The sequence below is a fragment of the Crotalus tigris genome, unplaced genomic scaffold, assembly GCF_016545835.1.
Source record: "Crotalus tigris isolate CLP2741 ecotype Arizona unplaced genomic scaffold, ASM1654583v1 scf7180000019068.10715455, whole genome shotgun sequence".
Taxonomy (NCBI): domain Eukaryota; kingdom Metazoa; phylum Chordata; class Lepidosauria; order Squamata; family Viperidae; genus Crotalus; species Crotalus tigris.
Genome location: NW_024097358.1, coordinates 4548330 through 5449996, shown reverse-complemented (window position 1 = coordinate 5449996; position 901667 = coordinate 4548330). Strand labels below are relative to the sequence as shown.

The window sequence follows — 901667 nt, the reverse complement described above, 5'->3', positions numbered from 1 at the left end:
CTGAACCAAAAATTTACAATATGTATTTTGGAGAAGAAGTGGGGCAAAGGCTACCTTCATGTGACACAAATAGAGAAGTGGCAGAATGCCCAGATATGCAGAATTTTTTTTTAAAAAAAATAAGATCTTCAGGTCATCCTTTACTTCTGATGACTTGGCAGACGTGTCCAAATAAGTCTTCTTGGGAACAGTATGGAAGTGGTTTGACCCTGTCTTCTTCTGGGATGGATTTTTGCCATCTCACATTAGTTTGTAGCCTTGGGACTTCCTGATTATCTCCTATCCAAATCGGAGCCTAGCACTTTGAGATCAACCAAAGCTGGCTGGATGGTGCTTAGCTGTGCTTCAAGTATTGTAACTATTGCAGAGAACACTGGAAATTTGGTTACTCTAAAGGGACCAAGAGATAAAACTAGGGCGAAGCTCAATTTTGGAAAGTAAGACTACTTTCTGTTTATTTACAGGCTCTTGACCTGCCCTTCAAAACATGATGTTTCCTGTGATGGCTCATAAAGAACAATAAATTTAAAGCATCACCATGTGGATACGGCTGAAGGTTTACCAGAATGCTAAAGATTATACAAAACAAAAATGGAAGAATTCTTTTATTACCCCAAATATCTAGTTTGTATTTTTTAGAGGCTTAAAACCCAATTTTTATACGAGATATTTTCATTGCTAATCAGGGACCGTGAGTAAAAAATTCTCCTGGCACTTTGGAGAAAAATCACAAAGAGGAGAACTCACCACAAGCTGTGTTCTTTCTTGAAAAAGAACACTCCGTTAGCTCTGCTCATTAAAAGATTCCAAGGGCAGGTGAAGGTTTTCATATGAAGACTTCATGGTGAAGCAAAGATTAAAAATCCAGAAATTTAGAGACCTCCATCTTCCTTTAGGGGATAAAATAGCTAAAGTAACTACTTTAAACAAACTCCTTTAAACTGAAAAGACAAGTTATTAGAATTAAGCCTAGACAATTGTGTTCTTACCTAATATTATCCTCAAGATCTTCATAGATCAAGGTTTTGAATAAGTCTTTTCAAGATCAAATGGAACATCTTCCAGCTATACAACACAACTAAAATTTATAATCCATTTATCCTGAGAAGCTTCTAGGTAGGTATTGCATTATCAGTTTTCTATATAACAATTTGTTGATTCAACAAGTATTTTTATTTTAAGTGGTTGTACCCCCAAAAATTCAATGTCAAAGACTTATTAAAGCTTATATCATAATGTAGTTACTCTTTAAGCTGCCGTAGGCTTCTGTGGGCTTTGTTGCCTTTGATATTTTTCAAGAAAAAAAGACAATTCTGTGTAACTAGCTGTCATTTTTATCTCTTCAAACTGAGACTTTATTTACAGGACTGGTGGGATCATTCCACTTCCTTGCTTTGAATCTCCATCACATAAGCTTATGAAATAGAAAATGAAAATCAGATCAAATCAAAACTTTTATTATGCCCTTTGGGTCAGAGAACCCTACAATAAAAGTACATAAACCTCAAGACATTTAAATTCTTTACTAATATATACGAATTGAAAGCACCTACAATGCTTCAGTGCATCCCATACCTGGGGATAATTTGCTTGTTGATGGTTTAGATGTAAGCTTTATGGTTCGCAGAATTTAAAGCTTTTTTCTTCCAGTGGGTGTTGTTACTGTACAAATAAAATGTGGGTCAGCCAAATTGGAACAATGAATTAGGAGTTCCTCGAGTTTCATCCCTTTCAAACTCCTACTTGACCGAAGAGTTGCAGCTGCAGAATCAGGCCTCACATTCCTTAAAACAACATGTCAGTTGTGGGAATAGGCGTTCCTGTCTCTTGTCTCTACCCCAATCAGTCCCTTGCTAATGAGGTGATTCATCTCCGCGGGAGTGTCCCACTGATGTAGCTGAAGTAACATCCATGGTATTGGAGAACAGGGATTAACAATGAACCCACCTCACTGTGGGAACACACACTTCCACGTTCATCTCACTTAGCTAGCAAATATTTCGAAGGCTGTTATTCCGGTGCTAGACACTCCCGTTAATTTTGATCAAAACCTTTTGCCCTACCTACAGCAATTTCATGCCAGTTTAGAAGGGTTGGTACCACTTTGTAATGTTTTAACACATTTGCAATATTGCATCCAATATTTTGGTTGCCACTATATAAAAAAGATGTTGGGACTCCATAAAGAGTGCAGAGAAGAGCAACAAAGATGATTAGGGGACTGGAGGCTAAAATATACGGAGAACATTTGCAGAAATTGGATATGTCTAGTTTAAGGAAAAGAAGGCCTAGGGGTGATATGATAGCAGTCTTCCAATATTTGAGGGGCTGTCTCAAAAAAGAGGGGGTCCACCTTATTCTCCAAAGCACCTGAAGGCAGAACAAGAAGCAACGGATGGAAACAAATCAAGGAGGACCAACATAGAAATAAGGAGAAATTTCCTGAATTAGAACAATGAATCAGTGGAACAGCTTGCCTTCAGAGGTTGTCCATGCTCCATCCCTGGAGATCTTCAAGGAGATTGCACATCCACTTGTCTGAAATGGTGTAGGGTCTCCTGATCGAGCAGGGACTTGAAGACCTACAAGGTCCCTTCCAACTCCGTTATGCTGGTTAGGAATTCTAGGAGTTGGAAGTCCACAAGTCTTATAGTTGCAAAGTTTAGACACCAAGGTTTGAACCATTGAAAGTTGAAGAACTGCCAGTTTAAAGGCAAACAGACCTGGATCTGCCAGAGAGAGGCAAAATGGTGATGGCAAGATTTAAATTTGTAAGGTGGAAAATTAAATGGATGCTCTCCTCCTTCGCACTTTTCCTTTCGGCGGCCTTCAAACCCAGAGATTTTATTCACAATCCATGCTAATTTTTTTTTAAATCCTGTCTTATTAAACATACAGCTAGGGAAAGTTACATGTGTTTTTCCATTTTGGGGGCAGCTCTTGGTTCTTCTTTTTATTTGAGACATCTATGGATTGGTTAGAAGCATGAGAAGGACCCAGAAACAAACTAGGGAGTCGTTGTTAATCAGATAATGTATAAACTCAGATTTGGAGAAGGCAGGCTAGTTTACTTCTCTACCATCACAGAGTGAGCTTGTCAGAAAAGTGACTTAAGAAGGTTCTGCTAACCTGATTCTTTGGTAATGTTGTTTAACACACCAGACATATGACACAGCACTTTCACAATTTGGATTATCTTGAAAGCATGACATAAAATACATACCTGAAGACCATCTTCGTGGGGAATAGGATAATGCCAACAGTAACAAGATGCAAAATCTGTGAATAATTTTCTTTTTATACTGAAATGAAAAATTAATGCTGCTGACATGAAATACACTTGTTGTATACTTGTTATTTTCTTTGTATATTGCCATGAGATGGTCTTGCCAACCACCGGGAGGTGATAGAGTGCCATAAAAACCACTCAATTTGTTGAAAATTCACAAAGTTTAGGTCAAGTGAAAAAAAGAAACCCCTCCATGCCCACAAACTAATTAAAGGCTATGCTAAAGCCAAAGAATTAACAAAGAACCTGCAGTTACTTTCTAAGACAAACCAAAATCCTGATTGGATAATGATAGTGTTGCTCTCAGATTCATAACTTTTGCAATAATCATGAGAAAAATCCCTTCACTATGGGAAACTACATTAAACTGGAGCAGTTGGGAACCACCCATCTCAAGTTCATTTCTATAGATGTAATAACAATTGTTAGAATCGCATGAATCCAGAGTTTTTTGACTGGATGCTTCCTTGAAATCCAGCACCTTTGGCTAAATATATACTAGCTTGTTGCTGTCAGTTCAAAAAAAAAAAAAAAAACCACTTTGTGGATTAAAAAAATGACTGAGGAATTACTGATTTGTTCTTGACAACTTACAACCGTTCGTTTAGTGACCGTTCAAGTTACAACAGCACTGGAAAAACTGACTTGCGACCGGTTTTTCACATGACAGCTTCAGCATCCCCATGGTCACGTGATCAAAATTTAGACTCTTGGCAACTGACGCGTATTTATGACGGTTGCAGTGTCCCGAGGTCATGTGATCCCCTTTTGTGACCTTCACACCAGCAAAGTCAATGGGGAGGGCAGATTTACTTTACAAACGTGTTACTAACTTAACTGCAGTGATTCACTTAACAGTGGCAAGAAAAGTCATAAAATGAGGCAAAACTCACTTAACAACTGTCTTGCTTAGCAACAGAAATTTTGGGCTCAGTTGTGGTCATAAGTCAAGGAGTACCTGTGTTCTTACTTAAATGGAAATAGTCAGCGCAGTCCCCGTCTCTCATGCAGGATGGGAACAAAGCTCCTACAAATGATAAGCAAGTCCCAGCCTACTTTGGTGCTACCTGCCAGATAAATCTTTCTGTAAAACCAGCTGCTTCAAATTGGCAGATTTTCTCAGCGTTGGGAGATGGAAAGTTCACAAACACAGTAGAGGGAAATTTGCAGAAGAGTCAGCTGTCTCCATCTTGTGGACAGCGATAGTAACCCCGTTACTTGGCTGCAGTGCTGATCTCTATGCAATGATTGTGACGCTTTTCAGTTGTCTATAGCAGGGGTCCCCAACCCCTGGTCTGTGGACTGGTACAGGGCTGCAGCATGCCAACAACCGGTCCGCACAAACAAGCAAAGCCTCATCTGTGGGATGCAGGCAGCACGCAAACCCATCCCTCTCCGGTCCGCGGAAAAACTTTTCTCCATGGAACCGGTCTCTGGTATCCAAAAGGTTGGGGACCTCTGGTCTATAGGTATCATTTGTTTTCATGGTTTTGATTACTGTGATATTGTTTGCCACCCTGAATCGATCCGATTAAGATGGACGGCTATAGAAATTGAGTCTGTCTGTTTGTCTACCTAAAAAAAGAAGTAATAAGTCACCAAAAAAAGAGATGCTGTCAGCTTTCGGGGGGGGGGGGAGGTTGACAGTTGCTACGTTTGGCCCACGAAGTATTTGCTTTATTTTTATATAAATAAAATGTAAAAATGACATTGGACCGCACACTAATCTTGAGTGTAAAAATAGATTAGTTCCCTGCAACACAATTCAATATTATCCCGCGCCATATAAAGGAAAACACACACACACACCAACACATACATACAGAGAGGCAAAACTACAACAATAAAGCCAGCTATCTAAGAGGCTGAACTCACACGTAGGTATTCATAACTAGACTGTTAATGTAACAGCCCAAATACAAAAGAAATAAACAAAAACACTCATAACACCATCACAACAGGCTTTCTCCACACCTTTCATTTAAATATATTTAAGTATCTCTTCTCGGAGAGTTTTCCGATGTTGAGGACTAATCAAAGTTGATCTGTGGGCTGTCAAAGCCACTGTCTTGTTGACAATCCATCACCCTGTGTATATGTCTCCTTGATTGTAGCGAATGATAGTTTTTTCCTGCTGCAGAACACAGCACAGCGTTGTTCGGATGGGCCCTAGCAGGACCTACGGCGTCCAAGTGTGCAAACTTGGGAATACAACTTGAACTCACAGTCAGTTGGCTTTCAGTGCAGTTTATGTTTTGATTCTTGGCAAGTTCCTTCTCGTTACGTCCGCCCAGACGCTGTGAGAAACCAGAAGCCTCTTCTTTGACCTGGGAACGGGTGTTGGTCGTGGGAAGCGCTGAATGGGAGTCTAGAGCCCCCCTGGAATATATTTTTTGACCAGGATGCTGAAAGCCGCCGCTACTGTTCACGTGAAGAGCTTCACTTAATAAGCTCCAGTCAGCAGAAGACTCTTCATCTCTTACTGGGGTTTCTTGAACTTCAAAGCCTGGGGTTCCCCCAGATTTTGCCTTCCACTGTCTAGTAGTCTGGCTACCAACCTCCGTTATTCTTGGCCTTTCGCTTAGGCACTTATACTTTTCGCCAGCGGTTCCAAAGTCAGAACCATCCCCGGCGGCGGGATGAAGACTTTGAAGCTTTCCTTGAGACGCGTAAGAGGAAGCATTCTGGAATGTTCCCACCCTACACGGTAGATCTTTGTTTCCCAGTTCTTCCTTGCTGAAAGCTTCTGCAGGGGCGGCACCAACTGAAGACTCGTCCAGTTGCTTAAAAGCTTTCCTGACCATCTGCGTTTGAGAAACTAGGCGCGACTCGCTCGCGGCATCAAGCTGTGGCTGCAAGCTACGAGGTGTGTGTTTTTTGCCCGTGTTTTCATCATGGGTTTGATTTTCCTTTGGGGTTGACTTAGAATGTTGTGTGTAACTCGCTTTAGATTCTTCAGCTTTGGAGCTTTGGGGTAGGACTGTAAGGCGACACGGAAAGCAAAAAGAAATTAAAACAGGCACATCCAAACTCCCTACAAATGAACTCAACATCCTCTAGGTGGTAAACATTACGTTCTCTCCTTATTAAAAAAAAAAAAAAGATGGCATGCCTGAACATTAGACATGGCAGTTTACCTGAGTGTGGGGTTTTATTTAGTGCTGAGTTCCGAACAGGAGTTTCTAATATTTTAGCCATTGTAGCAATCTTGCCAGCAGCGCAAATTATCTTCTTTTCAGCCCTGCAAAAGTAACACAATTTTTTTAAAAAAAATCTTTAAAAAGCCTATCTAGTCAACTAAGAATCCAAGCAAGAAAAGAAACTTTTGAACTTGCTTAAAATTTTGAAGAAAAAATTATTTTGGCTATACAGAGCTCCTTTTTAGCTTTATAGCCATTCAATTTTAGGGAATTTGTGACATGCTGGATGAACCCACGTGTCTGTATGAGGCAGAGAGAATGAACAAATAAATGAATATAAGAAGATTCTATCTGTTATCTTCTATGAAAAAAATAACAGATCTCTTTTCTTTTTCTGTCTCTGCAGTTCACCTGAAATTGTTGTATACGCTATACAAACAGAGCAATATAAACCAGGAAATCACACACACACAAAAAAACCCCAATCCACAAAAACACCTTGAGGTTTCCTATCCAAGGACTTTGCTGAGAGTTCTCTTCCCATCTAACATCATTTGAAATGCCTCACCCTTCGTGCTTGCCGTTATCCACCAGAAGCTGTTGAAGACAAATAAGATAATATTTGCGCATTTTTCGGGCAGTCTCCTGCCGTTCCCTTAAAACTTCAGCTTTTATAATTTCTGCTGCTCTCTCCTTACTTTCATGGATGTAACGAAGCATGTCACCTACGAACAAACAACACCAATTTATATTTAGTGAGGCACATAAACCATAGATTCGCAGTGGACAACGTTCACTGTATCTGTATAGTATTGATTTATACAAAGAATAAGGAACTGTACCGAAGTTCCTTATTCTTTGGTGAGAAGGCAAGGAACAGAGAAGGGGCTTATCCCATGTATGTAGACAGGATCAGAATTCCCCCCCCCCCTTTCTTCTAAGTTACTCACCCTTAGTACCACTATAAACACCAGTAGACACTCAACAAGACTTGAAATATGAAGACTAGTAGTAAATAACATATTAGAGCAGTAGTTCTCAATCTTTTTAATGCCGCGACCCCCAACTGGTCGTAAGTGGAGGACTACTCAACTGGTGCAGCACCGTTTGCAGAATGGGACTTTTGGCTGGCTCAGCAGGGCAGAGACAGCCTGGACAATTCCTATTGGCTTTTGAAAGCCAATAGAATTAGACTCTATTCAAGAGAGTCTATTCGATTGGCTTTCAAAAGCCAATAGAATAAAAGGGAGTAGCACAGCTAAGGAAAAGGGGGAAAAAATGGCGGACTGCGTTGTTTGGCGACCCCCGTGAAATGGTCGTTCGACCCCAAATGGGGTCCCGACCCACAGGTTGAGAACCACTGTATTAGAGGATTCCATACCATACATGGCAATGCAAAAAGAGAAGGTCAAAGAACACGAGGCAGATTCAGAAGAAGATGGAGAGACAACATCAAAGACGCACTACAACAAGGGTTGAAGCTGCCAGAAGAGCAAGAAGCAGAACTCGACACCCGAAGCAGTAAAAGAGGAATTAAAGAAGAGAAGAAGAGATCAGAATTTTCCCTCCGTCGTTAAGCTTAAAAACAAGGCTGAACCGATTATGGAATCCTCATCTTCTTTACCACTTACTTTTAATTTTGCTCACTGTTTTAAGATACTGGGAACGCATCTCTTCCAAAGCTTTTCCATTGCATGAACAGCAAGGTCTTGAGACACAGCCTTCTGAGGATGACCTGGAAGCACAAGAAATGGGATGCCCAAACTGAAAATGAAATTACAACTGCCGAGAGAAGTTTAGTATTATATTATAATGAAAGTTTATGGTGCTGGAGAAGACTCCTGCGAGTCCTTTGGACTGCAAGGCATTCAAACCGGTCAGTCCTAGAAGAGATCAACCGGGACTGCTCTTTAGAAGGCCAGATCCTGAAGTTGAAACTCAAGTACTTTGGCCACCTAATGAGAAGGAAGGACTCCCTGGAGAAGGGCCTAATGCTGGGAAAGATGGAGGGCAACAGAAGAAGAGGACGACAGAGAAGGAGGTGGCTGGATGGAGTCCCTGAAGCAGGAGGCGTGAGCTTAAATGGACTCCAGAAGATGGCAGAGGACAGGAAGGCCTGGAGGAACGTTGTCCATGGAGTCGCGGTGGGTCGGACACGACTTCGCAATTAACAACAAATAATAAAAGTTATTATTTCTCTCGTCATGTATGGGCTACCTGGGAGGAATGTTGACACATTTCAAATCATCAAGTTGGTTCTTCATTGCAGAATTTTCTTCCAAGAGGGCTTTCATAATTTTTTCATTCTCTAAAAAAAAAAAAAAAAAAGAGAGAGAGAGAGAGAGAGAGAGGAAAAACCCTTGAAGTGTTACATTTAATTTGGTGTTACATAATAACCCAGCAATTTTGTTTTTGTTATGATTTAGAATTCCAATTGATTGTTATTCTACTAGTGACCTTTTGGGTTACTCTTCTAGAAAGCTGTTACTCTTTGAACACAAAGGCTGTTACTCACAAAATTCACTGATATTAAAACATCGCAGTTATTCCAAGGTTCATAACGAATACAGGACAAAACAATTCTCTATTGGGTGTAATATGATAACTGGGGAAAATCATACAGAACTTAACATCAAAAGTATTAATAACATGACTCTGGCTTGGCCAATGGCAAATGTTCCCATCCTTGGAAAGAGTAATTAAAATCCTGGGAGAATGAGAGGTAATTATTTTTATAAAAGCTATTTAACAAGTCCGTTGAAAACCTAACTGCAAGTGATATAATTATTTTCTATAGTAAAGCATTAAGTTAAATTAACTACAAAGCTTTAAACAAATGTAGCGGAAGCTTATTTTACATGTCAACGTATTATTAGATCATAGAAACGTCAAGTTATTATATTGTGCTTATAAGAATAAGGGATAATGTTTATTTCACAGATGTGTTTTCAGAAGCCTGAAACCACATTAAGGATAACGGGGTTTCTATTTTTATATATTTAACTGGCATCAAACAAAGAATCCAATTAAGCGCATGCATGAGTGAACTAGTTATTCTTATTCAACATCAACATGTAAAAGGTAACAGACCTTGGGCTTGTTCAGACTTTGTTTTTTGTTCCTTCACAGCAAGCTGGAGATGCCTGCAAGCTTTGTCCAATTTCTTTTTCAAATCCTCACATTCTTTTTCCTTTTTTTCCAGCTGCTGTCGATAATGCTCAAAACAAATCTCGTCTTGCGACGACATATTTCTTTTTCTACATTTACAATCTGCACCAACAAATGTGAAAAGTTACTGGTTACTTTTTACTTGATCTATGTGTGGTGTTCGCTTCCTAACAATGAAGAATTAGTAGTGAATTTGGACTATTCTTCTCAAGGAATTCCAGTTGCAGAGTCTGTAATTCTAAGTTTACAGTTCACAAAGTCTCACCGTATATTTATGTAGTCTTTAGAAAATCACAGAAATGAAGACAATATTGTAAAGTTTAGCATTCACTGACACCCATCAGAAAACTGCCCTAGATTACAAGCTCAGTACCTAATGAAGGAGCACTCTAGATTTTACTTTATAAAGATGTCATCCAGCGTCTAACATACTGGATAATATTCACGGACCTCCCCAGCTGTAACTCTATAACCCAGTAACCTTATTTCCAGAGTATTCTTTCATATCTGTGCAATTCTCTATCTAAACCAGAGATGTCCAATCTTGGCAATTCTAAGACTTGTGAACTTCGACTCCCAGAATTCCCTGGCCAGTTGCCAAGGTTAGCCCTGCTCTCAACTGTCTCTCTACCTATTGGCTAGCACAGCTGAATGCGACTAGGAAAAACTGAATGTATGTGCTAGGTAAAATAGAATCAAGCAAGACTCCAATTAAAGCGAGGAAATGGATGCAACGTAATACCAAGATCTCTTTCAGTCTCCTCCAAAGGTGGATGTTTCCTTAGTATCCGCTGTAGTTCGACTTGCTGACCAATGTTATACGCGGAAGGCCTGAATTTGTCTCCAGGCTCCCCTTCACCGTTCTGCATGCAAGAGTCATCCGAATCTTTGAAAACGGAGCCCAGATGTTCGTGTTTCTAGAAAGGAGCATACAGACAGAAATTTTACACGAACAGGCAGCAATTCAGAACCAACTCTTCAAATCAATCTTGCGTTCCAAGGGAAAAAAAAAATCCAACTTGCTTATCACATTCAAAGCAGAGAAGACGCTAGTTTTCTTCCCAATAAAGGACAAAAGTGGGATATATATACATCTGACACAGCTAAACCTAATAACTACTCCTTCATTTTTCTTTGCGAGGCAAAGAGCAGCTCAGGTCTAATGTATTCAGTTGTGACATGTCAGTAGTCACAATAAAAAATGGGGGGAGTGGAATGCAAAGACAATGTATGGAACCCAGTGACATCAGGGGTACCAGTCTCAGCAGAGAATCTAGAACAGGGGTAGGCAACCTTGGCTCTTTTATGACTCGTGGACTTCAACTCCCAGAATTCCTGAGCCAGCCATGCTGAGGGGAAAAGGAAAGGTTTCCAAGCTGAGCCATGCTGGCTCGTGGAGTTGAAGTCCACGAGTCATAAAAGAGCCAAGGTTGCCTAGAACCTTAAAACTTGTTGCAGTTCATCAACTGATGTGCTCTTGGTTGTAAATTTGTTGTGTATTTTTTGTCACTTTTAATTTGCTTTGTTATTGCCTTTCCAAGGGAATTCTTAATTGTTGGCTTTGAAACTTAATAAAGGTGCTATTAAAAAGAAAAGATTTGCAAATATACAGATTCTTCTGCTTTGAATATATTTTTGTATTATATTGATATGGTGCATATAGTTTTTTTTACTTTCATAAAGCGACAGTCCCGTTTTTCCTAGTTCTGCTCTGCTAAAAAGTGGAAAACAAAGGACCATAAGCAAAGGATAAAATCAAAATACGAATCATATAAGGCCACGTTAATGTTACCTGGTTCCACTTTTTCGTTGCTTTTCCAAGAATGGCACTGACCGTGCTTCGGTAGGCTTTCTGCAAACAAAATGCCAGTTTGTCTTTGAACTGGCGATTGATCTGAAGAGGGGGAGACGCGCTCCACTTAGTTTCCCAAGTACCTTCACAACTTGCACACTGGACCAAATCCTTGTGGAGGTCATCTAAGAGAAGTTCTACCTGAACGAGAATCCTGTCCTCGTAGTGATGGACTTCGTTTTGAAGTCTCTTGGCTTCCTGAACTGCCCATTCCTGTTGCTTCCGGACAAGGCACGTCTTCAGCTCGGCTTCTTTTTGGTCCAGCAATTCTTTCTTTTGGTTTTCAAAGTCTTCTTTGGCTTTTGCAAACATCTCGCCGAGTTTAACTTTCTGGTCCTGTAAAAGGGCATGGCGCTCTTTTTCGTTCTGGTCTTGCAGGCTGAGCATCTCCCCTTCCTTTTCTTTAATCCACTGAGAATGAGCTTTCGCAAGCTCTGCTTCGATAAGCGAGGGGATCTCGTCTTGCTTCAGCTCCAGCTCCCTTCGAAGGGACAGCGCCTTCTCTTCAAGTTCGTTGATCCTTCTCTGGGCTTTATCGCTGTTCTCGAGCTGCTTCTTCCATCTCTCTTCAGCAGCTGAGACCTAAAGAGGCCACACAGAAGTCTGTCAGTTAATGCCTGAAATGCAGGGCGTCTCCACATTTGGCAAACTTTAAGACCTGTGGACTTCGACTCCCAGAATTCCACAGCCAGCCATGGTCATGAATTGAAGTCCACAAGTCTTAAAGTTGCAAGTTTGGAGACCCCTGGATTATGACAGAAGAGGCATAGCTGCTAGTAATACAGCAGTATTTTAAGCAGGTTAACTTGTTAAGCACGGAAACATATTGCTTAATCTGTTTCCTATCAGAGTTAAGAACGGTTTGGATTACTGCAAGGGGAGAAACATAATGGAAATTAGTATTTTAATAAGTAGGGGAAAGGTTGTCCACAAAGTTGACAAGTTTGGAGGACATCCCCCCCCCCCGCCATAATGCCTAAAGATTTCTCTGGATGCTTTCACATGGATTGGGAGAGGTATACCTCAGCTTGAAATTAACACAGGAGGGTAGCTGTCCAGGACAGCCAGACTTCTCTCTTTTCTCCTCCAGCCTATTTTATTTGTGATCCTAGTGGTTAGTACTGGTGTTACCGTAGTTAACTATTAAACCCTGGTCCTAGTTGGAAACAAATCAAAAGCTGGTACTTTTAATGAAGGTGGGGGGAGAAAGGTTGTGGCTGCACAGTTGAAGACAAGAATAAAGGACTCTCTAAATCAAATAGCTATTATTAACAAGTGCAGACAGCTTTACCATCTACACTAGTTATTTGACAAACACCATTTCCAAGGGGGTCTTAAAATCTCTGAAATTAGATGCCGCAAGCCAAACTTGCTCAAACTCATTTTAAAACTATATAATGCAGAAGATGGCAGTCAGAGATACACAGGCAATCTTGCTGGGCTGCTATAGGCTTCAATAGCTATCTCTTTGGGATGTTTAAGCAGATACCCAGGCATCTGTCCAATCCAATCAACTGACTTTCATAGTTTTTCAGGCCAATGTAGTAAAGTACAAAACTGTCACATTGTCCACACTTGGTCGCTTCGTCATGACGACGAAATCCGTTCTCCGCTACCTTTTCTGCTGTGCTGATCTCCGATTCCTTTTCCCATTTTTCTTTGGCTGCCTTCAAGTGGTTTTTGTACTCCTCCAGATCGGTAAGTTCTTGCAGCCACAAGGCACGAGCCTTCGTCAGAGCTGCTTCCACCTAGTTAAGTAAGTAAAGTTAATAGTAAGCAAAGGTCAAGACGCCATTTCTGCCCGAAAAACAAAGCAAAACAAAACATGAAAGTCCAGTGTCAGCTCTCTTTCAATTAACTGCATGTGTAAAACTGTTGCTTTGATTAAGATAAGTCCATGCCAGTTTTTCCTGGGACCAAGTTTGCAATATCAAATCTTAAAAGGCTTAGAAAACAGACTCCTTGCTCTAGGTTTCATTCTAAGTGAAAATCAAAGCACAAATACTGAGGCTGACCTTGAAAATTAGAACTTTTTAAAAAGGTATATTAATGGAAGTATGTATTATCAGTCATCCTCAACCATTAAAGGATCAAAATTCAGGCAACTGGACCAGTAATTTATGACAGCTGCAGTAACCCCGGGGGCCAGGTGATTGCCATTTGCTGCCTTCCCAGACTGCTTCTGACAAGCAAAGTCAATGGAGGAAGATGGATTCACTTAACAACTGCAGTGATTTGTTTAACAACCGCCATGCCTAGCAATGAAAATTCTGGTCCCAGTTATGGCTGTGAAGTCAAGGACTATCAACATCCAGCTCAAGAATCCAAATAAAACTCCAGGTTCATTCTGTTTCCAAAACCTTACAGTTTATTGAATACGCGACATGGTAATGTCGAAGCAAAACTCCCTCTGAGGTTCCCAGACACTGGTTCATAGAATTAAACAAGGATTTCCCCAGACAACCCCCCCAACCTCTCATGTAGTCCATGTAAATAATTTGACTTTGTTATGGGAACTGTCTGCTTCATCTCCGCACCTGCTGCGGTGTCCTTGGAAGGGTTTCAGGCTCTCCCAGTCTTCAGCGGAATCGTAGACGTTTCGTTTTTCCATCTAACCCATTCTAAAGCATCACCTCCTCTGCCTCACTCTAATGGCAAGTTGAAACGAAGAGGCAGGTAACTGCCAAAGTTTCATTCTTGACAAGGACTACCCGTAGTCGTTTTCTAGATTCAGCCCTAAAGCAATTATTTACTCCAAATCACGTTGATTGCACATGTTTGGGTTTTATCTTGTACCCTCATAAAAATAAAGCCGCCTGTCACCTGGGTGGCAATGCTCTCGTGGTAGCTCGCTTCCTGCTCCCTCAACGACCTTTCCTTTGCTTTCAGAGCCTCCCTCAACGACAACGTTTGTTCCTCTACCGCCCCGGCAATCACTTGGCACAGAGTTTCATCCGTTTGGCTGCCGTGATCTTTGAGTTCCACCGTGGTCCTCTTGGTCTCTTCCAAAGCCTGGGCTAATCTTTGTTGCCATTCTTTTTCAACTTCCTGACAAGCCTGCTCTTGGGCCTGTGGGGAAGAGAAGACTGTGTTAAACAAAAGTTAAATTTCATATGGAAAATCTTTGGGGGAGGGAAAAACCTAAATAAAGCCAAAGCTTGGAGTCTTCTTTTTTTCTCTCTCTCTAGCAAGCAGAAAGAAGAGGAGCTGGATGTTGAATTTGCACAGGGATGGATTAAGGTGTTTTTTTTAGAGAACACTTGCAAAAATTAAATATCAAAGAATCCCGAGCTTCCTTAAAATCAGAAGGATATACATTTTATATTAGAATGGGCTGAATTATCTGTGCCATTGAAAAAGTTGTTTCTTGCTATGCTTTTAAGACCCAGGGGAAAAGGTCTTCAAGAACTGGGGAATTTCTTCATAATCCCACCCAGCCAGTCTCTGTGAAACTACGCATGGAGGCTCTCACTTGTATAATAGCAGAAACTCCAACATACCTCTTTCTGTGCTTTCTCCCAAATGTTTTTGGCAAGTTCCACTTCTTTGTCAAGACGCTGCCTTATGTCAGCTTCGCTTTCCTTCTGCCACTGGTTCTTTGTTAGTTCCACGACATTCTTGTGTGTTTCTTCTAGTTCGTTCCTTAGTCTGTTCAAAGAATCTTCCTTTTCCACCAGTAACTGTTAGCGTTCAGAGTAGATGTTAGGGCATCATTCAGATAAGAGATTGTGTTGATTAAAGAGGTAAAAAGTGAAGGTGTCTTGTAGTTCCCCTGATTGCACAAATTTCTTTTCGCATATGCTAACGTACTACCTCTTACTCAAAAGCACTTCTTTATCCTGTAGAAAGTGTTTGGGCACTAGCAATAGCACAGACTTAGATATCGCTTAGAGCAGTGGTTCTCAACCTGTGGGTCGGGACCCCATTTGGGGTCGAACAACCATTTCACGGGGGTCGCCAAACAACGCAGTCCGCCATTTTTTCCCCCTTTTCCTTAGCTGTGCTACTCCCTTTTATTCTATTGGCTTTTGAAAGCCAATAGAATAGACTCTCTTGAATAGAGTCTAATTCTATTGGCTTTCAAAAGCCAATAGGAATTGTCCAGGCTATCTCTGCCCTGCTGAGCCTGCCAAAAGTCCCAGTCTGCAAACGGTGCTGCACCAGTTGAGTAGTCCTCGACTTATGACCGGTTGGGGGGTCGCGGCATTAAAAAGGTTGAGAACCACTGGCTTAGATAGTGCTTTACAAAACCCTCTGGGCAGTTTACAATGTCATCCTATTACCCCTAACAATCTGGGTCTTCATTTTACCAACCTCAGGAGGATGGAAGGCTGAATCAACCTGTTGGAATTGAACTCCAGGCTGTGGGCAGACTTTTCCTGCAATAGTGCATTCTAACCACTGCACCACCAGGGCTCCTAGTAGATAATCATATGTCCCACTAATTAGGGAGAACTTAAGATTGCTCAGGACCTTCATTTAGCCCTGTTACTTTGCAACGAGTCTCTCTGTAATAAACTAAGGCTATTCGGGCCACTACCTTTTCCTCCCTCTGATGCTGCTCTTGTTCAAATGCTGCTTTCAAAACGGCGGCCTGCTCATCTTTCTCCTTGCAGACGGCAAGGTAACATTCTTTCACTACAATCATCTCTTTATTCAGGTCATCAATGTCCAACCTAGAGGGGAAAAAAAATCACGACATGGAAGACGTTAGAAGGTCAAGAAACATACATGAAGCATAAGCTTACTTCAGATGTTTCAGTTTAACTTTTCAAATACATTCATACTTTAACTGAGCAATGTTCTCTTCATAGGCATGGATGAGTTTTTCCTTCTCCGCAACGTGTTTTCCTGCAGACTCCTCAAGGAGCTTTTTCTTTGTGTCTTCATAATGTTGCCGATAAGTCCTTTCGCACCTGGAGGAGGAAAGGGAAGAACTTAATTTATTGCTTGAGAAAGCATGATAAATCCAGGGCCTAGGACCGTATAAATGCAGCTTCACTGACCATATCCGTCCAAATTTAAAGAACACAGAATATAAAAGATAAGTGTATTATGATAAAGACACTGTTGTCCAGTCAACCACCAAGAGCTCCTCAGAAGAGTTTCTGTTTTACCAGTTCTCAGAAAGCAATCTGATGGCCCCAATCTAGTTTCCGGGGGAAACAATTCTACAAGACCAGGGCTATGACACAGAAACAATGACTCTAACTTCATTTCCTATTAATTATAGACAAGGGGGATCACCAGAGTTTCTTCTCAGGAAGAGTACAGTGGATGGGTTGATTCCAGCTGGAGAAGGAGGCCCAACAAGCATCTTATTCCAGCTGGAGAAGGAGGCCCAACAAGCATCTTAGAGGGCTTTGTAGGCATTTTGAATTTGCACCCAGAAAAGCTATTGGCAATCACTGCAGAAACTGTGGCACAATACAATCTTGGTGATTACAATATTTACGTCCCTTTGGAGCCAGCAGGCCAAAAAGAGTCCTAGTGCAGTAGTGGCGAACCTATGGCATGGGCACGTGCGCCATCGCCCCAGTCCTAGGCCTTCAGCTGGGTTTTATAAAACCTTTTCGCTTTAGGCCTCCGCTGTCGTGTGCAAAAAAAAAGTTCAATCAATCAGTCAATTTCAACTTCTCGCGGGAAAAAAAAGATCTTGCAAAGTTGGAATTGTTTGATTGAACTTTTTAGTCCCACCCAGTTTGCTGTTACCATTGCAGCCACACCCACCCAATGGGCCACACCCACCCAATGGGCCACACCCACCCAGCACCCAACGATGCATAAGTGGGTTTTGGGTTGCATTTTGGGCACTCGGTCTCCAAAAGGTTCGCCATCACTGTCCTAGTGCAAAAGGATAGATATTGTGCCTGTCGCCAATGGAGCCCACCCGTGAAGAGATTTAGTGAATCTGAACAACTGTGTACAACCGTCGCAACGGCCTGGTGAGAGATGAATGGACTCATTTCTTCCCAGATGGGAAATGGCCAGCCTCAATCAATCACGTTTTTGTCTTCCTCTGATGGAGTTCTAGGCATAAAACTGTAGCGTTCCATTAAGTACTTGGTCAGGGCCCGAAACATCTTAGTGACATCTCTGGGGAACTGTCAAGCATAAAAGCTGCTCTGAGGGAATCTAGAAGGAAAATGTTCTTACTCCTGGGTATATCTTCTGGATACATCTACAAAACACTACCAATACAGATGAGTCTTAAGCCACAAAGACCATCACTGTTTCCCCTTATCTCCTTTATACAGAAAAGCAGAAGATAATTTAAGATCAATAAAGGTCACTCTATGTTTACTTCAACTTTCCCTCCCAAGTCACCTGTCGAGGGCTTCTTGTTTATCCCGATCAGAATCCTGAACCATCTGCCTCATCTGATTGCACAGGTCTTGATTTGCGTTTTTTAGCTGTTCTTTGCCTTCCAGAAGTTCCTGAATACATGCGTTATGACTCTGATGAAAAGAGAAATAGTATTAAACATGACCTCATATTTTAATTATTTAAGACATATTTCCAGGCTGCTGCAATGCAAATTATTCTTGGCAGCGTACAGGGTGTTGATATGGCATTGCACTCAAATTATTAATCTTTCTGGCTTTAAGAATGACATATTATGAACAACATTATCAGACCCTTGAGACGGGACAGAAAAATTCGTAAGATTCCTATCTAGGCCATAGATGCAAAAAAGGATTACAACGAAGAAATTAAAGCAGTTGTAACCAATTTCTTAGGAAATGCATTTCTCTTCGGGGATTGTGTAAAATGCTTCTTAAAACAAGTCATTATTCATTCTAGGTGCGTTGCAGAAAAATGGCCCTTCTTAACTTCAGAGATAGCTCATGTTTTTTAATGTGCTAGAAATAAAAGGTGCTTCAGACTTCTGATTTTTTTTTTGCTACCATTGACTAACATGGTTCTTTGCATACAACATAGTGTAAATCAACCTTTTCCAAGTTGTGGCCCCCGATGAATCGGGGTGTTAATTCTGTGGGTTTCCAGCCACGTATCTATCTTGCATTCCGTAGAACTTCAACTTGGTTAAGGACTGTTATGGATGCCTTTCTACCAACAGGCATTTCTGTGCATAGAGGATGCTATGATTTTTGTGAGAGAGACCCTAGAAGCCTATGTCAGTTTTAATCCCATCTAAAGATGTGTGTATAATGGTCCACCTGTTGTTCTTTAGTTTATAGAAAATTAATTAACCATAAACAGCTTCATCTGATTTTATAAGACAAGTGTTCTCGTTTTAATCTTCCCTCCCAAATCAGATCACAGCATGGGAATATCTTATCCAATCAGACGCTAAATAAAGATACTTTATCTGTAGACATGGGGGGAAAAAAGCACCTCAATCTCCTGTTGCAATTCTTGGTTTTCCTTTTTGAGCTTCAGCATTTCATCGGAGGAATGATACTCTGTGGAATCAGATGGACTCTCCATGTTTTTCCCTTTAGTCTAATATAAAAGAGAAGTACAGAGAATATTTGTTAGTTTTTAGTTGAATTTTATACAACCAAAAATCTATCTAAAAAAAATGTGTACCGTCCCACTCCAATTTGTAGGAGATGGTAAAGATGAGTAGCATTAGGCTGTGTTAAACATGCACTATTTGGTGCAGAAGGAAGTTGGTGTTCAATGGAACAAGGCAAGGTTAATGAGGATTGTGCAATTTTATGTCTTGCTACCTGAGATTAATCTCCTCCAAATTTCTGTCCTATATCTGTCCTATATCCAGATTCAGTCAGTTTCATTCCATACAGCATTAACCTTGTAAATTCTCAAGCTTCCTCCTTCCGTTATGTATTCCAGATGGACAGTGTTTTAATATTTATTTGTTATGTATATGTAGGGGTGGGGGTCTATACATATGTTGTATATAGTATGTTTAGATGTGTGTCATGTATGTGTTCATTTTGAGAGTGGACAACTAAATTTCATTTTTGATGTGTGCCGTTGTGCCCACAGTAAAAATGACAATAAAGGTTATCTTATCTGCTGCAACAGAGAAAGGAGCAATAGAGACACAATAAATAGGATAGGAATGGGTAGACAATGTTTACTACATTTCCCTCCAGATTCAAAAATGATCCAATGGTCCAACAGACAAATATGGGTCTCTGAAGCTGATTTGACTTTCACCTCTAGATAAATATGACTTTATATCATGGGTAGTTTGGCCCACAGTGGGCATTCAAGTATTGTCAGCCATTTTCGTACACTAACCAACTAGGCCAGGGGCAGGCAACCTTGGCTCTTTTATGACTCGTGGACTTCAACTCCCAGAATTTCTGAGCCAGCCATGCTGAGGGGAAAGGTTTCCAAGCTGAGCCATGCTGGCTCAGGAATTCTGGGAGTCGAAGTCCACGAGTCATAAAAGAGCCAAGGTTGCCTACCCCTGAACTAGGCCATCCATCCAAGCTGTAGCACCAAGTAACTCTATTATTTTAAGCAAGGACATCACATATAGATGAGAGAGCATGGTGGCTCATGAGGTTAAAACGCTGGGCTGCCGATTGGCAGGCTCGTGTTTGAGACCCACTGCTGCTGCAGGATGGAGTGAGCTCCTGTCGCATGCTCCAGCTCTTGCCAACTCAACAGTTCGAAAGCAGGCAACTGCGAGTAGATAAATGTATACCACTTTGCTGGGCACCTTCACAGGGACAAGAAAGGAGCCTCCAACTGGGCATCCCCGCCCCACCCAGAGCAGCGATGATGTTACCATCAAATCCATTCATCACGGAAGCCCTTCGGTGCTTCCGACATGGAAGTTATTAGTATCGCACGCAGATCATAGTTACCCAAGAAGGCATCTTTGCCAAGGATGAAGAATTTCAAGGAAACACAGAACGTTTTAACGGGACGTCTGAAGCGTCCTCTAACTTTTGAAGCACATTTCTCAAGGAGAAAAAAAAACAACGAATGCTTATTGCTTACGTGACCGGCCGAGTGTTTGCTACTTCAGTTATATCTTTCTAATCCACTGTCATCATTCTTTTTCTTCCTACAGCTATCCAAGTTTGCTACAGTAAGGCTGGTTTCTCTCAGCGAGCTTTCTAAGCTCTGAGTAAACACTGTCTCCTTCCATCAGAAGTCTGGCAGAGAGTGCTTATAAAACAAACAATTACTTTACAAATGCACTTTTCTGTCAGCAAACAAAGCAACGGTTTTGTTTCATCGCTAATGTTTCTGGGGTCTCTTTACTCAGATGTTAGAAACCTGTGGATTAACTGAAATTCTCAGCAGTCCCATTCAGCAAAGCCAACAATGGGAGCTTTCTGGAGATTGAAAGTCAGCAACATCTGGAAGATTTCAGATGTTGTACCGTCATCTTTTCTTGAGGGATTTCTGCCGCAGCTTATTCCACTAACAGCCAACACCCTGTCCTCCAAATATTAATTCACAATTCACTGCAATATTTCTTGTGTATTCCTTATCAAAACAAGTGGTCCACCCAATGCATTCCAAAGTTGTGGTGAAACTTGTATTTTGATCACAGCTATCACTGGGGAAAACTAAGACAAGGTCAGTCGTAACTGACCTAAGCAACTATAACAAGAAAAAATATACATTAGGTTGAATAAAATTAGGAATACTACCCAATCTGGCTAGTGAGAAAAACATTTAGTAGTTCCAAATTGGCTACAATCGCTGCATTTTGTCCAATGAATAAAAATCCAAAGTGTTAATCTCCGTATGGAAGAGAGAGAGCAGGTTAACCTTTATGACGGTTGCTAACGGCCAGTTTCATAACGTGGAAAATTATATTCCTATCAAAGATATTAACATACAAAATAAGTAACGCCTTTCACGTACGTTTGATTTTACCAGTTGCTGCTTCAGTTCTTCTATAGTCTTGTGACAATCTTCAAGGTCATTTTGCAGTCGAGAAATCCGGTTCCTCTTCGATTTGTTACTGTTTAATAACCGCTGCATTTCAACCTTCAGCTCTGAAACGATTTCATCTTTAGAAAGCCCTTTATCGGTTTCTTTATTCAATGAACAGCTGTCAAACATTAAAGATAAGAAAGGAGGTCATATTACAGTGGTTCTCAACCTTTTTAATGCCGCGACCCCCAACCGGTTGTAAGTCGAGGACTACTCAACCGGTCGTAAGTCGAGGACTACTCAACTGGCGCAGCACCGTTTGCAGAAGGGGACTTTTGGCTGGCTCAGCAGGGCAGAGACAGCCTGGACAATTCCTATTGGCTTTTGAAAGCCAATAGAATTAGACTCTATTCAAGAGAGTCTATTCTATTGGCTTTCAAAAGCCAATAGAATAAAAGGGAGTAGCACAGCTAAGGAAAAGGGGGAAAAAAATGGCGGACTGCATTGTTTGGCGACCCCCGTGAAATGGTCATTCGACCCCAAATGGGGTCCCGACCCACAGGTTGAGAACCGCTGTCATATTAGATATTCTGAATGTCATAAAATTACTAAGGTTGCCCATATAAATCCGCTATTAGGAGCTACCTATTCTGTGGTTATAATTAGCTTTTCAGCTACACTGAAATCTATTTGTATTTAGAGAATGTATTGACCTACTGGCAGAAAATTACAAAGTTGCTCTGGCTCTCCCATATCCATTGCCTTCCTACCAAAGTGGTACCTATTTATCTACTCTCATTTGCACGCTTTCAGATTGCTAGGTGGGCAGGAGCTGGGGCAAGAAACGGGAGCTCACCCCGTTGTGTGGCGCTCGGGTTTTTTTTAACTCGGCCTGTCTGCTTTCCAGTTGACAAGTTCAGTGTCTTTAACCACTGAGCCATCGTGCCCTCTCTCCATCTACTGTAGTAGCATGAATATATAAAGCCTTCCCCCATTGGCCCTCTTCATAGTGATTACCACTATTGTTTTGGGTTTTTTTTTAAAAAAAAAAAAGTTTTATTGGTTTTTATAGGGTTAAGGATAAGATGGGGTCAGGACTGGGGTTAAGGTTTAGGCTGGGGTTGGGATTAGGGTTGGGGCCAACATTGGGGTTATCCTCCAGTAACATTTTCAATTTTTAGCAAACAGAGTATTGTCTGGATACATATGTTTAACTAACAATAGTTAATATGGTAGTAAATAACAGTAGTAGGTATAATTGTTTATCCTAAACAATATTAAATACTTAATCAATCCATAACATTCTTCTTACTAGCATGTATTCAAAATAACATATCACATTCTTTCTCCCTAATTCGTTTTGCTAGCCATTGATAAAATGATTACCACCATTGTTGAAGTTGACGGCTGGGTCAGCTCTCCAAATTACTGCTGTGTTAATTCATTCCTTGATGTTTGGGGCAAGTTTCGAAAGGTAGCTTATAAATTATTATTTTTTTAAATCAACACCAGAATTGGCATGCTATTGGGTGCTAGGGGCTTAATACAACATACCGAAGTTATGCTATAAAAAGAATATGCAAACCAAAAGATGTCCCATTTTGTTTCTTGAAGGAGAGTCCAGTGGAAGTTCCCATGTAAAATGATTTTAGCCAGGGAAGGGAAGGGGCGGCATTTTACATTATTTGCAAATGCAACAGTTGGAAGATGCTGAGAAAATGGAGAAATATCCCATGTGAACGTTCCTTATGCATTTTGTTTTCAGTGACCAAGCCATTAATTAATTTGTGATTACCTCTGTAATGTTGTCTTCTTGTTGATTTGCTTAATGCCCAAATCTACGTATGAATCTGTTAATTCCACATTCAGATTTCCACCTGGATCGTTGAGAAACACACCATGTTTTGTGGCTGATTCATAGAGAACAATTTCTTCTTTTAGTTCCTTTATCTCTTCCTATAAATACGGATACTCAATTAAGAGTCAGACAAACTGGAAATAAACTCCATCTCATTTTGAGCACTAAGGAATCAAACAATCCTCTACTTTCCATAGAGTTATAGTCTCCAATGGAGGCATTTCTTATACTTTTAATTTTATACTGGTCCACCTCAGTTCATTTCTACAATATTGAAGAAAAGAAAAGAAAATATATGAACCTGAAGAGCTTTATTCATCTCATTGCCTAATAATTGTGCAGAGTGAGCTTGCTGAAGCTGCAGACGTAGCTGATTCGTCTCTGTTACTAAGCCTGGAAGGAAACAGAATGAATTTATGAACATTAAACTAAAAAGTATTTAAGAGAAGAAGATACAAGCTCGATTGAAACCGCTCATTCACTAACTTAAACCATACTCTAGGTTCCTCTCTTATAACAAAAGCAAGGAAAGTACATGGATGTTGCAGTTATATGGTGGAAAGAGAGTAACATCAGAACTATGTTTCCAGCTCTTGGAATTGCATAATTTCATTGTAGCTTATCTCCCATATTAAAATTAAAATAATGACAGAGAAGTATCTCAAGTATATTTGCTTTTCTTTAGCACACCCAAAGCTAAAAGAAACTGTGAGGCTGCCCATTATGATAGGCCAGGCTGCCTTGATAGAATGGATGATTAAAAATAAAGGAAGATGATGTCTAAATATATATTTTCACCTTAAATGTCCTTTGGAAAAGCCTTCTATGCAACTTCTTAGCCAGCAGGATTTTTTAAAATAAATAAATAAATCTGGATTTGGTAGGGAATATGGATGCTTGAATACCATTCTGTGAAATTCATCCCTCTGATTCATTATATTACACAAGATTAATTTCTGAAGTTTGAAACTGCAAACTTCCATTCTTGCCTTTCCTTACCTGAGCAGCCTCAGACTTTCAGCTGCTGCTATTGGAGTGTCTTTCTAAGCAAACACACAAAAAAGTGAAATGCTGTGTTGGACAAAAAAAATAATAATAAAAAATTTTAAGAACTGCGATTAAACTAATTAGACTAATCCTTCAATGGTAACTACTGCAAAGGTGGCTATTTAAATTTAGTTGAGGGCTGGTGTTGTTTTTTTTTACGCACCTGTTTGTAATAAATTTGCACACTGGTTTTGGCTTTCTTCTAGACTTCTTGACAGACGATTGATTATTTCGTTTTTTTCTAATTTACTTTCTTCAAGAGTTCTTTCAAGCTGCTTCACGTGCTCCTTTAGGTGGCAACACATTTCTATCTGATAAAAGATAGAGCACTGCTTAGAAGCCTTTGTATATTTCACTTACGTATTCATCCAATAAACGTTACTATTCGTTTTTACTTCCATAATGTTTATATAGGACTTCTAGCAAAAAAAAAAATGTGTTCCCCTGGTGTCTATTTTTCTGTAGCAACCGGAACTCTACTTAGAAAAGCTACTTAGCCCTCTAGGAAACCTTCAGGGCCCAAGTCACAAAGAATAGGGGTAGATCTAGAAATAAAAGTATTAATGTATTGTCTGTATTACAAAAATATGTTTACATTAGTACTGTAACAGGGAGTCAAAGATTTTTAGGGGGCTTTTTCAGTCTTTAAAATAGAGAGGTAAAGACATTCACTCTGACATTTGTTCTTTTTTTTAACTCTTGCTCATTCCGAGATGAAGCATTATACAGGTAGTCCTCAACTTAGGACCTCAATGGAGCCCCAAATTTCTGTTGCTAAGTGAGATGTTAAGTGAGTTTTGCCATTTTACAGTCTTTCTTGCCACAGTTGTTCAGAGAATCACTGCAGTTGTTAAGTTAGCAGCACGGCTGTTAAGTGGATCTGGCTTCCCCATTGACATTTGCTTGTCAGAAGGTCGCAAAAGAGGATCACAGGATCACAGGATCCCGGGACATTGCGACCGTCATAAATAGGAATCAGCTGCCAAGCGTCTGAATTCTGATCAGGTGTCCATGGGGATGCTGCAACGGTCGTAAGGCTGACAAACGGCCATAAGTCCCTTTTTTTCAGTGCCGTTGCAACTTTGAACCATCACTAAATGAACGGTTGTATGTTGAGGACTGCCTGCATTCGCAAATGAAGGTTTGGGGCTATGAAGCTTATTGAGCAGAGAAAACTTGGTCAGGTATTTTGCAAGTGTATTTTCGTCTTGTGAGGAAGAATCTCACCTGCTCCTGGAGCGATGCATTCTTCACATCCAGTTTCTGCTGCAAAGATGAAGCTTGCTCTTCCAGTTTCTGCCGGAGTGCGGCAACGATAGCCTCGTGCTGCTCCCTGGCACGCTGGAGAGCGTCAGAACGGCGCAGTTCCAAGAGCTGCTGTTGCAGGCTCTCCATGGCGACTTCTGCAACTTTGGATTGTTTGATCAGCTGCAAACAAAATAAAAGCCATAGCAATAGCACTTAGATTTATAGACCGCTTCACAGGGCTTTGCAGCCCTCTCTAGGCAGTTTACGGAGTCAGCATACTGTCCCCAACAATCTGGGTCCTCATTTTTACCGACCTCGGAAGGATGGGAGGCTGAGTCAACTCTGAGCCCTATCAGGACTGAACTGCTGGTAGTGGGAATGTTTTTATAGCAATAGCATTTAGATTTATATACCGCTTCAGAGTGCTTTACAGCCCTCTCCAGGCAGTTTACAGAGTCAACATATTTGCCCCCAACAATCTGGGTCCTCATTTTACCGACCTCAGAAGGATGAAAGGCTGAGTCAACCTTGAGTCGGTCAGGATCAAACTCCTGGCAGTGAGTGAGCAGTTAAGTTAGCCTGCAATGCTGCATATCCTAAGCTCTGTGCCACCACGGCTCAGAAAGATATGGGATTTAATTCAAAATGGCAACGCAGTTGTCTTTAACATAATACAAGCAAACACTCAATGTACAATCAATATAAAGATTATATTAGTAGAACTACGCTATATTAGCGACAAATCCCTTTTCCAGCAGACTGGGAAACAGGACACAAAGGAAAAACAATGTCTAACAACATGCCTCACCCAACAATTTATTTTTTTTGATATCGTGGTAACTTTGAATGGTTGTTAAACAAAGCAGTCAGTAAGCGAGGGCTATCTGTTCTGTCTCTACTCCAATTTGGCTGTAGGTCAAGCTCCACTACATTGTTGCAGCATCAAAGTTTGCATATGGTTAAATTCACCAGTCATGTATCTTATGGTTTAAGCATGATTTGCTACCTGGGCAACATTCTAAGATAAAAATAATGGCTTACCAACCACAACAGCTGTGCTTCTACAACATGCTGAGCCAAAATCAAACAAACCACATAATATCTTAGCTCAATACATATGGCTCTTCCAATTTCCAATAATTTCATCTCCATGTTCAGCTTTTCAGAAGACAGAATATAACACTCTTTGGTTTTCTTGAGGGATGATGCTCATTATAAATGCATCTAACATTTTTAAGTTTTTACTGTCTTGTGTACTTCCTCAAATAATTTTTTAGCAGCTTCAAATCCCTTACATGATCATATGCATTACACTTAGTAACTGCGAAACTGTAATATTTACAATTCCTACCTGTTCCTCATTAGCAGCCAGAGTCTGAATTTGACTTTCAAGAGCTTTTATTTGGCCTTCAAGCTGAACTTCCCTTTCCTTGCTATTTTGGTAGAGTTTTTGACTTTCTTGGAGACTAAGATACATGCCATCCTTTTCATCTTTAAAAAAGAAAAAAAAAATACATCACTGTGCAGTTACTTTTTAACATTTGCAGCATACCCTTTTCAGGAAGGAAAAAAAAACCTAAAATAGAAGAGTGTACATACATGTGTGTGGGAACAAAACATAAATTTGCACCTTTTTTCAGAATTCATTATTCATAAATGCATAAACCTCAAATTTATAGCATTTAAGAAAACATGATTATTTATTACTCAAAATAGCTAGTGAATGAAGTTTGAAGAAATGTTCCATATATAATAAACAAGCTAGCATCTTTAATCCAAAAGGATATCTGTACTCAAGCAAGCAAGCACTAAAAGATTTAGTCACTCGTTTTAGGAGGCAATTCTCCCAAATCATCACTGTAGATCACACAAAGTAGCACATTCAGTCATTGGGGTGGGCTGGGGTATCCTGTTATGCATTGATTTTTTAAAAAAGAAAAAATACCGACTGTGCAACCACCTGTCTTAAATTTAGCATAAGCAGAAAGGGCTTACTTATTTCTCACAAGATTTGCTACATTTCAAACATTGTTTCTCATCAATCAACAACAAGAAAGCTTAAGTGGGTTTAAAGTTAATAAAAGAAGTTAACAAGTGGGTTTAATTTTAACAAAATGAGTGAAGGAAAACAGGAAGCCTCCTGCATCAGTTCTGGATTAGGGTCTCCTGCTTCAGTAGAGGGATGGACTAGAACAAGGGTGTCAAATTGCTCGCCCACGGGCCAGATGCGTCACTAGGAAGCCGTGCTCACCCCAGCTTTAGCAAGGGGAAAAAAGTCGTGATACGTCGTGACACGTCACGTGACGAGTTTGACATCCCTGGACTAAAAGATGCCTTCCAACTGTTACCCTGTGATTACATCATATGACAGAAGTTGAAACTTCTGCCCAAGTATACTTCTGCAGTCTCGTCTTTAAGACATACTTACCTTTCATAATTGCAAGCTGATGGGACAGGTACCTAATCTGCTGTGCTCTTTCTTCCAGCTGGTTATTAAGTTCTCCTAAAGTTCTTTCTTTTGCTTTATTGAGAATCTGAAGCTGAAGAATCTTCATGTTCTCTGAAGAACCTGCAACTCACACCAGGTTTCCACACGTCAGGCATAAAACACACAGGATTTTCTCAACCAAATACACAATTCAATGAAATTCCCCAGGGCAAGAATTTCTTCGTGACAGAAGTACGTAAGTCTTGCTGGACAAACTTTGCTACTGTAGATACTTCTTTTAAATTACAGTAGTGGCCAAAATTGTAGAAACTTAAAATTTGTCGTTTTAAGTTAGTGTTAAGATAGAGATATATAAAACTGTATGTTAGTATATGGAGAAACAGATTAGAGACTGTATTGTATAGAAAAATATGTATATAGAGAGATTAAGAATTATATGTATGATGAGGAACAAATTGTTAGGAATATATACACTGGAATGTTACATTATGTCCATCTTTGTTTTAACTGTTTTATAAATAAAAAACTATTTTTTAAAAAAAAAAAAATTGGCCACTGTTGTATGTACTGCAGTTTACAATTAAGCAGCAGCAGCAGGTGAGAAATGCAGTTATTTATTCCAAGGTTAGAGACTCACTCAAAGCATTGTAAGTTGCTGGCAATTTGCGTGCTTGGAGAAACACGAAAAGCCTTTTGCCAGGCTCACAAAAGAAGAGATGAAAACCTTCATACCAATTACCTGATTCAGCAACAACAACAACAAAAAAACCCTAAGTTTCTAGCATCAACACGTATAATGAAAAGCATATACTTACTTTCCCCAGTAGCTAGAAATTCTTGTTGCATTTCTTCAAACGCTGCTGCCTCTGATGAAATAGGGGCTGCTTTTTGAGCACTCTTCTGGTAGGCTTTATACACAACTTTGTAAGGCTCTAAAGACTGGCCGTTGGTTTCCGAACCACCGTACTGCAACTTTAACAACACAAACCATCTTTTAAGTGCTACGGACTTGCCTAGTTGTGATTCTAAAGCACCGATCGGTTGATCGTGTGCCATTTATCTGTTTTGTTATGAAATGTATTTGCCGCCCATCTCGTGTCGAATGACCGTCAATATCCGCTCTTAGCGACCACATACATTTTTCTTCACAATGCCCGTAGTAAAAACAGATCGTGGGAAATATAGCCGAGTTCAAATAGGACGCCCAAGCGATTCACGGATCGTTCTTTACAGAAAATGAAAATGTTTTTCTGCATAGCAAGGCAAAGTACCAGGTAGTCCTCATCTCACAACCGTTTGTTTAGTGACCATTAAAAGTTACAACGGCACTGGGGGGAAAAGTGACTTATAACCGTTTTTCACACTTACGACCGTTGCGGCATTCCCCAAGGTCACGTGACCAAAATTCAGAGGCTTGGCAACTGAATTTCAGACACTTGACTCGTATTTATGACGGTCGCAGTGTCCCAGGGTGACACAATCTCCTTTTGTGACCTTCTGACAAGCAAAGTCAATGGGGGAAGCCAGATTCACGTAATAACTGTGTTACTTAACAACTGCAGTGATTCACTTAACAACTGTGGCAAGAAAGGACATAAAATGGGGCAAAATTCACTTAATGTCTCGCTTAGCAACAGATACTTTGGGCTCACTTGTGGTGATAAGTTGAGGACTACCTGTACTAAAATCAGAGATTTTTATTTAAAAAAATGTATGAAGCCCGCTGGGGCCTACGATCATTCTTGGAGATGAGTGTGATGCCAGAAGCTGTAGCATGTCAGTTTCCTATTTTTAAAATTACATTTTTTTAAAATAATAATAATAAAAAATTCGAGGCAAAGAACCTAGTGATCACCACTGGGGTGTCCACAGGAACAATAAACCAGGGTCTTAGACCCCACCCAGGCTACATCAGGATGAGTTCTTCTTCAAACAAGACTAATTTTGTACTCAAAAGTCGTGAGTGGACAATGCATAAGCTGGAAGTCCATTTTAGCTTCATTCTAGAACAGTGTTTCTCAACCTTGACAATTTTAAGGCATGTGGACTTCAACTCCCAGAATTCCACAGCCAGCAATGCTGGCTGTGGAATTCTGGGAGTTGAAGTCCACATGCCTTAAAATTGTCAAGGTTGAGAAACACTGTTCTAGAATGTAACTAATTGCTACAACAGGAAAACTGGGACCCAACTAAATAATGAAGTGTCACCCACAGACGCACCTTCAAGGGTTCCTGCGGAGGATCAACGAAGTTTGCCACGAGGCCATGCTGGTTACTGAAGTCTTGCTGGAGGCCATTTGTGAAGGCTCGAAAATTGGGCGGCAGATCGTAGATCCCGTTTTGTGGGTAATGGCTGGCTGCTTTGTAGTCCTCTCCAAAATAGGCCCCTTCAGATCCGTTTTCACTGGCCCTGCTAGAGATCTCCAACAAGCTTTTATCTTCAGCCTCACGGTGATGGAAAGGCCAGTCACTCGCACGCATTTCACTTGGGATGTTTCCTTGGTCATACACAAAGCGGTCGACAAACACATTCTGGTCCTGCCCATAATCCTGAGAATAAACAGTTTTAGTGATTACTAGCGGACACTCTCCCAGTCTCCGTTAGGTAATGTGACTAGTGTTAACATGCTAGTCGTGTGAATAAAAGAAGGAACATGTTGAGGTTAGGGAACAGGAACTAATAAAATGCTAAATTCACTCATTTATTAAATGATCCTTCCACTGAAGATGACTCCGAGCATAACTGAGCAGAGGGTTGGACTAGAAGACCTCCAAGGCCCCTTCCAGCTCTGTTATTCTGTAATTGCCAGGATAGCAACCAGCATAAAAGCTCTCCAGTGCAGCATCAAGAACCAAGAGTATTATTATCTATCATTTCAGAAACTTAACAGATTCCTCCATGCCTTCAGCAGTGACAGAGCTTCTAATCTACTGCCTTCCCTGGAAAAAGTGGGGCTACATTCAGAGACATATCTGCTTTGGGAATAGCCAGTGTTGGGCTATCTAGCATAGGAAATGTTTGATAAAATTGGCCAAATTTCAATTCTGTGAGAGCCCTGGGTCCCAGATTTTGGATGCATTCTGTGAGTTAACCGATCTGAGGTACCTTGGTTCAAAGTTTGTTGCCTGACAGTGCACCATTTCACCCTGTTAAAAGTTACATACTGTAGACAAACAGGAGAGAGGAGAGACAGACAGATAGAAAGATATTGATGGGTGACAGAGAGATACAGAGAGATATAGATAGATATGAATAACTGATGAAAGATGATTGATAGATGATAGATAGATAGATAGACGATAGAGAAATCAGATAAATTAGAGATGATAGATAGATATACAGACAGACAGATAGATAGATGATGGATGGACAGATAGAGAAATCAGATAAATTAGAGAGATGATAGATAGATAGATAGATAGATAGATAGATAGATAGATAGATAGATAGATAGATAGATAGATAGATGGATGGATGGATGGATGGATGGATGGATGGATGGATGGATGGATGGATGGATGGATGGATGGATGGACGGACAAACAGACGATAGAGAAATCAGATAAATTAGAGATGATAGATAGATAGATAGATAGATAGACAGAGATAGATGATGGATGGACAGACAGAGAAATCAGATAAATTAGAGATGATAGACAGATAGATAGAGATAGATAGATAGATAGACAGATAGATAGACAGATAGATAGACAGACAGATAGATGATGGATGGACAGATAGAGAAATCAGATAAATCAGAGAGATAGATAGATAGATAGATAGATAGATAGATAGATAGATAGATAGATAGATAGATAGATAGATAGATAGATAGACGGACAGACGATAGAGAAATCAGATAAATTAGAGATGATAGATAGACAGATAGACAGACAGATAGATAGACAGACAGATAGATGATGGATGGACAGATAGAGAAATCAGATAAATCAGAGAGAAGATAGATAGATAGATAGATAGATAGATAGATAGATAGATAGATAGATAGATAGATAGATAGATAGATAGATAGATAGATAGATAGATAGATGCACCGTATTCAGCTTCTAACAAATCAGACAGAACAATATTTTAACATTCATTTTGGATGAGTTGGGAAATCTTGCAACTCAAATTAAACTCACACTTGGTGGGTTTGTTGCAACGGGGTGGTCGTTCCATTGGGCGGCATCCTGGTCCCAGGGTTCATGCCCTCTGTGCAGAAAAGAAAGGGGGGTTTAGAAACCCATTCATTTGCATAGTCTCATTGTGATGTGGCATACACAGGGTAACTACATTTTTCTTGTTAGCTCTCAGAAGATAATGTGCGCACCGCTCGAATGCACTTATCTGGGACACTACACAGCCTCTTTACGACCTGTTTTCCTTGTTCCCTTCTGGGAGGGGGGAGGGCTTCGTGATATCCGTAGCAGAACAACCAGATTCAGCCAGAGTTTCATTCCATACAGCATTAACCTTGCGAACTCTCAAGCTTCCTCCTTCCGTTATATATTCAAGATGGACAGTATTTAATATTTCTTTGCTACGTATATGTAGGGGTGTGGGTCTATACATATGTTGTTCATAGTATGTTTAGGTGTGTGTCATGTATGTGTTTCACTTTGAGGGCGGGCAAGTAAATTTCATTTTTGATGTGTGCCGTTGTGCCCACAGTAAAAAAAAAATGACAATAAAGGTTATCTTATCTTATCTTTTGTCATTCCAACATTTTTCAGAGCAAGGAGAGAGAAGTGAAGAAATTCTTACTGCTCATGTTCTTCGGGGGCACTGTAGTCAGAAAGCTGATCTCCGCTGTCTTCGAGCATGTCATGAGGAAGGTCCGTCAGTAGCTGTTGTAGCTGAAAGGAAAATATAAATATGGGAATAAGAGACAAATATCTAGTACTGAAACATACCTCGTCTACTCTCTAGACCAGGGATAGTCAACCTTGGCTCTTTTATGACTCGTGGACTTCAGCTGTGCTGGCTCAGGAATTCTGGGAGTTGAAGTCCACGAGTCATAGAAGAGCCAAGCTTGACTACCCCTGCGTCTAGACTTTAATACCAGAGGAATTTGCATTAAAAAATCTTAACAATGTAGCTACAAAGTCAGTCTAATGATTGCTATTTGTCTGTTCAACTACAGATGTTTCTTAGAGAGCACAGATAATTCAAGCAAGCAAGGAAGGAAATTAGGGATCTTAAAAGAGTCATTCTACAAATACATTTATGAAAGCTGGCCAATTGCACAACTAGCACACAGGCGGCTTTGAGAACTGTGTTTTAATCAATAATTCAAAAGAGCGGATCCGTTTTCAGTTTTCTATTTCTTCCCAGGAGATCCAGCTTGGAGAACTTTATTTCGATCAACTTGCTCAATACGACATACTGCTACCAGGGATATTTTAAAGAACCCTGGTGGCGCAGTGGTTGGAATGCAGTATTGCAGGCTAACTCTGCCCACAGCCTGGAGTTCAATCCTGATTGAACTCAAGATTGACTCAGATTTCCATCCTTTTGAGGTCGGTACAATGAGGACCCAGATTGTTGGGAGCAACAGGCCGACTCTGTAAACCGCTTAGAGAGGGCTGTAAAGCACTGTGAAGCGGTATATAAGTCTAAGTGCTATTGCTACGAGCCAGGATACGCAATTAAAGTACCTCTGATTAACTATTTCAGTCTCAGAAACAATCAGGAACACTAGGGTAAGCCAATCTTAATTCTTTCGTATGAGCTTTCCCTTCCCCAGTAGTGCTGATCCCGCTTCTCAATCACATAGCAGCTCTCTGTCTCACACCAAAACACTGCTTAGCCCAGGCATTGTGAGACAATGGCAATTAATGCAGTTCAGTGTATTTTTTAAGCACTGGCCTTTGACTGCCAATAAGCTTCAAGCAAGCTGTTCAGTTTGTGAACAATATCAAGGCATGTATTAAAATCAAGGTATCGTTGGGAGAGACGGTCTCTCAAATTCGAAGTAGATGCTAATAATCAACTTGCATTTTTTTAAAGCAGAAGCTAGTGTGGAAACAGTACCAAATCTGCACAGGACTAGTCTTTGGGGAGGAAAGGCAACAGATGCGTTCATGTACAAGTAGTCCTTGACTTACAACAGTTCATTTAGGGACCGTTCAAAGATACAACGGCCCTGAAAAAGTGACTTACAACAGTTTTTTCACATGACCGTTGCAGCATCCCCCTATGGTCCTGTGATCAGACGCTTGGCAACTCACTCACATTTATGATGGTTGCAGTGTCCTGGGGTCATGTGATCTCACTTTGTGACCTTCTGACAAGGCAAGTCACTTAACAACTTACTAATTTAAAAACAGCAGCGATTCACTGAACAACTATGGCAAGGAAAGTCATAAAATGGGACAACACTCACTTAACTGTCTTGCTTAGCAACCGAAATTTGGCCTGAATTGTGGTTGTAAGTTGAGGACTGCCTGTATTATGTCTTATCTCAGAATGAGCAGGAGTAAATATCTTTCGGTACTATCTTTCCACCCCTGTTCCCTCCCTTTCAGCTATTCACTCTTCAGTTTTCTTTGAGCAAATTAAATATATTTTTTAAGAACCTTCTGTACTTACTTGGTGCAAAGACTCCTGAATAGAATATACCTGTTCTTCTAAACCTTCTGTGAGATTTTGGTACATAGAATGGATTTCAACTAATACATCTGTGCAGTACATTCTCTTTTTCTCACAACATTACTAGAAAACTGTATGTAATAATATAAACCGTTATCACATTATCATTTCTTTCCAATGGTTTATTAACTGGGGGAAAAAGCAGCAGCCTAGAAATAAGATGAGGACAAACTAGAGAAATAAACTTTATCTGGATCTGGAAAAGTTCCTCTATTATCAAAATCTGGATAACTCCTAGCACCAAAATTAGCAGGAAAATCACTGACCTTTCTAATTATTTTCAAATAAATCTTATTGCACACTAACACAATTAGCCTCAGCACCATCTAAAACAAAGTCCTGCCCTATCTTTATTAGCCTTTGCTTTTATTTATACACTAATTATAATGAAGTAAGAAGAAAAAAAATCAACTTTATGCCAACTACATCAGCAAAGATACCACTCCATAATTCTCTGGGATCAAATCTATTCAAACAGCTTTGCTAAAATAAAATATATCTACAGGGATTTCTGTGATATATTAATCTTTCTAATGTCCTGTACCAAAAATATAAAATGTTTAGAGGAATCTCTAGGATGCAGCAAAATGCTTAACAATAGACATTTCCCCACTAGACCTAGCTTTCACAGAATAAAATTAAAACTTGTAAAACACACATACTGAACTACTATATAAAACACCATACAGTGTTTCCTTACTACCCACATTACTAAATACTCCAGACAAGAGGCATAATTCAGATTTGTTGCAACAGCAGATAATCTGGAGGTGTACAGCTTTAGTCAGAAGAAATGAGCAAGGGATTTTATTCAGACGAAGCTTTTTTAAAGGAGCAGTTCCAATAAGGCTGACATCATGCAAAACCAGAGTAAATTCAAGCAGATTATGACATCACAGAAACATGTCTTTCCAAGACAACAACAGCTTTAATGAAAAATAGGAGAGAAGGAAGCTAAAACCATTAAAGTTTTGCCAACAGGTAATTTTTACCTCTTGCTCCCTAGCATAATCCTCTTGATCATATTCGTCCTCTTCATGTTGCATCTGTAAAGCTGCACTGTCAAAATCCAGCGACATCATTCACAAGTTGTTCCTTGGGCCCACCTGGGAAAAATAGCTATTTTAAAATTCGGTGTGCATTGAATTAACCCTATAAGTAAGGCTTTGGTAAAAGAATGCCAAATCCAGTGTACATTTCAGTCCACAATTATTTTGTAACTCTTATTTTGTTTCCTACAATTTTTAATCACCAAGTTCTTGTGTCATCTTGATTTTCAGGGAACTTTGTGCAGGCAGATATAGGTGTTTTTGAACAAGTCACACTTGTTCAAAAACAGGAGCTATATCAAAAATTGTCCCCTCCCAATTCATGGATCCCTTATTTATATATCAATAACCAGTTTTATTGGATTAAAAGTGGACTATGTTATTACCTTATTTGTGAAATAAAATACAAATAGTTTCTTGTGTCAAGGTGCAGAAGGTTAACTGAATCCTTCTGGTTTACTTAGGATGCAAAGAGGCTAAAAACTAGAATCTGGTAAAATTAAATCAAGAAAGTTGCCAAACAAACTCAGTTCCATGGATCTCCTTCAGATGCAGCTTGAGAACAGTAACAGTAGCCTGTTTTAACTCATAACAGTGGCTATTTCTTATTATGCGGATTTTGGCTTTTTCTTAGATGTTGGACACCTATCTGGAATCCTTTGGGATTGCGGTGGATTAGAAATACAGTAAAATTAATTATTATCTACTGGCTTTAATTAAATTACTATAAAAATAATTGATAAAAATTTTCATCTGTCAATTACAAAAGATCGCAGTTTGGATCTGCATATCATGCCAATGAAGGCCAACACCAGACAAAGAGCTGGCAGCTGTGATTTCACAATGCGGTCCATATAATAATATATCTGGCTGACTGTGCAATCAACCATAATAAATCACAACGGTGGGAATAGACGAGAAAGAACTGGAGGGGAAAACAATCACAAAATAGACCTGCAAATAGACATGGAACACCTGTGGCCAAAGACAGCAAAGGTAGCAAAATAGCCATAGACACCTTGGGTGCAATCCCAAAACATCTGGAGCACCACTGGCATTGGCAAAAATCGCCATCCCTCCACTGCCAAAGGCAAATTATATTCAGAATAGCTTATATCCTGAGTGGAAACGTTTAACACCATTAAAACATCCACATCTGCCTATCCCAGGTCCTTGGAAAGGGCGTAGTAGGTGGATGTATGTTGTATATACAGTAGTATGTGTTAAATGTATTATGTGTACACTTTGAGAGGAAGCAACTAAATTTCATTTTTAAAGTGTGCCATTGTGCCCAGAGGAAAAAAAATGACAATAAAGGCTCCATCCATCCATCCATCCATCCATCCATCCATCCATCCATCTATCTATCTATCTATCTATCTATCTATCTATCTCTACCCCCTCTTTATATCTATCTATCTCTACCCATCTATCTACCTCTACCCCCTCTTTATATCTATCTATCTATCTATCTATCTATCTATCTACCTACCTACCTATCTATCTCTACCCCCTTTATATCTATCTATCTATCTATCTATCTATTACCCCCTCTTTAAATCTATCTCTACCCCCTTTTCTATCTATCTATCTATCTATCTATCTATCTATCTATCTATCTATCTATCTATCTATCTATCTATCTATCTATCTATCTACCTACCTACCTATCTATCTCTACCCCCTTTATATCTATCTATCTATCTATCTATCTATCTATCTATCTATCTATCTATCTATCTATTACCCCCTCTTTAAATCTATCTCTACCCCCTTTTCTATCTATCTATCTATCTATCTATCTATCTATCTATCTATCTATCTATCTACCTACCTACCTCTACCCCCTTTATATCTATCTATCTATCTATCTATCTATCTATCTATCTATCTATCTATCTATCTATCTATTACCCCCTCTTTATATCTATCTCTACCCCCTTTTCTATCTATCTATCTATCTATTTTTAAAAATGCCAAATCCACTCTGAACATCTGGCCCTGATACGGCCTAGCCATAATATCCCATCCTCCCAGATGAATAACTGCCCCTTTTTCCTATTGACATCCCCTACATTTCCCCCCCCCCCGTACCGGAAAGCGCATGCGTTGTTCTCACGACAGTGAAGGTTCTAGTCCGCAGTGAGCAAAATATATATATATATATATTATTAAAGAAAAACTGCCCGTGGTGGAATTTTTTTTTTTACGTTTCTCCGAATATTGGTAGTCAGGGAAAAACCACGAAGCGCCGCGTGAGAAAGAAAAGCGCCCCGAAGGGGAGGTCGAGGCCTCGTTTCCATAGCGACGCCCAGTAACCGTCACCCTCTTCCTCCGGGGCCCTTCAGCAGCCCAGCCGTCCACGTTCCCCGGAGCCCGGGCCTCACTCACCACCCACCCCGCCTTGACCACGAGCAGCCCGGCCGACTCACCTTCTCGCCGGCGCTTCGCATCCCCGTCCGAGGACCCTGTTTTTTTTCCTTCCCTTCCGTGTGACAACCGAACCCGCTATTCGTTCGGGGAGGGGTTTGTGCTTGTGGACAACGCGTCCACCCAATGAGACGGCACAGCATCCAATAGGGCCACGATTGGAGCGCAGGGGAAGGCGGAGCTTTCGCTTCTCTCCCCCCCCTTAAACAAGTTCGGTTGCCCCGCGCCGCTCTATTGCTTTTGAAAGCTGGCGCGGGCGGTGGCGGGAAGAGAAAGCTGTTCGGCGATTGGCTGGCAGGTTTAGCCAATCGGGAGAGTGAGGGGCGGGCAAATTAAAAGTCCTTTAAATTGAACGCTCTTATTTAACAAAATAAATAATAACTTGAGATTCATAAAGCAAAGCGAACAACACACTAAGGCGTAGATCAGGATTTGTTTTTTTAAATTAAAGCAACTTTAAAAGGAGTGGACTTCAACTCCCAGGATTCCCCAGCCAGAATTCTGGGAGCTGAAGTCCACCCCTCTTAAACTTCCAAGTCTGAAAAATATTGGCATAGATTTAAAAACCACGCATGCCGAGTTCATGTATCTTGAGCTCCAGAAGTGAAAAAAAAAAAAGGTGGTTTTCAATACATTAAAAAATTCACTTGAACTACAGTATCTCATACTTTTATTAACAATAACTAAATGTAAAGGTAACTTCTTGTTATCCTTGAGCAAGCGGAATCAAGCATCTTCACTAGGGTGTCCATAAATTATTCACGGCTTTATCCTTAAATATCTTGCCCACCCATTTTAACATGTTAACGCAGAGGTCTCCAACCCCCGGTCGGTGCACCAGTACCGGGCTGCAGCATGCCAGCAACTGATCCGCACAAACAAGCAAAGCCCCATCTGCAGGATGCAGGCAGCACACAAAACCACGCACCCTCATTGCAGCATCCCCATGGTCATATGATCAAAATTTGGGCTCAATAGGAAACAATGCCAATATTTTACCACTCATCCTAACCTCCCTGCGATTTTTGTAATTATTTTGCTGATAGATACACTAGACCAGGCGTCCCCAACCTCGTGGACCAAGACCAGTACCAGACCGCGGCAACCGGTCCGCACAAACAAGCAAAGCCCCATCCGCGACATGCAAGCAGCACACAAAACCACGCACCCTCTGGTCCGTGGAGAAACCTCCCTCCACGGACTTCTGTGTTAATGGATTCCCTGAATGGAATATATTTCACCAGTGGACAAATCTTTTAATTTCCTGCCAAGGAAAAAATAGCTATTTTTTTATGGCGGTCATGAACTATCATAGAAAATAAAAATACATGTAATATAATCAAAACGTCAATGTCTGTCTGGACTGCCTTTCAAGGCTATTTGAGATGCTATTGTGACAATTTGATGATATGCCAAATTCTCCCCTCTCCTCTGAGGGTCCCAATGGAGCAATGAAACATAACTAGAAAAATATTGCTTCTGGTTAAGTGGACTTTGAAAGCAGCATGAGAAATACATATATCCGCCAAGGATGTTCCATCTGCTGAGCTAAATAACATTGTAACTATAAAACCCTCCTCCGATTTTTGGGCTAAATATTGCCTTTTAACTGCAACAGCCTTGTTGGATCCAAACAAAACTGGATGACAAAAATGACAATCTGAAGAAAATGTTTGACACCCATATAAGATCCTTTCCAGAGTTGTTGTTAGTTGCGAAGTCATGTCCAACCCATCGCGACCCCATGGACAACGTTCCTCCAGGCCTTCCTGTCCTCTACCATCTTCTGGAGTCCATTGAAGTTCACGCCTACTGCTTCAGTGACTCCATCCAACCACCTCATTCTGTGTCGTCCCTTTCTTCTATTGCCCTCCATCTTTCCCAGCATCAGGCTCTTCTCCAGTGAGTCATTTCTTCTCATTAGATGGCCAAAGTACTTGAGTTTCAACTTCAGGATCTGGCCTTCTAAAGATTAGTCGGGGTTGATCTCTTCTAGGAGTGACCGGTTTGATCACCTTGCAATCCAGGGGACTCGCAGGAGTCTTCTCCAGCACCATAGTTCAAAGGCCTCCATTCTTTGGCGCTCAGTCTTTCTTATGGTCCAACTTTCATAGCCATACATTGCAACTGGGAAAACCATGGCCTTGACTATATGTTTCCAGAGATAGAGAAAGCAAATCACCCTCAGCAAGCTATGTTAGTTTTTTTTTTAAACTGAAGAAAAGATTAAAGCAAAATTTATTGTTTATAAAACTTAATAGTTGGCTGCACTTACACTTTAAGCCAAATGCAACCTAAGTGATGGCTTAGTAAATACAAAAGTACAGTATCCATTTGCTCGATCCTTCCTCTTTTCGTTTACACCCATATTACATCTCCCTGACCACTGATATTACTAATCACTCAACATGTTACACATTGATCGTTTTTCATTTGCCAAGCTGTGCCTTGAAAGTGGGGCAGAAACCATACTCCTGAAAACAGGTCCACAGACAAAATTTATTTGCAAACGTTACGATTGTAAAGAGGAAACTGATGTTGTATGTATAACATTCAAATTTCCAGGGGTTAGAATTAAAGGAGATAATTAGAAGTCTATTGCTTGGCCAACTTTTATAAATATGAATTTGATGGCACTGTGCTAGTGTGTGTGTGTGTGTGTGTGTGTGTGTGTGTGTGTGTGTGTGCGCACATATATATAAATTTGAAGATACACTGAGAAAACTCTATTTCATGTCTATCTGTATCGCGTGCAATGCAATATTAAAGATGTGCATTTAAAAGTAAAATCCATTCCTGATACAGCTTAATAAACCACAATGGACCAGTACTTAACTGCTTGCTTTTAAGCAGATAAACAAGCTAAGAAAGGACATCTTTACATGATGTCTGAATTTAGGATTATTTTTGAGTCCGTGCAAATGCTTGTGATTGGCTTAAAATCTAGATTTTGGCCATAATTTCAACATCACACCTCTCTTCTTACACACTGCCAGGAATGAATCAGCTCAGTGCAGGAACTCATTGCTTGTTAGCATCCTGATTTATGAAGCCAGGATTCCTGGCTTAAACTGGCATGCAAGAATATACTTGAGATTAGTAAAACTCAGCCAAGGTGAGGGTGCTTAAGTGTTCACTTCAGAAATTCAAGCGCTTGTCCAGGTTAACTGCTGTTGGTATGGGGTTGGATTAGAAGACTTTACAATCTCTTCCAACTTTATTGATTCTATTTTGTGATTTTTGAATCTGCCCTCAAGAGCAAAAGCTTAACATTGCTTTAAACAATGCTGGATTCATTGATAACATTCACGTTTCTTTTCAAAGCTGCAAGGAATAGATTTGCAGAAATCTCTTTCTCTCCACGATATATAAATAACAGAAACACTGCAGGTATATTGATTTACAGAATATTTCCAGTTGAAAACACATACAGGGATAATGCGGCACAAATGTTTATTTAAAAAATTCTTTTCTTAACTAATAGGAATAAATGAAACCCGATCCCCAAAAATGCGGAATGAAGGAAAATAGAAAGCGTGCAATAAAAAAATGAAATAGCTTCTGAACAAAACAATGTATTTCCTCACCCAGAAATAATAATGTAGGATTGCTTTTTTTCCTTTCCAAACTATATGCAACTATCATTTTTATTTTTGCTGGTCCAGTTTCAGTGTCTTTACCTACAGGCCAGTAGGCAAACATTTTGCAGATTAAGTTTTTGGTAACCCTTTGGCATCCTGGTAGAACTGCATTATTCAATAGACCTACTTAAGAAAGCTATATTTACCACATTGTTAGCATCCGTTTCAAAATGATAACTAATTTTCCATATATAAACTTAGTAAGCACTGCAGCCTCATTTAAAAACCAGCAACCTTATAACTAGGCCAATGAGCAGTTAGCATCATTATTCCATCAGATAGATTGGTGGAGATTTTTAATAATAAAATGTGCTTATTGCTGACTGGAAATCCCTTAGATTTTTTTTTTTTGTGCATGAAACAGAAAAAAAATGAATTTATGATTTATGGTTTTGATGATTAGATAGAATAAATTATAGGGAAAAAAGAAGTATATTGTAACCATAGAGCAAGAGGTAAATTTATAATTGTACTTATAAGTGCTTCAAAGCTACTTCTTCGTGTAACTTTTTTCTTTCTTTTTCTATTCGTCTACTTTTTTTCTTTCATGCACTTTTAGCTCGCTCTTTCTCTTCTTTTCTTTTTCTGAGTCTATATTCATTTCTACGAGTCTTCCTCTTCTAATTCTTAAAATCTTTTAATAGAAGTATATTTTCCAAAATATACTTGAGCTTGATGCCTGTTGACGTCACGGATATACAAATGTCATTTCCTTGGCAGCAAGAGAGACGTGGTTTCATGGTCCTTCTTCAGAACGTTTTCCGAGATCCCAGTCCAAGCTACAGTCCTGAGATTTCCTTGTGGTCTCTCATCCGAATGCAAATCAGGTTCGATCTTTCTCAAGCTCCTCGAAATCAGCCCAGGAACGACTCAAATAAATTTATCAGCTAAAAAAAACCTCACAGCTCAGTTAAAAATATGAGTCATTTCCCAAACCTCCTACGTTAAAAGGCACATCTTCAAGTAGGTTTTGCTCCGGGAAGTTTGGCTTGTGCTTTGACACCTTTTTATGATCTCTCAAAAAATGTTTTGTGAGTACCTCTGGCCCCTGATTTCTGCCCAGCCTCTTGGTCTCTCCAGGGATATGTTTCGCTAAACTAAAATACTTGTCACTGGTCAGATGCAACATAGAGATGTGATTAGGTCAATGTTTCTCAATCTGAGCCACTTCAAGACCTTTGGACTTCAACTCCCAGCATTTCCCAGTCAGTCATGTTGACTCAGGAATTCTGGGAATTGAAGACCACACAATGTAGTTGCTGAAGTTGAGAAATACTGACTTAGGCAAATGCATTGGACGTAGACATACAAACACACACACACACACACAAAGAGAAGAATTCATCTGTAACCTCATCTAGAGGTGTCTCCTATTCTTTGTCGAATTGTGGGCGCAGGAAATGAGTCCAGAATAGTCACTAGGGATATTGAGGAGGCTGTGACAAAAGAATTATCTTGAAAAGAACGTGAGTCAACAAAATTAGTCCTTAGAACGCAGTTGCCCCAATTCTTTTCTTACAGGCTGGTTGAGCCTTAATTCACGTCCAGAAGAGATGATTGGCAATTTGTTTTCCATATGGGAGCGGATAAGATGATCCACACTATCGAATATATGATCTTTGGTTCTGACCTGGAAAAAAACAAAGAGCATCCAAGAATTCAGTAAGTTAGAAGTCCTCAAATTCTGCAATATTGTCAGCCTTTAAAGGATAACATGAACACCTAAAAGATGTTAAGGATTTCATTAGTGTTAAGGTAGGGAAGAAATCGATATGCCACTTACTTGTATGTATTTGATATATTTATGTAACAAATAAAACTTGAATAGGATCGCTTTGTAAAGTCATTATCAAGTGGGTTTTTTTTAACTGATGAATGGGTCTTGTGGTTTGAAAATGATGGCCTACAAATATAACTAAAGAATCTAATCACACATCATATTTATTTGAAACACACTAAAAAGAGACTAGGTTTATTTTATTTATTTTTTTGTACATTTGCAACTTTCCTGGAGCGTAGCAACCTTATGGATTTTTTATGAATGTTTACTGGAACATGGCCCCAAGTCCATGTTTTGATATTAAAAGTATACTATGTTATAGTCGACTAGCAATTCAAGGCAGGAGCATCCACAAGGGGAGAATGGGCCCCCCAAAAAAGGCTTTAGGATTGGATCATAATCTACCACATATACCATCTTAATTTTTGTATCCCCTTCATGGATACCCCTGGTTTGAGGGCTCTTAGTATCTTTGAACATCTGGCAGAATGTCTTACTTTATGACCATAGCTTTGAGAGGTCCTTGGTGCTCTCTGAGCTTGGTTGTTTTCTTGCAGATGTTTCAGTAGCCAAACTATGAAACATCATCAGCGCTAGTGATGAGTGTTAGCGATTAGCACTGATGGTGTTGCCTACTTTGGGTAATGAAAGGTCTGCAAGACAACAACCAAGTTCAGAAAGCACCAAGAACCCCACAGTCCTTCTCCTTCTCCACTCCACAAACCCCACTTTCTTCTAGCACTGATGATGCTACCTACTTTGGGTCATGAAACACCTGCAAGAAAACAACCAAGCTCAGAGAGCACCAAGGATCCCTCATTTCAGCTCTGGGCTACAGATATTCACCTTTACTGGGACCATTGTCTTAATTGTTCCTACCTTGCCTTCAGGATCCACCAACAAGAGATGTTTTACTTGTCCTCCTTGCAGTCCACTCAGGACATATTGGCCAGGTGAGGTTGTACTCTCCCGCACCAGGAAGTCTCCGTTGTTTCTTAAGAGATTCTCTGCTTGTCTCCTGGATATCTTCCCGTGATAACATTCTTCATTCCAAAGAGGTGTCTTTGCATCTGTGATGCCTGCGAGGCCTGCCACGTCACTGGATCCTTTCTGCTCTACAGTGTCCAATGCTTCTGAAAATGAAATAGAAGTTAAACAGACCAGCTGTCTGCAGTGTATGAGTTCACCCATCCTAAGTGAGTGGGGTTTATGTCTTGAATAAGCCACAGCTGTCAGGAGGTACACAACAGATTGTGCCCACAGACCTAAAAAGAGCAGGATATTGTAATCCTTTAGTCCAGGGGTCTCCAAACTTGGCAACTTTAAGACTTGTGGACTTCAACTCCCAGAATTCCTCAGCCACCCATCAGTCAGTCACTCGCCCTGATGATGTTACCTAGTTTGGGTCATGAAGCGTTTTGAAGAAAACCACCAAGCTCAGAGAGCACCAAAGACCCCTCATTTCAACCCTGAGCTACAAATATTCTCCTTTATTGGTATAGGTCCTGCCTCAGCTGTAGCTTTTATTCGTTTTAAAGATGGCATGACAGCAGTCTTCCAATAACCTGATGGGCTGTCAGGCAGGAGTGGATTTATGGATGTGGATTTATGAATAGAATGAGAATCAATTGATGTTAGTTTTATGGAAGGAAACACTAAGCTATTGTTATTCTGTAACAGAACAGTTTGGCTCCTCAAGTCTTGGGTGCTCCATCACTGGAGCTTTCAAAGGTTGGGGAGCATCTGAGATACCTGCCCTGAGCAGTGGATTAAATTAGAAGACTCTAAATCTCTTCCAATTTTATGATTCTATTCCATGAAGAATAGAAGTAGCAGGCTTGAGTTTAAATGGACTCCAGAAGATGGTAGAGAACAGGAAGGCCCGGAGGAACGTTGTCCTTGGGGTCGCGATGGGTCGGACACGACTTCACAACTAACAACATTCCATGATTTTAAGTCTGCCCCCTTGGGTCGAAAGCTTAGCATTGCTACAAACTATGCTGAATTTGTCTATAACACTCATGTTTCTTTTCAAAGCTGCAAGAAACAGATTTGCAGAAATAGAAGCAGTCTTGAATAAGGAATTGGATTTGTGGAGGTCTGTTCCGGAGGGAAGATTCTGATCCTACCTGATGTAGCTTGTAAGTTTTGAGTATTGATATATCGAGGCTCGTCAAAAAGATCCACTTTACTGCTACTTTTCAGCAATGGAGCATCTTGATTTGCTGCCTGAGTTGGTTTGCTGATACCTGCAATTAATCATCACAACAAGATCCTTCTTTAGCTTTTCAAAAAAAAAAAAAAAAAACCCAAAAGCATATTCAACAGCACAAAATACCATTAAATGAACCAAATTAATGCAAGTTATTCCACCGAGAAAAGATAAGCATGTCTGATTTCCTAGTATTTTAGTACCTACAAAAGCACTATGTCTAACATGCTGCCTGCCTTAAAGAAATACCCCCGTCAAGGAAACTATCTAAACCACCCCATTCTGACTTAAATACAGTTACTATAATATTATCAATCAATCAGAATAAAGCTGGAGGGGACTTCGAAGGTCTTATAGCCCAGTCTTTTCTTAAAAACCTTCAGAGATGAAGCACCTACAACTTCTGAAGGCAAGGCATTCCACGGGTTAAATTGTTCTCACTGTTAGGAAGTTTCTCCTTAATTCCAGGTTGCTTCTCTCCTTCTGGTGCTTTGGAAAATAAGTCCCCCCCCCTCTTCTTTGTGGCAGCCCCTCAAATACTGGAAGACTGCTATCGTGTCCCCCCCCCCCCAGTCCTTCTTTTCTCTAGACTGGCCATTCCCAAATCCTGCAATTGTTCTTCATATGTTTTAGTCTCCAGACCCTTAATCGTCTTAGTTGCTCTTCCTTGCATGTTTTCCAAAGTCTCGACCTCTTTTCTTTTTAATAATGTGGTGGATTCTAATCAGTGTGATTAGAATTCATTAGAAAAGTGTGGACTGCATTAACATGGATAAGAACACGGGCAGAAGAATATGTAAACAGAGCTAATGAAATAATGATTGGGGGGGGAGGTCAAGGGAAGCATCTTTCTTCCTCTCTTTTGCCTTCTTCCTTACAGATACTTGCAAACGGTTTGCTTTCTACTGAATCCTAGTAGCACCAACTTGAGAAAGTCTCAGGTGGCCCCCAAAAGAAGCCTTGAGGTCCACAAATCTTGACTACTCCCAACGGGTTCTCATGCTGTTTCCAACTTTGATGGCTCCTGGGAGACTCTTTTTGGTGGCTTATGAAACCGGATCAAAATGACAATACCTATTCTAGAATGTGAAGATGTATAAAACCCGCCCAAGAGATGGCAGTTGAACAGAATAGCCAGTGTTGGGATTCAAACAGGTGAACAACTGGTTCTCTGTGTGGATGCTGCTTCCGGAAGTCCATTCTGGGCCTGGGCAACAAAAAATTAGCTACCGGTTCTGCCAAAGTGGTGCAAATTGGCTGAATCCTAAAACAGAAAGGAGGGAGGGAGGGAGGGAGGGAGGGAGGGAGGGAGGGAGGGAGGAAGGAAGGAAGGAAGGAAGGAAGGAAGGAAGGAAGGAAGGAAGGAAGGAAGGAGTGGTGGGATTCAAATAGGTCAACAACTGGTTCTCTGTGTGGATGCTGCTTCCGGAAGTCCATTCTGGGCCTGGGCAACAAAAAATTAGCTACTGGTTCTGCCGAAGTGGTGCGAACTGGCTGAATCCCACCATTGGTCCTGGGGCTTCGTTTTTAGGAAAGAGAACTGAAGATCCAGACGTAGAGTTAAGCATCCCCAATAGACAAACTCAGATTAAAAAGCAAATTCAGTTTAGGTTTGGTAGATTTATGGCAGGGATTCCCAACCGGGGGTGTTCGCACCCCATGGGGGTGCGAGACGATATTCCAGGGTGTGTGAAAATTTGGGTTTAGAAGTTTCAAAATTATAGTGTATATGCATAACCACCACTGAGAATAGCATCTAGTCTTCATCTTTGCTACTTCTCTTTGCCTGTAATTCAGCACCAGGCATCGTGATTCAATGGAGGATGGTTCCTTTTAGTTGGTCTCTTCCTGTATTAGCTATGGGAGACAATGGAGGCAGTTTGAGATTCCAAACAGACTGGATTCTATGATTTCCTTCACTGAGACAGGAAGGCAAGAACCAGCTCTCTGTAAGATACAGGAAACCCACCTGCTGCTCTGTGCTCATCTGGGCAGTTTTCATAAAGCTGCTTAGAACTGGGACTATCGTCCTAAAAAAAGAAAGAAAGAAATACAGAAACAAATTACTCTGAGGAATTCTCAGCAGATCCAGACTCTGAACAACGGCAGGAAATTAACTCAGAATTCAGGTTGATTCTTTCAGAAGGCATAAAATCCATTCTAACGTAAAACCTAGGTTCAACACACGCTGTGATGCTCAACGATGCAGACCACACGCATGCTTACTCCACACTGTTGCTGCTCCGTATGGATGGGACGCTTCATCCCTTCTTCTGGGATTATCTTCAGCCTGACGTCGGACAGCCCACCTACAGGAGGTTCCTTCCCAGGAATTTCATTATAGTATCCGCAGTCTTCCTTCTCTTGAATGTTCCAGGCGGATCCATCAAGACTCATCTCTTCTCTGTGCAAAAACAAGCCAAAGCTGAAACATACAACTTCGGTAGCACCACATTAAGTCAGAGAGTGGTTTATTATTTCTGAGGGGTTCTTGGTGGTCTCTGAGCTTGAGAGTTTTCTGGCTGACATTTCATGACCCAAACTAGCATCTGATGATGTTACCTAGTTGGGTCATAAAATGTCTGCAAGAAAGCAAGCAAGCTCAGAGACCACCAAGGACCCCTCATTTCAACCCTTTATATTCTCCTTTATTATTTCTGTTCTCCATTCCTATAATAATAATAATAATGATGATGATGATGATGATGATGAAGTTGGAAGGGACCTTGGAGGTCCTCTAGTCCAACCTCCTGCTCAGGCAGGAAACCCTATACCATTTCAGACAAATGGCTGTCCAGTTTCTTCTTAAAAACTTCCAGTGTTGGAGCATTCACCGCTTCTGGAGGCAGGTTGTTCCACTGGTTAATTGTTCTAACTGTCAGGAAGTTTCTCCTTAGTTCTAGGTTGCTTCTCTTCTTGGTTAGTTTCCATCTATTACTTCTTGTCCTGCCTTCAGGCGCTTTGGAGAATAGCTTGACTCCCTCTTCTTTGGGGCAGCCCCTGAGATACTGGAAGACTGCTATCATGTTCCCCCCTCGTCCTTCTCTTCATTAAACTAGACATACTCAATTCCAGCAACCATTCCTTATATGCTTTAGCCTCCAGTCCCCTAATCATCTTTGTTGCTTTTCTCTGTATGCTTTCTAGAGTCTCAGCATCTTTTTTACATCGTGGTGACCAAAACAAGGGCTTGAAAAAGAAAAACGCAATCTAGACAATGCCTACAAACAAACACCATAGAAAAAGAAAGACTAGCATTTTAAAAAGGTAAGATTTTAAAATAAGGAAGCCGATCACCACAATGAACTCCTAAAAGCCTTCTCCTCCTTTGGAGCTGTCAAGAAGTCTTAACCTGATCATGAATGAATTGAAGCCCCTTCACATCTTCTCCCAATGACACTGAAATTGGTGAACTATGAGCTACTCCTCAAAAGCTGCTGGGAGAACACTGGAGGAGGACTTCTCTTGTTAAATTTGAAAAAAAAAACCATGGATGAGGATAAGCATAGGAATATAAGTGCTCCTTTCCCCTCCACCCCCCGCCCCCTTTAGAGCATGTCTTCTGAAAAGAACAACTTGTGTTGAGCCTTGCTTTTTAATTCATCAGAACATAATTTGATGAAAAGACAGGAACAGGAAAGAGACATGGGCCATGCAGTTTGATTAGGAGAACATGACTCAAGAATTTAATTATGTGATTCACAGGAACTGGGAATGGCATTTCCCATCTGTTCGTCTCCCAGGGCAGAGGGGGGATCAGCCCGGAATACACAGTATTATTTGCCATCTCAGCCTGGTGCCCTCCAATTGTCTTAGGTTCCGTGTGCCAAAGACCTCTACCGCTCAGACAATATGAATGCCGAAATCCAACGCAACTGGACACTAAGTTGGAAAATAACTCTGATCCAGCTAGCAAAACATTAAGCAATGCGCGGCACAGCAAGTAAAATCTTTCACAGTACGATTGCAAGAAAGCCCTTTTAATTTGAAATCCGTAAATTATTTTCCCTTTCAGAATGGCAAGGTATGGTTAGCCTCATCGTTTAATGTTAACACTGTCAAATAAATGTGAATTTATTTATTTACTAATCCAGCCTGCTGTTCTTCCTCCTGTCTCCAAGGCCACTCCCACATTAGACAGTCCTCGATTTAGGATTACAAATTTCTGTCGTTAAACGACACGGTTGTTAGGAGAGTTTTGCCCCCTTTTTATGAACTTTCTTCTCGTGAATCACTGCAGTTGTTAAGTTAGTAACACAGCTGTTAAGTCAATCTGGCTTCTTTCCCCATTGACTTTGCTTGCCAGGTCGCAAAAGGGGATCACATAACCCTGGGACACGGCAACTGTCTTAAGTACCAGGCAGTTGCCAAGCATCTGAATTTTAATCACGTGACCATGGGGAGACTATAACAGTCATAAGCGTGAGAAATGATCATCAGTTGCTTTTTAAAGGGCTGTTTATGTAAAAAAGGGGCAAGAAAGAGGAATAAGCAATTCAACCAACATCTTTTGTAGATGAGATACATTTCTAAGCTTTTTCCCCTTTCTGTCTATATGATCTGTTTCTGGGCAGTGGAAACACATGTAGACAAATGGATTATCTTGATAACACATTTCAAATTTCTCATACACACCAGGGAGAAACAGAGGAGGAATTTTACAGAGAGTGACATTTGCAAAACTGTGTTCTTTCAAAAAAGCAAGTTAAGGACTTTTACACAAATCAAATCTTAAAATGCAAACTCTACACCTGTTTAGATTCCCTCCCTCCCTCCCTCTCAAATACATGTCATATGTATTGTTTATATTATAGGACTGAAACATTAATTGGTTTACGTTTATTGAAGCTTGGCAGTCACATCCCAAAATATATAGGGCTCTTCAATAAATCTTAACAGCTCCTCGTTCGTATTAACCATAAGCAATGCAGCTAGGTACTCATCAGACAAAACCACATGAAACAAATTTTGAACGTCATTAAACGAATGCTCGTTAAGTCCAGGACTAACTCTGCCGTTCCAGCTGCCTTCCGAAAGCCTTTGCTTACCTTTCCTTGAGAGCCACCAAAGCAGGAGGGGTCTTCAAGAACTGTTTGAACCGGAGCTCAAAAGCTTGTCCAACGGTATTGATGACTTCTTGAGCTATTCCAGAGGGACATTCCAAAATGTGGCATGCTGAAAAACAACGGCCACAAGGAAAAGGGATGTGAAAGGAATATAGGTGGTCCTCGACTCGTGACCACAGCTCAACCCCAAATTTCTCTCGCGAAGCGAGACATCGGTTAAGTGAATTTTGCTCCATTTTTACAAACCTTTCCTGCCCCGGTTCTTAAGTGAATCCCTGAGGTTGCTAAGCTAACACGGTTGTTAAGAGCATCTGGCTTCTTCCCCGTTGACTTTGCTTCTTAGAAAGTCGTAGAAAGGGGATCCTGTGACCCCGGGACACTGCAACTGTCATAGGTACATGCCAGTTGCCAAGCATTTGTCATGTGATCACTTTTTGAGCGCTCACCTTTACAAATGCTTGTATCCCGTCATCACGTGACCATGATTTTTGAGGGTTTTTTTTTTTTTCTGTTTCCAGCATTTAATTTCAGTTTCTGACAAAAAACACCCCTTGGGTAAAATGGATTTGCTTAACATCTGTGATGTTTGCTTACCAACCACGCAAAAAATATTAAGTCAGGAGCTACCTGTATTTTTAGGATCAGAACCCAACAGTCTCGTGTCCTTTGCTTTTTCGTTTTTGTTTTTACTGCATTTTGGATTAAAAGCATGGCTTGCAGGATCGTGGCAATTCAAGGCTAATACCTATAAAGGGCAACTATTTGAAAAGGCTGCAGCACAGAAAGTTCCAGATACAGCTAGTTCTCTCCTTATAACAGTTTGTTCAGCGATCATTCGAAGTTACATCGGCACTGAAAAAAGAGATTTATGACCGTTTTTCAGACTCATGATCAAAATTTGGACACTTGGCCACTGACTCATATTTACGATGGCTGCAGTGTCCCAGGATCATGTGATTCCCCCCTTTTGTAACCATCTGGCAAGCAAAGTCAAAGGGAAAACCAGATTGACTTAACAACCATTGTTAACAACTATGGCAAGAAAAGTCATAAAATGGGGGCCAACTTCCCTTAACAAATGTTTCACTGAACAACAGAAATTGTGGGTTCAGTTGTGGTTGTAAGTTGAGGATTACCTGCTCCATCATACCTCTGGCTTGCAAAAATCACATGTTGATAGTTTGCCTAATTTTGCCAATTCCTGGCATGTGAAGAATGTTAGGTTGAAATCTGATCAAGACGTCATTCGTTCCTAGCCACACTTCCTCCTCTTAGCCATCAGAGGGCACTTTTATAACAATAAATTAAGAAGAAGGACTGTAAAAAAGGAAAACTTTGTTTTTTGTTTTAATAAGAAAACCCATGTAATTCATATCCGGGATGTAAAGATAGAGAGGAAATTTAAAAAAAACAGTGAAAAGACACCCTCATCCCCAGATTTTTCTCAAGAAATTATTGGGTTTACCTCTTTGATTAACAGGATCTTTAGCAACGTAGGCGACATAATCTGTAGTATCCTAAAATACACGTAAAACAAAAGGAATAAGTCTTTTTTTTTAATATGAATATTATTTTATGTTTCTAAATTATCAGCTCACTTGACTGCTAGGTTTAAGTGATCAAAAAAAGGAGGTGTGTAAGAAGATAACAGAAAATTAAAACAAGATGACTGAGCTAATGGCATTTTCTAGTGATTTTTCCTTCTAAGCATAATTTTCCTCAATATTCTATCACTGAACCCTATTTCTAATATGACGAGATTCAGTCATGCCACCGGTTCTCTATTAGCACTCATTCACAATTGTTTTTTACTTCCAACAATGTTCTTAAATTGAAACTTCTATACTTACTGGATCCCCCCCAGAGGCAAATGAAATGGACTGCATATGATGGTTTGCAATAATCTGAGAAGAGAAAAAAATAGGTGGTGACTGTGTACAGCTCATCCAGAAACGATTGGTAAATTTTCTCTGCAAAGCTCATATTGACAATTCGTAAATTCGGCATACAGACCAATGGAGACAGTCAGGTAGAAGCACCCAAAAGCAGATAAGAAAGCCCACCTGCTTAGAACAGGTAAATTCCCTCTAACAGTCGTATCCCCAGCTTCTGGATGTCATACAAAACCCCAATGTGCACCCTGAAAGATCCCACAGAGATGCACACAATCCCTTGCCAAAGGGCCTGCTTGGTGTCCTGCAGTGGTTCCCAACCTTTTCTATACCCTGCACCCCTAAAACGCTTCTGGTATATTCTCGCACCCCTTACAAAAGTTCAAAATGAACTATGCACATACACTATAATTCTGAAACTTCTAAACCCAAGTTTTTGCACCCCCTGGAACATCGTCTCGCACCCCCAGGTTGGGAACCCCTGGTGTAGTGGTTAAGGCACTGGATGAGAAATTGGGAGACTGTGAATTCTAGTGTTATCTGAAGCACAAAGCCAGCTGGCTGACCATGGGCCAGCCAGTCTCTCTCAGCCCTAGAAAGCAGGTAATGGCAATCACTGCTGGAAAAGCCTTGCCCCAAAACTGCAGGGACCAGTTCAGACAGTCACCAAGATTGAATCAACATTGACTCAAGGATACTTTATGAAAAATAATAACAAGTCACTTGGTTACAGTATGGCTAACAGATGGAATTCAAAAGCAAAATATTTAATGACAAAACGTTAGATCTGCAGCCTTTGCTGCTCGGATCAGAGCCTCAAGGACCAGCCCTACCTGCTGGCTGTCGGTGTTCAATAAAGTCAGACTGGTTGTTGAGATGGTCAGTTTTATATGCGTGCCAGAAAACTGAAGATTGCTTTTGCCAAGCACAGGAGAAAGAAATTTAGCTGGAGGCTGTAAAGACAAGCAGAGGGTTGATTTCTTATTTCACCTATCCATGGTTTCATTTGCAGATGTTTGTTACAAGGTTCCTGCCAGGAATGTCGTGGGGCACCTGAGGAATTCTGGGAGTTGAAGTCCACAAGTCATAAAAGGGCCATGTTTGAAGACCCCTGCCCTAAGTGGGCCATGCTAGAGAATCCAGAGATATTTGCAAGGTTTCTCATTAGACTGAAAATGGTACTCCATGCTAATGGGACAATACTCGTTAATTTCCATTAAATAATAAAAATAATAATAACAACGATGATGATGATGTTGGAAGGGATCTTGGAGGTCATCTAGTCCAACCCCCTGCTCAGGCAGGAAACCCTATACCATTTCAGAGAAATGGCTGTCCAGTCTCTTCTTCAAAACCTCCAGTGTTGGAGCATTCACCGCTTCTGGAAGCAGGTGTTCCACTGGTTAATTGTTCTAAGTGTCAGGAAGTTTCTCCTTAGTTCCAAGTTGCTTCTCTCCTTGATTAGTTTCCATCCGTTGCTTCTTCTCCTGCCTTCGGGTGCTTTGGAGAATAGCTTGACTCTCTCTTCTTTGGGGCAGCCCCTGAGATATTGGAACACTGCTATCATGTCCCCCCTCGTCCTTCTCTTCATTAGACTAGACATACCCAATTCCAGCAACCGTTCCTTATAGGTTTTAGCCTCCAGTCCCCTGATCATCTTTGTTGCTCTTCCCTGTACGAATATGAGGGTTATATGAGGGTTCCCTAAGACATGTAGATATATTTTGCATGTGCTGATGGTTCAAGTAAAAGGTAAACCTCTTAAGGCCCAGAGGGAGTTCTTTCCTTCAAAGAAGCTAGTTGGCCATCAAAGATAGATTTACCTTCCGTTTTTTTGTGTTCCCGTGTATTCCTGGCACAGCTTCACACAGACGACTTATTGCTTCCCTGAAAAAAAAATGGAAAAGGATTTACATCAAAAAATGGGGGGGGGAGAGAAACCATCAATTAAGGATCCACACAGCATTCAATAGAACATTCTTCCAAATGTGCCCCACAGTCATCCTGGGAGGTGGCTTTGGATGAGCAAGAAAGAGAAGCCCAGGGTTTGTTATCAACTATCTATCTACCATCTATTTATCTGCAATCTATCCCTCCCTCCATCCCTCCATCCCCATCCATCCACCCACCCATCCATCCCTACCCATCAATCCATCCCCATCCACTCACCCACCCATCCATCCATCCATTTCTTTCTCTTTCTTTCTTTCTTTCTTTCTTTCTTTCTTTCTTTCTACCATTTATTTATCTGCAATCTATCCCTCCATCCATACCTACCCATCCATCCCCACCCACCCACCTACCTATCCATCCCTATCTGTCTGTCTGTCTATCTATCTATCTATCTATCTATCTATCTATCTATCTATCTGCAATCTATCCCTCCCTCCATCTCTACCCATCCATCCCTACCCATCCACCCCATCAATCCATACCCACCCACCCACCTATCTACCTATCTATCTATCTATCTATCTATCTATCTATCTATCTATCTATCTATCTATCTATCTCTATATCTAGAGTAGATGACTAGATGACTTCCAAGGTCCCTTCCAACTTTATTATTATTACTGTAATTACTATCATCATCATCATCTATCCATCCATCCATCTTTGGTTTTGTAAAGGTATGTGGGATGCCCTTGGAAGACAGGAGAAGAGGTGGAGAATGGACAAATGAGAGTTGAGTCTGAAGGAGAAGGGATGATGAAAGGGTCTCATCCTCCTTCCTTCTGGGCAATGTCAACATGAAGGGAGGGGCACTTTCAGAATTGTAAGTTCCTATTGATGTAAATCTCAGAATAACAATAGAGCTAGCACTCCAGCACTCCTTATCTGGATGACCTCACCCGGCTAATAGGTTTAAACACTGAATATATTTTCCTACTGCTTTAAAAAACAGGATTATATCCTTGCTTTTTTACTGATGCAATTATATGGATTTTATTATTACAGGGCCGCATCTCTCGAGTGCTCTTAGGAAAATAGCAGGATGTAAATAAATGCATTCATTGCGATGGAGTTCAGCTTCACTCCCATCCCATAAACAGCTAATGAGAGAAAAAAGCCTTGCCAGATTCTTCAGCAATTAAATTGGCCTTTATTAAGGTTTTTTTTAAAAAAAAAAAAAAAAACCCTCATAAAACCCATCCAGGAGCCCAGTAGCGAATGGAAGAGAGAGGCTGAATGAAAAAGAGGAGAGCGCACAGGCAACTAACATTTGGCAAAGGATGAATGCTTAGTTGCTTCGTCCAAAGCCCACTGGGTAGAATGAGTAACCCCATGACAAGGATTCTCATTCTTGAGAGGACAAAAATATCAGAAGTTTGGGAACTGCTATCCCGCTCAGTAATTTTCCACTCTGTGCAGGGTTGAAGAAATGGCTCCCAAATGGTTCTTGCTATTGCTTTTCCAATAGAACATTGCTTGCTAAACACTGAAGAATCTTTGTTGCTGTTGTGTTGTTGTTCAGTCACTAAGCCGTGCCCAACTGTTTGTGACCCCATGGACCAGAGGACACGGGCCACCTTATCCTCCACTGTCTCCTGGAGTTTGCCCAAACTGCATCAATAACGCTATCTAACCCTCCCATCCTCTGCCGTCCCCTTCTCCTTTCGCCTTCCATCTTTCCCAACATCAGGGGGTTTTCCAAGGAGTCCTCCCTTCTCGTTTTGTGACCAAAATATTTGAGTTTCAGCTTCAGTATCTGTCCTTCCAAGGAGTGGTCAAGGGTTGGTTTCCTTCAGGATTGATTGATTTGATCTCCCTGCAGTCCAAGGGATCCTCAAGCGTCTTCTCCAACATTCAAAAGCATCAAAGAATCTTTAACCAACTCATGATCTGTTGGATAGATGGAACTCATACACTGTATTAAATTAAAGATAGTGTCATTCAATAGACAACTATTAGGTGGATTCACCCAATGTGTAAAAGAATTAAGCATGGGTTACAAATTATACTGGTGGGAAACATACAACAGGTTAAGCAACCACTAAAAACTCCCACTCCCAAGTTCAACAGTGCAGGATGGTTTCCAGAGAGAAATAAAATAAAAATCAAGATGGCGGCTGTGACTACATGGTTAAAGTCTAACCACTTTCTTGCATGGGACACATGCAAAATGAGGGCAGGGCTTCAATGTTGCGGCTGCCATTTTGATTTTCTGGAATCTCTACTGTGGAAACACCAGATCCAATGCATAAATGTCACCAGTTTGTCGTCTGCCATTTGTTTTCAAAAATGATCTGAATAGTATACAGGTTTGTGGTGAAGTTTATAACATTTCTGGTTGCCAAAATAAATAAATATTACAACTATGAACAATGGCCAATGAGATTTCAGAATCCAGAAGGTTTCCTAAATAAGAAACAGAAGAGACCAGATCATGCATGAGATCCAAACTCTATGAACAGCAATAATAACAAAAGCAATAGCCATGTTATGACACACTATCTAACTTGGATTTGACAGGTAGCTTTCTCTAGCAGGAAATTTGAGTCAGCAGCATTTTTTCTGATTTTTTTTTAAAATGGAAATCAAAAGGCAGCAGAGATGCATACCAAACTTCCCAGAAAAAAGTTCATTCAATATCGTACGCTGCGTGCGTCCATTTTACTTTGCCATGTTTGAAGCCACCTGTCATTCCTAAATTGTGACACCACACACCAATATTTTGCTAAAACAAACAAATGGAACAGGACACTTCACCTCAAAACGAGCAAGTTCTCCAACTTATGTAGACTGTATGTTGAAATGTAAGATGCCTGTTGCTTTTTGTTAAACTCTCTAGAACAGGTGATCTCCAAGCTTGGCAACTGTAAGACTTGTGGACTTTAACTCCCAGAATTGCTCAGCATATCTGGCTGAGGAATTCTAGGAGTTGAAGACCACAAGTCTTAAAAGTTGCCAAGGTTGGAGAACTCTGCTTCAGAAGATACCAGGCTGGGGAAAAGAATTCTAGTCTGCATTTGAGAAACTGGTACCTTTTTGGTCCCAAAACACCAAGAACCCATTGGACACCTCTTGGGTGTCAAGGAATTTCTGCTCCCACAGTGCCTCCCCCCTCCCTCCAGGATTGTGTGCCTCCAGACAGTGGAGAGTCTAGCTTTGTTCACTGGTGGAGAAGCAACTCAGCAACAACACTGCATTACTTTGTTTATTGTTTTGCCAAATTCAGCTGAGAGCAAAGAACGTGGGCTGATGTCAAGGAGTAAGAATGCTCTTGAAGTTGAGCTTTTAAGCATCAGAGGTCTTGTCTTTTACCACAGAACAGAAAGGGATTGTATGGCAGTAACAAAGTTGAATGTTTATAGCCATTGAGACAAAGCTGTCTGGCTGAATTGGTTCTGCAATTTGCCTCCTATTTCAAGTCATCTTCTCTGACCATTTCCAAGATTTAGACCTGGGTTCATACATCATATCAAGCCAAGATTGGGGTCACTCATCAAGCGATTTTGCCACGAGGATTGGCTTTGTGCGAACCTGGGCACTGTGGTTTGAACACAACCAAAGGATGAATCAACAACTATTAGTTAAAAAGTCTTCTGTATGCATTCTGTACACCCAACCTATGTGTGTAGTTTAGCAAGTGTTTGGAACTTAGCCATTTTGGCATGAAACCAATGTTTTATGGCTTAATGAGTGGTCTAATTCCAGCTTAGTTTGCGTTGTCTTCAATCCCATATTGAAAGTTCATGCAAAGTTATAAAATCATGAGTAAAAATTGCAGGGTTACCATATAGCTCATTATGGTTCCACATGATGTTTGAATCCAGTCTTAATATAATATTCCCAAGATTCTCATTTGACCACAGAGGACCCCCCCACCAAACAGTCATAGGATATTTACTGCAGAACCAAGGCTAACTGTTTAATATAATCTCACAGAATAGAATGCAGTCATCTAACTCCAGAAAAGACAGGTTGCTTATTAATGCTTGTATCTCGGGCAAAACCCAAGCACGTGGGTTTATGTTTTGATTGTTCTGGCTCCCTTTTGGAAATGTGTAAATTAAAACCTAAGAAAAATGTTTTTAAAATGGGGAAAGTAGGTTGCAGCAATTTCATACTAGCTTGCTTCTCCGTGTTGCAGTTGCAGGTGCTATTAACAAAAGTCTCCTAACAAATATGGAACAGTTGAATGTTCCCTCCATGAAAACAAGTCTATGTTCTTCTGAGGAACATGGAGTAAGTCCACCATTATTCTTCCTCTTTTACAAAAATTCTGACTGGAGAGTTGCTCTCTCAGATACCTACGGGTGAACTCGCTTGCAGCAATGACATAACTTATTCCATACATCATGCTTGGCTACCCAACTATTACACGCTGGGAACTGTGGCTTATGCTTTAACACAAGGCATGTACCTAGCCACAATGATTTATAATAACTGTTATAGCCTAACAGGTTATACAAACACAGCCAATCCCATGGCTTAGTCTGATCTGTGAAGCCCTCCGATTCATTCATGAAGTGGTTGTCCGTGATACAGTTGTATTATGACTACAAACACAGGCCTTGCTGGCATGGTTATATGATATAGGCAATGGGACATGGGCTCCAACGACATCTAGAGGGTTACATCTTCTAGATTAGGGGTCTGCAACTTTGTCATCTTTAAGACTTGTGGACTTCAGCTCCCAGAATTCCTCAGCCAGCATAGGGAGCTGAAGTCCACAAGTCTTAAAGATGACAAGGTTTAGGACAAGATCCCTGCTCTAGATGCCTTCCATCCCAAAAAATATGCTATCCGATTCAATGTCTTCAGGAGATTGGATGAAAAAGCCATTCAACTACATCTTCCAAGGTCCAAACAGAAAGTATTCCGGTGTACGTTCCGATATCCTGTTAAACAAGTGGTACATGTAGGAGGAAGACAGACAGAGATGGGGGTGGAGTCAAGAGAGGAATCAGCCTAGAGTCTTTACATTCCCACAAATGTCTAAGTCCAATCCCTCTTGAATTCCACCGACCTTTATCTAGTGCCAATTTAGTGCTGACCATTAGTTGACTAGATTCTTATGCATAGGCATGAGCAATGAATGAGCTCAACTTAATGTAGGGTATCGATTCTTTGCACCTGACAGCCCAAATACCTTTGGATAGGGCACTTCCTTTGCCACATAGGAGCAAATGTATAGCTAAGGAAAATGGGGGTGGGTGATGGTGAAGAGATGCATTTCTTTTGTATTTTGAGACAGGTGAGACCGTGCCCAGTTATTAAAAGAAGCTTTTGCATTAAAACTGAAACTCAAGCAAGATAGTTGAAAAGGAATTGTTAAAAGTTTGCGCTGTTTAAAGCTCCTGCGTACGCCATTTTAATGCAGCCTTAATGGAACGCTCTATCTCAGAGACAGAAGCATTTGATAGATACAGTTAGCTCGGGCATATCATTAAGTGGTTTTAAACAGTGAAATACCGAACACTTAAATAAACATGACACATTCTTCTGCATAGCGTTAAAATCCCGCAATTCTGGGAAGCAAAAACAAATTGCTGCTTGTGCATTAAGACTTAACGCCGCATAATTTAGAATGCTTCTAATGCCATCTTCCACACACACAGCACAGTATAGCACAGGTGTAAATATTCCTTTGACAAGGACTACACAAACCCTCAGTTGAAGGCCATAAGATGGAGAGGGTTCAAGAAAACACCCTGTTACCAAATTGTAGCTGTTAACTTGACAAAAGGGGAGAAAATAAAGATTTGACCGAAGAATGACTACGTTGACCACATTTAATTCTAAAGGGAATCAAATCAAAGGAATCCACCTTTAATCTTTTTATTTGTTTCTATCCTTTACTTTCTAAAGTATCTCCCTCAAGCTTTCAGGATAGCCCATTGCATATCTGAGTTTTGGTTTAATGTTGCACTGTTCTAGGTAACTTGGTTTATTCAGCAAATCATGGTTAAGACACACTATATAGCTGAGCAATGAAGCAACTCAGCCAACTGAATCATGCAGAAGATTCCACCCTAAAGACATGCCATGAAACACAACATGAAGCTTCGAACAACGCTGAGTGTAATAAGGAAACAACTTAGTCACACAGCTTCTGTAAAGCCTATAATGTCAAAAGTTCTCCTTGCAGTACTGTACATAATTCAAGATTATGTTCAAGAAAGTTCTCAAGATGAGATTTCAGCACAATATAGTTTTTGCTTAAATAGCCCTTGGGCAACTATGAGTTGTCTTGACTGCTTCCTGCTGTGGTTTTGGAATATTCATGTGGCAGACACGATATTAACAATGACCAGTATATTAGTGAAATAATTTCCAGCCTCGGGCTCTTTGCTGGCTGCCGAGTACAAGTCCGACATTAGGGGCACCAGAATACGATGCTTACTTAATGCCAACTATCAAATCCTAGTCTCCATCTTCCAGCAGTTCAGTCATTAGTAAGGAGATAAAACAGGGAACATTTTTAATCATGCTAGGCTGATTTTAAATCTTATGCAAAGAATATTTCAGAGTTTTTGTATAACAGCAAAGCCAGCCAAATGGCCTTGTGTTCATCAAAATTTTAGCTTTAAACCAACTCTACCTACAGACAGGTAATCATGGACTTACAACTGTAGTTGAGCCTAATGTTAGGGTTGGTTCTGCGTCATCCCCATGGATGAGAACTTAGGCTTACAACCACTGGAGTGAATACTATTGTCAGCAGTGTTTCACTAATTGCTTGTAATTTGTTGGGCAACTTTAAAGCTAGATTTATTTTTATTTTTTTTGCGGGGTGGTGGTGGATATATATGCAGTTAAAATGTACCCCATGCAACAAACATACTGTTCATTGAAGCTTCCGTCTTCAATAGTTATTCTACATATCTGTCCTGCTTCAGATAACTGGGTAATGCATTTATTTTGCTAACTATTAGATATTAGCCTGAACTGAGATAAAGACAGGGATACTGTTTTATTTATATTATTTTGTTGTGCTATTGATAAATTAAAAATTAGTTCCTGCAAGCTGCTTTTTTCAGCCCGAGAGCAGTTTAATAAAATATGAGATGCAGTTATAATTAAACCAACATGTTTTATGTAAAATGAAAGCATTTGATTACATTCTTAACAGGAATTTTTTTTTTTTATGTTGTATTAGACTTATACAGAACACAGATGGGGCTAAATTTGTGAACGTCCTAAGAAAAGGAAATTTTTAAATTAGAAAAACATTGAAAAACAGATAAGGCTTATTCATAATACTCTATACAGAATGCATTACAATACAATAGAAGATTATCCAGGGAGAAAGTCAGCGGAGAACTGGAGGAAATTTTTATTCCTTTATGTAAGTATTTAGATTTATTTACCTACATATAACTCCCAACTTTTCATTAACAATTCAATCCCCAAGCAGGGATATAACAATTAAAAGCAATGTATAATTAATATAATTTTAGAAAAAAGAAAATATAGCTGCTGCTTTAAAACCCTTAACTGGCATAAAATCCTACAGAGGAAAAACATCCATTCAAAGTGATCAGTAGCAAAACTACATTGATTGACTGATGAACTGCAGCTCAAAGCAGAACAAAGCCAAGAAAATCAATCCGTTTTAAATCAGGGGAATAAGAAGAAAATAAAGCATATTTCTGCCTGCATAGAAATAGAGGGAGTTTGATGCTGTAACTTACCTGGTTACCTGCGTCCGAGTGCCAAAATCCAAAGACCTCATTGATTGGAGCACCTCAATGCAGCCCATATACTAAATATTGAGAGAAAGAGAGAGAGAGAGAGAGAGAGAGAGTTGAAACAGTGGAAAAACAGAATGATTGGAAGACCTTGCTCTTTAAAATGGTAGTTGATACTTCAACCTGTTCACTGGTAGTACTTCCTGATTTTTTTTAAAGCTTTATTTTCACAAATGGACAAGATTCCACCTAGTCCTAAACTGAGAAAACTGGGGTTCAAATCATGAAACCGGGAAGAACTGTATTCCTTTCTTTCTCGATGGAATATCCAAACTCTAAACCCTTCCAAGAATACTGGGACAATCTCCCATGTATAAGATGTTTAATTTGGACAACACATTATTTATTTACCCAAATTGATGCACCACCTACCTCCTGAGACGCCATGTGATTTACAGTAACATAGATAAAACATACTTCCACCATACAAATGCGATATGAAAGTAGAAATACAGAGCAATAAATAAGCTGCATTTAAAGATGATGGACCATAAAATCTTGTCCAATAATTAAAAAAAAAAAAATCTGCCTCCCAGTGCTCATTTAAACCATAGAGCAGTGATTGTCAATCTTGAGAATTTTAAGATGTGTGGATTTTCAACTCTGGCCGGCTGGGGAATGCTGGTATTTGAAGTCCACACATCTTAAAGTTGCAGAGGTTGAGATACATTCCTCACAGCCCTGGAATGAATTACTGAGAACGATAGCAGAGGCATTTTTCTGGGGTAAAAGAGTTCAATGACAAAGAAGCCATAAATTGGCCAGTAACTGGATCCACATGACATACCAAGGCACACATTGAAGAAATATATTTTCGTCTGTCCTGTGTGATTACATGTAAAGTCCTTTTTATTTTCTCTCTCCTACGAGACTGTGGGTGAAGGACTTTGAGTAACCATTCTGAGGACTTATGGTAGCGGTAGCTGTTTCCTAATAATGTAAAGGCTACAATATACCGTATTTTCCGGCGTATAAGACGACGGGGCATATAAGACGACCCCCGACTTTTGAGAAGATTTTCATGGTTTAGAAAGTCGTCTTATATGCCGGAAAATATGGTAATAGTAATTGGCACTTCTGGTAGCATGAAGGAATAAGAATAATTTGAGGAGAGAAAGATGGAAGATGATAATATATGGATAATCATCTATAATCATCTATATATCATTTATATGATAATATATCATATATTACCATCTACTGGAAGATGATAATGTATTTTATTTAATGGCCAACGCTGTAGTTACCATAACTCTCGGCCATTAGTAGTCAGTTACAAGAAGGAAAAAGATAATGGCCTGAAGGTTTATGTATGTTGCAAATCAAGTCTTTGAAAATCCCCTTCAAGGTTAGATATCCATTAATCAGCATTTACGGTCTCTGCTCTGAAAAGCAAGGGTGTGCAGCGGTATTTTTTCAAGGCCTGTGGGCTTCGAAGCCTCCTCCCCCTCCCCTTAAGAACAGTAATCTTGCAAACCGGCTGGCTGCGGTTTTGCCACCCTTGATGAAGGCTAAAGATTCGGAGGAGTAGGTGAGTCACAGGCTGAGATCATATGACTGTGAGTAAGCTTCCCTCAACATATGCGTGGGAGGCTGAATTGAGCAAAGCCTTGTGGGGGAGGGGAAGGGAAAGTAGGGGGAGAGAGGAGAGAAACCATTACTAAGGGGTTGCTATCAATGGTCCTTATCAGACATTCTGTAAAGGCCATATTTACATAAACGGAGGAGAAAGGAAAAGGTAGGAACAAGGTGTTTCAAAAGAGATAGTCAAGTGACTTCAGCATTTTGGACAATTGAGGGGTCTCAATTGTCTAGGAAATGAGAAGATAAAGGTAAAGTCATGTATAGGCCACACCAGTTTTGATCACCACAATGTAAAAAAGATGTTGAGACTCTAGAAAGAGTGCAGAGAAGAGCAACAAAGATGATCAGGGGACTGGAGGCTAAAACATATAAGGAACAGTTGCTGGAATTGGGTATGTCTAGTTTAATGAAGAGAAGGATGAGGGGGGACATGATAGCAGTATTCCAGTATCTCAGGGGCTGCCACAAAGAAGAGGGAGTCAAGCTATTTTCCAAAGCACCTGAAGGCAGGACAAGAAGCAATGGATGGAAACTCATCAAGGAGAGAAGCAACCTAGAACTAAGGAGAAACTTCCTGACAGTTAGAACAATTAACCAGTGGAACAACCTGCCTCCAGAAGCGGTGAATGCTCCAACACTGGAAGTTTTTAAGAAGAGACCGGACAGCCATTTGTCCAAAATGGTATACGGTTTCCTGCCTGAGCAGGGGGCTGGACTAGATGACCTCCAAGATCCCTTCCAGCTTTATTATTATTAACTCTAGGACATGGTGCTGGTCTCTGTTTCTCAGACGAGGGAGCCAGCATTGTTTGAAGACATTTTCCGTGATCACGAGGCCAGCAGGGCTATACACCAAAGGCACACAGAATGCTCTTAGTTTCCCACCAAAGCAGGTAGGCCTTGACTTACAACAGTTCATTTAGTGATGGTCCAAAGTTACAACGACACTGAAAAAAGTGACTTATGAACCATTGTTCACACACTGATGACCCTTGCGGCATCTCCGTAGTCACATAATTTCCATTGGGATGCTTGACAACAGACTCACATTTAGGACGGTTGCAGTGTCCCCCGGGATCATGTGATCCCCTTTTGCGACCTTCTGACAAGCAAAGTCAATGGGGGAAGAAGCTGGATTCTCTTAACAACCGTGTTACTAATTTCAGAACTGCAGTGATTCACTTCAACAAGTGAAGTGGCAAGGAAAATCGTAAAATGGGGCAAAACTCAGTTAACCAATTTCTCACAACATAAATTTTGGGCTCAACTGTGGTCGTATGTTGAGGGCTACCTGTTATTAATCTACCTGCATTTCCTGCTTTCAACTACTCCCACCCTGTTCGAACTACTGTTCGAACTACTGTTCGAACTACTCCCTGTTCGAACTACTCCCACCCTGCCGGCCTTTAAGAAAGCCGTTAAAACTCTCCTGTTCCGGCAGGCCTGGGGCTGATGTCCCCGGGGGGCCAGGATATGATCGGACTTGCGGTATGACTGTTTTATTTTATTGTTTTATCATTGTTTTAACTTTGTACGCCGCCCTGAGTCCTTTGGGATTGGGCGGCATATAAATATTTGAAAATAAATAAATAAATAAATAAACCTGCAAGGTGGGCAGGAGCTGGGGCAAGGAACAGGAGCTCGCCCGATTCCTTGGTGCTCAGTTCTCGAACCTGGGCTGTCAGCTCTCCAGCTGATGAGCTCAGCATCTTTAACCACTGAGTCATCACACACACCCCTCTAAAAAAATGAGCATCTAGTCCAATGACCTTCTAGCCTAACCAATTAACATCTAGTTCAGGGTTAGGCAACCTTGGCTCTTTTATGACTCATGGACTTCAACCCCCAGAATTCCTGAGCCAGCCATTCTGGGAGTTGGTCCATGAGTCATAAAAGAGCCAAGGTTGCCTACCCCTGATCCAGTTTAACAAAGAGAAGGGCTAGGGGTGACATGATGGCTGTCTTCCAGTACACAGAAAAGTTGGGAGTCGACTTATTCTCCAATAATTTTTTGGGCAGGACCAAAAATAACATGTGGAAGATTATTAAAAAGAGATCCAACCTCAGAAATAAAGAGAAATTTCCTGACAGAACAATTAATCAGTGGAACGACTTGCCTCCAGAAGTTGTGGGTGCTCCATCACTGGAGGTTTTTAAGAAGAAATTGGACAACCATTTGTCTGGAATGGTGTAGGTTCTCCTGCTTGAACAGGGGGCTGGACTAGACAAGCTCTAAGGTCCCTTCCTAAAACTAAGGAGAAATGTCTTGACAGCGAAAACAATCAGTTGGAACAGCTTGCCTCCAGAAGTTGTAGGTGCTCCATCACTGGACATTTTCAAGAAGAGATTGGACGGCAGTTTGTCAAGCCCGGAGGGGATAAACTCTTTTTGGGGGGTCCTCAGGACTTTTATTCTGCTTCCTAAATTGCCCCTCCTTCAGACTTGGAGAAAAAGAAACTCAACGCTATGGTTACAGTGTGTTCACTGCGAAATGACAAAGGAAGAACTTCAGGATGTTGAGTTTCCTTGGGTAATAAAATCTCTCCGGGGAACTATTAACAGTTCCCACAGCTGTTCAGCAGGCTGGTTGCTTAGTCAGAGAGCTGGGTTCTCAACACAACTGCCAGTCCTTTGCGCAGAGGTCAAGTCTCATGACTCACTGAGAGTAATTACAAAGGAAGTGGATGGAGCAGCTAACCTCCCCCCTTCTTCCCCTCCGAGAAGACTCAGATCTGCCAAGGTCTCTCAGGAAATACTAGCCTCTGGTCCTACTGCCTCCCCAACTCTCCGGCTCCAATGTTATAATTCAACGTTTGCATCCAGCACAGTCGAGCAAATCAGCAGGGAGAAGCAAAAAGCCATCTTTTTGCTTCCTGAATCAGAGATGAGTCCAAGGAGCTCTGAGTCATAGAAGTTTGTTGGATGCCCATGAGGGGGTCATCAATGGGGCGGGAAAGCTTTTATTTATGCAGTCTTCGTGACAAGGCCACAGCAGATGCTTCGAAATGCTGTTTCTTAGCGAAGTAACATGGGCAGGGGTAGGAGGTGGGAAATACAAGCAAATAGGTCTGTGGAAGTGTAGGAGATGACCAACATGAGCCCGAGGGAGGGATCAAACATGGCATCAGTCTTGAGTCACCTCAAGCCCATAGAGATCTAAGTCCAGCCCACCTTGAATTCCATTGACTCTATGGATATGCCAAGACAGTATAGAAGAAACCATGGAAGAGGAGGAGGCCAAGGTGGAGGGGTGGGTGATGTAGGAGATGACCAAAATGAGCCCGAGAGAGGGATCAAACATATCATCAATCTTGAGTTCCTTCAAGCCCACAAGAGACCTAAGTTCAGCCCACCTTGAATTCCATCGACTCTGTCAGCAGATGCCAAGACAACACAGAAGGACCCATGGAAGAGGAGAGAGGCCAAGATGATGTAGGAGCCAACAAGAGAGCTACATCCATCCCACCTTGAATTCCATTGACTCTTATCTACCACCAATTTGCTTTGACTGTTAGTAGTTCAGATTCTTGTAGAGAGCGTAAGCTCGCAATAAACCCTTAAATATCATTTCAACTGCCTGGATTTCCTCATTTCCTGGGCACTTGACAGGAAGATGGGTAACATCTTATTGTCAAAATAAAAATCCTACTTTCAGGATCACATAACATATAGGGTTGTAGCCTTCTTGTGTGCTTGATTGCGTCACATGTCAGGGGACCTACTGCTTCCCTGCTGTTGCTGAACTACAGTTCCCAGCATCCTCAGAAAGTGCAGCCAATGGTGAAGGATCCTGGGAGTTTATCACATCTGAATGGTCACAGGTGCCTCATCTAGGCAAGTATTCAAATATTATAATGAGGAGATAGAACGCATCTTTGGGAGAGAGGACAATTAGGACAGGTTTGGGGAAAGAGGTGGTAGGAAGAAGCCCTGTCGTTTTGTCTTCTAGTTTATGGATGTTTTGCAAGATTTTTCTCAAAACTCCAAAAGGTCCATGGACCCTTTTGCTCATTTTTTTCTCCCCAACCATACTTTCCAACTGAACTAAATTAAAGAATGGAGATTATAAAAAAACAAAAAACAAAAAGCCTCAAACCAGGAGTCTCCAGCTTCTAATTTTTAAAAAAAAATGCCTTGGAAAGAAGGCTAAGATAAGCCTTTTTCTTCGCAAGGGGCCCCAACTTTTCGTTTTTAAACATTATTTTCAGTCTGAGAGCTGCAAACCGGAGGAAAGAGAGCCACTGAGAGGGTGATATCACCAGAAATTTGTAAGGGTGAACATTCTGACCTCTATTTTTAGACAGTTGTGGGAAGGTTGTGGAAAACAGGTGTAGGAAGTTTTGCATATCGACTCGTTTGCAAGCAGAAGAATTCTTCAGAGCAGTTGTGCCCAACTTACACTTTGGATCAGGACCTATTTTGTATGGGTGTTGGCATTTGGATGGGCAAGAGTGAAGGCAGCAGAAGGCAATGCTTTGGAATTTTACAGAAGAAGCAGTCAGGAAATTTACCTCAGAGTTGCACATGGTAAAGCAGCTATGAATGCCTCGGAGGAGATATTCAAATCTATGGTGTATGATCTATGACACATCTATGTCTACAAAGATCTGGCTCATGAAAGTCAGGATAGTCCCTGTGAGCCAATGAGTAAAAAAGCAGGATAGGAAGATTGATGCTTTTGAACATTGATGTTGGAGAAGATCCTGAGAATAATATGGACAACCAAGAAAACAAACCAATGAGTCCTCAAATATATCAACCCACAACTCTCACTTGAAGCACAAATGACCAGGCCCAAATTATCCATAATGTAAGGAGCATGGACTCAATATACAGTAGCAATGTTGGAAAATCCAAAAGACCAGATTAGGGAGAGACCATCACAGAGCAAAATCTATCTATGGGGTTAATTAAAAACAACTTGTTGGCCCACGCTCTATCAGCCAGTCAATTAAACTGTAAAACGATGGGGTGAATTGATGCTTTTTATTCAAGGAGGTAAAACCAAGCATTGCTAAGAGTTTTCTTGCTATATTAGAATGTCCAGTATTGCAGGCTGACTCTGCCCACAGTCTGCAGTTTGATCCTGACCGGCTCAAGGTTGACTCAGCTTTCCATCCTTCCAAGGTCGGTAAAATGAGGACCCAGATTGTTGGGAACAATATGCTGACTCTGTAAACCACTTAGAGAGAGCTGTAAAGCACTGGGAAGCAGTATATAAGTCTAAATGCTATAGCTATAAAAAATAGAGAGACAAATTCATGTTTGTATAGGATACAGCAGGGAGTAGTTTGGGAATGAGGTCACTATGATGAGCATTCACTCGCCAAAGGTCCTGGTTGTACTAACTACAGTCTCTGTCACCCTTGTCTTCCACTCTTAAAAAGATCGCTATTTTTAAAAAGTGCATCTAATTGAATGTTTTCATCAACCACTTTCTACGCCATTTTAAAAGCCTTGAAGGATGAGTTTGGGGTCCAGGACAGTAAAAACTCAAAGCAGGCAGGAAGTGGCAAGATACGCCAGTAAGGGTATGGAAAATGTGGTTTTTCAAGAAAAAGAGACAAAAATCACTCATGCAACAAACAGCTTTCTTTTACTAGGAAGTGAAAGTGAGCGTTTGCATATAAATACATTTGGCCAACTCACCTGGTGCTGTTTTTTTTTAAAAAAATGGGGAATTCCACTACCAATTTATCACTGTTTATATATAGTATATGAAGATATATAAATCACATATTCTGTAATATGATCAAAAGAAGGAAGTATTAATGCCCATAGCAAAAGCCTATCACATTTGCTATTTGCTTTTAATGAAACGAAATGATATTTAATTAACATTCTGCCCCTAAAAAATAAAAATCTTTTATGTTTAGATATCAGAACCATAAGAAATTCAATATGGGTTATATTATTATATTGTTGCAGAGAAAAAAATCAGCTGAAATACAGATTGGTTTTGCAATTTTTAGTCTGTAATAGTTTCCTGTATTAAACCTGTATGCTGCCCAATTCCTAATAACCCTGAATGATCTACCCTGCGATGATCAAATTACAGTAAAATAAAATGAAAGGTAAAAATTCTTAGCCTTTTCGGTACAAATAAAGATACTGCATATTTAATCAGAGGCTGATAGAACGGATTCCTGCATTTCTACATGAATCCACCTTTTACACATTAAAATATAATCTGGAATCTTCTACAGGGCACACCTGAGATGGCATTGCAAAGGCAAGAAGCCCAGGTTTGCTTAAAAGTGGTTTACTAAATAGCTCACAGCTACTGACTTCACAAAACACATTAAAGATCATGAATTAGGCTTTGGCTTACGTTGTGTGCAAATGCAGTCTAGAAGAAGCTGTCTCACCTCTTACTAACCTAGGCTATTGTGGACCGGCAATAATATAATACATCTTAAATCTAAGCTGAGTTCTTCTTCTTCTTCTTCTTCTTCTTCTTCTTCTTCTTCTTCTTCTTCTTCTTCTTCTTCTTCTTCTTCTTCTTCTTCTTCTTCTTCTTCTTCTTCTTTCTTCTTCTTCTTCTTCTTCTTCTTCTTCTTCTTCTTCCTCCTCCTCCTCTTCTCCTTCTTCTTCTTCTTCTTCTTCTTCTTCTTCTTCTTCTTCTTCTTCCTCCTCCTCCTCCTCCTCCTCCTCCTCCTCCTCCTCTTCTTCTTCTTCTTCTTCTTCTTCTTCTTCTTCTTCTCTTCTTCTTCTTCTTCTTCTTCTTCTTCTTCTTCTTCTTCTTCTTCTTCTTCTTCTTCTTCTTCTTCTTCTTCTTCTTCTTCTTCTTCTTCTTCTTCTTCTTCTTCTTCTTCTTCTTCTTCTTCTTCTTCTTCTCTCTTCTCCTCCTCCTCCTCCTCCTCCTCCTCCTCCTCCTCCTCCTCCTCCTCCTCCTCCTCCCCCCTCCCTCTCCTTCTCCTTCTCCTCCTTCTTCTTCTTCAGATGCCCAATCCTTTTTTTTTAAAATCAGATTAATTTGGATAGGTGCATAATAACACAGCCGCTGATAAAGTGCCAAAATGGTTGATACATTTCTCCCAGGGGAAAAAGAGGACAGCAAGGGCAGAAACTAAGGGAGAATTGCAATTTTGCACCAATTCATGCAAAAATAGGCAACAGAATCACAAGCCATCTTCCTGCAGCAGGAACAGCAACAGCACTTAGACTTATATACCGCCTCACAGTGCTTTACAGCCCTCTCTAAGCAGTTTACAGAGTCCGTATATTGACCTCCAACAATCCGGGTCCTCATTTTACCGACCTCGGAAGGCTGAGTCAATCTTGAGCTGGTCAGGATCGAACTGCTGGCAATGGGCAGAGTTAACCTGCAATATTGCATTCTAAACCACTGCACCACTATGGAAGCATTATGATGTGATGATTTAAACCATTATTTATCTGCTTAACTGTGGTATTGCTCCATACAGGATGTCCTTGGTGCTCTACCCCATGGGACAGCTTGTTAGCTTTTTACACGAGGCTTTTAACTGTTCAAGGTACAGTGGTAAAACTCACATATTACCCCAAGGCTTCTCTCAGGGAAAGCTAGCCAATTTTATCGTGCTGACAGGGGACTAAAAAACAGCTGGATAAGCAGCCACAACTATGCAATCAAAGTCCCAGTAGTAGAGACTATTTGTAGCTCAGGGTGGAACTGTGGGGTCCTTGGTGCTCTCTGAGCTTGGCTGCTTTCTTGGAGACATTTCATTACCCAGCTAGGTAACATCATCAGTGCCAAAAGTCGGGTTTGCTCTCTGTTTATCTGTTTGAGAGTGGGGTTTACTCTCTGTTCATCTGTCATTCTTTTTACATGCATTTTTAACAGCCTCCTTGCAAGCACCAATTTAGCTTCAGTATAACTTCCAGCCCCATTTTTATGCTTCGGCCCTGAACCTCAAGGAGGATGCGGACGTTTAAGGAGAACATTGTAAACTTGGGAGATGCAATGTTCTTTCTTTCTTTCTTTCTTTCTTTCTTTCTTTCTTTCTTTCTTTCTTTCTTTCTTTCTTTCTTTCTCTTTTTTACAATCAGATCAATAAAATAGGCATGTTAAGCTTCCGGGAGATTTCATACATCTATTTTCTACTTCTCCACAAACTTCTAAAAATAAAGCCCCAAACATTCAATTTTATTCACTCTGGTGACACCACCATCCTTCCCCCACACTATGGCTCTCAGACTGAAAATAATGTAATAAAATGAAATGTGTAGAGTCCCTTTGGAAGAAAAAAAATGTTATTCAGTCCTGGTTTGTACAAATCTATCCTTGTTTTTTACATTAACCTAGTTTTGGGGGTTGTCTTTTGTATCCTGGAATGAATCTTCTTGGTTTTTTTTCCTAGGAGTGGCAGAATTTGCTTGCCCCAGTGATAGCATTGCTAACTCGTGATTAACTGAAGCATTGTTTTTCCTCATTGACCCAATTTAGTGGGTTTGCATTATGCGTTGCCCAATAAACTGAAAGCACATGAACTGCCTTCGAATAGTAGCTAAGCTAGCGTTAAGATTCACTCGTTTGCATTCAGTGTGTTGCACAAATCTTCCTGTGTCTTTCTTTGTGTTTTGTTTTAAAGGGTCACTTCCTCGACATGTTAAAGGCTTAGCTAGATACCGTATTTTCTTCATGCTTTTTCCATGTGCCAGTTTTCTTACAAGGTAATTCACACAGTGTATCACACCAAATAAGGGAGCATCTTAATTACATCGTTACTCTGTAAGTGTGGTCTATTTTTCGCCCTGTACAAAGGTAAATGCTCTCATATTTGTTCACAGAGCCTAAAGGAGGGAAGGATTTACAGGCATTTTTAGTGAAATGTGAGGGAAATAATGGAACAAGAGTCGTTCCTAATTCTCGTTTTGGAATCAGACTTCAGCATATAAAACGAGGTGGGCTAAATATTTATTTCCTTAGAAGGCTAGCAGCTGAAGTGTAAAACAGAAATATAACTCTTCCTCGACTTACGACTGCAGTTGAGACTGAAACTTTGGTCACTAAGTCATGCAGTTGCTAAGTGAGTTGCACCCAATTTTATGTCATTTTTAAGCAAATCATCATGGTCGTTAAGCAAATCCAGCTTCTCCTATTGACTTTGCTTGTCAAGGAAAAGGTGCGTACTGCAAAGCTTTACCAAAAGGATACACGGTCAAGATACATTAATTCCAAGGGAGCTTACACATATTTGTTCATATGATCACTACTGCAGAGGAAAAGATCAAGGGAAGCTACTTACCCGGGCAGTGTAGGATATCCCTTTCTCCAAACTGGATTCACCCTTTTGTCCAAGATCTTTGCCTGGCTTGGATAGGAAGCCAGAGTCTCCCACGGCTAACAAAACACAGTTCTCTTGGGTGTTTGGGCTTGACTTGAATGCCTTGACTGGCTCTCCCTGGGAATAAGCAGCAGACAAGGAGCCACTTAAGCCGATTTCTGGCACGGTTCGGCTGGCCTGGACAGTGACGCATTCGGTGAGTTTAAACCTTGGCACCTCTTTCGTTCGTAGGCAGAAGTTCTTCAAGGTTGGCAAGGTGGAAGGGTTGGCCAGCTTAACGTTGGCCATGCGGGGTACCAAGGTACACAACGAAATGGAGCTGTCCGAGGTACCAACTGGGACATCTTCAGTGAGTGTCTTAGAAGTACTGGAAGGAGAAGCTGAAGAAGACTTCAGGCGGAGAATATCGCTCGTCGACGTGTCTTCCTCCAGTGAGGTGTGGGACTCATTTCTAAAACGACTATATTTAGTCCTGTGGAGCATTCCTAGTTCTCTTAAGACTTCTACATCCAGTAGTTGTGCACTCAAGCAATAGAGGATAGGTTCTCTCATAGCCTGCAAAGTTTTGTAACTCAGTCTCCTCGTCCCCCGCCCTTAACCTAGCTGCTTTCTTATGAATGACCAAACAAAATAGGGAACCAGACAGATCAAAACAATTTTGAATAGAAAAAATAAGAAAACAGGGTTTCTGGTCTCTGTGGATGCTCTCAAAACATCTCCGGAATGTTTCTTCTTCTTCATAAACCCTGTTTCAATTTGCCTGGTCATTTGATTGTCTGAAATTAAATCAAAGTGAAAGACATATGAAGCCCATATCCCAAAGCTACGTCTACTTAATCTGAACAGTTATCATAATTTCAAAGCAAGCAAACTTCAAATTCTTCTCAGTTTTCAACACTCAATATCTTGATTCTGTGTAGGATTAATGTTAAAGACCCGGCTACCTTTAAAAAAAAAAATGAAGTACCGGTATTTAGGACGAAGACACCATAAGAAATCTAAAAACTCTACTCTTTCTTGAAAAACAACAGCAAGGGTGTTGTTGTTTTTTTTTTGAGAAGAAAGTAGCCTTCTTCTAAGTTGATTAACAGTGATTTGATCAGCTGATGTGGGGAAAAAAACACTTCTCTGAAATTAAAATAAAATCCAACAAAGGCAGCTTGAAGCAAAAAAAAAAGTCCAGGTTAACGTGTTCTATGAACGAAGCTCAGCTTCTGTCTGCAAAAAGCTTGCTCGTCCTTAAAGACCCCTCAGTAGCATAGTGATCCTCAAATACCCCGCGTAGATTGAGGTTCTGGCACAGCAGAACTTCAGATCTTCAGAACAACCATCAGTCAATGGAAGCGTTGTCCATCATTCTTGGGAGCCATCGCCTTAGCATTTTTCCACCTCCAGCTCAGGATGACCGATTTCTTGGAAACGTTTCAGAAAGAACGTTGCTTTTCCTCATCCTCCTCATCCTCTTCTTCTTCTTTTTCCTCTTCTTTTTTATGAATGAAGTTTTCTGAATGGATCTCACTGTGTGCAAGCTAAATAAATCTGTGAATGAAGCTGAGAATGGCTGTAACTGACTGGCAGTCCCAGGGGTGTTTAGTCTGCAGCCAATCGGAAGGGAGCCTGATGACTCACGCACCATAAATACACTAAACTAGTAGCCATCCAAAATGTGACTTTTGGCAAAGGGGCAGCTTTCACTGTACCGGGAGGTAGCCAGTGAGGGGGGGGGGGGGAGGCAATCTTGGCATGAGATGCAATTCAGATTTTTTTTCTCTCTCTCTTGTTGAGAAGAAAGATGGAGAGCGTGTGGTTTTCTGCAATGCAGCAGCAGGCGCGTAGCATAAAGAAAAGGCATTAATTCATAGGATATAAAGCCCTGGGGGGAAAAGAATGATGATCTGGGGGGGGGGGTTGTTGTCTTTTTCCTGTTTCTTTTTTCTTTCTTTAAGAAACAGAGCTGCTTTCTATTTACTGGGAAGGCAGATCAGAAGAAAAGGGCAACACAGGAAGCCCGGGACCTGAGCAGGCAATTCAATAAATACATCACATCCTCAAGAAACTGCGAGCCATCACAGGCATTAAGGAAGGAAGACGAAAGTGCATCTAGGGAGAAGAGAGGGGAAGGGTAGGGTGAGTTGGGGGGGGAAGGGGTGGAATCCTGCAGCTTTATTGCTGGGTTCATTAGCATGGTTTTGTATTTTCAAAAAGGACTCTGTTTGGAGTGAGCTCAAAGCTGGAAGGGGTACACAATAACAGGAAGAGACAGGAAGATTGAGACTGCTTAAAACATCCAATCCTCTCCATGGAGGTCGCCCGAGCTGATGGAAGGTGTCTCTTCCCCCAGCCTCTATCACCTTCTGTCTTCAAATCTAAAAATATGAAAAGACGTTGAACTTGGGATCTTTCCCAACAAAAGAGATGCTGCAACCTCCCCTTGCAACACGCAGAGGGATTTATTCTGAAGAAGCAACGGCCCTTAAGCTTTCCTCCATCCGAAACCCGGTTTAGTCCTTAGTAATTTCTGAAAATCTTCTTGGGGTGGGGAGGGGAACCATGTTCTCAGTTTTAGACTGATTTTAGTATTATTATTATTTTTTTCCCTCCTGGATGTTGTACTATCTTTGGATTGATTCCGATTCACCCCACGGTCTTTCTTTCTTTCTCTCTGCTGTTGTCTGCTCCGACAATGTGCTGAGGTCTCAGAAGCAAATCAGCCTCAGCCTAGCGTTGACATGGGGAAGATGGTGTACATTCTGGATTAGTGAGCAGCTCGCATGAAACTCATTCCTACCTCTCTGTTTTCCGTCGTGTTTTCGACACCAGAGGGGCCATACTGGTCACAAGAGGTACATTCACTTTTCTCATGGGAAAGCACACTCAAGCCACACAAAAAGCACCATTGTTTGCAGCGAACCCACAACACTGAACGCTATTTAACACGATGGTTAATCCTGCTCTACAAAGCTTCACATGATCCCAGAAAACCCCATTCGGGTTCTTCTTGAAGGCAAGTTTTGCTAGGCCGCAATTTCTTCTGCTAAAAAAGTCTTCTTTTCTCCTCTTTCCAGTGATGCAAGCAAGAAAGGGAAAAGAGAAACATCAAAGGAAAGCTCATCTACCTAGAGGCATCAGTGAGTGGGCCCGCGGTGTGGGAAGAGATACTTAATAATAACACAGTGTTTTTCTAAGTCACAGGGTGTTGCACATGTGAAATGAAGGATTTTTTTTAAAAGCCTTTCATTTAAATAAAGGAAACAAACAGTAGCTTTCTATGTCAACGGGAGGAGGGAAAACCTGGCAGAAGAGGAAATAATAATTGAAATCACTTTTATTTTCAATTTTGGAAAGCTTAAACACAGGCCTGACTTGTGCAGTCAGAGATTGCAAAGTGCATTGGATTTTCACTCTCCTGACCTCAGGTGGGAAAGTCTAGGTCAGTGGTTCTCAACCTGTGGGTCGGGACCCCATTTGGGGTCGAACGACCATTTCACGAGGGTCGCCAAACAACGCAGTCCGCCATTTTTTCCCCCCCTTTTCCTTAGCTGTGCTCCTCCCTTTTATTCTATTGGCTTTTGAAAGCCAATAGAATAGACTCTCTTGAATAGAGTCTAATTCTATTGGCTTTCAAAAGCCAATAGGAATTGTCCAGGCTGTCTCTGCCCTGCTGAGCCCGCCAAAAGTCCCATTCTGCAAAAGGTGGTGCACCAGTTGAGTAGTTCTCGACTTACGACCGGTTGAGTAGTCCTCGACTTACGACCGGTTGGGGGTCGCGGCATTAAAAAGGTTGAGAACCACTGGTCTAGGTCCACCTGTGAAGGTCCAATTAAGCTGACTTATTGCTAAGTCAGGAGTCTTCTTGAACTAAGCCAGCATCTGGTTAGAGTTAGACAAGAGTCAATAGAATTCATTGATAGTTGAACTTAGTTCTCGGCAAGGTAGGGATTTTAGGCAGATCCCTCTTTCAACTCCACCCCCAGGTTGTGCCATTCCTTCTCCTATACCTAATTAGAACAAGCACGAGAACAGAAAGGAAATTGATGCCATTCCATTGGATGAAACATACTGTCTGTTTCATTCTTAATTACATCTAACCTGAAGAGCACATACCAGACCCCCAAAAACTGAACATCTATTTACATTTCCCAGAAGTATTCAGAGCAGAGGTTGGTAAGCTAAGGAGTCTCAAGACCCTGACATTTAATTATAAATATAATATATACTCACCTATAAAAAAGAATATCGGATGGATCTTCAGTGGATTCTTTTTTTTGTTTTTGATCCACCTGTGGTGTGGCAAAAAAAAAAATAATAATGGATGAAACATGGTGAGCAAATAGTAAGGCAAGGTTGACCTACTCAGAATATGAATATGGGCCAATTATCATCATAATCCCACAGTTTTTACCCAGCAATATGAACGTCCTTATTTAAGATTCTAACCATGTCCCATCACAGGTTTAACATGCAGTTTAACACAGATTCCGAGAACAATATTTTTTTTGGGACAGAAAGCTGATCCTAAGGAAATTTCCAGTGGAGCTTTATATGAGAAAGCTCATTTAACTCAATGAAGATGCCTGAAGCAGGGATGGGACAGGTATCACAGATGGTGGAATTTGACATCTGCTGATTTAATGTGCCTTTGTAAAATCCCATAGACATGATAGGCAATTGCACAGAAATTATCTCACCTGGAAGATCTTTGGAATTGCAAAACAAGCCCAGTCTGGATACCTTCAACCTGAATGACTGGCCTATAGAGGAAACCATTAGGAGATCAAACCCAGCCTTACTCTTTCTTACAAAGCTCTTATTGTCAACATAGCATATTAAGTACCGTATATTCCGGCGTATAGGGCGACCCGGCATATAAGACGACCCCCCCAGTTCGACGCCGGGTTGCAAGACGATCGACGCCGAGTCGCATGCCTAGAAAGTCGTCTTATACGCTGGAAACTACCGGTAGTTCCGGCATATAAGACGATCGACGCCGAGTCGCATGCCTAGAAAGTCGTCTTATACACCAGAAACTACGTTATTTCCGGCGTATAAGACAATCGACGCCGAGTCGCATGCCTAGAAAGTCGTCTTATACGCCAGAAACTACCTTATTTCCGGTGTATAAGACGACTCGGCGTATAAGATGACCCCCGACTTCGGAGGCTGTTTCAACGCTCTCAAAAGTCGTCTTATACACCGGAGTATACGGTAAGAGTAAGCAAGTGGTCTTCTCCGATTGCATGGTCAAATGGCTTCATTACACATCAGCTATACACCATAGGGGCTCCCAATGTGCACTGTCATGGTTGTGCACAGTAAGCATGCATGTATATTATCCAGTAAATATAAGTTTACTGGATTCACATGCCATTAAATATTGATCGTGCTTTATACACCACAGCCACTGAATTCACATTACGCATCATGCCAGAATTAAAAAATAAAATGAAGCCGGATGGTTTATTAGGATGTATAAGATCTAGGAAGATATTTATGGAGTATTGACTTTTGGTGTCACGTTGTGATTCAGAATTGTGTTATCTGAATTCTTCAAAGCATATCATCTATTTTAAAAAGGAAAAACTAGTAATCTATCAATGTTGGCTTTTCTGGAAAACATTCTCACATTTGTTGACCACAGTGGACTTGAAAGAGGGGAGGGAGGAACCCACAAAGCAGAAAGGAAATCTTCCTAAATTGGGATGGATAAGAGTCCATCTTGCTTATACGCTTTGGAAATTTGTCTTTCCTGGAAAGTGCCAGATTCCAGAACACTGCAAGATTCGCAAATGGCTTTTGCCTAGATGGAACCAGGCCGTCTTTCCCCTTCTCTTAAAAAAAGCTGTGAAAATACAACCCTGCAAAACAAGGGGCGTTTGCACAATGCCATGGGTTTCGCCAACCCCCTTCTTCCCGGGGAAGTGTGGATGCCACCCCATCACATGCACCTTTCTCATGTTAATTCACAGCGTGTGGGTGAGAGACACTGCAGTCACATTTGTTGCCTTGTGAGTGAGGGGCGGAAGGAGAATCAGGAGGCATGTGCTGTCACCACCCAAGGGTGTGCTTGATGCAGGAGACCAGAGTCACGTTAAATTCCGATTGCCTGCTCAGCTAGAAGGCGTGTTCCTCATGAAACAGGCATACATTAAAAGTTAGTCTGCTGCCTAGTGGAATGCAACGTGCATATTGCTTTTTGGATTTGAAGACTTGTCGGTTTTTAACACAGCAGCGCTGTTTTTTTTTTTTTTTAAATGAAGCCAAGAGCAATATTTATTGCAACCAGAGACTTCCTGTCCCTCATTCAGCTGTTACATTATCACAAAAAGCATCCTTTTACACAGCCTTCCCTTCCTGCTGATTGCCTTTGAATTGCTGCTTCTCAGTTTTCGAGTGATAGGCAGGAACAGCTCCACTACACTGCTGTTTTCCCAGAGTGGGGTGGGAAGGGAAAAACCAAGAGGAGCAATTACCTCAACCTACATCCCCAAGGACTGCTTTTTGTTGATTAAGTCCTAATTAACTGGGTTCACAAAGATACTGAGCTGTGGATTACAATCCAGTGACTTACTGGCCAGAATCTGCCAAGCTGAAAGAGCCAGACTATCATTCTTCTGTGGCATTCAAACCTATTGCTTGCTACGATTAAGGGGCAGCAAACTGGAGAATGCACTTAGATGCAGGCTACCAAATGCAAATAAGCATTTTAAACAGGATCTGAGAGTTGCAGAAACCAGGGGAGGAATACAAGAAATGGTCCTGCAACAAGAAAAAAAAAATCTCTTTCCTGAACATGCACACACAAAATGTTAATTTCCCACACCCACAGAAATCAGATCAATCCTGGCTTGGTTTTAAAGTGAAATCCACAGGGGTGCTGGGCAAAAAAGAAATAATAGTGAGCAGCCACTGCTCCTAAATTACCTTTTCTCCTTTGTGCATAGAGTGCTAGTTGCTAAAATTTCTTACCATTGGGCGGTGGGGAGGGGGGGGGGAAATAGGATGCCCCAAAGTTCTGTAGTTTTAGCCTTAGAAAGTTTCTCCTTTTGCAATTTTGGATCCACTGCAATTGAGCTAGAAGTGAGCAACAGATTCGAGAGTTCAAAGTCCTTCTGTGTAGAACAGGAGTTCCCCATACCATGTAATATATATGAGAACCAGTCTAATGTAGTGGTTAAGATGCTGGCCTAAAAAACCAGGAGATGGTGAGTTCTAGTCCCACCTCCAGCTGGAGGCCACCTCTCTCTCAACCCAATCCACCTCACAAAGTGGTGCAAAGTGGAGGAGAAAGGAGTATTGAGTATGTTTGCCACCTTGAGTTACTCCTTCCCCAATAAAACCTAATAATATAATAATCAGAAAATACACTGGCACTCTGAGGCTGATGCAGAATATTAATAGACAGTTAAACGGCTGGATATAAATATCATGGCACTCCTTCTTATAATCATCTTTATTTCACTGTGGAAGATCCCCCACTAGTATTTACATAGTGCAAAAGCTGTTATTATTCCAAAAAAGTATGGTAGACAGAACAATCCTTCATAAAAAGGAGAACAGAGACAGAACATGTTCGTGAAGTAATTTCATTACGATTTTTCCTTCCAATTTAAACTTTTAGATGTTACTGATATTTAGTGTACAGGTATCAAAGATTAAGAGGCATTACCTAAGTACAGTCTTTAAAAGTACATTAATCACATATAAACATTAATTAGGCTGTGCCCCTTATACTACTTTTTTTCCCCAAATTATTGTTTTAAGGTTTATTCTGTGTGTAGGACTGAACTGGGCACCGAGCTGTACAGTTTCCATTTATGGCTTTTTTAAAAAAAGTGTTCCGTTAGTGATTAAAATCTGGTAAATTGACTGAGCATCTTGATTAATTGGCACAATTTCTCACACATACACGCACACAAACACACACACACATTACCACAATTTCAATAGACAGCAGCTTTTCAAACGAGACTTCTTTTTTGTCACCCTCCCCCTCACCCTCCCCGTGCCATTAAAATTTAAGAGCTTCCAGTTGACAATTGGATTTAGCTACACTGCATAGGTCCACCCAAAGAAGAATCTAAGGTATTCCCTAGTGATGTGTTCAGAATACATATGAGTGCATCATTCAAAAGGATCTCTTCCTTTTTTAAAAAAAAGAAATAATAAATAAACCCAAACAGCCAATCAAACACTACACCAATCACTGATCAAATGTCAAAAGGTTTGTAAAAACATGCCATTTAAAACGTAAGCTGGGGAAGAGGGTGTAACAGGGGAGGGGTACAAGTACTGTAATCAACTTTGTTAGGATAAACACATACATGTTACAATTAGCCTACAGACCCCGCTTTCTTATTATTTGGCCCACCATAGATTTCGGTGCATCAGCCCACCTTGTGTTCCCTCAATACTTTGTGGCTTCTCTTTTTATGCAAATACTGGAAGTGCTTAGGACTATTTCCTCTACCCATCAGACGTGTCACACGCACCGCATCCCACCCCAGAAATCCCCCTTTTGCTATTCACTCTAGTGAAATTAATTAAACTGATTTTAAGGAAGAGGAAACATTGCTGAGCTGGGCCCAATAAAACTGCAGAAATGGACCGTCCCTGTTTATAACAAGGATCCATTTCTGCCGGTATGGACGTTAACTTACGGAGAAGAAACATCACGGACTAGGGACAAAAGGGACGAACAGAAATGTTAATACCGCACTGCATCGCAAAAAAGCACGTTGAACACGGAGTACAATCTAATACAATTCATAGACACATTCTATTCTCAACTTGGCTCTTAGGGCCTCCAGGACGAACACTTTGTAAAGTATGGCTTCCACCAATGATACGCTATTTGTCTTAAAAGAGATCTGCTGCAGTTTGAAGACTTAGCACAGTCACACGCGACGTTCCAACCGAGATACACCGGAATGCCTGGCCTGAATTGGAAAGAGAGAACAATGGAAAGAGCTCTTGTGTGTGTGCTTATCTACTGGGTTTTATGCAAACTGGCAAGGGACAAACCAGGTCCTGGAAAAGGAGACGAGATGTTTAAGACAATATCTATTGAACGAGTCATTTTGGTTGATCAGCACTTTGAAAGGAAGACGTTTCCACCTGTGGACAATCGGCAAGGTTACTAGTAGCCACCAGTCCCTTTCCTATTCATCCTCTCCTAATTCCATATACAAGAGCTATTTATTCAAACTGTCTTTTCTGCTACGCTCCTCACACTAGGCAACCACACACAAAATGGTGAAACAGTTCATCTGGTTTTTCGTATTAGAAATAAAGTTACTAGCTTCAAATGTGATCGTTATTGGTCCCAAACTAAAGAGAGCATACTGACCTATGCAATATTTTACAACGCTGGGGATGTCCCTATTTTCATAAAGCTTGTCTTCTTGCACCACCTCAAACCGCCACTGTCCCACCCTGCCCTCCTCCCTCCCTCCCCACCTGATGCAACTTGGTTTGGTGAAATGAGCGCTAGAAAACTCAGAACAGGCATGCGAGACATAAGCAAGCCATTAAAAACAATTTCTCTCTCACCCGCTCTGACATTCCACAAGACGAAGGATACTTCCTTGCCATAAAGCCACTTCTACCTCTCACATTTAAGAAAATTTACTTCCAAAAGGGTACGCTGTTAGAAGACCAAAGAGTCCACCTTCTCATTGAGGTCAACCTCCAAGGAACAAGTAAGCTGATCCAAACACCAACTTTCCTTTCCCTTCTCTCACGCTTCCTATTTCATTTTATGCTAAATGGTCGATAACCGATTCTTTTTTTTTTTTTTTCTATTTACACGGCATGTATGAACTCGTCGTAACATTCCTGAGATCAGCGAAAGCATTAAGAAGCAGAACACGGCGTGCTGAATCAGAGTGGAAATTAAGAAAACCAAGTAAAGAAAGCTTGTGGTGATTAATGAGTCCCTTTTGGCAGTCGGCTTGTGGGCAAAGTGATAACGTGGACAATGTCAGTTGGAAAGTAAACAGATACGTCATTACCAAAGTACCTGCTGGGAGATGTTTCACCAAAGGAGCCAGCCAAAATGGTTTTAGCCAATTGAAAACCAGTCCTTCAGGAGTGTTATTACTTAAATATCCTAAAAATACTAATAAGGAGGTGCACGGATTCAGTGACTGGTTAGTATGCATCTTTCTAGCCCAGTGTTTCCCAAACTTGACAATTTTAAGGCATGTGGAATTCTGGGAGTTGAAGTCCACATGCCTTAAAATTGTCAAGTTTGGGAAACACTGTTCTAGCCCTTTTTCTTAGAAGACGTTTTCATTCTGTCACTTTAACAGTCTGAGCAGAAACGAAAAACAAGACATCGCTCTGGCTTAATGTTAGGTACTCAGTAGCCAAATACCTCCCAAAGAAGTTCACGGCAAAGCCAACATTGGTCAATACTGTCAACGCTTGAAAAATATGTAAGATTTTTTTTTTCCTTTTTTTCAGTTTAAGAAGAGTTTTGCCTTAAAAATGGTCAGGTGCAAAGAGTTTCCTCATACGAAAAGAGATGACCGTTTAACGCACATAGCCTGTTCTAAGAAAAGATATAAATATTAATCACACATGCACACGTCTAGGTCTCGGTGGAGAAGTAACGAAGATGGCTACAAAAAAAAAGGTGAATTAAATACAGGTATTAAATGTTACACAGTGCAAAAATGCCGAGATGAAGCACACAAAGCAATGGCTGCAATCCTTACAACAATTAGTTTTTCTTTTCTTTTTGTTTTTAAATAGTAAGAAGTTTCCTGAGTCTGGACTTAAAGTTCACGGTATATAACTCGAGTCTGTGTGTTTTGTGTCGGTGGGGGTGCAGGTATTCGGTTTCTGTTGGCCTTTACTCGTAGTCTTGTCTAATGTCCATTCCTCGTTGTCAAGAACCAACTCTGCTTGCTCGGGCGCTTGTGCTTCTGCTTCCTCCTCCTCCTCTTCCTCCTCCTCGCTCTGCTCCGCGTTCTCGTCTTCTGCCCCGCTGAGGGTCTTTCCAAGCTGAAGGGTTTCCATAGTCCGTTGAGTCTCCGAGACCCACGATTCAATTCTGCTGTTGAGCTGAACTTCCTCCGAGATGGGTTCGTGAGCGTAGTCCTCTTCCTCCTCCTCCTCCTCTTCCTCCTCCTCGTCTTCTTCAAGCATCCCTGGCACTAGAGTACTGGTTGTACTGGTCATGGAAGAATTCAAAATGTCCCGGCAGCTGCCATCTAAAGACCCGGTGTCTGTGCTTTGCTGGGAGGCCCACTCCAGGTTGTCATCTGGCTTCACTTCCTCCTTCCCACTTAGTGGTTTACCGGGGGAGGCCACCGTGACGAGGCCAACAGCGGCTAGAGACAAAGGCTTACCGGCAGCAGCATTAGGCTTGCCAGGTTTTTCGGAAGCTGCAACAACCTTGCACGCCGCTTCTCTTTCGTTTTCAGAGGCTTCCAAACCATCTGAGGTTTCCACCATGTTCCTCCAATTGGTTTCTGGTGGAAAGAAAGGCAGAATGTTTGGCGAAAGGCTATAAAACAACAGGAGAAGCACGCTTCCATTTTAAATAAGCTGCTGAGCACATCTAGGTAGCACAGTGGTTCTCCACCTTTTTAATGCCGCGACCCCCCCCCCAACCGGTCGTAAGTCGAGGACTACTCAACCGGTCGTAAGTCGAGGACTACTCGACGGGTGCAGCACCGTTTGCAGAATGGGACTTTTGGCAGGCTCAGCAGGGCAGAGACAGCCTGGACAATTCCTATTGGCTTTTGAAAGCCAATAGAATTAGACTCTATTCAAGAGAGTCTATTCTACTGGCTTTCAAAAGCCAATAAAATAAAAGGGAGTAGCACAGCCAAGGAAAAGGGGGGAAAAATGGCAGACTGCGTTGTTTGGCGACCCCCGTGAAATGGTCGTTCGGCCCCAAATGGGGTCCCGACCCACAGGTTGAGAACCACTGAGGTAGCATCATCTCCCTTTGAGGAAAAGCTTTGAACAATACAGTTACTGAAGTGCCGTTATAGGTCACAAAAGCAAAGAATTGTTTCCAGTGTGGTGTGGTTGACAGTACTGAACCCAAATTCTGTGCATTGTGAGCCAAGTGCTTAATGCTGAAAAATAATATAACTGAGGCTATTGTCCAGTTAAGCATTTTAAATGCTAATAATTAAAATGTTAAAAGAAAAAGGCTTCTGTCCATAGAAACCTAAGAATGAAAGGGGATGGGAAGATGCAATTCTAAGAATGCGAACTATTGCTTCCAGGAAGAAAACTGTATGTGAAAATAGACAAATTATTTTAGCCTAGGAGCGCGTCACTATTTGTTTCCAAATCAGCAACCACATACTGAAGACCATTTGAAAGAAAGCTATGGTGTGATACCCCACTGCTCCTTAATTGTTTTAATCCTTCTGATCTTAATGTTTTTAGCCTTCTATTTTATTGCTTTAATTTTTTTTTTGTTTTTTTGTTTTTATTCTCAGACTACAAATTGCTCTGGAAGCTTGTTGAGACTGCTTTATGAGACTGCAATACCCTATGGGCCTTGCATTCCAAAGATTAAAAAAAGAAAACCTTACTAAATAACATTTTCAGATTTAAGCAGCTGATGGAACACAGAGCCAGTTTAATCCGCCTAAAACGAAAGCTTACATTTCAATATTCCAAGCAAGGATGTCGGCAAGGGAGAGGGTCCGAAAGTTAAAGGGGTGGCCCCACCTGTGTGATCAAGCCCCACCCTCTTTATTACAAGTGCCATAAGAGACATATGTAAAAATGGGACAAGGCTCAGTCACGCAAATGACTTCTCTACCCCCTCTCCTTTCTCTTACACACTCCTGACTCCAAAGACCAGAAATTCACGCCAGGGTTGTCCTATCTCAAAGGGGCCTCAACTATGGCCCCTTTACGACCAGTGGACTTCAGCTCCCAGAATGCTGGCTCAGGAATTCTGGGAGTTGAAGTCCACAGGTTATAAAGGGGCCACCGTTGCCCACCCCTGGCGGACTCTATGATATCTAGTATCAGACACATGAATAGAATAGAATAGAATGGAATGGAATGGAATAGAATATAACGAGAATAGAATAGAATAGAAAATAGAATAGAATCTGGAAGAGACTTTGGAGGTCTTCTAGTCCAGCCCCCTGCTCAAGCAGGAGAACCTATACCGTCTCGGACAGGGGAATGTCCAGTCTCTTCTTTAAAATCTCCAGTGATGGAGCGCCTACGATTTCTGGGGGTAAGCTGTTCCACTGGTTGATTGTCCTCACTATCGAAACAGACTAAACCAGTGGTTCTCAACCTGTGGGTCGGGACCCCATTTGGGGTCGAACGACCATTTCACGGGGGTCGCCAAACAACGCAGTCTGCCATTTTTCCCCCTTTTCCTTAGCTGTGCTACTCCCTTTTATTCTATTGGCTTTGAAAGCCAATAGAATAGACTCTCTTGAATAGAGTCTAATTCTATTGGCTTTCAAAAGCCAATAGGAATTGTCCAGGGTGTCTCTGCCCTGCTGAGCCCGCCAAAAGTCCCATTCTGCAAACGGTGCTGCACCAGTTGAGTAGTCCTCGACTTACGACCGGTTGAGTAGTCCTCGACTTACGACCGGTTGGGGATCGCGGCATTAAAAAGGTTGAGAACCACTGGACTAAACACACTATCCAGCCTGCCAGACTGTAGGAGATGGTTAACATTCCGAGAAGGTTATAAAGTAAATTTGGTCAAGAGATAAAACACACGGTTACCATTATAAAAGACAATCCAACTACGAACTAAGGGAAGACTAGATCAAGTCGTGTCTGAAAGCGCAAGAATAAACATGACTCTGAAATGTATGCTTACCATACTCCTTCTCGTTCACCTCTGAAATTGGCTCTGAAATCACGCTGCAGAACGAAATGGCGCTGGCTGCCGAAGGGTTCCGGGAATGCCCCATGTGGTGGGGCACCTTCTTGATGTTCTTCAAGGCCTCCTCCTGCTCTTGCTCCATGGCTGAAACCATATCTCGGTAGGCTTTCCTGGCCTCTTCCGTCAGAGAGACCAGTTTGTTAAAGAGGTTCTAGAAGACAAAGAGCCCCCTGAGAGAAGGAAAACTACCACCAGAGGCTTCCAGGTGGTTTGCATGGCTTTCTCGGAAGGTTTCCTGTTTGTTTTCCCCTTAAGCGTTATTCATACAATGCACAAAAAAAGGTACAAATAGAACTGTTTTAGGATTTAAATACCGTATTTTCCGGCGTATAAGACGACTTTCTAAACCCTGAAAAACTTCTCAAAAGTCGGGGGTCATCTAATACGCAGGAATATACGGGTAGCTGTTCTCTGAATTTAAAACCAATCTGCCCCCTAGTGGCCAGCCCTATTTTTTCTACAGAAATAAGCACTAACAAGACAAAGCTTTCTAGCAGCAAAGGAGCTCCTATTGTGCTCATCTATAAACAGAAATTCAATATTGTACTGTATTTTCTGGCGTATGACTTTCTAAACCCTGAAAATCTTCTCAAAAGTTGGGGGTCGTCTTATACGCCCAGTCACCTTATACGCCGGAATATACGGTATTTATATCCCACCTTTGATATTTTTATAAATTACTCAAGGCAGCAAACACACACAATACTCCTTCCTACTCCTATTTTCCCCACAACAACAACCCTGTGGTGGACTGGGCTGGGAGGGACCGGCCCAACACCATCCAGCTGGCTTTCATGGCTAGGCGGGTCTAGAACTCAAGGTGTCCTGGTGAATGGTCCAAAATCACCCAGCCGGCTTCCATGCCTAAGGCCGGACTAGAACTCACAGTCTCCTGGTGCCTTAACCACTAGACCAAACTGGCTCTATATAAATATATTTAAAAAATGCACATAGATGTACCCCTCTGATTACATCAGGGTTGGAAAAGTCAGCTTTTGTTTTATTTTTTTCTTTAAAAAAAAATAGAATATATCATAGTTGTGTGCATGGAAACGAGTATGAGCACCAAACCCACTTGAAAGATTTGGGAAGAAACACAACCCACCCAAATGGCAGATACAGATGAGGTAACTTGAGTCACTTTAAAAGATAGGAAATGAATGAATTTATTTTTTCAGGCATCATTGGATGTGTTAGGGGTGCCGTGGACAATGAACTCCGTCCTTCCGGAGTTGACTGAGAAGCTCTTACCTCAGCGCCTGAAAAATTGAAGATGCCCACCACGCTGACAGGAACTAACTTGTTCACACAGCGGCCAAGCGCTTTGCGTCCGAGGGCAAAGACAAAAGGGATTTCTTGTTCCCGAGCCATGGCGATCACGTTATACAAAGCTTCGTCTAGTCCACCTTGAGGGACGTCAAGGGGAAAAAAAAAAAAGATGAAGAACTCCCTCACAATGAGTCAGATGTAAATGCACTAATTTTATTTATCTATTAAACAGTCTAAACCAGGGGTCTTCAAACTTGGCCCTTTTATGACTTGTGGACTTCAACTCCCAGAATTCCTCAGCCAGCGTGCCTGCCTAAGGAGTTCTGGGACTTGAAGTTCACAAGTCGTAAAAGGGCCAAGTTTGAAGCCCTCTGGTCTAAACCACCCAAAAGCTGAAGTTCTTTGGGCAGTTTCCAGTAAAATTTGACTGTGTTAGTCCAACAAAAATCACACAGAAATTGTACGCATGCAAAACATGCAAACCAGATGAATTTGAAGCTGCCTAAAAAACAAAGTAGCAATAGCAATAGCACTTAGACTTATATACCGCTTCGCAGTGCTTTACAGCCCTCTCTAAGCAGTTTACAGAGTCAGCCTATTGCCCCCAACAATCTGGGTCCTCATTTTACCGACCTCAAGGATGGAAAGCTGAGTCAACCTTGAGCCAGTGAGACTCGAACTGCTGAAAGTCAGCAGAATTATCCTGCAATACTGCATTCTAACCACTGGGCCACCACCGTTATCAGCAAACACTTCACTAATGTGAAGGTACCTCAAATATATCAAATATTGAACTCTGGAATTGAATTTGATTCCTTAAGACAGTGTTTCTCAACCTTGGCAACTTTAAGATGTGTGGATTTCAAGGCCCAGAATTCTCCAGCCAACATTGTTGGTGGGGAATTCTGTGAAATTCTTAGATCATGTATGAACCTTTTGGGGGGGGGGGAGGTCAGTAATATGAAATTTGTTGCCATGGTCTTCTTCCAGAATGTTTTTTTTTTTTTAATTCCCAATATAGGCTACAGTCCTGAGAGTGTTGATGATTTCTCCATCCAAGCAATAAGCAATTCTGACTTCATTTAGTCTTGGGGATCCATCATGATCATAGTCAGGTGCTGCCATCTGCTGTAGCCCATAAACATCTACCCTGCTGCAAATAATATTTGCTGATGCATAATATGTGGAAGAGCCTAAATGTCATCTCCAGGAAATGAAAATCACCATTTGTAACTCAAGGGCACCATCTACAGCCAGGCAGAAAAGGGAAATGCTGTTTCCCAGTTTCAAAATGCTGCTTGTTCAATGGCGAGATAATCAATTGTTCTTACTAGAGAACTTCATAGTTCAAAAGCCTGAGGTAGACAATTACTTAAAAGAGAGTAGTCTCAAATAGAATTGTCTTTCCCTGTTCCCCCCCCCCCTCCAGAAATGCATGAATGTTTTAATATCTGCCCATTTGCTTCTCTGCAACTGCAGAACCTGTGCCACACAAAAAAACGTCCCTCATAGCCTTCTTTATCTCCTGGGGGAACTCCTTGAGAAGGTAAAAGCTGCAACACAAAGAGCTAAGGCCTGCTCAGTGATCTAGGGGGCATGTCCCTAGATCACTGAGCAGCCCTTAGCTCTTTGTGTTGCAGCTTCTGTATATTACCTTCTGTCATATACAGAAGACAGCAATCGGGACAGAAACACCAAAATAATCCTATGTTAAAAAGGAAAGTGGTTCAGAGAAGATACCCTGTAAGAGTCATGTGTACCTTTGGATTGAATCTTCTCACAGTTGGGAGAAATAATGACACACTTGATCTTGCTTAACTTCATGTGCTTGGTAACCTCCCGCAGCCCCATCACAAGTCTCCTCTTCGCTTTGGCTTTTATAGGATCCTTCTGATAAATTCGCTCTTGGAAGCTGACAAGCTCTTGTAACAGGAGAGTCACACATTCATCAATTTCTTTACTCAGAACTTGATTGCAGTACCTGCACGTTCAGGACGGGAGCAAAAAGACACATTTCAGCAATGCTGATTGGCAACTATTATGTTGGGGAAAAAAAGCGTACATCCTTTTTCAAGTTTCTCTTTCTGAAACTATTTTAATCCCACCAGCCATAAATTGAGAGCCGTGACTAAAAAAGTACAGGTGTGAGTATGTTTAAGAGCTCTGCATTGTTAGCTGTGTTTCTTACAGACTAAGTACTGCCTATATATTCCTTCTTTGCTTAAACTCTTTCTTAGCCTCCCTATGCTCCGTACTATTTGAAACGTATTTTATTCCCAGTGTTTTCCAAAAATAGGGCAATTGTTTTATTTGCAAACCGACTGCATGGATGCTGCAGGAAGCCACATGAAACCACTTCACGGGCCACATTCGGCCCCCAGACCTTGTGTTTGACATGTCTGACTTAAGTTCATTCTACTTAAGCCAATTTGTTTCCTTTGAAAAATCCTATGGAATGTAAAGGTTTTTGTTTTGTTTTTTTTTTAAAAAAAACTTACTCTCTGAATCGTTTGCTGTGAATTTTGGTGATAGTTGACGATGCCATGGGACTTCCTATCCCTGAACTTGCAGGCGAGCCTTGGGAAACGGGAGTCATGCAATAGGGAGAATTCTGGCTTGCTGGAGAGAGCGAGGTGTCACTTGGCACGCTCAGACCAGTTTCTGGAAGAGACAAGACAAAACAAACCAGTCGAACGCTGGTAAAGTTGCAGCATGGAAAATTTATTCAAATGTATACACAAGAATCTTGTTAACTAACGGCCAGCGTTCAATTGGCACTAGATAAGTCACTGGAATTCAGGGGGAGGAGGCAGACTTGATTGGCAACACAAGAACTCTAAACTGATGACGCATTTAACTCCGCCCCCCCAGCTCTGCCTGCTCTTCTCCCACAGGTGGCACTCAAAAGGATGGACTTTGTGTCAAACGTCCTCCATTATTTCTACTTCCATCTCATTATAATCCTTAGAAATACTAAGTTTACATGTCTTTCTTCATAGACCAGTATCAGAAAATCCAAAGGTCCTTTTAAAATCCTCTCCCAGGAAATGAGTTAAGAAAGACGTGTAGCAGATACAGATGTAATGAGTAGAACAGTCACACTCCACCTCTTGTTCGCCAATTTAAAGTCTTGTGTAGGAGAATGTTACCCCATAGATTGCAATAAACTATTTTAGACCATTGTTTCCATGAGCAACTAGATCCAGAAGGTTTCAGGGCAACAGTTAGGGAATTAAAAGCCCACTAAACATGTGTTTGGTTATACAACGGCTATTACACATACTAATACAAAGACATGTATCAGGTTGATCTGACCTTCTTGAGATGTTAGTTCTTCCGCCTGGTTGGAAGTCAGAGTCACCTCCTCCTCCTCCTCACCTCCCAAAAGGCTGTGATCGGTTGATAAACGTCCTTTCTTTTCTTCCCTCTCCTTCAAAATAATCTGAAACAAACCCAATTAGGGTATGGTGAATATTTTTGTCAGCTCGGGAATTCTGGGAGTTGAAGTCCACAGGCCGTCCAGGATGTCACGGTTGCCCACCCCTGATATTGTTAAAGTAGAAGCTCCACTTTAGGAAACCTGTTTACCTTTTTCAGTGCTGTAGGGCGTTTCAACTTTGAGAGTTCTCTCTCTTTCCCTCGTTTTACTTTCGGGCTAGTGGGATCCAAAGGGTTAAGACAACCCACCAATGGCTGCCCTTTGGAGAAGGACTTTCGGCTGGCGGATTCTTTGGTGTGAAAGGGGACTGCACTGCCAACTGAAGATAAAAACAAAAGTGTGCAATGGCTGAATTGATGCTGCTGGAAAAAATGGCTGTTTCCCCTGTGGTTTACTCTCCTCCCACATATCCTCCATTCTCTTTAAAATGCCTTTTCCATCTCTGGAATTAGAAGCAGATTACAACAACAAGGACATTATGCAGTGAGATGCTGCTGTTTGGAGATTATCTGCTGTTCTAAGAAAGTAATCACGGAGAAGACTAGAAACACGCTGAACACCAGGTTTATAAGGATAGGTGATGTTATTCGTATTGGTCAGAAGAACCAAGCTACCCAAAAATTCCTTTAGATAACTTCTTAAAAAAAGACCAAAAAACCTCACAAAGTGTCCTTACAACAGTATTATTAGCGTGGTCCACATCGCAGGATTATGGTCTACAAATCACAATATCCGGAGTTGCGCAATAAGCAGCATTCTGACTTAGCGCCAGGCATGAAATGTCAACCACAATTGCATTCCAAGGGTCAAAGAAACGTTTTGCATGGAGCGTGGCCACCATTTATCCATGGCAAAGGTATCTGGGCTACCGGGTGGTGTCACATTGTACTTCTAAAGCAGAGGTGCCCAACCTTTTGGGCACCAGGAACCGGTTACGCGGAGAGAGGTTTTTCCGCGGATCGGAGGGTGCGTGGTTTTGTATGCCGCCTGCGTTTCGCGGATGGGGTTTTGCTTGTTTGTGCGGACCGGTTGCTGGCATGCCGTGGCCCAGTACTGGTCCACGGACCAGGGGTTAAGGACCCCTGTTCTAAAGGATTCCTGACCAAAGGAGGCAATGCAGTTATTACACTGGTTCTTTCTGATGGAAGAGATGCTGGAGAATTGCGCAGCTACCAAGAGCGGGGAAGCGAGACATACCAACCTGTGTACGAGAGCGGTCTGGTGTTTGTGATCTGCCGAGCCTTCATTGCCTGCTGCTGTTTTTCAAGCGCTGCCAGCATGTCCCCCAGGTCTAACTGCACAGGAGTTTTACTCTTCTTCCCAGCTGCTTTTGAAACGGCTTCCTAGACGCGGGATGACAAATGTGATCAGTTATTTCCAGTGGCCAAAGTGGTCGTCTCAACCAGGTCGCCTGGCTTCTATAGTGTCTGAGCCTGTTCTGTTCTTTTGACCATTAAAAAAAAGGGGGCGAGGGTGAGGCTAGCAGTGAATGTTACTATAGGAGCAGACTCATTAAGGAATCTATACAGGTGGTCCTTGACTTGCAACCACAATTGAGGCCCAAGGTTTATGTGGTTAAGCAAGACATTTGTTGAGTGAGTTTTGCCCCATTTTACAACTTTTCTTGCCACAGTTGTTAAGTGAATTGCTTCAGTTGTTAGGTTAGTACAGAGTGATGAAGTGAATCTGGCTTCCCCATTGACTTTGCTTGTCAGAAGCTCACAAGAGGGAATCACATGACCCCGGGACATGGCAACCGTCGCAAATATGAATCAGTTGTCAAGCGTTCAAATTTTGACCAAGGGGCTGTTGCAGCGATCATTTGTGACAAACAGTCACAAATCACTTTCTTCAATGCTTTGGTCACTAAATGAGGACTACCCGAGCTATGATAAATAGAAAAGATTACAAACTTTGAAAAGGAGGTGTAGCATTTCATTTACTGCAGGAAACCTCCCTGCAGGATTACCAGGCACAGGAGTAACATGGTTTAGGGACCTGCATTCAACCTTTTCCAGCCTCAAACACTGCAATCTGTCCACCTAGATCAGGGGTAGGCAACCTTGGCTCTTTTATGACTCAGCTGGCTCAGGAATTCTGGGAGTTGAAGTCCACGAGTCATAAAAGAGCCAAGGTTGCCTACCCCTGACCTAGATTGACATCCAGAATGCATTTCAATTATACTATTAAAACAGACCTGAAGCTTTCTCTGCTCCATACTGATTTCAGAATATTCTTGGGCGGTAGCCAACGCTGCTGCGAGAGCTTTCTTCTTTTGACTTTTGGCTCTTTTGGGAACAGAGGTGGTGATCGGAATCGGAGTCTGTACTATGTTGATTGGAGAATTTTCAGGAAGACCATCCAACTAGCGGAAAAGGATATGGTGAGAAGTATAACGGGGATGCAGTGTTGAAAAGAGATACAGCATGAACTGCAGCTCTGTTTTCTTAGAGCTGATCTAGCTCCTTTATCTAGGTCATGGGTCGGCAACCCGCAGCTCCGGAGCCGCCATGTGGCTCTTTGAGCCTTCTCCTGCAGCTCCCAGCCTCCTCCGCCATTTGCAGAGAGAGAGACAGAGACAGGCACTTGCGCTTCCCTTCTCTCTCTCTCTCTCTCTGCATGTGTGTGTATAAAAAAGAGAGTGGCCTCACGCTGTCCTCTGACAAGCATATTGGGCGGGGCTCCTCCCTTTGCTGTGTCTCAGCAGGAAGCAGCAGAAAGCAGGAAGCAGCAGCTCTCTCTCTCTCTCTCTCTCTCTCTCTCTCTCTCTCTCTCTCTCTCTCTCTCTCACACACACACACACACACACACACACACACACACAGTGAGTGGGGGAAGAGGACTGGCAGATCAAGGGCAGGAGAGAGCTAGACCAATAAGAATATGTGTCAGCTTGTTGGAGGACAGTGTGAAGCCAGCTTGCCAGGTGAGCAGAAGATCGGAGGGAGGGAGGGAGGGAGGGAGAGAGAGAGAGAGAGAGAGAGAGAGAGAACTCATGCACAGCAGCCTTTATTTCTTTTTAATTAAACTCTTCAATTAAGTTTTCTCCTTCCTGCGCGCATGCGCACAACTTTTGCGGCTCCCAGTGTTTTCTTTTCTCTGGGAAACGGGTCCAAGTGACTCTTTGAGTGTTTAAGGTTGCCAACCCCTGATCTAGGTCAACATAGTGTTTTTCCTAACTGAATGGTCAGTTTTGTGTACACAATCCCATAAGATGCTGCAATAAAGCTAGAATTTGAATTGTAATATACAATTGTCCACTAACAGTCTCCAATTATACTTAAAATCTTATTTAACCTAATACAATTCTTAATTTAGAGGCACTCCAAATCGGCAACCACGATTTCATTGAGAAAGACTGCAGGTTCTTGATTCTGGTTTGTGCTGCACGCAAATGGGTTTCTGAGCACTTCCCCAAATATGCACATAGTTAAGGTATGGTAAAGTCTCGCTGGCTAAACTCACTGCCTGGTTACTACATTCACATGTCTGTGGGATTTGGGGTTGCTACAGAATGCTCACTCCTGATATTGTCTGTGGTCTCCCAGCCAAATACAGTAGTAATCTGCTTTAAATTGAAAATCCGGATCTTAAGAAATCAAATATTATGTTCTTCACAATACCAGTCTATGCTTTTTTGCATTCCCAAGGAACAGTTCCGCTCACTTTTATTGCTCATTAAAAATCAGCCACCATATATTGAAAAGAAAAATAACATCAAGAGTTCAATCCCCCAAATATTATAATGTCACTTACCATTTTGGGTGCATGCTTCAGCTGCATGTTATTAACTTTAGAATGTCCACTATCGCAATTTAGCTCTGGGAATTCTTCTTCATCCTGACCAAAAATTTTGGAAAATTCATGAACTGCAATTCACAGGACAAAATATCTGTATTTTGCAGGAAAGCATTACTCAGCTAGCAATTGGTGGAAAGTGGCAAATGCATATGAATAGTACCAAGAGGGATAAACGTGAAACTATATTGGAATTTGCAGGAAATATATTGTTATCACATGCCAGGATATATTGAAATCAAATTGAAAAATGTTACTAGTAATTTGAAGAATAGTTTTTAATGTTTAAAATCAGCAAGCGGGGCACAGTAAAATGTAGCAATCAATCAATTCAAAATCTCCATTTGTCTTAGTGAATTAAAGCTGTCATAAACAAGATTAATGAAAGAGTTACCCCAAAATATAGCAGTGCAGGGCTCTGCTCTACTTTGTTTGACTGGCTTGTGATTACTGGTTTCTCAATTTTCTTCTGCAAACTCTGTTTCCTTTCGGAAGATGTGCTGTGACCTCTATATTTAAAACCAGGCTATACAAGCAAATAAAAACAAACATATTAGGACTGTCCTTTTAAATCGCAGTATGAAAGCGCCCATGTAAATCACAAAGTATGCGGTAGCTATCTTGTCTGCCAGGTGAAAATCTAACTATCTATGTCAAGGCTCCGCAACCTTGGCAACTTTAAGACCTGTGGACTTCAACTCCCAGAATCCCTAGCTACTATGGCTGGCTGGGGAATTCTGGGAATGAAGTCCACAGGTCTTAAAGTTGCCACGGTTGGGGACCCATGATCTACGTGATTGTAGAAATGTAATAATGACAACAAAAAGTTGAACAATCTTTACAGAATAGAGCAGAGTAAATGGAGTGGCATTACAAAAAGTTAAAATACTAATTCATGCAGTCAATATTTCTTCAGCTTATTCGTATTCCATATGCTTAAACCCAGTTTAATAGGAAACTAATTCAATAAAATTGACATGTTCAACAATGGATGCAGATTGCCAATGAATTCTACAATCATTTTTCAGCAGAGATGTACGAACGAAAGAATATACTAATAGCTGGAGAATTTCATTTCGCTAATAAAACTCTGCAAAGGAAAAGCAAATTTCTTTCTAGTGTAAAAATGCATTAACCCGAAGTTTTATAAACTTACTGATTAATGGATTCTGCAGCAATCTATTTTTCAGCTCTACATAGTTGCAATCTGAGCTAGAAGTTCCTAAAATCTTGGAAATGGTAAGAATGTGTGGAGTATAGTGCTTTCAGACTGAAGATTGATGCAACAGAGCGTCTCACTAAGTATTCAACAGAACGTTGCTCCCAGTATTTTTCTATTTGAAAAGAACGCTTGAAGTAGATTGGTGGAAACTCTACCTCTGAATCATGCTGATGTTCAGGCTGCAGTCCACCTCTGCAGAAAGAGTTTCTCTCTATCCAAGGCTTCTTCTGAGTGGCTTGTGAAGTGACACTCGCCCAGCTGGCACCAACTTAGAAAAGCATCACAGATGTTTAGGGAAAGATAACATGTGCAAAAGAAAAACATGTAATGAATACACGTTACATTTTTTAAACACAGAAAAAAAAAACCTCCACATCTTTAAGCAAACCAACTAGATGTTGGATCTAACCAGCCTGCATGTTCACGTCATTAGCTTTGTCTGTTTATATGGTTACATCACAAGAAATTCAGAGCAGTCTGTCTGCAACTTTTCCTTCTTTAAAGACACTGAGCAATCTTGAAATATACAGTATATGGTAGCTACCATTCTCATTTGCTCTTCATATAGGATGTATTTTATTTCTAGCTGAACAGATTTCTATTTCTGTTTTAATTTTTAGCATAAGGGTACAAGAAGGATCTCAACTTATTTGCAATCTTTAAGGACTAATCAATGCAGTCATGGAAAATGTGACCCGAGGGGGGGGAATGGAAGAGGAGGCAGACGACCGGGAACTACTAAAATGTTAATTACTAAATGATTTTTAAAAAAGCAGTATGCTGACACTATTCACAAAATATTTTGAGGAGAAAAAAGCTGGACACATTCAGAAACAAACCCACAGTATTTACACACACTGCAATGTGGAAAAGATTAAGGGTGTAGACTTTAATCAGCTAAAGGTGTAAAGGCGTCATCAGTTAAAGTGACAACATGTATCCATCACACATGGACACGGACCCACAAAATAATGCTGCAAACTTGCAAAGCCAGGGAACTTTACCTGGGTGTATGGATGATTCTTTGATCTAAAAATAAGAAAAAAAAAGTTGGAGAGGTTACTTTACATAGGCGTATTTAATATCACTTCCCACTCTTGCACTTTTCCGGTGTCTACCTACGTTTGTTCCGGCCGATTCAGCGTTTCTGGATGTCACTACTCCTGCTTGGTTGCTGTGCTTGGGACTGCAATAGCCGCTGTCACTATCAATATCGGCTTCGCTCGCCCCCTGCTCGCTCGAGGACTCGGCAGGGTGGGAGGCGCGTCGTCGCCGGCCCCTCGGCTTCCAGTGCAGACCACTCACACTCTCCGAGAGGGACTTGCTGGCAATCTCTGAAGGGAAGTCTGCGAGTCAAAGGAGAGTCTCAAGAACTGACAAGGGTTTAACGCAGGGGCGTCCAACTTTGGGAACTTCCAAGACTTGTGGACTTCAACTTCCAGAATTCCCAGCCAGTTAAGTTCCCGAGGTTGGACACCCCTGGTTCTGGGGACTTCTGGGAGTTGGAAGTCCACAAGTCTTAATGTTCCCAAGGTTGGACACTCCTGCTTTAATGGGCAACTTCATTCTTGAGAAAGCATGTGTTGATGGCCACCTGGACAAAGTTAGAGAAATGCCATTGAATTGGATTTCACTGTTATTCCTTTTTTAAATTTTTTTAATGATTTCTCCTCTTACTGGAAGAATCAAGTGACTTCTGTTTTATACAAGGCTCAGGGTACCAATGGTGATTTCTGAACATTAAATAATACAGGTGAAAAACAGTACCTTTCTTTTGTGTGTGTTGCTATGTAAGACTGAACAAAGAGTACAAGCAGCATAATAATAAGTCATTAAGTCACTCTGGATGGTGAGTTGGGCAACAAGCAAATTTTACAAAATAAAAATGCAAGTAAAACAACCGTTTTGAAGTATCATAGTTTGACTGAAACACTGTTCACAGCCCTGGTGCAGAAGGGTGATCTAGTCATCAAAACAAGCTTTTCTTTCTTAAAAATAACATTTCAAATTGTATAAGAAAAAAAGATCTGCTATAGTGTAAAAACTCAACACATTACTGCCATACCTGTTTGCTGACAAGCATCCACCAATAGGACAATTTTGGGTCTGTTCTCTGGGCCCGAAGAATTTGTTTCCTTCTGGATAGCAACACTTTTCACTGGAGGCCTTTTGCTCTTTATGTGGGGTTGAGATGGCTGCTGCCGATTGAAAGAATAGCCCAGCAAACAGATAAAGCTAATTGACCTGACTTAGGCAATATATATATAGAGAGATATATATCATAAAAATATATGAAGAGCAACAATCATATATCTCTAGTCATTACCTTCTTACATCTGAATTAGTTTATGGAATATTAGTCTATCTGCTCCCATTTTTTTAGTCTTCTAAAAGGTCTTGAAGACTTGGCCGTGTCAACTTGCCTGGGGTCCCAGTGGGAACGTAGCACTTTGGAGTAGATAACGTAGCACTAATAGAGTAGATAACTCCCCTCCCCCCACGCACACACACCTGCCTTTGTGTACTTGGCTTCCTATCCCTCTACGTATAATAATGTACCCAGCAGTACATTTGGGCTCGACTTGCTATTTCTCACTGGTGGGTTGTTAAGTTTGTTGGAAATGCAAAGGATCTTACTTTTTGCACCACCGATCCTCTGCTGGTACTTCTGCTCCTGGGGCTACACAACGGAAAGGCCTGGCTTGGTTGGGCCGGACGATCCGTGCATTGTGCTGTGACTGTGTTTATGGCACTTGCAGGCTGAAAGGGCGCAGAGTAAGGTGTTGGGAAGGGATGATAGAATCCCATGACTTGAGTACAAGGTGCCGGCATCAGTTGGTAATATGTATACTCGCTGGAAACTGGTGGCTGAGTAGATATAATGGGATAAGCCAGATACGGCCCGGCGGGGTTTGTGTTTGGCTGCTGCCACCTGATGTCATTATTGTACAGTGGAAGTTGTCTGAAATAAATGAAACAAAAAATCCAAGTTAGGTCTGCAATTATTTTTTATAAAATCAGTTTAAAGCAAGGGTATCCAACCTTGCCAACTTTAAGACTAATGGATTTCCAGGATTACCTAGCCAGAATTCTCAATATTTTCTCAATATTTTTTTCTAAATCTTCCTTTAATTTTGCCTACCTTCGGTGTACTAAAAATTCTAATAAAAACGGGGGGGGGGGGAATAAAGGCAATGCCAATGCTAGAATTTTATTGTTACAGTGTATAACCTCAGAAACATGAAAGCGTGCCAGGGTTTCTCTCTGCTCCCTTTTCTACTATTAATGATCAAGACAAAAGGGTTTTAAGACCCTTTCTCAAAATAAATAATTGTGTTCTCCAACTACATGGTGTAACAGTCACGCAACTCAGAAGAAAGCCCCAATGTGTTCAATGCAGGTCCAAACAACAACAAATATGCATCATTTTTAGACACCCCCCCCCAACATTTCAGAAAGCAAGACAAATTAAATTATCCTGGTCTAAACAGAGATATACTGTAAAGCACCACAGTAAAACCAGAAATAGAAATAAAAAATAATCTTGTACTGGTTTTCTAACGTATAGATTTAATTACCTGTTGGACTGGTTTTCTTGAACGAAGGGGTAGCATGTAATCAGGTAGCTGGGAATCGGAGTGGCCTCAACGCCACTGATGTTCCCGCCATCATTAGGCAGCGCCATTGGCATCACCAGTGAATCGGGCCCCTTCTTCTGCGGAATGAACGGTTCCACTTCAGCAGACAATTTCACGTTCTTAAAGGGAAAAACAAAATGAACAGGATTCTCCGTACATAAATGGGTCATAGGGATTCATCGGCATGTTAAGCTTTTAAGTTCGCTGTTTGTTAAATCTAAGCAATTTATTTAAGCTAAATGAGTCCATTTGAGATCTCTTATCGTCACAGGACACTTATTTTGCAATTTAGCAACAGGTACTACCTAAATCAGGCTTTGGTTTTGACAGAGGGTTTAGTACAGACATGTCAAACACAAGGCTCGGGGGGCCAGACACGGCCCACAAAGTGGTTTCATGTGGCCCACAAAGCCATCCTGGAAACAGTGAGGGAACGGCCCCCGCTGCCCTGGCCCTTCAACTTACGACCACAATTTTTTTTTTGTTGCTGAGACATCTGTTAAGTGAATTTTGTGACCTTTCTTGCCACATTTGCTAAGTGAATCACTGAAGTTAATTTAATAATAGGGCTGTTAAAGTGAATCTGGCTTCCCTATTGACTTTGCTCACCAGAACGGCGCAAAAGGGGATCACGTGATCCCGGGACACTGCAATCGTCATAAATATGAGTCAGTTGCTAAGTGCCTGAACTTTGATCATGTAACCATGGGAATGCCACAACTGTCATGTGAAAAACGGCCACGAGTCCCTTTTTTTCAACTTTGAATGATCACTAAACAAACTACTGTAAGTCAAGGACTACCTGTAATTTGACAGAAGTGCACTTTGTACGCTGCAAATATCGTTTCGGTTTACTGAAACACACAGCAAATCTGACTGCCCAGCAGATCTGCTCCTTTCTCATCAAAAGAATGGCAAGTTACATGCCAGCAGCCTGTACCAAAGATTAAGACCAAAGATTTTTAGCTAAAGAACCATTCAAATTACATTTCCTTCTGTTCGTGTGTACATGTATACCCATGTTAACAGATGGTATCCTCAACTAATCATAGGGAGCGAGTTCACACAGCACTCTTACGATTAATTTTTGGTCAGTTGGATTGCATTTCAGGGTATTCTGCAAACTTAATCATTATGTTCCTTAAGCTAACCAGGGACAATTTATTTTCATATTTAAAAAAGGATTAAAGTTGGAGATGTTCATTATTAATTGTAATCACTTATAATGAAACATTATCCTTAGAAGCCTAATTTTCTTAAAGCTACTATTATAAGCTATCTTACAGTAAGAAATTAATAATGTAAAAATACTGGCTTTTCTTCCTATCTAGCTTTGTACCACAAATACTATTTGTGAAGAGCTTAAACATTTTCCTTCAATTGCTGCCTCCATTTATGGTTGTTCCCAAAACTAAACCTGGCTAACATAAATCTGTGCCCCATTTGGTTAGCATTAGGAGCTGTGGTGGTGCAGTGATTAGAACACTGTATTGCAGGCTAACTCACTGCTCATGGGCAGAATTTGGCCCTGACTCAGTCTTCCATCTTTCCAAGGTCAGTAAAATGAGGACCTAGATTGTTGGGGGCAAAATGCTGACTCTGTAAACCGCTTAGAGAGGGCTGTGAAGCACTGTGAAGCGGTATGTAAGTCTAACTGCTATTGCTGTTTCATTCCAGGAAATGTCTAAAACTGAAAAATATTGTAACTGAATGACTAACCTGATATATAATTTTAGAATCTACTTCAGCAGGAATAGTAACCAGAAAGGTGACAACTATATCGCTTAGGATAACATGCTCAACACCTACATTCAGTCTCACTGAAAGTATAAAAACACTGTGATAAGATTTATTTACACAGAGTAAAAGATGAACCTTCAATGCAGAATGGAAAACTATTTCCTGCATGAAACATAACATTCTAGCTGATTCTCCAGCTGCCTTATGCAAAAACTATATAAAAATTGCTATACAAATCTATTAAACGCATCTATGAAAAACAAAAATAATGGATTCAGTTTTGCTGTTGAGGTTTTAGAAGTAATTTATGACAGTGCAAAATAAATGTCTGTAACAATGTTTTGTAATTTAATTGCCACTTTGATTTTTAAAAAAGGGGACCTAAATTAAAAAGCAGAACTGCAACAATTGTTAACCTTTATTACCTGTAGAGGTTGTAAGCATAATTACTGGGATTAGAAACAAAAAGAAAGGGAGGTAACACTGTAACCAAAATTAAAACCATCAAGTACAAACGTCGTGTACACATTACCAAACATAATCTAAATCTAAAATCTAAAACTGACAACAATCAGATAAGAGGGGAGGATTCAACTAACACCCATAAATCTAAACTTTACCCTAACGTGTGATTACAAGCTTGAAATGTTGTTATTAAGGTTAAGTTACCTTTTGTTTTTGTTTCAACATCTGCATACTAAGCGACTTACAATGCAATAGTAATTTCCCTGGCTTTGATGCTTCTTCAGAGATTCTTCTATACACACAGCTCCCTCTCTTTGAGGGAGATGGGCAGCTCAGAAATAAAAAAAATAAAATAAAATGTACCGGCAGTTCTCAATTTACAACCGTTAAGTGGGACCAGAATTCCCGTTGCTAACCAAGGTGGTGGTTCAGCAAGTCGCACTCGATTTTATGACTTTTTTTGTTACGATTCAGCCAATCACTGCTGTTGCTAATTGAATCACACAGTCATTAATTTAATTGCCAATTCAAATTTAAAAAGGGCTTCTTTCACTGACTCTGCTTGTTAGAAGCTGACTAGGAAAGTCAGAAATGGTGATCACATAACTGCAGGATGCTGCAACCTTCTTACGTACATGTTGGCTGTCAAACACCCAAATTTGGATCGTGTGACTGTGGGGATGCTGTGACAGTTGTTAAGTGCGAGTACTGGCTGTAAGTCACTTTTTCCAGTACTGCTGCAATTTCAAACAGTTGCTAAATGAATGGTTGATAAGCTACCTGCTGGACCCCATTAAAATAAAGGAAATAGATGGTCTACTCTGTTGCTTGGCCCAAATACTTCCTTTCAGATCGCCGGGTTTCAAGACTTGGCTGGCCTTCATTTTATTCCAATAAATGTAAAACTGTTTATATCTGCCGTGCCCTGCCCAATTTTCCAGCATATTGCGCATAAAGGCCTCTTTGTTTTCTGTGTAAAAGGCACTGTGGTCTTTAGCAGCTGCAGGGACAGAAGATGGCACCAGCAGGAACAGGCTGGTAAAGTTAGGGCACTACAAAGTACAAAAAGACGAGTAATGGATATTTATCCTCACCCAATAAAACAGAAGCCATGCTGTGCCTCGGCCAGAACGGCAATAGCTGAAGGGGCCCAGTGTTAAAAAACATAAGGCAGATGCACACAAGTTATGTTCTGAACCCCAAACGAAGCTGCAGTCACCCTGGCTAGTGACAGGAAAGGATCTGAGCGATGTTTTCTCTTTCAAGAATTTGTAAAATGTCAGTTTTTTGGTTGTTTTTTTAAAAAAAAAAAAAAAACAGGGAGCCTTCTAGGAACAGCTCCACAAGATGTCACACTTTCTGGTTATTTTCAGAGCAGCTTTGGAAAAAAAAAAAACAAAAGCAGCTGTGGCTATAGTTAGAAAACACTAGCCGATATAATGTTAAGATATGGCAGACATGCAAGCTGGTTGGAAGTTAGCAAAGGCAGCGTCGTCATCTTGCATGAGATTCTACCTTAAGAGGCGACAGGTTGAGAAAGGACGTTTTTAAGCAAAGTTTGAGGGGCACAATGTTTGCTGGGAAAAAAAGTTCATTTTACAAAATGAACACACGAGCAAACAATAAACATTATGTTGATCATACTCAAGAGATATGCTGTCGATAAAATGGTAAAATATAAACTTTTTTGACCGGGGTAATCAGAGGGATAATGGAAAAAATTATCATAGTTGTTAAGAAGTTTCTAGAGCAGTGTTTCTCAACCTTTACCAGCTCCTTGGTTGTGGAATTCTGGGAGTTGAAGTCCACCTATCTTCAAGTGGTCACGGTTGAGAAACACTGGTCTAGAGCAGGTGTGTCAAACTCGCGGCGTCGCACGGCATATCGTGACTTTTCCCCCATTGCCGGCAATGGGGTGGGCACAGTTTTGGCATGACGCATCCGGCCTGCAGGCCGACAGTTTGACATGCCTGCTCTAGAGTATATGATATGATTATGAAGTGAGCGAAAAGTGTGTTTACAGCAGTGTTTCTCAACCTTGACAATTTTAAGTCATGTGGACTTCAACTCCCAGAATTCCACAGCCAGCATTGCAGTGTACATAATTGCATTTTTGACAGCTCACATTCATAGCCGTTTGGGGTGTCCTGTGGTCAGATGACTGCAATTTTCAACAGTTTTCATCATTTCTACACTTATGCCCAGTTTCCATTAAAAAAAATGCCCATTGAAGAAAACAGATTCATTTAACAACCATTGTGTTCACTTAACCACCACAAAAAAGACAGTAAAGTCAGGCGTGTTAAATGATGACCCGCTTAATAACTGCCATGACCTACCACCATAATCCAGAGATAAATTATGGTCGTAAGGAGAAACTCCCAACAACTTTAAGGATGCAGTCCTATCCTGGGGATCTGGTACTACAAGACATTTGGGATCAAGGATCTAATTTCAGCCCTGTGTTATACGGAAAATTCGGTATTTGTGCAAAGTTATAGTCTATAAATGCTCTGTCTCCTTTATAACCTTCAGCATTGTAGCTTATTTTTGAAGAAAGCTTTAGAAATCCAACTAGATTTCAGCTGCACCAGGACAAGAACCTGTTTTCTGCAATTCTGGTTTGTATCTAACCAGTTTCATAAAGTGATACTGATTAAAATATATTATAATAGAATATATTGCCCAAAGGACTTATATGCTTCAAGAAGAGATAACGAGCAGGGGAAATTGTATGCTAGGTAAACATACTTTTAAATCATCAGCTTAAACATCTCCTGCAATTTGTTCTCACACGAAACAGGGTGTTTCCAAACAAAGGACAATGTAAGGCACACGTTACATTTTGTAATAATACTAATTTTATTCCTGGACACTAAAGACCACATTATAGATAACATTTGGTTATTTGCTGTCAGTTTTTCAATAACCCTTTTATTAGCCAATCTTTTGTAGGATCAAAGCCTCTTTTTTGAAGGTTATGGGTGCAATCTATCATGCTGACTGCCCTTGTGATTTTTTGATTTTCCAGTCTAAGAATGAGAGAAAGTGAGTGGCCCAAACTCACCCAGCTGGCTTCTGTCTTAAGACAGGAATTCAGTTCATGGTATCCTGGCTTTTAGTCTCCACCAAACTTGTTCTCTCTGTATTTAGTATATTTAATAATCATAAATTATATATCCTCTTTTAAATAAAGAGGCAATAAAAATAGCAGATTTTTCCTATAATTGTAACAACCTGCCATTTATACCTCAACATGTCACAGAATTTAACCACAGATATACCAAGGAAAAACTATAAAATAAAAAGTTAGCTTCCCCATACCGTAAGTTATGCAATCTTTATCCCAACTGTCAGTCCCTAGCAGTCACAGAAAGAAAAACCCAATGTCATTGTAATTATAGGCACATAATTTAGATAAGCTTCATTATAGTCTGTAGACCAATATGATTAGAGCAAATTGCTTGCCAAAAATTGAGAACTTATTTTTCAACATTCAGCTAATAAGAGATAGAGCTAAACTTTGAAGTTTTTTTCCTTCTTTATTTAAAAAAAAAACACTCTACATACACCTCGCATTAATCTGTTAACCGGAAGTATTTTTTTTAATATTATGTTGAGGCTGTCACATAGAAGTAATAGTGTACAAATTAACCCCAATGCTAATTTTATTTCCACAAAATTTGCTTTCAGGTAAATCAAAAGGACTGTAAATACCGGCCACATCAATTCACAAAACAAAATTAGACCAGGACACTTGAATCAAACCAATTTTGTTTGAGGATGTTAGATTAATGGTTCATTATTGGTCATTTTGAACTCTGGCGTTTTTCATTTACTACCACCATTGTTTTAAATTTCAAGGTGACCAATTACAGATAAGAAACTCAAACTTTGATCAGATTCTTATGCTTTTAACCATGTTCCTTAGGTTAACTACTATATAAACCAACATGCTGAGTAAACTAGATCCTCAATTAGCTTGCCCTATTAATCCGGCAAACTCTCTCAGCTGAATAATGGTGGAGCAGTTCCTCTTCCCTATCCCTAACTTCAAAATATGCTTCAGAGGGTTGGCTTCTGCTGCCTGAGGATGAGAGTACTGTAATTAAAGGCTGCACAAAAATAAAAAACTTGACCGGCACTGACTAGTACTGTAGTAGCATACCGTGCATTTCAGAGCATTTTTCCTTAACTTGGCTCTCACCATTTAATCAAATAAAACTTGCCTTCAAACTAAGTATCTCAGCCCCCACGTATTTCTTCTATCACAATCCAAACTCTGTTATGACCATTTGGACATGGGCACCCCCCAAAAAGACACAATACAGCACTCGAAGCAATTGAGGAAATTAGCTTCTGAATTTCATTATAGGGTTTTAAATTCTTAATTAATTCACAAACCTGCCCAGAGTGCTGGATACACATTGCTTTGAATTAGAACTAGTAAACAATTTCCTAAACATTGTAGGAAATGTTGTAGAATACAACATAAACACCTTGTTAACAAAGAAAACAAGAGTACATCTTCTTTAAAACATTATCCTATTAAACAAAGCAATCTTAGCAGGTGATTGGGCTTGGAAATGAAATAGGTCTGGCTAGTCCTTGAGATGAAGACTTAATTTTAAGCTCCAAGGCTGTAGGCTAAAGAGAGAAATCAAAAGAAAAAATGAAGATGGGAATCCACTCCTGTATCACTGCCAGTGAAATCCATTAAATCACCAGAAGTGTATTAACTAGATTTGTAAAGCTTCCAAAGTCAAACAGTGTGACTCTGGGCGTCTTATAATAATAATAAACCAAACTACTGCTCTCAAACTATTTAACATTAAAGCTATACAGCATATAAAAGTATAAAATGGTGATGACCAAGCACCATTAACCATCAACAAAAGGGGACTAAGTGAACAGAGCTGGGGCCTGTGGTCTATCTAGAATGGGTTGGGGATGTTCTATAGAACAAGGGCAACAAAAGCAAAGTACAAGCACAACTTGACTTTACTTTTATGATCTGAATATGCATTATTTACAAGCAACTGCAATTATAAAAATTATGTCATCATTAACCAGGAAGCTTTACATGTATATGGATATGTTGGATGACCTCAGTCCCTTACTAGGCAATCACATTTTATCCTAGCATGTGAGCACAGCCTATGTGCTTTGTTTATGATCCAAAGGATTGTGCAAATGCAGCTGGGTTGACTAAACCAAGGTTAATGACAATAAACAATGTATGTGACCATTGTGAAAGAACTGCCTTACATCAAGCCTGTGAAGGTTCATCTAGCCCGGTGTTAACTACTCATTGTAATGGCCTCTCTAATGTCCCATCTTTGAATTTGAATTCAGACTCCAGTTGGTCTCCTGTGAGCCTGTAGAGATGCTTGAACATACCATCTGCCCAATAACCAGTTCACTAAAGACCTTAGGGATTCAGTCCCACCATCCTGCATTTTCTCATTAACTGTTTTTACTCAAGCTTCCTACTAACTTTTCCAGAGAGCAGATGTTATAATGCGCAAACACTTCCAACACTGACTTCAAATTAAAATGAGAAAATAGCATCAGGCAGGACTATTTTAGAATTGAAAGACGGGTGAAAGTAAGGAACAAAATTAGTTACCACAGGAGACAAAATATTTAACATTCAGGCAAATGTTAATTTTGTAGTTTAATAAATTACACAAATGTGTAATATGCTTTACTAATTCTAGGTGCTATTAAAGGATATATATATATATATATATATATATATATATATATATATATATATATATATATATATATATATATTCTGAGGTTTTTGCAGGTGTTTGTATGTAGGTCTTTGGTTATTCGGGTTTCCTCCCGCATAAAATTGGAAGTGTCTTGGCGACGTTTCGACGAAGTCCCATTCGTCATCTTCAGGCTGGTGTTTTCAGCTTTGTACAAGACACTTCCAATTTGACGCGGGAGAAAACCCGAATAACCAAAGACCTACATACACACACACACACACACACACACAGTCCTTAGAGTGAGAATCATGTGGGGTTTTTTTCTAAAAAAAAAACTGCAGAAGTTTTTTTTAGAAAGGTAAACATTTTGAGTGAGGAAGCAAGACGTTCTCCAATGTTCCTGACCAATCATATTTACACCGAAGACCATTCCGCAAGGCTGAATGCTTCTGTGTACACTAATCCAACAAACAATTTGTCATATAGGAGAGTGATATATGAAATTCCAGGACAAAAATCTGTTGGGAGGGGGGCTTCTCTCTACCCACCCTCAAACCTGCTACTCAGAATAGGTGGGGAAGGCTCCATTCCTGGGGAGACAGCAGCTGTGAGCAACCCAGCTTTTTAGGAAAACTAAACTCAAGCCCGGTAGTGTTTCTATTCCCTTTGCAGCAAGTCACTAGCCCAGGGGCTCAGTCCCAAGGAACTTCCCCCCCCACACATTCCTGTACCTCCTGCGCCCATACATTTCACTCTGAAACGGTAACCCTTGTCTGAAATGGTGTGGGGCAGGGGTCCCCAACCTTTGGCAACTTTAAGCTATGCTGGCTGGGGAATTCTGGGAGTTGAAGTCCACAGGTCTTAAAGTTGCCACGGTTGGGGACCCCTGGTGTAGGGTTTTCTGCTTGAGCAGGAGGGGTTGGACTAGAAGACCTCCAAGGTCCCCACTCCGTTGCTGTTACTCTTTTCCCCCAGCCCCAGAAACCTGGATGCCAGCTCTTCCTTCTCCTGCCTGTTGGCACAGCTACTTCTTTCCCGCCCCAAGACAAGAAGTAGGTAATCCGTCCATCTCAAACCTTTGGCCAGCTTCGCGCCGAGGAAGCCCAGGAAAGTCCTAAGGGAGCAGCCGGAGAAAAAAGCCCAGGGACGCTCCAGCAGCAAGCAGCAGCCGCAGCCCAGCTCCTCTTCTGCGGCCGGGTCTTGGAAAGCTCCCGTCACCCGAACTGCTCTCTCTGGGCTCCCTGGAAAATCCCCCCCCCCGGTCGTCACGTCCCCCGTTAATTCCTCCGGCGCTGCTCCCGGCTGGCCGGGCGGAGGGGGCGCCGGGGGGGGAGGCGCTGAACCGGCTCCTGGTGGCTGTTCCGGCCGCCTCCCTCCGGCCCTTCTGCCCCCCCCCCCGCTCGCCCTTTCCTTCCCCAGGAGCAAGAGGACCCCCCCCTCAGCGAGACCCCCCCTCAGCGAGACCCCCCCACCCCTTCTTCCCTTCCCCCCCTCCCGCCCCTCCGCAGCCGCGCCTGCCTGCCTCGAGACCAGGGAGGGGGGGAGTCGGTCCTCCCGCCCCCCCAACTGTCCTCCTCCAAAGGGACCCCCCCTCCCCGCCCCCCTCCGGCCGTTGCCTAGCAACCCCTCACCACCACCCCCTCCTGGGCCCGCGCGGCGGGCTCCTGGGCGGCCCTTCCTACCTGGCCCCCGACGGCTTTGTCCATGGCTCCAGCAAGCGGGGCGGGGAGGAGGGAGGGAGGGAGGTCGTCTTCGGCTTCTCCTGAGGCGGCGGCGGCGGCGGCGGCGAGGGCGCTCCCCCTAACAGGCGTCCTCGGAACGGCAGGCCGCGTCCCCCATGGCTCCTGCTCCCCTCACAGACAGGCTTCCGCTCCCACCCAGCGCGGCGGCGGCGGCGGCTGACGCGTCTCCCGTCTCCCCGGCCGGGTCACGCCAGTGGCGTCGGCAAGAGATGGAGGCGAGGCAGCAGCAGCAAAGCGGGGGGGGAGGAGGAGGAGGAGGAGGAGGAGGCGGGGCCAGGATCATCTGCGACGGAAGCCGGCGAGGGAAAGCGCTCGTTTAATGCGCTCTCGCCCCCGCGGAGGCCCCCGCCCTTCGCCGCCGCCGTTGCTAAGCAACGCCCAGCCGGCTTCAGGGGAGCGTCTAGGCCCGCCGTGGGGAGGGGGAGGAAGGTTCAGGTGGGTCGGGTAGGCCTTGTGCGGGGTGGGGGGCTTCCTTGGCAGCAAGCACGCCCGTCCGTGACGGCCCTGAAGCTCTTGGCCTGCGAGTCCCGGCCTGGAGGGTGCCTCGATCCCCGGTTCTCCGCTGCATCCGTGGAAGGGTTGCGGGGGGGGGGCAGATGGGGGCTTCCCTGGGGAATCCTTTGCGGTCTGATGGGATTTGAAGGGCCGGCCCAGAAACCAGGAGACGGTTCCTTCGGGGCCTTCCCTTGTGGATGCAGGGGTTCTCAACCTTGGCAACTTTAAGACTTCTGGACTTCAACTCCCAGAATTCTTCTGGGAGTTGAAGTCCACAACTCTTAAAGTTGCCAAGGTTGAGAACCCCTGGAGGATTAAAGAGTCATCCCATGATTTCAGTGGGCCGGATTGTAAAACAAATGGGTCGTTTTCTAACTCATTATATATATCAACTTCAGGGGCTGTCCGTTTTCTGGAAGTGTATTTTATAGTGCTAAGGTTTGCTTCCCAGACATTTTAAGTTTTGTCCTCAGAAATGTATTCTTAAGTTTCAAGAGCTGTCTGTTTTCTGGAAATGTATTTTATAGTGCTAAGTTTTGCTTCCCAGCATTTGTTTTGTTTTCGAGACATTTTAGGTTTTGCCTTCAGAAATGTGTTTTTAAGTTTTGGTTTCAAGAGTTTATGAAGCTTTGGTTTCAAGATGTGTATTTATTTTAAGTTTTGTCTTCAAAAATTCATTCATTCATTCATTCCCAAAGGTGCTTTTTTCATGAGACAACTGGACTTTTTCTTTGAAGATGTTTCCCTTCTCATCCAAGAAGCTTCTTCAGAATCTCCGTAGACATTCCTTCATTCAGTGCCTTCAAGTCTGTATTGACTCCTGGTGATGGCCTGACTAGTCCCTGCAGTTTTTGTGGCTCCAAACCTTTTAAGAAGAGGTCTGCCGTGGCCTCCTTCCTAAGGCTGAGAGAGGAGCACTGGCTTACAAGTCACCCAGCTGGCTTTCTGCCTAAGGCAGGGCAGGACTAGAACTCGCAGTCTCCCAGCTAAGGCCTGACGCCTTAACCACTACACCAAATGGGCTAAAATATCAGTTGCATGGAAGGAAATAAAAAGAATGCAGGAAGAGATATACAGGTAATAATACATCGGTCATGTGATGCGAGAGAGGTATAATAAAGAATGAGTGTGGGCAGATTGCACTTATGGGCTGTATTTGCACATTTTATCAAGATGAAAATAAATAAATCACATGTTAAGTCAAACAGTTGCTTGGGTTTTTCTTTGGTTGGGATTTTTGAGATCACAATCCCAGGAATGCAATCATAACAATAGTGAAATATGGTTTGACGAAAATAACTGATTCATAATGGTCATTACAATTCTACTAAATATTCCGTTTTCTCTCTGAAATTGAAAGAACACATTTCTGCAAAATAGCTTCATAGATTTTAAAAGCATATTTGCAGCTACTTTTGCCTGCCCTCAGATCCATTTCCCACATTATATGTATTATTAAATTGGAAGTAGAATGTTGAGTTCAGAGATGGCATTAAGCCATGGTGTTAATAATAATTTGTGGAACAAGGACAATGGTTTGTTTGATATAAAACGTTAATGGATTTTCAAAGACTAATTATATTGCATGGATCCAACACTAAATATTATGGCTTAGATCATAATAGATTTATTGACCCATTTGAAGAACATTTTCAAGAACACCGTTGTTTTGTTATTGATAAGAATTGATATGGGTTGATCTGTATTGAACCTATCCCCAGCAAGGGGCCTATTAATCAAGCTTTATGTTTAGAAAGCAGTAATACAATATAACAAATAATACTCCATCATATATTCCCAGAGCGATCAAGTATTTCATAGGAAATGAAAGGTAATTATGAAGCAAGTCATCTCCTGTTTGTTACTTCTATCAATTAGAAATACTTCTGATTCAATATAGATAATGCCAGCTCAGAGGACAGGGACATATTTGCCTGACCTATTTCTGGAATCGAAAACAAATATTCTTTGCACAATGGTTACTCAAGGCTTTTGCTGACATCAAAGTTGAACTCTCCATTCCAAATTTGAACCATTCTTCAAGAGATAACTGGTCTGCAGATAGGCACTATTCACTTTACAAACATAACATCTGTTTGTTATGAAAGTATGTTTGAAACTGATTATTATTATTATTATTTCAGGCTCTCGTCAAACAATTTTTGACATTCGTTTTCTTGTTTTTAAATAACTGTTCATATGTCATCTTGAAGTAATCGTTGAGATGTAATATTCAAATTAGGAAAATCCTCGTGCTTTAAATCACACGCTTCACCAACCGCTGTTGGTTATCTGCGGACGTTCACATCCTAGTTGAGATGTGGAGTCCTCTAACTCTGACTGCTGTAGGTCTTCCATCCTGCTGACTTCTCACATGGCCCCTCTGTGCAATGAAACAATGCAGAGAATGAGCAGTAAAATCTGAGCAATGAAACAATGCAGAGAATGAGCAGTAAAATCTGAGCATTTGACTCTGTCTTCTGTAATATGGCACCGATTGAACCAGAGGAGGAAGTAGTGCAGATGAGATAATAATCTTCCCCTTGACTGGCATTTTGCCTAAAGGGGCTGTCGAAGATGGACCTGCTACCTGTACATTGGTTGATTCACACAAAATAACGCTGCCAACACAGGAGTCAGAATATTTAAAGGTCATGTTAGAAAGAGCTTAAAAATGTCCAAAACCTGTTCGACAAGAGCCTGTAACAAGATAGAGGAAAATGATCTATCTTTTTATTATTTCTAGAAAACTGCATTCTGCAAATAGTTTTGGATAAGCAAGGTTAGCTGCAATTTGAGGCATAACCCAAATATATATATACCATAGTTTAAATTGAATCAGCTCCATACAAAATGGTCACTGGTATCAGAACACTGTCCTGTGTTATGCGCTATGATGTAAACGTTAAGTGGAACTGGTGCACTAAGCTATTTCTGTCTTTTTTAAGAAACAGAAAGTGTAACTCTTTCCGTTTCCTACTACTTTGGAAAGTTGTCATAGATGGAGGCTTACAGTAATTTTAAACCTCATGCATTATTTACGTTCATGTGTGGCCATAATTAACTCGAGGAAGCACAGTTGTGTTTGCGGAGATTCTCAATCATCCAGTTCATGGTTGTCCCAAAGGTGTTTTTTTCCCCAAAAAAACAACTGGATTGTCTTGATTTTTCTCTTTGAAAATGTTTTGCTTCTTATCATGTCTCAATTCACTGGAGAAGCTTCTTGGATGAGAAGCAAAACATTTTGAAAGGAAAAAAAAAAGAACAAGAAAGTTCAGTTGGGGAAAAAAAACCACCTTTGGGATACAGAAAAGGTATTTTGCCTTTCAGATTTTTGTACTACAGTAATTCTACATTTGTTGAAGCTCAGGAGAATTTCTAAATGCCACATGAGAATAAATCCATTCTCAACGTGTTTACGCATAAATAATGTTCTTACTACTTTATACTCAAGTAGTAGCATAATTGTAGCATTAGAGAAATCTTCATTATGTTAACATTTTCTGTTATGATAAAGGAGATTAGGAAATTATGCAAAAGGTACAGTCGTATCTATTCCTAGTATTGAGATGATATAGTAATGTTACCATTTCCCCTCCACCCCCATAATATTTCTTCATATTTTCCAGGGTATGATTAAGGTGTGTATTTAATTCCTTATATAAAGAGATTTTATCAAGAGTCCTTAAAGCCCTGCAATTTAAGAGCAGAGTTTAATGAGTCATCCATAAATACATGAGTGCAAAATGTAGCAAGATGCTAACCAATATTCAGATGTCTTAATTTTTCTAAGTAAACCACTTAATCTTTGTTCTTCTGTCCTTTCTAAAATACATTTGCTTCAGCGTATGTATGCATGTTGTTGTGTTCCTGTTCGTAAATGGCTCATTTAAAAACCTGGTCACTGTTCTTAGTGTTCAAACTGTGGGAGAACATGTCCACCCAACAGAGAATCTAGCGAAAAATGCCCACTGCGAGCATGATTTAAAACAACTGTGTCCTTTGTAATGGCCATCTGATCTATTAAGCAAAAATGTAGCTCAGCTTGTTAGAAATCCTACTCCTAAACTATGTTGACTGTTGAATTATAGCCTCTGACATTTTTAAAAAAAATTGCTCGATTGTATTTAAAATAAATGTATTGCTGCACTGAAAATATTCATTGTTTTTTTTTTTTTTTTTTAAAAAATCCAGAAATACATATCCTTGTAAAGGTCATTTTTAAAAAAAAAAAAAAAAAAGCTATTATTCAAGCTTTGCCAACTCTATGGTTCTTCAACACTAATCTGCTTAATGTTTTTTTAATCTGTTTGTTTCAGCCAAGCAAAATTCCTACCATTATGCAGACAGATTGTACACGCAAGGAAGAATTTGCACATGTAGTTTTATTTTCAATGCTCTGGAGACACAAGCAAAGATCTGTGGGGGACTCAGTTTCATGATTAGTTGAAGAAAACAGATTTTATCCTCAAGTCAGCAATCTCCCTAAAGCAGCCCCTTATTGTTCCCCCATAACTAATGTGGGAGAGATTAAGAACACACTCTGGAATCTGATCTGATGTCCCCACTTCACTTTAGCATATCAGCACTGAGTAATTAGAAGGGCAAACAATGAATATGGCTAAATATGAAGACTATTACTTTCAGTTTCCCCCAAATGCTATTGCTCCAGAACACTGGGAAATTTAAATGACAGCTCTCTAGTCACCAATATTAATCAAAATGCTCCTGCAGCCTGCTCATCACTAAATGCAGGGCTTTGTTTTTGTCCTGTAGAACAGGGGTCCCCAACCCCCGATCCGTGGACCAGTACTAGGCTACAGCATGCCAGCAACCAGGCCACACAAACAAGCAAAGCCCCATCTGCGGGATGCAGGCAGCACATAAAACCACAACCCCTCTCTCTACATAACCGGTCCCTGGTGCCCAAAAGGCGGGGAACCTCTGCCGTAGACGCTAACAGCAGCTCCTGATCATGGGAAAGTTATTCTGTGGAACTTCCAGAGGCATGACTAGACTAAGCTGACCTTTGGTCTGATCAGTTTTTATTACACTTGACAACTGTGCCACACCCCTGATGACTTTATCTCCATCACAGCACATTTCTCTATGTGAGGTTTGGCTGCTAAGCCCAACTTCCTCATAAACAAAGGTGGAAAATTATAGTCCTGCCAACTGGGCAAAAGGAGATGATGTCCAGCTCATGTGCTTGGGCTGAACATGTGCTTGGGTCAGGGGTGGGGAACCTTGGCTCTTTTAGGACTTGTGGACTTCAACTCCCAGAATTCCTGAGCCAGCCACGCCAGGTTCCCCACCCCTGGCTTGGGTTGATCTGTGAAAAGAAAGAATGGAATTTACCTTCCTGTGAACCTCAATTAAAAGCAAAAAAGCTAGTCAGAGGTCTACCCATCCTTAGGATATTACCAAAGCTTGGCCCAAATGAATAATGAGTTGCAGAGGTCCGAAACTGTACCTTGTGCTGCCTCTTTGATGTTCTCCAGAAGCCATGCATTTTCTTTCGGGAGGATCTGGAAGAAAAACAGGTTTTCCATGTATGAGGTTATCATCCCACCTTTCTTCCAGAGAGCTCAAAATAAATTAAAAACAAACCCGTATCAATGTACGTTAGGCTTCATTTCTGTAGTGTAAATTTTGTGCTTGACCTGTGATATACTTACCAAACAGATTTTAGTGGTGGTAGCCCTAACTCCAGTTACATCCCCAGGAATAGTAGATCCTCTTGCAAACTTAGTCTTCCTCTATCCATTTTGCTACTCATTTTTATCAAGCTAGTATTGAAATGGCTTTTTAAAAAAAACTATTGACTAGAATAGTCCTGCAGCAATTAGCTGAAGGAATAGCACAGTGAAGAGATACTGTGGTTGCAAATGCAGTAAGATCATTTTGTCACAGTATGTTTGCATAGACACATTAAAAAATATGTAGCAGATACTGAAATTCCACTCCAATGTTTCTGCAGTTTGCTGCCTGTTTGAAGTTATATCCTTTTTGTACATGAAAAAAAATCTAGATTTCTACATTATTTTTATTAGAATTTATATACAAGTTATACATCAGAGCCATACCAAGAAATCAGTCCACAAAATAAATTTTGCTCACTTTTCTTGTTCAGCTGCAACTAGGTATGTTCTAGTTTGGCTCTGGCTTAAGCCATTGTCAGCTGAATGCTGGCTTCCTATAAAAATTAGTACAATCCCCATCATGGGCAATCTAAAAATGGGCTGGGTAAAGCTCATTTGATACTAAATCTTAGTATCAAATTACATTTTTAAGCCATATTGATTTTGAGCTTCAACATTAAATATGTAACTAATCCTAATTAAATTCAACTATATCAGATTTCATCCTGTTTGCCGTTTCTCAAGCTTTTAAAAGGACAATTGTACAGAAATCTTTGATAGATGGTTGTATTAATACTACAGATACTGGGGATATTAAAATCCATTCTACTTCTGTCCAGGTTAAAGCAATTCATATACTTTTCAACATGATTTACTTTTATGTATATATAAACCTGAAGCTAATGCTTTAAAACAATTTCAAGTTAATGATTTACCATTTAATAGACAACAGAAGAATCAGCAAGAGACAAAATAAACAACATTCACGTATAATGTTCCATCACAATTCTGGAAGCCAGTTCACAACACTAAGCCAATAGAGTTGGATTTGCCAACTCACCTGTTCTTCTGAATCAGCTAAGTAAATGACTAGCAAAGGAACTAGTTCTGTGAGAAAACTTCTTTAACTGGTAACCAAAATAAGATTAGCATTCAGTGGCAATTCTTTATAGAGATTTTCAAATAATAGTTCCAATTTAAGTGGATATTATACACCCCTAAAACTTTTTTTTAAATGAGATTAGATTTTGTTTGTTGCTTCCTCTTTCATAGTTGTTACATCAAGATTAAAACAAATCATACATACTATAAAAGAAAATGAAAAGATATGGACATAACTTTGTTGCAGAGGTAGAGCAGAACAGAAGAAATGTAAGAAAAATGTACTCATGAAGAAAAACTCATAACATGTGGCCTGGATCTGCATCTTGTTCATGCTTCTCCAATATCTGTACTGTCTTCCTCATTTGCCTTATATTTACAAGTTATTTTAATCACAGACCAGGACTTTCCATTTCTGTATTACAAATCTCCAAAGATTTTAGCTATAAGTCCAAGTAAATAAAGGCTACTATATCATTTCTCATAGAGCTGCATTAAGCACACCAGTTTAAGCCATATTCATATGTTCTGTTGCATTGTTTAGTGGAGTCAGTATTTCTGACATATTTAATATTTTGCCACATGTATTACAGCAATAAACTCCCTTCACTGTTCAGGAATCGTCTTAGGCAAGAATCAGTTCAAACAGCCTACACTGGAATTAATAACCGGACTTAATAAGTGTGATTGTTAATCTTACAAAACTACTCTCCTTCTTTTAAATTATGTGATAGAAGCATTCACAGTGTTCTAACAGCAATCGCTTTAACTTAGTTATTAGTATGAATAAACAGTTCAGCTCTCCTACATGATTAAAGTCATGTTGGCTCTCCAAATCCTGTCCTCTATTTTACTTTATATTCTGTTCGTACTTTCAAGAGATGCTCGATTGCTTTTGCACAGCCAAAGTTCTTCCTTCAGACGAGTAGGAGGCTCTGCAGATTCCATATATTCCTATTCTGCATGCTGCTTGTTACTTCAGCAGCAACAATGGAACAAAAAGACTTCAGTCGTGAAGAATGTTATAGGATTAAGAATGTTTGCTAGGGAACAATTGCAACTGAATTTCAATGGGTATACTTCTGACTGATTAGGCTTACAACTGCATATCACATAATAACAAGGTTTTAAAGGACAGTGTATCTGTTTAATCACTAATATTGCTGGTTCCATGTGTAGGATTACATTTACATGAGATGCCCTGAAGTCAAAAACTCATCTTGGAATCAATGCTAAGTAGGCAAGTAAGTAAATAAATGAATGAATACCAGATAAATAAATAAAAAGAATAGTATACGGAAAACATTGAAAATGGAAGTGATCTAACTTCCAAAAATACCCTAGAATGAATCCCAGGAATAAATCTTAAAATCCCACCTACCCAATTCTTAAAAAGGGGTTTTTTACCTGAAATATTAAATCTTGACACTTTGCTGACATTTTCAAATCTCTTTCTTGCTCTGCTACACGTGTCTGTATCAGTTCAACCAAACGCTGACTCTTATAGGATAGACACAGCAAAAGGAAAACATGCACTTCCTATATATTTTTGAAGAAAAAAAATCACAACCCTCAATAGTTTTTTTTTTCATTTTTTTCCTATTACGACAAATTTGGTGGCCTTTTTTATTGCTTTGAATTAACTGTGAAATTACTGAGAATACTGATAGATTTCAGAAACGATACATGTTCATACATTTTTATCTCCACGAACTCAACTTTTTACTCTGAACAATGCCTTTTCAATCATTTGTAAAATTTAATTGATATAACTTTCGTTGTTTTATTATGTCAGTTCCCCAGTTATCAGTAAGAACAGAGGAATTTACCCAAAAGAAAATCTGCTAACCATTTTTTCCTACAAACAGCAGCCATATAGAATTGTTGGCAAGGTTAGTCTTTTGTCTTTCATTTTTTAAAGATTAAACTACAAACTTGAGTTTAGTACCGCTAGCCCATCAGCTATAATTCAGGTTCTCAAAACCAACATTTAAAAATCCAAATCTGAAATGAACTAAAACAACAGGTACAACACATACTTACATACTCTTAAATAAGGCTTGGTATATCTATTAAATTAGGATTGTTAAAACAATAGTGTTTACAAAAACAAAAACAAATATACTTGGACAATTTAAGGCAACCTGCATAATCACCCCATATGACTGCTGCCCAATCCATATTAATCACCTTGGGTCATATTTGCCAGATTACATTCCCCCCCCCCCAAATTTGGGGATGTCTTACCTTTTTCCATTTCACATTTAACTATGGCTCACATTACATCATTTATATTTTCAGAAATTTTATTGAACTCAAATTGGTTTGTAAACCCATTCTAATTCCAGTTGCAAGATTTAGGCTGGCATTAATTAGGGCTATAAAAAAACCCTACTGTGGCTATCATGCTAACCAGAGTGTCTTTTCAAACAGAAAAGTCTAACATTGATGTCTACAGTAGAGAATGCACAAACCATGCTTGATTACCAATTATTGCAGTTTAAGGCCAGCGCCCCCCTCCCAAAGAATGATTTTAAGCCCTTTTGAACTCTTTCAAGTCCCACAAATGCAACTCACCCATGTAAGAGTTCAAACTTTTCAAGAAATAATAAATATATATTTATATATTTACAATTTCTGAACCGCACTGTTTATTTTTGCTGCTTGAAACCTAAGTGACAGTATGCCACCATAACTGTGGGTTTCTTCTAATCCTTTATTACACTGCAGGTACAGAAATATGCAGACACATTTTTTGGAGAGTTGACATTTTGCAAAATGCAGCAAACATTTCAATTTATACATGAGAAAGAGGAAATGTTCAAAAGGGTATGCGTTTCAAGTTATTGCAGGTTATTTTTTTGTGAGATTTTTTTTTTCTGCAGGTAAAATATGCTTAAATTTAAACCAACAGGAACATGTCAGTGTAATTAAATCATGACAAACATAACCTTTTCTCTGGTCATAAGGTGCCCTTTGGAAGATTATTAGGGTGTTGTGAGGGCAAAAGGTCAACACAGCATAAATCCCGTGGCATTTTGGTTTTCTTCTGAAGATTAAAGCTGTTTTTTTTTCTTGGGATAAACGCAGCAGCAAAACACAAACCAGCTGATCAAAAAAGCACTTCTGCCAGTAACTCCAATAATTTCAGGGCACACCAACCGACAGTAGTTTTGCCATTCCCAGTTTTTAAGGTTTACATCACTGCGCTGGATTTTCGCAATAGCTTGTTCTTGTTTAAGCCAGTTTACTGACTACTGCCTGGTTGAGTGAGTTTAGTTGGTTGGTCCATTTATCTAATGCAGTATACCGTGCTCCACCCCGCTTCTGATGATCTAGCTCAAGAAGTTGATTTACTTGATCGATTCGGCCATGGATAGTGCTAAAATAAGCAAAAACACAAGCATATTACAAACTAATACATCTTTAAGGTACCCAATGCTCTCACAATAGGTAAATTATGAGTTTGCCCAATAGTTCTGACTTCCCCCCTTAATTTCTTTTCACCTCTAATTATACAGAAGCATAATCTAGGTACGTCTATTAATACTAACCAGAATTGGTTACAGGTCAGGGTTTGTGAAATCTGTTTTGAAATTAATCATAATTTGACAAATGCGACTGTAACTTTAGCTTCAAATGGGGTTCACAAGGTCAGTGCAAACCCACACAGTATTCCTAATTAACACACTAGATTGTGAATGCTAGTTTAAACTGAAGAAAACACGTTCGAGCTAAAACTCTACATACGTTCTAAAGACCAATTGCATGCAAGTTGTTGGTTTTTTTTAAAAAAAAAAAACCACACACGGACAATACTAACAACAAAGATAAGGAGAAAAAAAAACCTGAACAATGCAGACACAATATCTTTCATTCAAAAAGGTTCCCATTACCCCCCCCAAAAAAAACCCCAACCTTTTAAAAGGAAAGAGAGGCATTTTGATCAATGAATTCTTAAAGAATCACTAGAAATTTTACTTATAAATTAAATTAAGTTTTAAAAGCAACAGCTCAAAGCCACAAACAAATGAAATTGAACTTTTGAAATGTTGTGCTATGGTGAAATGAAGGTGACAGTGAAATGATACCCCTTTTATAATTAAAAAAAACCTGTAATCAATAAGATAATTTGGCATCTGTTTTTATTTTGTTCTATCCCTCTGTCTAGAGAGTCCTGCTTGGCATAATAGTTAAGGCAGACATGTCAAACACAAGGCCCGGGGGCCGGATGCAGCCCGCGAAGTGGTTTCATGTGGCCCGCGAAGCCACCCTGGAAACAGTGAGGGAACGGCCCCCGCTGCCTTGGCCCTGGCCCAGGTCGGCCGGGAGCCAATGTACAATTTTGTGGTGGCCATCTATGCTGAAACACATTCAGTCTTAGTTCCACAAGGCCGTCTAGAAATAGCGAAGAACCAGCCCCTGCCGCGTCAGCCCCACCCCCTGGGTGCATGCTGGGGAGGTGTCGCCCTTTGTGGGGAATGAAGAAATGGAATTGGTGCTTGCCGCGGTCCCACCCCCTTCTGCCAGAGACCCTCAGATCTGTCCCATTCCTGCCCAGGCCCCCACAGGCACCCTTGACGCGAACGATGTAGAGTTGGCCATGCCCACCCAGTAGGTCACACCCACTCCATCCACGCCCACCCAGGCCGCACCCACCCTGACCCGCCCCCTCCGAGGGCAACCGCAATGCTGATGCGGTCCTCAATGAAATTGAGTTTGACACCCCTGGGTTAAGGCATCAGGCTAGCAATTGGAAGTCCTTTCTTAGGCGTAAAGCCAGCTGAGTGACCTTGGGACTCTCTCTCAGGCCTTGGAAAAGGAAGTTGCAAGGTGTTTTTGAAAAACCTGGCCAAGAAAACTGTAGGGACCTGTCCAGCCAGTCTCCAAGAATCAGACGCAACTGAACAGAAGAAAAAAAAAAGTAACCCAATCGAATGACGAGGTTGATGGGAGTTATAAATCTTTCACCTTTGGTCGAGATTACTTGAAATGACCTGGAGACTTATTCAATAAACTACTTGCTTTCCTTACCAGTAGATACCAATAGATTGAAGTTTTTAAACTACGTCCTTATGAAGCAATGTTATTAAGTTACTGAGTTAACCTTAAAATCCTAGGAGGGGAAAAAAAAAAAAAAAAAAAACAACTTCCGGTGGCTACATCTCTGATATATTAGCTTAGTCCTGTTTTTGAATATAATCAAAATTTACAGAGTGATACAAAATGATAATGGGAACTACTCTGCCTTTTTGTAAGTTTATCTCCTACATGATACCAACTGTTTCACAACCAAATAGTATTGAGTACAGTATTCTACTCTTACCGTACGATTTAACATCAACTTCATTTTAATTGAAAAAAAATAATACAGTTTATATGTCCTGCACAATAAATAAGTCCTTGAAAATACTTATTGTTGAAGAGGGGCGAAAAAATACTCACTTATCCAGTATACACTGCACAAGCAAGCTTTCCACGTCAGCTACGTCTATGTTTAACTCCTAAGGGGGGGAAAAAAAACAGGCAAAAGAGATGGCCCAAGCGTTAGAGGTTCAATGACGTGACTAGGAAGATGCAACATTTTTTTTTCTCCTATGCAAACAATATGTTCAAGTACCTTAGAAATAAAGGGAATGTGTATCCTTGTGTAAGGCTTAATTAATTTTATAAGCACTTGCGTCCTGATGTTTCGCAAAAGTTCTGGAAGAGAACAAAAGCAAGCCAGTCATTGCATGAAGAAGGGAGAGTGTTAAGAGATGAAAGAAATGCTTATGTTTCTATCTAGTGAGCGCTATAATGCTCTGTATGTACAAGTACTGTCACAACTGAGGCCAAAATTTCTGTGGCTCAATCAGACATTTGTTCAATAGGTTTTGCCCCATTTTCCGACCTTGCTTGCCACATTTGTGAAGCGAATCGCTGCATTTGTTAAGTTAGTCACACGCCTGTTAAATAAATCTAGCTTTCCTCACTGACTTTGCTTGTCAGGTCACAAAAGAGGACCCACATGATCTTGGGAGGCTGCAACCGTCATAAATAGGAGTCAGTTGCAAAGGGTCTGAATTCTGACTACATGGCCGTGGGGAATGCTGGAGCAGTTGTGAAAAAGGGTCACGTCACTTTTTTTTTCAGGGCCGTTGTAACTCTGAACAGTCACTAAACCAACTGCTGTTAAGTCAAGGACTGCCTCTATATCCCGAGATACAATAACTGATTTTCACGTTGTCTTTTCAAAACTTCAAGTGATCGATTGCAGTGAGTCACTTCACAAGTGTAACAAGAAAGGTTGTGAAAGGGGGCAAAACTCACGTAACGACGTACATTTGGGGCTCAATTATGGTCATACGTTGGGGGCTACTTGCACAAAGAAAATAAGGTTTTTTTAAAGACTTGAGTTGTGATACAGTTGGTGAGAGAAAAAGGTGGATTTATTCTAGTACCCATTTAAAATGTAAACCATCCCAAAATGACGCCAAGGCCTTTAATTAACCAAACCTATCACAAAGCAATTAAAATGCAAGTTTTCTAAGCAAAAAAAAAAAAAAAAAAAACGCACGGTCCAGTCCGGACATTTTCACGGCTAACGGAATTTTAGATGTACTTTTGATGTTATTTTAGTAGAACAAGCTTCGTGAGCCGAGGACATCAATAATTCATTCAGTCTGGTGGAAAATGAAGAACGCAAAGTTCAACCGTTCTCTACCTTCAATATGCTCCCTTATGAAGGGATCGTCCATGATGTTACTGTGATTTGTCTTCAGGATTTTCTCAAATTCAGTGATGTCGTTATTCTGATAGGCACTGCAGGAGAAAGAGCACCGAGTTACACTTTGGCAGACTGAGGAAGAGAGCAGACACATAAATGTATATTTGTAATCCAAAAGGGAGCATCTCTAGACCAGCCTTCCCAACAGGCAATCCTGCCCGGGGTGTGTGTGTGTTTGTGTGTGTGCTGAGACTGCAGATCAGGAAGTTGGGGGGGGGGAGGATGTAATTTCTCCATTAGTGAAATAAAAGAGTTTCTACGTTTATTTATGATACAGGGCTGCCACTCAAAGTGCTCATCCCAGTTTAACTAAGGGCTTGGATACAACCATACAACCACAGAAAACTTCTGCTGTTTCAGGAATTGCTTTGTTAACAATCTTCTGTTTCAAAATGAGGCTGAACATCTGCCATCAGGTAAACAGCTGGGGCAAAGAATTAGTGGACCCGTTCATTTTGTTTCTAGACCTATATGATTTTAACAACATAATCCCATTTATCCACATGATATATATTGCATCCAATAATTCAGAAAATATCTGGTAAACCAGAATAGCTATTTTCGTTAACACTGACAGAGAAACTAAACATCAGGAGTGTAACAGATTGATGGACTGCTGATACATCAAACTATGTGTACCCCATACTTTCTATGAAAGAATATATACTCTTTGCAATTAAAGATAATTTTGAAACAAATTTCAGATTTTCTCTACCACTTTATATTGTTTCAAATTCATTTGTAGGTTGCTATTCATTTTTGCTTGATAAGAAGAAAGCGTTCTTACCTTACTAAATTTGTCATAGCTAGAATCTCTGGATCATTTTTGTATGGTTTTGCCTACATGGGAAATAATATATATTTACATTTATACAGTAACAAAAAATATTTTTGCTGATCTCTTTTCACACAGACAAAAAAAAAAAAATGAAGAAAGGGTCAGCCGTACCTCCTGAGAATCAAATGGATTTATTCCAGACTTCATCAGCATGTTTGCTAGGACTAAATATTTTAAGCACGTAGTTCTTCGTGGACTCCCTGATTCATCGTAATTTTTGAACGCTTCGAAGAAATCAGTATGTGCCTTTTCAAATTCACCTTCTCTTAAGTGCATTTTACCACCACATTCTGGGGGAGAAAAATTAAGACAGCTGCTAATGATTTATTTTGGCTGCACAGAATCCAGAACACTTTCTAAAACTGACCTTTTATTAATACTGACAAAGGGCCAAGCAGACTGAACAATGTCTAACGCGTGCTTCTTATTTCAACTACCCATTATAAGGAAGTATATGAGGAACACTGCTATTCTGGATAAACATTCGGTTATTACAATGAACTTATATACAGTCCTCTCTTAGCAACTGAGACCGGCAACTCTATCACTAAGCTCTGTGGCCACTAAACAGCAAAACATGTGACCAGAACAGACTTATATTACTAGTGAGTCACTATGATCATTAGCTAAAGCATTATGTGAGCCCCGACTTGCAATCTCACTTCTGCATTCTTTGTTAACTCTGCTTAAACATGTTGCAAATCCTGTGGGGAGCATGCAAATTCTAATCACTGCAATAGTCATAAACAGGCACCCGAATGGGAATCCTGGAACCGTGGGACGCTGCAAGGGTCATAAATGGGAGAATTGGTCGCAAAACTGTTTTGGTTTTTTTTTTTTAAACAGCGTTCTCACTTCAAATGGTTGCTAAACAAGGCAATCGGATTTCCCCAAATGGCAAGCTTGGGATCTCAATATGTCTGTAGAATATTCAAGCTGTAATACACATCAACGTTAAGAAGGGAAATATGAGCGTATCTGCATGGTAATTTAAGGAAAGGTCACCCTCTGCCAAAGCAGGATTTTTTCCCCCTCTTAGAGTTGTGCAACTCTTGGGTTCAGTTCCAAAATGCTGTCTCAGAGCATGAGCAGGGGCATAGCCACATGATCCTGAAAAGAAACAAACTGTTTTAAAGGGCTGCAAATAGAAGCTGGGTTTCTCTGCCAAGGACTCCAAAGCACCCTTTTGGAACTGGACTCAAAGCCTCACAAGACTCGAATTAATCTCCCACAGTCACAAATCCAATTCTAAAAAATCTGGTCATGTTAGATTTGTTGCCTTTAGGTCAGTGGTTCTCAACCTGTGGGTCGGGACCCCATTTGGGGTCGAATGACCATTTCACGGGGGTCGCCAAACAAGGCTGTCCGCCATTTTCCCCCCTTTTCTTTGGCCACGCCCGTGGCATCCGGTGATGTATAAGTGGTTGGGGGTCACCCCAAATGGGGAACTGTATTATGGGGTCGGGCATTAGAAAGGTTGAGAACCACTGCTTTAGGTAATAAATCCAAAAACAGAACAGAGTATTTGCATCCTTCCCTAATATTCTGTCGTTAAACTTGTTCACACCCAGCGTAACATGGTTTTTACAAGACATTTCCTAATGAGATGTACCTAACAACCCTTATCATACTTATTAAAATACTAATTTCCATTACGCTCCTCCCCTTTCAGTAATCCAAATCATTCTTATTATGATGGGCCACAGATTAGGCAATACATTTCCGTACTTAACGATTTAACTTGCTTAAAATACTGCTGTATTACTGGCGGTATGCCTCTTCCGTCATAATCCAGGGGTCTCCAAACTTGGTAACTTTAAGACTTGTGGACTTCAATTCATGACCATGGCTGGCTGTGGAATTCTGGGAGTTGAAGTCCACAAGGTTTAAAGTTTGCCAAGTTTGGAGACCCCTGACTTTAAGGCGCCACTGTACTTGCCTCTGATAACTCCCATGATCAGTGGATGAGGAATTGCAGACTTGATGTGCAACGACTGTTCGTAGAGGGCCTTAAGTTTTTTATTATTTTTTTGTGCTGTGTACATTTGAATTTCCAAAGCATAAATTTCCAATAGCTGGGTGCCTTTTTTAAGGTCATCTTCTCCATCATCAGTCTAGTAAAAAGAAAAAAGAAACATGTGAAGTATGAAATCGTGAATACATTTTTTCTCTCTGCTTCCTACGAAATACACTTACAGATGAAATTTATTTATAAGGTTTAATCTGTAAAAAGTGTCTCATGTTCACTGCAAAGTAGATTCTAAAGCATCTTGTGACATCTTTATGTCTGGATTGGAAAAAAAATGAAGTAGCATACATTTCAAATCAACATACAGAAACCAAAATCCAGTATAGATTCCTAGGAGCCATAAACTTGGATTTCTACAGCTTTCCAGACGGCATAAATCGAACACAGTCCTCTCTGTGCACCTGAAGGGAGAACTCCAGGGGTGAAGAAGTTTATTATTACATTCTCCATTCCACCGTCAGCTTCAAATATAAATTTATTTCCCCACATGGACTGGGAAGCCTAGCTGTTGAAAGTGCCCAAATACATGGGCACTTGTGTGAAAGTGATTTCTGGAAGAGATTGAGGACCAAGTGGATCCACCAATCCTTTGGCTGTCTGCTATAACTCTGATCTACGGAGCTGGATGAGAAAGTTAAGAAATGAAATCATGAAGATGAAAACTGCATTTTTTCCCCTTCACTTCTGCCATTCAGATCTGCAGTTAGCAGAACAATGGAAGCAACAGGCTAATATTTTGTAAATGAGCAGACAGATCAAACATGATGTATTGTGGGTTGTGCTTATAGAATGCAAATGTGTAACATTTAGCATAAAACCTATCTATCAAAGTAACAATCCAAATTAAAGTCACGTTATCTGAGTTCACTGATACTTGCTTTTGGATGTAATGTTATCACTTGCAGTTGTAAAATTTGTTCAAAGATAAATGCCTCTTTAAGGACATGTTTTGAAGAATAGATTCTTCAGGGAACCCCACAATGCAAAAATGTTCTTCCTTTATGTCTATCAATTATCTTCCTAAGGAGTACTTGCTATCCTGTTGTCAAATAAATAAATAAATGCTTGTGCTATTTAAATACTCTACAAAGGGTTGCAGCAGGCAGGAGAGTAATTACAACCGGTTGAGAAACAGACTCAGAGAACAAACTGCACCTTACCTGACATGACTGATGTAGTTGCCGCAAAATCTTTTGTAACTTGCCATACTCTTCTCGTTCTAAATATAATTTGCCAAGCTGTAAAGCAAAAGGTGATTTTTTTAAAAAAAAAAAAAATCCTAAATGTGTATTTAAAAAATTGTAAGGTTGAAAAAAAAACAAAAAACCTCAGATTGGCCATTTTACCTTTGTGTTTGTCTTAAACCACAATCTATCATTCTTAGCATCTTTCAGTGCTTCAAGTGTTGTCTCATAAAATTCCTGAAGCAAATCCATCTGACATAAAAAATCAGAATTCTATAATTGTAAACAGCAAATTTGTGCCTGTTAATAAAGTCAACATGAACACATCCAAAGTGCAACTTTGAAAACTTATACACTCTAATATTTGCATTAAGACGTGCATATTTTTAACATTGATAAACCATAACAAGTTCAGCTTAATGTGGGTTTTCCAAACTCTTTTTCCAGGCATATGTGGGAATCTATCTTATGGCTAGAGCGTTTTAGTGCTTCATGGAATAATGCTATGATTTGGCTTGAGCCATTGAAGCTGCAAATTCCCAAGAGCTTTTATTTTTGTATCAACAAAATTATCACCCTATATTGGGCAAATAAAAATTAATAAAAGGAGAGTAATATTAATGGGTTTTTTTTCTCCAGGGAGATACACTGCTGTTCAACTATAATCAAGTAGAAACACTGATTTTATAGTTTTTAGTGCCATGTTTGTTTATTATTTTCTCTAAGCAGCTATCATCTTTTCAGGTCTGAAAAAAGGAAGACTTGAGATTCTCTCATTCAAGAAGTCTGCCATGAAAATAATCAACACAGATGCCACTGGCAGAGCCATATGTTGTGTTTTTTTTAGGGTATTTTAGGAGTTTCAAGATCCAATATGCATGTACAGCGATCTTTTATTTATTTTTATTTATTACATTGATTTTCTCCCTATCTCACCTTGGGGCTACGCTTGGTGGCTGGCTTATTTCAATTTCAGTATTATTTCAATATTTCAACATTACAGTTTTAAAACATTGAGAAAAGAGCAATAATTAACGAGGAAGAGGGAGAACATTGCAAAATCAAAAACGTCAGTGCTAAAAATGGTTGGTACTTAACAATTTTCCAAGAGAAGCAAAACTGAACAGATCTTTTAAAATCATAAGACACTGAACAATAAGCTAAGCTAAGGAAATAGCCTAAAGTGATCCCAAAGCTCAGTCCAAAGACATGGGGTACTATCACTGAGTTTGATCAGAATGCCCTATATAATCACAGTTGTTAGAACCCAGGAAATTGTATAGTGTTGAACATGATTACAGCTGTCAACTGATTTTCCACTCTACAAGCAACACTGAAGTGTTTCTTTTATTAAAAAAAATTCACCGTCTCACATGCTAAGCTAAAGGTGCAATTTCTTTGCTGAATATATCTTAATGATATATAGCTAATATAATTCTGCTAAATTTCCCAAACTCTGTCCCTCAGATTCATCATATCCACCAGTAGTTATATGGCATTTTCAAAAACCCTAAGTACCCCTAGGTCAGAGGTAGGCAACCTTGGCTCTTTTATGAGCCAGCTATGCTGGCTCAGGAATTCTGGGAGTTGAAGTCCACGAGTCATAAAAGAGCCAAGGTTGCCTACCTCTGACCTAGGTCCCAAGGACCTGCAATCTTTTTGGCACAACCAACCACGAAAGCATGTTTTACTCCTGAGTTTTTGCATGCAAGAAATAGATTATAAGGATACATTGATTTTTCCCCCCATAATAAATGCTCCTCTGTTTTGTGATGAACTGATCTCTGTTTAACTTGAATAGAGATTATTTGTATAATAGCTGCAATAAAGTAGCATTTGTAACAATCGCAGAGATGACTTTTCAAGAAGGTGCAACTTCTAGAAATTGAAAGGAGAGATAATCTAACCTGCTTTGAAGTGGAAATATAATCAAGAATAGAATTGATGGATTTTTCTGAATAATTCCTTGTGACCGCACTCCGTATATAGGTCAATAGTTGTTTATATCTGTTCATCATTTCAGGAAAGTTAGTCTTTATCAGAAAAAAAGAAATATTTATGAATTATTAACAATGCATTTCAAATGGAAGATCAGTCTAGTTAGTAAATTTAAAAATAAGGCAAACCCTGTGTAACTGGATACATGCCTTGAATTTCTGCAAATGTTCTTCCATTCATTTTGAAGAGATCATACTTTGCTAACAACATTTTCTCCCAGTTTGATGTGGCTTAGTTCTTACAGGAAAAACCCAAGTAAAAATGATACACATCTTACCAGTTTGAAATTTATTTTTATCATCTGTTTTAATGCTTTGAATCCCCATTCTCCTTTTTCACCTTCAAGCTCTAAAACCTAAAAAATTGAGAAAGATATTTTGCTCAATTTTGATATATATAGATTCATCAAAAGCTGCAGTAAATCCAAGTCAGTTTTTTGTTTCAAGAGAAAGTCTTCTGTTTATCCAGCAAATGGCATTTTTTTATAATTTCTATATTTCATCCATTGAATGTCCGTGTTCCAGTTTCAAGTTATTCTTCTGGAAAACATCCAGCAGCTCTATGCAGAAATTATTTTCAAAGGAGTTAGTTGTCACTATCAAGCAAGGCATCAGCAACTGAATCTATCTACAATGCAGTTACTAAAACAGTAACAAAAGAAGACAGACAGGATGACAAGAGATAACATGTGATCCATCACTATGAGAAACCAGTTGTAGAAATATTTTTAAAAATTCAAAAGTAGCAACAATAAGAGACATTATTCTTAAAATAAATGTTCCCAAGAGCAAAAAGTCTTAAATACTTAAATAAGTAGCACTGAGGAGAGTTTGAGTAGCTAAGAGGAGCAGGGATATTCCAGGTAGGTTTCACACGATTACCCCTTAGATAAGTGATATCATCTATCAAAAATTATATTAAAAGTGAAACATGGAGAATACCCCAGGATTATTCGACAACAGGATTTTGCCTGCACCAAGCTATCACAGATAAAAAGTCTAATAAAGCAAAATATTTAACAGACGTATGTGTACCAATATGAAAAATTAAAACTATAAACCTTTTGAAAACTGCTCAGTGCTGCTTTGGGGTCATCTTCCTTCAAGGCTTTGGAGTTATAATACTGATTTTCCAAATCTACATTTGGTTCAGAGTTGCTGTCTTCAGAATATTCCTGTATTTTACAAAGGGTAAAAAAAAATATACATGTCAGCTGAGAACATTAAATTTTAATCAATTAACTGATAAGTGCCAGAAGTAGAAATGAAATGGGAAATTGGGGAGGGGATGAGTTGTCGTGACTAAGCATAAGCAAATAGCTAGCAGTGGTTACTGAAGTTGCTACACATCCTTAGCTGCTTTAACAGCTTGAAAAGGGATGCTTTTTGTAGTTTGTCTTATGGAATAAAACATAAGTCAAACAATCCGTGCAGCTAAAAGCATCTCTCATAAACACATCAAAACTGGTTTTGTTTTTTTCAAAGTAAAATTCATCAACCCAATCATGACTCTTTCCTGGATTAGGTTAAAGGTAGGAGGAATGGGGTAATTCCTAACTAGGTTTCAGAAAGATTTCTGCTATGAAAGAAAGTAGCCTGAATAACAGCTTGCTGGATCAGATGAAAGCCCAATAGTCTATTGTCATCTGGAGTCAACTAATTCTTCCACCAAGCTATCTCCTATATACTTTCAATGTGATTTTCAAGGACAACTTTCTTTTGGCTAAGGTTGTGTTTACTGTATAGGACAAGCTAAACCGGTGATTCACTGAATTTGTCATAAATGATGGGATTCATACAACCTAGTAGACCATGTTTTACAAATGATCTAAACCTGGAGGTTTATTCTCCAAGACCTTAAACAAGAGTGTCTCCTAGCTACAATTTCTTTGATTTTTAAATGAAGATGCTAGGAGCTGAATTTCAAAGCGGACAACATGCAAGCTACTATAGTTGCACCAAGCCTTTTGAAAAAACTTGCGGAGAGTACTATGTAATCAGGGTTTTCAAAAGTTAACAAGTACTTTCACAAACCTACAAACAAGAATTTGTAGGTTTGAGCCAGTCAACTTGTTTTCCTTTTCATTAATTACTGCAGTAGTCTGCAGACCCCTGGGGGCCCACAATGTCGTCACAGAGAGTCCTTGAAAGCTTGAAGAAATGTTATAATTTAAATCTTGAGGTAAGTCTTGGGGTCCGTGGCCATGATATTTAAAGGGAGTCCTTGGTGAATAAAAGGTTGGGAGCCACTGAATTACTGGAAAGATCCATGTATTTTGTTTTATTTATTTATTTGGAAAATTTATATTGTTCATCTATTTGCTCACAGCCATTCAAGGCGGCTCATAGGAAATAAAAATGTTATATGGGTATAATAAAATAACCACTAAATATCAGAAAGTCACAAAAAAACATCACAAAACCCATACATCCACCTAAGCTGTTGCTCAAAAAAAAAAAAAAAAAACAGAATTACAACTTTTCCTATAGCACAAAATGACTAGATACATATTTGTTCAGCAGATTAGTCACTCATTTTCAGAGGTGGCTATTAACACCTGTCAAATTACATCAAAATAGAGGACCTTTTACCATGCAGGAAGAAAAAGTCCCTATAAAGCAGTGGTTCTCAACCTGTGGGTCGGGACCCCATTTGGGGTCAAACGACCATTTCACGGGGGTTGCCAAACAACGCAATCCGCCATTTTTCCTCCCCTTTTCCTTAGCTGTGCTACTCCCTTTTATTCTATTGGCTTTTGAAAGCCGATAGAATAGACTCTCTTGAATAGAGTCCAATTCTATTGGCTTTCCAAAGCCAATAGGAATTGTCCAGGCTGTCTCTGCCCTGAGCCCGCCAAAAGACCCATTCTGCAAACGGTGCTGCACCAGTTGAGTAGTCCTCAACTTACGACCGGTTGAGTAGTCCTCGACTTACGACCGGTTGGGGGTCGTGGCATTGAAAAGGTTGAGAACCACTGCTATAAAGCATGCCATTGCCAACCCTCCTAAAAAAACATACGCACATAAAAAGAATAATAATCAATTAGTTAATGAAGTTTGACTCAGACGCTCCTGAAATTTTAAATTATGGGCCATCAAGTCGTCTTCCTCTCCCAGGGCAACAAAGATACCTAAAATCACACTCAGAGACCTCCAAGGTCCCTCCTGGCTCTATTCTGTTCTAAAGTAGTCCTTGACTTATGACCACAACTGAGCCCAACATCTCTGTTGCAAAGTGAGAAACGTGTTAAGCCAGCCTCGCCCCATTTTATCACGTGTCATGCCACCGTTGTTAAGTGAATCCCTGCAGCTGTTAAGTGAATCCCTGCAGTTGTTAAGCGAACCTGGCTTCCCCATGGACTCTGCTTGTTAGAAGGTCGCCAAAGGGGAAGCCACATGATGCCGGGAACATTGCAGCCGCCCTTAAACCCGAGTCCCTTGCCAAACATCCAAATGTCAGTCACGTGACCGCGGGGAGGCGGCCACCGTCGTTAAGCGCGCAAAACCGTCCCAAGTCACTCCTCTCGGCGCCGTTACAACTCCCAAAGGTCACTAAACGAACGGTTGTAAGTCGAGGACTGCCTGAACTGAAAACTCGGCCGGATTTCAGGACGCCCCTTCCCCAAGCTGACAGGGCCGCCCCCCCAACCACACCCGACCAGGCCGCCTGCCCCACTCGCGCCCCTCCGGATCGACCCACCACCCAGCCCGGCCAGGAGGGGGCGGCTTCAGGGGGCGCCACCCCTCCCGGCCGCGTCTCTGTGGGGAACGCAGCCCAACTGCCCCGCCATGGAGGGGAGCCCAGCCGGCCCAGCCCCGGCGCCCATCCCGAGAGGCCTAGCGCGGGCCTGGGGCGGAGGGAAGAGCCGGCGGGCCTGGCCCGCGCCCCTCCGCCCGGCGGCGCCCGGCCTGCCGCGCTCCTACCCCGGGACGACCGAGCGGCGAAGGGGCCGGCGTCGACCCCGCGGCCGGGGGAGCCCAGGCGGAGGGCAGAAGGGGGTCCCGCGAGCGCCCGCCCGGCCGCCCCCCTCACCAGGTCGTAGTCCTCCTCATCGTCGCACATGAAATCATCCTCCATGTCAGACATCTTGGCCGGAGGACGCGCCGAGGGGAGGGGGGAGGAGGGGCGGGGCGGGGCGCGGAGGGCGGGCCCAACAGCCGGGCGGACGGCCCTCTCCTCCCACAATACCCCGCGGCGGGCGGTTCCCCTCCCTTTCCACGTGACCGACGCCAGGCGTTGCACGCAAAAGCGTCCGTCGCGCCGCGCGCTTGGCCGTTCCGGGCGCGCACGGAGCCTCTTTCGGGGTGCACCGGGCCTGCTTTTTTTTTTTTTTGCTTTTTTTTTTCTTTTTGGCAACCGGGCTCCTAGCAACGGCTCCAGGGTTGCAAAAAAACGGAGCTCGGGTGATTTCGATGAGGCTTCGGGCCTTTCCCACTCACCCCCCGCCCGATGCACTGGGGAGATCCCGGGTGCCAAACTGCCGGGTGATGTTAAGAGGGAGCCTTGCGCTCTCGCTGCGGCGGCTGTGCGGCTTTTTAGCAGCCGGAGAGGAGCCTGTGGCGAAGCCCCGAAGGGCAGACGCAGACTCGGTCAAGAGGAGAATATTTGTAGCTCAGGGTTGAAAGTTCTTTTCTTGCAGACGTTTCATGACCCAACTAGCTAACGTCATCAGTGCCCCTTACATCATGAGTCAGCTGTCCCTAAATGATCAGCTGATCAAGGAAAGAGGAGAAAGGAACTGTCCAATATGAGGAGTTGCCAGCCTTTTCAATTAAAACAGCAGACATAACTAGGGGGCCGCTCAAATACAAGTGTAACCTTAGACCAGCATTTCTCAACCTCCACAACTGGAAGATATATGGATTTCAACTCCTCCAACCAAGTTAGGGAAGTATGCTTCAATGGCTACGTACAGACCAGAGAGAAAGCCTATCAAATGGCTTTCCCCCGTTTTGCAGGTTGACTTGGCCTCACTTTGAATCTGGCCAGAGGTTATAAGCTGTCTATAGAGCTTGCACAATATATAAAGATAAGGTGACCAACTTTTTTACAATGAAAAGGAGGACACAAATAAATTGAAGGAAAAAATATCGTAAATAAAAGAAACATTTTATTCATTGCAACAATAATACAGATAACTTGCATGTGCAAAGTTTGCCGGCCGGGTGTTTTGACGCGCTCAGCAGCAATTCCTATGGGCTTTCAAAAGCCAATAGTGGGAGTAGCACAGCTCATGCAAAAGTTGAAAAAAAAACCAGGTGCCGGAACGCCGTTCTGAGCGTTCTATGAGGGCAAAAAAAAAGCCATGCAGATTAGTCTTCAAATATTGAAAAGGAGGACATGTAGGAGGACACTTTTTGAGGGAGGACAGAACTTACAAAAGGAAGACTGTCCTCCCAACCAAGCCCTAATTTAGCACACTATGTACACACTTGGCATATAGGTATGAGTATAATACAGTAATGAATCCCTGTACTCCATAGATGGAACATAGAAGCATCTGGCTGGGATTGATCCCGGAGGTCTTCTACTCCAACTCTCATTCAGTTGTACCATCTTGGTCAAATGGCTATCCAAACCATTTTTTGAAAACTAGATCAAGCGTTTTTCAAACCTGGCAACTTCCAGATGGGTGGACTTCCAACTCCCAGGATTTCACAGCCACTGTGCCAAGTTTGCAAAACCCTGGACTGTTACCTCCAAGTTGCTTTCCAACTTTTACACAAGTACCCCTTTTTCTGATTTAACACATCTGATTAAAAAGCATCGCCTTTCTTGAGCTACAGACACCTCCCTTCAACTGATGCTGTAATCCTCCACTTTTCGTTGGGAAAGTTTACGCCTTTAACAAAACGTGGGAGTCGAAAAAGCGGCTGCAAGACTAAAACAGCCCAAACTCTCCAACACTCTCCATGGGTGATGGGGAGGGACGCTCTTTTTATTTCAGAAAATGGGATATTTGCAAGTGACAGAAGTCTTCCCGGGAATAGGTTAACTCTCCTTGATGGAGAGAGACGCGGCCCTTCGCTTCTTCCTGTATCTTTCGTGTGAATGTCGCCAGTTCCGCATCTGCAGCGGAGGAAGGGCAGTACCGGTCGTTCGCAGCAGCTTCGCCCTCTTTGCCAACCCCGGCGCCTCTGGGCGGGGAGTACGAGGAGGAAACAGCTGCAGCGAGCGGAGCTGGAAGCCGACGTGTCCCGGGGTTTGGTCGGTTGCAGAAGGAACAAAACCCCGCAGCCCAGACCTTGCCCCGCGCGTGCAGTAATCGTGGTGGGGGGGAAAAGAATGGCTGCCGAGGCGCCCCCCGTCCTTTCGCTCCAGCTGGTGGAAGAACCGAGGTGCGTGGTCGGACTCTCGCCCCCTTCCTCCTCTGGGCGCCAGCGGTCAGGGCAGAAGGCTAAGCGAAGGACCTTCTTCCTTGATGCGCTTTGCAACGAGTCTTGTGCATGATTTTCCTGGGAGAGTAGCCGGTGCTCCCAGGTTGCTTGCTCCCAGGTCGAGGTGCATGAGATTGGAGGATTTGTAATCGCCCAGATTACAGGGGCAGTTCCGGGTGCTTTACTCACGTTTGCTTCCTATTCGTTTTTCAAGGAACCAAAGAAAAAAGGCGTGCATTCATTCATTCATTCATCCATTCAATTTCTATAGCCGCCCATCTCAGTCAATGATTCTGGCCGACTTGCAATTCAAAAAATATGTTACACTTAAAATACTAAAAAAAAAAACCCACAACATTTTAAAACACAAAAACAATAGAAACATGCAAAATAAGATACTTGGTCATTTAGCAACAGAATCCTTAACAATTCAGCATCCCAGGCGCTGGAATATTTCTGCCGAACCACTGCAAATTGGATCTTACAACCATGTAAGATGAATAAAGATCACTAGGTAGTGATGTGTTGTTAACCTTTCCCACCCTGATATCCGATGGGTTGGATTATAACTCTCATAAACCACTGGAATGGCCACAGATGCCACATTGGGTAAAGATAGGGTTAAGGTTTTAGACTAAAATTGGTGGTCCAAGTTCAACCCTACTCAACCAGGGTTGTTCACTTGGTGATCTGGAGCCAAAGAGTATCTCGACTTAGGCCAATGTACTTTACTTGGTAACTGTGGGAATAAAACATAAACTGACCAACAAAGTTTATTGAACAGAAGAGTGCAAATTCAAAATGGCAGCTCTTTTGGTTTGGTCATCATTATTCCTAGGCACAAAGTTTTATTAAGGAGCCACGTTCAGCATGATTGAACAGTAACATGAAGGTATCTGATAACAAACATATAAGTCTGTCCTATCATCTGGAATATCTCCTAGTGGGGTTGGATTTGGGCTCAACTGCATGCAGAGTTTCTGTTCTGCCAAATTGCTGTGGTTCACTCAACAGTAAGCCATGATATTTTTAAGTAACCAGCAATAGGCTAGAATCATATAAGATAAAACTACATAACCCTTAATAGGCTTGTTTCCTACGTAAAAATTATTTACTATTACTTTCAATAACCTTACTGGGATTAGTGGAATGAAGTATATGACCTATGAATATTAAAACTGCATTAGCCTGCAAACCTAGAGCCTGCTCATGTCAAATTGATTGAAGACTTTGAAATATATCCCTTGACATTTGTATTTGTGACAAATTTATACTGCTGCTCCTTTCCAGACTGCTGAAGCTGAAAAAGATGTTCATATCTAAATTTAAAACAACACCCACATTTTATGTTCGAGCACCAGGGCGAGTCAACTTAATAGGTAAAGTATTTTTAAAAAAAAAATGCATTATTTTGTTAACATCACTTTAAATAGCCTATATTTGTTAGGCAGTAGGGTGTGACACTAAGGTGTCTGCAGAATTGCCACGTCCTGCTTGAATTAACCTGTTCAGTACATTCTTCCCAGGAGAAGTGTTTGGATATACTATACCCCATTTGTATGAAGTGAGGGGAAGAAAGCCAAGAAATATTATTTTTATGACAGCTCCAGTGCTATGGAGCAGTTTCCCCTTAGAATGAAGACTTGTGATATCATTTAACATCTCAGAAACAATTCAAGGCAGAACTCTTCAATGGAGCGTTGTTGTCGCCTGTGCTATTGTTAATATATGTTTATTTTCATTACAAATTGATTAGGTTTGCTCTGATTATTTTTGACCTTTCTGTCAATGCTTTTGCCATGGTCATTTTAATTTTATATTGTATATTGCGCATTCTATCAAGTTGCTTCAGCCTAGTGAAAGCCAGTCCTGTAAACCAAGATGTAACCTCGATGTCCTAGAATCTTCAGCATAAACCATCCCATGCAGAATGCAGTTAAATTAAATTAAAATTAAAAAGGGGGTATTTGGGTGCTATGTGAGATCATTTAATTTTCTGGGTTTTTTTTTTACAGGTGAACATATAGATTACTGCGGCTATGCTGTACTCCCGATGGCCATAGACCAAGACATACTTATAGCAGCTGAACCTCTAAACAGCCCAGTCCTCAATTTAGCTAATACAAATCCCTCATACTCGTAAGTGCCATATTTTTTACTGATTATTGTTGTTGTTATAGGTGTTTCACAGCAATTAAACAATGGCACTGTCTTTACCTGTAGACATGCAATTTTAAAAAAGTGAAAACTGAGCAGAATTCATAGCAGAATCCATTATGTGCTGCTCAGAATTAAACCATTCAACATTTGAGCTATCAACCAATGTCTTGCACCTGAAGTATGTATATGTGTTATCCTCCAGCTCTCTCAAAACTCTACAGCCAACATGGCAGCTGTAGTCTAATATAAGTAATCCTTGAGTTACAAAACTTTGTTTGGTGACAGGTCAAAGTTACAACGGCATTTAAAAAATGACATTTTTCACACGACCGTTGCAGCATCCCCATGGTCATGTGATCAAAATTCACCTAGCAAATGACTCATGTTTATGACGTTTGCATTGTCCTGGGATCATGTGATCCCCTTTTGCGAACTTCTGACAAGCAAAGTCAATGGGGAAGCCGGATTCACTTAACAATTGTGTTACTAACTTAACAACTGCAGCGATCCACTTAACAACTGTGGCATGAAAGGTGGTCAGATGGGGAAAATTCACTTAAACCTTGTCTGACAGATCAGTGTTCTGGTCCCACCTGAAGCCCCAAACCAGATGCCAGATCTTGGACAAGTCTCTATATCTCACCTTTACGAACCACTTCTAAAAACCTTGCTGAAAAAACTGCATGGACGAGTCTAAGCAGAGTTACCAAGAGTCACCAATGTTTTGAAGACACACGTTGGGAGGGAGGGAGGCAGAAAGATTGCAACTCTTACGTTTTTTTCCTTGCAAACAATTGTCCGTTTCTTCCCCTTGCCTGTATCAATTTCTCCCAATTCCACACCACTTCACTTGGCAATTTTGTAAAAATGGACGTCCGAACGAAATGGGCCAACCTTAGAAGCCAGCTTCGCTTTTGGACCAATGGTCTGCGAGATTAAATCGTAACGATCTGTTCCAGAGGGAACAGTGATCCCCATGTAATTATCCACGTCTTGTTTAATTTTTGGGTTTTTTGAGTTTGGAAAGGAGAAAAATCCGCCGAGGAAACAAGATCTGTGTTTATTTGTGGGGAGGCAAGAAAGGGAAACGGCAGACTGGAAAGTTCGTTTCTGCAGTAAAAAAAAAAATAACTCTTGAAACAGTGCTCTGCAATCAAGGGTGACATCGCTTTTATGTTTTATCTTTATTCATAGACTCTTTCAGAAAGGAAGACGTGGAATACAGGTAGTCCTCAACTTATAACAGTTCATTTAGTGAGGATTCGAAGTTACAATGTGAAAAAAGCGACTTACGACTGTTTTTCACACTTGTGACTGTTGCAGCACCTCCGTGGTCATGTGATTTACATTCAGACGCTTGACAACTGACTCACATTTATGAGGGTCGCCGCATCCCGGGGTCACGTGATCCCGTTTTGCAACCTTCTGGCAAGCAAAGTCAGTGGGAGAAGCCAAATTCACTTAACCATGTTACTAACTTAACCAACTGCAGTAGTTCACTTAACAACCTTGGCAAGAATGGGCGTAAAATGGGGCACAAATGACTTAATGGCGGACTTGTTTAGCAACGGAAAGTTTAGGCTCAGTTGCGTTCATAAGTCGAGGACCTACCTTTAATGCCTTGCTGATAACTGGAATTCATACATTGTGCTAAGCTGTGGGGTATGTTTGAATAAAGCACAGCCGATCCCACAAACCATGGCTGACAAGTCATAATGGCTTCTTTCCCACCACATTTTAAGGCCAAACCAAAACAAACATTCTTGGCTTAGTGTAAATGTTGTGGATCCTCTAAGTCAGTGGTTCTCCACCTGTGGGTCAGGACCCCATTTGGGGTCGAACGACCATTTCACGGCGGTCGCCAAACAACGCAGTCCGCCATTTTTCCCCCTTTTTCTTAGCTGTGCTACTCCTGTTTATTCTATTGGCTTTTGAAAGCCAGTAGAATAGACTCTCTTGAATAGAGTCTAATTCTATTGGCTTTCAAAAGCCAATAGGAATTGTCCAGGCTGTCTCTGTCCTGCTGAGCCCGCCAAAAGTCCCATTCTGCAAACGGTGCTGCACCAGTTGAGTAGACCTCGACTTACGACCGGTCGAGTAGTCCTCGATTTACGACCGGTTGGGGGGTCACGGCATTAAAAAGGTTGAGAACCACTGCTCTGAGTGCTGCGCAGCCTGTGGGTCTTCTAGCAGTTGCCTGGTGTGGTGTCTTCAAATCTCATCATCCGTATTTTATAGTAGAAAGGCACACTATATATTAAAATGAAAAGTAGCTCTTTTTGGCTTTTCCTCTAATGATAAGAAGAAGGGAACGAACAGGAAGGGAGAACATGGGCTGGTAGATCTGACATTGGTTTCCAAACTTTCCTGGTTAATCTCTCATACGGGCAGGAAAGAGATTACTCAATGCTTGTTCCAAATTCAAATCCCAAGTATTTAAATGGGAGTGTTCAGTTGGGATGTTCATCCCATTTACACTGGTGTTGCAATAGTTAATTCGCATTAACTGAGCTGAACCCTAGCTGGAAACGCATCCTTCCTTGACCCAGAGCTTACCATCCTTTTTGACTGGGAAGGGAAGCACCGGAGAAATGAACTAAGGAACCAGTTGGCCGAGTTGATGGTGAGAGCCCACAAACTCAGAGGACGTCAAATTAAAAAGCCAAGCCAAGCCAATGAAAAAGCACTCCACAGCCATCTGCCAGCCAAAAATCTGTCCTCAACGTGAATTCAGTTTATAATTTTTTTTTAATACCGTTTTTACCATTTTTACCTCCTGATCATGGAAGATTGTCCTTTACATAAAGAGAGATAATAATCTTTCTGGGAGTTTATTTTTTATTTTTTAACTAGATTACATTTTAGGTTCACCATCAGCTGCGCTGGTTTTACCTACGGTGCTGTTTTCAAAATTGGATGGAGGAATCAGTTTTGGGAGTCTTATGGGGTATAAGTAGAAAGCGTAAGGCAGTGGTTCTCAATCTTTTTAATGTCGCGACCCCCAACTGGTCGTAAGTCAAGGACTACTCAACCGGTCGTAAGTCGAGGACTACTCAACTGGTGCAGCACCGTTTGCAGAATGGGACTTTTGGCGGGCTCAGCAGGGCAGAGACAGCCTGGACAATTCCTATTGGCTTTTGAAAGCCAATAGAATTAGACTCTATTCAAGAGAGTCTATTCTATTGGCTTTCAAAAGCCAATAGAATAAAAGGGAGTAGCACAGCTAAGGAAAAGGGGGGAAAAAATGGCGGACTGCGTTGTTTGGCGACCCCCGTGAAATGGTCGTTCGACCCCAAATGGGGTCCCGACCCACAGGTTGAGAACCACTGGCGTAAGGCATCTGATTAATGCCTTAAGGCAGAGATCCCCAACCTTTTGGGCACCAGGGACCAGTTCCGTGGAGAGAGGTTTTTCCACGGAACGGAAAGTGTGTGGTTTTGTATGTGCTGCCTGCATCTCACAGATGGGGCTTTGCTTGTTTGTGCAGACCAGTTGCTGGCATGTTGTGGCCCAGTACCGGTCCATGGACCGGAGATTGGGGACCCCTGCCTTAAGGCACCTGATTTATGCCTTAAAGCCAAACAGAAAAATAAAAGGGTCCAACATTTTTGGACCTACTGTTCTAGGAGGGTTCTGGGAACCATCAAGAAGATACCCAAGTTCAATTTCTATCAGGAAAGAAAAGAGGCTTAATTTCTCAATATTTAGTTAGGGATATACATATACTGGTAGTCCCCAGCTTACAACAGTTCATTTAGTGACCATTTGAAGTTAGAGCAGCACTGAAAAAAGTGACTTATGACCTTTCTTTTTTTCATGACCCGCTGCAGCATCCCCATAATCACGTGATCCAAATTCAGACATTTGGCCACTGACTCATATTTACGACGGCTGCAGTGTCCCAGGGACGTGTGATCCCCTTTTTCCATCCTTCTGACAAGCAAAGTCAATGGGGAAGCCAGATTCACTTAACAACCGTGTTACTGACTTAACAACTGCAGTGATTCACTTAACAGAGGGATAGAATCAAGATCACATGAAGTATTAATACCACTTTACAAGGCCTTGGTAAGGCCACACTTGGAATACGGCATCCAGTTTTGGTCACCGTGATGTAAAAAAAGATGTTGAGACTCTAGAAAGAGTACAGAGAAGAGCAACAAAGATGATTAGGGGACTGGAGGCTAAAACATATAAGGGACGGTTGCTAGAATTGGGTATGTCTAGTTTAATGAAGAGAAGGACGAGGGGGGACATGATAGCAGCCTTCCAGTATCTCAGGGGCTGCCACAAAGAAGAGGGAGTCAAGCTGTTCTCAAAAGTGCCTGAAGGCAGGACAAGAAGCAACAGATGGAAACTAATCAAGGAGGGAAGCAACCTAAAACTGAGGAGAAACTTCCTGACAGTGAGAACAATTAACCAGTGGAACAACCTGCCTCCAGAAGCGGTGAATGCTCCAACACTGGAAGTTTTTAAGAAGAGACTGGACAGCCATTTGTCCGAAATGGTATAGGGTTTCCTGCCTGAGCAGAGGGTTGGACTAGATGACCTCCAAGGTCCCTTCCAACTTTATTACTATTATTATTATTAACAACTGCGGTAAGGAAGGTCGTAAAATGGGGAAGATTCACTTAAGAACTGTCTCACTTATCAGCAGAAAGTTTGGACTCAACTACCACAGGACTACATCTAATTGGCAAAGAGACAAAAGGAAACATATTTCTTCACCGGCAGGTGGCGGTAGTTTTGTATGAGTAGTTTATGTGTAGCCGAGAATGAATGTTATAGTAAACCTATTCTGAAACAGTTTTGCTTTTTTCTTGTTTATTTTCCAGGGATTTCAGTACAGATGCCAAAAACATCCAAATAAAGCAAACGAAACCTTTATGGCACAACTATTTTCTCTGCGGGTTCAAAGGAATACAGGTGAAGTCACTTTGCATCCTTCCCCTTTTGGCATTTTCAGCAAAATGGAAAGCAAAACATAAATGTTCTAATAACACGCCGTATGCTAGAAAGTTAAATACATGCTGTGTTTTTTTTTAAAAAAATAATATATGCAGAGAGCACATACTACGTGTACAAAGTTTCTACATTAACTCCGCATTCATCGATAGGAACTATTTCATAGATAACGTGTCATGTTTAGCATTATAAATTGTAGCGCTTTCTTTCTTGTGACCTACACTTTTAAAAGTTTGGCAAGTGGCCTCTTGGTAATTTCAGGGCTCCTTCTCACCCTTCCTCTCTACGAAATTATTTTTAAAACCTAAGGCAGAATCCCGTGGCACAATCTGTTTATATTAAACTGAGCACATTATCCCCTGGAAAGAAACATCCTGCGCAGCTCCATAAATAAAACAAAACCAAAAACAAAAACTTTTGAGTCAGAGACTTTGTTCTCCCTCCATATACATATTCCGTAATAAATGTGAAAGTTTGATCCATCTTCAAAGGAATGTCCACTAATCCATTTCTGGTTTAAGAATCTGATGGATTTGTCTCTCTTGGGAAATTGTCAGAGGTGGCTTCACAGCAAGTAGTTTGTCTGCCTAAAATGAGGTGGGTTTTTTTTTTTTGTGGGCAGTTTACGGTAGTGCGCAGAATGTGTTTAATTTCAACTGTCTTCTGTGGGTGTTGCAGGAATCTTGTTGTCTAATACTGGAATTATGTCAAGAAGGTTGAAGGGGACTCAGCCTTCCTGAAACAGATCATCAGGCTCTCTGCATATTGCCAGTTTTTCTTAGTAATATAAGCATATGCAAACACAAGAAGCTGTGGTACCAGATTCCATCAGGAATGCCAAATGGATCTAGAAACAACCCGCTTTGTCAGCACTGAAGACAAAGCTTTGGAATTCAGAGGTTCAGTTTAGCAGAGTTTAAAGACAATTCATAGATTGTTTTCCCACAGGGTTTGAAACCTTAATACCTTTAAGATGTGTGGACTTCGGCTCCCAGAATTCCCCGACACTGAGGACACTCTGTGCCCTCCAGAGGAGTAGCTTGAACTCCCAGAATTCTTAGCCCGTGTGTTCATTGCTGAGAATTTTGGAAGTTCAAATTCCCTCATATATAAAACATTAAGAAAACCAAGATCATGGCATCCGGCCCTCTCAATTCCTGGCAAATAGATGGGGAAGAAATGGAGGTAGTGACAGATTTTGTCTTCTTGGGCTCCAAGATCACCACAGATGGGGACTGCAGCCAAGGAATTAAAAGACGCTTGCTCCTGGGAGGAAAGCTATGGCAAATCTAGACAACATACGAAAAAGCAGAGACGTCACCCTGCCAACAAAAGTGCGTATAGTCAAGGCCATGGTTTTCCCAGTTGCCATGTATGGCTGTGAAAGTTGGACCATAAGAAAGGCTGAGCGCCAAAGAATTGAGGCCTTTGAACTCTGGTGCTGGAGAAGACTCCTGCGAGTCCCCTGGACTGCAAGGCGATCCAACCGGTCAGTCCTAGAGGAAGTCAGCCCTGACTGCTCTTTAGAAGGCCAGATCCTGAAGTTGAAACTCAGGTACTTTGGCCACCTAATGAGAAGGAAGGACTCACTGGAGAAGGGCCTGATGCTGGGAAAGATGGAGGGCAATAGAAGAAGGGGACGACAGAGAAGGAGGTGACTGGATGGAGTCCCTGAAACAGTAGGCGTGAGCTTCAATGGACTTATCATGTAACCCTTGTTTGTTTTCAGGAATCTAACTCAATTATATTCTGGGCCTGCCTAGTTCTCTGAAAACAGGTCCAAACTGCTATGTATGTCCTGCCCAGGAAGCCATGAAAACTTTGCATCTGCGTGTATGTGCATACATACATAGACATACCGGCAGTCCTGAGCCCAATATTTATGTTGCTAAGTGAGAAATTCGTTAAGTGAGTTTTGCCCCATTTTGCGACTTTTCTTGCCCCAGTTCTTAAGTGAATCACTTGCAGCTGCTAAGTCAGTAACCCAGTTGTTAAGTGAATCTGCCTTCCCCATTGACTTTGCTTGTCAGAAGATCGCAAAAGGGATCACGTGACTCGAGACACTGCAGCCGTCACAAATGTGAGTCAGTTGCCACGTGTCCGAATTTTAATCACAGGGATACTGCAACGATCGTTAAGTGTGAAGAACGGTCGTACGTCACATTTTTCAGTGCTGTTGAAATTGTTAGTAAGCAAACTGTCGCACGTCACAAGACATCCTGTAGTAGGAAAAACCAGTTTTCCTTCTCTCATGAAGAAGAGGGCTGTTTAGTTCTTCTGAAACATTGAAATCAGTTTGTCTTGTATGGTTAGGATCACTTCAGTCTGGAGAACCCGAGTGGAATTAACTGCCTCGTAGAAGGGACAATTCCTCCAAGTTCCGGCTTGTCAAGCTCCAGTGCTTTGGTCTGTTGTGCGGGACTCGTGACTGTCACGGCAAACGGCAAGACTCTTTCAAAGGTAAGATTGGAAAGGAGGACCGTGCTCTGCAACAGGCGGTTAAAAAGCCGAGCTTGCGAATTTACGTAATTTAAAAAAACAAACAAACCTTGTAAACTAGGAATTGTTTCCACAATTAGCCGTTGGGGAGTTTATATCTGAAGTGGACTGATGGAAATTTTGAGAGGGTGTTGCAGGGTCGGGCTCAAAATCGATGGTTACCATAATGATTTGGATCCTTTCGAGAGTTCTTCCGAAATGCAACGCAAACAACGGTCAATAAAAGGGCAGCAACCATTTAACAGCCGATCTAGTCGTGTTCTGGATTCTTCCCACTGAGGTCATGGCGCTTATGTGGGCAGAGGGTGGAAGGGAGAGACAAACCCAGCTGGGCAGGTTGTGCAGGGTTGAGGGCCTCCTGCGGTCTTCAATCTTCCAATTCGCCAGGAGATTAACAGTTGTTAAGTGAATTGCTGCAGATGTTGAGTCAGTAAGTCTTTAATTAAATAACTAAATGGACGGAAACTAATCAAGGAGAGAAGCAACCTAGAACTAAGGACAGTTAGAACAATTAACCAGTGGAACTACCTGCCTCCAGAAGCAGTGAATGCTCCAACACTGGAAGTTTTTAAGAAGAGACTGGACAGCCATTTGTCTGAAATGGTATAGGGTCTCCTGCCTGAGCAGGGGGTTGGACTAGAAGACCTCCAAGGTCTCTTCCAGCTCTATTCTATTCTATTCTACTCTACTCTACTCTACTCTACTCTACTCTACTCTACTCTACTCTACTCTACTCTATTCTAATTCTATTCTATTCTATTCTATTCTATTCTATTCTATTCTATTCTATTCTATATTCTATTCTCTATTCCCTATTCTATTCTGTTCTGTTCTGACTTTGCTTGTCAGAAGGTCACAAAAGGGGATGACATGACCCCAGGACTCTGCAACCGTCATAAAGATGAGTCAGTTTCCAAAAATCTGAATTTTGATCACATGACCCTGGGGATGCTGCAACGCTTATGAGTGTGAAAAACGGTCATAAGTCACTTTTTTCAGTGCTATTATAAGTTGGAACAGTCACTAAACAAACTGTTGTAAATTGAGAACTACCTGTACTGAGCTGAGTCCTTCGGTACTTCCTCTCCCAAATGTTCTCTGCTATCCCAACTTAATCCTAGCCTGTTTTTTCTAAGTAAGAGGAGATTCTGTCACGTCACGTCCCGGGCTGCATCCACTTGTCATTAAGGCTTATGTCGTAAGAACCTTCTCAAGCAACCTTAATCTTTCCCAGAAACGCTGCATCACCCCGGTGCCTGCACCACCAGCGCTAACGTGGTGATAAGTGAGGACAGAAACCTCTGGGTATTAACATGGCATTACTGGATGCCAGTCCCAGAGACATCTGCTTGGCACTTTCATGATTACATTTCAGACAACAGCGTGGAGGCGGCGTGAATTTTCAGGATGGATTATTTATTTATTTATTTATGAGACTTATATACCGCTTTAAGTGCAAGCACTCTCTAAGCGGTGTACACCAGTAAGCAATGTATATATATATTTACATTGCCCCCAACAATCTGGGTCCTCATTTTACCTACCCCGGAAGGATGGAAGGCTGAGTCAACCTTGAGCCGGTGAGATTTGAACCGCTGACCTGCTGAACACAGTCAGCTAAAGTGGCCTGCAGTACTGCACTCTAACTGCTGCGCCACCTCGGCTAAATCAAGGACTACCAGGGGTATTTTCCTTCTTCGTAACGGATGCGCTCCGCTGGGATAATGCCGCTGACGGGCGACTGGAGGCTAAAGCATATAAGGAAAGGCGGCTGGAATTGGGTATGTCTAGTTTAATGAAGAGAAGGACGAGGGGGGACAGGATAGCAGTGTTCCAGTATCTCAGGGGCTGCCACAAAGAAGAGGGAGTCAAGCTATTCTCCAAAGTGCCTGAAGGGAGGACAAGAAGCAACGGATGGAAACTAATCAAGGAGGGAAACAACCTAAAACTGAGGAGAAACTTCCTGACAGTGAGAACAATTAACCAGTGGAACCACCTGCCTCCAGAAGCGGTGAATGCATTACCCGGTGCTGCACCACCAGCGCTAACGTGGTGATAAGTGAGGACAGAAACCTCTGGGTATTAACATGGCATTACTGAATGCCAGTCCCAGAGAGATCTGCTTGGCACTTTCATGATTAAATTTCAGACAACAGCGTGGAGGCGACGTGAATTTTCAGGATGGATTATCCAATTGCTTTGCTAGATGAAAAAGTCCTTTTTTGCGACGACTGTTAACCACGGTTTTATGCTATGCTCAGAGCTCTACTGCTTAATTTGCAGAAGAAGAGCCGTAGTTAAATAGCGTGTTAAAGGTTGGAAAGCCTTTGACGAATGATCTAAGGAAAGAATTCAAAGTAGACCCACTCAGATCAATGCCATCTTTAAAAAATTAGCAGAGTTAGTTTACCAAGAGAACTGCAAACTTTAAAACCATCACAGACTAGTATTCTGGCACACTGTAATCAGACAAAGCTTGCTAAATTATTTCCATATCTTTGTACTGGAAAATGCTTCATTTCTGTTTGTAGCAAAGAGGCAACAATCTGCGCAATCTTTATTCTGTAAGTTTGTTATTTCATAACAGAAAAAAAGTGTTTCTAATGTTGTAATCTGTTTCCTTCTTGAACACAGAGCGATTGACTTAAAATTGCCCAAAATCTTTTCAGTTCTGACAGTTGAAGTTCAATATACATCTGAGGTCCCTAGATCTTGTGCAAAAGTTCTGTTCTAATCATAAAATCACTTAAACTCATGGCTGAAGTGCATTTTGGCTGTACTTTGATTAGGTTAAGAACATGATTTTCAAGTGTTTATCGGTATACTGAACATTAAAGAGAAAAATAGCATATAAAAAGAACACAGTTGCAGTGTTAAAACTTGAAAGGCGGGCGCTGTTTTAAGCGACACATTTTGCATGTTGTCAAACAATTCAGAGGAGAGTGCGTTCTGATTTTTTTTTTTTTTTGAGAGTGTGTTCTGACTGATGTAGAAATCAAACCGTAAATTATCTCCCTTTCCCTAAAGTAACTTTTTTTTAAAAAATGCGAAGAAGTTCAAAGGAAATATGGTAAACCAGATGTGGGCAGTTAATCACTTGCAGCATAAATCGGCACTACAGTATCTAAGAAAAAAAACAACTGGGTCCAGTTTTGTTTTGTCTAAAAATCTCTCTGGGCAGGGTCAGTAAATGGCTCAAGAAGTTGGTCTGACCAAGATGAAGATCTAATATTGCATAAACTTGGTTTTTGCAATCTGCTCTTTCTTTCCCTCTCCGCCCCCCCCCCCAGCCTTATAGAACGGCTGGAGGAGGAGGTGGATTTGCAGCACATGACCAGAACTTGTTCACTGACAGAGTAGACATACACAATCTTCTTCATGCCAGAAATCACACTTTCTTTTGAATAGTATCCCAGAGATCACCCTGACCTAAATTATTACCATCATTTTATGCCTTTGAGTCAGTGTCGGTTCTTGGCAGCTGCCTGCTTGGCTGGTCCCTACGGGTTTTTTGGGCAAGATTGTTCAGAAGTAATTTGCCGTTGCCTGCTTCCAAGGGCTGGGAGAGAGTGACTGGCCCAAGACTGCCAGCTTTGTGCCTAAAGCAGGACTAGAACTCGCAGCCTTCTAGTTCCTAACTTGGTGCCTTGATCACTACAGCAAACTGCCTCTCGCCCAAGTTAACAGATGGAAAGATATTTGACCAGAACGGAAGGCCTTTTGGAGATGGGTCATGAATATTCTTATAAAGTAGGGGAAGCTGCTTTGGATATGGAAAAACAGCTCACCAGTTTGGCAAAGGAATCGTGAGAAACATCTCTGGGCTGTATCTCTGAATTCATGAGAAACGAACAAATACATGTTTTAAGGACAAAGAACACTGTAGCGCAGGGTTGGGGAAGGAGAGAATTTCACATCTCTTTCAGCAACACGCTTACCTTGTTATTATTTTAAGTATAATAGAAATAAAAGCTTCCTATTTATTTCGATTAGATTTAAAATAATAATAATAATAATAATAATAATAATAATAATAATAATAATAATAAAGTCTGGATAGTGGACGTGGCAGTGCCTGGAGACAGCAGAATAGAAGAGAAAGAACTGGAGAAGATAACAAAATACAAAGACCTACAAATAGAAATAGAAAGACTGTGGCAAAAGCAAGCAAGGGTAGTACCAATAGTCATAGGCTCCTTGGGCGCAATCCCAAAACAACTGGAGCACCACTTGAACACCATTGGCATTGATAAATTTGCTATTAGTCAATTGCAAAAGGCGGCCTTATTAGGAACTGCTTCCATCCTGCGACGATATCTGTAATACCATCAAACATCTACATCTGCCTATCCCAGGTCCTGGGTAAGGACTCGATAGGTAGACAAAATGCCAAATCCAGTCTGAACATCTGGCTGACTGTGCGATGATTGAGAATAATAATAATAATAGAAGTATGTTGCTGAAAGAGCATTCTCTTCTTCCCCAACCCTGCGCTATAGTGCAGGGTTCCATGACTGTGTTGCAAACTGAAATGCTAACACTCCCTCCCTGTCCCTAAACAAAAATAGAAGGTAGCAACAATGCTCCCTTGTTTTTTTTTGTTTTTTGTTTTTAAAAAAACAAACATCGGGGGGGGGGAAACTGATGTGCCATCAGAAAGTAGCCATCCCAATTTGTTGTTGTTGTTGCTAGTTGCAAAGTCGTGTCCGACCCATCGTGACCCCATAGACAACGTTCCTCCAGGCCTTCCTGTCCTCTACCATCTTCTGGAGTCCATTTAAGCTCACGCCTCCTGCTTCAGTGACCCCATCCAGCCACCTCATTCTCTGTCGTCCCCTTCTTCTCTTGCCCTCCATTTTTTCCCAGCTCTTCTCCAGTGAGTCCTTCCTTTTCATTAGGTGGCCAAAGTATTTGAGTTTCAACTTCAGGATCTGGCCTTCTAAAGAGCAGTCGGGGTAGATCTCCTCAAGGACTGACTGATTTGATCGCCTTGCAGTCCAGGGGACCCACAGGAGTCTTCTCCAGCACCATAGTTCAAAGCCCTCAATTCTTTGGCGCTCAGCTTTTCTTATGATCAAACTGAACCTTGCTTATGTTTTATTTTTTTATGTTATCTATATAATTTTTCAAAAATCTCCAAATTTAAAGGAGCCGAGAGCTTTCCCCCTCTCCATCTTTGGCATTCTATTTTGTCAAGCAAAAATCTTTGGCTGCTAAAGTCACGTGGCAGTCAATGCTTGATCACTTCATGTTCTTCTAATTCAGGGGTCTTCAAACTGGGCAATTTTAAGACTTGTGGACATCGACTCCCAGAATTCCTCAGCCAGCCAGGGCTGCTGGTTCAGGGACTTCATCCAGCCACCTCCTTCTCTGTCGTCCCATCCTCTCTTGCCCTCCATCTTTCCCAGCATCAGGCTCTTCTCCAGTGAGTCCTTCCTTCTCATTAGGTGGCCAAAGTACTTGAGTTTCAGCTTCAGGATCTGGCCAAATTTATGTTTTGAAAAAAACACAGCCCATCTCAGTAACCCTATCATGAAATGCCAGTGATTCTCAGACCGGTAAACCCACCTATTGACCTATTGAAAGACTCTGGAAACTAATTAAAGAACAGAAAGTGAGAGAGAGCTGGAATTAATGGCTCCTACTCACAATTATCCTAGTTGACAGACCAGAAAACAGAGAGGCCAAGGAAGTAACTTTCTGCCATTATGAGGCAACCAGGCAATCTGGAGGCTATCCAAAGATCAGCAACAAGACTGGAATGAAATTAAGCAAGAAGGCCTGAACCTTGAGCAAGAAACCTTTTAACAAGGGAGGATTACAAAATTTATCTATAATCAGGAGCTTGGCACATGACCGATGTCAGAATACCCTACTTGACCCCAATACTGTTCCATCCCTAGGCTGTAATTATGTGAAGGCTTTGATCCTTGACCTACAAAACTCCTTTCCTGCATCAGAAGTTGCTCATTAAGGCATGCCAAATACATGAACTTTGGAGTAGACCAGTGATGGCGAACCTTTTAGAGACCGAGTGCCCAAACTGCAACCCGAAACCCACTTAGGCATCGTCGGGTGCCGGGTGGGCGTGGCCCATTGGCTGGGCATGGCTGCGGAGGTAATGGCAGACTGGGTGGGACTAAAAAGTTCAATCAATCAATTCCAACTTTGCAAGATCTTTTTTTTCCCCACGAGATGAAATTAATTGATTGATTGAACCTTTTTTTTTTTTTTGCACATGGCGGTGGAGGCCTAAATCAAAAAGGTTTTATAAAACCCAGCTGAAGGCCTAGGACTGGGGCGACGGCGTGCGTGCCCACAGAGAGGGCTCTGAGTGCTGCCTCTGGCACCCATGCCATAGGTTCGTCACCACTGGAGTAGACCATGACTTCAAGAGAGTCTTTTCTTACAACCAGGCACCTGTCCCAAAGGTGTTTTTCCAAAAGGCAACTGGACTTAATTTGGGACAACCATGATCTGGATGATTGAGAATCTCTATAGACAGCCGAGCGTTCCTGTATTTCCCACTCCTCTAGCTGCAGACTCAGCTGTTGGAATCCGATCCTTATGGAGCCTCATGCTGGGATAAAGACCTCTAGAGTTGGGTGCATAAGTTAGCAATGAAGGATGTAATTCTCAGCTTTGGGTGAAAAGCAACTCCTGCACCACCATTAGATGGCGGTGGGGATTTTTCTACCACCTAATGGTCTTCCTAAGTGCTGAGACCAATATGACTTTGTTTGCCTTTTGAGAGCTTTGGTTATGCTGCTTTGGTTATGCTAACATGCTTATGAGCTCTAGTCAAGAAAGACATTGTGACTTAATGCTGGTTTATGGTCTCTTACAGGGGTGTCCAACCTTGGGAAGTTTAAAACTTGGGTCTGTGGAGATTCTCCGTCATCCAGGTCATGGTTGTCCCAAAGGTGCTTTTTCAAGAGACAACTGGACTTTCTTTGTTTTTCTTTGAAGACGTTTCGCTTCTCCTCCAACAAGCTTGCTTTTCCAAGGAAAATAAGAAAGTCCAGTTGCCTCTTTAAAACTTGTGGACTTCCATTCCCAGAATTCCCCAGCCAGCAGTCCACAAACTCTTAAAATTGCCAAGATTGGACACCCCTGGTTTAGTAAGTGTGACAGCAACCAGCATAGGGTTAATTGGGAGAAGGAGTTTCAGTCCTTGGTCTACTATAGCATCCCTTTCTTTCAAAGTAGAATTTGGTGTTCAAGTCAGAACAAAGCAGAACTAGATCCCACTAGTCTTCTAGGTTTTAACCTACAGAATTGGGTAAAATGCCGGGTTTTATCAACTGAGGTTGTCCAAGGAAAACAATGAACACAATGAAAGTATGTTTTGTTTTAAAGCTCAAAACTTACAATTAAAAGCAAGGAGTTGAAATCGGCAAAGGGGCTTGCTCGAAACAGTATTATCCTCAAAAACTGGTCTGTTTTTGTTAAATGTTTGTGACCGTATTTAGCATGTATTGGTAGAGTGGGTGCCGTTTTGCAGACTGTGGTACTGCTCTTGATAATGTTGTTTTTCTGCTCTTCTGATTAGATATTTTCTGATTAAACGTTATTTCATTGCATAAACATAAAAAGCCTAAACACAGTCTCTTGTATAACCACCAGTGATAAACATTCTCAATTTATGTGCTGTCAATCTGGGATTAATAGCTGCCAACTGATACAAACATCCGGATTATATTTGCAAAAAAAGACTTTTTGAAAATGAAGTGTCCAACTCTTCTGCAGAGAGCTTGCCTTAGAGAAGGGTGGGGGGGCTCTGTAATATAATATAGAATAGAATACAGAATAACAGAGCTGAAAAAGACCTTGGAGGTCTTCTAATCCAACCCACTGCTCAAGAGGCCCCCAACCTTTTGGGCACCAGGGACCGGTTCCCTGGAGAGAGTTTTTTCCGCGGACTGGAGAGTGCGTGGTTTTGTGTGCTGACTCAAAGGCATAAAATGATGGTAATAACCATCTCAAAGTTATACCAGCACTGAATCAGTGCAAGGATATCCTCTAAACTCTCTCTGCCTTGACCATTGTATCCCTTTAGGTGGAACTGGCTGACCTGTGCAGCAAGTGTGAACGCTACATTGGCACTGAAGGAGGCGGCATGGACCAGTCCATCTGCTTTCTGGCAGAAAAAGGAACTGTATGTATCGCCCGAACAGTTAAGGAAGGTGCTCAAGAGATGCTTTGGAATAATTGAGACGATAACAAACAGGCAAAGAGCTGAAATATGTGCAATGTTGTCAGGAAGGGAAGAACGTAGAGTGTCATCTTGCTCTTTCTTATAATTGGACACGTTTAAGTTGTGCAAGACTTTCTGATTAAGTTGTGCAAGACTTTCTGATTAAAAATACCTTTTGACTTATTGTAGGCCAGGTATGTATGTATGTACGGATGTATGTATGTATGTAATATACACAATGTAAAAAAGATGTTGAGACACTAGAAAGAGTACAGAGAAGAGCAACAAAGATGATTAGGGGACTGGAGGCTAAAACATATAAGAAACGGTTGCTGGAATTGGGAATGTCTAGTTTAATGAAGAGAAGGACGAGGGGGGGCAGGATAGCAGTATTCCAATATCTCAGGGGCTGCCCCAAAGAAGAGGGAGTCAAGCTATTCTCCAAAGGACCCGAAGGCAGGACAAGAAGCAATGGATGGAAACTAATCAAGGAGAGAAGCAACCTAGAACTAAGGAGAAACTTCCTGACAGTTAGAACAATTAACCAGTGGAACAACCTGCCTCCAGAAGCAGTAAATTCTCCAACACTGGAAGTTTTTAAGAAGAGACTGGACAGCCATTTGTCTGAAATGATATAGGGTTTCCTGCCTGAGCAGGGGGTTGGACTAGATGACCTCCAATGTATTCTGCTAAATTACAGTGACTATCTGTAAGTTTTTCAGTTGTGGAAGGTAAAACAAAATCAAATCAAGGGAACTTTAATAATATTCTGGATGACAAAATTGAGGAACTCTTCTCTAGTGGGGGGGGGGGAAATGCACCCAGGTCTCAGGGAGTAACTTTGTACCAGCCTTCATAAATAGCTTAGTTTGCTGTGATGTTAGTTCTTCTGTTAATTCATTTGAGATTCCCCTGAGATGAAGGAGGGAAAAAAAATGTCCAAAGGCAGAGATGTTTGATTTATTGATCCTAAACACATCCAGGCTACCCGTTGAAATTACTCTCTGCTCTTCCTCTCCGTAGGCAAAGCTGATAGAATTTAATCCTCTGAAGGCAACCGACGTGAAGCTTCCAGGAGGAGCAGTTTTTGTGATTGCAAACAGTTGCGTTGAAATGAACAAGGCCGCGACTTCGCATTTCAATATTAGGGTGATGGAGTGTCGTCTGGCTACGAAGGTACTGTATGGCTTTCATCAAACTCTAATGAAACCATCACCCAAATATGTGTTGGCTGGAACACCCTTCCACTCTACCAGTTGTTGCTTTATTTTAACACCAGGTCAGGTGCTGCCTCAAAGGACATGTTTATCTCTCTGGGATCTGGACTCAGGCCATCGACACATGATGGATGGAAGTCGGGATGGAATCCAGCCCATTTGGAGAGCAGGCTAGTAAAAGAGATCTGCCTGAGAAGGCAGGAAGGCTCTTCCATGAGAGGGTTCTCACGCAAGGAGAGCAGGGGGATGGTCCCTCAGCCGTGGAAAAGGAAGAAGCATTTGCACAGCGAGGAGGAAACCCCCCCCCTCCCCCAAAAAGCAGGACAGCATTAAAAATCAGCTTCTGAGATTGGTGTTAAGGAACTCTTGGGGCAAAATGTTTCATCGGCAACCAGGACTATGTACCCGATATCAGTGGTGGGATTCAAACGTGAACAACCGGTTCTTTGTGTGGATGCCGCTTCTGGAAGTCTGTTTTGGGCCTGGGCAACAAAAAATTAGCTACCGGTTCTGCCGAAGTGGTGCGAACCGGCTGAATCCCACTACTGCACAATAGTATGTAAAGGTTCTAGTAAGCCCTCCAGTAAGTGAATTGTGCTTACTAAGAAGTAAGGAAGGATAGGTGCATGTTCCACCGGTGAGCCAGCAAGTTATAAAAAGAGGGATCTCCAGAGATTTTGCTACCTGAGGAAACCTCCTGCATTAGTGCTTCTTTTTTTATAATATTTATTTATTTATTTATGAGACTCATATACCACTTTTAAGTGCAAGCACTCTCTAAGTGGTGTACACCAGTAAGCAATGTATGTATATATTTACATTGCCCCCAACAATCTGGGTCCTCTTTTTACCTACCTCGGAAGGATGGAAGGCTGAGTCAACCTTGAGCTGGTGAGATTTGAACCGCTGACCTGCTGAACACAGTCAGCTAAAGTGGCCTGCAGTATTGCACTCTAACTACTGCGCCACCTCGGCTCATATATTTACAGTAGATCCCTCCTTTATTATTTTTACAAATAAGGCAGCAAACCAACACACTTTCCTATTTTGCCAACAACCTTACGAGTTCGACGGAGAAAGAGAGAGAGATGGCCCGAAGACACCTAGCTGTTTTTCATGGCTAAGGCAGGACTAGAACTCATGGTCTCCCGGTGATGGGCCTAAAGTCACCCAACCGGCTTTCAGGCCTAAAGTGGGACTAGGGCAGTGGTTCTCAGCCTGTGGGTCGGGTCCCCATTTGGGGTCGAACGACCATTTCACGGGGGTCGCCAAACAACGCAGTCCGCCATTTTTTCCCCCCTTTTCCTTAGCTGTGCTACTCCCTTTTATTCTATTGGCTTTTGAAAGCCAATAGAATAGACTCTCTTGAATAGAGTCTAATTCTATTGGCTTTCTAAAGCCAATAGGAATTGTCCAGGCTGTCTCTGCCCTGCTGAGCCTGCCAAAAGTCCCATTCTGCAAACGGTGCTGCTGCACCAGTTGAGCAGTCCTCGACTTGCGACCGGTGGAGTAGTCCTCGACTTATGACCGGTTGGGGGGGGTGTCGCGGCATTAAACAGGTTGAGAACCACTGGACTAGGGAGTCTTTTGCTTTCTGGCCCAGTGCCTTAACCATTAGACCAAACTGGCTGTACAGCCATGCCAAACTTGGGTTAGGCAATATGGTGGCCATTCTTCCCATTGTACCAGCCTCACCAACTTCTCCTGTGTTCCAAGCCTTTGAAAGAAGCTTGGGAATCCGACGAGGACCCAGCATGGTATGAAGCAAAACACTAACCCTCTGGCCCTTTCTCTATTCACCCAAATGTTGCCGGGCCAACTTGGATTCCTGGCGTTGCTTTAGCAATCTCATCAAATTACACTTTCCCGAATTCTTCGGGATGGGGGGGGGGCAGGCAAAAGAGTGAACTGGAATGAAAACGATATAAATGTGTGTAGCGTAAGAATGTGGTTCCCAAACTAGCCTGCAGCCTGACAGCAATATCCAGGCAGAAGTGCCAGAAAAAAGGAACATTATCTTGGCAGCGAAAGGCGAGCCTGGAAGAGACGGCCAATCCTTTCGCCATCTGATCGTTAACTGCCAGGAAATGCCTTGCGTTGGAGTCATGATTGTCAAATGAAGTGCAAGAGAAAGTTTGATCAGTCCTTAACATTAAACAAAGGAAAAATACCGTTGCTCGGAAGACAGCTCCGTCCCCTTTGAACTGGCCAGGGCAGGCTAAGGAGAAGGCCTGCATGATGTGGTCCGTCTAATACAGTTTTACTTGGGGGGTGAGGAAGAGGAGAAAACGGGAACTTCGGACCCACAGTTGTTATAACTGCAACGTGCTTGGTGTCTACATTTTTTTCTTGGTCTGTGCTTTGGAGACGGTGCTGAATTCTGACGGCAGCCTGGATCAATCCCTGCAGTTTTCTTGACAAGATTTCAGCACTAGTTTCTCATTCTCTCCTGTCAAGGGCTGAGAGACAGTGACCAGCCCAAGGTCCCCGTGCTGTCACAATGCCCAAGGCATGGCTAGAATTCAGAGTCTCCTAGTTTCTAGCCCAGCACCTTAAGTATTACACCAAGACTGGCTCTTCCTGGGTTCTACCTAGTAGCCTTCAATTTGCCACTAGTATCTCCATCAGCATTCAAAAATATCTTCACTGTTGTTTTTTTAACCTTGCTCAAACGAATCTCCCTCTGTTGAGTCCCTCTTGTGATTTAAAGAGAAGGTTTAAAGAAACTAGACCAGTGGTTTTCAACCTGTGGGTTGGGACCCCATTTGGGGTTGAACGACAGGACAGGAAGAAGGAGGAGGAGGAGGAGGAGGAGGAGGAGGAGGAGGAGGAGGAGGAGGAGGAGGAGGAGGAGGAGGAGGAGAAGAAGAAGAAGAAGAAGAGGAGGAGGAGGAAGAAGAAGAAGAAGAAGAAGAAGAAGACGAAGAAGAAGAAGAAGAAGAAGAAGAAGAAGAAGAAGAAGAAGAAGAAGAAGAAGAAGAAGAAGAAGAAGAAGAAGAAGAAGAAGAAGAAGAAGAAGAAGAAGAAGAAGAAGAAGAAGAAGAAGAAGAAGAAGAAGAAGAAGAAGAAGAAGAAGAAGAAGAAGAAGAAGAAGAAGAAGAAGAAGAAGAAGAAGAAGAAGAAGAAGAAGAAGAAGAAGAAGAAGAAGAAGAAGAAGAAGAAGAAGAAGAAGAAGAAGAAATGTTTGGAAAATGTTTAACAACCTAGGTGTCGAGGAAGAGGAGAACAAGCTTCTCCATTTAGGCACAGCTGTGGTTCAAAATATGTTTCTCCTTACAGAAAACCCCCTGAGTTAAAAAAAAAAAACCTGAAGGAAACAAACAATGGCGTTTGGGGATATTTACAATGAAAGGTTTCATCACTAAGTGTATTTTTGCACCCTTGTCTTCAGGGAAAGTAACCACAACCACCGCTCTGGCCGAGCAGAAGCTGGACCATCGCCAGGACCTAATGTGACTCAGGCCTCTCCGAGACGCAGCGCATGTCTCGCTATGCCACTAAATGCCTTTGACCAGGCACGATCTTTCACGGCCGCTGAATCGCTGCAGATTAACCCACCCAGGCACCCTGCCTGAAACCCAGGCCAGAAGGTCCAACTTAAGCAGGCTGGGGGGGGGGCTTCGCTTAGAAACGAAAAGCTCAGAGCTGCTTCTCTGATGGTGCCACGTTTTTTGCCACGGAAACCGCCTCGGCTCACGTTTGGGAAAACGCCCATGCCACTAGTCCTTGACTTATGGCCATGATGGAGCCTGAGATTTGTGTTCCTAAGCGAGACAGTCGCGGAGTGAGTTTTGCCCCATTTTACGACCTTTCCTGCCACAGAGATTAGGGGAATCACTGTAGTGGTTCAGTTAGTGACACGGATGCTCGGTGAATCTGGCTCCCCCACTGACTTGGCTTGCCGGAAGGTCGGCAAAGGGGATCACGTGACCACGTGACATGGCAACCACCGTAAATAGGAGCCGGTTGCCAAGCGTCCACGTTTTGATCACGTGACCAGGGGGGATGCTACAAAGGTCGTAAGTGTGAAAAACGGTCACAAATCCCTTTTTTTCAGAGCTATTGTAACTTCGGTCACTAAATGAACTCTTTGTAAGTCGAGGACCACCTGTCCTCTTAGGTTTTGGGGTGGTCTGCGTTGCCGGTGACTCTGCAAAAACCTTTGCATTCCGATTGGCCGATTTCTTCCATGCCAATAGAAACCTCTGAGGAAAGAGCAGGCACAGTTGTCCAGGTTAGATCAAAATTAACCAGGGCAGAAATAATCGTTCCACAAATAGCCCACCATTCTCGGGATACATGAATCCGTCAGCTGCTGGAATATTCCTTTGAAGATTTGTTGGCAGGCAGCCTTAAGTATCAGGGATCTCCACTCGGCCTGGCCTGCTAATAGGGCCAAGAAAATGTCCAACCTTTTTCACCGGTCTCCAAAAGAGTCGCCTGCTATTTTCTCATGTGTGAGATAGGAAAATTCCCAATGATGCTTTCCTCCGGCTTGCTAATGTGAGGAGGAAATTCTGTCTGGACCAGGTTTGATAAAGTTCTTATTCCTTTCAACGGCGGTCCTGAAAGGCCTTTATTTCTGCTAGATTATGCCCCAAAGGAATCCACTCCATGTATTTTTGTTGCGCTTAAAATCCATCACTCCGGGAGGGCTGCATGAGAAGAACTGAACTAAGATTAAATCACATTAAGGATCAGCACTGTGTTCCAGAACATTCAAGACGGATTAGATGATCATTCCAACGATGGGAGAAGTAAATGAAGGAGAGTCTATTAACATTCATCTAGACTAGGGGTCTTCAAACTTGGCCCTTTTATGACTTGTGGATTTCAGTTCCCAGAATTCCTCAGCCAGCCATGCTGGCTGAGGAATTCTGGGAGTTGAAGTCCACAAGTCATAAAAGGGCCAAGTTTGAAGACCCCTGGTCTAGACAGCTACAGAAAATGACTTGTCTATCTCTGAATGCTAAAGGATAAATAAGAGGGAAATGTGAGCTTTATACCTTGTTTGTAACTTCCATGAGGCGTTTGAGATGCCATTTTTTAATATGACCATTGGGTTATATATATTGAACCTTTTGTTGTTGTTAGTTGCGAAGTCATGTCTGACCCATCGCGATCCCATGGACAATGTTTCTGCAGGTCTTCCTGTCCTCTACCATCTTCTGGAGTCCATTGAAGCTCACGCCTACTGCTTCAGTGACTCCATCCAGCCACCCAGCCACCTCATTCTCTGTCGTCCCCTTCTTCTATTGCCCCAATCTTTCCCAGCATTCTTCTCCAGTGAGTCCTTCCTTCTCATTAGGTGGCCAAAGTATTTGAGTTTCAACTTCAGGATCTGGCCTTCTAAAGAGCAGTCGGGGTAGATCTCCTCTAGGACTGACCGGTTGGATCGCCTTGCAGTCCAGGGGACACGCAGAAATCTTCTCCAGCACCATAATTCAAAGCCCTCAATTCTTTGGCGCTCAGCTTTTCTTATGGTCAAACTGAACTTTGCTTATGTTTTATTTTTTTATAGTATCTATATAATGTTTCAAAAATCTCCAAATTTAAAGGAGCCGAGAGCTTTCCCCCTCTCCATCTTTGGCATTCTATTTTGTCGAGCAAAAATCTTTGGCTGCTAAAGTCACCTGACAGTCAATGCTTCATCACTTCATGTTCTTCTAATTCAGGAGTCTTCAAACTGGGCAACTTTAAGACTTGTGGGCATCGACTCCCAGAATTCCTCTGCCAGCCAGGGCTGGCTGAGGAATTCTGGGAGTTGAAGTCCACAAGTCTTAAAGTTGCCCAGTTTGAAGACCCCTGTTCTAAGTATTTTCTTTTCAAGAAAAGAAACGTTTCTAAGGTCTCTTTAAGAAATGTTTGGATTAACTTCTTTCTGTTCCTAATTTTGCAACCAAAGACCTACTTATACTTTGCTCGTTTCAGCTGTTAGCAAAATCCAGAGGCCTAGACTGGAGAGCGGTGGCAAAACTCCAAGACGTGCAAGTCAAGCTGAAGCTAAGCTTGGAGGACATGCTGGCTGTGGTTGAAGAGGCATTTCACCCTGAGCCTTACAGCATAGAGGAAATTGGGGAAAACCTGGGAATTAACCCCACAGAGCTACGCACTCAGATCCTTAGCCAGAACACACAAGATGGTAAGTAGCATGCCAATCTGGCGATGCCAGAAGCAATTTAGCATTTCTGTCTGTGCCAAGGACTTTAAATAATCAATGTGAAAAAGGATCTGAAAAAACATGTCCTGGGCACTGCATTCAGCTGTAATTTGGCTCCAGGGAACCAGATCAGTGGACTTAGAGATGACATCTTTCTAGGATAGCTGTCAGTTACATATGGGTTTCTGGCGTTCGGCAGAAGCAAGTTGTGGATGTGCTTGTTCAACCATAGTTAAGAAGGAGCATTTTTCTCCAAATGACTCGTGTAACGCAAGAGAGAAGCGAAACGAGCTTTGGGTTCAGAGATCTGATTCAAATGGCTGCCCAGTCACGGCAAGGGGAAGATGACAGTTACAAGTAAATTGGTATCGATCTTTTATGCAACCTTTAGCAATTCTTACCTAGAGATTCATCAGCAATCTGCAACCCAGGATTTTTCAACACACCATGGGAGGCATAGAGAGATAAAGCCATCTTTTATTACAGTCTAAGCAACCCAAATGGTGGTTCCATTTTATATCCATGAAAATCACCCAGCATAAAACTAGATTTCAGTGTACCCTACCTAATGGCTTTAAGATGCAACAAGAACTGAAGAATAATTACATCGGCGCTCCCCTCCCCCACCAATTCCTCAACTTCCATTACACGATCATTCTAACAGGGCAGAAATTCTGGTTCTGACATTTGATCAGAGCAACTTAAAACCGGCATGTTTTCAAAACGTTTGTCGTCTTAAGTTATCCTGGAGTGTATTCTCTTCTTCGAAATACATGGATGCTGTTTTTCTCTTGATCATTTCTTCTTTAGGATAACTTGGGAAAGGAACTCAATTCTCTTGTAATAGCTTGTCTTAACAATCTTCACTGTTGCTGCCCGTGATTATAAGCAGCCAGTAACATCCATGACTATGATTATATTCAAAATCTGTATCTTCCTTTTCCACTTAGTGCAATACAGGAAAGAAAACAAGTTATTTTTTTTTTAGAAGGATCCAGTTTGAGTCCAGGGTTGAGTCCCAATTTCTTATACAGTATATTGAGTCTTGACCTGTGATTACAAGTCACAATTATTCACAGAAATAGTACCAGCCTCATCTACACTGGAGGGGCCCTTGGTGGTCTCTGAACTTAACTGTTTTCTTGTGGATCAGTGGTTCTCAACCTTTTTAATGCCGCGACCCCCAACCGGTTGTAAGTGGAGGACTACTCAACCGGTTGTAAGTCGACGACTACTCAACTGGTGCAGCACCGTTTGCAGAATGGGACTTTTGGCAGGCTCAGCAGGGCAGAGACAGCCTGGACAATTCCTATTGGCTTTTGAAAGCCAATAGAATTAGACTCTATTCAAGAGGGTCTATTCTATTGGCTTTCAAAAGCCAATAGAATAAAAGGGAGTAGCACAGCTAAGGAAAAGGGGAAAAAAATGGCGGACTGCGTTGTTTGGCGACCCCTGTGAAATGGTCGTTCGACCCCAAATGGGGTCCTGACCCACAGGTTGAGAACCACTGAACACTGAGAGTTTTTGAGATGAAAGTCCAATCAACGCAAAAGTGGACCAACTCGATTCTACCCATTGCAAACAGCATTTTCAAAATTACACCAAGTCTAGATGATGATTAGCCCTGTTGTTTGTGGAGATTCTCCGTCGTCCAGGTCATGGTTGTCCCAAAGGTGCTTTTTCAAGAGGCAACTGGATTTTCTTGTTTTTCTTTCTTCTCTTCCAAGAAGTGAAACGTCTTCAAAGAAAATCAAGAAAGTCCAGTTGCCTCTTGAAAAAGCACCTTTGGGACAACCATGACCTGGACGACGGAGAATCTCCACAAACAACAGGGCTAATCATCATCTAGACTTGGTGTAATTTTGAAAATGCTGTTTGCAATGGGTAGAATCGAGTTGGTCCACTTTTGCGTTGATTGGACTTTCATCTCAAAAACTCTCAGTGTTGGCCCCACGTTGAAAAGGGGTCCATGTTTATGTTTCTCATAGAACCAGAAACTAAGTCATACGACAGGGGTCTTCAAACCTGGCCCTTTTGTGACTTGTGGACTTGAACTCCCAGAATTCCTCAGCCAGGAACGCTGGCTGAGGAATTACTGGGAGTTGAAGTCCACAAGTCATAAAAGGGCCAAGTTTGAAGACCCCTGTCATATGAGAACATTGCAGAAACTGGGAACGCCCAGCCTCTCTGGAGAAGAGAAGAATGAGGATACTGTGGTAGCCCTCCTGTAGAAGAACATTCAGACCTCTGGGGAGCTATCTGAGAGAGATGTTTTACTTAAGGTTCCTGCACTGACCACAGGAATGTGCTCTGTGACCTCGGTAGCCTTCTCCGAATCTATGATTGTGTGGTCATTGGCTTTGTTATTTTTCTACTTGTAAAAGAGACCAGATGGATGGTGGGTACCAGCATTTGCTGTCTCTTGGCAATACAGTAAAGAAGCCACAGAGAGCAAAGCCAGCAAAGAAGAAAGGGCGGAGCTGTTTAAGGACATTTGCTGGGCTGATTCTCATTATTTGAAGGAAATGATACGTTAGTGACATGTTGACTATCCTTTTTCAGATTTGTTCCAGAAAAGTAGAGAGCTGTAGACTCCAATTATTTTGCCCCGTCTTTTTTTCCCTCCCTTTTCTCTTAAACACCAAGACTCTATGAAATATTTTCCAAAGCCCCCGGGAAAAGTTATTTCATCTAGTGTTTGCAGATGTTAGTCAAGTAGAATCTCTCTTAACATATGCGATTTTGTTTGATAAGACCAGGAAAAAAATGGGTCATGGAGCAATCATGTTGTTTTCCTTGGCACAAGGGAAAACTTGGTTAGTTGCAAAGAAGAAATAAGTAAATTAATATATCTATAATATATAAGAAACTTTTGTTTATATAACCCCAAGCTTGGGTTTGGAATACTCAAATACTACGAATGTGCATTTCTGCCTCTCTTCTTCGCTATTTTTTCCCCAGTGTATTTATATATTGTTGCAGAGTGTCTTCAAGACGTCCCAAGTGACCTTTGGTAGGGCTTTTCTAAAATGTTTTAGTTTTTGGCAGTTGCGATGATCTGTGCCTCAAACACTCTGGATCAAAAGTTGGGTTGCTGCTTGACCATTGAATTCATTGATTTATTACCACTTTTGTTTATGTTTCAAAATTTCGAATACAAATAATTATTACAAAAACAAAAAAGCAACACATTAAACAGTCTCTATAGGACCGAGCGGCATAAATTCGGGGAACAGGATTTTACGTCCCAAGGCTTCCTTGAAGACAGACAGTCTCAAGTACTCCCAAGACTGGTAACTGATACAGGGTTTCTTAAGATAAATTATATCTAATGCAATGGTTCTCAACCTTTTTAATGCTGCGACCCCCAACAGGTCGTAAGTCGAGGACTACTCAACTGGTCATAAGTTGAATGCTGCGATAGCATTTCTGATTTGCTTCAGTTGGCCAGCAGTCGCTTCCAAGAAAAAAATAGTGTAAGCCAGTGTTTCTCAACCTTGACCATTTTAAGGCTGTGGAATTCTGGGAGTTGAAGTCCACATGCCTTAAAATGGTCACGGTTGAAAAACACTGGTCTAAGCAAACAACAATGCAACCCTGGTTTCTTTCACTGGAGATGTAATCATTGAAAAGATTACACTAGATTACGGTTGTTTGCATTAAAAAAAAAAAAGAAAGCAACCCTTCCTTTAAAAAAAAACAGTTCACAAGAAAAAAGGAAAAGACAACGCTAGATTAGAGTTAGCCATCACACACGCAGGGTTGTGGAGCCTTCTGCAACAGGACCGCGTGTTGGGGGGGGCTGGCCTTGCCTTCTCAGGGTCTGGCTGGCAGGCGGGAACAAACAGAGGATTCCGGTTGCCAACGCATAACGTGGTGTGTCTGCAAGAACCACAAAGTGCTTTAAGGTAATCTGGCCAGGGAAGCATTGCTTTACCAAAGGGTGGTCTTTGAATCAATGACAGCCTTTGGCAAAGCCTTGGCCTCCAAATTGAAACCAGACGTGTTTTCAGTTTTCTTTCCCCCCCCCCCTTACTACTGTTCAGCGGTGATTTACAAGAGAGCATGAGTGATGGCAAACTCTCACGCAACTTCAGTTGGGTCCAAAACGAAAAAGGTGTTGTTTCAAAGAGCCTTCAGGTGAAGCGATTCCTTAAAGCAGGGGTCCTCAACCTGACCTGTGGCCTTCAACTCCCAGAATTCCTCAGCCAGCAAAGCTGGGAGTTGAAGTCCACAAGTCCACACGTCTTGTGGAGTTGAAGTCCACAAGTCCACAAGTTGAAGTGCACAAGCAAAGCTGGCTGAGGAATTCTGGGACTTGAAGTCCACAAGTCTTAAAGTGGTCAAGGTTGAGGACCCCTGCCTTAAACTAAAAAAAAAAAGGGGGGGGGGAGGAGGGAGAGTAAACCATCCTGAGGACAGAAGTTGCCCAGGGCTGAGCGTTGCGTTTTCTAAATTTTTTCCTCTTTGTGAACACTTCAGGAGTAACCGTGCAAAAAAAAGAAAAAAAAAAAGAGCAGAGCTGCAATGAATTCATAAGCTGGAGGACAAAATGTACTGAATGAATTTGGTAGGCTGGGAATTGGGCAAGTTCTACCCATTGTTCAGTGGGCCCTCCCCAGAGAGCAATTTTGATCGGGGCACTCAGCACTTTTATTATTATTATTTTGTAGGGGGTGGGGGGAATATTTGTGTGAGGCTTAATCGTATTCCAAAACCATGACACGTTCAAGCATTTGTCCTATGGGGTCCATTGTTACGAAGCAGAACTGCGTTTCATATCGAGCCAAATATATATTGGCACCTTGCAGAAGTTGCTGGCTCCTCCCAAGAACTGTTGCTTCCCTCTCTTCTTCCCATACCCCCTTCGTGCTGGAGGGGGGGAGAAAGGACCAATGGCACACCCACTTATAACCAGCTGGAACAGATGATCGTAGCAAGACATTGACGGTGGGGAATGGCATGAATTTATCTCCAACCCTACCTCAAATTAAGGGGTTACAGGGTCATAAAAAGGAGTTTTATGGGCACCATAGTCTGTTCAGTTCTTCTTCTTCCGAATTTTTGGACTCATACTGGAGCCCATCCCCAGGGAACGTCTCTCTACCAGAATGTGTATTCTACGCACACATTCTAGTAGAGCAGTGGTTCTCAACCTTTTTAATGCCGCGACCCCGAACCGGTCGTAAGTCGAGGACTACTCAACTGGTCGTAAGTCGAGGACCACTCAACTGGTGCAGCACCGTTTGCAGAAGGGGACTTTTGGCGGGCTCAGCAGGGCAGAGACAGCCTGGACAATTCCTATTGGCTTTTGAAAGCCAATAATTAGACTCTATTCAAGAGAGTCTATTCTATTGGCTTTCGAAAGCCAATAGAATAAAAGGGAGTAGCACAGCTAATGAAAAGGGGGGGAAAATGGCAGACTGCGTTGTTTGGCGACCCCCGTGAAATGGTCGCTCGACCCCAAATGGGGTCCTGACCCACTGTAGTAGAGTGAAGTTCCCTGAGGGTGGGCTCCCGCAGGTGTCCGAAAGCTCGGAAGACTAAACTTTTGGTTCCGGTGACCGGTCTAGATTGGATCCTGCAACATTACCCTGGGACAAGTAGATTGGCTTTCATTCGTGTTCGGTTCTTCCTACATTGTGGTAGAATCTCCAGCTAGAGTGAGGAGTCAAAAGACAGGAGAGCTTGGAGTCCTTGCAGGCAAGGAAATGACAGAGGCCAGAGACATACATCCCAAGAATTCCTGAAGCCTTTATCTGACTATTCAAAAGAGAATGTAGTCCTTCTGGTGAGATTCTTGTAAATAGGCAGGTAGCAATAAAGAAGCAACTCTGATCAGCTTACGGTGTTGTTCAGGTTCCTTGTGCCTGGCATACACATTGACGATCATTCCCAGAATTGCATATGCCCATATGCCAAGGAGCAAGAGGAGAAAGAAATCCATTAGTCTTGGCCAGTAATATTTGTCAAAAGATCTCTAATGGCTTGAGTGTTCCCAGTTCAGATATCCTGTTTGAAACACCTAAATCTGGGGTCTTCAAACTTGGCCCTTTTATGAGTTGTGGACTTCAACTCCCAGAATTCCTCAGCCAGGCATGCCTGGCTGAGGAATTCTGGGAGTTGAAGTCCACAACTCATAAAAGGGCAGGTTTGAAGACCCTTGACCTAAATCTTGAATCTACTTACTGAGACATCTCTTTCTTCACGCTACCTGTTGATGAGTCTTCTGCCATTCCTTTTCGTGGGCTGCTCCAGTTTGCCTCTGGCTGTGCAAATCAGTCCATCCACATTCAACAGCTACTCATAGTGAGGTTCCACACACACTGAAGCCATCCCTGTAGTCCAGGGTTGTGACAAACTGCCCAAGTTTTATACCCTAAGATGAGCAAAGAGAAGAGAAATAAAGCTCATTTTTCCTTACCAATGGGATTTGAAGCTGCACGGCTACATCTGACAGTAAGAAATCATCTCACGTTTCCGTTATTTCCTGCAATTTCCCCTCCCTTTTATTTTCCACAGTGACCACCTTTAAGTTATACCAGCGTGCCAAGCACGTGTATGCAGAAGCTGCCAGAGTTTTGGAATTTCAGAAAATCTGCATGGAGGCACCTGATGATGCCATCTCATTGCTGGGAGATTTAATGAATCAGAGCCATGCCAGCTGCCGAGACTTGTACGAATGCAGCTGCCCTGAACTAAATCAGCTGGTGGACATCTGTCTGTAAGTTTGCACAGCCGGGGAAAGTAAATGCTGTTTGGGTTGGATTGCAGTGAAAACATGACGGCGTTATGGCATTAGTAATTTTTAAAACTAATTTAAAACTTAAAAAGGTGTGGTGTGGTGTGTGTGTGTGTGTATAAATGAAACTAATGTATTAGTGTCTATTATCTGGTGCTCCAAGAAAGCATCCGTTTGATCAGATAATTTCAAACAGATACTTTCAGCACTGTAAGTTCCAAACTGTGTGCTGGGTTCACCTTTATGAGGTCCCACAAAAGTGTCAGAATTAAATCATCAGGGATAGATTGTTCACTCATCAAGCATAATGTTATCTTATTTGAAGGGCTTCCTTTTCCTCTCACTTGCTCCCTGACCCAGGTGATGCTGGGAAATTCTGCACACGCCAAGATTGGCTTCTGGAGTTAATGCTATGATACTCCGTCAAAGAAAAACCTTCCTGTTTTTGACTCTGCGGGAATAATTTTCACGGCTCTCATATTTTTTTTTTTTCATTTCAATCAATCTTTGCATCCTCGGGATGAGATACAAGCCACCGTTATTTCACTCTGCTGTCTCGGCTTAGGTAGAATTTGAAAGAAGGACTGCTGCTCTTGCTTTATTATTTTTTTAATGTATAGAGTTAAAAATATTTCAGTACTTCCAAAATGTGATTGGTGGCAAAAAAATAATAATAATCTATGTAGTGTTGGTAGCCAAGCCCTGCTCTGCTTTCTGTTCTTTTTTAAAATTATTCTTTGATGACGGCTTTAGAATTCTTTATTACTAGTAGTAGGGAAGTATCAGCACCAGACACCATTTTTAAATCCTATTTCATTATTTTTAACGATTAAAGGGAGAAAAAAATCCATGTTTCTTTACACCTAGTTTGAAATCCACTTTTCATCCTTTTTTGCCTCATTGGAACCCTGTGAATTTCCACTAGGTCTGTTTCTCTCTAGCTGTCCAGAGATGCACCAGCTGATGACCTTACAAGTTTTCCCCGCAACTCATGGAAAGTTCCAACAATCATTACCAAATTATCATTTTTCACTGTAAGAAAGGGAAAAAAACGTGAAATACATGAATGGAAGACATGGATTGATTTCATTTTAATTCGATGTACATACATTGAAAGTAAAACTAACTTTTGCTCTGGAGCCCACTAACCTTTGGCACGTTCTCCTGTAGCCTTTGACCTAGACTGGACAATCTTGGGGCCTCCCATTTAAAGATGTATACTAATCCCCCTTTCTTAGCATACTTTCATTTTCAGGTTTTCATTGTCTTGCCAATAGACCGGATTTGTCTGAATGGTTATTGTAAGACAAACAGATCTGCCATATTCTAAGAGTTGACAGTTACTTGGGGACTCTTCAGAATTGTAGAACGAAAACAAAACAGGACCCTAGTCGAAAATAACATGTCAAGTAAGTGAGCAAGGGTCTCCTTGTACTTCTTTGATAGAGCTCCTGCCCTTCTGGGTAGGTTGCGAAAATAAGCTGGAATGTTTTGAACCATTCTGGATGGACCTGAGCTATGACTCCCCCCCCCCAAGAACTGCTTATACATTTATTGCCTTTGACGTCCCAGCTAGATTTTTCTATTTTTATGTCTATGAAAAGCCATGGTGGCGTAGTGGTTAGAATGCAGTATTGCAGGCTAATTCTGCTGACTGCCGGATGTTCGATCCTGACCTGCTCAAGGTTGACTCAGCCTTCCATCCTTCCGAAGTCGGTAAAATGAGGACCCAGATTGTTGGGAGGGGAAATAGGCTGACTCTGTAAACCTCTTAGGGCTGTCAAGCACTATAAAGTAGTATATAATTCTAAGTGATATATATACACACACACATAGATATACATACACACACACACACACACACACGTGCATACACGCAAGATGTAATCCCATCCATTTTCACTGCTATTCCAAAGAATAAGTCTCTTAACCCTCCAATATCTTCTTCGAGAGCATTTGTACAATCCGTTACCAACTCCCAGAAAGAATGAGCAGAGTTTCTGTGCAGCATTTCCCGCAATGCAAAAAGAAGAGAGAAAGAAAAAGAAAGAGAAAGAAAGAAAGAAAGAGAAAGAAAGAAAGAAACCTGGCGACTAGTTTTCATTCATAAAGAAAAAACCAACAGACCCAGCAGCATCTGCAGTCCAGCTGATTCCAACAGCAAAACTTTCCAGTGTTTCCTATTTAACTGCGTTTAAGGCAGTTGATAACAACTGTTTGCGCTAATAGGTTGATGCTGACTCAGGCCGTCTCGAAAGAATCCAAATGATTTCAGCATGGTTGCAGTGGAGCTGCCATGCCGTAAATGCTTGGCAGGAAACGCTGGTGGTTTGGTGAGCTAAGTAACGGAGTGACAGTTATTACCTCTTTTTAGGAGATGCTGTAAAAGTAGGAGCCCCCCCCCCTCACCAGGTTCCAAGCTTGAAGTGCTGGCAGAGCTGGTGGGGGAGGTCGTTATTTCAGCATCTCCACCCATTTCAGACCATTTATGGACTCAAAGCAAGTTGCCAAGCAGTTCCTATGACATAGGACCTATAGGTTTTGCCCCAGCCATTCCAATTAAACAGGACAGGAAAAGTGGTAGCTTAGGCTTTCAAGCCACAGAGGAATGTCTTTGCAGAGCCATTATGTTAGAAATCTTGGATCAAAATGAGAAAGACTTAACCATGGGCCTTTATGGTGTGCTGTACACTCTGGTAGTTGGTTGGCTGGCCAGCTACTTTTGGCAAGTAGCTCCATACAACCAATTTCATGGATATCCTGTGTTAAGAAAAAAAAAATCACATACTTTAGGATTCTCAAGCCAAATGTACTACAAAATTGTAGGAGATAACCAGGCTGAGCCCAAGGGAGGGGTCAAACTTGTCATCAGTCTCCAGTCCCTTCAGAGGTTTAAGTCCAGCCCCCCTTGAATTTTGTTGACTCTTATCTACCATCAATTTACTTTGACCGTTAAATAGGTCAGATTCTTGTAGAGAGATTTAGCATACAATATATCTATATTCATTTGAACTGGCCAGATTCCCTTATTTTCTGAGCTTGATAAAAATGTCTGTAAGCTGCATAGAGTCACCTTCAGCAAATTGAGATAGATAGATAGATAGATAGATAGATAGATGGATGGATGGATGGATGGATGGATGGATGGATGGATGGATGGATGGATGGATAGATAGATAGATAGATAACGAATGGATGAGTGGGTGGATAGATGGATGTAGCAAGATAGATAGATAGATAGATAGATAGATAGATAGATAGATAGATAGATAGATAGATAGATAGATAGATAGATAGATAGATAGATAGATAGATAGATGTAGGTAGGTAGGTAGGTAGGTAGTAGGTGGGTAGATAGATAGACAGACAGACAGACATTGACAGGCAGGCAGGCAGGCAGGCAGACAGACAGACAGACAGACAGACAGACAGACAGAAACTGGGGCAGAGTTTGCTAAGGTGAGGACCCATATCATTGCTTATTGCAATGGGGCTGAAGACACAGAGCGGCTGTTCTTTTTAGGGAACTATTTTTTCACAGGTGCTTTCACAGGTTAACCCAAGTCTCTAGAGAGAACAACAGAAAGTTCTGGAAATAACATTTGCATGCTACCTGCCTGTCTTGCCCAATATCTGAGGAGCTTTTGTGGAGACCAAAGGCCATCTGGCCAAGATCAGGAATTGTTACAGGAGCATGGTAGGAAGGCTACGTTTTCCCCACAAGCTTTCTTTTTGCTTCAGCCCTCTCCTCCTAGCTTCTCCCCTTTGTGGACTTGCCTCCAAAATCCGCAGGGAAGAGAGAAGAAGTTTTGGTTTTTCCTTCTCAAGATGACTCTCCGATTCCTTCTATGCTTTTGAGATACAGAAACCATCCGGTTGGTCTGGCTGGCAATTCCTGTTTTCACCAGAAACCATTCCATACAGGAAGGCCCCCCACATGGGTCCTTTGTGGAGGGGAACTCCTGAAATGATTTGCAACTTTTAGATTAGCTCCATGATGAAAAAAAAAAAATGAAGCAATACAGCAACTAAGTGAAACACCAAGATGAAAATATGGGGTTAAGGTTTTCATTCGAAGAAGAGCGATTTCAGTTTTGGCCTTCATAAGGAAAACCATGACAGGCAAAATTCAACATGTGCCTAAAATGCCTCAGAGTTTAATTCTTCTGAGCTTCCCACTGAAACCTGGCTGAGGAGATTTATGACAGGAACCACGCTGCATCCAAGCCGCCTGCTTGTCTGTCACTCCATTCTGAACTTAGACAGTGGTTGTTTGTTTTCAGAACGTAACTTTATTTTGGCATGTTTCACTGATAATTGAAGGGTCCCTTCCTAGCTTGTTATTGTCTGTTTCTGATCCAGAAATAAAACTTACCTAATATAGTAACAATAATAAGCAGCAATTTCAAACAGAAATGTTTTTTTTAAAAAAAAAATCTGTAATCATTGCCAGTTGCTGTGTTTAGGCTTCAAGAACGTTTCCAAAAAAGTATGCAGGTGCGTTGCTTCTGCGTCTGGGATTATCCGTTCTTAGAAGCTTTGAAGATACAAAGAAAAATCTGTATTATCTAGATGCTTTATGGTTATGCCTAGATGGGGCACCTAATGAGAAGGAAGGACTCGCTGGAGAAGGGCCAAATGCTGGGAAAGATGGAGGGCAAGAGAAGAAGGGGACGACAGAGAAGGAGGTGGCTGGATGGAGTCACTGAAGCAGTAGGCATGAGCTTCAATGGACTCCAGAAGATGGTAGAGGACAGGAAGGCCTGGAGGAACGTTGTCCATGGGGTCGCGATGGGCAGCAACAACAGATGGGGCAGGGTTCACACACATCAAAGCTGGATTGCTGGGTGCGCCTGATCTCGCTTTTCCTGGACAAGCCAGTAGCTGCCTTCTCTTAGGGTAGAACAGGGCAAGTTCTGGAAGGGCCAACCTTTGGCTGTTCAATGCTTACAGTAAACGCCCCACATAAAGTCAATTATCTTTTTTAGGCAATTGTGGTACTGCAGAATTTGAGGGTCTTTGAAACGAAAGGACTTTACCAGTGAGTGCCGGTGAACAGATTTATCTTACCGCTGCTCCATAAGGTCACATTGTGGAATCTAGGCAAAGGTGAATGAATCAGAAAAGGCTAATTAGAAACCAACGCATTAAAATGACACATGAGGAACTCATTGCAGATCTGGCCATCGATACAGAGGTGTCTATGTAAGCAACTGGTCAGCAGCTCCATTTTAGGAACCATCTAAAAATATGGCAAAATGGGGCTGTTGCAACTTTTAAACTACAAGCAAACTGTTGCACGTAAATTCTCTCTACCTGAAGAGCAGTCCTATTATGGTGGGGTTGATCCACTCATTTAGTAAGAAAGCACATAAACAGCCACTGTTGCCATTTCCATTAGGGAGGAAACTATAAAACCAATTCTGAGTGCTGCCTTGTCTGGTGGTGCATAAAATATCCGAAGAGGGTTGAGAGATTAAAGTAAGGGCGAATCTAATGTGGACTGTCCACAATAGCAACCGCATACTTCCAGGAAACCACTTTCAGGGCACAGGCAAAATGTGATCCTACTATTCAGTCTTCTATTAGCTAGCGTTAGAGACTCAGTGATATGATGTAGACATCAAGACTGGCAGACACGAATGGCCTTGAGCTATGAAGTTCCTAGTAAATCCATAGTTCAGATTAGATTACACCAGACAGTTCAACATGCCAGCTGTTCAGAACTGGATCGCAATCTTCCACTCACCTGACTTTTAGCTGTCTATCGTGGTTGCCTGTTTTCTTTTGAAAACTAGAATAAATCTAACCTACTTATGTCCAACATTTACCAGTAGACTCACTGCATGCACAACACGTTCTCCCTTAATTTATGACTTTCCAATCTGTTTACTTAGGGTTTTTTTTTTTTTTTTTTTTTTTTTTGTTCTCCTAGGCAGTTTGGAGCAGTTGGGTCACGCCTGACTGGGGCAGGATGGGGTGGCTGCACTGTGTCGATGGTCCCTGTGGACAAACTGGAGAGATTCCTAGCAAATGTGAAGGAGGCTTATTACAAAAATTGTGGCCAAAGGTTAGCCCTGGAAGAAAACAACCTCTTTGCTACCAACCCTGGCGGAGGAGCTATAATTTTCCTTGAAGCCTGAAGGACGCCACATTTTTGGAGGACTTTGCATGCCACAGTAAACAATTCATTTGGCTGTTTTTTATTACATTATAACGAACAATAGCAATAGCTATTATTAGGATGGGTTTCCAACCTTTTTTCTCTTTCTTTCTTTCTTTCTCTCTCTCTCCCTCTCTCTCTCAAAAGTGCTATTAATCTTTCTAATGGATTTTTCTCTTTCTTAAAATATGCTTCCAACATAATCATCCAAAATGTTGATTTCTGTCTGGACCTGACAATATAAAACACGATTTGCCAAAATATATTCGTTAAAAATAATTGAAATGAACCAGATTGGAATTAAAGGGGAAGAGGGAGAAAAAAAAAAAAAAAACAAAGTCCAATGACTCCGTCTCATTCTTTATTGATTCAAAAGTCAGAAGCTTATTTCATACCAAAAGTTTAGTGTGCTTAATTTTGGCGGACGGAAAAATTCCATCAACGTTCACAGCACGTATCTTGAGGTCAGACATCTTTGGCTCCTGATTCTGATCCGCAAGACCCATGATGGTGTATCTTGGCATTTGCCTATTCAAAGGAAACACCATGAATGAATCCCTGCGACATTTGGGTGGGATTTTGCATGTTGCGATGCTGCAACCACTTCCCTTCTCCCCCACCGCCATCCCCCCCTCCCGAGTCCTACAAAGATAATAAGGGACTGGAAGCTAAAACATATTAAGAGCGGTTGCAGGAATTAGATATGTCTAGTTTAATGAAAAGAAGGATTAGGGATGCCATGATAGCAATGTTCCAATATTTGAGGGGTTGCCACAAGGAAGAAGGGGTGTGGGGATGTCAACCTATTCTGCAAAGCACCTGAAGGCAGAACAAGAAGCAATGAATGGAAATTAAACCAGGAGAGGGCCAACCTAGACATAAGGAGAAATTTCCTGACAGTTAATTAATCAGTGAAATGTCTTTGCCTCCAGAAGTTGTGGATGCTCCATCACTGGAGGTTTTTAAGAAGAGACTGAACAGCTATTTGTCTGAAATGGTATAGAACAGGGGTAGGCAACCTTGTGGACTTCATGCTGGCTCAGGAATTCTGGGAGTTGAAGTCCACAAGTCATAAAAGAGCCAGGGTTGCCTACCCCTGGTATAAAATCTCCTGCTTAAATAGGAGGTTGAATTAGAAGACTTTCAAGCTCCCTTTCAACTCTTTTATTCCGTTATTCAGAATTTGCAGGGAACCTTCAACGCACCGGAATACACGCAACATTTTAACTCAGTACCCAATGTCCCATCTACAGATATTAGTTTTTCTTAAAAGGGGAATAAAAGCCAGCTAGATCCTGGAGTGAGAAGAAGCAAGATGTTTCTGCCACATCTCATTTTACTTTGCAGTCCTATCTCAAATTTTCTGGGGAGTGGGATGAGGAAGAGGAAGGCTTTCCTCCCACAACATCCCTACAGAGGTATTTTGGGACTAACGGGTTTCGAACCCAAGGAAGAATCCCATTTGCCATCATATTTAATCTCCTTGAGTCAAAACTTTATGTTATGCTGGTAATTCCAAACACAAAGGAGGAAATAATTTGGCAGACCGATAATCCTGTCTATTTCTGGGTATGGGTTTTGTGTGTTTCCTGCAGGATTCTTGAGAATTTGCTGCCAGGCAGTCAATGGGGCATGTAGAAGACTATATATCAGGGGCGGTGAACCTATGGCACGGGTGCCAGAGGCGGCACTCAGAGCCCTCTCTGTGGGCACTTCTCTGAACTGCTGGTGGCGGGCTGTGGAGCCCCAGAGTGCGCCGGTCGCGGGGCCGGCAGGCTGTGGCTGCTGATGGACATTGTTGGCCCCCATGCGCCCGCTGGCCTCTGTGTGCGGGGGCTGATGGTGTCAGGTAGCAGCTGCCCCGGCCCCTGCCTCGCCTCGCCCTGCAACAATAGCACCCCTGCCCTGCCTCGCCTTGCCTCACCCCGCAGGACGAGCCTCCTGCCCACTGCCCCACCTGCCAGAGACCCCCCCGGATCTCCCCCAACCCTGCCCGGCCCCCACAGGCGTCCCTCCCCATGAGCAAAGTTGAGGTGACCACGCCCCCCTTGGCCACACCCACCCACCATCTGTCATGACCACCACAGCCACGCCCACCCAGTGGGCCACGCCCACCTGGCACCCGGCGATAAATAAGTAGATTTTGGGTTGCTGTTTGGGCACTCGGTCTCTAAAAGGTTCACCATCACTGCTATATACTGTATGTTATTGAGAGAATGAAAAGGAAAGAAGGTCTTTTTGTGTCCCTCAGCCTTACTACACTCATATGTCAAACCACACCTGGAATACGGCAGCCAGTTTTGGTCACCATATCACAAAAAAGATGTTGAGCGTTTGGAAAAATTTCAGAGAAGAGCAACTAAGATGATCAGGGGCCTGGAGACTAAAACATGTGAAGAACAGCTGCGGGCCTTGGGTTTGGCTAGTCTAAAGAAAAGAAGAAATAGGGGAGACGATAGCCGTGTTCCAGTATTTGAGGGGCTGCCCCAAGGCAGAGGGGGGTCAGGTTGTTCACCAGAGCACCAGAGTGAAGGATGAGAAACAATGGTTGGAAACTGATCAAGGAGAGAAGCAACCTGGAATTAAGGAGAAACTTCCTGACAGTGAGGACAATCAACCAGTGGAACAGCTGGCCTCCAGAAATCGTGGACGCTCCATCACTGGAGATTTTTGAGAGGAGACTGGACATTCACCTGTCTGAGATAGTATAGGTTCTCCTGCTTGAGCAGGGGGCTGGACTAGAAGACCTCCAAGGTCCCTTCCAGCTCTATTCAATTCTATTCAATTCTATTCTATTCAAACAACAGTGCTGTGTCTTTTATAAGCAGATCAAGATTTCTGCGTGGCCCTCAGTGGGTTTTCCTTTTTACAAGATAAACAGAGGCTTCTGTTCAACTTCATTCCATGATCTGTTATTGAATAAGGATCTCAACCTACTGGAATATGCAATTAACATTATACAAAACTAAATGGATTTGCTTTTGCCAATTTAACCTGAATAAAGACTGTGTGTGCATTCCAGCACATTCTCCGTTTCTTAAGCAGGCCGCAAAGTGTATTGAACCACAGAAGATAGTGATATAAAAACTGAATTACCCTTTGGAGGAGAAACCGTTCTATTTTTACCCTTTTCTCAGTAGGCTTCGTGGTGATGGTTTCTAGCATCCTAGGCAAAAAAAAAAATACAGAGCACAACAAGTTGCATGAAACTCCCTCACTTTTTTTTTTTTTTTTACTCCTGCCCTTGTGCAAATTATACCACATTTGTCCCAATATGGACAAGCCAAAGTGACATTAAATTTCTAGCAGGCTGGGAAAAGGGTTGCAAACACACGGTCTTTTCACCACGTTCACTGTGTCCCAGATACACGTCTATCTTTGTACACAGTATTTCTTTGAAGGCTTAATATCAAATAAAAGTAGCCTGTCACTCATAAACAATGTCTGATGTAGTGAGGGAAAAAAATGGATTCACCATCATCTGAAGTAAAGCATCCATTTAGGATTATATCCATTTTTTTTAAAAAAAAACATTTTTGAAAAAGGAATAGGTTAAGGCAGTGCTTCTCAAATAGTGGGGCGGGCCCCCCAGGAGGGGCGCGAGGCTCCGTAAAGGGGGGCTCGTTTGACCTCGGCAAATACTGTCATATTGGACGCACGTGACACACGCAAAGGACCCGATTGGATAGACAGTCGCGCGGGGGGGCGCGAAATGTTTTCTTCTTCCTAGGGGGGCATGACAGAAAATAATTGAGAAGCACTGGGTTAAGGCAATGTTTTTTTCTCAACCTTAGCCATTTTAAGATGTCAAGCCAAAATTCTGGGAGTTGAATTTCACACTTCTTAAACGTTGCTAAGGTCAAGAACCCATTGGCTTGGAGACATTGGCGCATCCTGTATCTGCTTCACTGTCATTTCACTAGCTGTTTCTGAGGGAGACCCCCTGACCCACCTGGGACAGCTGACATGAGCAACTCCTGTCCCCCAAAATCTCTTATGTGGCCCTGGTCTTTCAGGCTGTGAAAAGACTAGAGACTTAGCCCCGAAATTGGTCCCAGGAACCATAAAACTGTAATCTCAGTAAGTTAATATTAAACATATAGATAAATGTTTAGCCTTTGTTTTAAATCACAAACCATTTGAAGTGCTTTGGCAGAGAAATTATTTGTTTATAACAATAGTCTAAATCAGCGGTTCTCAAACATTTTGGATTCAGGACCCCTTTACATCCTTAAAAATGACTGAGGACCCCCAGAGTTTTGATTTACTGCGGTTGATAACTACTGCTATGTAGTCTTATAGAAATTCAAGCTGAAAAATGTCAAAATATATGTTTGAGTTTGCGGACCCCCTAAAAGGGCCTTGGGGATCCCCAGAGGTCCCCAGGCCACACTTTGAGAAGGCCTGGTCTAAATCAATGGCCCTTGGACAAATAAATGTATTGGGGATTATGAAGAAGGAAAGAATGTGAAGTTCTCAAGTCCTCACTTTGGAGATTTTTTTCAGTACACTTCTAAAGGTATCTTAAAGTTTTCCTAAGTTTTCCTCTGCAATATCTTTGCATTTTTTTTTAAAATGACTGACTTTAGTTGATAAATAACTACCAGATGTCATACGTTTTGAAGGACATGACGATTTTTAAAAGGGGTTTTCTATTTTAAAGGAGTCTGAATATTTATTAAAAAAAATAGCTGAAAAACAAACCTTCTGAACTTCCTGTCCGTTTTTTCTCTCTTTTCTTGTAACACCACCAGTTCTGCGTCACACTTGTGTCCAAAACTAGAAAGCAAAACTCATCATGTGATATACTGGAAATGTAGATAGAGGAACCAAATATTTTTGTTTTGTTTTGTTTTCAATGGTACTAATTTTCTCCCAATGGACTTTCCTTTTAGAGGAAACGCATCATCCTCCACATTTGGAAAAATCAGCATTCTGCAAATCATTTGTTCCAGGGCAAGCCAGAAAGAGTGACATTAACAGCTTTCTCTGGAGGACACTCAGCTCGGAGTATTGCATTAGACATCTGTTAGACATTATTCAAAAATGAAGGGCAGTTGCCAAGAGTGACCAAAGTACCTGGTTGTCTGGAGGTTTTTTTGTTCAAGTTTACTGTTCCTCCAGAACGCAATATGCACAGATCACTGGATCTAGATTTCCCCCCCCCCTTTTGAAATTTCACCGAGGCGAATACAGAAGAGCATATGGCTGTAATAAACTGATCTGGTTTCATTTGAATTGGATCGTGCCTGCTCTTCTGCAAGTCCCAAAGGAGCTGCAGTATCACAACATGTGTACGCATTAGCTTAGGAATAATAATAATAAAAAAACAGAGAGTAGGAACTACTGGTAAGGCAGTGCAAAATCAAGCCAGTGTGGATCGAACATATCCCGTGCCCACGACTGAAGACTCCGGGTCAATACTTACTCAGCAAAATGGTCCAGCAGTTTCTTCGAAGTCTTTTTACACTTCTGAATGACATCCACGTAAGTTGGAGAAAGCGGTGTGCTGAAAGATCTGGTCAAGGGAAAACTTGCATTGTTTTTATCTCTTGCAAAGGACCAACGGCCTGGAGCAACCGATGGACACGGGCCTTTTCTATCTGGTTAATTCCTGCTCAGGAAGGACAGGTCTATCTTTTTGCATCATGCCCAGAAGACATCCTAAGATGAACAGGGTTGCAAGACTAATGGCACCCTGATTCGAAGACCAAACCCTTGTACACGTAGTCCTTAAGTTATGACCACGATTGAGCCTAACATTTCCATGGAGCAGAGGATTGGGCTAGATAGAAGATCTCCAAGGTCCCTTCCAACTATTATTATTATTATTATTATTATTATTATTATTATTATTATTATTATCATCATCATCATCATCAATCGATAAGCAAGATGCTTGTTGAGTGAATTTTGCCTCATTTTACGACTTTCTTGCCACAGTTATTAAGCGAATCACTGCAACTGTTAAGCGAGTAACATGGTTGTTAAGTGACTCTGGCTTCCCTTGCTGGACATAAGAGGATCACGTGAGACCCCAGGACACTGCGACCGTCACATGAGCTGGTTGCCAAGGGTCCGAATTTTGATCACGTGACCCTGGGGAGGCTGCAACGGTCTTAAGGGTGAAAAACAGTCGGGTGTCACTTTTGTCAGTGCCGTTGTAACTTTGAATGGTCACTAAATGAACAATTGTAAACCGAGGACTATGTGTAAAGTGATGCTCCCTTTTTCCAAGCAGGAGTATCATTCTGAGGGGAACAGAGGACAGATCAATCTCTCTTTGGTATCTGTTTCCTCCCCTTTGCTTCTGTAAGGGTGAGTGTCTAATAGTAAAAATGGTTCATCTCTTAATGTATCCACAGCACTAAGATAAATAATGTAGGTTTCAAGAACCAAATGGAAGATTAATGTGGATGATTCAGGCCCACTGTATATGGTCAAAATCACCTGCCAGAAAAGCATCTCGGCATCAAAGTTTTGCAGTTACCACCAGCATGTATCTTTAATTGAATCAAGGCATTGTAAAACGGTGAGAAAGTGTTCTGACTCAACCATTAACCTACTAACAAAAAGCTTTGGAGGAAAAATCCAGAACGAGAGATAAATTTATTGGAAGCGCAATTTATTAACTATATTAACAGTGTGGGTTTTTTTCCCCTAATAGATTACTTTTCTCTGTACAAATGTCACACTTGGTAACAAATATTTAAGATGGATCTTTAAAATAGCTCTTAAGCGCTCACAAACAGTACGTGGCTCCTTTCTGGTTTAGGGGGAAAAAATGATTTTTTAAAAATTCCTTTTTAAATACATGCTTTTGTTTCTGTCCCTGCTTTTATTTTATATTTTTAACTGCAGTATTTTTCTTTTACGTTCTGTTACTTCATTACAGAAACAAGTAAGAACTCCAAACAGTGGGTTCTGCACACTTTTTAAAGGGCACTTCCCCATGCAACATTTTAGGAATCTAAATGACGGACAACCAAAGCATGGGTCACCCAGACAAAATTCTTCCTGTTTAGGGAGAAGCACACTGACCCACTGGTCACACTCCTGCTCATAGGCATCCTTTGTTTTATTGATTGATTAAATTTATATGCCGCCGTCTCACTCTGAAAAGTGACTCTGAGTGGCTTACAATTAAAATTATTCTCCCAGGAATAAGGGAAACCCTTTTTAATCTACAAACTGAGACTTCCAAGGAATGGAAGGCCACCCAAAGTTGATTGCATTCTAATCTGCAGTTTGACCCGACATCTGACCGAGACCACCTCCTTCTCAGTATGGAATCCTAGATTGTTCATTCATATCTAATTCCCCATTGATTCTAGCTCTTTAGAACTTTCTTTGGCACCAATGAACGCTGGGCGTCATTAATGCCCAAATTCTGCATGGTTTTCCTTCATGGTTTCATGCAATGCTATTTAAAAGGGTAAGAAACCAAACAGCCAGGTAAGATTTCACCACCATTTTTCCCATCTCAGGACTGCCTGAATTTTGTTGGGAAAGGCAAGACCTTGGCTGTTGCTGGAGAGCAACAGAAATGGGAAGTTAACTCAATTCAGGTCCTTTGGTGAAGAGGGCAGTAAAAAAACAACAGTACCTTGGATAGCTCCAAGTAAGCTACGAGTGCTCCCCTCTCAGGACAACAGCAGGAAGTTGTAGCCATTTTCCAACTCCCCACCAAAGCTGGGTTGATTGAGGGACCACAGTTGATCTTCCACTGTCAGAATTGGAAAGAAATGCCCTTGAACGTCAAACTATTGGCCTATCCTTCAGGTGACTCCAACCAGGTTTTCTATTGTCTTTGGAAAGGGAGGTTAATAACAAATGTCACCAGAAAGAGCCTGTATCATCCTCCTGTATCAGCCAAGCACTCCAAAAGGGTAGCATGCTCAACGGCCCTGAATGCAGCTCTGCCTTTAAAATGTAAAGGGTTGACCTAAAGCCAAGGGCGGAAAAGGTCCTCAACGTCTTATTTGAAGAAGAATGCTTATTTTCTCTTCAATGTTTTTTTTTCTAAATGTCAATCTAGCCAGGATCGCAGTCGTATCCGAGCATGAAGTGCTCAACTTATGTAGGATTTCTCATGTAAAATTATTGTAAGAGGAAGTTAGGAAACTATATCTATATCTATATCTACCTTGAGCTCCCAACTTTGGACTACAAGAAACAGTGAGGCTTAGACCTGTTCCACATCCCACCCCTCCTATTTTATTCTCTTCCTTCTGCCATAGGAAAAGAATAACGTTTTCCTCAGATTAATACATTTTTTTCTGAAAATGTGTGTGCATCTGTGTGTGCACATTGTGAATATTTGGGTAAGTTTGCTTTTAAAAGCCAGTATGAATTAGAAGTGGGATTTTGATGGGGATATTGTCATATGAAAAAGGGCTACTGGCAGACTGGAGAGTTCTAACTTGGAAGAAATATGTAACTTTAGTTGTTCTGTTCTGCAAAATGTAGTTCAACTCAATTCAGCCAGAAAGTCTTGGGAGTAAGTTTGGATGGAAGAGAGAGATGTTTCAGAACACAAATCTCCTGAAAGCCATGATGTATGTATACACACAGTCACAAGATGAGAAAAGACGGAACTACATCATGATTTTTTTCCCCTTCCCGTATCTGTCCAGGAACCAACCTGGAATATACTCTCTTCAACATCCTTTTCTATTTGTTAGGCTTTCCCCCTTTACTTTTTGTTATTCTCTAGAATTTGGAAGAAAAGAAAGGAAGCTTAATTGAAAGAAAACCTCAAAAGTACCTTTTGACAATCATTAAAATGCAAGCAAAGCAAAGCACAACATTGTAAGCCAAAAGGGATTGGTAGAGAGTACTGGCTGTTCCAGATATACTCATAAAAAAATCGTCTAATTGAGATTAAGGAGATGGAGAACGCTGAAAAAACATCACTGGGTTTGGTCACAGAATAATTTTTACAAGGGTGTCTGTGGGGGGCATTAAAAAAAAGTTAACAGTGGTTATGAGTTAAGATACAACTTTTTTTTACACGTGACAGAGGGACAGGGCTTTGATCACGTGGCTGCAGATGCCATTTTTAAACCCTCCTCAACTTCTAGCAGAGATTGAAAAGAGAGAAAGAATATGTGGGTAGATGTTTGTGTACGAAAGAGAATGAGAGCTACCCAGAGACAAAGAGAAGGGAACACGAATGGTTAGTTTCATAATGGGCATTTTTTTTTATTAGCCTGGGTAAGAATAATACGTTTGTCTTTTGTTTAGGAGAACGTATAGATTCGTTCCTTTGTTGATTGTAACATCTGGATATCCCTCCCTCTATAACTGTCCCTCACCAGAAATATTTTAAAAGCGCAGTGACTCAGGGGTTAAATATGCTGGGCTTGTTGGTTGGAAAGCCAGCATCCCAAGTTTGAGACCTGAGCGCCACGTGACGGGGTGAGCTCATGTCCTCGCTCCAGCTCCTGCCAACCTTGCAGTTTGAAAGCATGCAAACGCAAGTAGATAAATAGGCACCACTTCGATGGGAAGGTAACAGCACTCTGCCATGTCGTGCTGGCCACATGACCGTGGAAACGTCTTCGGACAATGCTGGCTCAATTGGCCTTGAAACAGAGATGAGCAGCGCCCCCTAGAGTCAGCAACGACTAGCAGAGTAAAATTCACAGGGACTCGTTTAGATAAAAATAAGGTACTAGAAACATTTTCATTCTTAGCAATTACTAAAAACGAAAGCTTTTTTTTTTAAAAAAATAGTGCAATTAATAACGGAGAAGAAATTAGAAACAACAGCCCAGTACATAGGAGTGGTTTGTGAGCCACGTTTTCCTTCATTATTGTTTCTATAGCAAATCCTGGAAAACTTATATTCATCTTATTTTGGAAAAAAAAAATCCTGACACAGATCGTGACTTGATCCTTTTCCTGAATGATCAGCATTCAGAGAAATTCTCTGCTTCTACATGTCCTATCTGTCTCTCCTTGACTTTGGGAAATCTCTTATTAATTTTCTTTATTTTTTATCCATCTCCACTGTTAATCGTTTTATTATCCTTGACTGCTGGCTTTATGGCTAAAATAAACACTTGATCCAGAATTAAATGTTCTGAAAAGGATGGGGAAACTGAACACGTGGATATAAACTTTGGAGACTTCCCAAAAGTTGCTGCTAAACTATAATATTTAAGCATTCTTAAACACTTGAGTAATCCTGTTAATTTAATTTAATTTAATTTAAATCCTATTTATTTTCTGTTCCAGCGCCACCCTTTTAGGAGAACATTGCTCCAACGTCTCTCTCAAAAACTGAGTGTAGCCCTTGGCTTGAACATGTTTTTTTGGTGCTGATTTATGTATTTCACAATGAAAGATCATCTCATTGCTTGGAATCAATTTGATATTGAAGAAAATGGAGTGATGACTTAAAATTATCCACATTTCCTCATTTTTCAGTTTCATAGAGGAAGCCAACATAACGAGTAGGTATTTCATTTTAAAGTAATTGGAATACAGCAAAAAGTATGTTTATAGTTAAGATATAATTGTCCCCCAAGTTGACTAGGTTATAACAAAGAGATTCCAACTACAAAACATTTCCAAGTTTAAATCCCAAAGTTGCATGTTCATAGGATCAGACTGTTGACCCAGATGTAGAAAGGAATCAGATTATTACCTAAGAGAAAAAATATTCTTATAGATTTGTGAAACTCCTTCTACTCACTGGCTAACCTAGTATCGGAATTCTGCCAGAGAAGATTTGTATCAATGATTTTCATAGTTTTTTTTCTGGAAATACGCTCCAGGCTGACGCATCCACTAAAGAATCTGCGATCTGTCATGGAAAACTGGCATCTAATTGGTCCTGTGCACATGGCTGCAGATGAAAGACCAATCCTTTGGACGCCTGTCGCGCATATTGTTTCTCCTCCTGAAAGTGATCCAAGGATCAGATGGTTATCTGGAACCGAGAACTAGACCAGAAAATTATTCTGATCCACAGATTTTGAGAGGCTCAATCTGGCTTTCGCAGTCATATTCTACCATAACATCCAATTGTTGTTAAATTATCTAGCTTCTAGGCATGTGCCACGATTTTACTCGGTGACTGCTAGGATCTTGTTCAGTTTTGGCTTAGTGTTCTCTGTTTTTATAGTTTATTGAGTAAACAATGGTTGAGCAGACTGTGGGTTAGTGGGATGAGCGTAGCTAGTCATTAGGGCAGGCCTTCTATTTAATTTCATTTATTTATATTTATTATTTTTACAAAAAACTCAAGATGGCAAACATATCCAACATACCTCCTTCCTCCTGTTTTCTCCACAGCCACCATCCTGTGAAGTCAGTTAGGATGAGAGAGAGAGTGACTGGCCCAAAGTCACTAAGTGAACTGTTCTAAGTCGAGGACTACCTGTACTTCATCACTTTTTTCCTTTTTTTTTTTTTTTTTTTGGTCATCAAGTTTTTGACACCTTGCTAGGGGACTGGTGCCACTCAGATATTGCCATATCCTAAAAGTGATACAATGGCTGAAAAGGTTGAAAAGCCCTGAAATAAAACATGCATGCTATATGTGTCTTTTAATACCAAAAGCAGACCATAATTGAGAGAAGATGTATACCACAACTCCTCTACATATTTGCTTAGCCCTTTTCTCCAAATCCAATTTGGAAAAGAACTGAGCTCAGAGAGAAAATTTTTTAAAAAGTTCCAAAAACAGAGTCCAAGTTTCTTAGTTTGACCTGCCATGAAAAAGAAAACCACATTCCCACAAAGTCCAGATTTCACTTCTGTCTTTCCCATCCCTTCAGCCGCCCCATTTGTGTGTTTATGTGTGTGTGTGTTGTGTATGTGTGTGTGTGTTTAATGGAAATAAATTATTTTACTGCAGGTTTCAGAAACTGTAAAGCTATCTCAAGCCATAAACTTCTCCCTTTAAAAATAAAAGGATATGGTACTTTGCAGATTTCACTATGATTGATCCTGTAGCCCCGGGAGTTTGCTAAAGTGTTAGGGATTCCGTGCATCTGAAGATAATAGGAGACCAATGGACTTTGACCACCAAGGTTGAAAAGGGAATGCTGAAAGTCTGGACCATCTCCAATGTAATGGGACTATAAAGAAGATGGAAAGAGCCTTTATTATAATAGAGCACAGTTTAATCCTTCTTCCAGCTTGGCTGCTAAGAGGTGGGGGGGGGGTGGAGGTGGGGGGGGGCAGATCCTGATTGGGGAAACAGTGCAGAACTAAAGGTCAAGCACTCCATCCCCAGCATTGTTTTTAATTATTTAATCTCCCCTCCCCAAACTCTGCTCTCTACAATCTCTGTTTTCCTCTTGCTTATTGGTTGCTAAAAGACTGGCTTCTCTATCTGCAGCACAAAACCTAACCTACCCTTTGAATAAAAGCTTATTGCTGTTTGTAATATTTTATTCCACTCTCTTCCTTCCTTGCTGTTGGCTGTTCAGTACGGTATGAACTGGTTTCCCTCTCTCCAGGATGATACCTAGAGTTCATTAATGAGCCCAGGTTGGTGGGAGATTTTCCTTTCTTCTAAAGAATACGCACAACTTAATTGTTTTTGCAAAACACACAAAGAGAAATAAGAAGGGTTAGAGAGAAAACGGTGTTCAGGTCTTGAATGTAATGCAGAATGCTCACACGTACCTCTTTTGTTTCTTGTGCTGGCTCCTGCATTTGTTCTTCCGTAGTCACCTGAAATCTCACTGCATAAAATACAAAAAAAGAAAGGGGGGGGGGATTCAGTCACCTAATTTTGTGTTTTCTTCCCATCACAGAGATGCAGTCTGGATTTTTCTTAAAGATGTGGTTTAAAAATCTCAACCACTAGTGTTCTAGAAGAATACATTCCTACGACTGAAAAATTAGTTTTTAGACAGGTGCACAGGCTGGTGTGCCACCCAACTCTGCCATCCCTTTTCAAAAGGACTTTGAAAGTTGACTGTACCCTATTTAAAAAGTGTTCAGAATTCAAAAGTTGCCTAATTATTATTACCGTTTTACAAAACCCTAGCGAGACCACACCTGGAATACTGCAGCCAATTTTGGTCACCTTACCACAGAAAAGATGTTGAGAGTTTGGAAAACATTCAGAGAAGAGCAAGTATTAATACCACTTTACAAAGCCTTGGTAAGGCCACACTTGGAATAAAGCATTCAGTTTTGGTCACCACGATGTAAAAAAGATGCTGAGACTCTAGAAAGAGTACAGAGAAGAGCAACAAAGATGATCAGGGGACTGGAGGCTAAAACATATAAGGAACAGTTGCTGAAATTGGGTATGTCTAGTTTAAGGAAGAGAAGGACGAGGGGGGACAGGATAGCAGTGTTCCAATATCTCAGGGGCTGCCACAAAAAAGAGGGGGTCAAGCTATTCTCCAAGGCGCCTGAAGGCAGGACGAGAAGCAACGGATGGAAACTAATCAAGGAAAGAAGCAAGTTAGAACTACGGAGAAACTTCCCGACAGTTAGAACAATTAAGCAATGGAACAACCTGCCTCCAGAAGCGGTGAATGCTCCAACACTGGACGTTTTTAAGAAGAGACTGGACAGCCACTTGTCTGAAATGGTGTAGGGTTCCTGCCTGAGCAGGGGGTTGGACTTGATGACCTCCAAGATCTCTTCCAACTTTATTATTATTATTATTAAGTAAGATGATTAAAGGCCTGGACACTAAAACATACAAAGAACGGCTGCGGGATTTGGGTTTGGCTAGTCTAAAGAACAGAAGAAACAGGGGAGACATGATAGCCGTGTTCCAGTATCTGAGGGGCTGCCCCAAGACAAAGGGGGCCAGGTTGTTCACCAAAGCACAAGAGGGAAGGACAGGAAACAATGATTGGAAACTGATCAAAGAGAGAAGCAACCTGGAATTAAGGAGAAACTTCCTGACAGTGAGGACAATTAACCAGTGGAACAACTTTGCCTTCAGACATTGTGAGTGCTTCATCAATGGAGATTTTTAAGAAGAGACTGGACATTCACCTGTCTGAGATGGTATAGGTTCTCCTACTTGAGCAGGGGGCTGGACTAGAAGATCTCCAAGGCCCCTTCCTATTCTATTCTATTCTATTCTATTCTATTCTATTCTATTCTATTCTATTCTATTCTATTCTATTCCATTCCATTCCATTCCATTCTATTCCATTCCTAATTCTAATTCTAATTCTAATTCTAATTCATAATAAAATAAAATTAACTGATGACATGTAGAACAAACATGGTGCGGTTACTCACTGTCCTTAGTTACATAACAATGTCCATGGGCTCTTAAACGTAAATCATGAATATAAAATCACTATTCCCAGAAATTTTAATTAATTCTTGAATTTTTGCATTATTGTGTTCAAGGGATTTAGACTTGTTCTTGCCAATTCCAAGACTGTTATGTCTCGGAAGTCGGTACTGAGCAAGTATTAAGTTTCCAAGAATTAATTCTGATTATCTTGGTTTCCTTCAAAGGAAACACAATCACCGCCCTTTTTTTGAGCATCCTAGCCAAAATTGTCTATTGTGCGAATTATTATTCAAAGGGTTAATGTTTTATGGGAAACACACTAAGGATGTATTAATAAAATGGGCAATTCCGACTAACTGCAAGAACCATGGTATGTGTATATGCTCTTCTCATCGATATTCCTGTTAAAAATGAGAGAACATAATGGACACTACAAGTCTCCAGCTACTATCCAACTTTATCTCTGATGCACTTTATTTAGAATAATCTTGGCAAATACATAATTTTGACTAGGGAACTTGCATTAAAAATGCAATTACTTCAAGAACTGCATTCAACCGAGACACACTTTCATTTTTCTCATATCCATACTAGGAGAATAATCTCTTCTGTGTCTGAACCTTTGAAAATGTTACTAGGGGCACAAACCAACCATGCACTTGCACAACACCTGGGGTTACAGATTAAAACCGCTGTGATTATGATGATCATGGGTACACGTGGGTGTGTGAAATCTACAGGGGCACACTTATTTGCACATAGGGATCCTTGTTCAGTTAGGGATTATGCTCCCAGAAAGCTAATGTTTCAACCCAAATGTGAATCCTCTGAGGATTTCAATAGCTAGACCTTTTCATGGTCAAGGGTCATGTTCTGGCACCTGGTTTTGTCAAGGGCAGCACTGTCTTGGGAATGTGATTCTAGTCAGCGGGATACTTTGCAATTAATTTTATTTCCTGCAGGATCTCATTGGCGAAAGCTTCCAAGGATTTAAATGCACTGAAGTGGATATGCAAGGGAAACCTCATGTGAATAGGCTAAGGGTGGGGGCGGAGGGGTGGGAGAGGGTATCTGTGACTGAGGAACCCAAGAGTAGGGCACTGAATTCCAGAGTAAGGCATGGCAGAAGATTTACACCATCGTAGTGACTTAAGTCCCCGTCGAAATCCGATCCATCGAGGTCTGGTAAAAAGAGGTTTCACCGTAAACTTAGAAACAAGAGCAGATAAAGTTTGTTCGTGCTGTTTCTCCCAGGACAGGAATAAATTTCCCAAGAGGAGGCCTACCTTTCCACAAAAGGTTTGCTTTTAATGTAAGACTCGGTTCTAGCAGTAGCTCTCCCCCCCCCATCCCTTTGGTAAATGAAAACATTCTGCCTCTTTATAACCTTACAGGACACTGGGGGAGCCATCTGGCAGCCCCCTCCCCTCTTTCCTGCCACGGTAAGATGGTTTATAGCTTTGCAGCCACAACAGCCAGCCCTCTCCGTGCCTTCAATTGTTGAGGGAGGACTGTTCTCCATTGTGTCGAATAAGTTTTCCGAAGGAGTGCAATTTAAGGGATTGTGCCTGTCAGCTGTCATGTGATGCCCTGCAACGCCCAGTTCAACATGAAAAGTTACAGCTGGTTCACACAGTAGTCCTGCCAAGCCGTAAGAATTTCTAGGGCTGCTTGTCTTGAGAGGCCTCCGTACCCACCATATCCCCCCCCCGCCCCCGCCCCGCCGTCCTCTGAGGCTGCAAGGAAACTCTGCAAAAATCCCCAAATTTTTACTTAGCGGGGGAGGAAGGAGACGAAGAAGCCAGAATTCTAGCTCTGAAGAACAGCAAAGATTAATCCATCCAGAAGACCCATTAATGCTGCCCCATGCAGTATTGATTAGAGCAGGGGTCCCCAAAACCCCGGTCCGTGGACCAGCACCAGGCTGTGGAGGGCCAGCAACCGGTCCGCACAAACAAGCAAAGCCTCATCCGCGGGATGCAGGCAGCACACAAAAGCATGCACCCTCCGGTCCGCAGAAAAACCTTTCTTTACGGAACCGGTCCCTGGTGCCCAAAAAGATGGGGACCTCTGGATTAGAGACATCATGAAAACCTATTACAGGCAGTCCTCGACTTACAATCATTAATGCCTGTTGAAAAGTTACAATGGCACCGGGGGGGGGGGAATCACTTAGGACCGTTTTTCACACTTAGGACCGTTGCATCCTCCCTACGGTCACGTGATCAAAATGTGGATGCTTGGCAATTCACGTTCGGGACAGCTGAAGTGTCCCTGGGGTCATGTGATCACTTTTTGCGACCTTCCGGTGAGCAACGTCAATGGGGAAGCCGGATTCAGTTAACAACTGGGTTGTTAACTTAACAACTGCAGTGATTCCCTTAACAGGCGTGGCGAGGAAGGTCGTAAAATTGGCAAAACATCAGTGAACAACTCTCTCATTTAGCAACAGAAATTTTGGGATCAACTGTATCCGTAAGTCGAGGATTACCTGTATCGATCCACTTATAAACTAATCTATAGGAATGTGCCGATTATGGGTCTGTAATGCATAGACCTACCAAAAAAGGGGGGGCACCCAAGAACATGTTCATGCTATGCTGGAGGAGACAATCCTGGCCATGTTAGTTAGACATAAAGGAAATTGTAGCCCTGCTGATCTAGAGGAACACCATCCTTGGGAAAACTGCAGAAATTGCTGGAGTCCGAAAACTGTAGTTAAAGGCACATTCCGGCTGGAGAATAAACATAAATTTAAATTTAAAAAAAGACCTGGATTGCAGGTCCTCAAAATATATCCCCCTATGTGGTACAACAGCACACATAAATCAGAACAACGATGGTCCGTGTAAAATACTAGCTACTGTACTGTAAAATTCAGAAAAGCTGAATTGGATGGACGCTCGGTACACACCCATCTTTATCGTAAAGAGAAAATTTGTGAGAAAGCAATTGAGTGCCTCCCTCCCCCACAACACACACACACACACACACACACACACCCTTCTTCTCAAGTGTCATGATGACCCAGAATGCCTTCTGCAAAATGACAGCCAACACAAAATGACGGGCAGGCCACCCAGAAGGGCTGTGTCGCTGCTGGCCTCCAGAACATTTTTTCCAGTCCTTTCAGTGCTAGGTAATAACTGGATCAGCACATTCCCCTAACATCTGTTACTGCTTCAGATCACTACTTCTCCTGTTTTCCCTCCTCCTGATCTGACAAAGCTTCTTGAAGGTTATTAATTGAAACTCTCCACAGTTCTGTCCGATCTAGACGAAAATGATCTGGATGACTAGCTCGGAGGCTTTGAGATCAGTTCTGGAAAGAAGCAAAAGGGAAGAGTCTTGCTATTTCAACAACAACAACAACAATAATAAAGTTGGAAGGGACCTTGGAGGTCATCTAGTCCAACCCCCTGCTCAGGCAGGAAACCCTATACCATTTCAGACAATGGTTGTCCAGTCTCTTCTTGAAGCCTCCAGTGTTGGAACATTCACCGCTTCTGGAGGCAGGTTGTTCCACTGATTAATTGTTCTAACTGTCAGGAAGTTTCTCCTTAGTTCTAGGTTGCTTCTCTCCTTGATCAGTTTCCATCCCTTGCTTCTTGTCCTGCCTTCAGGCACCTTGGAAAATAGCTTGACTCCCTCTTCTTTGGGGAAGCCCCTCGTCCCCCCTCGTCCCCCCTCATCCCCCCTCCCTTCTCTTTGGGGCAGCTATCGCGTCCCCCCTCGTCCTTCTCTTCACTAAACTAGACGTACCCAATTCCAGCAGCCTTTCCTTATATGCTTTGGAGAATTTTTTTTTTTTTGATGAAGATGAAAGCTCGGTTAAAAAAAAAACCTAGAGCAATTCGGTTTTATAGCCCCTTCAACACCTGGCTAAGGAATTCTGGGAGTTGAAGTCCACAAGTCATAAAAGGGCCACATTCGAAGACCCCTGATTTAATGGTTTGGTCCTTTAGAGCTCTAGTCTTCCCCAAGCACCGATATGCAAGCTACGGGTTTTTCCAGGATGTGGTTCAAGGGATGACAAGCTTCAACCTGTTTTGTTCAGTCTACTGAGGCTGTGTCATCAGGACTACCTTCATGATAGTTCTTTTCATGGATAGTTTGAGTCTAACGTTCAATACGAGTGCCTAGCAATAGCACAGCCTAACACAACCTAGGCAGGAATCACAACGGGTAGCGGGCCTTTGGCCAACACAGCAGTGGCCCATTGTTTAATTCTTTCTTTCCTCTCTTTGGGAAGAATGTCTTCTTCTGAGGCAACTCCCTGTGTATTTGGCTCTTAGGACTAATGCTAATTAATGCAGGGACACACCCACACTGCTTCCTCTTTGCTTGGCACTATTGGACCGTAGGGAGAAAACAACAGGAGATGCCACACTATTTTATTGCTTTGGGATATCACAAGCCAGAGCTATCTTCTAAATCCATCTGTCCCATTCCTCTACCCTTCAGATGTGTCGGACTTCAACATCCCGTCATCCCTTAACCAGGACAGCCTGATCTAGATGCCCTTGCATTCGGATTGGATTTCAATTCTTAAAAATGCTTCCAATTCCTCCCCCTTCTTAGTGGAAGACAACATCTTCCCAAGAGCTGAAAGAAGACATAAATCAGGTTAAAACTGCAGAATTCTCTACTGTTTTTAATTATGTAAAATATGCACAGTTGCTTTTTGGTGTATAAAAATTCAGAACAAAAACTGTGAATGTGGGTTAAGAATTAAATTCCTGGACTTGCTTATGCCAAGTAGCTTATATAGCAACCAACAATTCTAGACAGTATTCAGAAGGGTCAGCATATTGTACATATACCACACTCGCACACGGTGACTTAAAATGCATAAAAAAGAATGAAGAAATTTTCCAGGCACTGCCCTTCCTAAGGACTATTTTCAACTGCTGATGAGCCAAGTCATTTCTAACGTTAGATTAAGGTCTATGCGTCATGGAACGTGCAATCGCGTTTATAGCCAGATCCACTCTCTGAGTTATCACTGTTTAGGAAATAGACCCACTTCCATTGTCCTCCTTTGTGTGACTTTGCAATACTCCTTCAGGTTTGATTCCTCTCAAAACAATCTCAAAATGTCCAGCTGCATCACTAACTCTGAATTTCTGAGACAAGTGATTCCATATAGTGGAGGAAAACTTTTACAGTATTTAGCTGACTATGGCTATTCTTTTCTACCTAAAGATATCGCCCGTAGATGCATAATGGCTCTGTGGTTAAAGACACCGAGCTTGCCAACTGGAAAGTTGACAGCCTGGGTTCGAGGTCCTGGTGCTGTGCAGCAGAGTGAGTTCCTGTTACTTGCTCCAGCTCCTGCAAACCTAGCAGTCTGAAAACATGCAAATGTTGAGTAGGTCAACAGGTTCTACTTTGGTGGGAAAGCCACAGGGTTGCGTGCGCCTTGGGGCATAGTCATGCTGGCCCCATGACTATGGGAAGGGTCTTTGGACAACGCTGGCTCCCTCAGCTAATGGAGATGAGCACCGCCCCCTAGAGTCGGGCATGATTGGATAGGGCAGGGGTAGGCAACCTTGACTCTTTTATGACTCGTGGACTTCAACTTCCAGAATTCCTGAGCCAGCCATGCTGAGGGGAAAGGGAGAGGTTTCCAAGCTGAGCCATGCTGGCTCAGGAATTCTGGGAGTTTTGAAGTCCACGAGTCATAAAAGAGTCAAGGTTGCCTACCCCTGGGATAGGCAAAACCTTTACCTTTACCACCAGTAATGGACAGTATTAACACATAGAGAAAGAGAAGCACAAGCTGGATTCCTTCCAATGGTTACCAGCTGAACGGAAGGACCACCTCAAATACTTGGAGCATCGGAACATCTTCACGGCATTCCAAATGTTCCAACTTTGGAATACACAGCTAAAATGGTCTCACGCAGTACCACAGCTGTTTTCGATATCAGCAATCTCACTGTCTGTCTCTGGGACAGGTAGATGTCCTTCAGTTTACCTAGCTGGCACAGACAACACAGCAGTCACGACACTCAGGAAGTTACCACCTGTTCCACATGAATGGAGACTTGGTAGCTCTTCCTTTCCCTCAGCCAAGAAACCTGCAAGTCAGTCTGCTGGTGTGATAGACAGTGCCAATTATTATTGCAGCTAGATTACCTGGGGAAAGATACATGTCTTTGGATAATCTCTCCCTGCATCATTGCGTTGCCTTCTGCTCTACATATCCTCTGTCTCCTGAGCCCCTTATTAACCAGACTCAACAGCCCAGCTTGATTTACATACTGATCATTCCATAGCAACTCATCCATCAGAATTTTTACAGCGGTACCTTAGTGGGCAAACTTTCTTGCCTTCAAAGAAAGCTGCATCCATCATTCAATCTATTCTCCCTTAATTACTTCATCTGGATACACGAAAATGCCTGTGCCCATCAGCTTCTTTTGACACAGAATCCTACTTCCTGTCTAGTGAAGAAGGGTCCATCTTTGTGAAGATGGCTTAATTTAGCCTCTTCCATAGTCTTCTTTTCACTGAGGTTATATGCCTGCCACCGGGTCTCAGCCAATTACATTTATAAAGCCCCAACGCTTTATAAATGTGATGATGGATGCATCTTTGACAAGACAGCACTTATATTTTCCCATAACCAGGCATTTGCCCTTCCACCAATGAGCTTTTCATTATACTGTGATATGAAGGACAGAATGTGTTCATACAACCAACTCAACCACCTCTTCTATGAGTGCTGATACTCGTTTTATTGCTGCTGATACAGCTCTATCTTTAAATGACATAACATTTACTATTTGCAGTATTTTTACGCTATTAGGGTTGAAATATTCTTAAACAGATTAGATTGAGAACTACCTGAAAAATAATATAAACAAACAAATAAGAACATTCCTTGCAAGATGTGAGCCTTCTAATGAGAAGCAATGGATGGGAGAATAAAAAGACTAAAATATGGATGGCAAAAACTTGGAGAAAACCTCTCTCTTCATTTTTGTCCTGGCTGGCATAAACCTAATGAGCTATCAGTTTGGCCATTCTCCTAACACAGATTCTCCCTCCCTCCAGATTTCGACATTATTAATTTAAAAGCTCTTTGGAATTTACTGATTCTTGAAAATACTGCTCATTCTGCTAATTCCTAGAAGATTATTAAATGCTAAATTACTGCAAAGACGACACCTTCTATATCAGTGGTTCTCAACCTTTCTAATGCCGCGACCCCATAATACAGCTCCCCATGTTGTGGTGACCCCCAACCACTTATACATCAGCGGGTGCCAGGGACGTGGCCAAAGGGGAAAAAAATGGCGGACAGCCTTGTTTGGCGACCCCCGTGAAATGGCCGTTCGACCCCAAATGGGGTCCCGACCCACAGGTTGAGAACCACTGTTCTATATTTTAATGACTGGGCTCAACATGAAAAAAGCCACTTTTTTTAAAAAAGCCAATCTCTCCAGTCAAATGTTTAAAGGCTTCCTATGATAAATTGATCATAAAAGGACTTGTTTATGTTAAAAGTTAGCTTCCAAATGACCAGTCCGCTCTTTGACCAATCTGGATTTTGTTGATGTTTGTTGCTGTTTCCATAAAAAAAAAAAAAAGAACTAAACTGGCTGCTTCCCAGCAACATAGTTAGTTGGGAGCCAACAATTTATTATTATTTTTTTCTCCAGCAAAGGCCTTCTGTGTTTTAGAAGGACGGAAAAGAGGCATCTCTCTTGAGAAGAAAAAGAATTCTGTAACACAGCTCAGCCAAAGAGCATCTGACTTGAGGTGCTGATCCAAGCAGAAGGTGTGTACTTGAGTTCTAAACAACAGCCTTGGTCGATTAAAAAAATAATAATCTCAGATTCCACAGGGTTTCTATTTCTTAAGCAATGAAATGAAACCTCTTTCAGCAACAGGGAATTATTTAAACATCTTAATTACATTTGGGTAGTGGCTGTCAGTGTAGATGCAACACACATGACTATCTTTTCAATAACCACCCCAACTTAATGACACAATGCCATAAATAAAACTCGCCTGGGCCAAGGCTTTGAATAGCAACAAAAAGTATTTTTTTGATCCCAGAGCTCATGCTAAAAAAATCTGAAATTGAAGCATTAAGGCATCTGTGCCCATCTCTCCTCTTTTTTAAAAAATGATACCATCACAGCCCTTAGTAGCATTGTTTACATGTGTAAACAATGCCTCTTACTGAGGTATTAAGATCCATTAGCTGAATCTGAGGCTAGGGGAACATTGTCATTTATATAGCACAGTATGCTAACGAATATATGATCAAAAGCAAATGAAAGAAGTCTGTATCATTTCAGAATGCAGAGGAAAAGTTTGAATGCTTTTCAGCTTTTGAACATGGAAGGAAAGGAAGGGGGGAAACTTCGTTTCCTTCATGTTCAAAACACTGAAATTGGAAACCCGTTTTTCTTATTTTTATGTGAATTTCGAAAAACACTTACCAATAGTTAGCCTCCCCACCAGGGCAATTCAGCTCATGAACAGATGCCATCTGTTTACTCATGCTCTACCTTATAAGATCAAACTGGTCAGTCCTAGAAGAGATCAACCCCGACTGCTCTTTAGAAGGCCAGATCCTGAAACTGAAACTCAAATCCTTTGGCCATGTAATGAGAAGGAAGGACTCACTGGAGAAGAGCCTGATGCTGGGAAAGATGGAGGGCAAGAGAAGAAGGGGACGACAGAGAAGGAGGTGGCTGGATGGAGTCACTGAAGCAGGAGGCCTGAGCTTAAATGGACTCCAGAAGATGGTGGAGGGCAGGAAGGCCTGAAGGAACGTTGTCCATGGGGTCACAATGGGTCGGACACGACTTTGCAATTAACAACAACAACCTTATAAGATTAGCATACAATCTACTGCCTACTTTTGATTTGAACCAATGGATGGAAACTGAAAGGAGAGAAGCATCCTAGAATTAAGGAGAAATTTCCTAATAGCGAGGACAATTAACCAGTGGAACAGCTGGCCTCCAGAAGTTGTAGGTGCTTCATCACTGGAGGTTTTTAAGAATAGACTGGACAGCCACCTGTCTGAAATGGTGTAGAGTCTGCTGCTTGAGCAGGGAGTTGGACTAGAAGACCTCCAAGGTCCCTTCCAGCTCTATTCTGATTGATTGATTGATTGATTTGGGAGTAAAATTATTAAAGGTGACCAAAACCGGAAGTCTGTTGCTACAGGAACATGCAAAACGTCTTTACATGAACATTTTGTAACAATGCTTTGTATTGAATCTATTATCATTTCTTGAAAGTAGGAAAGGTTTGGAAAAAAAAATAGTGTAAACATTATTGTAACGCAATCTGGTGAAGTAACTTGATTTTTTTTTTCAAACCAAAGAGCTACTTTTCAATATCTGTACACAGCGACCCAGAATTGATCTTTATTGTGTCTCATGACTTTAAAAAAGATCATTTATTGTTTCAATTGCTCTTATCAGTGAAAGGGAAATGCAGGCACGTTTTTTTTTAAGGGAACTCTCTAGCGTAGCAGCCTTTTGCAGATTGTATCACAGACTTAAGCCCTTGGGCTCTGTAATCTGAGCTCCCTCCATAAATCTTTCCCAATAAATCCATCGAGATCTTTAAACGGGCTCTGCAGAAACCACGGGGTCTCACCAAATTATTGGGACGCTGTCGAAACCTAATCTGGAGACAGCATGTAAGGCTGTGCGTATTTTAAAGCAGCAGCAATGGAAACAGCCCCACAATATCACAAGAACTAAAAGGAGAAAAAGGTCTGGGCTTTTTAGTCAGGCAGGGATATGTGTTTACAACAGATATGGTGTAGCAGATTGATTTGTTTAAGTCTGGATTTGCTTCCAGGTGAGCTAGTTATAACGACTTACAAAGTGGACGGTCAGGTTCTTAAAAGAAAAGTGGAATTATTATCCTATTGCAGGGGTAGAGTGCCAGTGATAATGGCCTGGCCTGGGAAAATGATAAAATGTGAGAAGTGCCTAGGAACCAAGCTGGCACTAACAATGAAATGCTGCTCATGCCATATGCTACAGCAGTGGTTCTCAACCTGTGGGTCGGGACCCCATTTGGGGTCGAACGACCATTTCACGGGGGTCACCAAACAATGCAGTCTGCCATTTTTTTCCCCCTTTTCCTTAGCTGTGCTCCTCCCTTTTATTCTATTGGCTTTTGAAAGCCAATAGAATAGACTCTCTTGAATAGAGTCTAATTATATTGGCTTTCAAAAGCCAATAGGAATTGTCCAGGCTGTCTCTGCCCTGCTGAGCCCGCCAAAAGTCCCATTCTGCAAACGGTGGTGCGCCAGTTGAGTAGTCCTCGACTTACGACCGGTTGAGTAGTCCTTGACTTACGACCGGTTGGGGGTCCCGGCATTAAAAAGGTTGAGAACCACTGTGCTACAGGGATCCATGTGGGTGATCGATACAACTTCTCCTTAGATTATGGGGCTGTGAAATTCGTTTTTCATCCCTGCTGATGGCTGAGCTTTGAGGTTTGGTGGAAGAGCTGATGAGAAAGCTAATAGGTATTTCCAAAACAATATGCAGGAATCCTCCTCCCAAGACACCCTTTCCTTCTCTCTGGCATCAAAAGAACACAAGACAGAAAACGGAGACTTGAACTGCCGTGAATTCCCTATATGTAGATTTCTGATCTGAAAGTAAAAGCGCTGTGTAGAATTTTTCTGTCCTTACTCTAATCCTTTTTCCGAGTAAATTAATCCGAGCTCAGAGAGATCATTCCTTGGACTCATCACGAATAGTCCTGGTTGTTATTAGAGAAATCTGTCCTCAGTCTTCCCTCCGTTGCCAAGCGCTTATGCCAAAATGAGACTAGTTGGGAGAAAGCAAGGCTTTCTATGAGACTGATGGGAGAGGTCAGGAAGAATGGGGAAGGTTTAGCTCTTCATACCTACTTGGCTCCTTAAGAACCAAACACTGGGCTCTTAACTTCATGTGTGTAACCAACAATCTGGGTCCTCATTTTAACGATCTTGGAAGGAGGGAAGGCTGCGTCCACCTGGAGCCGATCAAGATCGAACTCCAGCCTGTGGGCAGAGCGAGCGTGCAAAACTGCATTCTAACCACTGCGCCACTAAGACGAATAAGAAGATGACATTGCTTAATCCAGCACTGCTTAACTGGCCAAGTACTACATTGTAAACTGGCTCAATCTATTAATAGTACCTTTCTGGTAAGCTACTATTTTTATAAGCTATTATTAAGAGACTGAACCCATCCAAAATATTTTATTTGGTCAATTATAAAGGCTTATACTTTTACTAAGTGGAATGAGCATCATCACAGAAGATTATACAGCTATTTGTTTGCAGCGTGAGCTCTTTGTAAAAAAAAAAAAAATCAAAATCAGTAAGAGGCAAGCATTACTTGCCAAATTGGTCCGGGCCCAACAACTCAATGACCTTCAACCAGTATAAATGATTTCCTTTGCAGTGCAATCTCACATGCGTTTTACACAGAAGTAAGTCTCCCTGAATTTAATGAGGCTCGCTCCCAGTTACATGGGTATAAGATTATACCTTATAACCTTTATTAAAGTCAGAAAGAAAGAAAGAAAGAAAAAAAGAAAGAAAGAGGGAGGGAGGGATAGAAGAAGAAAGAAAAAGAAAAAGGAAGGAAGGAAAGAAGAAAGGGAGAGAGAGAGGAAGAAAGAAAAAGAAAAAAAGGAAGGAGGGAAAGAAAGAGAGAGAGGGAGGGAGGGGAGGAAGGAAGGAAGGAAGGAAGGAAGGAAAGAAAACAGAGATGGATGAAAGGAAGGAAGGAAGGAAGGGAGGGAGGGAGGGATAGAGGAAGAAAGAAAAAGAAAAAGGAAGGAAGGAAAGAAGAAAGGGAGAGAGAGAGGGAGGGGAGGGAAGGAAGGAAGGAAGGAAGGAAGGAAGGAAAGAAAGAAAGAAAGAAAGAAAGAAAGAAAGAAAGAAAGAAAGAAAGAAAGAAAGAAAGAAAGAAAGAAAATCCTAAAATACTTGAATCCACAGTCAATAGGATTCGGTACCACTTATGCTTACAATAAGAGCAGAAATCCATGGCTTGCCTAATCATTCACTTATGCCAGAGTATCCACATATCTGTTAATAAGACTCTCTGAGAAATCAGTTAGCCTACACCATTAGCACACTTCTAAAAACAGTGGATAAAAACGTTTCAAATTACCAGCAGTTGCATCATTATGGATTATTGTTTTAGCATGGCTAGCTCTCTCTAAATATGATGTTGCTCCCAGTGGAATACTGATTAAAATAGGAACCAGATGTGCTTTCCATGACCAGATTGAAAAAAAAGATAAACAACTGTAGAAAATCAATTCAAATAAAGAAGGATACCCTGAGGGTGTTTCTCCAAAAAAAAAAGTGAGGTGGTTTGGGTGGCAGCGGTGGCTGCGTAGTAAAAGTATTTCAGAAGGGTGGAGCAGGCCCTGGAAATAAGCTAAAGGAAAAATCTTCCCTCCTGCTGTTTTAAAAAAAGGGGGTGGGGGCTACCGAGACCACCAGGGAACATATTCTGATTGAAATCTAAGAGCTATATTAGCTACATCTTAAACATAGATGCCCCTACGGTGAATGGCCTACAAACTAACCCATCAAGAAAAGCTTCAGATTTGAAACTTCAAAGTGAAGCTGATCCACAATGGATATTCTGCTATTTATCTAGGAGATGAGCAAATCTCGGCTTAAGAAACTGTTATGTATGAAGTTCTAATCTTAAAGCATTATACTAACGAACCTCCAACTGTTTTGGAGGGAAGTTCAAACATTCAAGTTTAGGCAGCTAGCTTAGCGTTGTGATTGGCACTGTAAGCTGGTCATTTCCAAGGTAGGGCTCTTTGGGATAGAAAGCAACACCTAACAAAACAGGTAAATATTAGAAGAGTCTAAGGGGTATTTTGGATTATAATCCACACCTTTCTCAGACAAAGGTCACCTGCAGAGAAGCAGAAAGATGGTCAAGGAAGGCCTAAGATGTTTAATCATGGAGGGTCAAACCATGTTCTTTGTCTCGCTACAAAAGAGATTTGGATGACACGATTGATATGCTGTCCTTCTCAGTCCAGGTCAAAAAGCTTTATTTTATTATTTTGTGCAAAGCCCTCTACTATACCAAAAGATGCTCTATATCAGACAAACGGGTCTAGCTTACAAACCCCGCTTGAACAAGGCAGCATGCGCATATTTTTCTCTGCCTGAAAAAAAAAAGGTTTCTGAATTTCAGCAAACTATGAAGTTTGAATGTCCAAAATTTCAGGTAATCTTTTTTTTTTAAAAAAAAAAAGTGTATTATTTTATTGATCCTGTCTGCCTTTCCACTCTATTAAGTATGCCAGAGCGTGCATTTTGCATTATATCCACCATAGAAAAACCATTCTTTCTGCACGCACAGCTTACTATCAATGTGTTTGCTGAATGGATAGAATTGTCCTCCATCCACGGTTTGTGTTTCTAAGAGCAATTTTTGGCTTACAAAGCAGAAAACGGGGAAAAAAAACCCACCTTGATCCCAGCCTTCGTTTCATTGGAAATGCATGTGCTTCCAATTGTTTCCCTTATTTGGGATAATTTATTACCAAAGGACATATAAACAATCGTTTTTAGGAACCCTATCTCAAAATGCTGGCAACAGATTGGAATGCCAACACTTCTTTTCAACAACAGGCAACTCACGGGCCAAAGGCTAAAGCAACTTTTTCTGCGGCTCTTCTCTGAGTCACACTAATCCTTGATGCTGACGAATGACAAAAGGTCAGGTAGTTGATGGTTCCAAGGCAGGAATGTGCAATTGTTGGTTGGTCAGAATAAAAACATTTGGGGGAATTTGAGAGCTGGGGGTGGGTGGGGGGTGTTGATGACCTGATTTCCAATAAATGGAAGGATGTGATATGATGATGGTTAGTCCATCTGCTGCGGTGCCAGCAATGGTTGTGGGGTTCTGACACCATCATGCCTAGGCCATGACTTGCATGCTCGGATCCAGTGTCGTGATGCAAGTACATACTTGTGGCATTTGTGGGATGACCTAAACTTCACACGTCATCCTGAGGTCATTTTTGAAAAACATGTAAAAAAAAAAATTGGTGGAGATCTTCAACAAGACCAAGCAAAGGAGGAGGGGAGGAAGAAAGGGGAAATGGTTCTGCCTATTTTTGATTGCCCCCAACCCCAAGAAAAAGGAAGACCTCCAGATAATGAGGAGGAACTGTAATCCTCAACAGAAAAAAAATAGCTTTCTATTTCTGCCCTTAAACTGAATACTTAATTTTGTTTCAATTTTACAATTTATAGCCTGCCTCTCTGCCTTAAGACTCCTGGTGGCCGAGCTGTAAGGAATTTATGCACTGCTTCCAGTCCTGCCCCTTAATACTACCAAAATAAAAATGTATTACATTTAACTAATGCAACCAAGCAAGTTAAAAGGTAACAAAATATTAATATTGCATTAAGATTAGTATTGCAGGCTGCATGACGTCCTGTGACACATCTTTCAAGACAAAATATACACATACTGAACGGTTCACTCAATTTCCTTAAAATAATTCTGCACTTGGAAAATACGTATTCTTTGGTTTACTTGGTCTTAGGCTGCATTTTCCAGTAATCTTCTGAACTCAGAAACTAAACAAATTACATGTTAAAAATCTCACTCCACATTTGAATGTTTAAAAAAGAATCTCTTTACTATGTCAATAAAACATTTTTGTTCCATAGTATACAGTGTCCTAGATATATTACACACACACACACACACACACACACACATATACACAAATGGTTTTTGTTTTCTGCCTTATGTTAATAATCACCTAGAGAATGTTTGCTATTAAGCAGCATAGCGCACAGCAAGTAAACATACACAAGGATTCCATTAGGTGATTTAAGATATATTTAAAAGTTTCACTCATGCATTCTTAGCACAAGCTTAACTACAAGGCTATACTTCCAGCAAAAATTACTGTAATTAACTAGGGGGAATTGCTAATATTCTGGACTGGATAGTTTCAGTTTCTGCTTGTTCCCACATCTGTGCCCTTCACGTTTATTATGGCCCGGGCAAGATGGTATGAGACCATATCAGGGGCATCTGCAGAAGAGGTCCAAAAGTTGAGATAGTGGTTCTGACCTCTCAAAGCCCTGCCAATTTGTAATAATAATAATAATAATAATAGAGCTGGAAGGGACCTTGGAAGTCTTCTAGTCCAACGCCCTGCTCAGGCAGGAGACCCTATACCATTTCAGACAAATGGCTGTCCAGTCTCTTCTTTAAAACTTCCAATGTTGGAGCATTCACAGCTTCTGGAGACAGGTTGTTCCACTAATTAATTGTTCTGTCAAGAAATTTCTCCTTAGTTCTAGTTGCTTCTCTCCTTGATTAGTTTCCATCCGTTGCTTCTTCTCCTGCCTTCGGGTGCTTCAGAGAAGAACTTGACTCTCTGTTCTTTGTGGCAACCCCTGAGATATTGGAACACTGAACTGTGATGCACGTAAAAATGGGAGAGGCTTCAGTTGTGTGGTCGTGGTCACCATCTTCTTAACTATTTTTAATCTTCCTCCCCACCTCAAGTCCGATGGCCTTGAGTGTTGTAAAACTGTAGAACTGTCTTGCATTAGTTTTTCCAGACCTGTACAGTCTGTAAATGGGCAGGCGGGAAATTGAATTCTCCAAAGTCAAGGACGGGACAGGTCAGATAGTAAAACTGATTATTCTTAATGTGCATGTATATGTTATAAAAATTAAAACAACTACAGTCACCTTCTAATCCTATATTGGATTGATCTCTCTCTTTGGCTGCATTAAAAATGGCAAGGAGGTAGACCCAAGGAAGCCTCATGCAGGCTTCAGCTGGGCCATCTGGCTTTCACAAAAATATAAATGGCAGGCAGGAATTTGGTGACCTCAGCAACCCCCAAAGGATGCCTTCATTCACAACTTGAACGTTTTGATGGAAAGCACATTTCCCTTACACAGTTCATCGGGGTGAAGAAGGGGAGCTAGGATTTGCAATGGAGCATCCAGTAGAAGGACAACTGGATATATCACTTGCCTCTGGCTTGTAAACATTTCCTAACTACAAAAGGAGAAAAGAGAGAATTGTTTTACCAGTTTTAAACCAGGAAACAAACTGTGCGGTCTGCATATAGCAGTGATGGCGAACCTTTTAGAGACCGAGTGCCCAAACTGCAACCCAAAACCCACTTATGCATCGTCGAGTGCTGGGTGGGTGTGGCCCATTGGGTGGGCATGGCCCATTGGGTGGGCGTGGCTGCGGTGGTAACAGCAGACTGGGAGGGACTAAAAAGTTCAATCAATCAATTCCAACTTTGCAAGATTCCCCCCCCCCCCGCAAGAAGTTGAAATTGACTGATTGAACCTTTTTTTTTTTTTTGCACACGGCGGCGGAGGCCTAAAGCGAAAAGGTTTTATAAAACCCAGCTGAAGGCCTAGGACTGGGGCGATGGCACACATGCCCACAGAGAGGGCTCTGAGTGCCGCCTCTGGCACCCGTGCCATAGGTTCGCCACCACTGGCATATAGAATTGTTAACTTCTGTTTTTATCAAATACTCTTATTTAGCCATACTAAGCGGGGGGGGGGGGGAGAAGCAACATCGCCTGTTTCATTTGTCAAGGAAGGGTGAGGACACAAAAGAGAGAAGATTAACAGACCGATTCTATTGAAAATTAACTGAAGTCCGCCAATGAAGTCTGCCTTAATTTTTCAGCTTTCCTGAAACATGATATGGAGAAAGGGTGCTGGGTCCATCTGGTAAGTTTAACAAGAATATTCTCAGGAACTTAAGTTTCCTTCCAAGACCAAACATCTTGCCACATGCTTTGCAGAAAAGTTAGATGAATGTCAAGCAGGAGCATGAAATTCCAGGACGTAAAAATCTAAGAAGCTGGAGGATGATAGAGCAAGTTAATTTAGTTTTAGCAGGGTCGGTGTTTTTAATTTTTACTGAAGAGCAATCTATATGGAAAAGAAAAAGAATTAAGCAAAGAATAATACAAGACTGTAGAAGGAAAAACGAAGAAAAAGAAGATCGCTGTTGAGCAGACTTGCCCCCAAATTGTCCACAATTCCCATTATCATGAGAGGCAATGAGAGCAAATCTATTGTGCTTAACTTGATGAATATTGCCTTCCCATATTCTATAAAATTGTGATTCTTGCTTCTGAAGATTCATTATTCTAAGATTATTGGGAGGGGGATGAAGTATCTCATATTTTTTTTAAATTGTGCCTTTCAATCCCTTGTGCCCTTCAATTCCTGACTGCAGAATAGAAAGTACAGAATAACAGAGTTGGAAGGGATCTTGGAGGTCTTCCAGTCCAACCCCCCACCCAGGCAGGAAGCCCTATACCAATTCAGACAAACAGATGATTACTCCTGTAGCACACAAAATTAGTTGTTAGGACTTTATTTAAACGAATTAATTCTCATTGCAGCACGGGGAGAGCCAAAATTGAAGAGAGAAATGTATATCGTACTTTTACCCCACGGAATTTGTGAGACACTACAGTAGACCGTGTCAACCCCACAGGGCCCAACTCTCCGGAGCAAAGATGACACCAGCTACACGGATAGCTTTACCTTACATCTGTGGTGTTTCCGAAGCCACGGCTGCTGGCCCCCCACAATGTGAGTGTTGCCCATAGACCAGAGCAGACCCTAAGAACCCAGATTATGCGTCCCAAATAGCCGCTCCCCAACGGTGAACAGTCTTCTATAATCTATAGAATTAATTGCAGGAACTGCCTCTGCAATTACTTTGGGGAAACAGCTAAAAGGCTCAGGACTAGGGTCCACGAACATGAACTGGCAATCCAAAGGCAGGAGCAGCACTCGCAAGTGTGGGCTCACATGGCCAATTTGAACCATACATTCGATCTGGAAAATGCCCAGACCATATCTCGTGAGACCACTAAGAGGGGCCGCCTTCTTAAAGAAGCCTGGCTTTCGGATGAAAATTCCATCACCCGGCACATAGACCTCCTACCAAACTCTCAGAAGATGGGAGAAACAACGTGGCAATCCACGGAGGAGATGGCCATCCCATACGGTGCAAAAGCAAGACCATGGCTCTACCAATGGGGAAGCTGGCAAAGCGAACTGGCAAAAGAGGAGGGGGGGCGGGTGACACCACAACGAGATAACAACTGGCAGGACTGGAATGACAGGGCTGCAGGTGAGGCGGCAAGAGCTGCTATGGGAGGAGATGACAAAAAAGGAGGGGAGAGTATGAAGCAGGAACATCTGAATAGTTGTTCTTTGCAGGATCAGGGAGAGGGAGCTGCAATCATCAGATCCACCAACAGGCTGCCGGATGAGAATCAATTTAACACATTGCAGAGTAACATAGCTAATGGGCCGCTGGAGGAGCCGGGCACAGAGACAGGCAGCTGTATATAGGCAAGCTCCCTAATCATCTAGCATTCTAACTCTGATGACGTCAAGTAGTTTGGCTGATGAAAGCTCAGTAAATAAGTTTTTTACTCACAGGCTTGTTTATATTAAACAGTCCTGTTTATTTTTATCCTGGTGTTCATTTTTCATATATATATATATGTGTGTGTGTGTGTGTTTTTTTTGATTGCTAACAAAGAATAAAGGGAGAACTGGAATAGCTATTTTGAGCTTCTTAACTCTCTTCAGCCAGACATACCCTTCTGAGATTCGAACCTGGGCTGTGTGCATGTTAGGCAGCTGTATTAACCTCTAAGCCACAGGCTCTTTCTCACTTTGTCAGCTGTATCAGGGAGGGAAGAGACAGGGGGAGGAGATTTACCTTGAGTGTTTTTTTGATGCACCGTATCGGCCCAAATATGGGAGCAAAAAATCTTTCTTTTTCTTTTTTTTATGCTAATCTAATCAGGATTGTGTCATCAATGCAACGTTTTTCATTGCAACTCTTGGACAGAGATAAAAAGGAAATCTTCTGATTTCCATTTTTGGGGGGAGTCATCAGTCTTGACACCCGCCAATTACATAGACAGGTCCTTAGTTTTCTAAGCAACATTTTGGGAAGGAGTTAGAAAGAAGGATGAAATGGATCAACTAAGTCAATATCACAAGCGCCCTTCAGATCAAGAGGGGCCTGTCTGAATGTGCAATAAAAGGAAAAAGATCCTCGGCATTATCCCTTTGGATAACTAAATATCAAGTTACTGAAAATAGTAGATGGGTGATATACAATATACAGTTTTAACTTCCTCTTTATCCGCACAATGTTAAGTTGCTGGCAAAAAGAACCAGAATAGCTAACAACCAGGACATAAATACTCTTTATGGCAGTCCATTGCTTAGTGAGATCTCCTAATACAAACAGAATCAAATGAAGTAATTATCTACCTGAGAATACATTTTCAAATTCGGGATGCTTGCTCCCATTTCTGCAGCCAATCTAAAATCCATCTATTGAATCTTGATATTTTTTTTTTAAGTTTATGCAAAAGATTTCACTCTTCTACCATACAATTAATATTTTGTCCAGAATTTCCAATGGGAGGAACTGGAATAAGAAATCGAATTAAATTAAAACAACTGTCAGGATTATTCATTAAGAGTAATTAGTCCTTTGATGTCTGGCTTGCTAAAAGTATAAAAGGTAATTAGCAATGTAAAGCAGAAAAATCCCTGGTCAATCTGAACCCACTATTAAATATTAATAGTGCAGTACTTTAGATTTGAAGGCAAAAAGTTGCTTTGGAGAATGTGAGAATGCATATCTGCAATAAATAGATCCTTTCCCAACAACATCATCTGGAAAGATTTTGAAATTATAAACCAGAATATTGGCCCATAGCAACTCATAGTATATAATTTTAGGCTGCTGTGATGTGCAGGTTAACACAATTAAGTATTAGTAAACAAATAGTTTTTCTTTTAAAGTTACACTATGAATTGCAGTATTCAGATTTATAAAACATCAAGGTATCTACCATTAAGAAATATAAACAGCAATCATGGATGCATTTAACTTTATGGGCAGTAATTATTATAAAATACACCTAGATTTATTTTCCTCCACAGGTATACAGTTTATTCATCATTATCTGCTGCTTCATTAATCCATGTAAGATTCAGATAAAATTAATTCAAGAGGCAATTAAAATCCAGGGCCCAAATTATTATTTTTTAAAAAACATTTCAGCTATTCTTTTCATGTAAGCAGAATGCTTAAAGAATTAAAAGACTTGGCTCAGCTTTAGCACTGGGACGTGGCAGGGTCAAAACATTTAGTGCATATTTAGTATATTTATACCAAACATATAGTAATATATACTAACATATACTAATTTATATTAAACATATTAGTATGCAGAATATACTCACTCCCCTTTTTCTGATCCCATTTAATCATTCCTCAAGAAAATGTACATAATGGACACATACATAATGGGCGCATATAAAAAGTATGTAATTTGGAAAGCATAACTATGGATGTTGTATTCATCATTTTCCCATTTATGATTTTCTCTGCGTTGTATGTATAATTCCTCACTCCCAAATGGACACACCTTAGAAATGATGGACATCTCACTAATTCACATTCAGTGCTACAAAATATGAATAAAGGATTAATTTAGCCAAGGCTTTTTTTTAAAAAAAAATTAAGCTAGAAAAGCTCTGGAAATCATTCACTACGCAATTTACCCAAATGATTTCTTTTCCAGAACTGAAGAAAACTATGAGAAACATTTTCTAAAAGCTTGAGTATTTCCAGATTTCTGGAACTGAAGCAAAGTATCAGGTAAAGTAAGGTAATTTATACTGAATATGCGAACAAACAAGTTAGCTAGGCAGAGATGACCAAAAAGAATGGGTAAACTTTAAATATTACAAAATTTTACTCCGTAACCACCCAGCCCATCTTCTATGAAATGCTGCAGACACTCGGTTTTCAGGATCCGAGTGGGAAGCTGCTTGTGAAATAAGTAAAAGTGGCTGCAGGATACTTATGAACTCAATAGTTTGTAAGGTGGTATCTCTATAAAACCAAAACTGGGGAAAAAAATCACACCAATACTGCTGGGGTTTTAATAATAGATGGCAACTATTCAGAATCAACAATATTTTTAGTTAGTTATTTTTTATCCCATCTTTATTATTTTTATGAATAATGCAATGTGCCAAACATATACCAGATTTCCTTCCTCGTCCTATTTTAATAATAATAATAACAATAATAACAATAATAATAAATAGAGGTCCAAAAGTTGAGATAGTGGTTCTGACCTCTCAAAGCCCTGCCAATTTGTAATAATAATAAAGTTGGAAGGGACCTTGGAGGTCTTCTAGTCCAACCCCCTGCTCAGGAAGGAAACCCTATACCATTTCAGACAAATGGCTGTCCAGTCTCTTCTTAAAAACTTCCAGTATTGGAGCATTCACAGCTTCTGGAGGCAGGTTGTTCCACTAGTTAATTGTTCTCACTGTCAGGATGTTTCTCCTTAGTTCTAGGTTGCTTCTCTCTTTGGTTAGTTTCCACCCACTGCTTCTTGTCCTACCTTCAGGCGCTTTGGAGAATAGCTTGACTGCCTCTTCTTTGGGGCAGCCCCTGAGATACTGGAAGGCTGCTATCCTGTCCCCCCTCGTCCTTCTCTTCATTAAACCAGACATACCCAATTCCAGCAACCGTTCCTTATATGTTTTAGCTAATACAGTTCCTCACCAATATGAAAGCAACCATTTTACAACTGTCACCTTCAACTGGTGCAAATCTCTTCCAAATGCACAACTATTTGCAGTTGTCTGGGATGGTCCCCCATTTTATACACAGGCTTTCCATATAGGTCCTTAATCTTCTCCACCAACAAATCCTCCCTTTAAACTACAGGCTTTGAGATTAACTCTTAATGCAATCATTTGGTACCTGTGATGTGGCACATACCTTAACCACTTGTCTTGTCAGTCTACAAAGAGTTGTGTGTCCCACAAAATGGTCTCACATAAATCTACTTAACTGAAGCTGGACCTGGGTTTCATAGATCAAGGAGCATTAGGATGCCAGCTATCAATGCAAGGTCTAAAGAAACAAAAAAGACAGAACCTAGATCAGCCTCCTTCCACACCTGTTAGCCTGGTTCTCGTCATTTGTGTTTATTTATTTGTGTAGAAAATGTATTGCTTGATTTTCCAAAATTAAAATCAACTCTAAAGCACTACTGAACCTCAGAGAGACATACCCTAGCCTAGCCTGTCGAAAGAGATCATGCAATGTGATCAGATCCATTTTTGGGTCATGTATGCCTAAAACTTTACATCAATAAAGTGAGGTTTCCTATCTACTTCTAGATAAATACTAGAAATTCTCCTGAATGTCAATGAAAGTTTGCATATGCTTTATTTTCAACTTTGGACAATGTTCAAACAATGACAGATAATCCAGAGATATCTGTATCGTTTGCACTGACTCCAAATCTGACTACAATCCAACTTCATTCCATAAAAACTTCGCAATATAATTTAATCCAAGGTGGAATATGACTTGCAATGCTAAGATACTGAACAAGGAAGCACAAGTATTAAATATGTTGCTGTTTTCACTTTATTCCTTTACCAAGTGATGGCCAGGACTGACAGTGGCCAAAGCTGATTGACATAGGCCAGTTTAACTCTTGCCTTATAGACTATTATAGCCCATGTATACAATTTAGGAAGGAAAAGTTCAGAATATTAGTTGAATCAGCCCCTATGAAAGAAAGTGAAGTGCAGCCATCAGGCTTGAGAAAAAAATGTGCATCTGCTTTAGTAAAGGATCATGCTTTACTAAATAAATAGTAAAAGTAGGAGAATGTTTGAATTTAGGAATCAAGGGATTCAGGATTCTGGAAGACTTGAAACGCATGGCATCAACCACAATCGTAGCTCCCTCTGATGACTACAGAATTCCACATAGCATTTTATTTTTGTTCATGTATTCCACTGACAGCTGACTGGTTATGTCCTAATTGCTTCCAAGAGAGGTCAGCAAAGGTTTTCCTTTAAAAAAAAATAATAATACTAAATAAGCTAAAGACAACACATTCACTCTCCCTCTCTGCCTCACTCACTCTCTCTCTCTCTCTCTCTCAAGCGCGCGCGCGCACACACACACACACACACACACAAGTGTATAGGCACACACCCTCTTGCGCATGTTGATTTATGGAAACAATTATGATCCTGTCGCAGTCTTTTCTGAGCTAGGGAAGTTTGGAGCTACAGTAGGACCTCTCATGTTGCAAAAGGCAAACAGCAGAAATGGAATACTTTTGGGTCCAGCTGTTATCAACAGGAGCAAGTAAGTCATCTGTCTTGAAAACTTTTCAACAGTCTGCTTAGCTGCTAACGTTTGCCATCCTCACTCTTCTGTAATATCAGAGGTAAGGCTCCTGACACTTTCTTAGGAGCCAGCAGCAATAAATCTCTGGGTTTGTGCATGTGTGTGAGAGAGTGGAGTGTGTAAAAATAGGGAGAAATGTTATCCAGTTCTCCTGATAATTAAAACTGGGTTATAGGAGCGAGCCTGTAGGGATTTCCTAACGTAATAGACCCGTGAAGCAATCAAATGATAGAGGGTTGAAAGAGTGGCTTTCTGCAGAAAAGTCTGGCAACTGAGCTGAATCGTAAGGAGCAGAGAGAACGGCAAAGGACATGCGAGCCCAAGAGCGTTATCGAGGTTGGGGAGGCTATGGTAGCGTCCTAGACCATTGCTAACGTGTCTGCATAAACATTTTGCCTTCTTACTGTTTTATTCATTGCTTATGTAATGATCATAACTATTTATGTGTACCAATTTCCTGATGGATCTTTTGCTTTCAGTGCGAGCAGCGAATATGAGTAGCAAAAGAAGTTACAGCAGCGGAGGATATTGCAACCTGTTTCTTTGAAGGAAATCCTGGATAGAGGATATTTAAAGGGGTGATTCTCTCTAAAACCAATATTTGAAAAGAAGTTTTGTTGTTGTTGTTGTTTCGTTTGCAAGAGGAAGCACAGTTGCCGGTTAAGTCACTTTACAAATCCAGGGAAAAACAGAGGACAGGTCAATGACCACGGAACGACGAGCTACTGAAGACGGATTTTTTTTCATTATGTTGTTCGTGAGCACCCAGAACACTGCACTATAATGCACAAATGGATATTGACATGGATCCTGCCAACTTTGTTCTACAGATCATATTTTTACCTTATCTTCCTGGTGGGTGCTCTATCCTTAGCTTGCAATGACATGAACCCAGAGCAAATGGCTACAAATGTAAACTGTTCCTCCCCGGAGCGACATACTAGAAGCTACGATTATATGGAAGGGGGGAATGTAAGAGTCAGAAGGCTGTTCTGTCGAACTCAGTGGTACGTCAAGATTGACAAGAGAGGCAAAATCAAAGGAGTACGGGATCTTAACAGCAACTACAGTGAGTAATCTCTTTTCCTCGAGATGAACTGAAAACTCCAGGCCATTGTAACAGTTGTTTGGGGCTAAGTAAAGGATGAGGGCAGAAGATACTGGCCACACTAGCAATTAAGCATTTTCCTATGAATCATATGACAAGGGCATTTGGTCTTGATTTATTTAAAAGGCATCGTTTTAAATAATATGTTTCCACTATGTTACAGATCGGCTAATGTATTACTTACAGCTGGTAACTATTAGCAGAGAAAGCCCAGTATAACAAGTGAATTAAGGCTGGTATGTATTAAGGTCTCAAATGATACAGATTGGACGGGATTTTTAGGGTTGAAATACAAGTTCCCTTATAGATATTGGTCTGGAGTTTCTAAACAGTCATATCAACACTTGACCGCAAGTCAAATTTAAAGAGGGAGAATAGGTCATGATAAAAACCACACGATAGTTTACCAGATTGGAATGGCCCATGAATATAATAAAAACGCAATGCTTTTTTTTTTGACAATCAAACATTTTTTTCCTATAGCTGAACATTATTTTAAAACCTACAAGAGAACCGATAAATGAATATTTTAAGTCCAATATTCATTCCTTTTTTATTCGTAAGTATTAATTATATAAATAGTGTTATAAATTTGATCTGTGATGTGATTCCGGTAAGAAAATCCTGAAATGCAGGATTTTCTTGCTAATATTAATAGTTTTATATCAGGCTTGAGATAATTTATTAAAAAAAATGAATGTAAAGGAAAAATGTATAAGGGAAGCATAGATCAGTAACTCCTTTGTTTACATTTAATATTGACCTGGGCAGGTCAAAAGTATACTTTACGCAGTTCTGCATCTAAAAAATTACGCTACCAGGCATAATTTATAACATTCTGTATAACATACCTGTCTTTTAAAACTGATTCTTATATTAGTTCAGGTCATTACTACATGGAATCAATTAGTACAAATAGATAAAATCTTAGTATAAGAACCTAAAACCAAAATAAGCCATTTTTATTCGGCTCTTCTGTAATCTCCCACTGCTTTGCCACATCAAAATGCATAAAAGTAACACAACTTGTATCTATATTTTTGTGCCTCAATTCCTGCAACGTTGAAAATAAGCTATTATCATGTTTTATTTCTTTACCCCCTATTTCTTTGGATGGATTTCTAGCACCTCATAGTGACCAATAATGATACAAAATATACTTTACTTCAATCTCCGCTGGTCAAGTTAGACCTCGGTTGGATTATATGGCTCTTTTAAAAAGGGTGCACACCTAGAATAACTGAATTTCTTATATGGGTTAAAACATTGAAGTTAATGAAGCCAACAGATCAATTACAGGATAAAAAGACCAGAGATTAATGACGAATCATGCAATACATCACAAGCGTATGTACATGAAGGGTGTGTTGGAATGTATATCAGTTTGAAGTAAATGTAACTGTACTTACTTCAGCCTTATAATATGTATTATTGCTCTCCACTGTATCTTGCCACAGAATTAAAACTCAAAAAGGAGGAGACTTCCCCTCCAACTTTAGGAAAATATGCATTAAAATAAATTGATCAACGCACTTATCCAAAACATACCGGATCGGGTCACAGTGATGTCAAAGTCTCACATTCAAAAACCAGGGTTTGGAATCCAGAATTCCAAATCTTTAAAATTCCTCTGAAGGATGTAAAGAGGTTCTCAGTAAGCTATGACAGGGAGGGGGGGGAAACTAATCAAACTGCCCCCAAAAATCTTTACCTGCGTGCAGGTTTGACATGAGCTCCTGGAATTCTGGTTGATGAAACTGGGACACAAGAACGAATGACCACCTTTGGTGTGGTTCATCTGGTACAGATTACTTCTTTTTTGTCAATTTGTAATTTCATTCCAATTCATTACCTGGTCAGGTAATGTGGGTTTCCAAGTGTGAGAGGAGAACCACACTGTGCTCGCATAAGGAGCAATTAACAGAGTGTAAAATAAGAGATACGCTGTGTAGAATAAGAGACACGGTGGCTAGAAAAGTGGTTCTTTTCAGCCGCCTCCTACCCTTGGTCCCCACAGTTAAGGAGACCTCAAAAAGGTTCTACTCTGTGTCCCAAGCCTAACCTTTCCTCCAGGGACACCACAGTTACAAGCAAATATCTGTACAATCTTGGGATTGCTGGAAAAGGATGCGGGTAGGAAAGGATGCTTCACGTTGTCTTCACCCTGTCTGCTCCTCCCCTCAGTCCTATTCTAAGACTCTCCCTTTTCTGGTGTTCCCAAAAACATATCGTCTTGTCCGTGTGCGTGTTTGTGTGCGTGTGTGTACATATGTATAAACCTCATGGTATAAACTTCATTCCCGAAATAAGGGCAGTGTGGAAAAGCAGTGGAGAGACAACTTACTTTTTTTCTGCTCAGATAATGAACCTCACATTCCATTTAGAAGGTCGCCTTCTTCATCTCTTCGGACAAAGACAGAAAGACACCCCAGCTTTCATCTCCTGGGGCATTAAATGTATCCCACTATTGACAGAGTCATGTGATTCCAACCCTGGTGTTCATGGTTCCACTGGGATTAATAATTAACAGCCATAAAGGCCACCCCTTAGGAGCATCTTAGTTATTTTCTTTTGTCAACAGAGTATCCAATAGGGTGGATACGTATCTGAGCAAAACCAGAAATATTTTTAGTATTTTCTTGACAGATAATCATGATCTATCCGGCGTCTCCACTACTGCCATCACTTGCAGCCCATTGACTAATCAAAGCTTGTTTTATTTCTATTCCATTACCCAAAGCATTCGATTGCCTCATTCAGAATGAGATTTCAGAATGAGAATTATCCAGAATCCCATTATGAACATACAAGACGCCATTATCTCTATACAGCCTTCTTGTCCGTATCTTTATCTAAATCTAAAAATATACCTTAGATAGCTTTTACATTCAGAGCTTTCCTTGATCTACACACACATACATATATACAAAGACTCATTCCTTTGTCTAGGCGTGTCCTTTCCTAATTCCTCGTGGTTGCTCTTTTAAACTTCATTTGCTCTCCTGGCCTTCTCTCTCTTAAATTCCTCCTTAAAGTTCACCCTATGAATAAGGATTTTAGCTAGAGTCTCCTATTTAAATGTATATATTCTCTTAACAGAAGGTGTGAATTTTTTCTCTATTACTTTTGTGTTGATGTACTTTGTGTGTGTGTGTGTGTGTGTGTGTGTGTGTGCGTGTTTGAGAGAGAGAGAGGGAGGGAGGGAGAGGGAGAGAGAGAGAGAGAGAGAGAGAGAGAGAGAGAGAGAGAGAGAGAGAGAGAGAGCGCTTTTGAGTCATTGTTGACTCTTGGCCAACACCTGGACGTATTCCTGCAGTTTTATTGACAAGTTTTGGAAGTGAGTGGTTGGAAGTGGGTTGGATTAATTTAGCTACTAGTGCAACTCTCTCCCAACTTCATTCTCTGCAGTGGAGTTGGGATTACTGGTTCCAGTGTTCCTATTGCCTGTTCTTGCTGGGAATCCGGGAAACTATAACTTCAATATATCGTGAGGATAACAAGTTGAAGTGACGTTAATATGTCATTAGCTGTTCTGCCCTCTTGGAAGTACAGATTTCAAAACACACCTGTTTATATGTTTCTATTCTCACTAAGAACCATTCACTGTAAGTTGGGGGTGTCCAACCTTGGCAACTTTAAGACTTGTGGACTACAACTCCCAGAATTCCTCAGCCAGCATGGGGAATTCTGGGAGCTGAAGTGCACAAGTCTTAAAGTTGCCCAGGCTGGAGACCCCTGCTCTAAGTCTTGTCCACGCAGCTGCCCATAAGATACCTGTAAGGCCAATGGAAGATCCTCCAACTTAGAAGTCTCTGTATACAAACAGATCTACAAAAAATGCTACCAACATCCACCTTGATTTCCCTTCACTCAACATCTGAATTATAACATATCTATTGAGCTTCCTCTTTAAAAAGTAATAATAATAGCAATAGTAAAGTTGGAAGGGACTTTGGAGGTCATCTAGTCCAATCCTCTGCTCAGGCAGGAAACCCTATACCATTTGGGACAAATAGCTGTCCAGTCTCTTCTTAAAAACTTCCAGTATTGGAGCATTTACCGCTTCTGGAGGCAGGTTGTTCCACTGGTTAATTGTTCTAACTGTCAGGAAGTTTCTCCTTAGTTCTAGGTTGCTTCTCTCCTGGATCAGTTTCCATCCGTTGCTTCTTGTCCTGCCTTCAGGCGCTTTGGAAAATAGCTTGACTCCCTCTTCTTTGGGGCAGCCCCTGAGATATTGGAATACTGCTATCATGTCCCCCCTCGTCCTTCTCTTCATTAAAATAGACATACCCCATTCCAGCAACTGTTCCTTATATGCTTTAGCCTCCAGTCCCCTAATCATCTTTGTTGCTCTTCTCTGCACTCTTTCTAGAGTCTCAACATCTTTTTTACATCGTGGTGACCAAAACTGGATGCCGTATTCCAAGTGTGGCCTTACCAAGGCCTTGTAAAGTGGTATTAATACTTCACATGATCTTGATTCTATCCCTATTAATGCAGCCTAGCACTGTGTTGGCTCTTTTGGCAGCTGCAGCACACGGCTGGCTCCTATTTAAGTGATTGTCTACTAGGTCCCTCTCACAGTTACTACTATTGAGCAAGGTGCCACCTATGCTGTACTTGTATATTTGGTTTTTCTTGCCTAAATGTAGAACCTTGCTCTTGGTCAGCTCTTGGAGGGAAACTCAACCTGAACATTTCTTGTATTTTCAAATAAATATTTATTCTTTTAATATTGTAAGTCAGTCTAGCCAATATCCTGGGTGGAAATCCTGCTGAAGATCTTATTAAGGTACCCAAAGCAATATACCAAAACCAATTTGTCTGCTTCGGCCATGTGCTTTAAATGAACAGAGGCTGAAAGTGTGACCTCATTGCTATCAACAGGCCTGGATTTTCTCATGATTAAAGTGACAGATCCCTAAAGCTGGAAACATGTGGGAGGTTTCTGTTTTCAGTTAGACTGGTATAAAGCAAATTGTAGGAATACAGAACAGGATGATACTTATCCGTAACAAAGTTGTGCATTTGGGATTTCACACCCACATAAAAATGCGTAGTTGAACCACTGATGTATAAAATGTGTGCGTGAGAGAAACTTTTATCACATACATCTAGGTGCTGCACAAAATAAATAGCAGACCTAAGCCAATCCTTTCTAACCTAAGATGTCCAAAATTGAAAAGAATCATCAGTACTGGTTGCTAAAAGAAGAATGTCTAACATGCACACCTCTTTTAATAACTATTATATCCCTTTGATGTCCTCATAATATACATTCTACATATCTTTGTCTTTCTCCATTATACACAGTGGGCGTTTACTTCAACCCTCATCAATTACAGAAAAATGCAATCCTATGAGAATATAATAGAAGAGCAAATGACATCATCGTCCAGAATCAGAATGACCGTGCTCCGCATTTGATTATATATACTCGATTCTAATGTTTTATAGTTTTTTGAACAATGAGAGAAAAATGGTAAAATATTTGACATCACTAAGCCACAGTTATCGCATTCAATTTTCACAAGTTTCATTTTTAATATGGACATTATTAAGATTTGAAAGGAGCAGTGCTGCTCCGTTTTTCCATATTTCGAAAAGCCATTTAAAATATAATTGCTAGTATATTTTTTGTTCATGAGAGACATGAGATCCTAGCCAATCAGGAATCACATACACAATCTGCCATGTAACATAGGTGGCTATGATGCCTGCACAAATGATGATCCAATAAAGTTGGGATACAACCAGACCATTGAAAATAGAGTAATGTTTTGGTTGATGACCAGGAATGTAAAATAACTAAGGCATTACTTGTAAATAGTTGCTTTCAGCCCGTTGATCACATTTTGAACAGAGTAGAGTAGAGTAGAGTAGAGAGTAGGGTAGGGTAGGGTAGGGTAGAGTAAAGTAGAGTAGAATAGAATAGAATAGAATAGAATAGAATAGAATAGAATAGAATAGAATAGAATAGAATAGAATAGAATAGACCTGGAAGGGATCTTGGAGGTCTTCTAGTCCAGCCCCCTGCTCAAGCAGGAGACTTGAGTTAAGAAGGAACTAGAACTCACAGCCTCCTGGTTTCTAGCCATCTTAAACCACTATCAAGTATGAAGTTATGTTCTGATTGAATGGCTAGTCAAACTTTGGCCTCTATCATAGTCAGTTTCCTTAATTTTAATCTGTAAACTAGAGGTTCTCCAAACTTGGCAACTTTAAGACTTGTGGACTTCAACCCCCAGAATTCCCCAGCCAGCATGTCTTAAATTCCTCAGTCTTAAAGTTGTCAAGTTTGGAGGTCCCTGCTGTAAACTATGGCACATATACAGACAGGGTGTTCAGATCTGCAGAAACATATAGCAATTACCTTTATGCCCTGAAGAGTTTGTGCCAGCTTCTGAACACTTAGGGATCCAGAGAAACTTAGCATTTGATCTAGATTTATCCACTACTAGAAACTTTTGCATACAGCTATAGCTCACCTAACAACTCTGTTGAAGCCAGGAGGGTGTGGGACCTTGCATAAGAATGCACAGCGCCAGCTACCTTTCGGAGATGAAGCCCTGCAGTACCACACACAGCCCACACCATTGATCTCCTGGGAGATGCTTTGGTTCCAGCACGGCTCACATTTGCATGGATTTTATTAGGCCATAGAGCCATGTAGGTCAGCCAAGTAGCATATTTATCGGATGGGGTTCGGAATTTTTGTCTGGCACGGAGAACTTTCCCCATTGCCAGGGTTATGATGGATTGCCCTTGGGGGCTTGCTGCAATTTCTGCTAAACCAGAAGATGCATCCCTCCAGCAAGGAGAGCTGGAACGGTCTGAAATGCTACCAAACCCCTTCCGATAAATATACTACTTCAATCTCATAGAATTCATACAAAAATCCACATCAGGTCTCCCGAGAACCTGGTTTACCATAGCTTTCACTCTGGGAATGAGTATAAAGAAATCCGTGCAACCATCGGATAATAATAAACAGCTCTCAAACTGGGCGGCCTGGGTGTAAATTTCATAGGAAATGGTGACACATAAGTTTAGCAATAAGGGGGGGGGGACTCTTTTGTTTGCTTCAAGTTGCATTTAATGTTTAAGATATAATTCCAGGCTGTTGTTTAATATCCTGGAGAAAATATGAAAAGCTATAGAGTGATAAGCAGCTTAAACGTCTCTGATCTCTAATTCTGACCGGCACCAATAAGGACATCTATTTTTACTAACATCTTGGACAATAAATTTAATGAATAATGATTGACCAGGCCACCAACAGCTTGAAATAAATCACTCTGTGGTTGACATAAATCACTGCTCTTCAGCTTGAGGACTAAAAGCCAAAAAAACACTCCCAAGGAAGACATTTGCCTCAAAATAGATGTGGAACAAAGTCCTGACCTCTTAATGAGGTTTTGTTTTTTTTTGGTCTTTCCTTTCTGTGTTACACTCTCCTTTCCAATGATAGGATATTAATCAGTTTAAAAAAGCCATAGTATGTCAGACAAAAAAAAAAATTCTTCCAGAAATATTAATTCTATCCTCCATCTTCCTTTCCTTCATGTGTCCTGGGTCACTACCGCTTGTTTCCGAATCCAAAAAGAGCCAAGTGATTTCAGAGAAAAAATTAATATATGAGAGTATGATCGGTGGATGGTTAATTGTACCCAGTTCCATTTCAAATAATATCAGATCATACCTACTAAAATTTCAGTGCAATAATAATAATAATAATAATAATAATAATAGCTAGAGCCTAATGTTCAACCAAGAAAGCCTCTGCTTATGTACAAAGCTGATGCAAACTGTTTTATCTCATCTTCAATTCTCCATCTTTTAACATGTGAATACGGGCACTGACCTACATTCGGAGCTAATGGCATGCTTGTTTTGTTTTTGGTGTGTGCCTTCAAGTCAACATTGCCTACTGGGGACCGCCTGCACCCGTCTCTGCCATTTTCCTGGCAAGATTTTCAGAAGTGGTTTGCCATTTCCTTCTTCTGAGAGCCGGGCTAGGCAACCATGGCTCTTTTAGGACTCGTGGACTGACTCAGGAATTTTGGGAGTTGAAGTCCACGAGTCATAAAAGAGCCAAGGTTGCCTACCCCTGTCCTAGAGTGACAAAGAATGACTGGTCCAAGATCCCCCAACTGGCTTTGTGCCTAAGGAAGGACTAGAACTCCCGGTCTTCCAATTCCTAGGTTGGTGTCTCAATCACTAATCCAAACTGCTCTTGATGTAAGAATCCTTGAGATAAATTGAGTTTTCAACACGTACACTGAGGTTCTGTACAAAAGTTATATTGTATTATTATAATCAGACTCAATAGTTGAATCACAAGCAAATGTGGTTTATTTACTCTACTTGATCCATACACTGATATCAATTTGGTCCTTTCTGTAGTTATTTTACGTTTATTTCATTAGACTTGTATCTGATTTTCCATTTGGCAGCTCAAGGAGGCCTACATAGCTACCCCTTCTCCAATGTTTTCCCACAACCCCCTGTGATCTAGGTTTCCTGATGACCTAGAACCCTTCCTGGGGGGAGAAGGGGGGGGAAACACTGCAAAGGCTTCCCTATGCATTTTCTTATATATTTTCAAAAATGGTAAAACCATTTTATCTGGCTTGTCGCTCTGATCAAATAAAAACACATTGGTACTCAGTTGAAAGATTACGTTATATATAGCCTTATTTTTTGAGCATTGCTACCCACATCACATCAACACTTCCAAAAGAAAATAGATTGTTTTGCTCTTTGAACTAAGAAGATTGATTCATTATAGCTGTTTAAAGTAGGCGAACAAAATATCTTTTTTCATTTGCCAGGCCCTTTTTTTTTTTCATAGATGTCAGGTGTATCACTCTTTTTGGCAACTGTCTTTTGCCAGAATACAATATGTTTTTTAATCTAAATAGTTCCTAAGAAATTCACAGTTTAACTTTTTAAAAACATACTAGACGCTAACCGTAGCTGCCATACAGTTAGCCTATGATGGTTTATAATGCCATTTTAATCATTGGTATGCATGGACAATCTTCTCTGTAACAAATGATGTTGATATTTTGGAAATGGATATCTAGCACGTAGAATTCACAAGAAGGCAAACAAATCAAAAATGAAATCAGGATTGTCTTACGGATGTGTTAGGTTCCTGAATATATGAAATCAACTTTAAAAAAAAACTGTAGCTCAACTGTAACAGAATTCAGCAGTTCAGCATCCTGAACATCGCTTGTTCCTTTGGCTCAATATTGCTTGTTGTTGTTGTTAATTGCAAAGTCGTGTCCGACCCATCGCAACCCCATGGACAATGTTCCTCCAGGTCTTCCTGTCCTCTACCATCTTCTGGAGTCCATTTAAATTCACAATATTGCTTACCCAGCCTTTTAACCACATTGGGCCATGATCTTTGACTGGTATAACCCTGTTTCCTTCAAATTAATAGGCATATTTCAGGTAATAAAGGAGTTTCTCTCCTTCTTAGGAAGTTATCAAATAACAAAAAAAAAAAACCCCAATCCTCAGACTGTTGGAATTTAATTAGACAATTACTGTACTTGTGGAAAAACTTAGTGGGTTCTATTTGGGGACACATTTACAATTTTTGGATAAATGTGTGCCGACGGAAAGGCCAAAGATCATAACATCTGGTTACACTGAATTTATCCCGCCATCTGTCTATATAGAGAAATTAATGCCTGTCAAAGATGGTTGTTATTATTAATTGCATTGCTGTTTCTCCCTGGATTAGTTCTTGTGTTATTCAAAAGATCTGACTCTCTTCTTTTGAGACCCATTACAGGAGGCAAGAACACTAATAATAGACTAACTCTATTTACATCATAACTTCCCGTTGAGATAAAAACATTTTCTCTCTTTAAGCATCTGCTATATTTGTAAGATCTTTGTTTCGTGGTTTTGGTGATTTTTCCTAAGGCCTGCCGATTGAGGTTTTTGCTCAGTACAAATACATATATTAGATTACAAGTGGTAATTTTTCTTGTCAGTTTTATTTTGTCACTGCTCATTGATTATTATTATTGTAGTTGTTGTTATTATTATTAATATTGTTAATAGATTTTATTATTATTAGATTCTAGGTTCCTGAGACTTTTCTACTGCTACTACAAAATAGTATAAAATGCTGATTTAACTGGATTACTTTCTATTTGTATTTCATCTTTTGGCAACTTTTTTCTGCACATTTGTGTGGAAACATAATGTACAATTTCTTTTGGGGAAAAAAAAAAGCTCTGAAGACTTTGACCTTATCCAGCAGCTCTCAAAAAGTACACCATGTTTCATATGTGCAAAGAAATTCATAAACTACCAACTAAATAACAGGTTAGAGATGTGGATGTGATTTTATAATGTGTAGAACCTTTAACTGAATCAGTATGTGGATTAGAGAAATGAAACTATTATTACGTTGGAGTAAATCCACTTCTGTACCACCATAAACCATGATAATGAATTCAAGAATTCTTTCAATGGACAGCATCCCAAAACCACCATTTTCTTCTTGGTTTCACAGGCAGACAGTAGACTAAAAAATGTGGGTGGTGCTGGCCTAAAAGGCGTGATTAGGGTAGCCAAAGGATGCAGTCAATTCAACCCACCCTTTGGAAGCTTCCACCACAAACTTTCAATAGAAATCTGAGCTGTGCTCTTCGCAACAGCACTGACACAAAGGAAAGTAGTGAATCTCGGTCACGGAGAGGTCTCGGTATGGTCTATACCAGGGGTCTCCAAACTTGACAACTTTATGACTTGTGGACTTCAACTCCCAGAATTCCTCAGCCAGCAAGTCTTAAGAGTTGCTGAGTTTGCCAACTATTCTATACCTATAAAGATGATGAATGTACATTTGGATACTTTCCAGATTTAGTTGGTTGGATTTTAAAACTAAACCTTCTACAAAATAGATATTGGGTATCTCTTATTGTCGTCAAGAACGCAAAGTCAGAGTCAAATCCTTGGCCCGCCTTTTCTCAGTTCCTCACCAAAAGAATTCCCTCCAAAATCATTATTCTCCTTATATTAGAAGTGATTCTCCACTTCTAATATCATCACTCAGCCCTCTTTAACTTTTGCCTCTTGTTTTCATTGACTTTTTAATCATCTTTAAGCCTCCGACACCCCAACAATGTTCCATACACGTATTTAATCAGCTCTGGGTGATTTATGCCCTAGAATTGGCATGTCACAGCATCTAACAGAATATTTCTTTCTTTCTCACGAAACATCTCCAGCTGTTTCTCCACAATTTAGTCACAAAAGAAGAGGGCTGTTTGCTTTCTCGGGCTGCAGGAAAAGCCTATTTTGCATGAAGATCACCTGGTCAAGCTCTATTCAGTAACTGTTGTCGTTCTTTTAATTCGCTTTTGGAAAACTCCAGAAAATGCTGGCAGCCATTTCTGAATAAGTACCTGCCTGTTTTCTGTTAGGCAAAATGCCAGTCAGACAGGCTTTCAGATTGGATTCTCTTACCCTTCTACCCCTTTTCAAAATGCAAAATGTTTGAAAACATTATTGGGAGAAAAGGAATCCTGCGCTCGCTATTAATTATTATTATTTTTTTGTAACTTGCTGTTCCAAGTAAGCAAAACCCATTCAAGGCAATGCACAAAAACAAAACAAGATAAGAAAATATAACTCTATCAGTTCGAGAGAAATGCAGAGGGTGAGGCTGCACGTGGAAAGTCCAATTAGAGATATAACGGCTCCTTAACGTAACCTTTTTGAAATACTACCAACCAGCAGTTTAATTTCTGGAATTCTAAATCAGCCAGTGGTTCTGCTTTATTCCATAAAATCTGGGATTTAGGATAGCTTAGCTTAGCTATTGATAATGTCCTTAAACCCAGTACCTGGGGTCAGGATGGGGAAGAACGGACTTTAGACAGTAGTTTTGGGTTTTCTAGCTGCAGCCCAGATAATGCCATCTGACTTTGAATTGGCTTGCATTCTCCTGGTCAAAGGTAACTCATAGTCTGGGAACTCTCCTAGAATCACAGCTCCTGCTCAAGGGGCAAATAGTAGTTGCGGTTAGGATAGATTAAATTTAGCTGCATCTTCTGTGTCCCTGTGGCTTTTCCTGGATTGGGATGGCCTGCTCATTGTCACTCATGCCCAATTTACCTCCTGCTTCAACTATTGTAACATGCTTAGTATGTACTTAGTATGTACCTGAAGGCAGGACAAGAAGCAACGGATGGAAACCAATCAAAGAGAGAAGCAACCTAGAACTAAGGAGAAACTTCCTGACAGTTAGAACAATTAACCAGTGGAACAACCTGCCTCCAGAAGTGGTGAATGCTCCACCACTGGAAGTTTTTAAGAAGAGACTGGATGGCCATTTGTATGAAATGGTATAGGTTTTCCTGCCTGAGCAGGGGGTTGGACTAGATAACCTCCAAGGTCCTTTCCAACTTCATTATTATTATTACTCTTACATAAACAATACCCAGAATCTACAGCTAATGCAGACTTCACTGGCAATCATGGAAGTATCTTGATGTAATGAAGTAACATTGCTATTTTAAGTGTCGCATTCATTTTCCAGGTACAACTTCAGGGTGCTGGTGATCCCCTTTAAGGCCCTACATACCTAGGCTGCAGATCTGGTTATCTGAAGGATTGCCTTTATGAAAAGCTTAACGAACAGAATTACTTCAAATTCCAAAAACAAGTTGAATCCAAAACAAAACTAGACCAAATCTAATATCCTTTTCTTTGATCCCTTTTTTAATTATGAGCTATTTAATCATAAACTATTTACTCTTTAGAATATACATCATCTTCAATCATTTACATCAAGCTGAAACATATTTAAAATTCTATACAACATAACCAGCTAAACCTGTATGTCTTTTATTGTAATATAGCTAAAGAATGATAGACTAAGAAACAGAGGGGGAAATACAATGAAAAGTTGGAACATGATTCAAACAAAGTGAATAAATATGCTGGAAATTGATTCATTCCTAATAACACTGAATTTAATTCATATCTTCAGACATCTTTAACATCCTCTGAGATCGAACAGTGTCAGGGGAAAAAAACGCAACGTAAATAACATAAGAATAATCAGAAAGATCAGAAAGCACGTTTTAAAAAGTGCAAGTTTTAAGACTGCACAAAATTCCAAATAAGAATGCTTGTACAAGAGAGTACAGAGTCTGGGATAAAAATGAAACGAATGACATAAATTAGATTATGATCATCTGAAGCCAATAAGGGCAAAAAGGTTATTATTTTTATTCTAAAAGGTTATTCTAGGAGTGGAGAGAGATTGCCTCTTTTGATGCAATCCTGGAACACAAAATAATTATTTTATCGAGCTGACTGATACATTATGAAGGGCGCGTTGTTGGCATTTTTAACGAAAATAACATTTCTCTGGTATATTGTAAAGCCAAATTCTAAATAATACTAATGAAAACCAATAACTCTGATATAAAATGCTGTTTGAGGAGGTTGTCCTCCAGAAGACGTCAGTGGAACAGTAGCTTAAGCACGGGCATGGATGAAAACAACATACTCCTTCATCCACTAAGAACTTAAAATACTGGGTCCCTAAATGTGTTAAGAAATATACAGCTCCTAAAATCTTTAACCTGAGCCTCTAGTGGACAGTATCTTACCCAACTGTATAACCAGCTGAGCCCAGCTGCTGGAGTGTAAGAAAGCAGGCTCCAGAGAGTGCAACACAAGAATCTTGGGAGTTGATTTTAGGAGAGTTAACCTCTTAGACTTATTCTAAATACTGTGGCTTGAGGACAGCTGCTGGCCTCATATGCCTCTACAATGGCCACTTTGATGTAAAAGCCTGCTGTATCAGCCCAATAGAGGTTCATTCTGAAGAGCCTCCAGCTGGAAATACTGGTCTCTCTTCATCACTTGACTGCCTCAGTTGCTTTGAACAGTCAAGAAAACCTTTTTAAGAAGTCTGTGTGGACAGTCAAAGAGGTTGATCACTATGGAGAGGGGTGATGGGAGAAGAAGACTTCCAAAGAGCTGAAGGCATTCATGGTGACCAGGAGGGAAGTCCCTGCACTATGTTGAGTCAGGCAGGACAGTATAGCAGAAAAGAATCAGGATGACATTCTAAATGTTTGCCAGAAAATAAGGACACGCTGGGGAAAATGTATTAAGGGGAAAAAATGTAGAATATTTTAACATGGGTGGTTTTAGCAAAACAGTACCAAGAGATGCAAAATGGCAGGGGACGGACTTAAGATTAATAAAAATCGAGAAACAGAGTGAACACCAAACAGAGAAAGTCCACTCTCGCTAAAATAAGATAATTCCCTCTACAGCGTGGGAAGCAGATGTGGTATGTGTAATTAGGGTTGGTGCATAATTAGGATTAGGACTTTAGGGCAGACTCAGCAGATATAACCAGGCTCTGAAGCTCCTACTAATGGGGGGCCAGCCCACTCCTGCTGAAAGCTCCTGAGAAAGAGCAACAGAATTAACCCCCTGGCCTTGCAGTTCCAGTGGAAGAAAAAAAAAATGGGAACAGTTCTTGCAGCACACTGAATTTTTTGCAAATCTCTCTAGAGATGCTGACAAAGGAGGAGCATGCGTTTTTTGAAAGCCTTGCAGCTCCCATGAAGGAAGGAAGTTGTAGTGCTGCCGTAGTGAATAATGGAGAATAGCTGAAGGTTTGCCAGGAGATGCATTCTCCAACACTTCCTCATTCTGCAATCACAGAAAAAGTCATATATTATTTTGCCAAAGTGGTTGGTGGTCTCTGTTAGTCAGAAAGCTCGTTACAATCTATTGAAGGCTGGTGCCAGCTGAAGATCATACTTGATACGCTATACCTACAGCACGCAGACTGGGAATTATAAGAGTTGCCTTCTCCAACACATCTGAAGAACATCATATTGAGGAAAACTGACACTCTAGTGATGGCTCCGAGTCAGCCAGCCAACACTGGGGCTACGCTTCCATTTTGAGCAGGCTCCTTATTTCGCCCCATCGTGGGGAGTCCAGCCTCTTTCTTGCCTTTGCAAATGCAACATGAGCTGTTATTAAGAGGCTGGATTGTGCCCCCAGGCAGCCATTTGTATGCAAATTGGAAAAAAAGATGAAGCTTGGAAGGCCCATTTTAGAAAAAATGTAGTAATTGCTAGGCTGCGACAATTAGCGTTGTTTACTTTCTGTTCCTCTGCCTCTATTTTGCAAAGCAATGTGATTAGATATCAAAGAAAAGGAAAAGATCCTGAAGGAACGAAGGATGGAGCCAAAGTAACTCGAAACTTTTTTTTTTCTTTTGCAAGAGCCCAAGTCATGCAAACTAAGTTATGTAACTCTACACTACTCCCCATAGAACGCTTTAGGAATTTTTGTTATTATTTTCTCCCTTCCCCACATCCCACTGAAGCATATATGTAGGGAGATGACCAGGCGGAGCCTGAGGGAGGGGTCAAACGGGTCATAAGTCATGAGTCCCTGCGTGCTCGCAAGAGATCTAAGTCCAGCCCACCTTGAATGCCGTCTTATTCCCTCTCATTTCCCTTGACTGTTAATAGCTCAGACTTTTGTAGAGAGCTTAAGTTTGCAATAAATCTTTATACTGATTTGAACTGCCTGAATCTCCTGATTTCTCCAGCGCTTGACATATATTTTCAAATCCCCACAAAAATGCATAGGTCGGGAGGGATCCCACCACTTTATGAGAATTTACAATAATTACTTACTGCTTTACGTGATAGTTGAAATTATGTTTTGAAAATGAAAGGTTGATACCTAGTGAGTTTAATCACTGCAATAAAATATTTAATCATAGTATATACTATAAACATAATGCATGGATCTCTGAGATGTATTGCATAGCTATAGAAAACTTAAGAGATTAGGGAATCAAGGTAAATCTATATGTCCCAGGATAATTTTCCAAGATCCAGTCTGAGTTGGGACCAAAGATTTATTCTTCCATGCAGGGGTTAGGGTTAGTGCAGGGGTTCCTCCCCTTGGGGTGCGAGACAACATTCCAGGAGGTGCGAAAACTTGAGTTTTCAAAATTATAGTGTATATGCATAATTCGTTGCCGTTATTTCAAACTTTTGTAAGGGGTGAGAGAATATATCAGAAGCGTTCTAGAGATGAGGGGTAGAGAAAAGTTTGGGAGCCACTGCTTTAGGGCTTGTGCTGGATCCCACCATCGGGGAACTTGTCTCTGTCCAAAATATGTGCACTAGGCTGTTCTACAGGTTATATTTATACGATTCCTTGTTGTGTGTAGATATTCTGTTATATAAGTCTAAGTGCTATTGCTACTATTTTTTATGGGAAAGGCAGAGTCTGTGATGCAAATTTGATTTTGTCATCTTCCAATTACATATTCTATCTACTTTCCAATGTACTCCTGGCCATTACCCATTTCAAAACCTTTCCTATTGTTGCCCTTCTATGTTAGGCAAAGGAAATGTTCAAGGAACTGGCAGGGGAAAAAATTAGGGAGGCAAAACCAACTTGTGGGTTTCTCTCAATTTTAAGGTGATGAAAGCTGCTGTTATCCAAGGTCGCCGCCACATGTGACCCCTCTCTTCAAGTCTGTGCCAGTGAAATCAAAGTGGTTAGAAAATCAGAGACACAAGGAAATGGCATATAGCTCTTGACAGCTGGAAACAGATGCTGCCAGGCTGGGGGAAATTGTTCCTTGTGTTCTCGGCATTAGTCTACGTGTAATTTAATAAACTATTTTCTGCTGCTTTTGGCTTTGGAGAACAGCTGTTCCCCAAGGCCTGCCTCTCAGTGGTTGATCTGAAAAGGAGGAAAAGGAGATTGGTGCCTGCTAATGTCGTAAGGAGAGATTTTCTAACTTCTTCACCGTCCTTGGTTAGTGTAACATTCAGGGACGTCAGTTACAATTGTGTTAGCTTCTAGGTAAAAGAGTTTCAGCGGTTATCATAGTTCTAAGATATTCTGCGATGCATTTATTTTATTGGGTTGGGGTTTTTTTGAAAACCTAATATAATGCAAAACATCAGTCATGATGAAGTGTTCAGCGACATAGAAAGCCAGTATGGTGTAGAAAACAATGGCAAAACAATTCTGAAATCTTGCCAAGAAAACTGCATTTGTCCAGGCAGTCAGTAGATGTCAACTCTCACTTGAAGACACGTGCATGCACACATACCAAACACCAACGTGCACAAACAGAGAGTGAAAGAGAGAGAGCTTTTTGCAGCTGCCGTGAAGCCAAGACCATGCATCTTCCGTTTGACCTGGAGAAAACTCTATATTCAGTTCTAACACCATCAAAGCAAATTCTTGGACATCCACACAGTCAGCAGCGCGAAATGAACCACAGATTTAACTCATTGACTGGGTTCGCACATGGTGCAAGTCAAAAAAATGTGATCCGTGTGGTTCTGACTTATTGCACTGTATGAATTCCCTCTCCATAATTTTAAACCATGGTTTACAGCTGACCCTCTGATGCAAATCCGGCCAATCACAGTGCATTCAATGAGCCATTGTTAAAGAAACGGTAACTTAACGCAATGTGTTTATTAGGCCAGTAGAAGGCAGCTTCAATGCGCTTATGTAGCTCATGCTCCTTGTAACTTCCATCACGCAGGCTTATTTCTAAATGCTTCTAAATATTTCCCCCACGCAAATTTTCAAATTAGATTGCTGCTCTATATTTCAACAAGGTATTCATTCCCTTATATTAATATATAGCCTTTACTCGTCCAGGGTGCCAATTATCATCTACAGTTTGAGATGGGTCTGCAGCATCGGTGAAAGACGAGTTAGTTTGCGAGCTAGACGTCATTACAGATAGTCCTTGACATATGATCACAATTGAGCCCAACATTTATGTTGCTAAGCAAAACAGTTAAGTGAGTTTTCCCCCTTTTATGACTTTTCTGCCACAGTCGTTAAGTGTATTACTGCAGTTGTTAAGCTAGTAGAATAGAATAGAGCTAAAGGGACCTGGGAGGTCTTCTAGTCCAGCCCCCTGCTCAAGCAGGAGAACCTACACCGTCTCAGACAAGTGACTGTCTAGCCCAGTGGTGGTGAACCTATGGCATGGGTGGCAGAGGCAGCACTCAGAGCCTTCTCTGTGGGCACACGTGCCGTTGCCCCAGACTTGCCTCCCCCCACGATCCCCTCCTCTCCAGCAGCCCCCCTGGAGGAGAGTCGCCCCCGAACATGGCCCACGCGGAGCAGCGCAGCCAAGGACATGGCAGCCAGGAAGCGTAGACAAGACTCTGCCCTCACATCCCATCATGCAGTTGATGCTGCAGGGCGCGGGCAGAGGGTGTGGTCCTGTGGGCAGGCGGGGTGGGGGATGGGGGGCAGAGCGGGGGCGGGCAGGGGGGGTGGAGCGGGGCGGGCCCAGTTTTTGGGCACTCGGTCTCTAAAAGGTTGGCCATCACTGGTCTAGCCTCTTCTTAAAAACGTCCAGTGATGGAGCGCCCACGATTTCTGGAGGCAGGCTGTTTCACTGGTTGATTGTCCTCACTGTCAGGAAGTTTCTCCTTAATTCCAAGTTGTAACACCATTGTTATGTGAATCTGGCTTCCCCACTGACCTTGTTGGTCGAAAGATGACCCGAGATGATGATCCCACGATCCTAGGACATTGCAACACTGTCATAAATATGAGCCAGTTGCCAAGCGTCTGAGTCTCGATTAGGCAACCATGGGGATGCTTGCACCCATTGTAAGTCTGGAAAAATGATCATAAATCACTTGCTTCAGTGCCGTGGCAACTTCAGACGGTCAGCAAATGAACTGCTGTAAGTCAAGGACTACCTGGGTCGTACTTTGGATTTCTTGCACAAAACTTAATTTGCTCTGTAGCCAACATTTGTTTGCTTCCACTTTCTGGAAGCAAGAGAACATGGAAATGGATGGAAAAACGACAATACTTTGTCTCAGTGGTGCCTAGAAATCAACGAAGCATCCTGAAAAGAAGCTGGCAGCGCAATTCCCAAAACTTGATAAAAGCTGACTTTATGTGTTGGGAAGCCTGGGTTGTGATTAAAGAACACCGAGCTGTATTATCTAATGTTTGCGTAAAGGGGAATCATTGTTATGCTGAGGGACTAAATTTGCATTGTTGTTGACTGCTTTGCTTAGTCAATCCTTCTACATTATGGGGAAATTTATGCTGACTCCTTTAGACTTGCACTTTAGTTTCCCTTGATGCAGCTGCAATACAAATGCATAATACACTGGTTTTCTATACTAGGGGTCCCCAACCCCCGGTCCATGGACCAGTACTGGGCTGCAGCATGCCACCAACCGGTCCACACAAACAAGCAAAGCCCCATCTGCGGGATGCAGGCAGCTCACAAAACCACACCCTCTCCGGTCCACGGAAAAACTTCTCTCCACGGAACGGTCCTTGGTGCCCAAAAGGTTGGGGACCTCTGTTCTATACAGTAGTTTGTTTGCTCTGGTTGTTGCCCGTACCATCTACCCTAAGCATACCATGGGATATCTCATTCAAGATTTCAAGGACATTCTCGTGCCTAAAGAGAGAGGATACTGTAGAATTGTTGAACATGGCAATTCTGAACAGCAGTGAAGTCTATCTTAAAGCAGGCAAGCCTGTAACAATTGTTTTTAAATTTTAATCAGAATATAGCTGGAAGGGACTTTGGAGGTCTTCTAGTCCAGCCCCCTGCTCAAGCAGGAGACCCTATATCATCTCAGACAAGTGGCTGTCCAGTCTCTTCTTAAAAACCATGAGTGATGAAGCACCCACAACATCTGAAGGCAAGCTGTTCCACTGGTTAATTGTCCTCACTGTTAGGAAATTTCTCCTTAGTTCTAGGTTGCTTCTCTCCTTGATTAGTTTCTATCTGTTGTTTCTTGTCCTGCCTTGTGGTGCTTTGGAAAATAGACTCCCTTCTCCATGTGGCAGCCTCTCAAATACTGGAAGATTGCTATCGTGTCCCCCCCCCCCGAGTCCTTCTTTTCTCTAGACTGGCCATTCCCAAATCCTGCAATTGTTCTTCATATGTTTTAGTCTCCAGGCCTTTAATTATCTTAGCTGCTCTTCTTTGCACTTATTCCAAAGCTTCAACATCTTTTTTGTAATGAATGTCAAGAGAAAGAAAGAAAGAAAGAAAGAAAGAAAGAAAGAAGGGAGGGAGGGAGGGAGGGAGGGAGGGAGGGAGGGAGGGAGGGAGGGAGGGAGGAAGGAAGGAAGGAAGGAAGGAAGGAAGGAAGGAATTTTGAATATGTCCTTGAAATTAATAAAACTAAAGGCTCTATGACACATGAGGAGAGAATGTTGGAAATTAGCCAGTATATTCTGACAGTAATATTACTAACCTTGTGTCATATTACTTTTTAGAAATGTTATGCGGAATAGAATTAATGATTGCCAGACTTACGTTAGGATAGTTTCCAAGGGACTTCTAAGATAGTTATAGGCGCTGTACATATATCCACAATAGCCTTTCACTTCAAGGAGAGATTTGCCAAATGTATTTTGTGTACGAATGTCTGTGTCTGTGTGGAAATCAGTAAAATGTATATTGGAATACCTCAACAACAGTGCCCTTTTTGCCAGGCGGTGTCTACTTTACCAATAAAGGAGAATATTTGTAACTCAGGGTTGAAATGAGGGGTCCTTGGTGCTCTCTGAGCTTGGCTGTTTTCTTGCAGAAGTTTCATTATCCAAGCTAAGTAACATCGTCAGTGCTAGTAAAGAGTGGGGTTTGATCTCAGTTAATATTCCAATGCAGTGATGGCGAACCTTTTAGAGACCGAGAGCCCCAAATCCGTCCCGCCTGCTCTGCCCCTGCCCCTGCTCCATCTCCCCGCCCTGCCCCCATTATGCCCCCATCCCACCTGCCCGCAGGACCATCCACTGCCTCAACAACCCGCTATATCAGATTGCCCAGGTGGCCCAGCAGCGTCATGGCAGCCATCCCCTCCGCCCGCGCCCCGCAGCATCATCTATGTGTGATGGGGCGTGAGGGTGGAGTCTTGTCCCTGCTGCCATGTGCTTGGCTGCGCTGCTCCATGCGGGCCGTGCCCGGGGGTGACTATCATCCAGAAGGGCTGCTGGTGAGGAGGGGGGAGTGGGGGGAGGCGGGGATGGGGCGCGTGTGCCCACAGAGAGGGCTCCAAGTGCCGCCTCTGGCACATGTGCCATAGGTTCGCCACCACTGTTCTTATGCAACCAGGACAAGCCACTAAAATATAAGCTGAGAGCACTGATGTTGTTATCTAGTTTGGGTAATGAAACGTCTGCAAAAAACAAACAAACAAAAAAAAAAACAACCAAGCTCAGAGAGCACCAAAGATCCCTTGTTTCTACTTTAGCTCTGCAAAAGGTATATTGCAAACATCAAATCTTTGGTAAGATATTTAAGGTACAAAATTAGACTAAAAAGAAACTAAACTGACTACACCTAGAAATATTTTATATTCAAAGAATAATGGCATCATTATAATCTCCGAAGATTTCTACCTAGAATACTCCTTCGGCATGCTTCGATTCTTATCTAAATATTGAAATTAAGGAAGGAATGTACACTTTTTTAAAACTCTTAAAAGTGAATGAATAGCATCCAGAAAATGAATCATGGAACAAGATGATCACTTAAGCATCTTTCATTAAACATTAACATCCTTATTCATTTTTCATATTTATTCAAATGCTTATCTGATAAGTCATCACCAAGTTTCAAAGAGCTTTACCTTGCATTTAAGATTTGCGCTGCCTCAAGTGGTTTTAAAAAATCTAAAGACTGCCCTCCCCAGGATGCTATATATAAATTGCTTAGCATATGCAATATGCATACTCATATGTATGTATATATGCAAATATTTATACTATTGAGAAATGTATGAATGCTAGCATAGTTCTTTGGCATCGGAGCAATGCCTGATATTATGAAACTCTCGCTAATTCTCTGGAACTTAGCTATCATTTAAATCATTTGGGGGGGGAGCAAATATCATTTCCTATTCAAATATACCATTTATGAATTTACTTGTAAGGAGAATGGCTCATAAATTAAGAAATGGAATAGCAGAGTCATTATTTTCAGGGTCAAGCTGGCCATTGCTGTGAACTTTGACAGCAACAGCTATTGGTTCCAGAGATAGAAAGAAACTCATATAGCTAATTAGCTATTCACTTGTTCATTTAATCTTTCACTTTATGAGCTTTTTCCTAAACTTCAGAATAACTGCACAGCTGTACTTTAAGGAAAAGAAAGCACCATTGGCATATTTTTTTTAAAGAAAGATACTGATGTTTATTCAAGTACTTTGGCCACCTAATGAGAAGGAAGGACTCACTGGAGAACAGCCTAATGCTGGGAAAGATTGAGGGCAATAGAAGAAGGGGACGACAGAGAATGAGGCGGCTGGATGGAGTCACTGAAGCTTAAATGGACTCCAGAAGATGGTAGAGGACAGGAAGGCCTGGAGGAACGTTGTCCATGGGGTCCTCTGCCTACTTTCTCAACCTTTTTCCCATGTATTTTTGAAGGTTTTTCTCTACTTATAAGACTTATTTTAAGTCATGTCCAAAATAGGAAAGAAGTATTTTTAAACAAATAGTCCTTTCCTTTTTTGCATAACCATTGTCAGAACTGCTAACATGGACAAGGCATGGTCAGAATAGAAGAATCCACGGCAATTCTAGCATAGGAAACCTTTTCATACTGATAGGAAAACATCAATTTATGAAAAACCATTAAATGGCAATGTTTCCACATCAAACTATGCCATAAAGTCAATCTGAATATCCTTGGGTTTACCTGATGTGTGAAGTCACCCATTATAATTGACAAAACATGACTTAGCACAGTGGTGGCGAACCTATGGCACGGGTGCCAGAGGCGGCACTCAGAGCCCTCTCTGTGGGCACGCGGGCCGTCGCCCCAGTCCTAGGCCTTCAGCTGGGTTTTATAAAATCTTTTCGCTTTAGGCCTCCACCGCCACGTGCAAAAAAAAAAGGTTCAATCAATCAGTCAATTTCAACTTCTCGCGGGGAAAAAAAAAGATCTCGCAAAGTTGGCATTGATTGATTGAATTTTTTAGTCCCACCCAGTCTGCCGTTACCACTGCAGCTATGCCCACCCAATGAGCCACACCCACCCCAATTGGCCACACCCAGCCAATGGGCCACACTCACCCGGCACCCGATGATCCATAAGTGGGTTTTGGGTTGCAGTTTGGGCACTCGGTCTCTAAAAGGTTCGCCATCACTGTGCTAGGTAAACCTTGCCTTGTGACCATTCCTGCTTTCCAAGGGGATTAGTGGCTGCTTAAGGTAAACATTTGAACATATTTACATGGCAAATTAAGCCACCAAGGTTCGCCATCACTGGCTTAGCATATTGTGGGTAAAGTATGATTAAGCAAACGTGAATTACCATAAGGCGTGATCTTTCCCCGTCTAAAACTCCAACCCCCATCTTCATTCCAAAATCCCATCTAGCAGAATTAGATCTGGATTGCTTGTGGTACTTTTTTTTGCAGGCCCATTTCCCTGGTGGTTGAGGAACCTCAGAGAACAAAAAAATTAAAGTTAGAGCTTCCTAATTGTATCTTAAATAGACCTATTTTTTTTTTAAAAAAAGAAAGCAGCAGTAAACCATGTCTCTGCATAACACAGATTGATTTTCAGAGGTTATCAGCTTTTAATGACCATAAAGGTCAGACAAAATACTTTTTATCTGCTTGTCGGGTTGCCCTGATCTGTTTTCCATCATTTACAAGTTCTAAAGTGAGTGCTCTTGAAGACAGCACCCCTCTGCTAAATTTCTTAAATATCCCTTTCAAGGGAAGCTTTGCTGAACAAAAAAAAAAAAAAAAACCCTAATTCTCCGAATTTTGATTTAAGCTCTATACTTGTCAGTTTCAAAACCTGGTGTTCCAACAGAAGTGCATCGGTTTCCATCGGAACCAGTAACTCTAACCACAGAAGAGGCTTCATTTGTTTTACAAATAACTGGATCCTAATGATTCAATTTGGAAATGAAATCATGGAAGGGTCACATAAACATTTAGTGAGTCTGCATTCCCAAACTCACGGGGAGATTAGTGCAATTTATGGATATAATACTGTAGAGCATGGGGCTATCTAGTGCGAATCAGACACCCATTTGTAGCCTTTAGAACAGTGGTTCTCAACCTGTGGGTCGGGACCCCATTTGAGGTCAAACAACCATTTCACGGGGGTCACCAAACCACGCGGTCCGCCATTTTTTTCCCTTTTCCCTAGCTGTCCTACTCCCTTTTATTGGTGGCCACACCCATTTGGGGGTCACCACAACATGGGGAACTGTATTATGGAGTCACGGCATTAGAAAGGTTGAGAACCACTGCTTTAGAACAATGTGGAATTTTATGTTTGTTACCCCTTCCTTAGGGAAAACAATGGCCAAGTTTTATAAATAAAAAGAAACAAGTTATTTAAAACAGCAATGTCTGTGGAAATTCTCTGTCACGGTTGGATCCCAAAAAGTCCTATTCAAAAGGCAACTGGGCTTGCTTGCTTTTTTTCCTTGAAAATTGAGGATATGAGAGCACCCCTCTCTTGTCTTATAATGCAGTCCTTTCAGCAGCACCAAGAAAGTTCCACAGCCGTTTGCACTCTGATTCAGGTGGCCCTGAGAACAGATAAACCCCCAAGAGGCCTCAATGGCTCTCAGAGAATGCAAATCCTTCCTCTGGAACCGAAGAAACTTCTTGGATGAGAAATGAAACGTTTTCAAGGGGAAAAATAAAAAAAAAACCAACAAAGTCCAGTTGCTTTTTAGAAAAAGCATCTTTGACTAAGCTTTGCAAGGTTATATCATTGTTGTTGTTAGTTGTGTCCGACCCATCGCGACCCCATGGGGTCATGTCCAACCCATCGCGACCCCATGGACAACGTTCCTCCAGGCTTTCCTGTCCTCTACCATCTTCTGGAGTCCATTTAAGCTCACGCCTCCTGCTTCAGTGACTCCATCCAGCCACCTCAATCTCTGTCGTCCCCTTCTTCTCTTCCCCTCAGTCTTTCCCAGCATTAGGCTCTTCTCCAGTGAGTCCTTCCTTCTCATTAAGTGGCCAAAGTACTTGAGTTTCAACTTCAGGATCTGGCCTTCTAAAGAGCAGTCAGGGTTGATCTCCTCTAGGACTGACCGGTTTGATGGCCTTGCAGTCTAGGGGACTCGCAGGAGTCTTCTCCAGCACCATAGTTCAAAGGCCTCCATTCTTTGGCGCTCAGCCTTTCTTATGCTCCAACTTTCACAGCCATACATTGCAGCTGAGAAAACCATGGCCTTGACTATACGTACTTTTGTTGGCAGGGTGATGTCTCTGCTTTTTAGTATGCTGTCTAGGTTTGCCATAGCTTTCCTCCCCAGGAGCAAGCGTCTTTTAATTTCTTGGTTACGGACCTTACTGTTATTTCCTACAGGTATTCTCGAAATACGAACGGTGGCAGTTGGAATAGTGGCAATCAAAGGAGTCGCAAGTGAATACTTTCTGGCGATGAACAAGTCTGGGAAGCTTTATGGAAAGGTACTGCCATAATTATTAGAAGCCGCTTGCATTTAATGAAACATAGGTTTGCTCCTGAATTTATTTATTTTTTTTTTGATCAGCTGTGTTTTATACTATACTGGCCCTAATCCATGGGAATGGTTAGAGGATGGCATACGACTGGTGGCTTTTATGAATGGCTCTCATTTACCAACAGCTGCCTTGGAATGCAAACTTACTGGAGATCAGAGTTTTCTCTGTTTTGACTTCGTTCTCCCAGAAGCCACATTTTAAAAAATAAAGAAAAAGCAAACAAAACTCAACAGGAGGAAGAAGCTGCTGGCAGTCTGTGGTTTCTTGGCGGTTTTGGGATTCTTTGAGGGGCTCTTATTTACTTTACTTGCCTGTTTTGCTTTGGGCTCCTAACCAGCTAGGCCACCCTTATCCTGCCTCACTCCCCAATGCAGATTAGATGCTGAACTACAACTCCCAGCAGCCTATGCAGCTGACCCTGTCCGCTTGGGATGACCCAGCTGTTCGGCAACGTCAGGAATGTTATTGATGTTATCAGTCCTGATTTAAAAAAAATTGTAACGCCTTTGCATAGTCAGTAGGTACCTTTTAAGTAGATAGTACTGCATACAGGTAGTCCTCGACTTACAACTGTTTGCTTTGAAATTACGACCTACCTGAAAAAGGGGACTTGTGACCTGGATCTAAAGTTCTGACAGTCAGCCCCCCCCCCAGCACTTCAGGTGCTCGACAGTCATATTTGCAGTGATGTGACCACGTCGTGTGGCCTCTGCTGAAAATCAGCTCTTATTTCTGGTTTTCGGCAAAACTGTATCACAGCGAGCCGTGGCTTCGCTTAACGACTGCAGCATTCGCACTTACAAGTACAGCGTTCGCTTAATGACAGCTGCAAAAAAAAAGTCGTAAAAATCACACGGCCAACCCATTTTACGAATGTGAACAACTCACGAACCTCATGGGTAGGCTTCATTGCGTCCGTAACTTGAGGACTACCTTATTTCAAGGATAATCGATTTTGGGGGGGAAATAATACACAGCCCTGCCAGGTATTTTGGTGTTCAACTGATCACCTCATTTTTCTTTAAACAACAGAAAGTGTGCAATGAAGACTGCAACTTCGTAGAACTCATTCAAGAAAACCATTATAACACCTACGCTTCTGCAAACTGGACGCACAAAGGAAAAGAGATGTACATTGCATTAAAACAGAATGGAGCCCCTAAAAGAGGTCAAAAAACAAGCAAAGAAGACACTTCCTCCCATTTTCTTCCATTTGCAGTATCCTAATCTTATATGAACTATGAACAACCAGTTCCAGCATATATATATATATATATATATATATATATATATATATATATATATATATATATATATACACACATACATATATATATATACATATATACATATATATACATACATATATATATACATACATGTTTTCTGAGGTTTTTGCGGGTGTTTGTATGTAGGTCTTTGGTTATTCGGGTTTTCTCCCGCGTAAAATTGAAAGTGTCTTGGTGACGTTTTGATGAAACGTCGAAACGTTTCAATTTGACGCGGGAGAAAACCCGAATAACCAAAGACTTATATATATACATATACATACATACATACATACACACACACACACACACACACACACACACACACATACACACATATATATATGTATATGTATATACGTATGTATATATGTATATATATATATATGTATATATATATATGTATATACATATATATGTATGTAGGTCTTTGGTTATTCGGGTTTTCTCCCACGTCAAATTGGAAGAGTCTTGGCGACATTTCGATGAAGTCTCATTCGTCATCTTCAGGCTGGTGTCTTCGGCTTCGTGCTTCTAGGAGCAATGTGTGATCGCAACTTGGCTCTCACCCAATCAGTTCATACCCCCACTGGCAGTTAAAAGGAAGAAACAACTACGATCACACATTGCTCCTAGAAGCACGAAGCCAAAAACACCAGCCTGAAGATGACGAATGAGACTTGTCGAAATGTCGCCAAGACACTTCCAATTTGACGCGGGAGAAAACCCGAATAACCAAAGACCTACATACAAACACCCACGAAAACCTCAGAAAACAAATATATATGTATGTATGTATGTATGTATGTATGTGTATGTATATATATATATATATATATATATATATATATATATATATATATATATATATAAAATTTGAAAAGGGGACTGTTTGAAAGGAAGACAAGCTGGAATACTACTGAAAAACTGAACAAGCTGGACTTGAGCGTGATGTTTTATTTTTAAGAGACTGGCTTTAAAAAAACATAAATAAATAAATGAAAATATACACTACTTCAGATTTAGTAACTAAAAGTTGTAAAAAATTGTAAAGAGTTGTACAATCCTTACGTTAGCATAAGAGTAGCTTTGCAGATTCTTAAATTAAATTTACCCCTTTGCGCCTTGTTCATGACTTGATTATCTGACAATCTTTTATTTAAAATAAACCTATCTGCTTCGTTAAACATGGCTGCTATAATAATAATAAAGCAGATGAAAATGTTATGTAAAATATGACGGACTTGATGGCTGCTGGATGAAGTCTTCAGATGATCAAGTTGGTACGAATTGTGAAGGCTAAGCAGTATTAAATACTTCCCAGGAAAAAAATAATAATAAAGGTATTAAGTATTAAAGCAAATTGAAATTGGATCGCTGTGGTATTCAGACAATAAAGGTAATATGACCAATGAAAGTTGCATCACTGCAATGTATTCATATCTATCAGTAAGAATGCCTAATGCTGCTCTGAAAGATGTTACAAAATAGCGTAATATTAAATAATATTCATAAGGGAAATGTATTTCATCTCACTTTCCTCAAAATATCCTTTTATGTAACGATGAAGTAAAAAATTCAGACAACATCATATGGGTTTTTATGTAACATAACCTATCTTTTTATATAATTCCTGTTTGGGCATATGGCTTCTAAGTGTTTTTTTTTTTCCAACCGATATTCATGCTTCTCTGTGGTTACAGCATTAAACTTTATTTTAAGTTATAATTGAATTTTATTGTTTTAAGTTATTTAAGTTGATGTTATTTATAAAAACAAATTATCAATATGCATTTGTTTCATATGCTTTTAATTCCAAAGGAGTATCAAAACAGTCTGGCTTAATGGCCCTTTCTTTTCTCCTCTTATGACCAGACACAAAGTCTAGTACACAAAACTCCTGCCAATTTGTACTGGATAAGAGACAAAAATGACAGCCTGTAGCAATTCTTACAAGGAAAGTTTCAGATGGAACAACCCCAGTTTGCAAAAAAACAACAACACGCCAATGCCATGTTCCCTGCTAATTAAGGCTGCTGCTAATATTTTGAAAGTGATAGGAGATGTGGCTGTCCCATCACAAGAAGTCAAGTCAGTAAAAAAAAAGCTCGCCTGCCACTAGGATCCAGATCAAAAGAAAGCTATCTGTTCAGACGGCAAATTCAGAAGAATTTAATGGAAGCAGCTCAGCATGGCCAAATCCTCTGATGGAGAAACCAGTCGTGACATTAACTGCAAGCTTTTTTCTTCCAAAGAACGGAACCGCCACGGTGAGATCCAGAAGATATAAACATCAGGACTGGTCCAAATGAAAACCAGCTTTTCCCCCTTGGCTTCACAACTGGCACCAAGGGGTATTTTTTCCCAAGAAGATTAACAAGGAAATGGATATGGACCAATTTTCATCCAGAGCAAATGAAAAGAGTCCCAAATGTAACACATTTGCTGGCCTATCTAATCCAGTATTGAGTTCCCCATGTGACTAGATATCTTCAGAAGGTGACAAGCCACCCTGACTGCAAAAGCAACTTCCTGTTTATGTCCTCTACTGACAGTTGGAGGCAATGCATATATAACAAAACAGCAGCCTAGAGTTGCATCAATCTCACAATCGTTCCTTGTGGATATTGCTGTATAAGACTATAGTTAAAGAACTGAAAATAGTATTCTATTAAAGTTAACAATTTTGGCATTGTCTCTATGATGTATCACTCCACAGAGTAGAGAGGTGCGGTGGCTCCGTGGCTTAATGGTGCTGGAGAAGGTCTGTACTCCAGCAGTTTGAGCCCCAGCAGCACGGGACAGGGTAAGCTCCTGTCACTGGCCTCAGCTCCTGCCAACCGAGCAGTTCGAAAGTATGCAAAATGCAAGTAGATAAATAGACACCACAACGGGAGGGGGAAATGGCGCTTTGAACAACATACAAACTCAACCGGTGCTGGACCTACCCAAATGTGACGCCCAAATGCACGGCAACATAGGTGGAGGGAAAAGCCCGGATGATGCTGCAAAACAGCAATAGGTCTTAAGAGTGTGGAGCTAGTCTGCCCCTGTGGTGCGTTCTGAATAGCACATGAGAGTAAGCAGAACACACCAGCTGTCTTAGGCAGCTAAACAACTACTTTGTAGTAGCACTGCAGTTTCCTGGCTAATGTAAATTTGCCATATGCTCAATAAATAAACTCCACAAAGCTCTCAGGATAATCCCTTTTCCTGGTACTTACAGGTTTTTATTCTTGACCTTGAACTGGATCTTGACCTTGACCTCGACCTTGATGTTGTCCTTCTTCTAGGCTGTGGTTTCATATGTGATGATATCTCAGAAAAGGAGTCCTTCTCTACAATGGATTTTCTAGGTTTTTCCGTTGACGGACACTTCCAATTTTTCCAAGCAAATTTTTGTGGTTTAAAACCTGTAAGAGGGACAATTGAATAATACTAACCAATCAAATGTTTTTGAACTAGATCGGGGGTTCCTCAAACTCTTCAGATCACTGACCCCTTTATGACATTTCAGATTGTTCATTGACACCCCCCCCAAACAATTTAATAAATATCGTACTGCTTTAACTAACATTACTATGAATAATAATACTATAACAATAGTGGACAACCTTTGCAGGTCAATACTGACCACTTTGGGGGATTCTGGGCTAGTTGATCCTTGTGGACCCTTTTTCGTGCCTACAATTCTATGATTTGGGGGGGGGGCATTAAAATTTTCTTCTTCTTAGATTTATTTCCAGCTTTATTTTGCACAAAGCAAGACGGGCGTACATAATGATCCTGCTTCCTGTTTTCCCTGCAACAAACCTGGACTGGGCCGCGAGAGTCATCCAGGTGGCTTTCAAGGCCAAGGTAGGACTGGAACTCACAACCTCTCAATATGCCTTATGGAAGAAAAGTCAAGGCAGCAGTGGGGCTTGTTCCAGAGTGTGGGACACAGAATTGTGGATTTAAGTTACAGAGAGGAAGATTGCAAATGAACATTATAAAAAAATTCTATGAGAAAGAACAGTTCAAACATGGAACTAATGATTGAGAAGAGCTGATGGGTTCACCTTACTGGAACGTGTTCAAATTAGGGCTGGACAACCACCTGTCTGGAATACTCTAATTTGGGCTCTTGAAATGACCAAGAGATCGTTCTCAGTGGCTTAACTCTAATTTCTAACTGAATGATAGGACTGATAAGATAGATCAGTGGTGGCGAACCTCTGGCAGACTTAGAAATGTGGGCACGTACGCCATTGCCCCAGCCCCGCCTCCCGCTGCAGCCCCCTCACTAGCAGCTCCCCCAGAGAGTCGCCCCCAAGCGTGGCCCGCGTGGAACAGCGCAACCAAGAACATGGCAGCCAGGCAGTGGGAACAAGACTCCACCCTTGTGCCCCATTGCAAGCAGTTGATGCTGTGGGGCATAGGCGGAGGGCGTGGCCGCCATGGCACTGCTAGACTGCCTGGGCGATTGGCGGGCCATGGAGGCAGGGAGTGGCGATGTGGGCTGGCAAGGACGGGGTCAATGGGGGGGCAGGGGCGGGGCTGGTTTTTGGGCACTTGGTTTCTAAAAGGTTCACCATCACTGAGATAGATAGAAAATGCTGAATAGGTGCAATTAGGTAAACAACTACTGAGATATGCGATTGCCAACAACTGCAAGGTAAAATAATCGACATTCTGGTACCTCTGATCCACTGGAAAATTAAATCCATTAATTCGTCTTTAAACTGATCATCAAAACGATGGCAAGACTGAGGAAAAGCTTCACAGAAAGTAATGTAGATGGCTTGGGACAAGCAGTCAGGATACATCTGCCAAGTTGCAAATGAAGTTAATTGTAAAAACCGGGTGACGCTCAAATATAGAAATAAACAGGCATTCAAACATTGCTGAGTCACCAGCTGTGACAAAAATACAAGGTTTGTCCAAGAACATCGCAAGTAGGGTGGCAGCTGAGTTTATCGCGAAGCAAATGAACTTATCGTCAAATCAGTAAGGAGAAAGAAGGCTGTTATATCTTCATCGGGTTTTTTTAAAATTCATTAAAATTTATTAATTCTATCACACTAATTTTGGGGTATTCTAAACATTACAACAAAAAGCCCTAATATCTTAGGAGAGGGGCTGAACACAGAGCAGGCAGCTTAACCTGAGGCCAAAAGGCACGTTAGAATCACCTTCTCCAATTACTGCTTTTCAGATCAGTTGAGATCTATTTATTTTACTTCATCAATTTCTAAGTGACTCTTACACAGGACTGAAAAAAAAATAAGCAATAAAAAACAAAACAATAAAAAACAACCATTCTAGGAAGGAAAAGGGTATCCAAAATACCAATTAACAACTGCCTGGAAGTTACCAGGGCCAGAAATTGTGGGAAGCGATGGATGGAAACTAATCAAGGAGAGAAGCAATCTAGAACTAAGGAGAAACTTCCTGACAATTAGAACAATTAACCAGTGGAACAACCTGCCTCCAGGAGTTGTGAATGCTCCAACACTGGAAGTTTTTAAGAAGAGACTGGACAGCCATTTGTTTGAAATGGTATTCTCTGCCTGAGAAGGGGGTTGGACTAGATGACCTATTATTAATATTATTATTATTATTATTATTTTGGATCATCGCACAGTCAGCCAGATGTTCAGACTGGATTTGGCATTTTGTCTACCTATCGAGTCCTTACTCAGGACCTGGGCTAGGCAGATGTGGATATTTGATGGTATTACAGATATCGTCGCAGGATGGAGGCAGTTCGTACTAAGGCTGCCTTTTGCAATTGACTAATAGCGAATTTGTCAATGCCAATGGTGTTCAAGTGGTGCTCCAGTTGTTTTGGGATTGCACCCAAGGCACCTATTACTATTGGTACTACCCTTGCTTGCTTTTGCCACAGTCTTTCTATTATTATTATTGATATTATTATTGATATTATTATTGATATTAATATTATTGATATTGATATTATTGATATTAATATTATTGGTTCAATCACAAAAAAGTGTCACAGAAAAGGCATAAGGGGTGCAGAATCAGGACCACACGTTAAGTTCCATTTAAGCTGCTCTACTGATCATGCCTATAAACAAGAATCTGGTCAACTAACAGCCAGCACTAAATTGGCGCTAGATAAGATTTAACAGAATTCAAGAGGGCTTGGACTTAGACCATTTGTGGAAACGCAGAGTCAAGAGAGGCTGATTCCTCTCTTGACTCTGCCATCCAGCTCTGCCTGTCCTTCGTCTACAGAAGACAAACTTTATCAGTGCTATGACAGCCATGTCAATCCTGCCAGATCTTATAATAGATCTAGAAGGTACCAAGCTGCTTACAGAATGAATTGAGAGGTAGTAGTTCTTAAAGTGAGTGCTCATTGCCCAAGGAATTCTGATTATGGAATGACCAGCACATATGTAAATAAATTATAACCTCTTTTCCTGCTCTGTATTCTTCAGGAAGGTGTTAGCTAGATTCACAAATCTTCTTATCAAGCTTTGCTAGAGTTGTATGCTAAGTAGTTAAGATTACCGTAAACAATTTAAAAAAAAAAAACTTCAGAGGCAATAAGAGAGCCTGAAGGTATGTCATAGTAGTATGAAAGGTTGAAGGATTCTGGTATGTTTAACAACAGAAACGGATTAAGAGACAGCGAGATAGAACGATAACACACCTTTCACTCTTCTCTGAACAGGACAAGTTGGAAGGAGTAAAAGTCAGAATTGCAAACAATGTCATTACCTGAAGAAAAGCATCTTTAATGTAACTGGGGATGCTCCACAGAAGCGTCACGTAGCTATCTGATATTCTGTCAAAGAAGTGGTCCTGTTCCTCTTGATCAGGCTTGAAATAATCAGGAGAAAGTATTAAGCAAAGTCTATTCTACAGTTAAAAACATATATAACAGAGTTGTTGTCAGCAGTCTTGAATTAATGACAATGTTTAGAAATGCAGCAATTTTTACCTGCCGAAACTAGATCTACCCATGTAGTTCATTAGTAGCTGTTTAAAGTAATACGCAAATCCTGTAAGCAAGACTACAATAAACTTTCTCTAGCACTTTTATAAAAGTAACAATGCAATTCACCTGACTAGTTTGGGGGACTGAAGTGGCTTAAATAAACAAATCACACCTTAAGCTAGCTTAGTGCATTGTGAGAGCAGGACTGCTGTATTTCACAGATCCAGCATCACTGGATTTGCCTGAAGGCGTATTTGCATGACTGAAATAACTTCATAAGCATTCAAATGTCACACATATGTTGCATTTAAATACAGAAGTAGCTGTGAGCATGAAAAAGAAGGGAACATCCAAGACAGGGTTCTAACTTGGCCAAAACTTCATTTAATAAAAGTTTCACATACATCGTATCAGATCGTTGGGTGGCAGAAAACGAAGTTGAATCCAGCTGTTTCATTTAGTGCCAAAGAATCCGCACACACAAAATTATATACTGTAATGTCAATTACTTTTGTTTTTTCATAAGATCAAGCACGAGATAAGGCCTTAAGTTTTGTACCTGGAACTTATGAAGAAACCACCACCAGAAAGAATCCTGCAGAATCGCAAGAGATGCTTCAGAAAAAAAGAGCTGCTTCAAAACTTTCGTATTCACACCCTGTCAAAAAAAAAAAAAAGACATGGCAAAATGCGGTGGTCACTTTTATGCAGGCCCAAATATATTCATCTTTGAGTGAGTCCATTAGATTTCAGCTGCCCTGCGATCACTGGAACATTTCAGGACAATTAGGAAATAAAGTATCTTCCTGTATATCCATTTCGTCTTTTGAGAATTCTATCTCAAGAACCTTGTTAATCTATGGAGCATATAAGAAATGCAGTCATAGATAAATATCTACTCAGAGGAAGGAATTTTTACAGACATTCCTGAACTGCAGCCTAAGGACCCACAAGGAATTCTTAATAAGTACATGAAAATCTGCTAGTGATGCCAGGATGCCAGTTTATTCAGTATTTCTTCCAGCTGCATTTAGTCATACATTTATTTTTTTTAGTTGATTTGTAAAGTATGCAAGATACTTTATTTTCTGGCCCGTTCTGCACACAACAAATAAGGTCGATGCGAAAGTCCAGCTTTGGGAGATTATCTTTTATAATCTTTTTATAAACGATTATCTTTTATAATTTTATAAATCTGGCTAACCAATATGACTACTGTTGTCAACCAATCAACAGAGCACTCCTACTGCCTTGTCTGACAGTTCCAAATTTGGACAGCTTTGACAAACTATAACGTTTTGCCAATTGTTTTCCTGCAAATTCTCTGACCTAAAAAAAAATTTAAAAAGGCTGATCTTGTGAAGCAGAGGGAGAAAAAGAAGGAATTAATTCTAATTGACCCCCTAAAATCCAGAAGCTTTATTCCACTTTTTGAAGGAAAATTTAAGAGCAGATTCTGTCTCCTTAATTTTGTTTCCATGAAGCGATATTTCACAAATCCACAGTAAAAGTAAAAAAAAACAAAACCCTCCTTTAAATCATGCTTGATTCTCCGTGACTTAACAAAATATAGTTTTCTTGGCAAAAACATAAAAGCTGTTTGCCATCTTTAATTTTCTGCTTTTTGTTTTGTTTTGTTTTTAAAAACTCCTAATGTAACGTCCTGTCCTTTCTGTAGTATCCCATTCCAACAATTACAGGAGCAGGAATATATTTATCCCAATGTTGTCCCAATATCTCATTTGCTCACAAATTTGCCTCCTGTTTCACAAGCTTGTGTTCCTTTTGGTGCTTCAAATTAAGTAAAATTAAAAATTGATACCTTGAAAATGTGGACTTTCAGGACCGAATCCCACATATGTGCAGGTTCTAGATTATTTGGAAGTTTTGTAAGTTTCCACAAATTGAACTCAGGAAAACTGAAATTCTAAAAAAGAAAAAGAGCCACAGTCATCATACCTAGTTGACTTTAGTTTATCTAAGAAGTGTCAGTAAGCTGCCTGGGAAAGCCAAGGGAAATCATCAAAACAATTAAAAAATGAAAGTTAGAATATTTCGGACACCCACAAAAACACGGCATACTCCATTTAATCCTCCAGGGAAAGATTGAAGGCAAACGAGGTCCAGGCAGAAGAAGAACATCATGGCTTCAAAATCTAAGGGACTGGTTTGGACAAAACTCAGCAGCACTTTTTCGGGCGGCTGCTGATAAAAACAGGATCGCCAACATGATCGCCAACGTCCGACAATGGATATGGCAGAAGAAGAAGGAGTGTCAAGTCCAAACAACTGAGTTTAGACGTCACACTGAGCCACAGATGATTGAATAAGCTATATTTGGTTTGGCCATATAATTCTAAAATATAAACTATGGTTCCAAACTATAATGATATGAGAAGAATAGAATAGAATAGAATAGAATAGAATAGAATAGAATAGAATAGAATAGAATAGAATAGAATAGAATAGAATAGAATAGGAATTCTTTATTGGCCAAGTGTGACTGGACACATAAGGAATGTCTCTGGTGCATAAGCTCTCAATGTACACACATGCAACAACAAAGTGGCAGATAGTAGATAATAAATCATAGTTACAATCATTAATCATAAGATACAAACAACAAGTGATAAGTCATAAGATACCAATAGGGAAGGTAGTAGGAAAAATGAGAAAAAATGAGAAAGATGATAATAGCAATACAGCCTCCTACATGGGTAAATTTCTTAGACCTAAGAGAGGGATGTGGGAATTAAGCGTTCAGCAGAGTGATGGCATGGGGGAAAACCTGTTTTTTAACATAGTTGTTTTGGCATGCCTTACAGCAGGGCTTTTCAACCAGTGGTACGGGTACCACCTGTGGTACATTGGCACCTGGCAGGTGGTACGCGACCATCCTAGAAAAGTGATAGCAGGGGAGGTGAACGAGCTGAACCAGTGGCAGCACCGCACAAGCCTGAGCGAGAGATGGCTGGAGCTGCAGGGCTGTCAGGGCTCTGCGGAAGCACCAGGATTAGTGCCACTTTTCAGCTGATCGGTGCTTCTTCGGGGCTGTCAGGGCTTAGTGGAAGCGCCAGGATCAGCACCAGGCTCCAACTGGAGCTCAATGCTGATCCTGGTGCTTCTGCTGAGCCCAGAAGAAGCACCGATCAGCTGGAATGTTGCAGCCTCTCCAGGGTCTTGTGATTTACATTCAGATGCTTGGCAACTGATTCATATTTATGGTGGTCACAGTGTCCCAGGGTCATGTGAAGTGACCAAAACCTGCTGCAACCACCCAGCAGATGGAGGAATAAAAAACCAAACACCCCCCCACCCCACCTCCGCTGCCAATCCCCAACAGATATGTTCACAACAATGAAAATCTCGGACAGGAGGAAGAGCGCCGCCGGGCGGGCAGGCAGGTGTCTTGCTCGGCTGCGGCTTGGGGGGCACTTTTTTCAGTGCCATTGTAACTTCGAACAGTCACTAAGCGAACTGTTGTAAATCGAGGACTACCTGTACTTTATCTCTTTTTTCTTTTTTTTTGGTCATCAAGTTTTTGACACCTTGCTAGGTGACTGGTGGTACTTGGATACTGCCATATCCTAAAAGTGGTACAATGGTTGAAAAGGTTGAAAAGCCCTGCCTTACAGGCAGGCATGTCAAACTCGCAATGTCACGTGACATCGTGCGACGTATCGCGACTTTTCCCCATTGCCGGCAATGGGGTAGGCGTGGTTTCGTTGTGACGCATCCGGCCCGTGGGCCAGCAGTTTGACATGCCTGCTATAGAGGTTTCCAGAGGGGAGAAGTTGAAACAGTTTATGTCCAGGATCTGGGGGCGGGGCTCTGTAGATGTTTTCTCAACACTGATTCACCCATTACTAAGCCAACATCAACCATGTGCTAGCTTAGCACAATCACGATTCCTACCTAACAAGACTCACGAAGCATGGAAGTTTGAAATGCATCCTGTCGCCAGACGTTTTCTTTTTTCTGAAAAAGCTAATTATGTGGATTCCTAATCCACATATGATTAAAACCTTTGTTCTGAATGTCCTGTTCCTACTGACTATTCAGATGTGATTTGATTGGGGGCATATTTTGGGCGGAAGGAACAGCAACCGCAGGACATATGACTCTGCACACGCAGCATTCCAACCCAACAAGAACTATAGCTTCCTCAGATCAAAACTTTTTTTTTTAATTGTTAAACATACTTCATACAATGACTGAGTTTGCATAGCTTATTGGAGCCACAATATGGGTTTGGTTTTGCCCCACCAAGGGATAAATGATTCTTGAACATAATAGTTTTCCGTGTTTTAAAATAATTGCTTGGAAAAACCGACGCTGTAATCTATATCTTCTTCCAGGATGGTAGCCTTCTTGCTTAATTATACTTTGGTTGGGATGATAAATACTTTGTGTAAATTAATTTTTAGAGCTCTATTCCCAGTGGTTTGGAATTGATCCATTCCCCTCTCTTGTGCAGACTAATAAAAACCAATTTAATTTCATCACTGACTTCTACACCATATAAAATTTACCTCCAATTCTTTATTTCTTGACTCTTGTGGGGCTTCCGTAGGAAACTGAAATACATTTCCAAGAAATACATCATAAAGATATGGAACTAGAGTAGATGTAGTCCAGACATAGAAATAGAGAAATTTCTTAGAGGGAGGGTAGAAGTCACGTAAAATCCCATATACTGGGACATGACATAGCACAACATTAATATCATTCTACTATGGGAACTCAAGAGAAAGTGTCACATTTCTAACTATTCTGACAAATTGTTTAATAGAGAAGAATACAAATATTAACTATATACATATTCATTTTATTGACCTATCATTTAAATAAAACATTTGCTTACAAGTAGCTAAAATGTCCCATTTCTGCATCAGCTTAATCCAAAATACTGAATGAATAAACCAGGACAAACAGATGGTTGGAAGTCACCTCACTTAAGGTGTGGAGAAAAACAAGGGAACTGTTTTTATACATGAAACACTTTAGTGCAGTGGTTCTCAACCTTTTTAATGCCGCGACCCCCCAACCGGTCGTAAGTCGAGGACTACCCAACCGGTCGTAAGTCGAGGACTACTCAACTGGTGCAGCACCGTTTGCAGAAGGGGACTTTTGGCGGGCTCAGCAGGGCAGAGACAGCCTGGATAATTCCTATTGGCTTTTGAAAGCCAATAGAATTAGACTCTATTCAAGAGAGTCTATTCTATTGGCTTTCAAAAGCCAATAGAATAAAAGGGAGTAGCACAGCTAAGGAAAAGGGGGAAAAAAATGGCAGACTGCGTGTTTGGCGACCCCCGTGAAATGGTCGTTCGACCCCAAATGGGGTCCCAACCCACAGGTTGAGAACCACTGCTTTAGTGGAACGATGCACCTCCAGAAGTTGTGGATGCTCCAGAACTGGAAGTTTTTAAGAAGAGATTGGACAACCATTTGTTTGAAATGGTATAGGGTTTTCCCCAAGGACCCTTTCAACTCTGTTGTTCTGTTCTGTTTAGCTTTTTTCTCTCTCTAAGAGCAATGCAAGCAAACTTCTTAGCAGATTCCAGTTCTCTCAGTGTAGCAATCAATCTCTTAAGGGAGGGGAAGAGGGATATCCAACGCATGATTACCTTCATTTCTATTTTCGTTTTCTTCTTTGAAATATCCTGGGATTCAGGAGATGATGTCACATCAACTTGAAAACAAGAAGAAAAGAAGCTAAGAATTTAAAACATAGATATAGATATAGATGTAGTAGTAGTAGTAGTAGTAGTAGTAGTAGTAGTAGTAATAATAATAATAAAGTTGGAAAGGACCTTGGAGGTCATCTAGTCCAACCCCCTGCTCAGGCAGAAAACCCTATACCATTACAGACAAATGGCTGTCCAACCTCTTCTTAAAAACTTCCAGGGTTGGAGCATTCACAGCTTCTGGAGGCAGGTTGTTCCACTGATTAATTGTTCTAACTGTCAGGAAGTTTCTCCTTAGTTCTAGGTTGCTTGTCTCCTTGGTTAGTTTCCATCCATCGTTTCTTGTCCTGCCTTCAGGTGCTTTGGAGAATAGCTTGACTCCCTCTCCTTTGGGGCAGCCCCTGCTCTCATGTCCCCCCTTGTCTTTCTCTTCCTTAAACTAGACATACCCAAGTCCAGCAACCGTTCCTTATGTGTTTTAGCCTCCGGTCCCCTAATCATCTTTGTTGCTCTTCTCTGTACTCTTTCTACAGTCTCAACATCTTTTTCACATCATGGTGACCAAAACTGGATGCAGTATTCCAAGTGTGGCCTTACCAAGGCATTGTAAAGTGGTATTAATACTTCACGTGATCTTAATTCTATCCCTCTGTTAATGTTGGCTTTTTTGGCAGCTGCAGCACAGGATTGGCTCCTATTTAAGTGATAGACTCCAAGATCCCTCTCATACAGTTATAACATACAGTTCTCGTTTGCCTATATTTACCTATTTTTCAAGCATGCACAATTAAGACATCTTAAAATAATTGAAGTAATTGGCAAGTGTGAGAACAGAGCTACGCTTTTAAGATGTTCCTTAGTTATGATTCCTAAACTTAACACCTAAACCACATAATATAAGCAGCTGCCCAAATATTAATCATGCTGTTCTTTTCATTGATCAAAATCCAACAGCATCTAAGCTCTAGGCTGCTCAAAATAGGCTTGTGCTCTATACACAGACATATACATGCATAAACACAGGCACATATATACAACCAGCAATTAGACAATCTTTCGGATGGCTTCAGTCTAAATATGTAAAAAATGACTTCTGTGGGAAGCACAGAGATAATAGTTCCGCAGAACATCTCCTTAAAAGAATACTCCCACATAAGACTGTTTTAAATCCACTTTGGCTACTGAAGAAAAAAATTTCCCTGCTGCTGCTATGAGCCAGACCACAATTCTTGAGCCTAATTTTCTGATCACCATCAACTCGATCAAATAGGACACATCTGCTTTCTTTCTAGGCAAGCGCCAAGTATCTGCTGGCCTACAAACAGGACACGGTGGAGACTTTACTTGAATCCCTGGCATGGTAGCCAGGGCAGTTAAGTGGATGCAGGGTTGCTGATCATTTTGGGCTTGGATAGGAAATGTCTAAAAGTATTCCAGAAAAATTTACACTGCTGTGTTTAAAAAGAAAATCTAATCACATCAGCATAGCAAAGCAACTTATCATTATTGACCAGAGGGATATTTCTCAATGGATCCTAAGATGAATACAACTATTATTGTAATCATAAGCCAGATAGAAGCAGTATGACAGCCTAGGGAAGAAATAGAGAGATACACTAACTGGGATAAAATGAGATAATCAAATACTGAGAAGGCATTGATAGATGTATAATTGTTTTTGACATTTCCTTTGAGACATAAGGTGACCAACCGTTCTCCTTTAGGGAGGACAGTCCTCCTTTTGTAAGTTCTGTCCTCCCTCGAAAAGTGTCCTCCTTCATGTCCTCCTTTTCGATATTTGAAGACTAATCTGCAAGGCTTTTTTTTCCCCCTCATAGAACACTCAGAACGGCGTTCCGGCATCTTTTTTTGATGTTTTTTTTTTCAACTTTTGCATGAGCTGTGCTACTTCCCGCTATTGGCTTTCAAAAGCCCATAGGAATTGCTGCTGAGCACGCCAAAACACCCGGCCGGCAAACTTTGCACATGCAAGTTGTCTGTATTATTGTTGCAATGAATAAAATGTTTCTTTTATTTACGATATTTTTTTCTTCAATTTATTTGTGTCCTCCTTTTCATTGTAAAAAAGTTGGTCACCTTATCAATACAGGTTGTTGCCTCCAAGCAGGAAACTTATCCAGGAAATCTTCCAGGTCATGGTTGTCCTAAAGGTGCTTTTTCAAAAGGCCACTGACTTTGTTTTTACCTTGAAGACGTTTCGCTTCTCATCCAAGAAGTTTCAGCAGTTCCAAGAAGGTTCCAGACCCATTTGCACTGTTCAGGTGACCCCAAGGGAACAGGTAAACCTCCAAGTGGTCTCAACGACTCTCATAGAGAGTGCTAATGACCAGATGACAGCAAGGAATATAACTCCTTCCATTCTCCAACATTCAGTCGGAACTGGAGAAGCTCTTTGAGGAGGAGGAAAACATCTTAAAGGAAAGCCAAAGTCCAGTGGCCTTTTCAAAAAAGCACCTTTGGGACTATAAAACTGGACAGCTATTGGCCTGAACTGCTCCAGCAGGGGCGGTTGGACTAGATGACCTCAAAGGTCCCTTCCAACTCTTCTTATTCCACGTTCTAAAATGAACTGATACTTCCCCCCCCAATAAATGGACTTATTAGCTAAGAGACAGAATTACGTTGTCCTGGCTGCTCATCCATTTCTGATTTTTCTGATTCCAATGTAAAGATGTGCTTAGCGTGCTCCTGGACTTGTAGTTTGCACTCATCTATTCTTTTTTCCAACCTGGAAATAATTTCATGGGGCATTGGAGCATTATCATAAAGATACCGGGCAACAGTATCTGCAGGATAGTCATTTTTTATCTGGGAAACCAAGGGATAAGGATTCACGTCTGGCAAGTATGGGGTTTTGGGCCAATCATCCTGCAAAGAACAGAAATTGCAAAATAAACGTTAAGCAGAAATAATGTTAAGTGTCTGTTTTATACATGGAGCCACAAAGCCCAGGCCGTCCTCCACTTACAGCCATTCATTTGGAAACCATTCAAAGTTACAATGGCACTGAAAAAAGTGACGTGTGACTGGTTTTTGCACTTACGACCGTTGCAGTATCCACAAGGTCATGTGATCAAAATTCGGACCCTTGGCAACTGACTCATATTTATGATGGTTGCAGTGTCCCAGGGTCAGGTAATCCCCCTTTTTTTTTTTTTTGCAAACTTGCATCAGGCTAAGTCACTTAACAATACTAAACCACTGTAGCGATTCACTTAACAACTGTGGCAAGAAAAATCATAAAATGGGGCAAAACTCACTTAACAAATGTCTTGTTTAGCAACAGAAATTTTGGGGTCAACTGTGGCGGTAAATCAAGGATTACCTGTATAGCATCTGACATTGGAAAATTTTAACCAGTTATGTTTCCCCATGGCTGACAGCTGCTGTTATACAGTTGCTTGAGGGAGAAAAATAAGCGATGTATTGAAACTGCCATTCATATCATACTAGTTCAGCCCTAAATATTTTTGTTTCTCACAGCATTGACTAATTGCCTTTTACTCTCACATAACATTTCCTAATTGCCTTTCAGAAGTTCCAGGATAAGCTGTCCATCATTAACTATCATACCTGCATCTATTCTTTCTTTGCTGAGCTAAGATGGTTAATCTATAGCAGGGGAATCTAAAGCCCTCCAGATGTTTCAGACTGCATAACCACCATCCCTGGTGTTTATTGTTACTACTTTAATGACATTTTCATACCATTTCCCATGCACTATTAAAATTATTTCATAAACGTACATACCAAATTGAAACAGGCCAAAAATTCATCAAATGTACCAGGAAGTTCTACAATTTCCTATAAACACATAAAGATACATGTCTTATAAAATAAAACAGACCCGGTTATGCAATAAAATAGTTACTCCTTTCAGTGTAGTAAGCCTGCAAATTGGGTTTTGTTAATCTAATACTCTGAAGAAATATTATGATCAGAGACTGAAATAAAATTTAAAATATGAGGAAAGCTAGGACTATTTTGATTTGATTCATATGAAGTGCTCAGCTATCTTATTGTTTCTTGTAAACCTTACATACATATAAACTACTAGGCCAGTATGGTTATTCAACCAACCAGATTAAAGAATTCTGGCTTAGTATTATATATAAACCAGGCCCCCGAATCTCAATTTCTGGGTACACAATCAACCAAAATGTTGACAGAACATTGCAGGTTTTTTTCTTTGGGGAAAATCCACCTATTTTTATTGAAATATTATATGCTGCCAGCACATGGAGACTAAAGATCAAAACATTGCTTTTGCCACTTCGATGAATTTTTATGTAGTTATGTCCATGTATCGCCATCAAAGACTGAAGTATAACTGAGCATAACACTTGGCATAGTATAAGTACATAATGACATTTTGCCCAGACATACTGAGCATACCATGGCTAAGATAAATATGTGAACACAGGACATTTGTTATTTCTGAAACAGGAAAAAAGGTCAGCAATGTTATTTTAAAAACTTCTCATTTTTTTTAAAAAAATAGATCCATATCTTTCAGCGCCACCATCATCCTAATTGAGCATTCTGATTCAATAGAATCAGCCAGTTGGTTGACTTCATTTGAGGGATATGCTATTATTTTACTGACACTGAACAAGTTACACTTGTAACTTTAATTCTTCATATCAACAAACAACTTGTTTCTAATCGGCTGTTTGTTTTTCCTTCAGGTATCTGGGAGAGCAATAAATAAATAAACATCCCATAGCAAATGGTGAGATAGCTCACTCTCACTATGGTTGTGTTCACACAACATGCTTCATTAATTCAGGTAAAAATCTAGGGGCTGTACCTGCACCACAAACTAAACTTGGTTAGTGTGCATCTTAGTCTGCAATGCAAACATGTTTTCTTTGGCACTTCTCCAAAGCAGTGTTTTGACCTTCAGGAATTGGACTATTCAAGGAATTGACCTTGTCGTTGTTATTTGTGGTACTATTAAAGTAGTATTTATTAAATTATTTTCTTGTAATAAATGTTTTGAGGGGCCAACAATCAAACTTTCATGAGGGAGAACAATGGACTGAAGTTCGGAAACCTCTACATTGCTGTGTTTCAGGGTCATGTGCAGACTTAGAAAACAGTACCCCTGCCAAGCATGGCAACGTGCCTTCAGGATTAAAAGGGAAAACACGTATCCATCTAAGAGCCTCCAAGTCCCTTTAGAATACAGAATAAGAGTTGGAAGGGGCCTTGGAGATCTTCTAGTCCAACCCCACATTATTCCAGACAAGTGACCATTCAGTCTCTTCTTGAAAACTTCCAGCAATGGAGCATCCACAGCTTTCTGAAGGTAGTAAGCCAGGGCTTTTCAACCAGTGGTATGGGTACCACCTGGGGTACATTGGCACCTGACAGGTGGTACACTACCATCCTAGAAAAGTGGTAGTGGGGGAGGGGAATGAGCTGAACCGGTGGCAGCACTGCACAAGTCTGAGCGAGAGATGGCTGGAGCTGCAGGGCTGTCAGGGCTCAGCAGAAGTGCCAGGATCAGTGCCAGGCTCCAGCTGGAGCTCGGGGCTGATCCTGGTGGTTCTGCTGAGCCCAGAAGAAGCGCCGATCAGCTGGAATGTTGCAGCCTCTCCAGGGTCTTGTGATTTACATTCAGATGCTTGGCAACTGATTCATATTTATGAAGGTCACAGTGTCCCAGGGTCATGCGAAGTGACCAAAACCTGCTGCAACCACCCAGCAGACGGGGGGGGGGGAATAAAAACCAAACACCCCACCCCACCCCCACTGCCAATCCTCAACAGAAATGCTCACAACAATGAAAACCTCGGACAAGAGGAAAAGCGTCACCAGGTGGGCAGGCAGGTGTCTTGCTTGGCTGTGGCTTGGGGGGCACTTTTTTCAGTCCCATTGTAACTTTGAACAGTCACTAAGCAAATTGTTGTAAATCAAGGACTACCTGTACTTTATCACTTTTTTCCCTTTTTTTGGGGGGGTCATCAAGTTTTTGACACCTTGCTAGGCGACAGGTGGTACTCGGATACTGCCATATCCTAAAAGTGGTACAATGGGTGAAAAGGTAGAAAAGCCCTGTAGTAAGCCATTCTACTGATTAACAGAATTACAGAGTGAGAGGGTGGAAAGGGGCCTTGGAGGTCATCTAGTCCAACCCTCTGCACAAGCCGGAGACCCTCTATAATGCCGGACAAATGGCCGTCCAGTCTCTTCTTGAAAAACCTCCAGTGTGATGGAGCACCCACAACCTCTGGAGGCCAAGCCGTTTAAGGTACAACACTATCTAAAAAAGAAAAAACAAAAAAACGAATTCATGGCTTTGCAGACTGAGCCTCGCAGTCTTGGCTCCCAGGTCCTTCCAGCCTCTGTCGAGAGCCCCCAACGCGAGCCACGTGTTGCCCGTCGTCCCTCCTTGCGGAGGGGAAGGGCAGCCTCGGATTTACGCCGCCGACCTTGGAGAAAGAGCGCCGGTAGGAGGAGAGGGTCAGCACGCGACCCCGCTCGCCCATTTCCCACCAGGGCAGCCGCCTCCCGCCCTCGCCAGCCCGGACCCTCCCGGGCAGCGGCCGCAGCAGCAGGCCCCGCCCCTCCAACGGACCTTCTCTCCGCGTTGCTAAGGCGCCCTGGCAACCGCCCGTCTCCGCCCCCCTCGGTCCGTCACGTTCGATCCTTCCGGGCTTCCCCCGGGACCCGCGGCGCTGACGTTCCGCCGCGCGCGCGACGGCCGCCGTCCCCACGCGCCTGTCCTCAGGGGGAAGAAGACACGCGAGGCTCGTGGGAAGCGTGCTTGGCAATAGTTCTCACCCCCCCCCACACACACACACCCGCTCCCAATCGCCGAGGAGTCCGTGGGCATTGCTGTGCAAGATGGCGGTAGGTTTCGTTTGGGCATGGGCGCGAGAAGCGCGCTTTGGGCTCGGGGAGAGATCGGGAGGCTGCGGCAGCAACCCCCAGCCCTGTGCACGGTTTACTAACTTGCAAAAACCAGCTGTGGGGTCTCCGGGGGCTCTCTCGAGGTTGCTGCAACTTCCCAGGGTAGTAGTGTTTGGAGAGGTGCGGCGGGGTGGTCATGGTGGTTCCTAAGCAGCGTGATTGTCGAAAAGAAGCTCTCAGGGGCTGCCCCAAAGAAGAGGGAGTCAAGCTATTCTCCAAAGCACCTGAAGGCAGGACAAGAAATAACAGATGGAAACTGATCAAGGAGAGAAGCAACCTGGAACTAAGGAGAAACTTCCTGACAGTTAGAACAATTAGCCTGTGGAACAACCTGCCTCCAGAAGTGGTGAATGCTCCAACACTGGAAGTTTTTAAGAAGAGACTGGACAACCATTTGTCTGAAATGGTATAGGGTTTCCTGCCTGAGCAGGGGGTTGGACTAGAAGACCTCCAAGGTCCCTTCCAACTTTATTATTATTATTATGGATCATCGCACAGTCATCGCACAGTCAGCCAGATGTTCAGACTGGATTTGGCATTTTGTCTACCTATCGAGTCCTTACCCAGGACCTGGGATAGGCAGATGTGGATGTTTGATGGTATTACAGATATCGTCGCAAGATAGAAGCAGTTCCTAGTAAGGCCACCTTTTGCAATTGACTAATGGTTAAATTTGGTTCTCTCCAGGACTAGGATTATTGACTGATACTTGGGTTAAACTATTCAGTTGTATAAAAACATGCCTTACTTCAAGTTAGCAAAATGCACATTCTTATTTGTTTGATTTTTATGGTTCTGGAAATCATAGATAAAATTTACCCTTTTCTCTGTCAGCAACATTTTTCCCTGCCATGTCAAGGAAACCTGTCACTAGTTATTTAATATAAGGTGGCTTGATCTGTAGGCCAGGAATGCATAACAGATTAATTAATTTCCTGCTCGCTCTTCAGCAAAGGAATCTGTGTGGTTAGAAAATTCTGTCCAAACCTAAACAATTTTCTTCACCTACCAGCCAAGCTTTCTCCATTAAACTATGAGAATTTTCTCATTCCAAGAAGAAAGAGCTGATGCTGCAAACAGAAATGGGGCTTGTTACACAAAAGCCACAAATACGTTATTATCCCTTTATTAAGTATCATTTTAGAAGTAATGGTTATTTTATAAACTGCAAAAGATTGGCAGTTGAATCAAGGAAACGAGCAACTACTCCATGCCATTATATTCTATATATTCTATATCCTTAATCTGATAAAGCATGTTATGCATGCCAAATAAATAACAAACTGCCTGTCATACAAGTTAAGTCTCTATTAATGAATAGTATTACTAAGATCCTGAAATACCAGAGATAAGAAAACCCTGAACTTTATGTTGTTAAGCTTCACATTAAACTGATTCTTACACTTAACCTAGAGCAGATGTAGAGAAAAGATCAGTTGTACAGTCCTTGGGTTAGATCCAGTCATGTTGGGAAAACATTCCGTCTACATGTCTCTGTTGTTTAGGAGACCTCTCTCTCTCTCTCTCTCTCTCTCTCTCTCTCTCTCTCTCTCTCTCCTTCTTCTTCTCTCTCTGTTTCTCTCACAAACACACATTTTAAATTTCAGCCCTCCAACCATTTACGTTCAGGGCTCCTGGAGAACACAGTTTTCTCTAGTCTGATTATGCTTAATCTCATTCATCAAGATTTCTATTCTAAGAATACTCCCCTGAAATTATACTTGAAAACTGTACTTGCATTATTTATCTTTAACAGTTCCAAGGATATCATTCATCTGAAATATATCATTAAATTCATCTTCCATTAAAAAAGCAGACCAAGATAAACCAGGAAATGAAGAGAAATGCTGAGTGTTTGCTAAATCAAGGCACGCCGGCTGCATCCATGTTACAAGAAACCCCATTTGACAACTTGTGTCTGACATCTCAAGCTGTTCTTGAGAGAGCCCAAAAACAAGGAAGATCAAAATGCCCCAGATGTCACAGCTCGAGGATGTTCTACTGCTATTCATGTTATGTTCCAGTTGAAACTGTCCCTGTTGAAGATATTCCTATTGTGAAGGTTAGTACAGGGGATCTGAGGAGGGGAAGGTCACATTGGTCATTTTATGTCAAATTTCCCAGCAAGTAATTTTACTAGATGAAATAGATAAAGGTGGAATTTAACCTAATCTTGTCTTTTGTGCCAAGCTTCATAATAAGTCCCATAACCATAAAGCTGCTGTAGTGAAAGAACAACAGGTCACAGTAGCCCAGTGCTACTTGGATATCTTTCCTAGCCAAGATTCCTGCCCAAATCTTGGCATCTCTGTAGTATGGGTGGGGAACGACTGGTATGGCCCCTTTATGACCTGTGGACTTCGACTCCCAGAATTCCTGAGCCAACCATGTTTTTCAGGGCTTAACTAAGTTGCAGCTGTTGCAGCATCCCTGGGGTCAGCACACATTTACAACATGCTGGTTCAGGAATTCTGGGACTTGAAGTCCACAGGACCTAAAGAGGCCATAATTCCCCACCCTTGCTGTACAAGATGATGGAAAAGATGTCTAACCAAAGGCAGCCTTTGATTTAAGTAATTCACATTTAAGTAATATAATTCTTTTTAATTATATTATTCAGTTTCATGATATCTCTGTTCTTTCCCGCTGTTTATTTTGCTGAAAATTGCAATTGTAACCAGTGCAAATCATGTATTATGCTTCGATATCCAGAGTCGAATGCACGGTTGAGCAAATTTATATATTTATGGTTGAATTTGGGGTGTCTTTTTGACACACTTTCTGGGTTCTTTGTTTAAGCTTCCCTTGAAGATTGATATAATTAAGCATCCCAATGAAACGGATGGTAAAAGTACAGCTGTACACGCCAAGCTTCTGGCCTCTGAAGATGTTACCATTTATACATATCCGTGTATTCCCGACTATGAAGAAATGCAACATGAAGTAAGAGTCTGTTTATATGTAGCATCGTAGGAAAACCTTTTGTTTTTCACTGCCATATTATTATTATTATTATTATTATGCAATAATAATTATTTTAATAATTTAAAAATTATTTTGCAATAATTGCAAAAGGCGGCCTTATTAGGAACTGCTTCCATCCTGCGACGATATCTGTAATACCATCAAATATCCACATCTGCCTATCCCAGGTCCTGGGTAAGGACTCGATAGGTAGACAAAATGCCAAATCCAGTCTGAACATCTGGCTGACTGTGCGATGTTCCATAATAATAATATTGGAAGGGACCTTGGAGGTCATCTAGTCCAACACCCTGCTCCGGCAGGAAACCCTATACCATTTCGGACAAATGGCTGTCCAGTCTCTTCTTAAAGACTTCCAGTGTTGGAGCATTCAGAGCTTCTGGAGGCAGGTTGTTCCACTGATTAATTGTTCTCACTGTCAGGAAGTTTCTCCTTAGTTGTAGGTTGCTTCTCTCTTTGGTTAGTTTGCAGGGTTTTAACATTTTCTCATATTTGCTTAAACGCTGGTGTTAGTAAATGTTACCCAGACTGTATTTTCATAAATACGGGTGGAAGCACAATTTTAAAGCAGATTCACTTGGGAAAATAAGGGTTGCCTTGTGGCTGAGATTAGATCTCATGAAGGTTTTTTCGCCCCATTTTTTAGATTGCACTTATTTTTCCTGGACCTAATTCAATTTCAATAAGCAACATTCCTCTCTCTTTGCAAGCAAAATGTAAGATGGACACCAAGGGCTTATTAGCAGAACCAGCACCCAAGTCTGCAAAATGGGACCCAAGCCACAATAGCATCATGAGTGAAGATAAATTGCCCAAGAGCGGAAATGCACTGAAAAAAATTGTATTTATCGACAGCACATGGAATCAAACAAACAAGATAATCACAGATGCGCGGCTTCAAGGTATTGTTTTTATGAATAGAAACGAATCTTGGGAATTGTTCTAGGTCAGTGGTGGCGAACCTATGGCACGGGTGCCAGAGGCGGCACTCAAGAGCCCTCTCTGTGGGTACACGCACCGTCTCTCAGCCACGCCTCCTCCCACAGCCCCCTCCTCACCAGCAGCCCCCCCTGGAGGAGAGTTGCCCCTGGGTGCGGCCTACACAAAGCAGCGAAGCCAAGGACATGGTAGCTGGGCAGTGGGGACAAGACTCCGCTCTTGCGCCCCGTTGCGCGCAGATGATGCTGCGGGGCATGGGCGGAGGGCATGGCCACCATGGCACTGCAGGGCTGCCTGGGTGATCTGTGGCGGGCCGTGGAGGTGGTGGGTGGCCCAGTGGGTAGGGCAGAGCGGGGACGGGGGTGGGGGGGCAGTTTTTGGGCACTCGGTCTCTAAAAGCCTCGCCATCACTGTTCTAGGTATAATAGAGAGCTGTTACCAGGAATAAATACCTCCTCTCTACTCTTATTTTTCTTCCAAAAGATTTGCTTTTCTAAAACTAGTACACTGCAACGCTGTATCGAACATTTTTTGTACTCCACTCAGATACTGTAACATTTCAGGAAAGAGAGAAAAGAGATGACTTATCTAATCATATTTTGAAAATATAATGGAAATTACTGTATAAATCTGACTAATATGTCTTAAGCCTATCCTTGTGCGTAATGCTTTGGAGAAACCTGTTAGCAATTAGCCACAAGTAGTTTTTTTTTTCCCATTCTTTTGTGTAATTAAATGCCTACATGATCGTCTTTGTTTTTTTCACTCTGCAGGGTTGCTACAAATCGAACTGAAATCTAGGAAAACCTCCTTTTGGCGCCATCAGAAAGGAAAACCAGAAACTTACCTCTCTACCATTGAAGCGATTTATTACTTTCTAGTAGACTATCACAAGGAGGTCTTAAAAGAAAAATATGACGGACAATACGACAATTTGCTTTTCTTCTTCTCATTTATGTACAGGCTGATCAGGAAAGCCAAGGACTCTGCAGGGAAAAAGTGAAGCGTTCCTCATGCAAATGTCCCAAAAGGAACGGTGATCCATTACCCTTTAAAATCAGTCCTTTAATTAAGATTCGAATGACTGAAATTGATTTACAAGGCTTATAGTTGCTGTCTTCTAAATCTAAACTAAATCCAAACTTCTACAGACAAAACGTACAACTGTTAAGGGAAGACTATCCAAAACAAAGCTGGACTTGTGACATCTAAATAGATTTTTTTTTTAAATTTGTTGAACAATACAATTACCAGCTTGAATTTTGTATTTAAAGTTAGCAGAAACTTCATTTGTTAGTTTCATTATGCAGGGTTACTCTCTGGAGTATCAAGGAAGACTCTGGGTGATTTTACTACCTATTAAAAATTGTTAGAATTACTTCATTTCACCTCCCAATTCCACCTCCAAAGGGAAGCCAGGCTAAAATATTCAGCTCAATGCTAACAGTGAACACGATTAGGACTGAATTAAATTGCCAAATTGCTTAAATATGTTCCACTACTGATTGCTTATAGGTCTGAACCAAGGTTTCCTTCTAAAACAGGGGTGTCCAACCTTGGCTAGTTTAAGACCTGTGAACTTCAACTCCCAGAATTCCCTAGCCAGCCTTGTTTTATGTAGTGCTTTCTTTTGCTGCATACACGCTTCAGAAAAAGGTCATATTTCTCAGATCAGTTTCTGGAGGGTGGGGAAGGGTGTTTCCCAACCTATAAGGGACAGGACTAACATTTCCTTACTTTTTGTGAATTTTTTTTTAATGAACACAATACAATTTATGGAAAATTAACACACCTGTTATGCTTAATATTAAAAAAGTGAAACTTGTACCATCAAAAATTGGCAGTCTTGATTAAAGCTCGCAAATGGCTTATCTGCGAGGTCTAGAAGATACCTTTAGTTATCTTGCTTAATACTGGTAGATATTACAGTCCTTTCTAAATTGCTACTTTATTTATGGAAGCCAGCATAGGGATTGGTCCTTAATGCTTTCTTTGCACAGGAGCATATCATTTGCTCCTAAGATTGGGACCTGCAGCAAAATAACAATTTCAGAAGTTCAAGGCAGAATACACACTCCTTTCTCACTCCAGTGTATAAACATAGCTGCAATCAAACATGCATAGAAGCTACAATAAAGCTTATTGGAGGATGCATCGTGCATCTTAAATCATACATGTTCTACAAAGCTGCATATGTAATGATTCAAATGATAAATATCCTTCAGAGTCATCTGTTTAATAAACCAAAAAAGTGAAAATGCTTTTATTGTCCTTAGTTATATTATTACTTATTTCTACCGTCAAGAGAAGGGCATCATGGCTTTGCAATCATGAAGGCCACTTCCATTATTTGCATTTTGGTTTTTCCTGAGAGTTTCATCTTGGAGTTGCTAAACAAGGACACTTTGAATTCTTCTGCCAAAGTTGCTTTTTTTAAAAAAAAATGCTGGATTATACTTATCGGGGAACATTTCCACTCCTATCGCAAAATGACATCTTCCTCCATGTGTTAACGATAATCTAACTCCGAAAGACATTCACAGTGTCTTCCGGATCTTATTTCCTCGAAACATTTGTATATTATTTAGAAGTAGAGTCAGAGAAACTGTTTATGTAATAAACAAACGTTGAATAGATTTTAGGGTTTTTGTTTTAAACCCCAGCACCAATCAAATTCTGATATTCGGAACAGCCTATTCGGATGTACAGATAGGAATAGTCACATGGGATGCCAAGAGTTTGTGCTTTGCCAATTGGAAAGGAAAGGAGAAAGAGAAGAGAGATTTGATGCCTAGCCCAGGATAGACATGCCATTAAATCTGTAAGTTTAATTCACCCAGCGGCTTTTGAGATTTTCCTAATTTCCCATAAAGGAGACTATTTCAGGGTTGAAATGAGGGGTCCTTACTTCTCTGGATTCATACCATGCCTTGCTCACTTCAGAAGTCAGTGTTTATGCTGAAAAGCAATGCCAAACTGCAGACCAGGTTGTGTCCCACAATCTGCTTGTTATCTGTTTTATGTTGTTAATCTTCTTTTCCCACGGCTCTGTAAATTCTTCAAACCTGCAAGGTGATACTATCAAGTGGGGAAAATTTGCTGTAGGACAGCATAGATCAGTGGTTCTCAGCCTGTGGGTCGGGACCCCATTTGGGGTCGAACGACCATTTCACGGGGGTCGCCAAACAACGCAGTCCGCCATTTTTCCCCCTTTTCCTTAGCTGTGCTACTCCCTTTTATTCTATTGGCTTTTGAAAGCCAATAGAATAGACTCTCTTGAATAGAGTCTAATTCTATTGGCTTTCAAAAGCAATAGGAATTGTCCAGGCTGTCTCTGCCCTGCTGAGCCCGCCAAAAGTCCCATTCTGCAAATGATGCTGCACCAGTTGAGTAGTCCTCGACTTACGACCGGTTGAGTAGTCCTCAACTTACGACCGGTTGGGGGTTGCGGCATTAAAAAGGTTGAGAACCACTGGCATAGATCCATGGTTAACATAGGAACAAAGGATTTATTTTTTTAAAAACCCTTCATAATATGATTTTGATCCAGGTACACTTGTTACGACAAATTGCTTTTATCCCATCAGTACTAGCCTAACTCCATCTTAATATTATTCCTAACCTGTCTTCCTAACAGAAGTATTACCAGTCTTACACTCTGAAGCTTACCTCAGACCTTCTTCAACTCTCACTTCCCAAATCTCTCTTCTCCAAGCCCATCCGTTGCTGTCCTTTGATTGACCATCCCGCCATTTATTTCTTCACAAGCTATCATTATTGCACCCTAGAACAGACAGACCTAGATCTATAGCCACCACTTCCTCCACAAGATCTTTCTCTTTGGTGACGGAATGTCCTCTCCACAGGACCACATCTGGCCCAGGAATTATTAGTTGTCTCTTATTGTGGGAGTTGAAAATGTCATAGCAACGTTAGAAAAACAAGTTGATTATAGGATGGATAGAAGGATGGATCGATGGAATTTTCACCCAGTATAAAGACACAGAAACCACTCACTTCTCACATGAGTTAGATTCTCCTATTGATCTTTCTGACAATGTATATACATAAAAGATTATGTCCATTTTCAAAGGATGCAAATAATGGGCACCAACCAGTTAAAGGTTCCGTCTATTTCAAGGTCTTCAATCAACACAATCAAATTAAAAGGTGCATAATAACGCTTTTATCACTGGACGATGCCTTAGAAAGACTGGAAACACTAATGGCTATAAGAATCTCGAATTTTGGCTTGTAAAGCATCACAGGTTTTTTTTGCGTCTCCAAGCAACATCGAAGTGTTTGGCTTGTAAAAAATGGGATTGTCGACTGCAGCGTATCCAACTCCCAGGGTGCGCTTCATGACAATGACCTGGTGGAGAAACCAAAGGACATAATAAGAGTGAGTTCAACTATTTCTTGCCTTTATTCAAAAAAAGCTAATTAAAAATATAGTCTGCCTTCTTAAGAAAAGAAGCATGCAGTATAAAAATCGGTTAAATCTTCTAAGGCGGTTTTACACCAGCACCACTGCAAGACTATGCAGAAAAGACTTTTAACCGAAGTCGGTAGATTTTTCACTGGGGTAAGAATGAAGCAGAAAATTCACATATAATATTATAAAATCATAAAAAGTTGGAAGAGACTATCAGGCTGAGTCCAAACTCCTGCCAGGGCAGGAATTAAATTGAATTGAATTAAATTAATGTCAAATCATTCCAAGCAGATGACTTTGGTAATTGGTTCCAGGGTTGAACTGCTCTTACCATTAGGACTTTATACTGGATTTTTTTCCCTCTAATTCAACTTGAACCTGCCTTCCTGTGATTTAACTACATTGTTCTGGGATAATGAAAAACAAGTCTTCACCTACACCTTCCAACTCTCCTATACCCCATCAATCATCTTCTTTCGTGATTAAGTCTATTCCCCCCCCCTCAATTCTTCCTCATAACTTAAATTCTAAAATTGCAATATTTCAGATCCTACTGCTTAGCAAAAGACCGTCACCATATAGTCATAAGGACATATGGTGGATCAATGCACTGCTGACAAATGCAAAACCTTACTTATTATACTGGCAAATCTTCTAGAGAGCTCTCCAGATTCTCCAACAACAGATAGCAGAACATCCTCATTTAGATTATTGTCTAATCAAATATCCTCATCTTACTTTCCAAGTTGATGTTTTTCTGAGGTCTTTGAGTTCAGCTCTCATTTCCCAGCCAACATGACTGTTGACTCTACTGCCAAGATAGCATCCTAGCAAACTTGCAGACTTTCTGTTGAGCTGCCCCCTTAGACTCTAGAGTAATTCCTTCTTCCAGAGAAATTTGACCTTGTGTCAATTGGAGGATTTGATGACATCAAAACAAGTATCATAATAATACCCTGTACTGTAGTGAAGGCAACATTTTCGTATTTGGGGACAAAGACCCCTTTCTTTTTACGTTGCATGTTAGGTACTCTTTGCTCTAATGAAGAAGCCATCACAACCGTGTGTTCTCAGTTTCTTGTTGTCTCTTACTTGTTTAGATTTCCAAACTTCCAATACAGGCATGCCAGCTATAATGGAGTTGGGATCTTCTTGTGCTGCAGAGTTCACGGTATCGTTAGCACCAATGACCAACGTCAAATCTGTATCTGAAAGGAAGAAGAAAAATCCTTGCAAAAGAAAGACCTTTTCAATATGAAAAGCTTCAAAATCCAAGGGTGAGATAAATGCAATTTTTTTAAAAAAAATACCCAAATCAGGGAAGCTCTAACATTATTTCTGAGACTATAAAGGAAAGCTGGGAAAAGACTCTTAACTATAGTGAGCCAGCTAACATGTACTCAGTGTCCTTTGCATGTTGCTTACACTGCTATCTGTCCGCAGAAATTGTGGCTTGTGAATAGTTTTCCCTCTTTTCTTGAAAAGGCTTTTAAAACAAGATCTATGCAAAATAACCTGCACGTGAAACCAGATACAAAATACCCCAAATGCACCATGGACCGGGCTACCTAGATCAAAAGCAAAGTACAGTTCAGAAGAAACCAAATAACGTTATTCCTCACTTTCAGATCCTTATTTGTGACCTATCTTTTCCCCAAAGTGAACAAATTATCCTACTTCACGTTGTCTTTACAGCAGCCTAGACTAGGCGGAATAAAAACACGTGAGTTTAAGACTGAATGGTTATCCCAACTGTGGATATCCTCAATCCTATATTGACTAAAGTGAATATTAACTCAACACCTAGAACAGTGGTTCTCAACCTGTGGGTCGGGACCCCATTTGGGGTCGAACGACCATTTCACAGGGGTCGCCAAACAATGCAGTCCGCCATTTTTCCCCCCTTTTCCTTAGCTGTGCTACTCCCTTTTATTCTATTGGCTTTTGAAAGCCAATAGAATAGACTCTTTTGAATAGAGTCTAATTCTACTGGCTTTCAAAAGCCAATAGGTATTGTCCAGGCGGTCTCTGCCCTGCTGAGCCCACCAAAAGTCCCATTCTGCAAACGGTGCTGCACCAGTGGAGTAGTCCTAGACTTATGACCGGTTGAGTAGTCCTCGACTTACCACCGGTTGGGGGTCGTGGCATTAAAAAGGTTGAGAACCACTGACCTAGAAAATCCTCTCCACGTGTAAAGCACTGATCCCTTTCCATTCCCCCCCACCTTGTGGATTCTGTTTCTGCTTGGTAGGGAGCAGACGCCTGCTTGAAACCAGTGTAGATTTTGCATGAATTTGTTCCATCTGAATTCGGCTGCTCTCGCACTTTGGAGAGACTCCACGCTGGCATATTAGCCTGACAAGCCTAAGCTGTTGAATTCATAGCTGTGGTGCTAATTTGAAAATTTATTTCTGGTCCAGGACCATCATGGGTCCCGTGCTGAGCCATAAAACGTGACCTCCCAAAGAGATGTCAAAGACAATTGCCTTGCCTTCTGATAGACTGCCTCAGAGAACAGACCACCTCTGAAGTCAGATGAGAAAACAAGCTTTGGGACTGAAGCAGTTCTAGCATTCAATGTAATGTGATCGACTGTCAATCTCAGAGGACTTTTTTGGGCATCCTTTCAGGAGATTGCTTCAGGTGTGCAACTGGTTCAAGCTGGAACGAATTCCTATAGCATGTGCCAATTTCTAGTGTAAGCTTATTAGTATTATCAAATAGGCAGCAACTGAGTTTATTTGCCAGTACAGTAGCTTGCAGGAGGGGCTAAGAGCAAGTGGGGTGCAGATTGCCAGGAGATGAGAAATAAAAAGCGCCAGGGGCAAGAGGGAAGCATAATTTCTCATACAGCAACATCCGTTTCACAATAACTGGAGCTCCAGATTCAACTAAAGACACTGAGCCATCATGGCGCAGGGGTTAAAATACAGTCTTGGCAAGGCATTAACTCTGCCCACTGCCAGCAATTCAATCCTGACCGGCTCAGGGTTGACCCATCCTTCCATCCTTTGGAGGTCAATAATATAAGGACCCAGATGGTTGGGGGCAAATATGCTAACTCTGTAAAACTGCTTGGAGAGGGCTGTAAAACACCGTGAAGCGGAATATAAGTCTAAGTGCTGTTGCTGTTGCTATTGCTATTTTGCAACCCGAAGTAAACACCGTATCTTCTCCTTCACTTCCAGGTATAAAAGCCACCATTTGTTGATGACAGCTTGATCGTTCCTCAGCCTAACTCCAAAAGCAGATAAAAATCAATGTTCTTGGGTGGCTGCAGTGCAAACGCTGAGCCACTGTTTTGTTTGATTTTTCATCCTCCTCATTCAACCCTCATCCCCTACCTGGAAAATCTTCATTAATTTCGTCCATCTCCAAGACGACGTCGTACGGCACACCGGCTTCTGCCAGGAGGACATTCAGCTGGCCTGGCATTCGGCCCGCAACTGGATGGATGCCAAACCTGCGACCCCCCAAAACGGGAAGAAATGCTGAGCTAATAGAGAAGAATTCATCGAAGTTGGCTGGGTAGTGCAAAAGAAAGGTGGTGGGTCCAAACACCGGTTTGCCTCCAGACAAAGCCAACTGATCCAAGTGTGTCGTAAGGACACAAGGGAAGGGCACAAGGTAAATGGTTGGAGTGAGGTGTCTCTCAAAATCCTGCGAGGCAGGTTGGGCAAAGCAAGATGCCTATTCTTTAATACCAAAATTCAGAACTCCACAGAGATCTTTCAGCAATTGATATAACGTGCATCAGGTCTAGAAATTGGGAGAGATCAGACAAGGATCATAGAAAGGGAGAGATATTACATCTTCTCTCCTCTAAACAAGAGAAAGATAGATGACTTGGTGTGGTGGTGAAGGCATTAGGCTAGAAACCAGGAAACAGTGAGTTCTAGTCTGTCAAGGTTATAATTTAATAGCTGAACAGCTTATGTAAAGATGTAATGCAATGTGGATGAAGCAGTATAGGAATGATTCAGCAGGTGTGTGTATCCCTTTAAGAGCCTGAGTATAAAAGGAAAGTTTTTTTGCTGGAGTTTCTCTCTCTCTTGTCTGTGTACTGCTGTGATTGCTATGTATTGGAGTTTGCTGTTTCACCATGTGTATGTATTTTATTTCTAGTGTATATTTGTAGATATAGTGTAATATAAACCACTTTTAAATACAAACCACTGCCTTAGGCACAAAACCCACCGGGTGACTTTGGGCTGGTCACTCTCCAACGTTTTGTCAAGAAAGCTGCAGAGATTTGTCCAGGCATTCACCAGGAGTCAACAATGACTCAAAGGCACCTAAGACCCCCCCTCCCCCCCAAAAAAACCCATAAAAGTAGGAGAAAAATTCCTAGAGAGACAATGGTGGCACCATTTTGACAGCACCTAACTTTCCTCCTAAAGTTTCAGTCAAAATCACGATTTTCCCCCAGAAAATATATACAACTGCCATTTTATTTATTTTTTAATTAAAGACAAGGTTGGTTTGGCTTTCCAGGGTGTGGTATTGTTAAAAACAGGGAAAATATGAGATATACATTTAATAATAATTCGAGTACCACATATAGCATCTTGGCTACAGCGCCTGGCATCTGTGATCAACAATAAAAACAATACATCTTTTTTTTCTTGAAAGAATCCCTTCATTCAACAAATTGGAGATTTTTTTGGAAAACATTTTCATTTTAGAATGCTGGCACTAGGATGCCAGCTGTAATCCCATGCAACACAAAGTGAGAATTGATTTTTATGTAGTCTGTTTGCATACCACTGAAGAAAGGCTCACCACAGTTTGCAACCCTTCAGTTAAACCATACAACTGAAACATCCCTGCTTTATTTATATATATATATAAATAGCATTGGGGTTTACTTGCCTGACTTTCTTTCCTTGTTCATTCAGCATTTTCACCATGTCAGCAATGGGATATTGAGCTTTAGCTGCACACAAACCCCAGCCTGCAGTGAGGGGGGAAAAAACTCCATCAGAACATGGAGAAGGAATCCCGATGCTGTTAGGGCAGGGCTTTTCAACCTTTTCACCCATTGTACCACTTTTAGGATATGGCAACATCCGAGTACCACCAGCCGCCTAGCAAGGTGTCAAAAACTTGATGACCAAAAAAAAAAGGAAAAAAGTGATAAAGTACAGGTAGTCCTCGACTTACAACAATTCGCTTAGTGACTGAAGTTACAATGGCACTGAAAAAAGTGCCCCCCAAGTCACAGCCGAGCAAGACACCTGCCTGCCCGCCTGGCCGCGCTCTTCCTCCTGTCCGAGGTTTTCATTGTTGTAAGCATTTCTGTTGAGGATTGGCAGCAGGGGTGGGGTGGGGGGGGTGTTTAGTTTTTATTCCCCCCCCCCATCTGCTGGGTGGTTGCAGCAGGTTTTGGTCACTTCACATGACCCTGGGACACTGTGACCGTCATAAATATGAATCAGTTGCCAAGCATCTGAATGTAAATCACAAGACCCTGGAGAGGCTGCAACATTCCAGCTGATCGGCGCTTTTTCAGGGCTCAGCAGAAGCACCAGGATCAACGCTGAGCTCCAGCTGGAGCCTGGCACTGATCCTGGTGCTTCCGCTGAGCCCTGACAGCCCTGCAGCTCCAGTCATCTCTCGCTCCGGCTTGTGCGGTGCTGCCACCGGTTCAGCTCATTCCCCTCCCCTGCTACCCCTTTTCTAGGATGGTCACGTACCACCTGCCACGTGCCAATGTACCACAGGTGGTACCTGTACCACTGGTTGAAAAGCCCTGCTGTTAGGGGAACACTAAGTACAGAAGAAACATGCGTTAAGGCCAGGGAAGTGTTATGAAGAGTATAAGATTAGGCTGAATAACAGAGTCGGAAGGGATCTGGGAGGTTAGTGAAAGGTTTAATCTCTTTGAGTTCTAAGAAAAAACAAGATTGGCATAGAAGGCACTGACGCTGGACTTCACTCATGAGGGAGGGCCCCCCAAAACGTGATCTAGTATCTGCCATTAAGATAATAAAACCACTCGTTGAAATGGAACCTCAAGAGTTAAATGATAACAAACCAAGACATAAGATGAGTCTCATCCTTCCCCAATTTTCTCTGGTCTACATACTCCAGAGTTGGAGAATTACAGTTGCTGGGTTCACATAACGTACAAAACCAAAACAAAACATAGGTAGGTCCTGTAGAAATCAGTCTTTGCTGAATTGTTAACTCTTACCTGGTGTAATGATGATGGAGTTTGCTTCTTTGATCATTTCAATGGCTTGGTCAATCCCAACTTCTGTGTGTGTTCCAACTACTTCCATGGGCTTTCCTCCAGCTGTAGATGTCGTACCATATCCGCCCAAAATGACATTTGGTAAAGAGCGATTCATAGCCTGGCCAACCATAAACCATACATTAACCCCAAGTTTCCAGTCAATGAAAGATTACAATGAATATAAAACAGGAAACTACTTTAAGCATGCTTTAGTCTGTACAGTACAGATGTAATGTATATGACAGCTTCAACTCACAACATAGCTTGCAATCCCAGAATTTAATACTCTAGTTCATTCGGAAATATGGTTTCGGTGTTTAGTATATCAGATGAGAATAAAGAAAATGAACTGTTTTAAAGCAAACGTGTGTTAATCCTTTCAGCTTTTTAAATGAGCAGCAAAAGCTGCTGGCTTTCCACAAGACCCTTTCCCATCTGGGTACTCTTAAAAATATGGAACTGTAATTCCAATAATTTTGTGAATGGGATCCCAAGAATTTTGAGAGTTGCAATCTACTTGGAGGATACCTAAAACATCTGGAAATATCCAGACACGACTGGAATGTGGCAGTCCCGATAGATCCTCCTGAAATATTTTGTAATTAACAAAGTGGTAGAGCCACAAAACAGGATCCACTAAAGCAGGGGTCTTCAAACTTGGCCCTTTTATGACTTGTGGACTTCAATTCTCAGAATTCCTCAGCCAGCGTGCCTGGTTGAGAAATTCTGGGAGTTGAAGTCCATGAGTCATAAAAGGGCCGAGTTTGAAGACCCCTGCATTAAAGAAACAAGTCTTGTTTCCATGAAAAAGGCAATGGACCCCATCATAAAGGACCTAACCTTACCACACACATGATGTAAGACAGGATAGCTCCAGAAGAGCCAATCAAAGCTCCAACGATTGTCATCAAGTTGTTGTTGAGAAGGAACCCTTCTGCACATAAAGCCCATCCAGAGTAGCTATTCAGCACAGTGATCACCACAGGCATGTCTGCTCCACCGATAGCTGCCGTTAGTGTCACTCCCTGCAATTTTTGATGCATCAAAAGAAAGAAGGTGGAGCAGATGTATATACGTTTATGCAACAATACCTTGATTACGTTTTACCTTAAAACAAAAAGGAGAAAAAAAATAATTCTACACTCTGATCAGCCATATTCAGACCCAGAACTATGAGCAGTAACTATCCTCTTTCCGAATGTGGAGGGTGCTTCCAACACTGGTTCCCTAATGACCAGTGTTCATTAGGTGAAATTAAAAACTGGAGCTGGCAAAAGAGACTATTCTGTGGGTTTCCTACAATAGGCACAAGAAAGTCAAACCCATTGTAGATCAGGTGTGCGCGGGTTATTTTTCTTTCGAGTGTCCAACACATATTCTGGGCATAATCTTACATAAAACTAGAAGGAAGACTTATATGGTTGCTTCCTAAGCTTGCATACAGACCTTCAACCTGCTATCAACCATCTACCAACCTATCTTGGCTTCTAAGTAGGTGGACCAGACTAAAGCCATTGTTTATTTTCTAAGATTGCATATGGTGTTTAGAATAGAATAGAATAGAATAGAATAGAATAGAATAGAATAGAATAGAATAGAATAGAATAGAATAGAATAGAATAGACCTTGGAGGTCTTCTACTCCAGCCCCCTGCTCAAGCAGGTGAATGTCCAGACAGGTAAATGTCCAGTCTGTTCTTTAAAAACTCCAGTAATGGAGCACCCACGATTTCTGGGAGTAAGCTGTTGATTGTCCTCACTGATTGATTGTCCTCACTGTCAGCAAGTTTCTCTTTAATTCCAGGTTGCTTCTCTCTTTGTTTATGTTAGACCGAAACATATTCTTCAAAATAAAAAAAAGATGCAGAATCCCCCTTCCCATTTTTAATTAAAACAATCCATAAGAAAGAAGGAAATAAAATCAGGAAGAACTACAAAGTCTGGTGAACTCCAAGGCAAGTATCAATAGCCCCATTGCTACCCTGGATATCAGGTTGCCTACCACTGTTGAAGAAGCTTCCACCCCTTGCCTGACCCTGTCCTTAGGCTTGCTCTGACTCTGCCATCAGCTTATCCCCAGATTTTCGCCTGCCCAACTTAAAGGAATGGGGATCACAGTTTTTTATTCCTACCATTATTGAGGAGAGCCCAGAAACTCCGAGAAGACAAGCCATGCCTCCAGTATAGCTGGAGTCTAACATAAAATAAACCATGCCTCCTACGGAAGCTGCCAGCAGTCCAGCATTCAAATAATGACGGCCAGGCAGGAGGAGAGGAGCAGAGTTCAACAGACCTAGAAAGAAATGAGATGCAACGTATAAAAGCCAATGGTTCATCATGAACTCTTGGGGTAGGATGGCATGAAAATGCGGGGTAGGTTATTTCTTCCCATCCGTGTCATGCCCCCCCCATCCACTTGCCCAACTGACTGAAATTAAGAACTTAATTAAGAAATTGAGAATTATTTGGCTGGGCAGGTGTAATGGGGATGTGCTGGACTAGGACTGGGTAGCAGGTCTTCAAACGAGATCATCCAAACTAATTTTAACACTTGATCCACTATACCAGCCTTTTTCAACCTCAGCAGCTTTAAGATGTATGGACCTCAACTCTGCCTGGCTGGGGAATTCTGGGAGCTGAAGTTCAAACATCTTAATATCGCTGAGGTTGAATGTCTATGGAGAGTTTCAACCATCCAGGTCATGGTTGTCCCTAAGATGCTTTTCCAAAAGGCAGCTGGTCTTTCTTAGGGGTTTTTTTTCCTTGAAAAGGTTTTGCTTCTCAAGTACTGAAGAAGCTTCTTGGATGGGAAGTGAAATATTTTCAAGGGAAAAACCCTAAAAAGTCCAGTTGCCTTTAGGAAAAGCATTTTTGGGACTTGCTGAGGTTGAGAAACACTCAACTACATCATAAAAGATCACCTGATCTATATGAGCCATATAATATAATAGCTAATACTGAGATACAGAGTCTGCTATTCATAGATCTTGAGATCATGTCAAACTTGTTTCAAGGAGTTTTTGTTTTGTTTTTTATAAAAAAAAGTCTGGCCCCCAACGTTTATGGAAATTCAGTATGAACAGAATTCCTAATTTTTAAAAAAGCCATTGACGTTATTAGGCTGAGTTCTGCAGAATAAAAAAATAATTTTAAACATCCATATATCCTGACCACGAAAAGGCATACCTTGCAGTTTTCCATAGGCCACCAAAGAGCCACTGAACGTTACACCTCCAATGTAAGTGCCCAAGTAGGCCACGGTTTTGAGAACGCCGGCGGATGGATGGAAATCAAGATGTGGATATTCAATCATGTACTCAGCGATGCAGGTCAAAACAGCTGCCAAGCCAACCAGACTGTGAAAGGCAGCAACCAGTTGTGGGAGGTCAGAGATCTCAATACGTTTTGCAATTGTGAGACCTGCAAAACAAAGCAATTGAGATCCAAGGTGAAAACAAATAGAATAGAGACCTTGGAGGTCTTCTAGTCTGGCCCACAGGATTTCACTCTTTATCATTCTCTTGAACCTATACGGAAAAAGAGTAAAATACGAACTTTCAGTTCTCTAACTTTTGAGGTTAAAAAAAAAAAGATATGAATGGTACATTATGATCTCATATTAGGAGTCCTTCAAGGTTCAAGATTAACATTGCAGAGATCAAGTAGATTGTTGGGGACAATATGCTGGCTCTGTAAAACCGCTTGGAGACGGCTGTAAAGCACTGTGAAGCAATATATAAATCTAAGTGCTATTGCTATTGCCCTTCCTTCCTTCTTCCTTCCTTCCTTCCTTCCTCCCTCCCTCCCTCCCTCCCTCCCTTCCTTTCTTTTTTCTTTCCATAACTCTGCCAACTGCCAGCAGTTCGATCCTGACTGTCTCAAGGTTGACTCAGTCTTCCATCCTTCAGAAGTGGGTAAAATGAGGACCCAGAATGTTGGGGGCAAATATGCTGATTCTGTAAACCGCTTAGAGAGAGCTGTAAAGCACTGTGAAGCGGTATATAAGTCTAAGTGCTATTGCTATTTTGGGGGCTGACATAACCCTGATTCAAATTTTGGCATAGAATTCATTTGGCTGTCTGGAAGCATGAACAATATTAAGTGGTGATCTGGTGGTTTGATCCTGCAGAGACTGATGTTCCATTCACTTGATCTATTTGTTTGGTTCATTTGAGCAAGGAATGTTTTCATTGCATAATTCCTCATGCACTGTTGGGTCTACCAAGCTCATTTTCATGGCAGCCATAGATAATTGTTATTGTAAGGAATAAAAATTCAACCCCCTTGGAGTTGAATTTTATTCCTCACATTATAATGCTGACAAATGCAGGTCAAATTTTTCTTTGACCCCAATATTAAAAAAAAAACATGCTTGGAAGTGTAGCTAGGCAATTCTGATACAGCTTCTTCTTATGAACATACCCACCGTTCTGTGAATTTAAACTTCCTGTCTACTTTTCCACATAGGTTCATTTCTCAGGTGACTTTAAAAGGAATTATTTTTGCTGAGTTGTTTGAGGAGGAAATGGCTATTCTATACAGTACTGACCCAGCGATCCATTTCATGTAGAAGAATTATCCACATGTACAAAAAAAACACAAGAAGAAAACCACACGCACATCTTCACGTTGTTATCGCATGGCTCACAAACCTGAACAGAGGTGAAGCTCTTTTCAATTTTAGATGGCTTACCCAGATGGCTAATCCTTAAGCCAGCTTTATTCAGATTGCCCAAGATAGTTAAATAAATCATGAGCTTTCTTGCTTTTATACTTTTACCTTGGATCCGATTGCCCAATGCTTTAAAAAAAAATGCGAACTGCTTTTGTTTGTTAAATGAAAAGCGGTAGATTGTTTTTATAAATAAATAAGCAAGCAAGCTGAAAAACCTGATTTTCCACTTGTTGGTGCCAATGTGGGACTAAAATAAGATTTCACACAAATCCATTTCAGAGCCTGTTTACGAGAATTTGGATTTTGTGGGCAGAGCAGATTCATCTTCACCCTGCAGTTTCCACGTTCCATGTTAATTCACAAAAAGTAAATGAGGGCAACTGAGAGAAATTGAAAAGGAAGACGCAACATGACATATGTGAATAAACATTACTGACATGAAAACTGTTTTGCATGGTAGCAGTGAGCTGGCACGGTTGGTTCCAGATGAAATGTTTCCTATATTTACTACATACACTTCGCGCCTCATTATGCTGAGATTTTTCTTCTTACTCAAGAGTGCCACCTCTTGGAATTAAACATAATTTATGACCCCAAAATATAGTACTAGATGTCCGGGCATCAAGATCATCTTATAAACACCACAAACAATCTTGTAAAGGCATTGGAAAGAATAGTTTTTGTGTATCCAAATGTCACCCTGGATCCATTAATAAAACAGAAAAATAGAGTTGGAAGGGTCCTTGGAGGTCTTCCTGCATCAGCAGGAGACCCTCTACCATTTTAAACAAATGGTTATCCAATCTCTTCTTAAAAACCTCCAGTGTTGGAGCACTCACCACTTCTGGAGGCAGGTTGTTCCACTGATTAATTGTTCTTACTGTCAGGAAGTTTCTCCTTAATTCCAGGTTGCTTCTCTCCTTGATTAGTTTCCATCCGTTGCTTCTTGTCCTGCCTTCAGGTGCTTTAGAGAACAGATTGATCTCCTCTTCTTTGTGGTAGCCCCTCAAATATTGGAAAACTGTTATCATGTTACCCCTAGTCCTTCTTTTCACTAGGCTAGACATACCGAATTCCTGCAACCATTCTTCGTATGTTTTAGCCTCCAGCCTCCTAATCATCTTCGCTGCTCTTTTCTGCACTCTTTCCAGAGTCTTAACATCTTTTGTAGATCGTGTCAACCAAAACTGAATGCAATATTCCAAGTGTGATCCTACACAGGCATTATAAAGCAACACTAACACTTCACATGATCATGATTCTATCACTTTGTTAATGCAGCCTAGGACTGCATTGGCATTTTTGGCAGCCGAACACACTGCTGGCTCCTATTTAAGTAGTTGTCTATTAGGACTCTCTTTTGCAAATATCTGTGTCAGGTGCCAGCAACCAGCAGCCAGCCATTTGAGGGTATCTTAGCCATTATGGACATCTTCTCATTGAAGGTGCCCAACCATGATTCTAGGACAGTGATGGCGAATCTTTTAGAGACTGAGTGCCCAAACTGCAACCCAAAACCCACATATGTATCATCGGGTGCTGGGTGGGCGTGGCTCATTGAGTGGGTGTGGCCCATTGGGTGGGCATGGCCAATTGGGTGGGTGTGGCAGCTGTGATAACGGCAGACTGTGTGGGACTAAAAAGTTCAATCAATCAATTCCAAGTTTGCAAGATCTTTTTTTTTCCCCGCGAGAAGTTGAAATTGACTGATTGATTGAACCTCTTTTTTTTTTGCACACGGCGGTGGAGACCTAAAGCAAAAAGGTTTTATAAAACCCAGCTGAAGGCCTAGGACTGGGGCAACGGCGCGCGTGCCCACAGAGAGGGCTCTGTGTGCCACCTGTGGCATGCATGCCATAGGTTCGCCACCACGGTTCTAGGAATATCAGTTTCAACACCCCTGGTTAAAGGCTCACCCATGGTGCCTCCTAAGGCCATGGCTGTGGACATCTGGGCCAGTAGTTCTGGTGAAGGTTTCAAGGTGCCCAAAGTAGCTGCAATACCAGCGGCAACGCCAATCATTCCGAGGGCGTTGCCAAGCCGCGAAGTGCTCTGACTGGATAAGCCGGCAAGTGCCCCCACACAGCAAAGTCCAGAGCCCAGGTACATCATCTGCAGAGGGAGAGAAGCAAAACGTGTAAGGGGAAAAGCTGGCATTGACTCCATGTCTGTAGATTTCACTTGCCATCCTATCTCCCTGCACCAAACTACAAGCAAGTACAGGTAGTCCTTGAGGTGTGACCACAATTCAGCCTAACGTTTATGTTGCTGAGTGAGACATTGGTTACGTGAATTATGCCCCGCTTTATGATCTCTTTTATTGCCACAGTTAAGTGAATCACTGCAGTTGTTCAGTCAGAAACACAGTTGCAAAGTGAATCTGGCTTCCCCATTGTCTTTGCTTGTCAGAAAGTCACGCCCCGGGACACTGCAACCGTCATAAATGCATGCCAGTTGCAAAGCGTCTGAATTTTTGATCACGTGACAGTGGGGATGCTGCAAAAACATCATGAATCACCGGCAGGAAAGGTCGTCAATTGGGGCAAAGCTCACTTAACAACCGTCTCACTTAGCAACAGAAATTTTGGGCTCAGTTGTGGTGGTAAGTCAAGCTCTACGTGTATCTGAATGCTTTGTTTGCTTCTCTAAAGAAACGTGCTTGTCTTTTCCTTTCTCTTATTTTCAAACTCTTCCTCAGTAAACTGTCAAAGTTTTATGCAAAGTAATAGTAATAGAGCCTGAAGGGACCTTGGAGGTCTTCTAGTCCAACCCCTTACTCGAGCAGGAGATTCTAGACCATTTCAGACAAGTGGCTGTCCAGTCTCTTCTTAAAAACTTCTAGTGATGCATAACTTCTGGAGGCAGGTTGTTCCACTGGTTAATTGCTCTCACCGTAGGAAATTTCTCCTTAGTTCTAGGTTGCTTCTCTCCTTGATTAGTTTCCATTCCTAGTTTCTCTGGTGCTTTGGAAAATAAGTTGAAACTTACTTACTTACTTACTTACTTACTTACTTAAAGTTGAAAATAAATTGAAACGTTTGTGGGTAAAGTGGAAAACCATTTAGCTCGTTCTGTTGTACAGTGCCCTGCCTAGCAGTGGATAGCTAGAGATGAACTAATTAGCTCTAAATTTTAGTGACACAGTAAAGCTATTCTTGCTAGATTTATTTTGCCCAGATTTATTCCACCATCATTTGGTGCACAGAAGAACTGCAGACCACTAGTTCAAATGCATTTTGAAAATACCAGCGCTGTGAGATCATCTCAGCTCATTTTTTATTCCTAGTTTGATTGGTTTTAGGGCTTTGGTGCCTAGCAAGATGCTTTGAAAACCTGGCATGACCGTGCGTTCATATGTAACATGTGGTGTTTCTCCCTGGGGTTGGTTCTCAAATCAGAAGGGCCTTGCGTTACTTTTAGGCTCAAAATAAATTTAACAAGTTGGCAACAAAGCCCCAAACACACCCAGGCAGGACATTGGTAAAAGTGAGACAGTAAATCAAAGTGAGAACTCTCAATCAGTGCACACGAAGATAGGAATACACACACACACACACACACACACACACACACACACACACGTATGTATGTATTAAAAACCTCATGGTCTCCTGATCAAAACCAGGCGTGCAATAGAGAGAGGAAGGGGAATGGAGTGAGTTATCTAATGCACCCCCTAACAAGCAAAATTCTGCATATAAATGCAAGAGTTGGACACAAATGAATAGATGATGCAACTGGTCTTCCTAGTGGGAAAGAGCTGCAGGCAATCACCCCTGCCCGTTGAGTCTAGATGTTCTTCAGCATCTTCAACATCATGCTCTTAAATGTTCCTCACTCTCCTTAGATATAGAATCTCTCGGGTGGAATGCATAAAGATAAAGCAAGTCTACTTATTCAATATGTACAGTCAATTCTTCCACAGGGAAGTGAAATTGCACCTATTTGACTTCCGGTGACCTCTGCATCTATTTGAAAACACTTATGAAACAGGATACGTTATGCTCACCTCTTTCTTAAGATCTTACAGAATTCTGGGCACTTAGCAGAAAACAATGCTTTATTGTTTTCTGCTCAATGCGCAGAATTCTGTGAGATCCTAAGGAAGAGAGAACCAACCTAGAACTACAGTAAGGAGAAATTTCCTAACAGTGAGAACAATTAATGAGCGGAACAACTTGCTTCCAGACGTTGTGAGGTTTTAAAGAAGAGATTGGACAAAACATTTGTCTGAAATGATCTAGGGTCTCCTGCTTGAGCAGGAGAAGACCTCCAAGATTCCTTCCAGCTCTGTTATTCTGGTATGGGCTAGCCGGTCCTATCATAAATGATCTCACACAAGCAGCCCAAGCTGTTGGTTTCCTTTTTGCATCTAGCAAGGAATTAAGGATGGGGGCAGGGCAGAAAGACTGTGTTGCTTTTTTGTTGTGTGCTGAAAGCAGAAGCTGAGCGCAGAGACACACCCATCATGTTTGTTATAAACATTTATTTACACAATTCATGGACCACATAAACCTAATGAACTGGGAGGGGGGTTCATTACATTGCTTGGAAAATATGCATTGCTGGTACTAACAATTCTTAAGAAACTTTTTCTCCAGAAAAGCTATTCTTCACTATTGATCTGTTAACTTGGTTATGAACAAACAGGCCTTAAAAACCAGCCAGGATTTCTCACCTGCTCAATATTGTATCCACCAAGAAGAGATGCACCATATCCACCAACAAAGACTGTTCCAGGGAGAAGATAGAGGTAATTGTACTCAGGTGGATCCGTTGGACGCTTAAACATATCCAACATCCTCTGGGTAATGAGAAAGCCACCTATTTGGGGGAAATGCAAATAGTTAAGATGAAGCAGAAGGATGAAACAAAGAATTAATTTATGCCAGAGAATTAATTAATTCAATTTATTTATACTCTGCCTTTATTATTTTTACAAATAAATCCAGGTGGCGAACATACTCAACACACCTTCTTCCCCCTGTTTTGCCCACAGAAACAACCCTGTGAGGTGGATTGGACTAAGAGAGAGGGACAGGTCACCCAGCTGGCTTTCATGGCTAAGGTGGGACTAGAACTCAACATATGCTGGTGATTGGCCCAACGTCACCCAATCAGCTTTCATGGCTAAGGCAGGACTAGAACTCATAGTCTCCTACTTTTTAGCCTAGTGCCTTAACCACTAGAACAGGGGTAGGCAACCTTGGCTCTTTTATGACTCGTGGATTTCAACTCCTAGAATTCCTGAGCTATGCTGGCTCAGGAATTCTGGGAGTTGAAGTCCACGAGTCATAAAAGAGCCAAGGTTGCCTACCCCTGCACTAGACCAAACTGTCAAATATGGGCTAGAAATCAGTTCTGTAGAATTCCTAACACAATGTCCATGGACACTAAGGTTTTGGAAATAGGTAGCCATGGCCAGAGCAAAATATAAATATTTATTCTAAATAGCAATAGCAATAGATTACTGCTCCATAGTGCTTTACAGCCCTCTCTAAGTGGTTTATAGAGCCAGCATATTGCCCCCAACCATCTGAATCCTCATTTTACCGACTTGAGAAGGATGGATGGCTGGGTCAACTTTGAGCAGGTCAGGATCGAACTCCTGGCTATGGGCAGAGTTAGCCTGCTACATTGCATTCTAACCATTGCGTCACCAGGGTGAACATGCACTTTGTGAATCATTACCTGCAATATTAACTGAGGAAACAAAGGCAGCCAGTAAAGCTAACGTCTGAGGCATGCTGGAAGGCAAGTAAGATCCCCCCATCAACACCAAGCCGCCCACAGCAGTAAGTCCTAAAAGAAGAAAAAATGAAAGAACCTGTGGTGACCCAGTGAAGAGATGGAGAGTTTGCAATCCCTACTCAAAAACCTTCTATCTTATAGCAGATGTTTCCTGTTGTGGCTGAACATGCTTGATTACTCATACTGTCAACAGCTCTCAACTCATCTTCCGAGCTAGTCAACTAGAGGCAGCCTTGGAAAATTTGGATGCCAATGAAAATGTTGCTACCCAAGCAACACAAAATGCTAAAGTCACAATGCTTCTTCATTATCTAACATTTAAAATACCTTAGCCAATAGAAGCCTATATTCAGCAAATCTTGAATATAGGTAACAGAATAACAGAGTTGGAAGGAACTTGGAGGTCTTCTAGTCCAAACCCCTGCTCAAGCAGGTGACTCCACACTACTCCGTAGAAATGGCTGTCTAATCTCTTCTTAAAAACCTCCAGTGATGGAGCAGACACAATTTTTTTTTCTAAGTATTTTATTAATTTTCTAGTTTTACAACCGTAAGTACTTAATAAACAACATGTTGTCTGAGTCCATCAGTAATTCAGTGGCACATATTAACTTCCTCAATCTAGGTACAATACTACACCATCCAGTGCTTCCTCTCTTCTTCCTGTGTTATACATTTTCCATATTGGGTAAGTACAATTCTTATTGTTGTTAATACATATACAACTGAGCAGCCACAATTTCTAAAAGGTGAGACATTCCATTGATTAATTGTTCTCCCTGTCAGGAAATTTCTCCTTAGTTCTAGGTTGATATGTTTCCACCCATCGGCTCTTTTCCTGCCCTGTGGTTCTTTGGACCTACTTTAATTTTCAACATTGCAGTTATTTCAGGTTTATTTTTGCAGCATCTGTTAAGTTTAAATCAAAATCTGGTTTCACACTTTTATGCTAAGCCACGTCTTCTGTTAATCAGAATTTATTGAATAAACCATAATTTTACACGCAATATCTAAGAATCGCGTCTGCAAACCATAACAACTAAGGCAAAATCAAGCAATTTCCCTTATCAATTATTACACAATATAATTATTAACTTAGTCCAGGAATTCTAGGTTTTATGAAAAGGGTGACCCTAACCTAGAACCAAGGAGAAACTTCCTGACAGTGACAACAATTAACCAGTGGAACAACCTGCCTCCAGAAGTAGTGAATGCTCCAACACTGGAAGTTTTTAAGAAGAGACTGGACAGCCATTTGTCCGAAATGGTATAGGGTTTCCTGCCTGAGCAGGGGGTTGGACTAGATGACCTCCAAGATCCCTTCCAACTTTACCATGATGATGATGATGATTAACAAAGACATGGCCCAATTTATACTGGTTATGGTAAATTTTAGTCGTTTCTTTCAGTCACTAAAATCATGATGGGATTGTGTGAGACAACATAAACAGAAAAACAATAGTCAAAATCTTTAATTATCAACAACTCTCAAAAGAATGGAGGAAAGTCAGTCCTGAGAAATGTCCCTCAAAGACCTGGTAATGTCAAGAAAACTATTAGTATCAATATTGAAACATAAGGACTACCTTCAAACAACCCACATTCAATGGCAGAGAAGTCACTGCAGCCAGAAAATTACCAAGTTCAAGATGAAAGATATGGGTAGCTGGCCCTTCTTGGCTGATAGATCTTTAAGGGAAAAAAGAACTTCCTTTTCATTTTATTCACAAAGCTACTCTATGATCATTATTGCACCATGCATTAAAACAAAACAAAAAAAAAAACAGCAAAGCAAAGCTTAGACGTACCAGAAATTGCATTGGTCACTGACATCAGAGGGGAGTGAAGAGCAGGTGTGACACCCCAAACGGTGTGGAAGCCCACAATTCCAGAGAGACCAAAAGTTGTCACCATTTGGGTAAAGGCAGAATTAGGAGAGAGGAGGCCCAACCCTAAAACTGATGTCAGACCTTGAAGAAAACAACAAGCATTTAGGATACTTAAGAAAGCATTTCTCCTCCATCCCCCTCCCTCCCAAAAAAGATCCCCTGGTTAAGGATCCAACTCTGTTTTGATTTCTGGGGTGTTAACCTTCACAATAAAATAGACACTGGAAGAAAGAATATGTACCATAGACTTTATGGATGTAATTCGCATTCCTTTTTCCCCCCCAAATGTTGACTTGTCTGGTTAAAATTCACTTTGCCAAGTTGTCTGTGCCAGAATGCTTTGGCCTCCGGATGTGGAAATGCCAAGAAATAACGTTTTAGACATGTCAAAAATGTTGTTTGAACAAACCTTCAAGGGACAATGTCCCAAGAATTACAAAATGAAAAACGGCTCCAATATTCCCATTGATTTTGTTACTTATTTTGGAGGGGAAAGCTTCTATTGTAGCATCTGAAAAATGTTAAAGGAGGCAGACCACACAGGAATTTCAACACTATCCAATGAGAACAAGCTGTAGTTATCTTCTTTGGGCCCTATATATCAGCCTTCTCCAAAGAGGAAACTTCCAGATGCATTTCACTATAGTGCTTGGGTTTTCCAGCTACTATTAGACCCCTGGTCCAACCCCTGGAGAAGGCGTGGGCAACTATGACAACTTTATGGACTTCAACTCCCAGAATTCTTGGGTCAGCAAGGGGTTGACTGCCCTGTATTATTCTTTGATACAATACTAATCTGATGAACCAACAAGATTTTTTTTTCTTTTAATTGTGAGTGGTTTGCAAATTTGGAAGTGTGAACCCTTGTACTACTTCTCCAAAGAGAGTAACTGAATTGATAGACACACAATAACCGTATGGGAATTACGCAAATTTCGCAAATGTGTCCCATTCATTTAAATCAAACCCAGTGGTGTCTTTCCTTTTCCTACTCTTTTATCCTGGACTGTTCTGTCTAGGCTGGATTGTTCACATGTCCAAGTGACTGCTTGGACTCATAATCCATGCATGCTGAGGAAATTCTACATGTAAATTAGTTCAATGCCAAGCAAAATACTTAACATTTTAATTGTAGCCAAAGGACAGGTGAGATGGGGAGAGTCACCTTGTAGAGGAGATGGGCAACATAAAAATTTAATAACTAACTAAATGAATAAATATGAATAAATATCTTCAGGATAAAATATGGATAATTAAATGTCCATATCTTTGTTCTGCAAAATTAGCTTATTAGATATAGATGGATGGATCAATGGATGGATGGTTAGAGATAGATGATAGATATATGATAGATAGATAGATAGATAGATAGATAGATAGATAGATAGATAGATAGATAGATAGATAGATATGGAGAGATAGATAATAGAGAAATTAATTATACCATTTAATGAATTGTTAAATTGTATAGATAGATAATATCTATCTATACAATTTAAACTTAATGCATTTAGGTGGTATAATTAGCCTTTTGCAAGTATCGTAATGTCTTTGCTTTCCCCTACCCTAATCGCCAGGAATTTTCAACATTCCCAAGGCATAACCACCCAGTTCTTAAAACAGGATTTTGTTTCCCCTTCTCAGGGAAAAGAATGTCCAGAGCTGTGCTCAAACATATGGTTGGAATAATACCTTTTACAGCTTCCACTGAAGCATTTTGCTGTCCACTCCCTCATTCCTCAAAGCTGATATTTTTTTTAAAGTAAGGCAACCTGACTCAGATAAAAGAAAATTACTGAACAGGAAGAGATTAAAAATTGGCCTGAACAGCCGCTGCATTCTGCAGAAAAAAAAATATGGCAGCAGAACTGGGCAAAGATAAATATACATCACAGAGCATGTTTATTCAGGACACCTCTGAGAAGTTTACCCCACCCACCCACCCCCAAAAACCCTGCATTTTTCCCCCATAATTTTTTGTTCAATTTTATTGATCAAGAGGGAGCATTTCAGTAAAATTTCAAGGGGGGCTATGGTATTCTTGAGCAGACTGACTAGGAGGCCACAGAGGTGAGTGAATGCCCTCTCCTGTACTGTCTTTCTCTTCAAACTTTTATTAACCCCAAAGGTATCATAACAGAAGTCCATCCAAAGGGCTTTCTCTGATTAAGAAGTGTGGGTTAACTACAGAGACTGGGAAGATCTGTCACCCAAATTAGCAGCACTGGAACTAGCTTCCTGTATCGCTTCCATCCAATAATCAAATCAGTTCAAGACTATCCTCAAGAGAAACTTAAAATAACATCTAAACTTTGGTGACAAAATAGTAGAAAAGCAGATGTCTCTTTCATCGGCTGAGAATATTTTTGCGAAATCACAAGGCAGATTTCCACGTAGGCAAGACGTGATAGAAGGAGCTATGATTCAAAGGTTATCTATCTCCAAACCAACCAAGAGTCAGGGGCATGTTCTCCAAATGCAGAAATTACATTCTTAATTATCAGCCTTAAATGCTATTAAAACTGCAGCCCCACACAATCTTACTTCAAAGGAGCTTCTAGCAAACATTTGTAAGATATTTATAGAGTTGCATGCAGTTTAACTCCCTGTATTTACATAACCTTATTATAAACTTAATGCTAGGAACCCGGCCAGCCGAAATGGATGATAGAACTAAAAGCCATCACTGTATTTTAGGGGGAGAAGTTCCGTAAGTTAACTGCATATGAAAAGATTCTTCCCTCTTTTTTTTTTATAAACAATTTTTATTATTTTTTCCATTTTACACCAACAGAAGCTTAAGAACCAACGTGGAGATATGGTGGTCAATTACAAAAAGAAAACAATAACATTATATGTATACAATTCACACAATATTTCTTAAAACTTCCCTCTCTCTCTAGGTAGAAATTATAATCAATGCAAATAAATTCATTCATTAATATATCTAAAAATAAGTTTCCTTCATCAATGAAAACTTTCAACCGCTCAATATCAATATAATAATCAAATTAATACAATCCTATAGCCAATTCATTCTTTAATATGTTGCTATATATAAATTAAATGCTTAAATCAAAACCAACGCTCTCTAGCTATTTAAATTATTGGAATCTCAATAGTACATTTCTAACACAGATTTTCATTAAGTATATTGCCAGATATAAATTTCATTAGTCAATAATCTTTTACAAAAGCTCCTTATCTATCCCAAAGATCCTGTTTTAAACTTTATTAATTTTTCCAAATATTTGAATTTAAGCTAACCTAATTATTTAACTATTTCAGGGCCCCCAAATTTCTCTTATTTAAACATATTAGCTCCAAAACTAAATTCAGAGTTTTCCTAAGCTCTGATATAAAGCACTGAGAAAAATGAGATGATAAAATATTTCATTCACATTTAGGAAGGATCAAGTCCTACGTGGAGATAATGGACCGTTTGTCATTAGAATCTTAGCCTATTCACTTGTCCCATTGATATCTTATTGTTTAAGATCAGTAAAATGACCCAATGTGGCTGTGGATTCTAGATGCAGAATAGCATGCCATACCCACTCATGTTTTAATCAAAGTCAACTTACTCTATCAGTTCTATCTGGGATGGGCTCCTTGGCTAAAGTATAGTAGCAGCAAGGAAGCAGATATTTTTAACAGACCTTTGAGATGATGTCTCATCCTTTAACTATGATTCTGTCAAGCGCAGAAAATCAGGAGTCCAGGGCAGTTCAAATAAAGGTAAGATTATTGTATGCTAATGCTTTTCTAGAAGAATGCTAACTCCTAACAGTCAAAGCAAATTGGAGGTAGATAAGAGTCAGTGAAGGTGGGCAGGACTTAGATCTCTTGTTGGTGCGAAGGGACTCAAGACTGATGATATGTTTGACCCCTCCCTTGGGCTCAGCCTAGTCTTCTCCCACAGTGTGTTTTAGCAAATCTCTTAATGCATATCAGAATGAACTCTGAAAGAGGAATTTGTATTTTAAAGAAAGAGAGAGTGAGAGAGATGGAGAGAAAGAGAGAGAGAGAGAGAGAGAGAGAGAGAGAGAGATGGAGAGAACGAGAGAGAGAGAGAGAGAATGAATAAATTTAACATTTTGACATACCTGTTGTATATATTCCAGCTGAGGTCATTGTTTTTCTAAAGGGTGAAATGGCTGCTAATTTTTCTGCTTCTAGTTCATGAACAGACTTCTGCTTAACTGGGGCAGCAGGTGGTAAAGTTTTAGGTAAAGGTGCTGGAAAGAGAGTTTTCCCTTCCTGTAGCAGAGACAAATTAGGATGAGTCCTTAAAAATAATACATGGAAAGTCACAAATCTTATTATGACTATTAGAAGAACAATGTGGACAGATTGAGTCCAGATATGTCCAAAGCTAAAATTTAGTCCCAATTATCTCTTTGCTTCTCCCTGTCTATGACTGACTCAAAGAACTTGGTTCTGATCTCTACCATCAGCTGAAGTTGTTTCAGGTATTTACAATTAATCTTCTATGTTGCTTGATTTCTTGGAATTGGAGGGAAAAACAGTGTGTAGACAATCTGTAAACTATTGATTTACAAAGGTTTGTAGCTGGGCTAAAATGCAGGCTGGTCTATACATATGTGACATTTAAAGCAAAATGAAAGAAGATGGAAACAGAACAGAAGATTGGAAGAAGGTCTGATGTTCTAGTGGATAAAACCAAACTCCATGTTTTGATGTCAGCTGCAAAGCTAAACTCCAGACAAAAGTCAAGAATCAACTGCAATTTCCCTTAAAAGACCTTGATTCTGTCTTCCATTACAGTGTTTGGCATGCCTCCGTTAAACTGTTCATTAAGGAATTTTAGGAGAGGAAAAAATAATAATAACTCACCTTCATGACCATAGTGCCTCTTATGACATGATCAATTGTCCCATAATCAAAATCATCTTTTGGCTCAAAGTAAAAGTATTCTTTGCTGGGGGAAATAGCTTTTAATAACTTCAAGATGTTGTTTGAATAAAGGCTACTGGCCTGGGTAGCCATTCGGCTTGGCAAGTCGGTGTAACCAATGTGCACCACGCCCTGGGGGTTGAGAAAGCAATAAACAAGACCCTTAAAAACATCTTTTTCATGTAATGCCCTGATACCGACTTTTAGGTGTTTTGACTTGATAAATCCTTTATAGCTGATGGTAAATCAGATCTCTGCTGACACTTTATTTTGCCATTTTAAGGGCTTTTTACATGAACAGCTTGCTCTTATTCTTGAAGGAGGGGGGGAGAGATTTTCTCTTTGACTTTGAGCCAATGGCAGAGCAAGACGGGAGGCCTTTGGGGGGGGAAGCCGTTCCATCGCCATATGGTGCTTATTTCAAGAGTTAAGAAATCAAAACACACTTTAAAAGTCTGAAAACACCTCTTGGACATTTGATGCTATCATGGTTACACACTGTGCTTCCCGGATTAATTGCACTCCAATTTAACTCTGAAAAGCAAAGGGACGGGGTTAGATAACCTGGCTTGCACTATTTTGTCAACAAAGCTATTTGCATGGGAGGGGGTGATGGAGAAAGACAGGAAGAAATAATATCCCTTTGCAATTGATTCAACAAATTAAGCCTTGAACAGAAAAGAACAGAACAGACCTCTAAGGTCCCTTCCAACTCTTTTGTTTTGTTATTCTGTTAAAGAACAGAAGAGAATAGCAGGGCTGGAAGGGACCAACTCCCTGGTCAAGCAAGGGAACTTCTACCATTTCAGACAAATGATTGTCCAGCCTCTTCTTAAAAACCTCCAGTGTTGGAGCATCCACAATTTCTGGAGGCAACTTGTTCCACTGGTTAACTGTTCTAGCTGTCAGGAATTTTTTCCTTGGTTCTAGGTTGCTTCTCTCCTTGATTAGTTTCCATCCATTGCTTCTTGTCCTGCCTTCAGTTATAGCCCTAAGTTCTGGGGGAGCTTTACAATTGCAAATGACGTCCCTTAAAGGCAGCGTAAGTTCAGTTAACTGTACATCTCACTGTTAAAGTTACTTATTTTGAGGTGAGATTAAGGAGAAAAGCTTCAAATAAGGGTCAAATTCAAGCACTGCACCAAACCGTAAGTATGTCACTGTAGTGCAGAACAGTTTCATGATTTAGTTGACTAATGCTCGTATATACAAAACTTCTGTAAACACCATACCTTTCCAAGACAGCTATAGTTCTTTTAACTACAGCTTGCTGGGTAGGTCAAAATGTCTGATTTTAGGAATATCTTTAAAAAGTACAGTCAATTAATTCCAACTTTGCAAGGTCTTTTTTTTTTTCCCGTGAGAAGTTGAAATCGACTGATTGAACCTTTGTGCGGGTTTTTTTTGCACACGGCGGCGCATGCCTAAAGCAAAAAGGTTTTATAAAACCCAGCTGAAGGTCCAGGACTGGGGCAATGATGCACCTGCCCATAGAGAGGGCTCTGAGTGCCGCCTCTGGCACCCGTGCCATAGGTTTGCCACCATTGTCTTAAATCATAAGCTATGACAAGGTAGTTTTTGTTGCCTGGGAGTTGCATAATTTCATTTGAAGGGGTGTCCTTCCTGGGCTAGGATAATAGTGGGTTCAGCCCATGTCAGATGTCTTTGAAAACCCATACCATAATAATAGTAATAATAATAATAATAATAGTAATAATAAAAAAATGGAAGGGACCTTGGAGGTCATCAAGTCCAACCCCCTGCTCAGGCAGGAATCCTACACCATTTTGGATGAATGGCTGTCCAGTATGTGATGTTCTGCTGCTTTGGAGAACAGCAAAATAATACATCTCCCAAGGGGACAAAATATTTGAAACAGATTCTCCTGTGCAAACCTTATGTATATGAAGTTCTCCAGGATGGGTGGTCTCCACATTGCCACCAGCCTCAGCGGCAAGATCTACTATTACGGAACCATCTCTCATGGACTCTACCATAGTCTTAGTGATCAAGATTGGAGCTTTTTTCCCTGTTGGAAATAACAAGAACAGAAATGAAAGATGAGAATTCAATGTTGTTGTTTTTTTTTAAAAAAAAAAGCTTGAGTAGATGCCCACAAAACCTCAGGATTATCTGGCTTATACTTGCAAGGGTCAGTTTAGGCTCAATAGTTCTTACCTATTTCTACAATCTATTGATATAGCAACTAGTAGTAGGACTATCACAGTCTGTTGGATCTCCAAAACTGTGCAGGACGTATATCTCAGGAAAATAAAACCCACTCAATTGTTACATTTTCTATTTATTTGCAGAGTCCTTAGAGGAGAAAAGATTTGGCTTATTTGACACCCATGTTAAGAAACCAAATTTTGGGCTTTCTTATTAGAAACATACACCGCTAAGGTCTCTGCACAGGTAGTCCTTGACTTACGACAGTTGAGCCCAAAATGTCTATGCGAAACAGTGGTTAAGTAAGTTTTGCCCCATTTTACGATTGTCTTGCCACCATTGTTAAGTAAATCACTGCAGCTAGTAACACGATTGTTAAGCAAATCTGGCTTCCCCATTGACTTTGCTTGTCAGAAGATTGCAAAAGGTGATCACGCTGCAACCGTCATAAATGTGAGTCAGTTGCCAAGCGTCTGAATTTTAATCACGTGACAATGGGGATGCTGCAATAAGTTGTTAAAAACGGTTGTAAGTCACTTTTTTTCAGCGCCGTTGTGACTTCGAATGATCACTAAACGAAAAGTTGTAAGTCAGGGACTAGCTGTGATGGTGATAAAGTCATACCATACCTGGAATAAGAGCTGTACTAACAACAATGTCCACCTCTTTGCACTGTTTAGCAAAGAGGGCCATTTCTGCCTCTATGAACTCCTTCGACATTTCTTTCGCGTAACCTCCAACACCTTCTCCCATTTCGGCAACGTTGACTTCTAAAGGTTCTGCACCCAGGGATTTGAACTGCTCCAAAGCTGGAGGGCTGGAAGCAAGGAGGATTTCACAGCAATCACTAGCTTGGACACTTTTCAGAGTGGAGATCAAGAGCATATTATAACTGCTTGCGGCCCGGGCACTCCCCTTATGCTGCGTTCATGGGTTTGATAGGGATGAGAGGAGAGAAGGTGTAGAGAGGAAGTAGGGTATTGAGAGGAGAGGGGGAGGGGAAAAGAGTAGGAGGGGAGGGGAGAAAGAAGAGGGAAGTAGGGAATGTTTTAAGAAAGGGTGGACGCAGCCTGGGGGGAGTGGGCGGGTCGCACCAATGGTTATGAATTTATCTTATTTTAAAATTGTATTGTATTTTTATAATGTTTAAATGGAAAAAATAAAAATTTTCAATTAAAAAAAAAAGAGCATATTATAACTGCTCTTCAGTCCAAGCATCCCATCTGACCTTTGAGGAACATGCCAGCAGATGCTTTGCAAAATTCTTTGAATTTGCGATGGGTTGTTGATTTTCAGCTAGCATTATTATTCCTACTTTTATTTTATATCCCACCCTTCCTTCTCCCAGAGGGCTATCAAGAAGGCTTGCAGAACATACAAATAAGAGTGCATAAAACTAATACGCATTAAAGTGGACACATATTTGAAAGTTGTAATCAACACTGAACACTGAACCATCTTAAAGTGGAATGGTTCGTTGTAGGCAACAAGTTAATGATGGCAGGAAAATATACTTTTGATTTCTTTAGGATTTGTATCCTGTTTTTCTTTACAACAGAAGAAGGGTGAGGCCTGGAGTTACTCTACCGGGTATCAAATCCTCTAACAATGGCTCCCATTGACTTCGCTGCCCCAGCCGCAGCCAAGCCAGCCACTCCTCCACCAATGATGAGCATCTAGGAAGGAAAAGAAAGGAACTCACAATTGGGCTTGTTAAGGTATTTTTATTAGCCCAGAATAAAACCTTTCTGTTAATTCATGCATCATATGCAATGTGATTTTATAGGAGGGAGGGAGGAAAGGGAGGGAGGGAGGGAGGGAGGGAGGGAGCAATAGGTAGGTAGGTAGGTAGATAGACAGACAAAAAAGAGGGAAAGAGGGAAGGGAAGGGACAGGGATGGGAAAGGGAAAGGGAAGGGAAGGGAAAGGGAAGCTATAAACACTCTCTTCTTTAGCAGATGAAACCTGCCGTTTCCAATGCCTTCCTTCTTCAAGCTTTCTTTGAAATGGCTTCAAATGGTGGTAACGGTGCTTCCGGAAAACCATGTCTTGCAACCTACCTTTGCGGGAGGTACTTTTCCTGCAGCAGTGATTTGCCCAGTAAAAAACCTTCCAAAGTGATTGGCTGCGAGAACCACAGCTTTGTACCTAGGAAAAAGGATGAAAGAGAAAAACACTGGAGCTGTTAACACAGCAGGCATTTGAAATGAATAACAACAGACTCAATTAACTAGACAAAATATACATATATATACAGGATATATGGCGAACCTATGGTACAGTTGCCAGAAGCGGCACTCAGAACCCTCTCTGTGGACACACGCACCGTCACCCCAGTCCTAGGCCTTCAGCTGGGTTTTATAAAACCTTTTTGCTTTAGGCCTCCACCGCCACGTGCAAAAAAACCCACCAAAGGTTTAATCAGTCGATTTCAACTTCTCGCGGGACAAAAAAAAGATCTCGCAAAGTTGGCATTGATTGATTGAAGTTTTTAGTCCCACCCAGTCTGCCGTTACCACCGCAGCCACGCCCACCCAATGGGCCACACCCACCCGGCACTCAACGATGCGTAAGTGGGTTTTTGGTTGCAGTTTGGGCACTCAGTCTCTAAAAGGTTCGCCATCGCTGACTTAGACCAGTGACGGCAATCAAACATCTCCAACAAATAAATAATCTGTCAATAAAAAACAAATGATTGCCTTTATCCATTGGCTGAGAAGCCATAGATGGATACCAAAATCATTATCATCATCATCATCATCATTCCCATGCTTGTTACTCCCTAATAAATGCCTAATAAAAGGACATTTCTTATGTTGTAAGCCGCCCACAGTCACCTCAAACTGCAAGATGAGCGGCATATAAATTTAATAAATGTATTTCTTTATTATTTAGTTATTTATTAAATTTATTCACCGGCCATCTCACAGTTATGCGACTCTGGGTGGCTTACAATAAAACAATACTGTGAAAGATTAAGACAGTAAGATAATAAATACCTTAAAATTAAGAAAGAAATAGCTTAGATAGCAGAGGGTATACAATAGCAGAGTGGACTCTTCTAATCCAGGAAGCTGACCATAGTAAATGTTTTTTCCACCTCTTAAATTACATTATGCTCATTTGGGAGTATATTTTTCTCCCAGCTCATCATAGTTGATTTTTTTTTTGTCTGTAAAAGGGCCTTTTTGTTTAGTTGTGGTGCTAATTTCTACATTCTTAGGCTGAGCATCCAGTTCCTTAATTTTTATTATCTGAACGTTTGTTTGAGCCAATGGATTCATTTTGTGGCTTAAAAGGCCTGAACAGCATTTTGGAAGCATTTAAGACCTTCCTTCCTTCCTTCTTTTCTTCCTTCCTTTTTTCTTTCCTACCTTCTTTCTTTCTTTCCTTCCCAAGAGATAGGGGATAAACCGTTCTTTGGCTCTCATGATAGGGAAAGTGGTAAGTTGCTAAAATTGTTTCTACTTGTCTTGATGAAGAGGGACATGATTTCTTTAGATATCTTTTTATTTTTTTTTCTTATTTTTTTTCCAATTCCCCCCCTTTGTCTTTTTGTACTTTTTCTTTTATTTTTCTTAGTTTGCATTATGTTTTTTACCCTTGTGTTTTTAAACTTTAATTAAAATTATTTTTTTAAAAAAAAATGTCTAGTAGGATCCCTGTGGAAATGTCAGCAGATCCAATGAGGCTGACTGCCTCAAGTTGACTGAAAAAGACTTGATTAAGCAAGCTTAATCTCTCAACCTCCACAACCTTAAAATGAGTGCTTCAACTCCCAGAATTCCCCAGCCAGCATATTGCTGATCTTCTATATTGCAGGGGTCTTCAAACTTGGCCCTTTGATGACTTGTGGACTTCAACTCCCAGAATTCTGAGGAATTCTGAGAGTTGAAGTCCACAAGTCATAAAAGGGCCAAGTCTGAAGACCCCTCCTTTACATGATTGCTACAGTGGTTTATGCTGGCTGGGAAATTCTGGGAGTTGAAGTCCACAAGTCATAAAAGGGCCAAGTTTGAAGACTTCTAATGCTATAGATCAACATGGCATGTGAATGAGTCCAGTTATGCCCAGACTGCTTTTTCCAGATGTTTTATGATTTCAGTTCTCAGCAATTCCGGGCAGCATCCAGTCTGGAGAAGGCTGGCCTAAGGCCTCTCTTTGTCTTTGAGACTTGTTGCTTCAAATAGAATCTAATTAGCACTGTATTTTGGCTTTTTACAAAACCGTTCATTTGTCTACTAGCTGAATTTTGCCTGCATGAAAGACCATAATGGAAAAAAAAAACCAGGTTGGTATGTGAATTTTATGCCAAACCTGAAAACACATTTCATGGTAGAAACCAGAGGGCAATCTCATTAGTTCATGGCAGCCACTGAGTCTTATGGTTTTCTAAAAAAAAAAAACCAACTGATTTATAGTGGCAAAAAGTGTAAGTGTACTAAAGCCCACACCTAATACATCTGTTCATCTTTAAGGTCACAAGACCTTCCATTGTTTTGATCTGCTGTGGAATCTACGTAGTTCACATTACTCAACCCAGCTATAGCTGGTGAGTTTGCAAGAGATGTCTGGAATTCTTGTTTTGTTTCCTTTAGTAACCATAACTTGAATGTGAATCACAAAAGGAAAGACATTTTAAAAGGTAGTAAAACCCCGGTCTGGTTTTGGCATAACCAAAAGCAGACGTCAGAGATGTTAGAATCAACCACCCATCTCTCAGCAAGCTTGGGTTGATACCAAACAAGATGAGATATAGTTCTATCAAAAGACTATGAAGCCTCTTACAGAACAGATGTGACAGAACTAGGCTGGGAACTAATACATCCAGATGATTTAGTTACTCAGTTGTTTTGAATCTGCTCTGGATTTAAAAATAATGAAGTCAAATTGTGTCATGTTTGTTTTATTAAGGTGGTTTTTAAGAGCTGTGTGGTTACTGTTAGCATAACTTAGCTCAACCTTCTCCAACTGAGTGTCTTCCAGAAAGGCTGGAATTTCTGGAAGCTGTTGTCCAAGCTTATCTGGAGAGAACCTAGCTAATGATAGCCTAGATTTTCTTGGATGAAATGAAATACTAATCAAAGATTGGCAGTAGTATATGGCACACACCAATACCCCAACACAACAATTTGTTCTCAAAATAACATTTTAAACTGTGGAGATCTCTTGAGATTTTGGTGTCCTCTTAAATGTTCTCACGAGATTTCAATTAACACACAAGACAGATGGATATAGGTGCTCCAGGGCAGAAAACAAGGCTAACTCCATAACGGATGGCCCCAGAGCTATAGCTAGCTTGGAGAAGTTGGGCTCCAGCCAAAAGAGAATTGGTCTCGGAGAAGCTACTGTAAGCAACAAAAGAATAACAACCGCTCTGTGGTTCCAAGGACTCATATGGATGGAATATGGTCTTCTGGTTCTCCAGTGTTATTCTTTCTAATCCATCTTAAAAAAATTTCTCTCTCTCTCTCTCTTGAGTAAGAACTATACATAAGAAATAAGACTGTTGAGAATTTCCCATTTTTTTGGGATGTTTCCAACATGGCAATTGCCTTTCTTAACTCAAAGGAGATGAAACTGTAAATATGAGGTTCGGAAGAAATGTAGCATCATATAATTAAACATGACAAGAAAAAGAACTCCGTTCCTGGGGAGGTCATGCGAGGGAAGGACATAAAGAAGTCAAGAGAACAGCTGGGGCCCCACAGTTGACGTCCCAGCCCTATTGACATCTATTTTTGAAGCATTTAGAAAGAGATGGGACTTCTATCACCTAGTCATAGCTGCCCTCGTTTTATACAACTCCATTTCTCATGCCCCTACATCATACATAAATGTGTGTGCGCATGTGTGTATGCCTTCAAATCAGTCTTAACCTCTGGCAACTCCCTGGATGTCCTTATAGTTTTCTTGGCAAGATTTCAGAAGTGGTTTTCCATTGCCTCCTTCCTAAAGCCAAGAGTGAGTCTATTGGCCTAAGATCACCCAGCTGGCTTTGTGCCTAAGGTGGTACTAGAACTCCCGGTTCCTAGCCCAATGCCTTAACCACTACACCAAACTGGCTCTCATACATAAACTAGTACTACATATACAGTGGACAAACAGAGCTTTGGTTTGTCCACTGTATACGTACTACTAGTTTATTCAGTCCTACTGCTTTGTGTTGGATGCTATTCAGAGTCACATTGTTTGAGTTGAGGGACCCTTTAAAACCAATCAATCAATCAATAAATCCCTGCTTTCAGGAACCTCATTCAACGTCAATTGCCCCATATCAGTAATGAAGGCTTTCAGTTGTTTTGAAGCAGGAGTCATTAAAAAAAAAAAACACCAAATCCTAAAATAATCCTTAAAAACATGCAATGTTAAGCCTACCAAGGAAATTTATAGGCCATGGCTCTACTCTCACTCTGCCCCCTAAAAGTTCAACTCTATCAAATAACTGTCCCTCTTTAATACAGTAAAATGTAGGCATTAAGGAAACAGTAGTAATAGTAGTAAAGTTGGAAGGGACCTTGGAGGTCATCTAGTCCAACCCCCTGCTCGGGCAGGAAACCCTACACCATTTCGGACAAATGGCTGTCCAGTCTCTTCTTAAAAACTTCCAGTCATTAGTAGAGAGAATAGCACGGGCTCACCCTGCGATGTTGGCCATGGAACTTAAGGCATCGTATCCTTGAGCAATAGTGACCCGAGGAACTTGGTCCATTGCTAAGACGGTGGCTTTGCGCTGAGCAAGCTTCTCCAAGAGATCTGGATTCTGCGCTGGATAGATAAAGCTGACCAGAACCGATTTCTCCTTGAGTAAGGTGGTCTCGTGGATTCCCAGCTTTTCATTAAAAACTGGAGCTCTGACCTTTGAGAAAATAAATACCATATTACACTGCTTTGTTAGAAGAAAGAAAATTCCATGCGCCAAAGCGAGGACTGGGTTACAAGTTTTTCTCTCTAATACACTGGACCACTTCATACTCATAATTATCGATCATAAACCATGACATATAGTCCAAATTATTGTTCAAAACCCGATGTCAACGCTGCTAACATCGGATGTTTTTGCTTTGACAACATATGGAGTTGCAACCATTTTCCTTCTTGTGTTTTACTCTTAGAATTAGAGTTAGAATTAGATGATACTTGGGGGGGGGAGGAGGAATGTGCATGGGAGTTTAGTTAGACATAACAATACTGGACCTAGTGTGTGAACCAAGGTTATTGAAATAAGAGATGATAAGAATTGGCGGGTTAGAGAACTGGATGGAAAGCCTGCATTTCAAACTAATTAGAGAATGTGATTTATGACTGTAAATTAGAAGGAGGGAATTGTGCTTTGATACTATGTGCTCAGGGGAGAGGAATTCAGATTTTGGCTTTGACTATGTAAGTGCCGAAGCTATGCTATTCGAATAAAGGTTCTTTAAGGTAAACAATGCCTTGAAGTTCTTTGAAGAGTTTCATCTGTCGGAACCATGACATTAAGCCAAAATCTGATTATGACTTATTGAACCATGAACCCAATCCCTGCTTACTTTACACTTTGCATCCATTAAAATAATAATTATTGGATCAGCAAAGAGTAGAAATTTCATTTCCACTTTGGATTTTTGTGATCAGCTCCTCACATCTCTGAGATTTATACGTCTTTGCTGGCACAATATTTCAACATTTGTTCCTTATTTTCACTCTTATTGCTGGTAAATGCCAGACAAATATTTGAATATTATTTTGCTATTACACTCTGCTCTGCTCTGCTATGTTTGTTTTATTGAATATACCACGATTGGCTGAGTTTCTACATTGCGCTAAACCATATACACCACTATTCACAAATTGTCATGGCTTAATAAGGCTAAAATATTAATTCAAAACCACATGATGGCTTAGAGAAATAAAGGAATAATCCTAACTCAAGGATGGGAATGTTGTGAACTCTCCTTTCCGTAATCTGACATTTCATAAATTCAAAGCCGTATTCATCTCTAATGATGTATTGTGTATTTCTTTGTATTTATTTATTTGATTTTTAGCTCATCTTTATTATTGTTTATAAATAGCTCAAGACAGTGAACATACCCTAACACTCTTTCTTCCTCCTATTTTCCCCACAATTCTGTGAGGTGGGTTGGGCTGAGAGCAGGTGACTGGCTCAAGGTCACCTCTAGCCAGCGTTCATGACTAAGGCGGGACTAGAACTCACAGTTTCCTCGAATTGGCCAAAATCACCCAGTCATCTTTCATGCCTAAAGCAGGACTAGAATTCACCATCTCCTGGTTTCTAGACCAGCACCTTAACTGTTACACTAAACTACCATCCATCCATCCATCCATCCCTCTCTCTCTCTCTCTCTCTCTCTCTCTCTCTCTCTTTCTTTCTCTTTCTTTGTATTTTGGGTGCCATCCTTTTTAACTTTATTCATATAAATAGAGGATGTAAGTTGCCCAGAGTCAGTTTTGAATGAAGAAGTTCAAAAGTCCTGTCGTGTCCGTCCATCCATCCATCCATCCGTCCAGCAGTCCAGCAGTTAAATACTCTTGCCTACCAGACCTGGCAGTTTTATTTCATTCTTGCCTTTAGAACGATATCGGATCCAAACACGGTTTCCAGGTCCCCAATTTTGGCTCCTGCCTCTATGTACTGGTCATCAGAGAACTTGGCTTCTTCACCTGCTCTGTGCTCCACTTGCACACGAAAGCCCTGCTTCACCAAAGCTTGGACACCCGCAGGAGAGAGAGCTACTCTTTTTTCATTTTTATATACTTCTTTAGGAATGCCAACCACAAGATCTTCGTAGCGGATTCCTGTATGAAACAGACCAACAAAAAGATTGATCGGCAGAGAGGAAGGAAGCCAACGTAGACGTGATCTCAATGAACTTCAGTGCTTCCTGGGAATGTTGGAGTTGTCAGGCAGAAACACAGAAAATAAATCAAAATAATAAACCGAAAGTATCTGGAGAGCTTCGGTTGGGAAAAAGCTAATTACAAATATACTACTACTTATTTATGCATTTGATTAATGCATAATTATTATTATATTATAATATTATAACCGCTGAAAAATTTCAGCATGGAAGAAAAGACCTGGAGCAATAAAACCTCGTAATACATAATAAGTATTTTCCAAAAGAGTGGAAGTAGAATCAGAAGAAAAAAATCCCAGTCAGGACTATAAAGGCCATTCTACAATTTCTGTAACTTAAAAAAAATGCCTGACTTTTTTCCTCGCCTAAAACAAAGAGGCTCTACTGAGCTTTCCCAGAGAGGAGAATATTTTAAAGAACCATCTTTCATAGCTTGTTCAAACAGCATCCCTCAGTTGACACTCTCAGTGATCAAGCAGGTAACACAGGACAGAACAGGTTAAGAAATATCTGAGGACCAAACCCAAGAAGGGTTAAAAAGTTAAAATACCATTTGAACTGAACATTAAATCAGGAAACTCAACAGTTTATTGAAGAACAGGTATACTGCCATATCCTTCCATTATATCCTTCGGAGAAAGCCTGCAAGATGGAATAATGGAGTTCTCTCTCTCTCTCTCTCTAGGACTGCTTCAGACATCATGCAAACAATGCTTTAGTGTGTTGTGTGAGTTTAACTTGTACCTTTTATTCCCAAGCTAGAGAGAATTTTCAGATGCAGAAAAAAAAAGGGAAATTTGAAGGAAGGGGGATGTGAACATAACATACATAAATGTTTTGGAGAATGTGAATCTGGATTTTAGTTTACTCTTTGAGGTCTTCTGTTAGCCTGGGTTTCAGCTCCTATCAACCACAGACCAACACTCTTGTAGCCTTGATTTCACTTCAAAGAACTTTTCAAAGTGAGCTTCCTTCTCTCACTTCACACAGCTCCACTGAACACCCTTCACAACATAATAGGCAAAGTGGTATAGAAGTGGGGGGGGGGTTAGTGGCCAAAGATGGAACATCCCACCCTCAAAGTGCAATTCCATAGCCAACTCACACAGTTACACAAAGATGCAGGAAGATGCCGAAATAATAACAAATTATAGTTTGGTTTGCAAAATACTTGACTGGGATATGGTTTACACGAACTTTTGAGCTGTTTACACTTATAAAAAAGGTGCAGGATCAGCTACACGTAGTGATGGGAGAACCTCAAGTCCACTGGCTTTTGGGGCAGGAAATGGAAAACAAAGAAACAAGACAGCAATGTCAAAATGAGCTGGACGTTCTTCCTTTTTCATTTCCTTCTCGCTCCTGGCTTGAATTAACTGCAAGTATTTGTAACAAGAGGAAAAAATAGTCATTATGCAAATCTGAAGCCACGCCTTTAAAAAAACTGATTATGTAAAGGCAGGGTTACATATTACTTTTTAAGATGATCCACCCATCATATTGGGTCATGGTTACCTGAATAAGCCATAGTTGACAGGCTTCATGCAATACCTTAAGCCATTATATGATTTTGGTTTAATCTGTTGAGGAATGCAGCCGGTTTAGAACTGCAGTCAACCTGGATCATATTTTGTGAGGTTCTTGTTTTCTTGCAGCCGTTTCATTACCCAACTAGGTAACATCATCAACTGGTCTAGTATTAATCTTGGTATTAATCCCTGTTATCTGGCTGATGATTACTGGTGAACAGGTGTCTTGGTCTTTTTGTTTTCTTCTTGGCTTTTGGATTGTTGAGTGGCATGTAAGCCAATTGTACAGTATGTGTATAGACAACAGTCAAATAGTAACCATCAGCCTGATCAAGGAACCATCAAGGACATTCCCACAAACATTGATAGGACATACATACCACAGTATATAAAAAGAGAGCAAGCCCTACTCACTTGTGTTACAACCAAGCTCAGAGAGCACCAGCGACCCCACAGTTAAAACCCAGAGCTTACACCAGGGGTCTTCCTCAGCATACTTGACTGAGGAATTCTGGGAGTTGAAGTTCACAAGTCATAAAAGAGCCAAGTTTGAAGACCCCTGGCTTACACTATAAAAATGCTGAGACTCATTGTCCTTCACTATATATAACCTTGGAATGTGATGGATATATGAGAAGCCAGAGATGCGGAATGTTGCCTAAGACAGAACGTTCACACAATCATACATACTTTGATTTCTTGGTCCCTATACAAATGCAACACCCCCATCATAAGAAACACTCTGATGGGAATTTCACCACAACTACTGTATCCTTGGTAATGAATTCCAAATGCATTTTTCCATCAAACTGAGACTGACATTTGTTGCAATGGGCTAATGCTTTGTTTAATCAAGAAGAAATTGGGCAGCCATTTGTCTGGAATGTTATAGAGTCTTCTGATCAAGCAGCGGGATGGACTAGAAGACCTCCAAAGTCCCTTCCAACCCTATTATTCTGTGTTCTAATTTATTTAGTGAAATAATTAAGAAAGAAGGTAATAGCCAGAAGATGCATTCCAGCAGGTAGCAGATGGTTAATAGAACATAATTTGGATTTCTGCACTTAACAGCTGTTGGACTGACAGACTTCAAGATTTCTTTCCAATGCTAGGATTCTATAAATTTAGCTACAGCAGATTTAATTTACAAAATGTCATTTTTCTTGTCTTTCTCTGCACCTCTTTGCTGAGTACTGTATCTAATTACTGTAAGTTATAACTTTTCCCCCCTTTTCTGTACAATTACAAAGTCACTGTGAAATTTGCAATGATCTCCTTTGTATGTTGAAAATGAGTCAGTTTATACATTACCCTGTCCAGTATTTCTCGGTTACAATATCCACCAGAGCCTGTTTCCAAACTATGCTTTTTAGCAATTAAACTCTGTTTTAGGTTGACTTTTGCTTTGCTTATTTTATCTCATTGGGCAATCATTTTCTGGAACCGGCTAAAATAAATCTAAACTACTGTTCTTGCAAGAGTAAACAATATTTAATGTGCCATTGTTACTTTATGGCTAGTCTTACCCAATGGTAACAAGTAAAATGGAAAACTTGAAAGGAAATTAAAATCCAAGGCTAAGGTCCAACCTACAAGTGAAACTCAGAGGCGTATTTTGGGTAGATTTTTTTTTTTTTAATGAAAGCCAATTTCTGTAATAGCAATCAAATGGAGGTAAAAAGGTTGGGGACTGGATACCTAATTCTTTCCCATCCTCCTGTCTGCCTACTCAATTTTTCTTTCCCTAAATGTCATTCTTCCCCACAAGGGGAATGACACCCTGCAGAATTCTTCTTTGAAGAAAAACTTACAGGACGTGCAATTTTGAACAGAAGAGCTTTTGAAAAAGGAAAGGTGAAGCATTGAAGTAGCCTTTAATTGGCTCACCGCTTTTTCAGTTTTCAATTATAGTTTACGACAACTGCTTTCCATTTAAATAATAATAAAAGGGAGTTGCATGTGTGACCTGCATCCATACTCCAGGATTTGCCAGTGTGGTTTAAAAAAAAGTATATTTGCCTTTTGTAGAGACTGGTCATGATAAGGTAATGATCTTACCATATTGGTTGGCTTTACTAGTAAACTTTATTCAGATGCATACATTTCCTTATATTATACAAAATAGTTCGGCACTGTTGTTATTTTGAATTGTTCATGCGACTTCAGACTTTTGGTTTCATCAAATCATTAAAACGTGGAACATAGAATCAGAGAGCTGGAAGAGAGGTCATCTAGTCCAGCCCCCTGCTCAACCCCTTGCCCCCTTGTATCATTCTGCTCAAGTGGTGGTCCAGTCTCTTCTTGAGAACCTCCAGGGATGGAGCATCCATTTATTATTGTAGGGCTACAGGAATATGTCCCATTAGTTTGTTATACATTTGAAAACTGAAAAACTAACCTGACATTTAGGATGCTGTACCCTTGCCCAGAAAATTACTCCAGATTTCTAAAGAACTTCTACAAAATTTATTTTAATCACTAATCAATCTCTTCTTTTCCAATTAGCATCTGGTGTTCAAGATTTTTTTTTTGCATGTTTAAAATTACGACTACCGAGCAACTGTTCCTAACGTTACACAAGAAGCTATTAGAAAAATATAATTACAGAAAGAAAGAAAGAAAGAAAGAAAGAAAGAAAGAAAGAAAGAAAGAAAGAAAGAAAGAAAGAAAGAAAGCCTGAATTAATTATGCTGTAAAGAAGTCCAACTCACTAGTCATCCCAAGATCCTTAGATCTCACCAGTCTCTAAACATTGCTTTGATTTAATGGCTAGTTAATGTTACTGAAACCCAAACAAGTGAGATGAATATTCCATTGCACATTCTCTAAGAAGGAATTAGCATTTCCAGAATGCAGAAATTACATTGAGAATTCAAGAAAGTTGATATACTCTATTAAAGAAATCTCTATCTTAAATCTGTGGCCTTTCTTTGTAGATAGTCTGAGTCAGGGTGTGTGTGCCCCAAAACTGTGTCTCTGAAGCCTGCAAATATTCTGCATCCTAACAAGAACATCCCTTCGTGCATGTGGATCACTATGTGAGTTGAGCAGCTATATAAATTTGTTTCACAAATACATTTCTAATTTGAGGGCTTTGCTGTATCAGTGACTGGCAATCTGAAGCTCCAGAGCTACAAATGTCCATCAAGGTCAACGAAGTTAACGCTTTAGTGAAATTGCTGAAGAGTTTGAGATCTGCTCTTGGCTGGTTTCAGGGTTCAGTCGAAAATTGTTCTAAGTAGTTTTCTCAGGTGAATTACATTTGGCTAAAGCAAAACCATCCATGGAAAGAGAGCTTGATGAAACCAAAACCCGTTTTTTCATTGATTATGACTTCAATTAACTTTCTTCTCAAGTGGATTTAGTCTCACTTAGACTGACCATTTTTGATCTAATTAGCATAAAGGTGAAAGATCTAAACCAGAGGTTCCCAACTTTTTGGGCACCAGGGACCGGTTCCGTGGAGAGAGGTTTTTCCGTGGACCGGAGGGGGCATGGTTTTGTCTGCTGCCTGCATCCTACAGAACAGTGCTTCTCAACGTTTGTGTGACGGCGACCCCCGTCACACAAACGTTCTGCGCATGCGCGGCGCTGCGCGCATGGGGTCGGGCCCCCCATGTGCAGCGTGCATGCGCGGCACGCCCCATGCGCGGCGTGCATGCGCAACGGCCCCCACACATGGTGCGCGTGCACGGCGCCGCTCCCATGCGTGGCACGCATGCGCAGCGGCGCCCCATGCGCGGCACGCGTGCACGGCACCGCGAAAAATGGCGGATTGCCACCTTTGGCGACCCCTGAAAAATGGTCGATCGACCCCAAATGGGGTCGCGACCCATAGGTTGAGAACCGCTGCTACAGAACATCCTCATCCAGATGTTCTGGATGAGGCTTTGCTTGTTTGTGCAGACCGGTTGCTGGCATGCTATGGCCCGGTACCGGTCCACAGACCAGGGGTTGGGGACTTCTGATCTAAACTGTCCTCAGCTCAATTTTCATATTTTGATTATTCTTATGATTAGGAATGGGATAGTCTCCTTTTGTGACATTTTTTATCAACAGTGGATCTCACTGCTTTTCATTAACTGACCTCAACTAGTATTTCTCCTCACTAAATCATTAATTTTACCTTTTGCTTTCTGGTCACTCCACAAAGCATGGAACGTTTTAAAAGAGCGCGGTCCAGTTTTGGGCTGAAATGTCCTGGCACTGAGAGAGAGGAAGAAGGGCAACAAAATGTTGCTTCGATTTCTCACCAATGTAGCCATCTTCCCGGGTCCAGCAAAAAAAGGTAGTCTGACCCTGATGTTGGTCCAGATGTTCTGTAAGCAGAAAAAGTTTACTAGGATAGACATCAGCGAGAGCAAACAGGATACCACCAGGATCATATCACCAAACTTTCACATTTACAGGTAGTCTTCCATTTACAACCATTCTTTTAGTGACCGTTCAATGTTACAATAGCACTGAAAAAAGTGACATGACTATTTTTCACGCATATGACCGTTGCAGCATCCCCACGGTCACGTGATCTAAATTCAGTTGCTTGGAAACTGACATGACGGTTGATGGTGGTTGTTGTGTTCTGGGATCATGTGATCCCATTTTGCGACTTTCTGATAAGCAAAGTCAACAGGGAAGCCAGATTCACAACAACCACGTTACTAACTTAACAACTGCAGTGATTCAGTTAACAGCTGCGGCAAGAAAAGTCGCAAAATGGGGCAAAATTCACTTAACAACTGTCTTGCTTAACACCAGAAAATTTGGGGTCAATTGTGATCGTAAGTTGAGGACTACCTATATTCTAACACAAATATGCTGATTTTTCTAACACTTCAGGTCTGCCCTTTTGCTGATCATCATCAGGTCACTGACATGCCCCCTGCAGACTAAAAATACAACTTTCAATTTACCCTCCCCATCACAAAAAGCTTGCCCACCTCTAGGCTAATCCATCATGTGGTTTGCTTTCATTTTACCATGTTGTGGGGACGAAGCAGTTGTGGTTGGTAAACTATGATTTGTGGCTAAATGTATAGGCTAAATCCAGACATTTGTAGGCCTTCCAAGAAATGTAAAAAAGATGTTGAGACTCTAGAAAGAGTACAGAGAAGAGCAACAAAGATGATTAGGGGACTGGAGGCTAAAACATACAAGGAACAATTGCTAGAATTGGGTAGGTCTAGTTTAACGAAGAGGAGGACAAGGGGGGACATGATAGCAGTCTTCCAATATCTCAGGGGCTGCCATAAAGAAGAGAGAATCAAGCTATTTTCCAAAGTGCCTGAAGGCAGGACAAGAAGCAACGGGTGGAAACTAATCAAGGAGAGAAGCAACCTAGAACTAAGGAGAAACTTCCTGACAGTGAGAACAATTAATCAGTGGAACAGCTTGCCTCCAGAAGCAGTAAATGCTCAACACTGGAAGTTTTTAAGAAGAGATTGGACAGCCATTTGTCTGAAATGGTGTAGGGTTTCCTGCCTGAGCAGGGGGTTGGACTAGATGACCTCCAATGTCCCTTCCAACTTTACTATTATTATTATATAAAGTGTTTCAGATTTTCTTTGAAAAGATCTCCAGTGTCCAGAATACCCTTGATCAAATTTCCCAGAAAAGTGGCTAGTGTAGAGAAGAATCTGATGAATTTTATGGCTTCTGTTAAGCTGTAGACACAGCAAACACACACACACACACACACACACACACATACTCATAAAATTTCAAGCAAATTAACAAACTGAAGTATGCTGCTTATGGTTAGAAGGCCCTGAGATTTTCAATTTCAAAAGTTCAGTCTAGTTATTTAATTTTCATCAGCTTATCCAAATGTGGAAAGTCTGACCACATAAAACCATAGTATCCAAAAGGATTTAGTATCTGAAACAGTTACACTTCTGTCTCCCACATCCCACATGCTTGGATAAATGTCTGTGCTCTCAAACAGATACATGAGTAAAATGAAGCAATGAATCATTGACTTTCCATGAACAGATATGATAGAAGTTCAGACAGAACTGGCATAAGATCCTGCTTAATATCCTGCTTAATATATGTTGCTTCTCAATGCCTCTTAGCTTTTTTAAGAAGACAAACACTCTGAATCTAGAAACAGGTGTAATTTGGAGATGTCATCCAACTTTGAAGAATAGTCAAGCTGGGCAAGACGCCATATCAAACAAACCAGCCATCATGCTAGCCTACATAAATTTTTAGAGGAATTTGCTTCGTTTCAGGTCAAATTGGAAATAAATTGTTGCAATGGCCAGTGTGAAGCAACATGCCTCCTGTCACTTGTCTGAAAGCTGAATTTGATTTATAAATGGCAGGACTCCTTAACTGACCCCATTCCTGGCTTCTAACTTTCAAGAGAGAACAAGGACTGGGACTTAGGAAGAATGGGGACATACTGTAAGAGCCGTGGTGGCGCAGTGATTAGCATGCAGTATTGCAGGTTAACTCTGCATTCCCTCTACCAACAGTTTGATCATGACTGGCACAAGGATGATTCAGCCTTCCATCTTTCCAAGGTCAGTAAAATGAGGGATCAGATTGTTGGGGGTAAGAGGCTGACTCTTTAAACCGCTCAGAGAGGGCTGTGAAGCACTGTGAAATGGTATATAAGTCTAAGTGCTAATGCCATTATTACAGGTAGTCCTTCTCTTATAACCATTCATTTAGCCATCTTTTGAAGATACAATGGCATTTTAAAAAGTGATGCATGAGTAGTCCTCATACTTATGACCATTATACCACCACCACCCCCATGGTCACGTGATCAAAATTCAGGTGCTTGGCAATTGGCATGTATTCACAATAGTTGCAGCTTCCTAGGGTCATGTGATCCCCATTTGTGACCTTCCCAGCTGGCTTCCAACGATCAAGTCAATGGATGAAGTCGGATTCACTTAACTGCTGCATTGATTCATTCAACAATCATAGCAAAAAGGTTGTAAAGTCAGGCGTGGCTCACTTAACAACTGACTTGCAATGGAAATGCTGGTCCTAGGTTGGGGTCTTAAGTCAAGGACAACCTGTGTTGCTGGTCGCCCAATATCAGGGGTTATTCTGTCTGCTCAATGGTAGGGTTGATGTAGTATCTGCAGATGCAGAGTGAATATAGGCCAGTGGTGGTGAACCTATGGCACGCGTGCCAGAGGCGGCACGCGGAGCCCTCTCTGTGGGCACGCGCCATTGCCCCAGCACACTTGGTCTCTAAAGGTTTGCCATCACTGGCTTAAGGCCAGCCAGCCTGGAGCCGCCATTGGGGAGTCCACCATCCCACCCGCCAGAGACCCCCTGGATCTCCCTCAACCCTGCCTGGCTCCCACAGCTGTCCCTCCCCATAAGCAACATCAAGGTGGCCACGCCCACCCCGGCCATGCCCACCCAATCTGCCATGACTACTGCAGCCACACCCATCCAGTTGCCACGCCCACCCAGTCTGCCAAGCCCACTGTAGCTGCACCCGCCGAGTGGGCTGGCACCCGGTGATACATAAGTGGGTTTTGGGTTGCAGTTTGGGCACTCGGTCTCTAAAAGGTTTGCCATCACTGATATAGGCAATCTGATCTAAGGCCTCTCTCAATGGATGGATGACCATGAGTTATATAGAGTATCTAAAATATATTTACTGATTATGTGTTTTTGAGATCCAGTACATTGTTGAAAGCTTCAGTTTCCATTTAGACGTTCTCAAATGCGTTTGGGACTTCCAAAATTCTTAAGCTCCTTTATTCCAATCTTCATCTGAATGAAGTTTTAACAGAGAGTATATTTGCTTCTGATAGTTTACTATTGTTTCATTGGTTTGATGATTTGTTATGCAATACTAAATACTGCTTTATGATTTAGCTACTTATTTGTAGTCAAAAGTATGTTGCAATTCACGTTGTTTTTATTTGTTTGAGTCCAGATAGTGCATGAACTTTGGCAAAAAAATTATTTTGCATTTCGCAAAATAAAAGAGAAACAGCAATGTGACATTGACACACATGCCTTTTAAGTCCCTGAAAAATATAAAATGACACTTCCAAAAAGCCTACAAACAATTGGTTGAATCTTGCAGCCTGAATAAATTAGGTTAATTAAGATCCTTTGTGGTTTAATGAAATGTAAGACTTATTGCTCTGACTTGGTTCCTTCTAAAGGTATTAAAGCTGAGCTTTATGGTGGCCAGAAATTACAAGAGTACAAATCCAGATCATCTAGGAAAAAACTACTTGTCAGAAAAGTTGTGTCTCAGACTGTGGCCTTGGTTTGCTTGGGCCAGTAATGAAGAAGGGCAAAGAACCAAAAAAAAGAGTATTTTTTTTTTCTTTGTACGTTTACACAGAATCTACAAAAGTACAAAACGCTACTTTGCTCCCTTCTGGATTTTGAAACCTAAGAAAACATTGATTATATCAAATTCAAGCAAGATTAACTTGGCTTTGGTTTTTAAAATAAAGATAAAATCCTCAGAAGATTCCTGAATTCCCAACCTCCCGGTGTCATGTTTGTATGGAATTAATGCAGAATGTCCACCTGAAATCATCTGGACTATGAGATGATCCAATTCTGGAGCATGCCAGACCCAACAAGGTATTTTCTGGTGGGGGGGACCCCAGCTGAGTACTCCTAATAGATCTCTAACTCCAGTTCAACTCAACCGGTTGAGTCTCATCTCTTTTGTGGACAGAATAATCTGTCTTTCCCTGTTTCCTTGTGATGAGTGTTTTAAGGGCCTCCTTCACGCTCCACAAAGAAGAGTCGTTCTCAACACACTGGATATTATTACGGCCTTCACTTTCCACAGTTGTCTGCTGGAACACTGCAAAAACAAAGGACTCCTGGGAACCAGCTGAAGTAGTAACACTCTGCTCTATGTTTATGGCAAAGGACAGCAGGATGAAGAGCAATTAAGCAAAGACTAACCTGTAATTGGTGTCCTTAGGAGATTTCTCTGTCCTCCATAGAGAACACAAGGGCAGCCTTGGGGGGCTGCTGGCTGTTGACCTTCGTATTTGCAGCTTGAGAGAGAGGGGGCAGCTTGGGTGGTTTATAAATAGGTGCCATGTGATCCCAAAGGCACTTGGCACAGCCAGCCTGGAGTCTTTCAAAGCAATACAGAGCAGGATATCCTAAGAAGCTGTCCACAAGCTGACAATTCCTAGTTTTCTTGTGGCAATCAAGGAACGGAAAACCTGAGCCAGGTGAACAGACAAATAAGAGAAGAACAGAGCTGGAAGGGACCTTGGAGGTCTTCTAGTCCAACCCCCCCTCACCCAAGCAATAAACCCTATACCAGTGATGGCGAACCTTTTAGAGACCGAGTGCCCAAACTGCAACCCAAAACCTACTTATGTATCGTCAGGTGCCGGGTGGGCATGGCCCTTTTGGTGGGTGTGGGCAATTGGGTGGGCATGGCCCATTGGGTGGGTGTGGCTGTGGTCGTAACAGCAGACTGGGTGGGACTAAAAAGTTCAGTCAATCAATTCCAACTTTGCGAGATCTTTTTTTTCCCGTGAGAAGTTGAAATTGATTGATTGATTGAGCCTTTTTTTTTTTTTTTTTTGCATATGGCAGTGGAGGCCTAAAGCGAAAAGGTTTTATAAAACCCAGCTGAAGGCCTAGGACTGGAGCAATGGTGCGTGTGCCCGCAGAGAGGGCTCTGAGTGCCGCCTCTGGCACCCGTTCCATAGGTTTGCCACCACTGCCCTATATCACTTCAAACACGTTTCTCCAACCTCTTCTTAATTTGCCTTACGTTACATTATAGATTAGGCCTTAAGCTCTCATGTGTCCATCCCAAAGGTGCTTTTTCCAAAAGGCAACTGGACTTTCTTCGTTTGTTCTTTGAAAATGTTTCACTTCTCATCCAAGAGGCTTCTTCAGTTCTGAAGAACCAAGCTGAAAAGAACTGAAGAAACATCTTGGATGAGAAGCGAAACGTTTTCAAAGAATAAAAAACCCAAGAAAGTCCAGTTGCCTTTTGGAAAAAGCACTGTGGGAAATCAGCCTCCCCCAGAGAAGGAAATATTAAAAGAGGCAGAAAAGCATGCCCAGTTTGCTTAATAGCCCCAAGTCTGCCTCCCCCAAGCAGAAACCAGCTCTGTACAAATGCAGATGCAGACCATTCAGGAAAGTTGGAGCTAGAAGCTTAGGAAGACAAAGACCCCTAAAATCTGCATACCCAACCCAAACTCTAAGAGTCGTTAGCCCCAGCACCTTTGGGACATAATAGGATTAACTCACAGATGCTAAAGGGACACAGGTCAGAATATATGACACTGGAAATAGCCTCAAAACAGGAACAGGAAATAACTCCAAACAAAAGGCTCCAGAGGGTATAAAAACCCACTCCCTACATGGGCTAGTTCCTTTTTCTGCCAGAACCATCTTTCTGTCTGGCTCTCCTCTCCAATAAACTGTAACATTTTTTCTAAAGCAGTCCCCATGTCGTTTATCCCCGGCTTGGACTGAACCATGATGAAGACTTCTCTTCCTACAGCACCTTTGGGAAAACCACAACCTGGATGATTGAGACTTTCCATAGACTCTCCTGTGTCTGTCACACCATTCATTGTTCCTAAAAGGGACCAGGGCTATGGTGACTTCAGGCCACTCAGCAGTTTGAACATCCTACTCACCCTGGCTGCCAACACTGAACATTTCATACTATCAGCATGATTGTGTGCCTTGCAGCTATTCATCGTCCTACAGCAGAAGAAATATACTCCAAACATGCATAAAGATGACCCAAAGTTGCTACTATTAAGCAGCAAGCTAATCCAGACCTTATAAGGCTTTCAGTATAAGTACCACAACGTTGAATCTTTCCCTTAAAACAAAATCCCTTTAATTGGCAGGATTCTTTATGTACCTTGAGGGATGGACAACCAGAATGCTGGAGCATGAAACTGGCACCAGACTTCAAAGATATGGGAAGCTCTATGATTATGATCTCTCGTCTGGGGGATAAGAGCATGAAAATGTCAGGATTTTAACTCCCCCAGTGGTAGATAAAGAGCAAAACTAAGTGGGCTTAATCGTACAGACCGGGAAAGTATGGAAGGATTATTAGCTGGCCATTAATCTTCGGGAATGGACATGAACAAGGCCTTGGTCTTGTTCTAAAAGCAGTGTAATTTAAAAAAAAAAAACTACAAGGAGATCGTGTCAACCTTACAGAAAAGCAGGCAGGGGATGAACTCAGAAAGGCTCTTACTTTCCAGTGTTTATTTTACCATAAGATGCAGAGATAGGAGTTGTCCAATCCTCCTCTTTTTGAGTCAGTTTTGACTCCTGGTGATTGCCTGGACAAGTCCCTGCAGTTTTCTTGGCAAGATTTTTCAGAAACCGTTTGCTGTGGCCTCTTTCTTAGAGCTGAGAGAGAGGGACGGGCCCAAGGTCATCCACCTGACCTAAGGCGGGACTAGAACTCACAGCCATGCCTTAACTCAGTGGTGGCGAACTTATGGCACGGATGCCAGAGGCGGCACTCAGAGCTCTCTCTGTGGGCACCCACACCGTCACCCCAGTCCTAGCCCTTCAGCTGGGTTTTATAAAACCTTTTTGCTTTAGGCCTCTGCTGCCATGTGCAAAAATAAAAGGTTCAATCAATCAGTCAATTTCAACTTCTTGCGGGGAAAAAAAAGATCTTGCAAAGTTGGAATTGATTGATTTAACTTTTTAGTCCCACCCAGTCTGCCGTTACCACCGCAGCCACGCTCACCCAATGGGCCACACCCACCCAATGGGCACACCCACCCAATGGCCACACCCACCCAGCACCCGACGATGCATAAGTGGGTTTTGGGTTGCAGTTTGGGCACTCGGTCTCTAAAATGTTTGCCATCACTGCCTTAACTACTGCACCAAGCTGGCTCTAATTAATTGTTTAGCGGCCTTATATTGAACTTCAGAGTTCTCTGTCTGAAGACCCCAGAAATCCAAGTGAGAATAAAGCTAAAGTCTTTCTTCTCCTGTGATAAAACATATTGTGCTTCCTTGATAGTTTATTTCTAATTCTAATTGTGCATCTGCAACTAAAAATCATAATACAGGTATTCAACTACTACTGCACTATGACTTCTCTCATCATACCTAAATTTTTAGAACCCAGATCGGTATAAAGTAGATTTTTGGAACAAATATAATATAAAAGATAATTCTGAGACGGCTGGAATATCAAAAAAAAGGAACTGACGTGATTTTTATGATATACATCTATAGCTGCAAACCTAAAGCATACCTGAGCATCCAATGTTGGATTCAAAACAAGCTTCCTAAAATAAAACATTATCATGAGTATGATCAAAAACACAGTAGCCCCAAGAGTGACAAGCCAAACTTTTATGCGGTCCAGAAAGCAGCAACTGTTTTCTGAATTAGCCTTGCTAAGAACCCCAGATGGAAAGCAAAAAAAAAAAAAAAAAAAAGTGCAATTATTATATGGACAAGTGAAGATATCTTTGATTCTTTGAGATTAACATATGTTTCTTATTGAAAAATGTTGCACACTGTTCTTCCCTCAGTGTACAAAAATGGTTAGTTAAGAAAATAAGCAAATAAATAAAAGAGGAATATCTTTGGCCACAGCAAAAAGTATGACATCATAGAAAATGCCAGAGATAGTCCAAAGGATGATACAGATTTAAGTTTGGCCTTGAGAAATACGTGGGATCAAAAAAAAAAGGTGGTTTTTATACTTGCTTTGCCCTCTGATTTCTGGATAAATAATCAGGTTGTCTGGTTAAAGAGCAAGGAAATCTTCCAGAAATCAAAAGCGTACAGCATCAAAAAACTGCAAAACCTTTGGCTAAGTTCTTTCTGCTCATTGGCTATCTAAGGTCATCAACCCAGAGTTTAGAATGGGGGTGGTCCAACCAGAGCAACTCTTAAGACCTGTGGAATTCAACTCCCCAGTCAATTATGCATGGAGTTGAAGTCCACACGTGGACTTGAACATTGAAGACGTGTGGACTTCAACTCCAGCATAATTGACTGGGGAATTCTGGGAGTTGAAGTCCATAGTTCTTAAAGTCGCCAAGGCTTGACCCTTGCTGTAGATCCAATCTGGGACTGTCTTTTATTTTCAATTCTACTTCATCACGGCTTTGCTTCACCTTACTTGACCGCCGTATGACAGAATTAGCTCCACCACGGAGCATTCAACAATGGCTCAGTTGGGATAGATTTGAAAATGATGCTGTTTGGACAACTGTTTGAATTTCTTTGGCTATTTATGTTTGTCTTGGGCTGTGGTAGATACACACTCCTGACCTTTCCAGTGATTAAAGGGCAAATAAAAAGGGAGAAAACATAAGCCAAATATGGCTGGACATTGTTTAAGAGAATCTGGTCCAAGATTTAGCTAATGTCAGGTAGATCAGCTGTAGAAGATTTCCCACTGGCCCCACGGACTTAATCTTGTTTATCTTAATGTTTCAGTGTTTTGCAACAGGATTAGAAGCTCCTCATCCTCCAGTGATTTGTTTTCTTTCTTTCTTGCATTACTTCTTCTCCTTGCTTATTCCTGGCTACTAAGATAAGTAAAAGAAGAGACTCATTTTCGAACATCAGCGGTGTTTATCTGCTGCTTATCAAAGCTGACCTTACAGATAGCCTTTGAAAGCATACTAAGCCTCCTCATCTGACTTGTGTGAAGAATTTGTACAATTAAGCATCATAGAGTGGCAGAAACACAGAGAGATGGTTTTAATGCTGTGCACATTCTTGCAAGCCTCACTTTAGGGCATTGTATATTATGTGGGTTATGGCAACAAACCGAAATTAACTAAGCCATAGTTTAAAGCAGTGGTTCTCAACCTGTGGGTCGGGACCCCATTTGTGGTCGAACGACCATTTCACGGGGGTTGCCAAACAATGCAGTCCGCCATTTTTTTCCCCTTTTCCTTAGCTGTGCTACTCCCTTTTATTCTATTGGCTTTTGAAAGCCAATAGAATAGACTCTCTTGAATAGAGTCTAATTCTATTGGCTTTCAAAAGCCAATAGGAATTGTCCAGGCTGTCTCTGCCCTGCTGAGCCTGCCAAAAGTCCCATTCTGCAAACGGGGCTGCACCAGTTGAGTAGTCCTCAACTTACGACTGGTTGAGTAGTCCTCTACTTACGACCGGTTGGGGGTCACGGCAGTAAAAAGGTTGAGAACCAATGATTTAAAGTGATGGCAAATCTAATCTTTGACTTGATCAGAGGGAAGGATAGAGTGATTTCTCTCCCAATCTCTTATCACAGCAGCAATAATAGAATATTAACATTGGGTCTTCCGTGTATATAACCTTCCTAGCTTTTGCTTATCTCTTTTGACTAACTTTCTCCACACACACAAAAAAAAATCCAATAAGAAGGAAAAGATGAGAAAGATCCACAATACCTTTTAACTGACTGTATTATCAACTTGTAAACACCCAATGATTTAAAACAATAAAAACCCACTGTACTTTTCCTCAAAATATCAGAGACTATATTAATTCACCTTGGGTAGTAGGTAAAAATAAAGGGATCCCAGTTTAATAAAGTCACTGTTGCTGACAGCCTGCCCTGACAAACCTTTTAAATATCAGCCTCATAAAAGCCATAGTTACTTTATCTTTTACATTCCTAAAATTGTAGTGGGAGCCATAAACACGCAATCTTCAGAAAAAGAGTCTAACTGGAGAAGTGCCTGGCTCATCTGGTTCTGATTAGACAATTAGCAAAAATAGAGTACAGAACCACAACCAGAGGTCTCATTTTGAAATATTAACCAGCCCTTGGGAAGGAAGGCCTCTGGAGAATAAGCATGGGTGGGTTGGAAGAAATTCACAGGCAATCCCAATCTAATGAGGACATCAAAACTTTGGAGAGCAGAGAACTGAAAAAAAGTAAGGTTCCACATTTAGGCAAGAAAAATCAAATGTACAGGTATAGTATAGGGGGTACCTTGCTCAATAGTAGTAACTGTGAGAGGGACCTCGGAGTCCTAGTGGGCAATCATTTAAATATGAGCCAGCCGTGTGCTGCAGCTACCAAAAAAGCCAACACAGTGCTAGGCTGCATTAACAGAGGGATAGAATCAAGATCACGTGAAGTATTAATACCACTTTACAAGGCCTTGGTGAGGCCACCCTTGGAATACGGCATCCAGTTTTGGTCACCATGATGTAAAAAAGAAGTTGAGACTTTAGAAAGAGTGCAGAGAAGAGCAACAAAGATGATTAGGGGACTGGAGGCTAAAACATATAAGGAACGATTGCTAAAATTGGATAGGTCTAGTTTAACGAAGAGAAGGACAAGGGGGACATGATAGCAGTGTTCCAATATCTCAGGGGTTGCCACAAAGAAGAGGGAGTCAAGCTATTCTCCAAAGCGCCTGAAGGCAAGACAAGAAGCAATGATGGAAACTAATCAAGGAGAGAAGCAACCTAGAACTAAGGAGAAGCTTCCTGACAGTTAATACAATTAACCAGTGGAACAACCTGCCTCCAGAAGTGGTGAATGCTCCAACACTGGAAGTTTTTAAGAAGAGACTGGACAGCCATTTGTCTGAAATGGTATAGGGTTTCCTGCCTGAGCAGGGGGTTGGACTAGATGACCTCCAAGGTCCTTCCAACTATTATTATTATTATTATTATTATTATTATTATTATTATCTTTTATTTCAAAAAGGAGGTTCCCCCTGAGTTTTGTACAGCTTGGGCTTTCTGGAGAACAAAAACAGAGTGCAAGAAAAAAGAAAACAAAAGCTATGTTCGCGGACAAGATAATTGCTTCCATATTTTATCGATGAGTAATACAAAGGCCCTATGAAACAATGGTCATATTCAGATGGTCAAGACCTTCATTGGCATGATTTTCAGAAATCTGGATGCAGCCATCTCTCTCCCCCATTTGAGAGAGCAGGATGGCTTCCAAGCAAGCTACGTTGTAAGTCCTTATTTAACCTTATTCCTGCCTTATTTGGAAATCACTAGTCATTATCCCCTCTCAATTTTGATTAAAATCAGGAAAACAGACTTCAAGCCACCAACAAGCCTTGAACCACCAACTCCACTCCCACCAACACTGACAGGGCAAGCCACTAGTATATAACATGAGAGCAAACCCAATTCCCTACTAGCACTGATGATGTTACCTGGTTTGGTAATGAAATGTCTGCAAGAAAAAAGCCAAGCTACAGACACACACAAACACAGTTTATGTATGTATGTGTATGTATACATAGAGAGAGACATACACCCATACATATAAACACACACATAGATACACATACTCCCAACACCTTTCTGTTAAGTGATTCAGTATAGTAATTTACTATAGATGAATCCAAGGCAAGTTATTTTCACAGCCTGGATAATGTTATGTACGTCTGTTGAAAGGCGTGGCCTCCATCTTTAATTCTACTGTTAAAAAGTGCTCCGAGCAATGTTTCTTTTACAGATCCAAACCAACTCCAATGAAGATCAAAGGGCCTACTGCAAGTTTATTTTGTGCCTCCAGGATGGGCTGCATTCAAAGTTCAAGCCAAGCTTTTCATGGACCTAGCAAGTTAGAAAAGTACTTCTCATGTTTGTTCCAAATTCTAGAGGCTAACCAGCATCCAAGAACAGCTATAAAAGTAAGCCTCTTTTTTTTTCCTGTTATGACAAGAACCAGATTTCTTAATTAAAAACAAATGTTTGTGTATCCCAGTAAAAGCTGATATTTAGAAAAACCACTTGAGGTATCTAAATGGTAGAATAATAACTAAGGCTGCATTCTTGAAGCAAAGATGTCAGGATTTAATATTTCACCACATTACCTCTGCCTCATGTCTTATTTAATAACTGGCCATGATTTGATACCCTCTTCTGAGGAGTAAACAATGCTCCTTGTCAATTCTCCACTGAGAGTTTGACAAAGGAGGCAGGAATACATCAAGTGACTAATTTGATTTCCATTCCAAAGCCATCCAAAAAGTTTAGATGTCATTTGCAATTGCAGCTTGTGTTTAGCTTTCTTACGAAACAAGTTTTGGAGTCTAGAGAAAAATCTGCCACTGCTAGAACACTAAAGGGACACCATTCTTAGCTGGGAGAAGGAAAAGAGAAATATAGAAAACAACTCAGATATAAGATTTTATCCATTTATAACTCATGTTTAGTCTTTGGTGACAAATGTCTTATTTCTTGCTTCGTTTGTGGCTTTGGGGTAGGGTCATAAGCAGTGGTGAGATTCAGCCGGTTTGTACCACTTCGGCAGAACCGGTAGCTAATTTTTTTGTTGCCCAGGCCCAGAATGGACTTCCAGAAGCGGCATCCACACAGAGAACCGGTTGTTCACATATTTGAATCCCACCACTAGTCATAAATATCCTCAGGAGAGGTTTTTGCTTAATTCAAATACAATCATTCATTTTCCTAAGAAAAGTGAAGGATATTTAGAAGCAAATGATGGATCTATTTCCCCAACTACATAGAAAGACAGGAGAGAACTTAAAGCAGATACTTTTGCCCCAGTAGATTCCAGTAGGAGAGCACAAAGGGTTTTGCTATGTTTATAAATACGTTACTTCCTTCCTTGGCACTAAGAATTGAAATAACAAGAAAAGGATTGGTTGGGTGCACCAACATTTGACTACCACAACTTTATATCCTAAAATATGACATTAATATAGATTACACTTACACCTATTGATGTATAAGTAAATGATGATGGGCAACTTCCAAAAAACCCACTATCCATGTCATCTGTAGACATATAACCACTATTCATAGCAGCATCTAAAAATAAAAGAATAATGGAATTACAATTAGAATTTAAAGCATTTGGCCAGTATGAATTTTTCTGCTTCCAATAGAAATTAGGTGTATATTGGATCATCTAGAACAGTGGTTCTCAACCTGTGGGTCGGGACCCCATTTGGGGTCGAATGATCATTTCACGGGGGTCACCAAACCATGCTGTCCGCCATTTTTTCCCTTTTCCCTAGCTGTCCTACTCCCTCTTATTGGTGGCCACACCCACTTGGGGGTCACCACAACATGGGGAACTGTATTATGGGGTCACAGCATTAGAAAGGTTGAGAATCACCGATCTAGAATTTAACTGGTAGTTGAGGAAGTCGTATAAAATTTAATTTCATTACAGCTAAATTACAACGCAATGAAATTTCATTACAATTAAATAATCTAACTAGTAATTGAGGTAGTTATATAAAATTTAATTTCATTACAATTAAATTAAATAATTGTAATTGAAATTAAATGTTCTATAACTACCTCAATTACTAGTTAAATTCTAGATGACCAAATATGGACCTAATTTCTATCAGAAGCGGAGAACTTCATGCTGGCTTTGAGTTCTACTGTAAAATCTATTACAGTTGGCTGTGTTGTCTGGCGTTTACAGAAGTTGTAATCCACAAACGTGTAAAGACCGCCAGATTGCCTTCTCTCAATCTCCTCCAAGCTATAAAGATAGACCAACCCTACAGATAAGCCAGGTTAGGAATCAGACAGCATGGAACTATATTTGATTTCTGAAATGTATAAATAATGGAGTTTTGCCTGAATCGCCCTCTATCTTCTTTTACGTGAACCAGAATCATGGCGGGGTTATTTCGACTTTCTCCCTTAAGCTTATTGATTTCCTAAGCCTGAGATGTTGTTTAGGATCTCTTGTATCTATTAGTAGCTTCTGCATTCCTTTGCTCTCTTTGCATTTGTGGGCCAGACGCCACTGAAGCATTTTTTAAAAAAAACGAACAGTTTTTGAAAAGGTAATTAGTAATAGTAGTAAAGTTGGAAGGGACCTTGGAGGTCATCTAGTCCAACCCCCTGCTCAGGCAGGAAACCCTACACCATTTCGGACAAGTGGCTGTCCAGTCTCTTCTTAAAAACTTCCAGTGTTGGAGCATTTACTGCTTCTGGAGGCAAGCTGTTCCACTGATTAATTGTTCTCACTGTCAGGAAGTTTCTCCTTAGTTCTAGGTTGCTTCTCTCCTTGATTAGTTTCCACCCGTTTCTTCTTGTCCTGCCTTCAGGTGCTTTGGAAAATAGCTTAATTCCCTCTTCTTTATGGCAGCCCCTGAGATATTGGAATACTGCTAACAGGTGAGCAATTTCATGTTTTTCAGCACCTTGGACAGAGCATGAAGTGCAAGGGAACTTGTCCAATTAGGGTTAGGCTGAAACTAAATCTACTTTATAGGACTAAGACCCAAGATTCTACCTCTTTGCTAAGAAATGGATGATCAAGCCTAGCACTAAAACAGTATTTTAAATTGTGCATGTTGAACACACTGGAGTCTGGCCCCTCAACTACCACCTGGCCTGTTGTCATTGATCCAAATCTCAGAAGACAGATCCTCAGCACTGATGATCTTACCTACTTTGGATAATGAAACATCTGCATGAAAACAAAAGCTCAGAGAGCACCAAGGACCCCTCATTTCAACTGTGAGCTACGAATATTCTCCTTTAACAGTCTCAGAAGACGGCTGCTTGTTTGGTTCAAGAGCTGCAACATCCCAACTCATGAGGCCTCATTTTTCTACTACTGTCTTATTTCAGGTTGACCCAATACACTGAATTTGGTTACAGAGGGTTGATTGATGTGAAATATTCCAGGCAATTACAGAGGTAGAGAAAGTCAGCTGACTGAGGAGATGTTATGTACACTCCAGATATACAGGAGAGTGAAATTTTGCCTGCAAAGTGGATGCAGCCCAGGTAGTGAAGAGTTCAATCTAGAGTCAAGTAATAGGAGATAGACAAGTGTAGCACAGGGTCAGGAAAAGTAGCAAAGAAGCAAAGGCCAAAAAGTTCTCTAAGCCCAGTTGAGTCAGCAAGTCAAGAGTCAAGGAGCAAGAGGAGAAATCAAAATCTCAGGGATGTAGATCCGATATGGTGTTGTTTTTAATGGCGTTCACACTCTGAGAGCTGTCCTTAAACAGGCCAACTGGTACGGCTCAGTTAAGAACAATGGGTCTTTGCTTGTTGACTAACTAAGCTAATCTGTAGTCTTTTAGTCAGTGAAGATTTTAGTCTGATCTCCCTAGTTCTGCCTCAATTCTCAATTCTCTAACCATCATACTGTACCAGCACTCAGTATATTATTGATTATTCCCCCCCCCCCGGACACATTATACAAAGACATAGCTACTTGAAGAAGGCTCTAATGCTGGGGAAAGTGGAAGGAAAGGGAAGAAGAGAAGGATTTTTTTTAAAAGAAGTTTCTGCCAATTCTGAGAGAAATGTGCTTATCTCAGTAGGGATTTCCAAGTTTCCAGACTATTACAGGCAGGCATCACTATTTCAATGTTTGTTTTTATGGCATAGCTTTAAAAAAAACCCTAGGACTTCTAAGTAATGGAAAGTGTCTAAGAAGTTCTAAGAACTAACGGAAAGTGTCAATTCCAAAGGGTGTGTCAATCAAAAGCCTGCCAAATGACTTATGTCCCTCTATGTTTCCCGTCATAAATAAAATAATAGAACACACAAACTGTTTGGAAAATGAAATGCAAACTGTCTCCATTCTTGTTGAAAGAATTTAATAAATTTAGAGTAATGATGGGCAGAAGAACTAACTGGAATATGGAATGCGAAGCAAATTCAGTAGCCCCAAAATACAGAGGTGGCCAATGATTTTTTTTTCAGGAACAAAATGATATTTTCCCACATTCAGTAGCTTTGAGGGTGGTCTGGATTCCTTGTGCCAAAGGGTAGAAATGATTGCATTATGTGGGTTTTGAAATTAGCTACTGAACTCTGGTCTAATGCATCAACAAAGATTTTCAAAAATTGAAGGAGAAATTCACACATTACATTTAAATATTAAATTAGTCACCTGCTACAATGCTACGTGAACTTTTTTAAAAAAAAACAACTGTTACTATGTAAGTAATGCACATCTTAAAACAACACCATTAGATTAGAATTAAGATAGAAATTTCAAATAATTAAGAAGACTATATCATAACTGAAATGCATAAGTTGATTCATAACTGTAAAATTCCCCTTCAAAATTATCATTCAGTTTCGCTCAACAAAATCCATGTCTTCATAGATGATAAAGTTTCTTAACAGGTTCTGAATTTTTAACAAACTGATATCCGTCATTTCATATATTGTATCAATAAGTTATACCGTTAAGACTATAGTATTTCTAATAATTTGGAGTGCCAAAGGTCTATATTTGAAATGCTATATTTCCTATATATGAAGGTCTGTATATATGTATTTCCATTTCTAGATGGTAGATAGTCTTGTTGTCACCAGCATAAATCTGAAAGCATCTTTTGTGTTTATTATTTTCATTTTATCCCTTAAATATAAAATATATAATTCTATTGTTGGCAGAACAGGACAGTTCTTACTTGTGTCCCTAAAAATGCTTTCCAAAACTATTAGATCTTTCAACATTATTCCCACCAAACATGTTAAGAGTGTCAAGACTAAAGATAACCTTTAATTTTATGCATTAACAAAATTATACTTGAAATTTTGAATTCTTCCGTTCTAAATTCCTATAGAACAGACCACGAATCCACAAATTTCCATTTTAAATTAGCATTTCTCAATCTTGGCCTTTTGAAAATGTGTGGATTTCAATCCACCCAAGATAGCAGGGGAAATATGGGAGTTGAGGTCCATGGACCTTAAAGTGACCAAGGTTGAGAAACCCACTGTTCTAATGGCTTATGCAGCTAGTCTTCACTCAAAGTTTCTTAAACCATAGATCCCTTCACAGGACACCAATCGACATATTGAACTGACCTTGCTTATCACCCAATAGTTCCCAGATCTTCACATTAACTTAGGAATAAGCTAATGATGTTTCTGAATCTCCTTCATGTCCTTCGTCTTACATGGCAGCAGCACCCCAAAACACTGGAAGATAACAACAGCAAAAAACAAATGTCTTATCAACTCTCCAATCCCTTTCAAATAGTTTGAAATGGTTTGACCTCACTAGGGGCTCCAATGATAATGTCTACGTTTGATCCTGTTGTAGTTTGCTGAGGGAATAGGAATTCTGGAATTCACTCCAGCTTGGGACACTGCTGTTCTAAATTGACTCTCTTGTAATGTCTACAACAGAACATAGCTAAAACAAGCCATGTCTTAATATGATGTGTAAGATCAGCCAAAAGCCTCTGACGTTTGTTCAATAAACTCTTATCCAGACTTTCTCTCCAAAATGTATGTTTTCACTATAGGGTTTGAGACAAATTGAAGCAAAAGCTTCAATCCATTCAGGGTAAATTTGTTTCTCTAAAGCTTATTCTCTTGTTTTTCAGCAATCCCAGCTCCTTAAAAAGGCTGGGAAACTCCTAGAACCCTAGAAAGTTATCACTGCTCAGTATAGATAGTAGTGATACTCAAAAAATAGAGTGGGTGTATCATAGCATCCTATGCTTCTGATAATCTCTATGTTATAGGGTTCCAACAGCAAAGCTGGGAAAGACTTTGGCTAAAATCCCTGAAGATGGAAAAACCTCATAGCTTAATTCATCATGTGTCAGCCTCATCCTTTCTAATTTTAATAAGAACATCAATAAATTCGCTGCATAAAGTATTGGTTCCCGTAAAACTAGGATGAATCATAATACCTTGGACTATAAAATGGTAGCCAAATATTTAAAAATTCTAGGAAATGACTAATACTTTGTAAAGCTCCACTTCTTCCTGATGTTTAATTCAGATGGAAAAGGGCACAGCTTAACTTATAGAGATGAAAAAAGGAGGAAACAGCTTGTTAACTTGACCCTGTCCACTTGCATGGTGACAAGGTTGTTAGCTGCCCAAAATAATAGGCAAATATAAATGTGGCTGCTGGATACAAAAATCCCTTTGCTTAGGAGGAAGCAAGATTTTTTTGAGACAGGTTGGAGCCAGGGAACAATTGACTAGGAAGAAAAGAGACTGTTCCCTTGAATGCCCAGCTGAGATGGTGCCTATAAGATGACATCTTCAATTTCATTATCCTAACTTTCTCACTGCCAAGAAAAGCGTCTGGTTCCCATTGCATAATGTCAAGGAAAGGCACTCTGTATATGCTTACAGTCATTTATCTGTCTCAATATTTAAAAGACGTTGAAAAGTTAGGAGTCTAGTCATTGAGTTTGTGACTCAAGTCAAATACTTGAGTCTTCACACTTTGCCAAGAGGCAACATCTGCTGTTCTCCACTGTAAGACATGTCCAATCATCACATGGAAAGTGATTGATTACGTACAATCAAATCATTATTGCTTCTCTCCATGTTGATCTGTCCCTAACCTGGCTCTTCAGCTGTTCCAATGGTGTACCCATCACCACTGTAACTGAGTCCATCCACTGGTCATTCTTTTCTTTACTCTTTCCTTCCACTTTTCCCAGCATTAGAGCCTTCTCCAAAGGGTTAGGACTTTTTATAAGGTGTCCAAAGTAGGATAATTTGCACAATTTACACACATTTGTGCTTGGAGTTTGAATTGATTTGCTTTGTTTTCTTGGCTGTCCACTAATGGAAATTCTCCATACATGGAAAGTACCCACCTGAAAAAGAGAGGACTACTTATTGTACTTCTTCATGATTTAGAACACTGATACTGCAACCTTCCAATCAGCTTCCAATCTTCCTTCCTTCCTTCCTTCCTTCCTTCCTTCCTTCCTTCCTTCCTTCCTTCCTTCCTTCCTTCCTTCTGGTGGAGACTGAAGTCAAAAATAATTACAGAATTTTCCATGAATCCTACATGAATTTTAGCTTGCTCCCTAGCTATCAAAAAGTTGTATCTAAATTTGGGATTAACAGATCAATATATTTCACTATACTCAAAACTTATGCCAATTAATTTAAATCTTGTATAATAGGGTCTTTTATTGTAAAATCATGAATTTCTATACATTCTTAGTATTTACTTTTTAAATACCAGCAGCTATTGTTCTGATAGTCATAGTTCTATGCGAGGCGTCTTATAAATTGCAAACAGCATGCTGTCTTGCTTCATTACCAAAAACATACTTTGGTTAATTTATATATAAATAGTATGAATTTCCTTTTTCTAAAAAAAAGTAGCAAATTTGTTCTCTACTATGAAAATTGCAAACACATCGGATCTTTGACCTTGCTGAGCCTAATGGGAACACAAATAGTTTATAATATTCTACCAGTTGTGTTATTTTCAGCCATCAATGAGAATTTATATAAAAATAAACATCATTTAAGAAATAAGGGGAAATTGGATCAAGCCAAAACTTAATGGCCTCAAGAAACACCACAGCATTGATTTAGCTGAATAGCAAAATATGAGATGTCTTAGGTAACTGTGCTATATTCATACATAAATATATTTCCTTTAAGTTTACTGGGCCACATGATAAAATTCAGGGTCTCTATATTTCAACTGCAAAGTTCAAATGACTGCTTCTAGCTTTAATTTTGTTTTTGTTTTTTTTAAAGGAAACTTTCTGGAAAAAATTAACTGAAAGTCAAGACAGCTCTGTTGCACAGACAAAAACAATACTTAGTAACCAATATTACTAAACCATCATAGTGTACACTAAATGTCAAAAGCATATTTTGGATATAGAACCGAGGAATGGCTTATGTTAAGAACATTATTACAAAGAACATTATTATTTTTCTTTCTTTTTTTTAGCAAATAAGAACCTTACCTTGAAAATTCATACTAGGTAAGTAGATAGGAAGGAAGGAAGGAAGGAAGGAAGGAAGGAAGGAAGGAAGGAAGGAAGGAAGGAAGGAAGGAAGGAAGGAAGGGAGGGAGGGAGGGAGGGAGGGAGGGAGGGAGGGTTTTAGAGATACCTTAAAATAAACGATTTCCTATGAAACAAGTACTATTTCAGTTTTATGAGAAATCTGATAGAGACCCAAAATCTAGCAGGAATCAAGGCCATAGACTATCTATCCTTCACCTAAAGAAATGCACAGATATGGTTGGTTTGGGGCAAGATGCTTTATATTGGCATTTTTGGAAAAGGGTCTTTTATTTACTAAGGCTACTGTAGGGGGTTACAGTGGGCTTAATAAATAAAGTAATAAATGTTATATAAAATATTTATTATAAAAATAAATGATTTTCCTTTATTTCCAGCCTCAGAAGCAAGGAAAGCCAACTGTCCATTTTCAGCTGTTCTGGGTGGAGATGCTGAGGACCCCAGAAAGGATATTCAGGGATATTCAAGGCCACAGAGCAATCTTACAACTTGACTTCTGGAAAGTCCATTTATGGCAATTTACAAATGTGAATCACAATTCGAAAAACAGTGCTTTGAATGGGGCCAAGGTCAGGGCGATAGGGCGCAGCGTTACATTCTTGTGGCATGCTCTTGTACGATTGTTATTGCCCTTTGTGACTGTCAAAAAAGATGAAGCACTATCAGATTAACCAAAGCGGGGGAACATATGTTGAACTCAGCTCGGGAAAAGATGCGTCCCATTGTCAGAATAAACACAGCAGTAGTGAGTTTACACTGACGAGTCCCTGCCTGGCTTGGTATGAAAGTGTTCGCCTCATGGGCTATTATTCTTTGTTTTCACAGTGTACACAACCAGCCATCAATTTGAAAGGAAGATTATTCAGCTTGGCATTTCTTCCTAAAAGTTTATATCATTTGGATAATTGTCCAAGCTGGGTTTTTTCCCCCCTTTTAACTATGTTTTTTCCCTCCTTTTCATAGGGAAGGTTTTCTTTTATCGATGTTACGGGGTTTTCGGTTTCATTAATTTTTTTAAGCATCCTTAAGCCAGACTTCTATGGTAACACAAATTTAATGGCCAATGGAAAACTTCCAACCTATTGCTCAACAAAGCCACACTTCTTTTTATTCCGTAACCCTCAGTGACAACTACCAAGTAAACAAGGACTGCTTGTCCAAAGGAAAATCCTCAAAGCTTGCAGGAATAGACTCAGATCTGTCTGTGGCAAAGCATAGTTGATGAATTCACCTTTTCCAGCCGACTGAATAGTATAATATGATTTGCTATATTTGCATTGCATTACATTATCAGTGTTTTTTCTGTACCGCAAAATATACTGATAGGAATAAACAAGCATTGTAAGAGAACGGTATCGGTATACGTCAGTGTTTTTCAACCTTGGCAACTTCGAGATATGCGGATTTCAATTGTCAGAATTCCCCAGTCACCTTGTTTCCTTCTGCCACAAAGATGACTGAAGTAATAGAGAGAAACGAATTCAGATGATCTAAAAGAAAATTAAAAACCTACGTTCAGCCATAGAATTGAAAAAAATCAGTTAAAAGTGATTTAATGACAATGCTAGCTATTCATCTTAATAACAGCAGCACTGTGCTACTACAGCACGTTTGATTTTTCTTTTAAAATTAATTTAAAATTAATTGTCCTACGAGCCATGAAAGTCAGAGGGATGACTCTGGATGAATCACCAGGAGACTGTGAGTTCTATCCTACCTCAGCCATGAAAGCCAACTGGATGACTTTGGGCCAGTCCCCCTCTCTCAGCTCAACTCACAGGACTGTTGTGGGAAAAACAGGGGGGAAAAGTTGTGTTGGATATATTAGGAAGGAATATTAGTTATGTTCACCGCCTTGGGTTACTTACAGTATAAAATGATAAAGGCAGGATAGAAATAAATAAATAAATAAATAAATGTCCTTGTAAGACAGTGGTTCTCAACCTTTTTAATGCCGCGACACCCAACCGGTCGTAAGTCGAGGACTACTACTACTACTACTTCTGCAGCACCGTTTGCAGAAGGGGACTTTTGGCGGGCTCAGCAGGGCAGAGACAGCCTGGAAAATTCCTATTGGCTTTTGAAAGCCAATAGAATTAGACTCTATTCAAGAGAGTCTATTCTATTGGCTTTCAAAAGCCAATAGAATAAAAGGGAGTAGCACAGCTAAGGAAAAGGGGGAAAAAATGGCGGACTGCATTGTTTGGCAACCCCCGTGAAATGGTCGTTCGACCCCAAATGGGGTCCTGACCCACAGGTTGAGAACCGCTGCTGTAAGAGATCAACATGGCAACTGCTCTCTTTTTATGTCCAGATTAAATCAGCGAGGTTTTGGGGGTGTTTTTTTTATAGGATTTTCTTTTCTTTACCCAAAGCTATATTGTCAGGAAAAGGGTTTAGTTAAATAGAGAGAACAGCACCAATGTGACATGGATACAACCAGAATTCTCGCTTTCTACTTCCACATATGTGTACCTCGCCATACGGTACAAAAATCAGAAGGATTTCGTTCTAAGACCTGAGCATCAGCTGGAAGATCGTCCCCTTCAAATCTACTCAAGTGATTCACCAAATAATAAGCATAAAAAGATATCCTTTTATGGCTGAAATACTGTCACAGAGAAAAGGTCAGGAGATTTAGTATGCAATCGAGCCAATAAACAGATAAAAATGAGTAATTTCCTTGGTATCAAAGTTTAGCCATAGTAATATAAAATGTCCTTTAAAATGCACTCATGTGACACGGTCAGCAAGGGCTATTAATTCAGGACTGGAACAGGGTTTAATTTAATTCAACTCCGGGACTAGTCAAAATGTATTAGAAAAAAAATTAATACCAGCTAAGAGATCTTCAGCTTATGGTGAGAAGGAATCATCTTAAGATGTCTGGACTTTAAGTCCCAGAATTCCCCAGCCAGAACAGGGATACCTTCATCTTGGGAAGAGATAAGAATGCATGTTTCTGGATCCAATAACACCCAACAGAAAAATGTGCTGAAACAAATGTGTAAATAGATGGAATTTCTCAGGTATGCCTGGAAAAGTCACAAAGCAACAATAGCACTAAAGATAGGAGAGAAAGGAAACTGTTCATTGGCTGGAACAGTTTTTCCAATTGCTGGAAAAAGACATCATTTTTTTGCGAAGGGCTTTTCGTTGAGCAAATCACTTCTATAGGAAAAACAGAGATATTTTTACCAATCCTTTCAACCCATATTTTCATACTGAGTTTTTTCAGAGCATCTTCAATACAAGGCAGCCATCTCAAGCACATTAGACAATGGCCTTATTTATTTGTTTGTTTATTTCCTGCCTTTATTATTTTTACAAGTAACTCAAGGCAGCAAACATATCCACCCACCTTTGTCCTCTTATTTTTCCCCACAACAACAATCCTGTGAGGTGAGTTGGGATGAGAGACAATGATTGGCTTAAAGTCACCCAATTGGCTTTCATGGCTAAGGCGGGAATAGAATTCACAGTCTCCTGGTGATTGGCCCAAAGTCACCAGCTGACTTTCATGGCTAAGTGTAGGACTTGAACTCATGGTTTCTGGCTTTCTAGTCTTCACTTAGCTTATTCTATTTCTTTCATAACCTTCTATATGTTTCAAATGACCATGTTCCAATTAACCTCAGGGCTTGAATCATTTTGAAGGACTTCATTATATTTCTTTTTGCTAAAATCCTCAAATAAGAGCATCCAAAAGCTCCAGAAAACTTCATTAACGATTAGAAAACAGAATTCACTGTATGTCACATTACAACTATTTCACCTCTTAATGCATTAGAATTGTAACTCGCCAAAATTTCATGCCCAAAGGAATTATGAAAGCTGTCAAGTCTACACATTTGGGAACATCAAACTGGAGAAGTCTGCCATTTAGTGATGGGATGTAATGTGGAAATTTGTACATTTATAGGTTAAAATTTGGATTGGCTGGTGGAAAACCTACAGTACTCCCACAGTTTTCCCAAAAGCTTTCTGAAATATTAAGATAGACTCCTTCAGTGCTAGCCAAGGATTCTCATTTATAATTATTCACTTATTCCAAAGTCCTTGCCTTTGATTTCTCAGCTTTAATCTACATCGGCTTAACAACTGTCTTTTCATCACAAACTGAAGATTTTTGCAGCGTTTGAAGTTGAAAAGCCCGCATCCCTATGAACTGAAACAGTACAATTGTACATTATGAGATCATGTCGCAAAACAGATACACATCAGTGCAAGCCAAAATGTGTTGCATCCAAGTTAATCACTAGAGTGTGGGGTGTTCCTTTTCTTGAACCCGCCACAGCATCGGGAAAATGCTATATGAGCCAGATAAATCAAATAGTCCTTCAAAAAAATCTAAGACTCCTGTTGGATTATATCAAAAAATTGTTTAGGGTGCCTACTACACCTACAATGGACAATCAGAGGATCCTGGCAAATCTACAAGCTCCTCTGTTTCTCCCTACTTGCATTTCCTTGGAATTTGCATACAAAGCAGATTCTTTCTGATCGTGAAGCTGACAAACAGCGATCATAATTTGTAGGCAATGATAACTCTATCCCCCACTGATCCTACATGAGGTAAAGCAGACATGACCCCAGATCAGCGTTCTTTGGTCCACAACATTCCATTCCATTTTTAATTTAAGGACTGACCTCGCTATCATAAAGATATGTATTATGGTCTTCCTCTTCTCGGCATCTCTCAAGATGGTTTGGAAGCCCCAGAATTTCAAACCAAGCAGTCTCCAGATTATGAGGTGTCCTTCTCAGAATGCATAACCATTTCCCATAGATACTAGCTGTAGAATTCTTGGTCTGAAGAGTCCTAAGGTTGGAGAAGAATAAGTGAGACAGAATCTTAGGTAACTGCCTTCTTGTTGGGTCCTCTTAATTTGGTGGGATTCTCCTAGGAGGCATCACTAGTGTTCAGTGCAACGCATGCAAAGCTGGACCTGGAAGAGTTACCTTTTAATTTCTAGGTTTGCTTGACCATAGTGCATTTTGGGGGCATTCTGGGACACTGAAATAGGAGTCATCCATTTACATTCCATCAGAAGAATTCGGGGAAATTAATCTGTTAGGAACGATGCACTTTCACTTAACTTCTCCAGCGTAGAATTTGAGAATCACAAAGCAAGAGGATGAATCCATATCTCTCCTTCTTTCCCTACAAAAGCATAAACAAAAGGTGGAAGTCATTACTCTCCGTTTTTCTACAAGTCCAGGAAAACTAATCAGTGATGTCCTCACTGCAAAGTCTTGGCATGTACACTGTGAAACAAAAAAGATCAAGCGTTTGTTATTGTTTTGCCTTTTAACATTTTGCCCAAAAAGGCTTTGCAAATTGCATTACAGGAGACAACCGCTTCCATTAGCTCCAGAAATATACAAGCGAGCATTTGTTTGAGGGCTTTGCCCTTTCAGCATGAGAAACAATGTATTACTCATAGTGGGACTGAAATGAGGAAAAACCTACCTCAAGCAGAAGTGAAGAGTTTATTCTATTTTTGCCCTACAAACGTTCTGCCAACATGTCCCATTAGAGACTCCTACATAGCCATATTGGAGATGAAACGTCAACACAAGGGCAGGACCAGGTAGGAAGCAAACACAGACTAGGCATTAGGACAGTGATGGCGAACCTTTTAGAGACCGAGTGCCCAAACTGCAACCCAAAACTCACTTATGTATCGGCAGGTGCCGGGTAGGTGTGGCCCACTTGGTGGGCACAGCTACAGTGGGCGTGGCAGACTGGGTGGGTGTAGCCACTGGATGGGTGTGGCTGCAGTAGTCATGGCAGACTGGGTGGGCATGGCCGAGGTGGGTATGGCCACCTCAATGTTGCTTATGGGGAGGGACACCTGTGGGAGCCAGGCAGGGCAGGGTTGGGGGAGATCCAGGGGGTCTCTGGCAGATGGGATGGTGGGCTCCCTAATGGCGGCTCCAGGCTGGCTGGCTTTCGGCCAGTGATGGCGAACTTTTAGAGACCACGTGTGCTGGGGTGATGGCACGTGCCCACAGAGAGGGCTCCGTGTGCCGCCCCTGGCACCCGTGCCATAGTTCGCCACCACTGCATTAGGAGAAACCTCTTTGACTCTAGGAGTGGTCAGTCAGTGTAAACAGGCTTTCACACAGCATGGTGAGTTCTCCTTCTGGGAAGTCTTTAAACAGAGAATGTGGGATGTGTGGTCCAACACTGCATCATAGATCACCTTCCACTCTCTGTTTAAAGACCTCACCAACTTCGAGACTTCAACTCCAAGAATTCCCGAGCCAGCACAGATCTTAAAGTTGCTGAGGTTGAAAAACACTGCTCTAGTCGATTCTATATTGACCAGGAGGATGGAGAAGATGACAGCCAAGGCCCCCTTCTATCCTATGAGCCATGATGTAGGCAGAGAACTCCAAAATTTCAAACCTTAGAGCTAAATCCCAGCAAGGATACATGAAATCAGAAACAAAAATCAGTGAGGGATTGGGAGAGGTATTTTATGCATAGAGGGGCCCTTATATTCACAATACCCACTATTTTTATTCCAAGGAAAAATGCACGGGGAAAATCCCATTGGGATGGCAATCCACTTAGGGTTAAGGTTAGGCCCACAAAATCAAGCTAAATGCACGATGGCTTTGTGTCTTTTGTAAATTCTTAACAACTGTAAGTCTGCTTAGTTTTGTCTCCCTGGTTAGAAAACGCATTATTTTTAAGGTGGAGAGAATGCGGAATTCAACACAGCCCTGAGTCCACGGGATACCAAACACATGAAACTTATTAAGCACATCTTGTATACTAGGGCAGAGCAAAAACAAATCCAGAGCAGCCAATTGAAATCAGTATATTTGGGCTGGAAACATCCTATTGCTGCAAATCCCCATGAGAAGCAGAAGATGACACATCTCCGCACAAGTAGTCCGTGTGTCCCTGGTTTGGATCATGCCTTTTAAATTTGCACGCCCATCTGTCTTTAATCTGTGTGTCCTCGGGGTTGAAAGCTTGACCAAGCACAAATTGTAGAAGCCACACTTCATCAAACAACATTGAAATTCCAAAATTGTGGGTTGGTTAACACGTAAGGTCTAACTAATTGACTGGGCTTTGTAAACAGGAACTGGGATTCAACTTTACAAAAACAGTTATTGAGTGCGTATCTTTTTTTCTTTATTGCTAAAAAAAAAAATCTTCCTGCTGTGAATTAGCTGATGCTTTTCTACCTCTTGTATGTTTTACTTATACACTGGCCATAGGTGTGACATATGATTTATTTATTTGCTTTATTTGTTCAGTTTAGGCACCAATCGACTAACAGACTCTAGAAATCACCCTGCATATTAAATCAATAAAACAAATAGTATACAGTAATAAATAACAAACAAGTAATGCCAGAACTAAGGAATAAAGTGCCAGTATCGGCGCCCAGTCATCTAATATCCTGCCCCAAAACATTCAGACCGACTCAGCTTTTAAAATAATAGCTGAATTTGGGGGAGGGAGCATGCTTCCTACAGGGCATGTTGTCAAAAAAAACTCCACAACTCTGAAGTCCCGTAAGATGACATGATTTCAACAGGACTTGGAGCATACTAGATTTGGCTAGTCTAAAGAAAAGAAGAAACATGGGAGACATGATAGCAGTGTTCCAGTATCTGCCCCACAAGGCAGAGGGGGGGCAGGTTGTTTACCAAAGCACCAGAGGGCAGGACGAGAAACAATGGTTGGAAACTGATCAAGGAGAGAAGCCACCTGGAATTAAGGAGAAACTTCCTGACAGTGAGGACAATCAACCAGTGGAACAGCTTACCCCCATAAATTGTGGGTGCTCCATCACTGGAGATTTTCAAGAAGAGACTAGACATTCACCTGTCTAAGAAGGTATAGGTTCTCCTGCATGAGCAGGGGGCTGGACTAGAAGACCTCCAAGGTCCCTTCCAGCTCTATTCTATTCTATTCTATTCTATTCTATTCTATTCTATTCTATTCTATTCTATTCTATTCTAATGGAAGATGGTGATCCTTCAATAACTAGATCCTGAGCCATGATGACCAACATCTTGATGACCACAGGTCATGACCAACACTTGAATTCTACCTAAAGGCCAATTAGCTTTGTCACAATTTGCAGAGCAGAGACATTATGCAGTGAACTGAGATACACCCAAAGAGCATCTGAGCTGCCACATTCTATCTAGACCCTCTATAGCTTCAGAGTGGTTTTCAAGGACAGCCTGGATGGACATCATGTTGCTATAATGTAGCCATGAGGTGAGTAAGACATGTCCTGGTCAAAGAATTGACAAAACCTACAAAAGGGAACTATGCAAAGGTCCTCCTGGCCCCAGTTCCCACCTGCTCTTGGAGAAGAGTCACAAATCGAAATTATGAACTGGTTCCCTCTGGAGAAGTGCAACTCCATCATGAACTAAGTTGGGAGTTTCTGACAAATGAATCCAGGAATTCTCAGTCACTGAAGCTTTCTAGGATTCAGCTTGAACCTATTCTTCCCCTAACAGTGTCCAACAGATCCTAACAGTGTCCAGGTATTGAGTAGAAACACTTCTGTGTGGATCTTTTGGTGTTTCAATGGGTTGGGATGCCTATTTATATGAAATCCATAGCCAAGCTAAAATCAACTTATGAGAGAATAAACTCTCCAAAATACTGATCTTTCCCATACTCTACATTAACCATGGTGAAGTTCAGCACTTTGTAAAGGGATCACACTGAGGAAAGCTATTGTGGCACTCCTGTAACTGTGACATAGAACAGTTTAACTTAGCTTATGGTGCAGGGTGACTTTTAAACCAAAGTTAAACTACGGAAGAGCTATTTGACAGAGTGAATTGTAAATAGTTTAATGGATGAGGACACCTCCTAACCATCTTTTTCTAATTTTTCCATAAATATTTCACTCCATCCTCTGAACAAACATTTATGGGTAATATATAATATTTAACTTCATTTATTTATGCATTTTTAAAAAAAAAACATTTGCATATGTATACACACATCCACACACAGCCCCCCCCCCCCAACATCGCACTATGTGGAAAAAACATCATTTGCTTTGGCCAAACCAAAATGTCACTTGGACCAACTATTTCCTGGCTATTCTTCTGTCTTTAACAATCTAAATCTTCCTTGTCAGTCTGGAAGAATTCAATTTCTTCGTATAAACACTAGCTATAATAAGTATTTCTAAACCAGAAAGTTACCAAAAGTATTAATAGGTTCCAGACAGAACAGTGAAATTAGTGCATGAGACAAATGTGTTAGCTGGCCTACATAGGTTATTTCAGAAACAAAGCATGAACACAATTTCACATCAGTTTGAAGAACCTCCCATTTTCTGCCCCCATGCTTATCACAGGAACGTGGCTCCATCAAATTATCAGGGGGAAATAATCATAATAAATCACCAAATACAAAGACCTGCAAATAGAAATGGAACGACTGTGGCAAAAGAAAGCAAAGATAGCCCTAACAATCACAGGCGCCTTGGGTGCAATCCCAAAACAACTTGAGCACCTCTTGAGCACCATCGGCATTGACAAAATCATTATCAATCAATTACAAAAGGCAGCTTTACTTGGAACAGCTTACGTCCTGTGATAATATCTTTAACACCACCTAACACCATCCTCAGCCCATCCCAGGTCCTTGAAAAGGACTCAATAAGTGGATAAAATGCCAAATGCAGTCTAAACATCTGGCTGACTGTGTGACTAACTATGCAGTGATACCTCTAATACCATCAAACACCATCCTCAGCCCATCCCAGGTCCTTGGAAAAGACTCAGTCGATAGATAAAAATGCCAAATCCAATTTAAACATCTGGCTGACTGTGTACAAACCACAATAGTGACAGCTATCCAATTACATTCGCCTTTCTAAATAGGAAAAACAAGATTCTCCTAATCTAATGGAATAATATTATGCTTAACATTTATCCCAATGGTGCTGGTATTATCCACACATTTAAAAACACATTTCAAAATAATTAGATGGGCACAACAACAAAAAAAGAAAATGTCTAGTTTAATGAAAAGAAGGACTAAGGGTGACATGATAGCAGTGTTCCAGTATCTCAGGGGCTGCCACAGAGAAGAGGGAGTCAAGCTATTGTCCAAAATACCTGAAGTATTTTGATGAAATGATGGATGGAAACTGGTTAAGGAGAGAAGCAACCTACAATTAAGTAGGAATTTCCTGACAAAACAATTAATCAGTGAAACCACTTGCCTCCAGAAGTTGTGGGTGCTCCAACGCTGGAAGTTTTTCAGAAGAAATTGGACAGCCATTTGTCCAGAATGGTACAGGGTTTCGTGCTTGAGCAGGGGGCTGGATTAGAAGACCTCCAAGGTCCCTTCCAATTCTGTCATTCTGTTAAAATGGGGCATCATCCAATTTTCTTCCATAACACTGCTACAGTTCAATAATTAAACCCAACATGTGTGATCATGTGCATCACTTTTTTTTTTAAAAAAAGGACAATTTGATGTATTTTTTTTAAATCAACTTTTTTATAGGCTAGAAAGAAACCTTAAATATTTATATGACCATTAGAAATGCTTTCCATACCAGCATCCATGGATCATTTGGCTTAAATATTTGTGGGTTTTCTTCTTTAATATAAATCCAAGAACATGTGGTCTTGCAAAGTTTTCAAATGCAGCGTTTTTGTCTTGAGTCAGAATAGCTCTGGACAGTCACCATGCTTATTTTCCTCTGCCGTTTTTTTTTCTCCCTTGGCGAAGAAAAAAAATGTATCGGCAGCAGCAGAATGCAGCCTGGCTGATGCTTTTTGAAGTGCCCAAAAGGTAGGTGACATGAAGGAAACAACTTGAGAAAATAAATCTAGCCTAAGCAGTAGCTGGATGAAACCAATCACCAGCAGTCAGTCAAAAGCAATTGCCATCTTTTAAATTTGCAGGCATTTAAAAGCTTTCGGAGGAAGTGGTTGACAAAATACACTACAGTAATCCCATTGAAAGGGAAAGAAGAGAAGGGGAAAAGAAATCAGATGTATTTGGCAACTGCACTAATTAAACATCGGGAAGCACAAAGGTTTTGCGACTGCCAATGACATGTCTGGGTGTTGCACCGTTTAATTTTAGGAAACTTGTTTTTTTTACAGAGTTTTCCTTCAATACCTCTCAATGGCTGCTCTGTCATCTGAAAAGGTTGTCCAAGACTATGGATTGAGATTTTTTAAAAAAAAAATCTCTCACAGCTAATGGAAAAAGCACTTTAGGCAAGAACTCAGAATATAGAAAGGGAGAAATGACCAGGAAAATAAAGTTAAATATAATGAAATCACAACTTGACTAGTTAGAGAGAAGTGATACGCTTTTTCCAGCTGTTTGTGATATCCCTGCCCAATGATGATTACAGATATTGTTTGTATCCTCTTACATTTGTGGAATATCATTAGGCAAGTGGTATAACATTCTTCGGATGACATCATTATAACAAATTATATAAAATTATTACAAATACTGCAACTCACAAGCAAAACCCAGCTCTATTTTGCCCCATCTCTCCATCACGTGAGGCATGCCTCAACAACTCTGCTGTTGATCCTAACTATCAACTATTATCGATCCAAGAATATAGAGACTACGTGGTTTCCTTTGAAGTGAATCTAAAGTGTCTTGCAACAAGCAAAGCAGTATTATTCATAAGACTCTGGATTCTCTTCAGATTGTATAAATCTTTCTTACATTGAGGCTGTTGGAGATATGTAGAAGGAACTAGGCTACAGAACATCTACATTCTGAGCAGGAAATAATCCCGTGGCTTGCTACATAAGGGCACCAGATCCAGCCAGATGGTCTTAGATACTTTCCCGACCCTTTAATAACATTTTCTTCTGCCTGTCAAAAAAAGCCCTGACATACTAATCCAGAAATCTTCTGGGAAAACCACTAGTAAGAAATATAAAAAAGATGTTGAGACTCTGGAAAGAGTGAGGAGAAGAGCAACAAAGATGAATAGAGGGCTGGAGGCTAGAACATATGAAGAATGATTGCAGAAATTGGATATGCCTAGTCAAGTGGAAAGAAGGACTAGGGGTGACATGATAGCAATGTTCTAATATTTGAAGGGCTGCCTCAAAGAAGAGGAGGTCAACCTGTTATCCAAAGCACCAGAAGGCAAGACAAGAAGAAATGGATGGAAACTAACTAAGGAGAGAAGCCACCTAGAACTAAGGAGGAACTTCCTGACAGTGAGAACAATTAACTAGTGCTCCATCACTGGGGGTTTCCAAAAATAGACTGGACAACCATTGGTCTGAAATGGTTTAGGGCATGGGTATCAAACTTGATCGCGTCACGTGACGTATCATGACGTATGGCATCGTTTTTGCCTTTGTGGAGCCTCATGTGACCTATGCATGACGCATCCAGCCCACAGGCCACCAGTTTGACACCCCTGCTATAGGGTCTCCTGCTTGTGCAGGGGGTTGTACTAGAAGGCCTCCAAAGTCCCTTCCAACTCTATTATTCTGTTAAATATCTTCTGCTCCAGCATAAGAAAGAAAAAGGACAACCCTGGAAATCGTTCTTGATCATCTTCCAGAGTAAATCACAGATTCAAAAATGTCACTTGCATGAGGCCTAATTACAATTGTGACAACTTTAAATACTTGCACATGGACTGCTTTGCTTCATGGGTGACTTACATATGTCCCTAATAAAACCTTCATCAGATTCACCATGGCATGGAGGCCAAAGCGTTCTTGAGTTGAATTCTGACAAGAACATTGGCTGTGGTTGGCTTTGCTGTTTGCGCACACATTTTGTCCTCATATTATTCAGCCATGGGTGTGTGTAACCTGCGTCCTGAAAGCCACATGCTGATCCCCAGCTTGTTTTTGTTTGTTTTTTGCAACCAGTTCATTCCAAGATCATACGACTGAAATTCAGGAACAAAAATGCTGATCCTTGCCGTGTGCTTTGATTAGAGCAAACCAGGTATTGTGAGAGTTTGTCCTGCGATCAAGAAATGAGGAAGAAGAACAAACAACTGATGGGAGAGATTATGAGTAGCTTATCCAAGAGTTTCTTAAATCATTCTTATTCTTATTTTGAATTTAGAAAATTCTTATTCTGAATTTAGAAAAGCATCTATTTAACCAAATCAGCAAACCATGGTTACAAGGAGGAGTTACAAAGATGAATTTCTAACGTGACATCAGAAAGGGCTCTGGCCTACTGCTTATTGACTTAGTTGTCATTCCTGAATTTAATTTAGAGTAAAAAAAAACAAACTCACAATATGATGTATAGTTTTCAACCATTAGGTCCACAACAAGCATCGACTACAGTAATGTTACATATAAATGCATATCGTATAAAATAGCAATACTGCTAAAGCGTTCTTTTAGATTCTTGATTAGAACTGAAAAATAATTTACCTGAAGGGCAGGGAAAGATGTCTGACCCCTTGTTTTTATGAGTTTGTAAGAGGAGGTAAAATAAAATTAACTCACTAATTCATCAAAGATTTAATACGTTGATTTTATTTGGTTTTTTTTCCTCACTGACCCAACAATTTCCTTTGCCCAAGCCTTCTAAGGAATCTACTACTAGAGTAAATAATTCAAACTTAGAAAAATGGACAAATGACCTTGGCTAGACAACAAGTAGCAAGAATTTGCCATTCCAGCAAAAGAAACTACAAACTTCGTTAACTTACCCTTGTAATGGGTTGCCTCAAATATTTCTTAAACTATGGTAAGTCTGGAACATATCTTTTTTTCCATTTAGCATTTTCCAGATGCATTGGACTACCACTCTCATCCTCATGCTAGCTGCTGCTGATGGGGTCTGTAATCTGACACATCTGGAGAGTATCAAATAGGGGAAGCCAAAAAGTATTCAGCTACAACATGGAAGCCGCTTCAAAAAGACATGTAGACCATTGTCCCATTCAGAAACCGATTACCAGAGAAGTGATCAATCTTGTAATTAAGGAAGATTTTACAATATTAATTGTCCTGTTGCAATGTCCTAGATGGTTTGGCCAAATCTTAACAGTTGTTCCCACGTTTCTCTGATCCAGTGGAATGTAGAAAAGGAAAATGGCCTCCATCACTTTCAATTCCACGAGACTCAACCACCCAAGACCATTCATAAATATTCACAAAAACTGATGCAAACATCTTAAAAGAGTAAAATAAAGCTAATTTAACAAAATAAAATTGCCAAGTCTCTTCCTTTCCTACAGTTGTCTGAAAGTTGCCTGGCGTAGAATTAAACTAGAGAGTTTTGTTTCCACTCAATTATTTTTTATTTTTTTTACTTTTAATGGTTTCCTCTGATTCATTTCAGTTTGATGCATGTTTATGATGACATCCTCAAAGCTCAGGGGAGGGTTTACTCAGAAATCCAAGTCTCTATCATCTCTTAGGGTAGGATTGCTCAACTTCCAGGAATTCTAAGGGAAATCACACAAAAAACATCCATATTTGTGCAAAACTGCCACCCTGGACTATCAGCTTCGCTCCCCCTGCCCAAACACACACACATACACCAGAGTTTAAACTTTTTTATCAGATACCTTTGATTCTGTGTGAGTAGGGGATCTTTTCTAAAAGAGTCATGGAGCTCTAAAACATATATTTCTGGAGTCCAATTCAGTGTAGGATGTTGTCTTATCCCTATGTAGCTTTGCATCGCTGACATAAAGTAGAATCAGCTCTCCAATTCTCAGCCAGAAATCCTTTCGTGTTCTGCTTACTGACACCGAAAGCTGAACCTGGAAGATTTTGCACTTTTCCAGTGAATCCCAGACTGCCCCCCCGAAAAAAGGGAATTCTTTCTTATGGACTAGTTTTGCATGATTACAATAATGCCTAAGTGGAGCCTAGCCTGATCAAATCCAATCCTGTTTAGTTTTTCTGAGATCAGCTAGATCCTGTTCCCCCCCCCCCGTTCTAAGCTCTAATACAGGGGCGTCCAATCTTGGCAACTTGAAGGCTGGGAATTCTGGGAGTTAAAGTCCATAGTTCTTAAAGTTACCAAGGTTGGACACCTTTGTTCTAATGCCAGAAATTTGATGCACATCAAGTAGGGTATGCAGATCTTCCCTTGTAGGACAGGAAAGCTACTTCCTGTCTGGTTCCTCCTCTTTCCTAGATGCAAATTTACATTTGACTTGGGTTAGTAGACCTAATCACTCTGATAACAACATACATGAGTAGCCCAATGCTAGCCAGAGTTTTGGGCTGCAAGAGATGGGCCACAACCAGAAGAAGCTAGAACTTTGTCATGCATGCAGATGGATGTTTTTTCTGATGTTCTGGAGGGATGGATTTTAAGCTGCTTTAGGTTAATATTACAGCTTTCACGTGTTTTCCATTTCAACACAGTAAGAAACAAATTTGGCAGTACAGTCAATGGGCAATACATATGGCCCTGAGGCAGTAAGATGCACATCCTTTCCCTAAAGTATAGTGTCATTGGATTATTGTTGTTGTTGTTTCCCAGAACAAGTTTCAATACAATTTACTCACTCAGAACTATATGATCTAAGAATGACTTCTACCAGTCAGAATAGGATGGTGGTTCATATAATCTAAGAGTACAATTAGACCATTGCCAACTCAGTTTCACTGACAATGTGAGAGGTTGCTCCTTGTGCCCCACATAGCAATATCTTGACTTTACACTGCCCGACTCGCTTGGTACAGGGGGAGCAGATTTCCTGGCATACAAAGTGCAGGAACATTCTGAAGGAATAAACAGAACCATCCTGGCATGATATACCCAATCCGAGAATCTTGGACAAGACAAAGTTATGTTCTGCGTTAGATCACTTCTCCCTGATGTAGAAAGCTTGGAAGTCCATGGAGATTGTTTTCAATCCACTGCATGAAAATAGCATTGAAAACTTCACTGGAAACATGCTGCTGTCGTCGATGTGAAGTAGCCAATGGGAGGTGAAAGTCTGCTGTGCAATTTCAAAACAGAGGTGTGCATCGTGGGAAACCCAAAAAAAACAAAAAAAGGCGGAATCAAATCGCAGCAGAGTATACAGAGTGATTCGTGGCTTCTTCAAGTCCTGTAAGGAGCAATAAAATGAACGAGAGGAAACCAGAATCAGGAAGATGCCGCTTGAATCATCTGCACGCAGCCCAAGGAAAGAGGAATTATATCTCTTTCTGCTTTTATTGTAGGAGATGACCAGGCTGAGCCGGAGGGAGGGGTCAAATGCATCAGCAGTCTCGAATTCCTTTGAGCCCATGAAGATCTAAATCCAGATCCAGAGTCTTGAATTCCTTTGACTCTTATCTATCACCCATTTGCTTTGACTGTTAGTAGTTCCGTAGTTCTTGTAGAGAGTTTAAGCTTGCAATAAATCTTATACTCATTTTAACTGCCTGGATTTTCTGATTTCCTTGGGTCTTGGCATTTAGTGGCACAAGGATACCAAGAAAAACCCACAGTTTTATCTGAGGCAACATCAGACTCATTGAAGTGCCATTGTTTAATGATCAAGCGTTCAAGAGTTTAATTGCCATTATTAAAATGCGAATGTCCTTCTGTACTCAGAATCTTAGATTTCCTGGTACAAACTATAATTCGTTAATGATCTTTCTGGATGAAAATAGAGATCTTACTGGATGAAAATAGAACTAGCATACATTTTCCTTATAATTTGCTACAAGACTGGAGGGGAAACCAAATTATATCTATTGAAAAGTTATAACCCTGACAGTTAGCCTCAGTGACTAGGAAAACCCATGAAGACGTTATTCATATTTGTCTTGCCAGATCTCTTTAAAATGCTTCTTTAACTTTATGTATTGGTTTATTGTATTTTCATACCAATGGCCCCACATGAACCCTCAACAATTTACAGAGTACATATTTTTAAAAAGCCATAAAATAAATACAAGCCTAAGTTGCCCCAGTGTTTTAGCATGCAAAATCCACATTAAAAAGACTCAGAGATTGCAATTAAAAGCTCCATTTAGAGGCTTTTAGAAGAACCATCTCTAAATAGACAAATGCACTCCATGTAAATGGGTACATGTACGCATTTAGTGACGGCCTCAAATAATGATCATTCACAGTTATGTGATGAAAAAGTAACTTTATGACCAATACTTGTAAGGCAAAGGAAAGTTGAAGTAAGGTAAGTACAGACGTGGTTTCACATAGCAATTGCTTTGCTTAACAACCAAGTTGCCAGTTCTAATTGTGGTCACTAAATGAGGACTATCTTTAGTTTATTTGCAGCCTAAGATTGCAAATGCCTCCTTATTTGTAACTCAACTTCAAGGAAGTCTACAGGATTTCGTCCTAAGCAGACATTCATAAAAGCAGGGTGCGAGTCAGCACAAGCCAAAAATCTGAAGAGTTTTCATAAATACACTGTCTAAAAATCCCCAATTATTAAGATTTAATCATGGCAATAATCTAATGTACATTTTATTGATTGCAGAAGAAATTAAATTAAATTTTGCCTGGGCCAATTACATGAGGTAATTATTTGAGTATTTCCATCTGGCCACAATTCTGTGTAGGTCCAAATTTTGTAGAACGAGGGCCAAGCTAAATAACAATACCACTATACAGACTAGAATTTAATGTAAACCACAAAATGTTTGTTTAGAAAATAAAAAAGGGAGCACAAAAAAGCACATATTTCTACAATGCCTTTCTTGGGCTAACACCAAGTAGCCTTGTTCCTGAGACCGTGTTTCTTATACAATGGCTTTTACCAAATAAATGTAACGCCTAAATAAACCATGAAAAGCATCAGCCATATTCTATGGCTAATACCAAGCCACCGAACACTCAAAATGGATAAAGTCACACCAAGCCAAAACCAAATTAGATTATGCTTAGTACAATGCACAAACCTACACACACACAAAAAAAAATTAGTTTTTTTTTTTGCCTTGAACAACAAGAAGTTGCAGGATAACATTATCCAACTGTCTCCTTCTGAATACTAAAAGTTGGGGCGTTTTTCGGATGCTGCTTTTGCTTTCAAATATATAAAAGAAAAATCCATCTAAATCAGATCCAAAGCCTGTACTTCCAGCACATTGCTGCTGGTTTGGCCAACCATTATGACCCAGTTGGGAGTTCTGAAGGCAAGCCATTCATTCCACTGATTAATTGTTCTCACTGTTAGGAAATTTCTCCTTAGTTCTAGCTTGGATCTTTCCTTAATAAGTTTCCATCCCTTACTTCTTGCCCTGCCCTCAAGTGCTTTGGAGAATTTATTCCCCTCTTTTCTGTGATAGCTCCTCAAATATGGAAGACTGCTATCGTGTCATTTCTAGTCCTTCTCTTCATTAGGCTACACATACAGTATATACTAAACATGAGCAGGAATATTATTGCCTAATATTGGTCGCTAAAACACATCCTGCTGATACTAGTGCCAATAATCCAACCCACACATCAAGCTAATATGTGCTTTAAGTGTGTTCGTTGATTAACAAATGAGTTGAGTATAATTTATCCATTTCACTGGATCGGTTCTAGTTATTTCAACGCAGTTCTTCCCCTTTACTACGTGAGGGAAATAAAATATCCGGCATCTATTGTCCTTCATAATATGCCTAAATTAGTCTGTAGCTATATAGAAGAAGAGTTTAACCAGATTCAAATTCCATGCTCATTTTTCCTCACCACTGTAATCTTTCCTTTGAGAAGAATCTGAGTTGTCGTTTTTTCCAACTCTGAAACCCTCTTCAAAGTGAAGTGACCAGAATTTCAAGCGTGATCACTTGATCATTGTGTAAACACAAACATTACTCTACCAGGCGGCTATTCTGCTGTCCAACTTCAGACCCTCCAAGGAGCTCTGAAGCCATATGAGATCCTGATGTGTCACTGTAATAAGAAACAGAAAAGAGACAATTAAATGAATTCTCTAAGAAGGAAAGGCAAATCTGTTTATTAAATGACAAATTATCTCATACCTCCTCCCAAGCAAACATAATGAGGTTTAGCCAATGTGAAAAAAAGAGGCATACTATTCACTAATTAATCAATGGAAGGTCTTGATGAGTTGCTCCTAAATTGCCAGAGGTTTTAAGGCCCATAGGCCTCGCTTGATCCAATGGACAATAATAGGACAAGTCACTCAAGTTATGAATGAATGTGTTAGGAGGCATTTTTTAAACCTCGTGTTTCAGACTGTGTGGTCCAAGAAGAAAGTGTTGGGAGGAATTTGCAATGAAATTAAACTAGATTACTTCAAAAAAAGAGAACTAGTAACACCAAAATTAATTAAAAGCTTCTTTTCCCAACTTTATATATTAAAATAGTGCTCTGGTTATTTATCAAGTATCATTTTGATCAATATTGCTAACTGGGATGACAGCCTTTCCCAATACGGTACCTCACAAATGCGTTAGATCTTAATTTCAAGAATCTCCCATTGGCTGAAATGTTACCAGAGTTGACGTCCAACGCATTTGGAGGGGAAGGTGTTTAGATTATAGATAGATACTACAGAACAGGATACCATAAAACCTGGTCCTTTCATTCTGGTAGAAGAAATGCTGCTAAAATAAATATTCTGTTTATGTCACAGGTGGAAAGGAATAAATTATCCTAAACACATTAAAATTAAAATGGAAGTATGCCTGATGAAGTTACCTAGTTGGGTAATGAAACATCTCCAAATAACTAGAGTCAGGTAGCACCAAGTACTACACAATTCAACTCTGAGTTACTGATACCCTCTTTTATTTTATATAGGATATCTAAAGCATCTTTTTTGCAGATCATTGCACATCTTAATGTTGCGATGGGAGAGTCATGCCTTGTAGATATGAAACAGACCTTTTGCAATTACTGTAAGGACGACACCACAGCTCAGTGGAAATATATCTTCTTTTCAAGATTTCAGGCTCAGGCTGTGTCATCTGCAACCAGAATGACTAAGATTGGCCTTCGTTTAGCTTGTAAAACCTGAGTTGTGCCAAAAACGTGGTTTATTCAGCAATTAATTTATTAAGCAATACTTTACTCCCTTTAAAAAAATCCTACTTGTAAAATATAAGACTTTATTTATTTGGCCAAGTGTGGTTAGACTTACAAGGAATTTGTCATGTGGTTAAAGAAGTATGGAGGGGGAATATTATTTTAAAGAGAGAGAAAGAGAGAGAGAGAGAGACAGAGACAGAGGATACAGTGAATGGAATTGGAAGAGTTAAAGCCCACCCTCTCTAACAGCAGGATGAGTCAAAAGTTAAAGCAGTGGTTCTCAATCTTTTTAATGCCGCGACCCCCAACCGGTCGTAAGTCGAGGACTACTCAACCGGTCGTAAGTCGAGGACTACTCAACTGGCGCACCACCGTTTGCAGAATGGGACTTTTGGCGGGCTCAGCAAGGCAGAGACAGCCTGGACAATTTCTATTGGCTTTTGAAAGCCAATAGAATTAGACTCTATTCAAGAGAGTCTATTCTATTGGCTTTCGAAAGTCAATAGAATAAAAGGGAGGAGCACAGCTAAGGAAAAGGGGGGGAAAAATGGCGGACTGCGTGGTTTGGCGACCCCCGTTAAATGGTCGTTCGACCCCAAATGGGGTCCTGACCCACAGGTTGAGAACCGCTGTGTTAAAGGAAGATGCCAAATGGATGATTACAAGCAAAGCATTTTAAAAACAGGATTGGGTAACCTGCATACCCCCCATCAGCCATAAGTTCATCTAACATAAAGTTGAGTAGCACAACTTCTCTAGAATTTCCGGGAGGAATTTTGCTCATCCATCTCCAACGTCAGAGGCTGAATCTGGGACTTTCTGCATGCAAAACTGGTCATCTTCCAGTAATTTATACTCATTGCCACAATAGCCAAGACCTATGAATCACCATTCATTCAATGGTTAAGGCATCAAGCTAGAAGCTGGGAGACCAGGAGTTCTAGTAGCACCTTAGGCACAAAGCCGGTCACTTTCTCTCTGCCCTAGGAAGGAGGCAATGGCAAACCGTTTCTGAAAAAAACTTACCAAGAAAACTGCAGAGACTGTCCAGGCAGTCTCCGAGAATTGGATATGACCGAACGGAAGTGGGGGGAAATGAACCACCATAGAAACATGGAACTATACAATTAATTTCCAAAGGCTGGGGAGGAAATGTAGTGACTGTCCACGGTGCATACTTTCAACGCACATTTTGCAAAATGGGTTTTTGTTAGAATTGCAAGTTAACTGAGACAAATGAACAGCATCTTTTCCAGACGTCGAGAGTCTTGTTTCCTTCGTCCTATTTTGCATAGTTGGATAATTCTACCTACGGAGTCTTTCCAATTGCTCAAATTCTAAGTATGTCTATTAGGAGACTCTATTTACAGAGCCAGGATGGCACACGTTTTTCCTACACTTTCTTGAAACACAAGCATAACACCTACATGAATAGTAAACATAATTCAGTCTGGATATATATATATATACAGTACATATAGATATATTCCACATTGTCCTGATTATTATGATGCTAACCATGCACACTCAATCTTCTCGTTTAAGTAAATAGGACCACCCCCTCTGTTTTTATAGTGCTTCATAGAAATCATGTGTCTGGCCCAGGGTATAAAGAACTAGAAAAATGAAAGCCTCAGATAAAACAAGAACAGCCATTGTTAAGGCTGTCACCTTCTTTTCTGACAGGGCTGCTGTACCTTTCCCAGCTACAAAATATTTGACCAAGCTAGTCAAGCAGTGTTCAGCAGCTTACGAAAAGAAGTCACTCAGGTTAAGGTAAAATCTGGAGAAACTAACGGTCAGGACTCAACAGTCCACCTGGCTTCATTCCTTGATATTCTTTCCTTCTGAAAATATTTTTAGCTGCGTAGAGACCACCCCTAAAGCAGAACTTTAGGACACACATCATGTGCGTTTAGGCTAGGGCAAATGTTTTCCAGGCTAAAGACCACATTTGGCCTTTGGAGTATTATACACACACAAACAAAAGAAAAAAGAAAAGGAGGGAGGGAGGGAGGGAGGGAGGGAAGGAAGGAAGGAAGGAAGGAAGGAAGGAAGGAAGGAAGGAAGGAAGGAAGGAAGGAAGGAAGGAAGGAAGGAAGGAGGGAGAGGGGAAAAAAAGGAAATGCAATTCTATTTTGTTGAACTTAATACGTCAAATTAACTGTGTGCCATTACGAGCATGGTAATGTCATTAGGAATATTTGTATTTGTATTTATTTAGTAACATTCCTTGTGTGTCATCTTAGAATTTACAACTGGGCAACAATGTCTTTTGAATAGTTTTTTTGGGCTTTGTGTGGCCCTGTGGTTTCAGACTATCCACTTCTGGAGTAAAATGAAAGCTGAAGCCATCTTTAGAGAATTGCACAAGAACTGCACATAGTATTGCTCTCCCTGTCTGCATTCTCTCTCTGTGTAGAGTCTGCAGCAATGTTGGATTTAAATCTGCTTCTCCAATTAAACTTATTTTCTTAAACCTTTGCTAACTCTGAAAATAAATCCTCTGCTGCCACCTAGTGGGTATAAAGGAAAGTCTCAGTCTCAATTGATGATAGACAGACAGACAGACAGACAGATAATTTATAATCATATTATACATACACAAACACACAGAGACAAATAGAGTGATGTAACCAAGTATAGTTGATTAATTTTATATATACAGCAGCATAGATCTGAGTACTTTTTAAAGGAGTAATGCCATTGATCTAATCTAATCATATTATCTTCTGACTTAAAACTGACCATATAACAAATTATTACTATTTAGGATTCTAGCAGCAAGGGAAATAATTTTCAAGAATCAGAAATCAAATTAGAGATTTTCCGTGGCTCACCTGTGTATTCAAGTAAGGCAAATAGCAGAAGGCAAGAAACTTAACTTTATGCACAGAGACTTTACAAGTACAGGGTATTGTTTATGATGAAAAAAAACCCAAATGTGCTTAATAAATTTAATAAAAGTGCTTAACAAACTTTTAGGACTACACAGGCAGTATTTAGTATTTAGTATTTCTGAGCTCTGAAACAAGGTAGGATCAGGGATCTGTACTTGTGGACCATATGTTGAAATATCTTGTTAATGACAGAATTGTCATGCAAATCAATGTTTAAATTAGGCACTTTTCCAGGAAAAATCTCTCATATTGCTGAAGACATTAAGAATTTCTCAGTTCCCTACATAAAGATATAGTCATCCCAGGAAAATAACTTGGATGAGAGATTTCTCGCACACATAAAAATATTAAACCCTCTTGCAACAGCAATAGGCATATTTTAATATTTAATTAGCATTTTAAAGCCCTCTCTTTATGCCACCAGTATTGAATTATGAGACTTTTTAATTGGAAAATTTCAAACTCGCTTGATTGTATGTTCAGCTCTCCTCTTTGCCGGCATCCAACCACAGGAAATTCAATTTACCTTTTTTTGCATATTGGGTCCTAAATATAACTTTCCCCCCACCACCACCCACTTTAATTCGTGGAACTAACCTCTTTTTTTTAAACCAACAAAACAAAACAAAGCAAAACATAACACACATACACACACAGTATATACTCCTCTCCCCCCCTTTTTAACAGCGATTTCGTAATGGTAATCTTCTGTTATTTACATTTCCCCCCTTATTCTTCTTTAGAATATTTGTCCTTATTGCCCCGTTGTTTCTTATTTACATTTTTCTTCCTTCATATTCTACTTCTTACTAAGAATAATTCATATTATTATTATTATACATTATTATGCACATACTTTCACTTTTGACCTTTCCATATTTATTCTCCTCTATGATTTCTAGTCTCCAACCAGTCATACCACTTGAGTGGAACTAACCTCTTATTGGGGAAAAAGATATATCTTTATTGGAGATGAACACAGAGGCACTATTGTACCCTTTTTTTTCCCCCAAATCATTAAAAATAAAATATAATAGTTGAAAATAATAAAATTAAAACCAAATACACTCAAAGGACAGATTCCACGGACCCCCGGGGCCTTTTTCTGCCCTTAGTTTTCCACGTTTCTGTTATTTGCAGTTCACTTTATTCACGTGGCTTTTTATTTTATTTTTTTCCACAAGCAAAAATAATAAACTACCCTGAATTTATCCTTATGAGAGCAATTCCAGCCTCTGGCCAAATGGTTAATTTTCCAGAGCAAGATAAAACTTTCCGTTTGCACTAATCCTCTACCCAGACAGTAAATATGTAGCCGTTTCCTCAAAAACAAACAACGCTAAATCTATTTCGGAAATCCTTTTAAACGTTCAGCATCCACAAAAACAAACCGCGCAAACTTCTCCTCCTCCTCGATGACGTCACTCAGAGAGCCCCCACCTGTGTTCAATTATTAGAGCGCCCGCCCCGCCCCTCTCTCTCTCTCTCTCTCTTTTTTTTGTAATTCTGCACCGCCCATTCGAGGGCTTTATCCAATCCCCAGCCTGATTCCCCCACCCGGCTCTTTTGGAGGGGGGAGAGCCTTTTCCAATTGGACCAAGCGAGCGCGCGACCGGTCCAAGCGTTGATGGGCAGGGCGACTAGCCAATTGCAGGACTGCCTTAACTCCAGCAGGCCCTTTTGCAGCAACGCGTTTTTAATCTTTTCTTTTTTCTTTTTTTTAACCTCCCTCCCATCCTCTCTGCAAAGACGGAAGGAGGGTCCTCGCTTCCCGCCCCCCCCTCCGCGCTTTGATGAGGTCAGTATTCAAGATTGCTACTTTGTATCTGCTTATCTGTCAGTCAATGCATTGCCCTCCTTTTAGGCTAGCTAGGATTTTCCTCTGATGGGAGCTGGGAACTCTGGGAGTCGTAGTTCCAGTGCATGGGAAGGTTCACAGAGGGATGGAGCCACGTGTGTGTGTGTGTTGCATGCAGTTTATTTATGTTTATGTCCATTTGGGCATTGAGGCTTTGCAGAGCAGTACTTCCTGGATCAGTTAACTCCCTTAAGACAGTTTCTTGCATTCACACATTCCAGTATATGATGGACTTCACTCTGTTGTAGGAATGCAATCTTTGCTGCTGAAGTGCTCCAAAGCTGCTCTGTCCTGGCTGGTGTTCTTGTTCCTTCTAACCAAGCCCTATTCCTGGGGCACTACCCGGAATGTTTTATTGCAGACAGACAGACAGACAGATGCAGCAAATAGATAGATAGATAGATAGATAGATAGATAGATAGATAGATAGATAGATAGATAGATAGATAGATAGATAGATGCAACAAATGATAGATAGATAGACAGACAGACAGATAGATAGATAACCTTTATTGTCATTTATTTACTGTGGGCACAATGGCACACATTAAAAATAAAATTTAGTTGCTTGCTCTCAAAGTGTTCACATACATAACACACATTTAAACATACTCTATACAACATATGTATAGATCTACACCCTTACATATAAGTATCATATAAATATTAACCATTGTCCGTCTTGAATACATGACGGAAGGAGGAAGCTTTAGCGTTCACAAGATTAATACTGTATGAAGCGCCTAATATATCTAAATATAATTAATTAACACAGATGTGGATAGCCTCTGCCTTCCTCAAAATGTGCTTTCATCTTTCCAGTCTTGACTACAGCCCGGGGCTAAAGTCGTTGGGAGCCAGCAACATATGCATTTAATACGCAATCATAATTTCTTACAGACGTTTCACGACCCAACTAGGTAACATGATCAGTGTTAAAAGGAAGCCGGATTTCCTTTATTTTTATATACAAGTGGTTTTGCCCTGCTGTCAGTATTGGTGGAGGGTGTACTTGGTGGTTCCTTGTATAGCCTGTTGTTTACTGTTGGGTTGTTTGTCTGAGTTAGTAGTTCCTTGATTGGAGTATTGTTTACTTTTTTTTGCAGATTATTCAGGGACCTGCCCTGCTGCCTGATCCATGCCTGTCTCAGAAGATGGCTTTGTTGAAGCTGCTTCCACCGGATCCAGAAGACGAGGCCACCCAGCGGTGCAGGCTTGGCCCTGCCGCGTTCGCCTTGCTAGGCGCTAAACTGGGCTCTCTGATCAAGATCACCTTGCCAGGTGGCTGTTGCTTGTGCACGGCCTGGCCGAGGCACGATTCTGCTGATGGCTACCTGCAGTTCGACCTCAAATGCAGGACTTGGGGATTAACGGAGAGCCAGCTACGAAGGCAGACCACGAGCATGGACCAGCTGGAAGTGGTGGCCTGCCCCAAGCTCAGACATGTGACGGTCCGAGTCGTCTTTAAAAACCAGGCCTCAAAAAGAGCTCTGCCTGATACGGCGCTTCAGGAAGTGGTGCAAGAGCTTTTGCGGAAGGCCTGTGTGGCGTGTCAACACGTCGTGACTTTCCCCCCGATTCTGGGCAACCCTGTGGAGTGCATCGAAATATTGTCCATGGGGCCGTCCAGCCCGGCAGAAGCTGGCTTGATCACCCCCCACACCAACGTCAACATTAAGGAGACGATCACCTTGGACAGATACAGTCGCCTGAAGGGGGACAGCTCAAAAATCCAGGTGGCTGGCTTGGATGAAGCCAGCCAGACTTTAAAAGAAATGATTGAACTGCCCCTGCGTTTTCCAAACAGCTTCAAAAAATTAGGCCTGTCGGTCCCAAAGGGAGTTCTTTTGGTGGGCCCACCGGGGGTTGGCAAGACGCTCCTGGTTAAGGCGGTGACTGGAGAAGTCGGGGCCTGTCTAGTGACCCTGAATGGGCCTGTTGTCTATGGTTCTCGGCCCGGCGAAAGCGAGGAGAATTTACGGCGAGTCTTTGAGCAAGCCAGAGACCTCTCCAGCGAAGGGCCCACCGTCCTCTTCATTGACGAGATGGATTCGTTGTGCCCCAGGCGGGGAGCTAGCGGTCATGCCCCCGAGCATCGCCTGGTGGCTCAGTTGCTAACTCTTATAGATGGATTCAGCCAAGGAGATGGCCTGGTCATTGTAGGGGCAACAAACAGGCCAGATTCCCTGGACCCTGCGTTGAGGAGACCAGGCAGATTTGATCAGGAGGTAACTGATAGTCGTGCCTTCAGTCCTTCAGGCAACTGATTGGTGCTTCATGGAGATGGTTAGAAAAAGCCGTAGGCTGTGTACAGGTAGTCCTCAATTTACCACAGTTCGTTTAGCAATCATTCAAAGTTATAACAGTACTTTGTGGGGGGAGAGGGGAACCGGGCCATGTAAGCAGCAGGCCAGAACACATGCATATGCATGCACAGTTCAACTTCTGCAAGTTGAGCTGCATGCATACACTTGCACCAGCCTGCTACTTGTGTGAGTTGAGCTGCTGAATAGAGTAGAGTAGAGTAGAGTAGAGTAGAGTAGAATAGAATAGAATAGAATAGAATAGAATAGAATAGAATAGAATAGCATAGCATAGCATAGCATAGCATAGCATAGAATAGAATAGAATAGAATAGAATAGAATAGAATAGAATGGGACCTTGGAGGTCTTCTAGTTCAGCCCCCCACTCAAGCAGGAGAACCTATACCATCTCAGACAAGAGACTGTCTAGCCTCTTCTTAAAAACCTCCAGTGATGGAGCGCCCACAACTTCTGGAGGCAAGGAGTTCCACTGGTTGATTGTCCTCACTGTCAGGAAGTTTCTCCTTAATTCCAGGTTGCTTCTCTCTTTGATCAGTTTCCAACCATCTCCATAGAGATGCTGCCAGTTGTGTCTGTTGGAGGCCCTCACTCTGAATGAAAGTACCACTTGATATTCCATCTTAATGAGGACTATGTACAACACTTATAATGAAAGGAAGTGCAGTGATTAGCTTCTGTAATGCACATAGATTCTTGTTTTGAGACAGCCTTTATCCTCATGGGCCTTTTGACATCTGGTTCAGATTAAGCTCTGTTTTGCCCTGGGTTCAACAAACCTTTGTGCGTGCTAGAATTAACAATTTTCCATCCTTGCCTTAGATTATCATTGGGACCCCAACTCTGAAGCAAAGGAAGTCTATTCTGCAGCTGATTACCGCTGGCATGCCTGTGTCAGACAACGTTAATTTGCTAGAACTGGCAGAAATGACACCGGGTTTTGTTGGGGCCGACCTGACGTCGCTCTGCAGAGAGGCCGCCATGCAAGCCCTGTTTCGTAATTGCACAGTAAGGAGCTCTTTTGCATTTCTCCCTGTGGCCCGTTTCCTTTTCTACCAGGATCGTTCTGTTGTGAATTAACTTGGCCTTCCCAGCTGCTGATATCCAGATGTGTCGGATTTCAGTCTCTCTCTAAACTCTGGCCAACATGGCTGGTCTCATTTACAGCAGGGGTCCCCAACCCCCAGTCCATGGACCAGTACTGGGCCGTGGCATGCCAGCAACCGGGCTGCATAAACAAGCAAAGCCCCATCCATGGAATGCAGGCAGCACACAAAACAATGCATCCTCCAGTCCACAGAAAAACCTCTCTCTATGGAACCAGTACCTGGTGCCCAAAAGGTTGGGGACCTCTAATCTACAGGATACTGAATGTCTGATCTTCCCTTGGTTACTTCTACTGATGCTAAGAAGGCCAGCCCCAACTGTTTACACTGAGGATGTGTTCGTACATGGCATAAAGGCATTATTTAGTTTTGGTTTGGCATAACGGGTGAATCCTGCCATGGTGGTTTGTAAACCATGTTCCATGGCAGAGGCCCCCAACCTTTTGGGCACCAGGACCAGTTCTGTGGAGAAGGGTTTTTCCACAGATTGCAGGGGGCGTGGTTTCGCATGCTGCCTGCATCCGCTTTGCTTGTTTGCATGGACCGGTGCTGGTCCATAAACCGGGGGTTGGGGACCCCTGTTCTATGATATAGCACAGGGGTGTCAAACCCGCAACGTCACATGATGTGTCACGACGTATCACGACTATTTTTCCATTGCCAGCAATGGTGTGGGCGCAGTTTTGCTATGATGCATCTGGCCCGCAGGCCGGTAGTTTGACACCCCTGGTAGAGCATATTGGGGAAATCCAGCCTATTTTGACTTTTTCCATACAATATCGAGTCTGTCCCAAAGGTGCTTTTTTCACGAAGCAACTGGACTTTCTTGTTTTTCTTTGAAGAGTTTTCGCTTCTCATCCAAGAGATGAGATGGGATAACCATGATCTGGATGATTGAGAATCTCCATAGACAAGTAGCTAGTCTGGTTTTCTTGTTTTTCAGCTCCACCATCCTTTCCTCTCCCCATGATATTGTTGTAAGTAACAGTTAGAAATTGGCCCAATGCTTTTAGCAAGGCGGGTCTCCATGTTGTCGCAAGCTTCCATTACATCAATGGAATGGAATTTATTTTTCTGGAGGAGCAGATGTAATCGTGTGATTTCCCCAGATTGTCAACTAATTCTAGATTAATGGGATCGTTGGCAAGTTAGTAGCTTTATTCTGTTGCTCAAATTAGAATTAGATAATCCTATTTCTGTGCGCTTTTGTCTTCAGGATTCAATTCTCCCTGTTGAGATGTCAAACTTTCATGAGGCCCTGAAAAAGATCCGGCCATCATCTTTCCGAAGCGGAATTGGATTAACAGACTTCAAGCCTGTCTCTTGGGATCGGATTGGTGGCCTTGAAGATGTGAAATTGAAATTAAAACAGGTAAACTTACAGACTTACGGAGTCTGAAATGAAGAATATTCTGGCTGGTCTGCAAAGAGGCAAAGATTTCCGTATTTATTTAGTACGGATAAAGCCAACATGGCTGCTAAGTGATTCACTGCAGTTAAGTCAATCAAACGGTCATTTAGTGAATCCATGTGCCCCCCCCCTTTGATGTTTCTTATTGGAAGGTCACAGATGGTGATCCCATGACCTTGGGATGCTGCAACTGTTGTAAATACTTGTTGGTTGGCAAATGCCCAAATTTTGCTCCTGTGGCCATGCCGCAATAGTTTTTAAGTGGGGTGATCGTTTGTGAGTCTTTGTTTTAAAAATAAAATTGTTCTGCTCACAAAGTAGACCAAAATTCAGAACGACAAGAGGTTCAACACATCTTGCTAGGCCACCGTATGATGTGCGCCAGCCCAATCCCTAAAAGCCATGGTTTAGGACAGTGGTTCTCAACCTGTGGGTCGGGACCCCATTTGGGGTCGAACGACCATTTCACGGGGGTCGCCAAACAAGGCTGTCTGCCATTTTTTTCCCCCTTTGGCCACGCCTCGGGCACCCGGTGATGTATAAGTGGTTGGGGGTCACCACAATATGGGGAACTGTATTATGGGGTCGCGGCATTAGAAAGGTTGAGAACCACTGCTTTAGGATTTACCGTGATCTGTGTGACTCCAGGTAATTGCCGATTGTTCATAAAATGGGTTGGAAGGTGAATTTGCCTTGTAGGATTATGCGCCACGGGAAATTAATGGCAGGTTCTGTTCTTTTAACGATTTGTAGAGCATCGAATGGCCAATGAAATTCCCAGAAGCCTTTGTCCGGATGGGGCTGGCCCGCCCAAAGGGCATCCTTCTCTATGGACCATCCGGGTGTGCCAAGACGATGCTCGTGAAAGCAGCCGCGTCTTGCTCTCATTGTTCCTTTCTGGCTGTGAACGGTGCTGATCTCTTCTCCCCTTTGGTTGGAGAGTCGGAGAAGATTTTGTCTCAGGTGCGGTTTTTGTTCAAATGGGGGACTGAAAAGTACAGGTGGTCTTCGACTTACGACCACTATGGAGCCCAACATTTCTGTGCTTAAGTGAGACGTTTGTTTTTGGTTTTTTTATTATAAAGTTTTTATTTTCTATTTTACAATACATTACAATCTTAAAAATACTTCAGATAAAAAAATAAAACAAATTGATACACACCACTTTCGGTATTGCCCACCCATTTCCCCCCAAACCGCATCCACCCCCCACCAACTTGCCTCTTTCCCTCTTCTTCCTCTTCCTCACTCTCCACCTCTCCTCAACCTTCCTACTTACTTCAAGTGAGACATTTGTTAAGTTTGAGTTTTGACCCCTTGTCCGATCTTCCTTGCCGCAGTGAATCGCCGCAGTTATTAAGTTATAAACATGGTTGTTAAGGGGAGCTGGCTTCCTCGTTGATTTTGCTTGCCAAAAGGTCGCAAAAGGGGATCACATGACCCCGGAACACTGCAACCGTCATAAATATGAGTCAGTGGCCAAGCGTCTGAATTTTGATCACATGATCATGGGGATGCTACAAAGGTCATGTGAAAAAAAAGTCATGTCACTTTTTCCAGTGCCCTTGTACCTTTGAACAGTCACATAATGGATGGAAATTGATGAAAGAGAGAAGCAACCTAGAACTAAGAAGGAATTTCCTGACATTTAGAACAATTAATCAGTGGAACAACCTGCCTCCAGAAGTTGTGAATGTTCCAACACTGGAAGTTTTTAAGAAGAGACTGGACAGCCGTTTGTCTGAAATGGTATAGGGTTTCCTGCCTGAGCAGGGAGTTGGATTCAATGACCTCCAAGGTCCCTTCCAAGTATTATTATTATTATTATTATTATTATTATTATTATTATTATTATTTGCACAGTCAGCCAGATGTTCAGACTGGATTTGGCATTTTTGTCTATCAAGTCCTTACCAAGGACTTGGGATAGGCAAATGTGGATGTTTGATGGTATTACAGATATCGTCGCAGGATGGAAGCAGTTCCTAGTAAGGCCGCCTTTTGCAATTGACTAATGGCGAATTTGTTAATGCCAATGGCGTTCAAGTGGTGCTCCAGTTGTTTTGGGATTGCACCCAAGGCGCCTATGACTATTGGTACTACTCTTGCTTGCTTTTGCCACAGTCTTTCTATTTCTATGTCTTTGTATTTTGTTATCTTCTCCAGTTCTTTCTCCTCTATTCTGCTGTCTCCAGTCACTGCCACATCCACTATCCAGACTTTTTTGTCTTTCTTATCGACAATTGTTAAGTCCGGGGTGTTATGTTGCAAGTGTTTGTCTGTTTGAAATTATTATTAGTAGTATTAGTATTATTTTATTCTAAATGAACTGTTATAATTGAGGACTATCTGTGTGTAGTTTTGTTGTTTATTTCACAGCTGATAGACCTAATAGGCTTGCCTATTTGATTCTTTTCTGTCTGCTTTTTTTTCCTCCAAGGTATTTCGTCAAGCAAGAGCAAATTCTCCATCGATCGTTTTCCTGGATGAAATTGATGCCATCTTGGGATCCCGATCAGGAACTAAAACTGGGTGTGGAGTCCAGGAGAGAGTTCTTTCTGTCCTCCTCAATGAGTTGGACGGCATCGGAGTCAAGTTAATTGAGCGAAGAGGAAATAAAGCAAAGATGGAACATGAGAATCAAGATTCAGTTGAAAGTGATCAAGAGGTATATTTTGTTGTTGTTAATTGCGAAGTCGTGTCCGACCCATCGCAACCCCATGGACAACGTTCCTCCAGGCCTTCCTGTCCTCTACCATCTTCTGGAGTCCATTTAAGTTCACACCTACTGCTTCAGGGACTCCATCCAGCCACCTCATTCTCTGTCGTCCCCTTCTTCTATTGCCCTCAATCTTTCCCAGCATCAGGCTCTTCTCCAGTGAGTAAGAGGTATATAGAGAGGCACAATAACTGGATTTTTACTTAAGGCGATTCTGCAATTTCTCCTTTAAGGTTAGTCCTCAATTTACAACTGTTCATTTAGTGACTGTTCACAGTTACAACAGGACTGGAAAAAAGTGACCGATGACCATTTTTCACACTTTTTCACATCCCCCTCGTCACGTGATCAAAATTCAGACACTTCGCAACTGGCATGTACTTATGACAGTTGCAGTGTCCCGGGACCATGTGGTCTCCTTTTGCGACCTTCTGACAAGCAAAGTCAATGGGGAAGCCAGATTCACTTAACAACCGTGTTACTAACTTAACAACTGAAGTGATTCACATAACAATTGTGGCAGGAAAGGTCGTAAAACGGGCCAAAATTCACATAACAAGGGTCTCACTTAGCAATGGTTATTTTGAGCTCGACAAGTCAAGGACCACCTGTATAAGATCACATAATTATACCCTGTTGAATGGGACAGGATAAAGTCTTCTTTGCCTCTGTTTCCTTAGCTGAAATAAAGTATGAAGCATTGTTAGTGGGCTATCTTCAGCCAAGGAAAGGCAAAATGGTTTAAATACTGTAGCTAAATGGCTAATAGTTCTTCATTTCTATCAACTGACTAGTTAGAACTTCAGGAAGTTTTTAACAAAGATGTCATAGTTGTCGCTGCAACAAATAGACCAGACCGGCTGGATGATGCCTTGTTACGTCCGGGACGCTTAGACAAGATCATCTATGTTCCACCACCTGATGAGAAGGTATGGTATGAAACTGTAGATCAGGGGTCTTCAAACTTGGCCCTTTTGTGACGTGGACTTCAACTCCTAGAATTCCTCAGCCAGCCTCCATTTTGTTTGTTAGATTTAAGACGGGTCTTCAAACTTGGCCCTTTTATGACTTGTGGACTTCAACTCCCAGAATGCCTCAGCCAGCATGCCTGGTTGAGGAATTCTGAGAGTTGAAACCCACAAGTCATAAAAGGGCCAAGTTTGAAGACCCCTGCTGTAGATGAATTTGAAATCAAAGTCATTATGCCCAAATATTCTGTTTTTAGTGTTTTAATGACATATTGGAATAGTGTCGCTCATTTCAGACATCATTACTTAAGAATTATGAATATATGCTAAACATATACATACAGCTTTCCCTTGAAAGATATTGGCTGGGCTTGCACATCATCCTAAACTGTAGTTTATTTAATTGTACTTATTGGAGTCAATACTAGCTAGATTGACATAACCAGATAAGCTGTAATAGACACTAGTTTACAGAACATAGTGACTAAAGCCACTAAGCAACAACAAAACAAACACATTTGGCTTACTGAGATGTGTGACCCTCTCATCCTTTCAACAGACCATCATTAAGGAAAATACAGGTTTTGTACACTGTAATCTAGGTCTAATCCACGCAACCCATATGCTTGACGAACACTGCGTGAATAGTTACTTTTTTAACTAGTGGGCGGAGGGGGGACTTTGCTTTTAAGAGTGTGTAGATCACAGCCTATAAAGCAGGGGTCTGCACCCTTGACAACTTTAAGACTTGTGGACTTCAGCATAGTTGGCTGAGGAATTCCGGGAGCTGAAGTCCACAGATCTTTAAGTTGTCAAGGTTGCAGACCCCTGCTGTAAAGTTATTTTAAAAAAATCTCTGCCTCTTTCTTGCTGTTTTAAAATAGGGAAGGCTTTCAATTTTGAAAATCTGCACGGACAAAATTCCAGTCGATTCTGACGTCTCCCTAGCCGACATAGCAAGCCAAACTAATATGTTCTGTGGAGCTGATCTTCAGAATCTCTGTAAGGAAGTAAGTCGTTTTTAATTGATAATGCCTCAGTGACAAGATTTAAAGAAAGTGGGGGACAGACTAGTAAGTCGTGGAGTCGTGTGATCCCCTTTTGCAAAGTCGGTGGGGAAGCAAGTCAAGGACTACCTATATATGCATATATATTTATGTATGAGGATGCTTTATTTTTCATTTATAACAAGTGTCTTTCCTATTTTTCTTTTTTGTTTTCTCTTAGGCTGCTTTGCTAGCATTGCAAGAGAACCAAGTGGAAGCCACAGCTGTGAAATATAAACATTTTGAAAAATCCCTGGAGACTATAAAGCCCTCATTAACTCCCAAAGAATTGCAATTTTATGAAAATCTATTTAGAATTCAGTAATATAATTGGCACAATGACTATATACCAATGTGCAGATACGTTCACCTTGAAAAATAAGTTGAAAGATATGTAAAAAGATGATGGAATAATGAAGGGAGGCTAGCCTGAATGGCTGAAGGTATTTATTTTGAATATTTTATCCAGCTTCTCCAGAATTATTCAATGTATGCACCACTGCTTCTCTTCGACTGAAATTTGATTGCCCTGTTTTTCACTGTCAAGAATGGACAGACTGAATTACCACTTACTTTACACCTGAAGGGAAGTTTATTAAAGTCACTGACTAGATTCTTATCTTGAGCTGGCATAAATGTTATATTTTGGCTTAGCATGTAATGGAATGCAGCCATGGTGGCTTGTAAGCTATAGCTCATAGTTCCATATTAAACCATAAAAAGTTAAACCAGGCAATAAACATACTGACAGTTTGCATTACATATTAGACTAGAAATCATGATTTACGTATCAAGGTTATATTTTGTTCACAGAGTGCTGAACCAAACTTAGGCAAATACTGTAGTGACCTTCAGTATTGTGGGAATTATTAGGCACTGAATGGACTCTCACAATTCTTGGGTTTAGGTAATTCTCTGTTCACCCAATATTTCTAAATGCCATTCAGATTTCGATTTGGAACAAATCATGGATATTGAAAAAAGCCAGAATTTGCTGACTCCCTACAACATGCTAAATATAAGCTGATCTACAAACAGTAATGGCTGAGTTCAGACAACATATTAAGCCCTAACAAAATAAACTATATTCGTGTTTAGTGTGATGGATAAGTCTCGTTATATTAAAAAAAACACAACCTGACTCTATTTTAATATTTTTGTAACTTCGTATGACTGAGTTCTGTTATTCAATAAAATAAGTTACTGAATGAAAGGTCTTATATCTTTTTGAGAGATTCTTAGCTAGTTCATCAATTTTGCGGTTAAGATGAAATTGATTAGCCAGGCAAAACGCCTTGTTTATAGACAATTGTTATTGTGATATGTGAAAGAAAAGAGATGAAGAGGGTGACCAGCAAGAAGATGGAGAGATTCAGTTACCATGGCGATCGGTGCACCATTGAAAGATCTGAAGGACGAAGTTAGGGACAGATTCACCAATACGGTCAACAACAACTTGATGGTACACAAGGATTAGAGTATGAACAAAAAATGGAGTTTGAGACAAGAGAAGGGGGTTAATCCCAGAAAGGATTCACAGCCCGTAGAATTTCAGTTCTTCATCGCTGTCATCTATTTACTATGATGTGCTAGGGCTAATTTAAAAATAAAACTGCCCCAACAAATAGGCCCTATATTCTCAAGCCAGACTTGGGGGAAGCTGGGATGGATGGATGGATGGATGGAAGGAAGGAAGGAAGGACCAACTGCTTCTAACGGACTTTCCCCTTTGTATTCAAACTGCTGCCTTCTTCCTCTCATTCTCTGGGGCCTGACTTGGGGGGAGAAGAGGCATCTCTTCGCTAGAAGCTAGCAAAGCAAGACAGACAAGTGAGAGGTCACCCTCCTTGTCCTCCATCTCACGGGCCACACCAAGAAAGGCCTTAACAGTAACAGAAACGGGTGAGAAGGGGTCTTGGCCAACTGGGTGGGCAACAAAATGGAGCCAAGAGGGCTAAGGAAACTTGTGACCCACCAGTCATGGCTGGGCAAGGAGGCTATGCAAGAAAAGGCACTGGTGAAGGAAAGAAAGGAAAGGAAAGGGAAAGAATAGAATAGAATAGAATAGAATAGAATAGAATAGAATAGAATAGAATAGAATAGAATAGAATAGAATAGAATAATAAGTTGGAAAGGACCCTGTAGATCATCTCGTAGTCCAATCCCATGCTCAAGCAGGAGACCCTACACCATTTCAGACAAGGGTCTGTCAAAAAAGAAGGGAAGGGAAGGAGGAAGAAAGGAAGGGAAGGGAAGATTTAAGCTTAGCATGTAATATGAATGCAACCACTAGGTTCCAGGTGACTAGAAAAGTGTGTTGTGTGAACAGGATGTGGAAATGCAACTGAAACAGGATGCACACAAATCTGGGGCAGGGTGGGAGGTGCATTCATTCCACTTGTTGGGCCTTGTGGGCTTCCCCTTGCAACCAGGCAACAGGTGAGAGAGGGGACCTCCTCCCCACCTCCCCGCCTCACGGTATCGTTTTTCCTGGTCCACGGCTGAGGGTCCCCTCCAGCATCGTTCAAAGAGAGGGGCCTTCTTTGGCCATATTGCAGCCCAGGCACGCAGGCCCCGACTAGAGGCCGCTTAACTTGGTTGCGGCCTTGCAAATATTTTGCCCTTCGCTGTTTGCCAAGTTCTGGGAAGGGATAGGTTATGTTGCATGCAATAAACCACAGTTCAGCAAACTGTGGTTTGAGGACTTTGGACAAACCTGATCCTCTCTGCTGCCAGAGGCCGGTTCCAAAATGGTGCCCTTCTTGTCCCATGATTGCATTTGTACAACCAGCTAACCCTGATCTGTTATGACCCCTCTCTCAGGCGATGCAGCCTTTTTCTAACAACCAAATTTTAGAGCCTTTTTTTGAACATCTGAAAATGCAGGAGGTTTTCTGTCAACGTTCTATCAATTTTACAGGAGTCTGAACCTCCTTTTCATTGTCTGCTCTTTCCTTTCCCAATTGTTTGTTTGTTTGTTATATTTTGATGCTGCCCATATCCCTTACCAGGGGAGTCTAGGCAGTTCACAAGTTATAACACTGTCCCCAAAATTGATTCTACATTTTCTTAATACAGTGTGATGTTAGGGCAGTGGAGGTTGTGTATTGAAGCAATTCCTTGCAACTACCATCTTTGTAGATCCGACAGGCCTTTCCTCCTTCCATTTTCTCATTTAGAAGTTTTATGCAGCTGCCCATGTTCCATACATAAGGGATGTATGGATACATGCGTAAGGGGTACCTCTTACGCATCGGATATACAGTAGTATCTTTATTTAGATGTAATTAGCAAGGGAAGGGCTCTAGCAATAGATATTCCTGAGATAGGATTTGAAAATAAACCTACTAATAAGTACTTCGTAACAGCCACAATCTTTCCTTAGCTCATCTAATACTCACCTTCTCCAAGGTGAGCATGGATCTCCCGGAAAAATCAACTCTTCTTGCAGTACAAATTTAATCAATTGCTTTTATTTGTGTAAATTGTGTAAATACGGTTGGTGGCTCAGTCAGCCGGGTGTTTAGATTGGATTTGGTCTATTTATCCACCTATTGAGTCCTTCATCCTGACCTGAGATAAGCAGATATTGTTGTTTGTTGGCATAACAGGTACCATTGTAAGATGTAAGCCGTTCCAAGTAAAGCTGCCTTTTACAATTGACTGGTGAGGATTTTGTTGAGGCCGATGGTGTTCAAGTGGTGCTCCAGTTGTTTTGGGATTGCACCCAAGGTGGCTATTGCTATTTTATTTATGCATTTGTGGCCTGCCTTTATTATTTTTTTACAAATAACTCAAGGCTACGAACATATCCAACACACTCCTTCTATTTTCCTCACAAAAACAAGCCTGTGAAGTGAGTCAGGCTGAGAGAACTTGCTCAAAGTCACCCAGCTGGCTTTCATGGCTAAGGCAGGACTTGAATTCACAATCTCCCATTTTCTAGCCTGGTACCTTAGCCACTACTGGCTCTTTTAGACCAAACAATTGGGACTACCTTTGCTTTCTTTTGCCACAGTCATTCTCCTTCTATTTGCAGGTCTTTGTATTTTACTACTACTACTATTATTATTACTATTATTACTATTACTGTTGTTGTTGTTATCCTGGTGCCTTAATCCCTACACTAAAGTGACTCTTACATCCAGACTCCATCGCCACAACCTCACTTTATCTAACTAACCCAACATACTGACCGTTGCTACATATGCCCAGCAGGGAGCACCCTCATTCTGTGCAATGCTCCTATAACATCCGTAGGTGGCTGAATTGCCCATCCGAGCTACGTGACTTGGGACACATCCAGCACCCTTGGGCGTTAACGGGTATATAAAGGGAGAAGTGCGTATCACTGAAATTTTCTGCAGATCTACTCCACCAGGTTGTTGTGATGGGGGAGAAAGGGGACTCTTTCATTTATTCCAGGGAGGGATGGTAAATTGGAAGGAAGAAGGGAACATCTGCCCAGAGTGGTACCCAACGGATGCTTCCCGAAGATAACTTGGGAACTTTATTTTATTTTTTTTTCCTAGTCTCAGAGTTGCACCTGCTTCCACCATGTCAATCTTCCGGTATTTGAACAAGCATAGAGAGGTAAGTTTTGGGCTTTGGCATTAGACAAATCAGAGGATCAAATTGTCTGTGCACAGACAAGGTACAAAGCATCCTTGGATGGGAAGTTGCTGTCCCTGTAAATCCTCCAGGGACAAGGAAATATCGGGGAAAGATGTTGGGGAAGAAATGTCCTTCACAAGTCCCGTTTTCTCCTGAAGTAGAAAGGTAGTTTGATGCTTTGTGTCTTCCAGCTGATTCCTCTGGCTATGATTATGACCACCACACTGAGCGGGATGGTGTACACCGGCTTGAGAGCCTTGAGGAGATCAGATATAATGTAAGCAGCACTTGTTTCTTTACAGTCACCCCCCCAAAATGTTCTTCTCTTTGCTTCAGATCTGGTTCTTTGCTTTGTTGCTTTTTTTAAAAAAAATCTAAGACAAATGGGGTATGAGAGACAACAGGCAAAGGAATAGCATTTCCCCCCACCCCAGGACTGAAGATGCACAACACGAGCATGAAATTGTGCAACAAGGAATAAAATCAGACAGGGTTGGGGGAAATAAATGTTTCACCCTTTTTGCTTTATTTCTCAAGGAGGAAGTGGGATTTTGACAAGAGTCTTTCTCAAGAAAAGTTCAAAAAGTCTCTCATGCAGAAATTGAAAGCATTCCTTCTCATTTAAAAAATGTTTTCTGTTTCAATCGGGGTGTGCTAGTATCTGTGTTTATTTATTTTTTAGTGGAACATTAAGAATAAAGCTCAGCAAGAACTGAGTTTAGGTTTTAAAACCCACAAGGTTTAAAAATGCTTTGCCTTTAGTTTGGATGCTGAACTTTTTCATCATGCAGCTAAAGAAGAATCAGGTTACTATAAAAGAAAATTGTTTTTCTGTATCTTAGCAGCCTATAAGCAGATTTTCCGTATTACGCTCTCGAGGAATTGTTTTCCTGCATTGACCTTTAAATCAGTAGCTTTCCTGAGTTTTAGATTACTCAACTGAAGTAAGGTCAGTGGATGTCCATGATGCTAACTTCAAAATAAATCAGATGGTGCTGTTGAGTCTTTTTTTTTTCTTAACAGCTAAAATACAGTTTTATTAAGCTGACAATAAGCCAGAGGTTATTTTTATTTCATCCATAATAAATGCTGCATTTTGCTTTTAGTATTGATAGGTGGCACAACCCTGAACCATGGGAAAAAGTGGATCCTACCCAACCCCAAAAGGTAATGAACTTGATAGGGTAACAAGTCCTGGATTGTATTATTAAGAATCTAGAGTCAAGACGTAAGAAACATACAGATATGTAAAAGATAACTAAATTAACTTTTTAGTGCTATTAATACTTCATAACATTGGCTAATATATAACTAGAAGTGTAGATTGTCATTAAGTTGTGATCAGCGTTGTTAAAAGGTCCCAACTGAAATTGACACTGGGCAATAGCATAAAATAAAATGTATATTTACTAAACGCCGACAATGCACCATCTTTCCATTGTGAAAATGTATCTAGTCATCAGATCTCAAAGTCAGAGCTTCACTTTCGTCTTTCTCAAGCGGAAAGTCCAAAATTGGTGCCCACGTCAAAAGAAAAGCCATCAAATTGTTCTCTCAAATCAAAAGCAGTCCATTTTGCCATCTCGGCCGGAATAAAAATCTTATTTTACATAGGCTCTTCTGTAATGTGAAAGGCTAATAGGAGTGATATCTGGGGAAGGGGAGGGGGAGGAATCCCTAATACCGCTAAGCTTGTTAATCTTTTGTCTTTTTCAATCTTTTCTCTTATACGGCAGCTGTTTACAATCCGCCAGAAATGGGAGCCCATCCAAGAACTGGAGGAGGTCCGAAAGGTCTTCAAGGGGTGAGGCCCCAGCCCTGCCAAACGACACTCTCTGAATCTAGTGGAATCATTTCTGCACAAACTAGAGGATCGAAACCAGTGTGCGGAAATGCTTCTGCTACATTTTTAGAGTCTCTCTCCATTATGTTTTGGACTCTGGAGGAGGTTACTGTTGGTTTTCGAAACCACCCAATCTAGAACCCTATCGTGAGGGAAAAAGAAAAACGTGTTAGAAAGAGCGGCTTGTTGTACTGGTTTTGAGTTCTGCCCTGTTTCTTGTAGAAAGACAAAGCAGCATTTCTCCATGTGTGAGCTTTAAAAAGAGTTGGATTGTTGGGGGGGGGGGAACATATGCTGTCGTTTATGTTTTTAATAAACTTGGAATTGATCAACTAGTTTATCAGGTCTCAGACTGATTGCGATTCTTATTTAGTTGGGAGCGATAAAAAGACTACCGTATGTTCCGGTGTATAAGACAACTTTCTAAAGCATGCAAATCATCTCCGAAGTCAGGGGTCGTCTTATACACCGAATCGTCTTATACGCTGGAAAATACAGTATCATTGCATCATCTTCAAAGAAGGATCTGGGTTGCCCGCTACTTTTCTTTGTATCCTTCTGTTCACACAACATCCTAAGATGGTTTGCTCATTTATTAATAAGCCACAATATGTTAAGCCACCTCTAACATTCTTGGTTTTCCTCCTTCATCTTGACCAACTTTCTGTATGTATTTGCTTTGCAATTCTATCTTCATTTCGTTTTCTTTGGATCACTAAACCACATCAAGATGCTTTTTTTGTAGGGGGTCACTCACTTTAGTGTTTAATCCCCATTCATGCTAATTTCTACACTTGCTTCCCCTTGGTTACAACTATCATCTGACATAGTTTACCCAGCCGCTTACCGTAGACATTCCTGATTTTACAAGGATAAGATTTCTAGGAAAAATTAGGTGGGGGAAATAAAGTCTCCCTTATCAAGAAACATTTTCTTTAAATTATAAATTGGGCTTCTGAAAATCTAAAGGGTACAGGCTTATAAAATATTTTAAAAGCAAATATTATTTGAAAAAAGAAGGATGTTGAGAAAGAGAGAGAGAGGAAGAGAGAGAAGATGCAACATTTGTTTTTATTTAATTATTCTTGAGTACAAGACTGACTTGACAGAATGCAGATAACTGCTACCCTTCCAGATTTCTTTTTTATTAAATAATTCTATTGAAATTTTTAATAAACATAGTAAAAAACTAAACTTTAAAAAGGAAAAAAATACAGAAGGAAAAAGAAAAAAAATCAAAGAAAAGTAGACAAGAAAAGAAAAAGACAATAATGACAATAACAAATATTTACCAATCAGAATCACAGCAAATGTCAGCTGACATACAGTTTATTTCTTTGTTTAAAACATTTATATAGCTGCCCACTGTTCAACCAACTCTGGACCGTTCTCAATCAAAATTTAAAAGACATATATTAACTATTCACCCTCTTTTAAAGTTGCAAATGAAAAGGCCCTCTTCTTCCCATATTTTTTATCATCTATATGCAACCCAGAAATCATATCTTTTCAGTCCTACTTTTACTGAACATTCATTAGGAATTATCAGAAATATCAGGCAAATAGTTTATCCCTGATCAGAAGGTCCAGCTTTATATTCCTTCTTTTTTGCACTGCACAATCTTGACTTTTAAATCATTCCTATGTTGAGGCAGGATTTGAGCTTTTCTCACTCTTTGATCCTTAAAAGGAATATTCTAATATACTGTAGAATAGATCTGGAAGGGACCTTGGAGGTCTTCTAGTCGAGCCCCCTTCTCAAGCAGGAGAACCTATACCATCTCAGGCAAGTGACTGTGTAGTCTCTTCTTAAAAATCTCCAGTAATGGAGCTCCCACGATTTCTGGAGGCAAGGAGTTCCACTGTCAGGAAGTTTCTCCTTAATTTCAGGTTGCTCCTCTCTTTGGTCAGTTTCTAACCGTTGTTTCTTGTCTTGCCTTCTGGTGTTTAGAGAATAATTTGATGCCCTCTTCTTTGTGGCAGCTCCTCAAATACTGAAACACTGCTATCATGTCTCCCCTATTTCTTCTTTTTTTTAGACTAGCCAAACCCAAGTCCCACAGCCGTTCTTCATATGTTTTAGTCTCCAGGCCTTTCATCATCTTAGTTGCTCTTCTCTGAACTTTTTCCAAAATCTCAACATCTTTTTGGAGGTATGGTGACCACAATTGGTCACAATATTCCAGGTGTGGTCTCACTAGTGGTCTTCAAAGTTTTCAGCAGCCTACTTTGTAAACTCCATAAAAAGACATTGTCCAGGATTATTTTTTTTTGTCGCAATCCTTCCAGATTTCTAAACAGTTTCCTTTGCACGACATTGGCTTACAAACAATTTCACAAACTAGTTTCGGTAGGATGATTTTTGAAAGGACATGTGGCAGTTATTTTGAGCAAGCCCACACTTGCGGCTTCGTTGACATTTGTCTCCAGCTGAAAGGAGGAAATAAGTAAATCAATTTTGTCAACATCAGAAAACCCAAGCTAAAAGGCCATGGATCCCTGATTAAATTCAAAGACTGCACAATGCTGAGACTGAAATGCCACTTCAAAAAAAACGATCTGGTGAAACAGAAATCTGGCATCCAGAGTTACGAGATGCATCACCTCAACACCTTTTTCTTCCAAAAGGCAATTGGACTTTCTTGGGGTTTTTTTTCTTTGAAAACATTTTACTTCTCTTCCAAGAAACTTCTTCAGAACTGATGAGAAGTGAAACGTTTTCAAAGAAAAAAAAAACTAAGAAAGTCCAATTGCCTTTTTTTTTTTTTTGGGAAAAAAAGCACTTTTGGGACAACCATCACCTGGATGATTGAGAATCTCCATAGACACCTCAATACCTGTTTCCATGACATGCTCAACCCATTTGTTGTCTGCCTGGCACAATCACACTAAGTCAAAAGACACCACAAAGACCCTTTCTGCTTTCTCTGACATTCCATGTGCTCTTACGACATATTTGGGGTATGTGCTGCCCAATCTTGGCAGTCAGAATTGTAATTAAAAAATTGGCTTCCCCAGCTTCTTGTGCTTTGTAGTTCTTTTTCTTGGGGTGTCCAATGCAGGCCAATTGACTCGGTACAGGTGCTCCCCCAACGCAACCGACTGGATGAAATTTGCTTAACCCTGTTTAGATTTTCTGAATTAATTTAGTCATACTTAGGACTCCTGTATGGAGAACCAGTGCAGGGAAAGCGCCCCAGAAGGAGACCTGAGGATAAGAATATCTGCAAGAGGGATCTGAAGGCCTTGGGAATGGACATTAACAGCTGGGAATCCTTGACCTCTGATCGTTCAGCCTGGAGGCTAAAGATGCAGCATGGCCTTCTCCAATTCGAAGAGACCCTTGTGCGGCAGGCTGAGGCAAAGACACAGTCCCGGAACCAGCGAAATCTGGGAGCTGGACAGGGGACAGATTGTATCAGTGTGGAAAGGACTGCCATTCTTGAATTGGCTTTTTTAGCCACACCAGATGTTGCTTTAGGACCTCTTTCCAGAGCACGATACCCTAGTCTCTCGAGACTGAAGGATGCCAATGATGATGATGACTTAGGACTAAGTTAAACTTCTAGCAGGTTCCTTAATGGTGCAATTTGCCCTTTTTTTTTGCCCTTCCAAAAAGACAATAATTCTCATGGATTCAGTGAAGTGTATTATGAGACAAAGCCAATGGGAAACATCTTCATTGTGTAGGATTCCTAGATTTGATTTGTAAATAGATGAGCAGCCGTTGAAGGACAGCAAAGAATTGGGATTTCCTATATCACTCTGCAGGCCTTCTGGAGGTTTGCAGATCAGGTAACTCTGCTCTTTTTCAGTATTCAAAAATGATGGATCAATGGCAGTAGCCAAAGCTAAGTCAATGGATCAACCAGGGCTCCTTATGACTATGCAGAAGTCCTTTAGGAATTGATGCCTGCTGTTGAGACCACTGAGGAAAAGCAAGTTGATTTTTCAGGAGAACTATTTTCTTCTTTCTGCAGCCTCATGTGCTTTTAGGACCTATATAGAAGCAAGAACGTTGGGGGGGGAAGGGCAAGGGAATATGGATGCAGTTGTATTTAATAGATAGACCAAGTTTTGTTTTGCTCCTGAAGAGTTTTACACCCATTCCTACTTTGGGATCTGCAACTATAACACAGTTGGTGTTTTTTCATGTGTTGTACAGTTAAGTATCTTCTTGGTGTTTAGGCTTGAAAAGGTAGCAAGAAACCAAGATTTCATTTCCTTCTTTGGGTGGTGAAAGGAGTGATTGTCTGTCACATAGCTGACTCATTTGCGTACGTGCTGCAGAAGAACAGAAGGAAGGAACCATAAGTATATGTTTAACTATGAGTAAACACCACGCTATATGGTGTTTCTATTTCCTTGAAATTTGGTTGCCTGAATGCCAAGGTGGACAACCTATGATCCTCAACATTATCCTTTCTTATTTTCATATCTTTGACTATGCCTTTAGGCAGCTATTTGGGTTGGGCCCAAAGGCTGAGGATAACAGCAATCCGTCTTAAAGGGCTTCTAGTTAATTGTCTACTCCTAGACAAGCTTGGTTGATTTGTAGACAAGAAGAAGGGCCTCACAAGAGCTCCTTACTCAAAACCTATCCTCCTCACACAGCTTCTCCTAGATCTTGGAGAAGCAAAAGGTTGTAAATCAGAAAGTCCCTTGCTTCTTGTCAGAGAAGGACAACTCCATCTTATGTTGAATTCTTAGCAAGAGATCAGCTATTTTTTGCCTTGACATTGTCTCCATTTCTCCATAGTGGGTATGACTGTGCAATTTGCACTACTAAAGTAGGCTCATTGCAACCACAATAACCTGTGCCCACATTGTTAAGTGTTGTGTTCCCCAAATAGTTAAGAGTGGGCCATTTTTAGAAGTGTCAAGGATTGATTGCTTCCCTTGCAAACTTCTGGGAGCTTCGGATGCATCTTCTTGTGAGGGTCTTTAATGCAAGCCATAAATGCCTTTGTATTTTTCCATCAAAAGCACTTTAGAAAGAAAATAATCATGGCAGCCCAAACCCATTAACTATGGGATAGTCTCTGGATTAGAGGCCCTAATAATAGACTTGGCTTCTTACCACTGAAACAATATGCTGTAATTAATTTTGAAGCAATAATGCCCATCAGTTGACTAGCTATTTTAAGTTGAAGGTGGTGGAGAAGCTTCAAAGAAGGACACTGATGTCTTTGGTATCATCCACTCCAGTTCTTCTTTCCATTATGGTCTCAACTTGCTCAGTTTTATTCCTTTGAGATCACAGGTCAGTGGGAAGTAATATGTAAGAAGTCCCCAGATTTTTGCCCTCTCCAGTTAAAATGATCTGAAGTAACCAACAAAGGAGATCTGCCTTATTCTTTGTCATCCCACTAGAACTTTCTGGAATTCATGTCCAGCTGAAAACTGTGATGTGATAAGTCCAAATATTAGACAGACCATGAGAAGGTTGATATTTTCAGATTAGCTTTTTCTTTCCTGCTGATGACCATGTTCATTTCAAGTCAACATGTCCTTTTGGACACGTAAACTTTACTGTGTCATTCCCACATACCATTCCACAGACAATAAGCGATAAGTTATTTCTTTACTGAACTTAAAAATGAACTGTACATGCAAAAATCTACTTACAGAAATCCGAACCTATGTAGACATCTATCTCCCAGGCATTAAATAGTAGAAGTTTTCCTCCTGGCCCTTTGAGAGATCTAGCCATCTTTTCACGTCCTTGTAAGGTGTCTGCTCAGTCCTGACATAACAGTTCTGTCTGATCTGGGAACCATTCTTACATGACGGGTTCTCTTCAGTTCCCATTCATTGCTCCAAGTTGGAGAGTGCCAACAACAATGATAAAAATAATTCATTGATTCTGGCAAAGATCAGCTTTTGGAGAAAGTCCAGTAAAGCTTTCACATTAGATGAACATCACCTCCCTCTTGCCTTGCTGCTATCAATTTGATTTATATCCCAGGGGAGACTTCCCCTACAGCTTTTGTCATCTGCATCAGGCATAGAAGTCACCAGCAAACAACACAATCTTTCTACACACTTTACAAAAAGGGAATGAACTCTGAACTGCATAGAGAATTACAAGGTGCATCTGGTGCATCTCTGGAAGGTTTAGAAGTTCATGAGAAGTCCCTTACCTTAGCTATTGTTGCTTTTGTATTGAGCCTAAGCAGCTGAGGGTTTTCCAAACCAAAGACTGGTCTGACTTAGCACCCTATTGTGTAAAGTAAAGCCATTTGCCAATCCTGGGTCCCAGGGGAAGGAGGGTGGGAGGTGTAGAGAGTAAGGAAGGTGATTGTCAAAGCAAGAACATCCGATGTTAACTCTCTTTGAAGAGTTTCCTCTGTCAGAACCATGACAGTGATCTTGATGGAGATAGGCAAGAACTGTTGCACCATATTTTAAGCCCAGAACAATGAGATAATGTTTGGAAGATGCCTACTAGAGTGTAACCTGGGAAAGGGTATCTATCTATCTATGTATCTATGTATCTATCTATCTATCTATCTATCTATCTATCTATCTATCTATCTATCTGTCAATATATCTATCATCTGTCAATATATCTATCATCTGTCAATATATCATATCTATCATCTGTCAATATCATATATCATATCATATCTATCTATCTATCTATCTATCTATTTATCTATCTATCTATCTATCTATCTATCTATCTATCTATCTATCTATCTATCTATCTCTATGTATCTATCATCTCTCTCTCTCTCTCTCACTTGTATCCTGCTCATCCAACTCAAGGCAAACCTAGGCAGCTTACACATAGGTGTAACACAATCAGACTTTCAAGATTTGATTATTACAGCCAATCTCAACAAAAGTAATTTTAGTTTTTCTGTGGAGTTAGTTTCCTGGTCTAGTCTACCAAGTGAAGCTGACAGGAGGTAACTACGGAGGTGTACTACCAAACTGCCACTTAATTTTAGCAGTATAAGGAAGTCTGGGGAGACTTAAGAGTAGTTATGAAAGTATTGCCCCCAGATTCCCATCTGTAAATCTCCTCCCGCCCAAACAACAACTGGGGAAGCTCAGACATACTTCTTGCTATGATGTTACCACATCCATATTTCTGAATACATTCCTGCAGGCAGCCTAAACTGGAAAATAGGGAGCCTGAACTGTGAATATTTATCCTGGTGAGATAGACAGTCACCAAACTTTCACCCTTGGAAAAAACAACTCTAACCAAAACTGGTTGCCTTCCACGTTTTCTACACAAGCACAGCTCTGATGGTGCTTGTGGCAATGTTCTTTTAAAGGGGCACCCTGTTTATGAAATGTTATTCCCTCTAGACTAGAGATAAGGAATGTGAGCTCCTTTCTGCAATTTAGAAGATAAGCAAAGGCTCCTGCTTGCTATTTTTTCCCCCACAGACTTTGAGGAATTGGTTCCATAAGGTTCCTTCAAGTCAAGCATCGCTACTGGTGACTTGAGGACACATGTCGTCTCTGGATCAGCAGCATGGAAGTAGTTTGCCTTTATCTTTCTTCACAATGTTTTCTTGGTTGCCCAGTCTAAGCAACAGTCTGACACATTCTGAAAACCTCTTCTTCAAGCGTTCACCAGGCCTGCTTTGCTTCTGACTCTAAAGAAGATCAGCCAAGTGCTGCCATGTGCTAAGAGCTTGGTAGCTTTTCGACTTTTTAAATTGTTGGTTTGACATCCTCTCAAGGAATCCAAGGTGGCAAACACAGGCTGAAACCTTGAGATAAGAAGAAGTAGAAGTAGAAGTAGAAGTAGAAGTAGAAGTAGAAGTAGAAGAAGAAGAAGAAGAAGAAGAAGAAGAAGAAGAAGAAGAAGAAGAAGAAGAAGAAGAAGAAGAAGAAGAAGAAGAAGAAGAAGAAGAAGAAGAAGTTGTTGTTGGAAGGGACTCTACTCCAACCCATTGCTCAGGCAGGAAACCCTATACCATTTCAGACAAATGGCTGTCCAGTCTCTTCTTAAAAACTTCCAGTGTTGCAGCATTCACCGCTCCTGGAGGCAGGTTGTTCCACTGGTTAATTGTTCTAACTGTCAGGAAGTTTCTCCTTCATTCTAGGTTGCTTCTCTCCTTGATGAGTTTCCATCCGTTGCTTCTTGTCCTGCCTTCAGGCGCTTTGGAAAATAGCTTGACTCCCTCTTCTTTGGGGCAGCCCCTGAGATATTGGAACATGGCTGAAGATGGGTTTGAACCCAATTTTCCCCAACTGCTGTTCAACACCCTTGTGTCCAGTAGAGCTCACTTTATAGCTCTGTGGTTCTCTATGTACTGTTGATAAGTAATTTTACGAGCAATAAACATCCGCAGAAGTGGAGTCTAAATGAATGTAGACATCACAAAAGGCATCCACTGTGATGTGCCCATGGTAAACGCAGGGAAATAAGAAACATCATAAAGTCTCCTTTGAGTCAAAAGTGTTCAAAGGTCCAATCATCGGTTTCATCAGATATAAACTCATACCTAAAGAGGTGTAATCAAGCACACAAACACACACATCCACACATAAATCTTTTTCTTTATGCCATGGATTCAAAGGAACAAATAAACATTTAACTACCGTCCTTTGTGAGATGGAGAGCCCATGTTTCATTCTTGGAACCTGTGACCAGGACAATAAAGTGCTAAAGGATAAATATCTTTTATCGCAGGCCCCTTCCGCCATCAGATAAGACCAGCAGGCCAGAGGCAACTTGCCAAATCATTACCTGAAAGCTGTTTAATCAACTGGGGAAGTTTGCAGCTAGGACAGGTGTTCAATTGATATTAAGATGATGAATGGCTGGGCCACTGCAGAATTCTCGTCTCATAATCCCAGTTTGGACATTTAATGAGTTGCATTTAGAAACGAATGGAGGAGAAAACCGTCCCAATGGGGGTAGGGGGGGGAAATAATTCAAATTTAAGGAAGGTAAATCTAAAAAGTAAACTGCTAAACAAGTCGTAAGAGGAACTGAAGGAGAAATTACTCATAAAGCCATAAGAAATTGCATCATAATGATGCTACTTTGCATAGCATTTGAATAGCAAAAAAAAAAAAAAGCTTTCTGAAAATCCCAGGCTTCTCCCTGCTCCCTGAAATCTGGTTATTATATAATACTATGAAATACGAGGATATCCACACCCAGCAAGAGCTGTTTATCAAGTCAACATCATCCATAAATGTCCAGAATACTTGGTCCACCCAGGTCAAAGGGAAAAATCTCTCCATCCCCTTTTTTCAATAGCCAATCCCTTTACACAGATTGGGCAATTCAATTTGCCTATGGTAGATTCTTCTTATAACCGCCTTGGGGCTTTTATATTATAGGGCGGTAAAACTCAGGGTTGACCTTAAAGCAAGGAAATGAGCTGAACTCTTTCGGGAAGGAAGCTACAGTTGTTGTATCTGTTCGATGTTTAAAAATAAGAACCTTTTTTGTGTGTGTGTGCAAATGTCTGTACCCATCCTCCTTAAGGATAATTCAACCTTTGCAAAGGATGAAATACACACCTCAAATATTTATTGATAATCTATTTGTGTATATCCGGTCTATTATTTTGACAAATAACTCAAGGCAACGCGCATCCCTAATATTCTTTCTTCTTCCTATTTCCCCCCACAACTACTACTCCATGAAGTGGGTTGGGCTGAAAGAGAATGCATAATATGGAAATAACTCTTACTTAAATGATTAGTTTCCCCTTGCTCAGATTGAAAAAATAATCATCCATTCGATCATTTCAAAGGCTAATAATATACTATGGAACAGGACAATTGCTTGTGAAATCTCCCTCCTTTAAAACGGTTGTGCGCTAGGTTTATTTCGAGAAAATATTTTCTCCCGAAAGTAGCACAGGACCAGCAACAAATCTTTTGCGAGTGTTCATTGAGGAAATACTGGAGGGAAGCTAAGAGAAACCTCAAGGATGTTGTCAAACATCCGTTTCAAGAAAGAAGCGCACATTTTTGCTGTGGAATAATTAAAAAAAAATTCTCCCAGTTTAGAAGCTGTCTAGAACCACTGACTGGTTTAGAAGAAGACTTCTTCAAAAGAGGTTCCTTTCCCATGTCAATCAACACAAAAAGGTGATTCAACCTGGTAGAAAATTTAGCAGAAAGATGGATGTACGACATGACTGGTAGAAGAGTGCACAGGAAAAAGAGGGAGCAAGATGGAAAAATATCTTTAAATAAGTGTTCATAAATAGACTCCTGGGTATCGCTCTTAATTTCCCTTTCAGCCTCTTTTCTTAACCCACTAATGCACTTTGGAGAGTATTGTATGTCTTTGAAGCAAATGGAGAGGGCATAAAGCAAGGGAAATGTTACTATTTATAATAACTCTATTATTTTCTCTGCTGAAGATTTTGCAAATACATCACAAGGAACGCCTCCGTGGTTGCACATGACCTGCCAACGTAAAACCCCTAATCTCCGTTCTCTTTTAAACGATGCATTTATTTGTTTGCTCTTAGAAGAAAAAAGCAATGTGCAGATACTATTCTAACTGAAAACCTGCTTATCATGCTGTCCCAATGTATTATTTCCTGCCTTATTTACAAAAAGAAGAGGGGGGGAAGATAACAAAATGAATATATATTCAAGGGATTAGGGTATATTGTATAACGCTTTACACAGTCTTAATAAAGAATGCCTTATTTCTATCATCCATAAATCATATTTATTATATGCAGGGCAGGGTTGATCAACTTGCCTTCTAATGTGCTCAGGGTGCAATATTATTCAACATGAACTGAACTTTTTATCAACTTGGAACTGAAAATGAAACAAGAGTTTTTTGTTGGAAAGATATTTTTTTTAATGGTTAGTGAGACATCTAGCGGCTAACACGGGAAACATTCCAGGTTTTAGTTTTTTTTAAGATTTCATCTTTTAATATATTTTTAAACATCGAACAAATAGCTTCCTTCCCGAAAGAGTTCAGCTCATTTCCTTGCTTTAAGGTCAACCCTGAGTTTTACCGCCCTATAATATAAAAGCCCCAATGCGGTTATAAGAAGAATCTACCATAGGCAAATTGAATTGCCCAATCTGTGTAAAGGGATTGGCTATTGAAAAAAGGGGATGGAGAGATTTTTCCCTTTGACCTGGGTGGACCAAGTATTCTGGACATTTATGGATGATGTTGACTTGATAAACAGCTCTTGCTGGGTGTGGATATGCAGCATTCACCCTTGTAGAAGCATTGAACTATAATATAGTTGGATTGGTTTGGTTTTGGTCTAGAGCAATGTTTCTCAACCTTGAGCATTTTAAGCTGTGTGGACGTCAACTCCCAGAATTCCCTATTCAGCATCAATTACAGCTTAAGTTCGTGGGTGAAAGCCCCTTGATCAATTGTTGGAGAACACTTTTCAGTGTTATTCTATTCACCTTGAAATAAACTCAACACAGAGATTATGTCTTGGCACCAGGTCTGAGCCCCACTCATTGTGGCTTGTTCAGAAAAGTGGGGTTCACCGAAGTCTGCTGTCCACACAATCCACACGCCATTCTACATCTCAGGTAAGCTATGCATGTTTTCTATCTTAGCCATTTGCAAAGGTTTACGATTAAATGCTACACCTTAAAAACTCAAGAAAAAACAAAACCATGGCAGATGTTTGTTTGTTTTTTTCTCCTGCCCATGCAGGAACTAACAATCGTGTTGAGAAACTGCTGCTAATCTACTGTTGCTCAGATAAAAGCAATCACCTCCATTTGCATGTACACACCTGGCAGGCCACCCATCTGCCATGGAGAAGACATTTTCCTGGAACAATAAGGATTAACTTGGAAACACGGCTGCTTTGCTGTCATCAGCAGTTCCATTAAATAAGCTCCTACCACAACAGCCACAGATAGAGAGGTTGGTCTTTTACCCCAGGGGTCCCCAACCCCTGGTCCATGGACTTGTACCAGGCCGCGGCATGCCAGCAACTGGTCCACACAAACAAGCAAAGCCCCATCCGTGGGATGCAGGCAGCACACAAAACCTTGCACTCTCCGGTCCGTGGAAAAACCTTTCTCCATGGAACTGGTCCCTGGTGCCCAAAAGGTTGGGGACCTGTTTTATCCCTCTGTTATTGCAACTTCATAATTATTGTGCTCTTTCCTACAACTATACAGATAGTCCTCAACTTAAATTGATCCCAAATTTTCACTGCTAAGCAAGACAGCTGTTCAGTGAAATTTTCCATGTTGTTGTTGTTAGTTGTGGAGTTATATCCGACTCATCGCGACCCCATGGGCAACGTTCTTCCAGGCCTTCCTGTCCTCTACCATCTTCTGGAGTCCATTTAAGCTCACACCTCCTGCTTCAGTGACTCCATTCATCCACTTCATTCCCTGTCGTCCCTTTCTTCTATTGCCCTTCATCTTTCCCAGCCTAATCCTTCCTTCTCATTAAGTGGCCAAAGTACTTGAGTTTCAACTTCAGGATCTGGCCTTCTAAAGAGCAGTTGTTGATCTCTTCTAGGACTGACCGTTTTGATGGCCTTGCAGTCCAGGAGACTCGCAAGAATCTTCTCCAGCACCATAGTTCAAAGGCCTCCATTCTTTGGCGCTCAGCCTTTCTTATGCTCCAACTTTCACAGCCATACATTGCAACTGGGAAAACCATGGCCTTGACTATACGTACTTTTGTTGGCAGGGTGATGTCTCTGCTTTTTAGTATGCTGTCTAGATTTGCCATAGCTTTCCTCCCCAGGAGCGTCTTCTAATTTCTTGGCTGCAGTCCCCATCTGCAGTGATCTTGGAGCCCAGGAAGATAAAGAAGAATTTTCCATATATATGTATGCAAATATAGGTCACTGCTTTTCTCTGAGCAACATTTTAAGACCCTTCTTGGCATGGCTGTTAAGCAGATCGCTGCAGTTGTTAAGTTAGCAACATGGTTGTTAAGCGACTCGAGCTTCCCCATTGACTTTGCTTGTCAGGTGGTCATGAATGCGGATCACATGACCCCGGGACACTGCAACCGTCATAAATACCAATCAGTTGCCAATTCTGATCACGTGACCACGAGGATGCTGCAACAGTTGTTAAGTGTGAAAAACGGCCATAAGTCGCTTTTTTTCAGAGCTGCTGTAATTTCGAACAATCACTAAGCAAATGGTTGTTAAATCAAGGGCTACCTCTATGCACACATAGAATTCAGATATTAACCTTTGTTTATTAAATAAGCCACAATTATCTGCATTCCCACAGCATACCAAACCAACAACACTGTAGCTTAACTTGTTAAAAGTTTTAAATGCTGGGTCTCAAAAATTATCAGCTGCGAGAGCAGAGTAGATAAATGACAATTTCGCATATCCACTTCCTTTAAAACTACGCACGGGAGAGAAATTAACTGAACTTGGTTACTGCCTTTTCTGTAATTACACAGAGATGGCACCAGATTGCTTAATTTTCTGCTTATCTCTGAAATCTGGTACTTGCTGACATAAGCTTGACTAAGCAGATTATATGCACTATACAGTACTTATCTCCATTCAGTTAAAAGTCCACTGCAGATGAAAGTCAAAAACGCAAATGCCAAGGATTTCCATGCCACAAAAGAATAGCAGAAGAAGATATATGTGGACAGTTTAATAACCAACAGTAATAAATTCACAGGAACGTTAACAGATTGGTTTCATTAAACAAACTGTATGTTATGTAATTACAGCTTTTTATAAAAACTCTAAATTACAATACAGATCTAACAAAACCCGTTTCTAACAAATTGGTACTGTAAACCAAATTGAAATATGCCACTATAAATATTTTGTGTGTAGAGAAATATCTGACTTATAGATAAGTATACTTTTTTTTTTTTTTTTTAAAGTGATATGGCTTTGTGTTACATCACAACGTAGCAACCCAGATTTCTCCCATTGGTCTCTAGGTGAAACATAAAATTTTCTACCACAGGGTTTCTGTTTTGCTTTTGCATATATGTATGAATGGATGATTTGTGTGTATATATGTAATTTTCATACATACAGAGTTTGTCTTGGGGTGGGTAGACATATTGAAAGTCCCAATTACATGCAACGTCAGAAAGCCAAAAAGAGAACTTTAAGATAGTTTAATCAAGGTACAACACCAACTTCAAGTAGGTAACTCATCAACCAGAAGATCCTAAAATTATTATACTGTTTGCCTGAAATATGGGATTTATTCTCCATAGTGATATATTCTGAATAGTTATTAAAATTTTATGAAATTGTCCAATAAAAAGGAACTTTCTTCATCAGAAGATAAATATTCTTCCTAAAAATTATAGGTCACTTAACTGATTTTCCACTATGCCACATTTCCACTAATGCACCAAAATTTACTGGCAGATTCTTATTTCAGTCATGCTCAAACCAATTCTTCATTTGCAGCAAATTATAAAAATCCATTATGTTTATGGCTGGTTGTCCCAGATTTCAAAGCCAAAAATCTAAAGCATCCAATCTCAGCCGTAGACTTTACTATGTAACATCAAAATATTAATTTTGGTTTCTAGTTCTTCAGAAGAAATAAAGAGATACAAAGGCAAAGAAATTGTGGCTTAAATCTAGTTTTTAATACTGTACCTTTTGTGATGACTTTTACCCACATCAAAGATAGGTGCCTTCCAGATGTTTTTGGTTTCATAGTCTATCAGTCCCAATTGCCATCGACAAGAAATTTATGAATACAGGTCCCAGATTAATATTACAGGATCCAATTTGGGTAAGATCACCGGGACCAGAAGTTTAGTCTTCCAAGCTTTCTGACCCCATCCTCAGGGAACTTTTGTCTCACCAAAATGAAGTTGGGTTCTAGCACACGTCTGAAAGCTCAGAAGACCGTTGGTCCTGGTGATCGAACCAGATTGGAACCAGAAATTTATAAGGTGTTCAGACACTTGGGAAACAAGTTGTCTATCTCTCTCCTTCATTTAATCCAGGTTTTATACGCCTAGGAACTGACCACAAGATCTCACGTATTGCTAGTTTCTCCTTAACCTAGTTTTACCTTTCTCCACAATTCAAAACATCCCATCAACAAGTTTTGTACCTGTGAAGCAGCACAGATTACAAAGGCTAGTTTTATACCAACAACAAAATTCCCCCATTGGATTGTACGTTTGATTGTATCTTTCATAACCACAAGTATTTCACTGGGACATTGTGAAAAAGCCATATATGTATCAGGAAAATACGTCAGGATGAAACCAAAACCAGATCCTCACCATTTTAAGATCTGGGAATTGCAAATCTTTGTTTTCTTTTTCTCATAAATATCTACCCTGATGTCTACTGAGTTGATTTCTTTTTTTTTCTTTTTTTTTTTTTTTTTTTGAGTTTTCTATAAGCCCTTTCTCTTTCAGCAAAGCAAAGCAATCACAAAGAAGTTTCTACAGGACATTTATTTAGTAGAGTTAAGATTCAGGTTAATCAAACAGCCTTTTGAAGCCGGCAACACGTTACTTGAGATACTCAGGAGGACCAATAGAAAAGCTTCCAAAATCAGTCACATAGCCTCGAAGAAATTAAATATACACTTCCACAATACAGGACCTATATCAAAGCATATGAAAGTTGACCAATCTTTGCAAACACAGGTGGGTCCTGCCCCAAAGTCTTCAGTTAAACAAATGGTGGTTCATCCTGGATAAAATCCTTCTATCTCGGAGTACTATTTAAAGCTAAATGTCCAAAAACTGGTTACGCGTAAGAGCCAATACCAATTCAAGTTTGTATTAAGAGACAAATTATTAAAAAAAAGTTCTGTTATCCCTGCAGCATTTTTTTTTTTTAAGATAAGGAATTAAAAACCTGGAAAGGGGAAAGGGTTGAATACTAAGGTAACCATTTCAGGGATCATTAACTTTACAAATTGTGAACATGATCGTGTTTTTTTGTTTGTTTTTTTAATTCTTTTGAAAACTCAAGTAGATAAATTTCCTGATGCTCCTTTGGGAGTGTCAGTCAGGACAGTTAAGAAACGGCATTGTGGATGCTACGTTCAGTGAGGAACCTGCCCAACCATCAAGGGATCTGTAAACAACTCCTTGGAGATATCTTGGCGAGAAAAACCCTAGCGGAAACAAAACAGTGATAGAAGAATCCAAGTTTGTCTTCATGAAAAGAGCCGTGCCAAAGCTGACCCCAACAGCTCCAATAACCGATACTGCATTAAATGCAGATGTTACACGTCGGAGCTCAAAGCCCTCCGTTCCGTTTATATCTTACGTTTATTGCTTTGTGGCCTTTGGGCTGCAAGATTAAAAAGGATAAGGCAGTGAGTCTTCCCGAAGGGTGGAAAAATTAGGCACTCTGACAATTTACACAGGGTTTGTTCTCCTCCCGCCTGTAGCTTTGGAGCTGGATGGAGCATTGATAGATGCCAAAGGTAGTTAGCAGCAATTGCCTGGCCTTGGATTGGACTTCCTCCCACTTGGGTGAACTACCAGGAACTGAAAAAGAAGAAAGCCACAAAAAAAAACCCAAAACATTAAAGCAACTGTTTGTCGATTTCTTGAAATGCCTCTATGGAAGACAGCTCTTCAGATGAATAACCAAAACTATCATATTTTGACTCTAATAGCCCAGTACAAGGATTACTTGAATGTCACCACATTTCCTTCCAGAAGGATGATCAAGAAGAACTACTTCTTCTCCAAGTTGTTCAGGACCCCCCCAAATAAAACATCTGTTGAAGGCAGCAAACCAGAAATCTCCAGCCCTACCAGCAATGTATTGTGAATTACAGTCTGGGTGCATTCCTGACCCTAGCTGGAGATCTAATTAGTAGATCATTTGGGTATACAGATGTATGCATGCCTCAGATGCCTTAATAGCTCGGCTATTATCTTGACAAATGCTTTAGACTGAGGAAAGCAGCTTAAATGGGAATTGATTGTGGTTATAAGCAAACCTGAGGGAGTCCCCAGTGGGTTGATCTGTTGGGAATACACAAGCAAATTTCCAACAGTTTATTGATTTGTCTGCTAGGATTGTCTCGGCAGTTGATTTTAGAGTTTCTACCTTGAATATCCTCTATTTAATGAACCAATTGAGGAGCTTTTCAAGTTCAGAACTGTTCTCCAATTGCTCTCTCCTATTCTTGAGAATGTTGGGGAAAAATGGAAATATTCTAGATAGATAGATAGATAGATAGATAGATAGATAGATAGATAGATAGATAGATAGATAGGTAGATAGGTAGATAGGTAGATAGATGATGGATGGATGGATGACAGGTAGGTAGGATAGATAGATAACAGAAGATAGATAGATAGATAGATAGATAGATAGATAGATAGGTAGGTAGGTAGATAGGTAGATAGATGATGGATGGATGGATGACAGGTAGGTAGGATAGATAGATAACATAGAAGATAGATAGATAGATAGATAGATAGATAGATAGATAGATAGATAGGTAGATAGGTAGATAGATGATGGATGGATGGATGACAGGTAGGTAGGATAGATAGATAACATAGAAGATAGATAGATAGATAGATAGATAGATAGATAGATAGATAGGTAGGTAGATAGGTAGATAGATGATGGATGGATGGATGACAGGTAGGTAGGATAGATAGATAACAGAAGATAGATAGATAGATAGATAGATAGATAGATAGATAGATAGGTAGTAGATAGGTAGATAGGTAGATAGATGATGGATGGATGGATGACAGGTAGGTAGGATAGATAGATAACATAGAAGATAGATAGATAGATAGATAGATAGATAGATAGATAGGTAGATAGGTAGATAGATGATGGATGGATGGATGACAGGTAGGTAGGATAGATAGATAACATAGAAGATAGATAGATAGATAGATAGATAGATAGATAGATAGATAGATAGATAGATAATAGATAGATGGATGGATGGATGGATGGATGGATGGATGGCAGGTAGGTAGGATAGATAGATAAGATAGATGATAGACAGACAGACAACCTTTGTCATTTTTTACTGTGGGCACAATGGCACACATTAAAAATGAAATTTAATTGCTTGCTCTCAACGTGTACATCACACATACATAACACACATTTAAACATACTATATACAACATAAGCATAGACCTACACCCTTACATATAAGTAACATATAAATATTAATAAATATTAATCACTGTCCATCTTGAATACATAATGGAAGGAAGAAGCTTTAGAGTTCACAAGGTTAATACTGTATGGAACGAAACAGTGACTGAATCTGGATGTTCTGCTTCGGATACCACGAAGCCCCCTCCTCCCAGAAGGGAACAAGGTTGTGAAGAGGATGTGTAGCGTCCCAGATAATCTTGCAGACCCTGCTCAAGCAGCGCTTCTATGCCCTGTCCTGGATGGGAGGGAGGGAACTGCCGATGATCTTTTCAGCCATCCTCACCACTCTCTGCACCGCCTTCCTGTCTGAAGCAGGGATGCTTCTAAATCTACGTTTTTCCCATAGATGCATTCTCTATGGGGCTTGTTGTGATATAGTAGCAATTGATAGCTTGTAGAACTTTCACAAAGCCAAGGATTGAAGGATCATTCATAAGGAAACTCTCTTTAGCCCTGCATTCTTACTAGAAGAGGATTTAGTTTCAACCTGTCAGCTCCATCAAGAGACCAAGAACTGCAGAGCCCAATCACAGTCAAGCCATCAATCATTGCCAATCAATATCAGTTCACAGGCTAACTTCCTACAGAAGCAAACATCACCTTGTCCAATCACTCAGGTGTCACTCTGACCCATGAGTTGCCAAATCTTCATCTCTGTATCCCAGTGGGGGGGGGGAGAGAAATACAATTCAATCTAAATGTTTCTTTAAAAATTAATTTTTGACTTGGGACAATCAGTTAATTTATTTCTTCCCATCCCTTGCCTGATTTTTTGTTTTTGGATTGTGAGCTTTTCATTAAAGCCGTTATCTTTTATTTTACTTTACAGATATTATCTAATAACCAGGTACTGCCTGAAGCAAGTATTGTAGAAGCAATGGATCAACATATTTTACCTAGTTGTAGGTGGACAATGGCAATTGTTTTTCCTGAAGTTAGAGACCAGACATACAGGTTTTCCACTGAAAATACATCTTCAATTTTCATCAACTCTTCTTTAATAAGGTCCACATTTAAATGTCTTGGAACTCCTACAAGTGAAACAAAGAACCAGGAACAGAGTTTTCTGTTTAAACTTGAAAAAATATATGCCATACATGAACAAGCTGTAAAACGATTAAAAATGAAACAAATGTTTTTGAGCATTTGAGCATCAGCAAAGTTTTGGAATATCTTGTGACTGAGCAAGTGTCTTGCTTAGCAACAGAAATTTTGGGCTCAGTTGTGGTTGTAAATTGAGGATAAACTGTACTCGGTAGCACGTGCCCTTCTAAATCATCAAGTTATTGATGAAAATTAGTAAGTGTGTGTGTCTCATTTTAAAAAGCCCCCTGAATTCTACCTCTTCCCAATCATCAACAGCTCTTACCTTCAAGTACAATTATTCCGGTGTCCCATATGATCCGAAAGGTTGTAAAAGCCACAAGAACTGAAAATATGTAGGTACATATGGGATCAGCAATCTTATATTCTGGCTGAAAACGAAAAAGATGAAAACCTCGTAACAAAGTCCCTGGCTATAAATATTTTGAAGGCTTAGAAATGGGGGCGTGGGAAGAATGCCATCAGTCAATATTTTAAGGATGGATGCAAGAATCGGTGCCAAGTCAACAAGATTGCCATCGTTATTTGTTTCCTACCCTATCCGTTCAATTTTTCACTAAATCAGGTGTCTGTTTTTCACAACCAACTAAACAACCACAGTTAATTTGGGGAATATACAATATGCGTTTGCAATGTGCGGTTTTCCACACAGCTTATTTAAATAAGCTATACTTACAAGAACCAGTTTTGTGGAGGAGGGCTAATTGGTATGTGCTTTTCCCCACACATAAGATGATGCCGGCCCACTCCATTTATTTACAATTGTACAATAGGACCGAGTCTTCCCAAACTTTCCCATGAATAATATTCTTTAACGCAACTTCATTGCAACTATAATTTGGACCACGACAGATAACGGGTATGCAACTGTAGAACAAAGACTGTTTTGTATGCAGGATATTAGATGCCTTTGGGAGGGGGGGAAAAACAGCTTCAGAGGATCACTGAACTACTGATTTATTTAACTACCTGGATTAATCATCTTCAGCTGCAATATGCAATTTGAAATACAGTTAACCTTTGTACTGTAAATGTTTTTGCAAATGGGCACAGTAGCACAATAGGTCTTGGTATACAAAACACCCAAGTTTCGAACCCAACATTTATACACCAACTACTATCTACAAGGAGACCTTTCAAAGAGTCCTTGAAAGCTCAGTATAGATGATGTAAAACAGTCCAATGGTATAACTCCACGTACTGTATTTATTTAATTTTAAAATGTATTAGGGTAACTTCGTATGGCTTTTTTTTTTCACCTGCTCCCCACCAACACGATAGATTATTCAGAAAATAATCTGTTAATTCAAATAGCTGCACACAACCTTTCTGTAAAGTGTAAGTAGGGTTTGCAAAGTGTTAAAAAGTACCAACAGAATCAAAAAGTGTAATTTCTTTTAAAATAGGTCAAAATCTTTGAGAGGGGAAATAACATGATATTTACAAACACATGCTAACAAGAAAAGGAGGTCACATGCATTGCAACTGTTTGAGGATATCTGTCTAGATCTATCTATCTACTGTATCTATCTATCTATGATTATCTACTGTATCTATCTATCTATCTATCTACCTACCTATCTATCTATGATTATCTATCTATGATTATCTATCTATTTATCTATCTATGATTATCTATGATTATCTATCTATCATTATCTATAGCTAGCTAGCTAGCTATGATTATATCTATCTATCTATCTACCTATCTATCTATCTATGATTATCTATGATTATCTATCTATTTATCTATCTATCATTATCTATCTATCTATGATCATCTATGATTATCTATGATTATCTATATCTAGCTAGCTAGCTACATAGTTAGCTAGATAGCTATGATTGTCTGTCTGTCTGTCTGTCTGTCTGTCTATCTATCTATCTATGACTGTCTATCTATCTATCTATCTATCTATCTATCTATCTATCTATCTATCTATCTATCTATCTATCTATTTCAGAAATGTCCCACTGAAATGAGCTGGGGGTCAAAGCAGTAAAGACACTATTTTTCCAATTTCCCTCCTCTTAACTAGTAGCAAACAAGTCTCTAAAAGTCCTGCTTGGTAGTATTTATTAGAAGAAAGGTTAAGAATTCCAGCACAAGAATTCCAACAGGTAGTGTTACTTTGAAATGTGGCAAGTATATATAAGCAATTTTATGGCAGTAGAACTTTTGGTTCATTTTTGGGGGGGCATGTTTATAATAAAGGGAGCAGGAAGCCTGTCTCTTTAACAAAACAGGGGATAAAATTCAACTGCTGATTGTTTTCAGTCACTGCTAGTCTTATCATCAGTCTGAGAATTAGCGAATTCAGGGAGAAGGAAGAGGAGGAGGAGGAGGAAATTATGGAGCTCTTGGTGCTCTTTGAGCTTGGTTGTTTTCTTGCAGACATTTCATTACCCAAAGTAGATAACATCATCAGTGCCAGTAGGCAGTGGGGTTTGCTCTCATTTTATATTGTAGTGGCTACTGCCTACTAGCCCGGACGATGTTACCTAATTTGGCAATGAAACATCTGCAAGAAAACAACCAAGCTCAGAGAGCACAAAGGACCCATAGTCCTCCTCCTCTTCTACTCCACAAACCCCACTCCCTTCTAGCACTGATGATGTTCCCCAGTTGAGCAATGAAACATCTGCAAGAAAACAAGCAAGCTCAGAGAGCACCCACAGTCCCACCCTGAGCTACAAAACCTTCTTCTCTATGGGTAAGACATTTGAACATGAGCAAACCACCATCACTGTTACAACCTCCCAAGGCCGAACAATCCCAGATCTGAGAGGTCCACAAGTCTAGTGAAGAAACCCCGTCCACCTTGAATCGAATGATGTACGCAGCCACAAGCACGCCGATACTTTGCACCAAGTCTCCCAGGGCGTGGACGAAGGCAGCTCTCACAGCCAAGCTGCCGTGACCCTGACTCTGAGAGTGGCTGGGGGCTGCTGCGGAAGAGCCGGGCGGAGGAAGAGGTGAAGGCATGTGCGAATGGGAGTGTAGGTGACCAGACTGGCTCAACAGGAAGCCCATTCTGAAATGAAAAGCAGAGGAGAAGAAAGATGCTTTAAGCAGGAAAAGGGCCACTTCGCTTTGGAAACACAAACGGGGAAAACAACATCGGTTACAGGATTCTGATTTTTTCTAGTAAGGCTATGCAGTGCATCACGATCAAAGCCAAAATGGTGTTCTGGTACGTAAAAGGTAAAGAGTTTCCCCTGTCCAAATGTGTCCGACTCTACGGGGTAGTGTTCATTTTCCTTTGTTAGCCAAGGGAGCCAGCGTTGTCCAAAGATGTGGCCAGTATAACTACATATACCAAAGTTGCATGGAACGCAGTTACCTTCCCACCAAAGTGGTACCTATTTATGTACTCGCATTTGCAAGCTTTCAAACTGCTAGGCTGGCAGGAGCTGGGGCAAGGAACAGGAGCTCACCCCGTCATGCAATGCTTGGGTGTTGAACCGCCAACCTTCCCAGCATCTTAACCACATACCGAGGCACCATTCCTTGCACAGTGGCTCCTTGAACCCCAGGAAAGTCACACTGGATTTGTTGACAGCTGCGAGATTTGTGGCCCTGTAGGTTCTGAAGCAAATGTATTTATTGATTTATTTTTTTGGATCCAAAGGGTTTTCAGCACAAAGTCTGAAAAATAATCAGTTACTTGTTCACGGGAGTTAATGAGAGTCAGCAGTGCTTTCTAATGCTGTTCTGCAAAGCCACTGTAAATGTATATATGCTCACGGATCAGCTGCTGGCCAGGCAGCCTATCTGAACATCGTTCTCCAGAGTTGCTTTTATCTATTATATTTCACTCTTCCTGCTAATCTGCTGTGCCTGGCCTCCTGCCCATCTTCAAGGAGAAAAATCACTCCAGGCCTACGCTTGCCAAGAAGAATAGCGGGACAGAAATCCCCTCATCTTCCTTATGCCCCATTACTCAAATATGCTTTGATCTAAACAGAGTAGCAAGAAAAAAAATTTTTGTCCTCTCATAGGTAGAGCCTTCTGCTCCCCGAATCCTTTCTTTCTGCTTTTCTTGTACTGCAGTGAGTCTTGGGACTCTTCACGTACGGCAGGAGAGAAAGCTGAACACCTTTCATATGCGCTGTTCTCGGCATCACCTGGCATGACAAAGTCCCAAATAGCGCAGTCCTGGAATGTGCTGGAATCTCTAGCAGGTATACACTATTGAATCAGCGACGTCTATGCTGGCTTGGGCATGTCTTGAGAATGGCTGATGGTCGGATCCCGAAAGATCTCCTGTATGGAGAACTAGTGCAGGGAAAGTGCCCCAGAGGGAGACTTGAGCTGCGATATAAGGATATCTGCAAGAGGGACCTAAAGGCCTTGGGAATGGACATTAACAGCTGGGAATCCTTGACCTCTGATCGTTCAGCCTGGAGGCTAAAGACGCAGCATGGCCTTCTCCAATTCGAAGAGACACTTGTGCGGCAGGCTGAGACAAAGACAGTCCCAGAACCAGCGAAATCTGGGGGCTGGACAGGGGACAGATTGTATCTGTCCTCAGTGTGGAAGGGACTGCCATTCTCAAATTGGCCTTTTTAGCCACACCAGATGCTGCCTTAGGACCTCTTTCCAGAGCACGATACCATAGTCTCTTGAGACTGAAGGATGCCAATGATGATGCTTTCTTGAGAGGAGAGGAAATTACAGGTGCCCGGGCACTGGACTATCAAGCCAGCATAATTGGTCAATTAACCTATGGCTGGTACAAATTCAGCCCAGGCTAATCGATGCTTGTCTGTAGCTACTTGCCGTTTGCTTTGTGACTGAGAAGCATTTTATCGTCAATAGCAGGGGTGGGCAGCCGTAGCCCTTTTACAACCCGTGGACTTCAACTCCCAGAATTCCTAAGCCAGCATTGCCAAGGTTGGACAGCCCTACTATGCAACATGGCTCTACTGTTTTGCCTTCTCATTGCTTCCACTTCCTACCCCGGCGTAGCAGTAACCATGCCATTAATAACAAGTCCTTCCGGAGAAAATTTCAAGTGCTGTGCAAATGGTCTGAGAGTCCCTGTGGAAAGAGACTGGACAACCCAATGGTGTCCAACATCAGACCTATCCAGATGAGATTGACAGCTACAGCTAGCAGATGCCATCAAGATCAATATATCAGTCTTAAGGAGAAGGAAAACAACAACTTACACGAGGTTTACTGCTACTCCAATAGCTGCGGTGATAAGCATCACATCCCCGTTAATTTCATAGTCCATGTGGATAGTTCGCTGAACGGCTTCGTATAAGAGGAAGACCATCAGGATATAAATCAACAATACACTGAAGATGGCAGACAAAACCTCTGGGAGAAAAACAGCAAAACAGCAGCACTTGAAAAGGAGACTTTTAAGCCCAACAACAACATTTAAACCTTAAAAATGTCTTCATTCAACGCTGTTAAAAAAGAGTGAGCGTTGCCTTGATAAAGCAGCTACTTCCAAATGACTAAATATCTAAAACAAGGGTCTTCAAACGTGGCCCTTTTATGACTTGTGGACTTCAACTCCCAGAATTCCTCAGCCAGGCACGCTGGGAGTTGAAGTCCACAAGTCATAAAAGGGCCAAGTTGGAAGACCCCTGATCTAAAATGAGATGCAGTACAGGGAGTCCTTGACTTACAACAGTTCGTTTAGTGGCCGTTCGAAGTTACAACGGTACTGGAAAAAGTGACTGAAAACCATTTTTCACATTTAGGACCATTGCAGCACCCCCAGGGTCCTGTGATTTACATCCGGATGCTTGGCAACAGGCTCATATTTACGACTGGTTGCAGCGTCCCGGGGTGGTAGTGTCCTGTGATCCCCTTTGGTGACCTTCTGACAAGCCAAGTCCACTGGGGAAAGCAAGATTCACTTAACAACCTTGTGACTAACTTAACAGCTGCAGTGGTTCACTTCAACCAAATGCGGCGAGAAAAGTCATAAAACGGGGCAAAACTCACTTAACCAATGTCTCACTTAGCAAGATAAATTTTGGGCTCAGTTGCCGATGGTAAGTTGAGGACTACCTGTACCGTGATGGGACATAAGCAGAAGCTGGTCTGCTACAAATAAAAAAGAAGTCCTTCCAAAACAGAGGCCCCCAACCTTTTGGGCACCAGGGACCGGTTTATTTATTTATTTATTTATTTATTTATGAGATTTATATACCGCTTTAAGTGCAAGCACTCTCTAAGCGGTGTACACCAGTAAGCAATGTATATATATATTTACATTGCCCCCAACAATCTGGGTCCTCATTTTACCTACCTCGGAAGGATGGAAGGCTGAGTCAACCTTGAGCCGGTGAGATTTGAACCGCTGACCTGCTGAACACAGTCAGCTAAAGTGGCCTGCAATACTGCACTCTAACTGCTGCGCCACCTCCGGTTCCGTGGAGAGGCTTTTCTCGCGGACCGGAGGGTGTGTGGTTTTGTGTGCTGCCTGCATCCCGTGGATGGGACTTTGCTTGTTTGTGCGGACTGGTTGCTGGCATGCTACGGCCCAGTACTAGTCCACGGATCGGGGGTTGGGGACCCCTGCTCTAAAATAAGAGTCCTCAGACTCATCAGGACACTGATCACTTCCTGAAGTTTACAGTCAGTTATTGACCTGCAAAAATCTATCGTGCCAAGTCCAATTGCATCTCTCATTATGTTTGAACAAGATGTGTTATTCAATCGGCGTGAAAGCCCTATGACACACAATCTGGGGTGTCCCATTATAATGACACTACAGAGTTTGCCACATTGGTTTCCCAGCACTGTATAATAAACTAGTGTTACTATTGTAGGTTTTTTGAGCTGTTTTGGCTGGGAGGATTATTTAGAACTACAGACAATAGAAACCCTCTGTCAAGACAGCATAAATTCAATTTTTGTAGCGAGTAAAGGCATTAAAATGAAAGGTAAGATAATACGTACAAAGTCTCTTTTTAGCCTGTACGAGAGAGTTGTATTTCATAAACTTGGACTGCCAAGTTTTCAACTCTCCAGTTGAGATATTTTCCTCCACTGCGGTAACATCATCATCAATTTACTTATTAAAGCCATACTGTACTTTACTGTAGAGCGTAAATCATCCTGGATCTCAAACAACACAGCGTTTGGCAGTTGTGAAACTTTTCTTTCAAGAGTTCTTAATTTTGTTGAATGAATATCCTTATGACTGAAATACAAGCCACTGGAGCTAAAAAGCTGTTTTCAAAGGCATTTGAATGCACACCAGTTACTTGACTTTTATTATACAGCTCCTACTGGACATTAAAGAATGGGGGCGGGGGGGGAGAAATGCTGAAAAATCTAATTACAGCTTTGGAAATAAGAATCTTATGAACAGTGGGTTGAATAATGTGAGCCTAAACTAACCTAGCGGAGGCCTGAAGGAGCAAAACTGAATCAGCACATCTAATTGAAAAATACTTCTCTTCTTTCTCTTTGGCTGAATGACTTCTCTTTCTAAGAACTAAGCTAAATATATTTTTAGAAACTTCTTGTGAGGACTAATGTGGTTTTCATAGGGGAACTGCGACCAACGAATGTCTCATTCGTTCATCCTCTGGGACAGGAAGAACAGACAGGAACGTGCAATTTTTTTTGGTACTGTTTTGGACTGCGATTCCAAACAATCCTTTATTCACAGCCATTTTGACTGAGCCTGGTAAGACCAGAACATTCAGAACAGCTCAATCCTCCTGTACACATTTTTGGGCATGTTAGTCCCACCGAAATGTATGAGTTAAAGACAATTATTTGTTGTAGCAGTTAAGGCACCAGCTAAAAACTGGGAGACTGTGAGTTCTAGTGGTGCCTTAGACGTAAAGCCAGCTGAGTCATCTTGAGCCAATCACTCTCTCTCAGCCCTAAGAAGGAGGCAATGACAAGCCATTTCCAAAAAATTTGTCAAGAAAACTGCAGGGACTGGTCCAGGCAGTCTCTAGGAATCAAAATGGACTTGATTCAAGTTGTTTGTAAGGTTTTCTATCCATCTCCCTCCTTCTATGATTTCTCCACATCAGCCCTATGAGGTGGGTTGGACTGAGAGAGTCTGATGGTTCAAATTCATATAGGCAGCTTCCAGGGTGAAGGAAAACTTTTTACCTAGTCTCTGTTACTAGTCCCAAACCTTAATGTAGAGGTGTAGACAATCTTTATCTCTGCCTCCCAATTGTCTCCCATGTATCTCAGAAGTGCCACGTTGGGAGAAGGGTGACTAGTCTAATCACATTGAACTTATCAAAAGGGGCCTAGTTTTGTGCTAGATCTGAGACAGGAGAACTTCCCTCAAGGCAGGGATGTTGACAAGAGCCATGGTGGCGTAAAGGTTAGAATGCAGTTATTGCAGGCTAACTCTGCTCACTGCCAGGAGTTTGATCCTGACCAGCTCAAGGTTGTCTCAGCCTTCCATCCTTCCAAAGTCGGTAAAATGAGGACCCAGATTGTTAGGATGACTAGGCTGACTCTATAAACCACTTAGAGAGGGCTGTAAAGCCCTATCAAATGATATATAAGTCTACGTGCTATTGCTATTACTGTGATTCCACACTGCAAATGCAAGTCACTTAGCCAACATTTCAAAAGTAGGGCTACTTTTCCTTTCAATCAGATGCAACTGAACCTGAACTGCAAGACCAGGCAAAAATAAGCCGCAGAAATTAGAGAAATCAACCTCAAACAGATGCCCACTCAGGATCTTTCCCTCTGCCTCTTTTATCTAAAATCATAAACTTCGAGTTGAGAAAACAAAGTATACATATGGTCCACAGTACGGGACCTAAGACATCATTAAACATGATGATGATCTAAATGTATTGCATATCTTCAACATTTCAACATCTGCTAGTTTCCATTGGGTAAACAAATACCAAATTGCTATTGGCACTGAATCTTATCTCATTGTGAAAGATATCCCTATAGAAACTGATGTCACAATAAATCTCTTTTGGCCGCAACTGATATGCCCAAGGTGTGGACTTATGTTGAGAAAGAGTTATGAGGGAATACACAGAACAGGCATAAAAGCACCGGAACTAGAGGGTATGAATATGGTGACTTTTCCCCAGCTGTCTGCCTGTACTGAGTCCTTAAGTCAACAGCTCAAAAGAGATCTTGCAAATTACTTTTATAGATATGTAATGTTGTTATTTATCTACCATTTTCTTACCAAATTGAGCAGCTGTCTTTCCCTGGCACCTTGTTAGATCATGGATTTTTTTGGGGTTTTTTTTTTTTTTTTTTTTTTGTCAGTGCAATTGGCTTGGTATGGATAGAAGGCACCCATTTGGAGAAGATAAATCAAAGAGAGACACTTCACTGCCAATTGGCAAAGGCAATGGTAGCGGACTAATTTAAAAGGCCGCCTTACCTAATCGATGGAATCCAAAGGTGAATTTTTTGGTGGGAGCTTTTGCAGAGAGCCACAAAGCGAGAATTGTCAAAATAATGCTGCTGAGATCTGTTAACATGTGAAGCGCGTCCGTCATGACAGCTAGACTGTTGGCAATGTATCCACCTTAATGCACAAGTTTAAAAGGGGGAGGGAAATGTTAGATATATTCACATGTTACACACACAAAAACCCCAACCCACATATATGTGTGCTGCAGCTGCCAAAAAGGCCAACACAGGGCTAGGCTGCATTAACAGAAGGATAGAATCAAGATCACGTGAAGTATTAATACCACTTTACAATGCCTTGATAAGGCCACACTTGGAATACTACATGCAGTTTTGGTCACCACGATATAAAAAAGATCTTGGGACTCTAGAAAGAGTACAGAGAAGAGCAACAAAGAAGATTAGGGGACTGGAGGCTAAAGCATATAAGGAACGGCTGCTGGAATTGGGTATGTCTAGTTTAATGAAAAGAAGGATGAGGGGGGACATGATAGCAGTGTTCTAATATCTCAGGGGTTGCTACAAAGAAGAGGGAGTCAGCCTATTCTCCAAAGCACCTGAAGGCAGGACAAGACGCTACGGATGGAAACTAATCAAGGAGAGAAGCAACCTAGAATTAAGGAGAAACTTCCTGACAGTTAGAACAATTAACCAGTGGAACAACCTGCCTCCAGAAGTGGTGAATGCTCCAACACTGGAAGTTTTTAAGAAGAGGCTGGACAGCCATTTGGTATAGGATTTCCTGCCTGAGCAGGGGGTTGGACTCGATGACCTCCAAGGTCCCTTCCAACTTTATTATTATTATTATATTCAGCAAGGAGTTGCATCAATCACAGCTCCCCAAAACATCTGGCGATGGTGATGTTATCCATTCAGTGGCGTCCAATTTGTGGCAGTTCTATGGTAGGTCTCTTCCACATCCTCCAAACTTCCAAAGCATCTATTGTGCCACAAATCGCTGCCACATTTACAAATATTTTAACGTACACATTGGAGACTGAGGCATGGACAATGGTCACAATAGCTCCAGTCAAATATATTTTTGGCGGTTATAACCGTATTTTATATCCTCAGCAGGAAATCACCACAGGTAGCAATCCCCACGCACTACATTTATTTCATAACTTATTTCTCAGTACGCGCCAATGTTCGTCAAAGGACTCGATTCTTTAAACACTAAGAATTCAGAACCTGTCTTTAAACTAGCAACTTAATAACAAGATTTGCATCCTGTTATTAAACGGCTCTAGCTACAGGTTTTAATTCTTAAGCTCATTTTATTTGCAGGAAGGATTTGAAAGAAACTTGCCCCTTTTTTTTCTGCTTCAACTTACAAAAATATTTTTTAAAAAACAAAGAGTACTTTTAAGACACCACCTCAACTTGGCAGAAGTGGGCTTAAGAGACACTTCTTAATATTCCCGGCATTGGGAATATTCTGCCTAATATTTTAAGGATTGCTCTAAAGTAAGCAAAGCGGTCCAGCCGATTCACAAAGCAAGCCAAAGTGGGAACGCAGAGAAACTTTGATAAATGATTTATTTTCCTCTGAGCTCAATCTCTTACACCAGCCATGCAAGACGAGGTGGTGTGTAGGATTTAATAGGTGTATCCGGTTTCTATGTTTAAAGGCCTGAAACTGGAAAAGGAGAAGCAGAAGTAACTGTGCATTTGCATTCTTGGTGCACAGAGGAACACGCTGATCCGCAGCGGTCCCAGATTTTGAGAATAACAACTCGTACCATCTGCCAGGTCTGGGATTCAGTTTGGAGAAATGTCTGCCTCTGCTACTGCCTCCCTTAAAGAGTTCAAAGAGGCTTGTGAACATCCCCGTCTCACGGCTGCCTTCAACGAGCCATGAAGGACAAGAACCCATCTTACGGGTAGCAGATCTTCACAAGCAGTTCAGGAGAGGCAGACAGCGAAAATGAACAGGGATGAGGGGGAAAAAAAGCAGGCGGAGACACCGGTGTGGAGGTGGAGCACTCCAAAATGGTTATCTAGCAGGCCTCAGAAAGTTCATCAAATTAATCCATCCTTGGTTTCTTGCAATGAAGGACTTTAACCGCACCGAGCCTTTAGTCTACTTTAATCTAGTTACTTGAATTGTCGACTGGAGGGATACAAAGAATGACCTACAGCTGACGAAAGACTAGGGTGCAACCTCCAGAAGCAATTTTTAATACAGCAAAGGGAAAGTTGATGAAATTCTGAAAGACTATTAATGATTTCTAATTAAAAATGGATGGAATGAGATCAAATTTGGTCTGTCTTGGTCTCACCTTTTGGGACTTTTGTTAGTTTACGGTAGCAAAAATCAGTATGGGCTAGTAGCATCTTTTTCAACCAACAAGTTTTACCAAAGCCATAAGCTAATGTTTTTTAAGGGTCATCAGAAAAGACACCCCCAAATTCCTCCTTATTGGACTGTAAGTCCTTCTAGTGAAAGGCCAGACACCAGAAACCTGGATCCAGGATTAGGTTATCTTCTTAAGACTATTGTATTAAACCATAATTGTTGCTTTAGGCTCAACATTTTGTATGAACCTCTGTTATGTGACTCCAGCTAATTGGAGTTAGCAAATGGAAAAACAAATCATGAGTTAACATAAGATACGAATACAATCTTAGGGTATCTATGCTCCGAAACCGTCAAGACCAAGCTATGTACCAGGGTTGTACTGTCCGTGAATGTAGATAATCAAAGACCCACGCAAAACTGTTCAACCAAATCAGTCCACACAAGGGCAGATCAAAAGATTGACACAATCCATCCTCTCTTTTCCCATTGGCTGCAGGCAGTTTTTGCTTACTTAAGACGTTCTGTCAACCTATTGTCCTGTTGCAATGCAAGCGTGCCAACTGAACAGTGGCCCTTATCCTCCAGCCTGAGAAAATAATTAAACAGCTATTCCACCACACTCCCACCTTACAACGCAACCTCTCCTCTCCCCCCCCCCTGCCACCCCCAGTCCGGTGACTGCAAGGCACTCTTACCTACAAGCTCGCCCGTCATAAAGAGAAGATAGAGAATTGCAGCTAAAGCCAGCCGCCTCTTCACCTTCCTTTGCTTTAACAGTTCCCTTTGCTGGGTACAATTGTTACAAGGATCCGTCGGGGGTCCGGCCACAGCATTTCGCAAGGCTATGTCCCTGTCCAGCAAGGACTCATCATCGGAGTGAGGTCCCACATAGGCCCCATTGGCAGAAGTGTCGGCTGCATCATCCGAAACCACCACTTGGAGTTTCTTGAACCGTGGAAAATCTTCCTCCCCGATCTCGTCCGAAAAATCAAAAGCATTGCAGTCGTTCAGAAACAAGGAATCATTGTTCTTTCTCAGGACCGACTTGAGGCTGTTCCAGATGCTGGGGCCAGCCATGGCAGGCTGTCAGTTCTAGAAACACAGCTGGATGCCGCTGGTACCAAGGGACAGCTGTCTGCCTCGGGGGACTATACCTCTAGCATGCCTTGGCTATTTTCGCCCACCGTTTCTCATCTAGGCCAGAGGCGTCCAACATGGGCAGCTTCATTGCGGAATTAAAGCTGGGAAAGGCAAGGACAGGCAAGTTAGGCAGTCAATGAAAAAGTTTCACCCTCCACCAAGTCCAGGCCATGCCACCTTGCCAAGACGAAGAGGTCCCATCCCCAAACCTAGAAAGGAACATTTTGATACCGTGTGATTGACAGATTAACAACCGGTTCCACTTTCCCCCCTTCACATCCTACTCCCTCCCTCCCTCCCCCTCTTTTCATTGGGGCTTAGTCATTGGACCTTTAAAGTATTTTATTTCAGTATTTATTAAATACATTAAATATTATTTAACAGCTTAGCTCTTGTATAAATTTTATCTTTTTCTTTTCAAGATTGCTAAGCCGCCCAGAGTTACCCAGCCAATGAAATTTTCAAATAAACAAACAAATAAATAAGGCATTCTAGCTTTGCGTATAGTCCAGGCCGTGGTTTTCCCAGCTGCAATGTATGGCTGTGAAAGTTGGACCATAAGAAAGGCTGAGCGCCAAAGAATGGAGGCCTTTGAACTATGGTGCTGGAGAAGACTCCTGCAAGTCCCCTGGACTGCAAGGCCTTCAAACTGATCAGTGCTAGAAGAGATCAACCCTGACTGCTCTTTAGAAGGCCAGATCCTGAAGTTGAAACTCAAGTACTTTGGCCACCTAATGAGAAGGAAGGACTCACTGGAGAAGAGCCTGATGCTGGGAAAGATTGAGGGCAATAGAAGAACGGGACGACAGAGAATGAGGTGGCTGGATGGAGTCCCTGAAGCAGGAGGTGTGAGCTTAAATGGACTCCAGAAGATGGTAGAGGACAGGAAGGCCTGGAGGAACATTGTCCATAGGGTCGCGATGGGTCGGACACGACTTCGCAATTAACAACAACAACAAAGCTTTGCCTTGGGCCCACTCTAGACCCCTCCCGACAAAGCCAGGCAGATGGCTCCATACCCTCTGAACACCTCCATAGCCTTGCACAGCCAGGTAGCAACAGCAACAGCACTTAGACTTATATACCGCTTCCAGGTGCCTTTACAGCCCTCCCTTTTAAGGGCTTTACAGAGTCGGCCTCTTGCCCCCCTCCAACCATCTGGGTCCTCAGTTTACCGACCTCGGAAGGATGGAAGGCTGAGCAATCAATCCCCAGCAATGAATAGGCCACCGCCTTTGACCCAGATGGTGCCTGGAGGGAAATAAGGCGGGGGGGGGGGGCTTCTCCTCCGCAGCTAGAAGGCAGGCAGCAGACGGGGTGGGGGGGGGGAGTGGGAATCCCGCCCTGGAGAGAACCAGGTGTTTCACCCGGGCATCCTCCCAGGCCGGTTGAACGACTCCAACGTCAACCCGGCCAAGAACAACTCATCTGGGCGCGGAGGCTGCACAGAAACGCCCCTCAAGGGCTACCGGGGCTTGCAGAGGGCCCGGGGGGAGACTGTGTGTGTGTGTGTGTGTGTGTGTGTGTGTGTGTGTGTGTGTATAGAGGGGGGGAAGCCCGACGACCCTCCTCTACCGGGGCTTGCAGAGGGCCCGGAGAGAGGTGGTGTGTGTTATGTGTGTTTATTAGAGGGGGTAAGCCCGACGTACCTCCTTCTACCGGGGCTTTGCAGGGAGGAGCCGCGGAGAGACTGTGTGTGTGTTGTGTGTGTGTGTGTGTGTGTGTGTGTGTGTGTAGAGGAAGGGTGAAGCCCGACGACTCCTCCTCTACGGGGCTTGCAGGGGCTCTTGGAGAGACTGTGTGTGTGTGTGTGTGTGTGTGTGTGTGTGTGTGTGTGTGTGTGTGTGTGTGTAGAGGGGGGGGAAGCCCGACGACCCTCCTCTACCGGGGCTTGCAGAGGGCCCGGGAGAGAGGTAGGTGTGTGTGTGTGTGTGTGTGTGTGTGTGTGTGTGTGTGTGTGTGTGTGTGTGTGTGTGTGTGTGTGTCTAGAGGGGGGGGAAGCCCGACGACCCTCCTCTACCTGCAAGCGGAGAAGGAGGCGGCCGCCGCGGGGACGAGCCGCGTTCCTCCGGGCCATCCCCTCCTGGAGCGCGCCGGGCCAGCAATTCCTCCTGCGCTTTCCTGCCGCGCCGAGAAGCGTCGACTGGCGCTGGGGCAGAGCCCGGCTGCCCGGAGATTAGCCAGCGAGGAGGAGGAGGAGGAGGAGGAGGGTGTGGGCTGCACGAGAAAAAGAGGCATGCCGGAATATTTATTCAGGCAGTCATTTGCCGCTCCGGCGGCGGCTGCTGCTGCTGCTGCCGCCTCGCGTGACCGGATCGCTCCATCTCTAGCAGCTCTCGGTGCCAGCCCAGCCAGGGCTTCAGGCTGGGTGGCGCTGCCCACAACCACGCGTGGGCTCGCTGCATGCACGCACGCACGCGTGCATATGCACACGCGCGCGCACACACGCACACACACACACACACCCGAGAGGCACAAGCAGGCGAGCCTTGGTGGGAAGGGGGCCAGGAAATCAATCAATCCATCCATCCATCCATCCATCCATCCATCCATCCATCCATCAATCAATAAAATCCTGCTTCGGCTGCTTCCTCAGCTCCGCGCTTTTGAAATGCCAGCCTGGCAGCCCCGTCCTAATTTTGCCAAAAAAAAGAAAAAAGAAAAAAAAAGGCAAGCCTCTCCGGCCCCTCCCTCCCTTTTGCAAGAGAGGCTCTCGTTCCCGAAAAAAAAATAAAAATAAAATTAAAAAATAAATCTGCCTGGCCGCCCCCGGCTTGGGGGGAATCCGCCAGCTGGCCAGGAGGCAGAGCCCCGTCGGGCGTTTTTCAAGGGGGAGGAGAGCCGCCTCTTCCCCTCCCTCCCTCCCTCCCCCGCCCGCCTCTTTCCACGTGCGCCGATCCTCTGGATGGAGCGCTCGACCCAGCCGCGACTTGCAGGGGACGGCGCCGAAAGGGTTAAGCGTGGGCGCGGGCGCGGTGTAGGGTGGGAACTGTAGGCGGGAGGGAATTCGGGGGGGGGGAGGGCGACCAGTGGCTTCCCGTGCAAGAATGGAAAATCCTTATGGGAGTGAAAGGGAGGGAGTGGGGCAAGGGGTCTTCCAACTTGGCCCTTTGATGACTGGTGGACTTTCAACTCCCAGAATTCCTCAGCCAGGCACGCTGGCTGAGGAATTCTGGGAGTTGATGTCCACCAGTCATCAAAGGGCCAAGTTTGAAGACCCCCCCTGGAGTGGGGTTACCTGCTTGCATTGAGGGATGAGTGCGTAATGTTTTTACCCTGCAGAAAGGCAGCTTTGCTCATTGTTATTCTCGCCCTACCCCAGTGGTGGTGAACCTATGGCATGCGTGCCACAGGTGGCACACAGAGCCCTCTCTGTGGGCATGCGCGCCGTCGCCCCAGTCCTAGGCCTTCAGCTGTGTTTTATAAAACCTTTTCGCTTTAGGCCTCCGCCGCCGTGTGCAAAAAAAAAAAAAGATAAGATGGTTCAATCAGTCAATTTCAACTTCTCGCGGGGGGGGGGGGAAGGTCTTGCAAAGTTGGAATTGATTGAACTTTTTAGTCCCACCCAGTCTGCCGTTACCATTGCAGCCACGTCCACCCAATGGGCCACACCCACCCGGCACTCGATGATGCATAAGTTCATTTTGGGTTGCAGTTTGGGCACTCAATCTCTAAAAGGTTCGCCATCACTGCCCTACCCTATAAGCTGATACAAGGTTGTGTCAGGCAAATGTTAAGCCTGGATATCTGGGGGGTCTTCAAACGTGGCCCTTTTGAGACTTGTGGACTTCAACTCCCAGAATTCCTCAGCCAGCGTGCCTGGCTGAAGGATTCTGGGAGTTGAAGTCCACAAGTCACAAAAGGGCCACGTTTGAAGACCCCTGCTGTATATACATGGGTTGTCCTTGATTGACAACCATTCATTTAGTGCAGGGGTGTCAAACTGCCGGCCCACGGGCCGGATGCATCACGAAGAAACCGTGCTCACCCCATCGCTGGCAATGGGGAAAAAGCTCTGATACATCACGCCACGTGGTAAGTTTGACATGTCTGATTTAGTGGGTGTTTGAGGTTACAACAGCATTGAAGAAAAGTTAATTACGACTGGGCTTCGCACTTACAAAAGTCACAGTGTCCCCACAGTCGGGTGATCAAGGTTTGGGTGCTTGGCATCTGGCATGTACTTGCAGCACCCCATGATCATGTGATCACCATTTCAACCTTGTCAATTGGCTTCCAACAAGTCAAGTCAAAGGGGGGGGGGGGAGCTGGATTCGCTTAATCACCAGTTGATTCCCTTAACAACTATAGCAATTTTATGAACCCTGGCAAAAAAACCTTATAAAATCAAGGGCTAGTCATGTTAACCACCTTGATTAACAAATTCTGGTCTCTGTCTTGGTTATAAGTTGAGGATTACTTGTAATTGGTCTGAGTTTGATTTAATGTGCCATCTGAATTGAGCAATTGCGGTCTGTAACCATAACTTAAGAGGGAGGGAGTTGTGCAAATTCAGTAATTAGGAGCTGCAGGCAAGGTTTGTTAAGTGTCTGCTGGGGTTTTTTTTCCCCAATGAAATGAAAAGTGATAGAAGTGAGTTTTCCCTTATAAATTAGGGTTTGATTAGCTTCCTGTTCAGCTGCAAAATGTTTGCAGTGCAAGGATTGTGGAACATGTGGAAAGGTTTTAAATGTCACACTTAACAAAATACAGTCATTTCTCAAGAAAAGCAAGGTCACGCCTCTTGCAAATACTGGAACAACTTTCCCTTATGTTTGTAACACCAGATAACCACGTTCTGTATACACTTTTGCCACTATGTTATCTTTCAGTTAGAAAAATAAAAAAAAAAGTCCTTTCTTGTGTTTTCTGTAGCCATCAGCAAAGGTGCAAATTTTGCAACCTTTTAGAGACAGTTGAAAACACAAGTCTCAGAAAAGTAGATTAACCATTTATTTTCTCCCCTATTCGTTTTCAGTCTTTCTCCCTCTTTGATATGAAAGCAATGAAATAATTCTCCTAAACTTTAATGTACTTTTAAGGAATATTGAATGCAATGGACCCATTAAAAGATTTTTTAAAAAGATAAAGGTTTCCCTGCTCAATCATGTCCAATTCTAGGGTGCTGGTATCTGTTGTCTGAAGACAATTTCTCTGATCATGCGGTCACGACTATATGTCAAAGATGCACAGAATGCTATTACCTTCCCACCAAAGTGGCACTTATTTATCTACTCACATTTGCATACTTTCAAACTACCAGGCGGGCAGGAGCTGGAGCAAGGAACGGGAGCTCACCCGTCACATGGAACTCAAACCCGCTAAGCCATCACACCTCCATATTAAAAGATAATTAACAATTATCCTTACCATCTTTATCTAAGCATACGATAGGAAAGGCCTCCATTTTTAATAGTGCATCCTTAAGCAGCTGAGAGTCAGGCCTGGGGGTCTGTTCCTCCCCCCACGAGATTGACAAAAGTCATCTTTCAGCCTTAAGAATATTGTAGGTAAAAATGTCACAGGGCACATTTTTACCATTTCCACTCCCACCTGACCTACGGAGTTGAGAGTTTTCACTGTCTGGTTTCAAATCCTTTGGATATTTGCTAAAGAGCTTCCTACTGACTACAGCCACTCAGAGATCTTTTTAACTTGTCTTTCCTGCCTTTTAAATATCTCAGCTTTCATAACTATAGGCAATATTAACCAAAACTGAAAAAACCTGTTTGCAGTGTGTGCTCTGGTTCCTTTGAGCAATGATTGGCATCTTCAGTCTGCCTTTGGCATTTCTTCTTTCATCCTGCCAGGGAGATTTTTAGATCCTGATCCAAGCTTCTGTCCCTAAAAACAAAAGGGGGGGGGGAGAGAGAAAAGTATGAGAAGCAATGTGGCTTATTCTATAAATCACTGTTAGAAGAAACCACAGCTTGTATGAACCTGGTCTAACCCTGTACTAAAACCCACTGCTATTTTTTTTTTAACCTTGGTCCTTTCTAGAGAAGCCTGCAATCCTGAGTCCATTTTCAATCTAAATGTATGTTTGTTCAGTTTAAGCTTAGAACAAAAGTTTACAAACTCATAAGCTTCCTTTAAACCCTACTGAATCATAAGACTGCTTAATAAATTCTGTTCAATGCACAGGAATGTACCTCAGAATAAGTATGCGTACGATTGGCCTTCTAATCCAGTACATACAGTCCATACCATACTATTAAGTCACCAGCGGTTATAAATATTTTGAAAATGCTTCGTTTGTTTTAATGAAGCTTGCCACTTTTGATGAAAAGTTTGTTTCATCTGGACATTTATTTTGGCTGAATAATCTTTCTTCCCCCTCCTGGTTGTGAACATTTTGTTTCTTGTATGAATGAATGCAAGAACACTCTAATCCTTTTATTTTTAGCCTTCTGAAATAGTCCATAGTTCACTATAATCTATTTGAAGGCATATATCATATATTTAAAACGTTGCAGATCAACGTCCTGCAAATAAGTTGAGACTGGCTGCTGTAGATGGTCTCATTTTAGAAGGATGATTCTCCCTCATTTTCTCACATAAGGAAATGCTCATTCTAGGAGGCATAATAAGATCATAAACTATTTTTAAAAAGTGACCAATGACTAGTCCTAACATTTATGACCATTTATCCCCCTGGGTTATGTCATCAAAATTCAGGCCCTTGGCCAGTGGCATGTATTTACAATAGTAGTGGGGTCATGTGATTGCCATATGTGATCTCCCCTGCTGGCTTCCAATAAGCGAAGTCACATAATTGCACATCCACTTAACAACTGCAGTGATTTGCCTAATTGTGGCAAAAAGGTTGCAAAATCAGATGTGATTCATTTAACTGCCCTGTTCAGCAATGGAAATTCTGGTCCCGATTCTGATTGTAAGTTGAAAACGATCTGTATGCAAATTCTGCCAGTAATAATTTGTGTCAATGTTCTATGATGTCCTTATGGCAGATATGTCAAACTCGCAACATCACGTGATGTTGCGCAACATATTGGAGCTTTTTTCCCATTCTTGGCAATGGGGTGGGCGCGATTTCCTGGTGATACGTCCGACCCACGGGCTGGCAGTTTGACACTCCTGCCTTATGGTTTTCACTAAACACCTTTGCATATTAGAAGAGATTTTTCAGCTCTGTAGTTTCCAGACTGACAAAGAGTACTCTCCCTCCCTTCTAAATATGGCTTTGTTTATATAAAACTGTAAGCCATGATTTGCTTAATTATGTCTTATTCAATAAGCTACAAGTAACTAGGCTCATACAACATGCTGATGCATAAGCCAAGATTTACCAACCACAATTGTTGGGTTTACACAGTAAGCTAAGTCATAAGCAAACCACAGTATAGTTTCACATCTTGTAATAATCAGCCTGTGTGAATCAAGGAGATCTATAACTGGGACAGTTGTTCTTGGAGGATGAAGCTGGAAATAGAAACTTTGAAGGCCCTCTGTTATTTTAAGCAATTCTATTCAAGCTTTTAGGCCCTGTATTAAGGATAAAGCTTTGTTTTGATAACTAAAGCAAACCTCTCAATCATCTACATGCACAGGCAATTTTTCTGGCTTTGTCAGAACTGTAATCTTCCTGCTTATAAATAAACACACTTTATTTCCCTGTTTTTATTCTCTCTCACCTGTTAACTAATTACATACCTGGATATATTTGCACTTGATCCAGTATACAAATGCAATTCTGGGGTATAAAGCATTTTCAAAATGTTTGAAGTCCAGGTCCCCCACAAATGTTTTTTTTAAGGATTTTGAATCCTAGTCCTCTAAGCTGAGCCAAGATTTATCCACTGCTAGAAAACAAGGAGTTGTAATACTCTGTTGTAATTCTTAGGGTGGCGAGAAGCAAATCCACACACAAAGATGTTCAAGCTATAATACACCACTTGATATTTTGATGGTGCTGGTTCTCTCACCATTCAAAGGGCAAATAGACAAATATCAGCAATGCAATTTAGTTACAACTACACTCAAACATTGATATCCCCTAGATCAGTGGTTCTCAACCTGTGGGTCTGGACCCCATTTGGGGTCAAATGACCATTTCACAGGGGTCGCCAGACAAGGCTGTCCGCCATTTTTCCCTTTTCTTTGGCCACGCCCCTGGCACCCGGTGATGTATAAGTGGTTGGGGGTCACCACAACATGGGGAACTGTATTATGGGGTCCCGGCATTAGAAAGGTTGAGAACCACTGCCCTAGATATTCACAGACTGAGCCAGAAAGAGTTTAACAATTATATGCAGCATCTGAAGGGAAATAGACAACTATATCTTGTTCATGTTAGGAATTAAGAGGCAAAAGCCTTTTAGCTGACCTCAATATCTGAGCATCCTTCAAAACCTAAAAGGGTGGTGCACTGCATAGGATAACAGACTCCTCTTATCCACCATGCAGTTCTAGAAAATCAATTTCCCAACCAATTACCATAACTCAACCTTAAGGATTATTTTGAAAAACCTGCTATCCACCCCTGGGCACTCAGAATTAACAGGGAGGCATAAGCTGCCCTGCAGATACTAACAGAGGGGCTGGAACTGACAAGAGCATCCCCAATGGAAAGGGCCCAGGGCGTTCTCTGAACAGCTGGTGTTGCTATGGCAACCCACCCACTCTGCCTAGCAGCCAGGTACTTCGGCGCCCCAGCATTAAGGTTCTATTTAGAGAGATAGAGATAAAAAGGGGGGGGGGGAAGGATAGAGCAACCAATCACATAGAGCAACCAATCACAAAAATCTCGGGGTTAAAAAAAAAAAAGGAAAACCGCTGATTTCTGCACGTAAGGAAGAAATAGTTGCGTTTGTTTGTGTGTGTATTTGCACATTTGTCTCAGAAACATTATATAGTTACAGCTAATGGATACAGTTGTATAGACGTATGTTATGTAGATATGTGTGAAGTATTTATATATAGTTAAGTAACTGTATATAACTGTAACTATACAGTTATATAGATGTATGCTAAGTATTTTGTTAAGTATTTGTATCTAAGTATTACCTAAACTTTTTGCTTTAGAGTCAACTCTTTCCCACTTTTAAAACTATTGCAGGAAACCCTCTCCCCGAGATTTTATTGGCACAGGTGACATTGATCGACATTTACCATATTATAAAAGTGACATATTGATATACATACATACATATAAAACAGTGTTAAAGCTATGAGATATAGATGGGAATATGGGAAACCTATACATTTTTAACAAATGGAAAAATAATGAGAGAAGAGCAGCATTGTTGTAAAGTTTGGCAAATGGCTTTAATAGCTAACAAATAATCCCCTTTTTACGAAAGATGATCTGATGGCACAGTATGACCCCTCTTTCCTCTAATGCGAATTTCCTTCGTCTCCCTGATTTTCAAAGGGCAGCTCACTTTTTCCAAATCATTTGGGAATTATTGGGGGGGGGGGAATACAATTTACATAATGAACCCGGAAGTTCACTTTTGACGCTCGGGCGCCGTGGCTACTCTTACTTTCGTATCTCTAGCTTCCTCCGGGCGTTTCTCGCCCGTGCATCGACGGAAGGCCTACTCTCCTGCGAGGTTGAGGCCTGCTGCTCTCGTACTTCACGCTCCCTACGCCCCGGAGGGGATCCCGGCGACTCGGGAGTCCGGTGAAGCCGCCTCGAGGGCCCTTTCCCTGACATCGCCGCCTGGAGGAGCTTCGGCCGGGCTCGCTACGCCTCGGTCAGGCCGGGAGACTTAGCAGCGACGGCGGCGGCTTTCCTGCGGGGTTAGTCCAGCCGCGGCCCTCGAGCGTAGGCGATGAGTTTGGCGGAGGCGCCGGAGGTGGAGGCGGGATGGCCGCCCGGAGCCCTGAACAACCCCGCCTTAGGTAGGTGGACTTGAAACGCGAGGTAGGCCGAAGCCCGCTGGGGGTGATGGGACTTGAAGTCCAAGGAGCCAAGCTCCTCTGTGTGTGTGTGTGTGTGTGTGTGTGTGTGTGTGTATAGTGTGTATATATCTCCTATCTCTATATGTATATACACACAAAATCTTACATATGTGTGTGTTTATGTATGTGTGTATATGTGTGTGCAAGATTTTGTGTATGTGTGTATATATGTGTGTAAAGTTTTGCATGTGTATGTATACACACACATATGTGTGTGTGTGTTTATATATATATATATAGGTTTCGGCAAAACCGTTTATATGTATATGTGTATATGTACACACACACACACACATATACATATACACATAAAAGGTTTTGCCAAATCCCTATATGTATATATAGACACAGACGCTCTTTCTCTCTCTCTCTCTCTCTCTCTCTCACACACACACACACACACTTACATAGCCACCCATCATGTACAGTTTTATACACATACACGAATATATAACATTTATAAAAACATTCACACCTAAATATTTTTCACGTTGTGTATATATTTACATGGGTGTGTATAGTGCTTAATGTAATTAACCTATACAACCTGTAGTTTTGCTTTGGGCAGGGCTCTTTGGCAATCCTTTGGCAAGGAACTCAGCGATCAATGCACAGTAGTTTATGCATGCTAGTAAACACACTTTGTTGCCTCTCTCCAAATTGCTTTGGTTATTAACTTAATTGCAGTATTATCCCCACAACAGTAGGAAATTCCTCTGGGCAATAAATCACTTAAGAAGTAGAAGAAACACGCTGTTAGTTCAGCTTCTTTCTCCATCTGTCCATGTTATTGAGAATTAGTAAGATAAACAGCAAATCCTAAGCACAGGTAGTCCCTGACTTATAACCATTTATTTAGTGACTATTAGGAATTACAGCAGGGCTGAAAAAAGTAACTTATGGCCAGTCTTCACACTTATGGCCCTATTACCCTCTCAGCATTGCCGTGCTTAATGATTGCCTGATTCATTTAACAACTGCTGTGGTTCACTGAAAAAACATAGCAACAAAAAAGCATAAAATCAGGCATAATTCACTTAACAACCACTTTGCTTAGCAATGGGAATTATGATCCCAATTGTGGTTATATGTCCAGAATGACCTGTATCAAAACTAAAACTGCAGTAGTATATGTGGTCCTTCTTGCTAATGAGCTCTGAGCTAAGAATACAGGATAAATAATTATACTATTAGCACTTAATCAAACAGAGTAGCATGCAGTTGTAGATCTTTCATTTTTTAGTATGAAAAATGGTGTTATAGTTCAGTTCTTGTTACTAGCCTCACATCTATGAAACATTTTAAAATGAAGTAAGGTTTCTTGCTACAGAGTTCTCTAACCAGTGAAGTCTCTGTTTATTTAATGATTTTCCATTTAAAGATAACTCATTTTTAAGAGGCACTAATAACATCAGGCTGCCAGTAGGATAACTGGAAATTAAAAACAGTGCAATCATTCTGAGAGTTCTTGGTTCAGAAATTTTCTGTTAACAGTTTTTTTTATCAACCCCTTTGTTTTAGATCTTAATGATAATTCTCCTGATGAAGCCCTAGTAGATGACTTTCCTGTCGTAGATAAGAAAGCTGTGGAGCAATTAACAGAAGGGCTGATTTCACATTATTTGCCTGACCTACAACGATCAAAACTAGCCTTAAAAGAACTCACGTAGGTAACTTTTAAAAAATAGTCTTTTATATATGGTACAAACCCCAGACCCATAGCTTGGTATTAGAATTAATCTTCTTCTTAACTGAGTTTCGTGTTGAAAGATCAAAAATATTTCCATGTTTATTACAGGGATATACAGCACTGTTTGCACTTCTTTGTCTACCATATCAAGCTGAGATGTTTATAGAAGTGGGTGGTATAATTCATTTGGAAAAGCTACTGAATCTCGAGGGAGATAGCATTCAGCATTTCTAAAATGGAAATTTTCATATCAGTACTTTATTTTTCTTAACACTGATTTCAAAATGCATTTTAAATTGTTCTATTCTTTCAGACAGAACCAGGAAGTACTATTAGAAACCATACAACAGGAAATTTCAAAATTTAAAGAATGTAATTCAGTTCTTGATATCAACATGCTGGTAAGTGTGTTTTTGTTAGATTTGACTTAATTGGAAGACTGTGGCTGTTGATCTTCCCATTTCTGCAGAAATACATGAAGTATTTTGTTTATATAACAGTACAATGGTATCTTGTACTAATTGCAAACATCCGGCAATGAGTGTATATGTTTTCATGTACTAAAACGGAAGCCGTTTGATCTTGAATTGATTTAGGCATGTAGAAGCACTCTGACTGTGCATATGGTTCAGGAGATAATAGACTTCGCTTCTAACGATGAAAATTATTATCGATGGATGGAGCTAAGTTCAGTAAATCATGGAAAACACAATATATTGCTCTGAAGGGCTTCAGAAGTAGCTTTTGGTATTCTGTAGCCTTTCAGAGTTCATGAAAAGATTCTATATTTTGTTTTTAGTGAACTCTAGCCTCACTGTACTGACTTTACATTGTAGTATTTTTTTATGGAGATTGATTTAGTTATCAAACATTTATCAAATTTATACACTACCCATCTCACTATCCAAGTGACTCTGAGCAGTTTACAGATAGATACCTCTAACTGCATTAAGCCTTCTTTTAAGGAACTGTACCTAGAATATCTGGATTCTCAGTCATCCAGATCATGGTTGTCCCAAAGGTGCTTTTTCAAGAGGCAACTAGATTTTCTTTGTGGAAAACAAAGAAAGTCCAGTTGCCTCTTGAAAAGCACCTTTGGGTGTACCTAGAATAGTTTTTACGTATATTTTAATATCTTCAAAAAACAAGTTACTGTTTTTTTAAGGTACTCAGATTTGTTTTAGACACACTATAAGTTTCTATTTCCACTAAGTGTTGTCTTCTTTTTAAGTTTTCAGAAGCAAAATACTATCACAATAAATTGGTAAACATTAGGAAAGAGATGTTGATGCTGCACGAGAAGACATCAAAATTGAAAGTGAGTTTTATTTCACTTAGCTAGTGGACAAATGTACATTGTTGATACACATTTTGACTCTTTAGTCTTGCAGATCAAATCAAAAGTCCTATGTTTTCTAAATAACTCCATTCTAAATTATTATTTTCATGCGTGTTTAGTTTTTAAAATGTTGCCATTCCTTCAAATTCAAATTTCATCTTTTAATATCAGGTTTAATTTAATCCATTACCAGCGAAGCCCGTTCTCTGCCTTCAGCAAAATTTCTCGGTAAAATAATTCAGTAATTGCATATGAGGCCTGTCATGGATTAAAGATGTAATCCTATGTATTGTTACATCCACTAATACAAAGTGAAACTTATTTCTCAGTAAATATTCATAAGCTTGGACTGGGGGATATTTGCTTATAAATGATATCTGAGGAAATAGGTTTCTCTTATAAATTCTAGCAAAAAGACGAAAACAAAATACTGGATTGTCACGTGACCTAGCGAACCAGGTCACGAAAATTTTGTAAGGCTCTGTAATTTTTTTTAAAAAACTATTGTTTAGAATTTAGAATTGCAGTTCATGGACATTGTGTACAGTGTTTCCTCTTGAGGAAATCAGCTCTTCTCAGAATAGTGAACCTGGCACAGTTCAGAGGACACAAAGTGTGCATAAATGCAAAAAGTAAAATGCAGATCTACAACAATTTTTCTTTAAGGTTTATAAAAGGGCTTTGAATCTTTTCAACTGTACAATTGGAAAATCAAAATGTGTTTTAAAGATCAGGGAAAGAGACTAGAAAGACCTGTTTGGAAGGACTGGCTATAACCTTGAAACCGATGTACCTTTATAGAATGAAACTAAGCTCTTTTTCAGGATCCCTTTTAATACTATATGAAGAGGAGGAAATAAAAGCTAAGAGACCTGTGAAAAACAATAGCAGAATAGTGAGGACAGTGAGGACAATCAGCCAGTGGAACAGCTTACCCCCCAGAGATCGTGGGCGCTCCATCACTGGAAATTTTTAAGAAGAGACTGGACATTCACCTGTCTGAGAGGCTATAGGTTCTCCTGCCTGAGCAGGGGGCTGGACTAGAAGACCTCCAAGGTCCCTTCCAGCTCTATTCTACTCTAATATCAAAGCTGTGATATCCTCCCGTATAACCCTTTGGCTTTCTGATGCTTCCTTCTTTCAGAGAAGAGCACTCAAACTCCAGCAGAAACGACAGAAGGACGAACTAGAGCGAGAACAGCAGCGGGAGAAGGAGCTGGAAAGAGAAAAACAATTAACTGCCAAACCAGCAAAAAGGACATGAAAGCCCAACACGTTTTGACTTGTTGTGCTAATTATAACCACCTTTGGACTTTCTGGGGATACAATGACCTCCTTGCACTCTTCTGTTCTGTTTTGCCAAGGAAAGTATTACTACAGTCTTTACGTTTCTATCTTGCCGTTAAGCAAGGAGCTAGGAACGGAAAGTGTACTACATTAGCTACTCTTAACCCCTTTTTGATTAATGCTTTGCTAATATTGCTGGGTCAGGTTATGTTTTGAAGAAATAGGATACTCTGTGGTAGGGTGTCCAACTTCGGCCACTTTAAGGCCTGTGGACTTCAACTCCCAGAATTCCCCAGCCAGCATGGCTGGCTGAGGAATCCTGGGAATTGAAGTCCACAAGTCTTTAAAGTGGCCAAGATTGGAATCTCCTTCTCTGCGGCATTAATTGCAACATCTCACAAGGCCTCCATTGGTGTGCACCTGTCCCAAACCCAGATGTGTTCCTTAATGGTTAACTCTACCTCATTAAACGTACTCTACAGCACACTTCAGGGTGGTTATCACCCATCTATCCATATCCCCTTGCTGAGGGAGGAAGCTTTGCAACTGCAGGGAGCACGGGCAGAAATCCTTATGGCAGCCTTCTGAGTTCAGATTCTCCAAAGACAGGCAAGTAGAATATCTTAGCTAGGACCTCATTGCTTCTATAGGATCTTGCTGGGTTAAGAAATGATGGGACAACAGAAGAAACATCCATTCAGAAACGGTGTAAGGTAGAGGCATGTCTTGCCCAACATCTAATTTCAGGAAATAAACACATTCTTGGGAAATGCCAGGAAGTTCGCGCCCATCAGTTCGATTCAACTTTGAAGGAGACATTTGGTAACAAGCAGCATTAGAATTCTGGATGTGCAGCCTCAATATCAAACACACAGGTAGCACGACAAGAAAAGAACAGTGTCAACACTGGATTGCCCAGTTGAATGCTGGTGGCAGTCTGAAGGCTCCCTCTTGTGTTCTCAGCAGTTGTTGCTTTTATGTCAGTCGCCACAAATATTTCTCGGTTTAAAATCCAGTCTGTTTTGGTGACTGTAATTTGGGGGTCCATCAAGCATGATCTGTAATACTGTAGCCAGGCAACAAAATGCGTGATTAAAAAAAGTCTGCTTGCCTCTGGGGAGAAATTGGTGTGATTGTATTATTCTCAACCAGCAAACAGAACTGAGATGTAGGAAGAAAGAAAGAAAGAAAGAAAGAAAGAAAGAAAGAAAGAAAGAAAGAAAGAAAGAAAGAAAGAAAGAAAGAAGAAAAATAGAGAAAGAAAAAGAAAGAAAAACAAAAGAAAAATAGAGAAAGAAAGGGAAAAAAGGAAAGAAAGAAAGAAGAAAAAGAAGAGGGGTAGGTCAGCGTTTCTCAACCTCGGCAATTTTATGACGTATGGACTTTAACTTTCATACATTTTAAAGTTGCTACGGATAAGAAACAGAGGTATAGAGACATTGTAATAAACCTAGCATCAAACTCATTTTTATAATCAATTATAAATACAATTAGATTATGTGGTTTGATTAAAATAGAAGATCAGCAAACGATAATACAACAAAAGCCGAGTTTTATGTTTTATGTGAGTTTTATGTTATCCTACACAATGGAGATCCTTCCTTCACTGGGGTTTAAAAGCATGATTCACGGACTCAGGTCTCAGCTCAACTTCCCTGTTGGTGTTTTCAGCTATGTTTCCACCCCTGCTTTGTCGTCATTTTAATGGTGGACTCCCTCTACACAACCATGTTGGGAAATTGAATCAACATCTTCAGAACACTAGGCTGTTTGATAGTTAAAGGAACAAGAAAACCATGTCTGGGCACAGAAGGTGTCTGGGAGCCTTCAGATCAGTCACTGGTTTGGAAATAGACTTGAGCAGGTCCTGGCAAAACCCTTTTACAAATCTTGCCAAAGACTTCGGTGCTCATAATTGTGTGAACCCTTGGAACAACTCCTAGTGTCAAGCAGCTCTAAGTATAAAAGCATTCATGGTCGCAGCCAGATCTGTTCCGGCTATGTCTGTTTATATCCTACTTTTTCTCGCTATCAAATGCCGCAACAAAGATCTTTATCTTTCCTGTTTATGGGGACATTACTGCTCAAGAGTGATACGTTGTTATCGGTCTGTAACAGGCGCTCACAGTTCCTTTCCATAAGTTTTGGGAGTTTCCTCAAACTCCTCTCCATGTCTCCAGAATCAACCACAACCTACTTTTGGTGTCAAATCTACAAATAGCAACTAGTTTGATGCCGGATGCAGATACTATAAGGAGAAAAATTACAACTGCCTTCCTCCTGCCCGCAAGAATGTCAAGTAACTGGAAGAGTTTCTGAGGCAGCTTGTCAGGGATCAGGAGTTGAGTTGTGCTTTGATGCGGATGCAGATACTGTAAGGAGAAAAATTACAACTGCCTTCCTCCTGCCCGCAAGAATGTCAAGTCGGAAGAGTTTCTGAGGCAGCTTGTCAGGGATCAGGAGTTGTGCCATCATGTTCAGCGTGGTAATGTTTGCCATTGAGGTTTTAGAGCAGAGGTCCTCAACCTTGGCAACTTTAAGACTTGTGGACTTCAACTCCCAGAATTCCCCAGCCAACTGGGACTTGAAGTCCACAAGTCTTAAAGTCGCCAAGGTTGAGGACCCCTGTTTTAGAGCGTCCACGTGCAATAGCTGGGAGGATGTTGGATCAGCATCAGGGAAGGCCACGTTGAAGTCCACCTTCCACCATGAAAGGCCTTAGGGTGAATTTAGGTCAATCCCCCTTTTTCAGCACAAGGTGAGAAAGGATGGCGATTGTGCGGGGGGGGGGGGGAGACAGGCAAGAAGACCCGTAGGTATAACTTCTGGAGCTCCTGGAGCATGCAGCCTAGGCAATTCTAGCCAGCACATCTGGAGGGCTCTGAATTGGAGGAAGAATAACCTACCAGGAACAGATGTTCCCAAAGCCCCTTTCTTCCAAGCCTCTGGAGTGGACTCCAACCCCCCCCCCCCCATCTCCAGCCAACACTTCTAAAAAAAACCCCAAGCGCTCCAGACTGTCGGCAGCCGTCAAGGATTGCAGGATATGCTGGGGCGGGGGGCGCAAAACTTGGCAAGGCGAAAGCACTTAACGAGGAAAGCCGCTTGACCTCGCGGCCGCGCAGGCTTTGCGGAGCAGCGCAATCCCGAGTCGGGCAGGTAAGAAAAAAGGTGCCGGGGGTTCAAACACCTGATTTCCATCCCACCCCCGCCCACCAGACAATGCACCCCCTCCCCTCCCCAAGGTTTAAAGCCAGCCGCAGACGCGCGGGGCGATTGCAGCCGAGGCGCTGCAGTTCCAGAACTTGGCACGAAAAAGAGCGAGCGCTCTGCGTGCGCTCCGGAACCCTCGGCTTGCCAGCTCCGCGCCTGACCTCCGGTTGCTCTCTTCCTGCTCCGCGGCTCCTCCCCGACCCGAGGCAGCGGCTGAAAGGAGCGGCTTTTATTTGTCTCCAGCGGTGGCCTCTCCCCGGGCGGGACGGGGGGGCGTAGCGGGTCTTGCGCAACCGGGCAGCGGCTGGGGCGCAGAGCAACAGGCGGGCGCAGCGCTTTGGGCGAAGCTCTTCCTGGCAGGTGAGTGCGCGTGGCCTTCGTTTCGGAGGAGGTTCAGGTTCGGGCGCAGAGGTCCTTCCCCGCACCCCGAATTTCCTTGACTGCCTTAGATTGGGTGCCCATCATCCTGGGGATAAGTGGTCCAAGCAGCCGGGACCAGCCCCGCTTCCCTCCTTGTCAAAACTTCGCCGAGTTCCGCGGTCGTTGCAGGAAAAAGGCTGCGCAATTTGCACCCGGCTAGAGTTGAATCTGAGCTAGGGATCGGAATTTTGTTTTCTGCTGTCAGTCGCAAGCTCCATTTCCTGTCCCTGAGCTTGCGCAGACTAATCTACCGGGGGTTATAGCAGTTGAGGGATCTTGGTTTACTTCCTAACCAAGTTTATGGAAAAGCGAAGAGACTCTTTTATTCAAGGGAGGTGGTCCAGTGGGACATTTATTCGGGGTGGGGGTGAGGGTGTATCTCCCCAGACAGACTTTCCAGCCTCACCTTTCTGCGGACTGTGTCTCAATTTAAAACTCGCCCTCCCTTGTGAAATGTAACATGGATGGATTGATGTCAGAAACTTGTCAGATTCAGTTTAAAGGCCTGCTTAATCCAGCAAAGAGTTGCTATGAGGCGCATCTGAAAGTTCCATAAGTTGAATGAGGAAAAAGTTGGGGTTTCTCTTGGATCGGCCTCCGATGGTGATATTTGATGGTAGACTGCTCCTGCACATGAAAGCTTCACAGATCCAAGGGTCACAAGTCACATGTTGCTTATTGAAACCTCTCCAGTTAACAGCCTGAATATACCGATAGTCCTCAACTACGATCACAATTGGGATTGGAATTTCCATCCCTCGTTAACTGAGTCGTCCCCAACTTTAGGACCATTTTTTTGCCTCAGTTGTTAAGCAAATCACTGCAGTTGTTAATTGAATCTGACTTCCCCATTGATTTTGCGTGTCATAAGCCGGCTTGGAAGATGGCAAAGGGTGATCATGTGACCTTGGGACGCAGCAACCTTCATTTATCAGATGGTTTCCTTTTTAAGCGGACGCTTTAAAATCTCATACCGAATAGGAAGGATAGGAAAGGCTCAAGGGAAGAACAGAAAGCACAATCTGAATAGGAAAGGAAATTGGGGCAGGGAGAGGAGAAACAGTCTGGTCTCCAAAATTTGCAAAGAGACAAGGCTGAAGTCCACTTTTTGATTGGAATTTAGCCGCCAAATATTTGAATTCAGGGGCCACTTGCTTCAGAGTTGTGCATCACAGGCTTCCTGCAAGAAATTGGCATTTAGAATGTGTGTGTGAGAGAGAGATACAAGCAGAGAGAAAGGGTCAATAGCCTAGTTCTGCTTTGGCTTTTGGCCATTTTACTATGGCCTGTAGCAAGCCTCGGCCTGCTTAACTTTGGTTTGGATAAAGTCCTTTGTGATGAAGGAGGCTTTGGGGCCGTTTAATATTCCCCGAGCAAACACCCTTGCTACCGAGACGGGTTTGATTTGCTTTCCAGGCCATGTTTAGCTGAAGTTTGGCATCTCACGGCCATCATTTTTCTAACTTTAAACAAGTCAGAGCTACCTCTCTATGGGAATTTTCTACATTTCACAACTTGCTTGACAAAGTTAACTGTCTGTTCTACAGTGGTATTTATGGCTGGTTGCATCACAAACCTCGGGGGCCTCTCTTAACTTTTATTCCGGTTTCAGGAGAGTCAAATCTCCACCCTGGTAGGCAGGGCCCCCAAGCGGGCAAATAAATCAATCCCGAAAAAAATGTGTGATCAGCAAAAGCGGGTAATGTGCGTAGGTTACCTTAAATTAAAATGTCATTGTAGGGAAAGACACATGGTGCAAGCTGCCAGAACCAAGGAGATTCAAGAGATGATTTGCTATGGATCCTTTATGCCTAGAGAATGCTATCAGTGGGGCTCTGAAGCCAGATAGCTTTAGGGTGTGGGCTCTCTTCTGGAAAAGCTCCCCTCCCCATTTATAACCCTACCTCTCCCAAAGGTGCCTTTTCAAGAGACAACTGGACTTTGTTTCTTCTCTGAAGACGTTTCGCTTCTCATCCAAGAAGCTTCTTCAGCTCTGACTGGATGGTGGGGAACGGAAGGATTTATACTCCTTGCAGACAGCTGGTCATTTGTCTTTTTTTAGAGCAGTGGTTCTCAACCTGTGGGTCAGGACCCCATTTGGGGTCGAACGACCATTTCACGGGGGTCGCCAAACAACGCAGTCTGCCATTTTTTTCCCCCTTTTCCTTAGCTGTGCTACTCCCTTTTATTCTATTGGCTTTGAAAGCCAATAGAATAGACTCTCTTTCAAAAGCCAATAGGAATTGTCCAGGCTGTCTCTGCCCTGCTGAGCCCACCAAAAGTCCCACTCTGCAAACGGTGCTGCACCAGTTGAGTGGTCCTCGACTTACGACGGGTTGAGTAGTCCTTGACTTACCACCGGTTGGGGGTCGCAACATTAAAAAGGTTGAGAACCACTGTTTTAGAGGGTCGTTGAGACCACTTGGAGGTTTGTCTGTGTCCTCAGGGTCACCTGAGTGGTGCAAACGGGTGTGCTGAAAGCAATTCCAAGAAGGCTCTCACCTGTTTGCATCACTCAGGTGACCTTGAGAACACAGGTAAACCTCCAAGTGGCCTCAACGGCTCTCTAAAAGAAGGCAACTGACCAGCTGTCTGCAAGGAGTATAAATCCTTCTGTTCCCCACCATCCGGTCAGAACTGAAGAAGCTTCTTGTTTCTCAATGTGTTGACCCATTATGTTGCGTGGACTGTGAGGAGAAGTTAGATCTTTGCTAGGTGCTATTTTTTCCATTGGAAGGATATGGCTGTTTAATCATTAAGCCATAGTCCTTCATCAAGTGGAAAGGTGATGCTTTCCATCGCAATCTTGATAACCCAAAAGCTATTTACAAGGCAGGAGTGGTGATCTGGAGTGAACAGGGCTGGCATACAGATATCGGTGGCCACCGTTCAGTTGGCGCACAGGTTGTCCTTCTTTGTCTTCAAGACTAGGACAAGGTTGCATAAAACCCACCCTTGGTCTTCAAGCAGTATATGGGGGTCATAAGGAGGATAGCCTTGGAGGCTGCTCATTTACTCTGCAAGAGGCAGACCTTTGCCACTATAAATAAAGGAGTGAATATTTGCTTTCTGGGTTGAAAGATACAGCAAGAAAACGTATTTATTCTACCCTGCTAGGTCACAATGTACCTCACCAAGTGCAAGGTGTGAAAACTGGAAGACTGTCCCCTTTGCAGGGCTTTAATCTCCATAATTGTGCATTATGAAATCCATATGTGTCTGTGGCTACACATACATGGAGAGAAAGAGAGAAGACATCAGCCTAACTTGCTTCACAGGCTGTTGGGGGGGGGGGAAGGAGGAAGAAGGAACATGGTGTAGGTTCGCTGCCTTGAGTTACTTATAAAGCAATAAAGGTGGGATAAAAATCTAATAAATAAATTTACATTAATTTATATTTATGTCCCACCTTTCCTCTATGGGGGTCCTAGTTCACTTCAAACCAATAATCTTGCATTTGGGTAGAAGGGAAAAAAAACTGACATCGGGACTTTCCATAGGCGAGCACAGACTTGAACTTTTGACTTCCCTATGAATTATCTTACATCTGCTAATTCTAATAAGAGCCGAGGTGGCGCAGCAGTTAGAGTGCAGTACTGCAGGCCACTTTAGCTGACTGTGTTCAGCAGGTCAGCGGTTCAAATCTCACTGGCTCAAGGTTGACTTAGCCTTCCATCCTTCCGGGGTAGGTAAAATGAGGACCCAGATTGTTGGGGGCAATGTAAATATATATATATACATTGCTTACTGGTGTACACCACTTAGAGAGTGCTTGCACTTAAAGCGGTATATAAGTCTCATAAATAAATAAATAATAACTCTCTGGATTTATCTCCTCCTACTCCTTGTCCATACATTATTCTTGCCAGCAACAGGGAAGTGATTTTTCTCCTGGAATGTGTATGTGTTTAATCTTCAGCCTATAAGATTAAACTTTCTAATTTCTACTTTCTAATTCTCGAGTGGTCTCCCAGTCAAGCCTTACTAGTCAGATCCGATTCTGCTTAGCTTCCAAGCAAAGACAAGATTATCCAGGCCCTCTTACCAGCTGAGACTTTCTAGGTGTGTTAAAACCAAAACCAAAAGAACTCTAGATGTCCTGTTTGGAAACTGATTGCCAGGATTTTAATCTTGCCCTCAGAAGGCAAAGATTTTCAGAAGTTGCCTCTTTCCCAGGAAGGGAAATTGATCAATCTTCCTTAAGCTGGAACTCTGCAGTCCAGTTCATAAATTAGTTTGAAATGTATCACCCCCCATTACAAAACTCCAGCCGTTGCCAACTTGCAGGAGTTGCTTTTCACCTCTCCTAACTTAGTTTTCTTCCTAAATTAGCTTCCCTTCCCACTTCTTTGACCAGCTGTTGAGGGGTTAAAAGAAATTAAGCTGAATGTGTGGGAGGAAAAAATATTTCTGAGTGTCATAATATACTTGGTTGCATACCATTCCCTTCTTCTGCACTTGGGGGGAATGGAAAAAGCTTTACAAAATTGGAATTGCCCTCTTATAATTGCTCTGCCTAGGCTTCAGCCTCTGTTGGGAGGGTAATCTAGCAAACTGTGTTTCTTAAAAAGAAATTGTGACATGGATCAGATCTGCAAGACAAAGATGCTTCAGTGTTTGTTGTCAGAATTAGCAATCGGTTTAGCTTTACTCCCAAGCTGACCTCACATGGATTCTGTCAAGGGTCATGGAGCTGTCGAGCCAGCATCCGTTTTAAAAACCTTGCCAGCTGTTTAAACACCAGTACAAGCCATATGGATATTTTTTATTAGCCAACAGTGAAATCATTGTACACACCACACAGTCACGTTTTGGGGACGGAGGAGTCCATTTTAAATAGCAGTCAATTTAACTGGGAGAGCTTGAACTCTCAATAGAAAGTTCAGTTATCAGTTGATGTCCTTAGTGTCTCAATATTTAAAAAAATCCATTTGCGTCAGTTAAAATTAGCATAAGTTTCAGGGAGTAAAAAAAAGTGAAAAGGTTAAAATTGAGCATGGACAACAGTTGAGAGTAGAATTAAAAAAAATTAAAGCATCTTTCATAGGACAAAACACTGCTGAATTTGACATAGTGCAGAATCTGCATGAGGCTCATAAATCACATCTTGCAAGACAATCAATTACCCATCTAAAAAAAAATGTAAGAACATTTGTATTTTGCCAAAAGCAGCAAACATACACCATATTCTTTTATAACGTTCTTTTATGTTTGCTCAAAACATAAAAACGGCCTTCCCAGACCAGATTAATGTTGTTTCTGAGCTATGACATGCAGATGGAACAAAAGTAATTTCTTACGTGTCAAAAGAAGGTTTTTATCATTTTTTAAATAGCATATCGAGTATCGGAATAGCATAGTAAAATTTCTGAGTGCTGCCTCTCATATAAAAACTGCCTTTTCCATCTGGATTTAAACTGCTATAATTGTCAGAGGAAGATCAATTAAAAACAACGACAGCAATGACCAAGTCACACTTTGGAGCCAAAGTATTGCTATCACATTTTGAACGTTAGACCAAATCTTTGAGGACCTTCTTTCAGATTCTTTATTCAGATACTTATAAAGCATTTTAGTAGAATAAGATAATGAAGATGACATTTGGGAAAAAAAATCACCTTTTTGATATTCCACCTCTTTCTCTAGAATTTCACAAGTTGATGCTCACCAAAGATGGCTACTGTTGGGTTGATGTCTTCCTGCATGTGTGCCCGTTCCCTGGTACCTTTACTTAGGTTGGGGATCCCCAAAACATGCTCGTCCCAGTTACACACGACAGCTGCGTCTGCTTCAAAAGATTACTACGAGGTGCTGGTGCTTGGTGGAGGCTCCGGGGGGATCACGATGAGTGCCCGGATGAAACGGAAAGTGGGAGCGGATAACGTGGCTGTGGTGGAACCCCAGGAGGTAAATGCTGAATTCTGAAATGCTGGAATTTGGAGGCGTTGTGCAAAATACATAAAGGAGAATATTTGTAGTTCAGGGTTGAAACGAGGGGTCCTTGGTACTCTCTGAGCTTGGTTGTTTTCTTGCAGATGTTTCATTACCCAAACTAGGTAGCATCATCAGTGCTAGAAGGTAGAGGAGGAGGAGGAGGGGGGGGGGAGAGCTGTGGGGTCCTTGGTGCTCTCTGAGCTTGCTTGTTTTCTTGCAGACGTTTCATTATCCAAACTAGCTAACATCATCAATGCTAGTCACTAGCAATATATAAAGTATAGTATTCCAAATCCTTCAGAGTGGAACAGTCATGTTCTCTTTATATCTTTATGTTCTCTTTATATCTGGATTTTTTGCTTATAGCTTAGCATAATGTTTTAATCTACTGGTTCTTTCTCTAGGTCAGTTTTCTTCAATCTGTGCCTTCCAGATGTGCTGAAATTATAACTCTTGAAATTTCTAGTCCAGGCAGGAAATATGATTTGAGGATTTGTGGGACTTTAGCTAGTTTAATCATATGGCCCCATTGATTGTATTTTTGTAATTGTTTTGAGCTCTGGAAAATAGGTATTTTCTACTGTATTAAGCCTAAAAGGTGAAATGTAGCTCTATTTAAATAAAATCAGCCAACAAGAGATAAATTACTTAACTAAATTAAATTAATGAAAACATTCCCCCATATCTGTACATGTAACTATATCTGGGAAAACTTCTTTCCAGATCTGTACAACTAAAATGGACTTAGAACTTTATTTGTTGACCAATAATAAAACACACTTTTTAAGACATCTAAAAAGCAGTTTGTGAGATGTTATTTTCATGGACAAGGGTAATGACCCACTAGGTGTAGTATACCGTTGGACACACCTAATGTAATAATATGGGCGTGAATGGATATAATATCAAAGTACTTTTATAGCATCCTTGAAGCTTCTCCGTTCTGGATCCATGATGGCATAAAACAATAGATTATAATTTTTACCACTGATGAACAGAATGCTCATGAGTATCACTTAATTTGCTCCTGCATGTATCTGTGACCAGTGTGCATTTTTGGTAAGCCTCAACAGTTGCATCCATTGATTGTTTAAGTCATACAAACCAGGAATCTGGAACTTGACAACTATCTGGGTTTGTTAGCTGTGTCCCTTGGCAGGACAAACCAGCAAGAACGATTGGGGGTTTGATCAGTCATTAACCAAAAATCTGATTTGCTGTTTTTTAAGTCAGTGAATTAGCAGGCATTTAATTTAAGCAGGGTCAGCCAATCAAAACGATTCATAGTAGTGCTACCCATCGTGCTAAGAAGTTGCTTGGTTTCATTTCGTATGTTGTAATGAAACCCAGGCATTTTGTTTTGTCAATCTGTTTACAGTTTAAGCATATTGCAGGAGTCTAACTAATTATGATTTATTCATAAAGCAGTTAAGAAAACAATCTTGAGCAAAACCAATTGGTCTTTAAAAAAACCCACATAGTTTGTAGAAGCCATTGGTAGAAAAATCAGGTGAAGGTCACTCATTTAAATAAGCATTATAAAGCAGTGGTTCTCAATCCTTTCTTCACCATTGACCCCTTTTAAATACCTTTTGTGGCCATGCACCATGGCCACGGACCCCCAAGACTTAACTCAAGATTTAAATCATAACATTTCTTCAAGCCTTTATGGACCCCCTGTGACATTATGGACCCCCAGGGATCTGTGGACCACAGGTGGAGGACATCTGTTCCAAAGGATTTTCCTCCCTTTGGCAGCCTTTTCCCAACACAGAAGTGTCCAGATATGTTGAATTTCTGTCTCTCAAAATTCTCACTTAGTATAATCAAGGGAATTTCTTGAATCTGGTTGACCAGATACTCTCTAGAAGTATCAGCGGTCTGATTTCATACGTTCATTTCTATTCTTCTGCTCTGCTGGCAACTTTTATCCCCCAATTATTTCTTTCAGAAACACTATTATCAGCCCCTCTGGACTTTAGTTGGAGCTGGGGCAAAGCAGCTGGCCACTTCAGGACGTTCAACAGCAAGTGTCATTCCTTCGGGGGTAAAGTGGATCCAATCCAAGGTGGAAAAGTTGGATCCTGACAACAACTGTGTCTATCTGGGGAACAACCAAAAGGTAGGCAGCCCATTTAAACTTGCAGATTTATCTTATCTGCATAAACCAGGGGTAGGCAACCTTGACTCTTTTATGATTCGTGGACTTCAACTCCCAGAATTCCCAAGCCAGCCATGCTGAGGGGAAAGGGAGAAATTTCCATGCTGAGCCATGCTGGTTCAGGAATTCTGGGAGTTGAAATCCACGAGTCATAAAAGAGCCAAGGTTGCCTACCCCTGGCATAAACCATTGACAGAGCTTGAATACACAAGATTTAGCCTTTGCTTCAAATAGGCTACTCATCTATATGAGTAATATTTAATACCTAAGTTGAATTATTTCTGCCATCTCTTATCAATGTTTATTTGAACTTCTAAAAAAACCTATCTGATGTGAGTTACTTATTTTTGCATTATTCTTGCCTGTAATACAGGCGAAACATTTGTTAAGTGAGGTTTGTCCCATTTTATGACCTTTCTTGCCACAGCCGTTAAGTGAATCACTGCAGTTGTTAAGTCAGGGACACAGTTGTTAAGGGAATCTGACTTCCCCATGGACTTTGCTTGTCCAAAGGTCGCAAGCAAATGTATGACCCCAGGACACTGCATCGGTCATAAATCTGAGTCAGTGGCCAGGTGTATGAATTTTGATCACGTGACTGTGGGGATGCTGCAACGGCCATAAGTATGAAAAACGGTCGTAAGTCACTTTTTCCAGTGCCTTTGTAACTTTGAACGGTCACTAAATGAATAAACGTATGAAATGTTGTAAGTCGAGGACTGCCTGTATTCCATGCATATAGGAGAGACTGCGCTTCCAGGTTTTGAGAAAAAACAGTCTGTTGTATAAATCCTTGGTTCCTGTTTAAGATATTCTTTTCTTTCTTTTACAGGTATCTTACAAGTATTTGATTGTTGCTCTCGGACTGCAGCTGAATTTTGAAAAGGTATTTTATTTAAGATCCGGTGGGGTAAATGGCTCTGTTAGCATTTTCTTGGCAGTTTTCTCTGTTAGGAAGCAAGGCTCGGTGACTCGCGTGCTCCTTGTATGGAAGTCCCCACGTTCTGAGCAGGACGGGAGAAATAGCATTGCGTCTTTCCCACAAGGAAGCCCTCGATGGAAATTGTGCAACTGAGGTTGCGCAACCCATACAAGAGATAAATCCAGTGGAAGAAACCCATGAGAGACCTCTAGTGCTTTATCAGGAAATTGAATGCATCCAGGGACACCTAACCATTCTTCTTCGTCTTGTGCCGTATCCGTTATCGGACGTTGGCGATCCTGTTTGTATCAGCAGCCGCACGAAAAAGTGCTGCTGAGTTTTGTCCAAACCAGTCCCTTAGATTTTGAAGCCACGATGTTCTTCTTCTGCCTGGACCTCATTTGCCTTCCATCTTTCCCTGGAGGATTAAATGGAGTATGCCGTGTTTTTGTGGGTGTCCGAAATATTCTAATTTTCGTTTTTTAATTGTTTTGATGATTTCCCTTGGCTTTCCCAGGCGGCTGATCACCTCCTCATTTCTGATCTTGTCAACCCAGCTTATTATACGTAACAGCCGCCTGTCAATCCACATTTCAAATGCTTCTAGTCTCTTCAGGTGGCCTTTTGTCAGAGACCAACTCTCTACTCCATAGAGCAGGATAGAAAAAAATATAACACCTAACCATGTTAATGGAAAATGAGCTTGTTTGAATGGTGGACACACAAAGGGAACACAAAGAGAATCACTAATTGGGGATTTGAGGACGCTGTGTGAGTATAGTATTTTTTTCCCTTAAGGATGCTAGGTTATAATTCAGCAACTGGAAATGAGTTTATTTATCTTTATTCTGGGTTCATCTATTAAAATAAAGAAGATAGATAAAGAAGATGGATGAAGGAGATGAAACCCATAGGCGAACTTTTTGAATTCATGTATTTATCCAAACCATGCTTCCTCTAAGTTGGAATACATGAAAGCTAAGGGAACTTCTTAATCTCTCTTTGCCATGCATCTCTCCTGTTAATTCAACCAACGGTTTACAGTAGATATAAGTCAGTGCCAGTTTTACCCTTTATATTATCCAGTGGAGATGTGATGATTTAATCTGAGTATTTTGCAAATATTTTACACATTCAGGATAATATTCACAAATCAAGTTCAATGTGAATGGAGTATCTCTGGGATATGAACTTGGCTCTAGGGAAGTCTGAGCAGATGTATGACCCCACCACAATATGCTAAACTTTAAGTTGAGCTTATTCTGGATGTAGTAGGTTGTGTGAGGTCTGCTGTTGTGGTTGGTAGATGATGTATATGTTGTGTGAACGGAATCCATTATTCCATAAAGCACCGCTAAAGGAACCATGGCTTAGCATGTTTAATCCAGTGAAATACTATACTGCTGATTTTATCTCATTACAGATCAAAGGCTTGCCTGAGGGGTTTAAATTTCCTAAAATTGGTTCCAATTATTCCATTCACACAGTGGAGAAAACATGGAAAGCTCTGCAGGATTTCCAGGAAGGAAATGCCATTTTCACCTTTCCAAATACTCCAGTGAAATGCGCAGGGGCGCCACAAAAGATCATGTACCTGACAGAGGCGTACTTGAGAAAGGTATGTACCAGCCACTGCCAACTAATGTTGTTGCCTAAACAGGTAACAAAAACGTAATCCCAAAGACCAAGGCTATTGAAAATGCACTTATTCTAGTTTAAACTGCGAGAATATAAGCGTAAGGTTATGGGTAGTTTTCGAATGCTCCTCCAATTGGAAAAAAATACAAGCAATTTTGATTAGCAATTAGGACCCAACTAGTTAAATCAGCATAAATTTGCACATAGGGCTAAAAGTATAGTATTAGTTAAGCATATCCAATGTATTGATGCAGACGTCAAATTGAGACATTTGGATTCAGTTTAGTTTTGTATGTATCATGAATCCCATTACTGCAAGTGTAAACTCTGTTTTATTAGGCGCCGTTCACCCGATAGGTTGGGTGAATCATTTACTGTGGTTTCTTCAAAAACCGTTAGCTTAAATCATTTTGGGCAGACTATATAAACCCAGTTATGGATGATAAGAAATAAGGACTTTGCAGGGAGCTGGTCTAGGAGATCTCCAGCCCTTTGAGTCTATGATTATTTGACTGATCAAATATAAAAGTACAGATAAGAACAAGAATTGTGAATTCAGGGATTTTCAAGAAGGCATCACTTTTTCTTCTCATTTTTCCCTAGACTGGAAAACGGTCCAAAGCCAAGATCATATTCAACACTTCCCTCGGAGTGATATTTGGTGTTAAGAAGTATGCTGATGCTCTACTAGAGATTATCAAAGAAAGAGATATCGCCGTGAATTACAGATGGAACCTTGTGGAAGTCCGAGCAGATAAGCAGGAAGCTGTCTTTGAAAACCTGGACAAAGCTGGGGAAACGCAAGTTTATCGGGTGAGCAAATGGAATTTTTCAGGGGTTTCTAGATAAATTTTTTTGACTAGTAATTTCTTGTTTATGGTTGCTTGTCTCTTTAGAAGTGGCAGGGGAAAAACAACAACAGGTGGATGGAGAATAGGATGGGCCTTTCCGAAACATACCCACGCAGCACTATCCGTCCTTATGATATGGAAGTTAGAGGCAGCAAGATTACGGGTAGTTCTTGGTGGATAGTTTTAATTCAATGCAGCCATTAGATTGGGGGTCCCCAACCCCCGGTCTGTGGACTGGCATCAGTCCGTGGCATGCCAAAAATCAGTCCTCCACACAAGCAAAGCCCCATCCATGGGATGCAGACAGTACATGAAACCACGCCCCCTCCGGTCCGCGGAAAAACCTCTCCACGGAACCGGCCCCTGGTGCCCAAAAGACTGGGGACCTCTGCATTAGATGAAATTGTCAACGCTGCAAATACTGTATATTCTTGCTTTGACAATATGCAGAACTGTCTGGTATTTTTAGAGTTATTGCAGAGCATAAGAGAGAGGAAGGAAACCTTTGCCCTTCACACTAATTGGATAAGGTGATATATGACAGCCAATTTAGGGAGGGAACATGCTGATAATTTAACTGCTCAGAGGAAGAGAACTTAGATCTTAGCATAGCCTTCGTTATGCCTGTGCCGACATTTTGAAGCAATAAAAGACTTCTAGGGAAATCAATGCCTGGAAGTTCTTTGAAGTGTTTCATTAGTCGGAACCATAACAGAAACATCACACGACTTCACCACTTAGCAATAGCAGTTTCAGCTGTTAGTTCAAAGGCATCACTCTTCTCCTTTCCTGCCCCGCTCACCTCTTTTAACGTCCCCGCGCTCTTCCTCTCATTTTTGCTCTTTTCTTCAAGTTGCTACTTTGCCGTCCCCAACTGACCTTCGCCATCTTTTTTCCTTCCATTGCTGACCACGCCTGGTCCTGTACAAGGCAGCTGCTGGCTGCATATAGCAGCGGTTCTCAACCTGTGGGTCGGGACCCCATTTGGGGTTGAACGATCATTTCACGGGGGTCGCCAAACAACGCAGTCTGCCATTTTTTCCCCCCTTTTCCTTAGCTGTGCTACTCCCTTTTATTCTATTGGCTTTTGAAAGCCAATAGAATAGACTCTCTTGAATAGAGTCTAATTCTATTGGCTTTCAAAAGCCAATAGGAATTGTCCAGGCTGTCTCTGCCCTGCTGAGCCCACCAAAAGTCCCATTCTGCAAACAGTGCTGCACCAATTGAGTAATCCTCGACTTACGACCGGTTGGGGCTCGCGGCATTAAAAAGGTTGAGAACCACTGGCGTATAGCCTTCTCTAAAAGCCGTGGTGACCTAGTGGTTAGAATGCAGTATTGCAGGCTAATTCACTGTTCACTGCCAGGAGTTCGATCCTGACCGGCTCAAGGTTGACTCAGCCTTCCATCCTTCTGAGGTCAATAAAATGAGGACCCAGATTGTTGGGGGCATTAGGCCAACTCTGTAAACCGCTTAGAGGGGGCTGTAAAGCACTGTGAAGCAGTACATAAGTCTAAGTGCTATTGCTATTGTTTCTGCGGTTAGGGTGCCAAGTGCCCTAATTGATCACCTAAAGACCTGAAGAAATGGCTGTTAAGCAACGATTACCCATAAGCTGTTATAGAAGAAAGGGCCAAACCTGGAAGTTCTCCACTTTAGTTTTCTCAGTTTCTTACAGTCAAGGAACCCTCATCTCAGTTGGGGAATTTGGCGACTGTCCAACCTGAGATTGCAAATCAGTCTCATTGGTGAGGAGTCCTGTGCTTGGTGACTTTCCTGCAGACATTTCATGACCAAATTAGGTAAGAACTTCAGGCACTGTTGACGTTACCTAGTTGGGTCATGAAACGTCTGCAAGAAAACCACCATGCTTGGAGAGCACCAAAGACCTCTCAGTTCAACCCTGGGCTACAAATATTCTCTTCTATTGGAATCTCTCTTTTTTTTTTTTTAACTCTGCTCCAGTATGAAATGCTTCACGTCACTCCTCCCATGGGTCCCCCTGACGTACTGCTAAACAGTCCAGTTTCAGACGTCGCTGGCTGGGTGGATGTAAACAAGGAGACACTGCAACATGTGAAGTACCCCAATGTTTTTGGGATTGGAGACTGCACCAACCTCCCTACCTCCAAGACTGCTGCAGCTATAGGTGAGATTAATTTTTAGGCACTGTATTTTGCATTTTGGTCTCCTTGACGCAAGGCCAAAAACCAGTTTTATATGTTGAATCGAATCTTGTTTGTCCGAGAGTATTTGACCAATTCGATCAGCAGAGAGGTCCCCAATAGGATTCAATATAAGAGAGTTTTCTATGGAATAGGGGAGAAAAAGAGAGGGCCTCAAAGCCTATGTCAGGTCACTAAAGTCACCAATTCATATAAATGGCTGTTATTATGCTTATCCACAATTTGGCTGCTACTGGGACCATTCCCAGCATGATCCTAAAAATCTCCTACCTGCCACCGAGTTTAAGAGTTAAACTACCTTTAAAAAGTTGTAACTCTATTCTCCTTTCAGCAGAAATATGGGTCAAAATAAAACATTTGATTATCTTCCACAGCTGGCCAGTGTGGTGTACTTGATAAAACAATTTCATGTATCATGAAGGGCAAAACTCCCACTAAGAAGGTAACTATTCCTGAAAAGGAACAATCTATTTGCTTCTCATTGGAACAATGGGTTTTTTATTATTTGGGGGAAATATTCGTATTTGCAATGCAACGTGATCATTTTTTAAACTCATCTAGAAGGCTCCTTGGATTGAAGTTTTATATACATCTCCAAACAGTACCAGTAAAGCTGGTAGTGAAACAATGGCTTCTAATTTTGGCAACTGGATTCATCCAATGACAGTGAATTCTGAGATTAAAGCGAAAAAGAATTTCTTCACACAGTACATTAAACTCCGCAATCCGTTAAATTTAACAAGGGCTACCAGTTTGAATGACTTTAAAAGGGGATTAAGACAAATTCATGGAGCATGAAGTTCTTACAGCATAATATGCAAGACACCGTTGTTTTTCCTGTCCTAAAAGGCATATATATTTTTGATGTTTTGTAGTATGACGGATATACTTCCTGTCCTTTGATAACCAACTACAACCGAGCAATCCTGGCTGAGTTTGATTACAACGCTCAGCCTTTAGAAACATTTCCCTTTGATCAAAGCAAAGAGAGACTGATAAGTTTTCATCTGAAGGCTAATATGATGCCCTATCTGTACTGGTATGGACTTCTGAAGTAAGTATTCTAGTGTACCGCAGTTCATACTATGTATGAGTTAAGGGGAACTGACTCCCAGGAAGACAGTTAATTATCTATTAATTGCATAGAAAGGTAGGCTTAATTTGAGCAGTGCCATTTATTTTTTAAAAAATCTGAATGGTAAAGAAAATATGAATTAGATTGAGCTGTAAACTCTGTCTGTCTGTCTGTCTATCTCTACCTACCTACCTACCTGTCTGTCTATCTATCTAGCTACATTCATCTATCCACTCACTCATCCATTCGTTATCTATCTATCTATCTATCTATCTATCTATCTATCTATCTTGCCAAAGCAAACTTGAATTATTAATGTCATATCTCTTCCTGTGTGCCAATTTTAACTTTAGCCACTTCCTGCAGGAGTGTACCCTAGTTTTTTATACATAAATATCAACTGAATCTCCAGAGGTTATTGTCTTAGCCTGTTCCACCAAACTAGCTTGTAGTACTTCTTTACTTTAGTGTAGGAAAAAAAAATATCACATTTTAACGGTTAATTTCCACGCAACGCCTGCTTCCTTTGTTTCCGTTATAAAGAGCAGCAATGTTTACTCTTGACTTAGTGCTACATGTAATTTCAGGAAATATTTAACAAGTCTACTTCTGTGAAGGTGTAAGTCCTTTTTTCCCTTCCTTTCTCACAGGGGATATTGGGGTGGTCCAGGTCTAGTGAGGAAAATATTTCACCTTGGGTTGAAGTAATCGTTGGATCCATCTTCTGCCAACTTCAAATCATGTAAACACTTTTTTAAAAAAAGCATCCAGAGATTCTCCACCGAAATTAATAAAATAACTTCTCTGTAGGAATCAACCTCCAGAGTCCTCTGCACCTTAAAACACAGGTACAGTTTTTCCTTATTTCTGCACTTAACAAGTAGCGAAGTACTGCCTGGCAAGCACAGCCAGCAGCTGTTATTTTTAGCAATGCCAGGTTGACAGAATTAGCTTCTGTTTCGGTTAACTGCCGCTGTGGCTGTGTAACCTAAAATGACCCTTATTAACTCATCTCACCTCGTTCATGAACTTTACATGGCTTTTTTTTTTTTAAATCCATTGACCGAATGTTTTAAGTGCGAACTGTTTTTTCACTGACACATCAAGAACCCCTTGCTTTGTTTTTAAACAGAAGGAATGGATCTCTTGATCACTAAAGAGAAAACACTCTGACCTGTTCCATTTGAATACCACAATGCTTATTCTGTTGTGAGCATGAATAGGAGGATTTGCATGACTAAATTAGCTTTCCATGTTGTTTTAAGTCAAGGTTTCCTATGCAAGACCTTTTTCGGCTACCGTGTCCCTGCTCAATTATAGCACTGTTTCTCAATGGTTGGTGAAGTGTCCTAGCTTGGTAGACAGTTAAGAACTTTGCAAAGAGAAGGGGCAGCTTCAGTATCCAACAGAATAGCTGTGAAAAAGTCAGGTAGCTGGAGACCTCAAAAAAAAAAACAAAACCCTCTTTTCCTGACTTGGCACCTGTCAAAGGAACCTACCTATTCATGTGAATAAAAAGATGCCTGTCCTGATATAAAGCAGCTTTCTGAAGACTGCATTAAGCAAAAAGCACAATTCCACAAAGATACAATTTAAAAAAGTAATAGACGTGTTTTAATCAAGGCCAGATTTTAGACCCTTACAATCAGGATTTATACAAATCAACTGTACCGCCAAGTCAGCACACACACACATTAAAACACAGCTACCGAAGAAATATCTTCTCAGGAGTGTCCCAGCTCTTTCTTTAATGCTGTGGAAGAAAAAAAAAAGTATGGGGAATGGCTGTTGCACATCTTGGTAAATACAGCAAAGCTATCATCCTAGTCTAATAGACCCCAAAGTTCCATTGAAATAAATAACCCTGTGTTCCAGTAGTTTAGGAATTCACGGTAAAGAGAAAATAATTTTATTACAAGTTTCACTTCTAATGGTCCCTGCACAACCAGTTGGTAAACGAGGATTACTTTTATCATAACAATTCTATCATGTCTGTTAAGTACAAACCAGAAAATCTATTTTGAAAATCCGAATAAGCCACTGTACTGTGGAGGTTCTGTAGAACCATTTCAAATTAGCTACAGCTTGATAAAGCAAAAACCCAGAATATTTTTAGTTGCTCCAGGTTTCAAATGAAACAAAAGCAGAGGGAACCTAAACTGATTTTATAGGACGAGCAGGGAAAGGCTGCTGTCATCCTCTGTCCAATTCTCCCCTCGGCAAATTTGCAAGCACACGGTATCCCATAAGCTAAAGTTTCCTGACCTACCCCCCATGTCCCAGTATGGCACATTCCACCAGCTCCCCAGGCCATCCTTTCTGTGCCTCCTCTAGGATGCAACCACCAAAAACGCCTGTTAACTCGTTGTATACTTAAACAGTTTCATCAGTAGGCAGCAAATGCAACTTATTCGCCCCTCCCAATCCTAGCACCTTCCCGATCTTCCTCAGTCACTGACGTCCTTGAACTTTGCCAAATTCTGTACCAAACCACAGTTTGGAACAACCACTTTTTGACCTATGTCCAGAACCATTCCATCTTTATCAGGAATCAATACTAAAAAAAAAATACGTTGCTAGGATTTCTTTGCACGTAATAATCTGCACATGATTTGCTCCCAATCTTTTAAGTAAAACACATACCTCCATCTGAATCAGTTCTTCTAAATTGTTTTGGATGTGATTGTAAACGATGTCAAAAAGTTCCTCCCTCGATTTTGTCCCATCCAAATGAACTGGAATATAAAGCAGCACCATTTGAAAACAACAATTTTGCTGCGCTCAGTATTCTTATTTTTCATTGGGCAAAATAAGATATATATATTTCAGCTTTTTTGTTTACAAATTTAGCAAATGATGGCTTATTCAAACTATCCTTTAAAAAAAAAACCATGGCTATTACAGTCCAGACAACTAAGCAAAACTATTCTGACTTCCTGACCCAAGCAATCCTTCATTTTCAGCCTGTGAGTAGAGCTAAAAGTAAATGATAACAACAGAACTAACTATATAAACTGTTGCAGTCTAAGTAAAACTATTATTTTTTTTGTAATGGTAACATATTTGCAAACAACCCTGGGAATGTTATTGAAAGACCTGCGTTTTGAAACACAATTATCCAACTTAGTGACACAAGAAAATCAAATTCAAAAGGGGCTTCCAAAATCCAGCTGAACTTACCAACGTCAACATTAAGGCTCTCCATCACCTTCTTATGTCTGATGTACATGGGCCAGACGTGACCGTCGAATAATCCAGGTGGATCTGGGACGGTGTAATTCCTTGAACTAGAGAAACAAACAAACAAAAAAAATCCATCTGCATTTGGGTTGTTATGTAGATCTTTTAAAGCCATCCAGTCCTCCTACATATCCACCTGTAAAGGTTAGCTTCTCATGGCCTTACCTTCTCCTCCTCTTACATTCTTCATAAGGAATAGAAAGAAAATACCGGATGTCAAAAATATCAATCAGGGGTCTGAAAAGAAGGAAAATTTCTCAGGTTTTGTTACGTAACAAACGTAAAAGTCCCATCTTGTGCACCATCCTATTTTTAACAACATCTGAAAGCTTCTGGGAAGCTCACCACCAGAAAATGAAGCCCTCCCCATAAGAGAAACATACTGACTTTGGTGCAGCTCAAACTATTTAAATATCAAATTTTCTTACAAAACATTGAATGCTTTTTCTAAAAACAGCTTAAGTCAGTGTCCGGTTCTGATGATCACAGCTGCATCTACGTAGCGTGTGAAATCACTTATTAGTTGTTTTTGCATTCTGGCTGGGGAATTCTGGGAATTGAAGTCCACACATCCTAAAGTTGTCCAGTTTGAGAAACACTAGCCTATCTGCTCCCCAAAGAATTTTGGAATATTTTGGGTTGCACTTATATTACTTCAGAGGTACATCATTTGCTTTTTTTACTTTTTTATTCAAGTAAGCTGCTAGGAATTTCCTACCTACCTAAAACTCTTCTTCCTGGTTTATGCCCTGTAATAGATAGGTTATCAGCTGTGGGTTAAATGCAAAGAATCCCTCAAGAAAGTGCTCCTCCTTCATGCTTCTTTCTATATATAATCTGAGAGCCCTGGATCAAGTAAAATTTATTTAATTGCCACCTGCTCTCATGTACAATCAAAACGGTTCGCACCACGCCTGTTGCATTATCTGTCAAAGACTTGCTAAGAATAAACAAGTGTCAGCAGAACGCGTAGAAAGTTCTATAAGAAGTCATTACCTTGACTTCAGTTACCTGTAAGTATAAAGTAAAAATCCTTCCACAATAAGAATATGAATGGTATCATCATTTTCCTCTATGATTCTGGTATCAAGTGTATTAATGCCATGAGATCGCTCAAACTTAATTGGATTTTTTTTCCAGGCACTGATGGTATTCATCACTGCATCCATATCCAAAGCACTAATAACTAAGGCAAAAGAACAGAAATGTTAGCTCCGGAGAGACAAGCAGTATAATGAGATATAAAATGCCCCAATCTCCGTTGGTGATCAAGCTTGCATTCTTATTCTTTCTTCTGTTCACTCACTAGTTCTGCGATAGAACTAACGGGTCTTTTAAAATAATGAGTCACTGCTCATTATGAATAGAACTTACCATCGTACTGTTTAAATCCATCTTCAACCTGTATTTCATCTTGGGGCTGAAACAGAATAAAAACTGTCTGCAGAGCTCGTCACAGATGTCCTAAGGCTAATTTTAAGAAGAGCAAGATGGATAAAACCGTGTTCAAACTGACTCCCTGGTAATTCAAAGCTCAAAGACAATAGCTAGAGTTTCAATAACTTTACATAATGTAGAGTCATAAGGCAACGACAAATGAGATTCTCCTTTATCTCATCGCTAACAAATAGCCAGCTATCCTATTTTCAAAACAGGAGAGGCATGCCAACTGTATATTAGGATCTTATCCAGTAACTACAGAAAAACCTTTATGTCCCAACCCTCCAGAAGTAAACCGATATATGACAAGACAAACACATTAAAGGGAACACCGATGCTTAAGACTTAGAAGAACATTAAACTCCGTGGGAAAACAAAAGTCTGCTACACATGGAATTCAGTGTACTGATATGATGGGAAAGGATTGGAGAAAAGTATGAAAAGATCGAAACAATCTGCAAAGATGGACAAAAACGTAGGCTGAAGATGTTCATTTAGAGGCAAATTATTGTATAGCTTGCGATGCATTTAAAAAAGCAAGAGGGTTTAGTACACAGTGAGCAAAAAAAGGGTGTTTCTTAATGTGCCATCTGCCTTCTTCTCTGTTGTCTTTTCTTCCAAGCCAGTGGTTCTCAACCTTTTTAATGCCGCGACCCCCAACCGGTCATAAGTTGAGGACTACTCAACCGGTCGTAAGTCGAGGACTACTCAACTGGTGCAGCACCGTTTGCAGAATGGGACTTTTGGTGGGCTCAGCAGGGCAGAGACAGCCTGGACAATTCCTATTGTCTTTTGAAAGCCAATAGAATTAGACTCTATTCAAGAGAGTCTATTCTATTGGCTTTCAAAAGCCAATAGAATAAAAGGGAGTAGCACAGGTAAGGAAAAGGGGGAAAAAATGGCGGACTGCGTTGTTTGGCGACCCCCGTGAAATGGTCGTTCGACCCCAAATGGGGTCCCGACCCACAGGTTGAGAACCACTGTTCTAAGCTAAGTGTAAGCAAACCAATATGCATTTGAAAGGAGCAAGCAATCAGAATCCTTAGTCTCCTGCTGTTAAAACTGAATGTACTGCTTCTGTATCTATTTATTCAGTAGATACTCCAAAAAGTGCAGGAACACCGATTCTGCCTATATCATTCCTCAGCTGTCTGTTGCAAATGTCATTTGCCATTCCCATTAAGTACATGGGCAGAATGTTAGACTTTAATTGTCTTGAGACCGTCACAAAGTCTAAGCTCACATGTTAGCAATCGGCGTACTTCCAAAGGTATCCTTTATCCACATATTCTAGCCAGGAAGAGGAAATTACATAATGGCTTTTGGATGCCTGGCAAAGCAAAACCAAACAGGAGAAAAAGCAAAAGCAAAATTTTCCCAACCCACCTTAAAGAAGTCGTCTTGATGGACCACACTGCAGTTGGGCAGCAACTGTGTGAGTTTGTTAGTCAAAGTGGTCTTCCCGCCATTAGTGATCCTATAATGGGAATGTCACACAATGGGCATCAACAAATGCAGCAAGTCAAAACCTCTGTAGATTACAGAAACTCGTCTCAGGGTAGAGAATTTTGAAGACGGATGGAAATGAGAGGGATTGGACCATCTAGCTTCCAGGACTGAAGGCAGACCAGAATCGACTCTCCCCCATTCCTGATTCACACCCACACTGGCTCTCATACCTTCTCTCTAATTCAGTGGTCATCAACCTTTTTTATGCCGCGACCCCCAACCGGTCATCTATCTATCTATCTATCTATCTATCTATCTATCTATCTATCTATCTATCTATCTATCTATCTATGATTTCTGAAGGGAAGCTGTTCTATCTATCTATGATTTCTGAAGGGAAGCTGTTCTATCTATCTATCTATCTATCTATCTATCTATCTATGATTTCTGAAGGGAAGCTGTTCTATCTATCTATCTATCTATCTATGATTTCTGAAGGGAAGCTGTTCTATCTATCTATCTAGGAAAAGAGAAAGAAAGAAAGAAAGAGAAAGAGAAAGAAAAAGGAAGGAAGAAAAGACAGAAAGAAAGAAAGACTGGAGGCAGCGGGAGAGGACCCACCAAAGGCACCCAGGAATATCACGGCACCTGCCCGGAAAAGCAGCAGCTGCGGCAACAGCTGCAGCGCGGAATGGGGGGGGGGCTCGCACTTGAAGGACCTAGGTCCACCTTCTCCCCACTGCGCAGGCGCCGGAGCACCCCGCGCCCAAGCCCCCCTCCCCCCTCTCTTCGTCCTTCCTCTCACCCGCCGATGCCGATGATGACTTTCATGGTGCCGCGAGCGCGCTGGCTTCACGGAGAGCCCGAAAATGGAAGAGGAGGAGAAGAACCGGGAGGAAAAGAAAGAGCCACGAGCGTCAACTGCCGAGGGAAGCCATCGCGGCGGAGACAACGGCGACAACGAGGGAAGCCGACTGCGCTCCCGCCAAGCCCTGAGACGAAAGAAGGCGCCGCGACCGCCGCGCGGGCCTTCCCCCCGCACCCATCGCCCGCCCTCGAGCGCGCTCATTGGCGCAGGGTGCCGCCAATCGACGGCCTCAAAGCGCCGGCTTTTTTTTTTCCGCGCCTCCATTCTCCTCCTTAAGTCTTGGCATCCAATAAAGGACCGGAAACGAGGGTAGGCTCGCTCCGATTGGTCGGTTTAGTTGTTGGCCCGGCCTCCCTGTCTGGTACCGGCGTGTGGCGTTTCCGCCCCTCGCCAGTTGCAGTCTGAGGCGGATGAGGGACGGGTGGCGTCGCCTGGTCCTTTTTAAATACGAATTTTGAGGGAATTTTCCACAAAAAATATATATAGAAAAAAGCCAACCCTGGAGCATTAGTTATCGACCCCGTCGAAAATATGATTACATATTCCTTTTTGAGGGGAAAAACGTCTAGGTTCGTGTATCAAGCTCATCCATACAACATGGTATTGCTAGCCCCATTTCCACAATTTACTGGTCATAAAACATAGTTAACTGCCGTAGCAGATATTTCACACGAAGAAACAAATTAGATTTCGGCCTAACGTAGGAATGCCAGAATGCTATACTTCGAGCAGCCACTAGGTGGGAGCAAAGATACAGGAATTTTTTGTAATGCTTTGCTATTAGTGGATTCAGGTGTTCAGTAGGTCTTTGGGAAATAATGACATAATTTGGTCAGGATTGTCTGTAACTGCTTGTTTTGAGTTCTTGAATCTTCATCGTGGTTTTGCCCGTCTTAATGTTTGATTTTTTTCCAAGCATCAGCATCTTCTCCAATTAGTCTTGTGTTTGCGTTATGTGTCCAAAATACTGGCTTCAATATTGTTTCTTGTGCTTCCTGTGGACAGTCTGGTTTTACTTAAGCAGTTTAGTATATGTCCATGAACCAGCCAAAGACTGGTGTGCAAAATAAGCACGCAAAAGCTTATCAAGTCAGATTATCTTCTAGATTTGTTCTGTGTCTTTTTTAGAACTACATAATACTTGTTCAACTATTTATTTGTAAACTACAAATGTGATTGAATAAACATGAACCAAAAGATGCCTGCAGTAACTTGGGATATTGATGTATTTATCGGTCTACTAGGTTTTCATGGATCAGAGTCAGTACAGTACAGCGCTGTACTGTATTCTTGATGTTACAAAACAAAACATTTGGAAATTAAAATAGCTCAATCCAAATTAGTTTGTGATCTATATATGAACTTATTGGTTCCTCCTTCATAGAAAATACATCTTTTAAATGATTCTTCTGACTAAGGTTGTGATGAATACTGGTACCAAAAAGACAGCAGCAAATAACCTGAAAAAGACAAAGAAAAAAATACTGTTTATAAAAGAAAGATTTAATAAAACAGGGTATCCTACAATGTATAACAGGCCTGCATAGATGACTAGAATTTCAGTGATTGCAACATCTTGATCTGCCAAGTTCTGGCTTGCAGGTTGCTCATAAAAGCAAAAGGAAATCATATAGTGTTCCTAAAACAGTCTTTAGAGTAGAAAATATTTATATATTTTCAAAACTGATGATAGGCAGGCTGTAGGAAGGATTCACCAGAATCACAGTGATATCCAAACACAAGGTTAGGAATGAGTCTTGAAGCGAAAATTATCAGCTGTGAAAATGGCTCCACCCAGAGAACAGTTGTGTTAAACGGGAAGATGTAAGAGTGGTAATTGGATAATTTGGGGCTTGTATAAGAGCAGAGATTGCTTAGTCGTCTTTGTTTTAAGAAAGTTAAAGTTTAGAGAAGCATTGTGGTTGTGAGTTCTTAATCTCCCATTGTGTGTGTGTGTTGTAGTACGTGTTATTGTATTATATAAAATAGAGGTAGTAATAGGCTGTGGATATAAAATGTAGATGTGTCTTTGGGGTTAATACCGGTAGTACAAAAACAGCTTCTGAAAAAAGTTACAATGTTTTTATGTTATGTTTAACTGTTACAACTGTGGCTTAGTATAGTTTGGTTGAAAAGACTTGTATTATTGTTTCAAAATAATTAGGTACTAGAATCAGGTCTGAACCTTTATCCAAGAGAGGCTTTAATAGCTACATATTTATACAATCAGATGTCAGGATAAGAGAATTTATATCTGTTTTGAATAACTATGCAAAGAATAGTTTAATAAGTATTTAATAGAATATTCTAAGTTACTATGAAACATGACTACCTTTATAGTACTCTAAGGTATAGTTTGCTTTATTGTATTTGAATAAGTTATAAAGCTAGTTCATCTGCTTAACCATAATTCATGGTTTATCTACAAAGGTTGATTGTATGAGGGGTCTAAGCCACAAACTATATGTTACATGAACTAGTATAGTCACTAGCTTTAGTAAGAATCTTTAGAAGTGACCTATTTTGCTACATTTAGTAGCTGGTAGATGGCAATTAAGACTACAGTCATGACATTTAAAAATATTCAAGTTTTGCTTTGTGTCTTCAGAGAGCTAATTGTAGCTAGTGTCTTTTATCTTACTTTCATACAGCTATAGTTGATACTGATATTTATAGGTTTTTTACGTGGCATGTGAATACTGCAGCTGTTGTAGCTGTATTTTTCTTTCATTTGTTCAGGCACACAGAGGTAGGAAAAAAATTAAAGGACATAGGCAAAATCAAGTATGATGGTTTTTTTGTATAGGTCAGTGGGCTAAGAAGTAACAAGGTTCAACCATTCTAACATTGCAAAAAATATATAGCATGTTCCCTAACTATGGCAATTGCTTTAATTTGTAATTCTAGAAGCTATTACCGTGTGTTATAATGACAGAGTTCCTGGTTTGTTTTAGCTGTTGCATTGGAGATCAGCCTCAAACAGTGAGTTGCTTTATTTTAAAATGCATATGCTGTATTTCAGAGAGCAATCCTAGGCAGCATACTCAAACCATCATATAGAATACAGGTTTTTTAAAAAATACAATTTAATTTTTAAATATATTAAAACAGCTAGAAGACTGACCAGTTAAGCTCCAGTCATTTTATATCAATATTAAATCCAAGACCTGTTTTATGGCAGACTTTGTAATACAAAGCTTGGCTATAGAGGAAAAAAAACCCAAAATTATTGAATAGGAAATCTGAAATAAAATTCTATTATAAGATAAGATAACCTTTATTGTCATTTTTATACTGTGGGCACAATGGCACACATCAACAATGAAATTTAGTTGCCCACTCTCAAAGTGACAAACATAAAAATCAAGGACTTGGTATATTTTTCCCCCTAGTCATATATCACTGGTTTTTATGGTAATTGTTTCGAGGAACCTAAAATAGTTGTTTCTCTGTTCTCTTAAGAAGAGACTGGACAGAAGAATGATAGGCGAACCAAAGAACTTTGTTCATATCACTCATTTTGGAGCAAAAGAGATGGCCAGCAACCCCCCACCAGTAAGTATGTCGGGGAGAGAAGCAACAAAGTGTTACCTTTGGTTTCTTTATCAATGTTTAGATATGACTTAGATATTTAGATATAATCATAGATGATTAGGGGACTGGAGGCTAAAACATATAAGGAACGGTTGCTAGAATTGGGTATGTCTAGTTTAACGAAGAGAAGGACAAGGGGGGACATGATAGCAGTATTCCAATATCTCAGGGGCTGCCATAAAGAAGAGGGAATTAAGCTATTTTCCAAAGCACCTGAAGGCAGGACAAGAAGCAACGGGTGGAAACTAATCAAGGAGAGAAGCAACCTAGAACTAAGGAGAAACTTCCTGACAGTGAGAACAATTAATCAGTGGAACAACCTGCCTCCAGAAGCAGTAAATGCTCCAACACTGGAAGTTTTTAAGAAGAGACTGGACAGCCATTTGTCCGAAATGGTGTAGGGTTTCCTGCCCGAGCAGGGGGTTGGACTAGATGACCTCCAAGGTCCCTTCCAACTTTACTACTATTATTATTATTACTATCAAGACATAGTAAACCTATGAAATGTAAGTTACTTTATTGCAGCTTCAGCATACTACTTATATCCAAAAGTAGATTGGAACTACATTAAAAATACTGAATATATGAGTAGAATAAGTGACTGATATTGGGGGTAAGGGGGACGGGATGAAAAACCATTTTTCTTACATTAACCTCTTTTAAATAATTGTGTGATGCATCCATGTTTCCAAAAACCTCACCTGGCTTAAAGGTTGCGAATTCCTTTGCAAATTTATTCTTTGAATACATTCCTGCTAACAGTTTTCTGGGTATACATTCATTAAAGGAAATGCATGGTTGTCATAAACCATTATTTATAACTAAAATGTGTAATGAAACCTATATCTGAGACTTTAGAGTTGGAGAAAATTATGTAAAAATATTAGACCCATTACTAATTACAAAAACACGCTGAAATAATTTTGAAGTGCAAAATATACTATAGTATATTAGTAGCACTAATTAGCCTTTTATAATCTTATGCTTTTTCCAGGTTGGGCATATTCAGGAACAGATGAATTCCAAAGGAGGCTACAGCAACAATTCTATGAGTTCGCAGATTTAGAAGGTGTTCAAATTACGTGTCCAAGTAATTAACCAATTTCCTCAGATAGAAAGCTGTATATTTAAGTTTATTAATTATTTGTTTACTGGTTGTTAACTGCTAAAATAACCACGTTATTCTGTGACAATCTGTACATACTGGGGATCTGATTACAAAACTATAAAGCTGTGTTAATGTTAATGGATAGCACCATGTTTGAAATCTGTGCTAAATACAGTATTTAAAGTACTACATTTAGCTACAGGTTTAATTCATGGCTCTTTCCCATCTATAAATCTTGGGATTTTAAATTCTGTGAGGATGATGAAGAAGTAAGGTTAATACTCTGTTCAGTTTTGGCTTCTATAAAACTAACACCTACAGAGAATTCTACCTATCTTGGGAAAATGGTCTTCAGTCTGACCTTGGGCATAGATTATTTAACCTGGTGTAATTTTTCTAAAAAAAAATGCTTGAGAAGACATTTAAGAACTTTAGAGCTTATTTTGATTTTCAGATTAAATAGCCCTTTGCTAACTCTCAACAAAATGAGAATAAAAGGTTTGTTTTGTTTGGCTAATATATTTTTTTCGGCTACGAGCGGGAGCCCATGCTATGCCTTAAGCTCTTCTTTGTTGTGGCAAAAACTAAATATTTGAAAGAGGGTTTGCATCACAGCCATGCTAGATGCTAAAAAGCTTTACGAATGTGTTGCCAGATAAAAGGATTGGGTGAAGAAGAAGGATGTAAGAATTGACAATACTGTATTATTGATGAGCTTTTGAAGTAGGACTGTGAGATAGGATTCTTGCTATTAGGAATTGCAGAATGTGTAAGGTGTGTGATGAAAGTCTTTTAACAGTGGTGGCTTCTGTTCTAAAATTCAAGACTTGTTATACACAGTGTTGCTTAGCTGTATTTTCTCTTCTACCATTGGAAGATGGGTGAACACTCTGAATTTACTGAGTTCTGACCCAAATGAATCCAGACACATTTGCCTGAGTCAAATTCAATCAGTTTTCTTGTACTATTAATTCTTGCCTGAAACTGTAGTCTAGTATCTGAACTATAATTTAAATAGTGGTCAAATTTTAGTTCATGAGACAAAAGGTGTTTGCAGAACAGAAGCGTTTTGCTGATGTACCCAAATGTGTATATAAGCTATCTCAAGTCCATTTCAGCTGCATGAAGTGAAACGGAGGGTTGAAGTCTTAGATTTAGTGGACCTTCTATTACTGGAAAATAAATTTGCTTTAAATAGGTGGTTGTCATTAATTTTACTCTGAAAATCAAACGAGTGCTTCAAGTTTTAAAATAGGCATTTTTAACAAGTGACCTGTCTACAGTTTTAATTAACTCGCTCTTACTAAAATGTTTGTGTGTTTGTGTGAATATTATTCAGGATAGCATATCTTCTGCAGAAAGCGTCTATACTCTTGCGATCAAGTATTTGACAGTTTTATGATGTTCATCCTTGTTCTTGACTATTAACATGTCAAACTATTGAGTGCAAAAGTCTAAGGTTTGCATTACAGACTGGAAGGTGCTGTAGCAGTCAGTGTAATACATGTGGAATTAAATAATATAGATCAGGTACTGGAGAATGAATTAAACACTTTTGAAAACCCAGTTTTGCCTTGAATTTTAAGGCTGCTTTAAAATGAGGCGCAATGCGAGCGCTGCTCCTTTGTTCTTTACCAACTGTCTCAATATTGTTTCTTATAAAGGATTCAATGTTATTGACTGAATTGCAAAATAAGCCTGAAACTGGCAAAGTGCTCTGGAGAGAATAGGACCACATGGCGAACACTACAAGGCGAGAGCCAATTGGGTTTTATTAGAATATGCCAAAAGTGGTAACTTTCCTATAAACATTGCCCCCAAAAAAGAAATTAAGCACATGCTATTTAAGCAGGTCAAGAGTTGCTCTGTTGTGGCTTAATCATTTGACCTGCACTGTGCTCTCCAGCTATCACAAGTCCCATCGGTTCCACTTGTGTCTGAATGTTATCTAACGCCTCTGAATGACTGCCTTAAATGTCATAATTTAGTCCACTCTCAGGAGCAGGCTAGTCATGTGCTCACTTCCTACAGCTGACAATTTCCTACCAAAAATAAATCCGGCAGCATGAGGTTCCTCCCTGTAGCAGCCGGGGGCCTTGTTGGGCAGTGAGTCAGGTCTTGCACAAAAGGAGAGCTGTTGTCGTTGCCTGTCAGAGCGGGCAGTGAATTCAACAACCTCCGAGTGGCAACGAGCTAAAACACTGGGCAGCCCAGCCAGCCCTTCATGGTTCAGAGATCTGAATTGCAGCCACAGTCTGGCTTTGCTTGGGGAAAGGCCAATGAAAGCATCTCTGTCGGGAGAATTAATACCGTATCTTAGACCAGAGAATGTCTAGTAACAATTCTGGGGAGCTTTAAGCGAAGATCTTGCCCAAGTGCTTCTAAGGCAGCATTGTACAGGCAGTCCTCAACTTACAATGCTTCATTTAGTGACCGTTCAAAGTTACAACGGCACTGAAAGAAGGGACTTCTGATCATTTTTCACACTTACGACGGTCACAACATCCCCGTGGTCACGTGATTTCCATCCGGATGCTTGACAACCGGTTTCCATTTATGACGGTCACAGCCTCCCGGGGTCCTTTTTGTGACTTTAGGACAAGCAAAGTCCACGAAGGAGCCAGACTCGCTTAATAACCGGGCTACTAATTAGAGAGCCGAGATGGCGCAGCAGTTAAGAGTGCCGTACTGCAGGCCACTTTAGCTGACTCTGTTCAGCAGGTCAGCGGTTCAAATCTCACCGGCTCAAGGTGGACTCAGCCTTCCATCCTTCCGGGGTAGGTAAAATGAGGACCCAGATTGTTGGGGGCGATGTAAATATATATATATATTGCTTACTGGTGTACACCGCTTAGAGAGTGCTTGCACTTAAAGCGGTATATAAAGTCTCATAAAATAAAATAAATAAACCGGGGCAGTGATTCCCTTAACCAACCGTATAACGGGGCGAAACTCACTGAACAAATGTTTCGCTTACCGACATAAACGTTGGGCTCAATGACGGTTGTAAGTCGAGGACTGCCTACGGTGTAGCATCCCTTTAGGATTCCCCCCCCCCCCAGATCCGACCTAAGGTACCATGTGGTGGATCCTTGGCAGGTTTCCTGCCCTGCAAGAGATTTGATTGATTGACTGATTGATTGATTGGCTTTCTGCTGGTGCTCAGCACCGTCGCTCAGGGTGGGCAGGAAGCCCCCGGGACCCTTTGCGGAGCGTTTTGGCCCGGGGGAAGCGCTCGCCGCCGCCGCTTCCTCCTCCTCCTCTTCCCCTCCTCCGGGCCGGCTTTTTCCGCCGGCCTCTGTGCCGCCTCTGCCCCGGAGGAAAGCCCGCCCAGAAGAGGAGGCGAAGTCCTGGCCGTGCCGAAGCGCCGGCAGCCGCCCCGGAAAAGAGACGGGCTCGGCGGAAGCGGCGGCAGCAGCAGCAGCAGCAGCAGCCGGAACCGGCGGGGAGACGGTTGACTGCGGGCCGGCGGGCCGCGGGGGCGGCGTGGAAGCCAGGCGCGGGAGGGGGCAGCATGGGGGCCGCCCGGCTGCTGCGGGCCGCGCTGTGGGCCCTGCTCCTGCCGCTGGTAAGGGCTCCGGGGGGGGGAGAGACGGGGGGCTCGGGAGGCGGAGGAACAAGGTCGCCGGGAGGGGGGCCGCGCGCCGATCGCCCCACCAAAGGCTCCCGGGTTTTCCAGCGCTGGAAGCGAAAGCTCCGGGAGCCTCTCTGCAGGGCCGGGCCCCGGCGGCTTCTCTCTCTCTCCGCCCTTTCCCCCTGGTCGGGAGACCCCTGGGTGGAAGCTCACCCCGAGCCCCGAACCGGACTAGAACTCCTGCGCACCTGGCCTCTTGAGCGTAGGACTGGGATAGGCAACCTTGGCTCTTTTATGACTCGTGGACTTCAACTCCCAGAATTCCTGAGCCAGCTATGCTATATGCTATGCTGGCTCAGGAATTCTGGGAGTTGAAGTCCACGAGTCATAAAAGAGCCAAGGTTGCCTATCCCTTGGCACAGGGCAAGGGGAGGGATCGATCCTGAGTGGCCCTCCCTGCCCCCTCCAGACCGGAGGCTTTGGGGCCCCTAGCTGGGACCCTGGGGCCGGCCAGCCGGCTGTCTGGCTGTGGCCAGGGACGGGCATGCCGCGCCTCCCCGTTGGCGGCTCTTTCCGAACGGTAAAACACCTGCCCGGTAGGCTGCTGCTGCTGCTGCTGCTGCTGCTGCTCCGGGTCTTGCTCGTCTGCGCGTGCGCGCCGGTCTCAGCCATGACACTCGGGTTTGCCCCAGGATGAGCGGGCGCTGGTTGAAGTTCAGGGAGGAGAAGAAGCAGGTCCCGGAAGTTGACAGCGTTGGGTGCTGGACTTTTGACTTTGCTTCTGCCAGCTTGGGGGAATGGGGAAGCTGTCTCTTCACGGGCTGCTGGCCCTAGACCGTTGCTTCCCTTCCCAGGTGCTGGAAAAGTGGGTCTTGATGGCCATGGGGATCTGCCCTGCCTTCTTCATTGCCCCGGCTAGGAGATGGTCAAGTGGTGGCTTCAATCAGAAATGATCAGTGATGAATGACAACAAAGCCATCTTGTGGGACACGAAGCATGGACGTGCTGTGTTGACATAAGCCGGGTCGCAGGGTTACTTTGTGCTTTTTGGTGTCCTACTCATTCTGCCTTGAGTGATACGAACAGTAGCAAGGTGGGAATATGGCAGAGGTAGGCAGGCTGCTGACTCCCAAATATTTTTGAATCCTGGTTTCTATTAGTCCTTTGAAAGGAAACCTGCGTGTGAGGCTTTCATTCTGTGCTGGAACAGACCCCTGCAGTATTGAATAGTTTGGCAAACACACGCGTGGGCTCCTAAGGAAGATTGTTTTTATAAATATGTTGTAAATAAGTGTATTATTATAAATTAAGATCTGTAGTAGAGTCTCTTGGGAGGTTGAAATCCTCGGACACTATTTTGTTTTCGAGTCCTGATGTCAAACTTTGCCCCAAGTTTCTCCTATTTGTCAACAGATGCTGGCATATATCATCTGAGAAGACCATGTGAAGGCACCTCTTATCTTGGGTACAAAGTTGTGGTGGCCTGTGTTGGTGCTGTAGGTGTAGATGTGGGGGCAAAATAGACCTCTGCCTTTACTGCAGGGTCTCCAGGTTGGCATCGTTGTTTCCTTGTGGCTTGTGAAAGTCTGCTTCAGGTTCAGTGGTTTTCTGTAATCAGTTACGGGCTTGCCACCCAGTGCCTGAGAAAGTATAATGTAGATTGTCCAGTGTGGGCTGTAGATTGTACTTGAATGATTTGAGTTGTGAGCTCTAGTCTAGGTGACAACTGGTGGGGTTTCTGTTTTTGTGGTCTTTTAGTAGGTCTGTTTTGGGAATCGATCTGACTCTTATTGATTTATCAGTTCGTTTCATTGGTGGGTATTTCAGTCTCTCGAATGCCTGGCTTAGTTCCATCCATGGAGCAGTTTGGTCTAGGACAGGGGTAGGCAACCTTAGCTCTTTTATGACTCGTGGACTTCAACTCCCAGAATCCCTGAGCCAGCCTGGCTCAGCTTGGAAACCTCTCCCTTTCCCCTCAGCATGGCTGGCTCAGGAATTCTGGGAGTTCATAAAAGAGCCAAGGTTGCCTACCCCTGATCTAGAGTTAAGGCACCACACTAGAAAGTAGGGAGACCGTGAGTTCTAGTCTTACTTTAGGCATGAAAGCCGGCTGGGTGACTTTGGACCAGTCACTCACTCTCAGCCCAATCCACCTCACAGGGTTGTCATTATGGAGAAAATAGAAGGTGGAAGGTGTGTTGGGTATGTTTGCTACCTTGAGTTATTTGTAAAAACAAAGGCAGGATACAAATAACAAATAAATGAATTAGAACAAATGCAGTTGTAGCCAGCATAGATTGGTGATGTTTTTTAGATAGCATGAGACTTGTGAATTGTTACACATATCTAAATGTTTTCAATTTCTATTCACAGTGCACCAAATCTTTGCAGTAGTTGACAGTTCCTGGTTTGTTTGTTTTTTTAAAAAGCAAAATTAACAGACACAAGCTTGCCCCATAACATTTTTCTAGAGGTTTAATAGCTGCTTACCCAGTATTGTGGCCATGAGTAAGTGGATAGTCCTTAAACAACAACATACAATCAGGAGAACTAAATTTACAGGGTGTTTCATTCATCAGCTTTGATGCCAGGAAAAAAGGAGTTAGGATACAGAGTATTGCAAACTGCATAAACAAAGCTCCAGCCGTCATTTCATAGTCAAGTCACTAAGTTTCTCTGAATTGCTTGAATATCTTTCCCTTTAATGTAATGGTTAAAATAATGTATAATAATCACATCTTAATAGGCAACAACTTTGGGCTAACCTAATCTGGACTCAGAAAGTAAAATGGTCAGGTTAATAAATTAGAGTAAGATATTGGAGCTATAGTCCAGAACCCAGAAAACAGAAGCAAACTTTGTGTCCCTGAGAATCATCATAAGTCAAGCTCAGTTTCAAGGATGGACAGAAAAAACAGGCTGACATGTGGTTAAATCCCTCTGAGTCACTCTCGGGATTCTGTTGACTCAGCCAATCAGCATCTGATCTCTGAAGGGTGTTTTTGATTACATATTTCCAAGGCAGTGAACAACAGGAACAGATCAACAAAATGGACATTACATTATTAGTAAACAGTGAAGTGGTAACAGCAACAAAATTTACAGAAATGGTTAATTCTAAATTTTTCTGGATGAAGAACGATCCCAGTTAAAGTTAAGTTAAATCCTGGGCCATCCATTAAATGGTTTTGCAACTTTTGCTTAATCTTAAAATTAGTTAAGGGAAATCACATCGTGTGAAAATGTCAAGCAGTTCAGCCTACAATCTTGTTGAATTCTTCGAATGAAAGTGTTTGAAGAATTGAAAGATTATTATTTTTTGGGCAGTTTTAATTTTGGCTGAGAAAGGGTTTGAGAAACTCAAAAACCCAAAACTGTTGCAGAGTTTTGGTTGGCTTAACAAAGAATGACTTGTATTATAATAATAATAATAATAATTGAGTTCATTGCATAAATCAGTTTTGGAACGGAGGTGGTCTTGTTGAAGTCAGCTTTCTTAGTTCCAACCTTAAACAATACTCCATTTTTTAAAGTCTGTGAGATGTATTGATTGCCTTGTGTGATTCTTGTTAGTTCATAACAATTAGTAATAGTAATAGTAGTAAAGTTGGAAGGGACCTCGGAGGTCATCTAGTCCAACCCCCTGCTCAGGCAGGAAACCCTATACCATTTCGGACAAATGGCTGTCCAGTCTCTTCTTAAAAACTTCCAGGGTTGGAGCATTTACTGCTTCTGGAGGCAGGCTGTTCCACTGATTAATTGTTCTCGCTGTCAGGAAGTTTCTCCTTAGTTCTAGGTTGCTTCTCTCCTTGGTTAATTTCCACCCGTTGCTTCTTGTCCTGCCTTCAGGTGCTTTGGAGAATAGCTTGACTCCCTCTTCTTTGGGGCAGCCCCTGAGATATTGGAAGGCTGCTATCATGTCCCCCCTCGTCCTTCTCTTTGTTAAACTAGACAGACCCAATTCTAGCAACAATTACAAAATATAACAATAATACTTTTTAAATCTGTTTTTTTTCTTTTTCTAATAATAGATAAGTGCCCAGGGAGGGGTTCTGCATGCAGTTCAAATTGACAGTCCCTATTTAACAAAGGATTATTGCATCTATTACAATTCTACCTGGACGTCCCTTCCTGATAGTTTATCTACCATTGTAAGTATTTATACACTGTTAAGAACTGAATGAATTTCAGGTGGGGACTGTTGTCAAGTTTCACACATTGTGCCAAGCTGTCTTTATTTTTCTTTAACCCATTGTGACTGGATCGATGTGTAATACTAAGCCACAAGGCCGGGATTCCTACATTACTTGTTTATTTTATTAAGCAAATTTATATAGCTGCCCAACTCACACTTTGATGACTCCGGCCAGTTTATAAATTTTTTAAAAATCTCCCATATAATAAAAAACTTTTTAAAAAAGAACATCTCCCACTCTCTATGGCAGCAACTACAGAATCAAACCAGCCATTTGACTGTCTCTTATTTCCATTTGTGGTCCCACCCTCCTAATAAAACCATGTTTTCAGGGGCTTTCAGACAAAACAACAGGGTGGGGTCCAACCGTAGCTTAACAGGAAGGATGTTCCATAAAGACCCTGGAGAAGGCCTTTTTTGTTGTCACACCAGGATTACATGCTTAATTGACAGGACCTGTAACATGCCCTGTCTTCCTGTCCTGGTGGTTGGGTGACTCTAATAGGGGAGAGGCCATCCATCAAATAGCCTAGTCCCCAACCATGTAGGGCAGGGGTGTCAGCTGGCCCATGGGTCGGATGCGCCACGCCGAAATAGGGAAAAAGTTCCAATACGTCACGCAACGTCACGTGACATTGCGAGTTTGACATGTCTGATGTAGAGCTTTAAAGGTGATAACCAGGACCTTGAATTATGATAAGCAATAAGCCAGCAAATCATGTTAGTATAATGTAGGAACATAGTCAGAAGCATTTGGCATCCCTTTAAAAGATCTCATTGGCCAAACTACAGTGTGGTATAGTAGAATTGTAAGGAAACAACGCAGGTAAGTCTGGATTCATACATGTAGTAGAAGGATGTGGGAGTGAAATATTTGAAAGTGATAAGATTGGGCTGGGTGTAGGGACGCTGGGAATACCATCCTTGTTACGTTTCTGTAAGCAGAAAGCTAGCACCGTAGGAAAATGTTGGATTTCAGTTTTACTTGCCTTTCAGATGCAAAGGCAGAAAGTCAGTTCAGGAAACAGGGACACTCAGATAGGACCTGGCTGCAGCTCTTTAAAGCAGCTGCGTCTTTCCCCAGAAACAGTTGCCCTGCACAGCTCTAGCCTCAGAGACCTTTGGAAAAGAGTATGTCCTCTTTGCATTCTCACAAAACGCATTTACTAATCTGTGTTTCGGACCCAGGATTTTAATTCTGGTTCCTGTAAATAATAGGAAGTGAGAAAAAAGTTTTTTTTTTTAAAAAAAAACTGTTCCAGTTACGTTGCGGAAAATCTCTTTGCATGTTTGCTCTTTAATTTTTGGTACCCTTTTTCAAATGACTTATTTTTATGGTCTTTCAGGCCTATGCAAGACTGGAGTTTTTGACCCCCAGGATGCTCTGCAGCCCATCTGAGGTTACGCAAGACATCAGGAACAAAGCAATCGTAGTGAAGAGGGGAAATTGTACTTTTCTAGAGAAGGCGGAGATTGCTCAGCGGTTCGGTGCTAAGTTACTGCTGGTGGCTAGCGAAACTTCCATTGTAAGGTCCAGTTTTTGCACAGTTGATTGCTTTCTGTCGGTCTTTTGGCACTTGGAAACTGATTTGTCCATTTTTTTCAATTGTTATTAGCAGATCCATGTGATTTGGGTCAATGTTCACTGATTATTCTAGTAGGTTAGGCCTACTAGAATCTGAATCTATGGTATCCTATGTAACTTTTAAGCAGTATGTTGTTTAAACACACTAGACCAGGTCTTTTCAACCTTTTCACCCATTGTACCACTTTTAGGATATGGCAACATCCGAGTACCACCAGTCGCCTAGCAAGGTGTCAAAAACTTGATGACCCCCCCCCCCCAAAAAAGGAAAAAAGGGATGAAGTACAGGTAGTCCTCGACTTACAACAGTTCGCTTAGTGACTGTTCGAAGTTACAATGGCACTGAAAAAAGTGCCCCCCAAGCCACAGCCGAGCAAGACACCTGCCTGCCCACCCGGTGGCGCTCTTCCTCCTGTGCGAGGTTTTCATTGTTGTGAGCATTTCTGTTGAGGATTGGCAGCAGGGGTGGGAGGGGTGTTTGGTTTTTATTCCCCCCTCCCCGTCAGCTGGATGGCTGCAGCAGGTTTTGGTCACCTCACATGACCCTGCGACACTGTGACCATCATAAATATGAATCAGTTGCCAAGCATCTGAATGCAAATCACAAGACCCTGGAGAGGCTGCAACATTCCAGCTGATCGGTGCTTCTTCTGGACTCAGCAAGATCAGCGCCAAGCTCCAGCTGGAACCTGACAGCCCTGCAGCTCCAGCCATCTCTCGCTCAGGCTTGTGTGTGCTGCCACTGGTTCAGCTCATTCCCCTCCTACCACTTTTCTAGGATGGTCGCGTACCACTTGCCAGGTGCCAATGTACCACAGGTGATACCCGTACCACTAGCTGAAAAGCCCTGCACTAGACAAATTCTACGATTTTCTTTATCTTTTATTAAGTAAAATTATCATTCCTGGATTTTCAGCTAACAGGGACCCCCTGAATGACCGTAAATTAAAAAAAAAATAGTAATCATAGGTAGTCCTTGATTTGCAACCGTTCGTTTAGGAGTTTAGTTTTCCATTTATCCAGGTAGGTTTAACTTAAGCCTCGTGGAGTCTTTTCAAGAGCTAATAAAGGCAAAGAATGAAGGCCAAATTATATATGATATATGAAAAGCCAAAATGTCTACATAATGGATAGTGGTGGAATTTAGGGGGGGGGGCTCTGTTAATAATGGTATCTAGAAAAGATGGGAGGAGCTGGGAGCCTTTTTCTTGAGAAATGTCTGTGATTTAATAAGTCTTGACTTGGGTAAGGAGAGATAAATTTATTTCCCATTTTTTTAGCGTTCTCCTGGAGGAAACAAGACCCAGAATCTGACCATTCCTATTGCGCTCGTCAGAGACACAGACATAAAGGATTTGGAACAGGTACCTCCTTTTCACCATGGCTTTTTGGGTGTGTGAGCAAGAAAAACAAATGGACTTCTGTGGGAAATTAATAGATTTTTGGTACACCCCTGAGGCTTTTTTTTTCTTGGTCTGCTTCCATCTTTAAATATTTAGTGACGCACCCCGCAGGTGGTATCTTTGTGTTATTTTGTGTTTCTGATTAATACTTTGGAGTTGCGGGTTAGTTAACTTTATTTTGAGAAGGAGTGCTTTACCAAGAAATCCTTTCTTTTGCTGATCTATCGTAGTTTGGTATTTTTCACCCCTTGGTGGGTTCCTTAAAGAGACACTGAATAAAGCAATTACATTTCCTTCCTGAAACGAGCATTATACATACCACTTCAATGAGATTTTTGCAGCATTTGTCTAGATGAGATTCTCAAGCGTCTTCTTTTATTTGCTTTTCACCCTTGTTCTCTTTGCCTCCGTTTCTGATTCCTCCTCAGAATCATAGAGGTTCTCTAGACCAGTGGTTCTCAACCTGTGGGTCGGGACCCCATTTGGGGTTGAACGACCATTTCACGGGGGTTGCCAAACAATGCAGTCCGCCATTTTTTTCCCCTTTTCCTTAGCTGTGCTACTCCTTTTTATTCTATTGGCTTTTGAAAGCCAATAGAACAGACTCTCTTGAATAGAGTCTAATTCTATTGGCTTTCAAAAGCCAATAGGAGTTGTCCAGGCTGTTTCTGCCCTGCTGAGCCCGCCAAAAGTCCCATTCTGCAAATGGTGCTGCACCAGTTGAGTAGTCCTCGATTTACGACTGATTGAGTAGTCCTCGACTTACGACCGGTTGGGGGTCGCGGCATTAAAAAGGTTGAGAACCACTGCTCTAGACTTAGCGCTAGCTTTTCTCAGGATCCTCTTGAGCAGTGTATTTCAACCTTAGCATTTTTAAAATTTGGATTTCAGCACTCAGAATGGCTGAGAACACCATACTAAGAACATCTTGATTAGTTTTCCTCTAAGTCTTTCAGCAGAGGACAATTTACCTCTAAACTTTTCTGTGTATATTATTAAATAGCCAACACTTTATTTGTAACTAAGAACCATCTCATATTTAGCTCTTTTCTCTCACGGCTTTTTGCACGTCTTCTTTATAAAGCTTGCAGAGCTCATTTTTTAATCATGTTTGTCGACTGGATTCTCTGATTCTAAGTAGGCTTAAATTGGTTGGCCAACTTTATTCAGGATGACAATGAGGGTACTGACCGCCAGGAGGTAGAGGTTTGGTGAACTGATGCAACAAAAACAGCCTCATTTTAAACGTAGGAAAAATGAAAGAGATCATTGTCAATTTCAGAAAAGGCAGGCACAGCCACACACCTCTGTGTATTAATGATTCGCCTGTGGAGGTGGTTAACAGCATCAAGTTTCTGGGTGTGCAGCTGACGAGTAGGCGAACTTGGTCACTCAACAGTGAGACACACTGATAAAGCAGGCACAGCAGCGCCTGAATTTTCTGCGTTGCATGAGAAAAGTACATCTTCTTTCCCCTGTCCTTGCCACTTTCTACAGAGGGACAGTCAAGAGCGTCTTGTCATATGGCATTACTGTCTAGTTTGGAAGCATTATTGCTTCGGACAGGAAGACGGTGCAGAGAGTGGTGAGGACAGCAGAAAAGTTTATTAGTAGTTCAGTCCCTTCTATCTAGGACAGTGATGGCGAACCTTTTAGAGACCGAGTGGCCAAAAACCACCCCATCACCCACCTCCGTCCACCCATAGGGCCACCCACTGCCTCCACAGACCGTTGCAGCAGATCACCCAGGTGGCCCTGCAGTGCCATGATGGCCACGCCCTCCATCCACACTCTGCAGCAGCATCTGCATGCGACGGGGCACGAGGGTGGAGTCTTGTCCCTGCTGCCCAGCTGCCATGTCCTTGGCTGCGTTGCTCTGCATAGTCTGCGCCTGTGGGCAACTTTCCTCCGGGGGGGACCTGCTGGTGAGGGGGCCATGGGGGGAGGCGGGGCTAGGTCGAGGGTGTGCGTGCCCACAGAGAGGGCTCCGAGTGCCACCTCTGGCACGCGTGCCATAGGTTCGCCACCACTGATCTAGGACATGGCATATAATGGCAATAAAGGTTATCTTTATGTTAACAAAGGCAAGGTGACCATGGATGGGTTATTCAGATGCAGGGACGATGTCTAATATTCAACCAAAATTTCTAACTGATGTGTTTCTAATTTTTAGAGTCTTGGAAGAAATGTTAACGTGGGACTATATTCACCACCTCAGCCATTCTTTGATTATAGTATGGTGATCATTTTCCTAATCGCGATGTTCTGTGTGTCTCTTGGAGGCTACTGGAGTGGTAGGGCAGAGCTGTGAGTTTAATTTTTACTGTAATACGAAAAACATGTCTAAAGCTGACTGTTAGCATAGAGTTGCATCCGTTGGGCTTCCATTCACCCTGCAAATTCCTTGCACGCTGTTTCAGTCCTTTTAAGTAAATGGAACAACAGAAGAATGGGTATTGCCCGGGGTTGTTTCAATCTGAGATGGGCAGCAAATAAATTTAATAAATCTGCTAGATGGGGTCCAAAAAGCTAGAGGCATTGTGATACCTATACCACCCTTGAAGTATCTGTGCAATGTGCACTATCTGTTCACACACAGCCAAGAAGTAAATATCAAAAAAAAAAAAAAGTGTCTTTGAAGAACAGAGACTGAGAGGGTGCGTTTTTCTCAAGAATTATAAGCGCACTAGGGCAAAGCTGCCCAGATAAAGAAGTTATCATCTGTGGCAATTTCCTAAGTGCTTATTTTTGTCCACCCAGTGAGAAGCTGAAACGAGGCCCCAACCCCGGAAGCAATGACTCATTATCGGACGAAGAAACGCTTACTCTAACCCCTTTGACAGTTGTCATATTTGTGTCCTTCTGCTGCATTATGCTGGTCTTGATGTATTTCTTCTACAAATGGCTCGGTAAAAAAAATACGAATTTATTTAGCCCGGGATTGGAAGGGTAAACTTGTGGCCGGATTGCTAGATCTCTATCCAAGGACTAGACAGGGTGCTGCATACCTGAAGGCCTTCGTTATTTTAAAATAAGTGCTGGAGAGATGGATTTTGGCCTCTGTTACTTCCTGAGACAGCTTTGCATGCCCAAAGTATTATGGACATTTAAAACAGCCAATCTTCCCAATGCAGTTTAGGCAGATGGTTCGTGACCCCAAAGTGCTTTTACAAGCATGTTTTGAGTAACTTGTACAACAGTCCTGCGTGGCGGCAGTTGTTACAATTCCCCTATTGTTAGGCTAGCTATAAGCCCTGGAGGGAGAAATCCATGGTTTGCCTAAATATTGTGTCTGAATGTGATACAGGATACTTCCTCAAGAAAATGGATATATGCAGCTCAAAATCAGGAAGAATAAAGGATACCTCTGTGTAGGCCAGGGGTGGGCAACCTTGGCTCTTTGATGACTCGTGGACTTCAACTCCCAAAATTCCTGAGCCAGCAACACTGAGGGGAAAGGGAGAGGTTTCCAAGCTGAGCCATGCTGGCTTAGGAATTCTGGGAGTTGAAGTCCATGAGTCATGAAGGGGCCAAGGTTGCCTACCCTTGTCCTATTCCAAACTTTTAGGCATTCGGACAGCCCTCAACTTACAACTATAATTTTATCCTGGAATTACACTCATAAGTCAAAGTGGTCGTTAAGGAGGTCACCATGTGACTGCCCCCAACTGTACGACCTATTTTGCAGTAAATGAATGCCACAGTCATTAAGCAAAGCCATTATACCCCCAGGGTGTTTTTGTTGGGAACCGAGTCATAAAAGAGCCAAGGTTGCTTAGCCCTGGGATAGGTAGTCCTTATTTAGTGACTGCCTTGGACAACGGTTCCCAATTAATGGCGGTGATGAAAAAATTAAGTTTGTGAACAATCCTCACATTTATGACCTTCGCTGTTCTGTAAAGAAAAGGAACACTGAAGTAATATCATCAGCATACTGGTGGTTTCACTTAGCGAGCACTTTGCTTAATGACTAAGTAGCCGATGTATGGTTGCTAAATGAGGACTACCTGTATCCTCTTTTATATGAATTTCTCTTTCTCTTACTGAAAGATTGATAGTCAGTTGGTTCTAGCCAGTTTGTTTGTAACCATGTCCTCTTGCTTGTTCTCCTTTCTTGTCTAGTGTATGTTGTCATTTCCATATTCTGCATAGCATCTGTTTCAAGCATGTACTGCTGTCTCTCTGCCCTATTGAAAAAAGTACCTTATGGACAATGCAGGTAAAGTGCTCTGGTTATATATGACTTTTTTAAAAAAAAGAAGGCAAAAATCATTCCTTTTGCAGATGAAAATTAAATCACGGTGACCTCTCGGTTTGGCCTCCAGCTGGTCAGTCTTTGGCTGCAGCAGATGGGTTATTTAGTGATGGATAGGGAAAGTGTATCCGCTGGCACCTTGGGGTCTTCAGATCACTTCCAGGTCCACAAGAGATAAACTGATGTGCCTGTCGGCCAATTAAAATGGCACGTTCCAGGGATCTTATGGATCCAGAAGAAACCTGATTGAGGAACGTCTGGCGGACAGGTCCACTGACTGCCTACTTAACAACTGGCAACAAGTGATCTGGGCTTTTGACCTAATAGCTCCTACGTGGCTGATCTCGGTTTGCTCCTTAACTTAACAATAGAAGAGAATTTCTGTAGCTCGGGGTTGGACTGTGGGGTCCTTGGTGCTCTCTGAGCTTGGCTGTTTTCTTGCAGACGTTTCATTGCCAATTAGGTGACTCTTCCAGCATTGATGATGTTACCTACTTGGGCAATGAAACATCTGCAAGAAAACAACCCAGCTCAGAGATCACCAAGGATCTCCTTAGTTTACAGAGGAACTTCAAGAGATTGAGAAAAACAGCTCCTGGTGGAGAAAGAGTAATTCGAGCCCAAGTAGGAGCTAAGCCAGTGGTTCTCAACCTTTTTAATGCTGCGACCCCCAAACAGGTCGTAAGTCGAGGACTACTCAACCGGTCGTAAGTCGAGGACTACTCAACTGGTGCAGCACCGTTTGCAGAATGGGACTTTTGGCGGGCTCAGCAGGGCAGAGACAGCCTGGACAATTCCTATTGGCTTTTGAAAGCCAATAGAATTAGACTCTATTCAAGAGAGTCTATTCTATTGGCTTTCAAAAGCCAAGAGAATAAAAGGGAGTAGCACAGCTAAGGAAAAGGGGGAAAAAAAGGGCGGACTGCGTTGTTTGGCGACCCCCGTGAAATGGTCGTTCGACCCCAAATGGGGTCCTGACCCACAAGTGGAGAACCACTGAGCTAAAGGGATCAGAAAGCCGACAAGGAAAAATAAATCTTGAGAAGACATTTTGCAAAGGTAGATAGGATCAACTATTAGTTTATAGAAAGATGTGAACAGAATGACTCAGAATTAGTCACGGAGCTACCTGGGGATCACAGGTATCTGCAGGCATTTATTTATTTTTTTGTTTAGTCAATGTAGAAGCCACATGCCAGGATATCTGTAGGCAGCTCACCCTTAACTTGAGGAAACAATAAAGAAAATTGTCCAGACAAATGAAACAACAAGCAACCCACTCAGGGCTCTGCAACCTCCCTATACCAAGACCTGGGAGAACTCTGTTTTTTTTTTTAAAAAAAAAAAAAAGAAAAAAATATATATAATAAAATCAATGTGGATGCTAAATAGATACCTGGGGAATCTCCACATCCACACCGACAAGGAAATAGTGACATGTGCCCTGTGACATCACAGTGCAAAGCCAGTCTCTTCGTTTTTATTTATTTATTAAATATATACGCCCGCCGTCTTCCAGTTGAAGTGAGCGTGCGCTAATATTCTTGCGCTTTGTTTCGGTATACGGTAACTTATATCTCAGGTGGAAATGGGGAAAAAAAAAAAATCCCTGAAATTTGTTGAGTGTGATACTGAATTTGCAGGGCTGCCTTTGTTGCTGGAAAATGTACACTTGCATCCCGCATTTGCCATGCTGATCTGGTGTTGTAACTGTGTTGTTTTAGGTTTCCCTGCTGGAACCGCGCCCTTGAAGTGAGACTTGTTTTCCTCTTTCTGTTTTGCATAGCACTCTCCGTTACCTGGGCTGTGTTTCGGAACGAGGAAAGGTAAGTGAAGAGTAGAGTAGAGTAGAATAGAATAGAATAGAATAGAATAGAATAGAATAGAATAGAATAGAATAGAATAGAATAGAATAGAAAATATGGAATGGAATGGAATAGAATGGAATAGAATAGAATAGAATAGAATAGAATAGAATAGAATAGAATAGAATAGAAAATATGGAATGGAATGGAATGGAATAGAATGGAATAGAATAGAATAGAATAGAATAGAATAGAATAGAATAGAATAGAATAGAAAATATGGAATGGAATAGAATAGAATAGAATAGAATAGAATAGAATAGAATAGAATAGAATAGAATAGAGCTGGAAGGGACCTTCGAGGTCTTCTAGTCCAGCCCCCCACTCAAGCAGGAGATTAAGCTTTGAGAAGCCAGCAAAAGTGAAACCGAGCAACAGATGACAGATGGAGAGACATCCCTTGTCCCTGGCTGAACCCAGACAAGTCCCAGGTGCGCCTGCATTTTATGGCCCTGTTTATACCTGGGATCCAGCACGGGCTCACCTAAAAGTTCACCATCCCCAGCCTTCTGGGGGGGGCAAGGGTGGTATCCCGAGCGCTTCTTGGGCTGTTGGGGCTGCTTGGAAGGCAGAATAATAATGATGATGATGATCATCAAAGGGGCCTTGGAGGTTATGTAGTCCAACACACTGCTTAAGCAGGAGACCCCTACAGAACAGCAGAGTTAATATAGAATAGAACAGAACAGAACAGAACAATAACTTTATTGTCACTTTGAATGTACACTAATAGGCATACATGAAAAGGAAATTTCATTGCATATAGCTCTCATGAGAGCTAGTTTGGTCTAGTGGTTAAAGCAGCAGGCTAGAAAGCAGGAGACTGTGAGTGCTAGTCCTGCCTTAGCCATGAAAGCTGGCTGCGTGACTTTGGGCCACTTACTAGGCGACCGTGAGTTCTAGTTCCACCTTAAGCATGAAAACCGACAGGGTGACTTTCGGCCAATCGCCAGGAGATCGTGGGTTCTAGTCCTGCCTTAGCCATATGAAAGCCAGTTAGGTGACTTTGGACCAAGTCCCTCTCTCTCAATCCAGCCCACCTCACAGGGTTATTGTTGTGGGGAAAATAAGAAGGTGTGTTGGCTATGTTTGCCCCCTTTCTTTGTAAAAATTATAAAGGCGGGTCCCAAATAAATAACAAAGTGAAGTGAAGAATTTTAGGTTTTTTCCATGTTGAAATAAGCACTGCTAGCGAAAAAAAATCATGTCTTCTGCTGTAGAAGAGATTCGGCAAAGAGGCACCAGAGTGTATGGGCGATTGTGCAACTGAAATCTCTCTCACACAGGTGTACCCACTAATTTGGATCTCCCACTCTCCCCTGTGGAAGTCTCTGCCAGGATAGCTCTTCCTCCCCCCCCCCTCTTTAAAACAGCTAAAATCGTGTGCATTTTTGGTATCCATGTCTGTATTTTAAATTTTCAAAGGGCTGAAAAGGGAAATTTTGTTTTAGGCCAGGAGCTCAAGCCCGTAAAATTGGCTGTTAATTCACCAGGGACAAGGATCAAGGTTTCTCTTTTTTGATAACACAGTTTTAGATGAGATGGAGGCCTTCACTTGCCCAAACCTTCTGTGTGCGTATTTATTCAGAAGCCTCAGAGGAAGCTTATCTTTTATTGAGTGTGTTGAGGATTACAGCCGAAATTTAAACAAGCATGTGCAGTGTTCTTGTTCCTGTGCTTAAACGTAATCTTTTTTTTTTTTTTTTTAATTTTAGCTGGGCTTGGATTTTACAAAATATCCTGGGAATTTCTTTCTGTCTGAACTTTATTAAAACGCTCAAAATGCCCAACTTTAAGGTACAGTAACTTATTTAGCTAAACTATATGGGCACAGTAAATAATAGAGTGAAGGAAAGGGGGTGTTTTAATTTGCCTCCAACTGTAGCCTTGCGTTTTGTCTTTAGAGCAGCTCGCGAAGATTTTCCCCATTACAGTTTGATTTCTTTGCAAAAAATTGTTAACGGAGGTGCTGGATTTCAGCTGCCCTTACACCAGTGGTTCTCAACCTTTTTAATGCCGCGACCCCCAACCGGTTGTAAGTCGAGGACTACTCCACCGGTCGTAAGTCGAGGACTACTCAACTGGTGCAGCACCGTTTGCAGAATGGGACTTTTGGCGGGCTCAGCAGGGCAGAGACAGCCTGGACAATTCCTATTGGCTTTTGAAAGCCAATAGAATTAGACTCTATTCAAGAGAGTCTATTCTATTGGCTTTCAAAAACCAATAGAATAAAAGGGAGGAGCACAGCTAAGGAAAAGGGGGAAAAAATGGCGGGACTGTGTTGTGTGGCGACCCCCGTGAAATGGTCGTTCGACCCCAAATGGGGTCCCAACCCACAGGTGGAGAACCACTGCCTTACATGGGCAGCAAGGCTGAGGAAGGAAATAGATGTCAAAGAGAGAGGGATACAATCATTGGGTTATATTGAAATAAAAAATACAGCACTTGTAAGGGCAAAAATAAAATTTCTACTGTTGACTTGAAGACCTGAACATACATTTGAAAGTGATAACAGGAATGGTTTTTTTTTTTTTTAAAAAAAGCAAAACAAAAATAGATTAATATATATTAATAGATTACAGTTTCCTTTTCTAAAAATCAATTGGCTATGTACTCTGTTTTTTTACTGAACCACAACCTTTGGGCTAAATGTAGAGTAAATCATACTTGGAGTTAACTCACTGAAAACTTTGGACAAGATAATCTTTACTGAATGCCCAGGAAAACTAGTCTGTTTATTCTGTGGCCAAAGAATTTGTATTTATGCAATGTTTATGGCCACTACTAGAAAGACCGTAGAAAAGAAAACGAATCTCAAATGTGGAATGGATGTCTTTAAGTTTGAAAGGCTTTTGCAGTACATTTTGTTTGTTTTTTTAAATAAACATCTGTTCTTTGTTCTCTAGTCATGTGTGATTCTTCTAGGTCTCCTTCTTTTATATGATGTATTTTTTGTCTTCATCACACCTTACATTACAAAAGTAAGTATGCAGATTTTATAACGATTATTTTCCTCATGCAGAGGGGATTCAATTTTTGATGTAGTGTTTTAATGAAAAATATACTCCAGTTCAGCGAACGTTTTAAGTGTACAAGTCCAACATTTTGATTTAATCTGACCCATACCTGGTGTAGAATAGGAAGACTTAAAATTATTTGTTTAACGACCGTTTGGAGTTATAACAACACTGAAAAAAACTGACTTACAACAGGTCCTCACAACCATCACAACATCTCCACAATCACATCATCAAATCATTTTGACAACTGGGATATATTTATCAGGATTGCAGCATTCCAGGATCTTGTGATCACCATTTGTGATCTTTCCAGCCAACATCTGGCAAGCAAAGTCAATGGGCAAACCTGAGATTTGGTTAAGGACCACATGATTTACTTAAGAACTCTTTTAACAACCATGGGGGGAAAAGGTCGTAAAATTGTGCGTGACTCGCTTAACAATCTCTGCTCAGCAACAGAAATGTTGGTTCCAATTGAGGTCTTAAGTCAAGGACTACCTGTAGAATATTGGCTGTTGTTCAATGCCACCAGTTGCCTTTGTGTGGCACTGTGATGCCATTAAATTAGAATAAGGTCTAGATAAAGGGAACTACATAATATCCCAGACTCTTAATTCCAGGACTTTTAAATATTCCAAACAATGTATTTCAGGTCTAGTAGTCCAATTCTCAAAACACAGAGACTAAAAGTCCATTATTTATTTATTGTATAAACATTTGCATATCTACTATATTTATCTTCTGCTTATTTTATTTTGAAATGTGTTTAGGCTTCATGTCCGTTTTGGTGTTTTGTTTATGTGTTTTAAGTGTCCTGTCCTGATGGAAATTGCATTAAATCAGCCTGGTTTGATGCTCGTTTCTAAGAAATTCATGAAATATACTTGCAGCTAGCATTTCCTATAAATCATATAGAACCCAACTGTGTTATCAAGTTTGTTCTGATTTTGCTTTTTTTAATGTCATCATCTCACGTTAATCTTTATTGGATTATGAACAATCCTGGTTCCTAATTCATTCCGTTTTATATGACTTTGCCAGGGAGTGTCCTGGCCAAACATCTACTAAAAAAAAATGCATTGAGTTTTAAATGCCTAATATTTAAGTATTTCCAGAATGAATGATTCAGCATCCATATTCTTTTTCAAATTTTCAGAGTGGAGAAAGTATCATGGTTGAAGTGGCACTCGGACCGCTTGAAAGCAGTGAAAAGGTAGGCACATTATCTTTTGAAAAACCAGTCGCTTCTGTTTTGACAGGTTGGGTTATATTATAGTATTGCACTTGTTTTTCATAAATAGGCAATCCTGGCTAAAATCATCTTAGAGACCTCTTAAACCAACGTTGCTCAGCTTGGCAACTTGAAAATGTGCGGACTTCAACTTCCAGAATTTCTGGCTGGAGAACATCTTTAAGTTGCCAAGGTTGAGAAACATTGTCTTAAACTTTTGGGGAGAGAGAAAATGAATGCAGGACTGGTCCTTTTCCTCCTCCCATGTAAAGTGTGCTTGGATATTGCCCTTAATATTCCAATATAAACTGCTTACAAAATGTAGCCATTTTTAAAAATCTTTTTTTTTCCAAGTATTAAATGCTTGTTGACTTGGGTTTGATCCTAGAATGATGGAAACTTGATGGAAGCCTCTGCTGAACAGTCAGCTCCTCATGAGAAAGTAAGGATTGTGTTTAAGATACATTCCATTGATTTTCAATGGCCTCCTTTGAAAAAAAACAAAACACAACAATATTCTTTGGGGCAGGGGAAAAAAAACACCTCGATTCTCTGTTCTCTCCATGTTAATTTCTTCAGGATTTGGATCTAAGTGTTGCCCAATCAATTTTGATCAAGCTAAAAATCTTTTCTATCGTGTCCTGGGGTGCATTTTATTAATCATTTGTCAGTGATGTCTTGTCTGCTATATAAGATGTTTCCTCTGTGGCATTTGTGTTTGATTATCCTTTTCACACTCTGCATCTTGGTTACTGTTTTCTGAATGTAGGTCCTCCATAACATGTTCTATGTGAACTAGATGAGTAAATGATTCTGATAAGATGTTATTGTTTGTGAAAAATTCCTTTGGATTGGTCTCCAGAGGTGTTAAAAACAACTGTCTTTCAGTTGCCAGTGGTTTTCAAGGTGCCCAGGTTGGACTTATCGCCAGCAGTGTTGTGTATGAGACCATTTTCATTACTTGGATTTGGTGATGTTGTTATTCCAGGTAAGCGTCTCTTTCAGTTGTGGTGTCTTCTTCACCATCCTAACATGGTGCTTGGGGCAACACAGCGAAAGAATTCTTCATATAATGACCGTGTGGGACATTTTAGGTCTATTTAAATCATCATCATCATCATCATCATCATCATCATATAAAGTCAAAATTGAGAAGACAGCAACAGACAGTAAGTGCCGCCTATGCAAAGAAGCTGAAGAAACAGTGGACCACCTGGTAAGCTGCTGCAAGAAGATCGCACAGACTGACTACAAGCAGCGGCATGACAAAGTAGCAACAATGGTGCATTGGAAGATCTGCAAGAAATATCACTTGCCTGTAAGCAAAAACTGGTGGGATCATAAAATAGAGAAAGTCATAGAAAATGATAAAATTAAACTGCTCTGGGACTTCAGAATTCAAACCGACAAGCACCTGCAACATAACATCCCGGACTTAACAATTGTCGATAAGAAAGACAAAAAAGTCTGGATGGTGGACGTGGCAGTGCCTGGAGACAGCAGAATAGACGAGAAAGAACTGGAGAAGGTAACAAAATACAAAGACCTACAAATAGAAATAGAAAGACTGTGGCAAAAGCAAGCAAGGGTAGTACCAATAGTAATAGGCACCTTGGGTGCAATCCCAAAAACAACTGGAGCACCACTTGAACACCATTGGCATTGACAAATTCGCCATTAGTCAATTGCAAAAGGCGGCCTTACTAGGAACTGCTTCCATCCTACGACAATATCTGTAATACCATCCACGTCTGCCTATCCCAGGTCCTTGGTAAGGACTCGATGGGTAGGTAAAATGCCAAATCCAGTCTGAACATCTGGCTGACTGTGCAATGATGATGATGATGATGATGATAACAATAATAATGATTACCGCCTGTAGTCCTGTTGTTTTGATGACTTTGTTTTCTTCCCGACAAAATCTCTCTGACCTGTCTTTGTTTCTTTCTTTTTTTAAGGTCTCCTGGTTGCGTACTGCAACAGATTTGATGTGCAAACCAGCTCTTCCTCTGTGTATTTCATTTTCTGCACCATAGGTAATCTATCCCAATAATTATTTTGAAAAACAGTGTTGGGAATGCCCCAGAAGGGAGATCCGATCCTACACTCTTGGCCTTTTAGGAGAAGCCTTAAAACCTGGCTCTGCCGATTGGCCTGATGGAGGCGTTCCCTGTTGTAGGTGTTTAGTGGATTAAGAGATTATTTCACCTCTACCCTGCTGTATGTTGCTCTTTCCTAGCTATCTTTGTTAGTTTTAATGATGTTGGAGAGCCACATCCCGGATGGGAGGGCTGAAGTGCAGAATACACCTGGACTCTCTATGTAAACACAAGAGAGCTGGGTCTGGCCCTCTCTGAATGCTTAAAGCAGGGATCTTCAAACTTGGCTGTTTTATGACTTGTGGACTTCAACTCCCAGAATTCCTCAGCCAGGCACGTGTGCCTGGCTGAGGAATTCTGGGAGTTGAAGTCCACAAGTCATAAAACGGCCAAGTTTGAAGACCCCCAGCTTAGGGCCTTATCTAGTAGTTTCCATATGAAAGCTGTCAGTCTGGCGAGATTCCTGTATAAGAGGCAGAAAACAATAAAGTAGTCGGCTCAAACCTTATATACGTGGGTCTGGTTGTTTGTGCCTGATGAATACTCATTATACTCATTATTTTAATGTTTTAATGTTGCCATTTTGGCTTGTTGTGTAAGCCGTCTAGAACCGCCTGATGGTGAGTTGGATCAACATACAAATTTAATAAATAAAAATAAATTACCACGCCTATCCTAAACCAAGGAGTCGAAAAATCTGCGACATTCAGTGACATTTTTTTTTAACGTTTGCCTTGTTCTGCAGCTTATGGTGTCGGCATGGTGCTCACCTTCGTGTGTCTAGTATTGATGAGGAAGGCTCAGCCAGCTCTTCTCTATTTAGTGCCCTGCACACTCATCCCTTGTGTCCTGATTGCTTTGTACCGCAAGGAGATGAAAAAATTCTGGAATGGTAACAGCTACCAGGTAAGGAGAGACTATCCAGGTACCTGTGAGTAGAAGCTGCTTGTTCTTCTTCTTTATACAGAGGGCGCAGCTTGTGAGATCCAGAGGGACCATATCTGTTGGGTTAGGATTGGCGAGTTAATAATAATTTTTATTTTACAGCCACAGACCAAAATGCAAGTGCAACAAAAGAAAACCACAAGAAAAATACAATCACAAACAGTTAACACCAGAAGCCTTGGCTAAAGGGAATTACAACCTTCTTCTCTAATAGTTACAGCTCTTAAAAGAAATTTAGAAACCTGAGAAGTAATATAGGAAGAGTCATCTCCTAGTCATCCCCTAGATTGGCGAATTCAGGGACAAGGTCGCTCTTGGTTGTGATCATTCTCTGCCCGATGTTGAGCCACTCCATGCCCTTTAGTCCAACATACCTCACAAGACGGTTGTGACTGTCAAAATAATGTTGAGGCTGGATTGCTACCCATGCTGCCTTGAGCTCTGGAGAAAAAGGGAGATAATCAGTCTAGTACAGGGGTTCTCAACCTTGGCAACTTTAAGACTTGTGGACTTCAACTCCCAGAATTCCTCAGCCAGCAAAGCAAAGCTGGCTGAGGAATTCTGGGAATTGAAGTCCACAAGTCTTAAAGTTGCCAAGGTTGAGAACCCCTGGTCTAGTAGTATGTGTGCCTTCAAGTAGTCACTCTTGACTCCTTGGGACCACCTGGAAAAGTCCCTGCAGTTCACTTGGCAACATTTTTGGAAGCCATTTTTGCTGTTGTCTTCCTCTTGGGGTCGAGAGAGGATGACTGGCTCCAAGCCGTCCAGCTGGTTTTGTGCCTATGGGAGGATTAACGCTCACAGTCTCCCTGTTCTTAGCCTGGTAACTTAATCCGCTCTCTCGTAATCTAAGAGCAAATAGAGTAAATCTTCCCAAAATGCCTTGCTGAAAGAGAATCTCTTTTGAAGGAGACAGGGCAGAAAATGGGTCTGAGAGGGTCAGAGCCAGTTTGCAATGCCCTCTGCCCCCTTCCCTCAGCCCTCTCCCACATCCACTTCCTGGCTGGGCTCTGCTTTATTTTTTGCCTGCCTACATTGCTTTTCTGTGCATCTGACTCTATTCTCCTTTTGGTTTGTGCCTCTTCTTTTCATGTCCTCGACTGCTTTGCTTCTGTGCTATCTGCCTATTGGCTTGGCTGTTCTGTAGTTTCCCCATTCCAGATGTTGCTGTTTTTTTGCCAGCACTCTACTCCCTAATCTCTGCCCAGTGGTTCTCCATCTCATTTGCCGTTCCCCAGCCTTCCTCTGCATTTGCAGCCTTCCGGAAACTCTGCTCAATCCTGTCCAATCCGTTTTCATCTTCTTCTCCAGCTCCTTACCACCTTGTGTGGTCTCTACCTCCTCCCATGCCCCACCCACTTACAGGGCACGGATGGGATCCTCAAACTGATCAACGGTGTGTATCCTTAATGTGGGTCAATTACCTAGGTATAGCGGTTAAGACCTGTGAAATCCTTCTCTTCCTATTTTCAAACAATCCGGTTAAAGACTGACAAGTTGATTCCAGTGTAAGCTTTTGTGGGTCATAGTCCATTTTGACCAAGGTCCGGGATATAATTTATATATCTGGGGCATGTGAAATCTATCCAGCTGTAGTGAATGGGTGGAGAGAAGAAAAAAGGGAAACGGTGAAAAAAAGAGGAAATAGAGACAGAATTATGTTCTGTCTTGACCCAAACCTACTCAGCAATAAGATGTGACACCAAAGACTTGAAGGCTACCTGATGATTGGTCCTGTTTTTGATATTACCATGGATATCAGAGATTTTCTTTTTAGCCTGCTTCCTGTGAACTAGTGAACTCACAGCTCTGTTCATTGATAATGGAGGATGGTGCAACTGGATGTTTACACAGTGGTCTTCTGAACCTTTATCAACTTGGGAAGCAACCATTGCTGTAGGGACCAAAGCAGTGTCGCTTAGTTCAATATGTACTTTGTGCCTCTTTCTCTGGTCTCTCATATGGGCTCAGCCGGGCCTGGGAAATTAAAGAGGAAAAGAAAATGCAACACAATGCATATTTCCAATCGGAGGTCCCCGGCCCTACTGCTTCGGTCCCACTTCTAAACTAACAACTGACTACTCGTATCTTGAATTGCAGGTTTCATTATTTAGAAGTCCTTAAGTTGCCATAGTGATAGTTTCATGTGCTTTTCTCAGCAAGCAAGGATTTAAATTGCTTTGAACTTTGGATCTTTGTGTCAGCATGACTTAGTCTGGAATGAAAATTCTAACTCACCGTATGAGAATTGGAAGGCAGTTCAAACAGGGCTCAGTTCAATGAGACCTTTAATCTAGCCGGTAAGTTCTCAGCGGCAAGACATCTTTTCATCTGGCGTGATCCTATCTACCTTGCACTTTTTCAAAGCAAAAAGTCCACACTTTTCTTTCCTGCAAGTTCAGGCTGTGTGATTCAACCAGCTATTAACATTCAGCACCAACGAGGGGAAAAACCACCAGAATTGATAAACTGTCAGGTAAACTGTCATCCAAATTTTCTGAGTGGATTCATACTTTGGAGGCAGTTCTACTTCCAAGTTACCTGCACTCAAATTAATGCTTGTTTTGCCAGAGAAGTTTTTTAAAAGGAGTGCTCCCTCCGGGGAAAACTGCGTTGTTTTGTTCTCATTGTATTTGAGATGTAAACAAGTCTTCGCTGGAAAGTGTAGTGAGCGATCTTGCGATGCCGTTTCTGAATAAATTTCCCAGCCAACCAGATTTTGGCAAAAACACCCAACGTGTTTATTAACTAAGTGGTGATTTGATGAATATAATTCCTTGTTAAATCTTTTTGGAGATCTTAAAACGGCACTGATCTTGATACTTGAACCGATATACTCCTGCCTTTTCGTTGTTGCATTCTCATTGTCCTAAATCAGTGGTTCTCAACCTTTTTAATGCCGCGACCCCCAACCGGTCGTAAGTCGAGGACTACTGAACTGGTGCAGCACCGTTTGCAGAATGGGACTTTTGGCGGGCTCAGCAGGGCAGAGACAGCCTGGACAATTCCTATTGGCTTTTGAAAGCCAATAGAATTAGACTCTATTCAAGAGAGTCTATTCTATTGGCTTTCAAAAGCCAATAGAATAAAAGGGAGTAGCACAGCTAAGGAAAAGGGGGGAAAAATGGCGGACTGCGTTGTTTGGCGACCCCCGTGAAATGGTCGTTCGACCCCAAATGGGGTCCCGACCCACAGGTGGAGAACTACTGTCCTAAATTATAGTGGCACAACGTGATGTTATTTGGAGCTTACTCTTTGGTAAGGTGACCAACTTTTTTACAACGAAAAGGAGGACACAAATAAATTGAAGAAAAAAATATCGTAAATAAAAGAAATATTTTATTCATTGCAATAATAATACAGACAACTTGCACGTGCAAAGTTTGCCGGCCGGGTGTTTTGGCGCGCTCAGCAGCAATTCCTATCGGCTTTCGAAGTAGCACAGCTCATGCAAAAGTTGAAAAAAAAACATCAAAAAAAGGTGCTGGAACGCCGTTCTGAGCTTTCTATGAGAGAAAAAAAAGCCCTGCAGATTAGTCTTCAAATATCAAAAAGGAGGACATGAAGGAGGACACTTTTCGAGGGAGGACAGAACTTAAAAAAGGAGGACTGTCCTCCCTAAAGGAGGACGGTTGGTCACCTTATCTTTGGTCCTATTTCTAGTGAGGCATGTGGCTAAATCTGAATAGAATCTTTGCGGGGTTTCCTGAAATCTGCTTTCAGATCTTTGGAACCTGTTGCACAGTTCAAGCTGAATAATCACCAGGTTTTGCCTACTTGTGTTTTTCCATCCAGCCCTTTTAGGCTAACTTAACCAGGATGATAAATGCTGAAAATGTTACAAAAATAATCTGCAATGTTATGGGCTCGGTTCTTAAATGGAAGCAGGTACACCAGATATTTTTCTCTCCCTCTGGAAACTTCCGTTCAGCTCTGCATCACAATACATTCTGCAGCTTTCATGTTTGTACGCTGCCTTAAGTACACCTGGGGTAGAAAGGCAGGGGATAAACGGAAGGAATAAGTATATTTTGTCTTTATTTTTATTTCTGCTGGTCGTGGAAAAGGATAGCGAAATCCTAGCTAGCTTCCTCTGGCCTCTTTGGAGTGTCAGGTGTTATTTCCCGACATATCTCCAGACCCGTCTTTGCCTGTCAGCCATAATGACTGTAACAGGTTCCTGGAGGCTGATTTTTACCATTCACAAATTGCACTGGATGCTTTTACAACTTGTGGCATTCACACATTCCAAACTCTGAGGTTGCTGAGCTGGCTTCCTCTCCACCCCACTCTCCGCAACAGCGTGCCTCTGTTTTTGAGTTGATGGAGCCAGCTAGCAAATAAAAATTAGCTTGAAGGTTTTAACAGTTGCCTCGTCCACTTCCCGCCTCCCCATGTTTACTTTTGGCCTGAGTTGGCAGCATGTGGTTTTTCAGTCTGCACCTGGTTTGCTTCTTGACATGGAAAGAATTGGACACCAGCGTTCTGTCCATGAACGAGATCAGTGCCACATTTGTCAGGCTGGGTCTGCTTGCCCTGTCCTTCAGCTTAGTGTAGGGGTTACGTGATTTTCTTTCTTTCCTGGATCTTTTTCTGGGTTGGGATGTTATTTTTGCAAAGAGAGCCTTCATTGCTTTTCCAGCCACATTTTTGAGAGACTTCTTGTGTCGGATGTGTTAAGGGGCAGATGTTTGGGCATTTGAATGAGTAGAACTATATTTTTCTAGCAGCATCTGCTTAGATTGGGGGGGGGGGTCAGCAAAGTGGCAACTTGTGGACTTCAACTCCCAGAATGCCTTAGCCAGCCATGTTGGCTGGGGAATTCTGGGAGTTGAAGTCCGCAAGGCTTAAAGTTAGGGGTGCTTGGTGCTCTCTGAGCTCAGTTGCAGATGTTTCATTACCCAAACTAGGTAACATCATCAGAGCTAATCATCACGAACATCAACATCCTCACCAGCGCTGATGACATTACCTAGTGTGAGTAATGAAACATCTGCAAGAAAACAACCGAGCTCAGAGAGCATCAAAGACCCCTCATTTCAATCCTGAGCTATAAATATTCTCTTTTATTAGTCTTAAACTTGCCAAATTTGGAGACCTCTGGTTTAGACGCCCAGTTTTCTGCAATAGGTGAGCTGCAGGCTACCCAAGCCTCATGTCTTGAGCCAGTTTAAGGTGAAAAATTTATCCCAGCTCTACCATGCAACAGATTCAGATTTATTTGCCGTCTGTCCCTGTTTAAGAAAGCCGTAGGAATTAACTCAGACAGGTAAGTATTTGACTCATTAAAACAGAAGCAAAGGAGGCATGTTCATCCCTCTGGTTTTCTGCTTGCATTTTTTTTTTTAAAAAAAATCACCCTCTTTGGCTTCACAGATTTTTTGGCAAAAATACATTGCAGAAAAACCCTCCCCCCTCCCCCATTAGCGTTTAGAAAATATTGATTAACTTCAAGAGAAGTAATGACTTACCTATTTGTTGGTTCTTAGCTTCCTGGGGAGTTATGCGTATTTCTTGTTTTGTTTTTTAAGTCCCCAGGTTTTTTCTCCAACACTAAGATATCAGCTGCTGATTTTGTGAGTGATGACAGCTTTCTTTCTCTCATAGTTGGATAGTAAGAGTATATATTTAGTAAGAGTGAAGATACTTTAGGAATATGTAGACCAGGTTCACGTTTGCTTACTCGTGATTTATTGACTAAATATTAATTCAAACGCTTTGCTGTGTCCCAAACTAACCCCTTTTTTTGACTCCTGCAGTTATCTGAAACCAACCATTGTGTTTTATAATTATATAATCCAATGGATGCTTCAGTTTTCTTCTTATTTCTGGCTTTAAGCAGAAATGGATTTTTGTCCTCTTCCCATGAATCAATTTGTTTTTAGAATCTCCCAGCAGTTTTTAATTATAGCTTCTCTACCATAATATAATTTTTAATGCTTTTTTAAACATTTCCATAAATGTGCTATGTGTATGAAGTACAACAAATTGTTTCTGGCTGAGAACATCTAATGTTTTCGCTCAGTTTATTTTCCAGGGATTCCTTAAAAGAAGAAGCAATCATTTTTAATTTTCAGGTGCAAATTGTTCTACTCACACTTTCCAAATATATGAATTTGTAAACTGATAGTAAAACTTTAGTGTTTGTTTTGTTGCTTCGGAACAGAGGCTCTGATTATTCACTTAGAGTTAGACAAACCTCTTTATCTTTGGTTCTGGCTGAATACCATCATATTTATTATATTATGATCCTTGTAATTGCCTAGCAGAAATACAAATCCAGCGATTTGATCACTAACATACCATTTCTTTTACACCCAGGTGATGAATTCTGCTTCTAATGAAGAAAATGCCACACAAGCCACCCAACACCATGAGGGACAATAACGCATCACCAAAAATAATGTACTATGATTTTCTACTCAAATAATAGAGACAGTTTAATTTTTAAACTGGAATATTTCATACACTTTATTATGAAAAGAATCACCTTTTTTTACACTTGCACATATATTTTTGTGAAACGTTTACTATTGATATTCTCAGAATTGCTAGAACATGTTATCTCTTGAGGTACCGAAACATATTCAATAAACCTGTGCCTTGCTTCAATTCAAAAGTTTGTGGCCTATGAGATAGATAGTATTTCTAATCAATCGTCCAATTTCCTCCTGGATCCCCAGGCTTTTCACCTAAATCTTTATTTGAAGCATTTAGGAGCAGACCCAAAGTGTCTTATCAGAGGTCCAGCTAGCAGAAAACGCCATAGGTTACTATGCAAATACAAGAAAGTAACAATGGGCAACTAAGAGTTTCATGCAACCATGTAATCCCATGAGTGCAGTTCCCAGAAGTCCAGGTTGATGCCAGTATTCTGTAGCAAAATATATATTTCATTGCATCCAATGATTGTTCCCCAAAAGAGAAGAACAGTGGCACTGAAGCCTCAACATTCCCCCTTTTTAAGCTTATAAAATCCTAAAAGAACCCAAAACCTGAAATGGTCAGCCCTGCCCTTTCCATTTTATAGCAAAGTCACTGTCACAAATCTCTTTATCTTCAGTGGCTGAAAGAAAAAAGATACACAGCGTGTGGCCTCAAAATGGGTCCTCACCCATATAATAATAATAATAATTTATAATGTATGATAATAAGACGGAGGAGTTAGGAAGTCATAAAATGAGTAAGATGGACAAAAAATCAGCTGGGATGAGCCCATCAACTCATTATTATTATAATTAGGAGTTCCTGTACTTAATCCATCATGAGATCATGAATATTATTTTTAAAAAATACTTAAGATAAAAACAGGAAGAAATACACAAAAACCAGAAACTTATTTTTCCTCTTTAAACATAAGCACAAAGTCTAAGTTTCAAAATCAGAGGTTCATTTTTAGTTCTCCCTAACTCACCTTTTATTGCCATTACTGTAACACATCCATCACTTGAATTTTTATTTCAACCTACGCCTTAATGCAAAGCTTTTACAACGGTCATAATATTAATAAAATAAATTCAGCTCTAGCATTTTGATTTGAAAGATTTCCTACTTTTAGCATCTCCTGGAAGTGCTAATGAACAGAAGTTTAGTAACTTTGAGCACCAACATAGTTTTAAACCAAAGATACTTGGAGGAATGTGGATAAGAAAAAAAAAAGGGAAAAAAGACTTTACTTGTAATATAAGAACAACAGTATAACATTAACTTCCTCATTTGGTGTCTTCCAAATATCTTAGGACTGCAGCTACAGAATATTGTTAAGAATTCTGGGAATTGTATTCTACGCATGTTTAAAAGCCATCGAGTTAGGAAAAGCTGGAATAATTAGGTAGCATAGATCTTGTAGCTCAAGCGAAAAGACCGGAAGCTTTTGAAATAACTGTTTTTCATGATGTTTTCACTCAGGAGAAATAGGCTTCATTTAAATGAAATGTCATTTAAGCTAATGAGAACAAGTCTAAAAAGCAATTTAAAAGCACACTCTGTTCTTTCTTAATAGTTGCATATTTGTAAGTCATCCCCATACGAGACGGCAGATCCGTAAAGCAAGAATTTCCTCTGAACATGTAGGCTGTCTCACAACAATCTAAAATTTTGATTTTGTGTGGGCTTCTGATTTGAGGTGACACCTGCATGATGAAGGTTGTCTTCCTCCCATGCCCCAAGATGTAGGCAATGAAGGGGAAAAGTAGATTGAGGTACCATAGCTATAATTCCTTAATCCATGTATCAGATAATATGTTCAGGGACTTTCCTGGACCATGGCATGAAAGAGTTTCCATTCACTGTTGAGCAGAATATAGAAATGGAAAATGGCCTACATTTTCTTGATACACCATTGGGGTCTTCTGTATACGTTTTCTTGTAAGGGACAGGAAGCACACGGCTGGGATATTTTGTGGTGTGTTTTTTTTTCCAGTTATAATTGATGAACCTTTAATTATTACCTGAGTCCTTTCTGTCAAAGGGCTTACTGATCATATGAGACACATTTAAAACAACCAGGGGTGCAGAGCAGGGATTCAATTGGTGACTGACCATCAGGTTTACAGATCTAAGAAACTTGAAACAATTAATACTAAGCTTTATTATCCCATCCCAACATGACCCATCTTTCATTTTCTGTATTCCTTTTAATTATTCTTTAGTCAACAATAATTCAAGTAGACTTCTCATTTTAACACCGGTTGTAATATATCAAGGGAACCTGAAACTTATATTTGCGTGATGGACAGAAAACAGATCCTTTTCTTTAAAATGTCTTTTGATAAGAGGCGAGTTTTTTAAATTGTAGATAAAAGGTTAGTTTTAGTTTTAATTTTGCTGTGTTTGGAAGAGCGAAAGACAGCCAGAAATGAATAGACTTTTTGAACTGACTTTGTTTATTTTTTTACATTATATTGTTTGCTACTTTGGCAAATTAAGTTCAATAAATTTAATTTGTAGAGGAATGTCAAATTTAATTTTGTTTTAATGTCTAAGGTTCATTGAATTGCATTTCTAAGGAATAGAATTGACAAATCATATAATATTGTCCACTGAACATGCATTTGCTTTTTTGGGATAACGAGTAGAATAAGTATGATTCAAATTATGACAAATGTTCCAAGTTTCTCATTTTGAAATGTCAAATTAACAGTGTCTGTATGGACTATTTAACAATAATCTTAAAGTTGGGTGCTTTAACTATTGGCTACTGAATAACATGCTAGGGGTCACATTGAAATTTACTAAAAGAGCTTAAAAATCAAGTTGTCCATTTTCACTTTAACAGCTTTAGTAATAAGTTTAATTAATAGTATTAATCATAGTACTGTTAAAAGCAATAATCCAGTCTGATGATCATCTTCTTTGCTGCTTTATTTTTGAAACATTGTGTATTTTTGTTTTCTAAGATTATTATAATTTGGAGAAACATTTTGTATCAAATAAACTTTCAGCAATAATTGGGATATTGTGTTATTATTTCCTGTGTAGCCTTGTTTGGCATCAATATGGCTGTTAATCATTTTCATTTACTTTCCAGGGAAGAAAACTCCAAAAAAAAATATGTCTTCTCAGATTTTAAAGATGTATGTTTGAAGATGTTGGTGGAAGCTTTACATATTTTTTTGTCTGTTTTAATTCACCTTTTAAGATTTGATTTTTATACACTTAGTAATTTTTGTTTCAGTCCATTGTACCTTTTTATTTTCTATGTTGGAAGCTGCCTTGAATTTTCAGTGTTGTATGGAACATCCGTTCTGTTTCTGGCCAAACTGCCCTTTGTGCCTGTAGCATATTTACATTTCTTTGAAAGCCTCTTTGCTGTTCGTGCTAATTTTATTGCTACAAGAACAAGTTCAGGCTGGTTTGGTGAGATATCAAGCTGCGAGATAAGAGGTAGTCAGCCTTAGGGCACCTTGGCTGAGACCCAAATGATCCTTTATGCAGGATTGTTAGTCATATATACGATTCCAGAGCTTTGTGCTCCAGCCACTAGGTAGTCCCTGATTTTTTGTTTAGTGACTGAAGTTATAACTGCACTCATCATTTTTCACCCTTACCATTGCAGCAACCCCATGGGCACTTGATTAAAACTTGGTGCTTGGCAACTGGTTCATATTTATGACGGTTTCAGTGTCCAAGTGATCACCTTTTGTGACCTGGCAAGCAAAGTCAAGGGGGAAGCCAGATTAATTTAACAACAACGTCATAGGCAGATGACGGCGTGCAAAAGACAGCTTGAGCCCGTTCATATTTAACAACGGGTTTATTGCAGAGAGATAGAGGATAGTTTAGTATTAGAACTGTTAACCTGGAGAGCAGACAAAAGTGACATTAAACAGTGGCACTTTATGATAATTGTATTTGCAAGAGTGATATGCCAAGTTGATAGTAATTATGACAGTTAAGAGGACAAGTAAAATGTTGGACTTAGCTTTGTATCTTAAGGAGGTCACGCTGACATTTCTTGCTGATTATATGACGAGCAGAAGAAGCAAGATTACAAAAGAACTGTCTTTGTAAGGTGGTTTCCTTTTCTGTCTTTAGGCAACATTTGTCATCAATTTCATCCGTCTCACTTCAATATTCACAGATATTGTCTCCAGAAAATACAATAGAATAATTATATATTATTACAAAAGCCAAGTACTGGTCCTTCAGAGAGGCTTCAAGCATGTTCTTGAGAGGGTATCTGGGAAGACGTTGAACCTGTTAGCTCTGAGGAAAAGGACAGGGACCTTGGAAGTGTTAGTTAGGAATAGCAATAGCACTTAGGACTTATATACCGCTTCATAGTGCTTTACAACCCTCTCTAAGCAGTTTACAGAGTCAGCATATTATCCCCAACAATCTGGGTCCTCATTTGATCAACCTTGGAAGGATGGGAGACTCAGTCGACCTTGAGCCGATGAGAATCGAACTGCTGATAGTCAGTATTATTAGCCTGCAGTACTGCATTTTAACCACTGCGCCACCACCACCACGGCTCATCTAGTTTGGCCATCTATGATTTAGATTAGAATCATACTCTTAGTTGGTCAAGCTCTCCCAAGAGGTGAAAATCCATTTTACCTTTAATATCACTGCCAGGTTGGGTGATCTCCTGGTGAATATGAAAATTGTTCATAAAATATATACTTGAAACAGAATATTAAAAATATACTTTGCATTTTCAGACCCCTCCAGGGTGCTTTTCATGTGTCAATCTTCTTCCACTGGGCTTTTAAAAAATATTCTCTATCTCTTGGATTCAAAAGTGGTATACAGTATTTTAACTGGAAAATAATTTATCCACACATATTTTTTCCAGAGAAGTGAATCCTGAGTGCTCACAACATCAAATAGGAGTTCACTGAAGATTTTTCTTTTCTGTACGTGCCTAGTTCCGTTTTTATGAAACTGACAGCATCTTGAAATTTGTAGCATTAATGTACCTATAGGTACTGCATATATTCTTCCTCATCTCCCAAAATGGCCTACAAAAGACAAAACAATAACAACAGAGCAAGCATGATAAAGATCTCTATGATAATTCAAAACCATTTATGTTCACTTAAAAATAACAAGAGAGACAGCCCTCTGTATAATAGCATTTTGAGCTGGAAGAATATTTTTCTTGGAAATGCTTAGATTAACAAGCATTGAGAGCATTTAAATTAAACCAGCAGGGTATATACTTTCTCTGGGAAAGAATTTCATAATGAAGGCGCTAATATTTTGCAGTTGATATATAAGAATTTTGGAATGCTTTTACTTGATGTAACGTTTGCTTAGATGGACAAAATAGCTTGAAAACACAGCTCTGTTCCAATAACGCCCAAAGGCATATTGTCTTCGTTATTTGGATTATACAACGCAAGTGTTAAGTAATGCTAAATAAAAATTCACCAACAAGAGAACTTGTGAAGCGATAGCATCGTTCCTTCCAGCAACTTTAATTTGAATAAATGGTAACCTGTTCAGTCTAAAAAGACTGGAAAGCCATTTGTTTGAAATGGTATAGGGTTTCCTGCCTGAGCAAGGGGTTGGACTAGATGACCTCCAAGACCCCTTCCACCATTATTATTATTATTATTATTATTATTATTATTATTATTATTATTAGTAGTAGTAGTAGTAGTAGTAGTATGAATGAGGATTGAAAGTGAATTGGGCATGTTTACTGGTGAAAGGCAGCTGAAATTCGAAGGGATTGTGCGGGATCGGTAGAACAGAGAAGTTACAAAGCTATTGCTACCTCTTTCTTTGTTTTTATCTGAATAGATTTATAACTTGCTTTTCCACTAAAAATCTTTTTTTTTTCTTTTTTTTCTTCTTCTCAACCACATCACTGTTATTAGGGCTGGGAGAAAGGTTTGACAGTTTGTAACTCATCCTTGTTTATGTCTGGCGCCCATGTTTTGAAAATGCACTTCTACAAAACAGAAAAAAAGACCCAAATGTAAAACAACCACATACAAGGCAAAAACAAAACGATTCCAAAACGTGAACGTGGAAAAGGAAAGCCATTCAAAACCGACAAGGGGACAAAAAAAAAAACGGGGCTTGTGAGAAACGAGACACCCCCGGGGACGAAAAGTGCACGGGGCACGTGTGCATGGCAGAGGCTCTGTGTGTGTTTGCGTGTGGGAGGGGAAGACAGACACATGTGCGTGCCTCACACAGCCTTCTGTCGTGTGTATAAAGCAACGCAAGCCCCCCCCCCCACAGCTACACAACAGCTTCAACACACAACACCCCCTCCCGCTTCAGCCGGGGTTCGGCCAGGCCGCGCGGCCTACTCCCCCTCAGCAGCGGCGGCGGGAGGGCGGGCGGAGGGCGGCGCGAGCTGACGCGCCAGGCCGCGGCGCTGTTGCTGCCGCCGGCCCAGTCGCACAATTATGAGAAGGAGCCGCCAGGCCGCTCCTGCCCTCCTCGCCGCTGCCGCTGCCGCCGCCGCTCTGGAGCCCCAGCCGGAGCCTGCCGCGAGCCGTGCCCGCTGCCTCGGCGGCCGCCCCCTCCACAGCCTCCCGCCACGGCGGCGGCCTTCTGGCGGGGAGACGCCGCCGCCCGCGCCCGGCCGCCCCGGCCTCGCGCCGCTGCCGGGCTCGGCGCCCATAGATGGAGACAGGCCCCGCCGCCGCCGGAGCCGAAGCCCGAGCCGGAGCCGCCCGGCGTGAGCAAAGCCAGAGCCGCCAGCCACCAGACAGCCCCGCCGCCGCCGCCCGACGCCCCTGAGGAGGATGGTGAGGCCTCCAGGCCGGCCTCGATCCGCGGCAGCAGCATTAGCAACCGGGCGGGGGCGGGTTGAAATTGAGGAGACCCGTGTTTGGGATGGGGAACGTGGGAACGGCGCCCCGCGTGCACGCCGCCGCGGTTGCCCAACTTGCCTCCTTCCGCTCCCCTCGGACTTCCCCGTCCCGCAGATTGGGCCCCATATGGGAACTGTAGTCCAGGAAGGGAGAGGTGGGCGATGGGGGGAATGGGATGCATTGGGGTCTGTTAGCAGTTAATGAATTCATTTTGTTTTAAAACAGCATCTGTTTCTATATAACGCACCACTAAATAACGCATCTATTAAGGTTGCTCCTTCCCTTGGAAAGAGCAGGGGGAAAGAGGTAGCAGCCCCCTTTTCCAAGGCATCAGGTCTCCCCTTGCCCTTTTTTACTGCTTGAATTGGGCTTGGCAGGCTGGGCCAACCTTGGCAATGGGGTTACCTGCAGGAAATAGGGTTTAATTTGCAATGTGCCGGTGCCTCCAGGGAATAGTCCTGGATGCCACCTGGTCCTGGGGTTGGGTGGCCACATGAGCAGTGGAACCGATTGGGAGCTCTGGGTGCCGATCATGTTAGATTAGGTAGATGTGTGGTCTAATATATCCAGGTTTTCCTGATGTCAACAATTCAGAAACCCATTATTATTATTATTATTATTATTATTATTTTATTTATTTATTTATTATTGTGGATCATCGCACAGTCAGCCAGATGTTCAGACTGGATTTGGCATTTTGTCTACCTATCCAGTCCTTACCCAGGACCTGGGATAGGCAGATGTGGATGTTTGATGGTATTACAGGTATCGTTGCAGGATGCAAGCAGTTCCTAGTAAGGCCGCCTTTTGCAATTGACTAATAGCGAATTTGTCAATGCCAGTGGTGTTCAAGTGGTGCTCCAGTTGTTTTGGGATTGCACCCAAGGAGTCTATGACTATTGGTACTACCCTTGCTTGCTTTTGCCACAGTCTTTCTATTTCTATTTGTAGGTCTTTGTATTTTGTTATCTTCTCCAGTTCTTTCTCGTCTATTCTGCTGTCTCCAGGCACTGCCACGTCCACTATCCAGACTTTTTTGTTTTTCTTATCGACAATTGTTAAGTTGTTGTTGTTGTTGTTGTTATTTTAAATAGAACATTCCCATTGCGAAACACACTGCGAAACACAACTTGGTCCTTGGTGTCATCTGAGCCCTGCTAACACTTAACTTTCATTTTACGATAAGGACCTCAAGAAATGCCTCTTAAAATAAACCTGGAAATGTCTTCTTGTATCTGTAAGGCAGGTTTAGCAGATGTTTGATTTTATTGGGGTAGATGTCTGTACGGTTTCGTTGAAACAAAGAGAGCTTTGGATATCCAGCAGAAACCTTTTTTTGGGGGGGGGGAGACAAGGCTGAGAGCTGAGTTTCAGCACATATTCAGAACATTGTTTGGGATCACATTATGCTCAGCAAGGTTTGCTTATCCTGTCGTTTGTGGAATAAATCACAATAGGTTGGCTTCACACTCTCTCATGTTCAGATGGAACAATTTGTATTACTCTTTGGGGTGACACATTTATCCGCCTTCTAGGCCTAATTTTCTAGACCCACTATGTGGTGGATCTGTTTAAAGAAATGACATGATGCCTTGAATTCTTCTCACTTTAGGCCAGTGGGGTAGAATTCTCTCAGTTCTTTGCGTATAGAAAAAGTAGTGTGATCCCCATAAATGGCAGTTTAATGATCTTATCTTTTTCGTCAAGGACTGAATTTCCCCCCTCCCCATGGGAAAGGGGTAAAAACTGACAGCCTGCATGCCAGAAAAGACGCTAAATAGGTTTTCTTCTACCAAGTTCTTGAGTAACTGTCCAACTTTGCAGTAGCATATTTGAAAGCATTAGGTTCTCATCTGAGGTGAACTTTGAAGAAGCAGACTCGGCCGGTTGATTGTGGCCCAGTTAGCTGACCTGCCCTTTCAAATGTGCTCAAGCTAAGGTCATTTTCTAGCTGACAAGGCTTTCAAAAGCACCTGTGTTCAGCTTCCTGTTGAAGGGAGCTTCAAAGGTATGGCTTAGTCTGGCTGTTAGTGGGATGTGACTGGTTGAATTTGTTTGCCATATGTATTTTTTAACTACTGTTATAACTGCCAATACCCACCTCTTACCCAATTTGATAGCTCCAACTTCTCAGAAGCAAACTTTCCCACATTAAGTAAATAATTTATCGTAAGGGACAGGAAAGATTATTTGAAGTAACTGTTAACCTTGCCTCTGTGTATTCTAAATTGACTTTATAGTGGAGAGATTCATAAAAAAAAAGACAACAGCTGAGTGTATCTCTTGACAGTATTTCTTATCCCTACAGAATACCTTGAATGTTTTGTTGAGAAGAATTGAAAGATAATCAGATTTAATTGTCATATGCCTATACCGGTGTCAAAATAACTAACTTGTATGGATTATAGGAATCACTAGACTAGAGCTTCCCCGTTCTAACAGCAAATACTCAGTTCTAGAATTCACCCAACAAGAAACTTTGAGAGCTTGTAGCATCCTGATAAAATCTTCAAATAACCCCCTCAAACTTATCTACTTAAAAGAGGTGCTGTAGAGAAAAAAAAAAAAAAACATCAACCCCTTCTTCATGCAGTTTAAGACATACAAGACAATAGTGGAGATATATTTATTTCAGTTCTAGTAGCCCTTCAGTCCTTTAAAAGAGGTATACATCATTTTGAAAGCTATTAAGGAATTGTAGAGTATTCTCAAAACATGTGAAGATTCCACATGTCATTTAGACTTCCAAGTCGTGCTAAGTCATAATGAGGTTTAATTTTGTTTACCTTAATTTTTTTTGTGTGAAGTTAACTGTTGTGATTGGTAAACTGTGGTTTAAGGTTGATGGTGCAAAACCAACCAGTGGTGGTTTATTCAGTAAATCCTTGTTAAGCAATCCCTGGTTTGCAAAATGGGGCAGAATAGACAATGCAAGCAGGGCAAGGTAGTCTTCTGTCTAATGTGATCTGAACAAATTTTATTGGCACACCATTATTCCTTTTCCCTGGAGTTTTTTTTTAAATAAACATGCTTAATAACAAACTATGTTGACTGCAGATACGAGATTTTATACTTTAAGGGAAAGCAAAAATGTTTAAACTGAACTTAAAGATAATTTTGGAAATAATCACTTTTGGTTAATTATAGATCTCTTTATATCTGTCAGAGCCTTGTTTTCCCCAAGTTAGAAGTGGTTGTGTTTTCTTGACCAAAAACCAAAAGTGATTTGCCGTTCTCTTTCTTCAGTTTCTTTTTAGTTTCCAGTTTAGCCTACAAGTGTTAACCAGAGTTATCTTTTAAGTTGAAGCACGGTGGGCCAGGTACTGTCACTTCTTGAGATATGTGAACAAATCCTCCAGTTATTATTAATTAATATTTTTCCTGAGGCCCATTTGTTTCCCTGATATTGAATATTCAACACAATTCTGTGTTATAAAACCTACCTTTGAGCTATATAAATATTTGGTGTCTATATACTGCAGTTTAAGACATTAGCAATATATGTTATTTTTATCTAGTCATTTTTTATTGGTACTTCATCAATAAGTCTTGCAATCTGAGAAATTGTGCCTAGAACCAACATCTGGGGATTCAGAAAGATTCAGATATTAGGATTGTGTTAAGCTGAATGCTACCGTTCTTATTATCTTGAATAATGAAAGTTTTAAAAGAGAAGTATGGGAATTTGGTTTCTTGAATGTATCCTTAAATCTTAGTAGAGAAAAACTAGAGCTTGACGATCAAGTGCAATTACATATATTAGTAAGTTCCATCCTGAGAACCATTATAACATCACTGCAGCTATTCCATAAATGAAGCTGCATCTGTAGAAGTATGATTAATGCATCATTTGTGTAGATGATTAGAACAACATCAAAGTTAGGTTATAAATATCAAGCAGCAGATCTTTTTCATTGTTTTTATAACTATTCTTCTGTGTAGAATAGTTGTTGTTGGGCTTCAAATAGACAATTGCTTTAACTTCAGTTCTTAACAGTTTACATTGGGATAGTTCATTAAATTTTCTCTTTGGTTTGGTGGTGAGTCACCACTTGTTTATGTAAAGAAAAAAGTAATTACAAAGTAGGTAGATTTTTAAAACAATCAACAAAACAAAGAATTAACCAGATACATTCTGAAGTGTAACATTCCTACATTTTCAGTGGTAATAGTTTCTAAATGTTTCTACTAAAATATGTCAATAGATTTGGCAACTGCTATATGACTCAAAAGTGCTTCCCCCCCCTTTTGGAAATATAGAGCATTATTATTTTATATAGGCTTCAGAGTAGGCATTGCAGGATCTATATTTAACACTCCCAAACAATGTGTCATGGTTCCGACCCATGTAAAATGTGCTTTCCTTTAAGTGGTTATGAGTGTTTAATTGAATTTACTTTGAAGGAGAATTGAACTGAAGTCATATTTTGCAGTTAGTTTGCAAGTAGTTATTTTTGACAAGCCGAATAGATGTGACTTGTTTCACTATCTCCTTAATGTTATTTTGTCAGCAGCCATGAGTACTTGCATTCAACAGTAGGCAGATTCAATACATACATACATGCAGTTAGAAGGGAAAAGTAAACAGCATGTGTCTGGGTGACCTAATCAAATAGATCCAAGCAGAATAAGAAACTTTTTGCCACAGAGAATTTTACACTTAGCCCTTTGGACCTATTTCTGTCCAGTTTGTTTGCTATTTATCTATCTTCCTAACCAAACAAATCTGAATATGGGCTGTTGGTTTGTTCTCAGAGCTTGGTGATTTGGCTGCAAATGTTTTCATCTCCATTGTGGGATGACATCACGCAAAAAGGTATTTAAAAGGCCAGTGCTCTGGCAGATGAGCACAATTCAAAGCACACTAAAGATGCCCCCCCCCATGGAGACAAAATGTTTGCAGCCAAATCGCCAAGCTCACTGATCAAACCAATAGCCTGCCTACCATCCCGAGCTACTGATAATCAAACACCTTTCAAATCTGAATATGCTGTAATTTTGCAATTCCTAATTACTTTGGCTGTTGAGTAAGAACTCCATTTTTCTTTCCTAATAATCTTTTTATTTATTAGTCATACGCAAAGATTTAATCATGGAAGTTGGCAGTGAAACTGGGTTTTGCATACTTCTCAGAATCAGTTATTGTCTTTCAGATCAAATATCCTTGTTGAGCAACTCCGTTTGCAAGAGATTTGAGCAAAGAGGGACATTTGAGTAAAAGGGTAAAAAACAGACTCCAAGCAGTACAATTTTAAGAATTTTCAGTTTGTAGCATAAGAAAAGGGCATAATTATAGCGAATCATCTCCTTTAGACTAGCTTAGCAGTTTCTAATATGCAGTATTAAGAAAAGAAGCTTTTTGGGTATTGCATATCTATACTACAGAGAAAAACTTTGCCCCGACACATTTTTTTTAATGAATCAGCATGAAGCCATCCTTCTCTTCCAATTTCTCTTTTGCTTTATTTTCTCTTCCCAATTTTTACTCAAGAAGATCTTGAATAATAATAATACACGTGCTGAGGCAAGAGGGACAGTAATTTTATTTGCTTTGATCCCAAGGATTGCTAATGCTTCTGGAATCAGCCCTCCGAACTAAATGTTCCATTGATCTTTTTTTTTTAGCAAAGGTTAAGAAGTTTTACTCTGATGTTACTACAATCATATTCCGAGGTTTTTGGTAATCTGATCAGCACCACACCCTTTGTAGATTCCTCCTGCAGGGTTATCACACCTAGCAGAAATACTGTGGTCCATGTTAACTTTTTCCTCAAAACTTTTTCTCCCCCCCCCAATCAAGGTTTTTGTGAGATAATTATAAATATACTTACTTTGTATCTTTGCCTTAACTTGTGAAAATCCTGTGGGTTATAAGCACATTGGCTTTCTTATCGTTCGATTAGATATGCCTTTAACTTGCCCATTATAACAACTTCTGTATTTCCCTCCCTTATTTTTGACTAAATGCTATGTATCCCTTTTAATTTTTGTTGGATTATATTTGTGGATCTCTTAAGGCACAATACATTTTGTTAGGATAGATGGAAATTGTGGAAGAATTTACGGGGCAAAGCTGTTAGAAGGAACTATTCTGGATATATCAGTTTCAATTAATCTTCATTCTGCCTTTTCCACATGATGAATCACTGGTCTTTTGGAATAACACTGGAGATTAGAATGAAGAACAAAGCTCAGTTATTCCAATGGGAGTATATAAAGATTTTTTTTTTAATCTGTGGATATTTTTTTTTTAGTAATACACAATGCCCCCTGCTATTCTTAAATATTTCTGGCTTTAGAACTGTTTAGGTGGCAAATCCAAAATTTCTGAGTTGAGCTTTGCTCTTTTATACCATTGTAGAACTAAATCTTGAAACTCAAATACTTTGGCCACTTAATGAGAAGGAAGGACTCAACTGGAGAAGAGCCTGATGCTGGGAAAGATGGAAGGCAAGAGAAGAAGGGGACGACAGAGAATGAGGTGGCTGGATGGAGTCACTGAAGCAGGAGGCGTGAGCTTAAAGGGACTCCAGAAGATGGTAGAGGACAGGAAGGCCTGGAGGAACATTGTCCATGGGGTTGCGATGGGTCGGGCATGACTTCGCAACTAACAACAACAAGAACTAAATCTTTTCCAGGCATAATGTGATCCCCTGTGACCCGTCTCACCATAGTTAAAAATTTCCACTCCTTCCTTCTGATGCTTAGCTTTAACCACAGTACAGGTAGTCCTCGACTTAACGATCACAGTTGAGTCCAACATTTCTGTTGAGAAGCAAGACATTTGTTAAGTGAGTTTTGCCCCATTTTACGGCCACAGTTGTTAATTGAGTAACATGGTTGTTACGTGAATCTGGCTTCCCCATTGACTTTGATTGTCGGAAGGTTGCAAAAGGCGATGACTTGAGCCCAGGACCCTGCGACCGTCCTAAATATGAGTCGGTTGCCAAGCGTCTGAGTTTTGCTCACTTTTAGTGCCGTTGTAGCTTGGAACGGTCACTAAATGAACCGTTGTCAGTTGAGGACTACCTGTAGACGATTTCATTTTGTATTGCTTATTGTGCTTACTAGGTTTTGCAATCGAGCCTTTCTTTCTGCTTTAAAATCCGGTTGTGAAAGCCGCACGCACTGTACAGTACTTAATTATAGTGGAAGAAATGTTCACGTTGAAGGGAGGAGGCCTACACTTGTGCACCACAATGCACATCCACAGCAGAGCTCATGTTGTATCAGCTCATGCTGATACTGTGCCTATTGCAGCTTAAGATTAGACGTAGAGGTTCTCAACCTTGGCAACTTTAAGACTCGTGGACTTCAATTCTCAGAATTCCTCAGCCAGCTTTGCTGGCTGAGGAATTCTGGGAGTTGAAGTCCACGAGTCTTAAAGTTGCCAAGGTTGAGAACCCCTGGATTAGAGAAAGGCACGAGTGGAGTCAGTGTAAACGGTTTTAATTGAGATAATCCCAAATTCATCGTTAGCAATCCAGGTCCACACTCTAGCTTTATGGTGTTTTGAGTCACTAAAATTCTTCCTCACTGGGTAGCTAAGGAGCAGTTTCTAGGTGTACATACCCAGAGGGAAGTAAAAGATACGTATGAAGTAATCTGAGATGCATGCTCAGAATATACTCACTTGCTGTGCTCTGATCTGATAGTTCAGGCAAGGTAATAAAAGGGGGGGGGGAATCCTTGGCAGATAGAAGTGTAAGTTTAGTATCCAACCCATAACTTCTCCTTAACAAGTTTCACTTTTTGCCTTGTGTAAAAACTTTGGAATCTAAAACTCCCCAGGCAAATTACCTCGATTGTAAATTTGTAATGCTGTTGCCTGTGAGCAGTTCCTTAAAGGCGTTACATTTGAGAGTTGCGTAGCTTTTGAGCATGATTCAATTATATACCTGCCCAGTAAGATACGGGATCGTTTGGAAATACGTACCGTATTCAGTTAGTCATATAACGATAGATCACCACCTGCATTTGATAAAAACTGGGAGCTGCTGGTTGGAAAACAGAAACTTCAGCCAATGTGGTTGGTACTGACCAGTTGCAACCAGTGTACAGGCCAGCTGACTTCTCTTGCAGATGTTAAAGTCTAAGAGGAGATGGTACATGATTCCTCCTCTTCTGCCTCTAACTTGTAGTCCATGTAGGTGTTTGTTTTTGCGGGAGATGCTAAGCCAATTTAGATTACTTTATATTTGTTTCTCATGGCGTTCCGTATCCTGTTCTATGCTACGCTTCTTAAGGTAAAAAGGTAAAGACGTCCCTGCGGATTTTACTCGGCTAGTTGTTGCCAAACAGTTGGTGGGCCATGCTCATCTCTGTTTTAGCATCATTGAGCCAGCGCTCTCCGAAGACATGGTCATGTGGCCAGAATGACATCACGGAGCGCTGTTTCCTTCCTACCAAAATGGTACCTATTTATCTACACTCATTTGCATGCTTTCGAACGGCCCGGTTGGCAGAATTACGGGAGAACGTAAAAACAGATATCATTGGATGCTTGCTTTATGCGTTCTTTGTAGTTGAAGGAGAGTTTCATATTTCATTCGCGTCAATTCTTATCTTTTTATGTATTCAAAACTTCAGAAGCTACTGTGCTTGGTATTAGGATGCCTTTTCATTGTTTAATCATAAAAACGGTACCACTTGCGCACTGTTAAAAATCTGGCGTGGTTGTCTAGTATCTGTCAAAGACGGAAATGTGACATGAGCCTTTTTATGATCTTTCTGGAGATTGGGAAATAAGGAAGCATTTTTAAAAATCAACAAGGATTGACCTTAACCAACCCTCATCGTTCTGCTTGTAGTTGGCGGTTTGTGGCCATTAAAATTAGTATCTTTTTTCAATATATACTAATTTACCTGTCATTTGCCTCCAGTAACACAGTTACCGTATATGCCAGCGTATAAGGCGACTTCCACGAGCGCTAAAATCGGCGCCAAAGACAGGGGTCGTCTTATACGCCGAGTCGTCTTATACACCGGAAATACTGGTAGTTTCAGGCGTATAAGACGACGTTCTAGGAATGCGGCTCGGCGATAAAGACGGTCGTCTTATACGTCGGGTCGCCTTGTACGCCGGCATTTACGGTAACAATTGTGCAGCTTTTATTGTAGCAAATTATGCTCGTAGAAACGGACACTTTTAGTTCCTTATATTTAGTTTTTGTACTTAATTAAAAATTAATGTAATTATTTGAAATGCTTATTTCGGGGCAATACATACAGTTCTAGTATTTACTTTATCCTGATTAAAAAAATCTTATAAAAGGTAGCAGGTTAAGAGAGAAGTGTGATCTAAGAGATCAGGATTTGAACTCACTGAAGTAAGTTTGATTTCATATTAAAATAGTTGGGTAATAAAATATAAGGCTTCCGTTCAGCTAGTAATGTTGTCTAATTTGTTTTTTGTAGGTGAGAGTTTAGCGTGCAACTGTTTAACTACCCAGAGAAATGGAAAAGGAATATATTTTTATCTCTGCTACTGTTGTTTCTTCCACGCTGAGATTAGGTGTCATGCTCTCTGATAATTTGGAAATATGTGGAACAATTGAAAGATTCCATTGCTGCTTGTTTTCCTTTAGCACAGATACCAGGTGCTTTTTACAGTTTGTTTGTTTGTTTATTTATTTATTTATGAGACTTATATACCGCTTTAAGTGCAAGCACTCTCTAAGCGGTGTACACCAGTAAGCAATGTATATATATATTTACATTGCCCCCAACAATCTGGGTCCTCATTTTACCTGCCCCGGAAGGAGGGAAGGCTGAGTCAACCTTGAGCCGGTGAGATTTGAACCGCTGACCTGCTGAACGCAGTCAGCTAAAGTGGCCTGCAGTACTGCACTCTAACTGCTGCGCCACCTCGGCTCAGTTTTGATCGGAACCAAAATTGAGAGGCGTTTCCATATATAGTAGTCCTCAACGGACGACGACAATTGACCTCCGAATTTATGTTGCTAAGTGAGAAATTTGTTAAGTGAGTTTTGCCCCATTTTACGACTTTTCTGGTCACATTTGTTAACTGAATCACTGCCGTTGTTAAATTAGTAACACGGTTGTTAAGTGAATCTGGCTTCCCCATTGAGTTTGCTTATCAGAAGATGGCAAAAGGTGATCACGTGACCCCAGGATGCTGCAACGGTCATAAATGTGAGTCAGTTGTCAAGCATCCTCATACTTGTATCCAAATACAAGTCACATGACCATGGGGATGCTGCAGTGGTCATTAGTGTGAAAAATGCTCGTAAGTCACATCTCCAGTGTCTTAACTTCGAACAGTCATTAAATCAGTGGTTCTCAACCTTTTTAATGCCGCGACCCCCAACCGGTCGTAAGTCGAGGACTACTCAACCGGTCGTAAGTCGAGGACTACTCAACTGGTGCAGCACCGTATGCAGAAGGGGACTTTTGGCGGGCTCAGCAGGGCAGAGACAGCCTGGACAATTCCTATTGGTTTTTGAAAGCCAATAGAATTAGACTCTATTCAAGAGAGTCTATTCTATTGGCTTTCAAAAGCCAATAGAATAAAAGGGAGTAGCACAGCTAAGGAAAAGGGGGGGGGGAAATGGCGGACTGCATTGTCTGGCGACCCCCATGAAATGGTCGTTCGACCCCAAATGGGGTCCCGACCCACAGGTGGAGAACCACTGCATTAAATGAACTATTGTTAAGTCAAGGACTACCTATATTTGATTTTGTGTAAAGCTGCTAGACAAAAATGGTTGAAAGGACCAAAACAAAGAATGATGCAACTTTAAAACCTGTTGAATTTATAAGTCAGGAGATTTCTAAGTATTGCTTCTGGCTTGGGAAAACAATATTATTGGAGATCATAAATCATCTTACGAAGATTGTTACATTCTCATAGTAGTGGAAAAATAAACACGCTTAAAAGTGTCCCTAATGGGGATTATTCTAGTTGAAAAGTAATTATAGTGGGTAAGGTTTAGAGTTAAAAAATTAAAACAGATTATTTTTTTTAAATTGTGCTTACATATATAGCCTGAATGATGAGCACCATTCTGATACAAACCCAAATATTTGTTAGGCAATGGATACTTTTGGTAACTAGCAAAGTTTTTATATTATCTGTTTTTGAAGATGGATACAATATAGAGAGAGCTCTGTATTTATTTATTTGTCTCCAAATGCTGCCTTGCCAAGTTGTAGAAGAGAGAAGTTACACTCCTTCAGTAATGTGTATCTTTGGCTGTTTGGCGACTGGAGGGCTGATTCATGCAATTTAACCAACTTGTGCAAATAAGATATACTAACATTTTAGAACAATTTAATCAATGAGGTTGGAGGAGATCAATTGTCATTACCTTATTACAGTGCGGCGAACCTATGGCACGGGTGCCAGAGGCGGCACTCAGAGCCCTCTTTGTGGGCACGCGTGCTGTCACCCCAGTCCTAGGCCTTCAGCTGGGTTTTATAAAACCTTTTCACTTTAGGCCTCTGCCGCCGTGTACAAAAAAAAAAGGTTCAATCAATCAGTCAATTTCAACCTCGCGGGAAAAAAAAAGATCTTGCAAAGTTGTAATTGACTGAACTTTTTAGTCCCACCCACAGTCTGCTGTTACCACTGTCACCACGCCCACCCAATGGGCCAAACCCACCCGGCACCCGACCATGCATAAGTAGGTTTTGGGTTGCAGTTTGGGCACTCGGTCTCTAAAAGGTTCGCCATCACTGCCCTATTAAATCAGCCTCTATATTTAAGTTCATGTTTTTTAGCATAACCACTTAAACCAGGGGTACTTGGCCCTTTTATGACTTGTGGACTTCAACTCCCAGAATTCCTCAGCCAGGCATGCTGGCTGAGGAATTCTGGGAGTTGAAGTCCACAAGTCATAAAAGGGCCATGTTTGAAGACCCCTGACTTCAACTATGCCAGGATCAACAACAGAACCTCTTCTTCTGGTTCCTGAAAAGTGAGGAAAACGGATAGTGTATTGTTTCTTCTGTCTATAACGAGATTTATGGCACACTGCAAAGGCTCACTCTTCAATAGTTATAATCAAGATTGAATTCTAAAAAAAAATGTGTTTAAGTGTTTGTGCATGTGCTTTTTAGTGCATCATCATAATAAAAGATAAGGGCTTCTGAGCAATAATAACATAGCTTTCTATCTAAGTGGTAAGCATGTTAAGGAGCAGCCGGTTTTAAACACTTCCTTATTTAGGTTTTGAATTATAGAGATTTGCACCCAAGGACACCTTTCGTACCTCAAAAATAAGCCTTTTCATTTTCTGTGTTTTGAAAATGTGGGTATTTTGGGTTGCTTGCATAATCTTAAAGGCCTGTAGCGAATAAAATAATGGAGAAATGTATATTCTAGACTGGAAGCAATCTGCTCTTGCTTAATGTAGGTAGTTATCAACTTACGACCACAGTGGAGCGAGACAGTTGTTAAGTGAATTTTGCCCCATTTTATGACCTTTCCTGCCACCGTTTTTAAGTGAATCACTGCAAGGATGAGGTTAATAACCTGGTTATTTTGATGAATCTGGCTTCCCCATTGACTTTGCTTGTCAAGGTCACAAAAGGGGGTCACATGATCCCGGGGCACTGCAACCGTTATAAAAGCTAGTCAATTGCCAAGCCTCTGGATTCTGATCACATGACCAGGTGGGATGCTGCAACCGTCATAAGTGTGAAAAGTGGTCGTAAGTCACTTTTTTCCATGCTGTTGTAACTTTAACTGTACCGGTTGCTAAACGAAGTGTTGTAAGTAGTGCAAATATAAGTTTGCAATATTGGTTCATAAGGAAATTGATGCTTAGCAAGTCTCCAGGATGAGAAGGTGACCTAACAATGACACAGCAGCCTCTACAAGTGGATTAGTTTATGTTCCTTATTTTACACCTGAGAATCAGCATATGGTTCTTACAGATACTTTCATAAACCCGGTGCTAGAATTTCCTAGAATGAACAAGTGGTTTCACATAGATAAGCAGTTGTTCTTATTTGGCTCCTGATGGCATCACTGGTTAAGCAAACTAGGAAGAGATTGTCCAAGTTAAGATTCCTGATTGGAGTCTCTACTAATTCTGCATTGCAAGGCTTGAACATTTTTTTACAGTTGATAATACAGATAGTCCTCAACTTATAACCACAACTGAGCCCAACATTTCTGTTGTTAAGTGAGACATTTGTTAAGCGAGTTTTGCTCCATTTCATGACTTTTTTTGCCACAATTGTTGATAAGTTAGTAACCTGTTTTTCAGTGAGTCTGACTTCCCCGTTGACTTTGCTCATGAGAAGGTCACAAACAACGATCCCGTGACTTTGGGACATAGCAACGGTTATAAAGATGAACCTGTTGCCGAGCATCTGGATTTCGATCCCAGGATCATGGGAGGTTGCAAAGGTCCTAACTCAGCGGTTCTCAACCTACGGGTCGCGACCCCATTTGGGATCGATCGACCATTTCTCGGGGGTCGCCAAACAAGGCGATCCGCCATTTTCCCCCCTCGGGGGGGCGGCACCGCGCATGGGGGCGGCGCCGCGCAGGCGCGGCACGTTTGTGTGACGGGGGTCGCCGTCATACAAACTTTGAGAAGCACTGTCCTAACTGGTGAAAAATGATCATAAGCCACATTTTTCAGTGCCGTTGTAACTTTGAATGGTCGTTAAACGAATTGTTGTAAGTCAAGGACTACCTGTTGAGGAGCAAACCAAAGATCCTAACTTGGATATAATGTTTTAAAAGTGGATGAAAGTTCCTAAATTATTTGACTGCTCTTACCCCTGAAACAAGCCAGGTTAGAGCAGTTGCTTCAGGTTGTGCTTGATCTAAACTCAGTTTTATTTCCTAACTTCTGTCCTCCGTAGGTTTCACAATTAATAAGAATTCTTGAAATCGCGTATCTGACAGTGCAAATCATATTTTAGTAACTTCTTGGATCTTGCTGTTTGGAAGATCGCTTTAAATATAGCTTGGTACAGGAGCTAGCTAGCTGGTACTTCTTTGTCCTGCTTAAGACTTAGTAATTACAGGAATAGGTAACCTTGCATTTGCCATGGCACTGAGGCGTCTGTTGGGGTTTGTTGGAGCCTAGATGTTTAAACAACTGTAGGAAATACATAACTTGATGTTTATCCTTCTGCTATTTTCTCTGGTCCCAAATGAAACAAAATTGTTTTGAAAATGCAACCGATTTGGAGTATGTATATTTTTTAAAAAAAGCTTGAGATGTTGGGGCATTTAAAAATAAAATAAAATGGGCTTTCTTAGTAGATTGTTTCCAAATGCACAAGCAACTCAGTGTAGTTTTTACACGCAGTGTTCCTTGAGGTAGCACCTTGAAAAGGTTTTCCCAATTAAGAGGGATCTCAAAAAAGTAAGATTTTGCATCACAAAACAATCAAACTTCCCTTTCCATTTGTACCATCGGATGCTAAATTCTCACAATAAAAGCGGTGATTGCAAAGTAGCATGAAACGTTATACGTCAGGCATTCTAATACCTTCATAAACAATATTCTATTAATTTAATTAATATATTAATTGTTTTTATAAACGGAAGGTAGAGGTGTACTAAAATCATTTGGACTTCCAAATGTCCCATTCTAGTATGCGAAGGGCTGTTCCAGCCTTCTTGGAAACCTGACCTGGAAATGAGCCATTACGATCTCCGTTGTGCAATTAACATGGTCTGTTTCTACACCAGATGGCTTCTGACATGGCTGTTCCAACATGTGAACATTCTGATAAGATTGGAACAAGATGTTTTGGGGTCAGGACATTTCAGCCTTGAAACCTTTTCTAAAGCACTTTGAAGGGATGAAGGATAATATCTGACTATGGGCAACTTCCTGCATCCTCTTCCTGCATATTTCCTTGCAACAAAAAACTCCACCCGGAAAACTCTATTCCAGACGAGGTCCACAAACTCTTATATCTTTTAGGATAAGATGGGCAACAAAGTTAGATGATTCCGTTCTGTATATTGGTATTCATACTTTAAGCCAGTGAGCTATGGTTAGTTTAGCATAACACACACACAAAAAGTACAAATATGACAACACCTTTTCAGCTAAATACCATTGCTAGGTGAGCTTACAATGGGTATTACAGACCACCATGTCTGGAATTAGCACATTGCAAAAAGCTAGACTTCCATGGGTGTTCAGAGTTTTCACAAACTAAATTAAGCTAGTGTTGATTGTATGTGTGTAAAGCCAGGATGAGACTATTTGAAGGACAAAAACATGGAAAATTTTGCTTTGCTAATATATATGGTTTGAATATTCCTGAGAAAGGGTCTTTTTGAAATAAGAGTTATTTATCGCAAGGAAAATATCTGTTAGGAAGAGAATGCATAATACCGTTCTGGGACATTTCTGGAAAAAATGTAACTTCCTAGATCAGTGGTTCTCAACCTGTGGGTGGGGACCCCATTTGGGGTCGAACGACCATTTCACGGGGGTCGCCAAACAACGCAGTCCGCCATTTTTTCCCCCTTTTCCTTAGCTGTGCTACTCCCTTTTATTCTTTTGGCTTTAGACTCTTGAATAGAGTCTAATTCTATTGGCTTTCAAAAGCCAATAGGAATTGTCCAGGCTGTCTCTGCCCTGCTGAGTCCGCCAAAAGTCCCATTCTGCAAACGGGGCTGCACCAGTTGAGTAGTCCTCGACTTATGCCCGGTTGGGGGTCGCGGCATTAAAAAGCTTGAGAACCACTGCCCTAGATATTACACAGGTCTCCTTGGGAAGAAATTCCTTGCAAAGTACCAAGTGTACATTCTTTTAAAGCGATGTGTAATCTCTGCTAAATTGTTCTGTTTGGACTATTGAGCAAACGAGAAATGCTCCTAACCGCCTACTTTATATGTGTGAACTTAGTTTCTCCCCAGGTGCTCAGTTTGTAAATGAGATTCAGGATGATGGGAAAGCCAAGTCTGGAATGTTTGCCTTGCAGCTATTGCTCTAGAAGCCTCTTGTAAAATGAGGTGTTACAACCAACTAGCTATGGGTCACAGCTCTCTCCCATGATCACCATGTGTTTGGTTAATCAAGTATTTTTGTTCAGTTAGGCCTTTTGCAAATTGGAGAAATTCATGGTTTTATTAATGTGCCCTTGTTTAGTGTGGCGATCTTTTTTTGAGATAACCTCTATGCAGTGTGTGATTTTACATAAATCATTGCAAGAAAACGCACTGTTTGTCCTAATACGTTTTCCTAATTGAAAAATTAATGTCAGGTTTTGTTGCTTACGCTGAAGAACCTTACAATTGAAATGTACGCTTTTTTTTTTTTTTGCCTGAAAGTTGTGTGGGTATCATAAGAGGTGTACGCATCTGTTTTTAATAAACGGGGATTGTATATGGAAAAATATTTGTTAATTGAACATTATTTGAAGATTGTCCCAGTTGTATAACCCCAGTGTTCAACAAAATAGAAATTGATTGAAGCAAGCTTTACTAAGCAATATTTGTATCAAGATGAATGCCCACAATTTGGTCCCTTAGGTCCAAAAACTCCATCAAATCAAAAGACTTTGCAGAATGCAAGGAAGGAGAGTTTTAGATGTATTTCTAAGGCAGTGGTTCTCAACCTTTTTAATGCCGCGACCCCCAACCGATCGTAAGTCGAGGACTACTCATCCGGTCGTAAGTCGAGGACTACTCAACTGGTGCAGCACCATTTGCAGAATGGGACTTTTGGCAGGCTCAGCAGGGCAGAGACAGCCTGGGCAATTCCTATTGGCTTTTGAAAGCCAATAGAATTAGACTCTATTCAAGAGAGTCTATTCTATTGGCTTTCAAAAGCCAATAGAATAAAAAGGAGTAGCACAGCTAAGGAAAAAGGGGAAAAAATGGCGGACTAAGTTGTTTGGCGACCCCCGTGAAATGGTTGTTCGACCCCAAATGGTTGAGAACCACTGTTCTAAGGGAAGTTTTCACATATAGTATAAGGGGTTTCCAAATTGAGAAGGAAAATTGATGTGAGACAGAAAAATGTGGTATATGTGATTGTAAAGGTCATTCAATCTTATTGCATTTGAGGTCTACACTTATATACATGCAATATCCCGCAGCGACTTCACTTTCTTTTTCTTTGGAAAAAAAAAATCAGACAATGAAGAACGCTGGAATGTGGTCTTGGCAGAGACATGTGAAGGTTGAAAGTAGCATCTCAATTGCCCCAGTTTTACATCAGTGATGAGGACAGGGATTTTAAATCACCTTGTGATTTTGTTTGCAGTTGTGACTTTTTTCTCTCCATTAGTAAGTTGAAGACACAAACATCCCATTTGGTTTGTAAGTTCCTGTTGACAGTGCAATTTCATGCATGGTTTTTTGAGGATAAGCTGTAAGAAACTGTGGCATTTCTGAGTAAACATGTCTACAATTCCATTTAATTCAGACAGAGGAAACATTTTATCCAATGCCGCCTTTTTGCTCTTTCTCCTGATTCGAACATTGTCTTTTAGCTTGTTTCTGTTACTGATCTGACCTCTTTGCTTTTCTAGATAGATAAGGTGACCCACGGATGAATGGAGGCAGTTTGTCATAGATATCTGACTTGTAGTGCTTGCTATTACATACTCCATTACACTTAATGTAGGTTTGAATAACTGCCCAATACAAGAAAACACTCTTTAAGGCAATTTACACAGTGTGAAATGCTGCAGTCATTAATATAACTGAATAAATTGCCATGTGAAGGATTTGTCTTTTAAATAGGCTCAGTCCTTGATGATAGAATAGCAATACATGTCTGGATTTGCTGAGAACCATAAGTCAAACTTGCAGATGAATGACTGGCAGGCTGTCAAACTTTTTCTAATGTTCATTTATTTTCTCCTGTTGTTGGATGTGTCTGATTTTCAGACAACTCCATTTATGACTTGTTTCTTGTATTATATGAACTAGGAACTTAGGTCTACTGGTAATACAGTTTCTGAATCTTGTGAACAATGCACAGCCATCTTCCTAAACCTATAAATGGGAATTCCTGCTTTCTCTTCCATATAAATAGAACTATAAATAGTTGGATTATAAACAAACAGACATGTACCATAGTCTAATCTCAGAACTCTGGATTAAACATCTGTTATATTTCAGATTTTATTGGAGGGCTCAGATTGATTCATTGAATTTTTTAATTGCCGTTCTTGGATGCCAACCAGTGCTCAGTTATATTAATTAACCAAAAATTTAAATATTAGTGAATTTTAAAATGTTTTCGTATAACGAAGCATAATCATCAGTCACCAAAGAACAACTTTAATGTAGTATGGCAGAACATTCATGTTAATTTTAATATTTTCTGACAAATCCATTCTCTTACATCACAGAGTTTAATTTCTGGAGTTATAGTTAAATAATAGGGTACCTATTAAAGAGAAAACCCCTTAAAATACTAACTTCATTTAAATGCAATAATAGAACGGTCCCTATATAATGCAATGTTAAATTATTTTAAGGTCTGATCTCATCCTGCATTTTAGGCAGCAGTGCGTTGTTATAACCTGTCATCTCTAAAACCTTAAATTAGAGTAAACTTTGTGGTATAAGATTGATCCCCAAAGGAGACTGCTAGTGTTGTTGGGCATGGATTTCTGCAAAGAAAAAATAAGGTGGACCTTGTATCTTGATCAGGTATTTTTTTTAAATATTTTGCTAGCTTTATGATTTTACTTTTTTCCTTTTAATATTATACAAATACCTAAGATACCTAGAATAATAACTATATTAACAGAGTTTAACATTCTTCTTATGTTTAGAGATGAGAGGTTTTAACAGCGTGCCGGTAAATTTTGGTGGAGACTAACTTGCCTATCGCCACCTTTTGTCTTTTCCCTTAAGGAAATATACTAGCTAAGTAAATATAAACTTGTTGGATATGTTTTCACTTCAATGCTTGGAGTAAAACATTTAATTTTTAGTTAATCAATTTCTAGGGAGTCGGGCCAGCAATTGGTTTCTTGCTTGCAATCCTGCCTTAAACATCCTATTTTTGTTTGATATAATGGGTTGTTTGTGAGATTTCAGCCTATTTCAGCCTCTTATCAGCAAGTGAGCTATTGATAAGAGGTGGTTAAATGCCTTACAGAGATAAAGAGAAAATGTAACAGGCATTTTGTATTTTCTTCTCTGTTCAATATAACAGTGTTAATGGTAAAATAGTAATGTTTGTGCTAAATTGTGAGCTGTTTACCAAATGGATGTTTTGCGTTTCTCTTGGCCTAATAAACATACTGTTAATTTAAAAAGTCAGCTGAAATTCAGATGAAACAATCTCAAAGATGTTTACAGAGTACATTTATTGGAAAACTACAATTGTGTTTTGCACAATATCGGGACGGGGAAGATTTCGAATTAATCTCTAATCAGAATTCAATATTCTTATTAAACCAAGTCTCAAAATATCGCAAATATAACATGATAGGAAAATAACAAATTAAAACCTTCTTAAACTTGATTTTTAAAAACTTCAGTTTGTGTTGCTTCATAACAAATTAGTTAATACTCACATTTTTACTTTAAGCATCAGGTATTTTACGCAATAACTGATTTGGCAAGATTAATCTATTTCAAGTTAACAAGGCATAAATGGTAGATTTATCTAACAGCCTGAATTATATAAGCTTGAACACTGACAGGGGGAGAGACATAGTTAGACATTAAGTTACTGAGAAATATGGGCGATAGATCCCACAGAAAAACAACTCTCTGCAAATCCACTATTGCCTTGGTATGATATTTAAAACGTTTTATTTTACAGTCCCAGAAATCTTGGATAGAAAATACTTTTACCAAACGGGAATGTGTCTACATAATACCAAGTTCAAAGGATCCTCACAGGTAAATGAAAAGAGATGCACAAATATTGCAGCCTTTGGTATCCGCCTCAGAATTAAGGTTTAAGCGTTCTCACGAGGGGTCTGAGGGAGATCTATTAATTTCTTCAGCAGCAATTTGGATTTAAGAAATTTGAAGGGGAAATTCTGTGACATGAAATGGGAATGCTTTAAGAATTGAAAATAAATAGGAACGTAAGAAAATGTTTTTTTTTTTCTTTTCTTGAGGTCGGGATATAATTGAGAAGAAGGAATTATGATTTTTCCCTTAATTTGTGCTGTATTGGATAGATCCTACAGCTGGAGACAATACCATTTTTTTTGTTTTGCTTATATTATGTTTGCTGTGCTTTATGCTTTTTCCTGTTGTTCTGTAGTGAACAAAAAATAAGCTTTTTTATTTAAAAAAAAGTCATATGGTATCCTGTTCTAATAATGTACTTTTTGAAACTGTGACCGGTTTTAGATTATCTTTTAAAATTTTTAATCTTAGATGTCTTCCAGGATGTCAGATTTGTCAGCAACTTGTCCGGTAAGTAGTTTTGCATTAAATAAAAAAAAATTCTTAAAAACTAGATTAAACAATATAAGTAAAATATCTGTAAGCTATAGTCCGTCTAAAGCAGTGGTTCTCAATCTTTTTAATGCCGCGACCCCCAACCGGTCGTAAGTTGAGGACTACTCAACCGGTCATAAGTTGAGGACTACTCAACTGGTGCAGCACCGTTTGCAGAATGGGGCTTTTGGCGGGCTCAGCATGGCAGAGACAGCCTGGACAATTCCTATTGGCTTTTGAAAACCAATAGAATTAGACTCTATTCAAGAAAGTCTATTCTGTTGGCTTTCAAAAGCCAATAGAATAAAAGGGAGTAGCACAGCTAAGGAAAAGGGGGAAAAAAATGGCGGACTGCGTTATTTGGCGACCCCCGTGAAATGGTTGTTTGACCCCAAATGGGGTCCCGACCCACAGGTTGAGAACCACTGGTCTAAAGAGTCTCTTGGAAGCAGAAATAAGTCAAAATGCAGAGAAGGCTAAATGAAAAAAGGTGTTTACATGAAGAGCGTAAGAGAATGTAGGCATGAATTAAAGTGAGCAGTAGACAAAACTATCCCAGCTATCATAGCGTTCAAGCCCTTTGATATTATCTCTCTTCCTAATATCAATTATGAATCTTCATTATATGCAGTTTGATTTCTTCAGTGTGACCTCTGAAAGGGGAACTTCTTCCCAGGTTTCTGAAAAACTTGGAATTACAGTTTTCAGAGAAAGAAAGTGTCTGATTTAAATTTGGTGGAAGTTAACCAGTTAAGACTGTGACGTACAGTAAACATATACTGCGGCTTGTAATTTTTACTGCAATGCGCCTGTCCAATTTCCTGAAGTGAGGTTCCTGTCCTTAGGTGCTGCTGTGGTCGCTTGGTACGGCAACATGCGTGCTTCACTGCAAGCCTGGCCATGAAATACTCGGATGTGAAGCTAGGTGAAAACTTTAATCAGGAACATGAGGAATGGTCTGTAGAAAAACACACAGAGCAGAGTTCAACGGATGCGTATGGTATAATTAATTTTCAAGGAGGCTCTCATTCCTACCGAGCTAAGGTTTGTACCAAGAGTTCTATTTGTCTTCTAATGGTGGAGCTGATGAGTGCTCCTGGAATCATGTTCAAATGCAACATCAAGTGAAGATTAAAATAGGAGTATTGGTCATCAAACCAGAAGTGATAGGGAGTTGAGTTGAGTTCTCATACGACTGAATTGCCCTTCAGTTTAAAATATTATTATCTAAACTCTTTGTGTTCTGGGAAGCTTCCATGGATGGGGCTAACAATTCTTTATACTTCACCTTTTGAAGTGGATTATATATCCATGTCAATGGCTATTAATTGATCCGTTCATATGGACGTTACATTTATTCATTTATTTAATTCAGCATTTCAGTTTTTTCTTTGCATTTTGTTGATTCTGATAATTCAGTGAAATGGAGGCATAATTAAAGCACTTCATCTTATTCCAGGAGAGGGGAACAGTGGTCCTTTTATGACTTGTGGAACTTCAGCTCCCAGAATTCCTGAGCCAGGATGGCTAGCTCAAGAATTCTGGGAGTTGAAGTCCACAAGTCATAAAAGGGCCATCGTTCCCCACCTCTGCCTTATTCCATTTGTTTATTCTTCAAACTCCTTAGTAGGAAGTTCATGTCCGTATATGCCCGCACAGATACACACATTTGAATTAGTCATTGGGATGTGGGCATTTATTTCTTAGTCACCATGCTGAACTTCATGAACTAAACATATTTAAGACAATTAATGCAGAAACAATCCCACTGACAATCTTGTTTTGTAATATATTTTTTATTTTGTGATAAAAGAAAACCTGTCTTGTTAGTCTTGTGTCTACAAACTGAAGGTTTTCGGTAACAGTGTGTCACAACCGAGAAAACGTTTCCTCCTTCTTCTGTTTTTTTATATTACACCCAAAAGCATACAGAAAGTGCTGCTTCCTCAAATGCAGAAATTCCAGTTGTTGAACTCACATCAAACGTATTGTGGAAGCCAGAGAAATTCTATCAAAATTGGTATTCTTAAATGCTATTTTGAAGAGAATTTAGCTTATCCTTATATTTTAAGTCTTAAAGTCATTTGTGTATCATGCTGAGCTACATTTTATTTTAACCACTGTTTGTTAACTAAGCCCTTATGGCTTGGTTTGCATTATTAAATTATTAACCAAGGGGTAGAAATTAGAATGGCTGTATTTGTAGACTGTGCTAAACCACAGTCGAACAAATCATTTTACGAATCCAGACATCTCTCTGAAAACATTCATTAGAAACTATCCTGAATCTGAATGAGTCTTTCAACTGTATGTTTGCATGTCAATGTAGAAATTATTTTATATATTTTGCTTGTTTCGTTGATAAAGATTGTTAACGTTTCCCTTTTTCCGACAGTATGTACGATTGTCATATGACACCAGGCCTGAAGTCATCCTCCAACTGATGCTTAAAGAATGGCAGCTGGAACTGCCCAAACTTCTTATTTCTGTACATGGAGGGATGCAAAAATTTGAGCTTCACCCACGCATCAAACAGTTGCTTGGTAAAGGCCTTATTAAAGCTGCAGTAACCACCGGAGCCTGGATTATAACTGGAGGGGTGAACACAGGTGATGCCTTGACTTGAAACTTACTTTTGATGTACATGTACAACTCAATTGGTCCTGAGTCGTGTTATTGTTTTGATGTCACAATAAGAACTTGTTTTAAAGGTCCACGGAGGTAGCATATTTGGAACCCTGAGATGACACCGAGCTTGAGCGATAACATAGATAGTCCTTGACTTACGTCCACAATTGAGCCCAAAATATCAGTTGTTAAGTGGGTTTTGCCCCATTTCATGACCTTTCTTGCCAGTTTGTTAAGTGAATCACTGCAGTTGTTAGATTAGTAATACGGTTATTAAGTGAATCTGGCGTTCCCATTGACTTTGCTTGGTCGCAAAAGGGGATCACATGACCCCGGGACACAACAACTGTCGTAAATATGAGCCAGTTGCCCAAGTGTCTGAATTTTGATCAGGTGACCATGGAGATGCTGCAACAGTCGTAAGTGTGAAAAACAGTCCCTTTTTTTCAGTGCCATTGTAAATTCGGTCACGAAACAAAAGTTGTAAATATAAAGTTGTAAAACTTCCTGACAGTGAGAACAATTAACCAGTGGAACAACCTGCCTCCAGAAGCGGTGAATGCTCCAACACCGGAAGTTTTAAAGAAGAGACTGGACAGCCATTTGTCCAAAATGGTACCGTATTTTCCGGCGTATAAGACGACTCAGCGTATAAGACGACCCCCAACTTCAGAGAAGATTTGCATGGTTTAGAAAGTCATCTTATACGCCGGAAAATATGGTATATAGGATTTCCTGCCTGAGCAGGGGGTTGGACTAGATGACCTCCAAGGTCTCTTCCTACTTTATTATTATTATTATGGATCATCGCACAGTCAGCCAGATGTTCAGACTGGATTTGGCATTTTGTCTACCTATCGAGTCCTTACCCAGGACCTGGGATAGGCAGATGTGGATGTTTGATGGTATTACAGATATCGTCGCAGGATGGAAGCAGTTCCTAGTAAGGCCGCCTTTTGCAATTGACTAATAGCGAATTTGTCAATGCCAAGGTGGTGCTCCAGTTGTTTTGGGATTGCACCCAAGGAGCCTATGACTCTTGGTACTACCCTTGCTTGCTTTTGCCACAGTCTTTCTATTTCTATTTGTAGGTCTTTGTATTTTGTTATCTTCTCCAGTTCTTTCTCTTCTATTTTGCTATCTCCAGGCACTGCCACATCCACTATCCAGACTTTTTTGTCTTCTTATCGACAATTGTTAAGTCTGGGGTGTTATGTTGCAGGTGCTTGTCTGTTTGAATTCTGAAGTCCCAGAGCAGTTTAATTTTATATTATTATTATTATTATTATTATTATTATTTTAAATATATACATTCCCATGTTGAAAAAGGGGTGAAACTAGTGAACCAGACTAGAGAGAGGATGAAAAGGACGAATAAAAGGATGACAGTGAAATGCTTCTGGCAGTAATGACCTCTTGTTTTTTTTAATAGACAAGCATTAATTGGTTGTGTTGTATGCAGCAACATGCTGAGTTTTGTGGAGCTTTATTATCAACGCACATACGCTTTTGTTCTTGCGCAGGAGTTGCAAAACACGTGGGTGATGCTCTGAAGGAGCATGCCTCTCAATCATCTCGAAAGATTTGCACTATTGGAAGAGCTCCCTGGGGAGTGATTGAGAACAGAAATGACCTCGTGGGGAAAGATGTAAGTCCCTAAAGCTACTGCATGTGCTCTTAACCGGGGATGAAAATTATTTTATTTGTTTATTCGTTCGTTCACAATTTATACGGCTGCCGTTTTCAAACAAATGATCCTGGGTCATTAAAACATAAAACCAATTAAAACCAATGATAAAACACAATGCGAAAAGGTCAGTATAGCTGAGAAAAATGATAATCCACAGATGTGAACCTAAGCAGGAAACGGGGTCCTTAACACACTGGGGACCCCCAAGGCCCAGCACATAACCAGCCCATTTTCCTGTTGGGGTTTTGATCTGAATTCTTAAGGTCATAAAATGTAATTGTAAAGTGAATGGGGTGGACAGGTGGATTTTTCTTGCAGAGAGTTTACACTTTGTGTTAGTTAACAAACTAGTAATGCTCCAACACTGGAAGTTTTGAAGAAGAGACTGGACGGCCATTTGTCCAAAATGGTATAGGGTTTCCTGCCTGAGCAGGGGGTTGGACTCGATGACCTCCAAGGTCCCTTCCAACTTTATTATTAGTAGTAGTAGTACAGTGTATCAGAGGAAAGCAAGATAGTTAAACAAAATTCTATTTTGGACACATAGAAAGCCTTGGTTTTGCAATAAATATTTTAAAATGTGAGGGTGAAGGTTCGTTCTCCAAGCTTGTCGGTTGGTTTTTAAACGTTTTGTTACCAAGCTAGGTAACGTCTTCCCCTTAAACTCCGCTGAAGATGTTACCTAGCCTGGTCACAAAACGTTTAGAAACCAACCCAGAAGCTTAGAGATCAAACTTTCACTCTCATCCTACATCCGAGCTACAGATATTCACCACTTTTGCAAAAAAAAGTAGTAATGTGTCAATACATTGGAGTTTAAATTGTAATAGTATTTCTTCATCATCAGCCATTCAATCATGTCTGACCCTCGACCACTCTATGGATCAGCAATCTCCATGCCCCTCTCTTTCCACCACCTCCATCAGATATAAAAGTGGAACAGTATTCCAGTTTTGAATAAATCCACCTGTGAGTTCATCTTGTATTATCACTTCCTTTTCCAGAGAACAGAGGATTGATCCTTAACTAATTGATAGGACGATCATTGGCGATTGTAGGCGGTTGTTTGTTTGAAAGAGTAACCTTGATTTATTACACAGGGACAGGTTAATTTTGTTTTATGTTTAGGTTGTTGCTCCATATCAAACTCTGCTAAATCCTTTAAGTAAATTAAACGTCCTGAATAACCTTCATTCGCATTTCATACTGGTGGATGATGGCACAGTGGGAAAATACGGAGCAGAAGAGAAATTGCGGCGAGAACTGGAAAAAACAATCAGTCAGCAACGAATTCATGCAAGTACGTGTGGTATATGATTATAATGATAGTATTGAATATTTTAATGTGCATGAAATAATGTGACTTTCAGGCTAGAAGGTGAGTGATAAAGTAAAGATTTTATTGAGCTTGTATAATAGTAGGAACCAATTTTTTTTTAAAAAAAGGTCAATTCATATATATATATATATATATATATATATAGGTAAGACATGCAGTGCATCTATTTCAGTTTTTCAAATAGATTGTGGTAAAACTTTGATAGCACAATGTTTCGTAACTATAAAAAAATTGCTGTGAAAAATGATTGCGTGTTTACAGTCTTCAAGTTGCATTTATGCTGACTTAACTGACTATGGTAAAACCACACTTTAGACCTTATGCATGATTACCTATATTTAAAATGGGTGCTGATCAACTTTTGACTTGTTTGTGCAATGAAAGACAAATGTCGAGGCTAGTCTTATGTTTCAATTCCACGGGAATCATGGGTCCCGGATTTTGGATACCTTCTGCAGGTTAGTCCATCTGAGGTTCCTTAGTTCAAAAGGTTTTGCCCTCTGCTGCGCCGTTTCACCCAATTACAGGTTACAGGAAAGAGAGTTTGAGTATAGTATGGATTGCAAGTATATTTCACCTTTCTGCCAGGGTGTTCAAGGCAATCAGTGAAGATTCCCCACACGTTCTTTCATGTAGGTGTGAGCAGCAGCTGGTCCTATTTAATTTCTGCAAACTTTAGTGGTTTTCAGGCTTTTAATACAATATAATGTGTTCAGCTCTCCATAGTCAACTATACTGGAAAATCGTAACCTCCATGGCTTTTGTAAATCTTTTCATTATTCATTTGCATTCTACTTTTTAATGCCTGTTCGTTGTTCTTTTTCTTTGCCTACTCATAACATGCATTGAAATATCTCAATATACATGTTTGTGCGTAAATATCTCTGTAAGGTTGTCATATCCTTCCTAGTTCGGTCTTTATCCCAGGCGCATATTGATCATTCAGGAAGAATTGCTCAATACAGTTAAGTAATAATGTTCATTGCTCACTGATTAATAGCAGTAAAATTAACTTTGCCAACCAACAGAAACTGCAAAGTCAATTTAACAAAACAACAAAATCTGCACGCTGGCTGAGGAATTCTGGGAGTTGAAGTCCACAAGTCATAAAAGTTGGCCAAGTTTGAGGAAGCTGTAGAGGAAGCACATTCAGTTTTTTTAATATTGTAAAGCTGGGGCTTTAAAATGTAATTTAAAAAAAAAATCTGTTTCGAGTGAATAGCATTTTTATATTTTCTTTAAAACCTCTTTACCTAGGAATTGGTCAAGGTGTTCCTGTGGTGGCACTTATCTTTGAAGGGGGTCCCAATGTTGTCCTTACTGTCCTGGAGTATCTTCAGCAAAGCCCTCCTGTTCCAGTGGTGGTCTGTGAAGGGACAGGCAGAGCTGCAGATATCCTGGCTTATGTTTATAAGCAAACAGAAGAGGGCGGGTAAGCCTTTTTTAAGCATCAGCCACCTACAGCGGAGCTGACCTCCATCAAATTGTGTTTGTCCTCCTTGCTCAGTCTTTTCCAAATGTCATCCAGATTTGTGGACTAGAATTCATTTCAGCCTTGCTACCTGAAATGTGTTCAAGTAGAGCAAGGGTGTCAAACTCAATTTCATTGAGGGCTGCATCAGCATTGCGGTTGCCCTCGGGGGGGGCGGGGGGGCAGGGTGGGTGTGGCCTACTGGGTGGGTGTGGGTAGAGTGGGTGTGGCATACAGGGTGGGCGTGGCCAGCTCTACATCGTTCGTGTCAAGGGTGCCTGTGGGAGCCTGGGCAGGAATGGGACAGATCTGAGGGTCTCTGGCAGAAGGGGGTGGGACCGGGGCAAGCGCCAAGGCATGGTCCACTAGAGGAGCCTCACTGTTCTTCTCAGGCCATGCATGGGGGGGTGCTTATGGAGCTAAGACTGAATGCGTTTCAGCATAGATGGCCACCACAAAATTGTACATTGGCTCCCAGCTGGCCTGGGCCAGGGCCAAGGCAATGGGGGCCGTTCCCTCACTGTTTCCAGGATGGCTTTGCGGGCCGCATGAAACCACTTCGCGGGCCGCATCCAGGCCCCCAGGCCTTGTGTTTGACACGTCTGAAGTAGAGGATTCCTCTGCGCAAAACTATTTGTGCTCAACCACTGAACTATAGTATCTCCCTAGGATGAGAGCAATTTTTCTGCAGTTGAATCTTTAACTTAAGTGCAGCTGCCTGAGAAACATTGTATTAGAACTTAGTTCTGTAGTGATTCCGTCTTTCTCCTCTAGTTTTGAATTTTTTTTATATAAACATGTCTGATACTGTACCTACGATAATTGCGCAGAAATTTCTGATTTCTTTATTTAACCTCAGAAGTATCCCTGATGGAGCTGAACCAGAAATCATTTCAACAATCAAAAAGACATTCAATTTTGGTCAGAGTGAAGCGGTTCATTTATTTCAGACACTACTGGAATGCATGAAAAAAAGGGAACTGGTAAGTAAGTCTCTACGCGCTGCAAGGTTTTTCTTAATGACTATTTTACTCTGGGAAGAATTCAAATATATTCTAATAAATCCAGATAATTTCTCTACTTGCAAATATTACTGAAGTTAGAATTCCCATTTCAATTTAACATGATATAATCTGTGTACATGAGAGGCATTGTGCACATCTAAAAAACTTGCTTTCTTCATTTAATTTTCAAAACAGATTACAGTGTTCCACATTGGGTCTGACGAACATCAGGATATTGATGTTGCAATCCTTACAGCTCTACTAAAAGGTACATTTTTCTTTTAAAGTTATATTGTTTATCATAGAAGGTAAGATGGTCCCACACTACTTTTTGGATGTCTTGTTTCTGATTGGGAATTGTTTCGGGAATCCCCTTTAGGAAAAAAAAATAATCTTTTTGCTGTTTATTTGATTGATTCTTTCGGATCCTGATTTCATCGTTTCTTTGTAATGGTGTGACAGTTATATAAAATTGTCTGAATGCTGGATAATTCTGCATAAACTTGCCATTTCTTTTATGGTACTCTCCAGCATATTGATGGGGTGGCCAGATATAAACAACATTCACTAATCTATTAATTTCAGGCATACTTTATTCTGTTGGATCTCTGGTGTTGTCTGAGCTTGGTTGTTGTTTTGCAGACGTTTCATTGCCAAACTAAGTAACATCATCAGTGCACTGAGGGATCATCTGCAAGAAAGCAACCAAGCTCATAGAGCAAGGGTCTTCAAAATTGGCCCTTTTATGATTTGTGGACTTCAACTCCCAGAATTTCTCAGCCAGGCACGTTGGCTGAGGAATTCTGGGAATTGAAGTTCACAAGTCATAACAGGGCCAAATTTGAAGACCCCTGTCATCAAGGACCCCACAGTTCAACCTGAGCTACAGATATTCTCTTCTGTCGGCCCACTTCATTTTGTAGCTCTGTAAAATAAGAGCATATACATTTAATAGATCTTTCTTAGCTTCAGGATTTTTCCTCCAATCCACATGTGTTATTTCCCTTAAGCAAAATACTAAAATCAGCCAACTGTATTGGCTCTGGATACTTTTGGAATTAGACTTTTGTGGCAAACAGATTGAATTTCAAAACCTTTTTTTTTGTTTACATTTGTTTTTAGGGACAAATGCTTCTGCCTTTGATCAGCTTATCCTAACCCTTGCTTGGGATCGAGTTGACATTGCCAAAAATCATGTTTTTGTTTATGGACAACAGTGGCTGGTAAGTAAAGCTGGCATTTGGAATACGGACAACATAAATAAGGTTGCTGATAACCAGAACAAGCAAACACAATGCTGGGCTACCTCATCTCCATATCCCCAAGGGAAATTAAACAACATTCATTTTTACTTAAGCAGATTCTTAATTTATCAGTATTTACAAGATAGGAATTGTCATTTAAAACGAACTCTTGTTTGCATAGTACTGTCATATTTGGGCAATATTGTGTCAAGTTTTGTATTTCTCTATATTGTTCAATTTAAGCATGGTCATCTTAACATTTCATTCAGGTTGGCTCTTTAGAACAGGCTATGTTGGATGCTCTTGTGATGGACAGAGTTGCTTTTGTGAAACTTCTTATTGAAAATGGAATAAGCATGCACAAATTTCTGACAATTCCCAGACTGGAAGAACTTTACAACACTGTAAGTTGAGGATCATCCATTGCAAAATGTCCATACACTGTTTTGAAAATCTCTGCCATTATGTGTTGGCCTTCAGCTCTAATGATAAATTGACTGAATCTTTGCCATGGAACTAGGTTTATATTTTCATCTGGAAACCAAGCAAAACGTATTGAGTGATTTGAGGGGAAAAACAAATTTGGCCAATAACTATTTGCTAAGATAATTTTAATAGAGGATTTTATTGTATTCCACCTTTATTGGAATGGAACCCAATAGCAGGACAGAAATTTTGCTCCTCCGTATCAGTTTGTACATTTTTTCCTTCTGCTGAGTAAAAACTTTGCTTGGGCAGAACTATTTTATAATGCTTTAAAGTGCTTCAATTTTAGTTTTAAATATTGCAACAATATAGCTATTTTGCTAGTTAAACCAAAATAAGGGAACAATCAGCATTTAGTAATTCTTCTGCTATTTGTTGCTTGCCTGAAATTATCTAAAATTCTTCATTTTCTACTTTCTTCATCAAGAAACAAGGCCCAACAAATCCAGCATTGTTTCACATTGTCCGAGATGTCAAACAGGTAAAGACTTCAGTTGATAAAATGTCTTCAAGTTCTTCAGAATCTCATAAACCCTATTCATCTCCTCCCTTCTCCCAGCTTAGTATAATTTTGTTTCTGACAAGTTTGCAGTTCCAAAACTATCTGGGGGAAGGGGGTTAATCAAGGGTAGGGAGGCTATTTTATTTAGCAGATCCTTTTTTTTCCAACAACACCAAAAAGTTTTGAAACTCAGTTCCAAAATTTGTTCCAAAATTTCTATTTTTCGTTTATAGGGAAATCTTCCTCCAGGGTACAAGCTCACTCTGATTGACGTTGGACTTGTTGTTGAATACTTAATGGGAGGAACCTATCGGTGCACATACACAAGGAAACGCTTCCGAGTGATCTACAACAGCCTCAGTGGCAGCAGTCGGGTATAGGATTTTTTTTTTTCTTATGTGAAAAATGAAAACATGTTTTCCAGTCTGTAAGTAGAGTTGGCTTCTTATGAATCAGCCTTTCTCCCTTGTGGGTCTGCCTGTCCATTAAGATCTTGTGCAGATGCTCCAATTGTAGTCTTTGATCCTAGGCAAATCTGGCACCCTCAGTTGGCCATCCCCATTAGATTTTAGTTGATGTGCAGGGACATCAGGGAGAAGGCCCTCGTTCAGATATTCAAGGCTAAGCTGTATAAATCACTAAAGCAGTGGTTCTCAACCTGTGGGTCGGGACCCCATTTGGGGTCGAACGACCATTTCATGGGGGTCGCCAAACAAGGCTGTCCGCCATTTTTTCCCCTTTTCTTTGGCCACGCCCCTGGCACCCGGTGATGTATAAGTGGTTGGGGGTCACCACAACATGGGGAACTGTATTATGGGGTCGCGGCATTAAAAAGGTTGAGAACCACTGCACTACAGGATATTGCAAGCATCTCAGTAGAAATCTAGCAGCCTGTGAAATGCTTTCCGAACAGAAGTGATAATGTTTATGGTAAGTAGCCTCCCTCTGGATACTTAGATTAGGTCCAGAGCAATTCACATGTATTTTCTAAGAGAATAGAAATATTATTTCTACCGAATATTCAAATAGCCTTTTAAGATAGGTGAGTTTTATCCCCGTTTTGTAGACAGAAGCTGGATGGGAAGTTTCCCTCCAGTGCATTCATAATTGACTTGCAATTAATCTCTGATGTCCACATTCTCTCACCTCTGTGATTATATTAGGCTGTGTATCACTTGACTTATTTAAAACCCATCCGGGTTTTATAACTTTAGGTAATGCTTTCTACTGTTTTGTGCAGTCTGGCAACGTATTTGAATAACCCCTCTTTTAATTTGTTTTTAATCTTTTAAAAAAACATACATGTATGTATATGTAGCGCTCCGGGCGAAATGCTTCAGGCAGCACCCCTCAGTTGCGTAAAAGCCACGAACCTTTTGGGAACAGGGTGGATAAGAAAGAAAAAACGCGGCACAATCACTTCATCAAAACTGCACAGCCTTACAAACCAAAGGTATGCAATCGCAGCTGCTCCCTTGGTATGGATGTTAATACTATATAAATAATATATTGTGCTTCTTGTCAACTATTTATTTTTTGTTTCGATATATAAAAAAGAGAAAAGGAAAACCCACAAAAACACATCTTATTTTTAAACAAATTATTAAACTTTGATAACACAAATTATTATTCATCAATTTTTCCATTACTCTATGTTGGGAAAAGGCTTATAAACAGATTTGGGATATATGTGTGTGTGTGTGTAGGTGTAGGTGTATGTATGTGTGTATGTATATATGTACACATATACCACACATGTATATGTGTGTACACACACACATCCCAAAATTATAATCTTTGAATCATCTGCTATTTTGTGGATATCAAATCCATATCACAGGAGCTAATGTCCTTTTATGTGGCCAACATGTACTACATGAAGTTAACTTTTAGTTGAGGTTCTCTAGGATTGGGTCAGTGATGGCGAACCTTTTAGAGACCGAGTGCTCAAACTGCAACCCAAAACCCACTTATGCATCGTTGGGTGCCAGGTGGGTGTGGCCCATTGGGTGGATGTGGCCCATTGGGTGGGCGTGGCTGCGGTGGTAACGGCAGATTGGCTGGGACTAAAAAGTTCAATCAATCAATTCCAACTTTGCAAGATCTTTTTTTCCTGCGAGAAGTTGAAATTGACTGATTGATTGAACCTTTTTTTTTTTTTTTTTGCATACAGCGGCGGAGGCCTAAAGCGAAAAGGTTTTATAAAACCCAGCTGAAGGCCTAGGAGTGGGGCGACGGCGCGCGTGCCAACGGAGAGGGCTCTGAGTGCCTCCTTTGGCACCTGTGCCATAGGTTTGCCACCACTGGATTAGGGAAAGCAATAACTGAAGTAGGGAACAAACTTTTTGCCGGTGTTTTTGCTGTGTTCCATCTACCATTTGTTTAGATTGCGGGCGTTAGCAAAAGGAAGATCAGGTTAAAAAATAGCCATGTTATTCCTCCAAATTTCCGCACTGCATTCGTTGACAGGAATGGTGACTAGGAATGTTGCCCAGTGTTCTTGTATACCCCTCCCCTGTGTTCCCCCATTTTCTGGTCATCCCACTGATCTAGATACGAGCTGCTCTTAAAGGATTGGGAAGAATTCCACGAGCCGTCTAACTGTACGGCATGGTTACTTCATTCTCGTTCGAAGTTGTGCTGGATGCTGTTGAAGGTTTGCCCTAGAATGCAAATTAATACATTGTTTTAAAAAAAAATAAATTATGAGTTCTTCAATTACAGGCTCTTGTGTTTTTTTTTCCCTTCTTCTTTTGAAAGGCTGACACTGCCACAGATGAAGGAAAAAAGAAAAAAACCAAAGATGACATTGTCGATATTGATGATCCGGAAACCAGGCGTTTTCCATACCCTCTTAACGAGTTGTTACTTTGGGCTGTGCTAATGAAGAGACAAAAAATGGCGCTCTTTTTCTGGCAGCATGGCGAAGAGTCCATGGCCAAAGCCTTAGTGGCCTGCAAGCTTTACCGTTCCATGGCCTATGAATCAAAACAAAATGACCTGGTTGACGATACCTCAGAAGAACTAAAAGAATACTCCAGGTGAGCCTTTCCGCTTCCTGTGTGATCTGTTGTTCGACAGAATTTTTTTTTAATTGAAAATGTTTAGTTTTACAATAAAATAATCCCCCTCACCCACCCCACCCCTTCCCTTCCGTACCCTCCCCCCTCCTTCCCAGAGCTGAATACAGGGTTAAAAACTAAAAAAAAAAAACCTTACAACTTGAATAAACATCAAACAATTATAACTACATTCAAGAAAAACAAATTTTTAAATACTTTAACTCCAATATATAAAAACAAAATAAAACAATAGTTCAAGTCATTAACCTTAAACATAAATTATTCAAAAGCTAAGTAATACTTTTTAATCTCATATTTGTGCTGTATAAAATTCACCCATCTTTTCCACACCAAAAAATATTTCTCTTGCAATTGATCTTTCAAATAAGCCGAAATTTTTGCCATTTCAGATAAATAAGAAACTTTAAGAAACCATTCTTCTAAAGTAGGCAAAAACTCCTTCCAATATTGTTTGACAGAATTAACACTTTGTAAAACAACAACAGTCCCACCGTTAGAATCAATTGTCTTTTTTCATCCTAACGCTGGATATTTCCTTTTATTTTCTTCAAAATGGCCAGTAAATCACTTGTGTTAATTTCTCTAATTTGATTTGGCGAGATACTGTTTTTGTGGAAATTCAGCAACAGCTCCAGGAACATTGTGAATAAATGAAGCATTTTCCTGAATCAGATACTAGTTCTCCTTAGGAAGAAAAGTAATTGGACTTGAGTTAAAATTCAAACTTTTATTATATTTTACAAAAAAAATCTTTCATTTTTTTTATCTTTCTCTCTCTTAAAACATATAGAATTTTAAAATGGGGAAATTCTATAGGCCAGTGGTGGCGAACTTATGGCACGGGTGCCAGAGGCGGCACTCAGAGCCCTCTCTGTGGGCACGCGTGCCGTCGCCCCAGTCCTAGGCCTTCAGCTGGGTTTTATAAAACCTTTTCGCTTTAGGCCTCTGCTGTCGTGTGCAAAAAAAAAGTTCAATCAATGTCAATTTCAACTTCTCGCGGGAAAAAAAAGATCTTTCAAAGTTGGAATTGATTGATTGAACTTTGTAGTCCCACCCAGTCTGCCGTTACCACCGCAGCCACGCCCACCCAATTGACCACATCCGCCCGGCACCCGACGATGCATAAGTGAGTTTTGGGTTGCAGTTTGGGCACTCGGTCTCTAAAAGGTTCACCATCACTGCTATAGGCAAGTCATGTTCATTATTGGTGAACAAGTTTGTGTGCCTTTGTTCATATGTGTCTTTTGGGGTTTTCTTTTCTCCCTTCTTCAGTGAATTTGGGGAGCTGGCTGTTGAGTTATTAGAGCAGTCCTTTCGACAAGATGAAACTATGGCAATGAAGTTACTAACCTATGAGCTAAAAAACTGGAGTAATGCCACCTGCCTTAAACTAGCCGTTTCTTCACGCCTTCGTCCTTTTGTAGCACACACTTGTACCCAGATGTTACTATCAGATATGTGGATGGGAAGGCTGAACATGAGGAAAAATTCATGGTACAAGGTATGTGCCTTTTTGTGTTTTGTTTTCAGTGTCTGCCTTGAGTGTTATTGCAATAGTGTTATACAAAAATAGGAAACAACTTTAAGCTAGTTGTATAGTCTTTGTCAGTGTCATCTTTTATTTAGGGATGTGTAAAAAATCAAAGCTAAAGGTGGTGTTGGAATGCACAATAACTTTTCTGTTGATGCTTTATTGTCTTTTTTGAAAAAGGTACAGTCGTATAGAAGGCCGAATCCAGGCAAGTAGTCCTTAAGTGGAGATGAATCTCTAGTTCATCATGAGAACTAATCTTCTACTAAAACCTTAGTGGTGACCCATTAACAGACTCAATCCCTGTGTAAAACTGAACTATAATTGAGCTTCCTACAGGTAGTAAAGTAAAATGCGATGTAGAAAGTATTCATATTTATGCTTCATTTTAGTAGCATGAGCTGAGCAAGTGAGAGCTTCCTCAGAATTCAGACAAAGCATCAGGGTGTGACTGGGGTAAGTTTTGAGAATGGTACAAGACAAGTAAACCATATAGACTAGATTAACAGCAGGGGGTTCCATTTCTCTCCAGACACCAGGCTGAAAATTTACCCCACTGTGTTAGAACGAAAGAAGATGCTTCTGTTTTAAAAACCAAACCAAACCTGTGGTTTTACACAACCTTCTGAAGTCTCCTTTTAAGCCAGGCTACGTGGTTGTCTGTTCTTGGGTTTGGTTTGTGGTCCCTCACTTGCTTCGCTCATCAGCAAAGAATCATCAGACGTGGCCGTGCTTCATTTCTTAAACGATACGAAAAGAAGCTTTGCAAAGATTGAATCAGCTAAACTTGGCTGCAGAAGTCAGAGTGCCATATTGTGGAGGGAAAAAGATGACGAGGGATGGAAATTTGTACAAACCCATTTAGTTAGATAATAATTTAGACACGGTTAGCATTCTTCCTCCTCAGGAGTATTATGAAATTGTCTGCATATATTCGTTAAGCTGCTCAATATAAGCATTCTTCTACATCTTTTACTTGCTACCTGACATATTTTGCTGAAATTAGGGTGGGGAGAGAACGCAGAGAATCTGTGTGCTGGGTGTTCTTTTTTTTTTTTTCCTTCTGTTTTGTTTCTAAGTACCTCCGCGTGGAAATAATTCTTTAAATTGTTTGATGTTACATCTTGCAGGTAATCCTGAGCATCCTTCTTCCTCCTACTATATTAATGCTGGAATATAAAACCAAGGCTGAAATGTCTCACATTCCTCAGTCCCAAGATGCACATCAAATGACAATGGAAGACAGTGAAAACAATTTTCAGAACATAGCAGAAGAAATACCAATGGTAAGTCTTCACAATCTTTCAGTGGATCCAGGCCCAGTTATACTTGGCCCTATTAAAACCAATGAAACAAATTAGGAACTTAACAGAATAACAGAGTTGGGAGGGACCTTGGAGGTCATCTAGTCCAACCCCCTGCTCAAGCAGGAAACCCTGTACCATTTCAGACAAATACTTGTCCAATCTCGTCTTAAAAACCAGTGTTGGAGCATCCCCAATTTCTGGAGGCAAGTTGTTCCACTGATTAATTGTCCTCACTGTCAGGAAATTTCTCCTTAGTTCTAGATTGGTTTTCTCCTTGATTAGATTCCATCCATTGCTTCTTGTCCTGCTTTCAGGTACTTTAGAAAATAGGTATTATTTTCCAAATAGTATATTTTCCCAAATATTTTCCAAAATAGGTACTATAGGAACTTTGGAAAATAGGTTCTATAGCAAATAACTTGCTATAGACCAGTGGTTCTCAACCTTTTTAATGCCGCGACCCCCAACCGGTCATAAGTCGAGGACTACTCAGCCGGTCGTAAGCCGAGGACTACTCAACTGGTGCAGCACCATTTGCAGAATGGGACTTTTGGCGGGCTCAGCAGGCAGAGACAGCCTGGACAATTCCTATTGGCTTTTGAAAGCCAATAGAATTAGACTCTATTCAAGAGAGTCTATTCTATTGGCTTTCAAAAGCCAATAGAATAAAAAGGAGTAGCACAGCTAAGGAAAAGGGGAAAAAAATGGCGGACTGCGTTGTTTGGCGACCCCCGTGAAATGGTCGTTCGACCCCAAATGGGGTCCCGACCCACAGGTTGAGAACTACTGCTATAGACCAAGATCAGTCATGGGTTTGTTCAGCTTAGTATTGCTGATAGTGATGGATAACAGCTCTCAGGAGCTGCAGTAGATGTTTCTTCAGTCCTGCTTAGAAATCCTGGGAGCTGAATTGGACCTTTGGTCTGAATGAATTGTGTTGCCACTGCGTCACTGACTATGACTATGTCTGGATCCAATCAGGTACCCTTAATAACAAAAATACAGCCCTTTCCAAATGTAGGTTATTTAAACATATTGTTTTAATCTTAGGAAGTGTTCAAAGAAGTGAGGGTCTTGGATCATTCTGACGGAAAGCATGATATGGAGAGCATCATAAAACCAAAGAGGCTCCCCATTACACGAAAGTTTTATGCTTTTTATCACGCGCCAATCGTGAAATTCTGGTTCAACACGGTGAGTTGGTTTTAGTTGTGGTAAAGAATTATTTTTTTTTCCCCCTGGGAATTTTTTTTTTTTTTTTACTTATCCAGATGGATATCTTAACGTTTGGCTTCTTTTTGTAGTTGGCCTATATAGGATTCCTGATGCTGTATACTTTTGTGGTTCTTGTGAAAATGGAAGAATTGCCTTCGGTTCAGGAGTGGATTGTCATTGCTTACATTTTCACACTGGCGGTTGAGAAAATCCGCGAGGTATGTCTGCCTTAACATTGTTCCACTGGAGAAGGTTTCAGATCCTTCATCCCAATAAATAAATAAAAAAATCAGTGGCCTGAATTAGTTGTATAAAGGTGGTATGCACCAGTTGTACTTCGCCAGTCCAGCATAAATTGTTCAAGGCTGGACATTCATCTGGCCCTATGTATAATGTTTGCGTAGAGCAGTGGTTCTCAACCTTTCTAATGCCGCGACCCCATAATACAGTTCCCCATGTTGTGGTGACCCCCAACCACTTATACATCACCGGGTGCCAGGGGCGTGGCTAAAGAAAAGGGGGAAAAAATGGCGGACAGCCTTGTTTGGTGACCCCCGTGAAATGGTTGTTCGACCCCAAATGGGGTCCCGACCCACAGGTTGAGAACCACTGGCGTAGAGTGTGTGTAGCTAAAAAGCCTAAGTGCTTTTATGCTGCTCTTTCAAGGTTCTCATCATACAGTTTGGAGATCATCTGGGTGATTTAGCGCACACATTGTTTATATACACAAGGTTTTATGTAGAAGTTACAAACATCTTTGAGGTCCAGAAATTACCAAGCATGGGCTTGTTCCATCATGGTCCTTTATAATAATAATAATAATAATAATAATAATAATAATAGAATAGAGCTGGAAGGCACCTTGGAGGTCTTCTAGTCTACCCCCCTGCTTAAGCAGGAGAACCTATAGGATCTCAGGCTATACCTATACCGTCTAGCCTCTTCTTAAAAATCTCTAGTGATGGAGCACCCACAATTTCTGGGGGCAAGCTGTTCCACTGGTTAATTGTCCTCACTGTCAAGAAGTTTCTCCTTAATTCTAGGTTGCTTCTCTCTTTGTTCAGTTTCCAACCATTGTTTCTTGTCCTGTCCTCTGGTGCTTTGGAGAATAACATGACCCCTCTTCTTTGTGGCAGCCCCTCAAATATTGGAAGACTGCTATCATATCTCCCCTATTTCTTCTTTTCTTTAGACTAGCCAAACCCAAGTCCTGCAGCCGTTCTTCGTATACTTTAATCTCCAGGCCTTGGATCCTCTTAGTTGCTCTTCTCTGACTTTTTTTTCCAAACACTCAACACCTTTTTTGTGATATGGTGACCAAAATTGGCTTGCCTTTTTATATTTCAAGATTTGTCCGAACTGGCTAAATCTTAAATTGCAAATCATGTACCTTACTTGCATTCCTACAATCTTTTCAGTGTTAACATCAGGGCAGCAGACTTTATTATTTGTTTAGTTTTATTTAGATAAATTTAATGTTCAAAATCTATACTGTGCTAATTATTAATTGTCTCCAATATGGCCTAGTTTTAAGAAAACTAGAGCTTATTAGCGCATCCTATTTGGAAAATACCATTTTGGGAAAAACTGTCATAGATGTTTCCCTTAAAACTATGATTGGGCAATCCAGAGCCCAGTACAGATGCTTGCGTTTTTTGTCTCTCTTTCCTTTTCTTTAAATGCCAAGCTTCTCTTTTTTGCTTGTTAACTATTGCTATGGCTTCATATTACATGTGTGCCAACTGAAACCAGAGCGAATACAAACATGTGTGCCTTATAACAGCGTTTCTCAATATTTTTTCACTAGTAGCCTCCTCCTGACCTTGTTTTTCTCCGGTCTCCCTCTTGAAATAGCCTAAGCTCCCTCGGGCAGGGGTCCCCAACCCCTGGTCTGTGGACCGGTATTGGGCCGCGGCATGCCAGCAACCGGGCCGCACAAACAAGCAAAGCGCCATCTGTGGCATGCAGGCAGCACACAAAGCCAGTTTTCTGGTCTGTGGAAAAAGCTCCCTCCATGGAACCGGTCCCTGGTGCCCAAAAGGTTGGGGATCTCTGTTCTTGGGGGCAGTTTGATAGTGTGGTTAAGGTGCTGCCCTAGAGACCTAGATATGGTGAATTCTAGGCCTCTGTTAGGCATGCAACCCAACTGAGTGACTTTGGATAGTCCCTTTCTCTCAACCCAGCCCACCTCACAGGTTTTGCGAAGAAAGTAGGAAGCAGCAGTACTAGCTATGTTCATTGCCTTGAGTTGGCCAAATATAGACAGAGCCCTGGTGGTGCAGTGGGTAGAATGCAGTATTGCACGCTAACTCTGCCCACAGCCCGGAGTCCAGTCCTGATGGAGCTCAAGGTTGGTCAAATGAAGACTCAAGACTGTTGGGGCCCGTATGTTCCCAGAGAGAGTGCTGTAAAACACTATTGGGCAGTATACAAGTCTAAAACCTATTGCTATTGCTATATAAAAGGGGGCCCACTGGAAACCACTGCCTCGTAACCCTGGTTTGTAAAGCTATTGCCGTGATTTTTGGTCTCTGCTTTCTGGCATTCAACAGAGATTGCTGTGATTCACATGTAATGGCCATCTAATCAGGCCGTTAATGTCCTTGATAAAAAACAAAATTGACCGTGCCCAATTTCTTGTTATTTTTAATACAGATCTTTATGTCAGAGGCTGGGAAGATTAGTCAGAAAGTTAAAGTGTGGTTCAATGACTACTTCAACGTCAGTGATACAATAGCCATTATCACTTTCTTCATTGGTTTTGTACTAAGATTTGGAGCAAAAGGGAACTTCCATGAAAAAACTTACCAACTAAATTACATTTTCGTTGCTGGAAGACTCACTTACTGCCTGAATATAATCTTTTGGTATGTGAGACTGTTGGATTTTCTGGCTGTAAACCAACATGCTGGGCCCTATGTCATGATGATTGGGAAAATGGTAAGTTTTTTTAAAAAAAAAAAATTATTGTGGTTTGTTCCTTGAGTTTTTAATGCATATAAATGTAGTTTTTTACTTTATTTTACTTTCCGTAAATAAAGATTGATAGCTAAAAAAAACCTTTAGTAGCTAATTCTTTGTATGGGAGGGATATTATGAATATATTTGTGGATATAAGCAAATAGAGGTGTATTCGATCTTATGTGCAATATGATGCAGAATGGAAATGTCTGTGAAATTGAATGATCACATTTTAATGCTTGCCCATCCCCCATATTGTATTTGTTGCACATGTGTGATTTACATAGACTTTACATATAGATATAATCCACACGTGTGGCATACTCTGTTTTCTGCATTGAAATCACGGATTTATACATAGAAAGGTAAGCATGGATCAGAATTGATATGCAGAAATGACAGACGAAGCCAAAATAGCTGCTTCCCAGATTTAGTCCAAGTATTTCCCATTAATTGTAATAATTTTCATCTTGAAAATGTAACATTAGCTTCAGTTACAGTTTGGTGACAACTGTGAGGAGGAATGGAATAGCACTATCCAAAACTCTCTGGTTTATATATTATCTGCAGAAGAATAGTTTTGCATTATATGAATCTTAACCAAATTTGACAGTTTGAATTCTGTTGACTCAGTTATTCATTAAACAATAAGAATATGTTATTCCCCAGACATGAAGATGGGAACCCACTGAAGTAGTCTTTAGCATTTGCTAGTTTGATAACGTTAGACTTCCTGGCAATATCCATACAGGTAATCCTTGACTTATGGTGACACTTGAAACCAGAACTTCAGTGCTAAGCAAGGCTTTTGCTAAGTGACTCATGCCCAATTTTATGATCTTCCCCCCTCCCCCCATGGTTATTAAGTGAATCTTCCCCATTGATTTTGCTGGTCAGAAGATCACAAATGGCAGTTCACATGATCCCAGGATGCTGCAACCACTGTAAATAATGTCGGTTGCCAAGTAACTAAATTTTGATCAGGTGACCATGGGGATGCTGTGATGGTCGTAAGTATGAAGATTGGTCATAAGTGACTTTTTTCAGTGAATGATCATTGAAGAATGGATCTAAGTCAAGGACTTCCTGTAGCAGATTGAAATCCATATCTTGAATATTCCCCTGCTGAGCATAGTTGCTGTGATCTTCTACTAATACTGTCAATTTCTTGATTCTTGCTGTTTTAACAGGTGGCGAACATGTTTTATATTGTAGTGATCATGGCCCTGGTCCTGCTCAGTTTTGGAGTACCTAGGAAAGCAATTCTTTATCCTGAGGAAGAACCGTCCTGGGTTCTAGCAAAAGATATTGTATTTCAGCCCTACTGGATGATCTTTGGTGAAGTGTATGCCTATGAAATTGACGGTGGGTAATTAGGATTTAATTTGTTCACTTATAAGAAAAACCGAGCTTTGATCTGACATTCGACAGTTAACGTTTCAAGAGATTTTTGCAAACCTTCACGTGATTAACAAGGGAGGTTTTTAAATGAAATGTTTCACAATTTTTGATTTAAAAACAGATTAACGTCATCATAGGCTTTGTGTCTGCCAGATTTTATCTATGGCTTTTTTATTCTTAAAGCAGTATGTGCGAATAATTCCGAATCTAAGCATCTCTGTGTGACAGGAGCATGGCTAACACCATTTCTTCAGTCTGTATACCTTTTTGTGCAGTACATCATCATGGTCAACCTTCTCATCGCCTTTTTTAAGTATGTATGAACTTCACATGACTATTTGATTATTAAACTGAGCTTTAGAAATTACCTTGGTGATTGTAGAACCATAGTAGAAGTCATTTTAAAAAAAATTAAATTTATCATAATATAAATGAAAATAAATCTAATGAAAGGAAAAGAAACAAGAAGTAGTGTGGGATAAAGAGGAAAAGGGAAAAAAACGTTGACTTCAAACTTTTTTAGCGTAGTAAAATGCAAATTAAAATTGCAGCCTAAACTTTTTATTTTTACATAAGTGTAAATACTAGCTATCTAATCTAATCAGCAAACGCCTAAGTCAACATTTCATTTTTTTTTTCTGTCTGAAGCACGAAGTCTAGAAGCGATTTCCAGGTAGAAACAAAACTAGATAAATTAATTTTACCATCTCTGCTTACGAACCACAATAGAATTCTTGTAAATACGGATTTTGAAGGATGCTTTCCAGTATCATATGGCCAAGACTAGTTTGTAGGATCTTTTTGTACTAAAACACTTACCTGTTTTTCTTCTTCTTCTTCTTCTTTTTTTTTTTTTTTAGCAATGTGTATTTACAAGTGAAAGCCATCTCTAACCTTGTGTGGAAATATCAGCGTTATCATTTTGTCATGGCCTATCATGAGAAACCCATCCTGCCTCCCCCACTTATTATTCTCAGCCATATGGCTTCTTTGTGCTACTGCATTTGCAAACGAAGAAAGAAAGATAAAACTTCAGATGGGCCAAGTAAGCACCAGCAGAATATATAGTGTCATTTCCCCCCCCCCTTCACTTTAAAAAAAAAAAAGTCATGGGATATCTTTAGAAGTTGCTTGAAAGCCTCGTTCCAATGAATGGGAATTGTAAGAGCAAGCGCTTCACATAGTTTGGAGAATGACTACCGTATTTTCCAGGGTATAAGACAACTTTCTAAAGCGCGGAAATCGGCGCCGAAGTCGGGGGTCGTCTTATATGCCGAGTCGTCTTATACGCCGGAAATTATGGTAGTTTCTGGTGGATAAGACGACTTTCTAGGCATGGAAATCGGTGCCAAAGTCGGGGGTTGTCTTATACGCCGAGTCGTCTTATACGCCGGAAATTACAGTATGTAAAATACTTAAGCCACTGCCCCCTTTGACTCATTAAGTGCTTTTGAGGCCAATTCTCAAAAAACATCCTAAACATTTTCTTTCTTTTTTTAAAAAAAATAACCACTGCAAGAATTGAAAGTCAAAGTAGCTTAAAGGTAGTCCTTGACTTACCTTGCTTATCAACTGGGGGTGTGTGTCAAAGTTACAAAGGAACCCCCCTCCCCCAACGCACTTATAAGTAATCTGTACTACACAAGAACTCTCTCTCTTGCGCTCCTCCTCCGGTTTCCCAATCCAGACTTGGATATTGTCTTGAGCAGGTCTCTTTGATCTATGAATGGACAAAATGATAATAAAGTTTAAACACGGGATTACCCCAAAGCTGTTTATTCTCACCATCTCGCACCCCTCTCCCCTCCCCCTTTGGGGAGGGATACTTTGTTAAAAATTACATACAATTTGCATTTATTTTATTTATTTATTTTATTTATATTCACTTGCTGAGTGTAAGAAAGTGGGAAATGATATTTTTGGGGTGATCGTAAAGGAGAGTCAAGAAACAAATTTTGCTTTTGTGAGTCACAGGCTCCAGCGTCAATTCTTCCTGTTAGGTCTATGGAGGGCGGTTTCTCCTTTTCTTTTTAATGTTCCTCTGTAATGTTCCTCTATAGACCAGTGGTGGCGAACCTATGGCACGCGTGCCAGAGGCGGCACTCAGAGCCCTCTCGGTGGGCACGCGAGCCAAGCCCCGGAGATGGCAACCGTCCCTCTTCAACCAGCCGCCCACTAACTCGCCGAGGTCTCACATGGCCGGATGCATCCCAGCACCCATGAGCTCGCTGGCCTCTGTGTGCAGGGGCCGATGGTGTCAGGCAGCAGCTGTCCTGGCCTCACCTTGCCCTGTGACAATGGCACCCCCATCCTGCCTCGCCTCATCCAACAGGACGAGCCTCCTGCCCACCGCCCCCCTGGGTCTCCCCCAACCCTGCCTGGCCCCCACAGGCATCCCTTCCCACGAGCAACATCAAGGTGATCACGCCTACCTTGGCCACACCCACCCAATCTGCCATGACCACCACAGCCATGGCCACTCAGTGGGCCACGCCCACCTGGCACCAGGCGATAAATAAGTGGGTTTTGGGTTGCAGTTTGGGCACTCAGTCTTTTGCCATCACTGCTATAGACTCTACACAGATTATACATATCTGGAGAGTGTAGACTCTAAGAGTTGTAGAGGAATGTTATTGCTTCTCTTGCACTGAGCATCTTGCCTTTTTTCTTAGTCTGACAGACTGTTTGTAGAACTTCTAAAATGGACTCTCTTGTCTGTTCTGTAGAACTGTTCCTAACAGAAGAAGATCAGAAGAAACTTCATGATTTTGAAGAGTTGTGTGTGGAGATGTATTTCAATGAAAAAGATGACAAATTCCATTCTCAGAGCGAAGAAAGAATTAGAGTCACCTCTGAACGGTAGGCAAATAATTCAACCACAAAATTCTTTAAAAAAATTTTTTTTTGAAGTAAAAGAATAAGCATTGCTCATCCTAAGGGGAGCTTCCTCTGTTTATTTTTATTTTTTTAATATTCTGTGCTTGCCATTGGTTTTGAAAAAAAACCACAGCATGGAAAACTGGTATACTGGGCCATTTGTACACAATACAATAGGAAAACCATCTTTGGATAGTGTTAATTAAGAAGGAGGTAAGTCCCAGAGTAATGGTTCAAGTAGAAATATTCCATGACATCTCCATGGAAAGGAGCTTTATGCTCACAGATCTCTTCTTTTACGGCAGAATTAAAGTCCTTTACGTTATAACTTGCAGATGTCTAGCCTCTTATCAAAACATGCCTTAGACCTTCTCTCTCTGGTTATTTTTCTCCAGCGTTGAGCAGATGTGCATCCAAATCAAGGAGGTCGGTGACAGAGTCAACTACATCAAACGTTCCTTGCAGTCTCTCGATACGCAAATCGGCCACTTGCAAGACCTTTCGGCTCTCACCGTCGATACGTTGAAAACGCTCACGGCACAGAAAGCCTCGGAAGCAAGCAAGGTCCACAATGAAATCACCCGGGAGCTGAGTATTTCGAAACACCTGGCCCAGAACCTTATTGATGATGTTCCCTTAAGATCTTCCATGTGGAGGAAGCACAGTATCGGCAACGTGTTTGGGTCTTCTTTCCCCCACGGAGGCCTTGAAAATAACAATGCTGTCCTATGCAACATATCTATGCAAGACGAAAAAGATCCAGGACTTCAGATGACTGCTTTCACCCAGGGGGAGGAATTCAACTTTCCTGAGGCAGGTTCCTCAGGTGGTGCCTTACTTCCAAAAGCTCTTTCTCCCACAGAACTTCGTCAAAGAGTACAGGGTATACAAGTGTCCAAACACAGTACTAAAGGTAAAAAGGGTGGCAGTTCTTTAAACAGCCTACCGTATCTATCGTCTTTGTCCACTAAGTTTTTTGTGAGCACTCCCTCTCAACCCATTTGTAAAAACCAGTCGGGAAGCACTTCAAAGAAGGAGGACATTCCGATCCCAAAGGCCGCCGAAGGAGAAAATACCGTTGAATTTGGCGCATTTGTGGGTAAGTATCGCCAGCTGAAATGGGGGCATCCAGCTATTGCTGGGGGTGGCTGCAGAGTTCCATCTTTCAGCTTCATTCGCCTTGCCTCCATCTCCCAAAACTCTGGAGGCTATGTCAACTCTGGATTTATTGAGGACGAAAAAGATGCTGCTGCGAAAAACCTGCCAGAGAATGAGAATAGCCAGATTGCTTCTAGTTTTGGGAAGACTGTTGCCCAAAGTCAATCACAGTGGTCTGTTGCCTATGAAACCAGGAGTGTTCCTTGTGGTGGATTGAAAAACACACCGGAGGTTGAAAGGGTAAACAAAAGCTTTCCAGAAATGTCCACCAAGAACTCCAGTTTAAGTTCCGGTGTCACTGTACATCATCAGAAACTGTGGATCAAATCTAAACTGCAAGGTTTCATTTATCAAGAATTGTGTGGTGCCTTTTTGGATTTTGTGGTACTTTTGGTGCACTCTGTGTTTAATACCTTTTTTTCCTCAATTTCTCCAAATGTTCTCTCTTTGTGAAAGCATAAACTCCTTTTTTTAAATATATAAATATAAGTGCCAAGACACCTCCAATTTTACGCGGGAGAAAACCCAAATAACCAAAGACCTACATACAAACACCCGCGAAAACCTCAGAAAACAAATATGTATATATGTATATATATGTATGTATACATATATATCTGAGATGTAAACAATATTTTTCAGACATAATGGTTGTGTCTATCAGCTACAAATCAGAGCTTATAATTAGAATCGTGCTGCTCTGTCAAATGTTCTATTTCTATCTTGATATAAAATATCAAGATACCTATACAAAAATATTTCTGTTCCATGGAAAAATGTAAAATTCCTTGTACAAATCCTTGGGGTCAGTTAACTTCTGTTGGTATGTCTGTAACCTACCACTGTTTTGTTCACCTTTGAGGAACGGGCTACTACCGCAAATTCTCTGTGCAAATCAAAATTTAGTGTTCTATTTTTTCTTCTTAATAGCAAAAAAGCCCTTAAATTGTGTTACTTAACTTGCATCCTCTTTTTAATTGAAAAATCAGAACAGAAACAAAACAGTGGCAGGGTGGTGTTTGTTTAGATATTGGGAAAGAGGTGTACTAACAAAATGTGTGGAGTTTAGATAATGTAGAATTTTTTTCCTTGTAAGTCATTTTTGTTTTGCTGGTTTGTTGTAGCTGTAATGGTTTATCTTGTATTGCAAAAACAATTGATAATATAACGGGTCACATTTAATTTAAATATCATTAACCAAGGAATTTCTGGGCCCTTTTGCAAACCTATTGATTGTTGGATGTCAGTTCCCTTAAACCACCATTGTAAGAGTATCAGTTGGGGAAGGTTAAAAGGTTAACTTAAAGCAGGTGTGTCCCAACTCGTGGCCCCGTGCAGTCCTGGACAGCTAGTAATGGACCCCACAAAATTATAAACTGTTTTAACATTATTATGTGATTTTACATTATAAAACTATATGATGTATGAGGCCCAAAACAATTCCTCTTCACTGAGTGTGGCCCAAGCAAGCCAAAAGGTTAGACATCCATGACTTAAATGTTCTGCTGATAACATTTAAAATGTACACATGGTAAAAGTTCCTCATGATAGCTCCCATTTTCCCATCACTTCCATCTTTGCAGAGAGCCCACGCCATACATCTTACCTTGAATTGCACCATCTGTACATTTGAAATATAGTCTCTGTATTTTTGGATGGGAAATCCAGTGTATAATGTGGACAGAGCGAGCCATCGTTGTTCCTGACATAAGAGTTAGGAGTATTTTTAAAGTCTGCACGCCTGCATGTCAAATAATTGTTAGTGGGGGGAGATTTATATTTTGAAATTTTGATGATATCAAAGTCTGCAATTTCTGCTGAACAGCTCTTAGTAAAAACGTTGAACATCCATGTTGCGTACTCCTAGAAAACAAGAAGAGAAGTTATTTTTGAATACAGCAAAGTGGAATGTTATTGTTTTCCTTTCCCCCCCCTTTTTTTTTTGCATGGTGATGCTGCTACTACCAAAGGTCACAGGGACAGCATGGAATTGCAGCGGTTTAAGGAGACACCGATAATGAGTAAAGACACAAGTGATACCATTGAAGTAAGTGAAAGACACCGGAACCATCTAGGAGTAGATTATGGATGTAGAACTTGGCTGATATGTAAGGAGGGACGTATCCTGTAGGGACAGAATGTGCAAATGCCACTTTTGAAGCACCAACTGAATTGTAGTTTCAGTAAACAAGCTGTGTGTGTGTGTGTGTGTGTGTGTGTGTGTTTGCTTTCACATCGTTCTTTATCCTGGAAAGTGCTTTGATAAATCCCTGTATTTTCTTGGCAAGATTGTCAGATGTTATTTGCCATTGGGGCTGTGAAAGAACGACTGGTCCAAAGTGACCCAGCGGGCTTTGTGCAGAAGGCAAGACTAGAACTCCCAGTCTCCTGGTTTCTAGTCTGGTGCTTGAAACTACTGTACCAAGCTGATTTTGGTTGGTTTTTTTAATCTCTGGATTAACTTAAAAAAAAAAAAAGGTTAAGTCACATCAAAAGTAACCTCAAATGTGGTCCACATTCCCTTTTATAGGAACAACAGGAAGACTTCAAAAAAGCAATTCTGGAAGGCATGGAGAAAACGAAAGATAAGGTAAAATATTCCAGCTGTTCATTTCTGCACCAGGTTTGGCTGGCATTGTTTGTGTTTTGTTTTTAACACAAGCGCCTCGGTGGTGCAGTGATTAGAATGCAGAATTACAGACTCTGCCCACTGCCAGGAATCCTGACCAACTGAAGGTTGACTCAGCCTTCCATCCTTCCGAGGTCGGTAAAATGAGGACCCAGATTGTTGGGGGACAACAGGCTGATATTTGTAAAGCATTTAGAGAGGGCTGTAAAGCACTATGAAGCGCCATATAAGTCTAAGTCAGGGGTGTCAAACACAATTTCATTTAGGGCCGCATTAGCATCGCGGTTGCCCTCGGGAGGGGGGGTTGTGGCCAGGGTGGGTGCGGCCTCCTGGGTGGGCGTGGATGGAGTGGGTGTGGCCTACTGGGTGGGCATGGCCAGCTCTACATCGTTTGCGTTAAGGGTGCCTATGGGGGCCTGGGCAGGAGTGGGACAGATCTGAGGGTCTCTGGCGGAAGGGGGTGGGACCGGGGCAAGTACCAAGGCATGGTCCACTGGGGCAAGTGCCAAGATGGCCACCACAAAATTGTACATTGGCTCCCGGCCAGCCTAGGCCAGGGCCAAGGCAGCGGGGGCCGTTCCCTCACTGTTTCCAGGATGGCTTCGTGGGCCACATGAAACCACTTTGCGGGCCGCATCTGGCCCCCGGGCCTTGTGTTTGACATGTCTGGTGCTATTTTCTAAGAATGCGAGTGGAGGATAATAGGAATTGTTGCAAGGTTGGGAGAAGCTGGCATAATTGCTGTTAAAGAATAGTACCTACCAAGAAGTACACCACTGATTTTAGTAGAATACTGATGATTGCTAGCATTGTTTTCTTTTTAATGTATAGGTCAGCAGTAATACAGAAAGCCCTCTAAGACATGTTAGTTCCTGTGAAGGCTTTAGTGACTATTGTGGAAACTCATTAACTGCAAAATCAGAGCAAAGTAAGTATTCGTAAATATTTTCATTTTTAATTGGTGAATATTATAAAATTACTGCAAAGTTATAATAGTATTAAATACTGAAAAATTCTATTTTCCATTCCATTCCATTCCATTCTATTCTATTCTATTCTATTCTATTCTATTCTATTCTATTCTATTCTATTCTATTCTATTCTATTCTATTCCTTAAAATACAATTCTTAAAATAAAAAAACTGAAGAATTGTTTTCTCAGACACTATACTACCCCTATAAGTAGTTTTTGTTTGTTTGTTTTTTATTGTCCATGGGGTCGCGATGGGTTGGACACGACTTCGCAATTAACAACAACAAGTAGTTTTTTTAGCAAACCATAGACAACATTGTCCAAAGGTTATATTTGAGTTATGTACTTGGATCAATTGAATATTTATTTAAATGTTATCAATCAATGGTAGATGATAAATCTATCAAAATTATTCAGTTGACTGGAAATCCTAATTGTAAGACCTATTTATTTTAGCTCACAATAGGAGCAGAAGAGCATCTGCTGAAGAGACTCAACAGGTAGACTCCAAGGCAGCCTTACTCACAGTGAGTAAAACATAATGCCGATTGTTATGCTGTGTTTTTCTTGAAAGTTCAAGAGCAGAACCCAAGAACACAAAAGTGAAACTTTTTGGTAATTGACAATAAGAAATACAAGATAAATTTAGATATTCCTTGCAAAATAATTCACATTATCACCCGTGGTGTTGATGCTTTTCAAAATGGTGGATATGTCATCTCTCCAAATGCCTTTAGAATATGCAGGGAAATTTTAACCTCTCTAGCTGTCAGGGAAGGAGCAAACTGAAACAGATCATTGAGTAGAATATTCACAGACCCTATTGGTATGGTGGTTGTTTACACTTTCACTTAAGCATGGAAAGTTGACAACAGCATCACAGAGAGAACCCATCTGCTCCGCCCCTGTATTAAACTCATATTTTTAAGACTATTGTGAACTGCAATCCCAGGACAGCTCAGGAAATCTAGCATTTGTTGCAGCATGGAGATAACCTAGAAAAAGAAATGCAGTTACTCAACAACTTAATTCTTGAGTGTCATCTCTATCTTCCTTATGAAAAAACTTGGGGGAAAAATAAACAATTGGGTATAGCTGAAATCGTTACCATTGGCCTGCCCATTCAGCCACTTGGAGCAATTTAAATGATTTATCTTTGATCAGCAAAACAGCATTAGAGAAACCTAACATGATAGATCACACAACAGGAACATGATGACTGTATCTCTAGTGTGCTCCTGTGTATCATGGTTTGACATTAAACCCAGCAATTAACCTGTGTTTCATGGACTTGTTTCTGGTATTCCTTTCCAGGATTGGTTGAAAGGCCGAACGTCCTACAGAAATGAAATGTAAGTAAACCGTTATCAGCATTAAAACTGGCTGCACTGAGGATTATCTTTTATGCCTTTGCTTGGTAACTCTGTGATTGCTAAGGCTATCTTGATTTGATGTATAAGAATTCATACAAGAAAGAGAGCAAATGAGGAAACATGAGAAAAATACAGTTTGATTATAATATTTTACGCTTGCCAGGTTATGTTATTAGTAGACATGGGTAGCTATAATCATAAATTACATTTTATCAGTGGTGGCGAACCTATGGCACGAGTGCCAGAGGTGGCACTCAGAGCTCTTTCTGTGGGCACGTGTGCTGTCGCCCCAGTCCTGGACCTTCAGCTGGGTTTTATAAAAGCTTTTCGCTTTAGGCCTCCGCCACCATGTGCAAAAACAAACAAACAAAGGTTCAATCAGTCAATTTCAGCTTCTCGCAGGAAAAAAAAGATCTTGCAAAGTTGGAATTGATTGATTGAACTTTTTAATCCCACCCAGTCTGCTGTTACCACTGCAGCCACGCCCACCCAATGGGCCACATCCACCCAATGGGCCACACCCACCTGGCACCCGACAATGCATAAGTGGGTTTTGGGTTGCAGTTTGGGCACTTGGTCTCTAAAAGGTTCGCCATCACTGCCCTATATTCTTAATCGGTTAGTTGGGTTTATAGCCTACATTGCATGGTAGAATACTCCTGTACAGACATTCCCTGGTTTGAGGATATTCTTCCTGAGTATTTTTCTGTTCCTTTAAATAACAATACAATATGAACTAAAATCCAAGAAATGCAAATATCACTAAAGTTTTAATGGTATCTCTGTTACTTGTAGGTCTTCTGAGGAAGATGCACTGAATGGTAAGTAATTGCTAACAGAGTAGCGTATTTTCAGTCTTGATAATAACCTTTCTTAAATTTAATATATCATTCAGCTTTAAATGCAAAGCAAAAGTATCTCAGTAGAAATGTTGGTGGACATTTTATTACCCCAGCTCTTCAGAAAGAAATTTTCTTTTTGTTCTCATTCCATACAAGCCAAGATGAAGTTGTCTTTGTCATGTTGGGGTTTAAATTCTCCTCAGTGTTTTGAACATCATGGGGTTTTTTGTTAATACAATAAATTTGAGTGTTGTTCACTTTATAACTTGTTAAAGTTTGATGAAACTTTACTTGAAAAGCTTCATTTTTTTTTGCGTTACTGTCTTTCTAAAAATGCAATACATTTTATTAATTTAATCATGAAGCAAGTATGTACTTGCTTGAAGCAGATATTTACTTATTTCTTTATTTTAGGTATAGCTTCCCCTTTCAAACCCATTATCGATACCACCTACTACTATTCAGGTCAGTCTCCTAGCCTCCTGAAATGAAATAAAAAGTTAAAGTGGTGTAATCCTTAATCTACATCAGATTGCCTTGTCTTTCTCTACAGCTGTGGAGAGAAATAATTTGATGAGGTTATCACAAAGCATACCATTCACTCCAGTGCCTCCAAGAGGTATGAATTTTCATTTATTCATTTCACGTTTTTTTAGATGACCTTTCATCATGTCAAAACAGGTCTGGCAGACATAATGATTTAGATCATATAGCACTTAAAGCCCAAGAAAACAAATAAGACCCTAAAATCAGACAACTATGACATGAAAGAGCAAATAGGACCCAGATTGTTGGGGGCAATGTAAATATATACACACACACACACACACACACACACACACACACACACACACTGCTTACTGGTGTACACCGCTTAGAGAGTGCTTGCACTTAAAAGTGGTATATAAGTCTCATAAATAAATAAATAAATAAATAAATAGAATGTCAGCAGATTAAAGGATTATGCAAACTAAAATGCCTGAGTAAATATAGTTTGTCTTCACTGGGTACCAAAAATATTCTAGCATTGGTGGTTTTTTTTAGGGAATGTAGCCTAACACCAGGAAGTTTCCTGATATAAAATCAGTTTCTGATAAAGAGACCACTATGTTTATTGTACCGTATTTTCCGGCATATAAGATGACTTTCTAAAGCGCAGAAATCGGCGCCGAAGTCGGGGGTCGTCTTACATGCCGAGTCGTCTTATACGCCAGAAATTACGGTAGTTTCCGGCGGATAAGACGAGTTTATGGGCATGGAAATCGGCGCCAAAGTCGGGGGTCATCTTATACGCCAGAAAATACGGTATTTTACCATGAAATTTGCACAAGATAGATGAACACCGTGTCTTCTTCCTTTCCTTCCTCCCTTTTTGTCGTTTTTTCAGATTCTTAGCTAGAGATTTGACTCATAGGAGATGAAAATCTAAAAGCAAACTCTATACTGTAATGTTGAGTTCATTAATTTATATTTGGCATTTGCCGGTCTGTTCAAGACGAGCTTTAGATTTCTGCCTTTCTCCTAGGCAGACTCATCTTGGATAGATTAGTCACTGGTACATAAGATCATGACGTTAACATTCTCTTATACGTACCTGTATTTTTAACTTTGTTCTGGTGACACCACAGGAGAACCAGTCACTGTGTACCGTCTGGAAGAAAGCTCCCCCAACATTTTGAACAACAGCATGTCTTCCTGGTCTCAGCTGGGTCTCTGTGCCAAAATTGAATTCCTAAGCAAGGAAGAGATGGGAGGGGGTCTGCGACGAGCCCTCAAGGTGGCTTGCACTTGGTCCGAGTACGATATCCTGAAATCAGGTCATCTTTACATCATCAAATCGTTTCTCCCTGAGGTTGTCAACACCTGGTCAAGCATTTACAAAGAAGACACAGTATTACACCTTTGCTTGAGAGTAAGTCGTACTTTTGCTCGGAAAGGGCGAATGCCTACAATACCAAATGCTTAGGATTTTCTTTTTGTGGTTTCGTTCTTTTTTCTTTTCTCGTCCTCCTTCGTTCTTTTTTCCCTTCTGTTTTCTTTTCTGCCAAAGGCAACTCATTCTCCCCTGCTAAATGTTGCGTACACTTTAGTGGAGTCAGCCTATATCCAAGGTAGTACTTTCAGTGGGCAGGCAATCCTCAAGTTATGACCACAATGGACCCCAAAATTTCTATTGCTAAGGGAGACAGTTGCTAAGTGAATTTTGCCCCATTTTGCCACTTTTCTTCCCACGCTGGTTGAATGAATCACTGCAGTTGTTAAGTTAGTAACACGGCTATTGAGTGAATCCCGCTTCCCCATTGACTGCTTGTCAGGACGTCGCAAAAGGGAATTGCATGACAATCCCCCCCCCCCGGACACTGTAACTGTCATAAGTACATGGCAGTTAGCAACCGTCCAAATTTTGATCATGTGTCGAGTCACTTTTTTTAAAAAAAAATGCTGTTGTAACTTTGAACAGTCCCTAAACAAATGGTTGACTACCTTATAATCTTACATAATGGTTCTAGAACAGCGGTTCTCAACCTATGCGTCGCGATCCCATTTGGGGTCGATCGACCATTTTTCGGGGGTCGCCAAAGGTGGCGATCTGCCATTTTTCGCGGCGTGGGGGGCCCTGCGCATGCGTGCCGCGCATGGGGGGGCGCCGGCACATGCGCCGCGCATGGGGGCCCACGCATGCGTGCTGCGCATGGGGTGGCGCACACGTCATGCATGGGGGCAGCGTCGCGCATGCGCAGAACGTTTGTGTGACGGGGTCGCCGTCACATAAACGTTGAGAAGCACTGTTCTAGAAGTATTTTTTTTTTTTTCAAATTAACAAAGCCACTTGTAGTTGCTCTCTAGTTCACCATGGCAAACGTAGCTAAATCGTGTCAACACACACAGATTTGTATATTATATGCATCTTACAGTGTGAGTATATGGCACCGAAAATGTCTGTTCAAAGATTTAAATATGGTTGGAAGGCTTTTTTGTGTTACAAAAGTGGATTTCTTATCTCACCTAGGAAATCCAGCAGCAGCGGGCGGCGCAGAAGCTCACTTTTGCCTTCAATCAGATGAAGCCCAAATCAATTCCATATTCTCCGAGGTAAATCTTATGATGTCTTCTCCATATTAAAAGCCTTCCTATTTTCATTTCTAGACTAAATTACGCAAGGGGTACACGGGTTTCCTTAATCTCTAGGGCACGAGTGGTGGATTTAATTACTTGCTTTCTAGATCAGTGGTTCTCAACCTTTCTAATGCCGTGACCCCATAATACAGTTCCCCATGTTGTGGTGACCCCCAAGTGGGTGTGGCCACCAATAAGAGAGAGTAGGACAGCTAGGGAAAAGGGAAAAAACGGCGGACAGCGTGGTTTGGTGACCCTCGTGAAATGGTTGTTTGACCCCAAATGTGGTCCCGACCCACAGATGCAGAAAATGGTTTACTTGGATGCAGAAAATAGTAGATTACGCTCATCTACAATAACTGCTGCTGCCAGCCGTTGTGTGTGTGTGTGTGTTTGCACAAACAGAAGAACAGATTTCTAGAAAAAATATACCCAAACAGCTAATTTAATTCTTCTGGATATTAAACAAATAACTAATGTATTAAGGAGGATTCGGATGTGCGACACCCCATTTTTTTTTTTTTAGTTGTGTGCACGCGGGGGAAATGAGCGTCTCCCTCAAACCGCTTACAATGTTTCCTCACAAGGTTTTTGGAAGTGTTCCTCTTGTATTGCCACTCCGCCGGGCAGTGGTTTGCCGTTGAAGAATGCATGACTGGAGAATTCAGAAAGTACAACAACAACAATGGAGATGAAATCATCCCAACCAACATGCTGGAGGAGGTCATGCTGGCTTTCAGCCACTGGACGTACGAGTACACGCGAGGAGAGCTGTTGGTCCTTGATTTGCAAGGTAGGTGTCATGGTTCCGACTAATGAAACACTTCAGAGACCTTCCAGGCATTGTTTATCCTAAGAAGTCTTTAATCGTGAAACGAAGTGTCGGCACAGCATGGTGGATGCCAAGATCTGAATTCCCCTCCCCTGAGCACATAATATTCCAGCATGTTTCCCTCCTCTAATTTGCAGTCATAAATCACGTTCTCCAATCAGTTTGAAGGGCATAGTTTCCCTTCAGTTCTGTAGCCTGTGGTATCTTAACTACTCCCCACACACATTCTTTCTCCGTCCCTCCTAGCATCATCTAATTTAACTCTAAAAGTACCACACAGCTTATACAGAGAGTGGTTGCCTCTTCATATTTTGTCAAGGCAAGAACATCCATTGTTAGCAGCGTTGACAGTAGATTAAGATTTATTCCTTGTAGCTTTGTGTACAGAAAGACTGTGCCAGTCTAGTTCCTTCTCATGACTTCAAACGTTCCAGAAGAACTTCTTCCTTTTTATTGTTTTTTTAAAAAATCTTTTAAAACATCATAAATATGAGCCAGTGGCCAAGTGTCTGAATTTTGTTCACGTGTCCCCGGGGAGGCTGCAACGGTCGTAAGTGTGAAAAATGGCCATAAGCCACTTTTTTCAGTGCTGTTGTAACTTTGAATGGTTACTATGGTAAGTGAACTGTTGTAAGTGGAGGACCACCTGTAAGAATTAGGCAAAAACTTGCTCTGCAGCAGTTGAGAGAAAGTGAGGCTTGAGAGGTGCTTCTTGACGTTAAATATTTTTTTTAGATTAGATTATTAGATTATCAACCCCGACTGCTCTTTAGAAGGCCAGATCCTGAAGTTGAGACTCAAGTACTTTGGCTACCTAATGAGAAGGAAGGACTCACTGGAGAAGAGCCTGATGCTGGGAAAGATTGAGGGCAAGAGAAGAAGGGGACGACAGAGAATGAGGTGGCTGGATGGAGTCCCTGAAGCAGGAGGCGTAAGCTTCAATGGACTCCAGAAGATGGTAGAGGACAGGAAGGCCTGGAGGAACCTTGTCCATGGGGTCACGATGGGTTGGACACGACTTCACAATTAACCACAACAAATTGTCATTTTTCCTTGTAGGCACAATGGCACACATTAAAAACGAAATTTAGTTGCTTCCTCTCAAAGCGTACACATACATAACCCCCCTTTAAAACATACTATATACAAATGTGGTGCTTGGCTTGACCCTTCTCTCTTTTGCGGACCCCAGGTCCGAGCAACGATCACAGTTATAACTTTTGCTCTTTCTTGCAAAGGTGTTGGAGAAAACCTAACCGACCCTTCTGTAATAAAAGCTGAAGAAAAAAGGTAAGTTTGCTGAAGGTTCTTCTTCCTATGGCATAGGAGGCAGCAGTCCTGGTGTGCCTGCAAGGGATTTTGAAAGAAAACCTGTTTTGTGTTCAAGGTCAAGCGATATGGTATTTGGTCCTGCCAACTTGGGAGAGGATGCCATTAAGAATTTCAGAGCTAAGCACCACTGCAACTCCTGCTGTAGGAAACTTAAGCTCCCAGGTAAACCAAACACTCTATTTAAAGGACAGGAACCTCTCCATCGCGGCTTCTTTTTCATATGGAAAAGAAATGTGACACCTCTGTGGTTGCTCCAAGCGAGGGTAGAGTCAGTGGAATTCATTTGGATCGTTTTGTCGTGAGTTCCTGCATCATAATCCATAACACTGAGGTTTAAAAAGAGAGAGATAGCTCCCCAAACTCCATCCAAAATCTCAAAGATACCCCCTGCCCTTGGCATCACTGTCTTTTCCATTGTGTCTCTCAAGAGTGTCATCTTTTAGGTGTGGCTCCTGGCCACAGATAGCTTGAGCTCCTTTCATACCGAAACTGAGTCCTTGCTGGCGAATTTGGCCATCTCACAACAGGTACCAAATAGCCAAACCAAAAGCTAGTCGCTGTCTTGTTTGAATGTCTTGCATCTCTTCTAAGATTAAGTGCTAGTTAGGCAATCTAGCATGGAGAATCAGTAAAGTGTAATATTGCTGCTTTGGAGAGAAAAAAACGTCCAGAAAGTGTTACTAGTGGCATACAGATTCCTTTTTTTTTAATTGATAGTAACGTAGGCTCCTTTCCTTCTCTTCTCTTCTCTCCCTTCCCTCTTCCCGGACTTGGCTCTCTGTTTTTTTTTTTTTATTGTTATTCTTTGGCAGATTTGAAAAGGAATGACTATACACCTGATAAAATCCTGCTGCCTCAAGAAGATTCTCCAGAGCTAAATATTCAGCCCGGGAGCTGCACCAAAGAATCCAACTCAACCGGTTCCAGACACTTGATGCTGTAACAATACACCCTGGCTTTTTTTTTTTTTTTAATCAAATGCTTGCAACAGTCAGTCGGGTCCCCAGTGCCCCCCGCTTCTCCCTACACTGGCTCTGGCCCTGGAAACTGACCAGTAGTTTAGGAAGGGGTTCTCGTGAAATATGGGCATAGTCTTCAGAGGAGGAGCTGGCAAGCTGTCAATTTATCCTTCAAGTTCCTTTTTCCAAGGTGGAGTCGAATTAAGTATTTATGAAGTAGCTTTTTTTAAAAGAAGCATTTTAGCGGAAGGAATTAAACTGTCCATTTTATTACCTTGGTCTGCGGAGGGGCTCACTCTCTCTCTCCCCCCCCCCCTCTCGGCCCCTTCACGCTGTAGTGCAATATGTGTCCATGACCAAAATGACATTTTGGCTTTCAGTGGTCCTAAGGCAGAGGGTGCTCCAGGTTATTGGCAGCTGGTTTCTGTCAATCTGACCAGAGAAATGGGAGAGAGAGCTGCCACCCCCTGCTCCATTGCCAAAGGGTTCTTTGACACATCTTGGGGGTCCCGAGGTGCTCTCTGGACAACGCGCCACGTATGTTTTATGTGGCTGAGTGGGAACAAGCTGCTCCTAAGAATATCGATCATTGTGCCAGTAAGCTTTGAGCTACGAAGGGGTTGAACCTCTGGTTCTCCCCCCCCCAGACGTGCAATGGCCTTGTCTCCTGCATCAGGATTCACCCACTGAAGTGTGGAGCCAGTTCGCATGGGATGGATTGTGTGTAATGAATTCCCCCCCCCTCTTTTTAAAATCAAACCAATATATATTTCAATTTTTATTAAGGCACTGTCTATGAGTAGGAAAAGTATAAGCGAGATTTGGAAAGAGGGTGGGTGTGTGTGGGGGGTTAATCAGAGTGGCAGAAGACAAAATAGCATAAGATCTGGTTTTGGGATAAGAAGCGGTCTTTGTGAAGTGAACCGGTGTTCTTGAAATCTCCTGGCTGCTTCATTAATGTTGCCTTCCAAAGATCTTCTCAACCTCTACACGGAACCTGAATGTACACATGGATTTTAAGGATTTTTTCCGATGCTACCCCTGCGGCGTGCCTTCCTGTACTGCTGGGAAATATCCAACATTTCAGATGATGCAGACAAGAGTCTTCTTTGGAACTTCTTGCTACATCCGTTTTTGTCCCAGCTTTCAGTGAGAAGTAAAGTTGATGCAGAGAGAACCACAGCAGTGCCTGGCAACTTTTGAGATATTGGAAGAGAGAGTGTGTGTGTGTTCTGGTTCCTACACGACCTAGGTGACCTCCCAAAAGAGCCCTTCAGTTGTATTTGCTATTCTGTGAGAGTGCATCTTTTATGTTTATCTATGGGACTTATTTAAAAGAGAGAGAGAAAAAAATAGGGTTGAATTTACATTATGTATTGTACGGGAGATTGCAATGCAACTTTATGCCAATAAAAATGTAATTTACCTGTCCAAATTTGTTGAAAATTCAACAAGAACCTCTTTGTCCAATTAAAGTTTCATGCTGCAAGGTTTTTTTTTGTTTTTTTGTTGTTAAATAGGTACTAATTGTAATTTTTAATTAAAAGGCATCATAACGCTTAGTAATTGTTTTTTTAAAAAAATTTGTAGTGTATCTTATAGATACAGACATTAAGGCACGAACACAATAGCTGTTTAAATGGTGGTTTATGTCGCTGGGGGAGGAAATAAATAATGTATTAAAGCTATAAAAACTGTATACGTTTTATATATCAATAAATCTTTAAACAATCCCAAATAAATTTATTCTTGTTTAGACTGCTGACCTCTTTCCTTATTTGAACGGCCTGAACAGGGAATGGAAAAGAGAAATGTTATTGATTTAGTGAAAACTGCTGAAACCTTCAAGATATAGGACGTTAGTCACAGAAGCTAGTGCAGCAATGAAGAAGGACTCTGTTTATTTTTTTGTTCTGGTTTCTTGAGAAATCAAGTCATGTCTACTAATTGAGGAACAAGGAGTGGCTCAAAGTTGTCCGTGTTGTTTGCTAAAGTTCTGCCTTGCTATAAAGCCCAAAGTAAGGTAACATCTGCTTAGGAGAAAGTAGAAAAAAAATGCTGGAAAGAGAAAACCGTATCGATGAAGCTTTTTGAGTCCATGGAACCCATATCTCTGTGGTTCAGGTATGCTGTGTATGAGATAAATCAGCTCCTGGAAAGCAATTGACTAGAATGGTGAACTAGGATTCCGGAATCACTGGGTGTTGTATTTTGTTAGAAATATCCCAATGGCATTGCCTAGCAACAAGGTAGAATATATTTATGATGCCAGAAGAATCCATATTGAAACATCAGGAAGAACTGCAAATAGTCAAAGGGACCAACCCTTATATTTGGGGGCAGCCCTCCTGAATGCGAGTAAGATGAAACCATCTGATTGCACCAGAAAATCCAGAAACCAAGCATCAAAATGAAGAGGCGGTGGTAAACTGGCTCCTTTAAAACTTGAAGTATTCAAGCATTGCTTTGTCTCCTTGCAAGCCAGCTGATGGCTTCCAGGTCAACAAATATGCCAGAAGAATTCAATATATATTATCTTCTGTGAGTTTTTTGTTCCTAATTAATTACTGTCTAGTGACTAAGAGATGAAGGGGAGGCTATGGAGAAATCTTTTCTTTGGTTTATTTTGGGGAGATCTGGATGATGAACGACTGCAGGAATTGGATGTGTCTACTCTAGGAGGTGACATGATAATGGTCTTCCAATGTTTGAGGAGCTGTCAAGAGGAAAAGGGGTCATCCTAGTCTTCAAGGCACCTGAAGGCAGCACAAGAAGTAACAGATGGGAACTTATCAAGGAAAGATCCAACTTAGAACTAAGGAGAAATTAGAACAGTTAATCAGTGGAACAGTTTCTCTCCAGAAGTGGGTGCTCCATTACTGGAGGTTTTTAAGAAGAGACTGGATGGCCATTTGTCCAGAATGATATAGGGTATGCTGCTTGAGCAGGGGGTTGGACTAGAAGACCTCCAAGGCCCCTTCCAACTCTGTATTCTGGTGTTGACTCCTAGATCTCACAGATTTTGTACTACTTCCCATAAATTGTGAAGCTGAACTGAAAATGTTTTAACAAGTCAGTGTGGTAGGAAAATTAAAATACAGGCAGGCAAGCTAGCATTATTAGGCAATGTCTTCTGTATAGTTTGTGGATTGATATGACCCAGGAAAAGTCTGTTATTGTTTATATTATGTATTTTTTCTGTATGGATGAGAACTGGAAGTCCCCTACCCCTAAATAACGATAATCCTAGTTTGGCTTGAGCAGCTTTGAACCGGTTTGATTTCAGCACCAACCGGATCATTTAATTCTCATGTGCTTATTGTATCAACCAAACAACTTCCTTGTCCTATATTCAGTTCCTTGTTGACTAGGAGACTGATTAATTTATACAAACTGGAACAAAAACTCTCATAAATAGAAGATTTTGTTCATGTTAGGACTTGAGCCGAAACCAAAACTTGTTGGAAATTGTACGTGTTCACTTTGAGAGCGGGCAACTAAATTTCATTTTTGATATGGGCCGTTGCGCCCACAGTAAAAAATGACAATGAAGGTTTATCTTATCTCATCAATTGTTTAGCTATCTAGGAAACTCATTAACTGATAGAAATTGGAATGGAAACTCTTGTAAATAAATATTTTTGTTCATGCTGGGACTCAAATTTCTTTGACAATTGTTTGGCTTTGGAACTACAGCAAGAGTGCCTTTCCCTGGCCGCCTTCAGAAGAGTCTATGGATATATCCAGAGATGACACAAACCCACAATACCAAGGACTTACCGGCCTGCGTAATTTAGGCAACACATGTTATATGAATGCTGTAATCCAGTGCCTTTGCAGTGTATCCCCGTTGGTGGAATATTTCCTCTCTGGAAAATATATAGCCTCGTTAGACAAGTAAGTGGATTGCTTTGTTGCGCAAGAATGTCCTTTAGGAAATTGCTCACTATTATTAAGCTAAAGATAATTTCTTTTCCCCTGAAGCCACAAAGTTCCATAGGAATTAATTCACAAGTCTTAGGGCTTTCTGGGGTATTTTTTTTTAGTGACTCCTGTTTGAGATTGCCGTCTGTCAGAATCCAATTATATTTCATCTCTAGTTATCGACTATGGAAAACCCCATTTCTGCCCTCTCTGGATTCTGTCATACGATGAAGGGGAAGGGGGGTGAACAAAGGGGTTTTATGGCCCCCACTTCCTTTGGTACAACTTCAAAAGGGACTGAATGTGGATACCACCAAAAGGACTACACATAACAATGGGGCCATCAGCTTTCATCTACTCCCCTCTGAAGTCTCCCTTCCACTGGCAGTGAGGAAAAGGTGGAAATGTAACGCCTGGGATTGTCACTGGAAGGATGGTGGGGTGGGGTGGGGCTGCTGGGGACCCCTTAAAACCTTGAACCGTAGGGTTTGGGCCCCAGGTCCTGTCTAGAACGCCTGCAACCATTTTCTCTTAATAAAGGATGCCTGATGGAAGAAATATTCCAAGAGTTCTGTCTTCTTAAGATGCAAAGTGGGGTGGGTCCTTACACCGTCTTTATTAACTCTGTTATTAATGTATGGACCATGAATATATGTCAAGCAAACTTTAGACTGAGTTTTCTAATCTCTTTTTTGAAGGAATATAGGAAAGTGGTTCTAAATAGAGAGAGGGACAGAAAGTTTCATTAAAAAGCAAGTAAGACACTTCTTTTGACATGTGAATCTAATGCAAAGAAGCAGTTTCCATAATTTTTACATTGGTTCTCAATGTACGAAGGTATTTAACATATATGGTTAGAACAGAGGGACTCACCTCTGTTCCAGGAAGTCTGGAGTAATGCTGACTACATGTAGTATCATGAGCAAGTTAATTGCTATCTCATACTATTTCAAAATTCAACGGTGCAAGAAAGAAACCTTCTGTCACTCTGCAGCACTGTTCCTCAACCTTGGCTACTTTAAGCTGTCTGAACTTCAGTTCCCAGAATTCCTCAGCCAGCATAACAGGTGGGGCAATTCTGGGAGTTGAAATCCAAGTTGCCAAGGTTGTGGAAGTCTGCCCTAGCAGAGCATATGTGGAAATTACAAGATGATCTATAATGAGGCTAGAAAACAGCGATGCTCATAATGACAATGGCAGTAGATCAAGTCATATCATTATTGATTTTTTTTTAAATATTCAGGACAGAAAATATAGAAATTGAACAAAGCTGCTTGAGCAGTTGACATCTAGCCCGATTTGCCGAGCCTGCGGATCCATAAACCTTCCAGTGTTTTTGTGTTGGTTGATCCGTTTCCTCAACATGGTTTTCAGCCTTGATGGCCGGAGGGGAGGTCATTGGCTGGGAGACATTGGCGATTTTCCTTGAGTAGGTGGTTGGCTCAGTGAGGACATATTGCCAGTGTAGATGAACCAAAGCTTGATCCAGCAAGGTGTGAATAATCTTGTCGTGTTCTGATATATGCCACCTCTTTTCTAAGGGAGAATGGAGAGATTGCAACAGCCTTTGCCTACCTGATGAATGACATGTGGCTTGGGGACTTTGACTGTGTCTCTCCAGAGGTTTTTAGATTGGTCATTGGTGAACGGTACCCTGCTTTCATTAAGAAAACTCAACAAGATGCTCAAGAGTTTCTGATCTATGTCTTGAATGAACTACATGAAGCTCTCAAAAAGGTAAACAGCGTTTGTCATTGATGAAGCTAGGCGGCCTTGAAAGAAGGATTATGTAACCCGCGGAGCTTGGAAAAAAGTTTGGAGAATGCCGATCAGCAAAATCAGGCATAATTAACCCTGGATATCTTTTGCTTCTAGTACTACGGTACCAAACGCAGAGTTCTTTCTACTCTCCTATTTTAATTTGTTTTTCAGCAAGTCATGTTTTGCTGACTCAAGTGTTGAGAAGATGAAAGTACGTTTTGAATAACTACAGGTGGCCATGCCGGATGGCAAAATCCCATTTGATTGATGGTTTCAATCATAGTTGGAAGGCATAATAAACTATAGCCTGTCCAATGTTGTACATACATGGATGGCTTATCCATGTAACATTGTGATTTGGAATTATATTTAAAGAACCAAACAAAGGAAAGAAAGAAAAGAAAAATAATGCCAATGCTACAGAAAAATATATCTTTAACAGCCATTTGTTTTATATATATAAAACATATATATATATATATATACTGAAGTATGTGCCGTGCCATGTTTCGAACTGTTCATAACATATTTCCATACGGAGATTTTAATTCTTTGTAGGCAATGGTGATATCCTTTTTTTCCTTAATCTGTAGGATATTTCACATTTCAAGTTATGGGTGTCAATATATGCCTAGTTATCACATTGGGTGGTTTGGGTTTGTTCAAAATCAGATTTTGACTCCTGGGGGTTTTCTAGAAAGCATTTCTAGAAGTGATTTGCCATTGCTTCCTTCTTAGGGCTGAGAGAGTATCTGGCGCAGAACCTCCCAGTTGGCTTCCATGTCTAATGAAGGCCGAGAACTCAGATTTCCCCAATCCTAATCCACGGCTTTTTGTGGAAGTCATTGTGAAGTTCTAGTGGTGAATCTGAAATGTATTACTGCATTACATTTGAGGATGAAAGCATAAAACGTTTAGCTTTGAATTGGTACAGTAGCAGGTGAGAACTTGCAGGAGATGTAGCAGAACCTGGGGGCGGAGTTAAAAGAGTGATCAGCCTAGAATCTCCACGTAGCCATAAATGAACAAAGTCCAACCCCTCTAGAATTCCACTGACCCATCCTTGTCTGACTCCAAGCAATTGTTAACCATTGGTTGAGAAGATTCCTGTGCATTGGCATGGGTAGCAAAAAAATAAATAAATCAGTTTAATTGAACTTTCACGGGTGGACCTGGTCTTTCGCGCCTGATGGAAATTGTCTGACTTTTCCATCTCATGGCTCCTTTCCCCTCTTCTGTAGACAAATAAGAAAAAAAATCAGGGAAGCTCATCGACTGCTTGGGAATCCAGGAGTTGCCTTAGCGAATGTTCCATTATCACCCGACTTTTCGAAGGACATCTTAGCTATGATATCATGTGTTTGGAATGTCAAACCACGACTTACAAAACTGAGATCTTCACCGTGCTGTCTCTACCGATACCCTATGAATCGGAGTGTTCCCTCGAGGTATTGGCTTTTCTCTAGGGATGAAAACCGTCCCTATTCAGTTGCTTTAAACCAGTGGTTCTCAACCTGTGGGTCGGGACCCCATTTGGGGTCGAACAACCATTTCACGGGGGTCGCCAAACAACGCAGTCCGCCATTTTTTCCCCCTTTTCCTTAGCTGTGCTACTCCCTTTTATTCTATTGGCTTTTGAAAGCCAATAGAATAGACTCTCTTGAATAGAGTCTAATTCTATTGGCTTTCAAAAGCCAATAGGAATTGTCCAGGCTGTCTCTGCCCTGCTGAGCCTGCCAAAAGTCCCATTCTGCAAATGGTGCTGCACCAGTTGAGTAGTCCTCGACTTACAACCAGTTGAGTAGTCCTCGACTTATGACCGGTTGGGGGGTCACGGCATTAAAAAGGTTGAGAACCACTGCTTTAAACAAACCCCATATGGTGCAATCTAATGGATTAGTGTAGTGCTGGTGTTTTGTATCTCACAGCATTGTTCGTTCTTGATTAATTTTTAAAATTCCTCTTTTACCCTGATCTATGAAGATTAGGTATGTGATCTGCTCAGAGTCAAGAGTGATTGGAATAGCAGGGAAGGGAGGGGAAGAAGGAAAGGAGAGGGGAGGGGAGGGGAAGGGAGAGAAGGGAAGAAGGAAAGGAGAGAAAAGGGGAGAGGAAAGGAGAATATATTCATTCTTCCCTCTGCGATCTGATCCTAAGAAGTGATGATGTTGATAGTACCTAAGAAATCTAACTGGGCTTCCTACCCTCCATAGCTGTGTATGTGCAATACGTTATTTTTATTTCTATGAAAACAAAGTGGCACCTATCAACAGCCTGTTTGTTACTCATGATCAATATTATATATATATTTAAAAAAATTAAATGGAGGACGTAGCTTGCTGTGCTACAAACACCGAACTTTCCCCTATGTTTACTCGCAAGATCAGTTCTAGGCTTTGTGTGGCATGCTTAGAAATTAAAAGTGGTAGAAGGGGCATACCGTAGTTTTGTTCTAGTATGTGCTTGCTTTTCTAAAACAAAAGAAGAAGGTAACCCGGGACATTATGTGGGGCCAACTTCAGTAGTGTAGAGCAGGGCTTTTCAACCTTTTCACCCACGGTACCACTTTTAGGATATGGCAATATCCGAGTACCACCAGTCGCCTAGCAAGGTGTCAAACTTGGCTGAGGCAGGTTTTGGTCACTTCACATGTCCCTGGGACACTGTGACCATCATAAATATGAATCAGTTGCCAAGCATCTGAATGTAAATCATAAGACCCTGGGGATGCTGCAACATTCCAGCTGATCGGCGCTTCTTCTGGGCTCAGCAGAAGCGCCAGGATCGGCACCAAGCTCCAGTTGGAGCCTGGCGCTGATCCTGGCGCTTCCACTGAGCTCTGACAGCCCTGCAGCTCCAGCCATCTCTCGCTCAAGCTTGTGCGGTGCTGCCACCGGTTCAGCTCATTCCTCTCCCCTGCTATCACTTTTCTGGGATGCTCGCGTACCACCTGCCAGGTGCCAATGTACCATAGGTGGTACCCGTACCACTGGTTGAAAAGCCCTGGTGTAGAGTACTAACCGAAGCGCGTTTTATGATGGGGAAAGCTTCTCATGGCAGCCAGTTAGTTAATCCAATGAGACCTTCACGTAGAACGATGAGAAGCTTGCAGACTTCAGCTATGTCCACTGACTAGGAAAAAAAATGCCTACTTGTGGGGTTAAACGTTGAATGCCATGCAACCTTTCCAAGATAATCAGTGTGGGATTTCATGGCAAGCATGCAATCCCTGTAATTAACTATGCCTCTTTCCCAAACCCCTTTCTTCTCCAGGAATGCCTGGATTGCTTCTTTCAGCAGGACGTGTTGACCTGGAACAACCAGATCAACTGCTCCTGCTGTGGGATCAAAACAGATGCTGCAGTGAAAGCCAGCATAGCCAAAGCACCCAAGATGGTCATCTTCCACTTAAAGAGGTAGGCGTTTTTTTTCTTCATGGGCTGACTTGCATAACATCCGTTCTGCTAGAGTCAATTGCTTACAGATGCTGAAAGGATTTCAGTGGCAGAGTTTGACTAGTTAGGAAGTTATCGACAACTTAACAGGACAGAAATGGGACCTCACTAGATCAATAAAAAAGCAGATTAAGGAGAGATTTCGGCACTTAGCAGAATAACAGAATTGGAAGGGACCCTGAAAGAATAGAATAGAAATGGAGAATAGAATAGAACAGAATAGAAATAGAAATAGAATAGAAATAGGATAGGAATAGGATAGGAATAGGATAAGAAATAGAATAAACAGAGTTGAAAGGATTGTCCAATCTCTTCTTTAAAACCTCCAGAGATGGAGCTTCCATCTTGATATCTCTCTCACTGTATTTTATTTGAAAGGTTAGAAGCTGCTGCCATTTCTGTCAAAGAAAACAATTCAAACTCCTCGTGGTCAAAACCAATGTTTTTTTTCATATTTTTTTTTCTGCACCTCAGAAATGAAATTTAATTAAAACCAGACCTAGATGCTAGTCTGGTCTCTGTTTATTTCTACCCACTTCTTCCATTATAAATATGACTCTAACTAAACAATATACCAAGATGACTCAAAAACCATTTCTATTGTACTATTGATCAAGATCATACTTTATTTTCAGATTTGATTGTCAAGGCAGTTACAAGAAGAAACTGAAAACGGACATCTACTATCCTTTAAATAACCTGGATTTGTCTCCTTATATATATCCACTTTTTCGGAAAAATCCAAAATACAACTTATTTGCTGTAGTGGTAAGTGACAATATAGATGATTCCAGTATTCTTCCAGGATAACATTTCAGTTATCTGTATGCAAGAATGTTCACTTCCTAAAAATAATAAAGGCGGGATAAAAATGAGTAGACAGTAAGAAAACTGAGTTCAGTAAAATAATTTTATTCAGTAACTAGAAAGGATGAATGTATGGTGCTACTGGTTGAGGAGATGGTCAGCAAGCTTTCCCAATTGATGCAACCAAAAAAAAAACCATTAAGTGGTAGACATTATAAAAACAAGAGAGCAAAATTATGCTTTCCAAACTACAGCTGTAGGGTACAGATGAACTAGACTCTCCAAAATGTTTACTATCAGTTTTTATTCAGGATTAACTCTCTTATTGGAGAAAAATTAGAAGTGGGTGGGTGGGTGAGAATGGAAGGAAACATACGTGCTTAAAACAGATTATTAGAGGGGACAGTAATATTCCAATCCATACATCGTGCTGGATGGCTTTCCCAGATATGCTTTTCAACGCAGAAAAGTTATTCTTTTAAAAAGTCACTTTCAGGTTTTCCATACTGGTCACGCAATGTTTACAGCAGTGGTTCTCAACCTTTCTAATGCCGCGACCCCATAATACAGTTCCCCATGTTGTGGTGACCCCCAACCACTTATACATCACCGCGTGCCAGGGGCATGGCCAAAGAAAAGGGGGAAAAAATGGCGGACAGCCTTGCTTGGCGACCCCCGTGAAATGGTCGTTCGACCCCAAATGGGGTCCCGACCCACAGGTTGAGAACCACTGGTTTACAGCAACCAAAAATAAAATAGGGAAAAAATCCATCTCCACCACCTTGCCCTTATGACAGAATTCATATGCAACATGACGTAAAACCTTTGCACATCCATACCTCATGCAAAGAGGTATAAAGCTTGTTTTCCATAACAGTACAAGGTGTACTGTAGGTAATCAGTTAAATTTGGCTCTGAATTAGTGTGTGTGTGTGTGTGTATCTCACTGCACAACTAATAAATAAATGTTGAAGAATGGATACTGTAGGACTGGGGAGTCAGAAACAAATCTCCACTTTACCGATTTTCAAAACCATCTCCCTCCCAAAATTATAGTGATTATTAAACTAGGAGATGAGGCCCATAGGCTGCCTTGAGTGACTTGAAAGAAATACTTCCTTGGTAAACTTGAAATGTGTTATTGTTGCAGAATCATTTTGGAGATCTGGACGGTGGCCATTACACGGCCTTCTGCAGACACACTCTTAGCCAAAATTGGTACAACTTTGACGATTCCCAGATCAAAGTGATCCCAGAATCCTCTGTGCAAACATCTGCCGCCTACCTTCTGTTTTATAGCAGTCAAGCTTTCTCTGCGCCCGTAAAGAACCAAAATGTCTAGGAGAACCAAGTTGTAGGTTCCAATGGCCACGTTGAGTTGGCCTATTCTTTGGTTGTCATTCCGGAACAACTGCATTTTTTTCCCCACGTGTCTTTGGATTGTACTGATGGAGTGACCTAGAAGCTGGCTCTTCCAAGCCACTTTCTTTCAGTGAAAAGAACGCTACTCAGCGAGCCTTACACAGAATGTGACACGACACCTGCAGTTAAATAAACTCTTCTTGGACAGCCAGAGTTGAGTGTTAATTCTTATTGCAGAATCCACCGAAAACTAGATGCCGCTTCCTGCTGATTACATTTCTGAACGGATTATACATTCCCGAGTGAAGCTCATAAACGTTTACCAGCCTTCTGATTAAAAAAAAAAAAAGTGTACTATTTAATACATCGCAACCACATCCTCTCAAAAAGTATTCCTGGAGTAAAACTTAAGTTGTGAAATGATTCCCCTGTTCCAAAATCCATGCTTCTTTAAAAGTATTCCAGCAATCCTATTCCAGCAAAATGAAATTCCATGGTGAAAAAAGCAAGGTTCAACATTTAGGCAAGAAAAACCAAATGCACAAGTACAGCATAGGTGGCACCATGCTCAACAGTAGTAACTATGAGAGGGACCTCGGAGTCCTAGTAGACAATCATCTAAATAGGAGCCAGCAGTGTGCTGCAGCTGCCAAAAAGGCCAACACAGTGCTAGGCTACATTAACAGAGGGATAGAATCAAGATCACGTGAAGTATTAATACCACTCTTCAATGCCTTGGTAAGGCCACTCTTGGAATACTGCATCCAGTTTTGGTCACCACGATGTAAAAAAAGATGCTGAGACTCTAGAAAGAGTACAGAGAAGAGCAACAAAGATGATTAGGGGACTGGAGGCTAAAACATATGAGGAACGGTTGCTAGAATTGGGTATGTCTAATTTAACGAAGAGAAGGACAAGGGGGGACATGATAGCAGTGTTCCAATATCTCAGGGGCTGCCATAAAGAAGAGAGAATTAAGCTATTTTCCAAAGCACCTGAAGGCAGGACAAGAAGCAACGGGTGGAAACTAATCAAGGAGAGAAGCAACCTAGAACTAAGGAGAAACTTCCTGACAGTGAGAACAATTAATCAGTGGAACAGCCTGCCTCCAGAAGCAGTAAATGCTCCAACACTGGAAGTTTTTAAGAAGAGACTGGACAGCCATTTGTCCGAAATGGTGTAGGGTTTCCTGCCTGAGCAGGGGGTTGGACTAGATGACCTCCAAGGTCCCTTCCAACTTTACTACTATTACTATAATGTAGATTCTGTATTTGCTCTCATCTAGTCCACTCATCCCGAAATAATGTACACTTATTAAATTGCAAAGCAAGGAATATTTATCAGGCCAATGCATTTTGAGACAAGTGCGTAGGATATTTTTGGGGGGTTTTAAAAAAAAAAGACACGGATACAAGACACATATTAAAAATTATGTAATGCTTCAGTCTTCCAGAGTACATTGTAAAGTGCGGAGAAAGTCATACAGAAATCTAGTTTGAGAAAGCAGCCATCTCTCTGTTAGCAATGCTTGTCAAAGGATCGGATTTCTTTATTATATACATGTTGGATGTGCAATTCTGCAATCGGTATGTACACATACATTCCAATCTTTTATCTCTGGCTAAGATATTCACAGTAGAATCAAGCTTAAGGTTAGTGTGAAAAGGCCATAAACGTGGGAAAGAGGAAAGAAAGATACGCTTTGAATTTTAACACATCTTGAATCCAACTCTTAATGCTTTTCAAAGGACGAAGCAAGATTTATAATTTTCGAGCGTAGCTACAAATAAGTCAGTTTGAAACATATTATTCCGTACGAAGCAGCAGAGTTAATAATTTAATTTTCAGCAATAGCACTAAAATACATTTTTGGACAAGGAACTGCTGCAGCCCTCTTTAGGCAACGTTATATTGGTCACAGCTCAGTCACTTATAAACCAGCTAAAGTATCCTTCAGTCTTTCCTTTAAGTGGCTATATCTGCAGCCCGTTGCTCGTAAGATGTATAAAAGAGAATATAAGCAGCTGAAGACTTCACTGAGGAAGCAGAGATATCCGAGACTTCGTGGTCATCAAATTTATACCATCGTTGCTTTGCAGCATTCTTGCAGTAAGCTGTGTAGTGTCCACCATCCAGCCCTCCATAATGGTTCTGTGGAGGAAACAAAAAATAAATTAGGATCAAGAGCTTTAGGAAAGCTACATGTGGGGAAACACTTTGGGAATAGAAGTTATTGATTGCCATACATGAACACAAGGGAGTCTGTTTATTAACTAATTAGCCAATAGCATTCAAAAGGCACTGAGAAAGGTCCATCTAGTCAAAGCTACGGTTCTCCCAGAAGTGATGCATGGCTGTGACAGTTGGACTCTACGGAAGGCTGAGCATCCAAGATTTAATGTTTTCAAATTGTGTTGGACTTGAGAATCCCTTGGACTTCAAGGAGATCAAATCAGTCAATCCTAAAGGAAATCAACCCAGCTCAAATCTTTAGCCATCAGATGAGAAGAGAGGACTCTTTGGGAAACACCCTGATGCTGGGAAAGATGGAAGGCAAAAGGAGAAAGGGGACGACAGAGGATGAGATGGTTGGATAGTGTCATCAATATAGTGAATGTGAGTTTGAGCAAACTCCAGGAAATAGTGGAGGATGGGGACCTGGCGTGCTGTGGTCTATGGGGTCATGAAGAGTCGGACACAACTTAAGTGTCTGAACAATAGCACTTAGACTTCACTTCACAGTGATTTACAGCCCTTTCTAAGTGGTTTACAGAGTCAGCCTATTGCCCCCAACAATCCTGGGTCCTCATTTTACCGACCTCGAAAGAATGGAAGGCTGAGTCAACCTTGAGTCCTGTCAGGATTGAACTCCAGACTGTAGGCAGTTAGCCTGCAATACTGCATTCTAACCACTGCGCCACCACCATCCCCAACAATAAATTCCAAAGGCTGTTACTTACAGATACTGAAAACAGGTTATATCTCTTCAAAGTACTTTTGGGGCCAATAACATATTGTGACAGGTCAAGGTTCTCCAAAGGGAAATCAACAGATGTTTGAAGCTTCTGTTTCCACCGCCCATCATATGAAAATCTAACCATGAGCAACAGGGAATACGTGTTAGACAATGCTGGGTCTACCAAAACTAATCAATATTTATTGGTTTATTCATTAATCAAATTTATACAGCTACCCGTCTCACCAACAGTGACTCTGGGCGCACATAATCATTGGAGTCACAACAGATGTAAACATCCAGCCTTACCTTTTCAAATGTACTAAAAGGACAGGTGGCAACTTCCATATTTCTATTTTTTTCAAGGAATCTCTTCGAGTCTTGCAATGGCTACAATAAAATCGATTGTTATCCGTCAGTTTCTCTTCTTTGGAAAATAATCTAAGGCATTCCTGGAAGAAAACAAAACAAAAAAAAGTGCTCTGGGTGAATTCAAAGAATAAAAAAAAAAAAATAAACTTCTTCATGGGTATCGTTAATATGTGTTTGATGGTGTTGGAACCCAGACAATATGTTGCTGATGAAATATTAAGCATTTGTGACTATAATATATATATATATATATATATATATATATATGTTTTCTGAGGTTTTCGCGGGTATTTGCATGTAGGTCTTTGGTTGTTCGGGTTTTCTCCCGTGTAAAATTGGAAGTGTCTTGGCAACGTTTCGACGAAGTCCCATTCGTCATCTTCAGGCTGGTGTTTTCAGCTTCGTGCTGCTCAAAGCACGAAGCTGAAAACACCAGCCTGAAGATGACGAATGGGACTTCGTCGAAATTTGCCAAGACACTTCCAATTTTACACGGGAGAAAGAAAACCGAACAACCAAAGACCTACATATATATATATATATATATATAATATATATATATATATATATATATATATATATATATATATTTAAACAAACAAACAAACAAGTTAGAAGGTTAAGAATCGTCAAAGGGTTCAAACCCACCTGCAGGCTGCATTTGCTAGTGGAGGCCAGTGGCAACGATAAGTACATGAAAGCCTCAAAAGTCCGCGATTTTTTGTGACACGTCAGACACTGCACTGTGGATTTGAACTGGCCTTGAAAGAGGGCCACGATAATGGATTCGTTGAGCTGCTTGTGCTTGTGCCAGGCAAGATCAGCTGCTTTGAAGTCATCCAGGTGATCGTTATTTTCTTCTTTGTAGCGCTTTCGGTTGTCCGCCTAGAACATTGGAAAACGAAAGCTTATCAGTACCCACTTGAAGGGTTGGAAGGCGTGTTTTGGGCAGAAAGCAGCAACAATCGTCATTTGTTATTATTTATGATTATCCTCATTTATTTTATTATGGAAAGACAGAGATGGAGAACCTCACATAGCTACTTGGCTCTAAAAACACAGTCCATAGACTTTGATAATGTCTTCACTGTTCAACTTTGATAATGTCTTGCTGTTCCACCTTGACAATATGAAGACCTCTGGACTTCAACTCCCAGAATTCCCCAGCCAGCATGGGGAAGTTTTCTTTTTCTTATTGCTTGTGCAAAGCAACGGAAACAGCCTGTTTTCAACTTGGGTTTATTTTCTGCACCAGTCTCTCTCTTTATCTTTCTCCTCTCTCTTTCTCTCTCTCTCTCTCTCTTTTAAACAAACCCATTTTCTTTCTGAGAGGGATGAAGATTGGATACTTTAGGGGAAAAGCACCTTCTCTTCTTCTTCTCCTTAGTGCCATACAGCACTTCAATGAGAAATATTTAAAAAAATGGACACCTACTTTATTTAAGTCTTCGTGAAGGCCGTCCATTAAAAACAAAAGCAGTTCTTGGGAATCTTGTTGACTGTAGCCAGCAAACTGCTCATTGATCTTCCCAATGGTGATTTTGAAATCTTTGGGGCTGATGTATCGGTACTGTCCGGTCCAGAGAGCTTTCATTATGATGCCAAACTCTTCAGCCACTTCTCCTTTGTACCCCAAGAAGTTGGACCTGCAAAAGGAACGATTGACATTTCCGAAAATGAGTACTGGGTAAATGGGGGGGGGGCAAGAGGGATTTACAAAGAGTCGCCTACAAGTTTAAGACGATTACTTAATGGATGGAGCCTAGGAGCGGTTATGATTCATTAAAGAAATAATTCACTGCAGTCACGTTGGCATTTAAATGGGGGTTCAGGAGAAGCCAATTACCGATTGATATCTTCCTGATAGCAATTCCTGTTGAAATAATCAGCTAGGTGGGGAGTAATGCACAAACACTGGAGCACTGAATTCATATAGCAGGTGTTTCCCAAATTACGAAGGCCGGTCAGAGCCGGTCCCATCCCGCCAAACACAGGATTCAGATGGCGGATCTGTGAAGCTGAAAGCCTGGAAATTTCTGTTTTTGGATAGCACACAGGCCTGTAGAGGGAGGGGAAAAAAAAGAGTAAAATCAGATGCCTTTTCCTGCTAAAGATCTGTAAAAGCAGACTTTTGCTCGTTGTCAGGTGGTGCCACGTAGGTATGTGAACAGTCACAAATAGATGAAATGAAATAAAGTACCGTATATTCCGGTGTATAAGGCGACCCGGTGTATAAGACGACCCCCGACGTCGGCGCCGAGTCGCATGCCTAGAAAGTCATCTTATATGCCGGAAACTACCGTTATTTCCGGCGTATAAGATGACTCGGCGTATAAGACGACCCCCGACTTCAGCGCCGATTTCAACGCTTTCAAAAGTCGTCTTATACGCCGGAAAGTACAGTAAAATAAAGTAAAATCAGGAAATAAGGATCATGAGGGACAAAGGCTTTTGAATGCCTGATTGTTTTTGGTCAAGGGTTTCCGTTAAGAACAGGAGTATCCAACCTTGGCACCTTTACTACCCTGTGAACTTCAACTCCTAGAATTCCTCAGGCAGCATATCATACCTGGCTGGGGAATTCTGGGAGATGAAGTCCACAGGTCTTCAAAGTTTAGAAAATCTGGTTTAGAAAAATCAGGTAGGAGACTCGTTCCTGCATACTCCAGACAGTCTCAAGTAGGAAAACGCTTTTATTCCTTCTTTTACCCCACCAATAAACGTGCATCCTGCACAAAACCCCTTGGGGAAATGGGCAAGCAACGTACTTATTCTCGCGATTAACAGTCGGAGTGGGGATCTTCCTCTTCTCTTCCTCCTGCAGGGCCTGAGTGATGTCTGGCGACGAGTAGGACCGCTTCAGTTTGGAGTGCTCCCTGTCCCGCAGATCGGCGGACGCAGGCTTTGGCTTATGAGTTGGTGGAGTAATAGGCGGAGTAACCGAGGGTGTCATTTCCGGTGGGTACATGTGGACTGAATTGGTGGGTGAGTGGTAGTACCGAAAAGTCCCAGTGACTGTATCCAGAAACTTCAAAGGGCATACCCAGAAGACAATAGCAGAAAAACAAAGAGGGGGAAAGTTAAGCTAGATTTCGAAGACTGCTCATTTGGATGAGTAAAATACGTAGTTGGTCTTTTATGACCAGACTTTCTTGGGATACTTCAAAGTTCTCCTTAAGCTTAGAAGTTGCACTGACCTTGGCCCATCCATTAGGCAATCCTGGGATTATCCTGCCCATCTCCTCACTCCGGGCTCTGGTTAACGGCTCTCGTTGGGACTAAAAAATAATAATAAAAAACCCCCCCAAAGATTAAACCCTGTCAAGATAACCTACTGTGTCACTTCTCTGATTTTCACTGGGATGTGGAAACTTTGACCTACTAAATGTTCTCTCTGACATCATACAAAATAGATTTGAGCCATTCAGTTACAAGCAATGTTTGTTTGGGAGAAGGATGGATCTCTAGGTGGGGAGCTTTCCTCAGCTTGTTTTGATCTGGGAACGGGCTGCCGTAAGACATGATCTCTGCAAGACAAGGCGAGAACATGGAATCTGCTTTGCCAGTGAGAATACAAGGAAGTAGGATGCACAGTGCAATTCTGTGGTTTTTTTTACATGAGGGGAATCTGGTTAACCTTTTCTAGCCATTGAGGGAACGACAACTTTGTCCCTTCGTAGAATGAGCCCATGGGGGCACCGGGAGGGAGAAAAGTAGATTTTCTTATAATTTAATTCTTCACACCTTTCCAAAATATCTTCCCAGTCATATCTACCTGACCCACCAGAGCAGGGAGGCAAGGAATATTAGAGGTTCTCTCTTGTAGAGATGGGGGTCAGGTAGAGGTCGTGAGCAGCAAACTGTTATGGTTCCGGCTAATGAAAGACTTCAAAGAACTTCCAGGCATTTATTTTCCTAAAAGTCCTTTATTGTTGCAAAATGTTGGCACAGGCATAACGTAGGGATGCCCTTCCAACACCTGCGTGCCTCTTCTCTCTACATGATCTCATCCATTCACATCACCATGGCAATGTGGGAAACTACCCCAGGCTGGTACATGATATCACCTGGTTCACATGACATCAGCCTGGTTACATCAACAGAATGTGGTAGAAACTGCTCCGTGGCTGAGGCCTCCCGGCTAGTATATTCTTAAGGATTGGGCAAGGGGTTTCACCAATAGAACTGCTGTTGCTATGCTGATGCCATCTTACTTTACGCTATTTGGAATACCTGTATAAAAGGCAATAAACACTGCAAAAGCAGTCAGCCATATTTGCACCCTGCAATGACTGAGCACTGATTCCTACACTCTTTTAAAGAGGTCCCTCTAGTGTGACCAAGAAGAAGGGCCTTCTCTATGGTGGCTCCCTCCCTGGGCAACATCATCCCTGCGGAGATAAGATTGGCTCCCATTCTGACACTCTTTTGCAAGGACTGGTTTTGCCAAGGGGCCTGGGGGACCCCAGGATGATATGGAGCCCATCAAATGACAGGTCCGACTATTGCCACCATGGGTTTTATTGAGTTTTATAGTGGACTTTCACCTTTGTAGGGCCTCCCTCCACTGTTCCCAAACACAAAGGCTGCCAGGCTCCTCTGCCTCTCCGCCAGGTGGCAGCTGGGGTCACTCACCTTGTTCAAGCCGGAATCCCCCCTCAGAGGACCTTGGCATTCCTCTGCGAATCTGCGCCTCTGCGTTTCGGGGGTCCAGATATTTTTTCCCTTTTCGCTGGACGTATTTTTGTCAATGTCGCCTTTCTTCATTTCAGGGCTTTCGTTCCCAGCGATACTTTTCTTTTTCACGTCGGCCGAATCTCTGGGAACTTTCTCCAGATCTTGTTTCCTATCCACCCCTTTGCCGGGCTGTTCTTTCTCTCTCCTCTCTTGATCTTCTTTATATCTCTGGAGGTTTTCTCTGCCTTCCCAGTCTCCATGATCCTCCCTGGCCTTCTCTTCCGCCCTTTCCCATCTCTGGACCTCTCTCTGCTCTTCTGCTTCTTTGTCGCCTTCATTTTTTTCTACTGCAGTAGTCTTCCTCAAGTGCCCGGAGCTCCTTTCTTCGTCCGTTAGGTTGAGCTTTGGATCCAGTGGTGGCTTTGTGGAACGATCTGGAACCAGTTTCCCATTGGAATTTAGTGGCTTAACAACTGCTGGGCTTTCAACCTTTGCCTTATGGTCATCTGGAATTTTCCCAGAGGGTTTTTTGCTACGATCAACCTGGACCCAAAGAAAAAGAATTAAAGGACTCGCTTGCTTGCTAGTTTTTCTCATTTCTGCTTCATAGCTTTTTTAAAAAATTAAAAACCCAAGATGTTCTGTTCTGTTCTGCTCTATTCTATTCTATAATCCATATTTTATTCCATTCCATTCCATTCCATTCAGATTCTATTCTATTCTACACTATACTGTTTGGCTTTCACATTTCTTGTTCTTGGTTTCCCGCCCTGGACATTTATACCAATTTTTAAAAACAAAACGCATACACATTCAGCCTATGGGAATGAGAAGGATACATGCCAGTGGTATGATGATGCAGTCTAAACATAGGATCATTGCTTGGAAGAAGAAGAAGAAGAAGAAGAAGAAGAAGAAGAAGAAGAAGAAGAAGAAGAAGAAGAGGAAGAGGAAGAGGAAGAGGACGAGGAAGAGGAAGAGGAAGAGGAAGAAGAAGAAGAAGAAGAAGAAGAAGAAGAAGAAGAAGAAGAAGAAGAAGAAGAAGAAGAAGAAGAAGAAGAAGAAGAAGAAGAAGAGGAGTGAGATTGCTCACCTGAGGGATAATCTTCATGGCAGAGATTGGCTGGCTGAGAATACCAGTAGGAGCAGCAGCAATGGTGCCGCTAGGAATTAGCGATCTAAGGACATCCGTTTTCTTCTCCTGCTCGCTTGCAATGCCCGATTTTTCGGGTGCTTCTACCAAGGATGGTTTGACACAGACAACAGGTGGGGGAGCTGGAGCCGGCTCTTCCAATGATGGGTAAGTAAAGTCCACTGAAACAATGATATAAATGGAAGATGCTAAGTATTAAGAGGCGTATACTATATACTTCTTATGGGCTATATATACAGGGCCAGTTTGGTGTACTGGTTAAGGCACTGGGCTAAAAACCAGGAGTCTGTGAGTTTTTATCCTGCCTTAGGCATAAAGCCTTAGGTGACTCTGAGCCAGTTACTCTCTCTCTCAGCCCTAGGAAGAAGTAGTCAAGCCACTTTCAAAATCTTACTGACAAAACTGCAGGGCCTAGCCTTTGAGTCAAAAACACACACAAACTAACACCTACACAAAGTAATATATGTTGCAATGCTACCTACAGATCTATCTGCACGAACGTGGCCATTAATTAAAAGGCAAGGTCTACATACTGTGCTAAACTGTGTTTTGGTTTAACCATCGTTTGTTGCATAAGCCCAGTAGGTTCACACAACATGCAGGACCCTAAACTGCAGCTTCCCAACTTCGGTGACTGAATTCCCACAAACTATGAAACCCAGTGTTGCTGAACTATATTCCCTGTAAGTCGAGGGCTACCTGTGATTGTCCTTTGGATTGCAGAACTGATTAAAAACCGCTCAAATTACAAAAAGAAGAGAGCCTTGTCTACTTACAAGAGACAGTAATGTTCTCCTTTGGGCTACGTATGGGCAAAGTCACTTTGGCGTTGGTTGTATACTGAGGGTAGCACAGCAGCCAGTTCTCATACCCTCCGTCTAGGACCAAAGGCTCATTCTGTAGCACAGCTTTACATTCCCACTGGAAAAGGCAAAATAGACTTGACCACAAGCAACAGGAGGCCCAAGCACTGGGCTGGATGACAGAGCATGTGAAGGTGTAAAACAGTGGTTCTCAACCTTTTTAATGCCGCGACCCCCAACCGGTCGTAAGTCGAGGACTACTCAACCGGTCGTAAGTCGAGGACTACTCAACTGGTGCAGCACCGTTTGCAGAATGGGACTTTTGGCAGGCTCAGCAGGGCAGAGACAGCCTGGACCATTCCTATTGGCTTTTGAAAGCCGATAGAATTAGACTCTGTTCAAGAGAGTCTATTCTATTGGCTTTCAAAAGCCAATAGAATAAAAGGGAGCAGCACAGCTAAGGAAAAGGGGGGAAAAATGGCGGACTGCGTTGTTTGGCGTGAAATGGTCGTTCGACCCCAAATGGGGTCCCGACCCACAGGTTGAGAACCACTGGTGTAAAACCTTTCCCCAATTAAATTCCTCGCAACAAATATTTGTTGATGGGAAAGCGAGGGACAACGCAAAATTGCAGTTACTCTGACATCCTCAGGGAACACTTTGAATAAATACATATTGTTCAGAACCAATGCATTAAGATATCAGTTCAGCTTTGCAACAGATCTTGCTGTAAATGCATAAAGGCAGATCCTTTTTGGCTGGGTTTTAACTCATCTGTTCTTTTTCCTGTATCAAAATATAAAAAATAGGGTTCCTCCCCCTCATTCATATAATCTACTTAAAGGCTTGCGTACGCATATGAGGAAGCTAAGAGCCATGATCTTTTTGCAATCAATGAAAAAGAAGATGCCAGGTTATAAAGTCTAGAATCCATCAGTCACTTCCTATCAGGCTCGAAAAACTGGACCCACATGTGTGGATTTCAAACTAGCTACTTCATTACTGTATGCCTATTTTACAGGAATCTCCCCAGACTGGCAGCTTTTCCTTAGGCAAGACCAGATAAGCCTCAAAGGCGTGTGTGTGTGTGTGTGTGTGTGTGTGTGTGTGTGTGTGTGACCTTGGCCTCTTGTGTTTACATAATGAGTCTAGGCCAGGGGTAGGAAACCTTGGCTCTTTTATGACTCTTGGACTTCAACTCCCAGAATTCCTGAGCCAGCATGACTCAGCTTGAAAACCTCTCCCTTTCAGCATGGCTGGCTCAGGAATTCTGGGAGTTGAAGTCCACGAGTCATAAAAGAGCCAAGGTCGCCTACCCCTGGTCTAGGCTAATTCCCTGCTTGAGCCCTCCTGCTAACTCAGACAGTTGCTCTCCCACACTTCCCCTCTCGACAATATAATCACAACTGGGCTCCTCATATATCAAGCGAAGTATCCAACTATAAATCGGAACTTGCCTACCTTGAAAAGTGCATCTTTGAGACTCCTCAGAGTTGTGCCTACTTCTAGATCCTTTGCTGAGCTGAACCAGTCCAGCAAGACAACATAGTCAACTTGGCCCCTCTCTTTCCATGGCTCCCTGGAGGGGTCTGGCAGTTTAGCTTCAATCCAGCTAGCGGTGACTCTGAGGTTTGAGACGGGTCACAAAGTAGAAGACAAGAAAACAAGATACAGTTTGGCCAGTCATCAGACACAGAGCAATGAATGCGGCTCAAGAGTTTCCTTGCCGTTCTGAATAATGAACAACGGGTTTGCTTGAATGACCTTGGATTTGCTTAATGACCACAGCGATTTACTTAATGACTGCCACAAAGGTCGGAAAATCTGGTCGGCTGCATGGGTGACCTGCTCTATGATCACTACGACTTACAACTATAATAGAAAGCTCCATTACGGTTGTTAAGTCAAGAACTATCTGTACCGCTATCTATATGAGTGCAACTCAAGGCTTTCTTTGGCGTTCTGAATATATGCATTTACTACTAGTTGACCATCACCATAGAGCCGTGGTGTCACAGTGGTTAGAAGGCGGTGCTGCAGGCTACTTCTGCCCACTGCTAGCAGTTCGATTCTCACCAGCTCAAGGTCGACTCAGCCTTCTATCCTTCCAAGGTCAATAAAATGCAGACCCAGATTGTTGGAGGCAAGTTGCAGACTCTGCAAACCGCTTAGAGAGGGCCGGAAAGCACTACGAAGCGGTATATAAGTCTTAAGTGCTATTGCTATCGCCACATCACATGGCCAAAAGTTCCATGGGCTAATTATGCTTTTTTTTTTTTAAAAAAAAGAAAACATTTAAAACTACTATTTGTACTTTAAACCTTTTATGATGGCCAAGCAAAGTAATGATCCCTGCTCACATTTCTTTTATTCTTTGCTCGATCCCTGATAAGCTGTTTAGCACTCTGCAGCCTTAAGGTTTAAGAGAAAAGTTTGTTCCATACCCAGGACTGATAGCTTCTTCTGGAACAGAAACAGAATTTATAATACAGGATTCCTGGTAATCCTTTAAGCACCGAGCATCCATGATCATAACTTTGATGCTTTTATCCATCATCATTGTAAACAGCTTCTCAGCAGTGACTGTTCCTTTAAGAGACAGAAAATCATTTAACAAAAACTAATCAAAGAAGGCAGACGTTTTCAATAAGATATTTGGAAAACTGCTAGATCTAAGCTTTTGCAATGAACTTCCTTCCTAAACGTATAGTTTTACTTATAATATGACTCAGCATTCATCTTGGCAACAGTCACTAGTTTTCCACTGGAGAAAATAACTATTCAAACGGGCTACAAATTTATATGATTGGCAAGGACAAATAATTAAACACTGTGAACTGAACATGGAGTTGTAACTGAACAGGAGTTCTGACAATTATACGGTATTTGTTTTGTATCTCAAAAAAGTTTTCCACCCTGAATTTTCAAATGTCAGCAGCTTGTACATCGTCAAATCTTGATGCCAGTTGTAGGTATCTACTGGGAGATTAGAAAAAACAAAACAAAAACCCCAACCCAACAAAAAACAAACCAAAACCAAAGCCCAAAACAGGAATGTTGAACTTTCAACAGGTTTGGTAAGCTTCTATTATTTATTTTTTTTTAAAAAATCCAAGTTTCAAAAAAAGCCCTCTCTGAAAATAGGCCAAAACGTTCGTTCCCTCCATTCTTCCACTATTGTAATCATCATGCGTTTTACTGCCATGCAGAAGAGAAATAAAGAAATGAGCTTCTCTCATTGTGAAGTTGTGTGCTCCTGACCACTTACACAGGTGAGCCGCTATGAAGGGCAGAAGAAACCTCTTAAGCAGACCTTTTGAGAATACATGATGGAACTCGTGATTTCCTCCTGTCTTCCACGGGTGTATGGAAAACAAAATTATTGCTGCTATAGCAAAATAGCTCTCTGAGGGTTAATCTTGTGAAAGAGATCTCAGTCTAAATTAGAGGTCCCCAACCTTTTGGATACCAGGGATCGGTTCCGTAGAGAGAGGTTTTTCCACTGACCGGAGGGGGCGTGGTTTTGTGGTGCTGCCTGCATCCCGCGGATGGGGCTTTGCTTGTTTGTGCGGACCAGTTGCTGGTATGCCGCAGCCCGGAACTGATCCACAGACCGGGGGTTGGGGACCTCTGGTCTAAATCACAAAGCGATGGATATTTCCTTCCCCAAGTGAAGTCACCAATTTTTAGGGGCTTGTTGTTGTTAGTTGCGAAGTCGTGTCCGACCCATTGCGACCCCATGGACAACGTTCCTCCAGGCCTTCCTGTCCTCTACCCTCTTCTGGAGTCCATTTAAGCTATCATTTAGGGGCTATCAGAGATCAAAGATGTTTCTCTGAAATACTGTATGTCTCTGGACATCTTCTACTTGTGCTCCCTACTTTTTAGGGATTGATGAAGAAACGATGCTTACCGGTTTCAGAAGAATCCTTCTTGTCAGCCCCATTTTTCTTGTCTCCGTTAACCTGCAATATTTCAGCATTAAAAATAGGTTTCGAATGTAAGAAAAGAGGCACCGTAAGCGGAATTTTTCCAGACTTATTGTTATGCCACCCACCTCCTGACAGAGTCTCCATTAATTGGGTCTTCACCCTCAAGAAGATGTGAAGACTGAGACTCTAACACAAGGAGCCAAAGGAAAGGGGTACAATACAACTAGTAAGAAAATAAGTAGGTGGATCCGGAGCAGGTTTTTCCCCCCCTGGTAGTTTGCAAAAGACTAGATTTTGTTTTTATCTTTTTCTCTGTCTTGCAAACACCCTATTCCTTAAACAAACTGAGGAAACACTATAAATCAAGCTTATGTCGTTTGCATCGAAGTATTTCTAGCATAATGCAACGTAACTAATGTCATATTTGAATTTTGTTGGAAAAAGTTCCTGCCCAGACAGGATGCATGCCTGAATGTAAAGTGTCTAGCTGACTGGCATTAAACTCTTTGTAAAGCATCTATGTGCTAGGCAACAGAATTCATCGTCTGACTTCAATAGTAAATAGAGTTGACATGGCAGCTTTAATAAGGACGGGAATAAACATCATGTGGCATTTTCTAACTAATGATGTTCATTCATATATATATGAATTTAACAGTAATCTCAATAGTGTTTTCACACAATGAAAGGGAATGAACAGAAATGAGTATTCATGATGAACTAGACTGTCATACGTCCTTCATCATGCAGGTTTAGCTGTAACAGGATTTTCTTAAGTTCAGAATGTCTGACTCCAATACTCTCCAGATGGATTGGTGTTCAACTTCCCTAATTTGGGAATCTCCAAATTTAAGCTAAATGTCAGATTTCAATCTCAATCTTGCAAGTCGTATTTGTAGTTGCAATCAAGCTAACCATTTTTTTTTTAAAAAAAGCTTTCTTTTCTACAAAGAGGTTTTTTTCCCCCCCAATGGCACAGAGCAGAAATATCAGATGGATAAAAAAAGTGGCTGAATTTACCAGCTGATTTTTCCCTTTGGGATCCGATGAAATTTCGGAAGCGGTTTTAGCATCGTCTTTCAAGTCTTGTTTTTTCTGCTGCTGCTCCTCCTGTCTCTCTTTCTCCTCCAGTTTCTTTCGTACTTCTGCTTCTTCATATCTAATTAAAGGACACATTCCACCCCCCCCCCAGCATTAGACAGCGAGGCAAGCGTGGCTTTTTAAACACGGACTGTTTAGGATTGACCCCCTTTCTTAACTGACTGGCTATACTATGTTCACGTAAAGGCAAATATATTTCATAGTAATAAAAATGAGAACAAGACCAGGTTAAAAAAAAAATAGCAGCTCAAATGGAAATTGAATTAAAGCGGGCTGGCAGAGGGTTGCCAAATAAAGCCTTTCATATTATCTTTTTTATTATAATGCTCAAAATACGGAAAGTGTACCAACCTCATTTAAAAAGATATTGCTGACAGCCTAATCAAGTACACTCCCACCAACCTGACAGGACAAGCCAACACTCGCTTCTAGAACTGATGATGTTACCTAGTTGGGTAATGAAATGTCTGCAAGAAAACAACCAAGCTCAGAGAGCACCAAGGCTCCCATAAAACCATCCATCTCAGAGAACACCAAGTTCCCCCAAAAGAGCAATAGTTGGAGGAACGCAAAAAGAAAGTTACGTTTGACACACATTTGCTAAAACTCTTTTGCAGTCTGGTACCTGAATCTAAAACCCTTTGTTCTATGCAGTCACTCTACCTTCCTGTAGGTGACACAGAACTGACACCCCCAGGTATGGCACTAATGTGCTGAAAAGTCTCCAAATTCTTGATACTTGGAGACATGATGATAAATAGGAAGAATACCCTCACTGTGACCAACAGATATAAACATGGTAGATGAACCAAATTTGTAGAGTACAAAAGTGTAGAGTACGCTTATTAACACTTAATGCTTTTTAAAAGCCTACCTGAGCTTAAGACTCTCCGAAAGTTGTTCGGCTTCTTCAATAGCCTTTTTGATATTTGTTAGTCCAAGTAATGAATTAAAGTAGTCCTGAAATTAGAAGAGGCATTAATTAGTCATTTGTCTCTGGCATCACAAGTCCAATACATACGGGCAGTCCTGCTGTGACCAAAACTATCAAGAGATACATACTGCCTTGCCTTCATAAAATAGAAAGATATACCCTCTCCTTTGCCATGAAAATAACCAGGGTTTTGCTCTTTTACAGTGTGTGTGTGTGTGTGTGTGTGTGTGTGTGTGTGTGTGTGTGTGTATGCGCTTCTCATTTGAAATCATCTGTAAACTGAGCTGAAACACGCTTGGATAAACACATTTCTAACAATGGACAATTTTTAAAAAAACAAAACAAAAACAAAATAATACAAATAAATTAGAAAGAAAACAAAAGTAAACAAAGGAAAAAAAAACTCAAAGGGGAGACTTGATCGACCACTGGATCTGTTTCTGCCATCAGTTTTCTATGTTTCTATGAATTCCAAGGCACTTGTTCGAATTTCTGCATTGTAACTTTAAGCTTGGAAGTAGAAGTTTTATGGATCAAGATAAACACAGCAATTATCAACATATGGGACCAAAATATATAGATTGATTCCCTCTCCCTCTCCATAGATCTATATCTATACCTGTATCTATATCTATATATCTGTGTATGTATAATCACAAAGACTTCTTAAGCAATAGTATCATGCTTTTTGCTCTTCCTTCCTTCAGTTTTTTTTTAAACTTCAGCGCAATACTTGATCTGGAAATGTATAAAAAGGCATTTGTAACTGAATACGTACTTGCTGCTGTCTGAAGTCCGGCCTCTTTTTAATAAGATTATATACAGTTACATATTTCATGTAAAGCACGTAGGCCTTCTCTTCGTCTCTGTCCAACCGGCATTCTTCGGCTGCCTTGAAGATCTTAATGGCACTCTGGACATAACTTGAAATTGAAGCAAAGAATGGAAGTCATAAAAGCTGGATTTACCTTCTGCAAATAGACACGGTTAAAAAAAAAAAAAAAGAACCCTGCCTACAGAAAAAAAGCAGGAAAACTTGTTTTCAAGCCTGAACAAGATTAAAAATGATCATCTGATAAAAACCCATCTCTTTGGCTTTTTTTTTTTTAATCTGCTTTTGTTCAATTATCTCCTGTCGCTGCTGCCAAACTGCTAAGCTCCATGCTGCTACTTTAAATGCAAATCATTAATCATTTATAACACAATCCCACTCCAAGTTTAAACCTTGGTGAAGTCCATCAAAATGTTGGCCTTTCTCCTAAGGAGAAGCGCATGCGAATTGAGAGTAAAATAATGACATTGTCAGAGACACAGAGTGAGCTGAATTCAAGCCCTTTGAGGAAGAATGAGGCAGCTTTTAGAAAATGAATCAGCATCACGCTTCAATCGGGAAGGAATCTTAATTTCATGCGGGAAGGGATGCCCCCGTTTAAGTTGGTCTGGCAGTTCTCAATAATGCAGACCCAGCAATGGCTATTTATGATCCACAAGACACGGAGCGTTGCCGGAATTTTAGCCCCCCAGAGTCACCGAGAGTGAGTGGGCGGCTGTATAAATTTTCTAAATGAATAAAAATAACTAAATAAAACTTGCTGACCAGAAAATTCAGCGACAAAGGCCTTCTAAACAGGGAGAAGAATTTAAATGATCTGTGAAGAGCCCTTGACTTACAACCTCAACGGAGCCCAAAAGTTCTGTTAGCTAAGCGAGACTGTTGTAAAGTGGATTTTGCCCCATTTCTTGCCATGACCGTTAAGTGGATCACTGCAGCTGTTAAGTTAGTAATCCGGTTGTGAAGTGAATCTGGCTTCCAAATTGTCAGAAGGTCACAAAAGGGGATCACGTGACTTCGGGATATTGCAACCGTCGTAAGTACATGCCTGTTGCCAAGCATCTGAATTTTGATCACGTGACCCCGGGGATGCTGCAACGGTCGTTAAGTGTGGAAAATGTTTGTAAGTCACCTTTTTCAGCGCTCTTGTAAATTCAAACGGTCACTTATCACACTGTTGTAAATCGAGGACAACCTGTTAGTCTCCCCAATCCCTATCCTCAAACCAGCATTAGGAAAATAAATCTATTTTGTGTACCCAAACACCACGGTGTGTCTCAAATACTTTTTGTTAAAATTATAAAACCAATAAAATATATATTTTTTTTAAAAAAAGGAAAATAAATCTAGTAGCTGGATTAAACATCCATACTTTTTAGTACTCGTTTTCTCCAGTTTGACTTCTGTCTTTTTATTCAGATCTTTCAACGAAGTGCAGAGATAGAGCTCTTTCGGCACAGAAGCCAAGGTAGGCATGTTAGTATATCACAGAGTCTCCTCAAAAGGATGCTACAGGTTGAGTCGTTGTTTTCTGAAAACAAAACAAAACAAAGAAGATTGCATGAGGTACTAGTACCGCTTTATAAAACACTAGTGAGACCACACCTGGAATAGTGCAGCCAATTTTGGTCACCATATCACCAAAAAGATGTTGAGAGTTTGGAAAAAAATTCAGAGAAGAGCAACTAAGATGATCCAAGGCCCGGAGGCTAAAACATACGAAGAACGGCTGCGGGACTTGGGTTTGGCTAGTCTAAAGAAAAGAAGAAATAGGGGAGACATGATAGCCGTGTTCCAGTATCTGAGGGGCTGCCCCAAGACAGAGGGGGGTCAGGTTGTTCACCAAAGCACCAGAGGGAAGGACGAGAAACAATGGTTGGAAACTGATCAAGGAGAGAAGCAACCTGGAATTAAGGAGAAAATTCCTGACAGTGAGGACAATCAACCAGTTGAACAGCCTGCCTCCAGAATTCGTGGGTGCTCCATCACTGGAGTCAGTTTCCAAGTGTCTGAATTTTGATCACGTGACCATGGGGATGTCGGAATGGTTGTGTGAAAAAATGGTCAGAAGTCACTTTTTTCAGGGATGTTGCCACTCTGAACGGTCACTAAATGAACTTTTGTAAGTTGAGGACGACCCGTACTGGATGCGGATTAAATGAAAATGCTTAAAAGCTACCTAACAACGACCTATACGTATTAGTAAATACATATGGCCAACTCACAATGACCACAAACCCAAGGTTACAGACATTTCATTGCGACCGTGATGCAATTTGAGGCTACAGGAAAAGGCTTCCAATCTAAGCCTTGCAAACATGCTAATTATTTTTTAGAAACACTGTCGCAAGTAAGAAATAGCAATTGCGCTTTTCCACTTATGAAAGGAACCAGGGAGAACATGCATATATTTGTACGATAAGGCAAGCTGGTCCTCTATTTTGAGAAGGCGTGCAAATTAAGGTGCAAACAAGTCAGAGGTTTGTTTGGCATCTCCAAATTAGGATTCCCAACTTCCCCTGCAGCTTTTCCCAGAAGCCAAAGGGGCCGACAATTACGATTTTCTGAAAGATTGTAAACATTGGGTTTGTGGTTCCACAAAGTCTTCGGAGACTGGCTGTCGTTTGGCAGCAATCAGGTTGTGTCAATATTAATGTTTCATTTTCATAGGTTTATTTTTTTTGTGTATATGTATGTTTATTTTTATCAACAAGAATAAAACGCGAAGCAGAAAAAAACAGAAAACCATACATCCAACACTAACAACCACAACAAAAAGAAAAAAATGTGTATAAGAAAGGAAAAAAATGACCCAAATATCAATTTGAGGCTACAGGAAAAGGCTTCCAATCTAACATTATAATCGCTGCAGAATGTGCAGGACATTGACACTTTAGTCCTCAGAGGAATAATTAATATTTCCTTTCTGTTTCTTCTGCGAAGTCTTTTGCTGGTATTGCTTAACTTTTTCAGTACTTATAGCCTGCACAAACATTCCTGCTGCAGACATCAGAGATCGAAATATCCTAAGTGGCTACTTGAGATAAAGTTATGAAAAAAAAGCCTTTTGGAGCCTCTCTAAACAGGCACCTGACATTTAAAAAAAAAAAAGAAATAACTTATCATCACATATTGTTTGCCCAGACTAATTTCAGTTACAAAAGCTTTTCTCCGAATACATTAACTGCAGTCACAGCTTCTTGATTAGAATATGATTAGTTTTCGTTCCAAACGAATATTTTTCTCAAGGAGTCTATGAGAATAGACCACTGTTCTTATAGGGTAGAAGTTTTTTTAAAAAATGGGGTTGTGCGTACCACTCCAGACAGTACAAATGTACCCAGGCTACATGATCATATTTTTTTTTTTAAAAAAGACAAAAATATAGCCAGATCCCAAATCAATAATTTTTTTGTGATGGCTGCTGACATAATACAGTACTGACTTCAATGTATGTGTTATTGTTATTAGTTGCGAAGTCGTGTCTGACCCATCGCTATCCCATGGACAACGTTCCTCCAGGTCTTCCTGTCCTCTACCATCTTCTGGAGTCCATTTAAGCTCACACCTACTGCTTCAGTGACTCCATCCAGCCACCTCATTCTGTGTCGTCCCCTTCTTCTATTGCCCTCAATCTTTCCCAGCATTAGGCCCTTCTCCAGTGAGTCCTTCCTTCTCATTAGGTGGCCAAAGTACTTGAGTTTCAGTTTCAGGATCTGGCCTTTCTAAAGAGCAGTCGCGGTTGATCTCCTTTAGGACTGACCATCTTGATCACCTTGCAGTCCAGAGGACTCGCAGGAGTCTTTTCCAGCACCAGAGTTCAAAGGCCTCCATTCGTTGGCGCTCAGCCTTTCTTATGGTCCAACTTTCACAGCCTTACATTGCAACTGGGAAAACCATGGCCTTGACTATACACACTTTTGTTGGCAGGGTGATATTTATTATACCCCCACTTTATTATTTTTTATAAATAACTCAAGGCAGTAAACATACCTAATATCTAATCCTATTTTTCCTCCACAACAATCTTGTGAGGTGGGTTGGGTTGAGACCGTGACTGGCCCAAAGTCACCAAGCCAGTGGCTTTCATGCCTAAAATGGGACTAGAACTCATAGTCTCCCAGTTTTTAGCCTGGTCAAGGCCTTTGCCTCTATAACTTCAGCCTGGTTGGTTAGACTATGATTTAGCATCGTGTGAGAAGCCAGAACATGAGTTTATTCAGTAACTAATGCAACACTGGCGTTTCCGCTGGTTATTTTAATTCAGGATCTCACTATAACTTTTTGGCCATCACAGATATTCTCCTAAAAAAAAACACCACAGCATCACATACCCTTACTTCTATAGAAAACCAAGAGTCCCAAGAGAGAGACACACACACACACACACACATTCTGGTGTCTGGTTACACACATCCAAAATTCAGGCACAGTGTGCTTACAAAATAGCCTCACAAACCTATAATAAGTGCATCATTTAAATGCGTGAGCAAGCATCTTTTCTGCTTTCTGAGCCGCTTCCACACGACCCTCCCCCACAAAGGAAGTCACAAAGGAAGAATGTGTACATAGCACAGCAAATACAAACAACAGGGAGTCATAATTGCCCCTTCCTCCCAGTCAGTGTACTGATATGTTGCACATGATCGCACACTTGGCCGGGACAGGAAACCTGTGAGCCCAGCCAGATGTTGCTAGTCTATAATTTCCAGAAGGCTCAGTCAGCCACCTACAAGCCATGATGAAGTAGAGAGCCACAGATCTCCCCACCCACCATGGCCATCAAAAGAGGTTACACATTAATAAAGAAAACATCAATGCTAATGTTTTAATAGCTGGACTTGGGTACAATTCTGGGACAAATTGCTCACTGTTTACCGAATGGGTTGTTATTATTATTATTAGTTTTAAAGCTAAACAAAAAAGCAAGCCAACCAGGGTTTTGCGCAACTATGGTCCAGATCGGTCCAGCCACGTGGGCTGCATTCACACAACACAAACCACCCCCAAAGTTTCTGGCAAAGATGGGTGGGAGCCGAGTCTCCCTGCGAGCACAGCCCTTCGATCTTTAGCCCGGTTAGGTCCATCGTGTGAACCCAGCCCCTGGCCAGGCTAGACACGCGCACAGCCGCAGAGAGCCCCGCCGAGAGCCAGCAGGAAGCGCCCGGCGGGAGCTTCAAACTTAGGGCTGTCAAGGCCCGGAGGGTGACTCCCCCACCTCGCCCGTGAAAACTCCTAGTTCCGTAACGTGTGAATGCGCCCTCCGTGACGCATCAAGGTCACCCGTGGAGGAGGAGAGACCCTGCCGCCGCTCCCGCCGCCGCCCCTTCGGCCTCTGCCGCCTCCCCAGCCCCGCAGAGCCCTCTCGTTGTCCGCCCACGAAGCCGGACCCGGCGCGGGGCCCCAAAGCCGCCGATCGCCAGGGACGCTCGCCCGGCGCCGCCGCCGCTCACCGCCTGGGGTCTCCGCAACCGCCGCCGCCGCCTCCTTCTCCTTCCCAGCCGGGCCAGGCCCATGTCCCGCAGCCGGGCAGCCGACGCGCTAGGCAGCCATAGCCGGGCAGGCGGAACTGAGCCGGGGCGGGGATAATCGCCTCCCCTGCGCGGCTCGGGCCGGCCTTCCGCGGAAAGGGGCCGGGCCGGGCGTGGAGGCCTGCCGGGCGCTTCCTCCCAGCCAGGCGCCCGCCCCGACGCCGCCTCCTCTGGGTGGCTCGCAAGGCGAAGGCGCCCTGCCCGGCTCGTGCGCCAGGACGCATTTGGAGAGCCTCGGCGCGGGCAGAGCTAGGTCGTTGGGGCGCGGAGGGCCGGCCAGCCCCCCGAGCGAGCCCCGCTCCTGGGAAGCCCCCGGCCTCTTCCTTGGCATGGGGAGCGGCTGGGCATCGCCGCCTTCCGGGTTGGGTTTTTTTGCAGCCGCTGCCTCGCTTGCTTGGCATGTCCTGCCCTACCCGGGCACGCTCGCCTCCAAAGGCCGCCTTGGGGTGCAGCTGCTGGGGTTCGGGGCCAGGCCTCTGTTGGGTGGTTTTGCTTTCTACGGCTCTGTTGCAGAAGCTCCTGGAAGGCCTAATGAGAAGGAAGGACTCACTGGAGAAGAGCCTGATGCTGGGAAAGATGGAGGGCAAGAGAAGAAGGGGACGACAGAGAAGGAGGTGGCTGGATGGAGTCCCTGAAGCAGGAGGCGTGAGCTGAAATGGACTCCAGAAGATGGTAGAGGACAGGAAGGCCTGGAGGAACGTGGTCCATGGGGTCGGACACAACAAAAGAAGGGCCAGATCCAAGTCACCCAACGATCCCAAAGGTGCTTCCCCCCCCTCTCCAAAAAGGCAACTGGGTGTCTTGTTTGTTTATGTACTTTCAAAAGGTTTCCCTTCTCATTCAAGAAGCTTTTTCAGTTCTAACTAACTGGTGGGGAATGGAAGGATTTAGATTCTTTGCAGTCAGCCAGTCCTGGGGGGGGGGGGGAGGAAACACAGCAACATCCAGTTGCCTTTTTGAAAAAAAAAAAAAAAGCACCTTTGGGACAACCATGACCTGGATGATTGAGACTCTCCATAGGCAGTTATCCTATTAGTTACGCTGTTAAGAGACTATTTTGTGCCAGCCGTGGCTGGAACCTTGAAAACATCATTGTGTAGGAGTAGGCAGTGAGAGTTCTCTAGACAACCACATTCCTCGGTCAGCAAATATGCATAACCCAATTAGGTGTAAATTGGCTTTTGAATGGTGTATTCTGAAAGAATAATGCATTTTATTGCAAGTTCTAATGTTCTGTTCTTGCAGAAAACATTTTTTTTAATTATTTGGCGTTTTATTTTACCCACAGTTTTTGGTTGCTGCAACTTAAGCAATTCTGCTTCTCTCCATTTGGGGGATTTCTGGAGAATGTAATAAGGGGGGGGGGGGGCTCTCAGACTTTTCTGCAAGCGCCAATGGGGAAAGGAAGGGTAGTTAATTCTGTGTTTGAAACCAGTTTACCTGTTAGCCGAAACAGGTGAGACATTTGCACACTACATGTACTTGCATGAGCGAAGGACTCACCCTTCTAGCCCACAGAGGCTAATATGACTTGGAACACCTGCCTGTATCTGCTACTTCACAACTGTAGTCATTTAATTACAGTACTGTACATATATGGAGATGCTTTGTGCTTTAATACGTTATGAATTAACTTGGAGGCGCATTTTAAAAATGATGTCTAAATAATGAAGATCTCAAAGTGCTGAATATGAATATGCTGACAGTTATATGTATCTAAAGTGAGAACCCTATGGAATGTCAAATTGATTGTACACATACGTAATAGCCTTGGATTGCAAAATCAATGAGGACACTTAGAAGATTAGATCACTTAGTGATTGTAATGGAATTTAAACTGTCTATTTTGCGTATGATATGAACAGCAGTACAATGGAAGACTTGGGGGTCCTCATCAGTTTGTTTTTTGTTTTTTAATAAAAGGCCATGCAAGTAAAAAAACAACCCTATAATCTCCCAATAAATGCAACAGGGTAATATTAGGAATTGGGTTCTGGAAGGGAGAAGTCCTTTATTATTATTCTTAATTTTAGCAAATCGGTGGTGGAGGCTATGTTCTTAATAGTATGTTAAGAAATTAATATCCCTTAATCTTGACAGTTATTTATTCTACAGTTTGTGAGGTACAGTACTCCTTACAAGAATTCTGTAATTCTTTACTACAGAATGTAACTAATCTTGCTTGCTATAAGCAATTATAGTTAAATGACATGTAAAAGCCCCAATAAAATATTACCACACTTATACATGTTATCCATGACTTATTGAATTAGGTTTTTGAATCTAAATGTCTGGATTTAGGCAATATATTGAATTATAAACCAGCTCATTGTGTTTTAACTTAGCGGGCTATGTGAACCTACTCAACGCTATTAATATAACTGACCCTGTGCTATGTAATACAGAACGAGGGGGCAAAACTAGATTTTACAAACTATCACAAATTAGAAAAAAAATTAAACGTCTTGGGATGTATAAATATTCTACAGAAATAAGTGGAATGTTATGATTAGAGAAGGCAAGTGACTTAAAAATCAGTTTCATTCCAATCTGCAAACATTTGAGAATATGGTTTTATTAAAGACAGAAAACAATGAACAATGGATGGTAGATTCTAAGGGGGAGAAGGCTTATTATTCAAGGTTATACTGCAGTGGCACATATTGTATAGATCCTATTTATTATAATTACTGATAGCACTTATTTTCCATCTTTTCACCAGGAGCTCAAAGTAACAGTAGTTGCAGGATTCTGTCTTCCAGCTTGCTAATAGAACTGTGTTTTAAGTCCCAATGACTTTTTGATATTGCAGCATGTTAGTTTACACACTTTTATGTTCCATCCAGTGCATCAGCCTAACAATCAACTTTTCAGAAATCAGATTTAACCATTTCAAGCTTCCTATAAAAATGTCTTCTTGAAAGTTTTTATTATTTATCTCACTTCCTTTTTTCTGTTAAAACTTGCAAATTTATTATAGGAGGATAGCCACTAATGGGACATAACAATGTCCCAACTGGAAATTGAATTGTCTTTTTTAAACACAGGAGCATATAGTTTAAGTAGTTCTCATTTGTAGAGCCTCCTTGCTTTTCAGATTTTCTCGTCATTGAACATGTAAATGCATTCATAAATTTCATTTCTTCCTTCTTTTATCTAAGTTCTGTTAACAAAAATATTTTGATTACACAAATAATACACAAAACAATATACTGTGTTATATCCAAAATGGAATCTGGAGCATATTAGGAAATTGTACTGAATTTCAGGGTATCTGTCTGGAAACTGAATATTAAATGAGCATGGGCTATGTAGCACAACATTCCTAAACCCACAATAAATTTACAATTGATAGCTTAACCAGAAAAAAAAGTGTTTGAATGGCCAAGATACTACTGATTTTAAACCAACCAAAATATGGTATGACTTGAAATGAACTATTCATGCAATACAGTATAAAACTATCAGTGAGTTGTTGGGAAGAGGCATAACTGTAATAGAACATGTAATTTAACTTATTCATGCTTCACATAATTCTGCCAACAAAGACTGAATATTAATTCAATGTGCTTAATAAAGACACAACACAGTATACTGTTTGATATGTTGTTTAATCAGAATCTCTTTATCTACTGATAGGATTTAAATGAAGCTCAGATTGTATTGTAAGTCACAGAACTTCTGTATATAATCCAGTTATGTCAACTCTTAAGTTGTTTCCCTACATCAATCAACGGGATATGTTTTCTTACTTGAGCATCTTCATGATAAGTTAGCCATTGTTCCATCTACTAACTGGATGGCCTTTGGGATTTATCCAAAATGATCCATCAGTAAATACAGGATCCTCTTATGTAAAGAGATGAACACCCTTTTTATCTTCAAATTGTTTCAGTTTTGTCTCAAGTAATAAGTTGCCTGAAACAAAAACAAAGACTAGTTAGTGTTATAGTTATCTGATATATATATTAATGTACATCACGATGCAGTTATAATAATTTTGTACTTTCAAGTCAGCATTGGCTCCTGGTGACTAGAAAATGAAGCTAAACTGCTGAGTCTTTAGAATTCAAGCAGACAAACATCTGCCATATAATCAAAAGAAATCTCTGGACAATGGACATTGCAATACAGCAGAAAACACTGGGGAAAATCACTAAATATAAAGGCCTGCAAATAGAAGTAAAATAAACATGTCCTAAGACAGTACCAAGAGTAATAGGTGTCTTGGATGCAATCTAAAACATCTGGAGCACTACTTGATTACACCATCGGCACTGATAAACTCACCACTGGTCAATTGCAAAAGGCAGCTTTACTTGGAAGAGCTGACATCCTCTGCAATGTTTAATATTATTTACCATCTGTATATCCTGGGCTCTTGGGAAGGCCTCTATAGGTGGACAAAAAAGCCAAATTCAGTCTAAACATCTCGCTGACTGTGCAACAAACCATAATACCAGGCTGATTTTTAGTTTTAAGTAACCCTTGGACATAAAGCCTGCTTCCAGAAGACTGGACACCTCTGCACATGCACTTTCCTAGCTCCAATCTCTTGTCTTTCTGCACAATCAAGATGCATTAAACTCTTGGGTTGGCTTCCAAAGTCCAGAAGCCCCAGACTGCAGCCCAAAACAATTGACAGCTATTCATGGAGGAGTAAAAAGCTCCTGCAATTTAAATACTTTTTTTTTTTTTGCAGACTGGAAATTAAAAAAAAATGTCTAATTTGGACATAAGTGGGGATGCGTTCAAGAGTCTGAAGGGACTTTGCACGGTTTAAGTCCTGCATTTCACCCCCCCCACTGGAGCCCAAACAGGACGGTGGGGGGGGTCGTGCCCAGTTCCCACTCGTTTGCACTCCTGCGTGTCAACACGCGCATCAAATAACAACTCCAGGCGCCTCTCGCGCGCTCCACAACGCGCAGGCGCGCCGGCGGCTCCCCTCCACCGCTCCCCTCCCCCTTTCGAGCGGGAAAAAAAAAGGCTTCGGCAGAAAATGGCGGCTCTCTCTTTCGCCTCGGCTCTCCCCCGTCTCCCGATCTCCGCGCCTGCGCAGTCGGACTCTCAGGTAGCCGTATCCCTCCGCCGAGTTTTCTTCCCTTTCCCCCCCCCCCGCCCCCCACACACACACCCCGTTTTTTCTTTTGGCAGCGCCCGTTGGGGGCGACCCGACCATCCCCGCGCCCCCCATGAGGGGAGCAGCGCCCCTCAGGTCGGGGTGCCGCTCCGAGAGGACCGCGGCGCAGCCACTACCGCCGCCCGCCTGGCCCCGCGCTGTTCCAACTCCTCCTCCCGCCGCTGCTGCCGCCGCCGCTCTTCCCCTGCGGGCCTCTCCTTCCTTCCTCGCCTCAGCGCTCGCGAGCGCGGCCGCCCGTGTCCCTCCGCCGCGCGCGAGCGGGGGACTCTTTGGCGGGGCTTTCGGGCGCCTATGAGAAGCGGCTCGGCGGGCTCCTCCGGCGGCCCTGCTCGTCGGTCAGCCGGGCGCGGGCGACACGGTAAGGGGAGGCCGCCTCCCTCCGCCGCGCTTCCTCCCTCCCTCCCTTCCTTTTCCTCCCCCGCCTCACCTCCGATGGCCGTCGGGCCGGCCAAGCTTTTCCAGGTCAGTCTGCGCCTTTTTTGTAGAGGGGGCCCCTTGTTACCGGATGTGGAAGTTGATCTCTTCTTCGCTGGTAAAAAATAATTCCACTTCCCCCGGAACCCGGCGCTTACCGCGGCTCCCTCCGCTCCTTCCAGCGCCCAACCCAGCCAGGATTTCCTGTCGGGGAAAAGCGGGGACGGGAGAGGCCTTCCGGGGATCTGGCGCTCGGGGGCCGCCGCTTGGCGAAGGAGCGGGGCGGGGGAGGGCAGGGCGCGGGCCGGGCAGGGAGGCCGCGCTCCCGGCGGGAAGGAGCCGAGGGGGGGGGAGGAGGGGAAGGGGGGGGTGACCCCCGTCCTGGTTCTCCCCCAGGCGTTCACACGTGCCCCCCCCTCCGCCGACGCGGGTCGGGCTCGTCCCCTTCCCCCCCTCCCGCTCCTAGAGCATGCGCTGCCCGCCGCTCGCTCGCCAACCCTGCGCTCCCGGGCGCCCTTCTCTTCCCCCCCCCTCTCCTCGGGTGGCGGGCTTGATCCGGTCTTCCAGGTTGAGGGGTGGGGGTGCTTAGGCCGTGGGGAGGGTCCAAGGCGGGTGGGTGGGAGGGATGGGGCCGGGGGCTTCGCCGGGAAGAAGGGCGTTTTTAAAAAGGAACTGGACGGCCGCTTGTCTGATAGGGTGTCGATAGGGGGATGTTGCCTAGTGGTTGTAATGCAGGGGTCTTCAGACTTGGCCCTTTTGGGACTTGTGGATTCCCAGAATTCCTCAAGGGCCACCTTTGAAGACCCCTAATGTAATGAAAGGTTTGCAAGGAAACCAAGCTCAGAAAAACAACAACCACAACCGAGGGCTACTCCTGGTATAGGGTTTCCTGCCTGAGCAGGGGGTTGGGCTAGAAGACCTCCGAGGTCCCCCTTGCAACTCTGTGGTTCTATTCTAAGCCAGGAAGTGGGTCTCCTGGGGTGGGGTTGGGCTAGAAGACCTCCAAGGTCCCCCTTGCAACTCTGTGGTTCTGTTCTAAGCCAGGAAGTGGGTCTCCTGGGGTGGGGTTGGGCTAGAAGACCTCCAAGGTCCCCCTTGCAACTCTGTGGTTCTATTCTAAGCCAGGAAGTGGGTCTCCTGGGGTGGGGTTGTCAACCTCTTCAAGACCCCTGGATGGCCTGTGATGCCTGTTCCTTCTTTGGGAGGGAGGGAGGGATGCTGGCTGCTTCCAAACTTGGTTTGTGTGGGCTGCAATAAAGGGTAACCTTTGGCCTCTTTGGAGTTGTCTTCCAAATCCTCCCATTCCAGGAAGCCCAAGGAATGATTCCCACCAGACCCGTGTTTTGGCTGCCCTGGACGCTCTCTAAATACAATCCTTCCTCTCTCTCCTCCTTTGTCACTGTCTGTAACTCACAGCTTCCCATCTGTGGTCTCTTCTCCCCTGTAATTAAGAGATCGTTCTCTCTTCTTCCTGTTGAATTAAACCCTGGTTTGTTGAGCTGTGGTTTATGGGTCAGGTTGCTCAACTAAGTACACTTATTTGCCTTTTAAGATCAGATAACCTTTATTGTCATTTTTTACTATGAGCACACTAATTCACATTAAAAAATGAAATTCTGTTGTCCGCTCTCAGAAGAAAGTTTATATATTTAGTTTACTTAACTTTACCATAAGATTTAATTTAAATCTGATCGGAGCCCTTGAAAGTAATTTAAGGGTCAAAGAGCCTAATTATCTTTTTTTGAACCCACACATAATGGTAAATTCACCCTTCTGGTGTGCTTTTGAATTAGAATGTCAGTCCCATTTCTTTTATATATTCAGAATAGAAGCCATGATTTCTGAAGTCCCTAAATTTGTGTGTGATACTCAGGGTTGTGCAAGTCCCATTTATGTTTATTATTACTGCATCAAATTGGCTTGTTTTGGCTTGGGTATACATCTCAGATCTTTGTTGAGTTCCTTGAACAGTAATGTTTAGATATTTCCTGTAGCCTCATTGTTTTTAATAAAGCTATTCCTGTGATAAAAATTTGAGACTAGTTTTTCAGGCATCAGCAAATTGAATTTAAGAGACATTTTTATATTTGTCTATAGAGGTTTTTGAATTGTATCTAAGAAGTTGCATACACACACACACACACACACCTTTTTTTCAGACTTTCCCCCCTAATTCATATGATTCACTCAAAGATGATCTCATGTATTCACTTTCAAGAGGCTGTTAAAACAGTGAAATTAACCAATATTGATTCAAAATAAACCCAGTTGAAATCAGTGAAGTTGGCTCCTCAATATGATTGCAGTTAAATCCTATTAAAACAGTAACATTAACAAGTAAACAAGCAAACGGCTCTGGATTGATTAACATTACTGCGAAAACATATTACTAAAAGTACTTAATAGTTACTTAGTACTAAGTAATTAATATTGCTACCATATTACTAAGTAAAATTTGAAAATAACTCTGATGAGGATTTTTTCCAGTTTTGTGGTGGTATATCCTTGTCCGTCCATTGAGTGTGGGTATTTATTTACTAAAATGTCATTCTCCCTTATCTTTCCACTGGGAGTGCAAGTGGTTTCCCTTCCCCTTCTCTGGCCAGTATTCCCTCCAGCTGGTAAATAGATGTTTTTGAGATGGTCCTTAGCTGGCACCCTGCTCTTTCCTTTTTCTTCTTTTTTTTCTGCATTTGCTAGTGGGTGGTTATTCAAAACCAACCTTTATTCTAGTCAGAAAACAGGAAGAATAGCAAGGCACCGCTTCATTTCAAGAGGTGCAGGGTAACCATAGGGGACCAGGAGAAGGGATGAGTCCAGCCAAAGGAAAACTTCCTGTCCTGCAGCTCCAAAGGAAATGCTGCAGAATTGCAGTGTTTCTCCCCCCCCCCCCAAACGGGAGTCCAGCCAATTCATCTCTGAAATCAATCAACTTCAGCATGTGAAGTCTGCCAGAATACCCAGGGTGTCAAGGGGACCTGCAGACATCAGTGGAGGGTATACTTACAGAATCTACAGCACTTTGCATCTTGTTAATACTCCCAGGACCCAACAAGATAGACATTTAAAATACGAAGTCCATAGTCCTTTCAGATAAAAAAAAAAACACATGTCCCTTTTAGCACTACAATTTGAGGGCCTCCAGGAAAAAGCTGAGGATGTTATATAAAGTTATATTAAAAACAATACAGTGGTGACGGTGGGGAAAGTCATTGCAATTCTGTAGTCGTTTAAGGGGAGGAAATCCTCTATTCAAATATCAAAGATACAGTAATAACATCCAGCAACTAGTTGGTGAATATTGGTTGAAGTTTCCCTTCCCGTTTATATTCTTCCCAGATTCTCTCTGAGGCTCAAAAGGGTTACAAAATAAAACAAGTTAATAAATAAACAAAAGATACGTAAATACATTCCAAATCATGAGAAAAAAACAATCTTTACAATTGGTTGCTATGGTGTTAGTGTTGCATTGCTGTAACACACTTCGGCAAAGTAATTCTCCACTAAATGCCCCCCCCCGTTACTTTTTATAGTATTCAAGAAAACCTAATTTTAATAAATAAGAAACTAGCTATTAATCACTTTAGGAAGAGGGACTAGGGCTGAAGTGGATTTTGAAGCGCATGAAATATTTTCTGCTTGGTCTTTGCAGTTTGGCATTCCTGTGGAGGAAGAGAAATGGATATTCAAATAGCCCTAATAAACATTTAGGAATTTCACCATAAACTTTTCACCAAAGTTTTTACATTGGTACCTGAGTTGTTACAAATCAGCACAAATAAAAATACTGTGGATTCTTGAAAGCTGTTCAGGGCAATATACAAAGGAAAGACAGTATTTGCGATTGTTATATGTTGCTCCATTCTAAATTTCCAGATTTGTTATCTAGCCACGAATTTACAAGATGAAGCACAGTTGTCACTGGATTCGAACTAGAACAGAAAGCCTCTGAAGTTAGAGGAATAGAATAGGTGGAAAAATGTTCCTACTAACAATAATCACAGTATTCAAGAGCATTCTAGAGCTCTGAATCTGAGCAGGAACAGTTGGAATTTCTAAGTGCTTATGCCATTAAAATTTTCATTCAAAGCTTCACTGTAACTCAATAAAAGCTTTGAGAGTTTGGATCTATCTGAAAAGAAAGAAAAATGAGATTTGAGTATTGCCGGTGAACTATAGATGTTTAGCAGAATTTAGTAGCATGTTAAGATATTGAATGTGGCAGTTTTCTGTGTTCACTATATAGTCTTTTAGGCTTAGTAATGCAAACATTTAACTAATTGCTTGCACAGCACTTACGTAGCTGAAGCCTAAGTTCGTTGGGGCTTAGACCTAAATATGTTTACATTGGCATCCTAACAAGTAAACTGGTTTTTCATTTTCTCCGTGTGTTTTTGTAAATGGCACTTGTGGCTGTAAGTACACACTTCCGTGGAACACTCAGTTTAAGTGACTGTACTCAGGAAGTCAGTCACTGGTTGAGTAGACAACAACCCAACATTCCATTAGTCATGCAGAAATTGTGCCCAGTTTACAAATCTAAGCTGATCAGGGGATGACAAGAACAGAAAGAAAGCTCTACAAATACGCACTTTCGCCTCAAATTGATCAAATCTATTTTATAATCCCATATGATGAAGGGTTATATGTATAAAGGTATCTTAAATGTTACAAAGATACATTTCTAAAAATCAAGAGATTTAAATCAGAGGTCCCCAGCTTTTGGGGCACCAGGGACCAGTTCCGTGGAGAAAGGTTTTTCCACGGACCGGAAAGTGCGTGGTTTTGTGTGCTGCCTGCATCCCGCAGATGGGGCTTTACTTGTTTGCGCGGACTGGTTGCCTGCATGCTGCAGCCCGGTACTGGTCCACGGACCGGGTGTTGGGGACCCCTGATTTAAGTAAATAAATAGTGTGGTGCAATGGTGGACCACCAGGCTAGAAACTGGAAGACATTCTGCTGTAGTTACTATGATTAAGGTGCTGATCTTCGTTAGTATTGTATTGTTGCACCACCGAACTATCCACTTGTCTGTCTCCTACCAGTTAGGTCAATATAAATTAGGGAGTCAGCATGAAATGTTTTAAAGCAAGCAAAACTAGAAAAAATGTTATCAAGTTATTTGTTTTATAGGACCTGTCCTGGCAAGATTGCTGGCACGCTTTGGCTACGGTATGTTCTGTTTCATGTAGAAGTTCTAGTTTAAGTTTTAAGTTAAGGTTTTTTTTTTTACTTAAACTTTACATTAAGTTTTAATTTACTGTACCTATTTTTTTTTAGCTGCTGCAGAAAGCTAATACATTTTGCTGCGAGAAGGACATAGTATTTGCTCCTTTTATGAATTATCGACGTTCAACAATTCTTTTAAATCTCAAATATTTTTTAGATGTCCCTGGTAGATTTGGGAAAGAAGCTTTTAGAAGCTGCTCGAGCCGGCCAGGATGATGAAGTTCGCATTCTGATGGCCAATGGAGCACCTTTTACTACAGATTGGGTAAAAACACTATTTAAAAAACCCTAAAATTACATGTTTGGTGGTTTGTGTTTGCACTATTTGTTTTGTTGGCATTGTTCATATTGCTGTCAAGGAAACGACGCAGATGAATGCACGTTGTCCTTAGGAGGCAAGTGTGATTCAAGGGAATCTCCGTGTCTTCTTCTTAAGAAAATTGTTTAAATTTGAATGTTTAATAGTAGGTATGAGTTCAGCTCAGTGCACGAACTGTGAGGTGAACAGGTCCAGTAAAATGAGTTAGTTTGTTATTTGTTGTAGATGAGTATCTGCAGTAGGTAGAGGCTTGCTAAAAGTACGTGGTTCTTTCATCCAAAGATTGGGTTCTTAGCCCGCAGGCTACACTATCTCACCTCCCTGAAACTCTTTTCATATTTGAATAACACAATCATGGAAATTACAAAACACAGCCAGAGTGTCTTATGTCATATAAGTGCCTCTTGCTCTCATTAATTGTTAAACACGATTAAGTTGATGTCCAATAAGTTTATTCATTGTTGAAATATTGATGACATTCCACATTTCAGTTGATCGTTTTTTCTCTTAGATTGGTCATGTATGTGTGTGGAAGTATTGGTCATGGGCTTTGATAACAAAGAAGCCAGATTTACTGCTCATGAACCAAGTTGCTGGAACATATTATCCAATTGCCCTCATTATTTAGTTTTTGCTAAGAAAAAGCATAGTACTACGTAGGAACTCCTGACATAGTCCAGCCCTTTGGCGGCGGGGGGGGGGGCAAAGGAATAAGTACTCAACCTTTTCTGCTTCTATTTTGGGAATCAAATCCAGTAGGAAAAAACCCAAAAAGGACAATATGTAGAATGCAGCATAATTTTTCAAAATGTTGGCTTTTGGTTTGGATGAGCATGTAAAAATGGCTGGGTTAGAATGTGAGATTTTCACCATAAAATCATGATGGTTTTATTGCTTGCCTGATGACTACAATACTACGTTTAATTAAAAGAAAACACAACTTTCCTTTAGAACTGGATATTTGTGAGATTGGGCAAAACGCTCTAATAAAGAAGAGTTAGCAGTTCCTTTCTAATTTAGGACGAAAGGAAAGATTATGGGAAAGGATTAGACGATTATGTAGAGCAAAGATTAGTGACTTCAAAGCAAAAAGTTAGGGAAATAAGAAAGATAAAAACAGCGTAATGCATCAGAATTTCCATAAGATTGTTTTTTTAAAATAATAATAATAATGGTACTCAAAAGTGAATATGGTATTTTTTAATGTGTTGTTAAATAAGGGGATAATTATGTGCAAATATCCTATTTCACGTCTTACGCTGCAGCTGGGGACCTCTCCACTTCATCTAGCAGCACAGTATGGACACTATTCAACTACGGAAGTGTTATTACGAGCAGGAGTAAGTCGAGATGCAAGGACCAAAGTGGATCGGACGCCACTTCACATGGCAGCTTCAGAAGGCCATGCAAGCATTGTAGAAGTTTTGCTTAAGGTAAAAAAAAAAAAAAAAAGGTTTCCATTTATTATCACCTACACCAGAGTTGAAACAGGACATACGGTGGTACCTTGACATTCATCGTTAATTGGTTCTGGGAGGCAAGCTATTTTTTTTTTTTTCTGATAAGGAATAATGTAGTACAGAGGTTCCCAACGTTTTGGGCACCAGGGACCAATTCCATGGAGAGAGGTTTTTCCACGGACCGGAGGGTGCGTAGTTTTGTGTGCTGCCTGCATCCCGTGGATGGGGCTTTGCTTGTTTGTGTGGACCGGTTGCTACCATGCTGTGGCCTGGTACTGGTCCACAGACCTGGAGTTGGGGACCCCTGATGTAGTGAGTCACAAGGCAGCTGACACTGACAAGTTCTACTTTGTACGTTGATAAAATTTTCGTGTCAAATTAGATGAGTTTCAAAGCAGTTGAGTACCAAGATGATTACTACGACTGTGATTGCTAATAGACTGAAAATTCTTTTTTCTCCAGTATCTAAAGGAGTTAGTTTTTTAGAATATTTCCGGGCACATGGGAAGATATTTTTTTTTTAAATATCAAATGAATGATGTAGGAGAATCAATAGCACCATTTGGTGTATGTACAAAGTGGTTTCCATTTGTAGGTACGCTGCCTAAAATCAAACCATAGGAACAATATGATTTAAATCCTATATGGCGTATTAAAACACCTTTACATTAAAAGCCACGATCGACAATTTGACAGTTATGTTCAAATAAGTTTTCTATAACAGGAAAAAAAACAAGTATAAAGAATATAATCTAAAAAAGGACAGCTTAATTTCTCTAAGTTATGGTTTGACAATTGCCTTTTCTAACCAAAATAATTTTTCATGAAACTGCCCACCCATTTCCTGTTTCAAGGCCTTCCTTCTATTTCACTTTCTGAAAATTCTACAGCAGCAGTCCAAAATCCTTTTAAAAAATTGCTTGCACTGAAAATTTTAGACTTTCCTTTATGTTATCAGATTAATAATAGTACTTGAATTCTTATCAACGTTATTTTTAGATGAAGAGATTTATTTCTGAAGCGAAAAAAATGACTGAAGTCATGCTGAGAGAGGCACACGAGTCATTGCACACCAGATTTTTATCTTCTGTTGTTTACTTTCTAAGATCAGCTGTTTTGAGAATGTGTCTGCCCAATAGCTCATGGCAATAATGAATTCATTAATTAAATTAATTTTCTGCAGTATATCGTCTTGGAGGGGGGAAACTGACAGCATAAACAAAGTTTAAAAGGAAGGACACAGTTTTAAAAATATATATTCCAAGCAATGCTGACTCTAACATTAACTTTGACTGCCTCATTCCATTTTGAAAGAAATTTAATTGAGTATGTTTTGTAGCACGGTGCAGATGTAAATGCAAAAGACATGCTGAAAATGACTGCTCTGCATTGGGCCACGGAACACAGTCATCAAGAAGTAGTGGAACTCTTAATAAAGTACGGAGCAGATGTCCATACCCAAAGTAAATTTTGCAAGACTGCGTTAGACATTGCCATAGACAACGGATATGAAGACATGGCAGAAATTCTACAGGTAACTCAAAACTCACTCCAGTGAGGCTTTTCCCAGAATCTTGTAGCTTAATCTTTAGGCTGTGGTTTTATATATGATTGATTCCATGGCCCTCAATCATTTTTTGTTTATCATCATACTACATGCCTGGCTGAGGAATTCTGGGAGTTGAAGTCCACAAGTCATAAAAGGGCAAGGTTTGGAGACCCCTGACATACTATCTTCCCTCTTTCTCTGCACCTTGAAGCTAATGCAATTATTCCGAAGACTGTCTGCCAGATATTTTTCCATGTTGAATATATATTAATAGCAATGCACTGTGCATGAGCTATAGGTTACAATAAGCTGTTGATTGCTACTCTGTCTGAAATTTAATGTGTGTAATTTCTGAACATCTGCTCTGTACTATATTCACCTTAAAATTAATTCCCCTTCTTTCCCCCCCACCCCCCTCAAATAAGTGTCAAAACAAAGCACCATTGTTTTTTTGCTCATAGATCGCAATGCAGAACCAAATCAACACGAATCCAGAAAGCCCCGACACAGTGACGATTCATGCAGCCACCCCTCAGTTCATCATTGGACCTGGTGGCGTTGTGAATCTAACAGGTAGGAATTCGTATCGCATACAGCAGAGAGTCACATGCACCAAGGATTGCAAATTGCCTTCTCACTCTATTAAATTGGGAATAAGGTTGTGCTTTATCCATGTCAGAAGCACTGTAAAATTATAGACATACAACGTTCAATACTGAGCAAGTAAAATAAGTATAAAATAGGTCATAGAAATATATCATGACTCGGCAGCAGTTTTTTGTGCGGCTGCTGATAAAAACAGGATCGCCAGCATGATCGCCAACGTCCGATAATGGATATGGAAGAAGAAGAAGAGGAAGAGGAGGAGGTGGAGGAAGAAGAAGAAGAGAAGAAGAAGAAGAAGAAGAAGAAGAAGAAGAAGAAGAAGAAGAAGAAGAAGAAGAAGTAGTAGTAGTAGTAGTAGTAGTAGTAGTAGTAGTAGTAGTAGTAGTAGGTAAAATGCATAGGATTAAATTTAAATGACATTTGTCCAGTATTGGGCCACATCAACAGCATTTTCTCTTGCCCGCATGAGGTCTTCCTCTGTACATGTTGAAGGACATCATAGGCACCCTCCCATGGGTAAGATGGATTGTTCTTCTCCACACTCACACAGAGTACCTTTTATAGGGAAGCCCTTTTTCTTACATTGTCCTTTGATCTTCCTACCCAGATTGCAGTTTTATTTCGCAATTTCCATACAAGCTGGCTGGTAGCTCCTTGTTGTGCTCCTAGATTGTGCTAAAACTGTATCAAATATGTCCTTCCTTTTGCTGCTGTTTTCATCTCCTGGATTGTTCGTGTAGGCTCAAGCTGCATGGGATGATTTTAACAGTGTCTAAAGTTTAGCTTTGGGCCCATAGTTTGATGTCAAAGCACTTTCCCTATTTGGTTGGTTGTGGGAATTCTGCTGGTGCCACTCCATTTATTTCACTCCGGACTACTTTTGCCTCCTGAAGAAGAATAAATCTGTGCTTGCTATTGAGCTGAATGGGGTCTGTTTGATCAAGAATTTAAGGAGGGTATCATTCTCATTTCAAATGTAATGGGCGAGTAGATTTATGTGACTTTCTGATGTGATTTTTATGGATTGTGTATTTATAGATGACAGTGGAATGTCTGCTGTCCAGTTTGGTAATTCCTCAACTTCCGTTCTGGCAACGCTGGCTGCCTTAGCAGAAGCCTCAGCTCCACTGTCCAACTCGTCAGAAACACCAGGTGAGGAAAAATAATATGGTTCCAAAAATACAAAATAAGGATTCATGGTAAAAAAAAAAAATCATGTTTGGTTTACAGCCCAGTTTTCAGCATTGATGTAATACCGTATTTCATTGCAAATTTATTTTTTAAGCTTGATGTTTTTTCTCTCGTGGCATAAAACAGACTTAAGCAATCAATTTTTTTTAAACCAGTAACAAAAAGAATAAAATTAAATGAAAATGAAGAAGATATTTTTTTATTTCCATGAAGAACGTTAGTGGATTGTCAGTTGAGTTCTTTTTAAGACAAATAAGCCCTGATATTGTTGTGACCTCTGAATTTGCTTCCTTAAGCAGCGTTGCCTTCTTCTGCAGTCTGATCTGTAGGAAGGGAGATCAGACTTCTACGCAGAGCAGGAAAGCCAACTGCCTTGGCTTGGATCCCTATTTGTTGTAAAGAAATATATCAGTTGACTGTTCTCTCTTTCTCTGGAAGCTTTCGGAGAGGGACAAAGCATTGTCTTTGTTTTGTTTTTAAAATGAGGTCTTAGATATCTCTCTATAATTTGAGATTGACCCCTTGGGTTAAAGGAGAAAACCTGAATCATGTTTTGTACACAAATGTTTGTGACATGTTGATTGCGGCATTTATGGAGGATTGTTTCCTCTGTGTAAAGATCACAGTGCCATGTGGGGGGCCTTTCCTCTTGAAAATATTCCTGACCTTAATTCATTGAAAGCTTCTGTATCGTCTGCTCCTGAGTGGCTGACACGAGGTCAATAAATACAGGACAGTCCCTGCAAACAGGCTTAGAGAAATGAGAAAAACAAGCCTGTATACAGAATGATTGGCTAAAATGGAAATACTCCAAGGAGGTAAAGGAACTGATTCTTCAACACAGCCTGTTGTGTTTCATGCATGTCCCTTTTTTGTACCCTGATGGCAGAAGCTGCTGCCAGGTGACTGTTGAGGCAAGGACAAGGCAGACAAAGCTAATGAACACTCCTGCAAGCCCATAATTCCCTCTAGTAAATCATGGTGCAACTGGGAATACTTCTTTATGATCATTTACTTTCCAGATTTGGTAGAAAGGACTAATTGACTTTGTTGGCCGTGTTAACACCAAGAGGTTCTCTGAGGTTCTGGGAGTCAGCCATAGCAAGCCCATTTATATGTGTCTCCGCTATGGCATAACTTTGTTTTTCATAAAATCCTGAGTTTACCATTATTCTTTCAATAATGGTAGAAATATGCCGCAAGCAAGAATTGCAGACCGCGATTGAGTAATAACATCACTGTAAGTAAGGAAGCAATCATGGCAAAGATGAAAGCGTCCAAATTTTATGCGATGTCTGACATTTCTGTCACAAATCATATGCCATAGCTTTTGAAATAAAGCTTTTTTATTGTCCATCTGATTGTTAATAAACTTCAAAGGCTTGTTCTTAATATAATATTGCATGCATAGAGATGTAGCTCTTGAACTGATACCGGTAGTGATGTACTTTATATTTTAGGTTCCTTGCGTTAAAACCTCAGAGAAGCAGCAAAAATGAACTCAACAAATTAGAGTATAAATTCCCAGAGCCAGAGGAAAATTAATAATGAGCGTTAATGTGGTATCTGAAAGTCAAATAACATTATTTGTTTTTCTGTTAAACTCTTTATCAATTTGTGCAACTTGTATTTTACTGGTAAAGAATTTGCTGGGTTAAAGGAATTTAATTTTTGGAACTTCTAGAGATACCCAAGAATATTGCATAAGTAATCAGAAAGGAAACACTAAGGTATAAGATTGACGTGATTGTTAGGGCTATTTTTGCAAAGCAGTAAACTCACAACTTTTGCAGAAGTGAAATAATTTAGCAGAGAAAAGATGGGGAAGAGATTCTTCCCCAAAAGCTCATGAGGATGAGCACGCACAGTTGCATAGAAGATGGACTGGCTTTCAGTGTGCTGAGGGGAAAAAAAATGGAATAGAATGGGATCTCTTATAAAAGGTACTAATCCTGACTCCATTGGAATAATGAACAAAGAACAGCCCATGCTGCCACATTTTCATAAGATCCTACCTCTAATATTTTTTTAAAAGCAAACTTGCTTATATGTGTTTTATTTATTTGTTTGTTTGTTTGAAAGTTGTGGCCACAGAAGAAGTGGTGACCGCTGAATCTGTGGATGGTGCAATTCAACAAGTAGTTAGTTCTGGAGGCCAGCAGGTTATTACCATAGTAACAGACGGGATACAGCTTGGAAATCTTCATTCCATTCCCACCAGCGGAATGGGTCAACCCATTATAGTGACCATGCCAGATGGGCAGCAAGGTAAGTAGAAACCAGGAATAGAACTTTTAAGACCTTTTTTTCCCTGAAAAACATATATTGTAATTTAATTATTTTATATCCTGCCGTTATTATTTATATAGACAACTCAAGGTGGCAAAATGTATCTAATAATTCTTCCTTGTCCTACTTTGTTAGTTAAGTTAAACTTAATATTTATGAAAGCAATTTAGAGAAAACAGATAATGAAGAATAGGATTGGATGGAGTGTAAAGTAATGTGGAGGACACTTATGGATATGTCTTAGACTCAGTTTCCAGAATGGGGGGGCGGGGAAGAGCTCCACATTTTACAATCACATTTCTGCCCATGGAATCGTGACATAACAAAACTAGGCAGGACAAGAAGCAATGGATGGAAACTAATCAAGGGGAGAAGCAACCTAAAACTAAGGAGAAATTTCCTGACGGTTAGAACAATTAACCAGTGGAATAATCTGCCTCCAGAAGCTGTGAATGCTCCAACACTGGAAATTTTTAAGAAGAGACTGGACAGTCATTTGTCTGAAATGGTATAGGGTTTCCTGCCTGAGCAGGGGATTGGACTAGATAACCTCCAAGGCCTCTTCCAACTTTATTATTATTATGGATCATTGCACAGTCAGCCAGATGTTCAGACTAGATTTGGCATTTTGTCTACCTATCGAGTCCTTACCCAGGACCTGGGATAGGCAGATGTGGATGTTTGATGGTATTACAGGTATCATTGCAGGATGAAAGCAGTTCCTAGTAAGGCCGCCTTTCGCATTTGACTAATAGCGAATTTGTCAATGCCAGTGGTGTTCAAGTGGTGCTCCAGTTGTTTTGGGATTGCGCCCAAGGAGCCTATTACTATTGGTACTACCCTTGCTTGCTTTTGCCACAGTCTTTCTATTTTCATTTGTAGGTCTTTGTATTTTGTTATCTTCTCCAGTTCTTTCTCTATTATTATTATTATTATTATTATTATTATTATTATTATTATTATTATTATTATTATTTAAAAGGGCTATCACAACTTAAACATTATTCTGAAGAGTTGCTTCAGAATTTCCTGAATCATATCCCCTCTCTTTGTTCATTAAAATAGCCACATCTTTTAATGGTTTTATTATTTTTTTTAACAATAACTTAAGGTGGAGAACCTGTCTAATGCTCCTTCCTCCTCCTGTTTTCCCCATAACAACTACCCTGTGAAGTGATTTGGGCTGAGAGAGAATGACTGGCCTCAAATTGCCCACCTGGAGCCTGAAAAAAAAGATGGGGCTGCTTTAATGAACCGACTTAAGACAGTGCGGCCGGGCCGTTAATGCAACCCTTAAAAATGATGAAGGATGGGAGTTGACTTTAGCAAGAGAGTTAGGCTGGATGGCAAGTTTTCTTCCAAGTGATATATTCAATAAACACTTTTAATTACTTGATCTCCTTCTATCCCAGCATCCAAATGCATCCACTGTTAACTTCTATAGTTTTTGATCCAAACTTATTTCAATTCAAGTACTTACAGTACCAGCCACAGACATTGCAGAGGAAACAGTAATCAGCGAAGAGCCTCCACTCAAGAGACCATGTATTGAGATCGTTGAAAGTCGGGTGGAATCGGCAGAAATAGAAGTAAGGAATCTGTTTGTCGAGATGTTTGATTCTGATTTTCTAAACTGAATGTTTTTTTTTTTTGGGTTGTCTTGCTTTGTAATTGTGATTTTCTTTTTGGTACTTGAAGACAACTACGCAATAATTTTGTGCCTATACACAAGAATCTAGTCCAGTGGTTCTCAACCTTTTTAATGCCGCGACCCCCAACCGGTCGTCAGTCGAGGACTACTCAACCCATCGTAAGTCGAGGACTACTCAACTGGTGCAGCACCATTTGCAGAATGGGGCTTTTGGCGGGCTCAGCAGGGCAGAGACAACCTGGAAAAGGGGGGGGGAAATGGTGGACTGCGTTGTTTGGCGACCCCCATGAAATGGTCGTTCGACCCCAAATGGGGTCCCGACCCACAGGTTGAGAACCACTGTTCTAAACTGAATGTTTTTTTTGGTTGTCTTGCTTTATAATTGTGATTTTCTTTTTGGTACTTGAAGACAAGTACAGAATACTTTTGTGCCTATACACAAGAATCTAGTCAACTAGTGGTCAGCAGCATTAAACCAGTACTAGATAAGAGTTAACAGAATTCAGGACAGGTTGGACTTTTAGACCTTTTGTGAGAACGTAACAATTCCAGGCTAATTCCTGTTTTGACTCTAGCCCCAGGCGCTGCCTGTTCTTCTTTTAGTATTAGTGCCGTTTGGCTGGGATAATTTGAACATATGTATGAAAGAATTTGAAATAATGGGCTGGAAAAAAAAACCCTTTTTAAGAACAGTAACAAGATATTTAGGTAGATGGAAATCCTGTTAAACTCAGTTAGGCTTGGAACATGGTTAGTATTGTGCATTAAGAGAAAGTAAGAGAGATTGAGTTTTTGCCCCCCTATTTCGTTGCAGTAAAGCCATGGACGATGCTTTTAGTACTATCTGTGGAAGGACTAACATTCATTGGTTAGTGAAAGCATGGAGGTTTTTTAAAAAAAGCCTTTGCTGTGTAAAGGTCAGAACAAAGTGATTGCTGAGATAATTATTTTAATAAAGCAGGTATGCTGCTTTTTACATCAGTTTATTTAAAGTGCTTCAGAAGAAGGAAATAAATCACTTGCTTTGAACTCAATTTGTTTTTCTTTTTTTAACTACAAAGTTGTTCTGATTCATCAAATAAAAACACTAGATGATTTTGCCTTTTTTTTTAAGTCAAATTCTAGCAGCATCCTTTGAAAATACAATGTATAGTCCCACACCAATGATATATTCTATGAGTAGTCTCTCTTCTCTCAGATGTTTTACTGATATAAATCTTATTCCAAGAAACAGAATGTGTATACATGATTCAATTTTCCTTATTAGAATTGAAGTTTAATATTTATGTTGCTCTCCAGTTCTTAAAACTGCAGGTTTCCTTCTGGAACTTACCCCGTGAGCCTATCTTGTTTTAATAAGTTGAGGAGTTACCATACTTGGTTTGAAGAAATGGAAAACTCACTACTGCCATGGATTTTTGCAGCCAAAACATGGTAGCCTTTAACTGGCAGAAAGTGGAATTACCTTTGTGCCCTTGTATACAACTGCTTTACTTCCATTTTTAGAGAATCTGGAAAAGTAAACCTTGATAATAACCCAAGTTCGGACTAGAAAATGTTAATAATTTAAAACAACAATGCCTTTTATTTTGACTTGATTGGTAGTTGTTAATTTTATTTTCTTAGTTTGGAGGCACTGAGACTATACTTAGAAGAAGACTTCTTGCTGTGTATACTTATTAGAATAAAATTGTAGTAAAGTATAATATTTAGCTAGTGTGTGTGTATGTATTCTCCTACTGTACATCTTTATTAAACAAAACTTAAGGGAAAAAAAGCAAAACAAGGATTTCTAACACACACACACACACACACACACACACACACACACACACACAAATGGAAAAATCTTACCATAGAGTTTCAAAAAACAAGCATATTTCTTTGTAATTGTCCAAATATAATCTACCTCTCAAGGTCAAAATAAAACGTGCAATTATTTCTTCCCAGAATATAACAACTTTAGGACATCTCAGAATCTCGTGTTTCCATGTGGCATTTATACAAGTGGTACTTGATTTTTAATGCAGGCATTGTTTTTGTACAACACATTAAATTTCTACGTCACGACTCCAAGAACATCTAATTTGCTCCGTCCCAAAGTTCTTGCATCTTATTTTTTCACCCGTTGAGAATTTTTTTTAAAGACAGTTATAAAACTGTCATTGACTTTGAGATGACACGATGTTTGTGTTGTTCGTTTTTGACTTTCGTAGGAAAGAGAGACATTACAAAAACAGCTGGATGAGGCCAACCGGGAAGCCCAGAAATATCGCCAGCAACTTCTGAAGAAAGAGCAAGAAGCAGAAGCTTATAGGCAGAAGTTGGAGGCAATGACCCGCCTCCAGACTAACAAAGAAGCTGTTTGAGTGGATGAAGTGAGCATTCTGTTACATTACAGGTTAAGAAAACTGCAGTACAATCTGGGTCTGCGCAATGCATAGGTGTGCAGAACTGAGTCCTTTGTCAAAGAAGATGCTACTGGACTTAAGCCATGAGCTCTGGTGATTTTCCTGTATCATAAAAAAAAAAACCCTCAGAATTTAGACATTTTGTGCAAAATATTTAAAAAAAGAAATACTGTAAATAGTTTTTTTTTACAGTTCCAAAATTAATTGTTTAATCTTTTTGGAAGGGATCTACAAATCTACAATGCCAATGTTTTTGTGACTTTTTTTTATTTTACTATGAATCTTCTGAGATGCAGAACAGTTTTAAGGAGGATAATTGTTGATTTAAACTGCGCTATGTAAATGAATTATGTGATAGAAACCAGCTTGAAAGCTATGAATTAGATCTCTGACTAAACTCATTTCCTGATTATTATCCTTTGTACAGCTTTAAGGAGTTGGCCAAGGCCTCTGAACAATGCCCCCCCCCTTTTTAGGGAAAAAAAGTGTAATTTTTTATATTTAATTCCTGATATATATTCAAGTAGATTGACATGTATATGAAGCTGATATTTTTAAAAATTTTCAGTTTGTACATATGCTGCATGTTTTTTTATGATTTCTATATACATCTTCCATACGTATTTTTCAGGAAAGAGGATGGAAAAATTATGAGAAAAAAAATATTTAACCTCTAGGCCAGGAGCAGACAGCTACGGCAACTTTACGACTTGTGGACTTCAACTCCCAGAACTCCTGAGCCAGGCTCAGGAATTCTGGGAGTTGAGGTCCACAGGTCATAAAGTTGCTATAGATGCCCAGCCCTGCTCTAGTTGTCATGGGGCTAGGGGATAGACGAAGAAGCCGGTGAATAACTGTGGGTCGAGTGTTTTTTTTTATATTGGGAACCACATTTCTTAGAGGGATGTAACTTGGGAGAAGAAAAAAGAAAACAAAAACCAGTATTTATGTAATATATTAACTATATGAAAATATTACCCTTAGCGCAGCCAATCATATTTTCAAGGTGACCAGCCCAAGCTGGGCTGGGATAATTCTGCAGATGGAGAACACATTTCAAGTTCTTTTCCCAAAACTTTTAGGCTTAATCTTTCCCCTACTATGCTACTACCTGCTGGACAGGATGTTAACATTCACATCACAGCATCCCTCCCCCCCCAATGCGAACATAAGATGCCGTAAAGATAATAGGCTGATATCTGGAATTGGAGTCCAGACTGCCCTTCAAGAAATTTGTAGGTAAATGGCACCATTAAGTGTCCATCTCTCACAATTCCTTTAATCTGACTGACCAACGACAGCAGGTGCTGATGATCAGACCTCCTGAAATAGTACAGGATACCTGACCAACAAAAGGTTTTATCGCCTGCTAGTACTGGTCAAAAAGAGCGTGGAAGGAGATAACTTGAAGACATAGATCTGGAAATGGCATCTCACCACACTTCTCCGAGGGGACATCCTTCAAGTCTGAAGGTCATGAGACCGGAGAGAGGGAATTGGGCAACAAGCTTTCTAAGTGACTCTTCGCACTCCTCCTTTTGAAGATTGTGGCTGTTGTATATCCATAGCCTAAAACGTAAGAAAGTTGGGCACTATTACTCTTTCACAGTGTTCCCACGCTGGCTGCAAAACGGACAGGAGTCACAGGAAAGTCGGACGTCCTTGCATGCGTTTTATCTAGAGCCACCTAAGTGAAGTCCCCCTTCTCTTGTGTTCCTGCTCTTCCGCCGCTCCTGTGACCTTTGCCCTTTCTTCTTCCAACAAAGCTTTACAGAAGAAACGCTCCTTGTTCATACTTGTGCCCATCGTCTCAGTCTCAACAATCCAACTGATACACAGATAGATGCACATAATTTTCACTTGTTTTAGCTGCACAAAATTTAAGATTGTCCGAATCATGACTGACCTCTAGAGGCAGCTTTGTGTGGCCGTTTGGTTGTTGCTCTCTGTTATTTTGGACAACTCTGATTATGTTTTGATTTGCGTGGTCTTCCGGTTCTTAGCATTTCCAGCGAATGGTGTTTTAAATCCCTCCGTTTAAGTGTCTATCTCTCTCCTCCCACCCCATCCAGGTTTGTTGGCATTCAGCGTCCACATTTGCTAACCAGCGTGATCAGCAGTTATATCTGCTGGAGATTTATGCAGAATTCGAAGTCTGTCATGATTGAATTACATTGAATTGTGAAGGAGTGATTTAGGTCTGTACGGTATTGTGATAATATACCAAGGAATTGGAGGGCAATCCTAAATACCATTACAGATGAAAAGTTCACTGTTAAAAGAAATAAGTTTGTTTTAGGCCCTAAACTTTAGTACATCCTTAAAAAAATAGGTAAGTAAGCACTTAGTCCCTACCGGACTTCAGGGCAGAATAAAGATTTCATAGCCGAGATCTGCTCTGCAGATGGAAAGGAATGAAAGGTAGATACAATTGTAAATGGGATTTGAATACAAAGAGAAAAGAAATGGATTCCCCCCCCCCTCCACACACACACATAAACCCCTTGCCTTGTGTGAGCTTTGTACTTGCACTCAGGCAAACGTAAGGGAATATGTATAAAAATGTTATTTCCTTACTTCTCAGTCACAGTTGATATAGTTGGGTCTATCTTGCCTGCTGCAAATGTTGACTTAACACGGGGCCACGAACTTTCAGACACGTGTTGACTTTCAAATAACTCACAGACCATACTGCCTTAAAGATTACCAAGTGCTACAATGCTTTACGCTTTGTTCAGACTTCTGTGCATCTCCTTTATTTCCACCTATACCTTGTATTTTGATTAGTGCTTTGCTGTGTTTTATCTTTCAGTGCTTTTATGAAACGTATATCTTTATAAATCATTTAGATTACCTATACAGAAGAATTGCCCTTAAAACTGTCTTTGGCCTACCTTTTCTATTTACAATTAAATATCTTTTCCACAGATGCAGGGTTGATTCACTTATTTGGTAAAACGTTATCACCACCTGGGTGGTTTCTTCGATAGCGCAAATTGTTATAAAAGGTAGCTAGATGGCCACTTGGGTTTTTAAGAATGCCTTAGAAACATGTAGAGAAATACATGGGCTGGGCCATAGCTGCATCAGCATCAGTATTAGAACAGTTTCAAAAGTTATCTTTGCATACAGAGAGTCCCTGGGTTTGTCCAGAAGATACATGTGCTCATCTGAACTATGCGTTGCCTTTAATATTTATCTAGTTTTAACTTTGACAGACTTTAATATTTATCTAGCGATGGGTTCTACATTGGAGATTTCCAGTCTTAAGTTGTTGAAGGACAAAATGGTTCTTTGAATAAGGTGTCATAATTTGATATTTTATAATATCAGCATTATTTTAAACTAGAAAATCAATTGCTGAATTTAGCACGGAGACTCAAAAATGTGAAAAGTTTGGGAATAGCTTGAAAAGGCCCATGTTCCAGTCTCTCACAACTTTAGGTCAATCCATTTCAACAGAGGATTTTGTTGATTCTAACAATAGTTGCACTTTTTTTCCCATTCCAAGCCCATCACTTGAATAATAGCCATAATAAAAATGCACAAAATGAAGGAAGTCATTGAAACATTTCAACTTGATGTTGCCATCAAAAGTATCCGCACGTGGGAAGGATGTTGAAATGGAATCTTCTTGATGTTGTGTCAGCTACAAATGTTGAAGCAGCCCATGTATTTAAGAATAAGGAACATATTTAGCCACAGGGATCGGTGAAATGAAAAAGATATTTTCCAGAATTGATTTATTACTTACATAGTACTCCATTTCCAGAAGAAACTTGAACAGCTTCTGAGTAACAAGAATAGCCCCTGCAAAATCAAGCCAGGTTTTTCTTCTCCTTTGTCAGCAGATGTTCAAAAGATACCAAATTGAAGGAGTAGGGTTTGAAAAAAAAAAAAAGGCCAGGTAAGTTTTGTTGGGCATAGCAATTAAGTTTAAATAGTGGATCCATGTGGGTGAAAGAGAACTTTCCTTTCAACTTCTAACCTAAAATAAAGCTAAGTTGCCTAAGCATTTAAAAAAAAAAACTCACAATTTCAACAAATAGGTAGCTAGTCAGAACAAGTTTAACCTGCCTGCCAATCATTAGTTATGGTTTTGGAACGTCTGTATCTGTTAACTCTCATAAGTTCAGCTTTGGGGGATTAATATACCTTAATTAATCAGAACTTCAGCTACCAACCCATAATGTCCTCCAGGTTCAGCATCACAACCTCCTTCAGCGCTACAACCATTTCTGAAACGGAAAGGAAAATTTATCAAATCCGCCAGAAATGAGAGGGTTGATTCAGTAATGATTTAGACCAACGAATACCTATTTACCCAGAGAGGTTGAGCCATTTGTGACACATGGTGTTTTTCCCACGGTTGTGACGACATGGCTTCTCTTAGCCCTTAACCAACATACTATTCCTATTCATTCCGTTTCCTGCAGGTAAATATATTTTCACTTTAGTTTGATACCCACTGGGTGCAAGAGGAAGGGAACTATATAACAAAGGAGTCATTTGCATCAAATCATATTTGCTCACTCTGCCATTTCAGGTGCTCCCAAGTGCTTTGTTTCCTGTCTGAACACCGTTTGGAGTGTGTTTGCTCACCTCTTCAATTAGTGTGCCATTTCGGAACTAGAGAGGCAAGATGAATAGTAAATTGGATGGATCTATGACTTCCATTTCGAAACCTTTTGAAAGGACTAAGAGGAAGCTGGTTTAAGCCTGAAGTACTTTCAGCGATCAGTTCTGAATTTTGGAAGTGGATTTTAGACTGTTGCGCCAACCTTGTTCCCTCTTCCCCACCTGGCAGAGACCCCCTGGATCTCCCCCAACCCTGCCCAGCCCCCACAGGCATCCCTCCCCACAAGCAACATCGAGGTGATCACACCCACATTGGTCACACCCACCCAATCTGCCATGACCACCACAGCCGCGCCCACCTGGCATCCGGCGATAAATAAGTGGGTTTTGGGTTGCAGTTTGGGCACTCGGTCTCTAAAAGGTTCGCCATCACTGTCCTAATTAAACGTATCGGTGCATAAGTCAATGCATGTTGGATCACCTTGTGTGTATGTCGCTTGCAAGTGGGACTCCGTCTTCCCTGGAATTTTCCACCTGATTTCTATTTGTGCAGAGCATGTTACAAAGCCCACTGATAAAAAGCAAGTTCCGTTTTTTAAAAAAATAATATCAGTCTAAAAGTGAAACAGAAAACTCTCATTTCAAGGGTAGACTGCTTTTCTGCTGCTTTTCTTCTTCCCTCGTCTGTGTATGGCAGTGGTTCTCAACCTTTTTAATGCCGTGACCCCTAACTGGTCGTAAGTCGAGGACTACTCAACCAGTCGTAAGTCGAGGACTACTCAATTGGGGCAGCACTGTTTGCAGAATGGGGCTTTTGGCGGGCTCAGCAGGGCAGAGACAGCCTGGACAATTCCTATTGGCTTTTGAAAGCCAATAGAATTAGACTCTATTCAAGAGAGTCTATTCTATCGGCTTTCAAAAGCCAATAGAATAAAAGGGAGTAGCACAGCTAAGGAAAAGGGGAAAAAAAATGGCAGACTGCGTTGTTTGGCGACCCCCATGAAATGGTCATTCGACCCCAAATGGGGTCCCGACTCACAGGTTGAGAACCACTGGTCTATGGAGATCCTCAGTCATCCAGGTCACAATTGTCCATGGCACTTTGGAATGAACATCCTTTGAATGGTGTGGAGTATAATGGATTTTCATGGAGAAAAAATGCAGATTATAGGATTCATGGGACACAGATAAACCTCCAAGTGGCCTCAACGACTCTCAGAAAAATAACTGCAAGGAATGTAAACCCTTCCATCCTCCTCCATTCAGCCAGAACTGAAGAAACTTCTTGGATGAGAAGCAAAATGTCTTCAAGCAAAACAAAAAAGCACCTTTGGGACTTCCACCCTTCTGTTTTCAAGATCACCATATTATGGTACCATGATAATCACATGGTACAATTTGCTGCCTAAGAGGCTTATCAATTGTCACTTGCTGAGTATCTAAAAAAAAACAGAAGTCTGTAATGATAGATATGTATTATCTCTCTCTCACACACACACACTCTCCTCTTTTTTTCCATAGCACAATGCATGTATGTGTGTGGAGCTGTGTTCCTTGCCCAGACGCCAGCGGACACGTTATAAATAAATGTGCAATTTACCCTCTCTTACACGTGAACTCAAAGCTTAGCTTCTTGGCTAGAATTCAAGAAGTTCACCATTTTTGATCTGCAGACATCAGAATAGAAATCTACAATAAACCTTGCTGTTTAACTCTCACATGCATAAATCCAAAAATATGAGCTCTCCAGATTTGGAAAACTAGTTCATCAGAAGGGTCCTTAGACTCAAGATTTCTGTCTGAGGCTGAGTTAACAGATTGTGTTAAGTCACTGCTTGACTGAGAGGTGTTGAATTGGTTGGCTTTGTGATTGTGTGAAGCAGCGTGCAAATGTACACACCGAATAGTTTAAATCAGTGTTTCTCAACCTTGGCAACTTTGTGTTGCCTGGACCTCAACTCCCAGAAATCTCCAGCCAGCTATGCTGGGAAGTCCAGGCAGCTTAAAGTTGACCAGATTGAGAAACAGTGACTGTGGATTGCTGTGGCCATGGGACAACTTGGCATAGGACAATTCAACAATTCGATGTAATTATTTCCCTCTTGTCATTCACATTTCATTTTGTCCCTCTTTTGGTATCCTTTCTTTAATGATTCTGTTCCACCATTCCTTCAACATTAGTGTAACTCTTGTTCCATGGCCAATTGTCCCACAACGAGTTGGCCATGGTGAGTTGTGTGGAGCAAGTTGACTGTGGAAAGTTGGCTGTGGTGAGTTGGCCGTGGCAGGTTGGTTGGGGCAAGTTGTCCTAGACCCCAGTGATTGTGTACACATTTGCTAATGTTGTTTGGATGGACAGTGTCTACTCTTTGGCTTTTTCAATTTGCTTGTGTTGCAACGAGAACGTTGTATTCTAAGAATCTAGATTCATTAAAAAAAAAATCTCCCTTTGCCACTGGACGTGTCATGTGACAGAAGAAGGGCTAAATCCGTCAGAATAATGCCAGGAATGTAAGTGGCAATGTTGCAATCTATTACTCATCTTTATGCTTCTTAGAGCACGAATTTCATAAAGCTTTATTTATGAAATTCACTGCTTTGCATGTGCTTTACTTATGTGCTTGATTCCTGTCTCATTTTTTGGTCCAACCTAGAGTCCTCAGAAGGATTAGTCATATGGGTGAGATAAGAGGATGCTAAGCAAAAGTAGGAAGGATAAAATCGATCAAAGATGAGCGCTTCGTTTACAAATAAAACGATTGAGCTGTGATTTCACACCAAAGGGTAAATTTCATCTCTTTTTTGGGAACAGAAATTTAATGCACTTCTCTAAAGACACATTGGAGATAAATGGAGCCTCTGGAAGGAAAGTGTCAGGTCTACCATCCAGCCTGCCATGATCAACAAGGAGGGGGATCGGCCGGGTGGGATAAGGGGAGGGTTAGTGTGAGGAAACGAAACTATGCGTCGTGCCATCCCATAAGAGCCGGTGGCCGGGACTGTTACCCAAACCATTTGTTAGCACCTAACTGGACACTCGTTGATAACCAGAGGGTTGGATGGGAACAAGGGAAAGTTAACCATATGTTTTGGGTGCGAAAATCTCAGATCCAGCTTTGCTTCTTCTGTAACCACTTGGCTTTAGTCAGGTGTCCCTTTGGCTAACTATGGACCGAGAGTCTCTCTTTTCTAACTGACCCAATTGGGACGGTTGACAAAAGGCATTTATCCTTTGCACGCTCTAGAACAAGGCTCTCCAAACTTGACAACTTTAAGATTGTGGACTTCAACTCCCAGAACTGAACTCTGGTGTAAGCTAGTTTGCTTCCACACAGTGACCGAAGATAGGTGCGCAAGTGCCGAATAGAATGAACTAGTAATTTAGGCTGTCAGGACTACATTGTGTGTCTAGATTTCTCTGACGTTGTACACTATACGCTAAATAAATAAATTAAACTCCCAGAATTCCCCGGCCAGCCCTGCTGCAGAAGCAACAGGAAGAGAGCTGAGATTGTCATCTGTTTCTAGAAGAAATTTAAGTTAGATGCGGCTGGCCTCTTGTGTGAGATATGAAAATATATTTTGGGTCTCTTCACCTGAAAATTCTTCTTTTGTTCTCGTATTGTAAGAAGGAAACAGTGTCTGTTCCTGCCAGAATAGGTGTCTTGAGGGCCAAGGTAAGTGGAAAGAGCAATATGTAGTAAGATGTTGGAATAATAAATGTGGTCATATCTCAAAACTCATTTTTAGCATTGTATCCATGTCATGTTTTAAGATACTAAAATGCTGTTGAGATCCTGAGAGATATTGACAATGTATTTACTTGTGATATAACCTCATCTAGATTGCTGTTTCCTCATGTGTGATGGATATTTTTAGACACTGGGTTTAGTGGGCTCACAGGATTTCTTCCTTTATCTGACCATGTGTATATTTTCACAAGTTTGGGCACCTTCTTGATTCTGTTTTGAATGATCTTCAGTCAATCTTCCTTGGTATTTTACTTTCTCTGTCTCACTACCAAACATGGCATCAGCTAAAGCCAAAGTCTTCCATGGTTTAATTATAAAGCATTTTCGTAAAAGACAATCATTGAATTTATTTTTAATAACCAAACAAAAATGTTTAAAAACATACCTAGCAATTGTTGAAATGTAGATAAAAACCAGTCACTTATTACCGTCTTTGGTGGACATGCCCCAAAGCCAAAAGATTCTGGTCAAGAATACACATATGGTTAGAGAAAATGACTAAAAACATATAGATTTTAAGGCAGAATTATTTTTGTTAGGCATAATTGTAGGAAATTATGAGAAAGAGCGCTTATATCTAATTTTACATGTATTAACTGCAGCGAGAATTGTATTTGCTCAACATTGGAAAAATGAAGATTTACCAACGGAGGAAGAGTTAATTAAACATTTTTTAGATTGTGCAGAAATGGATAGATTGACAAGGAAAATGAAAGAGAAAGAAGATTCAGTATACTTTAGAACATGGGATACCTTTTATCAATGGCTAGAAAAACGAGGTAGAGAAAAAGGAATTTAACATGTATTAGTAAGTTAAAGGTTGGAACACAGACAATATGTTGCTGATGAAATATTAAGTATTTGTAATAATAATAATAATAATAATAATAATAAAAAAAAACCAAACATTTGGACACAGACAGTGTCCAAATGTGATGTCTTCTGTGGTGTCTTTGTGTGTCAAATAATTAGCTTTACCTTTATTGTTATTTACCATTATTTGTTATTTGTTTTTGGCCATCCTGTATATTGTTTCCTTCTGTAATAATAAAATGAATGGGACTCCAATTTGCTGAATATCAAAGATCTCTGAACAAGCTCCAGGAAGAGAATAACATCGGGGACGTGTCATCAGAGGCTGATTTCCTAATAATTTGCTGACGTAAAGTTTGATAGGCCTGGCAGATAGAAGATATAAAAGGCTGCAGGATGAAGGCAATTCAGCTGAGCAAATAGCTACCTGCGGTCCACGGATAACTATTAGAGAAAGAAGCCGTCTTTGCAGGAGACCACATGGATCACGAAGAATACAGATGGAGAGGTGAGTGGGAAGGAGGAGATCTGGACAATGGATTTCCCATTTGTGCGGGTGATGCTTTCAGCTCATTTCCACTTTTTGAACAGGATCAGGTAAGTCCCAATAGCTATTGTCAGTTGCAGAAATGAAAAGTCCATGTTTAAAAGTAGGGTATCTATCAAAAACAGGTACAAACAGGGTCTAAGAGAAGGAAGCTGCTGCTTTTATTAGTTTACCTGCACATTTATAGGAGCATCTTATGATAGCCTTGCCTTCACCCAAAGAGCTCATTGTGTGTCCTCCAGAGGTTTTGGATCTCAAATGCCATCAGCACCAGCTAAAACAGATAACGGAGAGGGACTCTAAAAAAAAAAAAAGGACTCCGAAAATCCATTTAAGAAGGGAACTGTATTACTTATTTCTGCCTTACTCTACCACTGGCCAAGACACAGAGATATATGATCCTCAGATGTTGCCATACATCACCTGATTGCAGCTCCTTGCCATACTAGCTGGAGTTGATGGGAATCAGATTCCACCAACTCTTGAAAGATCAAGGATCTTCTCTTCTTTATTTTTGCATGATTCCTTATAGGTAAATTCTTTTTCATTCATTAGCTGCTGTGGTTGGCTGCACATGGGACTGGACACTTTCTAGATGTAGGTGGATTTACTCAGAAATAAACCTCTCTACACATTTTAGCGTGTGTGCCTAAAGATTGCAGCCTACTCATTTCCTGTTTGGGCAGCTCTTTGCACAGCAGTGGGCAAGCTGCCTAGAGAGATTCTACCGATGCTGATAATGCTATATGGGCAAACTATGGCAGTCATAACATGGATGTGTAAAATGTCCTCGATGGGCAGGAATGGTGTTTGTGAGCTCTCCTTGCTACCGTTTTCTAGGGAAGGAGATGGTGGACTACATTTGCCAATACCTCACCAACATCCGGGAAAGGCGGGTATATCCTGATGTGGAACCAGGTTACATGAGAGATCAATTGCCCGATGGAGCCCCTTTGGAGCCGGAAAACTGGGACAATATCTTCAGAGATATAGAGAACATCATTATGCCTGGGGTAAGGACAGGGTGTACACGATATGAAAAAAAAAGAGGTACATGTAAAGGAATTGTCTCCCACCTAGCATTCTCTTGATATGATGTGATTTCAGCTCTTAGAATCCTCACCAGCAGGGCCAATAGGCAGAATGGAGAGGATAGAGTAGAGTAGAGTAGAGTAGAGTAGAGTAGAGTAGAATTCAGAATAGAATAGAATTTGGAATAGAATAGAATAGAATAGAATAGAATAGAATAGAATAGAATAGAATAGAATAGAAAATATAGAATAGAATAGAATAGAATAGAATTTGGAATAGAATAGAATAGAATAGAATTTGGAATAGAATAGAATTTGGAATAGAATAGAATAGAATTTGGAATAAAATAGAATTTGGAATAGAATAGAGTAGAGTAGAGTAAAATAGAATAGAATAGAATAGAATAGAATTTGGAATAGAATTTGGAATAGAATAGAATTTGGAATAGAATAGAACAGAATTTGGAATAGAATAGAATTTGGAACAGAATAGAATAGAATTTGGAATAGAATAGAATAGAATAGAATAGAATAGAATAGAATAGAATAGAATAGAATAGAATAGAAGCTGGAAGGGATCTTGGAGGTTTTCTAGTCCAGCCCCCTGCTCAAGCAGGAGAACCTATACAGTCTCAGACAGGTGAATGTCTAGAGATGTCTGGAGAACTGGAGAACCTTACTATGCCTATGTATTATACCAGTGGTGGGATTCAGCCGGTTTGCACCACTTTGGCAGAACCGGTAGCTAATGTTTTGTTGCCCAGGCCCAGAATAGACTTCCGGAAGTGGCATCCACACACAGAACCGGTTGTTCACATATTTGAATCCCACCGCTGTATTATACACACACATATCATGTACATATACAGTCAACAAGCAGAAATCAGTGACTTGTTTAACCAACAAATGTGGTGGACCCAGACATTGGATCGCGATTCTCACCGATTTGCAAGCATGGCCCCATGATCAGGGATGATGGGAGTCACAGTACAATTTTTTGAAAGGTGGCACATTTCCCATTCCTAATTCAAGCCAGTTGCTGTTTTGTTTTTAAGGAGAGATTGGAAAACCATTTGGCTAAAATGGTACTCTTGCTTGAGCAGGGGGTCAGACTAGAAGACCTCCCAGGTCTCTTCCAACTCTGTTCTTCTGTTGCTGCACAGATGATCATTAGCAACATATATCCCAGAAATCTGAGGGAGAAGAGAAATTCTAAGCGAAGTAAAATGAAGGATCTAGCTGCCAATATGTATCCTGCTGGTTTCAAAGTAAGAACTACAGATTTATGCCTTGGCAATTCACCTCTAAGAGTAGTACTTGAATTGAGAAGGACAGTCTAATTCCTCGAGGGTCTTTTAAAACGGAGAAGAAAAATCCTGGTGATTTTCTTAAGCTATCTCTTTCATCTCAAAGAGAACATCTTCATACAGCAGATCTGAATGCCAGTACCCACTCAGCACAGCACAGAGCGTCAGATATGTTTTGATAACAATGACAAATAACGGTCTCTTTCTTGAGAAATTCTAAATGCCCTCCCTCATTAGATAGAACAAAGCAAAACTAAGAGCTGTTTCCTCTTTACCATACAAGGCCATGAGTTTGTCTGATTGAGATAAGTGTCCTGCTTAAACAAGTGTAACTATCATTTAGTTACACCCAATTAGCCATCTTTACTGGTTTTCAAAGTCATCCTTCCCAACTAGATGTCCTCCAGATGTCATGGAAGAACTCCCAAATGCACATCTGGAGAAGATTCACATTAGATAATATTTCTCCAAACATAAAGATGTCCTTATTGGAAGATAGATAGATAGGTTGATAGGTTGATAGGCTGATAGATAGATAGATAGATAGATAGATGGATGGATAAATTAGATAGATTAGATAGATGATAGCTTGATAGGTTGATAGATGGATGGATGGATGGATAAATTGATAGGTTGATAGATAGAAGATAGATAGATAGATAGATAGATGGATAAATTAGATAGATTAGATAGATAGATAGATAGATAGATAGATAGATAGATAGATAGATAGATAGATAGATAGATAGATGGATAAATTAGATAGATTAGATAGATGATAGCTTGATAGGTTGATAGATGGATGGATGGATGGATGGATGGATGGATGGATGGATGGATAAATTGATAGGTTGATAGATAGAAGATAGATAGATAGATAGATAGATAGATAAATTAGATAGATTAGATAGATGATAAATAGATAGGTTGATAGATAGATAGATAGATAGATAGATAGATAGACAGACAGACAGACAGATAGATAGATAGATAGATAAATTAGATAGATTAGATAGATGATAAATAGATAGGTTGATAGATAGATAGATAGATAGATGGATGGATGGATGGATGGATGGATGGATAGACAGACAGACAGATAGATAGATAGATAGATAGATAGATAGATAGATAGATAGATAGATGCTACTCACACCCCACGTGAGGATTTGTAGTGTCATTGGCTACGAGACCTGATAGTTGTACATTTCCTGCTGCATCACAATTTACCTTTGTGATTAAAGGCAATATCTCCTTCAAGCTGACCTCATGTCTATGTAATTTTCTTAGCAGCATTACGGACGCCCTGCGCTGTGGTCTTCATTTAGGATGGGTTCCAATTTTCTTGTGATCCTTGACAAGAGGTCTGACACAGCCGGGTTTAATTCAGAGCATGGTTAGGACTGCCAGCTGTTCAAGCAATGTTTCCATTACCGGCGGGGGGGAGGGGGATAGGAAAATAAAAATCCGGAGAAACTCTCCTTCCTTTTACCTGGACAATTTGTTTTCGTTGTCCTGCCTTTCTTCCCATCCTCTTCATTTCATGCTGGAACAGCTCATCCTATTTTTCTGTGCTCCTGTCTTTGCTTAGGTCGTCCATTGGCAGAGCCCACAAATGCACGCCTATTTCCCAGCTCTGACTTCCTGGCCTTCACTCCTTGGAGACATGTTAGCAGATGCTATTAACTGTTTGGGATTTACTTGGGTAAGTAACTCCAGCTTTAAAATCTTCCGTTCAAAATCCCAGCATCTCAAATGATCAAAGAATTGGTACTTGTAGTAGGTAATGCAATATAATGATTAAGGTCAATTTGCACCTGTTCAGAGCCTAGAGCAGTGGTTCTCAACCTTTTTAATGCCGCGACCCCCCCCAACCGGTCGTAAGTTGAGGACTACTCAACCGGTCGTAAGTCGAGGACTACTCAACTGGTGCAGCACCGTTTGCAAAAGGGGACTTTTGGCGGGCTCAGCAGGGCAGAGACAGCCTGGACAATTCCTATTGGCTTTTGAAAGCCAATAGAATTAGACTCTATTCAAGAGAGTCTGTTCTATTGGCTTTCAAAAGCCAATAGAATAAAAGGGAGTAGCACAGCTAAGGAAAAGGGGAAAAAAAGGGAGGACTGCGTTGTTTGGCGACCCCCGTGAAATGGTCGTTCGACCCCAAATGGGGTCCCAACCCACAGGTTGAGAACCACTGGCCTAGATAGTCATAATATACAAACACTATGGATTGACCAATTGCCTATATTATAACATCCCTTCAACCAGTGGTCCCCAACCTCCAGTCCGTGGACCGGTACTGGGCTGTGCCATGCCAGCAACCGGTCCGCACAAACAAGCAAAGCCCCATCCGCGGGATGCAGGCAGCCCATAAAACCATGCACTCTCCAGTCCGTGGAAAAACCTTTTTCCATGGAACTGGTTCCTGGTGCCCCAAAGGTTCAGGACCTCTGCCTTAAACGCTCCATGTGGTTAAATTAAATAAGAAAAAAAGAGAGAATCGTCTGAAGGCTGGCTGAAAAGAGATAATGCTTAAAGCATAGTAACTGGGGGATTCTGGAAATTGAAGTTCACATACGTTTGAAAAACACTGAGTCGGTCAGCAGTTCAGGTGTAGAGAATGCCAGATGTTCTGCCTTTGCTTTTGGTTTCAAGCTGACTCAAAACCTGGGTGCTTTTTCCAGAAACTCCCACCTGAATAAATAGAGAAGCCATATCTGGCTTGCTCAGCCGAGAACATTTGTCTGCAAATCATTCTCCCTAACCAGCTGTCAGAAAATGGTCCCACTAGAAGATTAATTTCTGCTTGCCAAGTCACGAGATGTTTAGCAAGACCAGTGAATGGGGTTACCCTGGAGTTATGTGTTACGTGACAGGAAAGCCTGCGAAAATGGCAAAGATAGCAAAATTCCAGAGCTTATTCAGAGGCCGAGGAGAAGGAAATGAAAGGCTAGCTAGGAATGAAGGCTGGTAACAAGAGGGGGCATGACATGACATGCAGTTTCTTTCCCGGAAAAAGAAATGCCTGCAAATGGGGAAGCACTTTGAGTTGTGAGATGCTTCTGTCTCATGCAGTGACAACATTATCCTTCCCCTCCCCCCTATACACGTAGGCTGTATTCTCTACCAGACCTGTGACACATTCAAAGCTCGTTCTCACCTGTGACAATATCTGCACAGGTAGTCCTCGACTTACAACAGTTTGTTTAGTGACCGTTCGAAATTACAACGGCATGAAAAAAATGACTTACGTCCATTTTTCACACTTATGACCGTGGCAGCATCCCCATGGGGTCAAAGTGATCAAAATTCAGACGCTTGACAGCTGACTCATATTTACGACGGTCACAGTGTCCCCCTTTGCGACTTGCTGACAAGCAAAGTCAAGGGGGAAGGCTCACTTTAACAACGGCAGTGATCCGCTTAACAACTGCGGCCAGAAAGGTCACAAAATGGGACAAAATGAACTTAACAAATGACTCATTTAACCACAGAAATGTTGGGCTCCATTGTTGTAAGTCAAGGACCGCCTGTGCTCCACAAAGGCCACCGATGACTATGATTGCAGTAAACATTGAGGGTCTGTCTGCCTGTGAGGAAGAGTTGTGGTGGGACCTGTGCCCAAAATAGAACTGCAATGCCCTGTGTGTACAGGAGACTCACGGAGACAATAATAAGAAAAGAGCTAAAATGCGGAGCACGTGGCTTGTATCACAGAGGCCCCAGTGAGAGTATTGCAGCGCAGTTCTGTGTGAAGCCTGGTTTGGTCCAGGTTTGGTCCACAACAACATCAGAATTAAATAACATAGAAGTAAAAAAAACATAGAAATAACACAGAAGAGCAACTAAGATGATCAAAGGTCTGGAGGCTAAAACATACAAAGAACGGCTACGGGACTTGGGTTTGGCTAGTCTAAAGAAAAGAAGAAATAGGGGAGACATGATAGCAGTGTTCCAGTATCTGAGGGGCTGCCCCAAGGCAGAGGGAGGCCAGGTTGTTCACCAGAGCCCCAGAGGAAAAGACCAGAAACAATGGTTGGAAACTGATCAAGGAGAGAAGCAACCTGGAATGAAGGAGAAACTTCCTGGCAGTGAGGACAATTAACCAGAGGAACTCCTTGATTCCAGAAGTTTTGAATGCTCCATCACTGGAAGTTTTTAAGAAGAGATTGTACAACCATTTGTCTGAAATAGTATAGGGTTTCCTACCTGAGCAGGGGGTTGGACTAGAAGACCTCCAAGGTCCCTTTCTATTCTATTCTATTCTATTCTATTCTATTCTATTCTATTCTATTCTATTCTATTCTATTCTATTCTATTCTATTCTATTCTCCATTCCATATTCTATTCTATTCTATTCTATTCTATTCTGTTCTGTTCTGTTCTGTTCTGTTCTGTTCTGTTCTGTTCTGTTCCATTCCATTCCATTCCATTCCATTCACTGCAGAGCTGATCAACTGAATGATTGCTTCAGTGTATAAACCTGTGAGATGCCTCCTAGACAGACAAACACCTTAAAATGCCCTTGTAAGAAAACATTCAGAGCACCCAAACTAATCCTGAGCAGCAATGGAGAGAAAACTCAGCCAGGAACTTATGGCCCAGTAAACTGAATTGTTTCCATTTACCTGCCATATATCAGAGATAACATAGCTAGCAAGCTGACTTAGTAGGCACAAGAGATAAATAATAAGGTCAAGGAGATGGGTTTATCTGAAATATTCCAATGTCATGTGTCTGCCTTTTTCTTTGTCTTCCCTTTGCGATGTTGTGGGCCCAAAGAGCACAAGCTCGGATTTTCTTTTGCTCATGGCTGTTCTGCAAAGTGCAAAGCTTTGCTGGGAGCCCAGTATACAGTATCTATGTTTTGTGTTATTGATTTGCATGCAAATAAAACAACGTTGCCTCTTTGAAGGGATTTGGTTGCTTTAAGTGAGCCAGGTTTTGACCACACAACCCTGTGCAATTTGCTGTGGGGAAAAAAACCCATTAAGCATGGCTACATTAAGAATTTCCCCTCCTTCATCCAATGGGGTGCTGTTTTACCCACTGTGTTTCCTTCCCCTACAACTCTCAGGCATCCAGTCCAGCTTGCACAGAACTGGAAATGAATGTGATGGATTGGTTGGCTCAAATGATGGGGCTTCCGGAAACATTCTTACATTATCATCCTAGCAGCAAAGGTGGTGGCATCTTGCAGGTAAATGAGTGGATTAATTGATTGACCGAGGGAGGGTTTTAATGTTCATAGCCATCCATTTACCATGTGATTGATTCTGCAGGTTCATTGTTGTCAAACTGAGCATGCTTAGAATAGGTAGCTGTATCTGGTACTCCTTTGGCCAATATGGTGCTCTCTAAATATGTTGGAGCTACAGATTCCAAAACATCCAAGAAGGTTGGGAATCATAGAAACATGGAATTGGAAAGGCCTTTAGAGGTCATCTACTCTCCAGTTCCAACCCAAACTTAAAATGCCTATATACATTCTGGAAAAAAATTTCTGGTGTCATATACCCCAAATATATCGTTTTATAACAGTTCTCTGTACGACTGTCACACAATATAAATTTCAATTCTTTCAGTCACATATTTTCCCATTGTTCTACGGTGGTACCTTGGTACTCAACCGCTTCGAAACCCATCGGATTTGGTACTCAACACATTTTGACATGAACATTTTGTCCCAGTACTGACCATTTGTTTGGTACTCCACACACAGGCTAGGACTTGCTGGTGTTCAGCTGCCTTGTGACTCACTACATAATTCCTTATGGGAAAAAATTATTTGGTACTCATCATTTTTGGTATTCATTGCACCAGTTTACGATGGATCCGAGGTAGCACTGTATCTGCATACTATAACTGAATATTTTTTTAGCCCATGTTAATCATACATTCTTTCACTTGTTGTTCATTTTCAAATTTCAGTAGAAGTTTATTCATTTTAGCACCTGGCTTAGCAATGCTAATTCTGGTCCCAGTTGTGATTGTAAGTTGAGGACTACCTGAAATTAGCTGATTACACTAGAGATTGCTTTGCAGGAAGTCATAAATCTTCCTTCAGTAGGAACTATTGGTGTCATCTGCCCTTCTGCAATAAGATTGCCTAATCACATCCTTGCAGAAACCACAAATATAATACAAACAAGAGTGCTTGGAGAACTAAATATTATTGTTTGTGACTAATAGACTGTCATTGGAATGAGAGAAAAGATGCAGTCTGATGTTCCCCAGATGTTTTAGTTTTCAATTCTGCATGGCAATGGCGAAGGGCTATGGTCCACTGCAGTTAGAAAGTCAGCAATCTTTTGATGAAAAAAATGGGAAGGATTATGATCTACGGACATGGTGTCAGATTCATCTTGGCATATGGAGGAACTAGGAGATTTTTCATATCAAACATAAACTATTGTTAGAGGGTTTTTTTTTTTAACCCTTCTCCCTACAGAGCACAGTTAGTGAATCAACCTTGGTCGCTCTGCTAGCAGCCAGAAAGAATAAAATTCTTGAAATGAAAACATCGGAGCCAAATGTAGATGATTCCATTCTGAATTCTCGCCTCATCGCATATGCTTCTGATCAGGTGAGTTCTTCATATAACTATGAGTGAATTTTTAAGTTATTATTACCTATGGAACCCAATTTGAAAAAAAACTCATGGTCAACGGAGGCATCTGCAGGGTACAGAAGACAAAAAAAGATGGTGGCCATGACGGTGCCATAGAAATAGAATCAAATACAGAATGACAGCACTGGAAGGGACCTTGGAAGTCTTCTAGTGCAACCTCCTGTTCAACCAGGAGATTCTATACCAGGGGTGTCAAACTCAATTTCACTGAGGGCCGCATCAGCATTGTGGTTGCCCTGGAGTGTGTGTGTATGGCTAGAGTGGGTGCAGCCTACTGGGTGGGCGTGGATGGAATGGGTGTGGCCTACTGGGTGAGCATGGCCAACTCTACATCGTTTGCATCAAGGGTGCTTGTGGGGACCTGGGCAGGAGTGGGACAGATCTGAGGGTCTCTGGCAGAAGGGGGTGGGACTGGGGCAAGTGCCAAGGCATGGTCCACCGGGGCAAGTGCCAAGATGGCCACCACAAAATTGTACATTGGCTCCCAACTGGCCTTGGCCAGGGCCAAGGCAGTGGGGGCTGTTCCCTCACTGTTTCCAGGATGGCTTCGCGGGCCACATGAAACCACTTCGCGGGCTGCATCTTTGTGTTTGACATGTCTGCTCTATACCATTCTGGACAAATGGATGTCCAATCTTTTCTTGAAAACCTCCCATGATGGAGCATCCACAACGACTGGAGGCAAGCTGTTCCACTGAGTAATTGTTCTCATTGTCAGGAGCTTTCTTCTTAATTCCTGGTTGGATCGCACTTTGCTAAGCTTCCTTTACTTCCCAGTTCTTTTTCATATCTATCACATGCATGTCATCCCTGTCACACAAGCCTTTGAGCCAATATATCAATGCCTGGAACACAGGCTTTTCATGCAGCTTTGTTTTCAGAAGGCAACAGGTTTAGCTAACCAACAGGTTTAGCTAACCAACTTGTAAATTCTGGCGCTTTTTATTGTTGTGCAACTGCCTTACATATACTTTTTGAACAGCAGGGGACAGTCTTGCCTAGGAAAGATAGACTTCAGGCAGCTGAGATGCAGTGTTATGCTGGAGCTCATGTGGAAAAAAAAAAACCTCACACGTTGTCATCAGTTCCTTACATTTACCTACCACCAGCATGCATATCTTGCCTTTAATTGGACTGCCAACCCATTTATTCTTATGGTGTGTTCTCAACAATCTCCAAAGTGCCTGAAGGCAGGACAAGAAGCAATGGATGGGAACAAATCAAGGAGAGAAGCAACCTGGAACTAAGGAGGAATTTCCTGACAGTTGGAACAATTCATCAGTGGAATGGCTTGCTCCTTCAGAAGTTGTGGGTGCTCCAACAATGGAAGTTTTTAAGAAGAGACTGGGCAGGGGAGACTGAGCAGGGGGTTGGACAAGATGACCTCTAGTTCCCTTCCAATTCTGTTATTCTGCATTCTGTAATCATCCACTGATTGTCTCCAATCTGGGTCTTGTTTATCCAGGCTCATTCCTCTGTTGAAAAGGCAGGATTGATTTCCCTCGTGAAAGTCAGGTTTCTGCCGGTTGACGAGAATTTCGCCTTGAGAGGTGAAACGCTGGGCAAAGCTGTGCAGGAGGACCGAAACCGTGGCTTGGTACCTATCTTTGTAAGTGTGTTGCTTGTTCTCTCTCTCTCTTTCGGTGATACGATATTGCTCCATCACATCTGAAAAGCAGCAGAGCCCTCCTTCCACCCTGTCCACTACTTAGGACAGTGGTTCTCAACCTGTGGGTCTCTGCTCTGCTGAGCCCGCCAAAAGTCCCATTCTGCAAACGGTGCTGCACCAGTTGAGTAGTCCTCGACTTATGACCGGTTGGGGGTCGCGGCATTAAAAAGGTTGAGAACCACTGACTTAGGACCTTTCAAAGTTACAAAAAAAAAAAAAAGACACCACCTACATTTATGGCCATTTGCTGATGGGTCAGTACATTTAACCAATAGATATCATTGTTTTGATTAAGTTTAATTCCTAAAAAAAAACCCTTTCCCTTTTTCAAATTGCAATAACATAGGCAGCTGATATGAGCAAGTATGTATATCAGCCAACAGAAAACTAAGGTACAAAAAAAAGGAAAAAAAAACTGATAATGAGTATGGGAAGAGCTAATCACACCAAGACAGACTGAAAAGTCTTTAATCAGTTATGAAATGTAAGTCTATATAGATAATTAGATTATAATTAGATCACCTGGAATTAAGGAGAAACTTCCTGACAGTGAAGACAATCAACCAGTGGAACAGCTTACCCCCAGAAATCGTGGGCACGCCATCACTGAAGATTTTTAAGAAAATGCTAGACAGTCATCTGTCTGAGATGGTGTAGGTTCTCCAGCTTGAGTAGGAGGTTGGACTAGAAGACCTCCAAGGTCCCTTCCAGCTTTATTCTATTCTATTCTAAAGATGTTTTGAGCCAAAGAGTTCTACAGCCTAGTGCATCCAAAAACAAGAAGAAAGGAAAGAAAGAAAGAAAGAGAGAGCGAGAGAATGAAAGAAAGAAAGAAAGAAAAAGAAAGAAAGGAAGGAAGGAAGAGAGGAAGGGAGGGAGGGAGGGAGGGAAGGAAGACACTTTTTTTACCAACTCTCCTCCTTTTGTATAAGTTTCTAATTTATTTCTTTTAAAATATTTTAATAAATCTCTGGTTTTGTCTAGGTTTGTGCAACTCTTGGAACAACTGGTGTGTGCGCTTTTGACAGCCTTTCAGAACTAGGTCCAATATGTAAGTAGTTATACACCACTTACCTAAAAGGTCTTTCCTGGAAAATCCGTTTGTTGTCTTAAGTCTGCTTCTCCTCCAAGTATTCTCAGATCCCTGATCTCGCAGGGCGGATCAGGAAAGTGGAATGCTAAAATGTTTCGGGATCTTTCAGAGGGATTTCTCAGTGCAGCTCCTTCCTTCAGCCATCCCTTGCTTAGATACTGTAGATCAGAGTGGGCAACTATGACAACTTTATGACTTGTGGACTTCAATTCCCAGAATTCCACCTGTCCATCGTTTTGGTTATCATTATGGATGTATTCTCACAGTGTTCATTTTCGTTGCTTATTTTATTGTTCTATTATCGTGCTTCTGTTCTGTTTACACTTTTTCCATGTTCTTGCTTTCTGTTATTGTAAGTTGTCGAGAATAGCCTCACAGTGAGACAGGCAGGAAATAAATTTAACAAACCAACCAATAAATGTAATGTACGTTGGGGTTTTGTATAGGATCAACCATCCAATAAAAAGGAACTTTTTCACGTGGATTTCTCTCCAGGTGCTAAGGAGAATCTTTGGCTTCACGTTGATGCTGCCTATGCTGGAACAGCCTTTCTGTGTCCAGAATACAGATCTTTTCTCACGGGAATTGAATATGCTGATTCGTTTACCTTCAATCCTTCCAAATGGATGATGGTTCACTTTGATTGCACGGCATTCTGGTGAGGCTCCAAACTTTCTCCATCCTTTTTCTGCCTGACCTTTCTCAATCTCTGGAGCTCTTCCCAATCAGCTTGTCTTGTTTTCTGTTCATCTTTTAAAAGGGTTAAAGATAAATTCAAGCTCCAGCAAACTTTCAGTGTCAACCCCCTCTACCTCAGACATCCCAATTCTGGATCAGCAACTGATTTCATGGTGAGAACATTCAGCTTATCCATAGGCAGGAATAGGCCACAGAAATCCTTCCCCCCCCCCCAGCAATGAAGGGAATCAGAATGGGATTCAGAGGAGAATGGAATTTGTGAAGTGGACTTGTGGCATTTTCCTAGCTCATTTCCCCCCTTGAGAAATGGCCAGCTGGCTTATTTTACTATTCGAAATAATCTATGGATCTGTTATTGTACGAGATTCAAACTGAAGGGGGGTGGCTGTACAAAACACACAGAGTCCAATTGTCAGGTTGAAAGGGATACAATAGAAATTAGCAGAATGCCTAAAGCAGGTCAAGTTGAGCATTTTGTTTAATGCTTTCAATTAATATGTGATTTTTAACAAAACCCTTCACCAGCTTTGCGGTTATTTCATGCCAGTTGGTTCAGAACCGCTGCTAAATGATAAGGTAGCTTACTTGTGTGTTGAATTACTATGCAGTTAGGCAATTGTTCTTAAAATCAACCAGGGTTGAAGAAACCATGATTGGGATCAGCCTGTGAACCTTGCCATACAATCCTTCAAGCCAACAGTAAATTCCACTCAGTTGCCCACCTCTTTCCTTTCATCTGACCCATTTAACAGAACAGCAGAATTGGAAGGGACCTTAAAGGTCTTCCAGTCCAACCCACTGCTCAAGCAGGAAACCCTGTGCCATTTTTTTATTATTAAACCTAACAACATATAATTATTAGAAGACGTGTATTATGTTTTTCTTTACAGCACTGGCAAATCCCGCTGAGCCGAAGGTTCCGCTCGCTAAAACTTTGGTTTGTGATTCGCTCGTTCGGTGTGAAAAAGCTTCAGGAGCATGTCAGACACGTAGGTGAATTAGAAGAATAAACATAAATCTTGCTGATGCCCTCAATAGTTAACTGCGCTCTACTGCACAACAGGAGATTTGGGCAAAGGATGTTTGAGGATCAACTTTGATCAGCGCAGTTGGTGGACCAGTCTTTGATCTGTCAATCCTGCTGAATTTTGAGGTTGGATTAGGCAAAAATCATTGGACATTATCTTTATTTTTTTTTAACCAACAAAACAAAACAAAGCAAAACATAACACACATACACATACAATATATATACCCCTCTCCCTTTTTTTTTACAGCGATTACGTAACGGTAATCTGTTATTTACATTTCCCCCCTTATTCTTCTTTAGAATATTTGTCCTTATTGCCCCGTTATTTCTTATTTACATTTTTCTTCCTTCATGTTCTACTTCTTACTAAGAATAATTCATATTATTATTATTATACATTATTATACAGATATTTTCACTTTTGACCTTTCCATATTTATTCTCCTCTATTATTTCTAGTCTCCAACCAGACATACCATTTGTTCCATGTTATATAATACTCTGTGTCTTCCTTTTCTTTTATCTCTTTTGTTAATTCGTCCATCTCACCACAGATTGGACATTATCTTTAGATGGGAGAGACTCTAGTTGTAAGATAAGCTCTAAGGGGAAACTTTTTTAAAGTCCTACAAAATTTGGAGCAATCTGCTCAACCCTGTTTGCTCTCCTTCAATTACATGCAGCCCTAGACTGTTCAAAGATTGTCACCATAGCTGTGCTGTTGGGAATAACTATTGCCTTTGTCTTTGAAAACCCCAGGGCACTGAAATGGCCAAATATTTTGAATCACTGCTCAGGAGCGACCCCTTGTTTGAAATCCCTGCGAAGAGGCATCTGGGACTAGTTGTTTTTCGTCTAAAGGTGACGTTTTCCTATCATATTTTACTATAACTTACACCATTCTCTCGTAATGGGCTTCCTTCTCTGCGCATTGGACTTCAATCCCCATCATTCTCCTCCAGCATGCTAGTGGAGAATGATGGGCACTGAATTCCAGCTCATCAGAATGGCGTCAAGTTGAGAGTTGGCTTATGTGCTTGGAAACTGCGAGGAATAAGTACAGGGAAAAGCGGCCGTTGCCTCAAATCTGGACAGCTGGACTGTCACACTTGGTTGAGGCTGAAATGGGAGGAAAACGGACAAGTTTAGTGAACTATGGGCAGATGCAATGAAACATATACAGTAATTGCAAACTAGAAATGGGCTAATCTGTGTTTTTTCAGCTCTGATATTTGCTCATAGGTCAGTATTAGTTTATCAAGTATGAGGGTTTTTTTAAAAATTAAAAAACCCATTAAATTAGCATCACGTTTGGTTAACAATATTTTTGCAAATTTTAGTGTCATGTGCTTTTTGATTTGGCTTTCAGGCTAGATGTTGTTTTTACTTCTTGTCTGAGGGTAACAGATGTTTTAAGATTCTTTTCTTCACCACCCAGAATAATTTGACTGGAGCGGTACATCAGTGTTGGGATTAAAAAAGCTAAACATTTTGTTTGTGTGCCTTTCCCTAATATATACCCTTTTAAAAAGGCACGATTGGAAAACTGAATGGCAAACTTTGGGGAACTGGGAATTTGGGAAAGTTTTGTTGAGATGTTGGGTCTCAAAAGGGCAAAATTATAACAAGTTTGCATTGAAATGCGAGCAGACCCATTTGGACCCTGAAGCTTAACTCGATGGTTGATGGACATTTTGACCTTAGCAAGGGAAAAGAGAACGTCCCCTAACCGTCAGTGTTTGATGGAATGACGGTGGAAATGGCAAGAAGACAAAGCAGGATGAGTAATGTCTTTCAGCGGGACGTGCGTTTGTATCTTCGAAAGTTTCTTTCTCAATGGCTGTCATGAAAAGCTCCGTCTTTTACAAACAGGGCCCCAACTGGATGACCGAGAAGCTCTTAAAAGACCTGAACAAATCAGGAAAGCTGTTTGTCATCCCAGCATCAGTTCAGGAGAAGTTGATCATTCGCTTCTCTGTAACTTCTCAGTTCACCACTCGAGAGGATATTCAACAAGACTGGGCTTTCATCCAACGGACTGCAGTGAATGTCTCCAGTCAATCTCTCCTCATCCCGGAGGAGAAGGCCCAAATCCCCAGGCAATTAATCAGCTCCAGTTCAAAAGCAGCAAGTGCCACTCCTCCTATTTTCACAGAGAAAGAAAAAGGCAACATTTTCCCTTTCAACAGGATAACTACCCAGCCTCGGAGAGGGTCCCTCAACTCTTCTTTGTCACTGTTGAACGAATACATCCCAATGGCTAAAGAGCCTCATTTGCATGAGTGCTTGACAGAAAATGGCCGACGTCTGACCAGCTGTGACTTGCCTATTGTCCCGAGTTTATCATCTCCAAACAAGAAAAAAAAGGTCCGTTCCTTCAGCTTGGACAGCCCTGTGGAGAACAGGCTTTGTGCTGGCAAGAAATTCCTTTCCAGATTGCCCAAAGATCTCCTGATGATCAAGAAAGAAGATCTGAAGAAACCACCCCAGTTTTACCACATGCCTAGTTTTCCGGAATGCTCCATTCAGTGCGGTCTCCAGTTGCCATGTTGTCCTCTTCAGACTATTATTTAGCTTTTTAGAGCTTCTTTCCTCCACAGAATGACAACCAACGTCAGATTATTTTTATGCAATGTAATAACTTATGGCCCAGAAATAGCCTAATTGCAGATCTTATTTTTTTAAAAAAGAACCTGTATACCAGGGCTTTTCAACCTTTTCACCCATTGTGCCACTTTTAGGATATGGGAACATCCGAGGACCACCAGTCACCTAGCAAGGTGTCAAAAACTTGATCACCAAAAAAAAAGGGAAAAAAGCACAGGTAGTCCTCGACTTACAACAGTTGACTTAGTGACTGTTCGAAGTTACAATGGCACTGAAAAAAGTGCCCCCCCCAAGGCACAGCCGAGCAAGACACCTGCCTGCCCACCCGTCGGCGCTCTTCCTCCTGTGCGAGGTTTTCATTGTTGTGAGCATTTCTGTTGAGGATTGGCAGTGGAGGTGGGGTGGTTTTTATGGTTTTTATTCCCCCGTCTGCTGGGTGGTTGCAGCAGGTTTTGGTCACTTCACATGACCCTGGGACACTGTGACCGTCATAAATATGAATCAGTTGCCAAGCATCTGAATGTAAATCACAAGACCCTGGAGAGGCTGCAACATTCCAGCTGATCGGCGCTTCTTCTAGGCTCAGCAGAAGTGCCAGGATCAGTGCTGCTTTCCAGGGAGCACTGGCGCTGATCCAGGCGCTTCCGCTGAGCCCTGACAGCCCTGCAGCTCCAGCCATCTCTCGCTCAGGTTTGTGCGGTGCTGCCACCGGTTCAGCTCATTCCCCTTCCCCGCTACCACTTTTCTAGGATGGTCGCGTACCACCTGCCAGGTGCCAATGTACCACTGGTTGAAAAGCCTTGCTGTATACCGAGTAAGTTCATAACATAAATAAAATATTTAATCTTGTCATCTAGAGTTTCAGTTTTCATTTCAGACGGTCGCTTTCTCATATTGACTTGATCCACCGATATGTTGAGAGATGTTTTTATTGAATACCTCCCTCCTAATCAAATTCAAGCTAAGCCACAAATCACGGCAAATACGAACATTCAATAGATACTACCCATTGTCTTCCTTTGAGTGAGACATGTAATCAGTTTGGAATAACTATTAATAATTACCCTCAACAGGGGTGTCCAAAGAGTGTGGCTAAAAAAATGAAGACGATAACCATGACAGTGCAAATGGAAAACATAAAAAATAGGCACTTTGACTGTACCACCATCACCATCTTAATTTTTTTTTTATCATACCTGCAGACATCCCAAGATTACTCTAGAAAAAGGGATGGAAAGAACAAGAGATGTTCAAGCATAATAGACACTGCAAAGATTAATGAGATAGAAGAGTGTTGATTAAACTACTTGTGGTCTCACTGGCATAATAAAAATTGGCAGAACATTTTTATGGGACCATTTCGGAGGAAGTTGAGATTAGAGATGCATCCAGAGTGACTTTTGAATAATATACAAAGTGCACCTCTTTCTGACCTACACAGAGATCTTCAGCTTACATAGCAAGTAAACAGTCATTCTGTCATGGTAGAGGATGCATGAATGTGGTGAATTAAGAAGTTGGCAAACATGATGTGTTTCAGAAGTAGAAGAAGACTTCCAACTCTGATATTCTATTCTATTCTATTCTATTCTATTCTATTCTATTCTATTCTATTCTATCCTATCCTATTCTATCCTATCCTATCCTATCCAAATGGGAACCATTCCGACAGCTCCCAGTCTATAGTTACACAAGCTATTAACTTTTAAATATTCCAAAACATGGAGAATATAATATTAGCAGATCAGTCTGGAGGTGGATGAAGAGCTTTGTTCCAAAGTCATCAGCACTATCTCTAAAATATTGACAAAATAAGTAAGGCATGACTATTTCAAAATCTAGACATATATGTGCAATTGGACTGAAGATCAATTTTCCATCACTTTCTAAAATTATTGAACAATATAATTTTTTTTAAAAAAATAGTAACAAATTCAGGAGCACTATAGTTTCCATCTGTTGCTACATATTGAGTTATAGATGTCTTCTGTCAAGGGTAGGTAGGTCTTCTCTTTATCATCCAAAAAATATAAGGCGTCCCTGACAACTGCTGGATTGAATCCTTCTTCTGCTAACTGTACTTTCCGGTATTTAAATGTTCCGGTGATCTCAATAGCATCCTAGTAAAACAAGAAGAAACAGCATAGCAATGATAAGTTGTGTAATGACTCTATTTTTTCTTTCTAAACTTAAGGATTTTTATTTCCCCTTTATGCAACTAATCAAATAATAACCCATCATTAAAGAATAGTCCCAAGCCCATGCTCAGTGAAAGGCTATTTTTGACCTCTGGAAAGGATTTTTGGGATGGACCTGCAGAAGTCTCCTTGAAGATTATTATTATTTGTATAAATATAAAAAAATGCCTATATCTCATCATTTATAAATTGAATATATTAAGAATTATATTTTGGTTAAGAATGAAGGAGAATATAAATGGGAGAAGGGAAGATCAAAGAAATATATTATTAATTAATATACTAATTATGGAATTATCAAACTTAGTCATTATAGACTGTTGATTAATAATTATTGTCTTTTTTTTCTTGTTAAAATATAAACCAAGACAACACGTTGTACACCAGGCACTGGAGATTGTTATAGTTAAAAACCAATAAAGTATTTATGTATATATATATATATAAAAAGAAGTCTCCTTGAAGGTGGCATCCTTCAGAGATACTGGAAGTTGAACTATTTAGGACAGCATTTCTCATTCTCAGCAACTTCAAGATGTGTGGATTTCAACTCCCAGAATTCCCCAGCCAGCATGCTAGCTGGAGAATTCTGGAAGTTGAAGTCCATACATCTTAAAGTTGCTGAGGTTGAGAAAGACTGATCTAGCATGGGTGAGAAGAAGCCTTGGGGAATCATTGGCCAGCAGCGATAAGCTGTTGTAAACTTTGAATGGTCACCCAATGAATGATTATAAGTTGAGGACCCCCTGTATTACAACACAATGGGAGAGACACAAGTTCTGAGATCTTTCAAACAAGGGAACACAGCATCCTCCATGAAAATTGTGGTTCTCTTCTAATGCAAAGACCACCACTTTCTAACCAATTGTGAGATGGGTATGGATGGAAGATCACCTACCTGGATCCTCACGAAATACGGTCTTGCATAAAGTGGCAAGTAATCTGTTGCATGCTTGTAGAGAATTTCCCCACCAAAATTACAATTTTCTGCTAGTCGTAGGGATGCCATGCCTATTCGGCCTTCGTGACCTGCAGGAGAATTACTCTTAATATTGACTTCTCTCAACTGTTTCCTACTCAGTTTATGAAACCCATTTTTTTGGTATTGTATTAACTATAATGGTTACTGGCCAGTAACTTAACATTAAAAGACCTGATTATAAGGGTGGATCAAATTTAAAAAAATCCTTCTGAAGAGATTAAATCATTCACTGCACTAAGTAGTTTTTCAATTTAGAGTACATGGTATGTTTACATCCCTGTTAAATGTAGGTGGGTACACTTATAGCTCTCCTAAGAATGGAAAATAATTTTTCAAAATCAAAGAGGAAAATTTAGGCAAATGGACTAGAAAGCAAGAATCTTCTCAGGGATGTTCATATAATATGGTTTATAAAAAAAGTCAAGATACCATCCATAATGATGCAGTTGAAATTCTGCCTGATCCTTCCTTCCTCATTTCCTTCCCTCCCTCTTTCATCTCCTTCTTCTTTCCTCATTTCCTTCCTTTCTTCCCTCCATCATCTCCTTCCTTCCTTCCTTGCTTCCTCATCTCCTTCCTTCCTACTTTCCTTTCTTCCTTCCCTCCCTTCCCTCCTCCCTCCCTCCCTCCTTCCTTCCTTCATCTCTTTCCTTCCCTCCCTCATTTCCTTCCTTCCCTCTTTCATCTCCTTCCTTCTTTCCTCATTTCCTTCCTTTCTTCCCTCCATCATCTCCTTCCTTCCTTCCTTGCTTCCTCATCTCCTTCCTTCCCTCCCTCATCTCCTTCCTTCCTACTTTCCTTCCTTCCTTCCCTCCCTCATCTCCTTCCTCCCTCCCTCACTGGAAGACATTCCATCTTTGCTCTATACCTGGCACAGATACACCATACACATTCACCTCCTGAATAAAGTTGATCAGTCCTAAAATATCGGCAACTTCTGTCGTAGCCACGTTTTCTCCTTTCCATCTACGGAACATAATTTGTTTTAAAAACCACAGTCTAAAGCAACTATTGTCACAAATGAATTGAAGTGGCTGCTGGAGAGGGAAACGCAAATTTAAGAATTGTATCAGGGGAACCAGAATGGAGGAAGACTATCAATTCATGGTCTAGGGTCGATGAACTATCCAGAAGATGCAACTCAACCAGGAAAAGAAATGCAGCCTCAGGTCGTGGTAGATTCATTCATTCTTGAAGAGCAGCTTCAGAGGATGCTATTGCTAAGAAGTCTAGTCCAAACTACAGCTTTGGGGTGCCATCACGTGGTGCTGCCATGTGCAAGATCAATATTTAGCAAAAGTAGCCTCCAATGTAATATCTTAGACCATTTGACTACAAATTCATAGTGCTCTTTCAGCACGCTGGAATTGACTGACTGGGCAATTAATCTCCTGACTCCTTAAACATTAAACTACAACTTCAATGCTGAAACATAACTGCCACATTTCAAAATATAATGATCTATCTATACTTATTTCCTGCTGTCAGGAAGACAAAATAGAGACAGAGACCGGGGGGGGGGGGGGGAAGAGAGAGAGAAAAAAAACAAACCGGAATGTATCTCCGACTCGATCATGGAAATAAATAAAGTTGTCACGATCAATCATTAAAAGATCTCCGCTGTTGAAATACACGTCACCATTCTGGAAAACATTTCTTAGCTTCTTTTTTTCCGTCAGGCTCTTTGATCCCGCGTAACCACTAAATGGAGCCAACTGGGTGATTTTGCAAACTAACAGTCCCACTTCACCTAGAGGGAACACAAAACTCAAATGAAATGATAAACTCAAATGAAATGACTGCTGAATAGTAATACTGACTACCTGAATCCATTGCAGGGTTCCCTGCAAAAGCTCTGTAACTAAGAAAAACATAGCAACAACAATGAATATCTCAAATCTAAGTCGATTTTAATATCAAAGTGAACTTTTTCTTCCCGCCCCCTCCCAAAGTTAACATACTCCACGTGGCATGTGCAATACTCCAAAACTAATTTAATATTTTCAATTGAAGTTCCGAGATTTTGAGGAGGTTCACATAAATCCCAGGACAGATTTAAAGAACTTGTACACATGCTGGATATACACATAAGCAACATCCACTTGGAAGTAAAAGTCTATTCAGGAATAGACCATCGTTTCCAAGTAATCCAGTTTTTACTTTTAGGTCTGATCTGCACTAACCTAAATCAGGAGACATCCAGGAACTCTAGATATTTAAGCATCTCCTTGAGCATAGCTCAATGTTGAAGTGCAGCATGAACTCGCTTCTTGAGGGCAAGACTTGTTTGTACAACATTATAGAAACCTTGATCTGTGGTGGCACTACAGGGGCCTCCAAACTTGGCAACTTTAAGACTTGTGAACTTCAACTCCCAGAATTCCCAGCCAGCTAGTTGAGGAATTCTGGGAGTTGAGGTCCACAAGTCTTAAAGTTGCCACGTTTGGAGACCCCTATCTTAGATCTAAGTTCTTCCCTGCTGTAGGTATTTTGGGCTGGCTTTCACATGGGTAGTTTTGCTTCAAACTCCAGAAGATGACAGGAAAGTTTCTGGACTATTATATAAGACTATAAATGATGGAAACAATCTATTGTTGAGCCCTGAATGACAGGACTCCTCCTGTTGCGTATTCCTAAAGGTGTGATTGACTTTTAGAGTCTGGATATTTAAGCAATAGTTTTTATTTTACCTGTTTTTTTCCAAATGGACTATAGAGCACCATTTCTTCCTAAAAGCATTGTGTCTTCTTCGAAGCATGCTATTTGGTGCTGAATTTTAGTGGCAATTAAAGATATCAAATCATAGTTACCTTTAGGAACTTTTATACAGTAGCCATTTTCATCTCTGACCGGTTCATCTTTCTCCACATCATACTTAATGAGGCTGTATTGTATCATTTTCTACGGAAAGCATAAGACTGTATATTATGTGTTTAAAACAGAGGTTCAAATGCTTTTTCTTTGAACATTTGTGGTCCCTCCAGAGAGATTTAAGTGCTGTGATCTTAGAACATTTTAAAAATGGCTTCAGACAGGACGGTGATGCAGAGAGTGGTGAGGATGGCAGAAAAGATTATTGGCAGTTCCCTTCCTCCCATCCAGGACATGGCACAGAAGCGTTGCTTGAGCAGGGTCTGCAAGATTGTCTGGGACACTACACATCCTCCTCATGACCTGTTTTTCTTATTACCTTCCAGAAGGAGGCTTCATGGTAGCCGAAGCAGAAGATCCAGATTCAGTCAAGATTTTGTTCCATACAGTATTAATTTTGTGAACTCTAAAGCTTCCTCCTTCCGCTATGTATTCAAGATGGACAGTGATTAATATTTATATTAATGTTACTCATATGTAAGGGTGTAGGTCTATGTATATGTTGTATATAGTATGTTTAAATATGTGTTATGTATGTGTACACTTTGAGAGCAAGCCACTAAATTTCATTTTTAACGTGTGCTATTGTACCCACAATAAAAAATGACAATAAAGGTTATCTATCTATCTATGGTCATTTAAGAAATAGAGCCCATAAATACAGCATCAATAAACTTGATTCCCTTTTCATCTTATATAGACAGAATATATACTGATGTTGAGATATCTTCCTTGCCTCTTTAAGGATTATATCTCTAATTCTGCTTGCTGTAGGCATAAGGAACTGAAAAATGTATTGCATTGACATGTTGATTGAGATATATTCTGGGTTTAGTTTGGTATTCAAATGGAATCAATGAATAAACTAAAATTTGTTTTTTTAAGGAGACATAAAAATTAGTTTAAGACCAATTTGTTATTGTTTTTGCAGGGATGCATGATTTGATGGTAGTCTCCAGGATTATACTTTGTTTATTATTGTCCAATCCTCTAGTCAATCCAGAGATGTTGGCCATGAACTTCTAAAATGAACTAGAAAATGTCCAATAGGTTATGAATACTTGGCTTTAGTTCGTTCATCCACAACAGCTAAGGAACTGGGTTTGGCTTCCCATAATCACAGAGAAATACGATACAGGGTTAACTCAAGCTGATTTGAAGTGAAGGAAGGCATAAACAACTTAGGCATTTATTTTATTTGTTAACTGATTGCTTGAAATTTTGCATATATGTAAAATTGGGAATGAAAAACTAGTTTTAACCTCAGTGTTCAGCTGGGGCTGGGGTCCTCAAGCAATATATACCATTTCTTCTATTTCTCCAATTTAGCAAGGAAATTGAACTTCATCTCTCTAGGTTGTCCTACCCTTCCTTGACACATAAGATTGCTAAATTATGGAACTGAGGGAAACATATAGGTCCTTCAACCCAATTCTTTGTTCCAAATCAAAGTGCCCCCAAATGTATAGCTTTTATTTGAATTATTTTATAAAGAGGAGTTCATTCACTCCTTCGTTTTTTTATTTAACTGTGGATGTAGCTTCTGATAATCTGGATAATAGATAACAGAGACCCATATACAATAATTACATTTTTAGGAAAGCCCCATACAAATTATTTTTCAAAGGTGGTTCATGGTTGACCACTGATGGATGCTAGGGAAAAAAAAAACAATTGGCAAATACAAATTAAAAAGACATACATCTTTACTTTTTCATACCTTGTGGAAGTAATTCGATCTTCCCACAGCTCCGATTTTTCCACTGTAATTAACAAATCCAACATTGGCTTCGGTGGCTGCATAAAACTCAAAGATACGTATGTCTCCAAATCTTCTGATGACTTCCCTCCAAATATCAGGCCGTAACCCATTACCTATAGCAAGTCTTACCATGTGGTTCTGATCATTGTCTTTCTAGAAAGAAACAAAGCACAATTCCAGAAGAGCATAAAAGACTCCTCGGGAGAGAACGAACAAATCAGAGGGCTTTCCGTTTCATAGTTACAAAAGCATCCCCATCCTGGTTTACCATGTAGGAAATGAACCTTTATTTAGGAAGAGAAGAATGCTGTCCTACTGAATCCAGCCCACTATTTCACAAGCTGTGTGACTTCCAGATGTCTTGAGTTAACTCTCAGAATTCTCAACAGTGACCAAGGTAAGAAGAGCTAAGAGCTGTTGGAGTTGATCTCAACTCATCTAGAATTACCAATCAAGGAGAATATTTGTAGCTCAGGGTTGAAATGAGGGGGTCCTTGGTGCTCTCTGAGCTTGGTCGTTTTCTTGCAGACGTTTCATTACCCAAACTAGGTAACATCATCAAGAAAACACCAAGCTCAGAGAGTAGCAAGGACCCCTCATCTAGGGGTCAAAGTAGGGAAACAGTAAACCAGGCATGAAGAATAACTAGTTAATCATCTACAGCCAATGGAACGGACTGTACAGAACATTGTCTGTACATTGATGAAGTTGAGTAGTGGAGCTGAATGTGAAAGGTTGCAAGATTAGCTCCTGACATCTCCATCAGAATCTCTTCAGAACTCTGCCAATCAGTTCCATCAGAGCTGGGAGACACCTGATTCAATATAAGACATCTTCTGATAAACTTGATGTATGCATGCAAAAAGGTTGAATTAGACGGGAATCCTCTTCCTATGCCATCAGGAAAAACGCTTTAACTCAATCCGTGCAGCCACAAAATGTGGAGCTAAGCACACGTCACTAAATGTGCATTAATGTGCTGAGTTTAAGCTCCTGGGAAGCCTTGTAGATTTGTGTGTTCCATGACACTTTCTTACACACCAGTGAGAGTTCAAAAGCTTTGCATTGTTTTGGTTCATCAAATTTTCCCGGCGTTACCCAAACTGGTAAAGTGGCTAGTTCTAAATAATCGGGTATATTTAAGAGATGAATCTTTCCGTTGGCTTGACAATTTTTGTCCCTGCTTTGTTTCGCCCCCTTTTCTTCTTTGATTGTGGACCTCTGAGATTTATTTTTCCACCTAGTAAAGTTTCTCTAGGGGAAACAGACTATTATCAACCTCCAGTTCTGCTGTTTGTCCTTTTGTTTCTCATTAATCCTTTTATGTGTTAAGGAGAAAAATAAAAGCAGCTGCCATTAAAACTGGCCTGTAAATAACCACAAAAGAAGCACACTGTAAAATTATGCCAGAGAGAAAGAAAGTGTGGAATAAAATGGCTTAGATTTGTTGCTGCAAATAAACATCTGTACAAGAGATATTGTTCATTTATGTGTAACTCTGCCCTGAGAAATTCATATCCATTTATTCAGAGGTGGTAGCAAACTAATAGTATGTTTCATACACTCAGCATTCATGCATGGATACTTGAGAAGATGCCAAAAATCCTGTTTTTCCTGTTACTATAATAGAAATCGAGCAATATGCCTCCCAGTTTAATTGCCAGACAACAAAATCTTTAGTGGTATGGATTTATAACACCTTCAGGCTAAGCAGCTTCCACCATTAAATGTCTCCTTGGATCATATTATCCCCCCATTATCACAAATATGTGTTACTCAGTCTTGTGAGCATTTCCTTGGTTTATGCAACCATTGTACTCTTAACAAAAGGGTGAACTACTGTTCAAACATTATTACATCTTCAGTATTGGGATCCATTTGGCCAAAAGAGCAGTCTATTTATCTTTTATTAAGGGTGTTTTTGTTGTAAAACAGTCTTCCGTGCACATAATCTGGTCAAACATAACCTTCATTGGTTTTCCCAAGACAAATATGTACCATATGAAACTTCTGTAACGGATTGTAGGAAGGATTACTATCATTGTGGTATCATTGTAGAAAGAGCTGTAGACTAGACAACTCTCATGAAAAAGGTATCTTAGCTCATAGATCAGACATGTCAAACACAAGGCCTGGGGGCCGGATGCGGCCCGCAAAGTGGTTTCATGTGGCCCGCGAAGCCATCCTGGAAACAGTGAGGGAACGGCCCCCACTGCCTTGGCCCTGGCCCAAGCCGGCCGGGAGCCAATGTAAATTTTATGGTGGCCATCTGTGCTGAAACACATTCAGTCTTAGCTCCACAAGGCTGTCTAGAAACACCGAGGAACCAGCCCCTGCCGTGTCGGCCCCGACCCCTGGGTGCATGCTGGGGAGGTGTCACCCTTTGTGAGGAATGAAGAAATGGACCATCCCTTGGCGCTTGCCCCGGTCCCCCCCCCCTTCTGCCAGAGACCCTCAGATCTGTCCCACTCCTGCCCAGGCCCCCACAGGCGCCCTTGACGCGAACGATGTAGAAATGGCCATGCCCATCCAGTAGGCCACACCTACTCCATCCACGCCCACTCAGTAGGTAGCACCCACCCTGGCCACACACACCCCGCCCCCCCCCACGGGCAACCGCAATGCTGATGCGGCCCTCAATGAAATTGAGTTTGACACCCCTGCCATAGATGGAAAAGAGCTGTGACAAGCATTTCAGAAGGCACTCTCCTTAGTTTTCTAGGAAGTCCAAGGAAGGAGAAAATGCCTTCAGACTTGCAATTTGCTTTTAGATCCAATTGGAAAATTGTTCTGTTAATGCAACCTTGCCCTAAATGTAGTGTAAATGCGAGTTTTGCACCTCTTCTCTAGATCATCTCAAAGAGCCAACAAAGGCAAAGCCATCTATTTGGCTTGACATCAGACAATTAAAGCCTAATTGGGGAAATTCAATGTTCAGCGATCAACGGAAATTATTCCTGTTTTCCTTCCTGACCTCTTGGGGAAAAAAAAAAATCTTTTAAAATACTTTCTCTCCAGTGGTTTTAGGCCTCCTGCTCTTCCTCCGGTTTGCTAGCTAATGAAGTGCGCTAATAATGTTATCTAGTTTGCTAGTGAAATGTCTGAAAGAAAAGAACCAAGTGAAGAGACCACCCATGACCCCTATTCTGCCTGTGGAAGTAATCGGTTTGGCGAACGGGCACGACGTATCCAACAGAGACAAGAGGAGAGAGGTTAAAGAAGGGTTACCTTGGGCACGTGGCATAAATAACGTAGCACCTCTCCAATGTACTGTATGACAGTCACCTTGTACTTTCTACAATCATCCCAAAACTGAGAAGCAGAGAATTTTGAGCGTAATACTAGGGTAGCACCTGTGGATGAAGGGAAAATGGGAAATAGATGAAATCTCTATCTGTGCATTGACGTGTTCTTAAACCTACTGCTGAAGAAAAAAGGTCTATCCATCATCCTCTTCGTTGTCTATTTGGGTAGATACCTCCGGGTTTGATAGGAGGCCAATTTCCAAAGCAGGAGTCTTCAAACTTGGCCCATTGATGATTTGTGGATCTCAACTCCCAGAATTCCTCAGCCAGCGTGCCTGGCTGAGGAATTCTGGGAGTTGAAGTCCACAAATCATCAAAGGGCCAAGTTTGAAGACCCCTGTTCTAAAGTGTGCATTCAGCTCAATATCTATCCGCTGAGCAACTCTACCCCATGGTAGAACAAGAGTCTGCAGCATGGTGCTTATGATTGCTGAGGGACACTGCTACATGATCAAACACCTTCATGCTTTGAACATGGTTCGAAGTTTGCCAGCTTGCCAAGTTATACAAGATTTTGGTGTCTCTTCGGTGAGATTTTGTGTTCCTGCATAAGCTATTGCAAATGCACAGTCTTGGTGATTTTGTTTTAAATTACTCCATATGAATAAAGTCTGAGGCCATAAATCAACAAATGTGCAATCTAAAGGAAGAAAACGAGAGAAAAACCAAGGAAGAGTTAGGTGAAATAGAATACAGGCGAACAGAATAAATGATAGATAGAAAGACAGACACAGACAGACAGATGGCAGATAGAGATGGGTGATATAGGATATATGATAGAATAGATAGATAAATAGATAGACATAGAGATAATAGATGATGAAAGAAAGAAAGAAAGAAAGAAAGAAAGAGAAAGAAAGAAAAGGAAGGAAAAGGAAGGAAGGAAGGAAGGAAGGAAGGAAGAAAGAAAGAAAGAAAGAAAGAAAAAGAAAAAGAAAGAAAGAAAGGAAGAGAAAGAAAATTACTGGTGACTCTCATTCATGGCATGAAACAAATAAGTGTTTATAATATAATTATTTTAAAATCTAAACCATGAATCCCTTACTGGCAATACCAATTGTGTAAAATGTGGCTACTTTCTTTCAGAAAAAGACATCAGCCGAAAAAGAAAGCAATCTTGCTCCTCATTAAACCAGCCCAGCCACTTTGGCCGTAGGATAATTGTTAGGTCTGCATACCAAACTATACAAAAGGGTAGAACAATCAAATGTAATCAGATCGTTGATCTTAGATTACGATATGACTCTGATTCTTTCTGATAATATGGAAAGTCGGGAATTAAATTTCGCTCCAATGAAAGTTAGATAGAGTTACAATGCCGGTGTTAAAACGGTGCTCCGTTCAGACCATCCACATTGTGAGTGTGGAGGGGAAGGACAGTGTTCCTTGAGGCCCTTCTGAAGTCACCTCACTGAGAAGCCAGGTTGTCTAAGATTGATAACCGCTGTCTTTTTCCCAAGCTGACTGAAAACCAAGCAGAAGAATCAAGAAGAAAGCAACCTTTTGTGAAAATCGGTTGAGTACAGAATCCAAAATGGCGAAGCCTTGTGTGAGCCCCAAGACAAACAACGACCAGCTCTAACCATTGGGCATGTTTGGGGCACTGAGGCAATGGATCTCAAATTTTTTGACAGAACAGATTCAGTGGGTCTGAAATACGAAGCAATGGTGCTCTACATGGAAAGGTAGCAATTAGCCCTAGAGATAGTAATAGCTGTGAGGACTTACAACGTATGACCACAATTGAGCCTAAAATTGCCACTGCTAAGCAAGACAATTGTTCAGTGAGTTTTGTCCCCTTTTATGACCTTTCAGAATTTCCTAGATTTTGGGTTGTAGAATTTATAAGGAAGATTAATAGGCAGGAAAAGCGAGGAGCAGATCGACAATTTTGCTTCCTTCCTATCTGAGTAAAAATGGGTGCCAAGAAGCAAATCTGGGGCACATCTGATCCGCAATGAAATATTTTCATATAATTCATTAAGAACCTCCACAGAAGAAGATTCTAGATTTGCCCAGTACTCGGATTGGAAATAGATAGATAAAAGTAGCATAACTTTTGAACAATCAGTATGCTTTTCCATGAGGTGTTTAAGACCATGTAGTTGTCAGGATGGTCTAAAACACGCTTTTATTTAGACTTCTTACCTTGCATGATGCAACCATTTACTCCAAGCAAGAGGGCAGAGCTGTGATATAATGGCAGAGTGGTGTAAATAATGTCCTCTGAAGTGACACCACTGAGCATGATCAAACCACAACCCAATAATACACGGAGATGAGTAATCACTGCAGCTTTGGGGAGACCTAGGTGAAAAAAAAAGGTTAGTTGACTTTCCAAGCATGTGAACAGTTGTTCCTTTAGAGACGTAATACAGTAGTATCTGTGCACTGCAATATTTATCATTTAATAGGGAGAGTTTAATTCATCTGTTGTATATCTTCTTTATATGTATATTTTCAAAAGAATCTTTATACATGAAAAAGCACTTTACCATGTTAAAGGGAATGATTCTAATGTAAAAAGCTAACAAATCGGAGATAAATCTTATCTATCTATCTATCTATCTATCTATCTATCTATCTATCTATCTATCTATCTAACTATCCATCCATCTATCCATCCATCCATCCATCCATCCATCCCTACCTACCTACCTATCCATCCATATCTATCTATCTATCTATCTATCTATCTATCTATCTATCTATCTATCTATCTATCTATCCATCCCTACCTACCCATCCATCCATCCATCCATCCATCCATCCATCCATCCATGCAATCTTCAATATTTCTGTACTTTCCAAATCACACATGAATTTAACTTATTGGGTACAATGTTCAATTGAACTTCTCAGTAAAATATGTGTGAAGGGCTGTCTTGCAAGTCCTGCTTCTCAGCTAGCTTTCATCAAGATGATGTTCTGCCAAACATGGTGGATATCTTCCCTCATCCCCAAACACCCTGTCCAATTCTTAACAAAACAGGAACCAATCTAGTGACGCTTCTTTTACTCTACCTGTAGTTCCAGAGGTATAAATGTACATGGCGGGGCTTTGGCAAGTAATATCTGATCTCCAAGACTCTGGAACAGCCTCATCTGAAGCAGCTTCTATCTTGTCAAGGAAACTGTCGACCCCTTCAGTGTCAGACGTTCTACTTAAGAAATAAGCAAGCACATTTTCTTGCTTCAGGGTTGGCAATATGTCTTCAATGATCCCTTTGAAGTCTTTGAAGAGAAGAAGAGAAGTGATCACAAGAAGAAGGAAATATGGAACTGATTCATTCATTGGTACTTGTGCTTTCTTTCGTTAGATGGTCCTGTCATCAAAAGAATTGCCTGGATTGACAGGTCATGGGTAGGCATTTTGGAAGCTCTTATGGGGGATTTGGCTTGGCAATATGTGACTTCAGCTGAAAGCATGGTTTATGGCTTAGCACCAAGTTGTAAGCCTAGCCAACTGTGGTTTATTCAATCATGCATGATTAAAGGCAAGAACTTCACAAAGATCATGACTTTTTAATGTTTCTGTTAAGAGTCAGCAAAAGGCAAAATGCAAAAGAGGCGGAAAAGAAGTGATTAGGGAAAAGTGAAGTCAAAAAGAGCAAAATCAGGAATCCACATGGAAAGAAAATAGGGGAAAAAAGAGAAAGGGGAAAAAAAAGGAAGAATCACTTCCAACTTCCTTCGATGCAGCTACAGGTATAAAATACATTAACCTCTTCATCTAAAATCAACAATAAGACACACTATTTCTATAATCGTACAGTTCTCATGGTCAAATCCCAAAATTAAATGTTCACTTCTTTGGCTCTCTAACAAGGAAGTTAGACCAAATCTTTTCTTTAATCGGAATCAGCCAATTCCATTAGCTTTGCCATCCACCCTTTTTTTCGGTGCTAAATATCCTTCTAAGGCCAGTTACTCTCATTCATGAATTATTTGGCTAAATAACAACATCAGTTCCTCCTTACATCCATACGGTTGGGTGGAGTGTGCCTCACATACTCACTGGTGATAAAGTGCAGGCATGTGGAAAAAAAACAGAATGAAAACAAAAGTCAAAGACTGATTTATCAAGATAGCATCCCAATTAAAGCTGGGTGGTTCCCTAACAATGCTCTACTACCATAAGCTATGAAGCAGGGAATGGATGCTTTTATATATATATATATATATATATATATATATGATTTTATTGGGTTTTTTTCATCAACAAATGTTAATTTTTCGAATCAACAAGTTGTCTGGAGTTTGCTAGGCTAATACATGTTCAATTCCTAATCCTTCATTCTTTCCTCTAGCCAACAATAAAATAGGTCCCAAATTTGATAATAGTCTGTATCTTCTTTATCTTTCAAACTCATAGTTAATCTGTCCATCTCTGCACATTCCAATATTTTCCTGATTATTTCTTCTTCCGATGGCAATCTTCATTCTTCCAGTATTATGCAAAAATTATTCTCGCTGCTGTAGTAATGTGTAAGATTAAATATAATTTCTGCTTATTAGTCTTTTCAGGCATAATACCTAGTAAAAAAAGTTCAGGTTTAAAATCCACTTGTTCACCCAATATTCTTTCTAACCACAGTATGTATCTTTCTCCAATAGGCCTTTGCCTTACCACACGTCCACCAAATGTGATAGTACGTGCCTATGTTATGTTTACATTTCCAACATCTATCTGACATATTTTTAAACATTTTTGCTAATCTTGCTGGCGGCAGGTGCCATCTCTAAAACATTTTATACAGATTTTCTTTGTAGGAAGTTGACTGCTAATTTGTAGTTTCTCTCCCATAATAACATTTGCCATTTTTCTAATTCTACTTATTTTGATGATACGGTTGGAGCAGTATCAGCCATTGAAGTTGCATAACGCCTCGTCTTTGATGTACGGGGGGGGGAAGGCCTTTGTGTTCTTTCTGGAGAGGGAGGGCTGCTCTGCTCCCCCCCCCCGCCTTACCCATCTCTAAGTGAGCTCAGCTATTTCCTAGGTGAGGGTGATTAAATATCCCAGGGAATTTCCTTGTTCTTTCAAGGCACGTTTTTTTTTTTAATTATAAAGACTCCTATAATGACACGAACAATAATTCTGCGGATTATTTGTGCGCTTCGGTTCTACGTCTCATGAAAGATTGCCAAGAAAGCCACTGTGGCATTGTTCTCTTTTTGGAACGCTTTACCAAGAGAATAAGTCATTAATAATACACTGCAGCTTGTGTAAATCAATCAAGGCCAACAGTTGCCAAGCCAGACGTATCACGGTTTAAATACTGCAGGTTCCGATCTGATAGATAGAATATGCAAAAAATAGCAGGATCCCTCTTGAGTGCCGTGGTTGGGCTGGGTCTGGGATAAGCTGCCGGCCTCCAGATTTGGGGACTACAATTCCTATAAGCCCCAATATGACTTGACCAATGGCATGAATGTTGTTGTCATAATGCGGCTGGAAAATATCTGGTAGCCTATTACCACAAAAGAGTTGTTTACCTGTCTGTTCATTGCAGATGTCCAAAATAAATCTAGGATGAATTCTTCTCTCCAGCCTCCAGGCAAAGATATAGTAAGCTAAATTAGTGGCATAATGGGGCTGTCTCAGACAGAGCCCCTTTTTCCCATATAACAGGACAGAGAGCTATGGGCTGTGATTTTATAACAGGAAAGTGATTTGAACAGAATCTTTCTTTCTTTCTCTCTTTCTCTTTCCTTTTCTCTCTCTCTCTCTCTCTCTCTCTCTCTCTTTCTTTCTTTCTCCTTTACTCTTTCTCTCTCTTTCTCTTTTTTCTCTCTTTTTCTTTCTCTCTCTCTTTCTCTTTCTTTCTTTCTTTCTTTCTTTCTCCTTTACTCTTTCTCTCTTTCTCTTTCTCTCTCTCTCTTTCTCATTTACTCTTTTTCTCTCTCTATTCCTCTTTCTTTCTTTCTTTCTTTCTTTCTTCTTTCTTTCTCTCTCCTTTACTCTTTTTCTCTTTCTTTTTTCTCTCTCTTTTCCTCTTTCTTTCTCTTTCTTTCTTTCTCTCTCTCTCTCTCTCTTTCTTTCTCCTTTACTCTTTTTCTCTCTTTCTTTTTCTCTCTCTCCTTTCTTTCTTTCTTTCTTTCTTTCTTTCTTTCTTTCTTTCTTTCTTTCTTTCTTTCCACACGTAAAAAAAAATTGCAAAAGAAGACAAACTATAAACCAAAATAAAATCTCTGAATCAAACTAGTCCTCCAAACTGTGAATATGAACCCACTGAATAACATGGGATGCCTCCAAAAATATTCTGATGGATTCAAGTACTTCTGCACACGGTATTTCTTTCCAAAGTGATCCAAACACCTGAATCGCATCAGGTTTCAGAACCAGGAGTCTGACTTGCAGGTGAAAAGGATGCTTGCCTTTCTTGGAAACTTTAAAGTCAAGGTACAAATCTCTCAAGTCTGGCAACTTCAATTCAATCTGCGCTTCAAAGGCCTGGTTATCACTTTGAAAGCCCGAAATGGCATGAGTCCAGGTCATTTGTGGGGCTGACTCTCCCTGAGTGTATCTGCCTGTCTTGCCAAGTCACATAGAGTGAATTCGCTCCAGGTTGCTTCTTTTAAATGTGATCCATTGGGAACTGAGAACCTTTCCTTTTCCGTAACAGCCCCTGGTCCGTAGAGTGACTTTCCCCTTAGATCTGGCAGCCCCATTTCCTAGGATTTTGGAAGGCCTTGAAGAGTTAACTCTTAATCAAGAGTTAAGGCCTTGATTAGAGGACTGGAGGCTAAAACATATAAAGAATGGTTGCTGCAATTGGGTGTGTCTAGTTTGATGAAAAGAAGGACGCTATGGTGTTCCAATATCTCAGAGGTTGCCGCAGAGAAGAGGGAGTCAAGCTATTCTCCAAAGCGCCTGAAGGCAGGACAAGAAGCAACGGGTGGAAACTAATCCAGGAGAGAAGCAACCTGGAACTAAGGAGGAATTTCCTGACACAACAATTAACCAGTGGAACAACCTGCCTCCAGAAGTGGTGAATGCTCCAACACTGGAAGTTTTTAAGAAGAGACTGGACAGCCACTTGTCCGAAATGGTACTGGCTTTCCTGCTTGAGCAGGGGGTTGGACTAGATGACCTCCAAGACCCCTTCCAAACTCTGTTGTTCTGCTATTCTGAAAATCCCAAGTTGAGGGTGTAGACTTGGAAGTTCTCCCTTTGATACATTTCCCTTTCTATTGGGACGATTCTGGGACCACGGACAGCAAGGACGGGGAGAAGGCGCCACGAAGTTCTCATTCTCTGATTCGGAAGGGTTTCAAAGCTGCTGAGAGATGGAGGCTCCCCTGATCCTCCTTCCCAGTCCTCAGAACTGGGGACTGGCTAGGAACCCAGCAGATCTCTCTCCATCACCTCGTCCCCTCCAGCCTTTCCCGACACCTCAACCCCACCACCCACCACCACACACCTAGCTGGGCTTGGCGGATGGAGAACCCAGACCCGGGGCGGGGCAGGGACGCCCCTCCTCACCTGGGTCGGCCAGCAAGACCTTGGCCCCACTAGCTTGGAAGCTGTGCACTAGCGGCCGTCCTCGGACGTTGCAGTTGAGGCAGGCCAGGGCGCAGCCCAGCTTGGCGCAGCCCAGCCAGATCCAGAGGTAGGCTGGCTGGTTGGCCAGGTAAAGGGCCACGCAGTCGCCCTGCCGGAGCCCGGCTTGCTCCCGCAGAGCCCGCGCCACCTGGTTGCTGCGCCGCTCCACCTGCCGATAGGTGTAGACCTCGTCTCGGAAGAGCAGCAGCGGCTTCTCCGGCGCCCGGCGCGCCTGCTGCCCGAACACCTCCAGCAAGGTGCGCGGGGGGCGCCGCCTCGCGCCCTGCCTGGCCCGCCACCCCACGGCCAGCAGCTTCAAGAAGAAGCACAAGTCCTGGAAGAAATAGGGGCACGCCAGCCTGGCCAGCAGCGGCAGGAGCAGCAGCCCCGCCAGCGCCGTCCAGAGGCCCGAGGACATGACCGGTGCAACAGGCGCGCGCAAGAAGCCACCGGGCGCCCGGGGGACCCAGTGGCATCGAAGGAGGGGCGGGCCCGGTCCCTGTGCACCCGGGGGGGGGCGTGTCCAGCCCGCGTCCCTCCCCCTCTTCTCTCCCCCCCCTCGCCAGGACGCGCAGAAAGAGGCGCAAAGTGCGCGCAACCGAGCCTCTTGGAGCGCTTTCCGCGACGGCTGGCTTTCCAGCCGGGTATCCGCCGCGAGAGAAAGATTCTCTTCTTAATGTCCCAAAGATGCTTTTTTCAGTCTAGGCAACTGGACTTTCTTGGCTTTCTTTGAAGACGTTTCGCTTCTCCTCCAAGAAGCTTCTTCAGCTTTCTCTTCTTAATCTGTCCCCCAACTTCCCCTTTTGCCTTTCCCTAGAGGAGCGAGAGCCTGGTGGCCCCTCGAAGTGAGAAGGTCTTGACCTGAAGGCCTCGTGGGTGCAGCTGTCACTTGGTGATGTTCCCAAAATGGCTTCCCCAAATGATCGGTCCCACTGGACCGATCCCTAAGGTGGGCTCTCCAGTGTGGAGTGATGTTCCTGTCTTAGGATGACACCAGACATTCCATGTGGATCATCTTTTGCAAACATATCTTTTGCTGTTGGGTTGGTGGACTTCTGGGCTCCATCTGTTGCAGAAGGTCTGTTGTGGATCACTTTGGACGATCCTGTTCTGCAAGGCGGTTGATTGCAGAAATACAGTTCCTATAGCCAATTCTTTGATGGGTGGTGGTTACTTGACTGGTTGACCTGAAATGGGTTACTGGCAGGAGTGCAAGTCATGACCACATGATTCAAGACCCATCCCTTTGTGTGCGCGCGCGTGCATGTGTGTGTCTGTGTTGCAGCTGTCATCTTGACTTTTTGGAGTCCCTGCCAGCACCTCTGATTGCTGCAACTTACGCAATGAATAGCACCTGACCACTGGACTTCTGCAATCACAATTACAATTACATTCATGCCAGGTTGCGTAGTGAGGATAGCAGGGCGTATTTCTGGACATGTTGGTCATGAGACTTCTGCATTCACACAACATGCTAAGCCTTGTTTTGGTGAAATCACAATTGTCTAGATCAGGGGTAGGCAACCTTGGCTCTTTTATGACTCATGGACTTCAACAATTCTGGGAGTTGAAATCCACGAGTCATAAAAGAGCCAAGGTTGCCTCCCCTGGTCTAGATGCACACACTAGCTGCAGTAATAAACTACAGCTGACAAACTCTAATGGATTTAATTGAAAGGTGACTGTAGAAAAGTAAATCTAGCACAGAATTTAATTCTTGAAAACTATACTGACATTATATATGGGCTCATACTTTTCTAAATCTTGCATTTTCCTGAACATAATCTTGATATTCTAACTTTCAGTGATCTGTTAAAGATAGATTTGTCACTGTTTGCACATAAATTACACTAATTCCTTATTTTATGGTTTATACTCTGCTGTGGATATCTATTTATTACTTGCATCTTAAAATGTCCTGCAATTTTAAAAACAGCGTTAAGATACTGGAATACGGAAAACTCATGCCTAACAAGCCTAGTTCTTTTTAATTCTATAATGCTTGTAAACTCCCTGCTTCTTTTTCTCTTTTTTATTTCTATTTTCTTTTCTGTGTCAAAATATTTAATAAAACTATAATAATGAAAAAAAAATGAAAGATAGAAAGCATGCCCTATTGATGGCTGCTTTGCGAGACTGTGAGATGACCACTAGAGGGAATATTATACTGTGATATCTCAGTTCTAGTCTAGACTACTTCTAAAAGCCAACAACTTATGGAATTGGGTGGGTCTCTAAATATGATTAGATTTGAGACTCTCTTATTGAGTGAGGTTAATTCAGCTACGGTGAAGGTTACATGGTTGATCTGATGTGTACTTACAGCCAGCCAAGCATTAATGAATTGTGGTGTGCCAGCAAGCTTTTATCAATCATACCCTCTGTTTGCAAGCCAGCTTTTGTGGAAGGTCTTTCTTTGGTTTCTCTCTCTATTTTTGGCCTGAACAGGAATGACACTGTATTGCATGCCTTTTTTATTTTTATTTTTACAGTAGGTCAAGGATTATGATACGCTGCATGCCGTAGATTGCAGCTGGTACAGGAGAGGGGATAATATTTACCAACAATCAAGTTTCTGTTTCATGGGCCTGATTTGTTGCTGATCAGCAGATTTTTGCTTTCTGCAATAATATCGGTGTCTGGAAAATATCTATAGCTCAATCATGTGCACAAGTATTCAGAAGAAGTTTCATCGAAACCTTTTTGGTTAGCTATGCAGAATTGCATTATAACCTAATAATCTCTCGGTGATGTTGTTAACTTGGAAGAGTCGCTAAATGAATAGTTGTAAGTAGAGCACCAGTTGTACATAAAAGCAAACAAGTTGGAAAGCAGGTGGAGTGAGGTACCTGGAATACTTTTCAACCACTTAACCAATGGTGGTCATCAGTTTGCAAATTGCAGAATGCTCCAGATGCAAATGCAACTTCAGAATAGATCTGGAAGGGACCTTGGAGGTCTTCTAGTCTAGCCCCCTTCTCAAGCAGGAGAACCTATACCATCTCAGACAAGTGACTGTCTAGTCTCTTCTTACAAATCTCCAGTAATGGAGCTCCCACGATTTCTGGAGGCAAGGAATTCCACTGGTTGATTGTCCTCAGGAAGTTTCTCCTTAATTCCAGGTTGCTCCTCTCTTTGGTCAGTTTCCAACCGTTGTTTCTTGTCTTGCCTTCTGGTGCTTTAGAGAATAATTTGATGCCCTCTTCTTTGTGGCAGCTCCTCAAATACTGAAACACTGCTATCATGACACCCCTAGTCTTTCTCTTCTCCAGACTACCTATACCCAAATCCTGCAATCGCTCTTCACATATTTTAGTCTCCAGGCCTTTTAGCATCTTAGTTGCTCTTCTCTGCACTTTTTCCAAAGTCTCAACATCTTTTTTTGTAACGTGGTGAGCAAAACTGGATGCAGTATTCCCAGTGTGGTCTTACTAAAGTTAGTATAAAGTGGTACTAATACTTCACATACTGGGCCTAAGAACCCATGCAACATGGGTTCAAACCACAGTTGGATACTATAAATGTGTTCTTTTGGAGAGGAGCTACTATACACCTCAGTTTCATTCTGGAGGATTTAGCTGGTCTTTGGAATTGCTCCGTATAATAGGGGTTTGGGAACAAGCAAAACAATAGAATGGATGGGAGTGCAGTTTTATTACCATGAAAGAACCGATACTAGTTCTACAAGGGTGGAAAAAACATCCTTTATCAGCAATGCCGTAATCTCAAGATTGTATCTGCTTTACTACATTTCAACTAACATTTTATGGTCAAGAATGTTTGAACGGAAGAATGTTTGCAAATGTTGGAAGATATGTTTAATTTCTCACCTTTCTCTATTATTATCCCATCTCAGTTAAATATTAGCAATTCAGTTATGAAATACAATATAAACCCGTGTCTAAAACTAATATCAATTCATTTATAAGGGGTGGTAGTGGTAATCATATGCCTTTTCTCTCTGCTTTTCCTGTCTGAACATCACATTTTTAAAGAAGCCAATAAAGTCCGCACCGTTCAAGTAAAAGTTTATGGCTTGTCCTTTTCTGACATTCTCAAACTCTTCTTCTTCTTTTCTCTTTTCTTCCTTAATTAGTTTGACTGGAATGTCCCCGCATATCCTGGAGACCCCAGGAAGCTAAAAATATGTGTGGTTATTTATTAACATGCAATTGGGAGAGAGATTGTGATGATGCAGAGCCAGTGAGTTTAGAAGAAAAAGGGCCAACCTGTAGCCTTCCAGCTGCAGGGAGAGATTGTGCTAACTCCAGTAACTGTCCCACCTCATGAAGGCATTTGTGGGCTGTCATGTAGTGTCTGTGTGGCATGTAGTTGGACTAGATTCCTGATGAGAAGTCTTCACCCTCTTTTCCTGGGGAGGTTACAATTCTCTCCTGCTGTCTTGAGAAGATTCTTCAACACCCAACAGGGATTCTACTGAGTTTTAGCAACAGGCAAATTTCAACGAATCGTGGAACTCAAGTCATATTTTTTTTTAAAACAAGTGTTATTAATTTTCCAATTTTACAAAGCTCCAAGTGTTAAGGAAGCAACATGGTGATTGGGTAGTCCATAATCAAATAACAAGCTCTTCCACGCATATGTCAGGTTACATCATCAGAAATTTCCTCTCTGTTTCCCTTAGTTATTGTATCACATTCAAATTAATACACTGCTAGTTATAACTCAGTTAAGACATTTATCAGTATATTTTGTCTTGTACGCCTTCGTATCCTGTTTTGAATTTTGCCTAATTTCAGTTACAGTATTCCAGTTAACTTAATATCCATAGTCTTTAGATTTCGGGTAACCCAAAGTTCCCTTAGTTCATTACAAAATAATTGTCATGTCTAAAGAACATTTATTATTTACTCAGATAGCTTCTTACTTTATTTCACGAACATGTTCTATTTCTCATCCTAATACCTCATCCCTTACTAATAAGATAACCTTTATCATCTCAATCCAAGTTCTCTATGCCAGGATATGTGTGCGTACGTGTGTGTGTGTGTGTGTGTGTGTGTGTGTGTGTGTGTGTGTGTCAAAACGTACATGTTAGAAGAGTGCAATGTCATGAGTGAAGCCCCTTTCATTTTAGCTATGCAGCTATTCCCTTTTTAGAATCCTGTAGACCCTATTTGGAGTAGAGTCAGGGTGACTGGATGGAGCTGAGCGTTTACAGGTCAGATGCCCTTCCTGACACCTACGCGGAGTTCACAGCAGAATTTTTTTTCTTTGCGCCCTAGAAGAGAGAAACATCTGCTGCTACTTAGGATTGAACTCTCAGCCTATTGAATGAGAGCTGAGTGTCTTTACCACTAGGCCACCAGGTTATGTAGCAACATCACACACATACCTGAAAAGGCGGAGCTTCAAATGTGATGCCACATCTACCACCTCATAGACTCCGAGATGTCCATATCTCAGCTTTGCTAAAAGTGCAAAGCTTTTCTGGTGGTTACCCATCCAAGAAACCAGATCTAACCCTACATAGCTTTTGTTAACCGTCCCAGTTCTGGTAGTGTCCAATCAGATACTAACCCAGCTTGATCCTGCTTAGCGTCCAGCAAGATAAAATCAGCTGACAGCTTCTCTCTACTAAATCTCGTGGGATTTTTGACGGTACTACATTATAATGTTGGTCCTTGACCTTATTATGGATAAATTGATCCTAAGGCACATAATACCGAGCCACCTTCAAATCTCTACCAAAACTACTCAAAGTTGTCTATTTTGCATTAATACCAGAAGTGTTTTGCACAGCATAAGCGCCTCAAGGGACAACATTACGCCTGCAGGATGAGCTGTTAAGAGATCACGGTTGATGTGTCCCTCGCCTTCCCAGGCTGCCTGCATTGAGCTTTCTGGAGAAGCTTGGTATGAATGAAATCTACCCCCAAAGATGGCTTGCTCAATTGGCCGTGCTATTCAGGGGTCACGGCTGCCTTTACGGAATAGCAGGGTGTAAGGTGTCAGTCCTGGTTCAAGGCCCAAAGCACATCTACTCGGAAATGAGGATCAGCCATTTGGGAACCAGGAGGAGGCCGTCTTCTGGGCATGCAGAACGTGGCCTCATCAATCTTCAGCACCTCTAAATAGAATGAAGGAAAGCCCCCCTTGGGCTGAAACCTTGGAGAGATGTCATTGGTGACAAAACCAGGACTTCGATGGATCTGTAGCCTCATTCATTTAGTCTGCCTCCTTAAAAGAACCTGGGTTAATTTGGAGAAACCCTACATGGGATTCCAAATGTTACACACAAGGCAGGAGCTGAAGTTTATCTAAAGATCCCTGGATCTGCCCATGAAGGATGAGAAAAACTTTTTTTTTAACCCTCTGAGTACCTATCATTACCCAAACTAGGTAACTCCATCTTGGTTTGGGTAATGAAACATCTGCAAGAAAACAACAATGCTTAGTGAGCACCAAGGATCTCTGGGGACCCCTCTGCCAGTCTTTCCTCCTGCTGACCCATTGCCTACTTTCACCAGGACTTGCTAAACCAGTGGTTCTCAACCTTTTTAATGCCGCGACCCCCAACCGGTCGTAAGCCGAGGACTACTCAACCGGTCATAAGTCGAGGACTACTCAACTGGTGCAGCACCGTTTGCAGAATGGGACTTTTGGCGGGCTCAGCAGGGCAGAGACAGCCTGGACAATTCCTATTGGCTTTTGAAAGCCAATAAATTAGACTCTATTCAAGAGAGTCTATTCTATTGGCTTTCAAAAGCCAATAGAATAAAAGGGAGTAGCACAGCTAAGGAAAAGGGGGAAAAAATGGCGGACTGCATTGTTTGGCGACCCCCGTGAAATGGGGTCCCGATCCACAGGTTGAGAACCACTGTGCTAAACCAAAGCGGGTTCATTTAAATCTAATTCAACCCCAGTCTTCTGCTGTCCCTGGAATTCAATTATGCCTGGAGGTGCACAAACTAGCCAAGCTCTTGTCAGCTTTTCCTGGCTTTGTTCCCAGCTTCCCTCACCTGGACTGTCTTCCAGAATAACAGGAGAGTGAAGTGAATGTCAAGCCAAAGTATCAAAACATACCTGGCAAAAAATCCAAGGCACCTCTGAAAGATTGAGAGGAGGACTGGGAAAAAAAAGGCTTCTTCATCTTCTCTCTGAGGAAAGAGCAAAAGGGAGGGCAGAGAAGCCGATGGTCCTCAGTGGTCAGAGATGTAGTTTCTACGCGATATTTTCACGGATGATCCTCTGATCTCGCCTTTCCACAAACATCACCAGGGTGAGACATTTTGTCTTCTAGGACAGAAGTGAAAACGTGCCACTCCTTCTTTCAAGGTGCAGAGCACCCAAAGCAAAATAGCATCATTACATCCGTGAACTCCTGCCCATCCAGCAGTTCAAAAGCATGCAAATGTTGTTGTTGTTAGTTGCGAAGTCATGTCCGACCCATCGCAAACCCATGGACAACGTTCCTCCAGGCCTTCCTGTCCTCTACCATCTTTTGGAGTCCATTGAAGCTCACGCCTCCTGCTTCAGCGACTCCATCCAGCCACCTCATTCTCTGTCGTCCCCTTCTTCTATTGCCCTCAATCTTTCCCAGCATCAGGCTCTTCTCCAGTGAGTCCTTCCTTCTCATTAGGTGGCCAAAGTACCTGAGTTTCAACTTCAGGATCTGGCCTTCTAAAGAGCAGTCGGGGTTGATCTCCTCTAGGACTGACTGGTTTGATCGCCTTGCAGTTCAGGGGACTCACAGGAGTCTTCTCCAGCACCAGAGTTCAAAGGCCTCAATTCTTTGGTGCTCAGCCTTTCTAATGCAAGTAGATAAATAGGTACCACTTCGGTGGGAAGGTAACAGCATTCTGTGCCCCTCGGAGTAGAGTCAAGCCAGCTACATGACTATGGAAGAGAATGCTGGCTCCCTCAGCTAGGAAACAGAAATGAATCCCTAAAGTCGGACATGGCTGGACAGGGGAAACTTTTGCCTTTACCTTTACCTTAGCTTTCAAAGCTAAAGCCAAACCCAAGTCAACCCAACCCAACCCAACCCAACCGAACCCAACCCACTCACCATTCTTCCCCCCAAACCAAATGCCTTTATTGATCCATTTTCAAATAGACCTATATTAAAAATCTAAAATAAAAACAAACCATTTACTGACAGAAGAGAACATTTGTAGCTCAGAGTTAAACTGTGAGGTTCTTGGTGCTCTCTGAGCTTGGCGGTTTTCTTGCTGACGTTTCATTACCCCACTAGGCAACATCAACAACTAAGGAGCAAATCCTACTAGCACTGATGACGTTGCCTAGTGGGGTAATGAAACGTCTGCAAGAAAACCGCCAAGCTCTGAGAGCACCCCGGACACCACAAACCACTTAGCATACCCCCCCCCAAAAGAAAAAAACCGAAATAAGAAAATACGTTTTTAAAAAAACCCACAGGTAAAAAAAAAGAAAAGATGGGGATTACTAATTTATCTAATGAAGCATCTCCCAGGAACTGTGTCATCTGGTGACTGGCCCATCCAGAAGCCTCTATTCCTGGCATAGGATGGTGCACCGGGTCTGAACCACAAACATGCCTAGCAGAATTTTGCCCCTCCACTGAGCTGGGCTCTGATTTGTTTTGGGTCTGGCTAGGACATACTGAAACCAACGTTTAGATTTTTCCCCTGGATTCTGCTTTGAGAGTTGAGAAGGCGAGGCAGCGCCCAGGACTCTTCCCCATTCATCCCAGCTATAAAAAGCAACCAAGAAGACGGAATGCAGCCCCAGGCTAAGTTGGGGCTGCGCTCGCCTGATCCTTCCCACCTCCCCTACCCACCCCCCTACCCACCCACTCACTTGCCCAGCCGGGCCAGCCAATGGGCGCCGCGCAAGGGGCGTGCGTAAAGTTGCGCTCAAAAGCGCCCTGCCCGCGGGGCTTCTTCGGCTTTAGCCTTAGCTGGACGAGCGCGCGCAGAGTTGCTCCGGAGGGGATCCGAACCAGCCCGGGGAAAAAAAAAAAGGAGGATGTTGCGCGTGCGGTGCCTGCGCGGAGGCAGCCGAGGGGCCGAAGCCGTGCATTACATTGGGTCGAGGGTAAGCGCCCTGCAGCCGGAGGCGCGCGGGGCTGGGAAAGCATCCTGAACTTGGTGGCCGCTTTGTGAATTCGCACAACTCCTTGAACTTGGGGAGGGGGGGGAAGGAAGAAGCCCTCCCCCCTAGCCGAAGTTGAAGCTAAGCCAGCTGACCATGTCGTTTGAATTCAGCTGTCGCTGGGCCTTGACCTGACCTGAGTTCAGTGCGTTGTGTGCAAACAAGACAGGTGTAGGATTGAGCCAAGTGGGAACGGCGCAGCGAGGATCGGAGTCAAGATTATTGAGGCCAGGGGTGGTGGCGCTCCTAGGTAGCAAGCCAAGCCAAGCCAGCCATTGCTCTGGGGGCGCGCCGCCGAAACAGCTCCCACGGAAGAAGGGTGCATCTGGGCACGTGCAAAGCGAGGTGAGCGCAGGGAATTGTGCTGGTGTGGTTTTTGAGGAGGTCCGGCTGGAAGGCGAGATCTGTGGATTCCCCTGAAGTGAAGCGGGGATTTGAAATAAATAAATAAATAAATAAAAACTAACGGAAAAACCTCAGAGCAAATTTTCAAAGGCTTGCCTTTGGGGGGGGGGGGGTGTTTCTTTGCACTGAAGGTCAATTTTGATCTAATCCATTTGTAAAGTTTGGAAATCTGGCGGGAAACAGTTCAGAGAGGAATTTTATTTTCGTTTGTAAAAAAAAATCTGACACTTTTTGGCCAGACCGGATTTAAATCTGTCCTTGAAATTCCTGTCTTCCCCCCTTCTCCCCCAAGAGCTTCAACTCCAATCTTGTTTGTGCCTTTGATCCCTTTTGGTTAATTTGGTTTCAATCCTTAATTCCACTCATACAGGGGGGAAAAGTTGTGAGCGTTAACTATAACCAAGGCCCCACTTGAACTAGCCACTGTTCACTTGCATCGAATCTAATCTGTTCCCTGGGCTGTCTGGCCTAAAGGCTGTAATAAAAGTTTTGATTTCGGATTTCTTCCTTGGGAGAAAAAAACGGTCCTGCAAGGCAATCCAGCTCACCTTCCCCCCCCCCCAACCCTGAACCTTAAAGTCCAGAGTCTAAATTTACATATGTCATTTAGCTGCCTATCTCTGGGAGTGTTTCTGTGCCAAAGTTTAATCTCAAGATGGAGAGATCAACAGAGCCATTCTCTACATGCTCTGTGAAGAAACAGAGAGCCACTCTGGTGTAGTGGCTAAGGTGGCAGGCTAGGAACTGGGCGACTGGGAATTCTAGTTCCATTTTAGGCCTGAAGTCAGCTGGGTGATCTTGGGCCATTCCCTCCCTCTCAGCCCTGAGAATGAGGCGAGGGCCAAACCGCTCCTGAAATCTTGCCAAGAAAACTTATCCAGGCAGTGGCCAGGTGTCAGCCATGATTCAAACACACAGTTGTGGACTTATGCACACACAGAGAAGGAGATGCTGGGCATTTGAAAAGCCCTCTGCTTGAAATGGCATTCGAGGCTGATATTTCAGAATTGGGGAGGGCAAATCTAGTCCATCGTCATCTCTTCGTTCTGCAAGCTCAGCAGTTATGAGAAAAAAAGGAACAAGGAAACCTCTGCTTTGTGAAGAGTCCATAAAAGTTGTTCAGTGAAGGAAAAATCACTTTTTGCCCAGGCAGGAAGATAGCAGCAGAAAGGAACAACAAAAAAAAGCACCTCTTGTAATAATAATAATAATAGTAGTAGTAGTAGTAGTAGTAGTAGTAGTAGTAGTAGTAGTAGTAGTAATAATAATAATAATAATAATAATAATAATAATAATAATAATAATAATGTTGGAAGGGACCTTGGAGGTCATCGAGTCCAACCCCCTGCTCAGGCAGGAAACCCTATGCCATTTTGGACAAATGGCTGTCCAGTCTCTTCTTAAAAACTTCCAGTGTTGGAGCATTCACCGCTTCTGGAGGCAGGTTGTTCCACTGGTTAATTGTTCTGTCAGGAAGTTTCTCCTTAGTTCCAGGTTGCTTCTCTCCTGGATTAGTTTCCATCTGTTGCTTCTTGTCCTGCCTTCAGGGGCTTTGGAAAATAGCTTGACTCCCTCTTCTTTGTAGCAGCCCCTGAGATACTGGAATACTGCTATCATGTCCCCCCTCATCCTTCTCTTCGTTAAACTAGACATACCCAATTCCAGTAACCGTTCATTATATGTTTTAGCCTCCAGTGCCCTGATCATCTTTGTTGTTCTTCTCTGCACTCTTTCTAGAGCCTCAACATCTTTTTTACCATTTTTTTTTCATCGGTGTGGTTTGCCCTGGACCTGTTAAGATGGTTTCTCTCCTTGCCCTGATGTTTCAGTCCTGCTTTGGATGGCTGTAGATCTTGCTGTCCCTTGCCTTCAGGTCAGACCTAACTTCCCTGAGATGGGTGAACGCTAAAAAGGAGCTTGAGAACTTTTGAGTCTTCCCTTTCCATGCTCCAACATGCCTTCTTTGAGCGGGGGGGGGGGGAGCTCTTCCTCTCTGTCCAATCTTCTGCCGACCCAGCACACATGCCTGTCCTCCCGTTTTGGGCTGGGAATGCTGATCATGTACACTGCAAGAAGATATGGCATACTTGCTCCTAGGCAATCTGGCGGTCTAGGTTTTCCCAACAGCTGGTGGAGGACAAGTGCAGCCTCTCTTGCGAAGGGTGGAGTAGAAGAACTTAACTGAAAGCTGAATCTTCTCTTCGTGTAACACTGGAACGTCTGGAGCAGTGGTTCTCAACCTGTGGGTCGGGACCCCATTTGGGGTCGAACGACCATTTCACGGGGGTCATCAAACAACGCAGTCCGCCATTTTTCCCCCCCTTTTCCTTAGCTGTGCTCCTCCCTTTTATTCTATTGGCTTTTGAAAGCCAATAGAATAGACTCTCTTGAATAGAGTCTAATTCTATTGGCTTTCAAAAGCCAATAGGAATTGTCCAGGCTGTCTCTGCCCTGCTGAGCCCACCAAAAGACCCATTCTGCAAACGGTGCTGCACCAGTTGAGTAGTCCTCGATTTACGACCAGTTGAGTAGTCCTCGACTTACGACCGGTTGGGGGTCGCGGCATTAAAAAGGTTGAGAACCACTGGTCTGGAGGGAAGCCATTGACATCCTGACTTGGGCTTGCCAATTGAGCACCGTTGTCAGAATCCAATTATATTTCATTTCTAGCACCTACTCTGAAAAAAGATCCATTTCTTACTCTTTGTGGATTCTGTCATACTACGAAAGGGGAGGAGGGAACAAGGGGGGTTTATGACTCTTACTTTCTTCATTTAAACTACAAAGGACTGGATGCGATTCTTATCAAGAGGACTGACCATAACAATATGGCCATAGCCTTTCATCTACTATCTCTCTGAAGTCTCCCTTCTGCCGGCAGTGAGGAAAAAGGGGTGGAAATGTGACGCCTGGGATCGTCGCTGGAAGGACGGTGGGGTGGGGGCTGCTTGGGAACACTTAAAACCTTGAATGGTAGGGGTTGGCCCCTCAGATCCTATCTAGAATGCCTGTAACCATCGTCTCTTAATAAAGGTGCCTGTTAGAAGAGATATTCCAAGAGTTCTGTCTTCTTAAGATGTAAAGTGGGGTGGTGTTGACAGGTTGACAGGTGGGTCCTTACAACCGTTCTTTGTGACCTAGTTCCCAGACTGTGCTAGGCTAGGGTTTGTTTCAGTAAAGTTGCACAAATATACTGCTAAAGGATGGGTACGTGTGACACATGGAGTATAACCCATGATTCACAAAGCATCATGTTGGTGCGCTGCCCTGGGTGAGATTGACAGCTATATAAACTTGTTTAATAACAGGTGGGCTCAAAACATGCATGAATGTTTCCTTGCTTATTACCACAGGTCTCAATTGTCCTAATTTCTCTTGTCTGACTAGTTTCCAAAGGAAATAAGCATAAAAATTAGCAAACCAGGTCTGTTGTCTACATCTAAATTGAATGGCTTTCCTTTGCAACACACCAACCAAGTGGGAGAAAGTTCCCCTTTAAGAAGATATTTATCCAAGCCCATACATCCTAACTCAACCTGGGATTGGAACTTGAAGTACCAAACCAGATTTAGTGATTAAAACCATGTGGGGTCCAGAAGCGTGTTGGTGACCAATGCATCAGCCTCATCTTAGTATTACACTGTTCAACCTATTTCTACCCGTAAGCAGTCAAGGTGGTACGTAATGGATCACCTTCTAAGTTAGGGGTGTCAAACTTGCAACGTCGTGTGATGTGTCGCGATGTATCGCAACTTTTTTTCCATTGCTGGCAATGGGGTGGGCGCAGTTTCGCCATGATGCATCCAGCCCGCGGGCCGGGAGTTTGACACCCCTGTTCTAAGTATTCAAGGGCAGCCCCATGTAAAACTCAACACAGTAATCTAACTCATGTTATAGCTTAGTGTGGTGAGATGCAAGAAGCTTTCTTTTATGTTAATGCTAAGTAGGGTGAGAAAGCAGGACGCAGCCCTCTTAGAATGAAAGCTGGATATTGTTTCTAAGTACCAGCAGGAGAAAACTGTGTCGGATAGGATGCACAGAATTAATTAATCCCATACAGAATCCATAACTATCTTTTCCAACCCAAGTCTTCTCTTAATGAATTGGCAATGTCTCTGCTGGCTGGAGAATTCTGGGAGCTGAAATCAACTCTAAAAGTTGGTGAAGTGGAGAAACGTTGCATGCCTTAGTTTAAATACTACTTGATTGAAAGAAATCTTCATTATTGAAAGAAGCCCTCCTTACCTTGATTAGGTTACAAGTAAAAGTGAAAAAAACAACACAGATGTCTTCTGGATCCTGAATGCTTCATTGTTTCCCTAGAACCCCAAACCTCAGGACGCACCATCTAGCCACACCAGTATGATTTCCCCCTTCTGATTGTGGTTTTTGCTTTTACATTTAAGTTGAGAAGAGTCGTCACAGGATGGGTGCAGCGAACTTTCCAGAGCACCCAAACTGCAGCAGCCTCCAATTCTCTTTGTGCTGCTGCTGCTGCTGAAGCCTCCAAAGTTCCTGATCCTAGCCCAGAAAATTGTCCTGTCTGCTCCTACAATGAGTGGGACCCACTGGAAGAAGTCATTGTGGGGAGAGCCGAAAATGCCCGCGTCCCTCCTTTTACAGTTGAGGTCAAGGTGAGTCTTTAACCTATGAAGTTGAAGGACCTTTGAATGTGATGAGGCTGCTTTTTATTTCTCCAAACACTGAGATAGAGCAGCCTTATAGCATGTTGGTCTTCTTCTTCTTCTTCTTCTTCTTCTTCTTCTTCTTCTTCTTCTTCTTCTTCTTCTTCTTCTTCTTCTTCTTCTTCTTCTTCTTCTTCTTCTTCTTCTTCTTCTTCTTCTTCTTCTTCTTCTTCTTCTTCTTCTTCTTCTTCTCCTTCTCCTTCTCCTTCTCCTCCTTCTTCTTCTTCTCCTCCTCCTCCTCCTCCTCCTCCTTCTTCTTCTTTCTCTTTCTTCTTCTTCTCCTTCTCCTCCTTCTCCCTTCTCTCTTCTCCCTTCTCCCTTCTTTCTTCACCCACTTTTGTTAACAAGAGGCCAAGACAGGGTTCCCATTACTCTCTCCTCTTTGTAAGGTCACCTAGTCCAACCCCCAACTCAAGTAGGAGACCCTATACCATTCTGGAAAAATCCCAAAGGTGCTTTTTCAAGAGGCAACTGGACTCTCTTTGTCCTTGAAGAGCTTTTGCTTCTCATCCAAGAAGCTTCTACAGTTCTTTACTTCTTCAGAACTGAAGAAGCTTCTTGGATGAGAAGTGAAATGTTTTCAAGGAAAAACAAAGAAAGGTGCCAAAAAGTACCTTTAGGACAACCGTGACCTCCATTTGTCCATAGAATTCTAGACAAATGGTTGCCCAGTCTCCTCTTTAAAACCTCCAGTGTTGGAGTACCCACAACTTCTGGAAGCAAGCCATTCCACTGATTAATTGTTCTCACTGTCAGAAAATTTCTCCTTAGTTCTAGGTTGGAACTCTTGTTCATGATCTTGCACCCGTTGCTTCTTGTCCTGCTCTCAGGTTGAGAAGAAGGAAGGAAAATGGCCTTTCTGCCCTCGAGTTATTCATAAGATAGAAGATCAGAGAAGTTTTAGACTCTGACGTTATAAAAGTTTCCAGACTGCTAATCATATTCATTTTTTGCAGCAGAAGCAATTATGGTGCTTTAAAACAATCGAGTGAGGATTGCCTGAACTTTCATGGATCCAAGTCCACCGAGGGCATGGATTGTGGAAGCTGAAGTCATCATATTTGCTCGCATGGCCAGCTTAGACCCTGCTGGATGCAGCTAGGGTCTCAAATGACTTGTAGAATAGCCCAAAACAAACAAATGAAAACACAACATGAAAGTTGCTGAGCTGGCTGTTTGGGTCCAGTCCGCGTGACACCCTCTTATCATGGAAACTTTAGGACTATCAATTGTCGCTGCAATTGTCCTGGCCTTTGAACCATACATGTGATTGAAATGGCTACTGCAGTAATTCCAGCTGCTGAAGACCTCCTGGGTGTCCACAAACCTTACAGCCTGAGTTGTCAACAACAATTGGGGCATGGAGTTGAGACCTGAGGGAGGTGTCTTCAGGAGCAGGAACTGCGTGTTCTCTAGTCTTTATAACTACCAGTTGTAGCAGTTTCTAGGAAAGGCCACTGCTGTGCACCTTTTGGTACTTTTTTTTTTGTATAGATTTTATTAGTTTTTATAGGGTTAGGGATAAGGTGGGGTCGGGATTAAGGTTAGGGTTAGGGTTGGGGTTGGGGTTGTGGTTTTTCCAAATAACATTTTTGATATTATAATAGATATAGTTAATTCCCCTAAATAGTATGTTAATTCATCACTCAATAGCCTTCTTTTTACTAGTATATATTCAAAATTACATATCACGTTCCTTTCTCTCTGACTTGTTTTTCTAGCCATTGATAAAAATTACCCCATGTTCTAAAATACACCGAGTCTTCGTTCTCTTTTATCTTTGAAGTTAATCTATCCATCTTTGTTAATCTTTTATCTTTGAAGTTAATCTATCTTTTATCTTTGAAGTTAATCTATCCATTTCTGCACATACTAATCAAGAATTTTCTTGATTAGTACTTCTCCAGTTGGTAAATTTTCATTTTTCCAATGTTAGGCAAATACAATTCTTGCTGCCGTTAATATGGGTAGTATTAGATATCTGCAATCTTTCTCATAATTAGCTCCTATAATTAGCTCCTAACAAAAATAACTCTGGTTTAAAGTCTATCTGTTATCTTTTGGTACTTTCTTGTGGCCTGACCATTAGCGATCTCTCTACCAAACCATCTGGTTTTCTCCTGCATTGCTCTGTCTGGACGAAATTGAACAGAATTAGGTGTGATACTGGAAGACATGCCCTGCCCTGTATCTGTGAGGATGGAAGAATTGCCCTTGTTGTGATTGTGGTATTGCCATGCTAACTATTAAACATATTGTGATGAAACTCCCACAACATCTGAAGGCAAGACCTGTTCCATTGGTTGATTGTTCTTACTGTCAGAAAATTTCTCCTTACTTCTAGGTTTGAACTGCCCCTTGATCAGTTTCCATCCATTATTCCTTGTCTGGTTGTTTTCTTGTAGATGTTTCATGACCCAACTAGGTAACTTCATCAGTGCTAGAAGGCAAACCGCGCTCCTGCCTAGCATTGACGATGTAACCTAGTTGGGTATTTTTTTTTTCTCCTTCTGTCTTCTCACATTTAGGTCTTCAAACGAATCTGAACTTTTATCTGATTTATACAGAGGGCAAGCTCTCAGCACAATGGTGCTAATTTGGGCTTGTCAGTTTAATGTTTGCGAACCCAGCCGTGACAAACAAACCATGACAGACTGTGATATAGAATTCCCCCTTGTTAGGGGAGTCTGTGATTCCTCTTCTTTCAGTTTCGTGAACTTCTTTTGTTCATCGATTGGGAAAATCGTTTGCGCAATTGTCTGTAAATTGTTTCTTGTTTCTTTTTTTTCTTTCCTTTTTTGTTGATTCCCCAGGCTAATACCTACGATAAGTACTGGGAATTTTATCAGAAGTACGGAGGGCAGAGTTTTCCTGAGGATTATATCAAGAAAGCAATCGCTGAGATTGAAGAAATGTGCAATATTTTGAAGATGGAAGGAGTGACGGTGAAGAGGCCTGATGTTCTGAACTGGTCAACCCGATATAAAACACCTGATTTTGAATCTACTGGTACCTTTTGCTGAATAGCTTTCAACAAAGTGTAGTGCTTTACATCTCTGTGTTTTCTGTAATCTGCCTACTTATGGATTGCCTTGTTTATTATTTTAAATATTGGGCCTGGAAGCCGCTCATAATGTTCAGGAAACACAATTTTTACGACCAGTGGTCCTCAACTTATAACCCCAGTCGAGCCCAGCGTTTCTGTTGCTAAGTGGGACGTTTGTTACGTCAGTTTTGCCCCATTTTACTACCTTTCTCGCATCGGCGGTTAAGTGGATCGCTGCAGTTGTTAAGTCAGTAACACGGTTGTTAAATGAATCTAGCTTCCTCAGTGACTTAGCTTGTCAGAAGTTGCCAAAGGTGGTCACATGACCCCAGGACGCTGCAACTGGCGTAAGTACATGCCAGTTGCCAAACATCTAAATTTTGATCATGTGACCACGGGGATGCTGCAATGGTCATAAGTCACTTTTTCAGTGCCGCTGTAACTTCAAATGATCAAACAGCCTAGGACTACCTGTATTTAAAAACTCATTATTTTTTAAAAATGAAAACAGGAAGGGAAATATAACAGGTAAGGAAAAATATTAACAAGAGAATAGCACAGGCAAGAGAAAAGGAAGGCCAAATAAAAAAACATTAAAGGAAAACAAACCAAACCATTCTACAGTGCATTTACAATTATTTTGCAGTTGACGAAAACAGGGATGGAAATATTGGAAGGCAATAAGGGGATCTGAAAACAGCTCTGACTTCTCACATTGTTTTTTTGAGGACCAATTTACCTGCTAAATTAAGATTAATTTCATGCACACGCCCCTGTGAGTGAATGTATAAATTGTTGCACTTTCTTTTCTGAAGCACACACAGTACGTGGGTCGCTAACCATCATGTTTTCTTTTATAACTGGAAAAAAAAATAACTGTTGAGATTTCTCCTTGCTCTATTTTCATTTAGTCTGCATCATAAAAAAAAAAAAAAAGCAACCGTGCCGGACACTTTGAAGGTTGTGTTTGTATATCAGCGGCGTGCATTAATGTACACAACCATGCCAACCATAGCATGGAATAACAGACGGATGTGTGTGTTGACTTCCCTGGCAGGCATGTACGCAGCTATGCCGAGAGACATTCTGCTTGTAATTGGGAACGAAATCATCGAAGCGCCGATGGCCTGGCGAGCCCGCTTCTTTGAATATAGAGCGTATCGTCCGGTCATTAAAGAATATTTTCGCCAGGGAGCCAAATGGACGACAGCACCGAAGCCCACCATGTCCGATGAACTTTACGACCAGGTAATATTTTCTGATTCCACAAAATAGGAGAAAACAGGTTTGAACGGTGGGTCTCTCTTAAGCTTGGTTGTTTTCTTGCAGACGTTTCATGACCCAACTAGGTAATATCATCAGTGCTGGAAGGGAATGGGGTTTGCAGGGAGGAGGAGGAGGAGGAGGACTGGAATATTTGATGCTTTCTGAAATTGGTTTTTTTTCTTGTAGACATTTCATTACCCAACTAGGTAATGTCATTAGTGCTAGAAGGGAGTGGGGTTTGCAAAGTGGAAGAGAAGGAAGAGGGGGAGGAGGAGGAGAAAGAGGAAGAAGAGAAGGAGGAAGAGGATGACGATAACTGGGGGGTCTTTGGTGCTTTCTGAACTTGGTTGTTTTCTTGCAGACGTTTCATTACCCAGCTAGGGAACATCATCAGTGCTTGGAGGGAATGGGGGATTGCTCTCTGTTTATATACCTTTTTTTCCCCCCTTCTGGGCGCTGCACTTTCCCTGTTGCAGCCCCTAAGGCTGTACGTTTTTTTTGCCTCCACTTATGTGCTATGTCTGTGTCAAATTAGGATTACCCCATCCGCACTGTGGAGGACAGGCACAAGTTGGCTGCTCAGGGGAAATTCGTCACCACTGAATTTGAGCCGTGTTTTGATGCGGCCGACTTCATAAGAGCTGGAAGAGATATCTTTGTGCAAAGAAGTCAGGCAAGTATATTAAGATCTCCTCTCACCTTTTCCTTAAGTCTTATATATTGATAAGGTCTAGTGCAGGGGTAGGCAACCTTGGCTCTTTTATAATAATAATAATAATAGTAATAATAATAATAATAATAATAATAATAATAATAATAATAATAATAGTAGTACCACCTGGTAAGCTGTTGCAAGAAGATTGCACAGACTGACTACAAGCAGCGGCATGACAAAGTAGCAACAATGGTGCATTGGAAGATCTGCAAAAAATATCATTTGCCTGTAAGCAAAAACTGGGGGGATCATAAAATAGAGAAAGTCATAGAAAATGATAAAATTAAACTGCTCTGGGACTTCAGAATTCAAACAGACAAGCACCTGCAACATAACACCCCAGACTTAACAATTGTCGATAAGAAAGAAAAAAAAGTCTGGATAGTGGACGTGGCAGTGCCTGGAGACAGCAGAATAGACGAGAAAGAAATGGAGAAGATAACAAAATACAAAGACCTACAAATAGAAATAGAAAGACTGTGGCAAAAGCAAGCAAGGGTAGTACCAACAGTAATAGGCTCCTTGGGTGCAATCCCAAAACAACTGGAGCACCACTTGAACACCATTGGCATTGACAAATTTGCTATTAGTCAATTGCAAAAGGCGGCCTTACTAGGAAATGCTTCCATCCTGCGACGATATCTGTAATACCATCAAACATCCACATCTGCCTATCCCAGGTCCTGGGTAAGGACTCGATAGGTAGACAAAATGCCAAATCCAGTCTGAACATCTGGCTGACTGTGCGATGATCCATAATAATAATAATGATGATGATGATGATGGTGATGATGATGATGATGATAATAGAGTTGGAAGGGACCTTGTAGGTCATCTAGTCCAACCCCTGCTCAGGCAGGAAACCCCATACCATTTCAGACAAATGGCTGTCCAGTCTCTTCTTAAAAACTTCCAATGTTGGAGCACCCACAGCTTCTGGAGGCAGGTTGTTCCACTGGTTAATTGTTCTTCCTGTCAGGAAATTTCTTCTTAGTTCTAGGTTGCTCATCTTGGCTAGTCACTGTTAACCAGGAAAAAAAAGGAAGAAAGAAACAGAACACATAATTGGCAATACCACTGTAAGAGGACTGAAACTTGCAAATTTTGGGAAAGTCCAACTATCCAGTTCTTGGATCATGAAGTTTTGATGAAGTTTGTATTACACTATAGAGCAGACACATTTTTGCTTTCCTTTCTGCCTCGTCGCAGGTTACAAATTTCATGGGCATTGAGTGGATGAGGAGACATCTTTCTCCAGAGTACAGAATCCATACTATTTCTTTCAAAGACCCGAACCCGATGCACATCGATGCTACCTTTAATATCATTGGTCCTGGGATCGTGCTTTCTAATCCAGATCGCCCGTGTAATGAGGTAAGGAGGCTTCACAGAAGAATGGGGAACTCTGGGCTAGGGGTCCTCAAACTTGGCCACTTTAAGCCTTGTGGACTTCAACTCCCAGAATATGTTGATGTTTCAAATCTGAGGAATAAGTTGGTGCGTGTTGTTTCTTGTGATGGACAGCTTTCCCTGTGTTCCCACCAAATGATAGGAATACAATTTGCAAGCCACATCATTATGCCATTTTTTTTTTAAAAAAATCTTCCTGGCCTAATATGTGAAATTATTCCATTGCATGAAATCATAATATAGTAGGACGTATTTTTTGGGGGGGAATAGTAGGGCTTGCTAGCCATGATTGGTGGATTACTGCGTTATGCAGATCCAATCTTTGTTCTCCAGCCTTCTTATCTCTAATTAATATAATGAAAAGAGGGAGGACTTCAACAATTTGCTGGCTGAGGAATTCTGGGAGTTGAAGTCCACAAGTCATAAAAGGGCCAAGTTTGAAGACCCCTGGGATAGATGAAAGCTAGAATGTGAATGAAAAAGGAATGTGAGAACATTTAAAAACATACTGTCAGCTCTCCCAGGTAAACCAGACAGGAAACGGGAATAGATGAACAGATTCTCCTTTCTTGTAAGGCTACATTATCAAATTCTTGCAGATCCAAAAGTACAACTTCTCACTGCCAGCCAGAATTGCTTGATCCATTAGAGTGGATCCCTCCCAAGCTGATCATGAAGCCACTGGGGGCTCCTGCCTCTCTTATCTGTTTCCTAGGCAACATGGCTTCCTCTCATTCCCCAAGGTCATGCACACATTCCATTACACACCCATGCACACTCAAAATCAGACTTTGCTGCAAAAAGAAAAGATCTTAGAGCCAAACAAGATATAAAGGTTGAAACTGGCTTTGGAACACAACCTTCTTCCATTTTGATCCTGTTCTTGGTAGCTGGGCAGATTAAACAGATGACTCATCCATCATTTTTATGTAATAATAACGGAGAAATTAACAGATTTAATGGAAGCGTACAGCTGGAGAACCTGCAGAGAAAACAATATGATTTCCAGCGTGAAGCTTTCTGTTTTTCTCCCCAACTGTCTTAGATTGATCTCTTCAAGAAGGCAGGCTGGACGATCTGTCACCCACCTCTTCCTCTCATCCCCGACAGTAGGTTTGGCTTTGTTCCCGTATGGGAGGCATGACTTGGGAGGCAAATGTTCTGTTGCGATGGCTGCACGGTGAGACATCCATGAATGCTAAATGTTTTTATCTCTAGACCATCCGCTGTGGATGTCTTCAAAATGGCTTTCCATGAACGTCCTGATGCTGGATGAGAAACGTGTTATGGTGGATGCCAATGAAATCCCGATCCAGAAGCTCTTTGAAAGCCTCGGTAAGACCAATTTATGTAGATGGGCCAACATTTCATGGAACAATTATTCTCAGCTTGTGTAGAGCACACATTTTCCTAAGGAGAATTGAAGCCAGATTCCTCCAACTCAGCGTTTCTCCAACTAAGTGTCCCTCCCGAAGTATGAACCTCCTCTAGATCCCAAGTGCTAGTTGAGATTTGGACGTTCAACATCTTTGAAGGCCACCAAGCCAGCAAAAGCTGCTGAAGGCACACGATGTTGAACTTTACACCTGCTCAGTCCCCTTGAGATCTGGAGATATGGCCGGTCTCCTAACGTTGAAGAACTCTGCCTGCACCATGATCTTTCTTCAAGGTTAAGAGAAAGCTAGTTATCCTTCATATTTTAGAGATATGTGGATCTTCCCCAAAGAGATACCACTTCATCTTTCTGCTGAGCCCTGCAAAAAAAAAAAAAGAGGATGTAAGATTATGATTCCTCCCTGATTGGACAGACTTTGGGGCCATGGGATTTGAGACCTTCATAGAATCTCCCAACAAAGTCTTAGATGCAACATCGTAACTAGAAAGCCTATGTCAACTGTCCCTTTGGTAAATGCAGCAAAAGAAACTCCTGGGACATTATTTTACCAAGAGTATAACTTTACTGATAATCCCACACAGGTGCAGAAGTAGCAAAGCCAGTTCTAAAGTTTTCATGCGAAAACCAGCATAGGTAAAATCCTCTTTTCCCTCTACACCAGACATGTCAAACACAAAGCCCGGGGGCCGGATGCGACCTGCGAAGTGGTTTCATGTGGCCTGCGAAGCCATCCTGGAAACAGTGAGGGAATGGCCCCCGCTGCCTTGGCCCTGGCCCAGGCCGGCCGGAAGCCAATGTACAATTTTGTGGTGGCCATCTATGCTGAAACGCATTCAGTCTTAGCTCCACAGGCCGTCTTGAAACAGTGAGGAACCAGCCCCTGCTGTGTCGGCCCTGCCCCCTGGGTGCATGCTGAGGAGGGGTCACCCTTTGTGAGGAATGAAGAAATTCACCATGCCTTGCCGCTTGCCCCGGTCCCACCCCCTTCTCCCAGAGACCCTCAGATCTATCCCACTCCTGCCCAGGCCCCTACAGGCACCCTTGATGCCAATGATGTAGAGTTGGCCATGCCCATCCAGTAGGCCACACCCACTCCATCCATGCCCACCCAATAGGCCGCATCCACTCTGGCCACACCCACCCGGCCCGCTGATGCGGCCCTCAATGAAATTGAGTTTGACACCCCTGCTCTACACCTCCCCACTGTTCATTGTCCACCAATCCATTGCATTCATTGTGTTTGGGGAATGATCTGAATACCTCGGGAGTTTTCCCAGTGTTTGACCTTGGGGTGTTGGGATTGTTCCAGGCTACAGACAGCTCACTTGCATTCCTCAGTTCCCTCCCTCCCTTACATTCCAATACTTCCCCTCCCCTCCTCCTTAGTCTGGTTGCAAGCAGGGGCATGTAAGGTGGTCAATTGCTTTGGCAGTGGATACCTATGTGTGACTTCTCATTAATTCCATGGGGGGGGGGGAATTGCCTTCAAGAAATCTTCTCCTCTTCTGCCTGCAGGCATTTCCACCATCAAAGTGAACATCCGCCACGCCAACTCTTTGGGAGGAGGGTTTCACTGCTGGACCTGCGACATACGTCGCCGTGGCACCCTGAAGTCTTATTTTGATTAGGAGAGGTCTGTCTGAAGCACAGGCTGCTATCCAATGTGAATGCATGAGTCATAAGATGAAGAGGTTGGCTTCCCCTGGCTCCTTAAAACAATAATAATAATACAACGGATGTAGATGCATGAGTTGCTGTGCTTTGAATCAGGCTCTTCCCCCTCCTAATTTGTGCATCCCACCTCCAGGACAGGACAGTGCACCCTAAGGGTCCATTCACACGTTATGAACAGGGAACTAGGGCCATAGATGATTAATGATGAATGGTTGGCTTCCATTGTTTGGCCAGGAATTCTTGGATATACACACCCCAGTGGATACTCTTGACTATTTTTATACCAGGGGTCCCCAACCCCTGGGCCGTGGCATGCCAGCAACTGGTGCGCACAAACAAGCAAAGTCCCATCCGCGAGATGCAGGCAGCACACAAAACCACGCCATCTCCGGTCCGTGAAAAAACCTCTCTCCACGGAACTGGTCCCTGGCACCCAAAAGGTTGGGGACCTCTGATTTATACAGAAGTAAGCCTCATGTTTTTGAGCTAGTTTATTACAAGCTGATAGGGTGGCAGCCTTATTCACAAAACAGACCCTGTTTACATTGTCTTATTAGATGCCCACACAGAAACATGCCATCAGCGAAGATGGGGGGGGAACCCTTTCTTGTCCCACCCAACGTTGAATAGTCTTGTTTCATCATGACTTCAATCATATAGGCCAGGGATCTGCAACCTTGACAACTTTAAGACTGGCTGAGGAATTCTGGGAGCTGAAGTCCACAAGTCTTAAAGTTGTCAAGGTTGCAGACCCCTGATATAGGCCCATGCTAGCTCAAGGAAGAAGATGCCTTCCTTAAGAGTTGTTATGGGGGCACTGTAAACCCCAAAGGCTGGACACTTCAGGACCAAGGAAAGCAACTCCATGCAGGTGGTCCTCGGCTTATGAAAACAATTGGGAATGCAACTTCCATTGCTAAACAATGCAGTTATTTAGTGAGTCACACTACAACTTTTTTTTTTTTTTGACCATGGCTGTTTAATGCGGTCATTAAGCCAGTCTGGCTTTGCCCCATTGGCTTTGCTTGTTGGAAGCCTCCTGTAAATCCCATTGAAAGCAATATACAGATCCTACAGTTTTTGAATATGCAAGGTGCTTCCTGGAATAATGTGTGTGTGTGTGTGTGTGTGTGTGTGTGTGTCTCAGCAGTGAAATGGGTTCTTCCAGCTGGCTTTTGGAACAAAATCTAGACACTTCCCTTTTTTAAAAAAATAAAAATCTTTACCCCAAAAATATACGAAGTTTCACGGTAGCTACCAGATTCTTGACTTTCATAGTTGACGTTACGTATCTACCTCTGCTTGAACATATTACAGGAAGGCAGCTAGAAAGATTTGACCGCATTTGAGTGTCAATCTTTCTGTTCCCATTTAATAGTCTTTATGGTTAGATTCGAAGACCCCCACAATGTGAAATTTAAGGCAAGACGTAGAAAAATAGAGATGGGCCCAGGTATGTATTACTTTTGTATTTTGTACTTATTTAGGTTATGCTAATTTTTTTTTAAACAAAATGCATCCTTATGCAGATGTAACTTAAATTACATCAGGATTGTGAACTGGTGACCTTTATAAACCTTGCTAGACCCAATGATTGTATTAGACTACAGTCCCCATTACTCCGAGCCAAAGCTAGAACGATTAATCAGTGGAGCAACTTGCCTCCAGAAGTTGTGGGTGCTCCAACACTGCAGGTTTTTAAAGAAGGGGTTGGACAGCCATTTGTCTGAAATGGTACAAGTTCCAACTGGGCAGGGGGTTGGACTAGAAGACCTCCAAGGTCCCTTCCAGTTCTGTTATTCTGTTTTAATATCCAGTTGCTGTACCTTGATGAGAAGTTATATATGTTTGGTGAAGGTCACGTTTGGGCTTGTTTGCAGTAAAGTAAAAATTATTCACATTCTGGATGTCGGATGTGTAGACCTTCCCCCCTCCCAGCAAGAATGGGTGGCTATTAGATGGATTAAAAGAGAGATTTAGCATTGCTGGACAAGGGAGATATTTGTCTTAGAAATGTATGATTTGTTTGAGTTTGTACCCCAACTTAAGTAATCACATCTAGATGCTTCATAAAAATTATATCCACTGCTATATATTAGGTCTCTAAGTAACTCCTTTTAATTTCCTTCTTCTCAAATCTTGGATTAGATGCCTCTAGTCTGGAAAAAAACTGCTTACCTACAAGTATTCTACACGTCTTTGAATATTTTATACAATTTTTATTTTTGCCTTTCTTTGTTTCAGTCTTTCGTTGATGGGTGCCAATGTAAGGCAAGTTATTTGGCAGAATCTGTTTTCGTAAATCAAATGTACTTAATCATTCTGAGCCGAGGTGGCGCAGCAGTTAGAGTGCAGTACTGCAGGCCACTTTAGCTGACTGTGTTCAGCAGGTCAGCGGTTCAAATCTCACCGGCTCAAGGTTGACTCAGCCTTCCATCCTTCCGGGGGTAGGTAAAATGAGGACCCAGATTGTTGGGGGCAATGTAATATATATATATACATTGCTTACTGGTATACACCACTTAGAGAGTGCTTGCACTTAAAGCGGTATATAAGTCTCATAAATAAAATAAATAAAATAAATAAATTCTCAGCAGAAAGCACATGATTAATCTAATGCTGCCTAAAAGGGTTTTCTTTATGTATTTATGCCAATAAAAGACATTTGCACTCGTGTAGTTTGGAAATGGCTTCTTTTTTTATGCGACCAGGTTGTATTTATTTCTGCTTTATAAAAATAAAATATTTTTTATTGTGTTTTACTGGAGCTCAGAGGCTGAACACTTCCTTTGCTTCAACTTAGCATGTGGTACATATCAAATTTAACATTTGGCATCAGAGTTAAGACTGGAAAAGACCTTTACATGTAGTCCTTGTTTAGCAACCACACTTTGGACCAGCAACTGCTGTCATAAAGTGTGCAATTGTGTGATTGCAACTGGGCTTCCTGCTTAAAACTAATGACCAAACTAATCTTGGTAAAACCACACTTGGAATACGGCATCCAGTTTTGGTCACCGTGATGTAAAAAAGATGTTGAGACTCTAGAAAGAGTACAAAGAAGAGCAACAAAGATGATTAGGGGACTGGAAGCTAAAACATATAAGGAACGGTTGGTGGAATTGGGTATGTCTAGTTTAACAAAGAGAAGGATGAGGGGGATATGATAGCAGTATTCCAGTATCTCAGGGGTTGCCACAAAGAAGAGGGAGTCAAGCTATTCTCCAAAGCACCTGAAGGCAGGACGAGAAGCAACGGATGGAAACTAATCAAGGAGAGGAGCAACCTAGAACTAAGGAGAAACTTCCTGACAGTGAGAACAATTAACCAGTGGAACAACCTGCCTCCAGAAGCAGTGAATGCTCCAACACTGGAAGTTTTTAACAAGAGACTGGACAGCCATTTGTCCGAAATGGTATAGGGTTTCCTGTCTGAGCAGGGGGTTGGACTAGATGACCTCCAAGGTCCCTTCCAACATTATTATTATTATCGATCATCGCACAGTCAGCCAGATGTTCAGACTGGAGTTGGCATTTTGTCTACCTATCGAGTCCTTACCCAGGACCTGGGATAGGCAGATGTGGATGTTTGATGGTATTATTATTATTATTATTATCATCATCATCATCATCATCATCATTATTATCTGTTCATACTTTCCACTACCCAGCATTTTGGAATGTTCATCCCAAAGCTGGGATAATTAGCAAATTGGAATTAATGTATGTATTTACATTGGAGAGGAAGGGATTATAAGAGAGTAAACAGGCATGCATGGGGAATACATATTGTAAGTGTGAATCTGACTGTTCTCTCCCCACTTTATTCTAAAACCTTTTTTTCTCAGCCTGGGATGGAATTGCCTGATGGTAAAAGCTTGTATTCCCCCTGGAGATGCCCTTTGCTAGTGGGTGTTTGCTTTTCTTTTTAGTCATGTTTTGATTTCTTTTGCAAAGTTGCACCCTGGGGAGAAGCAAAGGAGGCGGAAATTGCACTAGAGGGCAGTGTGGTCGCACCAAACATTGCAGAAACATCCAAGTCATTTTTTGTTGTTGTTCCAACTGCCTTTTGATTTACTTCACATTTTTCCCAAAGGAAACCTTCTGGAGTCACGTCGCAAATTACAAGATTAAAAAGACAAACTACAACAAGGAGTGAGGGGAAAAATGTGCCCTGGCAGAACGACTTCTTGTGGTTAATTAATTAACCACTTTCCTATCCTGGCCCACTCTAAACTTAAAGACTAGGGGATGTTCTGAGAGCTGAACTAAGTTGTCTCAAAATCCAAAAAAACAATGCAGTGCATCTAAAATAAGATCCTGCTCTTTACTCACTAGGCATCACAGTCCTCAAGACCCATTTAAAAAGGAAGATTTAGGTCAGGATGGATGGAACCTCTTATTGAAAGTATTTCAGTCTCTTTTTTTCTTTCAAGCAACTTTTGATCTGAAATTCACACAAGTTACAAACAGTAGCACTGAAGGGTAGAAATTTTACAAGCGACTTGATGAAGTCACTGGACTCTTACCACTTTGCGGCGGAGAAAGCTTGTCAATTGATTCATAAAGTCAGCTCCGAAAAGCTGCCGCTGTTGCTGACCTTGAAAAAGAACCAAAATAAACCAGTTATCAACAACACAAAGCAATTCAAAATTTCAGGTTGGCCGGTTGCCTTCTTCCTTCCCAGAATGAATGAACCCAATAGGGAATTGGTGACCAAATTAAAAATGTGGATCTTTAGCTCTTTATAAGGAATGGAAGAAAACAGTGCTCACATATTGGAGAGTTGGCCAACGCCGCCGATCATAAAATAGAAGCATCTTTTCTCAAGGGAGCATGCAAATTTTGTTTTATTTAAGGCGCAAATAAAACAAATGTGTTTTATTTAAGAATCTACAAAGCGCAGCCTGCTGGTTTTCGTGCAAACGACTGAGACAGCTAAATGCTCCTGACCACATTTACCAAAAGCTGTGTTTATTTCCCAGGCATTCTGCTTGTTTTTCTCATTGGGGGGATCCCTTGGTAGAAGCATTTGAATTCCCAGAATAATAATCCTTTCAGATCTCTCTCTTCCAAAGTCCCTGGAAATTTCATCCCCCAAATGATGCATCTTATCTCAGTTGCATGAGCATATAAATGCAAACACGTAGATGTGGCTGTGTAAACATCTCCAACAGCAGCAGCGACAACCCAAGTAGGAGAAAGGAATATTCCTATTGTGGGAACTAGCAACAAAAGGGGGTTGGATTAATTCTGCTCCATTGTGGAATAAGACTCATACTTACAAGATAGGCTCAATGATTTCTGCCAATCTAACCTTGACACCTCTCTCCTATGATCCTAAGCATGTTCACAGCCTTTTTTTAAATAGATATCTTGGAATAAGCCATATTGAATTAACAGTGAGCTGTTAATTCAATTTATTACCTAGCAATTTATAGTAGAATATTATAGATTGCATTTTAAAAATTATAGTCCTGCTTCATTCTCAAGAGGCCCATAACAATTAGCTTCTCTTTTCCTCTCTTCTCATTCTTTTCTTGCTTAATTTAGTCTCATAATGCCAAGATAAGAGTTATGAACTTGCAGCAATCAAGTGAAGGAACCACAAGCACATTATTTCATTTTTAGAAACCTGTGTAGACTTGTCACTACACTCTAAGTACATTGGAGTTCCTTTTTATGAATATCATTTCAAAAGAAAAAAAGTTTATTGCCTCAAAATAATGGAAAATCTAAAAAGTAGGGTTGAGCCGAGCATGCAGGCAGGTTTTGGGATGAATACACTTCTTAGGATACACTTCTTAGGATTCTTTGATTAAAATACACCATTAAATAAATCTTGCTTGAGGCTTTAATGCTGGGTAGTGGCTATTATCCATGATTTGATTTTCCCAGAAATTATAGTTTGAAATCATCCAAATACAGGAAGGGAGAAAATACATCCTCTGGGCCTCAGGGTTTCTAAATTCCTCCTCCCCCCCATCTTCCACTGTTTGGAGAAGTGGGGGAAAGTCTGGAGAAATCTACCGTCTGTCTGTCTGTCTGTCTGTCTATCTATCTATCTATCTATCTATCTATCTATCTATCTATCTATCTATCATCTCTCTAATTTATCATCTAATTATCTATCTATCTATCTATCTATCTATCTATCTATCTATCTATCTATCTATCATCTCTCTAATTTATCATCTAATTATCTATCTATCTATCTATCTATCTCTATCTATCATCTAATTTATCATTTAATTTATCTATATCTATCTATCTATCTATCTATCTATCTATCTCTATCTATCTATCTATCTATCTATCTATCTATCTATCTATCTATCTATCTATCTATCTATCTATCTATCTATCAGCTCTCTAATTTATCATCTAATTTCTCTCTCTCTCTCTCTCTCTCTCCCATCTATGCATCTTTCATTTCTTTGTCTGTTTCTCATTGGAAGTATTATAAAACTAGAACATAACTGGTTGAAGAAGAAAGCTGCAGTTAGATGTCAATCTTTAAGATCCACTTCAGAATCCAGTAGTTCAAGGCTCACCAAATGACACTCAAATGCTTCAGATTTTGTAACAGCAGCAAATGGGGAGCTGAGGTCCCTCCGCATGATTGCTACTATTTTTCAGCCTCCTTGAATTTCTGTTTTTTATTATTATCCAACAAAAACTTGCATGTGATCGTTCATATTAAACATGCACGAGGCTGTCCCAAAACAATAATGATGCTTCAGGGAAGTGTGTGTGTTTTTTTCCCTCTTCTGTAATCATAATTGTGTTCTGATTGAAGTGTTTCAAAATATCAGCCACACAAGCGAAGTGGCTGGCAAGCCTTTTGCTTTGTTTTGCTGTAATGACGTAGGTAGCAGCAATTGTAAAATGTGCACTGCGTGTTTGTGTGTGTGTGTGTGTGGAAGAGAGGGAGAAAGAGAGAGAAACAAAAATAGAGAGGAAGGAAAAATGGAGGGAAAGAGATAAATTACTTGCAATTTTAGAACTGAAGTTATACACATGGCTATGCAAAGAGCACCCCCCCTCCAAGAAATACGGTAATTAACTCTGGGGTCTAAAATAATTAAATTGTTCCACCAATAGTTGTCCCACTGCTGCTCCAGTTTTTGGCTTACGAATGGGGCTAAAGGAGAGACTGTCAACCCCCCCCCCCATTCCATGAGGACTTCAGCAGATCTTCCTAGGGTGGAAATCAGCTTCTCCCCACCCAGTATCCAGAGCAGCTGCAGAGATAACAGGGAGAAACTCCCCATGTTGCACTGGGGGAGAGAGGACAGGACGTTGTGTTACCAGCACCATCGTTCTCTGCCTACCATAATAGCCTCCCACATCTTGAGACAAGAAACTGATAGCCAGTCAAGAGGACGAGGTTATTATGGAAAAAAAAAGTTTAGCTGGCGGAAACTTGGGCCAACTTTTTTTTTTCCATCTTATATCCTCCAGCAGGTTCTAAGGAATACCCGCTTCTGAACAGCAGGCCAGCAAGATTTGGCCTTGAATTGGGGCAACCAGGGATGTCTGCAGAATTTGTAAAGATGGTTGAGCAGAGCCAAAGTTTCTATGGGGGCTCCAAGGGAGAGCATGGCTGATTTGGAGAATAGGGTCAACCTATTCTCCAAAGTGCCTGGACAAGAAGTAACTTATGAAGGAGCATTCTAACCTAGAACTAAGGAGAAGTTTCCTGACAGTGAGAACAAATGGAATGACTTGCATCCAGAAGTTGTCGGTGCTCCATCAGGGAGGTTTTTAGACAGCCCCCTGTCTGGAATGGTATAGGGTCTTCTGGTTGAGCAGAGGGCTGGACTAGAAGACCTCCAAGGTCCCTTCCAACTCTGTTGTTCAGTATTTATTCCTCATCTATTTCACTGTATCCTGCCTTGGGAAGGATGAAGGAGAGCTGGTACTGAGGTTCAAAAGTCCTATGACTTCATCCCTGTTCGTTCTATTAATGTGGAATAATGAACAATCACTAGAATAATGATGTGTCTGCATAATTACTGGAATAATGCTGTGTTAGCAGTATGTGACTAACCTAATCGCATTGCACTTGGATACGATGTATGTAGCAAACTCTCCATTGTATACCCGTGAGAAACGGACCTAATGTATTACAATGTGTATTCCTTTGTTCCCAAGGAAAAGAAAGTATAAAACTGAAGTCTGAACCCGCCCTTGGAGTTCAGAATTGCTTGTTGCTATTGCTTCTGAACCTGCACAATAAATCTCTTTGCTAAAAAAAACCCTCTGGAATTCGTTAAGAGTCCTTTCATTTTCCACAAGACTATTGCAACCTTTCCTCATTTTATTTATATTGACAGTGTTTGCTTGTTTGTTAGATTTACATCCTGCCATTATTTTTGAAGCTTGACGAGGCTTAAAATGAAGTAGATTTGGCTGTGTGGGGGTGTGGGTGTCCAGCCAGATCCATTCCCATGACTGAGGGTGGACTTAAACCTGAATCTTCCTAGTCCTAATCAGCACCTTAATACTACATCCATTGGTCCTCCTTCATTTGGCGTTTTGGAGAGCTAAACATGTCTTAAATATTTAAAATAAATACAATATTGTCTCGTGAATCTCCCAAGCTTGCGGTGACAACATAGGCATCTATAGAAGTCAACCTCTTTTTAAATGAATTTGCTTCTGCAGCCCGTTCTAGGATGTTAATAAGCAATGAGAAACCAGCATGATAATTGCCCACAATGCCCCTCAGAACATTAGTGGAAGATACTGGAGATTATTATAGCAGTGACCACTTACCAAAACATTAGAAAACCAGGTCTGGGTTAGCCACACTAGGTAACAAAATAACAGAGTTGGAAGGGACCTTGGAGGCCATCTAGTCCAACCCCCTGCTCAAGCAGGAGACCCTATACCATTTCAGACAACTGGTTGTCCAATCTCTCCTTTAAAAGCCTTCAGTGATGGAGCATCCACAACTTCTTGAGGCAAGTTGTTCCACTGGTTAATTGTTCTCACTGTCAGGAAATTTCTCTTTAGTTCTAGGTTGATGCTGTCCTTGGTTAGTTTCCATCCATTGCTTCTTCAGCACCTGCATAACATTTCTAAGTGATTCTTAATTGTTTGATTCCTTTATTAAGAAAGGAATCACTGAGGCTGCCGCACACTGCAAGATAAAGCACCCTGCTGTTTTCCAGATGTTTCTGGACTACTGTTCCTATAATCTTAGGCTATTGGCTCTGCTGGGTGGAGTTGGAAGGGTTTGTAATCCAAAATGTCTGGAGGGCCCCAGGTAGCTTAAAGTTGATGCACAGGATCCCGATTGAATCCTGCACCTTTAAGTGTTGCCTAGAAGACATTTTATAATTTACAGCTTGTCGTGAGAGAAAGGAAAAAAATTGCATGGTTGCCATTTTTTTTCTTGGCTCTTACACCTGTTCAAAATAGTGGAAACTTAATTTTGCTTCCCTCCTGTTAAATTTGGAAAGCCAAAATGTTGAAGGTTAATCTACTGCTCCCTCCGAATTTTTCACTTCATTAAAGCGATTTGAAGCACACACTCCCTAAGATCTGATTGACCTTTCATTTTGTAAATCCTGAAAACGGTGCAGCGTTTTGGAATCAAATGCAGTTGTTGAATGAAGGATCCTGACCTTTACAGGGAGGATGAGAAACAGGAGTGGATTGATCTTTAGTCTCTTTCCAACCAAGGAAACAACAGTTGCCACTTTGGAGATCCTGGATGGGGGGGGGACAGATGGATGAAGAGATACTTGACAAACTGACACTTCCTGGTTGAATGAGGGATACGGCTCCTTAAAAAAGGAGATGCGGATCAGACGGTAGAGATTAGCCAAATGCAAGAAGGCTAAAATGGAAGGATACTAGTGAAAAATAACCACTACCCTTTATATTTTCGTAGTGGCTTGTTTAGCTCTGTAATTTGGGGGAGTTGCTCTATTTTTTTTTTTGATACCAAATAGCATTATGGAATACTGCATCCAGTTTTGGTCACCACGATGTAAAAAAGATGTCGAAAGAGTACAGAGAAGACCAACAAAGATGATCAGGGGACTGGAGGCTAAGACATATAAGGAACGGTTGCTGGAATTGGGTATGTCTAGTTTAATGAAGAGAAGGACGAGGGGGGACAGGATAGCAGTGCTCCAATTTCTCAGGGGCTGCCCCAAAGAAGAGGGAGTCAAGCTGTTCTCCAAAGCGCCTGAAGGCAGGACAAGAAGCAACGGGTGGAAACTGATCAAGGAGAGAAGCAACCTAGAACGAAGGAGAATCTTCCTGACAGGTAGAACAATTAGCCAGTGGAACAACCTGCCTCCAGAAGTGGTGAATGCTCCAACACTGGAAGTTTTTAAGAAGAGACTGGACAGCCATTTCTCTGAAATAGTATAAGGTTTCCTGCCTGATGGCACCGTACTAAAAATACAATTTGCTATTATACACATCTGGCTGCTTCAATACTAATGAAGAGACAGCGCAGGAATGAGCTGAGGGCCGACTCGCTCATTCTTGAAGGACCCACCTGTCCTTTTTGGGATGGCATCATTAGTTACCTCTGCTGGGCACCCACCACCTTCAAATCTAGAAATCAAGATTTCAAAATGAAATTTTCTTCCATCCTGAGGGTTGGGATTTGGGTTTTTTTTTTCCCCACCTCAAGAACGGTATTTATTCAGTCTGAGACCTCGCATGGATGTAAGTTGACTTTATTACCTATAGTGACGTAAACAGGTTGGTTGCCAAGCAACTGTGCATTGATAGACAGACATATTCTTCTTCTTGTGCCATATCCGTTATCGGACATTGACGATCCTGTTTTTATCTTCAGCCATACGAAAAAGTGCTGCTGAGTTTTGTCCAAACCAGGCCCTTAGATTTTGAAGCCACCATGTTCTTCTTCTGCCTGGACCTCGTTTGCCTTCCATCTTTCCCTGGAGGATTAAATGGAGTATGCCGTATTTTTCTGGGCGTCGCATCACATGTCTGAAATATTCTAAGTTTCGTTTTTTAATTGTTTTGATGATTTCCCTTGGCTTTCCCAGGCAGCTTATCACCTCATTTCTGATCTTGTCAACCCAGCTTATACGTAACAGCCACCTGTAAATCCATGTTTCAAATGTGTCTAGTCTCTTCAGGTGGCCTTCTGTCCGAGACCAACTCTCTGCTGCATAGAGCAGGATAGAAAAAATATAGCATCTGACAAGCCTGATTTTCAGTCTTAGGCTTAGATCGCAACTGCAGAAGACCTTTTTCATTTTGAAGAAACAGGACTGACTAACCTATTGAATTTTCTTTTGCTTTGAGAATTTCCTGGGTCTCTTCGGATGAAGGCTAGACAAGCAACTGGATTCGGTTTTAAAAGACAGCTCAGGTGAAGACTAAAACAGAAACAAGCTTAGCCTGATAGCGTGGAGGAAAAGCCAGGAATCGTCTCCTCTTGTTGGCCACACCTTAAGAACTCTGTGAGGTATGATGGGACCAGTTGAGGAGGTTGGTGCTTAAGGGAGCTTTAGAAACACCAGCAAGATCTTTCCCTGAAGTCCTTCGCAGAAGCAGTAGTTTAATGAGGAATTGTGCCATGGGTTCGGTGGGACCCTGTGCCAGGAGTTTTGACAGTTGGGGTCCCAGAGGGCAGGAGTCCAGAAAAGGAGTTTATGGATCATGTAGTGGAACTGCAGGGTGCGTACTCTTACGTTTTGGTTTTGGTTTCTAGGTCTTAAAAACTAATATTATTCCTGGATATTCATTCAATTTGGGGCAGGGGGTGGGAAAGGATGTTGTGTTACTTGGTTGTCACTTCATCTGTGACATGGATGGAAACTAACCGAGGAGAGACGCAACCTGGCACTAAGGAGAAATTTCCTGCCAGTGAGGACAATTAACCAGTGGAACTCCTTGCCTCCAGAAGTTGTGACTGCTCCAACACTGGGAGTTTTTAAGGAGAGACTGGACAGCCATTTGTCTGAAATGGTATTGGGTATGTGTGTGTGTGTGTGTGTATGTGTGTGTGTTGTTTCCTGTGTCACGGGGCTGGGTCATTTAAAAATGCTAGTTTGCAACCTGTTAACTAAGCCAAAAATGATTTTAAATCAGCGTGATTTGATTTAACACTTCTCTACAAGAAACAGCCTTCTTACTTCTTCTCTCTCTCTCCCCCCACCGCTCAGCCTTCGCTCTTTAGGAGAAGTAGCAAATAATTGCATGGACCTTTGCCAGATTTGTCTTTACTTTGGATGTGCTTCTAATCTGACATGACTGCTGATGGTGACCTTGTCCTCACTTCACATATTAGCAGAGTGGCCATTCAGACATCTAGTTTAAAAAAAGAATCTCAGAGTGGGGAGAAGGAAAAGAACCCCTCCCCATATTATTTCCTATGGGTGAGAAAAGCCATACGGTGCCAGCTGGGTCAGATTCAAGCGTTTATATTAATCTCATCCTGTTCCCTGAGTGAAAAAGGTTAAATTTTCCAGAGCGAAGCACGCGGTTTAGAGTTGGCTTCTTGCAACATCCCGACATGATCATTTCCAAATACGGGTAATCCTCGACGTACGTCCGCAACTGAGCCCCGGGTTTATGTTGCTAAGTGAGATATTGGTTAAGTGAATTCTGCCACATTTTACAACTTTTCTTCCCAACATTGTGAGGGGAATCTCTGCCGTTATTAAGTTAGTGACACGGTCGTTAAGTGGCTTCCCCATTGATTTTGCTGGTCAGAAGATCGAAAAAGGGGGACCACGCAACCCCCTCCCGGGGACACTGCGACCATCATACGTATGAGTTAATTGCCAAGCGTCTGGATTTTTTTTTATAAATATTTTATTGGGTTTTATAAGGATAGGAAAGGGATGGGATCAGTAGGGATATAGGAAAGGGTAAACGTAAGGGAATTGGGGATGGGCACAGTGATAGGGTTACCCCCAGGAAAAAATCCACGTTGAACAAGCAAGTTACCGTCCGGGTACCAAAAACAAATAAGCATCACTTATATAGTAATAGTAATAGTAGTAAAGTTGGAAGGGACCTTGGAGTTCATCTAGTCCAACTTCCTGCTCAGGCAGGAAACCCTACACCATTTCGGACAAATGGCTGTCCAGTCTCTTCTTAAAAACTCCCAGTGTTGGAGCATTCACCACTTCTGGAGGCAGGTGGTTCCACTGGTTAATTGTTCTACCTGTCAGGAAGTTTCTCCTTAGTTCTAGGTTGCTTCTCTCCTTGATTAGTTTCCATCCGTTGCTTCTTGTCCTGCCCTTAGGCACTTTGGAGAATAGCTTGACTCCCTCTTCTTTATGGCAGCCCCTGAGAGATTGGAATACTGCTATCATGTCCCCCCTTGTCCTTCTCTTCGTTAAACTAGACATACCCAATTCTAGCAACCGTTCCTTATATTTTTTAGCCTCCAGTCCCCTAATCACCTTTGTTGCTCTTCTCTGTACTCTTTCTAGAGTCTCAACCTCTTTAATATAATACTAATATTATATAATATTTAATATAATACTAAACAATGATAATAAATTGGGTTAATCATAATCATAAGAATAAAAGATAGTAAATAAATATTATTCATCTTACTAAATAACCATAATTAATAAAATATTAATTAGTTATAATCACTGATGCTTAAAATCACATTCATCCAAATTAATTTCAAAATCTTTTCTCATTCTAGCATATTGCTAGCCATTGATAAAATTTTTCCCATGTTTTAAAGTAGAAAGAGTCTTCTTTCTACTTGATCTCTAAAGGTAATTATCCATTTCTGCACATTCTAAAATTTTAGTAATTATAGTCTGATCAGATGGTAAATCTTCATTTTTGGGCAGATACTGTTCTCGCCGCTGTCAATACATGTAATATTAAATATACACTCTCTTTTCCATAATTAGTTCCTAATAATCCTAACAAAAACAATTCTAGCTTAAATTCTATTTGTATTTTAGTCATTTTTTCCAGCCATCGATGGATCTTAAACCAAAATTTCTTTGCCTTAGGGCATGTCCACCAGGCATGGTAGTAGGTGCCTGGTTTTTGTTTACATTTGCAGCAAATATTCGATCCATCTGGATTTTGATCATGTGACCCTGGGGATGCTGCAACGGTTGTTAAGGGTGAAAAACGGTCCTAAGTCACTTTTTTCACTGCCGTCGTGACTTCGAACAATCACTGAACAAACCGTAGTAAGTCGAGGACTATCTATATATCAAATGAAAAAAAACAGAGAGAGAGAGAGAAAATCGGTTTTAAGAAAAAATAATTTCCTGAAAATACCATTTTCCCCCACTTGGATAGGAAGCTTTACCTGGCTGGAGTGTGTAATCCAATCTCCCTCTCCTATATATATGTAGGTCTTTGGTTGTTCGGGTTTTCTCCCGTGTAAAATTGGAAGTGTCTTGGCGACGTTTCGACGAAGTCCCATTTGTCATCTTCAGGCTGGTGTTTTCAGCTTCGTGCTTCGAGCAATGCAACTTAGTAAGTTAACACAATAGCTAAGTATGGATCTGATTCAAATCTTGCCCAAGATAAAATTGTATTGGTATGAAAATTTAATTGGGAAGCGTTCCCAATTAAATATGCAAACAAGCCTCCAGTCAAAATTTATGTGGACTTTGGCAAACTGTCCTTTGTTTATTTTAAAATTTTATATGCTACCCTTCCGAAGAATATTTTCCCTCAGCAACTTTTAATAGCTGATAAAACTGTTTAAACTAAAAACAGCAGCCCCGTGACGCTTAGTAGGTAACAATAATAAATAGTGATGCATCGGAAATAATTTTTTTTTAAAAAATCCACTGCAGCCTAAAACCCAATGTTAAAAAAAAAAATTGAAAAGAAAGGGGAGAGGAAAAAAACCCCATGTATTTGCTTGTAAGTGGAAAGAGACCAAAGTCAACGGCAAGCATGTTTGATTCCTGAACTGCATGACCTTTGCAAGAAAATTGCCAGAATTAGTTCATCTGGACATGCTTCTTGGACTAGGCTGACACACACTAAATAAAACAAAAGCACCATGATGGTGGTGGTGGTGATGGTGATGATGTTGTCCATTCAGTTGTGTTCGACTCTGGGCGATTCTATGGACCTGGTGTCTCTCCACATCTCCTGATCTTGCGCTACTTCTTTGAGTTGTTCTATGTTCTGGCTGGTGTCAGCTTTGATGGCGTCCAGCCACTATGTTATATGGAAAGAATACTGGGAGTTGAAATCAACAGACAGGAGAAGACCTGTTGATTGGAGAACCTCACGGACAGTTTGAGATCTAAGCCAAGATTTCTGTGCCAAACCCTATTCTAGACTCTTTCTCTTGGTCACTCTCTGTCAACATTAGATAAGGAAAATGCAATATTGACAGTTGGTTTTACATTCCAGGCAGCCAAATGGACTTTCTACCTGGAGATTTGCCAGGACTATTTTTAAAAAAATTATATGAGTTTCAAATTTAGTTGAAACCATTTAATGGTTTTCCTTTTCTTAATGTTGTTTCTGCCAATAATGCAAAGGGGTTCCCCCCCCCCTTGGGTAACGTCTGACTTGTTCTTGGCTGTTTCTATCAAGGTTTTAAATCTTCTAGGTTGGTTTGATGTTTAATTTGATTATGCAAATGTATTCCTATGAACATAGCTCTATAAACCAGTCTGTTCATAACCTGCTGAGGGGTGACTAAGGGCGCTTCTAATGAGATAGCTACTGCTTGCCAATATATTTTATGTATCTCACTAACCCACAATAACGCGGTGTGTTTGATAAACCTGCTAGATAAGCCAAGCATTGGGGTTTATTCAATAAACCATGACTTAGATCATTTTACAAATAGTTCTGTGGCTCATATATACCTTCATGTCCGTGAAATATTATATTCTCTAGCTTTACCCTCTCCTCCGAAGTACTGTCGCACAAGTTTTTCAAAGCCTGAAAAATCTAAAGTCACATTTATGATCATGGATGTTTGCATAGGGCAGCTGTTCAAATCCAAGGGGTGAAAATCCAGTAGCTGATCTAATCCTCTTTGAACAAGCCCACAGAACATACAGGATGAGCTAATCTATCCCAGCGCCTTGGAAGATTTCCAAAATGTTAAGCTCAACAGAAGTTTAGGCTAGCTGGTGGGAAGGACGTTTGCACAAGATTAGTTTGACAGCTGGAGAACCAGAATTGGAATTCAGAGGAATAACGGGCTTTCCCCACCATTCTGTGTATGAATTACTTATTTAATTAATTCTCCTGCTTAGGTGGGGCCTTCTCTGCTGTTGCCCCCTCACTTTGAAACATCTGCTCTTCTGGTTTTCTGGAAGAGGGTCAATTAAGGGGGTGATGCAACCCTAGGAATGGCTGACTGACTTGAGGGCCCTCCATTGCTTTGTTAACCTTTTAGCCTTCTGAATTTTTAAACTTGATCCTCTAGGACTGACCGGTTGGATCGCCTGGCAGTCCAGGGGACTCGCAGGAGTCTTCTCCAGCACCAGAGTTCAAAGGCCTCCATTCTTTGGCGCTCAGCCTTTCTTGTGGTCCAACTTTCACAGCCATACATTGCAACTGGGAAAACCATGGCCTCGACTATGTTGTTATTGTTGTTAATTGTGAAGTCGTGTCCGACCCATTGTGACCCCATGGACAATGTTCCTCCAGGTCTTCCTGTCCTCTACCATCTTCTGGAGTCCATTTAAGTTCACACCTATTGCTTCAGTGACTCCATCCAGCCATCTCATTCTCTGTTGTCCCATTCTTCTATTGCCCTCAATCTTTCCCAGCATTAGGCCCTTCTCCAGTGAGTCCTTCCTTCTCATTAGGTGGCCAAAGTATTTGAGTTTCAACTTCAGGATCTGGCCTTCTAAAGAGCAGTCGGGATTGATCTCTTCTAGAACTGACTGGTTTGAACGCCTTGCAGTCCAAGGGACTCTCAGGAGTCTTCTCCAGCACCATAGTTCAAAGGCCTCCATTCTTTGGCACTCAGCCTTTCTTATGGTCCAACTTTCACAGCCATACATTGCAACTGGGAAAACCCTGGCCTTGACTATACGGACTTTTGTTGGCAGGGTGATGTCTCTGCTTTTTAGTATGCTGTCTAGATAGGCCTTGACTATATGCACTTTTAAACATAAATGCTCTTGCTATTGCTAGATCGGATGGATTGGGGGCCAGTCACCCTTCTTCTCTCTTAGCTGAGATTTCAGATTTATTGCATGAAAACAGAGGGGAGGGCAAAGGGTACCCTGCCTTAGACTTCTTGAGGAAAAGCAGTATATACAGCTAATGAATAAAACAATGCTTCCTGCAGTCTGCACAAAATGCAAATTTTTTGTTTCATGGACAGACCACTTCCTAGTTGGAAGTCTATACCTTTTGGAATGAAAAACAACAACAACACGCTGACTTGATTCTTGAAATGCTACTGATGGTGGCTAGACAGCAAACAGCTCTGTCAACAAGGCTTTGAAGTAAGACCCCCCCCGTCTTTTTTTTTTTTTTTTTGGCAGTGGCATTTGTGAAATGTGCCTCTTTTCACCTAATGGAACTGGACAGTAAAAAAAAAAAAAGGATAGTAAACTGGCTGGCCAACCTTTATCAACAGATGATTGTCTTAGTTGCAAGCTGCTGTGAACAATTGCAGGAAGCAATTGCACTGTTTGCTCTATTGTCCTGGTGTAATTGAGTGGTGCTTTTTTAAAAAAGAAAAAATAAGAAAAAAGAGTGCAAGTAATGTAAACACGCTTTTGGCAGCTCCTGAAAGGGGGAGGCGATGGCTTAGTTTGGGCAAGTTGGAAGAATAAGAAAGAGAGTTTTGAGGTGATACTGGAGATGTAAGGACCCAGGCCTTTGAACTCTGGTGCTGGAGAAGACTCCTGTGAGTCCCCTGGACTGCAAGGCGTTCAAACTGGTCAGTCTTAGAAGAGATCAATCCCAATTGCTCTTTAGAAGGCCAGATCCTGAAGTTGAAACTCAAATACTTTGGCCACCTAATGAGAAGGAAGGACTCACTGGAGAAGAGCCTGATGCTGGGAAAGATGGAGGGCAAGAGAAGAAGGGGACGACAGAGGAGGTGGCTGGATGGAGTCACTGAAGCAGGAGGCATGAGCTTAAATGGACTCCAGAAGATGGTAGAGGACAGGAAGACCTGGAGGAACATTGTCCATGGGGTCGCGATGGGTCAGACATGAGTTCGCAACTAACAACAACAACAACGAAGGAAAGATAGCATCTTAGATTTCTCCTAGAATCATTGGGCTGGAAGAGAGCTCAGAGGTCTTCTAGTCCAGGGCTTTTCAACCAGTGGCACGGGTACCACCTGTGGTACATTGGCATCTGGCAGGTGGTACGCGACCATCCTAGAAAAGTGGTAGTGGGGGAGGGGAATGAGCTGAACCGATGGCAGCACCGCACAAGCCTGAGCGAGAGATGGCTGGAGCTGCAAGGCTGTCAGGGCTCAGTGGAAGTGCCAGGATCAGCGCCAGGCTCCAGCTGGAGCTCACCACTGAGCCCAGAAGAAGCGCCGATCAGCTGGAATGTTGCAGCATCTCCAGAGTCTTGTGATTTACATTCAGATGCTTGGCAACTGATTCATATTTATAACAGTCATGGTGTCCCAGGGTCATGTGAAGTGACCAAAACCTGCTGCAACCACCCAGCAGACGGGGGGAATAAAAACCAAACATCCCCCACCCCTTCCCCGCTGCCAATCCTCAACAGAAATGCTCACAACAATGAAAACCTCAGCCAGGAGGAAGAGCATGGCTGGGCGGGCAGGCAAGTGTCTTGCTTGGCGGGCATTTTTTTCAGTGCCATTGTAACTTCAAACAGTCACTAAGCGAACTGTTGTAAGTTGAGGACTACCTGTACTTTATCACTATTTTCCTTTTTTTTTTGGGTCATCAAGTTTTTGACACCTTGCTAGGCGACTGGTGGTACTCGGATATTGCCATATTCTAAAAGTGGTACAATGGGTGAAAAGGTTGAAAAGACCTGTTCTAGTCCAACCCCTTACACATGGTAGGAACCGTATACCATCCTGGTCCAATGGTTGTCTATTCTGTTTTTGAAAATCTCCAGTGATGGAGCACATATTCATCTCCATCCTCTGTTACCAGTGCCAAACAGGGACACTTACAATAATAATATGTGGATATATCTGTTTAAAAAATATAATACCAGAGAAAAAATTATCATTTGTACAAGGTTCATGTCCCCCAAACACACTCTTCTTATGGATTTTTTTTAAATATAGATAAATTCTTTATTGGCCAAGTGTGATTGGGCACACAATGTTTTTTTTTTTCAAGTAAACTGGTCAGTAATTCTACAGTTTAACAGTTCAATTCAATCAAGGAGAGAAGCAACCTAGAACTAAGGAGAAACTTCCTGACAGAACAATTAACCAGTGCAACAACCTGCCTCCAGAAGTGGTGAATACTCCAACACTGGACAGCCATTTGTCTGAAATAGTATAGGGTTTCTTGCCTGAGCAGGGGGTTGGATTAGATGACCTCCAAGGTCCCTTCCAACTTTATTATTATTATTATTATTATTATTATTATTATTATTATTATTATTATTATTATTATTATGTGGTGAACTTAAATTTCTAGTTACCTTGGAACTAATAGGCTGACTGATGAGATGAATCTATCCTGGCAAGCTTGTATCTGAGGCTCTGTTGTAGCTCTTTTTTGTTCTGATGGTAGCCAAGTATTAATCAGTTTCTTACAAGATCCTATGTCGGTTCAAATTTTGCAGGAAATTCCCCAGCCAATTTAAATTTCCCTTGCTTTATTTATTCATTTATTTGATTGCAATCGCCATCCATCTCACATTTGTGACTCAGACACCTGTGGAATCTGGCAAATAAATAAATAAACAGTCCAAAGTAAATGATTTAATAACATCAGTTTCACCAGCTTGGTTACATCTCCATTTGAATGAGAACGTGAAAAGGGTGTATCACAACAGCATCTTGGTTATATAGGTCATTTTTTGGATTAACCTCTGATTGCGCTACAATGGTTAGTTACATAACTATTTTTTTCCCAATTTGTGTTCCCTAAAGCTTGAGCAATTACAAAATTGGTTGCATCACCCATGCTTTACAAGGCTACCCCTGGAACATGGGACAATCATTGTTGCTGAAATTCAGCAGCATAGTTTCCCAAGCATATGAATAATTAAACATAAAATATGCTCAACTTTCCTTTAAATACAATGCTGCCTCCCTTCTGTCAATAAATACATTTTTAAAATCCTGGCTCCACTCAATTGCAAGGTCAAAGCCCTGAAATTCAACCACTCCTGGATTTAGGTATTGTAATTAGAGGCTACACTTAATATTTTTGATAGGTCAAGGGCCAAGGCTGGGAAATTCTGGGGGGGGGGGGTTGAAGTCCAGAAGTCTTAAAGTTGCCATGGTTGGTTGTTCTAGAGCAGTGGTTCTCAACCTGTGGGTCGGGACCCCATTTGGGGTCGAACGACCATTTCACGAGGGTTGCCAAACAACGCAGTCCGCCATTTTTTCCCCCTTTTCCTTTGCTGTGCTACTCCCTTTTATTCTATTGGCTTTTGAAAGCCAATAGAATAGACTCTCTTGAATAGAGTCTAATTCTATTGGCTTTCAAAAGCCAATAGGAATTGTCCAGGCTGTCTCTGCCCTGCTGAGCCCGCCAAAAGTCCCATTCTGCAAACGGTGCTGCACCAGTTGAGTAGTCCTCGACTTATGACCGGTTGGGGGTCGCGGCATTAAAAAGGTTGAGAACCACTGCTCTAGAGATCAGGGGTGTCAAACTCACAATGTCACATGACGTGTTGTGACGTATCACGACTTTTTTGCCATTGCCGGCAATGGGGTGGGTACGGTTTCGCTATGATGCATCTGGCCTGAGAGGCCGGCAATTTGACGCCCCTGCTCTGGATGGTTACTTGGAAATTGTTCTCAGAAGACAAAATGGTGGTCATTTTCAGGTTCTTGTTATGCAAAAAGCAGACATAGCCCAAGTTACCCCAAAGCCTAAAAGTTGCCTTTTTAGTAGCCAGAACTGTTTCAGCGTTAGGGTATTGGAGATGTTTGTTGAAGGATCTGCCTGTTCTTCAGAGGAGAAGCTTTGAAGCTACCTAAACACATTTTTTTGTTGGTAGCAGCCTTTAAGTGAGGCACATTCAAAGTATTCAGGGAATGTCTGGTACTTTGTCAAAAGCACTTTTTAGCTCTCCACAAAACCTGAGTTTCAACCTGGGAATTCCTTGTTTTCTTTGGATTTACTTTCATGCCTTCTTGGCATTTATCAGATACAGTCTGGCTTTCTGTGAGCTTGGAAGCAGTGTTTTTCAAACGGAGTGACTTTCAGATGTGTGGACTGAAAGTCCCAGAATTCCCCAGCCAGTTTAAGACGTCCAGACTTCAACTCCCAGGATTGCATGCTGGCTGGGGAATTCTGGGAGTGGAAGTCCATACATCTGAAAGTTAACAAGTTTGAAAAACACTGCTTTAGGAGTCCCAATGGTTACGGGAAAGTGGGATTAAATAACACCCAAGAACAAGCTGATTCTTTTGTCTTCAGCTCCCCAAGGGTCTTGAAGTATGGAAGAAAATCAACAGCCTTAATCCTCAAATCGTTCTTTTGGAAATAGTTGATGTGGAACTCTTTTGGCAAATTTGCTGTGTGGGAGTGATAACTTCCTTGGATTTAGATGGCATAACTCACCCTGCTCATTTTCTTTCCCTGTTAAATAAGGCTGCTGTTTTGCAGGGCATTGTCCTAAAGACAGGAGGGAAAAGATGGCAACATGGTGTATGTTGTGGATTGTATAAAGATAATGTATGAAGATGTAGGTTCTTGTAATCCTATGTATAGGGCTCACACACCCTGTTTCTGGTATTCTTCCCAGCCATTTTAAAGGCACCAGGCCAGAAATTAGGAGACTGTGAGTTCCAACAGTTCTTGGGCACAAAGCCAACTAGGTGACCTTGGGCTTGTCCCTCTCTCTCAGCCCTAGGAAGAAGGTGTGTCAAGGTATTGATTTAACAGCTAACCAGCTTATGTAATGTTAGTAATGATGAGAAGGGCTCAGCAGGGTCTGCATCTCTTTAAGAGCATTTGTATCAAGGGAAGGCTCTGCTGATGTGTTCTTTCTTCTTCCATTTCCTGCTGTAACTGTGGTCTATTGGATTCTGCTGTATTAGCTCGTGTATGTATATTGTTTCTGGTGTATGATATTGTAGATAGTATAAGATAAGCCACCATTTATATAGACCACTGTTTACTGTGTTTATTCCTGGGTTATCTTGTCCAATAAAACTGTGCATGCTCTGACAAAGTGGCATACACAACCTGATCCAGAAAATAGCAGGGACTTCTCCTGTGGCAACTAGGAGTCAAGTCTGGCTTGAAGGCACAAAATGTAGGAGGAAGGATAGGCAGAGACTGGAGATAGAGTCAAGAGAGGAATCAGCCTGGAATCATTACGTTTCCACAAGTGGTCTCAATCCAACTCCTCTTGAATTCCGCTAACTGTTATCTAGCCCCAGTTTAGTGCTGACCATTAAATTGACTAGATTCTTGTGTATAAATCTGAGCAATAAATCAGCTTAACTAGAACTTAAGGTGTCATCCAGATTCTTTGTGGCCTGATACAAAATTATGAAATCGTCTCAGTATTTGCAAAATTCTAGAACATCTCTGCCTCACCAGAAACTAGTTCCTTTCTTCCATGGAACGATAATGCAAGTTTGAACTCTCAAACGTAACAGAAATCAAGGACAACTTTTTTGTTGGTTGTGTTATTACAGCACGGTAGCGCATTCATTTTTTTAACAGTTGGCTAAGTTCTCCCAATCCGTTAAGCAATAAAGTTTGAATTTCAATTTGCAATTCACACAACTCAGCTCAGGCAAACTACCATAAGTTTAGGACACCGTATGAACTCAGATATTGTAAATGAAACGCTACATTTAAAAAATTTCTCCCTTCACCTTCCTGTCTTTCATATCCTAAACCTGTACCTCCCTAAGCAGGTGCAGGGCTTTTTTTTTTTTTGCCTCTGGATAGGAACCTGTCCAGCTTTCTGAGATCACATGATGAAATATGTCGTGGTTTTGTCCTGATGTGTATTTTCTGTTCTCCATTTCCCCATCCATTAGGCATCACTCAAAATGCCTGGGGCGGGGGGGAGGGGCGAGGAAAAAGGTAGGCTGGGTTTTGCATAGGCATTTCATGTGTTATTTTTATTTTTCTGTGAAACCTATAGTATATCGCCAAAGATGGTCATTCTCCATCGTCTTCTCTGAAATGTAAACATGTTAAGTGCACAGATCATGGAAATGGTACAGTTAAAACCCATGGAAATTTAGTTTAGCTTAGTTTAGAAACACAAGCTGGTCTGTGTTGAAATTCCCCATGGAGGAATATAACTCTTTCAGAATAAAAGGCTTGCCTTGTGAAAATGCGAAGAAGGAGGCTGCTCTCATTTGCTGTGGCCACTATCTTGCCTTTTTTTTTTTTTTGGAAATTCCCTGTGAATACGAGCCCCTGAAGTTGTCCATTTCCTTTCACCATTTTGGTTGTGGTTATTAAAAGTCACCCATCTTGAATAGAATAGAATAGAATAGAATAGAACAGAATAGAATAGAATGGAATTAAACAGATTGTAGAATAGAATAGAATAGAATAGAACAGAATGGCATAGCATAGAATAAAATAGAATAGAATGGAATGGAATGGAATTAAACAGATTGTAGAATAGAATAGACAGATTGTAGAATAGAATAGCATAGAATAAAATAGAATAGAATGGAATGGAATTAACAGATTGTAGAATAGAATAGACAGATTGTAGAATAGAATAGAATAGAACAGAATCTATCTATCTCATCTATAATTATCATCTATCTATCTATCTATCTATCTATCTATCTATCTATCTATCTATCTATCTATCTATCTATCTATCTCATATATGTATGTATGTATGTATGTATCCATCCATCCATCCATCCATCCATCCATCCATCCATCCATCCATCTAATCTATAATTATCATCCATCCATCCATCCATCCATCCATCTAATCTATAATTATCATCCATCCATCCATCCATCCATCCATCCATCCATCCATCTAATCTATAATTATCATCCATCCATCCATCCATCCATCCAGCTAGCGATCATCTCTTTCGTCCAGATGTACACATTAGTATATGCAGATCTGACTCAGAGTATACGGCCGTTCTACTTATGGAAACTTTGCGTTGGAAAGATAGTAGAGAAACCAGGTTCATAAGTCGAAACATCCCGGAGAAGTTCCTCATTCCTCTGGATGCGTTGCACTACAATCCTTCTAAGTCCCCAGCAAATATATTGGGTGCTGGTTGGAGAAGAACGAGCTCCAATTCCTAAAGACCTGGCATTTTCTTTCAGTAGAGCGAATAGATGTATATAGTGTATTTATACATCTATACATATTTATATCTTTTCCAAGTTTAAATATGTAGCAAGTTCAGTGCTGATGGCTTTTTTGTGCTGTTTTTTTTCCTTCCCCTCCACTTTGCTGATTTCTCGCATACCTGTACTTTGTCCCCAGGGAAAGCTGACTCAACATTTCTGAACTTCTTAACCTTAAACAGGAAAAACAACGTTTTTGGTACTGCCCTTGACAAAAGGTCTATAAATGAGATTAATTTTCTGGAATTATTCAAAGCAATTTGTTTGTTTAATTTATTTATTTAATATAGGGAGTGGGGGTTAAGATACTTTTGAAAACTCTGATTTCCTGTTCATCCATTACCACTCTTTAAATAGAAAATTCAGGACATTACAGCTTAGCATATATCTGGAAATTATCAATCTGCCCCTATTTTTCTTCTTTCATACACAAAATGGAAGTAAAAATATTGGGGGGGGGGTGTTTAGTAACAAAAGTCCAGCTCTCCTTACCTGCTTCTGGTATATGTTGAAGTTGCATTGAGAGATGAATTTTTCTAAGATTATCCTCAATTTACAACTGCAGTTGGGACTGGAATTTCAGTCCTAAGCCATGCGTACCACAAGGTTGCAGAATTGACTGTGATTGCAGTCTTCATTCTTGCCATCAGCCACTTTATAAAAGCTGCAGTCTCTTTGGTGTCAATCCACCAAACCAAGGCCTAGAGTAAACTGAAACAGCCTTGCTAGTAACCCCAGATCTGAACAACCTTGGATGAGAGATTGTTTCTAGGACTCCCGCCATTTTGAGTACCACAGAAGAAATGCAAGTTATAAATGACGGGTAATCATGGAGTCCTAACTCAACGCTTTAATCACTACTACGTGGATTTGGCTTAGGTTTGGCTTAGTGCAAGATGTGAACCCTGTGGCTTATAACCCGTGGTTTATGGATTAGCATGTTGCATCAAGTTATACAGTGAGATTTGTTGCTACCCTTACGCAGTTTGAATACAGTGAGAGTCAGAATAGATTTTTTTTATATACATATACATATACATGTGTATGAAATCTGTTAGTATCAGCTCCGTTGTTAGTTTGGTAGTTGTCAAATTAGATGTCTTTATAAAGGAACTAGAAAGAAGCTATGAGTGTATTAGGTGGAAAAATGCTGACTGTTCCATAAATTTTGGAAAGCTGCATACGTTTCCCCCCCCCTTAATTTTGCCGCATTTGTACTTGTGCTAAAAACAAAAGTTGGATTTTTCCACAGCTCCTTAGCCATAGTCAATCGAACCCTGCTTGATTTCAATCCATTTTGCTCAGCTTAGACAGTGTGCTAAGGAAAAATGAAGTTGATTTTATGCGTCGTGTGACTGGCTGTTTTATAAATCATGCAAAGCTGCAAGAACGTTTAAGCCAAACATTGTTCCTCCATGCCATTTAAGCAGGGGGGAAAAAACCCTTGCAAGTAATATTGTTCATGCACAGTTTGATATCGTTTACGTCACTTTTACTTGTTGTTTAATGGATGCTACTGCTGCTATTGATTAACCGGGTGCCCTGCTCACCTTCATCAATGCTTTCCTAGGATTTAGTTATGCGATTCTTCCCAGGAAACCTAACCACAAGAACCTATCTCGGATCAAAACATGAAAGGAGAGAGCAATTAGTCCCAATTAAGTAAAGCAAACTCTGGAAAGATTACAGAAGACATTTCTCACTGCTATAGCAGATACAGGATAAGTTAACAACTGGAGGCTAAAGCATATAAGGAACGGCTGCTGGAATTGGGTATGTCTAGTTTAACCAAGAGAAGGACGAGGGGGGACAGGATAGCAGTCTTCCAGTATCTCAGGGGCTGCCCCAAAGAAGAGGAAGTCAAGCTACTCTCCAAAGCACCTGAAGGCAGGACAAGAAGCAACGGATGGAAACTAATCAAGGAGAGAAGCAACCTAGAACTAAGGAGAAACTTCCTGACAGTGAGAACAATTAACCAGTGGAACAACCTGCCTCCAGAAGCGGTGAATGCTCCAACGCTGGAAGTTTTTAAAGAAGAGACTGGACAGCCATTTGTCTGAAATGGGATAGGGTTTCCTGCCTGAGCAGGGGGTTGGACCAGATGACCTCCAAGGTCCCTTCCAACTTTATTACTGTTATTATTATTATTATTTGCAAGAGTCAGCATGGTGTAATGGTAAAGGCAGCAGGCTAGAAACGGGAGGCTGTGAATTCTAGTCCCTTGCTCAGGCACAATGCAGCTGGGTGACCTTGGGCCAGTCGCTTTCTCTCAGCCCTGGAAAGAAGGCAATGACAAGCCACTTGTGAAAAAAGTTTTGCAAGAAGACTTGTTCACGCAAACGCTGAGAATCAGACATGATTGAACAGAAGGATAAAAAAAAATACACAACCCCAACTTAAGAATTTATTAAAATTGTAGGCCACCCTAGATGATATCTCTGGGTGGCTTCATTAAACTTCATTAAACTTCAAGACCTGGAATAGGTGTGCAGGTAAAGATCTAACAGGGATGGTTTCCCCTGGAGGTCATATGCTTTTACAGCTGCTTTCTCTAGTTCAGAGATGAGCACCCTGAGGCCACAGGAACACACACACACACACACACACACACACAGAGGGAGAGAAAACATATTTTTTTGCAGCTTCCAGTACACCCATTTTGAAGCTTCCCAAACACAATGTTGCTTTGCAGCAACCTTGTGGGCAGCAAACAAATTTAATAAATAAATTGAATTTTGAAATTGAAATGTATTGATTTATTTATTTGGTCAATGACCAGCAACATAAAATAATATAGGATAACAAGAGTTGGAAGGGACCTTGGAGGTCATCTAGTCCAACCTGCTGCTCAGGCAGGAAACCCTATAGCATTTCAGACAAATGAGTGTCCAATCTCTTCTTAAAAACTTCCAGTGTTGGAGCATTCACAACTTCTGGGCTCAATTAAAAGAGAGATAAACCATCAACAAAGAGAAGAAGGTGCAGTTATAAATTGGCCATTGTAAAATAAATTGAATACGGTATACTTTGAACTCCTTGTTACAATGGTGCCGTTTATTTATCGCACACTGATGAAACTAAGATAATAATAATAATAATAATAATAATAATAATAATAATAATAATACTGTAATACCATCAAACATCCACATCTGCCTATCCCAGGTCCTGGGTAAGGACTCGATAGGTAGACAAAATGCCAAATCCAGTCTAAACATCTGGCTGACTGTGCGATGATCCATAATAATGATGATGATGATGTTAGAAGGGACCTTGGAGGTCATCTAGTCCAACCCTCTGCTCAGGCAGAAAACCCTATACCATTTCGGACAAATGACTGTCCAGTCTCTTCTTAAAAACTTCCAGCGTTAGAGTATTCACCGCTTCTGGAAGCAGATTGTTCCACTGGTTAATTGTTCACACTGTCAGGAAGTTTCTCCTTAGTTCTAGGTTGCTTCTCTCCTTGACTAGTTTCCATCTGTTGCTTCTTCTCCTGCCTTCAGGTGTTTTGGAGAATAGCTTGACTCCCTCTTCTTTGAGGCAACCCCTGAGATATTGGAAGACTGCTATCATGTCCCCCCTCATCCTTCTCTTCATTAGACTGGACATACCCAATTCCAGCAATTGTTCCTTATATGCTTTAGTCTCCAGTCCCCTAATCATCTTTGTTGCTCTTCTCTGTACTTTTTCTAGAGTCTCAACATCTTTTCTACACCGTGGTGACCAAAACTGGACGCAGTATTCCAGGTGTGGCCTTACCAAGGCCTTGTAAAGTGGTATTAACATGATTTTGATTCTATCCCTCTGTTAATGCAGCCTAGCACTGTGTTGGGCTTTTTGGCTGCTTTGGCACACTGCTGGCTCATATTTAGGTGATTAATAAGACTGTACATTAAAATAGCTGTCCTCTAAAACATAAAAGATAACTAAGCAATATATTGATAAAAATAAGGATCTTTAGTTCTTTAACCATTTCCCCCTCTTATTATCATTACAGCAGCACAAAATTTGGCTACTGCACGAGGGATGGCTGGATTAGACTCCTGAAGAGGATGGTTCACATAGAAATGATCTGATCTCCCTGGATAATAAATAAATAAAATAAATAAATAAACAAACACCCAAGACTAGGCTTCAGGGCATTGAAGAGAGAAGAAGCACGAAGGGCCAGAATGCAACCAAACAAATACAGGTAGTCCTCCGTTCACTTAGTGACCGAAGTTACAACTGAACTGAAAAAATTGACTTACAAGTGTTTTTCACATTTATGACCATCGCAGCATCCCTAGGGTCACGTGATTTACATTTGGATGCTTAACGACTGACTCACATTGATGATGGTCGCAGCGTACCGGGATCATGTGATCCCCTTTTGTGATTCTTCTGACACGCAAACCAGATCCACTTATTTATGGTTACTAATTTAACCCCTGCAGTGATTCGCGCAGCAAATCTGGCAAGAAAAGTGGTCAGATGGGACAAAGCTCGCTTAACAAGGGTCTCACTTAGCGACACGGATCTGGGGCTCAGTTGTGGCCGTAAAGTGAGGACGGCCTGTATCCCGGAGCCCTCTTTCTACGTGGCATCTGCAATTGCTCCAAGTCATTTTCCATCCATTGTAGCCAAATCAGTGACTCTGACATTTCAGCGTTTTGGTCCTGGGCAGATCCGGTGATGAGTGTGGAAAAAATAAAAAATAAAAATCCAAGCAGGAATTCTGGAAGATGCCCTCCACCAGGCCTTCTCAATGGCCGTGGGCCAGATTTGACTTGGTAGGTGGCAGGTTCCCAGGTGACTGAAATTTCTTCTGTACAAGTTCTTTGTCTTAAAACAGTGGTTCTCAACCTTTTTAATGCCGCGACCCCCAACCGGTCGTAAGTCGAGGACTACTCAACTGGTGCAGCACCGTTTGCAGAATGGGACTTTTGGCGGGCTCAGCAGGGCAGAGACAACCTGGACAATTCCTATTAGCTTTTGAAAGCCAATAGAATTAGACTCTATTCAAGAGAGTCTATTCTATTGGCTTTCAAAAGCCAATAGAATAAAAGAGAGTAGCACAGCTAAGGAAAAGGGGAAAAAAATGGCGGACTGCGTTGTTTGGCGACCCCTGTGAAATAGTCCTTTGACCCCAAATGGGGTCCCGACCCACAGGTGGAGAACCACTGTCTTAAAAGCTCTGAAATTTACTGTCTGTTGTCATGTCACTACTGGCATCTTCTGACAAGGAAGGCCTTTTGCAAAAGATGCAGCAGCAGCAGCAGAGGAGGGCTTATGATGTCATACACCCCATTTTGACATCCTTGATCGCTTCAATAAGTATTCTTGTTCCGATGCTCCTTTTCTGGGACCGGCCAGGAAATCTCACGTCCTCCTTTCCTAACCACAAAAGAAAACAAAAGTGAAAGCGAGTCTGGATTAGGAAAGAATTGAAAAAGACCTCGTGCCATGAATAATAAGAGCCAAAACTGGGCTGCCTTAGTTTGGATGACTAGCTGTCGAAATATTTTATAAGTTTAGTAGTTCTAATCGCCTAAAAGAAATCCTAAGGCTAAACGATTCACTACCACACCCGTTCTTTCTGAGATCTCGATCCCTTGCTCCACATTTAACCGAGACTCGCTACTGACTTGAACCAGGAGGACAAATAGTGACAGGTATTATAACGACTCATAAACACTGTACAAACATCCGCTTAAATCTATTCTGCCAGCTTTGGAGCGTCTCTAGGCTGTGCCAGGGATTCCCAAGGTGTCTGAAGAAGACCAGATCTGTCTGTCTGTCTCTCTCTCTCTGTCTATCTGGCTTTGTGTGTATCTCTGTGCACAGGCACTCGTATGCAACCGCCCACCAGCTGAGCTCAACTTCTGCATCCAAGCCTCTTCCTGACTCTTGGCTTTTTCCGGGATTTCTGAAGATTTCCCACCTGGAACCCGGTCGCCATCCGTTGGGGCTCTCCCGTCAGGCTCCGCTTAGCTCCGGATTTCAGGAAGGCGGACGCCCCACTCGGCGGAGCCAGAGGCGTGGAAACTGCCTCCCGCCTGCCCCTTCCCGTCGCGGGGAGTTCCCGGGGCAGGGGGAAGGCAGGCACGGGCGGGAGGGTGTGTGTGTGTAGGGGGGTCAAATGGCCGGACTCCCCCCCCCCGAAGCTGCCAAGGAGGGCACCCAGGGACCTTTCCCCTCGGGCTGCAGCGGCGCCCGGGGCGCGCTTCTTTCCCGTCCGTCCCCCCCCCCCTCCGCCTCTTTGCAGGGCGGCCTGGCAGCCGGGCGGAGCAGAGGCGCGTTTGAAGTTCGCTCCGCCGCCGCCGGTCGCGCCGGATTGGGCCGGGCAGCGCGTTTGCATTGACGCCACTAAAGGCTGGAGGTCAGCCCTTGCGGGGACTTTTATTGGCTGCGCCACCGCCCGCGCCGCTCCTGCACCCGCCGGGGCTGTCAAACTCCGGGGCTCGCTCGCCACGTTGGGGCCGCCAGCTGCACAGCTCGGCGGGGCTCTCCTTGGGGCGGCGGCGGCGGGAGCCGGAGCAGAAGCCGGAGCAAGCAGCAACAGCAACAGCAGCAGCAGCAGCCTCCCCCCTTCTCCCCCTTGCAAAGCCGGAGAGCCCGGGCTGAGCCGAGCCTCCCCGGAGCGCGCGAGAAGCCGCCGTGCGCCCTGGCTCCGGCGCCTGGAAAGCCGCGCCTCGCCTCGCCTCGTCCCTGCTGGATTCTCCTTCTCCTCTTTTTTTTTTTTTTTGCTTCCAGCAGCCCCCCTCCTCCTCTCGCCATTTGAATTCGTTCCACGCAGATCGGACGCTCCCCTTCCCCTCCCCTCCCCTCCCCTCCTTCCGGGGCTTGGAATTGCCAGCGCTTCGGTGCCAAACACTTTTTTTGGGGAGGGTTTGACCAAGCGCGCAAAGCGATGGCGCTGGGGGAAGAGGAGGCTGCGGCGGCGGTGGTGGCGGTGGGGGGGATCGCCCCCGGCGACCAGACCCCCTTCTCTTCGTCTGGATCCTTTTAAAGTTTAGCATCCCCCCCCTTTTTTTTTGCTCCACCCCCCCTGGCCCTCCTCTCTTGCACGGCTCCCCCTTTTTGCCCCCTGTCTTATCTCCCCCTCCTCTCTCTCTTTTTTTGGGGGGGTGTGTGTGTGGGAGGGGGGGTTGCAACTGGGTGGCCCATCTGCTGGAAGGCCCTTGTCGCGTGGAATCTCCGGGACCGGCGGAAGGGGAGAGAACGTGTGAATGCGCTTTTCCCCCCCGGCTCCCGGGGAGTGCAAGCGACGAGGTGGTGTGTGTGTGTGTGTTGCGAGGGTCTGGCCGCGGAGATGACTCGGACGGTGGCTTGATGAAGGCGGGAGCGTAACCCCGGAGGGGGGGCCCGCCACCCCCTCCCAGCCCGGCTAGGGAGCCACGTTTAGGAGCTTGGAAAGAGGGGGAGGGGGCTGCCTATGTGCGCAGAGGGGGCGAGTGAAGGCTGGAGGGGGCGAGGTGTTGGGCTGGGGGTGGGAGTCGAAAGGCACCCCCGTCCTTCCTTTTAATTGCAAGGTCTCGATTGTTTCCCCCCCCCCTTTTGCCCCTTCCCCAAACCGGAGTAGCTCTATTTGTTAAGAGAGAGGGGGGGGATTCTGGGGAAGCGCCGCCCAGTGATGCATCTCCTCCCCTCCTCTTAATCCCCCAAAACTGGGGGGGGGGACAATTTTCCATCTCCCCTTTTGCGTGAAGGCGAGGGGGGGGGGAGAGAAAGAAAGAATGACATGATTTAACTGCACAGCCGGAATTTCAAGCCCCTTTCATCTACCTCGCCGCGCCCACTGCGCTTTCCGACCGAGAACCGAATTCTCTCCGGTTTCGGAGGAAACGGAATGATGTTTCTCCGGATTTGGGGGGCTGTACCTGAGAAACAGCTGTGGATTGGGACCTTGGGTTACCCAGCAGAAACTGCCTATTGAAAAAGGACGTCGTTCCCAAACGAGGATTTTTAAAAAAAAAAAAAAAAAAGAGAGAGAGAGGGAGAAAGAAGTAACCTTGAGATCTAGCGGCTTTAAAAAAAAAAAAAAACGCAAAGAAAAACAGCTATGGGTTGTGCTCCCAGCATTCATATATCTGACAGCCGGGTGGTTTATCACAGTAACAAAGATCCGGAGGACTCCAATTCGTCTCAGCAAGGCAATCCAGTCCCTGGATTATTCATTAAATCTTCCAACACCACCTCGTACAAGTTGAGAACTAATCTAACTAAGAAAGATTCTCGGGACAACATGGAAGCAGAATCAAGGACCAAGCGATCCAGCGTGAAGGTAATTGGGAAAAACAAAACAAAACAAAAGCTTTGTCCTTTGGGAATCTGGGACCGGATTGTTGGGGGTGGTGGTGGTGGTGGGGAGAACTTTGTGGAATCAACCGAGACTTAAATATTGACACACCAAACAGGTCACTGGCCGAGTCCATTAGACTCTCTTAGTAGGTGCTGGAGGTTTTAAGCTGGTGGGCAGCTGGTTTCATAAGCATTACTGTCCTTTTTTCCTTAAAAAAAAAAAGAGAGAGAGAGATTTTGTAGGGATTTTGTAGATTTCCCTTTCTGCTGCGGGTTTTGTTTCAGACGGAAAAAGAGAAGAGAATTCGGATTTATTCGGAATACAAATTATTCTTCATGCTCTCTCTAACCCCCCTCCCCAGCTGCCAATATTGCAAAATCAGTGCAAAATCAGCGTGGAAGCCAGCAAGGGATCTATATGGTTTCCCTTTCTAGCTCCTTGTCTGCATAAGTGAATGTTTGTTTTGAAGCAGAAACAAAATAGAAACAACTATACTGTTGCCTTTTCTTTTTAATGTACACATACCAGATTGCAGTTTTTATGCAGCTCTGCAAAAGATTTATGAGTTATTCCCCTGGGCTGATTTTAAGAAGCAAAATATTGCAGGAGCATAAATCACGAGAAATTAAAACGATTTAAAAGTGATTTTTTATTTTTTTTTAGAATGGAGGAAATTGGCCTTTGGACTATGGAGTTCTGATCAAAGAAGCTAGCAGATATGCCTACGGTGTCTGTAAAATGTTTCAGGACTAGGATGCGATATAATTTGCACGCAATTGCACAGGAGCCATAATAATAATAATAATAAAAAATTCCAGAAAGATTGGATTTAAAATTTAGGTGCCCTGGTGTATTTGGATAAACTTTCATTCATTTTATTTTGCTTCATTTCCATCTCACGTTGCATCAAGTGGGTTGCATGTATAGTTTTCCTGCTCTTCCCCCCCATCCCCGCGTTTTTATTTTACAACACTCCTATGAGGTAGGACTGGCTGAGATAAAAAGTGGCTTACAATCTTCCAGTGGTACGTTAGGCCAAGGCAGTGTTTTGTGTGTGGTGCTAAAACTGTCCCAAACGTGCAGAGGAAAAGATAGCATGAATTCCAAATCTTTTTTTCACTTGCCCATTTATAGATACAGGCAGTCCTCAATTTAGGACCACAACCGGGCCCCAGATTTTTGACACTGAACAAGACATTTGTTTAAGTGAATGTTGCCCCGTTTTACACCCTTTCTTCCCACAGTTGTTAAGTGAATCTCTGCAGTTGTTTAGTAACACGGTTGTTAAGTGAATCTGGCTTTCAGAAGTTGCAAAAGAGGATCCCATGATCCCATGACCCTGGGGAGGCTGCAGCGGCGGTGTGAAAAAAAACGGTCACCAGTCACTTTTTTCCCAGTGCTGATGGCTGATGTAATTTTGAACGGTTCCTAAATGAATTGTTGTAAATTGAGGACTACCTGTAACATATCAATGCGAGGCCTGACTCAGAACTGCATTACTATTCTGAGCATAGACTGATCTTTATATTGTGCAGTTAGATAAGCGAGCCCACTTTGCATCTGTTTGGTTTCACTGAGGTTGTGGGTATCAAAAATGGAGGACTTGGGGTTAGAATGAACTGTATGCAAAATAAATAAATAAATGGATTTTATTTCCCGTTTCTCTTGCAATCCTTCCTTCCTGGAATGATCATCTTTCTGTCTTCCATGTCATATCGTCATGTTTTTGGAAGAACTGCTTCAGTCTGTGATCTGACTGTCGTCTTCGTAGTACTTGGCCATTAATAGCTACCCACAAACATCGGTCTTTGAGTTTTGATCGCTTTTAAGCATCGCTTTCCAAGTAGGGCGAAGAAGTTCCTTAACTGGCTCTTCCTTTCTTCCAAAGGAATTTAAAACCAGCAAAGCCTTTTAAAAGATTGAGCTTTTTATTGGTTTAAAAAACACTTTTGTTTTTTTTCTTTTTTTTTAAAAAAAAACTAATTGTGAAGTCCATGCTGCTAGTTGGCTAGCTTCAGTCAAGACAATCAAGGCCTTTTATTTTACGTTTTTGTTGTTGTGAGTCAGCGTCATCTCGTTTCTAGATGTAGGTAATCCATAGATGCTTCTATAAAAATAAATAAAGCCTGACAAAATATTCATTGAACTTCAAAATCTTTCAAGTGCCTCTGAAGTTCGGTTCATAATAATCATAATAATCATAATAATAATAATAAAGTTGGAAGGGACTTTGGAGATCATCTAGTCCAACACCCTGCACAGGAAACCTTATACCATTTCAGACAGATGGCTGTCTATTCTCTTCTTAAAAACTTCCAGTGTTGGAGCATTCACAACTTCTGGGCTCAATAAAAAGAGAGATAAACCATCAACAAAGAGAAGAAGGCGCAGTTATAAATTGGCCATTGTAAAATAAATTGAATATGGTATATTTTGAACACCTTGTTACAATGGTGCCGTGTTTATTTATCGCACACTAATGAAACTAAGATAATAATAATAATAATAATAATAATAATAATAATAATAATAATAATGTTAGAAGGGACCTTGGAGGTTATCTAGTCCAACCCTCTGCTCAGGCAGAAAACCCTATACCATTTCGGACAAATTACTGTCCAGTCTCTTCTTAAAATCTTCCAGCGTTAGAGTATTCACCGCTTCTGGAAGCAGATTGTTCCACTGGTTAATTGTCCTCGCTGTCAGGAAGTTTCTCCTTAGTTCCAGGTTGCTTCTCTCCTTGATTAGTTTCCATCCGTTGCTTCTTGTCCTGCTTCTTGTCTGAAGCCCTGTAGAGAAACTCCTGGCAGCTTCCTAATAGGTGGATCTCCATTCCCAGAATTCCCCAGTCAATGTGGTCATTGCTGAGAATTCTGGGAGTTGAAGCCCACCTATCTGGAAGGGGCTAAAGTTAGAAAAAAACAGGCATTGTCCGTTCCAAGGCTGAAAACTCAGCCATCGGACACTGTATGAGGCAACATCCTGTGCACCTAATGAATTTGCTACCCAATTAATTTTCTTGAGGTCATCACCATCTTTTCCTGCAAGATTCTTCTGCCTTTCACAAGGTGGAAGTTCTTAGAAGAGAGATATACCCTAAATGGATTGAGTAATGACAATACTCATCTTACGTTTCCGGGTTTTTCTGCTCATTTACACAGTGTCTGATGATTGCGGAGGGTTCAGATGGGAAGAAATTGGTCACAAGACTTTTGAGAAGAGCGGGCACAGTTTGGAGAATGATGAATAGCCTTCAGCACATGTGCAATCTTCCAAAAAGAGACAATTGCCCTTTCTCTTTCAAAAACACAAACTGCACATTCCCATTTTCTTTTGTATATCCACTTTTCAATGTCAGGATTTCTGCAGCTCCTTTTCCTTCGAACTATCTTTTGAGATTTCTTGGCAAGCCTGTCTCCTTTTCAACCCCGGGCAAAATTGTGTGCTATATACTTCTTACATTAGTTTTAACCATTTCCTGCTATTTTAGCAAATTCTGGTATTAATATCGCTGGGAGGGGGGGGGGGGGAAACCATACAGGTTGTCCTCAATTTATGACCACAATTGAGCCTAAGATTGCCAGTGCTAAGGGTGACAGTTGAGTCATTTTACGACCTTTTTGCCGAGGTTGTTAAGCGAATCACAACCATCATTAAGTGAATCATGGCTTACCCCATTGACTTTGCTTGTCTGAAACGCTCTAGGAAAGTTGGAAATGATATTCCCAGGACCCCGAAAAGTTGCAATCATTGTAAACACATGCCGGTCACTGAGCAGCTGACCTTTGATCATGTGGAAATATTGCAGTGGTTCTAAATATGAGAACTGGTCATAAGCTACTGTTTTTCAGTGCTGTTGTATCTTTAAACAGCCATTAGACGAATGGGTTGTAAGTCAAGGACTGGACGTTTATAAATTACACATTGGCAATAACAACGCTGGATAGGTGCGCTTGCCCGCCTATTTCCTCTTTGTGGAAAAGTATAAATTAAACTAAAATTCTATTTAGGGGAAAAAGTTTGGCTCCTGGCCGAGTGATCAGATGTGAGCAAAGTCCTGTTGGATTTTTTATTTTTATTTTGAAAAAGAGGAGAACTTTGATCTAGTACAGTTTTGAGAAAGCCCAGGACATTAGCCAAGTCCTGTGCACATTTACACATGCAATTTCCTACCAAGTGCGTTTGAATTTGGGTGTAGGAATCTACACCCAATGATTGTCCACTTGGAATGGAAGCCCACCATGATATGGTATTATAAGGTAACAAATGGATGAAAAGGACTTTAGCCATAAAAATAGGAGGCATACAGAAAGATTGTGAGTCAGCTTTCCTCTCCTCTTTTGGGTATCTATTAATTTAATACGCTTGTGTTTTTGGGTAATCCATCCTTGCCCACATATAAATAAATGGAATGATGTTATTGCCAGTTCATGATTCATATCCTGGGTTTTTTTTTTTTTAAGCTCATAGTTTTAACTCTTCTAATAACCAGGTTTGAGTTTCTTATTTCTTAAAGGTTTTACCAAGAAGAGATATACTTGGCTGTAGCTTTCCAGTCACTCAAGTCTATTTTAATGGCCAGAGAAGAATGTTTTTACCTTGTAGGGGCCATAATTAATTCACTTATTATTCTTTCTCAACTGCTTGATGGTGAGGCTTCCCTGGGTCGCCTGCGAGTAAATTACAAACATAAAATATAGAATGGTATGCAGTGATAAAAACAGTACATGATAAAACAGCCAGAATAAAAAAAGAAAGAAACAAAAGTAGAAATCAAAATCCAATGAAGTCTAAGAGCCCTAAACTGGCAACTAAATAAGAATATATAAGGTGGAAAAATCAGTCATGTTGAGAGCCATGTGGCCCGAGTGGTTAAGGCAGCAGGCTAGACAGCTGGAGATCCTGAATTCAAATTCTGCCTTAGCCATGAAGGCCAGCTAGATGACTCTGGGCCAGTTCCTCTCTCTCTCAGACCAACCCTCCTTGAGTTATTTGTAAAAATAATGACAGGATACAAATAAATAAGTAGTAAACCACAGTGAGTGAACCTGATTCATGTACTGTTTTCAGCCACAATGCAGTTTTGTTTGATTTTGATTTCATGTGGTATGATAACCAAGACAATGGTGGCTTGTTATCAAACTGTGGTTAAGCAAGCTGTACCTTAGAGGCTATCTGGAATGAAATAGTGGTGAAAAACAGTGATAAGAATAATAATTGCGCGAGGTGTCCCATCTTACTGGGGCATATTTTAGAAACTATGTATTATATTTATATTCTGGTAAATATAAATATAATATATAGTTTCTAAAATATGCTTAGAACTTAGAACTTAGAACTTTACCGTTCTTGAATTTTACCACTGTGTACGGTTGTGTTCTTTTGATGTCTTTCTGGGTCTCTCTTTTCTAAAAACGTGAACTGTGTGGAAAGTTGCTGAGTTAATTGTACTGTAAAATTCCTGGATAGGTTGGCCGCAGGTATGAAAGATATAAATTGGCTTTTCACCTAATTGGCTTTTAACCAATTAAAAAAAAAACACCCTCCTGTAACATTACCCATTTGCCATGTGTTGATGTGGATTATGTACAGTAATGCACTACAGAGGATTTTTAAAAAAGCATTTTTGAGTGGTTGAAGATAAGGGGGAAAAATAAATACTGTGTTTGTCTTTTTATCATGTTTGGCTCCGTTTGAAAGAACTCGGTGTTATATGTGCCCCAAATCCTACTCAGAATGACCGTGCAGGAAGTGATAGCCTTAGCAGATCTGGAGAGTAACAAGTGAGGGAACGCTTAGTAACTTTACTCACAGGCCTTTCTCACCATCAGATCCTTTTGGTGTTTCATGGTTTTGGTTTGCATGTTAACAGTCAGTGGTTTATTGAGTACAGTAATCCTTCACGGTTGGTTAGTGACTATTCAAAGTTACGACTGATCTGAAAAAGGGGACTTACAATCGACACAAGTTGCGCTCGGGTGTAGGATGAGAGTAAAGGTTCGTTCTCCGAGCTTCTGGGTTGGTTTCTAAATGTTTTGTTACCAGGCTAGGTAATGTCTTCAGCGGAGTTTAAGGGGAAGATGTTACCTAGGCTGGTAACAAAACAAAACTCAGGCTGCATTTATGACACTTATTCTAGCATGCTCGGAGTTACCTTGAGGTGAGATGGATGGCCAATCAATTTTACAAACAAATAAACAGTTTATTTTACAAACAGAGAACTAAACCCCAGCTACAGCACAAAGCATTGCTTAGCTTAACAACTGCTTCATTCCCTTTACGATTACCATGTTTGTGTAACGAGTGCCACAAAGGTGATTAAAATCAGGTCGGTCACACAACAGATCTCTTTTACAAAATGGAATCGGCAGGCTCCATTGCAGTCGTTATGTTGAGGACTACCTGTAAACCACAGCTGGCTGGTTCTCTCATCATGCGAAGTCAAATCTAGTGATTATGCAAACGGTGATGCCAGGATTTATGCAACCCCTTTAAACCCCAATAAATAAATAAAAAAAACCCCCACATGTGTGGACTTATTTAGATTGTATATTATTGTGCCTAGGAAACCAGTGTAGACACGATTGCTGGAACAAAAGCTGACCGATTTATTAAGCTCTGGCTTTCTGCATTGGGTTGGAAGGAATTAAAATTGCAATTTAAAAGCATCATAAATTCTGGCTCATACGAAGTTCTGACGAATTGGAGGCAATAAATAGCAGGATTTGAAGTATGTATTCTTCCAGATCTTCCTTCTTGGCTGTCAGTTGAACTTTTGGCCTGAAAATTAAACTCCGGGTTTTTATCCCGTTCTTTTTTAAAAAATTGTGGAACAAACAAATAAAATCCATTTCCCCCCCTTTTTTTGCATTATGTGAAAGCTTAGTTTGTGTGTGTGGGTGTACATGCGTGTCTTTGTGTGTCTCTTTGTATCTGTCTCTTTGTCTCTCCACCCTCTGTGTGTGATGTGTGTGTGATGAGAAAATCAGATGTATAGCAATAGGATTTTTCTGACTTTTCTAACTTGCACAATATGGTTTTCATTCGGCAAATAAGGGGATCTGATTTATCAGTCTCCTTTCAGATAAAAACCCTTCTCCGCTTGGGAGAGTGTCCCATACGATGCCATTAGGAGGCCTTAAAAAGCAACAACAGTTGGTTCATATGACATGCTCAGCCCTACAAATCGGTTTAACAAATTGCAGCAATTTGTGTTCACATAGTGGGATGCATCCAAAGAAATCAATTATTCTCTTAAGGGAAATCCCAATACATCCAACTTGCTAAGATAAGTGTGCATAGAACAGCATATGCCAACAGTGCCAATAGTGGGCAAGGGCCCAGTGGGTGGGTGTATATTTGTGTGGTGTTTTAGTGGATTTAAAGCAAGATCTAGTTACCCAGTTGGGTATTGAAATGTCTACAAGAAAACAGCCAAACAGAGAGTACAAGGACCCTATCCTCCTCCTCCTCCTCCTCCCTTCTAGCACTGATGATGTTACCTAGTTGGGTAATGAAATGTCTGCAAAAAACCAACCAAGCTCAGTGAGCATGAAGGACCACACAGTCCTCCTCCTCTTCCCCTCCTCCTCCCTCCTCCTCCCCTCCTCCTTCTTCTCCTCCTCCTCCTCCCCCCCCTTCTAGCACTGATGATGTTACCTAGTTGGGTAATGAAATGTCTGCAAGAAGACCACCAAGCTCAGAAACCACCAAGCACCTTACATTCCTCCTCCTCCTCCCCTCCTCCTCCTCCTTTCAACAAGCCCCACTCCCTTCTAGCCCTGATGTTGTTACCTAGTTGGGTAATGAGACGTCTACAAGAAAACAAGCTCAGAGAGCAATCAGAACCCCACTTTTTAAAGAACGTCCCATCTCAATGTGTTTCCACCCTGGAATCTATTGAGATAGGTTTTTCTATATTTCTTTTGGGAGACCTCGATGTGTCATGGGAGCAAGCATGCTTTGGTTGCGATGCACACTTCATTGGCAAAGATGCGGCCTTTGTATACATCTGACCGCTTCCTTGTGTTTACTTCTTTGATCTTTTCCGTATTGCATTTTTTTAAAAAAATAAATAAATAAAATCTATTTTTTCTTGTTTGTTGTTATTTGTTGGTCCGATTGCCCTGTGAAAAATCCAACTTATCTGGAAAGGCACTGAAACAAGGGGTTCTCTGCTTATCCCCTGCTTTTTTTGTTTTGTTTTGTTTTCCAATTGCACTTTTTTTTTTCTTTTTTAGCTTTCTCTAGTGTTGCAGGTGATGGATCTATTTCCTGTCTTTTGCACCCGCCGAAGCTGAGCTCTGTAATATAGCAGATAGAGGAAGTTAATCATCTGCTGACGGTCCTGCAAAAGGGCTTTGATGCTAAAATAAGGGGCTCTTCCCTCTCCCCATCTGCACCGTTGCACGTTTCTTTACTTGGCAAAGAGTTCATTTCACCCCAGGCTGTGGTCTGTAACAAATAATAGAATGTTTCAATGGAAATATTTATGGAAGTCTTGGAAATGTTCCTTTGTTCCAGAAGCAGCAAATGGCAGACCGTGGATTCTTATCTATCCCATCCGCAACCAGGTACAATAGTTCCTCCAACTTCGTTGCCTTACTTTAAATCAGTGTTATTTCAAATCATAAATTAACCTGCGGAACGGCCTGCCTCCTGAAGCAGTGGGTGCTCCAACACGGGAGGTTTTTAAGAAGAGGCTGGACGGTCACTTGTCTGGGATGGTACAGGGAGTTCTTGACTTACGACAGAAAGGTCGCAAAATAGGACAAAAATAACAACTGTCTCGCTTAACAACAGAAATTTGGGGCTCAGTTGTAAGTTGAGGGTTGGACTAGAAGATCTCCAAAGTCCCTCCCAGTCTGTTATTCTGTTAAATCCAAGTGGAGAAGATACTGGTCAGAAAGTGAGGGACGAGGCAAGCCTGTGCAAATTGTGCGAACTATTTGTAAGACCTATTTCCAAAGTTCTGTCCACTGGGAATGTCTGTGTTATACAGTGGTTACAGATCACATACTGTGTTACAGGCTACACAACTTAAATCCCCTTCAGGCCCGTGTGAACGATCACATTTTAATTTAAGCGTCAATCAGATCAAATTAAACTTTTGTCCTCATCTTAGAGACTGGATTTTAGAGAGAACAGCCAGGTATTTACCCCCAATCTTGACTTTGATTAGTTTCTTTAACATGGAACCCTGTGGATGTGTTGAGCAGAGGGCCATGTTGCTTGGAAATTTTGAATTGTAGCCTCTGCTCAAGGTGGTAGATTTGAAGAAGGATGACTTAACCCAGTGGTGGCGAACCTGTGGCACGCGTGCCAGAGGCGGCACTCAGAGCCCTCTCTGTGGGCACACAGGCCATGCCCTGGAGATGACAACCATCCCTCTTCAACCAGCCACCCACTAACTCGCCGAGGTCCCACATGGCTGAAGGCATCCCAGCACCCATGAGCTCGCTGGCCTCTGTGTGCAGAGGTCGATGGTGTCAGGTAGCAGCCGCCCCTGCCCCACCATGGCACCCCTGCTCTGCCTCGTTTTGCCTCACCTCACCCCGCAGGACAAGCCTCCTGCCCACCGCCCCACCTGGCAGAGACCCCCTGGATCTCCCCAACCCTGCCCGGCCCCCACAGGCGTCCCTCCCCACGAGCAACATCGAGGGTGATCACATTGGTCACACCCACCCAATCTGCCATGACCACCACAGCCACGCCCACTTGGCACCCGGCGATCAATAAGTGGGTTTTGGGTTGCAGTTTGGGCACTCGGTCTCTAAAAGGTTCGCCATCACTGACTTCACCCCAAAGTACATCCCTCAAATTTGCTGCAGGTCTGCAAGCAAGGTAGAAACACAGTGAAGTGAACGAGCAAAGATTGCATTCCACTTCCTGGTTTCTTAACACAGCTTCTTTATTTCAAAACCAAGCCAAAAAACTTTGCACAACTCAAACAGACTTACTTTCCCTTGATTGACACTTCTTGGGCAGCGGATCTTACTTCCTCTGCTTTTCCCACTTTGATTTACATTAACTTGCACACACCGTTGCACCTGATTGTGCATGGCAACGCACAACATTTGCATCTAATCCCCAAAGTGGAATTAAGAATGAAACTGAGAGAGTATTGGTATGAATACTGCCTTAATCATAGTGCGCTGCTTTCCTCCATTTACTGACATAAAGAGTGTTCAAATCTGTAGCGTGTTGGAGGCTCCCGGAAGCCTTCTCCAGCTCCCCAAAACATTAGATTTCAACCTCCACATTATCTACATAGCATGGCCAACTACAGGAGTAGGCATCAAACCTACCTGGAGAACATCACCTTAGCAAGGGCTGAATGGCGTGTAAAATGGAGAGAGAATCCAGCTCTATTGCAGCTTCGAATCTTCAAGAGCAGCTGCTTAAGGTCTAGCTTAAGGAAATGGTATAGGGCAGTGATGGAGAACCTTTTAGAGACCGAGTGCCCAAACATTGGCCCCGCCCCTGCTCCACCCCTGCCCCCCACCCCACCCCACCTGCCCGTAGGGCCACTCACCACCTCCAGGGCCCACCGTAGATCACCCAGCAGCGCCATGGCAGCCATGCCCTCTGCCCATGCCCCGCAGCATCAACTGTGCGTGATGGGACATGAGGTCAGAGTCTTGTCTTACGCTGCCATGTCCTTGGCTGTGCTGCTCCGCGTGGGCCACGCTCGGGGGCGACTCTCCTCCAGGAGGGCTGCTGGTGAGGAGGGGGTCACGGGGGGAGGCAAGGCTGGGGCAACGGCACGTGTGCCTACAGAGAGGGCTCCGAGTGCCACCACTGGCACCCGTGCCATAGGTTCGCCACCACTGGTGTAGGGTCTCCTGCTTGAGCAGGGGCTGGACTAGAAGACCTCCAGGGTCCCTTCCAGCTTCTATTTTGATCGATTGATAAGGCCTGAAGAGAAATAACAAAAGATTGTAGGGTACAGATTCTGTACATCCCTGCCCTGTTGTCACTTCCTTTTTCATCCTTGACTTTCTGCGTTGACCTAGAAGATCTGAAAATAACCTCCGTGTGGTTTTGCTTGAATGGAGGTGGCAAGCCCTGATCAGGGGAGGCAGAGGTGCGCTCTTCACTGGAGGAGGCAGCCTTTCAAGGAAATGCACGGAGAGCTGCTTTCAGCCCTCCTGAACCACGTGACCCCGCAACACTGTGGCCATCATAAATAGGAGTCAGTTGCCAATAGGAGTCTAAATTTTGATCACGGGACCATGTGGATGCAACGGTCCCATGCGTGAAAAATGGTTGTAGGTCACTTTTTTATAGTGGTGCTGTAACTTTGAATGGTCACTAAATGAACTGTTATAAATTGAGGACTAGCTGTATTAGCCCTAGCAGCCTTTTCTATATTATTATTATTATTATTATTATTGATCATCGCACAGTCAGCCAGATGTTCAGACTGGATTTGGCATTTTTGTCTACCTATCGAGTCCTTACTGAGGACCTGGGATAGGCAGATGTGGATGCTTGATGGTATTACAGATATCATCGCAAGATAGAAGCAGTTCCTAGTAAGGACGCCTTTTGCAATTGACTAATGGCGAATTTGTCAATGCCAATGGTGTTCAAGTTCTTCTTCTTCTTCTTCTTCTTCTTCTTCTTCTTCTTCTTCTTCTTCTTCTTCTTCTTCTTCTTCTTCTTCTTCTTCTTCTTCTTCTTCTTCTTCGCACTTAGATTTATATACCACTTCACAGTGTTTTACAGCCCTCTCTAAACAGTTTACAGAGTCAGCATCTTGACCCCAACAATCTGGGTCCTTATTTTGCCGAAAGGATGGATGACCGAGTTAACCTTGAGCCATTCAGAATCGAACCGCTGGCAGTCGGCAGAATTAGCCTGCAATACTGCATTCTAACCACTGTGCCACCACGGTTCTTATGTAACAAGTAATACTGACAGAGATAAATATGTGCCTTGTTGTCAATTAGACAACACTTCAAGGCAGATTGTGTAAGGTTCACCAAATGAGCATTTGCAGCAGTCTTTTCTCTCTCTTTTTTTTTTTACAGCCACCCTGTGGGTGAGAGAGCAGGGCTAAAGCTTGCTATGCCACCTAATCTGTTTATTTGAACCATGATCTGTTGATAGAGGGGGAAAAAAATGGGCAACTTACCATAATTGGTAGCCTTCGAATGCCATGCTAGCAAAATGCTAACCGATGTACATATGTGTAAGGCAATATTTTCTTTCCGCCGAGAACGCTGTGATTCATATCCTATGAATCACGTATCTCTTGTCTGAGTTAATTAAAGTCTCGTTTAATATCTTGCATATGCTGTGGGAGTCTTATTGCCCAGTGTGTTGGGCAGAAATTCCTAGACAAGGCACAAGGTCCTGTTCTCCATGGAAGGGCAAGAGCGTCAGAAATATATGTTCCTTGAATTAGGGCTAGGCTCAGGGGAAAGAGTTCAGCTCAGTAATCCAGGAATCTGCCTTGGTCATCCTTTTTTCAGCACGGATGCCAGGGAAAACTGGGGTGAATGGAAAGGATGTTTTGAAACCATGGTGTCTGTCTTGGAGTGTAGTCCGTTGCTCAGATGTGGTTTCCACGAGAGATGCAAAGCAGAACCACAGTCATGCGCTACTAGGCCATTTGCTTGCATAAGGTACTGAAAACAAATCTGTAAGAAAACACCACATTTCATTTATCTTGGAGAGAAGAACAGGGTTAATGTGTCCATTGCATTAAGCCCCAGTTTGTTTTGTTTGGATAAGGCTTAAACATGGTTTGCATACCCAACCATTGGAGTTTTATAAACCATCATTTAGAGTTTACTGCAGTGTACCTTACCTTTGGCAAATGTAAGAAGTGGGGATTTTTTAACTTCCAGAATTCCCTAGCCAGCATGCAAAGTTGTGGTTCGCACATTTTGAAGTTGCCAAAGGTTGCGAAACACGGATTTAATATATTTATAGCAGTAGAGCCAAGGCTGATTTATTCCACAAGGTTACCATGGAATGTCAACCATGCAAAATAAGTACCTTTGGCTACATGGAGGCCTATTCCTAGATAAATACAGATAGTCCTTCACTTACAACAATTTGTTTAGTGACCACTTGAAGTTACAACAGCACTGAAAAAAGTGGCTTTGGGCTGTTTTTCACACTCACGACCATTGTAGCATCCCCAAGGTCACATGATCAAAATTCAGATGCTTGGGCGACCAGCTCATATTTATGACCCCGGTCATAGCGTCCTGGGGTCATGTGATCCATTTTGGTCACCTCCTGACAAACCAAATCAATGGGGAAGCCAGATTCACTTCACAACCGTGTTACTAAGTTAGCAACTCCCTTAACTGTCTCAAGAAAGGTCGTAAAATGGGACTAAACTCACTTAGCGGCAGAAATTCTGGACTCAGTTGTGGTTTTTAAAATCTGTATCTAATTTCAGTCTAAATGAGCTGTTGAGAAGAACAGAGTCATCATGGATTAGATGCTGCGACCGATAGGAGTGATTTGATAATTTCACTGGGAATTCTTTCTCTAGGGTGTTATATTCTTTGTAAACTAACTTGGCTAATTGCGTTTCATGCCTGCAGAAGTACTTCGCCTTTGGAGGTCCCAGTGCTCTTATGAGTCCTCTGTAGTTTAGCAGTGCTTGGGAAAAACATATCCTCAAACATAAGAATGTTAACTTTTGAGTGCTATTCTATTGCACAAGGCCACTCCACGGGTTGCCTGCTTGGGTGAAGATAAGAAACTGCAAGGCAAGGACTTAATGGATTTGTTTTGCAAAACTAGCGCTAGCTGACTCTAAACTTAAAGAAGAACTTTCATTGGAATATGTAGGGAGTTGATCTGTAATGTGGTTTAACAAAGCACTCTTCTGCACGGATCCGTTCAGCGTTAGGTTAGTTTGATTTTACACAGCTAGCTCACTCATACCAGTTTAAAACCTGCAGAGTGCTTTACATTTAAAATCAAATTAATATGCAAGTCAAGTATCAAGGGCAATGATCAAGAAAGGACAACACTCGAGGCAAAGAAGGAAATTATAGTAATTTCTCTTCAGGCATCTGGATAGGCTAGTTGGATCTGTTCTTATTTAACAAGGATTAAGGACTTAAATGTTAAGATTTTATATTAAGAAGAGTACCACATTTTAGATGGGGTACAAATCAATGTTGAAACTGATGGCCCAGCAATGGTTTTCATATTGAACTAACTTTCAAGTCAATTTTATTTTCCAAATGTAAAGTTAATTTAGACAGTGAGGCATAATCCCAGAATTTGATGTGCCATTTTTCTGCTTGGGGGGGGGAATTGTATGTGATTTCTGCTGAGAAGTGTAATATGTCCTTGTAGCTCAGCTGGATTGCCTTGACAAATTGCCTTTGTATGACTGGCACCCAGACACTTTCTACACCTAGACACTTTAAAGAATCTCATTTGTAGCCTTGAAGACAATTGTAGACATGTGTGCTGCTGGCTGAGCAAAGAGGGTGCGCAGAAATTGATGACCTGGTTCAACCTTGTTTGACGGTTCATGCACGATCTCCAAATAACTTGCTTGCTGGATGCCAGGCTTTTAGAAAAAGCAGTTTGGGTTCCTACATGTTCAGTCAGAATGGAGCTGGAAGGGGCCTTGGAGGTCTTCTAGTCCAGGGATGGCGAACCTTTTAGAGACCGAGTGCCCAAACTGTAACCCAAAACCCACTTATGCATTGTCGGGTGCCGGGTGGGCGTGGCCCATTGGCTGGGCATGGCTGCGGTGGTAACGGCAGACTGGGTGGGACTAAAAAGTTCAATCAATCAATTCCAACTTTGCAAGATTTTTTTTTCCCGTGAGAAGCTGAAATTGACTGATTGATTGAACCTTTTTTTTTTTTTGCACACGGCGGCAGAGGCCTAAAGTGAAAAAGTTTTATAAAACCCAGCTGAAGGCCTAGGAGTGGGGCGTCGGCACGTGTGCCCACAGAGAGGGCTCTGAGTGCCGCCTCTGGCAGCCGTGCCATAGGTTTGCCACCACTGTTCTAGTTGAACCCTGTGCTCAAACAGGAGACCCTATACTGTTTCAGACAGGTGGCTGTCCAATCTTTTCTTAAAAACCTCCAGTGATGAAGCACATAGAACTTCTGGAGGCCAGCTGTTCCACTGCTTAACTCACTGTTAGGAAATTTCTCCTTAATTCCAGGTTGTTTTTATCCTTGATTGGTTTCCATCCATTGTTTCTTGTCTTACCTGCTGGTGCTTTAGAAATTAAATTGACCCCTCTCCTCTTTGTGGCAGTCTCTCAAATACTGGAATACTGCTACCACATCCCCCCCCAGTCCTTCTTTTTTTTTTCTACACTAGCCAAAACCAAATCCTGCAACTGTTTTCCATATGTTTTAGTCTCCAGGCCTTTAATCGTCTTAGTTGATCTTCCTTGCACTTTTTCCAAAGTCTCAACATCCTTTTTTTGTAATGTGATGAAAACTGGATGCAGTATTCCAGGTGAGGCCTTACTAAGGAGTTATAAAGTGATATTAATACTTCACATGATTTTGATTCTATGCCTCTGTTTACACAACCAAGGATTATATTAGCTTTTGGGGCTGTTGCCGCACACGGCTGGCTCACGTTTAAGGGATCGTCTGCTGGGACGCCAAGCTCTCTCTCACAGTTACTGTTTTTGAGGCAGGTTTCACCTACTCTGTTCTCGTCCCTTTGATTTTTCCTGCCTAGGTGTAAAAAAAAAATGTTGAAGACTAACTTTAAGCAATACCATTACTCCTGATGAAACGGAAAGAAAGGGTCTCAAGCAGCTAATCTTCCATTTTCAGCCCTTCTCCTACCAGCTTACATTCTCTGAAGCCTTTGGCTCTGGATATTATGAGATATCTGTGACTCATAATACTAAATAATACCCCCCCAAAGTCTGGCAGTTTGTGGTTTGCTTCCATCTCCCGTTTTCAAGGCCTTTGTGGTTTCAGTTCAAACTGACTGGGGGTAGCTGCTTATCTCAGTGATTTCCAAGCCAGTCATAAAGACGCAACATCTTTTGGGACTCTGACAAATTCTTAAAAAAGAGAAAGAAAATAGAAAGCTATGCAGTACTTCTAATTCTTCTCTTTCTCCCTTTTTAACCAAACCCCCACTGGAAAATCTCCACCTTTAGAAGCAGCAAAGTCAGGGAAATTCTTTTGGGGATCATGCCAGTCCAGATGATTTCCAAGGAAATAGTGTGATTCTGCCTTTATGATGCGGAATAGGAAAAATACTTGTAATAAAAAAAGGTTTTCGCATTATGCCTTTGGTTGTCGTAGCCTGAAAACGGGCAGGAAATGTTTTGTTCAAAGGAGGGTTCAGGGAAAGTAGAAAGGAAGAGAATGGTTGGTCTTGTTCTTTTTCTGGCTGCCTGAAAACGGAAAGCACCAACTTAACATTGTTTTGCAAGTAGAGGTTGTCTGAATGCAGTCCAGGATCGCCTCCAGTGCTATTCTAGGGAGATGATAACGCTTGTGGCCAAAGACGTTTGAACTGATGTTTGGCTGATATCTGTGCCTCAGTTCAAATCCTGAGACTTCGAAGCATTTAAAAAAAATGTTTAAACTTTTAATTAGAAAACTGAATGCCCTAGAGGTTTTAAATATTTCTCCCCTTTGGTCCATCCAAGGGGGTTGTGATGCAACTTGCAACCAGTTCCTCAAAAGTTGTCTTCTGCTAGTTCTGTTTTTCTATTTTCTTCTCGGGATAGTTCCAGATTTCTTTTTAATGGCGGCATTTTGAGTCTCCTTTCTTGAGGATGAGGATGATGGAATGGAATTGTTCCCCATTCATCCATCTTTTCATTTCTTTGACGCTTCCTCGGCTTCTCCAAATCTGAAAAGGCAACATAGGTGGAATTTCATCACCACGTCTTCTCCTGGAAAGGAACAGAAGTGTGGAAACCGGGAAGGCTGTTAGCTGTTGGGAAGGCAGTAAAAGACACTTTAAAACTGAATCTCTGCAAGAACATCGGGGCTGCAAGAGAAATTCATTGCTGAAATAAAATGCTCTTTCCTCAGCTGGAACAAACACCAGCAGAGACAAAACGAGGGGCAGTTTCTTTGGCAGCAAATTATCTTCAACTTTATTGGTATTTTGGAAAGCTGTAAAAACTTTTTTTTTTCCAAAGAGTCTTGGGAATTGATTGATGACAAAGGTGTGATGGATTGGTGACAAGTGTTGTAAAAATGGAATAGAATAGAATAGAATAGAATAGAATAGAATCTGGAAGGGGCCTTGGAGGTCTTCTAGTCCAGCCCCCTTCTCAAGCAGGAGAACCTATACCATCTCAGACAAGTGACTAGTCTCTTCTTAAAAATCTCCTGTGATGGAGCGCCCACGATTTCTGTGGATATGCTGTTCCACTGGTTGATTGTCCTCACTGTGAGGATGTTTCTCCTTAGTTCCAGATTGCTTCTCTCTTTGATCAATTTCCAACCATTGTTTCTCCTCCTTCCCTCTGGTGCTTTGGAGAATAACCTGACCCCCCCTCTTCTTGGTGGTAGTCCCTCAGATACTGGAACACCGCTATCATGTCTCCCCTATTTCTTCTTTTCTTTAGACTTGCCAAATCCAAGTCTCGCAGCCATTCTTCGTATGTTTTAGTCTCCAGGACTTGGTTTATCTTAGTTGCTCTTCTCTTTGTTTTGCTCTTCTTTATTATGGGGGGTTCTTTTCATTATGGTTTTTGGTGTGTGTGTGTGTGTTAATGTGTGTGTGTGTGAGAGGAAGAGGGAGGGAGGGAGGGAGGGAGGGAGAGAGAGAGAGAGAGAGAGAGAGAGGGAGGGAGAGGGAGAGATGCTTTCAGCTTTGTTGGATTTAGTGATATATCAAATACAGGAAGTCCACGACTTACAGCAGTCTGTTTAGTGACTGTTCAAAGTTACATCGGCACCGAAAAAAGTGACTTGTGATCGCAGTCTCATGGCCACGTGATCAAAGTCCAGTTCAACCCAGGCGGGGGCAAACAACAGCAGCCTCTTACTTGTTGCTGATGCCCTACGCTAAATAAATAAATGAAAACTTGCTGCTGATGCCTGTCTATAGAAGTACATTGAGTCGACTCGCCGATGAATGGAGGCCGTGCTGTGGGTTCAGCCCGGCTGAAAATATTTGAGGGTTGAATGCCATCCAAGTCCTCAAAGGATTTTAGATGTTAGCGCACTGGCAGACTGACCCATGCCGAGCGGGGAGGGGAGAGCGGAGAAGAGTAAGATCCAGTGATTGGTATAATCTGCCTCTTCGCATTTCAGTTTTGATGCGCTGTGAATGTTTTCTTTCATCAGCAAATATTTTACAAGTATTTTACTTGCTGTAAAATACTTCTATTGTGTTTGGATGGATTTCTGCAGATCCTTGACTGAGATAGAGCGGCTTGATTCTCCATCAGTTTTGCTCTTTTTTTGTTTGTTTGTTTGTTTGTATGTTCTTTTGCTCATTGCTCTTACTTTGCAAAATAAGCCTGGTTAGGTTCAATTTACTTTCTTGTTAGAGGTAGAATTTATTCTGCCTTAAACACAGGTTAAAAGAAACCTCAGCCTTGCACTAGACCAGTGGTTCTCAACCTGTGGGTCGGGACCCCATTTGGGGTCGAACGACCATTTCACGAGGGTCGCCAAACAACACAGTCCGCCATTTTTTCCCCCTTCTCCTTAGCTGTGCTACTCCCTTTTATTCTATTGGCTTTTGAAAGCCCTGCCCTGCCCTGCTGAGCCCGCCAAAAGTCCCATTTTGCAAACGGTACTGCACCAGTTGAGTAGTCCTCGACTTACGACCGGTTGGGGTTTCGCGGCATTAAAAAGGTTGAGAACCATTGCACTAGACACAAGTGAAAAGAAATACCAGGAAATTCCTTTTCATCTGCCTCTTACGTTTTCAGTTGATATTGACAGCCCACTGTCAGGCTTTTTCTTCATAGAATAGAAACTTGCATTTTTTAAAACATCAGCAGCAGCAATGACTCTCTGACTCATCTGCTCTTCAACTCCTCTGTTCTTTTCTTTCCCTGCTGTGCGATAGGAGCATATTTAGAAACTTTGGACCTGGCTCTAAACCACAGCAGGAATATTCCATCTCTTCCCATTGCACCCAGTGGAAGGGGAAGTTGGACATACACAACTCTGCTTGGGCCCTTACAATGAAAGAGTACTTTGCCACTATTCCTGTTATTTATCTTCTTGGAAAACGCCTACTATTGGCGTTCTGCATTCCTTCTCTTCTGAAGGAATACCCAATTATTATTATTTTTTCAATGTATTAGAAACACAAGAAACTAGTGTATTTGGAATTAAATGGGTGATCTACTGGAGCCTTTCTTTCACTGGCAGGATTTGGGACAAATTCCTAACTGGGAATGTGTGAATGACAGCCTGTAAAAATGTCAGGCTTTCTTCAAAGAGATGTCTTTTTCTGAGGCTACATACATCATAACACAGCCATTGCGCTGAGCACTCTGTTTTATTTGGCCCAGGTTGTCTATGAAAGCCACCTTCTCTGCCTATGTGTGGGACTTCTAAAGGCCCTCCGTCTTCAAAAGACCCACCTCTATCCCCCCAATTGTTCTGCCAGGATTATCCAATTTAAGACTGAATAATCTGATATTAGAAGCAACTTACTCTTTGATACTGCACAATTAGTTAACGCTCATTTCCCAGAGACAGGTGGCCTGAGTAGAGGGTCTTTGGATTCATTAGCAGATCTCTCTCTCTCTCTCTCTCTCTCTCTCTCTCTCTCTCTCTCTCTCTCTCTCTCTCTCTCTCTCTCTCTCTCTCCCTCCCTCCCTCCCCCTCTCCTTCTCGCTTCCTCCCTCCCTCCCTCTCGGAAAAGGTGTACAGAGGGAGAAAGCACTTGGTAGATGTGTGCAATTTTGTAAAGGATAACCAATAACTTTATTGTGTATTATCTGTGAGAATGTAAATCTCACGGGCAGTGAGTCAATGCACTTGGACGATAGGATAAATTGATCTATCACCATCATTCATGATAAAGTTAGCGTGTGGTAAGATGGGCAGCCAATAAATTAGATAGATGATAGATAGATAGATAGATAGATAGATAGATAGATAGATAGATAGATAGATATGTAGGTCTTTGGTTATTTGGGTTTTCTCCCACGTCAAATTGGAAGAGTCTTGGCGACATTTCGACGAAGTCTCATTCATCATCTTCAGGCTGGTGTCTTCGGCTTCGTGCTTCTAGGAGCAATGTGTGATCGTAGCTTGGCTCTCACCCAATCAGTTCATACCCCCACTGGCAGTTAAAAGGAAGAAACAGCTACGATCACACATTGCTCCTAGAAGCACGAAGCCGAAAACACCAGCCTGAAGATGACGAACATACAAACACCCGCGAAAACCTCAGAAAACAAATAGATAGATATGAACATACATAGAAAAGAAAGAAAGAAAGGAGGGAAGGAAGGAAGGAAGGAAGGAAGGAAGGAAGGATGGAAGGAAGGAAGGAAGGAAAAAAAGAACAAGACAGAGGGAGGAACTGATCTTTTCTGCAAACCCAAGAGCTTCTTTCTGAGGTTACATGCTTGGAATTCAGCAACTGGCCTCCATGTAACAGCCATATAATTTTCATCTGGAGCAGGAGAGGCAAAATAAGAAGTAAAATTGATAGGTTAATCTTCTGATACTTGAAAAGTGCCGCCTTTATTTTATTTTTAAATCCTCCCCAAAGGAAACCAAATATTCCAACTTTAGACGTTCTCTAGGCTCCTATAAAGGAGAGGGGGAGAGTGTTAAAAAAGTCAAGACGGCATCCACAACTGTGTCACAATGTTTGTACCAGTGTCAACATTCCTCAGTCCTTCAAAAAGGATGGAGTTTTGAGATTATGGGTATTAGGTTGCCTTTTTGATTCCTCTTGCAGATGCTTCTTCTTCTTCTGGAGACCTTAGGTGGTCCTAGGGATTCATTCTGCAAACTTCTAGCCTCAACCATTATGAGAAATAACGACAACATCATCATCATCAACAACAATAATAGAATTGTTGATATGATGGGCGGTGCTGCGGACCAGAGAAGCTAATAAAATGGTTAGATGTTTTACAGTGTTGTAAATGATGGCGTTTATGTTGCTGACAATTGGTCTGAGTGGAGTTCCCTCTTTTGGGCAGTCCCTATATGCATGGATTGGCTTCCCCAGGGTAAAGACGATAGTACTGTGGCTTGTCAATGGCATTAAGAGCTATGATGGCGCAGTGGTTTAGAATGGAGTATCACAGGTTAATTCTGCCCACTGCCAGGAGTTCGATCCCGACGGGGCTCAAAGTTGACTCAGCCTTCCATCCTTCCGAGGTGGGTAAAATGAGGACCCAGATTGTTGGGGGCAATATGCTGACTCTGTAAACCGCTTAAAGAGGGCTGTAAAGAGTTATGAAGTAGTATATAAGTCTAAGTGCTATTGCTAATGCTGTCATCCTTCAGTAGTTGTTGCAGGAAATCAATGACCCTAAACCAGCCATGTCCTGAATGACTGAGAATCCCCACAGATGACAACAATAATAATAATTGTGTTTCAGCCTATTGAAAGGATACGTCCTCAAAAACTCTCTCAGACTCTGGAAATAAAATTCAAGAGAGAATCAACATGGAGATAGAACTTTAAACGATCAAACACATTGACCTAAGTCATAAAACTGATGCCATTAATACCAGCTAGTCATGCCAAGATTAATCATTACTGGAAGATTAATACTGTATATTAGGGATTTACTATTTTAGGCACTAATGGATGGAAATGTGTTTGGCATAGTAAACCACTATTAGCTTGGTGTGCATGACATTCATGCAATAAAACCATTGTTTAATAATGTTAATTGTTATTTATGGCCAACGTTTTTGTACTATTCAGAGTACAAGGAAAGACATGGATCAAAGTAAAGCATTAACACTGTTTACAAATAGCAATAACTGGGTTCATAAGTCACGATAAACCATTTTGTGATTTTTAGACCAACGTATTACAAGTAGAATTTAGTATATAGTATACATCAAACCCAGCTTAGGGCCGGTTTTCTTTTATAGATAATTATTTTTGCTCTTTTAATTCCAGATACCTTTAGAAAAGCAATAGGTTTTTGCATTTAGCCGATAAAGAGCCAGCAATTAGCCAAACAATCACTCAGTCTGAATCTCTATAAAAGGTCTTGTTTATAAAAGTACAGAAGCTTTAAAAGTTCAGATGGTAAATTATTAATATTAATAACAGGAGATTGATACGGTAATGGAATTCTCACTCTGTCTAAAATGAAATGCTGGGTAAGTTTGCTAAGTAGCGCTAGAAATATCCAATATGTGCCTGTAACGTTTCCAATATATTTTTTGTTAGTTGGCTTCAGTTTGCTTCTCACTGAAAGATCAAAGGAATGGATTTAAAGAGTGATCAGCACAGATTGTGTCTTTGAGGTTCACCTCTTCTAGCTCAACTGAACAGGCACGAAATAGATAAATGTTTTGTTTTTCCATTTTACCTGTACACCTACAGGTCATTTTTTTCTATCAGATTCAAATGAAATCTGAGTTTCTGGGCTAGATCTGTTGCATATTCTCTGGAAGGTGTCAACGTGTACTGTCGTTATGATGAGAAGATTTCCTTGTCTTTGAATTTTCCTAAGACTTCTTGGTAAGGTATATCAAACACCAAAGGGAACATGATATAAAAATGTTTCTTTCCAAACTCTTTGAGTTCAACAATTAAAGGTTAACTTGACCTTAGAATAATTACTATTGCTTGTCAACCATTGAGAAGAATAGTATTCTGGCCACTTTTGAACAAGATAGTTAGACGAATATTCCAGTGAATTTTTGCCCATAAGGACTACTTAAGTACTATCAAAGTAACACACAACTACATTTTTGATGGGGTTTTCATAAAATTTTGCATTTAGTAAATTCTTGAGCATGATTGCAAGAATAATGAAAAGTGTTAGGAATGTATTTTTCAAATGAATATAGAAATTACCCTCAAATGCTTTTGAATATTTTCATTTATTTTGTCACCTAAATCTACATACAGGTAGTTCTCAAATTACAACCACAGTGTCAAGACTGCTAACATCGGATGTTCTTGCTTGCCATATATGAAGAAGCAAACATGTTTTATTTAGCCTGCACATCACTTCTAGAGTTAAAGCAGACAATACTAGCCTAGTGGATGGGAAAATATGCTAGTTAACCATAACAATATTTCAGCACAGCATTGCCAAGGTCAGCTGTAACAGGAGGAGCACAGGAGGGACAATTCACACTTCACACTAATTGGAGAATGTGATTGATGACTGTAAAATGAAGGAGTGAGTTATGCTTTGTTACGGGTGATTGGGGGTGGGAGGATTCAGATTTGGCTTCATTATTATAGGTGCCAAAGCTATGTAGCAATAAAAGGATTCTTTAAGGTAAATAAGCCTCAAAGTTCTTTGAAAAGCTGCTTCTTTTCGGAACCATGACACACAGTTGAGCCCAACATTTTTTGCTGCTAAACAAGACAGATTACGTGAGTTTTGCCCCATTTTTATGACTTTCCTTGCCACGGTTCTTAAGTGAATCCCTGCAGTTGTTAAGTTAGCAATTTGGTTGTTAAGTGAATCTGGCTTCCCCATTGACTTTGGTTGCAAAAGGCGATCACATAACCCTGGGACATTGCAACCGTCTTAAGTACATGCCAGTTGCCAAGCATCCAAATTTCGATCGGGTGACATTTGCAACGGGTAAATGTGAAAAAGTCATTGTGTTCAGTTCCACTGTAACTTTGAATGTTTGTAAGTTGAGGACTACCTGTAGAGAGTAATATACAGGTATACATAATTATGGAAGACTATTGCATTCTGGGGATTTTGTTTCCAGGTAAATATTTAAGGATTTGCCAATTTGCAGCCCAATCTAAGCACATTAATAAATGTTTCACTTAGCACCATACATTTTGGGCTCCATTATGGTCGTACATTGAGGACTACCTGTATAACATTTGTGAAAACATGGGTTTCCTTCAGACCTAAGATTTACTGTCAAGTGAGAACGCACAGGTGTGTAGATTTGGAACTGTTTTTCCCTCCCTCCCGAAAAGGCTCAGATCACCAGGCTCCCCGACACCAAAATTACTGCTTTGTGTAATAAAGGGGGATAGGGGTTGTGTTGTGGGTTGTTTAAAGCTAACACCCAAAAACAAAGCTCTCAACTCTTGTGGTTGGTTCAGTGAGTCATTCCTCTCCCAAAACCTTTTGGAGAATAAATGGCTCTAGAAAAATGAAGGCAAAATATAAGCCCCTGTCTTATTGTAGATTTTCACAAGCCAAAATAAAGTTTGGACTTTTAAAAGAAAAATACTGCAATGGCTTCTCTCCCTCTCTCCCTCCCTCCCTCCCTCCCTCCCTCCCTCTCTCTCCCTCTCTCTCTCCCTCTTTCCCTCTTTCTCTCCCTCCCTCTCCCTCCCTCCCTCTCCCCCTCCCTCTCCCCCTCTCCCTCCCTCTCTTCCTCTCCTTCTCCCTCTCCCTCCCTCCCTCTCTCCCTCCCCCTCCCTCCCTCTCCCTCCCTCCCTCTCCCCCTCCCCTCCCTCCCTCTCTCCCTTTCCTCCCTCTCCCTCTTCCTCTCCCTCTCCCTCCCTCCCTCTCTCCCTCTCTCCCTCCCTCCCTCTCTCCCTCCCTCTTTCTCTCTCCCCCTCCCCCTCTTCTCCCCTCCCTCCTCCCTCCCCCTCCCCTCCCCCCTCCCTCCCTCTCTCCCTCCTCTCTCCCTCTCCTTCTCCTTCTCCCTCTCCCTCTCTCCTTCTCTCTCTCTCTCTCTCTCTCTCTCTCTCTCTCTCTCTCTCTCTCTCTCTCTCACACACACACACACACACACACACACCTAATTTTTTGTGATTTTGGCTGCAATGCTTTCCTGGATGCGATTCGCTCTCACTGTTCATGTTAACTTCTTTTATGAATTGTGCACCCACAGAAGCCAACACTGGATTAAAGCAGTTGCGTTTAGACATCTAAAGGCTTTGATTTGTGGGCAGATTAGTAGATTTATGTGCAGTTTAAAGGGAGCTGCATTTTATCAATAGCCAAACAAACCAACAAGCCGTGAAATGCTCTTTTTCATCTTTAACACAGTCACATGATGTTGCCTGCTGTTGGGGAGGAGTTCCACTGTGGTTTGTTTGTTTTTTTTTCTTTTTTCTTTCCGTGCAAAAAGATTTGCTCTGCTCCTCCAAGCTGCAGTTTGAAAAACTGGACAGTGATTTAAAAAAAATGCTTTTTAGACAGGGAAACATTTGGGGCTTGTAACAAGACACCCTGGGCTTTCTTTTGGCTAACCAGCCATGCCAACTCCAGTTTGTTTCTTGTTCCACTTTTAGGTTTGCCTAAAAGTATTTTTTGTATCTCCGTGAAGCTTCCCGCAAACTCGTGGAAAATTTTTGTTTTGTTCTGTTCTTCAGAAAAAAAAAACCTTAAAGAACCCACAAGCTCCTGATACGGTCTTGTGTTCAGATCATAAGTCTGTGGGAGCTCAGAAAGTTTTGGCCACAAGAAGACTGAGATTGCCGTTCATATCACACAAATCCCAAGTCTCTAATTTCTGATGGATTTACTAGCCTGGAAACGATGGAATGAAGAAAGGAAGGGAGTAAAACTGACGTCTGGTTTGATGATGGTGAGGGATCCTTGGTGCTCTCTGAGCTTGGCTGTTTTCTTGAAGGCGATTTGTTACTCAAACTAGGTAACATAATCAGTGCTACGAAAGCTCTGATGATGTTACCTAGTTGGGTAATGAAATGTCTGCAAGAAAACAGCCAAGCTCAGAGTCTTCCAAGGACTCCTCATTTCAACCCTGAACTAGAAATATTCTCCTTCACTGATGGGGATGGTGCTTTTGATCCTGCAAGTGAGTTGACAATTGACTTCTACCCTTGAATGATTTCTGCAGAGACCATCATAGGCTTTATTTCTGGACATCTCAGCTGCTCATTTCTACATCTCTGTCTCTGGTTTGTGGACAGAAGTGAGCAAGTGAGAGGTAAAATTCTCAGGTTAAGACCAGAGTCCTGAACTACACACCATTTTGCTCATACCAGGTGTAACAGGAAAATTCTGCCAAGAGCTACATCTAAGTTTGAGACATTGGCTGTTTTAAGATTTTTAAATTATCCGGAAGGAACCTTGGAGGTCTTCTAGTCCAACCCCCTGCTCAAGCAGGAGAGCCTATGCCATTTGAGATAGGTGGCTGTCCAGTCTTTTCTTAAAAACCTCCAGTGATGGAGCACCCACAACTTCTGAAGGCAAACTGTTCCACTGGTTAATTGTCCTCACTGTTAGGAAATTTCTCCTTAACTCCAGGTGGCCTCTCTTGTTGATCAGTTTCCATCCATTGTTTCTTGTCTTGCCTTCTGGTGTTTTGGAAAATAAGTTGACCCCCCCCCTCTTCTTTGTGGCAGCCTTTCAAATACTAATACTAATCAAGGAGAGAAGCAACTTAGAACTAAGGAGAAACTTCCTGGCAGTGAGGACAATTAACCAGTGGAACAACCTGCCTCCAGAAGCGGTGAATGCTCCAACACTGGAAGTTTTTAAGAAGAGACTGGACAGGCATTTGTCCGAAATGGTGTAGGGTTTCCTGCCTGAGCAGGGGTTGGACTCGATGACTTCCAAGGTCCCTTCCAACTTTATTATTATTGTTGTTGTTGTTGTTGTTATACTGGAAGTCATCTGGAAGAAGGATGCAGTCCCTGGTTAAAGGGATGAAAGATGCCCAGGTGCCCTGGCATGCATCTGGCAATGCCTCAACAGATGGCACTTGCTCATCCAGTTAACCAGAGAAGATACAGGATTCTGTCTGAATACATTTTTTAAAGGCGATGCTCTCTCCAACAGGAAATAGAGTTGTCAAAGCAGCATCAGGAAATAGATGGTTTCTTATCAACAGTAAGAAGGATATCTTATGTGTGTATGTGTGTAATGTTTTGCTGTGTTTTGTTTTGTTTTGTTGGTCTAAAATAAAAATTTAAAAAAAGGAAATAGATGGTTTCTTATGAACAATGAGCCAAATTTAATCTCTCTAACATCCTTCTTGGAAATGCGGAAGGATTCTTAAAAGGTGGCAGCGTTTCTGCATTTGGTTGTTCCTGCTCTAGTTTTCCACCCTTTAGAACAAAAGTGGCCACTGCCTTGGCTCTTTTGTGTTGTTGGAAGCTGGGTTTGACGATCCAGATGGAGTAGAATGAAATTTGAATTCCTGCCTAAGTAGAAGCTAATCGGGGTGTCCTCTAACTTTTTTTAAAGGAAAAAAAAAAGTTACCTCGGTTTTATAGATTGAATGTGTACTCATTGGGAAAGCACAGTCGTATGCTCTTGACGAACCTGCTTTATTACAGTCCTTGAAAGTTCCCTGTTATTTGCCAGATAGAGCTGAGGTAGTGAAATCAGAATCCTAAATTATATTTATGAGCTACATTTATAACGCTATGTGTAATTTCCCGGTGAATAAGGGCTAAAATTCACAGAATATCCAGCCTACTTCCAAGCATTGTCTGTCTGTCTATATCATCTCTCATCTCTCTCTCTCTCTCTCTCTCTCTCTCTCTCTCTCTCTCTCTCTCTCTCTCTCTCTCTCTCTCTCTCTCTCTCTCTCTTTCTCTCTCTCTCTCTCTCTCTCTCTCTCACACACACACACACACACCAAGGAGCTTGCACCATTAGATTAACTGAAATAAAAGCTAATTCTTAACGCCCTTATTTTTTCATCCAAATTTAACATTGATGCCCAAGTCACGTCATCAAGCCATATATACGTCCTGCCCAGTTGATGCTGTCATAGCTTTGGCAGTCTGGTTCTCTGTAATCATTGGGTATCTTGAGTGGGGTAACTTGAGATTTTTAATTCACATATTACATTTGACTTTGCAACAAAGATGAACAGGGGGCTGGAGGCTAAAACGTAAAGAATGATTGCAGGAAGTGGGTTTGTCCAGTCTGGTGAAAAGAAGGACTAGGGGTGATATGATAGCAGAGTTCCAATATTTGAGGGGCTGCCACAAAGAAGAGGGGATCAACCTATTTTCCAAAGCACCAGAAGGCAAAACAAGAAGCAGAGATGAAAACTGAAAAAAGAGAGAAACAACCTAGAACTGAGGAGAAATTTCCTGACAGTGAGAACAATTAACCAGTGGAACGACTTGCCTCCAGAAGTTGTGGGTGCTCCAACACTGGAAATTTTCAAGAAGAGACTGGACAGCCATTTGTCTGAAATGGAATAGGGTTTCCTACCTGAGCAGGGGGTTGGACTAGATGACCTCCAAGGTCCCTTCCAAGCCTGTTATTCTGTTATTCCATTTTCTCCCTTTAGCTCAAACAAGGGATGCTCCTTATATGAGCCAAAACAAACTGGAAATGGAATTTCTGCAGCTTGTATAGTTCAGGTTGCTTCCAGGTGTACTTTCTTTTGATCAATGTACCCATTAAATTTTTTTTTTTACAAACTTTGTATTTTTGTCACAGACCCCCTGGCTGAAAAGATATAAAAGTTGCAGAGATAAATAGGAAAGCAACTTTCATGTAACCACAGAGAGAGTTCTATTTTTGCTTGAAATCAATTTTTTTTATTTCATCCCCTTCTCCCTCTGCTCTCTGCTCCTTAACACGAAGAATTGGGTTTTTTTTTTCCACCCCTGAAGGAAAGGATTCTCTTCTCCCCTTCCCCCCCCGGGTTTTTTTTTTTAAACGGATTGTGTTTTTGTTGAAACAATTGGGCAATGTTCTTGTGGCACGCCAACTGTAATACCACAGGAAGAACTGCATCCCCTGGAAAAATCTCCAGAAGCTCTATGGTATTTCTAAAAAAACATGAAACATTTTTGAAAATCATCTTGGATATTACAGTTGCTTCCAATAACTTATTTTGTGTGTGTGTGGTGGGAAGGAGTATCTTTTGCCCTTTGTGATGAAGCTCCTTTTAGACTTTTTTCCTCTGCCTCAGAGGTCCCCAATCTTGCTGGCTGGGAAATTCTGGGAGTTGAAGTCCACAAGTCTTAAAGTTGCTAAGGTTGGAGATCCCTGCTCTGCATTAGGGGGATTTAGATCTGATGTTCCTCACATTGGTTCTTTCCAATAGAGAGCAGAGGGGAAAATGGTCTTAAAGGAGAAAGAGCTGCTATCAGTGTAATGGGCAGATAAGAAGGATTTGAGCCTGGGCCAAGAAAGTAACGTGGGAAAAGGTCTCAGATAAGACCCTCCCTACTTTACATGAAGAGATATTGAGGGAATAAAGAATTGAGGCCTTTGAACTATGGTGCTGGAGAAGACTCCTGCGAGTCCCCTGGATTGCCAGGTGATCAAACTGGTCAGTCCTAGAGGAGATCAACCCTGACTGCTCTTTAGAAGGCCAGATCCTGAAGTTGAAACTCAAGTACGTTGGCCACCTAATGAGAAGGAAGGACTCACGGGAGAAGGGCCTAATGCTGAGAAAGATTGAGGGCAATAGAAGAAGGGGACGACAGAGAATGAGGTGGCTGGATGGAGTCCCTGAAGCAGGAGGCGTGAGCTTAAATGGACTCCAGAAGATGGTAGAGGACAGGAAGGTCTGGAGGAACATTGTCCATGGGGTTGCAATGGGTCGGACATGACTTCGCAACTAACAACAACAACTGAGGGAATGGGAAGGACACTCAGAATTGCAAGAGCCTATTACTATACAGGTAGCCCTTGACAATTCGCATAGTGACCATTGGAAGTTACAATGGCAGTGGAAAAAAATGACTTCTGACTGTTTTTCACACTTCTGACCATTGCAGCATCTCCGCAGTCACGTGATCAACATTTGGACGCTTGGCAATTGGCATGTACTTAGACGGTTGCCATGTCCCAGGGTCACGTGATCCCCTTTTGCGATCTTCTGACAAGCCAGATTCACTTAAGAACTGTGGCAAGAAAGCGCATAAAATGGGACAAAATTCATTGAACAAATGTCTCACTGAACAACATAAAGGTTAGGCTCCGTTGTGGCCGTAAGTCAAGGACTTGCCTGTGTACAGTGATCACGATTAAGTGCTGCTTCTTCCTGGTGATAAATGGTTGTTTTTCACTGCATTATTTTGCTGCGACAAGGAATTGACTGTGTTTATCGCCCTGAGAAGAACAAAGGATCTTTGGGGAAAATGTCCCCTAGGGCCAAGCAGCTGATGCAGTTGCTCCGTCAGGGCAAACAAGTAACTTTCTAAACATTCTCTTGTACGTACAGATTTTTCCCCGGGGTTCCATTTTTGTTTGCAGCAACAAAAGGAATGAAGTCAAACTTTCCTGAGTCGATTTTAAAGGCCAGTAGCTGTTTCAAGAACCCCAACTTTCTGAAATGTAAGGGAAACACTTGGTCTCCTCCAAATGCTGTGGCGAAGTTGGTCTTTTCATAGCTTCCAGGGACAAAATGAATTTTTCAGCATCTCCCATTTGTCTCCCAAGAGCAAGATGAGATGAGAGCGAAGGACTGGTATTTACTTTGAGAAATCAGGGCTAGATTTTCGACTAAGCCCGTCAGATTGGTCTAATAAAGCCCTGAGGTTTAGCTCAAACTTTCTAGAAAAGAGGGACATTTTGTCTTTTCATGCAACATATTAAAGGATCTGCAAGCTCTAGTAATAAAAGTCAAGGAACACAGTGAAGAAATTGGGCTAAATTTAAAGAAAATTAAAGGACAACAGACAGCCTTAGAATTGACAGTAAAAATAAATAGATTGTGTCTTTTTGGATTAACCATTAACAGCAAACAATTAAGAAATACTCCACAGCCTAGCACTTGGTAGAGCACCCATGAAATCCTTGGAAAAAATATTTAGATGCATGATGTGCCTATACCAATTAAGATCAGACTAATGCAAGAAGCAGTGGTATTCCCCAGAGGACTCTATAGAAGTGAGAATTGGATAGTAAAGAAACACTTTAGAAAGCTGGTTCTAATGCTTTGAATCACAAACTATGTCTCACTTGCTTTGGCCATGTCATGTGTGGGAATTCACTGGAGAAAGCAATTATGTTTGGGAGAGTTAGCAGTAAAAGGAAACCAGGCCATAAAAGAACATGGTGGCTGGGTACTATCAAAGCTGACACCAGCCAGAGCATAGAACAACTCAAAGAAGTAGTGCAAGATCAGAAGATGTGGAGAGAGAATCCATAATGTCCATAGACTCGCCCAGAGTTGGACATGAATGAATGGATAACATCTTCATCAATGTTTTTGAACTTTGGTACTGGAGACTTCTAAGAATGTCATGGACAACTAGAGAAACAATTCATGGATCACTAACAAATGAACTCAGAGTTCTCCTTTGAGGTACAAATAATCAGGCTCAAATGATCCTACTTCAGACACATTAGGACCTAACTTCTCTGGAAAGAGAAGACGATGATCAGCAGCACGATGGATGGATTCAATTACAGTGGTGATAGGTGCCTGGTTGGGAGATGTGAAAGATCAGGTCATGGAAACCATGGACAAAATCTCTCTAAGTGGTCACTAAGAGTTGACACCAACATGATGGCATATCGTTAATCAGCTTTAAGCCTTGAATGATATGAAGGAGCTGTGGAACAATGTCTTTGTGTTGTTTTCATCAATGTCTACAGACGATCTCTGTCTTGCACACACTTGGTGACAGGCCAATAATTTTCAGTTATTTTCTTCCGATGAATGGTTAGCAGAACAAGTACCGAAGTGTCCCAAAGGTGCTTTTTCAAGAGGCAACTGGACTTCCTTGTTATTCTTTGAAGACTTTTCGCTTCTCATCCAAGAAGCTTCTTCACCTTCGACTGGATGGTGAGGAATGGGAGGATTTATATACTCCTTGCAGTCATCTGGTTGTTAGGACTCTTTCTGAGCGTCATTGAGGCCACTTGGAGATTTATTGGTGTCCTCAGGGTCACCTGAACGGTGCAAATGGGTGTGGAGCATTCTTGGAACTGTTGAAAGATAAGCTCTACACCCATTTGTACCACTCAGGTGACCTTGAGGACACAGATAAACCTCCAAGTGGCCTCAATGACTCTCTACAAGAATGCAAATGACCAGCTGTCTGCAAGGAATATAAATTCTTCCATTCCCCACCGTCCAGTCAAAGAAATTTCTTGGAGGAGAAGCGAAATGTCTTCAAAGAAAAACAAAGAAAGTCCAGTTGCCTTGCGAAAAAGCATCTTTGGGACAACCATGACTTGGAGGACTGAGAATCATTTAGCTGTGCCAAAGTGAGCTGTGATCATCTGGGTAGTTTTGGACATTTAGACCAGTGGTTCTCAACCTTTTTAATGCTGCGACCCCCAACTGGTTGTAAGTCGAGGACTACTCAACCGGTCGTAAGTCGAGGACTACTCAACTGGTGCAGCACCGTTTGCAGAATGGGATTTTTGGCGGGCTCAGCAGGGCAGAGATAGCCTGGACAATTCCTATTGGCTTTTGAAAGCCAATAGAATTAGACTCTATTCAAGAGAGTCTATTCTATTGGCTTTCAAAAGCCAATAGAATAAAAGGGAGTAGCACAGCTAAGGAAAAGGGGAAAAAAATGGCGGACTGCGTTGTTTGGCGACCCCCGTGAAATGGTCGTTCGACCCCAAATGGGGTCCCGACCCACAGGTTGAGAACCACTGATTTAGACATGTTTAATTTCTTTTGGAACCCAATCTGATTTCCTCTCCGTATCTCTTTGTATTTATATGTGGTGGTTTTTTTCTCCTAGGCTGTGGGTTTTCTGAGTACAGTTTTATTTGGCAACGATGCGGTTAAGTTTGAATAAAGCAATGCGGAAAGGTTTTTTTTAATCAGCTACCTCTGATTATAGCAGACCGTACATTCCGTTCTTCATCCCTCCATTTCTCTGGTTTTGTAGCTCGCTAATGATTAAATAATATTTAAACTGATTGGATGCCACACCAAGAACTCCCAATTATTGGAGCACAATTAATAAATAAATACCCTAGGCCTTAAAAAGGTCCAGCTAAAAAGAATTGATGCAGTCCCCAGAAATCTGCAAAAGTTGCTGCTAAATTGTAAGCTTCAGTAAGCCCTAGGGGAAAATTATCAAATGCATGTTTGTAATCATTTTCTAAATCAAACGAAGTCAAATTTATTTATTTGTTGATTCTGGCCATAACTACGATTCTTTGAAGTGCAGTCCTAGACAAAATGTAAGCTTTTGTTTAGAAAAAGTTGCACTTTGGTTTAACAAATGAAACAGTCAAGAAAAACAACACACTTATCTACACTCCATCACCAACTGCTACAATTATCAATTGTGTGTGTGTGTATACACACACACTTAAAATGGCATTGTTTAAGTTTCCAGATATGGAAAATCAAATCTGCGTAGCCCCCTTGCACTTCCCTGATTTCTTGTCACTTAAAGTCACTGCAATTTTTTTCTCTTTATATTTACACATTCCACTGTAGTTTTTTCACATAAAAATTATAAAATGCAGCTTTTAATCTCAGATCATAACAGAGCCATATGGGAAATAAACATTTCTAGTATATATATATATAAAAAGAATTCCAGAGAACAGAAGCCAACAGTAAGAGAATATACAGCGGTTCAGATCATTAAATCTATTCAGGCACACCTCTTTTTTTCCCTAACTTTCTGGCTTTGAAGTCATTTTGAAGTCATTTTCAGCCAAGACTCCTGATTTAATGAATTGGAACGTGAATAATATCTGGGTCACAACTCATTCAGTCCTCCTCTTGAACAATCATTCGTATTTCACAAAGGATCAAACTAGCAAACATTGCGGTTTTCTGGGGAAGCATTTTCGAATTGAGCAGATTGGAAATATCTGCTCAATGTCGAAATAATTGTGGTGTTTCCAAGTTTACCCCTAGATTTCGTAGATGTGTTGATCTTAAAGACAGACAAAAATACATTCTTGCAACTGGCTACGGAGGCACAGGGCACTGTCTGTCTTGCCATTTCACACACTAGTTAATGACGTACTGTTTTGGTCGTGTGCTGCAAAGTATTTCCGCAGTCCCCTGCCAGCATGATAAACACTATAGCTAGAGATGCAACAGAAAGTCACTCAGTTCTCATTTAGTTTTTGTTATTGTTGTTGTTTACATCAGATGAACTTTAATCATGGTTTGAAATGTGCTGTACTTTAATTTCGCAACGCAATTCAAGAGCAGCAACGTCACTAAAAGGGGATCAGCACAACATGCCTAGGAGCCCTGTAGTGTTAGGAGGATAAAGTGAGAAGGCTCCAGTCTCAAATACAGGTACGCTTAGTGACTGTTCAAAGTTACAACGGCAATGAAAGAAATGACTTACGACGGTTTTTCACACTTACGACCATTGCAGCTTCCCCATGGCCATGGGAACGAAATTCAGAGGCTTGGCAACTGACTCATAGTTATGACGGGTTGCAGTATCCTGGGGTCACGTGATCCCCTGTTGTGAGACTTTCTGACAGGCAAAGTCAATGGGGAAGCCCAGATTGACTTAACAACCGTGTGATTAATGACTGCAGTGCTTCACAACTGTGACGAGAAAGGCGGTAAAGTGATGCAAACCTCCTTAGCAAAGTCTCATTTAGCAACAGAAACCTGAGGCTCAGCTGTGGTCATAAGTCCAGGGCTACCTGTACGTGCAGCCTTAATGTATGAGAGAGGCCTGAGTTTTAAAAAGCAAAAAACAAAAAACAATCTCCTAAGTTGGAAATGGGGAGAACAGAGAGAAGCCCCTTGTAATAGGGGTCCTGCCAAGTCTTGAGTATATTAATCATAGTCCCCAGTCGTCAGAAACTGTCCAACTCTGTTTCCAAAGTTGGAGAGAAACCGCAAAACCTATTTCTTATCATTGATGCGCAATTCATCAAGCACATTTCTCCCATTGCTGTATTTTCTTTTAAATTTGGGCGCTTAGATAGCATGCATAATAATAATAATAATAATAATAGTAATAATAATAATAATAAAGCGAATTTGTCAATGCCAATAGTGTTCAAGTGGTGCTCCAGTTGTTTTGGGATTGCACCCAAGGAGCCTGGTAGTACCAATAGTCATAGGCTCCTTGGGTGCAATCCCAAAACAACTGGAGCACCACTTGAACACCATTGGCATTGACAAATTCGCTATTAGTCAATTGCAAAAGGCGGCCTTACTAGGAACTGCTTCCATCCTGCGACGATATCTGTAATACCATCAAACATCCACATCTGCCTATCCCAGGTCCTGGGTAAGGACTCGATAGGTAGACAAAATGCCAAATCCAGTCTGAACATCTGGCTGACTGTGCGATGATCCATAATAATAATAATAATAATAATAATAATAATAATAATAATGAAGTTGGAAGGGACCTTGGAGGTCATCGAGTCCAACCCCCTGCTCAGGCAGGAAACCCTACATGGCTGTCCAGTCTCTTCTTAAAAACTTCCAGTGTTGGAGCATTCACCGCTTCTGTAGGCAGTTTGTTCCACTGGTTAATTGTTCTCACTGTCAGGAAGTTTCTCCTTAGTTCTAGGTTGCTTCTCTCCTTGATTAGTTTCCATCCATCGCTTCTTGTCCTGCCTTCAGGTGCTTTGGAGAATAGCTTGACTCCCTCTTCTTTGGGGCAACCCCTGAGATACTGGAACACTGGTATCATGTCCCCCCTCATCCTTCTCTTCGTTAGGCTAGCTAGACGTTCCCAATTCCAGCAGTTGTTCCTTATATGTTTTAGCCTCCAGTCCCCTGATCATCTTTGTTTCTCTTCTCTGCACTCTTTCTAGAGTCTCATCTTCCATTATTGCATGCTTTACTTTTCTTTGCATGTTTACGTAAATGTAAGCCGGCGGGTCTTCCAGGCAGAATGCGGCAAAAAGCATACTTTTTTCTTCAATATTCTGAGAAACCGGTGCTTAACAGTAAGATATCTTCTCTGTTAATGGAACTGAAAGTTGCTGGAATAAATTAGATGGCATGAACAGGCTCTGGGGAAATTCTTGGCATCGTTTCACAGAAGCACGCGCACAGTTCTTTTCCTTACCTTGGTTAATCGCTGCAGTGTGCAAGCAGGCTGGTTGCTTTAGGTCAGCAGAAAGGAGAGAATTTTTTTTTTCTCCTAAGGATAATTTTCTTAGTTTTAATAAACTAGTAGTGACATAAACCTGAGGCCCCCAACTTTTTGGGCACCAGGGACTGGTTCCATGGAGAGAGGTTTTTCCATGGACCGGAGGGTGCGTGGTTTTGTGTGCTTCCTGCATCCCGCAGATGGGGTTTTGCTTGTTTGTATGGCATGCTGCAGCCCAGTGCCAGTCCATGGACCAGGGGTTGGGGACCCATGACATAAAGGACCGTCTTGCATCCCAGATGTCTGGCCATATTGCTTGCAGATGCTGTTCTGTCTAGGATGGTTGCCCATCTGGATCTGGTGCCGTTCTTATATTGTCAATCTTTCTGCTGGTCCAAAACTGCACTTTATTCGTTCACTCTCTTAGCGTCGCTGAGATTTGCCTCCTTCATAAAGACATTCAGAGACTGAGTTTACTGCATTTTGAGTATAAAAGCTTTTAACTTCAATTGACATCAATTTAGAAGTAATACATGAGCCTTCAGAAACATTATCAAGTGATTTTGCCAACCGAGTTGTGAGAAGCTTCAGCGTCTGTGTTTGCGTGGTGTGTATGTTTATGCCACATTTAAGGATTAGGATGCTCTAGGAATCTTAGCACTTTATTTTATTTTTCTTAAATTGGGCGTCTTATTTTTATATGCTGTTTCTATATCATTAGAGCTTAATAGCATCATCTAGCATCCTCAGGATTATTGCCGTGGGACTCAGTCTTAGTTAACCATGTTGCTCACAAGGAATCATCTTGTACTGTAATAATAATAAAGTTGGAAGGGACTTGGAGGTCATCAAGCAGTATTCCAAGTGTGGCCTCACCAAGGCGTTATAAAGTAGGATTAATACTTCACGAGATCTTGATTCTATCCCTTTGTTAATGCAGCCCAGCACTGAGTTGGCTTTTTTGGCAGCTGCAGCACATGGCTGGCTCATATTTAAGTGATAGTCCACTAGGACTCTGAGGTCCCTCTCACAGTTACTACTATTGAGCAAGGTACCCCCCTATACTATACCTATACATTTGGTTTTTCTTGCCTAAATGTAGAACCTTGCTTTTTTCACCACTGAATTTCATTTTGTTAGATAGCACCCAGTTTTCAACAGCATTTGTATCCCCTGAAATCCTGGGTCCAAATTCAAATTACCATATGCAAAAGTAATGCCACAAAAGTTTTAGCTGTTGATGCATTTTCGTCCTGTTCCTGGACTTTCCCACTGGAAGACTGGAAGAAGAGGAAGTCAATACATAATTGAGTTTCCCCATATTTTCCCTTCCCACAGAAAGCTGGGTATCAAAAACTCAGCTGAGCAGTCCTTCCCTGTATGTAAATATAAAGATAAATACAAATATCAAATATCATTCTGTTTCCTTTCTGTAAGTGGACAGCAGTTACCCTGTAGGAATGCATTAAGTACCTCTTTGTCAAGGCAATTTCTCAGGCTTTGATAAATACTTTCAAGACTAAATAATGGTTAGTCCTTGAGCACTAAGTACTGAACAGGGCCACCAGCTGTGGGAAATAGGACGGGATAACTGTTTTATTTACAATATTTGTTCGTTTATACATTGCAATTTAGACACTGCTCCAGTCCAGACACTCTGAGTGTCTTATAATAACCATACACAAAATACAATTAAAACAACAAAAGAGCCACAAAATAAATACAAATCCTCCAAAAATAATACTTCCCCACCTTGGGTGTAGCTTGGTCCCTCAAAAGTTTTGCAGAAGAGGCATGTTTGGGATCCCTAATAATGGAGCAGCATTTTAAAGGACTCTGAAAATATAAATGGTTATCTAAAAATGCAAATCCCATTGCTATTCTTAAATGTCCTCTTAGCATGTAAGCAGCCCAATAATTTTGGATTGATTGATTTATGGGCCATCAAGTCACATAGGTAATTTTCTCTAATCTGTTCATTTAAGTGTTGAAGTGTTAATACCACTTTACAACGCCTTGGTAAAGCCACATTTGGAATGCTGCATCCAGTTTTGGTCACCGTGATGTAAAAAAGATGTTGAGACTATGGAAAGAGTACAGAGAAGAGCAACAAAGATGATTAGAGGGCTGGAGGCTAAAACATATAAGGAACGGTTGCTGGAGTTGGGTATGTCTAGTTTAACGAAGAGAAGGACAAGGGGGGACATGATAGCAGTGTTCCAATATGCCACAAAGAACAGGGAGTCAAGCTATTCTCCAAAGCACCTGAAGGCAGGATAAGAAGCAACGGATGGAAACTAATCAAGGAGGGAAGCAACCTAGAACTAAGAAGAAATTTCCTGACACTTAGAACAATTAATCGGTGGAACGACTTGCCTCCAGAAGTTGTAGGTGCTCCAACCCTGGAGGTTTTTATGAAGAGATTGGACATCCACTTGTCTGAAATGGTATAGTATTTCCTGCCTGAGCAGGAGTTGGACTAGATGACCTCCAATGTCCCCTCCAACTTTATTATTATTATATTATTACTATCCTTAAGTGTCCAATGATGCAGTTACCACTCTAACTGAGTCCACCACTTTGATGGTAGTCATATAATTTACAGTATTTGAAATGTCTGCAAGACAACAGTGAAACTCAGAGAGCACCCAGGACCTTGAGCTACAGTTATTCTCTTCTATGGCATTTGATTTGATTTCTTTGATTTGTTTGATTTCTTTGTGTAGTTGAATTCTTGCAGGAGTAATTTTTATAGCTGTGGAATTCCATGCTGAATTAGTTTGGGGTGTTGTAATTTGGTCGGTGTCAGATGCTGTGTTGTAATTTCTGTTATGTCTTGTATAAAGGTTTCAATTCCGTGATGGTCTTTGGGTATTTTAGCAGTTTTGTTTTGAATGGGTGGCTTGCTGTTGGTTGTTATTGTTATTATTGTCAGCATCTAGCCAATATAGTGGCTTGAACTTGGAGCAAAATTTATGTGTTGAGGTTTTGGGATTGACGTCTAAGATTGAATTCCAGCTATCCCAAAGGGACTTTAATAGAAATTCCCACTATCAAATGCAGGATTATGGAGATCCTGTAAATTATTTTACAGAGTTTATACTGAAGGAAACTGTTGCAGTATTATTATTTTTTTCATTTTACAAAATATTCAACGCATGCAGAGTGGAATGGAGATAATTTTCCATTTCAGGAATCCTCTGTTATTGTCGTGTATGTTTGTCACTATTAGTAGGACCTGTAGCAGAAGTAGCAGCAGAAGAAATAATATTTACAGTAGAGATTAATAATAACAGTAATGGAGAACTGGCTATTTTTTCTGACTAAAAAATAGTAATAACAATAACTGGAATATGTTTGGTAAAACTTATGCAACATTCTAAGCATGGCAGAGATATTAGGGGTTGAAGGCATCCATTCTCAATGGTTGACCTTGCTTGCTTCTTAAAATTACACAAAAGCAATATTCGGAAATGACATTGATGGGCCAAAGATGGACAGAAGCATAACGGGCGCTTTCTTCCTCCTCAATGCCCTATTCATTTTCACGAAAAGATCAGTGTGGATTTTTCCCCCCTTCTCTCTCTTTCTCTCTCTCTCTCTTAAAAGAGTCTTCTAATTTAAGGTCTGGCTTTGACCATACGTCATAATCTCTGTGGAAACAAAGATCACCACTGTGATGCAATTGCTCAGCCAACACACTCTGCTTTGTAGAGAAATGGAGGGTAGGTGCAGCTAATTTTAGGATTTTTGCATTCTGTCACTCAGTCCCTTCCTCCTCCCCCCCCCCCCCCGCAGTTGCAGACAATTTCCTTTCCAATAGGAGAAGGATTTCTTTGGGACAGAGATTGGCTTCTGAATCTGAAACTGAGCGGTATTTCTTTCTTTTTTCTTTTTTAGATAAAAGATTGGGCAAATGTTCATTTTTCTGCTGAATTTTTATCCACTGTATTAGTATTCCCTCTTAAGAGCAAACCATAAATAGGACAATCATTTTTGCTTGCTCAGGACTGTCCTTCTCTCTCTCCATCTCTCCATCCATCCACCCATCCACACCCCCCACACCATCCATCTATCTATCTATCTATCTATCTATCTATCTATCTATCTATCTATCTATCTATCTATCTATCTTATATCTCTATTTAATGCATACATGTAGTCGCCAAAGGAGGTCACGTGACCCAGGGACACTGTAACCTTCATAAATATGAGTCAGTTGCCCAGCGTCTGAATTTTGAAACACCTGGGGATGCCACAACAATCGTTAAGTGTGAAAAACGGTCATAACTCCCATTGTACGTTTGAATGATCACTAAATGAACTGTTGTAAGTTGAGGACTACCCGTATACTGCCCATCGCAGTGACTCTGGGCTGCTTAAGGTCAGATGTGCTTACATCAGGGGTAAGAGAGACCTAATTTGGAAGCACGTAAGAGATGGGGCTGAAAGAAACCACAGAGGTTGATCCTAGCAGACATCTAAATTGATCTCTTCAGGCAACGTAGTAGTATGGATTAGGCCCAGAGACGTATGAAACTAAGCCCAGGGCTGGTCATAACCTTAAGGCCACAGGTTGACCATCCCTGGAAAAACGTTGATGCCAAAGAGTGAGTTGGTGGCCTACAGATTCACCTACTAGCTTGCTCCGTTCTTCTTTGGAGATTCTCAGCTTTCGGTATTGCTCATTGCTGACGTCATCGCACTGAACATTTTCATCAAATTTCCTGTTGTGTTCATCTGGGATTATGGGATTTTAGCAGCCAGACCCCTGCTACCCTCTCCATCAAGGCTGCATACAAGGGAGGCCCCCCCAGGCCAGATGCCTTCGGAAGAAAGGATACGTGATTCAACGCAGCCTCTCTAAGTCAATAAAATAGGCGTTCAGCTTTCATTCATCCGCTCAGGGCATTTAAACAAACCGTTTAAACAGTGCTTACAGTCATGTTCCACTCTACAGAGTTTGTATGTGTTTTAATCTGCTTTTGTTATCATTAGGTTTTGATTTTTAGAGCGCAAAAGTTCAGCTTTTCCTGTGGTTTCTTGTTTGAATACTCGTATATCTGCCCCTCAGATCTTGTTCTATCTACAGAAAGCATTTCCCACAACGGTGCATTCCCCCCCCCCCGTCTTTCTTTTCTGACAATTACAGGCGGTCCTTGACTTACAACCAGTGGTGGGATTCAGGCAGTTCGCACCACTTCGGCAGAACCGGTAGCTAATTTTTTGTTGCCCAGGCCCAGAATGGACTTCCGGAAGTGGCATCCACAGAGAGAACTGGTTGTTCACATATTTGAATCCCACCACTGGATAGATAGATAGATAGATAGAGAGAGAGAGAGAGAGAGAGAGAGAGAGACAGACAGACATAGATACAGTGGTGGGATTCAGCCGGTTCGCACCACTTCGGCAGAACCGGTAGCTAATTTTTTGTTGGCGGACCCAGAATAGACTTCCGGAAGCAGCATCCACAGAGAGAACCGGTTGTTCACCTATTTGAATCCCACCACTGCTTACAACCATTGGTTCAAAGTTACAACAGCACTGGGAAAAAGCGACCAGTGACCATTTTTCATACTTGCAACTGTTACATCATCCCCAGGGTCACATGATCAAAATTCAGCCTGCGGGGGTCATGCCATCCTCTTTTATGACTTTCCGACGAGCAAAGTCCACGAGGGCTGCCAGATTCACTTAACAACTGTGTGACTAACTTAACAGCTGCAGTGGTTCCTTTAATAGCTGGGGCAAGAAAAGTTGCGAAATGGGGCAAAGCTCTCTTAACGACTCTCTGGCTTAGTGACAGAAATTTTGGGCTGAGTTGTGGCGATTAGATCAAGGATTACCTGCATTTATCTTCTTCTTTTAGGTGGGTTAAATTTGTTTCCGTCTGCCCTTTAGATGTATTCACTTTAAATATTCAGGAAGTTCTGTGTTGTAGCTGGAGGCACACGCACAAACACACACGCGCGCATGCACACACACACACACACACACACACACACACACACACACTTCCCAGAAGTTTGCAGCTTATGATATAGTGTACTTAGCTTTATCTGATCAATTAATGAATGAAATACTGAACTTTAAACTTTTATGGCACTTGTAAGCACTGCAGTTTGTTTACTGGCATTTTATCCATTTATCCACTCTCTTTTCTTTTTCTTTTTTTTTGGTAGTTATTTATTGTGGATTTTCCTCTCGAAATTGTTTTGATAAATAAATACCAAATAAAATAAATCCTGCATAATACTGAGCTGAGTGGACAACACCACAAACACAGCCAGGTCACACTGGGATCCTCGCGTTGTGAAGAACACGGGTTCCACCAGATATTCCTATATCTAAGCCTATAGGACAGAGTTTTGCAACCATGGCAACTTTAAGATGTCTTGTCTTCAATTCCCAAAATTCCCCAGCCTGCCATGGCAGGCTGGGGACTTCTGGGATTGAAGGACATTCACCTTTAAGACGCGTTGAAGTTGCCAAGGTTGAGAAACATCTATCTACTTATAATCAGTGGTAGGAACGACCGTAATATCTTGCCTGGTGCAAATGAAGAAACTCTGGGACATTAGTGATGTTTGTTTATTAAACATCACCAATGCCAGCAAGCTTGAGCATTGCCAGCAAACAAAGAAATGCTTTCTTTGTTCATGACTTGTTTGTTCAAAATAAGAACTCCTGGGGGGCAAAGCTGGTCCTTGGAGAACCCTGTTGCTATAGGTGCTGGTACTCCGAGTATCATTAAGGGTGACAACATAACAGCTAAGGCTCTGTTTCTCTTTGTAAGTAAGAGTCATTAGCTGTTTAATGCATCCACTTTACTCCGCCTTCAGAACCATTTTTTCCCCCTTGAGATCCTTAACAGTTGATCATTATCGCAAGTTTATTTATTTATTTATCATTTGGAGCAGCGTGGTGGCCTAGAGGTGGAGCTTTCGGCTTACAATCAGAAGGCTGTGAGGCTGATCCTAAGTAGCGGTTGATATTTCCCTCTCTGGGTGCAATGAGTAATTGTCTGCTGTGAATTCCTCACAGGCGTTAGGAAGGGCATCTGGGCAGTAAAGGCTGAAGCGTCATTCAATCGCCCCAACGCCACTCCGATGAAGGGATTACAGCAGGGGTGTCAAACTGGCGGCCCGCGGGTCAGATGTGTCATCCGGAAGCCCGCCCACCCCATTTCCAGCAATGGCAAAACTGTCCCGATATGTTGTGCGATGTCACGTGACGTCGCGAGTTTGACATGTCTGGATTACAGGGTTGTTAAAAGAAAAAAATGTATTTATCATTTATTTATTATTGCAAATTTATGGGTCCCACCATTAGAACTCTGGGGCAGAAAGTTTAACACTCCAGTCCGAATATTCGCTCTCTCTAATCAACTTTAATATCAAATGTTTCTTGATTTCTTTTTGCACTTTCAGCAAATGACGGCGTACACAGACTTTTAAAAACGAGCAGTTCCTCTAATTAAACTTTAGCCTCACTAATTCACACTTGGCTCCACTGATTTATGAACTAAGAAGAGCCTCAGTTGTGTAATCTCCTCATTTTGAATCAATTAAAGCTTACAGTTCCAATATCATATCGCTGAAAGAAATTGATTTTAACTCCGCCTAAGGCAAATTCCTAGAAAAATAACAGGGGGGGGGAGAGTAATATTTCCTTCAGCAATATGACTTTTATTAAGGTAATGCATAACCAAGCTTTGAAAACGCAGATTTACCTAAATTCAAAAAGAGCAAAATGAAATCTCTCTCTCTCTCTCTCTCTTTAAAATCTCTTAAAATTATATTTTGCATTGGCCCAAAGACCATTAAATGCATGTTAAACACAGGTGTAATACAGGTGTATTTGTTGACTTACAACAGTTCATTTAGTGATCGCTCAAAGTTTCAACGGCAGTGAAAAAACCTGACTTATGACCGTTTTTCACCCTTAACGACCGTTGCAGCATCCTCGCGGTGATGTGATTCAGACGCTTGGCCACTGACTCATGTTTATGACGGTAGCCGTGTCCCGGGGGTGACCTTCTGACGAGCAAAGTCAAGGGGCAGCCAGCTCCACTTAACAACCGTGTTATCAATTTAACAAGTGCAGTGATTCTCTTAGCAACTGTGGCGAGAAGGATCGTAAACTGGGGGCAATACTCACTTAACAAACGTCTCACTTAGCAACAGGAATTTTGGACTCCATTGGGGCCGTAAGTCGAGAGCTTCCTGTAGTTTTCAGAAGAACGCTGGACCCCTGTTTGCAAGGCGTTTGCGGATGGCCTAAATGTGCTTTGCGAAGGCTATTCAGGCATTACGTTTGTCCAGCAATTCTCAAGCGACCAGAAAGAAAAAACTGGAACAACAAATGACTAATTTAAAGCCCTTTTACGGTAAACCAGCTTTAGTCATTAAATTGCATCATAAGGATATGTCTTCAGAAACGTTGGTAGGCTGACCTCGTGCCATCATTTGCAGGAGGTGCACATAAATTCATAACTGATCCCTTCTTCTGGCAGTGACCAGTTGAGTTTTACTATTTAAAGGGACAAGAACAGCTGGAATTTAAAAAAAAAATCACTTTTGATTTAAAGAAGAATGACCCTACATACATTGGAGGGCAATGAATCAATCCATAAGTCTTAAGCAGGGGGGGAGGCTGGACTAGAAGACCTCCAAGGTCCCTTCCAACTCTGATTCCTCTCCTCTCCTCTCTCCTGTCCTGTCCTGTCCTTCTTCCTCCTCTCCTCTCCTCTCCTCTCCTCTCCTCTCCTCTCCTCTCCTCTCCTCTCCTCTCTCCTGTCCTGTCCTGTCCTGTCCTTCTTCCTCCTCTCCTCTCCTCTCCTCTCCTCTCCTCCTTCCTGTCCTGTCCTCTCCTCCTTTCCTCTCCTGCTTCCTCTCTTCTCCTGTCCTGTCCTGTCCTCTCCCCTCCCCTCCTGTCCTCTCTCTTCCCCTCCCCTCCCCTTCTCTCTGTTCTGTTCTGTTCTGTTCTAGGAGAGGACCAACCTAGAACTAGGAAGAATTTTCCTGACAGTACAATTAGAATAGGTATAGAGATTTGGGTGTGCTCTGTAACTCTAGCAGAAAGTCACTTATGACTCAAAACTGCCCCATGTTTAGCATGTTCAGTGTGAGCTCTGGGAAAACGTGTACCTTTGTCCTTTTTAATCTGGCGAATAAAAAAGCAAACTCACTTTGGGACTCCTTGTTCTTTGGCTGTTCCAACTTCTGATTACTGTTGACTCTAAACCGCCGGAGCAGAGTTGTCTTGCACCTTTCCTTTTGCATCGTTTTGTATCGAGAGATGTTGTAAATCCATTAGCTTAAATTGCACTAACCGGTTGTAAAAAAAAAGAGGCAAGAAGCCAGGTGGAGAGCACTCACATTTGTTCGGCCCTTGCCGTATTCAACATTGATTGTGGGTTTGACAGGGTGGTTATTTAAAAATAATGGAAATAGCTACTTGCAAAGGGCACGGGGTGGTGGTGGTGGACTTGGCTAAAGAATAAGTGTGGTATTTGGGACAGAAAGAAGAATAAAGAAGAATATTTGTAACTCAGGGTTCAAAGGGGCCCTTAGTGCTCTTTGGGCTTAGTTGTTTTGTCACAGAGGTTTCAATACTCAAAGTAGATAACATTATCAGTGCTCATCGGTGCTTTCCCTGCTTGCTTCCTTCTCCTCTCCTTCCCTCCCCTCCCCTTGACAAATTGGTTGTTCAGCTCCTCTCCTCCCCTCCCCTCCCCATGGGACCTAAAGCATTGAACAGGTAGAAAGAACTAGAAAAAATTCCTCAAGTAATCCAATCCTAAACTAGGAAGGGCTTTAAAGGTGGCAACCAACACCTTGAGTTACATCCAGAAACCCACTGGCGACCAATGTAACTAGAATGGAATAGAATAGAGTAGAGTAGAGTAGAGTAGAGTAGAGTAGAGTAGAGTAGAGTGTAGAGTAGAATAAAATCAAACAGATTGTAGAATAGAATAGAGTAGAGTAGAGTAGAGTAGAGTAGAGAATAGAGTAGAATAAAATCAAACAGATTGTAGAATAGAATAGAGTAGAGTAGAGTAGAGTAGAATCAAACAGATTGTAGAATAGAATAGAATAGAATAGAATAGAATAGAATAGGATAGGATAGGATAGGATAGGATAGGACAGGATAGAATAGAATAGAATAAAATAGAATCAAACAGATTGTAGAATAGAATAGAATGGAACAGAATAGAATAGAATCAAATAGAGAATAGAATAGAATAGAATAGAATAGAATAGAATAGAATCAAACAGATTGTAGAACAGAACAGAACAGAACAGAATAGAATAGAACAGAATAGAATAGAATTCTTTATTGGCCAAGTGTGATTGGAAACACAAGGAATTTGTCTCTGATGCAGAAACTCACCGTGTACATATCAACAGCAACTAATCGGTCGTAGACTATAAAATAATAGTGGTGCTACTTGCACCAAACATTTTTATTCATCTATCTATCAACTTTGTATGCCATTAAATTTACTCCCCGTGCTGCCTTCTGCCCCTGGTGAAGCTTCCGAACGCTCTTCCAGGGCAGCCCCACAGGGCATCCAAGAGGCCCTTTTGCGCCTGGTGCAAATGGGCACAGACAAGTAGCGACTCTTCTGAGAATTCAAGCTTTGGGATTAGGCAGCAATTGAAACACAGACCATTTTGCCCAGCAGCTCTGCTCTCCTCTGCACCTCCCCCTCCATCCCTCTAGATATTTGGAGAGCGAGGCCATTGGGAGCTTTTGAATTCTGTGGAAAGGGAGGGGGGGGGGAAGAACTAGACTTACACAGACATGCACACAAGTAGCTTGTGGCTGTGGCTGGATGGCCCAGAGTGAGTCATGGCCAAGAGGAGAAACTTGAAGGGCTTTTAATGGGTTATGTCAGGTCAATGTCTAGTTTATTTGCCCTTTGATTCCAATCAGTCATGCTCATTTGGCCATAACTATTTTAGGATCTTTTCCAATGTATGTTACTGGCTTGGTTTTTTTTTTTTAAAATTGGACAGTAAATAAAAAGAGTAAATAGCTTGTTTCCAGGCAGCTGAACTGAAGAACGAGAGGGGATAGAATTGTGGAGAAGGGAAAATCACCCCTGCAGCCAGTCCTTGACTTACAACAGTTCATTTAGTGATGGTTGGAAGTTACATTGGCACTGGGGAAAAGCGAGTTATGGCCGTTTTTCACACTTAGCCACCGTCACAGCATCCCCGCAGCCACGTGATTTAAAATTCAGACCGCTGGGCCGTTGACTCGTATTTAGGACGGTCGCCGTGTCCTGTGATCATCTGTTGCTACCTTCTGACCAGCAAAGTCAAGGGGGAACGTGGATCCACTTAACGGCCGTGTTGCTAACTTAATCTCTGCAGTGATTCAATTGTGGCGAGAAAGATTGTAAAATGGAGAAAAGACCCCCCCCTTGACAATTATCTCACTTAGGAACAGAATTTTTAGGCTCCATTGTGGTTGTGAGTCAAGGACTACCTGTAATAATAATAATAATAATAATAATAATAATAATAATAATAATAATAATAATAATAAAGTTGTAAGGGATCTTGGAGGTCATCTAGTCTAACTCCCTGCTCAGGCAGGAAACCCTATACCATTTCAGACAAATAGCTGTCCAGTCTCTTCTTAAAAACTTCCAGTGTTGGAGCATTCACCGCTTCTGGAGGCAGGTTGTTCCACTGGTTAATTGTTCTACCTGTCAGGAAGTTTCTCCTTAGTTCTAGGCTGCTTCTCTCCTTGATGAGTTTCCATCCGTTGCTTCTTGTCCTGCCTTCAGGCGCCTTGGAGAATAGCTTGACTCCCTCTTCTTTGGGGCAGCCCCTGAGATACTGGAACACTGCTATCCTGTCTCCCCTCGTCCTTCTCTTCATTAAACTAGACATATTCAATTCCAGCAGCCGTTCCTTATATATTTTAGCCTCCAGTCCCCTGATTATCTCTATTGCTCTTCTCTGTACTCTTTCTAGAGTCTCAACTTCTTTTTTACATCGTGGTGACCAAAACTGGATGCAGTATTCCAAGTGTGGCCTTACCAAGGCCTTGTAAATGAGTAGGTTATCCTAAAGGGCTCCAGTGGTGACTAGGAGTTGAAACTTGGATAGGAGGATGTTTGACATTTCCTCCCATTGGATCAGATGAGAGTTGAAACCCCAAAGTTTAGGAAAGCTGCCTACTTCCGCTTATGAAGACTGAACGCTCTCTAGGCATGGTACAGAAATTAAGGCTGAGGAACACGGTTTTTTTTCTGACAGGCTAGGGAGACAACAGGAAGAAGGGATGAGAAAAAGAGAAAGGAGACATCAATCTCTCCCACTTATAAAAACATGTCTTGATGAATAATGCAGAAAAATCCCCAACGAACAGAGTCAGCTCCAAAATGCCTCGAGCAAATATTTTATCCTGCAAGTGGTCCTCTCCTCCATTACTGCTGTTGATGATTAATCTAGATCACATGTTCATGGATAAGTCAAGGAAGTTGGAAAGAGTGCTGCGGCTGGCATTGCTGTTTCTCCCTTGTCCTGCAACAACTCAGTGAGGTGGGCTGAGTGCTAGGGATTGGCCCCCAAGTATCCAGAAAGACACATGACCGACTGTCTAGTGAAAAGAGCCGAGGTGGCGTAGCAGTTAGAGTGCAGTACTGCAGGCCACTTTAGCTGACTGTGTTCAGCAGGTCAGCGGTTCAAATCTCACCGGCTCAAGGTTGACTCAGCCTTCCATCCTTCCGAGGTAGGTAAAATGAGGACCCAGATTGTTGGGGGCAATGTAAAATATATATACATTGCTTACTGGTGTACACCGCTTAGAGAGTGCTTGCACTTAAAGCGGTATATAAGTCTCATAAATAAATAAATAAATAAAAGAAGGACTAGGGGTGACAATATTCCAATATTTGAGGGGCTGCCAAAAAGAAGAGGGGGGGGGGTGTCAACCTATTTTCCAAAGCGCCAAAAGCGCCACGAGGTAAAAAAGAAGTTGAGACTCTAGAAAGAGTACAGAGAAGAGCAATAGAGATAATCAGGGGACTGGAGGCTAAAGCATATAAGGAACGGCTGCTGGAATTGGGTATGTCTAGTTTAATGAAGAGAAGGACAAGGGGGGACATGATAGCAGTCTTCCAGTATCTCAGGGGCTGCCTCAAAGAAGAGGGAGTCAAGCTATTCTCCAAAGCACCTGAGGGCAGGACAAGAAGCAACAGATGGAAACTAATCTAGGAGAGAAGCAACCTAGAATTAAGGAGAAACTTCCTGACAGTGAGAACAATTAACTAGTGGAACAACCTGCCTCCAGAAGCGGTGAATGCTCCAACGCTGGAGGTTTTTAAGAAGAGACTGGACAGCCATTTGTCTGAAATGGTATAGGGGGGGTCTCCTCTCTTCAAATTGGAGTCACGACCGCATGGAAGCCAAAGTTGTTCAAAAACTGAGCTGAGAACAGCTTAAATTAGAAATGTTGCTGAGCACAAATGGCATCTTACGTTGTCTGCTCTTTTTCCTTTTTGCTGACTTGGCCAATTTGGTAACCGAGTTGCTCTGTTTTTTAAAAAAATAAAAACGCAAAGCCAACGTCATTTAGGTCAGGGCATGTTTTTTCTTTGCAAGTCATGCACAGAAAATTATTGACTAACTTAGCACCCTTCTGACAGGCAAGAAGAGAGAGAGAGAGAGAGAGAGAGAGAGAGAGAGAGAGAGAGAGAGAGAGAGAGATTTTGAGAAAGAGAGATTTCATGTACTTAAGAATTCACAGTTTCTTCTTCCCGCATGAATAACATGTATTTTTGGTGGCCAAAGGAGAAGGGCTTTTGTAACTGTTCTGTCATTATTACCAAAAAAATATGCCCTGCTCTTTTTTAAAACAATACATAGCATGAAGGGGGCTGTGTGTGCGCTTATCTCTCTCTCTGTGTGTTTATGGGGAAACAGCTCCAAAACAGGCTGAAAACAACAGAGAAGAATGAAGAATGGTTGCTGGAATTAGGTATGTCTAGTTTAATGAAGAGAAGGACGAGGGATGACATGATAGCAGTGTTCTAATATCTCAGGGGCTGCCCCAAAGAAGAGGGAGTCAAGCTCTTCTCCAAAGCACCAGAAGGCAAAACAAGAAACAAAGGATGGAAACTAACAAAGGAGAGAAGCAACCTAGAACTGAGGGGAAATTTCCTGACACTGAGAACAATTAACCAGTGGAACAGAAGTTGCCTTCAGAAGTTGTGGGTGCTCCATCACTGGAGGTTTTTAAGAGAAGATTGGACAACCACTTGTCTGAAATGTTATAGGGTCTCCTGCTTGACAGGGGGTTGGACTAGAAGACCTCCAAGATCCCCTCCAGTGCTAGTATTCTGTATCCTCCCTCCTATCTCCCTCTTTGGGGTTTCAGTTTAAAATGTAAATTAAATGGTGATTTCTAAAGTAATGAATGAAAAGACATCTGAGGGTCTTAAGGTCGATAGTGCCCCAAGTGATGGAGCTGGGGAGAAAGCGTGTAATTTTCAGACTTTTATGTGGTTTGCGGGATGATCTGCTGACTCTTTAAAATTACTCATTGGAATAATTACTCAAGTTTTGGACAGCTGGAGGATTAAATCTGATCACAACCTGAGGTTTTACTGGGAAAGATAACATTGTAAAAATTCCTTTTTCACAGTCATCAGAATCCATTTAGCATAAATCCTATGCACATGCCTCAAATCCTGTCTTTGCTGCGCTATCAAAATCCTTTCGTTTAAAGATAAAGCAAAATCTACAAGTTGTTCCTAGAAATACTGTTCAAGGATTTGTGGCGAGTCGTGGTGTAAATAGAAAAACAGGGCAGAATGAAGGGACATTTTTGTATATGGGTGGGTGTCAAAATATTCAAGATGGGAGCCTTGATTACATGATAAAAGCCTGTCTCTTGGCTGATGCTTTGTCAATGAATACAGGTGGTCCTCAACATACAACGGTAATGGAGCTTGCTTGTTATAGTCGTATGTCATAATGGTCATAACATGAATTGATCATGTGACCAACCTGATTTTACAACCTTTTATTGCAGTGGTCTTTAATAATAATAATAATAATAATAATAATAATAATAATAAAGTTGGAAGGGACCTTGGAGGTCTTCTAGTCCAACCCCCTGCTCAGGCAGGAAACCCTATACCATTTCAGACAAATGGCTGTCCAGTCTCTTCTTAAAAACTTCCAGTGTTGGAGCATTCACAGCTTCTGGAGGCAGGTTGTTCCACTGATTAATTGTTCTCACCATCAGGAAGTTTCTCTTTAGTTCTCGGTTGCTTCTCTCTTTGGTTAGTTTCCATCCGTTGCTTCTTGTCCTGCCTTCAGGCACTTTGGAGAATAGCTTGACTCCCTCTTCTTTGTGGCAACCCTTCAGATATTGGAAGACTACTTTCATGTCCCCCCTCGTCCTTCTCTTCATTAGACAAGACATTCCCAATCCCAGCAACCATTCCTTATATGTTTTAGCCTCCAGCCCCCTAATCATCTTCGTTGATCTTCTTTGAACTCTTTCTAGAGTCTCAACATCTTTTTTTACATTGTGGTAACTCGATGCAGTATTCCAAGCGTGGCCTTACCAAGGCATTGTAAAGTGATATCAACACTTCACATGATCTTGATGCAGCCTAATCATTAAGCTAATCAGTGGTTTTCTAGGGGCATGGTTTTGTCTCATGTGATTGTAGAGGGCTCATGTCATAATCTAGGTCATAAGTTCCCTTTGGGGGGCTGGTTGTCACTTTGAATAGTTACTAAACAACCAACAAGGGATGGGCGAACCTTCAAACAAGCAGTCATGATTGACATTTTTGGGGATATTTCTGCTTTAGGCATCTTCCATTCAACTGTAATAGAGGACAACGCCTTGGGGTTAGTATTGATCAGCCACTCAACTTCTGCATGAAAAATGTAGAACTATCATCCTACATTTTCTTTCGGACAACAAAATGTTTGGAGTCAGCCAAAATCAGACAGAAATCCCTCCATTTATTTCTGTGTTCTCCTTCCATCACTTCCTTTTCAGATTCAGAAGCCAGGCCAAAAAAATAATACTCATTTCTGTTTCTCTGTAGCATTCCAGAGTTAAATTGTGTAAGCCCCTTGTAAGCTGTTAAGCATAACATCACCCCACTGTTTCCTTGTTAAATTGTTGTTATATATTTGCATGCACCCAAAACAGCAGTGTAGGGAAAAAACAATAACAACATTGCCTGTCCAAATGTAAATAAAGTGCATTGTTTCCCCATTTTGCTTGCGTCAGGTTGTTTTATATATATATATATATATATATATATATATATATATATATATATATATATATATATATATATATATATATATATATATATATATATATATATATTCACGATTTAAAAAGGTTAAAAATGTGAACCCTAGGGATATTCATAATAAAATATAAAAATGAACACTAGGGTAATAAAAACTAAAGAAGTTTTTAATGGGTTAAAACTATAAAAGTTTTAAAAAGCGCCAAGCTTTCGCCGTCACCTGCCGGCATCCTCAGGGCTGGCGTGCCAGAGAATGAGAAGGTCTTTTTATAGGCGTGCCGAGGTTTGCACTCGGCTCCTTGATCTTGTTATGGGGCCTGATTGGTTCAGCCGTGTGTAGTTGGCCTGCGCTTTTTTTCTTTTCTTAGTTGTATTTTTATCCTCGTCCGTCTCCAGTTCTCCCAACCTCAGATTAGCTGAATGGCAATTCCAGTTATTTCGGTTGCTTTCATGTTCCGATCTCCCCTCAGGCTTGGGTGGTGGTGGACGTTCCAAGTTCCTTTCTCCGCCCCGTTCTGTCCGGTTGCTACTTTTAGAGTCCCATATATTTCCGGTCTCAATGCTTTCGGTTTTAATATGTTTATCATCCTGGTAATCCCGTAAATTGTTACGAGTCTGGTATAGCGTGGGGGGGTATTCCGCATGGTGGAGGGGTCGTCTCTTGTTCGTTGTCATGCCCAGCTGTCTCGCACGTGTCTTACTCCGAGTGCTCAATCCTGGGGGTGTGTGCACAGTCATCGGGGCGCGTCCCTCCTGGTTACCGTGTTCTTCCTTAGTTCTCCCCTTTTTTACCTTGTTGGAAGCGCTCGCGTATGTTCTATGGGAGTCCTCAGGATCGTCAGGTAGGGGGTATGACAGCTCGATCTCTCGCCCCCTGCCGCTCTCCGACTTTCCTTCCTCCTCTCCAACGGTATGTAGGGGTTCATCATCAACCACCTCCCGTGGTTTGTCCTCATAGGAGCTGATCGTTCCAGCTACATGGGGAGGTTTTCTCCTCCTTTCCCGACCAGCTGCGATGTTTCTTTTGGTGTGTGGGCAGGCCATTGCGTTTGGTGATTCCTCCTGTCGGAGAGCGGCAGGGGGCGAGAGATCGAGCTGTCATACCCCCTACCTGACGATCCTGAGGACTCCCATAGAACATACGCGAGCGCTTCCAACAAGGTAAACAAGGGGAGAACTAAGGAAGAACACGGTAACCAGGAGGGACGCGCCCCGATGACTGTGCACACACCCCCAGGATTGAGCACTCGGAGTAAGACACGTGCGAGACAGCTGGGCATGACAACGAACAAGAGACGACCCCTCCACCATGCGGAATACCCCCCCACGCTATACCAGACTCGTAACAATTTACGGGATTACCAGGATGATAAACATATTAAAACCGAAAGCATTGAGACCGGAAATATATGGGACTCTAAAAGTAGCAACCGGACAGAACGGGGCGGAGAAAGGAACTTGGAACGTCCACCACCACCCAAGCCTGAGGGGAGATCGGAACATGAAAGCAACCGAAATAACTGGAATTGCCATTCAGCTAATCTGAGGTTGGGAGAACTGGAGACGGACGAGGATAAAAATACAACTAAGAAGAGAAAAAAAGCGCAGGCCAACTACACACGGCTGAACCAATCAGGCCCCATAACAAGATCAAGGAGCCGAGTGCAAACCTCGGCACGCCTATAAAAAGACCTTCTCATTCTCTGGCACGCCAGCCCTGAGGATGCCGGCAGGTGACGGTGAAAGCTTGGCGCTTTTTAAAACTTTTATAGTTTTAACCCATTAAAAACTTCTTTAGTTTTTATTACCCTAGTGTTCATTTTTATATTTTATTATATATATATATATATATATATATATATATATATATATATATATATATATATATATATGATAAAGTTACCATGTGGTAAGATGGGCAGCCAATAAATTAGATAGATAATAGATAGATAGATAGATAGATAGATAGATAGATAGATAGATAGATAGATAGATAGATAGAAGCTCTCACCCAATCAGTTCATACCCCCACTGGCAGTTAAAAGGAAGAAACAGCTATGATCACACATTACTCCTAGAAGCACGAAGCCGAAGACACCAGCCTGAAGATGACGAATGAGATTTCGTCGAAACATCGCCAAGACACTTCCAATTTTACGTGGGAGAAAACCCGAATAACCAAAGACCTACATATATATATACACATACATACATACATACATACATACATACATACATACATACATACTTTGGAATAAAACATTTAAAAAGGAAACTAAAAACTAACAAGGGCTAATTTAAAGTAAGGAAAGGAAAGGAAAAAAAAGATATCAAAGAAAAAGCTAAGAGCCTAGAAAGAAACCATGAAACTTCTTGCTATTTTTTTATTCTTTCTTTCTTTTTTTTTGTGTCCGGCTGGTTGGAAAGAACCTCTTTCTTTCTTACCCAAACAGGTAACAGGTTTAGCAAGTTTCATGATTAATTGTGATTGTTAGTTTAGTCCGCTTAAGAAATGGCCATCTGAAAAGCTTTGGAATGAACTGATTCATTTACTCTAAATTTTTAGAGTTGTCGTAACTGATTGCAAATTCCAAGCGGTGTTGAAATGGACAGTTGGTGTTTCTGAGTTAGGATGAAGCCAGGAAGTGAAGTCTGTGTTTCCTTGCCCAGATGCAGCACATCTGTTTGGCCCAAATAACCAGAAGCTTTTGTTGAGTTCAAAGCAGAAAAGAGTTTATCATTGTTACCTGTACAGAAGAATCTGGTCAACTAATGGTCAAAATTAAATAGGCTCTGGATAAGGCTTGATGGAAATTCACAGGGAGCTGACCTCGGGTCTCGTGCAGGAATGCAAAGATTCCAAACTGATGACACATTTAACCACACCCTCCAGTTCAGCCTGCTCTTCTCCCACAATATCATTTAAATTTGTCCTGTTCTTCTTCCCAGGCAGCGGGAACCGATGTGCAATTTGGCCCCATGAGGCTTCACCGAGAACAACTTCAGGTAAGCCTCTGTTAAAGATGCATCTCTTGGCTTGTCCAGGACTTGGTTACCTAAATGAAGAAATGTCTGTGCATTTATTGCTGGCTACTTCCATAGCATTTCCAGCTGAAATGTTTCCCTATCATCCTATGGTAAAAAGGAATGGAACGAAGCCATGTAAAATGTGCCTTTTAGAACAGATAGTCACAGCCCATTTCACTGTGCATTGAGCTAATAAAGAGAAATCCCGAGTTAATTCGGGGGGCCGGGGCTTTTGTGCAATTGCACATATGTATCAGCCATATGTAGGTATAAATTGTGAAACTGATTGTCATTCTGGCAGGTTTAATTCAAAAGGCAAACCCAGTCAGAATACATGCAGAGTGTCTGTGTGTCTCTCTGTGTGTGTGTTTGCCTACAGGTAGGTGTAAATGTTGAGATTTATTGACATTCCAGCAGCTCTAATCCAAATATAAGCACAGTTGGAATGCCTGGAATTGCTTAGAAGAAGGAACTAAAGCTAAGCATTGCTTGGAGAATATTCGACTGAGCTGAATATTGAACTGGTCCAGTGGTGGGATTCAAATAGGTGAACAACCAGTTCTCTGCATGAATGCCGCTTCTGGAAGTCCGTTCTGGGCCTGGGCAACAAAAAATTAGCTACTGGTTCTGCCAAACTGGTGCAAACCGGCTGAATCCCACTACTGAGGATGGATGGATGGACGGATGGATGGATGGATGTACAAGAATTCAAGATGGCATACATAGATGGCATACATAGTCCTGTCTCCACTTATTCCCCCCCCCAACAACAAGTTAAAGCTGGATTTAGAGAAAAGGACTTGCCCAAAGTTGTCTAAGGAGCTTTGTAACTAAGGCAAGTCTAGAATGCACGGTCTTTCTTTTTCTAGTCCAGCCCCTAAACCACTACCCCAAACTGACTCCCTCATTTATATGTTGTGATTGTTGTTCTTTTCATTTTCTAAAAAAAGTTTTCTTTACTTTGATTTCATTTTATTGCTGTGTCTATTTGATGGATTGTAAAGATATGAAAGGTTTATAAACATCTTAATAAGGACTTTAGGGTCCATGAATCCTGGGGCCAAAGTTATGTGCAAAAGATTTGAGATTTTTGATAAGAGTCTTTCTCCATCTCTCTCTCTGTTTTGTTTGCCTTTAATTAGGTACTCTTAGTGTTTGCCAAAGAAGACAACCAGAGCAATGGCTTCTGCTGGGCCTGTGAAAAAGCAGGCTTCCGCTGCAGCATTGCCAGGACACCTGAATCTGCCCTTGAGTGTTTTTTGGATAAACACCATGAAATCATCATTATTGATCACAGGCATTCGAGATACTTTGATGCAGAAACGCTATGCAGGTGAGTTCTTTTTTGCAATCGCCTTTTGTAATATGGGATTTACTAATCAACCTTGTGGACAAGGTCATGATATCCTGGAGGTGTTTGATGTTTGACATCTGGCCACTCTTGGTGTGGAGATCATTTTGTGACAGGTTCAATCCTTCACTTTCCCTCAGCGTTTCAGATGTGTTTACATTCCAAATAACATTGGAAGTGTTTGATGCGTTCACTTTATAATCTGACTTTCATTCAGGAGATCATGCTCCAGTAAGAACAATTAATCAGTGGAACAACTTCCCTCCCGGAGTTGTGGGTGTTCCATCACTGGAAATTTTCAGAAATAGACTGGACAATCATTTGACCGGGATGATATAAGGTCTCCTGCCTTGAGCATGGCATTGGACTGGAAGGCCTATGAGTCTATGTCAGGGGTCTTCAAACTTGGCCCTTTTATGACTTGTGGACTTCAACTCCCAGAATTCCTCAATCAGGCACGCTGGCTGAGGAATTCTGGAAGCTGAAGTCCACAAGTCATAAAAGGGCCAAGTTTGAAGACCTCTGGTCTATGTTCTCCTTTCTCCAGTTTTCCCAACAGCTCAACCTTAAGTTAGGTTGGGCTGAGAGCGCAACTGGGTCAGTCACCCAGAAAACCTTTGGGTTTAAGGATGGACTAGAACTTGGGTCTTCCCACTCCTAGTTCAGCACTTTCATGACTACATCATACTAGTTCTAAACAGTTTCTTGGCCTTTCTTAATGGTTAGGAGTTGGGTTTTTTCCTTCTGATTTAGACATGTATGAACCTCAGTGAAATATTCTTGTGTTGATTTCAAGCACATTGTGGAACCCACGTCAATTTCTCTACCTTCACTTTTTTTTAAAGGTCCATTAGAACAACAAAACCATCTGAAAACACTGTTATTATTGGGGTCGTGCGGAGGTAAGTGAGAAAAATTGTTGCAGCCTCCTATCAAAATATATACAAATGCAAAAAGGCAGGCTCGGAAGCCTGTAATTGGAAATCAAGACCCGTTCTCTCTGATTTTTACTGACATTTAGCTGACTATGTAGCTGTGCAGCCTGGCCTTTTGAATTTTAGGAATGGGGCTGGTAGGCAGAGAAGACAAAAATAGAGTGACCGAAGATCATTCAAGAATGGATGTGCAGCTGTGGGTGGAGCCAAACGTGATGAAAGAAGATCCGTGTCTTCTGAATTGAGTGCCTGCTAAAATATGAGAGTTGGGGGAAGAGGACAGTGGTTTTCCCCACCTACTATAAGGTGCTGGGGATGATTGTCAGGCACAAAGAACCAGAAAGACACCTTGAGCTGATCAGAGTTGCTTCTTTATTGCTGCCTGCCTATTTACAAGAATCTCATCAGACTGATTACATTCTCTTGAGAACAGCCAGGTAAAGAATTCAGGAATTGTCAGGCAAAGAAGGGATGCTCCGGTCTCCATGCCTTCCTTTCTGCAAGGACTCCAAGCTCACCAGTCTTTACTCCTTCCCTCACTCTAGCTGGAGATTGCATCATATTTATGGACTATGTATCTCATTGTTGTTTAGTTGCTAACTTTTGTCCGACTATTTGCAGCCCATGGTCCATGGCACACTGTCCTCCAATCTTCCCCAGTAACACATTGGACACCTTTATTGATCTTGGACACCTTCCAACCTCAGGGCTCATCTTCTGGCATTAAATCTTTCAGTACTGTCCATGGGGTTTTCTTGGCAAGGATACTGGAATGGGTTGCCATGTCCTTCTCCAATGAACCATGTTTTGTCAGACTATGACCTGTCTGTCTTGGGTGGCCCTGAACGGCTTAGCTCATAGTTTCTTTGAGCTGCACAAGCCTCTTTGCCACAACAAGGCAACGATCCATGAAGAAGATATACACTGTACCTCTAGTCTCTTAAAATAAGAAAGAATGGTTGGAAACTGATCAAGGAGAGAAGCAACCTGGATTTAAGGAGAAGCTTCCTGACAGTGAGGACAATCAGCCAGTGGAACAGCTTGCCTCCAGAGATCGTGGGCGCCCCATCACTGGAGATCTTTAAGAAGAGACAAGACAATCACTTGTCTCAGATGGTGTAGGTTCTTCTGCTTAAGCGGGGGGCTGGACTAGAAGACCTCCAAGGTCTATTCTATTCTATTCTATTCTATTCTATTCTATTCTATTCTATTCTATTCTATTCTATTCTATTCTATTCTATTCCATTCCATTCCATTCCATTCCATTCCATTCCATTCCATTCCATTCCATTCTATTCTATTCTATTCTATTCTTCTATTCTATTCTTCTATTCTATATTATTTTCTATTCTATTCTATTCTATTTTCTATTCTATTCTATTTTCTGTTCTATTTTCTATTCTATTTTCTATTCTATTCTATTCTATTCTATTCTATTCTATTCTGTTCTGTTCTGTTCTGTTCTGTTCTGTTCTATTCTATTCTATTCTATTCTATTCTATTCTATTCTATTATTCCATTCCATTCCATTCCATTCTATATTCTATTTTATTCTATTCTATTCTACTCTACTCTACTCTACTCTACTCTACTCTACTCTACTCTATTCATATTTGGTGCCCATGCAGATGGGTAAATAAAGCTATCCCCTCTCAATTGTTCTTGTATTCTGTTCCCCATTAACTCCGCAATTGCCTCTCTTATCCTAACCTTCCTCCCTCCATTCTCAAGGCCGAGGGCTGTGGCCTTGCCAGCCAATGGTACAATTTTCCATCAAACCCATCCCGTTTGCTCCAGCTGGGGATAATTCACAGTGATCTTGTTTTCATAAATAGGGATCTGTGGCATTGCTCATGTTGATTGTGGTGACTTAGCATCTGTATTTATATTTGAATATGCGCCCTCTAAATCAGTCCAGCAAAAGCTGGGGCTTTATGAAAAATCTGCAGTTCTTGCGAAACATGGAGCGTTTGCTGCCAAGCTAAAAGTTCTTCAGCAGCCAAGTGCGTTTCCAAGTTCAAATCCTGGCTGGGAGAAAAAAAAATATCTGAATTTAGGGAGTAAAAACTAGTGGCTGGGAAAGTGTTTAACATTTTCTCCTGTCTTCTCCACTCGCGCTCCTGACCTTTGCTTTAATACTGTTTGGGTGTGATCTTTATTTTTTTTTTAAATAAAAAACCATGGAACTGTTGCTGTCTCATAGCTGTGATTTAAGGAGGAGAGGCTAGAGGAGTTATGAATTTAAAAGGCCGGTGCAGTGAAAGAGACCATTTAGAGAAGGATGGCATTGGAGTATTTGATTTTGCAAACCAGTGCTAACCATAACAACAGCCTGCAAAGGAGAGCAAACCAGAAGAAGTGAACAGAATCCATGGGAAGGTATAGACGGAGGAGAAAAAGAACTTATCCCCGTTGAAAAGAAAAGAATTCTCTGTTCTCTTCTGTAGTTCTGCAGCCTTTCAAAAGCCACTGAATTTTCAAGTTTGAAGGACTTCTGTTTATTTATTACTGATCTGAGATACAGCCTCTTGTCTGAGGATAATAATATTTCTAGGATTAACCGGGTAAATAAAATCTTCAAACATCTTTCTGTTCTTCCTTTTCCTTCCACCAGACATGCAGATCGCGAAGAGTCGTCCTTATTGCCTTTTCTTTCTGCAGGCTTCACAAGGGTATGTCAATTTATTTATAGTCATCTTTTCCTATCTATATTGTATAGACACACACATACACACACACACACACACACAAACATACTGTATTGCCTGAACGCCTGAATTACATGTGCATGCTGGCAATCTCAGATTGCTTTTGCCAAAGCCTGGCAGAAAAATATTTCTCCATTTTTTGAACATAAGCTCAAAGATTACTGACAGCATGTTTAGGTTACAATAGGAACAGCCCTAACCATTTAGGGGCAGATTGCTTAGTTTTATATTTGTCTACTCTAGGAGAAATCTAACGGGGGGGGGGGGGAAATGGGGTGGGGGAGGATAACCATCCTAATTGGTTGATGACATGTCATCAAGTTATTGCCAGCTGTGATTGACCATGCAGATAGATTTTCATAGAACATAGATCACACGAAAGCTATTGACGATAGATGAGAGGCTGAAAGAGTAAGGGGGAAGGGAATGGGAGACAGATGTAGGCTGAGCCCGAGGGAGGGGTCAAATACATCATCAGTCATGAGTCACTTGCACCCACAAGTGATCTAAATCCAGCCCACCTTGAATTCCTTCTACTCTTATCTCCCGCTAATTTCCCTTGGCCATTAGTAGTTCAGATTCTCGTAGAGAGCTTAAGCTGGTAATAAATCTTTATATCCATTTGAACTGTCTGGATCTCATGATTTTTTCCTGGCATTTGACAACAGGGTGCACAAATCATGTATTTAGGAAATATACGTTAATATGTAAGCATGGGATTGGTCAATCAGAATGAATGATCTAGATTAGCTACTCACGTCAAAACCATTGCCATCTAATTGCAAGGGCGCTGGCACAGAATCATATGACTTTTATGCTGTGTTCACACTGGCCTGATTCTTTGGCTGAAAAAATCAGGATTTCGGTGGCCAGTTAAGACACCTACTAGTAAGAATGGATGAACTCTTAGCACCACCAAGTATAACCCAAGGGATTATTTAGAAGGGATCTGTGATGGTCTAATTTTCTGCATCCAAACAGATGAAATGGTGATTTTTGAAGAGGCCCTGGTTAAATCTTTTCATTACTTTTGAAGGCAGGTCCTCAGATCTCATGAAAAGGCACGTATCATAGAGTTCGGCATAAATGGTGTCAGTATAAAAGGGTATGATGAGATTGTTGGCTCTACCATTTTGTTGATCGGAGTCAACTATTGTTGGATTGACTTCACGCATGGCTTTTTCTGATCCCATCACAAGCAGGTCAGGGGCAGAGACTTATCAGTAAGGCTGTTGACTAAAATGTTTGTCTCCTTCAAGAAGAGAGAAATTTATCAGCCAGCCAGCCAGCCAGCCCCAGAGGTGCATTTCCAAAAGGCACTTCTGGGGCTGGATTTTTCTTTGAGAAATTTCACTTCTCATCCAAAAAGCTTCTTCCGTTCTTCAGAAGCTTCTTGGATGAGAAAGAAAATATTTTCAAAGAAAGAAACCAAGAAAGATGCTGTTGAAAAAGCACCTTTGGGATAATTGTGAACCTGGAGGATTGAGAACATCCATCGATACCCCTGGGGAGGGTCATTGTAACTTTGAATGATGGCTAAGGATCAGTCCTGTGTCAAGGATTCCTAGTACTGATCTATTTTAGGAGGATGAAATTTATTTATTTATTTATTTATTAGACTTATATACCGCTTTAAGTGCAAGCACTCTCTAAGCGGTTTACACCAGTAAGCAATGTATATATATATATTTACATTGCCCCCAACAATCTGGGTCCTCATTTTACCTACCCCGGAAGGATGGAAGACTGAGTCAACCTTGAGCCGGTGAGATTTGAACCGCTGACCTGCTGAATACAGTCAGCTAAAGTGGCCTGCAGTACTGCACTCTAACTGCTGCGCCACCTCGGCTCGGGTTTGTTTGCTTAAGAAACCCAAAATAATAATAAAAATCCCTACCTCTGCTTATTAAAAGGATGTCTATCTTCTGGAACATTCCATACAGCAACGAGGAAGAGTTGCTCATAACTCATAAATGCTTCTTTAATAATAAGAAAAACTCCTTTTTTTGTCTAGTCAAGGTTTTATTAATATATGAGTGGAATACAGCGGCTCTTTTGATCTTGACGTTTATTTTTCTTCACAACCAGAGATACGTTGAAAACTCGAACATCATGGCTTGTTACAATGAACTCATACAGTTGGAATTTGGAGAAGTACAGGCACAATTTAAACTAAGGTAATGCTGCCTATCTAATCGTTCATATTCTTGGCGCAGGAAACGCCTGTCCTCACCCACACAGGAAGTGGTTGGGATTTGATCCCGGCTAAAGTCTACAGTAAGGGTGCAATGGCTCAGCGGTTAAAGATGCTGAGCTTGGAGCCTGGGTTTGAGACCCGAGCACTGTGCGACGGGGTGAGTCCCGTTCCTTGCCAGCCTAGCAGTTTGAAAACACGCAAATGTGAGTAGATAAATAGGTACCACTTTGGTGGGAAGGTAACAGCGTTCCATGAGCCTTTGGATATAGTCATGTTGGCCACATGACCACGGAAAATATCTTCGGACAACTCTGGGTCTTTTGGCCAAAAAACAGAGAGGAGCCCTGAGCCCTGAAGTCAGACACAACTGGACAGGGAAACATTTACCTTTTTCAAGTCTACAGTAGTGTATCGAGGGACTGGCCTGGGATGGCCAGAGAAAGCAGACCATTTATTCTCCATGGTCTGTCCCTGATTATGGGTTGGGGTGGAGAAAATCAGATTATTAAATAGGTATAATAGCAGTAACCCTTAGACTTATATACAGCTTTGTAGTGCTTTACAGCCCTCTCCAAGCGGTTTGCAGAGTCAGCCTGTTGCCCCCAACAACCTGAGTCCTCATTTTACTGACCTCGGAAAGATGGGAAGCTGAGTCAACCTTGAGCTGGTCAGGATCAAACTCCTGGCAGTGGGCAGAGTCAACCTGCAGTGCTGCATTCTAGCCACTCCCCACCACAGCTCTTAATACAATAGCAGTTAGACTTATATACGGCTTCACAGTGCTTTTACAGCCCTTTCTGAGCTGTTTACAGAGTCGATATATTTGCCCCCAACAATTTGGTTCCTCATTTTACCGACCTCGGAAGGATGGAAGGCTGAATCAGCCTTGAACCGGTGAAAATCGAACAGCCAAACTGCAGGCAGCCGGCAGTCAGCCAGAAGTAGCCTGCAGTACTGCATTCTAACCACTGTGCCACCACATGTATAATGCTATATACAAAGTATATAGCAATCTGATTTATGGAGATTTATGTGTGGTGTATAATCTGTAATTATTGTATAAGCCAGAGCTACATAACCTAATGGGTTTCAGGCATGCCTATGACATTAACGTGTGAGTTGGGCGGCCATATAAATTTGTTTAATAAATATATTCCAAGCTAGGCTCTCACCAACAGGTGGCATGCAAATTACTGAAATAAATAAAGGAAGGAAGTTTCCACATCCTCCTCAAGGCTTCCAAACATCCAACGAATTCAAACATTCTTCAGGAGCAGAAGGAAACCTGGAAGGCAAAAAGTCTGGGAGGAAGGATTGTGCCCATTGGATATGGAGTTGCATTAGCCATTTAGTGAGGGATTAAAAAGGGGTTGGAAGTAATGGAATGACTGGAAGGTTCCACTTGGAAAGACCGAATCCTACGGTAGAATTGAAAACAGCTGTTTAGCTTTCAAATTGGATCCCCCTGCTGAGCTCAGGAAACCGAATTAAAACATCTCCCATGGTTGACTGTCCAGCCTTCTTCAGCCTGCAAGATTTCATGGCACCTTCCCATTGTTTATTCTCTTTTTGTTTATGACTTCTTCAGTTCTAGGCCATTCTTTTCTTTCTGGATCTTGAAAAGTGGTGTGATTTAATTCTAATTGCCTCTGCTTCTTTTTCCACTCGTTTGCATTTCAGGGCTTGCAATTCAATATTTACAGCATTAGATAAAAGTCAAGAAGCCACTGAGATTACAAGCGAAGACCACGTAATACAGGTAGGCTCTGTTTGTTTAGTTTTTTTAGGAGTGTCAGATAGTGTCCTGTGGTTTTGTATGATTTTATTCTTTTGGCCGCTCCATGTGCACAGACGGGCATGCACGGACTTAAAACATTTAAGCCTGTGGGCATTGAATTACCTTAGAAACTGTCCTTAAGGCTGTGCATATTTTTCTGACCTTTCCATGGAGAGGAAAAATCCATTTTAAGGACAGAACCTTTTGTTTTAGATAAGCGTTTATTTTTTGTAGACTGTATCTTCACAAAGCTCCAGGAGTTTATGACAGTTTGCATTTAGCCCAAAGTCATTAAGAACCTTAGTGATATTTATCTTGCTTGTCTGGAAAGCCAGGTGTACGCATTTCAAGGGGAGAAGGAAGTTTAGCAGGTCTGAAAAATAAGATCCTTGTGTCTTTTATGCATCTCTTTTTGGGTGGAAGAAATGGGATGTTTTTAGCAGAATTAGAGTGCAATTCAGTTCGAAGCATCCCCCAAACAAATGTTGGCTAATGCTGCCAACAACGGGCATGCAAAAGGCTTTCGTTTTACTTTCTTGATGAGACTAAACTGTATCTCCCAGTGTGCATTCCTGGCTGTGATGTCTGAGATAACTAGTGAGTACAATTCTGCCACATCCAGGGGGCCACTGAGATTGTGTGGAATTGGAAGGTAGCAAGACCAGTTGGTTCACAATTGAAACCAGTTTTGACCAGTTTGGTCTAGCAGACCTGAAGTTATGCGGCACAGTTTTTAGAAGAGAAAAGCTTGATTTTTTAAAGACTGCTAGAAAGAGAAGGCAGGCTAAGTTTTGATCCTCAATGTCTTTATGTAACCACTGGTGGAGTCCACTATCCCATAACCCATCTTGAATTAATTCTTCAGTTCTCTCACCAGCACCTTATTGCATTCTTTCTCAACCTTGATGATTTTAAGACGGATGGACTTCAATTCCCAGAATTCCCCAGCTAGCATGCAGGCTGAGGAATTCTGGCAATTGAAGTCCACCCGTTCTGGCATTTATGATGTTCTGTGGATAATCTGACCCATGGACTCCGCTGGGGAAAAAAAAATCATATACTGGGGAATAAGCTTTATTGGACTCTGGTTTGATTCTCTGGTTGATCAACTCATTCATTTTCAGGGATTCTACAATATCTTGAACCGTAACCCAACCAAACAGGCTGGATTCATGCAACATTTGATTCAAACAAACAAGTTACAGAGAGAGAGAGAGAGAGAGCGAGAGAGAGAGAGAGAGAGAGAGAGAGAGAGAGAGAGAGAGGAGAGAGAGGGAGAGAGAGAGAGGGAGGGAGGGAGGGGAGGGAGAGAGCGAGAGAGAGAGAGAGAGGGAGGGAGGAGGGAGATAGAGAGAGAGAGAGAGAGAGAGAGAGGGAGGGGGAGAGGAGGAGGGAGGGAGAGAGAGAGAGGGAGGGAGGGAGGAGAGAGAGAGAGAGAGAGGGGAGGGGGAGGGAGGGAGAGAGAGAGAGAGAGAGAGAGAGAGGGAGAGAGAGAGAGAGAGAGAGAGGGAGAGAGAGAGGAGAGAGAGAGAGAGAGAGAGGGGAGAGAGAGAGAGAGAGAGAGAGAGAGAGAGAGAGAGAGAGAGAGAGAGAGAGAGAGAGATAGAGGGAGGGAGGGAGGGAGAGGAGGGAGAGAGAGAGAGAGAGAGAGAGAGAGAGAGAGAGAGAGAGAAACTTGCCAGAGTTTATAGCATGTGTAAATGAAGCCAATAGATTTTTAAAGAAATTGTTGTGTTACGCAGTCCCACTGAAGAGGTGGAGATTACCTTTTCACTAAATACTTCATTTAATTATTTATTTAAGCACTACAATTCCATCACTATCTTTTAGCCTTTAGCCTTTAATCTAAAAGAGTTCCCTGTAATATGACAGCCTCTGCCCTTAGATCCGTGTCAGGATCTGTTTTAGTGAAAACAGTTCCAGACGGTTTAGAAAATGTTGCATCCAGGCTCAATACTGGATCAGTGCTCAGGTTGAATTAAATTAAATTCTTAAATTCTCACTTACATTTGTTTCTTCTTTCTTACTGTTTCACAGTATGTAAATCCTGCCTTTGAAGCGGTAATGGGCTATCAGAAAGGCGAATTAGTAGGAAAGGAACTAACAGAAGTGCCTACAAATGAAAAAAAAGCAGATTTCCTTGACACTATAAATTCTTGCATCAAGTTTGAAAAGGTAGGCATGGTTATTCAGAGTGGTTTGCTATTGTCTCTTTCCTAGGGCTGAGAGAAAGTGACTGGCCCAAGGTCACCCAGCTGGGTTTAGACCAAAGGTGGGTCTAGAACTGCCAGTGTCCTATTTCTAGCCTCTTCTAATTTGGAGGTGATAAAATATATCTTTGTAAGACAGAAGCCTTTCACTGAGAATTTATTTATATTTCCTCTTTGTTTTTAGGTTGCTTGTTTGGGGTTTGGTCTACAATATATCAATGTTATGGGCTGTAGTTTGGGACTCTGTTGGGAAGCATAGCTATGGGTCTTTTGGGGCCATCCCCTACTTGAAGTTTCAGTCCATTACTACAAGTGATGGTATGGAAGTGGGAAGGGAAGGGAAGAGCATGGAGGAAGTCCTTGGTGCTCTCTGAGTTTGGTTGTTTTCTTGCGGACATTTCATTACCCAAGTAGTTAACATCCTCAGTGCTAGTCTATAGATATATAGTATGGGTAATGAAACATCTGCAAGAAAACAACCAAGCTCGGAGAGCACCAAGGACCCCACAACTCTTCTCCTCCTCTTCCTCCTCCTCCTCCTCCTCTACTGTCTAGCATTGATGACGTTACCTACTACTTTGGGTAATGAAACGCCTGCAAGAAAACAAGCTCAGAGAGCACCAAAGACCCCTCATTTCAACCCTACAAATTATTGGGGGGAGCTTTATTTGGATCAAGCAAATACATTCCATTTTTTTTCAGAACTAAAAAAGCATTGAAAAGCATCCAGCATGCAGGTGTTAATAGCTCCCAAAATTTCAACCTCCTCGCTCAAAATCTCATGAGAATTCTAGCTCAAAATCTCATGAGAATTCTAATTCAATGCCAGTGGCCTTCAGGGGTAATTAGCTGTAATATATACGACAGAAGGTTCCAGTTAGATGCCAAATGGGTAACAGACAAGAGGGGAAACATCTGAGCCAAGCAACAGAAAAAGTCAAACAGAAGTGCAGTAGGAGGAAAGGGTAGAGTTAGTTTGCTAACCATCACAAAGCAGTGCTTTCCTTTATGCAAGCATCCAAGATCAGTGCAAGCCAACATGTCAGAGATCTGCTTTGAGGACGGGTCGTCTTTTAAGGTAGAACATTCCTCTTTCTCTGTCTACAGGAATGGCAAGGAACTTACTGTACCAAAAAGAAAAATGGCGAGAGCATACAACAAAATGTGAAGATCATACCTGTCATTGGACAGGGAGGGTAAGTCTTGTTGTTGTGCCGTCAAGGTTTAACTGTCAGCAAATGACCACTGGAGTCATTGACAAGTTGGAGACCAAAATTGTTCTCATTCCATTCTTTTGTTTCATTCTTGCAGAAAAATAAGACACTATGTGTCACTTAGTAGACCGTGCAATGACAACAATAAGGTAAGGGATGGTAATGATGTTGATGTTGATGATGATGATGATAATAATAATAATAATAATAATAGAAAAATAGAAAAAAGTCTGGTTCATTATTATTCCAATGCCAGGTGATGCACGAATTGAAGAGAAACAGAAAAAAAAATAACAAAAAATTGTGATTTGCAAATTGAAGTTGAGTAACTATGGAGGAAGAAATCATAGTAATAGAACAGGGGTGTTAAACTGCCAGCCCACACGCCAGATGCATCATGGTGAAACCACGCCCACCTCATTGCCGACAATGGAAAAAAAGTTACGATATGTCACATGACGTTGCGAGTTTGACATCCCTGTAATAGAAGCCCGATACCAAAAGGGCTCCCTAGATACATGGAAATTTTGAACTTATTAAACCAGAATATCCTGACTTTGCAAAAAAAACCACAACACCCTACTCAGAACTGCCTATATACCTAAATGCTAGGTCCTTGATTAGGACTTGAACTGTTAAGTTTTTACCAGTCCCAGACTGTGAATCAAATTGAAGATTAAATCTTAAATAGGAATAATAATAAAACATAATGGATTTATTTATTTAATTAACTCAGTTTCAAGGCTACTCAACTCCTCAACAACTGTTGGTGCCTTACAATTAAAAAAAAAAAAATTGTAACTCCGGGGTGATTCTTACAACTTGGATTAATTGTATTTTTTTGCTCTGATTCGTTCATAGGCGGAAAAAATCTGCGAACGAGTACAAGCCGAGTCCCAGACAGGTATAATGTTGCAACTTCACAACATTGGTTGCATTTCCATAATTGCTTTGTTATTCTCTCTTAATCGACTCAATGTGGGTTTTTTCTCTCTTAAAAAAAAATGGGTGTTTTCTAGGCATATTTTGGAAGAGCCAAATTAGAGATATTAACAGTGAAAACCTTAACACAAATTACTCCCAATTGTGCAGGATTCTGTGGTTGCGGGAATTTTAGCTTGTTGGCTGAACTAAGCTTACTTTTGCATTAATGTGTAAAGTAATGTATTTGTTTGGGCCCGGCAAATTGTGTTAGCACAGCCGTGGTTTGAGAACTCAAGCTTTCGATGCACAGGCTGCAGGAATTGTAGCAAGGAGACTGAAGCAGAGATGATAACTGCTCAAGAAAAGCAATAATATTTGCACAGCAATAAAATGCTATCCTAGGAGAGAGACTAAATAAGTACAAATAATGGCAGCTGTGTTTGAAAACTGATGGGAATCGAAGAAACCTTGCGTACATTAGGTAGGACTCCAATTTAGCTTACTCCCCCTGTAATAATCATGGATAAAATTTCAATAACTTAGATTTAATATATCAAAGGGCAGAAGCTGAATTGTACCCTGGCTAGAAATAGAACTTGCGAAGGGCATGTTTGTTTGGCTGCTGCTATGACAGGCTGTAGATACTGTGTTTAGTATTCGTAAGGTAGGACTTAGCAGGTCAGGCAAAATCTAATTTCATTAATCTGGTCCATTTTGGGGAATAAAGTTGGGCTTGGTAAGGTTTGTTCCCTTTGAATCTGAAGAGAGAGAAAAAAAACAAAGCAAATCATTGGTCCGTTCAGGAGTTGGATGAGGTGGGACATTTTTTGTGATTATAGGAAAAAGGGAGAGAGAGCCTCTGGATGGATTTGTATTTAGAAGAGAATAGAGCTGGAAGGGACCTTGGAGGTCTTCTAGTCCAGCCCCCCGCTCAAGCAGGAGAACCTATACCATCTCAGACAAGTGACTGTCCAGCCTCTTCTTAAAAACCTCCAGTGATGGAGCACACACTTTCCTTCCACTGGTTAATTGTCCTCACTGTCAGGAATTTCTTTACTTTTTGGAAAAGAAAAACGTACAAATTTTGTTCCTGCTAGTTTATTCCAGGATAAAAAGGAACAACAAAATGTAGGTGGTCCTTGATTTACAACCTTTCATTCAGTGACTATTTGAAGGCACAATGGCATTGAAAACAGTGACTTTCAGTCAGTCCTCAGACTTACAACTATCACCACATCCCTACAGTCGTGCAGTCAAAATTTGGGTGCTCGGTAAACAACAGGTATACAACCTGTTGTTTATTGTTCTAGAGCAGGGGTAGGCAACCTTGGCTCTTTGATGACTCGTGGACTTCAACTCCCAGAATTCCTGAGCCAGCCATGCTGAGGGGAAAGGGAGAGGTTTCCATGCTGAGCCCTGCTGGCTCAGGAATTCTGGGAGTTGAAGTCCACGAGTCATAAAAGAGCCAAGGTTGCCTACCCCTGTTCTAGAGCCATAGGATCGCTATTTTTGATCTTCCCAGCTGATTCCTGACAAGAAAGTCAGTGGGGGAAGCTTGATTCTCATAATGACCACGTGATCCATTTAGCAACTGCAGTGGTTTGTTTAACAGCAATGTCAAAAAAAAAAGATTGTAAATTCAGGTGTGATTCGTTTAACCACCACTTTGCTTAACAACAGTGGTCATAAGTTGACGACTTCCTGCAGCAGACTTATTTCAGAACCAAGTAGAACCACTTCCAGTCACCAAGTTAAAAGATTAGCAATCTGGGGCCAACGGACCAGCTTCAGGAATGATCAACCACGAATTGCAGCCTCTTCCGAAGAGAGCTGTTCTTTCTCACAGTAGCGATGGTCTAACTTCTTTGTTTTTACAGATATCCAGACCTGCAGACACAAAGACAGGAGAAAAGGCTCTCTCGATGTCCGATCCACTACCTCTCGAGGCAGTGACGGTATATGATTAGGGGCTTTTTTCTTTTTGTAAAATTACCTTTTTTAATGACCTTCTCAATAATCAGTACCCTTGGGTCTCCTGCTTCCTTCGAAATCCATGACACACACTCGCCTTCATTTGGGGAAAAAATATTTTTCAGTGACAAAGATGTAAACTTTGGGTGTCTGCATGCTGTTACCCCAGCTGTGTTTTTATAATGCAGTCAGACTCAGCTGGTGAAAGTTGGATGTGCACAAGATCAGGCAGAGCCTGGGGGTGGAGTCAAAGGAGGAATCAGCCTGGAATCATTACGTTCCCACAAGCAGTCTAAATCTTGAATTCCATTGATCCTTATCTAGTACCAATTTAGTTGTCATGGTTGCGACAGATGAATCTCTTCAAAGAACTTTGAGGCATTGTTTACCTTAAAGAATCTTTATTTGCGAAGCATAGTGTCGGCACTAACACAGTCAAAGCCAAAAATTGAATTCCCTTCCCCTGAGCACATAGTATCAAAGCACAATTCCCTCCTCCAATTAACAGTCATAAATCACATTCTCCAATTAGTTTGAAATGCAGCCTTTCCCTTCAGTTCTCCAGCCCGCCAATTCTTATCATCTCTTATTTCAATAACCTTGGTTCACACACTAGGTCCAGTATTGTTATGTCTAGCTAAACTCTCATGCACATTCCCCCCCCCCAGCATCATCTTACTCTAAGTCCAAAAGTAAAACATAAGAAGAAAATAGTTGCATCTCCAACTGTTGTCAAAGCAAAACATCCAATGCTGACCATTAGTTGCCTAATTTCTTCGGTCTAGGCATGAGCAATAAATCAGTTTAACTAGAAGCTATCACCTGATCCTGATTCTTCGCCCCTGGATAGGATGCTTGCTGGCTTTACATTGCAATGTAAAATATTTTAGTGAGCAGAAAACTCTAATATTCAGTAAGAACAGCAACAGTTTGGGGAAGCTGATGCCACCAACTCATGGGCCCCTTCATTTTTTTCCTCGCATAGGAAGTTCTCAGAGGAGGCACTCGTCCATGGCCCGCATACATTCCATGACAATCGAGGCACCGATAACCAAGGTAAGGCACTCCCCGTGTGAGGTCACTTCAGTCTGTTGGAAACTTTGCTTTCTCCTGCTGCAAAACTCCCATGTCTTTGCCTGGTGTTGCTCTCAGACCTACTGGATATCTTTGCTGTCTTGAGTTATTTGTAAAAATAGTAAAAGCTGGATATGAATGAATGAATGAAGGAAGGAAGGAATGAATGAATGATACTCAGCAAATTTAGAAGACCCATTCTTTTGAAAGATAAATGATTTCAGGGAAAATGTATTCCTTCTAGGTAAATATAGGGTTATTTCTTTTCTTTTCCCTGTTTAGGTAATAAATATTATCAACGCTGCTCAAGAAAGCAGTCCCATGCCAGTGGCCGAAGCGTTGGATAGAGTCCTGGAGATCTTGAGGACTACTGAGTTGTATTCTCCACAGCTTGGCACAAAAGATGAAGACCCCCACACAAATGATCTTGTTGGTGGCTTGATGACGGTAATTAAAATCAAAATATTTGATGGAACGGCTGATGGCAATTCGAATCTGCTCACCGCAGCTACCTTGCAACAATAGTGAATCCCTGACCCATCGTTTCTGTGCAAGCTGCAGGTCTGCAAATACCGGTATATTGACAAGAGTTTCTTGCGGCTTCCGTTGATCAGCCAAACCGGTTCTAGATGGAAAATCAGCTCAGCCTTCAGCTGGATAAATTGCTGCGCTAAAACCAGTTTAGAAACATCTTGCTGATAAAGCCCAGCCTATTTTAAATTGATGAGTGGCTTGCCTGTTCAGCAGAAAGATCTGCTTATTGTTTTTTTTTTTTTTAAAAAAAAAAGCTTTTACAAAACTCTTAGTTTGAAGATGCATACAGTTCAATTTGCTTTTAAATTTATGGATGGCTTCTTGACCAAGACACCGGAGGCTTTTATCAGAGTCACATCGAAGGGGAGATGAGCGACATGGCAATTTAATAAATAAATAAGCATAAAATACAGTAAGCAGTCGAAACAAAGGAAAAATCTTATTGGTTTCCAATCTGGAGTATTAAAAAGGCAATCTCTTGCTCGGAACCACTCCTGATTTTGCCTCTCTTCTTTTAAATAAATAAAATTGGACCATGCAGGTTTGTTCAGCCAAGGAACTTAATAAATGGAATTCTGCTCCCTAGAAAGCTCCAGAATTCCTCATCCAAGTTCCTCATGGATAAGGACAGTGGAAGTTGAATTTCTCTACATTTGATGGGTATCAGATGGTGAACGTTGCCCTAGATGTTATAGCCACCTACTTTACTGGGCCTTCCACATGCCATTTTGAAGGCCAATTAAGTGATAATTAGCACAGGAGTGGTATGGTGGCCTAGAGGTGGAGCTCCCACTTCACCATCAGGAGGCTATGAGTTTGAATTCCAGGTAGCAGCAGATATTCTCTCTCTGGGCGCAGTGACTAATTGCTAAGAACACTGCATAGGCATTAGGAAGGGCATCTGGTCAGTAAACGCTCAGCTCCATCCAGTTGCCCCAAGTCCACTCCAATGCAAAGGAATTCCAGGGTTTTTAAAAGGGAAAAAAACCCTGATAATTAGCATACTTCTTTTAGGATCAGCGATAATAGAATTTGCTTTGCTCCAACCAATTGAGAGTCTGCTTCTTGCTTCTAGACTAGATGGAGATGGATAGAGGGTTCAAACAACACTTTCTGATTTATATTCCCCTTGTGCCATTACATAACCCCAAAGAGTACATTTAAGAAGGGTCTTTATTTCATTCTACATTCTTTTTCAACTTTATTCAATAGGATGGACTACGAAGATTGTCGGGGAACGAATACATATTATCTGCAAAGCGTAAGTACTGCTCTTTACCATACTTGAAAGGTGTGATCTTCCGCAATTTCATTTTGGGTATAGCACAGCCAAAAAGTTATCTTGAAGAGAGACAAACAAATAAGCAATGTGCAGGGCTGTGTAATAACTGCTGTATCACCAGACCCTTGTTAGTCAAGCTAAATATGCCATCTTAAAGAGGCATATAGTTTTGGAAAGGTATCTTGTTTGCTAAGAGGCTTAAAGTTTCGTCAATATTTTGAAGATAGCAGGCCAGCTTGCAGACCTAATAGACAAAACAGAAGGAGGAGGAAAAAGAGAATATTGAGATTAGTTCTTGAGGCTAAAGCAAAGCCGTTTGGTCTAGAAAGTGGTCTCCAGTTTTTCAGTGTTTATAAGTGTTGGAAGAAAAGTCTTTATCATGGTTCAGTCCAAGCATGGGGTTAAACAACATGGCGACTGCTTTAGAAAGAAGGTTGCAGATTATTGAAGAGGAGAGCCAGACAGGAAGATGGCTCTGGAAGAAAAGAGAGCAAGCACATGTAGGGAGTGGGTTTTTATACCCTCTGGAGCCTTTTGTTTGGAGTTGCTTCCTGTGGCATGAACTTTGAGTCTGAGTGTGCCTTTCTGGTATTCTGGTGGTGATGGGTTAATCTTATTATGTCCAAAGGTTGGTTGGTTGGTTGGTTGGTTGGGTTGGTTCCTTCCTTCCTTCCTTCCCTCCTTCCTTCCTTCCTTCCTTCCTTCCTTCCTTCCTTCCTTCCTTCCTTCCTTCCTTCCTTCCTATTCTTATTCTTATTCTTATTCTTATTCTTATTCTTATTCTTATTCTTATTCTTATTCTTATTCTTCTTTCCTGGCTCTGTTTTCTCATTCGTGTTCCAGGTGTGCCTGTAATACTTTTGTCCCTATGTCTTTGTTTTTTTTTTAGAAACCCATCAAGTACCAGGCAGTTTGATCTCACCCATCTCCCTGAATGACATCCCGCCCAGCATAGCTCAAGCAATGGAAAATGAAGAAGATTGGGATTTTAATATTTTTGAATTGGAGGCTGCAACTCATAAAAGGTTTGTAGGAGAAGCAAAGAAAGACACAGGAATAGCAGCACTCTGGGAGAGATTTATCTCCCGGGCAAAGGCTCGTATTTCTCTTGCTGTTTATTTTGCTTTTGGTGCAGTAAGAATAGGGGAAATTGAAGTACCCTTTTTTTCCTCCTTCCAGGCCTTTAGTTTATCTTGGCCTCAAACTCTTTGCCCGCTTTCGGATCTGTGAGTTTCTCGGTTGCTCTGAGTCTACTCTGAGGTCTTGGTTGCAAATCATAGAAGCCAATTACCATGTATCCAACTCTTACCACAATTCAACCCACTCGGCGGACGTGCTGCACGCCACGGCCTACTTCCTTTCTAAAGAAAGAGTCAAGGTAAGTCTGGGAAAGAGCAAAAATAAGTCTTAAGGGGCTGCCCCAAAGAAGAGGGAGTCAAGCTATTCTCCAGAGCAGGCAGGAAAAGAAGGCAGGACAAGAAGCAACGGATGGAAACTCATCAAGGAGAGAACCAACCTAGAACTAAGGAGAAATGTCCTGACAGTGAGAACAATTAACCAGTGGAACCACCTGCCTCCAGAAGCAGTGAATGCTCCAACACTGGAAGTTTTTAAGAAGAGATTGGACAGCCATTTGTCTGAAATGGTATAGGGCAGGGGTAGGCAACCTTGGCTCTTTTATGACTCGTGGACTTCAACTCTCAGAAACTCTGAGCCAGCATGACTCAGCATGGAAACCTCTCCCTTTCTCCTCAGCATGGCTGGCTCAGGAATTCTGGGAGTTGAAGTCCACGAGTCATAAAAGAGCCAAGGTTGCCTACCCCTATGATAGGATCTCCTGCCTGAGCAGGGGGTTGGATTAAAAGACTTCCAAGGTCTCTTCCAACTGTTATTCTGTAATTCTGGTAGCTTAGGAAAAGAAACTTGGAAACAACCTTAGCTGATTATTGCCTCCTCTGGCCTTGGGTTGCCTACCTGAATAAGAAAACCCAAAGTCGCTTGCAAAGCTGTTTCCCATTATTTGCAAACAGTTGCGTCTATCTGCAGATATTTGGGATTTTAACTGCAGGCAGAAGGCGGATTCTCTGCTAGTAAGCTTCAGATCATCTTGGATCTGTAATATCAACTCTTCCTAAGCCCAGAGAACCCCAAAGAAAGTATGTATAGAGCGCTTGGGCTATCACTGTTCCAAGAGATCATTAATCAGCTCTGTGTGTATATATTCAAGCAAGATCTGAGGTTTGTATAAGCATCATGTTCCAAGGAAACTGCTCGGGTGGCCTAAGAAACACAGTTTTGTTTTTTTTTTTAAAAAAAGGAAGCTTCCACTGAATTTGTTCCTTGCATCAGGAACGAACCATCCGCAAGTATAACTTATGGGAAGCAGCGATGGATGGAATCTCAAAGTTCAACGTACCGTGTCTTCTTCCAGGGTGCTCCATCTCGTTCTCTGCTCCTTTTCCCAACCCTCCAATTTTCCATCTGCCAGATAGCATTTTATGGCTGCTGCTGATTTCTCATTGAGCTATTTTAGAATGTTTTCCTCCCTATTACTAAGTTGTTCCCCACCGCCGTCTTTAAGATTGTTTACACTTCTGGATCCTTTGGCATTCCGGCATCTTGTCCATGAACCTCATCCATGTGAGGGATTTATTTATTTGTTTGTTTGTTTGTTTGTTTTGTTTAGTGTATGACATCTACAGAGATCATGCGATCACTGATATATAACACTAATAAAAGACATTATGTGTACAAATACATATATATATAACATTACCAGCCTATCCATATATGTAAAATGTGTGGACAATACAGTAGAGGAGAAGAAATTAGGGTAAAGCCATGATAAAATCGCCTTATTTATGATGCCATAGAATTGCAATAGGTTCCATGTTATACAGGTAGCCCTTGACTTACAGCCTTTCAGTTAGTGTCTGTTTGAAATGACAACAGCACTGGTGTGATCATTTTTCACACTTATGTCCATTGCCGCATCTGCATTGTCATGTGATCAAAATCCAAGTGCTATTTATGACGGTGTCTTGGGGTCATGTAGGTCCCCCTCCAACACTGGAAGTTTTTAAGAAGAGACTGGACAGCCATTTGTCTGAAATGGTATAGGGTTTCCTGCCTGAGCAGGGGGTTGGACTAGATGACCTCCATGGTCCCTTCCAACTTTGTTGTTATGATTATTATAAAGCCAGGTTTACTTAACAACTGTGTTATTAACTTAACAACTGCTCGTAAAACAGGACAAAACTCACTTAACAACTATCTCATTTAGCAACAGAAACTTAGGGCTCAGTTGTGGCCATTAAGTCAAGGACTACCTGTAGATTAATATCTAAGGAAGCCAACCATCTAACCGCTTTTGGTGTGATTCTGATGACACCACCCCAGGCGCCTTGAAATTTCCCGAGAGGAGATTCTCGAACTACAACTGTTACAGCATCCATCTTTGCAACATTGGGCTGAGTCTCTCTCTTCCTGAGCCTCTCCCAGCCTCTCCCTCTTATTCTTCTCAGGAAACCTTGGATCCCATTGACGAAGTTGCTGCGTTGATAGCTGCCACTGTCCACGATGTGGATCACCCTGGGCGAACCAATTCTTTCCTGTGTAATGCAGGAAGCGAACTGGCTATTTTGTACAACGACACGGCTGTGTTGGAAAGCCACCATGCAGCCCTGGCCTTCCAAATCACCACCCGGGATGATAAATGCAACATTTTTAAAAACATGGAGAGGTAGGTTTCCAAAATACCGCGATTCTTTAAAACTGGACTGCCGGTGTAGTTTTCAAAAGGATTTGCTTTGACTGAATGATGATATAATATGGAGGAGTAGCAGTGGAGGGGGGGGATGAGTATTTCGGGGGGAAAGATGTAATGAATGTGGGTTATTTTATACATGTAGTTAGAATAATGCAAAGGATGGATCTTTTTTAAAAAATTTCAATGTAAAAAGAAATACTGCAGAGGGATATCGGACAATCTAGTTCCGTGGTGGCAAACCTATGGCATGCATGCCACTGGTGGCACTCAGAGCCCTCTGTGTGGGCACGCACGCCATTGGCCCAGTCCTAGGCCTTCAGCTGGGTTTTATAAAACCTTTTTGCTTTAGGCCTCCGCCGCCATGTGCAAAAGAAAAAAAAAGGTTCAATCAATCAATCAATTTCAACTTCTCGCAAGGAAAAAAAAGATCTCACAAAGTTGGAATTGATTGATTGAACTTTTTAATCCCACCCAGTCTGCTGTTACCACCGCAGCCATGCCCACCCAATGGGCCACACCCACCCAATGGGCCATGCCCACCCAGCACCCGACGATGCATAAGTGAGTTTTGGGTTGCAGTTTGGGCACTCGGTCTTTGAAAGGTTCGCCATCACTGATCTAGTTTAATGAAAATAAGGACTAGGGGTGACATGATAGCAGTGTTCCAATATCTAAGGGGGTTGCCACAAAGAAGAGGAGGGTCAACCTATTCTCTAAAGCACCTGAAGGCAGGACAAGAAGCAACAGATGGAAACTAATCAAGAAGAGAATCAACCTAGCACTGATAGTGAGAACAATTAACCAGTGGAACGACTTGCCTCCAGAAGTTGTGAATGCTCCAACGCTGGAAGTTTTTAAGAAAAGATTGGACAACCATTTGTGTGAAATAGTATAGGGTTTCCTGCTTGAGCAGGGGGTTGGACTAGATGACCTCCAAGGTCCTTCCAATCTTGATATTCTGTTGAATTGTCTTCTTTCCAAGAATTAAGGCAGGGAAATGTTTTAATTGGAGATCTGTGAAAGGATTGTGCCCGTGAAGGGGGAGATGTGTGGTGACTACACTGAAGGAGCAGTTTCCCAGGAGCAAGGGAGCACATTCCTCAGAGAGGGAGTGAGACAGGAGGCAACACAACCCAGAGCTAGATCAGCGTGGTCGAATCTATAGGAAGAAACAAGGAGAAGTAATCTGTCCGGAAGTCAGTCTGTATGCAAAACTATGGAGTCCAATTAATGACGTGGTTCAAACTTTCCCCAACTGGCTTCTAGACTTTTGGACTGCAGCTCCCATAATTCCAAGTCTTTCCTCAGCTGGCTGGGGAATTCTGGGAGTGGAAGTCCATTCATCTTAAAAGTTGTCAAGGTTGAGAAACACTGCATTCAGCATTACAATTCAGGAACGCCTTTTGGATAAGTTTTAGGGGCCACACATTGTAGAAACCGACAGCAGATCCATCCCTGGCTTAAATATCAACTTGGTTTTTCTTTGCAATGTTGCCTGAAACCCTACCATTAAATATTAAAACCCTGCTTCTATTTTTCCCATCTTCTTCTTTCTTTAGAAATGAATACCGAACACTGCGACAAGCCATTATTGACATGGTCTTGGCCACGGAAATGACCAAACATTTTGAGCACGTCAACAAATTTGTCAACAGTATAAACAAGCCCTTGGCTGCCGTTGAAGACAATGGGGTAAGCAGTCCTAGCAAGAAGGAGATCTGAAAGCAAAAATGCAGCTGGCTCTTATACATTTAGAAATGTATACTTACTTCAGGTTGAACAAAGACAGATTAAGAACCCAGGAATGAACTGTGTAAAGTTTTGCTCCTTTTGCAAAAGGGAGATAATTTCTCTTTCTCAGTAGAAAAATCCAAGTTCAAATTCTTCTTCAATCAGAACATTTATTGGCTCTCCTTGGGATAACTGCAATCTCTCATCCAGTTTCTAAATCTAGTAAACAAATAAATAGAGTAGGGACTCTTGAAACAAGCTGTCAGTATTTCTTCTAGTTCTCTGAGGAACATGTTCCATAACATATTAAGCCACGCTTTGCTTATTTTCATTATGTTAGGTAGATGTGCATGTAATTTTTTTCAAGGTAACTTAGAACACTAAAAACACAAGGTCACACAAATTTGAATGCCTTAATAAAACAATAAAAAGTAAGCGCACAATAATAAAACTGTAAAAGTGGCTGGCAGAGTACTTTAGAAGAGGTTTCTGAATAGCACGTTCATCATGAACAGATCTGTTTTCTTTCAATGCCTGAAACAAAATATTTTTTTGCTTTTCACTGGGAAGATAATAAACTAGGTATCTCAGTGGTGGTAAGCCTGATCTGAATGATGCACCTAAGCTATCTCAGTGAGTAAAGCATCAGTAGGGCTGCACAGCAAAGAATACTACAAGTGGCAATTTGCAAACGGTCTTAATTGTGAGTCTGTTCCATCTCAGAAGAACCGTTTGTCTTTTGTTGTTGTTTTTTTAAAAGGGGGGGGGCATTTGAACAGGTATTCTTTCAGTGTAGGGCAAAGCAAGCCTTTCCTCATTTTTTTCCAATTTGAAATTGTTATGTCTTTTACTACTTCTATGTGGAGATGTGGGTTTTGGTTTGTTTGCCACTTCATTCCTGCAAACAGCTGAGGAGGAAATCTTTTCAAAATTTGGAATTCCTGAAATTTCTAAATTTGGGATTTTTAAGACCAGGGATCCACCCTTTCCCAAAGAATTAACTTGCCGTTTTCCAATGGATGCTGTGATGCTTTGAGCGTTCATCTCCGTGAAAGAAATCGTCGACTTTTCTGAAGTTCTGGGAGAAAAAGACGTGCTGAAAATTCAGGGTCCTCTTAGCCTTTTCGCTTTTTTTTTAAACTGTGCTGTTTACTTTTGCTTGGTGGATTGAAGGCTTCCTCTGCGTTGGTAGCGCTTTTAGCAGCCATTGCAGAAGCATTTCTGCACACTTCACAAAGAGGTTCTTTGAGAGTTCCATGAACTGTTTCCATTTATTCAGCAAAAATTTGGATCAGGCTCAAGTATTTTAAGACAGGAACTGAAGCTCCAATTCCTTTAGTTATCCCAGCAGCTTTTGGATGAATGTTGGAAAGCTCTTGAAGACACCGTTTGAAAAAATATATATAAATGACCTCATGAAGAGGCTGAGCGTAGGACGGGGACTGAGATGTCCAGATTCTGTGACCCCCTTTGTAGTGTGTGTGTGTAGCAACCTTCCTCATTCATGAGCCTCCTTTAAAATTCACACATTTCTCCAGAGATTCTCTACAGAAATGGAAAGGTAAATTGGAGTAAATAACAATGTGCGCCGATCTGAATTGTTTAAGCAAATCAAAAATTAATCTACGTGCTTACCCAGCCCGCTGTACCGGATACAGTAAACACAAAGAAAGCTATAAAAACAAAATCATATTCCAGGTTACAGAAGTATTCTGCTTGATTCTGCTTTGAATAAATTCTATCTCAATATGACTTTAGACATCACACTTTAAGAAAGATGAGAATAGATTGAACCAGATTCAGGGAAAAACTACAAGGATAATTAAGGAACTGAAATCTAATCCCTACAAAATGTTGGGGGTACGGGATATGTTGATTAACCTTGAGAAAGAAGAGTTAGGGAGACACTTTTGAAGTATAGAAAAGCATCAAAGTTTGTTCTCTGTAGTTCCAGAGTAGAATAATGAAGTTCAATGACAAGATTTCCATTCAATCATAGAACCACTGATGGCTGAGTTCCCTTTACTGGATGTGTTCAGGCAAAAGATAAGAGTTCAATCAAGGACGCTATAATTTGAATTTTGACAGTGAGCAGAAGGTTGGCTTTTATAGTGCCCCTTCCAGCTTCATATTCCTATGATTCTAGAACTGTTATTCTGGAACTGTTACTATCACTTTAGTATCTAAGGCTGCCATTTTGCCAGTTCCTAGTCTTCATCTTGCAGTGCCAAAAACTGAACCTTGATTTCCAGGTGAAGTCGGACAAAAGCTATTCTGAATCTGTGGAGAGAGAGGGTTGGTAGACACACACACACACACACACACACACACACACACACACACACACACACACACAGAGGGGGGGGAGACAGGGAGAGGAAGAGAGAGAGAGAGACAGAGATGGATGACAGTGAAGCATAGCTGACGATAATATTTGTAAATTTTGTTTTCCTAAGAGTTCCAATGGCGATGGGGATCCCATCAAAAATGTCCTGACGTCTCCTGAGAATCGAATTCTGATCAAAAGGATGCTAATTAAGTGTGCTGATGTTTCCAACCCCTGCCGTCCGTTGGAACAGTGCATTGAGTGGGCAGGTCGCATCTCGGAGGAATATTTTGCACAGGTGAGTTAAGATAGAAAGCTGAAGAAATTCCCGCTGGATGTCAGTCTTCATTTTTCCCGGGAGATGAATAACAAAGTGGGGGGGAAGGTGAACCTTTTCCCATTGGCCCCTGAACCTCTTTGGTGGCCCTGGAGTCCCTGCTCCTCAATCAAATAACAACACTTCAGTTTCTTGCCATGTTTTCGTATTTCTCAAATACACAACTGGATGTTTGCTCCTTCCCCGTCGGTTTCAGCTACACAACACTAATGGGACTAGAGGAGATACTGTTAGTAGTAATAAACCAAATAATTGTGTGCATTGGTTGTTTTTTTTTTTTTTTTTTTTTAGACCGATGACGAGAAGAGGCAAGGTTTACCTGTTGTGATGCCGGTTTTTGACAGGAATACTTGCAGTATCCCTAAATCTCAAATGTCGTTCATTGATTATTTCATCACGGACATGTTTGACGCTTGGGATGGTAAGCCTTTTCTTCTCTCTGATGCAGAAGAAAGAGAAAAAACATCTTTTCATGACCTACCAGTAGGGACTGTCTATCTTTTGCTTATAATAATAATAATAAAGTTGGAATGGACCTTAGAGGTCATCGAGTCCAACCCCCTGCTCAGGCAGGAAACCCTACACCATTTCGGACAAGTGGCTGTCCAGTCTCTTCTTAAAAACTTCCAGTGTTGGAGCATTTACTGCTTCTGGAGACAGGTTGTTCCACTGATTAATTGTTCTCGCTGTCAGGAAATTTCTCCTTAGTTCTAGGTTGCTTCTCTCCTTGATGAGCTTCCATCCGTTGCTTCTTATCCTGCCTTCAGGCGCTTTGGAGAATAGCTTGACTCCCTCTTCTTTGTGGCAGCCCCTGAGTATTCTTGAATACTGATTACATTGCAGAAGGATTATGAGGAGGAGGGAAATTTATGGTCCTTATTGAGTTGCTCAAGGACAAGAGTGGGCAACCTGTGGTCCAGGATAAGTTTTTTTTGGGTGTGTGTGTGTGTGTTTGTGTGTGTGTGACTTATTCTGAATTCCTTCTGAATTCAGTCACAGTTTTGTTCCATACAGTATTAACCTCTAAAGCTTCCTTTTTCTGCTATGTGTTCAAGATGGACAGTGATTAATATTTATATGTAAGGATATAGGGTTATACCTATGTTGTATGTAGCACATTTAAATGCGTGCTGTGTATGTGTACCCTTTTGAGAGCCAGCAATAAAAATTTTATTTTTAAGGTGTGCCAATGTGCCGATAGTAAAAAATGACAATAAAGATTATCTTATCTATCACTCTTGGTGACATACTACTAAAAATTGGCTGGTTGCTTTCTGCTATTTTCAGGTGGGAAATATAAAAACAGGGATATCAGATCTAAATGATCTTCACTCTGGTTTCAATATTGTAATGACCAGGAGCTAAGAGAAGGGGAAGGATACACATTTGGATAGGATTGAGTTTGAGGTGAATGTATGGAATGATGTTTGTTGTTTTAAGAAAGCGTGACTATTTTATGGTTTCTACTAGACGGCAAGCCCTTGTGGTATAATGATTAAAGGGCAGTCATGCAGGTAAAACTCTGCCCACAGCCTGAAATTCGATCCTAGCAAGGCTTAAAGTTGGCTCAGCCTTCCATGCTTCCCAGTGCGGTAAAATGAGGTTTCAGATTGTTGGGGGCAAGATGCACATAATAAATATTTATTATTATTTATAATAAATATAAATAAACCAGCCAGAGAGTGCTGTAAAGCGCTATGGGACTATTGTTTTAGTTGTGAAGTCGTGTCCGACCCATGGACAATGTTCCTCCAGGCCTTCCTGTCCTCGACCATCTTCTGGAGTCCATCTAAGCTCACGCCTCCTGCTTCAGTGACTCCATCCAGCCACCTCCTTCTCTGTCGTCCCCTTCTTCTCTTGCCCTCCATCTTTCCCAGCATCAGGCTCTTCTCCAGGGAGTCCTTCCTTCTCATTAGGTGGCCAAAGTACTTGAGTTTCAACTTCAGGATCTATATATAGGACTGTATATTAGTCTAAATCTTATTGCTATTGCTATCGCTACTTCCGAGCTCAAAATCACAAAATATAGGCACCCATCTGTTTTCAGCCCTTATGATCAAGAAGAGCCCTGGGGGGTGGGGTACCAAAAAGGAGGGACAGCTTGCATCTCTGAAGCTGTAGATTGTCCATAGTCCCCTCCCCCACAATTAAGAAAATAAGCCCCCAACATTCTCAATCTTTGGACCCATGACCAGAGGTGACAATGACTTCACCGTTGTCTTTTTTTTTTTTAGCTTTTGCAGATCTACCAAATCTGATGCAGCACCTAGACAACAACTTCAAGTATTGGAAGGGGCTGGATGAGAAGAAGCTGAGGACTCTTCGGGAGCCCCCTGAGTAGCTATCAGACCGTCGGACACGTGTATCGTCCCTCAGGAAGCCGGTTCCTTCAAACTTGCCTTTGAGATTTGTTTGGTCTCTTCGGTATGACACCGGGAGCTTTTTGTTCCCTGCCGTGGGGAGGTTGGACGACCTGAAGAGCCTCAAGGTCAGAAGGACCCCCTTCTCCACCCACCATCTAGCAATGGAGGAGATCACTCTACTTTTCAAGCTGAATTACACTGGATAGATGCCCGCATCCGAGAGAACTGAGCCTAATCGCTTGCATTATTAGCATGCTTGGAAGTGATGTTTGGAGAGACCCTCTTCTTAGGAGATCTTAGCGTACGGTTCTTCAGAAGAGCAAGTGAAGGAGGGAAAAAAAAAACGCCCCTCACCGTGTGGACTCAGAAACATTATGAGAATCTTTATCACGAGCACTAAAACAATAAAATAAACTGAAACAGGTACATGGAACAATCTGACACTGACAATACGAACTCTTCCTGAAGGAGCTCTCCTTTTTTTTTTTGATCTTCTCAAATGGACTTAGCTGTATTTTTTCACGTCGCTGAAAGGGCGGCCACTGGGTCTTGGGCACTACTGCGAGAGAGTTCTCTTCCAATTTAGTCGCAAATGGAAGCAGACCAATGGACGCCTCCCTCCCCCTTGCCCCTGTAGATTTTCTGAAGCTGATCGTTAGGCACCTCTGATTAAAATATGTTTTATTTATTTTGTTAGATGCTGAATATTTTCTATAAAATTTATAAAGACTATAAACGCCAAAGCCAACTTCCAGACGCGTTAACGGTTTTTCGTGGTTCCTAACTCGTTGTGCATTTTCTTCTCAGATTGCAAAAAAGGGCGGGCAACGAATATGACCTTTTATTGCACACGGGGGGGGGGGAGGAATTGAGGGCTATATTGGTTTTATATTAGAAAAAGTCCTCAACTTACAACCGCTTGTTCAGCAAACCTTTGAATTACTGTGGCACTGAATAATGGTTACAAGCAGCCTTTGCAATTCACTTCCTGACCGGCACCTCCTGCACATGGAATGGGACAACTCCCCACGGGCAACTCGCCGTGGGACAATTTAACAATTCTATTTATTTAAAATAAATTTTAAAAAATGTTTTAATTTTCGCCATCCGTATTTCATTCTGCCCCTCCTTTTGCATCCTTTCTTCGACGATTCTGTTCCACCATTTCTTTGATATCGGTCTAACTCTTTCCCTGCAGTGAGTTGACCGTGGCAAGTAGACCACAGACGTGTGGCAAGTGGGCCGCAGCGAGTTGCCTGTGGCGAATTGTCATAGACCCCTCTTGCCTATCCTTGCTTTACGACTGTATCACTTAGCAACACAAAATCTGATCTCCATTTCTGTGGTAAGTTCAAGGACTATCTACAACTAAGTCTGAGTTTTTATCCAAGGTCGAAGGAGATGTTCTGGGCTACCTTAGTTGCTGGCTTAGTAGTTCAAAATAAGGGCATCCCTGCATGGTGGACTCAATAGGCACATCCCCTTTTTTTGTTTTTTGCAAGAGGCTTCCTTTTTCTCTGACCTTTGCACAGAGAAAAAAATGTGGAAGGCCACCAGACTGCTCGTAAAGATAACAGCGTTGTGGCAATTGCTAATACGGGCCGTCCTCCACTTACAACCATTTGTTTCGTGACCGTTCAAAATTACAACCGCACTGAAAAAAGCGACGTGTTTTCACCCTTCATGATCAATGCCTTGGTAAGGCCAGACTTGGAATACTGCATCCAGTTTTGGTCATCATGATGTAAAAAAGAGGCTGAGACTCTAGAAAGAGTACAGAGAAGAGCAACAAAGATGATTAGGGGACTGGAGGCTAAAGCATATAAGGAAAGGCTGCTGGAATTGGGAATGTCTAGTTTAATGAAGAGAAGGACAAGGGGGGACATGATAACAGTGTTCCAATATCTCAGGGGTTGCCCCAAAGAAGAGGGAGTCAAGCTATTCTCCAACGCACCTGAAGGCAGGACAAGAAGCAACAGATGGAAACTAACCAAGGAGAGAAGCAACCTAGAACTAAGGAGAAACTTCCTGACAGTTAGAACAATTAACCAGTGGAACAACCTGCCTCCAGAAGCGGTGAATGCTCCAACACTGGAAGTTTTTAAGAAGAGACTGGACAGCCATTTGTCCGAAATGGTGTAGGGTTTCCTGCCTGAGCAGGGGGGGTTGGACTAGATGACCTCCAAGGTCCCTTCCAACTTTATCATTATTATACAGCCACGTGATCAAAATTCGGACACTTGGCAATTGGTTCGCATTTACGACCGTTGCAGTGTCCCGGAATCAGGTGATCTCCTTTTATGATTTTCGGACAAGGAAGGTCAGTGGGGGAAGCTGGATTCTCTTAACAGGCTTGTTACTCACTTTAACCACTGCAGGGGTTCCCGTGGGGCATGAAAAGCGGAGCAAAACTTACTCAACTGCTGTCTTGCTTAACAACAGAAAGTTTGGGCTCCGTTGTGGTGATACGTGGAGGACTCCCCAAAGAAAGCAAAGAAGATGCTGAGCTAAAACGTGATTGACGTAAAGGGCCTCGTGCATTAGACCCGTGTGTGAGAAAGTTAAAACATTGCACAACTTTGCTCGGTTATTACGTCTCCGCTGTGGATATTCGACTGTGGCTAATAAGTCCAACCAGTGGCCAATAAATCCTCGTGTACTCTTCAGGTTAATTGAATTTCTCAGCCCATTTTTTTTTAAAAAAACTTGGAAAATCCCCAGCCTCTGTTGTACGGTGATCATTAAGGTTCTCCACTGTCCTTTACCAAGTATCCTTTATCCTTTTCTACGCTGTCTTTGAGACTTAAATCAGCCAGGCCTCCACAAAGGGGCAGCTTTCTGCATAATTCTGCAAAACGCTACACAAGGTAGTTCCCAGAGGCCCGGAGGGGTGGGTGGGTGAGGATGATGGGCTTGCTTTGAAATGTATGCTATGTTCCCATCCTGAGTAATATCCGGTCTCGCCTTGAAAGTTTATTTTTAAGAAAAATGAAAACACACACACACACACACACACAATAGAAATGCTACATTTCCAAGATGTTTGCAATCTGACTAGACTCCTCTAGTGGAGAGCAGAAGATGGATGGAGGGGCTGGGCTGGGCTTGAAAGGTGGAGTTAAAAATGTATATGTTGTAAAGTTTTAGCCATTCCCTCTCAGCCGTTTCCCCTTATTTATTTTTAAAATCTCTCACACTATTTCATAGGCCACTTTATTTATTTTTAAAATCTCTCACACTATTTCATAGGCCACTGAAATGAAACCCTTCCTTTTAAAAATAAACCGTGGAAACGTCTCTCCTGCTTTCTTCTTCACGTCTACGATGCAGCTTGGCTTTTGAAAATTATTATTATTATTATTATTATGAATAATAATAATGTTTATTCCTTCCTAATCCTCATTCCTTGGGCAAAATAGGGGGGGGGGAAAGTAGGACATGCTGTTGAGTTGCGTCAGGCACCCGTTGTGTTCAGCTGTGTTGTGAGAAACCCGAAAACCTTCCATTACTCCAGATTTGGACATGTGTGTATAAGCACTGAAATGCATAGGTTTCCACGGAAGCGGGGAAATTGGTCTGAAAGTTATGGGTCTGTATCTACAATATCCTAACTTGCAAATTCTTTCTCTCCCTGAATCAGCTCCACATTTTTCATCTATTAATCTTAGTGAAATGAAGCCTCCCAAAAAGTTTCTTTTTTTCCCTTTTGGCTCAGAGAACCATTATTTGCAGGTATATGGTCTAAATGCTGTCATTTCCCTTCCCTCTTGCCGATTTCTTATGTTTTTCCATGGGGGCCTCTGCCTCCCTCTTTTTCTATTTGTTTGATTTGTGTGTGCCATCAACTCTGCTTTTCTTCTTCTTCTTTTTTTCTTTTTTTGGGATTGCTGGACAGACCCTGCAGTTTTCTTGGCAAGGTTTCCAAAGAGGTTTGCTCTTGCCAGCTTCCCAGGGCTGAGACAGAGTGACTGACTCATGCTCATCCAGCTGGCTATGAAGCCTAAGGTGGGACTAGAACTCACTGTCTCCTGGGGATTGATCCAAAGTGCCCCAGCTGGCTTTCATGCTTAAGAATAAGAGTTGGAAGGGACCTTGGAGGTCTTCTAATCCAATCCCCTGCTCAGACAGGAAACCCTATACCATTTCAGACAGATGGTTTGTCCAATCTCTTCTTAAAAACCTCCAGTGTTGGAGCTCACTGCTTCTGGAGGAAGGTTGTTCCACTGGTTAATTGTCGTCACTGTCAGGAAGTTTCTCCTTAGTTCTAGGTTGGTTCTGTCCTTGGTTAGTTTCCATCTGTTGCTTCTTGTCCTGCCTTCAGGCGCTTTGGAGAATAGCTTGACTCCCTCTTCTTTGGGGCAGCCCCTGAGATATTGGAAGACTGCTATCATGTCCCCCCCTCATCCTTTTCTTCATTAAACTAGACATACCCAATTCATGCAACCTTTTAGCTTCCGGCCGTCTAATCATTTTTTTCTTGCTCTTCTCTGCACTAAGGCGACACTAGAATTCACAATCTCCTGGTTTCTAGCTGATGCCTTAACCACTACACCAAACTGGCCTTTTCCATTTATCCACTCTTAAAAAGGAGTGCTGAAGTTAGATTTAGCTTGCAAGATTAGATCTTGAGCCAAACGTTTTTTTACACAAAATGTGCTTGTCTGAATCCAGAGCCGTAACTGTGGCAAAATCAGACCTCTACTCTTAGAAGGCATGATTCTTCCAGTCCAATTGCCCATGGGCCCCAGACGCTTATCCCCAGTCTGAGTAGTGAATTAAGAGCAAATACATGGCCTTCGCTCCTCCAGAATCAAGCTGCTATCATTGGCAAAGCAATCCTACAATAAGTCTTGATGGAACTATCGTTCCTTGATCATAGTCAAGATGGGAGATACGACAATCGTTGTTACCTCCATTTCTTCTTCTTCCCCAAGGCTGAGTTATACTGGGAAGTAGAGGTACAGGATCCTGCATGGCTATCTTATCTCCAAATGATCAAAGACTCTTTTTTTTTTTAGCCTGAAAAAAAAACGGGGTACCTATTTCTTGAAAGTGGTCTTCAATCTTCCTGAGTTGTTCAGTGCAAACACAAATATTCGTAAAGTAGTAATAAGGCAGTGAACTCTTTCCTATTGAACCAACAGGACTTTTGAGCTGTTTGAGCTTGTTGGTGAACTGGCTGGTAAAAAAATTGGCATCAGACCTTTTACTGGCATCTGGATTCCAGCAATTACATGACTTCCTCATTATTTTCTTCTGTCCTTGGAGATAGCAGCGGTGACTCTAAAGGTTTTTGCGGAGTTGTTTTCCCAGCAATGTGGCGTCATTTCCCTCAGCAAATTAATCTAATTGGCTGACAGGTTGCCTTAATTAAAACCTTTCTGCAGCGTAGAAGTTTATTGGAGTGACAGCATTTTTTTTAAAGAAATCTGTTGTTGATGAGTCCATTTTTTTTAATTCTTTCCTGTCTCTAAGAATTACACAGAAAGGAAAGAAGTAGTAACATAAATGATGACTAACAAAATGGCAGTTAATATTTCAGCACTGCCTGATCAATATTTGATTTCTCTGGAAGCATTCCTGGACAGCTGAATCATATGGGCAACAACAAAGGACATTAAAGCCCTGCAGGAAATAAATTCAGGAAACTTACAGTATGGATCTTCTAAAGTGTATGTGTGCCATTAATTCCTCAAAGCTGCAGGCCCAGCCTGTTCTGACTAATGTAATTTCCCACCCTTCATTGAGATAATTAATTGGAGTTGTTTGGGATTATTCATTTCTGCCTTTTCAACAAGTCTGCAAAGCAGAGATGCAGATGTAAGACTTTCACATTGCACAGAATCATCTGGGATGCACACCCAGCCCCTGATTTATAAATCATTGTTGAAGGCATACTGTATTTTGGAACTTGAGTTCATTATGGTTTGTAAACAGAGATTATGGCTTTCTGTGCCCTGAAAATCAGGGGTCAGCAGCCTTTAGAATTATCAGGTGCCCCAAGAATATTAAATACCACCAAAATCTCATTAAATGACCACATCTCACAAACTCCCCTCATTGTCTGAAATTTATTTTGGGGGTTCCATGGGTGTCATCTGATAATGCTGTGGGAGCACGGCTGATCACTTGGCTGCATGTGACGTGAATCTGGGATGTCCTACATACAAATGGAGTCTTGTGCCCTTGAACCGGGTTCATTCCCATCCCATAAAGGAGCAATAGCCAATGGTGTTGAACAAAGCAAGGGCAAACAAAGCCATCAAGGGTTTTTCTTGCTTCTACACTTCCACTTGCATTTAATTCTGGATGTGACTTTCCTTAAAAACCATTAAAACATTACCAGTATACTTCTGATACCAAATTTTGAAATGCCCCATTGTGTGTCACCAAATAGTTCTGTTGCTTCTCAAGAAAACAGGACAATAATTAACCATATTTTATTTGTATGATTCAAGGCAGTGTACAACATATTGTCTCCTGCTGTTTTCTGCACAACGACAGTCCTGTGAGGTGGGTTGGGCTGAGAGAGAAGGACTGGCTCAAGGTCACTCACTTGGCTTTCATGACTAAGGCGAGAATAGAACTCATTGTCTTCTATGATTGGCTCAAAGTCACCCAGTTGACTTTCATGCCTAAGGCGGAACTAGAACTCACTGTCTTCTATGATTGGCTCAAAGTCACCCAGTTGGCTTTCATGCCTAAGGTGGGACTATAACTCACTGACTCCTGGTTTCTAGGTCAGCACCTTGGTCACCTCACCAAACTCGCTTTCTTTATAATGGTTGATGCTAGTTGTCCTTTTATATTCGTTATGATTGAGAGTTGTAGAAGGTTGACATGCTCAATATTTTGTACACAGATTTTTTTAAAGCATTCTGTATGCTTCTTTGTATTGAGTAGAGACCCCAAAACTATTATAACTTTAAAAACTGCATGCATAATCATACACACCTATTCAACTGAGTTTGCACAACACACTTGATTGCTGAATTGATTTGATTTTCTGCCTTGAGACAGTTGCATCATAAATTGACTGAATTAGCTCAGCCACTGAATCCCACACCACGCACAAACTAACCAAAGGTTAAAACTAATCAAGATTTAGCATTTTGTACCAGTGCAGCATGTGACCTGGGTAACATTGGGTGTCAACACAACCAAATAGAGTGAAGTGAGTGTTACAAGTGTCAGATGAATTAAAAACGCTTCGATTCTTCATTAGTGGAACGTCGTTTAGCAAGATGTGGGGAAGGAAAGGAGAAAAAGGGCAGCCCTGTAGAGCAAGTCCAAACAAATATTAAATAAGTCCAACTGATTCATCAGCCTGGGTGGACGCAAGAGAGGACGGGGGCTGAGAGAAATAGAATCCAAGCTGAACTGTTAGTACTAAGTTTACTTTGAACCACAACAGACCGCAAGCCCAAGGTAATTAAACATCTCTGACACATGCAGTATTGACTCTGTAAATATTTACAGTGCAGAATTTATTCACGATACCATGTAGCGCTGCTTATAGCTGAAAAGTCCAACATTATACATTAACCACTAACGAACATTGGCATCCAACCCCCTTCATATATGCAGCTGGAACATCACCTGATTGGGCGACTTGGGTGGCTGAACTAATGCATTCCTTTCAAGATGAACTGTATGGAGCCTGGAGCACAGAACTGGTTGATTTGTGGATTCCCCAACTGGGGTGATGTTTGGATTTTTTTTTTTTTATCTTCTCTGGAAGACCTTCTCCAGACTCTTGCATGACTCTGGATGACACCTGGTTCTCCTTGACCTGAAGTAGCTATAAGATTTAAGAGCAATAAGGGGGAAATGGTTCCATTGAAGTTGGGGGCCCAGTGTGAAGAGAGATTCTAGTTTTCATTTTCCCTTCTTCGAATCTCCCTTACAGCTGAAATTTAGTTTTGGGGAAAGTAATATAAGTACCAAAGAAATCTGCTGCATTTGGAAGTTGGACTGTGACATTGCTAGAAACCAGATGTTTGTATCCAGGAGTTTAAGACCAATGTGTCTGAAAAACATCAGTGATGGGAAGACCAGTTCGATTTTTGTTTAAGCCAAAGGAGGCATCTAACCTGGGATGAGTAATAAGGAACTGAATGAAAACGAAGGGAGCAGGCTGTAAGTTTCAGATCTGAACATTTGATAGCTGTGCTAGAATGGAATGGGAATAGAACAGAACAGGGTTAGGGTATGGTATGATATGGTAGGGTAGGGTAGGGTAGGGTAGGGCAGGAGAGGAGGAAAGGAAAGGAACAGAGGAGAGAAAGAGAGAGAAGGGAAGGGAAGAGAAGGGAAGAGAAGAGAAAGAAGACAGGAGGAGAGGAGAGAAGAGAAGAGGAAGAGAGAGAAGGAGAGCGAAGGGAAGGGAAGAGAAGGGAAGAGAAAGAAGACAGGAGGAGAGGAACAGAGAAACAAGGAAAGGAAAGGAAAGGAAAGGAAAGGAAAGGAAAGGAAAGGAAAGGAAAGGAAAGGAAAGGAAAGGAAAGGAAAGAAGGAGAGGAGTGGAGTGGAGTGGAGTGGAGTGGAGTGGAGTGGAGTGGAGTGGAGTGGAGTGGAGTGGAGTGGAGTAGAGTAGAGTAGAGTAGAGTAGAGTAGAGTAGAGTAGAGTAGAGTAGAGTAGAATAATATTTTATTTGATCAAGTGTGGTTAGACACACAAGGAATTTAAGAGAAACAGCAGCCCAGAACATGGCTTTTGTTAAGTCACAATCAACCAAGAATGCATTAAATCTGGCCACTGACAGAAGCCCTTTCCCACACAAGAATCTCAGAAGATTGATTGAGGCTCAGCAGAATTGGCTCACACATTGTCTCTTAGGCCAGTTGATTACATATATGGGAATCGAACAGCTGCCTTTTTCTCTAGGTCAATAAGGGACATTTCCAAGAATAACGTATGAACTCCAGCTGGATCAGGGGGTGCAAATGTTCAGGAGTCTTTTCTTTGACCTTCGGTCCTTCGTGAACAATGAAGGTTCTGTAAGTATGTAATTCGTGACATTCATCAAGAATTAGCCACTGGTCCCAGATTGCATCTATCTGCCTTCTCCAACCTGGTGCATTTGGACATCTCGACATAGGGAGAGGACAGGTGTTATAGTCAGGACATCTGAGGGGCAAACTGAAGTGCAGAGTTAAGATATTACTAGGCAATTTAGAAAGGGTCCTGGGAAACGGGGGAGAACTATTGTGCTTGAAAGGATTTGCAGAAGTAGAAAAAAATATTTAGGAAACAAAATCCACAAGGACAAAAGAGATTCCATATAAAGACTGCATGTGTTTGCACTCTGGGTATCTGAGCATCTGAACTCTATGAAAGATGGCAGGAAACAGTGGAATTGTAATGAATAATAATAATGGGATGGGATGGGATGGAAGTAGAGTAGAGTAGAGCAGAGCAGAGCAGAGCAGAGGAGAAGAGAGGAGAGAAGAAGAGAGGAGAGGAGAGGAGAAGAGAGGAGAGGAAAGGAAAGGAGAAGAGAGGAGAGGAGAGAAGAGAGAAGAAGAGAAGAGAGGAGAAGAGAGGAGTATAATAATAGATTAGACTAGATTAGATTAGACTAGATTCTAGAATAGTTGCAGCAGAAAATTCTGTGATCATGTGACCACGTGACCACAATATATAATGCCCTTTTCTGGTTTTTGGCAAAAAAACACCCATAGGAATGCATGGATTCTCTTAACAACCAGGGCATAAACAATATATAATCAGCACTAAAAAGATGTGAAATCAGGTTGGTCCTGTGGATGCCTCAACTTACAACTGGAAATTCCAGGCTCCATTATTATCAGTTGAGGAGAACCTGAATTCTCCTTTAATTTTGTTTTAATTCCTGCAGAGAAAAACCTAATGGTAAGGTTCAATTCAATAAGCTTACGTTACAAAAGGGTAGATTTTACCTTAATATTCGCGGGAACAAGACAATAAAGGAACGTCAGCAACGGAACGGATGGCCTGGAGGTACAATAAATGGATTCACTCTCCCACGCTGGAAATCTTCAGCCAGAGGTTGTACAGCTGTTGCTAAGGGGCGATTTAACCCAAGGTTTCCAGCATGGGATTTGGAGAAAAAAATGGAACATTCTTAAAAGTTTTACTAGGATGAGATTTTTCTCTTTGCGCTGGAAGAAAAATTCATTTGCCCTGTTGGGTTGATTACTAGCAAATCTTGGAGATCTAGCACCTTCCAAAATGTTTTTGGTAAGCTGAGTTTGGCATGGTTTCCAGACAGACTCTCTTCTGTATTTGTGTTTAGGAGGGTGGTTGCAGGAGACCTATACGATGTCACTGAGCCAACGTCTTTCTATGTATTTATTTATCCATCCAAAGAATCTTGACGCCTAACCAGGGGCCCAGAACTCAAAGCCTTCCGCATGGAAGTTCAACAACATCTGAACTTCAAGTCTCTCCTGCCATCTACTGTTCTGCTTTGCACAAGGCAGAAATCGGCATTAATACAAAAAGAGCTCTAGCCACAGCACAGATTTATATACCGCTTCACAGTGCTTTACAGCCCACTCTAAGCAGTTTACAAAGTCGGCACATTGACCCCCAAACAATCTGGGTCCTTATTTTATCGACCTCGGAAGGATGGAAGGCTGAGTCAACCTTGAGCCGGTCAGCATTGAACTCCTGGCAGGAGGCAAAGTTAGCCTGCAATCTGGCACCCTGGAGTTTAGAGCGGTGGGTTGCTGTGTTTTCAGCGTTGGTCCTTCTCTTTGGAAGGCAGACAACAGCACCCTATTGTGAATTACACAGCACTTTGCCTGGCTTTGGCAGTTCTTGCTTCAAAAGATCTATCTGGCTGGAGATGATGGAGCGAACCACGGACTCCTTAGGCCAGTTTGCCCTGAGCAGGATGTCTGCAGCCAGAAAAGAAACTCAGCAGCTTTGATGCTTTAAAGAAACTTCCCCCTTGTTCCTGCAGAGTGAATGTTGGTTGTGAGGTGGTATGCAAGTAACTAAATTTTCTCTAAGGCCATATTTTCCTCCAACACAACCATATATAAATTAAGACATTAAGGCATCTGTGTGAAGGCATGATAGAAAAAACAAACCATGTTGCTATTATTTATTGATGATCCAAATATGTCTTCATTTTGTTCTATATCTTCCTTCCTTCCTTCCTTCCTTCCTTCCTTCCTTCCTTCCTTCCTTCCTTCCTTCCTTCCTTCCTTCCTTCTTCCTCAAATTTATTTGCTGTCCATCTTGCAGTTCAGGAACTTCCTTCCTTCCTTCCTTCCTTCCTTCCTTCCTTCCTTCCTTCCTTCCTTCCTTCCTTCCTTCCTTTTGCCTCTTTTCCTGATGATACCCTAAAACAATGACATCATCACTATGTTACTCAGCTCTCCAATTGCATTCAATTTTGAATTTTTTTTGATCTTGGGAACAGAATTCTGGCTAATGAAAGCATCCACGGTGAAGATAATAATCAACTCACTGTGTCTCCACATTTGTTTTCCCAATAGCAGTCGATTTTTCATATAGTAAGAAAGCATGGATGAAAAGCCATTTTCCCTCTTCTACTGCTACAATTCTCTCTGGGATCGCACAATGAAACTCATCTGAACACATATAGTATACACACATACTTTCATCTCATTCCATCGTAGTCCCTAAGCAGCTTAGTCAGGAGACACAGCACTGGAAAAAGACATCTGTGATGATTTGAGGCCCGCCAGCTTTATTCTTCTTGAATTGTGTGATCACAACAAGATGCCACATTGCCTTGCAATTTGAAACACTTCCTTGCAATAGTGATCTTTGGCTTCAGCCCTTTAAATTGGAAACCGAGGCTGGATTTCATTTTTCTCCAGCTAGCTGAAAAATGCAATTCCTTGTCAACTGCTCTATTCCAGTGCTAAGCACACACCAGATAAATTGCTTTATAGTTTAGCGCAAAGCATGAAGCAAGTCCTTGGATAAATCTAAGCATTGTAGCAGGTAAGGAAGAGACCTATTTATGATTTAATGACCCATGCTTGAAGGGGTTTCTTTTTGTTTAAGTGGTGGTATGAGAACAGCATTTGATAAGCACTTTTGTGACAGGCGTGGATTTGAAAACTCACAGTGGCATCTGATGTATTATTACTGACACAGGTTAATCCATGCTTTCCCTCAACTAAGACCTGCAATGTACATTAATGACAGGAAGCTGTGAAAAACTCTATATTTAATCAATGGCTGAAGAGCTAAACAAAGAAGGAGCAGATTGGGGAAACGGATGTGGTTTGAATTACATTGCATGTCACGGGAAGGCAAAATCACAAAACTGGATCTCACTTACTTTGGCCATGTCATGAGAGGGAATTCACTGGAGAAAGCAATTATGTTGGGAAGAGTTAGCGGTAAAAGGAAACCAGGCTGCCAAAGAACATGATGGCTGGTCACCATCAAAGCTGACACCAACCAGAGCATAGAATAAATCAAAGGAGTACAAGATTGGAAGATGTGGAAAGACCTAGCCCAGTGATGGTGAACCTTTTAGAGACCGAGTGCCCAAAACCCAAAACCCACTTATGTATCGTCAGGTGCCGGGTGGGCCTGGCCCATTGGGTGGGCATAGCTGTGGTAGTAACGGTAGAATGGGTAGGACTAAAAAGTTCAATCAATCAATTCCAACTTTTTTTTCCTGCGAGAAGTTGAAATTGATTGAGCCTTTTTTTTTGCACACGGTGGCGGAGGCCTAAAGCAAAAAGGTTTTATAAAACCCAGCTGAAGGCCTAGGACTGGGGCGACGGTGCACGTGCCCATAGAGAGGGCTCTGCGTGCTGCCCGTGGCACGCATGCCATAGGTTCGCCACCACAGACCTAGCCCATAGAATCGCCAAGAGTCAGAAATGACTGAATGGCTTGAGGACCACTGGCCTATTCAGAACCTGGCTGCACAAGTGGTAAGCTGACATGCACAGCGTGCGCAGCTCAACTTATGCACGTGTGTGTGTGTGTGTGTGTGTGCACCAGCCTGCCGCTCACACGATCCAGTTCCCTTCTCTCCCTCCCCAGCCAGGCCGCCAAGCCACCAAGGTTGGGGACCGCTGATTTACAGTATAAAGAAAAAGAGTGTCCACATGTTGATCCAAAATATTTACGTCGCATACTAGATGAAAATATTTTCTTGGAATGTGCAATACACAAAGTCATTATTTAGCCTAAAAGGCTGGGTTTGCAAAGCGAGTCAAACTAGGACAAAAAAACCCTCTCACAACTCACTAGGTTAATTAACATTTGTGCAAATGAAGCTGTTAAGATTCCAGCTGGTCAGATTAAGTGTTTTTTTGTGTACAAGCAGCAAGAGACACATTTTAAAGCATTCGGCGGCATTTATTTTATGAACAATACGGTCCTGTCTCCCACACTAATCAAATTAATAAATAAATAATACAGAAAGTTCGGGGGGGGGGGAGAGAAAGAGAAAAGGTTGGGAGGGGGAAGCTGGAAGTGTGCTACATTGCTTATTAAGTGTGCTGCATCTTGCTATCCTGAATCACAAAACAACTTGTGGCGGTACTGTGATACCATTTCGAATCTTGAGCACGCCGACGCCTTTCACCGCAAAACAGGGACACACAAATTCTTGAAAGTTGCTGTGGAAAGTGTACAGGTGTTGCATGATATCAGCGTTAAAAAACGAGAGAGTCCCTTCATTGTAGTCCAGTAAAAGGCCAATCTTCCCAGGAGGAATTGTGATCTTGATGTTGGGTGTTATCCCATCGTTGAGAAATTCATAGACGTGGCTGCATAAGGAAAAAGAGATTTTTCACACCAGAAGCTTTAAACCGTGGGTATCCAACCGTGGCAACACTAATAGCCCACAAGGTGTCAAATGTCCAGTTGGCGGATTCAGAAAAAGGAACTCCTGGGACATTATTTTACCAAGAATATAAACTTTACTGAATAAACTATATTGGCACAGACGAAGCAAAAGTAGCTCTGGGTTTCTCGCGCAAAAGCTAGCATAGTTAATTTCCACCTTTCTCTGTCAGCCACCCACAGTCCATTGCGTCCACCAATCACTTCTGTTCATTTTGTTTTGGGAACCAGCAAGCTAGACTAGGCTGTTTGCTCGATGTGTCTTTCGGCTGGAGCACTGTCTCACGGGAACCAACGATGCTCAGATTCAATCCCCCTTCCCATGGTTGCTCCCGTTGGGTATGTCTAGTTTGATGAAGAGAAGGACGAGGGGGGACAGGATAGCAGTGTTCCAATCTCTCAGGGGCTGCCCCAAAGAAGAGGGAGTCAAGCTATTCTCCAAAGTGCCTGAAGGAAGGACAAGAAGCGATGGATGGAAACTAATCAAGGAGGGAAGCAATGGTGTAGGGTTTCCTGCCTGAACAGGGGGTTGGATTTGATGACCTCCAAGGTCTCTTCCAAGTTGATGATGATGATGATGATGATGATGATGTGCAAATCTGTCTTGACACAAGGCTTCCCAAGGAAGGACCTACTACTATAGACCTGTACTCCAAACCTTGAGATGTTCACCAACATGTTCTCTTTAGGAGAAACTGCATCTCTGTATACATATCTGAGCCTCTTTGGCCCATGAGCTTAAAGCAATTCAGAAGAACTGGATCACAAGGCTACTGTACCATACTTCTACTGTTGAATGCGCTAAACTTCTGTCCTGAGATAAGTTACTTTTCAGAAAGGAGTGATCCTACTTATCATATAAAGCAGAGGGTTGGACTAGATGACCTCCAAGGTGCCTTCCACCTTTACTTTACTATTATTATTATATGGAACCAGGTCAAGTTAGGCTTAATTTGTCAGGCAGAAGGCAAATAATAATAGCCCCTGATTTCTTTTCTTGGGAGGCATCTCTGAAGATGCGTGGGAAAGTGGGGCTGTGCAGAACAACTCCCAGCATTGCTTGAGTTTATGGGCTTTGTAGTCCTTGATGTGGCCCTCAGCTGTTTAGGAAATCCACAGAAAGTAAGGGGAAGCAGCAGTATAAAATCTTGCAAGCTGGTTGCAATGGCGTCACCAGGGTTAAAATTAAGCTGTACCTGTCAATACATGTAATATTAAATATTCATTCTCTTTTCCATAATTTAAGACCATGAGAATAGTATTTGCCCAATTTTGGAAAAATGAAAACCTACCACCTGACTAGAGTATAATCATGAAAATCCTAGAATGTGCAGAAATGGATAGATTAACTTTAGAGATTAAAGAGAAAGAAGATTCAGTTTATTTCAAAACATGGGAAAAATGTTATCAATGGTTAGCAACACGACTGAGCGAGAAAAGATGATGTAATTTAACAGGATGAATGATATTTATTGACTAAGCTTTATTTTTATGATTATTGTTATCAGTGATTACAATGGTTGAGTATTATATTAATTACTGTTGTTTAATATTTGTACGATAGTCTGCTTGCTAAAGTGTTAAATTTTTGTTGGGGGTAACCCCACTAATGTATTTATCCCTACCCTTATCCCAACCCCATTCCCTAACCCCATCCAACATCCATATCGACCTTACCCCTTCCCTACCCTTATAAAACTTAATAAAACATTTATATATATATAAAAAGATGAAGCTGTACCTGGAGGAAGTAATGGTGTGCTTCATGCACCAGGAAGAATGGCTTGCACCCAAGTAATCGTCTCTTGGTACATTTTCAAAAGCCACCCCAATGCAATATTCGGTGTTCTCATCAACGTCGACCTCCCAGTAATGTTTTCCTCGGAATGGGATCGGGTATCCCATTACAGCAATGGATCTATCAAAAGAGAGAGAGAGAGAGAGAGAGAGAGAGAGAGAGAGAGAGAGAGAGAGAGAGAGAGAGAGAGAGAGAGAGAGAGAGAGAGAGAGGCGCGCGGGAACGTGGGTCAATTTTCAAGATATTCACTATATTGATGGAATTGAGTCATCTTCTGGATGATCTTGTTATCCCCCAATTTGGGCATTAGTTAAGTTGTGGATAAAATGATTGGATTTTTGATGGAATTGAGTCATCTTCTGGATGATCTTGTTATCCCCCAATTTGGGCATTAGTTAAGTTGTGGATAAAATGATTGGATTTTTGAGATTTCCAGGGAAGAAATGGCACAGTGACCATTAAATAAGGAAACCCGGAATATCACAGGAACTGGACAGGTGCAGCTTGAGATAGTGAATATGGCTATATGCTTGGAGTAGGATTTCCCCCCCCCCATTCAAGTAGTCAACTCTCTTCCTTTTGAGAGAGATCCTAAGATCCTAACTTGGGAGCTGCCGTGAAGAAGTCCTGCTCTTCAACTCCAAATTAAGGTGAACCTAGAATTGTAGGAGAAGGAGTGACAGAGCCTGGGGGTGGAGTCAAAAGAGGAATCAGCTTAGAGTCTCTAGGTACCCACAAGAGGAATAAGTCCAATCCCTCTTGAATTCCATTGGCCCTTATCTAGCGTCAAGACTGTCCTGACCATTTTTTAGTAGATTCCTGTGCATAGGCATGATTAGTAAATACATCAGTTTAATTAGAACTTCACAAGTGGTCCTGAATGTTTGTATCTGACAGGAGTTAACCTGGGTAATAAGACAGCCTTCCCAGCTGATCTTGTCCATGAGCCAGAAGGTACTTGGAGAGATGGTCTTATATGATCAATTAGGAGTAGCAGTACTGACGTTATTGTCCATGATAGTTACTACTTGTTTTATTTAGAATATAGTTATGCTGCCTTTAAACTACAGATGCAATATCTTCAGTCAGAATCAGAACAACAGAAGCTCTAAAATCCAGCCCCTACGACTGTTTGTCACCTTTTGCTTTCAGCTGTTGCCAGCAGTTTTGCACTGTCCAAAGTGCATTTTCAGAGGTCCTTTCAAACGAAAGGAGAGTGAAGCAATACAATGGGATTAAAGATCTAGGCATGAAGATCCCAAACCTTGTAAAACTGTCTTCGCCAAAGGGTGCGTCACTTTGGGCACTCTTGTTTTTGTGGCAGACCAGTGTCAGCCCATCTTCCAGGATGGACAATGAGGGATGCGCTGTCCTTTCATTAAGGGTAAATACAGTTCCTGTCGGAGAAATGAGATCGTGTTCTAATTATTCAGTCCCATGAATTTGCTTCTACTCGCTTACAGCTCCTTGTGCTCAGACGTTCCCCTTGGAACATTTACAGAGCCCCACCACCCCTCATCCAGACTAACTTTTTCAGCAAGGCTTTTCGTGACTAGTCAAGTTATGGCCTTGAAACAGATCGGACTAACTCTGAATCTCTTGGTTCTCTCGGAGTTTGGTGGTTTTCTTGCAGATATTTCATTACCCAACCGTGTAACATCACCAGTGGTAGAACAACCAAAATAACAGAGATTAACCTGAAGATCAACACTAGACCAACAGTCAAGAAGTAAACAATATTAATGCACTGTTGATGCTTCCTAGTTGGGTAATGAAGTGTCTGCAAGAAAACCACCAAGCTCAAAAAGCATCACGGACCCTGAGTTATAAATATTTTCTTGTATTAGATTAGACCAGAGGTCCCTAACCTTTTGGGCACCATGGACCAGTTCCATGGAGAAAGGCTTTTCCATGGACTTGAGCCAACTTAATGCAATGAAGCATTGGAGGAAAAATACCATTCCAGCTTTCACCATCCATTTTTCAGACTACTAAAGAGTGGGTGGTTTTATTTCAAAACGAATAAAGTGTTTCTGGAAGGGGGTGGGTGGAAAATGGAGGTATATGTGAAACTATTCCCCACTTTGGTTTTTTTTTTCTCTATTTGAATAGCATTTGATTCCCTTCAAAGGGTGCTGAGATACCCTCATAACCCAGGCAAACTGCTTTTTCCACACAGCACCTCTTGATTTCTCCCCCCCTTCTGCTTATTTTTGGAAATGAAGTAAAATCATTTTTAAAAAGCACTACTAGAAGCAGTGTAAAATAGGATGCCACAATTTGCAAAGGGTACGTGCTAAGAGTACATTCTTATTACCTACCTGTGCTAAGGATAGAAGCTGGATCACTCCTTTGGCTAGATCCTCCTATATTGATGGCCTTCACAAAGAGAAGGTAATTTTGTTTTGGCTCCAGCTGAATCAGTGTCTCACAGTTTGGAATTCCAACAACAGATCTGGGGGGGAAAAATGTGGAAAGCATGCTTATGTACAGTCGCTTTTGAAAGGAGGAACGACTAATTTGTGATCCTGGGAACCTCAGAAAGAGTTGAGAAGTCATATAGAAAGCTACCTCCAATTCTATTTTCTACCATACTGGAGATCGGAGATTAACATGAAAGAAAGAGCTAAACAAGCTTTACAAGGTATCAGTATGATTACTAGCTCAGTCATAAACATGGTACTGATCATAGCTTTTTTCCACCTGGAAAAAAACTATTCCAGTGCGCAGTTCACTACAGTGCCTTTGAAAATCCCTATCGGTTGATGGCCTCCCTGGGTAAGCTGACCATTCTCATGCATAGCAGAAACATCACAACACAATAGGGAACCTTCTGTCTGTGAAATTGCCCAAAGGATTATGAAATTGATCAGAGAAAAACAAAGTACCAAGGAAATGGTGGGAGGGAGTTAGGACCCCCCCCCTGCCCAATCTCTGCTTCCTTTGAGAGATTGGCAAATAGGAAATAATTGATTTCTCTTACTAACAGTAAATATGAATGAATATTCTATGTGTGTTTGCAGACAGAAAAGTGAAAGAAAGAAAGAAAGAAAGAAAGAAAGAAAGAAAGAAAGAAAGAAAGAAAGAAAAAAGGAAGGAAAGAAGGACGGAAGAAAGTAAGAAAGGAAGAAAGGAAAGAAGGAAGGAAGGAAGGAAAAAGAAGGAAGAAAGGAAGGAAGGAAAAGGAAGGAGGGAGGGAGGGCAGGAAGGAAGGAAGGAAGGAAGAAAGGAAGGAAGGAAGAAAGGAAGTAAGGAAGGAAATGGCCTGGATCAGTCATTATTTGGTAGCAAAAACCATTGAAAAAACCTATTTCACCTATAATTTGGTGTATTCTTCCTGGTCATGTTCTAAACACGCGACTGTACATAAGTAATGCTGATCCCTATTGGGCAAGTGCATCATTTTGGAAATAACCACAGCAAAAGGAGTTCTTGGATTGACAGGGATAAATATTTCTTTTCAGCTTCCTAGGACCTGCGGTCCCAAAGCTTTCCATAGGATTGAGTAAGGGTTGCTCCGTAGCCTTGTGCCCAAGTACTGTATGATTCTACTAAAAAGATCCAGAGTATCACTGAAAATGACCATGAAGTCCTGATAGGGTAGAATATCTGCATATCAAACCCTGTGCAACTTACTCAGTGAGAATGTCTCCTCCATCTCCGCCAGCCATCTTGGATAACTCAACAGTATAGGATTCCACGGGATTAATATTTCCACATTCCCATTGCACCAGGGCAGCGTGTTCACAGCTCTGAATCACCTTCTCTTTGATAACTGGTGGCAAAGGAGCTAAAAACACACACCATACAGGAGTCCTTTGAAGCACTGACAAACGAAAGCTGTTTTTCGTTGAGTGAAAATCTAGACTATAAGTAGCAAAGGCTGGGATCACTAATAAAATATTTGGATTTCTAGGTTGCCTTTCCAGTGGGGAAGAGAATTCAAGGCAATCAACCACTCAGAACACATCCTAAAATGAGTTCATTCAAAATTTAGTCAGTTCAGTTTAAAAGCTAGAATAAAATGGCAATATTGATTAAAGCTTCTTCCCCACCATTTGATATAACTAAAGACAGACAACTGTAGAGGATACAGATCATTTTTATTATATAATTAAGCTGAAACTTTTTTTTTTAAAAAAATAAACTATTGGTTAAAAAAAATCAAATAGCACGACTTTTTGAGAAATAGTTTTTAATCTAAAGTCAGCACCATCTGGATAAACCTTCAAGGATTGGGGTTGTGATCTTAATCTCTCTGCCACAGTTTAGAAAAAAAAATGAGCTTTGAGTAGCCTGGTCCCCACTTTGCATAGGTCAATAAAAAGTTATTGCTTTCCTAAATCAAAACATAACACGGGAAGCCATTTACCTGTCATATAGACGGCTCTTTCGCTGGCTGAGCTGACCCCAGCTCTGTTTACTGCTTTTACCCAAAATTCATATTGTGTGTTAGGCACCAGTTGAGCGACTGTGCAGTAGGTTTCTTTCACACTTAGCTTAAACTCTGCAATTGGAAAGTACAAAGATTTAAGGGCTTCTTTGAAATTGCCACAGATTCTTAAGTAATAGCTTATTTCATTCTGGAATAGCACTGTTCCAATATCTCAGGGGCTGCCCCAAAGAAGAGGGAGTCAAGCTATTCTCCAAGGCGCCTGAAGGCAGGACAAGAAGCAACGGGTGGAAACTAACCAAGGAGAGAAGCAACCTGGAACTAAGAAGGAATTTCCTGACAGTGAGAACAATTAATCAGTGGAACAACCTGTCTCCAGAAGCGGTGAATGCTCCAACACTGGAAGTCTTTAAGAAGAGACTGGACAGCCATTTGTCCGAAAAGGTATAGGGTTACCTGCCTGAGCAGGGGGTTGGACTTGATGACCTCCAAGGTCCCTTCCAACTTTATTATTATTATTATTATTATTATTATTATTATTATTATTATTATTATTATTATTATTAACTAGGCTTCAACTGAACAAGCCACAAATTGTGTGTAGCTCCCAGATAGACACTTTGCTCATTTCCAGAGCTAAAGATTTAATGGCCTGGGGGCAAAATAACAAGTAAAATATGTTAAAGCTCCACTAACTCGAGTAATCAGGATGTTGATCAGAAAAGCAGCAGAGAAAATCACAATAAAACCAGCAGGGAAATGCCACCTCCATTTTTGTCTTTGCAGACCGACCTCAAGGCAGATGTTGTCATTAAGAGTTTAGTCAGAGACATTTTTTTTTCTTCATTCTACCTGATCTGGCTTTGGTGTCTTTACCTTCCTGCTCCGTGCTTGAAGTGTCATTGCTCACTCGCTTGTAATAGAGTTGGTAGCTTTCCACAATATCTTCTGAGAAAAAGCTCCAGCAAACTTTCACAGATGTCCCAGTAGCCGAATTGGGATCCTGAGCATTCATCACTGGCGCACAAGGGGGAGTAGAGACTGAAATCAGAAAGGGAGAAATCTGTTTTAAGATTTGCAGAAGAGGACAGGAAACTTCTAGACTTGCGCATTTGCTCACGGGTGAAAACTGCTATGCACCAGGAAGGGATTTAACGGAGAAGATTTCTACCAATGTCCATATTACTTCCATGAGCCTCTGTGAGACAAGCGTTTTGAGACCGAGAAATTGTATTAGTTACATTTGTCACAAACAGACAAATTCCATGTGTGTTTAATCAGACTTGACCAAATAAAGCTATTCTATTCTATTCTATTCTATTCTATTCTATTCTATTCTATTCTATTCTATTCTATTCTATTCTATCCTGTAATTCTATTCTATTCTATTCTATTCTATTCTATCCTGTAATTCTATTCTATTCTATCCTGTAATTCTATTCTATTCTATTCTATTCTATTCTATTCTATTCTATTCTATTCTATTCTATTCTATTCTATTCTATTCTATTCTATTCTATTCTATTCTAATGTTTCATCCAACTGCAATGTCCATTAACTCAAATTACTATTTTTTTCTTGTCTTGACCAGACCTACTTGATTTTTCTTGACCGAGTCTACTTTTTGCTTGACCAAAATTACTTGATTAACCCAACCTACTTTTTGGAGTGTGGCTTCAAGCACATCATCCAAGGCCTACCATGAACAGATGTTTTAGATGAAACATGTCACACATTCCGGACATGTCTTCTTCATTTCCTTCTCTGATAGAATTCTGAAGCCAGCTGAGGACATGGATGTTTCATTTATGAGGCTCCCTTCTTTTTAATTTTCTGCAAATTGATGGATTGTCCAACTTTGCTGATATTTGCTGAGACTGATATAAGCCTTGGATGTATGAAGTTGGAGCAACTATAATATCAGTTCTCCAGGAGTCTCTCAAGCAGAAGAAAAGTCCTCCAAATATATAAAGATATATATTTGCATCTGTTTTTTCACTGGAGAGGTTTAAATATTCTATTGCAGCGGTTCTCAACCTGTGGGTCGGGACCCCATTTGGGGTTGAACGACCATTTCACGGGGGTTGCCAAACAACGCAGTCCATCATATTTTTCCCCTTTTCCTTAGCTGTGCTACTCTCTTTTATTCTATTGGCTTTTGAAAGCCAGTAGAATAGACTCTCTTGAATAGAGTCTAATTCTATTGGCTTTCAAAAGCCAATAGGAATTGTCCAGGCTGTCTCTGCCCTGCTGAGCCCGCCAAAAGTCTCAGTCTGCAAACGGTGCTGCACCAGTTGAGTAGTCCTCGACTTACGACCGGTTGAGTAGTCCTTGACTTACGATCGGTTGGGGGTCGCAGCATTAAAAAGGTTGAGAACCACTGTCCTAAATTATGCATTGAAAGCATATTATCTCTAGGAAATAAAATTGCCTGCTTCCAACTCAACCTACTGTTTGTATGTGGTATCCTAATGGACTTACTTGGGGAAAAGCTAACAGACTTCAATAGTTCCTGAATGTCTGAGAAATCAATGACTCGGTCTTCAAACTCTGCTGGAGTTGAGAGATCTACACTCACATCCTTTTCCAAGAAGGTGTGCACTCTGAAAATGCCACAAAAATCAGCGTTAGATGGCTTGCGTTAAGATTTATGCTGCTACAAAACATTTCTACTATATTATAGACTGAATGCATGGGCTGTACCCTTCTATTCTATATGGAATCCATTTACAAAAGAAATATTCATAATAGACAGTATTAAAATCCCAAATTAAATATGACCATTAAGAACCTCAGACTTCCAAGTAATGTTTTTTTTAAAAAAAAATTGTAGTTCAAGGATACAGGCAAGTTCAAATAAGGCAGTGTTTCTTAGCATAGAGCTGGAAAGGGACCTTGGAGGTCTTCTAGTCCAACCCCCTGCTCAAGGTTGCCTACCCCTGCCCTAAACCATTTCAGACAAGTGTCTATCAATTCTGTCTTTCCTTTTCCCATAGAAGCTGTACTGTTTTAATCTATTGTTGACCACTTTGTCCCGAACAGTTAGTCTTCCACAATTACAAGTAAGCAAGTGTCTAGTTTCTGTTTAAAAGATTATAGGGAAAAGTTAGGCAAATCTCTACAGCACCAGTGTCCATCAGCACCAAGATCACCACGTGTGATGTGCCCATTTGCTCAGCTAGTTTCAATACTGACATCCATGGGTAATTTTAAAACGTACATAAGGCTGATATAGAATTAATAATCCAAACGTAACAGAGCCCAGTGGTAAATGTTTGAAAATTGGGAAACATTCGGTTTGTTGACCCTCATAGCAAGCCTGACACCAGCATGCTTGAATTTATTTGCTAATTTATGTAACCCCCTACCCCATATCAATAGATCTTAGAATGCTATGTAATTATTAACAGAAATTAAAAACAATATAGATCACAGGAAAATGGAAAGCCAGCTGCTTGTCACTGAAATGAAAGCCAAATTAGTACCAAATCAGACTAAGAGAAATATTTCCATGATTTTATATAGGTAAAATTATATCTGTTGCTCCCAACAGTAGTTCACTGAGTAAACTAACATTAAGGCCAAGTTTAACACTATAGAGGGATGACTACAGAAAGGAAAGCTCTTAAAAATTCATATTTCAGTATTACCTGTGAATTGTTGCAACTGCAGTCTGTTGAAGAAAGAGAGATTGGTGATCCCACTAATATATTCCATATGCACAGAGACATACACACACATGCACACACACACACACACACACACACACTTGTAATAATGGCGCACTGACTTTTTTCTCCAAGATGCGTGATTGAAATCGCTATATTATTTTCATGGCAAAAGCCTAGGCATGCTTCCTCAAAAGTATATTCAGATATGTCTATAGAGAATTGAAATCACAAAGCAGAGATTAAAATAATGTCTTCATAAATGCCATAAGTCATCTGATAAAATGGCAGAATATATCTCTAGCAATGCAAACCCAGAGGAGATAAAATAAAATGCCATCTCAGAAGACCACTGCAAACAGCACGGTATAATGAATAGAATAGAATAGAATAGAATAGAATAGAATAGAATAGAATCAGAGCTGGAAGGGACCTTGAAGGTCTTCTAGTCCAGCCCCTGCTCAAGCAGGAGAACCTACACTATCTCAGACAGGTGAATGTCTAGTCTCCTCTTAAAAATCTCCAGTGATGGAGCGCCCATGATTTCTGGGGGTAAGCTGTTCCACCAGTTGATTGTCCTCACTGTCAAGAAGTTTCTCCTTAGTTCCAGGTTGCTTCTCTCTTTGATCAGTTTCCAAATTTAAGAAGGACGAAATAATAGCCCTTTTAGTAGAGAATCCAGAGCTGTGATTCTTACAGAGACCCACTGGTTTAGGTCAGGTGCTCTGGGTTGCTCTGATCATAATTGTGGTTGTAAGTCAAGAACTACCTGTACAACATAAGCTCATACTTGACCAGGGTTAGATGCAACACTATATAACCTTTGGATCTACAGTGGTACCTCGGTATTCATTGGTTCTGGGAGGGGTGATGAGTATCCAAAACGATGAGTACCAAACACATTTTCCCCACAAAGAATAATGTAGCTAGACAAGTTCTAATTTGTGTGTTGAATACCAAACAAACGATGAGTACCAGGACAAAATTTTCACGTCAAAATTTGTCGGGTACTCAATTTGATGAGTTTCAAAGCCGTTGGATACCAAGGTACCACTGTACATTCATTCTTGTAACTGAACTTTCTTGTTTTGCCCAAACAAGTGTACTCCCAACACCACCAATGTTATCTTCTGGGCTTCCTTTATATTTTTCAGCAAACCCGGCCTAAAGCACTTGTTTTTGTCATGGATTCTTTCTGTCCTATACCTTGATGGCTTCCACTTTTTTTTCACCCTGGTCAAGGTTTTCGATGGTTTCCATGAGATCTTTGCAAGTATCCAGGTTTTCTCCACAGTCGACCAGTTGTTTGTACAAAGCTTCCAGTTTTTCTTTCTTCTCCTCTCCCAAAGCCTGCATATTTTCTTCACAGCGTTGCTCAAGGATCTGTATTATGTCCTCGTAACGCTTCTCAAAGTTCTGCTGCTGCCTAGTAAAATTCTCCTGGAAGAAAATATATTGGTTTCAGGTGAGCACATTCAAAGAGTTGACAATTAAATCTGCAGATGCCTCTAAGAAAAGAAACATTTGTACACACTTTTATTTATACAACACCAATTGAACCCTCCTGGATTCCTGCAAAGAATCCTTGGAACTCTACTAAATTCTAGAAATTAGAAAATGAGAAATATTAGAGCAGAGCTTCTCCACCTTGGCCATTTTAAGATGTGAGGATTTCAACTCCCAGAATTCCCCAGCCAGCCAGGAATTCTGGGTGTTGAAGTTCACAAATCTTAAAGTGGCCAAGGTTGAGAAGCACTGTATTAGAGGATTATTAAAAGGATATCTTAAGGTAGGGATTACCAAACAGTCCTCCAGATATTTAATGACAATTGGAGCTATGGCAATGACGCTCAAATATATTTGGCTAGATTAGAGAAGGCTGTAGTCCAGTGGTGGCGAACCTATGGCACGGGTGCCAGAGGCGGCACTCAGAGCCCTCTCTGTGGGCACGTGCACCGTTGCCCGAGTCCTTCAGCTGGGTTTTATAAAACCTTTTCGCTTTAGGCCTCCACCGCCATGTGCAAAAAGAAAGGTTCAATCAGTCAGTCAATTTCAGCTTCTAGCAGGGAAAAAAAAGATCTTGCAAAGTTGGAATTGATTGATTGAACTTTTTAGTCCCACCCAGTCTGCCGTTACCACCGCAGCCACGCCCACCCAATGGGCCACACCCACCCAGCATCCAACGATGCATAAGTGGATTTGGGGTTGCAGTTTGGCACTCGGTCTCTAAAAGGTTCGCCATCACTGCTGTAGTCTGTAGTCATTAACCAAAAAGTCCCCTTTTATGACCCTGTAGTAGTCCCTATTTGGGATAATATATTGAAAATATTGCTTTCACCAAAATAGCTTTTCATTTGGATACTTTTCCATTTGATTTTGATTGGCTCCAGTTTCTGATTATACGCACAAAATCTGCCAGAAGTAAGATGCCGTCAGGGCAAGTAAGGAGCCAATTACATCTTAATAAACTATTTAGCAACAATATTTTAAAAGGGTACAGATTCCTCCTACCAGGTAAAGAGGTATTTATAGAACAGGACAGCAACTTTGAATTCCTGGAGCTCACAATATTTTTCCTATTTACTACATGTTTATTAATTTATCAAAGTATAAAAGAGAAAAAGAAATTTTAAAAAATAATAGAAAACTTTGGAGGAGGTAAAGGAGGGGAGAAGGAAGTAGGAAGGTTGGAGGAGAAGAGGAGAAGTGGGGAGAAAGGGGAGGAGAGTGGTGAAGGAAAGAGAAGAGGAGAGGCAGAAGAGGGAAGTAGGGAAGAGAAGAAAGGGAGAAAGAAGGTAGAGAAGGAGGAGTGTGGATGCAGTGAAAGGGGAAATGGGCGAGCAACACCAAAAGTCCTGTGTATGTATTTATTTCATTTTATTAAAAGTATCTTATATATGAATGTAAAAAGAATGTATATTAACATCTGATAAATATCATGGTATATATGTATGGGGGAGAGTTTGGAAAAATTAAAAATAATTAGAAAACTTGGGGGGAGGAGGGAAAAAGAGAAAATATGGCGTAAAAGGGAAAAAGAACAAAAAAGGCACCGACTTCCTACTCTTTTTAGCATCGTTGAAGAGAACATTACAACCTCAACTTTTCACTTTCATACACTATATATTAGCCATTTCTATAGCCACAAGCCTATCTAATCAGCAAAAACAAAATCAAAGTTTCATTTTTTTTCTCCATTGCAAGCACAAATCCAGAAGCAATTTCCAAATATAATTAGGTATATTGTCTTCTTTGGACAAAGGAATCAATGTTAAATTTAAATGTTAGATTTAACATCTCTGCTTCTCCTTGTGACATTTTTGACCTGTGATGGCAAATGACAGATTTTGAACAGTTAAGTCTTAAATCTCTGTCTTACTAAGAAGAGAGAGATAACCTTTATTGTCATTTTTTTTGGCACACTTCAAAAATGGCACACTTCAAAAATGAAATTTAGTTGCCCGCTCTCCAAGTGAAACACATACATGACACACACCTAAACATACTATGTACAATGTATGTATAGACGCACACCCCTACACATACATAGCAAATAAATATTAAATACTGTCCATCTTGAATATATAACGGAAGGAGGAAGCTTGAGAGTTCACAAGGTTAATGCTGTATGGGATGAAACTGTGGCTGAATCTGGATGTTCTGCTACGGATACCACGAAGCCTCCTCCCAGAAGGGAACAAGGAAAACAGGTCGTGAAACAAACAAACAAACCATAACACCTTCTTTATCCATGCATGAGATGGCAAGAGGCTGGTGGACCTTCCTTTCCAGTTCACTTAAAACCATGAACTTAGCTCCTGAGAGCATCTTACCTCTACAGTAATAAAAATTTCCTCCAAGTGGCTAGCAAAACTCTCCAGGTGAGCGATTTGATCTTCCAACTGGCCAATGTTTTTCTGAAGCTCATCCTTTCAAAACAAAACATGATTAGATATCTTGCAATATTGCCTTAGCTAAATGCTTCCTGCTTCCTACCAGGATCGGCTTACAATGTCCTCACCTTTGCGATTTCCACCACAGCCGCAAGGGACATGACTTCGTGCTCTTGATGTTTATTACACTTGCTATTAAAGGCTGTTACTGGAACACAGCAAGTAATGCAATATAGTTCTTCCTCTTGGTAGGACTGTCTGCTTTCATCCTTATCCTCAAGAACATTATTGTCACCCTTGTCATTCTCTTCTCTCGTGTCGTCTGTGAGTTGCTGATCCTGACACTCCGCATGGCATGGGCGTTGCTTCTCTACATCTTGGGTGGCCCTGTTTTCAGACACAGACAGATCTCGCCTTCTAAATGGTTCCTCGGGAAGGATATCTTCAAGGGAGTCATAAAGTTCCAAGTGATAAAATCTGGGACTGTCCGGCTCGTTCTTTTTCAATGGAGAGTCCATTGTGGAGAAAGAATATTGGACACCAAGTCAACAGGCCAAGAAAAGGTCTTGTGGGCTGCCTCCCAACTTTCTGCTATCAAGCCCCTGTAAGAACAATAAAAGTACAACACACAATGGAATATATATTTCACATCCCAAAAAGGTAAGAAGGATCCGGTTGATTCGTATCAGGAGACCCCAGGGAAATCCAATGAGACTGGAAATACTGGGAATTAGCGTAAACCTTTGGGAAGACGGTAACATCAACCCACTTCCATTCTCTTGCCAAGAAAAAAGCATAGATGTATCAGGATGCGACATGGAAGATCTGGATGCCTGGGATACAGATAATAAGGAACAAAAACATGTAGAACGCCAGTTAATTTTCTGATAGTCAGAGGTTGCTGGATTGGAACAATGGTATTATGTAGGTGAAATTCTATCATATACGCAGATGGACTTAGTATGTTTAGTTTCTTTCCTTTCTGGTTGATTTCTTTTCTTTTTAAAATACATTATTTTGGGCTTCCAGTGCAGGTAGTCCTCAATTTACAACAGTAAATGACTGTTTGAAGTTACATACAGCGGGAAAACCCTGGAAAAAAGTGCAGCATCCTTATGGTCACGTGATCAAAATTTGGATGCATGGCAACTGATTCATATTTATGATGGTCGCAGTGTCCCGGGATCATGTGATTCCCCTTTTGTGAACATCTGACGAGCAAAGTCACGGGGGAATCCAGACCTGCTTAACGACCGTGTTACTAACTTACGACAGCTGCAGTGACTCACTTAACGCCTCTGATAAGGAAGGTTGTAAAAAGGGGCAAAGCTCGCTTAACAATTGTCTCACCTAGCCACAGAAATATTGGGCTCTATTATAAGTCAAGGACTGCCTGTGTATTTTTTTCTCTTTCAGAAAGATAGGAAATTGTGTTACCAGATTTAAGCCCATTGTGGTCTAAGGGGGAATCTCAGAACGTGGTCTGCTGTCAAGGACAACAAGGAGAGCATTTGGCTAACCTTTCCTTATGATTTAAATTTGTGTACTAACTTAGCGTGACAAAGTCAGAGACCTGCCTCTATAAGAGTCCTGCCCCTGCTCAGAGGACATCCAGGAAAAAGACGATAAGAGTAAATAAAGGCAACAGTACAGATCAAATCAATTCTAAATAGAGAGCAAAATATTTCCCTCTTCTATTTCAAGCAGGGTTCCGTTAAATGTTGCTCCTGCGAGACAGTCAAAGGAACATTAAACATCATTATACAGTATAAAGTCAAGCATTTGTTTCAGTTCAATCTATCAAGCTACACACCGAAGAGATTTCAAAACATTTCCGACAGGCATGTGGGACAATACGTTGGTGTGTGTGGTGTATTGTTAAGGAAACACTGCTTGTCCAATTGCCCTGAATTGAAATTACTTGATCAGCTAGGAGATCTTAAAGAAAGATTGTATGTTGGGAGCAAACACCGAGGCAGCATTTTTAAGTGGCCGAGCCTGAAAAAAATTGCATCTTTTTAAAGTGAGGAATTATGTTCTTAAAAAGAAGACTTGCCTTTTCTGTTAAGGATCCATAACTTCTTCTTCATGGTGAAATGATAAGTGATGCATTTCGCTTCCTCCATATCAAGACTTGATTTTTAAGATCTTGCCATCTTTCTGTAACTGAAAACTTAGTGCTGTAACATTAGACAAGGGGTGTTCCTCCCTCCCTCCATGAATAGCATGCCTGCTATTAGCAAGGGAGTAAAGATAGATCAGCACCTGCCACTGAAGCTCCCTTAAACGTCATGGAAGAAAATGTCACATCCAAATCCTATTGAAAACATCAAGGCCTGAAAGTTTTGAATCCCAAGAGATCCATTTAAAAAAAAAAACAAAATATCTTCTTTAAAAACTCTGGAAGAAAAAGCATTATAGTAGCATCAATTGCCAACTGTAAGGATAGAGAGAATTAGGAACTAATAGACTCCATATTTTGCGGATATGTAATATTACCAAAGTCAGATTGGTAGTTTCATGGAACACCATGTATGTATTAGTAAAATATCTACTGTGGTAGAGTTGCTACAGAACATAAAGAGAAAGAAGATATAATAGCAATAGCACTTAGACTTACAGTACATTCCGCTTCACAGTGCTTTACAGCCCTCTCCGAGCAGTTTACAGAGTCAGCATATTATCCCCAACAATCTGGATCCTCATTTTAGCAACCTTGGAAAGGATGGAAGGCTGAGTCAACCTCCAGCCCCATCAGGATCAAACTCCAGGCTGTGGGCAGTCAGCCTGCAATACTGCGTTTTAACAACTGCCACTATGGCTTCCTTCCTTCCTTTGCAAGCAATAGCACTTAGATGTATATACTGCTTCATAGTGCTTTACAGCCCTCTCTAAGCGGTTTACAAAGTAAGCATATTGTCCCCAACAATCTAGCTCTTCATTTCACCAACCTCAGAAGGATGGAAGGCTAAAGAAAAAATAGTCAATCACTTGGCAGGAGCAAATTTGTATATGAATAATTTTGACTATGTCATCCAGGGTTTCTCAACAATGAGATGGGTGGCATATAAATTTAATAACAAAGTAACTAACTGAATAAATGAAAATTGGTTCTCCAAAGAGTATTATTCCTCTAGTAAAGAACAGGCTTTTTTAGATTCTGAAACATAGTCCCTACTGTATATCCAAAAGCAGTAAAAAATAAACAAACAAAGAAAACCACAAGTGCAGAAAATATTAACGCTTAGTGACAGTTATGGTTTATGTTTGAATGATAAATATTTGTCATTATATTTATGTTCTTTCATGCAGTGCTGCAAATGAAACTATGGGGAAAAAATCTAATTTCCTTTTGGACCCCTGGTCAATTTTCTTTCTTACATTTCACCCTCCCCTTCCACGCCTCAGTATCTGAGGAAGCGCCATTCCGTTTTGGAAATTTTTGTGAATTCTGTTCATCAAAATGCCAGACCCTGGCTGCTCTAGAAAATTATGACCAATTATATAATTCTTCTAACATTTGTGGGCAACTAAGCGAAGATCCACAATTTTATTTGTCTTAACACAAGCAGAAGTACCTGTGTCCGATCTTGAGCAAACACAATCCTTCCCCAGAGAAGCTCTAAAGCATCACACACCTCTGTATAAAACTATCTCTCGAATTCAACTACTCTACTCCCTATTCCCTAATTCTATTCTATTCTATTCTATTCTATTCTATTCTATTCTATTCTATTCTATCCTATCCTATCCTATATTCTATTCTATTCTATTCTATTCTATTCTATTCTATTCTATTCTATTCTATTCTATTCTATTCTATTCTATTCTCCATTCCATTCCATTCCATTCCATTCTATTCTATTCTATTCTCCATTCCATCTATTCTATTCTATTCTATTCTATTCTATTCTATTCTATTCTATTCTATTCTATATTCTATTTCCATTCCACATTCTATTCTATTCTATTCTATTCTATTCTATTCTATTCTATTCTATTCTACTCTACTCTACTCCCTATTCCCTAATTCTATTCTATTCTATTCTATTCTATTCTATTCTATTCTATTCTATTCTATTCTATTCTATCCTATCCTATATTCTATTCTATTCTATTCTATTCTATTCTATTCTCCATTCCATTCCATTCCATTCCATTCCATTCTATTCTATTCTATTCTATTCTATTCTATTCTCCATTCTCATCTATTCTATTCTATTCTATTCTATTCTATTCTATTCTATTCTATTCTATTCTATTCTATTCTATTCTATTCTATTCTATTCTACTCTACTCTACTCTACTCTACTCTACTCCCTATTTCTGTTTTATTCTGTTCTGTTCTACTCATTAATAGCAAAGAATGAAGGAAAAAGCCCTCTGCTTTCCAGTTCTTCACAATTTCTGGCCTTGTTACCCAGCTCCTAAAAAATCCTTTCCCCTCCTAAAATCATAGCCAAAAAAGAAGAAGAAGAAGAAGAAGAAGAAGGCGGGGGAGAGACGGAGAAGCGCGCCAGGCATCTCTGGCAGTCGTCCGGAGACGCCTCTCTCCAAGCCTTGCCCTGCCCACCCGGGATTGGTTGACCGAAGAGGGAATCACGCGTCCCCGCGAGTTCAGAGCTCGCTTCCCCCTCCACACCCCCGGGAAGCCGGGCAGCCAATTAAGAGCCGAGACAGCCGCGCGTGGCGTCAGAGGAGGAAGCCAACCAACCCAACCAACCAACCAGGGCTGTCATTCTGGACACTTTCTCTTTCGTTCCAAGGGAAGCGAAGTTTGCTGAGCATTCTAGAACGCGGCGGGGGGCAACCCCCTTTGAAGTCTCCCCTCCCCACGGGGCGCGCGAAGGGGGAGACGCACCTTCTTTTCTTTCCTTCCCCCCCCTCTACCCACGCTGAAGGGCATCCCCGGGGCCGCCCATGGAGCTGGAGGAGGTGCAGCCGGACAGCCTGGAGGGCTGGGTGGCCATCAAGGAGAACATCTTCGGCCAGCCCGAGCCCCCCCACAAGCTGCGCTTCTTGGTGGCTTGGAACGCCGTGGAGAGCAAGTTCGCGGTGACTTGTCACAACCGGACTTTGCAAGAACGAGCCGGCGCGGAGAAGGACGCAGAGAAGGAGGAGGAGGAAGAGGAGGAGGAGGAGGAGGAGGAAAAAGAAGATGATGATGAAGAAGAAGAGGCCGTGGACGAGCAGCGGCTGAGCTGGGCCGGCTTGTACTCCCCGCAGGCCTTGGTGGGCGTCCATCGGCAGCTGGCGGCTTTGAGCCAGCAGCTGGAGCCCTGCTTCCCCGCCCTGCCCCCTGCGCTGACCGGACCCAGCGGCTTTTGGGCGCTGCTGTTCCCCAGCTGCCCGGTCTTGGGGGAGAGCGAGCTGGAGAGCCTCTGCCGGCGCTTGGAAGCCTACTTCGGCTGGGCCTTGGAAGTCTGCGGACGGAAGACGCTCCTGGATTCGCTCTTCGCCCACGATCAGCAGCAGGAGGAAGAGTACTTTGAAAATTTGCAGGCGTTCCGCAGGAAAAGTTTCAAGGGGCAGCTGACCGCGGCCAAGGAGGCCTTGAGAAGGGTATGGCGTGGAAGGGCCAAGGGGAGGGAGGGGTTGAGCTGGCAGAGGGTCAAAAAGCCCCTCTCGAAAAGAAATCAAGGGGGAGGATTATAGTCAGGGGCTTTCGGGGTTGTTGTTTTGCTTCCCTATCCCAGGGGTCTTCCAACTTGGTCGCTTTAAGACAGTGGTTCTCAACCTTTTTAATGCTGCGACCCCCCAACCGGTCGTAAGCCGAGGATTACTCAACTGGTCGTGAGTTGAGGAGTACTCCACTGGTGCAGCACCGTTTGCAGAATGGGACTTTTGGCGGGCTCAGCAGGGCAGAGACAGCCTGGACAATTCCTATTGGCTATTCAAGAGAGTCTATTCTATTGGCTTTCAAAAGCCAATAGAATAAAAGGGAGTAGCACAGCTAAGGAAAAGAGGGAAAAAATGGCGGACTGCGTTGTTTGGCGACCCCTGTGAAATGGTCATTCGACCCCAAATGGGGTCCCGACCCACAGGTTGAGAACCACTGCTTTAAGACTTGTGGACTTCAATTTCCCAGAATTCTGGGAGTTGAAGTCCACAAGTCTTACAAGCGGCCAAGTTTGGAGACCCCCGCCCTACCCAGATGGGCGAAAAAGTCACCCATGCTGAAACAAAGCCAGCTGAGATTGTTGGGTGGGTCCCCTTTCCCAGGAAAGCCTTTTCCTGGCCTGTGAACTACAGCTCCCAGCATCCTTAGGAATACTGAGTAATGCCGAGAGACGTCAGCAGTTGTAGTTCAGCAACCTCTGGAGTACTACCCATTTGCCCTTTCCTTTGCTCCAAGCCAGGGTTTCGGAGCTTAGGAAGTCTGTGATGAGTGGACTTCAACACCCGGAAGTCCCCAGCCAGCGGGCACTGAAGTCCCCACATCGTAAAATTCCTAAGCTTGAAAAACACTGCGGTAAGCCTGAAGCCACATTTACGAAGCAGACATTTAAGCCAAAGCAAAGAAAGCATAGGACTTCAACCTTTGTCAAAGTCTGTAGGCAAGAGGGCGGTTCAGCCCCCCTGTTCATCAGATTCCTTTTGACTTTAATTCTTCTTAATCCTCAGTATCCCCCTAGATTTGTGGGGAGAGCATAGTGTTTGGGGAAGAGAGGAAGGACTGCAGCCATTAGCGGACAGCCTGACCTCAACTCAATCTGATGGAAGGTTGATTTGGATGTGGTGATTGTTTTGAATAGCTGCTTGAACAGTCACATTTCTTGAGAACTTCGTGGTCGGGTGACACCCTGTCCTTGAACATGGAATGTGATAAAGCATAAACATCATCTTGGCTTTATGTCGAAAGAGTCTTTTACTGTCTGTTGCCAGTTTTCAACGCACGAGGCGATATTCTTGGGGAAGGGGTGAGCGGAGGAACGTCACTTTGTGCATAGTTTTATTTAAACGTCTACAGTATCTTCTCCTCGTTAGATTCTCCATGCCTGTGGAAAGTTAGCCTGGGAGGAAGAACACAGTGCACGGTCTTCTCCTTAAAAACAAAAACAAAATCAACCATCCCGGGTCAGCATCCAGCCTCTCTTGCAATACATTCGAACTAGTGCAGCAGCAACCAAAAAAAAGCTAATACAATCCTGAGTTGCATAAACAGAGGCGTAGAATCAAGATCACGCGAAGTATTAGTACCGCTTTACAAAACCCTAGTGAGGCCACACCTGGAATATTGCAGCCACTTTTGAGTTTGGAAAAAAAAATTCAGAGAAGAGCAACTAAGAAGATCCAAGTCCTGGAGACTAAAACATATGAAGAACGGCTGTGGGACTTGGGTTTGGCTAGTCTAAAGAAAAGAAGAAATAAGGGAGACATGATAGCAGTGTTCCAGTATCTGAGGGGATGCCACAAGGCAGAGGGGGCCAGGTTGTTCACCAAAGCACAAGAGGGAAGGATGAGAAACAATGGTTGGAAACTGATCAAAGACAGAAGCAACCTGGTATTAAGGAGAAACTTTCTGACAGTGAGGACAATCAACCAATGGAACAGCATATCCCCAGAAATCGTGGGTGCTCCATCACTGGAGATTCACCTGTCTGAGATGGTATAGGTATAGGGGGCTGGACTAGAAGACCTCCAAGGTCCCTTCCAGCTCTATTCTATTCTAGATTGTGATGTTTCTCTGTGTCATATATGTGTGTGGTATGTGGATATATGCATAATGGTATTTTTTGAGAGTTGAATGCAACACAGTTTCATTTTAATGTATGCTGATTAGTGTAAATTTAAAGTGACAATGAAGTTTCTATTCTATTCTATTCTATTCTATTCTATTCTATTCTATTCTATTCTATTCTATTCTATTCTATTCTATTCCATTCCATTCCATTCCATTCCATTCCATTCTATTCTACTCTATTCTACAATCTGTCTATTCTATTCTATTCTATTCTATTCTATTCTATTCTATTCTATTCTATTCTATTCTATTCTATTCTAAATTCTCAAACTTTATTACCATCTTGGTAGATTCTCCACAAGCACAAAGATGCTGTTAAGCTGGTAGATTTAATGGAGCTGTACAAGGAAGAAGAGGAAGCCTATTGGGAGCTGGTTACTGTGGCAACTGAATTCTATCAATATTTATTGTTACCTTTCCGAGACATGAGAGAACTGGCCACATTATATAGACTTGAGATTCGGGTAAGTTTGTATTCTTTCAAAAAAAAACAACAACCCCAAAATTATTCCAAGTCTTAAGGATGTACAGATTTCAAACCCTGTAGCTTTTCATATTATAAAATATCCCTTCAGAAATTCCCACTTTTGTACAATAGGTAATATCATCTTTTCATCTTGCTATCCTGCTTTTGAGTTTTGGAGATTCTTCATCTGACAAAATTAAAAATTCAAGGGGGATGTCAGAAAAAAACAACTAGGGCTTACAATGCATCAGCACCAAATGCAGGTTTGATTTGGGATAGGCCAGTGATGGCAAACCTATGGCACGGGTGCCAGAGGCGGCACTCAGAGCCCTCTCTGTGGGCACGCGCGCCATTGCCCCAGTCCTAGGCTTTCAGCTGGGTTTTATAAAACCTTTTCGCTTGAGGCCTCACCTGCCGTATGCAAAAAAAAAAAAAAAGTTTCAATCAGTCAATTTCAACTTCTCGCAGGAAAAAAAAAAAAAGAACTTGCAAAGTTGGAATTGATTGATTGAACTTTTTAGTCCCACCCAGTCTGCAATTACCACTGCAGTGACGCCCACCCAATGGGCCATGCCCACCTGGCATTTGACGATGCATAAGTGGGTTTTGGGTTGCAGTTTGGGCACTCGGTCTCTAAAAGGTTCGTCATCACTGGGATGGGCAGTTTGCGGCCTTTGTATTTTGCTGAGCAATATTTCCCCTGGAGATTAATTTCCATTGGTCCTCGCCCCCTGCGCTAACCCACCCTCTCCTGATAAAGTTAGAAATCTCATGGGAACAAGCTCACTTGTGTGTGAGAAAACTAAATTTTGTTTCTTGAAAACCAACATGTGGACTATGTGTGTTCACTTCAAACAGTATGACTTCTGCTTTCTTGGATAATCTGCTCAGCTGCAATTTATATGGACCACAAGAATCGGACTCCATCTCTCTCTCAAGCTTGTCCCAAAGGTGCTTTTTTTCCCAAGAAGCAATGGGACTTTCTTGGGGTTTTTTTTCCCTTGAAAACATTTCACTTCTCATCCAAGGAGCTTCTTCAGTTCTGACTGACTCTGAGGATACCAGTAAACACCCAAATGGCCTCAACAACTCCCAGAGAACTAACAACCAACCTTCAGAGTGCTAACAACCAGATGACTGCAAAGAATATAAATCTGTCTGTTCCTCACCGTTCAGTCAGAACTGAAGAAGCTTTTTGGGTGAGGAGCGAAATGTTTTCAAGGGAAAAAAAAAAGACGCAAGAAAGTCTAGTTGTCTTTTGAAAAAAGCAACTTTGGGACAACCGTGACCTGGATGATTGAGAATCTGCAGAGACATCTCTCCACCTTGGAACCTGTTTCCCATTTGCATAAGACAGTGGTTCTCAACCTGTGGGTCGGGACCCCATTTGGGGTCGAACGACCATTTCACGGGGGTCGCCAAACAACGCAGTCCACCATTCCCCCCCCTTTTCCTTAGCTGTGCTACTCCCTTTTATTCTATTGGCTTTTGAAAGCCAATAGAATAGACTCTCTTGAATAGAGTCTAATTCTATTGGCTTTCAAAAGCCAATAGGAATTGTCCAGGCTGTCTCTGCCCTGCTGAGCCTGCCAAAAGTCCCATTCTGCAAATGGTGCTGCACCAGTTGAGTAGTCCTCGACTTACGACCGGTTGAGTAGTCCTCCACTTACAACCGGTTGGGGGTCGTGGCATTAAAAAGCTTGAGAACCACTGGCATAAGACATAATGATGGCTGAAGCTATGTTAATAGATGAATGCAGCAGCTCTAAGAGCCGCCTCTTGGTTGTGGGAATTGATGATCGGCACCAGTTTGAACAGGAATGTTAAAATATCTCTCCTGGCAGAAATCCTTGCAAGCCCACCGACTGGGCCCCAAAAGGATAGAAGCGTTGCAGAAAGAGGCCAAGGAATCGACCGATCGGGCAGAAGAAGCCGTGTGCTCCATTCAAAACGTCACCGTTGGCTACTTCAAGGAGACCGTGACTGCACTCGCAGGTGAGAGGGAAACAAGCACAACAGACTTTCATGGAGAAAATCTAAAGTGGTGGCCGTGGTGGCAATATAGGCCAGGCTAGGAGAGCAGGTATAACCAAGGTATGGTATATGGAAAATCAGTGCTTTTGGAATCTGTTTGCTCCCTTCTTCTAAATATATTGAAATCAAGAGATTGTAACAATTGCTTTCCTCAGCAACTCCTAGTTCCGTTCGTTATTGTTTCTTCTTCTTCTTCTTCTTCTTTTTCTTCTTCTTCTTCTTCTTCTTCTTCTTCTTCTTCTTCTTCTTCTTCTTCTCCTCCTCCTCCTCCTCCTCCTCCTCCTCCTCCTCCCCCTCTTCTTCTTTTTCTTCTTTTCTTTTTCTTTTCTTCTTCTTTTTTTCTTCTCTTCTCTTCTTTTTCTTTTTCTTTTCTTCTTCTTCTCCTCCTCCTCCTCTTCTTCTTTTTCTTCTTTTCTTTTTCTTTTCTTTTTCTTCTCTTCTCTTTTCTTCTTCTTCTTCTCTTCTTCTCTTCTTTTCTTCTTTTCTCTTTTTTTCTCTTCTTCTTCTTCCTCCTCCTCCTCCTCCTCCTCCTCCACAAAGTTCTGGTTCTTGCCCTTCTTGTGGCCTCAGCCACAGTTAATTTCTTTCCATCTTTTTCTGGGTCTGCCTTGTGTTCTTTGACCTTCTCTCTTTGTATATTCCATTCATAACAAGCTGCCTGGGAAAGCCAAGGGAAATCATCAAAACAATTAAAAAATGAAAGTTAGAATATTTCGGACACCCAGAAAAATACAGCATACTCCATTTAATCCTCCAGGGAAAGATTGAAGGCAAACGAGGTCTAGGCAGAAGAAGAACATCATGGCTTCAAAATTAAGGGACTGGTTTGGACAAAACTCAGCAGCACTTTTTTGGGCGGCTGCTAATAAAAACAGGATCACCAACATGATCGCCAACGTCCGATAACGGATATGGCACAAGAAGAAGAAGAAGATTCATAACAAATGTTTAAAATGAATTCTTAGAGTTGTTTAGCGTACTTTATTGGGCCATATCTTTTCCCGTCTTATATACCTTAAAGATGCTTTCCTTTTCCTGGAGAAGGAAGTGCAAGATTCTTTTTTAGCCGAGACTTACTCGTGCTTCATTTGTCTTTCGTACTTGTTCATCAGCAATGCACAAACAGATGGAGCAAGATCAAAAGCGATTTGGTCAAGCTGCCTGGGCCTCCGCATCTCCAAGATTAGAAAACTTAAAATATCTGCTAGCAAAAGAAACCCTTCAGCATATGAGAGCCAGAGAATTGTGCCTGAAACACAAAAGAGTCGATATCAGAAAGCAGGTAAGGATATTTCTCCCACTCCCTGTTCCCCTCTGCCATATGCATCCATACTCTGATAAGACTGTGATAAGAGGCTTTCAGAGTATATTACAAGAGGCCTTTTGTGACACAGAATGTCCATTTGCCGTAATAGCACTGAAACTGAAGAAAAAATGGGCAGAACACCAACCCGTGAAGTCAAATGTTAGAAAAATATAACTGGGACAAAGGAACTTGATTATAGTTAGATTTTCCTTATGTACTTGTGATGGATTAATCCAGGCGTCTTCAAACTTGGCCCTCTTTTATGACTTGTGGAGTTCAACTCCCAGAATTCCTCAGCCAGGCATGCCTGGCTGAGGAATTCTGGGAGTTGAAGCCCACAAGTCATAAAAAGGGCCAAGTTTGAAGACGCCTGCTCCAGGCAGTCCAGCAAGATATCATGGCAGATGATATCAACCATTAAGAAGTCTAAAAGGATCAGAAAAAGTGTACTACCTCTATCCAGGTCATGTAGGAGAGCATGCAAAACCATATCTATCCTATGCCTGGATCTGGATTGGGACTGAAAATTAGGATCCAGATAATCCTACAACTTCTAGAAAGCTACAGAGTTGTCCACCATTATCATCTCAACCAGCCTCTCCCAAAGGTCTCATTTTGCATGTAACATTTGTGGCCTTAAAGATGTTTCCTGTTTTGTTTGGAAATTTCCCAAGATGGAGACACTCAGTGAGCAAAAAAATGACGTGGCTGAAGTGGAAAAACTGGAACTAGAGTATTATGAAACCCAATTGGAGCTGTATGAGGTACAGTTTGAAATACTGAAGAATGAAGAAATGTTGTTGGTTACGCAGCTGGAGACTTTGAGAAGGCAAATTAAAGGTGAGGACTGAAGACAGGCTATATTGCCTGTGCTTTGCATTTTAATCTCAGCCAGGCTATTTCTCGTTGGCCCTCAATTAAAACAGGAGAATTCTTCCTTTGCTGCATTTCTGCAATAAATGCATTTATGGAGGATGGAGGGGTAAAGGCTTGGGGGGGAAAAAACATGTCAGAGAAAATTGCAGTGGAAAATAGGTAACATTTATCTACAGAATCTACCATTTAAATCTGACTGTTCCAAATTTAAGATTCTTTTAAAAACCACAGAAAAGAAACTACAAAAAAGGAGGTTTTTAATTTTCCAATCTCTTAATTATAGCCAGGCCTTAAGGCACTGCATTATCTAATTCTCCGGGTCCCAAAGATGCTTTTCCATATAAGGCAACTGGACTTTCTTGTTGTTGTTGTTTTTTCTTTGAAAATATTTCACTTCTCATCTAAGAAGTTTCTACAGTTCTTCAAAACTGACGAAGCTTCTTGGATGTGAAGTGAAAAGTTTTCAAGGAAAAAAAACCCAAAAAAGTCAGCTGCTTTTGGAAAAGCCTCTTTGGGACAACCTTGACCTGGATGATTGAGAATCTCCATAGACATAATTCCCCAGGTATTACTAATGCAATCAAAACATACCAATCTGGAAAACACAAAATAAATCTTCCTCCAGCAGCTTGTTGAAACAGGCAAGATAAAGATGAACTGTCACGATGGAAGCCCCGCCCTTTTGTAAATATATCACCATTGTGCCTGCCCTTTGCAGATGCCACTATTCTCCATTTACAGTGGATGTATATGGAAAATCAGTCATTGCTCCTAATATTGATCCATTAGGCACTAGATGTCATGGTTCCGACTAATGAAACACTTCAAAGAACTTCCAGGCATGTTTATCCTAAAGCCTTTATTAACAGTGTTACAAATTGACGGCACATCATGGAGGTTTATGCCAGAATCTGAATTCCTCTTGCTGGCATCTAACTTTTCTTGCTAAACCCCTCCCTTACCTTGCAGTCACAAGTCACATCTTCCAATTAGCCCAGAGGGCAGGGATTCACTTCCTTTCCTTTTCCCAGGCTTTTGTTATTTCCCCTTCCTTTTCTCTGTCATCTGAATTAACTCTAAAAATACCAGACAGTTCTGCATATTTTGTCAAAGCAAGAATATTCAATATTAGCAGTGTTGACACTAGATGCTAGATACTATATTAGTGGATCTGAAAGACTTCTGGTTGTTTACCATATGCCCCAAGTCTTCAGCTGGAGTTAAAGGACCACAACTATCAGCGAATGTCTTGAGTTTTCTAGCAAGGCGGTAAAGCTGGCAGGAGAGGTTTTACGTACTGAAATCCTTGCTCCTTCTATAGAGATCCAAGATGAAGTGATTTATTATGACACCTGTGAAAACTCGGAGGAATTAGAAGCTATGGATCGGGTCCTGGAAGATAGCCATGCCTCTTCTTCTGAGGTGGCACGGCTCAGGCAGAAGACCCAGCAGCTGGAAACAAAACGGGGCATTATCTGCTCTAGGAGGGCATATCTCAGGAACAAGAAGGTAACTGGTTCAGAAAGAGGAAACTTTGACAAACGTGGCACATCTGTTGAGTCTTGGGGTGCTTCTGGATTCTTCTTGAAAGAAAAACAGAATTTAGGCGGTGGATTTCCCACCTTGGGAAAACAGCATCTCCTAGACGAGAGGTCTCCAATCTTTGGGGCACCAGGGACCAGTTACGTGGAGAGCGGGTTTTTCTGCGGACCGGAGAATGCATGGTTTTGTGTGCTGCCAGCACCCCGCAGATGGGGCTTTGCTTGTTTGTGCGGACTGGTTTCTGGCATGTCGCGGCCCGGTACTGGTCCACAGCCTGAGGGTTGGGGACCCCTGTCTTAGACCTAACATCTCTGAACTATATGGAGTTCAGATGTTGCAGAACTTCAGCTCCAAGCGTAACCATCCCATATTGTGATGAAGGAAAGATCCCGGGAACCAAACCAACCAATAAGATTGGAGGCTCACAGGCTGTCTGAGGATAGCTGAATTTGGATCCCTGTTATCCATAACTCCAAGATTTCAGACCCTGTAACTCCTGTTGTTTTTTGTTTCTTTAAAAAAATGTGTGTAAATTAAACACTAGGACAGTGCTTCTCAACGTTTGTGTGACGGCAACCCCCGTCACACAAACGTTCTGCGCATGCATGGCACCGCCCATGCGCGATGCGCATGCGCGCCACCCCATGCGCGGCACGCACACGGCGCCGCCCCATGCGCGGCACGCGTGCACGGCACCCCCCATGCGCGGCGCCGCGAAAAATGGCGGATCACCGCCTTTGGCGACCCCAGAAAAATGGTCGATCGACCCCAAATGGGGTCGCGACCCATAGGTTGAGAACTGCTGCACTAGGACAATCATTCATACATTAGAAAAGAGTCTAAAAAATATGGACTTGGGAATTCGGGCAGAAACGTTGATTCTTTTTGCATGGAATTTGTAGAGCTGTAAAAAAAAAAAAGGCTTGATGGATTTCACTTGACCTGGCATTGGGGATGGCTATTTGCCCAATTATTCCTTTTATTAAGGAATAATTATTAAGCTAAGTGGAGGCAGGGGATTCGTGCCTCCCTTGGGTCAGGAGAGAGGATCAAAGGCATGAAGGAGGCCCAGTGTTAACCTACTGCTGATTAACAGGGGCTAAAGTACATACAACCAGTTAGCAAGAGTCTGTACGTAATCTAACCCTTTTCCCCATGCAATATAGATCTAAGTAATGCGAGTCAGTCAAGAATCAGTTTTTCTTGGCTGGAAGTGACCATTAGAGATTCAGTAGAAATTTTTTTTCAACAGGATGCTGGCCCACCAAGCTCCTGATTATCACCAGTTGGGAGAAACTCTTCAGAATTGCAAACAAGGGTGTTTTCCATCCCCACCTGGAGATGGAACAATTTTGTTCGCAAATGATTCTAAGTTATGTCTTTTTCCCATAATCCTTTGTGTGGGGGCTTGACTTTTTTTTTTTTTAGAAAGTTCAGGGCAAGTAGAAAGTTGAAAACTATGACCCTGACATTCTGATTCAATGGTAAATCATTTGCCCCCGAATCTTCAGATTTCGGCCCGTGGAATTTTTACGCTGGTTTCTTTCCTCTCTCAGGACCAATGTGAAGAGAGCCGCCGTTTGAGGCTCCAGCAGGCACAGGAGACCACACGCTACTTCCAGCAGCATCACAGCGTCCAGATTGTATGTATTGAGAAGGGGAAAGTAGAGAGAGTGTTCTCTTTCAAGTTATAAGAGGGGTCAGTGTGCTCTGTGCAAAAAAGCAACAAAATGCAGACTTTATTTTATTTTATTTTGAAGGCAGTCTAGGTAGCCTTCATAATACAGGATGATGGCTATGTGCTATTTCAAAACCGAAAAGGCACCCGTTAATTGGAAGCTGTGGTACCCCACAACTTGATGGGGGTATAGATTGATATAGACTGGTATATGCGGGTTATAAACTGGCAAAATGGCTCAGTGGTTAAAGACGCTGAGCTTGTCATCTGGAGAGCTGACAGTCCGAGTTTGAGACCTGAGCACCGCACGACGGGTCTTGCTCACCTAGCAGTTTGAAAGCCTGCAGATGCAAGTAGATAAATAGGTACCACTTTGGTGGGAAGGTAACAGCGTTCTGTGCACTTTAGAATATAGTCATCCTGGTCATATGACCACGGAAACATCTTGGGATGACGCTGGTTCCCTCAGCCAAGAAACAAGAGATGTGCACTGCACTTTAGAGTCGAACACAACTGGACAGGAGCCACCTTTACCTCTTTAGAGTGATCCCATTTATATGTTGCTCTTAACTACAGACTTTTAATTTTCTGGAATTTGGAGCTGAGAGCACAATCTGTTCATTTCTAAGCAAGCTTCATTGTGTGCGCTTTGGTTTGCTCCAAGCAGATATACGTTAGGATTGCTTATGAGTGGGTGGATCTCATGGGAAATTCTAACAACAACAACAACAGTTATAATAACAACATTTATTTATGGTCCCAGACCAACAAACGAGAATCTAAACAAGGTAATCAACTGCTAAGGGAAGAGGTATTTATGTAGACTCATAATTAATTCTATATAAATTCCAGGGCTAGGCAGCACTTTTTTTTTTTTAATGCTTCATGCAAGAGTGCAAATATAGCATCTGTCTGTAACTCCTTAAAACAGCCACGCTTTTTCCTGAGATTGCACATCTGCCTTTCACAGCTGCTTTCAGGTGTGGCACTCAGGTGTGGCAGATTCCAGAGCAGTTTTTGGAAATCAGATCAGAAATACTGCACAACACCCTTAATTTCTCCCCTTTTTCTTTTTTCTCTTCCTCTTCTCCCCTCCCCCAGCCCATTCCATAATTTAGGCAATCTGTTACACCCCCCCCCTTAACACTGTAATGTTTGAAACTACTTAGTTGCACTGGAAACAGAGTTCTATATGTGTCCATTAAGGGTTGTCATTCAACCTGCAGAAAAGAGAGAAGAAAAAAGAAGATGAGAAAAAGAAAAAAGCCTGGATAAAGGAGGAGCGGCAGAAAACTCTGGAGAGGCTAAAATCATTCAAGGAGGCAAGTATCACAATTTATCTTGTTCTTCGGCACTCTTGCAGAATATTTTTGCTTTGGAAAATAGAAAGAAGGACTGATTATTAGTGGCCTGGCCTGGCCAGCCACAAGGACAGCATCAATCATGAGATAATAACTATGGATTTAGGAACCACAAGGAGGGCATCAATAGGTTTTGCGCAGAATTTAATCAGTGTCACCTTGATGCAGACTATGCTCCTGTGGTTTAGGAAGAGAATATTGGAATGAAAGCATAACGGAAGTGGCATGTACAGGAAAATGATAAAGTTCATCTTTCGACACAAAGAGCTGCTTTAACAGTGGGGGGGGGGAAATGACGCCTTTCTAGTTGCTGCTGGGTGGCTGTCACGCCTTCTGGATATAATTCTAAATAAGAGACTTGCTAGAACAGATTGAAGCTCCACCTAGTTTACAGTCATGTACATCAAGTCATAAACTAAACAGACAGGGCTGGATTGAAAAAAATCATACTAAGCCAGAACAAACCTCCTCAAGGTTTCATCCCTTTACAGCTTTACATGTCAAAACAGATGACATCCAGCTTTACATGTCAAAACAGATGACACTGTTAGGCCTTTCACTGAGCTGGCTGAGCATGTTATGTGAAGACCATCAGGACTCTTAGAAGCCCATGGGATATGGAAAACCCTATCTATGGGTTTGTCTATGGAGATTCTCAATCATCCAGGTGATGGTTGCACCACAGGTGCTTTCCCAAAAGGCAGGGTTTTTTTCCCTTGAAAAACATTTTGCTTCTCATCCAAGAAGCTTCTTCAGTTCTCAATGAACTGAAGAATCTTCTTGGATGAGAAGCGAAAGGAAAAAAAAACCCAAGGAAGTCCAATTACCTTTTGGAAAAGCACTTTTGGGATGTCCAAGGGTTTGACGGCCACAGTGGACTAATTGCAGGCAGCTCACCTGCTGTTTTCAAATTGGGCTGCCAGTCATGGGCAGTTTCCCCAAACTGACGCCTTCTCACCTTGCAGAAATGCCCTGCAGAGTTTGTGCTGAAGACTTCCCGCTCTCAGCCCGTCAACTCCAAGCAGGCTGGACCACGACGACCTCCCGCGGTTTCCCCACAAGCTGGTTCAATCAGAAAGGGTCCAGCTGCCAAGCAATCCAGGAATGTCCATCCGGCACAAGTCAGGACTGCCAAAGCACCATGTCGGAAGCCTCCCAGAGATGCTCCTATCCAGATTTTTGTGCCAACACGTGGCCCGGAGCCTCCCAAGGAAGAAGGCGGTGGGGCACCCCTCTCTGTGCCCCCACCCCCACCTCCACCTCCTCTTCCTCCTCCACCCCCACCGCTGCCAAGTGTCCAGACTGTTTGCCTCAAAAGCACAGGCGCCCAAGATAAACCGCGGCCTCTTGTGTGCGAAGGCTCTGCTAAAGAAAATACTTCCCTGGAGAAAGCAGATGTTGCATCCAGATGCCCAACCAAGAATTATACAGGTAAAGGGATAGAGCGCTGTTTTTCTTCTGCACACACACACACACACAAACACACACGCATGCTACAGGGAGCCCTCAACTTATGGCCACTGAGGTCAAACTTTATAGTTAAGGGAGACAGTTGTTAAGTGAGCTTCGCCCCATTTTACGACTGTTCTGGCCACCTCTGTTAAGTGAATCACTGCAGTTGTTAAATTAGTAGCAAGCTTTTTTAAGTGAACCTGGCTTCCACATTGACTTTGCTTGTCAGAAGGTGCCAAAGGGGATCAAGTAAATGAGACTCTGGGAGGCATACAATAAAAATAAGAGTATCAAAAGAAACAAGCCATAAAAATTATTCCACAATAATTGGCCGTAAAGTAAAACAGAATGCTACATTTGGGAAATTGTAGACCGATAAGCAGTTCTGTTTTTGACAAAACCAGGTTTGTAAGCCCACACAAGGCTGCCCTAGGTAACCTTCTCCTCGGATTTATTATTATTATTATTTGGTCCAAGAATGACATTGTTTTCACTTGTTCCACCTCAGGGACCATGGATGAGGTCTTGGCTTCCCTGAAGCGTGGCGAAGTCCTTCTTCGCAAAGTGGACCTGCCCCAACAGGCGTCGTCCAGCAGCAACTCTGTCAATGACAGCATTCTCGCTGCCATTAGGCAAGGGGTTAAACTACGGAAGGTCAATCAAGAGCCCAAGGAAGGCGTCGCGAAGGGTTCCGGCAGTGAACTGGAGCAAAGCATCAAGGCAGCCATCCAGAGGATTAAGAAGGTCTCAGCTGACTCGGATGAGGATGAAAATGGTGACTGCAGCAGCGGGGAATGGAACTGTTAACAGAGCTGTGGGCTGGTTAAGAGCTCCTCAGAAGCTCATGAGGGTTTCTTGGATGAGAAGACAGCTAACCGAAAAGGAGTGCCAAACGGGAAGTGTGGTTTGTAGCCCAACAAGTTGGCTATTGCCTGCATGAATTGGGCATCTCAGAATTCTCAGCAACACTATGGAGTTTTGGGGACAGCTGAAGAAGTGTAGGAAATGCTTCTTGATCAATGTCAGATGTTTCCAAGCTGCCAAGTAAATGTAGGACAAATCCTTTACTGTCACCGAGCTTTGTGCTTTGAAGTTTGCACATTTTCTTTCTCTTTTTGCAAGGGGATCACAGCACCCCATAGGGGATCAGGGGTGGTGACCATTTAATTTTAAAATCCCCCTTGATCCCAGCCCAAACTTTACACTACTGTATGAAAACACTATTCGTTCGATTAAGCCTGTTCCAAAACCGTTATTAAAATTGTCCTAGGAGAATGAATTACTTCTCAGAAATTACTCCTCAGGTGCATGGGACAGAGATAAATTATTGCCACGCGACATGCTTGACAAAACAAAGCAAAAAACTTTTACACGTTCTTAGATCAGTGAAAGGTGAACTCTTTGGATACCCTTTTCTATGAAAATATGGACCTGGTTACACTGAATGTTTGTTGACTAGAAGGGTTTTGGTTTAAATGGAAATGGCTTCTTTCAACATGGCCAAGACAGGGAGATCTGAGTTGATGGTAATATATGCGGGAGGGATTGGATGCCCTTGTCAACCACAAGGAAAATACGAAAATACAAGCAGTGTGATGCATCTGTAAAAAGAAAAGTACTGATTTGTCTCAGCACAGAGTTCAGAACATAAAAAACAACAGATCAGAGGAGAGCTATCAAGACAATGAAGGGTCCAGAAATAAAGCTCCATGAGAAAAAATTAAAAGACGGGGGTATGTTTAGCAACAGCAATAGCTCTTAGACCTATATACCACTTCACAGGGCTTTACAGCCCTGTCTAAGTGGTTTACAGAGTCAGCAATTTGCCCCCAACAATCTGGGTCCTCATTTTACCAGCTTCAGAAGGATGGAAGGCTGAGTAAACCTTGAGCTGGTCAGGATCGAACTGCTGGCATTTGGCAGAATTAGCCTTTAATGCTATATTCTAACCACTGTGCCATCATGGCAACAGTTTAGCTGCAGATGAGACATGACACTTGAAGAAGGTTATATAGAAAAGGGAATGGCCTTATTCTCTGTTGCTCCAGAGAGCAGGATCAGTGGTTAAAGCAACAAAGTGGTGGTTTAGATTAGATATCAAAGAACTTCCAGACTTTATGAGTTGTCATCCAGGCCTCCTTCACTGGAGATCTTCAGATAGTGGTTGGTTGGTCATCAGAAATGTTCTAGTGAAATTTACTCCGAGTGACGGATTTCGACTAGATGACCTCTATGGTTATTTCCATGATCCTATACTTTCAAAATGTGCATCTGCTTTTACTTTTGGCTGTGAAAAAATATCAAAAGTGTTATATAAGAAAGTAGAGCTTACAACTTCAAGCGGGGGTTGCTAACCCAAACAATTGCTGGGCACTCCTGCTTGTTTGAACAGCTCCATCATTAACTGTGATGAAGAATCACCAATCAATAGTCTGCTTCCCTTTTCCAGGATAATTTCATCTCTCCAAGCTAGCTTCACTTGGTAGATGAGGACCTCAACTGTACCAATAAAGGAGAATATTTATAGCTCAGGGTTGGAATAAGGGGTCCTGGGTGCTCTCTGAGTTTGGCTGTTTGCTTGCAGATGTTTCATTATCCATACTAGATGACATCATCAGTGCTAGCCTAGTCTAGCACTGATGATGTTCATTGGGTAATGGAATATTTGCAAGAAAATAACCAAGCTTGGAGATCACCAAGCCCCCCCCCCCTCCTCAACTGTAGGAATAGCTCTCAAAACAACACTAGCCAGATTATTCATCTCCTTCCATCTTTTGATGATGGGAGGTTCAAAAAACTAGATCACCAACTTCCCATCAGTATGGAATGAGTGAATTCAAGGATCTAGGATCCTCTTGAGCTGTTGAGAGCAAAGCATCCTGAGATGGGTGATGTATCTGAATGTCATCACACCAGAAACCCTCCTGGATGTGTCTACACCAGAGCTCTTCAAACTTGGCCCTCAGCCAGGCACGCTGGCTGAGGAATTCTGGGAATTGAAGTCCATAAGTCATAAAAGGGCCAGGTTTGAAGACCCCTGGTCTACACATTGTACTTGGTTGCCTCAGTGAAGGAATAGGGTCTTATTTGCATCAGGCTTATTGCATTTGCCAAATTCCATCTTCATTATCTTCACCGCCATCCCACTGACCAGGAATATTGGCTGAGATCAGAAATAACGTATTATTTAATGTATACTTTGTCTGCAGTGGCCAGAATCTTAAATTGAGCCATGTCGAAAATGAACTTCAACTTTCATGTCTGAAGAGATGGCGTATCTCATTTCTTTTGCCTTGTTTCGCATTTCTATATATTTCTTGTGACCCTGCCAGTGTGCCAAATGCAAAATCTCTTCTATTTGGTGAAATATATTCTTGATCTATGTCAGAATGTTCCAAGCTTGATTGTGTCGAGACTTTTCTCTAATACCTGTTGTTTTCCATTTGTTTGCAATATCAGTGTTAAGTTGTACCAGAAGGCTTAAAATGAATTCTTAATCTTTTTTAAATTAGCAGTATTTCTAATGCATCCGAAAAGCCAACGATTGTAAAACTAACCGTTTTCCAGCAGAGTGTTATAACATATGTCTGTTTGTATCCATCAAGTATTCTGATGTATAAGAGGAGCTAACTGAATCTCTAGTTCTTGAGATGGTTTTCAACTGTAGCTCTCAAAATCTCTTATGCTAAAAACATGGACACAGCACTAATGAAAAAAATATATATTCTCTTTGACCACTTTCTAAAACAGCCATGGGTTTTAAAGTTAATGTTAGTTAATTTTAAAGGATTTACCTTGTAATAAATAGCTTTCCAATTTAACTTGGACAGAAAATCCTTTCAGAACTTTGCAAATGTAAACTCTTCCAATTCATAATGTGTATTTGTTTCTAAATTTACAAAAGGTGTGCACCAATAATCACTTTTAAGACCCCATATGGTTAAAACATATTAATTTGAGGCTTTTTTACATTGCCAGTGATAAACTTCCATCTTTGAAGACCCTGGAATAATGAATGTTATGTTGTCCTCAGCATAGTAGTTTGTCAAACACGATGCTCAGATGGAGACATAACAGTGCTTGTGTGTATCTACCCAAGAATAAGCACCACTGAACTCCTTGGGAATTATTGGCAGCATTTTACTTTTAGTGTTTTACTTGTTGCATGTACTACTCAATGTATCTACTCAACTTTTCTGTATTCGGAAAACTGCTGCCGATTGCTGATTTTTCTTTTTAGAACTCAAGAGATGGAGTACCTCTAAAAATATTTTATTCACTCACTTTGGCAAGTTCGGTGATGCATTCACAAGACTTTTCCTCCACCGCCGTGGGTCTACATCCATCCATTCTTCTTGTTTTGCTTGTCTCGGATTTTGGTTCGGAGAAATGAGTGCCTAATGCAATTTTCTAGAAGGATAGCAGTGACAGAAGTAAGTGCCGAGGTTATTCAAGTTGAGGGTTTAAAATAGAAATGAGATAGCCTTAAAAATCCTTGACAGAAACCCAATATGAGGTTGAAACTCCAGCAGCTACATAGAATAACAGAGTTGGAAGGGACTTTGGCGGTCTAGTCCAACCCCTGCTCAAGCAGGCAACTCTATACCATTTCAAGCAGATGGTTGTCCAGTCTCTTCTTAAAACATCCAGTGTTGGAGCATTCATTGCTTCTGGAGGCAGGTAGTTCCACTGGTTAATTGTTCTAACTCCTCAGTTCCAGGTTGCTTCTCTCTTTGGTTAGTTTCCATCGTTGCTTCTTGTCCTGCCTTCAGGTGCTTTGGAGAATAGCTTGACTCCCTCTTCTTTGGGGCAGCCCCTGAGATACTGGAACACTGCTATCATCTCCTCCCTCATCCTTCTCTTCATAAAACCCAATTCCAGCAACCGTTCCTTATATGTTTTGGCCTCCAGTCCCCTGATCATCTTTGTTGCTCTTCTCTGCACTTAGAGAAAAGGCCAGTCCGTGTAAAAAGCCATTTTACCACAGAAAATGGTTTCCTTCTTTCTCCATTTTGGTATTTCCAAAACTCTGCAGAGGCAGAAAGTCTTCACCATGCCCTGCTGGAAGATCAGGGATTTTTTTAAAAAAAAAAATCAGTGGCAACGTTGGGAGGGAGTTATGAAGAACGTAAATCATTTCTCCAACTCTGAGGGGAAAAAATAATCAGCTTTGTTAGGTAACACATCCTAGCCAAAGCAGAGAATACAGAACAAACGTTAGCCTGATTTAACCTCCCCCTCAACAGAATTACTAGGCAAAGATACTGAATTAATCATAACAGGAGGGAGACAAAGGAATATGAGCATTAGACAATTTAGAAAAGCAATTTTGTTCCATACTTTCTGGATGACCCTTAGGATTTCAACTGCCCCATTTCTCTGAATATATATTTAGTAAAGAAATATTGATACCGGTGCTCCCAATGAGAGATGTAGTCATTTAAAAATGGTGTAATCTCCAGTTCAGTGTCACTTGAAGAAAAACAAATGTCTGCCCAGGTTATCATTGTTTTTATTATTTCATGAAGCATTACATCCAGTCTAAGCTCCAAATCTTGGCTTCAGACACAGCTTCTGAATCGTGGCTACCGTAATTATTAATTTTTTATTATTAGTTATTAAATTTGTATGCCTCCCATTAGCAGTTCGAGGCAACTCTGGGCAGCTCTGAATAATTCTAGAATAAAGTACGGGAAATCTAAACTGAAACCTAAAGAACGAAAATAATTATGAAAGATCAGACCACGGGCAGAACATTTCACAAAGATATTGGTCTTCTAATCACTAAAACATTTGATTAAGCTTGAAAAATCTTCACCTAATTTCTAAAACTAGAAGTGGGTCTGCTAAAGGTGGCTCCACTGGCAGCGATTTCTAGAATTCTTTATTGGTCAAGTGTGATTGGACACACACAAGGAATTTATCTCTGGTGCATAAGCTCTGTGTACATGCAAGCAACAAGTGATAATCATAATCATAAAATACAAATTGTAAATTATAGGTATAATATTCAGTGACAGTCATGAGATACTAAAGGCCTGGAGACCAAAACGTATGAAGAATGGCTGCGGAACCTGGAATTGGCTAGTCTAAAGAAAAGGAGAAACAGGGGAGACATGATAGCAGTGTTCCAGTATCTGAGGGACTGCCACAAGGCAGAGGGGGTCACGTTCACCAGATCATCAGAGGAAAGGACGAGAAACAATGGTTGGAAACTGGTCAAGGAGAGAAGCAACCTGGAATTAAGGAGAAACTTCCTGACAGTGAGGACAATCAACCAGTGGAACAGCTTTGCCTTCAGAAATCGTGGGTGCTCCATCACTGGAGATTTTTAAAAAGATAGTCACTTGTCTGAGATGGTATAGGTTCTTCTGCTTGAGCAGGGGGCTGGACTAGAAGACCTCCAAGATCTTATTCTATTCTATTCTATTCTATTCTATTCTATTCTATTCTATTCTATTCTATTCTATTCTATTCTATTCTATTCTATTCTATTCTACAATCTGTCTATTCTATTCTATTCTACAATCTGTCTATTCTATTCTATTCTATTCTATTCTATTCTATTCTATTCTATTCTACAATCTGTCTATTCTATTCTATTCTAAAGCAATCAACATAAATCACAATAGGATACTAAATAAAAGCAATCAACATAAATCATGAGGTATAACAAGTTATAGTCATAAGAATCTAAAGAAATAGGACAGATGAGAAGGTAAGTAAGTAATTCAGCCCTTCTAGGTTGTTTGACAACAGAGAATGAGATGGCTGGATGGAGTCACTGAAGCAGTAGGTGTGAACTTAAATGGACTCCAGAAGATGGTAGGGGACAGGAAGACCTGGAGGAACGTTGTCCATGGGGTCACGATGGGTCGGACACGACTTCGCAATTAACAACAACAACAACAACAAAGTTGTTTGACATCCCAGGGCATAGACAGCGTTGTGGGAATTAGTTGTTTAACAGGATGATAGTGATAGGGAGAAACTATCTTTGTGTCTGGTTGTTTCTTACTCCACAATAACAGAGTTGGAAGGGACCTTGAAGGTCTTCTAGTCCAGGGGTCCCCAATCCCCGGTCCATGGACCAGTACCGGGTCACGGCATGCCAGCAACTGGTCCACACAAACAAGCAAAGCCCCATCCACGGGATGCAGGCAGCACACAAAACCACGTACCCTCCGGTCCATGGAACCGGTCCCTGGTGCCCAAAAGGTTGGGGACCTCTGTTCTAGTCCAACCCCTGCTGAAGCAGGAAACCCTCTACCATTTCAGACAAATGGTTGTCCAGACTCTTTTTAAACACTTCCAGTCGTGGGGCATCCCCAACTTCTGAAGGCAACCAACCAGATAACCCTCTGCCAATTTTTTTGCATGGGAATCTGCACCAACACCAAGGTTAAAAGAGATTCTGAAGGCTTCTTTCTGTTGCAGGTCTTAGAAATAGCTAAGACAGGATTAGAAATAACTCCTCACAGCGGGAATGGATTAGCAGTGAAACAGACTGCCTGCTCAAGAGGAAGGAAATTTGTCTCTTTCCTGTCTCAGTAATGCCTACCAAGTGAAAAGCAGCATATATCCATTTACAAAGAGAGTAGCTTTTAAACAAAAGGTAAAGTGGATGGACTCTAATGACGTGTGAAGTCAGCGGACACCTCAGGCCCACTTAGGCAGCCACTGGAATCCCACATGGGCAAGGAAACAAGAAAAAGCAATATGACAAAATGGACTACTTATCACAAAAGCTCTAAGAAAGGGGGTTAATCCTGGAGAGGCTACTCAATTTGGTGCTTAGCCGAGAAAACAACGGTGCATTTGGGCTCCAAAGTGGGAGGAAGAGTATTCTGAGTCTTCTCAGGTAAGGATCCGATCTTTCCTGCTCTTCATTACAAAGCTGCAGCTGGCACTAGTTCCAATCAATATCATTAAAGGGTGAGTCACGGCAGCCTTGACTTGCTCTTCAGACTAACTCCAATAACAGTGGCCCAGAGCTGTAGAAGAAGCCACTGCAAATTATCAGCTACTCTGCTCTCTTCACCTACACAGCTTCTTCCACCTCCTCTTCCCAATAAGCCAATTAAAATTAGCATCGGAGTACACAGCGAGAAGCCCTTTCTAAACAGCTATAATTGATCGGGAGGCACAGAACAACCTGAATATCATTTGGTTTGGAGTTGTGGTTTCCCTCCCCCCCACACCCGAAGCGCTTGTGTGCAAACTAGGAACTCAGTGAACTCTGGCGCTAAGGTGCAACTTGATTAGAGCCACAGACTTAACTCGGTTTTTAGACCTGACCTTGTGGCTAGCTCCTGGGGAGGAAAGCTATGGCAAATCTAGACAGCATACTAAAAAGCAGAGACATCACCCTGCCAACAAAAGTGCGTATAGTCAAGGCCATGATATTCGCAGTTGCAATGTATGGCTGTGAAAGTTGGACCATAAGAAAGGCTGAGCGACAAAGAATTCAAGCCTTTGAACTCTGATGCTGGAGAAGACTCCTGCGAGTCCCCTGGACTGCAAGGCGATCCAACCGGTCAGTCCTGGAGGAGATCAACCCCGACTGCTCTTTAGAAGGCCAGATCCTGAAGTTGAATCTCAAGTACTTTGGCCAAATAATGAGGCTCACTGGAGAAAAGGCTAATGCTGGGAAAGATTGAGGGCAAGAGAAGAAAGGGAGGTGGCTGGATGGAGTCCCTGAAGCAGGAGGCGTGAGCTTAAATGGACTCCAGAAGATGGTAGGGGACAGGAAGGCCTGAAGGAACGTTGTCCATGGGGTCACGATGGGTCGGACATGACTTCGCAACTAACGACAACTGTGGCTAGCATAGGTCCACTTCTTCTACCTCACCACAGCTCTTGGGACTTCTCCAAATGACGTATACCTCTGTGGCTGGGATGGAAAAGGAATATGCCCACTCCACAGAGGAAAAGCAGCCCGGGAGCGTAGTTTTGCAAACTGTGTGTCTGGCTGTATGGCTGTTGGGTCATCTCCAATGACAGATCCATTTCATCAAAGATGTGAGTGGTTATGAGAGCAAGGCTTCTGCCTTGCAACTGCTTAGCCTTTCCAAGGGAGAGACTTCTTCTGTCAAACTTACTGAGTAGCTGTTGCTCTGAGGGGATGACTTGGCATCCTATAATTAGGAGACAGTTTCAGAATTGTTCCTGAGGCCTACACCATCGCCCAGTGGTGTGTAGCCATAGCAACAATGGTTGCCTGGATTCCTCCTGCAGCGCTCTCCAATTTGAACCCTTTAGGGGGTTCTTCCTGATGCGGTGTTTCCCCCCAAGGCGATTGCTGACTTGGTGACAGCAGCAGCGAGAAAATGCTTGATGCAAGAGAAGAGGCCAGGGGACACCAAGTGAGGGAAAAAAAGCATTCCTAACTCTCTTTTGTCATCACACCCAAGTAAGTGATGTGAAAACCCCACTGGTTCCTCCAACTAGGCATGCAGCACTTAGGGATGCTAAGATGGCAACTCTCAACTACGCAACATTTGGCAGGGAGAAATGGCAGAGAATGGCTGCCAGGATGTGCTAAGGGCCACCGCTACATTTGCATGGAAGGCTTGTAAACATAGACAACTACACACCTTTGACTTAATGTTGAAGACTAGCCTGTTAGGTACAAGCAACAAGAATCATTCCATAAACAGGCACAAATAGTTTATTGCTGACCACCTATATTACAAGAATCTTGCCAGACTGTCTGCCTTCTCTCGGGAAATGACAAATATAGACCTAAGGCAGTGGTGGCGAACCTATGGCACGGGTGCCAGAGGCAGCACTCAGAGCCCTCTCTGTGAGCAAGTGTGCCGCCGCCCCAGTCCTAGGCCTTCAGCTGGGTTTTATAAAATCTTTTCGCTTTAGGCCTCCGCCGCCATGTACAAAAAAAAGAGGTTCAATCAATCAGTCAATTTCAACTTCTTATGGGAAAAAAAAGATCTTGCAAAGTTGGAATTGATTGATTGAACTTTTTAGTCCCACCCAGTTTGCCGTTACCACTGCAGCCACACCCACCCAATGGGCCACACCCACCCGGCACCTGAAGATGCATAAGTGGGTTTTTGGTTGCAGTTTGGGCACTCAGTCTCTAAAAGGTTCGCCATCACTGACCTAAGGTTTGACCTCAGATATTTGCTCCCTTAAACCAATTCTAAGCTGGTGGTTCCATCACGTAGCCAGATATACCAGACTGAACTTTCTAGCCTTAGTACTAGGCAAAGGTTTGGCTAGTCAGGCTTCTGTTGTGAAACACACACTGTCCTTGTATCTGGGAAAAAAAAGGACATTCGTACCGAGGCCTACAAAGGTTGTTGAACTATATCTCCCAGAGCCTGGCACGATCAGTCTTTCTAGCTAAGGTAGCTGAAAGTTGTATTCCCCAGCAATGTCAGGGAGACAGGGATGCATTGTGCCCCCATATCTTGGGGACATCTGGAATCAAATTTGAAAGCACTTCCCAGCACACATCACACTGGCAAGGATTTCATTTCTCTTAAAGAATAATGTTAAGCTCAATTTTACGGTATGGGGACACAGTGCATTCCTGTCGCCCTGACATTGTTGAGAAATACAACTTTCAGCCACTCTAACTAGCAAGACTGATCGTGCCAGACATTGGGAGATATAGTTCAACCACCCTTGTAGGCGTCAGGGTATGCCTGTTCATTTTTCCCAGGCGTAGTTGAAGCTATGTCAAATCAAGAAATATATCTCCATGTTTCCAAATCAAGATTAGGGAATCAGATCACAACTTGCTCAACATTTAGGAGTACAGTTTGGTTTATTGCCAAGGAATATTTTTACTAAAAAAAAAGTAAGTAGGTTTGAAGAAAGGTTATGAAATTATAGGGAAAGGCAGCTAATAGTAAATAATTCACAGATCTTGTCCAGTGAAATATGCCAGCTTATTTACATTACCACTAACCATCATAGCTATTGATGATCAAAGGAGCAACTTGTACTTTCAGCTTTGTTTATAATTTTTTAAAAAAATGTAATTCAGGGTATGAAACTCTGTTGCCTGCATGTACAAGAGCAAATCTTTATTATGGATTTAGACATAACTTAATAAAAACACCGCCGGTTAAAATAAAAACAGTAAGCTATGATGTCAAAGAGCAGCATAGTCCTCCGTTGTATACTTTTTCACAAAAGACCTCGGATTGTAGATTTCCACACACTGATTATTTCAGATCCTAAAAAACATGTGGCCCAGATATAGGCATATACTGTGCACCGTTGATTAGAACTTGATCCAAGAACTTGACACAACCACACACGTTTGTATATCTATGATACAATGTGTTTTAGACAATCTCAACACTCACTGAATTCACAAACGGTTGTGAACGATGGTGCAATTGTCCCCGTCGCCCTAAAGTTTGGGAAGAAGAATGGGATCAGAATGAAATTTTAGCCAATAAAGCACGGTACTCACCGCACAAAATCCAATCTCTCTCTTGACAACTGTTTTGGGGTTTGTTTGTTTTTTGGCAAACTTAAATTCCAACTGCTTGTTAGTGTGCCTTCGGTGCACAGCCCACATGACAGGATACAGAACCTTTGAATCACATCTTCATTTGCTAGGAAACTTCAGGGACGGGAAAGGAGAACTAAAAGATTTTATGCCATGGTTAATTAAAACCCCTTTCAGACTTAGCCTGGAGAATTCCCTGCGTTGGCAAGCAGCCTGCTAAAACAGTTTGGGCCAAGAAAAACAGAGGACTTTCCCCAACTTATGTTAAACCAAGAATGTGTAATTCAGGAAATCGAAAAGTGATTAAACCAGAACAGAATAAATATACGAGTTTGGTTTGTTTGTTTTTTTTTTAACTTAAAACTATATAGATATATATTTACATAGCCAACTCTATGATACAATAAAATCAGATAAAAATCACAAAAGGTCATATATTTTTTTGTCTTAAATTTTGCTTTTTTCAAATATATATATATAAAACCCCAGGATTTACTGCTACTGTAGGAAATTCAGAGATCAGTCTGTGCTGAAAATTAATTAACATGGAAATAGAAAAAAAAAACAAAAAACCCAAAACCCACCCTTGCTTACAGCAAACATATAACAAGGTAAGACAATTTCACTCCAATAAGCCTGAAATAATTTCTTCAGGTTGATTAACCGTATTTTATATATCTGGATAAAAATACACTTTATTCAATAGCATTTCCCCTGATCATCTGTCAATCTGCCCTTTACTAAACTTTATTCTGAGCAGTAAAAAGGAAAGCATGTTCTAAATTGATGACAAAAGTGATATACAGGGAGTCCTTGACTTACAACCATTCATTTAGTGACTGAAGTTACAACAACACTGAAAAAAGTGACTTACACCGAGTCCTCCTAGTTATGATTGTAGTCTTGGGAACATGGCAACTGGCATGTATTTTACGAAGGCTGCAGCATCCTGGGTCACCAGGTGTGTGACCTTCCCAGGTAACTGCTGACAAGGAAAGTCAACTGGAAAAGCCGGATTCGCTTAATGACATTACTCAGTTAACAACCGAGCAGCTTAGCATCTGTGGCAAAAAAAGGTCATAAAACTGGGTGTGATTCGCTTAATGGCTGCATCTCTTAGCAACGGAAACTCCAGTCCTAATTGCAGTTGCAAGTCAAAGGCTCCCCGTAATAACGTCTAAACATTTAGGATCATCTTAAAATCTTCCCGTCTTTGCGAATTACCAGGAAGTGATGTAGTACTTCCTTAAGCTAATACGTTGCATATGAAAACGCAATTTTAAAATATACAAAAAAAAAAAAAGATGGAAGTGGTTGCTTTTCCCAGGATTCGGACTGCACTGTCGCTCCCGAAGGCAACTTACTCCAGACAAATTGTGCGGGATTGAGAATTCAGCGTGCACCTTATTTCTCCCGACAATCCTATCATCTTGGATAACCTATGGCTAAATAAAATTATTGCTAACCAGTATTGGAAAATCAGGTAAGTCATCCATTCATGGGTCTAAATCATAGAAGCCACCCAGCAATTTGAATTGAGTCAAGCTAAAGGGTAATACGGATCATCTGATATTTCACTGATATTTCTAGACATACACATAGTCCTGGACTTACAGCAGTTTGTTTAGTGACCATTCACTGGAAAAAGTGATTTATGACCCTTTTTCAGACTTACGACCGCTGCAGCATCCCCTGGGTCACGCCATCAAAATTCAGATGCTTGGCAAACGACTCATATTATGACGGTTGCAGCGTCCTGGGGTCACATGATCTCCTTTTATGACCTTCTGACAAGCAGAGTCAATGATTCATTCACAATTGTTTCACTTAGCGACATAAATTTTGCGCTCAGTTGCGGTCGTAAGTCAAGGACTACCTGTATTTCTAAGAATCTGTGCTCCTTTGATTTCTCTGCTTGTACAGAAAATCTGGCTTACTCTCCTTAAAACAAGGGAAGGTTGTATATTACCCCAAACAAGGAACAATCTAAAGAATAAGGAAAAAGAAATGCAGATATACACATATAAACATTTTTTTTTCAATTATTAGGCACCTTGTTTTTAAAAGCTGTTTTCCGATCAGCCTGGCCTGATCACAAGAATATGTCAAACTATAAAATGATTCTGTGATCTATGAGGATATAAGCGGCTTAGAATCTCGTTTCCCCTCTACAGACTGTTGTTATTATTAGCTTCATATTCCTAATGCTCTTTATCTGATGCCTTAAAGTGCCATTTCTCACCTATGAGATCTTATTACTCCTGAATAGGTCATAAATATTTAAGCCAACTTTATAAATAATCTGAACCCAGACTGCAAGCCCGTCAAAGCAAATCAATGTGACAAACACCACTCTCTTAAAGAAAAAAGTCCTGTGTTCCCATTATAAATCCAGATACCTAATAACGATAGAAAGCCTATGATGGCTGAGACAATTGATGGGAAAGTTTTTTTTTTAATGAAACAATTTTTTAAAAACTTCCTTCGCCTTCAGCAGAACTTTATTTATAATTGCTTTCAAAGGAACATGCCTAGCTGACATTTCCAAAGGGGGGGGGAAGCATTGGGTTCAAACACCTCCAGAAAAGTGCTTTCAATACAGGTTGTTTCAAGGAGAACTGGGAAATCCAAAGTCACTGTGGGCTTTTGCAAAAAAGGACTTTGATGTCTTCTGCAGAACGAGTTCTTCTAGCAAGAATGGAAGTCAACAAGGATGGAAGCCCAAATGTGAAAGAGCCAAATTTCTGTCTTCTTCATATTGGAAATGAGGAAGCAGGACTATCACACTTGACTCGCATCTTAAAGATGTTAAGATATACATCTTTAGAATGAAGATGTATCAACCGCTTCAGAGCAATGGAAGCATTCCATGCTTATGGCATCCCATGCAGGCGTGCATGTACAAAATGATCCCAGTAGGATTCAAAGGCAACTTTAACAAGATGGAAGCCATAAAACCAAAGGAGATTTGACTGACCTAGAATGTGCTTGACTGACCTGAATGTGCTTGGTCAGTCTAATGTTCTAGGTCAGGGGTAAGGAACCTTGGCTCTTTTATGACTTGTGGACTTCAATACCCAGAATTCCTGAACCAGCCATGCTGACTCGGGAATTCTGGGAGTTGAAGTCCACAAGTCATAGAAGAGCCAAGGTTCCCTACCCCTGACCTAGAACATTAGACTGACCAAGCACATTCAGGGACCCTCTGATCTCTGTATCAAGAGCACAAGAGCTAATTTCATAGAGATGGCGGTATGAAGGATGGACTTAATCGTTTAGGACTGTGGATTCATATATACGACCAAAATCAGGACAATACTTCAAAATCCCTCTAAGCAGCACAGACATCTTTGCATATTTCTTAGTTTGAGGCTGGACTCCACCTTGGGATTCTGTTTTCTTCTCTCCTTTTTGTAAGATGAAGAACTTTTTTGAACACATGAAGAAATCTACTTCTTTTTCATTCCACTATGAGCAATATCAGCCCCTACTCATTTGGATTTACGGAGCAAGGTTTGCAAACACAAAAGCAAAAGCTTCAAATAGGTTGGCATCTTCCCTTTGGACTTCCTTTCTTACGATGGTCATCTAGGACAGGGGTCCCAACCCCTGGTGCATGGACTGGAACTGATCCATGGCATGCAAACCAGTGAAGCCCCATCCGCGAGATGCAGGCAGCACGGAAAACCACACCCTCTCCGGTCCGTGGAAAAACCTCTCTCCAAGGAACCAGTCCCTGGTGCCCAAAAGGTTGGGGACCTCTGATCTACGACAATGCAGATCTATGCTTAATTGCAAGGATACTGTCTGATTTTGCTGATGATAGGACTAGGTTTTAAGGATGCCTGGATGAAACCTAGCTCTAGAATCTGAATAGAATCAGTTTATTCTTTGCTTATTATTCACCATAGCTATCAAATCCTACTTGTTTATACTATTAGGTTTTAAGGATGCCTGGATGAAACCTAGCTCTAGAATCTGAATAGAATCAGTTTATTCTTTGCTCATTATTCACCATAGCCATCAAATCTTACATGTTTATACTATTAGGTTTTAAGGATGCCTGGATGAAACCTAGCTCTAGAATCTGAACAGAATCAATTTATTCTTTGCTCATTATTCACCATAGCCATCAAATCCTACATGTTTATACTATTAGGTTTAAAGGATGCCTGGATGAAACCTAGCTCTAGAATCTGAAAAGAATCAATTTATTCTTTGCTCATTATTCACCATAGCCATCAAATCCTACATGTTTATACTATTAGGTTTAAAGGATGCCTGGATGAAACCTAGCTCTAGAATCTGAACAGAATCAATTTATTCTTTGCTCATTATTCACCATAGCCATCAAATCCTACATGTTTATACTATTAGGTTTTAAGGATGCCTGGATGAAACCTAGCTCTAGAATCTGAACAGAATCAATTTATTCTTTGCTCATTATTCACCATAGCCATCAAATCCTACTTGTTTATACTATTAGGTTTTAAGGATGCCTGGATGAAACCTAGCTCTAGAATCTGAATAGAATCAGTTTATTCTTTGCTCATTATTCACCATAGCCATCAAATCCTACATGTTTACACTATTATACCTAGAAATGTTCAAGTCTCATATCTTCTCACCGCGTTTATTAGGCCACCACATAAAACCCAATATATTTTTTTTAAAATAAAACCTCATCCAGAATTAGGGTAGTACTTTGAACCAATGCTCAATTTTCCACCTTATTTTACCTGGCTCCTATCATTTTGTTGCTGTGATGTTTATTCTATATTGTAGATTGTCGTGAGTAAATCTACTTGTTACAAGCCCAGGCAGCTCATGAGTGTTTTAAAATAAATGCATCTATGCTGAATACAAACATTCTGCTCCAACCTCTTGTGATAGACAGTGGCTAACGGGCTACTCCTATAGGGCACGTTTTGGTCCCACCCTCATTATTTTGGGGGATGTGTTAAAAGACGCCCAATTTTTCTACACTGTAATAGCTAACATATTATCCACAGTTTTAGAAAAAACTCACCAAGGGCATCATAACGTGCACGTTCGTTCTGCCAAAAGTGACAGGGGAACCTTCCCTTAATATGCTGCAATCTAAAAAAAAAGGGGTGGGGTGGGGTTAAGTGCACATTGAACATGGCAAATCCTCTAGGAAAAGGCATCACAGGTATTTCAAGGAGGCGGAGGAGAAAGAGAAGAAAAGAAGAAGGAGGAGGAGGAAGAGGAGGAGAAGGAGAAGAGGAGGAGAAGGAGAAGAAGGGGGAGCTATGTGGTTGCTCCTAAAATCTCTGTTCCATCTTCGCTGCTGCCTGCACCATAAAATGAGGCATACATGGGCAGCAGCTGAGCATTTTGGAAATGCTACAGTTGCAGCAGGCCTTAAATCAAAATCTCCATACAACACCCACTGCAACTGCAACTGCAACTTTACATTAAGGTAAACTGAGGTTCAGATCTCCCGAGACAAGAGAACTCCACCCCTCCCACCCCCCGTTTGCTTACAAACTCCGAATGGGCTAGAAGAGTAAGATCTAAAAAAAAAGTTGTCATCTCTTTCTTAAAGAAAGGAAGGAAGAAGCAAGGAGCAATTTTTAGAACAGAAAAAAAAGAAGTTGAAAAAAAAAAAGTCTTTAGCCTCTATGTACAAATCACATTGTAAGGAAGAACACCCATCTTTTCACTTTTTTGTAGAAACATATACCTAGGCTTAAAACACACATATATACACACACACACATACACACGCCAAATATTTTGGGGTGGGGGAAAGTTGCTGTCCCCTAATTGTCGACACTCAGCTTGGAGAGTCCTTGCCGAAAATCTTGCAGTTCATCTATCTTTCCGTCTAGGACATCTAAAAAAGTCTGCAGCTCTGTCTTCAGGTTGTTCTGCCGATGTTTGCTCTCTTCTACTTCCGTCCTTAAAGCTTTAACTTTCTCTTCAAGATCTTTATTCCTTTTCTCAGCCACCTGGCAAAACAGAAAGAAAGTTTGAAGGAACCCCTCAGATATTGGAACTCAGCTATCCTGTCTCCCTTAGTCCTTCTTTTCATTAGACTAGACCAGGGGTGGGCAACCGTGGCTCTTTTATGACTTGTGGACTTCAACTCCCAGAATTCCTGAGTCAGCATGGCTGCTTCAGGAATTCTGGGAGTTGAAGTCCAGGAGTCATAAAAGAGCCAAGGTTGTCTACCCCTGGACTAGACATACCCAATTCCTGTTAACTGCTCTTCGTATGTTATATAGTGGTATATCATGCTATTGATGATTGAACAAGACATTACCTTGTGAGTTTCGCCATTTGTGTGATTTCCAGTCAAATCATAAATGGGAAGAATGGCTTATATGTATAAATAAGATGAACATATTGTAGCTATATCTTCTTGTAGAGAGGAAGAATTTGTAGAGAGGAGGAATCTGTAACCCCTTAGATCAGGGGTCTTCAAACTTGGCCCTTTTATGACTTGTGGACTTCAATTCCCAGAATTCCTCAGCCAGGCACGCTGGTTGAGGAATTCTGGGAGTTGAAGTCCACAAGTCATAAAAGGGCCAAGTTTGAAGACCCCTGCTCTAGATATTGATGAATGAAAAGCAACCAGCAGCCGCCACAACCAGTAGGGTTAATGGTGGGGATGATGGGACTTATAACTCAGCAATGCCTAAAGAACTATCTATTCTCAATCCTGGAATTGGCTTCACTAAGAGCCAATTTCACCCTCCTGACTTATATCAGCATGAATCATTGGCCCTGTCTCCTGCCTATAAGAAAAAAAAAGATATTGGCTGTAGGTTTGAAGCAATCTTTTATTTAAACTGCAACATGTTTTACCAAAGACTAATAACTATGCATACCTGCAATTTCTGAGAAACCGTTTCACATTCTGTCATGAGTTGAGGTATAATTTCGCCCTGTTTCCGTAGATCTTCCAATTCCTAGAGAAACGTGCATGCTATGAAATTATAATCATATACACCCTCACCTTGCCACTTTCTTAAATATATATTGAAAACATTAGGAGAAAGCACTAGCACCTGAGCGTTCGGGGAACTTTCCACTGTCAAAGGAAATGAATCATTAAAATGTTAACTTAAGGGAAAAACATGTCTTATTGCTGTGCTTTACTGCAAACGTAGCAATAATTTCAACATTTAATGATACCTTCTGCTTTAATAAACTGTCCAAATACATAGATATGTTTATACATTAAAATGTTGTGTTACCCTTGGGCGGTGCGGGGGAAGAGAATGTATTAAAATAGCAACATCCATGGTGAGCGAAGACTTTGATACAAAATAGGATGACTCTTAGCCTTCAAGGCAACATCCTGAAGAAGAAAACCAGACTAGTTGGGGATTTCGTGAAAAAGTTCCTCCATCACCAATGGGACAGTTTTTGGATGGAGTGGCTCCAGAGAAGCTCTTTCTAAAAATAGCAAATCAGCACCAGCCAAGAGAACAGCGCCAACTAGCTAACAGGGAAGTAATGAGCATTATAACTGCAAGATAGAAGATAGCATTTTTAAATGGCCGGGGAATTTTTTTTTTCATTTATTTATATTCTGCCTTCATTATTTTTATACACTACTCAAGGCAGCTAATATCGCCAACATAACGTCCTCCTCCTACTTGCCCCACCGCAACAATCCTACGTGGTGGGTTGGGCAGAAAGAGAGAGGCTGGCCCAAAACCAACCTATTGGTTTTGATGGGTACAGTGGTTCTAGAATTCACGGTCTCCTGGTGATTGACTCAAAGTCACCCAGCTGGCTTTCATGGCTATGGTGAGACTAGAATGCATGGTCTCCTGGTGATTGGCCCAAGGTCACTCAGCTGGCTTTCATGGCTAAGGCGGGACTAAAACTCACAGTCTCCTGGTGATTGGTCCAAGGTCACCCAGCTGGCTTTCATGGCTAAGGTGGAACTAGAATTCACAGTCTCCTGGTGATCGGTCCAAAGTCACCCAGCTGGTTTTCATGGCTAAGGCAGGACTAGAATTCACAGTCTCCTGGTGATTGGCCCAAGGTCACCCAGCTGGCTTTCATGGCTAAGGCAGGACTGGAATTCACAGTCTCCTGGTGATTGGCCCAAGGTCACCCAGCTGGCTTTCATGGCTAAGGCAGGACTGGAATTCACAGTCTCGTGGTGATTGGCCTAAGGTCACTCAGCTGGCCTTCATGGCTAAGGCGGGACTAGAACTTGCCATCTCCTGGTGATTGGCTTTCATGGCTAAGGCAGGACTAGAACTCAGAGTCTCTGGCTTTCCAACCTGATGCCTTAACCAGTAAGTCAATCTGGCTCTTGGAATTCTTTTCAGTGGCCACTGTGGGAGGGGAATAATGAAGCAAATTGGGCAGAGCAAAGATTTCTTGATTTAACAAAGGGAGCATTTTGTTAAGCCTATATTGCTGCTTATTAATCTCCACAGGGCTGGGGGCTCTGCTTCCTGTAAGGGGGGGGGTTGGGTGTAAAAGGGGAAACTCAGAAATCTCCCGTTGTTTCCCATCTTGTTTTCAAGGCATACCCATTCCATGACAGCATATAAAAAATAGTCTGCAGCTGGAAAAGATGACTAAAATACAGATGGAATTTAAGCCAGAACTGTTTTTGTTAGGAATATTAGGACTTAATTATGGGAAAGAGAATGAATATTTAATACTACATGTATTGACAGCTGCGAGAATTGCATTTGCCCAATTTTTGGAAAAATGAAAATTTACCACCTGATCGGATTATTATCATGAACATCTTAGAATGTGCAGAAATGGATAGACTAACTTTAGAGATTAAAGAGAAAGAAGATTCAGTGTATTTTAAAACATGGGGAATTTTTTTTTATCAACGGTTAGCATTACGTTAGAGCGAGAAAGGATTGTGAAATTTAACATGATGGATGATATTTACTCACTAAGCTTTACTTTTATGATTATTCTTACTATCAGTGATCATAATTGTTTAGTATTATATTAACTACCGTCATTCAGTATTTGTATCCGGACGATAGTCTGCTTGCTAAAGCATTGAATTCTTTGTGGGGAGCAACCCCACTATTGTAGCTACCCTTACCCTTATCCCAACCCTATTTCCCAACCCCACCCACTACCTATATCAATCCTATCCCCTTTCTACCCTTATAAAATCTAATAAAATGTTTTTTAAAAAATAGTCTGCAGCTGAAGAGGAAAAACAATGTTTTTTTCCTCTCTCTCTCTCCGGCTGCCCTCTCCTCCTGGCCATGCATCCCCACTCAGAAAGCGTCCACAGGTGCTCCTTCCACTCTGTCACACTTTCCAAGGGGAATTCACACAAGCTCTGTCTTGCAAAGGCAAAATTAGCTTTCCGTCTAGCGCTGGCTGGGGCTTGCTAACCCCGGGGCGCTGCTGGAGAAGCAAATGCCGGGTAAAACCTCGCCAGCAAATGAAAAGGCAGCTCATCCTATTCACAAGTCTGGAGAGTTACAAAATACTATTAGGAGTGTCGTCCCCTGTGGAGGAGGCTGGGTGAAAAAAGCTCGGTTTTCTTTTTTCCTTTGAAGCTGATGGGCAGAAGATGTTTGAGTCTGGGCGTCAACCTCTATAGCAGGGGTCCTCAACCTTGGCAACTTTAAGACTTGTGGACTTCCCAGAATTCCTCAGCCAGCAAAGCTCTATAGTCTGAACTGATTGGGTGTATGGCCACAACTGAGCCCAAAATTTTTATCGCTACGTGGAAACATTTGTCAAGGGATTTCGCCCCATCCTGGGACCTTTCTTGCCCCAGTTGTGAAGAAAATCCCTGCAGTTGTTAATTTAGTCCAGTGGTTCTCAACCTTTCTAATGCCATGACCCCATAATACAGTTCCCCATGTTGTGGTGACCCCCAACCACTTATACATCACCGGGTACCAGGGGCGTGGCCAAAGAAAAGGGGAGAAAAAATGGCAGACAGCCTTGAAATGGTCGTTCGACCCCAAATGGGGTCCCAACCCACAGGTTGAGAACCACTGACTTAGTCACACGGTTGTTAAGTGAATCTGGCTTCCCCATTGGCTTTGCCTGTCAGGTCACAAAAGGGGATCATGTGACTCTGGGACGGCTGCCACCGTCATAAATATGAGCCGGTTGCGTCTGGATTTGGGGTTTATTATATATTATTATTGGCTACCTCTAGTTTAATGAAGAGAAGGACGAAGAGGGACATGATAGCAGTGTTCCAATATCTCAGGGGCTGCCCCAAAGAAGAGGGAGTCAAGCTATTTTCCAAAGCGCCTGAAGGCAGGACAAGAAGCAACGGGTGGGAACTAATCAAAGAGAGAAGCAACCTAGAACTAAGGAGAAACTTCTTGACAGTCAGAACAATTAACCAGTGGAACAACCTGCCTCCAGAAGCGGTGAATGCTCCAACACTGGAAGTTTTTAAGAAGAGACTGGACAGCCATTTGTCCGAAATGGTATAGGGTTTCCTGCCTGAGCAGGGGTTGCACTAGATGACCTCCAAGGTCCCTTCCAACTTTTTTTTTTTATTATTATTATTATTATTATTATTATTATTATTATTATTATTATTCATTATTCATATGATTGTGGAGATGCTGCAAAGATTGTAAGTCTGAAAAATGGTCATAAGTCACTTTTTTCAGTGCCCTTGTGAGTTCGAATGGCACTAAACAAACTGCTGTTAGGTCCACGACTCCCTGTATAACAGGCCATTGTTCTTCACCAAAGCCTACAACATTCCTGGTCCATGCGCTTGTGTTCAGGAGCTCGATTAAACCCAAAACAGGAAGGGCAAAATTTAGAAGAGATTCTCCGGTGAAAAGCTCAGTCCTTTGTACAAGTATAATGATTAAAAAGAAAGAGAGAGAACAACCCTGCTGTCACGTCTGGAAGCGCTTCGGAACCATTGCCAAAGACAACGTTCCATTATCCTGAGAGAGTGGCTTTTATATGTAGACATTGTATAATTAATGTCTTTTATTGTGACTTAATAGATTAGGAACTGTTACGTTTTAATGTTTTCTGTAAATTTGTAATCTAGTCTTTCTCTTCTCCAGACTAGCCATACCCAAATCCTGCAACCGCTCTTCATATGTTTTAGTCTCCAGGCCTTTAATCATCTTAGCTGCTCTTCTCTGCACCTTTTCCAAAGTCTTAACATCTTTTTTGTAATGTAGTGACTAAAATCGGATGCAGTGTTCCAGTATACCTACCAACTCCTTATCCTGAAGTTCTGTTTCCAGCTCCTGAAGACGCCTGTTAAGCTGTGCGTTCCGATCGCGCTCCTTATCGATTTCAATGCACTGTTCTTCCAGCTCCTCAATCTTAAAGAAAGAAAACACATGGCCTCTTTAACTTTGTACTTGAAGTAGACTCTCGGCTGGAGTTTTAGCACATGAGCTCGACATTAACTGTAAAAACTATATATATCCTTTATTCTGCCCCAGACAGAACAGGCGGCCTTAGTCCTATCCAGGACAGATAGATAACTCAGAGGAATAAACAGAAAATATCGCTTTATTCTGGGAATCCTAAACAATAACTCACAGTTATGTAGAGATACGTCCAAAAGTATATTTCAACAATATTGGTTCATTCCACAGGTAATTTGATAATGGATTTTCCCCTCTTCTTCTGCATAAGCATCACATGTTGGCATAGGAGCTCCAAACCATGTGGCGAGGAGACATGAGGCTGGATGAACAAAGGCATTCCAAACTGGGCACGTAGCCAGTATGTCCTGAGAAGAGATCAGAGGCTCCTCCTCCTACTGACCTGTTAACATGGGATGACTGACTAGCTAAACTACATTTCCCATAAGCCATCTCTTAAGGAGACAGCACTTAACCCAATAAATGCCAGATATTCTAACATACAGATACATGCTCTCTACTTAGGGTTACATAGAGCTATATGATCCAGAACATCCCTTCTAACAATGAGTCCTGGTGGCACAGTGGTTAGAATGCAGTACTGCAGGCAAACTCTGCCCATAGTCTGGAGTTTAATCCTGACGGAGCTCAAGGTTGACCCAGATTCCATCCTTTCGAGATCAGTAAAATGAGGACCTAGACTGTTGGGGCCAAGATGCTCAGAGAGTGCTCTAAAGCGCTAGGGGGCGGTATATAAGTCGACATGCTATTGCTATTGCTAATGAAAAAGTTATCATTGCCCATTCAATTTTGATGGACACCTTAAGAAAAGCAACCTCCATCTTTAAAGAGTTTTAAGCTCTTCACCCTCAACTGATTTAATGAGAATCTTAGGAATAATGGCAAAAAAAACCAAAAAAAACCCCAGACGCTTTCATTTTGTGACATCCCGTACCTTACTCTGCAGTTGATCATTTTCATCTTTGCAAATGGAAAACTGCTTTTTCCAGTGTTCTATGCTGGCTGCGGATTCCTGGAGGGCTGTCGTGAGTCTTGCATTGCTCTCTCTAAGCGTCTGTAGTTCTGATTCCCATTTCTTCACATTGGAGGTACTAAGGATGGCAAAATACACACAGGGACTCTTGAAATTTGTCAGTGCAAGCTTAATTGTCTTTTTTTCAAAAGGAGCAAAAGAACAAGCGCCCCCTCCCTATTCCACCTTTGCGTTTAGTGGAGTTTTCAGGGTAAACCAAATAAATTACATCGCCATTAGGTTGATCCTTTTGTTGCGTTCCTACACTCTTGCAAATGAAAAGAGGGCGCAGTCATGATTATTTAATATTGTTTAGTCCTCTCAAGCCACAAAAAGAATCAGCATTATCCAAACATGTCTACAATTTGCCTTATGCATTGTAAATTATTTTACATACTTCTGGCTGAAAAGAATGAGGTACATAAATGTGCCCTAAACTTGTATTAAACTGGTATGAAGCGAAATGTGTGAATCCGTTCAGTATGTACGACATGACTCTTCTCCCAGGACAAAAACTGAAAACAAATTGAAAAAATACTTTGCTATGTTGGGTTTGTCTAGCACCATATGTGGCCACCAGATGTTGGATGTTCTTTGGTCCTCAAAAGCTCTTAGAACAGGCAGAAATTTTTATAATTCAGAACATGCTCACATCATAGAGTTACCGTTATCACTATCTCCCTACAACGGCGGCATCGGAAGCAAAAATGGATGCGATCCAATTGCACCGTTTTGTTTGATTTTTAGGATCGCACCATTTATCCACCCCTGCAGGAGGAAATGTCCTCTCTACACAGTGGAGAAGCGGGTCGTGAAAATAGTAGAACTTGCAAAAATGGCTAGCTTGATTTGTTTGATCAGGGATAAGAAAAACTACAACTATTTTTTATGAAAGACTGGAAATCCTTTTCTGCATTTTTTTTTGGGGGGGTGAAGATGGATAAGAGTGAGCTGGAGATTTCTGGATTTATCAATTAAAAGGGAATGCATATGGGGAAAAGAGAACTACCTTATGTAATTTTGAGAGAGGAAAATGAGATTAATGGTCTATAAGTGCAATAAAATCACTTCTTTAAATATTTTTTCCTTTGTTATGGCTTTTTCCTTTCTCTTTCCTTTCCTTTCCCTCCCCTTCTCTTCCCCTCCTTTCCTTTCCCCTTCCTTCCTTCCTTCCTTCCTTCCTTTCATCCTTCCTTCCTTCCTTCCTTCCTTCCTTCCTTCCTTCTTTCCTTCCTTCCTTCCCATGTTCCTCTTTTAGCTTTGCAAAACATTTCTTCACTAACATATTTTTATTTATTTATTCAATTGATATACCACCCATCTCGCTATTCGGACGACTCTTACATCCACATTAAAAAAAAAAAGAAGGAAATATACTCTTGTTCAGTAAAATTCAAGGAATGTACTCTCAGCTGAGAAGCAACCAGGTCAACCATGAAAAGCAGCACCATCATCGTTCTCTTCCTTCTTAAGTTTACAAAAGAGAAAAGAACTCTTTACGTATCCTTAAAGAGAGGACAAATTTGCTGTTGCAAAGAGTAGTAGCCTTCTCCCTCTTTTTTTTTCTTTCTTTCTTTCTTAATGCTGCCACCAGCTTGTCACAAGAGTCATTCATAGTTCATGTCATGACGCAAAGATTGCTTCACCTCTGGGCCAGGGCAATCTTAAGTTTCTCGTTTTCCATTTTTAGCTGTGCGTCAGCAGGTCCCCCATGTGAGGCTTTTTCATCATCCGTTCCATTCACGCTGGACGCTCGGGTAGAACAAGGAGTTTCACGGCCAGATTCCTGCATGGTGAGATTTCAAGAGGGGAAAAAGGACCATGATAACCGAGGCATTCGCTTCTTGGCGTGTTATATTAAAAAAGTTTTTATTAGGACAATATTGGAAGAAGGAATCTTTGCCTACATTGCAGGAATGGTTTCTTAAAGTGTCTCATTTGGCGGAAATGGCAAAGATTTCAGCTTTCTTAAAGGGGCAAACGCAAGAGAAATTTCTTGCTGTTTGGGATAAATGGATAAAATTCATACAATTTAAATTTGATATAAAAAAATACTATATAGTTTTTTCATAATTTTTAACTTTATATATATATATATATATATATTCTATTTTATATTCTCTTTTTTTTATAAATATAAATTTTTTTAACTTTTTTTAATTAAGCCTATATTCTGCTCTGGGAGGCCCTGGGGGGGGAAGGGGGGGTTTGGGTAGGGGTGGGGGAAGGGGGTTTTTGTTGGGTAATGTTTGTTTTTTATCTGTATATGTTGTTTTTTGTTTTTGTATTGTCTTTTATTTTCTGTAAAATTTATAAAACTTTTTAATAAAAAAAAAAGTTTTATTTTCCATTTATTCATACAAAATACAATTAACCATTGGTACGGCCTGCCCATTCCCCCCAGGCTGCGTCCACCCTCTCTAAACCTTCCCTACTTCCCTCCTCTTTCTCTCCTCCCCTCCTACTCTCTTCCCCTCCCCATCTCCTCTAACCGTCCTACTTCCTCCCTACTCCTTCCTCCCCTCTCATCTTTTTTTTTTTTTTCGAATGGCAAACTGCCACATCCAGCGCCTCACTTGGATGTGTCTGGAGGTCTTGGAAGCTTGACTACCCTACGTTCTCCTACAAATGGACCTTGAGCTTGTTTGGAGGTTCTAGCAGGGGAGCGCAGCTATCGTATACCCTTGACCAAAGATCGGTACACTCCTTCTATCTGGGATGGTCGTCCTCTTCCACCGAGCGCGCAGCTTCGGGAGGGACGCACATGGAGCGGTGAGGGAGGAAGGGGACACCCGCCTAGCCAGCCAGATCAGCCGAATCAACCCTGGCGATCAATGGGGTGACAGATGTCGCAGCCAGCTCGCCCTCACATCCGCTTCTTGGCGTGTTAGATCATGTTGCAAAACATACAATAGCACCTCTACCATCTTTGGAAGTGAGCCCAGTTCTCACCTTCAAGATGGACACCCTCCCGCTATTCCAGAAAATCTTCAGTATTAAATGTTAAAATACTTTTTTAAAAAATGCCTTATTATTTATTTACAATAATTTTTAAATTTTTTACAATCTTCATTATTCAGTTTATGTGCTGCCTGCTTCACTGTCAAGCAAGTCTGGGCGGCTTACAGCATTGTCAAAGCATGAAAAAAATGCAAACCGTCAACAATAGGAATGAAAAGATGAACACCAAACTACATTTTAAAAAAAAGGGCCGGTGCATAAAGGAAGTGGAGATGGAATCCTCTCCTGATCTACTAACCACCTCCAGGGTAGATGCCCTCATTGGGGTCCAAGTCTAGATGGCAAAGCCAGGCCCTTTCAAAAGACCAAGGAGAGTGGGGGCAGATGTTGCCTTAAAACAGTGGTTCTCAACCTTTCTCATGCCGCGACCCCATAATACAGTTCCCCATGTTGTGGTGACCCCCAACCACTTATACATCACCGGGTGCCAGGGGCGTGGCCAAAGAAAAGGGGAAAAAATGGCGGCCAGCCTTGTTTGGCAACCCCCATGAAATGGTCGTTCGACCCCAAATGGGGTCCCGACCCACAGGTTGAGAACCACTGCCTTAAAAGAACACATATATTTTTTTTTTGCATTCATGGGTTTCTTAATTGAAAACTTCCCCCCCCCCCAGCATTCAGAATCGATACAATATGTTCAAACAATATTCTTGTCGATGCAAACTGATCCCTTAGCAAAATCATAGGTTGTATTCATGCCAACTCAGAGCCCAAGAAAAAGAGTGACATTTTTTTTTTAAAAAAAAAATCCTAGTATATAAAGAAATGCAAATGAGAAGGGAAGAGAAGGACAAATTGAGAATCTTTTCCTCAGGAAATGTTCACTTTTTTTTTTTTTAATATGGGGAGAGTTAAATCTGAGCTGGGAGGATTAAAACGCTCCAATAGGATCCCTTCTTTGTAGTCAAAAGGAACCATGTTCTTCCTGTGATTTTCCACATGCCAATAAAGGAGAATATTCGTAGCTCAGCGTTGAAATGTGGGGTCCTTGGTGCTCTCTGAGCTTGCTTGGTTTTTTTTTGGGCTGATGTTTTCTTGCCAGTTTGGCTAATAAAACATCTGCCAGAAAACCAGCAAGCTCAGAGAGCACCAAGGACCCCTGGTTTTTACGTACGTTGTAGTATCACCTTCAGCTCTGATGTCCAGAAGTCAGAGACTGCATTCACAAACAGAGCAGTAAATCACAATTTGCTGATGAAACAACAGCTTAGCCCAAGTTTAAACTCAGCCAATCTACAGGAAATCCTTATTTTTCTCAGCCAATGCTTTATTTTAAATTATTAAAAATTTATTTCAAGCTCTTAAAGCTTTCGGTCAAAAGCCAGTCTTGCCTTTTGCAAGGTTGATAGGACAAATCAGTCGTCCCCGCGTCCTTGAATAGAGAGCAGACAGAGAATCAGAATAGAGTTGGAAGGGACCTTGGAGGTCTTCTAGTCCAGCCCCCAGTGCTGGCTGTGGAATTCTGGGAGTTGAAGCCCACATGCCTTAAAATTGTCAAGGTTGAGAAACACTGCCCTAGATCGTTTCAGACAGGTGTCAGATCATGACTTACTTGTGAATGGTTACTGGAAGTTTCCATTTTTTCTTGTGACCGATCTCTGGCTAGTCGGGCAGCTTCTTTCACTTCCTGAAATTTCTCAGCAAACTAAAAATGGGAACACAAGGACCAAAACGTTGCCTTAATTTTGGGATTCTAGAGCTATGGAAGTTGAAAAACAAATGCATTTTATATTGGGTTATGTCTTGGTGTCACAGACTGCCATAAAGGTGGGCATATACAGACATAAGACTTTAGTAGACATACTAGCTTGCTCCAATTCTGAATTCTTCTCCATGAATAGGAAAGAGTAGGAAAAAAACCAAAAATACTCAAGACATTGGAAAAAGCTAGATAAATGCACTTTCTGTTTCTCTATAACCTTTTTAATGCTGCGACCCCCTCAACCGGTCATAAGTCGAGGACTACTCAACCGGTCGTAAGTCGAGGACTACTCAACTGGTGCAGCACCATTTGCAGAATGGGACTTTTGGCGGGCTCAGCAGGGCAGAGGCAGCCTGGACAATTCCTATTGGCTTTTGAAAGCCAATAGAATTAGACTCTATTCAAGAGAGTCTATTCTATTGGCTTTCAAAAGCCAATAGAATAAAAGGGAGTAGCACAGCTAAGGAAAAGGGGGAAAAAATGGCGGACTGCGTTGTTTGGCGACCCCCGTGAAATGGTCGTTCGACCCCAAATGGGGTCCCGACCCACAGGTTGAGAACCACTGCTCTATAAGAAAGTCTCCTAAAGCACCTTAGAGCTACTTTATGACTTGTGGACTTCGACTCCCAGAAGTTCTGGGAGTTGAAGTCCACAAGTCATAAAGTGGCCAAAGTCAGGGACCTCTGCCTTAGAGTCCAACTATTTTAACATAGCGTTTGCTGGCTTTTAAGAATTCACCCAACAAGCTAATCCATCATTCAGTTTTAGCTTAGCTCGCAGCTTGCAAACCGTGGTTTATGGTTTATTATATGCAAAAACACCTGTAGTTGTTCAGCAAGTCCTATTTCCCACTCCTACCCCGAAAATCTACAAACCGTGCAGTTGATTACCACCTACTCTTATTTTCTTTCCAGTTGTTGGCACTTGGCAAGGAGCCACACTGCCCCCCCCCCATGAATGAAAGCAGCACCTTTGGTTACAGAGTACTGCACGCTCTCAGGGTTTTGTTTTTTTTTTTTTTGCCATAAGATTTTGTACTAATAAGGACAGGGTTACTGAAAGATAACATCTGGATGCAAACTGGTGCCAAACCATTTGGATGCAAAGTCCAAGAACCGCTTCTCCAGCTGTATTCTAATGGATACCAGTAGACATCTGTTTTGCCCCAAGTCTGGATAATTCTAATTTTAAGAATATGAAGAGAGGCAAAAACAAGTGTGCAGTACATTGCTGAAATGAATTTGAAGCTTCTTAAAAGAGGAGGAGGAGGAGGAGGAGGAGGAGGAGGAGGAGGAGGAGGAGGAGGAGGAGGAGGAGGAGGAAAGGAGAAGGAGAACTGTAGGGTCCCTGATGCTCTCTGGACTTGGTGGTTTTCTTGCAGACATTTCATTACCCAACCAGATAACATCATCAGTGTTCATAAGGGAGGAGGGTTTGCAGAGAGAAGGAGGAGGAGAAGAAGGAGAAGGAGAAGAAGGAGGAGGAGGAGTCATCCTTGGTACTCTCTGAGCTTGTTTGCTTTCTTGCAGATGTTTCGTTACCCAAACTAGGTAACATCCTCAGCAAAGGAGAAGGAGAAAAAAAAGAGAAGAGAGAGAGAGGAAGAGAGGAAGGAGTGAAGTGAAGAAGGGAAAGAAGAAGGAGAAAGAAGAGGAAAAGAAGGAGAGGGAAGAGATGAAGGTGAAAATGAATGGGAGGAGAAAAAGAAAGGAAGAGGAGGAGAAAGAAGAAGTGGAAGAGGAAGGGAGGAAGAGGGAAGAGATGAAGCTGAAAATAAAGGGGAGGAAGAGGAAACGGAGGAAGGAAAGGAGAAAGAAGAAGGAGGGAGAAGAGAAAGTGGGGAAAGAAATGAAGGTGAAATGAAGAGGAGGAGGAGGAGGAGGAAGGGAGGAAGGGAAGAAGGAGAAATACATAGAACAAATACAAAGGAAGCAAGATTTAATCCACTGCCCATCATTTTATGATCACCCACACACTAACCTACAATTAGCCCAGCAAATGACAAAGGGGGAGGGGGGGAAGAGAAGGAAGAGCAATAAAAGAGCAGATAAAATGCAGAAAGGAAATCAAAAAGATGTTTTTGTTTCAGCTGAACTGCAAACATTCATTATCATTATTTTTTTCCACCCTCCCTTTGGTTGCGGCCCCCTTCCACCCCTCCAATTTTTCACCAAAGCATCCTTTTCCTGGCTAGAACAGGGCAGGGTGAAAATGGGAATAAATATTCATTTGAAAGCAGAGTTATAAATCCTGGCTGTGAATATAATTTGTCAGTTAGCCTTCCAGTTACCCTGTGGCTGAGATCACATTTAAAACTTAGATTTGTGTCATCCATCTAGCGAAAGCTGTTGCTAGATTTGAGAAGGGGAAAAGGAAACACATATCCTATTTTTTTTTTCCCCACCACCATTATCTCCGCAAAAAAAGCAACTGGCAAGAAATGGACGCTGCGTCATAGAGGCCCTCTCTGTTGTTTCAATATAATTAAAATTAAATGAAACTGGTTCATTAAGGACCTTATTACACTTTCCTATGTTTGATCATTTTCCTTCTGGGTCATCTTGAAACATTCATCGGGCGGTGACTTTTGACAGCTGTGGGAAGGCAGGTTTTTACGACCCCTATGTCGCTACGGATATCTCTACTACTTCTGAGGTATCTTACAGCAATCTTCCTCAAAAAATAAAAAAATTAAAAAAATCTCCAGATCTGCCAGGAGATCCTTACTAGAAATTTGAGAAATAAACATATAAGGAACGGTTGCTAGAATTGGGTATGTCTAGTTTTACAAAGAGAAGGACAAGGGGGGAACATGATAGCAGTATTCCAATATCTCAGGGGCTGCCATAAAGAAGAGGGAGTCAAGCTGTTCTCCAAAGCGCCTGAAGGCAGGACAAGAAGCTACAGATGGAAAATAACCAAAGAGAGAAGCAACCTAGAAACTTCCTGACAGTGAGAACAATTAACCAGTGGAACAACCTGCCTCCAGAAGCGGTGAATGCTCCAACACTGGAAGTTTTTAAGAAAAGACTGGACAGCCATTTGTCCGAAATGGTGTAGGGCAGTGGTTCTCTTTCTAATGCCGTGACCCCATAATACAGTTCCCCATGTTGTGGTGACCCCCAAGTGGGTGTGGCCACCAATAAGAGGGAGTAGGACAGCTAGGGAAAAGGGGAAAACAAAATGGCGGACAGCATGGTTTGGCGACCCCTGTGAAATGGTCGTTCGACCCCAAATGGGGTCCCGACCCACAGGTTGAGAACCGCTGGTGTAGGGTTTCCTGCCTGAGCAGGGGGTTGGACTAGATGACCTCCAAGGTCCCTTCCAACTTTACTACTATTACTATTATGTTTCCTTCAGGTAAGCTCTCGTTTGAAGGAAGAAGCGGGCAACCATCCATATTTTATTTTCTTGGGTTAAAAACGCTTGACCCTAAGAGGGCTTCCCTTTTGAGTAGCCACGCACAGGGTCGCTTCACAAGGGTCAGGGTTCCGATAGATGAAACCCATCAAAAGAGCAGTAGAGGGATCACCAGCAAGTTGGCCAGTCCAAACGGAATGAACTCCCTTGGAAAAGTACCACGAATCATTCACAGATGAAATGGGAAGCCTTATTCAGGCTTTCTGGAGGAAAAACAAAACGGTGAGAGCTTATTTATCTTTCTCATCGGCCTCAGATGGGGGAGAACAATGGGGGGGGGGAATGTAGTGGTTCTGGTTAAGGGCCTAAGAAGAATTAGTTGCGAATAGCGTAGTCGCCTGCCTCAAAGTCAAACTGGAAAAGCCATTTACGATAGTGAAAAAATGAGAAAGAATGTTGTACTGCAGTCCAAACTGGCTTTGTAAATATGCACAAGCGCACTGCAGATGCACACCCATCTCTGAATTGTAGGCCTGCATTTCAATGACCTGAAGACACCCATTGACAGGCAGCCAGTTAAGAGACTTATCAACTCCACCTCTTAAGAGAACATCCAAGTCCTTGCACTGCTGTTCCGCAGTCACTAAACAGCCCACTATGAAATTATTCAACAGCTTTCCCCAAACTGATATATTGGAGTATTCGTCTTCGTTAGCTGGCCTGAGGGGAGTTACAGTTCACAGTCTTGAGACAGAATTCCAAGGAAAAGAATACCCTGAAGAAAATGTCTGCTTTTCACCCACTTTGAAGAATTCTCACTTTTCCTAAGGAATTCTGGAAGCTGCTACTTCTCAACGTTTTTGAGAATTCTCCATTACTCATAGCAAAGAATATTTGTAGGTCAAGATTTCTCTCGCCAGCACGAGAACGTACATATCGAAGGACATCGTATGCACCTTCCCATATGTGAGATGGATTGTTCTTCTCCACGTTCACAGAGTATCTTCTATAACCCCATTTTCTTAGACGGTCCTTTGATCTTCCTTCCCCCGCTCAGTCTTGAATGTTGTGCATTTATAATTTGTAGTTGCTTCTAACAGGAATAAAGAAGAAGCTCAAAATTGATCTGTCCTTGGTGCTCTCTGAGCCTGGCTCTTTTCTTGCAGGCATTTAACTACATCTAGTTGGGCAAAGTTGGGCAATGAAACGCCTGCGAGAAAACAACCAAGCTCAGAGAGCATCAAGGATTCCACAACTCTCCATTAGAGATTCCATAGTTTTCCTCCCCTCCCATTTCAATAGGACCAAAGCAGACACAGCCCCAAAGTAAAACACAGATTATCCTGGTCAATATTTTTGCATTCAAAATTGCTTCTGAGATTTTGGACTATCTGGAATGGCGCAACACGAGGTCTTCTGAAAACTATTAACCAATTGCCCTGCTTTTCTTTTTGGAAGAGGGAAATAATAATAATAATAATAATAATAATAATAATAATAATAATAGGAGGAGGAGGAGGGGGAGGAGGAGGAAGAAGGAGTCAAGCTGTTCTCCAAAGCACCTGAAGGCAGGACAAGAAGCAATGGATGGAAACTAATCAAGGAGAGAAGCAACCTAGAACTAAGGAGAAACTTCCTGACAGTTAGAACAATTAATCGGTGGAACGACTTTCCTCCAGAAGCAGTAAATGCTCCAACACTGGAAGTTTTTAAGAAAAGACTGGACAGCCATTTGTCTGAAATGGCATAGGGTTACCTGCCTGAGCAGGGGGATGGACTAGATGACCTCCAAGGTCCCTTCCAACTTTATTATTATTATTATTATCGATCATCGCACAGTCAGCCAGATGTTCAGACTGGATTTGGCATTTTGTCTACCTATCGAGTCCTTACCCAGGACCTGGGATAGGCAGATGTGGATGTTTGATGGTATTACAGATATCGTCGCAGGATGGAATACCATCAAACATCCACATCTGCTATTATTATTATTATTATTATTAAATAGGTGACCACTGACTATATGTCATGGATTTCATGTTCAACCAAAACAATAAGTGCAAATGTGAACTATAGTTTAAGGACACAGTCACCAGTCCTTCCCATCACAGTTGAAGATGAAAAAACATTGCGGGGGGGGGGGTCATTATACGTTCAGCCACAAATTTGACTCCCCTGTTCCTAATTAGAGGGGGGGGGAGGAAACGAAGGAAGTCTGAGGCACGCAGGGGCAGATTCACACACGGGAAGGCTGCAAACTCCATAAAGTTTTGGTCGGTGCAATAACCAGACCTCCCCTCCCCATCACGTAGGGGAAGTTGCAGCTGAATTGGCTGGCAATGTGGCCTCTGCTCCAATATCTCATTGCCTTTCAAGGTTGAGAATGGCATGATTAACAGAGAATTCTTAGAACGCTCAAGGGCATTTCATTCAGGGAGCCAGTACAATCTCAGGCAGTTAATGGCTGAATGCTTTGCATTTTTTTACTGTTTGCTGTGTGTGTCAAGATAAGTGCCTCTTTTAGAGCAGGGACAAGCACTATGAGTTTTGTCTCAAGGCAGAAAAGGAAAGCATAGAGTAACACCAGATTCTTCATTATCAAACTGCTGTTGTTCAGTTACTTGGCTCTGTTGCAGTCATCTTTCCTTGACATCTTTCGTCAACACTCAAAAAGGCTACAGTCACACAATCACTAATGCGCTTTACTTTCTGTGCTACGTCCTTGTCCCCCTCTTGCTTAAACAACAGAGAGAAAGTTGAGACTCTTCTCTTCTCTTGCCAATTTACCTGCCACGTGTTGCATTATGCCAGCCCCGCAGATGATGGTTAGTGTCAATTCTCATTGGTTTCAACACATCATCTTCAACCCGTGATGGGTGAAGCTAAGCCATGAGATGTTTGTTGTTGTTGGTCAGGTTGGAGTTTTGAGATGCTCAGCTTTGTGTGGTGTCTGAGCCCAGCCAATTATGCAAAACATACAGAAAAAAAAAAAGCATGGCCAAAGACAAAACATCCAGGGACAAAGTCCAATGTGTTAGCTTTCAGGAGATAAACCTTACTCACTGATGGAGGTATGAGAGTTCCTGGAAGAAAGATGGACTAGGAATCTAACTAAAAGAATGAATCAAGTAATATCTCCTTCCCTGGAGCAGTAAGACTACTTGGTAGTTTTCTATTGGTAGTCACTGAAGGGAGAAGAATTAAAATAATCAAGTCTAGCCCAATGAATCTGTCCTGGGATGGACTATAAAGAGCCCTACCTGCAGTGATGTGAAGGGGCGGATTATCTCAAAGCAGCGATAAGAGTATTAGGTATCCCCCAAATAATTAAAATAGAAAAAAGATCATTAGCACCACCCACAAGCCACTTCCTACCAGCTAATTATAGGAAATTAATCACCTTCCCAGGGAGAAGTTGCTTGTTAGTTAAGAAAAAAAAATGGAAGAACTTCAAATTGATCAGTAAGACTCCCACTAGATCCATATGTCTGTTCTTTTAATTTGGTGAGATTATTGCAGAGCTTACCAAAAAGGGGGAAAAAAACACGCCAACAATAACCACCGCCCCCAAACACATTAAAAAAAGGAAACTGCAATTTACCTACTTTTGTTAGTTGCTGCTCAGACGAAAAACCCAGGCCAAAAACAGTGTTGGCTCTGCTATCAGCCCACTGGCCAAACTTCTGGGATGTTTTTGTGAAAGTCATGTTAGGTGTGATGGTGCTGTTTATAATCACCTGAAAAGGAACACAGACACAACATGCGAAGAACATGTTATTAGAACGAGGATGTTAGACCGGCATGTTGTCACAGGAGCAGCGATTCCCCAAAGAGCTGATTGCAAAGCATAAATATTCAGATGAATTCTGAAGACAACCCTTGATTGGGGCAGTGTGATTTTCCAATCTTGAATTACAAAGACAGATGTTCTCGGCATCCAGCTGGACCACAAATTCACAGCCCCTCAATCTTGCTGCTGTTCAGCTGGTGTCTATTTTGCCCCCATCCACATCTCCCCAGCAACAGACAATGAGACAGGACTTCAGGATCCTCATTTAGTTAGCCAGGGGTTGAGATGGATGGCTGAGTAGTAGTATTAGTGCCAAAGAAAGCAGTAAAGCTGACTGTCCCTCAAGAGAAGACGGTAAGAAAGAGTGGGAAAAAAACAAAACAAAATAATACTCTCTTGCAAAGACACCTTGACAGCTAACTAAAAATAGATGGTTAGTTCATGTGATTCAATGTGGTTTTTTTTTCAGTTTCAAGTTTTTTTTATTGGTTTTACAATATTACATTCACATATTTGAAAAGTAGCGTGGCAGCTGAGCACAGTAATTCCGTTACATTTGAATATCATCAGTACGAATCTCAAATTATTACAACAAACTAATTCCCTCTCTTTCCCCTATGTTATCTACTGTCATGTTCAAACCAATACAGTTCTTATTCTATTAATCAAACAAAAAATACCTTTCTAGTATTCATCAATAATCTTCAGTCTATACATATCTTAATTCATTTGACATTCCACCTTTTAGACAATAACCTAGTAAGTTTTTCTTAACTTTAATTTCCCATTGATCTTTAAATTTAACATTTAATCTTTATCAATGATTCAATGTGTTGCGTGGACAGGGCTACACTATCAATCATCCAGTAGGTGCTCTTCAGCAAATCAGATGGGAATCTTTTGCACCCCTACTGCAACAGAGAGGAGAAAGGCTTCACAGGTGTCTGCCTCACCAGGTAGACCAAACAAAAAAACAACAACCCTGAAATAACTGAGTCCAAAATTGATGTTGCCAAGTGAGAAATTTGTTGAGTGAGCTTAGCCCCATTTTACGACTTGCCTTGCCACGTTTCCTGAAAAGGAGCAGAAGGGGACAATAAAAACCTAATTTCTACAAAAACAGAAAATGCCATCTTGTTAAGACTGCTACAAGGCTTTATTTTTTTTAAAAAAAAAAAAACGTGCACCAAAGAAGCATATACCTATAGCATCCAAACTGCCGCAAAGCAATTGCCTTTGTTTTCAGCAAAACTGAAAAACATCCAATACTGTAGTCATTTGGAACACACCAGGAGCCGTACAGAAATTATTATAGCAGCTGGGGGTGTGCAATATACTTCATTTTGATGTCTTCCTGGAATGTTGGTTCCGATTCAGGCTTTGCACATCTGTTGGTAACATGGGAAGTGTATTAAAGAGAATTATGAGCCATTTCCTGGCAGGTTTGTAGAATGCCTTAGAGCAGTTAATCCTTCTCTGAAGGAAGGTGGTAAAGAGGACTGATGTAGATAGTTGGGAGCCAATTAATTGAGAATTAATTGACGTCGAAGGGAGTCAGTTCAAGATAGCTCAGGGGGTCTTCAAACTTGGCCACTTTAAGACATGTGGACTTCAACTCCCAGAATTCCTCAGCCAGCACCTTTGGGTTCACCATACTTCGAAATAATGAACTTAAGAGCCCTGGTGGCGCTGTGATTAAAATGCAATATGGCAGGCTAATTCTGCCCACTGCCTGCAGTTCGATCCTGACTGGCTCAAGGTTGACTCAGCCTTCCATCTTTCTGAGATCAGTAAAATGAGGACCCAGATTGTTGGGTGCAATATACTGACTCTGTAAACCACTTAGAGAGGGCTGTAAAGCACTGTGAAGCGGTACATAAGCCTAAGAGCTATTGTTATTTTTCCTTATTTAATACTCTAGAAAATATTCTCCAGGTTGCCAAATAAAGCCTAGCGTTGAAGGCAGAAATACCTCCCATGGCCACTTTAGCTGACTGTGTTCAGCAGGTCAGCGGTTCAAATCTCACCGGCTCAAGGTGGACTCAGCCTTCCATCCTTCCGGGGTAGGTAAAATGAGGACCCAGATGGTTGGGGGCAATGTAAATATATATATATATACACATTGCTTACTGGTGTACACCGCTTAGAGAGTGCTTGCACTGAAAGCGGTATATAAGTCTCATAAATAAATAAATAGAATAGAATAGAATAGAATAGAATAGAATAGAATAGAATAGAATAGAATAGAATAGAATAGAATAGAATAGAATAGAGGTGGCACAGCAGTTGGAGTGCAGTACTGCAGGCCACTTTAGCTGACTGTGTTCAGCAGGTCAGCGGTTCAAATCTCACCGGCTCAAGGTGGACTCAGCCTTCCCTCCTTCCGGGGTAGGTAAAATGAGGACCCAGATGGTTGGGGGCAATGTAAATATATATATATATACATTGCGTACTGGTGTACACCGCTTAGAGAGTGCTTGCACTGAAAGCGGTATATAAGTCTCATAAATAAATAGAATAGAATAGAATAGAATAGAATAGAATAGAATAGAATAGAATAGAATAGAATAGAATAGAATAGAATAGAGGTGGCACAGCAGTTGGAGTGCAGTACTGCAGGCCACTTTAGCTGACTGTGTTCAGCAGGTCAGCGGTTCAAATCTCACCGGCTCAAGGTGGACTCAGCCTTCCCTCCTTCCGGGGTAGGTAAAATGAGGACCCAGATTGTTGGGGGCAATGTAAATATATATATATATACACATTGCTTACTGGTGTACACCGCTTAGAGAGTGCTTGCACTGAAAGCGGTATATAAGTCTCATAAATAAATAGAATAGAATAGAATAGAATAGAATAGAATAGATAGAGAGAATAGAATAATAGAATAGAATAGAATAGAATAGAATAGAGGTGGCACAGCAGTTGGAGTGCAGTACTGCAGGCCACTTTAGCTGACTGTGTTCAGCAGGTCAGCGGTTCAAATCTCACCGGCTCAAGGTGGACTCAGCCTTCCCTCCTTCCGGGGTAGGTAAAATGAGGACCCAGATGGTTGGGGGCAATGTAAATATATATATATATACACATTGCTTACTGGTGTACACCGCTTAGAGAGTGCTTGCACTGAAAGCGGTATATAAGTCTCATAAATAAATAAATAGAATAGAATAGAATAGAATAGAATAGAATAGAATAGAATAGAATAGAATAGAATAGAATAGAATAGAGGTGGCACAGCAGTTGGAGTGCAGTACTGCAGGCCACTTTAGCTGACTGTGTTCAGCAGGTCAGCGGTTCAAATCTCACCGGCTCAAGGTTGACTCAGCCTTCCATCCTTCCGGGGTAGGTAAAATGAGGACCCAGATTGTTGGGGGCAATGTAAATATATATATATATACACATTGCTTACTGGTGTACACCGCTTAGAGAGTGCTTGCACTGAAAGCGGTATATAAGTCTCATAAATAAATAAACAAATAAATGCATGCTGACGGTTGAGTGAAACTCCAGATCGGCCAATATATTGCCCGTACGAGCATACAAAAGAATGGCGTATTTTTATGCATTGCCAAAAAGGAAGATACCAACAGATCTTTTTCAGAGTGAATGGCAAAGAAACATTTCCAAGAAACCCAGGCTACAGTCAGCAAAGCAGAGCTTTCCCCCTCCCATCTATTCTGGGGCTTCATACAGTTGATAAATGACAGAAGCGTTCAGGTTAGCCTTTATTGCATTTTCACCTCCATCTCCCATTTCCCAGATGCATTGCCAGTTATTGCTCTGGAAGTTCCTGGCACAGTGGAGCTCCAATTGTCGAGGAAAGATTTAGCAAGGTTTGTTCTGCTTTGGATATCTGGTTATCTTCTTAGGGAAGGGGAATTCAGTCCAAAAGCCCATTATCACAATGAATATGATGTGGTTTCGGATCCCCTAATCCGGTGATGGCGAACCTTTTAGAGACCGAGTGCCCAAACTTCAACCCAAAACCCACTTATGTATTGCCGGGTGGGCGTGGCCGCCGGGTGGGTGTGGCCCGCCGTGTGGGTGTGGTTACAGTGGTCAGGGCAGCCGGGTGGGCGTGGCCAGCTCGATGTTGCTCCTGGGGAGGGATGCCTGTGGGGGCCGGGCAGGGTTGGGGGAGATCCAGGGGTCTCTGGCGGGTGGGGTGGTGGACAGGAGGCTGGTTCTGCGGGGTGAGGTGAGGCAGGGCGGGGGTGCCATGTCGCAGGGCAAGGCGAGGCAGGGGCCAGGGCGGCTGCTGCCTGACACCATCGGCCCCCGCACACAGATGCCAGCAAGTGCATGGGTACTGGGATGCATCCGGCCACGTGGGACCTCGGCAAGTTAGTGGGCGGCTGGTTGAAGAGGATGGTTGCCATCTCCGGGGCATGGCGTGCGTGCCCACAGAGAGGGCTCTGAGTGCCACCTCTGGCACGCGTGCCATAGGTTCGCCACCACTGCCCTAATCCCTAGGAGTTTTTAAATTGCAGGGTGAAATGGAAATCATTTACCGATGTAGATCACGCCTTCCTACTTTGGGTGCTTCAGAAGGCCCCCCTGTCATCTGAAATAAAAGACTGTATAATTTCGCAGAGGATAACGTATCATTTGAGGAAGCAGCGGTATCAGTTAAAAAGCTAGATCAGCCAGGAATGCGCATGAAAGGCCAACATCTCTCCTGAATCTTTGTGATTGACAAAAGAAGTACAAGCAACAATGAAATTAGCTAGGCATCCCTTGGCAAAGAGTCCCAAATCCTGTGAAGGAGCCACTGGAAAATATAAGTCGTCCCAATTCAAATTTCACCTCCAGCTATCCTCTCATGAAATGACCTTTGGTAAGGATCTATTTTTAGCATTATGACCCGTAATACATATAAAACACCATCCTTCTTTTCAGGTTGGTATGTCATCTATGCAACCACTCAAAACCATTTTACAAATAGCAATTATTATTAGTGAAGAATCAGCAATTAGAAGACTGCTGGGAGCATTGTAGAAGTGACACTTGAAATGAATATGCAGGTAGAATCTGCAGCAGTTTGAAAACGAAAGACAAACACCAATTTCCAGAACTCTGCTAAAACATAAGAAAAAGAAACAACAGTAATTATGCTGCAGGTTCCTTTTAGTAGAAGTCCTGGATTTACATCGTTAAGTTGTAACACACAAGACCAACAAATACGAAGATGATCTACTGAAATAGGACATGAAGAAGGAATGAATTAAAAATTCAAAGATAAACAAGATACACAATTAGAGAGCGTTATTTCAGTGGATCAATATGAAGGACTATGGGGAAAAATTTACTCCAAGCTACAATCTAAGGAAAACTTGGTACAAAATATACAGGTACAGGTAGTATACGATTCCATCTATGATTATTACAGTAGACAAAGCATATAACAAGAAATGCTGAAAGCACCATAAGAAAGATGGAACATTTTATCACAAGTCATGGCAAAAAAAAAGTAAAAGTTTTGGAAAGAAATACAATAAAAAAACTCCAAAAGTACTTGTACAAATACAATTTGAATTGAATGTTAATTTGATCGGGAGCAAGTTTAGAGAACCAGATTCTTTTTAAGGAGGCAATATTAGGAATTTGGAAACAAGAAATTCTATGTTGGGATTATATTGACTACTGCATGCAAGACAATATTACTAAAAGGCAGCACTAATAGCAGTAGCAATAGCACTTAGATTTATATACCGCTTCACAGTGCTTTACAGCCCCCTCTAAGTGGTTTACAGAGTCAGCCTATTGCCCCCAACAATCTGGGTCCTCATTTTACCAACCTTGGAAGGATGAAAGGCTGACTCAACCTTGAACTGGTCAGGATTGAACATCTGGCTGTGGGCAGAGTAAGCCTACAATACCATTAACACTTATATACTGCTTTACAGTGCTTTACAGCCCTCTCTAAGGGGTTTACAGAATCAGTCTATTGCCCCCAACAATCCGCGTCCTCATTTTACCGACCTGGGAAGGATGGAAGGCTGAGTCAACCTTGAGCCGGTCAGGATCGAATACCTGGCTGTGGGCAGTGAGTTAGCCTGCAATACCATATTCTAGCCACTGCGCCACCACGGTTAAGCAACTCACATTCATGGTCAAGGGGTTCAACTTTCTCGATCAACCATGTATTCATCAGGAGAAAATGGGGGAAGGAAGTCAAGCTAGCAGATGGCTAACAAACAACATCTGCTTCTTTCTAAATGCCATCTTAAGATTGTAACTAAATATAGTGGCTCAAAAATCAATCCAGAGTCCCACCCACGCCAACATGCTTAATATCTGACTTGAAGAATCGGGTCTGGAGAAGTTGGAGATTTTGTTCTTTTGCTCTGTGGTACTTGGATTGATTCCAATGAAATGTCCAGCCATTAAGCCTGGAGATCAAGTCAATCTTGCTCACCTAGTCAAGCCATAACTATACATGCCCGTACTGTGTTCCACCCCAAACAATAGTCTATGTAAGCAATCACAGAAGCTACAACAAAGGAGAAAGTGTTCCTGTTTTGACCTTTGAAATCTAACTAATATATAAAAGCTTGCATTTGTTTTCCCTGGCATCCTTCTGTAAAGTTGAGTGAAGGCAAAGAAAGGTGGAATTTACAAATGACATTCATTCTTTGAGATAAACCTTGGCCGTGGCCTGGCACTCAACCAACCAGGATGCATCTGTTTGGCCAAATTTCATCACCTGCTTGGTTAGAATATATGTTCATTGCTTAATTGAGTTCTGCAGTTTGGGCTGAGAAAATGCAAGGCTTCAGTCAAAATATACCCATTTCCCAGAAGAGGAACTGGTGAGGTTTGTTCTCTGATGCCCATTTTTACTTGTGTTGTTGTTTTGATTTCTTTTGGTGGGGGCACCCTTCTGCATTGCAGCCAGCTGTCATGGTTATTTTCTAAAGTCACTTCTGAGGCTTAAGCAGAACTTAAGAGGCATTCTTGGAATAGCTTTCCGTTTTATCTATGTGTTAACAAATTTATTGTCCATTAAAAAAAGTGAGACTCAAATGAGATACAAAGAGAGCCTAGCTCCTGCTCTGTTTTATAATATAAATATTTTAGGTCTTGTGAAAAACGACACGACAAGGGCATTTGATTAGTATGAGAGCTTAACCACAATTTATTAAATACATTAGACCCCCAACTGACTGGTTTGCGTAACAAATTAAGTCACAAACTGTGATTTACCAACCACATTGGTCAAGTTCACATATTGCATTAAGCTGCAAAAAGCAGATGATGATCAAATCCGTCCGCAACTTAGAGCAATATTTCTCAACCTCAGCAATGTATAAGATGTGTACACTTCAGCTCCCAGAATTCCGCAGTCAGCATGGTGGCTGGAAAGTTTGGGACTTGAAGTCCACACATGTTAAAGTTGTTGGGGTTGAGAAGTTCTGACTTAGAACAATGTGTGAATCAGGATTGAATATAGTGATCTGGAAACTATACTTCTGTGTGGTAAGGAGTCCAATTGCCAACTCTGACTTCTCTTTGTAGAAAACCACAGTTGGAAAAGAACCCTAATAAATGGCTTAACAAAGGAAACAAATGGATTGGTTTGGAAATGAAATATCTTTTTGGAAGTCAAACCTTGCTTTGTTTTCATACAAACTGATGAAGATCTTATCCTCAAATATTCTTCATGAAATTGCCTCTCAGTCTAAGCTACTCCACAACAAAACGTTCGCTTCATCATTACTGATGATTTTTTTTTTTTTAGCCGTGTTCATAAAAAGTTGTCTTATTTGCTTGCCGTTGTGAACACTCTTGGGGCAGAAGGAAAACTGGTAATTTTAAACAGTAATGTTGTTGGCTCAGTTAACACCTAGGAAATTCATTACTGCAGCAGCATTCAAAATTTAAGAGCACTGCAGGATTCCTCATTTATTTTATATTGTGTTTTACTACGTGTGACTGATTCAGCACTCTAAAATAAAAACCACTGACCACTGAGACATACTCAGCATAACCAGAAATAGATTGCATCACATCAAGCTGCATGAACTGAAGAGGCCACCTTTGCTCTTGTAAAGCTAACACTAACAAAATTAGCATCGATCAATAAAAATCTCATAAGTCAAGCTGACCAGTGTTCCTTCCCCATTTTGTCTATCATCACCCATAACTCTTCAGGAAGAAACATTCTGGTAGGTACACGCTGAGTAAGTCACGAAGGAGAACAAAATGCTGTCATTTTGATGCAGGGCAAGGCAAGGCAAGGCAAGGCATCTTTGAAGACAACTCTAGAGTTGCATGGTGGGGTGGTTTTGCTGAAGAAGGCCTGAATTCTGGAATAAATCTGTAGATTTGAGTTCGGGAAATTGCTGTCTGTGGAGCCATGCAAAGCTTACTGGAGAAGAGAGAAGCTAACCATTTGCTCCACCACAACTCCTTCCGGCTAATTCTGCCACTTTCTCCCAAACGAGGATGCAAAGTTTCCAAGTTTGCAAATGCGTCTGTGCCAAGGCAATGTCAATACAAAAAAAAAAAAATGGGGCATAAAATAAGGTGTCCCCTCGCCCACTGGAAAAACATTATTTACTCTCCTTCCACTGTTATTAAACTTGCATTGAAACAAAAAGGGCCCTTATTCAGTTGCATACATTTCAAAGGACAATGACAACATAGTACAAAACCAAACAAAAACTCTCCAGCCCAAATCTAATGCATTAGCGTCTATGTTTTACTCAAATAAAACAAAGGCAGGCCATCTCACTTTCCTTCCCTCCCTCCCTCCCTCCCCCCTCCCTCCCTCCCTCCCTCCCTCCCTCCCTCCCTCCCTCCCTTCCTTCCTTCCTTCCTTCCTTCCAAGCGAGGACCACAAAAACCAGCTGGATTCTCTTTTACTGGCTGATGAAAATGACACTTAAGGATTGGAAGTGGTGCATTCAAATTTTATTCTTTATTTTGACCCCCTCCTCAAATAGAGACACTGATGCCATCCAAGTGCCCTGTTGTTCATATTATCCACCCCGATAATCTAAAGTACCTATCATAGGAATACACATGTCCGTAAAATTACATCTGATGGTTTCAGAAGTGTTTCAGATCCTCACAAACATAGCTTCTCAAATCACGGTTTCACATAAGTTTCACCCTTTAGAGTTCTTGATTCTCTTCTCTTTTTGTGAAAAGCAAAACACACAAAGCCAGCAGGGACCAAGAAGAGATGCTTCAGGGATGTTTGGCATGGCAGTCTGGTGATTTGGGGAACGCCACCCTCCGCTTTTTCAAAAAATTTCCCCCCCTAAAGTTACTTCAAAGTGGTTTGCCCAAGAAGGAGCTTTTAAAAGATTTCCTGTGGGCTGCAAAAGGAAGAAATTCAAAAATTCAGGGGAACCAAATTTAGCAAGTAGGGAAAAAAAAAGCAGAGGAAGCAAAATCAACACCCATTCTTGTAATTATGAGCGAACAGCTACAGATCGTGGTCAAAAGCAATCAGCGTTTGAACTGAAAGGGGAAGAAATCAGGACTTTTGTGGATTGGGGATAATGGAAGGAACAACAACAGATTCAACGGGTGTGAATAACTTCTCGGTGACCAAGGGCAACATGCAACCTATTGTGGGGGTGTGGAGGCCACACTGGATAGGGCAGGCATACAAAACAGGTGGACCAAATCAGAAAGAAATCAAATTTCTGCTTGATTTCTGGAGGGTGGGTGGGCAGCTGTATCTTCGATGATTTGGTTCAACTTATTCCAGGACACAGGATAGCTTGCCTGTGATTCGTGTCCTCAAATGAGAGACCATGCTCCGATTAAGGAAATTCTGATTGGAGGAGAATCCAGAGACTATAAAAGAGAGAATGAGGCCACATCTATTCCCAAAGCTTAGGCTGTTGTCCAGAATTTGATTAGTCCTGGTTGATTAAGCAACTGGATGGATTAAAAGCAATATCCCAAAACAGTTTCTGGTCATAAGGTTGACCTGGCTTCCAGAAGTCATGCTGACTTTGTCCCATGTGGGTGTAGAGAAAAGAACATCAAAAGGAGGTGGGTTCAGACAATCTACTAAATATCCATGTGAATTCTCCAGACTGGTTTTGGTTTAGCATTTTGTATCCAGATCCTGAAATTGAAACTCAAGTACTTTGGCCACCTAATGAGAAGGAAGGACTCACTGGAGAAGGGCCTGATGCTGGGAAAGATTGAGGGCAATAGAAGAACGGGACAACGGAGAATGAGGTGGCTGGATGGAGTCACTGAAGCAGGAGGCGTGAGCTTCAATGGACTCCAGAAGATGGTAGAGGACAGGAAGGCCTGGAGGAACGTTGTCCATGGGGTCGCGATGGGTCGGACACGACTTTGCAACTAACAACATCAACAAATGAATGCAGCTGTTGTAACTGGTAAAACCAAAAGCATATCTTTGCAGCTTCTTCCATATACAAGTACCCCTTGACCTAGGGCCACAATGGAGCCCAAAACTGATGTTTCTAAGTGAGAAATGTGTTGAGTGAGTTTTGCCCCATTTTACAACTTTGCCAGCCACCTTTGTTAAGTGAATCACTGCAGTTGTTAAATTAGCAACACGGTTGTTAACTGAATCTCCTTTCCCCTGCTGACTTTGCTTGCCAGAAAGTCACAAAAGGGGATCAATCACATGACACTGCGACACTGCAACCGTCATAAGTGTGAGTCGGTTGTCAAGCATTGGAACGTAAATCACAGGACCAATGGGGATGCTGAAACGGTCCTAAGTGTGAAAAATGGTCATAAATCCCTTTTTTCAGTGCCGTTGTAAATTCAAACGGTCACTAACTGAACTGTCGAAGGCTAACTGTACTAGCGTTAAAGCAAATCAAGGCTTAGTGCAGGGGTAGGCAACCTTGGCTCTTTTATGACTCATGGACTTCAACTCCCAGAATTCCTGAGCCAGCATGGCTCAGCTCGGAAACCTCTCCCTTTCCCCTCAGAACGGCTGGCTCAGGAATTCTGGGAGTTGAAGTCCACGAGTCGTAAAAGAGCCAAGGTTGCCTACTCCTGGCTTAGTGCAATGGGTGAATTCAACCAATGTTTGTGACAAGGACACAGCAGACATATATCAATTTTAAAAATACGTATATCAGTATCTCCGTCCTCTCCAACACCCATTGGACTCGTGCACGTTCTCAAACACTCAGCAACTATCTATTTATATCCACATTTTAAGCACATCTCTTCTTCGATTATGAAAACACGTGGTGCTTGCTGACTGCCAAACATAAAACCTGAGATAAACTATTTGAGGATTTGACAGACTTTTTTTTTTTTTAAGTTGCACTAGGGATCTCTCCCAAGAATGATCTTCCAGACCCTGTAACAACTGCTTTAATGCGCCAATATAATGATAAGGTTTTATTTACGTCTGATTCCATTCAATTAGTGGAGAGCAGATCAACTCCTATGTTGCTGAGTTTGACAACTAGTCACGCTAACTGGGGGCAATGGAGGTTGTAGTCCAGCATGTCTGGAGATCAGGGAAGATTAGGGAAGGCTGAACTGGGGTTCTATGGCTGTGCATATTTATTTTATTTTTTAAAAAATTCTCAAAACCAACCCAGGAAAAAAAATTAAGGACAACGTAGAAGCAGGACTGAAGCCATATTGACCTCCAGCCAAATAGGGTAATCAACAGAAATAAGACAAAATTTAATTTAAAAAGAAATCTTTTGAAAGAACATCTAGACAGAGCAAGACTGTCTTTCCTCTGTAGGCTGTGAATTGGTAGAAGAGAAAGAACAGAAGCCTCACAGCATCCGCAAAGAATCTGTTCATAACACAAATAAATGAAGTGAAGTCATTAAAAGGCAAGGAAATCTTAGACAGGTGATAGGTCACCACTGCTCCCTGGAGTAGATGTCCATGGCTACCTGAAGGGAGAATACACATTCAGCTCAGTCCTGGACCTATCACCATCATTGGCACCAGAACATCCATGGCTAACTGAGGCAGTTATTAAGTGGTTTTACAACATTTTTGCCGCATTTGTTCAACAAATCACCATGATCGTCAAGCAAATCATGCAGTCTTTAGCCCAGGGGTAGTCAACCTTGACTTTTTTATGACTCGTGGACTTCAACTCCCAGAATTCCTGAGCCAGCACAGCACAGGAATTCTGGGAGTTGAAGTCCACGAGTTATAAAAGAGCCAAGGTTGACTACCCCTGCTTTAGCCAAACACAACTTCCTGTATTGACTTTGCTTGTAGGAACCCGCTTGAGAAGGTTGCAAATGGCCTCAGGACTCGTCGACCTTTGTAAAAAGTCAGGTGCTCGCCGGTTGCCAAGTGCCCGATTTTTGATCACATGACCACAGTAGTTAAGTGTGGGGACTGGTCATAAGTCACTTTTTCCAGCATCAGTGTAGCTCTGAATGCTCATGAAACAAATAACCATGAGCCGAGGACCATCTGTAACTGCATCAAGCTAGGCAAGCTGAAGAACTGTAGGTGGTCCATTACGATCTGCCTTGGAAAAGAATGAAATATACAGTTCTCCTTCACACACTTGCTCTGCGTCAATCTCCCCGAAATTCACAAATGTAGAGGCATTCCTGGAACAACTGAGTTGAAAGGGATTTTGGAGGTCTTCTGTCCCTCCCAAGCAGGAGACCTTATACCATTTCAGACAAATAGTTGTCCAATCTCTTCTTGAAAACCTTCAGTAATGGAGCATCCACAACTTCTGGAGGCAAGCTATTTCATTGGTTGATTGCTCTCACTGTCAGGAAATTTCTCCTCAGTTCTAGGTTGCTTCTCTCTTTGATTAGTTTCCATTCATTGCTTCTTGTCCTGCCTTCAGGTGCTTTGGAGAATACGTTGACCCTCTCTTCTTTCTGGCATCCCCTTAGATAACGCTGCTATCATGTTCCCTCTAGTCCTTCTTTTCATTAAACGAGACATACCCAGTTCCTGCAACCATTCTTAATGTGATTTAGCCTCCAGTCTTGGTTGTTCTTCTCTGAAATCTAGAGTCTCAAGATCCTGTACGATGTAAAAGGATCTTAGTATGCTGGCTTCTAACAAGGTCCGTTATGGGTTGAAAATCAGGTCTCTTTTCCCACAGCACAATGCCAGTGAACTACAATAGTGAACAATAAACGTCCTTGCAGAAGGAAAGAATATTCCAGAGCTTCCTCCATCCTCTGGAGAAATGAGATGCTGTGGCTGGTACACAAAGTGAGACGTAGGAGGGAAAAAGGGAGTAAGAGCTCACAAGTACGAGATCAATCTATGAGGTGATGAATCTGATCCGCCAAAGGTCTTCACACATTCTCACTTGGCACATCCTAGGCCTGCCAACTCAACACCCTCTAGCCACTGCAGCTGTACAAGAGAGTACAAACACACACACGTTGAATGTGACTTTGCACAGAGACGCATACTGTGCCTACTTTTTAAAATAGCAATAGACTTATATATTGCTCCATAGCTCTTTACAGCCCTCTACAGCGGTTTACAGAGTCAGCATATTCTCCTCAATGATCTAAGTCCTCATATTTACTGATCTTGGAAGGATGGAAGGCTGAGTCAACCTTGAGTCGGTCAGGATTGAACTTCTGGCAGTTGGCAGAATTAGCCTGCAATACTGCATTCTAAGAATTGTGCCACAATGAGAGGGAGGGAGGGAGGGAGGGAGGGAGGGAGGGAGGAAGGAAGGAAGGAAGGAAGGAAGGAAGGAAGGAAGGAAGGAAGGAAGGAAGGAAGGAAGGAAGGAAGGAAGGAAGGAATATTTACCGACCTTGGAAGGATGGAAGGCTGAGTCAACCTTGAGTCGGTCAGGATCGAACTCCTGGCAGTGGGCAGAATTAGCCTACAATACTTCATTCTAACCACGGCACTACCACCTGTTCTCCAGTAAACGAAAAACCAGTCAAGGCTCTTCAGCTTTGCAAGTTGCTTATTTCAACAAAAGGAGAAGCTTCGGCAGTCCAACCTTTGTATTCCTCTCCAGGGAAAAGAAGAGAACTGCTGATGCTCGGTCAACCTTTATTCTTTTGGGTCACCGTTACTCTAGAGGGACTCCAATCTAGGTTAATTGAAATGAGCTGATCTGTACTTTTCTCTTAACACTGTGCAGTAATTGTCATGATCGGGTACTTTCACACCCAATGCAATTTTCCTGATTTCTTTCTTTCTTTCTTTCTTTCTTTCTTTCTTTCTTTCTTTCTTTCTTTCTTTCTTTCTTTCTTTCTTTCTTTCTTTCTTTCTTTCTCTTTCTTTCTTTCTTCTCTTTCTCTCTCTCTTTCTTTCTTTCTTTCTTTCTTTCTTTCTTTCTTTCTTTCTTTCTTTCTTTCTTTCTTTCTTGATGCAAACCTATATGAATCTTTTTTTCTAGTCCTTGTTGTTGAAATCCTTACCAGGAGAAAGATGTTCAGAAGCATTTTTTGACATGTGCAAACGCAGCTCTGCTTCTTGCACCACTGCTGCCTATTTCTAAACAACTACCTAGGGATGAGATTATTAAAGCCAACATGCAAATTAGTCCTGTGGTTTTTCTTCTTCTTCTCTGAAGCTAATAAGGCAAAGGCAGGAATGCTTCATTCAGGACCACAGCTGGTGAAAGAAGGATTAAGCCACCCTTTCCCACGTGTTATACAGCCCCGGTGAACAACCAGACGGCATTCGTGTATTTATTTAACAGATTTCTAGACCACCTAACAGCCACAGCTTCCTGGTGGGTAAATGCATTCATTAAAAATAGGCACAATAACACCAAACATTGTAAATAATAAAAGCAGCAGTGTGGGAGAGATTAAAAAAAAACACAACCCCACAACTACAAATAACAAATATAGCAGATATAATAAAATGGGCAACGGAGGCAACGTTTATTCATTCTGCAATGGCTTCCTAATATGTTTGGGGAAACAGAGAAGTCTTTACGTGGGGCTAGAATTGCCCCAATTTATAGTAAGGTGGTACTCCCTGAATAGGCCAACCCCATCACAAAGCTTCTCGTGGGGAAATCCACCTTGCCTTGCTAGAGGAAGAAAAAAATATTATCATTATTATTAATAATAGCAGTAATAATAGTAATAGTAATAATAATAAAGTTGGAAGGGACCTTGGAGGTCATCTAGTCCAACCCCCTGCTCAGGCAGGAAACCCTATACCATTTCAGACAAATGGCTGTCCAATCTTTTCTGAAAAACCTCCAGTGATGGGCCACCCACAACTTCTGGAGGCAAGTTGTTCCACTGGTTAATTAATTAATAATAATAAATATGGAAGGGACCTTGGAGGCCATCTAGTTCAACCGCCTCCTCAGGCAGGAAGCCCTACACCATTTCAGACAAATGGCTGTCCAGTCTCTTCTTAAAAACTTCCAGCGTTGGAGCATTCACCGCTTCTGGAGGCAGGTTGTTCCACTGGTTAATTGTTCTAACTGTCAGGAAGTTTCTCCTTAGTTCTAGGTTGCTTCTCTCCTTGATTAGTTTCCATCCATTGCTTCTTGTCCTGCCTTCAGGCGCTTTGGAGAACAGCTTGACTCCGTCTTCTTTGTGGCAGCCCCTGAGATATTGGAACACTGCTATCCTGTCCCCCCTCGTCCTTCTCGTCATTAAACTACACATACCCAATTCCAGCAACCGTTCCTTATATATTTTAGCCTCCAGTCCCCTGATCATCTTTGCTGAAGAAATCTTTCAAGAGAAGATTCTATCTCCACTGAGATAAGAGCTAATCTGATTTGAACAGATGTATTCTGGCTGCCAAAGTACACTGAACAGTTATTTTGCATTAAGAGATTGCCTACCGTTTGCATCATCTGGTTAGCCAAGGTAACCTGGAAACCAATTCTCAACCTATTTACTCCCCAGTTTGGAAACAAAATTGTCCAGAAGACAAATAACTATTGTCCAAAACTTGAGCATCCTACAATAAAAAGATAACCTGATGAACTCTTCTTGTTCCACCTTTATATATTTCTCCTTAAATACCATAATCCTGGTGTTGCTGGATTCAGCAGTGGGCAAACTATGGTTTCAAACTACATCCAGAGATCTTTACCAAGGACCACTGCCCAAAATTGTTGGCCCTGTATTTTTTAAAACTGTATCAATTTATCACATGTGTTTATTGATTTGTTCATTTGGTACACTACCATGTTCAGACAAGACTTCCAGCCATACAAATTATAATATTCAGAAAAACACCACTCGCATAAATACTATAAAGCCATTCATGTACAATATAATGATAGCCTAATCTAAATAATCTAGCCCACTACTATCATTCTTACAAAACACCTCTATCTTTATCCACTCTCAGAAAACCTCCAGACTAAGTGCCAACTTTACATGGGACGTTATAAAGTTTCCTTCAAGATGAGCAACTCTTTTGTTAGCACAGGGCTATATCCATGGAGTTTTCTTCGCAACAATACCAAAATGGTTGCCACTGTCTCATTCTGGGATGCCGTTTTGACTTCCCTGTTAAGTCTACATTCCTGGGACTCCTAAAATCTCCAACTCCAATTAATCAATCTAACACAGTGGTCCTCAACCTTTCTAATGCCGCGACCCCATAATACAGTTCCCCATGTTGTGGTGACCCCCAACCACTTATACATCACCGGGTGCCAAGGGCATGGCCAAAGAAAAGGGGGAAAAAATGGCGGACAGCCTTGTTTGGCGACCCCTGTGAAATGGTCGTTCGACCCCAAATGGGGTCCCGACCCGCAGGTTGAGAACCACTGATCTAACAGAATAAGAGTTGAAAGGGACCTTGGAGGTCTTCAAGTCCAACCCCCTGTTCAGGCAGGAGATCCTATACCATTTCAGATAAATGGCTGTCCAATCTCTTCTTAAAAACCTCCAGTGTTGGAGCACCCACAACTTCTGGAAACAAGTTATTCCACGGATTAATTGTTCTGTCAGAAATTTCTCCTTAGTTCTGGGTTGGTTCTTTCCTTGATTAGTTTCCATCCATTGCTTCCTGTTTTGCCTTCAGATGCTTTGGAGAATAGGTTGACCCCTCTTCTTTGTGGCCCCCCACTAAGATATTGGAACACTCCTATCATGTCAGTACTTATTTTCATTAAACTAGACATACCCAATTCCTGCAAGTGTTCTTATATTTTAGCCTCCAGTCCCCTAATCATCTTTGTTGCTCTTCTCTGCACTCTTTCCAGAGTCTCAACATCCTTTTTACACTGTGGCAACCAAAACGGGATGCAATGTTCCATGTGTGGCCTTACCGAGACATTATAAAGTAGTATTAACGCTCCACGTGATCTTGATTCTATCCCTCTGTTAATGCAGACTAGTACATGGGACTTCCATTATGGATGAGTTGGCCCCAACCAAGTGGTATCCCCAGTTCTACAAGCCATGCCAGAGGTTATCTGGTTACCTTGGTTCCATCCACACTGATTATTCGATAGCTGTTCCTTGTGCCGTCATAGAAGTAGGAAACAGTAACTGCTTGTTTGCTCGCAGGAACCCAGTTCTTCTTGGTGGTGGGGTCAATTTGGAAGACATGTGCTCTGGTGGTGAAGATGGGCTGTTCTCTGGAAGAGGGAGGGACAAGAGAAATGGAATGAGGAATGACTTTGTGACAGATGAAAATGCCTGCAGTCTACACCTGAACAAGGAACGCAGATTAAGTCAACCCTAAAATATGGGAAGGGGACAACAATTCAAGATAAATATTCAAGAGTACAAGCAAAAGAGCCAATGCTTCTAGACCAGTGGTTCTCAACCTTTTTAATGCCGTGACCCCCAACCGGTCGTAAGTCGAGGACTACTCAACCGGTCGTATGTCGAGGGCTACTCAACTGGTGCAGCACCGTTTGCAGAATGGGGCTTTTGGCGGGCTCAGCAGGGCAGAGACAGCCTGGACAATTCCTATTGGCTTTTGAAAGCCAATAGAATTAGACTCTATTCAAGAGAGTCTATTCTATTGGCTTTCAAAAGCCAATAGAATAAAAGGGAGGAGCACAGCTAAGGAAAAGGAGGAAAAAAATGGCAGACTGCGTTGTTTGGCGACCCCCGTGAAATGGTCGTTCGACCCCAAATGAGGTCCCGACCTACAGGTTGAGAACCACTGCTCTATACTGAGACATCATCAAAGATTTTGGTTCCTTCCAGGACATGCCCAACCCCTGAGAGTCCAATGAGTCTAGTTTTTAATATTTCCCATGAGATTAGGAGAAACCAAATGCCACAGACAAATGTATCGGCTCTGTCTCTCCGATTTCAAACCCCCAGCTGTTTATGAATTCACAATTTCTTTGAACTGCAAGCATCCTCCTCCTTCCTTCTTCCCTTTTTTCCTTGCATAAGATTATCTTCATTAATTTCTAAGGCCTGGAATGCAGCTTTTCTCTTATCTTAGCTTTCACAATGCCAATAAGCTCACACATCCAGCTAGCCAAACTGTGGTGTTTTTTTCCAACTGCCCATCTTTAGAATCTGTCCACTAAATAGGTAATATTGCCCGGGCGGTAAATCTCCCTATATTACTACTGGGCATGTCACAACACCCAGAACTCATACCCTCATGTATTTTTGTACCACCAGTCATTTCAGGTCTCTGGACCAGCTGAGTGTACATTTCGAAATGCATCCAGAATTCCTGTTTGAGGCTGACAAGGAGATCCTCTTTGAAAATTGCATCGCTGTTTATTATCTTCTTACAGAAGGAATTTTTGAGACTTCCCGACCACAGAAATGACCAGCTTCACACATGCTTACTAGATCTGGATCGAGTGTTGGTCAAACTACAGAGGAAACTTTCATCTATTTCCCTAATCAGTAATGAGTGATTTACATAAGACACTACATTAAAAAAAAAAACAAGCCATATTCTGCTTTTTCGTAAAGCATGACCCGGGCCATCTTGAAAGCCATTGTCCCAATACACCAAAGCTTCAGGAATTTGCCCTCAAGCACCCCAGAATGGGAAATAACAGCTCCCCTAAATCTGCATAGAAAAGGAGATAGAAAGAAAAAATCTGAAGATAGTAGCTTAGGATGGGGGGGGAAAAAATGAAAATTGTATTCCTTCGCAGTGAGATATATAGCAAGCCTGACAGGAGCACTAAGCACCAGGAGTCACAAATTCTCACTGGATGATTCCCTAAGCTAGACACATTTGTCAGCCTAAAACTAAGTCATTCTGTGGTCGTTAAGGAATAAAATAAAACAAAATGAGACTCACAGAGCTCCTTCGAAGGATGGCAATGGAATAAATCTGTCAAAAACATTTAGGATCAGAAGCAGGAAGTTTCTACAACCGTTCTTTTTCAGGAGAACCGTTTGAGAGAGAGGAGGAATTCTAGAAGAGTTTTAAAAGCACCAATTGTGAATATCTCAGCAAAATGCTGTCATTCGCCCCCCCCCCCACCACCCCCAAAACCATTAGGAACACCCCATCAGAGTCTCCAAAGTCATGTGGCCAAAAAGGATCTGGAGGCAGCCCACGCCAAGCTCTTCCACCAAAGCTGCCACCAAATTACAGTCTGGGGACAACTTTTGAATCTGTCAGAAGAAGGAGATTAGTCCTAGAGACGCTGCAGGATGTGTCCCTGTTAACGGCCTTTAATTCATGTAATTTAATTCAATCTAAATGCAAATTAAACTACACCCCTGGCCCTTTTCTGAGCACAATCCTTTGAGCTCGTTGGCCCAAAAAGATGTGGCTACGGAACTATCTCAGGCAAGTAGCAACGCTCTGCAGAGTCAAGTAAAGCCAAAGTATTTCAGAAGCAAGGGAGATCTCCATTTATTAGCCCCAGAGCTTTTTGGACAGAAAGCTGTAAGACCAAATAGGAGATTGCAAGATGCCAAACTGCTGCAAAGGCCAAAGGCTCTGCCATTTTGGTTTAAGGGTGTGGTTATCCCTCACCTCCAGTTCCTCCTGTCTTCAAACGAACCGTCTCCAAATCCACATGAATGAACATCTTGCAAATGTGGTCTAACATATCATCAACCAAGTTGCTATTTTGGCTTGGCTGTTATTTGAACAATTTTTTAAAGTTTTTTCTCTAGCTTTGGCTTTATTTTGCTGTAACCTTTTTTTTTAACGTCTATTTTTTTTCTTTTCATAGAGGAAGTCCTCAACTTACAACTGCAACAGAGATCAGAATTTCCGCGGCCGAGCAAGGCGGTTGTTAAAGTGATTCACACCCATTTTTACCTTTCTGGCCACGATTGTGAAGTAAATCGTGGCAGTCGTTAACTGAACCCCATGTCCCTCATTGACTTTGCTTGTTGGGAGTTGGCTGGGAACGGCACAGATGGTGATCGCATGATGTGTGGGGAGGCTGCAGCCATCACAACTACACAAATTTGATCATGTGGCCGTTGGGGATTGTGACAGTTATAAGTGAAAGGACGAGTCATAAGTCACTGTTTTTGGTGCAGTTACAACTTCAAATAGTTGTACGCTGAGGACTACCTGAACTTTATTTTGCAAATTCAGAGTTTTATTGTATTTTATGGCCCCTCATATGTTATGTTCCAAAGGTGCTTTTTCAGGAGGCAACTTTACTTTCTTATTTTTTCTTTGAAGACATTTCACCTCTCATCCAAAGAAGCTTCTTCAGCTCTGTGTCAATGCTGCTAATATTGGATGTTCTTGCTTTGACAACAGATGGAGATGCAGCCTTTTTCTTTCTCATACTGTACTCTTAGAATTAGATGATCTGGGGGAGGGGGAGGCATGTGATGGGAGTTAGTTAGACATACAATACCGTAACAAGAGCTGCTAAAGAATGGCGGGAGAGAAAACTGGGCGGGAAGCCAGCATTTCAAACTAATTGGAGAATGTGATTCATGACGGTTAGTGGTAGGAGGGAATGTGCTTTGATCTATGTGCTGAAGGGAGGGGAAGTCAGATTTTGGGTTCAACTATGTACCTACCAAAGCTATGCTGCTTGATTAAAAACTCTTTAAGGTAAACTAATGCTGTAAAGATCTTTTCTCCATAGGAACCTGGAATGTACAGAGAATGAGGTGGCTGGATGGAGTCACTGAAGCAGTAGGCGTGAACTTAAATGGACTCCAGAAGATGGTAGAGGACAGGAAGACCTGGAGGAACGTTGTCCATGGGGTCGCGATGGGTCGGACACGACTTCGCAATTAACAACAACAACAACAATGCCTCAAAGTTCTTTGAAGAGTTTCATCTTTCAGAACCATGACACTCTGACTGGATGGTGGGGAAGGGAAGGGTTTATATTCCTTGCAGACAGCTGGTCATTTGCATACTTTTAGAGAATCCTTGGGGCCATTTGGAGTTTTACCTGTGTCCTCAGAGTCACCTGAGTAGTGCAGAGGTGTGTGGAGCCTAGGACACAGGGCAGAAAACATCCTGCAGCCAAGAAGGCTCTACAGCCATTTGCACCACACAGGTGACCTTGAGGACACAGATAACCTCCAAGTGGCCTCAATGACTCTCTCAAAGAATGCAAAAGACCAGCTGTGTGCAAGGAGTATAAATCCTTCCATTCCCCACCATCCAGTCAGAGCTGAAGAAGCTTTTTGGATGAGAAGCAAAACTTCTTCAAGGAAAAAACAAGGTGGAGGTTGTCCCAAACAGCACCTTTGGGACAACCTCCACCTGGATGACTGACAATCTCCGTTGACACTCACATGTTAAAATTTCTGGTTACAACAATAAACTTATTTGCTTACTTACTTAACTGCCCCTGTATACACCCTGCCCTGTTATTTTGAGCCACTAAAAGCAATTCTTTCTCAAAATGCAGGCCTCTCTCTCCACAATCTTAACACCACTCTGTACTTACTACCTCAATTTCACATCGCACAGTTACAAAAGAAAACAATCAGATCTCTGGGCTTTTTCAGAACGTGGCTTTTATGGTGTGATTGCTACGTGACATTAGGCAAACCACCCTGGGATAGACCTTTCTAAACAAAATATAGAAAAGCACACTCTAAGCCGCATGCCAGCACTGTGCAAAGTTTTTACTCAAAGGCATCCTACGAAGAAAAGGGGGGGGAAATGCTTCAGAGTATTGATGCAAACAAACTATTAATGCAGAGTGGGATGCTGCTCAGCGTAACTGTCCTGTACAAGCCTGGGAAGAAAAAAGGGAGAAGGGGAGGAAAAACGCCCTTGACCTCCTGCCCAAAGGACAAAGTGAAAAAGCTTGTTGAAGTTAATAAATTACTCATTGTGTGTGTGTGTGTGTGTAGCGGCCCTTCTGAGCTCACAGCCAAGTGTTTTACTCATTGGTGCAACCTCGCAGTCCTGCTCAATTTAGCTCAGGGGTTCTCAACCTTGGCAACTTTAAGACTTGTGGACTTCAACTCCCAGAATTCCTCAGCCAGCTTTGCTGGCTGAGGAATTCTGGGAGTTGAAGTCCACAAGTCTTAAAGTTGCCAAGGTTGAGAACCCCTGATTTAGCTGAAGGCTCCGGAACAAGGCGGCCACAATTTCTCCTCTTGGCAGCCAGACCCTGCTCAACCCCTCCACCTTTCCACAGAGATCTCAGTATGTTGTTGTTGTTAGTTGTGAAGTCGTGTCCGACCCATCGCGACCCCATGGACAACGTTCCTCCAGGCCTTCCTGTCCTCTACCATCTTCTGGAGTTCATTTAAGTTCACTCCTCCTGCTTCAGTGACTCCATCCATCCATCTCATTCTCTGTCATCCCCTTCTTCTATTGCCCTCAATCTTTCCCAGCATCAGGCCCTTCTCCAGTGAGTCCTTCCTTCTCATTAGGTGGCCAAAGTATTTTGAGTTTCAACTTCAGGATCTGGCCTTCTAAAGAGCAGTCGGGGTTGATCTCTTCTAGGACTGACCGGTTTGAACGCCTTGCAGTCCAGGGGACTCGCAGGAGTCTTCTCCAGCACCAGAGTTCAAAGGCCTCCATTCTTTGGCGCTCAGCCTTTCTTATGGTCCAACTTTCACAGCCATCTCAGTATAGGTAGTCCTCAACTTATAGTTGCTAAGTGAATGTGGCTTCCTCATTGCCTTCGCTTGTCAGAAGGTCACAAAAGGGGATCACATCTCACACACAAACACACACACACACACACACACACACACACACACACACACACACACACGGGACATTGCAATCATGTCTCAGCTTAAATTCTCTTGTAGTCCTCCTCGCATTTAACTCCTGATGCCCTCACTGCTTTTTTTTTGTTTTTTTGTAGCTCCCCAGGACCACCTTCACATGCAAAAGATTATCCCCAAGAGACTGAGACAAATGAAGAAAAACAAACTGTGTCTACTCTTGATTTACAATGAGTGGTAAATGCTGGGGGGGGGGGGAGAGGATGTCATGATTGCATTCTTCCCGGGAGAGGCCAGAGTGGATCTGTGACCTTCAGCGAAAGCAAACTGCACCTGTGAGCAGTCACCTTCTCCCCATGTTTAGCCACGGAACAAGAGGCTAAATTTAGAATAGTTTGCCCATTACCAAGCTATGAAAACGCATAAAGGCCTTTACAGCGTCCTGATTTAAAGCAGCCAAGAATGCATTCTTTCAACGCTAGCCGTCTAACGGACGAATCCTAAGCTTTGGTTTGTGCGTTGCAAACTTCCAGTTTGTCAAAGTAGAGCAAAGGGGGTGGGAGAGTAGCTTTTGTTATTGTTGGTTTGGCTCTCTTTCTTCTGAAATATTGATCCTAACAGATGAAGGCAAGCACCGAGAGACCTATTCAACCCTTCTCCTTGCCAGCAAGACACCAACCCCAGGGATGCAAATCACGCCTCTTACAAATTGATCCACACTTCAGGGAGACTCATGGCCTATTTCAGACTCTCGGAACAAAATTGCAGCTTCCTACAGCCCTGAAGGAAAAGTTCAACTCAGGGTCCTCAAAGAAAAGCCTGTTAAGGAAAGGTTGTGGAGAACTTAGTCAAAGACCACGTGGACACCCTGAAAGTGTCCCTCTTTCTCCTTCTCCAAGTCTTTCTTTCAGTATTGGTCAGCCCAATGGGATGAATCCCAGGAGAGGTGTAGGACACCTGGAGCACATCACCCTTCCCTTCTCAGATCATTCCTGATCACCTGCTCGCTTGGTTCGGTGCTGCAGCCTATCTAAAGCTGGGACTTAGCCACCTGCAGGAAGACAGGTACCCCATTCATCCAACATGAGGCAGAAACACCTAGTGGGGAGAGATTTTTCCTCTCCCACAGAAACCATGTGAGATCAGGCCATCCCATATTACGCAGAGAGATGTGGGACTGTAAGATGGTCTGGTAGGAAGCTGCAAAACTAACAAGTCATTTCAACAGAACAATTTAACAGAATAACAGCTGGAAGGGACCTTGGAGGTCTTCTAGTCCAACCCCATGCTCAGGTAGGAAACCCTATACCATTTCAGATGAATGGTTGTCCAGTCTCTTCTTAAAAACCTCCAGCTATGGAGCACCCACAACTTCTGGAGGCAACTTATTCCACTGGTTAATTGTTCTGTCAGGAAATTTCTTCATAGTTCTAGGTTGCTTCTCTCCTTGATTACTTTCCATGCATCGCTTCTTGTCCTGCCTTCAGGCGCTTTGGAGAACAAGCTGACCTCACTCTGGAACACTGCTATCTAAGGGGTTGCCACAAAGAAGGGGTGTGTGTGTGTCAACCTATTCTCCAATATTCCCTCCTCCTCTATCTCAACAACCCAGAAGAGGATTACCTTCCATTTTTAAAAGGGGTAGACACTGCTTATATAGATTTGCAGGTAGCTCCGGAGCTGTGGACGGGCGGCTTCTACAGTTCTTAATTTGGGAGATGAAAAGCCAGGGAGAACAGTTATTTTTCCACTGCTGCCTTGTCTCCACGGAATAAGCCCCCACCCCAAATCTTTCCTTCAATCATCTTCCGGAAAACTGCTAAAACATGGCTGTTCCAACAAGCCATGTTTGTAATATCTGCGCTTCGCCTGCCATCTGTTTTGGCAGTCTGCTTGCTTCGTTTTCTGTTCTTTGTAACCAGGATCACGATGTGGATTTGGGGCTTGGCTTTTTTTTTTTAAGACTTAGGGCTTGCGAACGGCTAAGAAAGTGATGGTCTGTGAGATAGCAAATCCCTTTCCTGAATGCGCGGTCAGCTGCAACTCCAATGCATTTGGAAACACATCAAAACCAAGAGGGGAGGCTGAGATTTGCATTCATCCCATTTCCGCAGTCAAATAAGGCTGGGAGATGCTTTAAAATATGCTGAAGCTGTTTTGACTGCAGAAAAGGACAGAAGAAGAAAAATCTCTTACAGCAGTGATCCTCAAGCTTGGCAACGTGAAGACATGTGGACTTCAACTCCCAGAATTCCCTGGAAGTTGGGGGGGGGAATTCTGGTAGTTGGGGGTCTACACATCTTCAGAAGGTTGAGGAACAGTCCTGTACAGGACAAATTCAAAAGTTGTTTAGCTTCCAGCAGTTAAACATTTAACTTCTGCTATCATTGCAAACGATTTGAAGAATCAAGGGGAAACAGTCCCATTCAGGAACTATTACTGTTAGTGTGTATGGTTCCTCGCACAGCCAGCCAGATGTTTAGACTGGATTTGGCATTTTTGTCCACCTACTGAGTCCTTCCAAAGGACCTGGGATAGGCAGATGTTGTTCTTTGATGGTATTACAGATATCATCGCAGGATGTAAGCTACTCTGAGCAAAGTTACCTTTTGCAATTGACTGATTTTTGTCAATGCCGATGGTGTTCAAGTGGTGTTCTAATGGGAATTTTGGGGATTTTAAGGATCACTGAAAAGTAAACCCTACAAAATGAATGAAGGCGAAGGTACGTGTCCCTGGATATTGTTGTGGGGTCCAATTGGGGTCGGTCACTGGGATGAGAGGTTTTGTCTTCCGAGTGACCGACCCAGATTGGACCCTACACAAAATGAGTTCATTTCAAAGAAACTACTCTTAAGATAAAGTTTTACTCACACTAAGGGGATGAGTGTGAAGATGTTCACATTAGGGAACTTACACCCTACAGAGGCCTTAATTTGAGAGAGAGCAAGAGTAGGTGAGTGTGGGTGGGTACTAAAGGTGGGCAGAGCAAAAGATAATGCAGGGGTGGAGTCGAACACAGAAACTGCAAAATCTAGCTTATTCTTAAACTGATGTCCTAAGCTACCCCCATTCTACTCTCTCCCATCCCATCTAGCCTTAACAGCACAAAGTTTTCATTTTAATTTGCTGAACTGAAATGGGAAGCAGCTGAAGTGTGGGTTGACAGAATGAGCAAAAACACTTTGAGGGCTGGATCTGATTCTCAGACCACAGATTGTGCACCAGTGCGCGGTTTATCAATAGAAAAATGAGAATTCCTGCATATGCTGTAGAGTTCACAAGTCTTAGTTTTAACTTGACATTTCAATACGCCACAATTTTTTCATGCTTTTATTTTCTTTTCTTGTACACTTTTTTTTCACCACAAAATTAGTAGTGTGGATTAGGTATTCAGATGTATACTCTTTGAAGCAAAGAACATCTGTTCTTTATTATTTATGGATGAATTCTGACGATTGGAAAATTGGAAAAATAATTAGAACTAGAATGGTAAAATGTTTCTTTATGGAGAACTAGCTAGGTTTCATGTTCTATTTCTGCGCAAAGGTGATGTTAGGATATACCATCAATCAATCAGAATAGAGCGGGAAGGGACCTTGGAGGTCTTCTAGTCCAACCCCCTGCTCAAGCAGGAGACCCTATACCATTTCAGACAAGTGACTGTCCAGTCTCTTCTTAAAAACCTCCAGTGAGGAAGCATCCACAACTTCTGATAGCAAGCTGTTCAACTAGTTAATTGCCCTTAATGTTAGGAAGTTTCTCCTTAATTCCAGGTTGCTTCTTTCTTTGATTAGTTTCCATCCATTATTTCTTGTCCTGCCCTCTGGTGCTTTGAAAAATAAGTTGACCCTTACTCTTTTTGGCAGCCTCTCAAATACTGGAATACTGCTATCATGTCCCCCCCCCCCACTAGTCCTTCTTTTCTCTAGACTAGCCAAACCCAAATCATACAACCGTTCTTCATATGCGTTAGTCTCCAAGCCTTTAATCATCTTAGTTGCAGCTCAATTTTGTATTTGATTAACCGGTGAAGTTTTACACGTTTTTTGACCCTGAGATCATTATGTGGAGCAATTGAAGCCAAACTGTCAGCTTTAAGGAAAGTTCTTCAAAGAAATAAATAAATACTTCATTTCTAATAACTGCCTATCTGAGGTTTCAGCAAAAACTAAGTTTTGGAAAAGCAGTTAAAGAAATGCCGGAGGACTGCTGACTTATGTTTTAAACTTGGAAGGTTTTGTTGCAGTTATGCTATGTGCAAACAAGATTTTTTTTTTAAAGAAGACCCAAAATCTTTTATTTATAACTCAGTGCTCTTCCTGTTTGATGCCAAGATCACCTCATCTTCACCCACTTTTCTTATCTTGGTATATAGACAAAGAATGAATGCAATATTGGACTAAGAACCAGGCAAGATGCCAAAAATGCTAACCAGTACATTTGCATTTCCATAGCAACCCTTCACACGAAGAATGTACAGAACTGTGAAGTTTTTAAAAATAACTCTGCACTCCGCCCAAATATGCATATACATATTTTTTTTAAAAAAAAATTAAATTGATATGAGCATCAATTCTTATCTCTTCCTCTGTGGTTGATATTCCAACCAACAACCATTAGGACAACAAGGCATCATCTAGATGAGGTCAGGATGGGAACCACTGCATGAGTCTGATAATGAATGGATGCTGTTGACCTTGAAGATGGGGTCGGTACACACCTCCCCAAGACATCCAGCTGATTCATACAATTATTGTTCTGCATTCAATCTACCTTGTTTAGGTAAGGTCGTAGAGGTGTGTTGGGTTATGATTACAGAGGGAATGGGAAGAAATTTAAATGAGGGTTTATCTGTCTCAACAACTCTAAGATGTTTGAACTTCAGCTCCCAGAATTCCCTAGCCAATCCCGTATCTTAAAGTTGCTGAGGTTGAGAAATCCTGGTCTAGATCTCTTTCAGTTGAGATCTGGACCAGGGTGTGGGACAGACATTAGACGAGCAAGAACATTAGAATAAGCCAGTTTGGTATAGTGGTTCAGGAGCTAGCCTAAAAACCAGGAGACTGAGAATTCTAGTCCCATGAAAGCCAGCTGGGTGACTTTGGGCCAATCACCAGAAGACTCTTGAGTTCTAGTCTCGCCTTAGGCATGAAAGCCATCTTTGGGCTAATCCAGGGGTCTGCAACCTTGACAACTTTAAGACTTGTGGACTTCAGCTCCCAGAATTCCTCAGCCAGGCTGAGGAATTCTGGGAGCTGAAGTCCACAAGTCTTAAAGTTGTCAAGGTTGCAGACCCCTGGGCTAGCCCCCCTCTCTCTCAGCCCAACTGATTTAAAGACGGGGAGGGTGAGATGGGGAGGGTGTCCGCAAGCCTAAGGGGAACGTTGTTCCAGTTGTGTTGATTAGAACACAGTCAGAGGAGGTTGTCTATTTGCAAAGAATGAGTTACATCTCAGGGCTTTGGGTAAAAAACTGTCAGCTTTTAATCAATGTCCCAGATCCCTGGTCAATTTCATGCAAAGCCAGACTGACAAGAAGCAGGCATGACTCATTTCTTCCAACAAATGTCTGTGCACCATCACAACCTCCACAACCTCACCCTTTGCTGACTCGGAGTTATGTGAGTTATAATGCCACCCAGCCGGAAGGCTGCAGGAGGCTTCCATATGTCTTCTTCTCCAGAAAGGACCATCTAGTCTGGGTCAGCAGAGGCCCCAAGAACACCAAGGCAGACACATCACAAGAGTTGTGAGGCTGCCTGTGGCAGAAGCGGGGAAGCATGCAGAGGCATATTTATAATTCACAGGCAAGTCTCCGAGGGCTCTTCGTAGAGCAGATGCGTAACACAAAATCACCGGTAAGGTACCAGCCACACCTGAGACCCAAGAGGAAGAAAATGTGAGCGGACAAGGCAGAAATCTGAAATCCTAGCAAAGATCAGAATCAAAGAGAAGATGCTTCTTTTTCTTTGCTGTTCTGTTCCTAGCAATGCAATCGGGCGAAATCTAGAATAGAATAGATCTGGAAGGGACCTTGGAGGTCTTCTAGTCCAGCCCCTTGCTCAAGCAGGAGAACCTCTACTGTCTCAGACAGGTGAATGTCTAGTCTTTTTAAAAAAAATCTCCAGTGATGAGCGCCCACGATTTCTGGAGGCCAGCTGTTCCACTGGTTGATTGTCCACACTGTCAAGAAGTTTCTCCTTAATTCCAGGTTGCTTCTCTCTTTGATCAGTCTCCAACCATTGTTTTTCATCCTTCCCTCTGGTGCTCTGGTGAACAACCTGACCCCCTCTGCCTTGTGGCAGCCCCTCAGATACTGGAACACTGCTATCATGTCTCCCCTATTTCTTCTTGTCTTTAGACTATCCAAACCCAAGTCCTGCAGCCATTCTTCGTATGTTTTAGTCTCCAGGACTTGGATCATCTTAGTTGCTCTTCTCTGATTTTTTTCCCAAACTCTCAACATCTTAAGCATCATCTTAAGAAATTTCAGAACATTTCAGAGAAAAAGCAAAGACATCCCCCTCCCCTTCACTTTCCTGAAGACCTATCTTGGTTACTTCTGGAGGCCAGGCAGATAAACCTTCTGAATGTCTCCAAAATGCTACAGACAGGTTCTCTCTCCATGATCGGAAAGTCTGAACCATAGAACATTCAGGAGCTTAGACCAGCCAATATTGTTTTGCCCACTCAACATGTGTCACCGGAAAGAGGTGCTTTCAAATCATTAAGTCCCTTACACGTCTCCCTTTAATTTAGGAAGAGACTATTTCCTTCTTCAAATACTGGAAAGTGACTCTAATTCAACTGCCAAAGGAAAATGTCATGAGGAAGTCATCCTGATTGTCAACCTGCCACTTTCCTTTGGCACAGAATTCCGCTTTTGAGTATCTCCTTTGGCTCAACACAGTTAACTGGGTTATTTTCCGGAGAACAGAACTGGCAAGATTAAGGACATATGTTGAGTAGTGTTCCAAACCAAAAGATGCACAGTAGCAGACGCACTTTGCAGACAAACCATCCATCCAGTCGTCCCGTGTTGCCAGCCTTCCTAAAACCCAGGAGAACCAAAGCAATACAAGCGGGGTCCTCAACTTACAACAGTTCATTTAGGGAGCACTCAAAGTTACAACGGCACTGAAAAAAGACCCCTAACTTATGAGCAGTTTTCACACTTACGACCGTTGCAGCATCCCCATGGCCAGGCGATCAAAATTCAGGTGCTTAGCAACTGACTCATATTTCAGCTACTGGAATGCAACATTTCTGCCCAACAACTAGCATAAGAATTGTTCCATATCTAAGGTATTACTGAATAACATTCCTCAAAGGTATCCAGGAGAAGAACATGTTGCCAGCCTTGGGTTTCCAATGGGCATTTCTGAACTTACAAATCTGCTAGTCACACTCACCTGTATAGATTCCTAGAAGCAGGATTAATGGCGTTTGTGTCATGTGCAAAACACTACATGCAGCCCAGTTGTGAAAGATAGGAGAGAATAGTCCTATGGAACATCCAGTCCTTAAAAGCCGGTTTTGTCATCTGGAGTGGAACTTAATTCCAATGAAGACTAATTAAGCTTGAAGCTTTCCTAAGGACCTCAAGGCTAAAACAAAATCCCTGGAAAATGCACATCTGCATTCTGATTACTTACACGCAAATAGCTCTTGCCACCAACTGTCTAAATGCAACAATTAGTTAATGTGAATTAACTAATTAAAGCAATAAATCAGTAGCTTCCAAGTTGCTTTTAATTATTCAGAAGGATTATCCCTGTATGACCTTTTACATTATCAGCTTGTCAAGCTATGTGTGCATGTGGGTGTTTTTTATAATAATAATAATAATAATAATAATAATAATAATAATAATAATAATAATAATAATTTATCTCAGGGAGTTAATAAAGTTAATAAAACCAGGAGTGTTATTTATTTGTTGCTCTTCTCTGCACTCTTTCCAGAGTCTCAACATCTTTTTTACATCGTGGTGACCAAAACTGGATGCAGTATTCCAAGTGTGGCCTTACCAGAGAGACATCCTTCTTGGAACCGGTTTCATTCAACATTCCCAACATTTATGCTGCTAAGTGAGACATTTGTTAAGTGGGTTTTGCCCCATTTTATGACTGTTTTTGCCTCCCTTGTTAAGTGAAACGCTGCAGTTGATGATTTAGTAACCCGGTTTTTCGGCTAATCCGGCTTCCCCATTGACTTTGTCCGAAGGTCGCAAAAGGGACCCTGGGACACAGCAACGGTCATAACTATGAACCAGGGTTGCCAAGCATTTGATCACGGGGTCGTGGGGATGCTACAAAAGGTTGCAACTGTGAAAAACGGTCATAAGTCCCTTTGTTTTAGTGCCATCGTAACTCTGAACGGTCGCTAAAGGAACGGTGGTAAGCCGAGGACTACCTGTATTCTAACGGAAGCATTTCTAAGAACACATTGGAGATTGGGAGTGGGGGGGGGAGTCTGGGAAGGAATGGAAGCAAAGGGGACACCAATACCCAAGACATAAAAGCGAGTCTGCCAGCGCTTGTCTTACAAACAGCAACTTTTGCCAAAGTGACAAAAAAGCCGTGAGGAAACATTGCAGTTTGTAAGGAAATTCCACCTTAATGGACTTAACTATAAAGGAGGTTTGGAAAGTTCTCTTACAGGATTCTATATCCATCTCGGGCCAAAGTTGGAAAAAGTTAGCTGAAGTCTGTGTAAATGGTTGCTTCCTAGATCCTGCGCATCTGTGTTGGGCTTTACATAGTAGGAAGGAATCACAGGTTAGTAGAAAGGAATCTGTGGGCACGCGTGCCGTCGCCCCAGTCCTAGGCCTTCAGCTGGGTTTTATAAAACCTTTTCGCTTGAGGCTTCTGCTGCTGTGTGCAAAAAAAAAAGGCTCAATCAATCAATCCATCAATTTCAACTTCTCGCGGGGAAAAAAAAAGATCTTGCAAAGTTGGAACTGATTGATTGAACTTTTTAGTCCCACCCAGTCTGCTGTTGCCACCGCAGCCACGCCCACCCAATGGGCCACGCCCATCCAATGGGCCACACCCACCCGGCACCCGATGATGCATAAGTGGGTTTTGGGTTGCAGTTTTGACACTCGGGTCTCTAAAAGGTTCGCCATCACTGCTCTAGGACATTCAGGTGGTCCTCGACTTATAAAAGTTCATTTACTGCCCGTTCAAAGTTACGACGGCATGGGAAAAAAGTGACTTATGACCATTTGTCACGTGACTGCTGCAGCATCCTCAGGACCACGTGATCAAAATTCAGAAGACTACCTGTATTTAAAAACAAGTTTTTTTAAAAAAAAATGGGGAAAAAAAAGAAATACACCAGCTCTTCGAGGTAGCCAAGGCAAGAAGCAGACATGGTAAGTGTTGCAGGAATGCTTTTTATTGTAGCAAGCTAAAACAAGAAATTCTGTCCCACTTTATACTAAGCAAAATCAAAATGGGGCTAGTTTGAGTTTCTTTCTCACCCTTTTTTCTCCGGGGATGTTGTCCTCTTTTCTTAAAATCCCATCTGTATTTTTTCACTGACAATAAGAAAAAAGATGGAGGGAAAACAAGAAACCCCAGCTAATCCATTGCATGTAACTCTGGCGATTTTTTTTTTAATTGTTAGAATTAAAAAACTGTTCCAAATTCAAAAAAAAAAAACACTCCATTCTTCATTGCAAAATTCCGGCTCTGCGCCCAAAATGGAAATGCATCCCAAAATTTTTGAACTGCTCTGCTTGTTTCAATGCTAGGAAAAAATCTTATTGATTCTGCACCAGACTTGCCTTTGAAAGCAGATTTATAGGAACCAGCGAGGTAACTAGACTAGGGGTCTTCAAACTTGGCCCTTTTATGAGTTGTGGACTTCAGCTCCCAGAATTCCGGGAGTTGATGTCCACAAGTCATAAAAGGGCCAGGTTTGGAGACCCCTGAACTAGAATTCCCAAGGGCTCCTTTGGAGCACCAATAATAAGGTATCCAACCAGCCAGCAAAATCAAGCAATCCAATTATCTGAAGAGCCATTGACTTCCACTTCAAGAATCCATATCCGGGAGGCAATTTTTTTATTATTATTATTTTTAGCCCTGGGAACCAATTCAGCACTAACACAAACGCATGCCTGGACTTGACAAAATAACACAAACTATAACTGACCAGTCATTCTTGTTACTTAATCAAGGGATATTATTTTAGAAAAACTGCCATAAAACAGAAGGTGATTGCCATTATCCTGATGGGTTAGCCTGATCCAAGTGGAAATACAAGCAGAGGAATCCATATATTTGTCAGCTGCCTCTTATTAAGTCCTTATATTTATGTTCCAGGAGCTCTGGGCAGAAATAGATTAGACTCTCAGCTCTAAAGCCCCTAGAGAAGAAACATTACGCATCGCACACTGAGTCATGAATTTTGATAAACAAACCACAATAGCTGGATTCATGCAACACTTAAACCAGAGGCCCCCAACCTTTTGAGCACCAGGGACTAGCTCCATGGAGAGAGGTTTTTCCATGGACCGGAGGGGGCGTGGTTTATTGTACTGCCAGTATCCCGCTTGTTTGCGCGGACCGGTTGCTGGTATGCCACGGCCCGGAACCGGTCCACAGCCCTGGGGTTGGGGACCCCTGCCTTAAACCACAGCTAAGCATATACATGCACATGCATGCTTAAGTCTTGGTAGTATTAACAGAGCGATAGAATCAAGATCACGTGAAGTGTTAATGCCACTTTACAAGGCCTTGGTAAGGCCACACTTGGAATACGGCATCCAGTTTTGGTCACCGTGATGTAAAAAAGATGCTGAGACTCTAGAAAGCATCCAGAGAAGAGCAACAAAGATGATTAGGGGACTGGAGGCTAAAACACATAAGGAACGGCTGCTGGAATTAGGTAGGTCTAGTTTAATGAAGAGAAGGACGAGGGGGGGGGCATGATAGCAGTCTTCCAGTATCTCAGGGGCTGCCCCAAAGAAGAGGGAGTCAAGCTATTTTCCAAAGCGCCTGAAGGCAGGACAAGAAGCAACGGATGGAAATTAATCAAGGAGAGAAGCAACCTAGAACTAAGGAGAAACTTCTCTGACAGTGAGAACAATTAACCAGTGGAACAACCTGCCTCCAGAAGTTGTAAATGTTCCAATACTGGAAGTTTTTAGGAAGAGACTGGACAGCCATTTGTCTGAAAAGGTATAGGGTTTCCTCCCTGAGCAGGGGGTTGGACTAGATGACCTCCAAGGTCCCTTCCAACATCATCATCATGAATGAGCTTCTGGAGGAAGCACAGAAGATGTACTTGTGGAAAAAATAAATAGGTTTGGTGATTGGCTAAAGTTTCCTCAATGAGAGCTTCAGGCTGATTCAGGGATTTGAACCAGCATCTCCCCAGTCTTAGTTCAACACAACCTTAATGCCCTAGCCTGGATGAGTCTTCCGGTTCATAGCTTTAAAACTTCCTGAGACTCTTGTCTGGAGTCAGAAGAAGCTTCTGAAGAGATAGAGCGCAAGGTAACAATAAAGGATCACAAGATCTGAGAAGTGCCCACCTGGATATAATTACCTGGGATATAATTCCTACAACCCTAATTACTATTCAGATACAGTATACCTGGCTAAACACGTTTTTTTTTCTTTTTTGCACATGGATGGACACACACACCTACTTACCTTTGCAAGCTACTTTGAAAAGTTTGGAAACTGCATTGCTCAGACTGGACAAAACAGCCATTGGGGAACTCAGAGTTCTAAAGAGAACCTAAGGAAAACTAATGCTTTTGATCCTTGGGCTTTTATGCCATTGTAAGCTACCCAGAATCATTCTGGAGAGTGAAGCAGATGGCGCATAAATTTAATAAATAAATAAACGGGAGGGTGACAGTCTGCAATTAGTTTTTTTTTTTGTCCGGCACCATGCACCATTCATTCCTACGCCAGTTTATTTGGAAACAAATCAAATTGCATTCAAGGGCTCCTCCAAGTCAACTCGGCCCGGCAGCCTTTAACAAGCTGGCATTCTTAAAAGACGATTCTCAGAGCTCGTAGCCAGCCCTGCAAATCCTGGCTTGCGGTACCGGAACTGGCAGTCTGATCCAACAAATTCACTAGGAGGGGTAAACAAAAACTGTAAGCGAGAGCTGCAGTGCTAAATTGGAATTTGCAGAAAGACAATTGCCTCAAATGAGATGCCAACCATGGGCGGGAGTTAGAAAGGAAGGATTCAGTCATCAAGACTGCCAGGATGCAGAGCTAGTAAGGGGTCCCCAAATCTACTTCTATTTAAAACTCACAGAGAGAATTCAGATCAGCGGTGGGTTCTCAGCCTAATCTCTTTTACAAAGGCATCGTGAGAGTCATATATACCAAGGGAAGAAAGAGGAAGAACAATACACCCCAATGCATCAATATTTTCATGAGAGAGTCCAGACTTTGCCCGCTATCCTTACTTCACCCAGCAGTCACTCCAATTTGTCCTCTTCTCTCCTCTTTCTTATCTAAGTGAAACCCACCAGGACTTCATCATGGCTTAAACCTCCCAACAGATTCTAGCAACGCTTCAGCTGCTGACTTGTTTTGTGATACAACTAAAGCAGTGGTTCTCAACCTGTGGGTCGGGACCCCATTTGGGGTCAAATGACCATTTCATGGGGGTCGCCAAACAAGGCTGTCCGCCATTTCCCCCCCCCCTTTTCTTTGGCCACGCCCCTGGCACCCGGTGATGTATAAGTGGTTGGGGGTCACCACAACATGGGGAACTGTATTATGGGGTCGCGGCATTAGAAAGGTTGAGAACCACTGAACTAAAGGAATTCAATCCGATAACGCTAGTAATCTGGGGGTGTGGGAGGGGGGATCCCACCCCCACCCTTTCAATTACAGCCTTTTCTCCACCCTTGCTTCAGCTCTCTGGAAAGCACCTGCTTGCCATCTTACCTGCTCTTTCCAGGTCCTAAGCATAAAAAAAATCCCCTGCTTTAAGTAAGCCCTCTTTTAACCCCGGAGAGGGTTGCTGGTTGAAATCTGCTGAGGGGAGGGGAGGGGAAGGGAAGCGGGGCCCCCCCGCAGGTCCAGAGACCAGGCTTGGTGCTCACTGGCCAAGGGCGCTCCAGCCTCACGGAGCCTCCGCCTTGGAGAGCTGCCTTGCCTGAACGGTAAACTGGCAACACGACAAACCAGGTTTTTTTTTTTTTAATTATTTTAAAGTTTCTCCATCGCTAAACGTGGCGTGCCCCCTGCGCCCAGCCGCCTCGGGAATCACAGGACGCCTCGCTTCTTCCCGGCACCGTTTCAGCACCCAGGACCGTCCGCCAGAGATCTGCGCCCCCTCCTCCAGATGTTGATGCCCTTCCAAGCCCCGGCATCTCTTCTGCGAGTTGCCAGCGACGGGGGGGGGCAACATCTGGAGGGCCGCACAGCTTCCCCTCGCCCGGGCTCGGGTGGGCTCCTTCGGCGGCAACCCAAGACGCGCTCTTGAACTGGACGGAGAGAGGGGACGCCGCGCTTCCCGGGCGGGACGGAGTGGAAGGCGCCCGGGAAGCGCCGGCTGGAGAGCTCCGCCGGCTGAGAGCAACGGGAAGGGCGGTCCAGCTCGCCAGGAGGCGCACCCGGGGTCTCCGGGTCGGGGAAGGCGGCCTTCCCGCCAACTCCGACCGGACTCCCCCCGGAGGGAAGGGGCGGCCGGGCGGGCACCCCTGCCGCCCGCCCTCCAGACGCCCCTCCGGGCTCTCCGCCCGAGCGAGCGCCCAGCCCGGCGGGTCCCGCCGACGCGCTCGGAGCTCCGACTCACCCCATCTCCCGGCACTTGTCTCCGGGCGCGAAGCCGGGCGGCGAGAGCGCGCCAGCCGGCAGGGTCTCCTCGGCCCCTCGCTCGTCGCCGGCCAGCGCGGGGCGCGTCCCGACCTCGCACATCCAGCCGTCGGAGGAGCGCGCCCTCTCGCCACGGAGGCGCCCGCCGGCCTGGCTCCAGACTCGGCGCTGCGCTCTGCGCTCTGCGCTGCCCTGGCCCTCGAAGCGCCTCCGGGGAGATCCGCGCGGTCGGGAAGGGCCGGCTGGGCGAAGGAAAGCGGGCGGGCGGGCAGGCAGGCAGCGGCGGCTCCAGCGGCTCGTCCCACCTGCTTCGTCCGCAGCCGCCTCCCACTCGCGGGGCGGAGAGAAGCCGGCAGCACGCGGCGGCGGCGGCGGGCAGGCGGGGCCAGGGGCGGACCGTTCCAAGCCGGGCGCTCCGGCTGCGCGCGATCCTGAGCCGCCGCCGAGGAGCTGCTGGCAAGTTCCCGGCCGTGGTGGTGAGGGGGGGGGGTGAGACGGCGCTGCTGCGTGGGACCGGGAGGCTTCCTTCTCCTCGGCGTTGCGCGCGGGCGGAATCGGAGACGGGTTCCCTTCTGGTGGGCAGGCAAGGCTGCTAGGGGCTAATTACATAAGACTAAATCCGCTTTGGAAGAGAAAAGCTTAAGAGTGAGTGAGGGGTGCCAGCCCCTTCGGTCTTTC

The 901667-nt window shown here is 41.5% G+C and overlaps 27 protein-coding genes and 3 long non-coding RNA genes across 69 annotated transcripts; 16 read left to right on the top strand and 14 right to left on the bottom strand.

The window, feature by feature from the left end:
* Window positions 1-4944: 4944 nt before the first annotated feature.
* On the bottom strand, window positions 4945-38097 carry CEP152 (centrosomal protein 152). Of its 2 annotated transcripts, XM_039359264.1 has the most exons (28): window positions 38025-38097; window positions 35536-35649; window positions 32657-32748; window positions 32035-32104; window positions 30109-30438; window positions 28704-28860; window positions 27868-28008; window positions 26791-26930; window positions 25419-25619; window positions 24355-24502; window positions 23446-23537; window positions 23082-23242; window positions 21275-21464; window positions 18809-18916; window positions 17777-17907; window positions 16237-16365; window positions 15990-16125; window positions 14950-15129; window positions 14273-14518; window positions 13066-13197; window positions 11390-12031; window positions 10340-10514; window positions 9520-9699; window positions 8647-8737; window positions 8061-8164; window positions 6998-7154; window positions 6427-6530; window positions 4945-6269 (listed from the first exon to the last, which is right to left on the bottom strand). In XM_039359264.1, exons 2-28 carry the CDS (start codon window positions 35623-35625, stop codon window positions 5320-5322), a joined length of 5277 nt encoding a protein of 1758 aa, XP_039215198.1. In that variant the 5' UTR covers window positions 35626-35649; window positions 38025-38097; the 3' UTR covers window positions 4945-5319. The 2 variants fall into 2 exon arrangements, with proteins under 2 accessions (XP_039215198.1, XP_039215197.1); XM_039359263.1 differs by lacking the exons at window positions 35536-35649; window positions 38025-38097 and adding an exon at window positions 34484-34614.
* Window positions 38098-41458: 3361 nt separating this feature from the next.
* Window positions 41459-77444, bottom strand: SHC4 (SHC adaptor protein 4). Of its 6 annotated transcripts, none has more exons than XM_039359137.1 (12): window positions 77386-77444; window positions 62255-62325; window positions 54437-54500; window positions 53447-53566; window positions 52572-52625; window positions 52187-52238; window positions 50704-50830; window positions 47882-48059; window positions 47625-47685; window positions 45573-45692; window positions 44323-44576; window positions 41459-43293 (listed from the first exon to the last, which is right to left on the bottom strand). In XM_039359137.1, the coding sequence occupies exons 2-12, from the start codon at window positions 62320-62322 to the stop codon at window positions 43144-43146; spliced, it is 1248 nt and encodes a 415-aa protein (XP_039215071.1). In that variant the 5' UTR covers window positions 62323-62325; window positions 77386-77444; the 3' UTR covers window positions 41459-43143. The 6 variants fall into 6 exon arrangements, with proteins under 6 accessions (XP_039215071.1, XP_039215067.1, XP_039215066.1 ...); XM_039359133.1 differs by lacking the exon at window positions 77386-77444 and adding an exon at window positions 73126-74853 and having other exon boundaries at window positions 44323-44573; XM_039359132.1 differs by lacking the exon at window positions 77386-77444 and adding an exon at window positions 73126-74851.
* Window positions 77445-80599: 3155 nt separating this feature from the next.
* Window positions 80600-110303, bottom strand: SECISBP2L (SECIS binding protein 2 like). 4 transcript variants are annotated; one of them, XM_039359130.1, is made up of 19 exons: window positions 110032-110301; window positions 109426-109590; window positions 100362-100540; window positions 99421-99745; window positions 98849-98981; window positions 97906-98129; window positions 97788-97812; window positions 96939-97051; window positions 95956-96087; window positions 95520-95603; window positions 93961-94128; window positions 92965-93106; window positions 91913-92082; window positions 91640-91766; window positions 90823-90985; window positions 90085-90305; window positions 88307-88461; window positions 86990-87206; window positions 80600-84641 (listed from the first exon to the last, which is right to left on the bottom strand). In XM_039359130.1, exons 3-19 carry the CDS (start codon window positions 100472-100474, stop codon window positions 83950-83952), a joined length of 3204 nt encoding a protein of 1067 aa, XP_039215064.1. In that variant the 5' UTR covers window positions 100475-100540; window positions 109426-109590; window positions 110032-110301; the 3' UTR covers window positions 80600-83949. The 4 variants fall into 4 exon arrangements, with proteins under 4 accessions (XP_039215064.1, XP_039215063.1, XP_039215062.1 ...); XM_039359129.1 differs by lacking the exon at window positions 109426-109590 and having other exon boundaries at window positions 97906-98117; window positions 110032-110303; XM_039359128.1 differs by lacking the exon at window positions 109426-109590 and having other exon boundaries at window positions 110032-110302.
* A 91-nt stretch (window positions 110304-110394) lies between these two features.
* LOC120315187 lies at window positions 110395-111791 on the top strand. Its single transcript, XR_005558618.1, has 2 exons — window positions 110395-110526; window positions 111285-111791. It is a non-coding gene; the product is annotated as an uncharacterized LOC120315187 (long non-coding RNA).
* Window positions 111792-119956: 8165 nt separating this feature from the next.
* COPS2 (COP9 signalosome subunit 2) lies at window positions 119957-134270 on the bottom strand. 2 transcript variants are annotated; one of them, XM_039359139.1, is made up of 13 exons: window positions 134180-134270; window positions 131208-131321; window positions 130425-130502; window positions 130057-130182; window positions 128312-128422; window positions 128126-128203; window positions 126876-127050; window positions 125048-125226; window positions 124886-124938; window positions 124036-124133; window positions 122950-123032; window positions 122775-122833; window positions 119957-120711 (listed from the first exon to the last, which is right to left on the bottom strand). In XM_039359139.1, exons 1-13 carry the CDS (start codon window positions 134231-134233, stop codon window positions 120567-120569), a joined length of 1353 nt encoding a protein of 450 aa, XP_039215073.1. In that variant the 5' UTR covers window positions 134234-134270; the 3' UTR covers window positions 119957-120566. The 2 variants fall into 2 exon arrangements, with proteins under 2 accessions (XP_039215073.1, XP_039215074.1); XM_039359140.1 differs by having other exon boundaries at window positions 128312-128401.
* Window positions 134271-135535: 1265 nt separating this feature from the next.
* On the top strand, window positions 135536-185041 carry GALK2 (galactokinase 2). 3 transcript variants are annotated; one of them, XM_039358750.1, is made up of 10 exons: window positions 135536-136485; window positions 137815-137903; window positions 138540-138663; window positions 143520-143610; window positions 145963-146109; window positions 154208-154306; window positions 155369-155521; window positions 161494-161704; window positions 168245-168446; window positions 184870-185041. In XM_039358750.1, the coding sequence occupies exons 1-10, from the start codon at window positions 136199-136201 to the stop codon at window positions 184916-184918; spliced, it is 1452 nt and encodes a 483-aa protein (XP_039214684.1). In that variant the 5' UTR covers window positions 135536-136198; the 3' UTR covers window positions 184919-185041. The 3 variants fall into 3 exon arrangements, with proteins under 3 accessions (XP_039214684.1, XP_039214682.1, XP_039214681.1); XM_039358747.1 differs by lacking the exon at window positions 184870-185041 and adding an exon at window positions 174400-174944 and having other exon boundaries at window positions 135870-136485; XM_039358748.1 differs by lacking the exons at window positions 154208-154306; window positions 184870-185041 and adding an exon at window positions 174400-174944 and having other exon boundaries at window positions 135864-136485.
* FAM227B (family with sequence similarity 227 member B) lies at window positions 171805-259980 on the bottom strand. Of its 4 annotated transcripts, XR_005558588.1 has the most exons (17): window positions 259759-259980; window positions 256549-256602; window positions 255420-255666; window positions 252718-252782; window positions 251623-251667; window positions 248913-249017; window positions 247650-247748; window positions 246871-246972; window positions 244820-244946; window positions 243363-243551; window positions 187273-187331; window positions 186559-186719; window positions 180056-180133; window positions 179332-179406; window positions 177724-177793; window positions 175023-175155; window positions 171805-172426 (listed from the first exon to the last, which is right to left on the bottom strand). XR_005558588.1 is itself a non-coding variant. In XM_039358744.1 (16 exons), the coding sequence occupies exons 1-16, from the start codon at window positions 259852-259854 to the stop codon at window positions 175093-175095; spliced, it is 1635 nt and encodes a 544-aa protein (XP_039214678.1). In that variant the 5' UTR covers window positions 259855-259980; the 3' UTR covers window positions 174926-175092. The 4 variants fall into 4 exon arrangements, 3 of the variants coding, with proteins under 3 accessions (XP_039214678.1, XP_039214680.1, XP_039214679.1); XM_039358744.1 differs by lacking the exon at window positions 171805-172426 and having other exon boundaries at window positions 174926-175155; XM_039358746.1 differs by lacking the exons at window positions 171805-172426; window positions 259759-259980 and adding an exon at window positions 259382-259398 and having other exon boundaries at window positions 174926-175155.
* Window positions 211919-240187, top strand: FGF7 (fibroblast growth factor 7). Of its 2 annotated transcripts, none has more exons than XM_039358755.1 (4): window positions 211919-212149; window positions 212671-213260; window positions 238713-238816; window positions 239903-240187. In XM_039358755.1, exons 2-4 carry the CDS (start codon window positions 212975-212977, stop codon window positions 240095-240097), a joined length of 585 nt encoding a protein of 194 aa, XP_039214689.1. In that variant the 5' UTR covers window positions 211919-212149; window positions 212671-212974; the 3' UTR covers window positions 240098-240187. The 2 variants fall into 2 exon arrangements, with proteins under 2 accessions (XP_039214689.1, XP_039214690.1); XM_039358756.1 differs by having other exon boundaries at window positions 211919-212231.
* DTWD1 (DTW domain containing 1) lies at window positions 259448-265901 on the top strand. 3 transcript variants are annotated; one of them, XM_039358751.1, is made up of 5 exons: window positions 259448-259656; window positions 261530-261778; window positions 262516-262659; window positions 263348-263603; window positions 264414-265901. In XM_039358751.1, the coding sequence occupies exons 1-5, from the start codon at window positions 259651-259653 to the stop codon at window positions 264641-264643; spliced, it is 885 nt and encodes a 294-aa protein (XP_039214685.1). In that variant the 5' UTR covers window positions 259448-259650; the 3' UTR covers window positions 264644-265901. The 3 variants fall into 3 exon arrangements, with proteins under 3 accessions (XP_039214685.1, XP_039214686.1, XP_039214687.1); XM_039358752.1 differs by having other exon boundaries at window positions 259449-259656; window positions 261533-261778; XM_039358753.1 differs by having other exon boundaries at window positions 259449-259656; window positions 261473-261778.
* Window positions 265902-267113: 1212 nt separating this feature from the next.
* On the bottom strand, window positions 267114-313159 carry LOC120315226 (NAD(P) transhydrogenase, mitochondrial-like). The gene is made up of 22 exons (XM_039359233.1): window positions 313020-313159; window positions 308233-308425; window positions 302286-302515; window positions 300355-300572; window positions 295774-295861; window positions 295301-295389; window positions 294343-294530; window positions 293440-293573; window positions 291485-291676; window positions 290734-290887; window positions 286547-286708; window positions 284679-284789; window positions 283666-283811; window positions 280904-281099; window positions 277499-277732; window positions 276445-276605; window positions 275159-275338; window positions 274272-274431; window positions 272948-273029; window positions 271420-271538; window positions 269168-269283; window positions 267114-268012 (listed from the first exon to the last, which is right to left on the bottom strand). Exons 2-22 carry the CDS (start codon window positions 308369-308371, stop codon window positions 267863-267865), a joined length of 3249 nt encoding a protein of 1082 aa, XP_039215167.1. The 5' UTR covers window positions 308372-308425; window positions 313020-313159; the 3' UTR covers window positions 267114-267862.
* An 8633-nt stretch (window positions 313160-321792) lies between these two features.
* LOC120315227 lies at window positions 321793-327742 on the bottom strand. The gene is made up of 3 exons (XR_005558629.1): window positions 327608-327742; window positions 325845-325958; window positions 321793-321848 (listed from the first exon to the last, which is right to left on the bottom strand). It is a non-coding gene; the product is annotated as an uncharacterized LOC120315227 (long non-coding RNA).
* A 25541-nt stretch (window positions 327743-353283) lies between these two features.
* On the top strand, window positions 353284-364271 carry SPATA5L1 (spermatogenesis associated 5 like 1). The gene is made up of 9 exons (XM_039359258.1): window positions 353284-353438; window positions 354605-355726; window positions 356643-356828; window positions 358143-358298; window positions 359091-359300; window positions 360778-361005; window positions 361851-361985; window positions 362909-363034; window positions 363252-364271. The coding sequence occupies exons 2-9, from the start codon at window positions 354653-354655 to the stop codon at window positions 363393-363395; spliced, it is 2259 nt and encodes a 752-aa protein (XP_039215192.1). The 5' UTR covers window positions 353284-353438; window positions 354605-354652; the 3' UTR covers window positions 363396-364271.
* A 1122-nt stretch (window positions 364272-365393) lies between these two features.
* On the top strand, window positions 365394-369802 carry CUNH15orf48 (chromosome unknown C15orf48 homolog). 2 transcript variants are annotated; one of them, XM_039359274.1, is made up of 5 exons: window positions 365394-365509; window positions 367603-367663; window positions 367876-367961; window positions 368791-368851; window positions 369421-369802. In XM_039359274.1, the coding sequence occupies exons 1-5, from the start codon at window positions 365409-365411 to the stop codon at window positions 369490-369492; spliced, it is 381 nt and encodes a 126-aa protein (XP_039215208.1). In that variant the 5' UTR covers window positions 365394-365408; the 3' UTR covers window positions 369493-369802. The 2 variants fall into 2 exon arrangements, with proteins under 2 accessions (XP_039215208.1, XP_039215209.1); XM_039359275.1 differs by lacking the exon at window positions 365394-365509 and adding an exon at window positions 367358-367451 and having other exon boundaries at window positions 369421-369502.
* A 13494-nt stretch (window positions 369803-383296) lies between these two features.
* Window positions 383297-407395, bottom strand: SLC30A4 (solute carrier family 30 member 4). Of its 4 annotated transcripts, none has more exons than XM_039358957.1 (8): window positions 407285-407395; window positions 401115-401660; window positions 398086-398232; window positions 393893-394046; window positions 391539-391752; window positions 388983-389088; window positions 388510-388644; window positions 383297-385956 (listed from the first exon to the last, which is right to left on the bottom strand). In XM_039358957.1, the coding sequence occupies exons 2-8, from the start codon at window positions 401494-401496 to the stop codon at window positions 385808-385810; spliced, it is 1287 nt and encodes a 428-aa protein (XP_039214891.1). In that variant the 5' UTR covers window positions 401497-401660; window positions 407285-407395; the 3' UTR covers window positions 383297-385807. The 4 variants fall into 4 exon arrangements, with proteins under 4 accessions (XP_039214891.1, XP_039214889.1, XP_039214890.1 ...); XM_039358955.1 differs by lacking the exon at window positions 407285-407395 and adding an exon at window positions 406930-407150; XM_039358956.1 differs by lacking the exon at window positions 407285-407395 and adding an exon at window positions 403580-404077 and having other exon boundaries at window positions 401115-401768.
* A 3682-nt stretch (window positions 407396-411077) lies between these two features.
* Window positions 411078-417347, top strand: BLOC1S6 (biogenesis of lysosomal organelles complex 1 subunit 6). The gene is made up of 5 exons (XM_039358960.1): window positions 411078-411426; window positions 413008-413152; window positions 413490-413577; window positions 414408-414494; window positions 415660-417347. The coding sequence occupies exons 1-5, from the start codon at window positions 411357-411359 to the stop codon at window positions 415777-415779; spliced, it is 510 nt and encodes a 169-aa protein (XP_039214894.1). The 5' UTR covers window positions 411078-411356; the 3' UTR covers window positions 415780-417347.
* On the top strand, window positions 414474-435045 carry SQOR (sulfide quinone oxidoreductase). Of its 3 annotated transcripts, none has more exons than XM_039358953.1 (10): window positions 414474-414494; window positions 425082-425342; window positions 427321-427491; window positions 428363-428416; window positions 429876-430070; window positions 430694-430903; window positions 432907-433090; window positions 433502-433569; window positions 434003-434181; window positions 434853-435045. In XM_039358953.1, exons 2-10 carry the CDS (start codon window positions 425109-425111, stop codon window positions 434908-434910), a joined length of 1353 nt encoding a protein of 450 aa, XP_039214887.1. In that variant the 5' UTR covers window positions 414474-414494; window positions 425082-425108; the 3' UTR covers window positions 434911-435045. The 3 variants fall into 3 exon arrangements, with proteins under 3 accessions (XP_039214887.1, XP_039214886.1, XP_039214885.1); XM_039358952.1 differs by lacking the exon at window positions 414474-414494 and adding an exon at window positions 418816-418961; XM_039358951.1 differs by lacking the exon at window positions 414474-414494 and adding an exon at window positions 419208-419375.
* A 743-nt stretch (window positions 435046-435788) lies between these two features.
* LOC120315132 (nicotinamide riboside kinase 2-like) lies at window positions 435789-441352 on the bottom strand. Its single transcript, XM_039358958.1, has 8 exons — window positions 441137-441352; window positions 440269-440359; window positions 438817-438862; window positions 438454-438628; window positions 437608-437679; window positions 437383-437489; window positions 436846-436937; window positions 435789-435955 (listed from the first exon to the last, which is right to left on the bottom strand). The coding sequence occupies exons 1-8, from the start codon at window positions 441160-441162 to the stop codon at window positions 435950-435952; spliced, it is 615 nt and encodes a 204-aa protein (XP_039214892.1). The 5' UTR covers window positions 441163-441352; the 3' UTR covers window positions 435789-435949.
* A 7847-nt stretch (window positions 441353-449199) lies between these two features.
* Window positions 449200-479528, top strand: SPPL2A (signal peptide peptidase like 2A). 4 transcript variants are annotated; one of them, XM_039358947.1, is made up of 16 exons: window positions 449200-449469; window positions 453507-453626; window positions 455017-455196; window positions 456536-456619; window positions 458832-458965; window positions 459419-459567; window positions 460781-460877; window positions 462638-462739; window positions 464494-464575; window positions 465685-465759; window positions 466955-467011; window positions 467418-467471; window positions 467918-468017; window positions 468988-469065; window positions 469874-470034; window positions 476395-479528. In XM_039358947.1, the coding sequence occupies exons 1-16, from the start codon at window positions 449416-449418 to the stop codon at window positions 476458-476460; spliced, it is 1593 nt and encodes a 530-aa protein (XP_039214881.1). In that variant the 5' UTR covers window positions 449200-449415; the 3' UTR covers window positions 476461-479528. The 4 variants fall into 4 exon arrangements, with proteins under 4 accessions (XP_039214881.1, XP_039214880.1, XP_039214883.1 ...); XM_039358946.1 differs by lacking the exon at window positions 449200-449469 and adding an exon at window positions 450258-450329; XM_039358948.1 differs by lacking the exon at window positions 449200-449469 and adding an exon at window positions 450562-450585.
* Window positions 479529-482927: 3399 nt separating this feature from the next.
* Window positions 482928-543437, top strand: TRPM7 (transient receptor potential cation channel subfamily M member 7). Of its 2 annotated transcripts, none has more exons than XM_039358769.1 (40): window positions 482928-483287; window positions 503096-503175; window positions 503665-503703; window positions 504573-504771; window positions 506123-506336; window positions 507879-508003; window positions 509174-509345; window positions 510642-510816; window positions 511718-511838; window positions 512055-512127; window positions 512982-513082; window positions 513373-513507; window positions 514017-514070; window positions 514325-514465; window positions 515410-515544; window positions 516852-517132; window positions 518447-518675; window positions 519836-519991; window positions 521063-521206; window positions 521317-521445; window positions 523883-524167; window positions 525379-525553; window positions 525776-525902; window positions 526450-526634; window positions 528316-528448; window positions 528862-529565; window positions 531595-531671; window positions 532155-532214; window positions 533085-533181; window positions 533683-533753; window positions 534541-534578; window positions 535395-535420; window positions 535856-535906; window positions 535995-536060; window positions 537070-537353; window positions 538452-538534; window positions 539146-539351; window positions 540629-540680; window positions 540778-540884; window positions 541535-543437. In XM_039358769.1, the coding sequence occupies exons 1-40, from the start codon at window positions 483285-483287 to the stop codon at window positions 541663-541665; spliced, it is 5664 nt and encodes a 1887-aa protein (XP_039214703.1). In that variant the 5' UTR covers window positions 482928-483284; the 3' UTR covers window positions 541666-543437. The 2 variants fall into 2 exon arrangements, with proteins under 2 accessions (XP_039214703.1, XP_039214701.1); XM_039358767.1 differs by having other exon boundaries at window positions 482929-483287; window positions 511715-511838.
* A 148-nt stretch (window positions 543438-543585) lies between these two features.
* Window positions 543586-553549, top strand: USP50 (ubiquitin specific peptidase 50). Of its 2 annotated transcripts, none has more exons than XM_039358771.1 (7): window positions 543586-543805; window positions 545378-545578; window positions 547147-547342; window positions 548608-548814; window positions 550640-550782; window positions 551457-551589; window positions 552779-553549. In XM_039358771.1, exons 1-7 carry the CDS (start codon window positions 543762-543764, stop codon window positions 552968-552970), a joined length of 1116 nt encoding a protein of 371 aa, XP_039214705.1. In that variant the 5' UTR covers window positions 543586-543761; the 3' UTR covers window positions 552971-553549. The 2 variants fall into 2 exon arrangements, with proteins under 2 accessions (XP_039214705.1, XP_039214704.1); XM_039358770.1 differs by having other exon boundaries at window positions 543586-544222; window positions 552779-553547.
* Window positions 553550-554408: 859 nt separating this feature from the next.
* USP8 (ubiquitin specific peptidase 8) lies at window positions 554409-577517 on the bottom strand. Its single transcript, XM_039359194.1, has 19 exons — window positions 575204-577517; window positions 571123-571281; window positions 569697-569841; window positions 568859-568944; window positions 567904-568042; window positions 566865-566916; window positions 565396-565540; window positions 564413-564575; window positions 562925-563069; window positions 562089-562309; window positions 560954-561538; window positions 559516-559596; window positions 559087-559346; window positions 558165-558377; window positions 557754-557964; window positions 556967-557203; window positions 556256-556398; window positions 555951-556083; window positions 554409-555141 (listed from the first exon to the last, which is right to left on the bottom strand). The coding sequence occupies exons 2-19, from the start codon at window positions 571224-571226 to the stop codon at window positions 554956-554958; spliced, it is 3249 nt and encodes a 1082-aa protein (XP_039215128.1). The 5' UTR covers window positions 571227-571281; window positions 575204-577517; the 3' UTR covers window positions 554409-554955.
* A 2166-nt stretch (window positions 577518-579683) lies between these two features.
* Window positions 579684-600467, top strand: GABPB1 (GA binding protein transcription factor subunit beta 1). Of its 5 annotated transcripts, none has more exons than XM_039359201.1 (10): window positions 580416-580779; window positions 585969-586007; window positions 586222-586329; window positions 587649-587816; window positions 589183-589377; window positions 589854-589965; window positions 591037-591150; window positions 593272-593457; window positions 594952-595067; window positions 597346-598467. In XM_039359201.1, exons 3-10 carry the CDS (start codon window positions 586222-586224, stop codon window positions 597496-597498), a joined length of 1152 nt encoding a protein of 383 aa, XP_039215135.1. In that variant the 5' UTR covers window positions 580416-580779; window positions 585969-586007; the 3' UTR covers window positions 597499-598467. The 5 variants fall into 5 exon arrangements, with proteins under 5 accessions (XP_039215133.1, XP_039215135.1, XP_039215134.1 ...); XM_039359198.1 differs by lacking the exon at window positions 580416-580779 and adding an exon at window positions 599613-600467 and having other exon boundaries at window positions 597346-597507; XM_039359199.1 differs by lacking the exons at window positions 580416-580779; window positions 585969-586007 and adding an exon at window positions 579684-580352.
* LOC120315218 lies at window positions 598409-601732 on the bottom strand. Its single transcript, XR_005558628.1, has 2 exons — window positions 601295-601732; window positions 598409-601189 (listed from the first exon to the last, which is right to left on the bottom strand). It is a non-coding gene; the product is annotated as an uncharacterized LOC120315218 (long non-coding RNA).
* Window positions 601733-606959: 5227 nt separating this feature from the next.
* Window positions 606960-629837, top strand: HDC (histidine decarboxylase). Of its 2 annotated transcripts, none has more exons than XM_039359196.1 (12): window positions 606960-607191; window positions 608071-608243; window positions 611160-611273; window positions 614646-614768; window positions 616020-616154; window positions 617665-617808; window positions 618853-618919; window positions 619457-619619; window positions 619722-619812; window positions 620551-620649; window positions 621450-621551; window positions 629675-629837. In XM_039359196.1, the coding sequence occupies exons 1-12, from the start codon at window positions 607164-607166 to the stop codon at window positions 629690-629692; spliced, it is 1257 nt and encodes a 418-aa protein (XP_039215130.1). In that variant the 5' UTR covers window positions 606960-607163; the 3' UTR covers window positions 629693-629837. The 2 variants fall into 2 exon arrangements, with proteins under 2 accessions (XP_039215130.1, XP_039215129.1); XM_039359195.1 differs by lacking the exon at window positions 629675-629837 and adding an exon at window positions 622563-623446.
* SLC27A2 (solute carrier family 27 member 2) lies at window positions 624209-642445 on the bottom strand. 2 transcript variants are annotated; one of them, XM_039359197.1, is made up of 10 exons: window positions 641905-642443; window positions 637440-637649; window positions 636564-636722; window positions 634339-634463; window positions 631069-631263; window positions 629288-629378; window positions 628029-628227; window positions 627346-627443; window positions 626394-626524; window positions 624209-625417 (listed from the first exon to the last, which is right to left on the bottom strand). In XM_039359197.1, exons 1-10 carry the CDS (start codon window positions 642380-642382, stop codon window positions 625241-625243), a joined length of 1863 nt encoding a protein of 620 aa, XP_039215131.1. In that variant the 5' UTR covers window positions 642383-642443; the 3' UTR covers window positions 624209-625240. The 2 variants fall into 2 exon arrangements, 1 of the variants encoding a protein (XP_039215131.1); XR_005558627.1 differs by having other exon boundaries at window positions 625280-625417; window positions 627374-627443; window positions 641905-642445.
* An 8425-nt stretch (window positions 642446-650870) lies between these two features.
* Window positions 650871-668101, top strand: GATM (glycine amidinotransferase). The gene is made up of 9 exons (XM_039359273.1): window positions 650871-651006; window positions 655875-656102; window positions 658967-659162; window positions 660257-660447; window positions 661001-661138; window positions 662390-662554; window positions 663636-663699; window positions 663809-663925; window positions 665502-668101. Exons 1-9 carry the CDS (start codon window positions 650938-650940, stop codon window positions 665612-665614), a joined length of 1281 nt encoding a protein of 426 aa, XP_039215207.1. The 5' UTR covers window positions 650871-650937; the 3' UTR covers window positions 665615-668101.
* A 29474-nt stretch (window positions 668102-697575) lies between these two features.
* PDE8A (phosphodiesterase 8A) lies at window positions 697576-783501 on the top strand. The gene is made up of 22 exons (XM_039358879.1): window positions 697576-698344; window positions 753624-753680; window positions 754844-755034; window positions 755898-755954; window positions 758602-758659; window positions 760784-760872; window positions 762573-762651; window positions 764707-764844; window positions 765987-766075; window positions 766191-766242; window positions 766955-766997; window positions 768895-768972; window positions 769974-770044; window positions 770345-770509; window positions 771809-771857; window positions 772768-772903; window positions 773058-773256; window positions 775403-775620; window positions 777207-777339; window positions 779835-780002; window positions 780333-780462; window positions 782276-783501. Exons 1-22 carry the CDS (start codon window positions 698123-698125, stop codon window positions 782380-782382), a joined length of 2529 nt encoding a protein of 842 aa, XP_039214813.1. The 5' UTR covers window positions 697576-698122; the 3' UTR covers window positions 782383-783501.
* Window positions 783502-795715: 12214 nt separating this feature from the next.
* FSD2 (fibronectin type III and SPRY domain containing 2) lies at window positions 795716-812448 on the bottom strand. Of its 2 annotated transcripts, none has more exons than XM_039358962.1 (13): window positions 812047-812448; window positions 810119-810592; window positions 809931-810026; window positions 807304-807537; window positions 806080-806102; window positions 804911-805032; window positions 803282-803470; window positions 802409-802543; window positions 801673-801826; window positions 800358-800491; window positions 799301-799433; window positions 797980-798156; window positions 795716-796162 (listed from the first exon to the last, which is right to left on the bottom strand). In XM_039358962.1, exons 2-13 carry the CDS (start codon window positions 810506-810508, stop codon window positions 795913-795915), a joined length of 2037 nt encoding a protein of 678 aa, XP_039214896.1. In that variant the 5' UTR covers window positions 810509-810592; window positions 812047-812448; the 3' UTR covers window positions 795716-795912. The 2 variants fall into 2 exon arrangements, with proteins under 2 accessions (XP_039214896.1, XP_039214897.1); XM_039358963.1 differs by having other exon boundaries at window positions 795717-796162; window positions 803306-803470; window positions 812047-812442.
* Window positions 812449-814723: 2275 nt separating this feature from the next.
* Window positions 814724-829728, top strand: WHAMM (WASP homolog associated with actin, golgi membranes and microtubules). The gene is made up of 10 exons (XM_039358961.1): window positions 814724-815552; window positions 818025-818198; window positions 820045-820195; window positions 821347-821516; window positions 822215-822380; window positions 823738-823925; window positions 825515-825601; window positions 826863-826958; window positions 827963-828428; window positions 828958-829728. The coding sequence occupies exons 1-10, from the start codon at window positions 814911-814913 to the stop codon at window positions 829254-829256; spliced, it is 2439 nt and encodes an 812-aa protein (XP_039214895.1). The 5' UTR covers window positions 814724-814910; the 3' UTR covers window positions 829257-829728.
* Window positions 829729-833279: 3551 nt separating this feature from the next.
* HOMER2 (homer scaffold protein 2) lies at window positions 833280-901424 on the bottom strand. 4 transcript variants are annotated; one of them, XR_005558598.1, is made up of 11 exons: window positions 900970-901422; window positions 881541-881697; window positions 864004-864135; window positions 856889-856981; window positions 853962-854101; window positions 852238-852394; window positions 851124-851234; window positions 846792-846872; window positions 844964-845909; window positions 839786-839832; window positions 833280-833596 (listed from the first exon to the last, which is right to left on the bottom strand). XR_005558598.1 is itself a non-coding variant. In XM_039358820.1 (9 exons), the coding sequence occupies exons 1-9, from the start codon at window positions 901089-901091 to the stop codon at window positions 845721-845723; spliced, it is 1182 nt and encodes a 393-aa protein (XP_039214754.1). In that variant the 5' UTR covers window positions 901092-901422; the 3' UTR covers window positions 843046-845720. The 4 variants fall into 4 exon arrangements, 2 of the variants coding, with proteins under 2 accessions (XP_039214754.1, XP_039214755.1); XR_005558597.1 differs by lacking the exon at window positions 833280-833596 and having other exon boundaries at window positions 839471-839832; XM_039358820.1 differs by lacking the exons at window positions 833280-833596; window positions 839786-839832 and having other exon boundaries at window positions 843046-845909.
* Window positions 901425-901667: the final 243 nt, after the last annotated feature.

Bases quoted from the DNA above. Each gene is read 5' to 3' on its own strand.
- COPS2 (XM_039359139.1), bottom strand. From the start codon at position 134,233: ATGTCTGACATGGAGGATGATTTCATGTGCGACGATGAGGAGGACTAC. The intron at 131,322-134,179 runs GTGAGGGGGGCG...TGTAAAATACAG, and splicing joins ATGAGGAGGACTACGACCTG to GAATATTCTGAAGACAGCAA. The intron at 124,134-124,885 runs GTAAGAACGCTT...TTTCTCCTGCAG, and splicing joins GCTATGACAAATTTAGTAAG to TGCCTATCAGAATAACGACA.
- LOC120315226 (XM_039359233.1), bottom strand. From the start codon at position 308,371: ATGGCTACATTGGTGAGAAATCGAAGCAACATTTTGTTGCCCTTCTTC. The intron at 302,516-308,232 runs GTAAAATTAATG...TGTTTCATACAG, and splicing joins GAGTGACCAGAAAGCAAAAG to GAATCCGCTACGAAGATCTT. The intron at 290,888-291,484 runs GTGAGTTATTAT...TCTCTGCTACAG, and splicing joins GAGGCACTATGGTCATGAAG to GAAGGGAAAACTCTCTTTCC.
- SLC27A2 (XM_039359197.1), bottom strand. From the start codon at position 642,382: ATGTCCTCGGGCCTCTGGACGGCGCTGGCGGGGCTGCTGCTCCTGCCG. The intron at 629,379-631,068 runs GTATGAAAAAGT...TGCTTTCCGTAG, and splicing joins GATCGAATTACTTCCACAAG to AAAATGATACAATACAGCCT. The intron at 627,444-628,028 runs GTTTGTTTTTTT...TATGTTCCGTAG, and splicing joins CGAGTCGGAGATACATTCCG to ATGGAAAGGAGAAAACGTGG.
- SQOR (XM_039358953.1), top strand. From the start codon at position 425,109: ATGGCTACTGTTGGGTTGATGTCTTCCTGCATGTGTGCCCGTTCCCTG. The intron at 428,417-429,875 runs GTATTTTATTTA...ATCTCATTACAG, and splicing joins TGCAGCTGAATTTTGAAAAG to ATCAAAGGCTTGCCTGAGGG. The intron at 430,904-432,906 runs GTGAGCAAATGG...ACTCTGCTCCAG, and splicing joins GGGAAACGCAAGTTTATCGG to TATGAAATGCTTCACGTCAC.
- GALK2 (XM_039358747.1), top strand. From the start codon at position 136,199: ATGTCGCCAGTTCCGCATCTGCAGCGGAGGAAGGGCAGTACCGGTCGT. The intron at 143,611-145,962 runs GTGAAGTCACTT...TTGTATGGTTAG, and splicing joins GCGGGTTCAAAGGAATACAG to GATCACTTCAGTCTGGAGAA. The intron at 154,307-155,368 runs GTATGTATCGCC...TCCTCTCCGTAG, and splicing joins TTCTGGCAGAAAAAGGAACT to GCAAAGCTGATAGAATTTAA.
- SHC4 (XM_039359132.1), bottom strand. From the start codon at position 73,716: ATGAGAGAACCTATCCTCTATTGCTTGAGTGCACAACTACTGGATGTA. The intron at 50,831-52,186 runs GTAAACCCAATA...GTTGTTTTTCAG, and splicing joins AGATCCTGTTAATCAAAGAG to CATGCCACATTTTGGAATGT. The intron at 43,294-44,322 runs GTAGGAACAATT...GTTTTTTTCCAG, and splicing joins TGGTGGATCCTGAAGGCAAG to GTCAGAACCAAAGATCATAT.
- HOMER2 (XM_039358820.1), bottom strand. From the start codon at position 901,091: ATGTGCGAGGTCGGGACGCGCCCCGCGCTGGCCGGCGACGAGCGAGGG. The intron at 854,102-856,888 runs GTAAGTCATGAT...CTCACCATGCAG, and splicing joins CTTCCAGTAACCATTCACAA to GAATCTGGCCGTGAAACTCC. The intron at 846,873-851,123 runs GTAGGTATACTG...ACGTTTCTCTAG, and splicing joins AACTTCAGGATAAGGAGTTG to GAATTGGAAGATCTACGGAA.
- HDC (XM_039359195.1), top strand. From the start codon at position 607,164: ATGGATCACGAAGAATACAGATGGAGAG. The intron at 616,155-617,664 runs GTGAGTTCTTCA...TTGTTTATCCAG, and splicing joins TCGCATATGCTTCTGATCAG to GCTCATTCCTCTGTTGAAAA. The intron at 617,809-618,852 runs GTAAGTGTGTTG...GGTTTTGTCTAG, and splicing joins GTGGCTTGGTACCTATCTTT to GTTTGTGCAACTCTTGGAAC.
- FAM227B (XM_039358744.1), bottom strand. From the start codon at position 259,854: ATGACCACCCCGCCGCACCTCTCCAAACACTACTACCCTGGGAAGTTG. The intron at 247,749-248,912 runs GTATCAATTTTT...TTTTTTTGACAG, and splicing joins TGAAAGTCCACATTTTCAAG to GGTGTGAATACGAAAGTTTT. The intron at 246,973-247,649 runs GTACAAAACTTA...GATTATTTCAAG, and splicing joins GGTTTCTTCATAAGTTCCAG to CCTGATCAAGAGGAACAGGA.
- FSD2 (XM_039358962.1), bottom strand. From the start codon at position 810,508: ATGGACTCTCCATTGAAAAAGAACGAGCCGGACAGTCCCAGATTTTAT. The intron at 801,827-802,408 runs GTAAATGGCTTC...GTGTGTTTTTAG, and splicing joins AAGAGCCGTCTATATGACAG to CTCCTTTGCCACCAGTTATC. The intron at 798,157-799,300 runs GTTTGGGATCTT...CTCTTTTGATAG, and splicing joins GGCGAAGACAGTTTTACAAG to ATCCATTGCTGTAATGGGAT.
- TRPM7 (XM_039358767.1), top strand. The intron at 513,508-514,016 runs GTAAGTTGAGGA...TTCTTCATCAAG, and splicing joins TGGAAGAACTTTACAACACT to AAACAAGGCCCAACAAATCC. The intron at 533,182-533,682 runs GTAAGTATTCGT...TATTTATTTTAG, and splicing joins AACTGCAAAATCAGAGCAAA to CTCACAATAGGAGCAGAAGA.
- SPPL2A (XM_039358946.1), top strand. From the start codon at position 450,273: ATGGGGAAGCTGTCTCTTCACGGGCTGCTGGCCCTAGACCGTTGCTTC. The intron at 456,620-458,831 runs GTACCTCCTTTT...TCTAATTTTTAG, and splicing joins ACATAAAGGATTTGGAACAG to AGTCTTGGAAGAAATGTTAA. The intron at 458,966-459,418 runs GTGAGTTTAATT...TTGTCCACCCAG, and splicing joins TGGAGTGGTAGGGCAGAGCT to TGAGAAGCTGAAACGAGGCC.
- FGF7 (XM_039358755.1), top strand. From the start codon at position 212,975: ATGCACAAATGGATATTGACATGGATCCTGCCAACTTTGTTCTACAGA. The intron at 213,261-238,712 runs GTGAGTAATCTC...TATTTCCTACAG, and splicing joins GGATCTTAACAGCAACTACA to GTATTCTCGAAATACGAACG. The intron at 238,817-239,902 runs GTACTGCCATAA...TTTAAACAACAG, and splicing joins CTGGGAAGCTTTATGGAAAG to AAAGTGTGCAATGAAGACTG.
- USP50 (XM_039358770.1), top strand. From the start codon at position 544,170: ATGGCTTCCAGGTCAACAAATATGCCAGAAGAATTCAATATATATTAT. The intron at 544,223-545,377 runs GTGAGTTTTTTG...TTGGAACTACAG, and splicing joins TTCAATATATATTATCTTCT to CAAGAGTGCCTTTCCCTGGC. The intron at 550,783-551,456 runs GTAGGCGTTTTT...CTTTATTTTCAG, and splicing joins GTCATCTTCCACTTAAAGAG to ATTTGATTGTCAAGGCAGTT.
- GATM (XM_039359273.1), top strand. From the start codon at position 650,938: ATGTTGCGCGTGCGGTGCCTGCGCGGAGGCAGCCGAGGGGCCGAAGCC. The intron at 659,163-660,256 runs GTACCTTTTGCT...CTTCCCTGGCAG, and splicing joins ACCTGATTTTGAATCTACTG to GCATGTACGCAGCTATGCCG. The intron at 662,555-663,635 runs GTAAGGAGGCTT...CAACTGTCTTAG, and splicing joins CAGATCGCCCGTGTAATGAG to ATTGATCTCTTCAAGAAGGC.
- PDE8A (XM_039358879.1), top strand. From the start codon at position 698,123: ATGGGTTGTGCTCCCAGCATTCATATATCTGACAGCCGGGTGGTTTAT. The intron at 768,973-769,973 runs GTATATGATTAG...TTCCTCGCATAG, and splicing joins TACCTCTCGAGGCAGTGACG to GAAGTTCTCAGAGGAGGCAC. The intron at 780,003-780,332 runs GTGAGTTAAGAT...TTTTTTTTTTAG, and splicing joins CGGAGGAATATTTTGCACAG to ACCGATGACGAGAAGAGGCA.
- LOC120315132 (XM_039358958.1), bottom strand. From the start codon at position 441,162: ATGAAAGTCATCATCGGCATCGGCGG. The intron at 438,863-440,268 runs GTGGGTTGGGAA...ATTCTGTTTCAG, and splicing joins ATCAAGACGACTTCTTTAAG to CCCCAAGATGAAATACAGGT. The intron at 438,629-438,816 runs GTAAGTTCTATT...CTTTTGCCTTAG, and splicing joins TGGATTTAAACAGTACGATG to TTATTAGTGCTTTGGATATG.
- SLC30A4 (XM_039358957.1), bottom strand. From the start codon at position 401,496: ATGGCTGGCCCCAGCATCTGGAACAGCCTCAAGTCGGTCCTGAGAAAG. The intron at 394,047-398,085 runs GTAAGGCGGCCT...TTTTTCTCCCAG, and splicing joins CTTTGGATTCCATCGATTAG to AGGTTTTGTCTGCCATCTTC. The intron at 388,645-388,982 runs GTAAGAGCTGTT...TTTCACTTGTAG, and splicing joins CGGAATAATTGTACTTGAAG to GAGTTCCAAGACATTTAAAT.
- GABPB1 (XM_039359199.1), top strand. From the start codon at position 580,281: ATGGCGGCTCTCTCTTTCGCCTCGGCTCTCCCCCGTCTCCCGATCTCC. The intron at 580,353-586,221 runs GTAGCCGTATCC...AATATTTTTTAG, and splicing joins CTGCGCAGTCGGACTCTCAG to ATGTCCCTGGTAGATTTGGG. The intron at 587,817-589,182 runs GTAAAAAAAAAA...TATGTTTTGTAG, and splicing joins TTGTAGAAGTTTTGCTTAAG to CACGGTGCAGATGTAAATGC.
- SECISBP2L (XM_039359128.1), bottom strand. From the start codon at position 110,055: ATGGACAAAGCCGTCGGGGGCCAG. The intron at 99,746-100,361 runs GTAATTAAATCT...CATTTATTTCAG, and splicing joins CAAGAAAACCAGTCCAACAG to ACAACTTCCACTGTACAATA. The intron at 95,604-95,955 runs GTAACTCTTTCA...ATTTTTGGTCAG, and splicing joins CTGCACTGCTATATTTTGGG to GATGAAGAAGAATTCCCAGA.
- CEP152 (XM_039359263.1), bottom strand. From the start codon at position 34,585: ATGTACTGCACAGATGTATTAGTTGAAATCCATTCTATGTACCAAAAT. The intron at 8,738-9,519 runs GTCTGTTACCTT...TTTTTTTTTTAG, and splicing joins AAAGTCTGAACAAGCCCAAG to AGAATGAAAAAATTATGAAA. The intron at 6,531-6,997 runs GTGAGGCATTTC...TTACTTTTGCAG, and splicing joins GATAACGGCAAGCACGAAGG to GGCTGAAAAGAAGATAATTT.
- CUNH15orf48 (XM_039359274.1), top strand. From the start codon at position 365,409: ATGCAACTGAAACAGGATGCACACAAATCTGGGGCAGGGTGGGAGGTG. The intron at 365,510-367,602 runs GTGAGAGAGGGG...TTTTTTTCCTAG, and splicing joins CCCTTGCAACCAGGCAACAG to TCTCAGAGTTGCACCTGCTT. The intron at 368,852-369,420 runs GTAATGAACTTG...CTTATACGGCAG, and splicing joins ATCCTACCCAACCCCAAAAG to CTGTTTACAATCCGCCAGAA.
- BLOC1S6 (XM_039358960.1), top strand. From the start codon at position 411,357: ATGAGTTTGGCGGAGGCGCCGGAGGTGGAGGCGGGATGGCCGCCCGGA. The intron at 413,578-414,407 runs GTAAGTGTGTTT...CTTCTTTTTAAG, and splicing joins TTCTTGATATCAACATGCTG to TTTTCAGAAGCAAAATACTA. The intron at 414,495-415,659 runs GTGAGTTTTATT...TCCTTCTTTCAG, and splicing joins AGAAGACATCAAAATTGAAA to AGAAGAGCACTCAAACTCCA.
- DTWD1 (XM_039358751.1), top strand. The intron at 261,779-262,515 runs GTTAGTACAGGG...TCTTTGTTTAAG, and splicing joins AAGATATTCCTATTGTGAAG to CTTCCCTTGAAGATTGATAT. The intron at 263,604-264,413 runs GTATTGTTTTTA...TTCACTCTGCAG, and splicing joins CACAGATGCGCGGCTTCAAG to GGTTGCTACAAATCGAACTG.
- WHAMM (XM_039358961.1), top strand. From the start codon at position 814,911: ATGGAGCTGGAGGAGGTGCAGCCGGACAGCCTGGAGGGCTGGGTGGCC. The intron at 823,926-825,514 runs GTAACTGGTTCA...TTCCTCTCTCAG, and splicing joins CATATCTCAGGAACAAGAAG to GACCAATGTGAAGAGAGCCG. The intron at 825,602-826,862 runs GTATGTATTGAG...TTCAACCTGCAG, and splicing joins AGCATCACAGCGTCCAGATT to AAAAGAGAGAAGAAAAAAGA.
- SPATA5L1 (XM_039359258.1), top strand. From the start codon at position 354,653: ATGGCTTTGTTGAAGCTGCTTCCACCGGATCCAGAAGACGAGGCCACC. The intron at 356,829-358,142 runs GTAAGGAGCTCT...TTTTGTCTTCAG, and splicing joins CCCTGTTTCGTAATTGCACA to GATTCAATTCTCCCTGTTGA. The intron at 361,986-362,908 runs GTATGGTATGAA...GTTTTAAAATAG, and splicing joins TTCCACCACCTGATGAGAAG to GGAAGGCTTTCAATTTTGAA.
- USP8 (XM_039359194.1), bottom strand. From the start codon at position 571,226: ATGCCTACCTTGGCTTCTGTGCCGAAAGAGCTCTATCTCTGCACTTCG. The intron at 568,945-569,696 runs GTACGTATTCAG...TTCTAATTTCAG, and splicing joins CGGACTTCAGACAGCAGCAA to GACTACTTTAATTCATTACT. The intron at 559,347-559,515 runs GTCAGTGCAACT...TGCCCTTTGAAG, and splicing joins TGCCTAATGGATGGGCCAAG to TTTCTGGATACAGTCACTGG.